The sequence below is a fragment of the Pseudogymnoascus verrucosus genome (assembly GCF_001662655.1).
Source record: "Pseudogymnoascus verrucosus strain UAMH 10579 unplaced genomic scaffold scaffold_4, whole genome shotgun sequence".
NCBI classification, from domain to species: domain Eukaryota; kingdom Fungi; phylum Ascomycota; class Leotiomycetes; order Thelebolales; family Thelebolaceae; genus Pseudogymnoascus; species Pseudogymnoascus verrucosus.
Window position 1 is genome coordinate 1 of NW_017263655.1, and position 888,112 is coordinate 888,112.

An 888,112-nucleotide genomic window follows, 5' to 3' on the forward strand; every position below is an offset into this window, starting at 1 on the left:
CGAGTCGAGTACTACTCGAGTAATTACTCGAGTAGTACTCGCAACGAGTAGTACTCGGGCAACACTGCTTCACAGTTCTTGGCCATCACCACTCACTTCACCACATAGCACACCCAGCACATGAACACTCGTCTCCAATCCATCTCAAAGTCCCCCTAATCCCAATCATAAAGCGATCAATCATGGCATTTTTTTTATTTTTTATTAACAGAAGACAAAAAAAATAGAGGTGTCCAATACAAAAAAAACATAAAACATTAAAATTTAAACAAAAAACAACACACAAGAAAGGACAAAGAAAACAAATAAAAGAAGAAGAAGCAGCATCGTAAAAATCGTACACACATGCACATGCATCATGCCCCATTCGCACCACCACAGTCACCACATTCATCCCTCCTTTTTCGTGTCGCAAGCTCCATCCCCAATATTTCGGACCTCCTCAATTCATTACAGGCAAACAGATTCTCCGCCACCCACCACCCTCCATGCCATGCCAGTCGCCCAAGCCAGACCACCTACCGTTCGAACCATTTCAAATCCAAAAGCCAGAACCAGAACCAACAAAGGAAATATGTCCCAAAGACGCCCATCTCTGATCGTGCTATCATACATAAACATAATCTCCCCCCGATGCAACACCCGCATTCCATTAAATAAAAAAAAAAGCCAGCCTCCCATTTTGTTTTCCTTTTGATCAGTCAATCAACCACCGCCCGTCACCACCACCGCCACCAACCCCAATGGTGGGGGAATCCAACAATTTTTACCTCCCTTCAGGTCCTTCAATCAACCCTCCAATATCAACCCTACTACTCCTCCTCCGACCCCCTCCCTGCGGCGCACCGCTCGGCCCCTCACTTTCTCTCATACGTATAGGCGGGAGTAGGAGCGCGCGTTGATCCGTGCCGCGCGATGATGGGGGCGGGACGTATTGTGCTTGTGCCTGGTCCTGGGTCTGACTTTGACCTTGGCCCTGCGATGACTGCATAGGCGCGAATCCCTGTTGGCTCGGTCCCAGACTCTGTTGTCCCTGTCCCTGTCCCTGTCCCATCACTTGTCCCTGACCACCTCCATACGCCGTCCTCACAGGCTGATACCCCATCTGCGGATGTCCCTGCTGCGGACCCAAGCCCTGTTGCTGTCCACCAAACATAGGGTCACCCCTATACCCGCCCGCTCCACCACTTCCACCGCCCATGTGCATCTGTGTCTGCATCGGCGTCTGCGTCTGTACCTGCACAGCCCCCAGCAATCTCAACACCACATAAAATATCCCCTCCCTCCTCCCCAACCCAACACCCACCTCAAACGCTCTGACCTCTCCACCAGCCCCTTGAAACCCCAACACCTCCCTCGCCTCAACAGCCACGCGCGCCACGTCCTCCTCCGTCATCCCAACAGCAGCAATGACGCGTGACTCCTCGCCTGACCCAAATATAGGAGGTAGGTAGTGCGGTTCCCTTGTCTGGCGGAGGTCGTCGAAGATGTGCTGGAGACGTGCAGCCGAGGGGCGCGAGGCCGGGGCAAGGATGTCGTGTAAGGAGCGTGCGACGGGAGAGGGAATTCCGGTTGCGTGGGAGAAGGCTGGAGACGCACGGGCGATTCGTAGGGATGGCGTGAGGTAGAGTACTGGGGGGTCGTGGGGGCGGGCGGTGGCGGGTGGTGGGAAAAGATTTGCATCGGAGGGGGACGCGTGGTCAAGATAGCGAGGGAGATGTGGTGGTGCTTGGGATTTGAGGACTCGGTAGGAAGAGGAGGATCTGGTGTGGGGTTCGGAGGGTGGTGAGTTGGTGGGATAGTGAGGAGCAGAACGGCGGTGGAGGGGGTCAGGTTGCGGGTGAACTGGTTGATCAAGGCGGGTGTTGTGGTCGTCGCGGAGTCGAGGGCGGCCGCGCTTTTTGTGTACCATATCTATACAGGCATCCTCCTTGTTATTACTCTGACAGCGCGAACATGGCCGTTGTGCTGCATTGTTGTTAGCTTGAGAACCAATAGTTGTTGTCGTCCACGCAAGCACAATGCCACTTGAAAAGCAAATCTATAAATTCAATCTATAAAGCAAAGACCCTTCAGATAGTTCAAATGAATTTCCATTTGGATAATCAACCCATATCTCGATCTGGGCCCCGCCATGAAGCATCATCCCTACTCAGGGTCCAATATGATTCCAAGACATAATCAAGCCACACTGTATTCAGCCCCTGCGCCACATCTCAGATATATCACCTCCGCCGGAGCAACTAAGCCAAAAGGGAAATAAATTGAACAGCCCCAAGAAAACCTGGTAGCGGGACGATTTATTGCGATCTCAAATGGAATAAAAAGCCCGCATGCACTAGCAATGCTTAACAGAGAGTACTATACATATCGTGCATCAAGGGTCCCGCTGGCCGCCCTGACGTCGTCGTTCCTGTCAGCATTGGCGGCTTTTAGCGGGGCATTGCTAGCGGTCGGGGACGCGCTTGTCGGCCCGTGGGCCCGCGAGCGCCGCAGCTAAATATGGAAAACAAACTCAAAGCAGAAAGTGGCTGGAACGCTCAACCCGAGAGCCAGAAAAAAAGAACAATCAATATTCCCCAAAAAGGGAGCGCCTCGCGAGCAAATGCGCCTCACCCGCCGGAGCAAGCATGCACTTGCTGCACGATCCATTCAGCCGGCCGCAGGCAGAATGCGAACATCCCTCTAATCTCACACGCGCTTGCTTGTGGACCTGAGCGCGACTAATGGGCCGTAGATGACAGCACACCAACGTTTGAGGCTGGCCATGGAAGCCCTCATGGAACAAGTAGAATGGCGATCGGCGTCTGCGTAATTTCGAAGTTCATTTAGGCATCCCGCTGCCACGGCGCCTCATTAGAGGAATAATATAAAGATGTACGTACCATCGCATCTGGATATTGGTTAGCTCTAATTCCCAACGTCCCGTCGTCGCAATGCTCGAGGGGGGTTCGTTCTCACCTGAGATGCGCTCGCTTGCACGGTACGCATGCAGAAGCCACATGGCCTTTCGTCTTCCTCGTCTTCGCAGCCGAGGCGGGCTCTGGTCGCTCGGGCATTTGGAAGGGGTAGTTCGCTGGCCGCGGTTGGTCGAAGCCGCCGTATGGAGGCAGAGGTGGCGCTGGAAGCTGTGCCGAGGGCTGCGGTGGGTATTGATATGGCGATTGTTCAGCCGGCATCCCCCCTCCCGGCTGATATGGTGAATATTGCATGGCCATGCTCGGGTTGTGAGAGGTAGCCGAAGGCGGCTCCCTTGCGCCGTCGCGCGCCTCGGTCTGAGGTGGCAGCTGCTGCGCATGCGTTCGAGTCTGCGGTGGCTGCTGGCCGCCAAACCCGCCGCGGCCGCGGCCACGACCATCGAAGTCATTGTCATGTCGTGGGGGCTTCAGCGGCGAGCCTGACATGGGCGGAGACGGGTATGCCCGGCTGCGAGCAGAGTTAGACAGCTCTCTCACCCAATGCGGGTCGAGAGGGGAGCTGGCCAGATGGAGGTTGCTAAGGAGCTCGGCGGGAGGTATGGGTGAGGAGCTGGAGTGAAGCGCCGACGCTGTCATCGACTTGACGGTTGGGAGGTTGTGTGCGATGTCGCAAGGTCATCTGCGCCACTACTCCGTGCGATGCGGTGGGATGGTTGGCGTGGTAGATGGTGAGAGGCGCGAGAATGCGTCGAACCTCATATCATAGATGGCATTAGAGAGGAGTAGAAACTTTGGATGAAAGAAAAAATTGAAAGGCTCGGCTGCAACGCAGGGAACCGAAGGAACAATATTGTATGACGGTGGCAGGCGCTCGGATGAATTTTGTAGGCCCGATCGGAAGCTTTGTTGTAGAAGATATATAGTTGAGTGACGGGGCAGGACGTTAATAGCAACGAGTGATAAGTCGACGTAGCGAAGTCTCTCGGGCACGTATCTATAAGATCAAGCAAGGCTATGCGACAGAGGCTCTCTCACTCTGCATAGCATCGCATGGGGGCTTCGCAGAGCAGTTCCTTGCAGGGCAGGTCTTACAATAGAGGTAGTGGAGTGAGCGCAAGGAAGAAAGGGTAGGAGTGAGCGCAGTGAGAACTGCAAGAAGGCAGGGGCGAGGCTAGTAAGAGTTCCGTTTTGAGAAGAAGAGCGACGAACAATGCTCGGCGGGCTGCAGCAGAAGATGGCACAGTAGAAGCAGGCCTGTCGTAAGGCGACACGGCGGATTGGGAGGGAGTAGTTTCGATTTGTGGGGAGTATTAATGGGCAGTGTGTAGTTAAAAAGTGGTCAGGCGTTAGCATGATGATAGGACGGGCCGAGGAAGAGGTGGCATAATGGACGAGCAGGGAGTGCATCACATCAATGCTGATGATGCTGCTGTGAGCCCTGCAAGTTGTGTATGAGTGTATGTATTGAGTGTGTTGTGTTGGGAAGATTATGTGTGTGAGTGTGTGTCCGTGTGTTTGTGTCCGTCTTGACGTGTGGGAGGCCGGGGTCGAGGGAGGGGGGGGGAGGAGGAGGGAGAAGGAGGGAGAAGGAGGGAGAGAGAAGGAGGGACAAGGCGAAGGAGGTTCAGAACGAGGATGAGTAGGTAAGAATAGAAAAGAAAGGAAGGATTGAGAGACGGGCGAGGCGCAAGGAAGGAGCAAGCAATAGGGCATCTGAACATTCTACAGACTGGGAAGAATGAAAAAGTGGATATGTGAGCGTTGGATCAACAGGGCGCCGCTCATCTGAAGTGACGAGGGGCATTTATTTGAATGGGGCCCCCGCCAGTCTAGGCTCGAAGTAGACAAGTGTTTGTTTTGGGAATTGTACCCTTCCATGAAAGATCGACGACGGCGAAAGTTGCAGTGACGGGCAAGACAGGGCCAATAAGTGCTCCACAGAGTAGGATGACAGGGGCGGCTAATAGGAATGTTAGCCGGTTACCATAGAATAAGGAAGGCATGGAAGGCGAATTGGAGGAAGATTTTCAAGAACGGAGGATCTCAGAACGGGACAATCCACAATCGACAATCTCATATCCGTCGGTAAGACGGAGAGAGTGGAGAAGGGGGGAGGGGGGAAAGGAAGTGGTAGGATGCAAGGTTAGCCAGGAAGCAAGGTGTGCGTATTTGCTGCTGCTCTAAGATGCGCTGAGCTGCACGTACAGGCACAGCACATGCAATGCACACGCAAGAGACCCACGCATCGGTGCGACAGTATTGACCGTTAGAGCAGGTAACACTGCAGATATTAGACGTACGTACGTGCAATGTCCGCGAGGTATCATACTCGAGCAACAGTAGTAGACGTTGTATGAAGAGCAGCTGCTGTATCTTGACTTTGTATGCGCTGTACAGTCCGGATGCCGTATGTATGCCCGTTATGCTGTGTGCCTCTGGTGATGCTTGTATACCGTGTCTTGTCCTCCTCCTCTGCACAAAATAATATCCTGCAAAGTACGTGTCAGCTCGTAATCCTGGGCCAGTTGAGTTGATCTATCTGTCTCCCTGCCTGCCTGTGTTCTCGGTCCGCGTTGGTGTCCACGCTGGTCCACACTGGCCCACGCTGGCCCATGCTCATCCACGTCAATTTCTAGCCTGGGAAGGCATTAAACCGGATGCATTGGGACAGATATGCTGCGGCACGGCGGAGGTGCCTGCAGGATGCTTGCGGTATGCTTCCGGTATGCTTGAGAATGCCTACATCAGCAATATACAGCCCGTACAGGGAAGGATGGGATAGTACATTGAGCACATCACAATGCCCACAAGGGGTACAGTGAATGCCGACGGTGTATTATGATTGAGGAAGTATACATTATGAACTAGGAGACACACATAATTACTATAGTTTGTGTCCGAAGGCTGGATTTATTGAGGTTGTTGGAGATGTTGGAAATATTAGAAATGGAAATGTTAGAGTCTCTCCTCTCTAGTAGAATTCGAAGCTGTCAATCGCCATCTGAGACATGTACCAGTACCACCCATCCGCATAATGTTTTGCCATGTACTGTTTGTACCGGTGGTATCTCCGGGCGGTGTTCGTACCTCAAATGTCTTTTTGGTGCATGAACTGGTGGGTGAAACACCGATGGTACGTACTCGAGGACTTGGGAGTTCGATCCCCATGTTAGACCCCCATGCTGGATCCCTGACGCTAGGCTGCTTCGGGTAATGAGGTTCGATGGAAGTTATAAGACTGATGTTTTGCATGTTTTGCATGTTTCGGATGATTGCTGCGAAGAAAAGATGCGGATTAGGGTAAGGGCAGGGAGATTTAGGGCAGGATATGATTCTGATTTGCCTCTCTTTTCATTTGCTGTAGTTTATAGTATACATATCCACTTGCCTAATTTGATACACCGTATCAGCCTACTACTGTATCTGTACTGTATCCCACATAAGTCCCGCATATCAAGATCGATATATCTCCCTCTAAGCCATCCAAGAGAGAGCGCCATGCATCCCTACCCTTCTCTCGGGTCCCGCCACGGTCCCGCCAACACGAACGGCCAGGACGTCCCACAGCGGACCCTTCCCCTCCTTCACCGTCCTCCAAGACCTCCCACAACGGTCCGCCAGCCCGGCCCATCCTCTCGCCGAGCGATTTCTTTTCTTCTCATCCTTCCCTCAGAAAACGCATAATAAGTCTCACAAACGCATAGCAAAACCTCACAGAAGCTCACAAAACGCATAATCCCCCATCTCACCTTCATCGCCGTCGGAGATATCACACCCCCCACCCTCCCCGCAGTTTGATCGCCGAGTCCCCCCCTCAGGCGCCCAATCGGCCTCAGACCCGAGCAGCGCATGACAGGCAACGAACGAAGGAAACCGAGATCGGGAAAAAGGAGAGAAAAAAAGAAAAACAGGGGAACAAGAAACCGCCCAGCCCATCCTTCCCGCACCTTGGCGTCCAACAACAGCACCGCCTTTTCCTGCTTACCATCGTCCTAGCGCACCATCACATGGCGAAGATGGAAGTTCGGTAAAGTCGGAATGGCAGCGTAGGCACAGCCACTTCAGGGGCAATCCTTGCCGATCCGAAACGGGGCTCGGGCGCGCGCGCGATCGTACCTGAGATTTACGGTATACGGCGGTCGACGGGCGAGGTGCCGGTGCAGGGCTATCCCTGTGCCACGGTGGTCCTGTGTACGTGGTGCCTCGGTTTAGTATGCGTTGGTGAGCTGGTTCGGTAAGCTGGTCTTTTCTTCTCTGCATCTGTGCTGAAGCTTCATGTTAGGCTAGTGTGAGTTATGGCATAGATGGTGGTGGGCGCGTGCCTCGGAGGCGGGTTGGTTAATGCGTGGGAACGTGGGGACGGTTCTTTATTTCCCGGCGCGATGAACTGCTACGATGCGTTTTGTGTGGATCGGCGGGGGTTTGCGACTTGGGGCGGTACAGTTGGTTTATGCGTTCCTGGTCGAGTTTCTGCTTCTGTTCCTGTTCCTGCGATTGTTCCTCCGTTATTCCTGGTCTTGTTCATGTTCATGTTCTCTGTTCATGGTTACATCCACTCCCTGTTTCCCCAACTCTCATCCCAACCCAGCATGCATTTCTCACACAACTCAGCCCCAAACAGCCAAACACGCACAGGCCCCCATATCCATCCCAAGTTCCTGCGATCAAGCACACATAGAGCAAACCCCGAGAACGGTGTCTGCGGGCCGGGCGCCGATGCCAGATAGGTGCCAGAGCACATGTCTGTCCGCGAGATGTTGGGACGGACGCCACCCGAGATAGCCGTGGCTACTGTGGCCGGAGCTTATAGTTAGTTCTATTATCAATCAGCCGGAATTATCTGTGCCATATTACGTATGTTTTGGGGACCAGGTGTTTCCACGACCAAGGCCATCACAAAGCCGAGGAATGGGCAATGTAACATGGGGTCATGATTTGAACAAGCAAAGTATTAGCTCATGCACTTCACTGGAGATCTAGAAAAATACTCTATACCCTCTCTGACCGCCACATGCCACCAGCATAACTTCATTGTCATATTGGTGGCTTCGCATTCAAATCGGCTACAAAGGCATCCTGACTAACCTTTGCCTCTACATTCCGCATTTTTCGTAGTAGTAACATACCTAAAAACGAGAGTTTATATTTGGAGGACTATCTGACTACTGATTTAGGCCCCGCCCATAATCTGGGCTCGGGCAAAATGACAAAAGCTTAAGCTCCTTAGTGGGCTAATTTAATATCAACCGCCAGATCCTACTAGAACATAAAATCATAAAATGAGCGATTCCAACATATTCCCCGCCATCTAACAATGTTTATCTACCAGATTTAGCCAGACCCTAGCAAACAAGAATGTTTATCTGGAGACTTATCTCGCATTCATCAAGGTTAAGTTCCCCATCAAGCCAATACCTAGCCGTCATCACAGGAAATGAGTCAATCCCGATGTTCTGGCATTTCTGCTCCCTACTTCCAAACGGCACATCATACAGCCGTATCTAGCCTGTGAAAGCTGGCAATCTCCGCCACGGATAATGAATGAGGATACCTGGTTATAGACAAAAGCCCCGTTACGACCCTCAAGGGAAGTTCCGTCCGCTGTGTCCGCTGTTGGACTGGTGTACACATAACACACCGAAAGGAGGCGCAGCTCCTGTGTCAATGCATGGTAACTGGCTACTCCCTTCATAAACCCATTATGACCAATCCCATCCGGGTGCGTTATTGCAGGGCTGTGAGCTATAGGATGTGAGTGCCCAACTCATGGTACCGACGGAAGAGTAATTGCAGGTGTGGAGCTTTGACACGTTGAACATGATGAAGGTCTGATGAGTGACTGGTAAGGGAGTTTGGTATCTGTGTGAGATCTTATAATGGAAGAGGGGAGATTCATGCTTGTATATATAGACCTTGATTTTTCAACTATATAGGCGCTGAGACGTAATGTTGACGTGTGGTAAGACATTGACCCTACGGTTCTCTGCATAACCACCTTATAGGCTCTTATATGTTAACTATGCACGTTAAGTAGAATCTTCAATCCTCCATTCTGAATCTCCATCCTCCATTTCTCTAGGTGACTTTTCGCAGAAAGGTATCTCATCCTATATCTCACCGCACATACTTCAAATGGTAATATCACCATCATCCAAAAAGAAACCCCCTCAACCCAATAAAACCAAATCCAACCTCTCCATTCCACACCTCCCCCCTTTCCACCATGATTTGGAATCCCACCCCCCATCACCTTCCCCCCCTCTCAACAAACGCACCCACCCGCACCGCAGCCAACCGCACGAACAGGCGGGGTAATCGCCACGATTCCAAATCTCCCCCCCACTGGATCAACGGTGGGGTGTGCCGTCATCGTCGCGCCTCAGGCCAGACAAAGGAGGGAGCACTGACTACTGCAGGCAAGGACGCGCGTGGGACACTCGCGGTGTGGTGGACGTGTCTCGCTAATTGTCCGGTGGGAGCGGAGAGGTGGTGGTGGTGGTGTGACGTGCGGTGGCGCTGGGCGGGTTGTTGTGGTACTGTGTTGGGATGGGATGGGGAGCGGGGGCACGTGGATGGTGGAAAGGTGGATATATTGAAGGGAGGTAGATTATATGTGGTATGTATGTATGTACAATATAGTATCAACGCTATGGACCAACCCGTCTTCGCCAGATAAAATCCAAATCGTGGTGCTTACCCCAAGGCAGCAGGATGGTGATGGGATTTCCAAACATCTAGATCCTCGCCTCGACGTCCGCAAACTCCGCGAGGCCGCGCCACTCGGTCTCCGGCCAGATGAGACGGATAGTCTCCCAGATATGCCTAGTCAATCACGTTAGCACAACCAGATCTCATGTCCAAAGACGACAGAAACTTACCTAACATGCACAATCTCCAGTCCCTGCTTCACCTCGTCCGGCAGGTCCCTCGCATCCTTCCTGTTCCCCTCCGGCAGTATCACTTTCTTGACGCCAGCCCGGAGTGCTCCAATCAGCTTCTCCTTAATCCCACCCACGGGATGCACACGGCCCCTGAGTGACAGCTCTCCGGTCATCGCTACGCTTGGAGGCACCGCGCGATCCGAGAACAAACTCACCAATGCTATTGCATGCGCCATACCCGCGCTGGGTCCATCCTTGGGCACTGCGCCGCCAGGACAGTGGACGTGAATGCTGCGCGACTTCATGATATTCTCTCCCGGCTGGGCGAGCCCGAGGTCCGCGGCATGCGCCTTGACCCACGACAGAGCGACCTCAACGGATTCCTTGAGTACGGCGCCGAGGGTGCCGGTGAGCTGGACGGAACCAGAGCCGGGCATGTCGGCTACCTCGATGAAGAGGATAGAACCGTTCCCGCCTGAGGCGTAGGCGACGAGTCCGGTCACAATGCCGGGACGGGCGCGGGTCTCGGCGAGCTCCTCGTCAAATTTCTCGGTGCCGAGGATCTCTTCAATTTCTGCGAGGGTGAGGACGGGGTTGTAGGACGTGAGGGCAGAACTGTCGAGGGCATCGGAATAGGCGACTGCCTTAGCGCGGCAGACTGCGCCGAGCTCGCGCTCGAGGTTGCGGACGCCGGCTTCGCGGGTGTACGACTCGATAATCTTGCTAGTGACTTCGTCGGGGAAGATGACGTTGGTGAGATCAAGCCCGTTGGTGCGGATCTGCTTTGGGATGAGATGCTGAGAGGCAATGTGACGCTTCTCGAGAGTGGTGTAGCCAGGCAGCTGGATGGTCTCCATACGGTCAAGGAGGGGAGCAGGGATGGTGGAGAGGTCATTCGCGGTGGCGATGAAGAGAACCTTGGAAAGGTCGATTGGGATATTGACGTAGTGGTCAGTGAAGGAGTGGTTCTGTTCTGGGTCGAGGACCTCGAGCATTGCAGCGCTGGGGTCGCCGTGGAAGTTAGATGTGCCGACTTTGTCGATCTCGTCGAGGAGGATGACCGGGTTCGCAACACCCACCTTCTTCAACCCGCTAACGATCAGTCCGGGCATCGACGCGACGTATGTGCGCCTGTGTCCGCGGATCTCGGCTTCGTCTCTCACTCCACCGAGTGAAATGCGATGGAATTTCCTTCCGAGAGCCGTGGCAATTGATTTCGCGAGCGAAGTTTTACCGACACCTGGCGGGCCAGCGAGAAGCAGGATGGGTGATTTGTCAACCATTCTCTTGCTCTTCAGAATCTGGATTTTGGAGCTGTCAACAGCGGGAACCTCCTTCTTTGGTTCAGCTTCGGCAGCATCCTCGGGCTTCTCAGCCGATTTTGCCAGTTCGGTGGCCTCCGCCTCAGCAGACTTGATCTGCGCTTCTACGCCATCATTGATCGATTGCTTGAGCCTGAGAACTGCAAGGTATTCAAGCAGGCGCTTCTTCACTTTGTCGAGTCCATAATGGTCATCGTCCAGTTGCTTCCGAGCTCGCTTCAGTGTGTCGGCACCTAGCTTATCCTCCGTCACCGCAGACCAAGGGATCTCGGCCAGGTTCTCGAGATAGGTCCTTATGACATTATACTCTGCTTGTTGCTGTGGCATTTTCTTTAGCCTCTTTAATTCTCGGCCGGCAACCTTTGCGGCCTCTGGTGTAAGCCCTGCCGCCTCGATTTTCTGCTCTAGCTCATCGACCTCGTTCGGCTCTTGGTCGTCCTGTGGCGGGCCTTGCCCTGACCCCGGGATTCCCGGCATAGGAGCGATCCGATTCAGTGTCCGGGACCTCTGCCTGTTCAGGAGATCAATCTCACCGTTCATAGGAACAGTGGACGAGGTCATTGACGTAATTTTGATATTTCCCTTAATAGCCGCAACCTGCTTGTTCAGCAGCTCTATGGCCCTCTCAAGACGTGTCCTGACGTCTATCGCGGCTAAAATCTGTAACTTCTCCTCAAGAGTTGCCTCCACGAGATTCGACACAAAGTCCGCAAGTGACCCAGCTTCTGATATATCTTTCTTCGCAATAAACATTTCGATCCGTCGTGCCAGCATAGGCGTGAGGTTTGATTGCCCTGATAGTCGCGGAAGGAGAGATGTAAGTCGAAGCAGTGCTAATAGTTCTCTCGAAAGGGTCTTCAATGTTCCGAACATGGCTTGAACTTCCGTATCCTTTGGCGATGGTGCTGGAAACATTAGCACTACATCACCACAGACAGGGGTTCTTCGGAATTGTGCACTTACCGACATCGGTCTCATACTGAACTTCTGCCTCAAAAAACGGTCGCTCCTGGGTAACCCTGAGAACCCTCACCCTGCTCACCCCTTCCACAATCAAGGAAAACTCCCCTGTCCCCCTTCCCTCGACACCCGAGATCTTTGCTGCGGTGCCCCAGGTAAATAGATCATCCTTTTTCGCACTTGCTGGATCCGGAATTTTGTATTTGCTCGCCTTGCCATCCTTATCCTTCAATTCATTCTCCGTGAGCAGCTTCTGGCCGTTGCTGCTGAGCAGTGGCGAGTTCATCGGTACGCAGATGACATGTGCATTATGGTAGCGCTGTGAGGCCGGTTTCCCCGAGGCCCGTGTATAGACTTGCGATAGTAAAGCTGGTATATCAGGTCGAGATGCGGCGAATGGAATCCGGAGGCCGTTGCCAGGGAGTAGGACAGTGTCGGCCGCAAGGGGGATTACTGGCACCTTCTGGGCTCTCGCTGGAGCCATGACTGGAGTTGGTGGCAGAAGAGGCGGTTCGTATAAAATATAGTTGAAGCGTATTAGATGCAATTCGAAATTAAAGCGTATGTGTTATAGATATGTGCAAATTCGTAGTCTTCCAAGACGTTCTATCGTTCTGACGTGTGTTTAGTGAGCATCGAGTCCAGGACGTCGCCGAGCCGCGGATGTACCTCGGCACATGCCATGCCCAGTTTAGCAGCGTCTGGACCATAACCCCGGATTTAACTACAAGGGTAACAACACACGACCAACCACCACATCCACACATGTGCCTCCGTCCAGAACCAAGAGTATAAATTCAACTGGGTACATACGATTGCGGGGTACGCGGATATTCATCACATCATGTCTTGAGAAGTTAAACGGCTTTAATAGTTTCCGAGTCACTGAGAGTCTTCATTTGATGAATAGTTGCTATAATGGGAGAGACAGCCAGAGCATGATATCGCCACCCCATTGGCAAAGATGAATGGTATTGTAACCTAACATATCCCCGAAATGCATATTCCATACGCCAGCTCAAAATAGCGCCGAATCTACCTCCCAACTCCTATTGAAACAGCGCCGTAATGAAGTGCACGAACCCAAAATTACCCAAGAACCTTCATCTTCTTCTTCTTCTTCCCGTCCGATGAGCTCTTCTTGCCCTGCTGAAAGTCCCTCCAACTCCCAATGCGCTGCTCCCTCGTCTTCTCCCAGTCCTGCTCATGTTCCCTCTTCCGTTTCCGCGCCTCAAGTTCCTCCTCCTCCTTCTTCTGTTCGCGTCCCTCCTCCTGCATCTGCGCCTTCACCTGTCGCCGTCTCCTATGCTCGTTGTCTATCAACACCATCTTCGATTTTTCGCGCCATGACTTTGCGAATTCGTCGGATTTAACTTCCTCGGAATCAATTGTAAGCTCCCTCTCGCGCATAAGCAGCATCCTCGCATCGGCAATAGCCTCATCCAGGCGCTCCCTGTGCTTCTCATCCGTCAATTCTGTCTGCGCTTTCTTCAAGCGATCGAAGGCATCGGGCGCTTGTGGATTCCGGGTTTTATCCGGATGGATGAGCAGCGATTTCGTTCTGTAGACCTTCTTGATGTCGGAATCGGGAACACCTGGTTGGAGGTCGAGCACAGCGTAGGCATCGAGGCGGAAGGCGCGTAGGATACGATCAATTTCAGCGTCCTGAGTAGAATAGTTAATATATATATATCACCGTAGAAGTACTACAAATAAGTTGACTTACCTTGATGAACTCCTTCTGCTCCGCTTCTAACGCATCAAAAGCAGCTTCATCATCTTCGATTTTCTCTACTTTGGGCGCCTCTTCAGTCTTTCCAGACGACGCCGGCTTCTCCTTTGCCCAGCCTTCTTCTGCCATGGCTGTAAAGACAGTGCCGAATTAAGACCCCTCGTGGAATTGCGTTTTATTTCAGTGCACTGTTGAGGTTGTGGTTGCCATCCGTGGAGTCAGGCTGTCATCGATAAGATTGGGTAGGCGCAAGGCTGAGGCGATCCTTCAAAATGCGCTTGCTTGCCACTGCCATGACTGATCCGGTACCCCACCGACACTAGCAGACCACTTTACACGCTCGACGCGTCCACCCCGACGACGAACAAAACACATCGAAGACTTTACGCGTCAAAACACCCAAAACGCAACGATGGGTAAGAAAACAGAGATTGTATAACTGTTAGACTTGTTTTACTAATTTAACTTTACAGCAACCTCGTACGGCTACGGCGGCTCCTACACTACAACCTCATATGGCGCTCAAGGAGGGGCAGAAGGAGGCGGGTTTATGGGTGGTGGCTCCCAGGCTGGAAGCCAAGATACTCCAGGAGGATCAAAGGTGCGAGCAAACGTCGAACTTTAGCAGGGCCAAAAGCCTCCTACCAAAGCTTCCTACTAACAATCCTTCAGACATACGGCAAAGACACTCTCCGACCTGTAACAATCAAACAAATAATCGACGCTCAACAGCCCCACCCCGACGCAGAATTCAAAGTCGATGGCCATGAGATGACCCAGATCACCTTCGTCGGCCAAGTACGCGCGATCTCCGTTCAAGCCACAAACCAGACCTTCAAGCTCGACGATGGCACCGGCCTCATCGAAGTCAAGGTCTGGCTGGACGTCGATGCCGGCCCTTCGCCCACCATCTCCTCCATCAAGGAAAACACGTACGTGCGCGTCCTCGGACGCCTCAAGGCCTTCAACAACAAGAAGCACGTCGCGGCACACGTTGTCCGCCCCGTCACAGACTTCAACGAGATTAACGCCCACCTTCTCGAGGCGACGTACGTACACTTGTACTTCTCGCGCGGACCGCCCGAGTCGCTCCAGGCGGGTGGTGGTGCGGATGGGGGAGCTGGCGGTGGGCTGTTTGTCGATCAAGGGGATGGGGCTGGCCGTGCGGCGCCGGCGGCGCCTGGAGGCAGGCAATTGCCGCAGTTGAGCGCTGTAGCGAAGAAGGTGTTTAACCTGCTCAGCACGGCACCACAGAATAACGAGGGCCTGAACGTGCAGTATATCAGCGCGAACCTTGGCTTGCCTATGAACGAGGTGTTCAAGGCTGGAGATGAGCTGCTGGGGTTGAACATTATTTACCCCACTATGGATGACGAGACGTGGATGGTTATGGAGTATTAGACGGAAGTGTTATGTGGCAATGGAAGGGCAAGGCTCATGGCTATGTTTTGGGCGGTGGGGAAGTGGCTAATGGCGTTTCTGGATGATGAAATACTGTTAAGTGTGTCGTGTGCAAATATCACCGTTACCTTCTCATGAATGAGCGGCGTGTATCTAGATTACACTAAGTATGAGCAAAATGCAACGAGCGGAGCTCGACGAGCTAAATCAAATACAAATCCCCAAAAACACAATTTTTTTTAATCTCATCCAAGGCCGCGCATCCATTCTAGGCCTAATTTATTTTCTTCTTTCTGCCAATATTGAGTCATTACACAATCTAGTTACTCATTTTGGCAACACTATACCCTTTTTCAGGGTATTTCGGTGTTATCATGCCCTCCAACTAGACAACAAGCTCCACAATCTTGACGCTGCATTTCTGCTTCGGCGTTGGCTGTGAGACTCCAGAATTAGTCTTGGGCTCTCGGACCATGATACTCAGCGAAACCGGTTTCTCATCCCGCTGCAGGTGAACTTCTTTGATGTATTGGAAGCCGAATTTCTCGTAGTACGGCACATTGACTGCTGCAGTGCTTTCCAAGTACGTCGGTGCGCCCTCAGCATCCGCCTATTAGAGGTTAACGCCAGGCAGCGTGACAAGTGGGCAACGGGAAAAGGAATATCCTACCATTGCCAAGCCGTGCTCAATCAGCTTCCTAGCATATCCCTTCCCGCGCGCAGAAGGTTTCGTGCCTATGTAGTCAAGGTAGTAGCTCTTACCGTCCCGCTCTCCCAGCACCCTCTGTTTGGTATAATGGAGGAGAGGGAGGAATTCCGAGTAGAAACGGGCTTTTCCCTCACGGGAAAGCAAGAAGAAGAGACGCCACGTACCGCTGCGGAGGATGGTCCACCAATCGTCTATGCCCTTTCCAGGAGGAAGCCTGTGGAACATCAGTCAGGTGCGAGTAGCCGGCGGAAGTGAGATAGTGTACCAAAGAGCCACAGCTTCGTAGTTCGGACCGATTGTGGTGACGAAGCCTCTATAGCAGTGAGCTGCGACCATGTAGCGCAGGATATCAGAATGAAGCTTCCACTTCCGTTCCTCGGAGTAATCTTTCGTGTCTTCGGCATCGACGAAATAGCGGCAAAGAGCATCGACCCCAAATGCTTTGGCGAGGCATTCTGCGGCGCCGACATACTCAGATATGTCAATAACCCGGACTGTTTCATTATCCGGCGAAGTGCTACATTTCTGCTCAGTTATCGTGGAACTAGCTTTACTGCTCGTCATTTTCACAACGTTTGACAAATTGATATTGCGGTTCTATAGAGCCATGTTAATAATGGTGGGAGAGAATACCTTCAGGTTAAATATTTACTAATGGGTTTCTCTGTTTCCCGAGTTCCTTCTCCTGTATGTGGTTTAGAGAGTTGCGATCTCGATATCGATTCGTATCGAGATGGAAATCGCAAGCAATTGAGGCTTTGGCGTATATCAACCGACATCAATCTTAAGATTCTGATAAGACTTGGAGTCTGTTATTTGTAGGGCGTTATGAAGGCCTTGATGGACCGCCTCGTACAGTGATATGTTTGAGGTATGATAAATTGTATTCCGAACTAAGGCGTAAACTCCCAGCCAGTTTCAAGTCACTCTCTGCGGTTTAATCTCAGATGAAGACTGTAATAAATACGTATATTATCAAAATATTTAGCTCTGATAAAAGTTCTAATCAACAAAAAAGTGTGATTGATTGCAGGGTGAATAGTGATAGATGTTGGAAAAGTGCGGTCGCCGACTTTATATATGTATGCCTGTCTGTGTTTTCATGTGTATGCATCAACGAGGAAACAGCTAACCCATAGAAAAGACGTCAAATGAGGTGGTCACTCAAGGAGAGGGGCCATGAGACAGAGAGCGGTGAGAACTCACGTGGGGTTTGATTGCTTTTGAAGCACTGATAGTTGCTAGCCGGGCCAAGCGGCGATTTATCACCATGTACTACAGGACTAACTATAGCAGAGGCCGATACGCTGTATTGCTGCACATACTTGCATATGCATCCAAATGAAAGAAATACAACGAAACTGAATTCTCGGAATGCGCCGGAATCTAGTATGGGCCGTTGTACTCTGGTGAGATACAGGCTGGGTTGTAGCCACAGCTTGAGCACTAACCACTTAGAATAGACGCTATTATTCTATTTGGTTGCTTTGTGTGATGTGGAAAAAGCAAGTGGACAGTTTGAGCGACGCATATGGCTAACACCCGCAGGACGTAGCTGGAAAAACGGCTCTAACAAAAGGTCTGATGACAGCACGAAATCATACTCACTGAATGTGACACATAAGAGAGCCGAGATGTATTTGGCGTCGCCCACAGGATAAAACTGTTGAGTAACGTCGTTATCCACCAGGGTCATAACCATGGCCAATAGTCACGATGGCAAGCAAACGGTCCAAGACAATTTGTCGTGGCATGACTGTCACTGAAACTGGTCGGTATTTCACAAAGCACAAGGCACAAGAACCTATAACTGCATCTCATAAGTAACGAGAGATCCAACCCATGATATGTGCAAGTACAATCAATTGCTCGGCGTACTCAGCTGGGTATATGTTTCTTCTTCGTTAAACGTTAAACGACTGCGGAAATACCGTGAGCCGAGAACTGTGGTGATTTACCATCAGTTATCTATTAAAATATGCAAAGCCCCTCTACATTCTTCGGATCTCGCTCTCGTTCTCAAACTTCTCCAGTCCTGCATCGAGATGAGCCCACCAATCAAATAGCAGCGACTCGCAGATAAGCTTGAACCATGGTGTGAAAACCAAGCTCGAGTCTTTGAACATAGCCTTAAGCTCGTCAGCAGTAACATACTTGACGTCGCGCACTTCGTTGGGGCTTGGGTTGAGGTCGACATCCGCCTTGATAAAGAGAATGTAGTCAACTAAAAAAGATCACCATTAGCCATGATTTTCCAGGGTCGGCATTGGACGACTGGACGTACTCTCGTGCTCGCCCCACTTTCCATCACCACAAGGCGCCTTATAGTGAATTCGGGTAAGGAAACGGAAATCGTCGAATGGAACCTGCTCGGGTTTGATTCCCAACTCGTGGTCCAGCTTGCGCCGAGCGGCATTCTTCACGCCAGACACGGCCTCGGCCAGCTCAGCGCCACCTTCCCCTGGAATACCCAGTGGGTGAGAGCAGCACGTGTTTGTCCACATATCTGGGAATGTGATCTTCTCTGTCGCACGCTGTTGGAGAAGCAGCCTGTTCTGGGAGTCGAAGAGGAATACCGAGAATGCGCGGTGAAGAAGACCCTTGTCGATGTTTGTCATTAAGTGACCTGGGCGATGTTTAGTACAAGCAACGTTGAGCGCGCAGAGCGTATACATACAGATTTTCTTGCTGAAGTTTCCAATTGGCTTGTCGTTCTCGTCGAGGACGATGCAGACCTCGTCCATGAGGCGGATCTGCTCCTCATCGTGCCCCTCAAATGCGGCGCTGGAGGTATCGATGTCAGGGAAGAGTCGGAGGATGTTGTCCGCCGTGATGGCCTCAACCTGGGTGGTAGAAGTCTCAGCAGCCATTTTCAGTCGAGCTACAGCGTATCAATATCAAAAAGTGGCGTAAATGAATGCTTTGATGTTTTTTACAACCCCTCTTTCTAGTGTTGTGCCCAAGATTGAAACAACCTTGCTATTTCCTTGGGGAAATCGCACTAACGTATCTTAGTGGCCGTGCGTGACCCCTGCAATCGGAAAATAGCCTCCGTGCCCCGCCAACAGCCCTTGTAACGAGGCTGTCAGAAGTCAAAATTTCCAAAACCTTACTCCGGCCTCAACCACCAACACACCGCGCCGCCTTTTATTATAAATACTAAGTACCTTACGTATTATAATTAACATTATGGGCAAATCCAATAAGAGGGCGAAGGTCAAGAACCACCCGAATCCGATCGCGAAACCAGTTAAACCGCCTACCGACCCAGAACTCGCAGCCGTTCGAGAGAAACAAATTCTCCCTGTCATTAATGACTTAAAAAGCCCCGAAGTGAGCAGGCGATCTGCTGCGGCGATTGCCATTGCAAACTTAATCGAAGATACGAAATGCCGAAAGCTTCTGCTGAGGGAACAAGTGGTGGGAATCTTGCTCGAGCAAACCATAACAGATTCGTCTTTGGAATCCAAGAGTGCGGGATGGGGTATATTGAGGAACCTGGCGCTGGAAGAGGAGGCGGACTTTTCCATACATCTCTACAGACAAGACATCCTCACGCCTATCACTGCAATCATCCAAATGGTCAGTATTGTATGCAGTGCCTGCCCTTCAAGCTCTAGCTAACTCGGAGAAAGATAATCGAGACCATTGAATCAAAAGAGAACCCAATAGCCAAGCTCCCAAAAGCTCAACAATCTCTTCTCTGGACCTTAAGCAGTTCCGTAGTTGGCTTATTAACATCTCTGGGCGAGGCCCAAGAAGAGATAGTCGAGGCCATTTCCAACCTACCAAGCATCCTCAACTTTTTGTTTGGCCTTCTTAACGTCCCTGCGGTCCCAGGAGAACTTTTCAGCGATATCTTAACTTGCATCTCCACTCTGACGGAGGATAACAAAGTGCTTGCACAGCAGATTGTTGGGAACGAGTCTTGGCTCATGGGCCTTATGCAGCTCCGAGAATTGGCGGGTCCGAGGGCAGTACCTGCCTGCGCGGTTCTGCACAACATCTTCACATGCTTGGAGTGGTTTGACCACAACACTCCTATGGAAGGAGCATCGGATGCTATTTTAATCCCAACTCTCGTCCAGTGCATGAGCCAGGTTCAAGGCGAAGACAACCTTTCAAACGGCTCCAGTCATCTCAACCCAGACCAAATCCTCCAGTTGGCATTGGAGATCACAGCATCTATAGCTACGAGTCTTCAGGAAGCCCTAGAGCATGGTGCCAAACATGAGAAGGAGTTCGAGGGATTCGACGACAAAACGGATGGGGATGATGAGACCATGGCCGACGATATCAATGACGACGCTTCAGATGACGAGGATGAAGATGAGCTTAATGAAGAGGACGAGGAGGAAGATGAGATGACAATAGCAGAGATAGCAGAAGATATGGATCGCGTAATCGGCGATGGATCGGATGACGAAGACGACTCGGAAGACGTCCCACCCACCCTCGATGCTCTCATCCGCGTCGCCTCTCCATTTCTTCTCAGGCTCGCTCAAACTGATAACGAGGCAGTTCAGAGCGGTGCCATTTCAGCCCTAAACAACATCGCATGGACAATTTCCAACGTTGACTTCTCGACTGCTTCGGGTCGCTTAAAGAAGTCTTGGGCTCCTCTTGCTCAGCAAATTTGGTCCGAGGTTGTGACCCCTGTGCTTGCTTCAAACACCGCCGATATCGAGCTTGCTTCCTCAATCACTAGCCTCGCTTGGGCTGTGGCACGGAGCGTCCAAGGGCAAGTCAAACTTTCGGGTGATGAGCACAGGAAGTTCATGGCGCTTTACCAAGCTTCCAAGGATATCCCTGCACCAACCGACACAGAGGGCGTGGATCCATTCCAAGGACTTGGTGTCAAATGCGTTGGTGTCCTTGGTCGCCTTGCGCTTGACCCAGCACCGCTAGCATTAAACCGCGATATTGGCGTGTTCTTGCTCACTGTCCTCAGTAGATTGCCTGAGACCCCTGCTGCAGATGCAGTGGAGGCACTGAATGAGATCTTTGATATATACGCAGACAAGTCATATGCCTGCGATGAAGTATACCGGAATGATGGGTTCCATAGGCATCTAGAGGAGCTAAAAGTGAAGGTTACTAAGGCAGCGAAGGGGGTTGACAGGAGGAAAGACACGGAGCTCAGGTCGAGGGCTGATGAAGCAGGGTTGAATCTAACGAGGTTTCTGGCCTACAAAAAGAGGGAACAAAAGAATTAGGTGTTGATACGGGATACTAGATATGAATTGACGTAGATATCACGATATAGATAGATCGGTGACGGGATTACCGCAGAATGAAGACTTTTAAGACGCATGCTACAGACAGTCAGTGCTTAACAGTGCAAATAATCTATATATGACTGTGTACGTACTAAAATATTATTCAACATAGTTACAGATAGCCAAGACTCATTTTACATATCAATAAAATATATTTATTTTGAAAAAACAATTTGGGAATGCAATATAATTTTCTACAACTATATAACGAACAAGCTATCGGGTGTAGCCAGTGAATTATGACCATTGTTTATAATTATTCCAGCGTAAGCTCTAAGACAAACCCGCTCGTTGTGGTGTTGACGTTCCGAATCAAGTTAGGCGTGTGGGCGGCTTCCACTCCACAAGGCTGAAAGGCTGTGACCAAACTCGACGCAGCCAGCAACAACTTCACAATTGGCAACTCGTTTTCTATACTTTGAAATACATATTAAATAAGGCTACTGTAAACAGTGTCTAAACCAAATGTCATTGCCAGGCCTCGGGCTTCTAGCCGCCCAGGTGAGCATCCCATCCTCAATACTACACAGCAACTAACATTGTCCAGGCGGGCCCATCTTCAGTCCCAACCTCATCCACCACCGCCGCCCCAGTAGTACACGATCTCGCCGCCAACTCCGAATGGCGATTTGAAGTAGAAATTGGCACCTCGATTGAAGTCAAGGTAGGCCTCTCCTCGTCCCAACCCCCTCCCATCACCACTTCACATCACCTGACCACCTCTAGATCCTCTCCGGAAGCGCTGAGCTCTTCGGCACCGAGCTGGCCGTGAAGCACGCCTACACATTCAACGGCACCAAAGCCGCAATCTTCACGTACCATGGCTGCCGCATCGAGGTCACCGGCCAGTGCGAGGAGTACACCGCTGAGGAGTCGCCCATGACGCAATACGCCAACCTGCATTTTGCGCTGGAGAACCTGCGCCAGCCTGGACAGCCGGAGCCGCGCGTGCTGGTGGTTGGGCCGAACAATTCGGGGAAGACGAGTTTGGTGAAGTTGTTGACGGCTTATGCGACGCGGTCAGGGAAGCAGCCGATAGTGGTTAATACCGATCCTGGGGAGGGGATGCTGTCGATTCCGGGCAGCTTAACGGCGACGGCGATGAGTAGCGTCATTGATGTTGAGGAAGGCTGGGGTAGCAGTCCCACGAGCGGACCGAGTAGTGTGCCTGTCAAGCTACCACTTGTGTACTTCTACGGACTCAAGAGCCCAGAGGATGAGCCGAAGTTATATAAACCAGTGTGCACGCGACTCGCGCTCGCTGTGACGGAACGGTTGGCGGATGACGAGGCAGTCAAGAAGTCAGGGGTCATTATCGACACGCCCGGTGTGATCTCACAGGGGAAGAATGGCTACGATCTCATCTCACATATTGCATCGGAGTTCACAGGTATGCCCTACTTAGTAACCGTTGGACCTTAGCATACTAACATATTATAGTCAACGTGATCATCGTTCTCGGCTCGGAACGCCTTCACAGCGACATGCTCCGACGCTTCTCTAACGCAACCCCCACACCTATAACCGTAATCAAGCTCGACAAATCCGGTGGTTGCGCCGACCGCGATGACGCCTACATGTCCGCCTTCCGCCAATCCCAGATCCGCGAGTACTTCTTCGGCTCGATCAAGCGCACACTATCACCGCACACGCAAACCGTCGACTTCTCCGCCGTCACAGTGTACAAGGTTCACGAGCAGAGCGGTATGATGAGTAGCTTCCTACCTGGCGGTGAAGAGGAGGTCGAGAGTCCAATTTTCGATCGTGTGGAGCCGAGCAGTCAGATGCTGCATTGTGTTATGGCTGTTATGTATGCGGGGACGCATGATTCACTAGAGGTGATTAGGGATGCGAGTGTGATGGGTTTTGTGTACGTGGCGGAGGTGGATGATAAGAAGCGGCGGTTAAGGGTGTTGGCGCCGCTGAGTGGGAGGATTGGAGATAGGCCATTGGTATGGGGGAGCTGGCCAGAGGCGTCGGTTAGTTTGATATGATGTACAATGAAATGACATAGAATTTGAAAAGCGATTCACTGTGGCAATGCTCTCGGAATAACAGTTCAAGTGTAGCATGTATTTTGTTTTCTATGGGTATCTCGGACGCCGAGAAATGCAGGTAAAAAATGACCCCTTTCTAATATCTCATTATGACTCCAAACTCTCATCTTTGTGCCACCATCCCCCATCCCCCATCCCCCATCCCCTACTCATTTTCAACCAGCTTCGCTCTACTCAACCTTGCCTCATCCCGCGGTGCACTGATAGTATCCAAATACGTCGCGTCATCTATCCCCGACTCCAGCTTGGGCAAGTTCTCTGTATCCTGCGCGAACAGCTCCTCGAACATCTCCCACGCCGCGTCGCTATTATCATCAATATACCGCATCTTCTGCCACTTCTCCTCCTGTGCATTCTTGATTCGCTCCGCCATGCTATCCTGCCCATCCTCCTCCCCCTCTCCTGTAGTCTTAACAGTCATATGAATTGCCCTTGCGCCCGCACCCGCCGGCCCCGCCTCCGCCCTCGGGCGCGCCAACCTGTCCAGCTCGGCCGTCGCGTCGATGTGGTGGAACTGCGGGCGCATCTGCACGATCTCATTGACGGGACTCAAATGCAATTGGCCCTTCCTGAAAGCTCCAATAAAGTAGTTCGGGCTCGCGCTCTCCTTCGGCACCACCTGTCCTCCCAGCGTCTGTTTCGTCAGGACCCGTTGACGCGTTATGCCCCCCGAGAAGTCATCGAGGATCTCTTGTTGGACTGCTAGTGTGTCTTCTTGGACTTGCCTCCCTCGTCCTGGGCCGGGTGCCACACCACCGATACCGAAGCCACCAGCTAGACCGTGGCTTCCGCCCTGTCCTCCCGCGGTGCCGGTATTAGATTTCGCAGCGTTGGATTTGCGCATTGCCTCTCCCCACTGCACGCCCTTGGTGCGGTCGTAGTTTGTCCATGGGTCGAGTGGGACGTCGAGCTCAACGAGGCCAGCTTTGGGCTTTAAGCGGAGTTCGATGGGTAGCGAGGCGTTTGTCGAGGAGTAGTCTTCTCTGGAGGGGCGGTTGGGGAATTGGAGAATGTAGAGCTGGCGGCCGTCTTCCCATTGCGGTTTGATGTAGACATCGTACGAGGCTTGTATGGGGTCATCCTCATTGTCGTCAATCACTGTGTTGCGTTCAGTCGAGCCCATTTTGCTATTTGATCTGCAGGAATAGATCTATATAGACGTTGATGGAGTTGACCAAGTCATAACATTCACAGCAATGAGGGGAGTTTTATGTCGGCGAAAATGTATCAATCGCCGATGGGCTTATCGATAAGCTGGCTAAACTCCACTATGGCCTTCTTCTTCAGGTATAGCGGGGCTTACGACGACAGAAATGACGCAGCAAGCGAGCGAGGGAAAGGTCGGGGTCCAACCACTACGTCTGCCCGGTTGACAGGCAACCATACAATCGACCAAACATCCTATACTGTGGTCTTTCACCTCCATCCTCATCACTGCATCTTCAACGTCGAACACCACAGGGTTCAGAAAGACAATTATATACCAGCCGGACACCCAGCAAAACCTCAGAAATGTGCAACTCCGACCTCTTCCTCGCCTTCATCGCCATCCTCTTCCCTCCTCTCCCAGGTACGCCTCTCTCCCCCGATACACCCACTGCTCCACAAACACAGCTAACCTCCCTCTCTAGTCTGGGTCAAGACCGGCCTCTGCTCCGCCGACTCCCTCATCAACATCCTGCTCTGCATGCTCGGCTTCCTCCCCGGCCTCCTCCACGCCTGGTACATCATCGCCAAGAACCCTGAGCTCGAATCCTACGACGCACTTCCCCAGGACGCCGAGGCCGGCAGCCGCGTCACCTACATCTACGTGCAGACCGATGGTTCCGCATCGCGACAACAGCAACAGCGCCAGCCGCAGGGCTACGGGACCGTGAAGCCGATGGGTGCGCCGCAGTTGCAGCAGCATCAGAATGGGACGTGGGGACAGGGTAGCCAGCCAGAAGAGGGCGAGGGAAGCCACCCGGCACCGCCGACGTATGCGCAGGCTGTGACAGGAGCGACGGGGGATCACAAGGTGCAGACGCACGATTAGGTGGGTGCTGACGACTGTGATTTATGCGGCGAAGAGTGGGTAGGGATTGGGTTTTAATTTTCTTTGTTGGCCGCGTTGCGTTCGGTCTACAGAGCATGGGAGAATGGCGTACTTGATTGTTTTCTTGTTGGAATATGAGGGGTCTATATGGGCACTGGCGGTTGACTGCGATGGCTGGTTGCCAGAACACCACTCTTTGCATGAATCGTATGATTGCTTCGTGCGTCACGGCTTTGGACGAGTTTGCAGGTCGTGCTTCGTGAGAGACATTAGCTTTAGTTAAATTCTTATGGCATACATCCACGCCTTTAAATCAGATGAGCTTCTGGAAGGACATAGGCACTGTCACAGTCACTACGGATAGGGCCATCTGACAATTCGGTCTAGTACTGCTACATTTGACCTTTTCTTGACCCTCTGATGATTTTTATTATCTTTCTAAGCTTGCTTTGTAGGTGAAGTCTACATAATCTAGAACCCTGGCTTTTATATCCACACCTTCCTTCGACTGCCATCCAGTAACCCGTTCAATCGTATAATGTCCCTACCAAACGCCAATAGTAGACATGCTAATGCATCCTCCTCAGTCCCTCCACCAAATCCCTAACCTCTTCCACCTTAGCCAATCCCTTACACACCACGTCCTGCCTCTCCTCATCCAAGTCGAGGAACCGCTCAATCAGTTCCCCATCAATGAACCGGTAAGGCTCCTCCGTCTCACGCTCTGCATTGCGGAAGGATCGGTAAGTGGCAAACGGAATATTGCCGGGCGTTTCGACATTCTCAGCTAGGCGCTGTTGGAGGCGCAGTAGCAGGTCCTGGGAGGCCGGGGCGACGCTGCCATAGAGGAAGAGGGAGCCCTCAGTCTGTAGATATATTAGTCACCATATCAAACACACACATTCCCGTATTACAACGGAGATAATAAGGGAAAAGGGGTACTCACAGTCGCCAAGAACGCCCTCGGAACCACAGTCGCATCCTCACTCGCATCGACCCGAATCTTGCGTATCCGATTCACCTGCTCTCCAAGGTGAAACTCGCCCGTAACCTCCATCTTCTTGCGGTCCTCAAGCGTAACGCCCGCCTCGTTGTGCCTCAGCACAATCAGATTCCCGTCCGCGTCCGCCTCCAGCCATCCCTCATCAATATGTGCCACAGCCGTTGCCCAAACACTCTGGAAATGCCTCGCGACCTCAACAAGAGTGGGCGCCTCGCCGCCGGTCCCAGCACGATACTCGACGAGCGAGACGGACTTCATCAGGTCCGCGACAGCGATGGTATTCCCCTCAATAGCGAGATCGACCGGGCACGTGCTAGTGCGGTAGCTGGCAACCTTCTCGATGCGCGCGCTGGTGCCGCTGAGCTCCGTGTAGTCGAAGACGACGACAGTCTTGACGAGTGCGGCGACAATCTTGCCGTCGATAACCCCGAGACAGCGACATGCGCCTTTGACCTTGTACTCGGCGATCTTGTAGGGGTTGCGGGAGGAGTCGACGCCGAAGACGAGGATGCGGCCACGGTAGGAGAGGGCGGCGTCGTCGTCGAGGAAAGAAGTGCCGACAATGAAGCGCTCTTGGGGCGTGCCGTAGGTATTTGGAAGAGGGGCGCGGATGACTGCCTCTACCAGTTCCTCGCCTTGGGAGGTGCCGAGTTGGAAGGGTTTGCCTAGCTCGGAGAAGACAACTTCATCGACGAGGCGGAAGGAGCTTTCTATGACTTCTTCGCCGTTGACGAGCTCGCGCTTGATGGCGCCGAGGCCGAAGACTTTTTCGGACGGAGAATAGGCCACGCGGCGAACTGTTTCGCCCATTGGAAGTGTTCTTACGTGGGTGCGGCGCTCGGTATCGATTTGGCTGATCTTGATCTCTGAAGCCGTCGCAACTACAATTGCGTCTGGGTAGGCGGCAGCGTTAAATGGGCAGATGAACGTTGCATCCTCAGCCGTGACAGCGGAGTAGATGATGCGTCCTTCTGAGCTGTAGATCAAGCTAGGATGCTCGCAGGTCGCAAATACGTTCATAAGGCCGTCCGCACGAGGAAGGACGCGTAGGTTGGCTTGCTGGGTGCCGAGTACAACTGACTTGCGATTTGTGAGAGCGAATGTGCAGGGCGTAACAGAGTATGAGTGAACAACCCCATCGGACATGGCAACGAGGAGCGTCGGCCCGGAAGTCTTTGGGAGAATCTGTGCCAGCACCATACTTCGCGGTACGGCGGCAGTGTCGTTATTGCGAAGCGTATCTCCTTGTATGGGTTGCAGCGTCCTCAGGTCTATAATAGACACCGATCCAGACTGCCAGAGCCCCACAAGCCCAATCGGTGTTTCGGTATTAGGGACGTCTATACAGGCAACCTGATCAGTGTCCCCAAAGTCTTGTCGCGCAATTTCTGACAAGTCGTTGTCTAGATCCAAAGAGATGAGCGATTTTCCGTCGGCAGATAATAGAACGTAATTCTCATTTGCCGACGCTGCAGTGATAATCTCTCCTGGCCCTGGCTGCCATGATGCGACAGCTACACCAGATTCTGAGTCTATCAGCAATGCTTTGGATGGCGTAATCTGCAATATCCTGCCATTGGACACATTTGCGGCCAAAAGCGTATGCTCTTCGAAGGAGAGCCCCAGGAATTCCTCTACCTCTTCAACTTCCCCTGCGCTATCAAACCGGAACACTCGTGTCTCTGTCGAGAATGATATCACCAGCGTATCGTGAAACTCCGGGTTGTTTGTTTGGAGGGTATATAACCCCTTGACGTTGTCCATTTCTCCCAGCAGACCAATATCTTCCAACCCGACTCCGCTTCGGACACTCCTCAACCCCCCCTCTTGAAAGGCACCGCTTCCAGTCACAATCCGTGCCTGACCCGACGAGAACTCATTTGCCCGCGCCTCTTCCGATCGGCTCCCCATATCCATAACTGTGAAATCAACAATTGGCGCGATGTTATCCAGAGTCTGCACCACCTCAGCAGCCTTGGCATCCATGTCCAACTTCAAGACCTGCGAGTCTCCATCATGCGATCCAATAAACAGCAGGTCGTCCTCCAGACAGACCATAGTCGACGGCCGCGAAATCCGCACAAGCTTCTTCATCGTCATCCCCGTCACGACCTCGGCATCGACCACCAGCGTGAGCAAATGCAGCCATCCATACTCATCGCCCAGCAGATATCTCAACCCATCATATGCCGTCCACGCCACAAAGATGCTGGCCTCGTCGAGCACATGCTCCAGGGTTGCCTTGCTCTCATCATCCAGATAAAGCATCCTCGTCTCACCAACCACAATCACACCTCCCAGTTGCGCCTTTGCACTGGCATTATTTCTGACCACATATCTCCTCTGGCCTCCCTCCCCTTTCGGCACCGGAATTAGGTGGCTCGCCCCAACCTCCACCTCCAGCTCATCTTCCCTCTCTTTCCTCGGATCAAACCCTCCATATTGTCCCCTCCCATCCGTAACCCTATAAGTCGCTAACCCCACCCTATCCCTCCCATCCTGATATAACAGGGCCACCTTCGGACTCGTTGACTCAGTATGCAAAAACACCGTCGCCCGCACAAACAGCTCCGTAATCCTTATCTGCTCCGGGTCATCCAGGTAGGTCCCAGCCGCCGCAACCTTCCTCGGCTTCATAACCTTGACGAAGCTCAGCACGCCCTCAAACAGACTCAAGCACAGCTGCTTCCCAGACGGATCGACAGCGCATCCCTCACCCTCAGAAGCGCCGCGCATATGTTTCTCACTCGCATCAACAAACGCATGCACCGTCTCCAGCCTCCTCGTCGCCGCGTCCCACGCGAGAGTGAAATAGTGTGCGCGCGCGGTGCCGACGAAGAGGTGTGCAGTGCGGGAGGTGGGGGGCCGGATCGCCGCGAGCATTGTGATACGCGCATGGAGGGTGCGGGTGTGTGCGAGCTGGAGGCCGGTGGGCGTCGGAGTCCATATTTCGAGGCGGTTGGATTTGCTAGAGGGGGGGAGGTTAGAGAGGGGTGAGTTCTTGGTGGGGGGAGGAGGGGCTTACGCGACGACGAGGCAGGTGGAATCGGGGTCGAGGAGGTTGAGGGAGAGGGCGTGGCGGACGCTGCTGGGGCGGTGGATGGGGACTATGTAGGACATGATTGCGGGAGGGTGAAGTGGAGGAGGTTGAGTTGGTGGAGGGACCCGGACATGGGCGGGTTCGTGGTGAGAGGAGAGAGCTTTCTTTGTTTCGTCCGGTTGTTCCCTTAAGGTACGGGCTTGATTACGTCGCTGTACTGATTAGATCTTATCGCGAAGCTCGGAGTTAAGAAATTAATCAGGGTTCCCCACTGATAAATTATAGCTTAGGATTAATACGAGCAATTGCAACTCATAGAGCTCGTATCTTCAGTTCCATTTGTCGGTAACTGGCTTACTTATTGTATCCCTGAGTGATTGAAAGCCTTCACTTACATTATAGTTGCTGTAATCGCTGTTGTTATATGCAGGCACTCTTTGGACTTTTAGGTGGTATGAGAACCACACCAGCTTTATTTCACATTGAAACACGCGATCTCGAATTCATATATGCTAATGGTCTTAAAGTGTTATACTGATCTTGTATTGTAAAGTTTATTCTTTTCCACCAAGATATCTATACACCACAGAGAAGTCTTTCCCCTTGCACCTCTCATCCTTAGAAGCGAGATCATACACCTCGTTCGCCTTATCACCAAGCTCCAACTGAGCACCAGCTTCGTTGGCAGCCTGGATCGCAAGTCCAAGATCCTTCTTCATCAGCGATATTCCAAAGCCGCCGCTGTAATCGCGCCCAGCAGGCGAACCCTCAACCACACCCTTTACGGGGTTGTTAACCTCGCTCGGCCAGCACTTTCCAGTGCTGACATTGATAACGTTGGCGAGGACCTTGGGGTTGAGACCAGCCTTGATACCAAGGTTCATGGCCTCAGCAGTGGCGATGTTGTTGATAGCCAGGAGGTAGTTGTTCGCCAGCTTCCCGACTAAGCCAGCTCCCTGGTCTCCGCAGTGCAAGACGCGCTTGCCCATCATCATGAGGACGGGCTCTGCGCGCTGCAAGAGGGATGATGGGGCGCCGAGCATGAAAGTCAGCGTCCCCGCCGTGGCGCCGACGACACCACCAGACATGGGTGCGTCGACAAAGTTGCCTTGTTGGGTAGCAGTGACAGTATTGGCAACCTCCTTCGACGTCGCGGGGTCAATTGTGGAGCAATCGATGAAGAGCCTGTCCTTGTGCGACCCTGTCGAGGGAGGCTGCGCAAGCACCTGGCTGAACACGCCCTTAACATGTACCGGTTCTGGGAGTACGGTAACGACGGTTTCCTAATTGCCACTTGTCAGCTTTATGCCCCCATGAGAATAAACATGAAGATGTGCAAAGAAGGAAGCTTTTTGAAAGTTCAGAGGATTGGCTTTGTTGTATAATAATAAAATCACGCGAACATACCCCCAAGACGGGGGATGCCAACTTAGTATCATGAATTGGAACAAACTCATCACGTAAAGCTGGGGAAGACAAGAAATGAGAGGGAGGGGGAGCTTACACTTCCATCGGCCGCCTCAGCTGGGGACGCCGCAATCTTTACTTGCGCACCACCACCAGCTGCGGCTACCTCGTCCGCGAACCTCTTCGTCGCCTCCGCATTAATATCCTGAATTAACAGCACATCCGTGGATGGCAACTTCTTCTGCAAGTTCTTGGCCATGTTATATCCTATCGTCGTTGTTAGCTCGCTGCACCCCGCCAAACGGGAACGTCAGATAAACGTACCCATCTGCCCAAGTCCAATAAATCCATACTGGGCGTCCCTTGCCGCCGACGCAGAGAAGCATCGCACCTGCACAACACCAAACTGCCGCCTCAGCACCGACGCGGTCCGGATATTGAAAGCCATCGCGAGATCAAGTTGTGTTTATCCTGAGCTGTGCAGCTTCGAACAACTGACAAGTCAAGGGCGAGACTAACAACCGGGCGTGGGGAAGGTACAGTAAAGTTTGTACCGAGCACTAACTCGGGTATGTGGCCGAGATCTTCTGACATATAGAGCCGAGGGTATGCGGACCGTTCTGGACCGACTCATGAGAAGCAATTTTTATAAATAAGCAGAGCGCGCACGAAGGCGGCTGCGAGTTTAGGTCTTCTGTCACATCTTTGCAGGATGGTGAAGAGGAGGAAGATGGAAGAAAGAAAGATTGAGTGGGGGATTATAAGGGCGAGGAAGAGAAAATAATCTGACGCTAGGCTGTTTGCGGTTGGGCTGTCATTCATGGCGGCATAGCGCGTAAGGGCCAATAATTCAAGCTCATGGAATTTATCTCGTTGGAGCCATTTTTGAGCAACTGTAATTGAAAGGCTATAATACGAAATTATAACCCTAGATGAGTGGTTGAGAGACCTTGTCTTAATCGTTCCATTATAGAGAACCGTTGTACAGACTTCTGGGTGGCACGATTACTCTTACGGCGCAAAGGTAGAAAATCATCAACGGGACCACACGAAGCTTCACATATTCCCTCATTGCACATTCAAACTAATAAAGCAAGTGCCATCGAACTCCCCGCCCATAAGATAGTAGACAAGAACAACTCGAGAATTACAACTTCCTATCAAACCAGCCAGTCAAACCTCCACCCATAATATCCCCCCGTCCCATCACACATCCGCCCATCACCTCCACATCATCCTGGTCCAATGTCGACAACCCTGCGGACCATCCCTCTCCCCCTCCTTCCCTTCCCCAACACTCGCAAAAGCCCTGGGTATCCCACAACCTATGGTGCCGTACAAACTCTCTCATGTATAGAAAGGGTGCGTAATATCGGATACCTCAACCACAACCACACCATAGAAAAGCCCCTAGAAAAAACAAGCCTCACTCAACGCCGAGATAAATTCGAAACGGAACGAGACGAGAGAGACGACAAATAGACAAGGGGTTTAGACGCGTCGCGCCCATTATAAATTAAACTTTTTTAACCACCTGCGGCACCTAGAAGGCGCCCATCACGTAGGGGATTAAAGCACTGTGTCTGTTAGCATGCGTTCATCAGGGGAGAAATAAGGAGACATAAACATACCCGATAGCCAACGTAGCACTAATACCAATCAGCGCTCTCGCCCGCACCTTCTCCTTCTTCAGGTCGCTCTCGACCTTAGCCCTCTTCGCCGGCGCCGCACCCTCGTTCTCCTTCTCAGCCTCCTCTTCCGCCTTCCTCTTCACCTTCTTCGCCGCGGGTTTGCTGGGCCCCGCCTCAGCCTCAGCCGCCTCCTTGGCCGCCTCGTCAGCCTTGACAGCTGCCTCGACCATCTCCTTCGCCTTGGCGATCATGGCCTCCGTGTCTTCAGGTAGGGGCAGCTCGGCGAAGCCAGCTGGCATCTCAACCTCGACGTGCGTGTGCGTTGTCTCTACATCGCCCTCGACAATGACCTCCTTGTCAACCTGGACAATGACCTTAGGCTCCTTCTCAGCATCAGTCTTCGCCGCACTGGCCTTAGCCACCTCCGCCTTTGCAGCCTTGGATTTCCTCTTTGGCTCTGGGCTTGCCGTCTCGTCCTCCTTCTCAGCAACTGACGAGCTTGGAGATCCCTCGGGCTTAGTAGCCGACTTCAGCGCCTGTTGCAGGCTCTTGCTCGACGCGCTCGCGCTCTCCTCCGAAGCAGCCTTCTGCTGCTTCAGCTTTCGCGGGGTAGCGATTGTCTTCTTCAGCGGGCTCGCGATCTTGCTCGGGCTCACGCTCCTCCTGCTTCTCCTCAGTGCCTCACCGGAGCGACCGCTCGAACCGGTTGGGGCAGCGAGGTCCTCGGGCGCAAGGAGGAAGGTAGGTGGCGGCGAGATTTTCTTGGGGGTCGTATCTCCCTTGGGGTTCACGACAATAGGTGTAGGGTCGAGGAGTGCCTTGATCCATACGCGGATACCATACTCGTCGGCCAGCTCAAGCGCGTGCGTCGGCGAGATCCAGACGTTTCCAGCAGTCTCGTTGGGGCTTGTGGTCGCGAGGCTCTTGATGTAGTTGCGCTCGGCCTCCTCCTCGTGGACCTCAGAGTAGGGGAAAGTCGCCTTGAACATGCCAGTCGCGCTGATATATCCGTCGTTTGAGCGGCGCATGAGGAAGTAGCTCGCTGGCGCGGGCTTGAAGATGCCCGACACGACGTTCTTGGGCAGCGGCGCGCGAAGGTGCGCGTAGTCGAACGTGCCGAGCTGCTTCGCCTTAACTTGCAAGTCGGTCTGGCCGAGGCGACGGCGCTCGACTAGGCTCTCGTCTAGGGGATGGGGTTAGTTGCGCGAACGGTGGGAAGGGGTCTATGGTGCGATGGGCTTACACTTGGGAGCATTTTCGACCATGAGCAGCGCGTTGCGCTTTTCGGGAAGGTGGCGCGTGGAAGACATTGTGGTTCGTTTTATGTAGACTATCGGAAGATCTCAAGTCAATGAGGTCTTTCTTTATCTGTTTGTGGTGTGTTGTTGGCGATGAAAGCGCGAGATTCTGCTCGAATGATCTGATTCTGCGCGCCGAAATAGTGAGAGCGACGCGATTATCTCCACCTTACTAAACTCGCGCGCAAAGGTGACCTTCGTATTGCGCCTGAAAATTCCTGATATCAATGGAACTGAATGGGCTCAAGCTGATGTCGTACGAGTCTCATTCCCCAGATAGTAGCGGTTGGTGATGAAGGGACGGGATTGACGGATCACGGTGCAGCGAGTTTGACACGTCGATTAAGTCCCTGCGACCGGCGAACAAGCGCCCGTTTTGATGCGATTGATTGGACGACGAACAAAAGTGAGGATCCCACCACCTTCAGGACTACTTTCAAGCTAATGAAGAAGACCCTGCGACAACGCGGTGATGAAAATAAAACGTAGAAGTAGAAATGGACGATATTATTTTTTGGGGGACGTGTTGTAACAAGGAGAGCGCAATCGATAATATGGTTGGGGGGGCAGAGAAAGAGAAGTTTATCGCTCTTACCCCTGGATACGATACTAACCAGCTAAATTCTTTATGGCGCTGGTCACTGGACTAGACGGACGGAGAGGGGAATTGGGGATGGGAGGGATGGGATGGATGGGGGACGGGCACTGGACGAGCGCTGACGGGTGCACGGGTAACCGTATCCGCCCAAATTTCCTAAATCTACTAAAATTTGCTAAATTTGCTAAATTTCCCCAGGTTGTTGGGATAAATTGGCCGGGATAAATCCGTAAAAAGTCACTGGGATAACTGAAATTACTCAAATCTGTAAAATCGCGTGGCTGGGGCGGCCGCGTTGGGCCTGACACGGACAGTTTCCGCTTCTTTCGGACGGTCGGCTCCTTTTCTTCCGTCTGCTTAGTAAGGCACTCTACCCAATTGAGAATTGAGAGGCCATCAACTTCCGATATCACATTCACACTCAGGTGGTGCTCGATGATAAATAAATTGGCACCTCTAGCTACTGAATAGCCTATCCCTTAACCTGTCCTTTTACCTGTCCCTTTACCTGTCCCTTTACCTGTCCCTTTACCTGTCCCTTTACCTGTCCCTTTACCTGTCCCTTTACCTGTCCCTTTACCTGTCCCTTTACCTGTCCCTTTATTTATCCCCCTACCTATCCCCGGCCCCCGTCTCCTACTCGGTCTTCTACGCTCTAACTCGGGTGCAGTCTACGGCATGACCCAACTACACAAGTAATTAGATATGGGCACACCCTTCATCCAGGACAGTTACTCACTGGCGAGTCCTGGCAGCAGGAGGGAAAGGACGGTAGCATGTTGGCACACACTTTTTGTAAGTCTCTGAAGTTTTCTGCCTCACGGTTTGCTAGGCCCATGGTGTCAGAATGTTATGAAGATACTACAGGAGGAGTAGCCGTACCATACTTGCAATTCACGGTATACGGAACATCTTAACCAAAGGTACGATCTTCGCAGCAGTATGGTGTGAGTCCTAGGTTTCATTCTCAGGGCACTTGTAGAGGGCGAGTGCGGTGCTGAAGAGGGCTATGGTGACAACAAGTGAAGTGCGCATGGTGCTTGCAGTTGGTAGTATCGTTGATTTTTATAGCATTGGAAAGGGATGACGAGCGAGATAGTCCTGCGGGAGAGAGGCTGAGACTTATATAACCCCCGATTTATGTCTAGGGGTACATATGGAGCATACGCCGACTGTCTTGTAGTGAAGCTGTAGGACCTACCCCCCAGCAAGTAGCATGAAGGAATGCATCTTAGGCTTAGATCACTCACAGCAACAAATACCAGGACAAATACAGTAGTCTTACAAGCTGCAGTGCACCAAACCTTCGCCCATAACCCGGTAACCGGGCTCCAATCACTTGTAACAACCCACAAGCAGAACCTAAATTCTAAAACCTCAGCTCCTAACATGTTAGCCATCTGTGGCGGAATGGGAAATGTCTTAGACACCATGGAGTTGATCTCACCGTTATTATCTTGCCCCCAGGATGGGTACTAACGTCTGGTAGCATGTCGTGGACCTGATTATCAGTAATAATCAGACAATTGTACGGGTGGAATACCAAGCTTGACATCTCCCTAAAGGGACAGCCGCACACTGTCAATATGGATTTCGAAGCCTAGAAACACTTTCAAGAGGTATGCCATGGCTTTAATAACCTAGTTAGCTATGTTTTTACTTAGCTACTATTCTCAAGCCTAGTCATGTGTGTGGCGTAAAAGTAGGTTTCCCGAGTTACAGACTCCTCCAAAACTCAATAATAGGGCGTGCAACCTCAGAAACCCGCTGTCTCACTAGGCCATGGCCAGCTCGGGGAACAACAACTACATCTTTAAATCCAACAGTCCTTAGGTCCTGCTCAGTACAGAAATCGTCGAGCTCTCCAACCACAGCCAATCGCCTGACACTACTCTGAGACACCTTTTTGAAATGCTGGTGCATGTCGAAGACGCCGCCATCTCTAACTATAGCTACTAAGCTGGGAATGTGCCCTTTGTGATACTCTCTCTCCCAGACCTGAATTGGCTCCCCACTAATCTCTCCCCTTGCAAAGTTGGCCTTCCAGTCAGGTGACACGATGAGGGGACCACCACTGACGAAGTCTACTATCCAGTCTGTCGCCACACCCTCGTCCACACCCGCACCCCCCTTTAGGTAACTTGCGCCCTCCTCAGTCAGCGTCGCAGACCTCAACAGCCCAGCTGGAGCCACCACTACCAGGCTCTGGACCAGATCCGGATATAAGGCGGTGAAGCTAGTAATCGTTGATCCGCCGAAGGAGAATCCCAGGAGATGCGCTGATGGCCATTTCAGATGCCGCAGGAGTTGTATGATTTGGTCGTGGAATAGTGCTGGCACGTGAGGCACTAGAGGTGTAGAGGAGAGCCCATGTCCGAAGTGGTCGTATAACACTATGTGTAAGTTGGGACTGGAGGCTTGAAGGGCTTTGGCGAGGGGAAGCATGCCCAAGGCTGGGGTTCCTGCACCATGGACGATCAGGACGCGCTCTATGGGAGCATGCAGCAAAGAGACAGTAGGTGGTGGTAGTTCATAGATTGCGGTGCTTGCATTATCTGAGATGAAGTACTGAGCAGAAGGTAGATGGGCACCGAACTGGGTGATGAAGGCGGCTTCGGCAGGCGCGGGAATAGATGCGTGAGAGGACGAGCGCTGGGTCGATGGATCGGTGTCTATTCCTGGTCGTGGGATTGTGACTGCTAAGTTGCTAAATGACATTGTGTTCGTAGATTTTACAGTTCTAATTTTCTAAGGAGCAACCTGAGATTGACAGCGTTTTGATGATACATATCATTAAGTATCTGCTTACAAATTGATAGCGATATCGCAATATTGCTAAGTGGTCTCAGAGTTGTCCATGCGCGCAATTCCAGAATTAATTAAATTCAAAGGACTAATAGTTTGTCTTGTTATAGGGTGCATCTCTTAATGTAGGGATGCACTTTACTAATAAATATGATTTAAGACAGATCGCTTCAAACATTTCTAGGTTCTCAGGTGGTCGAGACACTACATCCAGGTTGTTAGCAGGTTATAGGGCTATTATGGGAGGATCGCCTTACTCTCATAGCATTTAAAGCTCACATTCGTATAGCAGCACATTGGCGTGAGGAATGGGTCATGCTTAGGGCATTCGTAGATGGCGAGGGCGGTGTTAACGAGAGTGAGGACGTAGGCAGTAACGACGGAAGTGCGCATGGGGTGGCTTGCTTGGATTGGTGATATTGGTGATATTGGTGATTGTAATTTGGGCTACAGAGTAGAATGGTATGCGATACTGTGTTGGGGGAAGGGAAGAAAGTTGATATTTATACACTTCCTGGTCTTCCATCGACCATGGAACTCAAGTCTCCTGAGAAGAAATCACAGGACTTAATACTCAGCTCGCACGTAGCTGGGCTGATACAAGACATAGGTGAGTGCTGAGAAACGTATTATGATAGGCATAGGAGTTTCTCACATTTGCCCCGCGGTGCGTATGGTTACTAAAGGGGGTGTGATTGATGGCAAGATTGGTTGTTAGAATGAGAAGGTGAATCGAGAGTTAGGATAGAGGGATGCTCGCGGACGAGACCGGGGATACAAGCCTACCATCTATATGGCCCCAAGAACCAACTCTGGTCCTGTCTCAACGAGCCTACATGACCTCAATCATCGGCGACCAGTCCAGAGAAAACTGTTGTAGACACAAGCCATACAGAATCTCTTATCGATATTAGACCAAGCCAACCCCAGCACACAACTCCTCGGAGCCGTCCCAACCCAACCAGCCCCACAGATGTCCAATATGCACAGACAACCCCAAAATCTTCAACCCTCAGCACTTAATATAAACATCTACAACCCGACGACGCAGGGAAGTGGGGAATGTCTCAGAGCCCGACCCTTCTACGCACGAACAAGCGTACAGCGGCCGTTGGGATCGCGTAATGGGATCTCGATATCTGTTTCACGGCTGGCTTGGGAGTATAGGGTTCCTCTTCCGGAAAAGGGATTTCGAGGATAGATATCAACTGAAACATTTGGTCTTTTATGGAGGGGAAAGGACCCCATACTCTCCTAGACAAATAGGGCACAAGCATCCTTTCGCGGCAAGGACCCCTTCCCTCCCCACCCCCTGAACCCCTAATCACACCAATAGCACAGCACAACCCACCTCATCATAAAAACACACACCACTCAACTCCCCCAAAAAACAAAAAAAAACAAATCATCGTCATAAGAATCGTGGAGATTATATTCCTTCTCAAGCGCCGGCCCCTACTTATAAAATAGGCACCAGCCACCAGCTACCAGCCGGCACCCTATCCCCCCCCACCCATTCATTTCTCATCGTCCTACATCGCATGCGTGCACAAAACATGACGCCCTTGTTTCCAACAGGCTTTCCCACCCATTTCCCACCCCTCCCCTCCCACCTAAACAGCCTCAAACACACTAAAACAACAAGACAGGCAAGACATTACCGCACCACAACGAGTAATTTTCGCCCCAGAAACCCACAAACAAATCGACACAAAAGCAACCCGCAACGCTCCGTCCCCATCCTTCCCTTTTCCATTCCGTCCTTGTTATCCTTTCCCTTACGCAGACCACCTAACCCACATAATTAACTCATTGCGGACCCCACACCACCGCCTGCATAAAATTTACCCCCATCCCATCATCCATAACATACCCATTCGCCCAGATATCCGTTTCCATGTCCATCCCGGTCCCAAATATCTCCAAATCCTTGCCGCCGTGCATGCTAATCTCCTCCAGTCTCCTAAACGCACTTTCCGGGCTCGGCTTCGGGGACGCCCAGTTGCCGCTGCTGGTTGACGCAGGGGGACCGGGCTTGTACGTCTCGGGTGAGGACTGCGAGGGGTGGTCGTAGGGCGTGGAGTTTGTGGTGCCATTTGCCGGGGGGGGGTACATAGAATTCAGTGTTGTAGCGGCGGCGTAGGTGGAGTTTTGTGGGTAGTAAGTAGCGGTATTCTTAGGGCTCGCGTGGTGATTCACATATCCCTTATTAGACGGTGTGTACTCCTCCGCCACGCTGCCATTGCTCGGGGGAGCGGTAGTGTTGACAGTAACCCATCCGTTGTCATTGCCATTTCTCGATGCGGAACGAGCGTGACCGGATGGCTGGGGCTCGGCTTTGATGTGTGTTGATGGGCGCGAGCCGCCGTTGGTGGCGGAGAAGGGGGAGATGCGGTCGGGAGAGTCGTAGCGGTCTTGTTCGAGGGAGGGGCCGAAGTCCTTGAGTTCCTTCTCGAGGAGCTTGTATTCCTCGAGGCCACCGCCGTGGCCACCCTCGCGGAGGCTGAGCTCCTTGGCATGGGCTTCGCGGCGCTGGTGCTCGGAGCTGGGGAGGCCGAGAGCTCGGATGCTGCGGTTGTGGTCTTTCTTGATGTTGACAAAGTAGTGCTCCATGCGCTTGATCCAGACGCTCCAGCCGCAGGCCATTTTGGACCTGGGCAGCATGAGATTGAGGGTCTTTACGGCGAGGTCAGTGGCTTCATGCCTGCCGGTGGGGTAGGTGGGGTTGTGGTCCAGGGTTGTGGGCGAGTTGCTCATGTAGGAGTTTTTGTCCATCCAAGGGAAATGGACGGCGTAGATGCCGACGAAGGCGGCGGTCCACACGGCGAATCCAACTTGTGGCGACTCAACCATGACCTGCCTGTCGCTAGTAACCCGCACTATATCCATGATGTCGCGAGCGGATTTGAAAATCAACTCGGCACTCTCGTCCCAGAACCCCTCTGGGATATCGTATTTATCTGGTGGAAACGTCGGCTCGTCTAGAGGTCCGGAGGGGCCAACGCTTCGGATAGGGATGAACGGAATATATTCGCGATGAAGGACAATGTTGCAAAGCGAATAAAGCGTGTGGATGGCCGTGTACAACGTAATAGATTTGCTGGCGATATGTGCGGCGATCTTCGTAGGGCTGAATGTCAGTTTCGGGGGTAAGGACTCATGGAAAGCTACGAGTTGCTGCCGTAACTTGTAAAATTCGGATCGCTGGTCCCATGGGGGGTATTGTTCCTCCCGTCTGCCACCTCTGCATGACCACCGTGAGAATCGTCCCCAGATCTCGACAAGTCGGATGTATATGCTTAACACATTAGTCGAAGAAATGGTCCTCGAACCATCCCGGCTGTCAGGCGACCGAGGGGTGTCCTTCAGCGATCCAGTCTTGACATCAACCCCAAATTGGAAATCTTCTTCCGAACAGGGCAGTTGCACGTGCAGGTCGTCGATATTGATGATCTGTGGCCGATATCGCCCGGATGCCTGGTACCGGTCCAGAATGAAGCAACTATAAGCCGTTCTCCGCTTGATCTCGCGCTGGATCAGGGTCTGCTCGTCGGGTGCTGCCCCTGCCTCCGCCACCTTCAATTTCACCCCTAACTGCCGCGCCTCTTCTATCAGAGCTGGCTTTTGACTTGTCCGTGAATCTTCTTCAAACATGAGTCCCATAGTCCGGGCCATCCTATTATTCTGTTAGGAGCGTCTTATATAGTGTCTGAGCATAAACTTACCCGATAGCAATCGTGATGTACATCCAGGCGCGTTGGCCACGGCACATCCCCCAGTGATACAGACTGATCATGAGCAACCCCTGAACTCTTTCCAATGACGGCTGCCCGGTCAGGGCCGGCGCATCAAGGCGAGCCGCGAACGCTTCGGCATAGAACTCCGATGCCGCAAGAGGATCAGAGGGGTCAGATTGGCTGTGATATGCCACCAAATCCGGGATAAACCGCGCCGTCAGCGTCAGCATGCCCAGGAGAAAGATCTGAGTATCCGCAGAGCGCTCCGCAGCAGGCTGATGAACGCGGGTATGGAAGACCTCCTCATGCAGGAACGGCAGCTCGGTCGAGCAGTGCAGCATGAATGTAGTATACACGTCCTTCCACAGCTTCGCCGTGATCGGCGGGGACTCCAGCGGATCATCGCTCTGGCGAAAGCTCTGCTTCCTCACCGCATCCGACTCGCGCTTGCGCACGCGCTTGACATCTCCTCCCTCCCCATCGACCCTCGCCGCGATAGTCGACTCGGGCCGCTTGTTCGCCTGCTGGCTGGCGCTCGGCTCGGGGTATGTGCATTCGCGGCTCTGGTTGGCGCAGGCGCGGCAGGCGGTATTCACGCCGTTGTTCTGGCACTTGATCTTGCTGCGGCGGCAGCGGTAGCAGGCGATGCTCGAGCGCATCTTCGGCAAGGGCTTCTTGTCGTCGGGGTCATCGTGCATGTCTACGTGGCGCGGGGCGTCATGCCGCGCGCCGGGGGGTTCGGGGCGGTGTGTATGGGTGTGGGTGTGGACGCCGGCGGCGGGCGTGCTGTTGGTATTGGTATTGGTGTCGTTGGTAGTATCGCTCAGGCGGCGGCGGGAGGGGGGCGACGCCGCCGGGCGATGAGAGAACTCCGTGTCGGCTTCGGGGAAGGCCTCGGCGTGCGGTCGCTTCGGTGTCGATGCCTCTGGGGTGTCGATTGTTGAGGGGGGGTCGGAGGGCGAGAGTATCGCGGCGATGGAGTGAGGGGAGGGAATTTTGGCGGTTTGGAGGCCCTGCGGGGACCGTCGCTTCCGGTGTTGGTTGTAAGCCTGGTTTTGGGGGGGGGGGGGATATGCGGTGCGCGGTGAAGGGTGTTGGGATGAGATTGAGCCCAATCGCTTGCGCAGAGGGTCTTGTATGTGTCGAGAGATGTTGGATGGACAGCAGATGGTGATGTGAAACCAGGAAGAGGACTGCGGAGGGAAGATGAAGGGTGTGTTTGCGTCGTACAGCTCGATTGTTGGTGGCGCGATCAAATAAATGTCTGGAGGAGGGAGTATTGGTATTGAGGATCCTGGGAAGCGGCGGCCAGTCAGGTTCAGGGCGCGCGCGCGGGCGGACTAGTATAGCAACTATAGTGCGGTATCCGAGTCCGAGGGAGGAGGGACCAGCTGGAGAAGGCTGTAGAGAAAGGTACGATAAAAGGGGAATAGAAAAGCGATCGGCACTTGAATAGAAAAGCTCTAGAAACAAGAAATGCCTTTAGAAATGCTTTTAGGTTGAAGCAACGGGATAGGAAGAAGAGAGTATAGCGTATAGTACAGTACGGCGTATGTACAGCAGTTGGTGGTCGTAGAGCGGCGGCGGGATAGTACACAGCGACAACACGGAACACAGTGAAATATGTACAGTAGAAGAAGTACTTTCAAGATTCACAGAATAATCTGAATAATCTGAATAATCGCGGGAGAGAGATGTGAGATGTGAGATGAGCGTACGTGCGTGGTGCGTTAGTAAAATGGCGTGCATATGTATAGGATAGGTATAGTATAGAGTAGTAATAGACAAGGACCGAGTAATAGATGGGGATAGGATGGGGGTGGGGGGAGTACTAATTGGGGGGAAAATAGAGTATAATGGAGTATAAAATGGGGGGCAGACTGGGGAAAAGAATCACGGCGGTAGGCGGGTGCGAATTATGGTGGAGAAGGGGGGGGAGGAGGAAGTTGTGCTCGGGATTGTGTCCCCGGAGAGATGTGGTTAACGATAACTGGGCCGTTAGTTCTCAGGTTTGGCTGTTTCTTGTTTCTCTGGGGAAGCACGAAAAGAGCGCATGTGGCACGGCGAGAAGAGGAGAGGATAGGAGATGGAGATGGGGAGTACGGGGTAGATACAGATATACAGATGCATTGCATTGTTGGTAGATGCAGAGGCGACACAGCACGGATCGGACAGCGAGTTAAAGCCAGTTAAAGTTCCCGAGGCGCGCAAACAACCCTCATACAAGAACACTAACTGGCCAACAATCCTAAGACCACAGAAACTATCAGCCGGTCTGCTCAATAAATGACCAGACAGGGCGAATTCTACACTCTTGTCTCACACTCCCTTCTTCGGACAGATAGACAGACATATGAGGCTTCACCCACACCCCACATGTACTCCTTGCTCCTCGTGAATAACCCCCCCGACACGGAAATCACATTCACAACCACCCCCTTCCCTCCCCGGTCGGCCGTGGGGGACTCCCTACCCTCCTGCCCTGCACAGCACTCACACGCGACAAACGGCATCCCAACCCGCGGCCCGATCGCGGCCCAGCGGTAGTTGCACATACAGTAGACTACGAGTCCATTGTTTCGCGTACGCTGGGCGGGCATGGGATGGAAGTTGGCGGGCACATCACCGCTGGCTGGGGACAAGAGAACCATCGGAGCGGCTGGCGCGGATGGCGGAGGAGGAGGATGAATTAGGCATCGCGCGCGCGGCGCTGGAGGAGAACGGCAGGATAGGACCAGTCCAGTCGGCTCTATTGCACCTCGCTCAAGCCGATAGTGGGACGGAGTTGGCGGGACTCACGGGCCAGAAACTGGACTTACTCAGGCGGGGCGATTCAGACGGCGGACAATAACATACGGACGGCACGAAGCGGTTGTCTCCAACTTCCACATCTTAAGGCCAGTACCGACCGAATTCCCACCCAACTCGGCGAGGATCTCTCGGCGGATAAAAACAGCCACCAGGCAGGAAGACGGATACAGGATTCCCGCCGGGGGATGATTGTTTGCTCCCCAGCGAGCGCCACGATGTGATCGCGCACCCTGCCGCAGCACGACCCCGGCTGGTCGGGCGGACGAGACAGCGGTCTCAGCCTAGAGGTTAGGGCACCCTGCGAGCCAACGCGCAGCCTTGGATGGGTCCACTGTAATCACAGCGCATCAGCGCTGGGTTCTAGCCCTGATCCTGGCGTGGCTCTGGCGGAGTCCGCGCCCTGGCAGGAAGCCTGGTGTTGTACCAACACGACCGCCGCCCGCCACAGGAGCGATAGCCGCTGATGCCGCGGTGGTGCTGGTTGTATATTAAGGAGGTGGAGGGAAAGGAAGGAAGGAAGGAGCGAACATGATTTTTTTTGTTTTGAAAGCGGTAGGTGCGGCTGAGGAATCCTACATCCTCCTCAGGGTAGGTGCGTGGGTTGCTCCTTCCTTCCTTCCTAGCTGGCTGAACTGTTGGTGTTGTCTTCATTCCTTTACTGTAGATCCAATCTTCCAATATGCACAGCACTCACTGTAGACACTCCTGCGCCATCGATCGTAAGCCCAGCTCAGCCCATCACATCCAGCACATCGCCAGCGCGCCTTACAATCTGAAACCCACCAGCATAAAGTCTCAGCCCTCTTCCCTTCTAGCATCTAGCCCGTACTTACCGAGATCACTCCCACTCCCTCGCCCACTCACCAGCACGATCTATATCAGTAAAAACGACAGGTCCCCCCGCCGGAGCAGCGGTCTGAGCCGTCTCTCCAGCGCCCAGCACTCCAAACCCACCATCCAGCACCTACCACCGCTGGCCCTGCTGGGTCTGCCAGGCCCGCAGCCCACCACAGCAGTAAGTAAAACACGGGACGAGACGACGAACAAACTCGCAAACCAAACCACACCTCGGCTAGCGGCAGCACATTCCTGCTTCCGAAAAGGGGGGTGGTGTATGGTCATACGATTACCGCAGGTTGGAGCGTGGGGGGCTCATCACGGGTGTGTGTGTCTGGTGCTTCGTGTATGGGATGGGGTGCCGGTTAGGTTCGGTGGTTATGGGTAAATGGGGGAGGGCCGATCGCGGGGTTAGGTCAGGGCCATAGGAGAACTGAGGGGATGATGAGGGATGGATTGTAAATCACTTGACTGATTCGAGGGGGTTGATGCCGGATCGTGGATAATCACGTGATTTGTGACCTTGGTTCAGGAACAGAGGGGTTTTGAGTATATCACGGCTCCAGCCTGTAGTAACAGTAACAGGGCCTCGTAGTATCCAGCGCAGAACCGCTCTCTTCATATGCATCGTCTCGGTCACGTGCATCCTCCTCCTCAATCTCATCTCATCTCATCTCCTCCCCCTTGCCTTACCTCGCTGCCGTGGGATCAGATTACGAACCACATCGCTCCACATCCCGCGGGGGACGGCGCAACGTATCGCCCAGGGCCTCTTGTCGTCTCCGCTCCGCTGCGTTCAGCCTGCGTCCCCCGAGCGATCCCCCACCATGCACGTGGCCGGAAGTGGTCTGGGAATGCTTGTATATGTATAGCAGCTAGCTATATAACCTGGTGTACGTAAAGGAGCACTGTAGTAGAGCTTTTGTATGTAGATTTTTGCGGGGTCCGGTAATGCACCTCATCTCTTGCACTCATTTTAAAGAGTTACATGTGCCAGTTCTGGCGCGGTCGCACGTGAGGGGGGTGTATATAGGTGCAGTAGTTGCACGCCGCTGATGCTGCCACTGGCTGGCTGGATACAACTACGCACGCACTGCGGCCCCTTGGAGTGGTGGGATGGAGGCGGCAGCAGCATGTGTACCTGACCCAGCACCTTCCCTCCCCGCCCTTCGTTTCTTATTCCGCGGCATCCCAAGATTAGACAGCCACACGCCTCCACTCTCCAAGCCCAGCCCCTCCCTTCCTCCACACCACAGAGCCACACAGCACGCACAGCGCCTTAATCCCTCGCCGTCCATCATTCCCCCGAGTGGTGAGAGGCGGTGCTGGGGGGATGGGGGAGTATGTTATGTTATTTGTCAACCGCGCGGCGAGGGACGGGGCGGGTTTGTGTGAGGGAGGGAGCGACGGGGGTCTAGAACTGGTGTCGTGTGCCGTGGCGCCGCCGACGCTGCCGGATGCATCGAAGCTTGCAGGAGGCGGGGGGGGGAATGGGGGAGGGGGACGTCATGTACGCCCTTTGGCGACGGGGGGAGCTTCGAGATGCTTACTGAGAGCACACGAGGTCAGCATGGAGCATGGAAGTAAGCACTGGGGAGTCGAGTCATTGAACCTGGGGGGTGGTAAGGTAGGTGTTGTCGGTTGGGAAGTGGCCAGTCAGAGAGCGTGAGGGGGAGGTGGTTGTTGACGCGCTTGCGCTTATATGGTATGGTATGAGCTTCTATGGGTGGTAGAGGAGCTAGAGATGGTCGGATGGCCCTGTTGTTTCTGGTTCCAACTTCTCTTTTAGGAGATTGATTAGTGATAATTCCTTCGAGTAGACTATGACTCCTATAAAGTGGATGGAGATGGAGATGGAGATGGAGATGAAGATGAAGATGAGAAGGAGAAGGAGAGGAGTAAGGAGGTACAGTACAGTACAGTACAGTACAGTACAGTATCTAGAGTACAGTTATTATACATTTCTGTATTATACATTACACATATATGTACCCATCGGGGAAGCTTATAGAAGCAGAAGCTCACACTCCCCCTTCTTCCCCTCATAAACCCCCACGCTGGGCGCCAAATACTAGACCAAAAACAAACTAACGTCTCCCCCTCGAGCCAGGCGCAGCAGCTACCCTCCACGCCGTTGTGACCATGTTTTCCATATTCCCCATCCCATGTTTATCCACGATTTGCCGTTTGTGACTTCCCTCGTCCACCGAGCAAGTAAAAAAAAACCAGCTTTTTGTAGCTTTAGGGAAGCTATGTCATCGGCGGTTCCGGGAAATATTACGGGCTGATCGTATGTTGATTACGAAGTTACCCGTATACAACAACTTCAAAACTCCACCGAAACCCCGTCTCCGCTCGATTTGATTCCTCAGCAGTTGCCGGTGTACTGGAAGTACTGTTTTGTGCTATAGAATACTATAATGGAACTATACCGCACTATACTATACTATACCATAATGTATGTATGACTATTCCCGCATAGTACGTAAGGTGCAGCTCAACAGGTTATAATCGCCCATCACCACTGCACTTCACTTCCTACTCGGCGTAAGGTCATGTACTGTATGTACATATAAAGTGGCAACTACCGTAAAATACCTCACGTACATTCATAATTATATACTTCTATTCACTCAAACCTCCCCTGTCTCTTACTCCCCGATCTCCAGTTCCGCCGATCTACTTAAATTCAACGTGACAGAGCACTAGACCAAGATATATATAACCCTTGAGAGGTGCACCACTACGTTCCTGCATACTCTTTTCCCCTTCTCTCTCCCCCCATTCTCCCCCAAGAAACAAACCCTCACTTTCACCTCTCTATTCCCTCTTCTCTTCCATCAACGACAAAACTACAGGTCTCAAAATGACTATCCCAACAACCCCTCCCCCCGAGGTCGACACCTTCGACAAATCCCATACCCATGACGATCCCCGCCACGCAAGGCTGACAGTACCCAGCAAGGCTACCGACGCCCACGCGACCCCGCCAAGCCCCGCTCACAGCACCCTCGACTTCATCGATATCATCGATATTCGTCGCGATGCCCTCGGTTCCTCGCTCGATCTCGGGCGTGACATAATGGCGCAGCTGGCGCCGGCGCGGGGGCCGAAGAAAATGCCGACGTTGCTGTTGTATGATGAGAAAGGGCTGCAGACGTTTGAGGAGGTGGGTTGGGGTGGTCCCTTGTCCCCTGTCCCTATCGTCGACCCTAGGCGATAAGTGGTGTGATGTTTAATGGTGGTGGTGGCTAATTGATTTTGTGGGGTGGGCAGATTACGTATTTGGAAGAATATTATTTGACGAATGCCGAAATCGAGGTGTTGGAGAGGAATGCCGAGGAGATGGCGAGGAATATACAAGCTGAGTCAATGGTTATTGAGCTTGGTAGTGGGTGAGTTGTTGGTCGACTTCCTGACGGCTTGGTCCAGAGGAGGAGTAATATGAAAATAGTGTGCATGCTAACTCAGCTACAGAAATCTACGCAAGGTGAGCATACTGCTTAACGCCCTTGAGAAAGCGGAGAAGTCTATCCATTACTACGCCCTGGATTTGTCAAAGAGGGAGCTCGAGAGGACACTGAGCTCTGTACCAAGATTCGAGCATGTCGTGTGCCATGGTCTGCTAGGGACGTATGATGATGGGCTCGAGTGGATCAGGTCCGGGTGTAATGCTTCGTGGCCAAAGTGTATTATGTCTCTGGGGTCGAGTATTGGTGAGTATGCTCCCTGTTTCCATGTTATCACTTACTAATTTTGATAGGTAACTTCAACCGAGGCGATGCGGCGGATTTTCTCAAGGGATTTGCGGATATGCTTAGGCCGAGTGACTCGATGATCATCGGGCTGGATGCATGTAACGACCCCGCGAAAGTATAGTAAGTTTATTCTCATATGTGGTTTTGATCAGATGGCTAACTTGTGTCTCCAGCCATGCGTACAATGGTAAGAATTCCAAATCTGTCTAGTAATTATTTCTAACGTATTTCTTTCAAGACTCTCTAGGCATAACACACAAGTAATATCCCCTGATTTTCATTATCTGGGAGTCATAAAGCTAATATGATAATAGATTTATCCTGAACGGACTCGACAATGCCAACAGCATACTCGGTGAGCATGTCTTCAACACCAATGATTGGGAAGTCATTGGCGAGTACGTCTGTGACAAGGATGGTGGAAGGCACCAAGCGTTCTATGCTCCGAAGAGGGATATTACTATTCGCGGCGTTTTTATCGAACAAGGTGAGCGCGTTCAGGTCGAGCAGAGCTTAAAGTACTCCCAGGCCGAGAGTGAGGCTATGTGGGCGGCTGCTGGACTCAAAGAGGTTGGGAAATGGGGGGCTACAAAAGAGCCATATAGTAAGTTTGTCCCAAATCTTCTTACACCAGCGTATTTAATGCTACTCGAGCCATATCAGAAGTTTCTGGTATTAATTGCAAGTACTTGATATATTATATTGCCTTATTGCTTAATTCCAAATTTATTACCCTTAATATTTGCAATTAGACCAAAAACCATAAGCCATCCATTCTAACCCCCCACCCAACAGACATCCACATGCTCACCAAACGTGCCAAACCCTTCCAACTCCACCCCTCCCAATACGCCCTCACCCCCACCCCCACCCTCGAAGACTGGCGCGGCCTCTGGTCCACCTGGGACACCGTCGCTCGCGGCATGATCCCCAACAACGAACTCCTCGCCAAGCCCATCAAGCTCCGCAACGCCTGCATCTTCTACCTCGGCCATATCCCAACCTTTCTGGACATGCAGCTCAGCAAGTCCACCGGGGCGCCCTTGTGCGAACCCTCGCACTATCCGCAGATCTTCGAACGCGGGATTGATCCCGACGTGGATAATCCGGATAATTGCCACGCCCACTCCGAGATCCCGGATCAGTGGCCGCCGGTGGAGGAGATTCTGGAGTATCAGGCGCAGGTGAGGAGGAAGGTGGAGGGGTTATATGCGTCGGGTGCTTCTGAGGCGTCGAGGAAGGTGGGGAGGTCATTGTGGATTGGGCTTGAGCATGAGATTATGCACTTGGAGACGCTGCTGTATATGCTTCTGCAGTCGGATAATCGAATGCCGCCTCCGCGCACTGTCAAGCCTGATTTTGAGGAACGGGCGAGGAGGGATGCGGAGAGGGAGGTGGAGAATCAGTGGTTTACGATTCCGGAGCAGGAGATTACGCTGGGGCTGGATGATCCGGAGGATAATTCGGGGGATGGGCATTTTGGGTGGTATGCTTCTTCAGGTCCGTATTAAAGATGGACTTGTACTGACAAGGGTGATTTAGGGATAATGAGAAGCCGGTGAGAAAGGCTCATGTGCGGTCTTTCCAGGCGAAGGGACGGCCGATTACGAATGAGGAGGTGAGTGGATATGATGAATACTGTTTCTAATCGTGGCACTGATATCATATAGTATGCGATTTACCTCGATGCTACGGATAATGAACAGTTGCCAGCTTCGTGGACAAGGCAGCATGCCAATGGAGATCTGTCAGCTCATACACCCAATGGCAATACAAATGGCTATACGAACGGGAATGGACATGCTAATGGAAATGGCCTAACCAATGGAAATGGTCTCACCAACGGCAACGGATATCACTCTAACGGCTACGCCAATGGCCACACCAAGCTCCATCCCTCCTATATATCCAACATCCTCGTCCGCACCGTCTACGGCCCCGTCTCTCTCGCACACGCACTCCACTGGCCCGTCAGCGCATCATACGACGAGCTGACGCGCTGCGCGAAGTGGATGGGAGGACGCATTCCAACAGTCGAGGAGGCGAGGAGCATCTACAGTTACGTGGATGGGAGGAGACTGAAGGAGGTGCGGAATGCAAGGAGGGTGCCGGCTGTTAATGCGTATGTTATCCCTTTCCCTATTTTTGGATTTTAGATTTTCGACCACAAGCTAACCCCCAAAAGCCACCTCGTAAACAACGGCGTCGAAGAAAGCCCGCCACTCCGCCACCCCGCCGACTCCCCCGCCAACCCCCATTCAGCGCTCTTCACAAACCTCGAAGGTGCCAATGTGGGGTTCAAGCACTGGCATCCTGTGGCAGTGACAGCGGATGGGGATAAGTTGGCGGGGCAGGGGGAGATGGGGGGTGTGTGGGAGTGGACGAGCTCGGTGCTGGAGAGGCATGAGGGGTTTAGGGAGATGGAGTTGTATCCGGCGTATACTGGTGAGTTCTGAGTCTAGTGTGGCGTGGTGAGGGGTGTGACAGATGCTAATGGTGATTGGTATAGCGGATTTCTTCGATGGGAAGCATAATGTCGTACTTGGTGGGTCGTGGGCGACGCATCCTAGGATTGCAGGGAGGAAGAGTTTGTGAGTATACTCTACCCCTATTAATCCTATACAACGGGTAAGTTGAACATGTTACTGACATTCTATTCCAGCGTAAACTGGTACCAGCGAAACTACCCCTACGTCTGGGCCGGCGCGCGTCTCGTTCGGGATATCTGATGTGAAAAGATCACAAACTCAATTGGGCGGCTGGCTCCTTATTTTCCGTTGCTGGGACTGGGGGAAAAGCTTTTGGGATTGAAAAACTTGCAGAGGGGCTCGGGTCAGTTATGATTTATTGCTTTTGCTTCGATGGCTCGGTTTTTGAAACTTGCTGGGTGAGTAGGTAATGTTTTATTGCTTTGATGCTTTGATGACTTGGCTTTGAAACTTGTTGGGGGGAGGTAATTTGTGGTGGGAGGGCGTGGATTGATGCTAATTGCTGAGTTTAAGCTATTTATGATAGTTGAAATCGATGATTTATATATATGCCGCCTTCTGGCGAGCTGTGGTGCTATTTTTGTGTGATTATCCATTTCTTCAGGGGTTTATTCCTCCCGGGTACTGGATGGTTCTATGGTGTGGGTAGATGGATGTGTCTGTGAGGCTGTGTCAGTGCTGTCCGTGATGGTTGGTTTTGATATGGTAAGTCGATTGAACTTCTTTCATTGTTTTGAAATCGCTGGGTGATTTATTTGGCAGCAGAAAGGATTTACGCAGATTTCTCATTTTATTTCTAAGCCAGTCCTTCGGGAGTCCTGAAGCTTGTCTCGAGATGCATTTATTTATCAAGACTCGGTGTCTTATTTGTTTGAAGATGGCCCCTGTCTCAGCTTCCTTGATTAAATATAGGTAAACCCTTTTATTTTGGAAGATATCCTTTCCCTCAGAATGCATGATCAAGTTGGAATGTTATAATTACAGAATTGGCCTCTTACCTTCCAGGCCAGCACTGGAATTTGTAAGGTAAAGCGAGTCTTGCTGTGGATCAAGTTGTGATAAATTTATCCCCTGAAATATCGCCACGCGATCCCTCTCGTCCCTTAGGTACCTTAAATTTGGTATTATTTGACAGATATTCACTTCCCCGTGCTTATTTCTAGTGTTGCCACGACACTGTGGGTTTATAAGCATGCAAACGCCGTATCTCTTGTCACCGTCTCCGTACAAGCAACGACTTCAGTTTATTTTACAACACAGAGTCCACAACCAACAACAATCTATCCAATTTCTTTGCACACTCGTTACCTCTATCAAGGACTCAAGTCCATCAATAACCATTTAGTTCTATTGCTTTGCTTTGTATTCGAAAGATCATTCTCTTGCTGTTTGTTTGCTTGATATCTGCATTGCACACACGGCATTATCTGCCTACGAATCGATCGGTCATAACAATGGGTTCAATGGCTTTCGACTTATATAACTTCAAGTGGGAGGCTTCCCCTGGCCTTGGTATGTTTGATATTCTTCATATGCTTGTTCGGATCTTGGATCTTTTACTAATTTATTCAGAGCATCATTGTGGGATTTGCGGCAAGGGGCTATCGAGTATGGATCCTCCCCAATTCAAGAATTCCGACCTTGGACTGACTGCTTTTAGATCCTAGATCTGTCAACTCTTGCATCGGCGTCCACTGCGAGCCATGTAGAAGGTATCACCAGCAGCTACATTTCATTCGTGAGTTGATCTGATTTTTTTGAATGCCGTTTGCTAACCCACATGTTCTACAGAAAAGGCACACGAATGCAAAAGGTATGCAATTGAGTCTTGTCATTATCTCCGGCAAGCGCTGACCTATTTCTAGCTGTATAAGAGCAGATGAGATGCATCACCGCCGGCATAGATCTATCGCCATGCTTGTCAAAGATCTTGAAGCCAACGATAGGGAGGTAGCTACCCGGGCAACCAGAACAAAGACCAAGAATGCCAAGACCACTCCAGGAATGGGCCACGACGAGTATATCCGGCAAGGTGGTATGTCTAAAACTGTCAACGAAAACGTCGAAAATTTGGACCCTACCAGATCTGTCAACGATGAAGAACCAGATGACGATGATGCATACGATGATCATATCTTCGGTAAAGGAGAGACTGAACCATTCATTTCCATGTCTAACTCAACCACTCATATACCCACCCCATCGACCCCGAAGCCATGCTCTTCCATATCCTCATTTAGCTACGAGTCATCTCCAGTGATTTCAGCGAAGAAAAAAGATCTCAAAAAAGCTCGCCGGACAGCACGATTGACCAACAACAATGCCCAAAGCATTGTCAGCAACGATTTTCTTGAGTTCATCGCTGAAGCTCTCCATGGAGTCAAGATCATGGACATAGGCCGCGCAGTGTTTGAAGAAGAAGGCGAGGATATTGGAGCAAACCAGTTCAAGAACGAAGACTTGATGCGGGAGAACCTCGGGTTTCAGACGTTTACAAGGAACTCCTCAAACGTTCGTCACATAAAAGACAGATGGAGGAAGCTGGGCCCTGGTGGAAAAGCGCAAGAGCTCGCGGGACCGCCCCCAACTGCACCAGGTTTCCCCAACCCGAAGTTCGTCAACATTAACGAATCAACTCGCTTCGATGTCAACTTCTTTGCCCGCCTTGGGGTTAAATATGAGAGCAAGGGCGACACCAGCAGAGCGCGGGGCGAGATTGTTCTTAAACTCGCAAATAAAATCTTGGAGGACATGACCATCATCGGGCGCGAAGAGTACGAGACACAGATTCGGGAGGCCGGGTTTTGGCGGTTCGTAAGCCGTCCAGCAGCTGAAAATCTCCAGGAAGGCCATCAGAATTTCAGTTGGGCAACTGGTGAATATAGGAAGAGAAGAAGGCCAGGTATGTTGTTTGAAGGCAACGCGGAAACTGGGCTTGGGATTAATGCTGCAGGTGGGCCTGGGTTTGGTGCGGGAGATGGACGAGGGCAAGTAATCCGAAACAATGAAAACGATTCATCAGATGATAGCGTTCCGAACACACCCTCTTTGGTGGGATCAGCCTTTGAAACCCAAGCCGAAGAGAAGGAAACTCCACAGATAAAAACGCCAATTATCTTGAAATTCACAAACTTTGACACTGGCAAGAAAGAGGTCTTATGGACCGCGACGCCATCGAAAGTTTTATCTTCTCCCAAGATTCTGCCTTCGGTCGAGCCTAAAGCGTTGTCCACCCCTAAAGCTTCATCGCAGCCCAAACTTTTGTCGCCGCCTGATGTCTTGTTCTCGCCCAAACCTTCCATCCACTCCAAAGTTCCATCCACGACCGAAACTCCTTTCTCCCCCAAAGTTTCGTCCACTCCGAATACTTTTCTCTCCCCAGAAGTTCCGTCCACCCCGAAAGCTTTGCTCCCCCCCAAAGTTTCACCCTCGCCCCAAACTTTGGCCCCACCTTCAGCTTGGTCGTCACTCAAGCAAAAAAAGATGAGACCGACCACTGCCGTAGTGAGTCCTGGCAATCAGAAGCATGCTGACGCAATAAACTCCTTCCGCCTGGTAAAGATTGAGAAAAAGCATGTGGCGGTGCAGTTGAAACACGAATCTCCCTGCAAGCTTTGCAGAGGCCAGTCAGCCCCACCCTCAGAGCGTGCGCAGCTTGAAGCCGATGAAGATAACTCCCATGATGATGAAGATGTTTGGGAAGTGGTGCGTCCATCGTTGCTAAATGTGAGAGCAAAAAATCCGTATGATCTCCTCAGCATTGTCGAAGAGGGTAGCGACACGGAGGATTCTTCCAGTGAAGAAGACAGTGATACAAACTAACTCACAGCACCTCCTGGTTTTAACAACTTCGACCCCCAATGCCAGGCAATTATGGGCCCCGCAAACTTGAATTGCTTCTCTTCCCTTCATACTGGTTTTCTTCATTGCTTTTGCATGCCATAGGCCCTGACAAGTGGACATCCTTCTCTGCGTTTACTCTGATCGACATGAGCAAGCGCTCAGAAGCAAACAACTTGGCCGCAGCTCGCAACTTCACACTTGTACCATCATGTTCGAATTACTGCTTCATTTACTTCTTTTTTTCCTTACGCATTTGCTCGTCCTTCCAAAACCACGCATTCTACCAGCCGCCAAACCACCGTCAGCGCCATCGCCACTCTCTCTACACCGTCGCTCTTCAATGATCTGCAGACTCAGCAATTCGCCAGCTGACAGCTTTACAGGGTTACTAACAAGATTTCTTTTTCTCTGGGCTACAGTAAAGAGGAGGGTTGTGCTGGTGAGGCCGTTTGAGGCAGTATCATTTTGATTGAGAACGCTAGTACCACTTCATTACAAGACAATACACTATGTAACCAATATCCATTGCGGTACACTTCCACAGTATGGAAAACAATTGACTTGCTTCCCGATCTGTTCAGTGTGGTATTCCCGAACGCCTCCATTACCATTGCCTTCCTTGGAACCCCATGTCTCCATACCTATTCAATCTTTCCATCATGGATCTCATAAAAGATACTCCCACCCCAAGGCGGTGCAGTTCCCCTCCCTCCGATAACAATAAAGTAATATGAATAAAAAATCCGCCTTCCCTCTAGGCGCCCCCGGCTTTTCCAGTACCGCATTAAGCACAACTAACCGCCCAAACCAACTTCCAAATATCAAATCGCACCTCCCAGTAAAGAGCCGTCATAAATAACCATATATCGTCGTTAATACAGCTCCTCCAACTCTCTCTCTTTCGCACGTAGATCTTCTCTCATCCTCTCAGCCTCGAGCTGCAACATCTCCCTCCTTTCTCTCTTCCGTCTCTCTCTGTCCGCATCTGCTTCCGTATCGTTGCCCGCCTGCGCCACACTTGCAGGCCCGTCTCTCGGGCTGCGGCTCTGTCGCAGACTCGGGTCCAGGGCCTCTTCGCTCGCCTGTTGTGCCGGATTCAAGATAGCCTTGATGCTAGAAAGACGACCCTGGCTCTGGTCACCAGCAGGGGCTGCCTCGCTTTCCGCTGTTGAGAATGAACGCTTGCGATTAGGCGTCAAGAGGAAATTCGGTGACAGGGACGAGGGGCGGTGATTTGGTGACGGATACGCCGCTATGGGCGGTAGTCTATTATCAGTGGTCAGGCTCGAAGGATCGTGTTGCGCGTGGGCGTGCGGATTTGACGCATACGACGTGAGATCATTGGCTGTGGTGGGCTGCTGCTGATGTCCGTTTTGGCCACGGAGGGTGCTGGCGAGTTCGGGGAGGTTGCGGGATGGCTCGGCGCGTCTCCTGAAGCCGAGGCTTACGGAGCCGTCGGGGTTGAGAGCTCCCTTTGGCGCGGCTTCATCGTTGGGAAGGTTGGAGTCGTCGGATTCAGGGGACACGGCTGTGCGTGGGGAGCCCATTTCGTAGCTCATGCCACCAGCTGCGGCGGGGACTACACGCTTGCGGCGTTTGATTACAGACTTCTTCATCGTGACGGGTCTGTGGACGCCGTGAAGTTTGTAATATAAGCCTGTGATATATTAGTTACTGCTTTTATAGTTCGTTGCGAAGCAACTTACCACATGCGTTGCATATCGTATGCCCGCTTTCGTCACGACGCCAGAGCGGGGTAATCGTAGTCCCGCAGTTCTGGCAAGCAACAATGACAGTTGTACCCGCATTCTGGAGCGCATTGATATCAGTCTCTGCGGTAGGATCGGCGGCAGGATCGTTCGGCGGCTGCGAGGACCCTTGGCCAGAACGGACAAGGGTGACATTTGCGGTCTTCGAAACGCGGTTGTTGAAGGCAGGACAGCCTCCACAGCCTGATGCACCACCGGTACCATTGCACTTCCCACCGCCTGGGCATGAGCCACCAGAAGTTTGATCCGCAGTAACATATGTTGCAGTCGCAGTCGAATAATGGGTCGGCGCATATCCTGGTGATGGACCCTTCTGTTCTCGGTTCTGGCTGGGAGCAGATGTGTTTGCGCCATGCGCCTTCTTCATTGTAGTGGGCCTGGACGCATTGCGCGCCTTTTGGTATAGACCACAGGCATTGCATATAGTTGCGCCTTGGGGCGACCTCCTCCAAAGGGGCGTGCTCGTGGTGCCGCAGTTGCTTGTCGGGGGTCAGCACAGGTTGGGGATAAAGGGATTGTAGGTACTCACCTGCAGATCTGTCCATTGGGAATGTTATCCGGGTTGATGATCGCCTGGGGAGAGTATGATCCCTCCTGCTGTTTGCGCTCAGCTGCTGTTGGCGTGGGTGTCGGTTGCTGCTGGCGGTTGTATGAATCCTGGGTATGGTTCGATCCATTGGTGGGCTGTATTTCATAAGAATGGTCATTCTCATGTCTGCCGTTTGCTATCCTATCCCTGTTTTCGCGCAGCCCTTGCGAGTGATCCACCAGCTGCTCCGCCAACTCGATATCCTCTTTCGACAACGTTCTCGTTGGCAGAGATGTATGCGCAGGTTGCTCTTCGTGCCGCGAGGGCGCCGATGCTATAATTGCTGTGTCCGCCATGATGCTCGTTTTATGCCTCCTTCATGCCCTGGGCGAAAGATGCGGGATTTGCTGTCTGTCCTCTTCGCCACCGGTAGTTCGTTCCGATTGTCGCTCTGTGTCGCCTCGCAGGGTGTCTCAATCTCCAGTCTTCCTGATTGTACTCGACCAGGAGCGTCTTCGATATGGATCTTGCTTGGGCGTCTTTCGTCTGGCGTCCAGCTTATCAGATCTTCGTCCAGTCTACTAAAGGTGTCTGAGGATGTTTGCTGACCGAGGATGGCGACAGGCTTTCATTCATACGCGGCGATAATCACGGGATCTCGCCCAGCTGTTGCCAGCGATGCCTTGGGAACGGTGGCCAATCGACCACTCCTCATTGGCCGAACACCGAAGAGTTTGAAATAGAATCTATTTAATTGGTTGTAATACGACGCTATTTATTTTGCTAGAGCGATAGCGGATTTAAGGTTTCTGGTTTAATGGTACTCTAAGAGCAAAGTAGTAATAGACTAACTCAATACGGTAAGTGAAACGTTTATGGAGGCCCCTCCTTGGATCATATCTAATCATATCTGGTGTCACAAGATTTCATCTTAATCTGGTCGTAATCTGGGTGCCTGAGGGATCTATTTTAGTAATTTCGTGTTTTAGTAATACCAGTCACATGACGAGGCTGATCCAAATCGCCGAAAGGAGTTACTAGCGCGCGTCATCAGCCAAGCGTCATTTCCGACCTCCTCTCCAACATCCATTACGACGCTTTATAGGCAACAGCTTTTCAAGTCCAACTTCATCTATTTGTATATATCCCGCGGTGCTCGACCCGACGACCTTACTTTCAACGTCATCCCCTCGCTCAATAACCCCCAAATCTTCACGATGGACTTCTCAGACATCTTGTATGTTGCCCTTTTGCTGCTTCGCGCCCCAACAGGAACGCAGCAATCTATCCCTCTCAGGGCTGGAAGAACATGGCTAATACTTGCTATCTAGCCGCATTGTTAACCTGGCGATTGGTGCGCTCATGATCGCTGGTGGAATTTCGCAATTCTTCGGCGCCACAGTCACAGTGTAAGCTCTTTGTCGAACCCCCCCCCCCAAGGACTCAACCTAATGCGCCGCAGACAATCGATTATCATCGGTGTTTATGTGATTATTTTTGGACTTGGTACGCCCCCCTTCTTCGCCACAATCCGAGGATGGACTGCTAACTTTCCCTAGCTATTGGCGCATTGGAATTCCAAATCCCACCCCAGGTCTCGAGGTACGCCTCGTTCCTGTTCTCGTTCCTGGGCCGCGGAATCTGTAAGTCAACTCCCCTTGTTTGGTAGCGCGAGAAAGAAGCTGACATGAAATAGTCTACATCTTCATCGGAACCATCCTCTTCCACGACCACGTTCTCCGCTACATCATTGGTTCGATTATTGGCCTGGTTGGATTGGGATACGGCGCCCTCGAATTCATCCCATCGATTGAGCCACCTGCCAACATGCGCGAGGCTGATGCCGGATGGGGCGCGGAGCAGGTCTAAGCTGTCCTTGGGATATTCAAACCGCAAATCCAACGCTTCGGTTAAGCCGCGGACAAATATAAACGACGCGGTGCTGGGAACGCTCGGTATGAGAGTGAGGTTCCAGGGGATGAAAGAACTGCGCTGGATGCACATACAACGAGGATGGGACTATGTGAAGATATGATATGGTGTTGGAACTTGTGTTAACAATTATGATTGTATTATTGCGAGAGGCCAGGATAGCTTTCGAGTATTTAGATTTACGGATCGTCTCCGGGAGCGGAGATCGCTGATATAGGCAAATGACAGACTGTCACGGAATTAAAATGGATGACTGTCGTGAGTAACCAGTAGCTGAAGCATCGATCGTACAAGTAAGAGGCACAATACTAAGTAGCAAACACTCGCTATATATATAGTATAGATTTCATATATTTTGTCTTCGTCAAATAGTGTCATTTTCGTTTCTGGTTCGTTAGGTCGTTACAACAGCATACCATTTCTTATAATGATAACTTTTCCGAACCTCGGACAAAATTTCAGGAATCCGCCTGGATTTGGTATTCCTCATAAGGGAAGTTTTCTAGTGTAACTAATTTCACAGCCCAGCCATCGTCAACATTCCCCAGCTGCCATTCATCTCCTATCGGAACCAACCCAGTTCTGCCAGCCAGTACTTCTTTGTCTCGTTTTTCATACTCCGCCGCAAGACCTTGATGTGGGACCCAAACGACTCTCATGCCAGCTCTCCTCCCCGCTTCAACGCCGGGTACGCTGTCTTCAAAGACTAGACATTCTGATGGTTTGATAGCCTTTTCGCCATCACCGAGACTTTCATTGATCACCTGTAGTGCAAGTAAAAAAATGTCCGGGGCCGGCTTTCCCCTGCCTTTCTGCAGTCTCGGATCATCACCAAGGATACGTCGATTCTCGTCAAAGACGCTAAATATCTCCTTCGTTTCAGGCAGCGAAGTCTTTAACTCGTAGTTGTTCTTTTCGCTGCTTGATGCCAACGCAATATGCATCTTGTTTCCATCTACGTTATGGGCAGAGTTGAGGTTCGCCAATAGCGTTTCAACGCCTGGCAAAGGCTTGCAGTGAGGGAAATGCAGACGCTGCTGCTCTTTTTGCTCACGTTTAAATTGCTCGCGAGGAATTGGCAACTGGGCCCAACGGTGAAACTCATCGCCTGTCGATGAACCAGGGACGCCCATGAGTTTAGCTTTGACAGACCATGGCAGATATGGCCTTCCATACTTTTCAAGGATGTTATTCGCGCAAAGCGTGTACATATCCTCCTTTGCAAATTTAGCAGATATTTAAAGTGTATTTCTAAAACTTACTGTATTTATAAGTAGGCCATCCATATCGAAAATGCACGCCCGAATCGGCGGGAAGCTGTCGCCTCATATTAGTGAAAGCCTTCAAGTAGGGCGGGGAGAATTACTTTGCCATTTTTTATGAAGCAACTTTATCGTCTCTCGAGTTCTAATTGTTATAAAAGAACCTAGATTCCGATGCAATCCATAAAGCGGAGGGTGAGGATATCGGTCAAACGATTTACTATTTATGTGGAACTCCAAACTCTAATTAATATAAGTGAATCTTCGCTTGTCGACTCCGCTTGGCAGTAACAACCTAAATCTTGACCCACTTAAAATGTATGACTTGGGAATGGCGATTCTTAAAATGGTGAATAGATAGATTAAAGCCCATTTTTTTTTGGATAGAGCTTGCATCCTTTTTACATCCAACTATTCGCGTGATTATGTACAGAGGCTCAGCCTAACCCTGCCGCTGGCCATCGTGATGGTGGGCGGTTACATCGTTGGAGCCAACACTCGCTTCACTTGATCCGACACAACAGTCTGGCGTGAATCAACGTATACAAATACTCGCAACGCCCTCGGAGTCCCATGAGATTAAATATTCAATATGATCGCAACAAACATAGTTCACTACTACTCTGAACTAGACAGAACTTCCTATCACATATATCACATACATCTGATTCATCGGTCAATGCCAACATTCTAACAATGGCTCAACACGCAGACGGCCATTCAGTAGCTACAGAGGAACCGAGAGAAATAAAGCCAGATTCAGTTATACAAACGCAGTTGATCATTTTAGGTGAGTAAAAACTGTATTTTTATTATTGTACGTCTAACTGAGTACTCTAGGTTGCTTTCCACTGGCGGAGGGAGTAGCTTGGGCAACCATTTTCCCATATATCTATTCCATGGTAAAATCACTGTCCAGACCAGAGTCAAGTAAGGACAATATTGCCATCTATGCTGGACTTATGGTATCCGTTTTCACCTTCGGGGAGTTTGTTGAAGCTCCTCTGTGGGCCAAGGTCAGCGATCGTATTGGCAGGAAGCCAACAATGCTGATTGGTTCAATCGGAGCTGTGTTTTCAGCACTCCTTTCGGCTTTTCAACCTCGATACCAATGGCCATAGCTGCAAGGACTTGTGCGGGTTTGCTGAATCCGAATTTAGGCGTCGTACAGACCTTCGTTGGAGAGCTAGTGAGCAAAAAGCAGGAAGGTATGGCCAATCGCAAGTCGTTATTTTGTATCGAATCTGATATTGTTATTCTGCGCCATAGCCAAAGGGTTCTCTACTGTTTCATTCCTCTGTGGCCTTGGGTACGTTTGACTGTTCTAACTTATTGTGTATGCTAAGATTTGTAGAACCATTATCGGACCAGTAATTGGAGGCTATCTGGCCGAGCCAGTCAAAAATTATCCCTGTCTCTTCCACGAAGGAACAATATGGGATAAATTTCCGTACTTATTGCCAAACCTTGTTGTCGTGATGTTTCTCCTGAGTAGCTGTACCCTCGCACTGTTTTGCCTGGAAGAGGTCCACCCTGAATTTCGGGACCAAGTTGACATCAGATGGATATTGGTTAGCCGCATTAGAAATATTTTCAGGGGTACAGGCTGGAGTTCCGGCGAAGGCACATATACTTCTCTTAGGGCTGACGAAACAGATGTCGAGGCACCAGCGGTCCCAGCATCCCCAACTGAAGCTTTTGAAGAACCAGGAGTCAAACCACCATCGGCGTTTACCAGACAAGTAAAGCTTCAGATACTCTCCGTCGCTATCCAAGGATTCCTCAAAATCTCAACTCTTGCCATAGTGCCCGTCTTTCTGGCAACACCATCAGGACCTGACCAACCGCTGAACTTGACCAGAGGCTCCGAAGTGATAAGAGGAATACTAGGAGTTAAGGGCGGATTCGGGCTCGACACCATGAATACTAGCAACGTCCTTCTTTCTCAAGCTGCAGCTGCTATCGGCGGCCAAATACTTGTGCCAAGAATAATTGATAGGCACGGCGCGCTTCAGAGTTGTAGAGCAGTATTTGTCATACTAATGTTTCTTTACTACCTCTTGCCATTCACTGCTACTTGGAGTACCTAGACTGGTCTGCCGACAATGTTGATAATCCTCTGGGTGCATGCAGTGGCAAGTAGCCTGGCCACCACTTGTTCATCAATTCTGTACGTTTGCCTCTCGGATTTGGGTTAACACTGACTTACCTACGTACAGCCTTAAAAGCACGGTGCCTTCGCCCATCTGCTTGGCGACAGTCAATGGAGCTTCTGCTTCGCTTGGATGCCTCGCACGAACTTTAGGACCTGCAGTCTCGGGGCCGCTGTTTCGATTTGGGCTCCAAATAGGTTATGTTGGACTGCCGTTCTGGTTACTCGGTGTTGTTGCAGGTCTGGGAGGGATTGTTTCCTTGTATCTCGTCGACCACGCTTGAGGTTTAGCTATGCTTTTTGTCCTGTATAAAGATACCACAATGTTATATTTAGATTGAAAGGGCATTCGGACGTTTCATGTGTACGCTCAAGCTAGGGGAGGATAAAATACCTTTTCAGTAAACTTATAACGATGGCCATTATGGCCATGCTTGTGCGCAACAGTTCATTGCATCCAATGCCCCTATGTTAGAAAAACGAGTCTAACATACCATTATAACCCTAATTTAAGCTCTCACACTACCCCTCACGCAGCCAGAGCCTCCCCAACAAGCTCCACAACCCTCTGCGAACACCCATACGATCCTTGATACCCCCACCCCCCATGCCCATAGTTATGCACCACCCACACTGCATCCACCTTCTCCTTCTCAACCCTCACCCCCCCCTCCCTCACCGGCCTCAACCCAACTCCATGCCTAACGACACTCAACCCCTTTACGCCCTTCCCCCCCGCAAGCTCCGGACACACCTCAACAGCCCTCTTCATAATCCTCGCTGCAGTCTCCATATCCGGCGCGGCCTCCCAACTACCTACTATGTACGTCCCGCCGAGAACGGTGCCTCCACCAGCTGCGCGCTGCATTATGTAGCATAGCTCGTCTGGGCCGTCGTCGGTCCCTGATGTTGCGATCATGGGGGTAGCTTCATTCCTGACTACGACCGTTTGGCCACGCACTGGGACAACCTTGGCATCCATCACACCACCCAGCTTCGACGCGAGGAGGCCAGTGCAGTTTACCACGAGGTCCGCGGGTTTACCGGAGTGGTGTAGTGATGCTGCATCTGCAATGTGGGAAAGCTCCGCGCGGGATATGCGGGCACCGTTTGCTAGGCATTGGCCAACTAGATAGGGGAGATAGATGGCGGTGTTGATACAGACCGAGGAATGGCGGAGGCCAGAGTCGTAGCCTGGGGGAAGCTCGGAGAGAGGGACGACGCGGTAGTCGGGGACTACGTCTTTGTACCAGGGGTTTAGGTCGGCGGACAAGCTCATAGCTGCACCGGACTCGAGGTCTTTGGTGCGGTTCAGGACTAGGGAATCTGGAGGGAGTTAGTTGGCGAGTAAGAATGGAGGGAGGGGGGGTTGCCTTGGAGGTGGATGCCTGATTCTGGGACGTCGTTGGCGAGGCGGTAGAGCTCGGGGAAGGTGTTTCTCTCCCAGGGACCCCTTTCATCGTTTGTGTGTCTGAATTGGGTCAGTGGCCATCAGATGGGGGAAGTAGTTGAGTCAGCTTACGGGGAAAAGTTGGCTCCAGCCCATGGGGAGGTATATTCGATGTCATAGTCACCGGGCATGTGTTTGGCTACGATCGTGACATTATATGCGGGGTTCTTGGAGAGAAGGAGCGCAGTGGTGAGTCCAGAGACGCCAGCACTGTGGAATGTCAGGATAACTCCTTCCTCGTGTGGGGTTTATCATAATACGCACCCGACAACTACGATGTTCGCCATAGCTCAGATAGAGCAATAGAGTAAGTCTACGTTCTAAACTGACATTCACAGTAAATCGTAGATAGTTATACTTAATGACTGCCACGCGGCGGGGTAAATGAGGAAGGTGCTTCAAGTTGGGTGCCTGTTATAAACTGTTTTGCTTAAGAGAAAGTATGTGGTACCTCTTCTCCCTCACTATTGTTCGGCGAAGTGGAAGTAGAGTTACCCCACCTCGGAGCACTACTAAATTATTGGGGAAACAGCCCCGCATACTCCGAAAAAAGGAGAGGGAATAAAGCACGTGATCTGGCTAATTTTGGGATGCCGATGACGTAGCAAATAGGATCCCGTTGCTCTTCAGCCTCGGACCAAAATAGCTCCTACGGCCAACGCAGCACCTCTAAGAAGCTCCAAGCTATTCATTTCTTAGAAACAGGACGGAAAATACTACTAATTCTACCTGCCTTCTCGACACGCGTTGAAAGGACGTATGCAGATGGCCGCGACTGACCGAGACAGAACAAAGGAGGTGCACGTGAGGCTAGATAAGAACCCCGATAAGAATTTTCTGAAGGCGGTATGCGGGTTTCTTTCCGTGGTAGTGGAGCTTCTTGTTACCGTCAAACTTCCGAGACCCGTCTCATCCGCGAGTGCTTTGACTTACATCGGAGATGTATCAGTCCACTGTGGAGGAGTAGCCTGCCGGGGCAAAAAGGGGCTGGATGTCTCGGAAATTTGACAAAGGGCGTCGTTCCGCCAGGCTCTGTTTTCACATTTGGCGGCAAATCAAGGATTGAAGAATGTTCAAAGAGAAAGGTTCAAGCAAGACACTAAACAGAAACTAGAATGCAAAAACAAAAACGGATGTGAGAGCTAGTTTGTCCGCTGGGCCTTTAGAGCCATTGTGAGTGGCGCTTGGAGAGACTTGGGAGGACTTAAGTGACAGGAAAAATGTGTTTAAAAAGTTGGACTTCTTTAGCCTTTGCACACGTGAAGTTTGTCCCGGTGACATCTTCACACTGGGCGGCTCTCACCGGGTTCTGTCTCCTGACATGGACTCTGTTTCCTTAGATAGCATTCTCACAAACCCCTCAAATAATCGCCGAGGTTGTTATATAATCCCCGAACATCTTCTCCAACGCAACAAAATCAATAGATTAATATTAAATGAAGACTCTCCGCCGCCCGTGATAAAATAATGCATATCGCTTACTAAGCCAACCCTGGTGGTTTTTCCGGCCAAAAAGGTGGTCAGTACGGGGTACTTTCGTTATTGTTGGTGCTAAAATGGTACTTGCGTACTAAAATGTGACGCGGTTCTACTCCTTGTCACGGAGCAGAAGCCCCCAAACTTGTGAGTTCACGACTCTAGAGCTTGGGAAATCGCTTTTTAGAACCTCCAACCCCTACGTACGACCTCTTTAGCCTCATTGTCGTTTGGACTGGACCATTTGAAAATATACCAACAGCACTTTTATATATTGACATCTTCAAAACCTCCCCCTTGATGCAGTCTTCCAACCACAACACCGCCGACCGTACCACTACTTCTTACTGCTCTGCTCGTATACACTGCTGTCTTGTTCACCAAAATGGCCAACAACCACGCGGGCGAGTTCCCGTTGTTGGCTGCCCACAACCTCTACGCCGCCGATATCAAAGGAGATGGTGGGTTTTAAAGCTGTATAATTTATTGATCATTCATTAATTGCTAACTTTCTCCAGGTAACTGCCTCTTCAACGCCCTTTCCGACCAGCTCTATGGCGACCAGAGCGAGCACAACAAGATAAGAGCTCGCGTGATAGAATACATGCGGGAGCACGCCGTCTACTTCAAACAATTCATTGAGGTGCTTCCTGGTGGAGGGCAACGCCGAAACCCCAAGAGGAAGAATGCAAACGTATATTCGACGCCTACGACTTTCACTCCGCCAACACAGGAGGAAATCGACCGTGTGTTTGAGACACACCTGGGGTCCATGGCTAGGGGTGGAACCTATGGAGACAACATGGAGATATCGGCCTTTACTTCAGTCTACAAGGTCGACGTGAAGATATACCAGCGTGATTTCGCCTACATGATCACCGCCCCAGACGATGGGACAGTCCATCCCGTCGCCCATATTGCGTATCACGTAAGTACCACCCGAGGAAGCCGGTCCTCCTCCCAAGCAGCCTTCCACTAACAACCTCACAGACATGGCAACACTACTCCTCGATACGCAACACCGACGGCCCCTACACCGGCCTCCCCAATGTCCACGAAAAACCTCTCACCCCCGAAGAAGAAGCCGCCAACCAAGCCGCCGCCGCCCAGATGCCCCAGGTCTTCCCCTGGATGATAAATGTCGTTCAGCAATCCCTCCCCTACCTCACCGACGAAGAAACAATCAAACGCATCCTCGAATCACACAAAGGCAACATCGACGCAGCTGTGTGCTCGCTCCTCGACGCCGAAGATGGCGCTAGCATCTCCTCGCAGGACGGCAGTGCCAGCACAGAACGTGACCCTGACTCTGACGACGAAGATCTCTCCGCACCGAATAAGAAGCAAGACCGCCGTATGAGCCGTGCCACGAAGGCCGTCCGCAAAGCAAAGGCTGAAGAACGTCTCGCCCAGGCCATCGAAGCAGCAGGCCTCGTGTCGGAAGCAGACACCACTGGTTCATCTGACCATGGCGTTCCAAGGGAATCCTCACCTACCGGCCCGCCGCGCAGGAAACTCATCCCAAAGTCCCGACTGAAGCACAAGACTGGCGAAGAAGGCACATCTGACTCCGCGTCAGGAACCTACTCGCCGTCCTGTTCATCAGTCGCGTCATCCGCATCCCCCAGCCGCTCGTCATCAATAGGCCCAATACTCGCACCAAAGAACAACATCAAGCTTGTCGTCAAGCCGCCCGCTGTCGTACCAAAACGTATCACAGCACGTGAACGTGGAGATCTCAAGAAAGCAGCACAAAAAGCAGCAAGGAAAGAGAGCAAACGCGCAGCAGCAGCAGGCGCAGCAAACCGAGTGGATGTGAAGAGCGAAACACCCACATCTGCACCGGCGCACACACCATCACCGCCCACAGAACTGGGAATGGGGATACGCACACTATATATCTGAGGACATCATCCCACGCGCTGTCGGTCGCAGGGACATTTATAATATTCTTTCTTTCGTCGGTTTTGGATTTGGAGTTGCAAGATGGGGGTTGGCAGGCAAGCAGGCATAGCGAATTACCCCAACGGCTGGGGGAACATGGGTTTTTTACATCACAATCTGGGGCGTTTTTTTATTTACGGGTGAAACTGGGGGAAAGCATGAATTGAGCGAAAAGGTGCATTGGTGGTTGCAAGCATCTGGAATTGACATGAGCGAAAGACAGGGCATGAGCGGGGCAACGGATTTGCATTACGCCCTGGCCGAAATTACTTCAAAGGCGGGGGGGGGGCATTTGTTTTTTTAATTATTTTGGGATAACTTGGGGGGTTTGGTGAGCATAGAAGTGATGGCTTTGAAGAGCTCGGGACATCACGTGGGGTTTGGCGTTGGGGGTGAATCGTATAGAGGGGAGTTGGCGGGGTGAGGGAGGCTGCTGCGACGTATATTGAACAGTCGGTCAGTCGGTCGTTTGGAGAGTTGAGGTGTGAATACAGAGAGGGGGTGATACATGATACTTGGGGAGTATATAGCGAACATCAGCGATGAAGGAATGGAGATCTTTGATAACCGTGTATTTTTTTGTTGTCGGTTGACAGTGACGTATTTTCTATACTCTGAACGCGTGAACTCGTGACTGTGATTTACTACCAACTTCCCTCTTCTGGCTGTACGATAAACGAATCGCATGAAGGGGGTTCTTATGGGATATAAGCTTCGACATGTACGATCTCGTCCGAGCCATGGCGGTGTTTCCTGGCCTTGACATCGGTAAAGTAATTGGGTAAAGAGCTTAGACGTCACTGCAGGAGCTATTCACAACGGCCATACATATATATCACCACGGACAGCAGACACAAATTCAACAGAACGAATGTATTCCTTTCCCTCCAACTACCAGCAGCTGCAGCACCTTAAGTGCGCAAGCTATACCAGCTATAATGTACCCCATCCATCCTCGCCTCCCCTATTCAACCCAAAAAACATACATCTCCACACCCTCTAAGCCGCAGCCGTTGGGCCCGCAAGCTTCTCAATAGCCGCCAACAGCGCAGGTGGGTTCATGCCGACCACCTCTCCGACCTTCTCACCCTTCTTGAAGAGGATGAAGGTAGGCATGGCGCGAACGCCGAGCTCCTGGGCGACGTCGGGGACGTCATCGACATCGACCTTGATGAAGTGGGCGTTGGTGAATTGCTCGGAGTATCTGTGTTCACTAGTCAGCTCTGACATGGAGGTTATAATGGGGTCAGGAAAGCGTACTTGACGAGCGTAGGCGCGATGGCCTTGCAGGGGCCGCACCAGACGGCGAAGGCGTCGAGGACGACAATGTCGTGCTCCTTGAGGGCGGCCTGGAACTCGGCCTTGCTGTTGTGGGGGAGGCAATGATTAGCGCGTGTCCCTGATGCAACGGGGTGAAATTCGCGGAGGGGCAGGCGGAGAACTTACTTCTGAACGTTGTGGACACCCATGATTCTAGCTGTTGATGAAAAGGGTCGGAGAGTCTGTATACGCGGCGTCTTTAGCAGATTCCTCGAGATGGCGCGGGAGAACATGAAAGATGGTTTAAAAAAGTATGTAGTGAGTGAGGAGGAGGAAGGGTTATATAGGAAGTGATAGATGGGTGATGGTGGTTGATGGATTATGTGCTTTTGATGACGCTTTGCGCCGGACTTTGGGGATTTTGCAGCAGGTGTCGCCCGCACCGCACCGCGTCCGTTCGCTGCTTAGTGATCAAGACATGGCGGCGGCGGAGGTCGGCTCAGCGGGTAGCGAGGGCGTGCGAGAGGATTCCATCTTTTCACCGAAGGGATGGGATAGAGGTATGCTTACAAATAGATCTTTCAGAGAGAAATGTTCGAATAATCAAAGTTCGGAGTTTGAATTATGGAGGCGTTTGTGTTTTGTAGGTGGTTGAGGTATTTGGAAGGAGGGGTAGAGTGATGGGGGGTGGGATGGATGGAGGGGGGGCAGTTCGGGTACTTTGGTACTTTCTGATGAGTGAGCTTTTTTGCTTACGGAAGGTTAAAGGGCCAGACCATGACGTGCTATTACCCGAGACAATGTTGGTCATGTGACTATTCCATATTTGTTCTTTCACAGCCACGTTCCAATAGCTGCCTCGTTATGCTGGCCGTGCACCACACCACGCAAGGGGTGGCGAAGCAAGCAGAATTTAGCGGATACGACAGGTACGAGAGACAGTTTAAGAATAGAAATAGAAATATAGAATAGCATGGAAGAGGGGCACAGCATGTTGTGAGATTCAAAACAAAGTGGTATTGTACGACTCCAGCTACACGGGGCAATCCTCCTTGGGATCCCGGCCACACACATTGGCTCCTCTCTCAATAGCCCCCAGGGCAGCTACGGCGCTGGCACAGCACTGCCCCTTCTTCTATTATCCTCCCTCCCTTGATTCCCCTCCTCTCGTTCCATGGCGACACCGCCGCCTCCTTTACACCAATCCCTGAGCTAAACAAGCACAATGTGCAAAGTACATCCGGATTCCCATACCTTCCCAACCTAATCCCAATCCCAATCCGATTCCAACAATACATGGTTTCCTGCCCAGGGCCCGCTAGACTTAAGGAGAGCATACAATGACATGATAGCAAAGAAGCAAGTAGTCCAGAATCCAGTGATTTGATGTTCTGGCTGCCGCTGCTGTTGTGATGGTAAGAAATGTGTAATAGCAGGTGAAATCTATAAGCGGATATATCGGACAGTTAGACGATAAAAGAAATTGCGCGGTGAAGCCCGTGTGGGTGTCGGTCGGCAGGTTGATATCAGTTTGATCGCTAGATGGAGATCGGACGACTCTGGGTGTGGTGTTGGATGTGTGAGGAACTCGGTGACGTAGACGTAGCGGTAAATCAGGGGTCCGTAGACCCAGAAACAATATTTGTGAAATATTCAAACGAGTGTGGGCGCCTATCGGCATCGGACATAGGAAATCGCAAAAAGAGTGTGGTGCTAGTCGTCGTCGTCATCAAGTCTCATCCATTCCAATCCTCATCCATCATCAGTCGTCTCCAAATCGAAACGATCCCCCCTATCCCAACTCAGCCGATGCTCGTCCTCTTCGACTCTCCCGAAGCTCTCGGCTTAAGGTCCAGTAGCCTCGCGCTCCCGGCGCTGACGGCTCTCATATGTGCTTTCTTGTAATCGACGCTCGTTGCTCGCTCCAGACCGCCACCCCCAACCGGCGTCACTGGGGACTCAGCAGTCTCCGAGTCCTCGCCATCCTTGGGAGGCGAAAGCGGGCTGTCGAGCTTCCCGTCGTCGCCAGAATCGTAGTCCTGGAAATCGTTTAACCTGCCCTGCCTTGATGCGGCACGGGGTTCGCGGTGAACGATCTTCGGTGTGCGGGCCACTTCGCCCCATTTGCTGCTTTTCGAAACGGGGCTTCCCAGGCTCTCGCCATCCTCTTCGTCGCTCGACGGCATGGGGTTGCCGCTGATGCGGTTGGCCATGTTCGACTTGTTATACATGTCATCTGGCCCCGGTGTCAGGCGGTTGTAGTATTCGTCTTCAGCTATGCCGAGCTCTTCTGCGGAATCGGAGAGGTCTCTGTATCGCTTCATGAGAGAGCTGTGGCTGTCTCTTGACTGCGTAAGGGGGATCTGGCGTGAGCTTCTCTTGGAGTTCGCTCTTGCGCGTCCAGATAGCCATGAGCCTTCGGAATCAATGGATGCTAAAGACTGTGATAAGGCGTTGAGCGGTTCTGGGGACGGCATATCTGCGGGGTGTCCACGAGTAGGGGTCTCGTAGCGCAAATGAGTGCGGTGGCCACTCGATGTATCGAGCTGCATCTGTGATGAAGGTTCGGCTGACTTTCGACCACTGGTAATGTTCATCGGAAGCGACCTTTCAATCGGTTGTACTCGCATGATATCGAGTTCTGGAGACTGGACCCTGGAATATGGCGGTGACATTGGCAGTTCCGGTAAGTCTTCCCTGAAACGTGACATAGTCCTCTTTGGTCCAGGTGGATGTACTATCGGAATAGCGTAGATAATCGTAGCTGGCGGGGGTGCCACTGTGGATTCGCGAGTTGTGTTCGAGAAAGACGATTGAATTGACGACCGCTTCTCCTTCGAGCTCCGCTTGAACCACGACTTCCATGACGACTGCTGCTTGCTGCTGCTTCTTCCAGTGTCGAAACTCGTCCTTGACGTGTCCTGCTTTGAGAGCTCCGCCGGGGTGTGTTCCACTTGTGGAATCGGCATGGGCAATTCCGTCGCTTTCGGCGGTGTCGGCAGGTCGTTGATCTGCGATACGCTCGATGCATTCCGGTGGTGGCCAGCTTGTAGTGATGGCGGAGGAGACATGGTCGCCCGCGATAACCGAGCGATCTGAGCAGTTGCTAAGACTGGCTCCGATTGTTCGCTCCCTGGAGATTCCAGGTCTGGGCTGGGCGGGCTTCCATTTACTAGGATGCCAGCGGGAACGTTCTGCGCGGCGGTCTCTGGAGCTTCATTCCTAACATCCGCAGCACCATCGGTTGTCGTCACAGGTTCTGTCGATTGTTGCGCCGCAGCTTCCACCGGTGTTTGGCCTTCAATTCCAAGCCCCATTAATTCCCGTCCCATTACTCCCCGATCCATGTTCTTCGCCGGCTCGTTGCCATGGATGATAGCCTGGTTTTCCTCGGCCTTTTGCCTCTCCTTTCGCCTTGCCACCCTCTGCGCCATCGCCTCTCGTTCAGAAGTCCTCTTCTGCTCCCTCCGCCTATTATCCCTCTCCATCAGTTCTCTCAGAGCGCCTGCATCGAGATCATCGGCCAAGTCATCGATACGCTTCCGATAAGCCGGCTTTTCTTCGGGTACAGGTACCTTTTCCAACGCCCTCTTCCTCTTCGAGGAGTTGGATCGCTCAATACCGACCCCACTTTCGTACTGCTTGAACTTTGGGTTTTCGCTGTACCTTATCGTAGGTCGCGGGGTAAATAAATCCATACCTTTCAGCTCGTACGAGGCGAATCGCTCAGAATCCGACGACATTGACGAGCGAAGCGAGTCTGGTATCGGCAATGAGACGTCTGATGTCGTGCTCGTAAATAATCTGTTGATACCATGTAACTTCTTCGTGTCTTTCCTTATCGGGCTTCCACTCCAGTCTGGTGTAGTCGCTGCGCGCACCGGAGTCGGCATGAACTTGCTCATGGCTTTGATTTCCGCCGCCCTATCGTGATCTTCCTTCCGCTTCTTGCTCGACTTCCGCCTGTTCAGGTCCTGCGCAGTTCGTTTATGGAGCGTCGGAACCCTTCCCATGTCTTCGGTTTGCGCTCTCCCGTTGGCAGCGAAAGCCGACCTTGCCACTATCGCAACGGCATTATCGGGCAACGGCGGGTGTGCGCGGCCATCTCTTCGGACCCCAAGGTTCTCCGACCGACCCGGAGAGTAGCTGTAATTCCTCTTCGGCGGATCGCGTTGCAACTTCTTGCTTTCCCTCGACCTCCGTCGCCTCTCGCGCCCAGTTCTCTTTCGCGAAAGCTCTCCCGCGGCGCCAACTTCACTCCCATTCAGTCGCCCGGCCTCCCGCGACCTCACCCTGTCCATCGTCGTCGGTTCTGCCGCAGACGTCTTCAACCCCAGACTACTTTTCTTGCGACTATTCTTCCTCCCAAACGGCCAGATGGTCATCTTCTCATGCGTCTCGATTGTCGTGTGTGCGATGCGACCGTCTAGTTCTGGCGCCTTGTCCTCGTTTCGCGGGTTCGGTTCGTGCTATGTCGTCGCGACTGGAGATGAGCCAGACATAATCTCGGATGTGTAGTTAGGTGTCCTCCTTGCGGTCAGGTTGCTTCGAATAATTTATTGTGTTGCGATTAGGTCGCCTTGCTCTCTCGATTCGCTGAGTTGGTAAAATTGCCGATATCGATGGGGCTGGTGGTGGGGAATTCGGTGCGTTTGCGCAACAGGGACGGGCCGTTTCAGGGTATTAGTCCACGTACAGTTCGCAGGCGCAGTCGCATTCAATATTAATTCGATATAGATTTCAAAGTGAGTGACGGTTGATTTGTAGTCGGATGCGATTTAGAGAGAACGAGGAGTGAGTATGTTTGAGGAAAGGGAAATCTGTGTTTCGAGAGAGGTTTGCGAGTACAGCGAGGTAAGGGAGTTTAGTTGAGTTGAGTGTGAAGGGAAGGGGTGTGACGGGAAAAGGTCCCCCAGTCAGTCCAGTCCAGCCACGCGAAAGTACTTTTCAGGTACCTGAGTACCTTCGGACATCCAATAATAGAGCGGCCACTTTAACCCGGACACCAGTGAAAGTTAGTAGTATTTCGTAGTATTTAGTAGTATTTAGCAGTATTTGGTTGGTAGTTTTAGTAGTTGAGTTCACTAATATCGGGTCTGGGAGTACTTTGACTGGATGTACATTTTATGTGTCTATGTGTCGATGTGTCTGTGTGTGTGTCTATGGGTGTCTGCGAGAGATGAGTACAAGCACTATAGGCCGACGATATTCCCAGATCAACAACCCATAACCATGACTGCGGCCAAGGATATTAGAGTGTTCTATCGCTCTGCCGGGCAGAAGAGTGTCGCTGGGTGTTGATAGGTGTCGCTGGAGAGATTACCTCTTCTGGTTTTGTATTTCCCTTCTCAGCCGTTCTGAAGAAGCCGCCTGCTAATAGGTACATACAGAACGAGAAGGGTACATCTATCTCCCACCGCTCGAAATCGATACGAAGTGTGAGTGCGTGTTCAGAAGAACGAGGCCCGCCTGTGGAGCGAGACTATTTTACGGTACCGTGGCCCTCTGCTCTGGTCCTCTCTGCTCTGTTCCCTACTCTGGCCTTATGATCCTAAACTGTGGTTCTCTACTGTGGTTCCTGATCCTCTATGCAGAAACACTGCTCCATGCGTTGGTCATCCCATCAATGCACTGGAACGTGGTACCTCTGTGTGTGTTCTGTATGTTCTGTATGTTCGATGTGCTCTGTGTGCTCTACGTGCTCAGTCTGCGCTCTGTCCGCTCATCTTTTCCTTCTTCCGACTTTGACATGGAGGGGTTACTCTTGAGTAAGGTACGGCTGCATCACACGTCCGCCACTATTCTTCTTTCCTCCAAGGTACATGTGCTCTTTACTGTACGTCGATGGTGCTAAAGAGTGCTAAGAGGTCAAATGTCTGATACCAACAGAGTACTATTGCCGTGGCGCATTATCTGCCGACTCTGTTTGTATCCTTTTTGTGCCTGTCTGGATTAGCTTGCATATCTCGTTCATGCTCACTCGCTGCAGGCCCCTCGCAGTACAGCAAACACAGGCGGTTGTGACAGGCTTTGCAGGAGCTTAAGTGTGCTGGCCCTGCGTTGGCTCAGTGCGTGCATTGCAACTCAACCTCCTCTTGAGATTATCAATTATCACGATACGATATAATACGATACGATATGATATGATACGAAGTGACAAGTGCTCTCGGGGCGAGAGCCACCTGCTGTCCAAGCGTCAGTGTCCGCATTGGCTTCTATTTGTGTCGACAGCATATTGGACTATATTGAAGTACTGGTGAACAATGTACATACTTCCCATCCTCAGCATCCGTACCACCGACGGTGTGGCTGACATGATAACAAGGCACACACCGTACAATTACAAGGCATCACGATCTGGGGCTGTCTCAATGATGTCTGTGGCACTCAAGACAGAGTCCGCAACTTCCAAGGAATATTACTCGAGTACCTGGAACTCTTCCCCCCATCAGACGAAACTGACAGGCAACAGCCGCGAGTCCTTTGACCGCCGTTGTGCCCCATCCCATCCTCCTGACGAAACACCCACGACAAACCAAGTCACACGATTGGAATTTCAAGATACCTACCTGGGACGGGCCCCTCTCAACGCCCCATCTGCCCTCGAAGCACCTGATCCATGGTTGCGGATGGGTTTCCCAATGGGCAACTCCTCCAACGGGAGCCCCTCATTCGGACCCTGTTCCGTTGGGCCACTCCGAGCGAGCCGTTGTGTCGGTCTGCTTGCCGTGTCATACTACTGCGAACCCAATATGTAGATCGTCCACAACGACCTCCAGAAATCGCCAAGCCATGTGCTCATCGTTGTGCAAACCTGCTGCTTGACGCCCCATCATTCGCTCGGGTTGCACTGCTACTGTGCATAGTCTGCCGTGGGGATTTAATGGGTCCTCCGGGGCACTAGAAACGGTTCGCGTCTCTCTCCTCCCTTCGGCACATCTCCAGCGGCCGGGATATGTGAGACCACATCAGCTCCTCTCTTATGATCGGCGTCATATCGCCGTCTACGAAAGGAGGAGCGGTGATGGGAATTCGTCCTCCTCTTCCCAGCCCCCAGCTCATCGCCACACGGCACGTCCAGGATTCCCCACCGACTCTCCAATCCAACACCGATAGTGTGAGTAAACTGCACCGCCCCGTCGTCACCAGACATGGAGTAAGAGGCGGTAGGCATGCGCGTACTCCCCATCCCGCCCGCCACCAACTCCACAAGTCCAAGCGGCAATGGAGAGGGATCGTCAGTATGTGAACCTAGCCCTCCGGCTCTTAATTGCGGCCCAGCCACTCATGGAAGAAGAGGGTCATGTGCATATTAAACTTGTATGGGGGGAAGACTGAGACATTGCACCTGATGTCCCGGGTATGGGTGACGATTCTAGTTGGTGTGGCGGGCGATCCCATCGCTTTCCCGCAAACCTGTTCTGAAACAACGGAGAAATGCCAGATTTGTTCTCCGCGTGATTTCTGGAAGGAAGGAAGTCACGTGGATGGTTGTGGTGATTTAAAATTCACGTGACCGAGAAATGATTATAGCAATTTTAAGGTGCTGCGGTTTCTCCTTTTCGCTCTCTTTCTCTGTAACTAAAATAATCATTTTGAATATAAGTGATTAAAAGTCTATATTTCAATTACAATTGCTATAACTAGTGATGTTTTACACAGTTTTTATTCTAACTTTGCAGCGGCACAGGTACAATGAACAGACTCTAGGAAGGAAGCTCTCTAACGGTCGAGGTACAGAATATCTCATAATCGTCTTAGCCCTGAAAGGAGATCTAGGAGATCTAGGAGGAGATGGAGGCGAAGAAGTCCGTTAGTTACAGGATATCCTAAAAAAATGCATTACCATCGATGACCACGAGCAACCCCTTTTACCACGATCACGCAAGGCGCTGTATTTTCAAGATACTCAAATCCTTCTTCTCACGATGCTCGGAGGCCCAACGCAGAAAGATGGGTATTCGCAGAAATTTTGGGCCACGAAAGCTAAGATCGAAGAGAAGAAGGCAGATGTTACGTAACTCTTGCTGTCACTTAATTCTTGCTGTCACTTAATTCTTGCTGTCACTTAAAGCTTACTACTGCTTGAATTTTCCTGTTACTTAAATCTTCCTGTCGCATGAATCTTCGTGTCACTTGAGTCTTGCCGTCACTTAAAACCGCTACCCCGACCACGAGGAGCCTCTGGGTATAGCAGGCGATGTAAACTATCTGCCTGGGCAGGCGACAAGTTGAGCAAACCGCCATTGCGGTCGTTGCTGGTGTGCGTGGCGCACCCTCTGATTTATCGGATCTACCGATTATGTTAGCACGACGCCACGACTATGAGAGCATCCTTCGCACCGCTGCCTATTGAGCACCGCAAACGTCCCGTCATTCTCCCTCTTCAGCTCTGTCTCGGCAATTTAGAATACGGCCTTACGGACGGTGAGTAGGCGCCATGCCTCTGGAAAGTCGATGATGATCTTGAACCAACGCGCGAGCTCGTGCACATTCACGTAGCAATCTAACATTCCATCCGAGCGCTTGACGACTGCTTGACATTAGCCTGTGCCCACGCATCCCGTAATCCAACGACTTGCAGAAGCCGTCAGCGGGCCTTTCCTCCACAAACCGATCCATGAAGAAATCCAGGGTGACAGGACAACCCTTAGCCCCACGCGGACCTACGCCACCATTGGGGAACGACGCTGTCGCTCCCACTATCAGATATATCATGCGACGGAGAAAAAAACGAGAAGAGGGAGTTCGATTGCATTACGAGCAGTGTAATAGGGTTGAAACTTCCAGAGTCTCACACTACTATAATCACAATACTGGCAAGGTATTGTGCAAAGCTTGCGATCTATACCATTGCAATAACTACAAGGACTGAGATATGTCTAAGGAGATACGTCGCCAGGGCATGGTTGACGTGAAGCAAAAGTGGAAAGAGGGGGTCCTGATGAATTACGAATAGTGTAATATAGCGGAATCCTTAGGATTTCTCATATCTTTAACGCTAAGAGCAACAAGTTGTTATGCATTGCGTGTAACAACTATTACTATAAGCATAGCTAGGATTAGGATCTAGCTAAAGAGGAACGCTGCTAAGCCCTAGCTAACGTTAAGAAAAAGTAGGTAGATAGGGTCCTGATTTACTACGACGAGTGTAGTAAAGCTAAGAATTATAGAGTTAATTTATTCTATATATACTAGAACTACTCTAACGTAGTAACTTATTCTATAATAGCTATACTCTAAAAGCAAGCCTTAAATTTAGAGAAGGTTTTATTAGTATATTCTTTCTCAAATATTTATAAGTTATTAAATAGGTTTTAGGCTTATTCTGTTTTATTACTAGTAAGGTAGTATAAGCCTAGTAGGTCTATTATCTTATCTATACTTTAGAACCTATATATAGCAAAGAGATATTAAGGCTTAACCTAGTTATAGTTCCTTATATTAATACTCCCTATAAGATATCTATAGAGTAGTAGTCTTTATTAACTATAAGTTAGTTCTATATTAATATAAGGACATAGAGTACTATATTATAAGAAGTAGTATATAGGAGTATAAGTTAGATAGGAGTTAGTATAATCCTATAGGTCTACTATAAAGGATATAAAAAAGATAAAGAGAGAACCTCTTAAATCTATTCCTACTAGTATTTAAAATAGGTCTAACTTAGTTAGCTAGCTACTAGCTCCTTTTATATAACTACCTTAGCTCTAAGCTTAATCCTAAGAATGTCTAGAGGATAAGGCATCCTTATATTAATAATAATAGAGTAGTTAAGAAATTAGAGAGTTATAGTATAATTATATATAGTAATAATTATAGTAATTACTAAGCTATTATATAAAAACTATCTAATTTATTTAATATTATATAATCTAATATATATATATTATCACCTAATATTTAAACTTATAAAGTAACATGACTAGTTTCTTAGCTAACTAGTAGAGGACTGTCGTTGCTTAGCCTAAGACCAGACTATGGTCTAGTCTAAAGATTTAGAACTAGACCGGACTATAGTGCAGTCTAGTTCTAGTCCCCTAGTGGTTTAGGTCCCCTATAGCGCACACTAAGTAAGGGTCATTATTAAGGGTAGTGGTGTAAGAACAGTAGAAATGATTAGATTTTAGTGTTTTGGTGCGTCACTCGTCGCTCGCGTGTGAAATACATTATAATACTATATAGCATTCATTGAATTAGGCTTAGCTCAGCGCTGACACTCTATTAAGTACCCTTGCTTTGGTTATTCTGCTCAGGCCTCTCTAACGCCCTCGTAGATCCCTGACAAGGGATTTGGTTTCCGAAGGAGGGGTAAATCTCGAACTAGATACCCCGCATCTTCCCAATCCTAATCCCCATGGGGTAGACTAGTGCGAGATGGCTCGAGGGTTTTGTTAAGGTTACGTCTGTACGAACAAACATTATTCTAACCTGCACACTCTGATTAAATCGATCCCATTACTATTGACAATTCCCTACATTGGTCAGACGTTTCTTGCCGCTTGCATCTCATCGGGGATGTTCTGTTGAATCGAACAAGACAGACAGTGTCGCTTGAAATAAACGTCCTAGCTCAACACCACCACCAGAAGCCCGGGCGCCGCAAGAAGGCCGCCCATGAGCCGCCCGCGAGCCACCGCTCTCAACAACCCCCCACACATCTTTCTCCACCGATTGCTGTAATGGAGCAGCCATCACAGAAGCCCGAAACCAAGCGAAAGCACGTCACGACGGCCTGCGTTGCTTGCCGGGAGAGTAAGGTGAAGGTACATTGCAATCCGAACACTACCCTCTTCAGCCAGGCGAATGCTCAGAACTGACACCCGCGCAAGTGTAATGGCGCAACGCCGACTTGCTCAAACTGTTTGAGCAAAGGTAAGGAATGTCGACAACAGGCCAAAGAAGACAAGCGCAAGTTAGTACTGCCTTCCTTGCTACATCTCCTAGCTAGATGTCCTGACCTCGTAGGCTCTCCCTTCGCGTCGCTATCGATCTACTTTCCAAAAGAGTCCAGCAGCTCACCCAGTTCGTCAGCGATCATGGATTGGATATCCCACCGATGCCGCTTGACGATGACAAGACATTGTCCGGAATTCTGCGAACTCTTGGGCTACCTCAACCCATACCTGCCCAGACCAGGCCAGACGGTGAGAATGGCGCCATACAAGGATCTCCGACCACTCAGTGTCCAGACCAGAGGATTGAACCCCCAGGGGGCGCAGTTGCGCAAGGATTAAATATGCACGAGATGCCTTCTTCGGAACGCGCCGGGGAAAGTCCGCTCCCGGCAGCAGCGCGAGGCTTACTCGAGCTTGCGAACGCGGCCGGCGATATAGGCGGCATTATTAAGACCACAGCCAGCTGGGACTGGGACATGGCGGCTGAAGCTATGTCACAAGGGCAAATGGTGCACCCAGACTACATCCCGGAAGATACGGCGCTGCAGGGCTTTTCCGGCAATGTCTCGACCCCCCAGCAGTCTGTCTCAGGCGGAGTGCCGAGCTGTCCTTCGCTAGAGGACGATGACATCAGCACCATCGAAAGCGTCGACGAGCTCGTAGACCAGCTGTCTGATCGAGTAGGAACGCTTCACATTAAAGCAGGCGGCCACATTCGCTTCTACGGATCGACATCAAACTTTAACCTCCTAGAGACGCCGGCTTCGGATGTCAACATGAACGTCCATCGGACTATCCGGAATGATGGGACCGAGCTTTTAGATCGCCTTGGGGTCAACAAGAAGGTTCCGATCGATTTAGAAGACCATCTGATAAATCTTTATTTTACGTGGCAGGACCCGTCGTTTCATGCCGTCGATCGCAAGATGTTCGATGAGGCGAAAGTCATATGGCGTGATAAAGGGGAAGATACGGCCTACTACTCGGAAGCTCTAAGGAATGCCATGTAAGCCAAAGATATATTCACTTTAGTAGTCGAGAGCTAAACTCGTATGGAAAGTTGCTGTCTAGGAGCAGCCTTCGACGCTCGACACCACCCGGCATTTGTCACATTCCCCAGATCCCTCGCCGATTTCTTCGCCGATAGGGCCAAGGCGCTTTTGGAAATAGAATTGGACATGCCCTGTGTCGCTACCATCCAGACCCTGATCCTCTTGAGCGCACACGACATAGGATGTGGCCGGGATTCCAAAGGATGGCTCTTTAGCGGTGCGTTGTTGGCTCGTCGATAATATGTTACTTACGCTTTAGCTGACTTCCCTTATGTTAGGTATGGCAATGCGGCTGTCATTCAACCTGGCGTTGAACCAGGATCTCAAACCTTACATCGCGAAAGGCGTAGTAACCGCGGCCGAGGCTGATCTGCGCCGGATGGTCTTCTGGGCCGCCTTCGTAGTGGACCAGTAAGAGAACTTTTCCACACCTACAATTCAGGGCAGGATCACTGACTGCTTGGCACAGTGTCTGGAGTTTTTACCTAGGCCAGCCATTCCGAATGTCAATGAAAGGCGTTACCCTCGAAAAGGCTGGGGCAAAGGCCTATCTGGGGTTACCTGGACAGTGGAGCCCATATGTGTCCCCGACTATGACGCAGACTTTTCCCCCTATGGTCGATTGTGTAGAAGAAGTCTGTACATATCAGGTCCTACTATTTGAGGCTATGGCCCCTCTAAGCGATGCCTTGTAAGTTTGACGGCACCAGCAACTGTGGATGGATAGTTGCTAATCGCCTTGCCACTCTCTTTAGTTACGGCAGCGCGACAACCTCGAAGAGTGCTCTGCATGAACTCAATTCTCAGATCGTGACGAAGCTTCAAGACTGGAAGGAGAATCTTCCAGTCGAGCTACGCGTGGATCTTCACAATCACGAGACTACTTACTTGCCGCACGTCATCCTGCTTCAGTAGGCGGTCCCCCACTCCACTCATGATATGCTTTACCTCCCTAACACTCTCGATTTAGCATGCAATACTACCAAAGCGTCATCTACGCATACCGTCCCTGGATGTCAAAAAGTCAGGTCCAGCCACAGTGGGGTCCCGGCGCCGATCACGCGCGGAAAATGTGCATAGACTCCGCGAGCGCCATTGCACGCCTTCTGCACTTGTATGAAGAACGGTACACCTTCCGCAGGATCAACATCCAGGCCGTAGCAATTACCTTCTCTGCCGCGCTGCTGCTCGTCTTCGCCACTGTTATTCACCACCAGCGGGAAAGAGGAGACGAGATCTTGGCCGACCTGAGCGTGTGCTTCCGAGCGCTAGATGAGCTGGCCCCCTCATGGGACACGGCCAAGCGGGCTCGTGACTTCCTCATCCGGTTACAGCGGCACTGGGAGCGACGGGCGAGGTCGAACAGTTTAGCCGCCGCGCGTGACGATGCCGGCTCCATGAGTTCGGGCTTTTCAGTCTCGAGGAAACGGCCACGGCCGTCCGTCCGACCCAACGATGAGCCGTCCGTCCGGCCCAACGATGAGAACAACTGGGCCGACAATGGCATGGCGGCGGCCAACTTTGGGATAGATATTGATTTCGACTGGATGCTTGCTACAAGTATGGAGGGGATGCCAGGGAACTGGGGAAATGTTTTTTCGGTGCAATAAGGCCCTAGTATCCCCCTTTACCGGAGCCGGTGAGCACATGTGGTTCCCATCAATTGTTTTGTTCAGGCATTAATTGCATAGTGCATATTACGTATAATAACAGTTAGATAATAGCAACCACCTAGTTGCCCCTAGACTACATACAACAGCAAGAGAGCTATAGTCTCCATTTAGGCCATGTAAATTTCCCCCAAATCAATATATATATATATATATTTCATAAATATCTCTTTCGAGACTCGTTAGACTCGCCTGTGTGCCGGCCATGTCCCCTACAATAATCTTCCAGCATGGATCCCTCCTGTGATGAGAATATCATCCGATGTATGATACGCACTAGCATCAGACAGGAGGTAGACCACCGGAACCTTCAGGTCCGTTCGATCGCCGATCCGGCGCATGGGCGGCTCGTTTGTCATGATGTCCGCCAGCCAGGGGTAACGATCACACAGATCAATCGTCATGTCCGTCAGCATGTACCTGTTCACCCAACATTTCCTTTGTTAGCCCTCTGGAAAAAACGATACAGAAAGTAAAAAGTGCTAGAGTGATCAAGCGTGCTTACCCAGGAGAGATAGAGTTTACGCGGATCCCGAAGGCCGCCAGCTCGACACCCAGTGCTTTGGCTAGCGACAATACGGCGCCCTTACTCGCACAATAGTCGCTCGTCGTCTGTCCTTTGCTGGCAACGTGCGCAGCAATGGAGGCAATGAGGACTATCGAGCCTCCACGCGGGTTAAAGTCGGTGGGCTCCTGCTTGGCCATCTGGGCGGCAGCCAGCTGCGCGGCGTAGTAAGTGCCGAGCACGTTGATGTTCATGCACCGTGCGACGGACTCGGGGGCGCGCTTCATGAAGGGCTCATCAGGGCAAATGCCGGCGGCGGTTATTCTGTTGGGTTGGTTAGTCCTGTGAGGAAAATGGTCTTCGGAGACGGGAACCACTGCGACAGGTGGACTTACAGGCCGTCGATACGCCCGAAATCCTTTACGATCTCGTCGAAGGTGACTTGAAGACCAGCGTGATTAGTCACGTCGCTCCTGCGCAAACGAACCCGCTAGTTAGCATTATATACACCATTTAATGATACGCTGGACGAGGTTTTCGAGCTATGCACATCATGTATGGGGTCGTTCATACAGATCACAGCCTTGCAGGGAAACTTACTTGTACAGCTTGACCTTAACACCAAATTCCGTCTCTAACTTCTGAAAATGATGATGTGGCTCGTCAAGCAGGTCGATGATGGCGACATTGCCCCCAACCTCAGCCACGGCGAAGCCAAAGGCCAGGCCAAGGCCACGGCCGCCTCCAGTGATGACAATGGTGCGGCCCTTTAGGGAAATCAGGTCATACACCGAGCGCGATAGGAACTTATCCGGGTTTCGATCGAGACCATCCTTGGCTGTCGCAGGGTTCTGTTGGTCTGCCATTGCACAATAGCGACTTGGCTGGTGACGAGGTTGACGCGAGTTTGGAGTTGATAGATGGAGGGGTATGTTGTCACGTTTACCTTGTCTTGTACTCAGATGTAAGAGAGTTGCTGGCTGAAGAGGCTACTGAGATGACGGCGCGGCCAAGTAGATATCCTTACTGACCCATTGTCACTTATTGGAAATGGGTCGCGACAACGGGGTAAACTTCCGTGGCGCGTGCCTAGATTGGCGGACTGGGCGTTGTGATGCGGGGTGATCGGGTTATGGTTTTGGACGTCAGTGGGCCGGGGGTTGTGATGCGGGGTAATCGGATTATGGATTCCGACGTACTTTCGGCAGTTGACACGCAAGGGGCTCCAATACAAACCCACTGTAATTTAGCACTCGTCTTTATGAGTCTCGACAATTTCATGTGTAGGCGTGAATAAGGTGCAGACCGACTAATTTTCCGGGTGTGTAGAAGGGGCGGAATCTTGAACCCGTGAGTTAGGGTGGCAGTAGCTCGCGATTCAATAATCCGAATCCGTCCAATTCATATTGACTATATACCGCCTCTCCTGGAGAGTCTGGCAGATAAGGTATGTCGAACTATCAGCACAGCATTTAATGAAGATGACAAAGATGATAAACCAGATTTTGGAGAATATAGTGCCTTCGGCGCCGACGAAGAAGCCCCTGGACGCCCAGGCTACAGGCTGGAGGGAGAACCTCGACGACGACGACCGTGCCGTTATTGCGCTGCGAAACTTGATCTTCGATATCTGTAACCAGAATGGCGGCGGGCACGGCGGCTCTGCTATCGGCATGGCTGCCATTGGTGTTGCCCTGTACAAGTACACGATGCGTTACAATCCTTCGAACCCGGAGTGGTTCGACAGGGATCGCTTCGTTCTCTCTAATGGTATGAGGTTGGAATTCTTTGCATGGTCGTATGTTAACCTGAGATTTTGTAGGACATACCGCGATGTTCTTGTACGCCTTGAACCATCTCGTCGGTTATGACGCCTGGACAATGGACCAGATCAAGGGTTACGGTAGTGCGAAGATGAACGGTTACAGCACCATGTGCCACGCCCACCCAGAAATTGAGGAACCAGCAGTGGAGATCACCACGGGACCGCTAGGCCAGGGTATCGCTAATGCCGTCGGGCTTGCTGTAGCCTCCAAGAACCTCGCAGCGCGCTTCAACCGGCCGAGCTTCGACGTCGTCAGCTCTCGTGTGTACTGCATGACTGGAGATGGCTGCCTGATGGAAGGAGTCGCGCTCGAGGCCATATCACTAGCTGGAAGCTTGCAACTGGATAACCTCGTTTTGATATACGACAACAATCAGGTGACTTGCGACGGTCCTCTTGATTGGATCAACGTCGAGGATGTCAACGCCAAAATGCGCGCATGCGGGTGGCATGTTCTCGAGGTTGCCGACGGTTCATACGATGTCCAGGCCCTAGTTTCAGCACTCCGTTATTCAGAGACCCTGGGTGGGAAACCCGTGTTTATAAACATCCGCACCGTCATCGGGCTAGGCACCTCCAATGCAGGAACTTACAAAGCCCACCACGGCACCTTTGATGCAGAGAGCGTTGCTCTTTCGAAGCGCCTAGCTGGTCAGGATCCCTCAATGACACATCAGATCTCACCCGCCGCCCTAGAATACTTCAGAGAGAGAAAACAACGCGGCCAGAAGCTACAAGGCGAGTGGGACGACCTAATCCGCAGTTACCAGTTGGCACACCCGGACCTAGCCAAGGAGTTCCATATGAGACAAACAGGAGACAACGGGGATGAGTGGCGGAAGATGCTCGAGACGATAGACTCGGAGGCTTTCCGGGGCCAAGCAACACGTGAGGTTAACGGTTCCATTATCGAGAGCATGTGGAAAGCCCATCCAGCCCTTTTCGGAGGTGGTGCCGATCTAGTCAACTCCAACAAGGTTCCTTATGAGGCGTCCGAGGTATTCCACCCATCCGTGGGCTATAAAGGCCGCTATTTGCGTTACGGCATCCGTGAACATGCTATGGCAGCTATCTCCAATGGTATCGCGGCTTACAATCCGGGCACATTCCTACCTATCACAGCTACATTCTTTATGTTTTTCCTCTACGTAAGTCATCGCGCTATCGGCCGAAGCCGGCTATAAGCTATTATGATGCATTGCAATACTAATCTTTACTTTTGCCAGGCCGCTCCGGGAGTCCGCATGGGTGCCCTTTGCCATTTGCCCGTTATCCACCTCGCAACGCACGACTCCTTCGCCGAGGGCCAAAACGGTCAGACTCACCAGCCTATCGAACTGGATTCCCTGTACCGTGCTATGCCTAACCTGACATACATGCGACCGTGCGACCCTGAGGAGACCATCGGCGCCTGGCTGCTCGCGCTCTCGAAGACTACGGGTCCGTCCCTGCTTTCGCTCGGCCGTGACCCCGTCGGCCCTGTGCCGAACACAAACCGCTTAAAGGTCGCCAAGGGCGCGTACGTCGTCAAGGAGGCCGATAATGCGCAGCTCACTCTTGCTAGCTGTGGGACCAATATGCACTATGCCGTCGCGGCGGCCGAGAGTCTGTCCGCCTCAGGGATTCCGACGCGATTGATCAGCGCTCCGAGCTTCGATCACTTTGACGAACAAGACAGGGCTTACCGCGAGTCGGTGTTCCCGCTGGATGGCACGCCTATTGTAAGTGTCGAGGAGTATGTTGCGACGACCTGGGCGCGGTACGTGACGGCAAGCATTGGAATGACCGGGTTTGGATACTCGGCTTCGAATGCCAGTAACTATGACAGATTCCGGTTAGATGCAAAGGGAATAGAGGCTAGGGTCAGGGATTATCTAAAGGATTTGGCTGGTGGTGATGCTAGGAGGGCAGGATGGCGTGCAATATAGATCTGGTGAGGGGTTTGCACCTTAGTTTGATAGTACTATCTAGTAAAAATATCTTCGATTGCGAGGATAACCTGTTCTAGTAGTGTAATAGAAGTCTCTGCACTTATTTACTCGTTAAATAATTTATTTAGTAATGCATGTAACGCTAGGTCTTAAACTATAAGACTTATAGAGGTTTCGTCGCGTTAGTTTACTTAACAGAGGAGGTAGGGGATTAGACATAAAGGCTTTTATAAGACACGTTACTAGTATATAACAAATACTATATTAAGTTGAGCATAAAGCTCCTATCTAAGAACTATCTATATAGTTAATAGTTCCCCTAAGAGCTATAATAATGCATTAATTTACTAATTAAAGTCTTAAGTTAGTAACATAGTAGATATTATATATTACTTACTATATAACAGTGTTCCCCGGATACGTATCCGGATACTATCCGTGAACTCTACGGATAGGATACAGTATCTGTGAGAAATCTATAGATATGTATCCGGATATCCAGATATGTATCCGGATACATGAGGCTTAAGGCTATAATAGAGTATATAAAAATGGAATTGAAGCTCATAGCTATAGTGTATATATATAATAACTCCTATTCCTCCCGCTTATCGTCTACATCACTATCATCTACCTCTAGTAAATGGCCCTAATCCTGTAAGTAAAGTAGATATCTAACTGTTAATAGCGACAGTCTGTTCCGTTTCTTGGTAATAATATCACTACTATTGCTAAATACCTGTTCTGATGCAGCTAATGTTGTAGGGATTGCAAGATGATCTCTTGCAATCTTTGCAATAACTAGATATTAGTACTACTTTGTAGCCTAATATTTAAGTATATTAGTCTGTGGTCTAGGACAGCCCTCGTTGTTCCATCTTTTCCATTCTAGCTCTTAATGAGAGGTTGTAGTTGTAACATATAAATCATCATTAGAGTCTAGCTCTAGTTGCTCCTTAACTTCTAATTGAATCTGTTGCTCAATTCTCTCATTAGTAAGCTGATACTCACGGCTGTTATACTAGTTATATATAGCCCTAAATTAAGCTAATACTCGATGCCTTTTAGCATTCTTAATGCTAGTTGGCCATAGCCTCTAAAATACAGCAAGATTTATCTATAGATCACAAACTGTAGCTATAGCTAAGTGACTATAACGCTAGCTTGTTGTTAAAGTATAGTATTTGTTAAGTTTAAGCAACGTAGCTATACAAGCTAGGCTAATTGTCGTCTAGTTACCAACTGCCTAAATTGTCATTTTAAGTCTCTCAATCATCTTAAGATATTTTGGAATAACGTAGTTTAGAGTTAGGTAGGCGCTTGCTTGCATCTTTTAAGACGGGCTTAAAAAGATCTTAAACAAATCCTTAAGACTCTAAATAATTGTCTAATCTTCTAAAGTAAGAGCAATCTCTCTTATACTTAGATCAAAAGTCTATGTAGCATATATAGCAGTTATAGGATCTTGTAAGTACTTTGTAGTAATAAGCATATAGTACGTAGAATTCCATCGAATTAGCATGTTAAGCGTTAGCTGTTAAGGCTTAAGACTAGCTATAAGTGCTTACCTTTATAGAGCGTCGTTCCATTGCCTTCGATTCTAGAATACATATATATGCCTCCATAGCTTTGCTAGAGTTATCATAATCTCTATATTACTCTCAACTATACGCGGAATCTAAGCTACGCCTAGCTCACATCGATAATCATTAATCTCTGCTAATAGGTTGGCTTTTAAGGCTTTAAGAGTAGCTTAAACTACAAGATTGATAATATAGGCGATATAGCGTACGTTGCCTTCCTTAACAGTAAAGGGCTATAGTTGTTAAGATGAAATTAGATAGGCTTTAGCTAGTTTCTCAAACTTAGAGAGCATTACATTATTAACTAAGGCATTGTCCTGAGTGTAAGTAAAGATAGCTCTTATAATGCCTATTCCGTCTATAACAGCTTATAACTCCTCTATAAGATATTCACCGCTATGAATAGGCTCTTTAAGATGTATTACATTAAGCAAAGCTAACTGTTACTGCCATTTATCATTAATCCAATGACTAGTAACTGCTGCAAACTAAGTATAGTTGCAAGCTGACTAGGCGTCTGTTGTAATTGATATTCGTCCTCTACTCTTAATATGAGAATTAAGCTCTACAATTAACTGCCCTTAGTAATATGAGAATTAGCAGAGCAGCTTACAGCTAACAGTTGTAGTAGATATACTAAGTGTAGTTGGGCTTAGGAAGTGTACTAGTTAACGGTACGTATAGCTCTCTATAATACTCAAAGACAGGTTATTTAATATAATAAATTATATTAACAATTCTCTATATTTTGCTTAGTGGAGTGCTAGCTTGAGTGTAGGCTGTACTCGCTAGCGAGGCTCGAAAAAGGATGATGAATTGCTGCTTAAAGCGCTAGATATACTGATATTGCTGTTCTTGCTATTGTGTAGCTGCTCTAAAGCAGGGTGCTTTCTCTTATAATGCAACTATAAGTTGCTAGTTGAGTTCTAGGTTGCAAGTTAGGGTAGTAGCTTGTAGCTGCAGCCTAGCTAAAGGCATTCATACTATATAGTTAAAGGTGCCGTTTTAAGTAGTAAACGGCTGTATAGCCTTATAGAGAAGAGTGATGTTTTAGTAATAGGCAAACTATGCTGTAGTGGCGGCTATAAGTAGACTAGAGTTCTTAGTGTAGACAGCGGCAGAATAGGGGTATTTAAGGGCGGGAGATTTAATTCTTGATAGCCTATAGGGGCTTCAATATTAGTGGGAGCATCTAACAAAGGCGAGTCGCTTATTTTGTCTACAGTAACAAAGTTATAGTAAAGCAACTCTCAACTCTTCCTATCGACGGTAATGGTAAGCGTAACGATGAATTTTCTATTCTTAGCTATTCTTAGCTATTCTTAGCTATTCTTAGCTATTCTTAGCAGGTATCTGGATATGTATCTATAGATACTCATAGTATCCGGATACTCGTTGAATTCTTAAGGATACAAGTATCTGCATACAAGTATCTAGATACCCTAGATACTTAGGTATCCGTGGGGATCACTGCTATATAAATATATTAAAGATAAGCTATAGGTATAGAAAATAGATTATAGGTCTATAGAGTAAAAGAATAGGCTACTTAAGTAAGAAGACTTAATAAAAGCTCTAATATTTAAGAGTAAGATTAGGCTTAAGCTTAAGTAATTAGAGCTTTAGGCTTATAAGCTTAGCTTTAGCTCTAAACTTAAGCTAGAGCCTAGCTCTACTAAACCTATAAGCTTAGCTCTAGCTCTAAGCTTAAGCTAAAGCTTAGGAGCTTAGTAGAGCTAGGGTCTAGCCTAAGCTCTAGCTTAAGTTCTAGCGTAAGTTTAAGCTTAAGTTTAAGCTTAAGCTAGAGAGCTTAAGAATTAGAGCTTAAGAATTAGAGCTTAAGAATTAGAGCTTAAGTGTTATAGCTTACCTTACTATTAGTATTAAGGAATAGATTAGTTATAAACACATATATAGAAAATAATAGTTATTAGCTAGAAAGGGATAAGGGGTCTTAGTTATTATATAATAGACTATATAGGACCTTAGTAGTCTAGTAAGGTAATAGTTAGGACTATAATAGACTATAATAGTCCTTTATAACATTAGGTATAATACTACTATATAAGTAGATAGTTAGTTCTTAGATAGGAGCTTTATACTTAACTTAATATAGTATTTATTATATACTAGCTAAGCCTAAGACTAAGCTTTAGGCTATAGCTAATCCTATAATTAAGAGAACTATAGTAGCTACTTAAAGAGTAAGGGTTTCTATAATATATAAGTATATAAAGAAGTATAATATCTAACACTTTAATATTAGAACTATAGTCTCTATAAAGGTGCCTTAAGAGGATAGAACCTTAACTAATAATAAAAGGCTCTTTATATACATTCTAAAAGAGCCTTACCCTTATAGATATTAGGTTCTTATATACTCTAGTATTATATAACACCTTATCTCTATAAAGTCACTTAGAGTTATAAAGTAAGCTCTATAGTCTAATATTATTATTCTTATGTTTATAAAGTAAGTAATGCTAGGACTTATAGCTAAAGAGGCTTCTATAAGTATATAGGTTAGAATATTATGTTAATGTAAGGGTTAATGTAGTATAAAGAGGTACTGTTGTTATAAGGAAGTAAAGGAGTGTAGTGTATACTACTATAACGATGATTATGACTATAGCTACTTATTAGGTCTAGCTACCTATATAGAAATTGCTTTAGTTAAGAGGCTAAAGTAGAAGTTGGCAAGAGCAGACACTACTAGACATATAGTATAGAGTAGGCAATTCAATTCAATTCAATATACTAGTCTATTATACTACGTAGTGGTTGGTAGTTAGGCTAGAGCATATATAATCTAGTTATAAAGCTACCACTGTTTTCACCACTAACTTCCCATCGGCATCTCGTGTCTTTCGGGCCATTTCCAGAGCATCCTGAACGAGATAAAGCCCCTTAAACCGGTGAGTTATCATATGAGACATATCGGGTAAAGTCTTGCCGTCTATTGGTGACCTGGTAATTGATGCCTTCGCAATTTCAATTGCTCTTGGGTAAGCATCTGCATATCGCCACGTAGAGACAAGATTGATCTCCCGGACTGAGAGCTCTGAGATTGGCAGTGTATGGTTGGGGATTCCCATGCCAACGAGGATGACGCTTCCGCCTGATGCAGTGGCCTGTGTAGGACCGGTTGTTAGCTTACAGACAAAGCATGACATAGAAAGTCACTTACATAGATGCTAGACTGTAGACACGAGTCGGCGCCTGTGCACTCGAAAGTTCGCTGCATCTTACCTATGGGCTCGCCATCCGGCCACTTCAGCTCCCCAATCTCTGTTGCAGTCGCCTTACTAATACCCAGCTTGTCTTCCAAAGTCTCCCCTCTCTTGGGCTTTACCGCATACACAACAGAAGCAAACCCATGCTCTAGGGCAAAACCTAGGCGGCCTTCATCAATGTCGACCATGACAATATCTTGACAGCCTGCCGCGCGCGCCGCCATAGCACACAGCAGTCCTACAGCGCCGGCGCCGAAGACCAGGCACGCACGCCTATGGGAGATCATGTCCGGCCCTGCCCTATGGACAGCATGTACTGCGACGGCTAGAGGCTCGAGGAGTGCGCCCGCGTCAAAGTCCAGCTCCGGCGGGAGGTGATGCACCCAACACGCAGGGTGGTCCACAAACTCCTGGAGTGTTCCTTGGTAGTGAGGGAACTTGGATCCTGAGCTGCGAAAACGAAGTTCTGGGCATATGTTGTATCTCCCACTGCGACAATGCGCACACTGCTCGCAGGGCACGCCGCACTCAAGCGCTACAGTATCGCCAACCTTCAAGCCTGGTCTTGCTTGGGATGCGAGGGTTCCCACCGCGACGACTTGACCCGCAGCCTCGTGACCGAGACAGAGGGCCTCGCGGACTTGAATACTCCCATTGCAAAAATGGGTATAATAGTGTACGTCGGAACCGCAAATGGTGGTGGAGCGTATGGCGATGCGAACCTCATCGCTGGCAAGAGACGCGAGCTCTCTTGATTCGAGCTTCAGAGCCTTGGCCTCGTGAAGGTATTGGCCGCGGCTCTTCTCAGAAGAGATAATTGTACTATTAGACATTGTGGGTAATGCTCTTTTTGACCGAGGTAAGATATGGAAGGAATTGAATGAAGCGACGATGGAGAAACGAAATACCTTGATGGCCGTTGATGACCTTTAACTCCGGTGGCCGAGGGCGAGGTGTTACGCCCGTTCTTGAGGCTCGCCTCAAGAGCCCCGAAGCGGAATGAGATCTCCGCATTTAGCTACGGCCTAACTATTGTAAGTTGAGATATTATCGTTCGAGCCACCGAAAAGTGGCTAATGGTCTCGGACGTTGTTGCGAGATGCGTTCTCCAAAACAATTAGCGTATGTACGGGATCTAGTTTCCGAACATCTAAATTCGTGGCAATGTCTACCCCGCGAATGCGGATGCGATGGCAATAAACCCCATCGGATTATGATAGCCAGACTGGGGAAGCTAATACTCTTTGCTTCTAGCATGTGGCAAGATGTTTTCGGGTCTCGCAAGTACTTGGTTCCTAGCTCTTTCGAATAGTTAATATATTGTCCTTCGATCCTCTAAACAGAGAACTTATCATCTTGATTTTGCTTCTTAACTAAGTTGTCAACCTCCGCTTCTTATTATGTCGGCACACGGTCTAGATGCTATCATAATCGGCGCAGGGCCGGCGGGCATTGCTATGGCCTATCGCCTGAAGCATGAGCTCAATTTTCACGACTTTCTCATATATGAGAAGCTCAATGGCGTAGGTGGAACGTGGAGGCTAAACAGCTATCCCGGATGGTATGTATAAATCCTAATGAGCTGTATATTCCGCAGTTAGATGCTAAGAGCTGACGAGACACTTCAATTTTGCTAGTGGCTGTGATCTTCAATCACATCTCTATTCCTTCAGCTTCAACCCAAATCCGAATTGGTCAAAGCAGCTGTGCGAGCAGCCTGAGATCCTCCAATGTAAGTTCTATCAAGCTTGTCGTTACCCAATGAACATGGCATTGATTATGAGGCTTCGAAACAAGACTGACCTATGTTAAAATAGACATGGAAGATACGGTTGACAAATTCAACATCCGCAAGCATGTCAAGTCGTCAATCGAGTGTACCGGTGCAAAATGGCACAGCGATATTGCTAAGTGGGAGGTTTTCGTCAAGGACCTCGAATCGGGCCTTGAGTACTCGCGCTTTGCGTCCATCTTCGTCTCAGCTGTGGGGGCTATCTCATTCCCGCGCAACGTCAAGTTCCCAGGCATGGAGAACTTCAAGGGTGATATGTTCCACACCGCACACTGGGATCATTCTGTTTCATACAAGAACAAGCGCGTCGGCGTTATTGGAAATGGCTGTAGCGCTGCCCAGGTTATTCCTGCCGTTGCCCAGAAGGCTGGCTTCGTGAAGCAGTACGCTCGCAGCGGGCAGTGGTTCCATGCCCGGCCAAACAGGCTCAACACTGATTTTGACAAATTTGTACTCCGCTGGGTTCCGCTCTGGCAGCGGCTGCTCCGCCTGAGTATCTTCCTCGAGGCCGACGAGGAGACGACGACCTACTTCCCAACCCCTAAGGGCCTCAAGGCTCGAATCGCGAAGGAGAAGGAGTCTAAGGAATATATCCAGTCCAAGGCGCCAGAGAAGTACTGGCAACACATCATTCCCAAGTTTCCGCTTGGATGCAAGCGTCGTATCTTTGACCCTGGATACCTTGACGCCCTCTGCCTGCCTAACGTTGAGGTGCTTCCCGAAGGTATCAAGGAGTTCACTGAGACGGGTATTATTAGCTCTTCGGGAATCCAGGACGACTACGACATTATCGTCCTCGCCACCGGATTCCAAGTTTCTGAGTTCCTGACTCCCATGGAAATATTCGGCGCAGATGGGCGCTCGCTGCAGCAGCAGTGGCAGGAATGTCGTGGCGCCCAAGCATACCTGGGCACCTACGTCCACAACTTCCCCAATCTCGCCATCATCTTCGGGCCCAATACCTTCCCTGCCAACAACTCGGCCCTGTTCGCGTGCGAGACCCAGGTAGACTACGCCATAAAATCGCTCTTCACGCCGCTGATCGATCGCTGGGCCGACGTCCTCGAGGTCAAGCAGACTGTTGAAGACTACACGACTAATGCCATCCACGAGCAGCTAAACAACACCGTCTTCGCGGGAGGTTGCTCCAACTGGTACATCGGTAAACACGGCCGAAATGCTGCCTCCTGGCCCGGACTGGCGCGGTCGTTCTGGTTCAGTACCTACTTCCCTGACTGGTCGGCCTTCAACCTCGCAGGTGGAAGCAGGTTTTGGCCACTCTACGCTGCTCGACGCTGGCTGACTACCATGAAGCCGCTTACAAAAGTCTTGGTTTCAATAAGCTTTGCGGCGGCAGCCATCATTTATGGAGGTTATGGAGCAAGGCTCCCGGCACTTGCTTCCCTGCGTAGCCTAGCCGCGAGGGTGAAGGCGTTTTAAATCGTATTTTGGGGTGGATTCGTAGACGTTCTTTCCTACTCAGAAAGTAGATTGCTTATGAGATCTTAGCTTTGTGTTCAATCTTAGACGGAGTACTAGTATAGCAGCTAAATATTAGAATGCGTTAATGTCATGCCTGCTCCTATTTATCATAAACGGCAGGTTTCTCAGCTCAAACGTTGGGGGTGTTATCAGGTTAGGTACGCCCTGGACCTCCGAAGTATTTCTGAGTAGATCTCAAGTCTTACAAAGTCCAAACGTCTTTACTTGAGCATCTAAACGCCCAATGAAGTGACCAATTTACAATGCTGCAATTTCACAAGAAAAAAACCTATCAAGAAGGGAAAATTGCAGCTCCAAAAACAAAATGAGAACTCGTGGTGAGGAAAAAGAGCTTTATTTTGCTTCGAAAGTATAGCCGCTCATACTATAGGGTAACCAATTATACATTCAAGCATCCCAATGTCGCACGAAACTTATATTACCATATCCCACAACTCAAATAAAAACCTTTCATATGAGGTTATGAAGGGAAGAACTTGTTTTGAGCGCCTGGCTCTAAGCAGAAAGTACCTGATTCGGGTCGATAAGAATAGGCACTGAAATCAATGCCGTAAGGTGTCTAAATCGAGCTCGCGTCAGTAAAAGCCTTCCTCGTGATACAGCTTCTATGTGGAACTATGTAGAAATACATACTGGCTTAAGGCAAAAGCCCCAGTTTTTCGGTATCACCATCTCTGCCAGATCATCGCGGCGGAGATCCAAGAAGTAAGACAGAAGGACACGCACAACTGCCCGATGTGTCACAAGCAGCACATGATCCTTCCTGCGCTCCAGTTCTAGGATGACGGGCCGTAGGCGGGAGATGAGGTCAACATAGCACTCTCCGCCAAGGCCAGGCCACCTATATAGGAGTTTATGCTGTTTGCGGGCAGTGTAAACGGCAGGTTGACTTGTAGCAATCTCCTCGAACGTCAGCCCAGCCATGTCGCCTGCATTAAGATCGTCAAGCGTCTTCATCTGCAACTTTGTAAAAAGCTTTTCGCAAAATCCTAAAGCGGTTTGGGTGGTCTGAGGCATGGTGGAAGTCCAGATGCAAAAATCGAGAGGGCAAGACCAATTTTTGTGACGCTGTGGGTGTAAGGCGTCCTGTTTCCGTGTCGGATCGTCAACACTGAACCTTGTTGAGTCACGATTCTGAGTTCTATGACTTTGCCTCTTCTTTTCCCAACGTTCGCGCTCTCCGTGGATGAACCGAACGAGTGAAGCTGCATACCGCTGTCCGTTTTCCGTGAGGTCTGATCGCCTCCCTATTCTGCCAGCACTATCGTCTATGCTCTCGCCACCGCTGAATATCCATATTTGACGCTCTGACAAGTTGAAGTTAAGCATATACTCAACCACTCGACTTGAAAGATATCCCTGGATCAAGTGCGTGTTGATCTTCCGGCCAACATCAATCACCTGGAGATAGGGGATCTTGTCTTGCTCTTCAACTTCTCCAAGTGGAACATATGACTTCTCGTAGAAGACGACCCTCTGACGGAAATCCCTAAGGGCCTCATCAGGGTCTTGGCCCCTGTAGTCCGGTCCGTTGAGCTTCAGTTGGAAGTTGTGCTCGAGTATGTCCTGGTCGAAGCAGCAAGTTTCTATGAATAGCACTTCATTTAGAGTGCCACGTTTCCGCCGGATATGTGATAGTAGAATTTGGCGGCGCTCTTGTGTGCTGTTTGTCGCATCAAGTATCCCAATACTGCTGCTATCTTGTCTAGAGAGCCAATTGAGAAGTTCGTCTAGAGTTTTGAGGGCAATCTGGTCGCGAGCTGAGACCAGATCAGCGTTCGTAGGGTCGAAGAAGGCAGCGGAAGAAGAGAATTGACCTCTACTGAGATGTGATTCCTCCGCTTTCTCGCCACTTTGTTCTACATGCGCTTCTGCCCTACGTCGTTCTCCAACGTTGAAGACACGGGCTTCATACTGTAACCAGTTCAGGTATCTGGACAATTTTCTGACGATGTAGCTTTTACCTCTGGCAGGTAGCCCGACCATGATGATCAGCAATTTCGGGGCTGCATCTGCTTCCTTGGCGCAGGGCAGATTAGAGAGTACAGAGCTGCCCATATTCAAGATGGATGACTGATAGTGTCCCCCACCTGTTACAAAGTGCTATCTTTCAACGGGCGGCTTGGGTACAGCGTGGGTTTCCCCTGCCCGGTTTATGGGGCAAGAACAGTGTAACCGGGAGGGCAGAGCTGTCATATCCTTTCCTATTGGAGTAATTAAACCTTAATGCAGCTAACGGATTCAATATCCCGATCGGCGAAGATCTAACGTCCCGGGATTCGAGAGCCGGCGGGGTGAGTGGGGCTGGGAGTCGGATGGGAACAACGTGCGGGGTTCGGACGTGAGCTCCGGGTGGAGATGGGAAACTTGGATTCGTCCCACTTCCCCATACTCTAAGATCTCCGAAATTCCAAACCTCCAAAAGCTATAGACGCAACTTTTGTCTTTGAGCATGGCATAATCCTCAAACTTTCCTATTGCATTGAACTCTAGCTGCTGTAACCTAACACTCTAAATCTCACTTTTTTTATATATCTCGATTTTCAAACAATGTCTTACCACGAACAACATCTACAGAGCGTAAGTAGGCCCATGCTCATTCAAGCAACCTGGGCGTGCGGATAGCTAATCCAAGCCCTTTGTGACTACAGTTGAAGGACAGGAGCCTGTTCTGCGGAGATGCATTCATCGACGGACAATGGGTCTCCAAAGAAAAGAAGTTCGATGTCTACGGTCCGTACTCCCGTAGGCTAGCCATCATCTTTCACCATACTCATGTTGAATAGAGCCCTCATCAGTCGCCGTCTTGGGCCAGGTATCGGACTGCAATCTCGAGGATTTTCAGAAAGCCGTCCAGAGTGCGAATGAGGCACAGCGTAACTTCTATGAAAGTACAACGGGAACAGCAAGGGGAGCACTGTTGAGGAAATGGAACAACTTGATCCTGGAGAACCAGGATGATCGTAAGTATATACAACTTTGACTGAGCTAAGATACATCCTAACATGACTTACAATAGTTGCGACGATCCTTTCGCTCGAAAATGGCAAGACTTTGAGCGAGGCCAAGGGTGAAGTCATCTACGCCGCTAGTTTCATATCATGGTTTGCCGAAGAAGCCACTCGATCCTACGGCACTACTATTCCATCATCTACTTCTCATGCAACTCTCATGACCGTCCGCGAGCCAGTCGGCGTGTGCGGAATCATCACACCCTGGAACTTCCCTGCAGCCATGATCACTAGGAAAGTAGGTCCGGCTCTCGCTGCCGGCTGCTCCGTCGTCATTAAGCCACCCAGCGAGACACCGTACACTTGCATTGCCCTCACCAAGCTGGCCGTCAAAGCTGGTCTGCCTCCCGCAATAATCCAAGTGTGTCCTACCAAGGACAGGCAGGCTGCTACCGAGCTAGCCACGAACCCTCTAGTGAAGAAACTCAGCTTCACAGGCTCGACAAACGTGGGCAAGATGTTAGCCAAGCTGGCGACTGGTACCTTGAAGAAAGTCAGCCTCGAGTTGGGCGGTAACGCTCCATTCATCGTTTTTGACGATGCGAATCTCGATCTGGCTGTGGAGGGTGCCATGTTCTGCAAGTTCCGTTGCACGGGGCAGACATGTGTTTGGTAGGACTATCTTCCCCCCCACTTTCTATACATGTGTATACTACGCACTACACTCTGCGGGCAAGTGGACTATGTACATAATTCTAACGGTGACTTTAGCGCGAATCGGATTTATGTACAGAAAGGTGTGGCCAAGGCTTTCACTGAGAAATTAGTGGAGGCTGTAAAAGCGCTTAAGGTGGGACCGGGTTTGGATTCAGCTACAACCCAAGGCCCATTAGTAAACAAAAATGCTGTTGAAAAGGTCAAGGAGCACGTAGAGGACGCAGTCTCCAAGGGCGCGAGTATTGAGGTTGGCGGCCAGTCATCCCTATCCTCCGGGTTCTTCTACGATCCCACTGTGCTCTCCGGAGTGACCCCAGATATGATGGTCAGCCGAGAGGAAACGTTCGGCCCGCTCGCTCCAATATTTCAATTTGAGACCGAGAAAGAGGTCTTGCAACTCGCTAATGACAGCGAATTTGGGCTGGCCGGATATTTCTTTTCTCAGGACATCGCGCGAGCAATGCGAGTAGCACAGAAGTTGGAAGTTGGAATGGTAGGCGTGAATACTGGAAAGATTAGCGCGGCCGAGGCGCCCTTTGGGGGCATTAAGGAGAGCGGCTACGGCAAGGAGGGCAGCCTTTATGGTCTTGCAGAGTACCAAAATATCAAGAGCATCACCATTGGCAACCAGAATGCTGGGCTCTGAATGGAACACGAATATAAATAGCAATTTTAGTCTGCTTATAACTTTCACTATCTTCTTCGCACGTTATAGTCATTTCGTTCCTGGAGTATTTGACAAGCGACTGAACGAATGTAGAGACCAGTGAAAGAATTCAAGCTTTTCACCGCGGAGTAGCCTTGCCCCATCAATCCACCATTTGCTATTGCCGATAGATGTTGCTGGAAATGCTGCTATGCAGGGATCCGGCCTGGACAGAGTTCCATGGCCAAGCTCGGATTATGGCTTCCGCTATTCGGGAGTGGAAGACATAATCATCTTCCGATGCCGCGCTCGCAAAAGACTACATCTTAAAGGTTGTTAGATTAGATGTTGCTTTTCACTTTATAGACTTTCACACTTTGAAACGACAGCAACTCCACGCAGAAGCCTCATTATGTCGTTAAGGCAGAACGGTGTTCGCACGCACAAGATTGCTTCTATCCCCGGGGACGGTATAGGGGTAGAAGTAATAGAACAGACGATCAAGGTTCTCCGGACCATAGAGGCACTGTTCAGCTCATTCACTTTAGAAATCGACACTCTGGACTGGAGCTCGAAGCGATACTTAGAGCAAGGCAAATACATTCCCGCAGATGGCTGGCAGAGATTAAGTGTCAACGATGCCATCTTGTTTGGTGCTGTTGGATCACCTGGTATGTGCTCGGTCAAGAAGGGAGGATATTTTCAATCCAGAGGTCACATATCTAACATTTTTTCTTAGATGTGCCCGATGATATCTCCCTGTGGAACCTGATTCTGCCGCTTCGAAAAAAAGTGATAACTCTTAAGACAATTCATATCAGACCAGCAGCTGACAGTAGCTCAGTTGAATCAATACATCAACCTTCGTCCAATCCGGATTCTGCCTGGGATTTCAGCTCCGCTAAAGGGCTGCGCAGATAGCGACCTAGACTGGATCATTGTCCGGGAGAATAGCGAGGGTGAATACGCTGGCCAGGGCGGCATCACGCACGATGATACCCCGAACACCATTGCGAACGAAGTCGCCGTCTTCACCAGGGCTGGTATCGAACGCACCATGCACTTCGCATTCAAAGTCGCTCGAGACAGACCCCGAAAGAAACTAACCATGGTAACTAAGAGCAACGCCCAGAGATACGGCATGGTCTTGTGGGATAAGGTCTTTTATGAGGTTGCAAAGGAGTATCCGGATGTAGAGACAGACAAGATGCTTGTAGATGCCATGACAGTGCGGATGGTGCTGAAGCCCAAGTCGCTCGACACCATTGTAGCTACCAACCTCCACGGAGACATTCTGTCGGATTTGGCCGCCGCACTGGCTGGCAGCATTGGGGTTGCTGCTTCCAGCAGTCTAGACCCAACGAGGCAGAACCCCAGCTTGTTCGAGCCGATCCACGGAAGTGCTCCAGACATAGCAGGTCAGGGTATTGCTAATCCCGTCGGGGCGTTTTGGAGCGCTGCCGAAATGCTCCGCTGGCTTGGAGAAGGCGCGGCGGCGGACCTCTTGATGAAGGCCATTGAGACTGTTACAGCCTCTGGTGCTAAGACAAGGGATTTGGGGGGTGCATATGATCTTGCTCAAGTCACTGAAGCAGTCATTGTGGAGATGAAGAGGTCATTCAGCAATGCCAGGAAAATCGTGTCTAAAATCTAATCTAAGAGTTTGGTTAAATTATTACATTACAATTGATATTCCTCCTTGGTATTGTCCCTTCTGACAGTGTCCTCGGAGGGTAGTTCGCTGGGGGTATATTATTAGAGTTATTTTGATGTTCCATTCTTAATCTTCTTTAACTGTTGTATTGTCGTAACTGTATGGCATTATCTCTAACCCCGGAAAATTGATTGACTACAAAAGTGCAAAATCCAGCATTGGCTGGCTTAGCGAAATCGATAGCGATAATACCCCATTAGAACTCAAATCCCCACTATTCTCACTGTCGTCGGCGACGTAAGTGCTGGCCCCCCGATGCCTACGGTACCGGGCGAGTATACTCGTGTTATCATACCGTTTAGGTCTATCTTCGTAGCAAAGCCTAGACCATTGTTGCCCACGGGCAGTCATCTCGGAGGGAATTTCCGTTAATGTGCATATGTATGAGCGGCGGCCCTATGCGGAAACTGAATTCCGGCATCGTTTCATGAAGGACTAGGTATAGGTAGTAGTAATATGGACGCAGCCGTAACGCAGTTATGAGAAGCACGACACCTTGTACCCACTTCGCAAATATGGCACCCTCATACTTCAAACTGAACACAGGAGCCAACATCCCTGCCCTAGGCCTCGGCACCTGGCAATCTGGACCAGGAGAGGTCAAAAATGCCGTGTCGTACGCGCTCCGTACCGGCTACAAGCTCATCGACTGCGCTTTCTGTTACGGCAATGAGTCTGAGGTTGGGGAAGGTATCAAGGAGGCTCTGGACTCAGGTGCCGTAAAGAGAGAAGATTTCTTCGTCACTAGCAAGATGTGGTGTACCTTCTCGTCCAGGGTAGAGGAAAACCTCGACATGAGCTTGAAGGCTTTAGGGCTCGACTATGTCGATCTCTATCTTATACATTGGCCAGTGGCCATGAATCCTCACGGTATGGATGTACAGCTCAGTTGTATGGCCATTTAGGCTGACATGAGAACTTGTTGGTTGTAGGCAACGATATCAAATTTCCCACGCATCCAGATGGCTCCCGTGATCTTGACTTGTCATGGTCACACATCCAGACCTGGAAACAGATGGAGGATCTAGTCGGAACGGAAAAGGTGAAGGCGATAGGGGTGTGCAACTACAGTCTGAAGTATCTAGAGGAGTTGGTTTCCCATGCCACCGTGGTCCCTGCGGTTAATCAGATTGAGAACCACCCCTACCTACCACAAACCGAGGTGGTGTCTTTCTGCAATTCTAGAGGCATCCAAATCATGGCATACTCACCTCTTGGGAGCGCCGGATCCCCTCTGATGAAAGAGTCACTTGTGCAGGCTATTGCTGCGAAGCATGGACTATCTCCCGCCACTGTTCTCCTAAGCTATCACAGTCTGTCCTCCCCTGCTCCTATCGTCTTATTATATTTAATGCTGATACATGATCCTTAGACAAACGCGGCAGCATTGTAATCGCTAAGTCTGTACAGGAGAGTCGAATTGACCAGAATAATAAAATCATTGACCTAGATGCAGACGACATGGAAGCTCTAGAAAACATCTACAAGTCAGCTGGGATCAGGAGATATGTATATCCGGCCTTCAATGTAGACTTTGGCTTTCCAGATAAATCTTAGATAGATATTGATAGCGTGGTTACATAGTACATAGCTGACTCTGTCGGATGTCCAAATACTGATCAGCAATGGATTCAAATGAGATCTTGTTACTGCCTGCTTCTTAGAGATATGTGTGTATTCCATGAGATGGGCTAGTATAAGTAAGGATACAGTGCTATATTGTGTAACAGAGAAAACTTGGCCTGCCAAAAGTTCAAACCCCTCAGATAACTCAACTCTATCCGCTATATATGACATATAGTTGTTTGTGAGCCTAAAGAATACAGCGAATGTCTGTCTAGACCTAGCAACTTCATACATGCTGTATCTGGCCCATAAGGGTCTGCTCAGCCGAAGCGGCTGCAATCCTCATGAAATCCTTCTCTTCCTGCCCGCTTTTATCCCCAAACATGATGTCCATCTGTTCTAGAGTCTTGCCCTTTGTCTCCGGGACGAGAAGCAACGCCCAGAGACCGGAAAGACCACAGAAAAAGGCGAAAAAAATATAGGTCCCGTAACCAATAGTTTCAAGCATGGGAGGGGTGGCGATTCCAACGGTGAAGTTGGAAAGCCAGTTAACGCACACAGAAAGAGCCACACCCTTCGCGCGCTTAGAATTTGGGAACACCTCCGGGGGCAGGCTCCACCCCAAGGGCGAGTAGGAAACGCCATAAACCATAATGAAGCAGAAGGCCATGGCGACTGCTGCCCAGCCAGCAGCCGGGTTTGCTGACCAGTTCTTTGAGTAGACTCCAGCAATAGCAGCAATGACGACGTAGCAGATGCAGGAGCCAAACCCTCCCACGATGGCAAGTGGCCTTCGTCCCACCTTATCGATGACAACGAAGCAGACTCCGACAGCGACAAGCTGCAATACATTAAAGACTCCCGATAGAGTAAGCGCCATCTCGGGCGACTGCCCTATAGATTGGAAAAGGGTGGGTGCGTAGTAGATGAAAGCGTTGATGCCAGAAAACTGCTGGAAGAAGCAGACTCCGCAGCCCACCACGGTTCTGCGCCACATCTTGCGGTCGAAAAGATCAAGCCACGAGAGCACCTCAAGCTTGAAAGAGCCAGTTCCCGGGTGTCTTTGTGCCAAGACCATCTTATTGAATTCGACCTCGGCGACGATGCCCTTGAACTCCTTTTGGACGCGGCTGTCGGAAGGGGGCAGACGCCGCAGCTTTGATAGACTGGTTAGGCATTCTTCGTTGCGGCCGACGAGAGCGAGCCATCGGGGCGAGTAAGGGAAGAGGTGGATAGCAACACCTAGAAATGTGGCGCAGAGCATTTGCAATCCCAGGGGGAGCCTAAACGAGACTTCGCTGGAGATGAATCGTGTACCGTAGGTGATCCAGAATGCAATGACGACGCCAGACACAATGGAGATGGACTCGAGCACGAGAAGTGTTCCTCGTAGATTTGGCGGAGAGATCTCAGAGATGTATAGCGGCGCGCCCTGTGTTATATCCCCATTAGCTTTCCGTACAAAAGCACGCATTTTCAAAACAACAACTTTACAGAGTACATGTTTACATACCATTGCAAGCGTACCAACTCCAATACCTCCAATAGCTCTTCCAACAACCAGGGCACTGTAGCTCTGAGCCGCGGTCTGGATGATGGCGCCGATGTCGAATATAATAACCACAACGGTCAGGGCCCACTTACGCGAGATCCTGTCAGCCAGGTACGGCATGAAGATGCAGCCTATAAAAGCGCCGAGCAGCAGCATGGCAGTCATGAGGCTAGTGCCAAACGCAGTCTTCGTCTGGGGGAAGGCGTCTTGGAACTGTTCCATAACGTTGATAATCGAGATGACGCCCTGGTCGTAGCCGAAGGAGAAGCCGCCCAGCGAGGCGAGGAAGGCGGCACCGAAGACGTATGAGTTGCCAATCAGCCCACGGATGCCGTTTGGCCCATACGCCAAGTTCTCGGCGAAGATATCATCAGCCTCCAGGTCGGTCATGGTCTTGTTCTCGGAGCGTTCCACATGCTCGCTTTGGACCCTTTCTTCAGGCGTCACAGTATCCGAGTCGAGCTTCTTGTCTATGGACATGGCGGACAGAGATTAGATACCTATTTGGCTCTGTTGATAAGTTGTTTTTTTCATGCATATATAGAAGTAAGGAAGGTGTGGCAGGTAGAAGATGATAAAGTTGTCGTGGCAGATAAGTGAGACTATCAATTCTTATATCATTTTGAGACTGTGGGGTCCCCATAGTTGGGGAAGGCCGCTTAGATTGAATGAGACTAAAACAGTCGTGAGTTCGGATATCTCCACTCGGGTCGTAAGGGGGCTGATCATGGAAACCAAATTCCGAGATGCGGCCCATCAGAAACCGGGCCTATTCGTATGCCAACGCGGGGTGGCCAATATTAACTAGACTAAAAAGGAATCTAGTTGGCCCCACCTTCCCCGGAATTTGCAACGGCTCGCTATCAAGAGCCGGCACACTCACAATACTAACTAATCGTCATGACCAACTTTTCGCTTCGCTCAAGGTTGGAGGAAGCCATGTGCGTGGTCGAAGAATGGAGGGTAAGCGATATGCATAGTTTAAACCTAAATTTTATAAGTCATTTTGCATAACGTACTTGCATAGCGAGCGGAACATCATAGCGAGCGGAACACTTTTTCCTAAAATGTAACCATATAACTTAAACATCACTTTTCTCAACTAATTATTATAGAATCTTCTTTAGTTAAAAGCTATACTATCCTTGCTATTTAAGCTTTAAAAAAAGACCCTAAACTCTCTATATAAGACGCTATAAAGATCTATGAAATACCTATGACAACTTTATACTATTAACATGTTAGATAATAATTATAACATAATATGTTATCTAATTTAAGGAAGCTTATAGATCTAGAGGAGTTAGTTATTATTTAATGTATACTTAACCTAGATTTATAAGGATTTTAACCCTAATAGAGCAATGTTTAAGAAATAGCTAATTACCTTTATATAGACTAAAACGTATTACTAGTTAGACTATAATAGGTAGAGAACTTTATAAAGTGCTACCTATAGCTTAAGATAGCTTTTTAATACTAAATTAATTATTAAAGGGCTAAATGTAAAGATCCTAATGTTATATAGGCCTAGTTTATACTTATATAGAATGTTATTACTAAGTATAGTATCTAAGAGGTAGATATCTATAACTTTAATAAGACTAGGTTTTTAATAGGTATACTCTTAAGTATAAAGGTAGTTATAAGCTCTAAATAATGTAGTAAGCCTTATATAAAGTAGCTAGGTAATTAGGAATAGGTTATAGTAATCTAGGGTATATATATAACTAGCTAGGTAGTACCTTTATATATAGTTGTTAAAGGTAAATATTACCTCTTACCCTACTAATTCCTAAAGGATTAGAGGATTTATATAAGTAATAATAGTTAGATAATAAATAAGATTAGGTTAGATTAGATAAAACACTTTAATAAGTATATAAAGGGTTATATAATAGGTATAAATTATCTATTAATACTTAATAGTTATAAAAGTCATTACTTAGCTCTCTTTAAGGACTATTATTAATAGAATTATATTATAATACTCTATAACGTATTTCACAAGCGACTTGCCTACACAAGCGACTCGCCCACTAAAACACTAAAACGCGTCAACTTGACAAATGTAAACATGCCACAACCAACACAAGCCTAATCCTCTAATCAAGAGGATTGAATACTATTGGCTATTAATGCAATCAAACAAGGCCAATTTCGAAGTGTTCGAGCAGCTGCAGCTTTGTACGATATCCCCTAAACGACCTTACGCGATCAGATTCACAGAATGGCTTCTCAACGCGATTCTATTCCTAAATCACAGAATCTGACTTCGTACGAAGAGTCAGCTCTCGTTTAGTACATTCTCGACCTAGATTCACGTGGATTTCCGCCCTAGCTGCAAGCTGTACAAGAAATGGCTGACCTTCTACTCTCCGAACGAGGCAAGAGCCCTGTTAGGAAGAATTAGACTACTAACTTCATAAAGCGTCGTACAGAAATTAAAGCAAAGTTTAGTCGGAAGTATAACTATAAACGAGCAAAATGCGAAGATCTGAAGATAATTAAAGGGTGGTTCTCCCTTATACGAAACATAATTACAAAATACGGAATCTTAGAGCAGGACATCTACAACTTTAATAAAGTAGGTTTCACAATAGGAGTTATTGCTACTGCAAAAGTAGTTACAAGCTTAGAAGCAAAGAGCCGTCTAAAGACTATACAGCCTAGAAATAGAGAGTAGGTGTTAATTATTTAAGGTGTTAATTCGTATAGATGGGCACTCCCGCCATTCATCATTTTCAAGGCGTAGAATCACCTCTCTGCTTAGTACGAGGACTTAGGATTACTACACAACTAGGTAATTACACTAAGTAAGAATAGGTGGACTTCAAATTCAATTAGGTACAAGTGGATTCAACACTTCAATCGGCATACAAATGCTTGTACGGTTGGAACCTATCGCCTTCTTATTCTTAATGGGCATGAGAGCTACCTCTCTGCTTAATTTCAACACTACTATATAGAACGGAAGATAATTACCCTCTATATACCACTACACTCGTTGCACATTCTTTAGCCTCTTGATGTAAGCTGCTTTGCGCTACTAAAGCTCTCGTACGGAAAGCAGATTGAAACCTTCGTACGAAACCAGCTAAACCACATTACAAAGCTCAAGTTCCTCTCTACATTCAAAGAAGCATTCAAAGCTACATTTATAGAGCAGAACATTAAGAGCGGATTCTAGGCTATAGGGCTAGTTCTATACGAGCTACAGACTGTCCTCTCTTACTTAAATCTACACTTAAGGACTCTAACTCCTCCTATAGTTGAGAGTAGCAATTAGACTTCAAAGACTCCTCAAACTATACGGGAGCTTAACTTTTAAATAGAGCACATTAAGAACTGCATCGTACGACATCAGAACAGCTCTCCTACCTCAATTAATGATGCTATTAGCTGCCTTGTTAAAGGGGCAGAAATGATGATGCATTCTGCTATTCTACTCAAGGCAGAGGTTAAGGCTCTACAGGCTGCAAATGAACAGAAAAAGAGGAGGGAAAGGAAGCGTAAGAGGCGTATAATGCAAGGGGGCAGTCTTTCTGTACGAGAGGGAGAGGATATCCTTTAGAGTGCTGAGGTTGATGCTCAACTCCGTACGGAGGTGGCAAGTGAGACTACTCGGCAGGTGGGTTCTATAGGCCGACAGCGGCGATGTGGCACATGTGGTAATATGGGGCATAATGCTCGTACGTGCGAGAGGCGCTAGGAATCAATTGCAATAGAATAAGGGTTATTATATAAGGTGGTGGTAGTGTAGTAGTAGTAATAGTCATATTCTAGTGTTTTGGTGGGCGAGTCGCTTGTGTGGGCGAGTCGCTTGTGAAATACGTTATACTTCCTTATTTATCTTATTTCCTTTAACCTCTTAATATTAGCTGTTTTATATTACTTAAAAGCTTATATAATAATGTATATATATAATTAAAGCACTAAATAAGCAAAAGTGCTAAAATATTATAACTAGTCTTACTATACTTACTATATGTAAGTATATAGGGCACTATATTATAAGAAGTTGCATATAGGAGTATAAGTTAGATAGAAGTTAGTATAATCCTATAGGTCTACTATAAAGGATACTAAAAAAGATAAGGATGTAACCCTCTATAGCTATTCCCTTAAAATACCTAAAACTACTCTAACTTAGCTAACTCCCTATTTGCCTAAGGCTTCCTTACTATATGCCTAAGGCTTGTAGTTGTAATTAAACTATAACAGCCCTAAGTCTTAAGGGCGCTACGTAACGACCATAACTACCCTAAGTAAGGAGGCATCCTTATAATATCACTACGTAGGTAAGGTATGATAATAAAGCATATAAGAGCCCATTTACAGCTTTTTATAAAGGTTGAGCTGTCTACAGTCACTGCCACCGAGCAGAATCGCTAAAGCCATAGTTGAGTTAGCACTAACGTTGCGACTGTAGCGGATACGGCCTAATTCGGAAGGGTGGGTGCAGGGATGTGTGTAGCCTAAGGTAGCGGAAAAATCGCTCATCGTGATTCCAGGGTGGTTCAGGTTATATTCGCCCTCTACTGTGCGTAAATAAATTGTGTGTGTGTACGTACCGATAGAGGAACAATCCGCTGCTCACGCCACTGCCCCCTACATTGTCCTTTCCATCACTCGATCTTCTTCCCAACCCGTCAGAGTCAGCGCTGGTTACGGCCTGATGAACTGGGCTTCGTTCACATAAATCACATCATCGATGAACTGGGCTTCGTTCACATAAATCACATCATCAATGAACGGACCCCGAAGATAGCACTAGAGACCTGCGACCGTTGCAAGCGCAGGGAGCAGAAGCACTCATGGTTGAAAGACAAGTTGGCTAGCCACTCTCGACGGCTCTGGATCAAGGCCTCACAGCATACCCCTTGCGAGATATGCTAAAATTACCAAGTGGAAGAAGAACAGCCACTCAAGATCATCCCGCTACCTTAGGTCAATATCAATGAGGTCAGGTAGCGGAAGCACAAGTACTAACGATTATGTTTCAAGTTACCAACCATTCAGGCAGCTCTGCCTACAGAGATTAAACGAGTTCGGCGACGTACACATAATGCCGGTTCCACCGAGCACCGTGCTTAACACGTCTGACCCAAACTACCAAGCGAAGCTCACGATGGACCGCCAACATCGTCGACGTCGCCTCCGACTTATCCTCTCCTTTCCACTTCCTGACGAACAGCGACTCCTACGCGGACAACGCTGACCTGTGGAGCGCCCATTGGTGGGCCCATGCCCAAGTACTGGAGCGTCTGGTCCTGCGAGTCGAACTTCTCGCTGCATCTGTACAAGACGGCTGTGCACCGCGTGGATGTACGGACAAAACACGGGTAGGACGTCGCAAGCTGGCGAGGGAGTGGAGAGTCGAGACAGGTTGGGAGAACCAAAGCAGCCCGGAATGTTATTGTGTCAGGCAACGAATAAGCCGCGGAGGAGTATGCTTTAACCATCCCTTAAATAAGAGCTTCGTGCTTAACTTGATATAGTATTTGTTATACCGCAGACTATAATGCATACACTTAAAAAGCCTTTTATGCCTAATCCCTTGCCTTACCAGTTAACCCTTTACATACGGAAGCCATCTTCAGAATGCTTAGGGCTATTCCTTTTAAGACCATCAATAGACCCTAACAGTCCTCGTTGATCTTTGTCGTAAAAATCCGACTTTATTACTACGGTGTGGCTCGTTTAGAATGTCATGCCTTAGCATTGACAGAGCTTATCCATCCGATACTCAAAAACAAAGTATCCGTGGTTTATACTGTCGCAGGCTCCGAGGCGCACGGTTACTTTCTTGGTTTCTGCAGGCCATATTAGAACATCTAGCGATCATATTCGATTCCAGTTTCACCACTCACCTTTAGGAATTCGGAATGAACCCCAGAATCCAGCATTAGAGATACTCTTCAAGGCCCCGGCGTCATAACGGCCAACATCAACAGTGGAGGCGATATGTTTCGTATTATATTTATCATCGCCGAGGCTCAGTGGGCCATGCGTCTTACCAACCTCTTTACCATCTGCGAGAACCGTATACTGTTCTGTGGTGACCCAAGTATCTGCAATGGTGAAAACAAGATCGAAGTCGTAACCGCTGACGTCAATATCTTGATCCCGAGCAGTTGTGTACAGTGGCTTCCCTTCATTCCAGGCTGCTACTTCTTCGCCTATGCAGGGTGTATCTGCTGAACAGGCTCCAAAGAACTGGATTTGAGCTCCTTTGGGGGATTTGTAGTACACATCATCCGCCGATGTTCCTGTGACCACTAGTTAGACTTTTCTTCAATCTTTGGTATCAAAACTTGCCAGCAGGAATCAAATAGCTTGTCCCGGACGCTTGTGGCTGGAGCTTCTGATCCTTGACATAAATACTTAGATCATCATCGGGCCACCCCACTACCCACGTGTCAAAGGGATACTTGTAGTTCACCACGGGTACGTTTGGATTGGGTAAGACCTTGTGATCAGAGCCTGTTGCCGGTAGGTTTTTTCGAACTTTGTTGTTCTCCAAGGGAAGCCATTTACACGGCGAGTTGTCCCGCGGACACTTCCAGTTAGGAATCGGGTCAGGGTTTGGTGTAGGCTTGCCACAGCCATTCTTAATGATGACCTCGATAAGGTTGATATTTCCGTTGAGAACGGTGAGGTAGTACTCGATGAACACGTCCAAGGCTACCTGGTCGTGAGGGAAACAGCGCACCAGAGTTTCCCGAAGAAGGCTTTCTAGCCCGGCGTCCTTGAGATGAGTCCCACAGGTTCCAGGGAGTGGAATAGGGACTACACAGTTTCAGCGCCCATTGCAATGCTGGTCACCATCAGATGTGTCTGTACTCACTTTGGTCACCCTTCCCTCCGGGTTGCACGCAAGAGTCCTGCTTTAAATCTTGCCCTCGAGGACAGCAGATCCACTGACCTGTCTTGGGATCCTTGTGTAAAGTATTCAGATCCTGGTCAGGGTTGCAGATGTCGGAAGTCTGGACAGTGGCACATTTCCATTTTCCATCTTCTTGCTGAGGGACTTGACCTATAGATTTGTGAACATTTGTCTACAAATAGATGGACTGCCAAGCATACCTCTTTGCTTGCAGAGCTCTAACTGTAGCGAGTCAGTATAACCGAGTACGTATTCAAGTGTGACCACTCACTATTTGCTTAGGTGGAGAGTCAGACGCGAATGCGAAGGGAAGGAAGGCCAAAAGGCTAATGGCGCTGAAGTATTGCATGACTGCTGTGTCCTTTTCTCTTGCTCTTGATACTGGGATTCGAATGTTGCTGTTTCTCACCTTCCTTCAGGCAGTATCTGAGCTCTATTTATATTTGTTCATACTTGATCACGATGGCATTCCCCGTGGTCCCAAGACATAGTTAATGCTCAGATTCCTAGAATCACTGGAGCGGAATTAACATTTTTATTCATGACGATAATCTGATGTCAAAGTCGGCCTATAACACCTGAGATCACCATTTCAGCTAATGTACTAGCTGGAATGACAACTTTACACGACATACGGGACAAGGATTAGTTGGTAATGTGTAGGGCTGCGGAATAAGCCGCGGTCTAGCCTGCCTGCCGTCAATTAATTAGTCGATATGCAAACTTTAATCTCACCACAGAGCTTTGCATTGCTTCTATTAAGACGAAGCGGAGATTTCAGCAAAAGGAACTTCCCAAGAATATGAGGCTATAGATGACGCAAAAATAATATAATGTTAACTACATTTTAGGAACTTCGTCATTGCATTTTACTGTTTCCAACATTCTTAGCTAACTGCAATCAGGTGGGAATTAACAGAACGGCAAATTCCATTAACAAAAGTTTTCGACGTAGACGTCAATTACGGCATTTATTTTGCTACAGATCTATCTTATGCCCCAGAGAAACCCCTTATACGTAAGAATGTATTTTTGCATATAAAATGGAGGAGAGAGGCACTTATGCTCTATGTAACTAGTCTCCGTAAAACTTTTAAAACCGACGCAACGTAAGACACAAGGGGTCCATAGCTTACATTAGATCCATCGACCCGTCGATCGGTCGATTTGCCAGCTAGATTGGGCAGTTTCTAGGTAGTTGGATGCATCAACCCATCGATCCGTCGGTCGCTAGTTGGATCGGGCGGGTATTAAGTACAAGATCTATCGATCGACTCGTCGATCCATCGGGTCGCTAGTTAAATTAGGCGAGTTTGCTTGTGCTCCTTGCTAAGTTGGGACATAACTGTTCCGGCCCAACCGTGAGCGGGCCGGCCTAACCACGAGTTTTGAAGCTCACGGTTGGGCCAGCCCAACCGTGAGCCCAACCCAACCCAACGTAGTAGTGTAGAATAGTATCGTAGAAAATTCAAATCTATAACCTACAACCTACAACTATAGCAATTATGGCTACTATTGCTTCGATCAATCCATTTCCACATGATGTGCGCACTGCTTTTAAGGTCTATATGAGTAGTACTACCTACTATAACCGTAAGTAATTTATACACGAAAAATGGCACTGCATGCACATAATACTTAATAATCCTACTACCTACATACTATATAATAAAGAGAGCTTAAACCTTAAGATATGCACACTCTCTAGCTTTATGCTTATTAATAATAAGCTATATAAGCAAGGTGATATATAGCATCTATACCCTAGAATTATAGTTCTAAAAGAAGAGGTGTTTAATATTATTATATAAGAACACCTTAAGCTTCTACATGTAAGCTAGAATAAGGTATAGCCTACTATTAAGTAATAATACTATAGAATAAAGTAAGAAGATGTTAAGTTTATACTTAAACAGTATAAGAATTATATACTAAATCAACTAAATATAACTAAGGCTCCCTTAGTCCTTATTATAAGTAGGCAAGCGTAAGAGAGGGTTTAAATTAACCTAATTAATATATACTATAAGCTATTAGGGTAGTATAAATGGATTCTTTATATAAAGGATTATTTCTTAAAATATATATAGCTATACCTATTAAAAAGCAAGCACGTAGAGCCTATTTTAGACTGCTTTACTTAATTTATTACTACATTCTTACCTCCTAAGATTATGTAAGCTAATAACAGAAAGGAATTTAAGGGGGCTCTCTTACTCTTACTATAGAAGTATAGAATATAGGTAGTAAATAGAGCACTATAATTACTATAAACGCAAGGCCTAGTTAAGTAAGTAAATGAAGTTGTTAAGAATAAGCTCTAGGCATAGAAAATGGATCATAGGTCTATAGAATGGAAGAATGAGCTACTTAAAGTAGTGCTTGCTATGAACACCTAAATCCACTCTACAATTAGGTGTGCGCTAGCTAAGCTTCTATTCTAAGAGCAGAGCTCATATATTAACTAGCTCAACAGTTAGGCCTAGAAGGATTTGTCAATTGGAATTAAGTAGGAAGACCCAACCATGGGCCCGATATTTGAGAGTGATCTTGAGCCCGAAGCTCTAATTGACCCACAGCTCCGCTAGGCGCTAGAGCTCTCAATTGAGCTTAGAATTAGGAGCTCCCACTCTAAGCCAGAACTCGGAATTGAGCTCGAAATTGAGAGCTTACACTCTAAGCTAGAAATCGGAATTGAGCTTGCAATTGAGAGCTCACACTCTAAGCCAGAAATCGGAATTGAGCTCGCAATTGAGAGCTCACACTCTAAGCCAGAAATCAGAATTGAGCTCGCAATTAAGAGCTTACACTCTAAGCTAGAAATCGGAATTGAGCTTCAGCGTGGGACCTAGGCTCAAGTTCTAGCTCAGCTTAGAACTGAGCTTCAGCTTATACTAGATCCTATAATTGAGAGAGCTATAGTAGCTACTTAACGAGCAAGGATTTCTATAGTGTAGAAGTATACAAAGAAGCATGATATTTAGCACTTTAATATAGGAGCAATAGTCTCTATAAAGGTTCCTTAAGAGGATAGAACCTTAACTGATCATAAGAGGTTATATGCACGCATTCTAGAAGAGCCTTACCCTCATAGGTATTGCATTCTTACACCTTTAGGTGTTATATAACGCCTTATACCTACAAAATCACTTAGAGCTATATAGAGCAAGCTCTATAGTCTAATATCATTATTCCTACTTCTATAAAGCAAGTAACACTAGGGCTTGCAGCTAGAGAGGCTTCTATAAGCGTACGGGTTAGAATATGGTGTCAATGTAAGGGGCAGTGTAGTACAAAGCGGTGCTAGTGCTATAAGGAAGCAAAGGAGTGTAGTGTACACTGTCATAATGATGATTATGATTGTGGCAACTTATTAGGCCTAGCTATTCGTATAGAAATAGCTCTAGTTGAGAGGCTAAAGCAGAAGCGGGCACGAGCAGACACAGTAGGTAATAGTATATAGCTATATATCAATTAACTACTCTACTCTTACTTTTGGTTGGGCCGGCCAGCTCATGAGCATGAATAACTCACGGTTGGGCCGGAACATAACGTTTAACTATCGTCGTTAGTTGCATTTTAGTGACAACAAAGAAGGTTGGCTCTGCTGGCATAACAGCGTAACTAATACCTTTGAAAGTGAGATAGTATAGATCACAGTTAAAATCAGAATCGTTACCCAAATTAGCAAAAATATCAAAAATCCTTCTCCAGACGATGGTGAAGTGTATTATTAGTATGCCAGGGTTTCATCTTAAGCTCTTGTATTATAAAGTCTGCTATTAGATGCCTAGTGATATATTGTGCGTAACTATACAGAGCGAAAAAATAATAATTGATGGGAGTGATTGGTCTGGACCCCGACTGCCAGTATTGCGGAATATAATTTGATTATCCCCCTATCCCCGTGAATCATGTCGCGTTGACCCAAAGCATATGACGACGATTATCTCAACTATCCAGATACCTAAAATCGCAATCAAACAGCACAGCCTGGCCCTGAGTAAGTCGGAACCTCTGTACACAACGTGCCTACTCCACCATAGGGGTTATCACAGAGGGTATTGCAAACGGTATTCTCGGGCGTGAACACGAGGAAGCCATAGTTGGGCATCGTTAGGCGGAACTGTTTGTTGACATTGTTGTTTTCTTTAGACGCCTTATAGCCGGCGCGGCAGGCGCAGTGGAAATGAGCACCAGTATTGATGCACGAGGTGGTTGGGTCACAGTGGTTCAGACCCGAGACAGGGTTGCAGGTTCCGCAGACAGGGTTGGTGGGATTAGAGGTGACTAGAGTGACGGCTGAAGTGAGGAAAAGGGCGATAGTGATGAAGTTGTTCCACATTTTAGTTAGGAGCTTATGTGCTTGAATGTTTTGTGTGGGATAGTGATATAGTGCTGTAGAAGGACTTGTTTGTTATGTAGAATATTGCTTCTCTAATGAATAATTAATCTACATGATGGCCTTTATATACGTTTTTTCTTAGCTAGGGAAAGTCTATATAATGAGGTAGTGATATCACTCAACGTCAGTTGCAGCCGTTTTTATGTAATGGCACACAGCAGTTCCGAGCTGGCGGGGGAGAGCAACACTACTAAAACCAATGATCAAGCTCTGCATGATTATCGTTCGGGTTCCCCGTGGATCGCGAACGGTAGCAGCAATGATAGACATACCGAATTCCTAGAGCGAGTGCTCTATATCCTTGGTAACGTCATTGCGGATGGATCTATCGATCCCTTTCATATGCCATTCTATATTTGGTTCCGAAACTGATCCGAAAAACTCAGAACTATCGACGAGTCACTTTTCGAACACCAAGCTATGCAGTACGTATATTTAGATGCAGATAGCGCAGTAGCTAAACCTACAGCCTTCTTACACAATTATGCGATCGTATGAGAGCAGATACTCTCTTCCTGTCCCGCTGGGACAGATTCAACCTCAATAGCGACAACCATTCTTCTTACGTGTTACAAACCCCTCATATCCCTTCTACACTCCCCTCAACTTATAATACCGTTTGCACCTGTGTGACTAGATTATAACTCCCTTTACATCTACCTTCCACTAACTATGTCTCCAGATGGCATGAATTTACCCACCACAGCTGATTGTCAGCGCCATCAATGAGCTAGATGTTACTGTCATCGATGATTTTACTTTCGACGTAGCTAGTTCTATAGGATGGTGCATATCATTAGCGGCATAAGTGAGAGCTAGATCATCGAGAATCTTGATGATCCGGCTCTCGCTTATGCCGGGACTTTGTGATGTCAGTTGTAGTCTGTCCCAAATCGAGATTGAATCTGGGTTGCATAAGCGAGAGCCGGATCATCAAGATTCTCGATGATCTTGTATCTCGATGATCTGGCTCTCACCTATGCAACCCCGATTCAATCTCGATTTGGGACGGACTACAACTGACACATCACAAGTCCCGAAGCAACAATGGCTGCATTCACTCGCCGCTTCGAAACATGTTATTGTTTCCTTAAATCGTCTATCTAGATACAAACAATACCCAGCTGTCACAAGCCACGTCAGTCGCCACTGCATTTTGCGAACCTTTGTACCATGTCCAATCGTCGAACTCTCGGCTCAGCAGGCTCACTGTAACGGCGTAGGCCCAGGGTCACACGGGAGTTCAGGGAACCAGATCAGAAGGCAGGTAGGTGAGGTTATATAGCGTAACAATAGGTCTACCTGAATACAGCGGCTATTGACTGGAGGCCTCAGTCCTACGCCTCCAGTCCCTTTTATGTTGGGGCTCCTGCTTTTACCGAGCCCTACCGTGTCCTGCACGTGGGGGCGTCCCCACGTGACGCCCCTTTACACTCACCTTGCTCTGTCCCTTTCCCCGTAACAGTACCGGACAAGTAACGTTAAGGGAACATGCCATTGATCGACCATACAATACAGATCCTGACTTTCGCACACGGTAGTGTAAAATCAATTTAACCTCCGAACCTACGAGATCTCGTCAGCCTTATCTGCTCGTCGTATTCGACTTTTTATCTCCTTCTAGATCCGGAAATTCTAGCATGCTCTCGTCACTTCTGTCGTCGCTCCCTTTCCATCATGGTTATTATACGATGCATTACCCAAGTATTCACGGTATAGCACAGTCAGCACGGACTATTGCCTACGGCCACGGCCAGGGCGATACCGTGCGTGCGTCGTGGTTTCACAGTTTGACGTGCCGTACGTGCAGGATACTCGATGATGGCTGGCTCTACTGGTAAGCTGCTCCACTTTTGATTATCTCCTTGATTATCTCTCAACCCCTTCTTATATATCATTTGTTCTTATACGACGCTCCCTCCGTACTATATAACTCCTCCTTACTTTCCCTAACTCCCTCCATTTCCTCCTCGCATACACCTTTTTTCATACCCCTCCTACTCCCTCTCATCTTCCCCGTCCTCCTCATAAAGCCCCCCTATACAACTTCTTCCTACTAATAACCTGCTCCGCCCCCTCCGTAACCAACCCGGCCACCGTCTCTCCCGCCTGTACCCTCCTCCTCACCTCACTGGGGCTTACCTCCCCTCCCTCACCCCGCAACACCTCTAACCCCTCCACCCATTCTCCCCTGGCCCCATTCCTCTCCAACCACCCCCCCTCCCCTCCTCCTCTGCTCCCCCTCCTCCTCGTCACCCCCAGCGCGCAAGTGGACCCTCACACTCCCCTCAAACAGCGGTCCTAATATGGGAAGAGTGGGGGGGTCGTAGTAATGCACCTCTAGCAGCCGTTTAAGCGTATCGAAGCTGAGGATGAAGACTTTCTTCGCGCTGAAATATGTCGATTCTTCAGCGATAACGCGGGCTTTGTCGATGAAGAGCGCGTGAGGCGTGAGAGCGATATCCACGCCCTCCGCGGCGCGCAGCTCATTCTCCGCCGCCCCCTCTTTCCCCTCCGTCGCGACCGACCCCACGCCCCGGTCCCCCACCACATCCCCTGCCAACACCCTTCATCATCGTCACCCTATCCTCCCTCTCGGCTTCGACATCGGGTTTATCAGCGTTCTTCGTTGCTAATAACAGCACCACGCGCCGCGGATGTAGATACCGCACTTTAAATTCCGAGAAAAGTGCTGAGCGCGCTAGGTGCAGATGTGCGGTTGTGGGGGGGGTTGAAGGAGGAGTCGGGGATGAAGAGGGTTTTTGGCTTTGGGGGAGTAGGTGTGAGGATTTGAAGCGGGGGAGGGGAGGTGGGCATTGTTTGGTGTGTGTGATGGCGGTGGTGGGGTGTATATATTGTGCTGTGAATAGAAGAGTGGGTTAGAGATGGAGAAGCGAGAAGGCGGCTGCGAAAGTAAGGGATGCGATGTGATACTCGAGACGCCATGAGCATGATGGTGTGAGTGCTGTTCCCCGACGGCTCGGTGGGATGATCCCGGTGTGACGTTGGTGGTTCGGGGACCGAGGGGCGGAACCTGGGCCCTGGGCCCGTTATTTTAGCGGCCGGCGTGGCGGGTTTGGGGCGATGTCTGGAGTTTGTAGGTGGATGGACAGTGGTATGAATAAATGGTATTAATGAGAGAATTGTAAAGGAAATTATAACATTTCTAGAGTTTCAGGAAATAAGTATTTTTCTACAACTTTAGTCCAAAATAAACTTGTTTCATGCGCCAACATATCCATAGTGTCATTTATATCACCTCTCAAGTTGCATGCTCTTGGTCCTCGTGTCTCCAGCAATCTTCGTCGCTTGCTGGAGACGTTTGATCTTTTCCATCGCCTCCTTGCGAGAAATAACCACAAACTCATCTTCCCCTCCTAATATATCAACTTGCTCCTTGTGGAGAGTAAGCACATACTCGTCGGACAAACCGAGGATGAGCCCTTTGGGATCCTTGAGGAATTCCTCCACAAGGCGATGGATGTCCGTTTTGAACGTTTCGAGGGCAACCTAAAGCATTGTTAATTATCTGTCAAGGGTTGGGAAAGTCCATATAGAGGAAGATAGTCACCTCATAATACGCCTTCAACAAGTCGTGAATCTCATCTTCGGTGTTTCGGGTAGCACGAGGATGGACCTCGTCGAATAGCTGGTTGAGTCTGTTGGTATCAATAACAACCCAACCACTAGTCAGTTTTAGCATCTCTGGAACCAATTTTGGCACTTCCTTGTCCGCATAGGCATGGATAAACGACGCAGGTGGATTTTTCTCCCTGTATCGCATGAGAGCGGCAATGAACCTATCACTTTGCGCAATTTTAACTTTAGCCTTAAAGTTTTCATCGGTCGTTACTAGAGGAAACGTTGAGTTTCTGTGGCAAATGTTGCGTAGTTTGAGAGTTGCGTAGTTTAGAGACTGGGTCTCAAACTCGTCGATAGTGTTCTTCAGCTCGCTTGCGGTATGATGGGGAACTGCAAACTCGGAAAAAGCATAATCAAGAATCAATAAAGAAACCTTCTTGCTCATTTTCACTACCTCTTCCAAGTATGCCTGCCCGAAAGCTTCCCACTTGCTAGTCTGCTGGGTAAAGAGAGGTCTCATCACGGCTGGGTTTGTCATACTGTTGAGCTCTTCTCCTCGATTTTCCGCAATCTGGGTTCGGATCTCCTTGTACAAATCGTTAGGATCAACCGTACTTTCACTGACACTTACGTCGGCAAAATTATGAAGATGTCCCTTTAGCTTCATATTATTGGCGAAGCCTTCCATGGCAGTTTTAGTCAACCCGCGCAGCTTCATAGCAGACAAAGGTAACCTTTCAGGGTTCGACAGGGAGTCCCGAGCCAGTTCTTGGTATCTCCCCACAATCTTTAGGAGATATTCCCGTCGTCTCTCTTGGCTTAGTCTTTCCTCTCCTAGACTTTCCAAATAATCCGTCTCTTTCGCCAGCAGCTCTTTTATTTTCCTTTGCACCTCTGGAAACGCTGTGCGGATTCGAGAGGAAAGGGTGATTGCAAGAAATTTCTTCAGCGCAGGGGTACCACGTTGCTTTGCGGGTATATCAGTCCATGGGTCTCTGCGAAACGTTGCCTTCTCGGCCTCTTCTTGATTAAATGTTGGGGACGGATTTTTAGGCCGATTTTGGACCACGAACCAACCATTGTGGAGGCCAATTTCGAGGTTATCTCGAACTATCCGCACAATCTAACCTCGATTTAGTATTTCTCTGCAAACTGGACTTTTTCACACTCACATTCTTAGGGTCGGGTGCCTGATCACACTTTGTGAATACTCCTACGACCCGCGAGCTTTCAGCGTGCTTTTTCGCCAGTGTGAATATTTGCTGCATTGCTAAATCACCAGTAGCAGGAGCCACACAGCTGATTCGGATTAGCAAAGCACCGCATCGAAAGAAATAGTCACGAACATGATGACGTTCTCGGGCTTCTTCATATGTGAAGTTACCATGGCAGTGACGCGCTCCATATCTTCGTCGGTCACGGTTTCCGTCAATGCATGGAAGATTCCAGGCACATCCAATATGCCAAAGTGGGAACGGGTTGGTCCATGAAGCTCGATTCTAAGGATATCGCTAGAAAAATTGCTCTGCTTCGATCCACGCTGATCTGTGATTCCCATATACTTACTCGCCTATTGAAGTTAGCCTCCGTCAAGAACAGGTCAAAAATACGGCATACCTGTTCCAAAATATCTGCGAAGACCTCTGCAGTTATAGAATTCACGTGGGGGTTGAATGGCTCTCTCTGATCGTCGGCCTGACCTCTGAATGGTTCCGAATCGCCCTTTTCGATGGATACTTTCACAAAATCGGAGCTATCGGGGGCGGATCTTCGCGAGATTATCCGGGTCGCAAATCGAGTGCATAATCCGTCACCTACTGGGAAAGGAATGTCTGTCAAACTCTGAAGTAGAGATGACTTTCCAGCAGATTGGCCTCCCACGATTACAAGCTATTGCAAATATAAATCAATCATGTCATAAAAATGTAGTAAAGGGATCTTACCTGTGGAAGATCGAGGTCGACGGCAGCGCCACACCTTCGCAATTCATCCACGCCATCGAAAAGAATCTTGCTTGCCTCACTACTGAACGGATCTTCCTCTAGTAAAGTTGTAGATACCTCGCCATTGACTTCGCCATCCGAACCACTGTGCTTGTGCTTTGGGATTGCTTTTTGGTTCGAATCCGTATCGACAGATACGGACCCCGAACTTCCACCGGGAGTCTGACGATTACCAACAAGAAGAGTATCTGCGCTCTGCATTGTGGATTATGCTGGTGTTTTGCAAGCTTAAAATGTGACTTGGTTTGGTATTGATGTTCTTGTAAGAGGATTAAATCTGGGAAGAAAACGAAAGTTTGAAAGGGCACGCAGATATATATACATAGTTGTTCCCAAAATGAACAGTTTGAACGCATTGCCAACGGCAGCATACCTCGACCTACATAGAACTGAAAGTAGAACATACTAAAAGCACACTACTGCGGGAAAACACCCCTTAGGGACCAACACGCTAAAGTGAAGCATCTAGCTGTTGGTGTTTCATTCTTCAGCAAATCATAGGATGACTTATCGTTGCGGGTCTGCTCCGGAGAAAATAGCGCCTAATACTAGCGCTTGATTGACGGAGGTTTGTTCTGGGGGTCTCGTAAATGTCACCGGGGCCGGCGACGAAATGTGAGGCCTTCAAACGTTCTACGTGCTGACGTATCTTCATGGCATCATTTCCAATGGCTGCTGTCAACATAGCCATGAAACATGTTTACTGTATTCCTGCGTCGCAAATAATCAACGAAAATCAATCAATTAAAACCGTCAAGGTGATGCGACTTAAAACAATGGATTTGGGTTCGGGCCGCTTCTCGAAAAGGCACATGTTGGACTAACCCCCACCCCCCCCTGTATCCAACCAACATATGCAGCCCCCAAACGACGACATGACGCGTCTTGCCAGATGAGGTGAACGCTAAGCCTAGGAGGGCGACCACTATTCCTGAGAATACGGGCTCATTATTTTTTATATTATATATTTATCTTATATTTACAAATTAAGGGAATGAAATCTATATAATATGAATTAATACATATCACGTGATTCTACTTATACGTAAGCTAACTTAGACTACTCAGCTAAGTACGTCCTTAGGCATCTATGCATTAGTTCGTTTACATTGTGCATTCCGGTTAATATCCAAGCATTGGTTTGTTTACATTGTGTTTCTTGGTAACAACATCGACCACGAATACTCATATCGAATGCGACAACGATTCTACAACCCACAATCTACAATACAGCATCGCGCATTGAAACCTCACGATGTCCTACAATCCACGCATGAGCATGGCTCCCCCCCCATCTCAGCAAAAAAGCCGCGTCACGAAAAAAGAAGAAGAGAGCGATGCGTTTATGCGCCTGGTAATCCCACCCGCCCCGCGCAATCCATAGAAGTCCAAGAGCTGACAAAATATCCCACAGCCCGACAAGGAAATTGCAGGATGCATCAGCGATATTGGTGTCCCATTCACTGCCGCCGACCTCCAGAAGCCGAATCCGCTTCAGATCCAACAAATCTTCCAATGGTTCGCCGAGCTGCTCATGAACGCGACCCACGACACCATCGGGCCTGCGATGCGCGCGGCCGCTGAGGATGTTTGCGGCGAGTACATGGATGTGGTTCCGTCGGATGTGCGCAACTTGATGGGCTTCTATATGTCGCTCCGCAAGCTGCTGCTGGAGTGCGGGGTGCACGACTTCTCGTTCCAGGACCTCCAGAAGCCGACACACGAGCGCCTGAGCAAGATCTTCAGCTACATTATCAATTTTGTGCGCTTCAGGGAGAGTCAGACGGGCGTCATCGATGAACATTTCAACAAGGCTGAGACGACGAAAGGGAGGATCGAGACGCTGTATATGGAGAACCAGGAGATGGAGGCGCGACTGGAGGAGATGAGGAGAAATCGGAAAGCGATGGAAAGTCATGTTTCGGAGAAGGTGAAGCGCAACCAGGAGTTGAAACAGAGATTAAGGGCGCTCCAGGTCAGCCAGACGGAAGTTATGGCAAGATACGACGGGCTTCAGAAGAAGAAGGACGAGTTGACACATGTCCTGGAAGACAAGACGGCGACGGCAATTAATCTGAGGCAGGAGAGCGGGAAGTTGAGGCCATATGTGTTGCAGAGCCCTGCGGCACTGCAGGCTACACTGACGGATCTGGGAGCGTCACTGAGCAACGAAAAGGCACATATCGACAGCCTTGACCGCCGCGCAAGAGCACTCCAGACTAGCACCGACACCTTTGGCGTCGTATCAACAGATGTCGCCTCTGTGTCGAAGATCCTTGAAGAGACGGCAGCGGAGCTACAGAAGGAGGATGAGGAGAACGTCAAAAACTCGCGGCAGCGTGATGCGCTGTCGGAGCGCGGGAATAACGTGCGTGAGGTCGAGCGCGAAGAGTCGCTTCTTAGGAGGCAGCTGGCGAAGTACAACGAGCGCACAGAGAAACTGCGTGAGGGGAGTCGGGAGAAGGCTCAGGCGGCGAAAGAGAGGATGGAGGAGTTGAGGGCGGTGCATAGGACGCTGACGGAGGAGAGGGGAGACAAGGGACGGGAGATGGAGAGGAGGAGGGTGAGGATCGAACAGACTGAGAAGAAGGTATGTTCATCTTTGTATTTCTGGGACTTAATGAGATTTGACGCTAACTGTCGCATAGATGGTGGATCTGAAGGAGAACATCGAGAACGAGATACACACAGCGCACGACGAATTCTTGAAGATGGATTCGCACATCAAGCTGTACATCACGGAGATGGAGCAGTCGTTGTAGAATGTTGGTCTATTCGGAGAGATGATTGGGGATAGGTATAAACACGGGATTGGGCGGCGTTTCGGGGAGCGTAATGTGCTGGGAATACCTCTGGATACTGGTGTTGCTTACGATGCAGGTTGGGGGGATTGCGTGATACCTTGTTAAAGTTGAATGATAATGAATAAATGGACTTGTTTTTGCAACAGTAGTCCTCATGTGGAAGTTAATGAATGGTGTCTGACTGAAGGTAAATTGATTTTGGAAACTGAATATCACTTTGTCTAACTGAGAATCTGGGAAGGTGTTTTAAACGTTGGCTTTGCCACAAAGCTTTTTTGGCGGGGCTGACGTGAGATACGCATCCCTGCATCTGCTTCCTTCCACGATCAACAACAATCCCCATCTCTCTGCCATTGTCCAACTGCCACCATCTCGAAACCGTTCACTCGTCTACTAAGAGTATAATATCATACTCTAACGCCGTTAACTCTCCATCTCCGCGCCAACCACCCACAATGTTCTCCCTCCGCCACCTTCCCCCTCTGGTCGTGGCTACTGGGATGGGCCTCGGTGGGACTATGCCATTCTTCAGTCCCTCCCGCGCAATGACGACCTTCGGGCTTCCCCCCTCTCTGGCCGATAACCCAGCCGCTCAGGTCCTCATGACCATCATGGCCGGCCGCAACGTCGCGCTCGGGGCCGCGATCTGGCTGCTGTACCTGCAGGGGGAGCTGGGATCCGTGGACACGGTGCTGGGGTGCGTAGGGATTGTAGGGCTGGTGGATGGATGGGTGTGTTGGAGAGAAGGGGTCACTGGGACTGCGTGGTTTAGATTTGCTAATGGGCTGTTTTTTGGGGGGTGGGGGGTCTTAGGGATGACGGCTGGGAGGGGGAGGTAGGGTAACTGAGAATCGGAGAATATAGCTAGGCGACTGAGAATGGGAGTATCTAGCTAGGCGACTGGGAATCAGGGAATCTAGCTTAGGGACTAAGAATGGGAGTATCTAGCTAGGCGACTGAGAATTAGGGAATATAGCTAGGTGACTATAGGGTTTAAGGGCACGTTTAGAAGCTAGGCTTTGCTATGCGTGTAAATAATATTTAGGTTATTAGAGACGGTCTTAGACTTCGGTCATTTTGCGTAAAACTGCCTTCATTTTAGTTTACTAGTTGTTATTAGTCTATACTCCTACTTTAGTAATTAATTAAAAGCTTTTACATTTCAAATTCTAATAAATTTAAATATAACAATAGCGTTTATATGGCATGTCATATTCTATCTGCCTTGTCCGAATATACGAGCCAGTTAGCCGCCACGCCTCCCCATATGATGCCTCGTGACTTACCACGATGAGAACAGCGGGAATTCCGTTTATTCCAATAACCGCTTGCGCAGGCGTTGAGGCCCTCCAGGAGATAACAACCGAAAACAGTCGAACAATTGAAGCTTGGGCGCTCAGCATCTTTGCAGATACTATCTTGTAAAATCCCACACGCTGCAGACAATAGACCGTTTGCGCGTTGGCCGTTTGTGAGCGAGAACGATCCATCTGACTCGCGGGGTAGTTCTCTCTCGCTGATAAACAGGACGGCTTCGCGAATCGTAATGAGTCTCCATGCCTCCGGGACTTCGATTACCAAGTGAAAACGTCTAATGATCTCAGGAACGTCCAAGTAGCGTTCATTAATCTCGAGTTGCGCTGGGGGCGAGGGCATGACTGGAGGATGATCATCACGATCACTTCCAACAGATGTACGTATGGCAGCCCAACATAAATCCCCTTCGATTTATGATGGTGCTTCTGATCACCATCGAGTGCCGAGATTGAAGCTGGGGCAAGAGAGTCTTGTCCCAGCAGCAGCTTACCTTGCGCGGAATTGCCGCCATATACGACTCCATCAAGTCGTCCACCGAGACGCGGCAGAGCGAGAACCAAAAGCTGTAGCTTATTGGATATCTCGACCTCTGCCCTTGTCGTGTTGGATCATATTTGATCACTTGGGCAAACTCCTTCAAGCCCGCGATTGCCATAAGCATACGGCGCCGGAAGAGTGCCTTGCATCTGTCATCCGACATTTGCTGGGCTGGTGCCATGTGAGAAGCTGCTGGTGGATTCGCGCCACCTTCCACAGCTATCTCGGCACCACCGCCACTGGTGGCGATCTCGTCGCTCGACGACGATGGACCAGCATCAGCTTCTCCATCATCGTCGTCACCAGAGCCTTCATCGTCGTCGGGACCGGGAATGAAATATCCATCCCTGTCGTCCCCGATGGCATCTCCGAAGGCGACCTCGTCTCCGTCGAGGATGGCGAGTATTTCGTCTTCGTCCACCTCCTCTGCCACATCCGCAGCTCGGGAAGGATCGGTGGAGGCATCGGCTGGCATGGACTGACGCTGGTCATCAACCTCGTCGCCGGCGATTTGTAGATTTTAGACTTTAGTAGATTTATATATATTGATAATGTCTGTACGGAATATTCTATTTTATAAGCACTGAAAGCAAAATTATAATGTTGAGACGCTGTGCAGCAACGCTCAATTTTCAGTTATCATAACTAGGTCAGGTGGGCACGAAGAAGATCGCAAAGCTTTTGTCTCTTTTAACATCATCGTCAATCGCGAAGAGAACAGCAATTTATAATAAATATTGTCTATTAAGCGCCTATTTGGCATATTCTCATTCATAGACACTGAAAGCAAACCCACAATGCCTGAGGCGCTGTGCGACCAATCACGATTTTCAGTGCCTCACTCACTGAGGTCACGTGGACAGTTCCTCACAAACGACCCCATCACCACAAATATCATCAATCACAAAGAGAACAAACAACAAACGAATTCAGAACAAACATGGTCTATTATGATCTATGTTCTATCCATAAAAACTCAGGTTCCACCGCGCAAACCTCTATCCATCCCCCGCGGCGCGAATTCCTCCTTTCTTCCCCCATCGTAAACTTTCGCATGGCGCATGAGAAACATTTATTAAACGCCGAAAACAAACAAGATATAAACCCATTTTGTAAACCGTTTACTCATCCTCATCAGTGAAGACCTCCTCGCCACGCTTGCGGCGGGCCATACGGTCCTTCTTCTTCTTGCGGAGCTCGGCGGACGAAAGCTTGGCCTTCTTCTTGGTGCTCTCGAGCTTGTTGCCTGTTTTTCAGTCAGTTATAGGTCTATAAGAGGGGGGAATTTTTGGACCTAAGGCATCGAAGCGTTCTTCTTCTTCGTCGTCTCCCTTCAAACGAGGTCCAGCTCCCTGTCCCTGCACCCAGTTGTGTCCCGAAGGAGTCATCTTACCGTCAACGACGGCCCAGACTTCCTCGGTAAGATCCTTGGTGAACTCAGCCGAGTGAGTGATGATGATAACACCACCCTCGAAGGACTTGATAGCCTTGGAAAGAGCTCCAAGGGAGTCACGATCCAGGTAGTTAGTAGGCTCATCGAGGACGATCAAATGAGGACGCTGCCACGAGCAGGCGGCGAGGACGACCTTGACACGCTGGCCACCGGAGAGACCCAGCATGCGGGAGTGAGAAACAAGCTCGGCATCGAGACCGAAGTTGGCGCAGTGCTGCTCGATCTCCTTGCGGACCAGAGGGCGGAACTGACCGGAGGCGAGGGCCTCCTTCTGATCGACCTCGGCGACCATCTTTTGATGGGAGGCGAGAATCTCGGTACGCGGGATCCAGGCGTTGTCGGCGGTCATCATGGGAACCCAGCGCTCGTTCTTGAGGCCAATGTTCTCACCAAGAGCGAACGAACACTCGTACTCGTAGGAGTTCTTGAACTTGCGGCGGGAGTGGATGCCGATGACGCGACGGAGGGTACCCTCGATGCGGTAAGCCTTGTCCATGGCCTTCTCATCCTCGTCGGTGACGATCTTGTTGGCACGATCCATAGTCTCGCGATCCTCACCAGTCTGGAAACGCCATTGGATGTACTCAGATGGGGTCTTCTCGAGGTGGTGATCGATATGGGCGAAAGCGTGCTGCTTAATGTAGGCGATACGGATGTTCTCGTGGGTGTAGACGTCACCGATGGTTGGGATCAGCTCACCAGTGAGGACGTTGATGAGAGTAGACTTTCCGGCACCGTTGGGGCCAATGACGGCAATACGGGAGCCGAGCGAGCACTGGAAGGAGATGTCGGTGATCTGGGGCTTGGGGGTACCCTCGTACTGGAAGCTCATCTTGTTGACACGAACAATGGCCTTGGCCTTGGTCTTGACACCCTCAAGGAAACCGGGCTCAGGGAACTTGAACTCGATCTCGGAGGCGCCGAGCTCGTAGTAGGACTTGGCGGATGGGCACTTCTTGACGAACTCCTTGAGGTTACCGCGGTAACGCTTAAGCTTGTAACGCTCGTAGTGGATGATGTGCTGGCAGACGTTGTCCAGGAACTTGGAGTCGTGGGACACGATGATGGATGTGCAGGGGGAGTTCTGCAGGTAATCCTCGAGCCACTTGACGTTCTTGACATCCAAATGGTTGGTAGGCTCATCGAGCAACAGAATATCAGGGTCCTCGAAAACGGCACGGGCAAGAGCCAGCTTCATCTTCCATCCTCCGGAGAGGGCGGTGATCATACCGCTGGTCATGTCGCTAGTGAAGCCGAACTCGGCCAACTGCTTCTCGACATCCTCCTGGGAGGTCTCGACACCAACCTCGGCCAACTTCTTCATGGTCCAGGCAATGGTGGTCTGCTCGGTATCGGCAGAGTCAAGGTCGTGCTCGACGAACACGGTCTTGACCTCGCTCTTCTTGGGGAAACCCTCGACCTGCTCGTTGTTGATGGCGCGCATGAGAGTGGACTTTCCGGAACCGTTAGGTCCGCAAAGACCGTAACGCTGGCCACGCTTCAGGCGGAGATGGGTCTGGTTGAGCAGGATCTTGGCACCGTAGGCCAAGTTGAAGGTGCAGTTGCACAGATCCTCACCCTCCTCATCGTCAGCCTCAGCGGCATCCTCGGCCTCGGCACCTGGGGAGGCACGGCGGCGGAGCTCGTCAACGATATCCTGGGCATCAGTCTCGCCAACGATGGCAACGACGTATGGCTTGATAGCGCTGGTCCAGTTGTGGGTATCGGCATCCTTCTCGTCGATCAGCTGACCGGCAAGGGACGCGATGTAGTAGAGGGATGGCTCGAACTTGGCAACGGCATCCTTGTGCTTGGTAGCAACGATCTGCTTGAGGATGGCAAGGACGGTGGGGATGGAACCAGCGTGGGATGGCTCCGGGATCTTGCCATCGACGACGGCACCGACACGGGTAAGGGTGTCAAGACCCTGCTTGGTCTTCTCACGGGCCTCGGGGTCAGCCAAGTTCTCGTAGTTCTTGGTGAGACCAGGCATCAGCTTTGGCAAGAAAGCGGCGACAATGTTGGGGTCCTCGACAAGCTTGCACATGTTATCGACGATAACGGCGGATTTACGCTTGATGGCGGTCTCACGCTCGGCAAGACCACGATCCAGGAGGGGAACCATGATGGCGAGGGTTGGCTCGTGGACATCAGTGACGAAGGTGGTGGCACCGAGCAAGTGAATGGTCTCTGGGACGTTCTCTGGCTTGGCGATACACTTGATGAGCTCGGGAATGAAGCGGTCGATATCCTTGTTGACGATAAGACCGCAGACCTTCTCCATGGTGCCGTAGGCCATCTTCTTGACCTCAGGCTTGGTGTCCCACATCGACTCAGAGACGACTGGGATCAGGTCTGGGACGCGGAGAGCGAGCTGTGATGCCGAGGTCTCGACGAGAGCCTCGATACAGGTCAGACCTGTGATCTTCTCCTGCCATTTCTGGGCGGTGAGGATGGAGTTGATGATGGGAGGGAGGAGAGCCTTCACGGCGTTGGCGTTGACACCCTTGACGATGGCAAGAGCAGCAGCGTTGGCGGCGGTCTTGACAGCGGGGGTCTTGTCACCGACAGCGGCGAGGACAGATGGCAGTAGAACGATGAGGTATGGCTCAACGCTGGCGGCGATCTGGGAGTGCTCGGCGATGGCCTGGATGGCGTTCAGGCCACGCTCACGGGCGGCAGCATCCTTCTTGTTGTTGAGCTGCTTCGTGATGGCATCGACGGCCCTGTAGAAAGTTGTTGTTAGTAAAGTATCCTTGAAATGAGGCAAAATTAAAGTGTGAAAAATTCTTCTGATTGCGCCCGTGGGGTTATTTTGTTAACCCCACCAAGAGCAGCCCGATAAAGGGATTATCTCTCGAGGCGAGGCAACACAAGGAAAGAAGTTTTTGTAAAATATTCGAGATCGGGATCCAGAGGAGGGCTTTTGCAACTTACTTGGTAGGGGCGTCTTGCTCCTCAATAGGGCCGTTGATGAATGTGGCAATGTTGTTGGTGGCAGCGTTGACCTCGTCTTGCGACTTGGACACGCTCAACTTTGCCATCAGGTCATCAAGAACCTTGATGGACTGTGCATTCTCCTTCTTGATGTTTGAGGAATCCATGGCTTGGACGGATGGCATGGTGATGGAAGGAAGAGGGAGAATCGAAAGGAGGGGAGAGAGGGAGAGGTGTTTTGAAGGAGGGGGGGGGAATTGTTTTTTGTGGGTATCGAAAGAATTTCTTTAGCGCGAAAACGCCAGGCGGCGTTGGCTCGGTATCGTAAGTGTCCCTAAGACTTCCTAGTGGGAGCTAATCGGGCGAATGCGATTCGACGGCTGGGGGCGAATTCGTGGTGGTTTGATGTTTCGGAGTATGAGGAGTATGTGTTCTTTCTAGACTTCTTGTCTATTTCTTGTCTATTTCTTCTCTTTTCTGGTGGCTAAGAAATGAAGAGAAAATGCTGAGTGTGGCGAGATTATTCGTGGGGTATTGATCGTATCGTTATCGTATCGTCTTCTATAACCGCGACTCTAACGAAGGAGAACCGGAGGGAGGAGCAAAAAGCACGAAAGGCGTAGTATAGAGTGGAGAGGGGTAAGAAAGAGAGAGATAGGAAAGGAGGATCAAAAGCTAGTGGGGTATGGGATTATATGTTCAGTATTTATTTACAAACAGGCCAGCCACCTACTACTACTACCACACCACTTTTTCCACGCCGGTGCGGCGAACATTTTTTTTTTTTAAAAGCGAGATGTGGTGTGTCGTTCGCCGCATGAAAAATCTTATATTAGTAACGGCACGCTATTGGGCAAAGTATATTTTTTGCCCTGGCTTGACACAGCCCGGCGTAGTAGTGCAGGCGGTAGAGTGTGGTAGAGTTGTACAGGTTCCTGATACTCGACTATACTTGGGGTTTGTGAGGCGGTCCTCACATGTTTCCACACATCGAACTTGTATCACAATACTCCTACCATGGAGGGCGGCGACATTCTATTGGCTCAACGTCCCTCACCGCCTCCACAAGAGTGATGGCTTGGTTTGTGGCAAAAGTGCGGTAGTATGCATTATACAACCACTGTACTTTCAAGCCTCGGAATCGAACTTTTCCACTATTTTTCGCTTCCCAAGTCTGCCGCCCTATCATTTCTCATATCTGGGGAACGTTCTCGTAGGGTCTTGATGCTATCAAATAGAGTCTAGCAGCGATTATTCTACAATAACAGCAAGGGAAAACACGAGTAATTGCACCACGCCTTCCCCGATCCTACTTCCGGCTCTTACTGAAAAGTATCTCCCGAAAAGAAAACAAGACCGCTACATCCCGGGATTATCTTTCCCTTCCCTTCCCACCGCCTCACAGATACATATTCTCCGTTAAACAACGGTACTCTACATCATGCATCTCGGCCTCCCCAAGCCACTCACCGCCTTCCATCCCAGCTCATCCTCTCACGCACCCGTCAGATTTACAAGGCCGCCAAAATAAAATATCTGACAGCCCTCCTCAATACCATACCACAGCAGACAAGACAACCATAAGCCGGCAACCCCAGGCAGCCCCAACAACATCACACAAAACACAACCTCATGCACCCTCCCACGAGCTGAAAAAACACAAACCCCCTTCCACCCTCACACAACCGCCATGAACCCATAAGCCCATCAACCCTGCCCAGCCCATTCCATCCCCCTCAGCCCTCCAACAAGTGAACCCCTGCTCCCAGTAACCCCCCACCCCCTCCAAAATCCACTCTCCTCCCTCGCTTCTCAAAAGCACTGTCCATACATCGCCCCATCCATCGATCGCTCCTACCCCAGATTTTCCCACGCCTTCTGCTTGCCCGGTGGCGCGCGCGTGAGATCGATATCGATAAGGGGGTCTCGGCGGCGTGGGATCCACTAAAGAAGCTTCCGTTTGGTGGTGCGTTGAGATGGGAAAGTGGGTGGCGAGGGGATGTGTGGAAGGGGATCACGTGATTGTCTCGTGACTTTGAGGTCTTCGGCTTCTTCTTTTGGGTGAGCTTTCTTCGCTTCGCTGGGAGGGGAGAAGGGGGAGGGGATCGAAAGGAGGGGGTTGGGGGAGGAGGAAGAGCAGCGACGTCTTTCATGTCCTTGTTTTTGGCTTGTGGCATGGCAGCTCTCTGAGTACGCGGCGCTTCTTCAGTTATCATCCAAAAGAGCTCCTGGCACAGAAAGACAGCTTCGCGTCGTTGTTCCGCGGAGCAAAGACGAAGATCGGGGAGAGGAAGGATACTGCCCCTGGCCGCGACAGAGGCACTGGAGGAGGCCAAGACGCACCCATGCCAGACGAGGTCTGGGTGGCTGCCACTTAGGGAGTGACAGCAAGACTTGATCGGTAGCAAAACCCAAGCGACAGTGAGAGTTAAGTGACAGGAAGACTAAAGCGACAACTATGGGCCTATGTGGCTTGTCTAGAGTGGGTGCTTCTCCTTCTTCCTCTCATTCTCATTCTTCCTCTCAATCTCCTTGTTCCTCTTTCTAATGCCCATTGGACGGCTGTACTGTGCCGACCAAGGGGCCCTTGGGCGGTACATCCATACATAAGCACAAGATTATGCTTTGTGATATCCTGTTTCAAATTTGGGTTGTAGCGCCTCCGTGGGATTACATGGCTGGTTATTTATTTGAGGAGAAATTAGATACATTATTGTCATTATTTTGTAAGTTATCATTACACTCCCCCCTTCCCTTAATGTGACTCTCTCACTCCGCCTCGTCTCTTCACAACTCAGATGAAATCATTATTCCCAAACCCCCCAAACGGATTAGGCGGCCTCCCATTCCCCCCAAACCCTCCCTGATGACCCCCTCCACCAGGGAACCCCCCACCTCCCCTCCCCCTCCCCATCCTATCCCTCGGCCCCTCCCCAGGCCCAATAGGATCCCACCTCGCCCCCTCCGGCGCCTGGGGATCAAACCCACCTCCCTCTCCACTTCCCCTCCTCCCCGCAAACAGCGGGTCATCAAACGTCGGATGCATCCCTCCGAAACCTCCCGGCCTTCCCCCAGGGATAAAACTGCCCCGGAGCGGATCATGCGGTCCCAGTCCCGGGGGATTCAAATCATCCCCACCGATCCCATATGGACTCCTACCACCGCCAGGGAACGCGGCACCCATCCCTCTCGGCGGGCGCTGGAGCTCATACTCATCCTCGAACCCTGGTGGTGGGAAGTCGGGAACCGGACCCCGAGGCGGCGGATTAAGGGGGTCGCGAAGCGGGAAGGGGTAAGGGCGCGCGGGCTCGGGAAGACCGGGGTCCGCGAGCGGGTCCTCGCGAGGGTTGCGCCGCGCATAAGCCTCTTCCCTGTCATCCTGTGCCTGCTGGCGTGCTGCGGTGTCCTCGTAGCCTTCTTTGTTCAGACCGGGGATGAGCTTCTGGATGACTGTTGTTTTGAAGAGGGAGGCAAGGTCTTTGATGCGGGACTCGGAGATGAAGATATCTTTAAGTTTGCGGGGGAGGTCGTCGCGATCTTCGATGCCTGCGGCGGTGAAGGGGATGCGCAGCGGGAGCGCGGAGGAGGAGATGTAGTCTTTGGCTACGATTTCGAAGCGAGTGATGCGCTCGTCGCCGAGGCCGAGGCCACGGATCTCGGCTTTTCCGCCGAGTCGGTCGACTTTGATGATGTATTGGAGGGAGGATTGGGAGTGGGCGTAGAGGAAGGAGTAGGAGCCGTAGGAGTCGTTCCACCGTGGTGAGAGGCGCGGGGCGACGGCTGCGAGCTCGGATTCTGAGAAGGTGGCAGTTAGCATGATGCTATAGTTTGAGATGATGGAAGGAAGAGCTTGCTTACCTATTTTTTGGCCTTCTGAGAAGCCGAGAATGCGGAAGCCTACGGCTGTCATGCAAGCGTGGGCGAAGAGTGCGATGGCCTCATATGAGGAGCTGAGGTCTGAAGATGTATCTCCCTGCTCATGTATTGGAAGGGCCTCGGCCATATGGCCGATGACGCTTTCGACGCTCAAGGGATCCGATGCCATGGTGGCGGATTATATGGTTGTCGAGCCGTATAAACGTTGCAAGCTGATGTTGACGTTGTAGTGATGCGGAGAGTGGAAGTGACGTTGAAGGGGCGTTGAAATATGTCGAAGCAGTTGTTTGCAGATATGATTTCTCAAGGCGTACCATCGACCAGCGAAATATCTCTAGAGTTGGCTAAGAGTTAAGGTTTTAAAGTATGTTTTGGGCAGCTCAGGTTCAGTGACTGGGTTATGGGTTGATGACGATGAGGCGGCAAGAGCTGCCTGGGGCTGATAGCGGGGTAGATTTTATCTTATCTAGAGCTCCCCGATATTGGCACGAAACCCAATCCTGATGGGTATTCATGATTCACGATAAATACTCAATTCCACGTCGCCAATGTTTCAGATTGCTTTATCTAATATTCTAGTGTTATGTAACAATTATTCAGCCTCATTTACAATCCAACTTCACAACCGTCATTTAAGTCTTCCTGTGCATCACGCCCGCGCTGGCCTATAAAAATTATCAGTACAAAGGTCTACCAATATTATAAAGGTGTCTTACCTGATGGCTGGGGAAAACTAATGTATCCGCAACTACTACATTCTCTCGGCGACCGGCAGCGAAGACGATAATCTCGGCGATGTCCTCGGGGGTCAATGGCTCGCAGCCGCTATACATTCTCAGAATCTTGCTTTTTCTGTAGGTTGAGGCAGACTTACGCGTAAACAGCATCAGCCTTCGACTTATCACCATAGAACCTGACAACGGAGAAGTTCTATAATCAGTCAGTAAGTCTGTGGTCCATTGTGGAGATAGGATGGCATACGGTCTCGACCTGTCCGGGGTCAACCGAGATAACCCTGATCCTCGTAGCAACCAGTTCCTTCCTCAAAGCATCCGTAAATGACTTCACGGCCGCCTTTGTAGAGCAGTAAATGCTACCTCCCGCGTATGGTTCCCGGCCAGCGATGCTGCCAATGTTGATAATATCACCCTTGCCTCCCTCCGCGCGCTTCTTGAAGATCGGTAGCACGGCCTGCGTCATGTTGATGAGTCCCGTGACATTGGTCGCAAACATGACATTGAGGTCTTCTTCCTCAATGGACGGCGCCTGTGCTACACCCTTCACCAGTCCGCTATAGCGTCGTTAGCAATGTCCGCAGATCAGCCGGGGGTCACAAACGCGTTGTTGACTAGTACGTCAATCTCCCTGAACTCCTCCGGCAGCCGCTCCACAAATGTCTTCACCTCTTCCGGTTGGCTAACATCCAGCTTGAAGGGCAGAACCTTGACGCCATCTCCGACCTCCTTCTTGATTTCTGCTGCGACCTCCTCAAGCGTCTCGAGCCGACGGGCTGTCAGCACGAGCTTCAAGTCCTTGGGCGCCGTCCTTGCGAACTCAATCGCGGTTGAGCGGCCGATGCCGGAGGAGGCGCCAGTGATGACAATGGTCTTGCCCGTTAGGCGACCTGACATGGCCGAGGCAGACATAGCGCGTAGGAGTGTCGGAGTGATAAAGTTTGGTTGTAGAGCACTGGAGACAGGTTTGCGAAGTAGGGCGGAGCGAACGAGGGTATTTAGGATGCGAGCTGGTGGCATGTAAACAATGTGACGCTTGACTCAGAGAATAATTGGAGAGAGGGGGGGTGGTAGGCGGGGTTTATAAATCAAGTTGGATCGTATACTATACAGGGCAGTTGAGTTGGTGCCATCAAAAGTGGGGGTGAGATAGTCGGCAAATTGAACCCCGCGCGTACCCGGATGGTAGGAACTCCTACCAAAATCGCGTCATAAGAAGTGGGTGTATATATTTCCATTTCTACTAATATGTTTTATTCATATATGGAGTAAGGAATATTTTAATTTACTGGAGTTTGAAACCTATAAAGTCTTGGATGAATTATTGTGACAGTAGTGAAGGCTGATAGCGATTTATAAAATATACAGGCAAATAATAAATAGATAGGAATTATTCCTACCTTTCTGCAATCTCCACTACAGTCTACAACATGAACAATAACAATCAATAGTGAGTGTTAATTATATATAATTAATTACGCGCGAAACCTTATAGTTATATATTTGTCTCGTCCCCGCATTCTTTCTGTGGTGTCTGTCGCTCATGCTGTCACTTCACTCCTGCTGCCGTTTAAGTTGTCTTCCAACTCGAGCCCTGCTGTCACTTACTTAGGTCTTGTTGTCACTTAATTAACTCTTCCATACATACACCTTCACATATTTTCTACATGGAAGCTGAAGTTGTCCATTATGGGCCTTGCCTCTATCATCTCTCGTAATATGTTTCTCTGATGCGTTCTGGTTGAACATCAATTTGTATATCTTTGCTCATATATAATTACAATTGTGCGATCACCTTACATGAAAGCAAGCCCCTTTCGGGTTGTATAGTGTAGTTGGTTATCACATCGGATTCTGATCACGATTCATTCGCAATCATTCCGGGGACCTGAGTTCGAATCTCGGTACGACCTTCGCCGGTCAATTACAATTTTTTGTCAATTTTTTTTAGGGCAACGAAGTAAATAACTTAAAAATTAGAACCAATGTAGCCTTGACTAACACGGCGAAGGAAATAATTATGACAACAGGTCGAACGGCTTTTTTGACTTTTTATTGAAGTGTCTTGGTACCATTTTCATGTGACCTGCGATAAGAAGCCAAGTCCATGCAACCCCAAGCTTATCCGCCATTATTTTCTCACCCCCACCAAGACACCACCACAACGACTACCTCACCCCTCACATCCCACAAAACCGCAAAAATGGCAGCAGCAGCGCCTTCCCAAGTGGCCCAGAGTATCCCCGAAACTCAAGACCCCACGATCATCGCCCTGCGCACCAGCCTCACCACCGAGTCCACCCCTCTTGCCCAGCGCTTCCGCGCCCTCTTCTCGCTGAAGCATCTTGCCTCCCAGCCAGACGACTCCCCCCAGACACTCCCTGCGATCCAGGCCATCGCCGCCGCATTCGCATCGCCATCGGCGCTACTCAAACATGAAGTTGCGTACTGTTTGGGGCAGACGAAGAATTTAGTTGCGGCACAGTATCTGCGGGCTGTGCTCGAGGATGTGGCGGAGGACAGTATGTGCCGACATGAGGCGGCTGAGGCGCTCGGGGCACTGGGAGATACTGGGAGTATAGCACTATTGAAGGACTTTAGAGATAAAGAGGGGGAGGTGGATGTTGTGAGGGAGACGTGCGAGATCGCAGTTGCGAGGATCGAGTGGGAGAATTCGGAGGAGAGCAAGAAGGAGAAACTACAGCAGAGGTACGTTGGGTCGTTTGGTAGCTTGAGGCACGCGATACTAATTTTGGTAGTGATTTTGCTTCTATTGACCCCGCTCCGACAACGGCGCAGAACTCTACGGTTGAAGATCTTGAGAAGACGTTGCTGAACCCAGAATCGCCTCTCTTCCTACGATACAGAGCTATGTTCGGCCTCCGCGACTTGGCTTCGCCTCCCGACCTCCCCACTGCGGTCCCCGCTGTCCTTGCTCTTGCCAAGGGCTTCGCCGATTCATCTGCCTTGTTCCGACACGAGATTGCGTTTGTCTTTGGCCAGCTGTCACACCCGGCTTCGATACCCGCACTTACTGCCGCGTTGAGCGACACCAAGGAGGCTAGCATGGTTAGGCACGAGGCGGCGGAAGCCCTGGGCAGCTTGGGAGACGAGGATGGCGTTGAAGATGTGTTGAAGCGATTCTTGAACGATAGCGAGCAGGTTGTGAGGGAGAGTGTGATTGTCGCTTTGGATATGGCTGAGTTCGAGAGGAGCGGTGAGACAGAGTATGCTTTGATCCCAGAGGCTGCCGGCACCGCGGCGGCATGAATAGTACAGCAGCGATTGATTGTAAGGCGGAAGGCGGGCAGCTGGCAACAGCTCCAAGCTTGTCTGGAGTAGATATCCAGCATAAAATGGCATAGACGGAGTTTTCCACATCAGTTGTTTTCTTTCCATCTAGAGTGAGACATTAGTTTCAAGTTCACTTCGATTTCACGCGTAACTTACTTGTAACCACACTCGCAAGTATAGAAATTGGTAGAGCCTTCATCTGCACCTCTCAGCTGCAACGACTGGTACTTCACTTCCTTTCGGCCACACTCGGGGCAAGTCTCCATGGCAGTTGCCTCGTTGTCTCTGTCGCTCATTTCCACGGTCTGCACAGCTGATCGCTTCTGCCTCAACACCGAGGGAAACGAGGAGGCTTTCGTCTTAGTTAGGACTGTTTGAGATGAGGTATCTGAGCTATTAGTATATAGTTTTTGGATAAATTCGAAAGACAAATTTACCTCTGTTTTCGGTGCCACAGCATGCGCACGTCAAGAGGGTATTGGCATCACCAGTTGAGCTGTCTAGAAGATTACCACAGTCGGTACAGAAAACAAGAGACCCAATTGCAGACATTTTGATTAATAAACAAAGCTGTTATACGAAATATGGTACTGAAAATGTCAAATTTACGTTGTAGCGATAAAGTCGTCGTGAGGCTGGCACATAAAAATAATTCTGCAAAGGCGGTAAGCCGCTTTCATCGAAGTTGGGATGCACAGATGGTTGATAGGCCGCGCTAAGCCCTATTTGACGCAGGGCTACCATCGCAACTGCCTTGCGACGTCGACGTCGGATGGTGAACGATCAGATACATCACATTGCTCTGACAAAGGCCAATACTCCCGAACAAGGACTCTCTAATAGCGCCAGCAATGCGCCACCCGTATCTCTCCTAGCGCATCGCCGTTCTCATGCTCTCTAAATCGCCACAATGGAACGCAATGGCTACGCGCGACCTCCAGGTCCTCCGGCGACTGGGGAGCAACAAGGAAGACATGGCTCAAGTCGGGGACGCGTGAAGCCATTTTCTGTGCAAGAGGCTCTCGCCCATTCCCCGATGTCCTCAGTTGTCCCGTTCAATACTGGTATTTGGCACCCCCCGCACCTCAACTTTTGACAACCACATCCGATCTACTCCATGTCAAACTCCCACCACTTACACATAACCTTCAGGTATTATCCCGTTACCTAGCATTGGCGACAGAGCATCAGCTTCTATATTTGCTACACCAGCAGAAGAGAATGCTGCCAGAGAAGGTCTTGCTATACTCGATGGGCCAACCTCGGAATCGAACGGCACGACACAAAGACTTGGAAAGGCTCTGAGTGACCTGCAACAACTTCTCAGACCAGAGGGCATAACACAATTGTGAGTTCCGATATTGCATGAACTGGCACATTCATAATCTGACTGGAAACAGCAAGTTCAAAACTGCTCCGACCGCTGGCAGATCGAAGCCAGACAATCCGCCCCCAGCTACCCAGATGTCCACGTTCGCCCGAATGCTGCTTGATACGACAACCATAGGGTTTGAGCCGTCAATGCCGGATGCTCCTGAACCCCAGTTTGCGAGTGGAAATGGTTCTCATGCTCCATCGAAGCCAACATCATCTAGCCGACAAAAACCCACAAAGAAAAGCTCTGTCAAACATCCACAGACCAAGGATATCCAGTCCCACCACCAACCTAAATCGGAGAATGGCAATCATGCACCCGTCAGAAATGCATCTATAGAGGCTGCAGCATCACACTCGATGCAAACCTACAATCCACGGACCATAACTCCTCCCAGAGAACCCAGCGAGATGGGTGGCACTAGGCTGTCTTCTACGGGTTCGATAGCTGATGTTCCACAATCATATTTCGATTCAGAGTACGCCGTTTACAACGAAAACGCCGAAAGTATGCCATCTCCCACGGACCGCGCCGTGAGAAAACGCAAATTGTCCGTAGACGATGTCTTAGAAGGGCCGGACCAGCGCGAGCAAGCTGATGCCGCGTTTCGTGAGCTGCAAGAACACTTGCAGGGCGTTTTCGAATCAGAAGGTAATCCGGGCGGCCATGGCTTATGCGAAAAGATTGGGGAAGATAATGTTACTAGCCTCACATCCCCTGCTTTGTCGAAGGTTCACATTTTGCTTCAGAAGATTATTTCCTTGGGCAGACTTCCCCAGGTGCCCGTCGGCGATCTTACCAGGCTCCAAAAGCTTTGTGATGGGGCTATCAGAGCGACTGGTGTTGTTAGTTTGAGATTTGACGAGACCTGGGAAGAATCCGATATGGAGACGTTCCTAGAAAATGTTGCTGTGGCTGATATCGGGCTTAAATCTGCGAGAGCCTCGCTCCGGATCATGACTGGTGGCCGTGAAGAAAAGCAACTCTACTCCGAAGAAGTTATTCAAGCATCAGTCCACGCTTTGAACAATGTGCTAGACTCGTGCGTCGTTCCAATCGTCGAGCTCCGCGACGCTGGATCTCAATCTTCCGTCTTTAAGCTTCTTTCGACACACAAGAAGACCATTAGGGATATTGTTTTACAATGCGTGCGAGTACTGAGCCTCTTGAGGGATCTTGTCTCCACTATTGAGCTATCCGAGACCGTCATAAATACTCTAGAGTATACTGTGTCGCGATTGATTTTTGTTGAAAACGCTCACAGCGAGAAAGATTCGGTTTTGGGAGTAGCAAAATTCGACAATCTTCGAGTTGTAGCGATGGACACCCTGGCACAGATTTTTTCGAGCTACACGGAGCAGCGGCAGGGAATTTTCGACGAAATCCTCACGTCATTGGAGAAGCTTCCCGTGGCAAAGCAAAGTGCGAGACAATTTAAGCTGGCTAGTGGAGGCAGCATCCAGCTGGTGTCGGCTCTCATGATGCGCTTGATCCAGACAAGTGCAAACAAATCAAATTCGTCTCCACGAATGAGCGAAGCGCAGGATGAAGAAGATGAAGATGCTGATGGCGAGGCCGATGAGCCGGGCTTCCAGATCCTCATGGGAAATGGGCCACTTCCTGCAGTCTACGATACAGAACCGCGTGCGGCTAGGCAATCCTCAACAGCTGTCCAGGAGCTTCAAAAAACAGTACAACCACTCCTTAGAACGGCGAAGTCTAGTGCCTCTTACGTGGTCAATTTTATTGTCCAGCGGGCAATGACGTCCACCAAGACTGGGGATGCACCATACCGCAACCTACTCGATCTCTTTGTCCAGGACTTTATTACTTGCCTGAACTCGATGGACTGGCCAGCAGCTGAGTTACTTTTACGCATATTTCTCATTAATATGGTGAATCTTGCAGAGGCCGATAAAACTCCGCCTGGCGCCAAAAACATGGCGTTAGATTTACTTGGCGAGATGGGTGCAGCCATATCAAAGCTAACGTCCGACGTTCGAAAGCTGACCGAGTCGCCTTACAACGATGGCCCAGACGAAGTCGACGGCATGCCCTTCCGTGTATTATGTTCCTATTTCGAAGACAAGCTTCACGTTCAGGACCTTGTCAATTGGGGTGGCCCGTACTGCATCTCTCTCCAATACCTCGATGATCGATATGGAACCGACAGCATCCTTGAAAGCGCTGTTGGGTACTACACCGCCGATTGGGCATCCCAAATTTGCGCAAGTTACGATGCTCCTATAGAGGACGATCGAGATCGGACCGAGCTCGAGCGAAGCTATGGACGAGTTGCGTATCGTCTTCGCATGATGATTAACGACAAGAGATGGCTGTCTACGGAGTACAGTGCTCCTCGTATTGAAGAAGTTCGGGCAAAACTCGCATATTCTTTGACTCTACTTAACTCGCCATTCTGCAAAGCTTCTGAACGCGTTCTGATGATTCTTCTCAAGTCCATGAGCAGTGATCAAGCCATAGTCCGAAGCAAGAGTTTAAAGAGTGTCAATCAAGTTCTTGAGACAGATCCAGCAATACTTGACCGAGGCGAAACAGTCATCCGACTCATATTGAATTGCTTGATGGATACTTCGGTGCAGGTTCGAGACTCAGCTTTAGGTCTTGTTACTAAGTGTATCGGTCTCAGACCGGTGCTCGAAAAGGAAGCATTGCCTGCAATCCTAAGGGCGGTGATTGACTCCAATGCTGGGGTACGAAAGCGTGCGATCAAGCTGATCAAGGACGTGTACCTTCGAAATACCGATAGGGATATCAGAAGTCTGATTGCAGATGCACTGCTTCATAGAGCGAAGGATTTGGACGAAAGTGTGCAAGAATTGGCTCGCCAAGTTATCGAAGAAATATGGCTGTCACCCTTTTATGGGCAAGATCCAACAGCAGATGATGCCGTTCAGCGTCGACTGGCAATCACCGACCATGTGACATTAATGGTGAAAACCATACAGCGCAGTTCGGATATAGCTGGTGTCCTTGACCGGGTACTGCAGAGTTCTCTATCGAGTACTTCAAAGAACGCAGCTGCAAACTTCAAAGTCTGCAAGACATTTGTAGCTACAATGTTTGAAACGATAATTGGCGATGCTGGATTAGGCGGCCCCGACCGTCTCGAAACGAAGGATGCATTGCAACTTCTCATGACCTTTGCGAAGGCCAACTCCAAGCTTTTCACGACAGATCAGATCCAGCTTCTGCAGCCTTTCATTGCAGACGCTAAAACAGAGACTGATATCACAATTTTCCGCTGTGTCATTGTCATATTTCGACATGTTTTCCCTCAGCTCTCGACGCTGCACTCTCAGTTTCTCATCGCCGTTCGCCAGACCATAATGCCAACGGTTTCTCGTATGCATAGAGCTGCGCTTGACGACATCTTTGCATGCCTCCGGATTATAAGCGAAGTTCTCAAGAACACGGATAACCTTGCACGGCTCATATGTTCCACAATTGATAACATTAGAAAGCTCGGCAAGACGGATTTCTCTGACACAAAAGCTAATGACAATGTCCGCAAGATCTCTAAGCTTTTCCTCATTACAGGAATGTGCGGGAAGCACTGCGACCTGGACAGCCAGATCACCACCTTTCGACAAAAGTTCCCACACTTCAAAGGGAACTCAGTATCAAAGCTCATGGTTGATACATTCGCACCATTTGCATCTCCGTCCCAGCCTCTTGAGATCAGAAAGGCCGCATTGGATGCAATAGGACTAGTGTGCCAATCGTGGCCGAAAAACTACGATACCGCTTCTATCTCAACTGCCTTCCAAGCCGCATTTGAAGATAAAGTCCAGTCCCTAGAGTCTGTCATCATGGGATCATTCAAGGAGTTTTTCCTCTCCGAAGAGAAACGCTCTGATCCAGACGCGGAGCCAAATATTGGGGCTGGTACTGAGACGGTTGCAACTCTCGGAGTCATGGGCGGAAGCCGACATGATGGAGTCAGCACATATATTTACCAAAAATTCATGCCCTACTTGACCCAAATTGCCTTGGCAACTCAAGATGACCATGCCTTGCTAGCTACTGAGATTCTCACGAGCATCAATAGGCAGGGCCTGAATCACCCGAAAGAGTGCATGCAAACATTTGTTGCCCTCGAAACATCGCAAAACAACATTATTGCGAAGCTAGCATTTCAAGAGCATCGGTCACTTCATGAAAAACACGAAACCATCCTTGAGAAAGAATACACGAGGGCTGTTCAACTGGCGTTCACATACCAGCATGATGTCGTTCAAGACACACGTGGAGCAATCAGCTCTACTGGCGATCCGTCAACGGCCAAGTATGCAGCAAAGCTGCATCTCTTGATAGACGTTCTCAACATCAGCAAAGTTAAGATAAGAAAGAGATTCTACGAGAGCTTATGCGCTCGCATTGATTTTGACCAATCGAAACTTGACGCAACCGAGGATTTTCCTACACATGTCGACTTTTCTAAATTCGTCATTGAAAATTTGGCCTTCTTTGAATATGCCACCGTGGATGAGCTTCTTGCAACTATTTCTGCGATGGAGAAAGTTGTTACTGGTACAGGCAGTAATGTTGCTCACGCCATTGAGACGGAAATTTTTAGCTTGCGCATGGTGAATGGCCAAGCCGAAACCGAGCCAGGACAAGCGGTCGTTCCTTCAGCGGAAAGCGCCATTGATTTGGGGCGTCTACGCCAGCTCACGGCCGGTTCTATGGTCCTTTCCTGCCTCTGGGAAGCACGCACGCATCTCCGCCGCCTCTACGGCTTGATGAATAGTCAGAATTCTCGGCGTGAGGGTAAGGCAAAGGCCAACGTTAAAGACCTAAATAGGGCACCAACCAAAGTACCTTTTGCAAGTGGCGATAAGTTCTGGGACGAGAGTACGAGAATAATGTCTTGTCTCGGGTCTCGAGAAGCTATGATGGACCAATGCAAGGATTTTGTCGAACTCCTCACTGTGGACAAGGACTTCAAGATCGCTGCGGAAGGGGAAGATGATGTTGCCGCTCAAGCTCGGCTGCGGACTCCAAGTGATGACGAAGAAGCATCCCAACCCCCGAGCGGTAGCGGGAGGGGACGAAAGCGCAAGGCCAGCGGAACACCAGGTGGCCGGAAGAAAGGCGCACGATCAAATTCGAAGGGTCGGTCGAAGAAAAATAAGCGGGGAAGTCCGGACAGTGACGAAGGGGATGATTACGGGAGTTAATGGGAGAACATATTTTATTTTCTGCAGATATATATTATGGGCAGTGGTGTTTATGGGGGGGAGAGGAGTTATATTACAGGGCTATAGCTGGTGCTACGGGATGGCATTTACGGCGGCGAACATGACATGGCTTTATCGGCATTGCTTTGCTGCATTGGGCGGCAATAATTTCCCCAGAAGAGCTGTATACGCTTGATATAGAGGTGGATTTAAGAAGCCCATCTCGCAGGAAATGGCTGGAAAAGATGGAATCATCAACAAGGCAAACTGGCACTGATTGCAATTTAGCAATTTAGCTATATAGCTTTGAAACGAGCAGAATAGTCAGTTGCGAATATATTAACATTATATTTGAATGTGTCTGTCTGGTCTTTGCATAAATATGAATTCCAGCTGTGACGCCGTTCCTATTTAGCACGCCGATTACCGGAACGAACAGAGATGGATGCAAATTGGGTTTCCCAAATATCAAAACAAATACTCCAGAGTATAGCCGGAGTTTTCCCCGTCTTAGCGTTTGTCAAGTGATTCTAACAGACCCCTCCCCCGCACCTCCCCCCCACCAAGCGGCTTCCTGTTCTCCAACTCTGTATTCAGCCTGAATATTTAAAGCCTAGATAGACGATAGTATGGGATAGTGTCCCTAAATCACTGCCGGTAAATCGTTGATAGGAGGCCTTGCTCGACCGACGTCAAGACGGGACAAGGCTGTGGTGGGGTAGGTGTCGGGTTGTCGGGGTATCTCAACATATGTAAGAGCGCTGTTCCTTCAACATTCGGTTTCCAGTCATTGCATTTCCCTTGATATTTTCAAGATAATTTCAAGAGATATTCTTTCGTAGTTTTGCAAAGACATTTCTGTTTTCTCAGTGTTGATTATTCTCAACGACCTTGCTGGTTAACGTTGCTTTAACATAATCTCCGGTGCATCTCCAAATCTCACAATCATGTCAAGTGGTATCCTTCGCACGCAAGGCACGGAAGTCGTTGGCCAGGATGGGAAGCCCGTGATTCTGCGCGGTGCGGCCCTGGGAGGCTGGATGAACATGGAGAACTTCATCACCGGCTACCCTGGGCATGAATCGGAGCACCGCGCTGCCATGAAGAAGGTTCTTGGGCAGGAGAACTACGAGTTCTTCTTCGACAAATGGCTTGAGTATTTCTTTACAGATGCCGATGCGGTTTTCTTCGCCAGCTTGGGGCTCAATGCTCTGAGGCTGCCATTTAACTACCGACACTTTGAGGATGATATGAATCCGAGGGTGTTGAAGGAAGAGGGATTCAAGCATTTGGACCGCGTTATTGATCTCGTAAGTTGCTTCTTAGGTTTGGCGTGGATATGTAGTGTTTAATGGCGTGAGACTGATATCAAATAGTGTGCCAAGCATGGAATCTACACAATTCTGGATATGCACACGGTGCCTGGTGGACAAAGCCAAGACTGGCACTCTGATAACCACTCTTCCTGGGCGTCTTTCTGGGATTACAAAGACCATCAAGACCGTACCGTGTGGCTGTGGGAAATAATTGCTGCGCGATACAAGGGCAACCCTTGGGTCGCAGGTTACAATCCTATCAACGAGCCGTGTGATCCTGAGCATGTCCGCCTTCCTGCCTTCTACCAGCGCCTGGAGAAGGCCATTCGAATTATTGACCCAGATCACATCCTCTGGCTTGATGGGTACCCGCCCCTCCTTTAACCCCAAAGAGACCTATCTGATAATTTACAGAAATACATTCGCAATGGAATTTGTCGGCTTCGAGCCCCTCGTCTCCGGCCCTACCAAGCTCCCCAACACTGCCTACAGCATCCACGACTACAACTCCATGGGCTTCCCGTCGGGAGATGCATACCTCGGAACAGACGAGCAGAAATCCAGGCTTGAGAAATCCTTCCGCCGCAAGGCAGAGTGGATGGCCAAATACGACGTTCCTTGCTGGAACGGCGAGTTCGGGCCAGTCTACAGCATCCATGAGAAGGACCCTGAAGCTGCGAAACAGATCAATGAGCAGCGCTATAACATGCTAGCGGAGCAACTGAATATTTACGACAAGCACGCTATCCCATGGAGCATTTGGCTGTACAAAGACATTGGTCTGCAGGGCATGATCTACACAGACCCGGAGTCGAAGTGGAATCGTACTATTGCTCCTTCCCTCAAGGTCAAGGTGGACGCACAGCTAGATGCGTGGGGATCGTATCCCAGCGCCTCCATGGAGTCAGTAATCGCCCCGCTTGTGGCAGAGCTTGAGAAAGTGAACCCGGATGCGAATGACGAATACCCAACCCCGTGGAACGTGGAGCGTCATGTCAGGCGTGCGGTGCTTCAGACGTTCCTGTCGCGGACGTTGTCGGATAAGTTTGCTCAGCAGTTCAGTGGGATGGGCAAGGAGGAGCTCGAAGAGTGTGCGAAGAGCTTCCACTTTGACCAGTGCAAGAAGCGAGATGGGCTGAATGAAATTCTGAGGGATCATGCGAAGTTGAGCCATGCTTAGATATCGAACACGGAATGTATCCGTTCTATCTCTTTCTCCAATGGGCATTCGCAGAACAGCCACAAGGCATCAATAGGAGCAAAGTCTCGGACAGTATAATATAATATGCCAATGATGAATGATGATAGCTTATAGTCGGTATAGACTATAGACTATAAGTTTGCTTTTGTGGTTGATAATCTATTGTCGGTTGAAGCAAATAATTATCCTGGGTATATTAAATTTATCCTCGTTTTGTGACAATAAAACTAAAACGCCGAAGACGAGATGACTGCAAATCGATGTGGTTTCTATTTTGCACAGACCCCACCCAAATGCCCAAAAACTACTTTCTAAGAAGTAATAGGCTAAAGACGAGAGTTGAGAGTGATATATACCGACATTGTTAGACCATAACGCCTTCCCTTATTAAACCCCACTGCCCAGCATTCCTAGGCGATCAGACTATTCGCAACTAAACCCTCCAACGCCCCCATCCACCATATCCCTTTTGTGCAAGCCTAATTATACCAGTCCTCCTGGCTGCCAGAGCCCCCCATTCTTGGACTATCGTCCAAAGCTGATGCATCATTAATGAAGAAACCCCCCTCTCCACCCACACCGCCCAAGTCCTCCCAATTATCAAACCCGACCGCCAGGCTCGCCTGATCGCGTAGCCACCAATCCTGACCCTCACCCATCGTTCCCTGTCCCCCAAACAACGTCGTTGGACTAACCTGCCTCCCTTGCGATGGACCCGCCATCGCCTGTCGCAGCGCAGCCTGTCCTGGCTGCGACGTGCGTGGGCTGCTGCCTATATTGGGAGGGACGACGTTGAAGAGCCCTGCTGCGGCGCTTCGCAGGTATGGCGCTGTCATGTTCAACCCAGAGTCATCTGCGAGAGACATTGGGATCTGAGCGCCTACCTCTTCCCCTGCGGCCGATACGGGCACGAAGGGCGCTAAGGTCGTGTACACGTTATTATGCGCGCTGCCTGGCGGGTTCGGCGGCGGCACTGATACGGACTTTGTGGCTTTGGGCGCCTCGGGGGAGCCGTAGCCCGGCGGCGAGCCTAGGTTAGATGGGCTCGGGTGCTGTGAGACCTCGGATTTGGGACTGGGGACGTCGGTGGGGGAGAATTTGCCATATTTGGCGTCGGTGCGATGGAGGACGTCGCGCGCTTCTTCTGGGAGCTCAATCTTCCATTTGCGTGCCAGTACGCTTATGATGCTTAGGGTGCGGCGGGCGCAAAGCCAGTCCTCTGCGATCTCTTCGAGGTGCTTGGTGCCATGGATGATATCGCGCTTGGCAGCTTTATCCGGTAAATTGAGTAGGTGGATGGTGCAAGCTGAGTGGACCATATAGACGGCGATGTTGCAAATTTGGCGTAGCCCATAGGTGCGCTTGTATAGACGCATGAGTTTGGAGATGGCGGAGGCAGCCGAAGTACAGAATTTCCGGGGCGAGACGTGGCTGGGAAGAGGAGAGGTCGATGGGTTGTATTTTAGGAACGGGCGGAAAAGATGGATGTACAGGAGATGGAAAAACATGCTGCGGAGTGGTGTTAGTATATACCGAGAGTTAATTGGACAAAAGAGACTTACTGCATAAGTAAAACATTAGGGAGTTGCCCCTCTTTTGACTCGAACTCCTTGGGCAGCTCCTTGCGCCATGCCTCAAGACGAGTATGCAGCTCACTCAACTTCTTGAGCTCGGTCTGCTTCCCCATAGACCGCTCCAGCGTTTGGGGATGATAGAAAAATATTAGTAGGTCGCTACTGATCTCGCACAAAGCTGATATTTGCAATGCAATTGCTCTTGTGCGCGATGGCTGCGAATGCAACTGACTAACCCCAGTATCGGTGTATGGCGACCAAGTGTCACTGTCCTCATCTGGGAAGACGTCGTACTTTGGAGCAGTTATATTTGACGTCGGCAACTGGGGCATGCGTCCAAGGTAGTTGGACCAGCATTTGTCGAACAAATAGCAGCCCCAGAATGTTACTCTTCGTGCATCGATTTCTTTCTCGTCCATTGGCTCCTTGCTGCTAGCCATTCCGCCGGAATCCAGGTTTAGACCCATATCCAACGCCATCCGGAAGCTCATTCCGCTGTATACCCAGCCCTTTGCTTCGCGCCCGCAGCCGGCTTCCCTGAGGGACATTAATGCTAAGGCTTGTACAGTCGTTAATCGTGGCTTCTCATATTCATCATTCTCAACAAATAAGCGCTTGGCTTCTTGGAAGAATGCGTCTCCTTTCGTAGAGGGGTCATCCGGATCCGCACAGCCCGCCGGCGAATTTGTGAAGTGACACCCCAGTGCCAACATTGCGTTGACTAGCAATGCCGAGCAGTATAATGTCCGCTTGGGATTCCCGGGCGGTTTTCCCAGGAGGAAGTCTCGTAGGAAGAGGCTCTTCGATAATGTCGTGAAATATGGATAGTGCCAGCTCAGGTACATATTTAGCAAATGTAGTATGAGCTCAGCGTCCGTCGTAACAGTTGTCCAGCTTAATAATGGCGCATCTTGTTGCTGTAGCGCGTCCGAGCTATCCTCCTCATCATCCTCTGGCGAGAGATATATCAAGTTCGACGTGCCGCCAATGAACCGCACCGACCCATTCTCGATCCTCAATTCGCCCATTTTCCCCGAAAGTTCGTTTTCAAAGGTCGGTGCGACGGTTTGCGAGTATGCACCAATTATGATATCATCATCGTCCTCATCCTCCGCCTTTGCATCGGAGTTCTCCTTTCGGGCGATGGTGTCTGCGACATCGTCTAGGTTGTCGCAGGTGCGTATCTGTCGAACCAAAGCCGAAACATTGTCTTCGGAGGAATTCAGTATCGCTTGCACGATCGTCTGCAATGTCGACTCGCGCGCTTTCAGCGTGTCGGCCTTCTCCTTATACACTCCCTTACGTCGATGGTCGCTATTTGGGTCGTACACGCATTCTGTGACCTCATAGTTAGCGCTGGAGGTCGCGTGGGCAAAAGTAAACACTATATGGAGACTTACCAGTGCCATAGACGCTCGAGCAGGCAGCGCACGACGGCGTATTGCCATCGCACTTTGACTTCCTCCGGCGACAGGCAATGCAGGCCGTGCTCACGCATCGTCGCTTGATAGCAGCGGCGTCGCGACTCGACCGGGACTTCTTCTTCGTCGGCGCGTGAGGCGGCGACTTCCGAGGCTCACTAGAACCATTATCCATATTTAAAGGTGATTCGCGCCGGGTCACCTCGAGAATCTCGCGATCTCCCATCTTGAGTGGGGATGCCGCGACTGCCAGAACACGCTATTGCGCTACTCCTGTAGGTAGTGGGTCGTCAGGGCGATTGTAGATAACCACATGGGTGAATCAGGGGCAAAATATCGATTCTGAGCAGCAGAAAACATAGGAGCAAGGCCTATATCCCCCCTGGGGTGCTTTGGGTTCGTAATCACGCGGCTCAATTCGAGTTGCGTGGTAATCAGAAGTAGCTCATCGAGTTGTCTTAGTAAGGAGTTTGAGGCCGGGAAACGGCAATGACAGGCAGGGCATGGCGATGGGACCATAGGCGATAAGGTAATAAGGTTATCTTATCGCCTACTTTGGTCTCATATATGGCCGATCGGGGTCTGCTCGGCGAATGTTTAACAACACGAGACCGTGTTGTACTGACTGTAAACCGGTCCGAAATCATATTGTACAGTAATATTGTTTTGGAGATTTATTGGGAAACAAAATAGACTGCAGAGAGTGAGGTTGATCCATGGATATGGACCTGGTTTTAAGTACTACGAGCAGTACCAGCACTACCCAAATTGTGGCTATAAACAACCAATCGCAAATAAAGAAAGCGATGATTTCCTATAAGATCGAGCTTCATCCCGTTTTTAGAGAGTCAGCTACCTTCGAGAGTAATTAATTCCTTCCATGGGTTCCATTTGTCGTACTGTGGCTGCCGATCGCCGGCGTATCCGTCGACGACAGAATGCGGGGAATGGCGGGGTCACTGGGGCGTCAGCACAACTTTAACTTCAGATCGTGAGTTTGCATCTTCAACTCCCGCACTCCACAGTCACGAGCCAACCACCCCTCCGACCTCATACCCGGCAGGATACATACCAATTACACGTATCCGACCTTTTCAAACCAATAGTCCACTATCTCAAGGCCACAATTCCAGCGCTTCAAGCATCCAATCCAATCCCAATCTAAAAAACACCCAAAACAAAAACCACCAACCCTAGCAACCAACGGCCAACGGCCAACGGTCAAGAACCAGCAACCAACATCAAGCAAACCAACAACGCACACGACAGCCCAACAACCACAACCATTCCTCCCCTCCGCAAGCTCGCTATGTCCGCCCCGGCCCCCTGGGGCCCCATCCTCCACACCCACCTCACCCATCTCACCCCCCCAACCTTCACCCTCAGCACACTCCACCACACACCATCCCTCACACCGCCCTACAGTCCCCGTGCACGAACCTGCGTATTCCGGGGAATGTTCGGGTCCGGCCCACGCGGCGCCGCGAAGGGTCCACAGACGGCCAGTTCCGACTTACTCACCTTCACGACGGACGTGCGGTCGGCTAAGGTCCCCGATTTACTCGGCCCGGGACAGGAGGATAGGAGGGCGAGTGGTGGAGGAGGGAGGGTGGAGCTTGTGTTCTGGGTGAAGGAGGTGAATATGCAATGGCGCATACGGGGAGATGGGTGGGTTCTTGGGCCGGATGTTGGGGGTAGGGGAGAGGGTGCAGAAGCTGTGAAGGAGGCGCTTAAGGGGAGGCTGGGGGAGGTTGGGGAGGAGTGGGGGTGGGAGGGGGAATGGGAAAGGCAGTTTGAAGGGATGGGGAGGGAGTTGAAGAAGGGGTTGGCGGGGCCGCCGCCGGGGGAGGTGAAGAAGGGGGTTGAAGGGGGGGAGTTTGATGAGGAGAAGGCGAAGGGGAATTTTAGGCTTGTGGTTGTGAGGCCAGCGGAGGTGGAGTGTGTGGATCTTACGGACCCTGAGAGTTCGAAGAGGTGGATATATACGTTTGTGGAGGGGGAGTGGAAGAGGGAGGAACTGAACCCGTGAGAATCTTGACTACTTGAAGATTGGAAAGGGGGAGCTGACAGGAGGCGAAGTGGATTAGGGAGAACCATGCGACTCGGGAGCTTGTAGACAGCTGAGGTGGAACAGCAATGCATATGAGAATCAGGGGGTTAGGGGCTCCAAGACATCCACGGGACAAGGACGACTGGTGAATAATGGCCTGGTCTTGCACCGGAGAAATAATATGTGAGACCCTGAGGTTGAGGATGTAGAATTGGCAGCTAAAGCCGCCAGACCAAAATAGAGCATCTGGGCGCCTGTTTTTGCAACTCACTCTTCTAGACCACCGAGTCTCCCACAAGGGCGCCACTTCATCTACACAGCTTGACAATAGGGCCTTTGAACGTTACGCTACGAGTCTGATTTGGAGCCACTGGCATGACGACAGTAGCTCGCATAATGTACAGTACAAACCGCCTGTGCATTATGTAGTCCGACCGGATTAGGCTAATATCATCACTCAAGCGAGACACACATCCTTTCCGCAACCGGTGGGCGCTCGAGCTTCGACAGCCCAGGAGTGGCACGGGACGTTGTTGGCGCGGGATGCAACACTGGCAGACGTGTCTGTGGTTGGTCGTACCGAATTTCGCCGTAGGAATGTGGGAGTTGAGGCGTGGAGACAAGGGTTTCCAGGGTCCTCATGGGAAATCGAGAGCTCCTCACGAGTTGGATTATGGATAGAGGAAAGATTGGCGGCTCGCTTCTGTGGTGATGATACACGCAAATTCTTCAGCGGCGGGGAAGAGTGAGAGGCGGTGTATGGGTATTTGGAGAGGAGCATGGCTGTGGTTCAATGGCGCGCAAACCAGTGGAGTTGCGTCAGAAAGCGAGAGGGAGGCCTGCACTCACATATGCAGTCTTGAGGCCCTGTTCTCACATATGCAGTCGTGACTCGTCATTTTGGCCGCCAGTGGTAGTCTTGGGGCCTCTGCTGGCTGTGAACCTCGTTCTGCAGCGCCCGTGCTGTAGAAGTACAGTGCCCGAGTACACTCGAATACCGTGTGGGCGCAAACCGGCACAATTCTACGGAGTAGTAAGTACCTTGGCGATGCAGGAAGGGTTGGAGAAAAGAGGAGGTGTGTGGCGATCTGTTCGCTAGGATCGGGCGGAAGGGTTCCCCGATCACGCTTGTTCTTGCCCGTCAGTCGCTGTTTCTACAGATGGCGCACACGATTTCTCTTGATTTTCTCAGCCGCTCTTTGTGCGGAGACTGGCGAGAAGAAAGGGCAAGATCTGAGATTGATGAGATACGGGGATAAAGGTCTCGGCGCTGCTGTGCAACAGGGAGATAAATTGACGGCGGGCACCCCGAGGCCTTGTGCGACAAGAAAAGTGTTGGTGCCATTAAAACACTCTATTTATGTGTGCGCCTTAGCCGCTGAGACTGGGGTGTCTTCATCAGATATGCGGGCGGATGGCACAGCGATATCGTGCTGGCAACATGTGCCGTTAGTATTCGCAACGGGGCGCACTTAGCTTCGGAACCTCGTGTGGATGGGTATGGTCCGCCAAGTACTGGAGTGGTTCTTCGCGTGGTGGGGATGTGATGCGCATCATCTGCACACTTCGAGTCTCTGGCCAAGAATATCTGCTTCCTTCTTGTGTTTCGAGTTTGCCGATGCAGTTGGCCCTCGCAGGCAGTTCATTGGGCATCATGGAGCGAGCGAGGTTGGACGGATACGTGTTCTCCAACGACGTTAGAAGCGCGCGAGGGCTTTTGGAATCAAGTGAGAAAACCGCTCATGGCCATGATGTACAGCATACACGGCCAACGAGTGTGTAATATGTGCAATGCTACGTCGAGTGCCCATGAGGCCTATGAGACGAGAATCGCTCGTGTGCTGTAGCGTGGCAAAGGCGCACCTGCTAGGGAGACTCACACTGCGGGCCGTCGCGATGGGCTTCGGTTTAGCAGGCTATAGTACACAGTACGTACATGAGATGTAAGACTGGCCCACTCAGCACGGCTTCTTACTGTACCAGTACCGGGAGAGACAAAGGAAGGGGGGCATTTGGCTGCCATGTCACCGTTTCTAATATACGCGATTATCATGGTAAGCTTCGTATATTGCTCGTCTAGCCTGTCCCGTAGATCACAGTTCATGGGAGAAGAGGGTAGAATAGAGAGTATAGAGTATAGAATATAAAATATAGAATATACCTTGAGTATGGAGAACACATCATAGCTAAAGGGGGGGGGGAGCGGGTTAGAAGCATACAGACGTATAGACATACATATTCGTGCATACCTCGTACATACGATACGCATGGCAACATGGCAACGTATGGCAGGTATAGTAGGAATAATAGGAATGGCAGGCAATTAATATGAAGCTATGTATGTATTCTATGCTATAGTTGTATATTCTACTCTATTATAGTACGTCAATGGAGAAACATCGCCGTAGATCCTCTCCCTCCTCCACTTCAAACATCCTTCTTTGCCCGGCTACGAGAGGTATTTGTGGTTGGCCCATAATCGTTCTCTTCGTACCGGTGACATACACAGAGTCTCCCATATGATTCCCTGCGAAGTACTGCTGTAGAGTACATAACATCATAATCGACTACCTACTCTACCTACTCGACAGTCATACCATACATAACCCCTCACAACCCCCCCGAAGTGCGACAAAATTCTCGACTACAGTCTTTCTAGACGTTTAATCTCTGCTTTCTCCTCTTCCTCCACCATTTCCTCCACTCTCGTCGTCGCTTCCTTCTATACACCTTCGAGAATCAGCGTCGAGTGGGGACTGTTGGGAAATTACCCTTCATAGTCGGATATTATTGTTCGTGGCAAGTGACTTAGACCGAAGCTTGCCAAGCACCACCGGACAGGGCGAACTCCACGCCAAGCAGCGATCACTCCGGCAGGGTGAGAGACAGCACCTCTGTGCAACCGAACCTCAACCTCCCCAACGGCCAACACAAACTTCATACTCCATACCGTCAGTTTCAAATCACCGCCTCGCTTCTACCGGAAATATATGCGCGTCTAAAGAGACATGGCCTCTTCGTAAGGGCGTGCCTCCTGCAGCAAGCTGGACATTCGAATCCCCGTTATACCACAACAACATCTGCGATCCAACGACGTCAGCGGGACTTATTGTCCCTTTTTCAACAAACACGATAGCAAAGCGAGAGGTCCATAGCAGCATTCAGCATGGATCCGCTCAATAACCTTGTCAAGTCGATACCCGACTGGCAGGTTCTCCTCGATGACCTCAATGGCAAGATAGCAAGGCGACAGGGCGAACTGGCCGAGGCCGAGAGCAGCAGACCCTCGACGCGCTCATTACGGAATAAGGGTTCTGCGGAGTCCCTACGCCCGAAAGACGACAACGATGTCATACCAGAGGATATCGAGATTGCCATGGATTCTACTACTGATACCCCCAATACAAATAATGATACCGCAATCCCTACAATCACCCTACCCGCCAACGGCAAGGCACTATCACCACCGAAAGTCGACAACTCCCCACGAACTCCCCAACGCGACACACCTAATCGCCTCCGCGGGGCCTTCGCAAAGGGTCTCCCCGCACTCACACCACCCGTCCTCCGCAAGCGCAAGACCGAGTCTCTAGCCTCCGCTGAATCAGGGAAGCCGAAACACAGGACGCGCTCCATGATAATCGTCTACTACGACTCGGCAGTGCAGAGCGACTTTGAGGCCCTCGTCAAGCACATCAGCGCCTCTCGCAACTCCATGCGCAAGGGTAAGATGGCCGCACGGATGGCGAGCATGCGCATGATGGCTGATCTGGAGTCATTGGGCGATGAGCTGGAGCCGGAGTTGAAGGTGGATGATACCCCAGCGGCTGCTGTGGGGGCCATTGCAAATGGCTCTACTAGTAGCCCGAATGCGATGATAGCTTCTGTTTCACCCGGTGACGATGATGACGAGGGGCTGCCGTTGCCGGCGTTGAATTTCGTATCAACACGTCGCATGGGGCCGATGAGGGAATTGTCGTCTAACAGAGCTCTTCGTGCGGGACCAGGGGCGCCAGGCGTGAGACGCGCCGGGCAAGGCCCTCCTGGTGGCGGAGCATCCTCAAGGATATCTGCGTTGGGCTCGAGTATATTCGACGAGCTGGACAGTGGACTTGAGTGGTGCCAGAGCATGTGCGAGCATGCTGCCCACCAGTTCCTGCGTGATGGACAGTGCACCTCGGAGATCGAAGGGATCAAATCACGACTGCAAGAGGTGTGGGATAGGGCTGAAGAAGAAATTAAGGCAGAAGGGAAGGGAGCGGAAGTTGGTACGGACAAGGACCCGAGCAAGACGACGGACCGGAAAGCTGACTATGTCAGAGCGGGTGATAAAGATGGAGCTACTGCCCCTACTTCCACCGCTACATTGAAGCCGGAACCCCAGTTGCCACGGACTTTAAAGCAGATCCAGATCAGGAAGGAAGCAGAGAAGATGTTTGAGAAACCGGAAAAGCCAGCACAAAAGCCGGCTCAAAAGTCATTAGAAAAACCCACGGAAAACTCGCCTAAGGGGCTGGAAGTGAAATCCCTGGAAAAAGATGGCGGATCGGCCATCGAAGTCGACGATGTTCTAGAAGTAGACGACGATGCGATGGAAGCAGATGAGGTGGATGAGGATGCCTACAGGAAAGAGTACGCCGCCATTATTGCGCGGAACTCGAACTATCGACGACGTCCAAACGTCCGTTGAAGCTCCAATTTCAGCCAACAAGGCTTATGAATTGAGCAATGGGGGGCAAGATATTTTGCGATGATCGTTAGAATTGGATCGAATCTTGCCCCTTTCACGAGAGAGAGCGAGTTAGCGAGCGATTTTTGTTGCATGGGAGAGCGTGGCATTGTTTTTTTGGGCATCCGGCGTCCCGTATATTTACGTGAGGCATTATCATATTTATAGTGATTGATCACTTGGAGTTCAAGGAGGCTGAGGTGGAGCGCTCATCTTTATTGGGCCAGAGAGAGAGACAGGATTACCATCCATAGATTTAGTAACTTCACAAACAACCATACGAACCGTTCCAACCGTTCCAACAGTTCCCAACGTACCCTTGCTCTGCTGAACTGCGCCGTACCTGCACGAGGCCCGAGACAGTTATTTGTCGCATGATATTATTATGGAATTGGGATTATCGGCGGTGGGGGTCGCGTGGGGGGCACTACAACGCTATTAGTGAGCAAACCCCACCCTCATGCGCCCGACGGGGAGCCTCGTTCATTGGGGTCGAGCGCCCCCTGAGTCTCTCAGCCCGAAGGAGGCCGTGAATCCCCCCCCCTTTCTCTCCCAGGCCGCCCCCGAACGACCCGAACGGGCCCCAATTTCCCGCTCGGCGACGCCTAAAAAAACGGTCACAAGCTGGGTTAGTTAGGCTTCTAGATGGATTCTAGATACCCTAGGGCCGATCCCAAGGGTTCTCAGACGGACGCTGGCGGTGCGACGCGAGGGAAAAGTGTGGAGAGTGGGAATGTTTGGTGGTATTTTGTGTTTTGGCGCCCGGTACTGGGGAGATTGCAGTCCGTAGCCTTGCCAATTAAGCTTTTTTTTTGCGTGGGGTTTCGCTGATGTAAGTCGGGTTTTGTGTGGGGGGCGAAGACCGGACCTAGCCAGACGAGGCGCTGTAGATTACTGAATGGGCGTCCCGGGTTCCTTTCGCCGATCGAGTGAACGCGACTCGTCTTTTGCCCTGTACACCGATAATTCCTTCTGAGGGCTAGATTCGAGCACAGGGCGTCGACTTTGTAAGAATTCTGTTGTTTGCGGAGGATGGTAAAACCGGGTCTTGCCACTTTTGTCGTTCCGGCCTGGCCCTTATATGGTCGGCTTGTCCTCGAACTGTGAAGAAAGGTTGGCTGGACGGACTGAAGATCTCTGAAATATTGGAAAGTTCTATGCCAGATATTGCCATACGATAAGCAAGCAACATGCCTGACAGCGTAAGCTACTTAACTGCACACTAGCCTATACTTGACGAATGCCGGGCAGAATCCACGAGCAAGCCCACTAACACCGCACCGTAGGACAAGGCCAATCTGGCTCGCATCCGCGACAACCAAAGGCGGTCCCGAGCGCGCCGGAAGGAGTACCTCCAGGAACTCGAAGGCCGACTCCGGCAATGCGAACTCACGGGTGTCGAAGCCAGCTCCGAGATCCAGGGCGCGGCGCGCAAAGTAATCGAAGAGAACCGGCGCTTACGTCTGCTCCTTGCCCAACATGGCTTGAGCCCCGACGACGCTAGCGATGACGATGGCAGCCAGCAGTGGTCGTCGAATACACCGAGAAGCGATGATGCGCAGGCTCTAGAGACACTTCTTAACATTCGCCGATGGAAGTGCAGCGAGACGCAGGGGTCGCCGCCAGAGACGGGGCCGACGTCTACGATGCCTGGTGAACAGAATATCGATATGGTCGCTAGCCCACCCGCGGTGCAGGCGGCGTGGATGCCATCGCCGGAGAGCATGGAGGAACGGGGAGCGGAACAGCTTGAGAACTCGGGTTTGGGTCTGAACACATTACAAACGGGATGGGCGGCATCACCGGATGATATTCAGTACCAAGGGCTTCAGAAACTAGGCCGAGAATCCGACCCTTGTACACCGGTATCTTCGTACAGCTTTTCGAATCAGTGCTGTGGAGGAAATAGCTGCACTTCTAATCCGAGAGAGCAACAGGCGCCAATTCAACAGCAGCCTCAGCTACAGCCTGGAGGGCTGCTCGGAGCAATTAATATGTTGGGTCCTATGTCGACTCACGAGGAACAAAGAAAAGCCTTCGACATCGCAGTCCAGGCCCATATTGACCCAAACCAATACCGCTACCTCCAGCAACTACAGGCTCTCTATGACCCCTCCAAAGCTCTCTACAACCCATCCATGTCTGTATACCAGCAACCCCAACCTCGTCAAATTCAGCTTCCAGTACGACCTGGCCCTTCGTTCCAAACACCACCATACGTTATCGGCCCTCCTAGAAGTACACCAAGTGCCCAGGCTATTGGGACGAATAGCTGCATCTATGCCACCGACATGATTACCGCGATGGCAACCGAAGCTCTGCCATCGGATGTCCGAACCGATCTTGGATGCTCACCACAATGCAGCACGGACTGCGAAGTGAGCAACCACGTCGTTTTCGATGTCATGGACCGGTACTCTGGTATGGGACGTTGATGCCCTTTTCGTTACTTTTATTTTGTGCCGCATTCGATGATACCCCGTGAGATTATTTGGTTCTGTCTTTTTTCCCATGTAGGACAATTTGTGGCGTTTTTTTGTTTTGCATTCCACAAGAGTCTTTGTTTGTTTGTCCGGCCGCAATTGCATCTTGAATTCCTTCCAAATATTAGATGCGGCGGGGGATATTGTACGATGCGAAAACAATGATGTGAAATGAAATGAAAGAAAGTTGAATTCCGCCTCCGATGTTTTTGTGGGACAAAGGCTCTCCGGATGCGAATGTGCCTTTGTTCGAAATTGCTGAATTGGACGAATGGCGCCGCCGAGGGCTTACGCTTCCGGCGACAAGGAGCGTAGCAAGGCCTCCTTTGTCCGTGAAATGGGTTCCAAAACCCTTGATAATTTCTTGGTGACGGCGAGAGAATATTGATTATTGCGACTTGGACTCGGTGGAGCTACGAAATTACCCTAATCATATTATAACCTCTATACTTGCAAGGTAAGTCTACAGATATGAAGCTGCGTTGCCCAGGACGACCATTGCGTGGCCTGGTAGGTGAACAAACTGACTTTTATACCGTTTAGATGGCGGCTCAAGCGCCAAACGTCGATCCGGCCGATATGACGGATGTTCTTGACCCTCGATTTGCAACGCCTTTTAACCGAATCTATGATATAAACAGACGACTGGAGGCAGTTAGATTGTATGGGACTGAGGCGGTGTTTGCCCCCATGCCCACGTTTTTCAACAGTGACGACAATCAGCAGCCGCCTGACGGACCTGCAGACGATGACTTCCATGAGTACGAGGTTGATCCTTGGGGGCGCCCAAGGGAATCATTGCTGCCAGGGGAAAATCCATTTGCCGACCTTCTTGTAACTCGGAACCAAGCCGATGATAGAAGGAACACCGACCTTGGAGAGCTCCCACACTTCGGAAATTTCGGCCCGTACTTTCGAAAAGTGAACGCCGTGGGAAACCTAGCAGGCAAATTCGTAGCCCCAAAGCATGTTGGTGCTAGATACGACATTACTCCGTTAATCGACGAGAAGCTGAAAACTGATCCTTTGGCATTGAACCCTGATTTTGACGATTGGAGGAGAGAAGTCGAGTTTCAATTTGGAGAGAAGCCACCGCTGCCGCCTCCCAGTCTTGGGCCCGCTCCGGATCCCGGAGACGCTTCTTTTGACTTCAGTAGCCTCGCAATAATACTCAATAATAGGAGGGTCCAACCACTGCTTGTCCCTCACCCAAGTATCCGTTCTCCGCTCGCCCCCCAAAAAGGCACAGATGAGGAGATGAATGCGGATATGGAGCGCATCAATTCCCTGTCGGTGGAACTTAGCTCGTCATGGTGGATTGCCAATATCTTGTGGTGTATGGGCGAGGACGACACTTCTTTGGCTAGGACAAGTGCCATGATGAGGGAAGGCGTCTGCCCTCCAGAGGTGTTTCCATATTACGTGGACCCGAACACCATGGAGAAAGTGGAAAAGTGCGATTACGTATCGGGGCCACTGGCCTTATATGTGCCATTTCGCGTTGTCTACGGCAGCCCTGACCCAACGGAGAACACCTTTTGGGTTCCGAAGCTGAAGGGCGTGGATGGGTCTGCGATGAGGTTCATGCGGCCGCCGTTTCCAGAATATTGCACACTAGACACACGATTCGCTCCGGTTCCGGTAAGTCTATAGTCGTGATAGTGCTGGAAGGAGTTTCAATGCACGTGTACTATTATTAAAGGCAATAAGCTGATATAATACAGGTTCTTCAGTCTACGGTCTTGCCAGAACGACATGACATAGGCCGTCCGGAACTCAAGCTCTGGGATGGTATCCCTGGGCGCACATTCCGTTTACCGCCGTACTTCTGGCCAGATGAACTGAGAGACAGTCACCTTGATGGCGAAGACCGACCCTTCGCCGTTGATATACGTCGCATCCCTGTAAAACGTCCAGCTGGCAACACACAGACCCAGCCCCAGCCACCGCAACCTTTCAGACCAACGCGACGTCTGAACACAGTTTATCGAGACCGCACCAAGGTCCCTCAAAATCCGCAGAGAATATACAATCCGGGCACACATACTCCAACACACAACAGTAGGCAAACCCACGGGCCAAATCAACTGGGAGGCAATGTGGAAGAAGATGATAATTCCCCAAGCTTCCTCCAGGACGAGTTCGAATATGACCTACAGGGGGACGTATGGGGTCCAATCGGCGGATTCGAAGGCCGGGACTATGAATCTGAGCGCCAAAAGGACCACGATAGATGGTACCGCTACTTCCTCATCAACAACGATCCCTGGGATCGAACTATCATTGTCAATGGCGTGCAAGTAAAGCCAGGTGCGGTTGCTGGGCCGCTCCCTGCATTTGCCATGCTTGAGCTTGATGGCCAGGCAGCGTTTTGGTTCGGCGTTGGAGGCCGAAATTATGATCCTAACACCGCGCCGCCCACTGAGAAGAGGGCGGCGGAGAACGAGGCTCCTGGAGATGGAAACCGGGGCAAAGTTCAACGACTAATACCCAGACCGTGGTCTCCGGGCCAAGAAACAGGAGGAACATACCAGGCTTTTATAACGATAACTTTACCGACTGGAACCTCCCCGCTGCCGTCCCCTGCTACTGCTACGGCTGCGGTGTTTGAAAACTTGCAAATTGGCCAGACTCAGAACCAGCCTCTTCGGAACCAGCCTGCTCAGAACCAGCCAGCTCAGAACCAGCCTGTTAAGAACCAACCTGTAGCGCCGGAGCCTTTTGGGGGCTTCAGGGCAGATGCACCGGAGTTTGTACCGGGTTCTTCAGGCGGTCTAGTGGGGTTAGGATTGCTAGGGTTGCGAGGAGGAGCAGGCACGGAAGATGATCTAGATCCTGTGGGCAGTGGAGCTAGTGCGGCGCGACCTGCCGCCAAACGGCGGACTGATCCGGCAACCGACGAGAACATCGAGAAAGCGATGGGAGAGGCGGCTCGCCAAATGGCACTGGCACATGCTGCGGCTGGTGCATTATTGGCAGGTGGCACTCCGCAACAGGAGAGTACTGGGACTCCGCAACATATCGGCAGTGGGACTACACAAAATACCAGCACTGAGACTGCACAAAATACCAGCACTGAGACTACAAAAAATACCAGGGCTGCGACTACACAAAATACCAGGGCTGCGATTTCACATCTTTTCAATTTGATTCCATATCAATTCACTCCTGTGGCTCTACAGCCGATGAATACGAGGGCTCCACAATATATGACTACTGAGACTCCGCCATATATGAATGCTGGGGCACTAGAGAGCCTGCTGGAGCGTTATGGGATCTGCGTCGACCCTTCGTGGGATAAGGCAAGATTGCTTAATGAACTGTTAAAGGTAAAGATACCACTTTACCAATCCGCAGAGAGAGCTGACAACCAAACAGAAGTAGCCCAAGCCGAAAGAAAAGCTCGAGCTCGAGCTCGCGCAGAACGCATGATATCTACTGTTTCGGAGAATAGCGAGCTCGAGCAACGGCATATGTGCGAAGGCCTTGGTATCATTATCAGCCCCGAATGGAGTCCGGCGCGAATAAGGGAGGAGATTGCGAGGTTATACGAGACGGCGTATCAGGAATTGATGAGCAACAACAACGCAGCAACAGAATATGAGGCAGCTATGGGGCTGCTGGTGGATAATAGCGAACCAAAGAAGCCTCCCGACGCAATCAGTGTCCTCTTCTTTCTCGCGAGCAGATATATGTATCGACAAAGAAGCGGGGCCGGGCTCAAAGCCATGTGTGAGAAATACTGTATCGACGTCAATAGCACTTGGGATTCGGAGAGGGTCATCGTTGAGATTCTACGAGCTGTGGAGTGGCAACGTCAGGTAGAAATAGCCCGAGCGGCCGCCGACGAAACTTCGATATTAGCTAGTATAGCTGCAATCACCGCTATTGATGCCGAAACAGACCGCATCCGAGCTAAAATGGCCGAAATGGTAAAGGTAGCGAAGGAAAAAGCAGGTCGAATACTGATCGACCTTACGGGTAGCCCAACGCGGGTTGACGGCCCGACTGTGATTGACCTTACGGGTAGCCCAACGCGGGTTGACCTCATACATGGCCCGACGCCGACTGACCTTACGGGTAGCCCGTGACTATGCTCCAGCTAGTGCAGAGAAGGTGCGAGGGGTGGGGAGGTGAAGAAGGGAACCCTAGAGGGCAATTATGCAGCATATTGTGAGGGTGAGATTCGGTTAGGGGGGTCATGGTAGATGGGTCTGCAAGTTGGAGTTTGATTTAAGTAGAACAATCGTTTTGGTATCATAGTATGTATGCATTTCTTACCCATATCCCGCCTACGCCGTGAATACCGACTCGCCTCATGCCCGTAAAATTCATCAAGGTTCATAAGCACACCCACCACACAACTCCCCATCCCAAATCACATCCCCCATCTTCAAATAACATGAATAAAGGCCCCTTATGCCCTCACAAGAAATATTCAACTTGAGGCTTTTTAGCAGGCATGCCTCGGGAATCTTGCGGAGCGGCTTGAAACACTCGGTATCTCCTCGCTGGCCCTGGGTTAAGGCTCACGGCGTTCTCATCCAGATCCCCCTGCTGCAGGGCGGCACTGCGGCCGACCTCGCCGTTACTCCTCGCCAACACCCCGTCCCCGCCGCCCCCATCCTCGCCGAGCTCCATAATAGCCGCCACGTTCCCGCAGCGGTAGCAGTAGTTCGGCGCGGACCAGACCGTGACGATGGTGTTGTCGAACATCTCTTTGAAACCCTCCATAACAAGCTGATGCGCACGCGCAATCATCGAGATGTTATTCGCGTGGTTGAAGTTCTGCACCGTGCTGGCACCGAAGAGGAAGCCGGCTCCACGTGGCGAGAGACCCCAGCCCTGGATGTCCTCCGGGTCGGACCACAGAAGATCACACATGGAGCCCTCGTGCGGGACTTCCTGCTTGCGGTCGATGAGGCGGATCTTGTCGAGCGTTTCGGCGAGGGGGCTGAGCCCGCCGTGCACGCAGAATACGGCCGTGGAATTGTTACCGGAGGTTCCGTTGCTGTGAGCTGAGGCGCCGGAGCCGGGAGGGCCGGTCTTGGTTGGTGTAGTAGAGGCGGTAGGAGTGCGCACAAGGACGTCGTTTCGTTTGCTGCCCTTCCGAGGGAAACGGTGGAGGATGCCGCCCTCTGAGTTGAGGACTTCAATCTCGATGTCTGCCTCATCATAATCTTCGGTGTTGGTTATTTCCGGGGCTTGTGGGCGGATGGGGATCTTGTCGTTGGGCTGCAAGGTGGCGGAGGCGTTGAGGACGATCGCACCCAGGGCAAGGTAGTCAAAGACGTCGCAGCAGTAGCGCCACACGTTTGCGGAACCGTATTTGCGCAGGCACTCATCATAAAAGCCGTATACGGTTGTGATCTGGCGCGACTCATGGTTTCCACGGATGAGCGTCATCCGGTCTGGGTATCGGACTTTGAGGCAGAGGAGAAGCAGGAATGATTCGAGACTGTAGAAACCACGGTCGACAAAGTCGCCCATAAAGAGGTAGTTTGTGTCCGGAACGTCGCCACCAACTCGAAAGAGCTCCATGAGATCGTGAAACTGGCCGTGGATATCGCCACATATCTATTCCTGTCAGTTGGTGTGGATATGAAATTGTGTCGCGAAGACATACCGTCACAGGTGCGGTGACTGTTACAACATTTCCCTCCTCCACCAACAGCTCTCGCGCCTTATAGCATAATTCCCTGACCTGTGATTCTGGTATTGGCCGACATTCCCGCAGCTGTGCAATAGCCCTAGGCCCTGGTTAGTTTCGCCTTTGATGCGTTGAAGAGCAAAAACCCACTTATCCAAGTCGCTCATCTTGTATTGTCTTTGGGGGTTGGACCGCGCAGGTCGCGCCTCCTATCTGGAATGTTTGAAGCGCGTGTCTACTTCAATGCTACAACACAGCTGGACGTTGAGGTGCTGAAAGTTGGCGTAGGATAGCCCACAGATTCGAATCGGGGCGCTCTATCGATGTGCACAGTGTGCGACAGGGTCAAATAAGGCGTTAAATGGCAATATTGTTAGGTTTCTGTATAGTTCCCGATATTATGGCAAAGTAAAGAGTTGCATAAACCCAATAAATTCGTTCCTGTCGTGCGCCAATTCAGTTCCTGGATGCTGTGTGATATGTCGATCTAAAAGTTCCCAGCCCACGACATTCGCGATAATGGATGCCGGGGTGCTAGCTTGTGATTACGCTAGCCGGATCTAACCTCAGACCATCTCCGTGTGGAGAAATTTATAGACACCCCTCCATTCGAACCATTGCGGCCCAATTCGACAATCGCTCACCTCTGTCAATTCCTCGCTGATATAGGCAAAGCCGGTTATTAGTGTAAGAGCCTCGTTTGTCCCAGCGACCAATGCTAAACCCTCCAGCAGCTGGATGCCTTTCTCCACGGACTGAATTCTCGCGTCTCCGCCCTCGCCGGCACGCCCACAATGCCGCCCCATCTACACCCGCGCTCGCGGATGACCTCCTCAATATTCGTTACGACCCTCTTCGCCAGCTTTGCCGTCGTTACATTACCACATATCCTGCCGTGTCCCGCGCCCCGGGTGGCATACACAGAGGGGGAAATATGTCCGGATGGGAAGAGGAGGCGGAGGAAGAGGTGCGCTCCTGAGGTTGCTACGGACGGCTTAGTCAAGGAGGGGCAGCCATGTTTGACAACTGTAGCTGTTGGAGGAGGCGAAGACCTCGAGGAGATTGTGGGGACAAGGGAGAAGAGGGAATGCCCGATACCGAAACCAGGGGGGACTATGGGGAAAATACTTGCATTTACCGGGATAGGAAGCAATACAGATGGATCTGGAGGGACACGACCATCGTCATAACGAATATATGGAAGGATAGAGTGTATATAAGATGTTGGATATTAGAAGGCCGACATACGAGGCTTGGGGGCAGAACTGGGGCGCAGAATTGGCAGAAGACCAAGATGTACGGACGGGTTACGGAACAACTGTATACCAACAAATACCTGTGTTATAACACAAGAAGAGCATCAACTTAGTCATATGTTGAAATTATCAAACAGCAACAAGATTCCCACCATGTGAGAAGACCAAAAGCGCAATAGTGTGCCTCAATTGAACAAGTGAGGTTTTGAAAGACGGCAGGGTCAAATAGCTGTTGTTATAACAGCAAGTATTTGGTAAAGTATATACAGTAAGTGAACTACTATATGCAAGAATAACAATTTCCATCGAATATCATCTCCCTAATCTTTCTATCTCTTCTCACTTTCTTCAATTAAAGAAAACACTAACTACACGCAGCCATTACTCAACCAACACATACTGGTCGCTTTAGAGTCAACAGCACAGTTATCTAGCAAGTGAAGACATCAGGGCCGGGTGCGACATAAGGCTTGCCGTCGTTGTCTGGGTTGCCAGACGAGCCGTAGATGTTGATAGTAATTCCACTGGTTTGAGTCAGCAAAGCTCTAGGTCATATTCGAAGACTGTGTTTGGAAGGGCAGGGGCGGCAGGGTATAAAGGGCACCCGGGGCTGAGGGCAAGAAAATTGAAACTTACGGGTCTCCAGATGAGTAGGCGCCTGGAAGGCTGACGCCGCCAGAGAGCGCTGTGGATCCGCTGCCAGTGACGCGGATGTTTGCGCAGGACATGTAGAACTGCGCGCCGCCGGCGCTGTAGGCGGAGTGGAGGGCTATTTGTGTCAGTATGGCCGATCAGAGATCTTGAAATTAGGGAAAACTTACCGATAAGCTCAGCACGCATGAGGTAGTCACCAGGGGCAATGCAGCTGGGGAGGGTGAAGTACCACCACCCCCCTCCGGAGACCATGGTGTCTACTCCCCAGACACCGTTGTTGAGGCCCTCGAGCGCGACCTTGGTCCACGAGAGACCTTTAGGGTCGGCAGAAGAAGCATCGCTCACCTACGCCTAAATCAGCATTGAAGCATCGCGAATCTCCAAATGACTTACCTTTGCGAGATACACCTGCGCAGGTCCGTGGTGACTAGAAGCAATGGGGTTATCAGGGTCATTTGAGCCCTGTGGCCCGCCGATGAGATGCTGCCAGAAGGTGCCGACCTTTGCTCCAGCGGGGATGGTGATAACATCGCTAGAGACTGGGCTATGGAGGCCGGTGTTACAGGTGATGTCTGCGCTCAGGACATCCTGCACCGGGTTGTTGGAATCAGGGGCTCGGACTCCGAAGAGTAGGCCTTGAGAGGCGCCGTCGACAGACACCTCCTGGAAGATGGTGTGTGCGGAGACAGATGTGGCTGTCAGGGCAGCGAGGGTAGCGGAGAATTTCATACCTGCAATATATTGTAGATATAGAGACACAGTAGCAGTTGAGGACGGGGGAAATAGAGAGTGGTAGATGGTAGGTTGTAGATGCAACTGAATGAGGAAATTGGAAGAGAAAGAGCGGAAGTTGGCCTGCCTTTGAATGCAAAAGTTGGATTTAAAAAGCTCAAGAAATCTGCCTCGAGGACCTACGTTCAGTTCCACTATTCCCCAATCCCGCGGGCCTTTTTCTCTAGATGGCACAGGCTATCATCTATTCTATGCAGCCAAGCGCGGCATTCCACCAGCTCATAAGGCGTAAGAGCTGAATTCTCGATGCCGGACACTGAATTCGTGGTCACATGTATCAGCGTCGACATGGAGTTGGCCTGGAGATTGTAAGAAAGAGTGTTGATCTTCATCCTCCCTTGAGGATAATAAGGGGGGCCGGCGGCCCGTATCCAACCAAGACGATCGACAAAGTTATGGATGACAACGGAATTCCTTGATTGTCATGAAAGGGCATACCCAAGGCCTATTATGAAGTGTTAGATTCTGACCGGCCGTACGAGATAGATGGGACCGACGTACGTGTGGGTTACGGATTAGGATTTGGGATCCATACTGTGCTGGTACTAGTCGTCGTGTTGGACAGCGCTATAGAAGCCAAGACGTCCTTATAGCAAGACCTCGTAGCCGCTTCAACTATAGTTTTACTAGACACGCACGGCGAGGTAGAAGGGCGCCCATCAATGCGCTCGAAAATCCCCGGAAGCTTGACGGTCCATCGTCATGGCATAATGATCCTCCTCCCAACAACGAAATTCACCAAGCCACCCTGCATCACATCCCACCACGTCATACAACAACACATTATATTCAACCTGCCCCAACGCATCATAGCCTCTATATTGAGTCGCCCCCAAAGGTCCACCTGATACCCTACAGATTACTTCCATCAACATGCCATCCTTGGCGTTTCACTTGGACCACGGCGATCCCTCCCACTGCCGGCCCGCAAACCCCGCCATCCCCCACCCTGCACCTCTACATGAAGCATCCCGCGCAGCGCCACCACAGACATGCATCTATCCCGCCATATCCCATATCCCGTCCTTGCTGAGGCTTCTACGCTAGAAGGAAATGGTAGGCGGATGGGTAAATGGATAAATGAGTCGCGCTTAGGCCGTGCACACGTGGGAGGGGCATGAGGGGCAATGCAGGCGTGCTACCTACCCTGTCCTGGACGTCTTCTAGAACGGGAAGGGGGTGTGTCGGAATTGGGCATGGCGCCGGTGATGGGTTGCTGTCAAAGAGCGGTCTAGGGATGTTCCCCAGACTTCTAGCTTGTCGGGCGATCTGGGGAAGGCCGCTAGAAGTGCGGGGAGGAAGGGACGGGAGGGTCTTGCAGGATGCTTCATCGATGAGCGGGGCGATGTATTGCGCTGTGGGCTGCAAGAAGGAGGGGCTACGGGATACTGCCTAATGGGGATGCGGATGGCGCATCGAGATTACTTTTACCGGAGCAGATCACTTATTCTCCGAAGCTGCACTTGCGTGCTGAAGAGGGTGTAGCGAGATGTGGGACTGGAAATGATACTGTCTGCATCGAACGTTCGATGCAGCGACGTGCATCTGGGATTTCACATATGGACATGGACCAGCTTGACAGCCATGAGGTAACTGATACCAGTTGGGTGTGAATAGGAAGGGATCAAGGTAGTAATAATATGACATTGGCTTCGTGGCTGACTTATTCGATCTTGATACAGACCTTTCCGACATGCTTCCCGTCAGCCATGTATTGAATAGCCCTGGATAATTGTTAGAGACCTCCTAGATGTATGTGACTGCGGGACGTACTCTCTGGCCTCCTTAAACGAGAATACCTTGGAATCTATAACTGGCTTGATATTGTTTGCAACGATAGCCCGGTTCTAAAAGTGATAGTTAGCTTACGTCTCAGTTCGGAAAATGCAGCAGTATGTACTAACCATGTCCTCAAACATGTCCTTGCTGCCCACAAGCAGACCCCGGACAGTACAAACATTGATTAGAGCGTCCAGGAATTGAGGCTGCTCCTTAGTAGCAGCCGCCACAAATCCAATAAGAGAAATGATGCCATCAAACTGCACAGCCTTGAGACTCTGTGCCATAGTACCAGGTCCACCAACCTCAATCACGTGCTTCACACCCACGCCCCCTGGAGTCAGCTCCTTCGCCTTCTCGCCCCAGTTTGGCGTCTCCTTATAGTTAATCACATGATCCGCTCCCAGCTTCTTCAAGATTTCCATCTTGGCGGCTGACGACGTCGTGGAGATAACCTTCGCTCCTGCTGCCTTTGCGAACTGAACAGCAAAGAGAGATACTCCACCAGTGCCCTGTGTCAGGACGTAATCACCCGCTTTAATAGTAGTGAGGCCATAAAGAGCGTTCCAGGCCGTCAGACCTGCTACAACGAGAGTGGCCCCTTCGAGGTAGTTTAGATTGGAAGGCATATTAACCAAGCCATGTTCAGGAAACACGCCATGGCCTCTTAAAGCGCCGTCAGTAGCGCCGCCTAATCCTGTAGCAACGGATGCATAACTGATAGAGCCGCTTTGGTGGCCTTGGTTGAACAGAGTCACAACCTTGTCGCCCTCTTTGAATAGGGTAACTTTCGATCCGACTGCGACCACCTCGCCCGCACCGTCAGATAAAGCAACAACATCGTCCTTTCTAGGGAAAGGATACGAGCCCTATAATCTGTTAGTCATTGATTCTCTTTACTGACTAGGAGAATATTGGCCATGCCTACCGTGAGGATAGAGATGTCTCGGTAATTTAGAGATGCACCATGGAATTTAACCATCACATCATGATCTTCGACGGCTGGAAGAGGGCGACCACTCTCAAACACCAGGTTGTCAAGTCCAGTTGTGCCTTTCGTGACCCACGCGTCTGTAGTCTTAGGAAGTGACATTTTGAGTATAATAAAACGAGGTTTAGGCTGATTTTGATATATTTTTATTAAAATTGATCGGACAATAAAGAAATCATATAAACAGACCAGCTCCCCATAGACTTATATCATCCTCAGTGGGTTTGTCATTACCAAGCAAGGGGCAACTCACCGTAAAATATACGTCACAGTCAGTGGGCCCAGCAGCTTTTACTGGTCAAGCTGCAAGCCAAGCGTGGATCGAGCTTCAATTGACAAATGCCATGGCTATAAATCCCTTGCCTCATGGCTTAGAAGTGAATCCCCAAGCTTATAAATCCAATTGAAGCTCAAACAGTAACACTGGAGCTGTTTCTAACTAGGACCACAAGCTCAGGTTTGATGTCCTAAGTTGGGAAATATGGTTTTAAGTTCTCGGTATCCGAATTATCCGGCATTTAACCGGCCTGGATTGCTGGTGGAACTGCCGACGCAAAGAAAGGGCCGCCTCTTCAATAGTGCGGTGAGGGCCTTTAGTGGAGAAGCTAACAAGTAACATCACTTGAACTAAAGGAAAAAGAGAAGAGTTGACGGATTAGCCATCAATGGTAGTTGTGAGTGAGCTTCATCGTGCCTCGGCAAGTAGTTTAGGAGCAGTTTTGTCCTCAAAAGCTATCAATGGAGAACCACTTCGCGAGGACACCCTTGGTGTATGAAGCGGGGGGAGAAAACGTGACTTCTAGGAGATGTATAAGAACTTCAAATCCCACAGTTGATTGTCATGCTCCATTCCTTGCTTGCCATGCCTCAGAAAACGACAAAAATAAATGCAAATAGAACAACAAACCTGGGTCTCCTTTACGCCATCAGAAGCCCCTTGCTTCGTTGGATAGGAGAAAAGACATGTCATGTGACATGAGTCAAGCCAGAATATTCGCTTCGATGAATCAGGATACTATGAAGATGACCATTTCTGTTGGAGGCTTTGACGTCTGAAAGAAGAACAGTGGTTCATTCTTGGCCGAGATGGACGGTATGGGACGCATTTCCATCGAGTATGCCGATCCGGTCGCGGCCACGAAGAGCAAACACGAAGCGAGTCATGCGAAGTCACCAGCCCCGCCAGGTAAACGACATTCCTTCCCTTCGTCCAGTATTAAATAAGGATTAGCCAGTCAATCCGAAAAATGCAACCTTCCAAAGAGCACGTCCATAATCCCCGTACCCCGTCAACATGCTCTCTCCTCTCACCCCAAGTCCATCACTTCGATCGCCATCCGTCACCCCCATACCCCCATACTCCCATCACCCTCCACCCCCAAATATACCCTGTTGCCGACGCATCACAGTCCCAAATTAAGCACACCTCACCGCCACCCCATTGGCTAGCGCACAGGCATCTGTCGCACGGCTCATGCGGAGAAGGGCTGGCGGCGTGGACATGCCGGATTCTCGGGCCGGGCGTGTCGGTGAGGATGTTTGGTGGCGCTGGTGTGAGACTGAGTTGGCTGGTGCGCTGTGTTGGACGGCGAACGCCGTAGTTAGAAAGAGTCGGCAGATAGAATGAGTTGGCTAGTGGTGGTGATGACCGCCGTAGAATCCGGGTTCGGCAATGGGGCAGGACGGTGACGGGGAGGTGGTGTGGGATGGGATGGGGTTACGGGGTTTGGCGTCGTGGGGAGTCGCGGGGAATGTGCATGATGGTGGACAACCTGTGTGGGTTGCTCTATCTGACACTGGGGTATTGCTGCAGAGATGCTATATTTTGTCTGTGGTTTAAAACCGAGGATACTCGGAGAATGGCTCTCTTGGAGAATTGGCAGTGGGATGAGTCCTGGGCTAACTTCCTTGTTGACTCGTTCTAGCGCAGCTGCTAGCTCGTCGTCGTCGGCCGTGTAAACGGGGATAAAGTGTGATGGCGCGGTGACGGGCGATGGCTGAGACCATTCGCGTGGCACACATGACGAAGGGTCTGGGCGGGGGGGGGCGGCTGGCATGGAACATGGAATCCTTCTTTGGAAGGCTTCTGTTCGAGGACTGTGCGGCCGGATAAATTGCCATTTATCCCCAACCCCTGCAATCATAGCCCCTCCGTCCGATCTCAGACTACTCGTATACACGGACTAGGTTATGCCAGCCACCTCGCAGTGAAGGGCATGTGATTCGTGGTTGGGAAGTGGCTTGACGCCGCCCCTCACATACCCTGGCCATACGGGGGGGGAGCTTCATAGATTGTCTAGGGCTTCTTACTCGGCAGAGGCTTGTCCAATGCGCTCCACAACCGTGATTGCAACCACGCCGCCATCCATGGGTTGAGGCGAGGGAGCGAATGAGCGCGCGCCATACTAGGCTCGCAAGCAGGTGTATATTAGGCATCGGACCGTTTACAAAGTTGGGGGCGTCGAGGTGGTGGTTGGTAGGGACGCGATCCAGGGCGACTAGACATGGAGACCGCCTCTGGAAGGATGTACGCCAGCTTCGAGAGTCTACGAGCTACGCGCGACTCCTCTGTTTCGGGCGATCTCCCCCTATACTCGGTCTGATCTTGGTCGAAGAAGTCAGGAAGAACATGGAGAGCCTGTCCCAGTTGGGATACCTCAATCTAATTACACCCTCATCGACGTGGTGAGGGCGGGTTGCCGGAGCGGAGACTTCAGGCTGACAGGGCCTAGAGTGGCGCAAGGCCATGGTAGTGTAGACATGCTGCTTCTGTGATGGTAAGACACGCCGAGCAACTTGATTAGAATGTCTATGTCTTCAAGATGCAGGGAGCGAACGTGCTGGTTGAAACAAGACTGCGGGGAACACCTATGCAAGGTAAAGATAGTCAATGTAGAAGTCCAGTTCAGTTCTCGATGTTGATCAAGTTAGAGTACCCTCTATGAAGCAGACCGAGCCAGGGCAGGAGCTGCCACATTCCATCCAGAACCACGGTAAGTTAGGTAAGTATGGAGAAGCCAGAGCTAACCGTACAGCAGTACTCGTAGAGAGGGAATAGACCCCATTACCTTTTGTCAATTGAGGGGATGACCCCAGGCCGAGTCACAATCGACTCCCTACTAGTAAGTATGCTAGTCGGGAGCGACTCTAGTAGCGCAACGCGAAGTAACCACGACCAAGTGTTGAAAGCGGTTGGTTGCAAGCCACCAACCGCCTTCAACACTTCTCACAACATTCTAGGGCATAAACTTCACCGGCATCAATCCGATGAATGCCTGAGAGTCTCCACATTGTATCACCGAGAAAAAAGAAATGAAAAGGGTCAAATTCGATTCGCTGGAATTAATCCGTTGGATAACATGTCAACCACCTTATAACGTGATCCGAGGTGACATGAATTGGCCAGACTGAGCTGACTAGGACCCGCTCCGCACTATGCGGTGTGATTGGCCAGTAAGTCGGGTCTTGGGCACCCCTTTGGGCATGCAGTAGAAGGGCAGTAGAAGGGTCGATGCTAGGTACTGGATCAGCCACGATGGGTAGCATCTCCGACGAACAGACCAAAGACTTGGGGCTTGTTCTTTCTTGGAACTGGCGGCAGCTTGCAATCTAATGTGTGGCTCGCGCCGGCGACAGCGCCTTGGAAACAGTGCGGCATAGGGCACGCCATATAGTGCAGAGCACGGTACTGTACTCACGCGGAACGCAGGAGAGGATACCCTCACAAAATGTGGAGAGCTAATGTGCGCGCCGAGGAGACCATTATCTCCCCTTGGTTAGTATCAGCTTTGATGCTTGCTGAGCGGGGAGCGGGCTGCTACGACGCTGGGACGTAGCCGAACGCCTTCGCCAGATCCTGCCGCACAAGGCACCCCGATGCGTAGATGCATCGCCCTGACAGTTGCCGCTGTCGAGGACGCTGGCGACAGGGAGGAGGGCGGTTCGAGTACATTTACACATTCCAACACCAGGTTGACCCAGTCTACTCTTCTAGCACAGTTCTTGGCACGCCACATATCAGTGGCCATGGAAGGCTTCCATGATCAGCACACTCATACCCCAGAATATGACGGCAATGAAGGCGGCTTTCCGACATTGGCCAGGACGGAGGTCCCCCCTGACCTCCACGGCGTAGCTGCACGCGCATGAGGTACAGCTCAGCACAGCGCCACTCAAGCATGCCTGAGCATAGCATAGTATAGTACCGCGCCTTACAGCTCCGTGCTGGTCAACACACCGCAACCGCAACCGCAGTACAACAACACAACACAGTATAGCTGCGCATCGGTATGAATGATGCCGCTTTCGGATCCACCATGGCCGAGCGAGATCTCGGAGGGCAGAATACCGTGATCCTTGTTAGTCCCCTGTTAGTCCTTTGGTGAAATGTCAGTCTATCAACTGAACTAGACCAAAAGAAGCACAGCGTATACTATTCGCCTTAGTTGCTCTCCACAACAGAACAGAAAAAGTGGCCGAGAGGGTCGATGTACCTTTACATCTAGTTTGTACTGCAGATTGCGTGGAAAGCTATGTGTCGGTACAAAAATACGACGACCCTTAGCTACTCTAGTGCGGTCTCCCCGCTCAACTCCCCGCCATGGAAAATTCTACGCGGACTCACCCCAATGGCCTCCACACACACATACTACCTACCATACAAGGCGCCGTTCAACGTATTCCTCTACTATTACTGTGATCTTCTCCAAACGCCGCCGGCCCCCCTCGCCCCGCTGTCGAGGATGTGCATGGATATGGATGGGATGGGGCTACCATAGTGTGATTATCTCCGCTTGTCATCTTGTCGTCTTCACTCTGCGCCCCCCCTCCTCCCCCGTCTTTCTCTCTCCTCATTTTCTCTTCCCTCCTCCATCATCTACTCATCTACGAGCAAATCATATTGCCGGGCTTCCCAGCGCATCCCTGATCGTGATCAGCCAACCTCCTCACCTTCTTAGTCCACTCAAAAGTGTTCTGACATCCAAGCCTCATATCCGTCTGCCCATCATCCCATCCTTCCATCCATCCACTCTCACTCCCCCACACACCTTAGGGACCCTGTCGTCTCGTGGACCGCCCATTATTATTGCTATTATAGCACGAGGCGTATGCCCGATAATTCATGCACAACGGCCACCACCCATTCTAAAGGACGTGCTCAGCTTTCCTCACATCCCCGCCTTCGATAGCAATATATCCTTGAGCAGGCATTCCGCTCCCTGGTAGATGTACACCGTACATCCAGGAAGCAGACGTCGACTAACTCTCTAACGCTCAACCCCGCCATGCTAGCTGCCCTGTCCCTGGCATAGTGTGGCACGCCCTCGCTCCCTAGTCTCACTTCAATCTGCTGCTCGTTTCCATTCTTCGGAGTACAAACAAAATAGATTTGTTGCCGCTTTGGGGTCCCTAACGCTACAACCTTCCCCAGATCGCGGAGAGATGCATGTTGAGATATAGTTGGGCTGGACACCACTCTTCTGACGCTCTTATTCTCCGTATCTCATCACTTCGTTTCACTCCTACACTACAGACTCATACGCCCGGTTGAAGCTCGCCGAGCCACGTCTACCAAGATAACCAGTGTCTGTCTATCATACTATCATTACCTCCCCGCTCCAGCCAGTCTTACCGACCAGCCTGGGAGTAGGCATTTCTCGAAAACTCACCAACCAAAATGCTTTCTAACCCCCTCCATCGCTATTCGAGTTACCACACCATGCCAGTCAACAACATGGTGCCGACTGGCCACATCCCATCGAACCACATTCACGGAGGCGGCTTGGACAACCTGGCGCATGGCTCACAGTATGCGCTACAACAACTGCAACGGCAGATCGATGTGCATCAGAATTCTCATTCGAATAGGGACTCCAATTCAAAGCATCGGCAACACCCATACAACGGGGTAGCCGGTGGCATGCTAGGCGGCCGAAGCTCCAGCATGAATGGATCTCAGGCTTCTGGCCCAGTCCGACGACGAATCAGCAGGGCCTGCGACCAGTGCAACCAGCTTAGAACCAAGTGCGATGGACAAAATCCATGCGCACACTGTGTTGGTATGTTGCCCAAATAATTATTGCCGCGACGATGCTAACGCCATACCTTAGAATTCAACCTAGGCTGTGAATATATACGTGAGCGCAAGAAGCGCGGAAAGGCATCGAGGAAGGACATTGCACAACAAGCGGCAGCAGCAGCAGCGGCCGCGTCAGGCGATGGCCAAAAATCTCCTACGGCCGGATCGTCGGGCGACAGGTCGCCAATCGAGTCTCGAATGGAGCACAAACCATCGCTCGGCGAATCATCCGATGGGAATCGACGAAACTCGGGAACCGCGAATGAACTCGCAGGGTCGCAAAATATCAACAACGCGCATCTGATGAAAGGCAATGGACGCGCTCGAACCAGCGGACAGCTCGGTGATTTACCACACCAGCTCCAGCCAATAATGACAAACCGACACGACGACGCCATGAGCCAGTCACAGATGGACAGCCCAACAGAAATAGGGCTCAACGGCTACGGCGCGATGCATGGCTACAATCGATCTGTCAATGGCCATCTGATGAATAGTAATGCATCCGTTTATTCCTCTACTTCTTTACCCGGATACCCAGACCTCCCCTACGCCATCCAGAGCCCCCCACATTACCCAACGAATAATCAATCCCCCGGATTCAGGCTAGGGGACAGCCCCATGCCTGGGTACTCGATGGAGACACCCACCGTCGCCTCCCCTGGCTGGGCCTCCATCGAGTCTCCCATGAACCAATATCACATGACACCTCACCATCATGTGCAGACACAACTGAGATACCCAGTCCTACAGCCTCTTGTCCCTCACCTGACTGGGATAATACCCGTCTCGTTGGCATGCGAGCTGCTTGATCTCTACTTCGCCAGCTCGTCGTCGGCGCAGATGCACCCAATGTCGCCGTATGTACTTGGCTACGTCTTCCGTCGGCGGTCATTCCTGCACCAGACAAAGCCGCGCCAATGCACCCCAGCACTCCTGGCGAGTATGCTCTGGGTGGCCGCACAAACTAGCGATGCAGCATTTTTGACAATCCCGCCATCAGCTAGAGGCCGAGTTTGCCAGAAGCTCCTGGAGCTTACTGTCGGTCTCCTTAAGCCACTCATCCACGGCCCTCCAGCTGATGAAGCATCGAACAACTTCTCCGATACTGTCATCAACGGAGTTGCGTTGGGTGGACTGGGCGTAGCCATGCCTGGCACTGTCAGTGAAGAAGCCATGACTGGCGAAGGCGGCGCGTTCGGTGCTGCTGGCGCTCTGGACGACGTTGTCACATATATCCACCTAGCAACTGTCGTTTCTGCTAGCGAGTACAAAGGTGCAAGCCTGCGCTGGTGGAATGCAGCCTGGTCGCTGGCCCGCGAGCTGAAACTCGGTCGCGAGCTACCACCAAGCTCCATACCGCAACCCGACCATGATGTGGACGCCGATGGTGAAGCTGATGATGATTTGGAGACCTCACATCCTCCTACCGGCTCACCTGGTAGTATCACGGAGGAGGAGCGTGAGGAGCGCCGGAGAATCTGGTGGCTAGTTTACACAGTAGACCGACACTTGTCGCTGTGCTACAACAAGCCCCTGTTTCTTCTGGATGTTGAATGCGATCGTCTGCTGCAGCCAATGGATGATACATTATGGCAGAGTGGGGAGTTCTATTCCGGTGATTCTAGCCTTCATATTACTTCCCCGAACGGCTCAGCCCGAATCAGAAGGAAAGGACCTAACTTTGAGTGTACTGGCCATAGTATATTCGGGTATTTCTTGCCCTTAATGACCATCCTCGGCGAGATCGTAGATCTCAACCACGCCAAGAATCACCCGCGATTTGGCGTTGGGTTCCGGTCGGCCCAAGAGTGGGACGACTACGCCAATGAGATAACGCAGCAGCTTGAGGCGTATGGGCGCAGCTTGAAGGACTTTGAGTTAAGGCACCTGTCTACCAATGACGAGAACCCAGGCGCGAACAATGGCACTGGCCCTGATGGCATGCCCATGGGTCAGAATGACACTTCGTCGCCGCACTCAGTCAATACGACGACGTCGCGCATGACGACTGAGTCGGATATCCAGACGCGCATTGTTGTCGCGTACGGCACACACGTCATGCACGTCCTCCACATTCTCCTCACTGGGAAGTGGGATCCTATTTCGCTCCTCGACGATAACGATCTTTGGATCTCGTCGCAGAGCTTTATTAACGCCACCGGTCACGCCGTGTCAGCTGCCGAGGCGATAGAGAACATCCTTGAATTCGACCCGGGGCTGGAGTTCATGCCATTCTTCTTCGGCGTTTACTTGCTCCAAGGTAGCTTCCTGCTCCTACTTATTGCAGACAAGCTGCAGAGTGAAGCGAGCCCCAGCGTTGTCAAGGCCTGCGAGACAATCGTCAGAGCCCATGAGGCATGCGTGGTTACGTTGAACACAGAATACCAGGTTCGTACTAGACAACTACTTATAACTTGTGAGCATTGACTAATAAATTTATAGAGGAATTTCCGCAAGGTCATGCGCTCAGCGCTCGCGCAGGTGCGCGGTAGACTACCAGAGGACATTGGGGAGCAGCAGCTTCGACGACGCGAAGTGCTTTCGTTGTACAGGTGGACAGGAGACGGCACAGGTCTGGCTTTGTAAGACTAAAAATATCAAGTTGAAGGAGTTTTCGTTTGGAGTCTGGGAATGGATGGGGGATGGGGGATGGGTTATAAGATATATCTTTGTGTGTTTTTTCGTCTTAATGGGGGAGTTTTCTATCAGTGGTTGGGAAGGCTGATTATAAGAGGTGGGGATCACGAGCGGGATGAATTGTCGATGATATCAGGAACTTTCTATATATCCCATACCACAGTTAAGGTATTTAGCAATTGAGAACTCAATTATATACTCTACTTTATAAAACAATCCCATTAGACATGTCTTGTCTTGTGAAGATGAAGATGAAGGAGCATCTGGAATACACCCCGCACGTGACATAACTTCCCCAGAACCAACAATTAACCGACCACAATTTTTACCCCTCGCCCTGGCCTCAAAACAGTCACAACCCCACCACTACCCAACTACCACAATCACACCTTCAAACCGCCACACTGTACACCCCACGCCTCCTACACCGCACAACCCGTGCCCTCCTCCACCCAAACACCCGCAAAATGTCGACCTTCGCCGCCCTAACCTACACGCCCGCCCAATCCGCCGAGATCGCGCAATGGCAGACCACCATCTCGCGCCTCTCCGACGAAACCGCCCGCCCCGCACTGCTGGCAACCCTGAACTCGCACCTGGCCACTCGCACCACGCTTCTGGGCGCCCTGCCCTCCGTCGCGGACGTGGAGCTATATAAAGCTCTCTCGCCCGCCATCGCGAGCTGGAGCGCGGAGGAGCGCACGGGGAAGGAGGGACACCCGAATTTGGTCCGCCATATGGACTTTGTGCAGGGGTCTGATCTGTTTGGACTCGCTATTGGAGAGGGGGATAGGGTTAAGGTGGATAAAGATGAGGTGCTCTTCGTGAAGCCGCCGGTGGATGCTAAGGCGGAGAAGGAGAGGATTAAGAAGGAGAAGGCTGCTGCTGCTGCCGCTGCGGCGGGTGGTGCGGCGGCTGGCGCGCAAACGACACTTCCTGATCGCAGTGGAAACGCTAAGGGACCGAAGGAGGCTGCTGCTGCTGCTGGTGGAGAGGGAGGACAGAAGACACAGAAGAAGGAGAAGAAGGAGAAGGCGCCTAAGCCTCAGAAGGCCCCCGCGGCTACGGCTCCACTGAGCCCGTCGCTGATTGATCTCCGTGTCGGACACATTGTGAAGGCGATTAAGCACCCCGAAGCAGACTCGCTGTTCGTCTCGACGATTGCGATGGGAGATAAGGCTGGGACGGATGATACTGAGGAAGTGGATGGTGTGGTGTGCCGAACGGTGTGCTCGGGCCTGAATGGGCTGGTGCCGCTGGAGGAGATGCAGGGCCGCTACGTGGTGGTGGTGTGCAACCTCAAGCCTGTGAAGATGCGTGGAGTGAAGTCGTGCGCGATGGTGCTTGCGGCGTCGCCGAGACTGAAGGAGGGTGAGGTGGATAACCATGCTGGGCCAGTGGAGCTGGTGACCCCTCCTGCGGGTTCGAAGGCGGGAGAGCGTGTGTGGTTTGAGGGATGGACTGGGGAGCCGGAGGGTATCCTCAACCCAAAGAAGAAGGTTTGGGAGATGATCCAGCCTGGATTTACGATTACCGACGCGTTTGAGGCGGCATTTGATGCCGGCGCAGTTAAGGAGCTCAGCAAGGAGGGCGAGGAGCCCAAGACGGGTCTCGGGAAGCTGGTTACCGTTGGTGGCGGTGTGTGCACGGTTAAGACTTTGGCTGGTGGCATTGTCAGGTAAAAGGGGTGCATATGAGCTGAATCGGCTGGCACAAAAGAAGTATAAAGAGCTATAGAAAGCCTTACAATAAATGTGTAGACTGCCGAACCGGATCTCTATGACTTTGCTTCCAAGCACGGAACTGTCCCTGGAGTCCCCCATCTACGCCTTAACCCCCCCAACCCTATCCCAGCCAACCTCTCAAATAGTCTTCTCTCCGCCCCTATCAGCCCTTGCCAACCTTCTCCGATAATTCTCCCTGAATCCCATTCTACCGACGGTTCCCCACCCGATAACCCCAATAAACAGGACAGCCCACGTGCCCGTGATGATGCCTCCAATGGGGACGATCGCAATTTTGGTGCCGGGAAGCACAAAGGCGACATCGGCTATAACACCAACGGCCGAGATCGTAGCCATGGTGTGGGGTTGATCGCTAAAGAGGCCAGTGACGAAGGTCGCTTCGAGGGAGGAGAGGGAGCTGTTCGCCGCGTTCTTTGCGACAGATAGGGTGACGACTGGGATGAGGATGGCCTGGAGTGCGGTCCTGGGAGAAGACGCGTTAGCTTAATTGGCTCGCAGCGGATTTGGGACGAACTTACGAGTTCAGATTTGCGTTCTGCAGCTCCTTGTTTATCTGTCCAACGAACGCAAAGCTTTGTGCCATCACCGGTGCCTGATCCGCGCGCTTCGCGAATAACCCCCTCTTCGACGGCGGCCACGATAGTGGCAACCCGCGCGCTGCGACTTGCGGCCTAGCTACCAGGTCGGTAACGGGCACAGGTTGAACTTGCGCGCCTGCAAAGCGAACGTCGATGCTGACATCGGCGGGTGCAACACCGGCGAAAGCGCCAGTTGCCGGGCCGATAGTGAAGAGGCGTAGGTCGGCTTCAAAGACGCCGGTGGAGTTGTCTAGGAACGGAAGATTGTAGCACATTGCCATGCCGGAGGGGGAATTGGCAAGACCCCTAAGCATAACGAGAGCAGTAGTGCAAGCGGCCATTGTGGAGGCGTTCCAGTTGGCTGGCGGGGCCGGAGGGGTGTCCGCGCGGCGGTAGAGAAGGTCGCGGCCGTCGTCGGCGATGCTGGAGATGTAGTTCTTGAGGAGATCAGAGGGTGTGTCGGCGCGGCGGTTGATTGTTGCCACTGCTGCCGCGGGGTTGTTGGCGGCAGGAGAGGGCGGGGATCTGCGGCGATAGAGAATGTTTGTGTTGTTGGGGAGGAGATCGAGGTTCTTGACGTATTCGAGGACTATGTCTGCCACGTTCTCGGTCTTGCTTCGAGACGCGATGTCGTCTGTCATGCTTTGGGGGATGTCTGATGCCGATAGGCCCGAGACGCTGGCTGCGACCAGCGCCGCCGTGGTGATTAGGCGTGGCAGCATCATGGTTCGATGCGGTGGCCGTCTTGTCTAGTAGGGTCGTGAGATCTGAAGGCAACGAGTGGGCTCTTGATAACGCGGCAAGTCTTCCGGAATGACTGTATAGATAATCTGTCTGTACCAGCAGAGCAACAGAAAAAAAAAAGGTATTAAAAATATGAATTGAATGGGCCAGCCCAGAAAAGAAGGGTTCGCAGTGCCAGCGAGAGACGATTAGTTTCCAGGCCCGACGAGCAGGAAAGAATTAAACATGGCGAGAAGAAGAAACAAGAAAGAAGATGTTTAGACAACGATAGCAACGTAAGAGCAAGAGCCCTTGGGCAAGGTGAGGGAGATCATAGTCATGCAATGGTAGGGTGGAGAGAAAGCCAAGCGTTGGAGGTGAAAACGCGGCCAGGTATGAGACTTCACATGGCGTGAGCAGCCACAGCTGCGATACGAGGCTGTGGGGAAGATTAAGCTTCTGAGACGAGGGTCTGAGGTTGGCAGGGGCGTGGAAGGTTTGTGATTATCAAAATAGGTATAGTAGGAGTATGATGGTTGTATGGCAGTTGCATTGTTGAGCTGTCAGGAGGCTCCATGTCCTCCAAGGGCTCTGTGAGCTCTGATGCGGACCCATGCCATGGGTTGCATGGCGGTACCAAGCCGCCGCGCTCGACCTCGACCACGGCCTCGACCTCAGGGGCTTCCAAGCGCCGTACCAGACGTGGACCGAAGGCCGAACAACCCGTACTGACCAGTATCGGCAAGCAGCCACCGCCGGCGAGTGACCGTAGAAATACACCTACAATACTCCACCCAGCCAACTGAGCCCGAGTGATGAGTGCATCTCAGCATCTCGAATACTGTACTTGTACCGTAATCGTTATGTCGTCGTATTCAATTAAACCCGGCGATAGCTCGAGCATCTCGAGTTTGGAGGGGTGTCGATGAGGAGACGATGAGACGTGCACTGTCTCTCATCTTGTGTGGCCAAGCAACCGCGACCCCTGGCGCCTCGTAAGGTTGTCGCAGGTTCGGCACCACCAGAAAATCTCTGCTTTTCATCCTTGGCGGAACATTATTCCCTTCCTCTTGAAGAGCGGCTTTCATGCCACCTTCATGGTCTATCCAACTTCTGAACGCGACCGAAAGGAAGGGTGGAGACAGCAATTACAACCACGTGATTATGCGATGCGTGTCACGTGATTACATAGCAAAAACGACTGGGATGACACTTTTATATTGCACCGCTTGTCGGCCCGGATTGTCGTCCTATAGCATCCAATATGCACAGAAGCAGCCGTGCACATACTTATATGCTTGGTATGGTACCGCACATGTTGCCGATACGCCGTCAATGACTGTTGTATCTTCTGTGAGTCGTTGCTCCTTTCTGTCATATCATCCACTGTCCAGCAGTTATATCTCATATGGATGATGTCTTACAGAGCTGTAAGTTGTTGCGTTCCTCGTCATCCAGACCCCCATAGAAGCTGGGTATTTTGAAGCTTCTAGCTGGGAACATTTGTTGAAGCCAAGCCCTTGGTCAAGTGGCCTAGTCCTCCCTATGCCGCCTTCCCCGCAGGCAAATCTGATATGTATTGGGACTGGCAGAGCATCATTCTGCCGCCGACCCGGCGTTGCGCATACCTTCGAGCATTACCCCACCAGAGCTGCAATTTATATCCCGGGCCATACGGATGATCTCGCTCCTTAGTCGGTCTTCCGGACGACAAACCCATGTTCGTCGAATATATGGTTTCTACCGCGGCACTACCAGAACCCCTCCTCATTAGCCAATGAGTATTTCCTCCAGTTGATGGTGATGTTGGGTATAGAAACCCTCGTGGTTTATCCCGTTGCACTGCATGGGGACGCTATCTGCTGCCGAGGGGGCGTTGTGCCACTACTGGTCTACCGGCAGAGGCCAATGATGCCACGCAACCACGTCGTGGTAGTTGGTGGGATACTGGTAGATATATTGGAAGCCCAGGTAGCTGTGCCGTAGGAATCGGATGGCGTCTTTCCTGAAGCCTACTCAGGTACATACGACCCTCACTTGACTCTCGTCATGGTATGCCTCTTCCCTCTAACCCTTGCTCCCTAAGAGACCTCACTAACAGCCCGCAGTCTTCCAAGGCCACACAGCTCGGCTTCCTAATTCTCATCACGGCTCTCCTCGTCTCCAACTATGACCGCACACTCTCCCTCCTCTCACCCTACCTCCGCGCCGCCCTCGATCGCCTCGACCCTTCCTCATCCCACTTCGAAGACTGTATGGGTCATAACTACACCACCGAAATCCTCTCAATCGACCCCCTCCTCATCTACATAACCTCATTCGTCTCCCCTGCAGAGTCCTCCGCCCTCCTCGCCGCCGGCGAATCCCTCTTCGAATCCTCCCAGGTCACCGTCGACGGTCGCGACACCACCACCTCAGACCGCACGTCCTACTCGGCCAACCTCCCCCTCACCCACATAACCTCGTGCATCAGCTCCCGCGCGCGCGCCTTCCTAGGCGCCACCCTCCCCGTCGGCGACATCGGCGCCCCGCAACTCGTCCGCTACACTGCCGGCCAGAAATTCAACTTACACTACGATTGGTACGACACTCCTCAGGTCCTCACAAAAACAGGACAGCGCTTCAATAGGCCAGCCAGCTTTTTTGCTTTCCTGGAGGCGAATTGCACGGGTGGGGAGACGTTCTTTCCGCATATTTCTGTGCCCGGGGAGGGGAGGTGGAGGGCGCATGAGGGGGGAACGGCGTTTATGCCGGTGGAGGGGAATGCGCTGTTCTGGGTCAATTTGATGCCGAATGGGCGGGGGGATACGAGGGTTATGCATGCGGGGTTGCCGGTGGAGGAGGGGAGGAAGACGGCGATGAATATTTGGCCGAGGGGGTTTGTGGTGTGATGTTAGTTAGTGTGCATCTGGCGGGATGCATGTAGAGAGCAGGTGGTGTGGCAGTGTAAATATGAAAATGTTTGTTGATGCGTGCATAAAGGTCTGACGATCTCGCAGTTGATCCCCCGATGTGAGGATCTCGCGGTGAACTACTGCACGCCAACCCCACGAACCTTCTCTAACATGCTACCCCACTTCACACATTGTTCTCTCCGGTTTAGAACCCATGAACCAGGAATCAGCTATCCAGCTAGATGGCACATTGTCTCACCCCCGCAATGCCCCCACAGCCGTCCCGACCCAACTGCCGTTGTAAGCCACACCCGCAACCCATCCCGACGTGTTATGGTACCCCACATCTACAATGCCCATGTGGCAAGCTTGTGCATTCTAGTCTACCTCAGGACAAAGTCGCTGAATGCTACAAAAGGCATGTGTGATGAGGCAGTTGGGATGAGGCAGTTGGGTTCACCATGGCCCGGCGGACCTAGAAAGTTGACGGGGTATCTAAGCACCCAGCAGTCACGTAAGAAACACACAAACACGCACAAGTCACAATCAACGACAGCGCATCACACAATATAAAAACACACAAACGTATCTACTGACGCATAGATTCCTGCCTAGACACCATATTTATATACCCGTCTACCCACGAAATCGCCGCGCCCGCAGCCACCACGCCACAACAACAAACAGGGAGAAGAAATATACAACTGCGCGCGGTCTCGAAGAACTTTTATTTATAGATCCGATTTTGATGCAGGCACGTCTCTTCTAGACATGCGCATGGCAGTTTTGGAGGAGGGGGAGGTGATAAGCTTAGTTGCCTGGGTTGGTGGCAACGAACTGGACACCCTTCTCGATGTTCTAGGGGGAGGAGTTAGCTGGGTGGTCTCTGTGAATTCATGGGGGAATGGGGTAAACAAACCTTCTTCAGGTCAGCGAGGGCAGCATCCAAAAGCTTCTGCTCCTCAGCAGAGACCTTGCCAACCTCGTGGATCTTCTCGACACCGCTTGGGCCGAGCTCGACCTTGGAGGCGAAGAAGTCAACACCCTGGTCCTTGTAGAGTGGGGAGTCAACGAAGGTTGGCTCAGTAACACCCTTCTCGCCCTGGGCAGCCTTGAGCAGCGACTCGGCGAAGCGAGCACCAGCCATGGCCATGGAGAGGGTGGCAGATCCGGCACCATCCTTGGCCTTGACGACCTCATCACCACCGAACTGGACGCGGTTCAGGAGAGCAGCGTCACCGACAAGGTCGGCGTGCTTGCTCTGGGAGAAGAGGGGAACGATGGTGACACCGGAGTGACCACCGACAACGGTGATGGCCTCATCAGCGGGGTCGGTCTTCTTGATCTCGGAGACGAAGCGGGAAGCGCGGACGACATCGAGGGTGGTGACACCGAAAAGGCGCTTGGGGTTGTAGACACCAGCCTTCTTGAAGACCTCAGCAACGATGGGGACGGTGCTGTTGACTGGGTTGGCGATGACGAGGATGTTGGCGTTGGGGGCAGACTGGGCGGCGGCCTTGGCCAGGTCGCGGACGATGGAGGCGTTGGTGTTGAAGAGGTCATCACGGGTCATGCCTGGCTTGCGGGGAACACCGGCGGGGATCAGGACGATCTCGGCATCCTTAAGGGCGGCGGCGAGGCCGGATGGGGTGGGCTCGTAACCGGTGACGTTGGAGCCGGTGTTGATGTGGGAGATATCAGCGGCGACACCTTTGGAGTCGAGTCAGTACGTTTTTTTGTGGACTCAATTGGACATGTGATGATGATGGGGGAGACGAACCTGGGCCTCCGCGGATGTCGTAGAGAGCGAGCTCAGTGACGCGGGGGTTGAGCTTGAGGAGGAGGGAGAGAGGCTGTCCAATGCCACCGGCAGCACCGAGGACAGTGACCTTAGAGAGCTATTCAAGTTGTGTTAGCAATTGCTTCATTCATTTCGGTCCGGCAGTGGGCGGCCGAGGTCTGAGAAATTTTGTCAACGGTGGCTTCTACTTACATCTCTGGCCGAGGCCGAGAAGGCGCGGCGCTGGGCGGCGCTGAAGGTGCGTGCTGCGAACATGATGGGTTTTGTGAGGGTGGATTGGAGGAGAGGAATTGGGTATTTGTGGTTATGGATTGGAAAGAGAGAAAGGATGGCTCGGGAGAAATCGAAGGGAGAGCTGTTGGGAAATCGGCACGGACCGCACTATGATTTTGCTGTTCGCAGCCTGATATGGTAGGCACATATCACGTGTTGCGCGGATATTTCGTCATTCAGCCTGATCATGAAGCGTAATCGGAGGACCAAGCATTTTCATGGTATCCAATTGGCGTATAGTATGTGTTTGAAGCTCCCCTGCAGTTATAGCGATGGATTTCATATATTTCAAGAGTAGCGATAGAAGTTGTCACGAATGTGTTAGCTAATGTCGTGCATGGCGATGCAAATCGCCTGGCAGATCGGAGCTAATGTCGTGGTTGGGAGAAGATGAAACAATCGATTGTCTCCTATGACTTCTTCATACTTTCTGACCAAAAGAAAACTTATAGATTATCACTCATTGACGAACGTTAAATCATCCAAAATTACCGCCATCGACCATCTCTCATTCCCAAGCCGGGAGGCCCTGAGCAATGGCAGCCCAAACATCCTAGGCCTCCACCTTCTCAACCCTCCTAGCATCTTCCTCGCTCTCCTTCGCGTTCACATCTCCATGACCACCCACCAAGGCATCCGCACCCACTGGGCGTCCTGTAACCTCGCGCAAGTCATCGTCGTGCTCGATGGCAAACGATCTCTGCAGGTACTCCGGGCCGATGAAGGTAAGGACAATCACGTAAGCGTAAACGGCGCCCATGAAGATACAGATGACACGGCCGTACTATCAACCGTTAGCATGAACCACCTCCAAGGGTCTGTGGGACAACATACCTCATATCTCGACGCGTGAGTCTTGGGGTTGGGAGGCAGAGGGAACCTCTCGCCGATTGTCGACTCGATGGTCGAGCTAGCTGAGGAGACCAGGTTACCAAGTTGGTAACTGGTTCCGACAACAAAAGTGCGGAAAGCACCGGGGGAAAGTTCCATCAAGTGGATTGGGATAACTCCCCAGGCACCTTGGACGCAGAATTGCTCGAAGAACGCAGCTGCGTTGATGGCCGATGAAGATGTGAAGGTGTATGGGTATAGCAAGGCCCCGCCAATGATGCTGATGATGATAATGGAAAATCTGCGACCGAATATCTGCTTAGTGTTAGTGGAAATTATAGAATCATTAGAAGCGGGAGACATGCCTGCGAGCAGTAACCAATTGTGGTACCTCCTGTGATGGCTCCAAGATTTGCAACCACCTGAGTGACAGTTACGGCATTTGGAGAGTAGTTATACTGATTCGAAAGCATGGTGGGGTAAAGATCTTGAGATCCATGGCTCTAGAAATAAAGTTAGTCGCGTTATCATCAAGCCCAGCTTATCAGCGATCTTACCATGAAGTTGAATCCAGCCATGAGGAGAACCATGTAGGTCAACAAAAGCCAATGCTTCTTGAGCGCGACCTTGCCCTCCTTCATAAACGTGCCCGTAATACTACCCATCGCAACACGTTCCTTCTGTCTTGCAATAAACGCATCGGTCTCTGGTAGCATCAGCCGGAAGGCGATGATCAACACTGGAGGGCAGGCCCCAAACCAGTAGAACGGACGCCAGCCGTGGGAAGTGGTATCAACCAGCGCGCGCGCAAAGACGACGGCAAGCAAGTAGCCAAAAGCGTACCCTTGCTGTAACATCCCACTGATCAGGCCACGGGCAGCCTCCGGGCAGTCCTCGAGGGCCGTAGCGGCGGCGTTACCGTATAGTCCACCCATTGCAACACCAAACAAAGCACGGCAGGCAAGGAACTGGCCGTAGGTGTTGGAAAATCCCGTGCCGAGTTCGAGTACGATGAACAGAATGTTATTAATGACGAACGGCCACTTGCGACCGTATCTGTCTGCTGCAATACCGAAGAGGATGGAGCCGACAGAACGGAACATGAGAACAAGGGTGATACCCCAAGTGATATCCGTCTTAGTCTTATCGAATTGCTCTGCGAGCTGCTCGACCGTCAAGCTGACGGTAAAGAAATCGAAGGCATCCCACGACCACGCAATGAAGGCTACGGCGAAGAAGGCCCATTGTTTGCGGGTCAGCATCATTAGCAGCTTGATAGGGTTGGGTGCCTGGTTCATAGGCGGCTTGAGCGTGGTGGCGCGAGTCGCAATGTACTCGCCAGCGCTCATTGAGACCTCGCGCCGGCTCTCAATAGTCGGCTGCTCTTCCAGCGAGCCATTTTTCTCGGCGTGCTGAGTGTCTGCCATGATGACCTGCAAGGCGGGTTAGCAGCTGCTGCTTCCGAAAATACACTCATATGCGCCGGTTGGTCACATTTGCACGCTGGAGCGCACATATGAGTGAGCGCAAACGCGGCAGGTTCTAACTTACTGAACTTGATATCCCACGGTTCAGCGACAAGAAATCCAATGTCCCAAAAACCTTGACATGAAAAGTCTAAATAAAAGAGCTACTGAGGGGGTAGAAGTAGTAGGAGCGGGGAAACGACTCACAGAAACAGGTGCTCCACACATGGTTGGGGAAAGAGCGATCATCCCCCACCCTGTTAGTCAAGACAGCCATGCTGATCGTCGCCCTCCACACTCCTTCACGCTGATTACAGTGCATCCCCATCTCGCCAATGTGACCGGTCTGCCGCCAGTCGCGCCTGGAATCACTCCAATCACGATAATCGGTGTCACTGTCGGTTCATCTCTTACCCTGTACCCTGCTCATGACGCTGCCTGGCCGCCAAGTCGGAGATCTTGTTGCAATGCAGGCAAACTCTCGTGCTCACTGTGGACATGGTGATGGTGGGCCTCGGTAGGATTCCGTGGGCTAGTCCTATTAACGGCCTACTAGGGGCATTCGGGGTCCAGATAAATCCCCGATCACCAGAGGTACTACTTAGTAACGCTCTCGATGGAGTAGAGCGGCGTGACAGAAATGAGACTGAACGTATCCCCGCATCTGCTTATCTGCGGGGTGGTAAGCGGTTAGTATTAGTTATGTGTACCACAACCTGCCGCGTATGGTGATGATGTGGAGAAAGTGGGAATTTCGACAGTAATACGATGTTTTACTGCGGTGTTCTCTCCGATGTTGTAGTACAGTACTGTACGTATAAAACTGTATTTTCCAAATACGGGGCCTTGTGTGGAGAAGATCCCTGGCGGGAGCTTGTTGGTGCCAATGTGTGCCAATGTGTGCCAATTAAATCAAGCCTTCGGCAAATCAAATCGGTAAACTTCTTACCTAGTGGAGGCTAGTGGAGGCGTTTTGTGGCAGACTTGGCGCTTACTTGCCGCATACGTGCCGTTCTTGACCGGCTTGGCTTCAGTGGCCAGTGATCGGTGAAGTCGGTGGCTGGTTGGTGCCTTGGTGTTACCCCACAAACGGTGCGATTGCCGTGGATATAGTTACAATATCGAGCGTCACTTGCCTCCAGAGCCGGCAAAACAAAACTTGCACTGGTGGGAATGCGGAATGGATGCGGGGCCCCGTGATATTGCCCTTGCTTCCGTGTGGATTAGTGCAAGAGATGAGACGTCCGAGCAAACAACTACAACAAGGCTGTCAAGGAGGTCCATGTCAAGGTCTCGTGATGTAGCACCTGTTGGCTGTGTGTTCCCTTGCATATAACTCGACCGTGTGCTATATGCACGGACAGTGCTGTTTCAATGCCAAGCAAGGAAACACAGGGAATCAAGTCAAGTGGAAAACCCTGGGGGGCACGAAGAGAACTCAGCCCCTGATGGAGCGGGTGACGACATACTGCTTGTACGCATCTACAGCATCCGAGCCGAGACATGGCCTTCAATGACCATACAAACACGAGAAAACACGCGGCAATGACTGGAATATGAGGCCGGGAAATTCTCGTCATGCAGCGCATGGCGGCAAGCTGCTTGTTGCTATTCGACACTGGAGTTGGCGCTTGTTTATTCCCTCAAACTCGACGCGTCCTTTCCAACATTCTGAACCCGGGCATGAGCGGTGAAAGGAAAAGAGAATGAGGAAGGAATCTAGTGATTCAATGCATATCGGCAAGCTGCTTTTTGCTCTCCGGTGTTGGACTTGGTACCTGCTTGTTCTCGTTGGGCCTTATGGGCTCTTTGCAATGCCCTGAGCCTAATCCCTGCGAGAACAAGGAAACGATCTAGTGGTCGGATGCGTCTCGGCAAGTTATCTGCTTCCATATGTTGGACTTGGCGCTTGCTCGTTTATTTTGACTATACACGCGTACCAATGCTCTGATCCCAGATATAGAGGAGTGGGGAAAGAAATCAAGGGCGAGAATAGGATCGAGAAATTCCGTGGATGTCTGAAAGCTGTTTGTTGCCATTTGTAATGTTGGGTTTGGGCCCGGTCCATTCTCTTCGTCCCATACGCCTTTTCCACCACCCCTCTGTGCCCATCCATGGCAGGGGTTGACAACGTGACAAGACCAGAATCCCTTGCTTCAGTGAATGTTAGCAAACAGGTTCCCATTCAAAGTCTCTGACTTGACAGCAGTTGTTTGGTAGGCTCGCTCAAACACTGCCAATCTGAAGTGCGGGGAAAACGGTAAGCAAAGCATGACTATACTCCCACAGAGCATGTCATGTCAGCAAGCTGCCAGGTTGCAGTCTCGTGAGGCTGGCAACTCACAATACATAGTCACAATTCAAACAATGTCAGATTCCGTGATGCAACGCGTGCTAGCAAGCTGTTTGTCGGCCTCGAATTGGCAATCGCAGGAGGCAAGGCCTGGGTTACTCTGTTTGCTCTGCTCAATCTTGATCGTCTTGCTCATATCTGAAGAGATTATTTATAAAACCGGCAATACCTCCACAGCTAAATTTACTCTCCACACATTATATTCCCATATATATATATATATATATTTACAACATGAAACAATTATCTTTTTTTCTCCTCCGCTCACCTATCGCCATTATTTTAATACTCTCACAACATGGGATGCGGAAGCAGTTGCGGCATGAATGGAGTTGCTGAGGTATTGTTCCACAAACTCTTCTTTGAAACTTGTCTAAAAATGAACAGGAGGAAAAGCGACTGCCATGCGCGCGGGCTTTGGGATTTGATGTCGAGTCATTTCAATCCGTCACCCAAACCCTAACCCGGGGGGTGAGGGGGCTGGGAGGGCTCGCAATCGGCGCGGGCACAAGACTTCGGAAGTTCAGGGAGCAAGTCTGCTCCCGAAACTGTAGAAGGCTCAGAACCAATACACGGAATGGAGATTTCCAGTACCCAGTTCGAAACCGTATTCACACGCAAGGCAGGGCTTCTAATCATATGGAGATGGCATGAAACTGGCGTTCTTTTCCTGGCAAGAATTCGTCTGGACCCACCTCCTAGTGATTTGAACAGACCGCCCGCCGTCACAGCTGAGTTTACCTATGTCTTTCCTCATCGTCGACAAATTACGCCATCACCGACAGGGAGATAGTGGGCTTATCCCCACCATTTAATTGATGGCGGTTCCACTAGATCACGCTGGATTTCAAAACGGCCCCAAAGTGGAGGTTGGACTGAGCCAGCTCTATCTTCAAGCGGCTTACACGACTTTCCGCACCCTGCGTCAGGTTGCAGTGCTTTCCCGGCAGTGGAAAAGCCGGCCGAAAGGCTGGTGTAATGAACCACATGGAGAGAGTAAGTCGAACTTAAATATTACCAAGCAATTACTCACAGTAAATAGCCAAATGGTCACAGTGGTGACCTTCACGAGCCTCAAACCGAAATACTTGCTAGTGTTAGCAGAAGAGCAGAATTATAGCTCTCCGCGCCCCTGGACATGGGATTCTTCCCCGTCAAATTATGCAGGTGTAGCAGGAACTCTCGGTGCTATTGTGAACTATCGTGCTGCTAGCGAGGAGGGGTTCAAAAGATGCTTCTTAACGTGTTACCGTGGTACAATTGGACATGGAATGGAGCCATTAATACTGCTCTCACCATTCTCAGTGGTAGTATGTGATAAGAGCTAGGGACCCAACTGGGAAAGCAACAAACGACCTACGTGGCATTGGGGTCATTAATCTATGGCTTAAGGGCGACGAAGCCACTTTGTCTTCAAAGTTAGCCAGGAGACGTAAGCCAGTTCTCCAATTCGCCGCCTTCTTCCATTAACTGGCAAATAGTCGTTCCTTCTTGACCTAGGCTAACCTCCTTTTTCACCTTCGCAGTTCCGCGAATTTGGCTCTAGTTACGCAGCGGCTCGCTGCCTGTAGTTACCATCTCTAGATTCGGTCCTGGCATAAGATACGAACTTGAAATATACCAGCGTAGGACCAATCTCGGCATTACCCTCGCTGAATAGACCCGATCTTAGGTCAAATATATCTAACGGGCGGCGTCTGTGGGCCTAGCATGATCGAGCCATAACCCCCATTACCCTCCTCATTAGCACCTTTGTCCTTGTCTCTCTCGGCCTTCCCATCATGCAAGCCTCCACCCTCGCAATCTACCTGATGCCTCTCGGGCAAAGAAATCAAACAGACGTGGTATTATCATGTCCACGAAAAAGCACATGCCTTTTAGATTCTTCGATCTCCCGTTGAGGTCAGAGAAATGATCTACGGTCTACGGATACATCGTTAAAAATGACGAGCCAGTGTCAATTACGCTCGATTGGAAGGAAGTCAAGGAGGCTCTCACGTTCAACTCCGAAATACTCAACATTGGTGGACAGATGGAGACCGAAGCCAGAGCGGTTTTCCACCGCATTAACACTTTTATAGTGCACATTAGAGACGATTATCCTTCCTTTGTCCAAGGGGATCTTACCCGAGCCCCCCCGTCTCGGCTGGCGGCTACGGTTTCTCCGCCCTCCAACTCGTCTTCTTAACCATGACCGCCTGGGCCGGCATAATCAGCGCCCAACTCTGCGGCTACCTCTCTAACAACCGCATCCCCCTCGCCGTTGCGTGCCGCAGCCGCGGAATCTGGCGCCCTGAGTACCGCCTGGCTAACACGTTGATTCCCGTTTCCTGCTCCCCATCCTCTCCAAGCACCTCATCGACCGCAAAATCCTCGAGGTTTATCGCGCAGAAGTCACGACTGTTTTCAGAAATGTTCTTCGCCATCACCTCCCCCAGGTACGAATCCTCTCAGAAACCATCACTATCGCTCTTCTACTGTCAGGCTCTAACTATCAGCACAGGAGCCCGAGGTCTCTTTCGAGTCCTCTTTCCTAGCCACGAGTGCTAGCAGGACAAGGCAGACAAGCCCGCCAACACCTATCTATCATGGATTAGCCTCTATGGTATACTACAGCCACAGAGCCCACGGAATAGACTTTCTTTCGGCAAGAAGCTCTGCTACCAAGGGGAGCGAGACCAAAGTTAGGGCGTTGAAGTGTTTAGAGGTTCTGCCGAGGGTTTGGGAGAGGAGTGGTGCGATTAGGTTGAGTTGGGGGGGAAGGCTATCAACCGCAAAACCTAGATATCTATAACGGGGATTGCTAGTGTCCCGTGTATGGATGTAGGGAAGCGTTTACTGTAGTGACGATTCCCATGGTCGCTGTTACCCTGGGGATGCCGAGATTACACTCTGAGACGCATCATAGAACGGCTGTTATGAATGGCCGTCCTGTCGGAATACCCCGTGGTTCAGTATTCCACAACCCTCGCCTCTCGGCCGAAGAGGATTTTCGCCTCCCGACAGATCTAGCTGTTGTGTCTAGAAACATGAAAGGATAGGAGCTAGGCGTCCATCCGATCAAGCTTGCCGAATTCATGGGACGCTTCGGACCGGTGATTTCCAACCCCACCCCCAACTCTCAAATGAGGCAGCGGCACGCTCTTACCTATCCATCGCCGGGCAACACCAGGCCCAGAAGGGTGGCACTTTCAAGCCATGGAGTTTGCGGTATCACAACCTTGGGCCGAGAGGGATCGCAACCAGTGGCCATTCCAAGACAGATGGATAATCGGCATTCAATTGAAGAGCAGTATCGCAACGAAAGCTGGCGCCATTCGGCTTATTTGGTGTGTCCGCCAAACTTGGTAGATATTGGTGCTGCACCATAGCTGGTTGCCATGCTCAGTGGGGAGAATCTGGAAAATCCATCCTGGTCACGACCCGGCCGAGTTCGGGGGTTGATGATGCTGGAGAACTTCATCGACAACGGGGCCAGGATTTCTCGGTGTCTCGAGCAATTTCGATCTACGAGGGAACGGGAATTGCAGAGGGTGTTGGCGATGCAATAGACACTGAGTTCTGTACTATCCCAGGACGAAAGAATGTCTCTGAGGTAGCACTAGTTAACGTCAAAACAAACAACCTTGTTGTCAACACTGTCTTCAATAAAAAACGCGGCATAACTGCATCTAGAGAAAGCGGCCACCAACGCCAGCAAAATATGTGGGGGGAAACAAGGTCAGGATCAAGTGCAAAAACGAACACAATTACACAAAACAAATATCAAAACTTTTACTCATAATGACCTCAATTCAAGTACAGTAGATGTCCCAAAATTGACCATGATAAACACCATTAAAATCCAATGAGACTGTATATCCCAGTCTTTTGTAAATATAGACCTAAAAATGCCCTTTTACCATTCCAAGATGCTCACGTGTAAATACTCTCCGTCCACTGGTTAACCGCCATACCGGCATTCTTCTCCGCTAGGTCCACGTCCTTCAAGAAGTCAAGCGGCATCCATACACTATTCATATGTTAGTGTTGTTCTATAAGCCCCCATAAGAAATGGGGAGAACTTACAGATGTCCCTTGACAGTATCCAGCTGCTCACGAATCTCCGTAGCCGCACGCTGCTTATCAAATATATGACCGGCACGACGTCCCTTGGGCGGGAGGTAATTTTCGTACTCCTCGAACGTCTTGACGCAGTTATCCGGATCCGCCTAGATTGTTATGATTAGCCTCACATCTTTACACCTTCTCCAATCACACAGACACTACTCACATGGAACAACTGCCTAAACACCCTCGTATTCTGCGTCGCCCTCTGCGTCCACATATTCCACAGATCATCACCCAACGGATCAGCCACGAACTCATAATGCTCACCCTCCTGCGCATCATTCTTGATCGGCGGCGGCTGCGCGTTCGGGTCATTACTCGCATCCAGCTCCTGCGGCGGCAGGAGACCAAGGTGCTCGCGCCACAAGTAGCGGCGGAGCGTAGCAGCATGGCGACGTGCCTCGTAGGGCTTGCCGTTCATGGTGCTTTGGAGGACCTCGGTATCTTCCATCACGATAGCGATTTCGCTGTCGTGGTACCCGATTTGCGAGCGGTCGTTGATGTTGGAGCTGCCGCAGATGGCGATGCGGTCGTCGACGATGAGGAGTTTGCCGTGGACGTAGAGTTCTTCTTGGATCCAGAGGTTGGCTTCTTCTTGGTCGTCGCCGTCCCATGCTTCGGAGGCGAGGCTGGGTTGGCCGAGCATGGCGTTTTTGGCGACGCTGGGTGTGTTAGTGGTGAGATTTCAACTATGGGACGAGATAGTGGTGGGGGAGCGGGACGAACCTGTCTTTACTCTCGGGTTGTCTGCCACCAGTCTCATCGCGGTGAGCTTCGAACTTGCGGATGGCATCCGTCTCCTTCTCTTGCTCTGCAGTGTTTGAGGGCTCACGGCCCGGTTCCTGGAGCCCAGAGACACCGCCGTCCTTACCCTGCCCACCAATTCCACTGCCCATAATCTTATGGGCTTCGGCCTTTTGGACTTCCTGGTACGAGACGCCTGACTCCTCTTCTTGCTTCTTGACCTTGGGGGTGACGTTAAGGCGATCGTAGGAGCGCAGATTAAAGAAATGGATGTACTGTTCCGGGTCAACGCCTGCGGCCTTGATGCGTCCGAAGATGGAGTGTTCGCCACGGCAGATGGACTTGTATTGGTAGTCCCTATGTTTGGTCAGCCAAGTGATCGGTATTTTTGAGCAGGAGAAGGAGACTCACATGATAGCACGTGTACCAGCTGCGGCATCATCTCTGAGGTCACCAGCGAATCCTGGGATCTATAGATTACCGCGTTAGCTATAGTAAATAAAGGAATGGCTTGGATATAAGTACCGCTGGGATGACCAGGATTATCCTGAATTTGCGAGCCTCCTTTGCTGCTCTGAGAACGGCATCGACAATAGCCTAGATTCTGTGTCAGTCTCTAGATGCCATAACATACACGCAGAATATGGGGCACTTACTGCTCCGATTTGGTTCTTGACTGGACCCTGTTGTTCGCCAGTAGCAGTCTACAACATATTAGCACCCTCCATAACACGGCGCTCCACGACCAGTAGCACTGACAATAAAGAACTGGTTCTCAACGTAAACATAATGCTCCGCATTGCGAATCAGCTCACAGTATGCATTCTGAATACTGTGCTCAGTAAGTATACCGCTGCTCCAATCGTCGCTGCTCCGCACAATCTGGGCCTTGACGGTGCCCTGCTTTCCGAGCTTCTTGGTCGAAAGTGGAGTCAAGGGGTGCTTGATATATCCTCCCACTGGGTGCTTCGGCCTCTGGACGCCAATGATGTCCTCATTCTCATCTTCTCTACCCTCCATGATCATCCAGGGGTAGTTCTGGTCGCGCTTGTACTTGTCTCTCTTCACGAAGTTCCAACGGCTGGGGGAAATTGTTAGAAGAGCCGTAATAAACGAGGTTGAGAAAGAGACTTACAGAACGAAGTGTTCTGCGATATCAATAACACAGTCTCCAATGACAGCCATGGCGGTGTCGTGCCATGGCATGCGTCCGTACTCGGCTTTGCTGATTTGGTTTTGTTCCCAGTCATCCACGTTGTGGAAATCCATAACACGGTTGTTATTAAAGTCCCTAGAGGATGTCAGTAATTTCTCTCGCAGAGTCGCCTTAATGGTGCGAAACTTACTGGCCAGGCCAAATCTGCATTCTCGTTAGCAACTGACCAAATGGTCTAATGATGGGGGAAGCTTACCTCCTCCGCAACACCAGCAGGGTGCACATCAGCAAGCGCGTGCTGGTGGCTATCCCAACGCCCAAAGCACAGATCCAAGCCACCAATAAAAGCGATAGCGTAATCAACCACAATGAACTTCTCGTGATGCGCCCAGTAGAACGTCATATCCGCAGCATTCTCAAACACGTTGTGATCCGGGTGGCGCATGAGGATGATATTTCCGTACCCAGGGCTTCCTTCCGGGCAAAGATCCCTCAGAGCTTTCTTCGTGTGCTCCGAGTTGCAAGTAAGGGCTGCTTCCACCTCGCGGTATACACTGCGCAGGGTTATTAGCGATGTTCGTAGCAGCCTTCCTAGGGTATAATCACATTATGTATATCTTGACTCCCTGCTCGGCCTTCCTCTTCAGGATCTGGTCTAGTCGCCATTCCTGGTTATAGTATGGAGGTCGTCGCAGGAACAGCTCGGGCGAGAGCCACCAGTCGGCAATGTAGATCGTCTCCTTCGCCTCCTCGAGGGCTACTGACACAGCCTTTGTATGGTCAGCTCAATGCGCGCGCAGGCTTCAGAGAGTGCTTACCCAGAAGTAATCCCGTCCATCCACGTACCACTTCACATCGTTGTCGAAGCGCTCCGGCGCAAACGACTTGAATCTGTGGGACTCTGAAATGTCGGTGCGCTTCTTGTCTGTCGCCTTTTCGTGCTCCTCGTCGTGACGGTGGTTGCTATTAAGCTACTCCCATTAGCTGCGATCGGGATTCTGGAATCGGTGAACCTACGAGGTTTCCGAATTTGCCCAGCTCGTGCCTAGTATTGTTAGTTGGGTGCGGGGTTGATGGCGGGGGGCGACTTGCTTCTTGTGCTATTGCCCGGTCAGTAGTTGGTCTAAATGGTCATAAGTGTTGCGCAAACTTACAATCAGGGAGACCTTCACATCTTCCAAGCTTGTTTTCTCGAACTTCTCCTTCAGGCGCGAGAAGGGGTGCTTGAAGGCGCCCTTCACGTCGCGGGATTTCTCGACAGCTGGGTCCTCCGGAGCACCTGTAGACATTCTGGCGATTGTCGGGCTGGCAGGTACTGGTTTTAGGAAGAATGCGAGTCTGCGCGAGACTGCACGTATATATATGTGTCGTAGTGAAGATCAGAGGCGATCAGAGCGAGATGCAAGGGGTATATAGGCAAGTTTGTATCTGTCAATGTGCAAGAGCGAGACCCCTCACTACTGTCTAAATTGTAGCTAAACTAAATGCTAGCACGCGCTCACATGTGCCGCCAGCTCCGGTAGACGCTGAATGGCTAAGGAACTGTATTATTTGTTGGTGTGTTAGTAGACTTATCTCATTATTAGTGACGAGTCGTATTGTGCCAGTTATGTGCCAGTATGTGCCACATACTTAAGTAAAGCAAGGCTGGAGATCCACTCAAGCATCTTTCCGGTTGATGGCGGGAAGCGGCGATGACGTATCCAATGCAGAACTTGATTCCCATATAAATAGCTTCGCTTCTTGACCCTTGAGGGAATGGATAAAAATAGGGCATAAAAATAAGATAAGATAGACAGGACATATTTGCATTTGTTTACTTATTCATTTTCATATATGCATTTATTTCTGTTTGCTGTCCTATACCTTCTCGTGGATACTGTAAGTAAATAAATAAATAAAAATATGGGCTTGTACCTGGATTATCCTGAGTTACAGCGGCAGGTGCTCGCCAGGAACATCAATCTGATCATGAACCATTCAACAACAAACAGTGACTGTCCAACCAGCCAGCAAGCAGAGTCGGTCAGCCCGATATTTAATATAACAAAAATTCCACTTTTAAAGGTCCTATAATGTGGCTGGTGTTCGTTCTCACGGGTCTAACGACGTGGCTGGCTCTGCTAACCATCTGTGACCCCTCAGACGGCGTCCCCACATCCCAAATCTCAGGCATCCATGCATCCCCAGACCTCCAACCCCACCATCTCACCGTCCACTCTCACGACCTCCACGACTACCACAACCACCAACCTCCATCCACCACCGCCACAATGCCCAACTTCCTCGACACAATCAAGCGCTCCTTCGTTGACGTTACTGTCAACAAGGACAAGGAGAATGCCATCAACACCTCCGAATTCCTCGAGGCCGCCGAGTCCCTCACCACCCTCTTTGGTACCCCGCTCCACCGTTCCCCCAATCCGTTTCAGTTGCTGATACCCCATTTCTAGATGTTCTAGGCTCCGTGGCCTTCCAGCCCGTTAAGAACGACATGCTGGGCAACATCAAGGTATGAATTATCCCTTATTCGCCCCCGGAAGACATTCAAGATACTTACCCCGCACCAGAAAATCCGCGACCGCCAGCTCGCCGCCCCTCTCGAGTCCGAGACCCTCCAAGAGCTCGTCGTCAACGAGCTCAAGACCAAGAAGCACGTCGCCACTGAAGGCCTGATCTGGCTCGTCCGGTTTGTCACCCCTCCCCTGGCCCCAATCCTAGGAACCGCGTACTAACACCCGACCAGCGGCCTCGACTTCACCTGTATCGCTCTTTCCCAAAACGTGCAACTCTCCACAGAGGAACTCTCCGTCTCCTTCCGCAACGCCTACGGCTCGACCCTCAAGCCCCACCACAGCTTCCTCGTCAAGCCCATCTTCAGCGCTGCCATGTCGGCGTGCCCGTACCGCAAGGACTTCTACGTGAAGCTTGGGGACGACCAAGAGGCGGTGCACCAGGGGCTGACGGTGTGGTTGAAGGCGCTGGAGACCCAGGTGGCTATTCTGAAGGGATTCCTGGATAGGCCAGAGGCGAAGTGGTAGATTGTGGGAGGGTGAGGGTGACGCGGGGGTGGAAAATTTATACTGGGAAGTGCTGTGATTAGCGGTAACGGCCTTAGCATATATATGAAGCAATGAAAAGCACTGGTAGCTTGCATTTTTCGTCAGGCATGACCCATGATATTTTATTTCCATACCATCTCGTGCTCCGAAATCTATCCTCGCTCCAGGCTAATATCTATACAGGGCCCGGCAATGCATTTTTATAAGTCAAGAGTTTGTATTGAGTGTAATTCTGATGCAGGGGTTTGACTGTATGTCAACTAATTCCTAGAAAACTGTCCTCATAACCATGAAGCCAAACTCCTAATGATGCCAATTCCCACCAACTCCAGGCTAAGATTCATACTAAGCAAAGCATGAACAAGTATCCGCAGGACAAACAAACCACTGCCGTCGAAACTCAGATTGAGTAGTTTCCCTAAACACCGCTCGCATAGCCATGAAGCCAACCTCCTGACAATGCCCGCTTCTACCAACTCCAGCGGCGCTGTTCATACCAAGCAATGAGCAGATGATCTGTTACAACGGAAGAAAACCATGATCACCGCGACTATCATCCAGCAGTTCTTGTAATTCAACAACAATCGAGATCCCTCCAATGCTGCGCCCGTTTTTGTTTTCTCGTGGTCATAGAAGGCCCCCCGAGGGCCATTCTATTTAGGTTGGTCGTCACAACTAGGATGTTGGCCAACAAATAGACTTGGCACGAAGTATTTCTCATTTTCCGCGGCGTAATCAAAGGCTGATTTACCCCGGGTATCCAGGATATCCAAACTAGCTCCGTGATCGATGAGCAGCTTCGCGCTAACCAAATCATCCCGTCTCCAAACTAGCTCACAGCGAATATGTCTTGATTCATCCTCTGGTATGAGTGATACTCCCTGGCCAATGAGGCGTAGATCCGCTGTGGCCAAACTCTTCCTTGCTACTACATCGTGTAATGCAGTAGACCCTTTGATATTCTGCATGTTGGCCAACGCGCCATGGTCAAGAAGGAGCTTCAAAATGGCTGGTTGGATATTGTCTACCACAAGATGCAGACAAGTTCGGCCGTTATCGTCTTGCTTGTTGACTTCAGCACCATGCCTAATGAGCAATTCCACCGTGTCTAAAACACCAAAAGCTACAGCGTGATGTAATGGGCTCCTGAAGTCTTCTTCGCCGGGCTCCGCACTGATTCGTGCACCATGATTGAGGAGAAGCTTGGCTATACTTGAATCTGAATGGTCTACAGCCCTGAACAAGGGAGTTATTCCCATGTTGTCTTGTATGTTAATCGATGCTCCGTGGTCGAGGAGGAGCTTTGCTATGTCCAGATCTGGCCGTTCTATTGGATCCGGAAATATTGCGCATGGATCTGGCTGCTCTACAGCCCTAAACAAAGGAGTTATCCCCAGTTCGTCTCGTATGTTGACTGGCGCGTCGTGGTCGAGAAGTAGCTTTACAATAGATAGACTGCATTCTGCGGCGGCAATATGTAAAGGGGTTGCTGAATGGATATCCATCGCTTCAAGATCTGCACCACGCTCAAGTAAAAGTTGTATCATGGAAATGCCGGTTTCGTTGCTTCTCAAACAGGCAAAATGAAGAGGGGTTCCGAAATAATCGCATATTTCCCAGCTAGCGGTTATATCAGAAGAATCGATATCAGCCCTATAATCAAGTAGGAGCGTAGCCATGTCCAGATCGCAATCGATATCAGCCCCGTAATCAAGTAGGAGCGTAGCCATGTCCAGATCGCCTTGATCAACAGCAATATGCAATGCAGTTGCTACACGGACATTTGAGTTGTCCACGTCCGCTCCATTCTCAACTAAGAACTTCGCTACTTCAATATCACCCCTCTCTGCTGCTGCATGCAGTGGTGTACCCCACTGACTAGGTGAATGGTCCACGTCAGCTCCATCCTCAAGAAGTAGCTTAGCCATAGCCACGCTTTTGGCAAAATGTAAAGGTCCAACTGGGGTTTCTGGCAGCAATTTCGAATCGGTATCATAAACCCCATTAATCTCCCTCGCGTCTGCGCCAAACTCGAGTAATAGCCTCACACCTGTTTCATAATCATCGCCGACACATGATATTAATGCCGACCCCGAGTAGAACTGGACGTATGCTCATATAGAAACGAGAAGAGAAGTTGGTAGTTTCGTGCACTGGTCCCCATAAGTGAAGAAATATCCTTCTCCGTCTCTAATTGTCTGGCGATCAAGAGAAGTATCTCAGGCGGCAGTGTCGAGAATGACATCTTCGAGAGGTTGGCTGAGGAGAACGATAAAGGGTTGGAAGGGGTTGGAAAGGGCAGCGTGTTGCGGAGAAAAAGTAAGGAGCTGTGATGGCGAGTTTCGAGTACAAGCTTTGGTGGGGTTTTTGGTCTTTTGGTGACTATAAATGGATTCTCGAGTTTTATATCGTCGGGTGTAGATATTGAAGTATGAAAGTCACTCTGGCTTTCGACAGTGAATGTTGGGGGTTGTATTGACAAACGGAGACAAAGATAAAACGATCAATCAACAAACAAATGACGGCTAACGCATTCCATATCATGCTGGATTATCTATGGGCTGTCACGTGGAATTATTCCTTCTTCCCGAATGAGAGAGTAATTTGATCTAGAACTTGAAGTGAATTGGTGAATTGGTGGTTATAACAGGGAGGATGGGGGTATATTTAACTGGTTAGGCTGCAATTTATTGCCTTGTATATTAGGCCACAATGAAACGAGATATCACCGACATGCGGCGTTTGCTTTTACGAACACACCAACAATGGATCTGGACGAGTTCATAAATAGAAATACTTCAATTTTACCAGGTTGACGTATTGTTAATTGGCAGAACGTTATTTTACCTAGGTGACGAGCTATGGATTCTGATAAGAATATGTACAAAAAGGACGTCGACTTCACAGAGTTGGCGTCCCAAGATGCCGAATTCAAGAATATGTAAGTGTGTTTCGATTACTATCTGCCAGTTGCAATACTTCATTTCAAAGCGTTCCAATTATTTCAAGCATCTCCACTAAACCTCTCCCCCTCAGTCTAAAGCCAAATGGCCAAGTTGATTTCAGCGACCCCGAATCCGTCCAACAACTCACCAAGTCCCTCCTAAAACGAGACTTTGGCCTGAAGCTCGACCTCCCACCTGACAGACTATGTCCCGCAGTTAGTATCCTCCTCCCTTAACACATACGCCCCCATCATACTCACAAAGCCCAGGTCCCAAACCGCCTCAACTACCTCCTGTGGATCCAGGACCTCCTCGATACCAGCACTCCCACCCCCTCTCTCGACGACACCCACGACCCCACCCGCCCCGTCATCGGCCTCGACGTCGGCACTGGAGCAAGTGCCATCTACCCCCTCCTCGGCTGCTCGCACTATCCGACCTGGCGCTTCGCCTGCACTGGTATTCCTTCCCACTCAACCCAACCCAAATTCCCAATGTCACGAGGAACCTAACAAACGCAGACACCGACCCCCACAGCTTCACCTTCGCCCGCAAAAATATCACCCAAAACAACCTCTCAAACCGCGTTCGGCTTCTCCAAACCGAACCGGATGGTCCTCTGCTCCCACTCGATGATTTGGGACTTGACACGTGAACTCTTCTCCCCCGTACCTCGACCATGTAAAGCTGATATATCCCCCAGAATCGACTTCACCCTCACCAACCCCCCATTCTTTACATCCCCTGCTGACCTTATTGCCTCCGCCTCCTTGAAATCCCGTCCCCCATCCAGCGTCTGCACAGGCGCACCGTCAGAAATGGTTACTCCCGGCGGCGAAACTGCGTTCGTCGCACGCATGATCGCTGAGTCTATCCCGCTAGGCCAGCGCGTAAGATGGTTCACGGCGCAGCTGGGGAAGTTGGGGAGCGTATCTACTGTGATTAAGGAGTTGAAGGAGAAAGGGGTGAAGAATTGGGCTGTGGGAGAGTTGGTCCAGGGACGTACGAAGAGGTGGGTTGTGGGATGGAGTTGGGTAGGATGGAGACCCGCGGTGCGGGTTGCAAGGGGAGCGGTGGGTGTGGCGGGGGGGGATCTTCCGTTTCCCAGCGAGGCGGTAGCTGTCAAGGTTGTAGTGGAAGCGGAGAAGGTGGGGAGAAGGGTGGATGAAGCTGTTGCGGGGTTGGGGGGGAAGTGGAAGTGGGATGCGGATGGTGGGGTGGGAGTAGGGTTTGTGGCGAGGAATACGTGGTCGAGGGCTGCGAGGAGGAAGGGAGGGGGTATGGAGGAGGAGGGGGATGAGATGGCGTTTGGGTTTAGGATTTATGTGAGGGGGGTGCCTAAGGAGGAGAAGAAGCCAGCAGAGACGGAGGTTGTGGTGAGATGGCTGAAGGGGGATGATAGCGTCTTGTTTGAGAGCTTTTGCGGGATGATAAAGAGAAAGGTGGAGGCGCAGTAGCGTCCATGTCGGTTTGTTGCTGAGCATACCCGAAAGAAATATCAACCCCACACTTATTCAGGGGAATAACTAAAACTGGCAAAGTTTCTTCTCAGGAATCTGAATTGCTAGTTTGCAATAATAGAACTTCCAGCCATAATATATTATCATGATGATAGTTAAATGCAGTTTCCAAGGGGTGGTGAGGTTTATTGTTCTCGTTTATAACTTATACCTTCAGATTGATTATTTTTTACGAGAAAAACGAGAAAAACGAGAAAATAAAATTCAATAAAGCCAACTTTTATTTTTAATTGTATCTCTTCTACTACAATAGATTACTTATATAGAAACAATAATATCTATAACAAAATAATAGCTCTATATCGTGTGTTGGCACACGTAAACCCTCCTTGACCAGAAAATCTGGCCTCAGGGGTAATCTCATACCACGATTCTTAACACTCGTGCCGCACCCAAAACCTCACAGAGAATGTGCCGAAGCACCAACCGGGCCCCCAAAATGTCCTCAGAACTTACAGTCTACGCGGATGCCCCAAAACGTTGCATCGCAACCCATAATAACCATCGTGGCCAGACAACTGATTCTTATAGGCCATCTATTCCTATCAAGCACCACTATATCAAGGTTCCACTGCACAATCACCACCTCAACCCGCATCCACCTCTCCGCCCCCAAACCAGCTCAAACAAACAAGCTTCCCGTCATCCTGACACCTCTCCACCAAGCAAAAATAAGAACAAACCTACAGCTGCGACCCAAACCAACGCGACTCCACATGACCGAGCACGCCGACCACCACAGCTCACCCCGCCCCATCACGACAACGTGCAACACCGCCACCGCATCTGCAACTTCAGCTATCACGAAGCCATGGTGTGCGATACGAGGGCGTTTACTGCCCGGAGACCCGGCGATGAGGGTAGGAGTAAATCGCCTGTTAATTTCTATAGAATTTTATCAAGTCCTCCCTGGTACTATCAAGCCCTATCTGGTAGTATAAAGTCCTATCCAGTATCGTCAAGTCCCACCAGTCCTAGCACGCTCTCAAGTCCCAGTAGCACTGCCGTGCCACCTCTCAGTCCCAAGCGGAAGGAACACACATTACCTCAGCACCTCAGCACCCTCACACAATCCCCTCCAGCCCTCCGGAAGAAGATCCGACCCTCATCACCGGAACTCGCACAGCAGAACAGACAAACAGACAACAGGCGTACATTACAAACCATTCCTCGCACAACATCAACGCCCCGACAACGGCACTTTCTGCCGAGACCACCGGAGGAGGGGAGGGCAAGATAGGGTGTGATTCAGCGCTGCGAACACAACGGCGCGCGGAAAGTGTCTTTCCGGCCAGCCTGGTGTGTGACGGGAGTAGCGTGTCGGGATTTGGACTTGGGGACGCCGGTGTGCTACGAGGGGAGCTGGGGGGAGGGGTTTCAAAGGACAGACGGGGGGTTCCTTTGTGTTGGAACCCTCGGTGTTGGAATTGTGCGACGAGATGGTTTTGTGGGTGGTATTTCCGAGGAGGGGGATCGGGTCGCGCGAAAGGGGGGGTAGGGAAAAAGGAAAAAGGAAAACCTTCCGCTCGGGAGGGGTAAGCTCAAGCCGAGCCAGCGGATCGGGCTCACAGCATGACACTTTCCGTCTGGGAAGTTGAGATATGACAGAGACGTCGTAGAGTAGTCCTCATTTCCTTCCATTCCATCGCAGTCTCTCCCAACGTTCGTCGCGCGCACGCCCCCGCCCACGGGGCATGCCTTGTCGAGAACGAGGACGCAGATCGAATGCACCACGGCTACGCGACCGCCAGCAGCAGCACCAACCATCGCGTCCCAACCATCCACCCCACTGTAGTCTCACCGCACCACAGAGCTCGCCGGTGAGACCACTCGCGCAATGTCTCGGTCGCGCACACGTTCCCCTGCCTCGGAAACGGTGTGACGACAGTGCTGCATGGGAACGTGATGTCACGCCAATGGCGAGGGAGGTTGGGAGGGCAAGATAGAGAAGGAGGGGAAGGGGGCGAGAGGTCGAGAAAGAGAGGGGAGATAGGAGATGAGAGTTTGTAGATGAGACATACTATACCTCCGGTCCTGTACTCCTCCTGTTGTCGCACAGTACGTGACGTGAGGGGTGGTGGAGGGATTAGCTCTATCCCCGCTGGCACCCGAGCTGGGCATCTGGCTGGCTGGGCCTCTGGATGGGCGGGCTGGAAGGTCTCAACGTCGTGCGATGATGGGAGGTGCCGTCCCACGGCCGCTACTGTAGCCTTACTCGCGGGACTCAGTTCCACGGAAACCCAGATCGCGTCGACCTTAGATGCGGGAGCTGGTCTCAGAGCTTACTCCGCGCGCTGGTCCTGCTCTGTCTCTCTCCCGCGAGACTCCGCGTGCGGTGCTGTGCGTGGTGTGCGGGCGGCGGGCGTGTGTCTCGAGAGCTGTCTCTGCGCTGTCTCGCTCACCTGCTCGATCGCGATGGGAGGGGGGACGGGGGGTGGTGCTGGTGTGACGATTGTGTAGCTGTGGGTTTCCGAGGGCGGTGGTGGCGGGTCTGCGGTGCTACTCTTGTGTCTCGGTCATGGACCTGCTGGTGGTGGGCGGGGAGAGGTCTGGATTGGTATCTGAACCTGGAGAGATAGGTCTTCGTGCCTGGCAGGTGTGCGCGCCATTGGCTCTCGCCGCTGTTGTTTTCTCATCACCTTTTCCGATATCACCATCCCATCACGCCCGAATCCCTTTCCCCCCTTCCTCCCGGCTCAACCTTCCCTTCTTCCCCCCTTTCCGAGCTACTCCGAGCTATCCCAAGCCACACCTCCAAGCTCCCGAGCTTGGCCTTACCTTCCCAAGGTAAACGCAAGCTGCGGTGCTCTGTCCTTGTCCTTCGACCCGCTCCAACATAACCTCTGAGACAACGCCCACCGGCGGCCCCACCCGTTCCGTGCCCCATCCCCGCGGCGAACGGACGGCGGGCGCCGTTAGATCCCATATCACCATCCGCGATCGCGCCCGCCGGAGATGAGACAGCGCTACGAGCCGCTAGTGGATTTCCCAGTCAGTTGGTTGGACGACATTGTACTCTTTGTATCCATTGTGGTACCGGTGACTATTCGGGACAAGTATAATAGTGTTGTACCACCCGCCCAGGACAGGATCGAACAGGGGGGTTTTGCAGCAAAGTATTGCATCAAGTACTCCATCAAGTATTTTGCAATTTTGTACTCTACGGTATCCAGTACTAGCTATAGCTATACTCTATACTCGAGGTACTCGACACCGCAGTTCTGGTTAGCGTATCACCACTAGCGCCCGAAGCAAGCGCACGGACTCCGAAGCCAATTGACCGGAGGAGCGTGACAAATACCTCTAGCAGTACAGGGGGCGGCGAGGCTGTTTTGGGGATAGACCGCGTGTGGGCGGCTGAGAGGCGGCAGGACGAAGATGGTGGTCAGGCTGAACAAATTTTATGTGGTAGGAAAGGGAGAAAAAAGGGGAGCGAAGGGTGAAAATGTGGTCTTTTTGAGGGAAAGGGAGGGTGTGAAGGGGGGCAAGATTAAGGGGACGGGGAGGGTTTGTGACCTTCTCAGTTCACCGAGCCCGAACTGAACTGGGCGACTCAACTGAACTCTCAACTGAACTGAACTGAACTGGACCAAGCTCTCCCCTTCCCTCCCCCTTTTCCTCCCTGCCGAACTCAGGGGGAAAAAAAAAACAAAACCAGCGCGCCCTGAGCCTCGCGCCCCTAACCCCCTTCCTCCCGCATCATCAGTCAGAAAACGACACATCCCCCCTCCCATCCCCTTCCATTCCTCACCTCCTCGCCGCCCCCCTACCCCCTGCATCGCATCTCTTCCACTTCCACACCTCCAAACCAAGTCACCTGTTCTACGCGGCGCCACCTCCGCCAAGCCCCATCACCCCCATCCCCATATCCCCATCCAGCCTCACGGCGCCCAATTCATCGCGCTCCCCCGCCTCAAAACCACTAGCCCAGCCGCCTCCTCGGGGATCAGCAGCGCCATCACCGGCGCCCCTCTCCACCGACCGATGGATGGACAGATGCACGCACACACGCACCGACAGCGTCGATCGAGCGGGAGGAAGCTATGGGCGGGTATATGAGACATGCAGCCGGTGGCGGGGCGGCGACGTCAGGAGTGCTGGGACCTGGACTAGGAGTGAGGTACTGGGAGTATTAACACTATTAACACTATTAACACTATTGGGACTACTAACAGTACTAACAGTACTAGCTAACACTACCAACACTACTGAAACTACACCCACACTACCCCAACGCTACCAAAACTATCGCCTCCCCCCATCCATCACCACCGGCACCATCCCCAATCGAGACTCTGACGCCTCGCGCCTTGTGCGCGCCAGGCACGGGATCTCTTCTTTGGGATTTCGCGACTTCTCTCCTCTACTCTGCCCTGTACAAAGCCCCGGGCTACATGAACATCGGAGGAGAGGTGGGGTGCATGATCTTGGCTCTCCCCTTGGCTCTGCCGAGGAGGGAAATTAGGGATGTTTGCCTTACTTGGTCTTTGCGCGGGTAAGCGTGCTTGTACCTTACCTCGATTTCGCCTTGCATGCCCTTGCGAGTTACTGTATGTACTGTACTGCACGGTACTGGGCTGTAGTGTGCGCTGCTGTAGCTTGTTTCCCTGGAGAGCTGGTGCCGGCGCGGATCGGTTTAGATCGCGGTCTGCAGTACACAGTGGCGGCGGCGCTGTTTCGCGACGGACTGGATGGCGAAGGTTATTATTACGCGCGCTGGGCTATGCTGGTTCAATCCAAGGACACCATAATACTACCCCCATAACACTACTACGAAAAGTACGCGCACGCACACTCCGCAGCACCAACGCGCGTCATACCCAGCTCCCCTCCCCAGCAATCCGGAGCTGCTCCGCCTTGCACTTCCTCCCTCCTCCAGCTAACTGCCCCCATCAAGCAAACCCAAAGAAAGCAAACCCCGAGCGAAGCCCACAGCATACACCAGCAAGCAAGTAGAGAGGAGCCCCCCCCAAAAATACAGGCCTCAGCCACCCACACAGCCGGAGCTGTACCAATGGTGGTCCCACTGGCGGTACCCCAGCGGCACCGGCAGCACGTTCCTCCCCCCCGAACGCCACCCCTGCACGGCGCGGCAGCGGATCAGCTGCGCAGGGGTGGGAGGACCAGCAGGGCGGCGCTACAGGATGGATGGATGGGATGGGTGGCGGCGATCATAGGATGTGCGAGTATTGCATCCGAGTGTGTCTATCCCGCACCTACAGTATCCAGCATACGGCATACGGCATCCATCCTGGTATATTAACGAATCCTGGTCTATAGTTTTATCCCAGTTCGTCTATTCGTACAATCCCAACCAGCAGCTTGGATTGGTGTATACAGCTGTAAAATACTGTGCAGCGCTGCCAAGTCTGATACGTACCTCTCTCTCCCTTCTTGGCTTCTGTTAATACAAATGAACTTCTGCGAGCTGCTTGGTTGGTTGGCGGACAGTGGCACATCGGCACCCAGGGAGTTGCGTGACGCACTATCGAATTGCGCATCCACCTCCTCCCTCCCCTGCCTCCTCCGCCTACCGGGGAGCGGAGCGGAGCGCGGAGCGGATAAATTGGGGGATAGATGAGAGCCGGTCAGGGCGGAGGTGGTTACTTACTTACCTGTATTTGGCTGTTGTAGGGGGGTATTATATCGTGCAGAAGTAGTTATCGTGCAGCAGTAGTAGTAGAGTAATCATTAGTCCAATTCTCGCAAAGTGGTAAAAAGTGGTAAAAAACCCCCCTACTGTATGTGCGTGATCTTGTTAGCCTAGCCCCCAATTTCTCCAGTTCACGCTGCTTGTTGGAGACGGCGGCGCGATCTAAACCGATCAAGCAGTCCAGTCGGCGGGGATCGGCGCGGGGAGAGGGGATGGGGGTGGGATTTTATTAGGCTCTGTTGTTGCTGGGGAGGGGGAGTGGGTTGTCGTACGAGTCGAGGAGAGGGAGGAGAGGAAGGAGAAGGGGGGATTTGCCTCATCACCTTCCCTCCCGTATAGAGAATTTTGCCTCTCTCTCTCATCCACAGCGGGAGACCGATCGACGCGCTCACGACGCGGTGATGGCATACAGTGCACAGTGCGCACGCATAGGAGAGTGCAGTACAGTGCAGTGCTCCAGACCCTCGCGTTGCACGACAGGAACCTCGTTCCCAAAACAATTAACCCACCTATCCATCATCTATCCATCCATCTACCACCCGCTGCACGCGCACGCACACACACAGAGTTCAAGCTCCGGCGCGGTCGGTAGGGTATAACCACCCACCCCATCCCGCCCCGTTGGCATTCCCGTGCCACCCCCCATCAGCGTTGTCGGCACCCCTGTTGATTCCCCAAGTAAGTAGGTAAGCTACGTAAACGAGTAGTAAGCACGAGTAGTACAGCAGGAACATGGAGTTGAATCCAACCAAGCTGGTTGATGATCAGGTCGGGCATTCACACCACCCCGTCTATCTATCTCTTTACTACTGTCATCCTCTCCTCTCCTCTCCTCTCCTCTCCTCTCCTCTCATCTATCGTACAATTCGTCTAGTAGGGCGGACTACACACATCCATTCGCGTCCACCTTCCCTCCCCCCCAAGTAAGCAAGCCCTCTCCGTCCTGACAGCCCGCCGCGCGCCCCACACACACGGAGGTAGACAGAAGACAGGGGTATGACCGTTGCTAGCGCGGAGGGGTGATGGATGGGGTTAGACGGGTTAAGGGATCGGCGCGGGGCTAGGGCTGTTTAGGGGGGATGGGGGACAGGGGTAGGTGTTGTGTGTGGTTGTGTACCATCCTCCACCACCCAGCTTCTTAAAAGTACAAATTAACAGCATGCACACAACACACACACAACCCCAATCCAGACACCACAATCCCAATCTAGATATCCCGCCCTCCTAGACTCGAGCTGGCCTGCGACCTTTGTTTTTTTGTTTATGCAACACACCACATCGTCCTCTTTTGCACCCTGCTACTTGCGATTGGGAACTGACTGCTGCGTGATGGGGATGTACTAGGGTACGGTACCTAGCACACACGGCATGTAGTAGCTGACCGGCCGACCGGCGTGAGAATTTGATCGGCGCAGACTATCGGTCTACCTCCCTGTCCTCACCCCCCGTCTAGCTCGCGGCGGCGATCGATCGGGCGCTGGTGGGATTTGCTGGGTGTGTGGGATTTGCTGGGTACGGGGGGGGAGAGCGGGATTCCGGATTCCCGGATTCCTTTCCCCCTTCTGCCTTTTCTTGTGAGGGTTAGGTTAGGTTAGGTTAGGGATGTTGGTTAGTGGTGTTGGTGGTGTTGGTAGGGTTAGTAGTGTTAGCAAGTGGGTGAGGTAAGGGGATGGTGGTGCTGGGATGGGGGAGGGAGAGTTTTGTGCTGGGATGAGACGGGGTTGGGGGAGATGAGGATGTTGGTGCTGGGAGTGGTAGTGACAGCGGTGGTGGTGCTGGTGACAGGACAGTGGTGGTGGTGGCTGCCGCTGATGGTTTTTGTTTTGCCTGTTAGAAGGTTAGAGTGTTGTGGTTGGATGGATGTGTGGATCTCGTCGTCGCTGAGTGAAGGAGATGGCTCCGAAGGCGGGCCGGCCGTTGAATGGATTTAGAGGTGAGTGAGGTGACTGGGTAGGCGGCGAATGACTGATTGATTGATTGATTGCTGCCAAGGAGAGTGATTTGAGTTCATCTTCACGCGTTGTGTGTGTCTTGTGTCTATCATGTCTATCCTGTCTGTGTGTGTGTCTGTCTGTATGCCTGTCTGTATGTCTATTTGTCTCTCTCTCTGTCTTGGATTTAGTAGTAGTTGTTAGCTTTAGCTTCAACATTATTTCACCTCATTCATTCTACCCTCCACCCTTCACCCTTCCCTCACTCACCCACCCTCCATCCCTTCCCTTCCCTCACCCCCCTCACCCCTGTGCTCACTCACCTCACACCCTCGCTCTCCCTTCACACACACCACCACATCATCCCTCCACACACACACACCACACCCTATCTGGCTACGTAACATCCCCATCTGGGTGTGTGGGATCCCGATTGGGGGGTGGGGGATCACGTTAGGAAGGGCTTGGGGTTCCGTATCGAGCATCAGCGGTAATAGTAGTACAGGTACTCCCTCTGTCTACCACACAGATGATGGACTACCACAGAATTGTACACTTTTCTACCACTGTACGAATCGCACGATGACCACCTTACTTGGCCCTCTCACAGTACTGGATGTGCTCCATCGTATCAGACTGCATGTACTCTACTGCACGTTACGTTGTACATGCCGTATACATACTCTCTCTCTCACTCTCACTCTCTTTCCTCACTCTCCGAGCTGCAGTTACAGTACAGCTGCATTGCATAACAACGCTATCCCACTTTAAGCTGCGTCTCCCTCGCCGTTCTTTCCGTTTTGGGGACCCCTGCGATGGGATGCAGTTGATTGATGGGTGGTGTGTGGTGTGCGTGGTGTCTGGTGTCTGGGTGTGTCTGGATGTGTGTTGTGTTGTGTTGTGTTGTGCTAAGTTGTGGTCTTGTGTACAGAGTGAGGGATGTTGCTTCAGTGAGCCTTGTTGAGGGATGGACAGGTGGATGGGTGCATGTGTGTTGGGTGCATGTATATGTGTGTGTACGGTGGTGGGTGTGGTGATTGGATTGGATTAGATTGAATTGTACTAGAGTTATACGACTGTTACTGCCATTATACGATCTCTGCTGTTTACGATGTTACCGACTCCGTAGAACTTTTATTATTGTATTACACTCAATTCTACTCTACTCTACTCTACTCTATCCTCCTCTACTCACTCTACTACTCTATTCACATTCCACCACCATAACCCATGTCCCCTCCAACACCCATCCCCCCCAACCGCCCATCCCTGCCCTTCCCGTACACTCCTGCGATGCACGGTACATCCCATCCCATCCATCCCATTCCCCCATTCCCCCATCCCCGGCTCCATCCCCGGCTCCATCCCCGGCTCCATCCCCGGCTCCTTCTCTCCCCGGTCCCATTCCCCCCTGGTCTATCCAATCCACTACCCCCGTCGTCCGTTCAATCCACCCATCGACAACCGACCAACCCATCGTGCACATCCACACATCTACATCCATCCACATCCGCACATCCACATCCGCGCCGCCCACATATCCCCATCGGTCATCGGTTCATCGCGCTCCCATGTACGTATTTTTTCCCATCTCACACACCCCTTGCTTCATCCCTGCACGTCAGTTTTTTACATACTCTACGCAAAATGGCTTACTTGACTAGTATTTTTCTGTTATGCTCGACGATACGATACGATGCGATGCGATACTTTGTGGTCTATGTACCCCCCTGCGTACCTCTCTCCCGTGATTTCGCTGATCGCTACTGCCAACTCCAGCTACTAATATACAATTCCGATACTATTGGAATATTTGCCCATCTCCTTACTCTAGTTGTACTTGTTAACTCTTCTGTATTGGCACACTGTACCCACCACACTCCTGCTCTACTCCCACTCCCCTCTGTCTCCCCTTCCACCCCCCCTTCTACTCCCCTCCCACTCCCTAATCCTGCCTGTTTCTGACTTTCTTCCCTCTATTCCTCTCACTCTCACTATCCCACACACACACCACCACTATCATCAATTGGTATATCCACTACCTACACCACCACCTACACCACCCCCCAGATCCTTCCCCCCTCACCCCCCCTCCCCTCCCCTCACACCCCTCCCATCCCATTCTATCCTATTCTCACCCCCTGCTTCCTCCCCTTCCTCATCCATCTACCTCCACCTTAACTTCCTCCACCTCAACTTTCCCCCTCCCCTCCACCCCTCCCCTCCCCCCCCAAGAAACTCAACTCCACCTACCCACTTCTAGCGGTTACTCTTGCTTCTTGTGCCTTGCTACCTCCCTTTCTGTACCCGACATGGGTTTGTCCTCCGCCTCAACATGGGTTTATGCCTTTTACTATGTACTTCCCTTCCACCTCCACCCACCCACCCCGGTACCCAGCTACCTCCCACCGGTACTTGATCTACTTTGGGTTACATGGATATCCACCCATCTCCCCACCATCGGCCTCCACCCCCCCCATGCCCCATGCACACCCATGCACCTTCTCTCCTCCTCTCAACCTCTTGTCTGCTTCTCACCAATCCCATAAAGATAAAGATGTCTAGCCGTTATGGTTCTTATTTACCTTTCCTCCGCCCTCTCCGTCAAACCAAATCCCAAAGCTCAACTCCATCTCAGACCTGAGGAAGAAGGAAAAACCCAAACCTTAATACAAAACACAACAACACACAACATATAACACCCAGACAGCCGTGCGCCTAACTCCTCGCTGCCGCCGCCGTCTTCTCACTTCCTCACTTCAGTCCTTCACTCACGTCTTCTAACTTCACAACCACCAACACCAACACCAACCACCCTGGCCGAAAACCAAAACCACACATAAGCAAGCTATTTTTACATCCCCCACGGGAAGACCAACGAACGCCTGCTCCCGCTTCGCACCGACATGTTCGTTCGTGCTTGCCCTACTCACACCTGCTCCTGCCGCGAACTGGTTCACGCCGCCAGGCTACCTGCAGCTTCATCTTCCCCGGTCCGCTTCTTCGGAGTGATCGCGTCGCGCCAGATCTAGATTTGTTATTACCCACGCTTATATCTGCCGTCTTCAGCGAGAGAGCCTACTTACCTTGGTACGTGCCCATCCGGAACAGTTCATTTATTTTTGGGATGGAGTCTGGGACTCGCGGAATATGAAACGCGCCGCGAGATGGGCCCTCCCAGTCTTTCCTCAATTTCTCAAGTCGATCGATGCCTCTCCCCAACCCCAGCCCCGCTGGTTCGCTCGATGCCGGCGAGGGCGACGGGATCTTGACACCCCCCGGCTAACCCATGAACCGCCTCTTAGATTAATATCCTCTCACACTCACTCACTCTTTATCCTCTCACAGTTCCCGAGACCGCGTTTCCTCCTAAGCTCGGAAACCCCGGCAAGCCTTACCGCTTCTCGTCGCCGCCGCCGTCGCTACCGCCGCTGTTCAAAGGAATCCTGGATCAGGGCTGCATGAACCTGTCTCGGACTGTGTTCGCCGATATCTGCCGCTTCGCAAGACGAGTTTTTTTCCTTATAAAGGAGAGCGTCTCTATCTCGTTTGCTACTTGGATTTAGATCTGCTGCTGTGTCTCCTTTTTCTTCGACGGCAATCTTACTCCTTTTTACTTACTTCGCACCGACTCATCTCGGGTGCGCGCTGTTGCGAAAGAAACTACTCCTACCGACATATTAATATCTTTGGGGATTTCTCTTGGGTCTCATAATATTTACTTACGAGCTGCGATTGCGACTCTGAAAATCTAGCACTTATAATTTTTTCGAGCAACACTCGACTTCTCACCATTACCTCTTCAACCGCAAAAGTGGCATTCTCAACCTACACAACCGTTGAGGTGAGTCTAACTTCTCACTCTCATACACTGATTTGTCCTACGACGTCAATGCAGAAAAGGCTGCTTGTTTTGATAACATTTAACTAACCCCTGCATTTATAGCCCGGGTTTCATTCGGCGACCCCAGTCATCGTCGACGAAGCATACGAATCACCGGAGACGGTCACACTCAGATACGAAGAGGCTTGCGCGGGAGGTCCTATAGGCAGGTCGGACTCCCTCTCGGGATTCCTTCCCATGTCTGCCTTCGGGAAGCCCCCGCCTTCACACCTTCAAGGTATGTTTGTACACCCTCCACGCACCCTCACTTTATAAGCAGCCACACCTCCACGGGTGCATGTGCCGATACTCGTTCACGTGAGGCTGGATCATCAAAAGTCTACAATGCTAACATATCTTCTAATCAAGGATTTGATGCATCTCGATCATTCTCCGATCCCGCCTACGCCTACCCTGCTGCGCCACAACATGCATCGCAACCCCCCCCTCATGCATCGCCGTTCCAAAATGCACCCGAGATGGCGCAGGTGAGCTACGGCAGTCATGCGACGCGCGGTAGTTACGATGAGCAGCAGGCCGGCTCCTACGCGCCCTTCAACTCTAACCCGACCCCCGCGTCGATCCGCGTCACGTCGCGTCAACCCCCGCGAGGCCTGCCGGGCTCCAAACTCGACGTCTACGTGGCGTCCGTCTACGAGCTCATGACGACAAGCCTCGAATCCATCTTCCTCATGTTCGGGCAGCAGAAGTGCCAGGCTTCGCTCATGCGATATGAGCAGCAGAGCAGGGACTACCAGTATATCGTCTCGACTGAGGTGCCGCAGATTGCGGTCGAGGCGTGGGAGTCGGCGGAGATGCCGCTGTTTCTGCTGATTGAGAATGCAGAGGGCGAGCTCATGGAGAAGGTCGATGTTGGGCCGTTTACATATGAGAGGGGCAGGCTGGGAAGCGATGCCGAGTCGTTAAAGAGCACTGAGCGGTCGTCGTCGCTGGTGATGAAGCCACAAGAGGATTTCTCGACTTACTCATATCTGCCTTCGGATAACTACTCGCCGCAGGTCCAATATGGCGCGTATGAGGGGATTCACTCCCAGCAGTTTGGGCGTGGGAATTCCATGTATCAACCCTCGCCGCCTGGCAGAGGCATGTACCAATATTCGTCTGGATCGCCTTCCTCCGCCATCAAGGCAAGGTCTAATCAGATTCCGACGTGGGCTTCTTCGTACAGGAATGGAAGTTCTGACGGCCACCATAACCAGGGGATGCCCGGACGGACATCGCTCCCGTCGATCTCGCCGAGCCCACTGTTGGTGAGGACGTCGACGATTGATCAGAACAGAAATAACGCGGGTGTCCCGATGAACGCATCTGGGTCTTACTACCACCAGGCGATGCACCCGCTCGCCGTCATTCTCAACCTCCACAACGACCTTGATTCCATGGGCCGCCTGAACACATGGTCGACGGAGGAGATCCAGTCGAGACGGCGAATCCTGCAATTCAAGCGCTCGCAGTCCGGCAACACGATCAACATCCGCGTCAAGCCCGTGATGCCCGAGGAGCGCCAACAGCACTCCATCTGCATCAGCTGCATCCTGTGGGAGGACAAGAACCAGTGCTTCGTGACGAGCGTGGACACGATCTACCTGCTCGAGTACATCATGGCGCAGAAGTTCCAGACGGAGGAGAAGAACCGCATCCGTCGCAACCTGGAGCACTTCAAGCCGCTGACGGTCAAGAAGCCGATCCCGGATAAGTATGACGAGACAAACGCGTTCTTCACGGCGATCATGGGGTTCCCGCAGCCGAAACCGAGGAATATCGAGAAGGATATTAAGGTTTTTGCGTGGAAGAGCTTGTCGAACGCGTTGAGGAAGATTACGTCAAAATACGTAAGTTCCATCACTCCACCATAATCACTGATTTCGCTAACACGTCACAGTCCGTCAAATCCGGCTCTTCCCAACCCCAAGCCTCGCTCCCACCCCCAACCCTCCTCACGCCAGCAAGCTCAACTGGCTACGGCGATAACTCCACAACAGCCTACGGCCAACCCACCGACCGCAACGGCATGTTCTCCCCCCGCTCCTCCACGCGCTCTATGTCCGGCGCCTCAACCCACCCACCCCCCTTCGCCGGCATCCCCGCCCGCCTCAACTCCCCGCCTTACAACCACCTCAACCCCATCAAAGGCGACATCAACCACAACAACAGTGCGGCGCCGCCAAACCTCCCCTTATTCGCCGACAACACCACAACCAACCATTCCTCCCACGGCGCGGGTACAGGAGCGCAGTGGTCCGCACCAACACAACACCACATGCCCGCCCCCCTCCAGCAATACACCCCGCGCTCATCGTGGGATCTCACAGCTGCCGCGGCGGGGGGGTACGCGGATCCCGCGGCGCAGGCGCAGGGGAGTGCGGTGGGTGGGGCTGTTACTGCTGCGGGGGGGATGCCGAGTGTCTTGCAACGACCGCCGACGACGCAGATGCCGCTTTCGCCGCTGAGGAGTAGGGGGGGTCTCGAAGAAGTGGGGGCAAAGGAGGAGAGGAGGGGAAGTCTGCAGGCGCTTCGGTCGTAGGTGACTGACGTTCCGGGATTTGGATTTGATCGACCACCACTACGACAGCGTGCGGGACGATGCGGGTTCGATTCGCTATGGTACGACGATGAAGATGTGAGAATTAAAGTCGACAAAACGGTGGTGGTGGGGCGTGTAGTCATGCGGCCCAGTCAGATCCCGTTGCTAGCCCACTAGCGTGGTGTGACCGACCAATCAGAGGGAGTGTGGGTACACCACCCTTCTTGCTGGGGACGGGGGCACGCGCGCGAGCCCTGGATGCACCCTTGGGGATTATATGGGAGGTAGGGTGGTCTGGGGCGGTCGATGAGGGGTAGGAGGCTCGTATCGGGGGTGTGTGCCGGTGGAGATGCAGATGCCGGTTGGGGTATGTGGGTGGGCTTGGCGCTGGGGAGAGGCTTGAGAGGCTTGGGGTGAAGTGTGTGTGTGTGTTTAAATTCCTTATTAGAGGAATGGCGTATGTATGGATGGGCATATCAGTGGGATCGGGGATCGGATGGGATAATAGGGGGGAGACAGGGAAAGGATAGGAAGGAATGGGAAGGCGTTTTGATTTCTCTTTGGCCTTGGCTTTTTGAGCCTGGCGGTGGGTTTTGGAATGGAATGGGATATACCGGTATTCGGATAACTGGGATGGGATGGAGGAGAGTCTGTACTATCATATTACATCACTGTGCATTTTGGCGTTTTTCTTGGGTGTGTTCTTTTTGTTTTCTGTGGGTGGGGGGGATGTGTGTGTTTTTATGAATTGGATCATGGGATGGGTATGGGGATGGGGTGGGCGGTTATATCACGGATTGGACGGGATGGGGTGGGAAAGTGTCTGCGAGTTTATACGGGGTTGTTGTTACTGTACTGTGGATCTGGATGGGATGGACTGGGGGGGGTTTATAAAAAAATAATCGGCGGGGGGATGGGCGGGGGAGAGGGGAGAGACATACAGTATATGCTTACGTTACTTACTTAATACCTTTTGTGTTTGGATTTTGGTCTGCGGTTGTGGCTTGTAGGTGTTTTGTACTAAATAGTTTGTTTAAAATGTTTTTTTTATATAGTCTGCTGGGATGGATGGGATGGGATCTGGGATGTGAAGGGGATGAGGGGGAAGAGAAGGGGGGTTCGGGGAAGGACGGAAGGGATTGGGAGGGATGGAGAAGGGATGGGAAACGGATGGGGGATGTTGTTTTAGATACCCCTCCAACCACCACCTTGCGTGAGGGTGTGTGTGTTTGATTAGAATATTAATTGTCTGTTTAACTATCCTCTACTGCTGTCTGGTATATTATCTATTTAATCTCTGTGGGTTGTGAAGGGGGTGTGAGGGGTTTATTTCTTTTCCACGCTGTCTCCCTGTCTGTAGATGCAGATGTAGGTGTAGATGTGTGTGGATGGAGATGTGCAGATGTGTGTGGATGGGAATGTATGTGTATAATGATTTGGAAGGAGGTGTGTGTGGGGGTATTGTAGATGGGCTTGCATATGCGAGTGACAATGACAGTGACAGTTACAGGGCCGACTAGTGTGCTGTGCTGTAAATGCAGAGGAGGGGCTGAAACGGGGGGGGAAGTGCTGAGTCAAGATGCATATCTGCAGTACATGTCTGCAGTCTCATCAAGGCCAGAAGGGTGGATGTCCAGGGCTGACGACAGAAGAAGTCCCGCAGTGGCAGTGGCGTTGATGGGGCTGAAATTCTCAAGGCGGGAGTGGAGAAGGGAAATCGGAGACTGAGACATGGCGCGGAGGGAGAGGCTGGAAGAATAGTGATCGCCGTGATGGACGGCGGTCAGTCGGCCATAAGGGGGGAGATGGATTGGATACTGGATACTGTAGTTGATTGATTGATAGATGGAAAGGAAGGAAGGCTACATACACCACGCCATACCACACCACACCACTATCCACTCCTCCACCCCTCCACTCCTCCACCTCTTCCACTTCGCTCAACAAACCAACCCTGCACAGTCTAAGGTAGCTGCCTGCCAAACGCAAACGCACACAGACCCCCAGCTTCAGCCCCTCACACTTGCCACCGACGAATGAGTAAAACTGGAAAGACGAACAAACGGATGGACGGCTCCTCTCCCATGCGTCAGCTTGTGACGTTACTGCACTGTACCAAGGTAGCGTTGGGGGCTGAAGACTGATGGTACTGTCGAAGCGGGTGCGTACAGGTAGTGTTGCATGGGTTTATGCGCGGCCGTTTGGTAGTAGTAGCGTGGGTTTGTAGTACTAGTAGCACCCCACAGTGACGATAAGGATGGTGAGAGTAGCAAAGGGGGGGGTGGGGTGGCGGTGTTGAGTAGTTGGGGAAGAGGTAGATGTTGAGTGAAGGAAGGAGGGAAAGGGATGGCGGCGATGAATGAAGCGGTTTATTTCCCAGCGTCTTCTTTGAGAGAGACGATGCGGTTGAGGATTGTGTGCTCGGGCGTGCTGTCGCTGTCCATGGCGAAGTATGCGACCTGTTTGTAGCGGTTAGCGCTGGTGTTTAGAGGGGGATTCAACGAGGGACGATGGGAAATAAGGCTGTTAGGATAGTAGACCGGATATCAGACGAAACTGAGATGGCGGGGGATAGATAGACAACAAACAACAAAGAAAAAAAAAACATACCCTCATCCCCTGAAACCTCACCGTCTCCGGTCCCCCCTCACCCAACTTACTCTCCCCCGTCTCCTTCGCCTCCGGCCACGGCGCCCGCTTCCTCACCTCCTCAAACCCAGGCTCCACAAGCGCATCCGCATAAATCGTCTCGCTCTCCGGGTTAACATCCTTCATGAACCCTCCCTCCACATCATCCGGCTTCTCGCTCTTAAAGAGCTGGTTATACATCCTCACCTCCACCTTGCACGAGTCCTCCGGCACCCACTGGATATAAGTTTTCGGCTTCGCGCCGCTGCGGTCATATTCCGCCGAGACAGAGGCGACTGTCTTTCCGTCCTCTGCGAGCGTGAAGGATGTGCATTTGATAGGGAATGGGAGCTGGAGCAGGCCAACGGACTTTCCAGGCGCGAGACGGAAGTATCCCTTGCTGTCCTCGGTGCGAAAGTCGGAGGCATCGATGAACACTGTCTTGGTGAGGTGGAGGGTGTGTGTGCCCATCGCGGCGTCCTTGGGGGAGAAGGGGATGACGAGGTCGGTGGGCTCGGCGTCGCTGATCTCGACGCGGAGGGGTGTCAGGACGAGCATTAGGCGCGGGACGGAGCGCTCGAGGTAGCGGCGCACGGTCTGGTCGAAACGCGCGAGCTGGATGGTGGTTCCTGCTGTCGTGACGCCGAGTTCGTTGACGAATTCGAGGATGGCTCCGGGGGGGACACCGCGCCTGCGGATGCCGATCAGGGTGTACAACCTCGGGTCGTTCCAGCCGCGGACGACGCCTTCGTTTACGAGGCGCGCAATCTTGCGCTTCGAGAGGACGGTGCCGGAGATGCTGAGACGGCCGTACTCGCGCTGCATGGGCTCGTATACTTCGAGGGACTTGTTGAGCCATTCGTAGGAGACGCGGGATTGGATGAACTCGGTCGTGCAGAGGGAGTGGGAGATGCCCTCGAAGGAATCGCACAGGCCGTGCGTGAAATCGTAGGTGGGATAGATCTTCCATGAATCCCCCGTGCGGTGGTGCTCTGCGTCGAGCACGCGGTAGGCGGCCAGATCCCACATTTGTGGGTTCCCGTCCGTGATGTCCTGCTTCATGCGCAGGAAGGCGGTCTTGGGCGCGTACTTGCCGGCGCGCATCGCGCGGAACTCGGTGAGGTTGGTTTCAATATCACGCTCGGCGTGCTCGCAGCGGTAGCGTGGCCTCTTGCCCTCGTCGCCACGCTGGAGCTTGATCTCTGTGTCGGAGCAGTGGCACACGTAGGCTTTTTCGCGGCGGATAAGCTCTTCGGCGAGTTCGTATAGGCGCTCGAAGTTATCGCTCGAGTGAGTGATCTTTGCGGGTGTGAATCCGAGCCATGAAATTATCTCCTTGATCGCGGTGAAGTAGACCTCCTCCTCGGCCTCGGGGTTCGTATCATCGAAACGCAGGTTGCATTGACCTCCGTGGAAACGCGCAAATCCAAAGTTGATAGCGATAGCTTTTGCGTGTCCAATGTGGAGGTATCCGTTTGGCTCTGGTGGGAAACGGGTGTAGACATCCTTTACTGGGCGTTCCTTGTAGACACGATCGAGGAATCCTTCTTTGAAGATGGCGTTGATGTCGACTGGGACGTCCTCCTTCTTCTCGGCGGCAGGTTTCGGAGCCGCTGCCGCCTTTGTAGGAGCTTCACTCTTGGCCTTAGCCGTCGCTGCTTTCTTTGCCCGCTTTGCTAATCTCTTCTTCAGCTCGCCCTTCGAGACCATGTCCCCCGTCTCCTCATCGAGCTGGAGTTTCGCCGCTCCTTCTGTAATTGCGTCCGCCATGACGTCAATAGCTCGGTATAATCGTTACGAAGTGTGTTGTTGTACCAAAAATGCGTGCTGACAACCCAGAATAGTTCTGCGACACCTGTTGTGAGATTTTTTGTTTGAGCGACGTTGACTTGCTTTATCGGTGGGACCCCTCGTTTGTTGACTCAGAAATGTTCTAACGATTTCATTGCCCCGCGCTTCAGCCTTATCGCTCGATACGCGAACGAGATAAGATTGCCGCGCCCTTACTTGCACGAGCACGGACCTAAATGGACTGTACCTTGGGGATTGTTATTGCCTAATTCGTCAGTTCATTATCGCTATTCTTTGTCGACCATTATTCTCTGTCTTATTCAACTTCGACTCAGAAAACTAATATTCCCCCCTTTGATGTTAACATCGTATCTTTCCAAACGTTTATCCTCACTATCCTCAGCAGCCAAGATGGCCACCCAAGTCTCTGATATTCCAACTGTTGCGCAACTATATCAGCTCAAGAAGCTCTCACCCCCAGCGACCGAGACTGGCACTTCCGTAACGCCATCGGAGGCCCTCAACAATAAGGTTTCCATTTTTCGTGGCAATATCACGAAACTCCAGGTCGATGCTATCGTCAATGCAGCCAACAAGTATCTGGCCGGAGGAGGCGGTGTCGACGGAGCAATTCACGCTGCAGCCGGCCCCGGCCTCTTGCAGGAATGCAGCACTCTAGGCGGATGTAAAACTGGCAGTGCTAAGATTACTGGTGCTTATGAGTTGCCTTGCAAGAAAGTTATTCACGCCGTTGGTCCAGTTTACTCCAGATCAGAGCGTGAAAAGAGTGCTCAGTTGCTAGCTAGCTGCTACACGACTAGCCTCCAGTTAGCAGTTGACAATGACTGCAAGAGTGTTGCATTTAGCGGTATCAGTACTGGTGTTTACGGCTACCCAAGCCAAGATGCTGCGTCTGTTGCAACTAAAGCAGTGAGAGGGTTCCTGGAGGGTGCTTCCGGAGATATGATTGACAGGGTCATTTTCTGCACATTCGAGATGAAGGATGTCAATGCATACAACGATTGGGTTCCGTAAGTCGCTTTATTTAATGTTCAAGTGGGATTTACTGATATAAGACAGCCGTGTTTTTCCACCAGCAGGGCAAGATTTGAAGGGAGGAGACCAGGCCAACGAGAGCAAAGAGACTGAAGACAGCGACAAAGCTGAGAAAGCGAAGGTTGTTGAATCCGGAGGTGCAGCTATCGGTGGTGCTTCTGGAAACGTTGCTGGTTCCCAGACAACCGTCGATGACCTTCCAGAGGTTCCAAAAGCAGAGCCATCGACGGGGGACGGGCCAGAACCAAAGAGGCAGAAGCAGGAACCATCAGACCCATAGGAAATTGCCGCGAAATGGATTCATTCTTGGAAATGACTAAAGCTAGTAGTTTCAGGATCCAATATGATCATTCTGGTGCGTTTGGAAAAGCGTAGGAGGAAGGGGGGGGGGGGGTAGAAAGCCTATTGTGGCCAGGGCAATAGACGTGGACAATAGTTGCAGTTATCAACTAAAACATGCTTCATCGATAAAAGTGTGCCTATCTTCTTCAGTCCCCAAATTGACCCAAATGAATATTATGCTATGATATCCTACAATTCAAGCGACTGCATAGCCAGGCTTACCGTTTTGTTTTCCCGCCTTCGTTGTTTTCACGACCAAACCCGGACGGGCAGCCTGGTAAAAAGCATAGTTTTAGCAACCTGCATACCATTCATCCCGAAACTCCCTGCGGAATAAATTTAATAACCCACATGCATTTTCGTGATTATATCTCATAGTTATCAGCTTGAATCAGATAAATGGCGTGGATGGTAGGGGTCTTATGAGTCCCCAGACTCCCAACTGTGGGGAAATTGCGTGGGGCGGACCGTTGTGCGGGGTATTGGGGTGAGATCCAGCCGAGCCGAGGAGCCAAGGCCCGTCATATCGAAAGCTATTACCGAGGGAGGAGCTTCAAGACCAACCAGTATCGCCAATTCAGTGTCTTGAATTTTGAAATCGCTGTCTGCTTCAACTCTCACAGCTTCATATTCACCGATACAACAAGAATCTCCCTCAATTAACCATGGCAACCTTACAATCCCAACCCCCGACCTCTGAAGCGTACCTTGTGAGCTACCCAGCTCAACATGTTGTCCTCCTCACAATAAACCGCCCAAAGGTCATGAACTGCATACATGCGCAGGGCCACTGGGATATGGATGCGTTCTTCCAATGGTTCGACCATGAGCCCAGTCTTCGCGTCGCAATTATTACCGGGGCGGGCCCGAAGGCCTTCTGCGCTGGTCAGGATCTCATCGAGCAGGGCCGGTTTAAGGTGAACCGACCACCAACGTCGTCCATGAAGCACCCACCGAGTGGGTTTGCGGGCGTGAGCAGGAGAATTGGGAAGAAGCCGATTATTGCTGCCGTTAATGGGTTCGCGCTGGGAGGAGGGTTCGAGATCACGCTTAACTGGTTAGAAACCTCATTCTGTATTTGAGACAAAAGCTAACGAGTGGGCAGTGACCTTGTTGTAGCTTCCCCAACTGCGTCGTTTGGACTACCAGAAGCGTCGGTCGGTCTGTACGCCGCTGCCGGTGGACTGCCCCGTGTCGTCCGCAACTGTGGCCTTCAAATTGCTTCAGAGATTGCAATGACAGGTCGCCGACTTACAGCTGAAGAAGCGCTGAAATACAGCCTTATCAACAGGGTAGCAAAGTCTCCCAGCACTGTCATGGAAGAAAGCTTGGAGCTCGCCGCCAAGATTTCGAACCTCTCACCCGACGCCATCATCGTTACGAGAAGCGGACTGCGTGAGGCATGGGAGACAGGCAGTGTTGAGAGAGCCACACAGATTACGTCAGATAGATATGATTACCAGCTGGGCACTGCCCCGAATATGAAAATTGGGCTGGATGCGTTCGCGCAGAAGAAGAAGCCGGAGTGGGTGCCAAGCAAGCTGTAAAACCGCGATTTTCGAGAGCGTTGTCGTTTAATCGTAGGATTTGTATCAGATAGATAAACTATGGGCTATTTACTTTGTTCAATTTGGTACTAAAATATGTTGATAACATTCCATTGTTCTGGTTGTGTCTCCCTGAGGGTCCATGTGAAACTTCCCCGCGTTCCGAGGTTCACCCAATAAAGTCTATGGCAGCTTGGGTGGACTCAGTTAATCCTAGCAACGCGACCAACTCGGCAAGAGGATCGTTACCCCATAGTTAGATACCCGTCCGGGTAGCCATATATATACCCTCTACCTTGGGAGCTCCTCTCATAATGTCCAAATACAGAATTAAATACCTGTAACCACCGTAACTCTTATTATTATCTTTTAGCGTAAACCAAGATGTCGCTCGTTACGCCCCTCACGAAGCTGCTGAATATTCAGCACCCCATATTCCTGGCCGGTATGGGGAAGACCTCAGGAGCGCCGCTGGCAGCCGCGGTCTCCAATGCTGGTGGACTCGGCGTCATTGGCGGGGTTGGATATTCTCCAAACCAGTTGAGGGAGATGATCGATGAGCTCAAGGCTAGTTTAATTTGAATTGACGGTTCAGTTATCATTCTAATACTCATCTAGAGCCTCTTGGTAGACAAGAACGCCCCATTCGGAGTCGACCTTCTTATACCTCAAGTCGGCGGAAACGCTCGGAAAACCAACGTAAATACGCCTAGGCCGACCTATCAAACTGAACACCTTCTAACATAGTAACCAGGTCGATTACGCAAAGGGCAAGCTGAACGAGCTGATCGACGTCATCATCGAAGGTGGCGCCAAAGTCTTCGTCTGCGCCGTCGGCGTCCCCCCCAAAGCCGTCGTCGAGAAACTCCACAATGCCGGCGTCCTCTACGCCAACATGGTCGGCCACCCGAAACATGCTCACAAGGCCTGCCAGATCGGTGCCGATATCATTGTCGCCCAAGGTGGTGAGGCTGGTGGACACACCGGCGATATCCCATTTAGCGTGCTCATCCCCGCTGTCGCCGACGCAATTAAGTCGTACAGGTCGCCGCTGACAGGCCAGCCTGTCTACCTCGCTGCCGGAGGCGGTGTCTTTGACGGACGCAGTTTGGCCGCGGCGCTAATGCTAGGTGCGAGCGCTGTGTGGGTGGGTACGCGGTTCGTGGCGTCGAAGGAGTCGGGTGCGTCAGAGCACAACAAGAGAACGCTTGTCCAGGCGGGCTTCGACCAGGTTATCAAGACGACGATCTTCACTGGACGCCCGGTGAGGCACTATGCCACGCCATATATTAAGAACTGGGAGGAGAATCGCCAGGGGGAGATTAAAGAGCTCCTTGGAAAGGGGATCGTGCCGCTCCAATGGGAGCTTGAGAAGTATGATAAGGAGGGGAAGTCGACGGAGGAGATCGAGGATCAGACTACCTTTATGTATGTTGTCCCTGTCGCTGCACCATATTGCATAAGAATGCTTGCTGACCGAATATGTTTAGGCCTATGGGATATGTGGGTGGTCTCGTTACACAGTTGAACCAGCCTGCTGGAGACATTGTGCGGGAAATGGTCGATCAAGCATATGAGCTTCTTCGCAGCCCAAGTAAATTTGTAAATGACTCGAAATTGTAAGTAGAACACAGGGGCAATGTGTTAGCTGGCGAGGATATATTAATTATATATTATTAAATTTCTTTGAAATGATGTAAAAATGTGATTTAATTCTCAATCTGTATTTTAGCTATCCGTATGGTCTACTTCTTCTTCAAGTACAGAGTCTGCACGTTACAGTATGCCTTGACTCCACCCAAGCCGTTCTCGTAGCCAATGCCACTTTCCTTGTGTCCACCGAATGGGAAGTTCGGAGTGACATCCATGTGGGAGTTAATCCACACGGAGCCGGCCTCAATTTGCTCTGCAATGCGACGTCCCTCAACTAAATCAGTGGTCCACACAGACCCTCCAAGACCCATCCTGGTGTTGTTCGCGCGAGCAATGACATCGTCCTCATCGGACCACGATAAGATTGGGAGAATTGGGCCTGTACTAGTTAGTACTGTGCTACGTTACTACTCCAAGAGTGTAAAAGAATCCCTTACCAAATGGCTCCTCGACCACAATCCGCGAGTCCTCCTTAGGCCTATCAATGATAGTGGGGTTAATGAAGTAACCAGGGCTCTCATCAATCGTGCCGCCAACAGCCACCTTCCATCCCTCCTTCTCGATGTCGCTGAAAAATCCCTTGACGCGCTCATACTGCATTTCGTTCTGGACTGGCCCAATAGTCACAGTTGGGTCGTTCTCGCCCTCGCCAACGCCCTCGCCAAGCTTGAACGCCTTGACAGCAGCTACCAAGGCATCACGGAACTCCTCGAAAATGCTTTCGTGGACATAGAGTCTCTTGATGGCAAGGCAAACTTGGGACGAATGGCTGAATATAACGCCGGCGAGCGCGGGAGCAATCGTGGCAACGTCGATGTTCTTAGTGATGATGGCTGCGTCGTTTCCACCGAGCTCGAGCGTGACTCTCTTTAGGGTCTTGGAGGCCGACTGCATGACCTTCTTTCCGGTGGCGGTGGAGCCAGTGAAAGAGATTTTATCGACACCTGGGTGCTCGGTCAACAGTTGACCGAGGCTGTCGTCGCCACTAAGAACTTGGACGACTCCAGGAGGGAAGAATTTTTGGGCCATCTCGACAAGCTTGAGGCCAGAGTATGGTGTATATGGAGAGGGCTTGATGATGATGCAGTTGCCAGCAATGACAGCAGCCGCTATCTTGGCCGCTGTACAGTGAAGAGGTAGGTTCCAGGGCACAATTCCAACTACAACACCGAGGGGCAAATAGCGGACGATGACTTCACGTTCTGGGGTGTCCTCAACAACTTCGTCAATGGGATGAAGCTTCGCAGTCTCAGACAACCATCCAGCGCCCATGTGGATAAGGATTTCGGCAATTGAAACCGGTGCTCCCAGCTCGTAACCGTTGAGCTTGACAAATTCCTGTTGGTATTCGTAAATAGTTGCTGCCAGGCCGTTCAGCGCTTTAGCGCGTTCCTCGAAGCTGGTCTTCTTCCATTTAGGGAAGGCAGCACGCGCAGCTGCAACTGCGTCGTCAACATCCTTGGATGTAGAGAGAGGAACTTCAGCCAGGGGCTTCTTGGTGTGGGGGCTGATGGCATGGCGGGTGGTTTCGGTGGTCTTCAACTCTCCGTTTATGACATTTTGGAATGTAGTGAAGTTGAACTCCTTCTTGGAGCTATCGTTAGTTACTGCAGCCATTTTGTTAAGTATAGTATAGTAAGAGAAATACGAATTTTAGAAGGGGTCGGGGACAGTCTGGACTATATAACCCCTTATTGTTTTGTGGTTGGTGATATGCCCCGCTACGGATCGATGGAAGTCTTTGAAGGCGGGGAAGGCTTATCTGACCTAAGCCTCACAAAAGGCTCGAATAACTCCAATCACTACTTAACTTGACCTTCCTAATCGACCCCCTTTTACCATTTCAAGCAAAGAAGGCTGAACTTGTGCTTACAACCTCGGTGCTGACGTCGGCAAAGGCGTGTAATGATGGTGGGGTAGTTGGCGGGGTAGACCCGTGGTTGGCCGAATTCTGTCTACTGACGAGCCACCACTGACCTGCTCCCGCCAACAAGGCTGTAAACTTGCCTCAGAAACAGCATCAAGGCGCATGGGGGGGTAGAATGATTAGTTGGAGTATTATATAATCGATCCATTGCGGTATTTTTCAGAGGCCGTGGTGACAAAGCGATCGTTTTTCGTGGTCCTTGAAGTAAATGTCCAATACAAGGTTGGGATAAACAACAAGATATGAGATAAGATCGTCGACTTTGAAGTCGGTAGGGGCTGTGGGACAACTCGTAGAACTCGATGACTGTTTTATGAGTCTATAGAAAGTGCGAACGAAAAATTAACCAATGGTTGCTAGCGGCTGTAAGTATGATAGTACGGGGACATTCTGATAAACCACATAGTCGGGAATTGAACAAGAAGAGTGAATCCATTGTGTAGAACTGCATGACAGCCTCACCACAGACTTTTGTGGAGTCGTCCGTATCATTCTATGAAGTCGTCGGAATCACTGTTGCGAGTATCAGTTTCTAGAGTCTTTAGAGAATAGTAACTGCGTCTGAAAAAAGGAATCCCCGCCTACTATGACCTATGATTATCATATTGGATTTTTTTTTGTAAGCATGTTATATAGAAAGACAAGAGTAGAGTAATTGCTGGCAGTGTTTGGCGAGGGAGGATATATATCACGTGTCATTACCCCAGAAAAGCTAAATCGGGCGATTTTTGCTAGTCCGCATTTGACAATCATGTGATTATAACCGTCGCGCTAAGGTTCCGCGACTTGATATTTTGGTGATAAGGCTGGATGAGGTCAACCACTCGACCCCTTCCACAACTCCATCCGCCTATAATTCGACCGCCACCGCCACGATGCCTGTCGTCAAGGGAGGAGTCTGGACGAACATAGAAGATGAGATCTTGAAAGCGTCGGTCGTAAGAAGCCTTCAGAATACCCTCCTTGGAGTGCCTCAGCTAATCATTCATAAATAGTCGAAGTACGGATTGCAGCAATGGGCGCGAGTCTCGTCGCTGCTGGCCAGGAAGACACCGAAGCAATGTAAAGCGCGATGGAGCGAATGGCTGGATCCCGGCATCCGGAAAGTCGAATGGAGCAAGGAGGAAGACGAGAAGCTCTTACATCTAGCGAAGCTTATGCCGACACAATGGCGCACGCTCGCCCCTCTCGTCGGCAGAACCGCGAACCAATGTTTGGAACGATACCAGAAACTACTCGACGAAGCAGAACAGAGAGAGGCTGGAGATTTGGGACTCACTGGGGTTGGTGGTGAAGCGCAAGCGCCATCAGCAGACGATGTACGAAAGTTACGACCGGGCGAGGTGGACCCCGACCCAGAATCGAAACCTGCCAGGCCTGACACGATAGATCTCGATGAGGACGAAAAGGAGATGCTGAGCGAGGCGCGTGCTCGTTTGGCGAATACACAGGGAAAGAAGGCCAAGAGGAAGGCTCGAGAGCGCCAACTAGAGGAGTCTCGGAGACTAGCTGTGCTTCAAAAGCGTCGCGAACTCAAGAATGCCGGAATCAACGTCAAGGTTGTTAGCCGAAAGAAGGGGCAGATGGACTACAACGCCGACATCCCATTCGAAAAGAAGGCTGCCCCTGGATTCTACGACACCGGAGAAGAGGCAGCCATCAACGAAAAGCAAAGGGAATCATTCGATCCTCGAAAACAACAACTTGCGAACAAGCGAAAAGGGGACGCGGATGAGGACCCGGATCGTAAGCGAAAGAAGACCGAAAAAGATGCGCCATCCGCATCATACCAAGCCGCCATTAAGGCTGGACAGATGCAGAAAATACGAGAGGCCGAGCAGAGCAGCAAGAGACGTGCTCTCGTTCTACCCTCGCCACAGGTTGGGGAGGGTGAGCTGGAGGAGATTGTGAAGATGGGCATGATTGGAGAACGGGCAAACCAGATGGCGCGTGCCAGCGAGAACGACGCAACGAGAGGTCTTGTGGGATCATACAGTACGATTAACACAGGGGCGCCGATTCGGACACCTCGAGCCCCACCCCAGGAAGATCGTATCGCGAACGAGATCAAGAATATTCGAGCCTTGACCGAAACTAAATCGTCGCTGCTCGGTGGCGAGAATACGCCATTATACGAAGGCGCTGGCAGCACTGGCTTTGAAAGCGTGGCTCCCCGCAAAAGTCAAATAGAAACGCCTAATCCTATGGCCACACCATTTCGCGGGGGCGCTGGTATTGGGGAAACCCCCATGCGCACGCCAGGTGTTGGGCAAACGCCGATGCGAGACAACTTCGCCATCAACACCGAGGGCGACATGGACCTCGTCAGCGCCACGCCGCGGGATATGAAACTCCGGGAGATGGCACTGAAGCATCAACTTAAGCAAGGCCTAGCCTCTCTACCAAAGCCGAAAGACACGGAGTGGGAGCTCGAGCTCCCCGAGGAGCAACAAGAGGCCGCTCGCGTGGAGGTATCAGAGGAAGATGCGGAAATTAGAGACAGGAGGAACAAGCAGATTAGAGAAGCACAGGAGCTCCTCGAGCGTAAGCGCCAGACGCAAGTTCTCCAGAGAGGCCTCCCGCGTCCTGCCCTGGTAGACCTAGATGCGATTCTGAAGGAAGTGTCGGCGATTTCCGACCCCATCCAAGCAAGCATTGCAAAGGAGATGTCACTCCTCATCGGAAATGATGCCGCGAAGCACCCCGCTCCGGGCTTGAGACTCAAGGGCCAACCGAAGAAGCTTGATTTGTTCGAGGACGATGCACTCGCACAGGCAAGGCTTGCCATTGCTGTTGAGTCTTCTCGCGACGGCTCCGTCGTGGGCGCCGAGATATTCGACAAGACGTGGAATGAGCTACACCGCTCAGTACTGGCGCCTGCACTTGTCGATTACGAAGATGAGGAGCCCACTGAGCGGGAGCTGCTGATGCAAGCATTCGACGTAAGTATCCTGACACTCTCCCTCCATTCGTCGAAACTAACATGCGTCCCAGGCCGTCCAGAGCGAAATCACCACCACTGCTGAGCGTGGTAACAAGCTCGAGAAGAAGCTTGCGCTGCACTTGGGAGGATACCAGAAGCGACAGAAGATGTTGCGGCAAAAGATATCTGAGGCGACAGAGGCACTATGCACCGCGACGAACTCGTTAGATGCATTCCGCACCTTGCAAATTGGAGAGGAAGCCGCGATTTCGTCGCGTCTGGAGGGGCTGCGGGCCGAGGTTGGGTTTATTACCACGAGGGAGAGGGAAGCACAGGAACTGTATCGGGAGAGGAAAGAGGAACTGGACCGGATTGTAGCGGCCAGTGGAGGGACGAATGGGTATCATTAGGTGTAAGGGATATTTGTACTGTACTATAGGTAGCGACGGCTGGGACGGACAGAATCTCGGGAAAATCATAATTGTAGACTCATCTAGCTGTCTTTGTACTTTGGATCGCATATTTATATCGTGCCTCATGGTTTTATTTGAGGAAGGTATGGCTGGCGACCCTCGCACCATCCTGCTATTTGTCTCTTCGTATGTTTTGGCAGGAAGGTGCGAGGGACGGCGGTTGGTCGTACCTTCCTCAGCCTCGCGTCCTTGTCAGGAACCAACGCGACCCACGACCTCGTGCCAGCCACCACACGGCTACAGCCTTGTGACGTCCAAGGTTACATTTCCGAGATCCGTAGGACGAACAACATCAGTACAACCCTCATGGTCCATCTCCAACATCATAATAACCCATCCTCGCGATGTCTAACCCATCAATAATGCCACCCGGCTTCTCAGAGAAGAAGGAGCACGCCAGCGAAAGCACCAGCGCTCCACTTGCCGATTCTAAACGAGACCAGCCTTTCAATTCCCCGCATCAAACAGACTCTAATTCTGCGCCGTCTTCGACGCAAACTTCCTCTTCACGGCTTCAAACAGCGAATAATATGGGTGTCCAGTCGCAGATACAGGCCCGTGGCGCGGGTTCCGCCAGGAACAGGCCGTTCGCGGTTGCCCTCACGGTTGCTGTGGTTTTGTATTTCGCGTTTACGATGACTACGAGGGTATTTGACTTCAGAGGTTTCACGTCTACGGCATGCCATCACCAAACGAGCAGTGATGCAGCCCCAGCTGTGGTCGAGAAGGTGGGGAAGTTAGTCCCACTCGAAGCGCACGTTATGAGCAAATGTCCAGACACAAGGGTATGTATTCCTATAAGTACCTCCAAGCGCGCAAGCTAACACATCTACCAGGCCTGCCTCCGCGAACTCGTCCTCCCTGCTATGGAGCGCGTCAGCTCCAAGGTCGACTTCACACTTACCTTCCTCGGGCGCCCGACCGAGAACGACGGCGTGGACTGCATGCACGGCCCGCCGGAGTGCATGGGCAACATCCTCGAGCTGTGCGCCGCCCACCTCTACCCCGAGCCGCGCATCTATCTCGGCTTCGTCATGTGCCTATCCAACGACTACAGGGAGATCCCCGATGAGGCCCTAGTTAAGGGCTGCGCGCTGGAGCACGCCGTCGACATCCAGAAGCTGAATGAGTGCGCGGGAAGCGCCGATGGAATGGGTATGGGGTTGCTGAGGGACAGCGTGCAGAGGAGTATCAATGTGGGCGTCAGGGCGAGCTGCACGGTGAGATTGAACAACGAGGTGTACTGCGTGCACGACGGAGATTGGAAGAACTGCCCCAATGGTCCGGGGGTGAATGATCTGGTTATTGAGATAGAGAAACTGTACCGCGATTCTTGAGCGGCTCGAAGACGTCGATCCATAGCTCGCTAGACTCCCCAAGACCATATGTTAGGCTCACGCTGTCCAACCCAGCTTCCTCGCCGCCCGGCATTGTCTCTAGCTGTGAGATGAGGCTCTCGAATCCGATGGCCTTGCCCACTGCTTGCGTGGCGCCGGCTTCGAGAGCGACGTGTACGACGTGGATGTGGAAGTGATAGTACGTAGGCTGATAATGCACATACAACTTCAACTGATCCTCTTCGAGTTTGGTATATGTCCCCACAGTGGCTTGTAAAATCTTGCGCCTCATGTCCTTCAGCCACAGAACATGCTTTTTCCGCAGGTCACGCAGACTCCAGATATCCCTACGCTCCACCAGCGCGAGCAAGTGCAGGCTCTCCATCGTCTTGCGGTCCCAGTTCAGGTCCGGTAGCAGCAGGAAGCCGCGCTCTGTATCTACCCCACGCACTGTGCGGAAGATCACATCCTCCACCTCCGTCTTGCCCTCAATGATATTATACACCCAGGTCAACCTTGCCCCCTCCCGTTGTCGCTGCATGTACGGCCTCACGGAATTTTTGTATGTCTCCGCCGTCTCAGTCACCATCCGCGTCCCCTGCCTGCTGTACTTCTTAATATGTTTCTCCGTACACGGATATATTAGGTTGATCTTCAGATCATCGTGTATCTCAGCCGCACCACCATCCGCTACATCCCCGCTACACGCCATAAACCAGAAGTAGACATCATTTGCACCGAGGTTTCGGCACGAGCGCAGCGCGCGCGGGAGTTCGGCGAGGTGTTCGGCGGAGGCGGAGAATGGAGCACGCTCGAGGAGGAGGAGGGCTGGAGTCGTGGAGATGGCGCCGAGGAGGACAATGCGACGTCCGGCTTGGTCTGGTGGTGGGGGGTGGTTAGCGGGGTCAAGGCGGGCGGGGGGGAAACGACGGACCTTGGTTTAGGACGCGTTCGAGTTTGAATTGGGGGATTAGAGATTCGGCCGCTGCGGTTGTTGTTATACCTGCACTGGTCTCCATGGCGCCTTCGATTGAGGGGTTGTACTGTGGAGGGGTGCTTGGTGGGAGGTGGGAGGTTGGAGGTTGTGGGGTGTCTTTTTTGGTTGAGCAAGAAAGTTGCGGTGAATGCAAGGTACGCGACAGGGGTATCCGCGCGACCCAAGATCCGAGGATGAGATCACACGGGTAGCAATCGGAACGAAAATTGAATCTGAACTACTTTTCCATTTGTGATTTATTATTGAAAATAATAATTATCTAAGTGCAGTATATTTCTTCTTGTCGATATTCCCCGAGCTATCAAACCCTGTTTATTGGCCAACCAAGCATGCAACATATGGTTAGTTGCAAACTGATTGGTTGCTTGTCTGTCAGTATGGCACTCGTTACACTTCTGCCCGTTTCCGCAACAGCGACGAAAATAGAGGGTTTCAAATCATACAATCAATTCAAGCGTTTAAAAAATCGAGAAGAACTGCCACAAGTGGATATATATTTTTGCCCCGTGACAGTGTTCACCGAGAATCGCGACGCACGCCAAATGGAGCATGCTATTTATCGAACGGCCTGATCCAGTTGAACATCACTCCGTTCGCTGGGAAAAGGCACACTATATAGATGCCGCAGTATTTGGAGCACCGCATCATCATTATTCACATATTTCATAGTAAATATCACAGGTTAATTCGGTTTCAATTCTCAAATCTGAAGGCTTTATCTGTCCATTTCCGCGAGACTTTCACGCCTTGAATACCAATTCCGTACGAGTCCTTGCGAAGTGCTTTGACTGTAATAATTAGCCAGATGCATCAAAGCACGGATATTCGAACCTAACCGTATAACAAGAGACTGGCTAGCCATATTATGGGGTGACTCTATTTGTTATCCTTGGCCTAGGTGAAGTTAGTATCAGAGGATAAAAAATATAACTCAAACTTGCCATTGCAACAGCATTGTTTCCAACCTCTGTGAGCTGGGCGCAAAGAAACTGATGGAACTTCACAGTCTCAGGGTTATTTTTGTTCGCATTGAGGTCTTCGACTGCCCATGTAATGAACTCTTCAAAGAGGCGGTTGAAATCCTGAACATTGCGCTTGGAATCTTCCTCGGACATAGTCGGTGACCATTTTATCGCGTGTATCTTGTCAAGTATGTCTCCTGGCTTCGCCGGCCACATTCCCTTGTCCTTTAGCTCCTGGCGGGCTTTTCCAATGCCCTTCTCTTCTATCTCTTGGAGGCATTTGCGGTATTTTTCAGGAGAATACGCATCAGTGCTACTTTCGCCGATCTTGGGCTCCTTCTGAGACCGTTAGTCATAGTGAAAATTGGACCTGACAGTTGCATGTTACAGGGAAACCAACCTCATCTGTGTTGTTTCCCATCTTCTATAACATATTAGCTAGATTTAAGACTTATAGTGGAACTGTAAATCTTACTGTGATGCAGTTGCGTAGATGAGATTGGGTTGTTTGGTGTGAGTTGTGGGTTGTATATTGGTGAATGTTGCAGATAATAACAATCGACTACACGTTAGAACTATGGGCACTCATCTTTTTGGCAAAGCTAATAAACAAGGCAAACAAATACAGCCCTCTTAATTCAGCCTTGTTAACTAAAGTTATCTAATACTGCATCATGTCATGACCCTCTATAATAAATCCAAACGGCAGATAAACCTCTAAACAAGTCTATAAACGAGATGAAACTGTCATAAATAAAAAATCCAACAGATAAGAGACAAACATCAAAGCCATAACAATTTCAAGCCTTCCACAAAGCTTCCAAATCCGTCTCAATACCCATCAACTCAGCCAGTCGCCCATCTTTGTTCTCACCCATCATTGTCAAAACCGCGCTGAACAGTTCAGCGAATTTGTCAGCCTGGCTATCGTTCAAAGCCTTACTATCCCATTGCAGCTTAAACCGGTGGCCCTTTGCAGTCTTTTGGACCTCCACCATCAAGGCATAGTTGATAGTCATGAAGACCTTGCTCTGCGCCATGACGATCCACCTCATAGGATCAGGCTTGGCCGTCGCAGGAGCAGGCTCAAATGGCTGAAAGCAATAGAGCAGTTTTGCGGAATGCACCTGCCTGTCTCTATTCAACGTCTTGTACATGTCATTAAGACCAACTGCACCATGCTCAGTCGTGTCCCAGAACTGTGCTTGCGTGTCTTTGAGGAACTTGGCGATCGACTCCTTGCTGGACAGCTTCGATCGGAAAGGTAGAAAGTTTGCACACGCCCCGTTCAAGGTTTGCGGGTTCTCGACATCTGCGTTGCGGCCAGTGAGGAGGTTGTCGACCAGTACATCGTTGGCCCCAGTCAGCTTGCCAGCAACGATTGAATAGGCGGCTTGGAAGACGGTTGAGGCTGTGACGCCAAAAGCGGATGCAGTGCTATCCACGTCTGCATTTACCACAGCAAACTTCAGTCGATCTGAAATAGGCTGTAATGGTAGGTTGTGTCTGGGAGTGTATGAGTGGAGCGAACGCTTCCAGTATCGCAGTGCTTCGCTTCGATCGACACCATGTGCCCAGTCAATGAATTTTTTGAATGAATTGACAGGAGGGATATTTGTATCACCGCGAGCGATGGCCCTGAATTGGTCGTCGAAGATCCGGAGAAGGGTTCCATCATACGATCCATGATCTACCTTGATGCACAGTGTCCTCGCGCCGTCTGTCAGGGATTGGAGGAGCCTATACTTGATATTGGGCCTGCCAAAGGTAAAGAGCCCGTCCCGCAAGCTCTCCATGTGGCCCAGCTTCTCTGCGTCAGTGGCGTAGAAGATGTGCTCAAAGTCCATTACCGGCTCTCTGAGGATGATCTATAATACTGTTAGACGATGCTGTCAATTTTTCGTAGTTATCATGGACTTACCTGATACCAAGATGATTCGTCAATTTGATCGACTTGGAAGTACATTGTTCTCAAGATTTGATTTCTGGCCGTCAGCTCCCTCGTGGTATCTTTCCAGAGCTGGAGATCGAAGTGTGGGGGAAGTTCTCGACAAGCAGTGAGATTCCAGAACTGTTGCTTCTTGTGCCCTTGAGTCAAGAACTCAATCTGGCCAGCACCACAAGGATAAAAATCCTCAATATATTGATGAAAATCAATGCCAGCATTTCCCATGGCCGACAACAATGATTGCGGAGTCTCATACTTGACTTCTGCGACGACCTTCTTCTTTTGTGCTGCTTTGAGATTTTTCGCCTGCTCTCCGAGAGTTGGGTTGGAGAGAATATGGGATACGGAGATGTTATAGGAAAGCTTTCGACAGGCAGCAACAACATTGATGGCGGATATTGAGTCTCCTCCAAGACTGAGAAAGATGGAACTCGCACCGATCGATTCCTCAGGCTCGTCGAGAACCGACGCCCACGCCTGTCGCATCACCAGCTCTTCTTCAGTTGAGGCAGCCACGAATTCGTCCGAACCATTATCGCGAGGCAGATATGTTGTAATCTCGGAATTCGTCATCTGCTCTGCAACTGCTATGAGGGCCTTCCTGTTTGACTTTCCAGACGGGAGAGTTGGGAAGCTTCTGAAAGGCAGGAAGAGACTTGGCACCATATAATGCGAGAGTGTAGTGAGCCGGGATGAAAGGCTTAAAATCCTGTCCAAGTAGTCGTCCGCTGGCAGCATTGCCGTGTTATTCGGAAGATGGTCGCCTTTGAAGATGCAGAATGCAACAAGCTGGCGCTTTCCGTGTAATTCAGCAACGGATACGATAGCAGCGTCGACTTCCTCAGTTACGAGGATTGCGTTTTCAATCTCACCAAGCTCGATGCGGAAACCGTTAAGCTTGATCTGATAATCCTTTCGGCCGAGACATCTGTGACACAGTTGGTGATAGCTCCTTGATGTGATGGGCATACGTACTCAAGGCTCCCATCATCTGCCCATCGTGCCAGGTCTCCGGTTCTATAGAGAGGCTCTCCATCAGTGTCGCGGACAAAGGCTGCAGCCGTTTGTTCAGGGCGATTGAGGTATCCCTTTGCAAGTTGCGGCCCGCGGACACAGAGTTCTCCTACAGTACCACGTGGTACGGGCTCCAAGTTGCCAGCTTCAGGCGAGACGACGGTTGTGGTAACATGCTTTAATGGGTATCCGATACTGTTAAGACTGCCGTCTGGCTTTACATGCGAAACAGTCATGAGAATCGTGGCTTCAGTGGGACCATAACTAGAATCTGGTTAGCCCTGTTTGGGTACCTCGATCTGCGGGAGACACTTACCCGTTATAAACATCTACACTCTGTGCCCAGTTCAGGATGTTCACATCAATTTTCTCGCCGCACACATTCAACACCTTCAGACCGGGCACTTCTGCTGGGCCACCAGAAATGAGCTTGGTAATCGTCGGTGTGAGCATCACCTGCTCGATCTCCAATTTGTTGATATAGCTGGCGAGGTTTGATAGTAGCTCATCCTGTGGTGCGAGGCATAAAGTCGCCCCAGCCGAGAAGATGGTGAAAACATCATAATAGGAAGCATCGAAAACATAGTTGAGGACCCACAGAGCATTCCAATCGGAAGTCACGGCTGTGGCTTCAATCATACCCTCTGTCGAAGCTGTCACAGCTGAATGTTGTACAACGACACCTTTTGGCAATCCTGTCGAACCAGAAGTGTAGATTGCGTAGATCACGCTTTCTGGAGTGAGCTCTGGAATCACAGGGTTCTGTGAAGAGTCAGAAGGAAGCTCCATGTCCTCGGTGATAATCATTTCAACACCAAAAGATGCACAAGCGCTTCTGGTGTGTTCATCTGTGACAATTCGCTTCGCCTCGACATCTTTAACGATGAATGCGTTTCTATCATGCGGATTGAGTGGATCGAGAGGCGTAAAGGAAGCGCCGGCTTTAATGATGCCGAGGATAGAGATCAAGGTTTCCGTCGATTTTTCCATGTAGAGAGGGATCATCTCGCCATGCTGGACACCTTCTGAAATGAGCCAGGCAGCAAAGCTATTGGCCTTTCCATTGAGCTCTGCATAAGACAACATTTCCCCTGAGGCCGTGCGAATAGCAGTCTTTGACGGAGTAGATGCTGCAAAAGACTCAAAAGCAGCATGTGCAAGTCCAAATTCTGGATATGACGTTGCAAGCCTTGGAATTTCTTCGGCCGAGTCTTCATAAACTGAGGAAACCTCATTAGACATCTGAGCTGCGACCCCCTCGGGATTTCCGATCATGCCGCCCACGATTTGAACAAATCTGCCTAGTAAAGTCTCGGCGGAAAGCAAATCTCCAGCGAAAGGCACTAGCATCTTGACTGATGTTGGGTCTGTTTCGCTGATCTCAATGGTGATGTATCTAATTGCGATGTTAGTTTGAACAATGATTGAAGTACTACAAAACGACAGGGGTCACTCACTGCGTGAAGTTGTCTCCGTGGGTAATAATCGGCACCAATGGGCCAGCGACGAGAGAGTCATCTTGCTTCACAAGTATATTAACCATGGTGTTAAAGGCACTTGGTTTCATGGATCCCTCGGTCAGGGCATTTCGCATCCCAGAGTGGGCGAATCTGGATAGAACCCAAAGATTGCTTTGCACTGCCTTTGCGAAGTCAACGGCATGTAGCCCTTCATCTACTTGAACCCGCATGGGCACAGTATTGAGAGTCGGGCCATCTAGTGACAAGATTCCGTCTAGGTCGGCATCTCGTCCTGAAAATGCTGCGACGAAAGTTACGTCTCGAGTATTGAGCATCGAAGCAAGAGTTAAAGCCCAGGCGGCATGGACGAAGGCACCCATGGTTACACCATAATTGTGGCTATATTCTGTCAAGCCATGGTCAATTGTGGATTTTAAGACGAAAGGCTCAATAGCCTGTGCACTAATCCCGAGATCAACGACGGTTGGCGTAGCCGACTGAAGATAGCCTCTCCAGAACTCCTTAGCCTTCTCATCGTGTGTGTGTTGCTGAAAGGCGACGTATGAACTAAAAGGCAGGCGAGGAATCGTCGATTTCCCTTGCAAGACTGCAATAGTATCCTGGATAACGAATTGGCTAGACCAGAAGTCGAACAGGCTGTGGTGCATCTCGAGGAGAAGAATATCTTCGTCGATAACAGTAACCCTGATGAGAGGCTCATCGAGAGGCATTTCCTCTTTGCTTGATTCCTTCACGACACTGTCTAATGAAGCCCCTTTAATGACTGTCCAAGGGATTTCCGCGGTTTTCTTAACTGCCTGAACGAAACTCCGTTTGTGTGGGTAAAAGACCGTTCGTAGCATATTGCTGCGAGCTAAGACTTGATTCATTGCCGCCTGTACCTGAGAAGAGCTGACTCCCTGTAGCTGATACGTGCGCTGATAGACATAGTTGACAGTACCCAAGATGGAGTCTGCCAGGATGCCTTCCTGAAGCGGCGTGACGGGATAGGCGTCTTCAAGCCCGGCTAGATTAATCTTTGCTCCCTGTGGGAGTAAAGAGAAAGGCGCTGGAGGGGTTGCAATTTCCAAATTTGGCTCAGTTTGGCAATCAAGCATCTGCCTTATCGACTCAGACTGCAAGATATCCGAAACGGAAATGTGAATATCAATTTTTCTCAGGTTGGATGCTACAACAATGGCGTCCAGGGACGAGCCACCAAGCTCCTGGAATGAAACACTGAAATCAACCGTGTCTGGCGATATAGAGAGAGCAGAAGCAATTGTCTCAGCAATCTTAGCATCGGAACTAATTTCAAGTTTATCAGTGGCTTCTGCGAGTCGGAGTGATGCATGTGACGATTGTGGTGTAAGGATTGATGGTGTGATAGACAATTTGATCAGCTTGTTTGCATCCATCGCTTCAACCGCCTTTTGGAGGCTGGATATGTCAACTTTTCCGCTCGCTGTGAGAGGCAATTCTTCGCGCTGGACCCAGTATCGAGGGATGGCGTAATGAGGGAGCAGAGCTCCCAGCTCTAGGCGTATCTCTCTGATGAGAGACGACCACTCCTTCCCCTTCTCGGGCACAATAACACCAACCAGAGAATTCCTATTGAGAACAACGGCAGACACCACAATGGATTGGACGACGCCAGGTTGGACCTGGATTATGAAGTTTGACTCGCTTGGCTCTACTCGTTGGCCGTCAATCTTTGTCTGCTGGTCGATTCTTCCAATAAGCTCGATTGTTCCGTCGTCATTCTCGATGACCATGTCACCTGTCCGATAGAGGCGTCCAGCTCCGTAGGGATTGTTGATGAAGACTTCCCGAGTTTTCTCTGGAAGGTTAAGATACCCCTTGCCAAGTTGGTCTCCACCAAGGCATAGCTCGCCAGAGGTCATTGGTGGCACGCGATTGAGGGTATTCGGAGCAAGTACGATATATGTTGTGCCTGTGTCACGGTTAGTTGCTTCATATCAAAATACTACTCCGCATGCAAGGGGCATCAGCCCCGAATGTTACGTACTATCTGAAGGCATTCCAATAGTTCGTGCCGAATGACCGGGCTTCAGGAGATGTCTCATATTTAACTACTATTCGTTAGTGTCCTGTCGTTTCTGCTCTGGGATTGGGGCGGCATACCTGAGTGCATTCGCTAAGACCATATGCACCGATCAGCTCGACCTTTCCTGCCCAAGTCTCAACAAGTTCCGGGCCGACGGCTTCGCCACCAAGTGTGATCCTTTTGATAGCCGAAGGTACATTTAATGGATCGATAAGCTTGAGCATGCTTGGTGTAATCTCAAGTGACGAGATGCCCATTTCCTCAATGGTGTCGCTTAGACACAGGGTGATATTCTCTTTGCTAGCAAGGCATAATGTGCCACCACGGCATAGAGCCCCGAGGATGGTGCGTTGTGCGGCGCTGAAGATGGGAGAATGGCAGAGCAGCTGTCTGAAGGGTTGTGATACATCCAAATCGGGAAGTGCAGATATCCCAGTATGGGCAGCAGAGTGAGGAAGAATAACACCTTTAGGGTGCCCAGTTGTGCCGGATGTGTAGATGACATAGGCGGTGTCTGATGGGTCTTGATAATTGTTGACATTGGTGAGATATTTTGGACTCATTGCCTGTGACACGGTGACAAGATCCTCGATAGATGCTTCTTGAGCAGGCGTGAAGCTTCCCTCAGTTGTGGAATCGGTGATGACGAATAATGCTTTGGTGTCGTTGACGATAAACCGATTCCGCTCCGCAGGGGAGTCAGTTGAGAGGAGCACATAGGCTGCTCCGGCCTTCAAAACTGCCAGTAAGGCAACAATCAGGTTTATAGACCTAGAGACGGCAATGGGCACAATGGTATTTCTGGCCCAAGACAGCTGGCGTGCCACACCATTGGCAGTTTCGTTGAGCTGCTGGTAGGTCAGCTCATCTTGGTTCTCGAACTGGACGGCGATTGCATTGGGAGTCTTCTTGGCCTGTCTCTCAAACAACGAGTGGACAAGGCCATCTGACCCAGCCGTCAAGGCTTCGATATTGGATGCGGAAGAATTGAGGGCTTTGAAGATGCCCTCAAAGCCTGAGACTTGGTCAAGCTCCAACTCAAGGAAGAGCTTGTGGCCCCTGAGGAATACCGTGGCAGGGGATCGCTGCACAACTTGAATAGCCATCTCGATTACTGGTTAAAGTAAAGGTAAAGAGAAGAAGTCAAAGGCAAAGAGGAGAGACGAAATGAGAAAAAAGTTGTGCTTGCTCGTGATTGATATTCTAGAACGGCGAAAGAGAGAGGAAATATCAACATTATATATTCCACGGTCTAGACAGTCTCTTCCTGATAATCCACTCCGAAACGAACACCCCTACCTTTATCACCGACTGCTGCAATACTACAGCCCCATCTACAATACGCCTTGCAGTATTTGGCCCATGACTAGCAACATCCAGCCCAAAGGCGGTTCTAATGTGCTTGGGATGAGCTGCTAGGAGAATCTAAGAATACGACAAATCAGGCATTAGCCTCTTTCCAGGCGCGCGAAAGGGTACATGGAGATAGCCATGGTAACTGGCCCCGCGGCTATTTCCCCTTCTGAGTAGATGCTCCGCGTAAATCCGAGTCAGCCAGTGTAAGTATGAGGTGCGAGGGTATTACGAGACGCTGTAATCGATGGTGGCTGACCAGGCAGATTCAGCCCCTTGGGCTAAAAACGTGGTATGACTGCTTCAAGGTACCAAGATTGTGGTCTTAGAAATCATAGCCATTACGAGGCTTATAGCCCCTTGCTGTTTCAGGATCCAGTCAGAGCTGAGGGTTACGAATTCAAACGGCAAAGAGGCAAGCAGATAGGATGAGACGCTGAGCCTTCACAAGGGGTGCCGTGATCCTGTAGAAGATTAGGCTAGAGCGCCAAGCTAGAGTGTAATACACGCAAGAAACATAATATGGGGGCTAAAATTCATGGCAATTAAGAGTTAGGCGCGGAATATACCAAGCTTCTCACCCCATCTTGTCCCGACCCAAAACCCGTATATATTCTGTTTGTGATGGCAGAGCGCCACACGGCGCTATAATCACACCGTAGCTGACATGAGAAGAGGTTACAGCAGTAATAAAAATTGAAACGCAAAGAGGAAAGAACAAAGAACAACATTTAAGTCATTTGGCGGCATTTTCTTAATCAATGTAGTAGACGTGCACAGAAACCGTTTGTATTCCGTAAGCATATGTCCATAAAGTTGCTTTGTAATTTGTAATGTGATGGATTTTGCCGAGACCACAAACAAACAACCACGACTTCACTGTGCTGCCCACCACTAACCATACTTCAAATATTCTCGCCTTTGTTCCTCTTTCACTTTATCCCATCCTTTTTTACTGAATAATCTAAGATCTTACATTCAAATCACACGTTTTCCAGAAATCAATCAATCTCACATTTATTCACATTCACCATGGCCCAAGTTCTCACCATTGCAAGCGGCACCCAGGTGCCAGCCGTGAACTTCCACGCCCAAAAATATTCCGTTGATAAGCTCGAGGCAAACGAGGTCCTCATCAAGATGCTCGCAGCCCCAATCAACCCCCTCGACATCCTGGTGCTCGCAGGCGTCTACCCTGTTAAGCCATCCCACACACACCTTGACGAGCCCATCCTAGGCTACGACGGCGTGGGCGAGGTTCTCAAGATCGGAAGAAGCGTGACCACCCTCTCGCCCGGTGACCTCGTTGTGCCGAGCAAGTTCGGGACAGGCACTTGGCGCACCCATGCTGTGCTCGACGCTGCGTCACTCCAGAGGGTTACATATCCTACGGACCTGGCTTTCGCATCCATCCTCCGCATTGGGATCGCCCCTGCATTCTGCCTCGTGGAAGACATGAGAGCCTTGAAACCTGGTGACTACATCATCCAGAATGCTGGAACCTCACTCCTGGCTCAGTTTGTCATCCAGTTCGCACGCCGTCGCGGGGTTAACGTCATCAACGTTGTCCGCGACCGCGAGGCTTACGAGCTAGAGAAAGTCGAAACGGCTCTCCGCAAGCTTGGGGCTGAAATTGTCGTTACGGAGAGTGCCCTCGCCGGGGATGCCCGCGTTAAAAATAAGCGCATCATGCTCGCTCTGGACTCGGTCTTCGGGACCTCCGGACGCGGGCTAGTCAAGGCTCTTGCCGTGGGCGGGACGTACGTGCAGCTGGGATTCCTGAGTGGGGCGGCAGGGGGTCCCATCGCGATTGATCCCACGGATCTGTTTGCGCGACAGCTGACGATGAAGGGGTTCCGTGGGTCTGCGCAGGTGGGGCTGCGTTCTGCTGAGGAGCAGGTTGACTTGTTCAACTGGTTCGTGGAGCTGTTCAACAACGGAGAATTGCAGCTGCCCGCGCTTGGCTTGCAAAAGGTGAAGTGGTCTGTTGGTAATGCAGAAGGGAGCAAGGGGGCGCTTCTCGAGGCTGTGGAGCGCGCCAAGAGCGGTGCTCTGGGGCAGAGGAAGCAGATCATTCTCTTCGAGTAGGGGTTTGGCGGGTGGTTGCGGGACACAGAGCGCGTGGCAACTGCAACCAAAGCAGGAGTAGTGGGCGAAGCATGGAGGCTGGGACTCGTCGATATTGAGACGGCAAGGGGCGGTGGATCGTTACACGCCCTCCTGTTTTTATACTCGAGTAGCCGGTAAAACAGAATTATGAGAGTGGTATTTTTGCTCGTTTATAGCCGCACCGTCAATGTGCCGCAAATGAATCAACAGCCGCTCCTGGAGTGTTCTCCGTTCTAAAGATGGAAATCTAATTATCCCACTACTACTCACTACTGGTATACTTTCGACTGTTTCTACCTCTGACTATTACAATTTCATACCTGTAAACGTTTCTCACTATGACCGTTTTGGTACTAATACCACTATTAGAGTGCTGCCTTAGGAATAAGCCGTATTATTGCAGTTGTAGTATCATATTGCGTTGACGCCATTGCGGCTGCTTTCATGATATCCAACTAACATGAAGTTGATTGTTAAGCTCTATTTTCTCACGTAATCATTTGCCGTTGTTGTCATTGACTTTGTATTGTCCGTAAGGATTTTGAGTATTCATTCCGTGGCTCACTGCATGAGGTCCTGTACTATCTTCTCCCGCTGTTTCTGGATTTCCCCGCGTGACACCCGGCATCCCCGGGCCATAACGAAAGCTATACGCTCGCCATGCGAGGCAGTTTCCGCGTCGAGGATACGGCGAGAACGGCTGATAATCAGCCTGACATCAGAAACCCAACACAGCGCATTTCACCTCCTCTCCATTACCAAACTCCCCGTGTGTAACTGTACCTACAAAAGATCCTCGTGGCGCAGCTGTATTGGGTAAAGCGGAGAAACATCCGATGCAAGTCTGACAGATCCAAGGGGGTGGCAAAAAATGATAAATGCAAATACCCGTACGTACGTACGGGAAGTTGGATGTTTTCGATATACTGTGCAACGGAAAGATTTGTGTAACGGGATCATGATGCGACGTTGTGTTCTCGATGACATGGTGGATGGGCGTTAAAAAGGGGGTTTCACGAGATAAGGGCACGACATCAGTTAGGCGAAGAATATAGATTTTCTCACTTTGTGATTTTTGTGTCTCGTTACTGTTACAGTAGAACGGGTTGTGAGACTTTTATTGATCCCACACAGGAACTTCCCTTATTTGTCTCAGAAATATACAAATAGAAATAAATTCAATAAATCAATAAAATCCAAAAGTAGCTAAACATCATCAACGCACTACACTTGCGTTCATCACATCACACCCCGCTCTACTCCGTAACACTAGCCTTCAGCATATCCTCTAACCCCTCCGGCCTAATTGGCTGATCATCATCAATTCTCAACCCATTAATGATTCTAGCAAGCGTGGAATAAGTCCCCAAAATAATGAGCACCTCAACCAACTCCGCATGACCCAAGATCTCCACTGCATCATTGATCGTGCCAGGGGTGTTAGTGTAGGTTGCGAGCTGCTCGTCTATCACGCGTAGGATTACACGCTGGCGGTCAGTCCATGGGCCTTCGCCTTGGCGCACACTGAAGGCAGTGCAGCCGATGGCGGCTATCTTTTCCTCGCCCAAGTTGAAAATTTCAGCGACGGGGAGGTTGACGTCGTATTCGTACTTTGCACCGAGGGTGGTGGCAGTGCGAAGGACGATGAGTTGCTGTTTGCGTTAACTTGTTCTCACCTCATTATAGTGATACTGTGCCTGTTGCAGATGTGGTGTAGGAGGTGAGGACTTACCCAGTCTAGCAAGGGGATCTTGCGAACATCCTTGTTGAAGCAGCCCCCAATGAGGCCCATTATGTGTGGGAATAGGCCCGGGGAGTGCGCCAAAAGGAGAAATATATTGCGACGGAAGGGTAGGACGTTGATTTTCTCAGCGATATGGGGCGGTGCTGTGGCAGCTTCGACATAAGGGATGAGGCAGGTGTGTCGGAAGGGGTCAGCGTGTGGTTCAGTGGGGGCAGACATAATTGTTAGTTTTTCGGAGCTGGATATCGTAATAGAAAAACTGGATGGGATGGGATGGGCTGAATTGAAACTTGATAAAAATCAGACTCTGATCTCTGAGGAATCATGCAAAGGTAAGAGGGAATAGCCAAATTTATCTGCTGAACTCGTCTATGCCGAGTGAGATGTCGATTACAAAACGACAAACCACAACATTCCATGGTTCTCTGATCTTTTCCTGTTGCTTCACCGTCACGTAATTCGTATACCTCGTATACCTTACCCAATTCTCCCTGTCCACCAACACATAAGCCGGATACCTCCATCCCCAGCCCATCCTCCTGACTCCTGTCAGCCTAACTCGCCGCTTACCGAGCAGTACAACTTTACACCGCATCTTGGATACATACGCGTCTAGAAAAGGTACGGAGATAATCATGCATTTGATAATACCTATTTCTAAGCTCGTCGGGCCCTCCCCTGCCTTTCGCTTACCTACGCTCGGAGGTGGGGCCGATATTGGCAAGACGGGAACTCACGAGCGGGAGGGTTCAGCTAAGGGAGTTTCCGTGTGTGGCGTTTCAGGGTTGGTGTGAGGAGTTGGAAGATTCTATTTGTGGGGGCCAGAGTGTGCAGCTGGGATTTTGCGTCGTAGGAGCCAGGGTGTGGAGCGAGGTTCGCCTTGGGTGGCTCAGCTGTGTGTTACGATCGATTCTCAGAGGTAAAGAATGCTAGTTTTGGGAAGAATGCATGTTTTATTTTACAGAGGGCTGATTTCTCTGTTTAACGATAGCTGAGAAGGATGAGGGCTAGTGCAGAGATGCGGCACATTGGATTTTGTTCAAGAATGGACGAGAGTCCGCGATTTTGAAATTGAATCTTCAAGCTCACTGTCTTCTATCCTCAACAACATCTATCTTTTACCTCATTTCATATTCTCAAATCCTGAGCACACCAACAAAGCACACCAACATGGAAAACTCCACCCCCCCCGCCATCCCCTCCTTCCACTCCACCCTCCTCTCCCTCCCCTCCTCCCTCCACAACAGCTACTCCCACCGCCTCCCCGCCCTCACCTACCTCTCCCCCCTCCTCCGCCCCTACATCTACGTCCCCCTCCTCGTCACCGCCTACATCCTCTACTACCGCTACCTGACCGGGCTCTCCCACATCCCCGGGCCCTTCTCTGGCACCTTCAGCAACTTCTGGAAAATCAGCGCAGCATGGCACGAAGAGATGCCCAAACGAAACATCGCCGCGCACCGCAAGTACGGCCCACTTGTCCGCGTGGGTGCGAATATGATTAGCGTCGACGACCCGGCGGCGATGTCAACTATCTATGGGTTTAAGCCGATTTACTCGAAGACGGCATTTTACCCTATTGTCGAGGCGTTGTATAAAGGCAAGCTTCTCGCGAATCTGTTTACCACGCGCTCGGAACAGTATCATGCACGCCTAAAGCGCGCGTCGGTGACGGCATACTCGATGACTGCACTCGCAGATCTCGAGCCGCACGTGCAGCCCGTGATCGACCTTTTCCTGAAACGCATCGATGAGGTTGGTGCTGGTGGAACCAAGGCCTTCGATATTGGGTCTTGGCTGCAGTTTTTCACCTTTGATGCGCTAGGAGAGATCAACTTCTCTGAGCAGCTTGGATTCCTGGAGACGGGCACCGATGTGGGGAAGAGTATTGGCACGATTGATGGGCTATTGGCATATTTGTCGGTTGTGGGGCAGGCTCCATGGATGCATCGCTTTTTGCTGGGGAATCCAGTCTTACCGCATGTATTGCCGCTGGAGAGCAGTAACGAGGTTCAGAATGTGAGTCCCCGCCTCCCCCCCATTCAAACAGTTACACAAGCTAACACCCACCAGTTCGCCATCAAAATGATCAACAAACGCAAATCCCCCTCCTCAACCACAAAACCCCACCGCGACATCCTCGCCCGCCTCCTCGAAGTCTCCGAAAAAGACCCGTCCAAACTAACATTCGAGGAGATCATCGCCCTCACAACCACCAACCTCATCGCCGGCTCCGACTCCACCGCCATCGGCCTCCGCGCAATCCTCTACTTCCTCTGCCGCACCCCCCGCGCCTACTCTCGTCTGCAAGCAGAGGTCGACGGCGCCTTCAATAGCGGTGCTCTCACCACCCCTGTCAAATACGCTGATGGTACGAAACTGCCTTACCTCAATGCTGTGGTCACTGAAGCGCTGCGCGCCCACGCGGCGACGGGGTTTGTGCTGGAGCGCGAGGTGCCGGAGGGGGGCGTGACGATCGCGGGGCAGTATATCCCAGCGGGGACGATTGTGGGGGTGAATAGCTGGGTGATGCATGCAAATAAGAGTGTGTATGGGGAGGATGCGGAGAGTTTCCGACCAGAGAGGTGGTTGGGTGAGGAGAATGAGGGGGAGGCTTGGGAGGAGAGGGTGAGGGAGATGAAGAGATGTAATATGGCTGTGAGTGGCTCGTTTCGTTTGTGTTGCTGTTTGTTTTTTCTCCTTGGGCGGTTACAGGCACCCATTTTCTATCTTGGTTCGGTGACACAAGGCTAACATACCCCGTCTAGTTCGGAGCCGGACCTCGCGTTTGCATTGGCCGCAACATCTCCATGATGGAGATCATCAAGTTCATCCCTGCGCTTGTTCGCATGTACGACTTCCGGCTTGCCGACCCCGAGAAAGAGTGGAAGGTGCTGGGCCACTGGTTTACAAAGCAGAGCGGAATGGATATGATTTTTGTGAAGAGGGTGCATGCTTAAACTTGAGTGGTTGAGGGTGCCGTTATGTGTGCTGTTTTGGATGTTGGATATTTATTTGTCCTTTTTATATTTCCGTTTCGCTTTCCTTTGCTATGAAATGAGTGTTAGTGTCGTCGTATAAAATCTCCTTTCTTTCATAACTACAGTCACTAGATTAGAGTTCAGTTAGAATGAAGTGAAATGGTTGTATCAATCACGTTCTAATCAGGCACATGCAATAAACTGGTCATAGTCTCACTGTCATATTCGATGATAATCCGCCGATAATGTCGTATACAATCATTGTTGTCGTACTCGTACCGAGTCATCTTCTCGTCGTGGCAGTCCCCACTGTGTGTCGTTGGTGCCAAGCCACTAAACCAACATGGGTACTGTGACATGCATTAGCGCCACCTGTCACACCATGCCACCATTTCCCTTTTCGGCCAACATGGGAAATATAGAGCTCGGCTTGCACCCGAAGAGGCAAGGGATAGATAGAGATTGGGTATTTTGGGCGTGGAGGTGTATGTGCTGTGTTTGTATTTGCCCGTATTAGGTAACAGACAGAAAGGGAATAAATGTTGGCGTAAGCAGTGTCGTGTTGGAAATGCCTGCTGTGAGATCCGAGACGAGGCACACGGGAACACGGCGGCGGGACACAAAGAGACACGAAATAGTGCCACATATGGTGTAAAGTTAGGGTTGCGTGCGCACATATGTTCGCATCCATCCGTCTGTTTGTCTTAGAGATGCGAAGTTATTCCAAGACACGAGCCGTATTGAAGATTGAAGAACTGTCGTGGTTGACTGTATGTTCGTCGTAAAGTACGAGCATGCGCTTCTCCCGAGACACGAGGTTGTTAGCTGACGATTCGTGCCGTGGAAGGATAATGCCGCCTTGAGTCGCCTCGTGCCGTGGCTGTGTCCGCTTCTGTTTCCCGCATCTCGTAAGCACACCTCACCAATTGTACTATACTGTGCCATCTCCACAGAATTCACCATCGTGTCAGGCAAGGCTGATGCATAAGATAAGCCAGAATAGCGGTGACGTGACGGTGCTCTCTATTGATCCCTATGTGCAACGTTTGCTTTGGAATGTGGTCACACAATGCCGGCCGATTCCAGGCAGTAATTACGGGAAGGAAGCCAGAATCCAAAATAGCTGGGGTGAGAAAGCGGGAAGGAACAACCCAGAGGCTGTGGGCCAATCCGAGGGAAGGCGCGACGGACGTACGTGGCGTGCTTTCCTTGCATGCTCGCTGTTACACCGCCACTGCTCCATGCCTGTACGCACCCGATCTGTACTCATCTCGCAAGTAACCATCCGTCAGTAGCGCAGCTATGTAAGTAACAAGAAGAAATGTAAGCGCCTCGTCGGCATAAGCCTATAATGGCGCTGAATGCCGTCTTGGGCATCATTATGAAACTCGTTCAGCCGTGTTTATCGCTGTCGTGGGGTTTGCCGTATGACAAGCGGCAGCCGCACTAATGCATGTGGCGCCTGCCGTTGTCAGCCAGGATCTGACTACCGAACACGGGATGACAGGGTTTAGACCGGGGAAGGAACGGGGGATCTCCCATCTCGCCTACCCCTGTTCGAATATCCCTGCTGTGACACGTTGTTGGGGTTATCAATCAATTTTCATAGACCCCGCCGTTCGTTTTTTTATCTCACTTCAATCTCACCTGCTGTGTGACTCTACCAGCCACACCCTACCCTATCCTATCCCAGCCCAGCGTAAGCAACAGAAACAGCAACCATGACCACGGTTCACGGTGTCTGTTTATGGAATGCGAAATGGAAGGAGTAACCGCGAAGGAGGACGAGGCTGACTGGAAGTACGAAGTATGATTAGAAATCAAACAGGCAGATAATCACACTAAAGGACATAAGATAAGTCACGGGGAGGCTGACCAATACGCTCGGTGTGAGCGCTGTTACATGTCAGCTACTTGTTACTTACCTGTGGGCTGAAGAAAAATAATGCGGATATCTTTGCTTCTAATAAGGAAGTAAGAGTCTATGTATGCGTGGTTTACTCTTTCTCTTTCTTTTCCAACTTTCTTCATTGACACACTCTTCCCTGTTTGTTTCCATACTCCCCGTCTCCGTTACTGGTTTACTTTTCTCCTCTCTTCCGCCTCCCATTCTCTTTCTCCTTCACCTCTCACCCAATCAACCGCGTCCCCAACACACACTACCAAAATGGCCTCCCAAAACCCCACCGAAAAATCCTCTATCCACTCCCTCCCCATCCCTGGTGCTGATGCAGACATCGAGCGCGCACATGAACCCGAATCCCCGCCCACCGGACGCCAAATTCACGGTTTTCAATGGTTCCTCGTCGTTGTCGCTGTCTTGAGCAGCATGTTCATGTACTCACTCGACGGCACTATTGTGGCTGACCTCGTACCTTCGATCGCCAACGAGTTCCACGCTGTGCCGCTTCTCCCATGGCTCTCTGTTGGTTTCATGGTCGGTTCCATTGTCACGGTCTTGCCGCTGGGAAAGCTCTACGGAAAATACAATGCCAAACACCTATATCTTATTTCTGTTGTGATTTTCCTGGCTGCCTCGGCGCTGTGCGGTGCTGCACCAAATATGAGTGCCATGATTGTGGGCAGAGTATTGCTTGGTATGGCAGGAAACGGAATTTACTTTGGCATTCTGACGCTTCTGAGCGTACACACCGATGATACAGAGCGGCCAATGTACCTCTCGATGGTTGGTTTGATCTGGGGTGTTGGCACAGTCCTCGGGCCTGTTGTTGGCGGTGGGTTTGACAAAGTCAATTGGCGATGGGCGTTCTACCTGAATCTCAGTGAGTTCCTCTCCTCATTTTCAATCTGCGAAGCAACTTCTAACATTCCACAGTAATCGGCGGCCTATTCGCTCCGGTCTACGTCTTCCTCCTCCCCGCCTTCGACCCGTCTCCGTCTACCTCCTTTGTTGCCCGTGGTAAGAACTTCGACCTTCTCGGCGCCACTCTCTCCATTGCCTCAATCCTCTGCCTTGTCATGGCCATCAACTTCGGAAATGCCCTATACGCCTGGGACAGCGCCCCCATAATCGTCCTTTTTGTCCTCGCTGGCGTTTTTCTCATCCTCTTCGCCATCCAGCAGAAACTCGCCCTGTTCACAACAAAATCAGAGCGCATGTTCCCCGCCCACCTCCTCCGTAGCAAGGAAGCTTGTCTTCTCTTTGTCGCGGCCGCTGGATGCAATGCTGCAGGATTCCTGCCAGTCTATTATATCCCTGTGTACTTCCAGTTCTCCCGTGGTGATAACGCCCTGGAGGCTGCGGTGCGACTGCTGCCGCTGATCATCGTGTTGAGTGCGACTATTATGGCGCAGGGGTTCTTCATGAGCAAGCTCGGGTATTATCAGCCTTGGTATCTTGTTGGTGGTGCACTGTTGCTGGTGGGGGATGTTTTACTTTGTGAGTTTTGCCTCATTTGTCTCACTATTTAGCTAACCATGGCAATAGCACGCATTGATGAGAACACGAATGTTGCCAACATCTACGGATACGAGATCCTCGTTGCCATCGGCGCCGGTGCCTTCATCCAGGCTGGTTACGCAACTATCCAGACCGTTGTTCCTGCATCTGATACCTCATATGCCATTGCGTGAGCTTTCCATCACTCCGTCCTCCCACCTACGTCCGCTCACTAACCGCTATCAGCTTTATGATGCTCGCGCAATTCATTGGCATCGTCTTTGGCCTCTCTATCGGTGGCGCAATCTTCATCAACACCGCCTTATCCTCCCTTCGTTCTCTCTTCCCCCTCCTCTCTGAGGCGGACCTTCGTGTCGTGATCAGCGGCACCAGTTCAAATGCCATTGAGCTTATTCCTGTGGCGCTCAGGGATGACGCAGTGGCGGCTATTGTAGGTAGTTTGAGAAAGTTGTGAGTCGACCTCTTGTTCTAAGATTTGATGATGAGATGGGGCTAATGCGACGTGTAGGTTTATCCCTGCGTATGTTGCGGCGGCGGTGGCGCTTGTGGTGTCGGTGTTTATCAACGTGAGTTTATCTCCAAACTATGCATTTTTATGTCCTCTCCATGGTTATCAAACTGACACCGACTTCAACAGCGCGGTAAAGCTTTCCATGCCACAAGGGCGAGCAGCTAACCGGTGGATATATATATGTATGTCATTAATGTGACTTTTTTCAAGGGGAAAAGACGTTGAGAGAAATACAGAGGGGTTTGCAGTATTTACTGAGGTTTAAATTTTAAACCTGTGTTGTCGTTTTGCTTTTTATTTATTTATTGCTTCGGCTTTGAGGGATGTGGGAATAGGGAGTTAAAGCGTATAGAATAAAGAGGTTAAGGATTTACCCATTTGCTTTTTCTATAAACTACTGCAGGAAGCTAGTGAGCAGAAGATAACATTAAAACGGGTCAGGACCAGTGTATCGTCAAAGTTGTGGGTAGAGATAATATGAACTATATGTGATTTGCCTAAAAGATCTTAATTATTCAGCGCCTCTCTCATCCCATTTGATTTTATTTCTTTCAACTACCTTGCTATGAGTTAATAATATGTATGGGGATGTATCCCCGCTCGAAATGGATCAATATTTCGCTCTCATATTTTTAATAATACATCTATATAGGTTTGCATAGCGATATTACGTTTTGTACTTTGGCAGCTATTTGTAGATATTTTATCAGTGCTAAAGTAGCCATATTTCCTGCGTTTTCTACAGCCTCTTTTAATTGAAGCTCTAGGGGTATTAAATATGTGACCTGTCAGATTGCTGATGTGATTCTCGAATTACTTGATGGGAAAGAGGTACATAATAACCAATACGAATTACAAATCAGCGACTCGACACGCCAAGTTGCGCAAGAGCTGTATAATGATGATGGAATCGACGCCGAGTATATTCACATCTATATTCATTGCATGGAAAAGATAGACGCGCTGCATAGTGGGAGAGCCGTTCATAGTGACATCAAGCCAGACGTGTTCATGAACTGCGCATCAGTCATGATTGATTTCAGCAGCTCATGGTCCTGGGAAGATGGAAAAGACGAGCCGTGCCTTGATCCATTTAGGCGGCGTCAAGGGCCGACGACCTTCGAATCGCGCAGTAAGGGGGAACGAGACGGCTTTCGGTGGTCAGTGACAAAGTGAGTCTACAAATTCAAGATGCCAGCCATACATTATGCTAATCTAAGCTAGCGAGCATAATGGGGATGATTTATTGAGTCATCCTAACCCTGGGGTTGTGTATGTGCAAGAGTCTCGATCACATTTCCGCGATCCAACGCTCCGTGATCGCGTTCCATTTCTGCGAGATTGCCCACGTTGCCAACAAGCCGTGAAGGAAATCATTTCATCAGCAGATATGTCAAAGCTAGAGCAAGCAGAGCGGGAGGCAGAGATGACAACAGTCCAAATAGTCTCTACGGAGTAGCATTCCAATTGAATACTATTCAGGTACACGCAGAGGGATTGGGTTTCCAAAAAAAAAAATGCCATTTCACTATAACCTGGGGGCTTTTTTGTTTGAGAATAATTCACCTTCATAAGCGAATGGATACCGAACTTGGGATTCTCTTGTCGTTCTGATTCAGCCATTTGTGATGAAGAAGGTTTTGGTGACGTGACGTGTAGATCGACGACGTTACGTTTTGCATCCCCCAGAAACAACAAATTAATCGACCACCAGCTTCGCAGCACAGTTGCCAGGCTGCAAGACTGATCTCCAATATCTCAAACTCCCCACTCCTCAGCTACATCCCACCCGTGCTCCCCCTCCTTCAGCCCCAGCCTCATCGCTATCTCAGCTACGCCCAACCCTTCCCCGTCCATACTTTAAGTACCGGGAGCCAAGCCTGGCGCCTTCACATTCGTATCCTCAGCACAACCCAAAATTGGTATCTACCCTCCGCCCCTGATCCCTAACCGCGCTAATGCGGACTAAGGCGCATGCAGTAGCGTCTATCGATCCTGGGAAGTTGCGTTTGCGCGCGGAAGGAACAGCCGCGAGGTTGGTCGCTACTTCCTTCAGCTGGTATCAGGCTTGTGCGACGTGTCAGCCTTGACGGTTCGAGTCATCATATCGTGGGTTGTGCCGTGTTTCTATTTTGTTTCGAAACCTTCTTTCGTTCATTTTGTGTGCCCACGGGGTCCAATTCTGTACAGTCGTACAGACTCCTGCATGGTAGTGGGGGTGGTCGCACAGAGACGGCTGGCCGGAGTCAGTTTGTAAGCACCGCTCCTCGTTGTTGGGTCACACCGCTACGGCCGTCTCCGCCCCGTCTCTCAGCCGCTGTACGATACGAAGACGGGGTTCGTTCCTGTTTGGAAATGTGAAGCGAGAAAAACTCCCATTTTAGTTCGAGGCGCAAGACAGCAAGGGCACATGGCATCAGACGGGATGGGATGACCCGGGGATTATAGGTTACGCATAATTCCGTAGCCCAGGTCCAGGGGGCTTCTTCTAATGCGGACACCACAATATCTCGGGACACGTCGTGCCTGATCGGAGAAATGCCGCGTGGGAACCACGGTGGCTTGGCCCCTGGTTCCTGGCTTGTCCGGGGGTGGGGCAGACGAGGGTTGTCCAGCTCACGCTGAAGATGTTGATTATCTACATGTTTCATCATATGGGGCTGTGGCTTGCGAGGCTGGAAGATGGGGGCCGGAGGTGGCGTAGGAAGAGGAGGATTACTGGGACGGAGGATGGAAATGGCGTCTAATATTAGATAGAAGCCACTGCGCCTCGACTTGGAAGGATGGGTTGCCTTGCCTCGTGTTGGACTGTTTCGTTTACAACGTGAGTGCGTAATGCGAGAGGAATTGGGCGTAGGACGAGGAGAGTGAGTACATAGAGAGCGCGTTTCGCTGCCATGGGGAGGAGATCATCAAGCAAGTGCTTTCGTTGACTTTATCTTCGCTCTCTTATCCCTATTGTCCCCTTTTTCTCCCTTTTCGTTTGGGTTAATTCGCTCCTTTAACCATACCCGCCAAAGGCGAGACGCCACCACTCACCAACAATGAAACCGACCACCACTACCACTCTCCTCTCCTTTCTCCCACTCTTTCTGCCCGTCTTCTCTACCCCCGTTTCTACCCGGCACTACGGAAACCCCAAACCCCCAGCCCGCCTCTTCGGCTCCTCGTTCGGCGTTCCAGGACCCCAAACATTCGACTATGTTATCATCGGCGGCGGCACCGCCGGCCTCGCCCTCGCGAGCCGCCTAAGTGAGAACCCCAACTGGACAATCGCCGTCGTCGAGGCAGGCGGCTTCTATGAGACGGATAACGGGAACGTGAGCCAGGTTCCGTTATTTGCGAGCATAGGCTCGGATAAGACGGCCGCTAATTACAACCCGTTGGTTGATTGGGGGTTCATGACTGAGCCACAGACGGTGGGTTACCCCTTTTAACTATCCGTTTGTCTTGCCGATTTTCGCCCCTATGCGCGGAGTGGTTGCAAGGGTGTATCGTGCTGGCGTCTTCAGTGGAATTATGTGCTGACTTTCTCCTGGAACAGGGTGCTAACAATGCCTCTGTGCATTATGCGCGGGGTAAGTGCCTCGGAGGCAGTTCGGCTCGAAACTACATGGCCTACCAACGTGGGACTGTCGAGTCTTTCGATCTCTGGGCGACGCTTGTGGGCGACAAATCGTACTCCTGGCGCTCCTTCCTGCCCTATCTTCAGAAGAGTGTGCATTTCACACCCCCTCCCGCCGGCAAGCGCGCCGCCAATGCCACAGCGGCCGTAGATCTTAAGACAATTGGCCTGAACAAGGGGCCGGTCTCCCTGACCTTCTCCAATTATGCCATGGCGATCAGCAGCTATGTGCAGAAAGGCTTTGCGGAGATGGGGATCCGACCCACGAACGGCTTCGCGAGTGGCACGCTGAACGGGTCGAGCTACGTGCTCGAGACGATCGATGAGAGCACGCAGACTCGGGAGAGTTCTGAGACGGCATTTCTGACACCAGCGCTGGGAAGAGATAATTTAATTGTATTTGCGCATACCCTGGCAAAAAAAGTGTTGTTTGATAGCCAGAAAAGGGCCACAGGTGTGAGTGTAGAGACTGGCGGGAAGGTGTATACGCTCAGTGCGAAGAATGAGATTGTGCTTTCGGCGGGTGCGTTTCAAAGTCCGCAGCTGCTGATGGTATCGGGCGTTGGACCAAAGGCAACGCTAGATAAATTCAACATTCCTGTGGTGAAGAACTTGCCAGGCGTGGGGCAGAATATGTGGGTGAGTTTTGACCCTGTGGTGTGGATCAGCAAAGTGCAAGATACTAATTATGGCAGGACCATGTGTTCTTCGGCCCCAGCTATAAGGTCAATGTTATCACAGGATCAGCAATGGCGAGGCCTGCCTTCGCAAAGAAAGCTGTGACAGACCTTCTTGAAAAGCAATCCGGCATCCTTACCAACTCTGGTGGTGATTTTTTTGGTAAGTCCACTATTCCCACTTCTCACACCTCACCTAACCCCGCGCAGCATGGGAAAAGCTCCCACCCACCAGCCGTGCTTCCCTAGCTACCTCCGACCGCAAAGCCCTCGATTCCTTCCCTGCCGACTGGCCCGAACTTGAATACCTCACCGTCGGCGGCTACATGGGGAATAACGTCGATTACACCACCGGCCCCTCGGACGGCTCCAACTACGCCACCGTAGTCGCCGCGCTCGTCGCCCCCCTTTCCCGCGGCACCGTTTCCATCCGCTCCAATGACACTTCTGACGCGCCTCTGATCGATCCGCGCTGGCTGACGCACCCTACAGACGTTGCTGTTGCCATAGTTGCACAGAAGCGGTTAAGGGAGCTGTTTGCGACGAAGGCGATGAAGGGGGTTGTGCTGGGGGAGAGGGTGTACCCTCCCGCGTCGAAGGGGGTGGAGACCGATGCGCAGTTATTGGCGGAGGTAAGAGCGAGCTTTAATACGGTGTGGCACGCGGCGTGTACGTGCAAGATGGGGAAGAAGGAGGACGAGATGGCGGTGGTGGATGGGAAGGCGAGGGTGTTTGGGGTGAAGGGGTTGAGGGTGGTGGATGCGAGTTCGTTTGCGTTATTGCCGCCGGGGCATCCGGTGAGCGCTATTTGTGAGTATCATTATTTCCTATGTGCTGGAGTTGGTTGACTAATGGCGGGTGTGTGTAGATGCATTGGCGGAGAAGATTGCGGATGATATTAAGAAGGATCTGGTGGTTGTTTAGATGGAGGGGTAATGTCGATGGAAAGCTGTCTGGGTTGTCGAATAGGAGGTTTTAGAGAGGAACTATCAGAGAGGAGCTGTTAGAGAATGTCTGTGGGTAGAGAGCTATGGGTGAGGGGATTGGGAAAGGCCGAGAGGTTTCTTTGGGTTTCGGCGTTGATGAATAATGTTATTTCATTCTTTCGTTCATATTTTGATGTATAGTTAGGCACATACAGGTATCCACAGAACAAAGGAATAGAGATGCATGGATGAAGATCCTGTAACCAATCGAAATGTTGCTTAGAAATATATAGAAATATCATCCTGTTGGATGTTGGTATTAAAAATGGTATGCCGTTTATAATGTATCCCATGCACAGAGTGAAAGGCTCCGCGCCAAGAAACTGTGAAAATGCATCACATAGCTGTATAATTCGTCATGGACGGAACCATACAGATGTAAAGGCATAAATGCGAGTTGTATAACGTACCAGGTATACTGTGCGCTGTAGGATTTATAACATTTTTGCGTGCTGCGTCCCGTGAGACATGCATACTCCATCTCGGCACATCCATCCCAGAACAGGAAAGTCGACGCGGCCGCCTCGGCGCAGTAGAACGGTTTACCAATCGTCGATCCAAGGGATGATCATCGGCGCGCGCTACTTCTTAGCTTCAGTTACGGTTACGTCTGACAGGTGACAGTTGTCAGCTTACTACAGCATACAGCAGTAGAATAAGGCTTTGCCGAAAACACATATCGGATGCAGCTTACGAGAATCGGGAACTAACCAAATTAAGCGGCTGCCCCTATCACAACTATACGCATTTTTAATGGATAGGAGCGATCGTGTTGGTTCACAAGGAATTCATAGGGCGGGAAGGTGGCTTTTGCCGGGGGGGACGTGCAACTTCAATTTCTTACCAATCTGTCGTTTTTGTGTGCGTGGTGAGTAATTCAAATGTGACCACCATATTCCACTAGATATCAAAGAAACACGGGAAGGAGAAGCTCAAAGAAAAAAGAGAATAGACGTCAATGACGATGACGACGCGAGGCTGGTTGGATTGCTTAGTAAATGCGAAATACCGACCGACTGGGTAGGCGAGAGGTTGTGATTAGAAATCTTGGGCGACGACGTCGATTGTTACTGCCGTTTTGGATATTGTCGTTCCTGCCATTCTCGTCGTCGGTGCTCTTCTGAATATGCTGTGTGATTGATGTTTGCTCCTGAGGGAAAGGTATAAAGTATCCTCCAATTTCCACGGTTGGGCTCTCTTCTTTCTTACAACTTCACTCTCACAACACACATTCACACTCAGTCCTTTTACAACCTTCTTCTTCCACATCAGTTTCTAAACTTCAATCAACAACCAACACAACTCCATTTCAATCACTTTAAAGTCATCTATCCTACCTTCAAAATGGTTCAACCAATCAAGCTCTACACTGTCGCCGCCGTAAGTCACTGCCCATTGCCATCCACTCCAAAAAAAAAACACACAGTTAAACAGAAACACAGGGTCCAAACCCATGGAAGGTCGCCATCTTCCTTGAGGAGCTTGGTATTCCTTACACCAACGAGCTCCGAACCTTCGCCGAGCTCAAGGGGGAGCCATACCTCGATATCAACCCCAACGGCCGCGTTCCAGCCATCCAGGACCCAAACACTGGCATCACTGTCTCTGAGGTGAGTTTAACCTACCACAACCCCCCTCACCCAACCTCACCCTCATCTTCAATAACCAATCCTCCCCGATATCACCTCTTACTTACTCTCCCCACAGTCCGGCGCCATCCTCCAATACCTCGCCGAGACCTACGACACCACCAACAAGTTCCACCACGCCAGCGGCCAAGAGAAGTACTCCGAGTACCAGTGGCTTCACTTCCAGACCTCCGGCCAAGGCCCCTACTTCGGCCAGAAAGCCTGGTTCTCCAACTACCACTCCGAGAAGCTCCCCTCGGCCGAGGCCCGCTACGAGGGCGAGATCCGCCGTGTCCTCGGCGTCGTCGAGCTCCACCTCAGCAAGACCAAGACCGACTACCTCGTTGGCAACAGCTACTCCTACGCCGATCTGGCCTGGACTACTTGGAATCAGCTGATTGGCTGGTTGGCGGCTGACATTGATGTCAAGAAGGACTTCCCGCTCTTTGCGGCTTGGAATGAGAGAATCCAGAATCGTCCTTCTGTCATCAAGGTTGCGGCGGACAAGGCTGCGCTTCAGTAGATTGAGACCGTCGAGACTTGACTTCCACTTTCTGATGTGAATGTGAAGCGGTTAGACTGGGATTCGGGATGTGGATGCGATGAGAAACGCAATGACTTTATGGCTTTGAGAAAATGAAGATCATTTCATACATGTGTTCCATGATGCTTTTCGAAGTGACTGTAAATCCAATGATGTGAGACCCTCCAACCCTCTCCTCCATCTTCTCTTTTTCCTCCGCATCAACAAGCTCCTCCGTCACGGCGCGAGATTATCAACCAGCTATATGCACGTAGACGTAAATATATACTATGGTCTTATGATAAGACTGTATTACATAAAACACATATATAAAAATACTGAAAGAATTTATTACCAGTACGCAAATTACCCAGTGATATCATTTAAGAAATATTTTATTATATATTAAAGACATTTTCTTTACGTCGTGTATTTAAGCTGAACGTACATCAATTAGTGAAATTCCATGCTCGACAATAATCCAATCATACATCATAAATAGTGGTATATTTAATTACGGACCGGCCTGCTACAGTATCTGTTGCTATAAATAACACAAATTTCGGTCCGCGGCGGATGGGATAGCAATTACGTTGGGAGCTATGGCAGCTGCATGAGAGCTTCACAGAGTACGGCGGCATAAGTTTCCGTACAGGTCTGTGCCTTTCCTATACAGAATGACACCCGTTTACTGCAATTTGAGCTTCGTATCTATAAGGTTATAGACATGTGAAAATCAATAGTTCCTCTTTTTGTGAAGCTTAATCTAACAGGGCAAACTATAATGGATATCTTGGCAAAAAGGGTCATAGCAGCCACGTTCTACTTAGTAGTAGTATATGTAGTATCCTGTCAGCACCGAATACTGTGACTAGTACACGCGATCTGCCTGTGATGATAACTAACTAAGACAAAGAAAACATAACGCAATAGAATCGGTGATTATCTCTCATACTGTGTAAGCGTGGCATTAGGATAAAGCTTAGCATCTCTAAAATATTGCAACTGTCACAGTGTGGTGTGGTCGGCCGGGGAAAATCACTCCGAGTAGCGAGAAAGTCACAACTTGGCAGCGCCGAAGTAGCCTCACTGGTGCCTTTTGGTAGTGAAGCCACGCGCATGGCCATCCGCAATGAGGCGTTGTATTTTGCCACGTAACTTGTATGTAAAAGTACATCTGATCTCGATACAGTTATAGGTGCCGTGCCGTTATAGCTTGTTCCGCCACTGACTCCATTTCTTCAACGCACTGATTTCTTCCTCGCATGGATTCCTACGACGCCCACCGGATTCCTACGATGACCACCGGAACTAGATGCCCATTGTATCGTAATTCCCACCCAAGCCTTCCATGCGCCGCAAAACGTGCTGACACGTGATTGACGACAAGAGCATACTGGAATTTCCGTTCTCTATCCCCACAATGAGCGAATCGTCCACTCTTACCTCGTTTTGAATACCCAACTACGGTGCTACAAATTTCCGCAAGGAGAGAGGGCCAATCAAAGCTTAGGCTAATGCCAACATCCATTTATCCGTTTAAAGAAGGTAAGCTGTTCGCGTCAGCTATGACCGAAGTGCCATGATAATACCGGGATAGGCGTAAGCTAAAACCCCGCTAGCTAATGAACCCCAGACTTCCGATGGGGCCAACCCTGGCAGTGTCACGCCCGCGCTAATATTGCGTGCGGGGAAGATCCAACATAACGTGGAGATGTCAGGTTCACGCCGAAGACTACACCGAAGCTCTGGGAATTGAGGGAATTGAGGGAATTGAGGAAGAGGTTCGGAAATTCGGCATAGATATAGGTTCTAGATGAAGATTATTTCGCTGTCGTTATGTTCCGCCTCAAGTTTTACCTACCGAGGCCTGATTAAATCAATCGGCACCTGAGCCAGGCCCCTGTCTAGCGCCATCCCTAGGTCGGTCCTTGTCGGCCCTATATTACTTCTACGCTTCCTTCGTTGAGCGAAAGGGGACGATTGCTTCGTTACCCCGCCTCCGGTGGGGTACTAAGTCTGATAATTATCCACGTATCACGCTAATACCATTGGACGGGTTGTGGAGGTCAAGGTGCGGAGCAAACTTCACTCAATTGAGTTAAGATCGGGATTACCATCATAAGCGTGTTGTCGCAGGGATAAAGATATAAAAACCCAGTCGTGCCTGCCTCTCTTTCGTTTTTACGTTTGTTTTCACGTTTGTCTCAGAAATCGTCAACATGAATAACGTCACCACAGAGAAGCCGACCTCAGTGTCGGAGGTCGAGGCGCTGCCCGCCTCCACGGGCGGACCTGTCTACAATGCCGATGAGAAGGTCGACGTCGACTACAACAGAACGGGCGCCATCGATGCCGAGAAGATTGAATTTAAGATGACTGTGCTCGAGGCTGTCAAGGCCTATCCTGCTGCCAGTTGGTGGGCATTCGTTATGTCATGCACCATTGTAAGGTGTTTTACCCATGAGATGCAGATCATTTCTCTAACGCTGCGATAGATCATGGAGTCATACTGTGTTTTCTTGATGGGACAGTTCATAGCCACCCAAAAATTCGCCGATGATTTCGGTGTATACAGCCCTAATAAGAAGAAGTTTATTATCGAAGCTTCATGGCAGTCAGCATTCCAGTGTAGTGGACCAGTTGGTGCCTTCATGGGTGTCTTCATGGCTGGTCCCATTACTAGTCGGATTGGATATCGATGGGCAACCATTGGCGGTCTCATGTTCTTAAACGCTTTCATCTTCATCTTCTATTTCGGCAACAGCCAGGGGATGTTTTTCGCGGCCCAAATCCTGGAAGGCATTCCTTGGGGCATTTTTATCGCCAATGCACCCGCTTACTGTTCTGAAATTGTGCCAATGAGATTGAGAGCTCCAGCGACGCAGATGTTGCAGATGTTCTGGGCTATTGGGGCTATTATTGTCGGTGGTATCACTTATCACTACCAATCCAGGGATGACGCCTCAGCGTACAGGTTCGTCCGCTCCCATAGATGCCATCGAGCAACACTCTACTAACAGTCATACCAGAGTTCCCATTGCACTCCAGTGGATGTTTCCTACTCCTCTTGCTATCCTACTCTTCATTGCGCCTGAATCACCCTGGTGGCTCGTTCGAAAGGGTCGTCTGGCTGAGGCAGAGGCTTCTGTCAAACGCCTTGGACGCGCGAGTGCAACCGAAGATCCCGCTGACGCAGTCGCAATGATGCGTCGTACGATCGAGCTTGAGAAGAACGATACGCAGCCCAGTCTCCTTGAGCTGTGGAAAGGTACCGATCTATACCGCACATTGATTGTGTGCGGTGTGTACGCATCCCAGAATCTGACGGGCAATCTGATCGCTAACCAAGCGGTTTATTTTTTCAAGCGTGAGTTCAACCGTTTCCTGCAACCTCATATACGTGACTAACACCAGCTCAGAGGCCGGCATGGCAGACAACACCGCATTTGGACTTGGTCTCATCACTTCTGCCCTCCAGTGGATCATGGTCATGCTCTCTTGGGTCCTCACCACATACCTCGGCCGACGCACAATCTATGTCTATGGTCAACTCATCAACTGCGTATTTTTGATAGCGCTGGGTATTGCTGCTTCAGTTGGCCGTAGTACGGCGGCTAGCAATGCGCAAGCATCACTTGGCTTGATTGTCTCCGTCTTGTTCTGCTTAGGACCCGCCCCTGCCTCATGGGTCATCATCGGCGAGACATCTTCCATTCGTCTTAGGCCACTGACAACCGGTATCGGACGAGGTGCCTACTACATGGTCAATATTCCTTGCATCTTCCTTGCTAGCTACATGCTCAACGATGATAAGTGGAACCTGGGCGGCAAGAGCGGCTACATTTGGGCTGGCACCGCCTTTTTTTGCACTGCCATGGCTTGGTTCTGGATTCCAGAGATGAAGCACAGGTCCTACCGTGAGATCGACATTTTGTTCCAGCGTCATGTCCCGGCTCGCAAATGGAAGCAGACGGTCGTTGATATCAACGATGATGAGTAGATTGGAAATTGATGTTTGGAGAAGCCTGAGTGGCACTGCTTGTGCAGGAATGGGCGGCAGACACATGTATCTTACTACATACTTTCAAATAATTATTTTCCAGATGAGTTGAAGTGTGGAGATCACGTCGGAATGTACTGCATCCTCTACCCTTGTCGGCAATTGCATTAGGTGCTACGTCGAGTAATGTTGCTTCCATCTCCAGACTTATCTTTGCAATTAACGTTGGGAGCAATTGCGGAATACGGGGATATACTACCAAAATGGTATGGAAATCGCCAGTCTCCATAATCAATCTCTTGGCAGATGGAACAGAGAAGCCTAGTAGTAAACACAGTAGAATATAATATTAAACGATTGAATTACTACACTATTCCACGGGCCTACGTACTATTTGTATTCGATTGGGGGACCTGCTTACCCTCAACAGCCGAAGGATTCCGGCATAGCTCTCCATATGATCTCCACAAGACAAGTAAACATGCCTATATGTTAAGGCTAACAATAATGGTACACTTAATTCAGGATAGTTTACGAATATATATAAACCAGAGTCAGTTATTCCTGCTCTCTTAGGCTCACATGGTATTAGCCTCTTACATTAGACATACAAAAGCAAGCCTGGTACGGTACCAGTCCATTTCAATTGCTAGTGCGAGCAATCCAATAAACTATATAGGATTTACTTCTAGGTAGCATGAACACCCCGTCGCAGACTTCCCTTCAAATCGTCGTTAGACTGGGACTTTCACGGGTGGGCACAGGATAATATGATAACCCTAGTAATAGTCCTAGGACTTCCAACATATGGAGCGCATCATATGTCATATGATAACAGTGGTAGAAAGTGGTCCTTGATCTGGGCTAGTGTAACTATTCCGCTGAGAAGGGTCTACACAAAGGCATTAACCGCGCTCTATTGGATCTCTTCCAAAGGGCCCTAGGGATTACTCTAGCGTCAGTATACTGCATCTGCAAACTGCATGCTATGCAGCAAGCGATTTATTGAGCCAGTGCGTCGTTGCTCCCGCAAAGGGCCAGTAGTAAATCCCAACGTCTGCAGATCGCAGACTTTGGAATTGACTATGACAGGACAAGCAATGCTACCAGGTATTAGCGTTGCCTGTCCTGCCGTCGCTCCCCTGCCTAGAACCCCATCAAACCCGTTCCCCGTTGCTACCCTTCCGGAATCTAAATGGGACAATACTTGTTTTAATCCACAACTTTTTGCTTATGGGGCATCTGTATAGTCTTGAACCACTCGTACCCATATTAACACCCAGCATTTTTCTAGTCAACCAAGTGTCGAAATGTCGCTGCTTTCCCCAGATTTTAGAAAGGAGATAGGAGAAATCAGAAAATGGTAAACCGCAACTAGGGGCCTCAAAGTCGAGCAGAATCGATGGATTAATACCGCTAAACCACTAATACTTTCTAGTTATCAGCCGGCGCGGCCGCTTTGACAACCTACATACAAATGGATAACTTCCAGAAGCCGCCTTCGGCCAAATCCAGGTGCAAATCCCTCATTTGACAACGTCTAACCCCGAGCATCTCAGCAGCTATCAAACGCTATCAAGTGTTTGTACAATGTCCTCAATGGCGTCTGAGACTAAACTGGTGTCAACCCATTAGGTAGTGTTAGGGTTAAGACTACCTAATGGGTTGACACCAGTTTAGTTAAAACGTGAACAAGCGGGAGCTGGACGGGGGGCCGAGGGTTAGTTCACTCCGTATCGGCGTGTTGGCATACGGCTACAATGCGGACGTTATCTGCGGAGTTAGAGTCTAGGGAACTAGGTCAGGAGGCAGGAAAGTAATCGTATTTGAGAAGCACAATAGGTTTACGTATATAAAGCGACTATTGAGTGGATTCCCTCCTCTAAAACCTCCAACCCCTTTTGTTCGGAAACCCCTTTGCCCTCATTAGGGAAGGCCTCTTTGACCAAAACAGGTCATAAAACCATCAGAATTACCCATATAATTATCTATCTGAGGTTAGAATATGGTTATTATTATGTACATTGGGACTTACTTGTGTCAATCGAGGTGGAAACAGTGCCTCCAGCAGCGTTCTTACACTTGGCATGGAGAACGGTACCAGACAGATAAACGTCTGAACAGGATCCAGAATATCTGCCCCTGAAAACGAGTTAGTAATGTTAAATTCATATATAAAGAAATAAATATTTACCATAGGCGGGCAGCAAGTATGCCGTTGTCATTGGCGAAACATGAATCGGGGTTGATTTCAGTGCCGACTCTGTAAATTCCACTGTTCATTCGGCAGTTGGCGAATATCACCTTGCCTCCGTCCCTTGCATTGTAATAACTAATGGAATTGCAAGATGAACCATAGCCACTGTCTGCAGCCACTTCAGTGACGAGGCTGAGAAGCATAAGCGGAATTAAAGATGTAAGGTGCATGGTGGGCAGGTGTGAAATGACTGGAATAAGACAGGATAGTGATGTTCGATGAAAGAATAACCTGGGGAATCATGGCGCACTTATAGACGCAAGATGACTGAAATATTAAATACCTGCAATGATTACTTTAGATAGTACCTCGTATTGAATTACTAAATACACCAATTAAATAAACTGCAAGATAGAATTACATATCACTGCACACTGGCAATCTAAAAACTAGCCAATGGCCTCACTGAAACCCAACAATCCAACAGCCCCCAACATCTAACATCCTATTGGGAATGATTCACTGTTCAAGGGATCTACACGCAATATCGTATGAGAATCTCCAGTCACCATAATCAAGCTCTTAGTAGCAGCTGACAGAAATATCACAGGGTAGAATGTAGTATATAGAAATATAATTAAATCAATTGAATTATCTCAATATCTCATCGTTCTACGTAGTTCTCATAGGTGCTTCCTGGGGAGTAGCCAGAACCCTAGTCTACAGCTATCCCCACGTCGCTGGTGACAGAGCTAGCGCACTGCCAAGCAGGCCAATGGGATATCTTTGGGAAAGACACCTAAGCCAGGGCTAATTACTTGGCAAATCCTAGGAAATCTCACGAATCTCCAAGACATCCAACATCCAACATCCAACAACTAAAATCTGCATCCCCGCGTACACTAATTTCAGAACCCCAGTTTCCTCCAATGATAATAATGCGGTCAGAGCTTATACCCACTTATTAACCTCCCTATACATAAACGGGTGCCTTTTTGAATGGGCAAAAGCATACGCCCGTACGAACACTTGTTGGCGCTATACTGTATCAAGGGTTTCTCATCCGACAGGCTATGAATCCTATAGCACAGTCAGGCTATAGAGACCGCCTATCTGTATATATTTACTATATCGGGTAGGAATTCCGAAATTCTGTTGTAACACAGCAGTTATAGCAAACAAAAACCATAGAAGTAATGACACAAGCTTGAGCAGGGCTTCCTCTTCTACTGGGCCATGTTCAAGATGTCGACAGGGACATCGAGGACGCTGATATTGCAAATTTTAGCCTATTGACACCCAACCTTGGCTGCTCGTAGCGAAGTAGGTGATCGGACAACTTTACAGAACTAGGTGCATGCAAGGATATTATCAATTGGCCACGCGTGCTTGGAATATCAAACTCAGAAGGTGCTGCATTATCAAGTTGCCACGCCTGCTTGGCATATCAAATGCAGAAGGTGCTGCCAACTTATAAAATTACAATAGCTTGCTGTATGTAGTAGGAGACCAATCATAGCGTGCTTGCTTACCATTACAGAGTCTTTCACCTTTTTGCTAGGCCGAGTTGATATTGTCACCCGTTACGCTCTTTGCGTCCATGGAGGGTAGAATTGACATGAAAACGTAGCGGCCTCACCCCAAGATCACCCTCAAGGCAGCAAGGGGCTCAGACTCCACGCTATGCCTATTGGCACGATAGAGAGTACAGTGTATAACCTGCTCAGGTGAGAAATACAATAGAGTAGGCACCTACCAAGGGATAAATAGAGTTGGTAGAGCAAGCTAAAACAGCGTTACGCCGATTCATTGCATAAAAACCACCTGTGCTTTCTCACAGAAGCAAAGGAATAGAAAACAACGCCTCACTTCAGATACCCCATATCAAGGTCCTAACAGATAGCTTCTCTGCATAGGGCTGTAAGTGAGACTCTACTTTATCAGCGCAGCGCTGAGATCACTACTGCATCAGGTCCAACTATAGCTTTCTCGCTGCTCGTATTTCTCACCCGAGGCTGGCTAGGCACTGTAGGAGCGTAAAAAACAGCCAAAAAAAAACATATAACAGTGGGTATTCGCTAGTGGCCACCCACCCAACTACTAATCCACCGATCTTAAGCTTGTGTATAGCAGAGCGGACGGGATGCCCAATTCTCTGTGAGCTGCCATCGCTTTCGCGCTCAAGACCACGACCAAAACCGTACCCTGTTGTCAGCCTTCCGCTCCCTATCGCTCTAGGGCTAATGCTGCTTTGACCTTAACTTCTCACTTGTGGCGACCACTAACGCAGCATAATAGCATCTAAAAACGCAAAACAGTTGGTCGATTTCCGTAATCTGCCTCAGGCAGATTTCTGCTACTCAAAAGGTCGCATCCTATATCTGCGATTACGACCGCAACTTTGTGGAAACGCAAAACGGTTGGACGATTCTAACATCTGCCTCGGGCCTCTCAAAAGGCCGCATTTTGTGTATTCGATCACGATAGCGGCATCACGACAACGGGGAATGGTTAGTCGATTTCGCAAAACTGCCTCGGGCTTTTCCAAAGGCCGCATCCTGTGTCATGGAAACGGGGAACAGTTGTGATATCTGCCTGTGGCCTCTCGAACGGCCGCATCCTGTGATTACAACAACGGCTTCCTGGAAACGGGGGATAGCTGGCTGGCTTCAGTGCTTTTACCTGTGCTGCCCTCTTCTCGTTCGGAAATCTGCGTTAAGGCCTAATTTCCTGGGCATCTCTGCTGGAGATGGTTGCTGGATGAGGCTACTTTATGACTCCTTTTGATAGAAACTTGATTCCTAGATACTGAATCGCGTGGTCGGTAGCTAGGCTTAAATCTCCTATGCTTGTGTCGATATCCAATCTGTTAATAAGGGAGTATGTATCACGCGTCCTGTTTTGGCCCTTCCTCCAAAGTTCACCTCACAGATGTGATTTCCTGAGCGCGAACCGACTTGTAGAATTCTATGGGACTACAGCCTTTACTGATGCCGTGGTCCCGGAGGCTATTCTACATAGGGTCGTTACCTCACAGGGAAGATTGATGGAAACCGTCACGTGACACATCGTAGTTTATATAGTTGTTGAGAGCAATTGCGGGATTCTGGGAATTACACACAAAATCGTGTGATAATCTCCGGTTCCCGTAATAAGCTCCTACGGGCAGCGAGACAGAGGCTTCAGCAGTAGAATACAGTATATAGGACAATATATTCAATTGAATTACTACCTAATCTACGGGCTACGTACAGTATTTGTAGGCCTGGGGGAAACCCCCAAAACCTCGAACTTGCTTCTTCTGCCCCTTGGCTGTGGTGAGACATCGGTGTAATTACCACCCAACGCTCGAACCAATAGGGGAGCCGGACGGTCTCACGGAGAAAAGTGACCATTTTGGCTGTAAAAGCCTGCCGTATCCCACGGGAATGTCGGTTTCCCCCCTTCAATAGTATAGCATCATCAATTTAAGTATTACAGCCGACATAATTTTATGTATTCTTTGCTCCGCCGTGTTGCTCCGTCCGCAGTGGGGTGGTTCAATCCCGGGGTTTCTAACTCTTTCGACAGCTGGTCATCAGATTAGTGAGCCAATGGGATACCCTAGGAATACGCCTAAAATGGGGCTATTCCTTGGCAAATGCTAAGATATCCCCAGAAACTCTAACAAAATCCACTACCGACGTTGAGTCCGGAACAAAACTTACAAACATAACCTCCGTAAATAAATGGCTATACGCGCGCGCGGGTGTGGATTCACATTTTTAGTGTTGTGGTATAGCATGGACTTGGAACTACACACCGAGTTAAAGGTTTGTAATCTAGTTGGTTTAATTGCGTCATGGTGAATTCCGGTCCTCCCGGTCTGCACCTGTTGAAATTCATTAGAATTAGTCTGCTAGCAAGTGTATATATGTAGAGCCCTTAAGGGTGGAATTTCAAGAGAACCAATTCAACGACGCGGAGCCAACTTTCTTTACAGTATCTCAAACCACCATGGCTCCTACCATGTATGCCGAACCATGTCCCTTCGCTTCTTCTCTCAAGCCCAAGTCCAACATAGATATGAAGATTTCAGCAGCATAAATCCTGCACTTGAATTGCACTTTTGCGAGAACAGCACTAACTTTTAATCGCAAACAGACTTATCGTTGGCGCAACAGGCAACACCGGCCGTAGCGTCGTATCAACCCTCTCAGACTTCACCCAAAAACCAAACCACCACGTCGCCTCCTATCGCCTCGTCGCACAAACCCGATCCGCTTCCAGCGACGCCGCGAAGCAACTAGCCTCCCTGCCCAACGTCTCCATCCTTGAAAAGAATTGGATAGACATCACCAGCGACTGGCTCCGCGAGAATGAGGTCACCAAAGTCTTCATCGCCTCCCACAATGAACCGACAGCATTCTCAGAGGAGTCCCAATTCCACGTCGTTGCTCTAAATGGAGGGGTCAAGCACATCGTGCGCATCTCCACCACAGCTGCGAATGTGCGTCCGCATTTCCGGGCTTACTATCCTCGCACACATTGGGCCATTGAAACCATGCTGGATACGAAGGAGTTCAAGGGGATGATGTGGACGAGCCTGCAACCGAACGTCTTCACTAGCATAGTTCTAGCCAATGCGGTTACTCTAGTCAAGGAGTACCGCAAAACGGGTAAGCAGCAGCCATTGAGCTTGATCTCCCCGAAGGACGTCGGCGTGGGTATCATCGATCCAAATGACGTCGGGACTTTCGCAGCATATGTGTTGGCAAGTGAGAATCCGGAGGTGCACAATGGGATGAGATATGTGCTGAATGGGCCGGAGGACATCAGCGGTCAGGGGATTGTGGATTTGGTCGAGAGAGAAATTGGAGCGAAGGTTGAACATGTGGTATATAAGGATCTGTCGTGGCTTGATGACCTTGCCCAGGGGCCGCACAAGGCCCTTACTTTGTCGATTAAGTCCGCGGTCGAGACGTCATGGGAAGGAAAGTGTGGAACAGACACGACGAGTAAGGAGGCTATTGGAATTTGGGCACCAAAGACGACGCCAGCCCAGGCGTTTAAGGGGTATTTAGAAGGGTAGAGATGTATAGGATTAGAAATTAGAGAAGTCGGCTGCATTTACACCCCACCCAATAGGATCTTAAAATAGAAATAGCAGTACTGTATCCTTTTCTACGTGCTTACCTTTTGTCTTATAGTAGAATATGCATACTACTAATAGCTAAAACTATAAACCTTAATCATTATAATGAACCCTTCCTTACTTTAGACTTAGCATATATAGTTACTAGTAAACCTCTCCTTAATAAGCCTATCCTATCCTATCCTAGGGTTTCTAACCACTCTTTCGTCAGGTGGTCACCAAACCAGCGAGCCAATGGGATATGCCAGGAAACGCTATGCCTAGGAAACGCTCAAAAACAGGACTATTTCTTGGCAAATCCCCCATCCTCCCCTTTCGTCGCCTGATTTAAGATGGCGTGCATCACTGCTATCCCATCATTAAGAGACAACATGGTCATATTCTCGAGTAGACCTTTACTCTCTACGAGGGAAGCAGCTGTCCCATAAGACTAATACGAAGGTTGGGGCCCTAAGTTGTGTAGGTGGAGTGAAGCTTCACGCGCCAGCGCTTTCTCGAAGCGGATAGATTTTGCAGCTGCTTTTCCAGTTACTGGGATTATTTGTGCAAAATATTGTGCATTGCCAGCAAAATGTATGATTATTGCGGTGGATTGTAAAAGCAGCTTCGAGCCCACAAGGCCTCCACCGTCGCCCTCTACCTACACAACTTAGGGCCCCAACCTTCGTATGTAGCTACTTCCCGAGTGTTTGTTTCCCATTGACTGCTCACTGACCCTGAAACCAGGCCTAATATGTATGCCGTACTTGGCGTTTCCGAGTTTAGAAGGACGCTGGTCGAAAGTATTTCTCATAGCTCCGTCCTAAGTCTTCTATCCCCATAACGCCACACTCGAACGAATACGTAGTTTTGGGTATAGCGTAAGCAAGTCCTTGTCTAGTGAAATGGAGCCCCTTAATTGGACGCTTGTGGCTTGGGGGGTTTCAGGAAGACAGAGTCAAAGCAAGGAATTTAACCTTAACTTTTCCTATGGCAGGCGTCCGGGTCAACAATATATCGGCGTAACTTAGGTAGCTTTACTGTATAAAAATATCAGAACTATCACCCTACACTACTTGCGAAGAATCAGCTAGACGGGCTCCGTTTAACTCAGCAAATACAAAGAAGCTGAGGAAATGGCTCGACGAGGGCTTGATGGATGTGAGAAGACATTGGGCAAGGATCATCTGAACACAATTATAGGCGCTGCCAATCTTGCTCTTATACTGCAAAGTTAAGGAAAATTCAAAGGGGCTAAACCAATAAATCGACGAGCGCTTGAAGCACTTGAAGAGACGTTGAAGGATAACCACCCGACCACACTTACAATCGCTAACAATCTTACTCTTGTGCTAAGGGACTAAGGAAAATACAAAGAGGCCGAAGAGTTGAATAGACGAGTGCTTAATGGCTATGAGATAACGCTAGGCAAAGACCATTTGCTAACACTCTTACGTATTAGCAACCTTTCTGTTTTATTACAACTTTAAGGTGAGTACGAAGAGGCTGAGGAAAAGAGCTGACAAGCGCTTAGTGGCCGTGAGAAAGCGCTGGGCAAAAACCATTCAGACACACTTACAAGCATGAACAATCTTGCTTGGGTACTAAGAGACCAAGGCAAGCATAATGTAGCTGAACAGATGCACTAACAAGCGCTTGATGGCCGTGACAAAACCCTAGGCAAAGATCATATTTACAAAGCATAGCAATCTGGTTGGAGGCGCTACTAAACGGAAAAAAATCAAAAAAAAAAGCGAATTAGACGAACTAGCGAGCGTTTCATAGCTACTAAAAGGCGTTTAAAGCTTTAATATTTATCTTATCCTTTGTGCTCTGTTTGGAATCTTCCTACAAGAGCTGCACAGCTATCCTCTATTATCTAGAAATTGGGGTCCTTTTAGAGCAACAAATGACAAGTGGCCTATAGTCGCTATAAGTACATCTTTCTGTTTTACAATGGCTGTATATGTTTAGCTGTTTCGTGTAGTGGTGTTGTTAGATAAAAGCAGCATTGGCCTTAGAACCGTTCACGCGATACAGCAATTAGTTATCAAGTTTACATAAACAGAAATCTCAAAGTTGTTGCATTCAGCGACCATCTCCGACAGAGATGCCCAATTCTCTGTGAGCTGCCCCCCATTACTTGTGCAGCTAAGACTACTACCAAACTGTCCCCTGTTGTCAGCCTTCCGCTTCCCTGTTCCAGCCCCGGGTCTGATGCTGCTCTTACCTAGACTGCCTCAAGGCCCACACTTCTTCACTTGTGGAGACTACGCGAAGGCCTGAGAGCGCTTAATAACGCAAAACGGTTGGTTGATTTCCTAAATCTGCCTAGGGCCTACTGAAAACCGCATCCTCTGCCTCCGATTACGACCGCGACTCAGTGGAAACGCGAAACAGTTGGTTGGTTTCCGAAATCCGCCTCGGGGCCCCTTGAATGGCTGCTTCTTGCGTCCGCGACGACCACGACAACAGCTTCATGGAAACGGGCGATGGTTGGCTGGTTACAGAAATCTGCCTAGGGCCTCTTAAATGGCTGCATCCTGTGTCCTCGATCACGGCAGCGGCTTCCTGGAAACGCGGACCTGTTGGTTGATGTCCAGAATCTGCCTAGGGCTTCTCGAATGGATGCATTCTATGCTTTTGATCACGTCGACAGCTTCATGAAGGCGGGGGACAGTTAGTCGATTGTGGTGTCTGCCTCGGGCCTGTTAAACGGCTGCATCCTGTGTCTTCGATCGCGACAGCGGCTTCCTAGAAACGGGGACGGTTGGTCGATTTCCTAAATCTGCCTAGGGCCTTCTTAAAGGCTGCATCCTGAGTCTTCGATCACAACAGGAGCTCCCTGGAAACGGGGGATGGTTGGTCGACTATGACGTCTGCCTAGGGCCTCTCGAAAGGCTGCATCCTATGGTCTTCGATCACGACAGCGGCTTCCTAGAAACGTGGGATGGTTGGCTAGCTTTAGTGCTTTACCTGTATTAGACTCTTCTCATGCAGAATTTTGCCTTATGGCCTAGAGGTCACGTATCCTCTAGCCTAATACTACTTAGGCCTAATAACAGCAACCTAAGACACGCGATAACAGTTGACTAGTTCTATAAATACTGTCGTGCTATCCATCAACTTAGTATAGTCTCCCCTAAGTTCCTAAACAACTTCGTTAGGTTTCCTATAGTTATATAGCAATTTACACTACCCTTCTAACAAAATTCGTTAGACTATTATAGCAACATATGCTATATATCTTAGTAATAGGTACTAAAGGTAACAATCTTATAGAAGTTATATAACGTAAGAGGCTATACTATAGTTCTTAAGGTAAGAATATTAACATTTACATACTAAGCCATACTAATAGTAACGTATTTTATAGGCAAGCTAGTTATATAGGTAAGCTAGTTACTAAAACACTAAAATTTAACTATTACTATTATAGGCATAGTAGGGGGCTTTGCTTTAGGGGTAACGTAGGCTAGGAGGTAGGTACCTTAGGCCTCCTTTACTATTATGCCTATACATAATAGCTAGTAAGGAAGTAGCACGTAGCCCTAACTTACTACTAAGTTAGTAGTAGTCTAACTCTAAAGTAGTAGATAAGAGTAGCTTAGCCCCTAATATAGAGGGCTTAGAGATTAGTCTGTTAAATGCTATACTTCTTACCTAAATCTAAGGCTGCTATACGCTTCTGCCCTAACCCTTATAATAATGTATTCTACTATTCTACTTAAAGTAGAAGTTAAGGCTCTATAAGTAGCTAATAAATAGAAAAAGAGGAGGGAAAGGAAGCATAAGAGGCATATATAAGGGGGTAGTCTCTCTATACAAGAGGGAGACGATATACTTTAGAGTGCTAAAGTTAATGCTTAGGTCTATATAGAGGTAGCAAGTGAGGGTAGTTGTTAGGTGGGCTCTAAGGGCCGACAGAAGCGCTACGGCTTATGTGCTATTATGGGCCATAATACCCATACGTGCGAGAGGCGCCAGGAATCAATTACGATCGAATAAGGGTTATTATGTAGGGTGGTGGTGTAGTAGTAGTAGTAATAGTTAGATTTTAGTGTTTTGGTGCGCCACTCGTATGTGAAATACGTTATAGCTTTAAACAATAGTCTTGAATATATACGGCTACAGAGCCTCTAACATTTAAGTCCATCCTATGTAATATTGTTGGATTGCTTAGATAATAGCGGCGTCCTTTCAGTCAGTCCTCCACTTTCGATCACAGTATTTCCATTATCATCGGTTTCCAAAAATTCATTTTGAAGACTCGGTGTATTATCAGCCAGAAGACTCGTCGTTGCCTGTGAGCGAGTTAGTATCAAACATTAACAATAATCCAAATGCTGGTTTGGAGAGCTGTATAACTTACCTCTGACTCTAAGTTGGTCCCTGTTTTCCTTGCCTGCAGTTCAAAGTATATCCCCATCACCAACAGGCAGCCTTGCAAGCATCCAGTCACGAGATATACTCCCCAGATGCTCCAGCCCTCGGTCCCGAGCCTTACTGCAAGGCTGCCTGCCCATACAAAGCTACCAGGAGTTTGGATGACCATCATCGGAATGCTCAAGCTCCCTACATGGCCTAGTTGGAATGTCGTCCAAATCTGTGGAAAGTATTGCACACAGGCCAGGCCTGCAGCCATGAGGCCCAAAGTATTGGCCAGAGTTCCCAGATAACTCGGCCGCGAGAATTGAAACCACGCGCTAACAAATATAACTAGTAGGCCATGGGCAAGACATAAGAATGCGACGCCAAGAGCGGTGCGCCAAGTTGGCGCCTTGACGGTCGTGCTTTGTGGAAGGACGGGGTTTCTCGGGAAGAATATGAGGAAGAGGAGTAATCTAGCATATAATGTTAGCTAGTTTCAGAGACACACGATTCCGTAGCTAGACTTACATAATAGCAAAACAAAACCATTGAACGCCGACCTGGAAGATGCCGAGCAATCCCGCGAAGCACTCAAACGAGCTCACGGTCTTGCAGCATGCGACATCTGCTCTCGATGCTGGCAGAACAAGGATGCTAGCAAATGCGCTTGTTCCGGATGTCGTTCCGAGAAGGATGAAATATGGTGATATGCCTTCGGAGGTGCCGCGCGCAATGATACGGTAGTGTTGGGGGAGGTAGGAGACGAGGATGCCGACGAGAATAAGACTATCATTTCCAACATTAGTATTTGCTTATCAAAGGGCCATATATATAATTCACAGCTCAACGCCTCGATTTGAGTGGCGTAGGAGTAACTTACATTGATAGCGACAAGTTTAGGTAGCTTGGCGCTTGGAGCTGCTCGCATCGGCTTGCGATAAAGGTGGCGAGCTCCATCATGGAGCTTATGGGCCGGGGCCCGGCTGATAATAGGAAGGTAAGTAGTTGGTGGTACAGAGGAAGATTCGCATATATCTGGATGGCCACCTCTTAATGTGTATGTTCGAGGATGCGGAGGCTAAGAGGAGGATGACCTTGGCCCAGCCTCGCTATTTGTGTTGCGGGCCGCCACTGCCCGCATTACACTAACCATTTAAGTGGGACTGCGGGGTGCGGTGAAAAGCGGCAGTATGCAGGATCTCTAATCCGATTATATGGACTCGAACCATCCTGTTCTAGAACCTTAAGCGCGCGAAATATGGGGTATAATCATGCAACAGAATAGGATTGAACCATTTATAGTCGACATACAGCTGAATAAATATGGATGCTGAATTATGCCCCCCGCAATTGGTGGCGACAACAAGTAGCACATATTCATGCTCAATCGAAGAATCGAGAAAACGCGAACTTGAAGCACGTGAAGACTCTACTGTCTTCTCCCCAGTAGGGACTGCACAAGATGGCCGCGAGTCTAATTACTTTAAAAGCATACAATGGTCTGAAATCCCACGCTGTTCGGCCTTTTTTTTAAGTACTCACTAACAAAGATCTAGGTCTCCTGACGGCACATCGCTGATAGCAGCGTCTGCCGACAACAAGCTCCGTTTCTACGTCGCACCCCCTGACCTTCTATCTCCGTCGTCCTCACCTCACATACTGACACCATATACTACCTACGCTGCACCGGAGCCAACCTACACGCAATCCTTCTACCCGCATTTTGATCTCCAAAATTCCTCAACAACCGTCCTCCTATCATCACCACGAGATCATCCAATCCAGCTCATCAACGTCCTCTCCCCAGAGCCATCACCAGTGTCCACCTACTCACTAGTATGTCGCACCACGGAAGCCTACCTGACTCCCTCCTCCTTACTCTGGCACCCGTCTGGCCAGGAATTCTACACCGGGACCGACTGTCTAATCAGCATCTTCGATGTATCCCGCTCAGGCGAGGGCCCAACCACACGCCTCCCAACCATTCCATCAAAGCGCCATAAAATGAAGGGCGGTGGCGTTGGGATGCGTGGTATTGTCTCGTGTCTAAGTTTGCAGCCTGACGCGCCTGATAGTCCGTTGGGGAATGGCATGCTAGCTGCTGGAACGTGGACGCGATGGGTTAGCCTCTATGACGCGGAGGGGCTGGGAGGCACTGTTGCGAACTGGAGTATTGCATCTGCAGCGGATGATGAATCTCAAATCGGCGGGGCTGGGGTGAGCCAAGTTCTCTGGAGTGCATGTGGTCGATACCTTTTTGTTGTTGAGCGCAAGAGTCGAGGGGTACTTGTCTACGACGTAAGAGTTACTGGAAGGCTCGTAGGTTGGTTGGAGGGACGGGAAGCAGAAACGAATCAGAGAATGAGCGTCGACACCGCTTCTATCGGTGGCAAGAGCGAAGTTTGGGCAGGAGGAACGGATGGCAGGGTCAGAGTTTGGAGAGACGTTGGAAGTAAAGAAAGAGGTGCGAAACCAGACATGGATTGGCTTGCGCATGAGGAGGGGACAACAGTTGGAGGCCTAGCATTGCACAGCTGCGGCTCTGTCGTCGCGACTGCTTCTGGAATGAGGCGAGAGAGGATTTATGTTCCAGAGACGGACAGTGACTCAGAGAGCGAAAGCGAAGACGATTCTTCCGACGATTCAGATGTTAGCGATAAAACAACCAAGACGCTTTCCGAAACCTCGACAATCTGTTCCTCACACCAAGAGTTGACCGAGGATAATACTATCAAGTTATGGAGCATACTATGAAATCTATCTCATATGCTAGGTGTGCATTACATCTCATGGCCACTTGCTATCAGCACCGATACATGTTACCAAATGGATTCTCGCAAAGCAGCGAAGCTACATTCGCCAATATTCCTCCCAAACCAATGCTATCAGGGCGTGTCATGTCTCCACCGAGCATCAATGATACTAGACACCCTGCCAAGAACCCTCTCACCATCAAGGACAGGGCTAAACATGCGTATTCTCTCACTGTGGCCCATCCCAACAAATGCACTGATCCCGAACATGCCACGCCTACTCGGATGCACGCCCTCTGGTGCCTTCAAAGACGAGACCACCGCTTGCGCGGCATATGGATTCATGCCACATCGCCTTAAGAAGACTTCCCATTGCGTTTCATCCTCAAGCAAACCACGGGTATTGGAGCCGGTTGCGCCGTATCGAATCATACCTGCGACGACCCAGTTTGCCAGCGTCTCATGCCCGCCAGGCACGAAATATGCGATGACTGTACATGGTAACGAAGCACAGAATCCCATAAAATCAGCCATCGCCATACATTCTTGACCACCTAAAACGGCAACCGAGCTCTCGTCAGGCGATGCTTCACTGATAAAGACCAAAAACCTTTCATACCTCATACAGACCGCTTCAACCCTGCTCTTGATCTCAGACTTCTCTTTCTGGCCCGGCAGTGGCTTCTGCTTGATTTTCATGAGGGTTGTTAGCACCACACCCGTCGACGGAGAGAGAACAAGATCTGCTTCAGCGGCAAGAGGACTTCTGACTGGAGACCGTGTGATGGTACCTTGTCTGAGCCATGCTGTTGTGTTGTATCTGTTGAAATTCCTCTCGATGAACTGAGCTGTTGGAATTAAGGATTTGATGGCGCTGAATAAGGGGCGTTGCTTGAGAAGATCCGTTGAGATTATGTATTGGGTTGGCTCAGTTGGGATAGTGATGTTTGATAATGGCAGTGGAATGTCTGCTTTTGTGAGACGAGAGCTGGCGACGACTGGCGGTGGGATAGGCAGAGGTGCGGAATTGTTGGTAGGAACTGCCTTGGGGGTGGAGAAATAGGAGGTGGTGCTGTCTGCGGGCTTGTGCCTCTTCGTTCCTCTCATCTCCATAAAATTGTCTAGGGCCGTTGTTGCTGAGAATACATCGCCTATAAGTGTCTCTCCATATCCACTGTCGCCATGCCCCTTGTTGACTGTGTCGGAATCAGCTACGGTTCTTGGCGTGAGTTTCTGGGAATGTCTGTTTGCTGCATAATGCATCGTAGAGTTTCCCGATTCTTGGATGTTTTCTTGGGTTCCATTTTCTCCCATCTCTCCAAGCTCCAGCTTTCTTTTCTTGACCAGTGAAGCCATATCCAGCTCTTCAGATAAGAACACGCCAGCTTCTAAGTCCTCATCATCCTCATCGTCATCCTCTCTCAGGATTCTTATTCCTGGTGCTTTGTATGTAAGGCTTTTACTGCTGGTAACACCGGTGTCCATCGCTGGATTGATGTACTCCAAGAGAACGTCTTCGTTTCCGAACTCCTCAGTCAAAGCAACTTCGGCAAGACCTGATGGGAAAACTGTCCAGTGGACAGTGTGATTTAGCTTCCGCAAGACTTTTGGGCGATCTGGGAGCTCGATCTCTTTAAATATTAATTTCAATATCTCTCGGGGCTGAGATAGGCTTTTGTTGAAGCTGCTGATCTTTGAGACATCCCAAGGTGTATTCGGTGCAGTGAAGTCCAAGATGGGCACTTCTACCCTGCCTGTTGTCGCAGCTTCTTGCAGCTGCTCTTTGTCAAGCCTGCTATTTTCTATGTTATATGCCTCTTTAAAAGTGTCATACAATGTGTGGTCCATGAAAAACGAGTCTTCATCCCCCGACTCATTGGCGGATGAAGTGAAGCCCGGGTAGTCCTGATCAAACAGCATTTCCTCCACGGTGTCGCTGAATGTGACGGTTTTTACCAATGGTAATGGTGGCGTCAGCGGGGCTTCAACTTTGAGGTCATGGGATGTTTGGTGCTCGTGAACTGGAAAGAGTTCATCGGAAAGGAGAGATGGAGTTTCGAAATATGTATTTCTCTGATTATAGCGCTGCTCCTGGTGATGTTCAATTGGGTCGTTGTAATCGCTCGATTCTTCCTTAACTGAGAGGAGTTCATCGTTTTCAAAAATGGCCCTTTCGGCCGCTTCCAGGTCCGCTCCAAGTAGCGACGGAGGATCGGAGAGTAACGGGAGATGGCAGGTTGGTGAAGATGGCTGGAACGGCTCAGGTGTGCCCCAGCGTAGAGGAGACAATGGAGGTGTGACTGGAGCAAGAGCTGGGTTCTGTCCAGTGTCATTAGCTGCATGGAAGAATAAAATCTAACACGGAACATGCATTGAAACATACCCGTTTGTAAGAAGACTGGGAAGCAAGCAGATCCTTTGTGTCCTCCTTGGACCAGTTGTCTTTCAAAGCTGTCTGCAGGTAAACCATAGTGTCTCTCGTCACAGTAATTTTTTCCATTCTGCAATCTTTCGTAAGAGAATTTGGCAAGTTTGCAAATCTTGACGGCCATTTGATGCCTTCATCTTTCTCAATGTCAAGCGGTTCATATATGAAACTTTCGTCACTGATGCATGGATTCTGTCGTTGCCTGAAAGCTGCAAGATCTGCATCAGGATCCGTCCTTAACAGAGGTAGTTCCAGCTTCAGTTTCTGCCGCCTTGGTCTGACTGAAGCTGCAGCGGTGATCTTATCCATGGTGCCTTGGTCAAGAAACACTCCATTTGCGCCGGCAAGTAGTATTTCGGCGCCCTTGTCAATTGTGAGACGCTCGTCGGTTGGAAGGATAGGCCGATAGTTGATTTGGGAAAGGTGAAAACCATCTGATATATCTTTCTCATAGGTCTGAAAGAGACTCTCGATATGTGATAGTGGTGGTGGATCTCGAAGAGGGTCGATGGAAAGCCCGTGGAAACGAGCGTATTCAACGATGGGCTCCTCTTCATCCTCCTGAGAACTCATGAGGACAGTATCAAAGCTTATTTGAGAGGAGGTAGAAATGTGCTATAATAATACTATTGATATAAAGTTATTTTTGCACGTATGGGAAGTTCCTTTGGCGAGAGGATCTTGGGTTGATAAGAACTAACTGTCAAGAGACATTGGACAGTTGTTGTCACTGTATACCTCGTTTACAGCTACACCTGAATAAGAACGAGGAGCATTATACATCTCCAAATTACACCGCCTTTACCCCCGATCATACTGCACTGTAGTAGAATATTGCAACTGTCCCTTCGTAGCAAGAATTAACCGTATTTAAACTGACGTCCATATATCATTTTTGCCCTGCTACCATGACACTTTATTCTTGCTTCCATGCCCGCCATATCCAGCCATCCATATTAAAGTACAAAATGCCCATGCATGAATGGCATTCAACACCAGACTCCATCCCGATCATAACGCACTAATACACGCCCCTGCGCTTTCCATTCCCATTGACGGATACAGGGCCAATGAAATGTCCCAATTGCAGGCTCTGCACTCCCTCTCGTACGCCCCCAACCTTCCCAGCAACCTCCAAAATACCCATCTCAAAGTCCCTAAGCACGCCCACAAGATTTTCCACCTCGTTCTTATCTTGGCCGTTGCGCCCAATATTACTACCCGCTTGCATGAGCGACCTCTCCACGCCACGTAGATGGAGCTCGATCTCGCTGATGTTGTCCTTGTACGTCGATATCGTCTGGCCCATCTCATCGGACGTCTGCGAGAAAAACGTAACAAGATCTCCCGCCGCCTCTCCCGGCGTCGAAGCCGATGGTGACGGCTTCGACGGGTTCCAGATGCCGGTGTGGAACTGTTGTGGTAGCTTCAGGTTGTCTACGACCGTGAAGCTGAGCTTGGCGTTTTCACCATCCACGTAGACCTGTTTGCTTATCTGCGAGACGGCTTGGACGTCCCCGTCTAGGTTTGCTTGCACGCCAATCACCTTTCGTTGAAGGAAATCGACGTTATCGGGGACAAGCTCGAGCTGCTCGCCGTGCGCTGGGAGGATGGCGGTGCACTGATCGCCTTTGGCCATGAGGCTGAGAACCCCTGCGTCAAACTCTTCGATCTTCTTTTGGAGCTCCTCGTTGAGGTCGTTAAAGCGGGTAGTGTTGCGCAGATTGGTCAGATCTATACGAACGCCGGGGACGGTTGCTTGTGTAGGTTGGCCTTGCGACTGGCCCATCGTCAGGCCGCCAGCGAAACTGCTCCCAAAGGCGCCAGTTGATTGTTGTGGCCTGGCAGAGGAAGAGAATAACGAGCTCTGTGGCTGTTGCTGTTGTTGCTGAGGCATCTGCATCGATGCGCCCCCACTAGGTAGATTAGTTTACTGCGTGCTATTTTTTTTGGGGAAGTATAGTACATACAAGAACGAAGGCTTTGCCGCCTGGGCCTGGGTGTTTGCACCGCCAAAGAGCCCGCCACCAGTCTGCTGAGGCTGCTGAGCCTGTGCTGATCCAAACATCCCTCCTGTAGAAGCCGCTGGCTGAGCGCTACCAAACAATCCTGAGCTCTGCGGTTGTGTTGAGGCTGGAGCACCACCAAATAGACCGCCAGATTGTGGTTGTGCAGCAGGTGCAGCGCCGAAGAGTCCTCCAGTCTGCGCAGGCTGCGTCGCGGTTGTTGACGCCCCAAAGAGACCCGATGTCTGAGGTTGCGCCTGTCCAAACAAGCCGCCGGTTGGTTGCGACATTGTTGCTTTGCCAAACAATCCGCCAGCTGCAGGAGCCTGACTTGACGTATTCGTTGATCCACTATTTTGCACAAAGGACGTTAGTAACGCTACTCTCCGTGGCCCGGCAGAGGGATTGGGAGCGACGGGGTTGCTCACAACAAATTCGCAGAGCCAACGTTGATACTTAAGGCTCCAGGACCGCTTGCTGAGCGTGCAAGTGCCATATTTTATCAACAGTTAGGCTCGCGCTTGTGGTAGCCTCAGATTGCAGCTTAGTTCGTGAGACGCGCCGCAACCCAAAAATGAGGCTAAGCGAATGAGCTTGTACCTTACCTACCCTTGCTCGTGTAGCCTCGTTCAACTACATGCGCTCGACGTCACTTGCAGCCTTCGAAGCTCCCATACACATTTATAGTCAAGATGGATATCGACGACGACGACGATTTTTACGCGCCTGAGGAGAGCGTGCCTACTACGAGTGAAGCAAAGGAGGAGCCGCGACAGACCCCCGCGCAGGAAGTGAGGCCTGAACAACCAGAGGATGGTTCAGAAGAGGGCGAAGAAGAAGGCGAGGAGGTAGAGGAGGATGATGACTCGGATATTGATATTATCACTGAGCGCAAAGATGGAACGAAAGCCGCTCCGCCGTCGTAAGTAGCATTGACATGGTGGTTATGGCCTCATGCTAACAATCCCTCAGAAACGCACGTTACAACGACATCCGCAACATCGCCCAGCGCACCGCCTCAAACGACGTAACCCAAAAAGCCACCGCTCCCAAAAAGTCAGAGAGCGCAAAACCCTCCCTCCCAGCTTCCGGCGCCGACCTCCCCGCCGTCGCCACCTCCACGATCGACATTGACGCTAAGCCCATATACGACCCAGCGCGCAAGCCCATCACACAAGTGAATATCGACGAGGACTTACCCGACAACGACAAACCGTGGCGCCGCCCCGGGACGGACATCAGCGACTACTTCAATTACGGGTTCGACGAGTTCACGTGGGCGCTGTATGCGGCGAAGCAGGAGAGCCTCCGCTCGGAGTACGACCAGAGCAAGCTGGCGGACAACCAGAAGAAGATGATGGAGGATATGAATATGATGATGAGCATGGGCTCGATGCCGGGGATGCCGGGCGGTGCTGGCGCGGGTATGGGCATGGGCGCTATGCCAGGGATGGAGGGAATGCCACCGGGAATGGAGGCAATGATGCAGCAGATGATGGCGTCGGGGATGGACCCAAGTCAGATGGATCCCTCGGCCATGTTTGCAGGCATGGCTGGGCAGGGAGGAGCCGCGGCAGGACAGGCGGCCGGCCAGAATGCTGGATTTGGCGGACAAGGGTTTGGCCAGGGTAACCAACAGCAGCAGATGGGAGGATATGGTGGCTTCGATCAGGGGATGGGGAATACCGGGGGCGGGGCGAACAGAGGGAATTTTAGGGGTAGGGGAAGGGGACACCGGAATTGGTAAAGCCAGCGAGTGCTGTGCTGTGATGACATTTTGGGTGTATTTGTAGCCTGGCGTTTGGTGGTGAAAAGATGGATATATCTCAGGGATGCAACTGTTGATTTAGTGGTGGGTGATATCGGTTCCAGCTCGATGAGAGCCATGGCTGTGTCTAGATATGTTGAATGTCAGTGGACTGGTTATCGGCATATATTACAGGCATCTGGTTCATCGATGCTGTATACTATACTCTTGTGACTCCGTGACTGTGTTGTCGCAGGGAATTCTCCGTCTTTGTACTTGGATTTGAAGGTTTCCGGTCTCTGTTCTCTTCGGAGTTGATGTCAGTTACTGACGAGGGAGATATGGCCAAAGCGGGAGAAATGCCTCATCAATCCTCATACAGTGCCTGGGCTGCTAAAATAAGAAATATCCTGCATACCCGCACATACATACCCCTCCTTTCGCCCCCCGACCAAGCCGGGATGACCAATATAGAAATCCGAACGAATACTCGCATTCAACAAAATCTTCGTTGAGGAATGGCTATGGGTGACAAGAGTAAGCTAGTCGTCTCCAACACACCACCATCCGATAAACCAAAGGATAGCCGCCGCGAAGTGCCACCGAAGTAGACCATATCACGTAGATCCATCCATCCCCGCCGACGCCGTCTCTGCCGCTTCACCAATAAACACCGTGACACTAACAGCATGCACCCACCCCCACCATCTAAATCCACGTGGGGTGCATGATTGCACTGCACGTACGGCCATATACGGTACTGGACGCCATGTACCGTACCACATCTATCATCTGATACTGGCCAGTCCCCAAAGGCCGTGAGAATAGCCAGCCTCGCCCGTCTCAGGTGGTTGCATGACATCCCATCCCATCCCACACCATCCCACGCCGATTCGGCCGCTTGAACCACTCCCAGGACGTCGCTAAGGCACGGCCGCCAGGGACAGGCTCCTCTGCGCTTCGCACCCGTTCCCTTCCTTGTCTGACCTTGCCGTTTCGGGTAAGTGGGGGGTGTTTACGGCTTGTCTTTTGTCGTTGCTTTGTTCTCTTCGCGGTTCTTCCCATACACTCGTACTTACGCCGTACACAACTTGTATAGGAACTATTGTTTTATATCTTACTGTATTGCGGTGTACTGTGAACTGAAATGTAAGATCAGAGTTACTGTACTGCGCTGTACTGCGCTGTACTATTTGTTTACATGTGACGCCCGGGCGTTGGCAGACGTCATGCTGGCCAGAGTGGGGGGATGAGGGGCGGCGTGGGGTCAATATGGGTTTTCGTTTGGGCTTGGGCCTTGGAAACCAGACGACGAGAAGGGTCCATTTGCCTTTGGGCTAAGGAACTCTAAGTCGGGCTACTGAGAACGCCGTTTATTTGTGTTTGGACTATTTTCTACACCAAGCTGATTTGACTTCGAGCTACCACTACACTACTTCGAACTACAACTTACTGCTTTACTACTGAAACTGGTGACTGCCTATAAGTCAGCTCCCCAACCATTATGTATATCGCCATCTCAGCATATCCGGCCTGCATCTTTCAACCCATACTCGATCTGCTGCCCAACCTGCACCTGCACCTGCCTATACAACGGCTTGCCTGAGGCGTGGGGGGATCAAGACAATACCAGAACCAACACCAAACGTCTCATATATCGCTCATCTCAAGAAACCCTTCCTCCTCAAGCTCCCAGCTTCTTGAAACACACAAAAAAAATCGCCCAAACCAGCAACCATGCAGTCATTCACACCCCTCACCACCGACAACAAGCCCTCCCCCTCCCTCCACCAAAGAAGCAAATACTCCTCCTCCAGCACCTCCACCAGCTCCCCGCTCTCCAACACCGCAAGCCCAATGTCCGTCCTCCAGCCCTCCCACAACACCACCGCCTCCCCAGCAGACTGGCGCACCTCCTTTCTCTCCATCATCACCCCTGCCCTCCGCTTCTCCTTCGACCTCGCCTACACCACGCAGCTCCTCTTCACCATCGTGCTCTCCTTCCTGCTCTCCCACGGCCTATACGCTACCAAGGCACTCGCCGTGAACGCCTACCACGCCTCGCGGATCTTCCTCATAAACGCCTGGCACACCCTCGTGTTTGTGGGTATCAACCTCTTCTTCGCGTCGAGGGTGGTGGGGATCAAGACGCTGCAGGCGCTGGGGGTGGCGACGGTGTTTGGCTGGAGGAGTGGGAGTGTGGTGTCGGGCCATGGGTGGGTGGCTGCGAGTACGGCGGTGAAGAAGGGGTGGAAGGGGACGGAGAGGGCGAGGGCGAGGGTGTTTTTTGAGTTTATGGTTTGGTTGTTGCATCCGTCGCCGTTGGTGTTGTTTATTTTCTGGCCGGGGTGGATTTTTGTGTTTATGGGGATGGGGTATTATTACTACTGCTGAGAGGATGGTGGGGATAGAGCATATATGGTGCATGAAGGTGTGTTGCTCAAGGCAGAGGGGGTCGAGAGGCAGCATGTTGATATCTCCCAGATATAGTCTACGAGGAGCTCTCACACGGCGATGAAGACTCACAAGATGATGGGAACACTCACACACGCCGAAGACACTCAGAAAGTCGAAGATACTTGCACAAGCCGAGGACACTCCCGCATGTCGACGACGCGTGGGGCTCTAGCAAGGCAAAAGTTAAACTGGGCGTGCGAAAGACATTTACAGGGTCAAAGAAGTTGGCAGTTAAAAGTCACACAAAGGCTACTGTAGGAAGCCGATATGTCGGAGAAGAGTTCATCTTGACAGTTGAAGGGCTATAGAAGGATTACTGTTTAGTCAGAGAAGGGTTACAATTACCACTTGAAGTATCAAAGAGTTACTCATATACAAATAAAAACTATCACAACCCATCCAACTCACAACTACTCTCCACATATTATGCATTGTGAACATCTCATATTCAATCTCTATTCGGGTATCCATCTCGAAACCACAACGCCAGCCTATATAATTCTCTACTTTTCCCCGCCCCGAACCATTCTCAATTCAATCACCTCCTTCCCCCGCCGCATCCTCTCCCCCGCCCTACGAGAAGAAAAACGCATTCCCCCCCACATCCCTCTTAACCTCCGCCTGATAATCCTTCTCCGGATCAAACTCCTGCCACACGCTCGCCGGATAAATATGTTTATTCCTCTCATACCACCTCCGATCCACCACCTTCGTAAACGTCGGATCGTCATTCGCGCCATCCAAGTCCGCGATGGGTATCGCAGCAGTGGTGGTGGTGGATTTGTTGTTCGAGGGCCGCGAGAGGGGGTTATAGTTCTCAGGGATCTCATCGCTGGGTGTCGCGGCGGAGGGGGTGGTGTCGGGGGGTGCTTCGGCGCTGTAGTCGAAGAGGAGGCGGGAGTTGGGGCCGAGGGTTTTGTTGATGATGAAGTAGTAGAAATCGTAATGCTGTCTCTTGTCAGCTCCCGCAATTTCCCCATCTTTTTGCATCAAGTAAGAAACTCACCGGTGGAATAATAATCTCCCCCCTAACCATCATCAAATCATCCACCCCCACCTTCGCCCACTCCCTCCTCGCCTTCGCATCTCCCTTCCCCGCCTCTCCACCCACCCCGGCTCCTACCTCCGCCCCGACCTTGCGACTCCCATCAAGGAATTTCCACACGAAATCGCCCTTTGCTACTCTGCACACTCCGCCGGGGACATTACTCCCATCGTAGAAGACGAAGGGTATCGCGATCGGCGCTGCCTTGACACGTTCTTGTAGCCCCAGGAACTCTTTCCGTAGCGCCTCGCGCGCCTGCGACTCTTGGAGGAGCGAGCGCTTCGTTAGCGCTTTGGGCAAGGCACCGATGGAAGTGTTGGCTGCAAATTTGCGCTTTGGTGCTGCATCGCTTGAAGGTGCGGGGGATCCGCTTTGTGAACGCGACTCTGCGCCGTTTTTGGGGGTTGGTTTATTTGAGTTGTTGAAATCGCCTTCTTCTTCATCGTCGACGCCAAAACTCAGCTTCGGAGTGCCAGCTTTGCGCTTCGGTTTCTTCTTAGGAGGTTCAGAGGGGGTAGAGCCACTGTACTGAGAAATTAGCTTTTCACTCTTCTGCATCAATTGCGCGATGCTGAGGGGAGGGGAATTGAATGCGACTCACCCCGAGCCCGCGACGGGCGTAGCAGCACCAGAGCCGCCGCGACTACTGCCTAGTAGCGATTCCTGGGCATCGCGCTCTTTCTGCTCGATAGCCTCCGCTCGGCGCTTGCGGAAGTCGGAGAGGTTGACGAGGCCGACGGTTTGGTTGGAGAGGATGTCCTCGGCGGTTTTGGCTTGGGGCTTGAAGCGCGGGTTGGGGGTGGAGGAGCCGGAGGAGGGGGTCGACATTGCGGTGCGCTGTGGGGAGTAGGAGCGCAGATTGGGAGTATGGAGAGTGGTGATGTGGGAATCGTTGTGTAGAATCGGTGGAGGTTACGTTGCTGGGTTGGCTTGGATCCAAATTTGGATGAGGTGCTGCAAGGCTGAGATGTGGCGGGAGGCTGATCGGCGCTAGTAAGACGTGTGGGTGCCAGTTGAGAATCCGATCCGATCGTCAAATGTGCACGGGTGTTATCGCCTTATCAGTTACTGGAGGAGGGGGTTGAGACGGAGGATTCTGTAACTCTTCGTATGCTCGAGAAAAGCTAGATCTTTAAAATCGAGAAGCATTTATATCTGCAAGTTAGTTCTTTTAAATATCCCGAATCATCTACAAGACCAAGCTGGCTACCGCCAACTCATCCTTCTATGTATGGGTGGGAGACCCTTGGTATCTAAATGTAATAACCCAATGTCTATCGCATGCGTCTAGTTCTCAACCACGATTCCATACTTCTCATACGGGAAGTTCTCCAACGTGAGGAGATACTGGGCATATCCGTCACCAATCTCTCCTGCGCCCTCTCCAATGACACCCTGAGCATCAGGAATTCTACCTGCCAAGACAAGATCTTCCCTTCCAATAAACTCCTCCTTGAGACCTGGGTGAGGGCACCAAATAGCTTGCATACCCGCCCTCCTTCCAGCCTCAACACCTGGGACAGAGTCCTCAAATACAAGGCACTCTTCTGGTTTAATTGGCGCCTCCCCTTCTGCTAGAGTAGCGTTCACCATATCCAAAGCGAGCAAGTAGATATCTGGTGCTGGCTTACCCCTTCCCTTCGCGATTCTCGGGTCATCTCCCAGCACACGCCTCGCATCCACGAACACCTCGAACAAGTGTCCCAGGTGATCGGTCTTCAGCTTGAAGTTCCCGGTATGCGAGCTCGTAGCCAGAGCCAGGTGCAGCTTCTCCCCATCCTTCGCGCCCTTGGGCTTCGCGGAGTTAAGGTTCTTCAGGAGCTCGACAACACCAGGTAGTGGTGCCGCTGATGGAAACAGCTTGCGCTGGATCTCGGCTTGCTCGAGAGTGAACTGCTCTTGTGGGATGGGTAGTTGCGCCCACTCGTGGAAGATGGCTGCAGCGGCGGGGCCGGGGCGGCCTTGGAGCTGTGCCTTGACGGACCATGGCATTGGGGGGCGGCCGTAGCGCTCGAGCATTGTGTTAACGCTCTCGGAGTATTTATCCTCGGTATCGAGGAGGAGGCCATCCATGTCAAAGAGACATGCTCTGATGGGAGGGAACCTGGGCTGAAGTTAGATTCCGCAGTGGGCGGTATAAACATCGCGATTCGGTACTAACTCTTTAGTATCTTGAGCCATTTTGATAGTCTTTACCGCGGAATAGTCTTGGGGTAATATTACGGGAGTAGTTGTAGATACTAAAGAGTCACAGTGGCAAAGAGGTGTAGCTGTTCAGGTTACAGGGCGAAAAATAATAGAGGGGTACGGTCCTTCCCGTTGGGGTTTCCCCACATCAGCGCGGTAATCATTCCGCCCAAGGTCTCATGAAGGTCGGTGGGGTTCTCCTCTGGCTTCCAACATCCGCGCCATGGCATCCAGAACAGAACGCTTCGAGCGGAAAGCAAATTCCAAGCCTGTCGTGCCATCGCCGACCGAGGAAACAGAAACTGTGCGGTTCGAACCCGAAGAGGAAGCTGTACGTACGGAATCCCTGCCGAGCCAATGCCACCTCCTAACCCCAACCTAGGAACTCCTCAGGGAATCGAACGAGCGCAAGGCTGCGGCTAACGGAAAGTTCGCTGCTGGAGAGTATGGCGAGGCGATAAAAATTTACGCAGAAGCCATTTCGTCATGTCCGAATTACCTCTTCTATGAGCGCGCAGTGCTGAATAGCAATGTTGCAGCTTGCTACTTGAAGTTGGAAGAATGGAAGGAGACGATCAAGGCTGCGAGTGAATCTGTCGACGACCTCGACCGTTTAGATCCCACAAAATTAAAAGAGAATAAAAAAGGTAGCAGTCCCAAAGGCGAGGATGGGAAGGAGATCGTTGAAGTCGAGGAGGAAGAAGCAGATGAGGAGATAGTCAGTGTTGGGGCAGCCAAGGCTGAGAACACTTCAGAGGCAGCGCGGCGGAAGACAGACATAGAACGGATACGCTCGAAGGCCTTACTGAGGAGGGCAAGGGCAAGGAGTGAGATGGGGGGGTGGTCGGCACTTGGGGGGGCTGAAGAAGGTATGTTATAGCGTTGCCTGTGCGACGTCGGGTTGCTAATGCGAGATAGATTACAAGGAGCTCTCGAAGATGTCGAACCTATCACCAGCAGACCGCAAGGTGGTGCAAAGGCAGCTGATCCTGCTACCACCACGGACAAAAGCAGCACAAGAAAAGGAGATGGGCGATATGATGGGGCAGCTCAAGCAGCTTGGGAATGGCATTCTGAAGCCGTTCGGCTTGTCCACAGATAATTTCCAGATGGTCAAGGATGAGAAGTCAGGTGGATATAGCATGAACTTTAACCAAGGGAATAAATAATATCTATTCTTGAAAGCCAAATATCTACTAAAAACACGGTAAATGACAAGGTATCATCGTATAGTACAATCAATTACAAATGAGCGGGCACCATAATAGCCCTTCCTCTCCTCTTCTTCTTCCCTGACGCATCTGCTTCCTTTGCAGCATCCGCTGAAGCTGCCGAAAACAGAGACTGGCCTAATGTGTCCGCAAGCGTGAGCACTCTGGTGCTGACAGTCGCGCCATCACGTCTATTCTTGCCCTCGCGTCTCGACTGCGCAATCATTTCGGTGAAATCCCATAATTTGCCTCGTGGAGCGATCTTGCCCGTCAACGGGTCGCGTTGTGGCGTCCACGCCGGAGCGAGCTTCATCTGGGGAGGCGAGTTGGACAACTTGTCTTTTGCTATTACTATAATACCTTCTTCTTCAAAGCGCTGGTATGCGTTTTTAAGAGTTTCTTTGTTAACCGCTTCGAAATACGAGAGATCGCCTTGGTGATATAGTGTTTTCCCGAGCTGCAACATCGTTAGCTTGTACCCAGTTATTCTTCAGTTAGAAGGCTTACCAGTTGTGCACTGTTTTGTGCACTAGTTACGCCTACCCAAGCTTCGTCTGGTCGCTCAAATGATGGCGTCAAGCCCATCAGAGACACTGCACCGAGCCAGCTTGCCTCAATGAAGGGCCAAATCATAAAGCAGTAGAAATCGTAGTTCTCGCGTCCAGCAGCGCGCTCTTCCTCAGAAAGACCAACTTCTTTGATGTTTCCATCGGAGTCACGTATTAGCTCAATGACCTTGTCTTCCTCGAGGCCATGGAGAGTATTTTCGAGATTTTGAGCCAGCCCATCTGTTGGGTAAATAAACTCGCCCCTGAAAAGTTGTGACAGAAACAGGACCTGGTCCCGAAGCTCAGTAAATGAGATTCGCTGGTCCGACCTTAACCCTCCGCGTTTGATTCTCGTATACATGCTGGCGCTTACAAGCGCTTCCGTAATGAATAGATGGATTGTCATGTTGCGATAGAAGGACAGCTGGAATCGGTCGACAGCATAATATGTCGGTGTAGGAAGTCCTTCGACTACGCCAACCAAATCTTTTCCTAGCACGTCCAGACCTCTATCAATGACAGAAGAGGTTGTTGCACCGCCAAAATGAGCAACTCGGCCTCCCTTAGCTCGAACTCGGTCGCTCAGCCATTCAATCCTTCGAATCAGCTCTGGTTTTCCTACACCGCGTCCACGAAGCGTAAGAAGGACTGTACCAATCAACGCAGTTGGCATCACCACAGAAATAGCATTAATGTCCGATAATACCTTATAGCCCAATGTCCGCAGTATTCTTTGGCGGACGGTGGGGTCGTCGGCAGCCTTCAAGTTCAATTGCTGGGGAATTGTGGTGCTTCGAGACATTTGCTCCTGAATAAACCCTCTTAGGCTCCATGGCTCGTGGAATCTGACATCAACTCTGCCAAGCTTCAACGATAGCACTGAAGATGCCGACAGGAAATCTGCCAGGTTCTCCTTCTTCTTAGGAACTCCAAGTAACTCGCCCACATAGCCTTCGGTTTCGATGACTTTATCGTATTGTGTACTAACTGGGCAGATGATTGTATCTTCAACGCGCCCTGACAGTATACTATCCAGAATGAAACTGAGAATGCCGAATTTTGGCGGCAGGAGTTTTCCTGTCCGTGAACGGCCGCCTTCAATAAAACATTCGAAATTGAAGCCTCCTTGAAGAAGTGTATCAATATATGCCTGGACGACAGTGGTATACAGGACGTCATCACCAAAACTGCGGCGGATAAACATGGCACCTAACGAAGTCAGTCTTGTTGATATCGATCAACCAACAGAACATATCTCTACATACCTGCGTGCTGTAAGAATGACCCAACCACAGGGAAGTTCAAATTATCTCCCGCGACCACGGTCGGTAAGGCCATCCCAAGGCGGTAGCTAATAAGTTGTAAAGATACATAGTCCACATGCGACCGATGGCATGGTAGGAATATGATACTTTGTCGTTTCTTCTCTGCCTCCTTAGCAACATTCCGTAGCCTCAGAACTTCTTCGCTTGACACGTGGATGCCTATTATTATAAAGCACGTCGTCAGTTCAGCTTGTAAAATGGGCCATCCATACCAACGCACCTTGGTGGTATGCTCTAGTCAACAACTCCGTACAGAAATAATATGCGCTCCTGATAAATGTTTTGTTTTCCATCTTGCAGATCATGCCATCTGTCATTTGTTCTGCCAGCTGTAGTAGGCTATGCTCTATCGCAATCTTTCGTGCTGCTTTATGTGTCTCGAACATGCTATCGTCTCGGTTTAAAAGGCCCTGTTCTTCTTCCGCCACAACGCGCTTCGAAGCCAACTCGGAGATTTTGCTTTGCAGGATTGGTGTCGACACTACTGCAGCTTTCATATTCTCGCTGAAGCCGGAGTAGTAGACCGGCTGGCCTATGGGTTTGTCGTACGAACGCCATCCTGTCCCAGATATGTGGAGGGATATTTCGCGGAGGAACCTAAGACTCGGCGTTAGACACTTGCGACACTGAGTGTATATATCAATAACTTACTCGAGCGGAGCTGTTCTGAACCTGCCAGTATGTTGCATGAGAGCTTGCTCGTTGTCAGCCGCTTTCTCAGGGGGAGCAATATATCCACTCGGGTGTAGGGTGACCTTGTCGCCGAAGATCTCCAGATCTGGGGCCGAGTCCTCTCGAGGCCCAGAGCCTCCCGATTTTGCCATTGTTGCAGAGATTCCGACCTCACTTCATCGAACTCTAGTCATAGTCGCATCGCAGTTGATCTCAACAGTCTAGGTCGTGGAGGGTAGGTTGGCCTAGCTTGCTTCCCCGGACTTGAACCCCACTGTCAGGTGCGAGCCGAATTGCCGAGTGATTGGTTGGCCCGAGGACGAACGTCAAAAAGCCTTGCTCACGCATAATAAAGTAATCCACTTCGAGAAATTGTGCATAACCCCACCTCAACATTTTGTGTCCGCGGCTCTTGACTGGACTGCAATCGACTACACTGCAAGATCTCGGCATCTCGATGGCCAACTCGAAGCTGTAATCACAATGGCAAACACCTCGGCGTCACCGGGTACGCATGTCGCCATGCACCTTCTGTCCCTTGCGCATCCTTCGACAACTGCCTCCCGCATCTTCACTGAGAAAGTCAAGCTCCGACCCTTGCATCTCAAGCCTGGTGAAAACCCCACGCCCTCTGGTCGCGCCTATCGACGCACACTGCGCCTACAGGCTGCATCGAAGCTTAAGAAGAAGCGCAAGCCGCAACCATTGAGTGCGGCCGAGAAGCGCGCAACATGCCTACACTCGATTCCCAGCGATCAACAAAAATATGCGATCTTCGAACCGCTCCACCAGCTATGGACAGGATACATCAATGAAATATTGGGGTCGGGGAGGCCAGTTTCTGGGCCAGTAGCTGCCAAGCTTGCGAGTGCAGATTATCATGGCGCACTTATCCAGGTAGCACGAAGCCGTTGCACAAGCCGTGTCGGTGTCAAGGGAATCGTCGTCAAGGATACCAAGTTTACATTCGAAATTATCACCGAGGAAAACGAGCTGAAGGTTCTGCCAAAAGAGCACACAGTCTTCAGGTTCGAGGTTCGAGATGATGCAGAAGCGGAAGAATCAAGAGACACGCAACTGGATCAGGCGGCAAAGAAGAGCTTGGTCTTCGAGTTACATGGGGATCAGTTCCAACATCGCGCTGTAGATAGGGCGAACAAGAAGTTTAAGCAACACTTCCTACCGGATATTTGAGGAGATGGTTTTGTTGAATTGGGAGATTAAACAATACCTCCAGGCATCCCAGAGTACTGGCCATACATATCGAGCGGTAGCTCTATAAGCTGGCGCGGCCATTGGGAGCGATGGGGCGAATCTACAAGGCGGTAACTCGCTGTGGTGCGAAAATGAAGACGCCGTGAAGGCCACTGTCTGAGGCAAGGCTGTGGGTATGCGGTTCTGCCACGCTGGGCTCGATGTGGCTGAGAAGGCCCATACTTTACTCCAAGACGAGAAGTAAATATAACCTGAACACAGTGGTAGGCGGTCGCATCACCAGGTGATTGGGTTTGATATTTATACATGCCGGTGACCTCCTACCCTCACGGTGTCCAAATGTTATCCAGCGGTTGGTATTCATAAGTCTAATGTAAAGAACAAGAGAAGCGCCCCAGCCGGATAGTAAGAAACTCGGTGATTATTGTGGACTTTGTCCCATGCTTCCAAAGCTCCTCATAATGCAAGGCATTGGAGCGCAATAAATAAATTCTTACATATTTTGAGAGAAATGAAGAACGTGTTTGTAGCAGTTCTATATATGCCAGCTCTAGAAATATTGTGATGTGAATGAATGCAGATTTTAAATAGAAGTGTTTATGTTAATTTTATGCCCAGCCCATTAATAAGTTGGGCCAAAGAATATTGCTCACCGGTCGGGACCTCGTATATTCCCAACAAACCTTCAATAAATGCAATTAAATTTGACAGACAACAATGTTTTTCCCACTTGCAACTCGTGCTCAAGCCGTTACCCTGAAAAATTGTGGCTACAGTTTCGAGAATATCGAGAAGTTGACCGGCATCAAGAAGAAACAGCTCCAGTACATAATCAGCGAGGCTAAGAAACGCGGGTACAACCCAGAAGTCAGCCCGACACTCAAAGACAAGTATTTCCACGACGGACGTCCCGACAGGCCAACGAAGCTTTCAAAGGAGCAGATAGAGGCTTTAATCGCCGTATCAAAACCATTTGAAGGGGTGCCAAGGAAGACGAATGCGGTACTGGCCCAGGAGTTTGGTGTCTCAGCTCGAACTATCCGTCGGTTTAAGGGATGAAAGGAGAGTATAAGAAACCTATATACCGACCACAGCGAACAGATCCTCTTGCCACCGGCTCTGAGGACCAAAGTGAAGAGGAAGGTGACGTTGACATGACCACGACGTCAAGCACAGCTGACCAAACCACCTTCGGCGACTCACTGTTGGATCAGTTGCAGGCGGCAGTGACTGGCGAAGAATACGCAACACCAAATTATCCCCCGGCTACTTTTAATTATACGCCATTATCACAGCAATAGATACACGGGATTTCACATCATCATGGCCTATGAGCCGGGTCTATATTAAAGCGGCTGCCTAGTTCTCGGCAAGGGGTCTATGCGGACCAGAAGCCTACTACATTTGTTGAGTGTAGCTTCGGATTTGGATTCTAGTATTATCAAGCAAATCCTTGGGTGAACCGGGGCTATTCTGGCACCGACGGAGACGTGCAAAATGACGAGGAAACTTCCATGGCTCCAAACAGACACCAATCAAGACAGCTCAGGCTCTCGGAGTACGACTTCATCACGCCCCAGAAGGTCGAGACCCATAGTGGATAGTTCGGACATAGAACAGCCGCCAGGGAGACAGAATCGCAGGGGGAAAGGGCCAAGAGCCGCAGGTAAGCTTGTTATATATTCCTTCCTGTTGAACGAAATGCTAATAAGTCTAGCACGTGAAGTATCTCCTACTCCGCTAGATGAACCGCCCGACGAAAGGTATGTGGTATCATGTGGCTACCGCTGTCTTACAACAGGACTAAACCTATTATAGCTTCATGATCGATGGGTTTAGCAATGATGACCGGTATCGTATGGTCGAGGACGAATTCCTGGACGTAGCAAAAGAGTTCACCCAGCATCTCCATACTGCAGAGTACCAGCGAATGAAAAATAGCGCAAAGGCCAAAAATGCAGCTACTATAAATGCAATTTCCAGGCCAGTTACCACAAAGATGGGAGGAGAGACACGTCGAAAAGTTGAAAGCATAGCTAGGGCGAAGAAGCAAGCCGATGCTATCAAAGATATCCATGGAGACCAACCTCGGGAAGAGGGAGAGTCAGATGAAAGTCAGGGGCCTTGGCTTGGTACAGCCCTTCATGGGCTCATGGAAAAACCGAGGGCATCCGCCGTTCCACTGACTGATATTTCGGGATTCCACAGTACTACGAAGGCAGCTGCGGGCTACAAAGGGTCTACTGTTGGGCGAATGGAAACCTACGATGTGCCAGATCCAGAGGAGTTTGAATTGGCGAAGCCTGCCTCAATAAAATCTACTGAAGGAGAAGGAGAAACAGAAACTGAAGATGATGACGACGACCTTGCTGCTGCTCCTGTGGTTACTCAGAAAGGTTCTCATATAAAAAAGGAGTCGATTGAAAAGAGAAATATAATCTCCGAGTCTGGGGAAACACGACAATCGGAAGTAATAAAGAGCGAATCGTTTGAACCGTCGTCATATAATCAAGGAGAGCCAACTTCTACCGGTAGCACAATTTCCGCAGAAAGCAAAGCCCGTATTGCTCGAAGGAGAGAACAGGGCAGAATAAAACGGATGAAAGAAGAGGAGGATATCAAGGACGCCAAGTATATGCCCAAGTTCCTATAATACATCATTTTTGAAAGTTATCCATGCGTTTGCTCACGTGGCCTTGATACCATCTGGGCAGAGTCATTTCTGGAGTGAATTCTCCAAATATCATCAGCCAAGAGGCCCAAGACCAAATATAATGAGTCTTAAAGCCCAAGTGAAATATTTGGCGACACTCATTGGTTAGTAAATTATAGTGTACAAATCGACAGAGATTTGAACAGTGGTTGGTTGATAAGCTATTGCCACCTTGGTGCCCCTCGGCTACCGTGCGTAATCAGCAATCGCGGGGCAAACTCTTGACTGGAACTTTTTGTTATCCTTCAACAAACACCACACTCGAAACTCTCGAGAACTACAAATCAACATCACAAGAAAATTCACCTGGGCCTTTCAAGATGGCGTCCATGGATTTAGATGCGCCGATTTCTATCGCGCCCTCCGCGCGTGCCCCCCAGACAGCCGCAACGTAAGTCATTGATCTTTTTCCCCGCCATGTGAATAATTTATACTGACGCAACTAGTATTCTGTGCTGTAACTGTGGTGCACCCATCGACGGAGCAGCGTCGGCGAACGCATTATGTTACGACTGTGTCAAACTTACTATGGATGTCTCCGGAGGCATCCAAAGAGAGGCTACCCTCCATTTCTGCAGAGATTGCGAGAGATGGTTACTTCCTCCCACCAGTTATATTGTGGCCGCACCTGAATCGAGAGAATTATTGGCTCTGTGCCTGAAAAAGCTTCGAGGTCTTCATAAAGTCCGAATTATAGATGCAAGCTTTATCTGGACGGAACCCCATTCTCGCAGAATCAAGGTCAAACTCACTATTCAAGACTCCGTCTCCGAGGGCGTTGTTCTACAGCAGTCGTTCGAGATCGAGTATGTTGTGGCATACCAACAGTGCCCCGACTGTGCGAAGTCATACACAGCGAATACTTGGAGAGCATGTGTACAGGTTAGACAGAAGGTGCCGCACAAGCGTACTTTCCTCTACCTAGAGCAACTTATCCTCAAGCATGGAGCCCACAAAGATTCCATCAACATTAAAGAAGTCAAGGATGGTCTGGATTTCTACTTTGCGGCACGAAACCAGGCAACTGCCTTCGTCGACTTCCTCACATCCGTCGCCCCAGTCAAGAGCAAGAAGTCTCAAGAGCTGATTTCCATGGATATTCACACGTCAACAAAGTCATACAAGTTCTCGTACTCCGTCGAATTAGTTCCCATCTGTAAAGATGACTTGGTAGCACTGCCTATCAAGCTGGCACAGCAAATCGGAAACATGAACCCGATAGCACTATGCTACCGTGTCGGAACCGCCATCAACCTCCTCGACCCAAGCACTCTGCAGACACATGATGTCAGCACCCCTATCTACTGGCGTGCACCATTCTCGTGCCTTGCGGACGTAAAGGAACTTGTCGAGTTTGTTGTCCTGGATATCGATTTGGTGGGCGTGGAGAAGGGTCGCTGGGCGCTTGCAGAGGCAACCATTGCCAGAGCGTCGGATCTCGGCCAGAATGACAAGACGTTCTTCACAAGAACACATCTTGGTAATGTTCTCCATCCCGGTGATTCGGTTATGGGATATGTCCTCAGCGAGTCAAATTTCAACAACCCTCAATACGATGCGTTGGAGAACTCGTCTACATACTCTTCATACATCCCAGATGTCATGTTAGTGAAGAAGTTCTACGCGAGAAAGAAGAAGCCAAAGAACCGTAACTGGCGCCTCAAGCGCATGAACAAGGAGGAGGGTGATCTGTTACCCAAGAAGGGTGACCAGGAGAAGATGGATAAGGACTACGAGATGTTCTTGCGTGACGTTGAGGAGGATACTGAGCTCAGACAAACTCTTGCTCTTTACAAGGCTCAACAGGCACAGAAGGATGCAGATGCTATGAGCATGGCAGAGACAAGTGATGGAGAGGAGGACAACACCCCGCAAATAGACATGGATGAGCTCCTCGACGAGTTCGACGAGCTGAAGGTTAACGATGCCGGTGGGAGTTAGATTCCATGATGTCAAGTCTTAGGTTCGGAATCTGGACATATATCTCCTGACACATGAGATGATGCGTAGTAGCAGTTTGTGTCCCGACACATCCTGTCTACTCCTCTTCCATTGTCAATGTGGAGTGAAACACGACACGACGCATCCGCCTGCCATTTCTTCGCTTTCAACCAAACCACGAACTCTTCACCAGCCAGGTGATGGTTCTAAAAGCGTGTCAGGGCCGGAAGAGCGATAGAAGGAACTGGAGTTTGGGCGTTTTGAGCATTGCGAGGTTGGGATTAACGTGACATGACAAGGAAAAGTGTTGTTTTAGTTAGTCGCCAATAACAGTGACTTCAATACGTCTTACTCCAAAAATTGGTCCCAGTGATAATGCCTCGCACATGCCTCGTGATTAAGTATGTAATGTTCAATAAATCGTTAAGACTGTAAGCTACGCTGCTTCCTAGAAAATCTTGCTCAACACCTGCTTCACACTCTCCGACTGATCCGCCGCCTTCCTCTTCGGCACAGCCTGCGTCTGCTTAAACTGCCTCGCCCTCTCCCCCCCCCTCTTCACCTTCTCCACCTTCGCGGGTATACCCTCCTCGCCCTCCTTCTCCCTCCTCGCCGCCTTCTTCGCCTCCATCCCCTCCAGCATCTTGGCCCTCTCCACATTCTGCACAAACTCCTTATTCTCCTTCGTCGTCTTGCTGATCTCCGCCCTCATCCTGCTCGCCCTCTCTGCATTCTCCGCCGCGATCTGCTGCGTCAGGTTGTTCCACTTGAAGCCCCTCAGATACAGCAAGTTCCACACATCATCATGGTAATACGTCCCCTTCTTCCCGCCGATGATCTGCGTATTAAGCAGCTCGCACGCCTTCTTTGCGTCGGACTTGCTAACGAACTCCACCCATCCGTCAGTGAAAGAGCGCTTCTTGTTCCCCCCATTCCTTACACGCCGCGTGTGCGACGTAGGGTCCTCAGGCGTCATGAAGATGCGGTTTATATCCCCGAACGGCTCGAGGAGGGAGCGCAGTTTCTGGGGCTTCATGAAGGGCGGGATGCGGGAGAGGTAGACGACGCCGGAGCGCTTGACGGCTGCTTCGGTCGCGACGAGGTTCTTTTTGCTGAGGAGCTTGGAGGTGCCTGGTAGATCTCCGGATTTTCGTAGCCGTTTCGATTTTTCTTCGGGTTTATCGTCATCTGGGGCGGTAGTGGCATCGCCGTATTCTTCGTTTAGGATGCTGGGTTTGGAGGTCTCGTCGGCGGAGGCATCGTCGAGGTTGTCGTCGTCGTCGTCGAAGTCGCTGGCGTCGCTGTCGTCGACTTTGATTCTCTTCTGCCCTCTCTCTCCTTTCCTCAAATCTTCCGCTTCGGAATTATATCCCTCGCTCCCCCTATCATCATCACTCTCGCCCGCCTCGAGGAATTCGTTGTGCTTCCTTGTTGTCATTATCGCTGTGCTTTCCTAAAACGGATTGAAGTCTCCCATACATTAATTCTCGCCCATTAATTCTTGTCCTGGAAATTTACTGATAGCCGGAACATCTATCGGGCCGTCGCACCGATAAGCACAACCCAGCAACCGCCACCGCCTCCGATAAGCCCCTCATTTATGGAGACGAGCTTACATCAAAGTACGTAAACTGCGACACCCCTCGTCACCATTGACTTCTTCCCTTGTGTAAATACAATTCTTCTACCTGTAAGTATTGTAGAGTATACACACACATCCCCATCACACTCCAAAATGTCCGCCGAAACCCTCACCACCATCTCACCCACCACCAACAAAGGCATCCTCATCCGCACCGGCGCCACCCCCGCCGAGCTCGAGAAGATCGTCGATGTATCCGCCGAACGCTTCAAGACATGGAGCAAAACCACACTTTCTGAGCGCCAGGCGATAGTCAAGAAAGCCTTAGAGATCTTGGTTACGAAGAAAGATGAATATGCTAAAGAACTCACGGAGCAGATGGGACGTCCTATCGCTTATACGGGGGTTGAAGTGACGACGGCGGCGAAGAGGGGGGATTACCTTCTTAAGATCTCGGAGTCGGCGTTGGAAGATACACCGGGGGAGGCAGAGAAGGGATTTACTAGATATATCAAGAAACTTCCCGTCGGGCCAGTTCTCATCCTCTTTGCTTGGAATGTACGTCACCCCCCCTTCTCCCCCCCCCCAATCCATCCATCTCCAAGCAACTATCTAACACATAACCAACAGTACCCCTACCTAATCCTCATCAACTCCCTCATCCCCGCCCTCCTCGCCGGCAACACCGTGATCCTCAAGCCCTCCCCCCAAACCCCCACCATCGTCGAGAACCTGTCCTCCATCTTCCTCTCCGCCGGTCTCCCCCCGGACGTGATTCAATACTTCCACTCCGGCAACGCCAGCACCATCGACACTATTGTCAAGAACCCCAAGGTCGCGTTAATCGCCTTCACAGGCTCCGTGGAGGGGGGTCTGGCTGTCCAGAAAGCGGCGGCGGATCGCGTGGTGCCGGTGGGATTGGAGTTGGGGGGGAAGGATCCGGCGTATGTGAGGGCGGATGTGGATGTTGCCTGGGCTGCTGAAGAAATCGTCGACGGCGCAGTCTTCAACTCGGGACAGAGCTGTTGTAGTATCGAGCGCGTCTACGTCGATTCCTCGATCCATGATAAATTCGTTGAAGAAGTACAGCGCGTGCTCAAGGGATATAAACTCGGCGACCCATTCGATAAAGAGACGCATGTTGGACCAGTGATTTCGAAGAGGTCGAAGGTGGCTATTGAAGGACACATCAACGACGCCGTCGCAGCAGGGGCCCGAAACGTCACCCCCGCAAACGCCACCTTCACCTCCCCCCCCCCCGACGGGAATTTCGTCGCCCCAACCCTCCTAATCAACGTCAACCACACCATGGCCGTCATGACCGCCGAAACCTTCGGCCCCGTCATCCCCGTGATGTCCGTCTCTTCCGACGCCGAAGCAGTGCGGTTGATGAACGACAGCGAGTTCGGACTCACTGCTTCTATTTGGACCAAAGATACTACAAAGGGTGCAGAGTTGGCGGCGGAGGTGGAGGCGGGGACGGTGTTTGTGAATCGTTGTGATTTCCCGAGTCCGGATTTGGCGTGGACGGGGTGGAAGGATAGTGGGAGGGGGGTGACGCTTAGTAGGTTTGGGTTTGAGCAGTTTGTGAGGTTGAAGAGTTTGCATTTGAAGGATTATCCGAAATAGATGGGTGTGTGGATGGGACTGGGGATGATGTTGGGGGGGGGGGATGGATGAATGGATATAGATTTTTCTAAAATGCCGATGTGCTTGCAATGCTATGGTATGCGGTGGGTGCTTTTTCATGCCTGATGTAAGACGCCTCTTTATGCCTCAATCCACGACCCATACTCGAAATCCTTCTCAACTCGCACACCTTCCATCTCCCCCTTAACACCTAATAACTTCACCTTTCCCTCCCCCTTCGCGGTCCACTCCTCCAACGCCTTCTTAACCCTCTCCAACGTCTCATCTCCTTCTCTAATCAATAATGCAACCGCATCGTGACCACCGGCTCCTGGGACTACACCGCCTACTACGCCCTCCACTTCCCCGAGCTTATCAAGTAATGCAGTTTGCGCTGCGGGTTCGATGGGGACTCCTGATTTCTCGCCCATCTCCCTTATCAACGCCCTAATCGCCCCAAACGCCCTGCTGATCTCGTCCTCTTTCCCAGCCGACAAGGCGCGCGCGAGTTCCTCGTTGGAGGTCTGTAAAGAGGTCCAGATCCTACCCGCATCATCGACTTCCTTCCCCCTCCACGCAAGCACCGATTTCACCATCCCCACAGTCTGCGATCCGCAATCGACATCACACATCACCAGCGCGTACCCCCTTGGTATCGCCACCCCTTCCTTCTCGATCTGCGTATCCCACTTCCCATCCCCCTCCCCCACCACCCCCCTCAACCTCTCCGCAAACCCCTGACTCCCCGGCCCCCCGGCATCGCTGATTGAAGACAAAAGCGAAGGCGAGAAACGACGGTATAGGCATGTCCCGTACACAGCGGCGGCGACGTCGAAACCGGATCCGATTTTTCCTTGGGCGGCGCAGTGGCAGGCTTGGGAGAGGTTGTGTTGGAGGATTTGGGTGGGGGGGGTGGGGAGGAGGAAATGCAGGAGGGAGGAGGTTAGGGCTGTGGTGAGGGCGGCGGAGGAACCGAGACCGGTTTTGTTGGCGGAGGTTAGGGGGGTGGGGAAGGAGGTGAAGGGGGAGGGGGAGGAGGGGGTGGTGATGGTGGTGGGGGAAGAGGGGGGTTGGGAGTAGTAGTCGTTGTCGGCGAGGATGGTGATGGTGAGGGAGGGGAGGGTGGTAAGGGTGGTGGTGGTGAGGAAGTAGGAGAGGGTGTAGGTTAGGGTTGTTTCGACGAAGGGGTTGCGGGAGGTGGAGGGACTGGGGGGGGATGTTAGTTTGACAGAATATAGTCTGGTGGACGGGGAGTGAAGGGAGAGGGGTGGGTGATGAGGGGTAACACGTGATATGTTATTTTGACCACCAGTTGATATTAAGGGACAACTGTAAATAGAAAAAGGGGTCCACGCCCGAAAAAGAACAATAAAACACAGCCCAAGAAAACGATACCAAAAAGAACCAAATAAAATCTCAAAAAATACCTCTCAATCTGCTTAACCTCCACCCCCGCCCCATCCCCCAAAATAACAGCAGAGTACCTCCATTCCGCCTCCACAAACTGCGGGCTCTTAACGACAATAAGCGGTTCCGCGCCCTCGGCCGTCACGGCCTCCTTGACGATAACGTGGATGCGCGCGCTGAGACCGAAGACGAGACCCGTGTAGGCGCGGTCGAGGACGAGGTAGCCGCCTGCTAGGAGGACTTTGCCGGGCGCTGAGACGGCGGTGTGGGAGGGTTTGCTCATTGTGAGGAGGAGGACAACTAACAAAGAGTAGTAGCCGAGATTGGGAAGAGTAGAAGAGCAGGTATAATAAGGAGGAGTTTTGATACTGGCGCACTGCACTGCAACTGGTTGTATGTATGTAGAGAGATATCACGGGGTGAGGGGTGAGTTGAAGATCCCGTGATGTGACGATTTGTTGACACAAGTAAGTGAGGGGTTACGCAAGGCTGACAGATTGGGCGACGAGACGAGACGAGACGAGGCTGACGAAATAAGGGCGAAGGGATGTACGAGTAGGGATAGAGCGGAGACTAGTCTAGAAAGGGATTATCGGCCGAATCGGGGATAACGCGGATAAAAACGTCTTCGGTCGCGCGGACTCAGGATCTTCGGACCCGACGGACGGGGTTAGGGTATGGCATTCCGGGCCCGCGTGTGGGTATTTTTGGTAATTATTTTTGTCACTTGTAACTTTTTTCTGCGCACGGCACTACACTGCGCCCCTGCGCCCCCTTTGGAGTGAGTGAGTGCAGCATCTCCGGACTTCCCGAACGCGAACGCGAAACTAAACGAAACTAAGTGCGAAACCTCAGGCTTCCACGTGCTTCTGTGTGATTTTCATGGGGCCGGGGATGGTAGGGATGTGGACGGGGGGATGGACTGGGATAGTAAGGGAATAGTAGGGAAGAGCAGGGATTAGTAGGGAATAGTAGGAGGCAGAATGGAGAATGCCGTATGGGTTGGGAGCCAATTGCGATGATGGCATACACACGGAAGATACAGATTCCCCGGATCTGATTATTCTGGACCAAAGCAGTGGGTAGTAGACGGCATCAGTGGCTAGACTGGTCAATCAACGGCGATCCCCTCCGACAGGCCACCCCTGGACAGCGGGATGAGGGAGGGTCGGGGAGGAAGTTTAGTGAAGGAGGAGCAGAGTCAGACGACCAATGGCGAGCAAGAGTCGCCGGTTTGAATTCGCGACGGACCCGGCTCTTTCTCTTCGGCATAGAAAAATGTAAATTGGGGGAGGGATGGGTAGGGATAGTAAGGATACTAGGGATATACCAGCGAATTACCAGCGATGCTATCGATAGCAAGGCAATTACCAGGTAAAACCCAGCTAACCAGGCAATAACCAGGCATGAACCAGCCAGGACACTCTGGGTGGAGTTAGTGGAGTTGAATTTCTATGGACTTTTGTTACTCACTGTTAAAGCCGAGTATGCGGGTTGAAGATTTCTACGCATTTTCACGATTATCCCTTGTCTTTCTTCCTCTTGGCTCTTGTCACTCTCCACCCATATTACACCTGTATTACACACAAACTAGTACTTCCACTGGTACTTCCAAACTTCCAATCCACTTCCCTTCCTCCCCTTCTATCATCGCCTGCAACCTTCTCTGTGTCTCTCTCCGTATCTGAGTGCATCTGCGTATCTGCGCGTAGGCCCGAACATCAGACAGACGTGACTCGTCATCGTTCAAACTTTCTTTTCCACACACACCCACACGCAACCACCAATATACCTACAATCCTACCTACCTACATACGACCACCTTCCACTCCGGAGTACAGTCAGAGTCAGAGAACACATACCATCCACACATACCAACCACAACCACACAATAGCCTTATTCCCTCAAGGCCCTTTTCCCTTATCCCACTTAATATACCAACTCACTTCGCCCTCTTTTCTTACCCTTCCTCCCTTCTTATTCAGCATCTGCTCTTCAGCAAACAACAACTTCAATACCGTCCGTTTATAATCAATCATACTCAGTTCGACTCGACAACTTCGAGTCGACCTTTCCAATCCCAACCTCAAACTTATACCAAATTCACATAGCGCGTTTGTTGACGGCCACTGCTGTCAATGAACCTGCAATCCATCTCTCTCCGAATCTAATATCCTCCCCTCCCAGTCAATGAGAGGACTCACCATCTGCTAAATGCCCATTTACTCAAACCTCTACTCCAATCTCGCACGTCAGGGGTTCGCCAAAACATTTCACCACGGATACGCCCAGTCACTCGTTGCTGCGACACACCCGTCCTCCTACCCGAACCAGCACAACCGCAGCGCGTTCGCTCGTCGCCACAACAGTGTTGGGAAGCTCCACAGCTACCGCTTCAAGAATGCGTTTCACACCAGCGTAAATGCCTCGTCGGCGCTCACCCTCCAGCAGGATGTGCGACCAGAGAGACTCAATACCGATGCGGGGCTAGACGCCTACTTCGATGCCTGGAAGAAACAGCACCCCGTCGGGGAGCCGGAGAAGGAATGGACACAATTCCAGTTCGCCAAGCGGATTGAGTGGAAGCCTTCGGTTCCAGAGGTCGAGGAGGTAACTGCAGAGGCAGTAGTCGCAAGCTATGAAGATCAGCGCCCGGGCTTGGAGAGATCCCAAAGCACGGGCGACCTTGATGGCCTAAGGAAGGCGCGCAGTGACACATTCGTTTCAGTCGAGGGATCGGGCGCTGTTACCCCGGAGGTCGCGCAGCAGATTAGAGACCTCCATATCAATGGATTGGAGCAGGTTGCTTCGGGGCTCGTAACACCTCCTATGAGCCTTGAGGATTTCCGCCGCTCGCCATTGTCGACCAGCTCCGTCACGACGACCTCGGACCTCCAATCCCAGAGCTACGCTGAGCACCTCACGAAGCTCTCTCAATCGCAGCGCTATGCCGAGATCCCCGCCGTTTTCGAGTCCATGCTTGTTGCTGGCATCAAGCCAGTCGCGGACTCATACAACGCGCTTCTCGACGCTGCTATCCACCTGCCTGCCGAAAGGATCCAGGTGGTTCCCAAGGCTCTCGATGTCTACTCCGACATGCTTCGCCGCAAGGTGGCACCCACCACCGCCACCTACAACACTCTCATCAACCTTCTCGCCTCCAGATCTCTCGAGGTCAACGAGTCCAAGAAGATGTTGGAGGAGAAGCGGGCCCGTTTCGGCGGTATGGAGCAGCCCGACAAGTTCATGCTCGCGTCCAGCGAGATGGAGTTCGACATCTTGTCCGAAGACGACAGGCTCGACTTTGCCGTCAAGATGTTCGATATCTCCATGAGGACCAACAAGGACCGCACTTACCCAGCAGAGACATACTTCAAGCTCATTTCAGCTTGCGCTGAGGCTGTTCGCGTCAACGATATGGCGCGCTTCTACGAGGACATGGAGTCGAAGAAGGTTATCCCTCTGGCTGCCACATTCCCATCGATGATCAAGGGATACGCAGCTTCCCGCGATCTCACCAGCGCTGTTGAGTGCTACAACGAATACAAGGACATTGCTGTTGCAGACAACTACGGACTGGTGGAACTTACTGACCGCCAGGATGCATTTGTCTACGCTGCTGTTGTGAAGGCGTACGTCGATTCCGACAAACTTCCCGGAGCGATCCGCTTTTACGAGAAGATTGTTGAGTCATCGAGCGCAAAGAACTCTGCAGTGAAGGACATAATCGTGTCACACGGACTTGTTCAGGGGCTGCTTGACCGCGGTGTTCACGCCGAAGCTCTTAAGTGGGCTCAGGGCTTGAGCTTCGCACCCAAGGCCTCCGCCATGGGCAAGATTGCTGCTTCTGCAGCCGATGCTGGTAACACCCCAGTTGCTCTTTCAGCATTCGAGAACGTCCCTCTAGACAGCCAAAATGTTGCGGCTCCAGCCATGGCGCTGCTCGCTCTTAGCGTCCGCTCTGGAAACGTCGCCGAGGCCTCCAAGTACTGGCAGATTCTGTCTGCCCCTGGAATGGCCATTTCGCCTTCATTCATTGAGCCGACGGCCATGTATGCCATCAGCATGATCGGATCTGGACAGGCTGCTATCGGACTCTCCCAGGCGGAGCAGATGTTCCAGCGCATCAGGGAATCTGCCTCTTCGCAGTCGTCGATTGCTGATGAGGTGGAGGAGGGCATGCTGCTTGTGGAGCAGTTCATGGGAAAGCGCGGCATTGTTGACCCCCGTACTATCGAGTCGCCTGTCGTCTACCAACAGCAGTTCCCAACACACTTCCAGGCGCCGGTTACTAGGCCATCATTCGAGGACTCATTCGATCCTTATGCTGCCTCTACCGACTTCAAGGGCTCGTCTCTCATCGCTGATGAGCTTGAGAGGGGACTTACCTCCCGCGCGAAGGTTTCTCGTCTCAATGAGGCCCTGAACAGATTCCGCAACATCAGACGCGCTGGTCGCCACCCACGCTACATCACATACGCCAAGCTAATTTCCGCTGCTGCGAGAGAGGAGCGCACCAACCTAGTCCACGATATTCTCGGCATGGCTAGGTCCGATGTTCCACTCCTGACCCAGTACCCTGTCGTCAGATACGGATGGGTGTCGATTCTGGATGCCATGGTCGGAGCCTGCCTCACGCTCGGCAACCGCACCTTGGCTGCCCAGTTCCACCAGGAGCTCCTCGACATGGGCGCTGCGCCGACCGCGAACACCTTCGGTCTGTACATCACCACTCTCAAGGAGTCGACCAAGACCTTCGACGAGGCTTCCGAAGCCGTGAAGATCTTTCACCGCGCCAAGTCCGAGGGCGTCGAGCCTTCTTCCTTCCTCTACAATGCTCTCATCGGCAAGCTCGGAAAGGCCCGCCGCATCGATGACTGCCTCTTCTTCTTCGCGGAGATGCGCTCCCTCGGCATCCGCCCCACCAGCGTCACCTACGGCACGATCGTCAACGCGCTCTGCCGCGTCAGCGACGAGAAGTTCGCCGAAGAGCTGTTCGAGGAGATGGAGTCGATGCCTAACTACAAGGCTCGCCCTGCCCCTTACAACAGCCTCATGCAGTTCTTCCTCACCACCAAGCGCGACAAGACCAAGGTGCTCATGTACTACGAGCGCATGAAGAGCAAGGGCATCCAGCCTACGAATCACACATACAAGCTCCTCGTCGACACCCACGCCACGCTCGAGCCAATCAACATGGCTGCCGCTGAGGCCGTCCTAGACGTCATCCGCAGCACCGGACAGAAGCCCGAAGCGGTGCACTACGCGTCCCTCATCCACGCCAAGGGATGCGTACAAAACGACATCGCCGGCGCCCTCGCAGTCTTCAACTCCGTCTCAGCAGACCGCTCCATCCGCCCGCAAGCATGCGTGTACCAAGCCCTCTTCGAGGCTCTGGTCGCAAACCACCGCGTCGCTGAAACCGAGCCGTTCTTGCAAGCTATGACTGCGCAGAGGGTGGAGATGACGCCGTATATCGCGAATACGCTCATCCATGGGTGGGCGAACCAGGGGGATTTCAAGAAGGCGAAGGAGGTCTTTGATGTTATCGGCAGGGAGAAGAGGGAGCCGAGCACGTATGAGGCTATGGCCCGCGCGTTTTTGGCGGCGGAGGATAGGCCTGCGGCGATGAGGGTCGTGCAGGAGATGTTGAGTAGGGGGTACCCGAACGCTGTGTCGGGGAAGATCCTTGAGCTTGTGGGTGGGGGGCATGGAGAGGTGGTCTAGGGAGACCGCTGTTGCTGCCGTTCGTGCTGCATGTGTGTCCCGAGGGTGGTGCGGCCATCTGAGGGGGACACGTATCGATATTTACCGCTTTTCCTTTGTTTTCTGATACCCAGTGCGAGACAGTAATATAAAATTTTCGGGAGGAAAGGGGTGGGCGGGTGCAAAACTGGGTGTTTTATCTTTGCTTTTTGTTTGGGTTGGGCATATCTGGAACCGGGCATTTTTGTGGCGGAAGAAAGGACGGGGGGGCTCTGGTTCGGGTTGGCTAGCCCTTCGGTTGAATCGATTTATCTTGTCGTTTCCTTGGCGTTTTGATATCATCGGTGGTGGTTGGGCGGCCTTTGCTCTGTTGCGACTTGTATCAACATTGAGCTTTTGGCGTTTGTTTCACACGGAAGGGGTTTGGGTGGCGGGGCATAAGGGAGACAAACCCAAATATTCGTGTGATTTAGACATTTCTCCACTCTTCGATCTAGACGGCGGGCTCTTTTTGCGTGCGATTGTGCATGAGAGGGCGTGGGGTCTGGACTGACCTGTAGTATAGCTAGAGATAGCATATAAAGATAATCTGCCAACTTGTTGTTTTTGATTGTGATTTGTGCTGTGTAGTGTTAATCGAGTATCATCTGTGCTCCACCATAACCTTTCGGGACAGTCTTATAGCTTTCATATATGCAATAAATCGGCGTGTGCCGCCATATATACATTTCTATATCCCCCCCGCCTCCCATCTTCTCTATTCAGTACATATATACCCGTCATCTACTTCTCCTCCACAGCCTCCAAAATAATATTATCAATCAACCTCACCGCCGGCCCCCCACTCAACCCCCTATCCTCCCCCTCCCCCGCCTCCTCAACCTCCAACATCTTAAACGCACCACTCAGCACCGCGCCCCTCCCCTCCTCCACCGTCTCCAACTCCTCCAACGTCTCCGGGTCAGCGAGGGATAGGTAGCCTATCTCGAATCTCACTCGCTGGCTTGGCGGTTTGGCTTCTTCGGCTTCTTGTATGGACTGGACGTATGATTCTGCTGGGCCCATTATGTCGCCCCGGCTTCGAGCGCCGGATTTATAGCGGGCTTCGGCGATTTTTAAGGCGCTGCTTAGGACTGTTGCGCGTGCACGGCGACGGGTACCGAGATAGACGTTGCGGCTGCTCATTGCTAACCCATCACTCTCCCTCACAGTGGGACCGACGCGCACCTCGGTATCCATACAGAAATCCTTGACCATCTTCCTGATCACGACAGTCTGCTGAACGTCTTTCTGGCCGAAATACACCTTTTCTGGTGTGACGATGTTGAACAACTTCATGCACACCGTCGCTACGCCGCGGAAGAAGGTTGGGCGCTGCACGCCCTCAAGTTTCTCGCCCGCGGGTGTGATGGTCACGAAGCTCCCCTTCGCATCTACCTCCTGTCCCGGGAAACCGGAGGGGTACATCGTCCTATCCGTCGGCGCAAACACCGCCGCCACACTCCCCAGATTCCCCCCATCTTCCGCTAACTCCCTATCCAAGTCGCGGAGTAAGGCACAATCGGAATCCCAGGTCTTCGGATAACTAGCCAGATCCTCATTTACGCCGAATTGCGCGGGGTTGACATAAATCGAGACCACCACCGCGGAGGTCTCAGAGGCGGCTTGTCGGATCAAAGAGAGGTGGCCTGAGTGCAGGGCGCCCATGGTGGGGACGAGACCGATTGTGCGGTGGAGGTCGCGTTGGGTGCGCCGCCAGTGCCGGAGGGAGGGGAGGGTGCGGAAGATGGGGATGGAGGTTTTGGGGATTGTGGATGAGGAGGAGGTGGGGGAGGAGGAGGTGGACTTGCAGGCTTGCGAGGGGGAAGTGGTGGTGAGGTTGCGGGACGACATTGTGGTAAGGAGGAATGAGGTTGTTGCTGTTCGTGGTGGTGGGAGTGGGCGAAGGCGGGGGAGGAATCGAGGGATTGTGGACATTGCGCGGCTCTATAGGCCGAGTGGTTATTGTGTTGGTTCTGTGGATGATGGTAGTGGAGAAGGACGTGCAGCTTTTGGGAGGGCCATGGTTATTTATGCTGTTGCCTGCGGGGAAGACATGGTTGCTGTTTGCTGTGCTGTGGTGTGCGGCGTATATTGAAGCATTGAGAGAGGACCATCGGCACCGTGGGTATCCGATGGGCAGAATTAAAGGTTTGGAGACTGTGGCCGCGTGGGGGCTAGAAGGGGTTTAGCGCTCCCGCATCCCGCATTTTTGTACTGTGGGTGGTCTGTGCGGAGAATTCCTCGATAACGAAACTTTTTAGGAAGATAGGAAACCCGTCAAGCTAGTTCTGAGGAACAATCTCTCTCCAGTATCCTCTCCAGACGCAGAAACTAGGAAGGGATTCTTTTGATCCCGGGAGAAGCAAAGATGGCTGATGATGGGATGCTCATGAATTTTGAGATTGGCGATGCGCCGCTGGTTGCGAAGCCCGTGTTTAAGGGTGGGAGGTGGAAGGATCGGTTGACGGCGAGGAAGGTTGCGAATCACAAGGAGTCACGCATGAATGGCGAGGGAGGGGGAGGAAACGAATCGAAACGCTCGGCGCCTGCGCATAGGGATACGGCGAATAGAGAGATTATACAGAATCCGCGCTTCAGCGAGGCGCAGGAGGAATACATTGGCCCCAACAGCGAGGCGAGAGGACCGAAGAGACAGAGGGTGCAGGTGGACTATTATGGTGATGCGGGACGGCAGACGGCGAGGCTGACGACGGGGAAGCTGCCGCCGGGGAGTATTAATATTGGGGGGGGTAAGAAGACGACGTTTGGGGATGGGCCCGGGTCGGGGCCGAAGAAGACGTTTACGGATGGGAAGCCGGCGCAGATTATTTCGTCGCTTTTCACTTTCAATCCTTCGGCGAAGACTAAGTTCGAGGAGGAGGAGCCGAAGGAGGAGGTCGAGCCTGCGAAGCCGTCTAATGCTCCGCTTTCGGATGAGGCGTCCTCGTTTGCGTCGCTGGGGATGTCGAGGCGACTTGCTGGGCATCTGGCGACGAAGCTGGATATGAAGGCGCCGACGGCTATTCAGAAGGCTGCTGTTCCGCAGCTTATTGCGGAGGATAGCGATGCGTTTATACAAGCCCAGACGGGTTCGGGAAAGACGTTGGCGTATTTGTTGCCGATTGTGGAGAGGATCATGGCTATTAGCGCTGCTGCTGAGTCGGAGGGGGTGCATGATAAGGAGAAGCAGATTCACCGCAATTCAGGACTCTTTGCCATTGTGCTGGCGCCGACAAGAGAATTGTGCAAGCAGATTGCTTCGGTCCTTGATAAGCTGCTTCGTTGTGCGCCGTGGCTGGTTGGAACTACGGTTATTGGAGGGGAGAGCAAGCAGTCGGAGAAGGCGCGGTTGAGGAAAGGTGTTAATATTCTTATTGCCACGCCTGGTCGGTTGGCCGATCATCTGGATAACACGGAGGTTCTGGACGTGAGCACAGTAAGGTGGCTTGTTCTTGATGAAGGTGATCGACTGATGGAACTCGGCTTCGAGGAGGAAATCAAGGGCATTGTCGATAAGATTGCTTCAAGGGCACTGATCAACGACAGGACAGGACGAGTGGGCAAGGGACAACTTCCCAGCCGTCGTGTCACAGTCTTGTGTTCGGCTACCATGAAGATGACAGTGCAGAAGCTGGGAGAAATCTCTCTCAAAGACGCCATGCACATCCAGGCCGACCCCTCCGACGAAGAATTGGAAAAGAACAAGACGGACGGCACGGACCCCAAAGAGGACGGATTCTCCGCCCCTGCCCAACTTAAGCAGGAGTACGGAATCGTACCAGCCAAACTCCGCCTCGTCACACTCACCGCAGTCCTGAAGCGCGCCTTCGCCCGTCGCGGCTCAGTCATGAAGGCCATCGTCTTCATCTCCTGCGCCGACAGCGTCGACTTCCACTTCTCCCTCTTCTCGCGCCCCGAACTCACTCCCCCCCCCGTCTCCGGCGCCAACACCGCCGACGAGGCCAAGCCCGCCGTCGCCGTCATCCCCAAGAACGAACTCACCAAAGACACCATCGCCACCGGCGCCGCGTTCTCCAACGCCACCAACGCCGTGACGCTCCACAAGCTCCACGGCTCCCTCGCACAGAACATCCGTACCGCGACTCTAAAGCACTTCTCCGAGTCCAAAGACCCCTGCGTCCTCGTCTGCACGGACGTCGCATCGCGCGGTCTCGATCTCCCAAACGTCGACTTCGTTGTCGAATACGACCCTCCTTTCTCCTCTGATGACCACGTCCACAGAATCGGTCGTACCGCGCGTGCCGGTAAATCCGGTCGTTCGCTGATCTTCCTGCTTCCCGGCCCTGAAGAAGCTTATGTCCCCATATTATCCAAGCTGAGCCCTAACTTGTCCGCTAATACGGGCGAGGAGCTCATCCGTAGGGGCTTTGGAGGAACGGGACATGAGTGGGAGGAACGCGCGACGGCGTGGCAGCTTGAGGTGGAGAATTGGATTTTGGGTTCGGCGAAGTACCTCGAGATGGCGAGGAGAGGGTACCAATCGCACATCCGCGCGTACGCCACTCACGTTGCTGCTGAGCGTGCGATTTTCGACATGAAGGAGCTGCATCTTGGACATTTAGCCAAGGCGTTTGGTCTGCGTGATAAGCCGGGTAGTATCAAGGTTCCTGGACTGCGACCGAAGGCGATGACGCATGCGGATCGTAGTGTTGCGATGAGGAAGGCGAAGAGGGGAGATAATACGGATAGGGATGGGAATGAGAAGGCGCCAGAGGGCGAGCATGCGAGGAAGAAGAAGAAGGAGGATAGGGAGAGGCCGAGGGATGTCAATGAGGATGATGCGGCGAAGAGGATGAAGAGGAAGATGATGGAGCATATGGGGGCTGCGTCGGAGTTCAATATCGGGTAGATGGAGGTAGATATGTTATATAGCACAGCGCAGCGTCGTTAGGAATCATAATTGTATATACACGGATCTAGTATATTTCCCATAAACTCACTTTCCCGTCTTTGCTCCCTGCTGCCACCCAGTGCGTTTGGGTGGCTTGTTGTATCCTCTTCTCTTTTGCCGATATGGCCAACCCAACGCGTCTTGGAGGTGCAACCACCGCAGTCTCACCTCCTTGTGACGATTCTGCCTCTGGTTTTTCCTCTTCTGGCTTGTCCTCATCAGCTCCTTCTTTATCCTCTTGTACATTTATAACTTCAGCGAAAGCCACAGCAAAACACCCATCCTTATGCCACTTCAGCACCGCCAGTTCCTTCATACTCGCCACGCTATAAACCCGCACCTTGGTATCCCACCCCGCCGTAGCGAATATCCGTCCGTCGCTCCTAATCCGCAAGCTCTGTTGCCCAGAGTGCTTCGTCTGCACGACTTTCAACGGCTTTGTAACGACTTCAGGCTTAACGGGCGGCTTAGGTGGTATTGCCGAGGGGGTGGTCGGGGACTGTGCTGCAAACATCCCGGAGAGGAGCGAGGGATTCTTAACTGGAACTTTCTGATGCGTTGGTCCTGATTGTGGCTGGACTGGTTGGGGTAACGGAGGAGATAGCGAGGAAAGGGGGTGCTTGGCAATTATCCCATCGGCGCCGCTGGTGATAAAGGATGCCATATCCAGGGTAACTCCGAGGGAGAGAATAGGCTGGGAATGAGGCTGGGCGAGGTAGAGTCTACACCAGCCAAGGACAGGGTTGTCCTGCACAACCATTGCATGCCCACTTTCATAGCCCACGATGAGAGTGAGGCGTGAGGATACGTAGAGGATGGAGACGGACATTACCATGCCGGTGTTGGTGGACTTATCTCCAGGGACCGTAAGTAGGCGCTTCTGGGAGGGGAGATGGAAGATGTCGACCTGAGGAATGTTAGCTGTGATGAATGAAAGGTTGTGGTGGATACTAACGGCTTCGGAGCTCAGGGTGTTCGGGACGGCGATGAGAAGTTCATCCTGACCGGGTGACGGGATAGTCTCAGTTGATATGGGGCCAGGAAGTTGCTTTGCAATGCAGTGGCCGAACGAGCAGAAGTTCAGCGAGTTGACGTCCAGTACGTAGAGGAGCCATGGTTGCTTCCTGGGCGTCGTTGGGTCCTCGACAGGGAGGGTAGTACTCAGGGAGGCCTCATCCTCTTCCGAGAACTTCCAAACAATGAGCTTATTGTCCTTGCCGTGACTTCAAAACTATTAGTAACCTTGCATAACACGAGGAATAAGATATAATAGAAGAGTTGGTGATATTTGAAAATTAAGCTCACGTGATTAGTCTGTCTGATCCCCATTCAGCAACACCGAGGATGGCGGCCTCGTGTGCCCTCCACACGGCCGTGGGTCTTCGTGAGGCTAGACCCCAGAGCACGATCCATCCCTCCGCATCGCCAGTAACGAGGCGAGAGTTCCCTCTTATGAACTGCGTTGAATGGATCTGCGCCGCATGGCCGCGGAATATATATGTTGCTTCCGGAGGCGGCTGTGGGAGCGACATATGTTGAATTTGTAGAGTCTAACTTGGACCGTTTGAGGGTTGATGAGCGGCCCGCCTTCGTCTATTTCATGCTACCAAGAGCCACGGCGGATGGCGGCAGACCTGCGCGGCAACCATGTCGGAAATGCACAACCACAATACCGACGGCTTCCAACTTGCGTGTACCATATTCTAAGTAGCTCATACACTAGGTCACATGGACCAGGCACCAATTGCGCCTCTATCAACCCGTCTATCTTATCGAACAACTCCGCGCGAACCGTACTCGAACCCCTTCACGAAATATATTCCTATACAGAGTGTCACCGAGCGACCCCAGCATCGCATCCACCAGACCACCCTGTCCCCGACATCCCCTGCTATCTCACATGCAAATGTTTGTGCGACGATAAGGCGCAACGCGACGTAGTTCGCAGATAACAACACTTTTTGGCCGCATATGACTTCGGGGATCGCAAACTCGCTGCCAATCGACCAGCACTTCCGGCTTGCGCGCCGCTGGGCACAATTATCCCGTTCCTTCAATTGGCTTCAACAATTTCTGCGATAAACCCGAAGAACCCGCACCGCCTCTTGAGGTGCGGCACTGTCGAGCCGGCGCCCACCTGGCAGCCCCCAATCCCGTTATACTCGAGGAGAAGCAGGGCCAGCCCATACTGCGCCTGCGCATATGCCCATGACGGCTCTCGACTCTCCCGGCTCTGCCGTGGTGGCTGGCGAAAGCTCAGTTGCCAGCGCGAGTAAACCGCGGAGAGTGAGGACCGGGTGTTTGACATGCAGAGAACGGCATCTGAAGTGCGACGAAGGGTTGCCGCATTGCCTGAACTGCAAGAAGTCTGGGAAAACATGCAGGCGTGGGATGAAACTCAACTTCCACTGGATGGACGTCAGAGACCCAGCAATTCTCCCTCCGACGGCGGATTGGTCTGGTGCGTAATCCCCCAGGGGATTCTGAGCCAATGCTGACATTTTCTAGTTCAATTCCAAGACGAATCTCGACTCATTGCATCCGAATACAAAGGCGGCCTGGGCCAATACAGGGCAATAGAAACAGTCGCAGTCACCCCTTCTCACGATCCTGTTCCTGAGTTTAATATTCCCATCGATCCGAATATCACTATGCATAGCAACCAAAACTCGATGTTACAACCAGGGGCCCCAGGATTATATCCAGAGAGCAAGGGGGTATATCCAGAGAGCAGGGGGATTGGCAAACATGGCTACCAGACGCAGGAAGATAACCGTCACCTTCACCCCCATACGGGCAATGAGGTTTCATATATGCCTTCAATGGCCCCAGCTTCATATGGGAATCCGGAGGCCATACTCGCACCTCCTGATGTTGCTAGGGGATACCTCAGCGATCCGCAGGAGGTTCTCCTCATGCAGGTATTTGTGGAAGAAGTTGGGTTATGGATGGACAGTATGGACAAGATGAAGCACTTTTCTCGACTATTGCCTTTCCATGCTCTACAAGAACCCATGCTGCTTAATGCCTTCCTTGCTTGCGGGGCGCGGCATCTCTCACTTGTCAATCCCCTGTATCATGAAGATAAGGCACTTACCTATTACGACACAGCAACCACACTACTATTACGAGCATTACAAAACCCAGATCGAGATACGGTCGTCTGTGCTACTTCGGCAGTTATTCTCAACGTCTATGAAATAATGTCTGAGCGTGCAGCTCAACGCATGAATCACATTGCGGGTGCTAGAGCTCTAATCAAGGAATGCGGCTGGAATGCTCGATCAACTGGTATTGGTGCGGCTTGCTTTTGGGTCAATATCGGCATGGAGCTGTTGTCATGCCTACACTTCAACTGGCAAGTGGCATGGGAACCCGACCTATGGGGCGTGGATATGGACTTTTCACAAGGGCGAGAAGGTGGGAGTGAAGAACTCTGGACACACCGGATGGTGTATATCACGGGAAAGATTTCAAATTTCAGGGCCGCAACCCCAAAATTTCCAGAGGCAACCGCGCATGAAGAACAATTGAGGCAGCAAAGGCGGTATGCTGAGTGGCAAGACCTGAAGAACCTCTGTGACAGCTGGAATCAAAGTGTTCCAAGAACTATGCACCCTGTGGGATTTCTTTTTCCCCATCAAACCTCATCCAAGTCACTGTTCCCGGAAGTCTGGTAAGCTATGCTGACCTCCATTATCTCATGATGATTGCATACTGATACCCCACAGGCTGCTCAAACGGTCCGCAATCACCGGCCGACTGTTCTATCACACTGCAATGTGTGTCGTAGCACAGAACAATCCTATGTTTCCGATGCCCAATCCCGAAATGGCGAGTCTCCTTCACGACCATGCGCACCAAATATGCGGTATTGTCGCCCACGTCAAGGACAGGGGAGTTGCCTCGATAGCATTGCGGTCACTGGCCCTGGCAGGTGAAACTCTCGTACAGCGCGACGAGCAGGAAGAGGTAATACGCATATTTGAGAAGGTGCAGAAGGAGACCGGATGGAATGTCACATACGTGATGAAAGAACTGCGCGACAAATGGGGTTGGATCTCGGAAGAGCAGATGCTACGGGACCAAATGACTTTTAACCAATTTGCTGGGGCGAATGCAAACATGTCGACAGCAGGGCAAGGCCTACAGGGTGGGCAGCAGCAGCAACCTCAACAACCACCAAAGATGATCGGTGGGATACTGAACCCATTGCTCGCCAGGGCAGACTTTTCACTGCCGAATCATCCGTATCAGGCGTATTATCAGCCGCCGAGAGTTCATGATTTGCAGGGACAGGGTCAATATGGCCAGAATTACTTTTGAGGCAAGCAGGTTGGGGGTGCTGGTGACTGTATCATGGATAAGTAATGTTCGAAAAACTGTGTCAGGTCGCGAAAGTGGTGTTATGATTCAACGAAGTTGTATTTAGTATAGCATCTTGTGTAAATAGGTTGGCAGGCGTCTGGGATGGTCGGCAATGAGCGGGCGTCCACATTTGGGGGGAAATATTTGTTAACTCTGAAGGCTCGGGATTATAGAGAGATGGTGGGCAATGGTTGGGGATTGGAGTATTATTATATTAGGGGGAACATAAACATATGTAGGTGAGGAACATATACGAGGTATTCACTTCACAACTTAATATATTTGACGGGGGGCACCTTCCGCAAACAATCACAACGAAACCTACCCACCAACCCATATTTCAGAATTTACGTGCCAAACGACCTCGAGATACCTCCTCAGGTGATAATTATCGCCGACATTCGTTCCATGTTGCTCTACTTATACTACACCTTCCTTTTTGCCTCCTTTTTCGCATCAACCATACTTTGGTGCCACATTTCCACCGTCCGCCCCAGGACAATATGCGACCTCCCGGAGGCCCACAGGAAGAATCGCAGGTACTGGCTCCAGTGAAGGGGCCTTATCCAGTGGCGCCAGTTACGGATTTTGCAAAGGAGGCTCCTGAATCATTCTCTCAGTCTTACGCGGGCCTGGATATCATTTCCTTCGATAACTTCGTGCCTCCGCGCCTCAAACACTTTGGCAGCATCGATGGCAAACTACGCCATAAGCCAGAGGGTGCTGGAGAGGGCCTGAGGATTTTCACCGACTTACCTATGCCAATACGAGAAGAGCCTATTGCGATTGAGACACCTTCAAAACGCCGTGCTAAGACCCTGAGAATAATTGACATTTGGGGCAAATCCCCTGAACCCCGAAACTCAAAACCCACGACACAAGATACCAACAAAGGAAACACAAGCAAATCCGGTTCCAAGGATCTCCGACTGACTACCAGCTCCACGAATAGAGAAATGGGGCATGTGCAAGGAGAGTCTTCCTTTGAAAGTGGCAGCAGGCCTGATCTTACACGTTCTATGCTTTATAACTGGCACTTACTCCGGATGGACAATATACGAATACTGGATCCGCTCTGGGAAGGCTTTCGGGGTTCTGCTCATGATTACGAACTCCTCAAACTCCTGGCACAGACCCATGAACATCAACGGTGGTGGCTGATTGTTGTTGACGGCTTCGCCTGCCCCCAGTGTGTTGATGAGCTCCGTCTCCAATGGATGCATCCAAGAGTATGCAGATCTACCACACGAACCATTGATGATTAAAAGCTGACGTTCATTAATAGTCCCTAGGAAAGGCTATAAAGAGCTTGAAGTCTAGGTGTACGAGGCATTCCCATTGTGATGGTGGCAGTTGCAAAGTCATATGCACTCACACACACCGTGATTGCAACAAGGTAACCAACAAAGCCGTTCCAGACAAAAACACTCTAACACGATGAAAGGTCACCCAGTTCTTCTCCAAGCTAGGCCGAGAAAACTCAAATCGCATGCGCAACATCGTCTTGGAAACCCGAGACGACCTGCTCCCTGATGCCGACGTCCTTGTTTCCGTTGCCCACAATGTCGGCCGCTACTTTCCTGACGTCCAGAATCTCGAGATCAATTTCCACTTTGGTAACAGGCACCTTGACAGAGACGTATGGACTCGTATCCTATGCGCCTGCCAACGCCTGGAACTCTATCTGCCAAAAGGCCAGCACTTGCGCATCAGAGGGATTGAGAAGCATACGGAGATGCAGAATGACTGGACCAGGAAGGGTAGGAAGTGGCACGAATAAGAAAATAGGAACTGGGGCATCAAATGGGAGTGACAAAGTTCAGAAATACATTACTTGATATCCTACAAATCGAGAATATTCAGCATTATCATTTTGGTAGAAATGCATGGTGATGATTAATAATAACCTTGTTTGGGCATATAAGCATGACAGACGCATTAGTAAATGTTCCTCGGCAGGACACGGGGATTGTGATTGGTGACGGATGATCGCAAATCGCTGACAGCCTCGCCTAGTCACGTCATACATTGTGTAAGGCTGTGGAATATGCGGGACACGGGATTGTCCTTATTAACCCCACCTTCGCTCCGCATTCACGTTCATAACAACGTTCTACAAGACATCACCTAGCCTTCCATGCTACTTTCTAGAGGGAAGCTACTTGTAACTCCCAATATTACAACTACATCCAGATTGTTCAGTACTTCATCACCAAGCTTCACCATGGTACGTCATATTGCCCGCGGAGTTCCGAGTATTGTTTGGATGGCTGGAACTGAAAAACATGCAGGCAACAAAAATCTCCAATTGGGTTGACCCAAAGGATAAATCGGGAGAGTTCAAGCGTGGAGCGTCGGTTTTTCGCAATCATATCTCCAGAGAAGCAGGCGCCGAGTTTCCTGCCGAGAAGGGGCGCTACCACCTCTATGTGTCCTATGCTTGCCCTTGGGGTATGCACTCGCTCTTTGTCTTATGAATGAATCCGTTACTAACAAATGCCAGCGCATCGCACGCTGATCGTAAGGAAGTTGAAGGGCCTGGAGGACATCGTCCCATTTACCGCCGTACACTGGCACATGGGCGAAAACGGTAAGCCCTCGGGATGAGTTTCATAGAACCCCACACTGACATTATCAGGTTGGCGATTTGCAACCGCTAAGGATAAGGATGCTCCTGGCGAGAACGTGGGGTCAGACCCCGTAGCAGGCCATGAGAAGTACACCCACCTCCGCCAGATCTACTTCCAGGTGGACCCCAACTATACCGGACGATTCACTGTGCCCACGCTCTACGACACTGTCCAGCACAAGATTGTGAGCAACGAGTCTGCGGATATCATTCGCATGTTCTACAGCGAGTTCGATGATATTCTTCCCCAGAAGTATAAGGATGTAGTCCTTTTCCCTGAGAATCTCCAGGCCAAGATTGAAGAGGCGAATGGCTGGATATACGATCTCATCAATAACGGGGTTTACAAGTCTGGCTTTGCCACAACACAGGAGGCGTACGAGAAGAATGTCGTCGCTCTGTTTGAGGCGCTGAATCGGGTGGAAAAGCACCTCGAGAGCAGCCCAGGACCATACTACTGGGGCGATAAGGTCACCGAGGGCGATGTGAGACTGTACACCACCATTGTGAGATTCGATTCAGTGTATGTCCAGCACTTCAAGACGAATCTTCGGGACATTAGAAGTGGGTACCCAGCCATCCACAAGTGGCTGAGGAACCTGTACTGGAATGTGCCTGCTTTCGGAGAGACTACGCAGTTCGAGCATGTAAGTTAATACTTTGTTCTATGGACATACTGGCATAATACTGATACAATACAGATCAAGAGGCATTACACGAAGAGCCACCCGCAAATTAACCCATTCGGAATTACGCCTGTGGGACCAATCCCAAATATTCTGAAGGTGGATGAGGAGGTTACTGCGGTAAAGTCTGCTTCTAAATAATGGAGCAGGCTGTAAATAGTCAGAGAGTAATAATTTATTATTTAACTTATTCTAAATATGCTATGTGATGATATGATTAATTTTTGTAGAAACGAATAAATTATACTATGAATTAAAAGTGTTATTCAATAAAACTAAAGAATTCAAATGGAAGGGAGTACTACAAGTATCACAGTCAGGGTGTCGAGGCATCATAATTAGAGAGGCTTCATTTATTCATAATCCATACAATTCCTGTTTGGAGGCTCATAACCTCCACTCCGTATCATACACCTTTGCCAGGACCAAGCACCCAAAATCTACAATGTATGCTTGATCTTGATGTCTTGAAACCTCCTCAACCATGGTGTATCCGCATATTTCCTCTCGATCTGAAACCATCTCGCAATGTATTCAGGGTCGTTCAACCTCCACTGATCATCGTGTTCTTCATCCCTGCTTGCTTCCCAGAAGCGCAGGAAGACTTGCTTCTCGTATTTTTGTGGCACAATGTCTTCGAGTGCCATCACGTTGCCCTCTTCGTCGAATGGGAGGGTGAAGCTATGGATGTCAGAGTTTGTTCTGTGTTTGGTTCCAGTGGCCCCGTTGCTATATTGTTTTGGAAGGGAACCTGGGAAGAAAATAGGTTACTCACAGAATCATACCCAGGACGCCATCAAAGTTTGGCCTGATGTATTGGTGTATAGGAAGTTCAATATCCTTGGGCAACGGCTTCAACTTAATTCCACGTGGTATTGGCAGCCATTGTTCGCGGATGACACCTCCGATCTTGATAATTTTTGCCATGCAGTAGTTGAGGATTTCATTCTGCTGCTGGGCATCAAGTGTGAGATTGATGATCTTGAGCTGTAAATGTAAATAATGGCCAAACAAATGTTTGGGAGCTGTAAATGCTTACTTCATAGTGATCCTCTTGTGCAATATTGATTGACTTGTGTTGCTGTATCTTTAAAGAAGGCATGTTGACACCCAATTAGATACTGGGCCTTTGATTGGGAAGAGGCCATTGACAGTTCCTGGGTGAGTCTTTGATGGTGATAGGGTCTTTGATCTTGACCGATTCTCTGGTGCTGGCTGGAACTTTGGCCTTGCCAGAGTATTTGGAAGTACTGACAAGTTTCCAACGGCAATCTCAACAGCCAGGTATTTGGAAGTATTGACAGGTTGTCAACGGCAATCACAACAAAACAATAGGAGGTGAAACCACGTGAGCTTACTCCCAACCAAGTAACGTAACTTCATCTTATTATTTTCAAAGCATATACACAAACTTTCTACTTACGTCTCTCCTGGCATTTTCGCCAACGAGAGTGTCCTCCTCCTCCTCCTTGTCCACTTCTACATATTCCCCTCCATTTTGCTTCTCATTGTTTCTATTCTTCCTCGAAAGATAGAATCGCAGTATAACTGCCAAAGCGGCAACCACTACCATTGCTCCTGCGCAACCAGCCATCCCACGTGTATAATACGGCGCATCAACATCAGGATACAATCTTGTCCCGACTAATGGTCCACACTGGCCCACAAGCTGCAACATAGCAAATCCAGCACCCTGTTTACTTTCCGACTCCTGATTATTGATCGTCCAAGTTATAACAATCGTAATCACGCTGAAAAATCCAATCGCAGCTGGATATATAGCAGCATAGCGCCACCAAACCCCCAACCCAAATCTCTCCGCAAGAGCGAGCACGAGATACCCTGAACAGGAGAAGAGCGCATGGAAGATAATGAAGGTCGAACGTGACTGCACACGATCGGAGAGGTATGCTGTTAAAATCACGATGAAAAATGACATGAGATATGGAGGGGCCGAGAGCGCTTGCGACACAACGGAGGAGTGGCCCATAGATCGGATAATGATAGGTAAAAATACAGGCATCGATGAGAACGCCATGTTGGTGAAGAAGAACATGAAAGCAGTCAGATAGGCTTTGGGATCCAATATTGTCTCGAGGACCTCTCGCCATTTGAGTCCGCCCTTGGTCGCAGCACCTCCTTGGCGACGACGTAGGCGTAATCGGGCAACCTTTCTTTCCCTCGCAGTCAGGTACTTTGCTTTTGCCGGTCCGTCTGGGATAACATGCCAGGCGATGACAGACACGATGACACTTGGAAATCCTTCAACGAGGAATAACAGGCGCCATGGCGCAATAGGACCGTTTTCTCCGAGCTTAAGAATCGCCCATGCGAGGGCGCTGGCGAATGAGGTTGCCAGAGGGGCGGCGCTTATAAAAAGTCCGGTGCGCAAGGCCAGCTCTTCTTTCCTGTAAAAGAAGGACAAAAAGTATGGGATTCCAGTAAAGCCAGCTTCGCCAATCCCAAGGAGTAGTCGTAGTATTATGGATGTGACGAATGAAGTTGACAGAGCTTGAAGAGATGCGATAATTCCCCACGACATGACGATTACAGAGACGTATATGTGTGCAGGTATGATTTTCCAAAGCAAAGACATCCACTCGAACATGATATATGTGATGTAAAACGACGTGAGGATCCATTCGTATTGATCCGAATGAAGATTCAAATCAACATCCATTCCTGCGATTCGAGCATTGCCAATATCTTTGGGTGTGTCAGCAGCTGTCGATACAATTGGGCACAGTATACGCACTTGATCTATCCAAAAAACTCAACATGTACAATAGTGCTACAAATAATACAAGCCTCTTGTCAAACTTTCTGACCACTGCGCGCTCCTCGTCTGGTGTATACAATTGAAACGATTGTGTTGTCGAGGCGCTGCCTCGGCGGGGAAATGTATTGCTGCCATCGTCGCCAGTCCGAAGAGGTGCCTCAAAATCTGCCTCTTTATCTTGAGATTGGAGTTCTATGCTCTCGTGGCCATTGTAATCGTCGTCGAAGTCTGAATCCCCAGAGTCGGGTTCGGGTGTCAATCGATTCGCACGGGAACTGGAGCTGGAATCTGAGGGCACAATGTCACTTCGAGCCCCTGACTTATCGCCGACATGCGACGCCTGAGGGAGACTTGAGGCCATTCTGAGCCATCAAGATTGTTGAACTTCAAACAGCAGGAAAAATATATTCAATTCATAGTTTGTTCATTCCGTAGCCTCACCACCATCGTGGCCCTGAACTGGGATGCGGTTGGTTCTAGCTATGACGGGTGCGGTGGAGACCCTTAAGGGTTGGCGTGGGGTACTTTTGCAAGGGTATCACGATCCACAACGTAAGTGAGGCATGGGTTGGACCGCGAATAGATTTCACATAAGCTTCACATCCATATCAAATGAACTTTCAACTTCCAACTTTCAACAGGAATACAGAACATTTTCACAGATCAAATTTATGGCAGAATGAATATATTTGATGAGCTATTTGAACTATCTAAATTATGTAGGTCACTTGGGCGTAAAGGGCTTTTGGGTTTTTGGCAATGTTGGACCCTGTACCTGCACCGTGCGACAGTATGAATTTTGGCGTGAATGACAACTCCGACCGGGGCAGAACAAAGTTGTCATCCGTTGCCTGTATGGCCGAAGAGGAAAGAAGGAAAGAACGATCCGGAAGAGGGGTGTTGGAAGTGGCATTTGAACTTTCAAAAGCCACCTCCATTCATGTAGGCCACCTGGGCATAAAGGGCTCTTGCGTATTTGGCAATGTCAGGCCCTTTACCCTGCACCGTGCGACAGTATGTGTTTTGGCGTGGATGCCAACTCAACTGCAGATGGAAGCTGCAAGAGTTGGCACCCGTGGCCGTGAAGTGAAGTGAAGAAGAAGGAAGAAACGAGAAGGAAGAGAGGAAGAAAGATCAGGAAGGGGGGTGTTGGAAGTGGCATTTGAACTTTCAAAGCCACCTCCACTCATGTAGATCACTTGGGCGTGAAAGGCTCTTGCGTTTTTGGCAATTTCAGGCCCTTCACCTGCACCATGCGACAGTATTTATATTGGCGTGGATGCCAACTCAACTGCAGATGGAAGCTGCAGGAGTGGGCATCTGTGGCCTGAACGGTGATATGTGAAGAAAAAAGAAAGAAGAAGGAAGAAGGAAAAGGTCTCGGGGGTGGAGTTGGGGGGGGATTTATATTCCTGGGTCTGCGACGCCAGATCACTCAAGCGCGCTATCACCAAATAAGCGCGACTCTCACGAGAGGACGCCATTGGCTAGATCAAGCTAGATCAAGGAGAAGCGAATCAAAGTTAACGCTTGTAGGCGGTGCAAACACGGCAAACGTTGGTCCAGTTCTGTAACTGGCCTGGAGGGGTGCAAACAGTGCAAATATCTGTCTAGTGCCGCACAGTCCTAAACCAGACGTGGAAGGTACGTTGTGTGGCCATATACATTGGAAGGATGATACTACAACTGTTGCTCTCTTTCTTCGTTGCCATAGGTCACCATAGACGTCCCCTGCTTGTGAGCTGCCTTTGTTGGAGCTATGTTTATTGCAGTCTATATACTATATACCCCATATCTGATTCCATCGTCTACTATCACCATCCAACGGCCCATCCAACCTTCCAAACCTTGGAGGCGTTCTAGAGGTAGATTCTGGCAAGCAGACCCATTCTCGGACACAGCCAGGGATCTCCTCTCGAACGTGGCTAATGCACAAGAGGGCCTGCTCAGGACCTAATCCTCGAATAGCTACGTTGCCTGCCCGTGAGGCGTCGGATTCAATAACATCACGCGAGCCACCCTTCCACTGGAACGTTTTGGTTTCTCCATGGGCAAGGAATAACATGCATTTATCTCTCACGACTTCATCCATACCACCAAATGATTCATCCAAGATCACAAGATCTGGCTTCTTGACTATGGCTCGTAGGAATAATGCAACACGCTGAGACGAGAACGGTAGATCGTTGAAGAGGCATTCACTAGCCCATGCGGTTGAATCAAGAGCTGGCTTTGAGGCATCACTGGCAGCAGCACCTGGCCGCAACTCATGCTCAAACCATTTGAGGCAGGCTTCGACAGCCGCAACAGCGCCTTTATCCAACGTCGGGATTGCCATGAACGTCTCCGACCAAGCGTTCTCCAGTGTCTGCCTAAGTGTCAGAGTACGTGGGATATGGTGGTGTATCTCGGGTGAAGAGTGACCGATCCGTGCCTGAATGTCAAAGATGGATATTCCAAGTTTGCCAGGCTCAGGGAGACGTGACCGCCCAAACAACTTCACAGGCTGCGAGTATGTCTGAGGGTGGTCGGAGCAAATCAGAGAAAGAATAGTGGTCTTTCCACTCCCGTTCGCACCGATGATACCCCATCGCTGACCCCGCCTGACTTTCCAATAGAGACCTTTCTGGGGCTTGCCATCCACGTCTTGTGTCCAGTTACCGAGGACAATTTTCGGCCCGTATGCCACGCGAACACCGTCCATGTCAACCAGAATTTCTCCTGTTTCCGCTTCCTTCGATTCTTCCATGTCGTCTCCCCGAGTAGATGAAGGAGTTCCAGTTTCCTCTGGGGTGTCTGGCTCCACAATTCCTCGATCGGTGAGAGTCCGACCAATTTCATGGAGGGACTGAATTGGGATGTTGACGGCGCTACCACTGTTTGCTTTCAGTTCGCTCAGGACCTCCTCCTTCGGTCCTTTGAAAGCTACTTCGCATTCCGGGCGTAGATACATAAGATGCGTAATCCAGTCCGGAATTGGATCTTGAGGTCTCAACGAAAGAATAAGCCTGGGATCATTGGCCTTCGCAAGTCCATGTAGCAATGGGCTCAAAGTCATCAGGGTTGGTGGATCAAGTCCCATGAGCGGCTCATCCAACAACAGAACTTCTGGTTTTCCAAGCAATGCCCTGGCAATCTTTGCTCTCCTAGTCTGTCCATTAGACAGGTTTGACACTGGCATATCGATAAGGTCTCCGAGTCTCAAATCCTCAATGACTCTTTTCAAAGATGCCTCGTTAATGGACTTGCTTTTCTCTTCTTCTGAAGGATTCAGCTCCGTCCTGCCCTGGAGATAATTCAGGACGGTCCAGTCCGTGGCCTCCCGGTGAGCCTCATATCTCGCGCTCAGGTATGCCCCTCTGGTTCCCTGCCCCGACAAAACTCCTTGCTCGCCACCAAAGCCGACATATTGTATCGCTCTACTGGGTATGCGTAATTCATGGTTCTTCTGATTTATCTCCTCGGAGTTAAGGTACGGATATGACCGAGCGGTAGGTGGAAGAGACAAATATAGTCCTCTCAAAATCTGTAGAAATGTGGTTTTTCCAGAAGATGATGGCCCCAATATGGCCCAGTAATGAGGATCTTCTGGGAATGAGGGTAATTCAAAATTTAAGTCCTTGAACAGTGCTGGATTGGCTTGTTTTGCAGCCAGGGAGGACGGATGATGACGGTAGAACGTGCCATTTTTAATTTGTATTATAGCCGGTTTAGAAGTCGCCAAGCTGTAGCTTCGTGAAGAGATCCTATGAAAAGGACCTTTTATCTTAATTAACCTCATGGCTCATAATTGTGAAAGCTCAATATCATCAGCGTATGACTCCGCATTGGGGGGAGCTCCGGGCCAGGGTCCACATATCGCTTAGCGCGTCTATGCGTTGCGTCGTCGTTCGCGCTTACACGTCCGCCTCGCAGCCTGGAGCTCCCATCAACCGACGCAACATCAAAACAGCTATCAATCCACGACACTATTTCTCTAATCCTAAACAACTCATAAGAACACGCCATCCGAAGTAATCTCATCACATCCGCAGCCATGGTAAATACCCCCTCTCGACTCTCAATCCTACACTCCAAACTCTCTCACGTCACCAAGGGAGACCTCACCAAGACCTCACAACTAACTCTCATCAGTCCATGCGCATCGCCCCCGCCTCCGGCCACTCCTCCCTCCACTCCCACCTCGGTGCCAAATCCGCCGGCGCCCCCTCCGCCCCAGGTCTCCACGACACCCTCCGCGTAGGCCTCGGCCCAACCACCCACGGCTCCTCCGAAACCCTCCAACTCGACTCCGCCCACCCTCTCGAATCGCGTCTCGCACAATGGACCGCAACGCAGGACAGCCTGAAGCTTGAGGGTCTGCGGAGGACATTCGGCATGGCGGAGCCGATTCGTCGGGGCATGGAGCTCAAGATCACGAGAGATGGAGAGTGGCGCCCGTTGGTGCTGGGAGGTGGACAGCCGAGTGTTCATGAGGATATTTTGGCGGGCAGGGATACGGGGTGTACCTGGGAGGATGTTTTCCAGGGGACGGAGATGAGGGGGGTGCAGGGCTTCCATGAGGAGTTGGAGACGAAGGTTAGGATGGGACAGCAGTAGATGGGTGGTGAAGTGGAGGTTGTACGAATAGCCTGGCGGATAGATGGAGCTACATGGTATTTGCAGGAAGCATTGGCGATGGTTTTCTAGGACGGGATAGGAATGCAAGGAGTCACAAATACATTTCTAGTCACAAGAAGGAAGAGCGGATCACAATCAGGGACGAAGACCTGAGAAAATGACCCGCTTGTCTATCATATGGAACACGATCCATTGAATAATTCATTCGCTGTGCCTTTGTAACACCCCATGGACCTCTCTGCCCTCCCATACCTGTACAATTTCAGAACCAAATGAAAAACAGTTCCCCTGCCAGTGCTAAACGAAGTGACGGCGCCCTATGATGCTGAAGAAAACAATCCTGCGGTGTCATATGTGTCCGCTAATCGGGAACCCGAACGCCTGTACAGCCCATCCATGTATCATCCCCAGCCCCGTGGTATAAAGAATCTGCCATTGCCTCCTCACATCCGCGTGGGGGCCAAAGCAGAACTAGGGAGAATGGAGAGGCAAAATCCTCCGTCGTATGGTGTCGTTATATCGCATTAAATGCTCGCATGTCGGATTAAATTCCTGGTTCGTCGTAACGTCTCATAGAATGACACAGCGTCCACACCCAGGCGTTGGTTCCGGCCGTTCGTGCTGTCTGGCTTCGGCCCTCTTCCGCTCTGTCTCCTCCTCATCCACTATGTCCTGAGGACGTACCGTCATATGTACAACATTCGTCGCAGTCTCGTTGAATCTGCACTCTATTGATGGGGTTAGTCTAAAATCCCGTCACCCGGTTGGGCTGGGATTGCTTCCATACCTTTCAGCGCCACATTGTCATTCAACAACCGTCCAAAATAAATCAAACGGATACTGCTCGGGCTCGTAGGCTTAGCATCCCATTCTTCCCTCCACTCCTTCAGGATCAGCTCTTTCAGCATAATTACGCTGATGCTGTATGGGTCCTTCTTGCCGGTCTCCGTAACACCCGGGATGGTCATTTGCCGCTTCAGTAGATACCGCTCGTCTACTCTGTATCCATGTCGTGCCCCAGACGTAAGGAGAAGCATGATATTGCAGACCGGATTCGCCACATCCGTTGAAGGCGATACGGTGCTGGCCAGCGGTTGTCCCTCATCCGCCGCCGTCTCGCCCGTGTTTGAACCCAGAGACAATGGCGCCGAACTGCTGATGACCTCCTTGCTCTTCTCCTCGCCGTCAATGGCAGTAGAGTCCTCTGACGACTGCATCGCTTCCTGGGCCTCGCTCAAGGTGGTTGTTGGTGCTGGTTCTTGTGGCGCTACAGCGACTGGCGGCTGCGCTGGGGTCTCCTCCATCTCCCTGTTTACCATGCTGGACATCGGAGGTATCGGTCCAAATGGCGTGGGGATGTTCTTCGTGATGTCTGTTGTGACACTGCTCGTGCTTCTGGTCAGGTCGTCCAGCTCGATAGTGGCATTTGGACGTTGCCCCAGTGGTCGGGGATCGGACCCAGTGTTGTCGGGGCCTGAGACTTGGCGAGGGTGAAGCGACTCCATTGGTGGGTGGCCCACGTAGAGCGCTCTAATCGATTACTCCGTATGTGAGTGTAGGGGTTTGTACCAGAGCTACGATGAAGTATACACTTTAGTGTCCTGCGATATCGAATGAAGAGCTTCGTATCGTAAGAATATCTATAATATATGGTAAGGCGCGTACATGTACTTTACAGTAGCACAGCAATCTGGAGCGGGGATGTGTGTGTCAGTGAGGTAGATGGAAGTAGTGAAGAGTACAAGAGTTCCAGTACACTGACACGCCTGAAACCTTGTACCTCTGTTGGCAATGACGGAGCGAGATAAACATGGCCAAACGTCACAAATAGAGACACATACCCTCTGTGTACTCATACAAACAATCAAATCTACGCATACAGTCTATGGTTTCAAATCTGCAGCAATCAAAGCTATACGTCCCTAATGAATCCAGTTGCATCCTATCTTGCTCACCGCGATAAGCCTCTGCCTTGCTTTCACATGGGGCTGCATATATACTCTCAGATCACAGGTTTATTGCGTGCCAACTTGTTTTCCAAGACACTCCCTGATTGGCTTTCAGAGTTATCTTGGTAAGTATAATGTGGTTTGGCTGGCTGGCTGGCGATTTCGGCATTTGGGTTCTTGCCACCGGCCAACTCGGAAGCGTATGGATTACTACACAAGCTTTCTGGCTTACGGGATATTTTCAGGGTCTTCGAATGAGATATGCAAGACATGGTCGCGTGTTGAAAAAAACTGCAATCTTCTGATCTGAGTCTATCTACTTGACTAATAACGTAGCATTTTCATTTCCTCGTGTATGTTCACGTAAACCTCGACCACCCACGACAATCTTCTTCAGCGTCGATCCATGGGAGGCATTCATGCCACCCTAGTTGCCCATCTTCATCATGATATAAGGAACTTCAACATCCTCCCCGCTCTCATCATCAGCGCAGATCTCAAAGATGACGTTCTTCTGGTGCTCAGGAACCGCCTTCTTCGATATCTGGGCCACAAGGTCACTGAGCTTCAGCTCATAGCGGTCCTTCAGCTTCGCAGGTGGGAAGAAGCTAGCGTACAGCAAGCTAACCCCGGAGCTCAGCATTGTGATATCAAGACCCTTCGCCTTAAACATATCAATGAGCTCCCTGAGAGTGATATTGTCAACCTCAAACCTGTCCCACAGCTTGTCGACAGTGACGTCTCCGTTAGGCCCCTTGTAAGAACCCTTCGGGCTCGCAATTGGCTCGCTGAAACCGAAAAACGGCAATGCGAGGTTCACAAAGCCGTTCTTATACTGCTCAATGTCGTCCTTGCCGTCGAGGACCTTGTAGAGTTCAAGAATGACCAAGCCTGTTACCAGCGCAGTAGTTGTTGCAATGGCCGGAATAATCTTGCCAGCAATGAACTTTGTCTTGTGGCGGTCTGCAGGAGCGATCTTGTAGTTGTCAGCACGTAGGTTACTCGCAGCCGTGATGAAATCAATGTGGTAATTGGTGTCGTCGTCCTTCTCAAATTCAACAGGATACAACTTAAATCCTGCCAAACTGCTTGGTGGTGGCAGGGTCTTCATGATCTCCTGCAATTCGCTACTATCATCAAATGATGAGTTTGCGGCCGGCGCATTTGGGTCCTATAAGGGTCAGTACTGAGATTTAGAGTAGCTTCAGAGGTTATGGCTACTTACGGGTTCGCTGTCGTCTGCCTGGATCTTGACGGCAGGGTTTGGTGAGAAGTCTGGGATAATCATGTTATCCAAGACCTTTTGGATAACCTGACCATCCGCATCTTTAGTGTTGATTCCGTAATTGAATGCGTGCAAATTAGCTCCAGCAATTACGAATCGGAGGTGCTCTTCGTTGTTTGGGTCGAATTTCAAAGGAGTTGGAGCACGCTTTGGTCCAGACCAAAATGGCACTCCACTGGATGAGTTTGAGTCCTTCGGGAAATTGTACAGAAGCTGCTGGATAGCGTTGTTGTACTGGTTTTCAAATTGAAGGCGCGCCCAGATGACGCAGTCCTCGAAGCTGAGGGGCTTATCAGTAACCAAGTAATCTCTAATGGTCTCCAAGGTTGCCTTCTCGTTGCCACCTTGCTTAAGAGTTGTATCGATATAGTTTGGCTGGCTGAGGTAGAGGTTGACCGTTTCGGCTGGCTTGACAAAGTACGATTCGAATAACTCGCGGCCCCACGCAATCGTGTGTTCGATTTTGTTTGGGAAGCTCTTGAGAGTGCACATCGGGAACGACTGCTCGGGCGGATCTTGCGAGCTCGAATAAGATTCCGACAAATGTGGCAGAATAACTTGTGTGTTCCCCTTAGTGCCCAGGGTACCGCTCTCAAGCAGAGGCTTTCGGAAGAAGACGCAACGTCTATCGACGTATGTACGACCATCTACGTTGTCGAGAGCATTTGTGACGCCGTCGAGAGATTCCCAGAACTCCTCGTTGAAGATGTGCTCGGTATCTTGGCCCACTCTGTCTCGCATGGTGACAATGTGGCCCTCTAGTGCTGGGTTCATGGCGACAACCGCTGCGGCAGCACTGTCGCTCTTCATCTTGCCAACATCCTTTGGTCGGAACAGGAACTGTCGGTTAAGATTGCTCTTCTCAATAGAATCCATGTCCGTCACGCTTATTTTGCCCTTTGGCCCAGTTGCCAATCCAATCATTGCCCAGTTCTTGAGCATCTCGCATCCAATTGCACCAGCACCAACCAGGAACTCGTTGGTGTTTGCCAACTTCTCTTGGAAGTCCTTTCCGAACACAGCAATCTGGCCATCGTACCGGGAGTTTGTCGGTTTGCACAGCTCTTCCGAACGCTTGAAATTAGTGGGTAAAGACTCGAGGGAGTCGAAATAGAGCCACTGAACGATCGGGTGGAATTTGCCGGAGACGGCCTTTAGAACTTCCTGGGCCGCAAGGCCACCAAAGAAAGCAGCCATGGGGTTAAGGTCACCTTGAGCCTGGTAAGATAATTCCCTGATAAGCTTTTCATCGATTTCCACCGACAATTTCTCCCTTTCCACAAACAACTTTGCGGAGCCAACTACAACTGCTGCGTCATCATCATTGTGTGGCCTTGGGAAGTGCCCATGGCCCTCAGCAAATGCGTGAAGAGCCTGGAATCCGACGTGAAGCTGCTCAGGTCGGTCCATCTTTGCGTAGTCGGAAATGAGAAACTCTGGGGTTTTCAGGCATTCCGAAAATGGCTTGAAGTCGATAAACTTGGGCATTTTGACCTGCGTGTATATCCCCCCTGCCTTGTATTGACCTATACCAGAAACGTCGCCGATCGAGAAGGTGTAAGGCCCCTTAACCGTGATTTTACGGGGGTCTGAATTGTTGAGCGCTTCCATTCCTTGCAATTCCGTGAAGGTAACGTAATCGCCATCTTCTAGGCCATGCCTAGTCTCGTCGAGGGCAGAAACGAGGCCCTCTTCGTTGATACTAGCGACAATTCCGGACACTGGGGTTTCGCCACTTGTGTCGAGGACTGTGAATTGCTTGCCGAAATCGCAAAAGATAGATCCGAATAGGCCAAAGGTATCGGCAACGACGAGATAAATGCCCTTTTGGTGGCAGTAGTCACCAATAACTATTTGATCCTTGATCGGGGTGTCCGTGAGAACAATCACTTGGAATTGGTCAAGTACGGCGAGATTTCCTGTCAAACTGGGCTCGTCAAGTACCGACACTGGAGTGTATGCGTTGAGCTCTGCCACGCGAGGGGCAGTAACGAGACCCCTCTCTTTGCCTACATCTTCGGCGTGAATGAAGAATTGCGAGGACAAGTCGGATATGGCTGCTGGTGTGCGGTCGTAGAGTGTAAGGCTCTTGACACCAGCAAGAGCAATGTTCTTGGCAACTTCGACTCCCAGACCCTTCAATCCCACGATGAGGACGTTCGACGCAGACATACGCTTCATAGCTTCATGTCCGAGGACATACAGCTGCCGGCTGTAGAGCGACTCGTCGATATCATTGTTGGCGGCTGAGGGGCCATCGACCTGCATTTTGGTCGCCATATCTGTTCCTGATTTTAGGCTGCTCTACAAATAACGATTAGTGACTGAATCTCATCTAGAAGCAAGTCGTCATGGACAACGAAAGCTGTCTTTCGCCACCAGCATAGGTAGAGCTCGGCCATTTGCTTACCGTCAGGGTTCGTTTGACAAGTCGGGGTTCAGCCTCAGAGGAAGCCTTGCGTTTGCCCTGCTGGGTCACACCTTCGGTGTCTGTGATGGATGGAATTTTGAAGGTCTAGCCAGTGGCCGAGACAGCTGGGGATATGGTTTCGATCCGGATGTAATGAACACTTTGCCCAAGGTAAGTTTCGTAATACCCCACCTCCGTCTCAGAGTGACGTCTCGGAATGTATGACGACGGGGTACAATGTTCAAATCGGACGACAGATATTATATGGGAAAAGGAATCAAAGGCGGCAGTTGTGGCTCGCAAGAAGGAAGAAGTTTGAATATCCTAGAAGTTGTACTTCAAAAGGTGTGTGGTGATGTAAGTTGCGGTACAGCTGGGAGGTACTCTTTGTCTTGACTCAGGTAGGTGTGCAGGGAAGGTGCTGGAGCTGTGCTTACATAGAGGGATGGATGGATGTCCCCGCCTTTGCTGCCTTACGGGACAAGAGGGGTTGCCTTATGCGCGTCAACCTGGTGATTATCGATAAGCGACGATAAGGAATCCCGCACCGCGTTCGGATGACGCGACGAACATTATATGAGAGAGAGCACAACCTGTGACCAACTGACTTTTCCTGGGATCAATGGCAATGTGTTTATGAGGATATCAACGTAGTTCAAATCTGGAGGTTCTGACCTTCTGTGCCCTTAATATTACGACAACTAGCCCGGCAGAAGATGTGGTGTTGACCAATGTGTCGGTTCGAATTGCTGGGATCCACCATCTTGCTATTTCACGCCATCTTTGGGAGGAAAGGACAGACTTATAACTCTAAGTCGTAAGCCAATTCAAATCATTAACGTGTGCATTTTTAACGGCTCTTATAGACCATGTTACACGAGATCATCCTCTCCCTCAGCGGCCATCCCTCTCCCCTCCTTACAGCCGGCAGTTCAAATGGGTCCTCCGACCTCCTCTCACCCCCCGAGAAGGCCCTCCTAGCCTCCATTGCACATCTTAGTAACTTGCATTGCAAGTTGCTTTCCCATACGGATAGCATATCTTCCAGAAGCCAATCCAGCATCTGCCAAGCCGTCGCAACGTCAATCCGATCCACACACCTCGTTATGTTCCAGCAGAAGGTTTTGGATGTGGAAAGCAGTATCCTTCAGAAGGACTCTGGAATTGTCGGCGCTTACAATGTAGTCCCACTCACTGCTATTACTGGGCAGTTTTTAGAATGGACCAGACGCATGGAATGGTTCTGGGAGATTACAGAATTTATGGAAACGGATGGTTGCACAGGGTCTGGCATTATTAACAGGCTATGTGTTGAGATGCAGACGGGGTACTCAGACATTGAGCAGGTTGCGTCAAGTCTTGTGCAGGTTGCTGAGAGCGCTTGGCTCAAGCAAGCATCTTGCTGGATTTTACATGGGCGCCTCCCTGCCTTCGGCGAACACGATTTTTTTGTCTTTGAAGGAGAAAACGGTGAGTACGAGATAAAGCAGGAATTACGTCCAGACTTCATAAGTAGGTCAACAGCAAGTTCGATTCTGTTCGTTGGGAAATCACTCACGCAGATTCGAACCAAAAACGCCAAGTCTGCAACCAGCATCGCGGCTCTCCTTCCAAAGCACTTGCAACTACTATCATCAATCCCATATCCCATCTCGACATCCAATCTCTCGACTTGCATCACGTCAATTCGAAAGAGCCTTTCACAATCTGCTCTCCAGGAGTTACTACCTCTCTCAAAAATCATACAAATTCTAGCGTTATTCCATGATTTCTTCTTGCTCAGCCGCGGAGAGTTCGCGGTTGCGATAATAAATGAAGCGGATGAGAAGATAAGGTCCCGATGGCGCCGATCAGATAACCTAGCCTTTGAGAAACGAAGTGGACTAAGCGACGTTGTTGTTAAGGAAGGTGAGGTGGCAGCAGTGCTGGCACGTACGTGGGCAGCAATATCAGCTCTACATGGTCTGAATGACGAGGATGAGGATCAATTAGAACTTGCCAGGAGTTTGATGGATCTTCGAATCGTGAAGCCCAAAAAAGAAGATGCGAGCTTGTCCAAAGCAAACCCGACGCCATTCAGCACCTTGCTTTTATCAGTCCCAACTAGTTTATCGTTGAAGATACCATCACCACTGGACCTATTTTTAACTTCGAAAGAAGTAGATATATACGCAGACATCCATACTTACCTTCTTTGCATCCGTCGGGCGCATATACGACTCTCCGACTTGTGGAAAATCACATCTCTTCGGAGAGACCACCCTCCACCACCTCCACCGCCACTCGGAAGCACACCCCATGGCCGAGCAGCAACAATAAAGTTGCGTCAACGTGGGAAATCACGGAGTAGGCAAATGCGTAGGGTGTGGGCAACAAGTAGCGCCGGATTATATCTCCTTGGCGAATTAGAGGCATACTTCCACGGCGAGGTCGTGAAGGGGACTTGGGAGAGCTTACAGGAGTGGCTAAATGGCCCTATGCCTGCTTCAGCATCGACATCAGGCGCGGTTCCAGGTGCGGATGAAGATTCCGATGAGGATATTTGGGCAGCTGCTGGAAAAGAGCTACCAGACACCAAACCCAACGACCATTCTCACGACCCCCAAACTATCTCAGTTGCCCATCAACGCTACCTTTTGTCTCTCAAACACCAACTTCTACTCACCTCGCCATCCTTCACCGATCCCTTATTCCAACTTCTGCAACAGATAGACCACCTTGTTGCACTGGTACATCGGATTAACTCGGTTTGGTCATCGCTCGATCTCGAAACAGATGAAGGTGTCATCGACGCATTCTCTGACTTCCACAAGGAGGAGACAGACGTTCAAGGCCAACTTGTATTGGCGGCGCAGAACGTAAAGGAAGCCATCAATGTGCTGATCCTGAGCTTGAGAGATATAGATCTTGACGTTGAAGGGCGAGAGAAGAGGCTTGAGCAGCTTGAGGCGGAGATTGTGGATGTGGACCTGAGTGGGGAGGATATTTATAAACCTAGGAAGGTTGGGAGGGTCGATAGACTACTGATGAAACTAGATTTTGGAGGATGGCTTGCTCCATTAGATACCGACGAAGGAGACTTCGAGTAAATGCTATGTCTGGAACAAGTGTGGGGATATATTGCTGTGGGGCTACAGGGCTGTGTATGACTTTAATGAACCAAATATACATATTTATATACATATTGTGGGTTCTCCTGATGCTTAACATTTTATTTTGCTACCAGATGCTTTGTATCTTATATGCCAATGATGCTTTAAAGTATCGACTTCCTCAGAAGCGGTCCAACCTGCTTCCGGCTCATCCCCAAATTATTTTGAACCCAGCAACGCCTCCACTGGGTCTTGCTATCTATACTATCCAACCTGCCAGATTCCCAGCCCTGTAATCCAAGTTCCTCGCTCGCCATCTTTTCAAAGGTCTTCGCCGCCTTCACACCAGCTTCATCTAGGCCCAACAGCAGTATCTCGCGGCTATACTGGCCGTTATGCGTGAACGACGTCATCACAGCGCAAACAGATAGTTTCCGCGCTTCAGCAAAGGCGTGAACTTCTTTCCAGAAGGACTCCTCATTCTTGACCTTATCAAGAAGGAAGCGCACATCTTTTATAGCACTTGACATTCCCAGGTTGACGCCTTGGCCTTCGGTCCACTGCTTGTAGTCCTTCCGGAGGATATCATTCAGACTTAGGTCATCGATGGCTTCCTTTGCGTCGTTGATCTCGGTGTAATAGAAATCTCTACCATATCTGTCTGGCGATGAACTTCGAGGGATTTTCTCCAAGGTTTCGGCAGCAGTTATATCATGCTTGGTAACCTTGTTCTTATTCTTCAGATTTGCCGTGTCGATTAACACGGGGGCTAGATCATATTTGTCTGGCGATGAACTTCGAAGGATTTTCTCCAAGGCTTCGGCAGCAGTTATATCATGCTTGGTAACCTTGTTCTTATTCTTCAGATTTGCCGTGTCGATTAACACGGGGGCTAGAGCTATTCTTGCCCACGCACTGTCGTAGTTAGCGGCTTCGTCACCATGTGACAGCTTATCCCAAGCTTCTTTGCAGTGGTTCACAATGAGACTTGCACAGCTGCCAGCCTTTTCGACTATCCTTGGCTCAGAGCCACAGTCTTTGGGAACCTTGTTTTCCTCGTCATGGTGGTCGATGCAGCCAACAACCCGATCACCGTACACCTGTCCAAGCTCGCCTTGGAGTGAGTTGTGATCTACAAGAAGCCATCTGGTCTTCTCCGGGGAAAGCAACGCTGTCCGTTTGGAGGGGTGAGGTAGATCAGTGAGCGTGATTAGCTCGCTAGTTTTGATTCCCGCATGTGACAGGATCGGGCCCAGCTCTGTCCGTAGAGAAACATCAGCAGCGGGAATGTTGGCTATAGGGACATGTACATTCGGCGGTATTGATGTATATGTTCTAATGTAGGCGTAGGCAATAGCACTGCATATGGAATCAAGATCTGTCTCTCGTCAGACCAACTCGTATAGCACGTGAAAGCACAAGGATGACAAGATAATGCAAGCGCAGATCATATGCAGTGGAAAATTGGGAGCAATAAGGTCTTTACCAGCGGATTCGTTTCCAACAACAAACGTGATGGGCTGCGCATGTTGAGCACCAGTATTCAAAGTAGCCTTGGCCGTAGCAAGGAACGAATTCAAGGACACCCTAGGTAACGCCATGGCTGGATTGTTGCGTTGTAACGGGATCTATGGGGCGGACTTTCATGCCCTCCAACTAATATACAGGGTTGGACCTGATGCCGAGGTCCTAAATGGTATGGTTTGAAATATAGTGAGTTCATTGGGGAGCAAATCCGCGTCTGGGGTACCGATCCCTTCCCGTTTCGGCTAGCAACGAACTCTAATTCGACCCCGACATGCACATGAATCTAGACTCCGATTATGCCCGAAAGTAATCCTGCTATCATATGGGAATTTGAAAGAGGGGTTTGTGGGATATATTGGGCTCTAGTCGCTCGTAAACAAACTCTCATGAGTTACTCCGTCAACTGATTCAATAAAATCATTCTTATTTTTTGGGAATACAATAATTACAAGAAAATATACACATTTGTTTGCTATCCCAGGGCATGAGTCTGGTTTCTCATGACTCTCCTCCCACTTATAAGCCAGTATAAAGAAGGCACATAAGCCGTTCACCTCACACAAAGCAACTACGAATCAAATCTGATAGCATAGCTACTTATCATATCTACGCCTACTACGCATAGTCCACCAACCCGCCATTCAACATGTCCTCTCAAGCCTCCACTGACACGGACGACACGTGCTGCCACATCTGCGAGAGAATGAATTTCAGAGATCCAGCCTGGAAGCAGTATGTCCCATCAAGCCACTGTGTGCTCTGCGATCGCCCCTTCTGCAATGTTCACCAGGAACAAACCGAGGACGACGGCGACGTCTGTGAAGCGAACCACGGAACGTACTATAAGGTCCACCACCACATGCTTCCTGGAAAGGTGTTCACGAGCAAGCAGGAGCGACAAGAAGAGCTGGGAGAGGAGGTCATCGCACGCCAACAGAGAGAGAGAAAGGAAAGCATCGGCTGGACACCCCAGGACAACGAGGATGATAGCAGGCGCGTTTCCCTTTGATTCTGCAGCGAGCACGCGATGGATGAAGCTGGTCAATTAGGTAGCGAACCGTGTGCCTGACTTTATAGCTCTATGCATTATCTTTGACATGAGTCTATATTCCCGTGCAATATTGTGCCATCCTCCAAGCCTATATCATGCAATTCGTCACACCCCACAACCAAAGACGAAGCGTCTATTACGCTCATATCGATTCAGCAACGCTCAAATACGCGGTAAAGCCCCTTAAGATTTGCGACTTCCAGCACCGCCCCCTTCATCAGCGCCTTGGTAGCAATCAATCTCCCAGAGAACGCTGGGAACAGCTTCTCCTCCACAGCTTTTCTGACCACATTCCTCCGCTGCTTGATTTCCTCATCAATGTCCTCTTCACTCCCTTCTCCTTGGCTTGGAGGGAGCTGTTCTGGAACATAGAAATCTGCTAGCTCACGCAGAAACGTGTCAAAACACATTTTCTCGTCCGTCCAGTTAACATGTGGCCCTAAACGCATCAAGAAGCGTGGCAGTTTCGCAAGACTGGGGGTATATCCTTTCATCAGTAACGGTATGCTGATCAGATCTCCTTCTGGAGAAATCTCGATCGTGAAGTACTCGAGCAGCATTTCTCTCCTCTCAATAAGCTGTGCGCTAACAACCTCTACTACCTCTTCGATATCGAATTCGTCTTCCTCGCAGGCAGGTTGCATCCTCTCTTTCTCATGGGCCGCCGCAATCCTGAGCAGGTCTTGGATTTTCGGCGGAGCTTCAAACCGAATGGCACCGAAGTTCCCGAAATCTGTCAACCCAAGTTGATAGAAGTATTCGGACGACACCATGCCATAGTCAACCAGGAATAATTTAACTCCAGACTGCATAGCTGCCAAGCGCCGCCTCTCATCGACGATGCCGACGAAAGTATGGCTGGCAAACATCTCTGTTAAGTTATTGTGCATTTCATCCCGAACAGTTGCCCGTAGTTCCTTGATGGTGACCAAGCGGCAGGTTACCGGTTCACGGTCAGAGTGTTCATACTCCATCTCGTTGCTAGATAACTGCGCCCCTTGGGGAAGGTTTGCTGCCTCTGCCCCTCCAGAACCTGGTGTGAGCATGGTTGTGATCTTTCTGAGCTTCGCATCAGTCCGCACAAGATTATTCTCGTAGAGTTTCTGTGTTGATTTTGGAACCGGCGTGCTTGGGTTCTCTCCGCCCGCAGTCCCGCTGGGTGCTCGCGCTCCAGGCAGAAGGCTCTGTGTCATGAATGTCCGGCTTGTATCGATATTCGCCAACTTGACGCGGATATCGATGCATATCTGCTCAATAATCTCATCCTCGTTGAGGAAGTTAACTTCCCTTTTGGTGGGATGCACATTGACATCCACACGTTGAGGATCGATTTCCAGGCTCAGGTATGTAAACGGGTGGCCTCCTTTGGGTAAAAATGTCGAGTATGTTTGCTCGATAGCCTTCCGGATATTTGAAGACTCGACGCAACGGTGGTTAATGAAAAGAAGAAGGGTAGTCTTCTTGACGTGATAATTGGCATTTGTAGTCCATCCATTTGCCACAAATCCAAAACGGCTCTCCGCAGAGCTGAACTCGACCAACTCGTTCGCAACAGCACTGCCGTGTATTTGGCGTATGCGCTCTGTCGTGGATGCGTTTTGTGAAACGGACAAGGAGGTACTTGATTCACCATGTTTCTTGCAGCTGAATGAAACACCAGAACAATGGACGGCATATCTACCTACCATATCCAGAATTTTATTGTACTCCTCAGAAGCAGACCGGAAGGCCCTCCGCCGCGTCGGAATATTGTAGAACAGGTCTTCCACAGTAATCTGCGTACCTTGTCGACCAGCCACAGGCTTTGGTTCCGCCGACTGCCCAGGCTTGGGAGGAGATAGCTTGCAGCTTGCGTAGCTTGCTCGATACGCACAGTTTGAATCCTTCGTCCTCGTAGTGACGGTTAGATGGGCAATGTAACTAATACTGGCAAGAGCTTCGCCTCTGAAGCCATAGGTGCCAATTGAAGTCAGGTCCTCGAAGGATTTCAGTTTCGAGGTTGTAAACCTTTCGCACAGGATAGACAAATCTTCTTTCTGATACAAATTAGTTTTCTTGTCATAACAGGCTTTCTACAGCTGCATACATCTATGCCATGGCCATTGTCTGTGATCTGCAGGAGCTTCAGACCGCCATCTTTGACAATGACATCGAGCGCCGTTGACCCAGCATCGACCGAGTTCTCTATCAACTCCTTCAAAGCATGGACCGGAGCTACGATAATTTCACCAGCTGCGATTTTATTCACCACATCGGGATTGAGTGCCTTCAGCAAGTTAGATTTGAACGCCACAGTAGGATTGGCGGGGCCTACCTTGATCCTTCGAGGAGGCGAGGCATCCAACGGAACATCATCCGCTTTCCTCTTGGAACCTGTGGGTGGAGTCTCCACAGAGTCGATTTCCATCTTTATCGTGATATTTCAACCCTCTAAGCTGAGATTTGGCCCTGAAATCACGCGCAGAAGGAAATGGGGTCTCCCAGGGACCTCAGGCCATTCCTCCCATACAATAATTCGACGCGTCGGCCTGGATTGAGGGGTTATTTTATCAAAGGTATAATATACCCATGCGCATCCCACTGCTTTTTTATCGCAAACCCAAATATACCTATTTTTTTTCTCACGCGTCTCGAATGTACCGCGTGGAAATGCTGCGAACGGGTTGTCATCGTCATACAGTACCCTCCGGCCGCTAGCGCTGCAAGGGGGGCGGCGATCAGTGACATATCACAGCCTCGCGTTATCTGGGGATTTCCTTCGAGCTATCCATACTACTATTGTATAGTTATATGTATGATTTGGCGTCACCCAAACGTCTCTATTACGGTCTCTTCCTGTCGGATACTATTACAATCATTTGAGCGTCGGGGGTTCTGCTTACAAGGTTACGTTGGGACAACAGGGAGCTCCGCACGCCCTTCGACGGTGCCGCATGCGGTTGGGAGCAACAACTTACCCAGCAGCGCTCGAGACGACATGGGATAATGGCCCCCTCAACACGAATATTCCCGGGCGATGAAGAACTAGGGAAACGAGACGATGACCACAAAGTACGGTCGAAGCCTATCGCTGGGTGGCATTACCGACGATGGCTGCTCCGGAGGAACATGAAGCGAATTGGCCTCACTCTGGTGGCTCTTATCGCATTATACTATTTCGTCAAAAACATACCAACAGATCTGAAGCAGCCTTCAATAAGGCCGTCCTACGGCCACTCCCCGTCGGGGGGTGGTGGGATGTCCGGATTGCAACCACCTTCACCCGAAAAGACACAAGCAGCACCAACGGGCGATGAACTTGACGGAGAGAAGCATTGGTATAATGGACCCATTAAATTCTACGAACTGGCAACCTCGTTGTATTTGATAAATAGTAACGGGAGAACCGACTTCAACAAGAACGTTGTCTTTGCCGCTGCCAATCTGAAGAGCGCCGCGACCTTGCTGCCTCTTGCATGTGAGATGGCAAGATGGAAAAGAAATGAAGTTCACTTTGCCCTGATGGGCCGAGAGGATATCCCGATGAAGACCCTGGAAAAAATCAATGGAATTACCGCAGATTGCAACATTCGGATGCATGGTATGAAGTTGAATATCCGTTTTATGACTGGTGGCTAATACCTGTTCTGTTCTAGATGCGCGACCTGATTATCGCCCAGAAAGTACCGACTTTAGAATGGAAGTTAGCAGTGGAGCTGCATTGGGCCATATCAACAACTATATGCACCCGCAAGCCGTCATTGTGGACGGTTCTGGCACTGAAGAGGAGTATTTTCTCAGAGGGGTAAGAGATCGATCTATAGAACTCGGAAAAACCCTCATTGAGCTTCCATATAATGCCGAGCAAAGCTTGATATGGCTTACGAGGCTGGATAGCTGGTCTTTGAATGGTACGTCACCCAAGAATAGCTTATACGAATATCCTGTTAACAACATTTAGCATATAACAAAATCAGTATCGATATACTGATTCACGCCCAGCCTGCAGCATCCGGATCATTAATAAGGCTCTTAACGTCATTGAAGAAGGCGGATTATTTCGGGTCCGCCCCTCCCCGCCTGACGATCGAGTTGCCCAATGATGTTGATGAATTTGCAACCCGATTCCTGGCGCACTCGTTCAGCTGGCCACCATCAGAGCTTCCCGTGCAGGGGAGCGCCCAACAACTTACACTACGTCGGCGTATACCGCACGAGAGACTGACTGCCGAGGAAAGCTCTATCCGCTTCCTGGAGTCTTTCTGGCCGGCGAATCGATTCACGTCGCACGTCCTGGTCCTCTCTCCCCAGGTTGAATTGTCGCCACTCTATTATCACTATCTCAAGTATGCGCTTTTAGAATATAAATACTCCTCAGCAGCCGCCTCCTCAATGATGTCCCACGAAGACCTCTTGGGTATCTCCCTGGATCTCCCCTCGACCTACCTCAATGATACTACGCCCTTCACAGCGCCACCGAACCCCGCATCAGCGAAGGCCCCAGAAGCTAACGGCCCATCCTTTCTCTGGGGCTCTCCAAACAGCAATGCAGCTCTCTACTTCGGCGACAAATGGACTGAGCTCCACACCCTCGTCTCACACTCGCTCAGCTCCGCCTCTTCCGCACCCAAGAAACGCATCAGCACCTCCTACCCATCTTGGCTCGAGTACATCCTCACTCTATCTAACTCCCGCGGCTACTCGATGCTGTACCCCCAGCTGACAGCTGGCGACGCCCTCGCCACTGTGCACAATGAACTCTACCAGCCACCTGAAGAATTCGACAAGCCAAAGTCGGAAACCGACACGACGGCAGAGGATGGCAACTTCACAGCCGACCCGGCACAGCATCTAAGCTTGCAGCACAAGGAGTTTCCACTGGCACATTCGAACCTAGTTAATATGCTCCCTGACAACCAGGTGCTAGCGCCGCTACACACCATCCCGTTGTTGACCTGGGATGGGAGGGTAGTGGATAGGTTTGATCTCGGTGATGAGGCGGAGGAATTCAGTGCGAAATTCCGGCGCGAGGTGGGTGGTTGCAAAAAGCCTGTCCCAGCTAAGACAAGGCTCGTGAATGTGGGCGTGGAGAACCTATTCTGTGATGGAGGCGAGGAAGATGAGGTGCCTGATAAGGCAGCCGACAAAGCGACTGATGAAGCCGATAATAAGGCATCTAAAGAGGCACTTGATGACGAGGATGTAGAGCCCACTGAGACGGAAGAGAGTCATAGCACAACGCCTGCTCACTCCCACTCCACCGAAACGGCTGCCGAGGGGCATATGAATGCAAACCAGGAAGAGGGGATAATCGTCGGGACATGATGAATATAACGAACTGTACTGTATGTATTATCTGAGTCTGTACTTTTTTGGTTAGCATGTACTGGAGACACCGCTTGCCCCTGGTAGGAAGGCACTGCATGTATTTTTTTCCCGACAGACTATGAGCATAGAGCTCATAGTCGAGTCTAGGCTAGTTATGCCAAAGCACTGTTTTTTTCGAAATGCAATATCACATAGAAGCATCAAGTAGTGAAAATATTAGTCATCTATTTTTTTTATAAAGCAGATGACACGGCCCCTCCCATTCGACGGTCAACCAATGTCTAGGGCTAGCTTATAGTACAGTGTATCATATTGTGTTCCAGCGCCCTCCCAAACCCTTGTCAACGCCCCGTTCAGCTCGTCGTATCATCCCACTCTGGGTTCTATTTGCATATTAGTTAAAAGGCCTTTGTAAATAGCTAGAGATTGCTTACCTTTCTTAAAATAACCAGGCCCTCCAGCGTGCTCGACAAGCTGATGTACTGCTCGTCCTCCAACTCAGCCCTCTCACCATACGCCAATAGCACTGGCGTGCTCTGTGTCTGCCAACCAGTGATGGTCTTCGGTCGTCCGGCCTGGCCAACAACATCGACAGCCTGGCCGACGCGTACGTTGACGGTCAAAGGCTTCAGGTTCTCGTCGAGAGTAACGAGGAAGCGTGGGTGCATTGACGTGACCAGGAAGTACAGGAGGTAATGCGAGTCCTTGGTGATGAACAACTTGGAATCGATCATGGCGACCAGAACCGCCAGCAAGCCGGCAGTGGAGACGCTCGACAGAACTTGCCTATCAGTGTGGAAGGGGTTGACCGAAAGGGTGCCCTTGCCCATGTGCAACAGGCCCTGAGCAATGCGAACCATGAAGAGTGATTCGGCGTCACGGTGGTAGTAGCTGGCGAGTTGGCGCAGGAGCTGAGCCAATCTTGCGTTGTTGGTACCCGCGCCAACAAGACCCATGGAGAAGATAGCATTAATGGCGACATCATTATCATTGTCGTGGCTGTATCTGGAAAGGGTGTCGTAGATCTTCATCTGTGGGTTGCTGGGGCTGATCAGACCCATGGCCAGAGGAACAGCCTTGCGGATGTTGGGCTCTCCGTAATGCATCAAGTGTCCAAACTGGCGGAGGACCATCTCCTGACCGACTTCTTCTCCCATCGCAACTAAGGCAAGGCCGATAACGGCATATGCTTGCAACAGCTCGTCGCCCTTCTTGTCGTCGCTATCCTCGATGTGGTCGTTACAGATGTGGAGCAGCTCCTGGAGCTTCAGCACGGTGCCTGTTCCCGCCCAGGCGCAGATCTCGGCCAGAACCGATGTTGGCTTGGACATTGGGTGGTCGATGGCCTTCAGCGTCTCCAGAATAACGTCAACCTCCTCCTGGCGGTTGAAGAAAAGCAGGCCAAGTCCAAGAGCCATGAACCTGGTCCACTTATCCTTCAGCTGGTGCTTGCGGTCATCATCGAGGAAAGTTTGAACAATAGCCTCGCTGACATCGCTATTCGAAGAGCCAACGAAGATAAGACCAAGCGACAACGCAGCCATGGCTGAAGTCTGCATGTCCAAAGAAGTATCTCCGACAAGCGGCAACAGCAGAGCCAGGAGCTCATCCTTGTTCGACCCAGCATATGCCAAGCCCAATCCCATAATAGCAGAGACTCTGATTAGAGGCTCCTTGTGGTTAAGCTTATCCGAGTCGCCAAGCAGAGCCAATGCGGGATCGGAATCCAGACGCACGCCACTGTTGACAATACCAGTGGCCAACAATGCACCTGCTTGGATCTCGGCCTCCTCGGCGTATGTGTAGCGATCAATCTTGTCCAAACCAGCCTCGACATCCCACAAGAGGAGGGTACCCATGGAGGCAACCGTTGAAAGCTGGCCCTCCTTCTTCGTCTTCCATACCCAGCTGGATTGCTGCTCTTCCACCAACATCATCTTATCGTTTCCGAATCCTGCGTTGACGAAGGCATTGACAAAGCTGGCCGCCAAGTTGTGTGCCGCGGAGGTGGTGTTTGTAGTACCAGCAACCCGGGTGCTCTCGAGATGGCTCTTGTAGATATCCTCTGTGGACTTTGGGTCCAGAATGTTTAACTCCTTACCCAAAGCCTTGAAGTGCTCTGGCAGCTTGATGTTGTTGAGACAGTCAGCAATCTCTTGCTCCTCCTCGGTTTCCGTTGGCACATCCAGCCAGATTTGTTGTCTCGCGATCAGGAACGCCATCTGCTTCTTGAGCGCCACATCGTCGGTCGAATCGAAATCCGAGCGAATCAACTCGATGTCGTTTAACCTAATAGCCAAGACGATCGCCTTTGTGAGTTGGTTGTATTTCTTGTAGATATCGTGTGCAGTGCGGAGGAATTGCTGGTCTTCCGGGTAGGTCAATAGGTTGACCATGCTGACCATATACAAACAGACGCGTGGGTAGGTGTTCTCATCCAGGTACTTCGGAAGGTCCTCTATTATCTCAAGCTCGCTCATCAAATCCACAGCGTCGGCCTCGGCGTTGCTCTTGAGGAATAATGGGACCAGAACCAGGGCCAAGTCGATCAGGTCCTGGCTAGGCTCATCGTTTGTTAATCTCTTCGGGTACACCTCACCGATCTCCAACGCCAGATGCCTAGTATATTCGTGGCCCCAGGACTCGATATCTGCCGTCGGTGCTAGCAATCTGTACTTGAGTGTGTCCTGTCTGTCCTCGTCCGAAAACGTCATTCCGATAACAGAGATCACGTCCGCCAGAGAGGTCTTGTTATCGCCCTCATCCCACTGCTCGTACAGCTTGATCATCGGCTCGTAGTGCGGCCTGAGGAATTTGAGGGGTTTCGGTACCGCGGTCATCGAAGATGTCGAGGTTTTGATGGAGTCTTTGATCGCTTCCAGTGACGGCTTATACAGATCTGTGTCTGGCTCCTACAACGCCGTCAGTACGAGAACCATTATCATTGAGGCCCAGGAATATAATTTACCGTCAGGCGCTCCACGAGCATGTCTAGTTCGCCCTTCAGCTGCTGGTCCTCCTCGTTGAGATCCTCCCCTGTGGCAAACAGTCAGTATGTTGTAAACACTGGAGTGGTGGCAGGCAGCCTCGTCATACCTCCAACAACAGCCTCCTCCTTCCCATTAGCAAGCGGCTTGCCATCCTTATCCTTCTTCACCTCCTTCGGCTTGCCAGCATCGCCATCGACAGCCTTTCCCTTTCCCTTGTCGACCGAGTTGGGCGCCTCTGCGTCTTTCGCCATCGTGGAAGCTCACAGAAATGGTAACCGTTCGATGTAGCGGACAGCGACGCAACTGAGGCGGAGATGAATCGAGTGGGGTTGTAATAAATAGACTTCGCTCTCTTAATATTTCGCAGAGCGTTTCCGAGGCAGGTAGATGTCAGAACGCGGAGGACTGAGGTGCGGATGGAGTTTATATGGGGTTTGGGGTTTCTAAGCTTCCGCGTGTAAATACACGCCTAGAGCTTCGCTCGCATCGTTCGTGAGAGGACCACACATCCATTAAGTAAGCGGGCCCGTGCGCTAACCTGACAGGGGTGGCCTATCATGACCGCCCACGGCAGAAAAAGTCCACGACGACGATAATTGATCGTGTGTGAGAAGCCTCGAACCTGGCTCCGAAGACCTTCAAATAACAACCGCAAATATGAAGTTGGACACGAAATATATGCGCTATATCACCCAGGAGGACTGGAAAGTCCTCACTGCCGTAAGTCACACACCCACTTCCTCATCACCATGACCTGCCCCGCCACTGAACCCCTCCAACTAACATACTCCAGGTGGAAATGCTCTCAAAAAATCACGAAGTCGTTCCCACGAAATTAATTGGGCAACAATCTCACCTCGGCGGTAGCACCGCGCGCTCCATCTCCGCCCTAGCAAAAATCGGCTTGATCGCCCGCCTGCGCAACGCAAAATACGACGGCTACCGCCTCACCTACGGCGGTCTCGACTACCTCGCACTCCACACGCACAACAACAAGAGCGCCGTCTACAGCGTCGGCAACCAAATCGGCGTAGGCAAAGAATCCGACATCTTCGTCGTCGCCTCGCCGACCGGCCGTCAACTAGTCCTCAAGATCCACCGTCTCGGCCGTATCTCCTTCCGCACAGTCAAGGCAAACCGCGACTACCTGCGCAACAAGCAAGGCGGGTCGTGGATGTACATGTCCCGCCTCGCCGCGTTGAAAGAATACGCCTTCCTCGTCGCCCTCCGCGAGCACAACTTCCCCGTCCCCGAGCCCATCGCACAGTCCCGCCACACCCTCGTCATGTCCCTCATCGACGCCTTCCCCATGCGCCAAATCGCATCAGTCCCCGACCCAGCATCCCTATACGCCGAGCTAATCGCCATGATCCTGCGTCTGGCGCAGTACGGGCTCATCCACGGTGATTTCAACGAGTTCAACATCCTCGTCGAGGAGAAGCCCGACCCAGCTGCCAAGGGCGGCGTCGCGCTCACTCCTATCCTTATCGATTTCCCGCAGATGGTGTCGGTGGATCACGCGAATGCGGAGTACTACTTTGACCGCGACGTGAACTGCATCAAGCGCTTCTTCAAGAGGAGGTTTCAGTTTACGCCTACGGAGGCTGGGCCGCACTTTGCGGATGCGAGGAAGCTGATTGGGAAGGATGGCGCGGTGAGGTTGGATGTGAATGTCGAAGCGAGTGGGTTCTCGAGGAAGCAGGCGAAGGAGTTGGAGGCATATATGAAGTCGGTGGGTGTAGATGGGGATGGGGATCCAAACGCTACTAGGGCCGATCTTGAGGAGGACGCTAATGGCGATGGCGATGATGACGAGGAGGAGTCTGATTTTGTTGAGGAGGAGGAACCGGAAGCTAAGCCTGTGGCTAAAAAGGTATGGGCAGACGATGTCGAGTTTACGACAGACCGTCTGGGAAATACGGTGGAAGTTGTGAAAGAACCAGAAGCCGTGCCCGCGGAGAAAAAAGAATTGACAGACGATGTCGAGCATACGACAGACCCCTTGGGAAATACGGTGGAGGTTTTGAAGACTCTGAGCGTCGATGATAAAACATGAGGAGTTTACTATTATCATGGTTGGAATACTTTTTAAAGGGCCGCGAGCACTTCACATGGTTCATCCACATTCAGGATCCAGGACGCTATCACGCACAGCTCTCCGTGTCAAGAAGGGTTGTAAGTAACTTGGTCACAATTGCGAGTCAAAAGGCAGCAAATGCAAGATTGATAAGCAAGTTTTTATAGCTAATTAGCTAGAGGATCAGCGAGTACATCATCGTGGGTGGGAAGACCACAACCACGGGAAAAAATAAAGCGCCGAAGGAAACTACAAGCAAGGATGCACCTTTGATACTTCGTGACCACCTGCAATCGCCTGTTCGATCCTTCTACTAATGAATGATTGCGTGCAAATCGCTTTTGATGAAATGCCATACCCTTCTTGAAGTATGTCCTCCTGCAGTAGACCCGATGCCACATGGCCGCCTATGATACACAGCTGAACTCCCAAGCTTTTGATGGACATTACGTATGTATTGAGGTAGGTATGATCCGTAAGGCTATGCGCCTAGATGAATATTCGAGGGGTATAATGCCGTGAGTATGAGTATGAAGGTCGTTGGATGCGTAAAACTGAACGTGGGCTCTTGAACTCCACGAAATATATGCTGTTCTTGATAACATAAGACTGTTCCTTCTCTTTAGTTTGCAGCCGCAAGTGGTAGTTATCATGCCAAAGTCGCATCAAACCCGAACTGGAGATAAACAATTAATAGTAGCGCCCTCATCAGCTGAGTCGTCGTCAGACACCGTTGGAGTGGAACGTTCTTCCTGTCTGATTCAAATACTTAGTCATGTAACGTAGCAATATGATGGGCCGAAGCTATACATACTGCTCGGAGCCCTCCTGTTTGCTTGGTGTAAGGATAGTCTGGGTAACACGGGTGTCAAGGTCCTTGAATGCAGAGCCAGGAGCGGAAGCTCCATCAGACGACCTGCAGGTTCGTTAATATCACTGCTTCTTTAAGAGAGAGCCACACTGACCCAGTATTATCCGAAGAAGATCCATTTCTCTTCCATGACCCAACATTCTTCAATTGGGGGAGGTGGCCAGATATTTGAGCCATGCGCGTAACCCCGGCGGATGCTATTAGAGGGGAGAGGTTGGCAGCATCCGCGGGGCTGCCATAAGCACTCACATTGTACTCAGTGGTGCGAAACTGGCGTCTCTCAGTCGTGACTTTCTTGAGGTCTTTCTGCGCTGGCGTATCGGCATAGCGGACCTGCATAAGAAGACCCTCCAGGCCTACAGGAGTTCCGTGGAACGTTCTGATAATCTCCTCGCAAATTTCACGGCTCTCGAAACTAAATAACCATGAGCAACTGGTTCCCAATTTAGGTATATGGAGGATCCTCACCGTGCAAATCCAACACCACGACTGTTGCCCTGAGAATCGTGCAAAATTCTGCTCGAGACCACATTGTAATCCATGAAGGTAGCAGCAAGCTCCGTCTCATTCATGTCCTTTGGCAAGTTCGAAACGTACAGGTTGGTGGAGCTGTGGTCGCCCTTTGCTTTCAAACGTGAATTGAACGACTCCTATGAAGGATTAGCTGGGGTATAATGTTTTCAAAACAGTATGCATTACCCTGGCAAAACCGACTTCATATCCCTTAGCGAAGAATCCACGGATGCACTTCTCAGAGTCACGGACATCAAAGTATTTGGCAAAACCGAAGCTGTGAGACTTAGTAAATATGCATGTTATTCCCATGGGAGCGTCGACTTACCCTTTGCAAGTTCCAGTGCCGGTATCAATGATAGCCTTGGAAGTTTCCACACGACCGAAAAGGTTGGCATATGCGGCCAAGGTCTCATCATCAGTACCTGGATGAAGTCCACGAATGTAAACATTGCGATTGCCGTAGATCGGGCTGGACAAGCTTTGATCCAGAGTTCTCATGCTCTCTTGAGGAGTGAACACGGCCGGGACAGCATCTGGAATTATCTGGTTGATTGTGGCGGCGTTATAGTTGGCTGGAATAGACTTGTATGGCAGAGGCTTTCCCACCTGTGACATGTTCACGTTGTATGGTAACTGCGGTGACGGGGTTGAGTAGATCGGAGATCTATCCACAGTGGCAATAACAGTGCCGTGGTCACCGTGACCCAGAGAGCCATAGAATGGAGTTCCTGGGGCAGATTCATTGGTCGAGTAGGATCCTCGGCGATTATCAAGGCCTGGAACGTCCTTGTGCATGGCTCCCTGACGATCTGATAGATGACCTTGACGCGCCTGTGGATAAGGCATCATGGCATAGCCAGGCATGTAGCTAGGATAACCGGCTTGGGTGCCATAAGGAAGGCCTGGAGCATATGTGGCATAACCGCCGTCTTGGAGCTGAGCAGTTGCAACCGACTGGGTAGGGTAGATATTGGCAGAAGGCATGCAAAAGAGCTGGCCCTCCTGCGTGAGGAAGTACTGTGGAGTATTGACACCCTGAATGGTGTTTGATGCAGCTGGGATAGTTCCATTTGGAACACCGATGTGAGCCTGAGCAAATGAACCAATCATGGACTGGAGGCCAATATCGTTCTGAGAAGCTCCAGCAGCCAGGTAGGCCCCAGGATGGGTTTGAGAAGCACGGGAGGCTTGAGCCTGCGAAGCTTGCTGAGCGTACATGACTGGACCACGATTGTTGTAAGAACTGTCGGTCGCTGGTTGAAGCTGTTGGACCGGCATGATTGTCTAGAGTAGAAAATATTAGTTTGTCGACACGTATGAAGTTAAGGGTAAAGGCAATTGATCAAGATGGCTTTTTGGCCAGTTGAGGTGTATCATGAGAGGAAAGAAGTCCTCAAGAGTCATCGACAATGTGGGTGTTGGACCCAGGGATGGTGGGTTGAAGAGTTGTTTACTTACAAGTAGAACACTACTTAGAACAAAGTTAAGACTTTGTTCGCACGTTCCAAAGATGATCTGTTCACGAGGATTAATTAACCTGTGCAATATTTGCGTTGATGGGAGTGATTGCATACCTTACAATGCCAACAATGGAGCTGTATCCACAGCCACAAGGTGATGGAGGTGGAAGCAGCAATTCAGAATCTGATGATTACAAGAATTGTGGAAGATTGTCGGTGAGTAGCGAACGAAAAGGAGGTGAAGGATAGTGAGCTATCAGCCAGGAAATGTGTCGAATAACTTGTTGATGGATCTTTGTGTGATGATGGAGGATGAAGAGTGAATTCGGGGGGGGGAAGAAGGACTTATATGTTGGCGTCCGACTAGAGTTGTTGAATGGAAGGAAGGAACGTTCGAGAGAAGGTTCCGCGCAATAACACGATCTGCGGACGGAAGGTGAAACCCAGTCACAGGCGAAGAGAAAAAGGCAGGTGCGGTCTCGGCAAGCTGAAGCAGACGGAGATGTGGGATATATATCAATAGACGCAGGCTCAGAGAAGAAAGAACTCTTGTGTTATAGGATACGGTTGGGAGCGAAGCTTCTCAGACACGACGACAACACAACGTATATATAGTAATATAGTCAGTGTTATCTGGCTTTTTGAGGCGTAGTTGAGATATTGTCGTCTGATTTTGGTACAGAATGGCAGTGGGTTTGTAAAGATACAGAGACTGCTGAACGATAACATGGGGTAGGAGCAGCGGACGATACAGAATAAACGGTGAAGAGGAGGAAGGAGCGAGGGAAGTGAAATAGAGGGGCAAGCCAGCCTCTTTAAGTCTAATGAAGCAGATGAGCAGCGCAGAGGTATAGATTGCGTTTCCCCGTCGTACCTTCCCTAGCTAGAACGCAACACTGATCGTATGGAACCATGCTGGGAGTACATGTCAATACTTACAGGCATCCCCGAGTTGGCATTCATGAGTGGCAAATGGGAAACCAAGACTCAAGACCCAAGACCCAAGTGGCAGAAAGCAGACGGCGAGAGCAAGGGAAGGAAGGCACGGCACGACACGACGGCATACTAGGACGGACAACACAGGACGGACACGGTGCCTCCACCCCACATGTGTGATCTCGGCACAGCTGACTGTTGACACTGGGGAATGCCGGACGGCGTCGATCTGTGCGTTAGGTGAGGGGGGCGGAGGGAGGGGGAAAGATCAGAGAAAGGGATCGGAGGGGGGCCAGAGTGCGGACCGTGTGGCATAGAAGCTGCGATGGGGAGGGGGGAGCTATGTTGATTCTTGAGCTTAGTCCAGTTGGATTGGATGCAATCATCACCAGTGAACAACCAGACAAGCCATAACACACTAAGATTGACCAAGAATGCTATCCAGGGTTGAGTACATACTTTGTGCACATACAGCACGGAACGTGGGCAGTATTCTCCCCGCGACGGCCCGCTAGATTTCATGATCGATCGGGACGTTGCACATCTTCTGCCTTCTCCTCCCCATGCATCCCGGAACCCTGAGAGAAATGTGTGCCAAACGGACCGAACGAAGCTGTTGGCCCTCACAACTCTGCATACAAACAGGAGAATAATGCATGTTCAGACATACCTGTGTATGGACACAGCGCGATCACAGTGTTCACATCGCACCCTCCCCCCCAGCCACTTCGGTCATATGAGACGGATGATCTGCGAGTAGCCGTGGACGATCAAAGACTGCCGCCCGAACCGCTGACAAACGCAAACGCGTCGAACGCGGCACGATGGGGCCAATTTGATGGCCAGGTTACATTGAGATAGCGTGAATCGGGGCTGAAATGTTGGTTTCTCGTGCCCAACTCCACGGTCAAAGCGCCTTCTATCTCGTATCTCCTACGCGCCGGATCATCACATAAGACTGTGATCACACAACGCAGGCTCCAGGGTTACCCTTGAGAATTACCGACAGTCTGGAAATGACCAGGACCAAAACTGTCACATCTGCTAGGATTAGCAATGTTGGTTCTCGAAGTAACATTACTGAGGACGACAGCAAATTGTCAGGGTGATCGGCTCTTCCGTGGCGTGGCTGCCAATGCCGTCGAAGGGGTGGTCTGTATTGCCTCACGTCAAAACAGAAATCGACTCCAAAAAACTGCCATTACACCAAGTATCCCTCTTGGCTCCGAACTCATGGCTGTTGTGTCACCCCAAGGACCACTTCCCATGTTGGACAATCCAAACCTCCAAGCCTCTTACTTTATGACTTCGCATCACCACGCAGCCACTAAGCCGTACGCTCAAGGCCACGAATCTCGTGTTGGAATTGAAAAAAAAATCCCAGTACCGTGGGTCACATTAATGAGACCTCCTTACAAGGCCATCAAAAAAGCCCTGCGCTGCAGCCATCCTGTCCCTTTGGCAAAGCGCATTGGTTGTGGTTGGAGACTGGAGTACGACCTCGTACGTTACCGAGCGCTTAATGCGCCAATGGGGGGGTGAAGCGACGTGCCAGGGGCTGGCTGGGGGATGTGATTCGGTAAATTGGTCTTCCTATTCGATCGTTCGATTTGACATATCCTCTCCTTTTTTTGTCTACTCATCTTCAACATCCTCAGTACCTCTCCAAAAAAAAATTGAAGTCACTCGCGGGTTTTAACAGTACCTGAAAAATCGACAGTTCGGCAAGAAATGCCGCCGTCGAAGAGGCGCTTCCCAATCCAGGATCACGAGTTATCAAAAACAAACACACAGACTTACCACCCACCCATGCCACAACAACAAATGTTGATTCACAACCCTCAAAAACAAACATCGCCACCACCACCACCGGTCATCGACACCACCATAAACCGCTCCTCCCTCACCCTCTCGGCCCCCAATCGACCAAACCACGGCTCCCCCCTCCCATCTCCGCGCGAGCCGTCCGTCCCTAGCATCTCTCACTGTTGGACGCTGCCTGCCTGCCCCCACCCGCTCCCATCTCGATCTCCCGATGAACCTCCCTCGCTTTAGAACCCCCCCGATCCCGTTTAAATCTCATCCCGTTTCTATACCCCCCCACCCCCCACCCCCCCCCCCACCACCGCGGCGTCAAGCAAACTGTAAATCCCTACATTATCACATACAGCAAGATCCTGTCAGACAGAGGTCTCCGCGGCAGTCACACAACCTCCCTTCTCGAAAACACACGGAACTCCACCGACGCACTCTACGCAACGCCTTCTCTCCTCTCCCCCCCCCCACCCCCCGACCCTAGGCTAGCGCCACAGATCTCCACGAGATGAGATGTGATAGAACACGCCGCTACGACGTTTGAGTCAACTCTTCTAACCACTTCCAGACTTCCGTCCTTTTCCCCCCGCCCGGCCCCTCCCATACATCGCCAAGAAGTTGCTGAGTGAGCGAGAAACAGCCCTGCGGCGATCCCGCTCCAGAACGCACGCATGTCACCAACGTAGGTCCCTGCATGCACTGTGCAGTCACCGTGTGGCGAATGACTTGGCTGAAATGAAAACGAAAGGGGTGTGAACGGGTGGTGTGTGGCTTGATATACGTTTGACTTGCCTATTATCTACCTAGAGTGTGTGAACAACATACATCCCTACCCAAAACGATGCACGCCTGCTTGTCCCCTTTCTCGCCCCCAAATACACCCTCCCCTCTGTCTTAGAGATCACAATCACAGGCAGTCCTCACCCCCCGGCCGGCCCAAACCCGGAATATCTCACACCCTCCAGACCACCTCGCGTCTCCCACCAGACCACCCCCCTTCAGCGCAAAAGCTAGACCTCGATTTTTCGATCTAAAAAACAACGACGGCAACTCGCCCAAAGCCACAGTAGCCCGCCCACAGCACCACAGACGTAAGGAATAGTAGTGAAATAGATGCAACTTCATAGATCTACAACAACAACCAAACAAACAAGCTAGAACAGAAGAAAAATATCCCTATATCCCGCGCTGCTCCGAAAAAAGGAAAGAGAGAGAGAGAAGGAAAATATGCATGCGACATGTTCTCCGTGAAGTTATGTGTGCGTGTATGTTGTGGGTCCCCCATGTTCGCGTCCGTCGTTGGCCGTTGTCGTGTTGGTTCATGGTGTTTATTGGGGGCGGTTTGTTGTACTGAGTGTGATTGATGAGTGATGGGTGATTAGTTTTTTTTGTGTTCATGTGTGCCTCCGTATCTTTCGTTCCGTTCCATTTCGTCTGTAAGTCTAAGGTCTAAATGTGCGCCGAGTATTGAATCACTGGTGTCTGTCTGGTTGTCTGGCTGGCTTGCTGGCTGGCAGGGCCACGCCGCGGACTCTCTTGTCGCGAAATGAGGCGAGTCCAGGTGCTTGTAGCGAAGATTCTATGACCAGACGTCCTCCTGTGTTGATATTAGCTTTCTGTTCGCCAACTTGGTAGATAAGGTAGTCCGGCGGCCACGTCCGATCGGACCGGGCAGGCCGCATTTAACGCGACCCTCCCATCCCGCCTTGCATGGCCCGCCCACCCGACCCATAAAACCAAGATTAAAAAATTGAGGACAAAGACGCATAAAAAAACATACCTGGTACTGATTTGCGCTCCTCATCGACTTCACGACATCCTCAGCCTTCTGCTCGGTGATGCCGCGGTTCTCGGCGATGATGGTGGCCAAGGCGGCATTGACCTCGCGCGCCATGTGCGAGGCGTCGCCGCAGACGTAGAAGTAGGCTTTCTTCTCAAGGAGCTCGTTGACGAGCTTGGCGTTCTCCTGGAGGCGGTGCTGGACATAGACCTTTTTGGGGCCGTCACGGGAGAAGGCGGTGATGAGCTCGAAATTGTCGCCGAGGGCTTTCTTGTACTCCTGCGGTGTGTAAGTGGGGGTTCAAAGGGAGGCGGGCTATGGGATAGGACTTACTGCCCACTCTTGCTCGTAGAGGTAGTCCTGCTTCTTGGATCTGCATCCGAAGAAGAGGATCGTCTTTCCGACGGGGGTTCCGGCGGCAGCTTGCGCAGCACGCTCCTGGACGAAGGCGCGGAAGGGTGCGACTCCGGTTCCAGGACCGATCATAATGATTGGCTTGGTCGGGTCAGATGGGAGCTTGAAGTTGGAGTGGCGCACGTGCACGGGGACGTGGATGCCATCGTATTTGTTCCTTGGGCCAGTGATTTCGTAGGTAAGTCCGTGGGGATCCGGGTTGGGGTCGCCGTGCTGCTTCTGCTTGAGTGCCAGGAGGTAGTTGGTAGTTACACCCTTGAGGGCATCAGGACGCGATGGCAGCTGGATGGACTCGACAACGGCGGTGATGGAGATCTTAGTCTTCTGGACGAGCGAAGAGGATGAAATAGAGTAGTAGCGGGGCTGGATCTTGTGGATACCTTCAATGAGGGCAGAGAATGGGATATTGGACCAGATGGCACCAGGAGCGACGGAATCAAGGACTTGGGCGATGTTGAGGAATTGCGACGAGACCTTGCTGGAGAAGTATTCCTTGTCCGAACCGAGCTTGCTCATCTCAGCCTTAGCCTTCTCATCTGGTGCGAACGCAGCCAGAGTTGCGAGGTATTGACGGGAGACAGGGGCGCAGATTTCCATGTGATAACGGGCAACAGCTTCGTAGGTGGTCGGGGTTGGGAAGGGAACCTTGGCAGTTGGATCGAGGGGCTTGACAGCAATAACAGTATCGCGCTTCTCGTAGAGACCAGTAACCTTGAGGAACCTGTCGACTTCCCTGCCGGCGTTGGTGGGCCAGACGGCAATATGGTCACCGGTCTGGTAAGAGAGGTTGGAGCCGCTGATATCGATTTCCATGTGCAAGCAGTTTCGGTCCTTAACAGTGAAGATTTCCTTTGATTCGACGATTGGTGCAATGTATGGGTTGTGTGCGTTGTACGGGCCCCTGGAAGCTCCCTCTAGGTGCATCTTGTTCGGCTCGCCCAGGTAAACTTCAGGGGCATCTTTGGCAAGGCCTTCGCGCTCAGTTGTGCTGAAGACTGGCTCGTAGACAGCCTCGCGCTCCTCAAGACCAAGCTTCTCGGCCAGAGCAGTCCACATTGGGTCCTTCCAAGCCAGGAAATCTTCCTCCATAGTGCCAGCTCCGTCGTCACCCTCGCCAGCGGTACCAATGCGTTCTGCTCCGAATTTTGTGAGGGCCTTGTCCACATTGCGGACCATAGAGTTGTAGTGTTCGTAGGTGTTGTTTCCGAGGCCAAATGCGACGTATTTGAGGTTTCCGAGTGCGGGTTCCGCTCCCTCGGAGAAAGCGGTATCTTCGCCCGTGATGAACTCGTAGAAGTCGACAGCGTTATCTGTGGGCTCACCCTCGCCGTAAGTGGCAAGAACGAACATCACGATCTTGTCGCTGGGAATGGTATCAATGTTTTCGTAGTCGTATTCCTCAATATCGGCAACCATGGTCTCGAGACCGAACCTGCTCTTGCCCTCCTTGGCGAGTCTGGCGGCATAGTCCTCAGCGGTACCGGTCTGCGATCCGTAGAAAACGACGCAGTTCTTGTTGCTCTCGTCCATCTTCTTAACAATGTCGCGCGTCTTGCCGAACTTTGCGCCGCCAGTGGCGTTGGCGAGCATATTGTCATAGGGATCCTTTGCCACGGCCCAGTAGGTGCCCTTGGTGAAGTAGGCAATGGTGGCCGCAAGCAGCGACAGGAGGACAACTAAGTCCAGAGTGTCGAGGTTCGCCATGATAGCGGTTTGCACGAGGATTGGGGGATGTGAACAGACGACCGTGACAGTAACCTTTGACGTGCTGCGGGCGTGGAGGGGAAGTGGGCAAAAAAAGACGGGGAAGCTCCGAGATATATTTGGGGGTTCAGTTCAGTTCAGTAGTTTCCGCCGGTCGGTCTTCGATTCTCGTCTCCGTGGTTGTTAGTGGCCCGGGGTGGTTCCAGGGTACATACAGTACGGAAGCTCAACGGAATGTTAATGCCGACTATCAGGACACGACTGAGCGCGAGTCAGTGGGGAAGTATTGCGAGTGCGGAAGCAAGGCCGGCTAGCAAAGTTACATATCCGGGCTTCCTTACTTTAAACCGAGATTGATAGTTTGAGGGGGAAACTCTAGAAATATAATATGTAGAATAATTAGAGTAGAGTAGAATAGAGTACGGGATGTCTCCGTAGACGATTAATAATGAGACAGTTGACGGCTCAGTCAGCTGCGGCTGTTCAGCTTTCCCTTGCCCTTTCTCATCTCATCTCACACACATAAAAATACTAATAGAATCCTAGCCGCACATTCTCACACATCCACCGACTATTTCTGGTTATGCTGTACGTGAGACCGGTTTCAATTCTACTGTACTGACGACTGTCACTGGCCTGTTGTACGGCAGAGAAGAGGACAGATTACTCATTCCGTGCAGACGCGGAGACCGCGCAGGCACTATTTACCTACAATAGGTATGAGTGGTTATCCTCGAGCTTCCATGGGAATCTTATAGGGGGCTGGCTGGCTGGCTGGCTGGCTGGCTGGGCATTTTCGGTAGAAATATAATAAATTCACGGCATGTGAAATTATTAGCATGTAACTGTGTAGTGTAACAACTGGAGCACAGCCGGTCTTTCGACCCGAGTACGAGCATAACAAAAGACGTCAGCACACACAGAATTGAGTCCACGGTACTTCAATAAGGCATTTAAAGGAATACTCCTCCTATCCTCTACAACGGACTCCGTACTACCAACCCAAACCCACTGAGCACGCACACAAACTCCGCGGCCCGAAGAGAAATGAGACCCATACTCCATACTCCATACCATCCATACTACCTACTATGGATGGTAGTGCGCTCTATACATACATCTTTAATGTTGTTAGACTATATAATACAAGGTCTATCAGCACATCAGCACACCTGGTTATCAGATCCTCATATATTGTGCTCCCCCTCCCACCTGTTCATAGTCAATTAATCGAGGGAGCAACACTACTGCACATAATTAAACCCTAATTTCAACGTGGCATGTAGAAGAAACTAACTCTACGAAGTACTTCCCCTAACATCACTAACATCACAGAGACCATGGGGTCACGTGCTCTCCCGCTCGTTCCCCCGGGTTTATCCACTCCCGCCTGTCCCCAGACACCAACCGCATCAATTCTGCCCCAGGCGCGTCTCCAGTAGGGCCCAATTGGGGCGAGTCGAAACCCAACCCCCAGTAAAAATGTTGTCGGGCAACCGTAGTAGCAGTATAGCCGCTATCGCCGGGCGGATGTCCTATCTCAGAGATCAATATAACCTCAACTCCTATAAAAAATTGCTCTATCCCTATCCAAAATTACAAAGTGATGCGTGTCGTCGCATTGCTTAGGCACTAATAATGACCTCGGTAGACATGCAAGAATGAGGTCAGATCTGACCAACAAGGGACAATATGTGTGAGTGCTATATCCCCTCCAATCTGTTTACTCTAAATTCCAAGCCCCGCCACACCAGTCCGTCCCGGGTCACGAGAAGCCGCTGGCCCTTTGCCCAATCCAGTCGCGGAAGTGATGCGCTGCCACACGAGATACGCGTAGGCGGCTTTTTGTCCGGCGTTTAGCTGAGGGCCAATGTTGAAGGAGTTGCACGGGCGATCTGCTGTTTGTTCGCTGTAGAAAGCATTGCTAACTCGAATTTGTACCGAAGCTCCACTATTACAACCTTCGCCTGATCGCAACCCCCAGGAGACCCCGAAGACAGCTCACAGACATGCGCCGAATGCAGATGCTGAGAACTGGAACGGCAAAGGCATACCGACGCTGAGGGCTGGGGGGCGACCGGACGGCACGAACACGCCTTACTCTCCAAGCAGGGAGCCGTCACCACACAAGTTGCCACCACTGTCGGGCACGGGGAACCCGCCTACATCCGACCCATATACCCTCGGAAACCTCTCCCCTCGATACATACCCTCTCGGAGTCGAGCTGGAAGCGCTAGCGTGGAGAACTCAGGGGAGCTTAAACTCATGCCGTACGGGCATCACCGGCAGACGTCGATCGTCCATGGGATTCAACATTCCGGGAACGGCAGCCTTGGGCCCCTGAGTCCCCAGATTATCGCGGCTGCGGGGTCTGCCGCCGGGGATGCGCCAACGATGGGACGAGCGGATAACGATGTGCCGCCTGCATTTTCGATTGCTAGTCCGTCCTCGAACTTATCGTTCAGCGCGAGTGCTGCCAGCTCGACCACAAATTTAGTGCCGGAGCGTGTGTCGCCGGGCGAGAACAGTGTTAATACGCACACGCAGAAGAGGATCGAACGCATGCATAGCGGAGCTGGAAGGCGCGAACATGGGCACCACCCTTCCCACTCGAGGCATCATTATAAAGAGGAGAGCAAACCGGTCGGCGAATACGCTTTACATGTGCTTTTCACTTCGTTCATTGCGCAGGCCGACGAGAAGATTGGCCAATGTATAACAACCCCCCTCGAGCCGGAGCCTCAAATCGAGCGCATATGCGGCCAGTCTGCGGACCCGAACTTCGACCAGCTTATATCTGCGCTGGGGCATATTGCTGCGCAGAAGCCTAAGCCGCTAATAGACACCCTTATGTTATGGCGCAAGAAGAAGAGTGATGCTGCCAGTGCTGCTCGTAATGAGCTCCAACAATACCGCAATGTCACAGGAGCGGTTGGCGGCGGGATAGCAAGGCGCAACACAGAACCAGGAAACCCAGGACCGCCTGCGGATGCAACAGCACAGCCTAACCTCTCCCTTGCCACCATGCAAAACAGCGTGGCCCAAGCAGAGCGCCGGTCAACTGTGTCTATATATATATTATGCAGGGTTCTCACAGAAGTTATTGGCCAAAGCACGCTAGCACGCATCACCCCAGAGATGGAAGAAAAGCTAGAAGGCATTATCTTCAGCCAGCTAAAGATCGCCGATACGGAATCTCTGGCATCATCACCATTGAAACTTGCAAACTGGCATCTATTTAGTCAGCTTTTAGGTGTCATGAGCAACATCAATTTCCAGAGCGTTACGGGACGATTTATTGCGGATCTAGAGAAGTCGCAGCTCGATTTAGAGGGGCGAAATCAAGGCAACCGCGAAATAGAAGGCAGGATGGAGCTTGTTCTAGGCGGGATGAAACATTTGCGCATCAAGACCTACCCAGAAGCCTCCTGGGAGCAATCATGCGACTTCATGGTATCATTGGGTCGCGCTTTTGCCAAGTCCCATGGCCAGCGAGTCAAATATGCATACTGCCAGATTTTGGATGTCATGTTACTTCCTATAGCTGCTGTTGCCGCAGGGACTGAGCTCAATGTCCCAAAGTGGTCAGAGGTCTTGGTCACTATTGGCCAAAGACTCGCATCTATGATGGCCAAACCTCGCCATTGGCCTATAGCTTTCCCTCTCACAGCTACGCTTCTATGTGCCTCGCCTCCAGAGACATTTAACACGCAATGGCTTCAGCTTATACTACCCTTGCAGTCGAAGCTCAAGGATCGCTTGACAAGAGCAAGTTGTCTCCAGGTTATATCAAGGCTCCTATGGACATATGTAAATAGGTGTACCGACCCGCCAAATGCCACTTATAGAAAGCTTGAAGAAGTTGTCAGGATGGTGCTACCACCCGGGAAGAAGACACACACCATGGACCCGTCCATAGTGGACCCCCTGATCGAGATTATAAGAATCATTGGCTTCAAACACCAGGAATTCTGCTTCCGTACAATCATCTTTCCTCTTATCAACTCGGACCGTTTTGCTCCAGGGAAAGACGTCCATTCAGTCAGAGTGGACCAGCTGGAGCCAGAGAAGATGGTTATTGGGATTCGAGCATTCCTCGCTATTATGGCCGACCTGGAGAAGGGAGAGTCGGGCAGACCTCCGTTCCCGCAGTCTTACCAGTCCAACCTTCACAGCGAGAGACTCCCAACATCTCCAATCCTAGCAAGCCCAAAGCGCATCCCATCGCAACCTCTGGCAAAAGAACGAGCTGAGCGTCTTTCTCGACCAGTAGCAACATCATGCCTCAACGATGTGGCTAAAGACTACTATAAGCGCTTCTGTGAAATCCTTGGAAAGATTACTATCATCTGTGACGAGACCTTTGGTGGCCAGGCTGTTCTGGATGAGAAGTTTAATTCTCCTACGCCGAAAACTCCTATTGTTGACTCCTTCAACTTCTCTCGCAGAGACGATATCCTATCGCCGGTAGAGCAGAGACATGGGTACTATGAACTATTACATGTGGCAGTGCAAGCTTTGCCCCGGTGCTTGTCAGCCGACATACCCTTCAATTCATTGATTAACCTCCTATGCACTGGTACTGCTCATGTGCAGCAACGAATTGCAGATTCGTCTGCGCAATCAATTAAGTCCATCGCTCGCCAGTCGCATGCCCAACAAGTCACAATCGGGTTTGCCCGCTTCATATTTTCATTCGACGACAAATACTCCACCATGTCAGATGGTGGCATGCTTGGCCCCACCCACGTAGAGAATACACTGAAGCTCTACGTCGAATTACTACAAATATGGATAGAAGAGATCAAGCTACGATCCAAAGAAGCTGCAGGAACCGGCTCAGACGAAACCGGATCCGAAAAGCGTGGCGCACCCCTTGATGTCTCTGGTATTTGGGCGCACGTCGAGGAAGTCGAATCACACGGACTGTTCTTTTTATGTTCACAGTCGAAAAGAGTACGCAGCTTCGCTGTAACAGTTCTCCGGCTAATCACGGAGTACGACGCAGCGCTTGGACAGGATAATGTCCGACTAATTCAGATCCTGGAAGGCGATTCCGCGCGCGTCATGAGCTTCAATGACGAGCATTTGACTGTTGCCGAACGGAGTAGACTCCAAAGAGGTTTGAAAAGGAGTAACTCCCAGAGCGCTCTTGTCGAATTATGCAGCAGTGACGTTTCTTACGATACCACACTATGGTTCAAGATTTTCCCGAACTTGATGAAGATCAGCTATGGACGCTGCCCTGTCGTTGTGACTCTGGGTCGCGAGCTGATTTGCGATCGCATTCTGCAAATGTATAAGGGTATTACGGCGCTGTCGGAAGCCCGAACACCCCAGCATCAGTATGATGGCAGCGGATCTAGGATAGGCTTCCGCCCGTCTACTACACCGCCAGAAGTCATGGTAGAGCAGTGGAAGCTATACCTCATAGTTGCTTGCACCACCCTTACCGAGATGGGTGGTCCGCAGCTGCAACCGGCTACTCAGATGCAGCAGCATTTGCGCAACGGGTCCAAGACGGCGCTGGTCCAGCCTAAGATCAACTCTGCTCGGACTTTGTTTAAGTACATTCTACCGCTTCTATCAGTCGGACATCCTTCTGTACGGGAGGCTGTTGTTGTTGCGCTCGGTTCTATCAATATCAACATTTACAAGACGTTATTGGAGGAGTTTCAAGACGCTGTCAGCAGATGCAATGATGATGCCAGAGCTCGCATACACCAGAGGACAGGCAGCAGTTCTCGACGGAGCAGACGAACTGACACTCTTCGGACGGAGGTCACTCAAGTATACCGCCTAACCGCACACTTCCTCAGAGAGGAATCGGTATACTCAGATGATTGGATCCTGAACAACCTCGTTGTATATGCCAAGGACCTCAAGTTATTCTTGATGGACGGCGAGGTACAGATGGATTGGGAATTCCAGAAACTACGACGCCACTACTGCGGTCTGATGGAAGAGCTCTTCGAAGGCATTAATCGGACAAAAGATCCATCACGCTGGATGACGTTTGAGATGCGCAAATCTTCATTCGCGCTGATGGAGGATTGGTGCGGCTACTCGCCGAACCAGGTGCAGATCCAGCACAGGGAGGAGATCATGAAGCAAAGCATGATCGATCGGCAGACGATTGGCGAGCGCCCGACCATAAATGCAGCTATGGAGAAGGAGAAGAATAGTCTTAGGACTGCAGCTCTTAGTGCCATGGCTGCCCTGTGTGGTGGACCGATTAGTGTCACTACGGAAAGCAAAGCTAACTTGCAATTCGATCTCCGGAGAATGCTACTCTGGATCGACGCCATCTTTAGCACCGAGAGTGATCGCATGCATGTCATTGGCAGACGTGCTCTAAAAAATCTTATTACGCATAACAAAGAGTATCCATACCTCTTGGAACACTCTATCTCGCGCTGCTACACTGCTGAAGTGCCAAAGGCGCTACATAGCTACTTTGAAGTAGTCACACAAGTATTGCTGGAACACCCAGACTACCCTGTACCGTTTTGGCGGACCCTGGGCATCGGATTGTACACGCTGGGCAGCGACCAGAGCGAGATCCGCTCGAAATCCACCACGGTCCTCCGCGCCCTCGAGGAGCGCCAGAACCGAAACTCCAAGATCCAAGATTTCGACATCAGTATCTCCGATAAGACGAAGGCGGTCTACAAGCGTGCCCAGTTCGAGATCTCAATGCGCCTGGCAAAGCACCACTCTGACTCTGCGTTCCTGATATTCTCGGAATTTACTGTCTATTTCAAGAGTCTCAAGCCTATGGCTCAACAGAACATGGTCGCTACGATATTACCTTGGATTCAGACTATCAAGCTACAAGTCGACCCCAATGGCGGCCCTACTGCTCAATCATACGTGCTACTAGCAAACTTATTCGAGATCACGATCAAATCAAGCAGCGCACTACATAACGAGGTGCAAGCTCTCTGGCAAGCCCTAGCGACCGGCCCGCACGCTGGCAATGTACAGATCATTCTCGACTTCAACATCTCCCTCTGCCTAGACCGACGCGAGCAAAACTTCGTCGAGTACGCCAAGCAGATCGTCGTATTCTTATCCAGCACTCTGGCGGGCGTGAAGGTTGTGGAGTTCCTCTTAATGCAGATTACGCCGAAAGCCATGATTCCTAACGAGAAACGGGAATCCCCCCCGACACCACCGGATACGAGCGCTATGCCGTATGTTGCTGAGCTCTCCGAGGCTCTTCCTGTGGGGGCGAAACAGGCTGGATTTTCGCTTGGACAGCTGTCGCTCATATTGCTGGTTGATCTTATGGTGGCGCCTGTTCATCTTTTAGCGGAGAGTGTGCCGCTCTTGTTGCAGGTTGTTACTGTGCTGTGGGATCATTATACGCCCCTCGTTCAAGACCAGGCGCGGGAGATGCTTATTCATCTTATCCACGAGCTAGTAATATCGCGTATTGACGATGAGACGACCGTCCCGTCTAAGAGAGAGATTGAGGACCTCATTGAGGCAATTAGGCGCCACGATTCCAAGATTGTTTGGGCGTACGGGGATTCCAATGGGAAGGTCGATGACCGAGACAACAAGGTGCCTACCGCCATGGAAAATCTCGCCACGCAAGTCGTCAATACATTCGAAGTGACATACCCCGGCATCAAGGAGCAATGGGGCAAACTATCATTAACCTGGGCGACGTCCTGCCCAGTTCGCCATCTCGCATGTCGTTCTTTCCAGATCTTCCGCTGTATCCTGACATCGTTGGACCAGACTATGCTAGCTGACATGCTTGCACGGTTATCAAATACGATTGCTGATGAGGATGCTGAGATTCAAACATTCTCGATGGAGATTTTGACGACGCTGAAGACTTTGATTAGCAAGTTAGAGCCTAAGGATTTGATTACATTCCCGCAGCTATTTTGGACGGCGTGTGCGTGCTTGGATACTATTAATGAGTTGGAGTTTATGGAGTCGTTGGGGATGTTGGATGAGCTACTTTTGAAGCTGGACTTGTCAGATGCCATGGTGGTGATGATGTTGTCCGAAGGCCAGCCGCCAAAATGGGACGGCAATTTTGAGGGTCTCCAGCCTCTTGTCTACAAGGGTCTTCGCTCGTCCTCGTGTCTGGATCAGACATTGGTGACTCTGAACAAGCTCGTCCAAATTCCAAGTGGGGATCTCGTTGGGAACGACAATAGACTTCTCTTTGCTATCTTAGCAAATTTCCCAAGCTTCCTACATTCAATGGATCAGGGCGTCATCGACCCCGCTATTGCGGCAAACGCGAGGATTTTAGCAGAGGTGGCGGATTCTCAAGCATGCGGCACGATTTCCGTGGCTCTGGGCAACTTCGCAGCATCTAGGTATCGAACAAGCAAGGATTTCCTGTCTCAGCTTATTGCTGCTCTTCGGGATAATTTCTTCCCGAGGTGGAGCTTCCAGGCGCTTAAGTTTCTGATGGGCTTCTTGACGAATAGCTTGCCTTGGTTCAAGGTTAATACGATGCGCATACTTTGCGTATTTATTCCAGAGATTGATATGCGCCTGCCAGAGATTGCCTCGCATGGTCCAGATATGATATCGCCATTACTGAGACTGCTCCAGACCGAGTTCTGCACACAAGCACTGGAAGTCCTCGATTGCATCATGACAATGACAGGTACGCCAATGGACGACCACCATCTCCGAATGAGTATGGCCGGCGGAAGATCCTCAAAAGCAATCCGCAAAGAATACGAGCGAACCCAGAGTCTCTTCGGCATCCCCGAAGACTCCGGCTGGTCCATCCCCATGCCGGCCAAGCACGCCGAAACCACGCGCTCCAACGTCCACGCCGCCTTCTACATGTGCCAGAACGCCGAGAGTGCCGACCTCGAAGCCGCACCCAACGCAGACGTGGAATTCCACGTCGATGATTTCCAATACGGCTATTTCCCGCCCCAAGATCGCGCTGATACCATGATGTCCGATGAGGTCCGCACGGATGGCAATATCGGTGACCTTGTCAATAAACTCGATAGTCTGGATGATTTCTTCGAAGATACACTCCAGAGCCCCTCTAGCGACGGCCGTTCCTCGCGCACCGTCACTGAGTTTGGCGGGGAGTTCGAGTCGGGCGCTGAGTTATACGATGAGCAGACCCTGCCGATCCTAACCCAGTCACTCGGTCGCACATCGAGCACAACATCTTTCCAAAACGGATTCGCGGATATGCGCCCAGGACTAATGAGTCGCCAACCGAGTTTCAACTCCATGAACCCCGGCGCATTCAGCAAGCAACCCACCTCCTCAAATCGTCGAAGCATGCACTCCCGCTCTGTGACCTCGCCCTCCGCGCCGTCCTCGCACCAGCCCGACTTCATGTCCGACGACGAGTACGCGGCTGAAGTGTTCTCGGACGGGGAAGAAGGGCGCGCGACGCCGGGGGAGGGGGGGTTCTTTCTGGAGAATATGATTAGACCCCTCGCGCAGCAGACGAGGAGTGGGATGAGGAGGTTGACGGGGGGGAGGACGAGGGAGAGCGAGAGGTTGAGGGAGCAGGTTAGGATGGAGGCCAGGGGGATAACGGTCCCGAAGAGTCCGATGGTGCCGAAGGTGCCGAGGGAGTATTTGAGTCAGGCGAGGCAGGGGGGCCCGCAGGGGAAGGGGGCGGGGGGGGTGGAGGAGATTTAGAGGGGGGTTTAATTCGGGATTTAGGTGATGGGGTGCAATGTTTGGATAGGGATACCATTTTGATATAAGAGTTTTTTTTGGTGTGGTTTGATGGGTTGGATGGGCGTTTTTGGATGTTTGATGGTCTACGAACCAGTGGGGGATGTTTTGGTTTGAAGATTTATCTGGTAACAATAGATATTCTGATATATATACCTGATCATCGTCGTGCTCTCCACTTTCTACTCCATGGTGTGTAATTTCCCTGCTGAGGCAATGCTTGCTTTCCTCCCCTACTGCTAGCCTCTGCTGTGAATATAATCTCGCCATCGGTGGAGCGCGCGTTATAGGCCATCGGAGCCACAAGGTCAAGCATAAGTAGGCTTTGCAGAAAGCTTCATATGCAGATCATTGATTTCTATCCAGATCACGCTACGATGCATCCTGGTGGCTAGGAGAGAGCTGGAGGGCGCCGGGGTGGGTTCTAGAGGCCATTTGAGGGAGAATGGAGCATGGGAGCGAGTGAAGAAAAGAAGAACGTGGCTCTGGAGAGCGACAGCAGCACCGAGCGACAGCAGCATGGTGACAGGACACCAACACCGAGCGACAACAGCATATGACAAGATAGCAACAACGAGCGACGACAGCACCAAGTAACAGCAGCAGTGAACGACAGCAGCAGTGAGTGCTAGCAGCATTGGGTAGCAGTAGCATCGACGCTATGATACGTAATGAAAAGAATCCTCGTCGACGAGCTTTCCACACACCTGTGCCGGGTATCACGCATCGTTTTATCTTTTCACGCTTAGTTTCGATTTCAGCAAGTGTGTTGGTGGTCACTATGAGCAATATCGCAGTACCTCATATAGACTTGAAATCTTATAGAATCAAGGGACAACCCTGCTGCATTCACTGATAAGTTCTTTTTACCCCGGATTATGTTGCTGTGCCAGGGTCATCCAAGAGTGCTTTAACCACCCCGCTCTGACGGCACGAACGGTTAAGCAATGATCGTTTTGCTTGGCGGAGTTTATATATCCCCGATATGCAGGCACCTGGCAAGCCCCCAATCACTCGACTGTTCACAGATTGGGAAGGATAAATGCTCACTGCGCCTCCAGAATGTCAACGTCGGTCAGCAACGGGACAATTCACAGCCATCTTCAATATTTTTAATTATCCATTCACAAGCGAGTCCCTGCCGAGCCACTCTCTCGTTTTCGTCAATATATATTCATTTGTCCTACGGGTAATGCAGGGTGCCATTCGTGACCCCCGACAGGGCTGAAGATGATGCATCCTAGATTAAATCGTCTAGACTGGGTGAACATTGGCGAGGCAGCACAAGGGCTAAATACGAGCTGATATCAGGAGCATGCATTCTCATGTAAAGAGTTCATTTGGGCGGTACACTGCTTGCTGGATGAAGGCTGAGGATCAAGTTAATGTAGGTTCATTTCATATTTAGCCTTCAATATGTGGCCAGGCAGTGAGATGGCCACCCCGCATGCCTCTTCGGAGGTATTTCACGGGAGGGAAGGTAATACCGTTTCTTCCAGATTGTTTATCCCCGCTTTCCTTCTTTAAATATGTTGTCTCTCCCATCTTCGAAGGTCTTTGCCGATCCATTTCTTAAACAGTTACTCACCTGTCTACTATCTGTGTATCATCGTACCAACCGCGATATGGCCAAGCTCTCTCTCCTCCTCCTGGCAGCAGGTCTAATCAGGTATATATCTCCCTCCCCCAATCTCTTCCCTTCACCAAACCACCCCACTAACACCCCCCCAGCACCACCCTCTCCCAATCCCTCCTCACCATCTCCCGCACCGCCATCCTCGACCCCCCCGCAACCTGCACACCCACCCCCACCACCATCCTCCACACCACAACCTACACCCTCCGCCACGCCACCATCACCAGCACAGTCACCTCTGTCTCCCAAGCCCCCCACAGCTGCTACACCGCCACCGAAGTAGCCAGCAAGGCATTCTGCCCGCTCTTCAACTCGGCGACATGCGGACCGCACCCGGATTGTATTGTTTTGAAGACGGAGACGGTGCCGTGTAAGGATGCGTGTTGTCAGACGACGCCGACGGTGACGGTGGCGAGGTGTCCGACGTGTCAGACGGGGTGTGCGACGGCAGTGGAGACGGTGTCGTGTAAGTAGGCGGGGAGGAGGGGACGGGGGGGGGTTGCTGTTACGCTTTCGTAGGGTGCGTGGGCTTGGGATGGGAGGGATGTGGGATGAAGAGGAAGATATGTTTATATTAGGGTCACTGCTTCTGGTTTGTGATTTATCTAAGAAAACAAATTACCGAAATTGCCTTTCCTATCGAGCATCATCCCTAGTCTTTCAGGATTTGATGGCGTCCGATATTGGAGTTGTGTGGTTTTATTATAAAATTGAATATTAAAATAAAAAACAGATATGACAAATTGATTTGGTTTAAGTATGTGACAGTAATTTATCTAGCGACCAGAACGAGGTTTTAATGATTACCTTTCTAAGCAAATGCATTCTATGATATTTAAAAAGAAATGATTGTTCACGATATGACAACGCTATCATGAAAAGCCTCATATTCGAATATTCTCGCTTATTTAATTAATCATCTCTCTCCCAACCACCAAACCTCCTTCATCTTTGCTGCTAATACCGAAAAATAATTATAAAAAAATTGCAAAAAAGAAGATCCGTAGACGAGTGTGCTCGTCTGAAGAGTTATAGTCCCTTCGCCCGGAATCGAACCGGGGGCCCCCGGATGATTTGCGTTACATTACAGTCCGATGCTCTAATCCAACTGAGCTACAAAGGGGAGTTTGTTAGTACTCGGCAGATTATCTAAGCTGATGTACCATCTTCACTTCCATTTTAACCACCACCAAATCTATAAACCAAACGGAACACGACTATCAAATTTGGCAGGAGCGACTTAGAGGGATTAACATATGCAGGAGTGAAAATGAGTAGGTCGCTCCTCCCCGAATTTTATACTTGACAATGCGTACGTCGCTCCTTCCCGAATCCCATACTCGACAATACGTAGGTCGTTCCTTCCCAAATCCAACCCTCGTAGCAAACAGCAGGCGCGATCTTGCTAGCAACGAACCGCTCCTTCCCAGACATTTGCACCGCAATGCATTAACCGCTTTAAATATCCAACAAAATGACCTCACTACACTATCATACCTCCCTCCCTCTCTACAACTCCCCCCTCCCATCCTCCCCCCCAGCAACCAAATCCAACCACTCCGCCAACCTCACCCCCGCCCTCGCAACCTGCATCTCCACCTTCCCAATCGCCTGTTCATAATACTCCCCACTCAAATCCTTCCCCTGCAACTCCTCCCACCCCCCCTCCGGCACCACCACTTCACAAACCAGTCTATTACTCTCCTGCGCCCACCTCATCACCGAGTTCTCCACATCGCCCAGACTGATATCCTCTCTCCACTCATCGACGAGGGAGGAGTACACCCCGCCCTCGATGGAGGAGAGGAGGGTGCCGGCCCATGAGCGAGCGTGCGTGGGCGTGTACCCGCCGATTAGGTGCTCGGCGAGGGCGGAGTCCCAGACGGAATGCAGGTTGGAGTTGCGGGCGCCGAAGCGGACTTTTATGCCGTTGCCGCCGCGGAGGAGTCCTTCGGTGTGGAGGGGTTGGTGGATGTCGCCTATGAAGTGGACGACGAACTGGGGGGTGTTAGGTTGCGCTCGTAGTGCAGGGAAAAGGGGGATAAGGTGGGAGGGAGGGGGGAGGGGGTACCTTTGCGGCTATTGCGCGCTGGTAGGGATTGAGGTCCGCGTCCATAAGTCGTGATGTCTGGTGGGAGGGTTAGCTACTCAGTCCGTCCAGTGGCGACGGGGGCTACACACATAATTCCCAATCGCCGAAACGATACAAAACTCATCCGCGCAATCCCTCTCTATATCCAACCCACATTTCCACGGCGGACTATCATCCGCATCGATATAATGCAGATGCGCCGAGTACCTCCCATCTTTCGTATACCGATACGAATCCGCCCAAGTGGCGATAGAGCCAAGATACCCTGGTGATGAAGGGTTGGATAGGATCTGCTGCATGTATACCGCCGTCCTAGGAGCGACGAGGTGCTCAGCGAGGTAGGCTACTGTCATGTGACCTAGCGACCCCCATGCGGAGACGGAGGGGAGGATGGGGAGGAGGAGGAGTGGGAGGGAGAGTGAGGGTTTCATTGTTGTAGCAGTGGTGGCGGTTGTTGCGCCGTAAAGGTAAGGGTAGTTTCAAATATATATGCAGAGGTAGATACGGAGGAAGAAAGATGGGAGATAGATATATTCAACAAAGAGACGTTAAGCGCCACTGGATCTGGTGCCTCGACCTGATGACCCGTTCGCGAGCACGGGAGTCACACACAGCGGCTGTGCCACGCCGTCGAGCGCCTGTTGTCTCACGGTAGCGTTGGCAGGGTGATGTAACACCTTTCCCTTCCCTAACACTCAGCCGCGTCGACAAGGCTGAAGTGCATAACAACACCCCTCCATCTTCACCACCACCACCACCCTCCCAATTCAATTCCACAACCTCACGTCTCCAACTACACACAAGGTCCTCCTCTTGCCACACCCGCCACGACGGGCACTCCAACAAAAAACACACACAATGCCGCCATCCCCGTCTCTCTCCGGGCCTCCACAACCACCACCCTACCCCCTCTACAACACAACCTACACCCTCCACCGCCTCTCCCCCCTCTACTCCTTCACCCTCTCCTCTCTCCCCTCCCACACCACAGCCCTCTCCGAGATCCTAACCGGGTCCACCCTCCGCGGCGTACGAATCGGTCTCGACACCACCGATGTCTCGCTTTCCCGCGCCGGCGCGTTGAGGGGTGTAAGTATGCGGCCACTACGGAATCCTGATGGGTGGGCGGCGGTGCATGCTGCTGCTGAGCCGGATGATACTGGTATTGGGGGAGGAGGAGAAGATGGGGAAGTGGGGGAGGGGTGGGGTGTTATAATCGAAATCACGTACGAGAAGGCAAATTACACCGCGCTTCTCCTGCGCGATATTCACAACTCCCCCGCCACTACCACCACCACCACGACAGAAAGGGAAGGGGGGTTTACGCACCTCCCCCTCCTACTAACCCGTCTCCCCCCGCCCCTACGCACGACCCTCCTCGATTTCTTAGCTACACGCTTCGATACACGCGCGTCGCCGATGCACCTGCCATCCGACTTCCTTCAAAAGGCGTTGGGTGGGTACATTGACGCCCTTGTGGCGGGGGGAGGGGATGTGAGGGGAGGGGTGAGGGAGGTTGTTATTAGTCTTGCTTTCCCCGCTGGCGGCGCTGGAGATGCTGGTGAAGGTGGTGGGGGGGAGTTGAAGAATATCGATATCACGATCTCGAGGGATGATATTGTTAACTTCCTCGAGCGCGGACGGAACACCAGTACCACAACCACAACCAACACCCCCACCCCCCCCACCACCACGGAACACCACCCCTTCTGGACAGCCCTGCACACCTACACAACAACACACCTCTCCCTCTCCCTCACCTCCCCCTCCGTTTCAGTCGTCAAAATCGCATGTGGTGCGTTTGTGATTGCTGCTGAGGGGAGGGTTAAGATATCTGCGCCTTCTGCGAGGGGAGAAAGGGAGGGGGCGGAGGGGGTGGTTGGGGCTTTAATAGCTTCAGCTGCGCGGATGGGCTGAGGAGCGACGAGGGGAGGGAAGGAATTTACAATTACGAGCATGCGATGATGGATATGAGGGAAAGCTCGACAGACACGCAGCAGGGAGGGAGGCGATAAAACCGTAGCGGGACGGAGAAGGACACGACCACCAAGCCCTGCCACGCACCGCCACGGCAAAAACCCCCCCCCCCAATTCTGCGCCGTGCGCTCGGGAACACAGGGAAGGAAGATCGAGCGAGTACCGCGCCGCTAGTGAGATGAAAAGGCACAATGCATGCTGGGAGTTCAGCTCACCTCCCGCTCGACAATGCTCGTCCTCGAGACGGCGCTGCGCACCCACCGCACCCACAAGCGCACGCACGCCTCGGCACAGCGCGCGGTGCAGGGAGATGAAGAGCCTCGTTCGTCTCGCTAGCTGGGATTGGGATGTTAAGGATGGGATATGGGGGGGGGGTCGCGGCGGGGGTGGATACTGACATCGGAATGGTTTGGAAGACGGTGGTTGAGGCGGCATTATGATGTGGGATGCAAGTGTGTGATAGATGGTAGGTTTACAAAAAAAAAATTGAAGTGCGATTCCATACAAAATAACTATAACTGACTGACTAATATGAACCGTATATAAGACGCCTATATGAACAACCATCCCTCCCCTCCCTCTCCCTGTCACACCCTAAACGTATGTATAAATACCCTCCTCTTTTCCTTCCTTTTTCCCTTTCTCTTATTTTCATCCCTTATCCCTCATTCTCATTTCTCTCATCGCAACTCCCCGCCTCCCTGCTATTACCAATTGTTTGCATGAGAGCGACAAAGCGACAAGGCCAACCAGGACCTAATTATTTAGAGGTGTTGCTGGGGCCAAAGATACTCTGTACCACCTCACCCCCCCTGTGCGCGAGGATAGACAATAGCGTATCAGACAACTATCACACATACATGTTAGCCACCATCCATCTCCAAAAAAAAATGTGATGCAAAATACAAAAAGCATAACTTACCCCATGAGTCTTCTCATTACACCCCTGCAACCAAATCCCCGCTCCCTCCTCCACCGCGCCCTCGGCGTATTGTACTTTATAATCCCGACCCACTGGGAAGACGGCTGGTGCGCGTGCGACTTCGGCAGACACCTTCACCTCGTCCACCGACGCGGCGTTAGATTCTGGTTCTGGGGTGGTCTCCGTGGTGGTCTCAGCAGTGGTCTCAGTGGCGATCTCAGTGGTGGTCGTGCTGGTCGTCTCCGCGACAGGTTCTTCAGCCGGAGCGGTCGTTACTGGGATACCTTCTGTCGCCGGAACTTCCTTTGTAGTCTCTGCTACAACAGCAGCAGCAGGAAGAGCTTGGGCAGGAGTAGCTACCGCCTCAGGAGTCTCAGTGACGGGAGTCTCGGTGACAGTCTCTGCAGTTACTGCTTCGGGAACAGCGACTGCCTCCACAGCTGTCTCGGGAACAGGCGCTGCAACAGCAGGAAGCTCTTCAACAGCCTCCTCGACAGCAGCAGGCGCCTCGACAGCAGCCACCTCTTCAACAACAGCTATCTCTTCAACAGCCTCCGCAACCGGTGCAGCCTCCTCAACAGCAGGCGCCCCAACAGTCTCAGCAACACCCCGCTCAGCCTCAAGCAACCCCCTCGTCCCATCCAAAATCCTCACATGCGCATCCCTCACATACCCCGTCGCAAACACCACCAGTCCCGCCTCAAGCACTTCCCTCTCCCCATTCTCCACCCCCGTCCTCGCCACCTCAAGTCTCACACCCTGTCCCTCCTCGCCAGCCAATCTCTGCACCCCCACCACCGTGCGGGAGTTAAGGACTCTACACCTCCACTTCTCTTCACATGGTTCATCGACCTCCTGCGCGTATAGTTCCGAGTATATCCGCTCGAGGAGTTCAAGACGGACAACACCGTAGTTAGTCCCCTTATCCCTCTCCCTCTTCTCCATCCTCTCCTTGGCTGCCATCTCGAAAGTGGGAGTGACGCGGTCGGGGTCGAAGATCTCATTCACAAACGGACTATCATCCGATGGTCTGAGGGAGGTGTCCTTCACCAACAGCGTGATCTTTGACTCCGGACAGCGGGTAGAGAGATCGACGTAGATCTCTGCGGCGGATTGGCCACCGCCTATTACGACCAGGTGCTGTGGTGCGGGTGGAGAAAGGACGGTGATGGAGAGGTGGGGGATGGAGGTTGCGTATTGTGAGCTGTGGATGAAGCGCGCATCTGGCCCGGTGATGAAGGGTGCGAAGAGGGTTGGGACGGCTGGGCTTCCACCAGTGGCTACCACGATGTTGCGCGCTGTCGCTGACCCTGGAGCGCCAGTGGCGGTATCGACCCAGTGGACGTTGAATCTGTCAACCTTGCCGGTTTCCGAGTTGTGCACAGCATCCACCCTCGTAATCTCCGTCCCATATCTGACCGCGCGGCTGAAATGACTAGCACACCAACGCATGTAATCCTCATACTCCCTCCTCGCCGGCAAGAAAGTCCCCAGATTAATAAACTTCTGCAACCTTCCCTTGGTGAACAGGTAATTCAAAAAGCTAAACGGGCTCGTAGGATCGCGGGGCGTAGCGAGGTCTTTGAGGAAGGAAATCTGCATGTGTGTCCCCGCGAGCTGCATGCCGGAGTGCCAGGCGAACTGGGGTTGCTTTTCGAGGAAGAGGACGGGGGGGGAGGGGGAGGAGGGAGAGGAGGAGAGGTGGTCGGAGAGGGCGATTGCGATGGCGAGGGAGGCGGGGCCGAAGCCGATTGTGAGGAGGCTGAGGGGGGTGGTGGGGGAGGTGGTGGAGGGGGAGAGGAGGGAGGCGTGGGTTAGGGAGGTTAGGGGCGTGTTGGGGGGTGTGGTGGAGGGGGTGGTGGTGGCAGTTTGATGAGAGTGAACTGGGGGGAGGTGTTAGTGGGAGTCTTTTTTAATGAGGGATAGCGGGAGGATAGGGGATTGGGGATGAGGGACAGGGGATTGGAATAGAGGACATACCATCGCTGCTGTTGTCACCGACGGAGCTGGTTGGTGTGGATTGGCCGGGTGAAAAGAGACTCTCGGTGCTCCGGGACCTGGAGGGAGGGATGTTGGCCATGTGTTTTGGTATGGCGCGTTGAGTGGTGGTTCCTGGGATTTGTTAGTTAGAGTATGCATGCGGGGTGTGGTTTTTCTGATATTGGGTGTGGGAGTGCTGAGAGAGGGGTGAGGGGGAAGGAGTGGAGGGGTGGTTAAAGGGTAGGTGTGACGGAAGTGTGGATGAGAAATACATGATGCAGGGCGAGAGTGATAGTGAGAGTGAGAGCGCGAGTAAGGGTAAGTGACGGAGAGGGTGTGAAGCAGCTCGGCGGCAGTGAAGAAGAGGGTGTGTGCAACGCGGCAAGTGAGAAATCAGTGTGATAGGCCTCACATACAAAAGTAAGACTCACCAAAAAAGCTGGATAGGTAAACCGTCAACCCGGGATTGAGTATAAAAGTATAAGAATACACGAGTCAAGCTGCCGAGAGAATCAACCACGTAAAAGGTTTGACGTGACAAGGTCAGGGCGTGAAGGGCGTGTCAGGAGTTTAAATAAATAAATTTCGAATATCGGAATTTCGCTGTGAGGAGTTCCCGAGGGAATGGATGCAGTAGAAGGGGGAAGGGGGGGGGATAGATAAAAGGGAAGAAGATCAGATTAGATGGTGAGAGAAGGAAAGAAAGAGCGGTGCGGATGACTAAGTGGAGGACATGGTTAGTATTACCGAGTAGTGGTTAAGGTTAGTTTGGATGGAGAGTAGGGGTATGAGTATGGGTATGGGTAAGGGTATGGATGTATTATAGGATAGTGTCTGTGGGTTGTGGATTTGATGGGTTGTGGTGGTGGATGAGGATGAATGGGTGGGTGATGGATGGGATGATGAGAAAGAGCTAGAGCTAGAGACAAATGATGATGATGCCCGAAGTGGAGCAAACAAGCGCGTATGTGTGTGAAGGGATTTTTCTTTTGGCTTGTGAGAAGAGCGTGGGAGACGGAAGTGGGAGTGGGAGTGAGAGTGGAAGACAGCGAGACTGGTGAGTGGAAGGAAGAGAGGAAGAAGAGAGGGATGATCACCGGGTTGTGTGTTTGTGTGTGTTAACAAGGTGTAAAAGTAGCGTAAGAAGTGTAGTAGGATGGTGGTGAGAGTCGTGGGGGTGAATGTAGAGCGAGGGAGGGATGGAGTGAAGACTGACTATAGTAGACTGGAGTTATAGTTGGACTAGTAGAGCTATAGTGTAAATAGGGCGTAGAGCGAGAGAGACAAGAGAGTTTGTTAGCTACGACGGTGTGTGTTTGAGCATGTTCGTTTCTGTTCTGTCGTGGTGGTTCGGCCCCTCATGGCGTCGTCTCATGCCGCGTTCTCGCATCCCAACCCTTCCTTCCCGTCCCATCTAATCTGATCTTCTTCCCTGTTCTTTCCCTTGTTGTGGAGGGGGGGTGGTGGTGGGTGGAGCAGTGGTGGACTAGGGGAGTGATGAACAGGTAACAGGGAGGAGGGATGGGAGTGGACAGGGTGGATGGGAGGGAGGAGAGGTGCAGAGTCAAATATGTACATCATCCCCTTGTACATACATGATGTGCTTTTTCCTAAAACATGTATGTAGTAAGATGTGCAGTTATGTGCAGTTTCGCGTGGGATGTGCAGTTCTGTGCAGCTCTGTGCAGTAGAAGGTGTAATCGACTCGGGGATGTGAACGGGGAGAGCGACTCTGTGCATACTGTACCATATGATGTGAACGGGGAGAGAAGCCGGTGGGTAGGTGAGGGTAGGGGGGAAGGAGGGCTTGGGAGGTTGGCGGGCTGGTGGGTGGTACTCGAGGTGGAAGTAGAGGGGTAGAAGGTGGGGGTAGACGAGAGGAGAGAGAGAGGGGTGTGTGTTCGGAGTAGCAGCGAGGGAGTGGGGAGCGGAGAGTGGAGAGCGGAGTGGAGGGGGTGGAGCGGAGAGAGAGTGGAGAGTGGAGAGTGGAGAAGTGAGAGGAAGGGGAGTAGTGAGGCGAGAGAGTAGAGTAGAGTAGGGGTAGGGGCGGGAGTGAGGGAGTATTGCCGTAGTAGTGGTGATGTAGGGCTAGTACTGGCGGCAGAGAGAGAGGCATTTTTAGGAGTGGTGGTTGTCTGACTTGTCTTGTGTGCCTTGTCGTCTAGTCTAGTATATCATGGTATAGCCACCTGATGATGGATGGCCCATCGACCTGATGAGAGAGCCGAGAAAGGAGGTAGGGGGGAAGGAGGGTAAGGGTTGAGTTGACGGGTGAGGGTATGATGAGGGAAGGGTAGATGGGTAAGGGTAGTAGACGGGTAAGGGTATGATGAAGGGTTGAAGGGTCGACGACGGGCGGGTAAGGGCAAGGGTATGTGAGGGAGGGTATGAAGCCAGACAGGCAGACAGACACACAGAATAGTCCGTTGATGGGTAGGTAGGTGGGTAGACAGTCGATGGGTAAGGGAAGAAGGGACGAAGGGAAGGAAGGGTAAAAGGGTAGAGCGGATCATACCTCACACCACCACATGGCTTGCACGGTTTGTGTGTGTTCTATGTGTGTTCCTGCTGTGCCACCTTGACTGCAGTATCTATCGCCCATCATCATCGCTCATCCTTATTGCTTCTTCTTCTGTGTGTTACTGTCTTTCTTCCTGCTGTGTTACTATCCTGTCTGTCTGTCTGTCTGTCTGTCTGTATGTCTGCCTCATGTTGCTGTATGTCTTGATTACACGTGGAGTGGGAGTGATTTAATGTCTCACATGCCCTTTCTACCTGCTAACCGCTACTTGCAACCCGGATGTCGTGCGGTAGGAGTGCGGCAGTTGCCATTACTCATTCCCATCTGTGTGAGTTGCCCGTGCCGTGACTGTGTGTGTGTGCGTGAGTGTTCGCGCCTTCCCTTCCCACTGCCACTTCCTTCCTCTACCCACCACCACATCCTCTCCCACACGCGTCTTTGTCGTCGTCGTCTCTCTCTCCACTCTCCCCTCCGATGCCGCCCGGTCCAATTCCTTGGCTCTTGGCCTTTCATTCAAGGTATGGGTAGAGTAGCCGTCCTAGCCCTTACAGCAACCCTTAAACCCTCCTTGTCTCCACTCTCTTAACCCTCTTGTCTCCACTTCCTCTTCGCACCATCTGATTAAGTACGGAATTTCAATCTGATTAGGGAGGATACGACTCTACGGCGTCTACTTCCTCCTAATGTACATCTGATTACTCCTTCTTGTGGAGTAGTTTACATCTGATTACCCTCCTCCCATCCAATCTGATTAGAATAAGGCCGTGGACCCTATTATTGTCGGACCCATCATCGTCAATCCACCGTCACCGTCAATCAATCCACCGCCGTCAATCCATCCACCCACGAATCCATAACCCACCCCGTCCATACTATACAGCACATACACACCCATCCATCTATCCATCCAGTCCTATACCGCCCTCCCACCCCGTATCCCGGCACAGAAAGTACTTTACTTTACTTCCTTCCGTGATAAAATGAGGTCAGATGGGGTCATATGAGAGCTGATCGGCCGGATAGATCAGGAAGGAAAGCCGGTCTAGCCTTGGGGGATACATCGGATACATGGGTAGGGTTGACGTTTACTCTATAACTGCTGCACATACACACACATACATACATACATAACACACATAATACACACACACAACCAACCACCTACAATCCACCCACCACCACCACCACCACCACACCAACCACACACCCCCATCTTCACAACAACCAACAACCCAAACCCAACCCCTGCCACGATCACACCTCCTTTCCCCCCTCCACCTTCCACACTTCCTCCCCCCTCCACCCCTAAACCACTCACGCAACCCTTCCACCCCCCCTCGGTGAAGAATCTTCCCTGTCAAACCCCTTCCCCGTTCCTGGACTAATCTGATGATCTGATAAGATTTCTTCACCTTGGCGAAACCCGCTCCCGCCCCACCCCGGTCTCCACTCCCGCCCTTGCTTCCACCTTACTACAGTACACCTGCGTTTTTTCTCGCTTGCACGCGCCTTGTATGTGTAGTTAGGTCTTGGGATACCCCCCACTCCGCTTCCGTCTCTTTCTCGCCCGCGGTCGCTTTTGAACGACTACTACTACGGAGTGTGCTGGTATGGTAGAAACTTACTTACCGCCGGACGAGGAGAAGGGAAGTACCGAGGACGGGCGGAATGGGCGTGTGGACTGTGAAGTGTGAAGTGTGAGGTGCCAGGTTTTTTTTTACCCCTCTACTATCCTTAGCTACCCTTAGCTACCCTCACCCTCACCTTTACTTTACTTTACCCCTCCACAGCTACGTCCACACGACTACCGGCACACCTTCCTCTTCAATACGCGGCTGCACCAAAAATGCGCCTAGATGCATACAATTATGCTCTCTTTACTGGGCACACACCCTGCACCTTCCTTGAGCATTCAATCACATCACACCTTTCATTGCAGTACTGTGCTGCTGCCTTCACAGCCACCTCCATCACAGCCATCACAGCCATCACCACCACCTCAATCATCCACACCACCACCCACCACCACCCACCACAACCTCCATCAGCCACCAGCCACTATCCAACTCCCCACCACCATCATCCATCAATCATCTCCCATCACCTTCATTAATCACTCTTTACTACTATCACCAACAAACTAACTCAACTCCAACTCCCAGTAAGCCTTGCCACTGCTTGTACTCCTCACTAGTGGGGTGGCTCTTAGTGGGGTTAAGTTAGCTCCATTACTCCATTAGTGGGAATGCCTCATCATTCATTCACAGCTTCATCCCACTTTCATCCCACCTCTCTCCCATTCATACTCCACTCCCTCACATCTCCCTCCTCCCCTCCCATCCCATCCCCATCATAGGTTCCCATCCCACCTCCTCCTTCCCCCTTCAGCTTCCATCACACTCCCATCACCGCGCATCGCATCACTAGCCGCCCATCTTCCTTTTCTTTTTCCCTTGGGGCCCGGGACCTGACCGAACCTTCTCATAGCCTCACAGCATCACCCCACCCTATTACACTCCATAACTCCTCCTGCCCATCCCATCCCATCGCATCACATCTCCCGCCTTGCATGTGCCGCCTCCCATCCCACCCACCTATCCCTAACCCACTCCCCCCCTGCAGAACCCTAATGGAGTCCCAGTCCCCAAGGTGACCGGCGACGAACCGATCGATCACTGATCATCGGTGATGATTCATCCCGGACGACCCTCAAACAAACCCTCACCCTCACCCTCACACCCAAACTATCCCTCCCCCATCCACACTCTCTACAGTCAGAAAACAAACAAACCGGTGTTCCACGCGAAGCGCAAATAACAGAAAAAAAGCTGTCTCACACACAGCCCACCGCGCCCAGACAAATCTCACTTACAGCCCCCATTACATTGCATCCCCAAACCCCTCCATCCTATCCATTCATTTTATCACATATTACAAAAACCGCCGATGCATGTTTCTGTCTCACGTTACACCCTTCCCTCTTTGACCTCGCATCAATCCATACCTAACACCCGCTGCTGAGACACCTAACCGCCACACCCACCAAAAGCCCCAATAATGCCCGCCCTCTCCATCCTCAACCCCGACCCGCCTCTCCTCCCCGGGCCGGGCCTGCTACACGATCTTGTGAGCTGGGACGACGCTGGTGATGCACCCGCCCTCGACTTCCTCGGTCCCGAAGGGTCGGATGAGCGGTACAGCTACACCTACTCCGAGCTGCAACGCTGCGTAGCTAGCCTAGCTGCAACACTACATGAGACTCTCAGATCCTCTTCCTCCTCTAGACAACAAGGGGACCCTGACACCGCAGCCAGCAGACCCCAGCTCATCATCCCCCTGCTAATCCCGCAGTCCCCAGCGCTCTACATCGCGCAGCTAGCCGCGCTGCAGGTCGGCGCGGCGTTCTGCCCGATCAATCTCGACGCGCCTAGGGAGCGTATCAAGTTTATTGCTGGGGATGTTAAGGCGGAGGTTATCATATCGACGCGCGATAATGGTGTTGCTGTCACGTGGGAGGGGGGCCCGATTCCTATTTTGATAGATGAGCATTTCCCAACCCCCCCCGAACTGGTGGACCTTCCCCCTTTTCCGGAGACGACTACGACGGCGTCGTTGGCGTATGTGATGTACACTTCCGGCTCGACGGGTCTTCCAAAGGGGGTGGGTGTCAGTCATCGTGCGGCGACGCAGTCGTTACTCGCGCATGAGGTTCTCATACCGACGTTCTCGCGCTTCCTCCAGTTCGCTGCGCCCTCCTTCGACGTCTCGGTGTTTGAGATCTTCTTCCCCCTCTTTAGGAGGGCCACGCTGATAGCCTGCCATCGCGAGAGGCTCCTGAATGATCTCCCTGGGACTATCAATCTTATGGAAGTCGACGGATGCGAGTTAACTCCCACAGTCGTCGGATCGCTGCTCCTCCGCCGCTCCAACGTGCCGGGGTTGAAGTTGCTACTGACGATTGGGGAGATGCTTACGAGGCCTGTTGTGGACGAGTTTGGGGAAGCGGAGGGGAGGGTAGGGATGTTGTATGGCATGTACGGACCCACGGAGGCGGCGATACATTGCACGGCATACACCAACATGGCTGCCGGCTCCAAAGTCGGTAACATAGGACGCCCATTCTCAACCGTCTCCTGCTTCATCGCTGCCATCCCCGACCCCGCCGTCCCTTCCAGCGCAGAGACGCTGGATATCCTCCCCCTCGGCGAAGTGGGCGAGCTGGTGCTGGGAGGAACGCAGTTGGCGGATGGGTATCTGAATCGTGAGAAAGAAAACAAAGCCGCGTTCGTGACTTACAACAACTCCCCCGCCTACCGTACCGGCGACAAGGGGAGGATACTAGACGACGGCACGATAGAAGTCATGGGCCGCATCAGCGCTGGCCAAGTCAAATTACGCGGTCAGCGCGTGGAGCTCGGCGAGATCGAGGAGGTGGTGTATAAACACCCGGGCATCGAACTCGCCTTTGCGAGCGTGCTGGAGGGGATGTTGATCATCTTCGCGCGTGCCGGAAAGGGGGAAGACGTCGTGGTGGAGGATGTGGTGGAGACCTGCGAGCAATGGCTTCCCCGCTACATGGTCCCCAGCGAAATCGTCATCATGGCAGAATTCCCCTACCTCCCTTCTGGAAAAATCGACAAGAAGAAGTTGGAAGCTGAGTACCTCCGTACCCGTGCCGACGAAGATGGTGCGGACGAGGGGGGAGTGGTTAGGGAGACGGAGAAGATTGTGGGGAGGGCGCTGATGACGCTGTTGAAAGTCCGCGTTAACCCCACGAAGCGCCTCGCTACTTATGGTCTCGATTCCCTGACTGCCATCCGTCTTGCATCGCATCTCCGGAGCGCGAGACTACGGATATCAGCCGTGGAGATCTTGGAGGCGGAGACGGCGAGGGAGATTGCGAGGGTGTGTGAGGAGCGTCTGAGTCAACCCGATGCCACCTCCCAGGCCCCCGAGGTGTTCGATTTCTCCGTCCTTGAAGGGCCGGTGACAGAGGTGCTGGCGGAGATGGGCGTGACCGAGGCGTTTGACGAGGTGTTGCCGTGTACGCCGCTGCAGGATGCTATGTTACTCGAGACGGCTGTTGATCCGGTTGCGTATTGTAATTATATTGAGCTGCGCATCAACGACGTCGACACGCATCGGGTTGCTGATGCGTTGAGGGAGTTGGCGAGGCATAACCCGTTGCTGAGAACGGGGTTCGTGGAGTGTGAAAGCGAGTGGAGCGCTTTTTCGCAGGTTGTGTGGCCTGCCCTGGCAGCGGATCAGATTGTTATTACTGATGAGTCTGGAGACGAGAGGATGGACGACGATAGGGGCGGGTTGGAGATGTTGAGGCCGATACGGATGAGGGTTTGTCCAGTCGAGAGGGGGGTGGTAGTGAGAGCGGATATTCATCATGCGCTTTATGATGGGTGGAGTTTGGAGTTGGTTATCAGGGATTTGGAGACTATACTGTCTTCCTCCTTACCATCTACCTTCACCTCCGCCTCCTCACCAGACAACAACGACAACGACACCAAACCCATCAGCACCATCCTCACACCCCGCCCCCCATTCCGCGCTATCGTCGAACACACACTCCGCCTCGCCACGAGATCAATGGAGAAGGAGAGGCAGTACTGGAAAGATCACCTCGCGCACTTCTCACCCGGCTCATTGCCGTCTTTTCACTCTAACGTTGGTGTGGCGCGGGGGTTGGATATCGTCGGCCATATGACGGCTATTTCCACCTCCGCACTGGAGAAATCCGCTGCCCTTGCGGGAGTTAATAGCCAGGCGATGGCGCAGACTGCATACGCTCTCGTCCTATCAGCTTACCTCGGATCGAAAGATATATGTTTCGGCTCCGTCTTCTCAGGCCGCTCAGCGGATGTAGAAGGGATCGAAGAGATTGCAGGGCCGTGTATTGCGACGTTGCCGGTGAGGATTAATATCGGGAATGGAACTGTGGGGGGTGTTATGGCGGAAATGCAGAGGGTGGGGAGGAGGCATATGGAGAATGAGGGGTTGGGGTTGAGAGAGATACAAGGGTTGGTGGAGGCGGAAGGGGGGGTGTTTGATACGTTGGTTATTTGGCAGCAGAGCCTCGCTGATGATTCTGATGACGTGGTGGTGGGGGGTAAGGGGAAGAGGGTACAGTTGGTAAAAGCGAGGGATTACCTCGAGTTCGCATTAACTCTCGAAATCACCCCTGCCGCTGGGGAGGGGAAGGTAAGGTTCGATGCTAACTACCAGACTGCGATCTTTGGACGGGAGATGATAGAGGTGTTGTTGAGACAGGTGGAGGGGGTGTTGGGGGCGTTTATGAGGGATGGGATGGAGGCGGGTGTTGAGGGAATTTTTGGGGGGGTGGAGGGAGAGGGGGTTATGGCTGTTTTTGAGCGGGGGGTAGGTGGTGAGTTGAGTTTATTGGCTGCTGCTAATGGTGAAGACGGTGGGGGAGTTACAGCGGTGGGGGGTAAGTCGAAGGTAAGGGGTAATAGGAGGGCGAATGCGATTGCACGACTGGTTACCGGAAGAGACGACGTCGAGGTAACCCTCCAGCAATCTATTGGGGGGAAGGTAAGAGGCTACCTCGGACGTGTCGGGCGGGGGATTAAGGTCCTCGTCATCGCACCTCAGTTGGAGGATGATGTGGTCCTCCTCCCTCTCGGCGCAGAAGGCGAGCTCTGCATCTCAGGCGCCTCCTTGGGTGAGGGCGATATCGAGATTGACGGGACGGAGTGGGTGGATTGTGGTCCTGTGCATGGGATGCTCCTACGCACGGAGGATTTGGTGAGACTCCTTCCTGGTGGTGAAGTTATCTACCGTGGGAGAAAGGGGGAGGAAGCTTTGGTTAGGGGACAGAGAGTTGATGTGGGGATGGTTGAAGGGGTTGTGCTTTCTCACCCCGCTGTTGGGGGTGGGGAGTGTACGACGGTGTTGGTGGGGGAGGGGAGGTTGGTGAGTTTCTTTACCCCTGTTGATGCGGATAGTGGGGAGGGGGACTTTAAAATCCTAGATGCCCAGCGCGACGTGCTGGAAGGGATTTACGCCGATCTAGACGCCGCTGTGCCTTCGTACGCTGTGCCGGTCTCGATTGTACCCGTTTCTTCCCTCCCTGTCACTGTGGAGGGGGATATTGACACGGAGAAGCTCAAAGCTGCATACGCGACACTCACACCCAACCAGCTGGCGCAATTCGCCAACCCCTCCGCCTCAACAGCGGAATACACATGGACACCTCTTGAATCCATTATCCTCTCTGCCGTGTCTTCAGTGGCTAAATCCCCAGAAGCGGTGATAAAACCGAATACACCATTTGCAGCGCTGGGGATTGATTCGATAGCTGCGATTGGGCTGGTGAGGGAACTTAAGGAAGTGGGGGTGAAGACGGATGTTGGGGGGGTGTTGAGGTTTGGGACTGTGAGGAGGTTGGGAGGGTGGGTTGAGGGGGAGAGGGCTAAGGCCGAGGAGGCGAAGGTGATAGAAGATAAAGAACTGGGAGTGGGAGGGCTCCCGACGCCTGAGGAGATTATCTTCGAGCCGACACTGGTAGATGAGGTTCGCAACGCTGTCGCACGGCGCGGATGGACTGTGGAGAGGGTGTTGCCGTGTACGCCGCTGCAGGAGGCTATGCTTGCTGCCAGCGAACTGGCTTCTGTCAGCGAACCCTCTACCGCTGAGCACTCGTCAGCTGTCGTTGGTGACCCATCGACTGGCGACAAGGAGGAGGGGGCGTACGTCAACCGCGTCCTCCTCTCCCTATCTGTCAGCATCGAACAGGTTGAAGAAGCGTGGCGCGAGATGGTGAAGAGACATGAGATTCTAAGGACTTGTTTTGTGAGGGCTGGACATGCGAGGTATGCGTTTTGTCAGGTTGTCCTTGGAGGGTACGAGCATGAGAGTAGGGTTGTTGAAGTCGCCGACGCTGCGGGGGTGGAGGGTGTGATGACCCGCGGAGTGAGCTGGCAAGTCGAGGGGAAGGGAGAGGGAGGGGGAGAGGTCAGGCCGCCGTATGAGTTGACGTATACCCGCGTCGCGGGTGGGGACGGCGGGGTGAAGTTGGTCCTAGCGATGCATCATGCGCTTTATGATGGGTTTGCGATGGGTGTTCTTTATGACGAGATGGAGACGTATTTGAGAGGGGGGGAGTTGAGGGAGGCGGTGGGGTTTGCGCCGTTTCTGAGGTATATGAGTGGTGTTGATGCCGGGAAGGCGGATGGGCACTGGAAGGGGTTGTTGGGTAATTTCAACCCTGTCGCTTTTACACCACCGTCAGAGGAGGTAGGGGAGAGAGGGGTGAAGACAGAGAGTGTAGAAGAGGTGCAGAGGCAAAACCACGTCTTGACGATACCGCTATCCATGAGCTTAACGGATATCGAAGAGAGACTAGCCCACAACGACGCATCCCTCCTCTCAGTCTGCCAAACAGCCTGGGCCGCCCTCCTCGCCCGCCGCACCTCAAGCACAGATATCTGCCTCGGCAGCGTCGTGAGCGGACGCACCGTCCCTGTTGAAGGCTTGAATCGACTCGTCGCGCCTTGTTTTAATACTATCCCCTTTCGGCTCCGGAATCTCCACAGATTAAGCTATTTAGAAGCGTTCCGAGCCTTGCAAGAACAGAATGTCGAGGCGGTACCGTGGCAGATGACTGGGCTGCGGAGAGTACAAGCCCTCGCTGGGGTGGAGGGGGGTGAGGGGCTGTTTGATACTCTCATCCTCGTCCAGACGCCGGAACGGGAGATGGACGACAAGGTGTGGAGGGTGGAGGAGGATAGAGGGGGTATGGACTTTCCGGTTGTGGTGGAGATTGTACCCCGCCCGGGGAAGGGGAGTGGTGGGGTGTTGGAGGTTACCCTGCATGTACATGACCTCCCACTGGGGAGGGAGGAGGTGAGGGCGGTGTTGGAGAAATTCGATAGGTTTCTGAGGATTGCGCTGCTGGAGCCGAGGGAGCAAATCGTACCGGGTGGGTTGAAGAGTAAGTGGGCTGCTAAGATGGCGGAGAGACGAGATGCCAGATCCCACCGCAGTGATGCCGCCGCTGCTGCTGCTGACGACGAGGCCGTTGGGAAGGAGTGGACGGATCTTGAAGTAGTGGTGAGAAGTGTGATAGCGGCGTTCACGACGGTGCCAGAGGGGGAGATTGGGAGGGGGGCGAGCATTTATAGGTTGGGGCTTGATAGTATTAATGCGGTTCAGGTGGCGACGGTATTGAGGGGGAGGGGGTATAAGGTTGTCGCGGGAGAGGTGTTGATGTATCCCTCTGTTAGGGAGTTGGCGGCGTGGATTGGGGGGAAGAGCGCTTTGTCTGCTGGCGCTGTGACGGGTGGTGAGGTGGGGGAGGGGGGGGAGTATGATTTCAAATCCTTCGACGAGCGCCACCGAGCTGCTATCATTAAAGAACTTGAGAAGTTCGGGGTGCAGAGGGAGGTTGAGGGTGTATACCCCTGCACGCCTGTGCAGAACGGGATGTTAGCACAGACGCTGCATAGCTCGGGCGTGGAATATGTTAACTCTTACACCCTCCAGCTTTCCGCGGATGTCGAGTTAGAGAAGGTCAAGGAGGCGTGGAAGGTGGTGGCGGAGGCTTGTCCGATGCTTAGGGCGGGGTTTGTGGGGACGGATAAGGGGTTTGCTGTTATTGTTTATGGAGCTTCTGGCACAACAGTTCCTTGGGTCGATGAAACTGGTGGGGAGGGGGGGAATGATAAGGGGATGACGGTGGAAGAGCTGGCGAGGAGGCCGTGGTGGTTGGAGGTTCTCAGGAGGGAGGGCGGGGAGGTGTGTGTCAAGTTCACGGCGCATCATGCGCTTTATGATGCACAGTCTCTTCATCAGATTTTTGAGGATGTACAGGCTGTGTATTCTCACGGGTTTACACCAAGCTACCCCTCTTTCCTCCCCCTCCTCGGCGCGATCCTCAACTCCAACTCCCCCGCCGACGAGGAAAGGCGGAAATCCTTCTGGATCTCGCAGAATCTCGCCGTCCACCGCTTTCCGGACTTGACGCCCCTGAAGGTGGAGAGTACGCGGAGTGTTGTGAGTAAGACGATATCGCGGATGGGGTTGAAAGAGATTGAGGAGAGGTGTAGGGAGATGGGTGTTAGTGTCCAAGCCGTCGGACAGGCGGTTTGGGCGAGGCTTTTGGGAGCGTATGTGGGAGAGGGGAGGGTGGCTTTTGGGGTCGTGCTTAGTGGGAGGGGAGTCGCTGGTGGTGATGGGGAGGGGGGGGAGGTGCCTTTTCCGACTATTGTTACGGTGCCAGTTTGTTATGAAGTGGAGGGGGATGGTGGGAAGGACGGCAATGGGAAACTGTTGGAGAATGTGATGAAGGGCATTGCGAGGGTGGCGGAGTGGCAGTTCACCCCACTGACGGATGTGCAGAGGTGGACGGGGAATACGGGGGGGTTGTTTGATACGCTTTTTGCTTATCAGAAATCCTCCAGTGATGTCCAGGAGGGGGCAAAGGTAAGTGGCGAGGGAGATGAGGTGTGGAAAATCGTGGAAGAGGACGCAGAAGCCGATTTCGCCGTCTCGATTGAGATGTTACCCGAGGGTGGGGAGATGATACTCCAGCTTACGGTTAAGGAGAGCGTGGTGCCGAGGGAACAGGCGGAGTTGATGGTGAGGCAGTTTGATGCGCTGATGGTGGATTTGTTGAACCCCGGGGCCGATGGGCTTGATGAGAAGATCCTGTCTATCACACCCCCAGAGCACTCGACGCTATCGGATTCTGACGAGGGGGATATGCTACTCCATGGTTTCGTGGAGAGGCAGGCTCGCTTGACGCCGAACAAGGTGGCCTTGGAGTTCACCACCAGTCTTGAGGGTGGAGAGGGCAACACGGCGGCTTGGACGTACGATCAGCTCGATAAGGAGGCTAATCGCATCGCGAACCTCGTGCGGAACCTCGGTGCTGTGCAGGGGCAGTTAATTGCGATTTGCTTTGACAAGTGCCCCGAGGCGTCGTTTTCCACCGTGGGTGTTATGAAGGCGGGGAGTGCGTATGTAGCGCTTGACCCCGGCGCACCAGCTGATCGGGTGAAGTTCATTATGCAAGATTCCGGGGCGACGGTGGTGTTGACCGCCGGGAAGCCTGCGGAGAGTTTGAAAGCGACATTTGAGGGCAGCGAGATCCAGGTTGTTGATCTAGGCACCACGGACCTGCTGGGGGGGTGTAGTACGGAACCCCCGATTCTGGCTCGCCCGATTGATAGCCAGGATTCGTCGTACTGCCTCTACACGTCCGGCACGACCGGGACGCCGAAGGGGTGCGAACTCACGCATGAAAACGCCGTGCAAGCCATGTACGCGTTCCAGCACCTCTTCCGCGGCCACTGGACCGAGGAGTCGAAATGGCTCCAGTTCGCGAGTTTCCACTTCGACGTCTCGGTACTTGAGCAATTCTGGAGCTGGAGCGTGGGCATCTGTGTCGCGAGTGCGCCGCGGGATTTGATATTCGAGGATATCCCCGGAGCCATCCGCGCCTTGGGAATCACGCATTTAGATTTAACTCCTAGTCTGGCGAGGTTGCTGCACCCGGATGAGGTACCGAAATTGTGTAAGGGGGTCTTCATCACGGGGGGCGAGCAGTTGAGACAGGATATCCTCGATGTGTGGGGGGAGAAGGCGTGTATCTATAATGGGTATGGACCGACTGAGGCGACGATAGGGGTTACGATGTACCCTCGCGTGCCGAGGAATGGGAAGCCTGCGAATATCGGACCGCAGTTCCTGAATGTCGGGTCTTTCGTCCTGAAACCGGGGACGAGCGAGCCGGTGCTAAGAGGCGCGGTGGGGGAGCTCTGCGTGAGTGGGAAGTTGGTGGGGAAGGGGTATTTGAACCGTCCTGAGCTTACCGCTGAGCGCTTCCCCTATCTTGAGGCTCTGGGAGAGAGGGTGTACAGAACGGGCGATCTGGTGAGGATTTGTCATGATGGGAGTTTCCTCTTCCTCGGCCGGGCGGACGATCAGGTGAAGTTACGCGGGCAGAGGCTGGAGCTGACAGAGATCACGGAGGTGATTAAGCGCGGGGTGGAGGGGGTGGGGGAGGTGGTTACGTTGGTGTTGAAGCATAGTGCGCAGCTTAAGGAGCAGCTTGTTGCGTTTTTCGTCCCCGCTGCTTCTGCTGGGGTTGAGGAGCCGATGGAACTCATTGGAGCGATGCGCGATACTTGCACGAGTCGCTTGCCGGGGTATATGGTTCCTACGCATTTCGTCCCGTTGGAGGCGCTGCCGCTGTCGCCGAATAATAAGGCGGATGGGAAGGCGTTAGCGAGGTTGTATGATGAGCTTTCTATGGAGGAGTTGCAGCGTCTTGGTGCTGCGGGACAGGAGGGTAGGCAGTGGAGTGGGGTGGAGAAGGAGGTGCTGGGTGTGCTGGCGGAGTGTATGGGGGTGGAGGTTGGAGAGTTGAAGAGTGGAACGAATATCTTTGAGTTGGGCTTTGATTCGATCTCTGTCATTGGCCTTGCGCAGCGCTTGCAGCGCGCTGGATATACGGGGGCGAAGGCGGCGGTTGTGATGAGGAATTCGGGGGTGGAGGCGCTGGTGGGGGTGTTGGTTGTGGATGGCGCCGGGGAGCAGGGCGCAGGGGGTGGAGAGGTCGTGGCGGCACAGCAGAGGATTACGGCGTTTGCGCAGAGGAATTTACTCGGTGCGGCGGAGGAGATGGGTGTTGATCCTGATGAAGTGGAGGGTCTGGCGCCGTGCACTGCGGCGCAGGCGGGGATGATCTACAGGTTCCTTGATAGTGAGGGGCCGCTGTATTTCATGAGCTTTGCGTTTGAGCTCTGGGAGGGGGTGGATGTGGAGAAGTTGCGCGAGGCGTGGTGGAGAGTTGTGAGGGGGTTGGAGGTGTTGAGGATGGGGTTTGTGTTTACGCCTGATGGGTGCGCGCAGGTTGTTCTTAAGGAGGGCGAGGTTCCTTGGGGTGTTGATAGGGGGTTTGTGGGGATGGAGAAGGGAGAGGCGCTGGTGAGGCCGTGGGGGGTTGGGGTGAGTGAGCAGGAGGGGAAGAGGGTGATGAAGTTGGAGATCTTTCATGGGCTTTATGATGGGGCTAGTCTCCCGCTTTTGCTGAGGAAGGTGGAGGAGGAGTATAAGGGCGTGGAGGGGATCGATTACGGACCTTCTTTCATGAGTTTATTGCCGCATGGACCTCTCGCTGCTGTTGAGGGCGCAGAGGCATTCTGGAAGGGGGCGTTGGAGACGGCGGAGTTTAACCCGTTGCCGCTTCTTGAGAATGCGCAGGGGGGCGATGTGAGTGTCTCACGCCGCGTGCAAGACCTGGGACACTTGGAGGCGCTGAGGCAGTCGCTCGGTGTTACGTATCAGGCTATCCTGCAGGCAGCGTGGATCTCAGCGTTCCGTGCTCAATTCCCTGCTTCCGCCGCGCCGTCGTTCGGGAATGTCATTTCCGGGCGCGCTATCGATTTCAGCGGTGCGGAGAACGTGGTTGGACCACTTCTTAACACCCTCGTCTTCCATGTCGACATCAAGGAGGGGATGACCTGGAAAGAACTCATCCAGGCGTGTCACTCCTTCAACGTCGGCGCCATGCTGTTCCAGCACTCGCCATTGAAGGATGTGCAGAGGTGGTGTGGTGAGAGCGGACGGGAGTTGTTTGACACCCTCTTTGTGTTCCAACGCGAGGAGGAGGGGGGTGAGGAGGGGTTGTGGAGAGAGTTGGAGGGGGAGGCGGTGGCGGATTATCCGATGGCGTTTGAGGCTACGTTGATGGGTGGGGGGGATGTGAGGATTGCGCTTGTTGGGCAGGGCAAGTATGTCAACGAGGAGGTTGCAGGGGGGCTGTTGGAGAGGGTTGAGAGTGAGCTTGCTGCTTTGAAGGAGCCGGAGGGGGAGATTCCTGGTGTTGAGGGGTCGGTGAGAGGGGGTCGATTGGTGAAGAGCGGCAACGAAACCCAGGCGCCGGATACGACATCAGACAAGGACTTTGAGTGGACACCCACGGCGAGTGTGATTCGTGCGCAGATCTCGGAACTTAGTAAGGTCGAGGAGGACAGCATCGCGGTGAATACGACGCTCTTCTCGCTGGGGCTGGATAGTATCGATGTCATCAAGCTCGCCTCACGACTTAAGAAGGCTGGCGTCAAGATCTCGGTCAGTGCGATTGTGAAGAGTCAGACCGTTGCGAAGATGATGGGGAGTATACAGCTCGAGCAGGGGCCGGTGGAGGTGAAGACGAGCATTGATGAACTTGAGCGCCAGTTGAGCGAGTCGTTGACTAGGGAGGAGGTGGAAGGGGCAACGGCGGTGCTGCCGGCGACGCCGTTGCAGGAGGGGATGGTGGCTGAGATGGTCGCGTCGGGGTATAGGAAGTACTTCAACCATGAGCTGTATCGCGTTAAGGGGGGTGTCGATATGGATGGGTTGAAAAAGGCATGGGAGATGGTGGTGGCGGAGTTTGATATCCTGCGCACTTCGTTTGTGGGGGTGGAGGATGTGGAGATTGATGTTGGCTTTGCGCAGGTTGTGCGTCCTGCTTCTGATCGTAGTATCTGGCGCACCGCTGGGTTCGAGGAGGATGCGGATCTGGGAGTGCGGACGAAACAGCTTATTGAGGAGGCGGTTGAGCGGGCAAAGACGGGAAGTCTGCTGCAGCTCGTGGATATCACACATGGAGAGGAGAGATACTACCTCCTCTCCATCTCGCACGCGCTGTACGACGGATGGTCTCTCCAGGCCCTCCACGCCAATGTGCAGAAAGCTTACAACGGGAAAACACTCACCAATCCGAGCGTGCGAATCCCGCTCGAGCAGCTGCTAAATGCGAATGGACCCGAAGCCACGAAATACTGGCGCACTGCGCTGAGCGGTCTGCCTAAGTCGGAGTTCCCGCTGCACAACTCGACATCAGAAGGCGTTAACCGGTTTGAATTCGCGTCTTCGATTCCGTTGGATGATGTCAATGCCTTCTGCCGGAAGAGCAACATCAGTCTCCAGACGCTGGGACAGACGGCATGGGCTATCCTTCTTGCCAGCTGCCTCAAGCGCCTCGATGTGGCCTTTGGAGTCGTACGGTCGTGCAGAGACACCGAGGAGACAAGTGAACTCATGTTCCCGTTGATGAACACTGTCGTTGTCCGCGCGGTCATCCACGGCGATTGCAAGGGGATGCTTCAGTATATGCAAGAAAGCAGCAACGCCATGCGCGCTTACCAGCATTTCCCGTTGAGAAAGGCGCAGGCCCTTGCTGGGAGACAGGGAGGTGCGCTGTTTGATACTCTGTTTATCTATCAAGGTAAAGCGCAGGAGGCTACTGGCGAGGTGCTAGCGGAGGCGGTGGAGAGTCAGGCAGAGGTGGAGTTTAAGGTCTGTGTGGAGATGGAGGTTGTTGCCGGGGAACTGGTGTGGAGGATTGCGTGTAGGGATGCGGCGAGGACGGAGGGGGAGACGGAAGAGTTGTTGAGGGATCTTGATGCGCTGATGGGGAGGATCGTGGGGGATGTGGAGGCGGAGGTCATTGTTGCTGCTCAGGGGCAGGTGGCGCTGTGTGGGCTAGAGCCGTTTGTGGATGAGTCGTCTATGGTGGGGGTGAAAGGTGTTGCGAAGGCGCCGAAGAGTGGAGGGGGTGTGTGGAGTCCGACGGAGCTTGCGATTCGGGGTGTGTTGTCGCAGGTCTCGAAGACCCCGGAGGGGGAGATTGGGAGGGGGGATAGTATCTTCCATCTTGGGCTTGACTCGATTAGTGCCATCAAGGTGTCGTCGCTGTTGAGGAGGCGGGATGTCAGGATTACTGTTGGGGAGATTATGAAGAATAGCAGTATTCAGGAGATGGGTGCGTTGTTGGCGGGGAGGGTTGATACCGAGGCCAAGACGCAGACGAAGGATGTTGAGGCTGTTATCACTGCGTCGCTGAAGCATATTGACAAGACGGCGCTGTTGGGGGAAGTTGGGGTTGAAGAGGGTGATATTGAGGATATCATGCCTGTATCAGCCGGACAACTATACATGCTCGCGCGCTGGGAGCAGACGGGAGGCGCGCAGTTTGAGGCGAACTTCCAGTATAAACTCGACGGTGCGGTTGATGCAGGGAGGTTGGAGAAGGCATGGGAGGCTCTTATGAAGCGTCATGCGATTCTACGGACTGTGTTTGCTTTCGTGGAAGATGAGGAAGTGAGGGCTGTCCAGGTTGTTCTGAAGGAAAGGAGCAATCCGGTCAAGTATGCCTCGTCTTCTAAGACGGCAGTATCGCTCTTGGATCCTGTGTTTCTCGTTGTTGAAGAAGTGGGAGGGGAAAAGACGATCAGTCTCCGCCTCCTTCACGCGCTCTACGATGGCGTAAGTCTTCAGCTGCTCATCCGCGACCTGGAGACGCTGTACTTGCACCCCGACTCCGCGCTTCCGCCTCCACTAAGCTTCAAGGAGTTCATCGCCCGTGACCTCGACGATGAGTCTCGTAAGAAGCAGAAGACGTTCTGGGAATCCTATCTCCCGCGCATTGAACTCGCAAGCATGCCAGAGAGCCCAGATCTTACACGCAGGGTGGAGATCTTCAAACCTAGTGTTCCTATTGGGGATATCACGTCTGCGGCGAGGAAAGCGGGGGTTACTGTCGATGCCTTGCTTTTAGCTGCGTTTTCTAAAGCCTATGAGGTTACGAAACAATCTAGTAGCGAAGAGACGGTCATCGGGCTGTATCTTGCCAATCGGTCTGCTACGACTGATTTATCAGAGTTGGTGGCACCGACGCTTAATCTGGTGCCTTTGCGGATCCAATGTTCGAGCGATGGGCTTGAGGATGTTGCTTCAGGGGTGCAGAGAGACCTCCTGAAGTTGAGCGAGGTGGCGAATGTAGGCGCGAGTTTGGCGGATGTGTATAGCTGGACGGGAAGGAGTGTGGAGGTGTTTGTTAATGTGCTTAAGACCACCACCCCGTCCTCCTCCGATGACGAGGGTGGGGACGAGAAAACAAGCAACCTCTTCGCCGAGAGTCTAAGTGAAGTGGATATGCTCCGACCCAGGGCTGAAGTCATCGACGTCGTCCCTAACACGGCCCTACTCACTGCGTTTGAGAAGAGAGAAGAGTTGAGAGGAGCGTATTCGGTGAGTCCTCACTCTTTATATACACCTGTTTCGATGGGAGTGCTAACTAGTTATCAGGCGTCGGTGGATATTGAGCTTCGTCTTGTGGATGGCGGGAGAGGGATAGATGTTGGGCTTTTTGCGCCGGGGGGGCTGCTTGGGTTGGAAGACGGGGAGAGGCTTGTTGACGTTTTGGGGGAGGTTTTGAGGGGGTTGTAGAGAGGATAGTGAGATGAGGGTCTTGGGGTGTCTGAATGACGGATAGAGAGAGTTGGGGAACTCTGGGTTGGAGAGATAACGTCGGCTGGCTGATATGGTTTCTCTTGCCATTTATTGGTTATTTCTTGTTCATTTTTGGGGGAGTTATTAGACTCGCTGTTTATGCATGGTATTTCTGTACATGAGGGTTGATTTTGGAAACGTTATGTTACATATTTTGGTTTACGGTCTATAGATTAGAATTTCAAGCCTCACTGTTCACACATGCCTCAACATTTGCTTAAGTGGAAGAAATCGTTGATGAAGCCTTTTGCTCCCATGTATGTTTATAAATGTGTTCGCTGTACAGTCCTATCTATCTGTACATATCTAAATTGTATGCAGGTCCTCCCTGGTTTTTACACAACGCCATCCAGACGCCCCTGCATCCTCCTCATCCCTATATACATACAATGATCTTACAACACCCCCAATGCAGCGGCCTTCTCCAGCCTTTCTTCCCCTTTCTCCTTCTAAATCGCATGCTACCCCCCAAACGCCGCATGCTTTCAAAATGAACTTCCCAAAATTAAACGCCCTTTGTGTTTGTTTTCCACACGCAAAAATCCCCCCCTTGAATGAATGAAAATCGCCGAAATTATGATGATAAATAGGTATGTATATATACAGAAACGCTCCAAAAGACGGGAGGCAGATCGGAAGAATGTGGTTGCTGAGGTCGATGGTGGTCATGTGAGGTGTGGCGACACATCTATGAGAAGAAGTACTGACTGTCCTTGAGACGAGTGACATCGAAAGAGCCCTGTGAATAATTAGTAAAAGTAACTTGGACAATCAAGGGTGGGGATGCATACCTTCTCTGGAACAGTCGGGAACGACACGGGCAGCCAGACCGAAAGCGCGGCGCCCTTGGAACGGACACGCTTCTTCGAGACGCTTCTGGAAAACGCGTCTTGAGAGCCCTCATCGGCATCATGCTCGACTTCCATCTCTCCCTCACTATCATCCTCTTCCGGCTCCTCATGCTCCTCGTTCTCGTCCGCATCCTCGTCTTCGATCTCGACAGACTCCGCGCCCGCAGCCTTAGCCTTCTTTTTCGGCTCTGCAGCGCCCTTTTCCCCGAGTCCTACAACGGGTGTGTCGTTGCCACCCTTAATATCATTATACGCCTGCAGTTCCTCGAAAATGCTTGCAGGTGTCACCATAGCCTTGCCCTTTGCGACCGTCTCGGGGTTGTCCGATGCAAGCATGCGCGCGCGCTTTCGCTCTAGCAATGCTTCAACGAGCTGCATGTTCTTTTGTGACTGCTTCTTAGACTTCTTCCCTTGGGGCCCGCGGTAGGGGTTTTCAATGTGGCCAGCCTTGACATCCGCGCGCCACTGCTGGACGCGACGGAAGAACTCGGAGTCAGACTTGACATGTGCGAGGTAGAGACTGCCCTTGTATCTGGCATCGAACTCAGCAGCGAGGCGAACAACGACGTTGTCGGAGTGCATCTGAATGAAGGCGTCACGGAGAACGCCGTTCATGGTATCGATGTCGGCTGCATGGGTCCAGAAGGAGTCGTGGACGGCAGCGAATGAGAGACCAGCTTCGTCGCATTTGAGGGCCGAGAGCATCATGTGTGTGGCGTCGAGAGAGTGCACGAAGTTGGGGGGGAAGCCTTGAAGTTGCTTTCGCTTGCTGACTGGGTCAGATCGGTGAGGCTCCGAAATGGTAATCTGCTGTAGATTTGTCTGGACCGTTCGTGACTTCGTTGCGCGGTATGGCTGAACAATGGGCATTCGTAGAGGAGTTGTCCAGATGACACTTGACTTGAACTGCAACTGCTGCTCTGCATCAACCATAGAGGTCTGGTAGCGGTTCAGTCGGGGCGCCCTTTGATCCAGTGCCTCTTCGTGGAGTTGTTCAAGCTTGTCCAACTGCTCGGCTGTGATAGATGTCGAGATTCGACTGGCACACTCGCCAAGCCAGTATTGAATATCATGTGCGCCTCTAAACATGGTTCCCAGAGCTTCGAAAATCTTCGTGGCAACATATCCAGATAGCAGACTGACATTGAAAGTGCCTTCGTTGGGAATGTCGGTGTGAGCAGCGACAAGCTGCTTCCTGACCTGGGCCTGGGCTCCAATATAGGTGACACCATAAACATTCGTCATAACCGTTTGCTTGACGACTTTGCGCTTGATTTTACCCTCGAGCCAGATGGCGCACTTGTTCCCATTCTTCCTGTCAACAGCCATCTTCTCCTTGACCAATTCAGCGACAGCGGTATATACATCAGCTGGTCGATCGCCCGGTTCCAAGTTAACTTGTCTTGCGCCCCATTCGTCGCCGCCAAGAGCCGCATAATGCTGGAGCCCGTTGCAAGTTCCATCTTGATGCACCGGAAGGTGCGACACAAACTTAGTTGGGTCTCCGGAGTCGAGCGCATTTTTAAGCTCGTGGCAAGCAGCGAGGCATTGCCAAGGGTCCTCCGCCTGTAGCCACCACCTTCTTCCATTGAGCGGGTTCATTGCAGAATCGTAAATATCATCAATGTGATCAACAGTGTACTGTTCCCGTTCCTTTAAGCTTGCTTTGTCGAACCCATGGACGTTAGCAAGATGGACTCTCAGCCATTTGAGGCCAGCTTCGCCAAGTTCCCGCCCTTTGCCAAATTTGAGGAGGCCACGGCAGTGATCAGCTCCCATATGGTTCAAGTATGGAGGTATAGGATACGCCCGTCCACGGAAATCTAGATTGTGAGGGAAGTAGAACTTTTCTTCCCGCAGCGACCGCGCAATCTCGAGCTGGAAATTTTGGAAGCATCGGGCAGAATGGAATCCACTTCGTGTGTTCTCTATAGTCTTCAAACTCCGTATCCATTTGCGCCTTTCCGTTGGGTCTTTGGATGCCGGCGGTTCGGGCGGATACTCCAACTTCGGATCCTCAGCTGGGAAGTTTGCGATGGCTTCTCCAGTATTCCAAGCCTCCAGCATGGTGTCAAATACAGGTCGGTTGATCACCCAAGAGGTTTTCCCGAGAACATCCAGCCCTTTGAACATCTGCTCCATATCTCCTCTTCCAATGGCAGCCTCTTGATATTGCCGTTGGTTTTTATCGCCGCCTTTAATTCGCACGGCCTTTGCCGGATGAGAAATGAAGCCACCTTGGTTAAACTCTGACCAGGGCACTGGTTCAGCTACCATTGGGAGATGCTTTGCCAGCAGACTGTGAACGGGCTCACGCTTCAGGGACGCTACCAGCGCGCGATTGGCGAGAATCATTCCAGTCTTTTTGCCGATTTTGTACTGGTGGGTGTGCGAGAAAGCGGGTTGTATTTGCGTTAAGAGCTCCTGAGTCTTCGTATTTTCCATGGTGACTGGTACCTTTGCAGTGTCGATGAGCGCAGAGAGAAGGTATGATCCGACTTTAGCCTTAATCGTCGCAGACCACTCCGTGTTCCATTGGTCGGAAAGATCATGCTCGGCCGCAGAATCTCCTCGTACCAACTTTGCCAGTGAATCTGTCAACTGCTGCCGGGTACGCTTGTTTCTTATTACACGGGCTAGGCCCAGTCCTTTCCCTGCACTGGCAGTCTTATTCAATTGTTGCCATCCTTGTTTGGTAGTGTTCTTGCGAATAGTCTCGGTGATGCTTTCGTCCTCAAGGTTGGCTCCAATTGACATAATGACAGCTGCAAGTGGCATTCCTTTATCCGTCCCATGCGAGCTTAGGCATTGCATAGAGGTTAAAATCGTCACTGCTGCCAGCTTATCTGTTGGTAGATACCTCAGAAATGGGCCATATATGCAACGTTCGACATCCAACTGCGACTTCTCTTTTTCCGGTGTCGCTTCCGCCTTATCAATATTTTGAAGTTCTTGGTTGAGGCGTTGTTCTAGGGCTTCCTGCCACTTCCACATTCTTGCGCCTAAAGACTTGGTTTGAAGTGATGTATCAAGTCCCATCTTGGAGAGTGAGACGCTCTCCTTCCTCCATCTGTCGACAGCAGAAATGATTGAGTCCTCCTCCAATTTCATTTGACGTAGGCGTTGCTCTTCAACACTGAGGACGTCGGCATTGAACCCTTCAGGCTTCCGAGAAAATAATGACAGGGACTGCTTGAGCGCCTTCAGCCCGAAACCTCTCTGGGGGGCTGCCCGAACGTCCATAATAACCTCAGGTGTTGTTTTTGAGGATTGAAGGTCGGCTGCTGCAATATCGTCCTCCAAATTGGCCTCCTCGTCAACAATAGAGTCCAGTTTCGCAAGTATATTGTGCTCAGGCGCGATCTGATTGATAATGTCCAAATCTTCGGCGGACATGATATCAACCATGCTTAGAACCTCCAATCCAACATCTCCACGAGCCATATCCATGTATCTTTTTACCAATCTATCCTGGCGGGCTCCTCGGGGAGACTGTAGTGATGTCTTAAGCATAATTGCAATTGTCGTAGCTGTAACTTCGATGCCCTTGCTTCGCACCATAACTTCGAACCATTTATGCATGTCGTGAGCATGTTCAGCGTTGGGTTCCCTGAGAATCCGTTCCAGAGACGCCTTCAGATACTCATTGTGGAGTCTTCCAAGCTCCTCCGGGGAAAGCTTCAGGAACGGTACAGATCGTTTTATTATAGCCGCTGCGCGCTCAATCCGCCCCAGCCTCAAACATGCCTCCAATATCGCAAAAATTTCTCGTTGTTCTCCTGTAACTCCATTTTTCATCCGCATTCGTTCCGCTGGCAGCGCCAGCGTGTTTTCCAGGGAAATCGTCTTCGTTGGGTCGAAGGGCATAATAGTCGACAGACGAGACTGGTCTTGTGTATGCCCAGGGTATTTCGATGCAACTTGGTTTATACTATCAACGAATGGAATCTCATCCGTCAACGGCATATGTGCAGCTGTTGCCAGCGATCGAACCGTGGGACTTGCGCCATCCTTGGAATTCCGCCTCTTCCTCAATGGAATCGTACTATCCCCAGGCGCTGTCGTCAAACTTCGGTGGCATGGCTGCCGCAGTCGTGGGTATGTTGGGCACAACCAGGGAAGGTATAGTTGCTCTCGTGCTGCATTGTATGATCGGATTGTCTGTAATCGAGTATGCCTCTGTGCAGCTCGAGACAACATGGTGATTTACGAACGGAGAGTGGTAGATCCGAGAGACATTAAAGATCGAATAAATTAAACAAGAACTAAATAATCGGACATATAACTTGAAAAGAAAGTATGGAAGAATTGAAGGGGTTAAATGGTGTCGCGTGTGTTCGTCAGAAATTGTTCCTGGCGGCCAAATAGGGATGGGTACGGAGATGGGCGGCGATTTTCTTTTTTGCCAAGACTTCCACTCAGTCGGAGTCGCGACCTGACTAATGTACGGGGTCCAATGCTTGTATAGTACGGAGTGAAGGCGGTGTCCCAATTCAGCCAATCATATCTATGAAGATTCATCCTTTTCTCGATTCCATATACTGTTGCACTTTATACAACTCCCAATTCCAATATACAACGCTGGCCATGGTTCAAACTGTGAGCAGGGCCATAAGGGCAACGGCATGTAACAACTGTCGGACCTCGTTATTACGATCTTTCACGTCGATAGCTGGAGTTCAGTGGCACGCGAACACCGCCACTGCAACCCGGTTATGGAGGACGCCAGGCGCAACCCAGACTTCGATTCGATATTCCTCCAATACAAGCGGTAGCTCGTCACAATTTGATCATCAAACATTAGGGACGACTGGGGTGTCTTATGCCGCGAATTTGAAACATACCGAAGCTACAGAAAGCGCTGTGGCCGAAGAGTTGGCCGCAGAGGAGGCAATTGAACAAGAAGCGATTGAAACCAAGGCAACTCCAGAGGAAGAACCAGTACTCGAAGAAGATACCCAAGCCGAGTCACAGGCATCCTCAACACCATGGTATCTCCAAGTCGACACTCCCACGACCCATATCCCGACCCTATCTGAGCGCCAGAAAATCCCCGAACTCCCCTCCTCTCCACCCGCAATTTTGCAACCTCTCCTCGAACGCATCTCTGTTGACCTCGGCCTCGATGACCTCTCCCTACTCGATCTCCGCAAACTCGATCCCCCTCCTGCTCTCGGCGCTAACCTCATCATGGTTATTGGCACCGCCCGCAGCGAGAAGCACCTCCACGTTTCCGCCGACCGCCTCTGTCGCTGGCTACGCACAGAGTACAAGCTGCGCCCTGATGCAGATGGACTCCTAGGCCGCAACGAGTTGAAGCTGAGGCTAAAGAGGAAGGCGAAGAAGGCGAAGTTGACAGGCATGCCGCATGAGGACGATGCGGATGATGGTGTTAGGACGGGCTGGGTGTGCGTCAATGTCGGGACTGTGGAGAGTGCAAAGGATGCGGAGAGTGAGGTGACACAGCCGGATACTGGGTTTGTGGGCTTTGGGCGCCAGACCGATGGGACCAAAATTGTTGTGCAGATGCTCGTTGAGGAGAAGCGTGCGGAACTCGACCTCGAACGGTTGTGGAGTGGGATTGCTAGGAGACAGACTTCTGGCCTACTTGCGGAAGTAGATGCAGATGGGTTCGTAGACACCTCAGAAGGATCCGTGGATGAAATCCCGACGCAGGAGTCATCGCCAGTTGTCAAGGTTCACGACGCCTATGCAACCCCCTTTCCAACCACGGCGTCATTTTCGCCTGTCGCCGTCCAACCCAAAGGCGACAACTAAGCTTCGAAGGCTCCGTGGACAGAGTTCCTGTGATCACAAATTGGGTTCACTGCTAGTAGCTTGATATTGTTACAAGGGAGCTTTGGGGGTTACGGCACAGCTTTAATAGGTGTCACCATGGTGTGTAATGACGTGGCGACCTCGAACGCCTTTTGTATACGATGTAAATTATTGTATAATATGTAGCTATATCCAAGTGCTATTGTCATAGCCTTGCCTGTCTTATGAATGAATCCAATTCTACTGAAAAAACCTTATAGTCTGATGTATTTTTATTGGGAGATCTAACTCTTAAGGTGATAATTACCCCTTTTTACAACCCAAAACACCTAACCAGTGAACCCAGCCAGATTTCACCCATATCCAAGCCACAAATCGCCAAAACTCCTGAAACCCACCCTCCAAAGCGCCATTCCGGATGCAACATTTCGTACTCTATGCATCTACAAATGCATCATGAACCGCCTCACCCTCCTCGGGCGTCAATGCATTCTCAAGTAGTTCGTGCGCTTGCTGAGATGTGTCTTCACCTATTCCGTACTCTAGGACACCGTGCTCACCAGCAGTATAATTCAGTCGTGCCAGTGCAATAAGGTACTTTTGACTGCCTCCATGAACCACCGATAGCTTCTGCTGCATGTCGATTTCCGGGTGTCTCTTGAACAGGTAATAGAGAAGACGGATGGACTTGGTAATGATTTGAGAGAGGGTGACATGGAACGAGGGATATGAGTACAGTGCGTCCATTGAGCCCGACAAAGCTTTGACGATGCGACCTATCGCATGGGGGTGAGCTGCGAGCGCGGCAGAACCAATGGTTGAATATGAGAATGAGATGAGTGTCGTTAGAATCTGTGAGCGCAGTTTCGCCAGCGTCTTTGCGTCGCACTTTGGTTTGCCTTCTGACGCGACAGGGTTGTTTCCAAGGAGATAACCGACGCGGTCGAGAATATACTTCATCTGGTCGGGCTGCGAGTCAGGTTCAACGGAGATAGGGCCAATCGAGTCTTTTAGCACGCTCATGGCGAGGAGCTGCAGCATCATGTCGAAGTCCTCTACGGGCTGGTGTTGGCTCAATGTCATGAGGACAAAGTCGAGACGCATCTGACGCCAAAACCGAGTAGTATATTCCTTGTTGCATATACAGCCAAGGGCGGCCAGGTGTATGGTTACAAGACAGGCGTGTAGGTCAATATCAGCTTCGTATTTGGAGTATGATTCCTGTCTAAAACGGGGAAGAGCAATGAGGACTGCTGTTTCTTGAGCGGTGGGTAGTAGGGCGTCGAGGATGAACGGAGCAATGGCCACCGTGCGGAGCTCTAGAGCGAAGGAAAGGAGATCGAGAAGGAGAAAGATAGGCTTGTAATATTTTTCGGTCAAGCAGCGAGACCACAGAGAAATAATGAGCTCGCAAAGCTCTATGGGAAAGTCCGTACTGGGCGGATTGGTGCTTAAAGTTGGAAGCTTGCCCAAAATCAATGACGTCAAAGACTCGTCAGGGGCGGACGGAAATGCAAACTTTGTAAGCTCTTCAATGGTCTTCAGATGGTTTCGGTCAATCTTGTGATCCAAGACAGTTTTGAGGAAGTCGAGACTATCGTCGGGTTTACCAAGCTTTTCTGAAAGAGCATCGCCGGGTATCAAACTATCAGCCTGCCCGTCCCGGTTTATAGCTGTCTCTCCTGGCGCAACATCTAGCGGTGGAGCAGGGCTTTCCTGCCCCCTTCTTTTCCTTTTGGCGCCAGGTTTCCTAGGCGAACTCTGATTCGATTTCCTGTCGTTGAATTTCGAAGGAGATCTTATCTCATCATCATCGAAGCCGTCTCTGAAAGCAGATGTCTTGTCTTTCTTTGGTGTTGTAACTTCTATCCCCAGAGTTACTTTCTCCTTCTGTCTTATCAGACTTCGAACCTTTTCTGACTCTTCGAAGAGATCTCTCTTTGCAAATTCTAGTTCGGTGGCTCTGGTCTTTTCCGCTTCTTTTGCTGCTTCGATGGCCTTTTGGTTCTTGGTTGAGTTTTCGGCGTTTAATTTTCGAAGGGCAGTCAATTCTCGCTCGTGCTCTTTGACTTGTCGTTCTTGCTTGCTTCGCACAATACTTATTTCGCCTGTCTTGGCTAGTAGGTCTTGCCTTAGCTGGTCTTTTTCTTGCTCCAACTCTTCAAGTTTCTTGCGCAGAGTTTCAACGTCCCCATCCACATTCTGGTATGACTGGTTGCTGCGACCATAGTCTGGTTGAGTGCTTTGCCCAGCTGTGACACTTCTAGAAGTAGGGAGAGGGTTTTTGTAAAGAGGTTTATTTTGAGGCTGTATCTTGCTTCTATCTGAGAGAGGTTGTGCTGTTTCGCTCCTACTGGGCCGTTGTGCTTGGAACTGGCGAGCTTGTTGAATAGCAACAGACGACTGGAATTGAGTTAACCGGTTCGTCGGATCAACCTGCGCCCCATCAAACACTACGGCATCATCGAGGTCCTCATCATCGAGGTCGTCCCCATAGTCAGACGACTGGGCCAGCGTCAGAGCCTGGGTGGCTTGATATTGTGTATAGCGGATTGCATTGTTCTCGATTTCATCTAACGCGTCCGGTGCTAACCCATCTAGCCCATCATCGGAGAAGAAGTCATCTCCGTCGGCTGAGTCCGCCATGCCATTGAGAAATCATTAGGAGCACTTGAAGGGAAATTGAGAGTCGCGATTGTTGCTCAAGGCGGGACGTAAATACGTGAATTGTGCCAGATGTCACCGCTTACAGATTCGGATGCCCGACAGTCCGAGTCTCCACAGTTCAAAAAGCTTGGAACTGGTATACATATGGGCAAATAACAACGAAAGCAATGGTCTAATATAGTAAAAAGGCATTATTTCTACTGTTATCAAATATTCCAAATATCTGGATTTATGGTGCTTGCATTTCTAACGATCAAGATATATCCCAAAACAGCCTACACGTGCTAGATTTACCGCCTGTCTAGATTACGTATGGAGCTTGTGCGGCAAAGCTAAGAAAACTAACTGCGTCAGCGGCCGCCTTACAATTTAACAACCAACGCTACGAAAAGGGCATCGGAACAGACGTCAAAGGGGCATCTTCAAGCCACAGTTCAGTTTTCGCCATAACCCCTTGCGATCCACGGCCTTTTATTTCTAGACCAGTAACTTTCAAATCGCCCCCTTGAAAGTTGACCTCTCCTTGAATTCTTCGATCACCACATTGTTGAACCCTGAATCGCAAAACACGACAACGGATCAAAAGACCCCGAACTCTTGCGCCGGCACGCGCGGAAATCCTCAAAAATGGGCAAAACGCGCCGTAATGTCAAATTTAACCATAGGAATGGAAGCGCAACGGGACTTGATGGAGGACGGCGAAGCAGCTTCTCGGACATAAGTGAGGGTTCCTCGGAGCATACACTGGAGCAGAAGACGGGAGCTGGAGGCGATGTTTCCAACGAGGTGAGGCCTTCTACCACAGATAAAACTCTCTGTGTGTGCTAATGTATGTGTCTAGCTTCAACAGACGAAGGCGCAAGAGTACGAGAAAAAGAAGCAGACCTTCATTACCAGAACGATATGGACGCTTGTCATGGTTGCGTTCTTCTTCTTAGCTTTGGGCATGGGACATCTTTACATCATCGCCATTGTCACAGCAATCCAAATCGTATCATTCAAGGAGGTTATTGCCATCGCCAATGTGCCCAGTCGGGCGCGGAGGTTACGGTTCACAAAGTCCCTGAATTGGTACTGGTTAGCGACCACGATGTACTTCCTTTACGGCGAGAGCGTCATATATTATTTCAAGCATATTGTACTGGTGGATAAGGTTCTTCAGCCATTCGCGACTCACCACAGGTTTATCAGCTTTACTCTTTATGTTATTGGTGAGTAGTTTCCTCATAACCACTGTGATGCTGTGCTGACCGGTTCTCTATAGGATTCGTCTTCTTCGTCGCATCCCTTCAAGCCGGCCACTACCGATTCCAGTTCACCCAGTTCGCATGGACACACATGGCACTCTATCTTATCGTTGTCCAGACGCATTTTATTATGAACAACATCTTCGAAGGAATGGTCTGGTTCTTTTTGCCAGTGTCCCTGGTCATTTGCAACGACATCTTCGCATACCTTTGTGGTATCACTTTCGGACGTACCCAGCTCATTAAGCTGTCCCCGAAGAAGACAGTGGAGGGATTTGTTGGTGCTTGGGTCCTCACGGTCATCTTCGGTGTCTTCCTCACAAATGTGCTCATGAGATACGACTACTTCATTTGCCCTGTGAACGACCTTGGGGCAAACATCTGGACTGGACTCCACTGCAAGGTTAACCCAGTATTCTTAACTCAAGAGTACCCGCTGCCAATCTGGTTTCCATTTGCTTCATCGGTCCGCATCGCACCCATGCAATTCCACATTCTGGTCTTTGCGACTTTTGCTTCCCTGATTGCGCCGTTTGGTGGCTTCTTCGCATCTGGGCTGAAGAGGACCTTCAAGATCAAGGACTTCGGAGATTCTATTCCAGGGCACGGTGGTATCACCGACCGTATGGACTGCCAGTTCATTATGGGATTCTTCGCCTACATGTATTACCACAGCTTCATTGCTCTTAACAACGTCACCTTGGGAGATGTTATTGAGACCGCCATCCAATTGACAGCGGAGGAGCAGATGGAACTGGTCAAGGGGATCAGCAAGCATCTTTATAACCAGGGCGTGATTTCTGATACGGTATGTTCGTGCAAATATTTATCCAGGAGTGGGTTGCTAATATATGACTAGGTATTGAGCTGCTTCAACGGCGTCACTCGTAGATGAAAGCCCAAACTCACCACTCTTATGACTTACGGCAAAATACACATAGCATCCAAGCTCATTGTTTCTTTTTTTTTTCAACAAAATATGTATAATAAAGGAAAGGGCTAATTATGCCGCTATTCATCCCCTTTCAAAACATCGAGGTCTGGGAACTTGGCACTTGGCAAGCAGGCTTTCAAAAGGGCGGAATACGACTTCCCAGCGACGAGGAATATTCGAGGGGACGGACATAGGGTGATGGGATATGGGAGAGAGCTGGCCTAAAGGTTGGGTAATGTCAAATACGCCGAGGGAGGCCAAGATATGTGCGTGGCCGGACTTGGTTCCCCTGCCGTTGAATGGTTTTCAAGGGATGAGCGGGAGATCTCTGAGCGTGGGGTCTCGTGGTATACTAGTAATACCAAAGCGCAATTGTAAAGATGCCGGCTGTTTGTTACGTGTATTCCCTGTCCCTCGAGCCTGATGCATGCTTCCAGAACGAAACCAAAGTAGCCCTTTGTCCCAATCGCAGAAACCTGTGTACTTGTTTGTAAATGGACTGGGAGGCAACGCACTGAAAGATGTATCTATGAAACTGGGATATAAGTGCCATATCTGCAAGTGGGAGAACTAGTTTCGGGTGCTGACGCAGAGCAGACGACAGCAAGAGAGGGGTACATGGCATCAGAGACGGAATCTAAAGCGAGTAAGGTGGATAGAAGTGTGGCAAGTGCCCATGAGAGTAAGAATGAACGAGTCAAGGTATCGCTTTTACCATCCTCTTTTAGATGTCCCATGCGGAAAGACAAGCTCTGAATTGTCTCTTTCCAAATGTCAAAATATTCCTGTGTGATATAATAGAAGAAATATATGCGTCATATTCACCACCAGTAACTGGCTCGAAGCTATAAATAACCCCCTTATTTCCAGTCCTTCTATTTCCTGAATCGATCAACACTCTTGCATACTCATCCAGGCATGGTTCTGGTGGGCGCCCAAATAAACCCCCTGAATATATCCTCGAATACACCAGGCCATCAAAAAATTAGCTGCCGTTGGACTACCAGATTCAACAGTGACAGAGGTACTACGGTGGCACAGGTGCTACGGTGACAGAGATACTACGGTGACAGGAACATAATGGCAGCATTAAAGTTGTCTGTTGGTGTCTTGTTCTCGCTGTCGCCCGCCATTGGGTGTAACAGAGTCGTATTTAAGTAGGTCAGCTACAGCTGACATCTCTAGTAGGTCTCCGCAGATAATTCGCCGAATGACTCTTGACGGGATTTCAAAGGGGGCTTATAGGCAGTTGTGCCGTGAGGGGGAAGCCTCGGTTCAATATCCTTGCTTGGGAAACAGGCTGGAGCGCTCCCGTTCGAGCAGTGCAACTTATTGTGTTTATTTCTAGTACGACTAGAGGTGGTCTTGAAGTGGTAAAACAAAGTAATGGTATTGTTTGCATCGTACATTCCAAAGCTGCTATGAGTATATAAATATCCCCCCATTCATTTTACATTTTTCATAACCTCAGCATCTAGACCCCTTTACTGCTCGTTAACAAACAGACCAGCCATTCCCTGTCCAGTTCCAATACACATGCTAGTCAACAGAATCTTCTTGTTCTGCCTCCTGCACTCGCTCAGTCCTGTGACAATCTGTCTCGCTCCAGTGCATCCCAGCGGGTGACCGAGGGCAATAGCACCACCACGGGGGTTCATCTTCTCATGCGGCAGGTTAAGCACCTCCTTGCAGTACTCTGCCATCGACGCGAACGCCTCGTTGACCTCGATGACATCGATGTCGTCGATGGAAAGCTTGTGCTGCTTCAACAGCTTGGGGATGGCAACAGATGGGCCAATACCCATGATGCGGGGTGCGAGTCCAGCAACGGTGGCGCCGACGAACTTAGCCACGATGGGCTGGCCGAGCCTGATGGCGGTCGAGCGCTTCATGAGAATGACAGCGGCGGCACCATCAGTCACCTGCGAGGAGTTGCCACCAGTCGACTTGTCACCAAACTGGGGGAACGCCGGGCGAATCTTAGACAGAGACTCAAAGGTGGTGCCGTAGCGGATACCCTCATCCTTTGACACAATGATCTTCTTCTCCTCTCCGGTCTTTGGGTCCTTGATGGTGGTCTCGATAGGGATGATCTCGTCGTCGAACCATCCAGCCTTTTGTGCCCTCTCGGCACGCTGGTAAGACTCCGCAGCATACCTGTCCTGTCTCTCACGAGTGATGTTGAAGTCCTTGCCGACATTCTCCGAGGTCTGGCCCATGGGCTGCATGCAGTCGGCGGCGTCCTGCGAGCCGGAGATGATATCAGCGTGGAAGGGCTTCATGGGGCCGTCGGTGACCTCAGACATGGACTCTGCGCCAATGGCAACACCGATCTCGATGGAGCCCTCGGCGATGGCATTGGCGATGTCCTGGGTGGCCTTGAGACCGGAGGAGCAGAAGCGATTTAGAGAGTATGCACCGGAAGTGTTGGGGATTCCGGCAGCGAGGGAAGCAGCACGGACGATATAAGCGGCCTTGCCATTGTTGACCTGGTGGATGTTAGATACAGAGTTTCACATGAGCCAGCACCGCTGGCTGACGAGCTTTCACAGGCTACAGTTGGGGAAGTGAACGTACGTTTCCGAGGCAGATATCCTCAATCAAGCTTGGGTCGAGTTTGCTTTGAGCGATAACCTTCTTCAACAGCGAGTACACCAGGAAGTCCAAGTTGGTGTCCTTGAAGCTTCCCTTGCCAGCCTTTCCAAGCGCTGTGCGAGCGGCGAGTGTGATCACAATATCATCAGCATTCTTAGATGTGCTGTTGTGCAATAATCAGCATCATGCCGTTGTTTCCGGGGAAGGCGGGGAATGTTCAGTAATCAAGTTGGGGTTTAAACTTACATCGTAGAGAGGCCAGAGCCTGGGGTGATGTGCTTGAGGATGTTGGTGAGGCGTTCAGTCATCTTGACGGATAATGATAATGCTTTAAAAATTACAGAGACTTTTGTGGTTTAAAGAGGGAATGAAGTTGGGGAATCTGGGGTTGGGGGGGGATTATATTATGTTTTTGGCCGAGCCGCCTTGGTGTTTTTGACCTCGGCATCTTCTGTGACCGGCCTTTTCCGCCACTAGTCGGCCTAAATTTGGAGAATCAGGCGGATGACGTAAGCATGCCGCGGTCTCGCCTCCACACTCCTCCGCAATGCGGGGTACACCTTGGAGGATACACCAAATCAATAAATGCTTTGAATTTATTGAATTTAACGCCATTTGTATCTACAACTACCTTCTATTCCTCATTTACTTGCCGTTTGTCTAATATAATGGTATCAACGCTATTCAACATGGAGAACATTACTCAAACCCAAAACTAGAATCAAACCCCAAACTCAAAACTCCAATCGACCCCACCAGCCAAGCAACTAACCAGAGCCCTCGATTCTCGACTCATGCTCGTCACCCGACGAGGAGCCTTCGACGGTCTCCGTCAGTCTCAGGGCGTCTCCGACATCATTGACATAGTGAGTTTCACCGCCTATCATCTCGACGATACGACTCCTCACCAGTAATTCCCACACCTCTCCCTCCGTAGGTCCTCTTGAAAACCACACTCGCACGCCTCGCTGCCTGTAGCCTTCCACTATCTCCACTAGAACCTGTGCTCCACTCCCATCCAAGCCCGTCACGCCGTGGATGTCGAAGATAATGTTCTTGTTATGGTACTCCTGGCGAACGCGTGGGAGGGCAGGATGTGCAGCTGTAGTCCCATAGAATTCCAGTCGCCTAAGGCGATTCTTCAAATCGCCAGTATTGGCAAACGTAAGAGGCTCTGGGATCTTTACAATCAGGCACCCTTCGATAAATTCCAAATCATCTGGGTGGGATTCTGCATTTTCAAAGTGGTTGGTGTGCGGTCGTCTGCCCAGAATCTGAATGCGAGGGCGGGTCGAGTGGCGGATTACGGACAAGAGCGAGAGACCAACTCCAATTGCAATACCGAAGGTAAGGGAGTAGAAGATTGTCGACAAGAAAATGATGGCCATGAGAGCAAGCTCCGGAAGCGCTCGGATACGCCAGAAGAATCTTATGTCGCTAGGGGCTTCTTCTATAAGACTCCAGGCGACGACAGTAATCATAGAAGACAAGACCGCTCTCTGCTTTTTGTTAGTACAATACTATTTTGCATGCTAGAATAATGGTAAGTTCGGGGAGAACTTACAGGTAGATAGTAGAAGTATGGCAAAAGAAACAGAATGCAGATAATAGTGATGAGGCTTAGAAAGATGCTGCTCATCGGAGTCTTCCCCCCAGTTGACGCATTGACTTTACTTCGCCCGTAGCCTCCAAAGCCTGGCAGGGACATGAAGCAGCCGCTAACCAGGTTTGCAAATCCCAACGCGATAAGCTCGCGGTTCGCGCTCAATTGGATGCCTTGAATTCCATCGCCTTTCTTACTCTCTCCACCGCCGAGTGCCTTCGCCGCCACTGTAGATTCAAAGAACCCGAGAAGAGCGATCACAAAGGTCGTCCCAAAAGAATCACGAATGTGTTTCATATTCGAGGTCCGGAAAGGCCAGCGGAATGGGAAAGAGTTCCCGCCAGCTGCAGACTTAATGTCGCCAAGAACTTTGAGGCCGCGTTGGTCCCAGCCAAATTGATAACAGAGGACGGCAGAGAGAACCACGACAAGGAAGCGGTCCGGGATATATGCGACATTAGGGTACCGAGGTTGAAGTCGTCTCTTGATTTCCCTATAATAGTATCAGCAATTGGACGTTTACTTGTTAGTACGTCTAAACATACCTGCATATCATGATGATAAGAAAGCTCCCACCCGCAACAGCACATGTTAGCTTATGTGCGTCGTTAAAATGCGAAAACAGGAATCCCAGCTTCTCGACACTGCTTCCATGCGTCACTCCAGCTTCCTTCGCAATCCTCCCAAGGCCCATCTCCTCAACCAATTGGTCAATCAAGATAATGAAGCCAACTGATGAGATGAAGCCGCGCATGAAAGGGCGACTAAGCACATTCTCCAAAAAGCCCAGTCTAGTCATGCCAGCGATAAAAATTATTGCACCAGCCAGACCCGTCACCAAGCCAGCCACCTGCGCCTGCGCCACGCCATCTTCATGCCCGACGTCCGTGGTAGAGCTCACAATGGAGCCAACGAGGAGCGAACCAGCGGCCTCGGGCCCTACTACCATTTGCGGGCAGCTGCCGAGGAATGCGTATATCAGAGGGGTGAAGACGAAGGAGTAGAGGCCATTGATCGGGGGCACATGGGCCAAGTTAGCGGCTAACGAGAGTGCCATCGGGATGTAAAACGATGCCACAGTGATTGCAGCGATAAGATCTCCGCGCACGTACGCCCACTTATATTGCTGTATCCAAGCAAAAAATGGGACATAATATGTCACGTACCTATGGAGGGTATGTTAGCAAAATCGCCATATAATTACTCGCGACCCTCTACTATGAAAGTGACCAGGAAGTGAGGGGGAAGACATACATAGTTTTGTTCAGTGTTAACCCATGCTCTTCTGCTAGCCTTGCAGTTGTATTCCTCTTTGCATTATTCGACGGTGCAATTCCCGCTGCAACACTACGAAAGAAGCCTCTGTCTCTAGCGGAGTCTGTTGTCTCTTGGCTTTTAATGCTTGCTGGTCTGCTTATCATATTAGGGCTAAAAGTCCCATGGTCGCAAGGCCCTTCATGTGCCCGTTCTGATGAAATCTCTAGTGGTCTCTGTAGCAATGGTGTGGACTCTCGTGAAACATCTCGAGCCAGCTTTGGAGGGCGACCGAGCCAGTTTCTCGGCTCTCTGGAGTGCGACGGGCTAGATTGGCTTTGAACTTCTGGGGAACTGGAGGCGGTATCTTTGTCTTTTGTCTGCGGGCCGGTCTGTCCAGCGGTAGGGGTGGTGGTACTAGGAGGGGATTGGTCGTTGCTGTTGTTATCGCTGTTGCCGTCAACACCGCCAATGCCATCGCCCGGCTTACTCACTCCCTGGTCTGGCGACGAAGAGAGCGTATGCGCTTCACGCAGTTGGCTTGGACGCGCTGGCGCATGAAGATTTGGGGTTTGGGTTCTAATTGAGGGCGAAGGAGACTGATCAGGTCGTGGAGTTGCCGGATCTGGGCTGCTGGGCCCTGGTGGTGTAGGTGCCATGTTCGAAGAGTATTAGCTGAACGACATGTGCTGTGTGACGGTAACGCAGTGATAAGATGCAACAACTCGAGCCATGAAGCAAGTAACGGTAGCTAGCAAAACGCAGATGTGTGAAGAGAGTTGTAGAATATGTCAGCACGAAATAATATCTCGTAGGTACGTAGCCAGTAGCCAAACGTTAGGACGGATACAAGGCAAGCGGGGTCTAGGTCACCCCCAAGGTTGGCGCGGTGTTTTATTTGCGGAGCCAAGTCCCTGGATTATGTCATGGCATTGTTTTCACATCCAGCTGCCAACGCTTGGCTCCATACGTGATTCCGATAAATATTTATACAGTAATGCCAACTAGAAAGATCACGATGTTGTGGTCAATACTAGGTCCTCGCATACTTTGGCAGAAAAACAAATTAAATAAGCCATTTTTAAGTAAGTCTTGGTCGAAATCTAGGGACGTGGCGACTAGTGGCGAATATTCTTTACAACCAAATATAGATACACAATACATATATACATAAATATAGATAATTTTTGATTTTTAGTTTGAACCCCAAAATAAAACAAAAGCTAGTATGCTTGCTGCTGTTCATGCAAACAAAATATGAATGCGCTATAACTAAAACCGTCCCATGATATATACACCGCCGGGCTTACAACGACAACAAATCCCCATTAGCCCCTTGTCCACTAACAGGCGCATACATCTGTTGCGGCTGGTTCTGGTTCACCACATAGCCCATATTGTGGGTCCCTTGTGTTGGGCTGCCGCCGAACCCCTCGTCGCCATCATTGACGTTCATAGCAGCCATCTGGCGGTTCCCAACCCCCGCAAAGAACTCATCTGCGGCACTAACTGCAGCAGCAAGGTTGTTGTTATTCGCGGCATTCCCGTTCATGATATTGCGTACAGCGGCATCGGCGGGTCGAACCTCCATCCCTAGACTTGAAAGAGTCTTTTGAGAATCCGGTCCGAAGCCGTTTGTGTATCCTGGCAGCGTGTTCTTTTGGAGGGCTGGGCTTTCTGCCAGGCGACGAGGCCTTGCGGTTCGGAATACCTGCTGAACAGGCTTCAGGTATACTGTAGCTAGTGTGCCTACCACGAGACACATTTCCTCTAACGTCTGTGGGTCTAGTTTCTCACTTTCGGCCGTGATGGGTGGTTTCTCGCCCATAACAATTTCTTTTGCAGCTGCCATATCCGAGGACAGGAGGCGCCAGTACATATAACCTCTATCTCTTAGATCTGGGTTATCAGTGTCCTCGGTCGCCCACTTAAGCACCTTCGGCACGAGATCTTGGCCCTTTGTAGGGCGCTGGATGAACAGCTTCACTGTCGCAGTGAGGAGGGCAAGTTGAACTTCAACTGGCTCGTCCGCGAAGGTGTCTAGGAAGTCTTCCAGAAGAGTATCCGAATTTTCGATTCGTGCCGCGTACTGGCCAATAATCCAAATCATAGCAGCCTTTGCTTCGGGCTCGTCCAAAGAGTCCAAGTTCTCGCAGAGTGTGGATATTATGGATTCGTATTGATCCGGATATTTACGGAAGATGTTGCGAATGACCACAGTGGCCTCCTGAACGATATATGTGACTTTAGTCGCGACAAGCTCGAGAAGGGTGTTTATGCATTGCTTTGCGGCGGGTTCGATCTTGATAGCCAATTTTCCGATAGCTCGCACTGATTTCCGTACAAAGTGAACGTCGATCTCAGTCGCATATTCTCGAAGTTCCGTCAAAACCTCTCTGATGTTCTTTTCGTTTGCAAGCATGAAGATTAATTCCAATTTCGTAACTTTGACATAGATAGGGTCGTTATATTTGCAGAAGAAGACTCGGATGTCATTTCTGAGAACTTCCGGCCGCCGTTGCAAAATAAGGAGTGCATTTCGTAGAGCTAGATATTGGATCTCTGGACCCTTGGCCAGAAGAGTCACCAGAGGGGGCGAAAGCTTGCGGCACAGAGCCGTTATTTGTTTGTCGTCCTTAATATAGTTCATAAGGTACAGAATTACCCTTATGCAAGTGAGCACAACGGCAGAGTTCGAATGCGACAGCCTAGGGGCGATCCTCTCCGCAAGGAGCAAAGCCTCAGAGCTCTCCTGAGGCACATACGACATTAATGCCTCCAGAATATATGTCTGGCCCCATCTGTTGTCATTGTTAGCTTTGTGAGGCGAAAGGGTAGCGGGGTAACATACTCTGAGCAATCCGGGAGGATTTGGACCATCTTTGATGCATTACCATAGTCTATGGTAAGCTTAATCGCATCACTTCGCTCCCATATGTCCATGAGACTGGCTAACGCACTCGCAACTACGGTGGGGTTGTCGTCTCTAAGCATAGAGTTCAGCCTCTCGATGAGATCTGATCTCTCAACCAAGTCTTTGTCATGATCGTATAGCTTAGCCACGCAAAACGCAGCTGTCTTTCGCACATATGGGTCCGAGTCTTTCAACAAATGTTTGACGTGCGGAACTGTTCCTTCCACAAACTCCCTGACATGTATATACGACATTGTTCGAAGTGCCAGCGCTCTGACTAGAGGGTTCGAATCTTTCATATCCTGTGTCAAGTCAGTAAATCGGGGCGGAATATCTCTCCAAGAATCTAACTTACACCCTCGAGCGTCGGAAGGGCCTTGACTGCAGTCTCCGGCTTCATTCTGGCATAGTTGACGAGGAACAAGAAGCACCTATATCTCTGTTAGCATCGTCACAACCCTGCGAAGCCCCGGCATGTGTATCTCCCAGTTGCACATACATCTTCTTTATCTCCAAGCTCTGTATATCCATACACGCAACCACATCTGGGAAGAGGGCCACCATATCATTATTGCTCATCGTCATATTTGCCACGATCTTTTTCAGCGCGATCTTCTTCGCCGAGTGATTCTTGTCCTTCTTTCCCCCAAAGTTGAGCTCCTGTCGCAGCTCCGCCACCTTGCCCTGTCGAGTTTTGGGTAAGTTATATGTATGCAAGTAAAGCGCAGGGGCAAACATCGCCATGGTTGAGACTGATCAGAGATTCTCTGGACAGTGTGTGGTTCGTGGCGCATCGTGCGGCGAAGTGTCCCAAGGCATTTGATGACAATATCGAATCCGAGAGCGATGCGCTCGAGAAATATCAAACGAGGAATGGAATGGAACATGAATGGAATAATAAAGACGTACTCTAGCAAAGAGCTTGGCATCTCCCCCGCCTGAACTCATCTTGCCTTGGTCTTCTGGTCAGTGACCAAAGTGTGTCTGTTACCCCTCCACAAGCAACCAACGGGGAGCGTTGGCGCGCAACCGGCAACTCGCAGCAAGTCACTCGCTCGCTCGCCTCGTTAGTACAGGTCGTGAGGCGCAATTATCTAGTCATCGCTCCAATCCGCGCATTCAAAGCCGTGTATCGAAAATAAATATAGAGATCGTGTTGTAGGAGTGTGGATAGGGGATATTGTCCGTTGTCGTTATGGCCGGTGCTGACTACGTCTAATAATCCAATCCGCAAGCGCGCGACGATACGGCCTGAGCTCATTCCTACCTTAGCGGGACCTCGACAGGCGCGCGGCCCACCGACGACATACGTACAGTCCAGCCCAGAACACTTCACATTAAGGCCATCAACCAGCCAACATGTCTCAACCCATGGCCCCGCCTCCACCTCCCCCGCAATGGGTTATCGACCTCAATAGCCCTCCTATCTCGAAGCCAAAGTCCTCAGCTATCCCGGATCCACCGGGATTTACAGGGGCTCCTACCAGCGGATCAAAAGTCAGCCTCGTCCACCCCAGAGCTCAATTGCCATTTCAAGAATCAAATCTAATGTGTACTAGAAGCAACAACTTGCGGCAGGCAAGAATGCGCGCAAACCACCTACGACAGAAGAAACAGACACGCTTAAGCTGAAGAAGGCATGGGAGGTCGCGTTGGCACCAGTGAAGCAGATCCCCATGACTGGCTTCATGATGTATATGTCGGGCAATGGGCTTCAAATATTCTCGATTATGATGGTTGTGATGGCATTTAAGAACCCCTTGATGGGACTACTGGCGACAAATTCGGCGTTCCAACGGTTCGAAAGCGAGGGAACAGCGCAGAAGTTGATGTTGGTGAAGGCGGCATATGTGGCAATGCAGATAGCATCGTTTGGCTTGGGAATCTGGAAAGTAAACCAGATGGGGTTGTTACCGTACGTATTATGCTCCATGGGGATACGAAGCACTGTGGACTACATGAACTGACGTGGCTTATAGGACGACGAGATCAGATTGGCTGGCATGGGAGAGCGCGAGGGAACCATTGGAATACGCCATACCAGCGTTTTAATAGGTGTATTATATTATGTCAAACTTAAATTACCCGTTCGTTCGAAGTGATCCACCGCTATAGTATGGCTCTATCCGTCGAGATAATACACCGAACTCATTCCGAAGCATCATTTATCTGATGGACCTTCCATGATGAAATGTGTACAACAAACAAACTGGCGCAAGGATTGTAAAACCACAGTGGCCCCATGACTGATCATAAATACGTTGATTCATTTCATTTAGTTGGCATAATTACTATTACCTTTACAACTTGCTTCCGGTATCCTTCTTAATCCTGATTATCAACTTGCCAAACTGCTTTCCTTGCTTCATCTCCTGGAACAGCTCTTCCACGCCCTTCAAGTTATCCAACCCATCCACCACCCTCGACACGACAGGCACAATCTTCTTCTCGTTGACGAATCTCACCATCTCCCTGAACTCCACTCTTGAACCCATAGTCGATCCCTTGAGGTCGATATTCTTCAACACAGCCGACATGGGGAAATCGATCTTCGGCCCCAGCGTCATACCATAAGACACAACCACACCCCCCTGCTTCACCAACCTAACACTCCTCTTCATGATATCTCCTCCCGCCCCATCAATAATCGCATCAATCCACTTCCTCTCCTCCGGCAACATGGCCAATAACTCCTTATCCCACGCCGCGCCCTTATAGCTCACTCCCCCCTTCGCGCCCAACGCCACCGCCTTCTTAATCTTCCCTTCATCCCCACTCGTAACCCAGACATTACACCCCTTCGCCACAGCAAACTGCAGCGCATTAAGCGCCACACCGCCACCGATGCCAGTAACCAGGATATTCCTCCCCTCAATCGCCTCTCCCGACTTCGTCACCAGCGCCCTCCACGCAGTCAACCCAGTGAGCGGCAGTGCCGCAGCCTGCGCATCATTGAGATGCTCCGGTGCGAGTTCCACCTCTGTCTCGGGTAAAACCACGACCTCCTGCGCTGTGCCAACCTCGTTCAATGTCGTTCCCCCCAGGATCCCAATGAAAGTCTCCGGGCCGCTGACCTGGGATTCCCAGCCATGGGCGGGAGTGAGAATAACCCGCTTTCCATTGAGTTTGGAGGAGCCGGAGGTGACTACTCCGCAGCCGTCGGCGAGGAGGGGGGTCGTGAAGGAGATGGCGGGGTAGAGCGATTGGCGGATGAAGAGGTCGCGGTGGTTGAGGGCGGCGGTCAAGATCGATACTTGGATTTCTCCCTGTGCTGGAGTGCGCTTCTCTACATTGGCTAATTTAAGTCTGGAGAAGGCGCGTTAGTTGTGGTTGGGGGGGGTTGTGTTGGGTGGTTCTCACGGGTGGTAGACAACGCCTGGTTTCCCCTCCGCCTTGGTGATGCTGAGTGCGAGAGGCATTGTGAGTTACTATATTGTTTCGATATATGTATATTATTAGAGCAAAATTATACAATCTGCTGGCTCAATGGGTTACTAGGTCTATTATATTATATTTCGCGGATTAGTGAGCGAGCCCCCGCATTACACTACCGAGGTCAATGACGGCATTGGGGGGATGGTAGCCGTAAATCACCACAGGGCACAGTATTATACCGGGCCGCGAGTATGGAGTAAAGGAAGGCACCCATTACTGTACGTATTCTACCGACTTTATACCGAACTCCAACGGAGGTTTATTTTAATTGATATTTGCAATTAATGGATCACATGTGAATATGCCTGGCATACATCTTCAGGCACGGTGGCATAGAGGATGAAGATTATTAGAAATTAGGTTGGTTGATAAGGCGCATTCACTCATTGCAAATGGTGTGCAGTTCTAACATGATCACCGGGATGCCATCTGAACGGATATGACAGTAAATCTCAACAGTCGTAGTGTACAATAATTCATTATTACTCATAATACAGATACAGCTACTCTAACAGACGAAACAACCCGCTCCATCCCTGTGATGACGCTTCTTAACTAGTACTCGATATGCAGTAGGCCATGGTATTGATACATTTGCATCACAGTCAAATAATAACACACAGAACGATCACTTACGACCCTTCTTCTTGTTGGGCACAACCTTGAACCCAGACGCGACTGGTTCCTCCACCTTGGCTGGCCCCTTCTTGGCTACCTCGCTCCACCCACCGGCAGACGCACTTCCCGACCCTGCGGTAGAGAAGCCCGTCGACCCGGCACCGGCGCTCTCAACAATGCCCTTCTCGGCCTGCTTCTTGCGGCGGAGGAACTCGTCTGCGAAGCGGCGACCATCCATAAGTTGGGAGTTGGCGTAGACGCTATCAGCGATGACACCTGGCTCGCCTGGGAACTCGCAGAGCATTTGAACAAAGTTGTCAACTGTGAAGAAGTTAGTATTATATATTGGGAAAAGGATTATGCATTGATCTTACCATTGATATCAGTGTTGAGCCCCTTGGCAAGCGCCGCATTGGCCCACTTGGTGAACTCCTGTTGGGCAGTGGATACTCCACCTTGGCTTGAAAGCGCTGCGGAGCTAGTGTTGGCTCGGTTCTCAATGACAGCTGGTCTAGCCACCTTGGCAAGTGTTGGTCCGGCAGTAGAACTGGCCGGGCGCATCACAGGAGATGGAGCAGCGACGACGGGACCTCCAGGCATCTTGACTTTTCCACCAGCGCCAACCGTAGACCAAGCAGAGTTCATTGCTGGCTGTCCAGCAGTGGGCTTGCTTGCAAGCTCTGCATAGCGCTTTCCGCCGGAAGGTAAGGCTGGGGCGGCCGCAACGGCAGCTGCGGCAAGCTTCTGCTTTCTAAGTTCCTCCTCTCTTTGGATATCGGCAAGGGTCTTCTTGCTGGCAGTGGCTGCAGGCACTGGGTTCTGCACCTTGGTAGTGGTAGCCTTAGACCAAGTGGAAGTGGCAGTAACGGCAGGGCCGACTGGCGAGGCACTGCTGGCCCAGGTAGAGGTGGTTGGTAGCCCGTGAGCAACGGCGGTTGGCTGAGCACGAAGCTCCTGCTCCAGGAGAGCACGGCGAGCTGCAGCGGCAGATTCCTCTAGCTTGGCGGCCTTCTTAGCTTCAGCCTCTTGGATTTCCTTCAACGAAGGGCCTTTTGGAGCATCAACTGGCTCCTTAGCCCACGGGGCGATAGATGGCGGAGCAGCTGAAGTATCAGGTGTCTCAGATCTAGACCTAGTTCCCGCGTGGAGAGTCTCGGGAAGGTTGGATCGGCCGCGCTGAGCAGCGGGGGCAGGGAGAGGAGTCGTTGACTGCGGTGGTGGCGGGAATGGCATTGGCAGGCCACTGGAAACCTTCGCCCATGGAGACTCTGGCTGAGGAGTCTGCTTTGCTGAAGCAGCCTTTTGAATCTGCTCAGTAAGCGACAAAACCTCCTCCTGGTCCTTACGCTCTACCAAAACTTCGGTCTCAGTGGTAACGGTTTCCGTGCGGGACTGTTGACGGTTCTGGGGTGGGCGGATTGGCTCAGTGGTCGCAGGCGCAGGCGCATGCTCGGCCTGCTCCATATCATGTTGGGCTCGGAGCTGCTCAAACTCTTGGAGGCGTGCCCGGAATCCTTGGGGATCATTTTCGGAATGCGCCTGATGCTGAGATGCGGCCGCCTGTGCTTGAGATTGCTGCGAGAATATAGCAGGCAATTGAGTGCGGGATGCTTGCGTGGCGCCAGTTGGGGCACCAAAAGTCTGCTGGCGGTCCTGTAGGCTTAGTCTCGCAACCTCATCTTCGCGAAAAAAGTCAGGTGGTAGGTTTGAACCAGTAGTAGGTGCTGGGCGAGCACTGGCGTCAAAGAAGCTGGAGCCGCTAGTTGGAATCTGCTGCTGTGGCATGATAGGGCCAATCGGAGAGGTAATGCTGCCAAAGCTGGGCTGGCTCTGCAAGCTATGGGCGCTGGAATGGTGGTGCAGAGCCGATGGGAGGCCTCCTGGCATCTGCATCTGCTTCATGTTGACCTGCTGCTGTGCAAGGAACTCCCTTTGGCGCGCCATGAGGTATTGTTCCTCTTGCTTGCGGCGCTCGAGGTTGTTCTGCTGCTCCGCTGTCAAAGTTGTACCGAAGCTTGGGAAAGCCCCGGCAAACGGAGGCTGGACAGCTCCGGGTTGAGGACCGGGCGCACCAGTCGTAGCAGTGGGCGCAAATGGAGCTCCAGACTGAGCAGTAACAGGACCGTAAGGGATACCAATCTGGGGTACCAGGAATGGCTCACGAGAGTTCCCAATTCTTCTAATAAGTTGACCAAGAGGTTCAAACTCAACGTCTTCAAGTTTCTTGACAGACAAATCCGGCGTGAAGAACGATGCTTTGTACCAGTCGTGCATTTCCAATCCAGACCAAGGGCCTTGCGTCTGTCCTTGAGGGTCAAGATAGACCCAGCGCATGCGATCGGGCATCACCATAGTGCGCTGCTGAGTCTGTGGAAGGTTGCCAGGGGTCGGTGTCTGCTCTGCCGAGGTCTGACCTTGCTGATAAGCTTGACCTGGAGTCTGCGAAGTTGATGGCGGTTGGGAACCAGAAGCGGTTTGGGGCTGAGCTCCTTCAGTAGGAGGGTGCTGGCCTTGACGGAAATCAGATGCCTGGAACAGATCATCAAATACTCCTCTTCCGGATCTCAAGGGACTGTCGGTCTCTCTTGGAGGGCCAAATGCATTTCTGCCAATGGCCCCGAAGTTGCTCATTTGACGCTGATCCTCCCCTTGGTGATCAGCCTCAGTGGTGTGCATCTGCGCCTGCATCGCCGCCGGGAAAAGCGACCCAAGCTTGCTACCGCGACCAATCGTGTTTGACCCAGAAAGACCGCCCGATACAGGCCCCAGGTTCCCCAAACCACCCAAGCTGGGAGATTGCATGTCGCCCATGGGCCCGAAAATTGAGTTGCCAAACGCGCCTTGGAATGACCGCTCCCGGTCAGGGGTGCCAATAGGATTGGCGCTTGTTGGCCAACCTCCAAGTCCACCCAAACCACCAGCGCCAAGAGACGGGAATCCCTTGCTGCCTGTGGCGCTGGAAGTCTGGCTGCGGTCACTTCCATCGAAAGGCGCGTTGGGGAAGCCTCTAGCAAGCCCCCCAAATGGATTGGAAGCCTGTTCCCCAACCCCACCTAAGCCATGAGGACGAGCTTGGTGCATGGGGTTGCTTCCAATACTGGCCTCGTCCTCTTCGCGCTGGGCCCGCTCATCCGGTGGGCTGGCGTAAGGGTTGGTTTCCGTCGGGCTTTCCAACCCACGATGCCCTCCAAGGCGTTCATGGGGAGTGTGGATTCCATGGCCATGCATCCCATCCCGGAACCCTGGGGCATCCGACATCCCAAGGTCGCCTGAAGCCTGGCGACTAGGAGTATCAAGTCCAGGGGCCCGACGGTTTTGGCTTAACGGAGGGCTGATATCCTGGCCTCCCAGAGCCGCACTTCCCGGTCTGATCGATTCATCATCAAATGGATCGGTATCAGTACGAGCTCTTGCCCTCCACGACTTAGCGGCATCAGATCGAAGGCTCTCGCCTTTAGACGATAGCTCCTCGGAGCTTTCCTTCGGCATCAGGTGGGCAAGTCTACTCTCGCCTCTCCCAAACGCCGGGCGCTTCTCGCCAGGAGTCGCTGGAGGGTTCGAACCGGACGGAAGCGCAAAGCTTCCAAAGCTTCCCATAGTAGACATATTGGCACCGGAAGTTGGAGCTCCCCACGGGGAAGCAGGCCCATTGCCAAGGCCGCTTCCAGCAGTGTTGCTGCGGGACACTCCACCAAACGGAAGAGACGTCTGGCCGTGCTTCACTCCGTCATCACGATCGTCTGCCTGGAACGAATCTTTATCACCCGCCTTCCGGTTGAAAAATGGCGATGGTTCGTCTCGGTTAAATCTGCTCATGGTTGCGGGTGACGTGAGCGAGATGTAGCCAACAGATTCGCCGGTCTCCCTACGTCGAGTTCCGGGTCGACCAGGCGTAGGGGGTGTAACTCCGAAAGGCCCAGCTGCTCCTCCCTGACCGTGAGAGACGGATGTTTTCCGTCCGTTCGTAGCTCCCCCAGGTGTCCCTTGCTCCTTGGTATTCTGCGAAAGTGGCTTAAGTGGCGAGTTGACGTCGTTGGTGAAAATCTAGAAAATCGTCAGATGGAGGTCTACACACATCCATCGCCGGTACTTACAGATCTTTCCACGTCCGACATATCTTGAAGGCCAATAGGTTGCACCTCGCCACTTTGATCCCAACAGATTTCGGGTCCGTGATTATGGTCCCTAGTATCGTTCGACTTCCCCCAACCTCTTGCACCCGAGCTATTCTGCTGTTCGGGATTCCAGTTATTCACAAATAATCTCGCGACGTCGTCGTTAGAACTAACCGAAGACTGGTGCGCTTTGTAGATATCAAGAATCGCGTCTTTCGAATATCGCGTGTCAACTGGCGCTTCGCTTCCTGGGTTGTTGGTATATTGAGTGAAGAATGAATCCGACGCTGATGATGTGGTTGATTGCTCGACTTGCGGCACAGCTTGTCCGGGGACAGCGTTAGGGTTCGTAGAGGATCGACGGAGCGTCAAAGTGCCGTTTGAGGATCGAGCTTCCTTCCTGGCCCTAATACAAAAGTCAGTTACACCCTGCAAGGGTCTTCACCAACGCGGCGCATAGATGGGGAGTGTATTAATGAGCAGTGCCAGTATCGCATGTGATATATAGCCAGTAGAGTAGTGCAATAGTTGCGCTCCAAATGCTAATAACAATCTCCCGCATCCATCGAGATCGCTCGCGTGAGGGGCAAAGATCGCGTATAACGTACCAGTCGCCGCCTCCTCGCGGTTCGTTTCTGCCACTTGGTCGTGTGTCGCGGGATGATTGACCTGCCGCAGCAGATGCGAAGCTCGAGGGCAAATGTGAAGGCATTGCTGGTTGTTTGGGATATGGTACGAGAGCTATTGCTGAAGTACCAAAGGTGGTGACGGTATCGTCTTTAAGATGTAAAAGTGTAGGATATGCGCTGTTAAAAACACAAAAACAAGGAGGCCTTTCGTAGTAGGAAGATTGAGATTGGGAGTCTCTGAAGACGGTGGAGAAATTGTTGTTGGGGATCGATTAAGTTGTTTGATTGTCAATGCTGTGCTGCTGTGCTCCAAGTATATGCTGATGTTCAAAATGAAGGCGAAGAAAGTGTGTATTGGTGGTAGAAAAGAAGCGCTAAATGGGCTTAGCGCGATCTGGCGCATCCGGAGGTTGGTAGGTTGGTGGTCAGGAACGCGGCGTCGGGAGACGAGTCGACGCCAATCCGTTTTTGGCGAAATGTCAGATGCATAAAGAGAGGGAGGAGGCGAATAGTTTGTGACTGTTGGTTTCTACCGATTTGTCGATGGATCTGGATCAACAAAGTTACATCATACAGTTACAATAACCATATATACGCAATATACATTTTATTTATTCTATATCTACGATATGGATGGTTCCGTTCGTATGGAACGGAACGTGTTGATTCACCGACAACAACTGAGTTGGCCACACATGTAGGTCGCCATATACTCCGTCCCATTATGTTCCCTCTCCGCTCGCCTTCTTGCAGGCTGATCCCGTCGTCCAATTTAACCCCCAAAAATTGGCCGACTTCTCTTGAAATCTCCGTTTTCTCTGTCGGCACATGCGCTGGATACTATTGTCCTCCATGTTGCCATTTCTCTGGCAGCAGATTCTTTCATTTCCTCATCACATTGACAGGTGGCGGGACCTTGGCAGCTGCGCCTGGAGTGGTACAGAGAGGCATATTTCATTTTCATGTATTTGGTTTGCTCCCTCGGGGATCATGTCGGCTTACTGCCACGATGCCCCATGGACCGAAAGCGCACTATTGTTTGGTTGTGTATATTTGGTGAGACGGAGCAAAGATCAGCTGCTTGTGATTGCTCCGATACTGTTCGGTTCTATATATTATTTTGATCTCTTTCCCCCAGGCAAACGCTCTTCTTTCTCTTCCTAAATCCCAAAAGGCGCGAATGCGAGGGAGTCGATTTCGTCGTATCTTTCCTGTTGGCAATATTGAGGCCGTTTAGGATTCGAGATTTACTCCTGAAGCCCTGAGCTCTTTCTCGAACGCCTCATTTATTGGGCCACACCTGAGTTGCATATGCTGTGCGATCATACTCACTCTGCAGCTGCATATCCGAAAAATGGTCGACTATAGACGATATTTGGACTGTACGGTATCCCGACCTGAATCAGACTCTACCTACTAATCCAAAATAGACCCTGGTGGTAGAATCGTATACGACATGATGGCCAACAGAAGCCCGGGGTGGCGAGATAGACATTTACGTGCAGAGATTCTTCCTCCGGGATGGAAGATGGGAATATCTAGGCTTGGCCGCACCCCATTCTACGATCCGCTCATTGTTCAAGAGCCAGTCGAGCGCCTACCCATCCTCCCAAGGCGAACTATTAGCCCACGATACCAAGCTACAGATCCATGTTACGATGACCTCGATCAACTGAATCCACGGCTCTATCCAGAGCATGCCGACCTTGTCCAGCGCCAAGGGCCTGGTTCTGCCGGAGGTTACAACGGCCGATTTGACGACCGTGTCAGAGATGAGATTTACCTAGATTCAGATGATGACTATCCACCGCCCAGAACTGGCCGGGTACGGAGACCTCTACCTGAGAGGGTGCACGAAGATATCGTGGCTGGGCCACGATTAACCTCTCACGATTTGGACGTTGTACATCATAATCCCCATCTTCAACATATGCGAGATGAATTGAGGCAACAATCGCTGAGGCCAATCCTCCATGACCGCCCTCACCACTTTCATGGACACCATCATAGCCACCGTCCGCCCCACCACCACCCCCGCGGTCGTCGACGCGTTCACTTCGCAGATGACTTGGACGACGACCTTGACTGGAGGAACCCCTTCGAACGACGCAGGATGCCATATCGCTTCATCGAAGAAGAACTGGACTTTCCCTACGACGAGATATTTTACTCGGATGATGAGATCGATCTACATCGTAGATACGCTGCCCATGAGAGGCTGCTCATGGCACCGAGGGAGAGAGGGTCAAGGGAGCGCTGGTGGGAATTAGATGACGATTAGAGCCCTCATATGTCAGCGAAGGGATGGTTTACTGTTCTGCTACATCTGCATAATGACGAGGGAGAGGAGCGATTGCTTTCATTGTATCTGAATCGTCTGCATGCCCACTTATGATGTTCTTGGCTAGTTTGTTGCATATATTCTATAGAATGGCATTATGCAAGAGTATCTCGCCAGTTGTCAGACCACAGACTGATGCATCACATTCACCACCAAAGTAGTCATACAATACCACTTCTCGGCTTTCGAGGCTCCATCTCTCCCGTGTCCATGCCGGATATCCGTCACAAGCCCACTCTCACGTAGGCCAAGTGGCTGCCAACGCGCCTAATTGCCGTATAGGGCCCAACCAACACGGCGGCAAAAGGGCACTAGATATTGGCTTTTAGAATGACGGTCCAGGGCCAGGTGATGCGTGTAATAACAATAGAAACAGCTCAGCCTCTCGGGTCAAGCCGATTCATAGTAGTGGCGTAGGAGGAGTCGTAGTTCGTATATGGGTGCACACGAAGTGAATGTGTGGCTGAAGACACGCTATTATGAAATTCGAGGCTGTGCAGTCCGAGCTCCCCACCACCAACAACAGAATCATTGGGCTGTGGCTCACCCCTGCTCCCCCACGACAATCCTTAACCCCTCCAGGTAGATTCACTCGCGGGGCGGGAGGCCCCTCCACATGAAGCCCTGGTGCGTAAGCAATCTCAGCCCTCTGAGGTAAGTATATCTCTCATCCTTCATCTCCCGTTCACTCACACCTATAAATCATCCTCCTCCCCATCCTCATCATCGCCTCCATCAAGCAAACTCCATCCAAACCACAACCTACGTCTCCCTTCCTCAACCTACCGACCTAAGCAACAAAATGTCAAGCAACGACTACTACGGAGGCGGCGGCGGCGGCTACAACCAGCAACAGAACTACGGCGCTCCTCCCCAGGGACAAGGCGGCTATCCTCCACAGCAACAACAATACCCTCCCCAGCAACAAGGAGGCTACCCCCCTCAACACCAAGACCAATACGGCCAACAGCAACAACAAGGCTACAACCAGCACGGCGGCGCACCCCAAGGCTACCCTCCCCAGGGCCAGTACCCGCCCCAGCACCAAGGCGGCTACGACAACCGCGGCGACCCAAACTCCCAGCAACAACACGGTTACCAGCAACAGGGCGGCTACCCGCCTCAGGGACACCAGCAGCAGGGCCAGTACGGCGCTCCTGGTCAAGCCTATCCGGGTGGCGGACAGGAGGGTGACAGAGGTCTGGGAGCTACGCTGATCGGCAGTGCCGGAGGTGGATTCTTGGGACACCAGATGGGTGGAGGTATGCTCGGAACGGTTCTCGGTGGAGTTGCGGGAGCAGTTGGAGCGAATGTCCTGGAGGGCAAGCACAAGAAGAAGAAGAAGGAGAAGAAGGACAAGAAGCACAGGAAGAGGGGTGGGTCGAGCAGCAGCTCCAGCTCGGACTCCGACTAAATGTTGGGGGTGTCGCGAGATACTCCCAGGGGATGGGATCGGTTTAGTTAAGGGTATGAGGGGTGGATTTCTGTTGGCGCACTAAGGTGGTTGAGTGCTACGAACTGTTATGCTTGGCCTATGGCACTTTTGATGTTTTTTATGAATGGGCTTTTTCTAGCTGGCTGTATCTATTCGTTGAGTGCGAGCGGAGATTTCTAATGCAGGACAATAGAGATAGCTTAGAGTGAAAGCTACAGCTGCCTCAGCTTTCTTTTGAACAATTGACGAAGAGCGTTTAGGGTTGTCCATAGCTCTATTTATTAAATTACCCGCAAGTTCCTGTCAATACATGCGTTTATTCTAAGTGAACCGTCTACCCCGGTGCTAAAAGTCAATAGATCAGCGCCACAAAATTACTATCAATGTAGGTGTCCTGCATGCTAAGAAAATGCCAATATTTTATCCTACGGATGACGCACAAAGCCCCTCACAAACACATAGCTCTTGGCGTGGGTTTATCTTCGCAGAATGAGAGTCCTAACTATTCGCATCCGTACATGCATAGGCTATATAGGGCAGGCGGGGCATGGCTGGCATCCTGGCACCATGATTTGCGGTAATTTATTCCTCCGATTTATCATCTTCTTACGGCTTCATATTATACATCCGTTGATCGGCCTGCACGGTAGGGACCTTGTTGTTTATATATATGTGCATCTTCTCATCTTATTTAATATCTGCAGCATGTTCTTCGATTTTTTTTGTCGCCCTCCCATCGTATCTATCGCCCAAAGGCACTGTTTGCGATGCTCAACCATATGTATGAAATCACGAGCGACTTGACGGATAATCGACCCCGCCAAAGACTCAAGGATCCTGATGAGAAACCTAAGTTTGAGAACCTCGGCTCTGTGAACGGCTCAACCACAGCCCGAGATACCCAAACTGGTTCATGCAAAAGCAGAGGCGCCGTCCTACTCGCTTGGGCGGATATCGAGCCATGGCGACAATACAACCGCTTTATTATTCGCAGCTACAGGCCCGCAAGCAACTCCTATCTGAAGTCTATTAGCAGTCTTGGGTACATCCATGACCAGACCGTTAACATCTATAGCCATCTGCTAGGTGCCGTGGGGTTTGTAGCTGCCGGCTGTGTGCTCTATTCTATAATTTCCCCTCGGTATCATTCCGCAACATGGGTGGACGTTGCGGTATTCGGCGCCTTCGCCATGGGCCTATTCATGTGCCTAACATTATCCGCTGCATTCCACACATTCAATAATCATTCAAGTATCGTGTATGATTACTTCTTCATGCTCGACATGCTCGGCATCAGTTTCCTCATAATGGGCTCCTTCTACCCCAGCATCTACTACTCCTTCTACTGCGAGCCAGGACCGAGGTATTTGTATTGGGCCATGGTACGCTACGCTCTGCTCTCACAACAGCTCCCCCATAGAAGAAAAAACGCCCTTTTACTCACAGTTTCTGACAGATCACGGTGTTCGGATCGGGGGTTATCATTGCTAGTATCACCCCGAAGTTCAGACACAGGTCCTGGCGGCACCTGAGGACTGCTTTGTTCCTGGCAATGGGGCTGACGGGTATTGTGCCTATGACACATGCGGCTTTGACTTTTGGGATTGATCAGGCGAATCGTCAGATGGGCTGGTATTGGTATATTCGGGAGGCGATGTGGTATGTGGGGGGTGCTGTGATTTATATGGTGAGTCTCGCACTCCACGGAGTTAACAGGGGATAATCTAATAAGTTTCAGGCCAAGGTCCCTGAACGCTTTGCCCCAGGGAGGTTTGATGTCTGGGGGAGCTCTCATCAGATATTTCATGTCTGTGTCCTTTTGGGAGCTGCGTCGCATCTGACTGGTGCGATCAAGGGGTTTGATTATAATCATGACCCTATGACGCGCAGATGTTGAGAGAAGTATGACTGGCAGCGTTATTCTCAGGAAGGCTAATTAACTTCTTTATAAACCGAGAATATCAGTGGGTCGATAGTAGGGAAATTGTTGGATATCAACGAGGCTGATAGCCTATATTTCCAAGGAAGATTCGAGAGGTGTTTGGGCGATAGCTTTTCAACAAGTTAAGCATATGGTGATTAGGTATTAGTATATAGTTCGGGAGACTTCAGAGGCTCAAGCGAGTCAAGCGTGTTGCAAAGGAAGGAGCAATTCTTGATGATGATGAAGGAAGGAGCAGCCCCTCGTGCTCTAGAAGGAAGGAGCTGCCCTCTTACATTGGTGAGGAAGGAGCTGTTCATTATGCTGTAAAGAGAAGGAGCAGCCCACCATCCTCCCGAAGGAAGGAGCGGCTCCTTATTTTGCAAGCGGAAGGAGCAGTTCTCTTATGTCGCAGAAGGAAGAAGCGAGTGACGGCGACGGTTGGAACTAAGATTAATAATATATTTTGCAAATATGGAAGGAACGATTCACTACGCAAGCCATATGCTCGCACTTTCCCTACTAACGGTGACGGAACTCACAGTGAAAAGCGTAGAACGATTTCGAGTCCACAAGATTATCCCAAGGTCATCGAGGGCTGCCCATTAAATAGGTGACACTGCAGTGTAATATACAGACCAAGATTGTCTCTGTCTAGATTTTGTGCTCATATACCCATTAAGATTCGTTAAGCGTCGCGGTGGCGAGATACAGCCCTTTGACCCATCTCGTCTCAGGTGCCAGCCTTCTCATCAGCACCCTCCCTCATATCTCCCTCCAGCATGCTACTAGACCCATAAACGCCACCGTCAAGGATCACTTCCTCATTATCATCGTAGTCGTCTTGCAACCGTCGCCACGTCTTTTTTCTCGTCTGCGCCTCGCCATCTTCCACCCCCTTCCCCTCAGGAGGCGTAAAGACCGGCCTTATCAACCCCCCAATCAGCGGGTTCCGACTATATGCTCCCCCCGATGTCCTCGCATCGGCCTGCTCGTAGCCACCAGCATCTACACCTTCACCCTCATCTATATTTTCCTTATCCTCCACAGTATCATGGTACTTAACATCCACCCTCTTAAACGTCTTCACCAGTTTCCCTCCCACAACATCCAAGCTCACCATCTCCCTCTTCTTCTCATACTCCGGCTTAGCATTCCACTCCTGCTCCCTCAACACCTTCTGCTGCTGCTTCAGCATCCTCGCCCGCTCCATCGGCCCCGCCCATTGACTAACGCCCACATCCGGCGTCGCAAAGTCGGCAGCCTCATCGTATACCCGCGTACGACTTGCATTCTGCGCCTGGAACCCTAACAAGCGGTCACGATGCGCCTGCGCTTTCTCTGCGGCGCTCAATCCCTCCCCATCACCCCTCGAGATCTCTGCTGGCGTCGGGCCCGCAGGCACGGCCGCCGCACGGCTCACGTAGGGGTTCTTGGTTGTCTCAACCCGGCGATGTGCAGCGCGGTCAATAGCTTGTTTCTCCTGCGCCCTATCGGCCCTCAATTCTCGCACGATATTATCGCGGTCCTCGGGCCGGAGGATCGGCTGGCCGCAGAACGTGCACGGTCCGAACCCCTCCTTGACACATATGACTTTCCCGCAGTTGAGGCAGTTCGGCGCGGCAGCAAGGAGAGCATGTTTCGTGGCTATACAGTTGCAGGCGCGCGAGGCGTTGGAGACGGCGGATGTAGATGCGTTCTCGAGACTGTAGATAAGGGCGTCGAGTTCAGAGAGGTTCGCGGAGGCGCTGCTCATGGGCGTGCCGCCTGTGATGCTTATTTTCGTAGGCCGCGCGGAGGGGCGCGCGGGGGAGGAGGTGCGGGTTGTTGGGGCGCTGGATGGTTTTTTGAGGGGATCGGAGATCAGGCGCCCGGCTGCTGAGGGCGGTGGGCGGGGAGGAGGAGTTTGTGTCTTCTTGGGTGGGTCGCGGAGGCTGAGGTTGTTGTTCTGCTGTGATGGTCCTGCGCGAGGTGGAACGTAGGCGTCATTGCCTTTCTTTTGGTATGCCTTGCCTTGCCCCGCATAGGTAGTCTCTTGCACCTTGCGGGGAGCGGGAGTGTGGATTTGCGGCTTCTTCTTTTTGGGCGCGCGGGTTGACTTTGGGACGGCGGACGAAGCGGAAGAAGACGAAGCTTGGTTGCTTGAGGAGCTTGGTGCTGGCTGACGTCGTGAGTTGAAGGTGGATATGAATTCGATGGATGCTGGTGACTCGCCCAGCAGATTGTTGAAGTGTTCTACGGCTTCTTGTGGAGGCAGAGTTGATGCGTAGGCAAGGACCTGCTGGAGATCTTCCTCCGGCAGTGGAAGAAGCTTGGAGAGCTGTTGGAGAGACATTTCGTATTAATCTTGCGAATATACTGTTGTATGAAGTTAGTATTGCGCCGTCGACATAATAACTTCTGGAGCTTCGGAGTTATGTACGGCCGCGGTGTGATAAGGTTACTCGTGGGGGCGATCGTTATGTATGTACCTTCCGTATATAACTTAGCACAATGTGTACATCGTTCGTGGTGGATCTTGGTGGACAGGAACAACAAAATGAGGGGGTTTGAGGGGTAGGACAGCATACAACAACCACCAAGGCCCCTCCCTCTTCTGTTATGTAAACTGCGCCCTTTCAATCACAATATACTCAGGACTAGAGGAGTTATTATCATATTACAAGTTGCATATATTGCTTATCTTAAGACATATATCAAGAAGTTATACGTTTTGTTGCAAGATATATTCTGGATAAGCCTAAATAACCCCACCAACAAGCCTCAATAGAGTCATCGAGGACTCCTGCAATCAAAAGCTTCAGGTGACTCACAAGTCTATATAAATATTGGTTCTATATCTTTTGTTGCTTCCCGAACTCTGTTCTTGCAATTGGCATATCCAGAATATATTTTATCATTTATACCCGATATAACACGGCCAATCGCACCATAGTATCATTCAAGATGGACAACTTTTCTTCACTCCACATCGACCTCCACCTCAGCGAAGCTAAGGATGTGACCTATACTCGCACTCCATTCGGAAAGGAGATGCGGAAGCTCTTCAGCTTTGACCCTGAGTACAGGAATTTGAACCATGGTAAGGGCCTTTGACTCGAACGGTACCAGAGGCTTATCATCTCTCCAGGCTCATATGGCTGCTATCCTCGCGCAATCCGGGCAGTAGCCAACCACTTCAAGGACCAGAAGGAGAGTCGCCCCGATCCCTTCGTCCGCTACGCCTACAATGACTATCTGGACAAGTCCCGCGCCGCCGTTGCTGCCCTTGTCAATGCCCCAGTTAACAACTGCGTGTTTGTCCCCAACGCGACCACAGCCGTCAACACTGTTCTCCGTAACATCCCTTGGAACAAAGACGGAAACGACGAGATCCTGAGCTTTAGCACCATATACGGCGCTTGCAACAAGACCATCGCCTACATTCGTGACTCCACTGGCCTTGTTTCCAACCGCGTGATCACGACGGAGTATCCAATCTCCAATGCGGACTACGTTTCTCTTTTCCGCAAGGCCATTGCCGCCTCCCGTGCAGAGGGCAAGAACCCCCGTGTGGCCTTATTTGACACCATCGCCTCCATGCCCGGTGTCCGTATCCCCTTCGAGGCCCTGACCGCAGTCTGCAAGGAAGAAGGCGTTCTCAGTTTGATTGACGGTGCCCACAGCATCGGCCAGATCCCGCTGGACTTCGCCACGCTCGATCCCGATTTCTTCGTCTCCAACTGCCACAAATGGCTCTTTACCCCACGCGGATGTGCCGTCTTCATCGTCGCCGAGCGCAACCATAACATCATCCGCTCCACGCTGCCAACATCGGAGTCCTACCGCCCTGAGGGCGTGCCCGAGAAACCATCGCCTACTGGGAACCCGCATTTTGTTGCGATGTACGAGTGGGTCGGCACCCAGGATAACGAGCAGTATCTCTGCGTCCCTGAGGCCATCAAGTGGCGCGAGCAGGTCTGTGGCGGCGAGAAGGCAATCTATGAGTATAACAACAGTCTCCTGCGAAAGGCGACGAAGCTCGTGGTGTCTGAGCTCGGTACCGAGGTGCTTGAGAATGAAGAGGGCACGTTGATGGATTGCACCATGTCGTTTATCCGACTGCCGCTCAGCCTTGAGAAAGACGGTGGGTCTGTGAAGGCTGAGGACTTTGGTACTATCCTCACGTATCTGGGGCAGACAATGGCCTCGGAGTATCAGTCTTATATTGCGACTAGTGTTTTCCAGGGTGGGATCTGGTGTCGATTGAGCGCGCAGGTTTATCTGGACGAAGACGATTTTGTGTTTGCTGCGAAGATGCTGAAGGATGTGTGTGAGAGGGTTAACAAGGGCGAATACTTGGCCAAGGCTTAAGAGACTAGAGAGACATTTGTTGCGTGACAGTGTATTGAGGATAGTTGGTGATGAGAGCGGAGTTTCATGTTTCTTCGAAAATTTATGACTCGAGAACTCGTAGATATCTGTGCCACTTGAAAGACGCCATCGGTTGCGTGGTTTATACATTGAGAATCAAGAGGTTATAATTTGCGGTTGAGCACAAGGATGTTTGAGACGAAGTGATAGCAGCTGCCACACTTTAACTGAATTTAAACTCGCCATGGTATATTTACGACCTAAACGGTCCTCTACTCCTTTAAACTCCTTCATAACTTCATATACAGAGCTACTAATAGTCCGCCCAACGTATCACCTTGGGCGGACTGCTCAGAGGGCTCGAAAGAATCGCGTCTATGCTCGTCAACTTCTTAATCCTCACTGCTCTGGGCGTCATCGGCTGTGGAAGCACCGGCACAGCCTCATCACTAGTCGGCGGCGACGGTAATGCGCGACGCTGGCCATTTGTAGATTTCGGCTTGCCATTGGCGGGGATAGTCAGTCCCTGCACATTGGATGACAGATTGGAGAGTGGGATTCTCGAAGTCTGCTTCTTGGTTGTGGCTGGCAACGAACGGCGGCGTGGTACGGTGCTCTTTGGAGCTGCCTGCTTGTGCAGTCCATCTATCCTCTTGATCATCTTCGCCGCTTCTTCGTCTTCGCCACGGCCTGTCAACTGCCTCAGAGATGAAAGAATATTCCATTGAAGGTATGCACCGTTTGTAAGGTCTGGCCTCATAGCGCTGGGATTCTTGGGCGTGGTAGTAGGCTTGTCGTTTTTGGGTTTCGTCCCTTGTTCAAGCCATATATCACCTCTCCTCTGTCTCAAGTCTGTGACCCATGCATCACAATCCCATTCTACCCAGTAGTCAATCACGTCTCCCCATATACTGTCAGGCGGCTTCGTCTGGTTAACAAATACCACGGAGCCGCCTCGTCCATGCACTGCCTTTGCAAACTCTCGGACCATAACTTTTAAACCGTGGACACGCATACTCGTGCCTAAGATGAGTAGTATGTCTGGACCGAGAGATAAATCGTGCGTTATGAGAGGCCCAACGAGATCGGCGCTCGGATGCTCCTCGCCATATAAGACGATATCCGGTCGTAATCTGCCAACAGCAAGACTGCGCCTTCCCTTGTCCTCTCGCTTGGCGCTATTTGCTAAGCACGAGGGGCACTCGGGAGCGTCGCCTGCTAGAGTCATAACTTGTCGGTCAACGTCCCAAGTTGCCTGCTGTGCACATAGGCCACACCTGAGAAACTTTAAACTGCCATGTAAATGAACGACTTCCACGCCGGAGTCTTGCTTTCCCCCTGCTATGTTTTCTGTTTGCGCTTCCTTTCGGAGTTTTGGGTTGAAACGTCCGCGAGTGCCTGGTCCCCGTGCTAACTCGGTGCAGAGTGTTTCGCGTTCTTCGAGCATGTCTATATTTTGGGTATAATTACGGACAAGTCTGCCCCCATCACGCAGTGCCCGAATGAACTTATGTGTGGCTGTCGTTGACGTGACATCGTTGTAAATCTTTTTCCTTAGGCTCGATATGAAGGTGTAGAATATTGACGTTGTTAGCTTGTCAGTCCAGATTATGGAGTCAAACAAGTCCTTGCCCTTCATATTCGGAAGGCTTTGTCTCGATGCCGTAGACCTGCGAGACGCCTGAGACGAAGGTATGGGCTCGTTAACAGCTTCAGCTGAAACATCTTTTGGGGTCTCCTCCATTTCTTTGGTGGGAATTTCCGAGGGGGTATCTGGATTCGAGCCTGCGGAGTCTGAATCCGTTGCCTGAGTGTGAAAAGACTGTGATGATCGAAGCTGCCGGCGTAATGGTGCCTCTTTTATAATCCCATTTTCCAGCTCCGAGGACCCAAGAGAGCATGACCTGTCAAGCTTCCTCCGTTTCAGGGGACGATCATCAATATCGCCAGTGTTGGGATTCGTCTTGTTCGCCGCAGCTGCATCGTATTGGGCTTGAATAAGGGTATAAAGTCCGTTCTCCGACCTGAAATCCTATTGAAATCATAAGCTCAATGGATTGGAAATTGTCGGGGCTAAACTTACAGGTATGCCACAATTTGTAGAGATTCCAGCTCCTGTTATGACAACCACCTTCTTGGATTTTGACAGGGCATCTGCAATCTCTTGCAGCTGCAGCTCACAAGCCGAAGAAACATTTGTTGTGGGCATTGCACTGTTTCCCTGTCATATGCAGACAATCCGTGGTATCTTCCAGTTGACGCGACTTGGTAAATCTTCAGAACAGTTCTGTCCATAAACGCCTTCAAGCGCTAAAACAAACAGAAATGTGAACAATCCTCCTTTAAACCATTGTACAAATAGATCTGTTATATATATATATATCCGAGGTCGCGTCGTTCCTCACACAGTACCGGTCCTTCGATCTGCTCCAGTTGGGTCGTCGATTGCGCAATATCTCGTAGTAGGAGCCCGCCAAATACACTTCTTCGCAGCACTAGCTGATCCAAGCAGCGGAGAAGCCCCCACGGGTTATGTTGACTGTTTTGACGCGGAATCTTCGGAAATCGGAGCTGTTCGTCGACGGCCCGTTTGGATGTCGGTGGATGATTGAATCGGAGCGAATTAGACGTTAGATAGACGGGTTAAAATCGTTTAGGTATTGCAGGTTCGTTCACCGGGCGGATCAAGTATTCTTGCCCCCAGAAGTTCGCTGAGAGCTTCAGAGGATCCAAGGCGAACTTCGACGTCGCTGGCGCGTCGGGGAGCAAACACAGTATGAAAGGCGCGCTGTGAGGCTAGTTGTCGTCGTATAATAAGGCTGACGGTGGGATTTACTGTACGACGTGACACAGGTCCCTCAAGAATCCTGGGTCATTTCGTGTTGTGGTTATGTTGCCGTCGCGCTTTTGTCGGGAGTTGGGTGTAAACAATGAGAGCTCGTTATCAGACGATTGAGGTAACTCACTGATTGTCAAGGTCCGATCGTCAACCAGCAAGCTGGTCCGTGCATCCAACCCTTCTAGGGACCTCAGTTACCACCCCGAACTTCAACAACACTGGCGGTCCTGAAAGGCGATACAAATCTGTCTCCTCCAAGAAATGTTGATGGTTTATGTTGTTTGCAATATATGCGGTGCATTAAATACAAGTTTTCTCTTTCCGGTGCCCAAATCTCAGTCTACAACGGCGGCCTCTCATCAGTGATATGGCGGAGTCGATGTTTGCCCAGCCAGGATGGGCTTCGGTCAGTCCGAAATAACTCATACTACAACTTGAGAGTTTGCCTAGAAGAATAGGCAGTGACTTTGAAGATATAACCCTTGGCAATCAAGCAAGCTGCATTTGTGTGTATCGTTACAAACCCAAACTCGAGGTCGGATATAAGTCGTGAAGTTTTCCATTGTGTCATTTTCCTACTGTTTTTCCACTTATCTCTTCTGTTCGTCTTGTTCTTAGACACCTCGATTTTATAGTTCAGGCCTCCCTCTAAGAGCTAAACCCGTCAAGATGGCCGGTGGGTCCTATGTAATTGGAGGCCCTCGCTCTGCGTGGGATAAACAGTTCGTCTGGCCTCGAGAAGGAAGGAAGGGGAAAACACCAAGAGGCTGGTGGGGAGGCCTTATGAGCATTATGACAAACACCGGGCCTGATATTTTTATAACCCGGAAGAACGACACGACGCCCATCAAGCCAGATCACTGGGGGAACTGGCAAGTTCGAATCCTGATAGCCTCGATTACCCGCTGACCGGCAGAACAGGGACAGCTACGATAGCCCAGAAGCCCAGGCGCGCGAGCGCAGAAATTACGCATTCAATGCCGACAGGGGGAACCGGCGCTACGATCCTCATACGAGGAAGTATGTGCTGTGGGAGTTCACCAACAATTACGACCAAGACCCCGTCGAGAAGTATCCTCTCTTCACGCGCGAAGAGCATGAGTGGCTTGCCCGGCATCCTCGCAAGCGGCGCCCGAAGACCAAAGACTGGAGTGCTGCTGGGCCAAAGGTAAGTCCTACATCACGCTTGAAACGATGCATACTAACTGTTCGCAATATAGAGGTTCAGGAGAGAGCACAATGATTTTTGGAGAGATGCATTTCGCATTGGAGAGAATATACGGAATGGAATCCCTGAGCCTGAAGCAAGCCCTACAGTCAATCCAGGACTGTTCATGGATGATGCGTGGCGCAATCTGTATGACAGGAGGCAGGGGAGATGGCCTTCACTGCGGCGTAGGACTGGGGATGACTCGCTGCTGATCGAGAATACGCGTTATAATCGCGGTCAGATGCGGGGATCAATGCATGATTACGGCCTGTATGAGGATGACAGGCTATACGATGGCGAGGATTACGAGGACAGATCGTACTATCCCTATTGATCTCACTGGGTTTGGGTTTGGCAGAGCTGGTGGCTTCTACTGTTTGACTTTCCGATAGTTATGCGGACTTCATGAAAAGTTAAAATATTTCATTTTAAAATCCGCCAATTTAAATATTTAATAAACTGCTATATTTATTCCAACCCCCTAAGAACTGTGTCCGCAAAAGAGCGAAGGACCACCGGCGTCTCCTCGAAGCTCATCCAACTACTCCCAACCGCTACAAATACCAGCTTCTGCCTTGGTGCTACCCAAATAACCTGTCCGCCACTGCCCAATGCCATATACGCTCCTACCGATCCGTCCCCTGGCACATGTCTACCTCCCTCATTAGAATGAAAGAAATACCCATATGGATAGTCACCCTCTCTCGTCTGACTCTTTGTCGCCGCCTCTATATAATCAGCTGATACGATACGGTTTCCACGATACGCGCCACCCCCCAGCAGCAGCTCGCCAACCTTTGCGAGGTCAGTAAGCGTCATATTAAGCCCACCAGACGGCAATACAAAAGGGGTGCCATCCACAGAGTCTTCATGCATCCGCGTCCAAGTGTAGTTGGTGATGCCGAGCGGGCCAAATAGATACTTGCGCGCAAAAGCCTCGATGCCAAGCCCAGATTTACGCTCGATGAGCAAGCTGACAATGGTAGGAAGGCTGTTATCATAGTGATATTTAGCGCCTGGGTCTCCATAGCGCCGAGGGGCGTTGAGGATAAGCGACGCAACTGAAGTGGAAGTGAGCATTTTTGCAGTGTCGCGCTGGCTGAAGGCGGTGCCAGGTGTCATTGAGAGGGCGTGGCGGAGGAGGATGGGTGGGGAGTCGGTCCAAGCTGAGGGAATATCAAAAGCGGCTGCGACGGGATCATCGAGGGAGAGAAAGCCTTCATCAATGGCAATACCAGTAAGGAGAGAGACGATAGATTTGGTGATTGAGGCACATGGATGGGAATCGGAGGCTGTGAGGCCGTAGTAGTAGGATTCGTGGACGCGGTGTCCATCCTTGAGAATGAGAAGGCCTTCAACGCGATTATCTGGGTGACTACGCGGCCTGATAATAGCTTGTATGGCAGCGTCAAGTTGCTCAGCGGTCATGTTCAAGGCCTCTGGGGCGGCCGTGGACATGAAGTCGGCATTATTTGGGTGGCTCTCAGGGGCTACATCGAGACGAGGAGCTAGGTACTTCTCGTGTTCCGGGGCGCCTTGTTTAAGATGGACTTCTATAGTCTCTAGGCCAGTAAGGCCATCCCCCTCAATTTTGGCAATGAGAACCACACCGAAACTATTGCTGTGGAAGGTGCCGTAAATGGTAGCTGCTCCGCCGAGCCAGGTTGGCACAGTGGCCATGAATACATTGTTTGATGTATAGCTTATCTGACCCTCGAGAGGTTTTGGGGATCGCCGGTCATGGCGATGAAGATAGCTGTGCCCATCTCGGTATACAATATCAATAATGGTAAAATCATTGAACGGTTTCGTCGTGGACGTCCCTGACCAACGGCCCAGATAGGGGTCAGGTGCGTTCGAGGTGGAAGTAGACATCGCGAAAATATTGTAGTGATTGTAGTTATTATCGGATGATGTAACGGATAGAAATAGACTAGAAGAGAGCAGGATATATATACTCATATGCTTACCCTTGTCCGTCTGTGACCTCCATATAGCGTAGTTCAAGGCTTTCTGGTGCGTTCTTGGACAATAAAGGCAAAGGTGTGTGAAGTAGGAACTCGGCTTCAAATTAAAAAATATGAGGGGACAAAATGAAACTCATTCTATCTTAAGACAGTAATAAATTTACATAATTGGAAAGAACGAAGGCTAACAGTGGGATTATTTTGTACGGCAAGTACGTATACTTCCCTGAGTGGCGGTTTCCAATAATGAAGTTCAAAGTGATTTATTTGGTGGATGACTAATATTACAGCACCTTCCAGAGAGCTTTCCTTCTGTGTAACCCAGTCAACTCCAACTCTTCTGTCTCATCGTAAACAATATAATTGAACAAGCACAGTTAATTAACCGCTAGACACGATGGCGTTTACGATGCATTCTCATTCCGGGCAGTTTTGCCCGGGGCACGCGAAAGATCAGCTGGAAGAGGTGGTCCAGCGAGCTATAACGCTGGGGATGCGCCTTATATCAATTACCGAGCATATGCCTCGCACTCATGAGCAAGATTTATACCCCGAAGAAGTGCGTAGCTTCCCCTAACGATGATATTTTCCCTCAGCATCTTATATTCTTGCGACGGACTATCTTGGTCTGGTTATATACTGACATCGTCAATAGGTTGAAGCTGGGCACACTTCAAAGATGCTCCTTCCAAGGCACGAGGAATTTCTTGAGGAGGGTATTCGTCTGCGAGAAAAGTACGAGGGACAGATCCAAATCCTTATTGGCTTTGAGGGGGAATGGATACGCCCAACGTATGGACCCGTTATCAGAGGTCTTGCCAAGGACAGTAAAGTAGATTTCTTCATCGGCTCTGTGCATCATGTCCACGGGATTCCTATCGACTACGACAGGAACATCTATTTGAACGCACGGCAAATGGCGAATGATAGTGAGGAAAAGCTCTTTGAAGACTACTTTGATGCCATGTATGCTATGCTCCAAGATGTGCGACCACGGGTTATTGCGCACTTCGATTTGATCCGGTTGTTCAGCGACCTGCCAAACCAGGACCTGAAGACTTGGGATGGTGTATGGGCGAAGGCCGTGCGATGTCTGAAGATGATTGTCGATCAAGGTGGTTTGCTGGAGGTCAACAGCAGTGCTCTCCGCAAAGGTTTGCTCGAGCCGTATCCAAGTCGGAGTATTTGCGAGGTATGGTCTCTGGGCTTTATCTGTCACATAACACTAACAAGCTATAGGAATTTTTGAGCCTCGGTGGCAAGTTCACCTTGTCTGATGATAGCCACTCTGTTGCTCAAGTGGGGCTAAACTATGTACCGGTACAAAAATACCTTCAGGAGATAGGCGTCGAGACTCTGTGGTATCTTGAAAGACTCTCGGAGGAGGTGGCGAAAACATGCGTTGCCGGGTCACTTCGTCTTAAGACTGTGGCGTTAAGTGAACTTGACATGAAGGATTTTCCATACACAGTCAATGTTTGAGATAAAAGGATGACGGGCTTACTGTATAACTAAAAAAACGCCCGCTTTAAAAAAAATATATGATATCCCCATTTGATTTCCGCCAACAGCACTGGCATAGTAACAGTGCAAACCGAAATGGGTATTCTCTCTATGTCTACATCTGTTTATGCCTAATTCCGACCATCCTCACTTTTCCTGACCACTTTCAACTGCCAAAGCGTCATTGCTCTCTTCCAACCTCTTTTGGTGGTCTGCTGAAGCTTTGGCATCCAGCCTCACCCGTCTCTCCTCTCTCCAGCCAGGACCCCATTTGATTTCCGCCAACAGCATTGGCATCGTAACAGTGCAAACCAATGCAATGAAAGTGAAGCACCATCCTCTTCCCATTTTCTCTACCATGATATTAATAATTCCCGTGCCTCCAGCTCCCATAAAACATCTAACAAGGTTATTCGCCGCTGTAGCTGTCGCCGGGCTCTGGGGGTACAGATCCACCACTAGAGTGCTTAGGATATTAAATGAGCCGTTGACACAAAATCCTATCAAAAATGTGAGAACAAGAGGAGCAGCAAGATGTGCATTCTTCTCCATGGCCCAGCCATAGCAAATAATGCTGACGATCCCGACGCTCAGCATGGGCCATATTGTCCCTAGTCTCGCCTCTTCTATTGGAAAATGGCGCAGATCATCCCCGTGCTTGCGGTCAATTGCGAAACCGATTCGTTTGGCGATTCTCTTGTAGTTCCTGTCAAGGAGCTTTCCGTTGATGAAGGACGTCACTGCACAACCAACGCCAAAGGGGAGATAGCAAAGCCCTATTTCGAGATCATTGAATCCATACGTCTGCTTGAACATTGCAGGCATCGAGGATATAACGTCGTAAAAGGCGGTATAGATAAGAGAGTTGTAGAAGAGCACTAAGGCGACATCTTTTTCTGCGATAATGTAGATCGTCTTGAGAGGGTTGGGAAACTTGAGTTTGCGATGACTGGCAAGTTCATTTTGAGCCCTACGACGCTCGTTGGCAGTGGTGGAACGGGAGAGGGAATCTTGAGACTTCATCTCTTTGCGCTGGCGCAGGTAGTCCAAGATGGTCATATTCCAGCCCACTGGTGGAACCGATCCATTTCCCACAACATTACGGCCAGTCTCTGGAACGGTAATAACGTAGGGAACAAGCCATACTGCTGAAAAGATGAAACAAAACCAAAAGATTGATCTCCACCCCAGGAACTGCGCCAGAATTCCTCCGATTACTGGGCCTAGTGCGGGACCCAACATGGTGCCTGCGCCCACGATTCCAACATACGATCCTCGCTCAGAGCTCGTTGAGATATCTGCCACAACCCCATATCCCAAAGCAATACCGCCGCTGCTACCCGCGCTCTGTATGCAACGCAATACTAGCAACGCTGGAAAGCTGTTCTGAAGAGCCAGCCCAATATTGGCGCCAAGATAAATGATAGAGGCCACAATGTATGCCGGCCTTCTCCCCGCCATATCAGCAAGATCGCCGATAAATGTAGGTGCTATCCCCTGAAATATCATAAATGACGTTATGGTCACGTTGATAAGTGCATCCGAAACATTCAGATCCTTGGCCAGCGGATTCAGGGCGGGAAAATAAATATTTGCAGAGGTTGGCGATATGAAAGCCGCCACTGTGACCATGAAGACGAGATATTTCTTCTGCTTCTTAGAGAAGACCGAGTAGGGCGGTCCAGTCCGCACGGCTGTTAATTCTTCAAGGTCCCCATCTTCGGCTATGGCCTCGTCGTTGGCAGGCTGGAATCCTGTGCTTGCTGGTGGTATAGACTCGCTGGGAGATGGAGTTCCTGTGGTTTTCTCATCCAAGTCCTTTTCCAAGGTGTCACGAGAGATTGGCGTCCTCGTAGTTTCTTGTGGTTCAACGCCGAGACCATCCTTCTCTAGGCTCATAGTGCAGTATTACTCTGCCGCCGAAAATCACACATTAAGAGGCACCAATGAGTAAACCGGATTGAATTGAATTGGAAGAGAAAGATGAATTCAAGATAGGAAAGACAATGACGAGCAACCTACCTTATTAAAGCCGGTTTAAACCATGGATGGTTCATAGCGGCTATACGGAACTTGCGCGAAGAGCGGTGCCGTGCCGAGTTAAATCCACATCGTCTGTCTGGTGAGTTGCATTTGAGCATGGATGGTGGCGATATAGCGTCGTCGGAGTATCATTTGATTCGCGGACGTTGAGCAAATCTCGTTATTCCCGTTGGAGAAAAGTTGGAGAAGGAGAGGGGTCCGGTAATAATTTTCGGGAATAAAAAATCACCCCGCGATGGATCAGGCACAGGTACACCACACGTGGTATTGTATCATCTCCTGTAACACCGACATTGGATTTGACTTTTAGGAACAAAAATATCAAAAAAGCAATAGAAAAATCCACATAATAATGCTATCACAGTTGTAAAATAGTTACCTGCTTTGGGTTCTCTGATTTTGCTGATACGTGATGCCTAAACCCAAAGTTTCGCTTATCTTTGATACCACAAATCGTCCAAATCCGAAATGAAATTTCGTCCATGACGTCCAAATAAGGTTGTGAAGGAACAAAACACCCCCGCGGGTTAGCACTCAAAATACTGTGATGTCTACCGACAAAGATATGATGTTTGGAAAGACATTGGATGAGCTGATATGCGACCTCGAGCCCCTCAAACGCATCGAAGGGCTCGAGGAGCTCACTGAAACCTACCTTCAAGGAGAGTATCAGAAGCTTCTCGGTGGAAATGAGGCTCAAGCTCTATTCGCCCAGTTCCTAGAGCGGTTATCATCTGATAGCAACGGAAAGCCAAAGCCATGGACAACGGAAGAGAATAGCTTCCTGGCTTCTGGCAGGGCCATATTGATAGGCCTGGCGTCGTTTGATGCTTTTCTACAAGCTAACGTCACGGGACCGCCCTTCTCATCACGCTCTCTTCTCTTTGGCGCGGATATGACCTTGGACGATGTTAAGAAGCACAGACAAGAATGTCTTCTGAATTTGGCAGTGGATGGCCTCTCGGTCTACCAACTTATTCCGCACGTCGAACTATTCACTTTCGCAAGGGCAATTTTCGCGGAATACTTCCCACGTGTTGTAGCTGGCCAGACACTCGATTCGAGATGGATGCGAATCCGCATCAATGCCTACCATCAGCGTCTCCTGTCTTCCGGCGTGTCAAATACCCGTCTCAGTGATTCAGTGGCGACCCTTCAGACCCAAGCCGAGGTAGATATGTTCGCCCTCGAACTCGAAATCATGGCCAAGGATTCGTCTTATTCTACGGAATCCAAAGTCCAGTACTTTCTTGAAAAGTCCCAAATCTACATTATGCAAGGCCTTGATGCCAAGGCTAGAGATAACCTGAAGCAAGCAAAGGAAGTGTCTCAGTTTCAGTACGCGCTGTCTGGTGCATTGGGAAAGAGAACAAAATTTCAAGAGAATGATATCTCACAATTAGTTGTCTTCGCAAAGAGCAAAGAGGAGCAAAGGTCGGAAACCGAAGGTAGCCAGGACACAGCTACACTATCAAGGGATGGCGCCTCTGGATCTACCAAAACTGAAGTGGAAACTACTGGACCTACTGCACTTGAACTAAATGACGATACGTTACTCGAGTCAATCGAGTTCACAAAAGTCGACAAAGACCTGAAAACTGATCTTCCGGAGGAGCTTGCAAGCTTAGAGCCGAGCAACCAACCGCAGCTGAAGCCAGTAGACCAGATTATGCTACTCACTGAGGCTACACTGAAAGATGTCTCGGCTCCTCTAGATAAGTTGAACAGCGAGGAGATTTTGCCCTTTGCTGTCCGTGTCCTTGATGACAAACCTACGAACTGGCAGATCTACACCCAAGCGCTGCTCGTGAGGAGCAGAATCGAAGCTCATAGATCGAGGACACAAGAACGTAGCGTGCTTCAACTGCAAGCTATTGTCGATCAAGTTATCGCCGAGACCCAAGAAGAGCCAACATATAGCGGTGATGGCGTCCCTGAAATACAAATCACTCAATTCTTACCGAAAGCCAAGCCATCTGAATCTGCTCCGATCACTGAGCGGTTGAAGTTTATCCATCAACTCAATTCACCTACCAGGTGGGAGATAGAAACCGAGTTGGCCTATGCTTGGAGCCACGCAGGAAGTCTTGTGAGCGCCCTTGAGATATTTAGGCGTTTGGGGCTTTGGCCCGAGGTTGCTCTTTGCTACCACTCGATTGGTCAAGAGGACAATGCTCGCCGAGTCATCCGCCGCCAACTTTTCCACTCCACCAAAGGCCCAGAAATGGACAAGTACGGCATCGACGATGACGAAGTGCGCACAGATAAGTGGGCAGGGGAGATGCGCTCACCTCATCCCCCTCACGCACCACGCCTGTGGTGTATTATCGGTGACCTCGAGCAGGACCCATCATGTTGGGAAAGGGCATGGGAAATCTCCAACCACCATTATCCGCGCGCTCAGCGGACACTGGGCGAGTATTATACTCGCAAGGGTGATCTGCTAAAAGCGCGAGAGGCATATATCAAGGCAACAATAGTTAACCGCCAATACGGAGACACTTGGAGTCGTCTTGGAGATATTGACCTTGCGACTGCGAACTGGGATGGAGCTATTATCGCATTCCAGCAAGCAATTATGATAGATGACGATAACTCGAAAACCTACAGTAACCTCGGATCCGCGTTATTATCCAAGCACACCGAAATGATGAAGATTAAGCAGTTAGAGGCTGCAAATCAAATCCAGGAGGATGCAGAAGAGGTAAACGACGATGACGAAGTTGGAGTTCACAAGCCACAAATGTCCCAGTTGGACCCGAAAGACATCCTTCGCCAATCACTTATTGCATACAAGAGAGGTGCTAGCTTACAATACGACAACTGGCAAATTTGGGATAATGTTATTACAGTTGCTGGCCGCATGTCACCACCCTCATTCCCTGAGGTACTGCAGGGCCTTCGTGCAGTGATTCGCATCCGCTCCCCGAAGGAAGGGGAGAAATCAATCGACGTTGACATTCTGCGCGCCCTGGTCGGAGAAGTTCTGACGAGGGAAAGGGATACCAATCCTGCAACGATGGAAAACGGAATATACAACCCACCGCGTGGAAGCTTGGCACGCGCTGTTATCGAGATGGTAGACTCGGACGTGGTGCCGCTAATTACCGCCCAGGGCGAGCTGTGGGCTTTGGTGGAGAAGCTGAAGTTCTACCGACGCGACTTTGCTGGGGCTCTGGCGTGTGCTGAGAAGAGGTGGAGAGTCGCCACAGCAGGTGAGACGTGGCTGGAGAATAGGGAGGCATGGAAGCAGGTATCAGAGGCAACTGACGGGCTTGTCAGCGCCTTTGAGAATTATGGGCCGCAAGAGAAGGCAGATGGGAGCGGGGAGGTAGAAAAGGGGTGGAAGATGAAGGCGAGAAGTGCTGCGAGGGGTATCATGAGCAAGGCAAGGGCTATTTGGGAAGATACGGAAGAGTTTGAAATGTTGAAAGAGAGGCTGGAGGAGTTGAAAAATATGTAAATCCGGTTGGTAGATGCTGCATCAATAGAATGAGGCTGGTCAGTCCAGATTTATGGTTTAAAACCCACTTGCTCGTATCGTTCCGAGGTGACAGTAAGGCAAACAGTAATTACCTGTACCTCACACTGATCTGGTGGCTCCTCCTTCTTGAGAAGTCTCGCTAGCTTACCCATTATGATGGGGAGTGGCGCTGACAGTATCTGTAAAATTAAAATACGTATTTCAAGTAGTTACAAACAAAATAAATGCTTTTAGTGACTGTAGATAAATAGTAACCTTTTAGTGACTGTGGATAAATAAATGCCCTATAGTAACTGTAGATATATGATAGCATCTAGGTAACTGTGAGCAGCAAGTTCATCACCTTGTGATAAGTGTGATTTAGAGATTAAATATATAAACTGATGGGCGTGGGTAGTGTAGCGCAGAAAGGGGGTCCCTGAGGAGTACCCAGCCACACTAGCCCATGCGCCACAATGTTCCAGCCTCAGTGACGGAAGCTACCATAAAGCCACACCTATGCTTGATCACAGCTTGCGATAACAGTTATATTGTAGGTTTGTTGCCCATTCTACCGTATACCCGACTTAAAAAGAGGCTATTGTACATGGGCTTCTTTGATAGCATGATACAAGAAGGCTGAAGGCAACGTACAACCGTCATTGTACTTGCATCTTTGCTGTACCTACAAAATGACAGATATCACTCCGTACTTCAACGAGACCCTCAAGGCTCATGGCGCCCACACAACCGCTGGCGTCTCTCTGTCTATGCAACACCTTGACGAGTTTCTTAAAGAGGCATATCGCATAGTAAGATGTCATTGTTTTTCATATGCGCAAGCAATTGCTGACCGATAATCCAGAACTCCCACATTGCGTCTCTGAACGACTACCTACGTGGAATCCGACAATCCTACCTATCCACCACCCAACCACCGCGACGACAACGCCAGCTTGCTGCCGAAACCTCGAAGCCCAAAGATAAAGAATGGCGGTACCTGACAGACCGCCAACGCGACGAGATCGACGCCGAAACAAAGCAACTCCTCCGCGAACTCAACTACGGCATCCGAAACCTGGCAGATGCGGAGCAGCTGCGCCAAGACACCGAGACGACCCTGATAGAAAAGAAATATGGCAACAAACTGGGTGCTTTGGGTAACTGGGCTGTTGGCGGGATAGGGCAATCGAAGCCTCCGGAGCAGGAACAGGCGGAGAGCAGGGCGAATACGATTAGCACGCACAGGGAGAATGTGCTGTGGTATTTACGGCAGAAGCTACAGCAGTGTGGGGGGTTGCAGGCGGCTATGATGGAGACGCGGATTATGCGCGAGATGGAGAAGAATAAGAGCTTGCTCTATAAAAGTAAGGGGGTTATGATGATGGAAGGCGGCGGGTCGGGCGAACCGCCTGTGCCGGCATTCGAATACAAGGGCGCGGCGGGGAGGCAGGTCGAGGAGGAGTATGGGAAGAATGTCGAGGATGAGTTGACGCCGGAGCAGCTGCAGCTGTTTGAGAAGGAAAATCGAAACATGGTTCAGCACTACGAGGATACTCTGAACCAAGTCAAGTAAGTCAAGTTCATCTGACACATCACAGTCCTTTGCTAACAAGGTTCCCCAGGACCGCGCAAAAATCGCTCGTGGAGATCTCAGAACTGCAGACACAGCTCGTCAACAACCTCGCAACACAGTCGGCGCATATTGATCAGCTTGTCGCAGACTCATTCTTGACAGCCGAGAACGTTGGGGGCGGAAATAAAGAACTGAAGAAGGCGTCGGAGCGGAGGAGCACTGCAAAGTATGTCTTCTATGCATCATGCGGGCTGAGTGCGTTCCTGGTGGTGTATGATTTGATCATTTGATTGAATCACGTCGCCGCGAGTTAAGTTACAGTACGTAGAGAGTGCGTGGCACATACATACATATCACAGGAAATATAGACGGGCTTGGATTGCAGGAGTTCCATCTGTGGCATACATGGTCGTGCATGTGATTTGTGTGCGAATCAGTGCATCAGCGAACGAGAGACGACCGATGACATGTGAGAGACTGAATCATTCCCCAGATATAATATACGGAGTAAGGCAAGTTATACAGTTATACAGTACATAGCAAGCACTCTAGCTGTTTCGCTTCTAGCGGTATTGATCGTGCAATGATGTCTTGCAGTTCCCATGGCCCACGTCGGTCTTTTTCTTGCCGCGATGCCTCGGCTTCTCCACGAAAGGACGACCATCTCCTGTCACTCATAAAATGTTATAACATTCCAATTTCCGCGCTTCCTAGGCCGAACTACTCTAGCAATTATTATATCTGTACAATCTTTCAATTTGTCTCCGTTTTATATACCATTTGTACGAAAATTGTTCGCCATATTGTTTTTCTATTCCCTGGTATTTCCCGGTCACGTTTGCGCGAATTACTGTACCATACAAGGCCCAGCCCATTCTTGATTACCTGATAAATTACCTGATAGCGATAATATAGCGTTCCGATAATGGCAGGCAAACATAACACTGCTGCGGCATTCCTTGCGAATACATCTAAACCCTCCAAATCAACTTCCACAACTTCAACATCATCAGGTCCACAAGCCAGATTACAAAAGATAGCCGCACACATGTCTCAACCACAGACTACCAACTTCCCCCAGGATGCCGTTCCCCAGGCTCCTGAAGATCCGCTATTCGGATTGATGGCCGCTTATCGGGCTGACACCTTTGACAAGAAGGTCGACCTGGGAATTGGCGCATACAGAGATGATAACGCAAAACCTTGGGTTCTGCCAGTCGTCAAGAAGGTGAGAAATCGAATTCCCTGATTAATTTCACTCATTTCGGTCTCATATGATTCCCAAGTTGCTTTGCTAACAACCTTCAAGGCGGATGATATTCTCAGAAATGACCCCGCACTCAACCACGAATACCTCCCAATTGCTGGACTCCCCGACTTCACATCCGCTGCTGCCAGAGTTATGCTTGGAGCTGATAGCCCAGCCATCAAGGAGAAGCGTGTCACATCTGTGCAAACGATTTCGGGAACCGGCGCTTGCCACTTGGGAGGAATGTTCCTCTCGCGATTCTACAAGCCAAAGCCCACCATCTACCTTTCCAACCCAACATGGGCCAACCACAACCAAATCTTCACCAATGCCGGCCTCTCGATCGCTCAATACCCATACTTCTCTGCGTCGACCAAGGGCCTCGATTTCGATGGCATGAAGAAGACGCTGCAAGAGGCACCGGACCGCGCCGTCATCCTTCTCCACGCCTGCGCTCACAACCCCACGGGCGTGGACCCCACCCAGGAGCAATGGAAGGAGATCGCATCCATTATGCGCGCCAAGAAACAGTTCCCATTCTTTGACTCAGCGTACCAGGGTTTCGCCTCAGGTGACCTTGCCAAGGACGCCTGGGCCGTTCGGTACTTCGTCGACCAGGGATTCGAGATGTGCCTCGCCCAGTCCTTCGCCAAGAACCTTGGACTCTACGGCGAACGCGCGGGTTGCTTCCACTTCATCACCAGCCCTGCCGCTGATGCCACAGAGACCATCTCCCGCATCGCCTCGCAACTGGCCATCCTCCAGCGCTCTGAGATCTCGAACCCACCTGCGTACGGTGCCCGTATCGCTAGCACCATCCTCAATGACGAGGGGCTCTTCTCGCAGTGGGAGGAGGACCTGAGGACGATGAGCGGACGCATCGAGGAGATGCGCAAGGCGCTGCGTGGAAAGCTCGAGGAGCTGGGCACACCGGGGACCTGGTCGCACATCACAGAGCAGATCGGCATGTTCTCCTTTACCGGCCTGACAGAGGCGCAGGTGCTGAAGATCCGTAAGGATGCCCACGTGTATATGACGAAGAACGGACGTATTAGCATGGCGGGTCTAAATACGGGCAATGTCGAGTACGTTGCGCGGGCGGTGGATAAGGTCGTGCGCGAGACGGCGAAGCTGTAATGGCTTGTAAATAGAAACGAGGGCGAGGTTAGATGAGGATTGGATAAAAGAGTTATGTTTTGATGATATGGTGTCGATCACTATTTTCTTAGGTATTAAAAGATAGACATTTCTCAAATTCTACTCAACCGGTTTATTCACCACAATGCTTGTTTAGAACTCAGAAAAAGATGAATTTGTTATGCTGCACCTTGATTCCCACGCTTAGCACCAAACGCAAACTACCTTCGAGTTGGGTCTCCGTCCTTCCAAGTCGGAGACTCCTTCGGTTGGTGTGAAAGTATCTAGCAAAACAAGCTGATGGGTATATTAATCTAACACATATTCGCACAGAGGATATGAACGCGCACAGTGCCAGAGGCCACCTCCTTACCCATATTAATCCCCAGCCATTACCCTCTCCCAAATCTATCATCCAAAATGTCTCTTGTCCCCAGGTATCATCACTAGGGCCCATCCGCCGCATAAATCGTCAGGCTATCGCCGTCCCTTCTTCTCGAAAGTGACGATTCCATAATCATCCTGCACAGGCACCTCGCCCTGTTTGCACCAGAATGTCCCCCCTCCAGCAGTCCTGTCCACCCCTCCAGGTCCCCACTTCCTCTCCATCTCTTCCCTCTTCGCCGACTTCTTCTTGCCCTGCTTTATCCGCAGCTTCTCAAAATACACATACGCCGCGTAAAATATCCCAGATGAGTTCCCCTCGAGGGGGCCCTTCTGCCGCATAAACGTGTTGACCTGCGGTGACCGCAACGCCCGCGGCGCCAGGATATACTGGGCACCGAGCTTCCGCAAGAGTGATGCCTGTGTACAGTCGGGCTGTCTGAAGAACGCCCTGATCTTTATCCGGACGTCGTCGCATGTGTCGAACACCGGCACAGCGTCGCGCTCCTCCTTCTCAAGGTGGATATCCGAAACATCATAGATCGAGTTATCAACCGTGCGATTAGCAGCCGGTGGAGCATCCTGCTTCCTCCTCTTCGCCACCGGCTCGCTGGCCGCTGCTCCTACAGGTGCAACTGGTACAGGGGCAGCCGCACTTAGGTTTGCCTCTGCCGCCCTCTTAGCCCTCCTATCGCGCTTCGCAAAGAACAGCACCGCATTCCGGTACGTCTCCGCTGCAATCCCCGCGTCGCGCCCCTGCTGCTTCATAAACCCATTATAGCTACCCGGCGTAGCGCGAATAAGCTTGCGGAACGCGACAGCGGTGTTGCCCTCCGCGAGAAAGGCGCGGATCTGCGCCCTCACGACATCGCAATCCATGTCGAGCTCCTCGAGGAGCTCCTCGTCGGCATCATCATCAGTCTCTGAGTCGCCGTCTTCGGCGTCGGCGCCGGTGGGCGTGGGCGAGTCGCTGGTGTGCGTGGATTCGTAGGTGCGTTTCTTGGATAGGCAGGCGGTGGAGACGGGGTAGGGGCCGGGCTTGACGGTGGGGAGGGTGTCGATGTTGATTATGGGTGGAGGAGGGCGCGCGCTGTTCGTCAGGTCGAATAATGGTGGTCTGACGGGCGGCGGCGGAGGCCTTTTCATGAAGGGTTGTGTGTTCTCCTGGTTGTTTGGTATGGTGGGCTGGAAGTGCACGAGGCTCTCAAAAGACGGCAGAATGGTTTGATGTGTTACCATGGCGGGCGAGTATGTGCGCGCTGCGGTTTTATGAAGACAATAGCGAGAGGGAAGAAAAGTAGAGACCTAGCAATGGTGACTGAACGTCGATGACCTTGCAATGGCGACTGAACGTCGAAGGGTTGGACGCGAACTCCTATACGCGTTCGGATGTGAGATGTATCATACTCAGCTCAAAGTGGTAAGAATTGTGCACTTTGATAACGGCGGGATGAGTCGGTGGCGCCGCTGATCTTGTGTCCATATGCCGCTTGTTAATGGCCAGGCCTGGAATTTTATTTGTTGATGTTCGCGCGTTGGTGTTTCCACGGTCGGATAAGTTTTATGCATTGAAAACGCTCTCACAGCATGCAGATGACCAGTCACAAACTAAAACCTATCACCCCTTTTCTCTTGCATGGACTTTTTAGAGAGTTGTTACTGCAGATCAACCTCCTTTTTACGGCAGTCACTTCCACATCACCGGTATATGTTTTTGCAAAAATAAATTACATATAAATCTGGCCACGACGGTCTAATTCTAGAACATATAAATACACTTATTCTAACATATGCCTCAGAAACTCTTCTTCTTCATAGCCGGCTGCTGCCCACATGCACCCTCTTCCAATTCCACCAATGCCTCCTTGACCTTCCTTTTCCCATTCGGCTGCAATGCCCCCGACATCGCTGCGTCAGAATTTCTCTTCCTGACTGTTCTTCCAGCCAAAAAATCCAAGTTTTCTGCATTCGCATCGACCACGATCTCGTATTCAGCATTGATACCATCCAGCACGTCCATAACAGTTGCAGGCACTCCCCCAACCGGCTCGCCCCCAGCGGCGCCCAATCCAAGATTCCCTATACTATTCCGGCGACTGGCGAACTCGACCTCTTCAATCTGGACTCCTTCATCCTCTTCATCCTCATCATCTGTTATAATGGCAAACTGATCAGTGTCCCAGTCTGTAATTTCCGTCTGCGTGCCGGCGTTTTTGACTTTCACTACGTTAGGCTGTGCAGGTCGATAGAGCCCGCCTTCGCATGCCTCGCCATACTGGTCGGTCATGGAACTAGATCGTAGCTTTGTGAGGTTGCATGATGGGTGGGGGTCGGTCAGGGTGCGACGGTTGGACTTTGTGGCATTGTGATTCTCAAGAATCATGGTGGGTGGTTTCATTTTCACGCAATCATTGGGAGACCCAGCGTTGATGCCTTCGACATGTCAGTTCACCATAATATATCTTTGATAGGGCGAAGGATGATTAAAATACCTTCACTGTTGATCCGCTCAGTAGCAAGTTCAGCATTGCCACCACTAGATGAGGCCAGTTGTTCTTCGTACGTATGCATTTCCGCTCATGACATGCCACAAAATGGTATGAAAGTGGCCGGGGATTCTAGAAATATATATGAAACCAGCCAGCGACGCAGGCAAGTGGCGGCATCTTCTCAACTCTAGAGTCGTATGTAAGCACGTGTGTAAACGGTGAGTAATTGACTTTTCGGATTTGTTGGGAGGAGGGAGTGAGAGATTGGCTCAGAGATGATTATTGAGGTGGGTGAACGATGACGATGTAGTTGGGGAAGGAGTCATGACGAAAGCTTATGACATCCTTGACAAGAGGATATAACTAGAGAGCAATTCCGAATCCCTAGAGGCTGTTGATCCGAAAGGGTCCAGCTAGATTAACACTAATGTTAGCTCTGATATTAAGTTCTCATGAAGCATCATCATCACTATCACGTGTTTGTTATAATTTGGTCAATGAAGGATGCGCAGATAAAAATGTATTGTCAAAACAACCTTCCGAAAGCCGAATGACACCAGAGCTGGGATATCGACAAAAAAAATATGTTGCATAGTACAAATGAATACCCTTTCATTCTCCGCTCCCTGGCAGACTCCTATCGTAGACGCCTTAGTGAGACATTACCGCCTTCCATCTTTCTACTTGCGCTCGGGGTACTTGTTCTTGAAGAGGTACCTGTGGTCATGATTAGCACCAAGCGCTGGCCAAAACTAGGAGTATGTTATCTTACTTGCTGAGGTAGAAGTCGCCAGCAGCGAACAACCCCACAAGTCCAGTCCAAGCACCAACAACCTTCCAGGTCAACTCTCCATTAATATACTTTCTGTATGCACCAAATCCAAGTCCCGCGCTCAGGGCAGCAACCGCGACAGCGTTGCCGATGAAAATAGGGTTATCAGAGTTCTTCTCGATTCTAGCCGCCGCCTTCTTGGCCTTCTCCTTGGCCTGCTGCTCCTTCTCCGCAAACTGCTTCTTGAGCTTCTGCTCCTCAGCAATAGCCTTCGCCTTTAGGGACTCGGCTTCGCGCTCGAGGCGCTCGGCTTGCGAGTTGGTCTGCACCTCGTGCTCCTTGAAGTCTGAGGGGACAGTGTGCACGGATTCAGAGTCGACGTCGATGAGGGAGGCAGTGGATGCAGACTCGCTGTGCTCGATCTCCGGGGGTGCTGGTGCGCGGGCCTAAGAGGTAAGAGGTTAGAAAATGGGGGCAATATCGTAAGGTGAAGTGGTTCGCATACCTCCTCTGGGGATTGCCTTGGGCCCTTTGATGCTGCTGCTGCGTATGACGACATGGCTGCTAGTATGCATAAGCTATCGTCTTTGGTGAATATGAGAACGGCGCAAGCTTTCTCACCTGCTTTGTATGATTTATCTGTGGTAGTACAGTTCGGTGATGAAAGCTAGGTCGTGAGGAGATGATATTTAAGTCAAAACGGAAGAAGTCGCGTGGAACTCGCTCAATAGCGTCTGGCTGGGAAGGTGGAGTTCTAACGGCGACCGCGAAACATGGCACCAGAGCAAATGCAAGCTTGGGAGTGGCTGCCGGTGTTCGCTTATCTGCATGTCTTGGATTACAACGACAGAAGTGATGACGTAGGAGGCACTTTAGTGAACAACAGGGAAAAGATTCATGCGGTTTATTTATTTTCTCACTCGCGCCAACTTGGCAAATGTTCTACAGTGAGCGAATCTCTTCTCTACATTGTCACTGTATTCTTATGGGAATGGAGTAGACACGAGATAAGTATTTTTTTGCTTTTTCATGTTGGTTCCATTGGTGGCCACTATTTATCAGATTTGAAGCGACGCCTTAAAATAATGGGTCCGACGAGTAGTGGATCGTCTTTCCAAGAGCTTTCATGCGTACAAAAACAGAGTTCCAATCCGATTCTCTCAACGATTTTGATGATTTTGTCGTAAGTAGGATTGTTTGAGCTTTCTGATAGCTGTGCTGGAGCTCCTGGCCAAGAATGGCAGACAAACCGGACGGTTATTCTCGTAGTGCGTTTAACAAAATATTCGCGCAAATCCTCCACTTATCCGCAATCCATAGCAGTGGAATCTTGATCCAAGCAGATTCTACTTTCGCCAGTCGAGTTCGCGGTCAAGGAAAGATAATTGCTCTCGACCGGCACATTCTCAAGTCTTCCACCCCTGCTCATTCTCGCATCCACGGCACCATCTTCATTCGGTATGCATCGTATTTTCGCAGCAAAAGCATGAGCTTCCCGATCTGCTCCGTTCGAGATCCGTTGGCGTTTGTCAATCTCTGCCTTCCTCCGTAGATGGATTTGTTCTCTGGGCCTCCCTGCTGTCGACAATCTTGATATACGCCAAAACTTGGACGACCACCATCACTGCGGTGTAGCTCCAGCACAACGAATCATGGCTGTGGACATAGAAGTATGGGATTTGATTTCCCTGAGGCCCATAGTCTTCGAACCATTTGTACCGCGAGGAAGACGCAACGGTTGCGATTGCCGATGGTATGTAGTGCGACGCATATGTGTTGAAGCCGTGGAGGACTATGAGAGGGTTCAAAACAATACCCGGTAAGATATATGAAGAGGTGAATGAGGTTCGCATTTGAGGGTATAATTCTTTGTTGAAGTCGTCAAGGTGGGGCTAGACGGTATGCCAGTATAAGGTTCCTGGACACTAGATATAAGAGAGACCGACACAGGAGTCTTGGTATGGTCGTTTTATAACAGGGCTGTGCTTGTTGAGGTTTGTGGATTCCGGATAATAATGCCGCAGACAATTTTGAGAATCTGTTTAGAGATGCGCAACAGTGGGTCGGCGCTCTCATTGTGATTCTTCACCGGTCTTGATCCGTCGTTTATTCGCAGTGGAAGTTTGGAGACAGTATTTGGTGGTTTAGGACTCTCTAGGACTGAAGGAGATTCTTAGTATGGATCAACAACAAGATGCGGATTACATGTTGTTGGGAGAAATGGTGGTAGAGTACACTTCAATTGTGTCCTGAGTTGCGCATGGATTCATATTAAACCGAAATACTAATATTGATAAGAAACGACCCAACGTAGCCTACATGCAGGAGCGAGTCTGTACCTGAACATATAATCGCTAGAAGCTTTATACACTCAGTCCATTGCTCTTTCCACGTTATCACGCGACCACTATATATTCTTCGGTCGCCACATTTACCCTGATATCCTGGCAAATAAAATTTCACATAATTATAAGCAGGCCTGCGATGAAATACACTCTACACTGAGTAATTTATTAGGTAAAAATATAACCAAGTAAAAAAAGAGGGAATTTCAAAATAGTGAGACAAGATTATTTTACTCCTAACAGTCGGTAATGTAGTGAAATGCGCGGCTTTTGAGAATCCCCTTCGTTAACTCCATTCGGCCTTTGCCGCCTTTAGCACCTGTCACCAAATATGGAAGGCGGTCAGCACCAAGATCAGGCAGTATGCTTAATTCAAGTCCGGTACAAGCCACGTTTATCACACCCATGACGAATCTTTGATGAAATAAAGCCAACTGTCTTCCCAGCTGTCTCCAAATTGCGTTTATACCCAAACTGCGCACAACACAAGAAATCTCCCTCAATTTTACGAATACCGCCACGATGGTTTGTCTCCAGCTCCACATCGGTCCGGGCTACTCTAACACTTCCCCCTAGAACTCCGTCTTCAACACCGCCCTCAAACAATCCACCTCCCTCCGCACCGACCTCGCCACTCTCTCCTCCAACCCTCTCTCCGCCCCCGCATCCCTCACCGGCCAAATATCCGCCTCCCTAACCTCCTTCTCGCGCACCCTCGACTCCTACGCCGACCTCACCAAGCACGAGCTCAACACCCAGAAAGCCGAGAAGGCAGCCGAGCGCCTCACAAATTTCCGCCACGACCTCGCAGACTACAAATCACAGTTCGAGCGCGTAAAGAAGGACCGCGAAGAAGCTACAGCACAGTCGAACCGCAGTGAGCTTCTCGGGCGAAGGCCGCACCATGGCGGTTCCAGTACCCCCGATAATCCGTATGCGAATGCACAGATAAATCGGAGTGCGCAGGCGAATAATCCCTGGGCGCCTAGTAGCGTGGGTGGGCAGCAGAGTATGAGCATGGGGAGTGGAGAGACGACGAGGGAGGCGCATGCGATGCGCGAGCAGAACTTCTTTGGGAATACACATAGCGCCCTGGATGAATATTTAGCGAGAGGACAGGCAGTGCTGGGGGATTTGGGGCAGCAAAGAGAGATGCTTAAGGGGACACAGAAGAGGCTGTACAGTGTGGCTAATACGCTGGGTGTAAGCGGTGACACGATACGAATGGTGGAGCGAAGGGCTAAGCAGGACAAATGGATATTCGCGGCAGGGGTGGTGATTTTCTTCACGTTCTGCTTCTTGGTCTTGAAGTATTTGAGGTGATCGTACCTCTAGATGCAAAGAGGAGGAATATGCGTAATGATTTGGAGGAATGGGAAGCTATCTTGACCCTCCTGTATTTGGGTTATTGAAGCGAGGCGTTTGGAACCGATGCTGTACGAATACCTTGCATAGATCTTATATGGCATATGGCTGCTTTACGCACTGCTGCCTATCCTGCATCCTGTTATCTCGTATTGATAGATGCGTTATGCCCAAGCATTGTGGTTGGAAATTTGAGACCGTATTTCTATATTATAATATTTGAGTCTATTTTAAATCCTCGCATACTTCTTTGCGTGAGGCGCCCCCCTTTTTTTATGCCAAAAGTGTACGTACTATTCTTCCTCGCCCATATCCAAATCAATCGTAAATAAGACGTCTGCATTCGTCGTGACAGTAACCTCCGCTTCAAGCACCATATTGCTCGTGCTCACCTGCCCCCCAAAACTCGTCTCCCAATCCTCAACGTCCCACTTCAGTCCCTTCGTCGTGATCTTCGCCGACACGCCCACCGGTAGAATGCCAATATTCTTCCCTAGTACCCGAGCCTCAGGGTTCTTGACAATGATTTGATGGGTTCCAGCAGTCAGAAGAAACGTGATCGCCGATGTGGACACTAGGTAAATACGTCCTTGAGGATAGATCTGAGGCCCCTTGTACAGATGATGCAGGATAGACAGTCCCTGGTCCACTCGGCCTCCTAAGCCACCGAGTACGATGATGTCAGGGGGGGGGTCACACTTTGGAAGGTAGTGTTTCGAGATGTATGAAACACACTTTGTGAAGTCTGTAGAGTCCTGGGACGGGTCCAGGACGACTTCGGTGGAATGGGCGAGAGCCCACGATCTAGTAGTCTGGTGCAGGGAGTCGAGGTCGCCGTGGATCACTTCAAGTGGCTGGATCGGCGTTAAAAAAAGGGGTGAGATAGGGGGACACGTGATTCAACAGGTGTCTCGACGAGGCTGGTGGTGCTGGGGAGTACTGACAATCCTCTTCATTAGGTTTTCAAAAGTGCTATCGCCGTGGAATACTTTATGTAGCCTATTTGCACCTCCATCCGCCGCAATTCGATATCCAGCTGCATTCAATTAGTATCCCAGTGTCCGGTGTAGCAGCAAGGGGTGTCATAATATACCTCTCTCCCATAGTGATCTGAGCAAATCCAAATTATCAAGAGGTTGATTTAAAGTGAGCAAGGCATATCCCTCACAGCCATGATCATGAGATATGAGTCTGGCTGGGTCCCACTTCATAACGGGGCTTGCGCCACCTGTCGAATTCTCCATCAGTGACTGACAGCTGCTTTCTCCAAGAAATAAGCAGTTCCGTGTTAGCAATTTAATAATAAATATCCAATATTTGAGAATTTATGAAATGGTGTGAAATGACTGGGTTATCATGATTCCTGCTAGAAAAAGAAATGACGTCCAGTGGGAGTGGGTGAGCCGCCGACTATTTGTTAGCGATAATAGGGGTTGTCTTAGTTCCACCTTTTCAGGATGATATCTCATAGTAATTGTGCAGTTTGAGATATAGAATTATACACAACATTACTCTCTATAGAAATGATAGTAATGTATTCCATGATATTTGTCTCAGCTTAATATATCGTAAAATGGGGTAAGGTACCATTTCACGTGACCTCGTGACGACCAGGCTAAAATTAACTAAATCCAACTGGGAACAGGCGGCGCCGCGTGGTGCCGACTACCTGACAAAATCCCATAATTGTGGCTCGAAGCGGAGAGGTTTGGAAACCCAAAGGCCACATAGACGACCGCCTTCACGACATTCAACAGTAACGTCGACAACAAGAGACGGCACCGATGTCGACTTAATATTTAGAAAATACCCGCCTTTCGCTTCTCTCTCGGGAATTCTTTTCTGCATCATGGCGCCCCTCGTCGATAATCCGCAGATTGCAGCTGCGACATTACACAACCCGCTGCCCTTATACTTGCACACTTATGTCTGGCCGTTTATGATCATCTGGCCTGTCTTCTTCAGATACTATCTCTCCGAGGAGCTGTACGATAAGCACATTGGAGGCCAGGAATGGACCTTTGTGTGGTGCGGCGCAATAATTACGGTTCAGAGTCTGGTTTGGCTCAGCACCAACTGGAACGTCAACTTGAAGTCATTGTTCACGTCTACTACCGCCAAAACTGTGAAGGAAGCTCAATTGATCAAGGTCCTTCCAGTTGCAAATGCCGGAACTTCTGAGATCTGTAAGATCGTCAGAGATAATGTATGCTAACCCGCCCCCCCAAATCATTACTATGGCGCTGACAGTACCAGGCCGGTGGCAAACCCAACACCTCTTTCCTCTTCCAAAAGCGCCGATTCCTCTATAATGAGCAGGCTAACTCCTTCTCGCCGTTAACCTATGCGATCGATTCCGAGCCAAAGCCACGCATCGAGACTTTCCACAAATCGAGGGGTATCTCATCATCATCTGAGCTCTCAAGGATCCAGCAGCATTATGGCAACAATACTTTCGATATTCCGGTCCCTACCTTTTTGGAGCTATTCAAGGAACACTCCGTTGCCCCGTTCTTCGTGTTCCAGATTTTCTGCGTTGGGCTGTGGATGTTGGACGAATATTGGTACTACTCGCTCTTCACCCTGTTCATGTTGGTCGTCTTCGAGAGCACTGTCGTTTGGCAGCGCCTGAGGACTCTCAATGAGTTCCGTGGAATGAGCATCAAGCCCTACAACATCTACGCTTTCCGGGAGAACAAATGGGTCGAGACTGAAAGCGACAAGCTTCTACCGGGCGACCTTGTTTCTGTTGGCCGCACGAAGGAGGACAGCGGTGTTGCTTGCGATATGCTCTTGGTTGAGGGAAGCGCTATTGTCAACGAGGCCATGCTTTCCGGCGAGAGTACTCCTCTCCTAAAAGATTCCGTACAACTCCGCCCTGGCGATGCCTCCATCGAACCTGAAGGACTTGACAAGAACTCATTCCTGTACGGTGGCACCAAGGTGCTTCAGGTTACCCACGCCTCTGTCGATGAAGAGCGACCAAAGCTTGCCTCTGGTGTCCCAGCCCCACCTGATAACGGAGCCATGGCTATTGTTGTTAAGACCGGATTTGAGACGTCTCAGGGAAGCTTGGTCCGCACTATGATCTACTCTACCGAACGTGTGTCTGCCAACAACGCAGAGGCCCTGTTCTTCATTTTGTTCCTTCTTGTCTTCGCAATTGCCGCATCCTGGTACGTTTGGGATGAGGGTGTGAAGAAGGACCGCAAACGCTCTAAGCTTCTCCTCGACTGTGTCTTGATCGTCACTAGTGTTGTCCCCCCTGAGCTTCCTATGGAGCTCAGCTTGGCTGTCAACACTTCTCTGGCCGCCTTGAGCAAATATGCTATCTACTGTACTGAGCCTTTCCGCATCCCATTCGCTGGACGTGTTGATGTTGCCTGTTTCGATAAGACTGGTACTTTGACCGGCGAGGACCTCGTCGTTGAGGGTATTGCTGGGCTTGGACTTGGCGTTAGCGGAACCGATACACCACGTGAGAACGATGGTGCTCACAGCCATATCACAAAGGTCTTAGATGCTGGTCTTGAGACCACATTGGTTCTAGCTACAGCCCACGCATTGGTCAGACTTGATGAAGGCGACATTGTCGGCGACCCTATGGAGAAAGCTACTTTGACATCCCTTGGATGGAAGCTCGGGAAGAATGACACCCTCAGCAGCAAGAACGTTGTTGGCATGTCGAAGGGGCCAAATGCCATCGCTGCAAACACTGTCCAGATCAAGCGCCGCTTCCAGTTCTCCTCTACCCTCAAGCGTCAAAGTTCCGTCGCAACTGTTACTACCGTCGACCCTAAGACATCCAAGAAGACGAGAAGTACTTTCGTTGCTGTCAAGGGTGCCCCGGAAACAATTCAGAAGAGGCTTGTTCATGTACCAGCTGATTACGAAGAGACTTTTAAGTACTTCACAAGAAAGGGTTCGAGAGTTCTTGCTCTTGCATACAAGCATCTCACCACGGATACTGAACTCGGATCTGGAAAGATTAACGAACTGAAGCGTGAGAACGTTGAGGAAGGTCTATCTTTTGCTGGTTTCCTCGTCCTGCACTGCCCACTCAAGGAAGACGCCAAGGAATCTGTCCGAATGCTCAACGAAAGCAGCCATCGTGTTGTTATGATTACTGGCGACAACCCCCTTACTGCTGTCCACGTTGCAAGAGAGGTTGAAATTGTGGATCGCGATGTTCTCATTCTGGATGCCCCTGAGCACGATGATTCGGGCGAAAAGCTGGTCTGGCGCAGCGTTGACGATTTGGTCAGTATTCCGGTTGATCCTACCAAGCCTTTGGACAAGGAGATCCTTGCTTCCAAGGATCTTTGCGTTACTGGTTATGCTCTCGCAAAATTCAAGGACCAACCCGCACTTCTCTCTCTGATTAGACACACTTGGGTTTATGCTCGCGTGTCCCCAAAGCAGAAGGAAGAAATTCTCATGGGCTTGAAAGAACTCGGTTACTACACTCTTATGGCTGGCGATGGTACCAACGATGTTGGTGCACTGAAGCAGGCTCACATTGGAGTCGCGCTTCTTAACGGAACCAAGGACGACCTGACCAAGATCAGCGAACACATGAGAAACACCAGAATGAAGGATGTATACGAAAAGCAGGTCGGTGTCATGAAGCGCTTCAACCAGCCAACTCCACCAGTTCCAATCTTGATTGCCCACCTCTATCCGCCAGGACCATCCAACCCACAATATGAGAAGGCTATGATTCGTGAAGCAGAGAAGAAGGGTATTACCATCCCAACTGAAGCCGGCAAAGAAAATGGAGTCGAAACTGTTACATCCCCTGCCGCTCAAGCCCTTATCGATGGTGCCTCTCACAAGCGTCAAGAACAAATGAACAAGGCTGCTTCCCTCGCCGACCAACTAACTGCGTCTATGATGGAGTCTGAGCTCGATGACGAGCCTCCGACTATTAAGCTTGGTGATGCCTCTGTCGCCGCTCCATTTACCAGCAAGCTCGGCAATGTTATCGCTATCCCGAACATCATCAGACAAGGTCGCTGCACTCTCGTTGCTACAATCCAGATGTACAAGATTCTCGCACTTAACTGTCTCATTAGCGCCTACAGTCTGAGTGTCTTGTACCTTGAGGGCATCAAGTTTGGTGATGGACAGGTTACTATTAGCGGCATGCTCATGAGCGTCTGCTTCCTTTCCATCTCCAGAGCAAAGTCTGTCGAGGGTCTTTCCAAGGAGCGCCCACAGCCAAATATCTTCAACGTTTACATCATTGGATCTATCCTCGGCCAGTTTGCCATTCACATTGTCACTCTGATCTATATCGCCCGTCTGTGTGATACCATTGCACCGTAAGTTGCCATTCCTAGCCTAGCGAGACATCTCATACTAACTATCCCAGACGTGACCAGGATGTCGACCTCGAGGGCGAATTCGCACCATCTCTGCTTAACAGCGCCGTCTACCTCTTGCAGCTGATCCAGCAAATCTCGACCTTCGCAATCAACTACCAAGGTCGTCCATTCCGCGAGAACCTCTCCGAGAACCGGGGCATGTACCTCGGCATCCTCGGTGTATCTGCACTCGCTTTCTCCTGCTCCACCGAGTTCATCCCAGAGCTCAACGAGCAGATGAAGCTTGTCCCATTCACCTCCGACTTCAAGGTTCGCATGACCGCGACCATGTTGGTCGACTACGTCGGCTGCTACGTCATTGAGAAGGGTCTCAAGTGGGGTTTCAGTGACTACAGGCCCAAGGACATCGCCATCAGACGCCCAGAGCAGATCGCCAAGGAGGAGGCGAGGAAGGCTGTGGAGGCTGTGGAGGCGAAGAAGAAGAAGGCGGAGGATGCTGCGAAGAAGGAGAAGGAGACGATTGAGAAGGCGGAGAAGGCTATGGCGGATCTGAGGGCTAAATGGAGTAGGCAGTAGATCGTGGGGGAGGGGTTGGGTATACATACTGTGAGACGTTGATAGAATGTAATGATAGGCTTTTTTGATTATCTGTTTACTCTTACAATTATTATTTTGGTGTGTAATATCCAAATACGTTTCTAGAGTCGGGTCAGGGTGTTATAGTGACTGTATTCGTGCATGTTGATTACAGTTGCTAACGCGAACATGTGTCATTTTTTTTTTGTAGTGGCTGTATTCGTGCAAGGTGATTACAGTTACTCAAACGAACATTACGGCTATAGCGACTGTATTCGTGCATGGTGGTTATAGTTACTCACACGAACATTAGCTGCTATAGTGACTGTATTTGTGTAAGGTCATTGCAGTTACTGGCGCGAACATTGGATATCACAGAGCCCCTGAGCCTCACTTACAGACATGTGCACCCAAACTTTAAATCGGCACGACAAAAAAGGAACATCCCGCCCAAGTTATCAGCGAGGGCAATTTTAATTTATCTAAAGTAAATAAGGACTTTGAGAACAAGCCACTAACGGCGTAATACATCGTCGAAAATAACATCCCATCCGATTATCCGAATCCAGCCCCCAACACATACCCCATCTTTCCACCTAAGCACTAACAACCGACTCTCCTCCAGGGTATGTCGCCTCATACTCCAAGATCAACTTGCACCCTCTCCCAGGGTTAATCTTGACATTAAAGTTGATCTCCCCGCCCTTCTTCGCCGTCGCAACCGCAGATCCCCACTTACTATCCTTCCCATAAACACCCGCCCTCACCGCGCCCAATGCGCTCTTCCCCGCCGCCAGCGAACCAATACTCTCCCTCGGTTTATCCCCATCCTTCGGCGCCCCAGCCAACACCGCATCGCCGCCAATCCGCAACCCCCTCGGCGTCATGATCTCGATCTTCAGACGCTCTTCCTCGCTAATAGGCACCTGCTCTAGAAGCGTGAGTTCCACGATGGTGTTGCTCTTGGTATTAGTGAGCGTGGCGACGCGGGTGAAAACCTCGCAGTTCTCCTTTGTAAAGAGACCGCTCGAGGAGCGCTGGACGGAAGGACGAGAGTATCCCACTGTGACGGCGGGGTCGACGCCGAGGTTGAGCGTGAAGGAGTCGCCGGCGGTGCAGCGTGGGATTGTTGACTGGCCCAAGAAGGACCCGTCGACGGTCAGACCGGCGCTGCCCTTCAGGAGGGTGATCTTCGAGGTGTTACGCAGCTTGGCTTTGAGGAACGCATCAGCGCGCAACTTGGGCACTACAATGTGGCTGAATACCACGGCCTTGAACTCCACGCGGGCGATCTTATGCTTAGTTGCTGTGCTGACGGGCGAGAGGGTCTTCAAGCTCGGGAGGTCGTAGGTGGTTGTTAGGCCTGACTCCTCGAAGCTGCTCTCCTCGAACAAGAGGGCAGGTTCGATAATTCCCCCAAGAGTCGCGCCATCAGCATCATCGGCATAATAACCGCCCTCCTCCTCATCTTCGTTCTCGTACTCTTCCGCGCCTCCTCCTCCATGTGCCTGCCCCCCGAAGCCTCTGCGCGACACCTGCTTTTTCTTGGACGACGAGCTGAATAATCCTGATGGAGCAGCTCCTGGTGGCGGTGGTGGCATGCTACCAAAACCTCTAGTCGTTGGAGCTGCCAGCGAGGCCATAGCCATTGGGGCGGGGTGTTGTGGAGGTGCAGAACTTCTCAACCTCCGTGCCTCTGAAGCCTGTATATATAATAGTTGATTAGCATGCGCCCTTTTCTGTATCTGACTATGAGGGGGACGAAATCGGATATCCTGACGAAACATAACACGGTTTTCTTGAAGGGGGCTTACAGCTTCATAGTGGACGTCTTGCGGCGGTCTGAAAGCATGTTTTGCAAGAGGCACAACATCGCGGTCGATTCCAAACAGCTCATTTCGGGGTTGGTAGACCTGTGGTGGGAGCTCTTTGCGGGTTTGGTGGGCTTGGTTTATCTCGTCGCTTGATTGGAGAGCGGCGTTATAGCCATGGTACCCATCGCCCCTGACGAGACGAATGTGCCATGGCTGTAGCGTAGGGATGGTATCCGACAGCCCTTGGTAAGAGGATTGCGAGGTCGAGAGAACGACCTTGGCATCACGCCAGGTCTCAGATGTCACATTGGTGAGCTCAGCAGAATAGTCGAGCGTTCCCGTATTGGTGACTGTATTGAGACTCAGATCGTATCGTGGGGTCCATGACGCAGAATATGTGATATAGGAAAGTAAAAGATTGATCTCTGCCGTATCAAATGAATCATCGGATTTAGTGACTTCCGGAACTTTGACCGTGCTATCGATGGAGCTGCGTCTTGATGAAGCCGGCGTAAATCCAGAAGGCGCTTCGAGGCTGATTGTAATTTTGAATACCTTCTTTGGCCAAAATTTGACTCGCTCTTTGCGGATCCTGGCTTTCTCTTCTGCCTTTTCACGCCTCTTGCGCTCTTCCTTCTCTCTCGCCTTAGCCTTCTCCTTTTCTGCCTTCGCCTTCGCCTTTCGCGACTCTCGAGTGAGCCGATGCTGCTCTTTGGCCAATTCACCAAGTCTCGTCCCGATTTCCTGAATTCTCTTATCCGCAGTAGTCTTCTCCGCAAAAATCTTTGCTCGCTCATCACGATAACCATCAGTTACCTCGCTCAGATTGATTGCGTTCTTGGCGCAAGCTTGGTTTGTGAGATACAAATCAACCATGGTCAACCGCCTGGAGACGTTATTTTGGATTTCATATTGCTGCTCGGCTTCATTCTCAAGCTTTGCCGTTTCGTCAGCAACCTCCTTCAGCCGACCAGTCACCTTCTCCGCCTCAGCATCGGACTCCTCCTCTGACGTCTCATTGTCAGACTCATCTTCGTCGGGGTAGATATCAGCGTAGACTTCCGGGTTTGGCACCAGCTCAACGGTGAGATCAGTGATGGTAGCCGCTCCAGTTCCATCAACCTTGATGGAATGCTCATCACAGGTAGGAGTCAACCCGATGATGGTAACTTGGTTTGGGCCAGGCTATTGTCATGTGTCAGTTATAATTCTACGTGATAGCTAGGAGAATAAACTTACCTTCAACGAGACGCCATTAACATTGCGGACGATTTGAGCTTTGGTAGGATACAACGTGACGCTTTTCGTGCCTAGCTTTCTTATAGAAAACTCTTGTTTTGGGATCTGAGCCTCCATCGTGAAATGTGAAGATACTGGTTAGAGGCGGATATGAGACAATGATCAGTGCGAAATTGTTTGATAACTAGTGGGATTGTTGACAAGGCAAAGAGGGCAAATATTGTTTTAAATGTCAAATATCAAGAGGAAGAGAAGTACGAAGAGAAGGAAAGACGAATACTTATATGTCTTGGACAAAGAGCGATGACCCATCTTGGAAAGTTAAGCATGTTGGTGCCTGGCTAGGTACGGGGCTTTGAAAGCGGGGATGTGGCGGTGGCTGTGGGTCGCCATCGGGAAAGACCAAGCTGCATAACTGGAAATCAACGTAACACGCCAATGCAACACATCATCGCTGGGAGAAGCTGAGAAACAACAGCTATGCGCCCTGATATACAACAGCGCTGCATAATTGTCGCTTATGCAGGGATTTCGGAGATCCGTTTTGTAGACCTCTGCCCATGGCGCAAAGGGTTCTGGATCATAGCTCTTGAAGCCAGATACCATTGCCACCATCAGTCTCGGGTCCTTTTCCTTGAACGGTTTCGGTAGCTCGTTTGATGGGTTTGTAAGACTAATGAGAAGGGATCGATCAGGAGGGATCGATCTAGCTCAACTCTGTCCTAGGTCTACTTAGAAAACTTCCCTCTAAAAACGTCCCTGATCCACAGCTTGAACACATCATATTTCACGAGTTCCTCCAGGTGATACTCGGCGCTGATGTTATAGTTCGTGTTGCCCTTGAGGATCTGAATGTTATATTTCACGTAACTGCCTTGGTAGATGAATTGGTGTCCGATCTCCGTTGAGCCATCAATCTCGCGTGGTTTCGCGGTCCCAGCGACAAACCAGACATTAGCCCGCTTGAAATTGCCAACTTCTTCATTAGTCTCCGGCATATCCATTTGAGTACCTAGCCGTCAAGTAGATTATTAGACAGATAGCTATCTATATGCTTGCTATTACCACCACCGCCTCTTAATTATGCCCAATTGGTAAGCAGTTACGAGTTGCGTGTCTTCCTTCAACCCCCATGAACGCTCTAACTGAGGCAGCATATTGTCCGGCTTCATCTCGTCCTCCCACACCAGCTCCCTCTTACACCTCCCCCAATCGCTCTCTTCTCGATTCTGAAGCAGCATGTGATACCACAGGCTGTACGCTTCTGGTTGATTCTCGAAACCATCATCGACCCCGACCACATACTTCAGCCTCAGCATCTCCAGCGCCCCTTCGCGCACCAGCCACTCCAACTGATTAAGCATCAGTATGATTTGCCAACCATGGAAACGTTTCACGTCCCACACATTCCCGATTACCATCTCGACGCGCTGGATCCCCTGGCGAGCCGGACCAAGATACGCCAGCACTTCGCACCCAACCGCGTAGTCAGGGAGGACGAGCGTGTTAGCAGCCCAGAATCTGCCGGCGGTTTCAGCATGGAGCTGGCGGTTGACGAGAGGGAGGGAGTGGGCGAGTGGGAGGAGTGTTGGGGAGAGGAGCTCCGAGGTGGTAGGGGCGCAGGGAACGAGGTGCAGAGTCCTGGTGACAGCAACGCGGAGGGCGGCGGCGTAGGCGGGGACGTCGTAGGTGGTGGCGGTGTAGTAGGGGTCCTCTGTTGACCGAGGAAGGGGAAGGGGCCGTATGGCAGTCCAGACGAAGGGCGATGGCGGGTTAGCGGCGGGGAAGGTGCGGTAGTAGACGGGGAGGACGCGTGAGGTGGGGGAGACGAGGCATAGCTCCCAGATGAGATCTCGGATTTCGCGGGGGAGGGTAAGTAGGGTGGGTGGTGTTTTGGCGTCCGTCGGGGTCGTGGATGCCATGATCTTGTTCGATCAGATATTGGGCAGGCAGGCGACTGAAAGTATCACATATCTATTACATGTAAGTCCTGCACCGAACCTGTGATCTGTCGATATAATTCTATACACACATGATAAATCGTGTTGTATGTAGGATCCTCCTAATCTGGCGTTGAATTAAAGTCCGCCGTGCTTCACACTTCCTGCTTCATAAAATATCGATGCAGCTGGCCTAATCAAGTCTTTGTGATCGGTTGATATGGAAGATCGAAATGACACTGTAGTATATTTCTCTCCTAGCCAGAGTAAGTAGGCAAATCCAACGATGGTAAATAAACAGTAATGGACGGTTTGGTGGACATCACGAGAGAACCTATGAGACTCAGCCTCGTACATTGCACTTCTCGAGAAGCTTAGCTCTACTCATGCCGCTTCAAAACCAGGCTGAGGCTGTGAGCAAACCCGAAAGGGCGGTGGCTGCACCCTAAAGCACTCCAAAGTAACACAGTATGCCTTGTAGACTTTCATCATATAGGTTGAAGGCGACCAGCGTATTCACAGCTTAGAAGTGCAAAAGGAAGCTCGATCTAGATTGTGATATCGTGTACAAATATCACTAACGGACGAGATCCATGTCTAATACTTATTGTTGTTCATATTCGTGGTACGGCAGTTAAAGCCCTACCAAAGTCATACCAACATACCTATGTAGGTACTTTGTGTTAACTAAAGGGGATATAACCAAGGTCCCGTACGGTCCGTTTAGCATTCATTTATGAGATACATATAATTTTCCTTTTCCTTTCAAAAGACACAAAATCATCCTCCTCAGTGACGATATGCGACGCTATCCAGAGCTGCCCGCAGATCCCTATACGCATGGAGAGTAGCTGGTGGCGGGTTGTTGAACTATGTGGGTTCGTCCATCATGTCTCTGCCCCTCACGCACAGCCTCACTCGTATGGCGCCACAAATTTCTCCGCACATTTCTCCGCACGTAAACAATACATTTTTCAAAAAGGAGGGTTATCACGAAATGGGTTGCTTTTAATGATGGAAAAATGCAAAAGGCTGCCTGCCCTACTACGCCATGCTTATCATATTTTAGTGGTATTACGTCTTAGTAGTTTCATCACAAGTGTAGTTCCGTGTTATCATGCACTATTAAGACTGGAATGGGGAAGACGTGTTCAAGCTTTTAATGCAGTCTCCTGAATTTATGTTGCTCAGGATATACATAGAAAAATTTGTTGTTGTACAAAGTGTCAGCGCCATCTCCCATCATTATACCCCCTGCCTTCTCTCCTCTACAACAGGAGCTCAAGAGGGTTCTCGACAACCTTCTTGAACTCACGGATCCACTCGCCGCCAACAGCACCATCCACAACCCTGTGGTCGAAGCTGCCGGTAACAACGATCTGGTCGTCCCATTCAATAGACGATCCCTCCTCGGTCTCAACTGGGATGGCAACCTTCTTGGTAGTGCCAACAGCCAAAATGCCAGCCTGGGGTGGGTTGATGATGGCAGTGAAGCGGTCGATGGCAGAGTTCATGCCCATGTTGCTGATGGTGAAGGTTCCGCCCTGGTACTCCTCTGGCTTCAGCTTGCCGTCTCTGGCGCGCTTGCCGAGATCCTTAACGGCGGCAGAGATGCTGGCGAGGCCAAGTCCCTCAGCGTTCTTGACGATAGGGGTCATAAGACCGACTGGGGTGGAGACAGCGACGCTGATGTCAACGTTGTTGAACTGGCGGATGTAACCGTCTCTCCAGCTGGAGTTGACAGCTGGCACCTTCTTGCAAGCAACAGCGCAGGCCTTGATCAGGAGATCGTTGACGGAGAGCTTGTACTGTCCATCAGCAGTGGAGTTGAGGGACTGGCGGAGCTTAAGGAGCTTGGTAACCGAAACCGACGAGGCAACGAAGAAGTGTGGGCTCTGGTTCCACGACTCCTGGAGGCGGCTTCCAATGACCTTGCGCATGGAGGTGGTCTCGATGTCCGTGTAAGAGGCAGCAGCAGGCGCGGCAGCGGCGCTAGTGGCAGCACCCGAAGAGGCCTTCTTAACATCCTCCTCCGTAATGCGTCCGCCGGAACCGGTGCCCTTGACGGAGCTGATCTTGACGCCGTTGGACTTAGCCAGACGCTGAGCAGCGGGGCTGGCATTGGGCTCACGGTCCAGGGCGGACTGGAGCTTGCCTCCGCTGGATGCAGACTCCTCAGCAGCGGGTGTTGGGGCTGGCTTGGGTGCCGCTGGGGTCGACTCCTTCGACTCGGAAGCTTGCTCCTTTGGTGCCTCAGCGGCAGCTTGTCCACCAGCATCCTCAATTGTGAAATCCGCGAACGCCGATGCGTCCTCCCCCTCTTCGATCATGACCGCAATTGGCTGTATCGGATCAGCGGACAGCTCCAAGTATTATGTGTATGGGAATTGGGGACTTACGTTGCCAACTGCGATGTCCTTCGAGCCAGAATCCTTCAGAATCTTGGCCAAAACACCCTCCTCCTGGAACTCAAAGTCCATCTGTGCCTTATCGGTCTCAATCTCCACCAAGACATCACCAGGTACGATTGCATCACCGGCCTTTTTCTGCCACTGGCCAATGTTACCGGAAGTCATCGTCGGCGACAGCGCTGGCATAGAGACGATCGAGTGTGGAGGGTATGACTTCGCAGCGTAACATCTTGCGAATTGAAAAGGGAGGTTTGTGGACTGAAGCGCCCGTCGCCTGAGTACTGCTGTGAACATTGTGACGGATGGAGCGCTCGCTGCTCGCGAATGTGAATTAAATGACACTAAGAGGAAGAGGAGACCTCAATTGATGAATTTGAGGGGTGAGGAGAAAGAAGAGCGAGCCTTGTGGATGAAGTCGTGTGGCTCTGACGGGACTTAGAGACCGCTCGAATTCAAAATGTCGCGGATATGTTGGGTTGAACTCCGAAGCTTGAGGATTTTCCGTAATCTCGCTCTAGTCGCATACGGTATAGCTCATTCAACACTCGATGGAGGATATTGATTGGCTGTGACGGGTTAATAATCGACCGAGAATCCGACCGGCGGAGCGCGGGAGGATCCATGGAGGACAAGGCGATTAGGCGTGTTCAAGGTACCCAGGTATAGACGAGAATAGCTGTGAAGGCACCCTAAGGACTGCGACCTGTCCTTGCCAATAATTATTTCCAGTCTCTCACGTTCAACTTATTCCGTGATACCGCGGCCATCGCGATTTAATTATATTTTATAAGGGCGACAAGGTCCTACTTCTCTTTAACGATACCCCCAGGAACGAGCTCACGATTGGAATGGCTTAATGGGAGAAAACGGAACGGACATCATGAGCTCCATCGTATTTGTTGTGTCAGCTCTGGATGCTATCGCCGCATCCAAGGAGGCGCACAAGAAGCCTCAACTCGGCGAGGCGACAAAGAAGGCTCTTGCCGATATAAAAGCTCTCGAACCTCAACTACCAGACCCGGAGGTCCTCTTCATTCCCTTGCAGCTTGCGACCCTATCGTCGAATATTGCGCTTACGACGACTGCCCTCGACTGCATTGGGAAGCTGATTAGCTACTCATACTTTTCGCTCCCATCCACAACCCCGACAGAGAACGATGCCGACAAGGCACCTCTAATTGAACGAGCAATCGACACAATATGCAACTGCTTCCAGGGCGAAAGCACGCCGGTGGAGGTCCAGCTACAGATTGTGAAGTCTCTCTTGGCAGCTGTGCTGAATGACAAGATTGTGGTTCATGGAGCTGGCCTCCTGAAAGCTGTGCGACAAGTTTACAATGTCTTCCTCCTGTCGAAAAACAGCGCCAACCAACAAGTTGCCCAAGGCACATTGACGCAGATGGTCGGCACAGTCTTCGAGAGGGTCAAGACAAGGATACACATGAAAGAGGCCAGGGCAAACCTGTCAAAGCTTGGGAAAGATACTGCAAACGGCAGCTCCGTAACAGTTAATGCTTCGGAAGCCGAGAGTATAGCAGATGCAGATACGGAGAAGGTGGATGCGGATGCGGAACCAGAGACTACTCCTCCAGGGGAAGAAGGCCCCAAGCTCACACTGAAGGATCTGGAGCACAGGAAAGATTTCGACGACTCGCATATGGGCGATGGACCTACGATGGTCACACAGCTGAAGCAAGCCAGAAAGGCCTCTCGAGCTACTTCGAATCAAACCTCGGTTGAAGATGGTTCGGATGAGACCAACGACGACGAAATGGAGGATGAGGTCTACATTAGGGACGCATACCTCGTCTTCCGTTCATTCTGCAACCTGAGCACAAAGATTTTGCCTGCCGACCAATTATTTGATCTGAAGAGCCAAGCGATGCGATCCAAGCTAATATCTCTTCACCTCATCCACACCCTGTTGAATAACCATGTCTTGGTGTTCACCTCGCCGCTATGCACCATCACCAATAGCAAAAACAACGAGCAGACAAGCTTTCTACAGGCGGTTAAGTTTTATCTATGCCTGAGCATTACACGGAACGGTGCCAGTTCTGCGGATCGAGCTTATGAAGTATGCTGCGAGATTTTCTGGCTGATGCTGAAATATATGCGTGCGCCATTTAAGGTATAGGTTCACCGTTGATGTTATACTTCTGTCATTTTCTAACAAGCAAACTACAGAAAGAAATAGAGGTTTTCCTCAACGAAATATACTTCGCTCTTATTGAGAGACGGAGTGCGCCCCTTAGCCAAAAGATATACTTCATGGGTATCTTGCAAAGGTTCTGCGCTGATCCAAGAGCTCTTGTGGAAACTTACCTCAATTATGACTGCGATCGAGCAGCTCTGGACAATATGTTTCAAAGGCTTATCGAAGACCTTTCGAAGGCATCCAGCACCTCGGTCACTATTAGCCCGATCCTCCAGCAACAGTATGAGGACCGTGCCAACAAGGGGCCCATCGACTGGCAATCCAAGGGAGCAATGCCGCCGCCCCTTTCGACAATGTATATGAGTAATTACAGCGAGAATGAGTCGGAAGTGCCAAAAGAGTACATTGTAAAGCGTCAGGCCTTGGATTGTCTTGTGGAGACTCTAAGGTCATTGGTAAATTGGTCCCAACAAGGCATTGCTGATGTCACGGCACCAGCGCCTGACAGTCTGGATCCTCGAGTTTCGACAGACGATTTTAGAGCTTCGATTGATCCATCTGGAGGAGATTCAGCATCAAAATCGGGCGATGGTAACACTCCGTCCTCGGCCTCCACACCTATTCCCGAAGATGACCCAGACCAGCTAGAAAAGGTGAAGCAAAGGAAAACTGCCATGGCCAATGCCATCAAACAGTTTAATTTCAAACCTAAACGAGGCATAAAGCTTCTACTTTCTGGGGGGTTCATTCCAAGCGAAAGCCCCGAAGATATTGCCAAGTTTCTCTTAATGGATGACAGGCTGGATAAAGCTCAAATCGGCGAGTTTCTCGGAGAAGGTGACCCAAAGAACATCGAAATCATGCACGCTTTTGTGGATGCTATGGATTTCACGAAACGCCGATTTGTAGACGCACTTCGCCAGTTCTTGCAGTCGTTCCGACTTCCCGGAGAGGCTCAGAAGATCGATCGTTTCATGCTTAAGTTTGCAAATCGCTACGTTACTGGCAACCCGAACGCCTTTGCGAATGCTGATACTGCATACGTGCTGGCATATTCCGTGATCCTGCTAAACACTGATCTTCATAGCTCCAAAGTCGCCAAACGCATGACCAAGGAAGACTTCATCAAGAACAACCGTGGAATCAACGACAACGCTAACTTACCTGACGACTACCTGAATGGCATCTATGATGAGATTCAGGGCAACGAAATCGTACTGAGAAGTGAGCAAGAAGCCGCAGCTGCTATGGGAATAGCACCTCCTCAAACTGGTGGCGGCATTGCCTCCGGCCTCGGTCAAGCTCTTGCAACTGTTGGCCGTGACCTCCAGCGCGAGGCCTACTTGCAGCAAGCTGAAGAGATCTCGATTAGATCCGAGCAGCTCTTCAAAACCCTCTTCAGAAACCAGCGACGCAATGCTGCCAATTCTGGCGCCCCAAAATTCATTCCTGCTACGTCTTTCAAGCATGTTGGACCAATGTTCGAGGTCACATGGATGTCCTTCTTTTCTGGGTTGTCTGGACAGATGCAAACTGCCCATAACTTGGAAATTATCAAGCTCTGCATGGAAGGCATGAAGCTAGCGGTCCGCATTGCCTGCCTATTCGACCTGGAGACCCCCCGCGAGGCATTCATATCCGCCTTAAAGAACTCAACCAACCTTAATAATTTGCCAGAAATGATGGCGAAGAACGTGGAGGCGCTGAAGGTGCTTCTGGAAATAGCCCAGACTGAAGGAAATGTCCTCAAGGAGTCGTGGAAGGACATCCTTATGTGCATCAGCCAACTTGATCGGCTACAGCTCATCTCTGGGGGTGTCGATGAAAGGGCGATTCCAGATGTGTCGAAAGCTCGCATTGTGACAGCCCGACCAAATCCTGATGAGCCAAGAAAATCTTCCGCGAGCCAAAGACCTCGCCAGAGGCCGCGCTCCACCACACAGACTGGCTACTCCGTTGAAATCGCACTCGAAAGCCGTTCCGATGAGGTCATCAAGGGTGTTGATAGGATATTCACCAACACCGCGAATTTATCAGGAGAGGCAATCGTTCACTTTGTTAGAGCCCTGACGGAAGTCAGCTGGGAGGAAATCAAAATATCAGGACAGAATGAATCGCCAAGAACTTACAGTCTCCAAAAGCTTGTGGAAATCAGCTACTACAACATGACCCGAGTTCGTTTTGAGTGGACAAACATTTGGCTTATTCTTGGCGAGCACTTCAACAAAGTTGGCACTCATAACAACACCGCCGTTGTATTCTTTGCCCTCGATTCTTTGCGACAACTGTCAATGCGTTTCATGGAAATGGAGGAGCTTCCTGGTTTCAAGTTCCAGAAGGATTTCCTCAAGCCTTTCGAGCATGTCATGGCATACAGCAATGTGGTTGCCGTGAAAGACATGGCTCTTCGTTGTCTCATTCAAATGATCCAAGCACGTGGCGAGAACATCCGTTCTGGATGGAGGACGATGTTCGCGGTTTTCACAGTGGCGGCAAGAGAGCCGTATGAGAGCATTGTTAATCTTGCATTTGACAATGTCAACCAGGTCTACAAGACCCGCTTTGGTGTTGTCATCTCACAAGCTGCCTTCCCCGATCTCGTCGTTTGTCTCACGGAATTCTCAAAGAATATGAGGTTCCAAAAGAAGGGTCTTCAAGCCATGGAAACGCTCAAGTCAATTATCCCAAAGATGCTAAAGACACCCGAGTGCCCTCTCTCCCTAAGATCTACGGCCAATTCTGACGGCTCAATTCCGGCGAAGGATGGGCCCAAGAACGAGCCAAGCCGTGCTTCGCAAGAAGAGGCTTTCTGGTTCCCAGTCTTATTTGCTTTCCATGATGTGCTCATGACTGGAGAAGACCTCGAAATCAGATCAAACTCGCTCAACTATCTCTTCGATTCCCTCATTAAGTATGGTGGTGACTTCCCGCCTGATTTCTGGGACATCGTTTGGAGGCAACTGTTGTACCCGATCTTCATGGTGTTGAAGTCCAAATCCGAGCTTTCAAATGTTTTAAAGCACGAAGAACTCTCTGTATGGTTATCAACAACCATGATCCAAGCGCTTCGCAGTATGATCACGTTATTTACGCACTATTTCGAAGCACTTGAATATATGCTGGATAGGTTTTTGGACCTTTTGGCACTTTGCATCTGTCAAGAGAACGACACAATTGCGAGGATTGGTAGCAACTGTCTGCAGCAACTTATACTACAGAATGTGACGAAGTTCAAGCCCGAGCACTGGGCGAAGGTGGTTGGATGCTTTGTCAACCTCTTCAAGAAGACCACCGCGTACGAGCTTTTCTCCGCTGCGACCAACCCGTCCACTCCATCCCTTTCATCGACTGGTTTCGAAAATGGACCCGTCGATGCGGATGGTGCCGACAGCCCTGAAGTTTCTTCCTTGAAGATAAACGGAGCAAATGGAGCGAACGGCTCCGTCGGTTCAGATTCAGGAAGTATGTTGGACGACGAGGGAGCAGGCCCGTCGGCGACCAACTCAGCATCGGGATTGGAAGACTACAAGCCACAGAGTGATGTTCAACAGCAGCCTATTCCGGTCACAGCAGCCCGTCGACGCTTCTTCAACCAAATTATAACTCAATGCGTTCTGCAGCTTCTGATGATTGAAACGGTCAACGAGCTGTTTTCAAACGATGCAGTATATGCTCAAATTCCAAGCCCCGAACTTTTACGGCTGATGGGTCTTTTGAAGTCGAGTTTTCTTTTCGCAAAGAAGTTCAACAACGACAAGGATCTGCGCATGCGGTTGTGGAGAGAAGGCTTCATGAAGCAGCCACCGAACTTGCTGAAGCAGGAAAGTGGAAGCGCCTCGACTTATGTCAGTATCCTTTTGAGGATGTATCATGACGAGAGCGATGAGAGGAAGCGCAGCCGCAACGACACCGAGGCAGCGCTTGTCCCTCTGTGCGCAGACATCATCCGCAGTTATACACTGTTGGATGAAGAATCGCAGCAAAGGAACATCATCGCGTGGAGGCCTGTGGTTGTCGATGTGATTGAGGGTTATACTAACTTCCCGGAGGATGGGTTTACTAAACAAATTACTGTGTTCTACCCACTAGCTGTGGACCTCCTGAATAAGGATGTGGGTGTGGATGTCCGCCTGGCGCTACAGGGCCTTCTTAGGAGAGTAGGAGAAACAAAGCTTGGAATTCCTCCTTCGTCCAGGACGACTTCACCAGATGGAATGCTTCGCGGGCCAAACCCGTCAAGATCAAGACGGGCTAGCCGCCGCGACTAAAATCCCGGGATTTGCAGATGAGATGACAAGTTACTGTGACTTGGGTCATCGTTGGTTCTGATCCTGTTTATATTGAGCTGGTTATGCGGATGGTAAAACTGCATATGGTTATGAGGAGCGGTTGTAATACTCTAAATAGATTGTATTGCTTTGTACGATACTTTATATGGTCCTGCACAAAAATGGCAATATATCAATGATTGATTATAAATGCCTATATTTTATGCCCATTTGTTCCGTGAATAGGCGTTTTATATTTTAAATTTATGATTGTCTATTTGCGCTGTGCTAATTTGCATACAAGTAGTAGAGATAATACAGTATTGAACCATCAGCCCAATCAATTATTGTTCAAAGCCTTTATAGATTCAAGTGAAGGGACCTCATTAGGGCCATAGAATTCTAGTAGCCTTGCCATGTCTTCCTCAGTCATGGAACACAAGTCGTCCAAACTGTACGAGTCACTGACCCTTATCATCCTTCGCCACGTTAGTAATCTAAGGGAATCAGGAACAGCCGTTGACATACCAAGACATTCGCTTTGGACCTTCCTCTGGCCGCGGTGCAATTTTCCGAAGCATCTCCCTCAGCTTTCCAACCTTTTCTATGCCTCCCCCAGCATTTGTTGGTAGGTTCGAAGCAATGGAGCGCCTCATTATATTCGCATAACGCGGCCCCTTCCCATTGGTGCTCACCATAACCTGCAGTGGGCCATCTCTGTGCGTACTTCCAAAGTAAAAATCGCACTCCAGTGGTACATCTGCAATGTTTGCCGGAATCCTCCTTTCCTTGCATAACTTCCATACCTGGGTCGAGGCTTCTGGATCGTCGACCGCGGTCAGGACCATATCGACGTCGTCGAGGTCGGAGGGTTCGAATTTACGGTCGACATAGTCGACTTGGCCTTGCTCTATCCTGTATGCCACCTCTTTATTGAGCCCGCTCCGCGGTGATACGACAGTAACCTTCGCATCCGCATTGAGTACGTTTAGTATTCGTCCGGCTGCAACCTACGAAACTCAGTTAGACATCGTCCATGGAAATTGGGCACAAGTGATCTTACCTCGCCGCCTCCCACCACAAGAACCCTCTTGTTCTTAATCTGCCACGCCAATAACAGCGACCCCCCTCCCTGAACCTCTGGAAACGGAGACGGCGGCGTCATATTCTAGTTGTGGCGAAGCTATGATTCACCAAGTGCCCCGCGAGCGAGGTATTTCGGCAGGAGCACCGATAAGCGATAAGGCACTCTTGGCGAAGCACCAACACCACCTGCCGGGGTCAGTGAGGCGGCGGGACCCTGACGGCATCACCATTCGCCCAGAGTCGAATGTGAAGAATCGCGCTGTATCCACTCCCGCCATGGCCGCGCGGAAGCTTGGAGGCGGGAGGATACTGGGGAGCGGGAAGTCGCTGGCGCCGCCGAACACGTCGTCGCATACGAGGTCGTCGAGCCTCCTCAGCATTGGGGAGAGCGTTGTCAGCGTCGACTCAAATGTGAGCACGCCGCTGGGGACGAGCCCGCTGAAGGATGGCGGGAATGATTTGGGATCACGAGTGAGCTTGGATAGTAGGAATGATGGCAATGCGGCGAACACGGGGAGCACGAAGCTCATTTGCCCTATATGCAATGAGGAGATGGTAAGGTTCCAGGCTCCAGGTTCTGGACACCCTACTAATGTGCCGGACAGATGACTCTTTTGCAACTCAATCGACATCTAGATGATGACCACCGAGAGCTACCGCCGGTCGAGCAAGTGGAGGTGAAGAATTGGTTTGAGAAGCAGGTCGTTAAAGCGAAGAAGTTCCAGCCGTTGGTGGTAATAAACCAGAAGCTCAAGGGGCTTGATGTCTTCGAGTCGAACGATTCCCTTGCGGCAATGCCCATACAAACTACATCATCTTCTATCCATAGACCACAGCAATTGGTGGAACAAGTCCGGCAGTCCGACCCAGACGAGGTTGTCACGCGAACACACTGGCAGAAGAACGGATACAATGATGTGTGCACAGAGCCGTCATGCGGCAAGAGGCTGGGTCCTGTCAATGGCAACATCAACTGCAGGAAATGCGGACGCCTTTTCTGCGAAGACCATACCATGTACCAAATGAAGCTGTCGAGATCGGCACAACACGAACCTGTCCGTGGATTCTGGTGCAGGTGCTGCGAAACATGCTACAAATCAAGAGAAGGATATAACGACCACAGCAGCCTTATCAAGAACCATACGGACGCCTTTGCGGCACTACGGAGGCAGAAAGTAGACAAGCACCACCTTGAGATTTCAAGGTTGGAAAAGAGATTGTCGAAACTCACGCACCTACTGGCAAATCCGCCCGAAGATTTGGTTGCAAGTGGTGGAGGTCTCTTATCAGGCTCGCGAAACGACCCACGGAAAGCTATTGAGCAATCCGTGGTTACGTGGGAAGAAGACGCAAAAGTGGCAAAATGTCCGTTCTGCCAACAAGAATTTGGCAACTGGACTTTTAGGAGGCATCACTGCAGGATATGCGGCCGCGTCGTATGTGCTGATTCACGAACTGGATGTTCATCCGAAATTGGCTTAAACGTTAGCAGAAGTATGCATGTTCCTTTCTTGGTTGCAGGCTACTATTACCACGCGGAAGCTTACATTGATACAGATATCCCACCAGGCAGTATAAATATAGATGTTAGGATGTGCCGAGATTGTCGAACGACGATATTCAGCAGGAAAGATTTCGAGGCCGAATTAGTGCATAAACCTACAGTGCAAAAGTCTTACGAGAACCTGATACAGTTTGAGCGAGGTATACGACCACTGCTGGCTAGCTTCCAGAAGACGCTTCCGATGTTACAGGATCCCGACCAACCTCCATCTCACACACAGCTGGCTGAAGCAGCTAAAGTAAGAAAGCGGTTGATCGACTCCTTTGGAAAGTACGATATGGCAGCAAAGCGCATACGGGATCTCCCAACATCGAACGAGACGGAGGCTAAGTTGCAGAAAGCAATATACCAACAAGCGTCGAATTTTCTGCACCTCCATATGCTGCCACTTAAGTCTCTTCCCAAACTACTCAAACATGCCTCACCTCATGGGTCCGGAAACCCAAGGCCAGCGCGTAACGGCGGTGGTGGCGCCCTTGCTGCGATCAAATATAACGACATCGACTCTGCGAGCCAGATGAGCAGCAGCTCCTCTGTCGTAGCTATGGAAGCGGAAGAAAAGGAGCTGCGGGAAAGGTTAATTGTTTTAGAAGAGCAGAAGTTTATGGTTAGCGAAATGATCGCCGATGCGAATAAAAGGCGAAAATTCGACGAGGTTTCCAGCCTGTCGATGAATATGGAGGACTTGAGCAAGGAGATCGATCAGGTTACTGGTATGATTGAGCACTTGGATTTCGCCGGTGCCTATGAAAATGGACAGGTGGGGAGGTGACGGGAGGCAAACCATGGACCAAAGGGCGTTCTCTGAGCGGCGTATTTTGTCTATTGGGTTGATATATTTGGGAGTTCGAGATTTGTTAGGGAGCGAAGACAAGAGATGAGGATGAGGGTATTGATTGGCGCACGACGATGACCGACTTATAAACATAATGTCTTTCATGGACTCTTATCGAGAAAAGAAGAGTGGTCTAGGCAAGTAGCAAACAGAAGTAACCATCAGAAAATATTATATTGATCGCAGAAGCCAAGAATAAAATAAGCACTTTAAAAGAACCGGTTCAGCTCTACAGGGTGTTGAAGCGTCCCCGCATCGTCCCCTAGTTGCATTGAAAATCCCCGCATCCCGGATTTTTAGTTCGCGCGACGTCATCGCATTGGCTGTACCAGCACTAAACAAACGCCCGCTATACTGTACTAACGAGGAGCTCTTCCCGTGTTTGCGCCGAGTTGTCTCTGCCAACAGTGGAAGTTGTCGCACTCTTCTCTTCTGTAATAATCAGGAGCAGTTCTGTGGAACTTTCTGAATCGATCAAACGTCGAATCCAGAAACGATTGTTCGCTATTCAAGATGCGTTCCAGTTGGACAAGATTCTGGGACAGCGGGCATCGATCCCATATCGCGTCCGAGACCAGTCGTCGTATGCATTCCCTCTACTCCCGTGAATAAGACAGAAATCTAGTCCAATCCTCTAACAATTATCACCAGTGCTACCAAGTTACCATGAGGAGTCGCTCGCATCGGCAATTCCAGCTGAGGAAGTCACGAAAGTCGCGCTCAGGTTGCGCTATCTGATTGAGCAATGTGTACCTTGTGAGCTAGAGGAAGACCTCATCACAAAGGCGCACAGCCGTGTTATCACCCACAAGGTCATACAGGCAGCTAAAGAAGCGGGCGGGAGCGAGTATGGTGCCTGTGTGGTTTACGCCTTGCTAGTGAATAAGAGATGGTTTAAGAGGCAGGCAATGCTGGAGATTTGGGACGCGGAGCTACATGATGTCCGGGCAACCGCCGCGGAAGTTATCGCGAAGCAAATGTGAGTGTCAAAGGATAGGTGTATTGGGGTGTATGAGCTCTAGACTAATAGCATCGCAGTATTGAGGGTGAGGAAGATATGGAGTATCTAATGTCGGAAGTCATGTTGAAGAGATACGCCACTATCAACGACGGCAGCCAGACAGCAGTAGCCAATGTGATTGAAAAGTCCGTTGACTTACACGCCCTGAGAGTCATTGGGTCATCTGGGTACCAGAAGACAGTGAAATACCTGTGGAAAGGCTGGCTTGTGCAGGACGACAACGATGCCACCACGTTTGTCGACTACAAGCAAAAGGCGAACCCGAACTACTGGGTACATCTCAACCCCGATCGCATGCGCGCGCCAATCTATCAGAATGCTACACAAGTCATCGTCTCTCTCGTCTATCTCGGCCTCTACACCGGAGCAATTAACACGGTCAACCCAACTGGTGATCTCGATATTACTGAGGTTCTTCTCTACGTCTTCACCTTGGGCTTCCTTTGCGACGAGTTTTCCAAGTTTTGGAAAGTCGGGCGCTTCTATCTCGGTTTCTGGAACGTTTTCAATCTCATCCTCTATTCTCTTCTCACCATCTCGTTCGTAACTCGATGCATCGCTCTCTCTCATCCGATCGAAGATGACCATGATGGCCAGCGCGAACGCTTCAACGAGCTATCATATAATTTCCTCGCCTTCTCAGCCCCTATGTTTTGGGGCCGACTACTGCTTTTCATGGATACCTTCCGCTTCTTCGGCGCTATGCTCGTCGTCCTGAAGGTCATGATGAAGGAGTCGTTGATCTTCTTTGCCCTCTTAATTGTGGTCATTGTTGGATTTTTACAGGCCTTCATCGGCATGGACAACGTGGATAACAAGAGCGATGCGACAGTTTTCATCCTGCAGAACATGGCCAATGCTATTCTTGGCTCGCCGGACTTCAGTGGCTTCGATGCATTTGCGCCGCCATTCGGAATCATCCTCTACTATATCTTCACATTCACGGTTATGGTCATTTTGCTGAACATCCTAATCGCGCTGTACAACTCTGCATATGAGGACATTACAGGGAACGCCTTGGACGAGTACATGGCTCTCTTTGCACAGAAGACGATGCAGTACGTGAGAGCACCTGATGAGAACGTATTTATCGCGCCCTTCAATCTTATCGAGATTTTCGGACTCATCCTACCATTTGAGTGGTGGATATCGAAGCGTACATATATGAAGCTCAACGACTATGTCATGGCGGTAATATACGCTCCGTTACTTATTGTCGCGGCCTTCTTCGAGATGCGAAGCGCGAGGGATGTGACGAGCAACAGAAAGCGTGGAGAGGCAGACGATGATACGATCGAAGAGTGGGAGCAGCTGGATAGCAGTGAGTTGGATCTTGAAGGAGAGGGGTGGACGAAGAGCGTCGAGAGTGCGAAGAGCAATGTGGACCTTGACCAAGCTACGGTCGAGGTTAGGGAATTGAGGGAGGAGTTGGGAGAACTGAAGGAGCTCATGAAGAGCTTTCTTAAGGAGAAGCAGGGACAGAAGTCGGAATCTTGATTTTTGTATATGGAAGAAGGTTGGAGAATTATAGACGGGCAGGATGATACATATTAGGAGGGATCTAATACCAAATGTGTTTTTTTTGCGTCGCGAATGGCGGTAAAGCTATGAATTTGTTGAAATTGAATATTTGACTTCAATCCTTTAGAACCAGAGGCATGAGACAAGTTCGATAGACCAGAATACCCAGCGAGTCTTCTAGTATTGTAACAGGAATTCTATGCGGCCGTTTGTCTCATCTCTTTCATCCCAAGATTCTTCAATCCAGTCCTAGAGTGGAATAGCGTCAAGCTCCAGCCGTATTCTGGTCATGTGACAACGTGTATAATGGCGCTAGTTGTGTCATTCCCCCACCACGTTGGGAACACGACCATTGCATGATATTCGGAAATCTCACTCAAATCAGTCGTAATAAATACTAAATCCGTCTCTCTGGCGCTATCACTTGTTCAGTCGCTATCGTTGGCAAACCACAAAGAATAAATGCCAATTGCAAACGTCGCGCGGGCAGCATACAACAAAGAGCGAGTGACAAGATCCAGCCGCGTAACTTGAACCGGTAGTCGCGCGAAGGACGCCTGGCAGGCAAACACTTCTGGCCACGAAAGACCTACGTATATCTAGGCTGACACCCACCTATGGTCCCTCTCGAAGCAGAGAGTTAGCAATACGCGCAATCAGTTGAGAAAGGTCACTAGCGAACGATGATGAGCGCGCACGAACTGGCAGTCGCGGCGCTCGGTGAAGCGGTGGTCGTTGATTCGCGTCCCCGGGATGGTGCCTCATCGCCTGCAGCGCATGACATCGCGGGTGGCGTAACGCACGCAACCGCCATTAAACCCAACAGTACGAATAGCGCTCTGGCGAGCTCACAGATGTCTAATAATGCGCTCGAGAGTGTGTCGAGTTACAATTCGCAGTCTACGGTCCCGGACGCCGACACACCGCCCAGTTCAGGATTTTCGAGTCAGTCACACGACCAAGCCCATGGACCGACGCGTGTTGCTGAGATGCCACCGTTGGCGGTTGCGACGAATGCTGGGCAGAAGAGGACTATTGATGGCTACGTGAGACGGTCGTCGGGGTCAAGCTCGTCGGACAGTCCGGTGGTTAACGGCAAAGGCAGACATACGAGAAATGTTAGCGCCGTGAGCGCCGCCTCGTCTGCTATGAGCCCGAGAGAACTCACATCTGAGTTACGAACGCGCCTCTCCTACGCAATGGTCAAGGTGAACAAGGGCTGGGAATCTCTGCCTATCTACGAAGTCGAGTCGCTCGCATCACAAAGCGGCTCACCAACACCATCAAACTCCACGATCCATGGCCGGCGAAATACTATTGCATCACCACGCGCTACCATTGCAAGCCTCCAGGGCCTCTCCGGCGCATCACCCAAGCCACATCCTAACGCTGCCGCACCAACAGACTCCCAGGAATCCACATCCGAGGGCCAACCATCGTCACGGACCTACGAATCCTTCTGGCGTGAACAAAGCCAGCGACAAATCGGACTATCCGCCTCTCTCTCCTCCCCGTCATCATCTCAACTATCTCTCCAACCCTCCGCTGAACTATCCTCAGCCTCCCGCACCCAACCCAACTACCGCCGCTCTCCGGTGAAATCCTCAAAATACCATATGCTCAGCGCCGCGAGCTCTGACCTTAGCCAAAGCAGCCTATCGTCCGGCGGCGCAGCACCGAATACGCCTGCACAGGACACGAAGCCCCCGCATAGAGGGGACAGCGTTCTGCAGACGCCGACGCAGAAGTCGCTGCAGGAACAGGATGCGATTGAGACGCTCCTGTTCATGAGCAGCCCGGGGAATCCTATGCTGAATAACTTCCCCGGGGCGCAGAGTCAGGGGTCGCGGATGCAGAGTCCTTTGAAAACCGAGTTTGGGGCACAAGGGACGAGCGATGGGAAGTCAGATGATAGCAGTGTGACGCCGAGAGCATATGAGACTGGGACGGCACGGTATAGAGGAAGGAGGAGAATTGGAGTTCTGGGTAGGGGGAGGCTCGGCGAGGATGAGCTGGATCGCATGCTGGATACAATGGAGAACGCGGATAGTAGCGATGACGAGATCGAGCTCCCCACCACGCCAATGCGATCGACGATAGGGCGGGTCTAGAGGCTGAGATCTAGAACACCGCATGAATTTATTGGCGAGGAGAGACCGATAGGCTGGGCTACCCTAGTGGCTTGATCAGGTCCATATTATGGCGCATTACGAGGTTACGATACTATGGAGCGATTCGCATTTTTTAAACAATTTTACAGACCTATAGCTAGACTCGCACGTACACGAGATGAGGGCTAGCATAGGCGAGGGGAAGGCACGAGATACCAAGATGCAGTTTCCGTTTGCCCGCGAGCACAGCGAAGCTACGTGGGTCTGTTCTTGGCCCCTTTTAGGCTCGGAGAATCTTTTTGGGAGCGGTGTCGCGGGTTTGAATTTGCTTCATGTTTGGCATGGGACGGGTGTGGACTTGCTTTTGGGCAGGACAACGGATGAACGGCGGTGTAGATATTTAGGGCTGGGGATAAACTTTTGGTTGGTGTATAAATGAGCGAAACAAATACAATAAACTCTTATTGCATCGTGGATCTGTCGCATTGATGTATGGGCTTACGACTTGCGTACGTGCATTGTGCATTAACGGGGATGTGCCCCATGTAGATGAGCCAGTGTTTTGGGATTTGAGGAAACGGAACAATGCTTAGGCGTCGTTTGAAGGTTCTACATCGGCGAATTGCCGGGGTAGCACTGCTTGCGCGGACGCCAAGCCACGTCGTACGTATTGAAGAAATCCCATACTCGTCTCGATTCAGCATCAGGAGCTTACGACCAACTCCACAGATTCTTCTATCCCTCCTTGGAAGCTCTCCAACCATTGCGCGTAACCAAAGTTCAAACGCGGCACCTGAGGCCCTAACAAAGCCCTACCCGCCGCCGCGTCCTTTTGTCTCCGCTTAAACAGTCTGGCGCGCCACTCGCAAGGCGAAAGCCCAGCATGTGGAATCAATAACACTCCCAGCGCCTCCGTTCGAGTGCCTGGTCGTCCTGTTGGACAGCCAGCCGGCGTGGTCTCGACCCCATAAAACATGTAGAAGCGTCAGCCAAGTCGTCTTACGCGGGGGAGGCATGCCTGGTTGGGTGTAGGCGATCGCCCCTCCCCCGATCGCTGCGACTCAGCCGGCGGCTGTTATTCGTGGAAGCCATATACTGACCATATACGTACCCTGGCAGTGGTGGCGGTCGAGACTCGTTTGGGGGACGTGGAGCTCGTGTGTGGGGCGCGCGAAGGGGGTTGAAACGCGCGGTTGTCCAATCGATCCTGCGTCCTGAAGGACCCCGAGACGATCAGTCGAGTGTACGTTGCTCCCTGAAAAGAACGTTTGGGCGAGTTTCGGGACAGGGTGACTTTCTGGAATACTTTCAAAGCCATGCGTTGGGAGTGTGTTGGAGTCGTACCGCAACGCGTGGAAGGGTTGTACCTCCGTCTCAGGAGGGTCTCGATTTGCTCGATGCGGCGTCGAGGGAACGCGATGGGAGGATTCTACTGGGGCTCGGCACTGCTTCTCTACCCTCGTTCGTTGATACTTACTCAAGTTGCCGCAATGGCTGTCTGGTACCAACCCGTGCCTAGATCTTTGCGCCGTCTCCAGGTACTAGCTGAATCGTTCTGTCCTTTGGTCTTCATGTGGGGTCTAAAGTATTTGGTCTCTCTCTTTCCCACCTTCGTTTGTCTCTTTCGTTCCTGTCCTTCATCCCTCTCTCAACTCGCCTTCTCTGGAGCGGGCTCCCATCTTTTTTTACCCCCTTTCCCACGGTCTTCCCTTGTGGACTTGCATAGACCTCGTTCGTTTCGTTGTATAAATTTTTGGTTGTTTTTTGTATTCATTCTTAGCCACCTGGTGTGGTCTTTTTGTTCATTCTCTCCAACGGTTAGCTGCGTCTAGCCATTCAACCGCCACCATGCATTCAAAACTCTACAGCCTCATCCTTGTCACCGTCTTTGCCGCCTTCGTTTTAGCCATCCCGACGCCCTCAACATCACGAATCCAAAAGCGTTCGTTCAAGGTTCACCGGAAACGAAACCCGGACTTCAAGGGATATGATGGACCAACCCAGCTCATGAAGGCCTATCAAAAATTCGGCATGACTGTCCCCGAGGGACTGCACCTGTCCGTAGGGAGCCGTCATAGGAATGGCAAGAACCGTGGCGCTGGGAGAGGGAATGGCACCGCAACTGGAGCTGCCGCAGGGGCTGCAGCTGGCACCGCGGCTGGAAATAGCACTGCAGCTGCTAATGGAACTGTACAAGCCGTTGCCCCCCAGGTAAGCGGCGTCGGCAGTGTCACCGCCACACCTGTCGAGCCCAATGACCTCGAGTACATAGCACCTGTTACCATTGGTGGACAGTTAATCGATATGAACTTCGACACCGGCTCCTCGGATCTATGGGTGTTCAACACGCAGCTAAGCGCACAGAGCAGCGCAGGCCACACTCTCTACGACCCCACCAAGTCCCCAGACTTCAAGCTCATCCAAGGAGCCACATTCGATATCTCCTACGGTGACGGTTCTGGTGCTGCCGGCAACGTTGGCACCGACACTGTCGACATTGGCGGAGCAACCGTGACCGGCCAGGCTATTGAGATGGCCACCGATGTCTCCGACTCCTTCATTCAGGACACCAACTCCAACGGGCTCGTCGGCCTCGGTTTCTCCAAAATTAACACCGTAAAGCCGCAAAAGCAGAAGACCTTCTTCGACAACGCCATGGCTACCCTCGCGGAGCCGATCTTCACTGCCGACCTCCGCCAGGACGCCGTTGGCGCTTACGAGTTCGGCAAGATCGACACCGCGCGCTTCACCGGCGACCTGACCTGGGCGCCTATCGACTCCTCGAACGGCTTCTGGGAGTTCACGTCGACGAAGTTCAGTGTTGGGAATGGGAAGGTACTTAACGCTATTGGGGGAACTGCGATTGCGGATACGGGAACCACGCTGATGCTCGTCGACGCCGCCATCGTCAATGCGTACTACAGCCAGGTCGCCGGCGCCGTGAACAACGCGCAGGTGGGCGGGATCACATTCCCGTGTGACTCGGTGCTTCCGGATCTGAACGTCGATGTTGGCGGGACGTACACGGCGACCATCGAGGGCAAGTTCATCAACTTCGCCCAGGTGAACGCAGATAGTGAGTTTTTCCTGATTTTTACAGAGAGTTTTTTTTGGACAGATTGCTAACTATTTTTTCCTTGTAGCTTGCTTTGGCGGTGTTCAGCCCACAACTGGTAATCTCCAGATCTACGGAGATATCTTCTTCAAGTCGCAGTTCGTCGTCTTCAATGGCGGGAACAACACCATCGGCCTCGCGCCGCATGCTTAGAATATAGGGTTTTGAAAAACCCGATGTTAAGAGGCAGGAAAGAAATAGTAGGAGTTACATAGTGGAAAAGGGAAGCGGGAATGCATCACATGGAGCATGGCATAGGCTTGGAGTTTTGTGGTTGTGACATTTGTCTGCACATATTACTTGGCGAGGAGTATGGGATTATAAAACCCTCCTTAGCAGTGTTAGAGAGAGGTAGAAAGAGAAAGAGAATTGAAGAGATCAAACAATTTTTTAGAATCTGTTACTGCATTTTTGAGCGTGGTGGCGACTTTGTTGGCGAAGGGCGTTGATTTAGTGGTGGAGGAGTGGGGAGCGAGCGGGCCGTCCCGAGATGAGGTCTTGGGTTTGTCCCACCTTATGTTGAGTCTGGATGCCGCAGAACGGCTGATCTATATATCATGAATCATAAAAGGCATAAGTGTGAAGTCTGCCTTTTTTGGAATATAGTTTTTCTTTTGGCGCTAGGGTATTGGACACCTACCACACGGATGTCAGTTCGATCGTTTATAACAAAGCGGATGTTGCGGAGCGGAATCTGAAGAATAATCCAGTGCAAACAATACCCAACCAGGCCAGTCGACATATAAGTTGTGAAGTTGTTGCTCTGATATGCTGCTTTCGTAAGTTCTCGCTATAATCGAGGTTGCGTATTCGCACAAGAACCTTATTGAGCTTCACGCATTACCTTGTTCCGTCTCGAGGACTTGTTCCGTCTCGATGAACCAGAGCTATGATTGGGTTTCACATATACTCTTGCTGTCGCTTACTCTTGCTATCGCTTACTCTTGCTATCGCTTACTCTTGTTGTCACTTACTCTTGTTGTCGCTTGGTCCTTGTTATCACTTATACTCTTGCTTCTGGTGAATCGCTAGAGCTCTCACGACTCCCACTATATGTCCAATGGCATCTGTTTTATCACGGCGCCCCCTCCATTCCTCGTGTGGCAGTCCTGCCCAGTCCATAACTGCCTCTGTCAGCCCCAGAGACCCAGCCAAGTACATATGTCTTAAATATAACAGACGAGGAAGGCCTTAATGTCCTTGAGTTTGTCGAGTACGACAGCAAAAAGGATGGAGACCATGATCCTTCACTTATTTATTAGAAGGTAAATCCATACCTGGAAACTCCCATTTATAGCATAACATAATTCCACGTCTTCGCTTTAGAACCATCCTTATTTATATGGCAAATGTATCGCACCATAGTGATGTTAATTAATTAATTGTTATGGATAGCATCTATGTTATTGTCGTTACCGTATTGCCAAGCCTTCCATACAGGGAAGCATGTGGATCGTCGGGGCACCTGGCACTTCGCGTGCTCTCACGACCACATCACAACATGGCAAACTACGCCTAGGCTTGTAAGATAGCAAAGACTCCACTGTTATTGGTGAATTCGGGATTATAACAGTGGTTTTGGAATATTTCACTCTTTTGATTTACAGTGCGTCCGAAAAAAGAACCTTTGAAACATCACTGATCGTTCTCCAACAGATACACCCATTGGATATTTTTCAAGATCTAAGCAATTAACACGTCGGCGAAGATGAATTCTCGCGCCTTTTGCGTACCCTCTCTCGTACGCTCGTTGAAGGGCCTCCTGACACGCTCACATCTGGGACAGAGTGCACGTGGTGCTCCAGGGCTCCATCCCTACAGCCGCCGTGCCATCCCTACTCGGGAGCTTACTGCAATAAGCGGACAACATTTGGTGAATCCGAAAGAGCAGCAGGATGAGTTGTTCTCCTACACGTCTGGTCGTTACCTCTACAATTAGCAGCGCCGGCTGGCAGAGAGATATGTTGAGTTTAACATCGACGAGCTCAAAGCGGTTGCGGCAGAGAGTGTTGGCAGAAAAAGAGTATCACACATGAAAAAACTCGCAGAGGGTGGGTTTAACAGGGTCTTCCTCCTTACTATGGATGATGGGTTCGAAGTCATAGTCAAGATCCCCTACCATCTCACAGTACCAAAGCACTTCACAACGGAGAGTGAAGTAGCCACGCTCGATTTCCTGCAATCGAAAGGGATTCCCATTCCCCGCGTCTATGCCTGGTCGTCCAAAAGTGATAATGCCGTCGGTACGGAGTATATTATTATGGAGAAAGCTCCCGGGCAGCCGCTTGAAGACCGGTGGTTCAGTCTAAACCCGAAGTAAAGAGTACGCCTTGTTACGAGCTACATCGAGTTAGAGATAAAGCTCTTTTCCCTACGCATCGATGCATTTGGCAGTCTGTACTACAAGGAAACTCTGCCGCCGCACCTGCAAGCAGACATCTACGCTGCTGATACGCCGGACGAATCGGGCGACGCAAAGCGCTTCTGCGTTGGTCCTGCTGCCGACTACATGTTTTGGCGTGGGAAACGTGATGGGCTTGAGTTGGATCGGGGTCCCTGTATGTATTCTATATTCCCCTATACATTGCTATATAAACTCACTCATAAATCATGATACAGGGCGAGATCCGCATGCCTACCTCCGCGCAATAGGCACAAAAGAGCTGGAATTGACGCGCCGTTTCGGGAAGCCTCTAGAGAATGAGTTTCCGCATGGTGATATGCTGGAGGGAAAGATCGCCCCGGAGGCATACATTGAGCTTTTCGACAAATATCTCGCTCTAAGCTCTTATCTCCTGCCGAAAAGCAGGGACAATTTGTTGAATCGGCCAACATTGCGGCATCCTGGTATGTATCGCCGAAGGCTCGTGGCGTGGCGTTTGTCGGCTAATTAGCCACTAGATCTTAACCCAACGAATATATTCGTATCAGATGAGTGCGAAGTATCATGTATAATCGACTGGCAGCACACCACCGTCCTCCCCTTTCTCCTCGCTGCTGGAAACCCCCCAATCTTCGAAAATCCGGATCCCACACCCCCAAAAGACTACGTAGCACCGACGCTCCCAGAGAACTATGCGTCATTAAACCCCGACGAGAAAGAATACGCTGACGAACTACATCGCCGCAGGATGCTATTTTATCTCTACATGATCTTCAATGGTAAGGATAACAATGACCACTTCTCTGCGATGCGCTCACCACTCTTGGCACAGCGCCAGCACCTCATAGACCGCGCGGGAATGCAGTGGACTGGCAATACTGTCACCCTGCAAGGGGCTCTAATGCGCGTCGTCGACGGGTGGGGTTTACTCGCTTTAGAAGGGCATGGGGGAGTTGAGTGCCCCGTGAGTTTTGGCGCTGAGGAATCTGAGGCGTTCTATGAGCTTGAGAAGAATTGGTTTAATGCAAATATTTTGGTAGAGCACTAGAGGGATGGGTTGGGTGGAATGAGCGAGGATGGATGGGTGAGGAGTGAGGTCTTTGAAGAGGCCGTCGAAAAGAATCGGGCACTCAAGAAGGAGTGGTATGAAATGGGGGAGAATGATGAGGATAGAGCTCTTGTAGAGCGGTCTTGGCCATTTGACGACCGAGAGGAGATTGAGTGAGATTCAACCTCGGTCGGATCAGGTTGTTAAAGGGGAATGGCACACGAATACTTGTGCTGCCCAAAGTCCGAGAAAGGGGATGTGTATAACAGCAATTTAGGGAGGCTAAGAGCAGCCTGAAGACCGCGTCGCCGCTCTGAGTTTGTACACTAATATAAATAAAAGTTCTTAATTACTTAGAATTATAATTATTGTGTTCCAGTCTTTCAACTAGTTACTCAAGAATTAACCCAAAGGGAGATGCTCTTTTAGCTTCAACTAAACTTATCAATTTCGCCTGTGCACAGTCCCTATCTCAGACTCTAAGGAAACTTGAATAGATACCCAACCATTCACAAATAATATACTAGACTTACACGCTCTTCGGGACCGCCAATTCAAGACACGAAGCATCCCTGGTCCATCTCTTCTCACGACCCTGTAACGACGCATTCCGACAAGGCTGTACCTCTGTATGTGCGTCAAACCTAGTCTTACCACGAGAACGCAGGGCGAAGAAATCAATCGATCAAGGCAGCAAAACACTCAATCCATAGTGATCACAGTCGACTAACTTCTTCGCATTTGTTCAAGTCGTAGCTCATGGCAGGGCCGCGTACTTCCAGCGATTGCGCCTCAGTTGTCATTTCCACATATTTCCCGCCTACTTTCACTACATTGGCAAGCCGCCTCCATCAACTTCCGCAACCGCGCCACAGCACACTCTCGTGGCTGTTGCCGTAACGTCGTAGCTACCGATCATATGATTCCATGAGCGACGACGCACCAGGCGTTGCACAGCGCTACGGGCATATATATTGCGCTTGGCACGCGCGGCACAGCGCCATGTCATCTCCACATTCTTGGGAGAGCATATCACAACTTGGCTTTCAATATTTCGCCAGCTTGGCCAGCTCGGCCTGCTCGGCCATCTCGCAGCGCACACAGCGCCTTGTCATTCACTGGAGAGACAATCTCACAGCGTCACTTTCGATACCTCGCTGGCTCGGTCAACTCGGCGTGCACAGCACTGTCTTAGTCCATGGCGCAGTATCACCCCTCCTGCCGCGGAGGTAGACGGGCACTCGGACCTCTCCCAAAATTATGGATGGCGACTGAGTCTGTACGCTATTGAAAAAGGCTCGACTATCTCACGGTACACACGTCCTACCGCCCACGACCCGACTGAGAAATGAGTTGTGCTGTGTACGGTTCTCGTCCATTGCGGACTGTACAGTACAGCATCGAGAACAAATATTGCAAACAGCCCTGCAGTTCGCGCCAAGCAACGATCATCGTGGCCGCCCATACATCGTGGGCGTCGATCCCGAAGCTATGCCTTTCTTCCAGTCCATGCCATCGCCAGTCCTTTCGCTACCAGTCCTTCCGTCTGACTTCCCGTGACTTCCGTGGTCTTCCCGTCTTACAATTACACTGATATCTCCGTACCGGTACTTGGTTGGTCCCCCTTTCTTCACTACCATATCAATTCAGGCACCTTCCGCCAAGTCCGCCACCATCCAGCCACCTCACTATCAGGGCACCGCTATCCCCGAAACGCACTATACGAGCAGCCATCAACGCAACCACTAAATTCTCAGCCGCCAGCTATCTCTGCCAGGGAAACAAGGAGCCACAACAACCCAGACATTCTCCCCCTCTCTAACCCAACGCAGCGATCCCGCACCAGAGCCGGACGATTGCAGGGCCGAGCGGGGGGTAATGGAAGGGTTATGATTGGGCCGAAGGGTCGTATATGCGGATTATCATGCGCCGTGGACCCGGGATAGATGCGACTTGTGTGTTGGCTAACTACTCTACGGCGCTGGGCTGTACTAGCAGTACTAGCTGTACTATAGCTGGGTGCGGGTGCAGTAAGGGCCAAGGAACGTCGGACTATTGAAAATTTATCGATACGAGGCGGGAAACATGGCTGAATTCTCACTATAGTACATGCAAGGAGGGACATCTTTTGATACCTTAGGACACGTTCAGACACGTCTATCCCGTACTCGCTGGTGTGGGAAATGTGTATTACTCCGCATAGGAAGGGTAGTGTTCTACTTCCGTTGTACATGCCTGCACAACACGTCGTTTGTCTTACAATACGCATCTTGGAAGTACTTTACTATGCTCTCTGTACTTTCTGTGCTCGGTCGCAGCATGAAGGCGACATGAAAGCGACAGGTGCCCCCACTACCGACTCCCTGCTCCTAGCTCTGGTCTGGCTCATGTTTCTTCTCTAGGGCCTATGGCGATCCTCTGTTCTGACAGCCTCCTCCCTACCAATATGGGCCCACTGCTGCCCTACTGATCGCCCTATGGCCTCGCTTCCCGGATGCATCGCTCTATCGCATCTGTTCCCGCTTCCTTGCAGCATTTATGGCCCGCTCTGTTCTTTTTTTGTCTCATCAAGGCCTGTGCTGTCCAAAGTACTGTACATACGGCACCCAAAAGGTAGGGGTATCTCCAGACCGACCTGTAAGTTTTCTCCCATTTGTCTGACTTTCCACGCGGCACACGGCTGTTGTCGTCTATTATTGATCGTCCGTCAAACCTCAATCCTCCCTCTCTTTTCCCCTCCTCCTCTCTCCTTCCCTTCCCTCTTTCTCCTCTCCCTCAACCCCGGACTTCTCCATTCGGCGAGTTCGATAGTCACTCGCTTTTGTGCGGTCTTGCTTCTCTTGCTTCTGTTGCCTCGCCCACTCTCGCTCTCACCTCACCTTCACCTCCGAATCACATCACCGCCATCATGAAGCTCTCCCTCACCCTCCTCGCCGCGGCCGCGGCCCTCACACCGTGCCTTGCGGACCAGACATGGCCCTCCTCCATTGACGAGCTTGAGGACATCATGTTCCTCACGGCAGGCTATCGCAAGCGGACCTTCACTGACTCCGTGATTCCCTGCGAGAAGAGCCCCAACACCGCCGGCCGCATCAACGCCGCAGAATGGATCCGCACCGCCTTCCACGACATGGCCACCGCGGACACCTACAATGGCATCGGTGGCCTTGATGCCTCCCTCCAATTCGAGATTGGCCGCAGCGAGAACGTCGGGCCCGCCTTTGAGACCACTTTCATCTTCCTCCAGGCTTTCCTATCTGTGCGCTCCTCAATCTCGGATCTCCTTGCGCTGTCCATGTATACCGCTGTTCGCGCCTGTGGTGGGCCAATTGTGCCCATCCGCACAGGTAGAATTGATGCCACAGAGAGTGGAGCTACGGGAGTTCCAGTGCCAGAAAACCCGACTCAGACGTTTGTTGCTCAGTTTGCACGTATGGGCTTCAACACGAGCGAGATGATTGAGCTCACTGCCTGTGGGCATACCATTGGCGGCGTGCATGCTGCTCAGTTCCCATTGATCGTTCCCGTGGGGACAGCAAAGAATGAATATGCGCTTTTTGACGATGCTACGCAGGCTCAGTCCAAGTTTGACCATGGCGTTGCGAGAGATTATGTCTTGGGAAATACGACGAACCCGATGGTAGTTGGTATCGCCAAGGCCAATGGGCGCGACTCTGACGGCCGCGTTTTTGGGGTTGACAAGAACGTCACCATTAAGGCCCTGGCGAACCCCGTGGTGTTCCACGACCGCTGCAAGGTCGTCCTACAGCAGATGATCGATGTCGTCCCACCGACGGTTAAACTCACGGAGCCAATTCAGCCGTATGAGATCAAGCCCGTCAATCCCCAGCTTACCCTTGTTGCTCCTGGCACCACTCTGTCGTTCACTGGAGAGATCCGCGTGAGAACCACTGTTCGTGCGGCGGATAAGATTTCCAGCGTAAAGCTCGTGTACAAGAACCGCGATGGCGAGGCTGGCGGATCCATCACGACTACGTCTGTAGGAGCTGCATCCGGCTTTGATGACTCGTTCACTGTAAGTATGATTCCGTGACATTTATATATATAGCTAACCAGTCGACAGTTCTACAAATTTGCCGCCTCAATTGATTCCACGAAGAGTATTTCTAGCTTCACCGTTGAGGTTGCCGTTGCTGATGGCACCACTGAGACCCACGACAACAATGGAAAGGGTTACCCGGTGGAGGACTCAGTGATCCTACAGTCACCACAGAGTTGCTTAGAGATTTTCACTGATACTGATAATAACCGTGTACTGACCATCGTTGCTGCCGTAAGTACTTCCAATTTCCAGCCAATATGAACCATGCTTACTTCTGTAGAAACGCACCGCAGTCACAGGCACCCCAGCCGTTGACCTAGCCTCCTTAAAGGCTAGAACCGGCGGTCTCGTCGTCCCTATGCTCACACACTCCTCCCTCCCTATGACAGCCGGCAAATCCTATGGTCCATACACCTTCTACTCCGTGACCACCAAGATCGGCTCCACCCTCTCTCTCCGCGCCACCTTTGACGTTACTCTGGGCACAGCCAAGGACGTCTTCAAGCGCACCTCCAACCTCCCCGATGGATGCGTCCCCTTTGGATCCGACACATCGACCTCCATGGCCCCACCGACCACGACTCAGCAATCATCTACCACCGTAAGCCCTCCAACCTCAACCTCAACAACAACCCCGCCTCAATCATCAGGCTGGGCCTCCCTAGGATGCTACACGGACTCCACCTCCTCCCGGACCCTCCCTGTCATCGCTTCCCCGGCCGGCGGATCTGCAGCCCTGACGAACGCCCTCTGCCAATCCACCTGCAAGTCCCTCGGTTACGTCCTCGCTGGTACCGAATACTCCGGAGAATGCTACTGCGGGAACTACATCTCGTCCACCGGAAAGCCCGCCACCTCCGGCTGCGACATGGCCTGCCACGGCGACGCGGCACAGAAGTGCGGCGGCTCGGATCGCCTGAGCCTCTTCGGCTTTGGCGGTGCGAAGGCAGCGGTGGCGCCAGTTCCCCAGAGTAAGAAGACCGTGGAGGGGGGGTATAAGTACCAGGGTTGCTACGTGGATTCGCGCGATGCGAGAGTGCTGAGCGGTGCGGAGCTTGCGGATGATGCGTTGACTTTGAAGAAGTGCGCTTTTTTCTGTAAGGACGCCGGGTTCAAGGTGTTTGGTGTGGAGTATGGCAGAGAGTGTTGGTGTGGAGCGGCATTGGGAGCGGCGACGAAGGTGGGCGAGGAGCAGTGCAACCAGGCTTGTGGTGGGGATGCGACCGAAGCCTGTGGGCAGGGGGATCGTCTTAGTGTTTACGTGAAGTGAAGGCTTAGGAGGGAGTGGCATAAAGGCGGTATTTTCTTTTTGTTTGGGGTGAAGGGTGGAGGAGGATAATGGCATGACGGGGAGGAGGAGAAAAAAATAACGAACAGCATTGGAGTATAGTTTTGTTGTCGATACATAGATTCTTGGTATATTGTTGGATAATATTCGTTGCAAATGCGATGGTATTTAATTTTCTCACGCGCGTTCACAGCTTTAATTTGTATCAGGTCTCATGTGCAGGTATTAGGGGTCGGCTTGTGAATGCCAGCAAAATTTCTCACTATCTATGAGTAGTAGACAAGATGATATCCATCCCAGCTAACGCATCCCAGAAAGTTCATGAAGGGCACGGAGCCCCCCCGCAACCATCGCATCATTAGCATCCCCCGACCATACAGTCTCGAAGCAACACTCAACTTCCTCAACCACGTCTCCTGCGCGAGAGCAAGACGTGCAATCCTAACCCTAAAAAAAACACTTTAGCGACGGATATGGAAACAAATATACACATCCAAAAAGTGGCAGATATTGCCTCCAGAGAACCCTGACGCTAACATTCCCTATAGAACATGGATATCAATCCTAAAGGAATGCGCATTTCAGCGCATCTATTTATAATTATTTCTGTTGGTAGAAAGCAATTTCGGATAATATATTTCCAACAGTGGTGCACAGCCCCGCCAAGGCACCGACCGATGGATGGAGGGGTAGTTTTGGATATGGAGCGACATAAAGTAGAAGAACCACCCCGATAAAAAGGATAGAGGTTGACTTTTGTTAAAGGACTCAAATATATCTTCAACACTACACTCACCTAATCTCAAGATGTATATCACCGAAGTACTAAGGGCTACTGCCACGGATAATGATCGCCTTCTCAAGATCATTTCCGAAACAAACTATGGCCCCGCCGCCCTTCAACAAAGCAGCAATTATGTCGATAACCTCAAAAAAGACATCACAGCGCAAGAGAAACTCCTCCGAGACACCAAGATCACCATTGCCCGCGAAGAAGCCGAACACAGGGAGTACCAAACATCCCATGTTAAGCGTCTAGCCTACAGATTGGGAGGCAAGCGTGAAAAGTTCGAGCAGAAAGCATCCAAGGAAGAGCAAGACTGGGTTGAAGCCGTACAGAGAGGATTTGAAGTTCAGAAGAAACTTGATCTTCTGAATCAAAATATAGCCGAAGCAACCAAGACATGCGCGGAGATGGAAACTGTAGTAGCTACCTACAAACAAGCAGAATATGAACTGGACTCACTCTACAAATCTGTCTTCCAGGGGCCAACACCCGATATCCCTGGAGAGGATCAACTCGAAGGCGCTGTGTATCAAGCAACCACGGAGTTCAACTTGGCTCAGGGCAATGTCGACAAAGGGAAGCAGGTGAGGAATCTCCTCACCAGCGCGATGAAGTTCCTCTACGAGGCCACTCAAGACGTTGAGAGCGCAAGAAGTAATGCGAAGATGGATGCATTTGGGTTTGACAGCACGTTTATGGACATCGCCGAGGCGAACGCTCTTTCAAGGGTAAGGCAAAATGTCAGCCAGGCCGAGATGTTAGTTACCCAAGCAAGGACCATGGATCCATTGATTGGGAATATTGGAGCGGTAGTACATGCGCAGAGCCATTTCATGTCGGAGGTGCTGTTCGACAATGTCTTTTCCGACACGAAGAAGTACAATGAGATCAAGCGATCGCAGGAATCCATCTTGAAAGCGAAGAACTCTCTCCAGACTATGATTGAAGCATCAACTGGGAGACTTGAAGTTGCGGTGGTTGAATCAATGAAGGCAAGGCAATCGCTTGAGGAGAAGAGACTACAGCTGCAGCAGATCAGAGCCGAAGCATATCAAAAGGCTGCTAGAGGAGAATTGGTGCCTGTACAGCAGGGACCGCCACCAGGTTATCAGTGGTAGGCGTCAAACAGACAAAGGAGACAGGTGATTTGATTATAACTGAGTCTGGACGCGCCTTTCGTTTCGCGAAGACGTCGATTGGGAAAGGGACACTCCTACGTAATATCGCTCTTGTATATATAATATCAATTGTCGTGGGTCACTTCTTCTATATCAAAAAGGCGTGGTGCCAGAGTTGTGTTTTATCGTGCTCTAGCAGAGAGTTGTCCTTTTTTAAGTTGGCAAAAAAACAAAAAAATATTAAACGACGTGGGCAGGATTTGAACCTACGCGGCCGAAACCATATGATTTCTAGTCATACCCATTAACCACTCTGGCACCACGCCTCGGATAATTGGAAAGATAGGAGCTGCATCTCATAATATACTGTAATTATGTTGTTTTAGGGGGGATATAACATATTTCTCATATCTGTCGGTCGTGCTTTCCTAATTCATCCCACCCAGTCGTAGTTTCCCTACAAATTCGTTCTGGCGCTAGTTACTGAAAGATCTAGAGGGGCACATAGAAACTACAGTTGCTTCAAGCGTTTACAGTATCTACATATATAATAAAGACTTAAAGTGACTGTGAATGAAAATAGTACGAGGGACCGTAAATTATATAAATGGGTACTTTAAAAATCCATGAATACGATAAACTATCTTAATAACTAACAACTAAAGGAAACTAACTGTCTTAGTAACTAAGTGTGAAATAAACCGCCTTATTAACTAACCGTAGAATAGAGACTGTTAAGAAAACAAAGGCTCTTAATTACATAGAATTAAATAACCATATCACAGGCCTTCCCTTCCATATGATATGTCGATTTGAGCGTAACTCAAATCGACAATCAGTTGCTGACTAATCACATAATCAACCCACACCGCCCTGGCAGAAAAAGTCCCAATCCCAAAACTTTCCAAACCTCCAAATCCGCATCCCCCAATCCACCACAACACACCTCCCCAAAAATGGTGAAACCAAAAACCTCAAAGGGCGCCAAAGGCGCCAAATCCTCCGCGCCGAGCGACACAATCACCGACCCCCGCTTCGCCGCCTTCGCGACAGACCCCCGCTTCCGCCTCCCCTCCAAGAAGCACACCCGTACGAAGATCGATAAGCGCTTCTCGCGCATGCTCGAGGATGACGACTTCTCCAACACAGCGACGGTGGATCGGTATGGGCGCAAGATAAGCAGCAGTGGGAAGAAGAAGGCGTTGCAGAGATTGTATCAGCCTGAGGAAGAGGAGGAGGAGGAGGAGAGCGGCCCGGAAGACGAGGCTGAGGTCGAGGATGATGCGGTCGTAGAGAAGGAGTTGCGTCGCGCGGAGGCGGGGTATGATCCTGCGCGCGGCGGAGGCTTTTCTTCGTCGGAAGAGGAGGAGGAGTCGGAGATTGAGGAGGACGAGGAGACTGCTGTTGATGAGACAGGGGCGTTCCCCGATCTGCAGGCAGAGCAGACGGCGGTGCCCATGGGAGAGGTATCGAAACGAATCGCGGTGGTGAATCTGGACTGGGACAACATTCGCGCGGTGGACTTATACTCCGTCTTCTCGAGCTTCGTATCTGGAGCCGGGCGCATCGAGCATCTGGCTGTGTATAAGAGCGAGTACGGGAAGGAGCGCATGGAGAGGGAGGAGATGGAAGGCCCGCCGAGAGAGATTTTCGCGAAGCAGAAGGCTGAGGAGGAGGAGGAGAGGGATTCGGAGGAGGATACTGAGGATGAGGAGGAGAGGATTAAGCAGGACCTCCTCAAGCCCGATGATGGAGAGGAGTTCGACTCTGGCGCTCTGAGGCAGTACCAGCTCGAGCGACTACGCTATTTCTACGCCATCATCACATTCTCGGATCCGCAGGTCGCGCACCGCGTGTACGAAGCCACAGACGGAACGGAATATCTCACATCTGCGAACTTTTTCGACCTCCGCTTCGTGCCCGACGACACCGAGTTCGACGACGTGCCGCGCGACGAGTGCTCCGCCGTGCCGGAGGGATACAGACCCACTGATTTCGTGACCGACGCGTTGCAGCACTCGAAGGTGAAGCTGACGTGGGACGCGGACGATGTGAGTCGCAAGGACACGCTGAACAAGGCGTTCAGCGGCTCGAGGGCCGAGATTGGAGAGAATGACCTCCGTGCGTATTTGGGGAGTGATAGCTCAGAGAGCGAGGGCGAGGACGAAGAGGAGGTTGTGGCAGATGATGTGCCGAGGTTGACAAAGAAGGAGGCGGCGAGGCAGAAGATGCGTGCTGCGCTGGGGTTGTCGGCGGAGCCGACGAAGTCGAAGAAGGTCGAGGGGCCGGTGGGGGATATGCAGATTACCTTCACTGCTGGTCTGTCGACGACGGATAAGGATGATGGGGGCGTGTTCTTGAATAAACCGATTATCGAGGAAACGACCGCGGAGGCGTATATCCGTAAGGAGAAGGAGCGTAAGGCGCGCAGGAAGGAGAAGGCTAAGGCTACGCGCGAGGGCCGCGATGTCGATGCCGAGGCCGAAGTGGTAGAGGAGGACGTCGCTGAGCCGGAGGCGGATCTAGGATTCGACGACCCCTTCTTCGCGACAGACGAGAAGGTGAAATCGAAGGCGGCGTCTGACCTCCGCAAGGCGGCGCGGGCGAAGAAACACGCCGAGAAGAAGGCTCTCCAAGACGCTGCAGACGAGCAGAAGAAGGAGCTTGAGCTTATCATGACCGAGGGTGTTGACGAGGGCGGATCGAGGGAGCACTTCGACATCAATGAGATTGCGCGCGCTGAGAAGGCCGCGAAGCGCGGTGGCAAGCGCGGACGCAAGGGTAAGAGCGGGGAGGTCGAGGACCGCAAGGGAGCGCTGCAGAAGGGGTTCGAGATGGATGTTGCGGATCCACGTTTCGGCGCACTGTTTGAGAGCCATGAGTTTGCGATTGATACGAGTAATCCGAAGTATAAGGCGACGGAGGGGATGAAGAAGTTGTTGGAGGAGGGGAGGAGGAAGAGGAAGGGTGATGAGGGGGAGGAGGGAGAGGAGAGGGTCGTGGGGAAGAAGAGGAGGAGGGAGAAGGGGGGTGGGGAGGAACTGGGGAAGTTGGTGGAGAGTGTTAAGAAGAAGTTGGCAAGGTAGAGGGGGTGTGGTAATAAATTCAAATTGATATGTATAAATTTACGATGAATCAACGCTGGATCTAATACATTGATGCTTTGACTATGCGAATGTTGCAACTAACACTCTCCTCTACGTCATGCATATATCGGCAAGATATTCTTGAGGCTCACTTCCCACCAGAAGTTGAGCACTTGTGATTTGAGCAGCAACTCGCATAAGAACTTCGTTCGGAGAATTATGGGGACGAGGCACAGAAACGACAGCAGAAAGAATACAGGGACTACGAAGCCATGCGAGATTGATGGATCCACGGAGATCGGACACCCCTTTGTCTACAAAGGCAGCTATGTAAAGTACTGCATGCAGACTCTGAAGGGCAATACGAATTACAATATCGGTGCCAACTATCATCCGGAGGAGCTGATGACCGATCCTCATGATTTCAACCACAACAGTAACAGAGCTGCGGCAACAAGAGCGCCACGACGACTAGAGCGCCACAACGACAAGAGGCCCGCGACAGCAAGAATACCCCAACAGCAGCAGAGCCACCGCGACACAATGGAAACACCGACACCGAGGCCAGCAGCACTGGATCCGCCGCCACCTACTGTCTCGTCCGCTCAAACAGGACTGGGCGGCCGTTTTTATCATGGATCCTTGGTTTGATTTTCTAGTGCAGGATCGTTAATAAAGCAGGTGTAAGATGCCGCCGGATTCTTGACATAATATGATATGACTGTTCACCATGACTCACTCGGATGGTAAATCAATTTTTTCATAGTTCATATTACAGACAACTATTTAAGTAACTCCATGTCTTGCGCACACGCAAAAAATCTATAAAAACCAGGATCTCATCCGCCCGCCCAAACATATGAAAACAGTCCATCCATCCAGGTGGAGGGGTATATATACCGATTGTTAAAAAGAAAAAAAAATATACAAACAAGAAGGTTGGTCTGATCTGAGCTCTGTTGCCGTTCTGACATTCGATAGCGCGTGTTATTAAAATGAAAATAGGTGTCGACGAGAGACGGAATGAATGACGGCCTTGGGTAGGCGGAACGTATTTTGAAGTCGAGAGGGGGTTTTTTTTCGTCCCTCTAGGCTAGGCCTTCGACTTTGGGGTAGAACCATGCGCTGTGGGGTGTCAGTGGATAGTCGACATAAAGAAGAAAAGGGGAGACTTACGTTACTGCGATGATGACATAGAGGCAGTTAAGCATGATGCCCTCAAGCCAATGTGACTTTCCATCCCTATAACCCCATTAGTACTCGTTCCAAAATCAGGATACCACTGTAACTCACGAAATCAAATAATTAACCAACAAAACCGTCACAAACAGCACCGCAACCTGAAACCCATCAAAACTCAAATTCATCTCATCCTTCCCCATACACCACCCCAGGAACACCGTAAACGGCAGCACCAGCAGCGCAATCTGCATGCTACTCCCCACCGCGACCCCGATCGCAAGGTCCATCTTATCCTTAATCGCCACCGTCACAGCCGTCGCGTGTTCCGCCGCATTGCCCACGATGGGGAGGAGAATCAGGCCGACGAATTCGGTGCTGATGGCTCCGGTAGCGGTGATGGCGTCGATGGATCCGACGAGGTATTCGGCGCAGACTGCAACGACGGCTGTGGATGCAGCGAGAAGGATGACAGCGGTGTAGATGTGCAACTGCGGCTCCTCTGGCTCATCGGGAGTCTGCTCATACGCCATCGTATTCATAAGTCCATCCTGCTCATTCCCCTCATTCAAACTATCCCCCGCCGTGCGTCCCTGCGCCGCGCCCACGGCCCCAGCGGCTGCGAGACCACGCTGGATATTACCGGGCGTGAGATGCTTCTTGCGTGGCTTCATTGGGACTTTGCGGGACTCCTCGTTGTACATTGTAGAATGCGTTTTGAGCTGGAAGAGGAGGTACATGGCGTAGACGAAGAGGAGGATGATTGAGGTGCCGCGCGAGATGGCGGCTACCTTGTCGACGCCGGTGTTGGAGACCCAGAGGTCGAAGACGGTGGGGATGATGACTGAGGCGATGGCGAGGACGAGGAGGGAGGCGGCGGTTTGGGCGACTGTTGTGTTGAAGAATTGCTCTTCGCGACGGAGACCGCCGAAGAGGAAACACATACCCAGGACGAGGAGGAGGTTGGAGAGGATGGATCCGATGAGGGAGGTTTTGACGATGACGATTTCATCTTTTGTCAAAGCGATGACTGAGACGATGACTTCGACCGCATTACCGAATGTGGCGTTGAGGAGTCCTCCAAGGGTCTCGCCTACGCGCAGGGCGATTTCTTCGGTGGCGTAGGAGAGGAGCGCGGCGAGGGGGATGATGGCGATGAAGTTTACGACGAAGACGGCTATGAAGTTCTGGTGCGTCGCTCCCAGGGCAATACCGACTGGCGCGGCGATGAGGAAGATGTTGACCCATGACCCTAGGAATATCGATCTAATCTGGCTGGCAACAGTGAACTTCTTGTTTGCATGTTTTGGCGCCTTCGTCTCCTCCGAATCCGTAGTCTCAGGCCTCTTCTCCTCCTTACTGTGCTTCCCGAACCTGGAAAGGAAGCGAGAGCGCGCTTTCTCCTCCTCGCTCCGCGGCCGGGCGGTGGAACCAGTTCCGGGGACTATGGTATCCTCGCTCGTGATGCCGGCTTCTTTATCGGCTGCGGAGATGGCGGGGGCGGTCGCGGAGCCGGCGTGGCTTCCTGGGCGGTTTATGATTCCAGGCTCGATGGGGCTGTGTGGTACTGGCTCGGTGTTGGCGTGGCGTACGTGAGGCACCGCCTCTTCTTCGTCGTATGTCGTCCTCGGATCATGGCTCCTGGTGCGGCTAAATGGATTCCTTGAGTCGGACCAAGCCTCGCGCCTTGCGGCGGATTTAATCCTATCTGGAGAGTGTTAGTTCTGGCTCGCGACGGTGGTGGAATTGGGTGAATTTTTATTTGTCGCAACTGGCGCGTTTGAAGCTCGGGATAAATTCACGCTTGGGCCACACTTACTCATATTGGCGGTTCGAACCTGCGATTGAGAGTTGGGTTTGGCTCGAGAAGGGTTCAAGATCTGTCAAAGATCTTTCCACTGTCTATGCGACTCCTTTAATCGAAGTTGTTCGTGGTAGCAAGTGTTGTGTTTTGGAGGTATACGTAGGTGGAGTTCGGTAGTGCCCGTGCTCGTCGTAATTATGCGGGCTGTGGTTTAAATGAGATGATCAGCAATTATACTGGCAACTCCTTCCGCTGGGGAATGTATTCACTTTTAGTATGGCAATAGGATGATTAGGGCTTGCATTTCTCTTCAGTTCTCTGTCAGACAGCGCCACCAACGATGATGAATATGTGGGCAATGGGCCGCAACTATAGCAGAACGGGGGATAAAGGAAATGTTGGTTGGTTGTACTCTCCATGTTCTACACTAGACACACAAGCCACACCAAAACCAAGTTGTTTGTAGCTGGACAGGGGGCGGAGAAGACAAAGACTGGGTGACCAGTGAGCGATTAAACCGTTGGTTCCAACCGTGGAGACAGCAACGGAGCACCAATCTGGAACAACAACCTGGATCAAGAACTGGCACAGCCCCATATCGATCGACTTCGGGCAATTAACTGAGTTCTACTACGTACGTATATAATCCGTGTTAGTACCCATATTACTCTAGGCATAGGCGTATTATGGTCTATAGTAGAGACCTAAGGGCGGACAATCAGCAGCAAACACTCGGCCGCTGACGTGGAGGCCGGTTACTCGTCATGCATCCGCCTGGAAATAGAGCGGTGTCTCTGTCTGACACTCCCCTCTCCTCAGCCATCTTCCCATGTGTCTTAAGATTAAAGACCTTGACTGAACAAAAGGAATACATACTAGAACATATACAGCTCATCCCATTCCGTTGTATCTCATACCTCAAAAACACCCCCTACCACTGGAAGTTCGGCTGTACCCACTACTAGCCCCCTACCAACTCAATCGAAGCTTTGCTTGGATTCTCCAAGTTAGTGTCGATCCCGCTTCCAAGGAGTCTTAATTTCAAGAGATGATCCATACTAAATCACGTGTTTGCCACTGCTTCAGCCACACTTCGAGATGTATGAGTGTCACGTGAATGATATGGTATGCGTTCATATGCGTTCAGACTTTAGGCCGCATAGAAAGGCTTCTTGTAGATGGCCTTAATCCGTTGTTGGTGACCTTGATCCTTTGTTGACGACCTAGATCCCCTTGTTGACAGCGGTTGCATAAGTAACTGTAAGCCGCCGTTGGTTGGGTGGTGCCAACATTCTGGGCGAGGCAAGTTTTGAGACCCCCTTCTACCAATGATTTTTGACGGGAGACAACACACATATGTACACACATGCAGCCTCGCTTGTCTGATTGGGAAGGCACGGTTTCTCAAACATTTTTAGCCGACCACCGAAACTCTATACCGCCAAATGGGCAAAAACAGCGTTTTCTCATATCCGGATCGACAAAAATCACCCACCAACATTATAAAACTTCAAAATATTAATTAAATTGATTAAAAGAGCCAAAAAAGGGCCTAATCCGGGATTGAACCGGAGACCTCTTACATTTTGAATTTTTTGGTTCCCAAAGCAAGAATTCTACCACTGAACTATCAGGCCTTTGATATGTTGATGCTGGGGATTAGCTCAGTACATGTGAGAACTGGCTGATGCTGATGACTGTCTAAAGCTATATTTACAATTATTCTACCATTCTAAGCCTTATGGGGGATATCTCTAAGTATAGAACGTGTTAGTACAAGTGAGAAAGGTAAGTGGTTGATGGTGGTGGCTGATGATGCTATAATTCCAGTTTTTCTACCTTCTGACCTCGACGCGGCTTCTCTCTACGGGGCCCATCTATAGAATCTCTCTCTGAATATAGGATGTGTTGGTACAAGTGAGAAAGGTAAGTGGCTGATTATGGCGGCTAGTGGATCTATAATTCCAATTACTCTACTCTTCTGACCTGTACGGGGCCCATCTCTACGAGGCCTCTCTCCGCTCCAAGTATATGATGTGTTGGTACAAGTGAGATGACGGTGGTGGCTGATAAAGCTATAATCCTAGCTGTTCTATTTTTCTGACTTCTGCCTGGCCTCTCTATGCGGCCTCTCTCTATGAGACCTCTCTCTAAACATCGGCCGTGTTTGTGAGACCGCGTCCCATCCCTCACTGAGCCACCATCCTACGCCTCACATCCTCCAACTTCTCGCTCTGCCTCCCCTCCCCATCAAAATTCCCCTCCCCCAACCACTCCTCCAACGCCCTCCCCGCCACCGGCCACCCCCCCTCCACCATCGCAAACCACGCCGTATCGCGATTGCGCCCCCTAACCACCATATGACACTTACTCACCCCCTCATACTCAAACCCCAACCGCAGCGCCGCGCGCTTCGACGCCTCATTCAAATCATTACACTTCCACACCACGCGCCTATACCCCAGCTTAAACGAATGGCCTAGCAGCAGCCAGTTCGCCTCCGTTGCCGCCACGGTCCTCTGCAGGGCTGGCGCGTATATCACGTTCCCGATCTCCAGGCTGCGGTGCGTGGGGTTAATCTCGATTAGGGAGACCATGCCCATTGGTACGCGCTCTGCTCCATCGCCGGCATCAGTAGAGATGACAAAATACTGCTTTGAGTCCCTATCGTTATTGACGAGACTATTCATCGCATCCTCGAACTCAGCGAACTCGGGAAACGGGCCGCGGAGCATGTAATCCCACAACCCCGGCGGCGCGGGGGGTAAACACAGCGCTTTGTGCAGCAGCGGGTAATGGGTGGTGGACAGAGGGGTGAGGGTGCACGCTCGTCCCTCTAGAGTGGTCGGTGGTGGGAAAGGGGGTGTGGGCGTTTCAAGGAGCTGACCCATGGGTCTTGGTGTTTGAGATGCCTCCTCGGCGGTGGGATCGGTCGACATTTTTTGTTTCAATTGCGGCTTGCTTGGTGGTTCACCCTCCGTCACTTGGGGAGGGAAATGAGGAAGTTATTGACCCCATCGGAGATGTTTGGAGTAATGACTCAACTCTTCGTATGCGCCGTATTTCTGGGGGGCAAGCTACCTGGTCAACCCCGCTGATTGGCAATTTGGGGTCCACATTTGAAGAGTCACGTGATGTTTCGGGTTATGTGCAGTAGCTCCTTGGCCACCTCTGGACTCTAATTTGGTTTCGTTTGAAGGAAGCTTAGGATTGACATGAAAGCAAATGCCGAAGCTTACAGTATTTTACAGTAGTAGGTTGAAGGAGCTGCGCGATGGATTGGATATTGACGTAAAATGTAGTCTTACAGAGAAGCTATGTAAGCAACACAGGAACACCGCGCCGAAAAGATATGAGTGCATCTGAAATTCGTTGCACAGCCTCCACAGGTTCAATGTCCGATCCCCGACATCTCCTCTGGAGCCAATCCCGGCCTGACAGCAGGACCAAGCATTACCTCAAACACGATCGACAGTGTCAGCGCTTCTGGCCCGGATGTCATGTTTGCCGTGACAGCACCTGCTAATTACAGAACAGCATGGCGCCATAACACTTGCCGTGACAGAGTACTGCCGTAGCCAGGACCATTGACTATGGTCATACTGCACCATGCTGCACCATCAGGCTGTCACTTAATGCCAAGCTGCCAATCTGACGACGGCGGCCGCCCCAACCCCCCAGTTCTACTAATTTTAGCGCCCTGATTTCCCGTTTCTCGCTGGAATTAGCCAATCCGTGGTGCCTGGGCTAGACCCCCTATAGCCCCCGTCGGCCAAGCACTACAACTCCCGACGTCAAGTGTGCCATGATCACATCCTCAAACCATCTGCGGACGGACGCCCACGGTGCAAAGCCTCCTAAGGGGACGGCAAGGGACATTAACTGCAGGTAGGTGAGACGAACGAGGTAAGAGCGTCGGATGTCTCCGTGTTTCTTATGTCGCCCTCTTATTGTTTCGCACGTTTCGTCTGATGTGCTGTGCGGCAAGAGAGTGCTTGGTTCCTCCCTGCGCCTCCAACAGCTCCAGAGATATATAAGAAGCCATCTCAACACCCTCAAACTCTCTCAAACTCGCTCAAACACTTCAGTCTATTCTTCTTCGTCAATAATTTGCTGTGCAAACAAAACATTCACTACATTCTTACCTTAATAAACATTTTACCAACCACCCACCAATCAACCTTCACCCAATCAACTTCCACCACCTTCAACATGCATTTCTCCGCAGCAGCCATCCTCCCCTTCCTCTCCGTCGCTGCCGCGCAGTACGGTTCCTCCGACTACGGCTCCTCCTCCACCGACACCACCAGCAACGCCCAAGCCGCCACCGACACCACCACCACCACCGCCGACGGCGCCACCGTGCACAAAGTCCTCGTCGGCCAAACCGCCCTCACCTTCTCCCCCTGGAACCTCACCGCCGCCGTTGGCGACAAGGTTGAGTTCCACTTCTACCCCACCACCCACTCCGTCGCACAAGCCGCCTTCGACAAGCCCTGCGAGCCCAGCTCCGACACCGCCTTCTTCTCCGGCGGCGTCACTACCCAGGCTGCTACGAGCGGAAAGACCAGGCGCCAGACCGCTGCGGATATGAAGATCTTCACCATCACCGTCAACGACACAAAGCCCATCTGGTACTACTGTGGCTTCCCCAACCATTGCCAGGGCGGCATGGTCGGTGTCATCAACCAGGCTGCGACGGGCGCGAAGACCATTGAGGCGTTTGCGGCGGCTGCGAAGAAGGTGGCTAAGACTGTTGCGCCTTCCACGGTGCAGGGTGGTACTTGGGGAGCTGCGGAGGTGGCGAACGGTACCGAGACTGGTGGTGCTTCGACCCCGTCTTCGTCGACTGGTGCCGCTTCTGGCCTGATGGAGAGGGGTAGCTACGGAACTGTTGTGGCTGCTGGGCTTGTGGCAGGGCTTGCCGGGATTTTCGGTACTCTGTTGGTTTAATGCGGTGGATTGGATTGTATTGGGATTGAGGGGGGAGTTACATAGCATAGTGCAGCGCACGGCTGGAGTTAATAGGGAATATTAAATTCAAATTTTCACTTCATATGAATGTTTTAATAAATGGCTGTGACTTCTACTGACATGATGACCCTTTCCACGGCAAGTTTGCTGAAATAGACGGGGACCGATCCCCAGACTGACCATGTATCGGTCTGATCCCAAACTCATAGACCCGACCGTGATCTGGTCTGGTCTGAAACCGTCAACCGAAGAGGGCCCCCCTGAGTTTCTTGGCAGACTTAGTGCTTCTATCGAGTGCGGGTTGTAGTAGTAGATTGGATTATTACTGCTTTTTCGGGGATTTATTCATTTAGTCCCTGGTGATTTTGAAGATTCACTCTGTCCTTAACGTCTATCTACCATAGCGCAGCCGACAGCAAAGGTCAGATGTGAAAGCGCGATCTACGCACCAACGCCTTCGATCCGCCGTCTCTCCAACAAGCACGGTGATCGCCGATCTTCTTCCGAGTACGCCCTCAACAGTTCATACCCCGACTCGGGACATATAGCCGTCCCATCCATGACCGCTACCGCGCGGCGTCCTTTCCCTAAATACGCCGGGACGTTTCTTATACCTGCAAACGGTAACTCATTCAGGCATAGCCATTCAATGGTGAATTGCCTATTTGATCTCAGGATTAGTGACCTGAAGAAAGCGGGTGAGAACTGTCTGTTAACACTCACCCTTGGTACTCTCTCCCATCTTCTCTGGGCAACCAATCTTCGCTTGTGGTGTCCCAATCCATGGGACTCGTCATTCTAGCAACGCCGCAGAACTTTTGACTGTTTGAGTTCTATTAGTGGGTGTATGATTATGATAACAGGACAGTGGATGAGGCACCTTCTAACTATTGAAAAGAAAATTATGACGTTGCCACCAGACCTCCTGTAACCGTTGTCGAGTCTCGTATTCGCATCTTTCATAGCGGACCACTGCCCAAGTGCAAAGCTGGTTTCCATATCTGTTTCATTGTCTGACCGCAGGACAAAGTACTTAGTCTATAAGAGAGGGATCTGATGTTAGATTATGCGCTAGCCTTTGTGCTTGATACGAAGAAGCTAACCTTGTCAAACGAAAGATCTCGAAATGATAATGCTAGAAGACTGGGGTCGAAAGGCCGGCCTTCATAAGTGTCAATGACAGTATTATCCGTACCTAGAGTACTAGTTGAACTCTGCGTGCCCTGTGAACTGCGAGAGCCTTGTGTGCTCTGGCTGCCTCTTGTACTACGAGAACCGCTCGTACTACTACGAGAACCGCTTGTAAGCCGCAGGTTTCCAAAGGTCGACCAAGATAGTAATGGCATGGGTGAAGATGCGTCAATATCATGGCGTTGGGATGGAATGACTTCATCCTGAACAGAGAGCCTGTGTCTTGATTAGCATCAAACAGGGTGCCAGGGCAGTCAATGGACACGCACAAATTCTCTCGTTCCAGAAGAAGCCCCACATCCGCAAACCATGAATGTGAAATAGCTGCCTCTGCTGTTGGTCGATGTATCGGATTTGGGATTAACAAGAGTTTGATGAAATCTTGACAAGGTTTTGAGATGTTCATGCCCGGTGGTTCGTCAAACCTGAGCGGTTTGATCCCTCGGGTATAATCTTCTTGATCAGAGCTATAGAGGAACGGATGGGTTAGCAGTAGTTCCATTGTGATCACCCCAATGGCCCAAATATCGACAGATATTGAATACACAGAAATACTGTGGCTACTTCTAAAGTGACCTTTCAGCTCGGGTGCCATGTATTCGGTGGTACCGAGCTGTGTTTGCAACTGCGTTCCTTCGTGACATTGCTTGCTAATGCCAAAGTCCGCAATTTTGACAAGCCAGGGGGATGTGGATACTACTAGGATGTTCTATGTTGCAATGAGTGAGTAGACTCAATATCATAAACAGATTACTTACCCCTGGCTTCAAATCCCTATGAGCAAAGTTGATCTCGTGCATGAATTTTATCCCCTCAAGAACCTGTCGCGCAACAAGCCCGGTTGTTTTCTCAGGAAAGGGTCCCTCACGATTTCTAATACGTGCTAAATCTCCAAGTCGACAGTACTCCATCGTGATAAATACAGACTCTGTATTTTCAAACCATCCATAGCTTTGAATAAAAAAGTGCTCATACTAAATAGTTAGCCATCCTCTTCTCAAGAAAAAGACCTACCCCGACTTACTTGAGCCTGTGAAAAGTTTGCAACGGCCTGAACTTCTTTCATATAATCTGGGGTGCTTAATTTTCTGATCTCCTTCACTGCTCGAACTTGGTTTTGGGAAGACTGGGTTGGGTCCGAGATCAGTGGTCGACGTCGCTCAAACCTCACAATTCCGAAGGAGCCTTGGCCGATGATCGAACCAGGTTCAATATCCCATATTTCTTCAATATCAATGAATAAGTTTTCCTCGGTTTCCATCGATGACTCTTCCTCAATTCGGGCGAGAGTTTCTCCAGATTTCTTCTTAGGGACGCGTCGCATGTGCTTAACGCCTCCAGCAATAAATTCTGCGTCCAACCTCAGAGCTGCGACGAGGTCTGAAGTGTCCTCCATTATCATATCATGCTCAACCTTTTGTATGTTGAGATATATAACTGTGAATATGGTGCCTGTGTGTCTGTGCCTCGATGCATTGAGAGTTCCGAAAAGATGTTTTCCAAGGAAAATGAACTTGAAAAGGCCGGTGACTATTTTCCTCTTTGAAGTGCATGGACGAGGAAAGATTAACTTAGATTGACTGCTTAAAGTGCCGCATTATATCCATCGTTACTGATTGTTGGATGTCGCGAATATAAACTCTTTCGGCGGTATGGTTGATTCCAAGAAGAACAAACAAGGAGTCAGGTCCTAAACTAGACTTTTTGGGGGAAAGAATGGCATGAATTCGCTATTTGAGGCCGCCATGACAGCGTGGCAGCACAGTTCATATCTTGTGCAGTATAGTACATAGCCGAAATGTGGCTGCGTTGGCGTGGGGGCAGTGTCGACACATCGAAACACAGCCTCGCCACGGGCAGAAATGAAAGGTCGTCAGGTCTGCCTCGTCGCGCTCAATATCCTGATAAGGTGAGCAACTCCTTGCGCGGCGAAAGATATTTCAATTTTCCGATTGTTATGACGAGTGCGGGTTACTATGGCCGAACTAGGACTTGCAGTCGTGGGGGCCGTGGATATTTGCATTAGGTGAGTTTGTGTGGACAGAGGATGCCGATGAGTTACTTGAGCTTGTGCTAACATGCACTTAGAGTTGCCAATGAAATAAAAACCACTTGTCGACGATTCAGAATGTATGACGAGGAAATTGAAGAGAAGGCTATTTTGGTAGAGGCTGTCTGGGTTAGAATCGAGATACAAATGCGATTCCTCTCCAGAATTTCCGAGCTGCTCGAGGAGGAGCTCGCAAATAGCCAGTTAAACTTGCTGCGAAAGCTTGAAGGCAAATTGCTTCAAACCGTTTCCCAACTTAGAGTGCAGAAGCGGGATGGCGATGTTAACGACTTTTCGCCAAAGCAGAAGATCATGGGCTATCTAAGCAAATGGAGGTGGGCAATCAGGGATAGCCTAAAAGAACTGGCGGCTGAGCTTGAAGCATGGCAGAACCGGTTCGATCCAACCTGGTATTTGACAATACTCAACAGCAGCAAGGTTCTAGACCTTGAGCTTCGACAAGTGAATGCAGAGTTACCAAACGATCCAGAACTCCGACTCGACTTGCTAAATAACCAGTTGAACCCACTTATGAACATGCGGAACCTTCGTTACGCGTCAAAGCCGGACTATAAAGCCAGCCTCTACTTCGATGCAACTAAGCTCAGGGACCCGAGAGAGACCCTGATCATGTTCTCATCTGCTAGAGCAATCCTGCGAGAACAAGATGGGCAAACCAGGCTCCTAATTGTGGAGGCTGTGACGTCTCCGAATGGAGGCCATGGAACACTTGACATTAGTCAGATTAAGACTGATGTGGAATCATTAGCGGGAAGGCTTCAGCAAGTCGATCCAGGCACATTTTGTCTACTCCATTGCAAAGGCCTCATGGAGCTCCGAGATGTTACGACTCGAACCCTCAACGGGATTGATATGCTGTATGGCACGCCTAGAAACTGCGCATTACCTGTTAGCCTTCGTGGACTTCTCCTTGACAGAAGCCTCGTCCCAAGTCTCAGCTCCATTGTCCGGATTGCAAAGCGACAGGTTCGCTCGGTGAGCTTCATTCACACTTGTGGCTTTGTACATAAGAACATCCGGCCCGAAAACATCTTGGTATTTCCAAGCAAAGACTCGTCGCTAGGTATAACTTTTCTTGTTGGCTTCAACCAGTTTCGGCGTGTGAATCAACAAACCAACCTACTGGGAGATCCAGCCTGGCATCGAAATTTATACCGTCATCCTCAACGCCAAGGAATACACGTTTTGAACCGCTATGTCATGCAACATGACATCTACAGCCTTGGTGTTTGTCTCCTAGAGATTGGGCTATGGCGGTCATTTGTCCACTATCCACTACTGAATATGAACGCCGCACCAGTTCCACCAGCGTCATTCGAAATTCAGATTAGCGATGAAGACTTCACAGCCCCCCATTTGACTGCTCGATTACGCACCAAAGACCGGTTCATTGAATTGGCGAAGAGGGATCTTCCGTCAAGAGTCGGGAATGTGTATACTGAAATCGTCCTTGCGTGTCTAACGTGTCTTGATCCAGGAAGTAGAATGTTTGGGAATAATAATCAAGAAGATGAAGATGGAATTATCGTCGGAATTAGATTTATAGAGCAGATACTAGCTAGGATCGACAGCATATCAATCTAATGACGAAGATTAGTTAGTGGAATCTGTAGACCCTAATTGTCCTCGGGACGCTGCTTCCTAAACGATAGGATGCAAAGAGGTTTCTTGGGTAAGGGTTTAACTTCACAGAGGAGGCAGGGGATAAGACACAAAGGGTTCAAATAACACATTGCAGCATATAACAAATAATATATTCAGTTGAACACGAAACTCCTATCTAAAAACCAAGTTTCTACTTAAATATTGGCGTCATGCTAAACGGATATATGGATAGCAATGGATATTATAATATATCCTTATATCCTACATATCTAACGACTCCCTCGACCCTGTTGGGGCCCCAACCCACGGAGCGCCAAATCAAAACCACTCTCTGTCTCTTGTACCGGAGTCCCGAGATATGTAGATCTGTGGTATGTAGATCTCCCGTATTCGTTGATAATTGGCGTTATCTAACTGCATGCTAACTAGAACATCGACAATTTGAAAATCGCGTACCGGAGTACCGAGAAGTGCACTACGGGCAATCATTACGAGCGGTATGTCTAGCATGATGGATGATCGAACGTTTATAATAATAGTTATGCATACAGCTGCTATATACAATTGGCTAGTTCCACTGTCCCCAAAATCTGTGGTGAGAGTAGATCTCTCGTATTCAGTTGATAATCACCGTCATCAGACTGCATGCTAATCTGACTTTGCCTCAAAAGGAAGCTAGGGATCGGGCGTTGGTAGCTTGTGTTTATATACGATTAAGATCGTCTTTGTCTCATAACAAGCTAAGCCATGATCACCTTTGGCTTTCCCTTACTCATGGTGCCTTGACACTGCGGGTGGCTTATACGGCATTGTGGACCTTGCAGAAATCCCCGCGAGACATAAGCATAAGTAGAAGAGATAGTGGAGCAGAGCATAAACGGCGTAGTTTTTATACAGAATGCCAATTCGAAATGTACTACTCACATATTATTTATGAGGCAATCTACTTACCCAGCGTTACTAAGGGCCTGAGCCTGACCTGAAGTCCTGGACCCGCCTGTGAGATTCCACCTCAGTGCTGCTTAAGATCACTAACCCGCTGACGTTCTCACTGCCTCATAAAGCCCATCGAGTGCACCATGCATTGCAAGTTGCTCCAGTTATTCTAATGATACCAAGGCTGCACTGCCGGCTGAGGTCAGATTCACAATTTAGTTGCTTGCCGTTTAGTTATTCAAACGCTTCTCAGTCCTTGGCGTCGATCGATAGCTCGGCCCCTACCTTCGATAATTGTAGCCAAAAATGTGATATAAAAGCAGGCTATTGTCCTCGCTATAATCATCTTCACTACTCTATCGACATCTTCCACATCTACTTCCTCGATATACAATCTCCTTCGATTCTCTCACAGGACCAATATCTCTGTTACCTTAGAATATCACAACCGCCATCATGCAACTCTCAACGACCATTCTCGACTTTCTGCTTGTCGCTGCCAGCACTGTTTCTGGCGCCGCAATCGAATCTGACGCCGCAATCGAACTCGATTCCCGTGGTCTTGGGATCAACTGCCGAGGCAGCACGCTCTGCAGTGGCGCGGGGTCTCTAAAAGACATCGCCGACAATGTCGCGAAGATCTCGCAAGATCGTTGGTACAACGCTGGCGAGCTGATTGCCTGTGTGCAAGATTTGGCAGGCTCGGGCAAGTGCGCCTTTTTGCAGGGTAACACCGGAGGATTGCCGGGAAGTGACATCCTGCCTCTGATCCATTATCTTCAGCAACACGGCTGCGGTGGATGCGGTAGTGTCCCGATCTACTTTGGTCAGGGAGATAACAACCCAGACACCCACGGCATTCTCACCGTCAACTACAAGAGGAACACCCAGGGATGCAACGGCGCCTGCTGAACGGATACGGGTTATGGAACCTCTGGGACCAACATTGGCTACGAACTTGACGGATTGGAGAAGGCGCTGAAACTTGCTGAGAGCCAAACTATTTAGATCTTTTTTCTTTTTGTTGTTTCGGTTCGTTTGTTGGTAGACGGGGTTGTGTTTACATGTTCTAGAAGTTTTAATTGTGCTCTGTTATGTGGGTTTTCCTATGGGGTTTCCCACACTACGAAACGTAAATTGCGGGAGAAAAAAAAGTTTAATTTAAATACTATATTAAACTCTTAAATTAAGCAGTTGAATTAACTAGTCTCGTTGCAAATAATCCTATGTGGCGGCTAGTAAGTATCTCAGTGACATGAGAAACATGCCCAGTTCCCCCCACCGCTTCCTCTTGTATTCGACCTATTATAGTTTCCGCAACATCTTCTCCAGATCTTTAGTTCTTCAACTCTGAATAACCATCATCTAACTGTGGTCGGAAGCTTGTATGGCTCATTGGCGAGATGATGCGCCGAATGCACCTTGGGGGCTATCGCGCATGTGGTGAATACAATGAAGTAGTAAATCGATAACGGTGAGAAGAAGGTACCGGTGAGAAGCGTCAACAGTAAGAAGCGATGATGGTAGTGAAAAGTAGAATCTGCTCGCCTACTCTGAGTCTATCTGGTAGCGTATGCGTCTGCTGCACGTTGCCTTAATGGCCCTCCAATTCGGTCCGCAATCAATTCGAAATCTGAACTCTGAGCGAAAGAAAAACCGCAAAGTCGCAAAATCCTCAGGTCGCACGCCAACAATTCCATGCAAAGCAATTTTTCCCATATTTTCTAGCCCATCTCCAAGATCTCTTTCATCTTATGGAGTCGGAGACAATTGCAGCGGCTGATGCGTCTAGAATACCAGTGGGCAGTGCCAGTTATTGGCACTGCTTCCGCGCTGCATCCTCAATCTACCCCACCCCCAACAACGTTCCTAGCCTTTCTGGTTACTTGTTGCTCTCTGATAAAGAAGCCAGTATATTCCCCTTTCACTCTCTGTACCTTAATCAATATCCACCTCTGCAACTGTGCCGTATCCTCTTGACAAACGAAAATAGAGCCAGCTATTAGCGAATTTTCACAAACGAGAGCTTTGCTTCCCGTACATTATCGACTATAATCACTAAATATCCAATCACGCCAGTAAATTACATCCGTCAACCGCCCAGCCTTCACCCACCAGCCATCTCACCTCCCTTAGGCGCATTACTTCCACTCCCCGAATCACTCGCATGTTCACTCCCCCTCCTAAAAGACGGCGTCCTCAAACTCCCAAACCCTCCCGCATCCCTAAAACTTCCCCACCCCTCCCTCAACTCCCCCCTCGCATCTCTAAAACTCCCTATAGGCCCATTATTGCCACCCATCCATGTCAATCCCGGCCCGAGTCCCAGCACAGGAATATTCGCATCATCAACCACCAGACCTGCTGCCGTCGCCGCCGCCTCGCGCGCTCCAGCCGCTCCAGCCTTGAAGACTGGTGGAGTAGGCATTACAGCCGAAGTCGTAGCCTTCTCCCATACCTCAGCATAGAAGCGGCGTAGTCCCTCAACGTCATTACAGAAGCGTTCCATGTCATCCTTAATCGCAACATCTGGACCCTGCTTCTCCTTCCCAGCGAAAGTCGGCACCGCGGCGCTCGGCTTCGCGACTGGGCTCGGCTTCAGGCCGGGACTGGCCATGGTGGCACGCAGCATGGGGCTGCTGATGGGGGTTTGTTGGCGGGGTGGCGGCACGAAGCGGTCGTTGTCGCGGACGATATGGGTGCGGCTATTGAACATCTTATTGCTGGTCAGGAGAAAATCGCCTTCGTCGGTGATTTGGGCGAAGCCGGTACCGGAGCGGTGGATGTACTGCGAGTAGGCGTAGTTCGGCTTGCCCCAGCTGTAGATCACCTCGACGTTTGTGGGGAAGTTGGCTGCGGCCTCGGTGTCGAGGACGAAGTTGAACTTCTTCATGATCGCTTTTTGGTAGTAGTGCTTCTGTGGGCTGGATATGGGGGCGAGGCTGGTGGCGTCGAAGTCGGTAGGCGGTTGTTTTTCAGGGGGTGGGAGGGCGAGTTTGAGATGGTAGGGTGCGCGGAAGGGGTGGCTACTTGAGATTGTGCAAGCTTCTGCTATTGGAGCTTCGACGAGCCGTAGCCCATACCGGTCAGCTGTGAGAGTCCATGAAGCGATGGCGTCCTCAATGAGCTTTGCAGTGACATTCATCCAGTCAAGGCGTATATGATAGCAATTGTCAGGGTTGTGGATCCGATCATAATGCAGATTGATACGCTCAGGGCGGTACGAGCGTTTCCGTGGATCGACGTCGTATTTCATGACATTACTGAGGGATACCTTGGGTTTGCGAGCAGTTGGGGTAGGTGGTTCTGTGCCAGGGTCTGTCGACTTGTTTTCATCATTAATAGAATTGGCCTGAGTTCTTTCTGGCTTTGGAGACTCTTTGGGGGCATTCTCGGTCATGGGAGTTGTTGGAACAGAAATATCTTTGGGATCCTTGGTGTCTCTGCGACGGGGCCCGAATGGCCACCCTGTACGTGTCTCAGGTCGAGGTTTTGCGTGTTCACCAACAACTTGGTAAAAATATTGGCCGTCACGGAAGGGGTGGCGCTTTTCAACGTGGACAAATATTCCAAAGTCCTTCTCCTTTTCTTTGGAGTCCGTGTTCGCGCGCCTTTCCTCATCGTTAACCATCAACATATTGCCGAACTCAATGGCTTCTTCGCGGGTTTCGATATCCTCGATATTCTCCAACAGCCAAGTTGTCATATCGGATCCGATAAAGCAATTATAATGCAGTCTGAAATGCCACCTTCGATTCTGCATTCTGACTCCACCCTTTTCCACGGGAGCCTGGATAGCTTCAGCCAACATCCCGATATTCAAATTCGATTTCTTGAAACGCTCCTTTTCAGAAAGAAGCTGGCCACGCTTAATTTGTGCCTCTCCGGTCTCTAATATTGGTAGAGTCTCAAGCTCAGCGGCGATAACAACCGAAGGATCCTGTGTTTGATACCAAATATCGAGTGGGTTTGGATCTTTCACCCGTCGGCTGGACAGATTTTGAAATCTACGCTCGGATGGCGGAGTGTAACGATGTCTTTGCCACATCTGTGTCAAGGCTTTGATGCCCTCCAATCGAATTTCTTCTTCTGTGTCTTCGCCCTTGGGCCTATGAAGGAAGGCTGGCCGTTCCACGGGAATAAGGACAAACCTTGCTCTCCAGTATCGTAGATTATCGGTTATATCCTCATTATGCCCCGCAATAAACGAATCTACATAATTCCAATTATATTCAGGAAGTGGTTTTTGTAGAGCAACATCGCGACAGGCGTAATCGGAATCGAAGTACGTCCGTATCGCAGGCTTATAGTTTTGAGTCTCGGCATTCTCATTCTGTAAAAACGTGGCCGATTTCCTTGTAAACATGTTTACTTCGACTTCGGTTCCGTTGACGCACGAAAGTTGGTGGATGATATTCCCCATGGACAAAAATATGCTCGTGCCATCCTCAGCAATATGATCATCCTCGAATGCGTTTGCAATCTTCAATGCCTTCTGCCCAAAGGCTTCGGCAACGGCAGTTCCGACGACGATCTGGAACCCATGTGAAAGTCGCAATGCTACGAGCTCTCTCAGAAATTCTCCTCTTGTCTTCGGCACTTCGAGCATATCTTCGTCTATATTTTGGGATATATTATATGGCTTCTGCTGGAATTCTGTATCAAGTTGGACTTTAGTCGGGAAATATTCGGTCGTAAGCGGCACTGATGCCGGAGAACACAGGGACTTCCACTTCATCGCCTTTGTGACAACAGGACCGGGAAATATGTGTTGCCATCGTTTATATTGGCTTGCATCATTGTCAGCAGCAGTGGGGTTTGATGGGTTGAGAACATTCAGCCATGGAGAGAGCGCTACGGTCTGTGGAAGAGATGCAAAATCGGATGCTGGTCCTGCCAACAGCTTCGATTTTGAAGTTCGTATAGTGTCGTTCGATAGTAGCTTCTGTAGTGTTGGTAGGTCGTCATCATCCCTGACCTCTCCTCCTTCATACAATGATCCCAAAATCGACCTGGCCTGTGATTGGGGGTTCGCCTCAAAGCCCGAAAATGGGCTCTTGATGGCAATCGGCCGGCTAGTGAATTTGTCCGTATCCTCGGCATTGTCATTGCGGTCAGATTCTTTTGATCTTATACTTCCTCGAGATGAAGCAGGCCGGTTGGTCGTCCTATCGAACCGAGAAGATGATGTCAAATGGCTAGCCATTGCGGAGGAGCTATCTTTCTGCGGAGTTGATGTTTGGGATTGACTTGTGAGCCTGGCTGCATTAGCATGCTCAGTGTGTACTTCGGCAACAGCAGCTTTGGGGGCAGCTATCCCAAAGCCTCGGAATCCAAAACTGATCTGCCGCGAGACTTTGAACGGGCGTGCAAGGAGACTAGAGTGGGAGGTTGCTTGAGAGTTTGTGCTTGATATGCTGGTTTTGCGAGAAGTTGTACCCAGTAGCCCATTGTTATTTGTCTCTGGGATTGTTAGGGTTTGATTTTGCGCCTTTGGTATCTCGCGATGTGGTAATGGTGCAGATATCTTGCCATCGATGCTCTTCTTCTTTTCGTGGGTCTCATTTGACAGCTTCGGATATTTCTTCATGTCAAGCTTTGGTGATACTATCTTACTACGTCCTGGCTTGGAGACCACTGCGGCTTTCTCGTCAAAGGCCTCTAGTAACTCGAAAAAATCCTTCTCGGCAGTCGTAGATTTCTTGTCGACAACTGGCCTTGTTGGCCCATACAATGGATCCCCAATTCCAGAAAATGGCTTTCTTGGTGCCTTCACAATGCTAGGTTCGTCGCCTTCGCTTCTTCCCAGTTGGCGGATGCGATCTGGCAGAGGTGGAACAGATATCTCAGTATTCTCCACATGACCGAGCATTTCTATTTCATACATCTTGCATCTGATCTGAAAATTCTTTCTCGGCTTCACAATACCTTTGCGACGATATGCTTTTGATATCTTACCACCCTGCTTAGCCAATAGTTCTTGGCTTGCTCCTGTCCAAAAGGAGACGTCTAGCCAGTGCGGAATAGCATAATTCCATTCTTCAGGGGCATTTTGAGGTGCAAGCGTGCTGAGGCGTTGTTGCAGTTCCGACGCCTTTGAAGGAGACAAGGATTCTTGCAGCGTGTTGAAGCTACCAAAGGCGGTGGTGCTTTGCCGCGGTGTACTGCTTTCACTGCCAATATCCTTCACTCGGAGTGATTCCTGGTATACATCAAACAAGGGGTTGCGATAGCGCAATAGGGGGACTGAGTGCAGAGGAATCTTGGGGAGACAGACGAGATCAATTGCGATCCCGCTACCTATCAAAGAGTCTGTCGTAGCTTTCAGCTTCTCATAGTCCACTTCAAACAATCCCGCACAGGGCGTAATGATGACGATAGATATCCCTGTTCGGATAAGGTCGCGGTCGATGTAGTCAGAAGAGAATGAAGAAGATGCAAGATTTATTGCTTCCAACAGGTTTCCATGGACAGCGAATGTTGGTTCTGCTTCCACTCGTGTACCAGGAACCGAGCCCATCGAGAAATCTCCAGTCGGTTGCTTCGAGCCATACTTGTTAAGTCGAAACATTGAGATATCGTGGCGAAAGAAATGAAATTCGACCTTCAGCTGATACAGGATTGTCGTCCATTCCCCACTTGCCATTTCACTGACAACAACTCGATAGAAATCCTTGTACGGCTTCCTCGATCCAGTGGTATGATACCCCGTGTAGTATGAGTCGCCGCTCCCTTCCATGTCACTGGTAAGGCCCGTATCATACTCCACGCGGGTAAACAGGACAATGCTAACAAGGTGCTTTGCCTTGAGCGCCACCCACCTCTTGAATAGTGCCGGCAAAAATCCATTGACAACTTTTGTAAACACAATCTCTCCGGATCCTTCTGAATCAAAATCCCACATTTCTTTAGACATCTGAATAAATAGTACATATCGAGCAGATTCGCTCCGGAAGATGGGTTTTGTATTTGTTGAAAAGAACGCCGACTGGACTTTTCTCCCCGAAACATACACCGATGTTATCTGTGCCTTAATTGTGCCCATAAATACAAGCTTTTGTCCTTTATACACCGTCTTGTTGCTCAACTTCGCAAGTGTGAGTCGCCACATATCAGATCTCGACAGGTATTCGTCCTTGAAGGACATTTCGACATGTGAAGCCGTCGTAATGGCAGCGGTTGTCGTCGTAACCAAAACATTGGATCTATGCTTGAATCCAAATACGTCGGCGACATGTTTAGCCACTGATATTTCTAGATTGGGGTGCTTTGACGCGGTCTCCTTGTTCATCTCGCCCAATGTAAAGAGGTACTGCTTCTCGGCATCCTCCTGGGTATCCAGGCTTCCCTTGCTCGACCGCATGTCTGCGATGCTGGCATCTAATTGTTGGCTCGCCGCCAAGCTTCCGGGTTTCTTATCCAAGGCATCGTTCTTGAGCGGCACAATGGCCATCAACTGGCCTAGCTTGTAGCGCCCGGCAGGCAAGAGAGTGTGGTTGAAGATAACCTCTTCCTTTGAAAATTTCTCATCATGGACCCACAGCACGCATTGCCTCTCGACGGGCGCTTCATTGTGGCTAGGAGCAGTCGTCTTGGGCGGATTGACGGTCGCGCTTGGGAGGGGGTTGTTATCGTTACTGAGGCGGTGGGGCGGAATTGATGAGGGGCGAGCCGCAGCGCCCCGGCGCAATGAGGCTTGCGCACTCATTGGTATATGGAAGCATTAATGGGCGGCCGGTATTATTTCATTGTCTAGTGATATCTGGTGAGGCGTGTCGTCGTTGCCCACAATGAGGCCGTCGCTCCCAGGTTTCTGCCGGTAGGCTAAGACATAAGGTTACAAGGGAGCTCTCACCGCCTTATCACTATGGTCACGTGATATCAACATGTTTTTCGGAAATATCAGTTGCAGTGCTACATCTGAAGTAAGTTATACATATATTAGAGTTTAATAAATCTATGGTCATAGCTAGTATAATAAATGATTAAATTAAATTTTGTATCAGTGGCTGTGTTGAATGGCTGGGAGGCTGCTAGATTTCCCTCCATGCTGCAAATTATCTCCAATTTTTCTAGTACGAAAGTAAATAAAAATTATTTACTTTATTTGTAAACCTACCCCGCGTTCAAGTTAATGATAATCATTTTAACGATCAACTTCGGATCCCATTCATAACTTTCCATCTGTTTGTAACTTCTATCGGGTTTAAATTGTGGATCTCGGTACGGCCCGAATACTATTCTCCTCATCTAGAGATTTTTGTTCTGACGCCATCAGCCAAAAGAAGCCTGACGCAGTGCACGGGCAATATTACTACAATGTCTCAAGATACTGATGATCTCTCGAAAGAGATCGGGCTTATGAATCTCAACGAAAGTCACATGGATGGCTTGAGCATTTCCCTGAAACCCATCTGCGCTGGCATCCAGCGTATCCTCTCACCAGGCCTCGAGACCATCTCCACCTCGTCGTGGGCCTCAGTCGAGTCTTTGCTCCAGAGCACGGCGAAGAACATTTCATCCGTCTATGACACCCCTTCGGATATCAAGGATGCTGCGGTGTACTTCTCTACCATCACCGAACGGATTCGGGCCTGGGCAAAAGACCTTCAACAGGCCATATCTGCGCTTCATTCTCCCGAAGAGAAACAAAAGCTAGTCTCCCTGCAAGTAGTAGAAAAGGTAGAAGCGGCCGAACGGTCTGCTAAGCTGGCTTCCACAATCAGTGGATCATGCCAGGTGCTATTGGCAAACATGGGGAAGCGGACAGAGTGGGAGGTACAACACCCTATTGAAGCGGCTCAAGAGTTTGAGCTTCGCGAATATTCTCGGAGTTTATCAAGCTCGTTATTGCAATCGCAGGGTGGTAAGGCATTAAATGATATCCCGGGCGAGAAGTGGGCAGAAGCAGAGAGGCAGCTACGGAGTCTCGAAGATTACCTGAAGGAACACAAGATCCAGGCTGTCAGAATTCGAGAAACTAAAATGGACAAAGTAATGGTTGCCCTCCTCAAGGCCTTTGAACGTTTTGATGAGACTGGAATCAACCGCCAGAAAGTCGACGTAGCCCGGGCGGAACGCATCTGGGGTCTAGTTGACAAGCTCGGGAGTGGCATGAGCTATTTACTCCAGGTCGATGCCAGGCGTCGTGAGGGCGAGGCCGTGCCCACCACCCGCTCAATTTTCCTCCTGAAATCCGCACCTCCAGCAAACATCAAGTACTCCGCATCGCCATCTGACTGGCTAGCGAAGCGGCTTTCTAAGTCTGCGGCGTATCTTGATGCGGTAGTTATTCAAGGCAACATTGCTGTCAACGATGAGCGGGGCTGGAGTGGGGTATTCCAAGAACTGTCTGCGCTGGAAGACTTGTTAGTTTCCGGGGTGACGTTGACGAATGCTAAGGAGTCGAAGATTGACGAGACGCTGAAAGCTATGGGAGAAAAGATTCGGGGTCTGGAGGCTAATAGGAATGGGAAGGATGAAGGGGATCTGAGCCTTATGTATGTTAGTTGGGAGTTAGCCCTGAGGATAAGTGCCTACTTCAACGAACTGGAGGCCTGAACGGCCTCGTCCGAAGTATAATCCGACAAGGAATTGCCGCGGATGCCTCTATGATGGCATGCTTTCATACCAGGCAACGATATCACGACCAGCAAGAGCGTAAGGACCTGGGCGTTCAAGCGCTACTAGTGGTGCCTTCACAACAAAGTATAGCGGGACAGAGGCGGGACTTTCAACGCAACATCCATACGAACCGGCCAAGGCGAATCCAGTTACGATCACGATAAGTACGAATAATTACTTCGGAATGAAAGGAAAAGGCCATGGATTTGCCACAATAGAGCACCCAAACAAGAAGCATATAAGCGAAGGACAGCAGGTGTCATAAGTGGCACTACCCAAGCCAATAGGATAAATATAGTAGCTACAATATGTTCATTTGCTACTCTCTATCAGTCTCCAGACAACGGTCCTTAGCAATAACCGGCCCCCCCCCCATCCTTTGGAATACCATCCTCAATAGTTGCAGTGTATCTGTTAGCTTCTTAAAATTAATAAGGGATTTTACAGCGGCTTCTGGCCATATACAGCGCCACTATATTCTCTTGTTAGCGTGATCCCTTTATCATGACGGACAACTTACACCACATAGTATCCATGATTCTTCCTGTCTAGAAATGCCGCCTTTACCTGCGCCAAGTACACCTGGACATCTTCCAGCTTCCACTCCAGCACAGCTGTCAACATGTACATCGCCCAGCTCTCCATCCCCGATAGACAGAACAGCAGGCTCCACCTTCCCACCTCCTTCAATTTGGGGTCACTACTCCATGCTCCAATGGGAACTTTATAGTTCCGTTGCACCACATTCGTAAACCCCGCATTCTCCATCAGCTCTTTAGTTTGGTCTAGAGTCCGGATAGACTTTCCGAGGAGGTCGCCAGCCTTGAAGAACGGCTTAGCCCATCCTGTCAAGATGTGGTCTTCGCCAACAGTTCCATCGTCCGAGACTATCTGAACATTGATTTCGACCTGCTCAATCCAGCCACCTGGTTTTAGCGTGCGGAACGCATCACCATACAACTTGGGCCAGTCGGAAATGGCCCCGAAGAGACAGCGTAAGTGCACGTAGTCGAATGTGCCATCGTTGAACGTCCAGTCTAGCTGCGCATCGTCGAGCTCGAAGTGCAGGTTCGGCGGTACGAACGAGGGCTGGGTAGGAGACAGATCAGTGCCAATGACCTCCGCGGAGGGGAATTGGTCTGCGAAATCGATGGCCCAGATGCCTGTGCCTGTACCGATATCGATTGCCTTCTGCGGGTTGTCGCCAATGGGCGCTAGAAATAGCCGGCCGTCGAAGAGGAGGGTGAACAGTTGGTGGCCAATGTCCATCGCCTCATTGGCGTCTTCATCGTTGGGACCCCAGTATTTTGTGTCATTGAAATTATGGTATGTCCTGCCGTTCAAGACACGATAATCCCTAATGCTGTCCCGTATCGAGGTTGTGGAACTGGCGCTGGGGCAAATCAGTACGTGTAGCTAACATCTCGTGGGCGCGCAAAGCTTACATGTCACTGCCAAAGCCAGAATCAATATCGCTCTCGTCGGATTCCTTGATCGGTCAGCCTGAGCTACAGCACATAGAACTATAATACGAAGGCACCGACAATGGGAAGATGCTCATTCTCGAAATCTTGTGGAGCGGCGGCGGCAGCGGGTGGAGATGCCGCGGGTGGGGAATTAGCAGGTGGGGACGCTACAGGGCGAGACGTCCACGATCCTTCTTCCGCCATGACTACTACTGTAAGAAGAGCGTAGAGCTACCACTTAGAGTGAGGTATTGGCGAGATGAAGAGATATAACGTGAATTATAGGTATTCCACTTCATTCGCTTCTTGGTGGACAGTAATTAAATGGAGGGGGATGGAAGATCGATTGCACATGGGGGCTGAGACACCTATTTCACACATGGGACTACTAGAGTCCCTGCATCTTCAACGGGCGCCAGTGCGGGGGACGGAGTAAAGCCCTGTTAATCCTCCAACATTCGGCCTTTCGGTATGTTGAAGCGGTTGATGCGGATGCAGGCAAGATATGCTCCTGTTAACATGGATGACGAAAAATACAAGGGCCGTCCCAATCACCCCCCGCTGTGATGCGCCGGCTATTTCTCGGTCGCGCCCGAACGCGCCGAATTAATGAGCCGTTGCGTGGCGGCACCAATGAGTTGCTTCGGATGCGAAACGGCCACCACGCGTTGTGTTGGTTGCATTGGCTATCTATATGAATTTCTTCCGTGCTTGGACAAAATACTACGGCAAGGATGTCCTTCCTTGGATCAATATATGCATGTGAAAAGAAGAAAATGTATAGATTTCATGCCAAGATCCAACGCCAACCCTTCCAGAAATGACACACCAAAATAACGAGGTATCGTATCTCATCTGCCACCTATCGCTTGTCTGTTTATTCAAAAATCCCCAGCACCCCTCACCCTGCGAACCGCCCCTGCAATCCCTTTGAACCAGCTGAACTTGCCTGGATCGGTGCCGATCGCGCCTTCAACCTCTTTACCCTCCGCATCTCTCCACACACCGTCTTCGTCAACCTTTCCATATATCCCTGTCCTCTGACACCTCCTCAGCCCATCAATCCAGTTGCCACAGACTTCTTTACTCTGGAGCATGACATTGATTTCTTGGCTGTGATACCAACTCTGCGAGTCCTGGTTTCCATTTCCTTGAATCCCTATCTCCTCGTCGATGATCATCAGCTTGACGTGACAGCTCCGCTTCTTGGCCTTGGCAAGAATTGGCCGCGTCTGGTCGGCGCCAACATAGAAGTGATAATGCAGATGCTTTAACCCCTCTGGCGAGAGCGATTGGTGCAATGCGTGTGAGATCATCTCATTGGTACCCCCTTGCATCGGGAGAAGTTCACCCTGTATTAGTCAGTATATAGTTGTGATAGAGATTCGTCCGATCTGGGAGATCTTACAGCATCATTATAACCAATGCAAATGAATGCGAAAACATCAACGCCTCGCTCGCATGCGTTTAATATCTCCTTGAGAATAGGCTCTGCGTTTAGAGTCGGGCTTTGAATGTACACGTTCTTTTTCGCGTATCGTAATCCTGCCAACCACGCCTCATTCTGTGGCGTAAATACGTCGTTGTTATTGGGGGTTCCGTATGGCGGCCTGTTGACCATTGCGATTGGGAATGGCTCATACACTGCATGAGGTATGTAAGGCGTAAACTCATCACCAGCGGGAATTTCCTTAATTGAAGGAGGGAAGTCCTTGTTCTTGGTGTGGTTCAAGTGGGCGGCTGTAGCCTCCAAGCGAGTCAAGTTATCATTTGGGGATACTGATTGCTGCACACGGGCTACCTCACCAGCAATATCAATATCGTAGTGAGGGTCAGTTGACAAATGCTCGGGGAGAGGCCTGCCTTGTGGAGGCTGGCTGATAATGGAGCTTGGGAGAGAAGAGGATCCAGAACGTAAGTAAGAGTTGGTTATTGCATCCTTGCCGAACCTTTCTTGTTCGTTGTTTAATCCAGAGGGAGCGCCCTTGATATTAACGTCGTCAAGTGGAGACAAATGCGGGGCGTTAACTGCATGCTCAATAACATTTCGTGCTGGCGAAAGGTTGTAAGAAGCATCATTAGAAACGTTGGCTAACCGTTCGCCCTCGAGTACCCCGTCGTTTTCTCCTGGGATCAAGTTCGTAGAGTGGATTCTTCTTCTGTCGGCTGCTTCTAGCTGGCTAGAAGTGTTAGCCTCAGCCTCTGAAATGGCATTTGCTTGAATGCCAGCTTGATAAAACATCTCATGGTGGCTCGCTTCCCCGAAAGAGCCGATTCCACCTTGAACAGCTGGAGAATTGTAACTTGGCAATGGAGGTTCCAGCGCTTTGTGCCAGGAGATGAGAGCCATGTCGTATAGCGAGTCGACGATTGGACCTTCCAGTTGAATCATCATCTCCATATTATCGTTATCCTGGATGTTGTTGCTCTGCAAAACAGCATACTTGCGATCAACTACCATATACTTGCAGTGATACGTGCCTAACATTGGCTTGTGGTAGTTCATAACTTGAAGATCAATGTTAGGAATCTCCTCCGGCTTTGGGATGTTCACAGCGTCGCCTATAATTTATCAGCTTGGTTAATGAAAAGACCGAGCTCGCTTTACCTAGGTATTCCTTTTCAGAAACAATGTAATGTGGTTCAAATAGCTGCTTCGGGCTGCCTCTGTCATAGATAATCTTCATGACAATCCTTTCTCCACGCCTGCCAGCTCTCGCCGACAGCTCTTTCATCGCATTGGTAATGTACGAAGATGCAACAGAGTTCTGCCAGTAGTTGGTGGCTAAATACACTTCCTTTTCTGCGCGAACAATCATGTTGCTCATGTGACGCATAATATCTGGCACGCTGCGTCCGTTAATTGCAGTTCAAGCAGTCTGGGGAAAAACATACACAGATATTATCGTCAATGGTACGACGCCACAGCTACCCATCAACGAAGGGCTAACCATAGCTGCAGTGATATCCTGATCCACAGGACCTAATGCATCGTGATAGATCTTTACCTTGATTAGATTATCGCCTTGAAAGAGAGAACGTGCGTACCTTTAAGAATAGCTCACTTGGTTGTGAGGGACCCCAGTTTCCGCATTCTGCGGCCCGCTGTAGCTCTTCAGCGCTAATGCTATGCTCCTCGCTGTCTCCATCTGACCTTGCTGCACTCTTTGACGATGGCACATAACTACCATACAGTTGCTGCCATGCGTCCCCAGGCGCAAGGGTTGGGTTCTCTGCAAGAAGTGCAGATACGCTCTCCTTGCCTGTGCATAGCTTGTGCAAGCCATCAGAAACCATAGTCGAGCTACTTCGGTTAGTCTTGTTCGTGTGAGTAGGTTTCGCGCCGATTCTCTTGGGCGGACGCAATGGGCCGTGTCGTGGAGTAGTGAGGGCGTTATATGGGAATATAACAAATAATTGGAGGAAGAACGAAACAATGGCTTGCAAATTTTGTGCGAATGTCATGACTTGTAAGATATATATCGAAATTAAAATATGGGATTCCCTTAAAACCCTTGATTTTGAAGACGGGGTGCTCACGAGGTATGACGATCAATCAAAAAACAAGCTTTTGCCAAGGCGGTCCCTGGCAGAATGTGGGTCTATAACGCCAAAGACACGTCATTGAATCCCGCGTGCTAAAATTCGGGGAAGAACTAATTATAATCCGTCCATTATTATCGTGTAGCCGCCACCTCAGAGGAACCCTTGATTATTCTGGTTATTGAGCTCAGGAGTTTCAAGGGCTCAAGTTTAATCTAATTCTGCGGTAGCCTGCAACCTTCCATTACTTACCGGTCGTTCCTTCCGTCCGGAGTCCGCGGTTTGATCGACGGGTCGCTCTTTCCATTCTTGTCCGGTCGTCCCTCCCCTCTAGAGTTGGTCGTTCTTTCCCTTCGGAGTCGGCTAGCCAGCCGTGCCTTCCACTTGAAGACGGTCGCTACTTCCTTTGTTAATGGGTTGCTCTTTCTATTCTTATCCGGTCGTTGCTTCCAATTAGAGTCGGGTAACCGTAGAAAGAGCGACCACACAGAGCAACATCGCTCCTGCCAGATGGGAGAATGCACAAACTTTTCACAAGTCCCCGCATTTACGTACAACAATAACACCTGTGAAGCTTCGAACTAAAGCCCAGCTCAATTGAAGGACTGTCAATTTTGTTATTTGATATATGCTTCGTACTTTAACGGAATATCCTGCGAGTCGTGCTCCGGCCGAAGGGTTATACGGCCGTATGCCTCGTATATTTGCGGCTAATAGGGTTTGATAGGCTTACGACAGGTTTCTTCGTGGGTGATGTCGGCGACCTTATACCACGTCTAGCCTCTGCATCCTCTTCGGCTCGCATGTTGGCGGCGTAGTTTATTTCTAATAATACATAAGTAGTGGGGTGGTAGACATTCCAGCCTTAATTAACAGTACCATCCCCCCTGGGAATTTCGTTGCGTTGGCGCAAAATAGCCCTTTGGGCAAGTTACCATGAGACTCGCAGATACGCAAATACACTTAAAGATCCGTTCTATAAGCTCAGCCATAAATCAAAGTTGCGCGGCCGTAACACTAATTTCTTACAGTTAACCCAAACGGGAATGTTACGGTTGCGCCAAGCTCTGCTTTGATAACCGCCCCCCACATTTTTTAAGGCCGTAATTCACGACTCCCTGTTTCAGCCCTACTACCATCAATTCCCCAACACCCCCCTAAAAACCAGCCGCCTATCTACCAACGGTGTAGTTGCGCTTTCCACTGGCTAAGGCCATTGAAGCTTGGCCCCCTATCGTGTCTTTCCCAAATGAGTTGTTGACGTTCCTTTCGGGCCCGCCACGGACCCGGGCAGTGTTGGCGATTGCGACGCAATCGCCTCAATACGCACCGTGGCTGGCCATTTCTCTCCACAATGTGATGGCATGCAATGTTTATTTTATTTCCATTGGCTGTGAGTGGAATTGCCGCGTTTTGTTATTTTAGAGTGAGATATTAGCGCCATATGGTAATGGAGCGTGCTGTAGCTGCCAAAGTACAAGAACCCGAGAGGGAACGATGGAGGTAGGCTTTAATTTCAACACTCATCTCAAGTCATTCTCTTGTCAGTTTGAAAGCAGCACTCCATTTCTCTCACTCAATATATTCGGGTACATATAGGCAACGTCCTTCCCAATACTCCTTTCGAAACTCAGCAGCCAAATAAGCCACCATAATGGCTTCTGACTTCCCCGAATCCGACAGGTTCCCCAACCAACCCATGGACCCTTCTCTCTGCACTTTCGACACCTGCCCGCTCTCCAGCTCGATCTTCAGATATCAGCCTAACCTCGCTATGGCAGTCGTCCCGCTAGCCCTCTTCGGCCTCCTCACCATCGGCCACATAATTGCCGGCTGGCGCTACAAAACTTGGACCTACACGGTATCCATCCTAATCGGCCTCGCTCTAGAGCTCGCAGGCTATGTGGGCCGCATCCTCGCCCACGGAAACCCGTTCCTAGATAACTACTATCTCCTACAGATTGTGGTTCTCACATGTGCTCCTGTCTTGTTCTGCGCCGCCATCTATATTTGCTTGGGCCGCATCGTGGTTATCTGTGGACCAGAAATGTCCAGGCTACGACCGGCATGGTACACACCTATATTCCTAACATGCGATGTCATCTCTCTTGCCCTCCAAGGTGCGGGTGGAGCTCTCACGTCCACTGCAAACGATGATGTTGGACGGCAGCAGGGCATTAATATCATGCTCGGCGGCCTGTCATTCCAGGTCGCGACTATTGCTATCTTCGGATTTCTCTTTCTCGAGTTCCTGTGGCGCACCCACGCATCGCACAAAGTCAGCAACGATTTCCAAAATGCCTCGCTGGCGCAGTCGAAGAAGTGGACAGCGTACCTGTGGTCGTTGGGCTCGGCAACATTATTGATTCTTATCCGTTCGATTTACAGAGTCGCCGAGATGGCCGGTGGTTACGATGGAAAGCTTATGAAGGACGAGAACACGTTTTTGGTGTTTGAGGGGATACTGATTGTGATTGCGGTGATGTTGTTATTGGTATTCCATCCTGGAGCTGTGATGGATGGGTTTGGTGGTTCTGCCAAGTCGAAGGTGTCAGATAAGACGGCATATGGCAGCTCGGGCGAGGAAGGGGACTCGGAGATGAACCCTTTGCACGTCTGAAGATCGACCAGACTAGATATGCTTGCAGGGTGAAATGGGAATTGATGGGAAAGGGGTTAACGTGTTATTAGCGAATGTAAGAATGTAAGAATGGTGCAGGTTTGGACTAGAAGAAAATCAATATTGTCTATTTATTCTATCTTCTCTTTGTTCATTTCTCTAAGAACCTTTTCCGTAGGCTATCCTTCCAAACATCCATATCCACCCATTCACCCCGCACTGTCACATATATTAGTAATTGTTCTCCTATGAGTGATTTGGGGGCGTCATTTCTAAAGCCACTGCAAAGAAAAGACGTATCCCACGACAACGTAAAACAAACTTAAAAAAGGAGGCATTTAGCACAAGCAATAACTTACAGAATAGCTTCCCCACTTGCCAATTCTTCATTAGCTCTTCCGATGGTGCTGGAACCTCATACCAATCATGTCGCGGTGAGCAGACAGGACCTTCGTACGTATTGTTGCGCAGTTTAGTGTAGCAATCTATGCAGAACCCATACATGCAGTGGTAGCATACATAATGCTTTTCCCACTGTCCCGGCTTAAAATCGTTCCAGCACCCGAGACATTCGACTTCCTCAACAGTCCAAGATAGTGTCTGGGGGGAGATTGATGTCTCCTCGATCTTTTTCTCGTCCTTTTCGCTCTCCGCCCTCGACATGTTGTTACTGGGGGCTAGCCGAATTTGAATCGTGCTCTTGCTTCCCTCATGCTCCGTAGTTATTATGTCCGTCCGCTTCGCCCATAACTGAGCGAGCATCACTCTATTAGCCCATGACAGATAGAATATGTCAACAGCCTCCTCCGGTCCAATAGCTGACGCTACCACTTGGAAAAGAACTGAAAACGCAACAAAATCATCGGCAGCGTCATCATTGTCAAGTATTTCTAGACAACCTTTGACTACCTCTGCATATTGAGTCATGGCATCATCCATCCGACCTACTAGCTTGTAGTAGTTCCCTAGGTACAAGTAGCAGATACTGTGGCCCATGAATGCCACGGAGCTTTTTATAAGGTTTTTCTCATAAAGGTCCATGTCAAGCTCGCGGTCCGCATAACTAGGAACATTATCGTCGACCACCAGACGTAGTTTTCGCTGGACTAGATCTTCGAGCTGGCGTCCATATTCTTGACCCGCCTCTGAGAGAGGCCCGTCGTCCTCAATGGCCTTCCAAATTAGGTAAGAGCCAAGATAACATTTCGCATTCACCAAAGACCGCACCAGCATCAAGTCGATGCGAGTATCCCCATATATGTCGAGAATGCGCTTATAGATCTCGGCGCCTTCGTCGTGCCGATTTATACCTTTGTCATATATGACAGCTATGCTAAGCTCCAAACTCACAGCGACAACAGTTCTGTGCTCCTTTTTCGCGGTTTGTATGGCGGTATTATAGGCTGTTAGAAGCCACTCTAACTTCTGGGAATAGAGGGCCGCCACCGCGATGTATTTGAAGTCCTCTTCGTCCTGGGTCCATATACCAGTTAGAAGGGCCTCTATCAAGCCTGTGTACTCTTTATCGGGGAGCTGCACGTCCATTCTAGTTAGTGTGGCTGTAATTTTGTCGAAGTTTTGACGAAACCAGAGTAGCGTAATCAATTTTCTCAGGCAGAGGTAGCACCGCATGTCATAAGACGTGGCCTTTTCAAGGTACGCAATCTCCTGATCCTCGTTTTTGAGCTCTCGGTAGCAAATCGCAAGGCGATGACAGACTTTGTGTAGATCGATATCCCATTTCTTGGACTCATTCGCATCCTGTTCCTTGTGCAATGCTTCAAGCTCTTGGTACATCTCAACATCAAGCTCCACTGCTGTATTATACTTGCACATCTCCATGTACAGCCACGATTTGCTATGTCGGATAGGCCACTGCTCTTCTTTTGGAGCGAGTGAAGTCGACGTTTCCAAATGCTCCAATGCTTGGGTATAATGTCCAAGGTCTCGAAGCGTAGCACCTAATCGAAGGTGCCAAAGGGCATCCTGATCTAGCGAAAGCCAATTTGCACATTTCAAAATAGTTTCATCAGAGACTAAACCTGGTTTTGGCTCTTCGCCGCTCCGAAAGGCCATAAAACCCGCCACTGCCCTAGCATCTAACAGCCAGTCTCCACTACTTGTAGCAAGCCACCGTTTGCCAATCCGACGAATGACATTGCTAATAAGATCAGCGTCATTTTCGGCGGTTGCGAGGCTGTACCATTCCTTTATTTCCGGGACCGGTGAACTCTCAAGCCAGAGCTTAAGGAGGTCAAGGCTGTCGCGGCTGGTGAGTTGGGTGTTCCAATTTACATCCGCAAGGCCTGGGCTCCTTGTCAACACAGACATTAGGCCATGGGCAATGGCCTTCTTCTCCTCTTCGCTCGTTTTAGTAATATCAATTTTTCGGAGCAATTCCAGCCAAACTGAGGCCACATATGACCTCAACTCCAATGCTACTGGTTCTTTAGGGCTGCCTGGCTCGCAAGACATGATATCTAAACACGCACAGAAAACCCGAACCCTCGCATTTCTGATATCAACTCCAGCTGGCAAGGTATTCTGCCCGCCTGAGACTGGGCCTTCGTTTTCATCATGGAAAAAATCACCAAATGAGGCGTGGCTAAACGTAACCTCCGTTGTAAGTGGGTCAGAGTCTGATTCATCCGCGGGTTCATCCCAGTATTCGTCCTCGGAAGCGCTTTGAGAACATAATTTTCCGTCCTCGTCTATGCTCGAAGTCTCCGCGCCGTGCTGAAGTTTCTGGAGATCAGCTGTACTAAGTCCATCCTGTCTTATTAGTGTGAAGAATGATGCAAATTGGGTGCGAAGGGACCTCTCAAGCCCAATCATGCCCTCTCCGCTGTCAGATCTCCATTTCAGCACGCTGTTGATCTCCGCTAGCTTCAACGGTCGAGCTGCGACGGCCACCCATATGAGGATCTCGTTAAAGTCATGCAACACATCAGGGGATTCTCTAAGAGAGATTGAGTATCCTTCGAGTACGTGCCGGATCATTTTGTATAGTCCACGGGGGGCTTCTTGAAGAGCTTTGCGTATAACTCCCTCCCCACGCATTTTCAAGATGTCGGTGAATATTAAATTCACCCAGGTGAACTATCAATGTCATTAAGTTAGCCAAACGTCCAGTTTCAGCAAAGTAAAATGAAACCTCTTACCATGCCTTGAGCTTTCTTTGAGAGTTGAGTAATGATTTCATTTAATAGCACCTTCGAAGATTTCCTCAGATACACAGCTTTAGAGATAGTGCTCCGTATGTACCGCCTAATATCCTGCGAGTTAGTTTCCGCAGTAACATGTATTGTTGGCACATCCGGCATGTCTAAATATTGCTCTATATCGTCCATCACTTGCAGGCGCCCAAACATAACTAGTTGTATCTGACTGGATTGGCCAATATCTTTAGCCAGTTCGAGGAATTCAGCGCGTTCTTCCTGAAAAGCCTCGTCGAGCCCATCAAGAACGATGAATATTTTTCTTCTTGGAGGCTGCGTAGTGTCATTATCCTTAAAGAAGGAAATAAATAGCCTTTGCCATACTTTATATAGACTTGAAACATCTTCGGGCGTGTCACAAGTCGCTAGGATATGCCTCGCATACGCCTGATCACCCTGGCTAATCATATAAGCAATGTCTCGTAGGCCTTGGTGAAAGGACCGCGTGCGAGGATTGTCGTCTTTAAAGAAGAAGTACCCGATCGAGACGGTGGATGTGTCTTCATGTCTCTTTGGGTATGCAGCAACAAGATCCGTAATGACATTAGTTGCAATGTATGACTTTCCTGCTCCTGGGTTGCCTGATATCCAGAGGATCGGCTTTTCACCTCCTATCCATGCTTTGAAGTTGGGTTCGTCTCTAATCCAGGCTCCAGTTTCGGAAACTCGATTGCGCTTAAAAGTGTGATACATTTCATCAGGGCGGCCAGACGGGTCAAGTATATCCCTGATCTTTCGTAGGGGGTTTTGATCCTGTGCTGCATGCGTAGATTGTGAATTGGCTAAATTAGATACGTCAATGTGGAGCTTGTCCACCGCGATCGCTATGCCCTTCACTTCAGATAGCGTCTCAGCGCCAACAATGGCTTTCTCGCTATCAAACAGCTTGCTTAGTTTTTGCATGGCCTCTTTGCCTTCATCCGTTGCCCCGATAAGGCTCTTGCCGAAAGAGACGAGTCTCCCACGCTTCATCTCCTTTTGTGATATCGCGAGGATCTCTAATATGACAGCCAAGATTTCGGCCATTTTACCCCCGAGCCCTCGAGACATTAAATGGTGTGCATAAGTCTCAAGGCGGACTGTAAAGTCCTGCATCGGTTGTATTAGTGGTCGGCTGTTGGCTTATGAAAATTATAGAGAAATAGATGTTTCACCTTCAAAGTCTCCAGAACTTCCACGATCGCATCGTACTTTTCCGAGACTCCTTTCGCTGCCCCTATCAGGTACTGGACGGCTGCAAACACAAAAATGCTAGGTGGAAACGCCATTGAGGCAGCTTCACCTGCAGCAGCACCCACCAGTTCGATCGGGCCCATGGCTGCTGATAAGGCGGCGTACAAGCCATGGCGTTTTTGTCTAAAGTCAGCGAATACCTTGTTTTGGTCTTCTATAGCGTCTCGTAGCTCGGTCACAGTTGTCAAGCTTCTAATAGAGGGGCCATCTAGCTTTTTATTCGTGACATCTTCGTATCGACGAATGGCAGCCTCCCAGATCTTTGGAACCTGGTTCGGTTCTGCCATTGTGGGACAAGACTACCGACCCGTTACACCAAGTGGACACCCAACGTTCAGGTACTTGGCGGCTCCTGTCGGCGGACGGTTCTCGGTGGTTCTAGAAATTCATAAATCTCAACAATCAGATTTCTATAGCAACCTCCAGAAATTATGCTACAGATCCGAGTTGAAGGAATTGTGTGCATGTGCGAGCCCATCCCTTGAAGACCTAATTGGACAACGCACAATGCGTCGGCTCGGAAAATCGAACCCGCGAAAAAGAAGCTCCGCCCCTGTCAACACAATGCTTACCAGCTTAATCGAGGTAGTCACAATCACAAATAGGGGCAAGGATGCTTAGCTCACCGTGCTTTAAAGCTTGAAGTAACAAGGGTAAACAAAGTTTAAGAATGCCGAGATGATTATGGCCCTTCATGTCGCAATCTTCTCCAGCACTCACATTCCCTTCTAATCGTTATTCTACTATTGCCATTTTTTGCTAGGGTCGCCCCAATGCGCCTACGTTCCCGTTTTGGGCGGAATCTCTCTAGCTTTACCACGTGGACTGGAAAACTTCGTCCAACGTTTCCTTATGCCTTGTATAACCGAAATACGTTGAGAAGTTCTAGACGTATAACGTAATATTTGAGACGTTTACTAAGAAGAACCTTTGTTAATCCTTGATAGGACCCAGCGCTACACATACCTCATCTCTACTCGATCTACTTTACGGAGTACGCACCCACTCTCTTCAACCACTACTTAAACGCATCGGAGTGCCGATTTCAGAGGGTCGAGTTGTTTATTGTATATAAGTAATCTCCGCGTTTTTTGGTAACCTTGCCTCGCTTGCTCCCGAGTGGAAGGTGCTAAAATCAGAAAGCGATAAAGGTTTTACGTGCTTGAACACTAAACCATACGTACATACCTTATCTTAAGCTATAGAAGACCTAAACCCCAAAGAGTTATTATGAGCCCATATTATTGACGAGCTACAAGAGTTGTAAGTACGACCCTGGGTGCAAATGCAATACGCAACGTGTATTTTGTGTCCCATTCCACAAGGCCATAGCCATTCTAATACCTTGATAGTTCGGTTCAGATCAGGAATTAACAGCCAATCTGCAATCACATTTACAATGTATTTCGCGTCAGACAACTGGGCCGGCGTGCACCCAGCCATCTCAGCGAGACTTGCCCAAGAGGGTGGCGGATATGCCCCGGCATATGGCACATCTGGTCTTGACAGCGAGCTTGAGCGGCTCTTCAACGAGATATTCGAGTGCGAAGTTGCCGTCTTCTTCGTTGCAACAGGCACTGCGTCCAACTGCCTGGCGCTGACCTTGGAATCCAAGCCTGGCGGTGTGGTCTTCGCACACCGCGAGGCGCACATTATCGCCGATGAGTGTGGTGCACCTGAATACCTCTCTGGCCAGCTGCGCATAGCGACTGTCGATGGCCCAGATGGGAAGATGGATTCTAGGCTCTTGCGCCGGATAGTCGAGCGATCAGCTGAGAATGATGTTCGCCGTGGTTGTCCAAGCACCATTTCCCTGACACAGGCGACCGAAGCCGGCACAGTGTACTCTCTCGCAGAGATCGACGCTATTTCAGCTGTGGCGAAGGACTTCAACATTCCACTTCACATGGACGGCGCACGATTTGCCAATGCTCTTGTATCCCTAGGCTGTACGCCAGCAGAGATGACTTGGAAGCGCGGTGTCGACATGCTATCGTTCGGTGCCACTAAGAATGGCTGCTGGTGTGCGGAGGCAGTTGTGCTTTTTGACCCTAAAAAGGCCTCTGGGTTTCCGTTTGTCCGCAAGCGTGCGGCTCAGTGTTTTTCAAAGTCGCGTTTCATCTCTGCCCAGTTTCAAGCATACTTTGCAGATGGATTATGGCTCGATCTCGCTCGGCAAGCCAATGGAATGGCAACGGAACTTGCTAACATCTTTTCTGGATTGCATTCTTCTCGACTACTATCAAGACCACAGTCTAACGAAGTCTTTGTGGTTCTTAATAAGAAAACTATCGCCAACATAAGGGCCAGGGGCGTGGAGTTCTATGAATGGCCTGCCCCGTCAGACCTTAAAATGACAGATGATGAGCAGCTTTGCCGCTTTGTTACAAGCTTTGCAACAACAGCAGAAGATGTTAGTCGCTTTAGCGATATAATGCAAATAGCTAGTAGCGACAGCGAATTTTTATACTCTAAAATATAAATATATTATCACTCACTAGCATCTACATCTATTCGAGTTCGAAAACTAAACGTCATATCTGTCATTGGTTATCAAAATAGTAGCTGTGTTCTGCTAAATATATCTCATTTAGATAACACCCCTCAAATCAGCATATTAGCTCATACCATCAGCTCAATATGCTGTAACTCCCTATAAGATAATTCAGTTAGTAAATTCTCCCCTACCAAGGCATTCATGACCATCACTTACTTTTGCACTTGCTGCCCAACCTTCATAGCCGGATACACAACCTCCTCGCCCTCATCCTTCCCCAAATTGAACTGTTCTGCCCGCGCCTTCTTCGACTCCTCCGCTAAGCTAGGGATCGGAGCCAGGTCAAAGTCGGAGTTCAGATGCCAAAAGAATGTCGACGAGATGCGCACGAGCGGCCGCTCTGGAACCTCTACCTTGCGACGCTCGATGACGTCTATCGTCTGCGCATTCACAACCACCTCGTGGAACCCCGCCTTAATCAGCCCGCCGGTGATGTGCTCTAACTGCTTGCCAGCCTGCACGAGCAGATAGTTTCCAGGAGGGATCTTCACGGGGATGCGCTTGCCGGTGTTGCGTGCCCAGATGTGCAGGCCCGGGTAGCGGGAGCGGCCGTGGATAGTAAGGAAGTTAAGGTCCGTGTGGAAGCCAGCAAGGATGGTGTCTTTGCTACCGTACTTGGATAGATCAGATGCTGTTGGGGCGAGGAGATGCGGTCTTCAAGATGGTTAGAGGGATCATAACTTGCTTGAGCGGGAAAAGGATGTCTAAAACTCACCCATATGTGCCTTCCTCCTTAAATGTTGATGCTGGTAGCCCCAGACCAACAGCAGTCATTTCAGAAAGCCCTTCGACTCTATAAAGTGAGAGACTTAGTGACCGAGTTCTTGCGTACGATGGGACGTGACCTACGCGTTCTTCATAGACGACCCCCACTTATCCATCACCTGAGGCCATTGCTCTCGAATGTGCGGTGCCTCAGGTACGATATTATCTGCATTTAGGGCTGGAAACTTCGTCTCATACGGCGGTGGGCCAGCAGACATCCTCCAGAAGAAACGACACTTGGGATCGGGCGAATGCCCTGTAATGTCAAGCGGCCGTTCAGCAGGGTCTAGCTTCTCGATGATACGCAAGCATGGTTCGTCCACCGCACACTTTGGCTTTTCGGTGTTCTCAAGCGTGACGCCAATCTGGTAACCTAGCTCCGGCCGTTCGTCTTTCTTGAGCTCGGCCTCGGGCTGTGCGAAGTAGTCCTCTAGCAGGTCTAAGAAGGTGATGTTATCTTCCTCGGACACGCGCGAATCGTGCAGCAGAAGCGCGCCATAAGTTATCAGAGCCTGTGCGGCTTTCTTGCATTCTGCTTGTACGTCGGCTGCGTCCTGTGACCCGTTGAGGAAGATGTCGAGGTCGATGATAGGCAGGCCCATCGAAAGATCTTGTGGGGTTGACATTTTGGCACAGGTTCCACTTATACAGTATGTTCTAATGCGCCTAAGGCGTGAGTTAATATCGAGTTGATGCAATTTCAACTGTGAGGGACACAGTATCGCGTTTATAAGTTCAGAGTAATTATGCCGCTGGTAAGCGATCGGTCGATGCCGGATTTTAGTCTAGTTATTGACGCGGATTTGGCCGCTTGGTTTATCCGGCGTTGAGGTTCCGGTGTGCATCACCAATTTATCTAAAAACCTCACTTTTAAGTAATAAAGAACTTTCAGATAGGCCAACGTATGCTAGTAATGGAACATTCCCAAGCTATATATGAAACGTTCATAGTCTTTGGTAGTTGGCCTATAACTACTGTGGCTGCTCTATTCACTAAATATAGCGCTCGAAGCTTGGCATATGAGAGTTACATCTGAGAATCAGCTCTTGGACCGTATCCAACCCGCCATAGGCCAGAGCTACATAGTAATTAATACCATCTCCTCGCTGCCTACGCCTTCTTCTCCGCAGCCTCATCACGCTCCGCCTCCGCCACACCCTTCGCCTCGAACGCTCTCGCCCTTGACTCCAAGTCGGCGTTATAATCGGCCTGGTACTGCGACTTATCGGTGCCAGGGACGAATATCGGTGCATTGGTGAAGAGATAATTCATCTCCTCAAGCGGAATCTTCTTGGTCTCAGGCAGGATAGCCCAGAAGAAGAGGGCGTTTGTGAAGTTACAGACGACGAAGACGAGGTAAAAGCGCCACTTGATGGCCGTCATTGCAATGGGAGTGACTTGCCCGATCATCGTGTTGAAGGCAAATGACATCATGGTGGCGAGCGAGACGCCCTTGGCGCGCGTGCGGGTGTCGAAGATCTCGGCGGGGATGATCCAGGAGAGGGGACCGCAAGTGGCCGAGAAGGAGAAGTTGTACACCCAGGTCACGATAATGAATCCCCATGAGGCTCCGACATTTGTGGTCTCTCCGGGAGGGAAGTTTGCTGCTTAGGTTAGCGCTGGCCTGAATACCCGGCTGATGAACTTACCAAGAAGAGCAGTAGCGACAATGAACGTCACCATGTTTGCCAAGTTACCATAAATCAGCGTCCAGCGACGTCCAAAACGGTCAATAAGTAGGATGCATAGGGCCTGTGCAATCAAGGCGATTACGCTGTTGATAGCCTGGTAGCGAAGCGCAGCGTCAGGAGAAATTCCGATCTGCCCGTAGATTGTAACAGAGTAGTACTGGATGGCAGAGACACCAGTCATCTGAACACTTGCTTGTAGAGCAAGTGCAATCAACAAACGCCTGAAGCATGAGCGGTTACGGAAGAGCTCGCCGTAACTCTTGGCTTCGTGCTCATGTTCGAAGCTGATGTTCTCCTGGATCTGATCGAACTCGGCACGGACCCATACATCGTTGACATCGCCCTTAGCATGGAGTCTTGCCAATGTCTGGAGACCTTCCTCGCCACGGTCGTTATCAATCAACCATCTCGGCGACTCGGGGAATAGGAAGATAAGTGCTCCGAGGAAAATGGCTGGAAGGAGTTGAAGACCAAGTGGGATACGCCACTGTCCTTCGTTTTTGATGCCAATGAATGTTCCGTAGCTGACCCAGCTAGCAATCAACGCACCGATTCCCAGCATGAACTGTTGAAGGGCGGTGATACGGCCACGGATCGAGGGATGCGAAATCTCAGCTTGGTATAGAGGGATGATCATGGTAAGGAAGCCGACACCGACACCAGCGAAGAAGCGGCCCGCCCAAAGGAAGGAGAGATTCTGGGCAGCAGTTTGGAGAATTCCGCCAAGGATGAAAACGACACTACCGATGACGATAGTCCAGCGACGACCGACATAGTCTGCAGAGGGAGCGGCGAACATGGCACCGAAGAACGCGCCTGCTGTAAACAGCGAGACGACTGCACCGCTAGGGGTGTGTTAGAGAGGATTGGTACGCGGAAGAGGGCAGTGCATACGTTTGAGCATCGGTAGGTTTGAAGCGGCTTTGGTAGGTTTCGGAGGCAACTATTACAAGTCAGTGAACGGGCTTCTAGGTCAAGGTGAAGAAGCTTTTTCACTTACTGACTTCCGCGACAACACCCAAATCATATCCGAAAGTGATAGAACCTAACGACACAAACACACCCACGAGAAACTGCAATGTCAGTCTAGTCCTCCAGTAGCTATTCCCTGAATTTCGAGTCTCAGCTCACCTGGTAAACTTTGGGAGGGAGCGCCATCGTTGCTGTATTCTGTGATCAAGCTGATAGAGCTGCGCTCTTGCAATGGCAGAATAGTATTGAAGGAGAGCTCTGCACTTATGAGCAACAACACGCAGGAGCTATGACCCTGAGGTTCCGATTATTCCTCTCACATGCCTGTCTTGTCTGCCATAACTGCCATAGTTCCATGGCTCGCATGCCTGCTCCCATGCATCCTCCCATCCCGTCCTGCACTAGAGAACTCCGGGGCCAATCGAGCCATCTGGAACCAGTAACTTCCATCAATAGCGATGCGATATCAATCGTAACCCTGAACCCTGCCGACGCCAACGTATGGTTAACCCACCGGAGAAAGTATTGCCGTGATTGTGGGGTGTGGGGTTGGAGTTGGGGATTGGGGTCCAGTTTCCATAGATCGACCGAAATAGCGATGACCCTCGGCACACGCGGCCGCCCCCGGAACCTCCTCAAAGGCGGAGATCCAGGCTCCGTCCGAGGCATGTCACAGCTGTCAAACATCTTGATGAAACACTCATATGCATCTCATGGACACTCATTACTTCCAAGCCTTCATTTCGCACTACTCAGCTCTCTCTTCAGATCATGTGATTTTGCACATGGTACTCACCACGATATGATACAGATAACCAGGGAAGGAACGCGCGTCTAAATACAGTCACTCGGTCTCGCAGTCTCTCCATTATCAACAGAAGACTCATCATCTTGCGGGCTTTCTTGCTCTGATATTTTATTCGCCGTCTCAAGATGGCTCCGACGCAATCAAAACTGGTGTCGCAAAACCCAACTGAGAGGCTCTACTATCTCGATAACTTCCGTACTTACTTAACCGCCCTCGTAATATGCCACCACGTTGCCGCGCCATATGGCGGTCTTGGAATCTGGTTCTACAGCTCCAAGCTCTACCCGCCCGGATCATCTCCTACTCTCTCGGCATTTAACGCCCTTAACCAGAGTTACTTTATGGGATCGTTCTTCTTCCTCTCTGGATACTTCTCCAAGAAGGCACTGAAAAGGAAGGGCGCCAAGTCGTTTCTAAAGACGAAGTTCTTAAAATTGGGTGTGCCACTAGTAGTTTATACGCTGCTTGCGGCCCCTGCGCAGATTGCCATATTGAAGCTATACAACAAGGAAGTTCTTGGGTGGGATATTCTGACAGACTACTGGAAAGCGCTAGATGGCGTTAAGGGAACAATGTGGTTTTCAGCCTTGCTACTTATTTTCGACTCTGTAGCCGCTCTATGTCCGTCTATTCCTGCATTCCTGGCTCAGTCCACTACTCTCCCAAGTTTTATACTTGATATCGGGGCCGCCTGTTTAACCCGCTTGGTCAACCCGACTGGGGCAAAGATCGTACTTCTCAATTTGAAACCAGTCTACCTACCACAATATGTGGCATCTTATGTTCTAGGCGCCTCCCTCGAGTCGCCTCCTACTCCACCCGTTACAAAGACCGCCCGCAACGTCCTCCTGGCTAGCACCATTGTCTCATCCACAGCTTTAGTTGGACTCGGTCTCAACAAGCTCCGGCCCTACAGCGCCAATGCCATACTAGGAGGGACCTCGCTTCCAGCTCTCACTTACGCTGTATGGAATGAAACGACGGGATATCTTCTCGGCACCACTATCCTCAGACTCTTTAAAACTTCAAAGTGGCTGAATAGGTCATGGGGCAGCATTGGAAGGTACTCATATGCGGCGTTCTTAGTGCACCCGATTGTCTGTGTGGCGGCACAAGTTTGGACTGATGAATGGCATGCGTTGCCGGTGGTTAAGGCGACTGTACTTAGTGTTGTGGGTGTAGTGGGGAGCTGGAGCGTGGGATGGGTATTGGTTCGAGTGCCTCGGTGCGGGGCTGTGCTGCTATGATTATACGACCTCCCCTTATTTTTTGGTGCAGGGCGAGAGCATGATTTAGAAGCATAGTTTGTTACAATGCGTTTTCTATCCCGGCTGAAAAATATGGGTTAGGGTTTTGATTATCTTATCAGTATACAACTTATATAATCTTGTAATTTTACGTGTGATTATATTTTATCACCGCTCAATTTATTTTAAATACTCCGAAAGCTTCCCCACTATTAAGCTTTCCTAAAAGCACGTAAAAGCCACAATAATAGCTACATAAATCTACCTGAGCCCAGACATACATATAGATATATTTAGTAAGTATATCTGAATTTAGGCAAATCTGCCATGAACCACTTCTCTTGGGATCTGCATGGTACAGCCAGCTCCCGAGGTATTTCCGTTAACCATTAATCCGAACACCCTTGGCAGGCTGTCGTGCGGGGAAGGCCGTGCCAACGCCACCCATCGAGACCAACGCGGGACGCAATATTGTCAATATCGTGGTGCAAAACCAACCCACTAGCTTTGATTGATTGCACTCTCTGATAAGCTGCAAGCGAGACCAAGCCTACATGATACACCCAAAGCTGGTCCGACACGGAACGATGCGGCTGGAGGCGCCATGAAATCACTTACCATGGGCGCGTGTGGCACTTAGGCCAGAAATTCTAACTCCGGAGGGGTGTTTATCAGACAGGAATGTGATACGTGGGGGATGAGCAAAGGCTCTGGGCGTGCATCACTGTGTGGGGTTCGGAGTATGTGAGACCGGAACTATGTTAGTCGGATTGATTTGGATTTATTTTCCACCTCTATAGCTTTACAGCTTCGATAAATACTACTTTACCTCATTGTCCGCGAACATTCAATCAACAGGGCGAGAATGGCTACTTTCACCAGAATCCCAGATGGAGAGACTCCAGTCATCGACGTCGACCCTTCAAGAAGGGTTGCGAAGATTGATAAGAACATATATGGAGGATTTTTAGAGTAAGTGAGCTTCTTTGTGAATTTTGTATAACGGGCTGTAATAATATTTGGCATCACCATGTGCCATCTATTACCCCGCGCGAACCACCTCATCCCAACATGAATCTCGACCCCAAATCAAGCACCGAGAGCAACCCCAACTGACATCCCTAGGCACATGGGCCGCTGCATCTACGGTGGCATCTACCAACCCGGCCACGCCTCCGCCGACACCCACGGCTACCGCACCGACGTCCTCAAGTCCCTGCAAACCCTTGACATCCCCGTCCTCCGCTACCCCGGCGGCAACTTCGTCGCAACCTACCACTGGCAAGATGGCATTGGGCCTCGCGAATCGCGTCCCACGCGCCCTGAGCTCGCGTGGGAGGGCGTCGAGACCAACGAGTTCGGCACGGATGAGTTTCTGCACTGGCTTACGGTGCTGGGGAACTGTGAGGGTGGGGTGGGGAAGTGGACTGTTGAGCCGTACTTTGCGCTGAATTTTGGCACGGGAACGCTGGATGAGGCGTTGGCGTGGGTGGAGTATTGTAATGGGAAAGGCAATACGTATTATGCGAACCTGAGACGGAAGAATGGCAGAGAAGAGCCATGGGGCGTTAAGTACTGGGCTCTGGGTAATGAGGTGAGTTCTCACATCCTGCTACCTTAAGTGACCTAGCTAATAATCTCTAGATGTACGGTCCCTGGCAAGTCGGCCAGCTAAACGCAGAAGACTATTCCAAAAAAGCCATCGTCTTCGCCAAAGCTCTCCGACTCCTCGATCCATCCCTCGTCCTCGTCCTCTGCGGCGAAACCGGCTACTCAAGCTGGGACTTCGAAGTCCTCCGCTCCTGCATCCCCTACGTAGACATGCACAGCATCCACATCTACACCGCGAGCTCCGACCACATGAAGAACGTCAGCGCGCCTCTCATCGCTGAGCGCGCCATTGAAGCCACAGCTGCTTTCATCGACGTCGCGCGCATCGAGAATAACATCGCGCCTACTAAGCCGCGCACTACTATCTGCTTTGATGAGTGGAACGTGTGGTCGCCGACGCGGGCGCCTGGGAACCTGGGGGCGGAGGAGAAGTACACGCTCTCTGATGCGTTGGCGGTGGGGGTGTGGCTTAATGTGTTTGTGAGGCAGGCTAAGTACATGGGGATGGCGAATATTGCGCAGTCGGTTAATGTGATATCGCCACTTATGACGACGGAGAAGGGGATTGTGAAGCAGACGACTTTCTGTATTTTGGAGTTGTTTAGCAGGTATATGAGGGGGTGGACGGTGCATACGCATGTTAGGGGGGGAGTTTACACCGGGGACACTGAGCCAGCGTGGTTGAAGGGGGTTCAGGAGGAGGGGATCAATACGCTGGATGTTAGTGCTACTGTTGGTAAGGACGGCTGGGTCAGCGTGGCGGTGGTGAATATGGATGAGAATAAGGATGTTGAGGTGGATTTGAAGATAGGAGGGGCGGTGGAGGGCGGAGTGGAGACACATACTGTGACGGGCGAGAATGTGAATGTGGTTAACACAGAGGAGGAGGAGGTGCGGATAGCGGAGGGTACGTGGGATGGAAAGGGGAAGTACACGTTCAAGAAGCATTCCTTCACGCTGTTGAGATGGAAGAGCGATGAGAAGATCGTAGGCAGCGAATAGACTGTAGATAGCGTATAGAAGGTTCTCGCTCAGGTCGGTCCTCACACAGAGGTCATTATTATTATAATTCTTTGGAATATAACGGAGTGATCTGAGAACGTATGTATATTTAAATATATGTAGGTATCAACTGCAACGCTATGCTCCACTAACATCTATCCTATACTCTCTTCTCCAACCCCTACTCATTCTAGCAAGAATCTCAAGAACGCCCTCGCCACCAATACACCGTCTTGCTTATTTTCTAATCTCGCCATCGCATCTTTGAATGACACGTCGTCGATTGTGCCGCTCGCGTTGCGGGCTACCAGAATCTCCCTAAGGATCCCGCCTGTGTACTCTGGGTGCCCTTGAATAGTAATTACACGGCGTGGTATGTACATCGAATGGTTGAGGCACTGGTCGGTATGTGCCAGGGGCTCGACGCCCTCGGGATAGGCGGCGACTACATCGCGGTGTAGCTGGTGAATAGCCTGTAGGAAACATAAGTCAGTTCTGCTTCACAACTCAAACAGTGGGTTGGAGAAATCATATACCAGTTTCTCCTGTCCAAATATCTCCTTCCCCGCCGGCGTAAGTGTCAAATCCGTAACGCTCAGCTCCCAGCCCTTCTCACTACGGCCCACCGGAGCACCAAGCGCACGCCCCACGATCTGGTGGCCAAAACAGACGCCTACTATCCGGACCCTATCCTGAGCCAGGACCTTCTTCGTGTACTCGACGAGTTTGAGGATCCAGGGGTCGCTCTCGAAGGAGTTGTGCTTTGAACCGGTCATCAGGATGCCGTCAAGGTCGTCGAGGGACGGCGGGTATATCTCCTTCACGACATCGTAGGCTGAGATGATGAGGTCGGATTCGGGGAGGGGAGGACTGAGAGAGGATGCTGCGTCGCGAAGGAGAGAGGTGAAGAGGCCGCCATAGGTGCCGTGGGTTTTTTGGACGCCAGGTGGCGGGGTATCACACTCGAGGATCGCGATGCGGAGGGGTCGTGGTGTCATTGTCTAGGTTCGTTAGATGCAGTGCTTTATAGAGAATAAATAACTTTTGGGGGTTGGTAGTACTTAAATGGGGGAGCGTTACACTCAGCGTATTGATCAGGTAATAGTTCGGAGAGGGGAGGCCGTTGTCGGGGGAGGCGTATATGAATTGGGGTTGATGGGGTTGATCGATAAGGGTCTTATCGCCACGGTTGGGGTCGATGGGTCAGTCAATGGGGAAGGACGGAGACTTGTTAGCCCGCTTCCAGGGCGGGGTAGATAGAGGCTTGGCGAGTCATACGGAGAGTACAGGAAAGGGCGCCTTCCAGAAAATAGCTGTGGACCCCTGCTAACATTGACAACCATTCACAACATCTTACTACCACTGTGAGGCAAGGCCTATGAGCCATTTTGCGCATATAATTCTTATAAATTACTACATATACAGCATACAGTCCAGTTCCATACATACACACATACAAATCTCGTACGCAGACGAGCACGGAATTATACGTATGACTACCAATGCAACTTGCGGGTAAGCGGCGGGATGTGCAGCCAGACCCGCGATAGCTTGATCCTAGCGTATGCAATTTCTAGAATATGTGGGGGTTGTCCCCATATGCACCTGTGACTAACTTGAGCACACTTGAGGCCTTTTCTTTATAATACGCCTTCCCATGGAGTGTAGGACAAAGGTGACTTTCCCTGACTTCCCCTCTCCTCTCCCTCAACCTCGCTGAGACAAGAAGCAGAGTTCGTCACGATGCCAGGCAGTGACGACGAGAACCCTGGGCAGTCGTCGATATCAGCGATAAGCACCGACGCCCATCGCCGAAGAGCGGTCTCGGAAGACACTCCTCTGTTACGAGCAGCTACCGATGTGCCGTATTACCACAGCACCCAGTCTCCGGATGAGACGTTCCGGGACCATGAGCTGGCAGCCGACGTCGAGCTAGGACCCGATGACGAGACACAGAGCGAGTATGAAAGCCGGCTGGGACGCACGATCTCGTATTCGAGCCAGACCGGGATCGAGCCCGGGTCTCTGGAGTCGCCGATGCTGCGGGATACCTCGAGACGAAGACAAGGCGGCAATAAAACAGTGAACGGGATACGGAGTAGTAGTCGGGGCTCTGCTGCCACAGGTGCCGAAGGAGATGGGAACGACCAGGAACAGAAGAGCCCCTTTCGCGGGGGGATTAGCGTCCGCCAGTTCTGGCTTATATTTCTGGGCTTGATGGGCAATATGTTTATCGTTTGCTTCGACAGTACGATAATGGCGTCCAGTCATCCGGTTATAACGTCGCATTTCCACTCAGCGAATAGCGCCTCCTGGCTGTCGACAGCCTTCTTATTGACCTCAACGGCTTTCCAACCTCTGGCTGGGCGGTTGTCGGATACCATGGGGAGGAAACCGCCGTTGATCTTTGGGATGATCCTGTTCACAGCCGGAACACTGTGGTGCGCGCTGGCGCAGAGCATGACTAGCTTTATTTTGGCTAGGGCCCTCTGTGGTCTTGGAGCTGGTGCCTCAATGACTATAGGAAGCATCATTACATCGGATCTAGTGCCAATTGAGATCCGCGGGATCTACCAGTCCTATATTAATATTGTATATGGACTTGGATCGGCTATGGGGGTGGCCACTGGCGGTGCCATGGCTGATCACCTTGGTTGGCGGTGGGAATTTGGAATACAAGGTATGTCTCATTTACGAGTTATCAGGGCAATTTGGGACTCTACTGACATGTTCCAGTTCCCGCGCTGGTACTTATCCTTGTTACTTCTTGTGTCTTCGTGCCACCCAATTTAGGCCTGAGTCACAACATGGAGAATGAGAGTTTCCTAACCGCAATGAAGACATTCGATTATAAAGGATCCCTCGTTCTTACAGCAGGCACCACATTCCTAATCCTATCTTTAGTAAGCCCCCCCCCACCTATGTTTCCGAACCCCTCTAATCCCTACCAGAGTCTCGGAGGCAACATCTACCCCTGGACACACCCCCTCGTCCTCACCGCCCTCTCCATCTTCGTCATCAGCACCCCCCTCCTCATTTACATTGAATCTCGTGCCCCCCGCCCCATCATGCCTCTCTACCTCTTCACCCGCGCCCCCCGCAGCAACCTCATCTTCTCCAACTTCATCAGCGCAGCCACCATCAACGCCATCCTCTTCAACATGCCCATTTTCTTCCAAGCGGTCCGCCTCGAGACTGCAACTTCTTCCGGTCTCCGCCTTCTTGTCTCTGCGTTGGCTGGCACAATTTGCGGAGTTAGCACGGGATTCCTGATTACCTGGTCGAGGCGCCTGAAATGGCCTCTTGTTCTTGGAGCGGCGCTCGTGTTTCTTGGACCGGTCACGTTGACGACGATTACGAAGGATATGCCTATATTAATAATATTGATATTCCTGGCTCTGGGTAGTATGGGACAGGGCTTCCAGTTCCCAGGCACCTTCATGGCTATCTTGGCCGTTAGTGAACAGTCGGAGCAGGCGGTGGTGACGAGCACGCTTATGCTGTGGAGGAGTATAGGGACGGTGATTGGAGTTGCGTCAAGTAGTTTGGTGTTGCAGAATGCGCTGGTTAAATACTTGGACGCGTTTGTTAGTGGGCCGGATAAAGAAGAGGTTAGTTGCTACATTACGCCCCTTCTTCCCTAGGGAAGCTATTTGTATCCATTGCTAACTCGTTTGCACAGGTTATCCGAAAGGTGAGAGGAAGCATAGAAGCAATCGTCGACCTGGACCTATACTACAGGGACCAGGTCGTAGCAGCGTATTCTGCTAGTCTGCGCGCTACGTTTGTCGCGGCTGCGGGAGTGGGATTGATCACCCTCCTTCTCGTGCTTCCTATCCGGATGCCGAGGTTGGGGAAACGGAACTGAAAATGTGCCGTTTGGTTGGGGGGGGTTTGTGAGTAATGGTTTGGTTACGAAACAATGTGAAAGACATAATTTATAGATAAAATTGATACCAGGACTATTAAATATTTATGCAAGGCGTTATCTAACGGGTTTTAAGGCCTGGTTCGCTACATGTCCTTTCGATTCGAGTGAGCTTGTCATCGCCACTATTCGCAAAGCATTCAACAGAACCCCCAAGCAACAAGACCATTAATTACCCCTTTTTACTAGCACCAGAACAATTGACAGCACGCATTAAACGCCTAACCTCCCAAATCTCCAATCCAACATGCCCACACCCCCCGGACCCGCCTCCAACCACGCAAACCCCCACATGCATAACCCCGCCTCCACCCTCCACTGGGCGATCACGAGCAATATTTTCCCAGGTTTCTCTCAACCGTGTAGCAACTACAATTGCCCTTGTGGACACAAGATCCGAGACCCAACGTCGAGTCGCCCCACTTCACCAAGACCGCTAAATTCCCAGTCTCCTTACTATCCTCGGGTGGATCATTAGCTTCAGACACATCTCTGCAATCTGGCGGGGAGAATAATACTTACCCTCTGAACAACTTTACATAGGGCAGGCCGCCGCGGTAGTGCACTTCGTTGACCACCCAGACTGTTGTGAATGCAGCGACAGAGAGGAGGAGGAGGATGAGGAATTGCTTTGAGATGGTTTTCCAGAGGGGTGGTGGGCGGTTCTTCTCGTTGTCTTGGGCGGCTTTCTTTAGTTCTTGCACACGCAGCGCAACGAGACTTTCCTTTAATGACCTCGCTAGCACGGTTAAGGTGGAATCATCCCTCGCGTGCCGACCCTTGGTACTCGCTCTCTTCGTTGGCCGCCCTCTTGTGGACATCTCATCTTCAGTCTCCTCGTCTTCAGACTCCTCATCCTCATCCTCATCCTCCTCATCATCATCCTCATCCTCCTCATCCTCCTCACCATCCTCCTCCTCATCTTCCTCATCATCCGAGCAAACGCAGGAAGTATCATACTCCAACCCCGGCTCCACTCTCTCACTCTGCGAAGGTGCATACTCCGTATTCTCCGCCTCAGTGTCCTCACCCTCAGAGAAAGGCTGATATTGGGCGCGAGGAACGTCTTCCAGGTCTGGCATGCTGGGGGAGGAGGGGGATGAGTAGGTTCTGCGGGAGGAGCAGGGGGAGTAGTGGCCTGGGCTGGACGTGGAGGGTCCTGTGGGGGTGTGGGTGGACTCCTGGGTGGGTTGCTGCGAGGGCTCCTGAGTGGACTCATTGTAGGGGGACGAAGAGAGAGTAGCGGAGGAGTAGCTCGAGGATGGTGTGTCTCTGTGCCGAGGAGGTGAGGGGAACATATCCCCCATGAACATAGACCGCGGGTATGCCATATCGACAGGCTCGCCGTAGGGACTGTTGCTAGGGGGTTCGTAGGGTAGTAGATCGGGTAGATCGTCGTAGTCCGTGCTGTTGGGCTGGTTGTAGTATGCCATCTTGGTTGGTTGGTCTTTGGGCCGTGCTAGTCTTTTGCGGGTTGAAGGTGGTGAGGAGAAGAGAGAAAGGGGGAGAGGAGGAGGGTGGGATGAGGATAGATATACTAGATTTTCATCGTGCCATGTTTTGTAGCCCTAATTACGCATTGAGGTTGTCTGATTAAACTTCGTTTGTGGGAACTAGGCTTTTGGTCTGGTCCCTGGATACGTAAATTTTCTAGGAAGATGGGCTGGAACTATCACTTGTTGTTGGTAGGTTTGCAAAGCAAAGTGAAGTGTAGCAGATGGACGTCCCAATCTAGGACGATGAGAAGATATCCTATATATCATCGTTTGCACAATATCCTCCCCAACTCCGCGCAGCTCTAATGACCTCGTAGATGATATCTCAAGATGTGCCCTCCCTTCTCCTTCTCACCTGTTCACCTCATGTTTGGCACCACTAGGGTCCAGCATATGCATACGCGCGTTCTGGGACGATATCAAACAACCGACTATAATATCATTCGAGAACGCGCACACCCACTCCATGCCAAACCCACCACTCCACGGTGGCATGTTATTGTCAAAGATTTTACTTATCTCTACGAACATGATGTGCAGTTCCGAGTCTAAGTTACACCGCAACACTAAAAATGTGAATCCACATCCGTGTGCGCGCGTATAACCATTTATTTACTCAACAATGATATGATCTCGACCAGACGAGGTTTGATTAAGACTACAAGAGGCTAAGAAAGTGTATGATACTATAAATATATATTTACCAGTCTTATAAAAGGAAGGAATGACCGCCCATTCGCTCTTTCCTTTTTCAAAGGCTAATAAAATATATCAGAGGGAAAGAGCAGGCACTCGTTGGCTCCTTCTCTCCCCTCCCAACTTTGGTGTTAGGAGCCTTATAAAACGGAAGGAACGACCTTCCCATTCGCTCCTTCCTTCACAAACACAACATAAATAAAATAGGGAAGGAACAGACACTCGTTCGCTCCTTCCTTCCCTCTCTCCGCCGACTTCGGGTGTAACATACCATATCCCCCTCTAGCCTTTCAACCAGGCACTAACCCTCTAGTCAAGGCACACACCACCCATAGCGTGCGCCTCTCTCTAAACCAAAAAAATCCCCGCTGGTGGCCTGTTTGTAGTACCATGGTTGCAATTGCAATGTCACTGATTGACTTTTCATCTCCGTAGCCCAAGCAACACTATAGGTTAAGCTAACACCCTTCTAACAACTAATAGCCCGACATCGCGATTGGGTTTTGTTTAGTATTGACACGATATAAACAGCACACGACGAGGCAACCGGAAGGCTACCACTCACTCACTCACTCACTATACGCAAGGCTAGCCTCGCCTAGCCTCGCCAGCTCGCCTACCGCCCGAACGGCCCGCTGGCGGGGTACGGCACCGAACCGGGCCACTGGACCAGCTCAGCACCGGGAAGCCCCGCCGGGAGCCTGGGAGCTTGGGAGCTTCGTGCAAGGCCCACGCTATGTATGGTATGGGCTTGAAATAGATACGGTGAGTAAGGCTGGGAAGCTTGGGGCGGCTGGCGGGTGAGTGAGGGAGGGAGCGGTGAAAGGAGGTGAGGTTTGTGGGATAGGAGTTGGGGGATAGAGATGTTGTTGGGCAGGTGTTTGTTTTGTGCTGTGCTGTACTGTACTTTGCTGTGTGGTACAACCACACAAGTTCATAGGGATTCCAAGATGGAAAAAAGACAACCTCCTCCCTTACCTTCCCATCCAGAATTGTCAAGTGACACCCGCCAACCCTCCCTCCTGCCGTGCCCGCCCAAAAAATGATGAAAGCCCTAGAGCTCTCTCTCTGCATACACCAAGCCAAACCAAGTCCACCACAGACACAGCCGCCAGATGCGCTGGCCATCCACCACACACGAATCGGAATACAAACCTGCACTCCACGACACCACACTAGTGCAGCTACGCTTGAGTAAGGCATCCCGCCAGTAGGTCAGTGGACGGGTTACATACTTGCTCAACCTACCTCGCTCGAAGCAAGCTCGATGCAGCTTCGATGGGGTCATGACACAGGCCTGATCGTCTGAGGAGGGGGTGGGGTGGCAAAGGGGATACAGCTTGTTTTGGAGAGTACAATCTACGGATGATGGACAAACGATGCGTCGATCGCGGTGTTGGGAGCGCGAGGGCCCGGTCCTATCTAGGTGTTGGAGCTGGAGCTGGAACTGATCTTGACGGATGAAGGAAGGGAGGGGCGGGCGGTTGGATATTCTGCGACCAGCGGCCACCGCTCCTTCAGCTCCCTTTGATCCCGGATGAGTTCCCCTTTGGTCACCTCTCCCACGACCCGGATAATCCTACTCGTTGCGTTCGCCCAGAATCCGAGAATCGGCTGGCTATACAATAACACACGCCCACACGCACATACACGGCGTACTTGGGGTAAGGGACATGTAAGGCGCACGCGCACGGGATACACATCGGTCGTCGAAGCGCTGGGAGTCGAAGGTGTGAGTGCACGCCCCGAGAGTACGGTTGGTCGACATGCCTTTAGGGAAAGGCTGGTCTCACGCCTCACATAAACCTGTCGCGCGCAACTACGACCGCTACTACCACTGGCTTGATAGGAAGAAAGTGAGCATGGGGGGGGACGTGGCGGTCAAATTAGACTCTCCCACCCCACCCTCCATGTGCTGAGGGAAGAATGGTGGGAAGGCTCCTTCCTTTGGAGGGGAAGAAGGGGGGGGGGTGTTCTGGAAAAGGTGAGTGGCGGGGCGGGAAGATTGGAAGTGTGTGGCTGGTGGACAGAGGACTCGACTTGCTTGGGTGATGATGGGAGTGGGAAAGGACCAATCGCAGTGCAGAAGTGTGAGGCGTCTGGTGATTCGATCGGAGGATCTGGAGTGGTTTGGGAGGAGGAGGGAGGGATGAGGGTGGTGATGGATGGTGGTAGGCGGTTGGAACGATGGAAAGATGCATGGTGCCCATATTTTACATGCATGGGTACAGACAGGAGTACGTACTCCCGTACCCTCTCCCTCCCGTACACCCCCAGCCAGCTATAACCGCATCACCACAATCGAGGCGCAGCACGCAAAAAACTCTGTGATCCAAGGAAAGCACGCACCAAGTCAGCGATTCGGAAGCTGATCATCCCATCCCATCGCCCCTTCCCTTCCACTTTCTGAGACGGAACCGAACCGAGGCAGCTAATGACGAGACGGGGAGGGCGAGACAATAGGGCACACGACGACGTACGCAACGACGCATGGACGGGGTGAGATGAAAGCGACGCATCGACGACGCTGCGACGAGACATTTTTTTGTATTATAGGGCGGGGCGGGGCGGTGGTGGCGAGGGGGCATGGGCTACGAGGACTTTTTCCGTATGCGATCGGTAGATGCATTCCGGCAACGTTACCGGAAACGTCGGTGTCTGAGCCCTATACTGCCTATACTGTAACTTATACGGTCTGTGTCTGTTACCATTCCTGCGCGATGATGATGAGTGTGTCGTGCGTGCGTGCGTGCGTGCGTCCGTCTGTCCGTCCTCCGCGCTGTAGCTACTAATATTACCTGTTTTGTGGGTTATAGACGACGATGGATGGGCTGGTTAATATAGCGAGGTTGGGCTGTGTCTGGCGGTCTGGCGTGTCTGTTGGTCGGTCGGTGTCTGACTGAACATTAGTCCGTCGGCGGCGGCGGTGTCTGTCTGGTGTTCTGTCTGTCTGGTCTGTCTGGCTGGCTGCGCTGCACTGCACTGCGTCTCATCGTCGTGCGTGTGCACAGCATACGGGTAAGATGGATGCTCGTACTCTGTACACTTAGTCTGTACGCTCTTACTTGTTCCCTCCCGGACATCGCGCCGTAAAAAGAAACGACGACGACGGCGACAAATGAACGTTGGCAGAATAAATCATTTTCTACTTTCTGAGGCTGTCGGGGGGCTGGAGAAAGGCTGACTGACTGATTGACTGCTGTCGCTCTGCGGCGTTAATTAGTTTCTTGTTGGGTTTTTGATGATAGGTGAGGCAGGTGAGGCAGGTGAGTAAGATAGGCAGGCAGCATAGATTGATTGACATGACAGCAAGTGAGGCAGAGTTGGGGGTGTGTTATTATTAGAAATTAGAAGGGATGATTATGATATCGCTGAGTCGATTAAGGGGAGTGAATGACTAGAATGACCGCGATGATGACTCTGTATTATGGTCAGACTCTGTATTATGGTCATATTTGACTCTGTTTCGTGATGTTTGCGATGGGTGTTTGACACGGTGTCTCTCTGTCTGTACTGTACTGTTTTATTACCTGTTGACACTCTCTCTCTTGCGCATCTCTGTGCCCATCTCTGTGTACCTAGATTCCCGTTTCCCTTGTACCTTTTCACCCTTCCTCCCTCAAATCGGGGAGTCCTACAAGCATCCTCCCACCCCCCTGTACCACCTGCCCAATCACCATACCACCATCACCAAAATCGCCCCGAGTCCTGCAGCCAAAACGCCCCTAAGGTCACAATTCATCACGATTTTATCCCCAATTATATCCAACCGCCCCCCATGTCTGCATCCACACCCACACCCACACCCCCATGCTTGGGATACACGACGACGCACCCACTCACACATGTGCCAGGATATGGGTCAGGGTGGAGAACGGGGCGACGGAAGGGAAAAGGGAAAGGGAAGGGGGGGAACGAACGAAAGGCATCGAGGAGTACCCAGGCGGCCCAGCTACAGTCTTCATCACGGACTACGCTGGTGTTGCTGCTTGTACATATTGTCGCCGCTCGCCACCATCCCCCGCCCCCCTCTTGAGGAGATCCAAGGAGAACAGGAATTATCAGAAGCAAAAGAAGAAGAATGAATTAAAAGGAATTATATATCCCACATATAATAATCGACACACACTGCTGCGTCTAGCCACACCACACCACACCGCACTACGACTGCAATCAGCCATCGCGAGCAAAGCACGTCGCATGCTTCTATATCAACCACGAACATCACATATAACTTCCAATGGCGCTCAAAACAGGCAGGACGGGTTGCAACTAGATCACCATTCACACACAGATCGATACCAAACACCTGATTTTGGAATATTATAACACCACACACACAAACACACCACAATAAGCGCGCGCAACAACCCCCACTCACCGCTTTACCACCATAACATATATCAACGACCTCAACCCCGACCCTCCAAACCAACTAACCTAATACCAACCGCCCACACCCAATGCAATAGCACCCAAACAATGTACACCCACAAAACCAGAACCGACACCGTCTCCAGCGCCCTCAGCCGCACCTCGCGCCGCAGCGATGAATCCTACACCTCCACCACCAGCACCGCCGCGACCTCGGTATGCGACGACCACCAGCACCAGCCCAGCTTCGCGCCCCTGACGCGGCAGCAGCGCCTCCGCCACACCAGCACGCGCATCTTCCACGACAGCCGCCGCGACAGCGCGAGGAGTTCGTGTTCATCGAGTCGTCGGTCTTCTGGGGCGGATTTCTATGCTGAGCCGGAGGAGTATGGGGAAGATGATGAGGATGAGGATTACACCTCTCCGGATTACACCACCAACGACGACGACATCCCCGCCCAACCCGCGTCCACGACGCCTGTCCCAACGACACCGCATGATTTCGCATCTTTCTTCCCCTCCCACCGCCGCTTGACGATCGCGCACGATACCTCGGCGGAGGATATGGCTATGAACCTCGTTATCTCCACTACACCCGAGGGGGGCCTGAAGACGCCGATGCAGCTCTTTCATCTGCGCATGCATGATGTCCCCACGCGGGCGTTTAGTCTGCGCAGGTATTGTCGGGAGTCGGGGAGGGAGGTGTGTCATAGTGTTTTGCGCCAGGGAGGGGAGAAGGTGAAGCAGCAGAAGAAACCTACTAAACATCCTAAGCTGCAGAGGTCTATGTCTACCGCCCTCGCGACCGTGACGAGGGGTGGTGTCAAGCGTGCTGACTCCTGGGGCGCTTCTTCCAACTATAACAAATCCTCCTTCCCGCCTCAATACCCCACCCCTCTCCTCACGATCCCCACACGCCACGACTCCGGCTACGCCACCAACTCAGATGACGACGACGATTTCTCCTCCTCCTCTTCTGACTCCGAGAACGACGAAGAGGAGATGCCAATCCCTTCATCTCTCCCCGGCAAAAATGGAAAAAAGGGGAAGACAAACACCACACACCTCGAATTCTCAAACTACGCACACGTAGACCTCACCCGTCGCGGGTCGGCTGGAAAGGGGAAACGGTGGGATTTCGAGTACTGGGGTACACCCTACAGCTGGAAGCGAGAGGGGGAATCTTATCACCTCGTCCCCACGTCCAACTCCTCGGGGAACAACGCAGGGGCCGTGGCGCATATTGTGCCTGACGTGCTCACACCCTCCCAGATCCGCGAAGAAGAAAAGGAGGGGGGCTGGATCCCGAAATGTAGTTTTTGGATCTCGGACCCGAAAATACTTAGGGGGGGGGATGTGGCGGATGTGGTTGTTGCGACGGGGGTGTTGGCGTTGGTGGATGATAAGGCGCGCGCCGCGAGCCGGAGACCGGCCGCGAGGTATAGGAGGAGTATTAAAGTCCCGATGAGTCCTGTGAAGTTGGATCTTGAGGTTGTGACGCCGAGAGAGATGATGAGGAGTGTTTTTAGGAGGGGGAGTAGGGATGAGAGGCCTGGAACGGCAGGGGGGAGAGTGGGGAGGAGGGAGGAAAGCAAGTTGAGGTTTGGGAGGGCGGTGGAGGCTTGTTAGGATGCAGTATATAAAAAGGGGAGGATTTGCACATATTACGGGAGGAATGGGGGGGTACGAGTTAGATATTATACGAACGGTAGGTGGGTGGGAACGCTGCTTTTTGGGCGTTGCGGGGAAGGGATACTCCTATGCCCCTCACGGGGGTAGGATGGGTTTATGATTCTTACGATCCGATATGATAAGGTTTATGATAGATAATGATGATACTAGTATATTTCGCTACTCAAACAAGTCGTTTGACCTGACTATTTCGGTATTTTAATGTGTGAGGAAAGGGGGAAAGGAAAGGGGGTAAGGGGTAAGTAAGGGGGGGGGAAAAGGTAAGGGAAGGGGGGGATGATGGGATGGTTGCTGGTAACTGGTGGGTTTTATAATCTCCCAAACCAACGCAAAAGAGAGACACCACCAAGAAAATCTGATGCGACTCCAAGACGCCGCTATCATCGCTCTATTACGGATATAACACAGAATCAAGAACTCTTCGATGAGGATGAAATGCACCAGGCTCGTCAGGAGCTACTTGCTATGGTTGAAGGCTGTTGTCGTTGGGTGGTGGTGTCGTTGAAGCTGGTATCGTTGAAGCTGGTATCGTTGAAGCTGGTATCGTTGAAGCTGTCATCGTTGAAGCTGCTGTCGTTGAAGCTGTTGTCGCTGGGTTGAAGCTGTTGTCGTTGAAGCTGCTGTCGTTTTGCTGCTGCTGTCATTGAAGCTGCTGTCGTCGATACTGTCCTCGATGCTCCATCTATCATCCCCCATCTCCACCGCAACATATAACCCCCCCCCCCAAACCGAACGACACTGACATAATTGCACGGTCCACAGCAGCCCAGCCACGACACAATCCGAGTAACGCTCTCTCTCGTATCTGATCCTTTTTATCAACTGTTGGGATCCGACTACCAACGTAATGTGTAACGCATAACATGATAAATATATCATCGTTTTGTTCTGGATGGATTTCCCACTACATCCGGACATGGCCGGGGATGATGGGATGCAACACGTCTTTACTTACTCGGATCGTTGCATTGGGATTGGAAGGGTGGGGGGGAGGGGTTGAAGAGATGGATTTGCATGTGGGTGAGAGGGTTTGAGCTTCGGATGGGGGGGGGGGGTGCTTTGGACTGTTTGGCGGCGCGTTTGGCCTTGGAAGTTGCAGTGGTGGGATCATGGCTGGGGGGTATCGGGGATAGGAGAAGGGTGGCACAAGGAAGCTTCATTCCCAGGGGTTCATGCAGCAACAGCGACGAGGGAGTCACACAAGAGTCATCTTCCACGTGCCATGCTTCAAGGCATACACGCGCATGTATATCATAGCCATCGACCACATCATATCACATACACATACACATCAAAAAACGGGTTCACTCCATCTTTATTTGCTCAACAGGCAAGACAGGCAGCACTCAGTCTAGCCGTGCTCTCACCCGGAACATCCGCACCGCACCGCGCACAAGCGAATCTAACCCCCCTATGGATAGTAGTAGAGACAGTATTAACAATCCATCCTGCTCCGCTAGCTAGCTTAGTTGATAGCCTTCAACCAGACGTCGAAGATGAGGTCGGAGTTGGGGGGGATGGCGCCGGGGAAGCCACTGTGGGTGTGATGTCAGTACGTGCGCTTATCTCTATCTCTTTCTCGTTCTCTTTCTCTCAGGGTTGGGGAGGATGGGGGTTGAAGGGAGAGAAGAAGGGAAGTCTTACCGGTTGCCATAGGCGTAATCGGCGGAGATATCCAGAGTAGCCTTCTCACCAACCTTCATGTTGATGACGCCCTCGTCCCAGCCGCGGATGACCTGGCCGACGCCGATCTTGGTGCGGAAATCGGACTTGCCGACTGAGGAGTCGAAGCTGGTTGTCACAGCGAAGTTAGCTTTTGTGGTCTTTATCTTCTCGGAGGGGATTGATTGATGGCTAGATGCAGCTTGTAGAGGGACAGGAGAGGACATACACAGTTCCCTTGCTGCCATCAGCCTTCTTGAGGAAGCCAGTGTACTCAATAGTAACAGTCTGGTTCGCCTGGGGCTGCGCGCCGGTGCCCTCTTGGGTGGTAGTCTTGGTGACGCCCATTATTGCTGCTGTTTGCGAGAAAGTTCTTGTGTATGAGTTTGTTCTGTTGATGGATCGAGCAGAGAAAGAGGAGACTCGGGGAGCGAGGCGGGTGAACAACATTGTATGCGTGTATGGAGGGGTAGGGCGGGTAAGCGAGGAGGGGTGTGGTGGTGTGTTTGAGCTGCTGTGGGTTTGGGGGTGCTGGTTGGGTGGGATGGAGGACAAAGGAGGGGTGCTGGAAGGGAGGGGAAGAGGGAAGAGCTTGTGTGTGAGGAGGAGCTTGTTGGGTGGACGGGCTCTGCGTGCGGTTAGTGGTAGGGTGACGGTGGTTGACCAATGGGAGGATGAGGTTGGGGAGGCGGGGCGGGACGGACTTGGCGGTGGATGATTGCGTCATGCACGTGATTTTGGGGGATGTTGTGGGAGCTCGCTTGTGTGAGGGGAGATCAATCTGATATCGGGGGACGGGTCAGGTATGTTTCTGAATTCAACTTTCCTACGTAATTATATACTGTTTTTGTGCTGTTTTCATCTGTATACGAGTCTGTATGTTTAATTGTATTGCTTCATTGTGAATATTGTCCGGTTACTGCCCTACCCCGAGAACAAAGAAAGAGCTCAACCGTCGTGAACCCCCTGGAAGCTTGCTTACTCACATACGTACGAGTCCTCCGCGTCCTCAAACACCCCGCAGGGTTGCCCTGGTACCTGTTCAGATGAGCCTGGGCAAGATACTCGCTGATTACCCCGCTGACTTCCTTTCTCCGTCAGCTTGTGCAATGATCATCCTGGATTCACAATTCCCACTATCCCATATCCTATGGGAGAAGAGCACAGAAGCAGGCAGAGAGGTAACCTTACTCGCCGAAGCAGCTGTGGATATCTGTCGAGTGTCGAGTTGGGGATAACCCGTTGGTTTCCGCTCCCTGCTTGGGCGGAGGGAGTATTTGTCAATTGATTGACAGCACGGAGGTTTCTATCATTGCAAACTGGCTGGTTGGTCTGTTTGTCGGTGACTGTGTTCATGACTCTACCTACATACATACTTCACCGACTGTATGCTGTTGATGAGACCCCCTTGGCATCTATTCAACAAGCCAAGCTTCAAGTCTTACAGTCCAATATCCACACGTGACCAGAAGGTTCCCACTGGGGCAAAAAGAGCAAACAAGACAAACAAAAGTGACGTGGGGGATAATGCGTGGAGGCGTGGAGGCCTGGGATACACTTGGTACAGTACTGTTACGTGTATTGCCTCTTTGACTCTTCCTACACCTACAAAAGCCAAAGATATACCACTGCTAATACTTGTCGCACAGCCTCACTCTTTGTAGCGTGACATCCCACTCACCCACCCCCCACATGCACTCGCTTGTACCTGTCACTTACCAAGATACACTACCATACGTGTCAGTCAAATCAGAGGCTCACTGGGCACAACGTTCTCAGAATGTTCCCCGCTTCAAATGCAGGCTCTTGCGCTTACAGAAGTGTATGGTACCAGTGCAGCTCAGTACCGTACAGTAGCTTGACGCCACGACACCAAGGAGACGAATGAGACTCTGCGCCAATCCTGCTAAAATATTCCCAGACCTCAACTCCTCCACTCCGGACCTCCGTGACAATATCCACAGTGGTCGAGATGGTGGGAGGGAAACAGAACCAAGAGACGGATCTCGTCTCACCTCCGATGAATCCGCTGCGATTATCTGCTGTACTGAGTTGCACCACCGCCCCGGATCATCTGTCATTCCCATCTAGATAGGCATCGCGAATCCAGGCAAATACCCAGACTCCGCCTCATTTTTAACCACAATCGGATCTTGGACGGCACTTGGCATTGTCATCGCGTCTCGCCAACTCTTGGAACTTTCCCACTTCTTTGTGCGGAGAGGGAGGCGAGAGTGTGTTACTAACATGTTTGTGTGTTTGGTATACTTACTTATTTTACCCTGCTGCATATCATCTGGTCACGATGATACTCTGCAGTGCGTGCGCCGCTGTTGAGACTGTCGTCACCTCTGCCAATAATAGCTTGGTGAATGACGGGAGGCCGACTGACGCCGCCTTTATCAAGCCCCCGCATCCCCATCTTCCATCTCCTTTCCCTTTCAGTACTCTACTTCCTTTTTGAAGTACATTCCTCCTTCATTACATTTTCCATTTCGTCGTTGAACCATCTAGTAGTTCAACGCCCCCTTTCCTACTTCACCTGTCCACCTCTTATTGAATGGTTATTACTGATCCGGAATCCGCACTTGAGGAATGGCACAACCTTCCCTCACCACCACCTACCTTGCGCCCTGATCGGGTAGATAGCGCAAAGGAAAAGGTTGCTATAACCCATATTGGCAAGAACTGTTCTTCCGGATCTAGCCTAAGCAACACCCTTAACGAAGACGACCTCCCCGACTGGGAGACCACTACTCACACAGAAAGATACTGGGACGGCGGCGCAGAATCCGCTCACGCCATCGATGTCGATGCCATCGCAAGCAAGTTACAAGTTGACCTTCAGTGAGTTCACAGCAACAGTCCTCTTCAGAGCTTACTAATCATGCCCAAAGACATGGACTCGAGGGCAAGGAGGCAGCGGCTCGACTTGAACGGGATGGCCCTAACAAGCTTGCGAGCGCTGGGGGAATATCGGCGTGGAAAATCCTCTTAAGACAGGTCTCCAATAGTTTAACCATCGTAAGAAGAGAAACCCTGACGCTACGTCTTTTTCGCAATACAATGCACACCCTGCCGTTCTCCATGCCTAATCAGACAACCCCCTCACTCGGGGCTCTGCTCTTGACCTGTGCATGATGTTGTTGTACCCGACAATGGGATACTGACATGATGGCAAAAGGTCCTCCTCCTGGCTATGGCACTGTCGTATGGCACACTAGATTTCATTGAAGGTGCCGTCATCACAGCTGTCATCCTCTTGAATATCATTCTTGGGTAAGTGAGCAACGGAGACGTGCTTAGACCCCGCATTACCGTATTGGGATACTGACCACGTGCCTTTAGGTTCGTCCAGGATTATCAGGCGGAGAAGACTATGAAGTCCCTCCAGGGCCTCGCGGCCCCAACGTGCAAGGTCGTTCGTAACAAGGGAAAGGTTGACGCCGTCAAAGCTGAGGCTCTCGTCGTGGGAGACATCGTCCAGATCTCTGTGGGCGATGTTGTCCCGGCGGATCTTCGGATTTTTGACGGCGTCAATTTGGAAATCAATGAGGCTCTTCTCACCGGAGAGTCATTACCAGTCATCAAAATGCCCAAGATTACCTTGAGCATGTTAGACCTTCCCCTCGGGGACCGCACGAACTGCGCCTATTCGGCCACTACCGTGACTAAGGGTCGCGGAAGTGGCATTGTCATCGCTACCGGCATGAAGACCGAAGTTGGCCGCATCGCTGAGATGCTCCAAGATCGTAAATCAACCAAGGAAACGAATCCTTTCAAGCGATTCTTCATTTCCCTCCGGGATGGTGCCAAGAACATCCTCGGTCTCGTCGGCACGCCTCTACAGGTTACACTCAGCAAGTTCGCCATCATGTTATTCGGCTTGGCTCTCCTCCTCGCCATCATCGTTTTCTCTGTCAACAAGTGGCATCTCTCGGATGAGGTCGTCATCTATGGAATCTGTGTCGCTGTAGCTGTTATCCCTGAATCTCTCATCGCTGTCTTGACTATTACCCTTGCCATCGGCATTAAGGCCATGGCGAAGGGCCATGTGATTGTAAGGAGAATGCAGGCTCTTGAGGCTATTGGCGGCATCACGCATATCTGCTCCGACAAGACTGGTACGCTCACTCAGGGCAAGATGATTGCTAGGAAGGTGTGGGTACCAGAGATTGGAACGCTTGGAATTTATGATACTACGGATACGTTCGACCCTACCAGCGGGCATGCAATGATTGATGAAGTGGCAATGGATAAGTCTATGGAGCTGAACGCAACACTTGAGAAACTGCTTCACGCAGTTGCCCTCTGCAACCTCTCTACAGTCTACCACAACATCGATGAAAACAGCGAGAAAGCAACTCCATCATGGACTGCAGTGGGTGAGCCTACGGACATCGCCCTCCAAGTCCTTGCTACACGTTTCGGCCTCGGCAAACCCGACATCCTGGATACTGAGGAAATGACATTCTTGGCCGAACATCCATTCAACTCCGCCATCAAGCGCATGTCAGTAGCCTACCAAAACGGCACTGATACCATCGACGTCTTTCTCAAGGGCGCCGGCGAGAGTGTCCTCCCCATGCTCACATCCTCGCCTGCTGAGAAAGCCGAGATCGAGAAGCGCATGCAAGAACTGGCCCGTGAGGGTCTTCGAGTCTTGTGTATTGCCACCAAATCCGTTCCTTCGACTTCGAAGAAGGATATCGAGAGCAGAGAATGGACGGAGAGTAACCTGGAATTCCTAGGCCTTGTAGGCCTCTACGATCCGCCTCGTGTTGAGACGGCTGGTGCTATTACGGCCTGTACGAAAGCTGGGATTAGCATTCATATGTTAACTGGTGACCACATCGACACCGCTACCGCGATCGCCAAAGAAATCGGCCTCATCACCGATCTCAGCTTCACCACATCCAACGCCAACACCATTGTCATGCAAGGCGGCCAATTCGACAAGCTCTCAGAAGACGAAATCGACGCCCTCCCCTCCCTCCCCCTCGTCCTCGCCAGATGTAGCCCCGCCACCAAAGTCCGCATGGTCGACGCCCTCCACCGCCGGGAAGGCTTCTGCGTCATGACCGGCGACGGCGTTAACGACGCCCCGGCCCTCAAACGCGCCGACGTCGGTATCGCCATGGGCCTCAACGGCTCCGACGTCGCCAAAGACGCGGCCGACATGATCCTGACAAACGACGACTTCGCGTCCATCGTCAAAGCCGTCGAAGAAGGCCGGCGCCTCTTTGCCAACATCCAGAAATTCCTCATGCACCTCCTCATCTGCAACATCGCGCAGGTCCTCCTCCTCCTCATCGCTCTCGCCTTCCGCGACGCCTCGGGCGCATCCGTCTTCCCGCTGTCTCCCCTTGAAATCCTTTGGGTAAACATGATCACCTCCTCCTTCCTCGCCCTCGGCCTGGGCATGGAAGAGAAGACCTCAGACATCATGCTCCGCCCCCCGCACAGCCTGCGCATCGGCGTCTTCACCCGCGAACTCATCGTCGACAAAATGATCTACGGCACGCTAATGGGCTCCCTCTGCCTCGCCGCCTTCGCCATCGTCGCCTTCGGCGCTGGCGGCGGCGACCTAGGCGATGGCTGCAATGACGGCTACAACTCGTCCTGCGACGTCGTCTTCCGCGCCCGCGCAACCGTCTTCGCCGTCCTCTCCTTCCTCATCCTCGTCACCGCATGGGAGGTAAAGCACTTCTCGCGCTCTCTCTTCGCTCTCGACCCTGCCAAGTTCCGCGGTCCCCTCGGGGGTATCGGAGAGGCGCTCTGGTATAACCGCTTCTTGTTCTGGGCTGTGGCTGCGGGATTCCTAATCACGTTCCCCGTTGTTTATATCCCGACGGTTAATACGGCGGTGTTTAAGCACATGGGGATTACGTGGGAGTGGGGCGTCGTGGTGGGTGCGCTGGCGGTGTATGTGGCAGGTGTTGAGGCATGGAAGGCGGTCAAGCGCCGTTTGGGCTTGTTTGGGAGTAAGAGGTCGGCAGTTGATGGGGTTGGGGGGGGGTTAGCTTAGGTTTTTGATCTGTCAGCTCTGTAAGCGTTGGCGGCTGATAGGGCCGTAAGGCTTGTCAGGGCTGTGTGGAAGGTGAGCGAAGGGGGAGAATGCGAAGCAGGTTAAATTGACCTTGGTGGTTTAGGGTGGGGGGGATTACTGATCTATTTCGGGGATTGGAGATTGGGATCGGGGTTTAGGAGGGGTTTAAGAGGGGTTCACTGTCTTTACTGATCTGCGGTTGTCTCTCTACTGTTCTTGGCTGTCTCTACCAGTCTCTTCCTTTCTTACGCCGTTGAATCCGGCGAGCATCGTTATTATCGAGTAGGTTGGGTTATGGTCGTGGTCAGAGCTTTTTTACGTCCTTTAGCGGCAGGTCATTCATTAGCCCCACCACGTACACCTTCACAATAAACCACTTATTATTTGTTGTGAGCTTCCTTCCGTCTCACTGCTGATGCCGTCTCACTCAGCTCTACTATTAGTATTTGTCAAACGAGATACGCCTTGACTCGTGGAGCGTTTCGTGTTGCTCGTATAGTTCACGGAGTTCCCGTATAGAATCCTGCCCTATGTCCGCCGTAGCCTAAATGATCGACAAGAAGTTGGAGATCAACAGATTTGGAGACAACGGGATTCGATTAGGACCCTATTCCACGTGATATAATCCAGATCCAACGCCCACCATCCCCTCACCGGGTCGTCTACCGTTGCCGTCTCCACAAAAACCCCCCCCCAACATGCAACGGTGAGACGCGGTGAAGGCGGCCGCAATCAAGTCCCACGCCAACCCGCATCAGGGCCCAAAACCGTCAGACTGCGGGGGGGTTCTCTAGGATCTTTTTTTGGAGCAACCAGGGGGCTCACGGCGCTACTCGCCGGTGTTTACATATCAGGCGGCTGCCCGATTCGCCAAGATGCATCCCTTCCTTCGGTGATAAGAAGCATAAGGCCATGCGTGTCTCCACTCTCCACCTGGAGGGGGAACGATCCGAGACTGGATGGGCACGTTGCGTAACTTGCTGCTACCTGTCGCGTACCACAGCGTGGATCTGATGTAAGCTTGGATGCAAGGGAGTATGGTAGGTCGCTCGGAGGGTGAGATATCTCCGCCGGGGGGATTGGTGCAGATGGATGTGTCTCAGTTGGAGTATATAGAGCTGCGTGGTCCCGCTGGTGAGGGTTTTTTTTGTCTCATAATTAAGTCAATTCCTCGTTGATCAATCTCACCTCGTCGTTTACCAAAAGCCTTGCTTGTTCCTCATTACCTACCTGTCATAAACCCCTCACCCTCACCCCTCACCCACCCCTCAATCCCCAAAAATGGCCACCAACGGCACCTCCGCCAACGGCAGCGCCAATGGCACCGCTCACGCCGCAGCAGCCCCAACAGACATGCGCGCCTACCGTGCCCCGTCCCTGCTCCAGCCTCACCGCGCGCGCGACGCCCTTCGTGACGCCCACGAGGGCAAGATCCCTCCTCTCCAAGTCTACTTCCTCATGCTCTCCGCCCCCTCGATCATCAAGGTGATCGCCCAGGTCGGGTACGATGTGATCCTGATCGACCAGGAGCATTCGCCCATGGACATTGGCGAGATGACGAGAATGGCGCATGATATCCAGTTGGTTAGCGAGGGAAGGACAATGGCGTGGATCAGGTAAGGTTCCACCCCCTAGGAAGCAAGGGATGGCGCTAACAAGATGATAGAATCTGTGGCCACGACCACGCAAACATTGGGTACGCACTTGACACTGGAGCTAGCATCATGGTCCCGCAGGTCGAGACCGTGGAAGACGCAAAGCACATTGTCTCCGCCGCCAAGTTCGGAAAGAAGATCAACGGCACCCGCTCCGCGCCTCCTGGCCGCTGGCTCCCGGGCATCTCGGACGTAGGCACCAACTCCGAGCTCACCCTCTGGGAGAACCTCAACAACCAGGCCGCCATCATCATCCAAGTTGAGTCCAAGGAGGCCGTCGACAACCTCGACGCCATCCTCACCGAGTGCGGGGAGCACATCGATGCCGTCTGGCTCGGTTCGCTGGACTGTAGAGTTTCCATGGGCCTTCCGGGCTTCTGGGGCGAGGAGCCGGAGTTCATGGAGGTCATTCAGACGATGAATAAGACGCTCAGGAAGCATGATATGCCGTATGCTGGGGCGGCGATGGGGACGCCAGAGCAGGTGAAGGCGATGGGAGCCGGGAAGGCGTTTACGGCTGTGCAGGGTGATGTTTTCTCGTTGCTGGCGTCGGCGGTGGAGAATTTGACGATGGCGAGGGAGGTGATGCCTGCGGTGAATACGTCGGCGGCGAATAAGAAGGCGAACGAGTTGGATGCGAAGTGAGTGCTTGAGAGTAAAAGAAAGTGTAATGATCATGGAAATATGAAGGGGGGATAGTCGTTCTCTGGGTGTGTGTTAGCTATAGACCGGTGCCCTGGGGGTCGGTAGATTATAGAAATTAGAACGTCATTCAGCTTCAAAATAAGTCTTGGGATCAAATGTGATAGTGCTCACTGGTTGCTATGAGGCAACATTTCGAACTGCTTACAGGGAACGAAAGCCGATGGCCCCCAATGCTTTCTCGTATTTGTGCAGGGTGCCTGTTCTGTAGGGGCAGCATCAGAAGCGAGGTCTGGCGGCATGCTGAGGGAATTTGAAGAGATCATGGAGTGGCATAGAACCCGTATTAGTGCAACGGCTGGAAAGATCGTCTGTCTGGTGTAGAGGTCCCATTCAACAAAGAGTTTGGGCGCTCAAGGCATACATACCGCTGATTTGCCCGCTGTGGTGTGGTCGAGTTCGCAGTACCAGAGTCAAAAACGACCTTGTGAACATTTAGTCGCGGAGTCAGTGACAGGTGGAGATGGTGACAAGACAGAGTAGGTGGTGGCAGCCCAGGGATGGTGACAGACAGGCGGTGACAGGCAGAGAGGTGGTGACAAAAAATCACGACAGTACGACACCCCCTTGATCGACGACGAGGCGCCTGTGTGGCTTTGGCTGAACTATCTCTTGTCGTGCAAGTCTTCCTAGATGTTATACGGGGGTGTCTCTCCAATGGCTCGAATTGGTTGAGCTTCTACGAGTGGCTTGAGACCGGCGCCCTTCTTCGCTGGGAGGTTCTTCTTGTCTCCGCTGACAGACCACGATCTACTTTCAGGCTTTATTGAAATATCCTCATACTTCACATTACTTATCACATCGCTCCATGATCACATCGCTCCATGAAGAATTTGGGCATTAAGTTAGATGACCAAAATGCCACACACATACTCCCAGCTCATCAAAGCCACTAAATATCGTAAATGCCACTTCACACTATCCCTATTCTATATCCCAACCTTTCACCCTCTCAAGCCTCACCTCTTCTTCTCAACAGGTGTTTTCTTCCCGTTAACCGCCGCCGCGGACCCACCACCATAAGCTGGCGGGGTCGAATCTCCAAAGTCAATAAGATTCGGTGAGTCCTGTCCACCGGCCATCTTATAATCCTTTCCCTCCACATATCTCCCCTGCGCCGCCTCCGCCTCCTTCCAATTCTTCGGTGGAACCTCTTGCACCTTATCATCCGTAAGATCACCCCCATTCCCCCCTCCAACCACTAGATCCCCACCTCCCCTCACCTTCCCAACGACCATCCCCTTCGCCACGCTCTTGATAATCGCGCGCCTCGACACTCCAGTGGCGTCGATATACACCAATCCCACATTCTTCATCCCACCCCCAAGGTGCTTAGTCAACTCCCCAGCCTCAGGCCCATACTTATGTCCCACGACCGTCGAAGCGGCCGTGCTGGTCCCGATCATCAGTCCCCGACCCGCCTGATCAATACCATCAGCAATAGTACTGAACGCCATGAGACTCTTATTCAAGAATCCCGGCTTATACCCCGTAACCATCTTTCCGTCCGGCCCAACGCCCTTATGCGCCCTCTCCCCCTTACTCAACATCCCCGCACCGATGTTCTGCGCGAACTTGCTAACCTGTCCAACGGTCTTGGAAGAGAGGCCAGCTGCAGAGCCGGTAAAGGTGTTGATCTTGCGGACGCGCGCGTGTGTGGTGGGGGTGAAGGTCATGGGGGTGGTGTTGGGCTTGGTGCTCTTGGTGAAGCTGTCGGCGCCGGATTGGAGGGTCTGCGCGACGTAGGAGGAGGTTGTGACAATGAGGCGCGAGGCTTCGGCGGCGCGGGAGACGAGGCGAGAGCCTTTGTAGGCGGGGTGCATGGCCATCTCGAGGTATTCTTGTGAGGCGGGGGAGACGTTGATGTTGTGTGATCCGTCTTCGGGGAGGGAGAGGATGACGGGGTCTAGATGGCTGTGTTAGTATGTTCGTGGAAGCATAGGGGGTAGAGTATACGTACTTTTAGAGCCGGCTTGCATCTTGCTGTCCTCGACAACAGTAAATCCCTCTCCTAGTTCACCAACGACACTTCCATTCTCCTCATCGATCAGGACAATTTGTCCGCCGTGGTGAGAGCTGGAACTGCCCTGAACGTACCCCTCTCCTGGCTTGAACTCCTGAGGGTTGTATGCTGGCAGAGCTTCGCCTTTTCCCTTGCTAGAGCTAGCGACGCCTTTTGCTGGAGCAGGGGCGCGCTCGAGGAAGGCAGTGCATTGCGCGAGTATAGTCTCGAAGGTATCGACATCCTCCTGTAGGCCCTTAGCGCTGCCAGGTGCTGGGAACTCGATGCGAGTGAAGGCGCCACTATCAGGGCCTAAGTCCCAGCGTGGGATGAGATAGCTGTTCGGTGGCTGATGGTATATTTGAGTGGTGGCTGGGAGAGGGAGATCGAGCTCCGGTGGGAGGTGAAGGTGAAGATAGAAGTCTTCCTGGGGAGCAGTGGCTGGGTCGGTATTCTCGATTCCGGAGAAATCAGAGGCGGTTGGCACCATCAACAGAGAAAGGGTCTGAGGACCTGAAGGAGTGAGAGATTCCTCAACTCCATTCTGGATATGGTATGCCTTTATGCCATTGACGGCATACAGCAGCTTGGGTTCAGAGTTCGACATCGTAGTTTGTTTGAAGCAAATACTCGATAGCGGGGTAGTGGGGGTGTATAAAAGAGAGTCGTGTGAGTACACCCAAGCTTCAAAATATGCCCAGGTACGATTGAAGCAGCAAGTAAGAGATGGTGCAGTTGCAGCCAACGGTCGATGATGAGTGATTTATAAACTTCCGGGCCGCTGGCCAACCTTTCCAAGCGCCGGTACACTTGTGGAGGGGTACCAATTCCAACATTCCCGACACCACCGTCTCACACCACTTGACACGGGAGGCCAATGACGTCGAGCCAGGCGCTTCTCGATTGTGGCGCAGCAGGCGATCGGAGCTTGTTGGTTGGTTCTGGATGCACCATTTCAAGTATCATCAACTCACTTCTAGACATTGGGCGTTTGACGCCGCTTTGAGCATTTCGTATGCTGCTGTCTTATCTATATCTGTTGGTGCGCGGCTAAGACCCTTATCCTTTACCCTGAGTCCTGACATTTGCCGCTCTGGTGAGATCTCAAAATAAGATAAGATGCCAAAGATGAAACACAGAAACCCCATTATTGGCTGACATGAACGCTCTTGACATCGATATATATAGAGTGATAGACAGATATTTTCAATTTTTACATTCTCACCAACCCAATAACTCTGTAATTCCCATCTTGCCGCCCTCATTTATTTATATCCACACGTGACGTCGAGGTGGGGTTTCCCCCGCGAGGCGGTGTGCAATATAAAACACCCCTCGTCTCCTTATCGGGTAGCTCAGTGTCAACGACCCCGCGTTGTGCCATACCTTACCACGTCAACAAATCCATATTTCTCTCCCTTTCCAACTACAACACAAAAATTCACCATGGCTTCCCAAGACGACCATGACACTCTCCCCGAGGAGACCGCGGGCTTCAAGGTCGGCCAGAAGAAGACGCTGAATGAGATCCAGAACATGGGTAAGTGGTTCCACCTATGTTTCTAGTACATCCCTCGATATTTGGGGTCCTGCACAGAGCCCTGAATTGAACACGATTCTTCCTGTGTATTCCAAGAGCTATCAGCCCTTTTATATTCGCAGAATGTAGCTATTTTACCCTTGTACAAGTTGTCATCCGTCCTACTACTAAGCTGTCCGCACGTGGTCTCAGTTTCCATGCTCTCGGCCCGCTACTGGCAGCCTTCCCTCAATTCTTCTCTATTATGCCAAATGCGTATATATACATACTAATAGCCTCTCAGATGCCGAGGATGAGTCCCTCCAACGCTACAAGGCCTCCCTTGGTCTCTCCACAGGCCCAACCATCTCCGATCCGTCCGACCCCCGCCAATGCATCATTCTCTCCTTGACGATGGATTCCGAGGGCCGCCCACCGGTCACAATTGATCTTTCCCAGAAGGGTGCTGAGTCTACCCTGAAGGACAAGCCGTTCAAGATCAAGGAGGGCTCCAAGTTCACCATGATTGCCAAGTTCAAGGTGCAACACGAGGTCCTGTCGGGTCTGCAGTATGTGCAGATTGTGAAGAGGAAGGGCATCAGGGTCAGCAAAGACCAAGAGATGATTGTGAGTAGACGCCAAGCAACCGATCAGACGACTCGACTCGAGTTCGCTCGCCAATACTGTGACGATTCTAATCGAGAAACAGGGAAGCTACCCACCTAATACCCAGGACAAGCAGTTCTACGAGAAGAGATGTGAGTACCCCTTACCATCGAGGGGTGATTTGTACGCCCATTATAACGCACAGGCTGACAATTGTGGATAGTTGCTGAGGAAGACGCACCATCCGGCATGCTTGCCAGAGGCCACTACACCGCCATTTCCACCTTTGTCGACGACGACAAGAACAAGCATCTGGAATTCGAGTGGAGCTTCGACATCGCTAAGGACTGGTGAACATAGCTTCAAACCTATCGTTCAATGACATGACAAAAAATAGGAAAGACAGATTGAAAGACGGCGCATAGATTCCAGAGATACGGCGGTTTCAAAAGATATAAGCGGGTGGATTTGGCTTTTGAGCGCTGAAGAGCTGGCATTTACTGTGGCGAGGCCGATTGGCTGATGCCATCACACAATACTGAATAAACTTATAAGAGAGTATGGAAATGGCTTTCATATGATTTATGTGCATGTACTTGTAATTGTGCCCCACGACTACCATCTGCGTGTTGCTTCCTATCACCTCCAATATGTTCCAAGCTGGGGTATCCTTCTCTTCCACCTGGCTTTCCTCTGATTCTTAATCGAGCGTATATCAACGCTCCCCCACCACTCCCACTGTTCTCCTTTCAACCATCTAGCCCATATATCCCCCTATAAAAAGTATTCCGGCAGTGCCCCCGGATCAATCGCCTTCGTCTCCGTATTCTGCTGCAAATCGTTCTCCGGCGCCGCCGCAAAGACATTGAAGTACCTCTCCCCCGTATCGCTAACCTCCAGCACACTCGCCATATTCCCACAGCGATAACAGTAATTCGGCGCGCTCCACACCGTGCTCAGCCGGTCATCATACAGCACCTGGTACCCCTCCTGGCACAGCTGGTGCGCGCGCAGGATATGCGACATCCCGTTCACCTCGAGGAACTTCTTGACGACCTGCGCGCCAAAGGTGTATCCCGCGCCTCGCGGAGACAAGCTGAACTCGTCGCGCTCGGGGTCCGGGTCGCTCCAGACGAGGTCGGCCATGGGCCCTTCGTGCGGGATCTCGCGGAAGCGGTCGATGATCTTTATTTGGTCGATGCTGTGGATGCTAGGGGAGAGGCCGCCGTGGACGCAGAAGATGTCGTTGTTGATTACGACGGAGAGGGTCAGGAAGTCGAACATGTCGGTGAAGTAGTGCCAGACGTTCGCGTTGCCGTATTTGCGTGAGCATTCGGTGTAGAAGCCGTAGGATTGCGTGACGCCGCGGGACTCGTGGTTGCCGCGGATGAGGTGGACGCGGGTGGGGTAGCGTAGCTTGAGGCAGACGAGGAGGGAGATGGTTTCGACGCTGAACATGCCGCGGTCTACATAGTCACCTGGGGGATGTTAGTATGGCTTTGATGGAAAGACGCCCGCGGAGCAGGGAGCATACCAAGAAATAGGTAGTTTGTATCGGGGCAATATCCTCCGATTTTGAAGATCTCTATCAGATCATAGAACTGGCCGTGTATATCGCCAACTACAGTAACTGGCGCCTGCACATGAACCACGTTACTCTCCTGCATAAGCAGCTCCTTCGTTTTGGCGCATATTGCCTCGATGACTGACTCCGCGAGGAGCTCCTTTTTGTATAGTCGTGATATGCATTCGTCTAAATCAACAGAAGCTGCAGGCAATAACACATTAGCCAGAGTCAAATTGAACCCACTTCCAAGGACCCTTACATGGAAGGCCGGGCATCTTCGCACCCCCCTCTGCTTAGGCGCTACGGCTGGAGGCGGTTATCTTCAGGAATTTATATGTGGAGGTTTCCGTTGCTGAGAACAACAACATCGTCGCATCAACTCCTAAATCATGTAGCAATGTATAGGCGGCTTGCAAAATAATTCATGACGCAAAGTCAAAGACCGACAGACTGGTGAGTGAACGGGTGTATGGTGCTCACAAATCAGTGGTGAAGACGTTGGCTGAAGCTCTGGTTGGTCGCGTTAGCCACTGAGATTGAAACAGGGCTCGGCGCCACATCTGACAATAAGGTGACCTATACGCACCCATCGCGCTGATACACGCACGCTGATTTTGTATGGGATGCACCGCCACATTTTGATAACGAGTTGGGGGCGAAGCTATCATTTAGTTTAGATCCACGCCCTGTTTGAAGCGAGTATACGCTAGATAGAAACAGGATTAGCGTCTATCGACTGTAGGAAAGTGACTGTCTCTCAACTTCTCCACAGTATATTGTTATTGACAACTTCACCCCCTTTCTTTGCTCCATTAGTCTTCACTTCAATCCGTTCATTTTCATCACAGATCCCTATGAGTTGACAATACCAAGCGTGCGGGATGGAAGAGATGCTTTTTTTGCTCGTCCTGGCTTGCTAGAACGACGACGGCTTATCACAAGTTTTTAACCCTTTTCTACTTCTGGAGAGCCTCGAGGATTTGATTTTCTCTTCTCAAAAACCTCCCACGGGCACATCTTGCCTGCATTACTTTGCTTTTCTACCTGTATCGATTGAAGTGTATTTATTGTGTTCTGGTGCTTTGTTTTGGTCGAATCAGGGTCATCACATGACAACGCTCATACGTTCGCCAAACCCTGAAGTTTTTGACATCGTCTGTCTTCGACATTGAGGCATTAAAGCCATTCTTCTTTTCTATCTCTTTGAGTCAGGCTGCTCATTGAAGCGCTGCATCATATCAGACTCGTATCAAAATGGCGGCTGAAGGCCCCCCATCTACGGATATGGGTAGCCAACAGGCACCAGCGAAAGGAAATGCCCCTACGTGTTACAATTGTGGGGATTCGGGGCATTACTTTGATGCATGCCCAGAACCGGCTCGAAAGATTCCAGTGTAAGCTTTTTCTCTTGTCTCTCGCTTTCCGGTTCTTGCTTTCCAAGATACTGATGTCAATCAGTGGACTAGCTGCTGCTCAAGCTGCCAAGGCCAACGCAGGGCCACAAAGCCACCATGGAGGCTATGGAGGCCAAGATCATAGATCTAAGCGCCAGAAAACTGGATCTGGCCCAGTGGTCACTAGATATCCAGTTCCAGGCCCAGTTGTGACCAAATTTGGTCCCCCACCAAACCAGCACCCACCATATGGGGGACCTCAAGGTTACAACGGAATGCCTCCCCAGCAATTCCCCCAAGGCCAGTATGGTCACCCACAGCAACAATTTGCCCCGCAGAATGGTTATCCCCCATACGGTTATCAGGGGCCTCCCATGCCTCAAGGATACAATCAATACGGCCATCATCCACCTGCGCCATACGGCCAAGGCTATGGACCAATGCCTCCACAAGGTCAAAGCTATAGCTATGGGCTACCAAGCGGCCCGTACTATGGGCAACCATACGGGTCACAAGTGCCATATGGGCCACCTGTTCCACAGCAGTACCCTCACCAAGCGCCGGTGCCATATCCTCCACAGCACTCTCAGGTTCCCTACCAGCAGCAGAATATGCAGCAACCGGCCGGCTACGGTCCACCGCAGCATGCGGGGCCTTATCAACCTGGACCATATCCTCAGGGTGGGCCCCACGCACCACCAAACCTTTATAATATGCCGCCACAACATCCACAAGCACATGCCCAAGGGCAGCCACCTGTGCCCTACCAGTCCTTCCAGGGACAGGGTACACAGGGATACAATGAGAACAATGGGCCTTACCCTAATCAACAATCCCAACAAGGGGTTCAAACTCCAGTTCCAATTCATGGCTCCCCGGCAGCGGGTGGCCCTTCAAACAATAGTGATCAAGGCAGTGCACAAGCAGGAAAATCTTCTGGGCAACCTGAGTCTGCCCACGATCGTCCCATCGATGATGGGGCTGCCATTAAAAACCAGCCTACGCATTCAACTAACTGTGCAGAGAGTACGGAAGGCAGCCTTAGCCACGATACGATAGATGAATTCGACATCGATTGGGAAGACTCGGTGTTCAACGACCTGCTTACGGTGGTTGCTATTGCGATTTTAACTCCTCTAAGCACACAACTTGATGAGGAGCCTTTGACCTCTGATGCCAGCGATGCTCCGATAAAGAGCAAATATGTGCGCCCCGGAAACCTCGAGGTATTCATATTGCCTATACAGAAGTCGCTGCACTGGGCAATCCTGCACACAGATCCAGCTCTGGCAAAGATTGATGAAGCATACCCTGCAGTGCCCTTCGAGATGTGGGAAGAGTATCGCGAGGAGCGAAAGAAGCGGAAGATGCTTGAGGCCCGCCTGCGAGACAATACATGGGATAATCAATTGCACGAGGACGTCCAAGTAGCCGCAGATGATCAATCGATGAGAGAAAGTTCCACTGAATCTATGGATCGCCAAGAGAGCAACCGCTCCGGAGTCAGACAGTTCTCTGCTGGTTCTCAGCGAGATTCAAGGTCCAGGTCCAGGACCCCGGGGTATAGCCGTCGAGGCACTCCGACTCTTGATGATGAGGATGAGCTGTGGGCTTCACGACCTGATGAAGCACCGGTTGAGACGGTTGCATACGTTGATCCAGCCGAGGCAGTGCTTGCGTCACTTGGTGTGACGGGCGCTCCAAAGCCAGTTTCTGTGAATACCGCAGTATATAATGATGGACAGAAGTAAGAACCACTGTCTCCCAAGAGATACTCTTGTACTGACTCTCTACAGGGAACCTTCCAGTCCACGGAGGCAGCAGATGAGACAGGATTCCGGGTATGCCAGTGCCCGACCGTCCATTGGCCGTCAAAGTTCATGGAACAATGGACCAGCCTTTCGACGACCATCCAAGCCGACACGCCATCGTTCGGGATATGACGGCTGCATCGATAGCCCAATATCTGAAGTTTCTATGCGAAGCCATAATTCCGAGCGTGATGTTAGCAAGCAAGGGTCAAAGAGCATGAGCCCCGTAGAAAGCCCGTTGTCGCCAACATCCGCGGCATTGGTTGGTGAAGCTCCTGCTTCTAATGAAGACCGTTATCGAAGCAGGGAGCCTTTACGACAAAACGACGATCAGTATGTCAAGAAACGGCCACAGCCAAAGGTTGCTGAAGCATACAGGTGAGTTATTTACGTATTTCGTGTTAAACGGCATGCTTATTCCTTACATAGCCGCCGATGGTAGATTCCTACCTTTTGCGCATCCGGCGAACGATCGCGCCATACTCGACTACACCTCCGTGGCTTATTCACTTCTCTAATTATAGGTTATTATTTATCGACACGACCGGACGACACAGCATTGGGTTGGGACAATGGAGTATATATGTAGAACTTTTGGTGGTTTTTTCCTTTTCCTCAGGGCCCTTCGAACTTTTACGTCTTGTCAGGCCCACTCAAAACATTCTCTTCTTTTTCCTCAATCTCTCTCCCAGACAAGTGCGAGGGTTAGAACAAACTTAACGTTTTAATGTGCAACTACTTCTTGGTCATGGAAATATTTCTTCGTTCAAATGATATTTTACTCGTGGGGCGGCGTTCGTGGGTTTCATAGGGGCGGATTGGGTCGTTGGAGGTGCTGGGGCAAAATCAACGATACTGTCATGAGGATCCAATGGTCCGCATTGTTATTAGTGTAAGAACAGGGGTTTCGTTTTCGGTCTATCAAAACAAGATAAAACAAATAAAATTAGCACGTTTCCAGCTTCATTCCTATGTCCATATTGCCCATTGTCATATCCTCGTTAGTTTTATGGGCTATAACCAGCAACTAGTCGTCGGGTTAGTATCTCTTAACTTGAGGGACAATTATTTTATGTGCCTCGGTATTCCCATCTCGTACCTCGGTCGCGGTGCCGTCAAGACTGCCTTTATGGTGCAGCACTTCGTGAGAGTCATTCTCATGGTCAACCCTGTCTTGATATCCCATAGTACTACATATGTTGTATCGAGTTTCTCTAAGCCCACTCTCATACGATAGCTCGTGACGGATGCTTCCATTTTCATTTCATTATATGTAGACCGATAAGCACCAATTCGAGCACGCCAAAAAACAAAAACTGTCGCACAAACTGTCACAAGAGAGGGATCGGGTATATGGGTTGCGTGGAAAGGTTCAACAATGATACCTATGCCACGTAGCCACACCGACTTAATGCGTGCTTCGGTTTGGTTTTTTCTCGCCAGCTTTTTTCATCGCTGTGCCTCTTTCCTGTCATCGCCGGTCGTTCTCGCCGCCACCGCTACCCTCCTGCCACAGAGCCCTTCTCGTCACCGCCTGGTCTCGTCACCACGACGCCCGTTCGAATTATAAGATGGCCTTTATATAGATCATATTTAACCTCCTCAAAGATTACCGTGAACTAGATAACTTCTAAGTAGTTCAAAGTCGCGTAGAAGTCCTCGATCTCTCTCCGCATTGGATCCGGAGCGTATTGTAGATATTAATCGAGCTTCTTCAAGAAGATCTAGGTGGTCGTATTGTGAGCCGAGCAACCGTAACAATCAATACATGTATCCAACTTATTATAAGTTTGCCTCACTTTAATAAATACGATGGATCATCATGGCCGTTGCACATTGTTCACTCTATGGTTTTTTACCCTGTTCTATAATATTTGAAGATTTCGTTGGGTCTCATCTATTTCCAATATCAACGCTTGATAAGCTGGTCACCCTCTGCCCCATCATCACTTTCTTCTTCACTTTCTCCATCATCTTCATCATCAGTCTCCTCTTCGCTCTCCTCTTCATCCTCCTCTTCGTCCGAACCCTCTTCCTCAGACCCCTCCTCCTCCTCCTCTTCTTCACTTTCCTCTTCCGCCAACCAATCATCCAGCGTCTTCGCCTTCTCCTTCCCCTTCCCTTCCCCCTCACTAACTCCGCCCCCATCACCATTCACTCCACTCCTCCCCACAACCGTCTTCCCGCTCCCTGCCGCCCGATCCAGCATTTCCCCAGCCGGCACAGACTTTGCACTGGCCTCACCATACGCCTTCTCCTCTTCCCATTCCCTGAGACTCGGATCCGGCTCCTGACCCGCCTTCACCCAATCCGGCAATCCTTCGTACCCCTTAATCCCCATCCCGCCCAAGCTATCTCCAATTACCAAACTTGCTGAGCCTAGCATAAACCCTTTCCTGCTCTCGCTTGGGCTCGGTACTTGCGGTACCAGTTTCGGGGCCAGGAGCATCAAGGTAGCAAGCTGTGTAGAGGAGGGAGTGGAGAGGAGGGAGCGGTAGAGGCGGAGACGGTCGCGGAGATCGTAGGATGTGTCGTATCGCGCGAGGAGGAATATGTAATTCCATAGTAAGACAATCGGATGCTCTTCGTCTGGGCTGGCAAAGTGTGGTTGCTTAAAGTCTTCTTGCTGGGAAGGCGACGCATCGTCACCTCCGTCAGGCCGAGACCCACTGTCGGTCGGCGCTGGTTCTGCGGAAGCTTGGAGTCGGTTGAGGTAGTGCAGGTATACCTTCGCAGCGAGCAATACAATCTGTAGCTTTGCAGGCTCAGCTTCGTCTGTGAAGTTCTTGGCTAGAATGCGTAACACATCAGGCGCAATGTTGTCTTCTTCACCTATCCCCGAGAATTCCCCCACAAGCCAGATGATGGTGGCGCGAGCCTTTGGGCTCGTGGTGGTATCTAGGCTCTTTGCTAATCGTATAACCGTCTTTATATGGGAGTCTGGGTCTTGTTGGATAAGATGGCGGATCACAGTCAGCGATTCCGCAACCAGGTTTCCATCTGGGCTGCTAATTTGCTTCAGCAAAAGTCTCATGCAGCGTCCCGACGTTTGCGCGTCCGACTGTGCACAACGTCCAATAGCACGAACGCTCTCACGGACCAGTGCTCGATCAGACCCCGATGCAAAGTGTTCAAGTTCGTTGAGTATGAGGCTCTTAATGTGGGTATCGCAATGCGGGAATATCAGGGTAAGCATTTCCAACTTAAGCTCCCAGACTTGTGCTGGGTCGGTAGTGCGAACCAGGAAATGGGAGGCAAAGCGGACGAAAGACTGTGGCTGTGAGATTGCAACTGAGACAATATTGTACAACGCAATATGTTGGATATCTTGGGGCCCACGGAGGAGGGCAACGAGAGGCCCAATCGTGGACTCGATATAAGAGGGTGTTCCGAGGTTGACGTATGCACGTGCGACAGCCACGACGACTGCTGAATTGCGGCTTTGTAGCAGAGGCTTGATACTCTTCAGAAGAAGTTCAAGGTCGGGATTTATCACAGCAACCTCCTCGGAGATTTCTTCTTCTGCTTGGTCTTCCTCGTCTTCATAAAACCCCTTAGTTCCATTCTTCTTCTTCACAGTTGTTGTCCTTCGCGGAAAGCATCGCCTTGCATAAATAGTCATCAGCTGCAATGTCGCCAGTTGACTCCATTCATCCATATCCACGAGTTTCTTCACAAGCCCTCTGTAATGCTTATGGATCAAATCGAGCCTCTCAGGGCAGATCTCCATAAAAGTCTTCACTGCCGCACCAGCCACGTAATATTGCTTGTCTCCCAACAAGGTCGACAGGTATCCTAGCAGCTGCGGCAACGTTCCCGGGTCCAGTCTGTAGCATTTCGGGATTGCCAGCGCAGCTGCTCTCCGTACGTGGGGGCTCATATCACCCAGTCCCTTCCGAATCGCCAGGGAAACAATCTGGCTGATCACTGGGACGCGAATCCCCGACATCGTTTTGAGGGCCATGGCCCGAACTTGGGGATTCCCATCAGATAGAGATTTCTGGATTGTGTTTATGGAGAGGAGGGCGAGGTCGGGCTCAGCTTCGGCGTGGCTTAGGAGATATATGTAGACCAGCTTTTTTATTTCGAGGTTTGGGGAGGCGACGTTTTTGACGACTGAGGAGAAAAATGGGAGACATGGTTGAGAGCGGTGCATCAACTAAATAGTATCAGTATATGCCATATTGTAGCTTCTTGGCTCAGAGAGCGGACGCGCTTGACCCAGTTGTTTTGGCGGCTGGGGGACAGCTATTATAAGGGACACATACAGTTATAACCTTCCTCAGTCCATCAAGGACCTCTCTTTCGTTCCTGCTATCAAGCAGCTTCCTAATCTGTGCCGTCGAGAGGCTCTTCTGAGTGGAGCGCGAGCTCCGTGCTGCCTGAGCCGCATCGATGGTTAGGTCTCGAGCTATTCCCTCGTCAGCATCATAGCCCGGAGGGTCATGGAATGGAAAAATGAAGAAAGACATTACTACATACCACTTTCCAGCAGGCTGGAGATCCGAGACAGCGACTCCATGCTTGGGACGGGGAGCACAAGGAAACGTGCAACTTGGAGCTGTAGTGGGGTTAAGCGACGGTGACGACAATGACGCTCGTGCACCGACGTTTGGGGGTCGGCAATTATTAATTCCTGAGAGCATGCGACACCGACGTCGAGTTCTGGGATTAATTAATATCTCCCATTGAGGTTCATGGTTACGACCATATATCTAAAGTCTGCTTTCCAAACCAGACGACCAACTAACAGCAGCCACTAACAAACTAACGGCGCGTTGACCGGTAGCCAGGAACCCGCGTCTGCCGGGCTGCAGTGACAGAGACAATTCAGCAATAGCGACAGCCACGATGACGGCCCCAACCTCTAGTCCTTGAGTCACTGCTCCCGTCTGGTGATGGGATAACTATGATCAAATGGCGCCGGCATCACCAATCGCCGTTCCTCCAGTTACGCCACGCGTTCTACTCGATTATATCCTGACCTCGACCTCATACCCCACGACCCTCCTCGTCTGCTCTCCGCGAGCAGCCTTCCTTTCGTCTCTACAGAACTCAGCATCTACCTCTTCGACATTACAATCCTCGACATCGACGCTCCACCTTCTTTCTCTCTCTCCGCACATACAAACCATATTCACACCCACGCTCTCCCACCTCCGCGCCTGGCTCTCTGTCGCAGACAGCAGCTGCGCCGCACCGGCCCCAGCTTCGGATCCAGTAAGCAAGGATGCAATAGATACCGTTAAGCATGGCAATGGGAGAAGCCAGCTGGTCGTTTTGGGTCTGGTGAATATGCACAAGGGAACAAGCGAATGGAGCGTGCAAGGCTTGAGTTCAACGGCAGCAGCATTGGTAGAAGCAGGACAACGGATGGGAAGGAAGGTTGTACTGGTTGAAGAAGCTGGGAGTGACGCGACCAGGGAGGGTGAAGACGATGAAGGCGAGCCTGTAGGGATTGAAGGCGTTGAGGCTGAAGGGGATTTGGAAGAAATACATGGCTTGAATGATAATGGCGAGCTGGTGGACGACCGCCCGGTTGAGGTTGAGCAGGTAATAAAACGGCAGTGGGGTATCTATCACAAGCGGTTACCGATGCTAAATGGTAGCTCCAAGACGGATGCCAATGACTTAGAGGCAGCGACTTGGAGTGGAAGGACAGTGGAAGTCGGCATTGTGCTGAAGCGGTGGTTTAGGTTCACAGGCGAAGATATGATACCATGAGGCCATGATTGCAAAGGATTTGGTGGCTTTGGCATGCACAGCTGGAGAGGCAGTACAGAGAATGGACGTGACATATTTGCTACACATACATCGAATACGTTGGAGGCCGACATATATTCACCGTCGGGCCGGAGTAGCAGCATAGCTAACCCGGTGTAATTTAGTCCTACGGGCCTGACAAATGCTACCAGTTGGCCCGGGGCATAGTTAGGACTATCATGCTGTGGACTCTGTCGAATGGGTGTCTACATTCCTCACTTGAATGTATGCTATGAACTCAATTTCATGTCCCAGTCTCCAATGAATGACATAATTCGGATAATGATTTGAATGCACTCTTGATGATATTTTGTACAATCGGCAACTCTCGCTACCACCCATCTATCACTCTTCTCTATCACTATCAAGCCATCATGATACACAAAATCCACCGCTCTTCCGCCTCTATTTATCTTGCTGGAACCCCGTTTATCAACTATTAACCAAAACCCGCTCAGCTTAACCAATGACCAGGTTGGTCTCGTCCGCGAAGTCGTACTCTGGAATCTCGAGGTTGAGTGGTGCAGGTCCCTTGCGAATACGGCCGGAGATATCGTAATGAGAACCGTGGCAAGGGCAGAACCATCCGCCGAAGTCACCAGCCTCACCAATGGGTACGCATCCCAAATGTGTGCAGACACCTAAACGCGTGCTGTTAGTATAGGTTCCTACAAAAAGTTGTCCCGAAAACAGGAAATTTCGGCATGTTGCGTCGTTGTTTGTACGTACCAATCATGACCAACCACTCTGGCTTCTTGACACGGTCGGCATCCTTTTGGGGGTCACGTAGCGACTCAATCTTGATATCCTCGGCCTCCTTAATCTCGTCGGCAGTACGGTGACGGATGAAGACTGGCTTTCCACGCCATTTGATGAGAACCTGGGTAGTATAGTCAGTCTCTGGGTCTCAATTCCGCTCATAAAGAAGGTACGTACGTTCTTGCCCTCTGGGATAGCAGCAAGGTCAACCTCGACCTTGGCCATGGCCAAGACATCGGCAGATGCGGACATGTTGACAAGGAAATCTGCAGCAACCTCAAGTCAGCAAATCATCCCAATTGGCTCCCATATTCCATATTCCGTCGTCCTTTAGCCTTCGCACAGCTTCTATATCCCCAATTGATCCCTTCCAACCCTCTTCAAAGATTCACGTACCCTGAACGGTAGACTTGGCACCCGCGGCGGTGATCGCGCCCATCGACCCAACCATGAAGTATTGGAACAGGAGGTTGCTGCTCTTGGCATTCTTGCTCCTGTATTTGCTGAAATCGGGGATCTGGCTGGTATTGGCCTTGCTGGCGCTGGCCTTGAAGGGGCTCTCGAAGGCCGGGGCGTTGACGCCGGACTCGCCCGAGGCATTTTTCTGCGTAGTCGTGCTGAGCGCGCGCACGCTGCCTACGGTGCGTGGGGCAGCACGCAACAGCGCCCGCGAGCTGTGGGTGAGAGATGCCATGTCGTAGGTGGGAGGTTGTGCGTGGACAGAGGAGACAAAGAGCGACGAATTGGATGGATGGGTGTTGTCGGATTGATTTTGAGGTTCGGCAAAGTCAAGGTCGTATAAGCCGCTCCTGATTGGCTCGTGCTATTTCTACTGGTACGCCACGTGACTCTCGGTCATTAATGGACCTCTCGTCATAAACATCTCGACAAACATGATTTGATCTGGGCTCAGGAACAGAAAATCTACGATTGGCCACGAAATGAGCAATTATGTGCCATGTCTCGTATGTCTCATGTTTGGGAGCATAAATCTGTGTGTAACTTTACTCAATACTGTTTTTTTTCCTGTGTTTCTTCATTGAGTTTATCACGTGTATTTTGTCACAGTTTAAGGCGTAAAATTGTTATTGGATGAAGCAATGAAGTGAAAAGTTTAAAGCATAGCGTATCAATTATCAGTTTGAGCGTGTTAGTGAATCATTTATATTGTATAATACTGTTTATTCAGAAGCAAGACTTCCAGAAATTGTTACTCCTTACGACCGCTTAAATTGGATTTGCACGTGATTTCACATTGCTGCTCAACTAGGATTAGCGTTATATACAGGTACATAAATTCCAATGTAGCCGGTGCGGGGTCGCCTAAAAATTGGGGAAAGCTCCCTGACAACTCTCATATTCCATGGTGCCGCTGTCCATAATTCTTCCTCGAATGACCCACCCCGTCACAGTGCTCTAAGGACGGCCTGAGAACGGCTTGTTGCTTTGGCTGCCGGAGAAACTATTCTATTAGAGCTTGTTACTGGGAATCTAACCTGCAGGCCACTAATTTTATTTCCCTTTAGATTAACAGCAAGGCTATTTTGTAGCTCTACCATCACCGCTGTTCCTAGCCGTATTTCTCCGCAAGTTAGAGCCGGAGATATTTACTAACAATGCAAGTAGGATGGATAAGGTTATAAACCAAGCACTGTGGACACTATGAAGCTTCTGCCAAGCAGTTTGTGAGCTCTAAAGTCTTATCAAAATGGTGAAACAAATAATTGGTTGCGTTGCTGCCTTCCTTGTCTCTGGATTCTTCTCCACAGCGACTGCCTCTGCTGTTCCTGATCCTCGTCATACGTGCCAGTATCCGACTAAAAATGCTCTCGAGGGATGTCCCAAGAATAGCATCCTCGTTGGACAGGACTCCTCGGTCGCCAAGTTCACATCCATTCAGAAAGCTATTTCATCGCTCCCAGATAATGACACCGCCTTCACTATTGTGGTTCTCTCAGGAAACTACACGGAGCAGTTGAATGTTACGCGCAAAGCTCCTATTACGATCATTGGGCAAACCCGTACTCCATTGGAACAATCAGAGAACACCGTGACTGTATACTGGTCATCCATCAATGGTGCTGGTTCGGGTCTCACCGACAATGCTTATACATCGGTCTTGACAGTCGCGCCGAATCTGAACGCCAGTCTCACAGGGTCTGGACCTACTGGGTTCCCCGTCCCTGCGGACACGCCATTTGGCAACAGCGATTTCCGTGTCTACAACATCGACTTCCGCAATGTCGCCACCGAAATAGGTGCAGGGCCATCTCTAGCAGTCAGTGTGAGCAGGGCCAACGCTGGTTTCTACTCTTGTGGCTTCTACAGCTACCAGGATACCGTCTATGTTGGCAAGCTCGGTAACGCCTATTTTTACAAGAACGAAATTGCCGGCCAGACTGATTTCCTCTATGGATTCGGAACGGCATGGCTTGAGCGCACGAATCTGGCACTGCGCAGATGTGGCGGTGGGATTATTGCGTGGAAAGGGACTAACACGACGTTTGCCAACCAGTACGGCTGTTACGTCTCGAACTCGTTTATCAACGCAGCAAATTCTTCCATTGCTCCGGCTATTGCTGGGAAATGCTCTCTCGGTAGGCCGTGGAATGCACAGCATCGCAGTGTTTATTTGAATACTTTCATGGACGCTTCGGTCTTGCCAGCTGGGTACACGAAATGGTCGAGTAATCCTTTGACGAACAACTATAACAATTATACCTTCATGGGGGAATATGGATCGTATGGTCCAGGCTTCAACTTGACTGCACGATTGGCTGGAAATGTCACCATTGTGCTGGATAAGAAGACGGCAAAGAAGTACCTCCATCCTCGGGATGTTTTTATCACTCACGAGGGCAAGCCTAATGTCAAATGGATTGACCCACGCTATCTATGAATTCGGCGCCAAGAGGAGTTCTTGGGTGGTATTCTGAGTTAGATAAGCAGATCTTAAGTAGAATAGATAAAATCAATGAGAAAATGGTGTTGGATTTGAGCTATCTGAGAATAATCCAAGTGTGCAATCGTGTAGTATCTAGCCATTCCAGTCACTGTGAATGGTACATTAATTATACTTTAACGAAGCTACCCTTTCTCATATCTCCCCGAAAGTCTTGGCCCTTTGAGTAAGTGGGCCAACTACTGTCCATAGTCTGACCCATCATATGCACAGCCAGCCTGCGGTTAAGTACGCTGATATTACAAGTAAGGCACGGCATTTTACTGGTTGTACACACTTGTACACTACAGAACTAAGCAATACACCCCTGAGACATGTCAAGCTGGACGAATTCCATAAATAGCTTTACAGTTTTGGCTAAATAGAGAAAATGACAACTCTAATATTCCACCCCCACCCAAATACCTACGGCAGAAATATTATCCTTCACTCTTTTCTATCTCATTAAGCAGCAGCAGTGCAGTTCAAACCAAGCTCTGCCACGTTAATCTGTCATTTTAGTTAGCATAATTCTGTCATATCAGGGAACTGCAAAACTTACGTTAGAGCATTTAGCCTGGCTCTTGCCACTGGGAGCCTTGACCTGGAAGTTCTCGGTGCGGATGTTCTCACACGCCTCTGGAGACGGGCAAGCAACAGTGGCGACATAGGGGTCGTACTTCTTGTTGGAGACGCCGGTGAAGTCCTTGAAAAGGACATCTGAGATGTGGAATTTCGGGGGGCGGGCAGCACAGGCCGCGGCATCCTTGACGGTGTAGCAGCCCGTAACCTCAATCGGCCAGTCTACATTCTGCACGTCGTACTTGTCATAGACGACGTTCTTGACGTAGCCGCTGCCACCACCGGAGTTCATGGTCACGTTGTCGGGGGCGCCGGGAAAGACCTTGATGCGGGCTCCGTCGCCGGCGTTGGACATGCTGGTGTTGTAGACGAGGACGTCCTCGACGATATCAACGACGCCAACGTATTGACCCAGAGAGCCAACGGAGATGCCGTGAGATCCGTTGCAGCGGAGGTTCTGGACGAGGATCTGGGTGCTGTTTGGCTTGAACGAAACACAATCATCGGTATTATCAATGATTGAGTTCTGGATAACGATGCTGGAAGAACGGTAGGTGTCCCAGCCGTCGGTGTTCTTGGCTGGGTTGCCGACAGCGGCAACCTTCAGGTTCATGTTATCAATAACGATGTTGGTGGAGTTTGCGACCAGGTTGAACCAGTTGGGCGGGTTCACCATGTTGAGGTTGGACATGGTGCCACCCTCCAGGCCGTCAATGACGAATAGGAGAGGCCTCTTGGCAGTTGGCTCCTTGACAAATAAATCATACCAGACCTGCCCTTTTCCATCGATCACGCCGCCGCCAAAGATGTTGACATCCTTGCCGCCAACAGCGAAAAATGCGCTGGAGTCTTGGAACTTGTACTTCAACGAATTGGCTTGCCAGTAATTGGTATCCGTGGTAAACGTCAAAGTTCCTTGGATATCTGATAACAGTTAGAAGCTGACGCTATGATTTCAGAGAAGGATACGTACCCCAGTCGACATGCTTCAAAAATGTCAGGTCCATGACCGTGCCAATGGTGTAGGTAACGCCTTTATCAAGGACGACATGACCGCCATTGTTGCATTCATGGAATGACTTCAAGAGAGCCGCAGAGTCATCTGCAGTACCGCCCTTGACATGGCAAGTCTTGTGTCTCGGAGGCGAATTCCTGGGCAGCTTCGTCTTCAAAGTCTTAGGACCAACATGGATTTGAGGACGGGTTTTCGGGACGCCTGGGACGCCGGGGTGATTGGATGCCGGCACTGTCAACGCATCGACAGCGAGAAGCTGGAGGGCCAAAGTAAGAACGTAAGAGAGCTGCATGATTGACACGTGATTATCGAATTCGATGTGGATGCAGGCATATTGATTTGCGGAGCTCTTCTATATAAATATCTACGCCTCAATTGAGGGGAACTGTGCAATCTCTCGTCCAGACTTGGCTCTATCCAACAATACAAGAATAGGAGAATATTTACTCCGTGAGAAGAACGCGCTTCTGCACCTCGTCCCGTTTGAGCAAAGATGTTCCGACGTCAATCATCAGATAGAAATGCTAGGACCCTGGTCTCGTTTACATTGGCGTCTGGGGTTTTCGGCTCGGGCACGAGGTGATCGACCGCGAGCCGGTTCTGTTAGATCCAAGGGTATCCTTGGTTGGTGGGTTTAAATTTCCCCAACGCCTCCATATCAGCCATTTTTTTAGAGTAGCAAGGAGTCCACGAGCTTCGTATAAAAAATGTGTTTATGACGAGGTGTCGTTAAAATAGGTTGTAGGAGCTTCCATTTACCCGGATGTTCCCGTCCCCCAGTATGCATGGGGTCAATTTACCCAGAGGCGTCCGGCAGGCATGTTCATTTACCCAAAAGCCACCGGTATGCGTGTTCATTTATCCAAAGGTTTAGCCACGCTGGGTCGTCCGAGGTTCATTGCCCATTGGCTCGAAAATACATGTCAATCGCGACGAAATCAAACTCCCTTGCTGGTGCCGCGCCATACAAGCAGATCAGAAGGAAGTGCCTCTCGCTCAAGCATTTTGTTCCCCCGCACATCAATGCATGGCTAGGGCTGAGTGGGGTACTGCAACCTTACCAAGCCACAGGTACCGACGGGTGGGGAAGATTGCGGAGTAGCCGTGGTAGCCGTGGTAGCCGTAGAGCTGGGGTTCTCATCAGTTCTTACTTTACAACTCTTCGTATCTCGGTTAGCAGCAACATTACAGTGGCTTTCTCATTAGAGCAAGTTATGAAGTGTCAAAATATTTGATTCTCCGTCTGAATAAGGTTTTCCCGGCCTATTTACCCGCCTGTCACTTCCTTCCCGACTACAATCCACCAACCATGTGCTGTGGACCTTTGTTCGCATCTCATTCAGCTCATCCTGAAGCCCCTGAGCTACAGGTTATCCCAGCGCTGCTACTGACACCATTGCAGAGGTTCTTGGCCGTGCCGCTCGGTGGGTTCACGGCGTAGTTGGTGAAGTGAATATCACAGGATCCCGTGAGCTTGCAGTTAAGGTTTGACACCACTGGCGCATACTTGGAGTTGGTCGTGCCCTTGAAATTCTTGAAGTTGATCCCCGTCAAGCTTGCTGATGCCGGGTTCGCAGCGCAGTCCGCATCAGACGACGCGCCGTAGCAGGTTTGGATTTGAGCAGCATACTCGCATCCGTTGACAGTGACCCCGTCATACGTGACGTTGGAGACGGTGGAAGAACCGTGGCTGGATCCGCCGTTGTACAGCTTAATGCCTACTGCCTTGGTGCAGTCGTTCATTATGGCGTTTGTGACATATACGTTCTTGACAGTATCCGCGTTGGTTTTACCAAGAGATCCGACAGAGAGGCCGTGACTAGCACCAGAGCATGTGACGCCATCGACAGTCACGTAGTTGCAGCCGCCCTTGAAAGCAATGCAGTCATCGTAGTTGGTGATTTTCACATCTTTGATGGTGGTGTAGGTGCTCTCTCCAACGTCAAATCCGTCGGTGTTCTTGGGAAGGTTGGTGGACTTGGACGCGGCATCCATGGTCAGGCTTGCGTAGTTCATGTTGGTTGCGGCACCCTTCTGGTTGATGAAGACGTTAGGGGGGTTCTTGATTCTGAACCCCGAGGCGACGAGGTTGGAACCACCCAGAACATTTAGCACGGTTGGTCGTTTAAGTGATGAATCTACTGCGAAAATATCATAGGCGTTTTGGCCGTTCCCATCAATGACGCCGGTACCAGTGAGTGAGCGGAATTTGGCTCCATTGATGTTTTTCATCAAGATAATTGCTTCCTGGGTGGCCCAGTACGTGGTATCACTGGATACTTTCAACAAAGCTTCAAACTGGAAATCGCAGTTTGTGCAACCAGTGAAATCCAGCATAGTCCGGATGCTGTAGGTCTTGCCAGCTGGAAGGACAATTGTGCCTCCATTGCCACATGAAGTTATAGCTGCTTTGATGGCTGGAGTATCATCCTTCGAAGTGTCGTCAAGACTGGCTGGAGTGCATGTAGCCCGCTTTGCATGGGCCACGCGGTCTGGCACGAGCCCATCTGCGGGTGCAGCAAAGGTAGAAGTAGCCCCAAGGGCAACAAGAAGCAGATTGAGTGAGAGAGCCAACATGATGAACAGTGGGGAGCAAAGAGTCTGGAACGAAAATCAGAGAAAGGGAGGTCGCCGGCAGCAGCTATATACACCCTTGTTATGCCATGCCGTACGGTAAAACTAACGTGCCAGTGAATTGATAGCCGTTGAAGACTGATCATGTGAAGATCGGCATATAGTGCTGTCAGTTCATTTAAGAAATTTTAGAGTTCCTCCTTGGTGGAATATCCCTGTATTTGAAACGTATCGGTGAAATATAACAACACTATAATAACTGGGTATATGATATTATCTTTTGTATGTATAATAAACATAGGTGCCCTCGAGAAAAAACTAGTCGAGCAACTCAACCATCTTAAAAATCTTGTCGTCTATCATCATGAAGTTTACCCTCCTTGTTTCAGGAGCCTTGGCTCTTCTGGGGATCGGCGAGGCGATGGCCGCCCCGAGCCCTGCACTGGTCAAAAGAACGGCCCGCACAAGCACCCCTACCGGATGCTTGACGGTTCGGGGATCAGGGACTAAGAGTGGTGAGTATTCAACCATGACCGCTGCTCTTGCTGCCTTGGGTTCCGGATCTGCATCTGCATGCATCTTCGTGTACAGCGGTACATATAACGAAGCATTCCGCATCGCATACAATGGTCCATTGATTCTGTATGGTTATACTGCCGAGTGAGTTATATCATCTATTCACCTTGCAGTTTCTAACCTTCTCATAGTACCGGCACATACAAGTCCAATGTAGTCACCTTCCAGCGTAGTATGAGTTCGACGGATGCTGGCAACCTTGATGCCTCTTCAGTGGCCAACATTGTAAGCGCCAACTTCAAGGCCTACAACATCAACTTCAAGAACACCTATGGCTCCGGGTCCCAAGCCGTTGCTGTAACAGCCAATGGCGACAAGCAGGGCTTCTACGGGTGCGGATTCTACGGTTATCAGGATACTCTCTATGCCAAAAATGGCAAGCAGTACTATTCCAATTGCTACATGGAGGGGGCCGTTGATTATATCTTTGGAAACGCTGCTGCTTGGTTTGGCGAATGCACTATTGCAAGCAATGGCGGCGGCGCCATCACTGCTACTTCACGAGAAGATCCAGCTGATGCTTCCCGCTACGTCTTCGACCACAGCACTGTAGGTTCCTCAAGTCGCACAGTAACTGCGTCGGTCCAGTTTCTAACATATAACAGGTTACCGCTGCCTCTGGGGCTAGTGTCGTTGGGAAGGTGTACCTCGGCCGACCGTGGAGAGTTTTGTCTCGCGTCATGTTCCAAAACTCTGTGCTAACAAACGTCGTGAATGCAAAGGGCTGGACTACCATGGCGGACGGAGCGACCCCGTAAGTAGCTGTCCATCTTCATACCAAAATACAGAACTAACAAAAAGACAGGATCTATACCGAGTACAACAACAGTGGTGCGGGAAGCGATACCTCGTCTAGACAATTTTTGACCGCGTCCTCGGCTGCGATTAGCAAAGAGACTGTGTGGGGCAGCGATTGGAAAACTTGGGTCGACACATCCTACTAGGAGCCTTGCTACCAGTTCGAAGTTTCCCCGCGGGGTGGAGTGGGATGTAGTGGGGATGATGATGGGGTAGGATATCTGAGGGTAAAAATGTGAAATAGTCCGTCCTTCGTTGGGATCCACTACCCCGGGTTTACGATTTTTTTACTTCTTGTCTATAGCCTACTTGTTTATAGTCTTGATCTTGAAATCAAATCAAATTCAGTGAAATAGGTCCCAGTTTCATTAATAAGGAAAGAGCTTCAAATTTTACTGATGTAGGCCAGAAGCCTCTAACATCGGCTGCACGGCGATACGGTCAGTCTATGCACAGCTAATATAAGAGGAGCACCTAGTCTTACCGCTCCCGAGAACCACGAGTTCCGTTCCACATCACGGCTACACTTCCCCGCGACTTTTGATGACAGCACATGGTCCATAGATCCGTGTTCCTCATAGAGTAATTACTATGAAGTAGTAGGGAAGCGTCGTCAGATCCTCCACGGCCCTTGTTCGTTACGGATACTCTTTAGGATATGTCGGCGTTCGTCGGCTCCTCTCCGCCCGAGTATTGAACTGTAAGACCAATGGTACCCTAGGTATTTTAAGAATAAGGCCCACTTGGCACGCCGGGTAAAGGGAAATCAGACCAACGTTTAACCGGACCTGGGGTTTTCGACTTTATCCACTAACATGTGTTGAAACTGTGGCGACAGTCTCCAGTCCCCACGATTACAGTCCGTTCGTATGGTGGATTATTCTCCAGGTTTTGAATCCCTATCACGCTTAAATTTCCCGTCATGGCACAAGACCCAATGTCTTGGGCCAGTAATGTCGCGTGGAGAATGGATATGGAATTTAGTTTTTCCATCTGTAATCGCAGTTGGTGCTTTCGGTGGACGGGATGTAGTAAAGGGGGCCCAGCGTATCAATGAGAGCTTCCTATAAGAATGTAGGCCCATGACATTTTATAGGAATCAGCTTGGCTCTTTCCAACAACTCCGCGGATACTGCTCATTAATACCGCCTTTGAAAATGGTTTTCTTCAAGACTACAAAGAAGAGATGGTACAATTGGTAGGCAATTCTCACTCCACGAGCCGTGACCACACACGCTAATCCTATCCGCTTCAGGTACATCTCGCTCGTTGCCGCAGCATGCATGGTGCTGTACGGTTATGATGCGTCGACCTATAATGGTAAGTTTGATATGTCAGGAACGTTATAAACTATAATTATGTTAACACGAATAGCCTGCCAGAACTCCCCTCATTGGGTGGATTACTTCGACAACCCCGTAAGTATAAATCTTGCCCCTATCTAGACTCATGCTGATCACGTGATTATACAGAATTCCTACACTCTCGGTCTCATTAATACGTCCTACAATATTGGCGGCATCGTTTCTGGTTTCTTTTTCGGCGGGCCAATTGTATGTTGACCTCCAGTCATTGTGATAAAGTGTGGCAACTGACAGCTCTAAAGGCCGATAGATTCGGGCGAAGATGGGGAATGGGAATTGGTTGCTTCATGACCATCATCGCTACTTTCATGCAAACATTTGCACCTGAGCATAATGTTGGTGTCTTTATCGCCGGTCGTGTCATTATTGGACTTGGCCAGGGTATTGCATTGAGTATGTGCTCCCATTTTTGCCTGCCCCAATCATGACAATCAAAGAGCTATAGCTGACCGGCATACCCATAGCTTCTGGACCAATTTACATCGGAGAGTTGGCCCCTACCGAGATTCGTGGCCAAATCATGGGCTTCTGGCAGTTGTTCTACTCTGTGGGATCCTTCATTGCATACTGGATTGCATACGCCACTGGACTTCATTCCGAGGCCTTGGGCCAATGGGACTGGAAGTTGGTCATCATCTTCCAGATTATGGTCCCTGCAATCATCTGCGTTCTCTTGCCATTCATTCCAGAGACGCCCAGATGGTACATTCAAAAAGGCAGAATTGAAGAAGCAAGGGCATCGCTCATGAAGATTCGTGACACACCTGAAGAAGTCGAAGAGGAGATCTTGATGATTCGCGAGGCAATGGCATACGAAAACGAAATGAACAGTGGCAACCAGGGTCTATCCCAGTACAAGGCTTTGCTTACGGACAGGTCTGTTCGTAAGCGTCTTTGGATTGCCTTCATTATCAACGGCGGGCAGCAGCTCACTGGCCAAGGCAGTCTCAACTCATACTCGTCGCAGATCTACAAGGGAATCTACAAGGATAAGCACACCATCGATTTGATCAATGCCATCAACGGAACTTGCGGTATTCTGTTCACATTGAACGCTGTCTGGACTGTCGATCGATACGGCCGAAAGTTCCTCTTCATCGTAGGAGGAATCGGAATGGCAGTCTGCATGATCGCTTTTGCATCCGTCGGCATCGCCACCCCTGACACCTTCTACCTGTCCAAAGGAAAGGAAGTTCTCACCAAAGAGCAGCCCGTCGGCATTGCCCTCACGTTCTTGCTCTTCCTCTTCATCTTCTTCTACAAGCCAACTTGGGGTGCAACCACCTGGATTTGGACCGCTGAAGTCTTCTCGATGAACGTCCGCGCCCAAGCTGTCGGCATGTGCTCGCAGTGGCAGAACGTCTCCAACCTGATCTTTAACCAGTTCTTCCCAGTCTTCCTAGCCAAGGCTAGTTTGTAAGTCTCTCAACCTCCTTGCTGATTTCCATAGCTAACTTGTCGCAGCTACACCTTCTACTTCTTTGGTGGGATCAACGTTATGCTTGCCATATTTGTCTTGTTCATCGTCCCAGAGACGAGGAACGTCATGCTGGAGGAGATGGACACTCTCTTCGGTGGACCTAACCATATCGAGAAGGGAGGAGCCCAGCTCTTTGAAAATGGTGACGACAAGGTTGGTACTACTGCAAACACGGAGCTCAAGAACATCGCTGTGGAGGAAGAGCATGCGCCCGCTGTTGCTGGGTCAAAGGTTTAGTGGTTGTCTGGTTGGAAACTCTGTGTCGTTTGACATGTGAGTGGTACATCATGGCGAGGAAGAGGAGCCTTTCTAGAGGCCGGTTCTATACAGCAACATAAACCACAATATTAGCGAGCTAGTCTCTAATATATTTTAATTGATTGCTGGAACAATAACTGCGTACGCAATTTATATGGTTTATTTGTTTGAATGTGACTATGAGTGCATCGGGGTCTGGCGTCTCTGAGTATGAGTATTCAACGCCCAGAATATTCGGTTTTAAAGCTATGCTACCCACGCCCATCCCATCGTTGTGATATTGCCCCTGTAATAGTTCTCATGCTCCATCTAGGCTTGGAAATACGATTGTGAAGAAAGGAATGTGCTAAAATCTGCTGCCGTTGTATAGATCTCCCAAATGACTTGCAACGCTTGTCGTCAACAATACAAGTAAATTAACACTACTCATGCTTTCCAAGATATCAGAGAACAGATTATATACGTCTGGGGATCGATAACTGCAACTAAAGTCAATAGAACTTTTCCCCTGTTTAATTTTCCCGTAGCTAATCTTCTGGTTTTTTTTTATGTATAATAATATTTAATTATCAAGGTATTTTATTGATAGTTGCTATAATTTTCAACAACAATAATATAGTCTACAGACTACTTTTAGTCCCCTAGAAACTATTATAGATATTGTATATCTTAGGCTTTGAGGCAGCATTAATAATCTACAGTGTTTAAGTTTTTATATCCGTGTAGTATGCATTCAACTGTCGAGAGTACTCGAGCAACACTGGTGGCGTATAATACCGTGACAATTACCATCGGATCAGTCATCACTCACAGCTTCCGTAGAGGTTAAAGGCTTGCATGTCATTATTTTACGAGTCTTTGTTTATTTAACAATCAACAAGATAGTGGTCGGTGTCAATCATCCCCATTGTTGCTCCACTGCTCAGGGTCTAACTTAATCACTGCACTGCTCAGGGTCGAGCTTAATCACTCACGAATTCCATAATCTTGAAAACGCTTGCTTGATATTCATGTCCATTATTTTACAAGCTTCGTCTATTTAACAATACACACGCCTAATGGCCGTGTCCATCATCGCCGTCGCCACGCTGTTCAGGATCCAATTTTATCATCGTATCTATGCGCATGATCGATATGCACGCCTCGACCGCCGACTTCAATTGCCTGATCTTGCTCATGCTTGGCTCAAGCACGCCAGCCTTGATCTCATCGACCACCTTGCCCTTCGTCAGGTCCAACCCGTAGTTCTTGTAGTTCTTCTTCTTCGCAATGCTCTTCTCGTCCTCATTCGCATCTCCGTCCTTGATGCGCTGGGATAAGGCGTGGCGGGAACGGAGCTGTGCAACGAGTTCTGAGGAGTCCTTTGCAGCGTTGACAGCAAGGGTCTTGGGAATGATGAGGAGAGCCTGGGCGAATTCGCCAATGGCGAGCTGCTCGCGGGAACCAACGGTGCCGGCGAACTCCTCCAGGTAGATGTGGAGAGCTGTCTCGACGGCGCCGCCACCTGGGACGATGGAGCCACTTTCGAGGGTACGCTTGACAGCGCAGAGGGAGTCGTGGACGGATCTCTCCATCTCGTCCAGCTGGAAGTCGTTCGCACCGCGGAGAATGATGGACGCAGAGGTGTGGACCTTGGTGCCCTTGACCAAGATGCACTCGTCGTCTGAAATTCTCTCCTGGACAACCTCCTCGGCGTAACCCAACGACGAAGCCTCGAACTTCTCGTCACCGTTAAGGTCGGATAGCGAGGAGACGAGGGTAGCACCGGTGGCTTTGGCGATTCTGCGAAGATCCTCCTTCTTACAGCGGCGGACAGCCATGGCACCCTTCTCGATGAAGAGCTTGAGGACCAAGTCATCAATTCCCTTGGTGGTGAAGATGACGTTTGCTCCGGACTTCAGGATCATCTCAACTCTGTCCATAACGATACCTGACTCGCGCTGTCTGATTTGCTCAAGCTGTTGCGGGTCGTCGATTGTGATGTGAACTCCCAACTTCATTCTCTCCTTTTGTAGGTTCATGTCTAAAACGGCGATCTTGGCATCCTTGACATGGGTAGTCATTGCCTGCGAAGCGACAGTGCAGTTAAGCGCGTATCCCTTCACCAGAATAGACTCCAATGCCCCCTTTCCGTGAGCCTTGAGGATATTGACTGCCTTGACTGGGTATTTCGTCTCATTTCTGTTGTTTGTCGACTTGACTGCCTGCATAGCATCCACAACCATGTTCGCAAAGAAGTCGGAGTCAGATCCGATAATTTTGCTGGACATCGAGGTTTTGGCGATGTTGATGAGCGATTCCCGTCCGAGGTTGTCGACCTTCACGCTGATGTTCTCGTGCATGTATTTGACGGCTTCGCGGAGGGCAAGGCGGTAACCTGTGATGATTGTGGTTGGGTGTATGCGGTTCTTCATAAGGTCGTTTCCTCGTCGGAGGAGCTCTGCTGCTATTATGACAACGGAAGTCGTTCCATCTCCAACCTCCTTATCTTGCTGTTGTGCCAGCTCCACCAAGATTTTTCCGGCCGGGTGTTCGACATCTAATAGAGACAGGATGGTAGCTCCGTCGTTTGTAACCGTAACGTCCTGTAGGAAAACGTCAATAGGGGAAATAGGGATAGATGTGGCATCGTGCGTACTCCTATGTCATCCACCATCATCTTGTCTAAGCCACTGGGGCCAAACGAACTCTTCACTACATTGGCAATGGCTTGAGTAGCGAGAACTAAGAACTTGTCAGTATGTATGTCTGTTGCTGGGGTGTATAATCTGCCATACCATTCTGATCACGAATATCTGATCCGCTGATCTTTGTTCCTCCCAGGACTAAACATTTATCAGTCCATATTGGTTAATATAAGCAGTTGGATTTCATACAAAGCGTTCCCGCATTCCTAGGCTGTTCGAATAATCCAGACATGATGGCGTATATGGGTCTGTAGCAACACTTTACTGCAGCTATCTCAACCTCACACACCGTCGCGAAAATGTTCAGAGACGCGGCGAAGCTTGGACGCTAGCAACAACAAGGTTAGCGCCAAAAGTGCTGGGGTGGTGTCGGCTAAACCGCGCTAATGGTGGGGGGACAGCGCGGGAGGTCACTCGGACTTCAGGGTTCACACACCGAATGAGTCGAGAACAATATTTTGTTGTCCACCTGACAACTCGACACTGATAAGAACTTCAACCCCCAAATTCAAGCCATATATACATCTACAGACGCCGAATACAATATCTACTGTGATATACAGTGAGAATGGCCTCGAAGGGCCCAGAAGCTCCTGCAGCGCAACAAATTATCGACAATGCGGCGAACAAGATTTCAGAGGCGGTAGGAGGGGTTCCAGCAGTGCAACAAGTTGTCGGCAATGGCACAAGCAAGCCTGCAGAGGGCGCAAGCGGAGCCCCATCAGAGACGTCCAAGAGCGCACTTAAAAAGGCAGAAAAGCAGGCGAAGATGGCCGCAGATAAGGCGGCGAAGGCTGCTAAGAACGCGCTTGTAGTTGGGCAGGGCAAGAAGACAGACGATATCATTGGAATAACCGTATCCAAGGAGGAGGACTTTTCTGCATGGTATCAAGAGGTTGTTGTCAAGTCGGAGATGATTGAATACTATCAAGAGATTGCGGGGTTCTTTATTCTGCGCCCAAGGTCCATGTTCATTTGGAACACCATCAAGAAATGGTTTACTGCAGAGATTGAGGAGCTAGGCGTGGAGGAAGCCAGTTTCCCTATGTTCTTGTCGCAGAGGGCGATCGAGAGAGAGAAGAAGCACGTGGAGGGTTTCGCACCCGAACTTGCTTGGGTTACCAAAGCGTCAGTTACCCCGCTTCTCCCCCTTCACCCTCAAGCACATTTCGGCTGCTAACAGTTCAACAGAGGCGACAAAGACCTTGAGGCTCCAGTTGCTGTCCGTCCCACTTCCGAAGTTATCCTGTACCCATTCTACGCGAAGTGGATCCGAAGCCATCGCGACCTTCCCCTCCGCCTTAATCAATGGAATACCGTCGTCAGATGGGAGGCTAAGCAGACCACTCCATTCCTCCGAGCACGTGAGTTTGAATGGCAGGAAGGACACACCGCATCCGTGTCAGAGGAACTGGCTGGAAAGGAGGTTCTCCAGATATTGGAGTTGTATGCCAAGGTTTATGAAGATCTGTTGGCTGTCCCGGTCGTTCGTGGGAGAAAGACGGAGAAAGAGAAGTTTGCTGGAGGATACTATACCACGACTGTTGAAGGATATATCCCATCCAATGGCCGCGGAATTCAAGGCGCCACGTCCCATTGCCTGGGCCAGAATTTTAGCAAGATGTTCGACATTACGATTGAAGATCCAAACCCAAAGGCTGGAGAGAAACCCGGCCATATGCACGTCTGGCAAAACTCCTGGGGCATGTCGACTCGTGTCATTGGTGTCATGGTTATGATCCATGGTGATAACAAGGGCCTAGTCCTCCCACCAAGGATTGCGCGCGACCAGGTCGTCATTATCCCAGTCGGAATCAACAAGAGCACGACTGCAGAAGATAAGGAGCGCCATTATGATCAATTGCAGGCCATGAAGGCTACGTTGAAGAAGGTTGGTGTTCGTGCTGATTACGATATCCGCGATGGTTATACCCCAGCTTGGAAGTTCAACGACCACGAGCTCAAGGGTGTCCCTCTGAGACTTGAGTATGGTCCAAAGGACGCAGCCAAGAATGTCGTGAGCTACGCTCGCCGTGACACTGGAGAAAAAGGAACTATTGCCATTGCCAACCTCGCGACTGAGGTCGCTGAGCTCCTTGAGACCATTCAGAAAGACATGTATACCAAAGCCGAAGCTAATTTCCGGGCCCACCGTATCACTGTCACCAAGTGGGACGATGTTATCCCCGCCCTTGATGCCAAGAACGTTGTTTTAATCCCTTACTGTTTGGCCGAGAAGTGCGAAGATAAGATCAAGGAATTGACCACTGTCGATGACTCCGCCCACGAGGGTCCCCTTGAGAAGAAGGCCCCAAGTATGGGCATGAAGAGTCTCTGCATTCCCTTCGAACAGCCAGAAGGTATCGTGAAGGGTGAAACCAAGTGCTTGAACCCTGAGTGCGGAGCATTCGCTGAGAAGTGGTGTATGTTCGGAAGAAGTTACTGATGGGGCTCATTATAAATGATCACAAATGAAAACTTCAAAGCCTTGCCTCATTTATTAGTTATTCCCACATGCTTGGAGCCACCATCAGGCCTGTGAATTTGCATAACTGATCCCCAACCAGAGCTTGGCTCTTGCATTTCATGTTCTAGCTATTTGAAATGTACGAATGCCTCTCTATTACCGCTCGTACATATAACTCCATGGCATTGTGATCATCAAGTCCCATAGCATAACTAAAGTCGCCAACAACCAAGCATTATGGTAGATCCAGAATGCAATTGAACATGTGACCCCTGGGGCAATGATAGATATACGTTTTAGTTTTTTGCTTGGCAGTCTCTTATACTTCCAACGACAAGAGTCGGAAAACCAACCATAGCTTCCAATTGCTGAATCATGGCCTAACGTAGATAAGTTGGTAGCGCCATTTCAACAATACCAGAAAAATACCCATTGGCATAATAAAGGTTATTTCTACTCTTCAAGGGACGGAGCTTTGTCGTCTAAGATGCGACGATTACAAGGATCTAGTTTACCCCTGAAGGGGTATCGGATCCCAACCTGAACCTAACCGACAAACCCACAGCGACAACAGTCGTCTCATCGCGGGCCAGAACCGCCCAAGCTCAAAACGCAGAATGTTCCAACAGGGTAAACTGCAAGTAACTTTCATCTGGTCTTGTAATTTTCCTCTTGCAATTGTCTGACCAAGCGCTTACCACAGAATGATCCAATCGCAATGGGCGCGCTCTATTTAGGCTACCATGCCACCCGCGCCGTAGACTTGAGACGTCTCCAACGTGAGACTGGAGATCCACTGCTGCGTCCGATGTCTGCACAACCCATGCCTGTGGATACCCTTGGGGCTCTGTTTGACTTTGCCATGTTACCTCGTCTACCCATGAGAATACGAACCCCCACGGGGCAGACATAGAAGCTGATTGGGTTGATCCTCCGGGGCATCTCCTACCGCTCTATCAAATCTAGTAAAGGTTCCATTCTGAAATTCCGGAGAGTTTCTGTTAAGTGTCCGGGATATCTAGAGCCGCCTATCCGTTCCCTGCTCAGTATCAGGGAAATGATAGTTGCGTATGCTTGGCAACGCCTCCTGGAATTGTTCCATGAGGGCACACATATAAGACCTAGGTCTCCTCCGATGCTGTTTGCCTCTTCATTCGCATCTTCTTTTCATTTTCTGTACTCATCGACAGTCGTTCTTTTCTACACTAGTTCTGTGAACTATTCTTTTCTATACACGTTCTTTACTCGCAGTAGTATTTGTTAACATTATCTTTTTGGGCCGGTCCTATTTACCTTCTACGACTATCTTTGAACAACCATCAAAATGAAGTACGATACAGCACTTATTCTCATCGCCTTCTTTGGCTTGAGCCAAGCAGCTCCCATCGCGGACAAGCGTAGCCAATTGCTTCCTCGTTATGCAATCCGAGGTCGCGAGGTTCCCCAGGAGCACTCTCACAACAAGTTCCTGGATTCCGTCAGGACTAGTTTGAACTTGAACAACCCTGATCAGATTCAGGACCCTGTCTTTGGTCTGCTGGGAAATGCGGCCGCGGCAGCTGGACAGGTTTGTTTTTGCCATTTATTGCAAAAAAAAAATTGGGGTTGCTAACACACAGACAGGGGAAAGTTACCGATACCGATTGTCTGCACCAAGCAACGGCCGACCAGGCTTTCACAAATGCAAAAGCTGCTGGCGATGTCGTCGGACAGACCAATGCTCTTGTTTTCGCTGCCCTTGAGCGCAACACCGGAAGTGTTGGTCTCGAGAGTGTTCTATGCACTGCCATCAAGGCCGTTAACCCTGAGATTGCTGCTCTTAGCCAGCATCAGGATCCGGCTGCGACTGGCGCTGCTGCCAAAAACAAGGCCATTACATTGGAACTTGCGAGGCAGATCGCCTCCATTGGCGGCGACCCAACGGTTGCTCTTCAATCCGGCACGTTCGCTCCAGGAACCGTAAGTAATTCAATGTTGTTTCTAAAACTGCCGCTAACATTGACAGATTGGCGACCCAACCGGAGCTGGAAACACCTGTGATACCGTGGATGATGTCGAGGGTTGCATTTTCAGCCAGAATCTTCTTGTCGAGGACGCCACAATCGACGAGATCAACGCCGCGGTAGCAGGTGTGACCGCTGGTGGAAACGCTGCCGCTGGTGGCAATGCTGCCGCTGATGTCGCTGCAGGATCAACATGCCCTGCTCAAGTCACTTCTACCGTCACAGTTGTTGCTGCCGCGGCTACCCAGGCAGCAGCAAACTGCCCAGTTCAAGTCACTTCCACCATCACCGTTAATGCAGCTGGGGCCACTCAGGCTCCAGCAACTGGGAACGCAGCAACGGGAGCTACTGCTGGTAAGTAACAAGATCCAGCCTGCTTATAGAATAGACCTAACTTTACCAGGCACAAATATCCAAACCTTCACTGGTTCTCTTGGAGGCGCAGCACCAGCGATCACCAAGTCCGCGGGTGACCGCCCATTCACTGTCAACGGTAACACCTTCGTCAACATCGGCGCAGCATTCCAGCGTTCGTGTGATATCCAGAACAACGCCTGCTTCAACGCTGTCAACTCCGGCGCTCTCTCAGGAGGAACCGCTCAGTGCCAGCAACAACAACAAGCATGCAACGCCGCCGGCAACGCCAAGCGCGATAACATCCCATCCCTCTTCCAGCGCCAGAGTGCATTCGGCTCCTGCGCGGATCCCACCATCCTGTTCGCAGATGGCCTCGAGGGACGCGACACCGCTGCCTTCATCCCAGCAAACCTCGGCGATTTCAACCACGGCTCAGCCCAGAAGATTGGCATCATTGCTCAGTTCATCTGCTCTCAGCTTGAAAGCTCTTGCAAGGCCGGCGCTGATGCTGTCGCTGCCTGCAATGCTGGAGAACAAGCTGCTGCTGCTCTAACTGGCCAAGCTGCCGCAGACGCCTTCAATGCGGCAGTCACTGGCGGGTCAGTAGTCGCTGCTGCACCTGCACAGGCTGCGACTGACAACGCCAATGCCAACGCCGATGCCAGTGCTAGCACCGATGCCACTGCTGCCACCGGCACCAACATCCAGGCTTTCACCGGAAACCTTGGTGGCGCCGCACCGCCCGTCATCCAGGGCACCGGCACCAAGCCCTTCTCCGTCAACGGCTCCACATTCGTGAACCAAGGCGGAGCTCTCCAGCGCTCTTGCTCAGTGCAGCACAACGCCTGCGCAGATGCCGCCAACAGCGGTGCCATCTCCGGAGGAGTTCAACAGTGTGAGGATCAGGAGAAGGCCTGCAATGCTGCCAACGCCTAATAAGCGGGACATAGCGGGGGATTTAGTTTATTGTCGACGATAACGGGGTTTTGTACTAGCATGGAGTTGGTGTTTTTAAGATGTTGTATGAATTATATTTTTTTTGCGGATGAGCGCCTGTCTTCTTGTGATGCTTCTTCTATAGACCATTGCGCCTGAAATGCCAGATCAATGACAATGAACATGTTTATGCCCATCTAAAACGTCCAATATTGTACATTTCCCAGCGCCGGCCTGCCTCGAGCATGATGACAATTCCCCAAAGCCACTATCAAAACATGATACAGCCATTCCATAGCCCACACCAGCTCCTGTCAAAATTTCTGATTTTATGACTCCTCTATCGCCCTCTCTTCCAGCGCAATCACCGCATGCTCCAACTCCTTAATCCTCTGTCCAAACGCCCTCCCCTTCAACTCCTGCTGCACCTCTCCCTCCCCCTCAATCGCCTCCGCCCACGCCTTCTTTAGCTTCTCCAGCTCCTCCCTCGTCACATCGCGATCATCTTGTGCATACGTAGCATTCGCCTCCGTGCTCTCACAGGCGATCTCGAATTCGTCCTTCGCTTCGGCATACATCTCCTGCAGGCGCTCCGCGATCTCGTCGGCGGGCGAGCGGCCGGAGGACGACGCAAATGCGCGGTGCGTGTAGCTGGGGATTGGCACTGGGGCCGCTGGGGCGCGGATGGGAAAGTTGTGTTGCGGCGTAACGGACGCGAGGGCGCGGCGCTGGGATGCTGGGAGGAGAGGGCGGAGAGAGGTCGCGGTTCGGCGGGAGGCGAGGCGCAGGGCGCTGAGGAGTGGAGTTGGGGTCGACATTGTTGATGTTGTTGGGACTGAAGGTATAAAATTCGAGACTTGTGCTCGGATGGTGGAAGTATGTCCTCGGAGTTTATTCGGGCATAGGTCCAGTAATCCCCTTGACACTTTAGTGGTGCTAAACCCCACCTGCATGCTGAGACGGGGCGGAACATCGCGGTTGCGGGCAGGGGTCCAACCTCGAGCTTCGCAATGCGCGGGACCATCTGCTGAAGACAAAGTCGCATTGAACGCGCTTTCGTAACTCTTCGAGGCCACAATGGTCACTATTGCGCAGATGTATGGCCGCGCCATTGATCTGGCTACTAACCCGGCGCATAGTCGCTGGCAGTCGCCAATCCTGCTTCTGGTTGACGCGGCGCTGTGCTTCGTGATAATCTGGAAAGTGCCTTGTAAGTAACCGCCCTCGCTCCCAAGCACGCTTTATTTGTATCAATGCTAATTACTGGAGAAATAGATACCGAGATCGACTGGGAGGCATACATGCAGCAAGTTGCTCAATTCCTATCCGGCGAACACGACTATGTCAAGATTGCAGGTGGAACTGGGCCCCTGGTCTACCCAGCTGTGCATGTCTACATTTACTCGGGACTATACTGGCTTACGGATAAGGGGAGGGATATCAAACTCGCCCAGGGCATATTTGCAGCTTTGTATCTACTCACATTGGGAGGGGTAATGGCATGCTATAGGAGAGCTAAGGTGACCTTCCACACGTCGAATCTGGGCTCATCGTTGAAGCGTTTCTAACATGAAAATAGGCGCCACCTTATATATTCCCTATGCTGATTCTGTCGAAACGATTACATAGCATCTATATACTGAGATGTTTCAACGACTGCTTCGCCGTGCTGTTTTTGTGGATGGCCATTTACGCCTACCAAAGGAGAGCATACACCATGGGCACGATAATTTACAGTCTTGGTCTCGGAGTTAAGATGAGCTTGCTCCTTGTTCTTCCAGCTCTTGGGATCATATTCCTCCTTACAAACGGGGTATGGACGGGGTTACAGCAGGCTACTATAATGGCTCAGCTCCAGGTCCTCTTCTCAACCCCATTTGCCTTGGAGAATGCCAGAGGGTATTACGGGAGAGCCTTCGAGTTCTCCAGGGTCTTTCTTTTCAAGTGGACAGTAAACTGGCGATTCATCGGCGAAGAAGTCTTCCTGAGCAAAGGGTTCTCAACCGCCCTACTCCTAGGGCATATAAACGTTCTAGCCATCTTCGCCATAACACGCTGGCTCAAAACAGCAGGTCGACCCATCGAAACAATGATAACACGAACGCTCCGTCTCCAAGAACCGCTAGGCAACGTACAAAACTTGGTCTCTCAGCGCGTAACACCACAATACGTGCTCACAACGATTCTGACTGCAAATGTCATTGGCATTCTGTTCGCTCGCTCGCTTCACTACCAGTTCTACGCCTACCTCGCCTGGTCGACGCCCTTCCTCCTCTGGCAAAGCGGCATGCATCCCATCCTGCAATACGTCCTCTGGGCCGCGCAGGAATGGGCCTGGAACGTATACCCCAGCACGGACCTCAGCTCCCAGGTCGTCATCGGCGTCCTGGCCCTCACCGTCGCCGGCGTATGGTGGGGCACAGGGCGCGAGGAGTACGCGGAGATCCAACCTGAGGTGCGCGACGACGTGAAGTAGTCCATTATCCACAACTAGGGCTTTACTGCTCATCATCCTCCTCGTCGCTTGACGGCGGCATCTTCCCCACAGTCGACTCCTCATCACCTGAATCCGCATACGGATCCACCTTAACGAACTCCTTCGGCCTGCCCACCCGTCCGTTAGCCCTCCATCATAACCATTCGTCGCAGCAGGGTAACTCACCAATACGCCTCCTTCCTCCACTCCCTCTCATCACGCACGACATTCAAGATCTCCCCTCCCAGCTTGTTCTCCCGCACCTCCCCATCCTTGGTATCCACCAGCACGTACCCGCCGCGCTTGATCCAGATCGTGTTGCGGAAGCGCGAGGGCAGCTCGAAGAGCAGTTCCTTGGTGTTCGGGAGCGCGCAGAGGTACAGGTTGTTGCCTGCGGCTTTGACGACGCGGGCGATGGACTGGGTGGGGGTGAGTGCGGGGGGAGGAGTTGAGGTTTCGTCGGCGGCGGCTTGGAGGTTGCGCTTTGGGCGGCCCATCTTGGCGATGTGTGTGTATATTCTAGCGTTTTAGGAAAAGGAAAATGTAGTCGTATTGAAATTATAATTTGGGCTTGTGCTTTTGTAATGAGGGGTCGTTTCTTGGGTTGGGAATTGTTTTTGGCTTCTTTTCCCCGCGAAAGTTTTGTGAGCTGCCAGGCCGTAGTTTATCCGTTGGCGTTTCTCCGATAGGGACCGATAAGATAGTGGCTGGCAGAATAGTGAACCACCCGGGTGCCTGGATTGAGCCGAACCAAACATTCAACAAATTTTCACTTCATAACCTTTAGAGTTACCAAAGTATATAATTTAGTTGTATAGAGTTAACTTGAGAATACTGCATCATTATTACAAAACTACACAAGATTATCTTCAGTGTTTGAGTAATCCAATGGGCATCACAACGAGTTGAGAACCTGTTCTAGTATAATTTTTCAAACTCTTTCAGATTGACTAGAAAGAGATTGTGTATTTTCATAATAACATCAATCTATGACCATATAATTAAACGTCGCCAAGCTAGGGTATTTGCCACATTCAATACAAGCAAAACTCCAGACGCTATTTACCGCCCCAGGCCCGAAAGCCAGACAAAAACTCCCACCAACCAATGCGCCACAAACAGTATATAGAAGCATGAACAAAGAAGCGGTATCTAGCAAACATCTCAAGCATCCGGGTCGCTGATTTCCATGGCATCATCCTCGAAGTGCTCTCGGATCGTCATCATGTAATTCCTGACGGAAACGACCAAGATGGCCACCGCGAACCCGTTCCATACATCCATAGTAGCCTGATCGAAATCGAAGTGAGCAATTGTCCGCGGCTTGGAGTCCTCCTTGGCTGCATCAAAGGTGATGAAAATAACCTTTGCCCCAGCGATGACAATCCCGTACAGAAGCGGAGGTACGCGAGCATACAGCGTAGGCGCACCACCAGGGGTGCCTCCGTCCGAGCCCTCGAGAAGGAGATCCTCACGGTGCTCTGTGGCGAGCGACTCAAGACTGTCTGTCATGGCTTTGGAGATGGAGTCAATATCCTGACCGGGCGTGCTGGCGACGATGGCGATGATTGGAATGTAATCTTTGTTCTGGTAGCCGCCGTCGAACTCGGCCCATTTGATGTAATTCTCAACCTCCTTCTTGATGACCTCTTCGCGAGTGCGGGAACCGGCTATCATGCTGCGGACGCGGCTGCCGAGGGTGACGAGGGAGAGCAAGGCAGTTGAACCTGGGAGTTGTTAGTTTGATATGCATAAATGGGTGGGGAAGTCGACATACCTCTGAAATCGTGTCCGGAGGCAGAGTTGATAAAAGTTTCCTCGGGATCATACGAAAAGAGCGCTGGTGGGACGGTGCGAAAGTCTGATCTCCAGTGCGCTGGAAGCAAAGGCTGCAAGCCACGCATTCTCAGCTCCTCGAACAAAGCATGTTCATCCTCGTGCCAATCATCTCCGCTGCCGATGCCTGCTTCAAGAGCCGCCTTCTGGTGTTCCAGGAACTGGCCAACCTTATCTTCCAGCGAAATGGTTTCAGTATCGTCGGTTTCGATGGATTCGACTATCTTCGGTGTTGGCGATGCTGGAGTTTGACCACCGGCTGATGTGCGCGGGGTGCGAGTTGTAGCATCGTCTGGCTCAGTTGATTCGCCGCCAGCATCATCGACGTATGAGGATTGACTCCCTTTGGACTTGAATTTTTGACGGTGCCTCTTGGTGTCAGTTGGTGAGAGGTATTTCTTGGAAATCCGACCGCCTAGGACCGCTCCAGTCTTTGCACCGTGAGATTCGGTGTGCCATTTGTTATTTGTTGAGGTATGGTTCGGGGTCGGTGAAGGAGTGACCGGGAGCACGGTGCTGCGACGGTACTTTGATGGGGTGATATACCCAAGGATCGAGTCTCGTAGGTGCATTAGTTGGTCCATCTCGATATGATTTTTGATTCTTCTGATGCGGGGTGTATTTGAGAGCTGCGTATGCTTTGTGGGGGTTCTTTGTGGGATTTGATTGCTGCCGAACAAAGGTGTCGATGAAAGTGTCGCCGGGTTTGGAAGCTGTTGTATGGAAAGTTCGAGGGCGAAGGAAGCTTTATACTATGCAGCGGGGTTGTGCTAAGCGTATCTTCATTGACGAAGACAATAGGTCGTTCGCGACCATTCGCGTTGCCCGAGGTATTGTCCTCGAGGGCTCTTTGACAATCTGTGGTCTATAATAGAAGGCCTACTATTGTCGTTCATTGAGCCCAACCTCGTCAATAACCCCCCAGTCCCCCAATTTGGCTGACCGCCCTGGCTAGTCCCCTGTGACATGTGACGCTAAGGGAGTGGTGGGGCTATGGAAGAACAAGTGAATTCTTACAATACAGCAATGCTCAATACAGAAAACAATACAACGAACAGTAAGAGTCAAGTTGATCACCTGATACTGAACCTTGCTGCATTATAACAGCCTTGAAGTGTAATATAATAGCTCTTCCTAGAAGAGCTTATCAAGTTGGAAACTCCTACTTATATCCTACAACAACTTGCGGCCAAACTGGAAATTAACAGCATGTCTAGCTCATACAATGCAATATTTTCATAATAACCAACGGCTTGACACTATTAGTAGGACACTAATAGTAACAATACCATAAACAATCATTCCAAAATGATATCAGCTCTCTCTGTAAACATCGCCGTTATCGCGATAAGCTGATTCGGATTAGTGCGGGCAGAAATTTAGAGGTTGAAGGCGGTGTGTGGGACCTTTCGAGGGGAGCATCATAATACTTTTGCAACTCCAACCCAGACAAGCACAAGCTCGACAAAAGTGCACATCATGGTCAGAAAGCGAGTCAGAGATGCGGAAGCCGCCCCGGAGGTGTCGATGACGGGAGTGGACAACGGCGAGGACAGCGGCAGCGAGGATGTATGGTCCATTTCCTACCCCGCCATTAGTGTGTGTATCCGTGTGTGCATTTTACTGACAGGTTCCCAGGATGTGGATATGATAAATGTCGAGTTCGAATGGTTCAACATGGCGCCTGAGGTTGATTTCCACGGCCTTAAGAGCCTGACACGCCAATTATTGGATGTTGATGCGCAGCTCTTCGACCTGTCGGCCCTCGCTGATTTGATCCTCTCGCAACCCACAATCGGATCGACCGTGAAGGTCGATGGCAAGGAGACGGATCCATACGCCTTCCTTACTATCCTCAACATGCACGAACACAGAGAGCACCCAGTGATTAAGGCTCTCACTGAGTACCTGATTGAGAAATCAAAGTCGGGTACTGGCTTAGAAGCTCTGGGCAGTGTTCTGTCCTCCCCTTCAAACCAAGTCGGCTTAATTCTTACCGAGCGCCTAATCAACGTCCCTTCGGAAATCGCACCTCCGATGTACTCCATGATCGTGGACGAGATTGAGGCAGCTGTCGAGGACAAGGAGCCATACGAATTTACGCACTACTTAGTTCTCTCCAAGACATATTTAGAGGTCCAGTCCACACTGGATCAGGAGGATGCACCTAGACAGAAGAAGAAGAAGCAGGTCGGAAAGGAGACCTTCTACTTCCACCCCGAGGATGAGGTTCTCCAGCGCCACGCTGCGGCACACGGAGGCTGGGATTACACGAAGGATGAGGGCGATTCTAAAGCAGACAGCAAGAGAGCCTTCCAGGAGCTGGGGATCAGGCCCCAGGGGCATGCTATTCTAATCGAAGCTGCCAAGTTCGATGGTGCAGTCAAGGCTGTGGGCGAGTACATAGGACTGCAGCAATAAATCATGATCCATCTCTTCATTCTATTTTAAATCTGCCATTTAGCTCTCAATGACATCCGGGCCCTCTAACCTCTGCATCAAGTACTCCACCTCCACGATCTTGGTCAAGGGGATGACGAACTTCTCGTAGATGCTGACGACGGCATCGATATTGATCTTACCCTGGCCTGGCTGTCCTGGGGATCCTAGGCTGGGATCCGTGCCGTATGTCTTCGCTTTCAATGCCAAGCGTGTCAGCACCTGGCGCTCCACGGCGCTGTTCGTGATAGCCTTATCAATTCCTTCTCTGTCCTCTGCCTTGATCAACGCCGTGAATTTCTCCCTCTCCGTCCTGAACTTGGATTCTGCGACGAACTTCCCGAAGTGTATCCTGCGCGACAGGGATTGCAGGCACGCAATGTCACAGGTAGCCGATGATCCGTAGTTTTCTTGTGCCTCGCCGCGCTCGTCTCTACCAAAGTCTATGCATGCCGCAGGGAGACAGTGGTTGATGTAGCTGTCCTTGATCTTGTCGTTGACATTGACATCATTGGGGTGGAGGATCTTTGGGTAGTGGAGTGGTGGAAGAATTGGCTCCTCGAGAGCGTCAGGGAAGTATGGGTATTCATCTGGCGACTGGAATCGTCGGATGCGGGACTGCAGGCGTTCTTGCTCGCGGAGAGTCCAATCGAGTAGGCTCAGATCGCAGTCGGGGATCTTGACCGCGCCAGGGACGTAGATGGTGTTGTTTAGGGGAAACTGGACGCGCTCGATTAAATGAAATATGATCGTATCTTCCAGACGGCTGTGATTGTCGGTTAGCTTTGGTCATCAAAGGGGGCGTATGTGGCGTACATCAATTGGAAGCGGATGTTAGCCAAGTCCAATGCCTTTGAAACATCGGAGAGATCAATGGCGGCGTCCATTTTTCTATATGGTGGGACGGATGAATACAATCTATATATGTACCGTGAATTGAGAAGAGAGGGTAACGCAGAAAGGAAAAGGGCGCTGTCCAAATATCACCTTCGAATGGAATAGTAAGCTCACGATGAACAGAGTAACAGCGGCAAACTCGCAAAATCACTGTGACTGAACTGAACCCCGCTGTCGGACAGCTGCCGAGTAACTTGGACGGTCTTGGGCGTACTACTGCACTAACTGTAACATCATAAGCTACCCTGGTTACGATGGCGTCCGGCAAATTCCGCACTACGCATTATCGACGGCCCGACCAAGGTCTCCCTCTGTCATAACAAGGCACGTGGATAGACACCAATGTCAACAAATCCTTGCTACGTAACTCCCAGCATTCAAAGCCCGAGTTTGAATTGCTGCACCTGAAGCGCTGCGCGACCCAGGCAGGCCTGGGAGCAGAAACAATGGCTCGCCCCGACAGCCGGGATAGCGGTGGCCCTTCGGACTTCTTCAGAGCAGGGCCAGCCGATGATGAATCCGCTCTAATCTCGGTATGAATGTTGGAACAACTCGATATAAGTACGATTCTAACATATGTATAGACGCGAGGGCTCGAAGCCTTTGGGCGCAAAGTCACAACGACAGCAAGCCACATGATGGCGCCCTTGACGGACTCCTCGGGCGGCCACTATCAAACCGCAATGGCCGATTTGCACAAGCAGTTGCGCCAGCCGAGCCTGCAGCGCAGCGTCTTTTCCTTTGCGAAGACGAGTCCAACGGATATGGTGCGCTCGAGCCTCTCTAGGACCGAAATCCAGAACAGAGCCTTGACGCATCTATCCGACGAGCTGCTTGCGAATATTCCCGAGGACGAAAACTCATACTCCCTATTCCAGGGCTTTCAGGCGACGATTCCAGAAGTCAGTGAGAAGAAGCACAAGCATAGGGTGTCCCGTGGCAGGAAGTTAATCGATGATAATGCCTCGGAGGCTTCGGACGGACCCGCTTCAATGCACAAGCTGAAAAAGGAGAGGCATTCGCTGAATCACCGGTTCGAGATGCTAGGTGTTCGCAAGAACATGGCCAGCTGCGAGATAAGGGAGATAGACAACAAGATTGCGAATCTCACTAGCATGAGGAGGATAGTGCTAGACAGACTAGCGGGTTTAGAGCAAGACGAAGCATTGTTAGAGCACGACATTTTGGACGTTGAAAATCGCATTGAAGATGCCCAAGAACAGTTAGATATTGCCGGCGAGCAAGAGCAAATGACACCAACAAAGAGCGAGGCAGACGACCAAGAAGGCAACCCCGATAGACTCGAGGCAGACTCATCCTTCATGTCGCAATCCATATACGAGAAACTTCCCTCCGCAGACTCAACACCCTCAAAAGCAAAGCCCAAGCGCCACAAGACCATCCGCAGGAAATCCATGCCCATCCTCCACGAACACTTCGAACCGGGCTCCAAAATCCGCGAACTCCAAGCCCACGACGATCACATCACAGCCCTCGACTTCGACGTCCCCTTCGGCACCATGGTAACCGCCGCCCTCGACGACACAGTCCGCGTCTGGGACCTCAACGCAGGCCGCTGCATGGGCTTCCTGGAAGGCCATACCGCATCCGTCCGCGCAATCCAGGTTGAAGACAACATTGCCGCCACCGGCTCTATGGACGCCACGGTCCGCCTCTGGGATCTCAGCCGCGCGCAATACGAGCCCCAACTCGATAACCGCATTAACAAAGACTCCGATTTCGACGTCGAGGACGACGAAGACGAGCCCGCCTTCGACATCCCCGCAGCCGCTCCTCCTGCTCCCCCAGCGGGTAGCATGGCCGATTGCCCCCTCTTCACCCTCGAAGCCCACGTGGACGAAGTAACCGCCCTCTATTTCAAAGGCGACACCCTAATCTCCGGCTCCGCCGACAAGACCCTCCGACAATGGGACCTCGAAAAGGGCCGCTGCGTGCAGACCCTCGACGTCATGTGGGCCGCCGCGCAGGCATCCGCGACGATGGGATCGAGCGAAGGGACGTGGCGCCAGACGGGTGGGCGGACGTCAGATGAGAAAGCGGATTTCGTGGGGGCGCTGCAGGTTTTTGATGCTGCGCTCGCGTGTGGAACGGCCGATGGGATGGTGAGGCTTTGGGATTTGAGGAGTGGACAGGTGCATAGGAGTTTGGTGGGGCATACGGGCCCGGTAACGAGTTTGCAGTTTGATGATGTGCATTTGGTTACGGGGAGTTTGGATAGGAGTATTCGCGTAAGTTTCCCCCCGTCTTGTCCCTGTTGTGGTTTGTTCCTTTAGAGCGAATATTAACGTGTATCCCAGATCTGGGACCTCCGCACAGGATCCATCTTCGACGCCTACGCCTACGACCACCCCATCACAAGCATGATGTTCGATTCCCGCCGCATCGTCTCCGCAGCCGGCGAGGACGTAGTTAAAGTATACGACAAGGTAGATGGCCGACACTGGGACTGTGGCGCTGGCCCCACGGGCGCAGGCGAGGCGGGCAAGGCGGCGAGTATTGTGGAGAGGGTGAGGATTAAGGATGGGTACCTTACTGAGGGACGGAAGGACGGGGTGGTGGGTATTTGGACTTGTTAATGATGCTTTTTTTTGGGAGACTTTCGCGTTGGGGGGAAAGGGGGGAAGGGGGGTGGGGGGAGGCTTGTATCATAAACTAGAGTACAAACGAACAGTGGTGTAGATGTAGGATACATAACAGGATTTAATGGCACAAACAATAACGTCATTATGAATCTCAGTTTTCAAAAAATCTGCTTCTTTTGTTTTGCTATCGATTGATTGATGTATTTGAGTCTTTCTAATGATATCCGCCACGGGGGGTAAGACAAACCCAACCCCACCCCGCCACGGACGACAAGCGCGTTGTATGTTCATATAGACTTTCTCCATGTGCACAAATCCCTAAATATATCTATATACCAGCAGCAGCCGTAAACGTCATTTTTAGTAGTTGCTTTTTTGTGCAGCAGCTGAGCCATAAGAACTTCGTCGGTAAGGTAAAACATGAACAAAGGCCAACCCCGGCCCACTTCCGTTTTCGTTTTCCCTTTTACAATAGTTTTCTCTCGCCCCCTTTTTTTCAATCAGATTGTTCATCAGATGCGACTCGCTCACCCAAGCTTCATCTAACCCCACCGCCTGACCCTTATAAAAAAAAGGTTGTAAGAATAAATACTTTCTTAACCCCCCCGTCCCCGGCCCCCGCCCGACCCCTATTTCTCAAGAAAACAAATCCCGTCCTGTGTGGCCCGCACATTTTGTATGAGAAAATGATATGGAGCTTTGTATGCCGCTAGCAAAAATAAAATCGGAGAGAAAAAAGAAGAACAACAAAAAAAAACTTTGAAAATTCGCAGATGCAGGAAAAGTAGAGAAGTGGCGCCAGTTTGCCTAGCCCAGTGGTATGCCACTAAGTAATAAAAGCCGTGGGGCCGATTTACTGGTTCCACTACAGCCAGTAGAAGTGCGCAGTAACCACTCTCTATTGGAAGCGAAGCCGTTGATAAATATAACTCCTTCCAAGTTTATTGACATCGATTAGACGAGCAGGTCAACGTCGAGCCCGATTGAGCGCATGAAAAGGTTGACATTGGCCAGGCGTTGGCTAGACATGGCGGGCGGGAGCGTCTTGGCGAGGTTGACGGTCTCCATGACGCGGTCCTTGACGGCCATGACGAGGCGCTGTTGCTGCTCTGGGCTGGCTCCGACGCCCATCGCTGCGAGGAACTGCCAAACGTACACGTCTTCGCCGGTGTTCACGGTTCCGGGGAAGATGTATGGAAGAGTGGGTTCGATAACGTCGAAGAAAGAGTTGTAGGTAGAGAGCCTGTATGTGTTAGCTGAGGTTTTTATAAATAAGGTCTATTTCGAACATACCAGTGGTTCCACTCTTGGTCGTCGACAGTGGTGGCCTGCTTAATAAGCTCAGCGCGACTGAGAAGCATAGTCAACATGCTGACACCAATGCGAGTACGAGCATCAATCTCGATGTTAGTCTTAGCCATAATCAAGGCAAGCAGAGCATCAACAATATCCAAGCCAGCCTCGTTCAAGAATCCAAACAGACTCGGCATAACCGCCAGAGAGAAAAGCTCGATGTTCTCGCGAATCTGCGAGGTGAGTTGCGTCTCGCCCGGTGCAAGCAAAGCCTGGCGAACAACATCCAGCTGATCCAAATGTACAACAATCATGGTTAAAATCGTAGTGCGCTGCTGCTGCGTGATGTGTCTGAAGACTCGTGGGATGGCCTTCTTGCCCTTGCTGAAAGATAAAAATGCGATAAAAGGATGGGTAGCGGTTGCACCAATGGGCTCGTGAACCTTGAGGTCCTGCCAGAGTTTGTTGTTGAGTTTCTGCGTCTTCTCCTGCCAGTCCATGTGGAGGCCAACGAGTGCTGGGTCGACATCCTCAGTCAATGGTGGTGGAAGGTGGCGATCGTGATCCTCCATTTGCATCAAGGTGTTGTACACGTTCTCGATATCGCGCAAAACAGTCTTGCGGTCACTGCTGCTAACCACCTTTTGGCGATGCTCGTTCTCGTTACGCTTGATGTTGAGCAACGGCTTTGGTGTCTTGGAGTTGCTGAACGAAATCTTGCCCAAGCTTCCCTCGATAACGAGCTGCTTGTTCTTGGGCTTGTTCTTCGCTGCCTCAACGGCACGCTGGACCTGCTGCTCCATGCGCTGCATGTGGTTGTCTCCGCTACGCGCCTGCCTCCTCATGCCACCATGTCTGCCACCGGTCTGGAAGAGGTAAGTCTGAGCAAAGTTGGTCAGAGGCTGGTTAGGGTGCTGCCTGGGTCCTCCACGGATTTGGTTGTGAACTTGGTAATAGAAATCTTCAGATAGGGAGTTGTCGGTGCCCTGCTCGTTGGGGTTACCAGTGGCAGTGACGAGCTGTTGCAATTGGATTCTGGTGATGAAATTCTTGTCCTGTGGAGTCATGAGACCATTGTCCTTGGACAAAAGGAAAATCTTGTGGTTGCGCTTCGCACGTTTCGCGTCTTCCATCAAGTAAGCCGCACGCTCCTCCTCATTAAGGTGAGATAATTGATGCGGGTGCGTAATGATACCAGAGTTGTTGTGGCGATGGCCGGGTCCGCTAGGTGGTCCTGGGCTCGGGCCTTGTCCTGGTCGTCCAGCTGATTGAGCTTGAGCTTGTCGCTGTTGTTCACCAGAAAGGCGGTTCGGGTTCTGGAGGATCTGAATCGGCGGAGCTTGCGCTTGCGATGTGGCGGTGACTGCCTGGGCCGATGGCGCCTGAGTTCTATGCAGGATCTGGACAGGCTGGTGTGCGTGAATTTGTTGGGGTTGTCTGTCCTGAGGTTCATAGTACTGGCCATTCATAGGGCGTGGTGGCCCTTGCATTTGCTGGCCGGCATGTTGGGGGAATTGCTGAACATGCTGGGGAAACTGCTGAGGCTCTGGGTACTGCTGATATTGTTGCTGGTGCTGGAACTGGCCCTGTGCGAACTGCGCATCAGGGTGCTGGGGCTGCTGTTGTTGCTGCGGAGCAGGTGCGGTCGGTTTCTTGGCTTGCGCTCGCATTGCGGCTTCGACCTCTTCCACGCTCATCATTTTGCGAGCAGCCGATGCAGCTGGCGGTTGCGAAGGCAAAGCTTGTGCAGCAGGTACTGTCTTCGAGCTGGTGCCCCAAAGGTCGGCATCAGCCTGCAGATCGGGAACATAGTCGAGGTCCTTGTATTTTTCGTAGCCGCTTCTTGCTGGTTGAGTGTACGTGTGGGATGACTGTGCAGTTGTCACGGCAGCTGTATGTCTGGACGCAGGCTGCTGGCGAGTGAAGCGCATCTGCTCCTCACTGATCGCGTTTGACACCTTTGCTGTCTGGCCGAAGAAGTCGAAGTCTTTTCCAACGGCTTTCTTGGCCGTGGTATCTTCGCCACCGAAGGTGTCGTCGTTGAAGACATCGTCGGTCTCGTCTAGCTGGTCCCCAAGGCCATCGTAGGTATCTTCGAAGTCAAGTCTAAGCAGGTTCAATGTCAGTCCATGAAGCACAGTCCATAGTAGCAGTCCACATACGCGTCGTCGTCGTCGGCACCCGCGTACGACAGGCCTGCGAATGGATCGGGTGTTTGTCCAAATCCTGGAGCTTTCGCGCCCTGATCGCGGTCCCTTGGAAGGGCCGAGTCAAAGCCAAAGAATGACATGCTTATTCGATCCTATCGCTGCCAGCTACCATCCGTTGGTGGGCCTGTATCTGCTACTTCCGGTATGATTTCTGGTGGGGGGGAAGGTTGAGGGTCTGAGAATTCTTATGATTAGCTCCAGATCGAAAAGGCGCGTTGGGTGTAGCTGGCCCTAAACGTGACCTGACGGGAAGAAAACAACATACCGTGTAGATCAGTCTCAATGCGGCCAGATACCAGGTATCGTGCTGGGTGCTTGTCTTGAAGCTGTTGTCTTGGAAGCTGCGGTATACAGTTTACGACGTGTACGTTTCCAGAAGGGTTGATTGATGGTCGTCGTTCGTTTAGTACAAAATCTGCCCCACGTTGTTCAGGTACGTACTATCGGCATTGACGCTAGGATCCCTATGTGCCTACGAAAGTACGAAAGTGCTCTAACAAATAGTAGAACAGTCTAACAAATAGAACAGCAGTCGTCACTTCACTGTTGATCTTTTGGTGGGGACTGAGGGGGGCTGAAGGTACATAGTCACGTGAGTATTTCAATATTGGCAAGGAGAATGCTGTTCGCGGAATACTCTACTATTGTAGTCGTATGATGCCCAAAACTGAATTTAATGTGCGATTGAACATATATAATCTATATTCAATGTATCTACAATATCTAAAGCCACCTGATTTATTGTCTTGGTGATTTTTACATGTGTTCGCATTGGAGTACGTCTGGGCCACGTACACGCCTCGTATTTGATCAAAGTACCTTGCTTCATTCACTAGACCGGCCTAGCCCATGTTTGCGCTGCTACTATACTTGTGGCTTGTCCTCGTAAACCATTTGTCGCCATTACACTTCGACTCTTCCCCTTTAACCTGTTCAAACTCTGAGGAAAAATCATTTCTGTCGCTCTCCTTTGCGGCAGTCTCAGTAGTCTCAGGAACAGCGTTGGCGATTGGCGATTGGCGATTCATCTCTCCTGGTCAAGAGCACCCCCTCGATGACGGACGTGCCCGTGCAGGAGAAATCGGAATTACCACCACCACCATACACTGCCCCTCGGCCTCCTAATTCCAAGAGCATTTTCAAGATGGCTGCCGGCCATGCGAGATACTTCAGATACATTCTGTTCGCCTTCTTTGTGTGTTACCCCAGAACTGGTGCGCTGCTGCATTTATGCTGTAACTAACATATTTGTCTAGGGCCTAGCAGTTATCTACTTCATCTCGTCATCGTCAAACGCAACACAGCGCCTTCCAACCGCACAAGAAATTCTACGACAAGGAAAGGACTGGGCAAACTCCCACTCTGATAATGGCAATACTAAGCCTGCAGAGGCTGTCAGTTCGGAACCTACGTCTCCAAATACGCCAAATGGCTTTCCTCCCGCATCGAGCACCGAGCCGCGAATGAACGCTACGTTCGTTACACTCGCGCGCAACAGTGACCTCTGGGAGATTGCACGCTCCATCCGCCAAGTCGAGGACCGCTTCAACAGAAAGTTCCACTACGACTGGGTTTTCCTGAACGATGCTCCCTTCAACGACGAATTCAAGAAGCTCACCACCGCCCTGGTTTCCGGCACCGCGCACTATGGAGAGATTGCCAAGGAACACTGGTCGTTCCCTCCACACATTGACCAGGACAAGGCCCGCAAGGTCCGCGAGGACATGGCGGAGCGCAAGATCATCTACGGCGACTCGATCAGCTACAGGCACATGTGCCGCTTCGAGTCGGGCTTCTTCTTCCAGCAGCCGCTTATGCTGAACTACGAGTGGTACTGGCGCGTGGAGCCAAGCATTGAGCTGTTCTGCGACATCAACTACGATGCGTTCAAGTTCATGGCTGACAATGGCAAGAAATACTCCTTTGTGCTCAGCTTGTACGAGTACGTCGAGACGATCCCAACTCTCTGGACCAGCGTCAAGAAGTTCATGAAGAACCACCCTGAGCACATCGTGGAGGGTAACTCCATGGGTTATCTCAGTGAGGATGGAGGAGAGACCTATAACAACTGCCACATGTGGTCCAACTTTGAGATCGGCAACCTGAACTGGTTGAGATCCAAGGCTTATACCGATTACTTCAACGCCCTGGATCAGGATGGAGGTTTCTTCTACGAGAGATGGGGTGATGCGCCGGTTCACTCCATTGCAGCTTCTCTCATGCTCAAGAAGGAGGAAATCCATTTCTTCAACGATATCGCATACTACCACGTGCCATTCACTCACTGCCCCACTGGAGAGCAGACGAGATTGGACCTTAAGTGCCACTGCAACCCCAAGGACAACTTTGACTGGAAGGGATATTCTTGTAAGTCTAACAACCCGTCCACTGACACTATTTACGTGTACTGATCATTTCGCAGGCACATCTAAATTCTTCGAGGTTAACGGAATCGCTAAGCCAGAGGGCTACGAGAAGGAAATGGATTAAGTCACTGACGCCTTTAATTTAAAGCGTTTGTGTAATGTAATTCATACATTCTCAAACTGGGGTAGTGGGGCGGAGATAGGGAGATGTAGGAACGACCTGGCGTTTTTGGATGGGAACTGGTTAAAGGGGGCAGCAGTAACTTCACTTGTATAGATAAAGGGGCATCATCTTCGATGTCGAACGCATTGGATTTTGAATTTGGGAGCACAAATTATCAGATCGGAATTCAGGAAATAAATGTTATCCTTGTTTTTAACTCACACAATTCTTCCATTTTGACCATGTAGAGTCAGTCTTAGATATGATAGTTGTACATTTCCCTCTCTCTAACGCCTACAATGTATTGGATACAGTTATTCGCACATTTATCTTCCTCCGCCCCTTGTCATCCGACCTACACCTCCTTATTCTGCAGCCACCTTCTTCGGCTTCTTCGTCCCATACTTCGAACGGCTCGTAACTCTGTTTCCAACACCACTCTATCACGTTGTTAGCATTATCCAAACTACCTCCGTCCTCCACTCTCCCCCTCTCCCCCATACCAGAACAGAACGAGATAAACTCACCAAATCCAAAGCCCCCCTAACCAAATGATACCTCACACCCGGACAATCCTGCGACCGGCCCCCCCTAACCAACACCACGGAATGCTGCTGCACATTATGTCCCTCTCCCTGAATATAGCAATTGACCACTCTCCCTGTGCTCAACCTCACCCTCGCCGTCTTCCGCTCCGCCGAATTGGGCTTCTTGGGCTTCGTCACGCCGACTTTGAGGCACACGCCTTTGAGTTCGGGCGCGCAGACGGTGGAGAGCGCGGGGGAGGTTTGTTTGCGTGCGCGTTGGGGTTTGCGGCATCCCTGTTGCGGTTGGTTAGTCAGTTGGCTAGGATCAGAGAAGAGGTGAGGTGGTAATGGAGAGCGCAGAGGAGCGTACCTTAGCAACTTGGTTCAAAGTCGTCAAGACAGTAGGAGTGCTACTGAACGCCCTCGCCGCCGGGGTAATCTTCGAAATCAAAGGCGCAGCCATTGGCACGGCCGGCCTCCATACAGCCGGCGTGAGGAAGCGTCGCAGTATCGTGGCGCGCATTGTGTGGGATGGGGGAGTTGCGGTCTGACGGCCTCTCTTGAGGCTCTACGGACTTTTTGGTCGTATACTACGAACGTCCTTTAGATTTAGCGTCGAATTGGAATTCGATGTCACGTGGTGCGGATGAACGTTTCGGCGCGCGCAGGGGCCATGGGATTGAGGTGGAAGGAGGGTGATTAGGTAAGCACGGTTAGTGGCGGGTAGGTTGCAAACGGCCTGCCTCGGACTTACCGTGTCAGGGTACTTGAGGTACCGTGGTATATTTGCGGATTGGCTCTTCTAAGAAGGCGCTTTGGGGGGGGTTTCTTTACTTACTCGAGTACGCTGAGGGGAAAGCCGCGCCTTATTGGGGAATCGTAAAGCGGCGCATACAGAACTAGAAAGTTCAAAGCTCCGGTGCCGCGTATTGCCATGGGCCGCCGACCTCCAAGACCGAGGCAAAGTCCCGTAGTAGTCAAGCGCGGGACAGAGGATGGTTCCCCAATGACCCAATAAACAGCGTCTGTCCCTCTTACACGTGAAGCTGCCACAACCCGTTCCCTTCCTAAGACGCTGATAATTCTCCAAGCAGGGATAACGTGCCCTGTAGCTCTCTCCAACTTTTCTTTTTCTCCTCCTTTTCTCCAATTCCTGCTATTGTGCTGCCTACTTCCCCAATATACGAGTGTGTGACTTCTTTGGTCCTTATCTGCAAGAATGGCTTCGATAGCAAGGGTTTTGAGACCGGCGGCGGCCAGAGCGGCGGTGGTTGCGAGGCCGATGGTTAGGACTCCGGCGGCGGCTAGAGTTGCACAGGCGTAAGATATTTCCAGTGCTTGCAGAGTTGTTCTATTATAGTCCATACTAATTAATACCATAGGACGAGGACCCTGTCCACCACCCAGCCCCGACGAAATGAAGCCATCGACATCACCGACATCCCGCCAACGCCCATTACCCACATGTCCGACATCGAGGCCTCCATGCAAGAAGCCGTCTCCAAATTCGCCGCCGACGTTATCGGGCCCAAGGTCCGCGAGATGGACGAGGCCGAGACAATGGACCCCGCTGTTGTCGAGCAGCTCTTCGAGCAAGGGTTGATGGGCATTGAGATCCCCGAGGAATACGGCGGTGCGGGCATGAACTTCACGGCGGCGATTGTTGCTATTGAGGAGCTGGCGCGTGTGGATCCTAGTGTCAGCGTCATGGTGGATGTGCACAATACGTTGGTTAACACTGCGGTTATCAAGTATGCGAGCAAGGAGCTGAAGGAGAAGTTCTTGCCTAAGCTGGCTACGGGGACGGTGGGCTCTTTCTGTCTGTCTGAGCCGGTCTCGGGGTCGGATGCGTTCGCGCTGGCTACTAAGGCTACGAAGACTTCGTCGGGTTACACGATTTCGGGATCGAAGATGTGGATCACCAACTCTATGGAGGCGGACTTCTTTATCGTCTTCGCCAACTTGGATCCAAGCAAGGGATACAAGGGTATCACTGCCTTCATTGTCGAGAAGAACATGAAGGGCTTCTCCGTCGCCAAGAAGGAGAAGAAGCTTGGTATCAGAGCCAGCAGCACATGTGTGCTTAACTTTGACGATGTTGAGATCCCAGCCGAGAACCTGCTCGGCCAAGAGGGACAGGGTTACAAGTACGCCATCAGCCTGCTCAACGAGGGCCGCATTGGTATCGCCGCCCAGATGACCGGTTTGGCCCTCGGAGCCTTCGAGAACGCCGCTAGGTACGTCTACAACGACAGGAAGCAGTTCGGACAGCTCGTTGGAGAGTTCCAGGGCATGCAGCACCAGATGGGCCAGTCTTGGACCGAGATTGCCGCCGCTCGCGCATTGGTTTACAACGCTGCCAGGAAGAAGGAGGCGGGTGAGGACTTTGTTCAGGATGCTGCTATGGCGAAGCTGTACGCTTCGCAGGTGGCTGGCCGTGTTAGCGGTCTTGCGGTTGAGTGGATGGGTGGGATGGGATTCGTTCGTGAGGGACCTGCTGAGAAGTTCTTCAGGGATAGCAAGATTGGAGCTATCTACGAGGGAACTTCCAACATCCAGCTCCAGACTATTGCTAAGATGCTGCAGAAGCAGTACACTGCATAGGCTAGCTAGCTAGTTAGTAGCTTTGTATATATATGAGATTTTTAAAACATATTAAAAACCGGTGTGGGGTGGAACAATCCGTTCAGTCCATTGTGAATGCCGGTACTCATTCTCGTATTAACCAAGGCAAATCTTGGCGGTATTTAGACTAATTAGCTCACCAGCCCTATAGACGATACGAGGCGCTCAACATTAAATCCTCCGTATCTTACCCTGCATATGGGCTTTAAGGGGAGCTGAGTTGCTGATGACGATGCATTGGGGGAAATCCACTGGGGGGGCAACGAGACAGGCGAGCGAATGAGACGCCATGTTCCCCACCAACATGTTGTTGTGTTGTTGACCTTCCGGAATCGCTGTCAAAAGCAGGTCGCTCAGCCCTGTTTATCGTCCAAATAGAAAAGAATCTCAAAAACAAAATCTTTAATGCTTTTGTAGCAGTTTATTTACTTTTGGGGAAAAAATCTTGGTCCCGGTGAAGTGCGAAAAGTTTCTTTGAGGCATTCACGCGAAATCTGGTTGAACAAAATCACTCATTGACCCCCGCACAAGGTCGTCAAAACTCACGTGTAGGGTGCCTATTAACCACCACCACCACTATTTCTTACCATATTAAAGGAAAACCCTTTATCTCCGCCAACCCTCACAAGGACTCTGAGCCCTTAAATACCGGGCTATCAGAGAACTCACATTTCCACTCTGTGATACCACGAGAGTGCGAAATATTTAAGGCTCACTTTCAAGCTTCGGCACCCGATTAGCAACCGGGGTCTTATCGACAAGTTCGACCGACGTCAAACGGGCGCCTCCCTCCCATTAACCCCACACCAGAGGGACCTTTCCGAACGCCCCCCAAAACAAACACCACAACCCCGACCGCGCCCTCGACGACGCTCGAGTCCTCAGCAGCCATGAATACCGACGAAGAGGCGCTCAGCGCCGTCTACAAGAAGATCGAGCGCGAGAAGGCTCTTATCACCGCCGCCAATGCAATGCGTCAGCAGACACAGAACGAGCAGGTGCGCTCGAAACTCGATACGCAGATGCGAGAGGGCCGTCGGAATATTCAATTCTTCGAGGAGAAAATGCGGGAATTGCAGATTAGGACCGTGGGTCAGAATATGGATAGCATGCGCCTGGGTGGTCCGGAGGGGAGCGGGCAGCAAGGTGGGGGTCTGAGGAACGATAGAGATGCTCCGCCGACGCCGCCACCGAAGGATTCGAGAGGGAATTATATTGAGCAGAGTGGAACTGATCAGGGAGGCTATGGGTCGGGGGACTACAGTACGATGTTCAAGAGCGAAACCCCCTCGGGGATGATGCCACCAAGACATCCTTACGCACCCCCCGCCCCAGGATCCGCGATCCCAAAGGCGCGCGCAAACTATTCGAAGCTAGGTTTGTATTTCTGGATTAATTTATTAGTGGTCGTCGAGCTGATATTTGCTAGATCTCATCAAATACGATACTCCTTATCTTGGACCCCGCATTCAGCTCATGCTGTCGCAATTAGCATTCAAGCTCGATGTTGAGCAGCAGTATCTCAAGGGTATTGAAAAGATGGTGCAGCTATACTCGATGGAGGGCGACAAGAAGAGCAGAGCGGATGCCGCGGCCCGTCACAAAGACAGTACTCAAAAGATCATGCTGTTGAGGCAGGCAAAGAAGAGATATGAAGATCTTCACATTGACATGCAAAGCAGCGCTGATGCGCCAGATGGTATGTGGACAAGTATGGTATGACCAACATCACGGCTAACAACACATAGATGATAGCATCAACACCCCCAATCTGCGAAAACCTCTTACTGGCCAATTGTCGATACGAGTTACTGCCGTGAAGGATGTTGACCATGCCGCCACGTCGAGGTTTTCCCGAGGACCGGAAACCTTTGTTGCCGTCAAGGTCGAGGACAATGTTGTTGCCCGTACAAAGACGTCGAGAACCGATCGATGGGATGGAGAAACCCACAACCTGAATGTCGAGAAGGCAAACGAGATCGAACTAACAGTATATGACAAAACCGGAGAGCAGGCTCTTCCCGTTGGCCTCTTATGGATCAGGATATCCGATATCGCAGAGGAGATGAGACGAAAGAAGATCGAGGCCGAGATCAACAGCTCGGGCTGGGTGTCCGCCGATAGAATGGGATCAGGCAGCGCTGCCCCTGCCCAGAGTCAACAGTCGCCCCAGTTTGGAGGACCTACCAGCCCTGGAATGCAGCCTGGGTTTAACGGCGGCGGCATGGCGCCTGCGCCCAACCCTTCCCTACCGCCGCAACCAATCGATGCTTGGTTCGCATTGGAGCCTTCGGGACAGATCCAACTGTCCCTCAGCTTTGTGAAGCAGACCAAGGACAGGCGGCCATTCGATGTTGGACTTAACCGTAAGGGAGCCATTCGCCAACGTAAGGAATTGGTTCACGAGATGTTCGGTCACAAGTTCGTGTCTCAGCAGTTTTACAATATCATGAGATGCGCACTTTGCGGCGACTTCCTGAAGTACTCTGCTGGTATGCAGTGCGAGGACTGCAAGTACACCTGCCACACGAAATGTTACTCTAGCGTAGTTACGAAGTGCATCAGTAAATCCAATGCGGAGACTGATCCGGATGAGGAGAAGATCAATCATCGCATTCCTCATCGTTTCGAGAAGTTCTCCAATGTTGGCGCCAACTGGTGTTGCCACTGTGGTTACATGCTGCCGTTTGGAAAGAAGAATAGTAGGAAGTGCAGCGGTAAGTCTTTTCTCTGGATATTCCAGGCTCGTTACTAACGAATTGGCAGAATGCAACCTCACAGCTCACGCTCACTGTGTCCATCTGGTTCCCGATTTCTGCGGAATGTCTATGGCAGTTGCCAATTTGCTCCTGGAAGGAATACGGCTCGAAAAGGCGAAGCAGGACCAGAAGGGGAAGTCTGGCCATCAATCCAACCTCGCCGGCAAGACCCTACGTCCTGTAACTGCGAAGTCTCCCGTTTCGTCCCAGGCTCCAACGCTGGACCAGCGATCATCTTACGGGCCAGGCGACAGGTTACCACAACAGTCACCAACCTATGAAGGTGCATCTGGTACCTCACAAGAGTCTATCAATGCGGCTAAGGCTGCATACCCCTCACAAGTCCAGCAGCAGCGCCAGGGAGGTGACCGCATGAGCGCGGCTGCTACAGCTGCATCCATAGCTGCAACCGCAGCCATATCCGGCCAACGACAAGGTTCATACGATACCTCTAGCGATTACAATAGAGCATCTGGAGGATACGCCGCACAAGGCAAGCCAGGTTATCAAGAGCGCCCAGCCCAGCAGTCCACTTACAACCCTGCGGATTATGCGAATGTCGGCGGCGTTGGTGCTTATCCTCCAGCTCTGCAGCCACCGCTGCAGCAGCAGCACCAGCAAGGCGCTCCTGTCATTCCACAATATGGCGCTATCCCTGTGGCTGGGATGCCTCCTGGAGCCGAAGCTCAAATGGCGAAGCCACAGGCACCACCGGCAGGCGCAATTGCTACTCGCAAGCCTATTGTGACGCCATCCGCTACCGAAGCAGGCGCAGGTGGCCGCATTGGCCTCGATCACTTCAATTTCCTGGCTGTGCTTGGTAAGGGTAACTTCGGTAAAGTCATGCTTGCGGAGACCAAGGCGAGCAAGAGGCTGTATGCTATTAAGGTCTTGAAGAAGGAGTTTATCATTGAGAACGATGAGGTTGAGAGCACAAGGTCCGAGAAGAGGGTTTTCCTGATTGCCAACAAAGAGCGCCACCCCTTCTTGCTCAGTCTTCACGCTTGTTTCCAGACGGAGACGAGAGTGTACTTCGTCATGGAATATATTAGCGGTGGTGATCTCATGCTTCATATTCAACGTGGGCAGTTTGGTACCAGGCGTGCGCAGTTCTATGCTGCTGAGGTCTGCCTGGCGCTGAAATACTTCCACGAGAATGGTGTCATCTACAGAGATTTGAAGCTCGACAATATCCTCCTTACTATGGATGGACATATCAAGATTGCAGATTACGGTCTTTGTAAGGAGGATATGTGGTACCAGTCCACGACGAGCACATTCTGCGGAACGCCTGAATTCATGGCACCTGAGGTGAGTAAATTCTTTTCCTACTAAATTATAATGGTTGCTAACCCAATTTAGATCCTGCTCGACAAGAAATACGGCCGCGCCGTCGACTGGTGGGCATTCGGCGTCCTAATCTACCAAATGCTCCTCCAACAGTCCCCCTTCCGCGGCGAAGACGAAGAAGAGATCTACGATGCCATTCTGGCCGACGAGCCCCTTTACCCCATCCACATGCCCCGCGACTCCGTTTCGATCCTTCAGAAGCTCCTCACCCGCGAGCCCGAAGCCCGTCTCGGTAGCGGACCAACGGATGCACAGGAGATCATGAACCAGCCTTTCTTCCAGAAGATCAACTGGGATGACGTTTATAACAAGAGGATCCAGCCGCCGTTCTTGCCGCAGATCAGCAGTGCTACTGATACGAGCAACTTCGATTCGGAGTTCACTAGTGTTACGCCCGTGTTAACCCCGGTTCAGTCTGGTAAGTTTTATTGTCTTGTCTGCATATTTAGAGTTGATACTAACGATTCCCCCGTTTAGTCCTCACCCAGGAAATGCAAGAAGAGTTCCGCGGCTTCTCGTACAGCGCAGATTTCGTATAAGATTCACGACCAGCCAAAACTTCAACGTTTCGGAATGATAACATCACATCCAATCTACCGCACACACCGCACATCCACCAACCGGATGGCACCGTGTTCCGGTCCAAGATTGGAGAAAACCAAGAAAAAGCAGACACCATCTAATTTGACTCAATCCGCAAGTGGAGCCAAAAAGGGACGGACCGGTGTGCGCGGACGGATATGATGCGCATATTGGGAGATCAGATCAGCAAGCCGGTCAGGGGAAAAGGGGAGGTGGAGAAGGGGGGGGGGGCTATGTTTGGGAAAAGGGAATAATTGGGGGAGATGAGAAGAATGAGAAACGTAAATAAAGATTCCCGGTCTCTTTTTTAAAAGGAGGATCAGTTAGCGGGGCGAGGGGGAAGGAATGATGATGATTTTGATGTATAATCGGCATTGTTTCGCCTCTAATAATACCACATACCCTCTTTTTCGTATGATGTTTCTTGGGGTGGGTGTACTGAGAGAGTGGTTGGATTTGTGTGTGACGCGCTTTGTTTTTCCCTTAGGAATTCGTTTATTTCTTAGGGAGTTTGCTGCAGTCGAGCGTTAGGATTTGAGCTGCAATGCACACCCCCTCTAAGCGCCACTTGTTTCGTAGCAATTCCCCACAGCCTTGTCGTTTTGTACTGCAAGAACTGTAACGACAACCCCTATAGACGCCCTGTTTTTCTTAGGAAGTTCCTACTGCCTGGCCTTTGCTTGTGTAACCCATAAGCGCCACATGTTTCAGTATTTTTCTCACAGCCTCGTCTGTGTCACCACAACAATAACTACAACTCCTATCGACGCTTTCTTTTTCTTAGCGATTTTTCTTATACCCTCTTCTGGACTTCAAACACATACCGGGTATGCACTGTTACCTCCCCGTAGTTTACTGGGGCCCTTTCTCGACCTCAAGCACACACATCCCGCATGCGCTGCCTCCTAATTTGCCACAGCCTCGTCTTTGTCTAAGAATTTCAACAGTAACTCCAATAGACACCATCTTTTTCTAAGTAATTTCGCCATATCCTCAGCTTCGTTTCTTGGCCTTAAGCACAGTCCCCTAGGCACCGACTCTGACTCTTACTCCTGCTCGTAATTTCCCACAGCCTCGTCATTGTCTAAGAATCCTAGCTGCAACTCCAACAGTCTCTTTCTTTTTCTTAGCAATTCGTAAGGCCGAGAACCACAGCCGCAGCGTTGGTTATAGGCCACAAGGCATACCCCTTTTGTTATACTTTGCAAATTCATGCAGCCTTGTCTCTGTTTGTGAGATTTTGCCATAGCCCCTACCCCATGTGCACTGCCTCCCCTATAATAATTGCGCACAGCCTTGTCTTTGTTTCTGAGTGTTAGTAAAAAGAAAATATGATAGGGTGGATTAGCTTGTTAGGCATCCATGTGACCCATCTGTAAACATGAGCTGTGTTGGACATTCGTAGTGGTGCTGGGCATGAGTGGTGTTGGGCATAAGTGGTGTTAGACAATAGAGGTGTTGGACATTTAGCGGTGTTGGACATTTAGCAGTGTTGGACATCAGCACTGCTAGACATTAAGCGACAGCCTTTCTAACATCCTTCTGCCTTCAGCAAATCGTTTATTCGCGAATCTTTTCAACTGTTGTAATATCAACCTCAAATGAGGTCTTAGAGGTTTGAAATGGAGCTTGACACTAACCGCCCAACGGATGCAGAGGCGTGGACTTATCTAGTCAAACATGGCGACCACATCACACAACCGCTAGCACGAAATGTCCGACTTGCCATCATTGAAGTTTTGAAAAAAAGGTGGGAAGCACAATGTCTTTCCAAAATCAACCTCCGTAATTTTGCCTTGATATGGTTGGATCCTGGTTATAAGATTTTGGCAACAAAGCTTGCGATAGGACCAGCGGCTGAGGTTTTCGATATCGACACAATCTATGAGTTGAAGAAATGTAGGCTAGAAGGTGTAGGTTCCAACTGCACAAACATTGATTAATGACTGTCGCTGATAGAAACACAGTACTGGGATGTTCATTTGGAAAATGGTATACATTGGCTACAGATGGTGTTCAAGGAGTCGTCACTCATTTCTCACGAGGACTTCAACGAGATACTCACGTGCGACTACTTGTATGATTACGAAACCGGTCTTAACAGACTGTTTTGGAATGGGGGCGAAGTTCACAAAGAGAGCAGTCGTAGGGAGGAGTTTCTCTCCCACCTTTCCTTGGCGGAATACTCAGGAGCGTACAATACCATCACGAGAGACCAACCGAATCCGGCCTGGGATTTTATGATGATCATGGACGAAATCAGAGAGTATGGAGAATTTGCGAACAAGATAATGCTGCATGTCGCATTGTGGTACGATCCAGATCTAAAGAAATCATCCTCGAGGCAAAACATCAAGGAGCCGATACATCACCATCTAAAGGAGCCTTTTACAGAAATATTGTCCGAAAAGCCCCATGCAGATGCGAGCGATGACTGGGAGTCAAAAGCCCTTGGTTTGCAGCGGATTGTCGTAGATTTTTCGAAAGAAAACAGACCGAAGCGGAAAGGGCTATTCATGGCTAATACATTGAGGTTTAATCAACCTCCTGAAGTATATCATGAGCGCTTTGGCAAAGGGACGTTTTGGGACCGCCTTGCTCAGAAAATTCACCGCGAAATGCCTGAGATTCCATTTCGTCACCCAGACCTCCTGCCTTACAATAGCACAAATGGTAATATTTACCACTCCGATCAGCGCCGGGCACCATCATCAACCCATCCCATGGAAGATGTCTCGTCAATAGTGGATCTAACCACAGAAAAAGAAGGTCTGGTCGCTCCAGAGATTGAGGATTTGATCATACAAGAGTACTGCCCAGACACGTCATCCAAAAAAAGGCTGTCAAATCATGGGCTCCGCACAAGCAACTCAACTGGGAATAAGCAAACTCCTTCGGCATCGACTCACACGAATCACCTTGCGCCTGGAAAGGACGATCCATGGGCATATACATCTCCCCCCCCTCTCCCACCAGGATCAACAGGCCTTCGAAAACGCAAATCGCCCAACGGGCTCACACCTAGTGGCAGTCGTCGACGTAAACTCGTCAGGCTCAAGCTTCAACAAACTGCTGTCGTCGGTGAAACGTCTACTGGGCCAAGCGCTAGCGCCAGTGATGGACAGCAAAGTCCTATTGACCCCACACCCCCGCCACAGCGACGGAAGATGAACACGAACTTAGAGGAAGACAGAGAATCCTTCCGTTTGCCGTCTCAGCCGCCTGCACTGACTGCCCCGCGGGCACCAATGTTCAGTATGCCTCCGGAAGAAATACCCCCTAGAACCACAGAAATATCAGAAGTGGAGCCGCCCCTTAGTGAAGGCATGCAGGCGCCGCCACCTGGTGTGGTTTCTTCTGCTGCAAACAGAGGAGAACCCCTCCATTCGGCATCTCAGTCAGCCCCCGCTATGACCACAGAGATATCACAAGCCGGGCCTCTTAGCAGTGAGATTAAACAGGCAATGCGGATTATGCTCGACAAGTTCGCCGACGAACTTAACATCGAGGGGCAGGTCGCCTCTATCCAAGGTCAGATCGCAGGGATATCACAAGCGGGGCCGCCACTTAGCAATGAAGTTAAGCAGGAAGTGAGGACTATGCTCGACGAGTTTGTCGACACGCTTAACATAGAGGGGCAGATCTCAGACATGATCGAGCAGGCTGTAGAGCAGCAAGTTATCGCTGACATAAGCGAGCGGGTCGACAAAATGGAGGACCAGATAATTGCTAACAAGCTTATCATGGAGAAGCAGGCTGCTGCTAATGAGCTTGATATAAATGATCGAGTCACTGTTATAAATGGGCAAGTCGTTGCTATCAAAGAGCAGGCCGACTCTACGAAGGAGCAGGTCTCTGCTGTAAAGAAGCAGATCGAGGTTGACAACGCAAAGGAGCAGGTCGCTACTATAAAAAAGCAGGTCGACACTGATAGGCTTAATACGGAGAAACAGGCCACCGCTATGAATGATCAACTCAACGTTATGAAGAAGCAGGCTGACGCCGACAAGCTTGCAATGAACGAGCAGGCAGCCACTATGGAGGGTCAACTCAACGCTACGATAGAACGGTTCAAATCTGACACGCGTAACATTATTAAGCAGGTCGTTAACAAGCTTGACATGAAGGAAGAAGTCGACGCAATTAAAAAGCAAGTTGCTACTATAGAGGGGCAGGTCAATGCCGACAAGCTTAATATGAAAGAGCAAGTTGAAGCCATGACAGCGCAGGCTCACACCATGAAGGAGCAGGTCGACGCCATAAAGGATCAGATTAACGCCGATAACATAAAGGGGCAGGTCGCTGCTTTTAAGGATCAAATCGACGCTATGGAGGAGCAAGTCGAATCTGACAACATAAAGGGGAAGGTCGCCACTATGAAAGAGCAAGTCGAGGCTGACAAGCTGAATATGAATGAGCAGGTCGATGCCATGAAAAAACAAGTCGAAGCCGACAAGCTCAAAATGGAGGGTTTGTTCAACGCCGAAAAGCTTTATATGGAAGAACAAGTTGCCGCTATGAAAGGCCAAGTCGACGCTATGAAAGTACAGTTCGCCGCCATGAACGAACAGGTCGCTTCCATCAAACCCACCAAGATATCACAACCAGAGGCACCCTCTAAAACCTCGCTAGAGGCAATAGATATTGTGAACGAGTTCTTCGACGAGCTTAGCATGGATGACCGAATCGCCGTTGTCGATGCGGTCCTCATCGAGCATAACGCGTTGGTGTTCTTGAGGGTATCGGCCGGCACAAGGAAAGCGTGGCTGTATAGGAGAATTGGGATCAATAGGGATGAAAGAGATGGAACAAAGTAGTTTGGAGGGATTGGTATGTATGGAGTGCGAGGATTTCGACGGGAAGGGTGAACAAAGCTATGGGCATATTTGGACAGTTATTTTTGCTGTTCGCGGAAGCAAGGGGATGCTTAATGTGGAGGAGTGCGTTTTTACTTTATACCCAGGGAGAGCATTTATACGATTGATCTTTTTACATAGCTATCTCTTTGCCACTATTAGCGGGGGATCACAATGGTGCGAGCTGGAATTTCTGTTTGCTTTTTTACTGTTAGTCGCTGTAAGGTTTAATGTTAGATATTGGTCTGCCTTGCCAACGAAGCTACATATAAATAACACTATCGAATTCGTTAGCCACGAGATTGCTACTCTTCGAGTATCACATGCCCCATTGCTAACTCTGTCTGTGATACCTCATCTCACATACTTCCGATCCCAAGTCACACCGCCTCGACGGGTAAACACAGCATATGCAGACCGGCATGGAATTCATATTCTTCATATATTGTAATATACAGTATCTACATCTAGTTCGGGCGAAGTATGTACATGACGGCCAGTCCCGCAACAGCAGCACCAGTCGCCAGGCCCTCTAATGCTACAAGCGTGACATCTTGTTTCCGCAGCGAGACCTTCTCCTCGCTGAAGAGATTTTGAACTCGCGCTACACAGGGCGAAACCAGACCCTCTTTCCAGGTGTTTGGCTGGCGCCACTGCAGCGAAAATTCGGGCGTCTTAACTTCCGTCTCTAATGGGGCCACCTCGGAGCTACCAGTCGTCTCTATAATCCCAGCGGCAAGCTCAGGGGTAGTTACCCCTATCGACTCCACCTCGAGGCTTTGCTCTTTTGCCTCCACGGCTTCTACGCCCGCGGCACCAGAGCTAGCCTCTCCATCCTCAATTCTTAAGACTTCCCTCTCCCTCTCTAGCGCTGCCAGAACCTTATCCTCAAAGCCCTTCGTCAGCCTCTCCCTCCTCCACGGCTCAAACCCAAACTGGAACACCAGAAACAACAACACGTTAACCCCCATCAACCCCCACGTCCCCCACGTACTCATGCGCCTGATCTTATCAGACCAAATCTGCTCCTCATGATACCTCGCCAAAATAGCAGCATTGAGTCTCGACCCCGCCTGCTCCGCCGTCCTCTCCGCATCCGCCAATCTCTGCGCCGCCTCCGTCACCGCATGCTCATTCCCATGATCGCTGCGATACAGACTCGTAAAACGCTCGAGGTCAATCGGCGTCCACGTATCCTTCCTCGCCAGCAGCGTCGTGACCTCGCGCTGGCTAGCAGCGCGATCCGCAACGAGCTGCTTGTAGTTCTGGCGCGAGACGCGGACTTCTTCCTGCGAGGACTCGAGGTGCTGCTCGTGCGCTGTGATGGTGCGTTTTAGGGCCTCAATGCCGGAGTAGCCGGTTAGGTCGTTGAGGTGCTGGGAGGCGAGGAAGATGTTGCCTTGCAGGTTGTCCATTATATTTGTGAGGCGCTTGGAGATGTGGGAGCGGCGGCGCTCGGTGGCGGAGGGGAGCTCGCCATTGTTGGGCGTGAGGCCATCGGGAGGGGGAGCCGCGGAGGAGGATTCGGCCCCTTGCTTTAGGTCTGTAGCCGTGGGTGAGTCGGCGGAGGAGGAGGAGGGATGCGGTTCAGATTGTTGAGATGCGGTGGGTGGGGCGCCTAGGTTGATCGGTTCGCTGGAGGAGGAGCTGGAGGGCGTGCTTCTCTTCTCATCGGCAAAGTGGCGTCGTTGTTGGGAGAGGTAGTGCCGTTGTATGCAAGTCAGGGCTTGCCTTGGGCTCTGGATGGTCGGCGTGGCTGCATGTCGACAAGCTGAGGCCGGTGGTGATTGTATAAATATGGAGCGCGCTGCATGTCTCAGCAATGGTTGTCGCATATCCAGGCGTAGCCCAGGAGAGGGATTGAGGGATTGAAGGGCGAGATGAGAGGTGAAGGGTGAGGTGTTGGAGTGTGAGGTGTTGCTGTAAGAAAAAGATAGGTCAGAAGAATAGGGAAGCAATCACCCGCTTTCGAGACATTGAAATCGAATATCGGACGGAGAGACCAATAGAATAGCCGCTGATGTACCTTGCACAGTGATTTAGTATGTACGGGTACCTCTGCGTACCTTTCCCGTCCTACCGCCACCACCAACCACCAACCACCACAACACAATCCCACACAATCACTTCACCGCCTCCGTAAGTGGTAGGACCCTTGGAACGAAACACGGCACCACCCCGCGGCCGATCGTTATCTTGCTGGCTACTGGCCGCCGACCGCTGCACCTACCCGCGACTATATATCAAATATTTCATCTTCATCATTTTCCCCGTCCCCCTTTCCAACTTATTTATATATTTATTTTTTCCCCTTCCAACTATATAAACAGCTGTAACGTACGTTTCCCGCAATTCCTCACTCAACCTTCTCTAACACTCCATCATAGATAAGGCTGTATCCCTAACTCAACCCCAATACCCCGCCATCGCATCCATCACCAAACCGCCACCATGGGCTCCTCAACCCCCGCGCAACTCCCCGCCATGGCGACATCCCCGAAACACATCTTCTTCACCGACTTCGACGGGACCATCACCTCTCGCGACTCCAACGACTACATGACCGACAACCTCGGATTCGGCCAGCCCACCCGCCTCGCCCTCAACCGCCAGGTCCTCGCCAACGAGATCACCTTCCGCTCCGCCTTCAAGCAGATGCTGGATTCGATCCCGACGCCGTTCGATCAGTGCACCAACATCCTGCTCGAGAGAATTGAGCTTGACCCCGGGTTTCGCGCGTTCTACGATTGGGCAAAGGCGAATAATGTCCCAATCGTTATTTTGAGTGGGGGAATGACGCCGATTATTCGCGCGCTGCTGGATAAGCTGCTTGATGAGGATAGCAGCTGGATGCAGATTGTGAGCAATGAGGTTGGGGCTCGCCCGGGGAAGAGCATCAATGAGGAGAAGGGATGGGAGATTGTGTTCCATGACGAGACGTGAGTGTTCCTAGTCCTATCAACCCCCTCAACCCCTCTCAACACACCTCAACCAGACCTAGAAGAGACAAAACTAACCCCAACCAGCGGCTTCGGTCACGACAAGAGCAGCACCATCCGTCCCTACGCCGCCCTCCCCGCCGACCAGAGACCAACCATGTTCTACGCCGGTGACGGAGTCTCCGATCTTTCTGCCGCCAAGGAGACTGATCTCCTCTTCGCCAAGAAGGGCCATGGTATGTCTTTCCCCCGCCACTCCACAACACAACACAAACCCCAAACCCGCCTCCCTCTGCCAACATACCACACCATATACCTCGTACGTACTAACACCCCCCAGACCTAGTAACCTACTGCGTCAAGCAACACGTCCCCTTCTACGAATTCGAAGACTGGACCACCATCCTCACCCAAGTCCAGAGCATCGTCTCCGGCGCCAAGAGCGTGAAGCAAGTTTCCGCCGAGGGAGTCGAGGCGTTCACCGCTGCGCTGAAGGCTTAAGTGCATATCACATACCTTCTATCTCACACCTCGCATCTCACACCGACTTCATTATCGCGCTTAGAGTGGATGAGCAAGACGTGTGGATGGGGTAGAGTAGGTAGAATTGGGAACGAGTGATGAACGGGAGGGACGTAGTGGAGTGAATTGACGACCGAAAAACTGGATTTAGACGGCGGATTGGGGGTATAGAGGTTACTTCCTTTGGATCTTGGGCCATTTAGAGGGTAGAGGTAGACAGACACCTGATTGGTTACAAATAGACAAACATTTGGTTTTCTCTACACACCTCTACCTCGTGAACTGTCCTCAGCATTGTCGACTGTTCAACTGTGAGCAACATGACCTTCTAGTCATACACGTAGTAAATGGTAGTATTCACCCATCAACCAGTCACTACCAGCATAAACCACACACCATCGTCGAGTAAAGGATATATATTTGCTATGTTCTATGTATACACCCATTCCAGCCTCAATTACCACCACACCACACTCCTCTCACATCCCACAAAAACAGCCACGCCAGTGCTTCACACCAGCGCACCGCAATTGCGGTTCAAAACAGGCATAATAGCCTCCTCCTCCCCCTTCTCTCTCTCTCTCGCAACTCGTTCAAAGCTGCTCTCCGCTCCGCTCCGCTCCCCGACAAATAAAGTAAAAAAAATGATATGAAAATGGGTATAAGGAATGCGATCGCTGATCTTGCGTAAAAAAAACAGAACGAGGTCGAGTCGTCAAAGTCGTGGTCGCCCCTTTATCTGTTATAAATTGTAGCGTCTTTTTATCAAGGCTAGCCTCCGATGATGGTAAGGTCGGTGTCGTTGAAAGAATAAGTGGTTGTTGCTTAAATGTCTAGAATGAGTAATGTGAGACCAGACGGCGTTGGATCTGTAAATGGCCGTGGCTTTTAAGCATTAAGGGGGTGTGAAGTAGAAAGTCGAATAAAGGCCGTAACATGATTGCCAGGTTGCGCCTGGCAGGCATTGAGCGGTGGTTGAATGTGTGGTGTGAATGGTTGTTTCGCGCCTCGAACTTGTCGTGTAGCGTCTGTATTTTCAACTTGGAGAAAGAATTGGGTAATTTTATCTGGAGGGTGTCGGTCGAGGACTTGAGATCGAAATGATGATTGTCGAGTCGGAAAAGGCCTGACAGCAAGAGTGGGTGGTGGTGCACAAAACAAACGCCGTGTCAAACAGAATATAACGCCGTCATAAAGCCGTGCCGTGGTCTGAGCAAAACTGAGTAAAAAAGAGTCCCATGGAAGATTTACGGGTGCGCTGCAGCACTTGAGTTTGTCTCAGTCGATCCGTCTCCCTCAATCGTCTTCTTCCAGTGCTCAGGCAGGCAGACGCAGACGAGTGGGAACGCCTTGATTTCGCCGTTGACGGGCGGCGCCGGGTCCACACGTCCAGTGTTCGAAACACCGCTGTCGCGTTGGGCATTTCTCTGCGCATCCCACTCTTCAGCCCTCTCATCCACAATCACACCAGTTGCCCAACCATCATCCCAAATTCCAACAACCTTGAGCATGTCACCTCTCTCGAGCATGAACTCATCTCCTGCGCGGGGCTGGTACGCCCACAGGGTCGACACCTTATCTCCGGGGTGAATCTCATCCTGAGAGTAGTAGTCTTTGAAATATGCCAGCTGCTCTGACTGCTGGCTTGCAATGCCATGTGGCGAAGAGAGCTCGTTTCCACTACCGGACATAGGAGAAGTAGGATCTTCTCCAAGGGCTGAGCCGCTCGAGAGCGACCCATTTCGGCGTCCAGCAGGTGGGGGGCGAAGAACTCCTCTGCGTTGGTCGGAATGTGGGCTCTCGCCATACTCGCTGGACGAGGATCCACCGTGTCTTCTGCCACGAGCATACCCTGCAGCCGCACCAGCAGCACTACCGCCAACAATAGAACTGCCCCGAGTAGGAGATTCTGAGTGACCACCTTCCAAGGCAGACATGCGAGCAATGCGGCCACCTGGAAGCACTTCAAAGCCTGCAGGTGGTTGGGGGCCAGAGCGGCCAGAGCCAGGAGCCTGGACCATACTGGCACCCTTGCGAGGAGGGCTGGGTTGGTTGAAGACGCTACCATTCTGGCTTCCACCTCGTTTGCGTCTGAGGCAAAACAGGACGAGGCCGATAATTAGAGCGATACCAGCGATTGCTCCGATGACGATACCCGCAATAGCACCTCCTGAGATCTTCTTGGAACCACCTGAGGAACCGGCTGCTGGGGGTGTTGTCGGTGTTGTTGAAGCTGTCGACGATGATCCCGCAGATGAAGATGGCAGAGTAATTGACTTCGTGATGCTGGGCAGGACAACGCCAACACACACGGATTCCGCCTGAGAGTTGTAGCAGCAGGTGTCTGTTGAATTCTGGCCACCAGCCCCACAGTACCCGCACAAACCAACTGTGCTTGTTCCGAAACCGCAGTTATCTGGCTCGTTCTCGATGCCATTAATGCATTTTCCACTGTTCAGCGAATTTGCCGGCAATGAACAGGTGATAAAATCTGCGCGGATCTGTTCCACCTGCTGGTTAGGATCAAACCCCGAGGTTGTGCAAAGGCTAGCATCGTTAATGATCCTTCCTTCACTGAGGGCTTGTTGACTCTGGAGAATTTGTAAGTATAAGGAGCGTTGGTTAAATACCCGGGGTTGTCACTTACGCATGCATCAGCACACAGTGGCTCCAACTCGTCTGCGGTGAGTTGGCAGTTGTCTTTAGAGTTCTGTATTATCGCATTACATATAACTGAAGTGGTAAAGCGTGCGTAAAGCTCGGTTGTATTGGTGATGTCGATATTAGAGCATCCCAGGAGAGTTTGATATCTATACTTCAGGTAAGACATTGCCGGACGAGAGGCTGGAATGAAGGTCCAACTTACTTCTGCTGTACATAAGATGTTTTAACATACGAAAGTAATTTCTGATCGAAAGAAGCGGTGTCTGTAACTGTCTTTAAGAATGGGCTGGAGAATAACGAGGTTAGCTGGGTCGGCAAATTCGCAATCGCTCAGGCCGAAATAGTACATACAATAAGTCTGCCACACCGCCAGTGACTGATACCGATGAAAGATTAAAAGCCGGACAGGCCTTGGAGCCCGAGAGCGAAATGCAATTTTGTTGAGCGAGAGCCGTAGGCACCGTGGCTAGTATCGAGAGCAGCACGACCGACTTGGTCAATCGTCGGGTACCCGGCCCTCCACGTTTGTACGACTGTTTACGATTCCCCGTTGCTGGGCATCGCGTCCCTTCCACCGCCTGGGACTCACGAGCTGCCATCGTCTTCTTGTTGTAGTTTCGATTTCGATTTCGCGCGGTGCGATGACCGGTTTGCCCTCTCCCTCCCTGTCTTCCTTCAGCGTTCGTGTTTTCCAACCGTCATTCAACTCCGCGCTCCCCCACTGTCCTCAATTGTCGAAATGGGCGGCAGGCGCGATCAATTCTCAACAGCCCTGGACAATCCAAGTGGATGAGCCAGGAGATGAAGAGAAAGCGACCGAAAAAAAGAGAAAAACGAGTGACTTGAAGGTGACGGCGAAGAAAGTTGTAAGAGAACAAGAGCGAAAATCGAGTCAATACATCTGAGGCTACGAGTTGGCCGTAGTAACAGTTCGCGATGGGCCTGTAATAGGTTCCCAGGGGGGGTGGGCTCAGTCGATTGGAGCAGGAACGATGGATGATCGATGCCACAGAGCTGGAACTTGTAGGGGAAGGAAGGAGGGGCCACCACACTGCGCTGAAGTATAGAGCGCTATTGGTATAGGATAAAAGGGCCAGGAAGGAGCGAAGGGTTCGGCGCAATAGTGCAAAGCAAGTGCGCCAAGTGCAAGGAAGTAGCACTGGAACGAATGTTTTCCTGCTGGGGGGGAGGGGAAACAAACAGAGGGGTGTACGGAGTACGAGGGGGCTGGGGAAAGGAAAATATTCTGGAGGGGCGCACAGCGCGCATCGCAGCTAGAACACCACTTCAAGCCGTTCAAGCCATTCAGGTACCACACTGTGCATCGATAGCTTCCTGCACTGTACTATAACTGTCCACCACGGTAAGTACTACTGCGCTCTATTTCTATAGTACAGTCCTACTAACAGTACTACTGACAGTACTATACAGTACTATACAGTACTACTGCACCCAGGGTTTGTGGAGCAAGACCTCATGGCTGAAACTGTCATATCCATGATTGGAGCTCTGCCCAGATACCGTCCTGTCCTGTTTATATATTTGCGGGCTAGATTATTGAGAAAGCGTGGGAAAGCGTGGGAAAAGAGTGGGAAAATCCCACTTCAATTGGTTGGGCGGCGGCCCGGTGTGGAGAGCTCATATCGCTTCAGCAAGAGCTCATTTCCCCATCCTGCACTATCGCTGGGGAGAGGCTGTTTGAACTACCGCATGCGGTTAGATGGTGTCGAGACTTAAGCTTACTACTCTGGGCACAAAGTCGTATCCCAGAGTATTCGTGATTCTCCACCATACGGCACGTTCTCCGAAAGGAGATACAAGGGAGATGCCAGTTCAAACCGGGCCGCCTCTCAACTGAAATCCAATCCAATCCAGGGACTCGAGTTACTCAACACGGACGCTCCCTCCCTTCCCTTGCCGTCCTTTTTTTGTGGCCGTATCCACTGGTTTTGCGCCGGCGCCGTGTGGTCTGGGCGACACAGTGGTTTTTGTATGCCCCAGTTGTTTCGTATGCCCCTGCTGTCCTCCTCTATTGAGTGGCTTTCGTGAGTTCGGCAGTCGTCCATGGTGGTTGCACACAACCAAAGCCGTCGTCCCTTGTGAGGATCCGACGTTCTGGCTTTCTGTCACTTCTTGTGTGTCCGCAACTGTTTGCCTGCTGTATACCAATCAATCGTCCCTCCAAAAACCATCGCGGCAGCCCGTCCATCCCGCCTTCAAAGCTGTCTTATCCCCATCCGAATCCGGCGCTAATACACGCACCACCGAACACATACAGAGAAATGCACCTGTACTCCACCAGAAGACCCTTTGAAATGCCGATCAAGATCCCCTATATACCATGCTTTGATCGTCCTTCCTTCGGTTTGAGGCGAGATTTTGAGACAGCGGCAGCTCATGGCCGCCTCTAGCGATTTGCCAGTTGCCATTTATGCATTAATGTAAACGCAATGCATAATGTTTTGGCGCGACGCTGTTATATGTAACAACGGCCACTGTCACGAAAGAGAGCACAGCCCACTCATGCCGCCGGAGTGCATGATAGCGAGTGGTTTGCAGTTCACGGCGTTTGGGTGACAGAAATATTTCCCCGAGATTGAACACAAATCCACCAACGCCCAGAATAGATGGTCGACGGTTCATCGAAGGATCGAGCTGCCAATGACAGATGGCGTTCCTGGTGGCGCCAAGATGCGCTCCTGAACGGGTAGCAGTCAGGTACGATCGGGATGACGATACTGCACGTGCCCCAGGGTTTAATGGCGAGGAGGTTCAGGCAAGAACGGCTTTGCGACAAGACAATAGGTCTGAGGGGTATCGAGACGATGATAATTGATGCTATATGGGACGTTAGCTAATACCTTCTCAGAGGGATGAGGCAGATGTGGAGTAAGTATAGGACTGGCAAAGTTGCTGCGACAGCATTCTCATTCTGCCTCTAATTAGTGGCTGAGTGAATTATGATACAGATAATCGGATGATATCATGCAATCCCTACAGCGTGCCACGATCGACGACCAACGCCTGTGGGATAGGGAAATGTCGGTAGGCACAAAATCCAGTTTCTGGTGTAAGTCTACTGTACATTTTGTAGATGGAGTTTGTATTAGGAACTGTTATGGCTGCCATTATGGCTGCCATTGTGGATGTGACACGTGACATCGAGTCAATTTGATGGAGGTTTTTGATAACCTACAACAACAAAAGGGCCATTACAATTAATAGGGTATGTGTCAAAGAGGGGTATGGTTGGTGCATGGATTTATTTATGGTTTTTATAAGAATATTTGATGATTCGAGGTAGTAAATGTTAACATTTTAATATTTTCAAATATGAGGCATTCAATAATATGATAAATATTTATAAATATCCAATATAATTAACCCCACACTTTTCCTTCACGAAAACACGACTAGGGACACCCAAAATAAAACAAGCTGTATTACATAGTAAAAGCTACTAAATTTGTACCTTACCCATTAACCTCGTTATATGTTACTGATAGTTGAGGTCATCAGCATTCTATGACGTCTTGATCGAGATATTGGTTCCGCCACCTTAACTGATATCAATATCCCCCAAACGCCTGTAAATCCAATCTTCAACTTATTACCATCTTCTAAAATCTACTGAATAATAATCTAACAACTACCACAATGGCAAGACTATCCCACGTTGGCAACCCATCGGTGTACGAAGCGGGCGACCAGAGAGGTCCGCGAACAGAAGCTGAGCAGCGTCAGCATGGTAAGATATTTATCCACCTAGGCAATCATTGGGCGTCTCAGTGATTCCAACGTTGCTAACGGAGAGACAGACATCGAAGTAATGAAGGATACTGGGCACACAAGCAAGAAGGCCGCAGAGCACGAGCATAGGGTTAGAACTTCACATGCGCCATCATGAAATATACTGTATTCTGACCAGAGACAACCACAGACGTCGCAGCAGAGAAGGGAATTTCCTCATAAGAGAGAGGAAGAGAAGGAGACGGAGATGTTGAAGATAGATCCAACGCTGCCGGTAAGATGATTGTCGATTCCTCCATCTTTCAAGATTCGCCATCTCCACCACTGAGGTAGAGCAACGTGTCTAAGCTACACACAAGCTTTCCCATCAATATATTGGTAGAGATAAAGGATGAGGGCTAACCCAAAATCTATAGGCTCAAATGCACAGCAATGAACCCAGCCGAGGCGCCAAGATTGATAAAGTGCTGAAGAATGAAGATGAGGCAGAGATCAGACAGAAAGATGAGGCAGTAGCTTTTTAAACATGGTCTAAAATAGAAATAGATTGAAGACGATATCATTTCTGTATGCAAGCCAGTAGCAAAGAGTTCGATTTTATATGTATGTGTGAAGAGTGCCCACTTACCACTCCACATTCTTGAATCTCTCAGCCTTACCCCACAAAATGGGCTAACACGAATTTGGGATCAATGAGAAACTAAAGGATGAGCTGAGAATCTGCGCAGCGATTCTGATTTATAGAGCAGAAACATAACCATTTAATATCCAAGCGATAAAATTAAAATTACACTTTGTTGTGCGTGAAACCAGATATCTCATCACCAAACACCCACAGCCTCGCCGGTAGCCTGACGCAACGTCACGATTCGCGTAACCAAATCGGGAGAGCTACGAGCTCCAGGCCAGCCTTCCAGGAACCACCGATCCACGACCACCCCTCACATGCGCCACGGACACTCTCTCACGATAACAGATGCCCCGACCCTAAACATCGCTACTCCACCATCTGAAGGGCAAAGAGAAGGCTAAAATTTCATGTCCATAACCGTTCGCCCGTGACGGGTACACCACCGCCGCCATGGGACAGGGCTTCTCGCTGCAGGCGCTCTCGGCGGGGCCGGGCGGCATAGACGTGCCTGAGCTTTCGGACCTGACGTACGAGAAATCCATGGGGTCGGCGCGGTTTATGAAGAGTATCCGAGCGCGCCATGACGATGGCGTGGTGCTGGTGAAGGTTGTCGTTAAGCCGTATGTGATGAAGCTTGACAAGTATAGGAAGAGGATTATCGGTAGGTTTCTGGCAGCTGCACCGGTTTATGAGGAGAGTTACTAACTGGGGATTATAGAGGAACGAGCGGCGCTGGCGGATATACCGAATGCTCTGGGCTACGAGCGGATTATAGAGACGGAGAATAATGGATACCTGGTTCGACAGTACCTCTACAGCTCATTATATGATCGCATGAGCACGAGGCCGTTCCTGGAAGATATAGAGAAGAAATGGCTGGCATTCCAGCTGCTATGCGCTCTACGTGATTGCCATGCGAGAGATATCTTTCACGGCGACATCAAGACCGAAAACACCCTCGTCACATCGTGGAACTGGTTATACCTGTCCGATTTCTCATCCTCGTTCAAGCCCACGACACTTCCTGAGGATAACCCTGCCGATTTCTCCTACTTCTTCGATACCGCGGGAAGGAGAACGTGTTACCTTGCACCCGAGAGGTTTCTAAGCCCAGGCCAAGAGGCTGATCCAAAGGCTAGTATAACTTGGGCCATGGATGTCTTCAGCGCCGGTTGCGTGATTGCGGAACTCTTCCTGGAATCGCCAATCTTTAATCTGAGCCAGCTTTACCAATACAAGAAGGGCGAATATGATCCTCTGACTCGAATTAACGGCATCGCAGATAAGGACATACGCGACCTGGTAGCCCACATGATCCAGCTCGAACCCGAGGCGAGGTATTCTGCGGAAGAATACCTGAATTTTTGGAGGAATAAGGCGTTTCCGGAATATTTTTACGGCTTTTTGCATCAGTATATGGGCGTGATTACCGACCCCACGTCAGGGCGAGCACCTATTACTGGCTCCTCAGTAAACCTAGGCGAAGCGGATGACAGGATTGACCGAATCTACTATGATTTTGACAAGATATCGTACTTTCTGGGCTACCAGAACTCCAGATCAGAAGGAGAGGAACATCGGCTTAATGCTTCACAGTTTAGGCTCCAGCTCCTCCCTGTGCATTTAAGCATCCCAAACAACGATCACCAGATCTCGAGCTCTGGAAGCCGACCTGAGGATGATGGGACTCTGATATTCTTGACAGTCGTTGTATCATCAGTGCGGAACACAGCACGAGCAGCCACACGGGCGCGGGCTTGCGATCTCCTCCTTGCTTTCGCTGAACGCCTAACAGACGAAGCCAAGCTAGACCGAGTTCTCCCATACATGGTTTCGCTGTTAAACGACAAGTCTGACATCGTCAAAGTTAGTGCAATTCGCACACTCACCCAGCTTATGACGATGGTCAAGGTGATCTCGCCAGTGAATGCCCACGTCTTCCAAGAATACATACTGGATCGCATGGCTCCATTCCTCGCAAACACGAAGACAAACCCGAGCCCGATCGTTAGAGCAACGTACGCGGCATGCCTGGGAAGCCTTGCAACAGCCGCATCCCGATTTCTAGATATGGTGGCAACGCTGAAAGCTGATGGGTCGCTGCCTACGATTGACCCAGAAGCAGATGGGAATGCACCGGTTCTCTATGGACTCTTTGACAGCGCCCGCGCGGAGCTGATAGAGATATTCGAGACGCACACCAAGGCGCTCATTACGGATGGCGACTCGTCGGTGAGGCAGGCATTTCTGGGCTCCGTCCCGGAGCTGTGCATGTTCTTCGGGACTGCGGACTCCAACGATATTATCCTGAGTCATTTGAACACATACCTTAATGGCAGGGATTGGGAGCTGAAGTGCGCTTTCTTTGAGACTATCGTCGGTGTTGCAACGTTTCTTGGTGGCGTGACACTAGAGGAGTTTATCTTGCCATTGATGGTACAGGCCCTCACCGACCCGGAAGAGTTTGTCGTTGAAAAAGTCCTGCGGTCGCTTGGCCACATGGCCGAACTCGGTCTATTCCAACGGTCGAAGACCTGGGAGCTAGTCGACGTTGTGGGCCGCTTCACTATGCACCCGAATATTTGGATTCGTGAGGCAGCAGCTATGTTCATATCATCGTCAACTAGCTTCTTATCGATGGCGGATAGGCAGTGTATAGTGCTACCATTAATAAGGCCGTACCTGAAGAGCGACATTAGGGACTTCTCGGAGTTGAGGCTTCTTGATGCCTTGAAGAAGCCACTTCCTAGACCTGTACTTGATCTGGCGAGTAATTGGGCATTGAAGGTTGATCGGGGCGTGTTTTGGAAATCTGCACCCAAGCAGAAAACATTCTCGTTTGGATCTTCGAATCATACTATTCCGTCTTTCTCGGCCAAAGATACGACGCAGAATGCTCTGGCCAAGGTCCCCAAAAACGAGGAAGATGAGCACTGGATTGTACGACTACGAACCCAGGGAATGATGGCCGAGGACGAGTTTAAGCTGGTCGCCCTGCAAGAATATATTTGGAAAACGTCTCATTTGAAGACGAAAGAGCCGGTTAAGCACCCTGAGTATTTGAATGAGGTGATAAACCTGCGGAAGTTTGGTATTACGCCTCAAACCGTCATGTTTGACGAAGGATTTGAAGAAGCCCCTGGAAGTGGCAAATCACCTTCAGTAGATGCCGACAAGACGACCCACACTATCGCCGATGCATTACTCGATGCTTCGCTGACGATAGATGATACGTCGTCTCGATGGAGACAGAAGGGATATAGCAACCACCAGGCGCGCTTGGAAGAACACAATTCGACACTATCTGCGTCTGATAAAGGATCTAAAGAACCATCCCCTGCGAGATCACCACCAGGCAATGCTATGCAGAATGCGAGACAAAGTTCTGCTGCGAACCAAAGGCAAAGACCGACTTCTGACCAGTCAAGAGAGCCCCGTAGCAGTGGCAGAGCAAGCGATGATGATTCTGTGTCAATTACAAGCACTAGACGTGGCGGCCGACAGCAGCCGTCAAATGGTGCTATGTCTCTCCTCGGCCGGAACGATACAGCCAAGTCTTTCCCTAAAACGAGCACTACATCTACAAATGCCTTTGGTAGAGTTGAAGGCCCATTTAAGGGTACTAGCCACCCGGCAGCTGATCATGATCTCATGCAAAAGACTGAGGAGGCCAAGAAGAAGGATATCAAGTATCGCGCGGCGCACACATATTCTGGCAATGACCCCAGCATCCTTCAGATGCTTGACGCCATGTATGTTGAGAATTATCCAGACAACGTGCTTGAATTCGGTCCTATGGTTACGCCTGTCAGCCGACGCAAACCCGTCCAAAGAAGCAATATACAAGCAGTTGAAAAGCCATGGAAGCCTGTTGGCATACTTGTAGCACAGTTCTCTGAGCATTCTGGGCCTATTAATCGAGTTGTTGTGGCGCCAGACCACATGTTCTTCCTCACCGGAGGCGATGACGGGACTGTCAAGTTGTGGGATACCGGCAGACTCGAAAGAAACATCGCACATCGGTCACGGCAGACTCATAGGCATGCAGCGGGGGCTAAAGTGAAGGCATTGTGCTTCATAGAGAACACGCACTGCTTCGCAAGCTGTGCAACTGACGGGAGTGTCAATGTTGTTAAGGTCGATTTTGTATACCGGACTGGTGTCGCCTCTGCCCGGTATGGAAAGCTCAAGGTCATCCGCGACTACCAGCTACCAAAGGACGAGTATGTTGTTTGGTGCGACCACTTCCGCGTCGAAACGAGCTCAGTATTGATGCTAGCGACCAACAAGTCGCGCATCATTGCCCTAGATCTGCGAACCATGACGATCCTCTACGAGCTGGAGAATAACGTACACCATGGTTCTCCGACGTGTTTCCTTGTGGATAGAAAGCGGCAATGGATCTTGATTGGTACTTCTCATGGCATTCTTGACTTATGGGATCTAAGATTCAGGATTCTGGTGCGGAGTTGGGGAGTGCCAGGCGCGACCTCTATTAGCCGCATATGCTTCCATCCGTATAGGGGGAGGGGTAAATGGGTATGTGTCTCTGGTGGGAATGCCCATGGAGAGATAACGGCATGGGACTTGGAGAAGTTTCAATGCAGGGAGGTGTACCGTTCAGGAGGCGGCGAAGATAGACCCCCAAGATCTTATGACCCTTGGCCGGTCGACGATGACAAGCCAGAGAGCATGCTGGAGCGCTTTGCAGCTACGCATGACCTCACTACAAGCAATGCGTCTGCCCAGGGAGCCTGCGCTATGGTCACAGGGACAGATGCATACGAAGACGGCTCGGAGTTGAAGTATGGGTTCATCATTGCCGGTGGGGCGGACAGAAAACTGCGGTTCTGGGATATGGCAGATTCAAAGCACTCTGAGATCCTTAGCGGGCAGGAGATTGATGACCCCAAGCCTGTTTACACGATATCGAGGCCCACCACTGGACTCATAGTGAATGTCGAAAGGCTGCCTCGGCCGCAACCCACGGCGCAAAACGCAGCCGCTGGATCTCGAAGTTCGTCGAGTAATAGTAAGGGCCAGGACAAAAAGTCGTCGCGGCCTACGGTGATGTCGTTGCACCAGCAGTTGTTGCTCAGGACGCATCTTGATGCGATTACTGACGTTGCACTGATTGAGGCTCCGTATGGAATGACGGTTTCTGTGGACAGATCTGGGTGCACATATGTCTTTCAATGAGTGTTTAGGAGTACTGGAGACGGAGTTATAGATTTGCATGGGGAGAGTTGAATGGCGCAGAGGTTGTATAGATACCAAGGATACATTTAGTGAAATATTATTATACAGTTTTAGACATGCTCTCTGAACGAATTGGAATTGTGATACTGAAGTTATTTGTGTTAGGATCTCGCTATCTTCCTAATTCATCCTAATTAGTACTAGCGCAAGTTAATTCATAATTTTGAAGCTATCATCAGGCGCGGTCCAACCTTCAGCCTTGCCGAAAACCACGAGACACCACAATCCCACCGATTCACCCACGCCCACACCCCCCACCACCTCTTTCATTTACGATCCGACTACCCGCATGCCACCGACACTGAATCTACATAGGTAAACGTCCAGACAAACCGCAGCAATGCGTCTCACCACCGAACTCATCCAATCCTCCCTATCATACCTCAATCCCCTCAAAGAGCGAGAGCTCGACCTGCGAGGTGCGTTGTCCCTGAGAAGAACTGATACTACACTTTGAGGCGAGCAGAGTTGATATCGATATCTGGGATTGCAGGTCACAAAATACCGAGCATCGAGAACCTGGGTGTTGCTGGCGTGAGTTCTCCATTCCCCCTCCTCCCATGTGGCATTATACGTCATATTGGCTTTCTTTGGACTTGGGGCCGCATACTACTGCTAGATAAGAGAGAGCTATGGACTGACAAATGACAGCCACAAGATGCGATCGACTTCACAGACAACGACATCCAGCTTCTAGGCAACTTCCCCCTCTCCCCGCGCCTCTCCACCCTCCTCCTCGCCCGCAACCGCGTCGCTCAGATCCAGCCCTCCGTCGCGCAATCGATACCGAATCTCACCACCCTCATCCTGACATCGAACAACATCGCCGAGCTAGCTGATCTCGACGCCCTCGGCACACTGCCCAAGCTCACGCACCTGGTGCTGTTGGAGAACCCTGTTACACGGAAAGAGGTAGGGAGCTCTCACCATTCTAGGAGATATCTGGGGTATGTGGGGATAGAAGCTGACGGGATAAACAGCACTACAGACTCTGGGTCCTCTTCCGCTGCCGCGCCGTCCGCTTCCTCGACTACCGCAAGGTGAAGGACGCGGAGCGCAAGCAAGCGGCGGAGCTCTTTGGAACGACATCCGAGCCCTCGGAGCTCGCGAACAAGATTATGGGTATCAAGTCGAGGACGTTCGATGTGCCGTCTGCGAACGGTGCGGCGGCGGCATCGAACAAGAATTACAGGGTTAAGTTGACGGATAAGGAGAGGAAGAAGGTGGAGGAGCTGATTAGGAACGCGAAGAGCTTGCAGGATATTATTAGGCTGGAGAAGGAGCTTAATGAGGGGCGCGTGCCGATGGGTGCACAGGGTGCGGATGAGATGGAGGAGTAGGGTGGGGTGGCTTGGATAGTCCTTTGAGGGTATGCATCTGGGGCGTTTATAGGAGGTCATGAAAAGTATGGCGTCGGCCGGGTACGTTGGAGAGTCTTTAGACTGTAAATTATGATCTGAGACGCGCAATGCTAAGAGACATAATATGACTATATATTCCATCCGTGCCCTGGCTAGATTGTTGCAAGAGGGATAATGTTACAACTCTTTAATTGCATAAAATAACTGTGCCGCATGTAGCACTTCCTTTCCACTTCGCTGTCCCCGCGGACGGACTTTACTGTTACTATACTGTACATCGCTGTCTACCGAACGCCTTCCTCGCCGCCAAGATGTCCAAATATGCACTCTCCCCCAAGCACTCTTCCAGTGGTGTTCGCACAACTATCCCGCCTCTCCACTTATGTCATGTGTCCCTTCCATCTCTTCACTTGAACTCCACTGCGCGTTGCGAGATCAATAATCCAATGATCAGCCCAAACAGTCCCAACACCGAACTGAAGATCTCAATAACGAGGATCTTAACAAATCTGTCCCCATATTAGCAAGAGCTCTAAAAATCCAACCCTGTACACGCCCCCCAGGGATAAACTCACAAACTCGGATCCGCAGCATCAGCCAGCGCGGCACCGCTACCGTTAATCCCGACGCTCACGCCGCAGATGAGGTTGCACATGCCGACGGTAAGACCGCCCCAGAACAGCGCGTAGCCGGTATAGTAGTTGCTCCCCGAGTAGATGGCATCGCCCTCGACGACGTTGATCTTGGACGAGAAGACGATAGACATGATGACGCCGTAGATGGCTACGACTTCGCAGAAGATGATGGAGATGAGGTTCTTGGTGCGGATGCGCGGCGCCTTGACGCCGCCACCGAGGATGGACGAGCCGGTTATGAAGATGCCCCTGTGAGATGGGAGTTAGCGGGTGTGAAGGCAAAGATGAGAGGGGGGTGGTTACCATGCGGCGCCGATGACAGACAGGCCAATGCAGAGCCCGATGCCCAAGTCTGCCCAGGCGTAGGGCGAGACGTCTTCAAGGAACTGTCCGACCTGGATATGGAGTTAGCTACGTCGCCTGTCGTAGACTGGGAAAGAGCGTACATTGAATGCTTCTCCATCGCCAGTAAGGAGCATATCTAAGCCGCATAGGTTAGCTGCCTGGACCTCAGGGTGTCGAGGGGTTGAGTCTCACAAAGTCCAATCACCGCGAGGGTGGACGTAGAGCCAACGACGCCATATGTGATACTCATCTTTGCAATGCCTGGAGCTTGCAAAAACAATATGAAAGAGAGTGGCGGCGGGGCGAGTTGGTGAAGCTCAGCTTCGATATCGAACTCACTGTACAGGTATCCCAAGCTTGGACGTCGCGAATTGCACTCTTGTCAGGTACAGGCGACCGTACGGACCTTTGGGCCACACACGTAGCGTGAGGCTCTGTGCTGACTAACCGCCCCATTGCCTTCACCCCGCCTCATATAGACTCATCCTCTTCTCTTCTTCCACCAACGTCCCGTCATCGTCACCAGAAAAGACATTCACGATGGCAGCGAACGCCAGTCCCTTTTACGAGCTCTACCGCCGTAGCAGGTACTGTTACGCTCTTCACCGCAGCTTTGCTTCACCGAACTTGGAGTAGTGCTAATGCGTTTGCCTTGGTAGTGTCGGGAGGACTCTGATGGATACCCTCGACGAGCTGATCGGAGAGCGCCGCATCGAGCCGCAGCTTGCGATGAAGATCCTGAGCCACTTTGATCGAAGCATTACGGAGGTGCTGCAGGATAAGGTGAAGGCGAGGATGACGTTCAAGGTATGGATGGCTGGGGGGACATGGCTGCGACAATGGCAATGGTACTGATGAGGGATGATATAGGGACACCTCGACACCTACCGCTTCTGCGATGAAGTGTGGACCTTCCTGATCAAGGACGTGACGTTTAAGATGGACAATACGAGTGTTCATGCGGACAAAGTCAAGATCGTGAGTTGTGGGACGAAGAAGGATTGAGATGCCTCTTAAGGCTATGGCGAACGAACACGAAATTGCATATATGTAGGATGGATTAAGGCTACGAAGAGGAGATCGTTCTTCATCTTACAGCAGGAGTTACTGGTCTAAAATGGGACATGGAAGGGAACGGCGTTCGTGGTTGCTGGCGGAAATAGAAACATCACATGGTGTGACTGAGTCAACCTGGACTGAAACGGCTGGTAATTTGAGATACCAAGATGTTGTTGTAACTGCATAGACAGAAATATACACAAACCATCAAAATCCAAAGCCAGAGAGTAAATAAACAAACCATTCGTGACAGTATTTACCTTTGAACATACCCCAAGTAGAGAGAGCACACTATAAACATGCGGCTAAACCGCCGACCCGCCAACACCGGCACCCTCCCGGCTCCGCCCCACATAGACCACCGCACCTAAGTCCCCAGGGCCTCGCACCAACGCCGCAAGCCTACCAGAAACAGTACGTACGTCAGTACCACGGGCTCCCCCACCCACCCACGTCCCTCACCACCATTCCCATGGCCTCCGCATCACCCTCCAGCGCAACCAGCACCTCCTCCACAACCGCACCACACCCCCGACAAGCCCTACGCTCCCGCAACCTCCCTCCGCTCCCTGAATTCACGTTCCCGCCGTCCCCTGGACCCGAGGACAGCGCGCCGACGACGCCGCGGGTGCAGATAGAGCAGCAGAAGAAGAAGGAGGGGGATATGGCTATCTCAGATTTGAGTAAGAAGGCGCAGTGGATTACGTTTGCGCTGTCGAGTGGTGCTTGTGCGGCTATCAATGGGGTGTTTGCTAAGCTGTTCGTCGTCTCCCTTCCTGTGTGTGTGGTGGTGAATGCGATTACTGATATTGGGTTCGTGATGATTGTAGGACTACGACGGAATTGACGACGACGTTTGCGACGTTTCTTGCGGGGCTTATTAATTTGGAGAAGGGAGAGCAGGCATTTGAGTATGCTATTCGTGCGGTAAGTTTTCTTCAATTGCGTAGTGATTTACAGAGGCAGGACAAATTGTGCCACCAAGGTTATTAAATTTGGCTATCGGGGTCCCCACGATATTCGAGCACCAATCTCTGAAACTAGAAGCTGACATACCCTCTCTAGATATTCTTCGCCCTAAACCTAATCTTCAATGGCATCGTAAGCCCCCCTTATGTCACCCCCACCCTCATCCTCTGCATTCTAACATAGACCCCCCAGATGTGGACGCTCTTCACCAAAGCCCTCTCCCGCTCCCCCTCCACCACCCAAGTCGCCATCCTCAACACCTCCGCAAACTTCATGATCACCGCCATCCTCGGCCTCGTCATCTTCTCCGAATCCCTCCCGCCCCTGTGGTTCGCCGGCGCCGCGCTGCTTGTCGCAGGGAACGTCATCATCGGCCGCCGCGAGGAGAAGGAGATTTCTGTCGCGGGAGAGGATGAGCACCGCACTTCTGAGGAGGGGAGCGGCACGTATTCGGATGCTGGTGAGGGACGGGCTTTGCTGGCTGATGATATTGAGTTGGAGACGGATGGCGAAGACACGATGCCCGTTAAGCGGAGGGACGACGAGGATATCCTGGACTTGCAGATGCCTCCTGATGAGCCGAAGAGGGTCGGCTAGGTGTGTGTGATTGGGTTGTATAGTGTCTGGCGTTCGATACCTTGGGTTAATAGATTGTATATATAAAAATTTCGTTGGCACCCCCCAAAGGGCCCCCGTGGTGCCTGCAGCTAGTATTTCGTGTAATCGAAGGAGGTTAACTTATCCAACGTTACTGTGGCGTATGCATCATCATATGCGATTCAATTCCACCCCATCGTCTGGTATATCCTCGGTGCCGTCCATTATCCCCGTTCGCCGCTGTGCACTTCCCCTTCTACTCACGTCGCTATTCAATCTGATCCTCCCCCGACTGACTGTGGCCAGTTTATCACTTGCCCAGTCTGCTCCACGCAAGATAAGGCCCCACAGCCACTCCTCTTGTCCCTCCACAATGCCTCTATCATCGACCCTCGGGGTTTCACTCGCCTCGGCCTTGAACTGGTACTTGAGGCAGTCCTTCACCGTCACAAGACCCAGTACCTTTCCGCGGTACTCAATAAGGATCACGCGCGGCCCAATCTTTCGGAACATATCCATTACCGTCTCAAGCGGGAGGCGGGGGTGCACGCTTACGGGCGTTGGGTCGACGAACCGTGAAAAGTCGACGGAGGAACTAGAGCCATCAACAGTCACGGCCGGCGTGAGGGGAGTGGAAGGCGTCTGAGGGGCGAGGGACGCGGAGGAGGCAGGCGCTGCAAAGTAGCAGCGCGCAGTTGGGAGAACCCCGTGGTTTTTCTTGACGCGGTCGACGGCGTAGCGCAGCTCGGTGCGGCCAATGTACCCGACAAGGATTTTTGCGTGCCGCTCCTCGACAACAGGGAAGCCTTGGAACTCTCTGTCGGCAAGAACAGCCTCGATGTCGGCCATGGTGCAGCCGGTCGTTGGGAGGGTGACGGGATCAGACGTCATGACTTGTGAGACTGGGACACCAAAGTTGTGCTCTTCTTTGTTGTCGAGGAATGGGAAGCCGTTAAACCAAATCATCTGGTCGGCGATGCCGCCTTTTCCAAACAATTCGCCAACCGCCTTGGTGACGCCGACAACGATCATAGTTGGTAGAATGTAGGTAAGAGCACCTGTGAGCTCAAACATAATGACCACCACCGAGACGGTGATATGCATGATGCCAGAAAGCGCCGCTGCTGAGCCGAGGAAGGCGTAGGTACCAGGGGTGATGCATGGAAGGTCGGGGTCGCAGGCGGAGAAAAATGCGGAGGTAGGATTAGCATCATGAATCGCTTCCACGAGTATGCCGACCGCGCGGCCAAACGAGGCGCCGATAGCCATAGATGGGACGAAAATCCCGGCTGGCACCTTGCAACCATATGAAATGATGACAAGGCTGGTACGGATGGCAGTGGCGAGGATGAGGGAGAAGAACATAGACCACCTATGCTTGCTCTCGCAGAGGCCGTGGTAGTCTTCGCCGCCTTCGCATTCTTTGAAAAGAATTTCCATGGACTCGGTCATGTCGATGCTCAAGAATATGCTCGGAAAGCAGATAATGGCAGTACCAACTGCCAACAGCGTCGCTTCCAGAACCCCATGCTTCGACAGATACTTCTTTCGAAAAGCCTGAGCCCTTAAATTCCATTTAATGACAAACGCTCCATATAAGCCGCCGAATATGCCGATGATGATATAGAATATCACTTCGAAGAAATGCCATGATCGATCATACCTGACCTGAAACATGACGAGCTGGCCTGTTCTGAAAGGGTTCATGGCAGACAGAACCGCTGTTGCTACCAGGCAACAGAAATATGTACGCCACATAGTCTTCAGAGGAAAGTGCGGAGACATCTCCTCTAAGGAGAATAGGACACCTCCTATAGGACTGCCAAAGGCGACTGCGACACCTGCAGCGGAGGATGCGCTCAGAATCTCCCGAGTCTTGGACGCATTGCGCTTGTATTTGTCGAATAATCTTGATATAACATTTCCAGTGCACACAGCATAGTGCACACTCGGGCCCTCCTTTCCGACTGAGAGACCAGATGCGATAGCGAGAGGTAGGCCGATCGACTTGATGAGCAGAGTCCACCATCCCAGGAAGCCTTTCATAACGAACCCAGCGATAATGCATTTAATCTCCGAGATTCCAGACCCGGCGGCGTATGGCGCAAAAGATTTGACCAGTGTCGCTGATGTGAAAGCAAATATCCCTGCTGTAAGAATATACATCAGGTAGTTGACGGGGGCGATCGGAGTCCAGTTGTGCCATTGGGGGCACCCATTATCTTCTCCCCAGCAACAAAAGTTCTGGTTTAGGTAAAACCCTGTGGTACAATATCCAAGTTTGATATCCGACAACCATTCTGTGATGATGTTCAGGAGTGCCGCGTTGAGGCCAATCGCAGCACCTATCAAGGTGACGACGATCCAACCCTGACCCGCATTGTATGCCTCCCATAGCTGATATCTCCAGCCAGCCTTGCCACCTCTTGTAAAGAACCTCGCATTTTCTCGCCGCCGCGCTTCGCGTCTCTGTTGTTCTCGGGCAGCATCTTGTACCCAATCTGTAGATCGTCAGTTCGGCACCACAGGGCGGGTCGAGTGTATTAATAGACAGAGCTACGAACCTATTGTTGTGAAATCCTTCGACATTATCAGCTTTAGTTTTCATATGGCAAACTGGAGCAAACGCACCTCATATCGTTTTATCTCTTCTATTTCCTCATCTATCTGGTGTTCTGCTCCAGTTGGAGCTGGGCCCCCCTCGCCCAGGTCAGTCGCATTGGAGACAGCGATGGATATCCGACTTGCGACTGATGGGCGTCGTGGGCGCAAAGTGGTCATTGAAGACGATGATGCTTGTCGACTGGTCATAGATACGACCTATACAGCCATGAGGAAAGAGCAATAATAAATGGACATGAGTGCCGTCGAGAAATATATGCCGCGTACAACCTCTTGCGTGCTGTGCCTGGAGCTTGCTTGGCTTGTCCACACTGTGACTGCGGCCGCTAGTGCAACCACCCAACCTACCACCCTGCACGTACTTTGTCCACTTTAGTAGCCTCGACGCGTCTTCCGATTGAGCGCGATTGTGCATGTAGTAGCACATGACATGACAAACTTCGAAATACGAAATTTCAGTATATTGAGAACGAGTCCTAGGGCAACACCAACGAGGCACCTATACAGACTGGGCATACTGCGGAATTACGTGTGCTGTAAGTTATGAAAATTTATTCTCTCAAGGCGTGCTGGCGGTGCTGGAGCCGGTGTGTCAATCTCCTGTCAATCTCTACGAACAGGTGTTGAGATATTTCACTTGTCCTATGGCATTTTGGAGATATCTGACGTTTTCTATTTCGTTTTGCACATGGGATTGTCTCTTTCATATGGGATTACTGGGGTTGTGTGGCAGACCCCATGTATACGACACTGCGGTATTCACATAGTGCTTGAGCCTGTCAGCAACCTGGATGCTGTTTTATTCTGCTTGAACATAGCTAATACGCCTCATCAGAATCATAAAAAAGCTGTTATCCAGCTTGTACCGTTGGAACACGTTTAAATCTTCTCCATTTCCCCCAAATCGCCACCATGCCATCTTCAGCCATCCCGCCCAGGGGTGATACCACCGGGACCTCACAACTACCCCGTAAGTGTCGTCCTTCCGGTCCAACCAGCCCATTCTAACTCCGCCCAGTCTCGCGGGTAAAGCGCCTCATAGCCCTGGACCCCGACATCGCCGCCTGTTCCAACCCAGCCGCATTCCTAATCGCCCTAGCCACAGAATCCTTCATCCAGCACCTCTCCACCTCCGCCCACAGCGTCGTCCGCTCGGAGCGCAAACCCCGCAAGAACATCCAGTACCGCGATCTCGCTGCGGCAGTTGCGCGTATGGACACACTCGAGTTCCTGTCCGATGTTGTCCCGCGAACAGTGACGTTCAAGGAGGTTAAGGCCAAGAAGGCGCGCGAGGGCAAGGAGAATGGGGAACCAGGATTGGATGCTGGACAGACTACGTTGGCGGCTAAGGGATTTGAAGCCGTGGTTGCGGAGACGCAGAATGGTCGGAGAGAGTCTGTGCAGGTGGATGGCACTGAGGATGCGGATGACGAGGATGCGGATCCGGAGAGGCAGTTGCAGATGGAGAGTCAGGATGCCAGGACGAGTTTCGGGAGCGAGCCTAGGCAGAAGAAGGGGAGGACGGATGGGGATGGGGATGTGGATATGAGTTAGGTTGAGAGTGTTCTCGGGTGAATGGCGTAATAGGATGCATGCATTAGGATAAATATGTGACAGCGGCTTAGTATATCATGAAAGGATGTTTTGTGTTGGTTCACATTAACTCGAACTTATAATTACGGTGCTCAAATAGGTCCCATCAAAAGAGCCTGCACTTCCTCACCCTTTCCAATTTTGTCGCCAATTGGCAAACATAGCAGTGCATTTGCACTTTTCAAACTCCCAACCATCGAGCTTCTTTGCGCCCCAGTACTTGTTGCCACAAGCCTCCCATTTCTCCCAATACTCACTACCGCACGGTGATATTCCTTTCTCTGCTTATCCAACCTAATCTCATGTCCAAGAAGCACTGGTACTGAAGGCAACCCGGCCGGCTGCACCCCACTCGCAAAATGCAAGCTAGGAAGCACGAAAAGATGAAGTGCCACGACAGCGCTCGCGGGATTGCCAGGTAAGGAAAATACCAGCTTCTTGACGGGAGAACCATCGTTGGATTTTACCGGCACCGTAGCAAACGTCGACGGCTTTCCCGGCTTCATCGCTACGCGCCCGAAATGTATCGTTCCCCCAAGCTGCCTCTCGATCGTAGGCTTGAGCAGATCTAACTCGCCCATTGAAACACCACCTGAGGTAATGATAACATCGACCTGTCGCAGTGCAGCGCGAAGAGTTTCCTCAAGCGATCCAGGGGTATCACTCGCGATTCCGAGGTCTCGTGCTTCAAAGCCCCAGCTTCTGACAGCAGCCATGATGGTGGGTCGGTTACAATCCCTCACTTCTCCCAGACGAAGGGGCCCAGGACGATCATGTTGCACGATTTCATCTCCTGTAGAAAGGACACCAACAATAGGGTGGCGGTAAACGTTGACTTCTGTTCGGCCAACGGATACCAATAATCCTAGCTCGCCGCCTGTGGCAGAGATCTGGTCGCCCTTACGGAGGATAACAGACCCTGATTGGATATCACTGCCAACCTCACGGATATTTTCGCCGACCTTGACGTCTGTGGCTAAGATCTCAACTTCCTTTTCTTCTGTACCATCCTCAGAAGTCGATTTGAGGGCTGTGTCTTCAACCATAATCACCGACGTAGCTCCTGGTGGGAGAGGCGCGCCGGTGGTGATCCGAGTTATTTGCCCCTTCAATAGAGGTTTGATCTCCCCCGGTGCAGCATGAGAGATAGATGCAACCGGGAATACACCAGCGGAGCTCTCTCCTCCTTCGGGAGCAATGACAGCATATCCGTCAACGATGCTGGCCCTAAACGCCGGCACGGCCTCAGTAGCGGTGACATCTTCAGCAAGAACGAAGCCAACAAGCGAACCATCTACTTTGGCGGATATTATTTGAGGTGCTGGAGTCTCATTTTTGATTAGTTCCAAGGCATGGCTAACTTCAAGCGTTGGATACGGTGACGACCGGTGTCGTCGAGACGGGCCAGCCGCGGGGTCATTAGATTGAGGATTATCCGTTTCTCTTGTGTGCCGGACTGGCATTGCGTGGCCATGGCCATGGCTATGTGAGTGGCTATGGTCATGGGTGTGCGAGTGACCGTGGTTGTGGCCCTGGTTGTGCCCATGATGACCAGCGCGAGGCCCGCTAGAGCTTATTCCAGCCTCCGATTCTAGCTTTTTGATGCCTCCTGCGTGCAGAGACCTCGAATCCGCCCCCGCTGCTTGTAAGCATGCATGGGGTAGGAGCTTCAAAATACACTGGAGATTCTCCTTGGCGCCCTTTGGGGAGCCTGGAAGGGTGATAATGATGCTCTTGTTGCGGACGCCAGCGACGGGGCGTGACATGAGTGCAACTGTACTACGTATTAGAATGCAAATAATTTTTAAATCTGGGAATACAAACATGGTGTTATGGCGGCCGAAGATGAGAGCATTCCATATACGAGGCCTGGGGCCTGGCGATGTAATAGTGGTGAGACAGCCTGTCACGTAATGAGCAAACATCCAATATGGCATCGTGTAAACATTCAACATACTTCTGGGGTAAGGTCTGCGACAGCAAATCCAGTTCCTCCAGTGGTAATTATAACATTGACCGGATTATCCTGGCCGGCCCAATGCTTGATAGCCTCCTGTATGTCCTCGACTACATCGCCGACGATCTTGGTCTCCACAACATCCCATTCCCATTGACCGCCCGCCTCTTGCTTAAAGACATCTTTAAGGATGTCGCAAGATTTATCAGTAGAAGGATCCTCTACAGCTGTGGTAGAGACTATAAGTATTGCTGCTCTCAGCGTGTTTTGCGACATCGTGTTGGGGTTGTGATGCTAAGGACTATGAACGCATGTTCTGGTGGGGGAAACATGGGGAAAGTTGGGGTCAATGTGTCGGCGCGACACGCGGGAGGCGCCGTCCGCCTTTATCGACGATTGGTGGGACGACCAAACATCACATCAACAGCTTCAAACTCTCGTTAATAATTATTGCTTTTGCAATATCCTCATAGTATCCATTGCGCCTTGCTAATATGACAGATAATTCTACATTACCCCGCAATATCTATTATTTTTGCCCCTTTCCCTTTGCCTCGTTCTCACCCAATTCTCTGATGAACACCTTCACCAGACCATCTGGGCTGAAGTCCTTTCCGTCTTCAAATCCAGGAGATACGCCGATAGCGAGATATTTCCCGTCGGTGCTAAATGACAGCGCTGCTACACTTGTAGCATACTTCTGATATTGCCTGATTCTCCTCTTCGCAACGGCATCCCATAGCGCAACAACGCCATCTCCGCCACCACTGGCAAATGTGCCGTGGATAGGGTTAAACGTCAATGCGTTGACGGGATACACAATATCCGAACCATCCCCCGAAGAGTCAGGTTGGCGATGGCACTTGAAAGCGTACTTCCTAGCCTGTGACGAATCCGACGGGTCAAACCATTCCACCGCGACACGGCCCTCGATTGATGATGTTGCGTAACCAGCGTCATTTGGCATGCACGCCACTGCTCTTGTCATGAATTTCAAAGAACTCTCCCTCTTTTGCCATGGCTCGACCTCGCTCTTGCCATCGGTCGTTTGTGAAGAGAGTAATGCTGTGGATTTCAAGTCGTAGATATTCACCAGACGTGATGCCATGGCAACGACAAGGCGGGTTGGAGATAGTGAAAGTGAGAATGGCTTTGCGGGCAGTGGGATTGTGGTGGGTCCTTTCGAAGGGTCGGAGAGGAAGTGGAGGTGGAGTGTGCTATCCCATGACGAGGAGATGAGGAGCGAGTGCTCTTTGCTGTATACAACGCGGTTGGCGGGTGCTTCGTGGGTGCTGAGAACAGTTTGTTCGCCGGTACTTAAATCAATCCTAAAGTCAATGTCAGAATGTGTTACCTCCTAGACTAGGCTGTGAATTTACGTACCGCTTCACCTGCCAATCCATGCCTGCTGTGAAGGCCTCATCGTCGCCCGCGCCAAAACAGGTATCCAGCACTGGAGCACGATGCTCATATTTGTTCACTAAGGTCCCAGAAGCATTTTCTCCGCCTTGAACTTCGTATAAATGGAGGTATTTATCCCATGACGAGACAAGTAGGCGGTTGGGAGAGTCTGGCGCAAACTTGACAGCGGAGATAACATCTGCTGGAGGCGTGGAAATCTCGAATTGGGTTGCTTTAAACAATGTTAGCTGTATATTACTTAGAATCCATAATCTGGCTCAAAGGCGGTGAAGAGTTTTACCTAAAGACATCTTGTAGTTGTAGCGTGAGGTGTGTTGTTCTATCAGCGGGCGTGTTGATAAATGTTGGTTTGGATAAGGTCGCGATGGAGATGGAGCTTAGATTTGGATTCTGCCGCACTATCGCTTACCGCCTTTAGACCCCTCCAGACCACAGGATGACGATTCGGAACAATTTCAAACCAAGAACATAAACATACAAACATATGCGAATTTTTCAATACTATATTCTAGAGTCACCGCAGATTCTTTGAATAATACCCAGATTAAAGTCAAACAAGCCAGGGGGTTGCCTGATAGAAGCCCGTCATGCCGTTCGCACAGGTAGGTTTCCTCAGGTCAAGCAAGGCTGATACGATCAAGTATTAACATTTCTACAGCTTGTTGTAGGCACAGCTGGTGCAGGCAAATCTACATACTGTGATGGCAGTAAGTATAGACCAGAACGTTCTAGTATCTCCAATGCTAACTACGGCAAAAAGTGCAACAGTTCATGTCTGCCATCGGGCGCAAATGTTCGGTCGTCAACCTCGACCCCGCCAACGAGCACACAAACTACACAGCAGCCCTCGACGTTCGCGAAATAGTCCGTCTCGAAGACATAATGCGCGACGATGAGTTAGGCCCCAACGGCGGTATACTTTATGCTATGGAGGAATTAGAACACAACGTCGAGTGGCTGGAGGAGGGCCTCAAGAGCTTAGGGGAGGACTATGTAATTTTTGACTGCCCGGGGCAAGCGGAGCTCTTCACACATCACTCATCATTACGAAATATATTCTTCCACATACAGAAGATGGGATACAGGTTGGTTGTTATGAATCTCACAGATTCTTATTGCCTCACCCTACCATCACTATACATCTCGAATCTCATCCTCAGTCTCCGCGCCATGCTCCAGATGGATTTGCCACACCTCAACGTCCTCACCAAGATCGATAAGCTTTCCTCGTATGACCCATTACCCTTCAACCTCGACTTTTACACCGAAGTCCAAGACCTGAGCTACCTCCTCCCGCACCTCGAAGCCGAGTCATCCGTAATGAAGGGTTCCAAATTCGCCGGCCTAAACTCGGCCATCGTCAACCTCGTCGAGAGCTTCGGGTTGGTCGGATACGAGACGTTGGCGGTGGAGGATAAGCGCAGCATGATGCACCTCCTACAAATGATTGATCGAGCAGGCGGATACGTCTTTGGCGGGGCGGAGGGCGCAAACGATACGGTATGGCAAGTTGCCATGCGCGAGGGATTGACGACCATGGATATAAAAGACGTCCAGGAGCGCTGGGTAGATGCGAAAGACGAGTTTGACGAGAGGGATAGGAAGGAGCAAGAAGCGCAGGATGAAGCTGAGAGGGCGAAGGCCGAGGCTGCCCAGAAGCTCGAGGCGCATATGGGAGACGATGAGGTGGACGAGGACTTTGGCGACATGTCGTTACCTCCGGGTGGTAGTGGGATTAAAGTTGTTAGAAAGAATAAATGATGTCCCATCAACCGTCATCAGTGCTGCTGTAGTCTGCAGGGTCGTCGTCACTCGCATCGAGCATTAACACTTCCGAGTCGGCAGCTACCGGCCTATTATCTTTCGGCTTCCCAAGGATACTCTCTAACGTCGCTGCGCTCTGGTCGCCAAGCGCCCGCTTCGCTCTGAGAATCATTTCGCGCGCCCGGCGAATAGCTTCTTCCTCAGCCTTGCGGATTGTGCCGCTGACCCTGATAACACGGTATACGCATTTCTTGCCATCCTTGACCGGAACCGTATTCATCATCGACAGGGCCGCCCAAGCAATTCTGTAATGCGCCCTTGTAACTCGTATAATAAACGTCGAAGTGGCCGGCGACAAATATTTAACTGCTCGCCGTTAGAAATGCGCATGAGTCTGTGAAACTGGAGGGCTAATCTCACCCATCAAACTTCCTGCTATCGCTCCAGAGCCATAGTCTCCGAATAGTTCGAGTACCGCTTCTCGAATTGCTTTTATGAGAAGCTGCGGCGTGAGGTCGTCGGTCGTGGGCTGGTTGAAGGCGACGACGTCGGGTACTTTTGACGATGGTAAGGCTGTGGCCTCGGGATAGAGAATGTTTACCAAGAGGTATCTATTCTTTAGCCTAACCATATTTACTAGAAAGGTTGGATCGCCAACCCTGAATCTTCGTGACGGGTTCTACTGAGAGATGCTGTGGATGTCGTCTGGAAAGCCAATTGTGCTCTGCCAAGAAGTTTATTCTTAGCGCGCTGTCAGCCTTGCAGATCCACGTTCGTCATCAAGGGCCAGGGTAGTTTACAAAATATAGTTCTGTAACTATTTTATTTCTATAGTTTCTGAGAATAACTTTGAAATGTGCAATTGACTCTTTATGTGTCAAGGCGATGCATTAAAGCTAAATAATTTTGGATTATATATATAATTTGTCGAGCTACAGTGATTCTAGTGTATTTAAAACTATCATAATTTTGAGGTAAGCTCATAACAATCCGTTTGATAAAAAAATAGCAAGACAGCAATTGCACATTTTCAATGCCATCCATCATCTAGCCATATGGCTCCAAAATCTTGTAATGATACACAAATATAGCGCCTTTAAATATGTTTTAATGGCGGCCTGAACGGTAACAAAGGATTCCTACGTCTTTCCCTTGGAGTCCCAAACCCGAAACTGATATGCCTCGTCAACGCCCTCAAGCTTGTGCCCCTCTCATCCTGACTTCCCATAAATGATGCGACCTTTTTTTCAGGCACAAAATTGCTAAGAATATTTTCATCGCCGTCCCAATTCTGTCCATAGTTCTCGAAATACTGCGATCTCAACGGCACTGATTTTGACCGCATTGCCAGCGCCGTTGACCAATATGGTGGCTGATTAAAATTCTGGGATGCCGCGGTGAAGTAGCTTGGAACATCCGTCACCATAAACTGCCTAGACTGGTGACTGTGATGCACCACACTCGAGGCCTGCGAATCTGCCATGGACTGCGAGAAAAAGGAGCGAGGCGGCCAATCAGCATCAGCAAGTTCAATGGAAGGCTCTCTGTGGTATCTCTCAGAATGAGGCATAGGGGTGGCGAGCTGTGTTGGACTCCAATCCATTTGGCTTTGATTGAGTCTCATTTGGCTTTGGATGAGTCTTATATTGTTGACGGTTTTCTGCCTCGGCACTCTGGAAGATGGAGATGCAAAAATATCCTCGTCGACCTCAATTCTATGGCGGGCGATAGTTGGCCGCCGCGGCGCCCAAGGACAGCTCGGACTCAAATTCATCCTTTCATCATCATAGTTCTCTCCCCATAAATGCACCGCATCTGATACTTGGTATCTTTTAGAGACCATACTGGCAGTGTCATCAAGAATCATCTCACCATCCAGCATCTCAGCATCAGCTTCATCACCACTTGAAGATTCCGAGGCTTCTGTTGGAATCCGTCTTCGGATAGGGGTGGAAGGCAGTGTAAAGTTTAAAGACCTGCGGTCATGTTGCGGCGAGGATGGCTCGATGGAGTGTTCGTCGGCGCTAGAGCCAGCCTCACTACCGCTTTCTGATGCGTGACTATCTGACCCCTCGCTATGGTTATTATCATCATCTTCATCTATGTGGTCCTCATCAGACTCATCGTCCGAACTTGCTGTCGATGTTGGAAGCGGTGCCGAAACCATGGACAGTTGTTGGCGAATCACTTCCACGTCTTTATTAAACGTTACGTGGCGTTTAAATGTTGTGGCTTTCGGTGAAGTTTCTAACTGCATCGAATCCGAAAAACTACTATCATTATCAGATCCCTCAGAGTGTGGGTTAGGATCCATATCCATGCCGGCGTCCTCTACAATTGATGGGGACATGTAGCCAGCGATGTTTTCCGGGTCGGCATCAGACATCTGGCCTGCCGGCTTGGTATCCCATACGGTTGGTTGACTAATAATAGCTGCGCCTTGTTTGGCACCTCTGGTGCTGTTTTGCTGTTCTTTATGGCCATAGCTTGAGTCATCTGCAAGATGTTCTCGTCCAAATCGAATGTCAACTCTCTCTTTGAAGTCCCAATTTCCTTCTTGTACGGATTGCTGATCACCAAAGGTTCTTGATTGAACCAGTGGAAGCTGACATGAGTACCCCTTTGATCGTCTCAAGACACCTGGCATAGGTAATCGACGTGGCCGAGATGTCGCTTTTGTGCGCCCGATGGGTTGAGATTCTTCACCCTCGAAACCGTCACAAAAGTCAAGTCTGGTTGGTACCGGCTTGGGACAATCCGGTGGTTTTGAGGCACGGCTTATAAGCGTTAGGTCTTTGAAATGGATCCTAGAAGACATCATCTTTGTTTTTGGATAAGTCCTCTTTCGTTTTTTGCGTGGCATTTGGGGGCTGATTTCCGGAAATCGCTTTTGCCGTATGCTGAGCAGAGCAGCCTCTGGGACTACATGCTGACTTTCTATTACGGAGCTGTCATCATCGAACAAAAATTCTCCAGCTATAATAAGACGTGTTAGAATATTGAATATGCTGGCTATGGTGTTCGAACAAAAAACAGCTGCGTGTTGCTTGGGCAAATTTTTGGGTTTGATATTAAAAATGCCATTGGATGAGTACGTTGCTTACACTCTGGATTGCTCCTCTGCACGGCCCTTTCTTCTGTCAGTTGTAGCTGATTAAAAGTACGGCATATTCGTTCCGGAACGATATCTTCAGGTATTTCCTCCTGAATGGTCTCCAAAGCATCATCCTGTGCCAGTGTTTTATAACTAGTCCGAGTAGGTCGTTTTAGCCTTTTCTTTGACGGGCCTGGCGAAGTTTGATCTGTATCTGTTACAATGGGGCTCCCATTGATAACTGATGATTCATCTTGCTGACCTAGAGAAGGCTTTTGAATACGTGTATTTGAGTCGAGGCAACCCACTCTGATTGACTGAGTTGTTGCATGATCCAACTCACTGCTGCCACTCAGGGGTATATTGGTATTGGTATAAAGAGAAGCTGACTCCTCCCCGGACGAATCGTTGCTGATTGGTGGATTCAGTAAGGACGTTGAGAAAATGAAAGTAGAGAGCTGGGAAAACATCTTACCTGTCGTACCCAGATTCATCACCGAGATCAAATGAAGTATTACATTCTTCAAGCTCAACTGAAGCAACAGCTGTCTTGCCCAACTCTTCAACAGTTTTTCTTTCGCTAATTGGGGTTGGTATTTGTGCAGCATGAAAGTTAGATCTGGACTCGACTTCTGGAGCCAGTCTCTGGAAGTTGGCCGCTGTTTCATTTGGTATCAAATACTGTCGTTTGTTCGCTCCGTCCACGATTTGTTCTACTTGAGGGACAGGGTTTTCCCCGACAGGCTCAGAGTTTGGACCCTCTACGGAGTTAAGTCCGTAGGCACTTGGAGCATCGTGAGGAGAGTCAATCGCGCCATCTCTGATCTCACGAGTTTGAAAAGTATTATTCAGGCCAGAAAGAATCTGAGCATTGGAACGAGGCCTTTGAAAGCGAGCAGGACTGGGTGTTCTTGCCAAACTGTAAAGAAATTGTTCACACGAAAGAGCAGTCACCACTCTGGGAGGGACATTGGCATTGAGTCCTTGAAAAGGAGAAGTCAGGTTACCAGCCATGGCAAGAGAACATAAGGCATCACAATTCCAACAGTAACTCGAGAAGAAACGAAAGGCAACAAGAAGGAATACAGATGAACGGAAAGAAAATAGAAGACAGTACTTATATCTGGCAGCTTGCCTGACTTTACGACAAGCAGTCGAAGGTTGACTTCACTTGGAAGGTGCGACCCGAACGTCGTACCTGCCATTTGTGTTTGCTTACTTAAGCTAGGTCAAGAAAGGAGGCGAAGCCAAACCTCTTCCCATTCCTTCATACCTCTCTCTCCTTGAGCATCCGAAAAAACACAGTTTGGCATTGGTATTGACGAAAGCATGACGAGCAAGGCTGACCGCGTCGTATATTCTTAAAATCGATATATTGAGATATCCGGACAACATCATTGAAATTGAGAATTTTTGGATCACTCACAGCATGGCTTCGGATCGACTTGATACAGAGGTAGTTTATAGTCAATTTTACTGAGCAAGGTCTGTCGTTGTTAATGTAGCAAACAATATTCATATCTTCAAGAACCTTCGAGTCAGCGGCCATTCAAAAGATAAATGATTCATTACTTCTTTTTTAAGTATCCTTCAAGTTTTTCTTCTTTTGCATTGTGCGATACTGTTACATCAAACCTGCATCTCAAATATTACTACATCCCAACGGATCGAGATGCATTTATTCACGTTTATTCTACCCTTGGCTATCCAGGCTGCTGTGATCCATGCCGTCCCTCCTGGCTTGCCCACCAAATATGCATACCAAAGGGATGTTGGCAATGATGCCTCATTAACTGTCAGTACTGTTGGAGCCACCCCAGCCGTTGGCATCCATAACAGAGATTTGTCTCCAGGTAAGCTTCAAGTGGTATTATTTAATAGGAATGTCGGCTAACAAGTCTCAGATATTGCTGGAACCACTGTTGGCCATCACATTCCCCTGATGCCGCCCTTTGATCCACCATGTGCTACGACAACAGTAACTCACACAACAACCAAAACCGTACCTCTCACGACGAGCCTGGATTCCACAACTACAATAACGCTACACCAAACGAAAACCACCACATTATCCACAAAAATGGTTGCCACTGGACATTCAAACGCCACAAAGACCAACAACGCTTCGCTCAATGGCACAGCACCTTACAACACTCCACCAAAGGGCCTGAAAACTTCACCTGACAACAAATGTGGACCGAAAGTAGGGCAGACCTGCATTAGCAATTCGAAGGGCCGTTGCTGCTCCACGTTTGGATACTGCGGAGATACTGATGCTCACTGTGGTGCTGGATGCCAGAGCGGTTTTGGTGTCTGTGGAGTTGAAGGTCTTGTGGACGAGGATCCTGAATTGAGGTAATCAGTTGCAGCGCGACGAATATACCCCCGAAGCATTTCCTGTCTCTACTAGAGAACAAGCTTATAATCACAGCAAATGGAAGTTGATGGGGGATGAGTGTTTGGGGGTTGAGTTCTCACTTTGAGCATGATCTTCTAAAAGTAGTTTGAATGCGCGAAACCGGGACCCTGGTCGCTAGGAAATTTCATAGCTTCATATGTACCTTAACAGCCTGAAATTCAAAGAATTACAACTCTTAATTACAAAAAGAGCAAACCAATTATCCCCCAAACCCTCATCTCACCACCAAATAACACCCTAAATCACCTGACTAAACTCAGGGGCGTCACGTGTCCCCTCGGCTTAAACCTCCGGCCTACATGCAGCTTTGCTCGGGAAAGCTTCCCTCACTAGCGCGACGACGCTCGGGTCCCAGAAACATTTCGAAGTTTTGAGAAAGCGTCAAACCAGCCAGTCTCATAACACAAACCACCGCTATCATCAATCCACGCACCATTACAAATAACTCTATACCTTCTTTCAATTCGAGACTTTAGCATCAACAGCTTAAACCGCCAATATGGTATGTTTGATCTCAATCCCCGATCCCGCTCCCGCTTCAATTCCCCAGCCCAGGAGTCAGCCGGCGCGATCCGCACCTGCCATTGTCGAGCTGCTTACAATCCCATTCCATCCTACCTCCCTCCCTCCTCCCTCCAGCAAACAGACTAGCTAACACCCCTTCTCCCACAGTCCACAGCCCTCAAATCCATCAAGTCCCTCGCCCCCCTCCTGGACCGCGTCCTCGTCCAGCGCATCAAGGCCCAGACCCAAACCGCTGGCGGCATCTTCCTCCCCGAGTCGTCGGTTAAGGAGCTCAATGAGGCGCGTGTCCTTGCTGTTGGACCGGGGGGGTTGGATAAGGAGGGGAAGATTGTGAAGCCGAGTGTTAAGGCGGGGGATAAGGTTTTGATTCCTCAGGTATGTGAAGATCTTGCTCCAAGGGGATGGGTGGTGTCTGGATAGAGAGGGGGATGAGGAGACGAGGGATGGAGGGGAAGACGATGGGACGAGGAGAATGAAAGCTAACAATCCGGCAGTACGGTGGTTCCCCAGTCAAGGTCGGAGAGGAGGAATACGCTCTCTTCCGCGACTACGAGCTTTTGGCCAAGATCAACGAGTAAATCAACTCACTCAACCACACCACTACCACTCTATCATGAGTGAGTGAGTGAGTGCCACCACACCACGACAGAAACGGGATTGTAGGATATTATATACATGTACCAAAAATACTAGCATGCGATGAGGCGAATGGGGGAGGGAAGGGGGGGGGGTAGATTTGTACTTTTTTGGAGGGAGGGACGGGATAAGAAAGATGTATTGTATGTGGTAGAATAGCTAGGCATTGAATCCTTGATATCTCCGCTCATTTATGTGTTTCATGAGGTCTTCTACTACGTGACTGATACTATATGGCACTGTGATGGCAATCGTCTAGCACTACTGTTGCAATGGACTTGGTACTGAGATGCCGTTCTAATACCAGGCCTGCGTTGACCATGGTTGTGCTAAATATGATGAGAGCAGGTATCATTACTGAAGCCGACATGTTCATGTAACGTGTAATTTCTTTATCTACTATAGTATTTACCAAACACCTTACAAAAAATGTCATCATCCCACGCTCGCTATAAACATCCAACATCCAACATCCATCATCATCCCCAGATCAGATACACCTCCCTCATCCCCCATCCACCGCCATCCCGTTCCCCCCAAACCCCCCATCCGTTCCCCCATCCGTCCCCCCGTCCCCCCATCCCCCCATTCCCCCTGCATCCAAAGCCGCCCCAACTATATGAAAAAAAGAGAAAAAAAACCTCGCTATCCTCGTAAAAGCTCCCAGAAATATACTATACTCCACATTTTGCACCCTATCCACATCCATATCCAACCAACCAACCAACCAATCCATCCCTATCCTGTCCCCTATTTATTCCCATTATCCCATCTATAAACAACGAAAACGACACACATTTCGCGCGTGCCAGTCCATCTATCCAAAAATCCACAGAACCTCTAACATCCCTACGGTCTCTCTCTCCAAACCCACAACACCTCATCATATCCCATTCCACCCTCCAGCCACCACCTAAACCCCCAACCCAACCCCACCCCAAAAACAGAAGCTCACGTCCCCTACTTCGCAGGCGCAGCAGGCGCACTGGGCGGCTCCAACGTATGCGTATGCCCCGTCGCACTAATCACATGCCCAGTAGTCGCATCCTGTCTACAAATCACCGTCCCCCCAATCCACGGATCCTCCAGCACCTCCGCCATCGTCGCGCGCTTCCTCGGGTCAATCTCCAGCATACGACCGATGATATGTCTCGTCTCCCTCGGGAGCAACCTCAAAAGCCTCCAGGGGCCCTTGATAACCTCCGGTTTCTTCTCCACCGGCACCGCCACCACCGCGGGCGATTTACCCGTAGCGGGGGGAGCAGCGGGGACGTCAGCAGCAGCAGCAGCAGCCGGTTTAGTAGTAGGCGCCTCCACGACCGCCTTAGCAGCCTTCCCATCGAGCGTCTGCGATGCGGCCACAATCCTCGCAATCTCAGTCTCACTCTTTGCTTTCGACGTTGCGTCTGGACGTGGCTCGGTGCTCTCGGAGGGAGGGGAGGCGAAGAGACGGTACGAGTTATCGGTCATGCGGGGCATTTTCCAGGGGAAGCGGCGGAGGGACATGCAGCAGAAGATGATGGCGAGGGACCAGATGTCCGCGGGTTGGGGGTCGTATTTGCGCTCGTCGTAGACTTCGGGGGCGAGGTAGGGGTCGGAGCCTACGATGCCTGGGGGGGATTAGTATTTTTGTTGTGGACGACACGGGGGAGAGGCTTACCTGATGCTAACACGATTTCGGTCTCGAAGGGGTATTTGAACATACTCGCGCTTCCGAAATCAATAATCTTCATGATCCCAAACTCGTTCACAACAACATTATCGAGCTTAAGATCGCGATGAGCGAGTCCCATACTGTGGATAAACGTAACACCACTCAAGATCTGCAAGAACGAGCACGACACCTCCTCGCGCGACATCTTGCCCGTCATGACGATAGCGAAGAGATCATAAGGCGCATACTCCATCACCTCGTACCACTTCCCCTTTTCCCGGATGATATCAAGCGTCTCGATGATATTCCCATGATGCAGCGTGGATCCGATACAGAACTCCGCTGTCACCTTCTTCGTATACTCCTTCTCCGTCTCATACGCATGGCGAGCGCGGAACTCCTTAACCGCAAACGTCGTCCCATCCGAACTCCTCTTCATCAGTCTAACGGATCCGCCAGCACCAGCACCAAGCACCTTGCCGAACTTGCCGTACTTGGAAGTCAGGCCGTGGTCTTCGCCGAAGGGGAGCTGTTGGAGGGATTTCTGGCTTGTGGGGGTTTTGATGCCGGATTTTATGGAGGAGCTTGGGGAGGCGTTGCGTTTCGACTTGTGATGGCTGCCGATCTTTAGGAAGCGCTTTAGTTCGGACATGGAGCCGCGGGCGGGGAGGGCGTCGTCGTTTAGTCGCGCGATGCTGGGGTCTTTCTTCGATGAGAAGCTCTTCTTATCCGAGCGCAGGTCCGCGGAGCTGCGACATGATCGTGGTAGGGTCGTTGTGGACGAAGACGGCGAGGTTCGGTGTCTGCTGTTCAGACCGCTAAATACGAATCGAGGCTCGATGGTATCAAGGTTCTTAGACTGCGGAGGCCGTTTATTAGATGCGTAAGGGTCGTCCGGTTCCCCAGCTGGTGTGAACGGTCTGCTGTATCCTCCTCGACTCGGGCTCGGCTCCCGGGATTGCGGAACAGATTGTGAATAATCACTACGCTCACTCGACTGGCGAGACGGCCCAATAGCAAATGCGCTTTTCCGATATCCGGTGACGGAATCTGCCACGCTGGGTTGTGTTAGTGATGTCTGTCCTGACGAACCTGGTCTCGAAGAGTTGTATGCGGATGTTTGGGTTGTTGGTGGTGAGATCTGAGGCACTGACGTCGTGGGGTCAATTTCTGCTTCGACTCTTTGTAGGTTGGCACCCTTCCCAGTCGCCTCTCTGGATCCGCTCACTGCTGGGGTAAGTGGTGGTGTTTGCATTGTCCCAGAGCGTGAATGTAAGGATGGGCGACCTGATGCGGACGACTGAGATGGATGCCGACTCGACTCCTGGAAGCTCTCTGTCGACGGTACCTGTAGAGAAAGTACGTTAGCATCTAGTCATTATGCTAAGAGTCTAACAATATCATATGCTGTGACCAAGTGAAGGTATTGCATGGAGCTCACGCACCCTTGAAGCCGGCAACGAGACAGGCTCGAAATTGAAATGGCTCATCCTCCTCGACTGCAGATGCGTGCCACTCAACGATTCCGACAAATCCCTCAGCTGTCCCCCAGATCCAGAAACATCCAGCAGCTGCTCGCCCGTTCTCGAAGTCGTACTCGTCTCGTCAAGCTGCACTGGTTCGATCTCCTGGCTACTCGATGCAAACCGCACGGCCGGAGACCCCGGGACCGATCTTTGGGCGCCAGAACTCATGGCGAAGGTGTCCCTTGCTGGAGGAGGTATCGACGGGGAATTGATTGGGAGGGGTGTGTTGGTATATTATCTAATATTGGTAAGCACGTCTGGTATTAAACCAATGGTGGTTGTATGGAAGGGGTGTCAGGTGTGAAAAAGGAAAGATGATGATGGGCTGGCTGGCCTTGCACTCATGGATAAAGTGAAGAGTGCATCAACCAAGCCCTTCGAATCTCACTCACCAAGGGCGTGCTGTTCTAGAAAGCCACTAAGATGCTGATTATAGTGAATTAAGAATAGTGGATGCTATGCAAGTAGCAAAGGGTGTGAGTGAGCAAGGCCGACCAAGCCAAAAAAGCGAGGGTTTGAATGGGATGGCGTCTGTTTGTGTGTATGATTGTTTGGTGGTGGCGGTTGTTTGGTGGGGGAGGGGGAAAGAAGCACGGAGGGTTGAAGGTGAGGCCCGGAATATCCAGATTCAAGTGGGGCAGGTAATTTTTTAACTTGGGGTTGGAGGGATTTGGAGGCGTGGGATGTAGAGGGAAGGTACATCATATGCGGTCATAAGGGCAAAAAAAAGAGGAGAAGGTACATTTGAGGTACTTATAGCGTTAGTTATTTTCTACGCCTTCTATACAAGGAGAAGAGTTGTGCCGAGAAGGCCGCGACCGCTTTCTGTGACCACATGGTCTCCACACTATAAATTGTAGATTGTAGACATACATCATACAATTAAGACAAAAGTGATATCAACGAGATGGATATATCAGATATATAAACATTTTGGACACACTCGACTGCTCAGGTACTGAATATATATATATATATCTATATAAGCTGTGTACTGTTACTCTTCAATCCCGTACCTACCTACGTACACACAATGTAGCACATGCTCCATCCCATCCCATCTCCTCTTCTTCGGCCGTACAGCGGATAGTTAAGATGCCGTCCACCGTCGTCCCGTGGCACCGTTGGCACAGCACAACCGTTGGTACTGACTGTACTCCAAGTCCAGTAGCCCCAAGCCCACGTCTACCAGCAGGGGCAATACACCCGGAGCAAGCTTACGAGAGATTTCCGCCAATTCCACTCTCCAAACAGCCAAGCAGCAAGCCCAGTCTCTGGGGATGGAGATCGGACAAGATAAGAGGTCCGACGAGACTGCGGCCAAGAACATCCGATATCCGACGAGACTGGGGGAGTGTTGTTGGTGTTAGGACTTTGAGTGAGTGAGGGAGTGACAGTGGAGGAGTGAGGTGAGCAGGTAAGATTATCCAGTTGTATGGACGGTATATACCATACGTATTGTACGTACATACACTCTTTCTTGGCTGACTGTTGAGCGCATTCCATACAATTTATCCGTCCGCCAGTACAACACATCACATCACGAGGAGAAACAGAAACATGTGGCTGTCGAAGAAGATTGTCATTAGAATACCCTTATGACGTGACGTTACAATATCCATAGCACATGTACTGTACTACTTGTACTGCGTTGTACCAACCACCACCCCTTCTTCCCGGATCGCGGATCGCGGGCCAGAGTCGCATCAATTGTGTGAGTATGGGTGCAGGGGAAAGCTTGTTCGTGGGGGCACCAAATGGTTTCACGCCTCATGGCTACAGTATTGTATGGTATATGGGATTGTACCTCGCTGTTCACTGTTAATCAATCAGATAATCGCGTCGGAGTGAGAGTATTGGTTCATGTCGCGTAGTCAAGCATAGGGGCTTGGTATCTGGCATGTGCCGACGAAACCCATATTGTGATGTATGCATGTGTGTATGCATACTGTATACAAGACCCGCGAGCGAGCTTATATATTTGCACGTCTTCGTAGAGTCGTCTGTACTGACATTGGCCTTCGCATTCGGATTCGCATTCGGATTCTCCTGGAAGAACAGCGGCACGTGCACACCGAATAAGTGAGTGAACATTGGGATGTCATTGAGCCTCCTCCTCCTCCTCCCCCCTTCTAACCTTTCCAACTCTTCTATCGACACAATATCAATATCTCACAAGGCCCTTCTGGCCAGACCTCCCTCCTTGGTAGTATACAATCCCCATCCCATCCGGCCACCCTGCCCAACATCAAACGCCTTGCAATGGTAATAAAACAACCCCCTATCAAAACACAACCTCCCCCTCTCTCCTCCCCCTTTTCCCCCCTCCCCTTTCCCCATTCCCCTCCTTCATTCCCTCTTCCCCACTCACGGCACAACCGTAACCCCAATACTCTTCGCCTGCGCAATAACCGTCCTACACATGCCCTCCATGCTCAACCCACTCAGCCTCAGCTCACTCTGCTTAATCCTCGCAATCTCATAAACATGCTTCAGCGTCACCGTCCCCACGCTCTCCTTCCCCGGGTTCATCGCGCCCTTGAGCTTCGACTTGCGGATCGGCGCGCCGGCTGCGGTGAGGAGGAGGTAGGATGTCGTGGGCGTGCGAAGCTCGAAGTGGAAGGAGCGGTCGGGGCGGACGGTGACGCGGGCGGGGATGGGGACGCCGAGGGTTATGTGGGCGGTGCGGGCGTTGAATTCCTGGGAGAGAGAGAAGGTGTTAGTAGGAAATCTCGAGGAGGGAATTGTTACGAAAGACGGCGGCGATTGGAACTGACCTTGCAAAAATCCATCGACTTCACACCCTTACTACCCAGCGCCGGACCGACGGGGGGACTCGGACTCGCCTGTCCCGCTCCGACGATGAGCTTCACCACCACATCTGTTGCTGAGCGTGCCTTTGACATGGTTTTATGGGGAGGAATTGGTCGGCGTTATGAGGAGCAGTGTTGGCGTTGGATTGGCTTCAAATTATTTCGCGATTCGGCGCGGAAGAGTTCCCGGAGCGCGCTTAGCTGCTTTAAGGTTAGTGCGTAGGAAGTGTCAACAGGGGTGTGAGGATTAGGGATATCAGAGGAATGCTATACGCGGATAGGATCGGGAGCTATGGAGAACTATTGAATAGAAGGAGAAAATTGATTCAAGTAAGATTATGAACCCGTTGTTTCTGTAAGCCCGGCTTTTTTAGATATCATCGTGGGCACAAATGTGGGTTTTCCTTGCTCTTCCGGACATAATGGCGAGGGGTCAAGGATTCCTTCCTGTCAAGTTGCACAAGCGCTGCACACAGGACGACTGGCATCTGCCTCCCTGCCTGGCCATTTCTACTCAGAATCATGGATTCAAAGCCCATACAGTGAAGCTCCTGTGTGAACTAGAACCCGTACGCGTACAAGATAACTCCTCACATCACGTGCTAGGACCCTGTCGAACGTCAACGTAAAGTAGAGAGTAACTTAACTTGACTCGTAGCGGCAGTAACTACCGCCCGTAAGGTGGGGGGGGAGAAACGCACGCCGCCCAAACAGCTATCGAAAAAGGGAGAAGACAGCATTTATTATCCCCAACCCAACCCACCACCCTACCTATAAAAGAAACAAACAAACCCTCTCACCCCTATTAAAAAAAACACCTTACACAAGCTACCGAAACTCCAGTCAAGATGATGAACTGGGCGAAACAAGCGTATGTCATGACCACTCTCCCCGCTCCCCGCACACCGCCATCGATCGATCGAGAGAGAGAGACAACAATTATCTAACCACCGCCTTTTTCACCACACAGGCTGGCCAACGTAGCCGGCACCCAAGAGCCCATCTATGGCCCCTCCGCCATCCGCTCGGTCTCCGAACAAGCTGCGACGGTCCCTTACACCGAGCTCAAGCGCGAGGATCTCAAATGGGTGAACATGGATTCGACGTCGGTCGAGACGCAGGTTTTCTACCTGACGGCTGATAGCGGACATATTGCGTTCGTGCAGGTTATTCACAGCAATGTTGCGTACGTATTTGCGACTCTATACCCAGTCCTATGCCCAGTCCTGTGGTGGTTAGCGATGTGCTAACTGTGCGTGTGTGCGTATAGTGGTATCCGACGAACCAGCCAGTTTAACACCAAGATCTTCTATCCCGGCGGCGCCAAGCCCATCCTCTGGGCCTCCGACCCGCTCAGCGACGTCGACTTCAGCGACGACGGGGTGAACTACTATGCCGAGAACCTAGCCGTGGAGTTATCCGAGGACGGCAAGACCTATACCATCAAATCCATGACCAACAAGAGCGCCATCGTCAACATCACCATGACCCAAACCGCCCCAGGTTTCCAGGCCGGCAACGACGGAACCACGCTCTTCGGCACGGACCTCGAGAACCCCTGGGGGAAGATGAGACATGTGTTCTGGCCGCGGAACAAGGTATCGGGCACGATCGTGACGAACGATGGGCCGATTGACTTTACGGGGAAGGGAATGTTCGTGCACGCGCTGCAGGGCATGAAGCCGCATCACGCAGCGGGGAAGTGGAATTTCGTCGACTTTCAGGGCGAGAAGTTCACGGCGGTCATGATGGAGTATACCACCCCCCCATCGTATGGGTCAACGGTTGTGAATATTGGTGCTATTGTGAAAGATGGAGAGATTATCATGGCGAGCTCGCCGAATAGGGCCACGCATGTTACGACGAAGAGTGATTCGGATAATGATTGGCCCGAGCCGGCTACAGTGAGGTATGAGTGGAGTGGGAAGACGAAGGATGGGAAGAGTGTTGAGGCGGTGCTGGAGACAGCGTTGGGGGAGAGGTTGGATAGGATTGATGTCATGGCTGAGGTTCCTGGGTTTGTTAAGACGATCGTTGCGAATACCGCTGGCACGAAGCCGTATATTTACCAGGTGCGTACCCCATTTCGCTTCTACAGCTATTTACCAAGGAGGTTCGGAAAACTAACATACATTGTGCGATTTTTAGTACTCCCCAACCACCGCCCCCAGCTTGAAGCTGAAGATCGGCGATGAGGAGGAGGTCGTTGAGACGGGTAAGCTCTTTGCAGAGGCTACCTTCATCACGGAATAGTAGTTTGGAATCATCACTCAACTCAATATCGTTCCGTTCCGTCCGTCGTTTTTGGCGTTTGTTAAACTGGAGGTAAGCACACTCGTTGGGCAAATTGGAGAGGTTAATGGGAATGGATTGCATGTATGGATGGCTTAGATAGCACACTTAATAGAGTCGAGAATTGACTTGGAAGTATATGTATGGATGTGTCTTTATACTTGTTCGTATGGCGGGATTGGATTTTTGTTATTCGGTTTCATGGAATTTATCATTGATCCGGGGGGGTTATCAAAGAGATGCTTGCATACCAGGTGAATGGCTCGGCCAATAGGTTTTAGCTTCACCCAGTTGATAGCAATGGCTCCATGACTTGGAATACGTACCTACTACTTCACCAGCTGCTGACGGTTGTCTCTGATTTTATCGGGTTCATAATTATGTTGTGGCTTGAAAGAAGCGCAGAAAGTTGGGTCTTTCTGACCCAAAGATGGTGGGTTAGATGCGCCAACTTAATTGTATTATATCTGTAGAAGATGCATGATTTTAACGATGAGGATTCAACAAGGCTCGACTTTGAAATACGCAGGTCCAAATCGAGTGGTTTCTGAAGATGCTCAGATATGACCTCAGTTGCCAAGGTCTTCCCCACACCTATTGTGGATGGCATGCGACATACTGTATAATGCATTGCCTTGCCATTTTCAGCAAAATCGAGGGTCCAAAGTTGTAGTGGCAGGTACAATCCTTAGCCGTCATCGTCATAATATCGTCATGGGTTATTGAAAGCACGATGAAGCGCCCCATGGCAACATTGGTCCCATAAGGACTACGAGAGAGGAGGAATAAAACGAATATTTATAAGCCTCGCCTCCGCCTGTACACTAATGCCTATGCGTATCTCGATTTATATAATGGTGAAAGATAAACACAATTTCACTTACCGAGAATTCACTGGTAAATGCTATTGCAATGAATACGGACCACCGCGTTGTTCAAGGCCCCCTTCCATTGTACCTCACCATGTACCGGAAGTATCTAACAAGGGAAGAGGAGGAAGAAATTGATCGACAATTTCGAGGGGACACATGGCACCACAACAGTCAAGTTCTGTGGAGTGGAGTTCCGAAAATTGATGCTCAACATTGGGCAGATGAACGAGAGATGCAGACACTGACTACGGCAATGGGCAATTTGATGGTAACAGAGCATCCATCATGTTTACGATCAAAAAAAACACCACTACAGTGGTCCAATTATATGAAAGGTGCTTCGGCAGTTTTTGCACACCACATAAGTGAAGGCGAAAAGGTCATAGTATTGACGCCGCCTCCCCCGTATAAATTCCATCCGTCTGGGCTCACTAACTATCAGCTCATAGAGGAACCGATTTTGAAAGGGGAATTAGGCGCCCATGGTCGATTTCGCATTGATATGGTGCATCTAACGGTTAAAGCTGCTGAGAATTTCAAGTACCAGGTATGGCCTGTTGATCAAACACACACCTGGATTGCAAAATTTGGGCTGCCTGTGAGTACGCCTCACTGGAGACAGGTAAAAGGATACACATTTCCGCAATTACACTCTGTGGACGAAGACGTGGTGAATCACCCATCGCTTAGTCCATGCTCAAACGCGCGAGGATCTACGCAAGTGGACGCCCAAACCAATCATAATAATCAGTTGATGAATTTAGAGCACGTCAAAACTAGGAACCTGTTAAAGACTAAGGCAAAACGTGTCACGGAAGGGGGCACAACTACTCCTAAAAAAGGGACGGGACCAAAGGTAAAAGTAACAACACAGAAACCGAAGTTGGCCAAAGCCAAGAACGTGAGGCAGGTGAAGATGGTTGCGAAACCAGGAAACATCGCAAATGTCAAAAGAACGTCCACATCTAAAAAAGCATCTGGAATCCGAAAACCACCCACGGCGCAAAAGTCCAAGGCACAAAAACCACGCAAGGTGCAAAAGCCCAAGGCACAAAAACCACGCAAGGTGCAAAAGCCTTCCGCAGTGCACAAGCCATCCAAGGCACGAAAGCCGCCAAAGCCACTTAAGCCGCAAAATATGTCCAAGCCGCCAAAACCATCCAAGTCGCCCAAGGGACAAGATCAATCCAAGGCCCGCAAGTAGAGGCTACTATATGTGCCGGTTTTATCTGATAATCAGCTGCATGGATTGGGCTCTGGGAACCACTTTGGATCAAGGTGCCAGCCTCATGTCAAGAGTATATCTCATCTCATATCCTATTATCCACTGAGATCGGATTCGAAGCTCATAAAATGTGGAAGTGACCGTGATGGTAATATCAAGGTCATGTGAGTCAGCTACACATCGTTAGTTGATTTGACTCGAGGTACAGTCAGACGTGATAATTGTACAGCAAATTCCACCCCTCATGCAACCAACATTGTTTGTTATCCCAGCGCCTACAGTATCTAGCGGCAAATGACCCAAATTTGGGTCATACCCAACTAATGAAAGAGGTAGGTTCACCACAGCGACATGGTCCGGTGTGACACGAACCATGGGGCGTGGGATTTCAGATTCTTCCTCTTCGAACTTCCCTCATCAAGCCCCATGGGGCTCAGGAGTTGCTCTCGCCATCTGTGAAATAAGCCAATTACAAATCTGTTCAGACGGGTAAGGACATTATAATGAAAGGGGTCGTGGAATTGTTTCGCTTGGAATTCTGCTCTGTATTAGGTGTGTTAACAATCAGAAGGTTGCAACGGATGCTTTAGACTGACTGGAATGCGGCTATTGGGTTACAGGATATATAATCGCCATGGCGGATCTTGCAGAAATGTTTTGGAGGAACAACGTTCAAAGGAGAGCAGCAACTTTACGTTGTCGTTGTAAACAGAGCCCTCCCTCTATGCCTGTGGCTGAAACCCCATCATAACCACCACCACCAAGAAGCTCAGACACGCTTAACCCATTCCAGAACCCATAAGCTTCCATTGGACCCTTCACAACACCCCCCACCACCCCCCACCTTCCTTATAACAATCAACCATCCACCATCCCACCTTCCTTATAACAATCAACCATCCAACATCCCACCTTTCTAATTGCTCCTTCTTACTTCCCCCCTCTGAATTCTTTCTTTTCTTCTTAGATTACACCTTCTGTACCTTCTTTCTACTCATCATGACTGGACGTGGAAAAGGTGGCGCGTTTGGTGGGGCAGGCGGAAAGTCACGTTTTGGTGGAGCTGGGAAGGGAACTGCTGTGCCGAATAGCAGTGGAACCCGTGGAGTTGGGGCGAGGAGATATCGGTATGTTTGGTTGGATTGAAACAGCAAGAGCGATCTGGGCTGTGGTATAGCTGGAAGGTCCGATCGAGGCTGACGATTTTGGTGGTGTGTAGCAAAATCATGCGCGATACCATTCATGGGATTAGTAAGTTGTGATTCTGTGGAAATTGGAGGGCTTGAGCTAATGTGTGTGCAGCTAAAAATGATATTAAGTATGTGTATCTTGTTTACTGTTTCTCTTTTCCTTCTGTTATTTGTTCTTTGAACAGCAATCTTCTGCGTTTGATTTCTTATTTTATCATGTCATCTTCACTTCTTCTCTTCTCTGTCAAAGATCTATCAAAGAGCTATGATTATCTCAAAGCCAGAATAGATTCCTGATTTCCACCGATCTCATCATCTACATCTCACTTCCGAGATGTTCAGGAATAGATCGGTGGAAATCATGGGTTTCACTTCAACTTCACCTGTCAACATCTGCTTTTGTGAAAGCAACCACAACAACCATTGTTTACCAAAAAACCACAACTAACTCTCCACCCCAAGACGTCTCGCCCGCCGTGGAGGTGTCAAGCGTATCTCAGCAATGATTTATGATGACACTCGTGAGGCTATGAAGGCCCATCTGCAACTGGTCAGTACACCCCCTCCGTCCCATAATTGAAACTTACTAACCCCTACTTCCAGATTCTCAAGGACTGCGTCATTTTTATCGAGCATGCCAACCGCAAGACCGTCACTGTCGGAGACGTAAGAGACCCAGGTCGATTATTTCTATGGACGCAGCTAATGTTTTGCTTAGGTCTTGTTCGCTCTGAAGAGAATCGGTAGACCCATCTACGGATTCGGAAACGGCTACTTGCAATCCGATGCGCCCAATCGCAAGAAGAGGAAGGACTGAAGTGCCCCCGCCTGCGATCTGTGACGGATCTTTTCTGAGCTCTTTGGGATCTTTGAAATGTCAAGGCCCTCCCTTGTTTGTGGATCCGGGGGGGAAAAATCATGTGGCGAATGGAGTTATGGATGTTTTGCAATGCTAGACGGCTGGGGATATTATGGATTGTGATGAGGCGCTGTTGTTCTTCGATATTTTGCTCGGATTTTTTCTTGTCTGGTCGCTGGCCTTTTACTTCTTTGGCAGAGGCAATGATGGGGATACCCAGGATGGCAATGGTGGAGTTTGTTGGGGCGTCTGGCTTTGATATTTTGTTTCGTAGTCGAGAAATGGAATACTCTTGCGGACTGTGTCGTTGTGGTGCCATTATGACTGTGAAGTTGAATCTAAACTCTGCCCCACTGTGACTTCTCTACTTAGTTTCTATCTGTGCTAAATTATCTGCTGTAATTCATGTTCGTTCTTAAGATCACTATGTGATGGGTTCTACTGCACCATATTATCACCTGAGATGTGACGGAAGCATGCCACTGTATCAATTTTCTCATATTACGCTGTAGCCAGTAGAGAACTTCGACTATCGTCCACTGTATTCCAATACATTATGAGATCTGAAATAATACTCCATACGTATAAAAGCCACATCTCGTTGACGAAATGGATAGATCAAATCAAACAAGGCTAATTTGCAAGGCTGATGGATGGATGGAGCAGGAACACTGGTAATAATGCGGGGGTGGCTTGAACCCTCTCTATATTTCGTGGGGTACCGTCCTCGTAATTGGCAGATGAGATGCATGTCTCAACACTGCACAGAATCTCACAGCTATAGACTCCCTCTAAACTTCCCGAAAGGGCTTAAATACTGAAATGTGAAAAGTTGAATAAATTACGCAATTGTTTTTCCCAGTTTCTCTGTTTCCTTGGCCCCAAGACATCTCCACCCTAGCAGTGCCTAGTTACCAGTGTGTGCCTAGCCAAACACGTGATCACGAAGAAAGTTTCGGTCCGGAACCGGAAAAGTCCGCACTGCACAGTCAGTCACATATATGCCCCTCCATCGGCGACCAGATGAACCTTTGGATTGCACGACGACTTCACGGAAAGTAACAACACCCCCCCGTTACATAAAAAACGAAGATCAATTAGCCATGGCTAATGTCACTGTGGTTCTCGGATCCCAGGTAAGCGCTCCTGTCCCCCCAGAAACTTTTGCGGCGGTCTTTCGTTGGCCGTCCGTTTGTTTGCGTGGTATAGGGCTGATAGAGGGGTGACTCAAGTGGGGAGATGGTATGCACACGACAACTCCGTCCCATTGTTTGCGGATGGCCATGCTGACTTTTATGCGATAGAGGGCAAAGGCAAATTGGTACATTATTATATCCTCTTTTTTCGAATTCTGGGCTAAAATATGAAAGGTGGACATCTTATCTAGCAAGGCGCAAATCTGTGCCCGCGCACAGTAAGTTATCTCCAAAAGTGCGTTTATCATGAAGCCGTACTGACAATTGAACCAACAGGGGCGGAAACAATGCTGGCCATGTACGATAATTCTACCAATATATAACTTGACACGAAATTTAACCTTCGATAGACTATTGTCGCCGAGGGAAAGACGTTACACTACCACATGATCCCGAGCGGTCTCGGACTCGTCAACGAGAAATGTGTGAACCTCATCGGTTCGGGAACTGTTGTCCACATCCCCGCATTTTTCCAGGAACTCGAGGCCCTCAAGGCCCATGGCGTCATTGTCGATGATAGACTCTTCATCAGTGACCGCGCGCACGTTGTTTTGGACTTGCACCAGCGCGTTGATGGGCTCGAGGAGAGAGAGCTCAGCGGAGAGAAGATTGGCACAACCGGAAAGGGTACATCATTACCACCGCTGTTATACCAGTCATGAACACTAACAAGATACAGGTATTGGGCCAACATACAGCACAAAGATGACCCGCAGCGGTATCCGCATCAGCGAGATCTTCGACGAAGAGCTCTTCGAGACCAAGCTCCGCCGCATAGCTGCCGGCTTCAAGAAGCGCTACGGAGACCTGCTCGAGTACGACCCAGAGGCCGAGATCGCGTCCTTCAAGGAGTACCGCGAGAAGCTCGCTCCCTTCGTCATTGACCAGGTCCCATTCCTGCAGTCCGCCAAGGCGAGCAACACGAGCATCCTCGTCGAGGGCGCGAACGCTATCATGTTGGATATTGACCACGGAACCTACCCCTACGTCACCAGCTCTAACACCGGTCTGGGAGGAATCCTGACTGGTCTTACTCTTGGATGGAGATCGCTGAAGGATGTCATTGGTGTCGTGAAGGCGTACACCACCCGTGTTGGCGGCGGACCCTTCCCAACCGAGCAACTCAACGAGGTTGGCGTGAAGCTCCAGGAGGAGGGCCGCGAGTGGGGTGTCACCACTGGCCGCAGGCGCCGCACCGGCTGGTTCGACGCCGTGGTCGTCGCGTACTCCCACCAGGTGAACGACTACACGTCGCTGAACCTGACGAAGCTGGACGTCCTCGACGACTTTGACGAGCTCAAGGTCGCCGTGGCGTACAAGTACAACGGGGAGAAGCTCGACTCCTTCCCCGCGAGCCTGGATATCCTGGAGAAGGTGGAGGTTGTTTATGAGACGCTGCCGGGCTGGAAGTCGTCGACGAGCGGATCGACGAAGTGGGAGCAGCTGCCGGTGAATGCGCAGAAGTACATTGAGTTCATCGAGACGTTCTTGGGTCATGGCCTGAAGATCAAGTACATCGGCACTGGTCCGGATAGAGAGCACATGATCGTTAGATAGACGTGTGTTGCTATAGTTCTCGCGAGGATGTAGAGCGGCACACGGTTAGGTCGGATAGGGTTAGATGGATTCTCATCGTTAGAAATCAATGGCATTCATAACACTCCGGCGCAAGGAAGGTAATACGTGACAGCTCCGCGCCATGACCGGATTGGGACCGATGGAGCGCTCATATGGGCGCCTCTTTGACGCGTATAAAAACCTTACCGGATTAAGCCTGAGTAACGACCAGGCATCTTGCGAAATAGGCCCTGTGGCGCAGAGACTTGTTTTCGGCGTCATCCTATTCCTTGTATTATTACTTCGTATATTGCTGTATTGGGCGGAGCAGGATGCGCGATGATGTGGTAGGTAATAAATGAGGACGATCAGGGTTGATCCATCGCTAAGACATGGATCCCGTCATCTCATCTATATATATCCCGGCTTACTACCTTGGTAGGTGCCAATCGAGGACATGGCAACAGGAATATATTTAAGCAAAACGATTGCTGTTCTGTTCAACTTCTAATTAAATATAACCCGGCGCTCCCACCTCACCTTTTATGGTTATATCTATATCACCTGCTTACTATCCATAGCAGCTTCAAGTGATACAGAGCTTAAACCTTACTCCCCGCCTACACCACTTCTGTATCCTCCCAACAACCACCCCACAACCATCACCATGGCCACCGAACGTCTCTACCAACTTCTCTACCCCCTTCCCTCCCCACCTCCCCGACCCCGCCTCTCCTCCTCCCCAATGCAAATCCTCGCCCTCGGCCTCCCCCGCTCCGGCACCGACTCCCTCCGCACCGCCCTGCACACCCTAGGCTACACCCACATCTGGCACGGCTTCGACCTTCCCTCCACACGCCCCCACGACTGCGCCATCTGGGTCCCTCTCCTGCAATCCAAAGCGCGTGGCGACTCCGGGCCAGGTCGGGAGTTTGACTGGGACGTGCTGTTGGGTGATTGCGATGGGGTGATGGATATGCCTCCCGGAATATTCGCCGAGGAGTTATTGGATTTTTACCCGCAGGCGAAGGTGGTGCTGAATCGGAGGAGGGATATGGATGCCTGGCATCGGAGTTTGAATGAGGCTGCGAAGATGATATTGGGGAGTTGGGGGATATGGGGGTTGAGTTGGTGGGATGCGGAACTGTTTTGGTGGTATCGGAGTGCGGTGTTGTGGATGGGGATTATGGGAGAAGGCAAAGGGGGGTTTGAGAAAAATGGGAAGGAGTGGGCGGAGAGGTATTATGAGAGGTTGGAGGGGAAGTTGGAGAGGGAGGGGAGGGAGTATTTGGATTGGGAGGTGAGGGATGGGTGGGGGCCGTTGTGTGGGTTTTTGGGGAAGGAGGTCCCGCATGAGGATTTCCCTTGGGGGAATAAGGGGGGGAATGAGTTTGAGAAGAATGCGAATAAGGCTATTGAGAAGATGGTGAAGAGGGCGGTGGTGAGGATTGCGGGGACGGTGGTTGTAGTTGCGGCGGGTGTAGGAGGATGGTGGTGGAGGTCACAGTGATTTCCTAAGAGGATGGAGAACGGGTCTCAGAAAAGGATGCTCGGGTCAGACAATGCACCACGAAGATTCAGACGAGGTATCTCATTATCAAAAGCCATATTATTTAAAGGGGTTTTATTTGGAGGTTCTACTGTATCTCCATGTAAGAAAACATATACATAAGAAAAGGGGGTATAAGACAGACCACCGCTTCCCGTACCCGTACAATCTAGCCCTATCCTTGCAAAGCAAGACGACGCGCGCTGAAATAAGCTAAATATACAACTGATCCAAATCATACAAACGAAACATCATACATCAACTCCATTATCTTCCGTAATCTTCAACACATGAGCTTCCCTCTGCTCCTCTCCCCTCAGGCCGCAACGGCCGCCTCAGCCATCAACTGCTCACCCTCATCAAGAATCTCGGTGATCTTCCCGAGATTCCCAATCATGCTCCTTCCCAAGCCCACAAGGAGGAGCTTCTCTGCGTTCGCCGGCAGGCCGAGGTAAGTCGGCGGCTCTCTCTCGGGTAACTTGTTCACCCACTCCATATATTCTTTCAGGCCAGTTCCGCTGGGGACAACCAGGCTTCCGTCGCTTCCATCGGTGGCAACTGTGAGTCCTGGTGTGCTTTCCACAAGCTTGTGGCCGATCTCGTATGCCGCGGGGGTTATGATGGAGTCGACTAGCTGGGTAAGACGTGCGAAATCTCCCTCGTCGTCAATCTTTCCTCCATAGGTTTCAGTAATCAAAGTCCTGAGCATATCCCATGGGAGATTCTGGGGTGCAACGTTTGACCGACCGCCGGAAACGGATTCAACCCAGGTATCGATCACGTGTGCAGAGCATTCATACTGTAAATGAGGTTAGTAAAGAACATTTTGAGGTGATTCGGGTAATACATACGTCGCTGTCATTGAACTCCCAGAAACCCTTCCATCCAAGGTTTGGCGCATAGCGCAGACGCTCTTGTACAACTGCGTGTAGGAAAGAGAGCAGAAGATACAGCCGGGTTCGCTCAACCGGTGTCTTAATCGCCCTGGTGGACACAGACGAAAGAGAATCCTTCATATTCGCTCTCACACCAGCTGGTTGCTCGTACATCAGGACACGAGACGCTCTCAGCAAATTGACAGGAATCTTCGGACTCGATTCCATCGACAGGAAGAGTCTGAAGTCTGGGTGCGGCTTGAGGGAATCCATACGCTTCTCAAGACTTTGAAGCCACGTAGGTGCCAAGTGAACGTTCTTGATGAGCACCCAGTTTCCAGTGGCGGCTGCGTTGCTGATTGCCTTGTCTGCCGTTGATAAGCCCTCGTTTGAACCCATGGCAATGTTTGTGCAAGAAGCCTGGACTCTCTCAACGAGACTGTCCACCTTGTAACTGGCATCGAATCCAGGGCTGGAGCAAAGCGCAATAGGGCGGCTTGCTGAGACCTGTTCGACAGTCTGACTTAGGTCTTCCGTCATGTCGAAGATTCTTGAGCCAAACACCGCGGTAACAAAACGCTCTGCGGAAGGAACGAATCGATCGAGGCGGAAGATCTTAACGACTAGTAATGAGTACAGTTCCTTGTCAATCTCGCTGGTACTGTCGTCCCAGATCTTGGGAATGAAATTCTCTCCCATTTCCTCGCAAAGGAAGCGGTCCAAATCTGCAGGAGGTATGTTGTCCAGTTTCCCCTTAAGAGCAGGAACACGCGCTGCTCGTGCAAATACTTCCTCCTTGCGGCCCGTCTCTGTGGATAGATCGGTACCATCAATGCCATCATCCAGGATTAAGTCAATGAGGCTCTTGTCCATCTTAAATGGCGAGGCTTGAGCAAGCAACATTGCGAATGTAATCCGGTCCTTCTGTAACAATCCAAGTGAAGTTCGTTGGTAAGTTGTCACGAAGAGATCTTCGATGATAATATCGCGTCGAACATTGTGGTCTGTCTCGGTGGCTAACCTTGGGTTATCGTGGAGAACGCTGTTGAAAATGTCCAAAAAGTATTGCAACGAAAATTGGTAGAAGTGGTTGAGGTAATGGAGCTGTTCCAGAACAGCAAACACAGCGCTGCAAGAACGAGCAATGATATTGTACTGGAGTGTGATTGCGTCGACTTCTGCCATCACACCTTCGGTGCTGCTCATCTTCTTTGAGATTTCAGCGGCCTCCTTCTTCAATGTCTCGAGAGTCTCAATGACGTTGTCATCGTCCAGAATATTACCACGGGACTCATTCAGAGCCTGCAAGAGGCGCTTCTCCAATTGGCGAAGGTGGACCTTGAATTCTCCCTGTAATTTGATCAGGTTGGATCTTCGCTCATCCACATCAGGACGCTCAGATTTCAGGACCTCGTTCAATGATTGCGTTTGGAGACTGCTCTGGGTGACAGTGAAATTGACGAATGTTGTGCGACTGCATACATCTGGTGCAAACGTAGCCGATGGATCTCTGGTCGAGAGATAGATCTTGAAGGCTGGGGAGAAATCGATCTCTTGCTTGCCGAGCTGGATGAGAACACGCCCGCCAGTCTTTTGGTATTCCTTGTTGAGGACGTGGTTAAGGATTGGATCCAAATGCTCGGCATCTTGAATCAAGATCGGGTTACCGAAACGGAGCGAACTCTCAAGCTGTTTGGTGAAAGAATCATCCAGGAAACTGGTAACAGTCAATCTCCGATCCTTGCATTCCTTCTGAAGGAACTCGGTGACGCGTCCGGAAGGATCGATGATCAGAGGATAACGGTTGAAGCGCTTCAAGATGATAGCATTTTCGGTGCAGAGATCATCAACTGGAAGCGAATTTTCTTGCCAGCTTAGTCTCTCATCAGCCGACGACAGGTATTCAGTAATCGGATTGTGCTGCTTGAAGTCGATGCCAGACATCTGGAGTTGGCCGAGCCAATCATCCATCATGTTTTTGCGGAATTGCTGGTCGTAAAGTCCACTGTATGCCAGGAAGGCAGCTGCAACAAGAACATCTCCCACCAAGGTGCTGATCTGGGTTTCAAACGATTTGCTTGCATCCTCCCATCTGGTTCTCTCCGACGACAAGCTGTCAAGAAGACGAACACTGCGATCGACCTTGAATTGAACTCGCGACATCTCTGACTTGATTGCCTGTGTCTCGCTAATAAGGGCTGCGTATTCCGTCTTGTAGCGTGCAATACTTTGCTCCAATGCAGTGATAGTATTCTCGACAGCCTGTGCCTCTGCCTTCGTCTCGAGAGCCTTCTCCTCAAGCAGGCCAACCTCTTCCCTCAATGGACCAACACGATCCAAAATCTCGGAATAGTTGACTTGAGCCTCAACCCACTGGACAAGAGGTCCACATGCTTTACTGGCGTGGCTGACCTTTTCGTAGGTGAAGTCTTCTTTGGAAAGGAAATCATTTCGCATCTTGACTCGGAGGTTCTTCGTCATCTGCTTCTCATTGTCATAATTGACGATACTGGCAATGAAATCATCACGACGAATGATACCTTGAACCGTCTTCCAGCTGTCGATGCGGTGGCCAAGCAGAGTACAAACAGAGTCCAAAGCAAGCTTAACACCCCTTGGAGGGTTAGACATAGAACGCACTTCTGTTAGGTGCTGCTTCTTGATATTGCTGACACTCTTTTGTGCCTCGATAACGGCGGGCTCAGCATTAGCCAGGTCGTTCAGGACAAGCTCTCGGCGCTCAGCCACTGTAACTTCCTGCTTCTCAAGGGCAGATTGGATCTCCAGAGACGTTGTCTTGCGCTGTTCTGCCAGTCGTTGATCAGCAATCATACGTTGCAGCTTCTCGTTTGCCTCTGCGTCTTTACGCTCGAGCTGGCCAGTTTTCTCCGCGAGGCTGATGCGAAGGTCGCGAACTTTATCAACGGTATCTCTCAGTTTCTCCAAACCGACATTCAAATGACGCTGCTGATCCTCCAAGTCTTCGCGCTTTTCATTGTAAAGCTTGACGTATTGAGCAACGAAGTCCAAGAAGTGCCTGGGAGTGAGGAAAGTAACTCTGCTTTGTTGCTTGAGCAACTTGAGGTTGAAGCGCTGCAGAGAGTAATGGATATAAACCATTGCGTTGACAACTGCATCCCGGTGACTGGCAGGTAAGGAGAGCTCGCGATATGCCACTGGGATACTGTCGGATGGAGTGTAGCTTGGACGGTCCAGGTCGACAGAATGGGTTAATTCGGATCCAACCTGGAACAACGCTTGATCAGACCAGTCACCAAACCAGTTCAGAACACAACGATTGAAAAGAGCAGGACTAGTCGCTGCCTTCGACGAAAGACCGTCTTCGGGTGGGTTCATCGTGAAAACAACGTGAAGGTTCTTGATGATCTGTTGCGTGAACCATTTGTAGAGTTCTTCCTGGGAGTCGAGCAAGAGACCTTGGCGTTGAGCACCTTCCTTGCAGGCAGTCATCAGGGATGCTAACTCATCGCCTTCGAACAGACCAGGAACTTCAGCATTAGCAAGCAATGTGTTCATACGCTCAAGGAATCCGGAATCAAGAACGTTAGCTTCGTCCATAATGAAACAAATCTTCTCGCCCTTACATCCACTGCGACGAAGAACATCGCGCAGATCGTCGTCGAAGTCCTCACCCGAGTACTTGCCATGGACCTTGATTTGGAAAACCTTCAGGCCATTCATCCAGGCAACAAATCTGGACAACGTCGTTTTGCCACTACCACTGACACCAATCAAAATAAGATGACCCTGTGGTTGTCTGAATACTCGATCAATGCGTAAGACGTGCTCGAGGACGTCATTGAAAAGAATCAGGGGCACATCAACTTCCTCCTCACAGAAAGTCTTCAGCCTAGCCTTTACAAACTCGCGTAGCTGTTCTCTATCGACGGGAACGTAGTTCTTCGAGAGCCAGTTGGAATACAGGATTGGTCCAGCGAGAGCCTTGGTTTCGTCCATCATTGGGAAGAACTCGAGCGCATTTCGGCGGACAGCATCGTCAGTCCATTTGCGTTCATCTTCAGAAACCAGACGATCCTGGAAGAGTCGAAGCGCCTCATGCGCCCAGATACGTACTAGCCCTTCCACGGAAAGAGTATCAAGTGGTCTAATGGCTTCGTAAATACCTCGAACCCATCTTGTGAGTTCACGGGGACTGTAGACGTAGTGGGGCTGGATCTTTGGCGTGAAGCGCTCCTGGGATTCGGTATAAAATTGAACCATGGCATTGGTAAGTGCTTCGGAGTATCCTCTCAGCGACGGAACAATCTTGAGCACAGCACTGGTGAAGGTGCCGTAAATCTGCTTGAGTGATAGCTGACCGGGATAATCAACCATGATCAAAGGAGCATGTCTGAGGAATCTGGCGCCCATTGGGGTGCGGCCAGCATCCGTAGGAGGGTTACAGGCACCCACAAATTGGATCCTATCGAGTGTAACCCATGTCTTATCGGATGTTCGCCAGAAACCGTTCTGCTCGACGAGCTGTCTCAGGAAAGAGATGGCACGCTGTGTTCCGTATTTGTCAGGCGACGGTAAGTTAATCTCGTCGCAGAAAAGTACAAGCCATCTCCCGATTTGTGTTGGGGACAAAATAACGCCGTTCAACGTCTTCTTGTACTCGCAGTACTGCTCAAAGGTTTTGATCAGCAGGTCTGGCGTGGTTGCACTCGAGAAATTCAGTCCAACGACCTCCATGTTAGGCAGCTTGCGAAGAGCGCTGAATAATGTCATCGTCTTTCCGGAACCAGGCGGACCACACAGCAGTAGCGGCTTGTGTTCGGCGAGCCACGAGTAAAGGACATCTTCGTGGCGGACAGTGTCCAGGGTTGGAATGACAACATCTGTCTGGGTAATGGAGTGCGTATTGACTTCGATCGTTGGCACCTGGTTCTGCCACGACACCCACTGTGCTTGAGGCAACGTGACGTCGAAATCGATCAAAGACGAGTTGCCCTCGAGAAGTGGCGACCCGAATGTGGATAGAGTTGCGACATAATCACCGAACACCTTTCGGTCACCAAGTGGACAATCACCAGTCAAGGACCAGACGAGTGCAAGAAGTAGCTTCTTCGACACAAACGATTCGACCTGGTCGGAATCCAAGGGGAAATCAACATGCTGAGCGTTGTATTCCACAATATCCCGAACTGTCTTGTTGAGGAGCGAGAATAAGGTGTTCAGAACACGGGCAACTGTGAATTCCATAATGTGGTTGAAATTCTCCGCATGCTCGAGTGCAGTAAGGAGGAAGTCTTCAGTCTTAAGATAGGATTGTAACAAATCCGAGACTTCCCCTTGAATGACCAACGCCTTGGCTGTGGTTTGGCCTGTAGCAACGGAGTCTTCGTCGAGATCCTCCAGTGCCACCTTCCGAAGCTTGCCGAGATAGTTGTCTACCATCATTGTTGGAGTGACAGTATCCTCACTGAACCAAACCATACCACAACGACTGACTGTTGCCAATGTAGCGTACTTGAGGGTCTCAACCTCAAACATGATTCGTACGTTTGATGGGAGGTTGAGACGTTCTCCGTTTGGCAAAGTCAAGAGCTTGTTGTCGTCAAGAACACTGTTAAGATTTTCAACCCACTCTGGGTCGACATCTCCATCAAACACAATCCAGTGGCGCTTTGTCTCTTCGCCTCTCAGATTGTCGACAATCTTGCGAAGAATGCTCGTAAACAGACCATCAGTCCACTCTCGGGTGGTAGAATCAAGGTTACCGTACAAGGCCTCCTTGGACATGACCTTTGAGTCAATAACATGGCAGACACCTTCAACGCCCTCAACTTGTTGTAAAGCTTGAAGGAGAACCTTCCACGCTGCTGTCTTTCCGGAGCCAGAGTTACCGACCATCATAACACCATGGTGAATTGTCTGGATTTGGAATAGTTGTAGAATCTTCGTCATCCAAGTGTCGTTGACAACGAGGTTCCTTTCAGCAGCAATACTTTGCATGGATGCCTTAAGTTCCTCAAGGGCTGCTGGAATATATTGAACTCCAGGGAAAGATTCCTCTTCAATCGCTCTCATGATTTCAACATCGCTCTTGATCAACTTTGGAGCGATGGTCTCACGAATACTCTGAACAATAATTTGAGGCTCAACCTCCTCTTCAGGGCCAAGGTCGCCACCAGATACTGTCAACCGAGCACGCTTCAATCCACCGGAGCTAACAAGAACACTCTTCAGGGCACGGAGCCCAAAGTCGTAATGAGCTTGTTTTGATAGCTTGGCTCCACAGCGGTCGAAGAATGGTACAGTCTGCTTCGATAGTTGCTTTGCTTGGTTGAAACCTTGGGAGTAGAGCATAACTTCGGCAATAAGCTCCTTGTCTGGCTTCGACATTGCCACGCTGCGGAAAAGTTTCTTCAAGTTATCAGGCAGGTTGGATCGACCAGCATAACCAGGGTTCATCGTGATGAAGATACCGGTGTTGGCGTTAACTCGAAGTTGGCGGCCGACAAGCTCAATCTGCGACTTCTCGTCCTCAACACCTTGCTTGAGGCCCAGTTGGATGTTCTGGACTTGCTGAGAAACCGCAGAAAGAATTCGCTCTTCCAAACGATTGAACTCATCGAAACAACCCCAGGCTCCAACTTGACAGATACCAAGGAAAATTCGGCCCATAGCTTGGAAATCGAAAGTATCGTCACAGCAGAATACAAGTGTGAACCTACCCAGCTGCACACCCAGGGCTTTGACGGACTCAGTCTTACCAGTACCGGCAGGACCGTATGGAGATCCACCAAGTCGCTGGGAAAGAGCTTGTGTTAAGGTCAAGAAACAACGATCGGTCAGGGGTGTTCTGACGAGTCTCTCTGCGACTCCAAGGTATTCGAAGCCGTAGCTCAGCTTGGCATTTGCCATGTTGATCGAAATACGGTTCAAGAAGTCTCCCTCGGGCTGATAGACATAGCGCATCTGCAGGAGCCACATATAATGGGTTGGGGTTGTTGCGTTGAGTCTAACGAGCTTCTCAATAACATCACGTTGATGGACACACTCTGTGATAAGGTGCTCGCACTTCTTTCGCTCAATTGGGTCGAGATCACCAAGAACAGTAGTGGCAAGCAGTCGCAGGACCTTCACTTCTTGATCATAGAGGCTTTGAAGATTTGAACCGCCGGCTTGAAGAGAGGCTTCAACGGCATTTGTCCAGACAGCCTGAGTAGCGAGGACAACAATTTGAGCTGGGAACTTCTTGATGTACTCATTAAGAAGAGTGGCGTCGACATCTTCGGCAGTAAAGAGGGCGTTAAACTCGCTGTATGCCTCTGCGAGTAGTTCAGCAAGAGTGCTCTTCATGCTACTCTCGAGGAGTGCCAGCCAATCGTTGATCTTCGGTGTTTTGACAAGAGATATTTCCTTCTTCAAGCGAACTTCTTCGCCCTCCCTTGACGTGAAGCCGGAAATGATTGCATCCTGGTCCATTATAAGCCCAGATAATCCGGCAAACATCTTCTTGAAATGCTTTGCAATGCGTAGTGTATCATTGCTGTTGCCGATAATCTCCAATAGATCTTCATCTCCAACGAAGTAAAAGCGCGGGAATGATACTCTCTCCCTTTCGAGATATTCTCCCAGGGCTTTCTGGATCTTGTTCAACAAATCCGCCAGACGCTCCAAAGACTTTTGGACTTCTGGAATGTTGAGGACATCGAGGACAAATGGTACCTTATACACCTTCTTCATGACCGAAAAGAATTCAGTGTTGATATTTTGGAATCTGTTCGACTCAACAGGAAGAAGATGCTTGATGTCAGCGTTGCCGGTGAACACGCCCTCAAGGTAGACCCATTGGCGCTGCACATCAATCCAGACATCAAACAGAACATGAACTCGGTTAAGCTTGTCTTCCCAAGAAGCAGCCTCCTCTTCGAATTCCTTATAGTAAGGAGAGTGTCTCATGGCCTGCAACGAGTTGAGGTTTTCGCTGCACTTGGCGAAGAGATCATCCCAACCACGAATCAGCTTGCACTTGTTCTGGTAGGCAACAAGATCAAGCGAGTAGTTTGTCCAGATCTCCCGAACCTGCTTCAGGAATTCTTCGAGTGCCATTTCTCCTTGTGCCTGGGCAATGATGTCCCGAATCACAACTTCGCTTGCAGCAAGGTTGAGATCCCAAACATCACCAAGAGTCATAGAAATAGGAGAATAGCGCTTCCCCGGTCTAAGAGACTTGTAGATCTTGTTCCAATGACGGTCACGGACAGCCTCAGATTTCATCTCAGCGAGAAGCGAGTTGGCTTTCAGCAACTTGCGTAAGATATTCTGAATATGTTCGAAGGCGGCATATTGGCGCATTCGGCTGGGCATATCCTTCGTCATCTTAATGAGGCCATCGATTGAAGTGCGCAGTTTTCTTGGCTGGACGCTGTTCCAAAGAGTATCACGAAGGTCGTTGAGGCTCTTCCAAATAGTCGATAAGGCGGCCCAGACGCCCTTGAAATCTTGTACTTCTTCCAAGATGGCAGCGAGGGCGGCATCGGGGCTCCCGGGAATATCCAAGGCTTCCTTTGCACGCGAAACCATTAGCGACTCATCGTGTAACTTGGTGATTCGTGTCTCGAAGGAAGTTAACGTGGAGGAGGCCACTTCGGGTGCAATGGTACCCGAAACGGGCTTCTCTTCGTTCCATTGGACGATGATTTCTGCGATCTTTTCTCCCACAAGTCTATCCTCAGCCACGATCTTAGCGCGGAGAGCATCTGTCTGGTCCTGCACGGTCTTGCTCTTGCGGTTGAGTAATTCGTTGAGTGCATCCCACTCAGAATCGACCTGCTCGTTGGATCGCCAGTCTGCTGGGAACTGATATCGTTCACGAACCAGGGTCGTGTGGCCTTGTCGGAATAAATCAATTTCAGGGCCCCAAGTCTTCACCTTCCTCTTGCAGGCTTGGACGATTGTGATAAATTGGACCGCCTGTGCTGTGGAGCTGGCTTCTAGAGATTGAACTTCCAGATCCTTCCGTGCCTTCTCGATCTCGGAATGCACTTCGCGAACTCTGGTGCCTAGACGTCCTGCAAACTTGGTCAAGATCTCGTGCTGCCATTGATCGTACTTGGCATTGACTTTGGTTTGCACTTGGTCATAGTCGATGGTTACATGGCCAAATGAGCGGCTAACCTCAGTGGTATCGAAGGTTGATCTAGTTTTGCGAATTTCTCGAAGAAGTTGTAACCACTTTGATAATTGATCTCCTAGAATCTCGTATACTTGCTCTGACTGGAGATCCCAAAGAGATTGGAACTGCAGCCATTTATCAACATAACGGCTGATTTCAAGCAGCTGGTCCTCGATGGTGGTGTACACCTCAAGCAAGGTATCAGCGCAATTCCTTGGTAGGTCTGTAAATCGTGCCTCTGCCTCACTAGAAGCGGCGATGCTCATTTGATAACGAGAGGCTTTGATTTTTCGTAGGTTACAGACGACACCGAGCCAGCCGTGCAACTCCGAAACCCAATTTGCTCGAGCATACTCAAGAGGAGGTTCAAGATAAATAACTTGGTTACGCATTGTGATCTCGTGAACAAGTTGGCGGATAACTGGCAGTGAGGAAACCGATGCATCATTTGGACCAGTTGTAAGCCTCCTTCTGCTATCGCTATCGACAGTTTCAGATTGAACATCCTGGAAAGCCTCGATCCAGGTCTTTATTGCTTGATGGAGTCGTCCGAGTAAAGTATTCTCAATACGCTGGTTCATACCATGAACCCAGTGGTCCAGATTAACGAAATTCTCCAAGTTGAGCTGATCGACAGCCATTTGAATAGTTTCCAGTCTCTCTTGGAAAGTTGTCTCATTGTATGGACAGGTTTCAATATCAGTCAAAGCCTTTTGCACCGTTGTGTTGATTGAAGCGAGAACTTCCGTCTTGTTTTGGAGCAAAGATACAGTGACTCCAAACTCACGAACAAATTGAACATGCTTGCTCTCGTTCCTGTTGCCAGAGTTGTGGTCCATGGTTCCGTTCGCTAGGTACGTTTGCTTGATATGAACATCATATGAGTGGATAAAAGACTCCCATTTCAGCGGCAGTCCTTTGGCAATGAGAGCTTGGACATCGTTCTGATATCCGCTGAGCAGAGTTGACACGTCTGACATTTCTGAAATCTGGCGATTGGTCTGCGCAAGCGTGCGAACGCTTTCCATGAGACTGACGGCGTACGGATAAACTCGTTTGGCCTCTTTCGAGATGTTATTGATTGCGTGGGGTACCTGGTAGCCTTGCCACACCAGGTTGCGAGTCTCCTTGAAGAGAGCGATGACTTGAGGATTAAAGTTGACAGCAAGCTCCAGAGCATTGCCAGCCGATCTATTTTTGTTAATGGCAAATAGCAAGCCAGTGATATTAATTTGTCTCCGCTGAACATCATGCAACCAGGCTTCAAAAATAGGTCGCGTGTCGAGCTTCTTTCTGAACATGTTGCTCTCTGTCTGGAGTTTCTGGCCCTCGGCGTGTAGTGCCCAATCGTGACCCAAGACATTTTCGACCTTCTCCATATAGCCATCAAGTTGTCTCTCAATTTGTCGTGCCCAGATAATAGCACCTGCCACAGGAGGAAGATCGCGCAGCTGTGCCATAGCATGGGCCTCGGAATGGCCGTATTGCTGCTTGAAACGCTCGTGGAGCGCAGTAATATCGGTTTTGACATTATTGATCAGAACGGTCTGATATTCTGCAATGGCGCTACGAATCTTCGGTCGTACGAAGAGAGCATTGAACTTGGAGAACACTCTGAACTTTTCATTGGCGCTGTTCGCAGTAGCCAGGCGATCCCTCAACCTTGCAATGATGGAGTTCTCGACTCTTGCGGTTCTTTCGTTGTAGGCTGTTTCCTGCTGCGCCCAGAACTGAGTACCTTCTGGAGACGTGTCCAACAAATCGACGTTCTTCAAGGCGGCATATGCTTGTTGCACCTCTTCAACAGCATCGACATCGCCCATTTCTTCAATGAGGACCACGCCGTTAGCTGAGCCAGCATCGACACCGCCTCCGTTGCTCTTGGGGCCTAGAACATTGACAATAGTTCGTTGCAATTGCTCGTGGTTGTCGCGGAATGTATTGACGTATTTAAGTCGCTGCTGAAGCGCCGCATGCCTGGAGTTAATCTTGATAGGAATGAACTTGTCGTTTCGCCTCCTAGTTACTTCTCTCGCAACATTCGTGAACTCTTTGATACTCTCGTCCCATGCAGCAAAAATGCTATCCGCTGTTGTCATTAAGACCTTGAAGTCTCTATAGTCGAGATGCATCAACGATCTGCCATGGAGTAAGGAGTGCAGCTTGGTGTCGAGGTCCGCTGAAATAGCTTCGACAAGGGACAGTGTTCGTGGTACGGGATAGGGGCAGATCCTCAACTTCTTGTTAAGATGGTTGAAAATCTGTCCAATAGCCTCTACAACCTTCGAAAGCGCAGTAGCTGAGTTCAATTCGTCCAAAGGAAAATCACGCATGAGCTGATTGTATTTTTGGACGATTTCCGTAGCTTCTTTCAGTCCAGTATCTGCGGTGAAACTAACGGTTGCTTGGAATCGCTTCGCATGGCGGAGAATCTCGAGGGTGAGTTGGACACCATCACTTCGCAATTGCGCTTCTATGCTCTCAAGCGCCGATTCTTTCGACAGCCAGAAGTCGATTTCTTGGTTTGCCGTTCCAGTTTTGGCATCCCTGGTCATCTTTGTGATGGTTTGTATGGACTTAATCCAATTGTTGACTGTGGTTTGCAAGCTATTCAAGAACGTGCTGTCTTGAAGTATCGACTCTGAAATATAATCCACGGTGGGCTTCGCTCCACGGGCTGCCGCCTCATCGGCTGCATTTTGTACAAGTGGGTGGAGTGGAAGGGACAGCTCGGGGATCTCCACGTTCTCTTGGAGATGACGAAGGCTCAGATCCAAGTCAGCAATCCTCTTTTTCGTGACTTGTATGCCTGTCTTGCTGTCGACTTCTGTTCGGCCGCTGTTGCCATTTGCCGCTGCTTGGTTCTTGATATATGCATCGAAAAACGGGCCGAGGCCATTATGGATGAGGTTGTAGAGGACTTCGATGGTTGGGCCAGAGCCACCTGTTGTTGTGGATTGGGCGGCCGCTCCAGGGAGCACAATAGAATGTATTTGTAGAGCAACCGGTATCGAGGGATCGATTGCTGGTGATCGTTTTGTGACAATCAAAGAGGTAATTGTCAGGGGGGATAATGTTGGGTCGCCGGTCAGGGTGTAAGCAAAGCCACCTGTTTCAATATCAGTTCTTGTCCCATCATTTACGAGAATAGTATAGAGCATACCCTGGCCATCTGACGACTGTTTGGCATCTTCTTCCGTTCCAACGATATCTTTTTGCACGTAGAGGGCAACTTGCGATTCTGTTGCGAAACGGGTGCAACGTTGGACGGTTTCTGGGTATCTCGACTTCGACAACAAGCTGCCGATACTCTCTAGTTCTCTCCTTGTAGCTCCCAGGTTGGCCTCAATGAGTCTTGCGAGATGCTCAACAACCACAGTAGGATCTATGGTTGAAAAATGGCTGCCTGCGACGCCATTCGCCGAGGGGCTTGCGGGAGATGAGACCAAAGTCTCCATAGTGAGTTGGTATGAATTATAGGTGGGATATCATTTCGAAAATTGCGGAGCTTCAATAGCAGATTAATGTAGAGGTAGTGATTTATTTGGTGTATTTTCAGGGTCCAGATATAGTGTAGACCGAGATGGTTGAAAGGAGGTTATCTGGGGGTCTCCAAACGGTATTAACAATTCGCGTAAACGATGGATGGACCGCGATTTGAACTATTTCGACAGGGGGTCCTTACGGGCACCCCCTGGTGTCTCTCGCCAAAGCGCCCTATGATGCTATAAAGCGGGAACCAACGAATCTTTACCAAAGTCTGGTAGTACAGCTCTTGTGATTATTTGTTTGAAGTCATAAACGAACCATAACATAACTTTTGGGGTTATATTTAGATTTAACTCCATAAATCATTCATATCAACTCCCGTAAACCAGTAAATGGTAATGAATTTAGATGAACAATTGACTTCGCATTGGTAGCTACTCTACGCTATCCACACCGAAGTCCCAACTCTATTTATACAAGACCCCCCCTTGGTTTTGACAGAAGGCTAAACAGGATATATCTTCATACCTCGTTGTTCGTAAAATGGGAGTAGGAGACTAATTAAGACACAAAGATGAAGGGCGCCAGGTACAGCTGATATACAAAGATCCATGCCCAGTCGTTTGATTCTAGGCTGCAAAGCGCTCCCACCTCAGGTTGAAACGCGCATGGAGCCTAGGTGACTTGCTGGGAGTTTGAGGAATCTTCAGAGGTCGTAGGTGTTGTGATGAATTCGAGGCATTTAATCCAATCCAACCCCTGGAATGCCGTTGTCGGAGCCTTCGCTTCCTCCGCCGGATTGAAAGGGGCCAACGTGAAGGCTGGGGTCAACTGCGATCATTTCTGCGAGAAGGTCCAGTACAGGCTATTATAGGTGTCAGTATGGAAGATTTGTGAGAGATCCGAATGGAAGGATGGAAGTACGGACCTTGGGGACGGTCTTGTCATAGATGGTGATCAGGTCAGACGGCTGCGGGTAGACCTTGAGCGCCTTGTAGAAGCACAGAGCTGCTTCCAGGTTATCGGATCCTATAAATTATAACGAATTAGCAGAGGGCTTTGTATATTTGACGATAATGAAGATCCGGCTTCATGGGTGGTGCCTGGGTCCTTCCCGGTCGAAACGCGGGTGGTGCAGTTTTATGAGTAGAGATCATACCATCTTGTGCCAATTGCTCTCCACGCGCGACCTCATTCATGAAATATGCCTCTTTCTCCTCCACATCGACTGGGAAGCCCTCTTCCTTCGCCTCCTCTACCACGGCCTTCAGAGCCTCTCGTTGTCTGTTGGTGTGTGCCTCTGCCTCCTCCTTTGCTGCGCGTGCTTGTCTCTTAGACTCTTTCTTCAATTGCTTTCTGAAACCTGGGTCGGTTCTGCGGCGGTGGTCGAAGTAAATGGCATAAGCTATGGGGCATAAACGTTAGCAGATTCCGAGGTTGAGGGATGGTTCACATGGATCACATACCGACGAGGCCCGTGGCAATTGTGCCAACGGTAGCAGTGACAATTGTTGAAGTTTGGACCATTTTGAACAACAGCGTAAACAAACTGTAGTCTCTGTAGGGGCGGGTTTCCGGATAAACAAAGGTTATGGTTGATGTCGTAGCGGACCTTGTTAATGGCCAAAAAAAGGTTCCCTTTGGCAATAATTTCGACGCGGGTATGTCAGCCTTGAAAGTTAGGCAACATTAACGTGGAACTCGCAATGCGGCCCACCCGTATCGTCCAAGCGTACCAGCCAACGACGTTGTTCTTGGAGCTGCCACTCTACAATCCGGGGAGAGCTCACGAATTCGAATTGCAACTCTTTGGGCTTTCACCACAACACGACCGACCATGTCTGACGATCGTGGAAGGGGAATATCCCTACGAACAAAGCGGAAAGCACGCCCAGTTATAAGTGCGCCCAAACAAATATCAGGTCCAATTCAACAAACCCCGGACGTGCCACGAAACGCTGGAGGCAAGACAGGTATCGAGGTTCCCAAGCAGCGCCAACAAGCCGGTGGAAAGGTAAGGCAGCTACCAATTGAAGCTTCTAGTCTCAATTCTGGTTTATCTAACTAACTTTACTGCAGACATCCGACCTTGTTAAACGTCGGTATTCGACCCGATTCAACAACCTACCTGCGGGGTTCGATGCCACTGCACCCCCGGTGCCATCGACATCGCCAGCAGGGAGAGTTGTTAGACCTGCTGATAGAGATGGAGGCAAGCCGCCATCAAGGGGTGCTGGTATCACCGTTGACTTGAATGCTCTCCGAGACCCTTCCTTGCAACCGCAGCAATGTGAGTATTTGGAATAATTTAAATCCAATTCTCCTTCTCTTTATGTATATAATTCTAACAATGTTTAGATGTTGCCAGCATTTTGGGTGACGCTTCCGAGCAGGACATCGAGGATTATCAACAAGCTCTGAAGAAGATGAGAAATCGAACTTCAACGGATCTACAACAGAACGTGTATCAAAACCGAACACAGTTTATTAAGATTAGTAAAGAAGCCGAAAAGCTGAAGGGCGAAATGAGAGCTCTACGTAACCTTATGTCTGAGCTTAAGAGCAACACAACAGCTCTGAGATCTGCGTCATCTTCAGCTACCGCCGACACATCTGGCTTCAATGGGTCCATGAATACGGTTCTCAGCAAGCGGGATAAGCGGAGCTCTGTTGCGGACCGCACGGCTTTGTGGAATTCTCAGCTACAGGCTTTGTGGAAGGCCGTTAGTGGTTCACAGAAGTTTCTCCCTGCGGCACTTGGACGCCATGTCGTCCAAAATGCTGGTCTTTGGGTGGAGCTTGATAACGCAACGTGGAAGCCGAGAAGATCTATGCAAATCATCCTTTTAAACGACCATCTTCTCGTTGCTTCACGCAAGAAACGTCGAATTGAGGGCAATAACGGGTCTGATCCCCGCCAAGCCCCTTCAAAACTTGTGGCAGATAGATGTTGGCCATTGCTCGACATTGAAATGGTTGACCTTGCAGGTACCAATGACGCTACTGGTTCTCGAAATAAGGTCGCGGATGCCATTATGATTCGAGGCATTGCACAAGAATCGTTCACTTATCGTACGGAGAACGCAGACAGCAGTGAGAAGACGCAACTGCTCCTTAACTTCCGCAAGGCCGTAGAGGAGTTACGAAGAGGGTTGCGATCGGAGATTGAGAGTAACAACAAAACTAAGGAAACCATTAACTACTTTGCGTCACGAGATCCAGGTTTACTGGAGAAGGCAGACCTACTGGAGACACTATCTGACATGAAAGAGCGCCCAAATGTGTTCATTGAGGTCGATGGCAAGCAGCAGAATCTACGCTGGGTTGAAGGTCAAGTTGATGAGCTTGACATTGACATTGCGCTTCAACAATTCGACGAAGCAGTCAATCGCCTTGAAAAACTGAAGGTTCTGGCGAAGGGCTTGAAGAATAATGCCGTGGCGCAGGACTTCATCAACTTCAAAGTCAATGAGCGGGCTGTTAAGCTTGCGGGCCTGATCACTCGTGAGCTTGTTGATAGCCACAACGAGTTAAAAAAAACGAAACGCAATGTCGGCTGGCTTACAAGGCTTGGCTTTGAGGATGGCGCTCGGGAGACGTACCTGAAAGCACGCAGCCTAACCATTCATAAACGCTCAAGGTATGCCGTATGTTCTGTGCCTGTCTATTCGTACTAATTGTTTTTGACAGACAATGCACCTTTGAGGGCAATCTACACCAGTACATCTGGGAGATCTCATTTGTATACTTTGCGATTATTAAAAACACCGTCTTGACATTCCAGGAATGCTTTCCGCCATTGACGATGAGCGCATGTGTCAAATGGGCGAAGGAACAGGTGGATGCTTTCAATGTGATCTTAAACAGGCAACTAAGTAGTGCCGACCGCGAAGGTAACGTCTGGAAAGAATGTATGGAACAGTCCCAGGAGCACGCGAAGATGCTCTCTGAAGTGGGCTTAGATTTCAAAAACTTGGTAGGCCGTCAAACTGAGGCAGCCAGTGGGGGGAATACGCCCGTTGGGCTTGGCCTTGCATAGAACGTATAAAATGCATATTTATATTTACTGTACAAATAAATATCTTACCACGCCGTTCCTATTTGAATTGTTGAATGACAGCTAGCTGTGTTCATTTATGTAAGCTACGACTGTAGATAGCTTGGTGGTGTACGTACATTTAGACGTGGGTTGATCTAAGCGAGATATGGCAAGCCCACCCATACTACTATCCAACTTCAAGTACCCCATACAGAATCGGGGTAAACGCTCTGCAATCCAAATTCAATACCCTTCACGAATAGCTGCATACCGACTGTGGCCCAGCTGCATTGTATTTAGACTGTTACAGCACCCAGAAACCTTTTGCGACAAACTACCTACGCGCGCGGAGTCATTCGATCTGAGCTGGACATCCCGCTTCCAAACATCACCAGCCTGGGTCGCAACGTCACAATCGTCAACGACAACGGGGCACAATGGACGCTACCATGGAGGATGTTGGTAGAGTGGTAGAGCCCACGCGATTATCGCCGGTGTCTGAGCCTACTTCTATATCTACTCTTGACGGCTGGATTGAGAGCCTGATGACGTGCAAGCAGCTTGCGGAGGTGGATGTCCAGCGGCTCTGCGAGAAGGTAAGTCCGAGCTTGCTGGCTACCAATGCTCGTGAACAACGAGCTTATCTCAGGAATCGAACCTAACATTGTCTAAACAGGCGAGAGAGGTTCTGCAAGAAGAGTCGAACGTTCAACCAGTCGTAAGTTGACATCCATGCGGTCAGGCATATGCAAACTCTAATGGACTTTTAGAAATGCCCAGTTACAGTTTGCGGAGATATCCATGGCCAGTTCCATGATCTGATGGAGCTGTTCAGGATCGGAGGACCGAACCCCGATACAAACTATTTATTCATGGGCAAGTCAGATTGATACCCTTGGGGTTCTCGTGAGCTAACCGATTTGTAGGGGACTACGTTGATCGTGGATACTATTCAGTCGAAACCGTCACCCTCCTTGTTGCCCTCAAAATCCGCTACCCTCAACGCATTACCATCCTCAGAGGAAACCACGAATCCCGCCAAATCACTCAGGTGTACGGATTCTACGACGAATGCCTCCGCAAATACGGCAACGCGAACGTCTGGAAGCACTTCACAGACCTCTTCGACTACCTACCACTCACAGCCCTTATCGATAATCAAATATTCTGCCTTCACGGTGGCTTGTCTCCAAGCATTGACACCCTGGACAACATCAGAGCGCTTGACCGCATACAAGAGGTTCCCCATGAAGGGCCAATGTGCGACCTTCTCTGGTCCGATCCAGATGATAGATGCGGATGGGGGATATCCCCTAGAGGTGCGGGGTACACGTTCGGACAGGATATCTCAGAGGCTTTCAATCACAACAACGGCTTGACATTGGTTGCCAGAGCTCATCAACTTGTCATGGAGGGTTACAATTGGTCTCAAGATCGGAACGTTGTCACCATATTCTCTGGTATGCAGCGAGACTCTGGCATTATGTTGTTCTTCACTAACTTACAACACAGCACCAAATTACTGTTACAGGTGCGGTAACCAAGCGGCAATCATGGAGATAGATGAACATCTCAAGTACACCTTGTAAGTTGGCGAGCCACACCTTGAAATATTGCATACTAACAAACCTACAGCTTGCAGTTTGATCCATGCCCAAGAGCCGGAGAACCAATGGTTTCACGACGTAGGTTTCGAATGGAAATATGTCATTTGATACGGCTGCTGACATTATTACAGGCACCCCAGACTACTTCCTGTAGATTTCGAGTCCAGAAAATAGGCAATGGAGAATAGATCCCCTTAATCTTGACTCTAAATGGGCGCGAGGATTGGTGTACGGGACAGAGTCACAGAGACACCCTCACAGTGCTGTACAAATCACCGATTATAGGAGGGTTTGTAACGTAGAAATACGTCCCGCCACCACTGCGTTTTGTGCTTAGTAGAGATACCTAGACACAGTTTTTATGAATACGAGAATAATACAAAGACGCGGGATCCCAAATTGATGTCCAATCGTAATAATATAAGTGTAGTTAATTAAGAACTGTCGAAAGTGGTGCTCATATGTTCACCCACCACCAAATATGTCGCATCACGTGCTCCCACCAAAATAGCTGGCCCGAGTTCTGACACCACCCCACATTATTGGCGATCGATCCAAAGCACGATTGATATACTCACACCCTAACTATCGATCTTCACAAGACCACCTCCCGAGTTCAAGGCATTGACGATATCTCGTCTCGATGTCCTTCGCTCTACCACAGGAGAATGCACGCCGTGCATATGCCCAATCCAGCGTACCAAGCGCCATACACCCAATCTATAACCCAGCGCCTCAAGCCTCACCAACGCCAGGGCAACAACCTCATGTCCCCTCCTCAGCGCCCTACTTCACACGACAGGTGTCACTACCAGAAGACAATGTGAACCGCTCAGGAAGCAATGGAATGAATCCTAATACGCTCGCGACGGCGCCACCAAATGCGCAACTGCAGCAAGACCACAACAGCTACCTCTACCAATTGCAGCACGCAGCTAGTGCCCCCACGGCCACACGACCAGCCCTGCCTACTCTACAAACCTCCCACCACCCTCAGCTGAACGGCAAACAGCACCAGCAACATCAGCAGCAGCTTCACCAGCAAGCTCGCCAACAAACCCCACAGCAGCAGCAACCTCCGGCGCCCCAGCAACAGCCTCAACCACCACCCAGTAACGGCCATGACCCCGGCACTTCCTCCTCGTCCGCCTCCGCCTCGGCCTCCCCACAATCGAGCACATTCCCCACGCACTTCGCCCTAACCCCCGACCCAAGTCTGGGCATGGAAGCCCCGCCAGAAACGTCCTTCCCGACCTTCGAAGCCCTCCTCCAGTCCGTCAATGCCTGGGGCCTCGCGCGCGGCTACGCCTGCGTTATCGGACGCTCGAAAAAAAAGAACAGGATTGGACTCAAGAAGGTTCTCTTGACGTGTGACAAAGGCGGAACCTCAAAACACAACATGCTGCCTGTCGATTCCCCAGTGCGTAGACGAGCTACGACTTCGCGCAAGACAGGGTGCCAGTTCAGCCTCTATGCTATTGAGTCGACTATGGAGTGGCAGCTGAAGTATCGCCCGGACGGCTTATTCTGCGTGCACAACCACGGACCTAGTAAGGGTGCCATTGATCACCCCGCGGCCAGGCGGCTGGACAGGACGGCCGTCGCGGCGGTCAAGGCGCTGAGAGATGCAGGTGTCAGCGCGCAGGAGACGCTGAAGCAGATCCAAGCCGCGCACCCTAACGCGGGGTATCTCCCACGGGACATCTATAATGCGCGTGCCGCCATAGCACGAGAACTAGACAAGCGCTCGCAGGACACGGAGATCGACCCTGACGCGCCGATGCAGTCGATCTACAAGCGCCGCTCGGCGCCCAACCCAGAGGACAAGTTTAGGGAAGAGTGCAGGGCGGAGGTGATACGCGTGAAGGAGGAGCTGGAGCAGCTGAAGGAGAAGACGAGTCGGGAGATTGAGCAGCTCAGGGCGGCGCTGGAGCAGAAGGATAAGGTAATTGAGAAGTTTGAGATGTTTATTGATATCTGCAACGGCCGCGTCATGGCGCAGCGGGAGAGGCTTGCGGATGGCGATAATGGCACCGCCTCGGCGTCATGAGCGCGGCTAATGGCTTTGCTGTGTTTTTTTGCGAGCGGGTTTGGGAAGCGGCGTATTTTATTGGCCGGGGTGGGGAGACGGAGTAACGAAAATGGGCGCGCTCTCTGGGAATACGTTTGGGGGAGTTGTAAAGACGGGAACGTGGGGGGGTGGGATGAGCCCCTGATAGTGCGTTTTGATAGTGCTATGGTGCTGTCCAACTCTCGGTAGATGAGAGGGAATGAGGATGATATAGCGGTATATCCAAGAATACAAAAGTAATACCTCCTGCGCTTACATCCCGCGGCGTTTAGCCCTCCGCCCCATTTATTTATCTCTCATGCCGCAACCCAACGGGTTCCCGGCTCGGCCGCGCTGACGCTAAATATCCGCCATGGCAGATAATCTTTCCTAAAAACATTGACTCCTTACGGTGACATTTATTTCTTCGCGAGCTGCATCTCGAGATCAGTGAGCAAGAACCCAACCTCACCAAGTAGGCTCTGTGGCTTTAGCGGTTGAGCAACATAGAACTGCCAAACTAAGTTAGCACATCCCGGATATAAATAATAAAGAAGAAAAAAAGGTAAACTGTTTACTAACATCAAAGGCTGTCGTCGAGTTAATAGAGCACACATCCACAGTAAGATTATACCCCAATGTCCCATCTCCCAGCTCGAGCAGTGCCTTATTCACCAGCCAGTCATACGCCCTATCCGCACTCCGTCTGTACTGCCTCGCACTGAACTTATCACCATCCTCTGTGCCCAAGTAACCCAGCCGTAGGCCGCGAAGCAAGGCATACGCAAAAAGCCCCGTCGCGCTCGACTCAAGGAAATTCCCTTGGCGGCCTGGGAAATTCATCACCTGCCACCAAGCCCCAGAGGCCCCATCTTGCGCACGAGCGACCGCACTCATAAGCTGCACAAAGATTCCGCGCAGTTCCTTCCGTATAGCCGCCGTAGCTGGTACGTCGGGGATCACGTCAAGCGTGGTGAGAAGACCCATGCATGTCCATCCGACAGCACGGGCCCAGATGCTCTGAGAATGGCCGCGGGAAGTAAGGTTTCCCCAGTTAGGGAATGAACGAGTTGGGTCGTAGCCATGGTAAAGAAGACCACCGGTAGAGTGAGAGAGGCACCGATCAATTATATTGGAAAATTGCAACGCGGAAGTCTGGTAGGCGGTAAGGGCGTTGTTGGGATCAAACTCGTGGGCATAGGCGGAATGGAAGGAGGGGATGGAGAAGAGACCGTCTTGCGTTGTGACGTTGGGGTAGACGTAGTACCAGTAAGAGCCGTCACTTTGACGATTACGCAGGAGGTCGGTTTGGTGGAGTGTCTGGATAGTTGATAGCAGAGTCAGGTTCCCCGTTTTCTGATATCTCAAGACAATCAGCTTCATACCAGTAGCAAGTAAGTACAGCCAACCTACTGTTTGATAAACTGCGTGCCAACACTAAACTCGTCCAGCGGACTTCTCACATCGACCGTCACATTCTGCAGAACTGGAACCAGACCAGACATAACTAGATCCAAATACGACTCGTACTTCTCGTCCAGCTCTTGGGTCAAAGGCATGTTCTCTAGCACCTCACTTATACCTAAGAGGAGCAGCCCGCCCTCGATCACACTCGTTTTTACCGAGGGGTCTACTACAACGCCTTGCTCGCGAGCGATGATGCTGTCGAGCATTTTAAGTGCTAGCGGCGTGGTGTCTGGCCGCACCGCCGCAGCTGCAGGTCTAAGGGGTATTAGGAAGAGAAGTGTTGAGATACGCATTGTGGGAGAAGTTCTGTCCTAGCTGGAGATTGGTTCTGTAATACCCTAATAGGGGGTAATTGGGGAGAAGAATGAGGCTTTTCGCGCAGGGTCATGAAGGCAAAGGCTTCATGATCTAGATGACTATCTGCCGTCTATCTGCCGGCATCACCGTTGCCAAGTGCCATGGGGGTCACAGAGCGGGCCGACCCCCCACTGGTCCGAGCGCCTAATAGGTTCAAGTGCCGTGAGAGGCGAAAGATCAATAAATGTGGGCGGTTTTTAAAGCACAGTTATAATCTCCAAATCGCGGTTTGAATACTCTTTATTCGTCCTGTGATTTTAATACATGCTGGCAAAATTAGTACGCTATTTCTACTTGGGATTTTTGCTTCTATATATGTATGGGTAGTAATCGTTAGCTGTTTTAACAGGGATCTTAATAATATATTTAAGCATAAAACATATTACTATTCGGAGAAATATTATCAACCACCAAGAATATAACAGAAGTACACATCACACTATGACAACTAGAAATATATTTCCAAGAATAAATTAATATCTCAAAAGTCCTACGGTATCCCTAATATCCCCTCCCAATCAAGGTTTCTTAATCCCCCTAAAAAAATCCAAAATCATCGGCGAAGCATTAATGCTCACCGGCTTATCCCCATGACTATCTTGATCACTATTCCTCGTCGTCGACGGCCAACTATGATCCATTCCATCAATAAGGTACCCAGTCACCACGTTGGTGCCGTTACACGTATAAAGCGTCTTCTGTACCGTCTTATCGCCATTCAACTGCGATACGGTCGGCTTGTAGTTCGCTGCACACCCATTGCGCTGGCCCCATGTGGAGAGCCAGTCCGGGATCTTGGGGAGGGGACCACCACTACCATTTTTGGTAGGGAGGTAGGGGATCTGTGCCTTTGTTAGTACCTCTGTGGCCGTTACGGACTCTGAATCCCTGAAATGGGAAGGAGTGGAAGTCAGAGGGGAGTTAGATAAACATACAGTCCCATCAACCGACCCATGGAACTCCAAAATCGGAAACGGCGACCTCGAAGGATGACAGCTATTGTTAGGATCCTGCACAACATCCGTATAAAAGGCTCCCGCGCACGCCGCCACCGCCGCGAAATTCGCCCCATGATCCGGGGAGCAAGCCAGCGTCCCCGTGAAACCCCCACCGTTGGACTTACCCGCAGCGTAGATGCGGGCATCGTCGATGCAGAAGGCGGTCCGGAGGTGGGCGATTAGGTCGCTGGTGAATTTCTTGTCCGAGACGCCGGGGGGGGCGTAGGTGGGGCCTTCCCAGAAGCCCTGGGGGGGGTGTTAGGGGTGGGCTGGGTTGGGGTGGGGAGGGACGTACATTATAGCCATTGGGCCAGACGACGATGTGGTCGGGGTTCCAGGTGTGGTCGTCGAAGCGGTCGAGGGCGCGTTGCTTGGCTGAATTGCCGTTGGCGCCGTGGTAGGAGATGATTAGGGGAGTTGGCATGTTCTACAACAACAGTCAGAACCCTCTCCCATAACTCCCCTTGGATCTGCAAGGCGCATACCTCGTCATAATTCGGCGGCAGATAAACATCATAAACTCGCTGGAGTCCACCACTCTCAATCGTCTTCCCCGTATGCGTATCTCCCTTAAAGTCGCGGACAATCCCACATCCAGCACCCGCACGCTCCTGCAGCGGCACGGCAGCAGCGCCCGTTTCGGCAGCGAGGAGGAACACCAACGTCGCGCCCGCTAACGGATTGGAGAAGATCATCGTTATCGGCGGTCAATAAGTGTGCTGGCTGAAACCCAAAAACCAAAATTAGAAAGTGCGGCTGGGCAAAAGAAACTTATGCGTAAATACGTATAAACCGGTACAGGTACAACAGGAAAACCGGAATAGTTTATATGCATTCCCGCGAGACACGGCGTCGTCCCATGACGCTCGGGAATGCGGTTCACCGTCTTTACCGGCGCTGTGGAGGGGATGTCTTAGACGATCTGCGGGGTTATTGGGGGCGAAGCGCCGCCGATCATCCTGGGATAACCACTAAGGTTCGGTGTGGGGTTGGGTGGGATTTGCTGGGGAAATGGGGCCGAGCGAGAGATCACTACTGTTTCTGCTAAGGTGTTGCTGACGGCGGGCAGCTTTTGCGTCTGTGAGTAGAGCTGGAATAGCGCCGAAGGTCTTGGTGATGATGTGCACGTCCTTCGCTTACGTATATGTTCGGCGGCTTGGTGTGGGTTTTTGGGATGATGTGCATGGCTATTGACGGAAAATTGGTTTAGGTTGGAATATTAGAGTAAGCTCTCAGTACCTTATGTGGCTGGATATCCACGTAAATGCCAAAATCGCTGTTGTGGGGTAACGGGTACGGTGCCGATGGAATGGAAAAACCGTTTCATAACGCACAGATATCTTAATAACGCCTAGCAACCCATGAATGCGCCGACCTGTTCTAAACCCCCCTGTGCCCCCCCCCCCCGAGTCGTAGTATCATCCCTCATCACCTGGCCCAGCACGGCCCATTCGCAGAAATATCCGCAGTAATCTCCCTCCTCACTTCTGAGCCGCAGTCCAGTCACTCCAGCGCTTATACTCCTCATACTCCACACTCTCCTTCCTCCCCTGATACCTCACGACCTTCAGCTCCCCTACCTCCCTCCAACCACCCCCCTTCCTCCACCCCGCCTTCCTCACCAAACTCTCCAACGTCTCCTCCTTATTCCACCCCTGCTCCACCGCCACATCCGGCAAATAAGTAGCGCTGTACCTCTTACTCTTCTGATAAAAACTGATCTTAATCCCATGCACTCCCAACTCCCAATCCAGCGGCCCAGCACACGTCTCAAAGTTCGTCAACAGCGTGACTGCCACCTCCAGCGCGGACAGCTCGCGCGCCACGATGGGGTTGAAGCGGTTATCGCTGTGCGCGGCCGCGAGCGCGTATGTCGCCAGTCCCGTGTCAAGGGGCTGCGCCTCGAAGGTCCCGATGCAGCCGCGCAGTTGCCGCGATTGGAGGGGCGGCGTGAGGATGTTCCAGGTTACGAAGAGGGGTGTTGAGGTTAGGGCACTGGATTGCGCGGAGCGGGAGGAGAGGGATTGTCCGATGGGGTGGTAGGGGGAGGGTGCGCATGTGGATGGGCGAGAGGGCGGTGCGGAGGTGCCGGCGCTGGAGGGGGTGAGGGGGGTGGGGGAGCGGAGGGAGGTCGAGGAGCTTGAGCCTAAGGAGGGGGTTGTGGCTGAGAGGCTGCTGGGGGTTGGGATCTTGAGCGTGTCGGTGGTGGTGAAGTCGGCTTCGGCTTCGACGTCGTCGTTGGCTTCAGCGTCGGAGTCTCCGTCGTCACTGCCTTTGGGGTAGTCGGGCCAGGATTCTTCGATGGCGGAGAGGGCCATGGGGGAGCGGTCCTCGAGGTTGGCCGCGAGGGCGTCGAAGCAGTAGAGGCAGTGGGCGACGGTAGCCATGGCTGCGTTTAGATGGAGGTGCGGTGCTGCTGTTTGTCGAAGTTTGGAGTCGTCACTGGCCGAGGCTCTGAAGTGAGGGGACGCCGGAAAGCGGGGTTGAGGAGGAGTGGGCTTGAGGGGTGATGGATGAGGGATAAAGGGCTGAAACTCAAAACGAAGGCTTGTATTGTTTTAAGAACAAGGGTTGAGGGGGAAATGAACGAATTATGCAGAGGAGATTGGGTTGTAGCCGGGTGAGTGTTTGTCCTGTTGTAGAAGGTATGGCGCCGAATAAGACCGTCGGAGTGGACTCGGATCCACGGTGGTCGGTAGATCTGCAAACCTTGCTGAAGCCGGCGTGGCGTTATTCCTTAAATTCTCCATGGCAGGCCAACCACAAGCCGCACCGCCTCCAACCCCCCCACAAATCCCAACCCACTTCACTTACATAGCACAAAATCCCCCCAGAAAATTCAGGGCAAAGTTAGTTTTACCATGTATAATTCGCCGTTCACCATACATAGGACTATACAAGTCAAGTAATTCAAGGATTCAAGGAATAAGAAAATCCGGTAAATCAATATATTAGTCTCACTACTCGCACTACTCGCGGAACTCTAATAGAAAGCCGATGCTGGTTGTGGGGAACTGTCCCTGACTCTTAACCTCTCTCATGCTGGCATTATAGCACGCTTGGTCTCCACAACTTATTTCGCGGGGTTTCAGTCGGTGTTTATTAACTGTTGACCGTTTGGATGCAGCCTCATTGTAGATTCTTCCTCTCATTAGGAAGGTGTCTCTCGCGGTTCTCGGCGATGCAGGGCACCATGCAGCCCGTGCTGTAAAGTAAGTGCCAGAGGTTGTCTGCTGTAGGTAGAGAGATTATTGCTTGGAATGTTAAGGGATTGCCGGCGGGTTTCATATGTCGGCAAAATCTGGGCCGTTATGGCACTGAGTAAGTGCCATACCTATGTGTGGCCATAGGATAGGGGAACGGTGGGACTGGCCGATCACTGTGTAGTGTACCAATAGATGATATTCTATGTCTCAATCGGCCGTTGAAGAGGCTATAAAGCCATACCGTAACCCTGGTGTTTTGTTGAAATAACCATCTACTCTGTGCTCATCAGTCTTCAATTGCTTCCCAGTATTCTTATCTTTATATCCCGTTCTCAAAATGAAGTACTCTCTCGCAGCACTTACCGTGGCGGCATCAGTTGTCTCTGCCTACAACCTCCCAGACAACCTTTCTCAGATCTACAACAAGCACAAGGTATGTCCAACAAAATAAAGCTAGTCTATCCATTGTCCACTTCTCACACCCCGCACAGACCGGAGCATGCAGCAACAAGCTCGCCAGCGGCTTCACCGACGGCAGCGGCCCTAAAACATTCGAGTACTGCGGCGACGTTAAGGGAGCCATCTTCATCCACAGCAGTGGAAATGGCGGACAGTACGCCAACATGGACATCGACTGCGACGGAGCCAACAGGACCGGTGGCAAGTGCGCCAACGATCCTACCGGACAAGGCACGACGGCGTTCCAAAGCGAGGTTCAGGCGTTGAAGGCTGGCATCAAAGACCTGGACTCTAACCTCCACCCATATGTCGTTTTTGGCAACGAGGGAAAAAGCCCCTCGTTCGACCCGCGAAAGCATGGCATGGAGCCTCTTAGTGTCATGGCTGTTGTGTGCAACAACCAAGTCGTAAGTGCAGCCATTCCATCGTCGTGTTCGGCGACAGTGCTTTGGGAATAAAACTAACTCTGGATGGTAGTTCTATGGCGTCTGGGGCGATACCAACGGCGAGACCTCCGTTGGAGAGGCCTCCATTTCTCTGGCTGATATGTGCTTCCCGAATGAGCACCTCGATGGAAACAATGGCCATGATCCGAAAGACGTTCTTTACATCGGGTTCCCTGGAAAGGCTGCCGTGCCGAGCTCCTCGACCAAGTGGAACGCTGGCAGCGCGAAGGCCTTCGAGGACAGCATTAAGGCTGTTGGAGACAAGCTTGTCGCAGGTCTCAAGGCTTAGAGAGGAGTGCCTGCATGATGTCAGTTTGGAAATAGTGAATGGATTGTTTGGGGAGTAGTATAGTTTTGGTTATTATCATGTTGTATATTGTTAAGCCATATACATGTAGATAAACGCAACCATATAGTAATCAGCATAGCATGACTGCGGATAGTCGTAACTATATAATCAGCATTACTATAAATTTGACGCTGCAACTCGTGTTGTCTCCGCCTTGAACTCTGTCATAAGCTGACGATATCGATACGATTTCGCATCGAGATATATATGATGGCGATCTATGGATCTGGTTGTGGCTTGCTTAGTGTAATTGCTCATAGCAAGGTACCTGACATGAAGATTTTTGGCTTTATTAAGATCAGATGAGGCCGCGATTAGTCGCAATACAGTATGTAGCACAATATGTAGTGCATATGAGCACAGTAAGAAAGTTCCCAAGCGCGGAATCCCGGACAATCCAATGATGGTGTGCCGGGGTAAGAGCAAACAACACTGGGACCGCAATGGTTGCAATGTTCCTAGGGTCGTTTCGGGGACCCCAGGGTCAGGCACCACGGCGCTATTAGCACCCTATTAGCACTCCACTAACACCACGACTAACACCACCACCCCACCAACGCTAATTTAGAGTCCACCCGCGCCACACTTTCCTCTGGTTGCTTGTTGAATTATCCACGTAATCATCATCCACCATCATCCGCCATCAAACATCCTCCTTCTCCAATTATCCTAACAACTGCCGATCGCTATGGTTCCGACAGCGGTGATCTGTACCTTACTGTGCTACAACGTGCGCAAGGTGATACAATGCCAGGCCAATGCCTATTACTGTATCTCCGAATCTGCATGCCCACTCCACAGGTTCTCGGGATGGTTGGCATATGGCACCTCCACGTCTTAAAGCTCGTACAATTCGTACACTTCTACAAGGGAGTTGATGATAGTGCTGACCGGGAATCTAAAACCAGCCTTCCCATGCGCCACTAACCATGCTGTCCTCTTGCGCTGAGTCTAGTATCAACGTGCCTTGCTTAGCCATGGATAGGTTCCGAGCTTCCTCTCTGGTTCCGAGATTTGACGCCAATGGCCTAAGTCAGGTACTGTGATCCGTATGGCCACCAAGGATGTGGTAGGTTCTGGGTGCACTACTCGCAGGGGCTGAAAGCTAGCTCTGTTTGTAGCAATACCGTACAACGGCGTTGAAACGGCGAGGACGCCGAAGCGCGTCGGGGGAATGTCGATGTTGGCCGTCGAAGGAGGCAATCATATATAAAAAGTAAGTTCCCTCTTTTGGTCTCTGGTTACGGGCCTCAAGAGAGCTATTTTTATTCGTCCTTGACACTATTGTTTCTCATCTGTGTTGATCTATGTCAAACTGAAAGCGTCCTATATTTCTAAATTTCCTATACAATGCGGGGTCTTCTGACTGTGGCATCTGTGCTCCCGTTATCTTTGGCTGCTGCGGTCATCCGTGATGTTTTGTAAGTATCACTGTAATATATATATCAAGGCTGGCCTCTAATCTTTCGATATAGCGATGATGCACGCCTCCAAAAGCCCCGTGCGGATTCCCTGCTAGAGAGAGCAGCGTGCACCGGCCCCATCGCAAGCAAGCCTTCCAAGTACTGGCTTGATGAGCAGGACCACACAGGCGCAGCAAGAGGAATTGCACCATTCACTGACAACAGTGATCAATATCCTGTATTCAGGAACGTTCTTGACTTCAAAGTTGCCAATGATGGCACAGGCGACCAGTCCGGAAACCTGCAAGATGCCATCAACTCCGATGGCAACGGCGGTTCCCGTTATCAGAACGGCTTGACCACCAAGCCAGCAGAGATTTACCTCCCGGGTGGAACTTATCAAATATCCAAGGTTTGGGATCTCCGCGTGGGCACGATTATTGTGGGCGACCCAAATGATCCGCCAGTTATCAAGGCTTCGGCCGATTTTGATGGAGACGCCGTTGTCAATGGCTACGATTTTGGAGTCGGTGCGCCGGAGACGAGCTTCATGACTCTTATCAAAAATATTGTCATTGACACAACTGCCATTGATAAGGACAAGGCTGTTATGGCCCTTAACTGGGGTGTTGCCCAAGGCGCAGGCATGGCAAACATCAAGATTGTGATGCCCGAGGACTCCAAAGGACACACAGGAATCGTTCTTAAGGGCGGTTCCACTATTGCCGTGACTGATGTGGTAAGTAAAAAAACAAAGTTGGCCTTAAATGTTACAATACTAACATATACTAGAATATCCACGGCGGCGCGGTTGGTATCCAGAACTCGAACCAGCAGGTTAACTTCAAGAACATCTATTTTAACCGTAGCTCTACTGCCTACGCTGCTACCGGTGGCTGGACGTCGCTTCTCCAAGGCGTCACTTTCGACACATGCGGACGGGGCGTCGACCTTACCAAGGGAGGTAATGCCGGGTCGTTGGTTCTCCTGGACTCCAAGTCGGTCAATTCCGGCCCAGTTATTAAATTTGCCGATTCATCCAACGCCAATGGCGACCGCAACAACCAGATCGTAATCGAGAACCTCGAGCATGACACTACGAACCCCATCGCCGTCAAGGCCGATGACACTGTTGCGCTTGATGCCGCCGATACCATCGACACTTGGGTGTGGGGAAATGCCGATCCCGGCGGATACGTGACTGGAACCCAGTATAAGACGGTTCGTCCTGACGCCCTTCTCAAAGATGGGAAGTACTTCACCAAGGAGGCACCCACCTACGGCGAGTTCGCGAGCGATCAGATTGTCAATGTCAAGAGTGTCACGAATTACTCAGTTAAGGGTGATGGGAAGACTGATGATGCTGCATCTCTGAATGCGATCCTCCTCGACAATGCTGCCAATTGCAAGATCACGTATTTCCCATACGGCGTGTATATTGTGAAGGATACCCTATACATTCCTCCCGGATCCCGCATCATTGGCGAGGCATGGGCTGTTGTATCCGGTAAGTTTTAAAACCGAATTTGACTGAATTACATAAACTAACAACCTTTCCAGGAGCTGGTGATAAGTTCAAGGACGACTCAAACCCCGCACCCGTCATCAAAGTCGGCAACGACGGCGAGACCGGCGTCGCAGAAATCCAAGACATGCGCTTCACCGTCTCCGAAGTCCTCCCCGGCGCCATCATCCTCGAGGTAAACATGGCCGGCACCTCCCCCGGCGACGTCGGCCTCTGGAACACCATCGTCACCATCGGCGGCACAGCCGACACCGCCATCCACGAATCCTGCACCGACCAAGACACACACAGCTGCAAGGCCGCCTTCCTCGCCGTACACCTGACCAAGAATTCATCCTCCTACTTCCAGAACCTCTGGGCCTGGACTGCAGACCATAATGTTGACGGTGGACCGAACCAGATCATCGCTACTGGTCGCGGCGTCCTCGTCGAAGCTACAAAGGGGACTTGGCTGGTTGGTAGCGGCTCGGAGCATCATTGGCTGTATAACTACAATTTCGGTGCAGCTGAAAACGTCTTCGCAGGTCTCCTACAAACTGAGACGCCGTATAACCAAGGCGACCAAGCTACGCTCACCCTACCCGACCCCTGGACCGCTGAGGCAGCATACCACGACCCCGACTACACCTGGTGCGCCCCAGACGACCAGAAGTGCCGCACCGCGCTCGCAGTCAACGTCGACGGCGGGAAGGACATCTTCCTGTACAACTCCGCGTCCTGGGCGTTCTTCCACGGGCCATGGGACGGGTCGTATAGTAAGACGGCGTGCGATGGGACGTGTCAGACGAATATGAATCGTGTGGCGAATGATCCGGATAATTTGGCGTGGTATGCGATTAATATTAAGTCGGCGGATACGCTGGTGTTGGATGGGAAGGGGAATCCGTCGAAGGATAATAATCCGGGGAGTTGGGGGGGGAATTTGGTGGCTTATAGGGAGTTTGCTAATGAGGGTTAGGGGAGGGGATTTGATGGTATTTGTCGAGATATCCGTTGGTTAGCGAGCGGGGTGGTAGGTAGATAAGTAATGTTATTCTCATATTGAAAAACTGTCAGCTCCCTTGCTACGACAATTATATCACATTAACAGGCGTTATTAGGCCATTGTGCTCAAACTGTGCCTTGTATTGCGTTGCCATCTCATCCAAGACATGGTCTTCAATGGGGCTGTAGATCACTGCATCCCAACATTTAACTAAGTGTATATAGCTTGGCGGTTTGTACATGCACTGCCAAATATAACTCTACGACATGGAACAGACCCCGCCTCAGTCTGCAACGCGCAAGACTCTAGAAGGGACGATGTATTTATCCTAGCATAGTAGGATGAAGTTATACTCCCTCCGCCGCCTTCGCGGGCTATCCACCCCCCTTGAAATCCGCCACTCAATCCGTCGCCTACGCGCCAGCCCCAACACCAGCTCCCTCCTCTACCAGCTCCTCTATGCCCACCCCTGGCACTTCGCCATCCCCCCTCTACTCTCCTACGAAGACCTCCATGCATCGCCTGAGGTCATCAACGCGCGGCAAGCAGGAACCCGGAATCCCCTCTTCCGCGCGTGAGATACGTCACTCCGGTCTCTATATCGCCTCTACGATGACTTCTGCGCCGACCGCCGCACCCTCATGACCTACGAATGCGAGTACCTCTTCCGCCGCGGCTCGGAGGGCTGGTCGCTCTCGCGGATAGAGGATCCGTCCGATGAGGATCCGGTGCGCTATGTGGTGCTTGCGAGTCTTGCGGAGGCGCTGGTGGACGCGTTCAATTGGAAGTTAGATCTGGGGTTTAGACGGGGCGGCAGGCCGTGTGACCAGTCTGAGGAGAGGGCGACGAATTTTGTGAGGGAGGTGGCGCCGGAGTGGACGGGGAAGGTTGGGGCGGTGGAAAAGAGGGTGAGCCTGATCGATCGGGAGAGTGAGCCGTTTGCGAAGGCGGATGATAATTTCTCGAGGAGAAATATTGAGAGTAGCATGGGATATCTGTATACTGTATAAGGCGACGGCAAGGAAGCGCGGTGGACGCGCCGTTTTATGTTGGCTTTCTCGCCAGTTCGGGAATGGTATTTTAATATAAATTCGCATCTATCTCGAGGTTCGGTCATGGAAATGCATCAATTGCCAAGGCCATATCAACCGCCCAGCGTTCAATCACTCGCCTTATACCTCGCCCTATACGCCTCCATCCTCTTCACATCCTCCTCACTCCCCTTCCCCCTCAACAACTCAATCAAATCCCCCAAAGTCGCAATACTCGCCGTCCTCACCCCAAACTCCCCCCTAATCTGTCCCATAGCGCTACCCCTCGCTTCTCCATCATCAATCCCCTCCTTCTCCTTCGGCCCCGGCATCTTCTCCTCCCTATCAAGCGCAACCGCGAATCCGACAACGGTTCCGCCTTCCCTGGCGACCTTGACGAGGGTATCGCGCATCGCAGTGCCAGCGGTGATCACATCATCGATCACCAAGACATTCTTCCCCTTCAGCGGGGCACCGACGATCGAGCCTCCCTCGCCGTGGTCTTTGACTTCCTTGCGGTCGAAGCTGTAGGATACGTTGGCCCAGGTCTCGGGGTCGAGACGGTGCAGCTCGAGGAGCGTGGCGCAGGCGAGGGGGATGCCTTTGTATGCGGGGCCGAAGATGACGTCGGGTTTGGGGACGGAGGGGTTGGCGGTTAGGAAGGAGACGATGGTGTGGGCGTAGGCTTGGGCGATGGCTGAGAGGAGGGGGGCGGAGTGGAAGGAGCCGGCGTTGAAGAAGTAGGGGGATTCTGTGGAAGGAGGGGTGTTAGATATTGTCGCGCAGAGGGGGTGCGGGGGAGGGGAGGGACGTACGACGGCCGGACTTGAGGGTGTAGGTGCCGAAGGTTAGGACGTTGGCGGAGAGGCAGGACTCGAGGAATGCGGTCTTGTAGGCCGGGATTGTGAGGGATGAGGTGGCCATTGTGGAGGCGTAGAGGTTGATTATTGGGTGGGAGTAGGAGTTGTACGGAAGAAGGCCGTGCTTGAACTGTCAGTGGTCTTGTGCTTTTAAAGTTTTCGAAATATCATCAAAGTTATCTTCACCCCACCAAGTGCGGCCGCTAGTGTAAAGGCGGGGTTAGATAAGCATTTGTGGGCGCCAAAAAGACATGTGCGGGTAGTTACTGATAAGCGGTGATGGCACCAATACATTTATGAGAATGTGATCTTTATTACAGTAAATATGGTGTAACTTCGTGACAGGGCTCTCACCCATACAAAATATGGTGTATTACTTGAATATTTTATTTTGATATTGGTAGGCAAATAAGGTCTCAATTAAAGCTACTCGGACCTGACATCTGACTTCGGCCATATGCCGCCGACTTGGCCGGATTCCACCAATGGGTGGGCACCCACACAAGGAGGGGAACCGGCATTTGGATTCTAAGTAAATCTATTTAAGTTGACTGGTGGCGTTGCCCGGTGGGGTGTAAATTGTGTGGGGTAGTACCTTTCAAAATAACGCTCAATCCGACATAACGCACCAATTGGCTTTGGATTCTTTCTTTTGGCTAAAGTGCCTGCTTGATATTTAAGCAGTTCGAGAAAGGAGACAACCATCTCATACATAACTTTCCAGTATGAAAAGTTCAGAATAGAGGGGTAAAACTAGATTGGAATACATATAAAGGCCATGCCAGAACCACTGATTGTGATCTCATCTTCACCGTAGAGCCTTTCCAATTACCCCATTTCAACATGATTTATAACTCATTTCTGAAGATTTTTATCACAGTCGGGCTGAGCGTCTTGCCTGCTGCTGGCCAGGCAGTCCCGCCTGTAACAACCGAGAAAGGAGTGTCTGCCTATGCCTTCGACCTCAGCCAAGTTACACTAAGCAGTGGCCGGTGGTTGGATAACCAGAAAAGAACGGAGTCCTATCTGAAAGATATTGACATTGAGCGGTTGCTTTACAACTATCGAATCACTCACAAGCTCTCTACCAATGGCGCTGCTACCAATGGAGGATGGGATGCACCCGACTTTCCCTTCCGAACTCATATGCAAGGGCATTTTCTCACAGCGTGGTCGCAATGCTATGCCGTCAATAATGACATCTCATGCAGAGAGAGGGCTATAGACTTCGTAGCGGAGCTCGCTAAATGCCAGGCAAACAACAATGCAGCAGGCTTTAGCACTGGGTACTTGTCTGGGTTCCCGGAATCTGAATTTGTGGCCCTCGAAGCAGGCACTCTCAGCAATGGCAATGTTCCATACTATGTCGTCCACAAACTAATGGCTGGTTTATTGGACGTGTGGCGGATTATTGGCGACACCAAGGCTCGAGACGTTCTACTATCGCTGGCTGGCTGGGTCGACACACGCACGAGCAAACTGAGCACCACCCAGATGCAAAACATGCTCGCAACTGAGTTTGGCGGTATGAACGAAGTTCTGGCGGATATTTACCACCAGACGGGCACCACTCGTTGGCTTACAGCTGCTCAGCGCTTTGATCATGCTGCTGTCTTTAACCCCCTGGCCTTAAACCAAGATAGTCTCAATGGCTTGCATGCAAATACGCAGGTGCCTAAGTGGATTGGGGCTGCGCGAGAGTTCAAGGCCACTGGCACGACACGGTACCGAGATATTGCACAGAATGCATGGGACATCACTGTCAACACACATTCGTACGCCATCGGCGGAAACAGCCAAGCAGAGCACTTCCATGCCCCCAACGCCATTGCTTCATACCTGAATCAAGACACATGCGAGGCGTGCAACACCTACAATATGCTCAAGTTAACTCGCGAGCTATGGGTGATGAACCCTTCAAGCGTCTCCTACTTCGATTATTATGAGCTGGCTTTGATGAACCATTTAATTGGCCAACAGAACCCGGCTGACAGCCACGGTCATATCACCTACTTCACTCCGCTCAACCCCGGAGGCCGTCGCGGTGTTGGTCCAGCATGGGGTGGCGGGACTTGGAGCACAGATTACGACTCGTTCTGGTGCTGTCAGGGCACAGGAGTCGAAACAAACACTAAGTTGATGGACTCGATCTACTTCTACGACAGCTCATCGCTCTATGTCAACTTATTTGCACCCTCTGTGCTAAAATGGACACAGCGGGGACTTACCGTCACCCAGGCCACGACATACCCAGTGACCGATACAACAACTTTAGTGGTTACCGGAACCAGTAGCAGTAACTGGGCCATGCGAATTCGAATTCCTCAATGGGCTTCAGGCGCTGAGGTTAGCGTTAACGGCCAGAAACAGTCCATCAGCACAGCGTCGGGGACCTACGCTGTGCTCTCCCGCTCATGGAAGTCTGGGGACACCGTCACAATCCGTCTGCCAATGAAACTGAGAACCGTGCCTGCAAAGGACAACGCAAACATTGCAGCTATAGCGTATGGGCCGGTTATTCTCTCTGGAAACTATGGCAGCACTTCCCTCAGCTCGGTGCCAACTCTCACGCTGGGCTCGATAAAGCGAAGCTCACAGCTGGCGTTCACCGCCACTGCAAATGGTCAAACAGTGAACCTCAGCCCATTTTACGATGCCCATGGGTACAATTATAATGTGTATTGGGCAATTAGCGGCCAGCTGCCAACTGTGTGATGGTAGCCAGAAATAGGCGGGATCGAAGTTGAGATCGACGTCAACCGGATGAGTGCTATTTTGGATTTTGGGCCTGGGCTGGGTGAATGAGAAAGTAGTTCAGACTCAAATCTTGATTTGGATTTCATCCGACATCTTTCAACGCCACCCTTCCGCATTAAGAGATTAGGGACTGTGATGCATAATGTAGTGTCTGTTTCATATCCATCGTTGGATCTCATTGCTGATTACCATCATTGATTACATAGCCAGTATGTCCCGTGTCGGACCGCCTCGCTTACCCCCCACTATGCTTAATTGACATCGCTCCCGCCCTCGTGGAATATTGGTTTAGTAATCATTGGTGCCGCCTCCTCCTGCAACAGTGTTAGCAATCATGGTTTATAATTTTTGCCTCACTGTAATATTGATGACTTCTTATATGTCAAGCTGGACTTCTTCTTGAAAAAGTACAGAATGATCCGAATGTAATGCTATATTCGTCGATTTCTCTCTCACCGTTGAAGCCACGCATAATGGCAAGGGTAGGCGGGCATGTTCCAGGTTCGAGCGCAAGGTGCGATGAATGCAGAAGGCGCCGAAAAAAGGTAGGGGCATCATTGAACCGTCAAATGTAAGCATGAAACTGATATATGGATAGTGTGATCTCTTAGAACCGCAATGCGGGCGCTGTAAAAAAAGTGGGATCAGATGTAGTGGTCCTAAGCAAGCGGCGATCTTCGTTCATCGTCATGCCGACTCTTTCAACGCTCACACCCAACGGGGAGCACTGATCCAAGCATATCAGCAACGCGGAGCCACTATGGAGCATTCGGGGCAGTTTTTTGATACTACTATGCTTTGGATTCGATATTTGCGATGTCTTCTCGCAGAGCGCCAATGGTCTTCCTCACTCACCCTCGACGAAAATGTTGGGCTATCTTACAAAACCTCCTACGAACTTGTATATCAGACACTTCTGAACGACTTTAGGCCTAAAAATCAAGGAATCTTTAGTGGCGACCGTATAGAAGGCATAGGAACGAAGCACTATTCGAACATTGCGACTTGCGTTCGGGCTCTGCTTCCACTCTCAAGCCTGCGTATTCCGACACTGGACCATTCGCTGCTCAGCCTCTTGAGCTTGTATTATGGGAGCTTGCATGGTGACGCTGGTTTGGAGGAGTTTGCCTACTCAAGCTACACTATAGCATTGGGGCAATATTCCCTCCTCCTAAACCGCTTCTTGTCCAAAGACACGGAAGTATCTACGCCTGCCTACCAAGCGTTTGTATACATATCGATCTCGATGCTCATGTTTGAACACTTAAGAGCGGCGGCGACTCAGAGCGCTGAATATCTGCCGCACATGCAAGGCGCCCTGGCAGCTTTACAGGCCTGTGGACCACAGCCTCTGCTAACATCATGTGGCATGCAAAAGGCATTCTGTGGTCTTCGTGGCGTTGCAGTTTTCACTGCCATAGAACAACGAGAGCAGACATTTTTAGCTGAGCCGGACTGGTTAAACATCCCTTTCGAGAACGTTATCAAATCGACACGCGACCGCTTGACAGACATAGGAGTACACATCCCAAACCTGCTGCAGTGTTTCGATCTGTTTTCCGCCAATACTACCACTGGGTATACCGATCGAGACTTTGAGACCGGAATGTCTCTGCTTACACAAATTACCGACTTGGAGCAAAAATTTGAAGGGTGGCTATCCGCGCTCGAAACCACAACTTCGGAACCGCTATACTGGTCCCGCAGTTTGCCTACGACACTTGATCGCAAACACCATGACCCTGAATGTGTGCCAAAATACTCCAACAAGTTCCATCAACTTGTCTTCCATTCGGGGCCAGTTGCTGGTCTACTTGTTCACTACTGGAGTTTCCGCCTACAGCTTGGTATGACTTCAATTAAGTTGCAGCAGAGTTTGCTCAGCCATGTCGGCCAGGTGCCAGAGCTGATGCTGGTCCAAGAAAAATTATCTCAGGACCTGCGGAGTCAACAAGAATCAGCTGATAGTACTGCACAGCTTATCCTTGGAGCAGAGCCGTCACTTAGCAGCTGTTTCGAAGGGTTTGTATGCCTACAACCGCCTCTTAGAATTGTGACCAGCTATTTCGAGAGCTTGAATCCACCACTGGCGGTCGTCTGAAATCCTACAAACATAGACTATTTTGTGTATTGGAGTTGAGCACATATGAATAATATACAAAGGACTGGGGTTTAGAACGGAAGCAAACAGCTGGTCTCACGAAGAAAACGGACAAGAGGGAGAAACTCTGCTCTAACCCAAGCACTGTGTGTTATCAAACAGACTGATTGTTAACTAAATTCCCATTCGGATATCTTCCATATCTAGGCCACTTTTGGTAGCAAGAGCGGAGACCAATCCTCGTTTCTGATGTACTGCTCAATTCTAGTTACCGGGACATCGAAGTCGAGCTTTGCAAGCGAGAAAAGTTAGTTCAGCATACAGCAACATGTGTTTATTTGTTTTCGCCTGACACTTACTTGTTGGACGGTAATGATGGACGGATCACCACCATCATAGCCGAAGTCTTGGGAATATGCGTACATCTCGGCGATCTCTTCCCCGTACCCCCCTGGTGCGAGTTTAGAGTGCTCCAACACCGTCGTCTTTTCAAAGGTGGCTGGGACGCCTGTGACCTTGCTCCAAAGCTTGACATAGTCGGACCAGGTAAGTCGATCACCGAAGGCCATGAGATTTGTACCGGCTGGTAGCTTTGTGAGAGCCTTGACGAAATGACCTGCGTCGGAGGGAACAACGAGAGGGATTGGAACGTCACCATTACCAGGGACTCGCAGTATCATCGACCCATCCGTGCGCTATTTACACGTTAGAGAGGGATTCTTGGAACGAAAGATGGATCAATATAAAAACCTTTTCCCAAGGAACAGAGGACTGACCCCATTTCCAATTGGTGACATATAGGCCCATCTGGAGAATCGACATCTTCTTGGCCAGTTGTGGGTGTACACTATTGATATAGTCGACTACATGCGCCTTTGAGTCGAAGTGGAAGACGCCCTTATACTTTCCTCCACTCCATTTTGTCGCGGCTGATAAGGAAGACCAAACGAACAAGTCGAGATTATCTACTGTGGCGACAGCATCAGCGATATTTTTCCCCTGCTGCAGCTCCTTCTCATAACACCACTCTCGAAGAGTCTGGCCTGCTGAAAGCTTGGCCACATGTGCTTCAGCTGGGTTTGAGAATGCCTCTGAGAACGCGGTGTTTCCATACACAATGGAAGCCCCTTGGACAGCAGCCTTGATGGAGTCGACATCGTCTACATCTCCCTTGACTATTTCAATGCCCTTGGCAGCGAGAGCTTTGCTTGCAGGCTTAGAAGGATCTCGAGTAACACCCCTTATCTTCCATCCACCATCGTTGAGGAAGACATTTGCAACAGAAGAGCCCTGTGGGGATCTAGTTAGAAATTGGCTTCCCCGAGGAAACAAAGGCAGGAATTAAGATGTCGACGTTCAATGACAACAATAAGAAAAGCCAAGCATACCTCATTGCCAGTGATGGCGATAATCACAATGAGTTTTGTCATATTGCTAGAAGTTGATACACAATATATAGGGATGCAAATATTTTGAGCTATGTGTGTAATCTTGCTTCCAAAGACAGCCCAATTTATAGAAAATGCTACCCCGCTAGTTCAGATGGTCGTACAGTCCATGTTGAAAATATGATTCAGCATATTCTGGATAAGCGGTCAAATAGGGTAGGCCGCTAATTTCAGCTGATAAATCACTGCAATTCAGAGGACTGCAGAATATCCAAGTTACATCATAATTTTTATTACAAATTATGATTAGTATGAAGATATATGCAGGATCCCAGTAAGGAAAGAAGGGCGCGGTGGCTTGCATACTACTTCGACTAGGGTAATACAGAGTCCCTTGACCATGTAGGCGCAGTCATCGTTCTAAATCCCCTCGACTACCTCGGACAATTATACCGCAGCTGTGGTGTCATTCTAGCGTCTTTCAGAAGACTGGCCAGCGCCTTTGTTCCGCGATCCGGAATAAGTCGAGATATATATATATCCCAATAAATTCCAATGTAAATATTCTAATTATTTCTCAAACGTCTCCAGGAAATTCAAACAATTCTGACCATGTCAAAGACGCCGATTTATCTTATTTCTGTCAATAAGACCCCAGAACGAGCAGCTTTGCTTGTAGGTCAGCTCCTCGACAGTCTTGACAACAACAATCATGGCATTGTCCATATTGCAAATGCCTCAAGTGAGTTGGTCTCGTTCGAGCGTGAATGCAGTTACTGATGGGAATTTTCATAAAGCGCTCCAAGAGCTTGAAGTGGTAGTAGATACCCTCGTGTATCCTCCTGGGATTTTGGTATTTTCCCCTGGAATGATTGTTATTTGAAACTACAACAAGCTGACTACAAGGCAGATTTGCTCTAGTCAATGGACAGCCGAAGAACAAGATCAGGCAGTTACGATTGCAAAGGCTTCATTGTCAAACATCGGCGTCATCACCATTCCTCCAGGACTTGATGTACGTGAAGGCAGTGAAGGAATCTTAAGTTTTCTCAAGGGCGCAATTCAGAATTTAGAAGTAGCGGACGATAGCAAATAGTCGAAGTAAATTATATGTTTTTTTAGGTGGGATGGTCGGTAATGATTTTTGATATCAATATGAAGTGTGTAGAGTAGTACGTATGTAATCACACACTATCTATTATGCGGTTTAATTTGATAATTTTATTGATTAGCTATCTCACGTTTATCACCGATCTCCTCAAACTTTCCCAGCGCCTAGAATATTTTATTCTCAACTGGTACATATGGCTTCTCCCATGCCTCCGCTCGACGCCACCACTGCTCTTTGAAGGGCCGCTGCAATCCTTGCTCAGAGTTACCAAATAACCCTCCTTTTACGAAGGTAATGCTTGGATTCTCTGTAACTGTGGTACAGATTGGCCTAGAATTATGCCACGAATTAGTTAATGTCAAGTACGGAGTATCAGCAACGTCGCATTGGTCATGGCTTACGATCCGCACCGCGGGCAAAAATGCCTATTTGAATGGTTACCAGAGGCAGCTTCAGTGCTGTAAACACTGGGAATAAGCTCGCCACTGAGTCCGACATTGGAGGAAGGCACAATTAAATTGACTTGAAATCTAGAATTCCGTTACTTTCTTGGGGCCAAATGGGAATGCGGCTTCGAAATCGGCAGTTTCTTACAGAGTTCCCCCTGATGCGCGGCAGTCAAGACAATGACAGAGGGAGACATTGACTGGAAGTTTGGGCTGACGAACCGTGACGACGATACCGCCACAATTGCAGTGGCCTTGTAAAGGAGGAAGTGAGGCCATATTGTAATAAAACTTGCAGCAGCCAAAAATTTATTTGACGAAAGACAAAGGCATATCTATATCTCTCGATATTCAGCAGATATTATTAACGTACGAGATGCAGAATACGGGTCAACACGTTGAACAGAAAGCAGCATGCTTGTCGCGGCGGAGTTGTAAGCTTGGCTAGTGCGGCTTCTATTGGTAGAGGGGTCTGTACGTATATTTTTAGCGCCATACTTTAAATCAGATCGACGGCACTAGTATCGACATGGAAGTAAGAGCGCTACCCTTAGAAATACCGCTGGCTGACATGAACTATCGTACATAGCCTATTAGATCCCAGCGCCTCTATGAACCACTCTATATCTTCGATCCAAAATTACCCCTCCTGACATGACCATTTTGGACAAAGGAGCGCTCCTGCGGTGTCTTGCCTTACATCGTACCCTGTATATACCTACCATTTACTAATCATACTTTTGGCGCTACTGTAGATTAGATCAACGCACCAGTATCGATACGGAAGTAAGAGCGCTACACTTGAGAATAGCCATTGCCAACGACCTGCATTGTCATGCCTCCCTAGCTCGCATTCCATCTTCGATCTAAATTACTCCCTCTGACATCACTATTTTGGAAATGGGAGCGCCATAATGGCTTATGTTACATTGCATCCTGTCCCGACCTGCCGTCAAGTAATTATGGCATAGTGTATGTAGTGACTATATAAGTGAACATTAATTCTATGCCATAGAAATTAACCCAACATTACAAACAGCCCTACCAACTATTTTTTATCACCATAACACCCAGCAACCAGACATGGCTCAGAAGACAGCTCTCGTACTCATTGACGTGTACAATGACTTTCTCCATCCCGATGGCAAAGCAACTGCTGCACTCAACGATTCTCTAACCAATTCTGACACAGTTGCCCACATTCAACAGGCTCTACAAGCTGCCCGCGCTGCTAAAATCCCTGTTTACTACAGCCTGCATCAGCAATATCACGACGGCAAGTACGCGGGGTTTGAACGCTGGAATCCGATGTTGCGCAGTGTTGAGAGCTCCCACTCCTTCGAAGAGGGAACATTCGGCGCCGAAATCTACAAGGGTCTCGAACCGGACCCAAAAAGTGGAGATGTTGTGATATCTAAACATTGGAACCAAAGGTGAGTATTTTAGATAGTCATGGCTCGCCGGATGCCTAGCTAACCGTGATCCCAGCTCGTTCAAAAACACCGACCTTGATTGGCAGCTTCGGCAGCGGAACATCACCGATCTCGTATTTGCTGGGCTCGTTGCAAACACATGCATTGAAACCACTGCTCGAATGGCAAATGAAGAGTGAGTAGTAAAGCAAATCGACGAACGTTTGAAAATATAGTACTAACATTTCGTTCATAGGGGATATAAGGTCACGATGCTGTAAGTCTCATGGTCTGGTAATTTCGAGACATAAACATATTACTAACGCTAGGGATTATAGAAATGATGCCACCGCTGGCTGGACTATAGAGTCAATGAAGGCAGCTGTAGAGCATAGTTGGCCATCGTTTGCGCATGAAGTTATTTCCACTGGGGAATGGCAGAAACGACTAGCTTAGCTACTGCATGCTTTCGTCGATAGTAGCAATAGACATATGAGAAAGGTGATGTATGGAGTCAATATACAGCATTTCTAAATTTCTTGACTTTCATATGATGAAATTCCCATAGTATGTTGGCTACGTACCTACCAACCTGAAACTGGGACCTAAGTTCCCTCCCTGACTTGCCTGGGTTTCCATCCTCACAATTTCACTTCGAAGCTCATCAATTTCTGTCTCCATATCTGCCCTATTCTTATCCTCTGCTGTATTTCTCATTTCCTTTGGCATGTTCTTCTGAAGGTCGGTAGTGCTCGTATTCAAGACAGATGGTTCACCGTTGGAATCCTGTTGCAAACCATTGGCTTTGCTTCCGTCGTCGCTGGGTCCTAAATGATCATTCGGTTCGCGCTCGAGCTTCAATGCCACCTCAATACGTAGACGCATCGCCTCCTGGGCAGCTTCTTCAGCTACGACGGCAAAGTGACAGCGCCTGTAGACACCGATAGCGGTGGCGACGAGACCAATTACCTCGTAGGCGAATAGAATTGGCAGGGCATAATGAAGGTGTGGGTTGCAACCGCTGGACCAGTTATTCGTGAGTGCTTCGTATGCCTCATGCGCTGGCAAAGCATATGCCCAACGGTAGAATGAGGGCGAGAGACTGAACGGTAACAAAATGGACGTGACATTGGTTATAATCCAGCTAATGAGCGCCATGGGGATGTACTGGGGTGGAAGCCAGATAGTGAAGACGTCGATGGCGAGGAAATTGACGTGAGCGAAAAGCCATATTATTAGCCAGTTGATGGCGAATTGTTTTCCTGAAAGGATCCAACCGTCCTTGAACGCCCAGATGGCGGCGGATACAAGCAACGAGCCAACCATGGTGAATGTACCAGAGATGATATCCCGGGTCAGAATAATTCGCGTAGGCGATATTTTGTTGTAGATTTTGAACTGCGCGTAGAGTCCGTTAATACTGGCAAGATAGAAAAAATCTTGGATCAGGATTAGCACTATGCATATCGTATTGTACACGGCCCGAGATCCTTGAGTCGTCAGCTGAATGTTTATGGATGATAGAGTCCAAGGGTTCGCGTAGGTGAATAAGGCAGTTGTATCATTTGGCTGGATCGTAGCCAGTGCAAAAGTGCTATTGCGAGCTGTGTAGGCGACACGAGCAGCATTGGAGAGCATCTGAAGGTTGCTGGAAATGGCGCCGTCAAGAACAGTCGGGTATCTGGCCTCATTCCAGATGTAAAATAGTACATTGGATTCATTGTGCTGCGATGCGGCTCCTGAGAGTGCATCTCCCAGCCCCTTGGAGGAACCAGGAGCGGTATACAGCACTGCCCAGTATGAAGTATCACACACAGCCTGTCTCAATTCTTTCTCAGATGGGAATTCGTCTCTCGAGTGCTCGATAAGAGTGGGAAAGCCATCCGACTGTAGAGTCCTGTAGGCATCACGTACAGCATCGCCAATCACTCCGCCATCATAATCCACCCACAGCACGTTCAGAGAGTGTGAGCGCGACGTTTGCTGAAACAAGGAGCCGAAAAGATAGCAAAGAAGGCCAAAGAAGAGAAGCTGAAGAAGGACAAAGTTTAGCGCAGCTGCTTGGAAGAAGCTGGCACGACTTGTTTTCAGCGATGGATGGGTAGCAGCCATCCTTTTTTTGCTGGCGAGAGGGTAGGTGTTTTGGAGGAGTAAAGGTAGCATCGTGAAGGTAGTATGGACCTTAAGTGTGCTTGTTACTGGCTGGGTAGGGCCAACCGGGCAAAATGAAGCCGAGGAAAGCTTTGTATGCATTGGGTTTGCAAGTGTGGACCAAGATGATTATATACAGGCAGCTAAGAGCCACCTCCTGCTCACGAAGGCTAGAACCTAGCCGTTAGCGTAATTATATTCATACGGCGCCTTGTAAGTAAAATACCTTCCCATTCTTAAAGTAGTATGGCTGGATTAGTCAAGTGTCAGCCTGCATTACGGTGGGTTTATATGGGATACGAATATTGACGCTAAATTTCCGAAACAGGCAATATGTGCGCCTGCCCCATTAACAGCGAAGGCGATTGCTAGCAAACGACTATATATACTGCCATAGAAATTACATTTAAATCGCCGAACTGTTCAGAATAAGATACAAAGCGCACTTTATACTCTAATAAACATGGCCATCCTCAAACTCGCAACCAAATGCCTCTTCCTTCTTTCTCTCACTCAGCCCTGGCATGGCTTCGCCGGTGCTGAGGTCTTGAAGCAAACGTGCATCAATCACTCATGCAGCGCCAAACGCGTTACCCTCTCAAACCCCCCCGTCAATCTTTGGGATGCTAACGTCATCACCGGTTTTAACGCTCTCATGCTCAGCTTAAACAACCAGAATGAGACCAAAGTTGTGGTTTTCGACAGCGACACAGCTGATTTCTGGGCCGCCCCTATCGACCTGAATATCTTCCTGCCAGATGCAATCCCAGGACGCAATTCTTCGGCTCTTTTGGAGATGTACTACGCAAACTTGGATCTTCTCTTGACAACCCCAGTCATTTTTATCGGCGAGGTCAATGGCCGAGCTTGGGGCGCTGGAGATGAACACCTGCTTCGAATGGACATGAGATTCGCCGGGCCAGGTGCACAATTTGGCGCCCCTGAGGCTGCTGTCGGACTTATTCATGTTGGTGGGATGCAGCAGCTAGTGAGGTTGATTGGTCCAGGCCGTGCGTCTGAGTACATGCTCGCCGCAGCGCAGGTCTCTGCTACCGAAGCAGCTCGTGTGGGATGGGTAAATTCCGTGCATCCTACCGCCAAGGCTCTTCGAGCACATGTTGATGGTTTGGCTGCGAGGATTTCGCTCTTTTCTACCGAGACAATTCGGGCCACCAAGGCTAGTATTGCCGAGCAGGCCCCTTTGAAGGCAGCCTTGGAAAATGATCGTGCTCGGTTTGATCAGTTGGCAGCGCTGCCACTGGTGCAGCAGAATGTGGAAGCCATTATCCGGCTGTCTCATAACCAGTCTAAATCTTGGGAAGAGAATAACAACGATAACATTGTTCAAAAGCTCTACTGAGCACTGTGGCCTAGGTGTATTTGGCGCTTCAGCACGTGGAGGAAACGGCTTTATCCTAGACTGATAGATAGACACCAACTTGCTTTCTAAACCTAGACATCTGGGGTTTGGAGATTCAATTTAACATCCTTCAAGAAAAGGCGACGTTACACACATTGAGCAGCAGGCGTGAGATTGTGCTGTACCGCTTAACCTTCGCCGTACTTTGACTTATCTCGTTTTATTCAAGCCTTATTAATGCTCTTATGGTCTTGTAGTTGCTGGACTATCCCCATATGCCCCTTGCGAGCAGCGAGGCTTAAAGCCGACTCGCCACGGCCGTACACGTCCGGGTTAACACCCTTATGGGCAAGTAATAGCCTCACGACCCCTTCGTGTCCGTTCTCAGCAGCCCTTTGTAACGCAGTGGCTTTAAATGGCGAATCCTGAAAGTCTGGGACAATATTCTCGTGCGCAAGCAACAGCTCCACTACCACCTCGTGCCCTCCCTCAGCTGCATCTACAATCGGCGTCGTGTAAGTCTGCATGCTAAGGTTATTTACGTTAACGCCCTTTTGGGCAAGCAGTAGCCTTACTACTTCTTCGTCCCCTCTTTGAGCGGCGCTGTGCAGAGGTGTGTAACCACCAAGCCCATCCTGGGTGTCTGTATTAATGCCGTCCTTGGCACATCTGGCAAGCAACAGCTTGATTACCGGTACATGCCCGTTGCTAATTGCAAACGATAGTGGTGTTTCCTCCCTTCTACCGCCCTTACGGTTTGGGTCAACCCCATCTATGTCAAGCAGCAGCTTCACTATTGGCAGATGTCCGTTCTCAGCTGCCAACGACAGAACAGACTGGCCGTAAGAGTCCATAGATTCTGGGCCGACACCCTCCTGGGCAAGCAACAGCCTCACAATCGCCTCATGGCCTTTTCCAGCAGCGAAATATAGAGATGTCACCCTTAGGCCAGTAAGCTTTGACGATGGGTCGACACCATCTGTTGCAAGTAGCAACTTTACAACCGCTTCGTGCCCATTCTCAGCTGCGTAAGAAAGCGGTGTTCGCTCGTTGCTATCCTTTGCATCTGGACTCTGCCTGCCAACTAAAAACTGCACAGCTTTCTCGAGCCCAAAGTATGCCGCTAAATGTAGCCCCGTCATTTTTCGTGGTTGGTGAAGCCTAACTATGGCTATTTGGGTTATTACTCCATATAGTTGTGATTGACTCGCGGCCTCAACCTGATCTTGTTTGTCGAGGAAAGTGGCAACTTCTGGGATAAGTGTCGAATCCTCGCGAGCATGGAGCCCCCAATTATGTGCCGCGTAGCTGTAGAGCACATTATCCTCCTCCCGTTGTTGTAGTTGCTTGTCTTCTAGCCAAATTCCACTCCCAAACTGTTCAAATGAGAGATATGTGCAGCATATTGCTGCCATATTGGTCTCTATTTGAGGAAACCATTTCCCTTGCGTCCGCTTGAAGTATTGCTGTGCTGTGTAGTGGACTAACCGGATGATACCGCTCTCTTCATCGATTGTAACCAACCCGGCGCATACAGAGACCATGTCTTCGACTGGACATATATTATCTTCGTCAAATTCAAACGATTCTCGCTCGATAGCAAGTGCGACCTCAAGTTGAGATGTGGTAAGAGGTGTCTTTGCGCAAGTGATCCAATAGATAACCTGCACGGCAAGCTCCCTTTCGTCACTAATCTGACCTTCAATTCTCTCCATGGCATCCTCGTACGCCTTGTCATATGTCTCATCGTACGCTTGAAACCCGCTCGGCAAGTCTTCTAAAGCTTTCCGAATAGCCTTTGGTGACTTTTTGCCTTTTATCGCATCAAGGTAGAGCTTTGCAAGTAGGAACCTAGATGTAGATTAGAGTTATTTCTCCAGTATATGAGCATAACATACATTCCATCAACAGCATTCGCAATCCTCTTCTTTATCTCATCCTGTAGGTCTGGGCTCTGACGTACACACCTAGGGAGACCTTGGATATGACCGTCGATGTATCTGCGTACATCGTCCGGGTGTGCAACGATCTCTCTCTGAATAGCATCCGTAAACCTTTCCCTGATTTCAGGGATAAATCTCGACGTCGCAAATATGTTTATGCGTGTTTTACACTCAGCCTGGAGATTAAGGATGGCTTCCAAGAATTTTGTTCGGCCACTGTCGGATACTTGACACTCATCTAGGGCGTCGACGATAATGAAGACCCTCGAATATATGGTTGTAGCCACCAACCTAAGACTGCTTAAAATTTCGGCAAAAGACATCTGCTTCTTTTCCCACTTATAGCGATTATAGAGGGTCTGCACATTATTCGGGATAGAACGCTGGCGTTGAATTAGCTGCTTCAGCAGGCTCGCTAGGAGCTCTTCGGCCCTCTGCTCGTGTTGCCGCCGGAAGTTACAATAAAGGTACGCAACGCCAATGCTCTTGTCATCCTGGAAGCGATTATTCAGCTCGTCAATTGCGACAGAGGTGAGTATCGTTTTCCCAGCTCCAGGCATACCAGGGCAAAACAATGTCTTGCTAGTCTCTACCCACTCTTTGAACTCGGGGGATTCCAAAAGCCACTTTCCAGTTCCTACATGCCGCCGATTAATAAAGTCGTTATGCTGAGGTCCATAGTTGAGTGGGGTAATCCAGTCAAGAACAACATCATGTTCTTTATGCCGTTCTTGACTGTCTTGCCGCACATGCAACTGATCCAAGCTGGCTAGTATCCCTACAGATATTTGACTAAGATTTTTTAGTCAACTGCTCATCTTCAGAGGATATACTTAATTACCTGTCAAATTTCCCTTGAAATGCGTTCCAGAGGGTAACATTCACGATAATACGACTTCGAAGCTCCTTTATATCGTCCGGTTCCCATTTAAGTCTATTCCAGATTCTTTTCGCTCTGCTCCCGGCACCTGCATAGCCCGACTTTAGCTCACTGTACTTGTCCAGCGTTCTTTTCAGCTCACTAAGAACGTCACAGCAGCTATTGGTGATTTCCCTCAGTTCCTTCGCCTGTTTCTCATCGAGATCCGGTCCAGACAGTCGATCTTCAACATCTTGAAGCACGATAGAAAGACTTCTCGCCCTACATAACCCGAATAGTTAGCCATGGCTAAAGAATTGTTGGGATGTTACACACTCGTCAGAGATGGCCTTAAATTGACTTGGCGCATTGACGAATTCCTTTCGGATTCTGTTGGCAAGCTCGACCGCTGCAATAATGTCGCCTACGCTGAAACCAAAGCTCATTGTGATTTTGACCTACTCGTTCTTCGTGGAGGGGAATGGTGGTGGAGGGGTTGTTACACTCATGCAAATGAGCTTATCGCTTGCGCTTAACCCGATGAGGGTTGCTGCGCACTGAACGAGCACCCCCAAGTAATAAAGATGTAGTCAAATCCCGTCACACAAGGTAAATGGTTCGTGCCTGGCTGTAGAAGGCTCCACAGCGGCAACGGCACCGGGTGGTGTTCCAAACTTTTTAGCGGGGATCCCAGAATATGGCAGCGCAATCGGAAGATCTTTACTTCGTACCCCGCCTATTTCAATTCTAGGGCTTGTCGAACATGGACTCCAGATTCCACTTGCGGAACAGAACAGTTAAAAAACAATTCTCTCTGATGGTAGTATATTCAAAGTGAAATGTACAATTAGATAAAATCTACAGGCCTTGTAGGTGGCTGTGGTGAGTCCGTTAGGGTATGTAAGTAGTACAGTACCAAGATTATTTGAGATGCCAAGATCTCAGCCGATGGAGAGAAATAACCCCAACCTGGAAGCAGAAACATTACTTTCCACTCAACGAAGGACTGGAAACCCGCCCAAGACAAAAAAATACTAGACACATAACTGCAAAATGGCACAGCAGTACGGCCACATATCCGCCCAGTTTGAGAGCACCATATCAAGCTTCACTAACGAATCGGGATTCGTGGTGGTGCGCACCGCCTATGCCGACGACGATGCCACCGACGCTGCACAGTGGTCCACGGCACTTGCCAAGCTACAAGAACTCACACTGCCCTCCGACAAGTTCGCTCTTCCAGTCATCGCCGATCCAGCTCTCAAGGGAGCCTCGTATGATGCAGTCCGCACGGCCTTCAACACCTGGGTGAACAACTACGAGGAGGGGCACATGTGGCAATCAGACGTGCGTCGGGATTGCTGCCTTGTCCTAGACGGCCCGGCACTAGCATCACTCCTCCAAGCACCCGAGCAAGGGGGGAGTCCTAAACAAGCAACCGGGCAAACACGGAGGTCCAAACAACCCGCCCCAGTGCCGTGGGTCGTTGTTGTCGATGGAAATCATCCTTCTACAATACCTTATAACGGAGGCGGACCGTATCTGGGCTGGATGCGGGTGCCTGCCCATACAGTGGAAGATCTATTTGTGGACATTGAGGTGACTTCGTTAGTAGAAGCGTGTCCGACACGGGTATACGATGGACAGCTACCGCTATACGGCAGGGAGTTGATTGATCCTGAGGGAGGCGTCGAGGGCCGATACAAGTTCCCTCAGGGCACCCCCCGAGGCGTAGACGCAGGCAACGCTATGCTAGACGACATTGAACGGGCTCTTGGTAAGGAGGCGGTCACACAGTCACGCGGCGTTAGCGGAAAAGTAAGACAGAGGGGTTCTGTTGCGTAAAACTCTTTATAATGTAAGTATGTCATGATTAAGGGCAAGGCCCACGTTGGAGATGCGATGGCAAGTGGCTGGGGCGGCGGGGCGGCCGGGCTATACCATACGTATGATGGCGTGCAAGTGGACGTAAGTGGTAGGGCTCTGATTGGAAATAAGCTTGGTGGGATGGACTTCTAGGAATGCTGTAGTTTATGTTATGCACTCTTTAGAAGCCGAATTTATTCAGCCATCATTATTATCTATTCAAAGCCGGAACTTATAACTAATCGGCGTGAATCTAATTTAAGGCATAACCTATTGTCTAATTTGACACCTTTACTAAAGAAACCTTGCCTTAATCCATCAAGGTACATCTCGTAGGCGGGCATATAGCCATCCACTAGGAATGTTAGTAACAGCACTGATAAGCCAAAATACTACAAGACCTACCAAATTTCCGAACCTCGAGCTCCGTCATACCCAACCCACCCGTTCTTTGCCGGAGTTTCTGTTCCTGCTCTTCTCGCCACATGTAAATAGTTTCTAAGCTCTGAACATCAAGATGAACCATGAAGTCAAGCATCGAGCTACTCATAAAACTATCACAGTAGTTTTTGAGTTCATCATCGAGCAGCAACACATCCTGCAACCGCGTAGAAGCAAGTTTTTTATCTGTTCCTTGAGCGTCTCTCCATATGTTCTTGACCTCGGTGTGGCCTAAGGGTTGGAATCCTATACACCAACCTTCGAATATTATCACGTCTAGCGCAGGGTGACTATCCGTCTTCTTCCAGTTCGCCTGGGTAACCCGGTCTCCCTTTCCGTTGAACAGGCTCTTGTCGAACGCTGGCCAGAATCATGCCCCGGATTTGCCATCGCCCACCATATCATCTGTCTCTGGACGGAATTGGCGAAAGAATGCCTTAGCTAGCTGGACATCATGTGTACCAAGTTGACCTCGTGTCCGCAGCAAAGAGTTTTCCGGGTTCGCTAGTATTATTCGTTTTTGCTCAGCATGAGTGTGGTATAAGTCGTCCAAGGAGATTTCTGCAACATCGAGATTATAACTTGTGGATAACTTGGTTACAAGTCGTGACGCTACTGTAGACTTTCCGGATCCCTGACATCCGGAGATTCCGACAATAATTGTATGGTTGCGTTGGTCTCTAGACGAACAAATATTTAGTGTGTGTTGTGCTTTTTGTTGTCTTTGCTCCGCTTTGAGCTGGAGAAGTCGAGGTACGAGGAACTCTAAAATGATATCCTCCGTATGATTCATAATGAACAGCATACATAAAGAATAATCTCTAATCCTCTGCGTTACTATACCTTTATATGAGCTTAACGTACTGCGTGAGAAAGTTGCAATTAAAAGCTTGAAGCCCCTTAAGCCCTTTCACGGCTAATAGATCAACCGACGGCTAAATTAGTGGTTATACTCTCGGCCACGGCCAACAATAAATTTGCATGGAGGTAGTATTTAATGCTAGATGATCTAAAGTGAGAATGCAGTGACAGAAGCAGGCCTCAATGAGAGAAATCATTATTTAACATGGGCGTATGTATATTCCATCTCTGCTGCTTCGTTTATCGATACATAGCATCCACCAGCCCCCTTCGTCTTGATGGACGTCTCCATTAAGAATACATAGGTGTTATCCATGCGCATACCACAAACTAAATATGTTGGTTTACTATTATATTGTCTGTTCTACACTCAACCGATATGAGTGCCTAGATATGAACGCCGGGAAAGCCTTGAAGTTGAGACATTCTAGCAACTTAAACTAGTTCGGCAACAATGTCATAATTCGAAATAGCTAAAAGGGCATCATGGTACATTGACCTTTAATTGTAAAAAATAAAGAATAGAAGTATTCCATTAAATTAAAAGGGGTTTCTTTGCATGATGGTTCTTGGTATCGTCGTAAACTCAATTCGCATTATTCTAGAATGGCAGTGCTATTACCAAAACAAGTCTTCTTCCTGTTGTCTTGACAAGTCCGAATTGCTCCATGGATCGATTGTACTTGGCCCAACAGATGAATTCAAAGGACTAGATTTGTGAGATGGCAGAACTGGTAACACTTCTTTTCTGGTAAGAACATCTGCACTGTTAGGGATAGCTTCCGCAGGGCCTCCAATCGATGTATTAGAAGGATCAGCCGTTGCAGTCGTCGTGTTGTTATGTGGATCGGCCATTGTAGCCGTTTTATCGTCGTGAGTCGGTCGTATCGCGTCACGATTTTGAGGCTGATAGTCGAACGTATCCGGCATGGATTGGAGCATTTGAGGGTTTCCAACTTCCCATGATCCTTGCTCAAACGGGGTGCCTAGATCCATCTCATCTGGAACTGGAGAATCCTGTCGAACTTTGCGAGGTGTGGAGGACGTCACGCCCGCAGTATCGTAGTCTACCTGCCACCTACGAACTTCAGCAACAGTGCTTAGAGGGGCGTCGTCCCAGACTGATTTCCTTGGCCCGAACGATGCTAGTTGAGCAGTCAAAAGATCATTATCTTTTGATGAAGATGCTGCTTCTCTTTGTCTTTGCGCGGATGGGCGTAACTCCATTCCGTCGGCAAGTAGTTCATCGGGGATTACACGGAGAAGGCCCACAAGAAGGTCTTCTGTCTCCTCTAGTCGTCTCTGAATCATCTTCTTCTCCTCTTTCACTGGACCCCTACGTGATATGAGCATCATTGCATAAATGTTGCAAAGGGTTGAAATATTGGCCGTACCTTCTCTTTTGGTCCGTCCATGTGCAATTTCTCCCTGAGGTGCGACATTGGCGGCAAATGGGCCTTTCCCACCACAACTCAATAATCAGCGCCAATTCTTATTTTCTACGGAAGAGTATATAATGGTAACAGGAGGAACAAAACTAGTTACACACTTTTCTCCGCTACACTGTACAGGTATAAGCATGAAGTAGAATCAGACTAATTTTGCTAGTGAGATCTTACCTTTTGTCGTCTGTTGTGGCAGTCGATGCAGGCGACAGAGATGCGGTGTTGCCGAGGCTTCTGAGTGGATTCGGATGCCATCGATTAATCCCTTAGCAGTCTTTGGAAGTGAGTCTGTGGGAAAGGTAGATCGATCGCTAGAAAACGCAGGAGATAAAGAGGGTAAAAGTTTAAGGGTATATTAGTGCCTCTGCCTACTTATCTCGGCTAATCTTTTAACCTCAACCATGTCTGGATGTGTCCCACGCTGGCCCATCCCAGCCAACCTCATCAGAACGTCCGCCTAATCACCAATTGCTGGCATGTCCGCAAGTTCGATTTTCAGCGCGCCCGAGATAGGATGTCTTACTGCAACCAAGCCGCAGGAGACCAGGTTCACCGGCAGCAGCAGTGGCGTTTTCTTTGTCAACACTGTGAAGCAAGCATTCGCTTCTCTCGCCCACGGTTCGCCACAGGCTCAGAATCTCCCTCCTAGCGAGGAGACGCTCGTCAGCATCGATGACAATAATGGTCGAACCACTTATCGAGCAGATGGCCATGGCCAGTATCATTCCTCGGGCGTGTCAGGGCTCGGCATCTTGCCGCCACGAGACGTCGCGCAAAACCTAACTACGGAGTACTTCAGAGATTGGCATCCATTATTCCCCTTCCTCTCTGGACCAGACTTTCTTTCAGACCTCGGGGCAGTCTATGACGACCAAGAACGAGATCCAGCCAAAATGTCAGGTCCACAGCTATCCCGCTTCGTCATTGTACAAGGCGTTATCAACATCGCTGGGTCACAGTCACCCGGCGTCCTACCAGTTGCTTGCCAATTCTCCGACCCTACGTCGTTGCTACAAGCATTGGCTCCCCTCGCGTTTCGCTACCAGACGAGTTCCATCCAAGCGTACTTAGTGGTGCAACTTTATCTCACTTTGAACATGTCATTGAGGCATGCTGCATCCATAGGCGGATTTTTGTGGCGGTCTTTAGCCCAATGCGGTCTCCACAGATGTCCGTTTCGATATGGACAACTCGAGCCTCAAGACCAGATTATGCGCCAGCGTATCTTCTGGAGCGCTTACGTACTAGATCGCTACCTTAGTCAAGCAATTGGAATTCCTCTTGGTATTTCTGATTCGGATGTTGATGTGTGTATCCCTACAAGGATAGAGTTGCATGGTTCGGCTGGAACATCTCAACATCACTTAAATGGCGGTTCTAGCCATGACCCTAATGTCTCATCTACCGACGCAAATACAGCAGAGGATGGAATATTTGTCGCTAAGGAGCAGACTAAAGACCAGTTACCGTTCCAGAAGGAAGAGATCCTTGCGAACTTTGTTGAATATGGCCGACTGCTTGGCCGCATCGTTGAAACATTTCACAAGTCAATACACGTCCGAGGCTGGGACAACCAATCCGTCCTCGTCCTTCGTTCTGATGTGGATCGTTGGTTTAATAACCTGCCAGATGCTTTGCAAACTTCCAGAATGCATAGCAACCCAATGGCACCCGGTCTCGTAGCTATTAAGGCTCGTTTCGGCCCATTCTTTTTGATTCTTTATCAACAACTAATTATCTTACTCAATCGACCAAGTCTTTCTGTTAGAGACCACAGCGGCGAATTCCAGACCGCTTTACAATCTTCTATATCAGCTGCCTGCCTCACAATATCTGCAGTCCAGACTGAAGATCGACTTCTATGGTCTGGATATCTATCTTCGGTGTGGATGTCTGCTCTAATCATTACCTTCGCTTGCCAGCTAGGATTATACAACCGTAACAAGAGCATTCGGTAAGCTATGCGTGTTTGATCGTCTGTTCGCTTTTTCACTTTCTCGTTCAGGGGTCGTGTACTTTCTCTGTTTCTCTGCCCATTATGTGCATTTCAATCTCCGTAAACGGTCTGGCTAAGGCATTTTTTTAGTGGAATTCAGACATGCTTGACCATCCTGCAAGGGATGGCTCCACGTTGGCCTACAGCTCAACACTGCTCTGAAACCTTAACAGCCCTGCTCAAGGGTTTAATTACCTCGAAATCCGGAAATTCCATGCATCCGCCAGGAATGAGCAATTATATGCCCTCTCGAATTATTTCAACGCAAGACACGCCAGCATTTAAAAGAACAAGGCTTGCTATGCAAGATGAGGGTTCTGACAGACTCACAAACTCTCTGGTAGGGTGACTCGTCGACAAGATTGCTTTCACATAACATTAGCAATGACTATTACTAACTGATACAGGAGACACAAAACAACGTGGCCGACAATAATATATCGTACCTAAGCAGACAAGCCACGGGTTCGGAGAGCGTGCGGCACGTCAACCGCTTTGCTGGACCGAACGGAAGACACCAGAATGAACTTATGTATGATTCGCAGCTTATGAATGCATTTAATGGAGTTTCTCGAGGCACACTTCCACATGATCACGGAATTGTTCAAAATGGCCAGGAATATGATATTTTTAGCAGTATTAGCTGGGAAGCACTGTACGAACAAGATATCGATCAGATTTAGTACTATTAAATAAACAATCTAATTTATCAAAGGTTTAATTCATCTTATTTCCATGGCACTAGACCTGGTCGCTCCCGCCAAACCAGTGAGCACATTCATGTGTCTAATTGCAGTGTTCGGGCACCGGTGTCAAGAGCTGTTCACCACTTATGGCTCTTCTTGCATTCTCCATCGCCATCCGTTCCATCTTCGCTAACGTCTCAGTCGTATGCGTGCCAAGATGGGGAACAAGAAGTGCCCGTTCGTTGGATATGAGCTTCTCATTCACGATAGGCTCCTTTTCATACACGTCCAAACCGACACTAGTGATATGGCCGCTCTCTAACGCATCCGCCATGGCAGATTCGTCGATGATGGCACCGCGAGCCGTATTAACGATAACTATTCCTTTCTTCATCTTGTCGATCTCGGGCTTGCTAATCAGGTGCTTCGTCGCAGCGAATAGAGGAACATGTACTGAGATGACATCGCTCGTGCTCAGAAGCTCATCGAAGCCTACATAAGTACCTTCTTCGGCCTCGGTCGTCGTAGGCTTTGTGCGAGTGTAATAGATGATATTCATCCCAAATGCCCTAGCTCTTTGAGCGACAGCTTTACCGATCCTGCCCATGCCTAAGATGCCTAAGGTCTTTCCTGATGGATCATTACCGAAACCGACGTCCTTCTTGAAATTCCCTTGGCGGAGTCTCAGCAAACCAGGGTTTAGCTGTCGTAGGGCTCCTAAAAGAAGGAAGATGGTGAGATCTGCAGTGGCTTCTGTAACAGGATCAGGTGCATAGGTCAGGGTGATACCTCGAGCCTTGCATGCTGCGGTGTCGATTTGATCATAGCCCGCACCATTGTGACATATGGTTAGAAGAGAGTCTGGAAGGCGGTCAATGAAGGCCTTATCGAAGTTGCCAGCGACCTGTGCATCAGTCAGTTTAAGCTGATATCATGCAATATTAATAAGCAAAATGAATAAGAGCGAACAATAGACGTGAATTTTTGCATACTGCTCCACTAGCCGATGTGCGATAAATGACCTGTGCACTTTGATATTTCGTACTAAGGTCCTGGAAAAACTCTTCTCGGGATTTACTTGTAACCGTCTGTGTGTCCGCTACCTTTCCCAGTGCCTGATAGTCGGCAAGAGCGTGGCGAACAGGGTTAAAAAAGAGGATTAAAGGACGTGGTTGCACCATTTTGGGATTTAGTGGAATATGTGTGTGGTTGGTAAAACTACTCGGCACATATATTTTCTTAGAAAGAGATATAGCAATTGTGGTTTAACATTTCCGTTCTTATATTCCCCTAGGCAGTTCTCCGGTTGTTCACGAGGATGGGACAGGTCTGGGTAGGATGTGTGAGGCGTGCACTCGAATCATAGTTGAGGCTAAAAGTATAGCCACCCCAAAAACACTAACCAAGAAAATTACATGAGGTATATTAGATGTACAATTCGTCATGTACGGATCCAGAGCGATATCTGTAGAAATAGAACGTGTCTTTATGTATTAGGGCAGAGATAGTACATCGTTAGCATCATTAAAATATATCTGTGTTCTAAGTATCTGAATGCATTTCAAAACTGGAAGGTGGTTGGTTCTATGGTCTTTTCGCAAAGACGAATAAATGAGGATTAGTAGCATGAAACCTGTACGTATGATCGCTTGTACTGTGCCATGTAATAGTTTAGCTTCCTTGATTAGAAAAGATACCCATAAGATACGTAATAATTCATAATTCACTTCAAGATATGTACGATTATCGATTTTAACGGACAAGTTTTTGATAACTCTACACCCAAAACCAGTCCTAGAGCCGTCGCAAAGTGGCCGAGATAACACCCACGTAGGTTGTCATGCCAAGAAATACTCATGAACAGATATATTAATTTCTATATATAGTATCTAGAACCTACGAGCTGCAAAATGCAATGCCCTTCTGGATATTACCCTTTAACTCCGCTATTGCGGTAGCTAGCAAGGTCTCTTCATGTTTAGAGATTTCGCTAACAGACAGTGCCTTCTCTGCTCCAGAAACGCCAAACTCAACTGGCACCGCAAAGTAGTCTACACCAAGTGACTTGGCTATTTTGTCTCCGCCTGGAATGCCAGGTAGGTACAGATAGCATTCCTCCTTAATGCCCTTCTCCCCCGAAGCAGCCTTTAGGATAGACTGAACGAACCTAGGTGAAATCTGGTTAACTTTACATCTGACGAAGGAATCACTTAGGAGAGACATACCTAAATCCTGCATATGCCATGCAAGTGGTGGCTGACCCTGCACCGGCCTTGGCCTTGACGATCTCATCGCCGCCAAATTGGACGCCTTTGCTATATGTTAGATTGTAGATTCATGTGTCATGTGTATTGGTACTTACGGTAGGTGATTGCATCTCTTTGATCATCAGTCAGTTTGACTAGAGGGTTGGCCTGGCTTAGCAGAGGCAAAATGGTTGCACCGCTGTGACCTCCCACCACGGGGATTCTCAGGGACTTAGGGTCTGAGATCTGGAGTGCCTGAGCTGTGAAAGTAGACGCCCTCACAACGTCGAGGGTAGTAACACCGAATACCTTCTTGGGGTCATAGACGTTGTGTTTCTTTAGCGTCTCAACGGCAATTGGTAAAGTGCTGTTGACAGGGTTTGTGATTATGAGAACAAATGCCTTGGGGCACACCTTAGCAATCTCAGTTACAAGATCACGAATGACAGAAGCGTTCGTCTCGAAGAGTTCTAGGGCACAATTGTTAGGTAAGAGGCCTCTATCATAAGACTTATGGCGAGATTCTCACGGTCACGCGTCATGCCTGGCTTGCGAGCAATGCCGGCAGGTATCACGACAAGATCTGCGCCAGTCAATGCCTTACGAAGACCATCGTCTGCTGCGAGAAAACCATTGACGGGCGCGGGGGTGTCGATGTGGTTAAGATCTATGGCGACACCAGGGGCGTGCACAATGTCGTAGAGAGACAATGCGGACACTAATGGGCTCTATTGATACCATCATATGTGAGAAGAGTTCCACTTTGTAGTGTATAATTTGGTTAGGTGTTTAGGCTTACAGTCTTTAGAAGCAGACTTAGTGGTTGGCCAATCTGGCCGGCGGCCCCTAGAACAGAAACTTTATGCATTTTAAGGTTTGATATTCTTAATGCCGAGATAATCAGTGTAGTGCGTGCTGCAAGTCAATGCTTAATTACTCGGCGAGGAAAACAGCCGGAAGGTGTGTTTTATAGATTCGCCAGCCGTCCAATTCGGTTGATATTTGTGCCTAAACCATTATCCTCCCTGTGTTAGCCACGATTCTTAGTCTAACTAATCTGTCCGGGCGAGACTCAGCCAGCTGCTGACTGTGTCGTCTTGCCCAGCCTCCTGTCACACAGATTGGGAAAGATCAAAGTTCTAAGGGAATCCGGGGAATATGCGGGGAAGTAGTGGGTTGCGAATCTATTCCCCGGATTTCAGTATTACCCCCTGTACTTGAAACCCTTATAAGTCCACTAAGTCCATTCGTAATCCATTGTAATTTCCGACTATTGCCCTTCAGAAGCCTCGTTGTTCATTTCCATCTTCATCTTCATCATGACCTCCAAAGTCGATATTGAGCCAAACGCTCACCACCTTGAGTCCGTGGACATGGCTGAAAAGGATACCAACACCCCTCGAGATTACGCCGGTGCTGTTCTTACACGAACCCCAGCAGAGACCAAACTTGTGAAGAAGTTGGACTATCGAATCATGGCATGTTTGCATAATGAAATGGCAACGACACGCCAGCTAATATTACCAGCCAATCTTGTGGCTCATGTTCTGGTTGAACTACCTCGACCGTAATGCCATCGCCATTGCAAGACTCAACTCACTTGAAAGTGACCTGAATCTCAAAGACTCCGGTACGTCTACTCCTTAAATTATGTCGTTGTCGTAGAAACTGCTAATATGTTCTTGTTCGTAGAGTACCAAACTTGCGTGTCGATCCTTTTCGTCGGATACATCTTCGGAGGCATTCCCTCTAACATGTTGATTACTCGTGTCAGACCCTCTATTTATATGGTAAGGCAATTCGTACACATCCCTTCAAAAAGTATTGACTCGTGATTAGGGCAGCGTCATGGCGGTCTGGGCAATCGTGTCTGCCTTAACGGCAGTCGCGAATAACTACATTGGCCTTCTTCTTGTTCGATTCTTCTTGGGCATTACCGAGGCACCTTACTATCCGTAAGAATCCATCTGGGGACCATGAAAAGCTGAGGCTAATGTAAAGTACAGTGGCGCACTCTACCTTCTGTCCATTTTCTACAGTAAGTGCTCCATGTCCCATCCATTCTTTCTTGTACATGAAGTAACGTTAGTGTGATTAGCCCGTAAGGAAGTTGCAACCAGAATGGCCGTACTCTACACCGGAAATATTATAGCGACGGCGTTTGCTGGCCTTATCGGCGCTGGTGTGTTCCATGGCATGGATGGTCTAGCCGGTCTCGCTGGATGGCGGTATGTTTCACCATTTAAGGGATATCATTATTATACTGACTTTAGATAAAGATGGCTCTTCATTCTTCAGGGTGCGGTTACATTTGTTGTCGCCGTTGGGGGAATCTTCCTCTTGCCCGATGACCCTTCAGTTACTAAGTGGCTAACTCCAGAGGAAAGGGTCATTGCAGTGCACCGGATTCATCAGGACACTGTTGGCGAAACTGGGGAAGCTACTAGTTTTGGCGGTTTTAAAGGACGCCTTAAAGGATCGCAGAGTTTGGCTGTTCGTTTTCATCCAGCACATGCATCTCGCAGCCAACGGTTTCAAGAACTTCGTAAGCTATTCCCATTGACACCATTTTTCGCACTAGTGAACTAACACATTACTTTCAGTTCCCAACTGTTGTTGAAACCCTCGGCTTCGATACCACCATCACCTTGGTTTTGACATGCCCTCCATACCTTATCGCAGGAGCAATTAGCGTATACTGGTCATGGTCTTCCGGAAAGTACAACGAGCGGACATGGCACATTACAATCGCCAAAGGTGTTGCAATCCTCGGCTTCGTTCTGGGCTGCGCTACTCTCAATATGGGCGCCCGATACTTCGCTATGATAGTTTTCTCTGTGGGCACATATGCCGTTAACAGCATCGTGCTTGGATGGGTTAGTTCCACATTCGGTCAGACAAAGGAGAAAAGGGCCGTTGCCATTTCTATAGTGGTTAGCACTAGCAACATCAGCTTCATTTGGACTCCGGTATGTACTCTATTCTCTGTTATTCGAATGCGCCTCGTCCAAATGCTAACATTACTTTTAGTATCTTTGGCCAAAGAGCGACGGCCCACAATACGTCACGGCACTTGCTTCCTCGGCAGCGTTTTCGTTTGCGACCCTTGCGGGTGCCTGGGCGATGAAGTTTATTCTCATGAGACAGAATAAGAAGATTAGACAGCGAGAGGGTGATGCGACTCTCTTCTTTGCCTATTAGCTAATTAAACCCCATTAGTCTCTATCTATTGCCTCAAGCCTTTGCGCCCATCATTACTAGGTGCGAAGATTACATAGTTATAGTACCACAAACAATCACTTAGTTTAGCGGTCTTCTGTCTTGGGTTGTTTGTAATTAGAAGGGTGTATTTGCAAAAGATACGCATCGCTGTATATACCAAGCATCAACACGACGGGCTGTAATTTATCTTCGACGTACGCCTCGTCGCTCATGTGAAGCGCATCATAGTCTTTAGTCAAATCGCCTAACACAGCTCTCACAGCGTGTATGGATGCAACCCTGCCTTCGTTACGGCATTCAGCTTCGTAGAATCTCTAGATGATTAATACAAACGGGCCTTCATTGCCTCAGTGGTTCAAACCAGCAAGCCGACCTCGATACCATTATATCTAGAGAATAACTCAGGTTAGCTCTATAAGAGACAGGTATCACAATGCTAAGTCGGTCGGTCGGAACTTTCTAGCTCGTAATTGCTAGCCACAAGGAGAATTTTAGTTGAAGATAAAAAAATTATAAATTGTTCAAGGCTGATACTTAAAAATAAAAATAATCTAAATCTACGCTATGCAGCCCCTCTTCATGGGTTTCTTATCTACTACTTATTTGTTCTCCTTGATGTCCTCGCAAATAGCCGCCGTCACCTCTTTGGTGTTATACTGTCCTCCTAGATCAGCTGTCACAACGCCTTTCGAGCATACTCTCTCTACTGAAGCCATAAGAATGTCAGCTGCCTCGGCCTCTCCTATCCACTTCAGCAACTCCGCTGCCGACCAGATAGCCGCGACAGGGTTCGCAACACCCTTGCCAGTAATGTCAAAGGCAGATCCATGCACAGGTTCGAAGATGCTAGGGTTCTTCCTTGTAGGATCTAGGTTGCTTGAAGGAGCAATACCGATAGAACCAGCCAAGGCAGCTGCGAGATCTGAAATAATATCCATGTGTAGGTTCGTGCCTAGGACGGTATCGAGAGAATGAGGGTTCGTAACCATGCGTACAGTCATTGCGTCAACCAACATTTTATCCCATATAACGTCAGGGAAATCTTTGGAGACCTCGGCGGCAATCTCATCCCAAAGAACCATACCATTGCGCATGGAGTTCGACTTGGTAACAACCGTGAGTAACTTGGCCGGACGCGAACGAGCCATCTCAAATGCAAATTTCATGATGCGCTCAATGCCCACGCGCGTGAAGATGGCGACTTCGGTGGCTGTCTCCCATGGCTGACGAAGATGCGAGCGTCCACCTTGTCCAGCGTACTCACCCTCTGAGTTCTCGCGAACGATCATCCAATCGATTGGCTTTGTCATGGATGTTAAGTAGGCTCTTGTGCCAGGAAAGGACCTGACAGGCCGTACGTTGGCATATAACTGCATAGGACCTCGCATAGCAAGCAGTAATCCCCATAGTGATATGTGGTCGGGTACATCTGTAATAGCCTGTTAGAAACAAGTGGACGGAAGTAATGGACAACGGATGTGTACCTGGTGCTCCAACGGAACCGAAAAGGATAGCATCATACTGTTTCAGTGACTCTACACCACCTTCAGGGATATATCTGCCATGTTTCTTGTAGTGATCGCTACCCCAAGTAAGATCCGTAAACTCGAGACTAAATGTCTTGAGAGTGTCTGTCAAGACTTTCAGCACGTCAACTGCTGCACTGATGACCTCCGGTCCGATACCATCGGCTGGTATGCAGGCGATTTGATAGTTCTTGCTTTTATTAGTCATGTTAAGTCGATACCAAGTAATATGTGCTGAGCTGGGGCTAGAAGGCATAGGATAATGGATTCAACGACAACTATTGTGGCGCGGATTTAGCATAACTTGTCAAACAGGGTGAAGGCTATATAATTTAAAGTTGAACTCTAGAAGTAGCCTCTGTTTCGTAAATCAGTGCGGCCGAAAGATTAGCAGCGTTACTACATAATCCTGTGTGGTCTTCAAGGTTATTTGTTTAACCGCCTCACGTGGGAGTGTCATTTTCCAAGTCGGACTTTGTGGATGGTACCATTAGCTTGTGTTAAAAGTTTAACCGACTTCGGAGCCTAATCTTATCGAATGTAGAACTTCTACGAGACTAGTTAAAATATAAAAACGATGGTTAATTGCATACATAAGAAACGGTAGAGCTAGTAAGAATAGAATCCTTGTATAGCTCAAAGTTGGGAAACGTCGATTAAAAAATCCAATCCTGAAGCTCTGGTAATAATAATAAAAACTAACGAAAAACGGCACTGGTTTTTAGTTCCATGGTACCCTCGCCGCCCTGATCCCATGTCTACGCCCATTAGTCTTGATGTTCTAATGCGGGGGTGCGACTTAGGAGTCTGGGCTTTTCAACCTGAGTATCGGCGGAACCCCGCGAGCAGCGGCGATCATCCCGCCTGCTGCTTCGGGCGTTGCGGGTAGGGGTGACTGAAATAGCATATAGCACCGTTGGCGGTTGACTAGGCGCCTTAGTGTTTGACCGTGAACTTTGTTATGATCTAATCTGGGTATAAGACTCACCTTGCGTACATAAATGGGCTTCGGGTAATCATAAGCCCATTCCCACATCATTACGTATAGTTTTTGTAATGGAGCATGGCCCCTCCCACTATGCCATTCTGAAGTACATTTCTATGATGTCTTCTTCGTGGCCCTGGTTCGGATTTTCATCATCAGAAACACGAGCGCATAAGATCTCACACAAAACAGGGCAGCAATGGCAACTTAGTAGACGAATCAGTAAGGGATCATAACCTTATGAGGTAACTTTTGACATATGCGGACAGCTTACTCCTCTCCAACCGTAACTAGGGCCGTTGATGTTGATAGTCTTCAGGTAATCTCCCCCCACCTTATAGGGACAGTAATCACAAGAAGTAGTGTTACCAGGGTCTACCACGTAACCGCTATTCTCTGATAGAAAATCCGCCATATACTCGCCACAGGATGTAGAGGGTAGAAGTAGAACATTAGTCAGTTCGCTCAGCTTACAGTGTATCTCAAGGTCCCAAACCACAGGCTGCAACAAGCCTTGGATCAGGTAGGTAAATGGGTTGAGGTAGTAAAGCCAATACCTCCAGAACGCCTTGATCTGGGAGTAAGGAACCACTACCCCTAAAAAATTGATGAGTACAGCACCAATCACTATTGGATTAGCTAAGGCGCTGAAATACGCATCAGGACTACACACAGCAATTGCCTACGGCGAGGGAGAATCGCCGCCGGGACCAGGCCGCCTGTTCTGCAGACCCAGCACAGGTCGACGCTGCAACGATGGCCAACTTGATGGATCTTACAGATAAGGAAATTCCCCAGTTTAGATATATCTACTAAATATAATTTTGGGATTGCACCATTGGCAATATAGAGCGGGATATTGCCAATGGTGCTAGTTTGCCACTAGGTGTATTAAGATTGAAGTATTATGGGGTGTCAGACTAGTCTATGCGATAAATCATATGTCTTATTGCTTAACTCATATGTAAATGGTGATAATAGGGAGAGGGAGGGGCTGGTTACTATGTTCGACGGGTGAGTGAATACTATATTTGTTCTTGGTGACTTACCTACGGATTTAAACTAATGATTTTCATAGAGTTTGGAATAACGATAAAATCAAGACCGAAAATCCAGTGAGGGTCATGTAGGAGAGCCATACAGGAAGAGGGGCGGTTTGGGAGCTTAGGATGATTATTCGAGCTGAGAAGCGGTGTTGGATTAATAACCTGGCGAGCGATGTGTATAGTGGGGTCGCCTGGATTGTTTCGAGAATCAAAAAATACGATAGCAATATGATACGTTACATCTTGTTTCTATGAGCATTCATTCCTAAGCTGTCTTCACCTGTATGTACCTGTACAAGTTTTTTGATCCGTCCGCAAGCGTCAATGGCCCACCCCTCATATTGTGTTTCTCAAGTACAATTGTGTAGATCCGTAAGCGATCCGTATCATGGAGGATGATCAATATGAGGGACTTCGCACGGTGCGGAGACACAACCGAGGCTGACGCTAAAGCTGCAGATAAAAGCGTCAGGAGGAAACATGCCGCCACTAACGGACGGCCTAGTGTTTGCGGGGGTTGAGAGCGGAGCCGGAGCTTCATTCCCCGCGGGTTGCGGGGTGTGAATAGGGGCCAGTAGTTTCCCAAGTGGAGAAATCTAACATGGAGACAAAAGTATTCAAGCTGATACCCGCCCATTCGGCCCATTCGGCCCCTGACAGAGAAGTTGTTTCGCGTTGCAATCATATAGAATCCGTAATTTATTACTACATCGTCTAGATTTGAGGGGTGTGGGGTTGGGGTGGGAGCAGGGGCCTGGAGCTTCCCCGCGTGGAGAAGCCCTAAGTTGAGGCAAGATCATCGACGATCCAAGCCGATTCGATGAGAGCTGCTCGGACCGGTACGGAACGAATTGTTAATTTACGCTAGAGTTAGGGTTTATGACAGTGCATCCCGCTCTGAGATCCGCTCTAGGGTACAACATTAGCACTTCACACGCATAGTAAGGTATTTTATTAGTGCCCGCCTCGCTGAACCCCAACCTTGAGAGCATATATCGCGGGGATAGGCTTCCCGGAGACAGGCTTCCCCGCTATGTTTATTTTCAATGCGGGGGTGCTAAGCCCATTGAAGTCTAAGGCTGTTGGTAAAACACAAGAATATTACACTCGCACGAATAAAACTTCACCAACAAATAATTTTCGGGTCCACATGCGGCGTCGAATTGTCGTTGAATTGTCTAGCGTAGGTAAAGTCCAAAGATATGCAAAAATTAGCGAATGTTCCATTTCCTTCAAACATATATATATATGTGGAAGAATCTACGTAAGTGATGGCATCTTCCAACATCATCTTCCAACATCATCGCAGTTATTCATTGAAATTCCCCAAGATGTTGTCTTTCATTCCACTAGGAGTTGCTTTGTTTATAAGCTCAGCATTGGCATCGAAGCAAATTGCAAGTTAGATATTCCATTACATAAAAAATAGCTAACGGTTGAGGCAGGTTCCTGGAGCGACTTGGACTGCAAAGGGGACAAACCAGCATGTTCAAGCCCATGGAGGAGGTGAGATCGCCCTTTAATAAGAAATGTCAATGAGAGAAGTGAAAGGCTAAGATTCTCCAGAAATCACCAAAGTTGGCTCAACGTACTATTGGATTGGGGAGAACAAGCTTTCTGGGAGCGCATTCCAATCGATCAACTGCTATTCCAGTACCGTATGTATTCAATTCAGCTTTACAGAACCATACTAACTTTCTCAAGGATCTTGTTCAGTGGACCTTTGTGAACGAACTCCTCACATTGCAACCGGATGGGGATCTTGGGCCAAACCGTGTTGTCGAAAGACCACACATTATCTACAACTCTCAAACATCAACATATGTCATGTGGATGCATATTGATTCTAGCGATTACCAAGAAGCCAAAGCTGGAGTTGCTACTTCAGCAACAATTTGTGGCGATTATTCGTATCTGTAAGACTCGGATTCCATTATTCGTTTCACAGGGGTAATATCTAATATGACGTGATTTTAGAGGCTCTTCTCGGCCGCTTGGTTTTGAATCAAGAGATATCGGCCTTTTCAAAGGTTTGCAGTCTATGTTTCCTTTCCAATGTTAAAGGAGTTGCGGAAGCCAATACTTATCAATGCTTATAGATACCGATGGCAGTGGCTATCTCCTTTCTGAAGACGCATGTCCTCCCGCACTATATACAGAAGTCACACATCTAACTCTTTTCTCTAGCGATCTAATGGCCTTCGAATTGATAAGCTATCTCCAGATTACCTAACCGTGGAATCCACAGTCCATATCCTTGATGATTATGAATCGCCCGCCATGTACAAGTCTAATGGCATTTATTTCATGTTTGGTTCAAGCATGACTGGTAAGATTCTCCTTTCTACACTCCTCCTATGGACAACAGCTGATATCAAAACTATAGGATGGAGTAAGAACACATCTATGATATCCTCAAATGGCACCTAACATACGTCGTTAACAGACGCGAATGACAACGTCTACAGCACCGCCACCAGTCTCAGTGGCCCGTGGTCAGGATGGAATAAGTTCGCAGCCCCTGGTTCTAATACGTATTACTCTCAAACTACCGCTGTGGTTTCTATTAATGGGGTTCTTATGTACATGGGCGATCGCTGGGAACCTAACAACCTTATGTCATCAACTTACATCTGGCTACCATTGACAATCTCAGGCACTACTGCCACAATGGTATTACCTGTACCTGTCTTATCATAAAATGGTGCTAACGCATCCACAGGACAACAGGAATAGTTGGATAATCAACCCCTCTGCTGGAACCTGGTCACCAGCTCCCGCGGAAACAGTTACAGAAGCCGAAGCCAAAACGAACACCCTCACAGGGTCCGCTATAATCGTATCATGCTCAGGATGCTCCGGTTACCAAGCCGTTGGGTGGCTTGGCGGCTCCGGAAACGGTGCCCTAAAATTCCCTAGTATTGCCAGTTCGGCTTCTACCACTACGACGATTCGGATCCAGCAAGAGAATGGGGACACGGAGCAGAGATACGGGAATGTGACGGTCAATGGTGTCTCGAACATCGTCGCTTTTTTGCCATCTCGGAATGGGAATACTCCGGGGACTTCGGTCTTGACTGTTCCGCTCAAGAAAGGCTCGGCAAATGTAATCAAGTTTGAGGCGTATAACGGTGGATATGGTTAGTATCATCTTCTATTGTGATTGCCGATTAATAGTTTGCTGACCTTTCGAAGTTGCCGATATCGATCAATTGATACTGCCCAGTTCTTAAGGTAGGGCGCCCGCCGATATGTGTACGGATTGGCCTTCAGCGATTTATCTTACACTGGATATCAAAGCCTCAATAAAGCAATCTGGCAATGGCAGTGTCACAGTTAAAACAGCGTTGTAGCATTGTTTCCATGTTTTACATTCTATATAAAGTGGCAGCATTTTGAAGTTTTATATCTACAAAGAGCAAATACAATACATTCATTTATATTTTTCAACCATTTATGAACGGTTCAGTTGTGGTTATCTTGCATCTGTAACTTGTAAATTAAAAGAAGGAGTAGTGTTTAGTAATTGGGACAGGCCTCTACATATTCCACTACTGGACCACGGCTATATCCTTGGGATTTTAGACCTGGCACTGTGCCATATAGCAAGCGATCGTTTTCGAAGAGGTTGGAGGACCAGCCAGGAAGGCCCATCAATAGATCAAACTCGTCATCTATAATTTTTTTGCTAATATCTATGATCCTCAGACAGTTTGGCCCACCACGAGTGGCGGAAGCACAGCACAAAGATTATCTGATTCTATCACCAGAACCTGGAGAAGCGAGCTGTGATAACAATCAATGTATTTAACGTTTGCGATTGCGCTTTGATCCCCTAGTCGGCATACCACTACCTGATGACCACATATCCTGAGCTGAAAAGACAGAAATCAGCTAGTCATTTGTGTTTCAGAAGCACAGGAAACACACTCATGGAGCTCGAAAGAGGGATTTCAGAATCGTCTAATTATCTCTCATTTGTAAGCGCTTATAGACCCGCCATTTCCGTTCTAGGCCCTCTATGATCCATCCAACAATCGCACCTTTAGTACGGAAAACAAGAAACCGAGCTGTACATAATTTCAAGGGCAGTTCTTTTATGCAAGCCAGAACCTAAGTTGAAAGCGGAGATGACGAAAATCCGACCCTGAAGCCATGGGAAACTAGCTCCGGAAAAGCTACGAAAAAACAGCACGAGGTCTTGATTCCTGTTATCCCCTTTCCATTCAAAGACTTTGATGGCGACGACGCAGCTACTTTTCCACCACATCAAGAAAACATGAGGTGCGCATGGTGCATTCTTGGTACATTGGCGTAACCTCAACCTTCGGAGATATCTCAATATCGACTGTGAGTCTCCATTTTGATTTGCGACGTGCGGTAAATATGAGAATTGATATATGCCTAGTTATGCTTAGCAGCACGTAATTTACTCAGTATCTTTTTTCTGCACTCTGATGTTACATCTGGTAAAAATTCCAGGCTTTTCCATTTCGGCGTCCCCAAGGAAAATCTTCCAGACACTGCCTTAGTTGGCAAGCATGATGCACCTTCCGCGATCAAGAGGTCTAAAATCTCCTCATGGCCACCCCTAGCTGCGAAGTAAATGGCATTTTCACTTAATGTCTTGCTAGACTGAATATCCAACTGGGGGCTTTTCTCTAGCAAACTTTTGCAGGCGTCAAGATGTCCCATTTCTGCCACCGCCATTAGGGGAGTATATCCATCATTGTTCGCCAAGTCAACTTCTGCATCATAGCGAAGTAAGAGATCGACTATGGTGCTTGCAGTTTCGTGGTCCTCGATTCTGCAAGCAAGGATAAGAGGTGTTTCCAGATTTCCACGGCTTTTGCAGTTCACATTAGCTCCAGCAACCAAGAGGGCTTCGACACATTTGTGGCTTTTCGGCTCCCCAATTGCCCTGCAAAGAGGAGTTCCATTATCACTCGGCGCGTCAATTTCGGCCCCTCTTCGAACCAGAAGAGTGACTATGTGGTACATAACGCAAGAAGCAGCAAGGTGTAGTGCTTTCGTGCCAAGTTTGCCATATGTTATTTCAATGTTTGCACCACCGTCCAAGAGGATCTGGGCGATTTGAATCTGATTAGCGTCAACGGCGGTGTGAAGTGGCGTATGGTCCAGGTGATTCCTAGTTTCAAAAAGCGCACCGCATTCAATTAGCAATGCAGTGCCTTCTGCAAGGCCTAGTTGTGCTGCGACATGGAGAGGGGTAAACCCTAGCCGATCTTGCGAATCCAGGAGAGTTCTGATCTGTGCATATTGTCTTAACCTTACTAGGTTATTTTGCTTAAGAGCTCGAATTAGCTCGTTATCTTCGGTAGTGACGTTAGGATCAACATAGAATATGCCAAACACGGTATCCCAGGGCTTAAAGTCTCGTTTCAGCAACTTTTTGTGATGAATCCGGCAGTTCTCAATTAGGTCGTAGCATTCCTGGCAAATGAACGGCGTGAATTCGCATTCCGGACAAGAGTAATGGTAGCCCAAGGCAGCCATCACATCCCCGCATCGTTTACATTCTACATCTTGTGCATTCTTTAGATTATCTCTAAAGCCTTCCTTAAACTCTCGTGACATTGCTTTTAAATCGTCATCCAATTCAGCAAGGTATGTGGACTCTTTAGCCTCGAATAAAGATGTCACATTAGCCCCCTTGACCATTGCGGCATGTGAAGTTTCATTTTGTTCTTGTAACTGAGTAGGGGATGTGATTAAAACATCGGAATTCTTGGACTTCGGTGTGCAAGGTGGAGAGCTGTCTTTAGGATTCGTCGTCGTTGTTGATGTAGGTTCAGCCTCGAGTGTGATTGAAGGCTCTTGGACTGGATCAGGAGCAGTTCCAAAAGCAAGGGGAAATTCTCCACCAGGTTCGATAGCTGACTCTCTTGATCCAGAGTCATTGAGATTACCAGGCGGGTAGGGAGGCGGGGATGATTGATTAGGTCCAATGTGTAAGTCTCGGAACTGATTATATTTGTAAGCATACCACGTTTCAACAACATCGTTGGTTTAAATATCTCGTACCTTCGATTCAAATCGCGAACTTTCATTCATTGCAGCTCCTGCTCCAGCAACAATCTTTGCTGTGCTGACAAGCCCATGTTTTACGGCTGCCTTGACAGCAGGGTAGATCCCGTTCTGGCCTCTCTTGATCTTCGCAATTTGAGAATGATCACAATCTGCAGATACCAGTTTCTCTCTAGGATAAAACTGTTGGGCCGAATCGCGACTAACCATCATAACAGGTGGCCCTTCGCGTACCCAGGCGCCATCAGCCTGGACGAAACTTCAGTAGCCATTAACTTTAGTCAGAGAAGAACTTACATCGATTGCTGTTTTTGTCGGTTTAGTCTCGTAGCAGGTTAAGATATCAATATCTCGTGCAAATCGAGTAAAACTCTGGTTCAGCCAGGTTAAAGTCGGAGACTCTGATTGGAGCTCTAAAACCATTTGCTCGGTTGCTTCTCCCTTGACCAAGGTCTGGAGGGCGGTGATATTCAGACCACGGTGTGGAGCTGCTAGGAATATGATCTCTCTAACAGGTATACGGGAGCTGTTACTATAGATATTTAGTCTCTTCGTGGCACTGCAATCGTAAATATCAACTTACATTCCAAGAGATATGGCATCAGTTAAAGTCTGTTCATTTATTAGCCGTTTTCTAACATTATCGAATATAATATTTATACCTTTTTGATAATCAGGCAGCCCAGACTATGGCCGATGAAAATGATTGGCCTACTGTCGCACTTGCGTTACTGTTAGCTTGTCCTGAACCCCAGGATAGACAAAGGTTTACTTGGCCCTCCTCTCGCATATCGATTAGGCTGTGAACAAATTTGTTGGTATGATCTTGTAGGATGCTGACTGAGTCGCTGCCCTGTAGTTTAGAGTGATAACCGTAGGTCAAGATCCGCGCATTTGGTGCATCCCTTGGTAGATAGTCTCTCAGCCACATGTGCGTTTCGGAGTGTGCCCATGAGCCAAACGCATGGCCTGCAAGTCCTGTGACGGCGATGACGCTGTTTGTAGTCAGACATCACCAACTTTTATATAGATAGGTTCTGGATGTAGTAGAAGATTAGTAAGTATAGCTTACTCTGCGACAATAGGTCCCTTCTCTACTGGTGGAACATATACAGGTGTGAACCCACGAAAGTCCTTGTCTACTGTAATAGAATCGTCCTGAACTCTTGGACCACCTGGAATCGACTCATAGGGGTGGAACATAATAGTAGCTGTAAGGTCACCATCTTCGCCTTCGATAGTTTCGACGGCAGGAACCAACGATTTTACCGTGATATCCGCCTGATCTTTGACATAGAAGTAATTCCTAACGAGCTGTTCTTTGGTTGTTCCAAAGGGGATATTCTCCACTCGATAGGTCAGAGCCTTTGGTTTCTGAGCCGACATGGCGAAGGAAGAGTAGTTTTCCAAGTCGATCTATGGAAGCAGTTGTCTTCATAGCATCTTTCATTGAAAAATAGTACGCTGCAAAGTAGGTTTTACGAAAGCCTTGGTTAATTACACTCTCAAGCAATAAGTAATAAAATAGATGGGCGGGGATTCCCTCACCTGGAATCCCTCAGTTAATAATAGTGGTGTTGGATCTTGGCTGCATATTGCTCCATGTACAGTGCAATGGGACCAGCCAACAGTCTTCCGTTTCCGTGCATGTGTAAGAAGTAGATTCATACCTTCCAAGGTTGCCATCAGAACCAGCCAACCATCTCTCGTTTGTAAGCGCTTGTAGACAGACCAGTCTCCTCATTCCCAACTGCAGGAACTATGGCCCTTCCGAAAACACGGGAAACAAGGCTAGCATTATACATAACCTTGAAAGCGGGGGTTTTTTTTTCGAGCTGCGAAACTCAAAGTTGGGAAACGGATATTAATGAACCCCCAGGCCTACAAATAGCGTACGTACACCCGTAGTTTAGTTAGTAATTCAATTGACTATATCCTACTGTGAAGCTTCTGTGGCGTTGCCTGAAGAGATCGATTACGGTCGCCGGAGGCTCTCATACGATTTTGTGTGTGGTTCCCTAATTACTCCCAACAAAATGCAGTCTTAGTTATGCCAGTGTAGAGTGAGTGGCTTTTCTTTGTATACCATGGGGTCATTACCCGCCCCCCTCTATCGCTGAACGCTCTTCTAAACTCTCTCTTCTCTTTTTTTATATTTCTGCAGTTCCTGTCGCTTTCACTCCTCAATCAAAAATTCCTGTCCCTTCAGTTCTCGCTACATCTAACTGCCCACAATGATACCTGGCGATAATGAGTGGCTTCGTTCTCAATTTGCTAGGTTAGGGGCATCGCCAGTGCCAAAAACAACAGCAGCCTGTGAGAGCAAAAAAAGAGATTATAGGTGCCACTGAACGACTCTACAAGGTTGAGGCCAAGTGTTAGGACTGTGAGATATCCCATGCTCATAACAAATTGCAAAACTAAGAGACTTCAAGGGTACTGGCTTTCCCGAGTCTGGTCAAAGCGTGCCTTTGCTAGTCGATGATGGTGGTTCGACCCCCAATTAGGCGCATCCGTATGTAGGTTTCGCAAATGCTGCATTTTTTTTTTGCGATGTCAGTTTGTTCTTCAAATCGGAGGATTGTTTTAAACGCTCTCGCGCTCTGACTCGCTGGCTGCCTTCTCGCGGGCCTTGGCAGACCATGGGAAATGCGCAACGGGGACAACGAAGAAGGAGTTACTACGGAATGGCCGGTTAACTTAGTTCAGGACGGAGTAAAGGATAACTGTACCTGCTATCTGCAATACCAGCGAACGCATTGTACCACGCCATAAAGGCAGTCATGAGACCAAAGTAACCACCAGCCTTAATACAGTTGGCATTTGGTTCGCCCCCCTCGGCATTTAGGTATCCAATAGCGAGCATCAGGAAGGCCAGGTCGACAGTCAAAAACACCAGGAAGAAGGCGACGGTAGAGCGCAGAGTGCAGAGGAGCATTAAAGTAGTAAAGATGAACCAACCGATGAGGAAGAAGCCAAACGCGTTGGCGAAGTCGTTGGCGTCTCCCCCATCAAATGCAGCTTTGATGTCGAAGCCGCCAGGGGTGAAAACGATAGCAAAGGACATCCAAAAGCCGCCATACGACGATAGTGCAGTGGCACCAAAGGTGTTTCCTATAGCCATCTCCCTATCTAATGGTTAACCCTGCGGTAGATAGCCAGTGCATGAGAGCATAGGATGCGGAGTAAATACAAACCACATGCCAGCTAACAACTGGATAAGTCCACCATATCCAAATGCCAACCCAACGACAATGTTAGGCTCAGTAACGTTCTTGGCCTGGACGTTGATGAGAGAGAGAACGAAGCTGGTCAAGGCAAAAGCGCTCAGTCCGAGAGGAGCGGGGTTGCCAAACTTCCGGCTAGTGGTAGGTTTGTAGAGACCTGGCTGGAACTCTCCTCCAAAGGCAGCATATCTGGCTGATTCCCCCGTATTCATGTGAGCCAGCGGGTTTCCTCCGTAGGAGCGCATCGTAGCCTCTTGTCCATTGGCACTACGCCACCGGCGTACCTCATCGTTCTCTAGCTCCTTGTGAAGGGCATGGTCTATAGTTGCAGTTGTAGAAGCCATAGCAAGTCTCGAGCAAGAGCAACTTTCAGAAAAAAGGTAGAAAAGTAAATTACGGAAGGCGCTTAAGGTAGGAAAACACAGCCGGAGGAAAGAAATAGGGAACTTTACGAACTGGAGTTAAGGAGAATACGGTTACTTATACGTACCGACAAGAACATGCTGATCGCGGGGAGGGTGTGTGGAGAGGCATGTGCGGCGAGGGGGTTCAACACCAAAGCTTCTTCTTGCGAGCGAGACGTGGGGTAGTGAAGAAAGGTGGGGATCCCAGAATTCGGTAGTTATTCTTCGGTAGTAAACAGTTAACGAGGCCGAATAATATAGGGGCGGCGGGGAGGCGGCGGGGATCGGTGACGCGGGGAATAGTCGTAGCGTCGGGGTGACGCAAGAAATACCTAATTCAACCCAAACAGTTCCTGGCCAAACCATAGTAGTTATGAACAAAAGATATGTCTTGATAAGCTCAAAGGCAGTCAGCTAATTTTAACAATGGATCCCCAGAAGTGGGAAGGACCCGGTAAAGATGTTCTGCCTTCTATCAGTTCCGAGGCAGATTTCGGCCAGCATCCCGTATCTCATTTGGGTGATGATCACAAGGCAATTCCTAGAGCTAGAGAGCAGGAAGCAGTGCGCCTGAAACAGATATCAACCCAGCCAACCACCTCTCGTTTGTAAACCCAATATTTCCAAGTACAGGGACCATGGTCACAAGAAGTCGAGTTGTACATAATTATAAAAACAAGCTTTTTCCCAGCCGGGATTCGAAACCTTGAATTTTTGTATCGACATTTGGGTCGCTTAGCGCGGGAAAAAACTAAGGAAAGAAAAAAAAAAGCAGAGATGTGACCAGTTATTTAGTTCTCATTTCTCCTCTCCCATCAACAATCTTTGATGGTCTAACGGTCATGATTTCCGCTTGTCATTCGACAAAGCGCGGGAGACCGGGGTTCGACTCCCCGTCAGAGAGCTTAATTCCTCTCTGAGCTCATGGCTCAGAATATGTTTTTTTGCATTTTTTTAGAATTTTTCAATCTAGAAAAAAAATCTTCACAACGGATAGATTAGTATGAAGGTGTATCTCACGTATACATCAAGACCGCACATTATAGGCTTCAGTGACTTTTTTGGGGGGTCAGAGATGGCACATCGGGTGTGAAAACGAGAGTTCACAAATCTATCTAAACGATGATTCTATATGTTCTTCAAATTTTAAATAGCACTCTATGCGAGTTATATCTCAACCAGCGCCGGTTTTGTCTCCACCTTCACCTCCGCCTCCTCCCCCTCAACCCTTAAAGGCACCTTATTCTTCCCCTTCCTATACACCCTCTCATCCCTAGGATCAAACCCGCCATTCCCCCACGTCGCCCACTCCGGCGTCTCAGGCCCCATATAATCCTCCGGCGTAAACGGCTTCCCACTCTCCAAATGCTCAAAGAACTTCGCATAGTCGATCCTCGTATGCCACTTCCCCTCCTTCTTAAACCTATCACTCGCAATCAGGATACAGCAGCTGTGCGCGTGCTCAGCCGCGATGCCGTACTTGAGACCGCGCTTGTCGAGCGCGGCGGTGAGGGCGAGCACGAAGGCGCAGACTTCCTCGTAGAAGGGGACGTTTTGCATGGTTAGGCCCGCGGCGCCGCTGGAGGAGGTGCCGCAGTATGTTACGCCCTTGACTTCGACGAAGCAGGGGAGACCCTTCTCGACTAGATCCGCGTATCCCTCTGCCTCATCCTCGATATTAAACCCCTTCACGAGGGTAAGACGGAAGACAGTGCGCTGTTCAAACCGCTTCTCTCTTAGGATCTCGAGACAACGCTGGAAGCGTTCCCAGAAATCGCGATGCAGCGGTCTATCGATCTTGCGCAAGGACTCGCGGTTCGAGGCGTCGATGCTGACGTAGAGCTGTGTGACGGGTTTGAGGGTGGCTAGCTGGTCGGGGTGCTGCGCGTTGCAGACGAGGAAGGAGGAGATGTGCTCTTTGTGCAGCATAGCGGTGAATTCGTTGAGGTAAGGGTAGGAGATCGGTTCGCCGACGAGGGAGAGCGCGCAGTGCCTGATTCGCATTGCTTCTGCGAAGCGCTCGGCCCGGACGCCGGGGACGCCACGCATCATTTTGATCTTTTGGTAGTGCCCAGCTTTAACGCCGTTGAAGATGTCTTCGGGTTGGTCGACGACCCAGCGCCAGGTGGTGCCGACGGGGTTGGTGCCGTGGCGCCAGCAGAAGACGCATTTGTTGGAGCAGGAGAGGGAGGGGGTGGTTTCCATGCATTGGTGGGAGGCGATGCCGTAGAAGGAGTATTTGTAGCAGGAGCCGCGGCCGCGGAGGGCGGATTTGGTCCAGCGGCAGATCTTGACTCCGGAGTGAGAGCCGACGATTGTGTAGCCCTGCTTAGTGAGGGCGTTGTAGGTGGGTGATCCCTTTGGAACCATTTCCTTCGGTGCAGCTGTAGGCTTGGGGTTCTTCTTGCCATATGTGGTGAAGTCGATTGCCCCTTCATCTTCGTCCTGCTCCTCTGACTCGTCTTGGCCCTTTTGCAGGATGCGACCGATATCTTCCACATCATCCATGCTACTGGTCACCTTCTTCTTACTTTTCCTCTTGAGTTTAACCGCGCCATCAGACTGCACCTCCACGTCGTCGTCTTCCGCTTCTTCAACATCACTCTCATCAGCGTCACCACTCCCAACAACCCCCTCGCCGAGATTGCCCGTTTGCCCCAGGTTCTGGAGAACATCCTCAACACCCTGCCTCCACTCATCCAATCGCTCCTTTGCATCAACCTTTGTATCCCCCATACCGAGAGGGAACGCCCTCTTCCTCGCAGTAAGCTTAGCCATCCACCTATCAACCTCAGTCGCCTGCGAGCAAAACCCCTCCGCCTCCGTAGGCCAGCCCTCCCTATCACCAAATCCAAACACCGCATATCCCAACAACGCCGACATCGGCGCCGTATCGATGCGGAAATCGTTGTGTGTCTCCTGGAGATGCTCGATAAAGGTATCGGTCATGGTGTCGATGTTATACGTCGGCAGGAGGAGAATGTAGAAGTATTTGATATCCTGGCTGTCATCTTCGGGCTTTGGGAGGCCGAGGAAGTATTCATCGTAGTCCTCGAGCTCGGCGAGGTCGTGCGCTATGGGTGCGAGAAACTCATATTGGCTTGACTCGGCGTTCGCCTTCAGGGTATCGGCGAGTTTGGTGGTGAGTGTCTGCGCGGTTCTCTCGGTGCTGCCGGCTAGTGTTGAGTAAAAGACCAGTACCTGGAACTTTACATCCTTGCTCGCTGGCTTGTACCCCAGAGGCGACTTCTTGCGGGTGACTTTTCCGACAACTCGTTTTGGTCCTGCCTTCTTCACTTCCGCGGAGATGGGCGCTTTCTCGACCAATTGCTCCCGCTGGGGATTGGCGGCGAGGGGTGCTTTCTCGGATGGAGTTGGCGGGGGTGTGTATACAATCTTCTCGCGACCGACTTTGAGGTGTAGTACCGTTCTAGTAATCAGTAGCAATGCGAGCGCCGTCAGGATCAGCGGAATTCGATAAGTATGCCATAGCGCCATAAAATCTGAATAAATCGTAAGTTTTCCCTACCAGCGGAATATAAATACGGCAGAAACTTACAATTCTCGGATGCATGAGAGGCAATATCAGCCCCAAAGTATTCGTTGTTCGCCATATTCGCCCTCAGTCATGTTGCTTCCAAACCAAAAATCATCCAGGAACTATCGACAGAAATTCCATGGTGGGGAAGTTTGAGCAAACGATGGCCCCTCATATTTAAAAGTGGGGAAAACAATCGCGGAAAGGCGCTTATTTAGCTCGGTCGGGATAAACGCCATACTTTGAGCGTGTGCTCACTACGGTAGCCATGTTATAACCACTACCGCAATATTTCGATTCCGAAATGGACGGAGATACTATTTCTCCGACCTTCGGCACTTTTATTTCTCAGCCTCGCAGTCAGGGACAACCTTGCGAGAAAGATATAGCTCCACCACCAACCTAACAACTTCCATTACACGCCGCATCGTCGACACGAATAGATCAGATATCTCTTTCTCTCCATTCTCTCCAGCTACACCACCGCCACCTCGGCAATGGCGCCCATAAACCCAACCCCCGCCCCCGCGGCACCATTCGAGTGAGTCAAACCCCTCCCCCTCCTCCCCACCTTCACTAACCCCCCCCCCAGCATAGTCCAAACCTACCACCACCTCCTCACCTCGGACCCCGACCTAACCATGCCCGTCGCCGCCATCGAAGCCCTCATCCAGCTCCTCCAACACTCCCATAGCACCACCGTCTTCGAGACCCTCGACCTCCTCGCCGCGCAATCCAAACTCCTCCAATCCCGCGTGCGCAACCCGATTGGTCTGTCTGCAGGCACGGATCTGTTTCAGCGGTATATGATTTCCTCCCTGCGAGCGAGCGGGGAGAGGAGCTTTGATGCTGTGCGCGCGCATTTGTTGGCGAATGGACGCGTTTTTGTGTCCAGGGCGAAGGCGGCGAGGGAGAGGATTGCGGGACATGCGGGGGGGTTGGTGAGGGATGGGTGCACGGTTTTGACGCATGGGGGTAGTCGTGTGGTGTCGGCTGTTTTGGCGCGTGCTGCGGAAGCGGGGAAGGGAGGGGGAACGGTGCGGTTTAAAGTCATCTATGTCGACTCTGGCAACGGCGCCGGAGCCGGGGAGTCAAGGGATATTGTGAGGAAATTACGCGCCAAGGGCGTACCCGTCGCTGTTATCGGGGAAGGCGCAGTAGGCTACGCGATGGGGATGGTTGATCTGGTCATCGTCGGCGCAGAAGGCGTCGTCGAGAACGGCGGCGTGATTTCGCGGATGGGGACTTATCAAATTGGCGTCCTCGCTCGCGCAGCCGGGAAGCCGTTTTACGTCGTGTCAGAGACGCATAAGTTTGTCAGGCTGTATCCGTTGGGACAGTATGATCTGCCGATTGTGCAGAGGGTTGTGGAGTTTACTACTAATACGGGGAAGGAGGGGGAGGGAAAGAAGGCGGGTGAGAAGGGGGAGGAGGCGCTGGGTGTGGCGGGGGAGGTGCCGAGTCAGAAGAGCTCGGTTGATACGGAGGGGTGGAAGGAGTATTTCACCACGGAGGGGGGGAGGGGAGGGGAGGACGCGGTGGATTATACGCCGCCGGATTTGGTGTCGGCGCTGATTACGGAGAATGGGGTTTTGACGCCGAGTGCGGTGAGTGAGGAGCTGATTAGTGTGTTTGTTTGAAGGTGGTTTTTGTTTGAGAGGGGAGGGTGGGAGTTGATGTCTAGGATGTGGGAGTTGGGTTGTGGTGTTTGGTGGTTGGGAGGGTAGTGCTCTGGGATTTGGAAAACAAGATATCAAGAAAGAAGGATATATCTCGCACCACCACCATCACACATAGTCTAGTCTGGTTGGTCTAGACTACCGTGCAGGGAAGTGGAGATCTAAGAGGTTCACGCACATTGATGATTCGGGGGGGTGCTTGCAGAAGTGGGGAAAAAATCGGAGGAGGGGGGTCTGAGCGCGCGTTGCTGACGCCCGAGAGTGATGGTGCATGTCGATGAGGTAGTTAAGGGATGGCTGTTGATGATGAGATACTGATTATGAGTTTGTTTATGGGGATGACGATGCGTTTTTTTTGAAATGTCTGGAGTGATTGGGAAGGGGATGTAGGATAATAGTCTGGATCTGATATTGATCTCGTATTGCGGGTTGGAATGTCACAGAGTAGGGATAAAAGATGGGATAGATGGGGATTTTAGTACCACAGTTGAGATGGAGAAAATTAATAGTCCCGTGTTTACCTACCTACCTATCCATGCCTTCCCTAACTTGCCCCGTAACCCTATCAATCCTCCAGTCTTGAATCTCCAATCTGCCGTCTCCAATATTCGCCCATACACCTCCCTTCCTTCCTCCGTTGATAATCGCCACCCCCGCCTCAACACCACCACCAACCACCCCCCTCCCAATCCATCCATTAACCCCACCACGTCACCGCTCCAAAAATAAAAAAAGCCTCCTTCACCCCGTTTACCCCTCCCGTCCCTCCCTCACTAAGTTGTTCGCCCTAAGAAAAAGCAAAATATCTTCACGCACGTCATCGCCCTTCTAGCCTATCAGAACCCTTCCCAACACCACTACCGCCACTACTAACACTACTAACACTTCTAACACTACAAACACTACCACCGTTTCCCCTCCCCGAACATCGATTTACCATAGTTAGCCAGTGGTTAGTTAAGTTAGTCCTAACATCCCGCCCGTTGAACACCCATAACGTTTATAAATACTACACTGTATAAAACAGCATTATCTCATCACCTACCATATACACTCCAGTGCAGCGGTATATCATTTACGCGGACGGACTGGACTGGGCGGCGGATTAGAGACACGGGCTGGGCTGGGGGTTGCAAACGGGTGGATACGGGACGGCATGCTAACTAACGACGACTGCCACACGCGACCATTGTCTCTCTCTTTCCCCATTCCACTGCCCCATTCCACTGCCGAAGAGGTATATCCACAGTGAGGTTGTTCCCGCAACCAATTATGGAATACGCTTGTGTGCGCTGCGGTATTGCTGTGTGGGAGAGCGGTTAGTGTTAGTAGTGTGGTTAGTTGTTGGTGTGAGTGGTTTGGACAGTGTGTGGTGTACTGGTGGTGGTTGGTGTGGTGGGGGGCAGTTTGTCGGTGTAGGACCGGTGAGGGAGAGGAGGGGAGGAGGGGGTATATGGGTGTTTGTTTTATTATTGTGGTATTTCTGTTATTATTTATTTGTTTATTTTTTTATTTATTTCGTGAATGACTTGCTAGTGAGTGGATTATTAGCAATTATTTGACGCAGCTATGATGATGGCTATTGGAATTATTTTGAGGGTGTGTATGTATGTATTTATTTACGGATGAACTGTGAATATCCCTCTCTATTTATTAAACATCTATTTTAAATACCAACTCTATATGACTATCTATATGTGTAACCCCAAATAAAAGCCAGATATCTATCTTACAGCCAATAACCAATACAATAGCCAAATAATAGAATAATCAATAAATCAATACCCCTAATACCCGATCACTTTTATTATCCCCATACCCCAAGTACGACTCGCACTCGGCATAACGGTAATCATTGTCCGGATTTGCCCCGTATCCCGATGACACTTTCCCCCGTCGCTGGATTGATATGATTGACTATGATCTCGTATGATTTGCCTGATTGACATATAGCACAGCATGGTATAGTATGGCGTGCATACAACTCGCATATGCTGGATGATTATGATTCCCGGTGTGTGGTGGTGGGTGTAGTGCTGCGGAATTTAACTTGGTAGGTGGTGGTAGGTGGTTGTTGCCCAGCCTCGCCCCCTCTTCACCGCTCTTCACTCTGTCATCACATCCCACCGCGGACACCGCTCTCTCTCCACACACACCCCCCATCACCCATCCACCCACACCACCACATACCACACCACACACCCATCTACCTTCATCCACACCCTCCACACACACCCTCCCACACCTCCGACTTCCGCCCCCCGCCTCACCTTCGTCCTCGTCCTACTTAAGCTTTTGATACACCTCTCCGCGCGCTGATCTTGGCGCCGAAGATTCATCGTATTCACCTCACCACCACACCACCACTACCTCGATCTCCGCTCTTTCACACTTACACTCACCTCATCCTAATCAGCGACGACAACTCTCCACTCTACACATACATCCCGCGAGATATCTACTGGCGCATAAACACATTGCCCATAACACCCGCCTCGAGCGCATCATCATCGACCACCCCATCCGAACCCCAACATCACAGCGTGTCATTCAACCTCACGACAACCCACGACAACCCACCAACCACCCTCTCAACGATACACCAACTGCCACCCGCAGAAACCACCACAATGGCGCGCCTCTACCCATCCAATCTCGCCATCTAATCACCCCCTCGCCAAACCTTCACACCACCCTACCCACCCACGCGCGCGCGCGTGCCCACCGCCATCATGCTCGGCAAGCTCTTCTCGAACGCCGCCTCGAGCCTCACCCCCTCGCGCGGCTCCCCCTCCCCCTCCCGCCCAACCTCCTCCCTCGACTCCGTCCAAGAGGACATCCACACACGCAACCTGATCTTCCCCGACGCCGAAGCCCTCTACGCACACCAACACGATCAAGTCTTCCCCATGACCTCCTCCACCGTCAGCATGCTCACCGCCGCCCCGGGGTCCTTCGACACGAACCCCGAGATCGAGCTCGAGGCGCGAGATGTCAGGGTAGTGGTCATGCAGGAGGCGACATCGACGTTTAATTCCGCCGCGCTGATGTACGACAGCCACCCTCACCTCGACGCGGCCGCCTGCCCCGTGCTGAATACCAGCTTCGCGACGTCCGGGCGCGGCGGGCGCGGCGCGGGCGCGGGGGGGGCAAATACGACCGCCACCGCGCGGCGCACGAGCATCGGCGCCAAGCCCGTGGTGATTACACAAGAAGCGCCCCGCTTTGGGGCCTTTGACCGGCGCCCGAGCGCGCATTCACGGCAGGGGAGTTATGTGGAGACGGAGGGACAGAGGACGAGTAGAGAGTATAGGGAGGAGATCGCGACGATTGCGAATTGTATGTTTGGCGCCAGCGACGTCATGGCGCATAAGGGCACGGGGAGTAAAGTGCACATCCTCCCCACCGAGCCGCGGGGCGCGCAGTACCCGTTTGAAGGCGGTCATGGGTCGCTCGGCCGGTCGAGTATGAGGAGTGGGAGTCGGCTGGCGCAGAGTTTTACGTCGGAGAGTTTGGGGAGGGGAGAGGGGAATGCGGGGGGGGGGAGGAAGAGGGTCCTTGTTACGAGGATCTTTCCAGTGCCGTTGTTGGGGGATGGAGAGGAGGAGACGCCGGGGGGGTTTGAGGGGCAGGGGGGGTTTCCGTTTCCGAAGGCGGGGGAGGGGGGGGAGAGGGAGAAGGAGAGGAAACCGAAGCAGAAGAGGACGCCGATGTATGCGATTGGGTTGGTTATTCAGCTGCCTGCGACGCAGAATTCACCGTCTACACCGAGATCAGCGTATCGTGGTGTCGGGTCATATGCAGAGAACGAGTCGGTCTCCTCGTCATTCAACTCGCTGCGGCCGAGCTGGACGGTGCTAGGATCAGGATTCGGCGTCGAATCCCTGGACTCATCATTCATCAGCGACGTAGACGACCGCATCGACATGGTCACCCAACATTGGGACATCATAATCCGCACCCTCGACCACCTCCAAGCCGTCGCCTCCTCCGACATCATCGCCCTCCTCAAACAAGTCGACGTCGCCTCCCCCGACCCCACCGCAGGCCGCGCCCCGCACCACACCCGCACCGCCAGCATCTCCGTCTCCGGCAAGCGCGTGGAAGAGAACATCAACGTCAAGCCGCTGAAACCTATCCGCACAAACGTCAAGACCGTGCAGTTAATGCCTTATGCCTTGGCGCACAACCATAAGCTGCGCGCGGAGATTGAGTTCGCGCGTCATCGCATTGTGGGGGGGATTAAGAATCTGCAGGTTATTACGAGGCAGGGAAGATGGGGGATTTGGAGGGACGAGGCCCGCTGGGTTAGGAGGTGGGCGGGGGGAAAGGAACAGGGTTTCTTTTTTTATAACCTCCTCACCGTCTTCCTGGGGACGCATACAGAGTGGCTCGAAGCCATCGGACCGACCTGGTACAGGAGACGGAATTACAAACAACAGCGCGGCGGCGGACGGGATGAGGACATGCCTATCAAAGCACGCACCATCATCGTCGCGGCTGATAAGATGGCAGCGCGAAGACTTATATTTCTGTTATCGGCGTTTTTGCCGAATAATCAACATCATCAGGTCCCCTTTGTGCGCCAACATCGCCCCGGGACTTCGGTGTCGGGGGGGGCGTTCTCGCAGTCCCCGCCGTCATATGTACCGCTTAATCCGAGGGAAGAGTCGTTGAGGAGACGGGTTAATAGACCGAAAATCAAACCCTCCACCGCCAATTCAGCACAACAAGCGCCTATCGTCGTAGCGAACCAAACTACAGAACAACCACATCACACACACCAACGACGACCCTCTGATGCGCCATCTTTACCACCTGGCGCCCTACCCGTCCCAGCAGCTTACAACCCATCCCGCCAACCTGGCCTCGCTACAACATCCACCGCTAACCCCATCCCGGCCTTACCGCATTTCTCAACCCGTCGCCCCGTGCGCGGCACCGGTCCCGCGCCTCGACCGGGGAGTAGCGGTAGTCTCGCAGCAGACGATCTGATTCGGAGTTTAAAGCGGGGGGATACGGGGGAGGAGAGCTCGTCGCGGTGGAGTGGGGTGTTAGGCAGTTTATGGGGAGGGAAGAGAAGAGGGAGTACTGATGTCAGTGCCCCGCAGCCTAGCCAGGGAGCTGGGGGAGAGGAGAGGGGGAAGTTGGCGGAGATGATGCATGCGCAGCGTCGCGAGGAGAGGAGGGGCGGGACGGACAGAGACGGGGGGGTGAGGGAGACGACGAGTACCACATCCCCGCAACCCGTCGCACCGCCACCGCCCTCCTCGGCGGGGGCGACGCAACCCATCCACCCTAGCGGCGCCTACGAATCCCCCGTCAAAACCTCAATCACAGAAGACGGCGTAATCGACATCGACGTCCCCCTCCCCTCTCTCTTCCCCTCCTTCCCTCCGCCGCACTCCGCCTTGTCCTCCCCCTGCTCTAGTGGGATTTTCTCTTCGAGTGCGGGGATGGGGGTAGGGGGGGAGTTGGAGGGATTTGAGAATTTCACTGGCGGGGGGGGAGGGGATGATGAGGGCGCGCTTAATGTGGGGGGGTGGGTAGGGAGGTTTCATCCTGATTTCGTACTGCAGGCTCTTCCGGTTTCCACTGTGGAAGCTGCGCCGGCTGCTACTTCGAATTCTAACCCGAAATCACCGACGCAGCCGGCACCGCCGCAGCCGTCGCTGGAGGATCAGATTCGTGCGACTATGGCGGCCGAACCTACGCCGCCGGTTCCGGTATCAGCTACGCGCAATGGGGAGGAGGAGAGGTGGATTACTATCTCCACTGCCCTTATCGCTGATACAGTGGCGTTCACGCTCAAACGCCTCATCCTCCGCCGTCTCATCCGGCTTCCCACCTCTCCACCAGCATCAGCAGGTGAATCAGCAGGGAACTCGTATGACGGCCGCGCAAGCATCTACGGAAACCCATACCCCGGCGTCCTCGGGAGCACAAGCCCTGCAGAAGGTGGTGGGGGTGGTGAAGTAATCAAAGAAGAGTGGGAGGTGGAGATGTGCATCTCCTTCGATACTGCACTTATCGAGGCGGTGGAGAGGGTCATGGCTTCACCTGCTGGGATGGCGGGTGCGCAGATTGCAGCTGGGGGAGTGATGGGGGTGCAGAAACAGAGATCTGCTAGGGCTAGTAAGAATCCCAGCGCTGGCAGCTCAGCAGGTAGTTCGAGGAGTGGGAGTCGAATCCGCGTTGTTGTGCCTGCGCCTTTGCCGTCACCCGCACCTGTTCTGGTTAGCGGTGCTGGTCCTAATTCCTCTTCCGCCCCCCCTGGTTCCTCCGGTGCTACTGGCAACGGAAACGGAGCAGTAGGGGAGAGGAGAGGGGAAACTGGGACAGCTGGGGAAGTGAAGGAAGAAGAAGTTCCACGCGCGGAGGTGAGGACGGTATTGTTATCGGCGCTGGAGGGGATCGCGAATGAAGTCGCGGAGGCGAGATCTAGTGTGCCTGAGGGAGCGTTGGTGGGGGGGGAAGGGGATAGTTTTTTGAGAGAGGGGGTGGGGAGGTGGTTGGAGGGGGTTGATGAGGGGGTTCTTGGGTGAGGATGGTATACTGAGGGCGATCAATGGAGTTTGGAGGGGATGGGAGATGAGAGGGGGGCGTGAGAATTTTTGGGAGCGGTTTTAGCGGATTGAATTTTTTTTAAGGGGTGGTGCGGGAGTGTGGAGTGTGGAGTGTGAGGGGGGGCATATTTGCTGACTTTTATGGGGTTGAAGGGTTGAGAAGATGCTTGCTTGGCTGGCTTGTGCTGGGGTTTTTATTTGATTTTAAGGCCGGAGGGGGGCGTTTTAAGGGGGTGTGGGGGGCTAATGGGGGGTGAGAAGGGATGTGGGCATGGGGTGGGCATGGGAATAGAGAAGATCTTGTATTGTACATAGATTCTGGGGGAGATACGACAGGCAATATGAAGAGAGTTAGAAGCTATATCTGGTCTACGATTATTGCTGCCCATGACTTGTAACGAAAGCCAACCAGACCAAGAAATAACGAGATGGCCGTCAACCATCGGGCTTGAATGGTCGTCGGACGAAAATACTATATAATCCAACACGATCCAGGACCTTCTTCCTTCTTCATCACAACAGGTACAGGAGGAACCGGGCTCAACATCTCATGTGCGCTCGTTGGTATTGCTGCGAAGGGGAGGGGTGTGGGTGGGCGCTGCGTGGGCTGGGAGGTGGATGGGGTGGTTCTCGTCATGGCTTGTGGTGGTGGTGGTGGGAGGGTGGAACGGTGACAGGTGGAGAAGTGACAAGATGAGCGGTGATAGAGAGTGAACAATGACAGAGAGTGAGAGGCGACAGCATACCCCCACCAACAGCACCCCCCTCCAACACAACCCCTACACACCTAGACGCCATACACTACCCTGTCACCATGACGGGGAAAAAAAAGAACCGACCAGTCTACATCTCGGGGAGGACTGTTGTTTGTCAGATCGTTGCCTTTCGTTATGGAGAGTGGGGGTTTATACTTTTTTTAATGGTGCGTGGATGGCTTGTGCGGTGGTTGGGGTGTTGGTGGTGGGATGTTTGGCTTGAGATGGCGGATGTGGGGGAGGGAGGGGATGGGAGGTTGAGGAGCTGGGTGTGAGGGGAGGGAGGGGATGGGAAAGGGATGATGGGTGGCGTTCGGAGGAATGGATTACTGAAGCGGTTGGAGGGTGGACGAAGGACACGGCATGTAGGCACCTGGGAAGGGAGTGGGACGGGAGGCCATTTTCAGGGGGTTCTGTTGCAAGACTAACGGGTTGAAGTGGTAAATTTGGTGAGCTGACAAAAAACACACTATAATGATAAACTGCGCGTGTGAATAACTAGATGTGATATGATAAATAGCACTATACCAAGCTAACTTGAGATGGGAGATTTTCATCGGCAACTCAACTAATGCAAGTTTGCGACCATCTTGTCCCCGAGCATCAATTCTGTTGTTACACAGAGCAGAGCCAGACTTGTTGTCTAGCGTTTTGGTTGGAAACAGTTTCCGACATCGGATAGCCTTGGCGCATATCTTTGGCAGGTTCGTCGTCTCTGTTAAATATACTGTCCAGTGTCTCTTCTGGCCACTGACTAATCGTGACGAGCGGTACGTCCTACCTGCACACTTTATGTCGTCGTACTCGGGAAAGGTTCCCGGGTTATGTTATGTGGTCCTCGGCCACGTTGAACACTTGGGTTGCCGGAGATTGAGTTCACATCAGGCGATGATAAAGAGCTTGTACCAGTGCCACTTCTAATGGCCTCGCGGATGTGCGTGACGATTTCTGTATAGTCTTAGGCTGGCGATTGGTGTGGTCTTCATCGACTCCATCCTGGGTGTTGTTCCCCTCGGTCGCAATCAGATGGTGGAGACGAGGGCGGAGTGTTAGGAGATTTTGAGAGATTCCTGCCACCGATGAAACACTACCTCTGATGTGCTGGATGTCTACCATTGTAGAATATATCCGTTTAACACAGCTGACTCCCGCTGATGGGATCTTTGAACTCGATTAGATACCCCTGACAACTCATCGTAGTCATTGTGAGACGAGGAGGTCCACTGCAAAGCCAAGAATGTGTTCGGCCTCCTTGGAGAACTTGTAGGTCTTCCGTTGGAGATACCCCTCGACGGATGCCATGGCAAGGACCCTGCAGACTGTGTGGCTGCGAGGAAGCTTCGAGGCGGCGAGAATATGTTCCGGTGTGATGTGCAACGTGTTGCTATCCGCGTTGCGCGGCCTACTCCATGAGCTTGTAACAGCTTGAGGATGTAAGGGATGGTTTGTGATTTCAATCCCGTGATTTCCCATAATGACTGAGTTTGAGTGCCTTAGTCGTGGGTTCTTTCGTCGTTGCTTATTTGATGACAACGTGCCCGACGCAAAGCCACTATATGGGGGTTTCGAAAGCTCGAATGCAGACGACTCCATCGATAAGTTCCAATACTTCAACGTCGTTTATAATAACTTGCCATATATTTTGTCCTAAACGTTTGGTTGCAGTCGAATTCAATGTGCTTGGTTGAGCTGTGATAGATGCGGATGTGTTCGTCCTTGCGCCCCTACTTTTCTCCTCCGAGCATTTAGGTCTGAGGACCTCATGGACCACCAGGAAAGCAAGGCGTTGCTGTCAAAGTACAACAGCCGTAAAAAAAGAAAGAAATCGCAATGTACCAATACAGAAAGCAATATATGGCCCGCTGTGGAAAGCAGTAGCAATAGTATCACCGCCAACCTTGATTTTCTGGACCGTCCAGCGGCAACGACCCATAAAGCACAAATCTCTCTTCACTCATTGGGTCCTTGAATTCAATTGTGTGCCCGCCCATGGTGAGAGTCAGTAGCGTTTCCTTAACCGCTAGGAGTAAATCAGCAGCAAACTCAGGGATATCGTAACATTCCTCTGAAAACCTGTGACTTTTCCGCTGTATGTACCCTTCTACTGAGGCCGCGGCCAGAATATCTCGGACAGCGTGGCCATGGGGAAGCTGTGACGCAGAAATGATATGTTCTGAGGTGATATTTTGAGTATTCGTTTCAAGTTCCCCTGCAGAATAAGACCATGAATCTTTGACCCGGCCGTCTCGAATTACAACTCTGAGGCGCTCGGCGACCTGGTCCTCTGTTCCCATGACTCCGCACATGTCTGCAAGGCGACTAAACTCAATTCCCACGCTGATTGATTCCCCACGAGTTGCTTCTTTGATTGTGACTTGACCGGTGAATAGCCACTGTATTAGGATTTCAAACGCACGAACCGTTACAATACCGTCAATCAGTTCCAACGTTGTAGTCTGCTCGATGCCTTCGTTGAAACCTCTTTCGAACATCGCCGCAAAATATGGACTTCGTAGGGACAAAATGGCCTTCGGGAGGATAAACTTGTTGTCAGCAGAGCCAATATAGATAGTGACAGGTGCCCCAGAGTACAAGGGGAGGATTCTAACGCATATTTTAGTATAGTATTATTGTATAAGTTGTAGCTACTCACGTTTTGGCAAATTCCGAGGATTGCATTTCAGTAATACTCTCTTGAACATGTTTATTAGGCATGTCTACAGCTGGAAGATCATGCGCTGACATAGCTGGTGATAGTATATTTGAAATTGTTGCCAGTGATGTTGTCATATCAGGAATTATGTAGTCCGAAATATGTTGTCGATATTGTCATGTGTGTTGTCGTCTGATGCTTACGAGTAATGAGCTTTTATGGCAAGAGAAGGTTCTAGAACGCACCCCTATTGAAAAATATGAAGAAATCTAGGACCCAAAAGCAAGGCTGAGGCTACCATGTTCTCTATATTGAATAGGAAGTACTTTATGAGGCATTGTATTATTATATAGCTGTCTGCGGATCATCGAGACGGAAACAAATCATTTATAATCGTTCGATACCCCACGAAAAGCAAAAACATGATAAAATACTTGTTAAAAATTGTATAAATCTCCAATACAGCCCCTTCTATACGTACCAAAGAAACAATAATTATATATCAAACATACATGTAAAGAATAAGTTGAAGAATGAAAGAAAGTGGGAAATGAGGGACTATATTGCATAATGGCGAGGAAGCGAAGAAACAAAGGAAATCATCACCTCCGAATACTTGCCCGATATTTTCATCGGTCTAGGTTCATCTATATCTAATTTATTATACAGCGGTACTCACAGAGTTTGCTCCCAAGCGACAGCTTGCTCTCTTGAGCAGTTTGATATCACATGAGATACCATGATGCAAACTCGCTTGCGTTTCTTAACTCGACGGTCAACGTCAGCTCAACCCCGCCGAACAAACAACCCTTTCAATCAGTTTTCGGTCTACCGTACAAACAATTCCGGCAAGATCATCTGAATGCATACATACAATGGGCCACTGTTGTCGAAAGAGATTGCTTATTCAAGTCGCCGGATCGGGGCGCTGGTTGGCAGACAAAGAGATTGGCATTCCACAAGCCTCCCAGGCTTGCCGTTCGCGGCATGCGGGTTTTCTCGTAGGAATCAGTATTTCTTTATTCATCTTTTGAGTTAACTTTCGCTGCCGTCTATTATGTTTTCCACTCCTTGCTTTCCTCGTCCTTCCTCCATTTCACTTCTGGTTTTCATCTCTCATCTTCGCTGGCATCTCGCGTTATTTCGGATCAAAATCCCTCCTACAAACACGCGAATTATCCTGATTGGAGTTTACAGTCCAATACTAGAATTGAAGATACGCTACCATCGAAATGTCGGATCACGCAACACCTGCCCAAGACGAGCTCGGCGGAGCCGCAGCACCAGGTAGCCAACAGGTTGTTCAAGATCCCAACCCGGGCTCCTCTGGAACAAATGCCACTGATGATGCGGGCGCAAACACCCTTGCTGGACCTTCGGGAGCAGCAGCTGCGCAAACTGTAACATTAGCTGCCGCGGCAACAGGCACAGGAGCTACAGAAAGCACGGGTCCTTCGCAGACTACAGTGCCTGCCACAGCCACAGCAAACATGGGGCAATTGAAGATTACAGTCCCCGGCCCATCTACAGAAAGCACAGAACCTCCTGATATGACGCTGGCTGAATTAGCTGCAGCAGACCCGAACACACTGTTGCCTTCTAATGCTGCCACAGCAAGGTTGGCAACGGGAGGGGGGCTGCCTCTCCCAGCAGCAAACCCGCTGACTAGAGAAACCACCGGAAACAATAACTCCTCATCCTCCGGCCACATCAACTCCACAAAGCGACCCGCAACCACCGAAAATGGTGAAAGCACCAACTCTGCAAAGCGCCGGCGCCTCGCCCACTACCGCGACACAGTCCCCCCGCCGGGCTATGGCAACGATCCCGCCGCCACCTCGTCCCCCTCCCATGGCCCTGTTGTTACTCAAACCCCTTTCGCACCGCCCTACCAATCCGTTTTCCTACGACAAAACCCAGACCTTGCCAGGGCCCTTGCCCATGTAAACTGCAGCTATCTCACCACCCACGACGCCGCCGACCCCAACGACCGTGACAGCCGCGCCAACACGGCTCCCACCCTCGCGGAACTCAAGGCGCACGCTCGCAGCCTCCTGCTCCTCATCCGCTCCATGAGCATCAGCTCGAGCGCGACACTCACAGACAACGCCGCCTTCCAAGACCCTACGCCTGAGGGTCAAGACAGCGCCTCGATCCCGTCAGACTTCTATTCCAACCTCGACGCCTTTGAATTCCTCAACGATCTCTCCTCTCCCTATCGCTGCAGAGACCCCGCCGAAAACGAACCCCTGACCAATCTCCTCAACCAACTCATCCCCGACCACTCCCGCAAGATCCCCGCATCAACCGAAGCCTGCCCTCTTGCCACCGTAAAAGTCATTACCAAAGGTAGCGACCTATCTACCTTCCGCCCAGGCGTCAACCCACTGCCACACTCACAAATCAACCGCCTAATGGCCCACGCCGATGAGTTGCTTCTCCAGATTGACGCTGCGCTCTCCACATCCGGCGGCCTCCTCGCCGCCCTACCGCTCGACCTCCCAGCCTCCGATCCACGCCGCCAGACATACATCGGGCAGCTCATCCACTTCATGCGCACCCTTGTTGGCCGCCTCCATGTCCTCGACCGCGACTACGGACAAGCCCTCGGTCTCCTGGCAGGCGAGGCCACCATACCCGCTGAGCTAAAACTCAACATCGAACACCCCGGGCAGATCGAGGCACCCCTCGTTGCTGTACAGCACAAGTTCATCATCAACACCGCCTCTGACACATACAATAAGATCTGGCTCCACTTGCGGAACTGCGCCAGTGACAAGGCAGTGAGGACGTCAGGGATGGGGTTGCTGGATGTGGAGATTACGACGAGGTATAGGGCGTTGAGGGGTGGGAAGACGATTTTTGTGACCCCTATCCCTGATGAACCGATGGCGAGCGAGGTGGTTGGGCGCCCGACGGTGGTTGCGTGTACTCAGCCTGGATTTGGGACGCGGACGAGCGAGTGGGAACGTAAGAAGGGGGCGGCGCTGAGGGAGACAGGGGAGTTGAGGGCTAGGGCGGAGATGGCGGAGGCGGAGGTGGAGAGGTTGAGGAAGGATGTTGAAGCGTTGGTCCCGGAGGGGGTGTGGGCGAATGGGGAAAAGGAGGACGTTCTGAAGATGTGGGGGAAGGTGAAGGCAGAGAAGGATGCAATGGCGGGGGAGAGAAAGCAGATGGAGTTGTTTAAGTCAAGATGTAAGGTTTTGGAGAAGAAGAATTCGGAGTTTGGAATGGAGTTGGTGAAGGAGAAGGAGAAGATGAAGAAGAGGAGGGAAGGGGTGGAGGAGGGACTGAGAGCGGAGCTTCATAAGTTGATGAACCAAGCCGGCGCGAAATGACGCGGAGGTTGAGAGGCTGAAGAGACAGGTCGTTGATCTGCAGGCTCAGTTGGCCCAGGCGAAACGTGAAGGCGGTGGCCCCGAAAAATAACTGGCGTTCTCGAAGGCTGAGGTGTCAAAGTTGCAGAGAGAGGTTAAGGAGTTGAAGGCGCAGGTGCAGGTGCAGGGTGGAGAGAAAGGGGGTGAAGAGGAGGAAGGTGAAGAGGATGACGGTGGAGAGGAGGGCGATGAGGAAGAGGAGGGGGGTGAGCGAGGAGATGGGTGGCGAGGTTGAGTAGAGGTTGAATAGCGGTTGGTTATGGGATATACAAAGGGAGAGAGATGGTTTGTTTATGTTTTGAGTGGTAATTGTGCTTTTGGGTATTACTACTAGTGTTTTTGCAGTTGTATTTCTTCTCCGGATTGATATGGTAGAAAGTAAGGGCCGTAGTCTCAGTATATCTCTTATTCATCAACCTAGTCTGTCTTGTCTGTTCTCTCTTATATAGTTTTGCACCTTGGCACCCCATTATTAACCCCATCCTCACTACAGGCCAACCCTGGGCAACAACTGTCAGTTGAACAGGCTTGTCCGGATGTTTTGCACAATCTTTCCATGCACAGTCGTGGATCCCAGTTGTTCTTCGCTCGCCCGCATCTCGTATCATCACCACAACATTCGTTATCATCTTTGCAGCTAAGACCCACTTTTGTGCATTCGGATGGTGGATGATTAGGTATGCAAAATTTTCCAAAATCTGGATCGTCCTTGCAAATGTTACCAACGCAACAATCCACATCGACCTTGCACTCTGTCATTTCTTCCGTGCATGTGCGACGGCATCTCCATGGAAGAAGAATATTTTCCGCGGCGTGAACACACTCAGTGTCAGGACAGCAATTTTTCACAAGTCGGCAGTCGCCGCCATTGGGAATGCATACCTATATATCCCACAGTGTTAGTTACTCTGTATGAACTCATAAAACTAGAGGCCGTTTTAACTTACATTTGGAGCCGGTGTTGTGCTTGCAAGGGCGGTGAGCAAAGCCACCAGAAGGAGAGATGAGGACTTCATATTGGCGAATAAGCTTTTGCTGAATTTTGAATAGTCGGTTGTAATTTGATTTAAATTTGAGAAAACTGCGAGATATCTAGCTGCTTTATGTTAGCTGCCCAGCGAAGCTCTGGCAAATTTCCATCAGGCGCCCCGCTAACTGTGTGAAACCCATTGTCTTAGAACTTCCCTGAATCAAGCGTAGAATCGATAGCTTGTGCCCTTTAGGACCCGGCCCGAGCCTAGAGCTGAGGTGAGACATTATATACCAAAGGGATTGAAGATGGGACGACTGGTAAAAGCATAATTCCAGCCCAGTCCTGGCGAATCTCTATGAATGGAATCGGTCTCTCTGTTCTACCGGGAATCCACATCCCATTGGGCAGCCAATATCAATAAGGATCAACACTCATCACGGACTCATGTGTACTCAAAATGTCTCAAATAGGAGAATGCTAGCCTGTTGCCGTCGAGAAAATGAATATTTAAACGATAGGATCTGTCTCGCAAGCTAAACAGCCAACTGCTGTACAACAAGGTAGATCGCTAAAACAGAGGTGTGTAGTGGTAAGTCTATGCGCATTCAGCATCTCCGGCTGCTGCTGAGCAGGATCGGTCCAGCAAAAATAGAATAGACCTTTGATGCATCATCGCAATGATTTTAGAGACACCAGAGGCTCTTGTCTCCGCGATATTCTTCAAAACTGAAGGTAGGCAGCTTCCGATAGCGCTGCCAGGCCGGATAGTTGATCACCCGAACAATGCATTCCACCCAAACTTCAATGTAGGAGGACCATTGGAATCAGTTGTAGAGAATAATTGGGGTAAGGTCTTCGGCGACGAAACCGGCGAATTATCTCCGAGTGTCACAATATATACGTCTTGGTTTGAATTGCGTGGCGATTTGACATGATTGTCGTAGCCTAGAATGACGGGCCTGGTTGACAACACCTTCTCCAAATCTCTGAACCGAAGTTCGAACTTCTTACGGGCAAGCCAACTCCTTCTGGATATTTGAGCTGCGCTTCGCTACTATTAATACCAATACACCGCCTAATAGGCTAAATACCACACCTATATGGGGATTAGATGATTGGTATCCGTATGACACAGAGGATCTACAAAGGTCTTACATATGGTAAATGTCAACCCAACACCTATAGAACTTATCAATGGCACAACGGCAGCAGTGCTTCCCGCTGCAAACAAATATTGGATAATGTATTTGCCACCGATGACTTCTGGCCTGCTCCATGGAAGCACTTCTTCATCGATCCTCTGATTAGCATTGGTATTTCCTTATGCTGTAGAACAAAATGGCAAATAGATATGCCAAGGCGAGCTTACCTGCTGTATATGTGTTCAACGCATTAAATGAGCCCATTAGACCTGCTCCGCCCCAAAATGCACTAATAATCGGCACGGCCACCCCTCCTACCTCTTTTTGGAGAGTCCAGCCGTAGACTAGTGTGGCAGCGGGAAGAACGAAGAACAAGGTTAGCAATCCGCTGTTGAGCCTGTCCCTCGGTAGCCGTACCCCATTTCTTTTCACAATATATCTCTTAACTGTTCGGTCGGACAGTCTGCCGCCGACTATACTGCCAAACAGGAATCCAGCCCCTGGGGCAAGATAGAATAAACCGCTAACAAGAGGTGTCGTGAGGTGAAAACGTGGATTGATTATGGAGGGGACCGAGGTAAGAAGCGCATATTGATAAAAGGCCAGAAAACCACAAGTCAAATCCTATAACGGATCTATATTAGCAAAGATGCATCTTGTTAGTTTTGAAATGGAGTAGACCCACAGCAAAAAGGATGTTAGGGTACATGAGTAGCCTAAAGATTCCTCTTGGATCGAACTTTGCAAGTATCTCGGGCGTTGATAATGATCTTCTATTATCTATTTCGATGTTATTGTCTTCATCTTGCCCGTTTTCATTCGCCTTTTTGATATCCGGAATGAAAAGAAAAGAGAGTGCAAGGCCGAAACCAACCATGCCGACTTGAACCCAGTATATTACTCGCCACTTGGTAAAGGTCACTATGACACCGCCGACGCATGGTCCTAAAGTTCTGATGTTAGCCTAAAGTTCCCCTTCCTCCATCTTAGTTTTGCAAACCTATCGCTGGCCCGCTAACTGACCCAGCCATAAAGAAGCCAACGGCTGTGCCACGGACTTTCTGTTAGGAAGACCAAGCGTTAGTTAATATTCCCATAATCAGTGTACCGTAGAAAATTCCGATGAGAAAGAGGATCGTACTGGCTCGAAGATGTCTGCAAGTATAGTCTGTCCAGCAATCATAAAAAAAGTGCCTGTGAATCCGCCTAGCACTCTCATGGACGTAAAAGTCCGGAAATCTGGTGCAGCAGCTGCCCCCACCGAGCAGATACATAAAACAAATATGGCTGCGTTATAGGCATTCCTGCGTCCTATTATCCCGCTAATCGGCCCCCAAATCAGAGACGAACTCCCCATGGCAATGATAACACCAGCATTGCTGATATTGATGGCTTCCGTCGTGGTTGAGAACTCTAAGGTGATCTCGGGGATGGCAGGGAGGAGGGAGGTGCTCGAGAAGGTTGCCGCAAGAGTCATCCAACTGACAATGAATAGAATGGTATTTTTCCGCCAAGGAGAGAAATTGGAGTATGAGCAAGACCCAGAAGTCTCTTCCAAGTTTGTACGGACCGAGTCTGGTGGGAGTTGATATCCAGTACTAGTTCGCAGTTTAGGATCTGTCTCAACCTCTCTCGGAGAGTTCTGCCCTTCCATTGCGTGCGTGCCTTCCAGACTGTGCGAGACAAAAACGACCGCGGAGTAAGCACAATTCCCGTACGCCTGCTTGTGAAGTCAAACTGAAAGATGAATTTTTACAGAACTCCGAACTTAATTTGAACATAAAAATACGAGGGCATCGTAATTTGTTTTTAATGGAGACGTGCTTCCTTTCGGCAAAGAGGAAATGTTTCCCACGGCGTTTTGACCCATGGGCCGAACACTACCGAAAATTAATGGCTGACATGCCGCCTGAAAACTGATTTGCTCTTTGAGTAGAGCTGGTGATCGGTGTAGTTTTACGTCAGAGATATCCCTGTTAGTGAAAATGGCGTGCCTGTAGAGAAGTTCGGCAAGAGAGTCAATATCGCCGAAGATAAGATGGACTTATGCCAAGAAAATTTAGTGGCCAAAAATCCGCAACTGATATATGAAAGAGCAGAAACAGATTGAGACGTATACATAGATTGACAATCGGCTTCCATTGATCCCTCGAAGGGTCAAGTCCTATGGGGTTGTGCGCACATGCATGCAAGATGAGAACGTCTCCAGGGTTCCATTCCACTTCCAAGAGTCTGAATCGATGCGATTGTCGGGTTCAGAGCTCCCGGGGCGCCAAACACCAATTTTCTCGCCCTTTCTAATAGCTTGGAGTTTCCACGAATTGGCAAGTACTCATGATTGGTAGTTGAATCTTCATGTAGTCGATTTTTGGCCTGATTGGTCGATTAGTCTCTGCATAGTTTGGCCACTTAAAGGATGCTATCCGCGCACCTCTTGACCCACCGGAGGGGGGCAAGATCCACGGATTTTCCTTCTCATCTCGATGAAGACCAGCATTCAAACTCGTCGCCTTTGGATGTAGATCGACTCTTGCGAGCCTCATGATGCCAAATGCAGCATCCTCGTTTAGTGCGGGGACAGTAGCAAAGTGCGAAGTCATAATGGGAAGAATAATTAGAGAATTAAGCAAGATCGGTCTATTGTAATGATGGACAACATCGTATATATGCACTGCATAATACACATAAAACATATGATAAACGGGTACCAACGTGTTGTTCCACTCTAAAAGCGGCAAAATAATTGAAAACGCCGCGGACCCACATTTCAAGAGCGGCATCGAGCACAATTTCGCCGCGCGCTAAACTAAAAGGCGACGTGAAGCACGGTTTGACTTATCCTCACATTTCTTTTCTTGAATCCAGACTTCTTCATGTGCCTATAGTTTCGGCAACCTTCAAGTGACACCGGCGGCCTACAGCCCATTACAATGATCGAGAGATATTAGACGAGCACTATCAAAATCTAGACTCGAGCCGTACTAACCGAGGAACCATGGCCGAAGTCGACTCCCTAGATGGTATTGCTGATAGAGCACCCGCAAGGAAGAAGACTACAGCGTAAGCAGAATACTAGTACCACTCACTGGCAAATTTATAACATCGATGAAGGTGCCGTCGATGTCACTCACGTAAGATAAAATGTTCTGGCGGGACTCCATGTGATGGATGCGTTTCTTCACGCCATGAGCATTGTACATACGTTTCGAGAAATCGCAAAGTTAAAGTTGCGGAAAGGTAAATAATAAGACAAGTCTACGCCATTAATAGAAGGAATGCTAATAGACTTCGTACAATGACAGATATCTGCAGCAAGTCCTTGCCGAGAATGAGCGATTAAAACGAAATACGGCGACAGTAAGATCTACGTCTCCTACCACAGGGATAACAGATGTCCCTCATCTTCGACAAGACTCTTCCAACCCCGAAGAGAACTTAAGCAACCCCCTCATGCAGGACCGGGCCTGGTTTGTACCGTATGATGTTGCCAATCCTCCGGTATATATCGGCGAGGCAGCCTGTACCGCATTTGCCACCCGATTCCGCCAGGCTCTTGTCGAATTTCAAGGATCAGCTCCTCATATTCCAAGAATCCATTACGCCCAAGATGATAATCTATTCTCCGCCTTGCATTCGCCAGTGTCGTGGCCAAGCAGAGCTCAGGCCCAATTACTTCTCAAGGTTGCTTTAATTAATATCAACCGATCATTTCATGTTGTTTTAACAAAGCCAACCCTAGCCAGCCTAGACCAATTATATCAAGACGCAAGACCTCCAGGTACACTTGCCACTTGTAAGTTCTTTGCACTTTTTGCACTTGGAGAGGTTTACTCTAGCAGGGCAGTGATACCATCGGAGGGCAAGTTTCCTGGAGTGTCGTACTTTATGCACTCGTGCAGTCTGCTCCCTATTCTTCCAGAAAGAGCGACTTTGGAGCATATAGAGATTTTGATACTCCTTGTATGTTTTGGGAGTTCAGTAACAATTTCAAGGATCCTTCGCTGACCACATAGTCATTCTTCTCACATAACCTGAATAGGAGAAACTCTGCTTATTTGTGGATCGGATCGGCTCTCCGTCTTAGTCTGACGCTTGGTTTGCACCATAATTTTCCACGGACAATAGCGATGGACCCTGTGGCTAGGCAGCATCGTGTTCGTATTTGGTGGACAATTTACATTTGCGACAGGATGTGGGGGTCAAAATCGGGCCATCCTTTAATGATTCCCGACAGGGACATCACGGTTGATTTACCCTCCTCCTCGGGCCTAAATGACGAAGAACGGACAGCGTTTCCGGATCCCGACCACATAATCGCTAGCATTAAGCTCGCAAAGATCGCTGGCAATATTATAACGACAGTCTATTGTAGAGGTCACCCGCCGCCATTTATACAGAGCGTTCAAAAGGTCTTGGGCGACCTCAATGCATGGATGGCGGCTCTACCAGACTCGATCAGACTCGCCGAAACTGCTGGCTGTACTTCAAGACACGTTGTGTCTCTGCATCTCTCATTTAACCAGGTGTGGCGTAACCTACTCCTTGGCCATTACAACTCTAACCTTCACTCATTTTAGTGTGTCATACTCGCAACCCGTCCAGTCTTACTCCACGTATTTACAAAGTCTCGCGATGGTAGCTCTCCCACGAATGATATGACGCCAGTTACGTCAACTCTTGCTGATGCCTGCCTTCACACGGCACGACACTCAAACGAGCTTCTAACACAATTGTGGATAGAGGGAGCACTGTCAACCTTTGGATACTTTGACGCCCACTACCTTTTCTCTTCGGCGGTAATACTTGCGATCTCTAGTATTTCTGGTATCGATAGCAAGGACAAGGACCGTTTAGACTCTGCAGCTCAACTTCTACAGTCTATGGCTGACAGTGGAAATTTATCAGCGACCGAGTTCTCTGGACATCTGGATCAAGTGAGAAGTGCCATTAACGGATCTCGCTCAGATGTCTCTGCACCAAGCACGTTAGAGACAGAGCTAGGTATACGTACCTATAGTACCTTCAACGATACAGTGAACCCTTTAACGGCCGAGATGGCTTTACTTGAGCAACCTATGCAGGACTTTATTACCCAGGCAGAATTTCCTTTTGAATTCCCGAATCCTGTGGATTTGCTTCACGACACGATGCTCTTATTTACTTAAGCCCTGGTATAGAACAGCGCTTCCAGCTATCCCCACGGTATCAACATCCTGGCATACCTGAAAACGGCGAATGAACCGCTTATCACCTGTCTTCGAATTGAATCGAAAGCGGGGGTCGAGAATGTTGATGCTATCTGTGCTGTACCTAGTGTTAGGATTAACGTCGTCGATGGCGGTCTAATTCTTCTCCTGCATTTCTACATGGATCAATTTAGCAAGACTGAGCGCGGGTCAGGCCAAGAATATGGCAGCTGGTGTTTCTGGAGTGGAGCAGCTCAGGGAGATGAAGTACGCCGCTCTTACCAGTGTTGCCCGTCGAGCCGATAATAGGGATTGTAGGAGCCATAGTGAATATGTTGTGAGGAAACAATGGTAAAGCTAGGGAAGCTGCAATGAGTGCACTGGTGTCTGGAACGGAATCACATAAATGATTAGATAAGCATGATCTAAACTCACCGAATGAGCAAGCTCTAATGTTACGGCCATCACATTGTTATATGGAGTAAGTAAGTAGTAGTAATAAACACGTGTGTGTGTTATAGAACTCAGTTTGAGGAAACCATAGTCAGCCTACACCATGAGGTGGGTGTAGGAAGCCTCGGAATAGTTTTGCATTTCGGTTTTTACACCATTAAGAGGACTTTCTAGCCACACCTTAGGTCAGCACCCCACTACCCTAACATTGTGGGAAGTAGCCACATCCTCCATCCTCACGCAAACTATAAGACCACCCAACGTGTCACCACCCCATTATTTAGAACTCGAATCTACACCCTAATAAAATGTTCCCATTACGTGCAGCAGCGCGTATCGACTCGTTAGACCATCTTGTCCTAACGGTCAAGTCTATCACCGCCTCTACCACTTGGTATGTGAACAATCTCGGCATGCGAGCAGAGTCGTTCAGGTCGCCATCGTCACCAGACGTCACACGGCACTCACTGGTATTCGGATCACAGAAAATCAATTTGCATGAGTCGGGCAAGGTACATCAAAGCCACGTGCTTAAAGCAGGAGTCCCGAAGCACGAAAGAATTGTAAACTAAACTATCATGAGTAGGAATTTGAACCCAAAGCCTTCAAAGTGCTACCAGGAAGCGCAGATCTATGCTTCTTAACTTCGGACATTGTTTCGGAAGTGCGTAAGCGCCTAGTGAATGCCGGCGTGGAGATGGTTGATCTCGGGGCCGAGAAATCCGATGATGGAGTCGTTGTACGGACGGGCGCGCGAGGGAAGATCATGAGCGTCTACTGCAGAGATCCTGATGGAAATTTAATAGAGTCCGTTCTAAACTCAATGATGGCTTTGTTAATATGATTTTATGTGCTAATATGTCGTAGGATATCAAATTATATTGATGAGAAGACATCTACATAAGTCTCCGAAGTCTAGTACGAAGTGGAATAATCATCCTTCTTCATCTTTAGGCAGTGTTCGGCGGATATGTATCCGGGTAGTATCCGTGAAGCTCACGGGTAGGGTATATACCCGGCGAAGATCTGACGGGTAGAGTAGGGTATATACCCGGATACATGAGGCTGAATAAAAGCATATAAAAATGAAGCTTTTAGTTTTAATAACTTATTATACTTTTTATAATAATATTACTACTATTACTAAATACTCATTTTAAGACTATAGAGGTTACTAGAACTACTAAATAGCCTAAGTAATAGGTAATAATTAGATATTAAGGATATTAGTATGCTTATAAGGCAATAGTTTAAGCATATCGTCGAGACGACGTCTGTAAAATGAAGCCTTAGCGATGCTTGGCTACTCTTGGCATATACCCGGGTATATACCCGGATACACCGGATACTCTAGAATATCGAACGGGTAGGGTATATACTCGGGTATATACCCGGATACCAAGGGTATATTGGTATCCGTGCCGAACACTGTCTTTAGGTACTGTCATATCCTATATATCGAGCTCTAAGAATGTGCGGCATATCCCTGTCTCATTTTGTGCTGATTTCTCCAATATATGGAATATATTTACAATGAATTTACAAGATGAGAAATATCCTAAAATTCCCAGGTGCGTACCGCGGCCGTGAAATGTAACAAGGTTAGAACTGCAATCTAATCGACGTTACCCTCACACCACTCCATGAGAAAGGACATTGCAATATCCTCCTCACTTAACTCCTTCGTTGTCTTACCATGCCTTTCCTCGCTACACTCCCTCCCGAGTTCTTGCCCTCTACCAAAGGGGCTTCCTGCGGAACAACCATAGCCATCTGCTATCTCATCATAATTCATCAAATCCGTCTCTGTCATGAAACCTCCCAGCTCGCCAGTCACTCCCAGACTGTCGTTTAACGCTAACCCTCCCCATTCCTCACAATCCGTAAACCCCGTCCCGTTTTCAAAGCCATTCGACGTATCTATCAGCCCCTCATATTCCTCGTCACCACAATCATGTCCCTGAGTCTCTTCCCTCCTATCTATAAAACCCATTGTGTGTCTCGCGCTATCATCGTTACCTAATGAGAAGCTGTCTGAGATTCTCGAGAGGAAGGCATTGGTTGTAGAGAATAACACGGGGGGGTCGCCTCCAATGCTGTTCGCTGTCGTGGAGTAATCGGGCATCGAAAACTGAACCTCGTTGTTCTCCGGTGGAGGCGTGAAGCGCGCTGCTCGACCTGCAGCAACCAGCTCCGATACACTCTGTACAGTTCGTTTTGGTCGAAAAATCTCTGCACTCGAGACGTTAGATGATATCAAGTGCATATCAATGTTGATGTGTGATTTTTGAATTGCAGCGTCAAGGAATTGTGTCTCTGAGTCGATGATGGCATAGTTTTCTCGCAGCTTCTCGACGACTTGCATGCACTGACAAAATCGCTGGAGAGCTTTATAGCGGATAGCCTCGTTGGGGGATTTAAGATCCAGGAGGTGGATGATGATGGCTGGTAGGAGGACAGTGAGGCCACCGTTATAGAGGTAGCCGGTAAGCTCGACCTTATGTAACGACTGTGACATTCGTGTAATTTCACAAGAAGCTTTGTGGACCTTTGTTCGAGAGTCTTCTTGCAGTTTGCCGTACCTTCGGAGTTGTGGCCTGTGTAGTGCGGCAAGAGTGGCGTAGTAAAACATGTGGAGCAGGGTACGCTGTACAATAACAGTGGATGCACCGCTCTCTATCTCTTCCAAAGTAGGATCCTTAGAGATGCACTGGGATGGAAGGCTCTGGACCCAATCAGCAAGCTCGCTGTCACAAATATTGACTTCTTCGGTTTGCTCGAGATTCCTTGGTAGCAGCACTGCGCTTGGCCGAGTGTTCCAGTCTTGGCTTGCGGCGATACCTTGGTTTCTTATCAGAACCGAATATTGGGTGCTGAGAACATGGCTGATACAAAGACTAAGCTTGGCTTGGGAAATACATAGCATAGCTAGATCTTTTTGCATCTCCACGTCTCTAATCATTTTGCACTTAGATGGTATTATTGTATTATTGGCGGCTAATGGGCGGATATCGAAGTCGGCTAATGTGAGCATTGGCACATCATGGTCATCTTTTGTCCGTGGGATTCTTCGCAGACCGAGGGCAGCAAGGCGATCCCTCATTAGGCATGACCACCAAATCCGCTTCCATAATTTTTGTGTCTTAACGTCTGTGGTGGAATTGACGGGATTGCAGTGGAGTCCTATTGAATTTGCAGACGAAATTGCGGCACCTATCCAATGCCAGGTGTCTTTCTGGCCGTCTGGATTTTCTAACCAAAAAGACATGAGGAGAAGGGCTTGGACAATAATCACAACATTGGACTCGTAGTCAAAATCATAGAGCGCCTATAAATGTCAAACTTATGGTAAATGGTAGTTCCAGAGCATACATACCCTAGTCTTAAGGTAAAAGGCTTTCCGTGCAGCTCTCCTTGTGGGGTATCCGGCCGCAGTCAAATATGACTTGTCCACAAAGGCGACCCCGGCAAACATGACAGCTTGGAACAGAAGCAGGCTCACTCTGCCATTTTCGCCAGTTCCCTTGTTCACAATTTGTAAGAAGTCGTGCACGTCAAGCAACGGCATGTATGGGTGGACAAATTCGATATAGCTCCAAAGAAGCTCGTTCCGAAAGGCGATTTCTGGAATAACAGTAGCTCCTTTATTCCACAGGTGCATCATATCCTCTGCTGCCATGCATGTTGGCAGTGGCTGAATATATGCTGGGAGAAAGCCATCGGAGAAATCTCGTGGAGATTCGCAGTCTATGGTGGTAGCCATCGGTGGTGGAGAAATCGATTTTATTCGAGAGGCTCGAAGGTCGCCTGTAATACCAACGGAATTGACAATATCGTCGAAGTTAAGGGGCTGTCCCAGCCGAGTTTTTCCTGAGACTAAAATCCGTTAACTTGGCTATGAATGCAATGGACCTTGTAGCAACTAACCCAAAGGGTGGGGCATATCGCTGCCACTTTCATATTCGTCGCTAGGTGGGCTTGAGGATCGGCTCGAATTGTCATCAATATCTGGACTGGAGATATCGATCGGGTCGGCGCCGTCGTTGGAAACATCTGTCCTCGACAACGAGCTGTGTAAACGAGAGTGTGAATGGCTATGGTGGCCGTCGACTCCTGAAGTTTTGAGAGAGCTTGTCCTATCACATCACTATTAATGGGAGCCTTGGAGTCTTTTTTGGAGACATACTTCTTATGCTTGGTTTCTGGCACGGTACACGGAATCGCCCCGGATTTGCAATTTGAGCATGGCGCACCATGTTCAACGACATCACAGCGAACTTTTCGTGACCGACATACCTGACATGCCTTTGCAGCCCTCCGCTTTATAGGCTGTCCTTTTGCGTTGAGACCTAATCTTCTGGCTTTTCGTTTTGAAGTGGGTGGTGCAGCGATCTGGGTGGCATTATCAGGCCCAGCAGAGATAATGTCTGCAGGAATGATTTGCCGGGGCATTATAATAATTTGAGATGTTGAGGGCAATTGCCCGTCGCTTATAAGGGGATATCACCGATGCAATGTCCATATACACCTTATTCCGTCAATTGAAACAAAATCTAAGAGGTTGTAGAAGTGTGGAGAATTGTAATAGTCCTTGCGTGCGGGGTGAGGTTTGTGCTGGTGTGGGGAATGATAGAGATGGACCATTTTAGTGGAGTTCCAGTATTCGGACACTAGTTTCCGGTCACTAAGCGATTGTGAGTGCGCGCGCGGGCGCCTATGTGAGTGAGCGATTAGTCACATCATATGCTGAACTCAGTCATATGTTTGGCAACTTGCGCCCTGTCATTTAATCAAACTGACTGGAACTCGTCCGTGCTCACCAGTATCCGGACACCGAAAACCGGACACCGAAAACCGGACACCGGTGTCCGAACTAGAACTCATTTTAGTGCAAATGTGGCTAACGACCACAGTGGAGACCCGGCCACAACCCGACTCCATCTGCCGCATATATGGGGAAATGAGGGGTAACCCCACCTTTTCTATGTCGGAAGTTTATTCACCCGCTATGGGTGATTTATTATTGGTGTAATTTTTAACAGAATCTAGAACATGCGTATTATTTGATTTACAGTTTTGCTTTTCCTTGAGCAATAACGGCCCACGCATCTTCTGTCAGCCTCTCAAACCGTTCTCCATTAAGCCAATAGAGAGCATCACGATCTCCGCCCTCGCCCTCAATCCAAGACTTTTTCAATAAATCACCTTTGGCTTGTTTGAATGTTACACCAGTTGAGATTCTGTGAATTATTAGTAATTTCGTCTCAACAGAGTCAAATGTCAGTATGACTTACTCTTTCGTAATTCGGACCAGCCGCGGGATTGCGTAAACGGGGAGGCCAGTCTTCCTTAGAGATCCATACAATTTTTTCATGAACTTCGTCTCGTCGCCGTTCAATAATGTGATGGCTGCTGCTCCTGCTTTCCCATCATATCCATTCAAGGCAACTCCGTACACAACGACATCCTCCACTCCCGACAATGCCGCAATATGGTCTCTTACCTCGCCTGCACTAACGTTTTCTCCCTTCCATCTGAAAGTATCACCAATGCGGTCATGGAAATGTACCCACCCATCGCTGTCCTGGATCACGAGATCGCCCATTTTTTGAAATAGATCACCCTTCACGAACACATCCGTAATGAGCTTTTCTTCGGTTGCTGATGAGTTCCCCAAATACTCCGTGAGCAGACCTCGGTCTTTCACCCGCCCAATAACTTCACCAGCCTCTCCCAACTTGCATTTTACACAAAATCCTGTTTTTGGATCCCGGTAGGGTAGCTCAGTTACCGTGTCGAATTTGACAATGAAAGTATCGTTTTCATACCACCTTCTGATCGGACCGCCATATGCAAGCCTTCCTGCACCCCATGCACCGAAGCCGAAGTTATCGAACTTCCCCAGTCCCTCAGTCGAACGGTAAAACTCCCTTATTTCTGGAATGCCAAAGCGATCCTTAAACCTCTCCCAAATCTCCGGACGCATGCCGTTGCCATTAGCTACTATGCAATTGTGGCTCTTATCATACGGACTTGGTGGCGAATTGACCAAATACCTGCACAACTCACCCACGTACAGAATCCTTGTAGCACGAGATTCAGTTACGTCTTTGAAGAATCGTGATGCTGAGAACTTCCTCGCCAGGACGAAACACGACCCATTTCCAAACGAGTAGCAAAATCCGGTAAAAAGACAGGTTCCGTGAAAAAGTGGCAGAGCAGAGTAAGTGCGTAAGGGGAAATATTTTCGAGGTTTTGCGTAATCATGGGAATGCATTGTGCCCGTGGTGATCATTTGTGCATTGCGTATTGCACAAGCTTTGGGCTTGCCCGTTGTTCCAGAGGTATATATCAGACATGCAAGATCTTTCAGAGAACGTTTAGCAGTCGGGAGTGCGGTCGGCGTCGTTGGGAGGTCTGAAGGCGTAACCAAGGTGATACCGGGATTCTTAGGTGCAGGCGTATTTGGAAAAGCGACAAAGTTCAGAGAGAAATGTGGTGAAGAGCAAGTCAAGGCATCGGATAGTTCTGGCGTAGAAAGAACCAGACTGCAATTTGATACACTTAAACAGTGGTTCAATGGACCATCTATATTTATTCTTTAGTATGGCTTTTGCGAACATCCTCTCACTACGTACCTCTCAAATTGGTATTTATTAATGCGGCAACAGCGCCGAGTTTTTGAAGCGCGAGAATAGTCATAACCATTTCTGGGGAATTCGACATGAAAACTCCAATGAAGTCACCTGTCTCGACTCCTTTCTCATGCAAGAAAGACGAAAGTCTGTCAACCTCTGATTCTTGTTAGCCAAATCAATTTATGGACCCGAGAGAACATACCATGTTTCAACTGCCCAAATGTCCATGTTTGACCCTCAAACCACAAGGCATCAGATGTCAGATCGGCTCTCGAAAACACACTGTATATTGTACAGCTTTCTCCCAACTGCGAGAAGTTCTCAAGCAATCGTTTTACACCATTTTTTTCACGCTTAATCTCGCGAATATCTGTTTCGATACCGTACCTGGCATTGATATAGGAGCCACCGGCAACCAACGCTGCACCGGCGAAGGACAGAGCCTGAATGTTCATCTCGAGTGATGAGGAATCTTAAATTGAACAAAAATGCGGGGAAATCAATACACGACTTGGCCTTTAACAGAACCAAAATGTACATATCCTACCTCCAAATTCATATACATCATATACCATGGTCACAACCGAACACTCCTCGGTCTCGGTCAGTGGTAACATCCCGAGTCTAACTACCGTTTTGCAGTTAATAATAATACAGATAGCATAAAAGCACTTAAATTTAGATTGGGGATCATTAGCGCGGACTAGCTATCAGGTGCGGGCAGATCTCAAATCCGGGGTTGATGTGGGTTTGCGGCAGTTCGCGAATCTCGCTGCCGAAGGCCGAGGCGCAAATGTGGTCACTACCGACGATCCAATTTTTAGAGCTTCTTTATATTTTAATCGTATGTTTCGGCATTTATTACATTCTTGTAAGCTGTATTAACTATATTTTTCCATATACCCTGCTTTTGATAACTTACATTATGAGTTCAGCACAATCACGTCTCAGTTCGGTCATGGGCCACCTAGGCTCGCCTGCTGATGGAAAAGCTAGGCTCTTGCAGAAGAATCTGGACGACATAGTAGGTTCTTTCGTAATATGTGCTTTAATTAGACTCTTACATTGATGCCAGGTTATCACCCTTGCCATCCGCACTCCTCTCACAAAGGCCCGCAAAGGAGGCTTGAAGGACACACCAATTGACGACCTGCTTATAGCTATCCTAACTCAAGTTCGTGAAAAATCAAAGTTAGACCCAAGCCTCGTTGAGGATGTCTGTGTTGGCAACTGCCTTGGTAGCGGTCAAGCCTATGTTGCCCGCTCAGCCGTCCTGGCTGCGGGGTTCCCTATCACCACCGCTGCTTCAATAGTCAACCGCTTCTGTTCATCTGGCCTTCTTGCCATCCAAGGTATCGCCAATCAGATCTCGGCCGGATCTATCGATGTTGGTGTTGCCGTTGGTGCTGAGTCCATGTCCACAACTCCAGATGGTGGCGCACCAAAGATGAGCGATAAGATCATGAATCACCCAATTGCATCGCAGAACCAGATGTCTATGGGGTATACTTCTGAGGAAGTTGCTGGCCAATTTGATGTTAGCCGCCAGGCGATGGATCAGTTTGCGGCCGAGTCATATCAAAAGGCCGAGAAAGCACAGAAGGAGGGTTGGTTCGACGACGAGATCACTCCCATCGTTGTCACAATAAAGGATCCAAAGACCGGAGAGGCAAAGCAAGTCACCGTCAGCAAGGACGATGGTATTCGATATGGCACCACGGCTGAATCCCTAGGCAAAATCCGCAACGCGTTCCCCCAGTGGAAACCAAGTCGTACCACCGGCGGTAACGCCTCTCAAATAACTGATGGTGCGGCTGCTGTTCTCCTGATGAAGCGCTCGCGCGCAATAGAGCTCGGTCAACCGATAGTTGGAAAGTTCGCCGGCTCTACAGTTGTTGGTCTTGAACCAAGGATTATGGGTATCGGCCCAAGTTATGCCATTCCAAAGATTTTGGGCAAGGTTGGGCTGGCCAAGGAGGATATCGACGTCTTTGAAATCAATGAGGCTTTCGCATCTATGGGTGTTTATTGTGTGGAGAAATTAGCTCTGGATAAGAAAAAGGTTAACCCACGAGGTGGTGCTATTGCCTTGGGTCATCCTCTTGGCTGCACCGGTACTCGTCAAGTGGTGACTGCGTTGTCGGAGTTAAGGAGGCAGGATAAGAGAATTGCGGTTACATCTATGTGTGTCGGGACTGGGATGGGTATGGCTGGAATCTTCGTTTCGGAACATTAATCAGTAAATGAGCACTAAAGAAGTACAATAAGTGTATAGTAATGATAAAATTGTGGCCCTATTATGAGATGACAGCGATGGATGCGTTGGGGGGGTTTTGAGGCATGGATAATGTTTTATAAAAACGTTCGCTTTAGACTTGATTATCATAGGATATTTTACATGAAGCTATATTTACAATGATCGTATATTATATATTGGGTTGCTGGTATTTGGTTGCTGTATCAAACGTTCTATTATAATTATCACAGTTTCTTCGTATAACACTCCATGGTGTAAGGTGCAGAATCTGGCAAATGCTCGGTATGTAACTGTATATTTACTCTGCCATCTACCATTCCGCTTATAAAGTATACTTGTAATCAGGATGATGATCGCCCAACGCCTCCCTTTGTTCTTCCAATGACAGGTGTGCAACATCCCTCAGTAAGTGCTCCCTGTGGCTCACCTTCTTCCGGTTCAGAGATTTAAGCCAAACCAGGTTCGCTGCTAGCAATGCTACCGTCACTACGCAGAAAGACAGGTTGAGCTTTGCTGCAAACGCGTATTGTGGAGCGTCTTTCTTAGGATATATCCATGTGCTGAGAATGCCGCCCGCGTTGGTCATGATGAAGCCAAGAGCGACTGCCGTGGCGCGTCGCGTATGGGAGGCTGAGTTGTTGGGGATCCAGGATATCATAGATGGTGCAGAGGAATATACGCCAATAATCAAGAAGCACAGTGCCGTATACTTCTGTCCAAAACCTTTGGCGGTTAGGAAGAGCGAAAAGCCGACAATAGCGACTAGTGTGGTGGCTATCGCAGTTAGGCCTCGCTGCTTGTAGTGATCTGCCGTATAAGCCGAGATCATCGTGACGATGAAAGCTAAGACGAAAGGAGGTACGGTGAGAAGCTGCGTATGGGTTGCGTTGAAATTGAGTGTCTGAACGATGGTAGGCGTGAAGTATGCCAGGCCAAAGAGACTGCAACCATTGCAGAAGAGGGCGATCACGTTTATCCACACATGGAGGTCTTTGAAAGTAGAGAGTAAAGATTTCCACGATAATTTGGCCCCCTCGACAGAGTTCGCATCGAGAGTAAGTCGGTAGTCGCAGTGGTCGGCGTGTGCCTTCGTAAAAGTCTTCACACCTTGTGGATTATTTGGCATGGCCCAGAAACATAGGGATGCGAAACAGACGGTAAAGAGCCCTTCCAGGAGAAAAATCCACTGCCATCCGTGCATGTTGCCAATTCCATTCATTTGCTGAATGCCGGCGGCAAGGAGACCAGAGAAGGCGCCAGAGAGAGCGGCGGCGGAGAAAAAAAGGGCAATCCTGACTTGCAGTTCATGAGGCCGGTAGAAGCCAGATAGATACAGGACAATGCCCGGGAATAGGCCACCTTCGCAGAGACCAAGAAAGAAGCGACATGCAAGAAGGCCTGAGTATGTCTTTATCTGGGACTGAAGGGTTGTCACAATGCCCCATGCCAGCACCATCCCTGGAAGCATTATCCGGGGTCCGATCTTCTTGAGGATGAGATTCGACGGTAACTCAGCCGCAATATATGGCACGTAGGTAACGGTGATTGCTGACAAGGGTGTTAGTCCCTGAAGCCTTCCATATATCTTTATTGAGGAAAGAAGGGGGCTTACCAATTTGATATTGGGTATCGGAGATTCCAAGGTCCTTCTGGAGGCCAGCAACACGAGCGTTTCCAATATTTGCCCGATCTAGAAACGCCAATAAATACATCGAAGCCACAAGAGGAACCAGCAGAATATCCAGCCTAAACAATGTTTTCTTGTCAAGTACAGGGTCAAAGTAGGGCGTCAGACCCTCGTCAGACTTAGAGTTTGGCATAGCGCTTTCGTTGCGGGCCATCTCCAGTTGGTCTATATCCATCTTACCATTCGTAGTATCGGCGGTTGTCATGACGATGATTAGGCCCAGGAAGAGTTATGTAAACGACGGCAACTACAAGTCATAGAAGGTAAAAGAGGTTCTCAAGAGAAGAATAGAATGTCACAGGTCGCTTCCTTGGTGGTGACACGACGCTATGATAGACGTGGCATAAGAGGGATGATGAGAGGTCTTATGCTTTGGACGAGGCCTGACAGCTACCTCAATCCGCGTCTGTGGAACAGGCGAGACATTGTTTCTCTCAATCAATTCTCCAGTGAAGGAAGCCAATAGTGAGGCACCATAGTGTCCCAACCGAAAAGCGTCACAACCGAGGACTGTCACAACCGAGATCGATGAGGATACTACGATAGAAGTAGTGTGGGGAAGTGGGGAAATAAAAAGTATATTCTACTTCGGTGATAGTACAGAGGAGAATGGGTTGGCAGTTGCAGTTGGGCCCACCTTACCCCGCACCAGCGAGTATATTGTACTGGGATATGAACTCGGCATGTCGCATCATAGACTTCTCCACGCGTGCTATAGAGAATGGAAAATAGATACTAACCGCAGTCGGAATACGGCCCTTAGCTGATGTGTTATTATTTATTTCCTATTCGATAATATCCCTAGAGCCTGGTTGTCTGCGAGGCTAATATAGTCTTCGTAGTATTTGACGGAGTGGTTCGGCATGTTTAGACTTTCGACCCGGCATCTATCTTCGGTCGCGAATCGACACTACAGTCCACTATATTTAATATTCTTATCTACAACGTATATACTATGACTCTCGTTAAATACTTCCTACGCCGAAGTACGTTCTCTTGACACGGCCGTTCTGGAATATTATTTATTTGCTAGCTACTCTATGTGGCCTTTCCCCCATATACAAAAATAATGACTGAGCACATGGGCATCTTCCTAGTCTATGGAAGTGGCTTCGCCAGGATCCTCTACGCGGCAGGAACTGTTTGTGGTGAAGTGTAAGGAGGCGGTGGTGGCGGCGCAAAAGATTTATAATAATTGTAATTATGACAATGTCAAGCAGTGGACAGGGCAGTATATGGTGGATGGGTCGGTGATTGAAGTTTTTGCATCGCCGCAGGTGGGATGGAGTTGGAGAAGTGAGGAAGAGGACGACGAATCAAACCATTGACTTCGTAAATTCCAGTACCTCTTCTACCATTAGGCCCGTGATTGAGGAGATAACTAAAAATACATTCATATATAGAAATAATAAATAGAGATAGGAATAATCTGCCAGAAAGGATAATGGATAATTCTCTGTACTTGCTTTTTTATATAACAGGAAAAAATACATAAAAAACACAAATACAGTAAGTGTTCTCTAGTTCTCACCCGCTCAACTACCAATACAACGATTTTAACTTTTTAATAGATTGGCAGCAGGAGCAGGAGCAGGAGCAGGAGAGGAGCAGAAGACGAGCAGGAGACCGAGTTGGACCAGGCGCTAGTGGCAGAACTAGGGACCCAACTAGTGACGGAGTTGGAACAGCGCTAGAGACGGAAGCTAGAGACAGAGTAGACGGAGCTGGAGATATAGTTGGAGATTGAGTTGGAGACAGAGCTGGGGGCGGAGGCGGGGCTGGCGGTTATGTTATATGTTATTACCAAAGACTGCAAACGGCGTACTGATGTGCAATGCATCGTGTATCAGTCCACCTCTATTCGAACTCAACCACTATCAATTTAGATTTAATATTCAATTACGTCACGGATGACGTCGACTCGTTAAAGCTTCAAACGTGCCTCATCATCTAGGGTTCGCCCATTAGTCAAAAGGCCAAATATATAACGGGGAGCGTCGCCTAGAGAAAAGGCAGCCTGTACTCGACCAATCTCATTCAGAACGACGACTCGACGCAATTATGTCAAACTCATCAGATCGCGCCCCAGTAGCAGACCAGGCCGAGGCTGACGCCTGGTTTCCGTCTCCATACTCCCTCACACTGTATACTTCTACGAAGACGGATTTTGATTCCGCCAACTATCCAAATGCATATACTGGCGGCAAGTGGAAGATTCTCCTCATCGCCACGCAGGAGCGATACCTGAAGATGGCGGATGGCAAGTTTTTTTCGACGGGCAACCACCCAGTTGAAATGCTTTTGCCGTTGCTCCACCTCGACGCCGCCGGCTTCGAGATTGACATAGCCACCATCTCAGGAAACCCGGTGAAGCTCGAGATGTGGGCGTTTCCGCAGGAGGACGAGGCTGTCAAGGGCATCTATGAGAAGTATAAGGAGAAGATTCGCAGCCCGCTCAACCTACATGATGTGTGGGGTAAGGGGTTCACAAAGGATACGCCGTACATTGGAACCTTCATCCCTGGTGGCCACGGCGCGATGAACGATGTCCCATTTTCGGAGACTGTTGGTAAGATCCTGCGATGGGGAGACGAGAATCAGCGCTTCTTAATTACACTCTGCCATGGCCCGGCGGGCATGCTTGCCGCCGATGTTGGCAAGCCCAAAGGCAGCAAGTTCATCTACGACGGCTACGAAATTGTCGTCTTCCCCGATTCGTTAGACACCAACGCAAACGTCGACATAGGCTATATCCCTAGCAAAATGCCATGGTATGTTGGCGAGAGACTTCGAAAGCTCGGCATCAAGCTCCGAAACAATAGCATCACCGGCGAGACGCATAGGGACCGATATGTTATTACGGGAGACTCGCCGTTGGCATCGAACAACCTCGGCAAGCTCGCCGCCAATGCGCTCCTCGAGGACGTCGCCAAGCGTACATAAACCATTTATATACTAATCCACCTACCTCAAGAAATTCTCTGGATTAGTCACATGAAACTGTAACTATAAAGACACAACGCCAACAACCAAATTATTTTCTTATATCTCACCCATAAATTCATAGGTCGTGATTTTATGGATTGATTTCTCAATTGTCAAGGATACAAAACATCCAAAGTGGTACTGTGGCCCCGGCCCCAGCCTTTGCCGAGCCAGACTCCAAGACAAAGGCGGGTTTCAGGAGCGTCGCATAAACCGGCCCGCCCCCTAACTTGTGAACTCCCACCACCAAAAGTTCCGTCTGTCTGATACAAATTTTCGACTTCAGGCAAGCCATCACGTTACAGCTACGCTTAGTCGTTATGGGCCTCGGACTTGTGGAGATGAATCGGGAAGGTGAAGTTTAGAGAGGATGGATATGAAGGTCCAAGTACCCCGTTTTCTACCTTTCATATTTCTTCTGTCTTGTTCGCTCTCTGGTTTTCGATTGTGTCAATTCTTTTCTTTGTGGCTGGCCATCTTCTTTCTTCGAGTCTAGAGTCTGCGACTTCTTTTTTTACCTACCTACTCGACTATTTTCGGCCACTTCTCACCACGTCTAAAAACCATCACTCAACACTCGAAGCCCCAGTTCCAAGAACCTCAAAATGCACTTCCCACTCTTCATCACAGCCCTTCTCTTCCTCGCCCCCCTCACCTTCGCCCTCCCCTCCCCCTCACCAAACGCCAACCTCGAAATTCGCCAACAACAACAAGCCCCCATCCAAACCATAACGTGCGCGGACTACTCCCGCATCGCAAACTACACCGCCATCAACAGCAATTCCTCACTCCGAGCCGCCTTCCTCCAAGCCTCGCCCCAAGGCACCGATCCCACACGCGTCATCCTCGATCGCGCCTCAGTGGAGTTCACCGCGAAGAATCTGAAGTTCGATCAGGCGCTCAATGCGCAGTGTGGGAATCTGAGTACGGTGGCGTTTAGGGAGGTGAATTCGAATTTCTCACAGGGTGTGGTGGCGGGGTGGAAGGTTGTGGCGCCGGTTGGGGCGGTGATTGGGGCTGGGAGGGAGGTGTGGTGTGTAGTTGTTTTTGTTGTGATGTATATTGGGTTTGGGGCGAGTTTGTAGAGAGAGAGGGTGAAGGCGGGAAGGCTGTTATGGCGGTGGTGTTTGGTTAGAACTCATGGTGGTAATTGGTTTCTGGGTATGATTATGTGAAGGCTGGGACTTCGATTGGGAGGAGATGTGTGGAATAATAGGACTATATCATATATCAACACCGATGCACGCCTTCTTCTCTAGTTCTCCAGATCTTACACCTAACGTGGTCCACAGAGCACTTATCTGATCTTAACGCAGGAGCCGAGACCGAGGGACTTGTTACTAGCTAACAGCCTGAGCAAGGGCATATGCCGTTGTGATGGTAGCCAAATAACTCATTATTATTTGCCGCCCGAGACATGGCATCCGACTGGGGGTGGGTGTCCCCTTGGGATCGGCGATTATTTCTCTTCTTTGGCCAGCCAGCAGCATCCTGGGGATGGTTAGTAAGCCACCCCACCCGCCTTGCTGTTGTTGGATCCAATGTCGACATCTCAATATCATACCTAACCTACGGGGACTATTACAGTAAAAGAGGAGATATTGTCAGGCCGAACACCTTTAGAATGGCATATACAGAGACTCCTGATTCCCACCGAACGTGCGCTACTCTCCTCCCGCAAATCCCCATCTAGATACCACTGACTTCCCAAGCATCCTAATCGTCCTAACAGCCCTTTCATTTCTTCCCCAGCTTTACCAGCTTTGGTCCAAAAAAGACAGCAAAGGCATCTCCATCAGCTACGTCCTAGCCAACCTCCTCGTCGCAACTGAGCAATTAACGCTCGTGACATACGTGACAATAAATGTCCCTGAATCAGCCGGGGGATCCTTCACCCACGACCCCCTGAGCACCGGCGACTGGCTCAATCTTGTCCAAACCCTCGTGACCTGGCTTCTATTCCTAGTCCTGTAAGTCTTTCCCCCCAGCACCCACCTCCCGCACACCCACCCCTAGCTCGGCCCACCTAGCTTTTCCCTATGCCTCCACCTCTCCCCCCCTCGTCACAACAGCCGCCCATACATCAATATGTACGCCCTATTCCTCCCCATCTCCCTTATTCCCGAGGCAATCGACCTAGTGGGCGGAACCCCCAACAGCACCTCCTGGCCGCGACAGGACTACCAACAGATGTTTGCCTTCTTTCACGCCATCCTCATCAACCCGATCGTCACACTTATTGGGGCTCTTTCGTTCTTCTTCCAGGCGGCCCAGACACAGCACTACCATGCTAAACAGTCCGCGCTCAGCCTCTGGGGACTCGCGGTGCAGACGGTGGTGTTTGCGCTCGTGGCGACGTCGTGGGTGTGGCGAGTCGTCTATGCCGAGGCGTGGGATCCGCTTTTTGGGAGTGACGGGTTCTGGCACTGGTATTTCAGCTATGGATATCCGGTTGTGGTTAATGGGGTGTTTGCTGCTGTTCAGTTTGGCCTGCTTTTGTTTGTGGTCTGGAGGAGGTGGGGGAGGGTTGGGGAGGGGGGTAAAGGCGGGGATGGCGAGACTGAGCCTCTATTGGGTCCCTGATCGTCATGGCAGAAGGGCGGCTGATTTTTTTTTGGGTTACTGTGGAGGACTGTGGCTGGTTTTAAATTGAACCAAGACTGACAACGAGAAGGACACCATATCGACACAGAAACGTTGTATCGTCTCACCCAGCTCGCCCTGCCCACCCTCGCCTTGCCCCACGATCGCCCTTGAGGTGGCAAGGGGCTTATATCCCACGGCCCTCCTATTTATCGGAATGGAGATTGTTTAAGTAAGGATACATATTATAAGACGGCCTCTTAACCATAGGTAAAGTAAGCTACATAGTGATTAATGAAATTAGATAAAAATACTTATCCCTTTCATTATTATTTTTTCGCTATGAGGTAGAAAGTAAGGTGTATAACTTCTTAATTATAACTTAGTCTTCTTTGGGCAATATACATGCTATTAACAGACAAAACGGAACAGAATAGTCACCATGAGCATGGGAATCTGACCTAGTAGTCAGCGAACCCTGCGCGCACGAGCAGCGAGACGGTAAGGACGAAATAATAACCTTTCGCTTTTTTTCCATCCCACTGGAATAGTTTACGACTCCTGGACTTCGCGGAGAGCAGGACTTCCCACTCTCATCCCATGTCATCATCAATCTAACTAGCTAGCGGCGCATGGCAAGTTGACAACTGGCTCGTAGTCGGGACTGTCTCGATTGTATCGACAGCCGCATGCACAATAAGATATATCCCAGTGGAGCAAGTCGGCACCTTCAGCGCACCCGCCGGCGTGGTAAATGTCGACATCCCCGTGCCGGCCAACTTCTCGTTGCTGTACGCATACTGTCCCGGCGCACACTTCTTGAATGGCATGCAACCGATATCGACATGGACCTGGTCAGGATAATACGGCCCGGTGAGCGCATACGTGACAGAGACGGCTGTACCTTGCGACTTCGCCGACCAGGTGCCTACATTCGTTGCCTTGCTGATGACGTTGCCGCCGGCACCAACGTAGAGCGGGCCGCCGATTCCGGCACTGAGCTGCGCGGCTGTGGGTGTGACGTACCAACCCCAGCGGTTGCAGGTATTGGGCTTGGGGACAAGGGAGTTAAGGGCTGGAGAGAGCGGGGAGGTGCTGTATCCGAAGGCCGTGCCGACGGAACAGTACCTGACAGTTGGCGGCGGGGGAGGGGGCGGGGGCGTGTATGGGCACTTGGTGCAGCGGTAGGTGAGCACCCAGTATGTGTTGGGGTAGTAGGACGTGCAGGCTGGGTAGTCGGTGCAGGAGAGACGTCCTGTGGCTGAGACTGCGCCCGAGGCGCCGGTCAGTTGGGCATTGGTGTAGAGGTAGAAGACATAGCCTTCGCGGTCGCCGTTCGGGCACATTTCCGCCAGCACGTCGAGCAGGGCGCCGCCAGGAACAATCGTGTCGTATGGGATATTGCAGGAGACCGTAGTCTGATCGGCCGAAATGGTGCAGAAGCCATTGCTAGTTGAGTACTGTGGTGTTGGCGTCGTGCTCGCGGGCGCTGACAGACCCAGCCAGATGTCGGCCTCGGTGTATGTGTATCCACTGACGGCGTTGTAGGTGAAGATCAGATTGGGGCCGTGGAAGTCGTAGCAGATCTTGGTCTTGGTGGTGCAGGTCGCTTGATCTCCCACGCATAGGTCCCAGCACATATCCTGTCGGAGATTCTCCAGCGGGAGTTGGAAATTATCCGCATCGGGGATTGGCACGCCTGATGTGTCGGACGTACATAGGGTTGTGTCCCATCGCTTCGAAAGAGAAACGGCCGAGGCAGAGCTTTCACCGAGGAGCGTGGAAAGCGCGGCAACGAGAAGAGTCGAAGAGAGAAACATGATGGGAGCCGACGCTGTAGTTTGCGCGGTGAGAGGAAGAAATACAGAATTGGGTGAGGATAGAAGAGAGGAGTATTGGAAGAGAATCCTCTTCGTTTTAAGTTTCCAAAGATGACATGACACCGACGCTTACTGACAACAGGTAATCAAAACAATGCCCAATGCACTTACCGCATAGGCAGTCTCATGAGTGAGCTGTCAATAACGGTACCATTTCAGCTACTTCGTTTGCGAGTCTCGACGCCTTGAAATCGATAGTTGAAGTGTCTGCCGTGTTATCCCGGCATTTCACTCGCAAGGTAGGGTCGAATCGAGATGGGTTTGTTTTCCGAAGTGCTTCATTGGCTTGGTGCTTCATTGGCTTGGCTAATCCAGCTGAAAGGCTTCTTTATTGAACGGCAAGCTCCACGACTCGTCCAGGGCTAACTATTCCAAGAGATTCGTAGCATGTCTAGTGAAAAAAGAGGCTGAGACAGCGGGTTCTGGGGGACCCTTTTCAGCCTTTGAGCAGGGCACGGTTGTGTTTAGTTGAGTTTAGTTGGATTTTAAGAGCTATCGCTCGCGCTGTGGTAGCCAAAGCGGTCTTCGCTTAGGCCAGAAAGACCTTCAAGTAAGAGTCTAGACCAAGGCACGTGCCTTACACGTGCCCATTTCCCGACGAAACAGCACTCACGGGGACTCCCGAGCTGAATGAACTTGATGCTACCCAGCAAGGCGTCGGGACTGAGCGCTGTGTTGTGCTTGTTCTTGTAGACCGCTATGTTCTCTGGACGGCATGTTACAGCAAAGAACAGCACACTTGTTTAATCATTCAAGGGAAACGGGCGATAGGGGTAGCTGAGAACTCTTCAGTTGTTAGTCAATGTCCCAGGCGCGTGCCTGAGCCCTACGACAATACCAGCCAGCCGTACGGCGATGACCATCTCGGAGCCTAACGAAACCTGTATTGTCAGTTCCCAATTCCCAATTCTTCTCGTGTTGGTGGGACCCTACCATGCACGGACGTATGGAGTGGACAGGATCGACACACACTAACTTAGTGCTGAGGGTACGAAGGTGTGGTACTTATTTAGAGCACCAGTATTTTTATAATGGCCACATGGCACAGCATGGGTGGTGAGACTACTCTGGTTACTTGGACTGTTTAGATACTGCACCCACGATTAGTGTTTTCATGAGCGACTTGCTTGGGTGAGCGACTCGCTTGTGTAATACGTTAGCTATATATATGTAAATCTGTATAATTACATGTGGTGTGGGATTAATAAGACGGGCACGTGAATTGCGAGCTAAGAAACTGTGATTTCCGAGCGCGAACCACACTTGTAGAACTCTATGGGGCTACGGCCTTTACTTATGCCGTGGCCCCGAAGGCTATTCTACGTACGAAACAACTATAATACATCATAGGTTTCAGGATACGTGCCTGATTCTGCCTGAATTTCAGGGCCAGAATCACAAAACTCTAATGCGGGGGGAAGAGTCGGTAATCTAGGGATGCGGGGAGGACGACGACGAAGGGCGGCTGAGCGTGCAATTTGTGCGTTTAAGAGTGGAGGTTCTCACTCCCTAACATCATACTCTTCATAAACTGCGACCTCTCGACGGTTGTGGCATTTGGCGGACGCGTTTTTTGCAAGATGGCCGGCATCACGACCCTTAGAAGAAAGCAGTTCTCCAGTTGCGATAGCTGCCGAAACTCCCGGGTGAAGTGTGACGCTTTGGAGGTTGTTACTGTAGAGGGCATCCACGCCCTCCGAGAATCATGCTCGAGATGCACAAAGCAGCATACACTCTGTACCTTTAACGTCAGTATCCTTACTCCCTCCGTTGTCTGAATAGAGGCTGACAAGTATAAAACCGCAGTGGGTGCAGAAGCATAAAAGCCACCGTGCGAGAAACAGACACCTCCTAGACCTAGGCATGTCCCCTGTAACGCAAACAGAGCAAGCAATGGCCCCGAGGCGCTATACCGAAGAGAGGAGAATGAGAGTCGATCATGGCCTGCACCTGAATGCGAGATCAATCCACGACACTCTTTGGGAACTATATCACCAGAATTTTGAAGCCATGCTCGGTACCTGGATTGGGGCCTGCCCGTGTTTGGATGGGTACGACATGAGCGCCTTTCGCTGTGACGAATATAGCAAATCCTCCGATGGTGTGGTCAAGGGTGACACGTACCTGAACGTAATAAGCATCACTCGATTATTTGTCACCCTTGATAAATGGGTTGGCTACGGACAACTCTATCGAGACCTCTGAGGTTAATGGAGAGAAGACAGACCAGCTAGATCTCTCTTTCGCGAAGGCCATCCATTCCTTTTCAGCCCGTTGGCTATACTTAGGGGATATCTCCGGCCTGCACTACCCCCAATATTCCTGCCATGACTCTTTAGTCCGGCATTTCTGGCGTACTGCACGGAAAGATATGCTAAAAGTAATCAACAAAAACTCTTACCGTTCTGCTTTAACACTATTCATTTTCGGCCTGACCCCTACGCCGTCTGGACTTGATAAGGGCGAGGAGACGGACGGCTTAACTGGTCAAACCTGCATGCGGCTCGGACTCGAAATGTTACACCAATTGCGCGTACAACTAAGTGCCTCTCAATTCTATACTTCAAAGATCCTCCGAAGCATCAAGGACGGCCTGTGGAATTCAATGGCCAAAGATGGCTACGAGGCAGAATTCACTAGTATGGAGAGTGCAGCATATGCGGCGGGTATGATATTCGACAATGACCCACCCCTAATAGAAACCTGCAGATTTAGTCTTTCTGCCGGACTCCTTGGGTTTGAATCAGAGCCCATATTTGGTCTTTTCAAACCCCAGGCATGTATTTTCCACGATGCCACAGAGACGTGGCGACGAGATGGATTTGATGTCTCTAATGAAAATGTTTCGAGGATCGTTCTTGCAACGGCTACCTGGACTTATTACTTCTGGAAATTAGTTGCAATCTTCAAAGAAGCATTGAGAGAAGGATACGACGAAAAGATTGTTGCAACAAATTATTCGGAGGTTCTTGATACGATACAAAAGTTCAAAATCACATTTCGTCCGCTTATGGATACTTGCGAACAACGCCTTCAATTTCTTCCTTGGCGCCTAAAATATGGCTGGTGTTAGTATTTACCTCCCCCTCTTTGCAAATACATTGTGCTGGCCATTACTTTGGCTCAAGATTGTCTGATATATCTCGTTTCGTACTAATCTATTGTTAGATAATACCATGCTTCGCTATCATCTCAGTGTACTCAAACTCTCAGAAGCAATCGAAAGAAACAAGCGAACAGATCTACTTCCAAACCTCAAGGCAGCAAGATCATATTCTGAGCAAGGTGCCATCAACGTCTTGAAATTTGGTCTTCATGCTAAGGCACCAGTCCGGCAAGGTTGCGAAAAGATTGCAAGGACAAAAGCCGGCTCCATATCAATGAATCTTCCAGGGACAGCATCATTTATTGCCATAGACCCCTGGCCTGACAACATTATAGCTACAGTCCAGCTGGTTTCGAGAGCCATAAATGAAAGCCGGAAAAATGGGTTAATAGGTCCCGATGCTTTCAATAACCTCCGAGACACGTTGTTTCAAACAGTAGAGCAACTCCCCAGCAGCTCTAAACACACCTCTACAACTCGAAATAGTCTGTACGGGTCGATGTTTGACGAACCAGACAAATCGATAGATCCTTCTTGCCCTACTCTTAACGTATATTCACAAGCTCCTACCAACACTACTATAAACACGTATGATCATGTTCCGACCCGAGTCCAATACAACCAGGAGCATAATCAAAGAGAGTTATACTGCGATAATCATTTGTCGTCTTTTAACATCACGGACAGAGGGATGTACCATGATCTAGTTGCTGAGGTCAACAACATTGGCTTCAGTCGCCTTAGCTATCTGATCTCAAGTAACGACATTAAGGGATAATTAAACTCTACGGATTGATCTGATAATATTCACTGGTCTGATCTATATATTGACAAATTACGGAAATATAGAGTAGCAAGATACCCCAACACTCCGTCACAACACTTGCTTCTGAGCTCGCCAAACATCAAGTTTTGGAGTAGATAAGCAAGTAAGTTTACATTGTTAATTTACATTGTTACAGCGGAATATGCTGTTCGCCTACATCAAGCGAGAGAGAGAGTTTTTTTCAGTGACTCGACAACATATTCTGTGCCCTCCCCGATTAGATTACATATATACCCTAGGTTCAAGTTGGTACGCGCTTCAGTCCAGCTATATCCTGGTGGATGACGGCAAAGCACCACGTACCAGATATGCACACGATGGAGCTCGAGAAAGAATGCTAATTCTAACAATAGCCCCGAGAAGACAGATCGAACCAACGAACGAGGTTTACCTTTGGATATCAACTTAGAATAACTTGGCTAGTCGACTTGGCTTCATCGGATATTCCTGTCTCTATTACGGCGAGGATTCCATTCTGCATTAAGTCCAGATCGCCAAGTGCAACCCGCTTTGTTATAATTCCCTCGCCTCAAATCGATGCAGGACGTTTCGACAAGGGCCTGGTGGTATTCGTGACACAGCCCTTACTCTCCCCGTTTTCAGAAACCTCAGGCAGAAGAGATATTCTTCTCTGGGCTCTCAAAGGAAGGTTCTATATTCTACAAGATCCGCTCTGGGTTGTTAGCCGACTAGTCATTGTCCCTTAGAGATATAGTCGCATTCAAAATTAGGGATGCCCTAAATTCAAGGAGAGTGAAGCCGTCGACAAGCCCCCTGAGGATGATCTCGAACTTCATGACAAATAAATAAGACACATAAATCAAAACTTCTATAGATATCAGATATTTCTCATCACAAAGTTAAACAGGGGTGCCTTACAGCGGCATAATGCTGATATGTAGAAGAGTGATACTCAGGTCAATATCTAACCTAGTGATTACCATAGAGCTATCATCTAGAACATGGATAAATTCTGCTGTAAGACGATCTTGCAAAGACCAGAAGTTTTCTGGGGGAAATCCTTTTATCGACTGAGTCTATGTTATTAGCCTTGATTTTAATAATCAATCCGCTCCTAAAGGTACTATCTAAGAACCAAACAGTACATCCAATTCAGCAAGGGAAATCCAGGCAGAATATATTTTGGTCTCCTAGGATTGTATTTTCGATTTATCACGATGAATGGAGCTGCCTTGCTGTAGATAAGCCATATGTAAGGGATCGGCCGTTAAATCTATTTCGTAAATACTATTCGTGTCCGGGTTGGATGATATCTGTTGCTGGGCCGTAGGAACTAGTATAGATATGTTAGTAAGAAAGTGGCCATACTTATATGTCAAGGCTCTTACCTAGAACCAACGGCCTGGAATCGTTGCTTTCGTATGTTTCGGGAGATCCTTGAAGAGAATAGTTATTCTCATCTTTGACCTCTGATGGGTTCTGATCATTATGCAAATTATCGTCGTCTAAAAGGCAAGATTCATCATTCACGGGACCAAGCAGTCTTTTGACTTCTGAATGAATAAAATATAAGGGATGCCAGGGAGGCACGTCGTTTTCTATAGTGAATGATGAATTACTATCAGATGAAGCCTTTTTCTGTACTTTTTGAAGAGAAGTCTTGGAGTCAGTCGGATTTTGAAATATGTCATCAAAGCTTCCATACTGAGGACGTCTAAGCACCAAAAAGAAAAAAATACGTTAGATCAGTCGATTTCTCCGAATTGGGCGAGTATCTCACATTGTTTGAATCTCCCTCCATATACACCGCTCGCCTTTATCGCGGCACTTGACACAAGCCTGATAGCCCCAGAGAGTGACACAACGGACCTTACTCGCCCGGCAGGCTTTACAGGCGCCCCAGCGGCTCCCTCTCCTTGTTGTTCCCTGAGCATGCCCTGGCTCTCGATCTGGTCTTGTTGTTTTCTGAGGCGCCATAGTAGCTACAGCTGCCGATGTTTTCGTTGACGAGTTACGGATGATGATTTGAAGTGAAGCAGGCTGGTTTGAAATAAGGGAAAGTAATACGAGGGGCAGTATTTGTAGCTATCTTACTCGGCAGCATCGCGCTTCCGGCGTCGCTGCAAGGGGTCGATCGTCTGGGCATATAGGGAAGATTCTGGTCTAGGCACGGCTAACTGCGGAGGCATGTCTACTATCAAAATGGCAACCAGCGATTTGGTCACGATTAGCATAAAAATGCCAAAGTAAGTCGCTTCCGAAAATACATATCCCCCGTTCATTGGCTTACGGAACCGAGAGCCTGTTCGATCTCGGACCCGAGAGCCAAGACTTCGCTTCCTTGTTCTAAGCGCAACCCATCAAATGCGCCTCTTTACCTTAGTAGAAGTGAATTCAGATGTGAATGTCAACGCAGCCGTCGATTAATTTCAAATGGGACATCTCGCCTCCACCTTCATTCACGGGGTCATATGGGCCGTTCAACCCCATAACATGGAGATCTAATACACCAAATCAGTATCTGCATATTGTACTTCCCCACAAGACCGTTTTATAATGTCTAGTGAAATAGAACGAACCATAACAATCATTTTTGCGGTTCAGTTTAGTAATTACTTTAGCTATACGTTCACCAGAAGGTATTATACGCTGATTGAAGAGCGGCATGTGGGCTAGAAGCTATGTGCGAATTGACTCTTGACTCAGGAAGCCGAGTATTGGGACTCGGTTCCGAGACCAGCCGGAAGCGAGTGCATAAACGAGTCTTTCTATACAGTCTTGGGATGTATATTTCCAGTCTAAGGTTACGGGGCGCGTGTAAGTGGGCCTGAGGGAGTCACCTGCCATCTGAGGGGATGCGATCCCATTCCTACTATAAATATGGTCTCCCATCGCAATAAGTTTTATTGTCATCCCAAAACAGTTCCTTACAACCATTACTTAGCCAAATATCATTCAGAATGTCGACTCAGGTGGTCCAAAGCCGCGGAATCTTTCATGGGCTGCCTGTCTTCCCTGAAAACGTCAAGGGCCTCACAGCCGTCATTACAGGCGCAAACGGCATATCGGGCCAGCATATGCTCCGCGTTTTATTGCAGTCCCCAGAACGATGGATGAAGATAATCTGCATTTCGCGCCGTCTCCCGTTCATGAAGGACGGCGCGGTACCTGGAGTTGTAGAACATATCGCTCTTGATTTCCTCGATACGCCGCAGGCGATTGCCAATGTCTTGCGTGAACGCGGTGTCAAAGCGTAAGTTATATCAGATATTGAAGAGTGAATCTCACTAACGTGGATAGGGACTATGTTTTCTTCTTCTCTTACGTCCAAGTGGACCCAGAGCCTGGAGCTCCAATTTGGTCAAATGCACAAGAACTTTGTCGCGTAAACAGTGAGAGATTTTCAATAGCTATGTGATAGAATCATAACTAAACTGGTGCAGCGTTGCTTCTCTCAAACTTCCTCGAGTCACTCGCTCTTAACTCCATTAAGCCGCGCCGCTTCATGCTTCAAACAGGAGCAAAGCATTACGGGTTAGTTTATGTCTCTATTTTGCTGGAGATATTTATCTAACAGTTTCATAGAGGACAATTTGGTTCGAATCTCGCTCCTCAGGAGGAGTCAGATCCAAGAGTTCTACTGGAACCCAACTTCTACTACGACCAAGAAGACTGTCTATGGGCTTACTGCAAAAAGCATGATATAAAATGGAACGTCATTCGCCCCGCCTTTATTCTAGGGGCTGTTCCTGACGCCGCCATGAATGTCTGCTTTCCTTTGGCGGTATATGCAAGTGTCCGCAGGCATCTCGGTCAGCCGCTTGATTTCCCATATGATCTCACTGCTTGGGACATGAGCGTCACCCAGAGCAGTGCATTACTCAACAGCTATCTTGAAGAATGGGCTGTGCTTACAGACGGCGCTGCTAATGAAGCATTTAATGCTAGTGACGACGGCATTTTTACGTGGAGCAAGTTCTGGCCTTTGCTTGCCAGTTGGTACGGTCTGGACTATATTCGGCCAGATGATGAGGGTAAATATAAAGACCTCATCTTGCCTCATAACCCGCCTCCCCGAGGCTACGGTCCCCCAGGCAAGATACGTTACAGATTCAGTTTGACTGAGTGGGCCAAGCAACCTGAAGTCACCCAGGCTTGGAAGGATATTGCCCAACAGAATGATCTCTCCGTCAAAGAACTTCATGACGTTGATCGTATCTTCGGCTTTACCGATTTTGCTATGAGTGTATCTTGGCCTGGCGCAAGTCTCAGGTAAGCCGTCTACGCAATTGCTACCTATAATACTGCCGCTGATATCTGTCTAGCATGGCCAAAGCACGAAAGCTAGGGTGGCATGGGTATGTCGACTCAAACGAGTCTGTGCGTGAGGTGCTTTTAGACTTCGAGAAGCTAGGTATGATTCCGCACGCACCTGCCCTTGCGCAGAGCGGTGCCCCAGCCAATACAGCAAGTTCATTGACGGAGGGTTATGCACCAGAATGGCTCGAGGTACGAGATTAGATCTACAATAAATTGTTGCACTCAATAACTTTTGCCGATCCATAGCTTGAAAAAACACTAGGGACCCGTCCTCTTCTGACAGGCACTGTGGAAGAGATGCAGGGACAGTTTGCAGCTCTTTCTGCGTTGCTCAGCGCTTCACAAACTCCCCCCGATGACACTATTGAAAGTAAAGATGAAACCGCAGATGGTATACCTGTTCGCATCTACAAGCCCAAAGACGCAGCTAGAACAAAGCTCCCTATCGTGGTTTACTACCACGGGGGGGGGTTTGTGCTCGGAAATCTTGACACCGAGGATGCATGGTGTCGATATCTTGCTAAGACCACCCCATCCATTGTTGTATCTGTTGATTACCGCCTGGGGCCCAAGTTCAAGATGCCAGTAATGCTCGAGGACAGTCTTACTGCATTCAAATGGGTATGTCATCCTCCTTACCTACTTACAAGCTATTATGCTAATACAGGGGCTGTACAGGTATATGCCAATGCTGAGACGCTTGGAGGTACTAAATCCAGGATCTTCACCGCTGGTACATCCGCTGGCGGCGGTCTGGCTCTACTTGTCACAGATGCTCTTATCCAAGAGGGTAAAAACTCTCACGTTAAGGGAGTTATAACCGCTGTCCCTATAACTGCACACCCATTATCTATACCGGAAGAATACAAATCTCAGTATACATCATATGAAAAGAATGGTTCTGGTGTTCCTGTGGCCGACGCCTCAACATTAAATACGTTTTTTGAGGCAGCTGGCTGCAAATATGACGATCCAATGACTTTTGTGACGTTGTCACAAAACTTGTCACAATTTCCTCCAACATACATCAGCACTTGTGGAAAAGATCCGCTGAGAGACGACGGCAGAGTGCTAGAGGCTATGCTGAAAAGAGAAGGTGTCAAGACCAAATCAGACAACTATATTGGCCAACCGCATTGCTTCTGGTTATTCCCAAATGTGAATGGGGAGGAGTTTTTGGCTAATGTAGTAAAGGGAGCTCAATGGGTCGTGTTAAATTCAGAGTAGTTACAAATTCAATTCAATATTTTGCTGCTGCTCTCTTCGATGCCTTTGGTTTACTTTCTATATTACGATTACCATATTCTGTAATATTATGATAAGGGCTTAAGGAATAAATGGGAACATGCATATTTGTAAAAGGTGTATCTGCGCAAGAAGGCAGTCCCGGACGATAGGGTATTGCCTCAACTTGTGTTTGGTCTCAGCCCTTCTCTTTCTAGACTATATAATTTCTATGCTTATTCTAGTTAATTTTCACTAAGAGCTTGTGAAAGAATACTAGGCATAATGCTGCCTACGGCAAAAAAAAAAAGTCACAGAGATCTCTGAAGGAAATTTTATATAATATAAGATGGCGGTACGATATATGCCTTGGCATTGCCAATGATAACTACGATATTAACTAGCCATAATGTGTCTGTAAACCAATTGAACGTATTTCAAGTATACTTTCAAGTTGTTAAGTACAAAAGATAATGGAAAGAATATCAACTTGAGAAAGAACAAGCATTAATACCTAAGAAATGGAATTTCCGTTGATCAGGCTATATTATGTACAAGCTTGGGGAGAAGATATTTATGAGACTGGCGCTATTAACCATCTGGTAAGCGAAAACAAAAGTTCTGACATAAATAGCGGTTATCTTGGCTTGAACCCTGAAGTCAAATATAAAAAAGGAATGAATTAAAAAAGATTGACTAGCGATGTAAACCAAGTCTTTGCCCTTACTGGCAAATATTAGGTACGGACCCGCGTTAGCCCGTCCATGATCTTCGCTTTACTACAATCTTGTAGTCACTATTTTCACGGGTGACCGGCGAATTGTACATGGTTCAACTTTAAAGGGGTTGTGTGTGCCCTTTAGAGTCGAGAAAAATCAAAGCCCAATCGAAGCTAATCCCATTGTTTCACTTTAAGCAGCGAGAGCTCAGGATCACAAAAGATATGGAAATTGCTGAGGACAACTCGTGCATAAAAAATGTGAGTATTATTATACAGCAGAGAGGCCTTTTTGTTCATAGTAAAGCCCACTTCTTGCATCTTTTTTATACAAAGAGGATGCCACATTTGCAGCTGGTATAATGCTCCCGCCTATTATCAAAGGTCACATGACCTTCCATTTTTCTCTTTACATCTTTACTTCCTTTATCCGTTCTGTTCCATATATTGTCATATTATACAATAGGAGAGCGAGTCTAGAATAGGAAAATTCCCAACATCACTTTACTTCCAAGATTAAAGCTGCAAGCATAAAATCTGTATAAGGCTTGGCAATTTATTACTGTTTCAACTATACCCATACAACTCGACCCCTTAAATGACGAAGCGTAGTATCAAGATCTGTCTAGAATACATTGCTAAGCATGGTTTTCCTGCTGCTTACCAACCCTAACAAAGACAGTGGAACTGAAAACATCCTGTGGCAGACAGCCCTGATCCACTGCTATATCCGTAGTATATCGGATATCGGGGACCGAATCTCGATTTAGTGTAGCCTTAAACAAAAAACCAGGTCAAAGAGTCTGGCTTAGAAACCCAACTCACAATCCGGTATCTAATACGTAAACTTGCTCAGCTCGCTGGCTTAGACACTCGGTTGAAAGGCCTTGATGAAACTCCTTAAAGCGCTTAGCACGTCGTTGTGAGTTAAACTTAATTGAATACCGAAAACTTAGCACGTAATCTGCGGAAATTATCTACGCGAGTCTGGCTCCGTTAGCGCTTGCGGCTGTAGTATAAGTCTAGAGAGGGTCCTCCATTGAGGCCGAGTATTCTCTTCTTGTTTCAGAGACTCCCTCCGATTTCACTACATACTTCCCAGCAGACCCGGTACAGAAGTTAGCAAGGCAAGATGACGTTCAGTGAAGCGTTTAATGAGATTGTCCGAGACGCGCCCTTGGGACAGCTCGTGCGCTTTTTCACCAAGAATCGGCTTTTCAAGTACCCAGAAGAACAGCCGAACTTCAAACTGCCCGAGCCATGGATTCGCATCATGAACTATGCAGACCACGACATTACACCTCAAGATAAGACAGCTACATCTTCATCCGCCTCTGTCTCGAACGCCGACCAAGAAGGAGGAGAGGCGTCGGATGTCAACAACGCAACCCAGCCGGCTCTCGAGAGTAATGAATTCGCAGAAGAAAAACCTACCCACCTGACACCGAAAGTTAGCCATGCCGGTACTATCTTAGTCGATTGGTACTCCGAAGACGATCCTGCTAACCCGCACAATTGGTCGGACCTACGCCGTGGGCTCCTCGCCCTGATTATATGCCTCTATACATTTGTGGTGTACCTGAGTTCGGCAATCTACACACCATCGACTGAAGGTGTCATGGAGAAATTTGGCGTTAGCAACCTCAAGGCAACTCTCGGTCTCGCCATGTATGTGCTGGGTTATGGTGTCGGCCCACTGCTCTTTTCACCTCTCAGTGAGATCCCTCACATCGGTCGCAGCCCTGTCTACATCATTACTCTGTTTCTGTTTGTAGTCCTTTCTATTCCAACAGCCCTAGTGAACAACTTTCCAGGCCTTATTATTTTGCGCTTTTTGCAGGGGTTCTTCGGATCACCTTGCCTAGCATCAGGAGGTGCCTCAATGAGCGATATGTACAGCCTGACCGCTTTGCCTTTTGCATTGATTGCCTGGGTTGCTGCGATGTCCTGCGGACGTATGTCTTCCCGCCGGTCATTGAGAATCTGTTAGCTAATTCCAGGACAGCTTCTCTCGGTCCTCTCCTTAGTGGATTCGCTGTACCAGCGGAAAACTGGCGTTGGTCCCTATACGAGTCCATCTGGGCATCGGCACCGATGCTTATCGCTTTTTTCATCTTTATGCCCGAAACAAGTAGTCCTAATATCCTTTTGCGTCGCGCCCAACGCCTGCGCCAGGTTACCGGCAACCAGAAGCTGATGTCCCAGAGTGAAATTGACCAGCGTCACTTGACAGTCTCGGACATTTCAATAGAGGCCTTGATTAAGCCCTTAGAAATCACTTTGAAAGACCCCGCTGTCATGTTTGTGCAAGTCTACTCGGCCATCGTCTATGGCATCTACTATTCCTGTAAGTGTTCCATGACTCGTTATAGCGCTTTAGCTGATCTTGTAGATTTTGAGGTGTTTCCGCTTGTCTATCCCGTATTCTACCATATGAATCTAGGCCAGGTTGGTCTTGTCTTTTTCTGCATCGTTATTGGATGTATAATTGCTATTATCGCTTATGGCTCATGGCTATACTTTGTGGTCACACCAAGGACTAAGAAAGTCGGTATGGGCCCACAGGAGAACATTCTTTTAGCTGGTTTACCAGCATCCTTTGGCCCTCCCATTGGCCTATTCTTGTTCGCCTGGACTGCCCGTGCTTCTATTCACTGGATTGTCCCAACTATCGGCATTACGATCTACGCCGGCTCAGTTTTCACCGTGCTACAGTGTATGTTCCTATATATCCCGTTCAGCTACCCTCAGTATGCTGCCTCTTTATTCGCTGCGAACGACTTCTTCCGCAGCGCCTTGGCCAGCGGCAGCATTCTCTTTGCACATCCTCTGTATCAAAACCTTGGTATTGCTAAAGGGACGACTCTTCTTGGCGGCTTGAGTGCCATCGGTATTGTAGGAATGTGGATCTTGTTCTTCTACGGTGCCAAGCTCCGAGCTCGCAGCACGTTTGCCACATAGGGAGGATTAAGATTAATCTGTGCCAAGAAAGCTTCTTTGCCTCTCTGAGTTCACTCAGGCCTAGTCAATTAAGCAAGATTCACCTCAATTAGCGGACGACTAGTCCGTCATGCATCTCTTCTCAATTATTTTATCTCCTATTATTTCGTCAATTATCGCAAATTGTGCCTATGGACGGGGCTACAAAAAAGGTGCTTAACGCGTGGTTTGAAGCATATAAGAAGGTGGTTGAAGACTGTAAAATTATGCAAGATAATACATATAACATAGACGAATCTGGATTCTCAATTAGAACTAACAGCGAATAAGCTTCTTAGCTAGACAATAATGGTTGTATAGTCCTTGCAACACCTGTCTAGCAACATATCTCAATGTTAGCAACGAGGTCTAAGCAACTTCAAGCATAAAGTATTGTCTACTAATATAATTGTAACAGGGTGGTTGCTGACCGACCATTACAGTATATATAGCGTGTTATGCGTATTCCAGGAGACCTGAAATATTGTCGTCTTTTTGGCTTAGTGGGGTGTAGCGCGAGCGTAGCCGTACATCGTTACAATAATGCAAACAACTTACAACCCATGGAAAAGTAAAGAGGGTTATTTTAAAAGGTCACTTCTATATTTCTACTCAAGAATTGCTTACAAAGTCAGAGAAACTCAAATTTGCTCAGCCAACTATGTTAGAGTCCCGATATACAACCGGTTGTCTTTCGGATATTGAGAGCAGGGTTGTGTTACCTACCATGACCCCGCTTACAAAACCTTCTATAACAGCCCCCAAGGAACCCTTTAATTGTCCAACAAAGATTTTGCGAATGATACGCTGTCTCTATATATAGCCAGCATCCTCTAGTGTCCGTTCCGTATATCAACCACAACTCCTCTCCATCATAGCCCTCATTCTCAACTACTGCACCAAAATGGCCCCTATCCAATTCGGCATCCTCGCCTTCGCCTACCAAGTACTCGACGCCGTCGGCCCAACCGATCTCCTGTTCTCCGCTAACAAGAGCACCATGGAAACGCTCGGGCAATACGGCCCCATCGACGAAGACCTCATCTCCCGAGCACCAGAGTTCGCGTTCCATCATATTGGCGTGACCAGAGACGCCGTTAACCTCGGTACTAGCCAGATGACGATTATCCCTACAACAATTGTGGATGAGTGTCCAGAGCTGGATATCTTGCTTGTCGCAGGGCCGTATCTGGGTAACTTTGAGCTACACCCCAAGCACGCTGATCTGATCCAAAGACACGTCGCTGCCGGAAAGATCCTCTTTACAAACTGCACGGGCGCCAGCCTCGTCGCATCCACCGGTGTGCTAGACGGGAAGAAGGCCACAGTCAATAATGTGGAATACGAGTGGGTGAGGAAGCGCTGGCCAAAAGTCAACTGGACACGAGAGAAGAAGTGGATCATCGACGGCAACATTTGGACAGGCTCCGGAGCGATCGCTGGGACAGACATGGTTGCCCACTGGATTAAGGAGAACTATGGTCTGGATGTTCTCATCCAGGCTGCTGTCACTTTAGACTATGAGCCACGGGATAGTGATGGATTGTTCAATGTGTTTCCGCGGAGGTTTGCTTCAAATGGAGAAAAGGTCTCTACTCATGTGTTTAGGCATCATGCGGAATAATGAATAATTTATAGATAGACCCGGATGATAAAACTCATTAGAAGGGAGCATAGGGATAAACAAATACGAATCTATTTAGCTGCATTTCGTAATCCCCACTGGTCACTTAGATACAAAGCACCTATCTTCATCGCTTCGATAGACTCGGCCATGTGTAAGATATCTCAATCCCCCACCAGCCTTCAATTGTACCCCGTTCACTCGTGAACCCAACGCACGCATTCTCAGGTCATCCACCTCTAATACAGACTGGGGGGGCCTACCTAGGCGGAATACATACCCCAATACATCATGAAAATGAAAAGGAATTGAAAAAGAAAAAGAAAAAACGCCATGGACAGCCCCTCTATTACCACGAAACCGGAGAACATAGAAAACCATGCGTATCGCAAAGTGCGGTGCAATGCAAAAAGCCCTATCTAACAACATAATGAAGCACCATTTTTCAGAGAGCTAAATTAAACAAGTTCTCATTTGGCATAAATCGGACATTGATAATCAATAAAGCTGATCGCCACCTTAGCACAGTAGTCTCCGGCCGGATATAGATGTGGGTCATGAATTAGAAGTCAGCTCATCCGCCTTCCGGCACCGTCCGGATGTCCAAAGAGAACCTTTATGGGGCGCTTGTAGGCAGCAACGTAATGAGTATAACTGTAGTTGCTGCGTTTGATTAGGTTAAATCATCCGGCCATAAACGACAAGAGCTATGCATGTTGTTAATGACATAAGCAAGCTGACGGCATGCAGGTATAAATAACAAAGGGCCATCTTGAAAGCCGAAGCCTACTCTGAGCTGATTTCAAAACTCCAAAATGCTTTTACTACGCTTGTTAACATTTGGCTTTGGCCTTCTCCTCTGCGCTGTTGCGGATAATATTTCTGTGCCAAATGTTGACATCACCTTTCATAAGTCGCCCAAGCCATTTGAAATCCACGTTGATCGGCATTTCATCGAGGACACTCGGCAGCGCGTTGCAAACGCAAGGGCTCCTTTGTTTATAGGCGCAAGAGGTGACGGGCCGAGTACTGAAATTTTCTCTACCGTTCGGGATTTCTGGGTTAATGAGTATAACTGGACCGCAACTGAAGAGTCTATCAACCAGAAGTAAGTGACATATAAACAGGCCTTGTTGTTATAATAACAGTTTTGTAAGGCTAGAACAGTTCACGACCATTGTGGAACCGGTAATTGATAATGCTAGTTATCTAGTGCCGTTACACTTTGTTCATCACCGTTCACACCGGAACGACGCTATCCCTCTGTTATTCATTCATGGCTGGCCCGGCTCGTTTCTAGAAGTCAGCAATATTATCGGCAACTTAACAAACCCTCCTAATGCATCTTTGCCAGCGTTTCACGTTGTTGCTCCATCAATCCCAGGTTTCGGATTCTCTCCCACACCTCAGAAGCCCGGCTTCGGTCCCGTCGAAACATCACACGCTTTCAACGAACTGATGTGCCAGCTCGGTTACTCTAAATATGTTATTCAAGGCGGAGATTTCGGTGGGGTTATCCTTCGTTACCAGGCTCATTTGTTTCCGAAGCACGTCGTCTCGGCGCTCAGCAATTTCTGGATCATTCAGCCCGAAGTAAATGACATCCGCATGCTCGCAGAGGGATTAGCTACACCTGACGAAGTTGCATACATCAATATTTTGGAGACCTATATCAATCAAGCATCTGGATACCGCCTGATACAATCCACAGAACCACTCACGCTGGCATTTAGCATTACAGACTCTCCATTGGGCAATGCGATGTGGATGTATGCTCTAATGTCAAAGGTCATCGACCCGGCAATCATGGTTTGGACTCCCGAGGAGATCATTACTTGGTCAATGATGTATTACATCCAAGGTCCCTATGGCAGCATGCGCTTTTACAAGGAGGTGCTCAGCGAGGGGGGTCTCGCTGCGCTTGACTTTGGCACTCTGCCGCTGGTGGAGGTCCCAGTCGCCATCAGCCAGTTCCCTTACGATATCTCCTTTCGTATGCCGTTGGAATGGGCGAAGCGTGGAGGAAATGTTCTCAGGAGGACTGTAAACACCCATGGTGGTCACTTTGCCGCCTATGAGGTGCCTGGCCTGCTACTCAACGATATCTGGTCATGGTTCGGGGATAGAGAAGTTTCAGGAACAAAAGTGTTTAGACTTTGATTAACGAAGCAGTCTGAGCGAGCACAGTCACAAATTGCTTGTAATTTTAAAGAAGGCTGATTAGAGGCGATGTGGTCTATTTAGTAACCAAACAAAGTAGTTTCTAACCGTTCCGCCGAGTAACATGCCAAGTGGGTTAATCTGGCGTCGACTTCCATGGACAAGTGCTTCTCAGGGCTGATGCGACTTAAAATCACCTGACGATGAGTAGTTCGTATGTATGACCGTGTGTTTGAGCTTGGTCTGCTTAGAGGTGGCTAGAGTCGGAGATGTGGGCATGCGGAGCATCAAGTATAGGCCTGAGGAGCCTCTATACCAGCCGAGACACAGATGTAGCGAGATTCGAAGTAAGTATAGAAAATCCATATGGCATACTAGCGTTATATGATGCTCGTAGATATTAGACCGATTTGAATAGACTAAGGTCAGTACCTCAGAAACAGCTTCTGACCAGAAGTTCTTTTAATTTCCATTATACAGTTGTAGTCAGCTCCGGCGCTCTCACACAACAACGGTAACGTATGGTGCTTCTAGAATAACGATGGACTAATTTTCAGCTAGAACCAACATTGAGATGTTCTGAAGCTAATGATCAGAAACTGTCTTCGAATGTGTCCCAAGACATGTCGCTAGTGTTTCCCCATCCCATAGTCATTGATGCCCATACATCGTTAAAAAGGGGAAGGTTCTTCGCCTCGCTGGCATCGGTGGACGATCCCGATATATTTATAAGCTCGGGATCCCATTGTCCCAGGGATGTTCGAAGGCTTCCGTCCATCATAGGACACCCAAAAATCCTGCTTGCTGGGGCAGTGCACGGTGGTTCGCTAAGTGAGCCCAACCGATGATCGTATTTCGACTTCATAACACTAAGCACGGCGCGCCTAGCTGAGATAATGTCATTTGAAGCTGTAGCAATATCTGCACCATGCGAAACTTTGGATAAGAACTGATCTAGTTGGAGTTCGGAGCGAGCCCATGCCGAATCGAAATCCGGACAAAGCAAAAGCGGGAATGACAAGCGGAACGACAGTGTAAGGACGACAATAAGTCGAGTCCAGTCGTTTATAGTAAATGAGAGGAGTGACGAATCTTCTAGGTCGCTTATGTAGTCCAGAAAAGCTCGTAGCTTTTTTGTAGCAGTGCAGATCTTGGATAATAGGGGAGGAAAGGGAGTTATATTGGCAGACAGGTAGGTCTTCGCTACAGGGAATGCGAGTAAGCTCCCGCAGTCAAGGAAGATTTCGACAAACATCGTTTGCAATCGTATAGGTTCTTTCTACCACGTAAGCATCTCCCCCGCATGTTCACATTCACCCAGCTTGACGTACCGGAACCCAAAACAGTGGGGGTCATGCTGCCCTGCATTTCCTGATATTGTTGCTCAAGACCAATCAAAATCAGTCGACTGTTCTGCACCGTCTGCACGTCTCTCTCATTGATAGCTTCGGATGCATCGGAGAAGAGATTCGATAGGCGGACTAAAGCCACTAGCGTGTTGTCACTTTCAACTTGGGCGTTGTGTTGAAGGGTGTCAATGGCGGAACTTGCCCAAGGGGGGAAATGGGTACGTAGAATTGTCTCTCCTTTCCATACAACGATATACCTAAAGGAGCGTTCAAATGTAAGAATAATTGCATGATCGAATTTGAGGTCATTGTAACATACGTAGAAACAAGATAGACGTAGGCGAGATATGCTCGGATCTTTTCAAGTTCATCGCCTGTCACTTTCGGACTCCACGGATCACGCATTGTAAGAAAATTTTCATCTAAATGGAGGTCCTGAACAAGATCTGCCGCCATTCGCAAGCAGTGAACAAGCTGTCCGTTTTTGGGCCACAAGTGAAAAGGATACCTTGTGACGTTAGCAGGAAATGCATAGAACTAATTTAACACCCAGACATACCATGCGCAGTATATTAATAAGCCCTGGAGCATCTCAAGACTTCTTTCCCCGCCAGAGACATACTTGAGACCTAGGGCTTTCCGAAACTCATCATCATACAGCGCGTGTTTCTGCACCATCTTCGACCCCGAAGCTACAGTTAAGATAGACAGCAGAGTGAAAGGTTTTGTGGCAGCGAGATGTAGGACGGAAGAATCATCAGGTAGGATTACAAATGGTAGGTAGTTGACCATGGACTTAAAGGAATTTAGGAGAGATTCGGCGGAAGCTATATTGAATAAGGGCTGACGCCAGATGTCGGAGATTAAATGAGGTTGATTCGACAAACTCGAGGGGCTTGGAAGGCTGACGGATTGGCTTGCCGTTTGCGAGTTGTCGATGGGATTCTCTTCAATAAGTGCAGCATTAAGAGCCCGGTCATGAATTTCCCGCAAGGTTTCGAAGTTGTCATCAAGACCGGCCTTGACTGGCACAGAGTAATCAATGCTAAAGGTGCTGAGCTGGCCCAGTGGGTGCAGCGACGGATCGATCTCTCCCATTCTAGAGGTGTTAGAGAGGATCTAGGGGTCGGCAAAACATTGTTCTTACCCCCAAGTGTGTTCCCATCTGCGAGGCCGTGCTCTAGTGCGGGAGATGCACTCTCTCTTCAAGGCGAGACATCTGATAAGAAACTATAAGCATGAACGGGAAAACTAAGATTGTTTGACGCATTACTTTTCACACACCCCTGGCTGGTCACTGGGTTGGCACCTGATTCTAGCTGCCCGACAATGCTCACACGCTGTTGAGTTTCGTTTCGAATTGCGGCCTCGTCTCTCTAGATTCATATTAATGGAGTCAGGCGGAGCCAATCGAATTGCTAGATGGTGTAACGTCCTAAATCTAAACTTGAACTCTATGCGATTTTAACGTCTATAGAGTGTAAAGGTAAGGCATAGGCAATTAAAACAAATGGATGCAGATAGGATGAGGGTCGGAATCTTTGGCAAGGCAGTCAAATTCTTTCAAAATGAACCAATTAAGTCCTCTACTAACATATTACTTTACAAGCGTTGATTGGTCATTTTTTTTAGTCATGGATTACTCGAGCAGTGTAATTGAGTTTGCCTCGCGCTACTAGTGGGGCTACATCCGAAACGCACCCGGGTATAGCCTGTGCCTTAATTGGACTATGCCTAGGATTAGGGAGCATAGACCTAGTAGTGTACTATAATTGTGGTCGGAAGCAATATGGGTTCGCGAGCTATTATAGAAGTAATATGCGTTTGAAACTAAAAACCATAAGTACCTTTATATAACGTATTTCACAGGCGAAGCGATCACATGGGCATCAAAAACTTGAGGGCCCTCACCCGCCAGTCCAAATGCCACGCCATCGTATCACCACCCATGCCGGAGCGATGACAACGACAGCGCGCCAACAACGCTCTCTCAAGTCTGACTCGATTCAGCTCTAGGTGGTCTTCATCGAAGAGACTTAGGTTCCCAGCCCACGGGGAGGTACGAGTCGTCGCAGGCCCTACAACGATTAGGCTGTACACCGCAGACATGTGCAATGGATCTAATGACACACGTGACATGCATTCGAAGGCGGTTGTTGTAATAGTCACATGACTTCACGTGATCTCTGTACGGAATATCAGTAAAGCCTAGAAGTAGATTAAGTAATAGAGTTTTCTTAAGCACCTGCTTTTATAGGTACTAGAGAATTCCTAGGCATCTAAGAATTGCTTAGTACTAGATAGAGTAGGCACCTAACTCTTTCTAAGTACCTAACTATTATAGGGTACTAGATAGAATAGGTACTAGACTATTTATAAGCACCTCCTTATAAGAACCCTATATAATAGAATAGTAGGAATAGTGAGAATAGTAAAGGAGTTTGCTATTCTAACTATTCCCTTTAGTATAACACTACTATATAAGTAGATAGTTAGTTCTTAGATAGGAGCTTTGTGCTTAACTTAATATAGTATTTGTTATATACTAGTAACATGTTTTATAAAAGCCTTTTATATCTAATCCCCTATCTCCTCTAATAAGTAACCTAATGTAATAAAACCTCTATAAGTCTTATAGTTTAAGACCTAGCATTATACTACTATAGTAATTAAGTAAGCTATAAGAGGACCTATCTACTAGAGTATAAAGGTAGGTTATAAGAGTACTTACTACTAGGGTATAGAGGCCCCTAACTATTACTATAGTAAGGGGGGGCATTACTAGACTACTACTAATGCTATTCTAGTGCCCTAAGAAGTTAGGTAGTAGGTGTCTACTACTAATCTACCCTACTTATAGAGGGAGGGGGTGCTAACTTGTAACGCTAGGTCTTAAACTATAAGACTCACAGAGGTTTTGTTGCGTTAGTTTACTTAACAGAGGAGGCAGGGGATCAGACACAAAGGCTTTCGTAAAACACATTACAGTATATAACAAATACTATATTGAGTTGAGCACGAAGCTCCTATCTAAGAACTAACTATCCGCTTATATAGTAGCGTCGTGCTAAAGGATATCGAAGATATCATAGATAACAAATATCTAACATATCGTTGTTATCCATTACGTAGGTCTTGCGATATGATTAGGTCTGAGGACTAGAGGTCTCTAGATCCAACCAATCCTGCGACGTCCCCTGCTCTCAAGACCACAGGGCGTAGGAGCCACTTAGTTCCTACGCTCCTAGGTCGTGCGCCTAGCTCAGTCCCTAGGCCCGATTGGGTCTAGCGCCACTAATGTTCTGGCGCTTAGCTTAGTCGTTCGACCCAACAAGGTCATACGCTGTCTGGTTTCCAACAGCAGATACTCTGTTCTAATATTGGAAACCTACACGGTCCATAGTTTCCCCGAGGGCTGTAACATAACTAACTAGGACCTCTATGCTATCTAAAGGAACCTAGACTCTAAAAAGGGGGGTATTATTATAGGTATAGTAGGAGGCCCTACCTTAGGGGAAATATAGGCTAGGGAACTAGTGCCTTAGGCATCCCTTACTAGCTAACACCTATATACCTATATACCCTATGCCTTATAGCTAGTAGGAGGTTAGTATATAGCCCTAACTTACTACTAAGTTAGTAGGGGCCTAACTTTAAAGTAGTAGATAAGAGTAGCTAAGCCCCCTATAGGTAGGGCTTAGAGATTAGTCTATTAAATGCTGTTTTAGTTACCTAGGCCTATAGCTATAGTACACTTCTACTAAACCCCTATACTATAATTATAACTAGAGGTTTAATTTACACTACTACTTTAATAGATAATTATTAACCTTATTTTTAGGTAGTAATTACCTTAGTGTAGTATATATAAAAGCCTATGTTAAGGCTAGGTGAGTTAATAATATTATAGCTATTATTCTCTTCTAAAAATTAATTTAATTTTTAATAATACAGCTTTTGTTATAAATGCTAATATAAAGCTAGGCTCTAACTAATCTATTTCCATAAAGTGTATATTTAGCTCTCCTCCCTCTTAAATAAAACATTTTAACTATTTGTTTTCTAGATCTTAATTTATAAAATGTAACGTAACATTATAGGAAGACTAGGTATCTGTTTTTAAAGCTACTATTATGAAATCCCTAACTAAAGGTCTTAATATTATAGTTGTAAACACTAGCATTAGTAAAAAAAATGTATAAAAAAAATAGGGTAAAAAAAACATATAATAGTAGGTATTTACTAGTAGTTACCTACCTAATGGTAATAATGTTAACATATATAAAGTAGGTCTTATATTAAGATGTAATAAATGCTAATAAACGTAATACACTATAACTTTAGATAGCTATAGATAATTGTTACAGCCCTCGGGGAAACTATGGACCGTGTAGGTTTCCGATATTAGAACAGAGTATCTGCTGTCGGAAACCAGACAGCGTACGACCTTGTTAGGTCGAACGACTAAGCCAAGCGCTAGAACATCAGTGGCGCCAGACCTAATCAGGCCTAGGGACTGAGCTAGGCGCACGACCTAGGAGCGTAGGAACTAAGTGGCTCCTACGCCCTACGGTCTTGAGAGCAGGGGACGTTGCGGGATTAGTTGGATCTAGAGACCTCCAGTCCTTAGACCCAATCATATCGCAAGACCCACGTGATGGATAACAACAATATGTTAGATATTTGTTATTTATGATATCTTTGATATCCTTTAGCACGACGCTACTATATAAGCAGATAGTTAGTTCTTAGATAGGAGCTTCGTGCTCAACTCAATATAGTATTTGTTATATACTGTAACGTGTTTTACAAAAGCCTTTGTGTCTAATCCCCTGCCTCCTCTGTTAAGTAAACCAACGCAACGAAACCTCTATAAGTCTTATAGTTTAAGACCTAGCGTTACACTTTAAGCACCACTTCTACGAGGTACCGGCTCATACACAAAGCAACATGGCTAGAAACGATTCCACCTCCAACGTAGGGACGAAAGGGAAGGCGGCTACAGAGCCTATCCCTTCGCCTACTACCACGCCCGCGCCTAGAGGGCCTTACCCCTCAGACAAACTCAAGATTGCATTCCTGGACACCTTCAACGGGGACTGCAAGAAGCTTAAGAGCTTCCTTATCTAGACAGAGTTGTAGATGGCCTTTAACGCCAAACACTTCGCCTTTGAAGTGCAACAGGTCTTGTGGGCCGTAGCCCTCTTAAGAGGTGCTGCCTTAGACTAGATTGCTAACTACCTAACCGACTACATAAGCCACCGTGCAGCTAACGGAAGGGTCACTACAACGGCCAACTAGGGAACTAAGGATATCTTCATCACTTAGGCAGGTTTCGTTAAACAGCTCAAGGCGAACTTTAGAGATGTCGATGAGAGAAGGAATGCAGTGCAAGCCATTCAGGCCCTTAGACAGAAAGGGTCTGCGGTTACGTATACTGCTAAGTTTCAGCAGCATGCCCCTCTCACCCATTAGGGAGACGAGGCTATATGCGACTAATATTACAAGGGGTTAAAGGATTATGTAAAGGATGAGATTTCTCAATCCGACAAACCAGATGACCTTAAGGAACTCATCAAGATGGCATAGAAAATTAACAATCGTTGCTACGAACGCCAACTCGAAAGACGAGGAGGAACATCTAGCTACTAATGGACTTAGAAAAGAAAGACACTAAAGAGCTATTGGCCCTAACCTATAGAGCTTAACGCTACGTTCAAGCCTAGCAGAAGACACCGCAACCCTAACAAGGAGCAACAGCTTAAGGAACGGCTCTGTTTTAATTGCAACAAACCCGGCCATATAGCCTAAGATTGCAAGCAACCTAAGAAGGGGAACAGTGGACGCAAGTTCAGCAGACAACTTAATGCCACTTAGAAGGGACAACTAAACGCCACGTTCGTAGACAAACCTAATTAGGGGATTAACGGTGTCAGCACCCTAGAAGGGCAGAGCTCTAACGACGAGGATCTCGATGAGTTCGATGCATCGCTTGAAGTTGAGAACGAACGCCTAAACAAGGGATTAACGGAATCCTAGAAACTCCAGCTAAAGGAGTTTGAAGAAGACGCGAAGGAGATCGCATTTAAGGAAAATCTACTAGGAGTGGTCGACATCTACAGACAGGCCATGCTCCGAAAGGGAACTCTACGAGCGATTCCTGTACCACTGCCCCCAACAGGATGGATGGGTACTCGATAGGACTAGGAAGTTGCAGTTCGCGCCATAAGGTGTCACCCTAGGTACCTGCAAGGGAGGGAGCCCTGAGGAGCGAACCACACCTCCGAAGAAGCCACTATGTAGTTGAAATACAAGCTTGCGGAATATAACGCGCAAGACAAACAGCAGGAAGACACTCAGGGCCCTAAACCCTAGGAACTACAAGCAGACTAAGCTGCTATAGACTACGAACCCACCGATGGAGACGTAGAAAGGTTACGTGAAACCATAGAGAAATCTGAGCTCACAGGCAAGATAAGGGAGGAACAGGAATTGACAAAGTTAGATGCATTAAGGATTGATCACCCCTAGCACCTATATATATTCTAGGAACACTGCAAGCACGATGACTGTAAGAGTCACCTACAGAAAAAGACCTAGTATCGACTATTTCCGAAAATCGCACCTTAGGTCTACTTTACAGATATAGACCAAATTTATGCCCTTAGACGAAGTCAGTCTAAAGGAGAACTACTGTTGAAAAAACAACAATAGGTATACGAGAAATACCCGCACCTGCTAAATGAAGCAGAAGGATAGGGAGGACCATCTTCCTAAGGACCGCCTATAGAGGATAATGAACATCACTATTACTCCTCAGACGAGTTAAAAAACTAGGAGTCCTCGACAGTAGGCCACCGGCGAGTAACAAAGAGAGGCCTAGTACGAAGCAGCTATGCGCTATAGGAGGCAGTATGCAGCTATATGTAGTCGCTAAGATACAACAGCGACACCTCCGAGCTATAATTGACTTAGGAGCAATGGGCAACTTTATAACAAAGAAAGTAGCAGGCACTTAAGGTTTCAAGACGCAATTGAAAACCGATCCTTACCTACTAATAGTTGTGGATAGAGAGCCCATCTTAACCAACAAGGGGATAGTGACCTACAAGACGGTCCCATTAGAAATGGTTATGCTACGCAGACACAAGGAAACGATCTAATTTGATATCGTACATATAGACAACTATGCATGTATCCTTAGTGTGCTGTGGCTTAAGAAACACAACCCTTAGATCAACTGGTAGAACGAGAAAGTTGTAATGAGCCAGTGCGTGTGTGAACAACGAACGGACACGCCACAACGGGAGGAACCCTCCTAGGGCCGACGCAAGGTGTGTGCGACCTCTATAGAGCCCAGTGACCTAGCCTAGGCACCCTTACCGACGAATATACCAGTAGAGTATAAGGAATACAAGCAGCTATTCTAGGAAGGCCCTAAGAACGAGGCGCTTCCTAAACACCAACTATAGGATTATGTAATACCCTTAGAAGAAGGAAAGAGTCCACCGTTTAGACTAATATACCAGATGTCAGCAGACGAACTAAAACTGCTAAAGGAATATATCGACGATAACCTTAAGAAAGGATTTATTAGACCATCCAAATCTCCTACAGGAAGCCCGATGTTATAGGTTCCTAAGAAGGATGGAAGCAAACGACTATGCGTAGACTATCGAGCATTGAACAATATAACGATAAAGGATCGATACGCCTTACCGTTAATCAATGAGTTATACAATAGATTCTAAGGAGCTAAGATCTTCACTAAGCTAGATCTACGTAGCGCGTACAACCTGATCTAGATAGCTGACGGCAAGGAGTAGAAAACAGCATTCCGCACCCGCTATAGCCTATTCGAATATTAAGTCATGCCCTTTAGGTTGACCAACGCCCCCGCATCTATGCAACGCTTAATGAATGACGCTTTGCACGAATATCTAGACATATTCACCATCGTTTACTTAGACGATATACTAGTATACTCAGCAAACAAGGACGAACATGCTCAGCATGTTAAGCTCGTCCTCTAGAAGCTAAAGGAATACAACCTACTGTTGAAGCTAGAGAAATGTGAGTTCTATAAAAACTAAGTCGAATTCTTAGGCTACATTATCGGAACGCACGGCATTAAGATGGACTAAGCAAAGGTTACAGCAGTGTTGGAATAGCTAACACTAACTACAGTCAAGGAAGTACAAGCCTTCTTAGGCTTCGCCAACTTCTACCGTCGGTTTATTGCAGGATATTCTAAGGTAGCTCAACCACTCACAGAGCTCACTAGGAGGGATCTCGCGTTCGAATGGACAGAAAAAGCAGAGGCTACCTTCTAGGAACTTAAGACAAAGTTTATAGAGGCACCTATCCTTGCTACATTCGACCCTGCAAAGAAGATCATCCTCGAGACAGACTCTTCTGACTTCGCGATTAGAGCATGTCTAAACCAACTAGACGAGAACGGTAAGTTTAAACCAATCGCGTACTACTCTAGGAAACTGTCACCTGCAGAGCTCAACTATAACATCCACGACAAGGAGCTACTGGCTATTGTCGTTGCCTTTAAGCAGTGGCGCGTATATCTTAAGGGATCCACCTACACTATGCAAGTGTGGACAGATCACAAGAACCTCATATACTTCACTACAACTAAGGTTTTAAACCGTAGACAAGTCCGCTAGGCAGAAACCCTCGCAGCCTACAACTTCACAATAACCTATCGTAAGGGCTCCGAGAACGCAAGAGCAGACGCTCTCAGTAGACGGACCGACTACGTCGGCCTAAAGGAAGAAAGACCTAGAGCAATATTAAAGAAAACAGACGTAGGAATACAGTATAATGAGTTACTAGCGACGATCTCCATTGTCGAAGACACAGAACTTAAGGCGAGACTCAAGAAATCTTATGTAATAGACAAATACGCAAAGAGAGTCTTAACTAAGGTCGAAGGCGACTTTGCTATAGACGAACAAGGATTGATCCGTTACAAAGGATTAGTGTATGTCCTAAGTCAAATAAGACGCCCGCTAGTGCAAGAACAACACTCGTTGCCAGCACACGGTCATTAGGGAGTAACACGAACCTTTGAACGAATCACGAGACACTACTACTTCCTAGGTATAAGGAAGCAGGTAGAAACGGTGGTAAGAGAGTGCAACATTTGCAGCAAATCGAAATCTAATAGGCACTTGCCTTATAGACAGCTCAAGTCGACACTAGTACCAAAAGGAGCGTGGAAATCAATAGCCCTAGACTTCATTGTCAAGCTACTACCCTCTAAAGACCTGTTAACAGGAGTAGAATACGACTCTATCCTTGTTATTACAGAAAGACTCACGAAGTATAGGAAATTCGTGCTATATCTAGAAGCCAGCGACGCCGAGGCGCTTACGTATACCTTCATTTAAGTTATATTAGCCGATCACGGGATGCTAGAAGAAATCATCTTAGACAGAGACAAGCTCTTCACTTCGAAATTCTAGAAATCATTAATGGCTCTGCTAGGAACAAATCACAAGCTATTAACAGCTTTCCACCCCTAGACAGACGGCTAAACAGAAAGGTTAAATCAAACCCTTAAGCAGTACCTACAGAGTTATGTCAATCATTAACAGGATAATTAGGTTCAGATTTTACCCATCGCACAGTTCGCATATAACAGCGCGATGGCAGAAGCAACGAAAGTTTCACCGTTCTTTACCAATTACGGCTACTAGCCAGAGGCATATAGGCAACTAAGACCGGACGAGGCACGAGCTAAACAAGCCCTAATCGTAGTGGAACAACTGAAATCGTTCTACAAACAACTTGCAACGGACATCTAATTCTTAAATGAACGATCCGCTGCATATGCAAATAGGAAGCGCAGTATAGAACCTGCCTTTAAGGAGGGGGGTAAAGTATACCTACTCTAAAAACACATCAAAACGAAACGACTAAGTACGAAGTTGGACTTTAAGAAATTAGGACCATTCAAGATATTGAACAAAGTCAGCTTAGTTAATTACAGACTGCAGCTACCTAAGAACTCCAAACTCCACCTAGTATTTTATGTCTTATTATTAGAACTAGCAAGAGAGGATACCCTAATTACAACAGACACCGAACTCCAACCCAAGAATGAAGTTATTAAATATAAGGTCGAGGCGATCCTAGATAGAAGGTTAGTAGGGCGCCAAGAAGAGTTTTTGATTAAATGGAAAGGTTACGAACCTACAGATAACTTATAGGAGTTAAGGGGGAACCTCAGCTGCCTAGAGCTGCTGGCGGAGTTCCACTGTCGACACCCCAACGTTTGAAAAACCTAGGAGACAGGGCCGCGAAAAGGTCTAGGTTGGGGACAGCGGTCCTAGAGACGGTCGTAGAAGGACTGTAAGGAAAGGCCTCTTTAGACTCGGCTTCCTTACGCTCTTTCTCCTCTACCTCGTCGAGTTCGTCTATGGTTTTTAGACCCCGACGAAGCATGTCTTTAGCTCGGGAACGGAACAGACGTTGCTGCTTGCAAAGGCGAAGGATTTTGGCCATTGCCTCTTCCTCCTCCTCTTGCAAGCAACGTTCTTCGCGTTCGAGCTTATCCTAGTCGCTAGCGGAAGGACCACTAGCATCACAGCGAGCGTTGACGCAGATACATTCACTACATCGTTTCGAATCGTCCGATACGACGCATTTCACACATTTCTTTTCACATCGACTACAGGGCAGCATCTCAATGCCGGTAGTTAGGATTCGTTGAGCTAGAGCAAGACGTTCTTTGATTTTAGTATGTTTAGAAGAAGACATAGTCGCAGCCTGACCTACCCATAGAACAAGTGGGCATCGCTCTACTTAAGTAGTTAGCGTTTTTCTTAGTCAGCAACAGGCCTCGGGACTAGGCCTTAAGGGAGGGACCTAGTGTTACAGCCCTTAGGGAAACTATAGACTGTGCAGGTTTCCGATATTAGAACAGAGTATCTGCTGTCGGAAACCAGACAGCGTACGACCTTGTTGGGTCGAACGACTGAGCCGAGCGCTAGAACATTAGTAGCGCTAGACCTAATCGGGCCTAGGGACTGAGCCGGGCGCACGACCCGGGAGCGTAGGAACTAAGTGGCTCCTACGCCCCGCGGTCTTGAGAGTAGGGGACGTCGCGGGATTGGTTGGATCTAGAGACCTCCAGTCCTTAGACCCAATCATATCGCAAGACCTACATAATGGATAACAACGATATGTTAGATATTTGTTATCTATGATATCTTCGATATCCTTTAGCACAACGCTACTATATAAGCAGATAGTTAGTTCTTAGATAGGAGCTTCGTGCTCAACTCAATATAGTATTTGTTATATACTGTAACGTGTTTTACGAAAGCCTTTGTGTCTAATCCCCTGCCTCCTCTGTTAAGTAAACCAACGTAACGAAACCTCTGTGAGTCTTATAGTTTAAGACCCAGCGTTACAATAATCTAGTACCTAGGTGAACAAAGGTAAGTAAAGGTAAGTAAGGGTAAGTAAGGGTAAGCTTAAAAATAGTATAAAAGGCACCTTCTTACTATGTCTATATACTATAGTCTACTATCTATTACATTCTTCATTTAATTTTAAGGACTTTACTAGTACTATAGGACAGAAACCCCTCTCTAAAGAAGAATAAGCTACTCTAGTATAGTTATAAGGCTATTTTAAGAAGAAAATATTTAAAGAATAGAACATATTAAGTTAAGTTAAATTACATTATCTCTCTAGTACTACTAAGGCTAAGTATATAGATATAGGGAAGTTATTCTAAAAGTATATTAGACTTAGGGTAAATGTAAATTATGCTATATAGCTAATGAATTAGAGCTATACAAATTAATAATTGTCCCTCTCTCGGCTACATTCTTCCTTAATAGCCCTTTGGTATTTGTTAAGTAGATGCACGCTAGATTCAGATAATTCAGATAATTGCACTGTTAACATTATCACTAGCTATTGCATCGAACCTTATAGCGCTAGGACGCATCATAAGCACATAGGTGCTAGCTGCTAGACTTGGTTACCTCATCTACCATCGGACTATTCACTCATTACTGCTCATATACTGTACTAGACGTAGGCTGCTTTGGCGTGGTTGGCGATTTGTTGCGTGTCTTGAACAATGTTGATGCCGATACGAACATTGAAATCCAGTGGCTCATTACTAAGCAATAGAGTCATGTGAAAAAGGGCAAATTTAGATCTCACCCAACTGAGTTGTTTTCTTCGCGAAACAAAAAATGCATGGGCCGATAACTAGAGAGCGTCTAGTTGTCGTATAGTATTCATCGTCTCAGAGTATTCTGGGATGTCCACCAAGCTACCATAATCCTTACACGCAAACGGAAGGCAGCTTCTGTGAATTATGAACTACCAATTTCTATCCGCAGCAAGCATCCTTATATAATCAATTGCCCCCGGAGTCTCGGCCCACGAGTTGTATGAATACAGAAGCTTGAGCTGCATCTCTTCCTTACTGCCACTACTGTAACTACCCGGCCGAGCTGTCAAGTTGTCTCCAGGCCGCAGAAGAGCTGGCCAGAAGTACCTATTAGACTTATCCACGGCGTTGTACATGTCCGACACTTGGGTTTGGAAGTCATCGATCAGCGGATCTAAATTGTCGCTCTCTATAATATCCCGTCGCTGAGAGATAATATTACTAGCCATCTGGTTACGGATATTGTCGAGAACTTCCTGTGGAAGCTTCTGTCCTATTGCTGCGGCGCTTTTTAAGGCTTGAAGATCGAAAAGGATGCGGATCTTGAGTAAAGTGACGGATATGCTGTGGGAGAGGTCTGCACGAGCGAAGAGAACAGGTGGCTCAAGTGCATTCTGGTCCTTCAGATCGAGATATGGCTCATCCAAATCTCCCCAATCGTAATCGCTGCGCTCACCTGTCGAAGCCCACCACTTCACAAAATCGTAGCATTCCTGATCTTTCCCCAATCGCAAGAATAATGCGGGCACAGCATCCCGAACCCCCATGTTGTCGCTGCGGCAGAGGCGAAGCATGTCCAACAGGTGGTTGAGCGCCGCGTCCACCGCAGCGTAGGTGCTGATTTCCAGGAGGGCTTCTACCAACGCATACCGAGCTCGCATGTATGGACGGGTCTTGACGATGCCCCAAAAGTAGCCCGCTTCGTCTTCAAAGATCGTTTCACCGGCGGGCATGAAGTCGCCCGGCGCCGCTCGTAGTGTTGCTTCTTCATCTTCGAGGGCGATTCGGGCTTTCTTGACATCTTTGCAAGCGCCTTCATGGTCTGGCCTGTCGGATATAAGATGCTCTTGGCTACAGTAGAACGTGACCTTACATCCGGCACATCTAGAGAGGCCTTCTTTCGCGCCGCAAATCGGACAGCTTAGCGTTGGATTGAGACTCATTCTTTATCGGACCGTCTATTCCGACGTGAGTTGTTTACGAGCCCTATTTTCAGCTCAAGGCACCTATTGAAACAAAAAGCAAGGCAAATCTGAAGCCGGCTCGGAAGCTGTCCCCGAAATTGTAGGAGTAGGAGCGGGCTAGTGACCTGACCCGACAAGCTTTTAAGCCACTAACCCAATTTATGTGCCAATACCCAACCAACCCTACCAAAGCATGGGTGCAGCCACAGCGGACGCGAACTCCAGATACTAGAGCTAGAGTCTTTGTTGGATTGTATACCCTATCCAATCCAACACGCCCTCTTCCTCTTCAGCCACTTCCAGCCTGAGCACAGGCTTTTAATTAATTAAATACATGCAACAGGCCCTTCAATTTAGAGCATAACGTCACAAACTTGATTTCTAGAGGCTTACGCGGCGACCGACCCCAAGCTATCCCGGAAAGAATCCACCTTCCGACACGTGATATCCCCGTATTTTCCCCCGTATTGTCCCCTTTCGTTGTAAACACTATCCATTCTCCAACCTTGGTCTAGCTTGCTCTTGGCTCGCTCTTGGGATGCTTATCGCTTGCTCATTAACACCACAAGCCTCTCTTCAACTTCAATGGTAGCATGCGGCGGCTCACCATGGCGGCGCACCATGCTACCATCGACACCGTCGTTATTCATGTGAGAAGGCCTCAGATAATGCTTCCCTAGTATCTCCAGTGGGATGCTAGACCTCGTAGTACAGGTAATGATGTATACTACTAGCGGAGATGATTCCCGTCGTGCCGTAAGCTCCGCGCAGAGAAACTGGGGATTCACTGTCGTCAGGAGTTATTATTGTCTTTTCCTTGTCTGTTTCGAACGAATAATTATCGTAGGATTCGATTTCTTAGTACCAGCCTAACCATATACTGCTCGTGTTGTCAGCGCCACTTGCACTTACTCCGTAGTGGGTCCAGTTGGAAATGCGGGGGCGGAGTGATAAGACGAGTGTCAAGACGAGTGACAAGACGTTCTCGAATCCCCCAATTCGCCTTTGCCTTTTTGGGTCCCAAAACTACGGGGAGGTCCTTCCAGAATTTCCGCTTTTATCGATCGGATATGCCCTCTGAATGCCTGACCGCCATTGGCATCCTTGTTCGCCCCATGCGCCGACTGAGCTCATGTGTCTAATATTAGCGCGTCTCACCTCATTGTCATTGTCGCGACAGTTCATACATATAAGGATGCGTCTCTCCTCAAAGGTAGGGGAGGGCAAGACGACGAGAGACTCCATAAAGAGAAGGAGAACGGGCACCTGTCGCCACAATTGATAAAACTCCGTTGGATCTTGTCTTCCTAACAACATCGCTTATCTACTGGTAAGCACCGCTCAGAATGTCGACGAACGAGGTCTCCAAAACTGAGGTCGCCGGCGACGCCATCGTCGAAGACATCCACACGCACTTTCCGGTCGTTGCCGAGGGTTCAGGGAAGACCGCTAATAATGAAGGTGCCAAGGAGAGAGAGGTGTACAATGTAAGTCAGCGGAAGTTCCCCGATTGATAGTGGATACGGGACAACAGAGCGTGTTGGAAATTTATTAACTGTCTGGAAACTAGGCCGAGCTATACGCAGCTATCCAGGAGTCCCGCATTCCGCCATGGAGCAAGGCAGCTAGGAAGTTGTACTGTAAGTCAACAATGCATAAAAAAAACCCCAATCCATAGACAAGCAGGAACTTTGAAAATGACAACTTGCTGACAAGGAGGTAATCAGTGTGCGTTTTCATTGCTTTCTGCTGTGCTTGCGCCAACGGTTATGATGGCTCCTTAATGGGTTCCATTATCGTCATGCCTCACTTTCAATCAAGGATGCACAACGGGAATGATGGTTGGCAAGTCTCCGTCATGACCTCTCTTTATTCTGTGTAAGTCCTGCCCATCCTTTCCTTTCCTGTAACCCTACCATGCTTCCTGACGGACAACTGACAGGCGGTTCAATACTTTAGTGGTTCTATTGTTGCCACCCCATTCGCAGCCGCTGTTAGTGACAAATGGGGTCGTCGTGTTGGCATGGTCTGGGGTTGCTTTGGTATCATCATCGGCAGTATCATCACCGCGAGTTCTTTCAGCATGGCCCAAATCACAGTCGGCCGTTTTATACTCGGTGCCGGCATCCAGTTCATGACTGTCGCAGCCCCCGCATACTCGATGGAAGTCGCTCCTCCTCAATGGCGTGGTCGTTTCACGGGATTCTACAACTGTGGTTGGTTCGGCGGCTCGATCCCCGCAGCCCTGGTAACTTTCGGGTGCCAGTACATCGACAGCGAATGGTCATGGAGGGTACCGTTTCTTTGCCAGTGTTTCGCATGTTTCATAGTCCTCGGTGCGGTACACTTCATCCCCGAGTCTCCTCGATACCTATTTGCCAACGGCCGGGAGGCAGAGGCCATCGATTTCCTGACCGAGTACCACGGGGGGGGGAACCGCAACGCGCGCCTGGTCCTGCTGGAAATTGAGGAGATCCAGGAAAGCATCCGTCAGGAGCTCAATGATAAAAAGATTCCCTGGTGGGACTTCAGCTGTCTCTTCAAGACGAAAGAAGCTCGCTGGCGTTCGTCCCAGGTCCTGATGATGGGCGTCTTCGGCCAGTTCTCCGGCAACGGTCTTGGTTACTTCAACGCTACAATCTTCGGTGAGCTGGGAGTTAAAAGCGTGGCTCAACAGCTCGGCTACAACGTTCTTAACTCCGTCATCTCTGCCATTGGTGCTGGGACGGCAGTATCACAGACTGACCGCATGCCACGCCGTAAGGTGCTTGTTTATGGCACTTTCGCCTGTGCCGTCATGCTGGCCATTAACGGCGGCTGTAATGTCGCCTTTGGGAGGGATCAAACCAACATAAATGCCGGTCAATCTGCGCTCGCTTTCTACTTTCTCTTCAATGTCGTCAACTCCTTCACCTATACTCCATTACAGGGTGTCGTCCCAGTTGAGGCCCTCGATAACACCAGGCGTGCTAAAGGTTTGGCCTTTTACGGTTTCTTGACTGGTTGCCTCGGCTTCATCAACACTTTCTGCACGCCTATTGCAAACAAAACTATAGGGCTGAACTATATCTGGGTCTTTGTGGGCTGGGATTGCATCGAGACCGTCTGTTGGTACTTTTTCGGGTATGTCAATCTATTTTGTCCTATCTATTATGCATGCACGCTGGGAAACAGGAGTTTGCTAAACATTCCACCAGTATCGAGGCCCAAGGCCGCACTCTCGAGGAGCTCGAGTGGGTCTACAAACAGCCGAACCCAGTCAAGGCATCTCAACATGTCGACAGAATCGTACAGCAGGCCGACGGCACCGTCACCGAGAAGATCGTCAGCGAAAACGACTCTTAGACTAGCTGACTCCTGTTTTTGCTTCAGTATAAAGAGCCAGTCTCGCATTCTAACCTAATAGTCACCCATTTTACTTGAGTAGCAAATACAATAGCTAGTTTTTAGGACTACAGCCCTGTCTACTTTCATTTCAATTCATTGGAAACGAAAGGCTTAAACCTTAGTTTCACGTAATATTTACCACTTAGCTACAATAATATTATGCAGCATTGTGTATATGAACGCAGCTTTACGATTCTCTCGATGAAATTTTTCAGTACTCGCCCTTGAGTTTGGCAATGAGTTCTTCTGTGGCAGGAGTATATATACATATTACTTTCCCATTCATTCCCCTTATTACCGCGGTTGTGTAGCGTCCGAAGCACTAAATGAAAAAAGCGAAGGGGAAGATGATGGCGTCGTGGAAAGGTTAAGATGATGTAGGCAAATAACATACATATAACCATCAAAAGAATACTAAAGGACCTCCCCTCTCCATGCCCTAAAATCCCATCACCCTCTCTCTATCATCATCATCAATCGTCCAACCTCATCTAAGCCCCTATTCCCTCCTCGCCCCTCTTTCACGTGACCTCCACACTCTTTCAACAACACAAGTCACACTGTGGTTCACAAGTAAGAAAATCAACATTTGTTACGGCTAAAACATGTAACCTATATGCCGCTGAATCTAGTAATATGGTAAAATGCAGTGCATTATTCAATTACGGTATATATTATTGTTTTATTAAAACTACTCCTAAAATTAAAGGTTTAAAGCATGCTTTTATGTTATCACCTAATATATGGTTAACCGCGGAGAGCCCTCACAAGGCGGCGCTGAGAATTTCGTCTGCGCAAAGACCTTCTGCATATGATCCTCCTTCTTCTCGAACTTGTAATACACTTTGTCTAGATCCTCAACGCGGACACGGTGCGTCACCATCCTAAGCGGGTCAATCTGGCCGTCCTGGATTCTCTTTAGCAGGTCCTCCCAGTAGTACTGTACTGGCGCTTGGCCATTGCCGATGAGGCGGATACCGCGCTCCATTATCGAGCCTAGAAAGGATGTCAGTTAGTGTTCGATTTGAATTTGGAGCCGGCTAACCGATATTGAAGTTGTTTGTATGGCCCACATAGACACCGGTAATTCCGACGCGACCAAAACTTTTCACCGACTCAATCATCTCGTTCAAGATCTCGCTAGTATCTGTTTCAAGGCCGACAGCTATTTCAGCAGTATGAAGCCATCCCTTCGGATACTCGCCAGCCACACATTCAAGTGCAACATCTGGGCCATAGCCATCAACCATCTCCTTCAGCTTGGTTACGACAGGGTTGGTGCCCTTCAGCTCCGAGTAGTTTACACGCTCAACCTTTGGATACTTCTCCTTTACGAAGTCCAGCCGCCAATTGTGATCGATCATGATGACTCTGCTGGCTCCGTTTATGAACGAGAACTCCGCACACATTTGCCCAACAGGCCCTGCTCCCCAGATTGCAACGACATCACCTTTTTTAACGCCAGTGTCCACGACGCAGTTCCAGCTCGTGCACACTACATCTGAGAGGTAGAGACCTTTCTCGTCAGGGACGTCATCTGGAAGCTTGAGAAGGTTTACATCGCCAAGCGGCACGCGTACGTATTCTGCCTGACCGCCAGCGAAGCCGCCAGTGAAATGCGAGTACCCGAACATGCCGGCTGTCCTGCCACCATACATCGCATTCATGCTTTTGTTCGCATTGGTCCTTGCGCATTGCGATGAGAGCTTCTTTTTGCAATACAGGCATTCTCCGCACGCGATCTGGAAGCTCGCCACTACTCTGTCACCTTTCTTGAAATTCTTGACTTCTGGGCCCGTCTCATCGATGATACCACAAAACTCATGACCGAGAATGTCACCCTTCTGCATTTCCACGATCGAGCCGTGCAAAAGATGGAGGTCACTGCCACACACCGTGCTGCCGGTGACCTTAAGGATTACATCGCGGTCTTCAATGAGCTTTGGCTTTGGGCAGTCAACTATCTGTGTTAGTGAAGGAATGCCTGGCAATAAAACGAGCTGGCTTACTGATTTGCACTTTGTTCTTTCCCATCCAAGCTAGCGCCTTCATCGTAATGTTTGGATCACCATACTCCTCTGGATCGAGCGCAGGGTTTGAGACGTCCTGAGCGGTAATTGCGTTGTTGTCGTAGCCAATGGCTTGCTCGACCTTGTGCGCCATCTGTGACGTCGCCATTTTGAAGACTGTCTTGCTGAGCAATCTGAAAATCGATTAGAGCAGAAGGAAGACTGTAACTCGGGAAAGAATAAAGTGAATCCATTCGTATATTAATAGTTTCTCTGCTGCCGCCGTGACGGCCACGCATCTACCGAACGTACCGTCATCATTCTTTCTTCATTGCTAACCGACCTCATGTTTGGATCTGTGGTAGGGGCTATTATTTGTTACGACCTCTGGTAACGATATTGGGGTTATCCACTCCGTTTCAATCCCCAAGATCGTTACCAGAGGTCGTGATTGGTGATGGCTTTAGAGTTTATACGAATGCTATCACAGAGAAAAGACAAGCAAATGACAGCCTGCGGGTTAGGAGATCGACCTACTAGTGAGTCGCGGGCTTGCAACTACCATCAGCCCTACATACGGATCATAGACTCCCGGGTGGGATGTCGTGCGGTAGGGGTGCGGCAGCTAGCAATGTGGCAAAGCTGATTATGTCAGCATGGATAGATAGCTAAGCGGGTTGCTTTATGCCGCATATTACGGGACGTAGTTTACAGAATACATCACTATAAGCCCAAACAAATAATAGCCCCTGCCACGGATCGTGACAGCAATACGATTAGATGGATATGGATCTTAACGTGATGAAGAAGCGAACTATCTTTCTGTGCAATGATTCATTACATGACGCCGTATTGCCGCTTGACCCATGTAATACCGCTAGCTCAGACCCAGCTACCAGCGAATTCGCCCACGACGACAAGATGATGTGAAAGTTTGGGATCTTCCGCATCGACATCGACCTGCTATTCCACGATCTCTGATCTTGGAGATTGATCGGTACTGGCTTTGGAGTCTATACGGCAGCTAGCAATACAGACGGATATTGGGTCTTCCGTGATGAAGAAGCGAGCTATCTTTCTGTGTAATGATTCATTACATGACGCCGTATTGCCAAAGTAGACTGTTCGACTTATGTGATCCATTGGAAACACTACGGGCCCCCGTCACTGTATTCTAGAGCCCTAGCCGCGTAGGACGTTAAGTGGTACTGTATAAATTTACCACAGGACTCTCGAACCTAGCCTGCTGACGAATTCCATGTGTTCCTGTGAACTATAAATTCTTCGTCTGATACAACGCTTTATTGTTCCAAGAGATTCAATTCTTCCGATTAAAAACCCCAACTTACCCAATACAATGGCAAAGTTCAACTCTCAGGCAGTGCAAGATATGCCACACCTAACCCTGTATGGCGCGCAGCTCGCATCTGCTGCCGCTATCGCAAAGGCACAGGAGATACAAGTCCCCGAAGATATTGCTATTGTGGATGCTTCGCAGCAACTCCTCCACTTCCAGCGCATGCCGAAAGCAAAATACGCTAGCATCGACATTGCCATCAACAAGGCCTTTACCGCTGCTGGATTTGGACTCCCAACGCATGCGTATAAGGAGAACGTCTCGCCTGGGGGGCCTTTGTTTGGTATAAATAATAGTAATGGAGGAAGGTTCATGACCATCGGAGGCGGACTACCAATTGAAATAGATGGGCGAGTTATTGGAGCTATTGGATGTAGTACTGGCACACCTGATGAGGATCGGCAGGTGGCACAGGCTGGGGTGGATGCGGTACTAGCACACGTGAAGAAGGAAAATGGATCGTAGGCATTAAGGATATGATTTAGTGTAGTTAAGGTATTCACAATCAACGTCTTTATGGAACTTGGATATCACATCGTACGTGCCCATCCATATCACAGGGCTTATTCTCGTTTGGTGGCATGGCCTTTGCCTTCTTAGCTATATCGCAGGCATGATTCGATCGTCTGACAAAAGCACTGCTCGTTGCACGCTAAAGCTTTGACATTATGTAGTCCTTAGTCCTTGGGCGATGGATGCCCCACGGCATGTCTTCGTTATGATTTAAATTGTGTTGTTAGAAAATAAAGGAGCGACTAATAGAGTAATAAAACTACATTCAGGCAAATAAGCGCAATGTGCAAAGCTGATTATGTCAGCATTGATAGATAGCAGAGGGGGTTGCTTTATGGCTGGACATCGGGAGACGTAGTTTACAGAATACATCACCATCAGCCCAAACAAATAATAGCACGGATCGTGACAGCAGGCCTAACGGAAAATTATCCCGTGATGTTGACGTCTGTTGGTGTACAATGCTGCTTATGCCGGTAATTACGAGGAACGGTTGTATAGACGATGACACAAAGGACGGCCCTGTAGAAGGTAGTACTGCCTTGAATATTTAAAGAAACGACAACGAAACTGAAAAATGTGGTGGGAAAAGCACCCCTTTCCACGTGATCTCCACACTTTTTCCAACAAACACACAATCACGTGACCTGTACCTCTTTCAACGCCCATTTCTCACGTGACATATATGTATTTTTCTTTTTCAAATTTAAAGTGATGACGTCAACATCCCCTTTTCATTCCCGCGTCGCACAACCCATCGAATCCCTACCCAGCGTAGTAGAGACATCCCATTGTCGCAGACGACGTACCAGAGTATGCCAGCGCATCTGTTCTTGGTGTAAGTGTAGCTGTGGTTGTGGCTGCGGCGTCCTGCGCGATTCAGGTGAGTATGGGTGTGCTGGCTGTGGCGTTTATTATTGTGCTGTAGCTGTAGTACTATACTGTCTATGCTGCTGTCTGTATGTTGGACTTGCGTATCGCCACTCTATCGCGATGTACACACTTTTTTGCCACAGCACAGAATACCGGATTGTACTGTAGATAACCAAGCCCAGCCTCCCAGCCTCGCACCCATCACCACCACCCATCACCATCACCCATCACCACCCATACAACCGTCCGTGCCTCCCACCCCATATCCCTCCCATCAGCTCGGCAAGGATCTCAAACGCGTCTGTGTGGATGGATGGTTGGTTGGTTGGTTGGTTGGTGGATATTAGGACGACGTAAACAAAGGCCCACATCCATCCCATTCCCAATCCCGTCACTATATCTGCACGCTAGCCTTGCTAAAAAAGCTTGGGATGTGTGATTTCCCTGTTTTTTGCCGCGGCCCCACACTGTTTCTTTGTACAGAGGTGGGAGGGAGCTTGGGCGATGCGATGGGGACGACGGCGGTCGGGGAGGCTGGATTGGGGGGGGGTTGCGAGGGAGGTGGTAGATGGGGTTGAGGGTGAACCATGGGTGGGTGATGGGAGGAAGGCAGGAGAGAGGGAGGGTTACGGGGTGTCCGAGGTGGATGAGAGAGGTAGAGGTGGATGGGATAGAGGGTGTTGGTGTAGGATGGTGTGAAAAATGAAGGTGAAGATTGGAGATGGGAGTTGGGAGTTGGGGATAGGTCCGTGTGGCGGCAGGAGGTGGGTGGTTGTGAGATCAGAGCGCCAGGAGGTGAGATAAGAGTCTGATGGCAAGTGGGAAGATCTATGGGTTATTTTTGCGTACACACCAGTAATAAGCCATGGGTTAGGTGTTCTTGGAGCTGTTCTTGTTCCTGCCCCAGGACACCAGCGACAGAGACAGAGGGACTTCAGGTACATGTACTCCCTTTTCCCCCATTTGCGACCGCACTGTGCTTGTGCCTGTGCCTGTGGTGTCTGTCTGTGGTGTCTGTCTGTGGTGTCTGTCTGTGGTGTCTGTCTGTGGTGTCTGTCTGTGGTGTCTGTCTGTGGTGCAGCAGAGAGCGACTCATCCCCGTGACTAACTAACCCAATCACATGTCCACCACCACCACAAACAAACACAGCACAACACAATCTCAATTGAGAACGACGACGTATACAGTTAAAATTACGCATCCCCACTCCGGACGGGCTGGTGTCCACAGTGGAGTGCAGTGGAGTGTAGTGGAGCGGGACTAGACGGCAGGGCTTGAGGGAGTGGGATGTGTGTGGATCGACGCGTAGGTGTGAAAGGTGTGTGTGCGTCCCACTCTGCACTGACACATGTGGTACTGACTACGCGAGGAGGCGATGGGGATGGGTGGTGCTGCTGTGGAGTGTGAGTGTGAAATGGACTGCCGTTGTCGTTCGTTCGTCTGGTCTATACGCGTCGTCTCATCTGGTGTGCGGGTATGTAGGTGGGGGGTCTGGTCTACAGTAGTGTCGCCGTTGTTTTTGTCTGGTTCACGGGCGGGCTGCTGTGAGACATTTACTATGGGTTGGGTTGGGTTGGGTGAGACATGCGCAGAGACTTCACCGGCTGGGGATCAACGCGGCTGGCGACACATCACTTGCGCAGTAGCAGAGGTGCAGTACTGGAGACTGACTGGAGAGGAGAGGACGACGGCTTGGTATGGGATGTCCCAGCGCGTATGATGCATGGAGAGCGTAATATGTGGAGTGCTATTTAGACGACTGGTGTATACAGACGATTGTGTATGCGCGATCAGGGAGAGAGGTCACAGCTGTGGAGTGGTGGCTGTGGTGGTCACAGCAGTCACAGTAGTCACAGCCTTCCTCTTGGCGGTATGTTGAACCATGAGGCAAGAGAATCGATAAAAGCGGTGCGCACCAGACAGCCAAATCGATAAAGCGCGACGATGGATACGGCGATCAACAACGATGGGAATGGCTATCACATCGCTACCATCGCTACCACCGTTGAACTTTACTTACCCGAAGGCGGGAAAGGAGAGAAAATGCGCGGATATTCACATGTTGTTGACGTCAGGTCAGGTCATGTCAGGTCAGACTAGTGTTCATCGACTCCCCTTCCTAGGACCTGAAAGAAAGTCTAGTTTTTTTTCGTGTGAGATATGAATGGTCGGATCACTCTCTGTGTGCGACACCACACAGTGGTCTGGTCTACTGTACCAGTCTACAACTCTCTCTACCCGTACCCGCCCAGACTGTAAATTTGCCAAGACGGTACTCGCTGGATATGGGTGGGAGTTGTGGTGGGAGTGTGGTTGTACTACGCCGAGCCGAGATCTGCCAGCAGGGGGGTAGGGGGGGGGATAGCCGATACTTTGTTGTTATCCCGGAGCTGGGCGAAGATCTGAGGGGGAGACGATGTGACGCGACTGACGAAATAGATGGACTGGGCGGAGGTGGTGGATATGATGTGTATATCACTCTGGGGCACTCAGACAGAGACAGCTGGAGGAGTGGATAGAAATCAGCGGATATGACTGAATATCAGCGAACATCATGAACATCACTCACTGGACATCACTCAGTTATAACTGAATATCAATAAACATCTAACTGATCTTCATAAACGCTACTCTAGTATGAGTTGAATATGGGAATATCGATTGAGGGTATCCATCTCTGGGCCTACTGTACCTCTTACTCCTCGCTAACAGTGCTAACAGTGCTAGCGGTACCTCGCCCTGATGTACTTCTAAAATCTAAAATAGCGTACCGTCCTTCCCACCTCTCTTAATCCAGCACACATTCGGGACTTCCTCCGTTAGTTACTAACCCCCTTGTCCCCTCCCCTGTGTCTCGGAGCTAGGATTGCACTAGGGACACACCACTAAGACACTACTAACCCACTACTAACCCACTAAAGTCTAGCACGAATGGGGACCTGGAACCGGGATGGGACTTCAAATGGATACTGCTAATCTTAGGGAAACCTGCACCTTGTAGAACCTAAAATTCCCAAATCCCAATCTCCCCTTCACCCAATTTGCCATTCCCATTCCCATCCTCCTCCCTCCCCCTACCCGGCTGCAACCCTACCTGGCTGCTGCAAACACCACCCCACCCCTACCCTTACCCTTCCTCTCCCTCTGACGCCTCGACCTTGCTTTTCGCCCTACACTAACCGACTCCATTCTCGCGCTACCCCTCCTCCTCCAATTCCCTTCTTCTCCCACCTTTCCCTCTTTTTCTTCTCTCCTCCATCTTGCACAATAGCTATTTAGGTAGCTTTTGAAAAAAGGTCGAGGCTCCCCTCTTCCCTCCTGCAACATCACCGCCACCCTGGCATCATCACCGACGAAAGACGAAAATAACTACAACCTCACCATCAATTGAGCTTTCATTAATTTCCCATTCCTGCGAGCGAGCTTCTCGCACCCAGATCGCCCATCATGGACGGCCTCTTCAAGAGAGCAGATCCAGCTCCTACCGACTCCGACAAGGACTCCTCCGTCTCCGGTCTCGTCGCGACCCTGATCCCGACCTTGGTCGTCGCCCTCGTCTATGTTTCCATCTTCCTGGTCCTGCGTCGGTCGCACCGTCGCTTCTATGCCCCGAGAACCTACCTTGGGACTCTACGTGATAATGAGCGCTCCCCAGAGCTCCCAACTGGCATGTTCAACTGGTTCGGCACCTTCTGGAAGATCCCCGACACCTACGTTCTGCAGACCCAGTCGCTCGACTCATACCTGTTCCTGCGCTACATGCGCATCCTGGTCGCCATCTGCTTCTTCGGCTGCCTCATCACCTGGCCCGTCCTGTTCCCCGTCAACGCGACGGGCGGCAATGGCGCCCAGGGTCTCAACATCCTGGCGTTCGGCAACCTGAACAAGAGCACCGATGGCAAGAACCGCATGTACGCCCACGTCTTCATCGGATGGATCTTCTTCGCCTTTGTCCAACTCATGGTCTGCCGCGAGAGCATCTTCTACATCAACCTGCGCCAGGCCTTCCTCCTGTCGCCCGTCTACGCGAACCGCATCTCCTCCCGCACTGTCCTCTTCACCTCCGTCCCCGACGTGTACCTCGATGAGGCCAAGCTCCGCAAGGTCTTCGGCGACGAGGTCAAGCACGTCTGGATCACCCGTGACACCAAGGAGCTCGACAAGCTCGTCGAGGAGCGCGACAAGACCGCCTTCAGACTCGAGGGCGCCGAGACCAAGCTGATCAAGCTCGCCAACAAGGAGCGCCTCAAGGCCGCCAAGAAGAGCGGTTCCTCCAACGACGAGGAGCCCGTCGTCGCCACCGCCGACTCCGAGTCCGGATCCATCGCCGCCCGCTGGCTCCCATCTAAGAAGCGCCCAACCCACCGCACTGGCCTCCTCGGCCTTTTCGGCTCCAAGGTCGACTCCATCAACTGGTGCCGCGAGAAGCTCGAGAAGCTGATCCCCGACACCGAGGTCGCGCGCGAGAAGTACAAGGCCGGCGGCGACAAGCTCGTCAACGCCGTCTTCATCGAGTTCCTCACGCAGTCCGCTGCTCAGTCCGCATACCAGTCCCTGTCCCACCACCAGGCCCTCCACATGTCTCCCCGCTACATCGGAATGCACCCCAACGAGATCGTCTGGAGCTCCCTGCGCATCTCCTGGTGGCAGAAGGTCGCCCGCCGTTACGCGGTCCAGGCTTTCATCGCGGCTCTCATCATCTTCTGGGCCATCCCCGTCGCGGCTGTTGGTCTCATCTCCAACGTCCCGCAGCTCGCTACTCTCTCTTGGCTCAGCTGGCTCAACAAGATCCCACCCAAGATTATGGGTGTTGTCTCGGGTCTCCTGCCATCTGTTCTCCTGTCTATCCTCATGTCCCTCGTTCCGATCATCATGCGCATCCTCGCCAAGGTCTCCGGAGAGCCCACCCTCGCGCGCGTCGAGCTGTTCACCCAGAACGCATACTTTGCCTTCCAGGTCATCCAGGTCTTCCTGGTCGTCACCATCGGCTCTGCCGCCTCGTCCGTCGCCAAGAAGATCGCTGATAACCCCAGCTCCGTCACCAGTCTCCTGGCTGAGAAGCTGCCCCTGGCGTCTAACTTCTATATCTCCTACTTCATCCTGCAGGGTCTGACTATCGCCTCCGGCGTCGTCTCCCAGGTTGTTGGTTTCTTCATCTTTGGCCTGCTTTACAAGTATCTCACCTCTACCCCGAGATCCATGTACACCAAGTGGACTACTCTGAGCGCCATATCATGGGGTAGCATTCTCCCCGTGTACTCCAACATTGCTGTTATTGGTAAGCTCCTGCTCCCTCCCCATTCCCAAGACCCCTAACTCACTCATCCAGCCATCACCTACTCCCTGATCGCACCCCTCGTCATGGGCTTCGCCACCGTCGGCATAACCCTCTTCTACCTCGCCTACCGCTACAACATCCTCTTCGTAACCGACAACACCATCGACACCAAGGGCCTCATCTACCCCCGCGCCCTCCAACACCTCCTCACCGGCGTCTACCTCGCCGAGATCTGCATGATCGGACTCTTTGGTATCTCCGCCGCCATCGGCCCAATCATCTTGATGGTCGTCGCACTCGTCGGAACAGTCCTCTTCCACATCGCCATGAACTCCGCCCTGGACCCCTTGTTGTACAACCTCCCCAAGTCCCTCGAGGCAGAGGAGGAGCTCCTCGCTCTCGAGTCGGGAACGAGCACTGTTACACCTGGCGTCGTCGGCGCCCAGAACGGCGAGAAATCCCTCGAGGACGGCGAGTCTGCCAACCCTGCTCTCCTCGCCTCAGAGGCAACAGGCGAGAAGACCGTCGTGGCCCTACCAGCCGCACCGCACGCTAAGCCGAACATCCTGACTAAATTCCTGAAGCCGCACATCTACGCCGACTACGCCACCCTGCGCCGCCTGGTCCCCCACGACGTCGCGGGCGCCGTGTCGAACTACAGCCCTGAAGTCGAGCGCGACGCGTACTTGCCTCCTAGTGTTAAGAGCGAGACCCCTCTGCTCTGGATTCCGAGGGATGAGATGGGGATTTCCAAACAGGAGATCGCGCATACGGCGAAGGTGATCCCGATTACGGATGAGGGTGCGGCGTTGGATGAGAAGGGAGCTGTGTACTGGGTTGCGGAGAAGGAGGAGGGTGCTAGGCCGCCGATTTGGGAGGAGAAGACTTATTATTAGATAAGGAGCGTTCTCTCGAAGTGTAATAAGGAATGTTGTTTTAGGTGTTTTGAGATAGGTGGGGGGATGTGGTTAATGTTCGGGGATGATGCGGGTACGGAATGGAATCTTGATACCCTTCCTTTCTTTCATGGGATTATTATATCTGGAGATTGGGTGGGGGGATGTATAGGGTTAGTCTTTAATTTTTGATATCAAAAACTATAGTGTGTTTTCCTCGTATTGCCTGCCTGTCTGTGTAACTTTTTGTTATTGGTTGTGTTGTGTTGTGGGTGATGATTCCAGAGTCGTGCTTTGTGATATTTACGAGCCAAGCGCACACCAAGCGTTGTTGTTGTCGTCATAGACGGAAAATAATTCCCCCGCCCCGCCCTGACGAACGCGGGGTGGTCGTCCGAGGTTGCCATCCATCCACCCAATCCATCCACCCAATCCATCCACCCAGGCAGACAGACAGCTTCGTCAAGCTACCAAAAAACAAATTCACTCACGAACAACAACCGATTTGAACAATTTCCATCTCACAACATCATCATCTCAAGACGGAACGATCTCTCCATACGAGCAATACTTCTCATCCATCCACCCTATCACCCACACCCACACACATAAACACCGCGACAATGCCAGACACAACACCCACCATCGTCACGCCCGCGACGGCCACCTCACCAGCTACGGAAATGAAACGGAAGACTTTCGTTCCGCTTGGTTCGTCCTCCCCTCCCCTTCTCCCTTCTCTCCTCCTCCCCAGCCCTCTCAATCCTCACAATCCTCACAATCCTCACAATCCCCACCCCTCCCCTTCCCCTCCCCTCCACCTTCCCCTCCCCCCCCCCCCCCAAACCCAAACCCAAACACTGTACGCACATCAGCTAACACCCCCCCCCCCCCGGCAACAGAAAACAACCCCCAAATAATGACCACCCTCCTCCACTCCCTCGGCCTCTCCCCCTCCCTCGCCCTGCACGACGTCTTTTCCCTGACCGACCCCTCTCTCCTCGCTTTCGTCCCGCGCCCCGCCTCCGCTCTCCTCCTCGTCTTCCCAGTGAGTGAGGGGTATGAGAAGTATAGGAGAGAGGAGGACGAGGGGTTGAGTGAGTATACTGGGAAGGGGTTTGCTATTGATGCTGGGGAGGGGAAGTTGGGTGAAGAGGAGGGAGGGAATGAGGGGGGGGTATTGTGGTTTAGGCAGACTATTAGGAATAGTTGTGGGTTGATGGCGTTGTTGCATGCGGCGGGGAATGGGAGTGCTAGGGAGTTCGTTGGTGAGTTTTAGTCTTTCCCCTTTCCCCTTTCCCAATTTCCCGATCCCTCCCCCCCCCCCACAAACCATCTTCTCGATCCCGGAATGAGACGCACAAACTAACCCCCCCCTCAGACCCAGACTCAACACTCGGCCAACTCCTCAAAGACGCCACGCCCCTCCCCCCCACCGAGCGCGCGGATTTACTCTACAACTCCCCCTCCCTCGAAGCCGCCCACTCCGCCTCCGCACAACAAGGCGACACCGCCGCCCCACCCGCAGACGACATCGTAGAACTCCACTTCGTGACCTTCGTCGTCGTGAATGGCAAACTATGGGAACTAGATGGGAGGAGGAAGGGACCGATTTGTAGGGGGGAAGTGGGAGATGAGGATGTCCTTGGGGAGAAGGCCCTCGAGATGGGACCGAGGAGGTTTGTGGGGAGGGAGGAGGGGGAGTTGAGGTTTAGTGTTGTTGCGTTGGGGCCGGGGTTGGATTAGGTGTAGGTTGGGGGTTTGGGGGGGGGGAAGGGGGGAGGGGGAGGGGGTATGGATGTGGTTATGAACGGGATGAAGGAACTTTGATGCTGATACGGTGGTATGGGGAGGGGGTGTCATTGGCAGATGTCAGATATATACCGTCGTAAAAGAAGAATGAATGCATACGACCATAGACTCAAGAGAATTGGGCATCCCGTCCGCTCTGCCATACACAAGCTTGTAATCCACTTGCATTTTACTCTCAATCGTGCCAATAGGCATAACGTGGAATCTGAGCCCCTTGCAGCCTTGAAGGGTGAAGCGAGGGTGAGCAGGGTGGTCTTGCTCTTATTTTCTAGGTACTTTTGCCATTGTTGAGCGGTAACTACATTTAATCACGTGATTTGGAAAAGGAGAAGCAGTCGTCTGTGGGTGGGAGGACAGGAATACGGGGGGGACCACAGACGAATTGTAAGTTGTCTCCGGCGGCCGGAACTCTTCACTTTGGCGCAACAGAACAGAAGGCTTCAAACAGTAGAACACGGTAAATACAGTATATATAGATCAATTGAATTACTACCTAATCTACGGGCCTACGTACGCTATTTGTAGTCCTGGGAGAAACCCCCAAAACCCTGATAAGCTGGGCTTTCCGGACTCAGCTTGGCTTTGGATCAGTGGCTTCCAATAGTATGGCGTCACTGTCTCATCCGCAAACCAACTGGGAGCTGGACGGTCCCACGGGGATAACCCGTCGTTTTGGGCGTAAAAACCGACCGTATCCCACGGGGAAGTCCGTTTCCCCCAACATTAGCAGGTGTTGAACTATGTCACCTGCACTGTTGAGGCTGTGTAGCACCCTGGACATATCTTTTTCCCATTTCCAGGCTATGGAGACAAGGATTTCACGTCATCAACCATACAGCTCCACCCGTAGCGATGATGCGATTTGAGGCTCTGTTGGCCTTTGCTCAAAACTATGCAAGAGGTTCAAGGACGAAGAAAGTGCTTGACGTGATCGAACTTTGAGTGGTGGAATGTTCGCACTGCCTGCGCCATATTTTCCCCGCAGTATTGCCCCCGCAGTATTTCCCCCGCAGTTTTCCCTGCCAATATTTCCCCACACTTTTCGGCGGGACAGCTTGTGGAGGCGCAACGCTAGAGACGGGACATAGATGTTCGGATGTGGGACCGCTGGATCTGGGGTGAAGGCAATTAGATCAAGGGTGGTCTAGCCCGTCTTTCGCTATATATTACTGATCACAGTACAGTAACAGTACCCCATGTTACAACATGTGAGAGAGATAAAGTCAAAGGCTCACGCTCAGTTGATTTATGGACTGGAGCCCTGGCAGCTTCATCATTTGTCCTTCAGTTCAACAAATTGTCATTGTAATCAACATAAGCTCGGCAAAATGTTTTCTGATGGGACAATTCAGGAGAAAGCCGACAACAATGACACTGTCCATCACGAGCAGGCCGGAAGAGACAATCTGAAGTCGGCGTCTCCTCCTTCTCTGGACGCGAATCTAGTGTATGACAACGACGAAGAAGAGCCAGAGATTCATACGCGGACCTATCTCGCTCTACTGGCCATGTTCACGCTGAATTTGGTCCGGGTGTTAGCTCTCCAAGGACCTCCTGCAGTCGTAAGTGAAAAGAGTCACCCTAGCAGGTATCGTCAGTTGAATAATACCCTAATGCATTTAGTTATCCTACATAGGAAAAGATCTCAATGATCCGGTTCGTGAGACCTGGGTGCCGAATGCCCTCTCACTAGTGCAAGCGGTCGTGGCTCCCGTCATCAGCTCTGCCTCAGACACTTTCCAAGCTCGGAAATCACTTCTCGTAGGCTGTTCTCTGATATCTTTTATCGGTGCAGCGATTGCGCCGGGATCTAAGGACATCTACCGGCTGATAGTCGCCCAGATCTTGATTGGATTTGGTTTTGCTACAGTTCCACTAGCCTACTGTGTTCCCAGTGAAATACTTCCAAAGAGATGGAGGCCTAGTAAGTCCCATAATCAACAGTATTTATACAACTGCTTTATTACGAGATTGACCTAACTGGTTTGCAGTGGTGCAAGCTGGTATGAACGTTGCTGCGGCTCTTGGCGCTTGCATAGGACCTTTGATAGTTGGTGCTTTAACAAGGACAAACTCGCATACTGGGTGGCGTAATTTCTATGTAAGCGTTATTATCTTTCTCAATTTACCAATGAAACTATGCTTACATCTCTAATAGTGGTTTCAAATGGCACTTTGGGGAATAACCGCGCTTGGTATCTTCCTTGGCTACAGACCGCCAAAGAGACATACTCGTCTTGATCACCTGTCGTTTGCACAAAAGATCGGGCGACTCGATCTTCCAGGTTTTGCCCTTCTTACTGCTGGTCTCGCTCTGTTTTTGACTGGGCTTAATCTTGGTGGAAGTATTTTCCCATGGCGAGCTGTTGAAACACTGTCTACGCTGATTATTGGCCTTGTGCTCCTTATCGCGTTCGGTATTTACGAATGGCTGTTCACTAAGACAGGCATCTTGCATCATGATCTTTTTGTCGCTGGAAAGGATACCGGACGTACCTTCGCTATCTGTGTTGGCCTTATGTTCATTGAAGGCATCTTGCTCTTTAGCTATATCATATTCTATCCGGTCTTGTATGTTCACTATATCAAAGCCTATGTACACTTCACTAATTATCATTAGGACAACCTCGCTTTTTGAGACAGACGCATTTCTGTTAACGGCAAGAGAGCAGCCTTTTTGGGTAGCTGCTGGATTAAGCACAATACCTTATGGCTACGTCAGCACAAAGCTGAGGAACATTAAGGGCCCACTGTTCGTTGGATTCCTCCTCATGACTGCTGGCATCGTCGGACTCGCTACGGTTGAACCAAGCCATTCCACGAATGCGGTTATCTTTTCCGGGCTTGCTGGTGTTGGATTCGGCGCTCCCCTCATACTAATCATCTCAGGAGTCCAGCTTTCTACACCCCATCATCTGATTGCTACTGCGACTGCAGTGACCACGTCATTCAGAGCTGTGGCCGCAACTGTTTTTACCGCAATCTATGCTGCGGCACTGAGTAACCGGCTCGCTAGTTACATACCAAGCTATATAGCTGCGGCAGCCAGAAGCGCCGGGTTGCCTACAAGTTCTATTACGGAATTTGTCGGAGCTCTAGCCTCCGGTAATGCCACAGGAGTCGCACATGTCCCTGGAGTCAATCCGCTCATTGTTGCAGCAGGAACTGCGGCTTTGAAGCAAGCATCAGCAGATGGGATACGAGTAGTGTTCATCATAGCAGCTCCGTTTGGTGCAGTGGCGTGCATAACCTGCTTCTTTATTGGCGACCTAAGGAAGGTTATGAATTACCATGTTGACGCGCCATTGGAGGATTTACACGCGAAGAACCATCACGCCGTAACTGCTTAAGACATTGAAAACTTCATACGGAGGGAACAAAGTTGCATTTAAAGCACTGCTTCTAATTATAGCTGATATAAATCTGCGCATTTTACTTAGCCACGCCTTATTCAATGTAAAATTACTTTTATTAATTGTTAAAATAGAGCGCCTATCCTATTTTAGAGCTATGTGCGTATTAGGTTGGACTAGCTAGTAGCCATCTGTATGAAGTTATGGCTAATATATGACATTAAAATGCAGGTGTTGTAGGAGATCAGTAAAGGTACGATTTTCCCGCTATGGCTATCCATGACCGTTTCCTCAGGTGCGCACGTTAATCTCATAGTATGTATTTACGACAGAGGATGAGGTGATAATTTTCTGGGGGTGCGACGGATGCCAATCAAAGATAGCAATTCAATATGTTGGGTCTATAAAGTGATGTTACTACGTATGCTCATTTCCCTTGATATACTTGGAGGGTTTGGGCCTCTGCCGAGAAACTGTCCTCTTCGATCTAGAATGGATGGATTTGCTCATAATAATCATTGTCGTCATTTACTGTTACTGCGCATGCACAACTACAGCTAACTAACTTAGTCTGCTTCGCCACGGAAACAAAGGGACCTTGTCGCAGCTTTGCACATGGTATACACGGCTTCTTAGCGCTCAAAGTTACATTGGCCCACATTCGGCTTTCGGCCTCGTTCGACATTGGGCCAACCCCATTAATCATCTGGGGGGTTGGACATGGATCAGGCCTATAGCCCCATCATTTGTTTTTTGCCTTACACGCTATGGCTGAATTCTCCTGCCGAATTGTCCTGCCGAATTATTAACAATGGTGGTTGCTAGCGGACCTATGCAGAGTTGGCATCCATATAGTTGGTCTTACCGTGGTCCCACAAGTTGTTAGTGTACTAGAGCTCACTAATGAAATCAAACTCTCTGATTCCGTCCCACATTGTTGTCCCACATTGTTGTCCCCACATTGCTGTCCCAAATAAAATTGTCCCACATCCTTCTCGCCCCACATCGCAGGAAGCGGTAACCCCCTTTGCCACTGTATACCTATCGCATCCGTCGATAATTATGTTGGTCTCCAACTTACACATTCTGCAGAGGGTAGTACGGAGTAGGGATTCGGCAAATGTCGTGAGCTTGTATGAAGGTTCCGAGTGATTCTAAGTTGATCGATTGACTCTCTGTTTGGATGTGGGACTCTTTAGTATCGCTGAACCGCCCTCATGGGGCATCCCACAGCATATAGATACACATCTGCCCAATACATTCGTTGTGTCTCATGATTTAGAAACTCTACCTGATTTATCCCAGCACCTGCCACTGGCTTCTTCAGAAAATGCCTTCTTGGACTCATCTTATTCGTTTTGTTGCCGTTGAAGACAATCAGTCGCACATCGGACAGTTAGTAGATCCAAGTCGCGATGTCGGATTAGACACCTTGGAGGGGCGCGAGGTGAAAGCATACGAGATTGTCGGCACCATTTTCGACGGAGAGGTTACCGAAAACATTTTCACCGTGAAATTCGTAAGTTCGACGTTGCCAACTGAGTTCGAATTATAACCTTAACCAAACTTCTAGCTACAATCACCTGTTGAACGAGAGAGTTGCAACTATATCAGATGTCTCGGTCTGAATTATAAAGATCATGCACAGGTAAGAGCCCAGGATTAAGCACAATATCAGCAATACCTCAACTGTAACTGACCACTATTACAGGAGGGTGGTTTCGCTATTCCGAAGGTTCCTATTCTCTTCACGAAGCCGCGTTCCGCATTGATCGGGCCTTACCCAGCCACAGTCAACATCCCCAAATGCGCGCAGGACGGCACTAGCGATTATGAATCAGAGCTCTGCCTTGTAATCGGCAAGACTGGTCGGGATATCTCAGAAGAAGATGCCTTAGACTATGTTCTAGGCTATACTGCTTCGAACGATGTGTCAGCAAGGACTATGCAGATGATCACAGCTCAATGGAGTATGTCAAAGGGCTTGGATAGTAGCTGTCCCATTGGCCCTGTCCTGGTTGCCACTTCTGTCATTCCAGATCCACAGACTCTGCAAATCAAGGGCAGCTATAATGGAACAACTGTACAAGACGGACACACTAGGTAAGGGTTTTAAGCATACCCCCTGATTATCACGCAGACCCACTAACCTAAGAAGCGACATGATCTTCAACATCCGCCAACAAATCTCCTACCTCTCTAAAGGAACGACACTCGAGGCAGGAACAATCTTCTTGACGGGCACTCCAGCCGGAATCGGCTACTTTCGTAAGCCAGCTGTGGTGCTTGAAGATGGTAGCCAGTTTTCTGTCTATATTGAAAAGATCGGGACATTAGTTAATAAAATACGCTACGAGTAGAAGAGCTATAGCCGGATTTGAGCCGTTCACTTACACGGGTCCGTGTTAGAGAGGAAAATTTTCTACGTTTAGGTATGTGCACGGCACTTTTTAGAATACTAGGTTTATGTCGATGGTTGCCAATTACACATTTGAGTCGGAGGAAGAAAGTGACACTAAATTACACCCATAAGTTACTGCTAGAATCTATTCTGTAGACTACTTAAGCTAGATTATCATCAAAGCATACCTCTATAATGTAATATTCAAGCTAACTGCGGAAATAAAAATAATAAGCGTTTCCGTTTCATATTATTTGCTATGCAGTGGTTCCTACTGTGAGCGAAGAGGCGTCGGACCAATTATGTGGGGGACCAATTATGTGGGGACCAATTATGTGGGTGACCAATTATGTGGGAATGGGTCTTCCCCAGGATTGTTCCCCGCCATTTCTTTCTCTCTCCGCAACCCCTTCCTATTCACGCTGCATTAGATATGTTGATGCCCCGTCCTCACTACATATTTTAGGACATCTTTTATAACTAAGAATGTCGACGCCACTAAGGACAATCTCGAGGCGAAGCACTAGGAATCCCTCTGACAGCCGGAACGAACCTGCCGGTGCTGCCGGTGTTCGAAACAAGGACAAGCATTGCCAATACTGCGAAAAGATATTTAGGAAGACAGAGCATCTTCTACGACATGAGCGAAGCCATACAAAGGAGAAGCCATTTCGTTGTGATATGTGCAGTAAGGTTTACACTAGACAGTATCCGCGCCACCTGATTATCTCTATAGTACAGGGCTAAATTGCCATAGTGACACTCTACTTCGACACTCCAAAACCCATGACATCGACCTTTCTCATCTCGAAGCCGGCATCACATTATCGCAAATGAACCATGATGGCCATATATCTTCTGAGAACAATAGCCACAGCACAGAGCAACGTGCGACAGAACGACCTGAAATAAACTTTGATCTTCAAGGTTGGCCAAGTGCAATCCCAGAGCAAATTAACAATAGCACAATGCAAAATGGCTATGAGAGCCAGACGTCGCCCTTTCCCACGGTGCACCTAACCGTTGCCGCAGATGGCAACGTACATGATATGCGCACGCAGACTACAATACAGAGTGACAGCCAGCGACTCTTTATGGAAAACTTATTTCCAGACCCAACGGGAAACCTCACCGGTACTCCACTAATATCTGCGAATATGCCTTGGGGGGGGTCACTGATGTCTCCAGGGCCGTCATGGTTGGTAGGCTATGATTTCGATCTCGAGGCATTGAACACGTCAGTCTCCACGACCCTGTGCGCCACCGAGCCTTTATTTCAATCTCAAGTTAATCGAACGGCCATGCCAAGTGCGCTACAGTTGGGAGAGATTCCTGAGGCTGAGATGCATGGAGAACGAAAGGATGTCACAAACGAATGCGTCCGCAGAGGATGGTTCTCTCATATTGACCCGTTTGATGAAAAGGATGATCATGGCGGTGCCACCACAGGCGAGATGACTCCAGTCACCGCGAGAGATCAATATGACATCGGAGACAGCTTCCGTCACAGGATAAGCCAACGACTTAGAGCTCGCACAATTGATGAGCCGCTCCCGTCGACAAAATTCCTGGTATGCCAATTTTCTGTCAAATGACTTAGACGAAGACAGAAATCTGATACTAAACGCAGAATCTATCCGTCCAAATATATTTTACTAAATTTAATCCTATATTTCCGGTTATACACGGCCAGACGTTTCGACCTACACCGAGGAACTCGCTGCTACTATTATCAATCACGTCCATAGGTAGTTTACTTCTCGGATCAAAGGGAGCAGCAAGCCAGGGTATACGTATATTTGAAAGGCTTAACAAAGCTATTCTAGCGTCGGTGTGTAATTTGAAACGGCAAACCACTCTACATACGGCTAACCAAACTTCTAGTGGGAAAATACAGTCTTATCTGACCCAACAGAGGCGGCATCCATGATACAGGCAGCCTTAGTCGGCCAAACATTCGGCTTCTTATCTGGGGTATATTTGGCCTTGATTAATCTAATGCCGTTTCTAACAATCTATTCATTGGCAGATTTCAAAACATCTTGCTATTGTAGAGGCCTTTCATGGCTCAATTATTGCTGTAGGTTTCGGGGTACTAAACTCCGCAGTAGTAAGGCTAATGTCTTCCATATAGTGGGCAAGGAGATGTCAAATGTTTAACTATAGAACAAGCCATCCCCAAGTTGAACATCTAAGTGGTGCGAGTTTGCATGAGGCTTGGAAGGCTTGGGCAAGATCGGAGTCAATTGTGAGGTATGTGGGTATCCAAGGCGGAAAACGCGTTTACTTATATTGGATACTTTGAAGGACAGTGCTAGGATTGTACATCCATGATGCCAAGCTTGCTTGCATGTTTCATCATGAACCACTTCTCCGTCACGATTCAATCCTGGTGCCGGTGGCCGCTGACGACGACATCTTCAATGCACCCAGCGCAGCCATCTGGAGAGAGAAAATGCTCCGTCAGTCGGCATCTCGGATACCAGTTCATGAATGTCTACACGTAAATCATCACCACGATCATGGTTCGCGGCTACTGCCCCAGGAATTAAGCTGGAAAAATAGTCACTTCACTGCATATGTCATACTCTATGGCATCTCCTCGACAATTAGCGAGAAACAACAGATGGGTCAAATACGTCCTGCTTCTGCAAACTTTAACAAATATTTTGAAGCTCTCATTTGTTGGTATCGCACCTTTCAAAGAGACGTCGGCGTTTCTGAAAACCAAAATATCCAGCGTCCTGACACGCTCTGCCTCATGGTACTATGGCACACTGTCTTCATGAGCCTAGTAACTGATTTTAATGTCCTCGAACGCGCTGTTGGCCGCAATGGCGCAGAGAACTGGACGTTGGATGCGGATCTTGCATACGCGACTAGTTGGGCAACATCGAGAGAAGCCCAGCGCTGCATTCTCCACGCCCATGCCCTGCTCTACTCTCTTGGAGCCTTGCGCCTCGACGCTGAAGCTGCCATCCATATTCCACACTGCCTCTTTCTAGCAGGAATAGCCAGTTACTGCTACACACGCTTCCGTCGACCTAGCTCATTTGAAACACATGGCCATAATCAAACCTCTCACCTAGCCTCCCCTGACTCACAGCTGCAGCCCACCATGGAGTTCCCTGAGTTTACAGTTCGAGGAGTGCCAATACCGCAACACCTCTTCGGTTCGCCAGCAGCTAGCACTAGTGTAGGCGGTACCTTCCCGGCAACTGATGACGCCAGTAATGCGTTTAGTCCAGAAGAGGATCCTACGACGCGATTCCGACCAACCTCAGATGTGGGGGCTGCCATGATGTGTACGTTAATCGACATGTTACAACGGATTGGACATTGGGGCATTGCACGGAAGTATGCTGCAACGTTATCCACCCTCGTGGATGCGGACAGCGATGAGGACTGGAGGTTCATCATGAGCGATCACTAGCGGACTCTCACGGGTAACTCAATAACAACCGGCGACACGCTGTGTCAGACACTCATTTAAATGCATCGTTTTTAAAAGGGCTATTCATTGTATAATTAGAACTAAAATCAGATACTTCAGATGATCTAGTTCTTCTGGGGCGCACCGTCAAATTCTCATCGAATCTTTCTCATGGCCGCCTATTCCAGGAAATCAGCGGGAACCTCTGGGCCCCACACTGCAAGGGATTCGCTCCCTGCGGGACCAAAGCCAATAGGTGTATCTTTGTTGACAGTGTCTCCATCCGTGTAGTGCTATTAGAGGAGTTATCAGCAAATGCATTGGAAAGGGCAGAGACATCGAAAGAGATGATGGGATAGGAGAAAAAGCGATACAAACGTACCTCGATCATGAAACCGGTAGGGTCCCACCAATAATCAAATATTTGGGACCCCAGGATATGTCGGCCTACTCCCCAAACAGATTTGTAACCCTTCTTAGCTAGCCATCTAGAGAAACGTTAGCTCACAAGAGTATGTTTACTTCTGTCGTTACAGATATGATGCGTCAAACAAAATGGTGGAAACGTACTGGTGTCCCAGTATCTGGGTATCAAAGTCATGCACCTCGAAAGAGGCGTGGTGCACATGTGCCGTCGGGTTCTTGCTCATGAAGAAGGTATGATGGTCGACGTAGTCATCGCCCCGGTCGATGTGTGCAAAGAGCGCTACCTCGATACGTGCGGATGGATCGTTCGGGTCCTGAACGTACATGAAATCGGACGGGACGAGATTAAAAGTGCGGGTGTAAAATTGGACTTGCTTTTGAAGGTCAAGGACACAGAGGCCGTAGTGGCCGAGCTTGTTGTTTGTCAGTACGCATCCTCAGACCACGCCCCGAGATATTATTACCTTGTGGACTGCAGCTGGGCCTGCTGTAAAACGCTGGAAGGATCCTATGCGCGGCTTATCTTCTTCAAAGTTGTATACGAGCTTCTCAGGGAGCTGGCCTGGTTCGACTAATTCCTGGCCATATAGGAGGTTGACGGGAAAACCTTCCGGGTCATAGATTGTAACACGGCTGCCCCCTCCTGGAGCGTTTGTCAACTCTTCAATCTTACTTGCGCCGGGTATTGCCGCAGCCCTAAATTATTATTAGCAATGATGGCCTCGTCTAGATGCGTAGAAAATGGCTCTCGGGTACCAACCTCTCTAAATCTGCATAACTCTCCACAGTGTACGAACCGCCAAGGAACTTCTTCGGACCTTTCTCAACCACATATACATAAGGTTCCGAGCCATATCCTCTGTACCAAATGGCGTCCTCTGTTTTCTTCACGCAATGCATCCCAAAGTTCTCCAAGAATATCGAAATCTCTGTGAAGTCGGGCTGCTGGTAGCGCATATGTGATAGGCATACAAGCCGGATTTGTTTGCTCTGGTCGATTTTCTCTCGGGCCTTCCAGTCGCTGATGCTCATGCTGTCCCAGCCGATCATTTTCATTGCTTCCTTAGCGGGAAGTGAGTACCCTTCATTGCCATTATTGAGGGGACCGGGTTTAGAAGCCAGGTCGGGATATGCTTTCTGGCCACCACTATTCTAATTGTGTGAGATGATGATTTTGAAGATGGGATGAGCCACGAGAAGACATACTGTGATGTCGGCCACTGTAGAAACCATGTCGGAGTATTCAATAGTGAGAAGACCTGAGTGTTGTTTAAAGTCTTCTTAGCCTCAGTTCTGGCCTAACTGAAGGTGATATACGACGCACACGGTTTAAGTAGCAATCTTAAAGAATAGGTGCATCTGTACTATAGATATCCTTATGATCATAACACAAAGAGTGTTAGAGTAACCTTTCATACATCATATAAGTCTACTAGCTACCCCGCACAACTGCCGAGGAATTGCAGTTTGTATACGAATAGTTGTTAAAGCCGGTTTCGTTGTCCGGAGAAATGCAAGTACATACGTGAATGGCGGGACGGTGGGATCTGAATGGTGGGACAGTGGGACAGTGGGACAGTAGGACTGTGGGACTGTGGGACTGTGGGACGGGAACGTTTTGGGATGAAGATCCACTTTGTCGGACCAAAAAGAACGTTAGGCAGCTTCCCCACTATCCCCACAATCTATCACCTAATCCATACCTGTAAATAATAACTGTTAGAGAAGTATTCTTCTACAATGTTGCGTCCCTAGTAAGATAGATCGGCTCTACGGAGCAGGCGTTGTTCAATGTGCCTCAGTCCCACCAGTCTCTTTTTCACCCCTGCCCCGTCGCAATACTCCCACATATCCGCCTGCGCAACGGGTGTGTTCGTTAGCTCCTAGGTTCTCCGCGGTTTAATGCATGCCAGTCCTTATCCAAGTCAATCAAAAAAGTAGATCATTAGATTTATGGCAGGTGTTTCCCCTGTGGGCCGGCTACCCGTGGCGTTTCATGGCGCTGCGTTTACTAAAAAGACTCACTTGGATAGTTGTTAGCATTGGCTCTGACCCATCTTCATTCTCTTGATCTGTTATTTCACAAGAACATCCGCCGCTGAATTTCTAATAAGCCATAATAATCTATGGTGGCCTCGTCAGTTACGATGTCCTCAGCAGTGGACGAAGAATTCGAGATAATTATCTGCGGATGTGGTCCTACAGGCGCGCTGCTCTCTGCAAACCTAGGACGACTAGGTGTGAGACATCTTATCCTAGAGAAGGAGTCAGATATAACGACGGATCCTAGAGGGATTGTCTTAGATGAAGACGGGATTCGTAGCCTTCAAGGTGTTGGGAAATATGAGGCGCTCTTTCGAGATGTAGGGAAATGTGAGTCGTGTGAAAGCCATATCGCGGGAGTCTACATTGCTAACCAGATGCATAGCTGTGGGAATGTTCCGCTTCATTGAGGGAGGAAAAGGCCTTACATGCAAGCCATTCCTGCAGATCAACCAAGATACTGTAAAGATAGCCCCATGGCGTGCTGTATACGTTTGACAACTACTAACCAGCAGTAGATAACCGGAGGCACCGGCCACGTAGGATTTATGAGCCACAAACAACCAGCATTGGAAAACCAGTTGAGACTTGCCATGAACAAGACATTTTGCAATTTAAGATCAAATTCAACTGTCGTCGCAATCGAAGAGGTCGAAGAATACGTCTATGTCGAGTATAGAGATGGAGCCGGTCAAAATCGAAAGGTACGCGCTAAGTTTCTGGTCGGCGCAGACGGAAAAACTGGTTTTACGAGAAAGAATTACCTCGAACCTCGCGGGGTCATCATGGAAAAAAGCAGGGAGTACATCACCACCATCTTAGTTTGTTTCCTCAAGCTGATCAATATAGGTTTCACTACGAGGCGATTTGGGTTGCCTTGAACTGGCGTTTAGTTCTGCCCAATCCAAAATCACACCCTAAGTTTCCTCTTTGGGACCTAGGTTACACCCCAGAAGAGGTGTACGATTTATTTTTCCCTCCATATTTCAACTTCATATGTGATCCTGCCAGACCCTCAGTTTGTGGTCGATTTGGGCGCACTGAAGATCGATTATGGCGGTTCGAATTTGTGGTTAAGGAAGGTGAAGACAAAAACCAAATGTCATCACAAGAAGAGACGAGGAGGATTATACTCCCATATCTACGCCATCCAGGCAAGAAATACGGGTGAATATAACGCTATAAGATATCGTTTATTCTATACTGACATTGACACAGCCTACCAGAAGATGTATCTTGGCCAGAAGATTGTATCGAATGCATACGATCCCGCCCCTTTTCATTCTCGGCAAGAAGTTGCAATCGCTGGTCCTTGGGGCGCGTGATCCTCTGCGGTGACGCTGCTCACGTTTTCCCACCATGTGAGTACCTCGACACTAATATATTAGAAGTGACGGTCTGACTATCGCAGTTGGAGGGCAGGGCATCGCGTCCGGATTTCGAGATGCTACATCACTCGCCTGGCGGCTTCGCCTCGCCATCAACCCATCCTGCAAGGACTACGACTTCCTCCTCCGCGGCTGGTACGCGGAACGAAAGCAGCAACTCGAACGTTCCTTGGCAGCCACGATTGCAAATGGGGAATACTGCAATGAGCCATCCCGGATAAAGGCGTTCGTGCGGAAATGGGTGCTTTGGGCTGTACAGCTTGTGCCAGCCTGGAGACAACAGTTGGAACTAGGCCCTAGAGCCCAAGGCATGACGAAGTACGACTGGGTTCCAGGGATGCCGTTCTTGCCCCAATTTGGAGGCGGAAAGTCCTTCCCCCAAGTCTTTTGCGCGCCTATTAATGGACCAGCGCCGCCCATTCCAATGTTCACAGACGATGCAGTATTCAAAGCTGAGAAGAACGGCTGTTTTCAGATTGTCGCGCTTCTTGATTCGTTGCAACAGCTTCCTGTCGCACTAGAAGAGGTCAAGAGTGTAACCACCCAAATCGGGAATGGCGACATTTTAGACTCAATGGAGACAACCTACTTGATCCAGAACCAACGCGGCAGCGCCGCAGGACCAGCATCTGCCCATCTCGACTTACTGCAGGATACGAGCACTTGTGTACGCATCATTGATGCTGAAGAATATACTGCCGCCGGGGCAGGAACAACAGGCTTTACGAGGCCAAACCCGCTATACTATGACGCGAACCGGATAAGGAAGGATCTAGGTGCGAATGCAAGGTACATAATCGTGAGATGGGATCGCATGGTTTTTGCGGCGTGTAAGGATGCTGCGGAGTTACAGAAGGCAATATGTCTTGTTGACGGCTGTCTTAATGGTAGTGCAAATTAGTTAGCGTTGCTGCAGTTACTATAACCACTATTACTATGCACAATCCCTCTTTAGACCTTTAAGCGGCGTAAGTATAATAGACTTGATCTATCTGGACTTATTGACCTCGACATGAACAACCCATCTAATGCTCTCGTCCCATTTAACGTACCAAATTCGAGATTCGATTCGGAAGGGTCTCCTAGGACCAGATGATCCGCTCATTGCATCTAGTCATTGCATCTAGTCTCAACAATATTGCGCTGTCATATACTGAGACAAGTGACCTTAAGAAGGCATACTCAGCGCACGAGAAGGCGCTATCAATTCGTCTCCGCGCGGAAACCAGAGTTACTAACACTTACAGCAACATGCCTAGCTTACTTCTTCGAATGAGAAAACCAAATGCAGCTAAAGAGATGATGTAAAAGTGTCCAGTTCTAAAGGACTTTACTAACGACAGTTTTATAAACACTAGGAACCTACGATACGTTAGTAACATGGTTCTTCTTTCCTACATACGCTTTGCTTAGGGTTAACTAGACAATGTAATGTGGCTTATAGCTAAGGCTCTTACATTCAGACAGAAATTAAAGGGGAATAGACTTAAGACATGTGATTCTCTATATGATGTTATAGATATGCTTATTCGCTAGGGGCGCTTTATCATTAGCTATGTAAGTTTTAGAATTTCTAGAGAGCTTATAAATTCACTAGGGCTATAGACTAATATAAAATAGCAAGCTTCTTAAATAGCTTATAGCTATATTAGAGACTATAACTAAGGCTAAAGGATAGCTTACCTAGGCTAACTATAAGCTAAGTGTATTATATAGTAAGAAAGAGATGCCTAATAAGAGCTAAATTAGTAAAGCCTAGGCTATTTCTCTAAGAGATAAACTAGGACCTAAAAGTAAGGATAGACTGTTTAAAGAAAGAGAGTTTATAAAGCTATGTCTTTTATGTTATAGTAAAGAAGGAGACTTTAATATTCTTAGTTTATATAGTACTCTTAATTACTTAACATTATAGGTAATAGCTATATATACTATACCTTAGATAAGTAATTACTATAGGTAGTTAACTATTATTAAGGGAGTAGTTTTAAGGATATATATAATAGTTCCTAGCCTATATAGACTTTAGTAGATTAGTGTAACGCTAGGTCTTAAACTATAAGACTTATAGAGGTTTTATTACGTTAGTTTACTTAATAGAGGAGGTAGGGGATTAGATACTAAAGGCTTTTATAAAACACGTTATAGTATATAACAAATACTATATTAAGTTGAGCACGAAGCTCCTATCTAAGAACTATCTATCTACTTATATAGTAGCGTTGTACTAAAGGGAATAGTTAGAATAGCAGACTCTCTAACTATTCTTACTATTCCTACTAATCTAATTACGTGTACATCCTATAAGAGGTGCTACACTTATTATAGGTACTAATTCCTATAGGTGCCCTTCTAAGGAGGCACCTTACTCTATATAGGTGCCTTTCCTAATAGGTACCTTTCTTTTACTAGGTACCTTCTACAAAAGGTACCTTTTCCTAAAGGTGCCCTTATTAACTAAGCTACCTATAATCTCTATATCTATTTCCTACTACTAATAGCTATAAGCTATTTTACCTTATTACTCTATCTTATAGTATATAGGTTGTATGTTTTAGCTATAACACTAGGTCCCCTCCCTTAAGGCCTAGTCCTATAGGCCTTACTAACTAAGAATCCTACTAGCCTACTTAAGTGTAGTAGGTCCCCTATATTTATAGGGTAGGTAAGGCTACAACTATGTCTTTCTCTAAACACTTAAAAATTAAAGAATGCAAACTGCTTACTAACTATATAACCTATAAAGGGGTTAAAATGCCTCTCTATTCCTACTATAAGAAATGAGGTCTTTACTACCTTGCTTCTACTTCCTCTAAATGATGTAATAAATGTGTTTATATAAATTCTTACAACTATAACGTCTCTAGCCCTTCTACTAGCAACTAGCAGTTATTATAGAAAGAAGAAGATTGTCTTTATCTTAAAACTTATATAACCTATAAAGCTATAGTAACTACTATAGCGTGTCTTAACTACCTTAAGCAATAGTAGGATCTTCTTAAGACCTAAGGTGCTAAGATGCTTTATTATAGTCTAAAGACCCTTAATGAACTAAAGGAGGTTAAAGAACATAAGTAATAAGAAACTAAAGCTTATGCTTACCTTGCTAGTCCTTCTATAACTAACCCTAGGAGTGCTGTTCCTAAGCCTAACTATCTATTAGCCCTTTCCCCTAGGTTCTTTAAACGTTAGGGTATTAACAGTAGAACTCTACTAGTAACTCTAGGCAGCTAAGGTTCCCCCTTAACTCCTATAAGTTGTTTATAGGTTTATAACCTTTCTATTTTATTAAAAACTCTTCTTAGCGTCCTACTAACCTTCTATCTAAGATTGCCTTAACCTTATATTTAATAATCTTATTCTTAGGTTAAAGTTTAGTGTCTATTGTAATTAGGGCATCCCCTCTTACTAGTTCTAATAATAAGATATAAAACACTAGGTAGAGTCTAGAGTTCTTAGGTAGCTATAGCTTATAATTAACTAAGCTAACTTTCTCTAATATCTTAAATAGTCCTAATTTCTTAAAGTCTAACTTTGTACTTAGCTGTTTTGTTTTAATGTGTTTTTAGAGTAGGTATACTTTATCCTCCTCCTTAAAGGTAGGTTCTATACTATACTTCTTATTTATATATATAGTAGATTGTTTGTTTAAGAACTAGATATCTGTTATAAGTTGTTTCTAGAAGGAAAGTATCTTTAATACTTCTAACGTTCCTTCCTTAGAATGAAATTTATCTAGTCTTAGCGTCTTATATACCTTTAGTTACTATCTGTTATTAGTAAAGAATAGTAAGACCTTTGTTACCTCTAATAGTGCTAAGTTATATATAAACTCTACTAGATGTAGGTACTAGACCTAGTTGTTTTATTTAATATTAACATAGCTTTATAAATATACTTCTAACGTCTAGTTAGTTTGTTCTGTTTATCTATCTATTTATAGGTAGAAGGCTATAAACAGCTTATAGTTTGTTCTAAGCTACGCTATAACTATCTACTAGAATTTAGATGTAAAGAGCTTGTCTTAATCTAAAATTATCTTATCTAGGAGTCTATACGCTATAACAATGACTTTTAAGAAGGTATAAGCTAATGCCTTTATATCTAATGCTTCTATAAATAGTATAAAGTAGGCTTCCTTTATAAGTTAACAGTTAGAGACTATAATAGAGTCTATAATAAATCCTATTATTAGTTCTTTTAATGGTAGTAGCTTTATAATAAAGTTAATTACTATTAAGGACTATACTTATCCTAGTGTTAGTAGTGATTTTAAAAGTCTATATAGTACGTGCCTATTTACTTTTAACTTCTAGCAAATGTTACATCCTAACACTACTATCTCTACTTACTTCCTTAGTCCTAGGAAGTAGTAGTGTTATATAATTTATTTAAAGGTTTGTATTACTCCCTAATGTCTATGTACTAGCAACAAGTGTTGTTCTTATACTAGTAGGCGTCTTATTTAACTTAGGACATACACTAATCCTTTAAATTATATTAACCCTTATTCGTTAATAGAGAAGTTTCCTTTAACTCTATTTAGGGTTCACTTTGCTATTTTATCTATTGTATAAGCGTTCTTAAGTCTCTACTTAAGTTCTATATCTTCTATAATAGCAATTATAGCTAGTAGTTCATTATATTATATTCCTACATCTGTTTTCTTTAATATTGCCCTAGGTCTTTCTTCCTTTAGGCTAATGTAATTAATCCTTCTACTAAAAGCATCTACTCTTACATTCTTAGAGCCCTTATAATAAGTTATTATAAAGTAGTAGGCTATAAGGGTTTCTACCTAGTAGACTTGTCTATAGTTTAAAACCTTAGTTATAGTAAAGTATATAAGGTTCTTATAATCTATTTATACCTATATAGGGTAGGTAGATCCCTTAAGATATACTTACTACTACTTAAAGGCAATAATAATAGCTAGTAGCTTCTTATTATAGATGTTATAGTTAAGCTCTATAGGTAACAGTTTCCTAGAGTAATATATAATTAGTTTAAACTTACTATTCTTATCTAGCTAATTTAGATATACTCTAATTACAAAATTAGAAGAGTTTGTCTTAAGGATAATCTTCTTTATAGGGTTAAATGTAGCAAGGATTAGTACCTTTATAAACTTTATCTTAAGTTCTTAGAAGGCAGCTTCTACTTTGTCTATCTATTTAAACGCAAGGTCCTTCCTAGTAAGCTCTATAAGTAGTTAGGCTACCTTAGAATATCCTATAATAAACTAGTAGTAGAAGTTAGCAAAGCCTAAAAAGGCTTGTACTTCCTTAACTATAGTATAAGGATGCCTCCTTACTTAGGGTAGTTATAGCTGTTATATAGTGCTATTAAGACTTAGGGCTGTTATAGGTTAGTTGCAACTAATAGCCTTAGGTATATAACGTAAGGAAGCCTTAGGCAAATAGGGAGCTAGCTAAGTTAGAGTAGTTTTAGGTATTTTAAGGGAATAGCTATATAGGGTTACACCTTTATCTTTTTTATATCCTTTATAGTAGACCTATAGGATTATACTAACTTCTATTTAACTTACACTCCTATATGCAACTTCTTGTAATATAGTGCCCTATGTCCTTATATATAGTTAGTATTAGCTATTCTAACACTACTATAACTTTTACTTAGTTCATTTTAATGCTATGTGTTCTAATAATATAACCTAAGAATTTAACTTAGTTCTTATAAAACTTACATTTCTCTAGCTTTAACAGTAGGTTATATTCCTTTAGCTTCTAAAGGATAAGCTTAACATACTAAGTATATTTGTCCTTGTTTACTAAGTATACTAGTATATTGTCTAGGTAAACGATAGTAAATATATCTAGATATTTATATAAAGCATTATTCATTAAGCGTTGTATAGATATAGGGGCGTTAGTTAGCCTAAAGGGTATAACTTAATATTTAAATAGACTATAGTAGGTGTAGAATGCTGTTTTCTACTCCTTACTATTAGCTATCTAGATTAGATTGTATACACTATATAGGTCTAGCTTAGTAAAGATCTTAGCTCCTTAGAACCTATTATATAACTTATTAATTAACAGTAAGGTGTATTAATCCTTTATTATTATGTTGTTTAATGCTTAATAGTCTATATATAGTCGTTTGCTTCTATCCTTCTTAGGAACCTATAACATTAGTGTTATAGCTAAAACATATAACCTATATGCTATAAGATAGAATAATAAGGTAAAATAGCTTGTAGCTAATTAGCAGTAGGAAATGGACGTAGGGATTGTAGGTAGCTTAGTTAATAAGGGCACCTTTAGGAAAAGGTACCTTTCTTAGAAGGTACCTAGTAAAAGAGAGGTGCCTATTAGGAAAGGCACCTATATAGAGCAAGGTGACTCCTTAAAAGGGCACTTATAGGAATCAGTACCTAAAATAAGTATAGCACCTCTTATAGGACATATATATAATTAGATTAGTAGGAATAGTGAGAATAGCTAGAGAGTCTACTATTCTAACTATTCCCTTTAGTATAATGCTACTATATAAGTAGATAGTTATTTCTTAGATAGGAGCTTTATGCTTAACTTAATATAGTATTTTGTTATATACTATAACGTGTTTTATAAAAGCCTTTATATCTAATCCCCTACCTCCTCTATTAAGTAAACTAACGTAACAAAACCTCTATAAGTCTTATAGTTTAAGACCTAGCGTTACACTTTAAGCACTACTTCTATAAGGTACTAGCTTATACACTAAAGCAACTATAGCTCTAAATGTTCTAAGCCTAAGAGGAAGTGTTGTTAGACAACCTAACACACCTACCCTATAGTTGTCTTAAAGACCTATTACTAAGAACAAAGAGATGCCTAACGCGCCTATAACATTAGAACTTAGGGAGGCCTTATGTGTTAAGCTCCCTAATACCTCCTCTAGTAATTAAAAGGAACTTAAAGTATTCTTGCTATAGGTTAAACTATATTAGCATTTTAACGACAATAAGTTTCCTACTAGAGAAAGCTATGCTCTATAGACTTTGTCCTACCTTTAAGGGGAGGCCCTTTAATAGATTGAACCTATCCTTAAGGACTACTTCTAACACAAAAGTACTAATAGAAGCATAGTAGCTACTTAAACTATATTTAGCAGCTACAAAGGATTCTATAAGGAGATCTAATGTATATTTAGAGATATTAATGAAATCAAGACTATAGTAGACTACCTGTTTACGCTTAAGTAGATAGGTAGCGCCCTTATATACTCTATAGAATTCTAGAGATATAGCAATTAGACAGGATAGGATGCTAGCGCGCTTATTAGCTACTATTAACATAGGCTAAAGAGCTATATATATATAGAACTTACCTGTTTAGAGCAACAACTAACAGACATAGTAACGCTAATTAAGTATATAGTCTAAATTAACAATTAGCTATACAAATTCTAGAAGGAACAACAGACCTATAACAAACCTAAGAAAAATTATCCCTACTAAGGAAACAAAGGTAGATAATAGGAACAACACCTATAAGATAACTATTAGTTAGACCTAATAGAACTCAATGCTACGTTTAAGCCTAGACGACCCTATAACCTAAAAAAGGACAAGTAATTTAAGGAACGACTTTGCTTTAACTATAATAAGCTAGGCTACATAGCCTAAGACTATAGACAGCTAAAGAAGGGAAATAGTAAATATAAATTTAGTAAACAACTCAACGCTACCTAGTAAGGCTAAGGAGGCTATAACGCCTTAGGAATGTAGTTAAACGCTACATTTATAAACAAATAGGACTAGGGAATTAATGGCGATAGCACCCTAGAAGAAGAAAGCTTAGATAAGGAATTAGAGGTAGAATCCCTTACTGTCTTAGAACAAGGAACCTTTAACGAGCTTATACCTATAGAACTAATAAGTCTGTAGTATAAGAGCGTAGTATAACGTATAGCAAAACACGCCTACTTAAAGATTAAAACTAAACAAGACAAGCCTAGTGCCCTAAGGAGAATCCCTACACTTAAGGGCATCTATAGAAACCTGTTATAGGGACTCCTATTAGAGTGTAAGGTAGACGACTACAAGAACGACCTCTAGAGATACTATAACATACTAACTAATAAGCTTAGACAGCTTAGTACGTTAGTAGAAATAGAAACCTTCTTAGTTTAGGAAGTAAGAGAATTAGGAAAAGATGTTAAATATATAGCTATATTAAAGAATATAAAGAGCGTTGAACTTTACTACTAGGATAGAAAGAGGGCCCTAAAGAAGTATAACGAAAAAGCTAGAGATATAATTTAATAGGAAAACATAAGACCTACTATACAACTAGAGCGGAGAGCTATAGAACAATTAGAGATGTTTACTACGCCTTTAAGGGAAGATAGTAAATAGGTAAAAGGACAACGGGAATTAGTAAGGGCAGATGTAATAGAGACTAATTATCCCTAGTATGCGTATGTCTACTAGGAGTACTATAGTAAAGACAACTATAAACTCTACTAGAGAAAGAAACACTAGCATTAGTTATTCCCTTAATCCTTACCTAAGATACACTTTTAAGACATAGAATAGGTTTATGCCCTTAGACACAGTTAGTCTAAAGGAGAATTACCTATAAAGAATAAATAGGTATATAAGAGATACCTACACCTATTAAGGGAAGTAGTAAGATAAGTAGGACTGCCCCTATTAGGACTGCTAATAGAGGACAACGAATATTATTCTCCCTCTAATAAGTTAAAAAACTAGGAGTCCTTAACAGTAGGCTACTAGTAAGTAATAAGAAGAGGCCTAGTACAAAACAGCTAGGTGCTATAGAAGGTAGTATATAGCTATATATAGTTGCTAAGATATAATAGTAACACCTCTAAGTAATAATTAACTTTAGAGTAACAGGCAACTTTATAATAAAGAAAGTAGTAGACACATAAGGTTTTAAGACGTAATTAAAAGCTAATCCTTACCTACTAATAGTTGTAGATAGAGAACCTATCTTAACTAATAAGGGAATAGTAACCTATAAGACAGTCCTATTAGAAATGGTTATGCTACATAGGCATAAGGAAACGATCTAATTTAACATTATATACATAGATAATCATATATGTATCCTTAGTGTACTATAGCTTAAGAAACACAACCCCTAGATTAACTAGTAGAATAAGAAAGTTATAATGAGCTAATGTGTATATAAACAATAAATAGACATGCTACATTAAGAGAAACCCTCTTAAGGCTAATGTAAGGTATATACAACCTCTATAGAGCCTAGTGACCTAGCCTAGGCACCCTTACTAATGAGTATACTAGTAGAGTATAAGGAATATAAGTAGTTATTCTAGGAAGGCCCTAAGAACAAGGCGCTTCCTAAGCACTAACTATAGGACTATATAATACCCTTAGAAGAAGGAAAGAGTCTACCATTTAGACTAATATACTAGATGTTAGTAGATGAGTTAAAACTGCTAAAAGAATATATTAACGATAACCTTAAGAAAGGATTTATTAGACTGTCTAAATCTCCTATAGGAAGCCTAATGTTATAGGTTCTTAAGAAGGATAGAAGTAAACAACTATACATAGACTATTAAGCATTAAACAACATAATGATAAAGGATCGATACGCCTTACTATTAATTAATAAGTTACATAATAGATTCTAAGGAGCTAAGATCTTTACTAAGCTAGATCTACATAGCATATATAACCTAATCTAGATAGCTAATAGCAAGGAGTAGAAGATAGCATTCTATACCTACTATAGCCTATTTAAATATTAAGTTATGCCCTTTAGGTTAACTAACGCCCCTATATCTATGCAACGCTTAATAAATGACGCTTTACATAAATATCTAGACATATTTACTATTGTTTACTTAGACGATATACTAGTATACTTAGTAAACAAGGACAAATATACTTAGCATGTTAAGCTTGTCCTCTAGAAGCTAAAGGAATACAACCTACTGTTAAAGCTAGAGAAATGTAAGTTCTATAAAAACTAAGTTGAATTCTTAGGCTACATTATTAGAACGTATAGCATTAAGATAGACTAAGTAAAGGTCATGGTAGTATTAGAATAGCTAATACTAACTATAGTTAAGGAAGTATAAGCCTTCTTAAGCTTTGCTAACTTTTACCGTTAGTTCATTATAGGATATTCTAAGGTAGCTTAACTACTTATAGAGCTTACTAGGAAGGATCTTGTGTTTAAATGGATAGATAAAGCAGAGACTGCCTTCTAGGAACTTAAGATAAAGTTTATAGAGGCACTTATCCTTATAACATTTAACCCTATAAAGAAGATTGTCCTTAAGACAGACGCTTCTAACTTTACAATTAGAGCATGTCTAAATTAGCTAGGTGAGAACAGTAAGTTTAAACTAATTACGTACTACTCTAGGAAACTGTTACCTATAGAGCTTAACTATAACATCTATAATAAGGAGCTACTAGCTATTATCATTGCCTTTAAGTAGTAGTATGTATATCTTAAGGGATCTACCTATACTATATAAGTGTAGACAGATTATAAGAACCTTATATACTTTACTACAACTAAGGTTTTAAACTATAGATAAGTCTACTAGGCAGAAATCCTTATAGCCTACAACTTTACAATAACCTATTATAAAGGCTCTAAGAATGTAAGAGTAGATGCTCTTAGTAGAAGGACTAACTACATTAGCCTAAAGGAAGAAAGTGTTACAGCTGAAACATGCAACCTATATGCCACAAGATAGAATAATAAGGTAAAATAGCTTGCAGCTAATTAGCAGCAGGAAATGGACGCAGAGATTGTAGGTAGCTTAGTTAATGAGGGCACCTTTGGGAAAAGGTACCTTTCTTAGAAGGTACCTAGCAAAAGAAAGGTGCCTATTAGGAAAGGCACCTATGCAGAGCAAGGTGCCTCCTTAGAAGGGCACCTATAGGAATCGGTACCTGCAATAAGTGTAGCACCTCTTACAGGACGCACACGTAATTGGATTAGTAGGAATAGTGAGAATAGTTAGAGAGTCTGCTATTCCAACTAT

General features: G+C 50.2%; 321 protein-coding genes and 4 non-coding genes across 325 annotated transcripts; 172 read left to right on the forward strand and 153 right to left on the reverse strand.

The window, feature by feature from the left end:
* Positions 1 to 168: 168 nt before the first annotated feature.
* Positions 169 to 4,957, reverse strand: VE01_01356 (uncharacterized protein). Its single transcript, XM_018270879.2, has 3 exons — positions 2,962 to 4,957; positions 2,886 to 2,893; positions 169 to 1,968 (listed from the first exon to the last, which is right to left on the reverse strand). The coding sequence occupies exons 1-3, from the start codon at positions 3,552 to 3,554 to the stop codon at positions 767 to 769; spliced, it is 1,803 nt and encodes a 600-aa protein (XP_018134217.2). The 5' UTR covers positions 3,555 to 4,957; the 3' UTR covers positions 169 to 766.
* A 4,557-nt stretch (positions 4,958 to 9,514) lies between these two features.
* On the reverse strand, positions 9,515 to 12,719 carry VE01_01357 (uncharacterized protein). Its single transcript, XM_018270880.2, has 3 exons — positions 12,085 to 12,719; positions 9,797 to 12,026; positions 9,515 to 9,740 (listed from the first exon to the last, which is right to left on the reverse strand). Exons 1-3 carry the CDS (start codon positions 12,563 to 12,565, stop codon positions 9,653 to 9,655), a joined length of 2,799 nt encoding a protein of 932 aa, XP_018134218.1. The 5' UTR covers positions 12,566 to 12,719; the 3' UTR covers positions 9,515 to 9,652.
* A 146-nt stretch (positions 12,720 to 12,865) lies between these two features.
* VE01_01358 (uncharacterized protein) lies at positions 12,866 to 14,077 on the reverse strand. Its single transcript, XM_018270881.2, has 2 exons — positions 13,808 to 14,077; positions 12,866 to 13,746 (listed from the first exon to the last, which is right to left on the reverse strand). Exons 1-2 carry the CDS (start codon positions 13,940 to 13,942, stop codon positions 13,171 to 13,173), a joined length of 711 nt encoding a protein of 236 aa, XP_018134215.1. The 5' UTR covers positions 13,943 to 14,077; the 3' UTR covers positions 12,866 to 13,170.
* Positions 14,078 to 14,177: 100 nt separating this feature from the next.
* Positions 14,178 to 15,469, forward strand: RFA2 (replication factor A protein 2). The gene is made up of 3 exons (XM_018270882.2): positions 14,178 to 14,229; positions 14,287 to 14,414; positions 14,486 to 15,469. The coding sequence occupies exons 1-3, from the start codon at positions 14,226 to 14,228 to the stop codon at positions 15,212 to 15,214; spliced, it is 861 nt and encodes a 286-aa protein (XP_018134216.1). The 5' UTR covers positions 14,178 to 14,225; the 3' UTR covers positions 15,215 to 15,469.
* VE01_01360 (uncharacterized protein) lies at positions 15,356 to 16,487 on the reverse strand (the record flags this gene model as incomplete). The annotated part of the gene is made up of 3 exons (XM_018270883.2): positions 15,356 to 15,824; positions 15,885 to 16,137; positions 16,189 to 16,487. 3 exons carry the CDS (start codon positions 16,485 to 16,487, stop codon positions 15,600 to 15,602), a joined length of 777 nt encoding a protein of 258 aa, XP_018134061.1. The 3' UTR covers positions 15,356 to 15,599.
* Positions 16,488 to 17,641: 1,154 nt separating this feature from the next.
* Positions 17,642 to 18,881, reverse strand: IDI1 (isopentenyl-diphosphate delta-isomerase idi1). The gene is made up of 3 exons (XM_018270884.2): positions 18,601 to 18,881; positions 18,208 to 18,549; positions 17,642 to 18,147 (listed from the first exon to the last, which is right to left on the reverse strand). The coding sequence occupies exons 1-3, from the start codon at positions 18,791 to 18,793 to the stop codon at positions 17,915 to 17,917; spliced, it is 768 nt and encodes a 255-aa protein (XP_018134060.1). The 5' UTR covers positions 18,794 to 18,881; the 3' UTR covers positions 17,642 to 17,914.
* Positions 18,882 to 19,035: 154 nt separating this feature from the next.
* VE01_01362 (uncharacterized protein) lies at positions 19,036 to 21,320 on the forward strand. Its single transcript, XM_018270885.2, has 2 exons — positions 19,036 to 19,505; positions 19,559 to 21,320. Exons 1-2 carry the CDS (start codon positions 19,113 to 19,115, stop codon positions 21,137 to 21,139), a joined length of 1,974 nt encoding a protein of 657 aa, XP_018134059.1. The 5' UTR covers positions 19,036 to 19,112; the 3' UTR covers positions 21,140 to 21,320.
* A 268-nt stretch (positions 21,321 to 21,588) lies between these two features.
* On the forward strand, positions 21,589 to 23,230 carry CLP1 (cleavage polyadenylation factor subunit clp1). Its single transcript, XM_018270886.2, has 4 exons — positions 21,589 to 21,703; positions 21,750 to 21,866; positions 21,929 to 22,592; positions 22,643 to 23,230. The coding sequence occupies exons 1-4, from the start codon at positions 21,668 to 21,670 to the stop codon at positions 23,194 to 23,196; spliced, it is 1,371 nt and encodes a 456-aa protein (XP_018134058.1). The 5' UTR covers positions 21,589 to 21,667; the 3' UTR covers positions 23,197 to 23,230.
* Positions 23,231 to 23,401: 171 nt separating this feature from the next.
* VE01_01364 (uncharacterized protein) lies at positions 23,402 to 24,486 on the reverse strand. The gene has a single exon (XM_018270887.2). It carries the CDS (start codon positions 24,380 to 24,382, stop codon positions 23,405 to 23,407), a length of 978 nt encoding a protein of 325 aa, XP_018134065.1. The 5' UTR covers positions 24,383 to 24,486; the 3' UTR covers positions 23,402 to 23,404.
* A 150-nt stretch (positions 24,487 to 24,636) lies between these two features.
* VE01_01365 (uncharacterized protein) lies at positions 24,637 to 25,813 on the forward strand. Its single transcript, XM_018270888.2, has 2 exons — positions 24,637 to 24,829; positions 24,891 to 25,813. Exons 1-2 carry the CDS (start codon positions 24,772 to 24,774, stop codon positions 25,292 to 25,294), a joined length of 462 nt encoding a protein of 153 aa, XP_018134064.1. The 5' UTR covers positions 24,637 to 24,771; the 3' UTR covers positions 25,295 to 25,813.
* On the reverse strand, positions 25,706 to 29,600 carry VE01_01366 (uncharacterized protein). The gene is made up of 3 exons (XM_018270889.2): positions 29,323 to 29,600; positions 26,241 to 29,265; positions 25,706 to 26,160 (listed from the first exon to the last, which is right to left on the reverse strand). Exons 1-3 carry the CDS (start codon positions 29,415 to 29,417, stop codon positions 25,864 to 25,866), a joined length of 3,417 nt encoding a protein of 1,138 aa, XP_018134063.1. The 5' UTR covers positions 29,418 to 29,600; the 3' UTR covers positions 25,706 to 25,863.
* Positions 29,601 to 29,848: 248 nt separating this feature from the next.
* On the reverse strand, positions 29,849 to 31,450 carry VE01_01367 (uncharacterized protein). The gene is made up of 3 exons (XM_018270890.2): positions 31,069 to 31,450; positions 30,842 to 31,011; positions 29,849 to 30,620 (listed from the first exon to the last, which is right to left on the reverse strand). Exons 1-3 carry the CDS (start codon positions 31,190 to 31,192, stop codon positions 29,892 to 29,894), a joined length of 1,023 nt encoding a protein of 340 aa, XP_018134062.1. The 5' UTR covers positions 31,193 to 31,450; the 3' UTR covers positions 29,849 to 29,891.
* Positions 31,451 to 31,727: 277 nt separating this feature from the next.
* Positions 31,728 to 34,336, reverse strand: VE01_01368 (uncharacterized protein). Its single transcript, XM_018270891.2, has 3 exons — positions 33,619 to 34,336; positions 32,376 to 33,558; positions 31,728 to 32,321 (listed from the first exon to the last, which is right to left on the reverse strand). Exons 1-3 carry the CDS (start codon positions 33,683 to 33,685, stop codon positions 32,288 to 32,290), a joined length of 1,284 nt encoding a protein of 427 aa, XP_018134067.1. The 5' UTR covers positions 33,686 to 34,336; the 3' UTR covers positions 31,728 to 32,287.
* Positions 34,337 to 35,871: 1,535 nt separating this feature from the next.
* VE01_01369 (uncharacterized protein) lies at positions 35,872 to 37,008 on the reverse strand. The gene has a single exon (XM_018270892.2). It carries the CDS (start codon positions 36,987 to 36,989, stop codon positions 35,988 to 35,990), a length of 1,002 nt encoding a protein of 333 aa, XP_018134066.1. The 5' UTR covers positions 36,990 to 37,008; the 3' UTR covers positions 35,872 to 35,987.
* Positions 37,009 to 38,623: 1,615 nt separating this feature from the next.
* VE01_01370 (uncharacterized protein) lies at positions 38,624 to 43,510 on the reverse strand (the record flags this gene model as incomplete). Its single annotated transcript, XM_018270893.2, has 3 exons — positions 38,624 to 40,752; positions 40,802 to 41,826; positions 43,454 to 43,510. The coding sequence occupies 3 exons, from the start codon at positions 43,508 to 43,510 to the stop codon at positions 38,886 to 38,888; spliced, it is 2,949 nt and encodes a 982-aa protein (XP_018134234.1). The 3' UTR covers positions 38,624 to 38,885.
* A 3,358-nt stretch (positions 43,511 to 46,868) lies between these two features.
* VE01_01371 (uncharacterized protein) lies at positions 46,869 to 51,271 on the forward strand. The gene is made up of 13 exons (XM_018270894.2): positions 46,869 to 47,630; positions 47,738 to 47,856; positions 47,939 to 48,177; positions 48,225 to 48,339; positions 48,393 to 48,406; positions 48,458 to 48,479; positions 48,534 to 48,823; positions 49,015 to 49,705; positions 49,762 to 49,837; positions 49,890 to 50,341; positions 50,405 to 50,664; positions 50,729 to 50,810; positions 50,882 to 51,271. Exons 1-13 carry the CDS (start codon positions 47,328 to 47,330, stop codon positions 50,946 to 50,948), a joined length of 2,730 nt encoding a protein of 909 aa, XP_018134235.1. The 5' UTR covers positions 46,869 to 47,327; the 3' UTR covers positions 50,949 to 51,271.
* A 1,097-nt stretch (positions 51,272 to 52,368) lies between these two features.
* VE01_01372 (uncharacterized protein) lies at positions 52,369 to 55,058 on the forward strand. Its single transcript, XM_059463352.1, has 2 exons — positions 52,369 to 52,521; positions 52,574 to 55,058. The coding sequence occupies exon 2, from the start codon at positions 52,593 to 52,595 to the stop codon at positions 54,528 to 54,530; it is 1,938 nt and encodes a 645-aa protein (XP_059320039.1). The 5' UTR covers positions 52,369 to 52,521; positions 52,574 to 52,592; the 3' UTR covers positions 54,531 to 55,058.
* Positions 54,987 to 57,590, reverse strand: CIR1 (Putative electron transfer flavoprotein subunit). Its single transcript, XM_018270896.2, has 3 exons — positions 56,850 to 57,590; positions 56,258 to 56,799; positions 54,987 to 56,208 (listed from the first exon to the last, which is right to left on the reverse strand). The coding sequence occupies exons 1-3, from the start codon at positions 57,203 to 57,205 to the stop codon at positions 55,424 to 55,426; spliced, it is 1,683 nt and encodes a 560-aa protein (XP_018134237.1). The 5' UTR covers positions 57,206 to 57,590; the 3' UTR covers positions 54,987 to 55,423.
* A 316-nt stretch (positions 57,591 to 57,906) lies between these two features.
* TVP15 (Late Golgi vesicles protein) lies at positions 57,907 to 59,102 on the forward strand. Its single transcript, XM_018270897.2, has 5 exons — positions 57,907 to 58,086; positions 58,181 to 58,258; positions 58,312 to 58,355; positions 58,409 to 58,492; positions 58,546 to 59,102. Exons 1-5 carry the CDS (start codon positions 58,067 to 58,069, stop codon positions 58,716 to 58,718), a joined length of 399 nt encoding a protein of 132 aa, XP_018134231.1. The 5' UTR covers positions 57,907 to 58,066; the 3' UTR covers positions 58,719 to 59,102.
* Positions 59,103 to 59,138: 36 nt separating this feature from the next.
* VE01_01375 (uncharacterized protein) lies at positions 59,139 to 60,251 on the reverse strand. The gene is made up of 3 exons (XM_018270898.2): positions 60,148 to 60,251; positions 60,044 to 60,098; positions 59,139 to 59,998 (listed from the first exon to the last, which is right to left on the reverse strand). The coding sequence occupies exons 1-3, from the start codon at positions 60,153 to 60,155 to the stop codon at positions 59,240 to 59,242; spliced, it is 822 nt and encodes a 273-aa protein (XP_018134078.2). The 5' UTR covers positions 60,156 to 60,251; the 3' UTR covers positions 59,139 to 59,239.
* Positions 60,252 to 60,383: 132 nt separating this feature from the next.
* VE01_01376 (uncharacterized protein) lies at positions 60,384 to 62,514 on the forward strand. Its single transcript, XM_059463353.1, has 5 exons — positions 60,384 to 60,833; positions 60,884 to 61,251; positions 61,313 to 61,352; positions 61,398 to 62,213; positions 62,263 to 62,514. Exons 2-4 carry the CDS (start codon positions 61,155 to 61,157, stop codon positions 62,131 to 62,133), a joined length of 873 nt encoding a protein of 290 aa, XP_059320037.1. The 5' UTR covers positions 60,384 to 60,833; positions 60,884 to 61,154; the 3' UTR covers positions 62,134 to 62,213; positions 62,263 to 62,514.
* On the reverse strand, positions 61,411 to 64,124 carry VE01_01377 (uncharacterized protein). Its single transcript, XM_059463354.1, has 6 exons — positions 63,910 to 64,124; positions 63,718 to 63,855; positions 63,569 to 63,666; positions 62,590 to 63,521; positions 62,253 to 62,500; positions 61,411 to 62,187 (listed from the first exon to the last, which is right to left on the reverse strand). The coding sequence occupies exons 1-4, from the start codon at positions 63,930 to 63,932 to the stop codon at positions 62,725 to 62,727; spliced, it is 1,056 nt and encodes a 351-aa protein (XP_059320038.1). The 5' UTR covers positions 63,933 to 64,124; the 3' UTR covers positions 61,411 to 62,187; positions 62,253 to 62,500; positions 62,590 to 62,724.
* A 1,075-nt stretch (positions 64,125 to 65,199) lies between these two features.
* VE01_01378 (uncharacterized protein) lies at positions 65,200 to 67,378 on the forward strand. Its single transcript, XM_018270901.2, has 3 exons — positions 65,200 to 65,582; positions 65,640 to 66,049; positions 66,112 to 67,378. Exons 1-3 carry the CDS (start codon positions 65,507 to 65,509, stop codon positions 67,024 to 67,026), a joined length of 1,401 nt encoding a protein of 466 aa, XP_018134229.1. The 5' UTR covers positions 65,200 to 65,506; the 3' UTR covers positions 67,027 to 67,378.
* Positions 67,379 to 67,946: 568 nt separating this feature from the next.
* VE01_01379 (uncharacterized protein) lies at positions 67,947 to 69,070 on the reverse strand. Its single transcript, XM_018270902.2, has 4 exons — positions 68,896 to 69,070; positions 68,512 to 68,567; positions 68,326 to 68,430; positions 67,947 to 68,269 (listed from the first exon to the last, which is right to left on the reverse strand). Exons 2-4 carry the CDS (start codon positions 68,532 to 68,534, stop codon positions 68,065 to 68,067), a joined length of 333 nt encoding a protein of 110 aa, XP_018134230.1. The 5' UTR covers positions 68,535 to 68,567; positions 68,896 to 69,070; the 3' UTR covers positions 67,947 to 68,064.
* Positions 69,071 to 69,308: 238 nt separating this feature from the next.
* On the reverse strand, positions 69,309 to 73,269 carry VE01_01380 (uncharacterized protein). Its single transcript, XM_018270903.2, has one exon. The coding sequence runs from the start codon at positions 72,708 to 72,710 to the stop codon at positions 70,128 to 70,130; it is 2,583 nt and encodes an 860-aa protein (XP_018134136.1). The 5' UTR covers positions 72,711 to 73,269; the 3' UTR covers positions 69,309 to 70,127.
* Positions 73,270 to 76,698: 3,429 nt separating this feature from the next.
* Positions 76,699 to 76,947, reverse strand: VE01_01381 (uncharacterized protein; the record flags this gene model as incomplete). The annotated part of the gene is made up of 3 exons (XM_018270904.1): positions 76,699 to 76,703; positions 76,748 to 76,858; positions 76,884 to 76,947. The coding sequence occupies 3 exons, from the start codon at positions 76,945 to 76,947 to the stop codon at positions 76,699 to 76,701; spliced, it is 180 nt and encodes a 59-aa protein (XP_018134135.1).
* Positions 76,948 to 78,744: 1,797 nt separating this feature from the next.
* Positions 78,745 to 82,078, forward strand: VE01_01382 (uncharacterized protein). Its single transcript, XM_018270905.2, has 8 exons — positions 78,745 to 79,094; positions 79,161 to 79,243; positions 79,297 to 80,232; positions 80,287 to 80,495; positions 80,557 to 80,689; positions 80,748 to 80,969; positions 81,034 to 81,189; positions 81,249 to 82,078. The coding sequence occupies exons 1-8, from the start codon at positions 79,011 to 79,013 to the stop codon at positions 81,886 to 81,888; spliced, it is 2,463 nt and encodes an 820-aa protein (XP_018134148.1). The 5' UTR covers positions 78,745 to 79,010; the 3' UTR covers positions 81,889 to 82,078.
* VE01_01383 (uncharacterized protein) lies at positions 81,954 to 83,755 on the reverse strand. The gene is made up of 4 exons (XM_018270906.2): positions 83,054 to 83,755; positions 82,849 to 82,926; positions 82,454 to 82,777; positions 81,954 to 82,368 (listed from the first exon to the last, which is right to left on the reverse strand). The coding sequence occupies exons 1-4, from the start codon at positions 83,317 to 83,319 to the stop codon at positions 82,161 to 82,163; spliced, it is 876 nt and encodes a 291-aa protein (XP_018134137.1). The 5' UTR covers positions 83,320 to 83,755; the 3' UTR covers positions 81,954 to 82,160.
* VE01_01384 (uncharacterized protein) lies at positions 83,677 to 86,311 on the forward strand. Its single transcript, XM_018270907.2, has 3 exons — positions 83,677 to 84,223; positions 84,276 to 85,426; positions 85,505 to 86,311. The coding sequence occupies exons 1-3, from the start codon at positions 83,929 to 83,931 to the stop codon at positions 86,204 to 86,206; spliced, it is 2,148 nt and encodes a 715-aa protein (XP_018134132.2). The 5' UTR covers positions 83,677 to 83,928; the 3' UTR covers positions 86,207 to 86,311.
* Positions 86,312 to 90,605: 4,294 nt separating this feature from the next.
* Positions 90,606 to 92,048, reverse strand: VE01_01385 (uncharacterized protein; the record flags this gene model as incomplete). The annotated part of the gene is made up of 2 exons (XM_018270908.2): positions 90,980 to 92,048; positions 90,606 to 90,923 (listed from the first exon to the last, which is right to left on the reverse strand). Exons 1-2 carry the CDS (start codon positions 91,856 to 91,858, stop codon positions 90,606 to 90,608), a joined length of 1,197 nt encoding a protein of 398 aa, XP_018134131.1. The 5' UTR covers positions 91,859 to 92,048.
* A 377-nt stretch (positions 92,049 to 92,425) lies between these two features.
* Positions 92,426 to 94,273, forward strand: VE01_01386 (uncharacterized protein; the record flags this gene model as incomplete). The annotated part of the gene is made up of 3 exons (XM_018270909.2): positions 92,426 to 92,586; positions 92,663 to 92,757; positions 92,843 to 94,273. 3 exons carry the CDS (start codon positions 92,426 to 92,428, stop codon positions 94,255 to 94,257), a joined length of 1,671 nt encoding a protein of 556 aa, XP_018134134.1. The 3' UTR covers positions 94,258 to 94,273.
* A 449-nt stretch (positions 94,274 to 94,722) lies between these two features.
* On the reverse strand, positions 94,723 to 96,629 carry VE01_01387 (uncharacterized protein). Its single transcript, XM_018270910.2, has 2 exons — positions 94,954 to 96,629; positions 94,723 to 94,879 (listed from the first exon to the last, which is right to left on the reverse strand). Exons 1-2 carry the CDS (start codon positions 96,376 to 96,378, stop codon positions 94,781 to 94,783), a joined length of 1,524 nt encoding a protein of 507 aa, XP_018134133.2. The 5' UTR covers positions 96,379 to 96,629; the 3' UTR covers positions 94,723 to 94,780.
* Positions 96,630 to 96,713: 84 nt separating this feature from the next.
* On the forward strand, positions 96,714 to 98,641 carry VE01_01388 (uncharacterized protein). Its single transcript, XM_018270911.2, has 5 exons — positions 96,714 to 96,900; positions 96,972 to 97,053; positions 97,107 to 97,283; positions 97,340 to 97,943; positions 98,043 to 98,641. Exons 1-5 carry the CDS (start codon positions 96,871 to 96,873, stop codon positions 98,632 to 98,634), a joined length of 1,485 nt encoding a protein of 494 aa, XP_018134130.1. The 5' UTR covers positions 96,714 to 96,870; the 3' UTR covers positions 98,635 to 98,641.
* Positions 98,642 to 99,046: 405 nt separating this feature from the next.
* Positions 99,047 to 100,288, forward strand: VE01_01389 (uncharacterized protein; the record flags this gene model as incomplete). Its single annotated transcript, XM_018270912.1, has 3 exons — positions 99,047 to 99,305; positions 99,374 to 99,426; positions 99,479 to 100,288. The coding sequence occupies 3 exons, from the start codon at positions 99,047 to 99,049 to the stop codon at positions 100,286 to 100,288; spliced, it is 1,122 nt and encodes a 373-aa protein (XP_018134129.1).
* Positions 100,289 to 100,850: 562 nt separating this feature from the next.
* On the forward strand, positions 100,851 to 101,905 carry GAR1_1 (H/ACA snoRNP pseudouridylase subunit; the record flags this gene model as incomplete). The annotated part of the gene is made up of 3 exons (XM_018270913.2): positions 100,851 to 101,218; positions 101,281 to 101,661; positions 101,721 to 101,905. The coding sequence occupies exons 1-3, from the start codon at positions 100,864 to 100,866 to the stop codon at positions 101,903 to 101,905; spliced, it is 921 nt and encodes a 306-aa protein (XP_018134107.1). The 5' UTR covers positions 100,851 to 100,863.
* Positions 101,906 to 102,061: 156 nt separating this feature from the next.
* Positions 102,062 to 104,167, reverse strand: VE01_01391 (uncharacterized protein). Its single transcript, XM_018270914.2, has 2 exons — positions 103,428 to 104,167; positions 102,062 to 103,346 (listed from the first exon to the last, which is right to left on the reverse strand). The coding sequence occupies exons 1-2, from the start codon at positions 103,944 to 103,946 to the stop codon at positions 102,201 to 102,203; spliced, it is 1,665 nt and encodes a 554-aa protein (XP_018133969.1). The 5' UTR covers positions 103,947 to 104,167; the 3' UTR covers positions 102,062 to 102,200.
* Positions 104,168 to 108,979: 4,812 nt separating this feature from the next.
* On the reverse strand, positions 108,980 to 110,786 carry VE01_01392 (uncharacterized protein). Its single transcript, XM_059463355.1, has 6 exons — positions 110,627 to 110,786; positions 110,556 to 110,577; positions 110,317 to 110,505; positions 109,788 to 110,258; positions 109,340 to 109,738; positions 108,980 to 109,282 (listed from the first exon to the last, which is right to left on the reverse strand). Exons 1-6 carry the CDS (start codon positions 110,702 to 110,704, stop codon positions 109,185 to 109,187), a joined length of 1,257 nt encoding a protein of 418 aa, XP_059320029.1. The 5' UTR covers positions 110,705 to 110,786; the 3' UTR covers positions 108,980 to 109,184.
* A 3,548-nt stretch (positions 110,787 to 114,334) lies between these two features.
* Positions 114,335 to 114,700, reverse strand: VE01_01393 (uncharacterized protein; the record flags this gene model as incomplete). Its single annotated transcript, XM_018270916.1, has 1 exon — positions 114,335 to 114,700. One exon carries the CDS (start codon positions 114,698 to 114,700, stop codon positions 114,335 to 114,337), a length of 366 nt encoding a protein of 121 aa, XP_018134106.1.
* A 3,160-nt stretch (positions 114,701 to 117,860) lies between these two features.
* Positions 117,861 to 120,828, reverse strand: VE01_01394 (uncharacterized protein). Its single transcript, XM_018270917.2, has 6 exons — positions 120,286 to 120,828; positions 119,960 to 120,232; positions 119,689 to 119,912; positions 119,515 to 119,641; positions 118,332 to 119,465; positions 117,861 to 118,270 (listed from the first exon to the last, which is right to left on the reverse strand). Exons 1-6 carry the CDS (start codon positions 120,544 to 120,546, stop codon positions 118,016 to 118,018), a joined length of 2,274 nt encoding a protein of 757 aa, XP_018134101.2. The 5' UTR covers positions 120,547 to 120,828; the 3' UTR covers positions 117,861 to 118,015.
* A 622-nt stretch (positions 120,829 to 121,450) lies between these two features.
* Positions 121,451 to 124,048, forward strand: NUF2 (kinetochore-associated Ndc80 complex subunit nuf2). Its single transcript, XM_018270918.2, has 4 exons — positions 121,451 to 121,699; positions 121,760 to 122,935; positions 122,994 to 123,336; positions 123,391 to 124,048. Exons 1-3 carry the CDS (start codon positions 121,601 to 121,603, stop codon positions 123,105 to 123,107), a joined length of 1,389 nt encoding a protein of 462 aa, XP_018134102.1. The 5' UTR covers positions 121,451 to 121,600; the 3' UTR covers positions 123,108 to 123,336; positions 123,391 to 124,048.
* Positions 124,049 to 124,215: 167 nt separating this feature from the next.
* VE01_01396 (uncharacterized protein) lies at positions 124,216 to 125,252 on the reverse strand. Its single transcript, XM_059463356.1, has one exon. It carries the CDS (start codon positions 124,803 to 124,805, stop codon positions 124,359 to 124,361), a length of 447 nt encoding a protein of 148 aa, XP_059320028.1. The 5' UTR covers positions 124,806 to 125,252; the 3' UTR covers positions 124,216 to 124,358.
* On the reverse strand, positions 124,828 to 125,945 carry VE01_01397 (uncharacterized protein; the record flags this gene model as incomplete). Its single annotated transcript, XM_018270920.2, has 2 exons — positions 124,957 to 125,945; positions 124,828 to 124,830 (listed from the first exon to the last, which is right to left on the reverse strand). The coding sequence occupies exons 1-2, from the start codon at positions 125,476 to 125,478 to the stop codon at positions 124,828 to 124,830; spliced, it is 525 nt and encodes a 174-aa protein (XP_018134100.1). The 5' UTR covers positions 125,479 to 125,945.
* TEF3 (translational elongation factor EF-1 alpha) lies at positions 125,946 to 130,187 on the reverse strand. The gene is made up of 3 exons (XM_018270921.2): positions 129,394 to 130,187; positions 126,298 to 129,182; positions 125,946 to 126,249 (listed from the first exon to the last, which is right to left on the reverse strand). Exons 1-3 carry the CDS (start codon positions 129,576 to 129,578, stop codon positions 126,125 to 126,127), a joined length of 3,195 nt encoding a protein of 1,064 aa, XP_018133967.1. The 5' UTR covers positions 129,579 to 130,187; the 3' UTR covers positions 125,946 to 126,124.
* Positions 130,188 to 132,187: 2,000 nt separating this feature from the next.
* Positions 132,188 to 133,786, reverse strand: VE01_01399 (uncharacterized protein; the record flags this gene model as incomplete). Its single annotated transcript, XM_018270922.2, has 2 exons — positions 133,252 to 133,786; positions 132,188 to 133,188 (listed from the first exon to the last, which is right to left on the reverse strand). The coding sequence occupies exons 1-2, from the start codon at positions 133,436 to 133,438 to the stop codon at positions 132,188 to 132,190; spliced, it is 1,188 nt and encodes a 395-aa protein (XP_018133968.1). The 5' UTR covers positions 133,439 to 133,786.
* Positions 133,787 to 133,805: 19 nt separating this feature from the next.
* VE01_01400 (uncharacterized protein) lies at positions 133,806 to 135,101 on the reverse strand. The gene is made up of 5 exons (XM_018270923.2): positions 134,608 to 135,101; positions 134,251 to 134,560; positions 134,144 to 134,199; positions 133,986 to 134,094; positions 133,806 to 133,934 (listed from the first exon to the last, which is right to left on the reverse strand). The coding sequence occupies exons 1-5, from the start codon at positions 135,021 to 135,023 to the stop codon at positions 133,902 to 133,904; spliced, it is 924 nt and encodes a 307-aa protein (XP_018134250.2). The 5' UTR covers positions 135,024 to 135,101; the 3' UTR covers positions 133,806 to 133,901.
* A 721-nt stretch (positions 135,102 to 135,822) lies between these two features.
* Positions 135,823 to 135,916, forward strand: VE01_01401 (the record flags this gene model as incomplete). Its single annotated transcript has 1 exon — positions 135,823 to 135,916. It is a non-coding gene; the product is annotated as a tRNA-Gln (tRNA).
* A 114-nt stretch (positions 135,917 to 136,030) lies between these two features.
* LIA1 (deoxyhypusine hydroxylase) lies at positions 136,031 to 137,505 on the forward strand. The gene is made up of 2 exons (XM_018270924.2): positions 136,031 to 136,712; positions 136,763 to 137,505. The coding sequence occupies exons 1-2, from the start codon at positions 136,111 to 136,113 to the stop codon at positions 137,271 to 137,273; spliced, it is 1,113 nt and encodes a 370-aa protein (XP_018134248.2). The 5' UTR covers positions 136,031 to 136,110; the 3' UTR covers positions 137,274 to 137,505.
* RPA12 (DNA-directed RNA polymerase I core subunit rpa12) lies at positions 137,384 to 137,849 on the reverse strand (the record flags this gene model as incomplete). The annotated part of the gene is made up of 3 exons (XM_018270925.1): positions 137,384 to 137,402; positions 137,454 to 137,685; positions 137,735 to 137,849. The coding sequence occupies 3 exons, from the start codon at positions 137,847 to 137,849 to the stop codon at positions 137,384 to 137,386; spliced, it is 366 nt and encodes a 121-aa protein (XP_018134249.1).
* Positions 137,850 to 138,073: 224 nt separating this feature from the next.
* SCC2 (sister chromatid cohesion) lies at positions 138,074 to 144,209 on the forward strand. Its single transcript, XM_018270926.2, has 3 exons — positions 138,074 to 138,361; positions 138,450 to 138,645; positions 138,698 to 144,209. Exons 1-3 carry the CDS (start codon positions 138,208 to 138,210, stop codon positions 143,874 to 143,876), a joined length of 5,529 nt encoding a protein of 1,842 aa, XP_018134253.1. The 5' UTR covers positions 138,074 to 138,207; the 3' UTR covers positions 143,877 to 144,209.
* A 453-nt stretch (positions 144,210 to 144,662) lies between these two features.
* On the forward strand, positions 144,663 to 146,462 carry VE01_01405 (uncharacterized protein). Its single transcript, XM_018270927.2, has 3 exons — positions 144,663 to 145,186; positions 145,253 to 145,557; positions 145,607 to 146,462. Exons 1-3 carry the CDS (start codon positions 144,824 to 144,826, stop codon positions 146,370 to 146,372), a joined length of 1,434 nt encoding a protein of 477 aa, XP_018134254.1. The 5' UTR covers positions 144,663 to 144,823; the 3' UTR covers positions 146,373 to 146,462.
* Positions 146,463 to 146,481: 19 nt separating this feature from the next.
* NIT4 (Nitrogen assimilation transcription factor nit-4) lies at positions 146,482 to 149,844 on the reverse strand. The gene is made up of 3 exons (XM_018270928.2): positions 149,368 to 149,844; positions 147,956 to 149,303; positions 146,482 to 147,902 (listed from the first exon to the last, which is right to left on the reverse strand). Exons 1-3 carry the CDS (start codon positions 149,612 to 149,614, stop codon positions 146,873 to 146,875), a joined length of 2,625 nt encoding a protein of 874 aa, XP_018134251.1. The 5' UTR covers positions 149,615 to 149,844; the 3' UTR covers positions 146,482 to 146,872.
* A 517-nt stretch (positions 149,845 to 150,361) lies between these two features.
* On the forward strand, positions 150,362 to 153,634 carry VE01_01407 (uncharacterized protein). The gene is made up of 2 exons (XM_018270929.2): positions 150,362 to 151,413; positions 151,468 to 153,634. The coding sequence occupies exons 1-2, from the start codon at positions 150,698 to 150,700 to the stop codon at positions 151,502 to 151,504; spliced, it is 753 nt and encodes a 250-aa protein (XP_018134252.2). The 5' UTR covers positions 150,362 to 150,697; the 3' UTR covers positions 151,505 to 153,634.
* VE01_01408 (uncharacterized protein) lies at positions 151,896 to 152,219 on the reverse strand (the record flags this gene model as incomplete). Its single annotated transcript, XM_018270930.1, has 1 exon — positions 151,896 to 152,219. One exon carries the CDS (start codon positions 152,217 to 152,219, stop codon positions 151,896 to 151,898), a length of 324 nt encoding a protein of 107 aa, XP_018133990.1.
* A 232-nt stretch (positions 153,635 to 153,866) lies between the features above and the next one.
* On the forward strand, positions 153,867 to 156,456 carry VE01_01409 (uncharacterized protein). The gene has a single exon (XM_018270931.2). The coding sequence runs from the start codon at positions 154,605 to 154,607 to the stop codon at positions 156,126 to 156,128; it is 1,524 nt and encodes a 507-aa protein (XP_018133991.1). The 5' UTR covers positions 153,867 to 154,604; the 3' UTR covers positions 156,129 to 156,456.
* A 901-nt stretch (positions 156,457 to 157,357) lies between these two features.
* VE01_01410 (uncharacterized protein) lies at positions 157,358 to 158,602 on the forward strand (the record flags this gene model as incomplete). The annotated part of the gene is made up of 2 exons (XM_018270932.1): positions 157,358 to 157,369; positions 157,454 to 158,602. The coding sequence occupies 2 exons, from the start codon at positions 157,358 to 157,360 to the stop codon at positions 158,600 to 158,602; spliced, it is 1,161 nt and encodes a 386-aa protein (XP_018134152.1).
* A 319-nt stretch (positions 158,603 to 158,921) lies between these two features.
* On the forward strand, positions 158,922 to 162,741 carry VE01_01411 (uncharacterized protein; the record flags this gene model as incomplete). Its single annotated transcript, XM_018270933.1, has 3 exons — positions 158,922 to 159,017; positions 159,194 to 160,291; positions 160,375 to 162,741. 3 exons carry the CDS (start codon positions 158,922 to 158,924, stop codon positions 162,739 to 162,741), a joined length of 3,561 nt encoding a protein of 1,186 aa, XP_018134151.1.
* A 129-nt stretch (positions 162,742 to 162,870) lies between these two features.
* Positions 162,871 to 164,775, reverse strand: VE01_01412 (uncharacterized protein). Its single transcript, XM_018270934.2, has 3 exons — positions 164,451 to 164,775; positions 164,277 to 164,400; positions 162,871 to 164,227 (listed from the first exon to the last, which is right to left on the reverse strand). The coding sequence occupies exons 1-3, from the start codon at positions 164,465 to 164,467 to the stop codon at positions 163,076 to 163,078; spliced, it is 1,293 nt and encodes a 430-aa protein (XP_018134154.1). The 5' UTR covers positions 164,468 to 164,775; the 3' UTR covers positions 162,871 to 163,075.
* A 140-nt stretch (positions 164,776 to 164,915) lies between these two features.
* VE01_01413 (uncharacterized protein) lies at positions 164,916 to 165,695 on the forward strand. The gene is made up of 2 exons (XM_018270935.2): positions 164,916 to 164,987; positions 165,032 to 165,695. The coding sequence occupies exon 2, from the start codon at positions 165,095 to 165,097 to the stop codon at positions 165,488 to 165,490; it is 396 nt and encodes a 131-aa protein (XP_018134153.1). The 5' UTR covers positions 164,916 to 164,987; positions 165,032 to 165,094; the 3' UTR covers positions 165,491 to 165,695.
* Positions 165,696 to 165,986: 291 nt separating this feature from the next.
* Positions 165,987 to 166,939, reverse strand: VE01_01414 (uncharacterized protein; the record flags this gene model as incomplete). The annotated part of the gene is made up of 4 exons (XM_018270936.1): positions 165,987 to 166,080; positions 166,193 to 166,325; positions 166,378 to 166,555; positions 166,604 to 166,939. 4 exons carry the CDS (start codon positions 166,937 to 166,939, stop codon positions 165,987 to 165,989), a joined length of 741 nt encoding a protein of 246 aa, XP_018134156.1.
* Positions 166,940 to 168,665: 1,726 nt separating this feature from the next.
* VE01_01415 (uncharacterized protein) lies at positions 168,666 to 169,874 on the reverse strand (the record flags this gene model as incomplete). The annotated part of the gene is made up of 4 exons (XM_018270937.1): positions 168,666 to 168,726; positions 168,776 to 168,849; positions 168,907 to 169,650; positions 169,710 to 169,874. 4 exons carry the CDS (start codon positions 169,872 to 169,874, stop codon positions 168,666 to 168,668), a joined length of 1,044 nt encoding a protein of 347 aa, XP_018134155.1.
* Positions 169,875 to 172,030: 2,156 nt separating this feature from the next.
* On the forward strand, positions 172,031 to 172,727 carry VE01_10735 (uncharacterized protein). The gene is made up of 2 exons (XM_059464187.1): positions 172,031 to 172,649; positions 172,704 to 172,727. Exon 1 carries the CDS (start codon positions 172,162 to 172,164, stop codon positions 172,459 to 172,461), a length of 300 nt encoding a protein of 99 aa, XP_059320170.1. The 5' UTR covers positions 172,031 to 172,161; the 3' UTR covers positions 172,462 to 172,649; positions 172,704 to 172,727.
* A 773-nt stretch (positions 172,728 to 173,500) lies between these two features.
* On the forward strand, positions 173,501 to 174,234 carry VE01_01416 (uncharacterized protein; the record flags this gene model as incomplete). The annotated part of the gene is made up of 2 exons (XM_018270938.2): positions 173,501 to 173,547; positions 173,609 to 174,234. 2 exons carry the CDS (start codon positions 173,501 to 173,503, stop codon positions 173,919 to 173,921), a joined length of 360 nt encoding a protein of 119 aa, XP_018134158.1. The 3' UTR covers positions 173,922 to 174,234.
* Positions 174,235 to 174,260: 26 nt separating this feature from the next.
* Positions 174,261 to 178,688, forward strand: VE01_01417 (uncharacterized protein). Its single transcript, XM_018270939.2, has 3 exons — positions 174,261 to 175,831; positions 175,883 to 178,242; positions 178,297 to 178,688. Exons 1-3 carry the CDS (start codon positions 175,450 to 175,452, stop codon positions 178,438 to 178,440), a joined length of 2,886 nt encoding a protein of 961 aa, XP_018134157.2. The 5' UTR covers positions 174,261 to 175,449; the 3' UTR covers positions 178,441 to 178,688.
* A 161-nt stretch (positions 178,689 to 178,849) lies between these two features.
* Positions 178,850 to 180,259, forward strand: ARC1 (G4 quadruplex nucleic acid binding protein). The gene has a single exon (XM_018270940.2). It carries the CDS (start codon positions 178,959 to 178,961, stop codon positions 180,171 to 180,173), a length of 1,215 nt encoding a protein of 404 aa, XP_018134150.1. The 5' UTR covers positions 178,850 to 178,958; the 3' UTR covers positions 180,174 to 180,259.
* An 83-nt stretch (positions 180,260 to 180,342) lies between these two features.
* On the reverse strand, positions 180,343 to 182,704 carry VE01_01419 (uncharacterized protein). The gene is made up of 2 exons (XM_018270941.2): positions 180,755 to 182,704; positions 180,343 to 180,699 (listed from the first exon to the last, which is right to left on the reverse strand). The coding sequence occupies exons 1-2, from the start codon at positions 181,537 to 181,539 to the stop codon at positions 180,354 to 180,356; spliced, it is 1,131 nt and encodes a 376-aa protein (XP_018134149.1). The 5' UTR covers positions 181,540 to 182,704; the 3' UTR covers positions 180,343 to 180,353.
* Positions 182,705 to 182,867: 163 nt separating this feature from the next.
* VE01_01420 (uncharacterized protein) lies at positions 182,868 to 184,510 on the forward strand. The gene is made up of 3 exons (XM_059463357.1): positions 182,868 to 182,967; positions 183,130 to 183,589; positions 183,646 to 184,510. The coding sequence occupies exons 2-3, from the start codon at positions 183,587 to 183,589 to the stop codon at positions 184,426 to 184,428; spliced, it is 786 nt and encodes a 261-aa protein (XP_059320019.1). The 5' UTR covers positions 182,868 to 182,967; positions 183,130 to 183,586; the 3' UTR covers positions 184,429 to 184,510.
* Positions 184,511 to 185,241: 731 nt separating this feature from the next.
* Positions 185,242 to 186,487, reverse strand: MDH1 (Malate dehydrogenase, cytoplasmic; the record flags this gene model as incomplete). Its single annotated transcript, XM_018270943.1, has 4 exons — positions 185,242 to 185,289; positions 185,351 to 186,141; positions 186,212 to 186,329; positions 186,425 to 186,487. 4 exons carry the CDS (start codon positions 186,485 to 186,487, stop codon positions 185,242 to 185,244), a joined length of 1,020 nt encoding a protein of 339 aa, XP_018133999.1.
* Positions 186,488 to 187,058: 571 nt separating this feature from the next.
* Positions 187,059 to 188,763, reverse strand: VE01_01422 (uncharacterized protein; the record flags this gene model as incomplete). The annotated part of the gene is made up of 4 exons (XM_018270944.1): positions 187,059 to 187,289; positions 187,340 to 187,651; positions 187,774 to 187,839; positions 187,894 to 188,763. The coding sequence occupies 4 exons, from the start codon at positions 188,761 to 188,763 to the stop codon at positions 187,059 to 187,061; spliced, it is 1,479 nt and encodes a 492-aa protein (XP_018134000.1).
* A 4,582-nt stretch (positions 188,764 to 193,345) lies between these two features.
* Positions 193,346 to 193,705, forward strand: VE01_01423 (uncharacterized protein; the record flags this gene model as incomplete). Its single annotated transcript, XM_018270945.1, has 1 exon — positions 193,346 to 193,705. One exon carries the CDS (start codon positions 193,346 to 193,348, stop codon positions 193,703 to 193,705), a length of 360 nt encoding a protein of 119 aa, XP_018134001.1.
* Positions 193,706 to 195,070: 1,365 nt separating this feature from the next.
* Positions 195,071 to 198,454, reverse strand: VE01_01424 (uncharacterized protein; the record flags this gene model as incomplete). The annotated part of the gene is made up of 15 exons (XM_018270946.1): positions 195,071 to 195,167; positions 195,224 to 195,366; positions 195,429 to 195,927; positions 195,992 to 196,366; positions 196,421 to 196,479; positions 196,535 to 196,606; positions 196,666 to 196,713; positions 196,769 to 197,090; positions 197,145 to 197,300; positions 197,356 to 197,369; positions 197,422 to 197,719; positions 197,772 to 197,935; positions 197,984 to 198,128; positions 198,183 to 198,265; positions 198,320 to 198,454. 15 exons carry the CDS (start codon positions 198,452 to 198,454, stop codon positions 195,071 to 195,073), a joined length of 2,610 nt encoding a protein of 869 aa, XP_018133994.1.
* A 938-nt stretch (positions 198,455 to 199,392) lies between these two features.
* VE01_01425 (uncharacterized protein) lies at positions 199,393 to 200,341 on the forward strand. The gene is made up of 4 exons (XM_018270947.2): positions 199,393 to 199,562; positions 199,619 to 199,677; positions 199,736 to 199,854; positions 199,912 to 200,341. Exons 1-4 carry the CDS (start codon positions 199,439 to 199,441, stop codon positions 200,204 to 200,206), a joined length of 597 nt encoding a protein of 198 aa, XP_018133995.1. The 5' UTR covers positions 199,393 to 199,438; the 3' UTR covers positions 200,207 to 200,341.
* A 23-nt stretch (positions 200,342 to 200,364) lies between these two features.
* On the reverse strand, positions 200,365 to 202,472 carry VE01_01426 (uncharacterized protein; the record flags this gene model as incomplete). Its single annotated transcript, XM_018270948.2, has 2 exons — positions 200,365 to 202,277; positions 202,331 to 202,472. The coding sequence occupies 2 exons, from the start codon at positions 202,470 to 202,472 to the stop codon at positions 200,881 to 200,883; spliced, it is 1,539 nt and encodes a 512-aa protein (XP_018133996.1). The 3' UTR covers positions 200,365 to 200,880.
* A 518-nt stretch (positions 202,473 to 202,990) lies between these two features.
* On the forward strand, positions 202,991 to 204,806 carry VE01_01427 (uncharacterized protein). Its single transcript, XM_059463358.1, has 5 exons — positions 202,991 to 203,168; positions 203,264 to 203,387; positions 203,442 to 203,631; positions 203,694 to 203,823; positions 203,876 to 204,806. Exons 1-5 carry the CDS (start codon positions 203,089 to 203,091, stop codon positions 204,627 to 204,629), a joined length of 1,278 nt encoding a protein of 425 aa, XP_059320018.1. The 5' UTR covers positions 202,991 to 203,088; the 3' UTR covers positions 204,630 to 204,806.
* Positions 204,807 to 214,803: 9,997 nt separating this feature from the next.
* Positions 214,804 to 219,463, forward strand: VE01_01428 (uncharacterized protein). The gene is made up of 5 exons (XM_059463359.1): positions 214,804 to 215,366; positions 215,582 to 216,120; positions 216,223 to 216,397; positions 216,529 to 218,012; positions 218,063 to 219,463. Exons 3-5 carry the CDS (start codon positions 216,358 to 216,360, stop codon positions 218,702 to 218,704), a joined length of 2,166 nt encoding a protein of 721 aa, XP_059320017.1. The 5' UTR covers positions 214,804 to 215,366; positions 215,582 to 216,120; positions 216,223 to 216,357; the 3' UTR covers positions 218,705 to 219,463.
* A 488-nt stretch (positions 219,464 to 219,951) lies between these two features.
* Positions 219,952 to 223,251, reverse strand: GLN4 (Glutaminyl-tRNA synthetase). The gene is made up of 2 exons (XM_018270951.2): positions 221,315 to 223,251; positions 219,952 to 221,163 (listed from the first exon to the last, which is right to left on the reverse strand). Exons 1-2 carry the CDS (start codon positions 223,100 to 223,102, stop codon positions 221,074 to 221,076), a joined length of 1,878 nt encoding a protein of 625 aa, XP_018133993.1. The 5' UTR covers positions 223,103 to 223,251; the 3' UTR covers positions 219,952 to 221,073.
* Positions 223,252 to 223,309: 58 nt separating this feature from the next.
* On the forward strand, positions 223,310 to 224,607 carry VE01_01430 (uncharacterized protein). Its single transcript, XM_018270952.2, has 2 exons — positions 223,310 to 224,154; positions 224,204 to 224,607. Exons 1-2 carry the CDS (start codon positions 223,481 to 223,483, stop codon positions 224,457 to 224,459), a joined length of 930 nt encoding a protein of 309 aa, XP_018134162.2. The 5' UTR covers positions 223,310 to 223,480; the 3' UTR covers positions 224,460 to 224,607.
* Positions 224,608 to 225,052: 445 nt separating this feature from the next.
* Positions 225,053 to 226,156, forward strand: VE01_01431 (uncharacterized protein). The gene is made up of 2 exons (XM_018270953.2): positions 225,053 to 225,578; positions 225,627 to 226,156. The coding sequence occupies exons 1-2, from the start codon at positions 225,187 to 225,189 to the stop codon at positions 226,066 to 226,068; spliced, it is 834 nt and encodes a 277-aa protein (XP_018134161.1). The 5' UTR covers positions 225,053 to 225,186; the 3' UTR covers positions 226,069 to 226,156.
* Positions 226,157 to 226,365: 209 nt separating this feature from the next.
* On the forward strand, positions 226,366 to 227,724 carry VE01_01432 (uncharacterized protein). The gene is made up of 4 exons (XM_059463360.1): positions 226,366 to 226,635; positions 226,687 to 226,767; positions 226,823 to 227,496; positions 227,559 to 227,724. Exons 1-4 carry the CDS (start codon positions 226,453 to 226,455, stop codon positions 227,689 to 227,691), a joined length of 1,071 nt encoding a protein of 356 aa, XP_059320033.1. The 5' UTR covers positions 226,366 to 226,452; the 3' UTR covers positions 227,692 to 227,724.
* A 28-nt stretch (positions 227,725 to 227,752) lies between these two features.
* VE01_01433 (uncharacterized protein) lies at positions 227,753 to 230,285 on the reverse strand. Its single transcript, XM_018270955.2, has 3 exons — positions 230,234 to 230,285; positions 228,159 to 230,161; positions 227,753 to 228,100 (listed from the first exon to the last, which is right to left on the reverse strand). Exons 2-3 carry the CDS (start codon positions 229,336 to 229,338, stop codon positions 227,814 to 227,816), a joined length of 1,467 nt encoding a protein of 488 aa, XP_018134159.1. The 5' UTR covers positions 229,339 to 230,161; positions 230,234 to 230,285; the 3' UTR covers positions 227,753 to 227,813.
* Positions 230,286 to 230,465: 180 nt separating this feature from the next.
* Positions 230,466 to 233,060, forward strand: CEF1 (Pre-mRNA-splicing factor cef1). Its single transcript, XM_018270956.2, has 3 exons — positions 230,466 to 230,586; positions 230,644 to 232,590; positions 232,643 to 233,060. The coding sequence occupies exons 1-3, from the start codon at positions 230,524 to 230,526 to the stop codon at positions 232,979 to 232,981; spliced, it is 2,349 nt and encodes a 782-aa protein (XP_018134166.1). The 5' UTR covers positions 230,466 to 230,523; the 3' UTR covers positions 232,982 to 233,060.
* Positions 233,061 to 233,106: 46 nt separating this feature from the next.
* Positions 233,107 to 234,601, forward strand: VE01_01435 (uncharacterized protein). Its single transcript, XM_059463361.1, has 2 exons — positions 233,107 to 233,829; positions 233,881 to 234,601. Exons 1-2 carry the CDS (start codon positions 233,389 to 233,391, stop codon positions 234,379 to 234,381), a joined length of 942 nt encoding a protein of 313 aa, XP_059320035.1. The 5' UTR covers positions 233,107 to 233,388; the 3' UTR covers positions 234,382 to 234,601.
* On the reverse strand, positions 233,816 to 235,554 carry VE01_01436 (uncharacterized protein). Its single transcript, XM_018270958.2, has 2 exons — positions 235,316 to 235,554; positions 233,816 to 235,260 (listed from the first exon to the last, which is right to left on the reverse strand). The coding sequence occupies exons 1-2, from the start codon at positions 235,398 to 235,400 to the stop codon at positions 234,347 to 234,349; spliced, it is 999 nt and encodes a 332-aa protein (XP_018134164.1). The 5' UTR covers positions 235,401 to 235,554; the 3' UTR covers positions 233,816 to 234,346.
* A 504-nt stretch (positions 235,555 to 236,058) lies between these two features.
* Positions 236,059 to 236,878, reverse strand: VE01_01437 (uncharacterized protein). Its single transcript, XM_059463362.1, has 5 exons — positions 236,816 to 236,878; positions 236,741 to 236,764; positions 236,320 to 236,676; positions 236,215 to 236,272; positions 236,059 to 236,166 (listed from the first exon to the last, which is right to left on the reverse strand). Exons 2-4 carry the CDS (start codon positions 236,759 to 236,761, stop codon positions 236,255 to 236,257), a joined length of 396 nt encoding a protein of 131 aa, XP_059320034.1. The 5' UTR covers positions 236,762 to 236,764; positions 236,816 to 236,878; the 3' UTR covers positions 236,059 to 236,166; positions 236,215 to 236,254.
* Positions 236,879 to 236,970: 92 nt separating this feature from the next.
* VE01_01438 (Nonribosomal Peptide Synthase (NRPS)) lies at positions 236,971 to 244,016 on the reverse strand. Its single transcript, XM_018270960.2, has 7 exons — positions 242,908 to 244,016; positions 242,792 to 242,855; positions 240,760 to 242,716; positions 239,619 to 240,698; positions 239,264 to 239,566; positions 238,262 to 239,216; positions 236,971 to 238,208 (listed from the first exon to the last, which is right to left on the reverse strand). Exons 1-7 carry the CDS (start codon positions 243,934 to 243,936, stop codon positions 237,141 to 237,143), a joined length of 6,456 nt encoding a protein of 2,151 aa, XP_018134168.1. The 5' UTR covers positions 243,937 to 244,016; the 3' UTR covers positions 236,971 to 237,140.
* A 1,036-nt stretch (positions 244,017 to 245,052) lies between these two features.
* On the forward strand, positions 245,053 to 246,612 carry VE01_01439 (uncharacterized protein). Its single transcript, XM_018270961.2, has one exon. It carries the CDS (start codon positions 245,216 to 245,218, stop codon positions 246,269 to 246,271), a length of 1,056 nt encoding a protein of 351 aa, XP_018134167.1. The 5' UTR covers positions 245,053 to 245,215; the 3' UTR covers positions 246,272 to 246,612.
* Positions 246,613 to 247,548: 936 nt separating this feature from the next.
* On the reverse strand, positions 247,549 to 248,255 carry VE01_01440 (uncharacterized protein; the record flags this gene model as incomplete). The annotated part of the gene is made up of 2 exons (XM_018270962.1): positions 247,549 to 247,944; positions 248,025 to 248,255. 2 exons carry the CDS (start codon positions 248,253 to 248,255, stop codon positions 247,549 to 247,551), a joined length of 627 nt encoding a protein of 208 aa, XP_018134008.1.
* A 951-nt stretch (positions 248,256 to 249,206) lies between these two features.
* Positions 249,207 to 250,996, forward strand: VE01_01441 (uncharacterized protein; the record flags this gene model as incomplete). Its single annotated transcript, XM_018270963.1, has 3 exons — positions 249,207 to 250,055; positions 250,110 to 250,694; positions 250,805 to 250,996. The coding sequence occupies 3 exons, from the start codon at positions 249,207 to 249,209 to the stop codon at positions 250,994 to 250,996; spliced, it is 1,626 nt and encodes a 541-aa protein (XP_018134009.1).
* Positions 250,997 to 253,184: 2,188 nt separating this feature from the next.
* Positions 253,185 to 256,408, forward strand: VE01_01442 (uncharacterized protein; the record flags this gene model as incomplete). Its single annotated transcript, XM_018270964.1, has 7 exons — positions 253,185 to 253,800; positions 253,854 to 254,417; positions 254,466 to 254,607; positions 254,664 to 254,888; positions 254,947 to 255,004; positions 255,742 to 256,121; positions 256,174 to 256,408. The coding sequence occupies 7 exons, from the start codon at positions 253,185 to 253,187 to the stop codon at positions 256,406 to 256,408; spliced, it is 2,220 nt and encodes a 739-aa protein (XP_018134006.1).
* A 385-nt stretch (positions 256,409 to 256,793) lies between these two features.
* On the forward strand, positions 256,794 to 260,459 carry VE01_01443 (uncharacterized protein). Its single transcript, XM_018270965.2, has 5 exons — positions 256,794 to 258,368; positions 258,494 to 259,213; positions 259,270 to 259,414; positions 259,462 to 260,061; positions 260,120 to 260,459. Exons 1-5 carry the CDS (start codon positions 257,994 to 257,996, stop codon positions 260,173 to 260,175), a joined length of 1,896 nt encoding a protein of 631 aa, XP_018134007.1. The 5' UTR covers positions 256,794 to 257,993; the 3' UTR covers positions 260,176 to 260,459.
* Positions 260,460 to 261,320: 861 nt separating this feature from the next.
* URE2_1 (glutathione S- transferase, nitrogen catabolite repression regulator) lies at positions 261,321 to 262,517 on the forward strand. Its single transcript, XM_018270966.2, has 3 exons — positions 261,321 to 261,617; positions 261,680 to 261,847; positions 261,945 to 262,517. The coding sequence occupies exons 1-3, from the start codon at positions 261,582 to 261,584 to the stop codon at positions 262,386 to 262,388; spliced, it is 648 nt and encodes a 215-aa protein (XP_018134004.1). The 5' UTR covers positions 261,321 to 261,581; the 3' UTR covers positions 262,389 to 262,517.
* Positions 262,518 to 264,532: 2,015 nt separating this feature from the next.
* On the forward strand, positions 264,533 to 266,746 carry VE01_01445 (uncharacterized protein). The gene is made up of 4 exons (XM_059463363.1): positions 264,533 to 264,835; positions 264,887 to 265,365; positions 265,421 to 265,758; positions 265,811 to 266,746. The coding sequence occupies exons 1-4, from the start codon at positions 264,611 to 264,613 to the stop codon at positions 266,389 to 266,391; spliced, it is 1,623 nt and encodes a 540-aa protein (XP_059320021.1). The 5' UTR covers positions 264,533 to 264,610; the 3' UTR covers positions 266,392 to 266,746.
* A 1,506-nt stretch (positions 266,747 to 268,252) lies between these two features.
* Positions 268,253 to 268,884, reverse strand: VE01_01446 (uncharacterized protein). The gene is made up of 3 exons (XM_059463364.1): positions 268,586 to 268,884; positions 268,427 to 268,533; positions 268,253 to 268,379 (listed from the first exon to the last, which is right to left on the reverse strand). The coding sequence occupies exons 1-3, from the start codon at positions 268,816 to 268,818 to the stop codon at positions 268,318 to 268,320; spliced, it is 402 nt and encodes a 133-aa protein (XP_059320020.1). The 5' UTR covers positions 268,819 to 268,884; the 3' UTR covers positions 268,253 to 268,317.
* Positions 268,885 to 272,218: 3,334 nt separating this feature from the next.
* Positions 272,219 to 273,726, forward strand: VE01_01447 (uncharacterized protein). Its single transcript, XM_018270969.2, has 2 exons — positions 272,219 to 272,598; positions 272,732 to 273,726. Exons 1-2 carry the CDS (start codon positions 272,585 to 272,587, stop codon positions 273,657 to 273,659), a joined length of 942 nt encoding a protein of 313 aa, XP_018134003.1. The 5' UTR covers positions 272,219 to 272,584; the 3' UTR covers positions 273,660 to 273,726.
* A 4,012-nt stretch (positions 273,727 to 277,738) lies between these two features.
* Positions 277,739 to 279,269, reverse strand: VE01_01448 (uncharacterized protein). The gene is made up of 4 exons (XM_018270970.2): positions 278,953 to 279,269; positions 278,601 to 278,858; positions 278,074 to 278,545; positions 277,739 to 278,005 (listed from the first exon to the last, which is right to left on the reverse strand). Exons 1-4 carry the CDS (start codon positions 279,030 to 279,032, stop codon positions 277,859 to 277,861), a joined length of 957 nt encoding a protein of 318 aa, XP_018134010.2. The 5' UTR covers positions 279,033 to 279,269; the 3' UTR covers positions 277,739 to 277,858.
* Positions 279,150 to 281,974, forward strand: VE01_01449 (uncharacterized protein). Its single transcript, XM_018270971.2, has 2 exons — positions 279,150 to 279,571; positions 279,629 to 281,974. Exons 1-2 carry the CDS (start codon positions 279,396 to 279,398, stop codon positions 280,824 to 280,826), a joined length of 1,374 nt encoding a protein of 457 aa, XP_018134011.1. The 5' UTR covers positions 279,150 to 279,395; the 3' UTR covers positions 280,827 to 281,974.
* Positions 280,859 to 283,950, reverse strand: VE01_01450 (uncharacterized protein). Its single transcript, XM_018270972.2, has 2 exons — positions 283,209 to 283,950; positions 280,859 to 283,144 (listed from the first exon to the last, which is right to left on the reverse strand). Exons 1-2 carry the CDS (start codon positions 283,824 to 283,826, stop codon positions 280,958 to 280,960), a joined length of 2,805 nt encoding a protein of 934 aa, XP_018134173.1. The 5' UTR covers positions 283,827 to 283,950; the 3' UTR covers positions 280,859 to 280,957.
* Positions 283,951 to 283,991: 41 nt separating this feature from the next.
* Positions 283,992 to 285,796, reverse strand: VE01_01451 (uncharacterized protein). Its single transcript, XM_018270973.2, has 3 exons — positions 285,688 to 285,796; positions 285,224 to 285,610; positions 283,992 to 285,169 (listed from the first exon to the last, which is right to left on the reverse strand). The coding sequence occupies exons 1-3, from the start codon at positions 285,753 to 285,755 to the stop codon at positions 284,275 to 284,277; spliced, it is 1,350 nt and encodes a 449-aa protein (XP_018134172.1). The 5' UTR covers positions 285,756 to 285,796; the 3' UTR covers positions 283,992 to 284,274.
* On the forward strand, positions 285,715 to 287,358 carry VE01_01452 (uncharacterized protein). Its single transcript, XM_018270974.2, has 2 exons — positions 285,715 to 286,181; positions 286,232 to 287,358. Exons 1-2 carry the CDS (start codon positions 285,952 to 285,954, stop codon positions 287,004 to 287,006), a joined length of 1,005 nt encoding a protein of 334 aa, XP_018134175.1. The 5' UTR covers positions 285,715 to 285,951; the 3' UTR covers positions 287,007 to 287,358.
* Positions 287,359 to 288,066: 708 nt separating this feature from the next.
* Positions 288,067 to 289,860, forward strand: VE01_01453 (uncharacterized protein). Its single transcript, XM_018270975.2, has 2 exons — positions 288,067 to 289,437; positions 289,491 to 289,860. Exon 1 carries the CDS (start codon positions 288,744 to 288,746, stop codon positions 289,398 to 289,400), a length of 657 nt encoding a protein of 218 aa, XP_018134174.1. The 5' UTR covers positions 288,067 to 288,743; the 3' UTR covers positions 289,401 to 289,437; positions 289,491 to 289,860.
* An 89-nt stretch (positions 289,861 to 289,949) lies between these two features.
* On the reverse strand, positions 289,950 to 291,336 carry VE01_01454 (uncharacterized protein; the record flags this gene model as incomplete). Its single annotated transcript, XM_018270976.2, has 3 exons — positions 289,950 to 290,411; positions 290,470 to 291,031; positions 291,110 to 291,336. The coding sequence occupies 3 exons, from the start codon at positions 291,334 to 291,336 to the stop codon at positions 290,037 to 290,039; spliced, it is 1,164 nt and encodes a 387-aa protein (XP_018134170.1). The 3' UTR covers positions 289,950 to 290,036.
* A 459-nt stretch (positions 291,337 to 291,795) lies between these two features.
* On the reverse strand, positions 291,796 to 292,689 carry VE01_01455 (uncharacterized protein; the record flags this gene model as incomplete). Its single annotated transcript, XM_018270977.1, has 2 exons — positions 291,796 to 292,612; positions 292,670 to 292,689. 2 exons carry the CDS (start codon positions 292,687 to 292,689, stop codon positions 291,796 to 291,798), a joined length of 837 nt encoding a protein of 278 aa, XP_018134169.1.
* Positions 292,690 to 292,918: 229 nt separating this feature from the next.
* Positions 292,919 to 293,951, forward strand: VE01_01456 (uncharacterized protein; the record flags this gene model as incomplete). The annotated part of the gene is made up of 3 exons (XM_018270978.2): positions 292,919 to 293,026; positions 293,078 to 293,564; positions 293,614 to 293,951. 3 exons carry the CDS (start codon positions 292,919 to 292,921, stop codon positions 293,862 to 293,864), a joined length of 846 nt encoding a protein of 281 aa, XP_018134031.1. The 3' UTR covers positions 293,865 to 293,951.
* Positions 293,849 to 296,690, reverse strand: VE01_01457 (uncharacterized protein). Its single transcript, XM_018270979.2, has 5 exons — positions 296,431 to 296,690; positions 296,000 to 296,376; positions 295,720 to 295,938; positions 294,414 to 295,663; positions 293,849 to 294,363 (listed from the first exon to the last, which is right to left on the reverse strand). The coding sequence occupies exons 1-5, from the start codon at positions 296,601 to 296,603 to the stop codon at positions 293,938 to 293,940; spliced, it is 2,445 nt and encodes an 814-aa protein (XP_018134171.1). The 5' UTR covers positions 296,604 to 296,690; the 3' UTR covers positions 293,849 to 293,937.
* Positions 296,691 to 296,822: 132 nt separating this feature from the next.
* VE01_01458 (uncharacterized protein) lies at positions 296,823 to 298,212 on the forward strand. The gene has a single exon (XM_018270980.2). It carries the CDS (start codon positions 296,935 to 296,937, stop codon positions 297,643 to 297,645), a length of 711 nt encoding a protein of 236 aa, XP_018134177.1. The 5' UTR covers positions 296,823 to 296,934; the 3' UTR covers positions 297,646 to 298,212.
* A 171-nt stretch (positions 298,213 to 298,383) lies between these two features.
* VE01_01459 (uncharacterized protein) lies at positions 298,384 to 298,967 on the forward strand (the record flags this gene model as incomplete). The annotated part of the gene is made up of 2 exons (XM_018270981.1): positions 298,384 to 298,708; positions 298,768 to 298,967. The coding sequence occupies 2 exons, from the start codon at positions 298,384 to 298,386 to the stop codon at positions 298,965 to 298,967; spliced, it is 525 nt and encodes a 174-aa protein (XP_018134176.1).
* Positions 298,968 to 299,163: 196 nt separating this feature from the next.
* On the forward strand, positions 299,164 to 300,319 carry VE01_01460 (uncharacterized protein; the record flags this gene model as incomplete). Its single annotated transcript, XM_018270982.1, has 3 exons — positions 299,164 to 299,332; positions 299,384 to 299,429; positions 299,485 to 300,319. The coding sequence occupies 3 exons, from the start codon at positions 299,164 to 299,166 to the stop codon at positions 300,317 to 300,319; spliced, it is 1,050 nt and encodes a 349-aa protein (XP_018134014.1).
* A 320-nt stretch (positions 300,320 to 300,639) lies between these two features.
* NMD3 (ribosome-binding protein) lies at positions 300,640 to 302,665 on the forward strand. The gene is made up of 2 exons (XM_018270983.2): positions 300,640 to 300,770; positions 300,826 to 302,665. Exons 1-2 carry the CDS (start codon positions 300,700 to 300,702, stop codon positions 302,318 to 302,320), a joined length of 1,566 nt encoding a protein of 521 aa, XP_018134015.1. The 5' UTR covers positions 300,640 to 300,699; the 3' UTR covers positions 302,321 to 302,665.
* A 31-nt stretch (positions 302,666 to 302,696) lies between these two features.
* ESF2 (RNA-binding ATPase activator esf2) lies at positions 302,697 to 303,789 on the reverse strand. The gene has a single exon (XM_018270984.2). It carries the CDS (start codon positions 303,756 to 303,758, stop codon positions 302,769 to 302,771), a length of 990 nt encoding a protein of 329 aa, XP_018134016.1. The 5' UTR covers positions 303,759 to 303,789; the 3' UTR covers positions 302,697 to 302,768.
* A 170-nt stretch (positions 303,790 to 303,959) lies between these two features.
* On the forward strand, positions 303,960 to 305,555 carry VE01_01463 (uncharacterized protein). Its single transcript, XM_018270985.2, has 2 exons — positions 303,960 to 304,460; positions 304,533 to 305,555. Exons 1-2 carry the CDS (start codon positions 304,056 to 304,058, stop codon positions 305,529 to 305,531), a joined length of 1,404 nt encoding a protein of 467 aa, XP_018134017.1. The 5' UTR covers positions 303,960 to 304,055; the 3' UTR covers positions 305,532 to 305,555.
* A 13-nt stretch (positions 305,556 to 305,568) lies between these two features.
* On the reverse strand, positions 305,569 to 307,726 carry ERG8 (phosphomevalonate kinase). Its single transcript, XM_018270986.2, has 2 exons — positions 306,959 to 307,726; positions 305,569 to 306,737 (listed from the first exon to the last, which is right to left on the reverse strand). Exons 1-2 carry the CDS (start codon positions 307,219 to 307,221, stop codon positions 305,672 to 305,674), a joined length of 1,329 nt encoding a protein of 442 aa, XP_018134018.1. The 5' UTR covers positions 307,222 to 307,726; the 3' UTR covers positions 305,569 to 305,671.
* A 685-nt stretch (positions 307,727 to 308,411) lies between these two features.
* Positions 308,412 to 313,253, forward strand: VE01_01465 (uncharacterized protein). The gene has a single exon (XM_018270987.2). The coding sequence runs from the start codon at positions 309,154 to 309,156 to the stop codon at positions 312,664 to 312,666; it is 3,513 nt and encodes a 1,170-aa protein (XP_018134019.1). The 5' UTR covers positions 308,412 to 309,153; the 3' UTR covers positions 312,667 to 313,253.
* A 175-nt stretch (positions 313,254 to 313,428) lies between these two features.
* On the reverse strand, positions 313,429 to 314,821 carry PAN6 (pantothenate synthase; the record flags this gene model as incomplete). Its single annotated transcript, XM_018270988.2, has 1 exon — positions 313,429 to 314,821. Exon 1 carries the CDS (start codon positions 314,620 to 314,622, stop codon positions 313,429 to 313,431), a length of 1,194 nt encoding a protein of 397 aa, XP_018134020.2. The 5' UTR covers positions 314,623 to 314,821.
* Positions 314,822 to 314,954: 133 nt separating this feature from the next.
* Positions 314,955 to 317,653, forward strand: DBP7 (ATP-dependent RNA helicase dbp7). Its single transcript, XM_018270989.2, has one exon. The coding sequence runs from the start codon at positions 315,056 to 315,058 to the stop codon at positions 317,555 to 317,557; it is 2,502 nt and encodes an 833-aa protein (XP_018134021.1). The 5' UTR covers positions 314,955 to 315,055; the 3' UTR covers positions 317,558 to 317,653.
* ASA1 (ASTRA complex subunit) lies at positions 317,580 to 319,333 on the reverse strand. The gene is made up of 3 exons (XM_018270990.2): positions 318,905 to 319,333; positions 318,555 to 318,822; positions 317,580 to 318,506 (listed from the first exon to the last, which is right to left on the reverse strand). Exons 1-3 carry the CDS (start codon positions 319,129 to 319,131, stop codon positions 317,625 to 317,627), a joined length of 1,377 nt encoding a protein of 458 aa, XP_018134012.1. The 5' UTR covers positions 319,132 to 319,333; the 3' UTR covers positions 317,580 to 317,624.
* Positions 318,976 to 322,297, forward strand: VE01_01469 (uncharacterized protein). The gene is made up of 3 exons (XM_018270991.2): positions 318,976 to 320,060; positions 320,108 to 321,275; positions 321,331 to 322,297. Exons 1-3 carry the CDS (start codon positions 319,802 to 319,804, stop codon positions 321,923 to 321,925), a joined length of 2,022 nt encoding a protein of 673 aa, XP_018134013.1. The 5' UTR covers positions 318,976 to 319,801; the 3' UTR covers positions 321,926 to 322,297.
* Positions 322,298 to 322,470: 173 nt separating this feature from the next.
* Positions 322,471 to 323,747, forward strand: VE01_01470 (uncharacterized protein; the record flags this gene model as incomplete). The annotated part of the gene is made up of 3 exons (XM_018270992.1): positions 322,471 to 323,196; positions 323,253 to 323,363; positions 323,412 to 323,747. 3 exons carry the CDS (start codon positions 322,471 to 322,473, stop codon positions 323,745 to 323,747), a joined length of 1,173 nt encoding a protein of 390 aa, XP_018134187.1.
* A 308-nt stretch (positions 323,748 to 324,055) lies between these two features.
* ECM4 (S-glutathionyl-(chloro)hydroquinone reductase) lies at positions 324,056 to 325,449 on the forward strand. The gene is made up of 5 exons (XM_018270993.2): positions 324,056 to 324,194; positions 324,259 to 324,418; positions 324,471 to 324,557; positions 324,606 to 325,243; positions 325,298 to 325,449. The coding sequence occupies exons 1-5, from the start codon at positions 324,105 to 324,107 to the stop codon at positions 325,421 to 325,423; spliced, it is 1,101 nt and encodes a 366-aa protein (XP_018134186.2). The 5' UTR covers positions 324,056 to 324,104; the 3' UTR covers positions 325,424 to 325,449.
* A 1,202-nt stretch (positions 325,450 to 326,651) lies between these two features.
* Positions 326,652 to 328,527, reverse strand: VE01_01472 (uncharacterized protein). Its single transcript, XM_018270994.2, has 2 exons — positions 328,038 to 328,527; positions 326,652 to 327,988 (listed from the first exon to the last, which is right to left on the reverse strand). The coding sequence occupies exons 1-2, from the start codon at positions 328,420 to 328,422 to the stop codon at positions 326,676 to 326,678; spliced, it is 1,698 nt and encodes a 565-aa protein (XP_018134185.2). The 5' UTR covers positions 328,423 to 328,527; the 3' UTR covers positions 326,652 to 326,675.
* A 1,234-nt stretch (positions 328,528 to 329,761) lies between these two features.
* On the reverse strand, positions 329,762 to 331,876 carry VE01_01473 (uncharacterized protein). The gene has a single exon (XM_059463365.1). It carries the CDS (start codon positions 331,840 to 331,842, stop codon positions 329,842 to 329,844), a length of 2,001 nt encoding a protein of 666 aa, XP_059320036.1. The 5' UTR covers positions 331,843 to 331,876; the 3' UTR covers positions 329,762 to 329,841.
* A 121-nt stretch (positions 331,877 to 331,997) lies between these two features.
* Positions 331,998 to 332,949, forward strand: UMP1 (20S proteasome maturation factor). Its single transcript, XM_018270996.2, has 2 exons — positions 331,998 to 332,100; positions 332,196 to 332,949. The coding sequence occupies exons 1-2, from the start codon at positions 332,098 to 332,100 to the stop codon at positions 332,658 to 332,660; spliced, it is 468 nt and encodes a 155-aa protein (XP_018134183.1). The 5' UTR covers positions 331,998 to 332,097; the 3' UTR covers positions 332,661 to 332,949.
* Positions 332,843 to 334,841, reverse strand: VE01_01475 (uncharacterized protein). The gene is made up of 2 exons (XM_018270997.2): positions 333,469 to 334,841; positions 332,843 to 333,409 (listed from the first exon to the last, which is right to left on the reverse strand). The coding sequence occupies exons 1-2, from the start codon at positions 334,184 to 334,186 to the stop codon at positions 333,252 to 333,254; spliced, it is 876 nt and encodes a 291-aa protein (XP_018134182.1). The 5' UTR covers positions 334,187 to 334,841; the 3' UTR covers positions 332,843 to 333,251.
* Positions 334,842 to 334,873: 32 nt separating this feature from the next.
* VE01_01476 (uncharacterized protein) lies at positions 334,874 to 338,757 on the reverse strand. The gene is made up of 3 exons (XM_018270998.2): positions 338,326 to 338,757; positions 335,856 to 338,219; positions 334,874 to 335,801 (listed from the first exon to the last, which is right to left on the reverse strand). Exons 2-3 carry the CDS (start codon positions 338,193 to 338,195, stop codon positions 335,058 to 335,060), a joined length of 3,084 nt encoding a protein of 1,027 aa, XP_018134181.2. The 5' UTR covers positions 338,196 to 338,219; positions 338,326 to 338,757; the 3' UTR covers positions 334,874 to 335,057.
* Positions 338,758 to 338,884: 127 nt separating this feature from the next.
* Positions 338,885 to 341,486, forward strand: VE01_01477 (uncharacterized protein). Its single transcript, XM_018270999.2, has 2 exons — positions 338,885 to 339,142; positions 339,192 to 341,486. Exon 2 carries the CDS (start codon positions 339,195 to 339,197, stop codon positions 341,412 to 341,414), a length of 2,220 nt encoding a protein of 739 aa, XP_018134180.1. The 5' UTR covers positions 338,885 to 339,142; positions 339,192 to 339,194; the 3' UTR covers positions 341,415 to 341,486.
* On the reverse strand, positions 341,421 to 343,224 carry PPX1 (Exopolyphosphatase). The gene is made up of 2 exons (XM_018271000.2): positions 342,904 to 343,224; positions 341,421 to 342,795 (listed from the first exon to the last, which is right to left on the reverse strand). The coding sequence occupies exons 1-2, from the start codon at positions 343,016 to 343,018 to the stop codon at positions 341,582 to 341,584; spliced, it is 1,329 nt and encodes a 442-aa protein (XP_018134179.1). The 5' UTR covers positions 343,019 to 343,224; the 3' UTR covers positions 341,421 to 341,581.
* Positions 343,225 to 343,263: 39 nt separating this feature from the next.
* Positions 343,264 to 344,045, forward strand: VE01_01479 (uncharacterized protein). Its single transcript, XM_018271001.2, has one exon. It carries the CDS (start codon positions 343,591 to 343,593, stop codon positions 343,951 to 343,953), a length of 363 nt encoding a protein of 120 aa, XP_018134178.1. The 5' UTR covers positions 343,264 to 343,590; the 3' UTR covers positions 343,954 to 344,045.
* Positions 343,798 to 346,628, reverse strand: MLH1 (DNA mismatch repair protein). The gene is made up of 3 exons (XM_018271002.2): positions 346,310 to 346,628; positions 346,082 to 346,261; positions 343,798 to 346,031 (listed from the first exon to the last, which is right to left on the reverse strand). The coding sequence occupies exons 1-3, from the start codon at positions 346,400 to 346,402 to the stop codon at positions 344,148 to 344,150; spliced, it is 2,157 nt and encodes a 718-aa protein (XP_018134024.1). The 5' UTR covers positions 346,403 to 346,628; the 3' UTR covers positions 343,798 to 344,147.
* Positions 346,629 to 346,746: 118 nt separating this feature from the next.
* VE01_01481 (uncharacterized protein) lies at positions 346,747 to 349,520 on the forward strand. The gene is made up of 3 exons (XM_018271003.2): positions 346,747 to 347,575; positions 347,631 to 347,885; positions 347,936 to 349,520. Exons 1-3 carry the CDS (start codon positions 346,981 to 346,983, stop codon positions 349,297 to 349,299), a joined length of 2,214 nt encoding a protein of 737 aa, XP_018134025.1. The 5' UTR covers positions 346,747 to 346,980; the 3' UTR covers positions 349,300 to 349,520.
* Positions 349,521 to 349,555: 35 nt separating this feature from the next.
* RPN1 (proteasome regulatory particle base subunit) lies at positions 349,556 to 352,771 on the reverse strand. Its single transcript, XM_018271004.2, has 4 exons — positions 352,399 to 352,771; positions 352,271 to 352,338; positions 349,737 to 352,214; positions 349,556 to 349,685 (listed from the first exon to the last, which is right to left on the reverse strand). Exons 1-4 carry the CDS (start codon positions 352,541 to 352,543, stop codon positions 349,656 to 349,658), a joined length of 2,721 nt encoding a protein of 906 aa, XP_018134022.1. The 5' UTR covers positions 352,544 to 352,771; the 3' UTR covers positions 349,556 to 349,655.
* A 115-nt stretch (positions 352,772 to 352,886) lies between these two features.
* VE01_01483 (uncharacterized protein) lies at positions 352,887 to 354,724 on the forward strand. Its single transcript, XM_018271005.2, has 2 exons — positions 352,887 to 353,012; positions 353,086 to 354,724. Exons 1-2 carry the CDS (start codon positions 352,950 to 352,952, stop codon positions 354,346 to 354,348), a joined length of 1,326 nt encoding a protein of 441 aa, XP_018134023.1. The 5' UTR covers positions 352,887 to 352,949; the 3' UTR covers positions 354,349 to 354,724.
* VE01_01484 (uncharacterized protein) lies at positions 354,552 to 357,034 on the reverse strand (the record flags this gene model as incomplete). The annotated part of the gene is made up of 6 exons (XM_059463366.1): positions 354,552 to 355,125; positions 355,184 to 355,285; positions 355,335 to 355,655; positions 355,709 to 355,890; positions 355,940 to 356,030; positions 356,082 to 357,034. The coding sequence occupies 6 exons, from the start codon at positions 357,032 to 357,034 to the stop codon at positions 355,035 to 355,037; spliced, it is 1,740 nt and encodes a 579-aa protein (XP_059320023.1). The 3' UTR covers positions 354,552 to 355,034.
* A 3,700-nt stretch (positions 357,035 to 360,734) lies between these two features.
* Positions 360,735 to 364,282, reverse strand: NCP1_1 (NADPH-cytochrome P450 reductase). The gene is made up of 3 exons (XM_018271007.2): positions 362,081 to 364,282; positions 361,748 to 362,026; positions 360,735 to 361,564 (listed from the first exon to the last, which is right to left on the reverse strand). Exons 1-3 carry the CDS (start codon positions 363,863 to 363,865, stop codon positions 361,547 to 361,549), a joined length of 2,082 nt encoding a protein of 693 aa, XP_018134029.1. The 5' UTR covers positions 363,866 to 364,282; the 3' UTR covers positions 360,735 to 361,546.
* Positions 364,283 to 365,385: 1,103 nt separating this feature from the next.
* Positions 365,386 to 373,728, forward strand: TAO3 (Cell morphogenesis protein PAG1). Its single transcript, XM_059463367.1, has 2 exons — positions 365,386 to 365,561; positions 365,812 to 373,728. Exons 1-2 carry the CDS (start codon positions 365,558 to 365,560, stop codon positions 373,518 to 373,520), a joined length of 7,713 nt encoding a protein of 2,570 aa, XP_059320022.1. The 5' UTR covers positions 365,386 to 365,557; the 3' UTR covers positions 373,521 to 373,728.
* A 759-nt stretch (positions 373,729 to 374,487) lies between these two features.
* VE01_01487 (uncharacterized protein) lies at positions 374,488 to 375,669 on the forward strand (the record flags this gene model as incomplete). Its single annotated transcript, XM_018271009.2, has 2 exons — positions 374,488 to 375,228; positions 375,291 to 375,669. Exons 1-2 carry the CDS (start codon positions 375,089 to 375,091, stop codon positions 375,667 to 375,669), a joined length of 519 nt encoding a protein of 172 aa, XP_018134027.2. The 5' UTR covers positions 374,488 to 375,088.
* A 560-nt stretch (positions 375,670 to 376,229) lies between these two features.
* Positions 376,230 to 376,318, reverse strand: VE01_01488 (the record flags this gene model as incomplete). Its single annotated transcript has 1 exon — positions 376,230 to 376,318. It is a non-coding gene; the product is annotated as a tRNA-Tyr (tRNA).
* Positions 376,319 to 376,376: 58 nt separating this feature from the next.
* VE01_01489 (uncharacterized protein) lies at positions 376,377 to 377,957 on the reverse strand. Its single transcript, XM_018271010.2, has 3 exons — positions 377,377 to 377,957; positions 377,267 to 377,323; positions 376,377 to 377,193 (listed from the first exon to the last, which is right to left on the reverse strand). Exons 1-3 carry the CDS (start codon positions 377,716 to 377,718, stop codon positions 376,705 to 376,707), a joined length of 888 nt encoding a protein of 295 aa, XP_018134030.1. The 5' UTR covers positions 377,719 to 377,957; the 3' UTR covers positions 376,377 to 376,704.
* VE01_01490 (uncharacterized protein) lies at positions 377,839 to 379,686 on the forward strand. The gene has a single exon (XM_018271011.2). It carries the CDS (start codon positions 378,146 to 378,148, stop codon positions 379,202 to 379,204), a length of 1,059 nt encoding a protein of 352 aa, XP_018134189.1. The 5' UTR covers positions 377,839 to 378,145; the 3' UTR covers positions 379,205 to 379,686.
* Positions 379,687 to 379,857: 171 nt separating this feature from the next.
* VE01_01491 (uncharacterized protein) lies at positions 379,858 to 384,020 on the reverse strand. Its single transcript, XM_018271012.2, has 4 exons — positions 382,598 to 384,020; positions 382,167 to 382,298; positions 380,187 to 382,069; positions 379,858 to 380,111 (listed from the first exon to the last, which is right to left on the reverse strand). Exons 2-4 carry the CDS (start codon positions 382,264 to 382,266, stop codon positions 380,025 to 380,027), a joined length of 2,070 nt encoding a protein of 689 aa, XP_018134188.1. The 5' UTR covers positions 382,267 to 382,298; positions 382,598 to 384,020; the 3' UTR covers positions 379,858 to 380,024.
* Positions 384,021 to 386,339: 2,319 nt separating this feature from the next.
* Positions 386,340 to 402,189, forward strand: VE01_01492 (Nonribosomal Peptide Synthase (NRPS)). The gene is made up of 3 exons (XM_018271013.2): positions 386,340 to 393,214; positions 393,272 to 401,742; positions 401,800 to 402,189. Exons 1-3 carry the CDS (start codon positions 387,745 to 387,747, stop codon positions 401,938 to 401,940), a joined length of 14,082 nt encoding a protein of 4,693 aa, XP_018134191.1. The 5' UTR covers positions 386,340 to 387,744; the 3' UTR covers positions 401,941 to 402,189.
* A 66-nt stretch (positions 402,190 to 402,255) lies between these two features.
* On the reverse strand, positions 402,256 to 407,224 carry RPO41 (DNA-directed RNA polymerase). The gene is made up of 2 exons (XM_018271014.2): positions 402,795 to 407,224; positions 402,256 to 402,742 (listed from the first exon to the last, which is right to left on the reverse strand). Exons 1-2 carry the CDS (start codon positions 407,052 to 407,054, stop codon positions 402,692 to 402,694), a joined length of 4,311 nt encoding a protein of 1,436 aa, XP_018134190.1. The 5' UTR covers positions 407,055 to 407,224; the 3' UTR covers positions 402,256 to 402,691.
* Positions 407,225 to 407,373: 149 nt separating this feature from the next.
* ATP25 (ATPase synthesis protein 25 mitochondrial) lies at positions 407,374 to 408,873 on the forward strand. Its single transcript, XM_018271015.2, has one exon. It carries the CDS (start codon positions 407,442 to 407,444, stop codon positions 408,630 to 408,632), a length of 1,191 nt encoding a protein of 396 aa, XP_018134193.1. The 5' UTR covers positions 407,374 to 407,441; the 3' UTR covers positions 408,633 to 408,873.
* VE01_01495 (uncharacterized protein) lies at positions 408,775 to 411,443 on the reverse strand. Its single transcript, XM_018271016.2, has one exon. It carries the CDS (start codon positions 411,276 to 411,278, stop codon positions 409,068 to 409,070), a length of 2,211 nt encoding a protein of 736 aa, XP_018134192.1. The 5' UTR covers positions 411,279 to 411,443; the 3' UTR covers positions 408,775 to 409,067.
* Positions 411,444 to 411,452: 9 nt separating this feature from the next.
* VE01_01496 (uncharacterized protein) lies at positions 411,453 to 414,215 on the forward strand. The gene is made up of 4 exons (XM_018271017.2): positions 411,453 to 412,085; positions 412,141 to 412,510; positions 412,564 to 413,354; positions 413,406 to 414,215. Exons 1-4 carry the CDS (start codon positions 411,927 to 411,929, stop codon positions 413,439 to 413,441), a joined length of 1,356 nt encoding a protein of 451 aa, XP_018134195.1. The 5' UTR covers positions 411,453 to 411,926; the 3' UTR covers positions 413,442 to 414,215.
* A 664-nt stretch (positions 414,216 to 414,879) lies between these two features.
* Positions 414,880 to 416,469, reverse strand: VE01_01497 (uncharacterized protein). Its single transcript, XM_018271018.2, has 3 exons — positions 416,322 to 416,469; positions 416,058 to 416,238; positions 414,880 to 415,969 (listed from the first exon to the last, which is right to left on the reverse strand). The coding sequence occupies exons 1-3, from the start codon at positions 416,381 to 416,383 to the stop codon at positions 414,965 to 414,967; spliced, it is 1,248 nt and encodes a 415-aa protein (XP_018134194.1). The 5' UTR covers positions 416,384 to 416,469; the 3' UTR covers positions 414,880 to 414,964.
* Positions 416,470 to 416,684: 215 nt separating this feature from the next.
* Positions 416,685 to 419,969, reverse strand: VE01_01498 (uncharacterized protein). The gene is made up of 4 exons (XM_018271019.2): positions 418,933 to 419,969; positions 418,224 to 418,844; positions 417,640 to 418,171; positions 416,685 to 417,574 (listed from the first exon to the last, which is right to left on the reverse strand). Exons 1-4 carry the CDS (start codon positions 419,589 to 419,591, stop codon positions 416,843 to 416,845), a joined length of 2,544 nt encoding a protein of 847 aa, XP_018134197.1. The 5' UTR covers positions 419,592 to 419,969; the 3' UTR covers positions 416,685 to 416,842.
* Positions 419,970 to 420,050: 81 nt separating this feature from the next.
* VE01_01499 (uncharacterized protein) lies at positions 420,051 to 423,215 on the reverse strand. The gene is made up of 5 exons (XM_018271020.2): positions 422,756 to 423,215; positions 422,346 to 422,530; positions 422,202 to 422,277; positions 421,784 to 422,148; positions 420,051 to 421,733 (listed from the first exon to the last, which is right to left on the reverse strand). The coding sequence occupies exons 1-5, from the start codon at positions 422,792 to 422,794 to the stop codon at positions 420,239 to 420,241; spliced, it is 2,160 nt and encodes a 719-aa protein (XP_018134196.2). The 5' UTR covers positions 422,795 to 423,215; the 3' UTR covers positions 420,051 to 420,238.
* On the forward strand, positions 423,106 to 424,311 carry VE01_01500 (uncharacterized protein). Its single transcript, XM_018271021.2, has 3 exons — positions 423,106 to 423,343; positions 423,406 to 423,761; positions 423,826 to 424,311. The coding sequence occupies exons 1-3, from the start codon at positions 423,206 to 423,208 to the stop codon at positions 423,896 to 423,898; spliced, it is 567 nt and encodes a 188-aa protein (XP_018134045.1). The 5' UTR covers positions 423,106 to 423,205; the 3' UTR covers positions 423,899 to 424,311.
* Positions 424,106 to 425,335, reverse strand: VE01_01501 (uncharacterized protein). Its single transcript, XM_018271022.2, has 2 exons — positions 425,207 to 425,335; positions 424,106 to 425,152 (listed from the first exon to the last, which is right to left on the reverse strand). The coding sequence occupies exons 1-2, from the start codon at positions 425,263 to 425,265 to the stop codon at positions 424,147 to 424,149; spliced, it is 1,065 nt and encodes a 354-aa protein (XP_018134044.1). The 5' UTR covers positions 425,266 to 425,335; the 3' UTR covers positions 424,106 to 424,146.
* Positions 425,336 to 425,740: 405 nt separating this feature from the next.
* VE01_01502 (uncharacterized protein) lies at positions 425,741 to 430,964 on the reverse strand. The gene is made up of 4 exons (XM_018271023.2): positions 430,623 to 430,964; positions 429,994 to 430,420; positions 426,274 to 429,943; positions 425,741 to 426,220 (listed from the first exon to the last, which is right to left on the reverse strand). Exons 1-4 carry the CDS (start codon positions 430,724 to 430,726, stop codon positions 425,910 to 425,912), a joined length of 4,512 nt encoding a protein of 1,503 aa, XP_018134043.1. The 5' UTR covers positions 430,727 to 430,964; the 3' UTR covers positions 425,741 to 425,909.
* Positions 430,965 to 431,187: 223 nt separating this feature from the next.
* On the forward strand, positions 431,188 to 433,218 carry VE01_01503 (uncharacterized protein). The gene is made up of 2 exons (XM_018271024.2): positions 431,188 to 432,025; positions 432,074 to 433,218. The coding sequence occupies exons 1-2, from the start codon at positions 431,998 to 432,000 to the stop codon at positions 432,922 to 432,924; spliced, it is 879 nt and encodes a 292-aa protein (XP_018134042.2). The 5' UTR covers positions 431,188 to 431,997; the 3' UTR covers positions 432,925 to 433,218.
* A 61-nt stretch (positions 433,219 to 433,279) lies between these two features.
* VE01_01504 (uncharacterized protein) lies at positions 433,280 to 434,731 on the forward strand. The gene has a single exon (XM_018271025.2). It carries the CDS (start codon positions 433,787 to 433,789, stop codon positions 434,396 to 434,398), a length of 612 nt encoding a protein of 203 aa, XP_018134049.1. The 5' UTR covers positions 433,280 to 433,786; the 3' UTR covers positions 434,399 to 434,731.
* A 139-nt stretch (positions 434,732 to 434,870) lies between these two features.
* VE01_01505 (uncharacterized protein) lies at positions 434,871 to 436,837 on the forward strand. Its single transcript, XM_018271026.2, has 4 exons — positions 434,871 to 435,065; positions 435,124 to 435,801; positions 435,876 to 436,106; positions 436,158 to 436,837. The coding sequence occupies exons 2-4, from the start codon at positions 435,187 to 435,189 to the stop codon at positions 436,314 to 436,316; spliced, it is 1,005 nt and encodes a 334-aa protein (XP_018134048.1). The 5' UTR covers positions 434,871 to 435,065; positions 435,124 to 435,186; the 3' UTR covers positions 436,317 to 436,837.
* On the reverse strand, positions 436,772 to 438,790 carry VE01_01506 (uncharacterized protein). Its single transcript, XM_018271027.2, has one exon. The coding sequence runs from the start codon at positions 438,673 to 438,675 to the stop codon at positions 437,074 to 437,076; it is 1,602 nt and encodes a 533-aa protein (XP_018134047.1). The 5' UTR covers positions 438,676 to 438,790; the 3' UTR covers positions 436,772 to 437,073.
* On the forward strand, positions 438,754 to 440,891 carry VE01_01507 (uncharacterized protein). The gene is made up of 2 exons (XM_018271028.2): positions 438,754 to 439,422; positions 439,471 to 440,891. The coding sequence occupies exons 1-2, from the start codon at positions 439,287 to 439,289 to the stop codon at positions 440,691 to 440,693; spliced, it is 1,359 nt and encodes a 452-aa protein (XP_018134046.1). The 5' UTR covers positions 438,754 to 439,286; the 3' UTR covers positions 440,694 to 440,891.
* On the reverse strand, positions 440,502 to 443,649 carry VE01_01508 (uncharacterized protein). Its single transcript, XM_018271029.2, has 2 exons — positions 442,777 to 443,649; positions 440,502 to 442,725 (listed from the first exon to the last, which is right to left on the reverse strand). The coding sequence occupies exons 1-2, from the start codon at positions 442,900 to 442,902 to the stop codon at positions 441,007 to 441,009; spliced, it is 1,845 nt and encodes a 614-aa protein (XP_018134051.1). The 5' UTR covers positions 442,903 to 443,649; the 3' UTR covers positions 440,502 to 441,006.
* A 111-nt stretch (positions 443,650 to 443,760) lies between these two features.
* On the forward strand, positions 443,761 to 445,294 carry VE01_01509 (uncharacterized protein). Its single transcript, XM_059463368.1, has 3 exons — positions 443,761 to 444,404; positions 444,454 to 444,700; positions 444,753 to 445,294. Exons 1-3 carry the CDS (start codon positions 444,202 to 444,204, stop codon positions 445,074 to 445,076), a joined length of 774 nt encoding a protein of 257 aa, XP_059320025.1. The 5' UTR covers positions 443,761 to 444,201; the 3' UTR covers positions 445,077 to 445,294.
* VE01_01510 (uncharacterized protein) lies at positions 445,150 to 446,931 on the reverse strand. Its single transcript, XM_018271031.2, has one exon. The coding sequence runs from the start codon at positions 446,702 to 446,704 to the stop codon at positions 445,211 to 445,213; it is 1,494 nt and encodes a 497-aa protein (XP_018134211.2). The 5' UTR covers positions 446,705 to 446,931; the 3' UTR covers positions 445,150 to 445,210.
* On the forward strand, positions 446,731 to 448,266 carry HIS2 (histidinolphosphatase). The gene is made up of 4 exons (XM_018271032.2): positions 446,731 to 446,921; positions 447,010 to 447,268; positions 447,365 to 447,901; positions 447,949 to 448,266. Exons 2-4 carry the CDS (start codon positions 447,107 to 447,109, stop codon positions 448,189 to 448,191), a joined length of 942 nt encoding a protein of 313 aa, XP_018134212.1. The 5' UTR covers positions 446,731 to 446,921; positions 447,010 to 447,106; the 3' UTR covers positions 448,192 to 448,266.
* VE01_01512 (uncharacterized protein) lies at positions 448,260 to 450,372 on the reverse strand. The gene has a single exon (XM_018271033.2). The coding sequence runs from the start codon at positions 450,109 to 450,111 to the stop codon at positions 448,360 to 448,362; it is 1,752 nt and encodes a 583-aa protein (XP_018134213.1). The 5' UTR covers positions 450,112 to 450,372; the 3' UTR covers positions 448,260 to 448,359.
* A 240-nt stretch (positions 450,373 to 450,612) lies between these two features.
* Positions 450,613 to 453,889, forward strand: VE01_01513 (uncharacterized protein). Its single transcript, XM_018271034.2, has one exon. It carries the CDS (start codon positions 450,803 to 450,805, stop codon positions 453,716 to 453,718), a length of 2,916 nt encoding a protein of 971 aa, XP_018134214.1. The 5' UTR covers positions 450,613 to 450,802; the 3' UTR covers positions 453,719 to 453,889.
* Positions 453,890 to 454,410: 521 nt separating this feature from the next.
* On the forward strand, positions 454,411 to 455,584 carry VE01_01514 (uncharacterized protein; the record flags this gene model as incomplete). Its single annotated transcript, XM_018271035.1, has 3 exons — positions 454,411 to 454,530; positions 454,584 to 455,290; positions 455,344 to 455,584. The coding sequence occupies 3 exons, from the start codon at positions 454,411 to 454,413 to the stop codon at positions 455,582 to 455,584; spliced, it is 1,068 nt and encodes a 355-aa protein (XP_018134207.1).
* A 635-nt stretch (positions 455,585 to 456,219) lies between these two features.
* AAT2 (Aspartate aminotransferase, cytoplasmic) lies at positions 456,220 to 457,680 on the forward strand (the record flags this gene model as incomplete). The annotated part of the gene is made up of 2 exons (XM_018271036.1): positions 456,220 to 456,522; positions 456,604 to 457,680. 2 exons carry the CDS (start codon positions 456,220 to 456,222, stop codon positions 457,678 to 457,680), a joined length of 1,380 nt encoding a protein of 459 aa, XP_018134208.1.
* Positions 457,681 to 457,808: 128 nt separating this feature from the next.
* Positions 457,809 to 459,591, reverse strand: VE01_01516 (uncharacterized protein). Its single transcript, XM_018271037.2, has one exon. The coding sequence runs from the start codon at positions 459,301 to 459,303 to the stop codon at positions 458,158 to 458,160; it is 1,146 nt and encodes a 381-aa protein (XP_018134209.1). The 5' UTR covers positions 459,304 to 459,591; the 3' UTR covers positions 457,809 to 458,157.
* A 267-nt stretch (positions 459,592 to 459,858) lies between these two features.
* Positions 459,859 to 460,982, reverse strand: VE01_01517 (uncharacterized protein). Its single transcript, XM_018271038.2, has 2 exons — positions 460,557 to 460,982; positions 459,859 to 460,497 (listed from the first exon to the last, which is right to left on the reverse strand). The coding sequence occupies exons 1-2, from the start codon at positions 460,633 to 460,635 to the stop codon at positions 459,860 to 459,862; spliced, it is 717 nt and encodes a 238-aa protein (XP_018134210.1). The 5' UTR covers positions 460,636 to 460,982; the 3' UTR covers position 459,859.
* A 78-nt stretch (positions 460,983 to 461,060) lies between these two features.
* Positions 461,061 to 462,101, reverse strand: VE01_01518 (uncharacterized protein). The gene is made up of 4 exons (XM_018271039.2): positions 461,947 to 462,101; positions 461,831 to 461,889; positions 461,326 to 461,771; positions 461,061 to 461,270 (listed from the first exon to the last, which is right to left on the reverse strand). The coding sequence occupies exons 2-4, from the start codon at positions 461,882 to 461,884 to the stop codon at positions 461,234 to 461,236; spliced, it is 537 nt and encodes a 178-aa protein (XP_018134205.1). The 5' UTR covers positions 461,885 to 461,889; positions 461,947 to 462,101; the 3' UTR covers positions 461,061 to 461,233.
* A 1,978-nt stretch (positions 462,102 to 464,079) lies between these two features.
* On the forward strand, positions 464,080 to 465,276 carry BOS1 (protein transport protein bos1). Its single transcript, XM_018271040.2, has 2 exons — positions 464,080 to 464,195; positions 464,247 to 465,276. The coding sequence occupies exons 1-2, from the start codon at positions 464,193 to 464,195 to the stop codon at positions 464,991 to 464,993; spliced, it is 750 nt and encodes a 249-aa protein (XP_018134206.1). The 5' UTR covers positions 464,080 to 464,192; the 3' UTR covers positions 464,994 to 465,276.
* Positions 465,259 to 466,586, reverse strand: VE01_01520 (uncharacterized protein). The gene is made up of 3 exons (XM_018271041.2): positions 466,129 to 466,586; positions 465,980 to 466,071; positions 465,259 to 465,889 (listed from the first exon to the last, which is right to left on the reverse strand). The coding sequence occupies exons 1-3, from the start codon at positions 466,277 to 466,279 to the stop codon at positions 465,329 to 465,331; spliced, it is 804 nt and encodes a 267-aa protein (XP_018134035.1). The 5' UTR covers positions 466,280 to 466,586; the 3' UTR covers positions 465,259 to 465,328.
* A 111-nt stretch (positions 466,587 to 466,697) lies between these two features.
* On the forward strand, positions 466,698 to 471,076 carry VE01_01521 (uncharacterized protein). Its single transcript, XM_018271042.2, has 3 exons — positions 466,698 to 467,241; positions 467,292 to 470,359; positions 470,410 to 471,076. Exons 1-3 carry the CDS (start codon positions 466,885 to 466,887, stop codon positions 470,936 to 470,938), a joined length of 3,954 nt encoding a protein of 1,317 aa, XP_018134034.1. The 5' UTR covers positions 466,698 to 466,884; the 3' UTR covers positions 470,939 to 471,076.
* A 300-nt stretch (positions 471,077 to 471,376) lies between these two features.
* On the reverse strand, positions 471,377 to 474,270 carry VE01_01522 (uncharacterized protein). The gene is made up of 3 exons (XM_018271043.2): positions 473,992 to 474,270; positions 472,753 to 473,937; positions 471,377 to 472,641 (listed from the first exon to the last, which is right to left on the reverse strand). Exons 1-3 carry the CDS (start codon positions 474,106 to 474,108, stop codon positions 471,535 to 471,537), a joined length of 2,409 nt encoding a protein of 802 aa, XP_018134037.1. The 5' UTR covers positions 474,109 to 474,270; the 3' UTR covers positions 471,377 to 471,534.
* A 391-nt stretch (positions 474,271 to 474,661) lies between these two features.
* VE01_01523 (uncharacterized protein) lies at positions 474,662 to 476,489 on the reverse strand. Its single transcript, XM_059463369.1, has 2 exons — positions 476,024 to 476,489; positions 474,662 to 475,965 (listed from the first exon to the last, which is right to left on the reverse strand). Exon 2 carries the CDS (start codon positions 475,911 to 475,913, stop codon positions 475,053 to 475,055), a length of 861 nt encoding a protein of 286 aa, XP_059320024.1. The 5' UTR covers positions 475,914 to 475,965; positions 476,024 to 476,489; the 3' UTR covers positions 474,662 to 475,052.
* Positions 476,490 to 477,036: 547 nt separating this feature from the next.
* LAT1 (pyruvate dehydrogenase complex dihydrolipoamide acetyltransferase component (E2)) lies at positions 477,037 to 478,867 on the reverse strand. Its single transcript, XM_018271045.2, has 2 exons — positions 478,331 to 478,867; positions 477,037 to 478,273 (listed from the first exon to the last, which is right to left on the reverse strand). The coding sequence occupies exons 1-2, from the start codon at positions 478,634 to 478,636 to the stop codon at positions 477,200 to 477,202; spliced, it is 1,380 nt and encodes a 459-aa protein (XP_018134039.1). The 5' UTR covers positions 478,637 to 478,867; the 3' UTR covers positions 477,037 to 477,199.
* SEC7 (guanine nucleotide exchange protein for ADP-robosylation factor) lies at positions 478,786 to 484,955 on the forward strand. The gene is made up of 2 exons (XM_018271046.2): positions 478,786 to 480,473; positions 480,530 to 484,955. The coding sequence occupies exons 1-2, from the start codon at positions 479,199 to 479,201 to the stop codon at positions 484,766 to 484,768; spliced, it is 5,514 nt and encodes a 1,837-aa protein (XP_018134038.2). The 5' UTR covers positions 478,786 to 479,198; the 3' UTR covers positions 484,769 to 484,955.
* A 25-nt stretch (positions 484,956 to 484,980) lies between these two features.
* MET8 (Bifunctional dehydrogenase and ferrochelatase) lies at positions 484,981 to 485,973 on the reverse strand. The gene is made up of 3 exons (XM_018271047.2): positions 485,832 to 485,973; positions 485,297 to 485,778; positions 484,981 to 485,247 (listed from the first exon to the last, which is right to left on the reverse strand). The coding sequence occupies exons 1-3, from the start codon at positions 485,931 to 485,933 to the stop codon at positions 485,109 to 485,111; spliced, it is 723 nt and encodes a 240-aa protein (XP_018134041.1). The 5' UTR covers positions 485,934 to 485,973; the 3' UTR covers positions 484,981 to 485,108.
* PEP7 (carboxypeptidase Y-deficient) lies at positions 485,673 to 488,462 on the forward strand. The gene is made up of 3 exons (XM_018271048.2): positions 485,673 to 486,409; positions 486,460 to 487,348; positions 487,412 to 488,462. The coding sequence occupies exons 1-3, from the start codon at positions 485,954 to 485,956 to the stop codon at positions 488,188 to 488,190; spliced, it is 2,124 nt and encodes a 707-aa protein (XP_018134040.1). The 5' UTR covers positions 485,673 to 485,953; the 3' UTR covers positions 488,191 to 488,462.
* Positions 488,463 to 488,622: 160 nt separating this feature from the next.
* VE01_01528 (uncharacterized protein) lies at positions 488,623 to 490,930 on the forward strand. The gene is made up of 3 exons (XM_018271049.2): positions 488,623 to 488,836; positions 488,905 to 489,232; positions 489,292 to 490,930. Exons 1-3 carry the CDS (start codon positions 488,767 to 488,769, stop codon positions 490,769 to 490,771), a joined length of 1,878 nt encoding a protein of 625 aa, XP_018134033.1. The 5' UTR covers positions 488,623 to 488,766; the 3' UTR covers positions 490,772 to 490,930.
* A 209-nt stretch (positions 490,931 to 491,139) lies between these two features.
* Positions 491,140 to 493,391, forward strand: VE01_01529 (uncharacterized protein). Its single transcript, XM_018271050.2, has one exon. The coding sequence runs from the start codon at positions 491,479 to 491,481 to the stop codon at positions 492,904 to 492,906; it is 1,428 nt and encodes a 475-aa protein (XP_018134032.2). The 5' UTR covers positions 491,140 to 491,478; the 3' UTR covers positions 492,907 to 493,391.
* A 160-nt stretch (positions 493,392 to 493,551) lies between these two features.
* Positions 493,552 to 496,731, forward strand: VE01_01530 (uncharacterized protein). The gene is made up of 3 exons (XM_018271051.2): positions 493,552 to 493,569; positions 493,636 to 495,982; positions 496,050 to 496,731. Exons 2-3 carry the CDS (start codon positions 494,755 to 494,757, stop codon positions 496,172 to 496,174), a joined length of 1,353 nt encoding a protein of 450 aa, XP_018134201.1. The 5' UTR covers positions 493,552 to 493,569; positions 493,636 to 494,754; the 3' UTR covers positions 496,175 to 496,731.
* A 1,370-nt stretch (positions 496,732 to 498,101) lies between these two features.
* On the forward strand, positions 498,102 to 499,452 carry AIM9 (Phosphotransferase enzyme; the record flags this gene model as incomplete). Its single annotated transcript, XM_018271052.1, has 4 exons — positions 498,102 to 498,316; positions 498,344 to 498,579; positions 498,641 to 498,868; positions 498,923 to 499,452. The coding sequence occupies 4 exons, from the start codon at positions 498,102 to 498,104 to the stop codon at positions 499,450 to 499,452; spliced, it is 1,209 nt and encodes a 402-aa protein (XP_018134202.1).
* Positions 499,453 to 502,091: 2,639 nt separating this feature from the next.
* VE01_01532 (uncharacterized protein) lies at positions 502,092 to 505,512 on the forward strand. The gene is made up of 3 exons (XM_018271053.2): positions 502,092 to 503,488; positions 503,537 to 503,746; positions 503,796 to 505,512. Exons 1-3 carry the CDS (start codon positions 502,361 to 502,363, stop codon positions 504,783 to 504,785), a joined length of 2,328 nt encoding a protein of 775 aa, XP_018134199.1. The 5' UTR covers positions 502,092 to 502,360; the 3' UTR covers positions 504,786 to 505,512.
* On the forward strand, positions 505,497 to 507,207 carry VE01_01533 (uncharacterized protein). The gene has a single exon (XM_018271054.2). It carries the CDS (start codon positions 505,611 to 505,613, stop codon positions 506,706 to 506,708), a length of 1,098 nt encoding a protein of 365 aa, XP_018134200.1. The 5' UTR covers positions 505,497 to 505,610; the 3' UTR covers positions 506,709 to 507,207.
* Positions 507,208 to 507,633: 426 nt separating this feature from the next.
* On the forward strand, positions 507,634 to 509,794 carry ESF1 (pre-rRNA-processing protein esf1; the record flags this gene model as incomplete). Its single annotated transcript, XM_018271055.2, has 1 exon — positions 507,634 to 509,794. The coding sequence occupies exon 1, from the start codon at positions 507,665 to 507,667 to the stop codon at positions 509,792 to 509,794; it is 2,130 nt and encodes a 709-aa protein (XP_018134204.1). The 5' UTR covers positions 507,634 to 507,664.
* A 219-nt stretch (positions 509,795 to 510,013) lies between these two features.
* On the forward strand, positions 510,014 to 510,445 carry VE01_01536 (uncharacterized protein; the record flags this gene model as incomplete). The annotated part of the gene is made up of 1 exon (XM_018271056.1): positions 510,014 to 510,445. One exon carries the CDS (start codon positions 510,014 to 510,016, stop codon positions 510,443 to 510,445), a length of 432 nt encoding a protein of 143 aa, XP_018134203.1.
* Positions 510,446 to 510,559: 114 nt separating this feature from the next.
* VE01_01537 (uncharacterized protein) lies at positions 510,560 to 513,189 on the reverse strand. Its single transcript, XM_018271057.2, has 5 exons — positions 513,047 to 513,189; positions 512,793 to 512,981; positions 511,088 to 512,681; positions 510,971 to 511,036; positions 510,560 to 510,919 (listed from the first exon to the last, which is right to left on the reverse strand). Exons 2-5 carry the CDS (start codon positions 512,794 to 512,796, stop codon positions 510,883 to 510,885), a joined length of 1,701 nt encoding a protein of 566 aa, XP_018133948.1. The 5' UTR covers positions 512,797 to 512,981; positions 513,047 to 513,189; the 3' UTR covers positions 510,560 to 510,882.
* A 1,135-nt stretch (positions 513,190 to 514,324) lies between these two features.
* Positions 514,325 to 514,414, reverse strand: VE01_01538 (the record flags this gene model as incomplete). Its single annotated transcript has 1 exon — positions 514,325 to 514,414. It is a non-coding gene; the product is annotated as a tRNA-Pro (tRNA).
* A 223-nt stretch (positions 514,415 to 514,637) lies between these two features.
* Positions 514,638 to 515,818, reverse strand: VE01_01539 (uncharacterized protein). The gene has a single exon (XM_018271058.2). The coding sequence runs from the start codon at positions 515,714 to 515,716 to the stop codon at positions 514,967 to 514,969; it is 750 nt and encodes a 249-aa protein (XP_018134198.1). The 5' UTR covers positions 515,717 to 515,818; the 3' UTR covers positions 514,638 to 514,966.
* Positions 515,819 to 516,675: 857 nt separating this feature from the next.
* Positions 516,676 to 517,832, forward strand: VE01_01540 (uncharacterized protein). The gene has a single exon (XM_018271059.2). It carries the CDS (start codon positions 516,990 to 516,992, stop codon positions 517,728 to 517,730), a length of 741 nt encoding a protein of 246 aa, XP_018134077.1. The 5' UTR covers positions 516,676 to 516,989; the 3' UTR covers positions 517,731 to 517,832.
* VE01_01541 (uncharacterized protein) lies at positions 517,822 to 520,681 on the reverse strand. The gene is made up of 7 exons (XM_018271060.2): positions 519,967 to 520,681; positions 519,701 to 519,916; positions 519,212 to 519,651; positions 518,855 to 519,158; positions 518,632 to 518,789; positions 518,475 to 518,573; positions 517,822 to 518,412 (listed from the first exon to the last, which is right to left on the reverse strand). Exons 1-7 carry the CDS (start codon positions 520,342 to 520,344, stop codon positions 518,193 to 518,195), a joined length of 1,815 nt encoding a protein of 604 aa, XP_018134076.2. The 5' UTR covers positions 520,345 to 520,681; the 3' UTR covers positions 517,822 to 518,192.
* Positions 520,682 to 520,726: 45 nt separating this feature from the next.
* Positions 520,727 to 522,855, forward strand: VE01_01542 (uncharacterized protein). Its single transcript, XM_018271061.2, has 2 exons — positions 520,727 to 520,968; positions 521,031 to 522,855. The coding sequence occupies exons 1-2, from the start codon at positions 520,919 to 520,921 to the stop codon at positions 522,595 to 522,597; spliced, it is 1,617 nt and encodes a 538-aa protein (XP_018134075.1). The 5' UTR covers positions 520,727 to 520,918; the 3' UTR covers positions 522,598 to 522,855.
* Positions 522,856 to 523,600: 745 nt separating this feature from the next.
* On the forward strand, positions 523,601 to 524,732 carry VE01_01543 (uncharacterized protein). The gene has a single exon (XM_018271062.2). It carries the CDS (start codon positions 524,011 to 524,013, stop codon positions 524,464 to 524,466), a length of 456 nt encoding a protein of 151 aa, XP_018134074.1. The 5' UTR covers positions 523,601 to 524,010; the 3' UTR covers positions 524,467 to 524,732.
* Positions 524,733 to 525,478: 746 nt separating this feature from the next.
* On the reverse strand, positions 525,479 to 531,338 carry IML1 (vacuolar membrane-associated protein iml1; the record flags this gene model as incomplete). Its single annotated transcript, XM_018271063.2, has 2 exons — positions 525,682 to 531,338; positions 525,479 to 525,483 (listed from the first exon to the last, which is right to left on the reverse strand). Exons 1-2 carry the CDS (start codon positions 531,260 to 531,262, stop codon positions 525,479 to 525,481), a joined length of 5,586 nt encoding a protein of 1,861 aa, XP_018134073.1. The 5' UTR covers positions 531,263 to 531,338.
* Positions 531,339 to 531,674: 336 nt separating this feature from the next.
* VE01_01545 (uncharacterized protein) lies at positions 531,675 to 533,617 on the forward strand. Its single transcript, XM_018271064.2, has 2 exons — positions 531,675 to 531,777; positions 531,833 to 533,617. The coding sequence occupies exon 2, from the start codon at positions 531,874 to 531,876 to the stop codon at positions 533,113 to 533,115; it is 1,242 nt and encodes a 413-aa protein (XP_018134072.1). The 5' UTR covers positions 531,675 to 531,777; positions 531,833 to 531,873; the 3' UTR covers positions 533,116 to 533,617.
* On the reverse strand, positions 533,437 to 535,164 carry VE01_01546 (uncharacterized protein). Its single transcript, XM_059463370.1, has 3 exons — positions 534,624 to 535,164; positions 533,699 to 534,571; positions 533,437 to 533,650 (listed from the first exon to the last, which is right to left on the reverse strand). Exons 2-3 carry the CDS (start codon positions 534,445 to 534,447, stop codon positions 533,620 to 533,622), a joined length of 780 nt encoding a protein of 259 aa, XP_059320027.1. The 5' UTR covers positions 534,448 to 534,571; positions 534,624 to 535,164; the 3' UTR covers positions 533,437 to 533,619.
* A 170-nt stretch (positions 535,165 to 535,334) lies between these two features.
* Positions 535,335 to 538,151, reverse strand: VE01_01547 (uncharacterized protein). The gene is made up of 5 exons (XM_018271066.2): positions 537,693 to 538,151; positions 537,540 to 537,646; positions 537,253 to 537,494; positions 536,053 to 537,206; positions 535,335 to 535,996 (listed from the first exon to the last, which is right to left on the reverse strand). The coding sequence occupies exons 1-5, from the start codon at positions 538,107 to 538,109 to the stop codon at positions 535,526 to 535,528; spliced, it is 2,391 nt and encodes a 796-aa protein (XP_018134070.2). The 5' UTR covers positions 538,110 to 538,151; the 3' UTR covers positions 535,335 to 535,525.
* A 1,408-nt stretch (positions 538,152 to 539,559) lies between these two features.
* Positions 539,560 to 540,903, forward strand: VE01_01548 (uncharacterized protein). The gene is made up of 2 exons (XM_018271067.2): positions 539,560 to 539,690; positions 539,787 to 540,903. The coding sequence occupies exon 2, from the start codon at positions 539,842 to 539,844 to the stop codon at positions 540,805 to 540,807; it is 966 nt and encodes a 321-aa protein (XP_018134069.1). The 5' UTR covers positions 539,560 to 539,690; positions 539,787 to 539,841; the 3' UTR covers positions 540,808 to 540,903.
* A 29-nt stretch (positions 540,904 to 540,932) lies between these two features.
* VE01_01549 (uncharacterized protein) lies at positions 540,933 to 545,921 on the reverse strand. Its single transcript, XM_059463371.1, has 4 exons — positions 545,180 to 545,921; positions 543,969 to 545,114; positions 541,167 to 543,906; positions 540,933 to 541,026 (listed from the first exon to the last, which is right to left on the reverse strand). The coding sequence occupies exons 1-4, from the start codon at positions 545,543 to 545,545 to the stop codon at positions 540,959 to 540,961; spliced, it is 4,320 nt and encodes a 1,439-aa protein (XP_059320026.1). The 5' UTR covers positions 545,546 to 545,921; the 3' UTR covers positions 540,933 to 540,958.
* VE01_01550 (uncharacterized protein) lies at positions 545,877 to 547,754 on the forward strand. Its single transcript, XM_018271069.2, has 3 exons — positions 545,877 to 546,156; positions 546,206 to 546,521; positions 546,611 to 547,754. Exon 3 carries the CDS (start codon positions 546,658 to 546,660, stop codon positions 547,738 to 547,740), a length of 1,083 nt encoding a protein of 360 aa, XP_018134240.1. The 5' UTR covers positions 545,877 to 546,156; positions 546,206 to 546,521; positions 546,611 to 546,657; the 3' UTR covers positions 547,741 to 547,754.
* VE01_01551 (uncharacterized protein) lies at positions 547,748 to 549,325 on the reverse strand. Its single transcript, XM_018271070.2, has 4 exons — positions 548,665 to 549,325; positions 548,531 to 548,608; positions 547,972 to 548,469; positions 547,748 to 547,911 (listed from the first exon to the last, which is right to left on the reverse strand). The coding sequence occupies exons 1-4, from the start codon at positions 549,204 to 549,206 to the stop codon at positions 547,881 to 547,883; spliced, it is 1,149 nt and encodes a 382-aa protein (XP_018134241.1). The 5' UTR covers positions 549,207 to 549,325; the 3' UTR covers positions 547,748 to 547,880.
* Positions 549,326 to 549,488: 163 nt separating this feature from the next.
* VE01_01552 (uncharacterized protein) lies at positions 549,489 to 551,792 on the reverse strand. Its single transcript, XM_018271071.2, has 5 exons — positions 551,404 to 551,792; positions 551,273 to 551,345; positions 551,167 to 551,215; positions 550,231 to 551,117; positions 549,489 to 550,185 (listed from the first exon to the last, which is right to left on the reverse strand). Exons 1-5 carry the CDS (start codon positions 551,428 to 551,430, stop codon positions 549,692 to 549,694), a joined length of 1,530 nt encoding a protein of 509 aa, XP_018134242.1. The 5' UTR covers positions 551,431 to 551,792; the 3' UTR covers positions 549,489 to 549,691.
* Positions 551,793 to 551,924: 132 nt separating this feature from the next.
* VE01_01553 (uncharacterized protein) lies at positions 551,925 to 553,495 on the forward strand. The gene has a single exon (XM_018271072.2). The coding sequence runs from the start codon at positions 552,178 to 552,180 to the stop codon at positions 553,297 to 553,299; it is 1,122 nt and encodes a 373-aa protein (XP_018134243.1). The 5' UTR covers positions 551,925 to 552,177; the 3' UTR covers positions 553,300 to 553,495.
* VE01_01554 (uncharacterized protein) lies at positions 553,478 to 555,977 on the forward strand. The gene is made up of 4 exons (XM_018271073.2): positions 553,478 to 553,595; positions 553,711 to 554,271; positions 554,425 to 554,893; positions 554,944 to 555,977. Exons 2-4 carry the CDS (start codon positions 554,165 to 554,167, stop codon positions 555,910 to 555,912), a joined length of 1,545 nt encoding a protein of 514 aa, XP_018134244.1. The 5' UTR covers positions 553,478 to 553,595; positions 553,711 to 554,164; the 3' UTR covers positions 555,913 to 555,977.
* A 23-nt stretch (positions 555,978 to 556,000) lies between these two features.
* VE01_01555 (uncharacterized protein) lies at positions 556,001 to 557,107 on the reverse strand. The gene is made up of 3 exons (XM_018271074.2): positions 556,974 to 557,107; positions 556,449 to 556,913; positions 556,001 to 556,385 (listed from the first exon to the last, which is right to left on the reverse strand). Exons 2-3 carry the CDS (start codon positions 556,908 to 556,910, stop codon positions 556,098 to 556,100), a joined length of 750 nt encoding a protein of 249 aa, XP_018134245.1. The 5' UTR covers positions 556,911 to 556,913; positions 556,974 to 557,107; the 3' UTR covers positions 556,001 to 556,097.
* Positions 557,108 to 557,592: 485 nt separating this feature from the next.
* Positions 557,593 to 559,876, forward strand: VE01_01556 (uncharacterized protein). The gene is made up of 4 exons (XM_018271075.2): positions 557,593 to 558,592; positions 558,649 to 558,815; positions 558,864 to 559,523; positions 559,595 to 559,876. Exons 1-4 carry the CDS (start codon positions 557,656 to 557,658, stop codon positions 559,778 to 559,780), a joined length of 1,950 nt encoding a protein of 649 aa, XP_018134246.1. The 5' UTR covers positions 557,593 to 557,655; the 3' UTR covers positions 559,781 to 559,876.
* A 482-nt stretch (positions 559,877 to 560,358) lies between these two features.
* VE01_01557 (uncharacterized protein) lies at positions 560,359 to 561,273 on the reverse strand (the record flags this gene model as incomplete). The annotated part of the gene is made up of 1 exon (XM_018271076.1): positions 560,359 to 561,273. The coding sequence occupies one exon, from the start codon at positions 561,271 to 561,273 to the stop codon at positions 560,359 to 560,361; it is 915 nt and encodes a 304-aa protein (XP_018134247.1).
* A 5,241-nt stretch (positions 561,274 to 566,514) lies between these two features.
* VE01_01558 (uncharacterized protein) lies at positions 566,515 to 568,284 on the forward strand (the record flags this gene model as incomplete). Its single annotated transcript, XM_018271077.2, has 1 exon — positions 566,515 to 568,284. The coding sequence occupies one exon, from the start codon at positions 566,515 to 566,517 to the stop codon at positions 568,033 to 568,035; it is 1,521 nt and encodes a 506-aa protein (XP_018134238.1). The 3' UTR covers positions 568,036 to 568,284.
* Positions 568,285 to 568,591: 307 nt separating this feature from the next.
* Positions 568,592 to 569,064, reverse strand: VE01_10736 (uncharacterized protein). The gene has a single exon (XM_059464188.1). The coding sequence runs from the start codon at positions 569,014 to 569,016 to the stop codon at positions 568,654 to 568,656; it is 363 nt and encodes a 120-aa protein (XP_059320171.1). The 5' UTR covers positions 569,017 to 569,064; the 3' UTR covers positions 568,592 to 568,653.
* Positions 569,065 to 569,381: 317 nt separating this feature from the next.
* Positions 569,382 to 570,225, reverse strand: FPR1 (FK506 binding protein proline rotamase rapamycin-binding protein). Its single transcript, XM_018271078.2, has 3 exons — positions 569,990 to 570,225; positions 569,743 to 569,889; positions 569,382 to 569,633 (listed from the first exon to the last, which is right to left on the reverse strand). The coding sequence occupies exons 1-3, from the start codon at positions 570,208 to 570,210 to the stop codon at positions 569,564 to 569,566; spliced, it is 438 nt and encodes a 145-aa protein (XP_018134239.2). The 5' UTR covers positions 570,211 to 570,225; the 3' UTR covers positions 569,382 to 569,563.
* Positions 570,226 to 570,772: 547 nt separating this feature from the next.
* Positions 570,773 to 576,187, forward strand: VE01_01560 (uncharacterized protein). Its single transcript, XM_018271079.2, has 5 exons — positions 570,773 to 571,321; positions 571,410 to 572,607; positions 572,658 to 572,784; positions 572,945 to 573,039; positions 573,109 to 576,187. Exons 2-5 carry the CDS (start codon positions 572,321 to 572,323, stop codon positions 575,786 to 575,788), a joined length of 3,189 nt encoding a protein of 1,062 aa, XP_018134057.1. The 5' UTR covers positions 570,773 to 571,321; positions 571,410 to 572,320; the 3' UTR covers positions 575,789 to 576,187.
* VE01_01561 (uncharacterized protein) lies at positions 576,188 to 578,561 on the forward strand. The gene is made up of 2 exons (XM_018271080.2): positions 576,188 to 577,425; positions 577,476 to 578,561. The coding sequence occupies exons 1-2, from the start codon at positions 577,091 to 577,093 to the stop codon at positions 578,107 to 578,109; spliced, it is 969 nt and encodes a 322-aa protein (XP_018134056.1). The 5' UTR covers positions 576,188 to 577,090; the 3' UTR covers positions 578,110 to 578,561.
* Positions 578,562 to 578,728: 167 nt separating this feature from the next.
* Positions 578,729 to 581,327, reverse strand: VE01_01562 (uncharacterized protein). Its single transcript, XM_018271081.2, has 2 exons — positions 580,127 to 581,327; positions 578,729 to 580,072 (listed from the first exon to the last, which is right to left on the reverse strand). The coding sequence occupies exons 1-2, from the start codon at positions 580,773 to 580,775 to the stop codon at positions 579,126 to 579,128; spliced, it is 1,596 nt and encodes a 531-aa protein (XP_018134105.1). The 5' UTR covers positions 580,776 to 581,327; the 3' UTR covers positions 578,729 to 579,125.
* A 128-nt stretch (positions 581,328 to 581,455) lies between these two features.
* Positions 581,456 to 582,864, forward strand: VE01_01563 (uncharacterized protein). The gene is made up of 4 exons (XM_018271082.2): positions 581,456 to 581,708; positions 581,992 to 582,314; positions 582,397 to 582,445; positions 582,517 to 582,864. Exons 1-4 carry the CDS (start codon positions 581,615 to 581,617, stop codon positions 582,645 to 582,647), a joined length of 597 nt encoding a protein of 198 aa, XP_018134103.1. The 5' UTR covers positions 581,456 to 581,614; the 3' UTR covers positions 582,648 to 582,864.
* PPG1 (Putative serine/threonine protein phosphatase) lies at positions 582,861 to 584,362 on the reverse strand. The gene is made up of 3 exons (XM_018271083.2): positions 584,120 to 584,362; positions 583,828 to 584,061; positions 582,861 to 583,771 (listed from the first exon to the last, which is right to left on the reverse strand). Exons 1-3 carry the CDS (start codon positions 584,133 to 584,135, stop codon positions 583,068 to 583,070), a joined length of 954 nt encoding a protein of 317 aa, XP_018134053.1. The 5' UTR covers positions 584,136 to 584,362; the 3' UTR covers positions 582,861 to 583,067.
* Positions 584,363 to 584,656: 294 nt separating this feature from the next.
* On the forward strand, positions 584,657 to 588,026 carry VE01_01565 (uncharacterized protein). Its single transcript, XM_018271084.2, has 4 exons — positions 584,657 to 585,254; positions 585,319 to 587,001; positions 587,051 to 587,443; positions 587,495 to 588,026. The coding sequence occupies exons 1-4, from the start codon at positions 585,115 to 585,117 to the stop codon at positions 587,505 to 587,507; spliced, it is 2,229 nt and encodes a 742-aa protein (XP_018134052.1). The 5' UTR covers positions 584,657 to 585,114; the 3' UTR covers positions 587,508 to 588,026.
* Positions 588,027 to 588,890: 864 nt separating this feature from the next.
* APL6 (AP-3 complex subunit beta) lies at positions 588,891 to 591,614 on the reverse strand. The gene is made up of 3 exons (XM_018271085.2): positions 591,548 to 591,614; positions 591,334 to 591,476; positions 588,891 to 591,224 (listed from the first exon to the last, which is right to left on the reverse strand). The coding sequence occupies exons 1-3, from the start codon at positions 591,585 to 591,587 to the stop codon at positions 588,975 to 588,977; spliced, it is 2,433 nt and encodes an 810-aa protein (XP_018134055.1). The 5' UTR covers positions 591,588 to 591,614; the 3' UTR covers positions 588,891 to 588,974.
* Positions 591,615 to 591,710: 96 nt separating this feature from the next.
* VE01_01567 (uncharacterized protein) lies at positions 591,711 to 593,161 on the forward strand. Its single transcript, XM_018271086.2, has one exon. It carries the CDS (start codon positions 591,983 to 591,985, stop codon positions 592,787 to 592,789), a length of 807 nt encoding a protein of 268 aa, XP_018134054.1. The 5' UTR covers positions 591,711 to 591,982; the 3' UTR covers positions 592,790 to 593,161.
* Positions 593,013 to 594,345, reverse strand: VE01_01568 (uncharacterized protein). The gene is made up of 4 exons (XM_018271087.2): positions 593,984 to 594,345; positions 593,765 to 593,853; positions 593,558 to 593,708; positions 593,013 to 593,469 (listed from the first exon to the last, which is right to left on the reverse strand). Exons 1-4 carry the CDS (start codon positions 594,279 to 594,281, stop codon positions 593,288 to 593,290), a joined length of 720 nt encoding a protein of 239 aa, XP_018134109.1. The 5' UTR covers positions 594,282 to 594,345; the 3' UTR covers positions 593,013 to 593,287.
* A 583-nt stretch (positions 594,346 to 594,928) lies between these two features.
* Positions 594,929 to 596,573, forward strand: VE01_01569 (uncharacterized protein). Its single transcript, XM_018271088.2, has 2 exons — positions 594,929 to 595,163; positions 595,214 to 596,573. The coding sequence occupies exon 2, from the start codon at positions 595,296 to 595,298 to the stop codon at positions 596,484 to 596,486; it is 1,191 nt and encodes a 396-aa protein (XP_018134108.1). The 5' UTR covers positions 594,929 to 595,163; positions 595,214 to 595,295; the 3' UTR covers positions 596,487 to 596,573.
* Positions 596,574 to 596,939: 366 nt separating this feature from the next.
* Positions 596,940 to 599,082, reverse strand: VE01_01570 (uncharacterized protein). The gene is made up of 3 exons (XM_018271089.2): positions 598,084 to 599,082; positions 597,091 to 598,034; positions 596,940 to 597,038 (listed from the first exon to the last, which is right to left on the reverse strand). The coding sequence occupies exons 1-3, from the start codon at positions 598,415 to 598,417 to the stop codon at positions 596,994 to 596,996; spliced, it is 1,323 nt and encodes a 440-aa protein (XP_018134225.1). The 5' UTR covers positions 598,418 to 599,082; the 3' UTR covers positions 596,940 to 596,993.
* A 387-nt stretch (positions 599,083 to 599,469) lies between these two features.
* Positions 599,470 to 600,702, reverse strand: VE01_01571 (uncharacterized protein; the record flags this gene model as incomplete). The annotated part of the gene is made up of 1 exon (XM_018271090.1): positions 599,470 to 600,702. One exon carries the CDS (start codon positions 600,700 to 600,702, stop codon positions 599,470 to 599,472), a length of 1,233 nt encoding a protein of 410 aa, XP_018134226.1.
* A 361-nt stretch (positions 600,703 to 601,063) lies between these two features.
* Positions 601,064 to 602,219, forward strand: VE01_01572 (uncharacterized protein; the record flags this gene model as incomplete). The annotated part of the gene is made up of 4 exons (XM_018271091.1): positions 601,064 to 601,359; positions 601,407 to 601,824; positions 601,881 to 602,029; positions 602,081 to 602,219. The coding sequence occupies 4 exons, from the start codon at positions 601,064 to 601,066 to the stop codon at positions 602,217 to 602,219; spliced, it is 1,002 nt and encodes a 333-aa protein (XP_018134223.1).
* Positions 602,220 to 602,887: 668 nt separating this feature from the next.
* On the forward strand, positions 602,888 to 605,304 carry VE01_01573 (uncharacterized protein). Its single transcript, XM_018271092.2, has 7 exons — positions 602,888 to 603,271; positions 603,329 to 603,393; positions 603,448 to 603,491; positions 603,546 to 603,626; positions 603,680 to 603,830; positions 603,902 to 604,853; positions 604,902 to 605,304. The coding sequence occupies exons 1-7, from the start codon at positions 603,156 to 603,158 to the stop codon at positions 605,152 to 605,154; spliced, it is 1,662 nt and encodes a 553-aa protein (XP_018134224.2). The 5' UTR covers positions 602,888 to 603,155; the 3' UTR covers positions 605,155 to 605,304.
* A 447-nt stretch (positions 605,305 to 605,751) lies between these two features.
* Positions 605,752 to 608,167, reverse strand: CCT1 (Choline-phosphate cytidylyltransferase 1). Its single transcript, XM_018271093.2, has 5 exons — positions 608,052 to 608,167; positions 607,953 to 608,000; positions 607,814 to 607,899; positions 606,150 to 607,760; positions 605,752 to 606,093 (listed from the first exon to the last, which is right to left on the reverse strand). The coding sequence occupies exons 1-4, from the start codon at positions 608,092 to 608,094 to the stop codon at positions 606,231 to 606,233; spliced, it is 1,707 nt and encodes a 568-aa protein (XP_018134221.1). The 5' UTR covers positions 608,095 to 608,167; the 3' UTR covers positions 605,752 to 606,093; positions 606,150 to 606,230.
* Positions 608,168 to 608,430: 263 nt separating this feature from the next.
* Positions 608,431 to 610,308, forward strand: VE01_01575 (uncharacterized protein; the record flags this gene model as incomplete). The annotated part of the gene is made up of 2 exons (XM_018271094.1): positions 608,431 to 608,990; positions 609,054 to 610,308. The coding sequence occupies 2 exons, from the start codon at positions 608,431 to 608,433 to the stop codon at positions 610,306 to 610,308; spliced, it is 1,815 nt and encodes a 604-aa protein (XP_018134222.1).
* Positions 610,309 to 611,653: 1,345 nt separating this feature from the next.
* On the forward strand, positions 611,654 to 613,625 carry VE01_01576 (uncharacterized protein; the record flags this gene model as incomplete). The annotated part of the gene is made up of 4 exons (XM_018271095.1): positions 611,654 to 611,896; positions 611,953 to 612,288; positions 612,335 to 612,686; positions 612,736 to 613,625. 4 exons carry the CDS (start codon positions 611,654 to 611,656, stop codon positions 613,623 to 613,625), a joined length of 1,821 nt encoding a protein of 606 aa, XP_018134219.1.
* A 32-nt stretch (positions 613,626 to 613,657) lies between these two features.
* On the reverse strand, positions 613,658 to 614,544 carry VE01_01577 (uncharacterized protein). The gene has a single exon (XM_018271096.2). The coding sequence runs from the start codon at positions 614,441 to 614,443 to the stop codon at positions 613,955 to 613,957; it is 489 nt and encodes a 162-aa protein (XP_018134220.1). The 5' UTR covers positions 614,444 to 614,544; the 3' UTR covers positions 613,658 to 613,954.
* A 91-nt stretch (positions 614,545 to 614,635) lies between these two features.
* ALG3 (dolichyl-P-Man:Man(5)GlcNAc(2)-PP-dolichol alpha-1,3-mannosyltransferase) lies at positions 614,636 to 616,531 on the forward strand. Its single transcript, XM_018271097.2, has 3 exons — positions 614,636 to 614,835; positions 614,901 to 615,145; positions 615,205 to 616,531. The coding sequence occupies exons 1-3, from the start codon at positions 614,703 to 614,705 to the stop codon at positions 616,099 to 616,101; spliced, it is 1,275 nt and encodes a 424-aa protein (XP_018134227.1). The 5' UTR covers positions 614,636 to 614,702; the 3' UTR covers positions 616,102 to 616,531.
* On the reverse strand, positions 616,124 to 616,598 carry VE01_01579 (uncharacterized protein; the record flags this gene model as incomplete). Its single annotated transcript, XM_018271098.1, has 2 exons — positions 616,124 to 616,229; positions 616,288 to 616,598. The coding sequence occupies 2 exons, from the start codon at positions 616,596 to 616,598 to the stop codon at positions 616,124 to 616,126; spliced, it is 417 nt and encodes a 138-aa protein (XP_018134228.1).
* A 458-nt stretch (positions 616,599 to 617,056) lies between these two features.
* Positions 617,057 to 618,811, reverse strand: VE01_01580 (uncharacterized protein). The gene is made up of 2 exons (XM_018271099.2): positions 617,879 to 618,811; positions 617,057 to 617,828 (listed from the first exon to the last, which is right to left on the reverse strand). Exons 1-2 carry the CDS (start codon positions 618,519 to 618,521, stop codon positions 617,266 to 617,268), a joined length of 1,206 nt encoding a protein of 401 aa, XP_018134094.1. The 5' UTR covers positions 618,522 to 618,811; the 3' UTR covers positions 617,057 to 617,265.
* A 555-nt stretch (positions 618,812 to 619,366) lies between these two features.
* BCP1 (Mss4p nuclear export) lies at positions 619,367 to 620,442 on the forward strand. The gene is made up of 2 exons (XM_018271100.2): positions 619,367 to 619,506; positions 619,576 to 620,442. The coding sequence occupies exons 1-2, from the start codon at positions 619,417 to 619,419 to the stop codon at positions 620,356 to 620,358; spliced, it is 873 nt and encodes a 290-aa protein (XP_018134093.1). The 5' UTR covers positions 619,367 to 619,416; the 3' UTR covers positions 620,359 to 620,442.
* On the reverse strand, positions 620,301 to 621,481 carry ARO7 (chorismate mutase aro7). The gene is made up of 2 exons (XM_018271101.2): positions 621,193 to 621,481; positions 620,301 to 621,142 (listed from the first exon to the last, which is right to left on the reverse strand). Exons 1-2 carry the CDS (start codon positions 621,261 to 621,263, stop codon positions 620,398 to 620,400), a joined length of 816 nt encoding a protein of 271 aa, XP_018134092.1. The 5' UTR covers positions 621,264 to 621,481; the 3' UTR covers positions 620,301 to 620,397.
* A 94-nt stretch (positions 621,482 to 621,575) lies between these two features.
* MDV1 (Mitochondrial fission protein) lies at positions 621,576 to 623,905 on the forward strand. Its single transcript, XM_018271102.2, has 3 exons — positions 621,576 to 621,806; positions 621,858 to 623,522; positions 623,592 to 623,905. The coding sequence occupies exons 1-3, from the start codon at positions 621,720 to 621,722 to the stop codon at positions 623,868 to 623,870; spliced, it is 2,031 nt and encodes a 676-aa protein (XP_018134091.1). The 5' UTR covers positions 621,576 to 621,719; the 3' UTR covers positions 623,871 to 623,905.
* A 598-nt stretch (positions 623,906 to 624,503) lies between these two features.
* On the reverse strand, positions 624,504 to 627,853 carry VE01_01584 (uncharacterized protein). The gene is made up of 4 exons (XM_018271103.2): positions 627,645 to 627,853; positions 627,332 to 627,554; positions 625,170 to 627,275; positions 624,504 to 625,119 (listed from the first exon to the last, which is right to left on the reverse strand). Exons 2-4 carry the CDS (start codon positions 627,457 to 627,459, stop codon positions 624,831 to 624,833), a joined length of 2,523 nt encoding a protein of 840 aa, XP_018134098.1. The 5' UTR covers positions 627,460 to 627,554; positions 627,645 to 627,853; the 3' UTR covers positions 624,504 to 624,830.
* Positions 627,854 to 628,268: 415 nt separating this feature from the next.
* KRE2 (alpha 1,2-mannosyltransferase 2.4.1) lies at positions 628,269 to 630,129 on the forward strand. The gene is made up of 3 exons (XM_018271104.2): positions 628,269 to 628,574; positions 628,636 to 629,746; positions 629,802 to 630,129. Exons 1-3 carry the CDS (start codon positions 628,434 to 628,436, stop codon positions 629,867 to 629,869), a joined length of 1,320 nt encoding a protein of 439 aa, XP_018134097.2. The 5' UTR covers positions 628,269 to 628,433; the 3' UTR covers positions 629,870 to 630,129.
* A 59-nt stretch (positions 630,130 to 630,188) lies between these two features.
* MRPS12 (37S ribosomal protein S12, mitochondrial) lies at positions 630,189 to 631,011 on the reverse strand. The gene is made up of 3 exons (XM_018271105.2): positions 630,806 to 631,011; positions 630,436 to 630,729; positions 630,189 to 630,348 (listed from the first exon to the last, which is right to left on the reverse strand). Exons 1-3 carry the CDS (start codon positions 630,956 to 630,958, stop codon positions 630,274 to 630,276), a joined length of 522 nt encoding a protein of 173 aa, XP_018134096.1. The 5' UTR covers positions 630,959 to 631,011; the 3' UTR covers positions 630,189 to 630,273.
* Positions 631,012 to 631,294: 283 nt separating this feature from the next.
* VE01_01587 (uncharacterized protein) lies at positions 631,295 to 633,077 on the forward strand. Its single transcript, XM_018271106.2, has 2 exons — positions 631,295 to 631,755; positions 631,818 to 633,077. Exons 1-2 carry the CDS (start codon positions 631,655 to 631,657, stop codon positions 633,037 to 633,039), a joined length of 1,323 nt encoding a protein of 440 aa, XP_018134095.1. The 5' UTR covers positions 631,295 to 631,654; the 3' UTR covers positions 633,040 to 633,077.
* A 67-nt stretch (positions 633,078 to 633,144) lies between these two features.
* Positions 633,145 to 637,964, forward strand: PKC1_1 (Serine/threonine kinase). The gene is made up of 6 exons (XM_018271107.2): positions 633,145 to 634,437; positions 634,490 to 634,759; positions 634,809 to 635,777; positions 635,827 to 637,130; positions 637,182 to 637,587; positions 637,647 to 637,964. The coding sequence occupies exons 1-6, from the start codon at positions 633,951 to 633,953 to the stop codon at positions 637,706 to 637,708; spliced, it is 3,498 nt and encodes a 1,165-aa protein (XP_018134090.1). The 5' UTR covers positions 633,145 to 633,950; the 3' UTR covers positions 637,709 to 637,964.
* Positions 637,965 to 639,187: 1,223 nt separating this feature from the next.
* On the forward strand, positions 639,188 to 642,908 carry VE01_01589 (uncharacterized protein). Its single transcript, XM_018271108.2, has 2 exons — positions 639,188 to 639,664; positions 639,719 to 642,908. Exons 1-2 carry the CDS (start codon positions 639,374 to 639,376, stop codon positions 642,566 to 642,568), a joined length of 3,141 nt encoding a protein of 1,046 aa, XP_018134089.1. The 5' UTR covers positions 639,188 to 639,373; the 3' UTR covers positions 642,569 to 642,908.
* A 123-nt stretch (positions 642,909 to 643,031) lies between these two features.
* On the reverse strand, positions 643,032 to 644,542 carry SHE9 (sensitivity to high expression protein she9). Its single transcript, XM_018271109.2, has one exon. The coding sequence runs from the start codon at positions 644,440 to 644,442 to the stop codon at positions 643,075 to 643,077; it is 1,368 nt and encodes a 455-aa protein (XP_018133942.1). The 5' UTR covers positions 644,443 to 644,542; the 3' UTR covers positions 643,032 to 643,074.
* A 302-nt stretch (positions 644,543 to 644,844) lies between these two features.
* On the forward strand, positions 644,845 to 646,331 carry VE01_01591 (uncharacterized protein). The gene is made up of 4 exons (XM_018271110.2): positions 644,845 to 644,944; positions 644,995 to 645,546; positions 645,634 to 645,782; positions 645,887 to 646,331. Exons 2-4 carry the CDS (start codon positions 645,059 to 645,061, stop codon positions 646,045 to 646,047), a joined length of 798 nt encoding a protein of 265 aa, XP_018133943.1. The 5' UTR covers positions 644,845 to 644,944; positions 644,995 to 645,058; the 3' UTR covers positions 646,048 to 646,331.
* A 159-nt stretch (positions 646,332 to 646,490) lies between these two features.
* On the reverse strand, positions 646,491 to 649,956 carry VE01_01592 (uncharacterized protein). Its single transcript, XM_018271111.2, has 4 exons — positions 649,084 to 649,956; positions 648,935 to 649,018; positions 648,716 to 648,878; positions 646,491 to 648,659 (listed from the first exon to the last, which is right to left on the reverse strand). The coding sequence occupies exons 1-4, from the start codon at positions 649,329 to 649,331 to the stop codon at positions 647,316 to 647,318; spliced, it is 1,839 nt and encodes a 612-aa protein (XP_018133944.1). The 5' UTR covers positions 649,332 to 649,956; the 3' UTR covers positions 646,491 to 647,315.
* A 2,306-nt stretch (positions 649,957 to 652,262) lies between these two features.
* VE01_01593 (uncharacterized protein) lies at positions 652,263 to 653,006 on the forward strand (the record flags this gene model as incomplete). The annotated part of the gene is made up of 4 exons (XM_018271112.2): positions 652,263 to 652,480; positions 652,551 to 652,612; positions 652,673 to 652,756; positions 652,899 to 653,006. The coding sequence occupies exons 1-4, from the start codon at positions 652,390 to 652,392 to the stop codon at positions 653,004 to 653,006; spliced, it is 345 nt and encodes a 114-aa protein (XP_018133945.1). The 5' UTR covers positions 652,263 to 652,389.
* Positions 653,007 to 653,401: 395 nt separating this feature from the next.
* Positions 653,402 to 658,431, forward strand: VPS15 (Serine/threonine-protein kinase). Its single transcript, XM_018271113.2, has 2 exons — positions 653,402 to 653,774; positions 653,832 to 658,431. Exons 1-2 carry the CDS (start codon positions 653,564 to 653,566, stop codon positions 658,310 to 658,312), a joined length of 4,692 nt encoding a protein of 1,563 aa, XP_018133938.1. The 5' UTR covers positions 653,402 to 653,563; the 3' UTR covers positions 658,313 to 658,431.
* Positions 658,432 to 658,575: 144 nt separating this feature from the next.
* On the forward strand, positions 658,576 to 659,906 carry LEA1 (U2 snRNP complex subunit). Its single transcript, XM_059463372.1, has 4 exons — positions 658,576 to 658,791; positions 658,866 to 658,906; positions 659,024 to 659,284; positions 659,353 to 659,906. Exons 1-4 carry the CDS (start codon positions 658,713 to 658,715, stop codon positions 659,710 to 659,712), a joined length of 741 nt encoding a protein of 246 aa, XP_059320012.1. The 5' UTR covers positions 658,576 to 658,712; the 3' UTR covers positions 659,713 to 659,906.
* VMA16 (H(+)-transporting V0 sector ATPase subunit c'') lies at positions 659,828 to 661,048 on the reverse strand. Its single transcript, XM_018271115.2, has 5 exons — positions 660,906 to 661,048; positions 660,815 to 660,849; positions 660,672 to 660,763; positions 660,309 to 660,617; positions 659,828 to 660,242 (listed from the first exon to the last, which is right to left on the reverse strand). The coding sequence occupies exons 1-5, from the start codon at positions 660,961 to 660,963 to the stop codon at positions 660,140 to 660,142; spliced, it is 597 nt and encodes a 198-aa protein (XP_018133940.1). The 5' UTR covers positions 660,964 to 661,048; the 3' UTR covers positions 659,828 to 660,139.
* Positions 661,049 to 661,193: 145 nt separating this feature from the next.
* Positions 661,194 to 662,021, forward strand: TOA2_1 (Transcription initiation factor IIA small chain (TFIIA 13.5 kDa subunit)). The gene is made up of 3 exons (XM_018271116.2): positions 661,194 to 661,300; positions 661,373 to 661,520; positions 661,584 to 662,021. Exons 1-3 carry the CDS (start codon positions 661,254 to 661,256, stop codon positions 661,716 to 661,718), a joined length of 330 nt encoding a protein of 109 aa, XP_018133941.1. The 5' UTR covers positions 661,194 to 661,253; the 3' UTR covers positions 661,719 to 662,021.
* A 169-nt stretch (positions 662,022 to 662,190) lies between these two features.
* Positions 662,191 to 663,474, forward strand: VE01_01598 (uncharacterized protein). The gene is made up of 4 exons (XM_018271117.2): positions 662,191 to 662,531; positions 662,603 to 662,699; positions 662,838 to 662,873; positions 662,934 to 663,474. The coding sequence occupies exons 1-4, from the start codon at positions 662,245 to 662,247 to the stop codon at positions 663,336 to 663,338; spliced, it is 825 nt and encodes a 274-aa protein (XP_018133946.1). The 5' UTR covers positions 662,191 to 662,244; the 3' UTR covers positions 663,339 to 663,474.
* Positions 662,937 to 666,243, reverse strand: GEF1 (glycerol ethanol, ferric requiring protein). Its single transcript, XM_018271118.2, has 3 exons — positions 665,970 to 666,243; positions 665,903 to 665,918; positions 662,937 to 665,839 (listed from the first exon to the last, which is right to left on the reverse strand). The coding sequence occupies exons 1-3, from the start codon at positions 666,147 to 666,149 to the stop codon at positions 663,510 to 663,512; spliced, it is 2,526 nt and encodes an 841-aa protein (XP_018133947.2). The 5' UTR covers positions 666,150 to 666,243; the 3' UTR covers positions 662,937 to 663,509.
* Positions 666,244 to 666,345: 102 nt separating this feature from the next.
* On the forward strand, positions 666,346 to 667,616 carry VE01_01600 (uncharacterized protein). Its single transcript, XM_018271119.2, has 3 exons — positions 666,346 to 666,496; positions 666,796 to 666,930; positions 666,979 to 667,616. The coding sequence occupies exons 2-3, from the start codon at positions 666,873 to 666,875 to the stop codon at positions 667,512 to 667,514; spliced, it is 594 nt and encodes a 197-aa protein (XP_018134140.1). The 5' UTR covers positions 666,346 to 666,496; positions 666,796 to 666,872; the 3' UTR covers positions 667,515 to 667,616.
* On the reverse strand, positions 667,580 to 669,812 carry VE01_01601 (uncharacterized protein). Its single transcript, XM_018271120.2, has 3 exons — positions 669,511 to 669,812; positions 669,378 to 669,456; positions 667,580 to 669,327 (listed from the first exon to the last, which is right to left on the reverse strand). The coding sequence occupies exons 1-3, from the start codon at positions 669,784 to 669,786 to the stop codon at positions 667,646 to 667,648; spliced, it is 2,037 nt and encodes a 678-aa protein (XP_018134141.1). The 5' UTR covers positions 669,787 to 669,812; the 3' UTR covers positions 667,580 to 667,645.
* Positions 669,813 to 669,946: 134 nt separating this feature from the next.
* VE01_01602 (uncharacterized protein) lies at positions 669,947 to 671,271 on the reverse strand. Its single transcript, XM_018271121.2, has 3 exons — positions 671,213 to 671,271; positions 670,894 to 671,143; positions 669,947 to 670,838 (listed from the first exon to the last, which is right to left on the reverse strand). Exons 1-3 carry the CDS (start codon positions 671,220 to 671,222, stop codon positions 670,040 to 670,042), a joined length of 1,059 nt encoding a protein of 352 aa, XP_018134142.1. The 5' UTR covers positions 671,223 to 671,271; the 3' UTR covers positions 669,947 to 670,039.
* A 90-nt stretch (positions 671,272 to 671,361) lies between these two features.
* Positions 671,362 to 673,555, forward strand: VE01_01603 (uncharacterized protein). Its single transcript, XM_018271122.2, has 3 exons — positions 671,362 to 671,534; positions 671,591 to 671,639; positions 671,693 to 673,555. The coding sequence occupies exons 1-3, from the start codon at positions 671,520 to 671,522 to the stop codon at positions 672,691 to 672,693; spliced, it is 1,065 nt and encodes a 354-aa protein (XP_018134143.1). The 5' UTR covers positions 671,362 to 671,519; the 3' UTR covers positions 672,694 to 673,555.
* Positions 671,970 to 673,385, reverse strand: VE01_01604 (uncharacterized protein). Its single transcript, XM_059463373.1, has 2 exons — positions 673,117 to 673,385; positions 671,970 to 673,062 (listed from the first exon to the last, which is right to left on the reverse strand). Exons 1-2 carry the CDS (start codon positions 673,325 to 673,327, stop codon positions 672,701 to 672,703), a joined length of 573 nt encoding a protein of 190 aa, XP_059320031.1. The 5' UTR covers positions 673,328 to 673,385; the 3' UTR covers positions 671,970 to 672,700.
* A 131-nt stretch (positions 673,556 to 673,686) lies between the features above and the next one.
* On the reverse strand, positions 673,687 to 676,804 carry VE01_01605 (uncharacterized protein; the record flags this gene model as incomplete). The annotated part of the gene is made up of 3 exons (XM_018271124.2): positions 673,687 to 675,672; positions 675,801 to 676,201; positions 676,266 to 676,804. 3 exons carry the CDS (start codon positions 676,802 to 676,804, stop codon positions 673,793 to 673,795), a joined length of 2,820 nt encoding a protein of 939 aa, XP_018134145.1. The 3' UTR covers positions 673,687 to 673,792.
* Positions 676,805 to 677,462: 658 nt separating this feature from the next.
* Positions 677,463 to 679,312, forward strand: HSP10 (10 kDa heat shock protein; the record flags this gene model as incomplete). The annotated part of the gene is made up of 4 exons (XM_018271125.1): positions 677,463 to 677,643; positions 677,695 to 677,768; positions 678,882 to 679,109; positions 679,229 to 679,312. The coding sequence occupies 4 exons, from the start codon at positions 677,463 to 677,465 to the stop codon at positions 679,310 to 679,312; spliced, it is 567 nt and encodes a 188-aa protein (XP_018134146.1).
* A 988-nt stretch (positions 679,313 to 680,300) lies between these two features.
* On the reverse strand, positions 680,301 to 683,198 carry HRK1 (serine/threonine protein kinase). The gene is made up of 4 exons (XM_059463374.1): positions 682,943 to 683,198; positions 682,470 to 682,788; positions 681,031 to 682,372; positions 680,301 to 680,980 (listed from the first exon to the last, which is right to left on the reverse strand). The coding sequence occupies exons 2-4, from the start codon at positions 682,716 to 682,718 to the stop codon at positions 680,331 to 680,333; spliced, it is 2,241 nt and encodes a 746-aa protein (XP_059320032.1). The 5' UTR covers positions 682,719 to 682,788; positions 682,943 to 683,198; the 3' UTR covers positions 680,301 to 680,330.
* A 1,695-nt stretch (positions 683,199 to 684,893) lies between these two features.
* VE01_01608 (uncharacterized protein) lies at positions 684,894 to 685,924 on the reverse strand. Its single transcript, XM_018271127.2, has 2 exons — positions 685,328 to 685,924; positions 684,894 to 685,250 (listed from the first exon to the last, which is right to left on the reverse strand). The coding sequence occupies exons 1-2, from the start codon at positions 685,454 to 685,456 to the stop codon at positions 684,918 to 684,920; spliced, it is 462 nt and encodes a 153-aa protein (XP_018134138.1). The 5' UTR covers positions 685,457 to 685,924; the 3' UTR covers positions 684,894 to 684,917.
* A 287-nt stretch (positions 685,925 to 686,211) lies between these two features.
* On the forward strand, positions 686,212 to 689,767 carry SVF1 (Putative cell survival pathways protein; the record flags this gene model as incomplete). Its single annotated transcript, XM_018271128.2, has 5 exons — positions 686,212 to 686,234; positions 686,334 to 686,549; positions 686,634 to 687,435; positions 687,512 to 687,578; positions 688,977 to 689,767. The coding sequence occupies 5 exons, from the start codon at positions 686,212 to 686,214 to the stop codon at positions 689,729 to 689,731; spliced, it is 1,863 nt and encodes a 620-aa protein (XP_018134139.1). The 3' UTR covers positions 689,732 to 689,767.
* Positions 689,768 to 690,585: 818 nt separating this feature from the next.
* VE01_01610 (uncharacterized protein) lies at positions 690,586 to 692,101 on the forward strand. The gene is made up of 6 exons (XM_059463375.1): positions 690,586 to 690,879; positions 690,972 to 691,003; positions 691,055 to 691,070; positions 691,405 to 691,492; positions 691,546 to 691,608; positions 691,661 to 692,101. The coding sequence occupies exons 1-6, from the start codon at positions 690,752 to 690,754 to the stop codon at positions 691,757 to 691,759; spliced, it is 426 nt and encodes a 141-aa protein (XP_059320016.1). The 5' UTR covers positions 690,586 to 690,751; the 3' UTR covers positions 691,760 to 692,101.
* Positions 692,102 to 692,904: 803 nt separating this feature from the next.
* VE01_01611 (uncharacterized protein) lies at positions 692,905 to 694,554 on the forward strand (the record flags this gene model as incomplete). The annotated part of the gene is made up of 7 exons (XM_018271130.1): positions 692,905 to 692,937; positions 693,034 to 693,043; positions 693,106 to 693,122; positions 693,172 to 693,215; positions 693,274 to 693,295; positions 693,348 to 693,624; positions 693,677 to 694,554. 7 exons carry the CDS (start codon positions 692,905 to 692,907, stop codon positions 694,552 to 694,554), a joined length of 1,281 nt encoding a protein of 426 aa, XP_018133988.1.
* A 667-nt stretch (positions 694,555 to 695,221) lies between these two features.
* VE01_01612 (uncharacterized protein) lies at positions 695,222 to 696,333 on the forward strand (the record flags this gene model as incomplete). Its single annotated transcript, XM_018271131.2, has 1 exon — positions 695,222 to 696,333. One exon carries the CDS (start codon positions 695,222 to 695,224, stop codon positions 696,062 to 696,064), a length of 843 nt encoding a protein of 280 aa, XP_018133987.1. The 3' UTR covers positions 696,065 to 696,333.
* Positions 696,145 to 710,004, reverse strand: RO1 (Dynein heavy chain, cytoplasmic). The gene is made up of 3 exons (XM_059463376.1): positions 709,290 to 710,004; positions 696,955 to 709,235; positions 696,145 to 696,902 (listed from the first exon to the last, which is right to left on the reverse strand). Exons 1-3 carry the CDS (start codon positions 709,582 to 709,584, stop codon positions 696,420 to 696,422), a joined length of 13,059 nt encoding a protein of 4,352 aa, XP_059320015.1. The 5' UTR covers positions 709,585 to 710,004; the 3' UTR covers positions 696,145 to 696,419.
* VE01_01614 (uncharacterized protein) lies at positions 709,991 to 711,223 on the reverse strand. The gene is made up of 4 exons (XM_018271133.2): positions 711,082 to 711,223; positions 710,775 to 711,020; positions 710,544 to 710,644; positions 709,991 to 710,480 (listed from the first exon to the last, which is right to left on the reverse strand). Exons 1-4 carry the CDS (start codon positions 711,140 to 711,142, stop codon positions 710,358 to 710,360), a joined length of 531 nt encoding a protein of 176 aa, XP_018133985.1. The 5' UTR covers positions 711,143 to 711,223; the 3' UTR covers positions 709,991 to 710,357.
* Positions 711,224 to 711,383: 160 nt separating this feature from the next.
* Positions 711,384 to 713,709, forward strand: EXO84 (exocyst complex component). Its single transcript, XM_018271134.2, has 4 exons — positions 711,384 to 711,629; positions 711,695 to 711,905; positions 711,974 to 713,255; positions 713,306 to 713,709. Exons 1-4 carry the CDS (start codon positions 711,453 to 711,455, stop codon positions 713,652 to 713,654), a joined length of 2,019 nt encoding a protein of 672 aa, XP_018133984.1. The 5' UTR covers positions 711,384 to 711,452; the 3' UTR covers positions 713,655 to 713,709.
* Positions 713,710 to 713,838: 129 nt separating this feature from the next.
* VE01_01616 (uncharacterized protein) lies at positions 713,839 to 715,641 on the forward strand. The gene is made up of 7 exons (XM_018271135.2): positions 713,839 to 714,250; positions 714,331 to 714,372; positions 714,425 to 714,530; positions 714,581 to 715,114; positions 715,167 to 715,239; positions 715,290 to 715,339; positions 715,393 to 715,641. Exons 1-7 carry the CDS (start codon positions 714,092 to 714,094, stop codon positions 715,413 to 715,415), a joined length of 987 nt encoding a protein of 328 aa, XP_018133983.1. The 5' UTR covers positions 713,839 to 714,091; the 3' UTR covers positions 715,416 to 715,641.
* A 167-nt stretch (positions 715,642 to 715,808) lies between these two features.
* VE01_10737 (uncharacterized protein) lies at positions 715,809 to 717,450 on the forward strand. The gene has a single exon (XM_059464189.1). It carries the CDS (start codon positions 715,905 to 715,907, stop codon positions 717,309 to 717,311), a length of 1,407 nt encoding a protein of 468 aa, XP_059320172.1. The 5' UTR covers positions 715,809 to 715,904; the 3' UTR covers positions 717,312 to 717,450.
* Positions 717,330 to 719,192, reverse strand: VE01_01617 (uncharacterized protein). The gene is made up of 3 exons (XM_018271136.2): positions 718,725 to 719,192; positions 717,894 to 718,674; positions 717,330 to 717,823 (listed from the first exon to the last, which is right to left on the reverse strand). Exons 1-3 carry the CDS (start codon positions 719,069 to 719,071, stop codon positions 717,731 to 717,733), a joined length of 1,221 nt encoding a protein of 406 aa, XP_018133982.1. The 5' UTR covers positions 719,072 to 719,192; the 3' UTR covers positions 717,330 to 717,730.
* Positions 719,193 to 719,653: 461 nt separating this feature from the next.
* Positions 719,654 to 720,828, reverse strand: VE01_01618 (uncharacterized protein; the record flags this gene model as incomplete). Its single annotated transcript, XM_018271137.1, has 4 exons — positions 719,654 to 719,977; positions 720,071 to 720,379; positions 720,429 to 720,560; positions 720,619 to 720,828. The coding sequence occupies 4 exons, from the start codon at positions 720,826 to 720,828 to the stop codon at positions 719,654 to 719,656; spliced, it is 975 nt and encodes a 324-aa protein (XP_018133981.1).
* Positions 720,829 to 721,614: 786 nt separating this feature from the next.
* VE01_01619 (uncharacterized protein) lies at positions 721,615 to 722,820 on the reverse strand (the record flags this gene model as incomplete). The annotated part of the gene is made up of 1 exon (XM_018271138.2): positions 721,615 to 722,820. The coding sequence occupies exon 1, from the start codon at positions 722,518 to 722,520 to the stop codon at positions 721,615 to 721,617; it is 906 nt and encodes a 301-aa protein (XP_018133980.1). The 5' UTR covers positions 722,521 to 722,820.
* Positions 722,821 to 723,676: 856 nt separating this feature from the next.
* Positions 723,677 to 724,533, forward strand: VE01_01620 (uncharacterized protein; the record flags this gene model as incomplete). Its single annotated transcript, XM_018271139.1, has 3 exons — positions 723,677 to 723,772; positions 723,831 to 724,205; positions 724,276 to 724,533. 3 exons carry the CDS (start codon positions 723,677 to 723,679, stop codon positions 724,531 to 724,533), a joined length of 729 nt encoding a protein of 242 aa, XP_018134125.1.
* A 684-nt stretch (positions 724,534 to 725,217) lies between these two features.
* Positions 725,218 to 728,530, forward strand: VE01_01621 (uncharacterized protein). The gene is made up of 4 exons (XM_018271140.2): positions 725,218 to 726,014; positions 726,069 to 726,735; positions 726,789 to 727,503; positions 727,557 to 728,530. Exons 1-4 carry the CDS (start codon positions 725,944 to 725,946, stop codon positions 728,477 to 728,479), a joined length of 2,376 nt encoding a protein of 791 aa, XP_018134126.1. The 5' UTR covers positions 725,218 to 725,943; the 3' UTR covers positions 728,480 to 728,530.
* A 459-nt stretch (positions 728,531 to 728,989) lies between these two features.
* URA5 (orotate phosphoribosyltransferase) lies at positions 728,990 to 730,542 on the reverse strand. The gene is made up of 2 exons (XM_018271142.2): positions 730,353 to 730,542; positions 728,990 to 730,288 (listed from the first exon to the last, which is right to left on the reverse strand). Exons 1-2 carry the CDS (start codon positions 730,459 to 730,461, stop codon positions 729,666 to 729,668), a joined length of 732 nt encoding a protein of 243 aa, XP_018134124.1. The 5' UTR covers positions 730,462 to 730,542; the 3' UTR covers positions 728,990 to 729,665.
* Positions 729,148 to 729,516, forward strand: VE01_01622 (uncharacterized protein; the record flags this gene model as incomplete). Its single annotated transcript, XM_018271141.1, has 1 exon — positions 729,148 to 729,516. One exon carries the CDS (start codon positions 729,148 to 729,150, stop codon positions 729,514 to 729,516), a length of 369 nt encoding a protein of 122 aa, XP_018134123.1.
* Positions 730,543 to 731,240: 698 nt separating the features above from the next.
* On the forward strand, positions 731,241 to 733,112 carry VE01_01624 (uncharacterized protein; the record flags this gene model as incomplete). The annotated part of the gene is made up of 1 exon (XM_018271143.1): positions 731,241 to 733,112. The coding sequence occupies one exon, from the start codon at positions 731,241 to 731,243 to the stop codon at positions 733,110 to 733,112; it is 1,872 nt and encodes a 623-aa protein (XP_018134121.1).
* A 347-nt stretch (positions 733,113 to 733,459) lies between these two features.
* VE01_01625 (uncharacterized protein) lies at positions 733,460 to 736,799 on the forward strand. Its single transcript, XM_059463377.1, has 2 exons — positions 733,460 to 733,699; positions 733,753 to 736,799. Exons 1-2 carry the CDS (start codon positions 733,583 to 733,585, stop codon positions 735,253 to 735,255), a joined length of 1,620 nt encoding a protein of 539 aa, XP_059320030.1. The 5' UTR covers positions 733,460 to 733,582; the 3' UTR covers positions 735,256 to 736,799.
* VE01_01626 (uncharacterized protein) lies at positions 735,440 to 736,750 on the reverse strand. The gene is made up of 4 exons (XM_018271145.2): positions 736,644 to 736,750; positions 736,006 to 736,545; positions 735,615 to 735,950; positions 735,440 to 735,545 (listed from the first exon to the last, which is right to left on the reverse strand). The coding sequence occupies exons 1-4, from the start codon at positions 736,683 to 736,685 to the stop codon at positions 735,459 to 735,461; spliced, it is 1,005 nt and encodes a 334-aa protein (XP_018134119.1). The 5' UTR covers positions 736,686 to 736,750; the 3' UTR covers positions 735,440 to 735,458.
* Positions 736,800 to 737,255: 456 nt separating the features above from the next.
* VE01_01627 (uncharacterized protein) lies at positions 737,256 to 737,770 on the forward strand (the record flags this gene model as incomplete). Its single annotated transcript, XM_018271146.2, has 3 exons — positions 737,256 to 737,385; positions 737,441 to 737,496; positions 737,554 to 737,770. The coding sequence occupies 3 exons, from the start codon at positions 737,256 to 737,258 to the stop codon at positions 737,737 to 737,739; spliced, it is 372 nt and encodes a 123-aa protein (XP_018134120.1). The 3' UTR covers positions 737,740 to 737,770.
* Positions 737,771 to 737,877: 107 nt separating this feature from the next.
* Positions 737,878 to 738,590, reverse strand: VE01_10738 (uncharacterized protein). Its single transcript, XM_059464190.1, has 3 exons — positions 738,349 to 738,590; positions 738,156 to 738,284; positions 737,878 to 738,084 (listed from the first exon to the last, which is right to left on the reverse strand). The coding sequence occupies exons 1-3, from the start codon at positions 738,477 to 738,479 to the stop codon at positions 737,919 to 737,921; spliced, it is 426 nt and encodes a 141-aa protein (XP_059320173.1). The 5' UTR covers positions 738,480 to 738,590; the 3' UTR covers positions 737,878 to 737,918.
* Positions 738,591 to 739,283: 693 nt separating this feature from the next.
* On the forward strand, positions 739,284 to 740,068 carry VE01_01628 (uncharacterized protein; the record flags this gene model as incomplete). Its single annotated transcript, XM_018271147.1, has 4 exons — positions 739,284 to 739,633; positions 739,689 to 739,808; positions 739,869 to 739,889; positions 739,951 to 740,068. The coding sequence occupies 4 exons, from the start codon at positions 739,284 to 739,286 to the stop codon at positions 740,066 to 740,068; spliced, it is 609 nt and encodes a 202-aa protein (XP_018134127.1).
* A 128-nt stretch (positions 740,069 to 740,196) lies between these two features.
* VE01_01629 (uncharacterized protein) lies at positions 740,197 to 741,724 on the reverse strand (the record flags this gene model as incomplete). The annotated part of the gene is made up of 2 exons (XM_018271148.1): positions 740,197 to 740,204; positions 740,266 to 741,724. The coding sequence occupies 2 exons, from the start codon at positions 741,722 to 741,724 to the stop codon at positions 740,197 to 740,199; spliced, it is 1,467 nt and encodes a 488-aa protein (XP_018134128.1).
* A 404-nt stretch (positions 741,725 to 742,128) lies between these two features.
* VE01_01631 (uncharacterized protein) lies at positions 742,129 to 746,593 on the reverse strand. Its single transcript, XM_018271150.2, has 4 exons — positions 746,262 to 746,593; positions 745,908 to 746,207; positions 745,022 to 745,858; positions 742,129 to 744,974 (listed from the first exon to the last, which is right to left on the reverse strand). Exons 1-4 carry the CDS (start codon positions 746,369 to 746,371, stop codon positions 743,348 to 743,350), a joined length of 2,874 nt encoding a protein of 957 aa, XP_018133974.1. The 5' UTR covers positions 746,372 to 746,593; the 3' UTR covers positions 742,129 to 743,347.
* Positions 742,227 to 743,123, forward strand: VE01_01630 (uncharacterized protein; the record flags this gene model as incomplete). Its single annotated transcript, XM_018271149.1, has 1 exon — positions 742,227 to 743,123. The coding sequence occupies one exon, from the start codon at positions 742,227 to 742,229 to the stop codon at positions 743,121 to 743,123; it is 897 nt and encodes a 298-aa protein (XP_018133975.1).
* Positions 746,594 to 746,867: 274 nt separating the features above from the next.
* VE01_01632 (uncharacterized protein) lies at positions 746,868 to 748,039 on the forward strand. The gene has a single exon (XM_018271151.2). The coding sequence runs from the start codon at positions 746,979 to 746,981 to the stop codon at positions 747,768 to 747,770; it is 792 nt and encodes a 263-aa protein (XP_018133977.1). The 5' UTR covers positions 746,868 to 746,978; the 3' UTR covers positions 747,771 to 748,039.
* Positions 748,040 to 749,572: 1,533 nt separating this feature from the next.
* Positions 749,573 to 750,862, reverse strand: VE01_01633 (uncharacterized protein). Its single transcript, XM_018271152.2, has 4 exons — positions 750,713 to 750,862; positions 750,643 to 750,656; positions 750,488 to 750,550; positions 749,573 to 750,429 (listed from the first exon to the last, which is right to left on the reverse strand). The coding sequence occupies exons 1-4, from the start codon at positions 750,791 to 750,793 to the stop codon at positions 749,712 to 749,714; spliced, it is 876 nt and encodes a 291-aa protein (XP_018133976.2). The 5' UTR covers positions 750,794 to 750,862; the 3' UTR covers positions 749,573 to 749,711.
* Positions 750,863 to 750,952: 90 nt separating this feature from the next.
* Positions 750,953 to 753,272, forward strand: VE01_01634 (uncharacterized protein). The gene is made up of 3 exons (XM_018271153.2): positions 750,953 to 752,492; positions 752,625 to 752,874; positions 752,942 to 753,272. The coding sequence occupies exons 1-3, from the start codon at positions 751,015 to 751,017 to the stop codon at positions 753,215 to 753,217; spliced, it is 2,004 nt and encodes a 667-aa protein (XP_018133971.2). The 5' UTR covers positions 750,953 to 751,014; the 3' UTR covers positions 753,218 to 753,272.
* Positions 753,273 to 753,315: 43 nt separating this feature from the next.
* On the reverse strand, positions 753,316 to 754,401 carry VE01_01635 (uncharacterized protein; the record flags this gene model as incomplete). The annotated part of the gene is made up of 2 exons (XM_018271154.2): positions 753,316 to 754,124; positions 754,213 to 754,401. 2 exons carry the CDS (start codon positions 754,399 to 754,401, stop codon positions 753,321 to 753,323), a joined length of 993 nt encoding a protein of 330 aa, XP_018133970.1. The 3' UTR covers positions 753,316 to 753,320.
* Positions 754,402 to 755,116: 715 nt separating this feature from the next.
* On the reverse strand, positions 755,117 to 756,334 carry VE01_01636 (uncharacterized protein; the record flags this gene model as incomplete). The annotated part of the gene is made up of 5 exons (XM_018271155.1): positions 755,117 to 755,387; positions 755,446 to 755,530; positions 755,583 to 755,936; positions 755,996 to 756,194; positions 756,266 to 756,334. The coding sequence occupies 5 exons, from the start codon at positions 756,332 to 756,334 to the stop codon at positions 755,117 to 755,119; spliced, it is 978 nt and encodes a 325-aa protein (XP_018133973.1).
* A 451-nt stretch (positions 756,335 to 756,785) lies between these two features.
* Positions 756,786 to 758,667, forward strand: VE01_01637 (uncharacterized protein; the record flags this gene model as incomplete). The annotated part of the gene is made up of 10 exons (XM_018271156.1): positions 756,786 to 756,917; positions 756,994 to 757,096; positions 757,159 to 757,256; positions 757,306 to 757,421; positions 757,473 to 757,504; positions 757,565 to 757,694; positions 757,746 to 757,788; positions 757,847 to 758,011; positions 758,070 to 758,435; positions 758,497 to 758,667. The coding sequence occupies 10 exons, from the start codon at positions 756,786 to 756,788 to the stop codon at positions 758,665 to 758,667; spliced, it is 1,356 nt and encodes a 451-aa protein (XP_018133972.1).
* A 620-nt stretch (positions 758,668 to 759,287) lies between these two features.
* On the reverse strand, positions 759,288 to 760,566 carry VE01_01638 (uncharacterized protein; the record flags this gene model as incomplete). The annotated part of the gene is made up of 2 exons (XM_018271157.2): positions 760,173 to 760,566; positions 759,288 to 760,117 (listed from the first exon to the last, which is right to left on the reverse strand). The coding sequence occupies exons 1-2, from the start codon at positions 760,468 to 760,470 to the stop codon at positions 759,288 to 759,290; spliced, it is 1,128 nt and encodes a 375-aa protein (XP_018133979.2). The 5' UTR covers positions 760,471 to 760,566.
* Positions 760,567 to 763,278: 2,712 nt separating this feature from the next.
* On the forward strand, positions 763,279 to 765,494 carry VE01_01639 (uncharacterized protein; the record flags this gene model as incomplete). Its single annotated transcript, XM_018271158.2, has 11 exons — positions 763,279 to 763,326; positions 763,691 to 763,751; positions 763,812 to 763,903; positions 763,950 to 764,161; positions 764,223 to 764,275; positions 764,358 to 764,383; positions 764,433 to 764,574; positions 764,632 to 764,637; positions 764,692 to 764,918; positions 764,968 to 765,385; positions 765,441 to 765,494. 11 exons carry the CDS (start codon positions 763,279 to 763,281, stop codon positions 765,476 to 765,478), a joined length of 1,323 nt encoding a protein of 440 aa, XP_018133978.1. The 3' UTR covers positions 765,479 to 765,494.
* A 966-nt stretch (positions 765,495 to 766,460) lies between these two features.
* Positions 766,461 to 769,679, reverse strand: VE01_01640 (uncharacterized protein; the record flags this gene model as incomplete). Its single annotated transcript, XM_018271159.2, has 7 exons — positions 766,461 to 768,230; positions 768,291 to 768,542; positions 768,591 to 768,825; positions 768,877 to 768,905; positions 768,956 to 769,015; positions 769,066 to 769,288; positions 769,366 to 769,679. The coding sequence occupies 7 exons, from the start codon at positions 769,677 to 769,679 to the stop codon at positions 766,650 to 766,652; spliced, it is 2,694 nt and encodes an 897-aa protein (XP_018134116.1). The 3' UTR covers positions 766,461 to 766,649.
* A 720-nt stretch (positions 769,680 to 770,399) lies between these two features.
* On the reverse strand, positions 770,400 to 771,906 carry VE01_01641 (uncharacterized protein). Its single transcript, XM_018271160.2, has 3 exons — positions 771,491 to 771,906; positions 771,026 to 771,421; positions 770,400 to 770,973 (listed from the first exon to the last, which is right to left on the reverse strand). Exons 1-3 carry the CDS (start codon positions 771,862 to 771,864, stop codon positions 770,880 to 770,882), a joined length of 864 nt encoding a protein of 287 aa, XP_018134117.1. The 5' UTR covers positions 771,865 to 771,906; the 3' UTR covers positions 770,400 to 770,879.
* Positions 771,907 to 772,745: 839 nt separating this feature from the next.
* VE01_01642 lies at positions 772,746 to 772,828 on the forward strand (the record flags this gene model as incomplete). The annotated part of the gene is made up of 1 exon: positions 772,746 to 772,828. It is a non-coding gene; the product is annotated as a tRNA-Asp (tRNA).
* Positions 772,829 to 773,008: 180 nt separating this feature from the next.
* VE01_01643 (uncharacterized protein) lies at positions 773,009 to 775,869 on the reverse strand. The gene is made up of 2 exons (XM_018271161.2): positions 775,484 to 775,869; positions 773,009 to 775,427 (listed from the first exon to the last, which is right to left on the reverse strand). Exons 1-2 carry the CDS (start codon positions 775,536 to 775,538, stop codon positions 773,092 to 773,094), a joined length of 2,391 nt encoding a protein of 796 aa, XP_018134118.1. The 5' UTR covers positions 775,539 to 775,869; the 3' UTR covers positions 773,009 to 773,091.
* Positions 775,833 to 777,655, forward strand: GCN3 (translation initiation factor eIF-2B subunit alpha). Its single transcript, XM_018271162.2, has 2 exons — positions 775,833 to 776,003; positions 776,055 to 777,655. The coding sequence occupies exons 1-2, from the start codon at positions 775,960 to 775,962 to the stop codon at positions 777,100 to 777,102; spliced, it is 1,092 nt and encodes a 363-aa protein (XP_018134112.1). The 5' UTR covers positions 775,833 to 775,959; the 3' UTR covers positions 777,103 to 777,655.
* Positions 777,656 to 779,298: 1,643 nt separating this feature from the next.
* On the forward strand, positions 779,299 to 783,920 carry VE01_01645 (uncharacterized protein). The gene has a single exon (XM_018271163.2). It carries the CDS (start codon positions 779,874 to 779,876, stop codon positions 783,684 to 783,686), a length of 3,813 nt encoding a protein of 1,270 aa, XP_018134113.1. The 5' UTR covers positions 779,299 to 779,873; the 3' UTR covers positions 783,687 to 783,920.
* Positions 783,921 to 785,662: 1,742 nt separating this feature from the next.
* Positions 785,663 to 787,258, reverse strand: VE01_01646 (uncharacterized protein; the record flags this gene model as incomplete). Its single annotated transcript, XM_018271164.2, has 3 exons — positions 787,116 to 787,258; positions 786,360 to 787,066; positions 785,663 to 785,886 (listed from the first exon to the last, which is right to left on the reverse strand). Exons 1-3 carry the CDS (start codon positions 787,250 to 787,252, stop codon positions 785,663 to 785,665), a joined length of 1,068 nt encoding a protein of 355 aa, XP_018134114.2. The 5' UTR covers positions 787,253 to 787,258.
* A 1,089-nt stretch (positions 787,259 to 788,347) lies between these two features.
* On the forward strand, positions 788,348 to 790,613 carry VE01_01647 (uncharacterized protein; the record flags this gene model as incomplete). Its single annotated transcript, XM_018271165.2, has 1 exon — positions 788,348 to 790,613. The coding sequence occupies one exon, from the start codon at positions 788,348 to 788,350 to the stop codon at positions 790,451 to 790,453; it is 2,106 nt and encodes a 701-aa protein (XP_018134115.1). The 3' UTR covers positions 790,454 to 790,613.
* Positions 790,614 to 792,540: 1,927 nt separating this feature from the next.
* Positions 792,541 to 794,279, reverse strand: VE01_01648 (uncharacterized protein; the record flags this gene model as incomplete). Its single annotated transcript, XM_018271166.2, has 6 exons — positions 793,749 to 794,279; positions 793,608 to 793,668; positions 793,293 to 793,552; positions 792,835 to 793,231; positions 792,621 to 792,785; positions 792,541 to 792,548 (listed from the first exon to the last, which is right to left on the reverse strand). The coding sequence occupies exons 1-6, from the start codon at positions 794,259 to 794,261 to the stop codon at positions 792,541 to 792,543; spliced, it is 1,404 nt and encodes a 467-aa protein (XP_018134110.1). The 5' UTR covers positions 794,262 to 794,279.
* Positions 794,280 to 794,794: 515 nt separating this feature from the next.
* On the reverse strand, positions 794,795 to 795,238 carry VE01_01649 (uncharacterized protein). Its single transcript, XM_018271167.2, has one exon. It carries the CDS (start codon positions 795,205 to 795,207, stop codon positions 794,905 to 794,907), a length of 303 nt encoding a protein of 100 aa, XP_018134111.1. The 5' UTR covers positions 795,208 to 795,238; the 3' UTR covers positions 794,795 to 794,904.
* Positions 795,239 to 795,429: 191 nt separating this feature from the next.
* On the forward strand, positions 795,430 to 798,213 carry VE01_01650 (uncharacterized protein). The gene is made up of 5 exons (XM_059463378.1): positions 795,430 to 795,667; positions 795,719 to 795,844; positions 795,910 to 796,567; positions 796,621 to 797,130; positions 797,185 to 798,213. Exons 1-5 carry the CDS (start codon positions 795,603 to 795,605, stop codon positions 797,770 to 797,772), a joined length of 1,947 nt encoding a protein of 648 aa, XP_059320014.1. The 5' UTR covers positions 795,430 to 795,602; the 3' UTR covers positions 797,773 to 798,213.
* A 283-nt stretch (positions 798,214 to 798,496) lies between these two features.
* VE01_01651 (uncharacterized protein) lies at positions 798,497 to 799,336 on the forward strand. The gene is made up of 3 exons (XM_018271169.2): positions 798,497 to 798,758; positions 798,833 to 799,053; positions 799,114 to 799,336. Exons 1-3 carry the CDS (start codon positions 798,555 to 798,557, stop codon positions 799,148 to 799,150), a joined length of 462 nt encoding a protein of 153 aa, XP_018133959.1. The 5' UTR covers positions 798,497 to 798,554; the 3' UTR covers positions 799,151 to 799,336.
* Positions 799,337 to 799,734: 398 nt separating this feature from the next.
* VE01_01652 (uncharacterized protein) lies at positions 799,735 to 802,834 on the reverse strand. Its single transcript, XM_018271170.2, has 4 exons — positions 802,433 to 802,834; positions 802,174 to 802,382; positions 801,623 to 802,122; positions 799,735 to 801,574 (listed from the first exon to the last, which is right to left on the reverse strand). The coding sequence occupies exons 1-4, from the start codon at positions 802,696 to 802,698 to the stop codon at positions 799,862 to 799,864; spliced, it is 2,688 nt and encodes an 895-aa protein (XP_018133958.1). The 5' UTR covers positions 802,699 to 802,834; the 3' UTR covers positions 799,735 to 799,861.
* Positions 802,835 to 803,314: 480 nt separating this feature from the next.
* Positions 803,315 to 805,339, reverse strand: VE01_01653 (uncharacterized protein; the record flags this gene model as incomplete). The annotated part of the gene is made up of 4 exons (XM_018271171.1): positions 803,315 to 803,486; positions 803,541 to 804,834; positions 804,885 to 805,040; positions 805,087 to 805,339. 4 exons carry the CDS (start codon positions 805,337 to 805,339, stop codon positions 803,315 to 803,317), a joined length of 1,875 nt encoding a protein of 624 aa, XP_018133957.1.
* A 470-nt stretch (positions 805,340 to 805,809) lies between these two features.
* Positions 805,810 to 807,120, forward strand: VE01_01654 (uncharacterized protein; the record flags this gene model as incomplete). Its single annotated transcript, XM_018271172.1, has 2 exons — positions 805,810 to 805,908; positions 805,960 to 807,120. 2 exons carry the CDS (start codon positions 805,810 to 805,812, stop codon positions 807,118 to 807,120), a joined length of 1,260 nt encoding a protein of 419 aa, XP_018133964.1.
* Positions 807,121 to 807,444: 324 nt separating this feature from the next.
* On the reverse strand, positions 807,445 to 809,337 carry VE01_01655 (uncharacterized protein). Its single transcript, XM_018271173.2, has 2 exons — positions 808,754 to 809,337; positions 807,445 to 808,689 (listed from the first exon to the last, which is right to left on the reverse strand). Exons 1-2 carry the CDS (start codon positions 809,031 to 809,033, stop codon positions 807,464 to 807,466), a joined length of 1,506 nt encoding a protein of 501 aa, XP_018133963.1. The 5' UTR covers positions 809,034 to 809,337; the 3' UTR covers positions 807,445 to 807,463.
* Positions 809,338 to 810,889: 1,552 nt separating this feature from the next.
* VE01_01656 (uncharacterized protein) lies at positions 810,890 to 811,881 on the forward strand (the record flags this gene model as incomplete). The annotated part of the gene is made up of 1 exon (XM_018271174.2): positions 810,890 to 811,881. One exon carries the CDS (start codon positions 810,890 to 810,892, stop codon positions 811,769 to 811,771), a length of 882 nt encoding a protein of 293 aa, XP_018133962.1. The 3' UTR covers positions 811,772 to 811,881.
* Positions 811,882 to 812,130: 249 nt separating this feature from the next.
* VE01_01657 (uncharacterized protein) lies at positions 812,131 to 813,029 on the forward strand. The gene has a single exon (XM_018271175.2). It carries the CDS (start codon positions 812,419 to 812,421, stop codon positions 812,896 to 812,898), a length of 480 nt encoding a protein of 159 aa, XP_018133961.1. The 5' UTR covers positions 812,131 to 812,418; the 3' UTR covers positions 812,899 to 813,029.
* Positions 813,030 to 813,437: 408 nt separating this feature from the next.
* Positions 813,438 to 814,396, forward strand: VE01_01658 (uncharacterized protein; the record flags this gene model as incomplete). The annotated part of the gene is made up of 3 exons (XM_018271176.1): positions 813,438 to 813,472; positions 813,526 to 813,783; positions 813,844 to 814,396. 3 exons carry the CDS (start codon positions 813,438 to 813,440, stop codon positions 814,394 to 814,396), a joined length of 846 nt encoding a protein of 281 aa, XP_018133966.1.
* A 21-nt stretch (positions 814,397 to 814,417) lies between these two features.
* On the reverse strand, positions 814,418 to 817,090 carry VE01_01659 (uncharacterized protein). The gene has a single exon (XM_018271177.2). The coding sequence runs from the start codon at positions 816,214 to 816,216 to the stop codon at positions 815,011 to 815,013; it is 1,206 nt and encodes a 401-aa protein (XP_018133965.1). The 5' UTR covers positions 816,217 to 817,090; the 3' UTR covers positions 814,418 to 815,010.
* Positions 817,091 to 817,856: 766 nt separating this feature from the next.
* Positions 817,857 to 818,481, forward strand: VE01_01660 (uncharacterized protein; the record flags this gene model as incomplete). Its single annotated transcript, XM_018271178.1, has 2 exons — positions 817,857 to 818,024; positions 818,083 to 818,481. The coding sequence occupies 2 exons, from the start codon at positions 817,857 to 817,859 to the stop codon at positions 818,479 to 818,481; spliced, it is 567 nt and encodes a 188-aa protein (XP_018134083.1).
* A 310-nt stretch (positions 818,482 to 818,791) lies between these two features.
* Positions 818,792 to 820,160, forward strand: VE01_01661 (uncharacterized protein; the record flags this gene model as incomplete). Its single annotated transcript, XM_018271179.1, has 2 exons — positions 818,792 to 819,344; positions 819,445 to 820,160. 2 exons carry the CDS (start codon positions 818,792 to 818,794, stop codon positions 820,158 to 820,160), a joined length of 1,269 nt encoding a protein of 422 aa, XP_018134084.1.
* A 2,850-nt stretch (positions 820,161 to 823,010) lies between these two features.
* VE01_01662 (uncharacterized protein) lies at positions 823,011 to 825,716 on the forward strand (the record flags this gene model as incomplete). The annotated part of the gene is made up of 7 exons (XM_018271180.2): positions 823,011 to 823,422; positions 823,470 to 823,561; positions 823,613 to 823,703; positions 823,755 to 824,441; positions 824,495 to 824,678; positions 824,736 to 825,110; positions 825,168 to 825,716. The coding sequence occupies exons 1-7, from the start codon at positions 823,130 to 823,132 to the stop codon at positions 825,714 to 825,716; spliced, it is 2,271 nt and encodes a 756-aa protein (XP_018134081.1). The 5' UTR covers positions 823,011 to 823,129.
* A 1,791-nt stretch (positions 825,717 to 827,507) lies between these two features.
* VE01_01663 (uncharacterized protein) lies at positions 827,508 to 829,392 on the forward strand (the record flags this gene model as incomplete). The annotated part of the gene is made up of 3 exons (XM_018271181.2): positions 827,508 to 828,386; positions 828,437 to 828,778; positions 828,824 to 829,392. Exons 1-3 carry the CDS (start codon positions 827,564 to 827,566, stop codon positions 829,390 to 829,392), a joined length of 1,734 nt encoding a protein of 577 aa, XP_018134082.1. The 5' UTR covers positions 827,508 to 827,563.
* Positions 829,393 to 830,207: 815 nt separating this feature from the next.
* Positions 830,208 to 831,115, forward strand: VE01_01664 (uncharacterized protein). Its single transcript, XM_018271182.2, has one exon. The coding sequence runs from the start codon at positions 830,315 to 830,317 to the stop codon at positions 831,032 to 831,034; it is 720 nt and encodes a 239-aa protein (XP_018134087.1). The 5' UTR covers positions 830,208 to 830,314; the 3' UTR covers positions 831,035 to 831,115.
* A 734-nt stretch (positions 831,116 to 831,849) lies between these two features.
* On the forward strand, positions 831,850 to 833,249 carry VE01_01665 (uncharacterized protein; the record flags this gene model as incomplete). Its single annotated transcript, XM_018271183.2, has 2 exons — positions 831,850 to 832,142; positions 832,192 to 833,249. 2 exons carry the CDS (start codon positions 831,850 to 831,852, stop codon positions 833,192 to 833,194), a joined length of 1,296 nt encoding a protein of 431 aa, XP_018134088.1. The 3' UTR covers positions 833,195 to 833,249.
* A 57-nt stretch (positions 833,250 to 833,306) lies between these two features.
* VE01_01666 (uncharacterized protein) lies at positions 833,307 to 836,085 on the reverse strand. Its single transcript, XM_018271184.2, has 6 exons — positions 835,817 to 836,085; positions 835,691 to 835,762; positions 835,103 to 835,642; positions 834,863 to 835,051; positions 834,526 to 834,800; positions 833,307 to 834,469 (listed from the first exon to the last, which is right to left on the reverse strand). The coding sequence occupies exons 1-6, from the start codon at positions 835,927 to 835,929 to the stop codon at positions 833,787 to 833,789; spliced, it is 1,872 nt and encodes a 623-aa protein (XP_018134085.2). The 5' UTR covers positions 835,930 to 836,085; the 3' UTR covers positions 833,307 to 833,786.
* Positions 836,086 to 846,555: 10,470 nt separating this feature from the next.
* On the reverse strand, positions 846,556 to 848,029 carry VE01_01667 (uncharacterized protein). Its single transcript, XM_018271185.2, has one exon. The coding sequence runs from the start codon at positions 847,915 to 847,917 to the stop codon at positions 846,904 to 846,906; it is 1,014 nt and encodes a 337-aa protein (XP_018134086.1). The 5' UTR covers positions 847,918 to 848,029; the 3' UTR covers positions 846,556 to 846,903.
* A 912-nt stretch (positions 848,030 to 848,941) lies between these two features.
* VE01_01668 (uncharacterized protein) lies at positions 848,942 to 851,473 on the forward strand. Its single transcript, XM_018271186.2, has 5 exons — positions 848,942 to 849,425; positions 849,509 to 849,578; positions 849,666 to 849,816; positions 849,898 to 851,061; positions 851,136 to 851,473. Exons 1-5 carry the CDS (start codon positions 849,285 to 849,287, stop codon positions 851,281 to 851,283), a joined length of 1,674 nt encoding a protein of 557 aa, XP_018134079.1. The 5' UTR covers positions 848,942 to 849,284; the 3' UTR covers positions 851,284 to 851,473.
* Positions 851,474 to 851,989: 516 nt separating this feature from the next.
* VE01_01669 (uncharacterized protein) lies at positions 851,990 to 853,929 on the reverse strand. Its single transcript, XM_018271187.2, has 3 exons — positions 853,335 to 853,929; positions 852,371 to 853,285; positions 851,990 to 852,321 (listed from the first exon to the last, which is right to left on the reverse strand). The coding sequence occupies exons 1-3, from the start codon at positions 853,501 to 853,503 to the stop codon at positions 852,062 to 852,064; spliced, it is 1,344 nt and encodes a 447-aa protein (XP_018134080.1). The 5' UTR covers positions 853,504 to 853,929; the 3' UTR covers positions 851,990 to 852,061.
* A 142-nt stretch (positions 853,930 to 854,071) lies between these two features.
* Positions 854,072 to 855,156, forward strand: VE01_01670 (uncharacterized protein; the record flags this gene model as incomplete). The annotated part of the gene is made up of 1 exon (XM_018271188.2): positions 854,072 to 855,156. Exon 1 carries the CDS (start codon positions 854,692 to 854,694, stop codon positions 855,154 to 855,156), a length of 465 nt encoding a protein of 154 aa, XP_018133950.1. The 5' UTR covers positions 854,072 to 854,691.
* Positions 855,157 to 859,084: 3,928 nt separating this feature from the next.
* VE01_01671 (uncharacterized protein) lies at positions 859,085 to 862,472 on the forward strand. Its single transcript, XM_018271189.2, has 2 exons — positions 859,085 to 861,356; positions 861,408 to 862,472. Exons 1-2 carry the CDS (start codon positions 859,526 to 859,528, stop codon positions 862,250 to 862,252), a joined length of 2,676 nt encoding a protein of 891 aa, XP_018133949.1. The 5' UTR covers positions 859,085 to 859,525; the 3' UTR covers positions 862,253 to 862,472.
* A 206-nt stretch (positions 862,473 to 862,678) lies between these two features.
* On the forward strand, positions 862,679 to 864,018 carry YUH1 (ubiquitinyl hydrolase 1). Its single transcript, XM_018271190.2, has 3 exons — positions 862,679 to 862,963; positions 863,155 to 863,520; positions 863,634 to 864,018. Exons 1-3 carry the CDS (start codon positions 862,876 to 862,878, stop codon positions 863,996 to 863,998), a joined length of 819 nt encoding a protein of 272 aa, XP_018133952.2. The 5' UTR covers positions 862,679 to 862,875; the 3' UTR covers positions 863,999 to 864,018.
* An 889-nt stretch (positions 864,019 to 864,907) lies between these two features.
* On the forward strand, positions 864,908 to 867,510 carry VE01_01673 (uncharacterized protein). Its single transcript, XM_018271191.2, has 5 exons — positions 864,908 to 865,626; positions 865,688 to 865,988; positions 866,056 to 866,165; positions 866,223 to 866,635; positions 866,685 to 867,510. Exons 1-5 carry the CDS (start codon positions 865,261 to 865,263, stop codon positions 867,412 to 867,414), a joined length of 1,920 nt encoding a protein of 639 aa, XP_018133951.2. The 5' UTR covers positions 864,908 to 865,260; the 3' UTR covers positions 867,415 to 867,510.
* Positions 867,511 to 868,474: 964 nt separating this feature from the next.
* On the forward strand, positions 868,475 to 869,943 carry VE01_01674 (uncharacterized protein). Its single transcript, XM_018271192.2, has 4 exons — positions 868,475 to 868,936; positions 868,991 to 869,065; positions 869,129 to 869,520; positions 869,576 to 869,943. Exons 1-4 carry the CDS (start codon positions 868,748 to 868,750, stop codon positions 869,775 to 869,777), a joined length of 858 nt encoding a protein of 285 aa, XP_018133954.1. The 5' UTR covers positions 868,475 to 868,747; the 3' UTR covers positions 869,778 to 869,943.
* A 281-nt stretch (positions 869,944 to 870,224) lies between these two features.
* Positions 870,225 to 873,813, forward strand: VE01_01675 (uncharacterized protein). Its single transcript, XM_059463379.1, has 7 exons — positions 870,225 to 870,525; positions 870,576 to 871,389; positions 871,449 to 871,649; positions 871,703 to 871,792; positions 871,848 to 871,898; positions 871,953 to 872,071; positions 872,126 to 873,813. Exons 1-7 carry the CDS (start codon positions 870,305 to 870,307, stop codon positions 873,249 to 873,251), a joined length of 2,622 nt encoding a protein of 873 aa, XP_059320013.1. The 5' UTR covers positions 870,225 to 870,304; the 3' UTR covers positions 873,252 to 873,813.
* On the reverse strand, positions 873,331 to 875,054 carry VE01_01676 (uncharacterized protein). Its single transcript, XM_018271194.2, has 7 exons — positions 875,004 to 875,054; positions 874,884 to 874,954; positions 874,438 to 874,829; positions 874,142 to 874,373; positions 873,822 to 874,090; positions 873,634 to 873,739; positions 873,331 to 873,544 (listed from the first exon to the last, which is right to left on the reverse strand). The coding sequence occupies exons 2-7, from the start codon at positions 874,908 to 874,910 to the stop codon at positions 873,431 to 873,433; spliced, it is 1,140 nt and encodes a 379-aa protein (XP_018133956.1). The 5' UTR covers positions 874,911 to 874,954; positions 875,004 to 875,054; the 3' UTR covers positions 873,331 to 873,430.
* A 355-nt stretch (positions 875,055 to 875,409) lies between these two features.
* VE01_01677 (uncharacterized protein) lies at positions 875,410 to 878,009 on the forward strand (the record flags this gene model as incomplete). The annotated part of the gene is made up of 6 exons (XM_018271195.2): positions 875,410 to 876,050; positions 876,106 to 876,182; positions 876,239 to 876,522; positions 876,570 to 876,887; positions 876,939 to 877,081; positions 877,132 to 878,009. The coding sequence occupies exons 1-6, from the start codon at positions 875,804 to 875,806 to the stop codon at positions 878,007 to 878,009; spliced, it is 1,947 nt and encodes a 648-aa protein (XP_018133955.2). The 5' UTR covers positions 875,410 to 875,803.
* Between the last annotated feature and the right edge of the window lie 10,103 nt (positions 878,010 to 888,112).

What these genes read in the sequence shown, in the direction of transcription:
- HRK1 (XM_059463374.1), bottom strand. Translation starts at nt 682,718, where the DNA reads ATGAGTTCTGGCGCCCAAAGATCGGTCCCGGGGTCTCCGGCCGTGCGG. An exon ending in TCTCGTTGCCGGCTTCAAGG is followed by an intron (nt 682,373 to 682,469) that starts GTGCGTGAGCTC and finishes CTTTCTCTACAG; the next exon opens with GTACCGTCGACAGAGAGCTT. An exon ending in CGAAATCGTGTTAGCATCAG is followed by an intron (nt 680,981 to 681,030) that starts GTAAGCCTCTCC and finishes AATCCCCCCCAG; the next exon opens with GCATCGTAGGCTCCGACCCC.
- VE01_01465 (XM_018270987.2), top strand. Translation starts at nt 309,154, where the DNA reads ATGCCCATTTACTCAAACCTCTACTCCAATCTCGCACGTCAGGGGTTC.
- NIT4 (XM_018270928.2), bottom strand. Translation starts at nt 149,614, where the DNA reads ATGGGAGATCGCGAGATTCTCGAGGTGACCCGGCGCGAATCACCTTTA. An exon ending in CTCGAGCGTCTATGGCACTG is followed by an intron (nt 149,304 to 149,367) that starts GTAAGTCTCCAT and finishes ATGAGGTCACAG; the next exon opens with AATGCGTGTACGACCCAAAT. An exon ending in CCTAATGTTTTACTTATGCA is followed by an intron (nt 147,903 to 147,955) that starts GTAAGTCTCTTT and finishes ACCACTCCGCAG; the next exon opens with CATGTTTTTCCATCTCCTGT.
- ERG8 (XM_018270986.2), bottom strand. Translation starts at nt 307,221, where the DNA reads ATGAGCAAACCCTCCCACACCGCCGTCTCAGCGCCCGGCAAAGTCCTC. An exon ending in GAGGTTAAGCAGATTGAGAG is followed by an intron (nt 306,738 to 306,958) that starts GTATTTTTTGAG and finishes ATCCCCCCCCAG; the next exon opens with TCCCTCCACCTCCCGCAACC.
- VE01_01603 (XM_018271122.2), top strand. An exon ending in ATCTACATACTGTGATGGCA is followed by an intron (nt 671,640 to 671,692) that starts GTAAGTATAGAC and finishes TACGGCAAAAAG; the next exon opens with TGCAACAGTTCATGTCTGCC.
- VE01_01621 (XM_018271140.2), top strand. Translation starts at nt 725,944, where the DNA reads ATGCGGGGTCTTCTGACTGTGGCATCTGTGCTCCCGTTATCTTTGGCT. An exon ending in GCGGTCATCCGTGATGTTTT is followed by an intron (nt 726,015 to 726,068) that starts GTAAGTATCACT and finishes CTTTCGATATAG; the next exon opens with CGATGATGCACGCCTCCAAA. An exon ending in CTATTGCCGTGACTGATGTG is followed by an intron (nt 726,736 to 726,788) that starts GTAAGTAAAAAA and finishes AACATATACTAG; the next exon opens with AATATCCACGGCGGCGCGGT.
- VE01_01432 (XM_059463360.1), top strand. Translation starts at nt 226,453, where the DNA reads ATGTCGCTCGTTACGCCCCTCACGAAGCTGCTGAATATTCAGCACCCC. An exon ending in AGATGATCGATGAGCTCAAG is followed by an intron (nt 226,636 to 226,686) that starts GCTAGTTTAATT and finishes ATACTCATCTAG; the next exon opens with AGCCTCTTGGTAGACAAGAA. An exon ending in GAGGATCAGACTACCTTTAT is followed by an intron (nt 227,497 to 227,558) that starts GTATGTTGTCCC and finishes GAATATGTTTAG; the next exon opens with GCCTATGGGATATGTGGGTG.
- VE01_01668 (XM_018271186.2), top strand. Translation starts at nt 849,285, where the DNA reads ATGTCGACGAACGAGGTCTCCAAAACTGAGGTCGCCGGCGACGCCATC. An exon ending in AGGAGAGAGAGGTGTACAAT is followed by an intron (nt 849,426 to 849,508) that starts GTAAGTCAGCGG and finishes TCTGGAAACTAG; the next exon opens with GCCGAGCTATACGCAGCTAT. An exon ending in GTCTGTTGGTACTTTTTCGG is followed by an intron (nt 851,062 to 851,135) that starts GTATGTCAATCT and finishes ACATTCCACCAG; the next exon opens with TATCGAGGCCCAAGGCCGCA.
- VE01_01372 (XM_059463352.1), top strand. Translation starts at nt 52,593, where the DNA reads ATGCATCACCGCCGGCATAGATCTATCGCCATGCTTGTCAAAGATCTT.
- VE01_01634 (XM_018271153.2), top strand. Translation starts at nt 751,015, where the DNA reads ATGTCCGCAAGTTCGATTTTCAGCGCGCCCGAGATAGGATGTCTTACT. An exon ending in AACCGTAACAAGAGCATTCG is followed by an intron (nt 752,493 to 752,624) that starts GTAAGCTATGCG and finishes GCATTTTTTTAG; the next exon opens with TGGAATTCAGACATGCTTGA. An exon ending in ACAGACTCACAAACTCTCTG is followed by an intron (nt 752,875 to 752,941) that starts GTAGGGTGACTC and finishes TAACTGATACAG; the next exon opens with GAGACACAAAACAACGTGGC.
- VE01_01469 (XM_018270991.2), top strand. Translation starts at nt 319,802, where the DNA reads ATGCCCATGACGGCTCTCGACTCTCCCGGCTCTGCCGTGGTGGCTGGC. An exon ending in TCCGACGGCGGATTGGTCTG is followed by an intron (nt 320,061 to 320,107) that starts GTGCGTAATCCC and finishes GACATTTTCTAG; the next exon opens with TTCAATTCCAAGACGAATCT. An exon ending in TCACTGTTCCCGGAAGTCTG is followed by an intron (nt 321,276 to 321,330) that starts GTAAGCTATGCT and finishes GATACCCCACAG; the next exon opens with GCTGCTCAAACGGTCCGCAA.
- VE01_01673 (XM_018271191.2), top strand. Translation starts at nt 865,261, where the DNA reads ATGTTACAACATGTGAGAGAGATAAAGTCAAAGGCTCACGCTCAGTTG. An exon ending in TCCAAAGAGATGGAGGCCTA is followed by an intron (nt 865,989 to 866,055) that starts GTAAGTCCCATA and finishes ACTGGTTTGCAG; the next exon opens with TGGTGCAAGCTGGTATGAAC. An exon ending in CTGGGTGGCGTAATTTCTAT is followed by an intron (nt 866,166 to 866,222) that starts GTAAGCGTTATT and finishes CATCTCTAATAG; the next exon opens with TGGTTTCAAATGGCACTTTG.
- VE01_01643 (XM_018271161.2), bottom strand. Translation starts at nt 775,538, where the DNA reads ATGGCGAACAACGAATACTTTGGGGCTGATATTGCCTCTCATGCATCC. An exon ending in CTCTCATGCATCCGAGAATT is followed by an intron (nt 775,428 to 775,483) that starts GTAAGTTTCTGC and finishes CGATTTATTCAG; the next exon opens with ATTTTATGGCGCTATGGCAT.
- VE01_01413 (XM_018270935.2), top strand. Translation starts at nt 165,095, where the DNA reads ATGCCGCCCCATCTACACCCGCGCTCGCGGATGACCTCCTCAATATTC.
- RPO41 (XM_018271014.2), bottom strand. Translation starts at nt 407,054, where the DNA reads ATGTTGTCTCGAGCTGCACAGAGGCATACTCGATTACAGACAATCCGA. An exon ending in TCCCGACTGTTCCAGAGAAG is followed by an intron (nt 402,743 to 402,794) that starts GTATGCATCCCC and finishes AATTATTCACAG; the next exon opens with GGCTCTTTCGATGTCACTCG.
- VE01_01391 (XM_018270914.2), bottom strand. Translation starts at nt 103,946, where the DNA reads ATGTCCATAGACAAGAAGCTCGACTCGGATACTGTGACGCCTGAAGAA. An exon ending in GAGTTGGTACGCTTGCAATG is followed by an intron (nt 103,347 to 103,427) that starts GTATGTAAACAT and finishes GATATAACACAG; the next exon opens with GGCGCGCCGCTATACATCTC.
- VE01_01382 (XM_018270905.2), top strand. Translation starts at nt 79,011, where the DNA reads ATGGAGCAGCCATCACAGAAGCCCGAAACCAAGCGAAAGCACGTCACG. An exon ending in GCCAAAGAAGACAAGCGCAA is followed by an intron (nt 79,244 to 79,296) that starts GTTAGTACTGCC and finishes CTGACCTCGTAG; the next exon opens with GCTCTCCCTTCGCGTCGCTA. An exon ending in GCCGCCTTCGTAGTGGACCA is followed by an intron (nt 80,690 to 80,747) that starts GTAAGAGAACTT and finishes TGCTTGGCACAG; the next exon opens with TGTCTGGAGTTTTTACCTAG.
- VE01_01497 (XM_018271018.2), bottom strand. Translation starts at nt 416,383, where the DNA reads ATGACTGAACGCCTCACCAACATCCTCAAGCACATCACCCCAGGCTCT. An exon ending in GGCTCTGGCCTCTCTACGAT is followed by an intron (nt 416,239 to 416,321) that starts GTAAGTTTAAAC and finishes ATTGCACAACAG; the next exon opens with CACATCTAAGAATGCTGATG. An exon ending in AGGATATCTGCCTCGGAAAC is followed by an intron (nt 415,970 to 416,057) that starts GTACGTTCACTT and finishes AACATCCACCAG; the next exon opens with GTCAACAATGGCAAGGCCGC.
- VE01_01380 (XM_018270903.2), bottom strand. Translation starts at nt 72,710, where the DNA reads ATGACCATCTGGCCGTTTGGGAGGAAGAATAGTCGCAAGAAAAGTAGT.
- SHE9 (XM_018271109.2), bottom strand. Translation starts at nt 644,442, where the DNA reads ATGCGACAACCATTGCTGAGACATGCAGCGCGCTCCATATTTATACAA.
- VE01_01437 (XM_059463362.1), bottom strand. Translation starts at nt 236,761, where the DNA reads ATGGGAAACAACACAGATGAG. An exon ending in TGGGAAACAACACAGATGAG is followed by an intron (nt 236,677 to 236,740) that starts GTTGGTTTCCCT and finishes CGGTCTCAGAAG; the next exon opens with GAGCCCAAGATCGGCGAAAG.
- SEC7 (XM_018271046.2), top strand. Translation starts at nt 479,199, where the DNA reads ATGGGAGAAAACGGAACGGACATCATGAGCTCCATCGTATTTGTTGTG. An exon ending in ATATGCGTGCGCCATTTAAG is followed by an intron (nt 480,474 to 480,529) that starts GTATAGGTTCAC and finishes AGCAAACTACAG; the next exon opens with AAAGAAATAGAGGTTTTCCT.
- VE01_01632 (XM_018271151.2), top strand. Translation starts at nt 746,979, where the DNA reads ATGGCACAGCAGTACGGCCACATATCCGCCCAGTTTGAGAGCACCATA.
- VE01_01669 (XM_018271187.2), bottom strand. Translation starts at nt 853,503, where the DNA reads ATGGCGACGTCACAGATGGCGCACAAGGTCGAGCAAGCCATTGGCTAC. An exon ending in AAAGAACAAAGTGCAAATCA is followed by an intron (nt 853,286 to 853,334) that starts GTAAGCCAGCTC and finishes TAACACAGATAG; the next exon opens with TTGACTGCCCAAAGCCAAAG. An exon ending in TACAAACAACTTCAATATCG is followed by an intron (nt 852,322 to 852,370) that starts GTTAGCCGGCTC and finishes CATCCTTTCTAG; the next exon opens with GCTCGATAATGGAGCGCGGT.
- VE01_01430 (XM_018270952.2), top strand. Translation starts at nt 223,481, where the DNA reads ATGTTAACATCGTATCTTTCCAAACGTTTATCCTCACTATCCTCAGCA. An exon ending in GCATACAACGATTGGGTTCC is followed by an intron (nt 224,155 to 224,203) that starts GTAAGTCGCTTT and finishes GATATAAGACAG; the next exon opens with CCGTGTTTTTCCACCAGCAG.
- VE01_01368 (XM_018270891.2), bottom strand. Translation starts at nt 33,685, where the DNA reads ATGTCTTCCACGCGCCACCTTCCCGAAAAGCGCAACGCGCTGCTCATG. An exon ending in GGTCGAAAATGCTCCCAAGT is followed by an intron (nt 33,559 to 33,618) that starts GTAAGCCCATCG and finishes CCCATCCCCTAG; the next exon opens with ACGAGAGCCTAGTCGAGCGC. An exon ending in AGTGCTACGTTGGCTATCGG is followed by an intron (nt 32,322 to 32,375) that starts GTATGTTTATGT and finishes TAACAGACACAG; the next exon opens with TGCTTTAATCCCCTACGTGA.
- ALG3 (XM_018271097.2), top strand. Translation starts at nt 614,703, where the DNA reads ATGGTCACTATTGCGCAGATGTATGGCCGCGCCATTGATCTGGCTACT. An exon ending in GATAATCTGGAAAGTGCCTT is followed by an intron (nt 614,836 to 614,900) that starts GTAAGTAACCGC and finishes CTGGAGAAATAG; the next exon opens with ATACCGAGATCGACTGGGAG. An exon ending in CATGCTATAGGAGAGCTAAG is followed by an intron (nt 615,146 to 615,204) that starts GTGACCTTCCAC and finishes ACATGAAAATAG; the next exon opens with GCGCCACCTTATATATTCCC.
- VE01_01562 (XM_018271081.2), bottom strand. Translation starts at nt 580,775, where the DNA reads ATGTCGAACTCTGAACCCAAGCTGCTGTATGCCGTCAATGGCATAAAG. An exon ending in GATGCAAGCCGGCTCTAAAA is followed by an intron (nt 580,073 to 580,126) that starts GTACGTATACTC and finishes ACAGCCATCTAG; the next exon opens with ACCCCGTCATCCTCTCCCTC.
- VE01_01633 (XM_018271152.2), bottom strand. Translation starts at nt 750,793, where the DNA reads ATGGCATCCGAATCCACTCAGAAGCCTCGGCAACACCGCATCTCTGTC. An exon ending in TGGACGGACCAAAAGAGAAG is followed by an intron (nt 750,430 to 750,487) that starts GTACGGCCAATA and finishes CATATCACGTAG; the next exon opens with GGGTCCAGTGAAAGAGGAGA.
- MET8 (XM_018271047.2), bottom strand. Translation starts at nt 485,933, where the DNA reads ATGACGCCGCCGTCTCCGTTTCCAGAGGTTCAGGGAGGGGGGTCGCTG. An exon ending in TTGTGGTGGGAGGCGGCGAG is followed by an intron (nt 485,779 to 485,831) that starts GTAAGATCACTT and finishes TGAGTTTCGTAG; the next exon opens with GTTGCAGCCGGACGAATACT. An exon ending in GGTCCAAAGCGAATGTCTTG is followed by an intron (nt 485,248 to 485,296) that starts GTATGTCAACGG and finishes AACGTGGCGAAG; the next exon opens with GATGATAAGGGTCAGTGACT.
- VE01_01569 (XM_018271088.2), top strand. Translation starts at nt 595,296, where the DNA reads ATGGTGAAACAAATAATTGGTTGCGTTGCTGCCTTCCTTGTCTCTGGA.
- VE01_01580 (XM_018271099.2), bottom strand. Translation starts at nt 618,521, where the DNA reads ATGGACCAACTAATGCACCTACGAGACTCGATCCTTGGGTATATCACC. An exon ending in CTCCGGACACGATTTCAGAG is followed by an intron (nt 617,829 to 617,878) that starts GTATGTCGACTT and finishes AACAACTCCCAG; the next exon opens with GTTCAACTGCCTTGCTCTCC.
- VE01_01492 (XM_018271013.2), top strand. Translation starts at nt 387,745, where the DNA reads ATGCCCGCCCTCTCCATCCTCAACCCCGACCCGCCTCTCCTCCCCGGG. An exon ending in GAATCGACTCGTCGCGCCTT is followed by an intron (nt 393,215 to 393,271) that starts GTTTTAATACTA and finishes GCTATTTAGAAG; the next exon opens with CGTTCCGAGCCTTGCAAGAA. An exon ending in AGTTGAGAGGAGCGTATTCG is followed by an intron (nt 401,743 to 401,799) that starts GTGAGTCCTCAC and finishes ACTAGTTATCAG; the next exon opens with GCGTCGGTGGATATTGAGCT.
- VE01_01503 (XM_018271024.2), top strand. Translation starts at nt 431,998, where the DNA reads ATGGTCGACTATAGACGATATTTGGACT. An exon ending in CTATAGACGATATTTGGACT is followed by an intron (nt 432,026 to 432,073) that starts GTACGGTATCCC and finishes AATCCAAAATAG; the next exon opens with ACCCTGGTGGTAGAATCGTA.
- VE01_01540 (XM_018271059.2), top strand. Translation starts at nt 516,990, where the DNA reads ATGCATTTCTCCGCAGCAGCCATCCTCCCCTTCCTCTCCGTCGCTGCC.
- SCC2 (XM_018270926.2), top strand. Translation starts at nt 138,208, where the DNA reads ATGGAACGCAATGGCTACGCGCGACCTCCAGGTCCTCCGGCGACTGGG. An exon ending in AGTTGTCCCGTTCAATACTG is followed by an intron (nt 138,362 to 138,449) that starts GTATTTGGCACC and finishes CATAACCTTCAG; the next exon opens with GTATTATCCCGTTACCTAGC. An exon ending in CCAGAGGGCATAACACAATT is followed by an intron (nt 138,646 to 138,697) that starts GTGAGTTCCGAT and finishes GACTGGAAACAG; the next exon opens with CAAGTTCAAAACTGCTCCGA.
- RO1 (XM_059463376.1), bottom strand. Translation starts at nt 709,584, where the DNA reads ATGGAGACTTTGGTCTCATCTCCCGCAAGCCCCTCGGCGAATGGCGTC. An exon ending in ACAGTCGTCAGATGGCCAGG is followed by an intron (nt 709,236 to 709,289) that starts GTATGCTCTATA and finishes ATATTGAAACAG; the next exon opens with GTGGCTTTGCTTACACCCTG. An exon ending in GGGAGTTCAATGACAGCGAC is followed by an intron (nt 696,903 to 696,954) that starts GTATGTATTACC and finishes CCTCATTTACAG; the next exon opens with TATGAATGCTCTGCACACGT.
- VE01_01547 (XM_018271066.2), bottom strand. Translation starts at nt 538,109, where the DNA reads ATGACATTCGCACAAAATTTGCAAGCCATTGTTTCGTTCTTCCTCCAA. An exon ending in CAAGTGAGCTATTCTTAAAG is followed by an intron (nt 537,647 to 537,692) that starts GTACGCACGTTC and finishes ATCAAGGTAAAG; the next exon opens with ATCTATCACGATGCATTAGG. An exon ending in CCATTGACGATAATATCTGT is followed by an intron (nt 537,495 to 537,539) that starts GTATGTTTTTCC and finishes TAACGGACGCAG; the next exon opens with CGTGCCAGATATTATGCGTC.
- VE01_01449 (XM_018270971.2), top strand. Translation starts at nt 279,396, where the DNA reads ATGGATGCTGAATTATGCCCCCCGCAATTGGTGGCGACAACAAGTAGC. An exon ending in TACTTTAAAAGCATACAATG is followed by an intron (nt 279,572 to 279,628) that starts GTCTGAAATCCC and finishes ACAAAGATCTAG; the next exon opens with GTCTCCTGACGGCACATCGC.
- VE01_01568 (XM_018271087.2), bottom strand. Translation starts at nt 594,281, where the DNA reads ATGGCATCTCTCACCCACAGCTCGCGGGCGCTGTTGCGTGCTGCCCCA. An exon ending in TGCCAAGTCTACCGTTCAGG is followed by an intron (nt 593,854 to 593,983) that starts GTACGTGAATCT and finishes AGGTTGCTGCAG; the next exon opens with ATTTCCTTGTCAACATGTCC. An exon ending in AGAGTGGTTGGTCATGATTG is followed by an intron (nt 593,470 to 593,557) that starts GTACGTACAAAC and finishes GCACGCGTTTAG; the next exon opens with GTGTCTGCACACATTTGGGA.
- VE01_01453 (XM_018270975.2), top strand. Translation starts at nt 288,744, where the DNA reads ATGCAGTCATTCACACCCCTCACCACCGACAACAAGCCCTCCCCCTCC.
- VE01_01475 (XM_018270997.2), bottom strand. Translation starts at nt 334,186, where the DNA reads ATGGAGTCGCTTCACCCTCGCCAAGTCTCAGGCCCCGACAACACTGGG. An exon ending in TGACAATGTGGCGCTGAAAG is followed by an intron (nt 333,410 to 333,468) that starts GTATGGAAGCAA and finishes CCCCATCAATAG; the next exon opens with AGTGCAGATTCAACGAGACT.
- VE01_01541 (XM_018271060.2), bottom strand. Translation starts at nt 520,344, where the DNA reads ATGATAATGGAGGACACTTCAGACCTCGTCGCAGCTCTGAGGTTGGAC. An exon ending in CTTCTGGAACGAGAGAATTT is followed by an intron (nt 519,159 to 519,211) that starts GTGCGTGTCCAT and finishes ATCAAGACACAG; the next exon opens with GCTCTCTGTTCAGGATGAAG. An exon ending in GAGATCTTTCGTTTGACAAG is followed by an intron (nt 518,790 to 518,854) that starts GTTAGCTTCTTC and finishes CCTCTCTTATAG; the next exon opens with ACTAAGTACTTTGTCCTGCG.
- LEA1 (XM_059463372.1), top strand. Translation starts at nt 658,713, where the DNA reads ATGCGTCTCACCACCGAACTCATCCAATCCTCCCTATCATACCTCAAT. An exon ending in AGAACCTGGGTGTTGCTGGC is followed by an intron (nt 658,907 to 659,023) that starts GTGAGTTCTCCA and finishes GACAAATGACAG; the next exon opens with CCACAAGATGCGATCGACTT. An exon ending in ACCCTGTTACACGGAAAGAG is followed by an intron (nt 659,285 to 659,352) that starts GTAGGGAGCTCT and finishes CGGGATAAACAG; the next exon opens with CACTACAGACTCTGGGTCCT.
- EXO84 (XM_018271134.2), top strand. Translation starts at nt 711,453, where the DNA reads ATGTCTGACGATCGTGGAAGGGGAATATCCCTACGAACAAAGCGGAAA. An exon ending in GCCAACAAGCCGGTGGAAAG is followed by an intron (nt 711,630 to 711,694) that starts GTAAGGCAGCTA and finishes ACTTTACTGCAG; the next exon opens with ACATCCGACCTTGTTAAACG. An exon ending in ACCATTCATAAACGCTCAAG is followed by an intron (nt 713,256 to 713,305) that starts GTATGCCGTATG and finishes TGTTTTTGACAG; the next exon opens with ACAATGCACCTTTGAGGGCA.
- VE01_01356 (XM_018270879.2), bottom strand. Translation starts at nt 3,554, where the DNA reads ATGACAGCGTCGGCGCTTCACTCCAGCTCCTCACCCATACCTCCCGCC.
- VE01_01400 (XM_018270923.2), bottom strand. Translation starts at nt 135,023, where the DNA reads ATGCCACCAGCTCGCATCCTAAATACCCTCGTTCGCTCCGCCCTACTT. An exon ending in AAGGCTGATGCTGTTTACGC is followed by an intron (nt 134,095 to 134,143) that starts GTAAGTCTGCCT and finishes GAGAATGTATAG; the next exon opens with CGGCTGCGAGCCATTGACCC. An exon ending in TAGTTTTCCCCAGCCATCAG is followed by an intron (nt 133,935 to 133,985) that starts GTAAGACACCTT and finishes TAATTTTTATAG; the next exon opens with GCCAGCGCGGGCGTGATGCA.
- VE01_01495 (XM_018271016.2), bottom strand. Translation starts at nt 411,278, where the DNA reads ATGGCGGACTCAGCCGACGGAGATGACTTCTTCTCCGATGATGGGCTA.
- VE01_01388 (XM_018270911.2), top strand. Translation starts at nt 96,871, where the DNA reads ATGTCTTACCACGAACAACATCTACAGAGC. An exon ending in ACGAACAACATCTACAGAGC is followed by an intron (nt 96,901 to 96,971) that starts GTAAGTAGGCCC and finishes TTGTGACTACAG; the next exon opens with TTGAAGGACAGGAGCCTGTT. An exon ending in AAAGAAGTTCGATGTCTACG is followed by an intron (nt 97,054 to 97,106) that starts GTCCGTACTCCC and finishes CATGTTGAATAG; the next exon opens with AGCCCTCATCAGTCGCCGTC.
- VE01_01439 (XM_018270961.2), top strand. Translation starts at nt 245,216, where the DNA reads ATGGCCCAAGTTCTCACCATTGCAAGCGGCACCCAGGTGCCAGCCGTG.
- VE01_10738 (XM_059464190.1), bottom strand. Translation starts at nt 738,479, where the DNA reads ATGGCCTCACTTCCTCCTTTACAAGGCCACTGCAATTGTGGCGGTATC. An exon ending in CGCGCATCAGGGGGAACTCT is followed by an intron (nt 738,285 to 738,348) that starts GTAAGAAACTGC and finishes ACGGAATTCTAG; the next exon opens with ATTTCAAGTCAATTTAATTG. An exon ending in TTTTGCCCGCGGTGCGGATC is followed by an intron (nt 738,085 to 738,155) that starts GTAAGCCATGAC and finishes GCATAATTCTAG; the next exon opens with GCCAATCTGTACCACAGTTA.
- VE01_01377 (XM_059463354.1), bottom strand. Translation starts at nt 63,932, where the DNA reads ATGGCGAACATCGTAGTTGTCGG. An exon ending in GCTGGAGCCAACTTTTCCCC is followed by an intron (nt 63,667 to 63,717) that starts GTAAGCTGACTC and finishes GACCCAATTCAG; the next exon opens with ACACACAAACGATGAAAGGG. An exon ending in ATCAGGCATCCACCTCCAAG is followed by an intron (nt 63,522 to 63,568) that starts GCAACCCCCCCT and finishes AACTCCCTCCAG; the next exon opens with ATTCCCTAGTCCTGAACCGC.
- VE01_01530 (XM_018271051.2), top strand. Translation starts at nt 494,755, where the DNA reads ATGCATTCAAAACTCTACAGCCTCATCCTTGTCACCGTCTTTGCCGCC. An exon ending in CGCCCAGGTGAACGCAGATA is followed by an intron (nt 495,983 to 496,049) that starts GTGAGTTTTTCC and finishes TTTTCCTTGTAG; the next exon opens with CTTGCTTTGGCGGTGTTCAG.
- VE01_01602 (XM_018271121.2), bottom strand. An exon ending in ATGGATTGGCAGGTGAAGCG is followed by an intron (nt 670,839 to 670,893) that starts GTACGTAAATTC and finishes CATTGACTTTAG; the next exon opens with GATTGATTTAAGTACCGGCG.
- PPG1 (XM_018271083.2), bottom strand. An exon ending in TACAAACTACCTATTTCTTG is followed by an intron (nt 583,772 to 583,827) that starts GTATGCTCCCTG and finishes AACATCCCCCAG; the next exon opens with GTGACTATGTAGACCGCGGC.
- VE01_01675 (XM_059463379.1), top strand. Translation starts at nt 870,305, where the DNA reads ATGTCGACGCCACTAAGGACAATCTCGAGGCGAAGCACTAGGAATCCC. An exon ending in TCCCGTCGACAAAATTCCTG is followed by an intron (nt 871,390 to 871,448) that starts GTATGCCAATTT and finishes TACTAAACGCAG; the next exon opens with AATCTATCCGTCCAAATATA. An exon ending in CATTCGGCTTCTTATCTGGG is followed by an intron (nt 871,793 to 871,847) that starts GTATATTTGGCC and finishes ATTCATTGGCAG; the next exon opens with ATTTCAAAACATCTTGCTAT.
- VE01_01443 (XM_018270965.2), top strand. Translation starts at nt 257,994, where the DNA reads ATGAAACCGACCACCACTACCACTCTCCTCTCCTTTCTCCCACTCTTT. An exon ending in GCGTGGGGCAGAATATGTGG is followed by an intron (nt 259,214 to 259,269) that starts GTGAGTTTTGAC and finishes TAATTATGGCAG; the next exon opens with GACCATGTGTTCTTCGGCCC. An exon ending in GCATCCGGTGAGCGCTATTT is followed by an intron (nt 260,062 to 260,119) that starts GTGAGTATCATT and finishes GGGTGTGTGTAG; the next exon opens with ATGCATTGGCGGAGAAGATT.
- VE01_01533 (XM_018271054.2), top strand. Translation starts at nt 505,611, where the DNA reads ATGTATATCACCGAAGTACTAAGGGCTACTGCCACGGATAATGATCGC.
- VE01_01384 (XM_018270907.2), top strand. Translation starts at nt 83,929, where the DNA reads ATGAAGATGACAAAGATGATAAACCAGATTTTGGAGAATATAGTGCCT. An exon ending in TCGCTTCGTTCTCTCTAATG is followed by an intron (nt 84,224 to 84,275) that starts GTATGAGGTTGG and finishes GAGATTTTGTAG; the next exon opens with GACATACCGCGATGTTCTTG. An exon ending in TCTTTATGTTTTTCCTCTAC is followed by an intron (nt 85,427 to 85,504) that starts GTAAGTCATCGC and finishes TACTTTTGCCAG; the next exon opens with GCCGCTCCGGGAGTCCGCAT.
- VE01_01376 (XM_059463353.1), top strand. Translation starts at nt 61,155, where the DNA reads ATGGCCATAGCTGCAAGGACTTGTGCGGGTTTGCTGAATCCGAATTTA. An exon ending in AGTGAGCAAAAAGCAGGAAG is followed by an intron (nt 61,252 to 61,312) that starts GTATGGCCAATC and finishes TCTGCGCCATAG; the next exon opens with CCAAAGGGTTCTCTACTGTT. An exon ending in TCATTCCTCTGTGGCCTTGG is followed by an intron (nt 61,353 to 61,397) that starts GTACGTTTGACT and finishes TAAGATTTGTAG; the next exon opens with AACCATTATCGGACCAGTAA.
- VE01_01645 (XM_018271163.2), top strand. Translation starts at nt 779,874, where the DNA reads ATGCTCGGCAAGCTCTTCTCGAACGCCGCCTCGAGCCTCACCCCCTCG.
- GLN4 (XM_018270951.2), bottom strand. Translation starts at nt 223,102, where the DNA reads ATGGCGGACGCAATTACAGAAGGAGCGGCGAAACTCCAGCTCGATGAG. An exon ending in TGAGGTTTCAGGGGATGAGG is followed by an intron (nt 221,164 to 221,314) that starts GTATGTTTTTTT and finishes CGCTACAAACAG; the next exon opens with GTCGCATACTTCGCCATGGA.
- VE01_01598 (XM_018271117.2), top strand. Translation starts at nt 662,245, where the DNA reads ATGGCCTCCGCATCACCCTCCAGCGCAACCAGCACCTCCTCCACAACC. An exon ending in AATGGGGTGTTTGCTAAGCT is followed by an intron (nt 662,532 to 662,602) that starts GTTCGTCGTCTC and finishes TGATGATTGTAG; the next exon opens with GACTACGACGGAATTGACGA. An exon ending in TTGAGTATGCTATTCGTGCG is followed by an intron (nt 662,700 to 662,837) that starts GTAAGTTTTCTT and finishes TACCCTCTCTAG; the next exon opens with ATATTCTTCGCCCTAAACCT.
- VE01_01491 (XM_018271012.2), bottom strand. Translation starts at nt 382,266, where the DNA reads ATGGCCAACATCCCTCCCTCCAGGTCCCGGAGCACCGAGAGTCTCTTT. An exon ending in CGGTGACAACAGCAGCGATG is followed by an intron (nt 382,070 to 382,166) that starts GTATGTCCTCTA and finishes ACCTCCCCCCAG; the next exon opens with TTCACTCTCATCAAACTGCC. An exon ending in GTAATGAGAAGACTCATGGG is followed by an intron (nt 380,112 to 380,186) that starts GTAAGTTATGCT and finishes TATGTGTGATAG; the next exon opens with TTGTCTGATACGCTATTGTC.
- VE01_01433 (XM_018270955.2), bottom strand. Translation starts at nt 229,338, where the DNA reads ATGGCTGCAGTAACTAACGATAGCTCCAAGAAGGAGTTCAACTTCACT. An exon ending in TGTGGTCGAGGAGCCATTTG is followed by an intron (nt 228,101 to 228,158) that starts GTAAGGGATTCT and finishes TAACTAGTACAG; the next exon opens with GCCCAATTCTCCCAATCTTA.
- VE01_01383 (XM_018270906.2), bottom strand. Translation starts at nt 83,319, where the DNA reads ATGGCAGACCAACAGAACCCTGCGACAGCCAAGGATGGTCTCGATCGA. An exon ending in GTTAAGGTCAAGCTGTACAA is followed by an intron (nt 82,927 to 83,053) that starts GTAAGTTTCCCT and finishes TCGTTTGCGCAG; the next exon opens with GAGCGACGTGACTAATCACG. An exon ending in GTAAACTCTATCTCTCCTGG is followed by an intron (nt 82,369 to 82,453) that starts GTAAGCACGCTT and finishes TTGGGTGAACAG; the next exon opens with GTACATGCTGACGGACATGA.
- VE01_01548 (XM_018271067.2), top strand. Translation starts at nt 539,842, where the DNA reads ATGGCTTCTGACTTCCCCGAATCCGACAGGTTCCCCAACCAACCCATG.
- VE01_01554 (XM_018271073.2), top strand. Translation starts at nt 554,165, where the DNA reads ATGGCTACTTTCACCAGAATCCCAGATGGAGAGACTCCAGTCATCGAC. An exon ending in ATATATGGAGGATTTTTAGA is followed by an intron (nt 554,272 to 554,424) that starts GTAAGTGAGCTT and finishes TGACATCCCTAG; the next exon opens with GCACATGGGCCGCTGCATCT. An exon ending in ACTGGGCTCTGGGTAATGAG is followed by an intron (nt 554,894 to 554,943) that starts GTGAGTTCTCAC and finishes AATAATCTCTAG; the next exon opens with ATGTACGGTCCCTGGCAAGT.
- VE01_01666 (XM_018271184.2), bottom strand. Translation starts at nt 835,929, where the DNA reads ATGAATCTAGAGAGACGAGGCCGCAATTCGAAACGAAACTCAACAGCG. An exon ending in CAGCCAGGGGTGTGTGAAAA is followed by an intron (nt 835,763 to 835,816) that starts GTAATGCGTCAA and finishes GTTTCTTATCAG; the next exon opens with ATGTCTCGCCTTGAAGAGAG. An exon ending in CCCCACTGTTTTGGGTTCCG is followed by an intron (nt 834,470 to 834,525) that starts GTACGTCAAGCT and finishes CGTGGTAGAAAG; the next exon opens with AACCTATACGATTGCAAACG.
- VE01_01446 (XM_059463364.1), bottom strand. Translation starts at nt 268,818, where the DNA reads ATGCACCTTACATCTTTAATTCCGCTTATGCTTCTCAGCCTCGTCACT. An exon ending in ATACTTGCTGCCCGCCTATG is followed by an intron (nt 268,534 to 268,585) that starts GTAAATATTTAT and finishes ACTCGTTTTCAG; the next exon opens with GGGCAGATATTCTGGATCCT. An exon ending in TTCCACCTCGATTGACACAA is followed by an intron (nt 268,380 to 268,426) that starts GTAAGTCCCAAT and finishes AACCTCAGATAG; the next exon opens with ATAATTATATGGGTAATTCT.
- VE01_01550 (XM_018271069.2), top strand. Translation starts at nt 546,658, where the DNA reads ATGTATTTCGCGTCAGACAACTGGGCCGGCGTGCACCCAGCCATCTCA.
- VE01_01387 (XM_018270910.2), bottom strand. Translation starts at nt 96,378, where the DNA reads ATGGGCAGCTCTGTACTCTCTAATCTGCCCTGCGCCAAGGAAGCAGAT. An exon ending in GGGGCTTTTGCCTTAAGCCA is followed by an intron (nt 94,880 to 94,953) that starts GTATGTATTTCT and finishes AGCTCGATTTAG; the next exon opens with ACACCTTACGGCATTGATTT.
- VE01_01589 (XM_018271108.2), top strand. Translation starts at nt 639,374, where the DNA reads ATGGAGCTTGACACTAACCGCCCAACGGATGCAGAGGCGTGGACTTAT. An exon ending in AGAAATGTAGGCTAGAAGGT is followed by an intron (nt 639,665 to 639,718) that starts GTAGGTTCCAAC and finishes ATAGAAACACAG; the next exon opens with TACTGGGATGTTCATTTGGA.
- VE01_01510 (XM_018271031.2), bottom strand. Translation starts at nt 446,704, where the DNA reads ATGAGTATATATATCCTGCTCTCTTCTAGTCTATTTCTATCCGTTACA.
- VE01_01600 (XM_018271119.2), top strand. Translation starts at nt 666,873, where the DNA reads ATGCCATCTTCAGCCATCCCGCCCAGGGGTGATACCACCGGGACCTCA. An exon ending in CGGGACCTCACAACTACCCC is followed by an intron (nt 666,931 to 666,978) that starts GTAAGTGTCGTC and finishes AACTCCGCCCAG; the next exon opens with TCTCGCGGGTAAAGCGCCTC.
- LIA1 (XM_018270924.2), top strand. Translation starts at nt 136,111, where the DNA reads ATGCAACCCCAAGCTTATCCGCCATTATTTTCTCACCCCCACCAAGAC. An exon ending in AAGGAGAAACTACAGCAGAG is followed by an intron (nt 136,713 to 136,762) that starts GTACGTTGGGTC and finishes TAATTTTGGTAG; the next exon opens with TGATTTTGCTTCTATTGACC.
- VE01_01560 (XM_018271079.2), top strand. Translation starts at nt 572,321, where the DNA reads ATGGTTATTACTGATCCGGAATCCGCACTTGAGGAATGGCACAACCTT. An exon ending in TCTCCAATAGTTTAACCATC is followed by an intron (nt 572,785 to 572,944) that starts GTAAGAAGAGAA and finishes TGATGGCAAAAG; the next exon opens with GTCCTCCTCCTGGCTATGGC. An exon ending in CTCTTGAATATCATTCTTGG is followed by an intron (nt 573,040 to 573,108) that starts GTAAGTGAGCAA and finishes ACGTGCCTTTAG; the next exon opens with GTTCGTCCAGGATTATCAGG.
- VE01_01573 (XM_018271092.2), top strand. Translation starts at nt 603,156, where the DNA reads ATGACATTTTATAGGAATCAGCTTGGCTCTTTCCAACAACTCCGCGGA. An exon ending in AAGAAGAGATGGTACAATTG is followed by an intron (nt 603,272 to 603,328) that starts GTAGGCAATTCT and finishes TATCCGCTTCAG; the next exon opens with GTACATCTCGCTCGTTGCCG. An exon ending in TGGATTACTTCGACAACCCC is followed by an intron (nt 603,492 to 603,545) that starts GTAAGTATAAAT and finishes GTGATTATACAG; the next exon opens with AATTCCTACACTCTCGGTCT.
- VE01_01358 (XM_018270881.2), bottom strand. Translation starts at nt 13,942, where the DNA reads ATGGCAGAAGAAGGCTGGGCAAAGGAGAAGCCGGCGTCGTCTGGAAAG. An exon ending in AGCAGAAGGAGTTCATCAAG is followed by an intron (nt 13,747 to 13,807) that starts GTAAGTCAACTT and finishes TATTCTACTCAG; the next exon opens with GACGCTGAAATTGATCGTAT.
- VE01_01451 (XM_018270973.2), bottom strand. Translation starts at nt 285,755, where the DNA reads ATGGCACTTGCACGCTCAGCAAGCGGTCCTGGAGCCTTAAGTATCAAC. An exon ending in GTTGGCTCTGCGAATTTGTT is followed by an intron (nt 285,611 to 285,687) that starts GTGAGCAACCCC and finishes TGTGCAAAATAG; the next exon opens with TGGATCAACGAATACGTCAA. An exon ending in GCGGCAAAGCCTTCGTTCTT is followed by an intron (nt 285,170 to 285,223) that starts GTATGTACTATA and finishes TAATCTACCTAG; the next exon opens with TGGGGGCGCATCGATGCAGA.
- VE01_01392 (XM_059463355.1), bottom strand. Translation starts at nt 110,704, where the DNA reads ATGCAATACTTCAGCGCCATTAGCCTTTTGGCCTTCCTTCCCTTCGCA. An exon ending in CGGAGGGAAGGGTGACCAAA is followed by an intron (nt 110,259 to 110,316) that starts GTGAGTACAGAC and finishes GAAACTGTGTAG; the next exon opens with TCCCTATTCCACTCCCTGGA. An exon ending in TTCATTCCGAATTCCTAAAG is followed by an intron (nt 109,283 to 109,339) that starts GTGAGTGGTGAA and finishes TATGGCCTGCAG; the next exon opens with AAACCAAGAAAGTAACCGTG.
- VE01_01659 (XM_018271177.2), bottom strand. Translation starts at nt 816,216, where the DNA reads ATGTTTCTCTCTTCGACTCTTCTCGTTGCCGCGCTTTCCACGCTCCTC.
- YUH1 (XM_018271190.2), top strand. Translation starts at nt 862,876, where the DNA reads ATGCCAGACACAACACCCACCATCGTCACGCCCGCGACGGCCACCTCA. An exon ending in GAAGACTTTCGTTCCGCTTG is followed by an intron (nt 862,964 to 863,154) that starts GTTCGTCCTCCC and finishes CCCCGGCAACAG; the next exon opens with AAAACAACCCCCAAATAATG. An exon ending in GAGTGCTAGGGAGTTCGTTG is followed by an intron (nt 863,521 to 863,633) that starts GTGAGTTTTAGT and finishes CCCCCCCCTCAG; the next exon opens with ACCCAGACTCAACACTCGGC.
- APL6 (XM_018271085.2), bottom strand. Translation starts at nt 591,587, where the DNA reads ATGGAGTCGCTGTCTCGGATCTCCAGCCTGCTGGAAAGTG. An exon ending in CTCCAGCCTGCTGGAAAGTG is followed by an intron (nt 591,477 to 591,547) that starts GTATGTAGTAAT and finishes ACGAGGGAATAG; the next exon opens with CTCGAGACCTAACCATCGAT. An exon ending in GACTGAGGAAGGTTATAACT is followed by an intron (nt 591,225 to 591,333) that starts GTATGTGTCCCT and finishes GATACTATTTAG; the next exon opens with TTGATGCACCGCTCTCAACC.
- VE01_01523 (XM_059463369.1), bottom strand. Translation starts at nt 475,913, where the DNA reads ATGGCATCCACGACCCCGACGGACGCCAAAACACCACCCACCCTACTT.
- VE01_01394 (XM_018270917.2), bottom strand. Translation starts at nt 120,546, where the DNA reads ATGCAGAGCGCAGATACTCTTCTTGTTGGTAATCGTCAGACTCCCGGT. An exon ending in AAGCCCGAGAACGTCATCAT is followed by an intron (nt 119,642 to 119,688) that starts GTTCGTGACTAT and finishes AATCCGAATCAG; the next exon opens with CTGTGTGGCTCCTGCTACTG. An exon ending in TGTTGAAGGCGTATTATGAG is followed by an intron (nt 118,271 to 118,331) that starts GTGACTATCTTC and finishes ACAATGCTTTAG; the next exon opens with GTTGCCCTCGAAACGTTCAA.
- VE01_01362 (XM_018270885.2), top strand. Translation starts at nt 19,113, where the DNA reads ATGGGCAAATCCAATAAGAGGGCGAAGGTCAAGAACCACCCGAATCCG. An exon ending in TCACTGCAATCATCCAAATG is followed by an intron (nt 19,506 to 19,558) that starts GTCAGTATTGTA and finishes ACTCGGAGAAAG; the next exon opens with ATAATCGAGACCATTGAATC.
- VE01_10737 (XM_059464189.1), top strand. Translation starts at nt 715,905, where the DNA reads ATGTCCTTCGCTCTACCACAGGAGAATGCACGCCGTGCATATGCCCAA.
- VE01_01567 (XM_018271086.2), top strand. Translation starts at nt 591,983, where the DNA reads ATGGCGCCGGCATCACCAATCGCCGTTCCTCCAGTTACGCCACGCGTT.
- VE01_01592 (XM_018271111.2), bottom strand. Translation starts at nt 649,331, where the DNA reads ATGGCAGCTCGTGAGTCCCAGGCGGTGGAAGGGACGCGATGCCCAGCA. An exon ending in GGCGGTGTGGCAGACTTATT is followed by an intron (nt 649,019 to 649,083) that starts GTATGTACTATT and finishes GTTATTCTCCAG; the next exon opens with CCCATTCTTAAAGACAGTTA. An exon ending in ACATCTTATGTACAGCAGAA is followed by an intron (nt 648,879 to 648,934) that starts GTAAGTTGGACC and finishes CCTGAAGTATAG; the next exon opens with ATATCAAACTCTCCTGGGAT.
- VE01_01436 (XM_018270958.2), bottom strand. Translation starts at nt 235,400, where the DNA reads ATGGAGACCAGTGCAGGTATAACAACAACCGCAGCGGCCGAATCTCTA. An exon ending in CGAACGCGTCCTAAACCAAG is followed by an intron (nt 235,261 to 235,315) that starts GTCCGTCGTTTC and finishes CCCCACCACCAG; the next exon opens with ACCAAGCCGGACGTCGCATT.
- LAT1 (XM_018271045.2), bottom strand. Translation starts at nt 478,636, where the DNA reads ATGTTCACAGCAGTACTCAGGCGACGGGCGCTTCAGTCCACAAACCTC. An exon ending in AGGACATCGCAGTTGGCAAC is followed by an intron (nt 478,274 to 478,330) that starts GTAAGTCCCCAA and finishes GATCCGATACAG; the next exon opens with CCAATTGCGGTCATGATCGA.
- VE01_01616 (XM_018271135.2), top strand. Translation starts at nt 714,092, where the DNA reads ATGGACGCTACCATGGAGGATGTTGGTAGAGTGGTAGAGCCCACGCGA. An exon ending in AGTCGAACGTTCAACCAGTC is followed by an intron (nt 714,373 to 714,424) that starts GTAAGTTGACAT and finishes ATGGACTTTTAG; the next exon opens with AAATGCCCAGTTACAGTTTG. An exon ending in GAACATCTCAAGTACACCTT is followed by an intron (nt 715,240 to 715,289) that starts GTAAGTTGGCGA and finishes ACAAACCTACAG; the next exon opens with CTTGCAGTTTGATCCATGCC.
- VE01_01614 (XM_018271133.2), bottom strand. Translation starts at nt 711,142, where the DNA reads ATGGTCCAAACTTCAACAATTGTCACTGCTACCGTTGGCACAATTGCC. An exon ending in AATTGCCACGGGCCTCGTCG is followed by an intron (nt 711,021 to 711,081) that starts GTATGTGATCCA and finishes TATGCCCCATAG; the next exon opens with CTTATGCCATTTACTTCGAC. An exon ending in ATGACAAGACCGTCCCCAAG is followed by an intron (nt 710,481 to 710,543) that starts GTCCGTACTTCC and finishes CACCTATAATAG; the next exon opens with CCTGTACTGGACCTTCTCGC.
- VE01_01577 (XM_018271096.2), bottom strand. Translation starts at nt 614,443, where the DNA reads ATGTCGACCCCAACTCCACTCCTCAGCGCCCTGCGCCTCGCCTCCCGC.
- TVP15 (XM_018270897.2), top strand. Translation starts at nt 58,067, where the DNA reads ATGGACTTCTCAGACATCTT. An exon ending in TTCGGCGCCACAGTCACAGT is followed by an intron (nt 58,259 to 58,311) that starts GTAAGCTCTTTG and finishes AATGCGCCGCAG; the next exon opens with ACAATCGATTATCATCGGTG. An exon ending in GTTCCTGGGCCGCGGAATCT is followed by an intron (nt 58,493 to 58,545) that starts GTAAGTCAACTC and finishes GACATGAAATAG; the next exon opens with TCTACATCTTCATCGGAACC.
- VE01_01570 (XM_018271089.2), bottom strand. Translation starts at nt 598,417, where the DNA reads ATGCAGCTCTCTTACGTTCTTACTTTGGCCCTCCAGCTTCTCGCTGTC. An exon ending in TTTGAAGCATGTCGACTGGG is followed by an intron (nt 598,035 to 598,083) that starts GTACGTATCCTT and finishes AACTGTTATCAG; the next exon opens with ATATCCAAGGAACTTTGACG. An exon ending in GCCAGGCTAAATGCTCTAAC is followed by an intron (nt 597,039 to 597,090) that starts GTAAGTTTTGCA and finishes CTAAAATGACAG; the next exon opens with ATTAACGTGGCAGAGCTTGG.
- URE2_1 (XM_018270966.2), top strand. Translation starts at nt 261,582, where the DNA reads ATGGTTCAACCAATCAAGCTCTACACTGTCGCCGCC. An exon ending in AGCTCTACACTGTCGCCGCC is followed by an intron (nt 261,618 to 261,679) that starts GTAAGTCACTGC and finishes ACAGAAACACAG; the next exon opens with GGTCCAAACCCATGGAAGGT. An exon ending in CTGGCATCACTGTCTCTGAG is followed by an intron (nt 261,848 to 261,944) that starts GTGAGTTTAACC and finishes CTCTCCCCACAG; the next exon opens with TCCGGCGCCATCCTCCAATA.
- NUF2 (XM_018270918.2), top strand. Translation starts at nt 121,601, where the DNA reads ATGTCCTACAATCCACGCATGAGCATGGCTCCCCCCCCATCTCAGCAA. An exon ending in GCGATGCGTTTATGCGCCTG is followed by an intron (nt 121,700 to 121,759) that starts GTAATCCCACCC and finishes AATATCCCACAG; the next exon opens with CCCGACAAGGAAATTGCAGG. An exon ending in TCGAACAGACTGAGAAGAAG is followed by an intron (nt 122,936 to 122,993) that starts GTATGTTCATCT and finishes ACTGTCGCATAG; the next exon opens with ATGGTGGATCTGAAGGAGAA.
- VE01_01512 (XM_018271033.2), bottom strand. Translation starts at nt 450,111, where the DNA reads ATGAGCCTAGAGAAGGATGGTCTCGGCGTTGAACCACAAGAAACTACG.
- VE01_01473 (XM_059463365.1), bottom strand. Translation starts at nt 331,842, where the DNA reads ATGAGGTTAATTAAGATAAAAGGTCCTTTTCATAGGATCTCTTCACGA.
- BCP1 (XM_018271100.2), top strand. Translation starts at nt 619,417, where the DNA reads ATGGTCAGAAAGCGAGTCAGAGATGCGGAAGCCGCCCCGGAGGTGTCG. An exon ending in AGGACAGCGGCAGCGAGGAT is followed by an intron (nt 619,507 to 619,575) that starts GTATGGTCCATT and finishes ACAGGTTCCCAG; the next exon opens with GATGTGGATATGATAAATGT.
- VE01_01608 (XM_018271127.2), bottom strand. Translation starts at nt 685,456, where the DNA reads ATGTCAAAGGCACGCTCAGCAACAGATGTGGTGGTGAAGCTCATCGTC. An exon ending in AGTCGATGGATTTTTGCAAG is followed by an intron (nt 685,251 to 685,327) that starts GTCAGTTCCAAT and finishes TCTCTCTCCCAG; the next exon opens with GAATTCAACGCCCGCACCGC.
- MDV1 (XM_018271102.2), top strand. Translation starts at nt 621,720, where the DNA reads ATGGCTCGCCCCGACAGCCGGGATAGCGGTGGCCCTTCGGACTTCTTC. An exon ending in ATGAATCCGCTCTAATCTCG is followed by an intron (nt 621,807 to 621,857) that starts GTATGAATGTTG and finishes ACATATGTATAG; the next exon opens with ACGCGAGGGCTCGAAGCCTT. An exon ending in GTTTGGATAGGAGTATTCGC is followed by an intron (nt 623,523 to 623,591) that starts GTAAGTTTCCCC and finishes CGTGTATCCCAG; the next exon opens with ATCTGGGACCTCCGCACAGG.
- VE01_01412 (XM_018270934.2), bottom strand. An exon ending in CAGTCACCGCACCTGTGACG is followed by an intron (nt 164,228 to 164,276) that starts GTATGTCTTCGC and finishes TGACAGGAATAG; the next exon opens with ATATGTGGCGATATCCACGG.
- VE01_01463 (XM_018270985.2), top strand. Translation starts at nt 304,056, where the DNA reads ATGTCCGCCGAAACCCTCACCACCATCTCACCCACCACCAACAAAGGC. An exon ending in TCATCCTCTTTGCTTGGAAT is followed by an intron (nt 304,461 to 304,532) that starts GTACGTCACCCC and finishes CATAACCAACAG; the next exon opens with TACCCCTACCTAATCCTCAT.
- VE01_01448 (XM_018270970.2), bottom strand. Translation starts at nt 279,032, where the DNA reads ATGATGGAGCTCGCCACCTTTATCGCAAGCCGATGCGAGCAGCTCCAA. An exon ending in TGGTTTTGTTTTGCTATTAT is followed by an intron (nt 278,546 to 278,600) that starts GTAAGTCTAGCT and finishes ATTATATGCTAG; the next exon opens with ATTACTCCTCTTCCTCATAT. An exon ending in GGACCAACTTAGAGTCAGAG is followed by an intron (nt 278,006 to 278,073) that starts GTAAGTTATACA and finishes ACTCGCTCACAG; the next exon opens with GCAACGACGAGTCTTCTGGC.
- VE01_01378 (XM_018270901.2), top strand. Translation starts at nt 65,507, where the DNA reads ATGGCCAACAACCACGCGGGCGAGTTCCCGTTGTTGGCTGCCCACAAC. An exon ending in CGCCGATATCAAAGGAGATG is followed by an intron (nt 65,583 to 65,639) that starts GTGGGTTTTAAA and finishes AACTTTCTCCAG; the next exon opens with GTAACTGCCTCTTCAACGCC. An exon ending in TCGCCCATATTGCGTATCAC is followed by an intron (nt 66,050 to 66,111) that starts GTAAGTACCACC and finishes ACAACCTCACAG; the next exon opens with ACATGGCAACACTACTCCTC.
- VE01_01556 (XM_018271075.2), top strand. Translation starts at nt 557,656, where the DNA reads ATGCCAGGCAGTGACGACGAGAACCCTGGGCAGTCGTCGATATCAGCG. An exon ending in GTGGGAATTTGGAATACAAG is followed by an intron (nt 558,593 to 558,648) that starts GTATGTCTCATT and finishes GACATGTTCCAG; the next exon opens with TTCCCGCGCTGGTACTTATC. An exon ending in CATTCCTAATCCTATCTTTA is followed by an intron (nt 558,816 to 558,863) that starts GTAAGCCCCCCC and finishes AATCCCTACCAG; the next exon opens with AGTCTCGGAGGCAACATCTA.
- VE01_01457 (XM_018270979.2), bottom strand. Translation starts at nt 296,603, where the DNA reads ATGGCAAAATCGGGAGGCTCTGGGCCTCGAGAGGACTCGGCCCCAGAT. An exon ending in GACTAGAGCATACCACCAAG is followed by an intron (nt 295,939 to 295,999) that starts GTGCGTTGGTAT and finishes TTATAATAATAG; the next exon opens with GCATCCACGTGTCAAGCGAA. An exon ending in GTCATTCTTACAGCACGCAG is followed by an intron (nt 295,664 to 295,719) that starts GTATGTAGAGAT and finishes TGACTTCGTTAG; the next exon opens with GTGCCATGTTTATCCGCCGC.
- FPR1 (XM_018271078.2), bottom strand. Translation starts at nt 570,210, where the DNA reads ATGTTGTTCACCCGCCTCGCTCCCCGAGTCTCCTCTTTCTCTGCTCGA. An exon ending in GATGGCAGCAAGGGAACTGT is followed by an intron (nt 569,890 to 569,989) that starts GTATGTCCTCTC and finishes TGTGACAACCAG; the next exon opens with CTTCGACTCCTCAGTCGGCA. An exon ending in GATTACGCCTATGGCAACCG is followed by an intron (nt 569,634 to 569,742) that starts GTAAGACTTCCC and finishes TCACACCCACAG; the next exon opens with TGGCTTCCCCGGCGCCATCC.
- VE01_01438 (XM_018270960.2), bottom strand. Translation starts at nt 243,936, where the DNA reads ATGGCTATTCAAGTTGTGCAGCGATCCCCTGCCACGGTATTCCTCAGG. An exon ending in TATTGGAATGCCTTCAGATA is followed by an intron (nt 242,717 to 242,791) that starts GTACGTAACATT and finishes ACCGTGACACAG; the next exon opens with GCACAACATATATCGTACTT. An exon ending in ACGAATCATCTTGGTATCAG is followed by an intron (nt 238,209 to 238,261) that starts GTAAGTCCATGA and finishes ACAGTATTATAG; the next exon opens with ATCATCCTCAGAGAGCCGGT.
- VE01_01481 (XM_018271003.2), top strand. Translation starts at nt 346,981, where the DNA reads ATGGCCCCCTCAACACGAATATTCCCGGGCGATGAAGAACTAGGGAAA. An exon ending in TTGCAACATTCGGATGCATG is followed by an intron (nt 347,576 to 347,630) that starts GTATGAAGTTGA and finishes GTTCTGTTCTAG; the next exon opens with ATGCGCGACCTGATTATCGC. An exon ending in GGATAGCTGGTCTTTGAATG is followed by an intron (nt 347,886 to 347,935) that starts GTACGTCACCCA and finishes AACAACATTTAG; the next exon opens with CATATAACAAAATCAGTATC.
- VE01_01375 (XM_018270898.2), bottom strand. An exon ending in ATGGCCTACTTATAAATACA is followed by an intron (nt 59,999 to 60,043) that starts GTAAGTTTTAGA and finishes AAATTTGCAAAG; the next exon opens with GAGGATATGTACACGCTTTG.
- VE01_01396 (XM_059463356.1), bottom strand. Translation starts at nt 124,805, where the DNA reads ATGCCCTCGCCCCCAGCGCAACTCGAGATTAATGAACGCTACTTGGAC.
- VE01_01365 (XM_018270888.2), top strand. Translation starts at nt 24,772, where the DNA reads ATGTGCAACTCCGACCTCTTCCTCGCCTTCATCGCCATCCTCTTCCCT. An exon ending in CCTCTTCCCTCCTCTCCCAG is followed by an intron (nt 24,830 to 24,890) that starts GTACGCCTCTCT and finishes CTCCCTCTCTAG; the next exon opens with TCTGGGTCAAGACCGGCCTC.
- VE01_10735 (XM_059464187.1), top strand. Translation starts at nt 172,162, where the DNA reads ATGAGCGCGCGCCATACTAGGCTCGCAAGCAGGTGTATATTAGGCATC.
- VE01_01671 (XM_018271189.2), top strand. Translation starts at nt 859,526, where the DNA reads ATGGACGGCCTCTTCAAGAGAGCAGATCCAGCTCCTACCGACTCCGAC. An exon ending in CTCCAACATTGCTGTTATTG is followed by an intron (nt 861,357 to 861,407) that starts GTAAGCTCCTGC and finishes TCACTCATCCAG; the next exon opens with CCATCACCTACTCCCTGATC.
- VE01_01664 (XM_018271182.2), top strand. Translation starts at nt 830,315, where the DNA reads ATGGCCCCTATCCAATTCGGCATCCTCGCCTTCGCCTACCAAGTACTC.
- VE01_01649 (XM_018271167.2), bottom strand. Translation starts at nt 795,207, where the DNA reads ATGACTTCGCACTTTGCTACTGTCCCCGCACTAAACGAGGATGCTGCA.
- VE01_01371 (XM_018270894.2), top strand. Translation starts at nt 47,328, where the DNA reads ATGACTATCCCAACAACCCCTCCCCCCGAGGTCGACACCTTCGACAAA. An exon ending in GTTATTGAGCTTGGTAGTGG is followed by an intron (nt 47,857 to 47,938) that starts GTGAGTTGTTGG and finishes ACTCAGCTACAG; the next exon opens with AAATCTACGCAAGGTGAGCA. An exon ending in GGCCGATTACGAATGAGGAG is followed by an intron (nt 49,838 to 49,889) that starts GTGAGTGGATAT and finishes GATATCATATAG; the next exon opens with TATGCGATTTACCTCGATGC.
- GEF1 (XM_018271118.2), bottom strand. Translation starts at nt 666,149, where the DNA reads ATGACCAGTCGACAAGCATCATCGTCTTCAATGACCACTTTGCGCCCA.
- VE01_01565 (XM_018271084.2), top strand. Translation starts at nt 585,115, where the DNA reads ATGGCGGCTGAAGGCCCCCCATCTACGGATATGGGTAGCCAACAGGCA. An exon ending in CCGGCTCGAAAGATTCCAGT is followed by an intron (nt 585,255 to 585,318) that starts GTAAGCTTTTTC and finishes GATGTCAATCAG; the next exon opens with TGGACTAGCTGCTGCTCAAG. An exon ending in GTATATAATGATGGACAGAA is followed by an intron (nt 587,002 to 587,050) that starts GTAAGAACCACT and finishes GACTCTCTACAG; the next exon opens with GGAACCTTCCAGTCCACGGA.
- VE01_01539 (XM_018271058.2), bottom strand. Translation starts at nt 515,716, where the DNA reads ATGTCGACCGATCCCACCGCCGAGGAGGCATCTCAAACACCAAGACCC.
- VE01_01506 (XM_018271027.2), bottom strand. Translation starts at nt 438,675, where the DNA reads ATGTCTCTCCAACAGCTCTCCAAGCTTCTTCCACTGCCGGAGGAAGAT.
- VE01_01509 (XM_059463368.1), top strand. Translation starts at nt 444,202, where the DNA reads ATGGCCGGTGGGTCCTATGTAATTGGAGGCCCTCGCTCTGCGTGGGAT. An exon ending in CCAGATCACTGGGGGAACTG is followed by an intron (nt 444,405 to 444,453) that starts GCAAGTTCGAAT and finishes CCGGCAGAACAG; the next exon opens with GGACAGCTACGATAGCCCAG. An exon ending in GGAGTGCTGCTGGGCCAAAG is followed by an intron (nt 444,701 to 444,752) that starts GTAAGTCCTACA and finishes TTCGCAATATAG; the next exon opens with AGGTTCAGGAGAGAGCACAA.
- VE01_01652 (XM_018271170.2), bottom strand. Translation starts at nt 802,698, where the DNA reads ATGCCCCGGCAAATCATTCCTGCAGACATTATCTCTGCTGGGCCTGAT. An exon ending in CGATATGCCCCACCCTTTGG is followed by an intron (nt 802,123 to 802,173) that starts GTTAGTTGCTAC and finishes AACGGATTTTAG; the next exon opens with TCTCAGGAAAAACTCGGCTG. An exon ending in CCTTTTACCTTAAGACTAGG is followed by an intron (nt 801,575 to 801,622) that starts GTATGTATGCTC and finishes TGACATTTATAG; the next exon opens with GCGCTCTATGATTTTGACTA.
- VE01_01499 (XM_018271020.2), bottom strand. Translation starts at nt 422,794, where the DNA reads ATGAGTTCAGGCGGGGGAGATGCCAAGCTCTTTGCTAGA. An exon ending in ATGCCAAGCTCTTTGCTAGA is followed by an intron (nt 422,531 to 422,755) that starts GTACGTCTTTAT and finishes AAAACTCGACAG; the next exon opens with GGCAAGGTGGCGGAGCTGCG. An exon ending in AGCTTGGAGATAAAGAAGAT is followed by an intron (nt 422,278 to 422,345) that starts GTATGTGCAACT and finishes ACAGAGATATAG; the next exon opens with GTGCTTCTTGTTCCTCGTCA.
- VE01_01479 (XM_018271001.2), top strand. Translation starts at nt 343,591, where the DNA reads ATGTCCTCTCAAGCCTCCACTGACACGGACGACACGTGCTGCCACATC.
- DBP7 (XM_018270989.2), top strand. Translation starts at nt 315,056, where the DNA reads ATGGCTGATGATGGGATGCTCATGAATTTTGAGATTGGCGATGCGCCG.
- CLP1 (XM_018270886.2), top strand. Translation starts at nt 21,668, where the DNA reads ATGTCATTGCCAGGCCTCGGGCTTCTAGCCGCCCAG. An exon ending in GCACCTCGATTGAAGTCAAG is followed by an intron (nt 21,867 to 21,928) that starts GTAGGCCTCTCC and finishes GACCACCTCTAG; the next exon opens with ATCCTCTCCGGAAGCGCTGA. An exon ending in TATTGCATCGGAGTTCACAG is followed by an intron (nt 22,593 to 22,642) that starts GTATGCCCTACT and finishes AACATATTATAG; the next exon opens with TCAACGTGATCATCGTTCTC.
- VE01_01522 (XM_018271043.2), bottom strand. Translation starts at nt 474,108, where the DNA reads ATGGAGGCTCAGATCCCAAAACAAGAGTTTTCTATAAGAAAGCTAGGC. An exon ending in TTAATGGCGTCTCGTTGAAG is followed by an intron (nt 473,938 to 473,991) that starts GTAAGTTTATTC and finishes ACATGACAATAG; the next exon opens with CCTGGCCCAAACCAAGTTAC. An exon ending in AAGACGTCCACTATGAAGCT is followed by an intron (nt 472,642 to 472,752) that starts GTAAGCCCCCTT and finishes TTATATATACAG; the next exon opens with GCTTCAGAGGCACGGAGGTT.
- VE01_01521 (XM_018271042.2), top strand. Translation starts at nt 466,885, where the DNA reads ATGGCGCCCCTCGTCGATAATCCGCAGATTGCAGCTGCGACATTACAC. An exon ending in GTAAGATCGTCAGAGATAAT is followed by an intron (nt 467,242 to 467,291) that starts GTATGCTAACCC and finishes TGACAGTACCAG; the next exon opens with GCCGGTGGCAAACCCAACAC. An exon ending in CTGTGTGATACCATTGCACC is followed by an intron (nt 470,360 to 470,409) that starts GTAAGTTGCCAT and finishes TAACTATCCCAG; the next exon opens with ACGTGACCAGGATGTCGACC.
- VE01_01496 (XM_018271017.2), top strand. Translation starts at nt 411,927, where the DNA reads ATGGGCAAAACGCGCCGTAATGTCAAATTTAACCATAGGAATGGAAGC. An exon ending in GAGGCGATGTTTCCAACGAG is followed by an intron (nt 412,086 to 412,140) that starts GTGAGGCCTTCT and finishes GTATGTGTCTAG; the next exon opens with CTTCAACAGACGAAGGCGCA. An exon ending in AGGGCGTGATTTCTGATACG is followed by an intron (nt 413,355 to 413,405) that starts GTATGTTCGTGC and finishes ATATATGACTAG; the next exon opens with GTATTGAGCTGCTTCAACGG.
- VE01_01489 (XM_018271010.2), bottom strand. Translation starts at nt 377,718, where the DNA reads ATGAAACCCTCACTCTCCCTCCCACTCCTCCTCCTCCCCATCCTCCCC. An exon ending in TTTCGGCGATTGGGAATTAT is followed by an intron (nt 377,324 to 377,376) that starts GTGTGTAGCCCC and finishes CCCTCCCACCAG; the next exon opens with ACATCACGACTTATGGACGC. An exon ending in AGCGCGCAATAGCCGCAAAG is followed by an intron (nt 377,194 to 377,266) that starts GTACCCCCTCCC and finishes AACACCCCCCAG; the next exon opens with TTCGTCGTCCACTTCATAGG.
- ARO7 (XM_018271101.2), bottom strand. Translation starts at nt 621,263, where the DNA reads ATGGACGCCGCCATTGATCTCTCCGATGTTTCAAAGGCATTGGACTTG. An exon ending in AACATCCGCTTCCAATTGAT is followed by an intron (nt 621,143 to 621,192) that starts GTACGCCACATA and finishes CGACAATCACAG; the next exon opens with CCGTCTGGAAGATACGATCA.
- VE01_01657 (XM_018271175.2), top strand. Translation starts at nt 812,419, where the DNA reads ATGCACTTCCCACTCTTCATCACAGCCCTTCTCTTCCTCGCCCCCCTC.
- VE01_01501 (XM_018271022.2), bottom strand. Translation starts at nt 425,265, where the DNA reads ATGCCTCTCGCACTCAGCATCACCAAGGCGGAGGGGAAACCAGGCGTT. An exon ending in CCAGGCGTTGTCTACCACCC is followed by an intron (nt 425,153 to 425,206) that starts GTGAGAACCACC and finishes CGCCTTCTCCAG; the next exon opens with ACTTAAATTAGCCAATGTAG.
- VE01_01651 (XM_018271169.2), top strand. Translation starts at nt 798,555, where the DNA reads ATGTTCCCATTACGTGCAGCAGCGCGTATCGACTCGTTAGACCATCTT. An exon ending in ATTTGCATGAGTCGGGCAAG is followed by an intron (nt 798,759 to 798,832) that starts GTACATCAAAGC and finishes TATCATGAGTAG; the next exon opens with GAATTTGAACCCAAAGCCTT. An exon ending in CCTGATGGAAATTTAATAGA is followed by an intron (nt 799,054 to 799,113) that starts GTCCGTTCTAAA and finishes AATATGTCGTAG; the next exon opens with GATATCAAATTATATTGATG.
- VE01_01458 (XM_018270980.2), top strand. Translation starts at nt 296,935, where the DNA reads ATGGCAAACACCTCGGCGTCACCGGGTACGCATGTCGCCATGCACCTT.
- IDI1 (XM_018270884.2), bottom strand. Translation starts at nt 18,793, where the DNA reads ATGGCTGCTGAGACTTCTACCACCCAGGTTGAGGCCATCACGGCGGAC. An exon ending in AAACTTCAGCAAGAAAATCT is followed by an intron (nt 18,550 to 18,600) that starts GTATGTATACGC and finishes AACATCGCCCAG; the next exon opens with GTCACTTAATGACAAACATC. An exon ending in AAAGTGGGGCGAGCACGAGA is followed by an intron (nt 18,148 to 18,207) that starts GTACGTCCAGTC and finishes GATCTTTTTTAG; the next exon opens with TTGACTACATTCTCTTTATC.
- VE01_01626 (XM_018271145.2), bottom strand. Translation starts at nt 736,685, where the DNA reads ATGACAAAACTCATTGTGATTATCGCCATCACTGGCAATGAG. An exon ending in TCGCCATCACTGGCAATGAG is followed by an intron (nt 736,546 to 736,643) that starts GTATGCTTGGCT and finishes AGATCCCCACAG; the next exon opens with GGCTCTTCTGTTGCAAATGT. An exon ending in CCATCATTACCGTCCAACAA is followed by an intron (nt 735,546 to 735,614) that starts GTAAGTGTCAGG and finishes TCGCTTGCAAAG; the next exon opens with CTCGACTTCGATGTCCCGGT.
- VE01_01505 (XM_018271026.2), top strand. Translation starts at nt 435,187, where the DNA reads ATGCTCAACCATATGTATGAAATCACGAGCGACTTGACGGATAATCGA. An exon ending in GGTATTTGTATTGGGCCATG is followed by an intron (nt 435,802 to 435,875) that starts GTACGCTACGCT and finishes AGTTTCTGACAG; the next exon opens with ATCACGGTGTTCGGATCGGG. An exon ending in GGGGTGCTGTGATTTATATG is followed by an intron (nt 436,107 to 436,157) that starts GTGAGTCTCGCA and finishes AATAAGTTTCAG; the next exon opens with GCCAAGGTCCCTGAACGCTT.
- VE01_01549 (XM_059463371.1), bottom strand. Translation starts at nt 545,545, where the DNA reads ATGGCAGAACCGAACCAGGTTCCAAAGATCTGGGAGGCTGCCATTCGT. An exon ending in AAGTTCTGGAGACTTTGAAG is followed by an intron (nt 545,115 to 545,179) that starts GTGAAACATCTA and finishes CAACCGATGCAG; the next exon opens with GACTTTACAGTCCGCCTTGA. An exon ending in CAAAGAAAGCTCAAGGCATG is followed by an intron (nt 543,907 to 543,968) that starts GTAAGAGGTTTC and finishes TGACATTGATAG; the next exon opens with TTCACCTGGGTGAATTTAAT.
- CEF1 (XM_018270956.2), top strand. Translation starts at nt 230,524, where the DNA reads ATGCCTGTCGTCAAGGGAGGAGTCTGGACGAACATAGAAGATGAGATC. An exon ending in AGATCTTGAAAGCGTCGGTC is followed by an intron (nt 230,587 to 230,643) that starts GTAAGAAGCCTT and finishes ATTCATAAATAG; the next exon opens with TCGAAGTACGGATTGCAGCA. An exon ending in TGCTGATGCAAGCATTCGAC is followed by an intron (nt 232,591 to 232,642) that starts GTAAGTATCCTG and finishes CATGCGTCCCAG; the next exon opens with GCCGTCCAGAGCGAAATCAC.
- VE01_01553 (XM_018271072.2), top strand. Translation starts at nt 552,178, where the DNA reads ATGGCTCCGACGCAATCAAAACTGGTGTCGCAAAACCCAACTGAGAGG.
- VE01_01379 (XM_018270902.2), bottom strand. Translation starts at nt 68,534, where the DNA reads ATGGGTGTCCACAACGTTCAGAA. An exon ending in GGTGTCCACAACGTTCAGAA is followed by an intron (nt 68,431 to 68,511) that starts GTAAGTTCTCCG and finishes CCCCCACAACAG; the next exon opens with CAAGGCCGAGTTCCAGGCCG. An exon ending in ATCGCGCCTACGCTCGTCAA is followed by an intron (nt 68,270 to 68,325) that starts GTACGCTTTCCT and finishes TAGTGAACACAG; the next exon opens with ATACTCCGAGCAATTCACCA.
- VE01_01490 (XM_018271011.2), top strand. Translation starts at nt 378,146, where the DNA reads ATGCCGCCATCCCCGTCTCTCTCCGGGCCTCCACAACCACCACCCTAC.
- VE01_01513 (XM_018271034.2), top strand. Translation starts at nt 450,803, where the DNA reads ATGTCTACCGACAAAGATATGATGTTTGGAAAGACATTGGATGAGCTG.
- VE01_01676 (XM_018271194.2), bottom strand. Translation starts at nt 874,910, where the DNA reads ATGGTTTCTACAGTGGCCGACATCACA. An exon ending in AGTTATGCAGATTTAGAGAG is followed by an intron (nt 874,374 to 874,437) that starts GTTGGTACCCGA and finishes ATAATAATTTAG; the next exon opens with GGCTGCGGCAATACCCGGCG. An exon ending in ACCCAGATACTGGGACACCA is followed by an intron (nt 873,740 to 873,821) that starts GTACGTTTCCAC and finishes ACGTTTCTCTAG; the next exon opens with ATGGCTAGCTAAGAAGGGTT.
- PKC1_1 (XM_018271107.2), top strand. Translation starts at nt 633,951, where the DNA reads ATGAATACCGACGAAGAGGCGCTCAGCGCCGTCTACAAGAAGATCGAG. An exon ending in CGCAAACTATTCGAAGCTAG is followed by an intron (nt 634,438 to 634,489) that starts GTTTGTATTTCT and finishes GATATTTGCTAG; the next exon opens with ATCTCATCAAATACGATACT. An exon ending in CTGAATTCATGGCACCTGAG is followed by an intron (nt 637,131 to 637,181) that starts GTGAGTAAATTC and finishes AACCCAATTTAG; the next exon opens with ATCCTGCTCGACAAGAAATA.
- PPX1 (XM_018271000.2), bottom strand. Translation starts at nt 343,018, where the DNA reads ATGGCGTTACCTAGGGTGTCCTTGAATTCGTTCCTTGCTACGGCCAAG. An exon ending in TGTTGGAAACGAATCCGCTG is followed by an intron (nt 342,796 to 342,903) that starts GTAAAGACCTTA and finishes GACGAGAGACAG; the next exon opens with ATCTTGATTCCATATGCAGT.
- VE01_01555 (XM_018271074.2), bottom strand. Translation starts at nt 556,910, where the DNA reads ATGACACCACGACCCCTCCGCATCGCGATCCTCGAGTGTGATACCCCG. An exon ending in TATTTGGACAGGAGAAACTG is followed by an intron (nt 556,386 to 556,448) that starts GTATATGATTTC and finishes TGTTTCCTACAG; the next exon opens with GCTATTCACCAGCTACACCG.
- VE01_01445 (XM_059463363.1), top strand. Translation starts at nt 264,611, where the DNA reads ATGAATAACGTCACCACAGAGAAGCCGACCTCAGTGTCGGAGGTCGAG. An exon ending in TCGTTATGTCATGCACCATT is followed by an intron (nt 264,836 to 264,886) that starts GTAAGGTGTTTT and finishes ACGCTGCGATAG; the next exon opens with ATCATGGAGTCATACTGTGT. An exon ending in GATGACGCCTCAGCGTACAG is followed by an intron (nt 265,366 to 265,420) that starts GTTCGTCCGCTC and finishes CAGTCATACCAG; the next exon opens with AGTTCCCATTGCACTCCAGT.
- VE01_01528 (XM_018271049.2), top strand. Translation starts at nt 488,767, where the DNA reads ATGCGTTCCAGTTGGACAAGATTCTGGGACAGCGGGCATCGATCCCAT. An exon ending in CGCGTCCGAGACCAGTCGTC is followed by an intron (nt 488,837 to 488,904) that starts GTATGCATTCCC and finishes AATTATCACCAG; the next exon opens with TGCTACCAAGTTACCATGAG. An exon ending in GAAGTTATCGCGAAGCAAAT is followed by an intron (nt 489,233 to 489,291) that starts GTGAGTGTCAAA and finishes ATAGCATCGCAG; the next exon opens with TATTGAGGGTGAGGAAGATA.
- KRE2 (XM_018271104.2), top strand. Translation starts at nt 628,434, where the DNA reads ATGACGGACGTGCCCGTGCAGGAGAAATCGGAATTACCACCACCACCA. An exon ending in ACATTCTGTTCGCCTTCTTT is followed by an intron (nt 628,575 to 628,635) that starts GTGTGTTACCCC and finishes ATATTTGTCTAG; the next exon opens with GGCCTAGCAGTTATCTACTT. An exon ending in TGACTGGAAGGGATATTCTT is followed by an intron (nt 629,747 to 629,801) that starts GTAAGTCTAACA and finishes ATCATTTCGCAG; the next exon opens with GCACATCTAAATTCTTCGAG.
- CCT1 (XM_018271093.2), bottom strand. Translation starts at nt 608,094, where the DNA reads ATGTCTGGATTATTCGAACAGCCTAGGAATGCGGGAACGCTTT. An exon ending in TAGGAATGCGGGAACGCTTT is followed by an intron (nt 608,001 to 608,051) that starts GTATGAAATCCA and finishes ATAAATGTTTAG; the next exon opens with TCCTGGGAGGAACAAAGATC. An exon ending in AGATATTCGTGATCAGAATG is followed by an intron (nt 607,900 to 607,952) that starts GTATGGCAGATT and finishes ACAAGTTCTTAG; the next exon opens with TTCTCGCTACTCAAGCCATT.
- GCN3 (XM_018271162.2), top strand. Translation starts at nt 775,960, where the DNA reads ATGGCGCCCATAAACCCAACCCCCGCCCCCGCGGCACCATTCGA. An exon ending in GCCCCCGCGGCACCATTCGA is followed by an intron (nt 776,004 to 776,054) that starts GTGAGTCAAACC and finishes CCCCCCCCCCAG; the next exon opens with CATAGTCCAAACCTACCACC.
- VE01_01364 (XM_018270887.2), bottom strand. Translation starts at nt 24,382, where the DNA reads ATGGGCTCGACTGAACGCAACACAGTGATTGACGACAATGAGGATGAC.
- VE01_01631 (XM_018271150.2), bottom strand. Translation starts at nt 746,371, where the DNA reads ATGAGCTTTGGTTTCAGCGTAGGCGACATTATTGCAGCGGTCGAGCTT. An exon ending in TTTAAGGCCATCTCTGACGA is followed by an intron (nt 746,208 to 746,261) that starts GTGTGTAACATC and finishes CGGGTTATGTAG; the next exon opens with GGCGAGAAGTCTTTCTATCG. An exon ending in TTTCAAGGGAAATTTGACAG is followed by an intron (nt 745,859 to 745,907) that starts GTAATTAAGTAT and finishes AAAAAATCTTAG; the next exon opens with TCAAATATCTGTAGGGATAC.
- VE01_01674 (XM_018271192.2), top strand. Translation starts at nt 868,748, where the DNA reads ATGCCTTCTTGGACTCATCTTATTCGTTTTGTTGCCGTTGAAGACAAT. An exon ending in ATTATAAAGATCATGCACAG is followed by an intron (nt 869,066 to 869,128) that starts GTAAGAGCCCAG and finishes CCACTATTACAG; the next exon opens with GAGGGTGGTTTCGCTATTCC. An exon ending in GTACAAGACGGACACACTAG is followed by an intron (nt 869,521 to 869,575) that starts GTAAGGGTTTTA and finishes TAACCTAAGAAG; the next exon opens with CGACATGATCTTCAACATCC.
- VE01_01584 (XM_018271103.2), bottom strand. Translation starts at nt 627,459, where the DNA reads ATGTCATTCTTTGGCTTTGACTCGGCCCTTCCAAGGGACCGCGATCAG. An exon ending in GGTGCCGACGACGACGACGC is followed by an intron (nt 627,276 to 627,331) that starts GTATGTGGACTG and finishes GAACCTGCTTAG; the next exon opens with ACTTGACTTCGAAGATACCT. An exon ending in GACCAAGAGTGGAACCACTG is followed by an intron (nt 625,120 to 625,169) that starts GTATGTTCGAAA and finishes TAACACATACAG; the next exon opens with GCTCTCTACCTACAACTCTT.
- VE01_01610 (XM_059463375.1), top strand. Translation starts at nt 690,752, where the DNA reads ATGACTGGACGTGGAAAAGGTGGCGCGTTTGGTGGGGCAGGCGGAAAG. An exon ending in TGAAGGCCCATCTGCAACTG is followed by an intron (nt 691,493 to 691,545) that starts GTCAGTACACCC and finishes CCCTACTTCCAG; the next exon opens with ATTCTCAAGGACTGCGTCAT. An exon ending in AGACCGTCACTGTCGGAGAC is followed by an intron (nt 691,609 to 691,660) that starts GTAAGAGACCCA and finishes TGTTTTGCTTAG; the next exon opens with GTCTTGTTCGCTCTGAAGAG.
- VMA16 (XM_018271115.2), bottom strand. Translation starts at nt 660,963, where the DNA reads ATGAGTATCACATATGGCGTCGTTGGCTCTACGTCCACCCTCGCGGTG. An exon ending in CCTCGCGGTGATTGGACTTT is followed by an intron (nt 660,850 to 660,905) that starts GTGAGACTCAAC and finishes TATGCGGCTTAG; the next exon opens with ATATGCTCCTTACTGGCGAT. An exon ending in TCTGTCATCGGCGCCGCATG is followed by an intron (nt 660,618 to 660,671) that starts GTAACCACCCCC and finishes CCCATCTCACAG; the next exon opens with GGGCATCTTCATAACCGGCT.
- VE01_01428 (XM_059463359.1), top strand. Translation starts at nt 216,358, where the DNA reads ATGTCTGCCTTCGGGAAGCCCCCGCCTTCACACCTTCAAG. An exon ending in CCCGCCTTCACACCTTCAAG is followed by an intron (nt 216,398 to 216,528) that starts GTATGTTTGTAC and finishes CTTCTAATCAAG; the next exon opens with GATTTGATGCATCTCGATCA. An exon ending in GGAAGATTACGTCAAAATAC is followed by an intron (nt 218,013 to 218,062) that starts GTAAGTTCCATC and finishes AACACGTCACAG; the next exon opens with TCCGTCAAATCCGGCTCTTC.
- VE01_01452 (XM_018270974.2), top strand. Translation starts at nt 285,952, where the DNA reads ATGGATATCGACGACGACGACGATTTTTACGCGCCTGAGGAGAGCGTG. An exon ending in ACGAAAGCCGCTCCGCCGTC is followed by an intron (nt 286,182 to 286,231) that starts GTAAGTAGCATT and finishes ACAATCCCTCAG; the next exon opens with AAACGCACGTTACAACGACA.
- VE01_01625 (XM_059463377.1), top strand. Translation starts at nt 733,583, where the DNA reads ATGCTATATTCGTCGATTTCTCTCTCACCGTTGAAGCCACGCATAATG. An exon ending in GCAGAAGGCGCCGAAAAAAG is followed by an intron (nt 733,700 to 733,752) that starts GTAGGGGCATCA and finishes ATATATGGATAG; the next exon opens with TGTGATCTCTTAGAACCGCA.
- ARC1 (XM_018270940.2), top strand. Translation starts at nt 178,959, where the DNA reads ATGTCGACCTTCGCCGCCCTAACCTACACGCCCGCCCAATCCGCCGAG.
- VE01_01407 (XM_018270929.2), top strand. Translation starts at nt 150,698, where the DNA reads ATGTCCGCCCCGGCCCCCTGGGGCCCCATCCTCCACACCCACCTCACC. An exon ending in AAGAGGGAGGAACTGAACCC is followed by an intron (nt 151,414 to 151,467) that starts GTGAGAATCTTG and finishes CAGGAGGCGAAG; the next exon opens with TGGATTAGGGAGAACCATGC.
- VE01_10736 (XM_059464188.1), bottom strand. Translation starts at nt 569,016, where the DNA reads ATGTCCGGATGTAGTGGGAAATCCATCCAGAACAAAACGATGATATAT.
- ECM4 (XM_018270993.2), top strand. Translation starts at nt 324,105, where the DNA reads ATGCTACTTTCTAGAGGGAAGCTACTTGTAACTCCCAATATTACAACT. An exon ending in GTCCTATGCTTGCCCTTGGG is followed by an intron (nt 324,419 to 324,470) that starts GTATGCACTCGC and finishes AACAAATGCCAG; the next exon opens with CGCATCGCACGCTGATCGTA. An exon ending in AGACTACGCAGTTCGAGCAT is followed by an intron (nt 325,244 to 325,297) that starts GTAAGTTAATAC and finishes GATACAATACAG; the next exon opens with ATCAAGAGGCATTACACGAA.
- VE01_01508 (XM_018271029.2), bottom strand. Translation starts at nt 442,902, where the DNA reads ATGCCCACAACAAATGTTTCTTCGGCTTGTGAGCTGCAGCTGCAAGAG. An exon ending in CTACAAATTGTGGCATACCT is followed by an intron (nt 442,726 to 442,776) that starts GTAAGTTTAGCC and finishes TGATTTCAATAG; the next exon opens with GATTTCAGGTCGGAGAACGG.
- VE01_01546 (XM_059463370.1), bottom strand. Translation starts at nt 534,447, where the DNA reads ATGGACATTGGCCACCAACTGTTCACCCTCCTCTTCGACGGCCGGCTA. An exon ending in AATCATGGATACTATGTGGT is followed by an intron (nt 533,651 to 533,698) that starts GTAAGTTGTCCG and finishes AAGAGAATATAG; the next exon opens with TGGCGCTGTATATGGCCAGA.
- VE01_01563 (XM_018271082.2), top strand. Translation starts at nt 581,615, where the DNA reads ATGGCTTCCCAAGACGACCATGACACTCTCCCCGAGGAGACCGCGGGC. An exon ending in GCAAAGACCAAGAGATGATT is followed by an intron (nt 582,315 to 582,396) that starts GTGAGTAGACGC and finishes ATCGAGAAACAG; the next exon opens with GGAAGCTACCCACCTAATAC. An exon ending in GCAGTTCTACGAGAAGAGAT is followed by an intron (nt 582,446 to 582,516) that starts GTGAGTACCCCT and finishes AATTGTGGATAG; the next exon opens with TTGCTGAGGAAGACGCACCA.
- VE01_01587 (XM_018271106.2), top strand. Translation starts at nt 631,655, where the DNA reads ATGGCTTCGATAGCAAGGGTTTTGAGACCGGCGGCGGCCAGAGCGGCG. An exon ending in GCGGCTAGAGTTGCACAGGC is followed by an intron (nt 631,756 to 631,817) that starts GTAAGATATTTC and finishes TTAATACCATAG; the next exon opens with GACGAGGACCCTGTCCACCA.
- ATP25 (XM_018271015.2), top strand. Translation starts at nt 407,442, where the DNA reads ATGGTTCAAACTGTGAGCAGGGCCATAAGGGCAACGGCATGTAACAAC.
- VE01_01500 (XM_018271021.2), top strand. Translation starts at nt 423,206, where the DNA reads ATGTCTCAACCCATGGCCCCGCCTCCACCTCCCCCGCAATGGGTTATC. An exon ending in CTCCTACCAGCGGATCAAAA is followed by an intron (nt 423,344 to 423,405) that starts GTCAGCCTCGTC and finishes AATGTGTACTAG; the next exon opens with AAGCAACAACTTGCGGCAGG. An exon ending in AACCAGATGGGGTTGTTACC is followed by an intron (nt 423,762 to 423,825) that starts GTACGTATTATG and finishes CGTGGCTTATAG; the next exon opens with GACGACGAGATCAGATTGGC.
- VE01_01502 (XM_018271023.2), bottom strand. Translation starts at nt 430,726, where the DNA reads ATGCCTTCACATTTGCCCTCGAGCTTCGCATCTGCTGCGGCAGGTCAA. An exon ending in CCGCGAGGAGGCGGCGACTG is followed by an intron (nt 430,421 to 430,622) that starts GTACGTTATACG and finishes CTTTTGTATTAG; the next exon opens with GGCCAGGAAGGAAGCTCGAT. An exon ending in GCTCAACACTGATATCAATG is followed by an intron (nt 426,221 to 426,273) that starts GTAAGATCAATG and finishes ACTTCTTCACAG; the next exon opens with TTGACAACTTTGTTCAAATG.
- VE01_01543 (XM_018271062.2), top strand. Translation starts at nt 524,011, where the DNA reads ATGCAACTCTCAACGACCATTCTCGACTTTCTGCTTGTCGCTGCCAGC.
- VE01_01477 (XM_018270999.2), top strand. Translation starts at nt 339,195, where the DNA reads ATGTTACACGAGATCATCCTCTCCCTCAGCGGCCATCCCTCTCCCCTC.
- VE01_01357 (XM_018270880.2), bottom strand. Translation starts at nt 12,565, where the DNA reads ATGGCTCCAGCGAGAGCCCAGAAGGTGCCAGTAATCCCCCTTGCGGCC. An exon ending in TCAGTATGAGACCGATGTCG is followed by an intron (nt 12,027 to 12,084) that starts GTAAGTGCACAA and finishes TAATGTTTCCAG; the next exon opens with CACCATCGCCAAAGGATACG. An exon ending in CTGGAGATTGTGCATGTTAG is followed by an intron (nt 9,741 to 9,796) that starts GTAAGTTTCTGT and finishes GTGATTGACTAG; the next exon opens with GCATATCTGGGAGACTATCC.
- VE01_01435 (XM_059463361.1), top strand. Translation starts at nt 233,389, where the DNA reads ATGTCTAACCCATCAATAATGCCACCCGGCTTCTCAGAGAAGAAGGAG. An exon ending in GCAAATGTCCAGACACAAGG is followed by an intron (nt 233,830 to 233,880) that starts GTATGTATTCCT and finishes CACATCTACCAG; the next exon opens with GCCTGCCTCCGCGAACTCGT.
- ESF2 (XM_018270984.2), bottom strand. Translation starts at nt 303,758, where the DNA reads ATGACAACAAGGAAGCACAACGAATTCCTCGAGGCGGGCGAGAGTGAT.
- VE01_01405 (XM_018270927.2), top strand. Translation starts at nt 144,824, where the DNA reads ATGTCAAGTGGTATCCTTCGCACGCAAGGCACGGAAGTCGTTGGCCAG. An exon ending in TGGACCGCGTTATTGATCTC is followed by an intron (nt 145,187 to 145,252) that starts GTAAGTTGCTTC and finishes GATATCAAATAG; the next exon opens with TGTGCCAAGCATGGAATCTA. An exon ending in CACATCCTCTGGCTTGATGG is followed by an intron (nt 145,558 to 145,606) that starts GTACCCGCCCCT and finishes GATAATTTACAG; the next exon opens with AAATACATTCGCAATGGAAT.
- TOA2_1 (XM_018271116.2), top strand. Translation starts at nt 661,254, where the DNA reads ATGGCAGCGAACGCCAGTCCCTTTTACGAGCTCTACCGCCGTAGCAG. An exon ending in GAGCTCTACCGCCGTAGCAG is followed by an intron (nt 661,301 to 661,372) that starts GTACTGTTACGC and finishes TTGCCTTGGTAG; the next exon opens with TGTCGGGAGGACTCTGATGG. An exon ending in AGGCGAGGATGACGTTCAAG is followed by an intron (nt 661,521 to 661,583) that starts GTATGGATGGCT and finishes GGGATGATATAG; the next exon opens with GGACACCTCGACACCTACCG.
- VE01_01431 (XM_018270953.2), top strand. Translation starts at nt 225,187, where the DNA reads ATGGCAACCTTACAATCCCAACCCCCGACCTCTGAAGCGTACCTTGTG. An exon ending in TTCGAGATCACGCTTAACTG is followed by an intron (nt 225,579 to 225,626) that starts GTTAGAAACCTC and finishes ACGAGTGGGCAG; the next exon opens with TGACCTTGTTGTAGCTTCCC.
- VE01_01591 (XM_018271110.2), top strand. Translation starts at nt 645,059, where the DNA reads ATGGGCTCCTCAACCCCCGCGCAACTCCCCGCCATGGCGACATCCCCG. An exon ending in ATTGTGTTCCATGACGAGAC is followed by an intron (nt 645,547 to 645,633) that starts GTGAGTGTTCCT and finishes AACCCCAACCAG; the next exon opens with CGGCTTCGGTCACGACAAGA. An exon ending in CTTCGCCAAGAAGGGCCATG is followed by an intron (nt 645,783 to 645,886) that starts GTATGTCTTTCC and finishes AACACCCCCCAG; the next exon opens with ACCTAGTAACCTACTGCGTC.
- VE01_01529 (XM_018271050.2), top strand. Translation starts at nt 491,479, where the DNA reads ATGATGAGCGCGCACGAACTGGCAGTCGCGGCGCTCGGTGAAGCGGTG.
- VE01_01419 (XM_018270941.2), bottom strand. Translation starts at nt 181,539, where the DNA reads ATGATGCTGCCACGCCTAATCACCACGGCGGCGCTGGTCGCAGCCAGC. An exon ending in CAGAACGCAAATCTGAACTC is followed by an intron (nt 180,700 to 180,754) that starts GTAAGTTCGTCC and finishes GTCTTCTCCCAG; the next exon opens with GACCGCACTCCAGGCCATCC.
- VE01_01472 (XM_018270994.2), bottom strand. Translation starts at nt 328,422, where the DNA reads ATGGCCTCAAGTCTCCCTCAGGCGTCGCATGTCGGCGATAAGTCAGGG. An exon ending in GAGTTTTTTGGATAGATCAA is followed by an intron (nt 327,989 to 328,037) that starts GTGCGTATACTG and finishes ACACACCCAAAG; the next exon opens with ATATTGGCAATGCTCGAATC.
- RFA2 (XM_018270882.2), top strand. An exon ending in ATACTCCAGGAGGATCAAAG is followed by an intron (nt 14,415 to 14,485) that starts GTGCGAGCAAAC and finishes ACAATCCTTCAG; the next exon opens with ACATACGGCAAAGACACTCT.
- VE01_01450 (XM_018270972.2), bottom strand. Translation starts at nt 283,826, where the DNA reads ATGAGTTCTCAGGAGGATGAAGAGGAGCCCATCGTTGAATACGCTCGT. An exon ending in CCCAGTCTTCTTACAAACGG is followed by an intron (nt 283,145 to 283,208) that starts GTATGTTTCAAT and finishes GACACTGGACAG; the next exon opens with AACCCAGCTCTTGCTCCAGT.
- VE01_01498 (XM_018271019.2), bottom strand. Translation starts at nt 419,591, where the DNA reads ATGGCACCTACACCACCAGGGCCCAGCAGCCCAGATCCGGCAACTCCA. An exon ending in TTAACACTGAACAAAACTAT is followed by an intron (nt 418,845 to 418,932) that starts GTATGTCTTCCC and finishes TACCCTCCATAG; the next exon opens with GTACGTGACATATTATGTCC. An exon ending in CATACTTCTACTATCTACCT is followed by an intron (nt 417,575 to 417,639) that starts GTAAGTTCTCCC and finishes AACAAAAAGCAG; the next exon opens with AGAGCGGTCTTGTCTTCTAT.
- VE01_01520 (XM_018271041.2), bottom strand. Translation starts at nt 466,279, where the DNA reads ATGGAGAATTCGACAGGTGGCGCAAGCCCCGTTATGAAGTGGGACCCA. An exon ending in CAGATCACTATGGGAGAGAG is followed by an intron (nt 466,072 to 466,128) that starts GTATATTATGAC and finishes AATTGAATGCAG; the next exon opens with CTGGATATCGAATTGCGGCG. An exon ending in AAAACCTAATGAAGAGGATT is followed by an intron (nt 465,890 to 465,979) that starts GTCAGTACTCCC and finishes ACGCCGATCCAG; the next exon opens with CCACTTGAAGTGATCCACGG.
- MRPS12 (XM_018271105.2), bottom strand. Translation starts at nt 630,958, where the DNA reads ATGCGCGCCACGATACTGCGACGCTTCCTCACGCCGGCTGTATGGAGG. An exon ending in CTTTGAACCAAGTTGCTAAG is followed by an intron (nt 630,730 to 630,805) that starts GTACGCTCCTCT and finishes CAACCGCAACAG; the next exon opens with GGATGCCGCAAACCCCAACG. An exon ending in TTAGGGGGGCTTTGGATTTG is followed by an intron (nt 630,349 to 630,435) that starts GTGAGTTTATCT and finishes ACAACGTGATAG; the next exon opens with AGTGGTGTTGGAAACAGAGT.
- TEF3 (XM_018270921.2), bottom strand. Translation starts at nt 129,578, where the DNA reads ATGCCATCCGTCCAAGCCATGGATTCCTCAAACATCAAGAAGGAGAAT. An exon ending in GAGCAAGACGCCCCTACCAA is followed by an intron (nt 129,183 to 129,393) that starts GTAAGTTGCAAA and finishes AACTTTCTACAG; the next exon opens with GGCCGTCGATGCCATCACGA. An exon ending in AGAACGCTTCGATGCCTTAG is followed by an intron (nt 126,250 to 126,297) that starts GTCCAAAAATTC and finishes ACTGAAAAACAG; the next exon opens with GCAACAAGCTCGAGAGCACC.
- VE01_01476 (XM_018270998.2), bottom strand. Translation starts at nt 338,195, where the DNA reads ATGGCGACCAAAATGCAGGTCGATGGCCCCTCAGCCGCCAACAATGAT. An exon ending in AGGCAGACGACAGCGAACCC is followed by an intron (nt 335,802 to 335,855) that starts GTAAGTAGCCAT and finishes TGACCCTTATAG; the next exon opens with GACCCAAATGCGCCGGCCGC.
- VE01_01601 (XM_018271120.2), bottom strand. Translation starts at nt 669,786, where the DNA reads ATGTCGCAAAACACGCTGAGAGCAGCAATACTTATAGTCTCTACCACA. An exon ending in TCGCAGACCTTACCCCAGAA is followed by an intron (nt 669,457 to 669,510) that starts GTATGTTGAATG and finishes ATTACGTGACAG; the next exon opens with GCTGTCTCACCACTATTACA. An exon ending in TTCGGCCGCCATAACACCAT is followed by an intron (nt 669,328 to 669,377) that starts GTTTGTATTCCC and finishes TACGTAGTACAG; the next exon opens with TTGCACTCATGTCACGCCCC.
- VPS15 (XM_018271113.2), top strand. Translation starts at nt 653,564, where the DNA reads ATGGGACAGGGCTTCTCGCTGCAGGCGCTCTCGGCGGGGCCGGGCGGC. An exon ending in GTATAGGAAGAGGATTATCG is followed by an intron (nt 653,775 to 653,831) that starts GTAGGTTTCTGG and finishes TGGGGATTATAG; the next exon opens with AGGAACGAGCGGCGCTGGCG.
- VE01_01617 (XM_018271136.2), bottom strand. Translation starts at nt 719,071, where the DNA reads ATGCGTATCTCAACACTTCTCTTCCTAATACCCCTTAGACCTGCAGCT. An exon ending in GGCACGCAGTTTATCAAACA is followed by an intron (nt 718,675 to 718,724) that starts GTAGGTTGGCTG and finishes GATTGTCTTGAG; the next exon opens with ATATCAGAAAACGGGGAACC. An exon ending in ACTCGACGACAGCCTTTGAT is followed by an intron (nt 717,824 to 717,893) that starts GTTAGTAAACAG and finishes TTAGTTTGGCAG; the next exon opens with TTCTATGTTGCTCAACCGCT.
- VE01_01545 (XM_018271064.2), top strand. Translation starts at nt 531,874, where the DNA reads ATGTCTCAAGATACTGATGATCTCTCGAAAGAGATCGGGCTTATGAAT.
- CIR1 (XM_018270896.2), bottom strand. Translation starts at nt 57,205, where the DNA reads ATGGCGGACACAGCAATTATAGCATCGGCGCCCTCGCGGCACGAAGAG. An exon ending in CCCAATGGACAGATCTGCAG is followed by an intron (nt 56,800 to 56,849) that starts GTGAGTACCTAC and finishes ACCCCCGACAAG; the next exon opens with CAACTGCGGCACCACGAGCA. An exon ending in TACGATATGCAACGCATGTG is followed by an intron (nt 56,209 to 56,257) that starts GTAAGTTGCTTC and finishes AATATATCACAG; the next exon opens with GCTTATATTACAAACTTCAC.
- VE01_01561 (XM_018271080.2), top strand. Translation starts at nt 577,091, where the DNA reads ATGGCCACCAACGGCACCTCCGCCAACGGCAGCGCCAATGGCACCGCT. An exon ending in AGGACAATGGCGTGGATCAG is followed by an intron (nt 577,426 to 577,475) that starts GTAAGGTTCCAC and finishes ACAAGATGATAG; the next exon opens with AATCTGTGGCCACGACCACG.
- VE01_01507 (XM_018271028.2), top strand. Translation starts at nt 439,287, where the DNA reads ATGGACAACTTTTCTTCACTCCACATCGACCTCCACCTCAGCGAAGCT. An exon ending in GTACAGGAATTTGAACCATG is followed by an intron (nt 439,423 to 439,470) that starts GTAAGGGCCTTT and finishes TCATCTCTCCAG; the next exon opens with GCTCATATGGCTGCTATCCT.
- NMD3 (XM_018270983.2), top strand. Translation starts at nt 300,700, where the DNA reads ATGGCGTCCATGGATTTAGATGCGCCGATTTCTATCGCGCCCTCCGCG. An exon ending in GCCCCCCAGACAGCCGCAAC is followed by an intron (nt 300,771 to 300,825) that starts GTAAGTCATTGA and finishes TGACGCAACTAG; the next exon opens with TATTCTGTGCTGTAACTGTG.
- VE01_01517 (XM_018271038.2), bottom strand. Translation starts at nt 460,635, where the DNA reads ATGCATACGTACGAAGAACAACTGGCCTCATCTAGTGGTGGCAATGCT. An exon ending in TGAGCGGATCAACAGTGAAG is followed by an intron (nt 460,498 to 460,556) that starts GTATTTTAATCA and finishes GACATGTCGAAG; the next exon opens with GCATCAACGCTGGGTCTCCC.
- VE01_01369 (XM_018270892.2), bottom strand. Translation starts at nt 36,989, where the DNA reads ATGTCATTTAGCAACTTAGCAGTCACAATCCCACGACCAGGAATAGAC.
- VE01_01366 (XM_018270889.2), bottom strand. Translation starts at nt 29,417, where the DNA reads ATGTCCTACATAGTCCCCATCCACCGCCCCAGCAGCGTCCGCCACGCC. An exon ending in TCCACCTGCCTCGTCGTCGC is followed by an intron (nt 29,266 to 29,322) that starts GTAAGCCCCTCC and finishes CCCCCCCTCTAG; the next exon opens with CAAATCCAACCGCCTCGAAA. An exon ending in CGAGGGCGTTCTTGGCGACT is followed by an intron (nt 26,161 to 26,240) that starts GTGAGTACCCCT and finishes ATATATCTACAG; the next exon opens with ACTGAGGGCTCCCTCTTCCT.
- NCP1_1 (XM_018271007.2), bottom strand. Translation starts at nt 363,865, where the DNA reads ATGGCGAACCTCGACACTCTGGACTTAGTTGTCCTCCTGTCGCTGCTT. An exon ending in TCTACGAGCAAGAGTGGGCA is followed by an intron (nt 362,027 to 362,080) that starts GTAAGTCCTATC and finishes TACACACCGCAG; the next exon opens with GAGTACAAGAAAGCCCTCGG.
- ASA1 (XM_018270990.2), bottom strand. Translation starts at nt 319,131, where the DNA reads ATGTCGCTCCCACAGCCGCCTCCGGAAGCAACATATATATTCCGCGGC. An exon ending in GGATCAGACAGACTAATCAC is followed by an intron (nt 318,823 to 318,904) that starts GTGAGCTTAATT and finishes ATAGTTTTGAAG; the next exon opens with TCACGGCAAGGACAATAAGC. An exon ending in ACACCCTGAGCTCCGAAGCC is followed by an intron (nt 318,507 to 318,554) that starts GTTAGTATCCAC and finishes AACATTCCTCAG; the next exon opens with GTCGACATCTTCCATCTCCC.
- VE01_01518 (XM_018271039.2), bottom strand. Translation starts at nt 461,884, where the DNA reads ATGTCGTCATACGCAGCAGCAGCATCAAAGGGCCCAAGGCAATCCCCA. An exon ending in CAAGGCAATCCCCAGAGGAG is followed by an intron (nt 461,772 to 461,830) that starts GTATGCGAACCA and finishes CTTACCTCTTAG; the next exon opens with GCCCGCGCACCAGCACCCCC. An exon ending in GGCGACTTCTACCTCAGCAA is followed by an intron (nt 461,271 to 461,325) that starts GTAAGATAACAT and finishes TCATGACCACAG; the next exon opens with GTACCTCTTCAAGAACAAGT.
- VE01_01551 (XM_018271070.2), bottom strand. Translation starts at nt 549,206, where the DNA reads ATGTCAACCCCACAAGATCTTTCGATGGGCCTGCCTATCATCGACCTC. An exon ending in GGGTCGTCTATGAAGAACGC is followed by an intron (nt 548,609 to 548,664) that starts GTAGGTCACGTC and finishes CTCACTTTATAG; the next exon opens with AGTCGAAGGGCTTTCTGAAA. An exon ending in GTTGGGCAGCAAGTGCAAAA is followed by an intron (nt 547,912 to 547,971) that starts GTAAGTGATGGT and finishes ATTATCTTATAG; the next exon opens with GGAGTTACAGCATATTGAGC.
- VE01_01417 (XM_018270939.2), top strand. Translation starts at nt 175,450, where the DNA reads ATGCTTTCTAACCCCCTCCATCGCTATTCGAGTTACCACACCATGCCA. An exon ending in TCCATGCGCACACTGTGTTG is followed by an intron (nt 175,832 to 175,882) that starts GTATGTTGCCCA and finishes GCCATACCTTAG; the next exon opens with AATTCAACCTAGGCTGTGAA. An exon ending in CGTTGAACACAGAATACCAG is followed by an intron (nt 178,243 to 178,296) that starts GTTCGTACTAGA and finishes ATAAATTTATAG; the next exon opens with AGGAATTTCCGCAAGGTCAT.
- VE01_01667 (XM_018271185.2), bottom strand. Translation starts at nt 847,917, where the DNA reads ATGAGTCTCAATCCAACGCTAAGCTGTCCGATTTGCGGCGCGAAAGAA.
- VE01_01552 (XM_018271071.2), bottom strand. Translation starts at nt 551,430, where the DNA reads ATGGCGCTCCCTCCCAAAGTTTACCAG. An exon ending in TCCCTCCCAAAGTTTACCAG is followed by an intron (nt 551,346 to 551,403) that starts GTGAGCTGAGAC and finishes CTGACATTGCAG; the next exon opens with TTTCTCGTGGGTGTGTTTGT. An exon ending in GGGTGTTGTCGCGGAAGTCA is followed by an intron (nt 551,216 to 551,272) that starts GTAAGTGAAAAA and finishes GACTTGTAATAG; the next exon opens with TTGCCTCCGAAACCTACCAA.
- MLH1 (XM_018271002.2), bottom strand. Translation starts at nt 346,402, where the DNA reads ATGGAAATCGACTCTGTGGAGACTCCACCCACAGGTTCCAAGAGGAAA. An exon ending in CGCCTCCTCGAAGGATCAAG is followed by an intron (nt 346,262 to 346,309) that starts GTAGGCCCCGCC and finishes AACTTGCTGAAG; the next exon opens with GCACTCAATCCCGATGTGGT. An exon ending in ACAATGGCCATGGCATAGAT is followed by an intron (nt 346,032 to 346,081) that starts GTATGCAGCTGT and finishes AATTTGTATCAG; the next exon opens with AAAGAAGATTTGTCTATCCT.
- VE01_01650 (XM_059463378.1), top strand. Translation starts at nt 795,603, where the DNA reads ATGGCCGAAGTCGACTCCCTAGATGGTATTGCTGATAGAGCACCCGCA. An exon ending in AAAGTTAAAGTTGCGGAAAG is followed by an intron (nt 795,845 to 795,909) that starts GTAAATAATAAG and finishes GTACAATGACAG; the next exon opens with ATATCTGCAGCAAGTCCTTG. An exon ending in TGCATCTCTCATTTAACCAG is followed by an intron (nt 797,131 to 797,184) that starts GTGTGGCGTAAC and finishes CACTCATTTTAG; the next exon opens with TGTGTCATACTCGCAACCCG.
- VE01_01655 (XM_018271173.2), bottom strand. Translation starts at nt 809,033, where the DNA reads ATGACAACCGCCGATACTACGAATGGTAAGATGGATATAGACCAACTG. An exon ending in CGATACCCAATATCAAATTG is followed by an intron (nt 808,690 to 808,753) that starts GTAAGCCCCCTT and finishes CACCCTTGTCAG; the next exon opens with CAATCACCGTTACCTACGTG.
- VE01_01542 (XM_018271061.2), top strand. Translation starts at nt 520,919, where the DNA reads ATGGCCGAACTAGGACTTGCAGTCGTGGGGGCCGTGGATATTTGCATT. An exon ending in GCCGTGGATATTTGCATTAG is followed by an intron (nt 520,969 to 521,030) that starts GTGAGTTTGTGT and finishes ACATGCACTTAG; the next exon opens with AGTTGCCAATGAAATAAAAA.
- VE01_01516 (XM_018271037.2), bottom strand. Translation starts at nt 459,303, where the DNA reads ATGGTAACACATCAAACCATTCTGCCGTCTTTTGAGAGCCTCGTGCAC.
- VE01_01367 (XM_018270890.2), bottom strand. Translation starts at nt 31,192, where the DNA reads ATGGCTTTCAATATCCGGACCGCGTCGGTGCTGAGGCGGCAGTTTGGT. An exon ending in TATTGGACTTGGGCAGATGG is followed by an intron (nt 31,012 to 31,068) that starts GTACGTTTATCT and finishes CAACGACGATAG; the next exon opens with GATATAACATGGCCAAGAAC. An exon ending in CTGAGGCGGCCGATGGAAGT is followed by an intron (nt 30,621 to 30,841) that starts GTAAGCTCCCCC and finishes AGTGGCAATTAG; the next exon opens with GAAACCGTCGTTACCGTACT.
- RPN1 (XM_018271004.2), bottom strand. Translation starts at nt 352,543, where the DNA reads ATGGCGAAAGACGCAGAGGCGCCCAACTCGGTCGACAAGGGAAAGGGA. An exon ending in TGCTCGTGGAGCGCCTGACG is followed by an intron (nt 352,215 to 352,270) that starts GTAAATTATATT and finishes ACGGCGTTGTAG; the next exon opens with GAGCCAGACACAGATCTGTA. An exon ending in GCCTGGTTATTTTAAGAAAG is followed by an intron (nt 349,686 to 349,736) that starts GTAAGCAATCTC and finishes ATATGCAAATAG; the next exon opens with AACCCAGAGTGGGATGATAC.
- VE01_01425 (XM_018270947.2), top strand. Translation starts at nt 199,439, where the DNA reads ATGCCCAACTTCCTCGACACAATCAAGCGCTCCTTCGTTGACGTTACT. An exon ending in GTCCCTCACCACCCTCTTTG is followed by an intron (nt 199,563 to 199,618) that starts GTACCCCGCTCC and finishes CCCCATTTCTAG; the next exon opens with ATGTTCTAGGCTCCGTGGCC. An exon ending in ACATGCTGGGCAACATCAAG is followed by an intron (nt 199,678 to 199,735) that starts GTATGAATTATC and finishes ACCCCGCACCAG; the next exon opens with AAAATCCGCGACCGCCAGCT.
- VE01_01483 (XM_018271005.2), top strand. Translation starts at nt 352,950, where the DNA reads ATGAAGTTGGACACGAAATATATGCGCTATATCACCCAGGAGGACTGG. An exon ending in ACTGGAAAGTCCTCACTGCC is followed by an intron (nt 353,013 to 353,085) that starts GTAAGTCACACA and finishes AACATACTCCAG; the next exon opens with GTGGAAATGCTCTCAAAAAA.
- VE01_01409 (XM_018270931.2), top strand. Translation starts at nt 154,605, where the DNA reads ATGGATCCGCTCAATAACCTTGTCAAGTCGATACCCGACTGGCAGGTT.
- VE01_01532 (XM_018271053.2), top strand. Translation starts at nt 502,361, where the DNA reads ATGAAGCTCTCCCTCACCCTCCTCGCCGCGGCCGCGGCCCTCACACCG. An exon ending in GCTTTGATGACTCGTTCACT is followed by an intron (nt 503,489 to 503,536) that starts GTAAGTATGATT and finishes ACCAGTCGACAG; the next exon opens with TTCTACAAATTTGCCGCCTC. An exon ending in TACTGACCATCGTTGCTGCC is followed by an intron (nt 503,747 to 503,795) that starts GTAAGTACTTCC and finishes TTACTTCTGTAG; the next exon opens with AAACGCACCGCAGTCACAGG.
- VE01_01427 (XM_059463358.1), top strand. Translation starts at nt 203,089, where the DNA reads ATGGATTCTGATAAGAATATGTACAAAAAGGACGTCGACTTCACAGAG. An exon ending in GATGCCGAATTCAAGAATAT is followed by an intron (nt 203,169 to 203,263) that starts GTAAGTGTGTTT and finishes TCTCCCCCTCAG; the next exon opens with TCTAAAGCCAAATGGCCAAG. An exon ending in GATGATTTGGGACTTGACAC is followed by an intron (nt 203,824 to 203,875) that starts GTGAACTCTTCT and finishes TATATCCCCCAG; the next exon opens with AATCGACTTCACCCTCACCA.
- HIS2 (XM_018271032.2), top strand. Translation starts at nt 447,107, where the DNA reads ATGGCGTTTACGATGCATTCTCATTCCGGGCAGTTTTGCCCGGGGCAC. An exon ending in AAGATTTATACCCCGAAGAA is followed by an intron (nt 447,269 to 447,364) that starts GTGCGTAGCTTC and finishes CATCGTCAATAG; the next exon opens with GTTGAAGCTGGGCACACTTC. An exon ending in CAAGTCGGAGTATTTGCGAG is followed by an intron (nt 447,902 to 447,948) that starts GTATGGTCTCTG and finishes AACAAGCTATAG; the next exon opens with GAATTTTTGAGCCTCGGTGG.
- PEP7 (XM_018271048.2), top strand. Translation starts at nt 485,954, where the DNA reads ATGATTCACCAAGTGCCCCGCGAGCGAGGTATTTCGGCAGGAGCACCG. An exon ending in CTATATGCAATGAGGAGATG is followed by an intron (nt 486,410 to 486,459) that starts GTAAGGTTCCAG and finishes TGTGCCGGACAG; the next exon opens with ATGACTCTTTTGCAACTCAA. An exon ending in TGGCTTAAACGTTAGCAGAA is followed by an intron (nt 487,349 to 487,411) that starts GTATGCATGTTC and finishes ACATTGATACAG; the next exon opens with ATATCCCACCAGGCAGTATA.
- VE01_01504 (XM_018271025.2), top strand. Translation starts at nt 433,787, where the DNA reads ATGTCAAGCAACGACTACTACGGAGGCGGCGGCGGCGGCTACAACCAG.
- VE01_01641 (XM_018271160.2), bottom strand. Translation starts at nt 771,864, where the DNA reads ATGGCTTCTACAACTGCAACTATAGACCATGCCCTTCACAAGGAGCTA. An exon ending in CAGTTGTTAGCTGGCATGTG is followed by an intron (nt 771,422 to 771,490) that starts GTTTGTATTTAC and finishes ACCATTAGATAG; the next exon opens with GGAGATGGCTATAGGAAACA. An exon ending in GCTGGTATTGCAGATAGCAG is followed by an intron (nt 770,974 to 771,025) that starts GTACAGTTATCC and finishes GCCATTCCGTAG; the next exon opens with TAACTCCTTCTTCGTTGTCC.
- URA5 (XM_018271142.2), bottom strand. Translation starts at nt 730,461, where the DNA reads ATGGCCACCTCATCCCTCACAATCCCGGCCTACAAGACCGCATTCCTC. An exon ending in CACCCTCAAGTCCGGCCGTC is followed by an intron (nt 730,289 to 730,352) that starts GTACGTCCCTCC and finishes CTCCTTCCACAG; the next exon opens with AATCCCCCTACTTCTTCAAC.
- VE01_01537 (XM_018271057.2), bottom strand. An exon ending in TTGGTTAATTATTTGATTTC is followed by an intron (nt 511,037 to 511,087) that starts GTGAGTTACAGT and finishes ATGGGGTTATAG; the next exon opens with GGATGGAAAGTCACATTGGC. An exon ending in TATGTCATCATCGCAGTAAC is followed by an intron (nt 510,920 to 510,970) that starts GTAAGTCTCCCC and finishes GACACCCCACAG; the next exon opens with CGCATGGTTCTACCCCAAAG.
- VE01_01604 (XM_059463373.1), bottom strand. Translation starts at nt 673,327, where the DNA reads ATGGTTAGGCTAAAGAATAGATACCTCTTGGTAAACATTCTCTATCCC. An exon ending in GATAGCAGGAAGTTTGATGG is followed by an intron (nt 673,063 to 673,116) that starts GTGAGATTAGCC and finishes AACGGCGAGCAG; the next exon opens with TTAAATATTTGTCGCCGGCC.